This window comes from Ambystoma mexicanum, chromosome 7q, assembly GCF_040938575.1.
Source record: "Ambystoma mexicanum isolate Mex_15411 chromosome 7q, UKY_AmexF1_1, whole genome shotgun sequence".
Classification (NCBI taxonomy): domain Eukaryota; kingdom Metazoa; phylum Chordata; class Amphibia; order Caudata; family Ambystomatidae; genus Ambystoma; species Ambystoma mexicanum.
The window spans coordinates 903319510-904472942 of NC_090941.1; the positions used below are offsets into that span (position 1 = coordinate 903319510).

A 1153433-nucleotide genomic window follows, 5' to 3' on the forward strand; every position below is an offset into this window, starting at 1 on the left:
TGCATGGAAACAGGGAGCAGGGGCTGATAGAGATGAGGTTCGCTGGGAAAGGGAAACACCTGAGCATAACCTCAGGAACCCTAGTACCAGAGGCCTTCACCTCGTCCAGTCCCTGGACTCAGCCACCCCCATGTCTACTGGCGCACATGAGCCAAGGGTCACGGGGATGGCATATTTCAATACAATCAGAAATATGGGGCTCATAAGGGGGGCGCTGTTGCGCACATTGGAAATGGCTGCCTGATCTAAGAGCTCCCGCTCCACCGAGAAATCCTGAGCTAGTTTATCCGTCCAGCGCAGCCTGTTTCGGCTCAGACGACCTGGGGGGCTGGCCCGGCCGCCCATGGGTGACCAGACGAAATCCTGAGGCTCACGGTCCAGGGACGCCAGAGATACGGCACGATTCAGATTGACCGGTACACAGAGGGACAGGAATCTGGAGGCGAGCTCCAGAGCAGTCTACTACAGAGCTGCGGCGCGGCTGAAACGGCTGGGCCCAAAGGGGGAGGAGCTTGGTCCCAGCTCAGCCCTGACACTCTTCTGGTGACACATTACGGCATCTGGGCTGCCGCGGCGTGGACGACTCTCCGGCCCGTACCTGCCCAAGGCCCGACCCAGCCCCGGTAGTGGTTGCCGCAGTTGCTAAGCCCCAGAGAACTCCTTACGAACCCTACAGTGCGGTACAGGGCGAGGCATCCGGTGCAAATCATAGTACGCGGCCTGAGGAACTCTGTGGTAGTAATACCCACGCTGACGACCGGTAAGGAGACAAGGCTGGGCGGAGAGGAAGCCCCCGCGGGATGCCACATGGTCGGCCGGGGTAGCGGCTAAATCGGATCCGCAATCACCCTTGTTGAGGCGGGAGGCTCCAGTGCCCAAGTGGGCGGGAGACCAGACGGGGTGTAGGCCCTGGTTCTGGCGGTGGCGCGGGACCCTTACTGGAAACTGTAGAACATTTGGGATACAGTATACTGCACCACCTGGAACGCCATTCATCATGGGGGAACCACAGAGGCTGGCAAAGGGCTCCAAGACTCCGGGGAAGCTGAGGAAGGGCCCCATGGATGCCTACACGGGGGGTCAGGGTCAGGTTGCATCGGCTGACGCCCACGCGGCCGACACCGAGAACCCTGCTGCTGAATCCAGTAAGAATTTGGACAACCTAACAGCTATAGTCCAAAATGTGTTTCGCTCAATAAACACAAAATTGGATGACAGTCTCTACCATCGGCTCCTTAAAGGCTAGAGTGGAGAAGGAAAGCCTACGCATAACGGAAACTGAAACCTGCATCAGCACTAATGAAGACACGATCTTGCACCACAGCCGTGATATCATCCAAATTAAGGAAAGCATGACGAAGCTACAGAACAAATGCGAGGACCTAGAATCGCGCTGCAGGCGCAATAACATTTGTGTCGTGGGCGTAGCAGAATCATTTGGAAAGGGCCAAATGGAGAAACATCTTGAGACACTGCTTAAAACCCTATTCGGACCGGAGGCTTTCTCTGAACAATTTCTTGTGGAACGAGCCCATTGTACGCTGGCCCCTGCACCTAAACCAGGCGCGCCACCACGCACCATAATTGCTCGGCTCCTCAACTATAGAGACAGGGACACAATCCTACGAAAAGCGAGAGAGGCAGGCACCCTTCACTATGAGGAAAGTCGCATACATTTCTATCCTGATTTCTCCTCTGGAGTTCAAGCGAGCAGAAGGTCCTATGAGCCAGTTAAGAAGCTCCTAAGAGAACGCCAGATTCCATACGCTTTAATGTTCCCGGCAAAAATGAAGCTTCAACATACGGGCAGGGCCCATTTCTTCGAGTCCCCAGTGGAGGCCATGCATTATATTGAAACTTCCATACCCCTTCCTCCCAGAGGGGGCAGACCAGCACAAAACAACAGGCCCAGACCCGTGGAATGAGAAACACTTGTGTGTCGACCCTGCATGGGTCCGGGGCCCATATGAGTAACTGATTAAGGTACACCAGGCACTTTGATTGGTGGAGTTGTTGGACCTGATCGGCGGCCATGTGAAGCAACATGGCCACCTGTGGAATGTTCCATAAGTTTGACGGGCTACATCGTCAAGTTGGGGGTGATGATGAGGGGGGGCGGGTGGGACAGGGTGAAGGGGAAGTTACGTTCAGTTGTTGGATGGATTTATGGTGGCATTTTGTTGAGGATTTTGGCTACCTTCCGGAGCTACCTCTAAAGGGAGGGTGGAATGGGACGACCTGTTGGTTGAAAAGTAAAGTTTTGGTCACGTTTGGGCTGGCACTGATTGTATGGCACGAATACTGTGAACTCGTCAGATTTGAAAATGGCTAATGTTCCATCGCGGGTCCCCGGTGGTGGGCTACAGGTTAAACTACTGACGTGGAATGTTAGGGGGTTGAACAATCCAGTTAAGGTTAGGAAGATCTCTAATTACGTCTCCAGGCATAATCCCCAAATACTGATGTTGCAGGAGACCCATGCAGTGGGGACGGGTAATTCTCACATCCTGCCCGGGTGGGGTCCCCTGAGGTTCCACACGGACTACTCGACTCAGTCCAGAGGGGTTCTCACCCTTATTCACACAGGCCTGGGGTTCCGGTTTGGAGGTCACAAGGTCGATCCCCAGGGAAGATTTGTCATGGTCTGGGGGGAGGTGGCTAACCAACAGCTTCTCCTGGTCAATACATACGGCCCCAACATCGATGACCCGGCCTTGTACTTGGATATATATTAGATGGTTATATCACTGGATGTTTCGGGTGTCTTGTGGGGGGGGACTTCAACTTGGCCATTGATCCGCTTCTTGATAGACCTCTACAGTGATGAGACCCCCAAGCAGGACAGCACTGAATCTTAGACATGTCATTGCACAGCTCTCACTGGTTGATGCGTGGAGGGAGGTCCACCTGGGCAGTAGAAGATACACGTTTTATTCCTCGGTACATGATTCCGAGTCCAGGATTGGTTACTGGTTGGTCTCCATGCCCATGATGCCCTCGGTTGAGTGATGTGAAATCCTGCCCCGCACCCTCTCAGATCACTCCCCAGTATTGTTGGAACTACTATTCCAGAACACCCCAGGTCCCTTCAGGAGGTGGAGGATGTCTGGTGGAATGTTATGTGACCCCAGGGGAGTGGAGTCACTCCATGTTGAAATTTCGGAGTTTCTGTCCAATAATATCGGATCGTTCGACAGACTCTCGACAGTGTGGTAATCATTCAAGGTCTGGATGAGGGGTCTGTTGTTGTCTAGAACTACGGGTATGTTAAAGGCTGTGAGGACCGAACTGTCGTCTGTTGAAGGAAAGTTAGATACACTTGAGAAAACATATTCAAATACGCAAGACAAGACAGTACTAGCTGATATACACACACATCTCCAGGAATTTGACAAGCTTGCACTGAGGGAGGTCCGATATGTGGCGCCCCCGATTCGGGCGCGCAGGTACGGGGAGGGCAACAAGGCTGGCAGGGCGCTCTCCAACCTAATTAAACACGATAAACAACCCACACAGATCACAAGCATACGCATGCAACAGGGGAGGGTTCTCCTTGGGGATAAGGACATTAACGGGGAATTTATGGAATTCTGTAAGAGGCTATACTCAAACCAAGATAAGAAAACATCTGCAGAAATCAAGACCTATCTTGAAGCTCCCTGACGAAGTGCGCCTGGCGATGGATCAGCCGATAATGACGGAAGAAATTGGGGAAGCAATCAAGGATCTGTCAACAGGCAGGGCACCGGGGTCGGACGGGTTGGGCGCTGAATTTTACAAGGAGTTCCGTGAGGAACTTGTGCCGATACTATTACAAGTGTGGGAGGAGGCGCTCGAATCCGACAGATTGCCCTCAACTATGAGAGAGGCCATAATAGTGGTACTCCACAAGCCCAGGCAACCACCACAGGACGTTTCGTCCTACAGGCCCTTGTCACTCATCAACACGGATGCTAAAATCTTTGCAAAGGTCCTGGTGAATTGCCTTCTGCCAGCAGTCCCAATTCTAGTCCATCCCGATCAGAATGGGTTTGTCCCTACTCGATGTACAGCCCTAAACCTCAGACGACTCTTTGGTATTATGGCACAGATCGACCCCGCGAGGAGCGCAGTGGCCATATCCCTTTGCGCTGAAAAAGCGTTTGACTCGGTATTGTGGGTCTATCTCCTTTCGGTGCTTGAGGCTTTTGGGGTGGGTCCCACCTTTATACGATACGTAAAACTCCTATATACGGAACCTGGAGCCCGTGTCCTGACCAATAAAGCCATTTCCGAGATGTTCCTCCTGGAGAGGGGGACCAGACAGGGGTGCCCTTTTTCGCTCCTACTATTTGCACTGACTATTGAACCTATGGCGGCCGCTGTCCGTCTTAGACACTCAGACAAAGGGATCACAATAAGGGGTACCACCCAACTAATTTTGCTTTATGCGGATGACGCATTGCTATATATCAGGGAGCCTGAGGTAAATATAACACCCATCATGACAGAGATCCAGGGGTTTGCAGATTATTCCGGGTATACTATAAATATGTCCAAATCGGTAATATCCCCTCTAACACCTGCCACCCAATGCCCTACAGACACAGGGGGACTCAAGTGGTCTGCAGACCACATTAGATACCTGGGAATACTGGTCTCCAGGGACAAGCTCACACTCTATGCAGATAACCATGAGGGCTCCCTACAGGCATTAGGCTCCAAGCTTCAGATTTGGGGGCGGCTCCCAATTTCCTTAGCCGGCCGTGTTGCCATTCTTAAAATGGTGGTCCTCCCTAAACTTTTATTCTTATTTGTCAATATTCCTATATGGCCGGGCAGGGCCTTCTTCTCCAAGCTCAGATCCATGGTGGTAACATTTCTCTGGCTATATTCAAGAGGCTGGGAGTGGAGGTCCCCTACAATCCAGAGGTACCGCTTTGGGACTTCCCGGGTATACCCCCCACGCATGACGCTAACATACAGGAGTCCTGGGACCCTAACGGGGAAATGAAGCTGGGTGACATGTTTGTTAATGGTGTTTTTGTGGACCGGGGTCTCTTGCTGAGGGCACTGGGGGGTGGACCCCTGAAAACGTTGCAATATTACCGTATGAGGTCTGCATTCCAGAAGAGGTGGCCTCTCTTCCCGGATGAACCCCCACCCCATCCATGTGTGCAGTTAGTAACATCTAAAAATGGCCTGGGGATTTCTAGGTTATACACAGCTGTTCAAGCTCATACCCCCACATTAAATCAGATAAAGGAGCAGTGGGAAGCGGATTTACAGGGGACCATTGAAGAAAAGAAATGGGCCAGCTATTGTGCGTTATCCAACATGGTCTCGCTTAATGCTGGCCTAAGGGTGATCCAATTTAAAATCCTGAACAGGCTACATTATACACCGGCCAAAATCGCAAGGTTTGCACCGGACTCCTCTGACGCATGTCCTAAATGTAATGCTCCTCAGGCTGGATCGTTTCACATGTACTGGGACTGCCCGGCACTGAGGGGATTCTGGAGGGCGGTGGCTGAGCTGCTGGAAGAAATCACTGAGGTGCCCCCCGATTTGACTCCTCAGAAGTACTTGTTTGGGGACATTGGCAAGCAATCAGAGAAAATTAGAAGATTATTTAACATCTCATGCGCTATTGCCAAAAAATGTATTTTACTGAAATGGAAAAGTTCTCTCCTGCCCACCCTGAACCAATTTCTACAAGAACTGACACATGTCAACGAGTCAGAGGAACAGTTTGTTTTAACCCGACCCTCGGCATGCAGACCTAAGGACATTTGGGGCCCGTTCAGATTCTACCTATGTAATATGATAACTGATGCTGACTTGTCGTCATAATGTTGCTATGTGAAATGTAACGGATATTTTACTCCTGATGTAACAGTTAAACAAATGGGCTGTGGTGTAACAGCCTATACGTGACCACTAATAAAAAAGAGTTTAAAAAAAAAAAAGAAATATGGGGCTCATAGACCAGCACCTCCCAGGAATGGATGGGCGGGCATCTGGGTATGGGTACCCAAGTACTGTGAAATTTAGTGGGGAACTCCATGAGAGTAGACCAACTAAGGGCATCCTGAACACCTCTGCCCAGCTAGGACAGTGGGGGGTACCCATCAAATCCTGGGAGCAAGGAGGAATCAGAAGACTCCTCTGAGCACCCCAGGACACAGGAGACTAGGTCCCCACATTCTGCCAGCCATTCCCAGGCTCGCAGAATCCGGGAAAACCTAGAAGACCAGACGGGCACCTCTGGGAGCAGTGCCTCTGAGTCAGAGGAGGAATGGACCAGACTTACCCAAACTAAGAAGGCCAATAAGGCAAAAAAGGGCCTTGCTTAAGGACCCCTTAAAGCAAATCAAGGTGATAAGGAGCGTCATCACCCCCTATCATAAGAACGCCAAGTATTCTGTTTGGGAGCGCTTAGAGCCCTTTGAGCAGATGATGGAAACTTTCCATTTGAAGGACAGCCAAAGCTGTATTCAATATGTGAAATGGACCTTCTCACCAGAATACTCCAGCTTCTTTGTGGGGCTGGAGGACCAAAATCATTCTATGTGGTCCACCTATAGGGCGGCCACCTTGAAGCATTTTTCTGTGGATAGAAATCCTCAGGAGGCTCGCAAGGCAGCCTACAGCTTGCAATGTGGGGAGGATCAGGCCCCACAAGAATTTGTGCATAAATGAAAGCGTGCCTTTGCGCAGACCACTAAAAGGGTGCGCACGGACAGCAAAGAATTTGTCAATACTTTTTTCCACACTCTACCAAAGTACAACATGACCCATCTAGTGCGAGATTTTCATGAGAAAAGATGACTAGACTGGGTCATTGAATAGGCCACCCGAATTTATGAGGTGCAAAAGCCCATAGAAAACAAGAATAATGCAAAAAAAAAAAAAAAAAAAACCAACACCCCTGCTGCTGCTAAGGTGGCAGAGGTGAAGGTTACCCCCATTTTAGATTTGGAGATGGGGGGCCTAAAAACCCGCCTGCACAGCAGAATAATCCAAAGCCCAGAAGCCCCTTGGACCAGTCACAAACAGGGAGCCAAGGAGGCAGTCCCACAAATGGGGTCCCTCACTCCCCTGACTACATAAGTCCCCGCGACAAGGGGACCCGACCCATCCTGGGTTATGTGTGGACTCCTCCAGCCCAAGGGGGGATCCACTCAAGCACCAGATAACCCAGGGAACTTCCCTCCTCACTTCCCCCAGGAGGGCAGAAATTCCCCAAATCATGGACAGAACTTTTTCCCCAGGTACCCACAAAACGTTCAACCCCAGAACAATCCATCCTTCTTTCCCCACTTTCCTGAGCCCAGACAGCCTAATCCGGGAGAGGGGAGGCCAAGGGTGGAGGGGTACCAACATTTTCCAAACCTGGGGTATTTTCAGAGAAGGGATAGCTACCCTTCCCGGGATCAGCCCAGGGGAAACAATAGAACCCCCATATCAGCCTGAGCGGGTGTCACAGCTAGAGCGCCAGGTCCAAAACATGGCACAGGATCTGGGTTGCATGCTGAGGGCTCAACAGAACCCACAGATGAGCATGCCAGCGCAGAATACCTTAAACTCCGGACCTGGTGCTCCAGAGCAATGACGGGGGCAGAACCCTGACAACTCATCGGTTCCCAGGGAGGAGGCACAAGGGGAAGGGGGATGCAAAGCCTTGGAGGAAGCTTCCTTCCCCACTTGTAAAAAGCCCCTGGAAACCCAGGAACCAGAACCAAAATCTCCTGCCCGTAAAAGTCTGCCACCCAAGGAGCAGAGGGGGGGGTAGGAGAAACAAAGAGCCAGGGTGTTGATTGGAGAGCTGACACCAGCTACATCGCGTGGAAACTGCAGTCTGACCCAGATTGTCATGATCCCGTTACAGGCCCAGGGGTGGAGGGCTAACAGGGGGAGGGAGCCCCGCTCTCATACAATTGGGAAAAAGTGGACAGGGATAGTGGCTGGCTGGCACGAGCGTGTGGGTGGGCGCGACCCAGTTGCGGCCTGCAGGAAAGAGCCGAAGGCAAGGGCACTGCCCATCACAAGCCAAGAAACCCTGAGCACGTGCGAGCCCGGCACATGCAGAAATGTACCTGGCACGTGCACAAAGCCAACACCCTTACGCATCTAGCTCTGGCAGGGTGTGGCACAGGACTATAAAGCCGTGCCCCAGACTGCACCCTGCACTTCGCGCTCCTGTCAAGAGTAGTGTTTGGCTTACCACTTCTGCGCTCAAGCATCTTCCTGCGTTGAGCTCCTTGGTTAAGAACATTGTTCTGCATCATTTGGGACTCCTTCAGCATTCTTCGGTCCTTCAACATCCTTCGGTCCGTTAGCATCCTTCGGTCCTTCAGCATCCTTTGGTCCTTCAGCGTCCTTTGGTCCTTCAGTGCTTCGGCATCCTTCGACAATCTTCAGTACCCTGGTGATCAGTCGTGGTGTGCGACCTTCAGCATCCTGTTCAACACTGCATCCGTGGTGGGCTATGTCCTCCTCGCAACCTGCGTGGACTTGTTACCACCATTGGTCTTCCAGGCCCCCAGCTCCTGGTGTCAGACGCCCCTGTTCGAAAGCAAGCAACAGGGTTAACATCCGCCTTTCATTCGCCTCCCATCAGAACCAATCCCCCATCTAAGAACTTGAGAACTTATCCAGGAATGAGAAAGCCTCCCTCAGGATTCCGCCACTGGTTTGGCGCCAAAGTTCCAACACCTGGAGGGAGAGAAAGAACATAAGACAATTAGCAGAGACATCACACCTGGGACAGAGACTATCATCCACTTCAGCCCTCTCTTCAGGACCCATCTCCGGAGCCACGCTTGCAGACAGAGAACCACAGGTGAGCCGCATCCATGCGCTCCAGCCAGCCTCTCACTGTAAGGGGAATAGGGGAAGGGAGAGGGGAGTGGGTGAACACTATAGTTATTTTCCCACAGTAGACCTACCCTTGTTTTGCCTCTTAGGTTCCCACAACACCCCCAGAACACCAGTAACACAAGTCCCAAATACACCCAGGCCCCTCCCAACCTCACGGCCCCCTGGAGGTTTTTCCTCCAGGCGAAAGGTGAGGGAAGGGGTGATTTGGACATACAACAGGGTGAAGGGGACCAGTACGGAGGCCCCTCAGCAGCACAGTACGGACCAGGCACTCCTGCAGGGCACCAGAGGTAAGCGTGACACAGATGTACACCAGATATTTGCAAGGGTTGTCTCCCATGCCAAGAAAGTTCAACCCATCAAAGGGATCCAATGGGCTATGCAGAATTTTTTTGTAGAATGGCTCAAACATGATGGTCACCTGTGAGCCGCTATCCAGAAGTGCTTGTGCCTGTTGACCAGCAATGGCAATTGTCACAGTGGCTGGTGGTCCTGCGAGCCCATCAGGTATTGCCCATGATGTTTGGGTGCTTTGCCTGCTGGTAGTTCGACTATAGGTGATCTTCCTCTCAGGTGCAATAGCCGGCCTATGTGGATACTGGTTCCCAGATGACTTGCCCACCGGTGGTGTCACTGCCGCCTTGGGCCCGTTTGGTGGCGCAGACTTGTTAGTTGTCCCCTCTACTCAGTCAGAGCGTAGTAGTATTGAGGATTCAGGTGCTCCACTTCCTGCTTCTTGGTGGTGTGTCCCACCATCGTGTGTGTTGGAGTATTCAAGGCCTGGAACCTTGTCATGACTTGGATATAATCTGGTGGGTTTGTGCACATACGGAAAGTGTGGCCCTCCTGTCCACACCTATGGCAGAACTGCCACGGCTGGAGTGGGGCAATATGGCATTGTTTCACTTGGGGCTGCCGTTGCTCTTGAGCGCACCAGAATAGCTGGTGTTCTCTCTCTCCGGATGGAGGTGTAGAGCCTCTTCCAGATTCTGGTGGCCCAGATGTCAGTATGGTCCGTGGCCTGGCCGGCACCCTCTGCATCTACATCACCTGGATGGTTTGCCGCAAATCCTCCACTTCATATCTCAGACTGGGGCAGCATATGGAGACACCAGTTGACTCTGTAAATTGTACACTGCGTCCTTCATCTTGCCCTCCAGAGTACACACCTCTTGAGCAGTTAATGGAAGGGTGGTGGTTTCTGGGTCCGTTCTCAGAGTCGTAGCTGCAGAAGTAACAGCGGCAGCTATTTGGTTCTGCACATGATCTGCAGCAGCTGGATCAGTTTCAGGCTGTTCGGCTCAATCCCTTCTGTTGCAAAGCCAGCTGAAGAATCGGCTCGGTCCTGGCCAGATATTCTGATAGATGCTCACCATTTTGGATGCAGGTGTCATAGTACTTCACAATAAGCTTCACACCAGACTCGGTGGCTCCAAACACTCCATCCAGTGTGTACATGATGTCCTTCGCTGTGGGGTCTGGATGTGTTGCAGAGTACCTGGATGACTCTGAATAGCGTGATGCTTCTTTTCCCAGTCTGTAGCTCTCCAGTCATGTATCATCTGGTTTGTCTGGTCCGCCCAATCTTGGTATTCCTCTTCACCCCCTGGGGTTGGTTTTTCCCCTGAAATGGGTCTCAGGCAGACTTAAGGGCCATGCTCAGATAGTGTTGCGATGGCCTTGTATAACACCTCGTTAAAAAGCATCTGCCGTGGAGGAAGCATTCAGTTTGGTGACTTTTTTCTCTGGTGTGGCACTGCCCCCCCAGATAGGGGTGCTTACAGGCACAGCCATGATGGCATCTACAATGGGGCCCTGCAGGATGATGGGATGCATTGCTGGGCACGCAGAATTTGGGCTAAGCACAGGTGGTCTGACTGGTTCACTAGCCTGCAACCCTGACCATGTGATCAATGCTCAGAGAGAATAGGACACTATTGGGTCACTCCCATGAATCGTAAGGGGCAATGTCTCAGGATAGGCTTCCTTAGGCCCACAGCAGGCCAGCATTCTGTTTCCTGCTAGGCCAGAGGCTTTAACCAGGCTTTTAACCTGGCCAGTGAGGGGCTCTAGGGACTTTGTCAACCTGAGCACCTAATGTAGAGGTGTGCTCCAAGGGAGACGCACCTATGATAAAGCAATGGTCATGCTTAATCCCCTCACCCTCAGCCCAGATAGCCACCTGAAGCCGATCCATGAGGATGGATGTACATGTCAGATAATGTGACAAATATGGTAAAATCAAAACACAGTGATAAAAACAGTATATATATATAAATCCTTATCCAAACGTTGCACACAAAAAATGGATTTAAAAAAAATGGAAACGTACGCTAGCAAACTATACACTACCCCAGGAAGGAAAATAGGTAGGTATAAGGTAAATAGGCAGGATAGGGAGGGTATAGGCACACCATAGGTGATCTCAGCAGTGCCTCCAAAATATTTAGCGGGGTGATCCTGAAACACACCTTATTGGAAGACAGGTTTAGGCAGGCACACGATGTACAGCTTAAAGCTTCACTTATAACTTAACCCACCTCTAACCTGTTTCCGAACGCCGTTCTCCTGGGGTCAAGATCACCCTGGTGTACCTTGCTATGAAAGTGGTAAGTGTTGTGTGGCCGCCCGTGCCTCGGGCCTGCCTGCATGCACTCGTGCACTCAATCACACATGCAGGAACACACGGGACACGGTGTTGGCCGGTTCACCTCTGGCCGCAACTGCCGGCACGGGCGCACTTTATTATCAACCGCGCATGCGCGTAGCCAGAACGAGGCTCGCGCATGCGCCTACCGTGACTCGCACGTCACATCCTTTTTTTTCTTTAACAAAAACACAAACCCAACATACCTTGAAATAACAGTTCAAACTTCAAACACCCCAAACATTTTCTTGCTCTCAAAGAACGCCTCCCCCCGCCTCGGCTCAGTCTCCCGAGTCCAGGACATAGTCCTTGAGGTAGGAGGGCAGTCTACAACCCCTCTGCATAGGGTATCTTGACATCTCTGGTGCAGTTCCACTGAGACCATCCTCAGCTGGGCCGGCATCCCTCTGGACGTCTTCCACTCGACCCTCTGGGGTTTCCTCGGAAGCCCTGTTCTCGCTCGGCTCACTCGTCTCCGATGAAGTATCGACTTTCTTAAAGAAGGACCTGTTGCGAGTGACTGTGCTGCGTGCACAGGCTGCCGTCACCATGGTCCCTTTTACGTGTGTGACCTTCCATGGGTGGGGTTCATAGGGCAGTGATAGCTTGCCCTCAGGGTGGCGGTTACGGACTAGCACCACGTCCCCTACACGTACTTCTTTGTCTTGCAGACCCCTCCTTTCACTTTCTCGCTGGTTTCGTGCTATGCGATCCTCTCTGACTTTCTCATTGTCAATGACGCCTGGCCCACGGCCATCCATTTCCGGTATCATGCCTCTGGGGCAGCGTCAAATAGTGCTTCTGCGGGGCTACCCCCGTTGACTGGTGCGGGGTGGTCCTGTACTCTCTTAAGAATTCCACTAGCTTCTTTGGAAGGTCTTCCCCCCCATGAGCGGAAATTCTTAGCACTTTGTTCAATGTGCGCATTAACCTTTCGGCTTCCCCATTGGCGCGAGGCCACAGAGTTGATACTCTCCGGTGGTGGATGCCTCTATCCTTGAGGTACTGGGCAAAAACACTGCCGGTGAACGGGGGTCCATTATCAGAGCATATTATTTCCGGGAATCCATGTGTCGCGAACATTTTGTCCAGGGCCCTAGTGGTGTATTCAGTCGCCGTGTGCTCCACCACCTCCACCTCCGGGTATCGCGACCATTGGTCCACGGCTACTAAGAAATACATGCCCCGACCAGTCGATCCAAAATCCACGTGGACAGTTCCCCAGGGCTTTTTGCTCCGTTCCATCGACCTAATTGGTGGGGCCTTGTCCCCTGGAGCCGCTGCTTGACACGGCAGACACCTTCCCACAAAGCGCTCAACCATCCATTCAAGATCGGGGAACCACACCTTTGGACGGAGCCTCGCTTTGGTCTTGACGACCCCTTGGTGCCCAATGTGTGCTAATTCCAGGATGCGATTCCTCAGAGCTTGCGGAATCACAATTTGTCTCCCTCTCAGTATCAGTCCATCTTCCGAAATAGACAACTCATCCCTCACCTTCCAGAGCGCCTGAAGGTCCTTTTGTGCTTCTAGCTGCCGCCTGGAGTTGTCTCTTAGCACAGCTTTCCAGTCACCACTCCTCACTGCCTCCTTGATGATGTGGAACACCTCATCCTTGGATGACTCTGTTGCGATGGTGAGTCTCGATAGCGACAATGGCAAAGCACCTTCCATGATGTGGCAGAGTAGTCCCTGGCAGTCCGACACTTCCTCGTTCAGGTCCCCACTCACCCTGTTGGGGTGACGCGACAGGTAGTCCGCCGGGTTGTTGGTGCCTGGCCTGTACACGAGCCTCACCCCATACTCCATCAGGGCCAGCATCCAACGCTCAATTCTGGGAGGCGGCTTGGACGACACTCCCGCCAGGATGGGCAGTAACAGCTTATGATCAGTCACGACCACTACAGGCTTGCCCAGAATGTAATGCCGAAAGTGGCGACGGCCCAATAGGATAGCTAGAGCCTCTCTTTCAATTTGTGAGTAGCGCCTCTCGGTGTCAGATAGTGCTTTGCTCGCATACGCGATGGGTCGCATGTCCCCTCTTTTGTCTGGCTGTAGTAGTACTGCTCCAACACCCACGGGACTAGCATCTACAACAATTTCAGATTCGACTGATGGCTTGAAATACGCCATGGTGTCACTATCCGACAGGGCATTCTTGAGGAGCTGAAAGGCCTCTTGCTCCTTCCTCTCCCATGCCCACACGGCTTCGTTCCTGGTCAACGCCCTGAGGGGTTCCGACAAGGAGGCCAACCCTCTGATGAAACGCCCGCAGTAATTTACCATCCCCAAGAAACTCCTCACCTCGGTAGGGGATTGGGGCGCAGCGGTCTCACGAATGTCTTTAATCTTTGCCGGATCCGGTGACACACCACTGGCATGAAAGATGAATCCAAAGAACCCAATTCTGTCCTTGAAAAATTCACATTTTTCACGATGTAAGGTGAGTCCCAAATCATCCAACCTCTTTAGTGTGCACTCCAACCTCTTCATGTGCTCAGACTCAGATTATGCGAACACTAGAATGTCATCACTCATGTTCAAAACGCCTTTAAGGCCCGCCAGCGCCCCCCTGATGCTGTTCTGGAAGACTTTGGCGGCAGATGAAATGCCGAAGCTCAGGCGCTTAAACTGGTATAGGCCTTCATGCGTCGTGAACGTCGTAATAAATCTGGAGTCTGGGTGGAGTTCAAGCTGATGGTTGCCTGCTCGCGAATCTAACTTCGAGAACACTCTTGCGCCCTGCAGTTCCCCTATGATGTCGTCAAGAGTGGGTGTGATGTGTCTCTCCCTCTTGATAGCAGCGTTGGGGAGGCGCATATCTACGCATATGCGCACCGCTCCAGGCTGCTTCGGCTTGGGGGCTACCACAATGGGCGAGACCCAGGGCGTAGGGCCTTCCACCCTCTCGATGATGTCCATCTGCACAAGCGAACGAAGCTCCTCTTCAACCTTTTCCCGGAGGTGGAACAGGATTCTACGATGCTTGAGCGCCATAGGCCTGATGGTGTCATCTATGTGCAGACGTACCGGAGGAGCCTTCAATTTCCCCACCCCTTCGAAAATACCTGGGAATTTGCCCAGTAACTGCTCAATGTTGACTTGGTAAACTTCCCACGCAAAATGCACCAGGTCGAGAGCCTCAGAAGCCGCACAACTGAGTAGTGAGTGAGGGCTCACGTCTGTGACAAAAAAACGGGCTTTGATGGTCTTGCCTCCTCTGGACACAGGTGCCACGAAAACGCCCTTGATAGGGAGCGGTGTATCTCCGCCGAACGTGAATATTTTCGCCGTTGAAACGTCCAGCGCCGGTGAACCCGGTATGGACTGGTAGTGATCGGACGCCAGTACACACACCGAGGCTCCCGTGTCCACCAGCACTTGTGTCGGCACCCCTTGAATGTCCACGACACACTTCGGTTGCCTCTTCTTTTTTTTTCGCCCCCGTGCCCAAGCTTGAAATGAAGAACACCTCCTCCTCCTCATCTTCTTCTTCCTCAGCCATGTTGAGCCTCTGCATTTCCTGCTCTAGCACGGCAACGCTCCTTTGTCTCCTTGAATTTCCGCCAAACGCCCTGGCGGGGCCCCTCTGTACAGTCACCAGGGCGGGAGCACGACACATCCGGGCATAATAACCAGTACTGTTGAATCTGCCGCATGTTCTCGACTTGGCCGGACATTCTTCAGAGTGTGGTAGGTCATATCCACAGTATTGGCACACAGACGACGCCCCTTGCACCGACCCAGTGTCCTGGTGCCTTTGGCCCCACTTAGCTTTCGACGCCACCTGTTTCCCAACGGCAAATGCCTCTTCCGATTTTCCCAGGCGCACTGCGACATCCATTTTGGCGGCCCTTGACTCCGCCAGCTCATAAGTCCTGCCGCTGTCCAAGATCTGTTGTAGAGTCCAACCCGGCTCCCTCAAAACTTGCCTGCGTAACTTGCCTGAGCCACAGCCTTGGAGGACCTGATTCCGGATCATGGATTCCTCGTTGTCCCACCGACAAGTTGTAGCCATTTGACGCAGGCGAGCGCAGAATTGGTCAAGTGACTCCTCTTCCAGCTGCTTTTCGCCGCAAAACAGGAATCTCTCGTAGTCCACATTGGACAACGGAATGAAGTAGTTCTCAAGAGCAGCTTTGACGGCGTCATAGGTAGATTCCCTGTAGATTCAGGGAGTCAGATGTGTAATACGTCCATGCCCGCCGAGTACAAAAGGGTGGCTCTCTTTGCGTCGTCATCGGTTTCCCTAGTCGCAGTAAAGTACATGTCTAATTTCTTGATCCACAGCAGCCACCTCGGGCCTAGTTTGGAAGGGGGGCCCGTCGTGTCAAATTCTTGCATTGGTAGTAATGCCCCTTGTTGCCTCCTTACCACCACTCTCGCTGTTTCTAGTTCGCCGTCGCTATCTGCCATGTTCACAGGTCGCACAGGCACCTCGTGGTGGATTCGAGGGCGCAAACCTGACTTAGGTGACTAGTGGACGTACCTTGGATCACTGCGCAGTCCTTGAACCTCCAAGTTGACGAGGGTCTTCCCTTGTGCCTGTACTTTGTACCAGCTGCCCCTTATGTGATGGCAGCTAGTTCAGGTGCAGTCCTCCTGTCTGATGGAGACTGCAGAGTTTCCAAAAATTATTGTTCTGAGAGGCTTTTCAGGTAAAAGCAGCGCACAAGCACCTTTTCAGGCTGCTACTTCTGTCCACCAAGCGTGAAAACACCTCCGTTGTGTTCACGCCGGGTTCGTAACATACCGCTGTACGGCGTTATGAAGATGAAAGCATTCGGCGGCGTGTCACTCTACGCCCCGCTTGCATCCCGCCTCGTCGCCACGATGTTGTGTGGCCGCCCGTGCCTCGGGCCTGCCTGCATGCACTCGTGCACTCAATCACACATGCAGGAACACACGGGACACGGTGTTGGCCAGTTCACCTCCAGGCCGCAACTGCCGGCACGGGCGCACTTTATTATCAACCGCGCATGCGCGTAGCCAGAACGAGGCTCGCGCATGCGCCTTCCGTGACTCGCACGTCACAGTAAGGATAAGGAAGATCAGGAGGTTAGGGCAGGCAGGGTTTCCCAAATACCCCTAAGGAGAAGACACAAGATTAGAGTAATTGGAGCACAAAAGGCAAGGCAGACAAAAGGAATGCAGGTGTAAGCTTACTTTTCTTCTTCCAGTACACCAGCAGGGTTTGTGAGTTTTTTTTTACAAAAAAGGGGCAAAACACCAGACACTATATACAAATTCACTAAACCTAGCAGCTGCGTAACTAAAGAATAAAACGCAAAAAGAAATAAAGAGTCCTTTAAATATTAAAAATATTTAAAAGTATTTAAAACAATATGTACAAGTTTAAACAGTGCACTTCATTGAAAAAGATATTTATAAAGACCTTGCCAGCGCTGTCTCAAGGTCTCTGGCTGCTGCTCTCTTGATCTACTGTCTTCCTGCGTTCTTCTGTGATGACTTTCGTAGCAGATGATGGCAGCAGACGGCAGCAGGCAGCAACAACAGCGCGTTGGGCCCCAAAAGTCTTTACATGGGCTGGGCTGTCAGATGCAGCCCAGCACTCAGAGGCAACATGGGGTGCCACACACAACTCACTGCACCTGGGCCACGTCTGCCAGGTGTGGCCCAGGGAGCTTTGCTGGGCCACCTGAAAGAAGGTGGCCCCTAATTTATATGCAAACTCCAGGAAGGCAAAAACACATTTAGGGGTGCTCCCCAGCTATAGGGAGCACCAGTGATCAAAGGTTCCCTGGGGCCAGAAGTGATGGGAAGACCACCTGGGAGGTGGCAATGCTTACAGGCACTCCCCTGCTAATCAGGGGAGTGTCAGCAAAAAGCTGCAGCAGTTTCAGGGTGCAGAATGGAGCGCCTAACCCTTTAGCAGAGTTGCTCAACTGTCACCAGCGCTCTGCTCGCACTGGTGACCATTTATTTTCTTTTTGAGAGCAAAGGGACCCTAAGGTGCGCACGCGCAAGGGTTCCTTACTCGTGTGTCCCCCCCTTGTCCCCGGCACAGTTCTTGCGCCAGGGATCCAATGTTCTTTTTTAATTTCGGGATCCCCTCCCCTAAATTCGGCATGCCTTCACGCGCCGGGGTTCCTCTCCGCAATCCCCTGACTTGGGGGTTACAACAACCACATGGTGCAAAATAGTAGTAGGACTACTAAAACTTTCAGGTTAAAAATGTCTAATCTCTGTTTCTGTTTACTTTTACTAGGGAGTCGAGTGAAGTTTAGTTCCTCACCTACCCATATTCTGTTTTCCTGTTAATCCATTAATATCTTTGTTTCTGGAAACATTACCATGAAAGCACAGCAGATAAATAACATAACAACCATTCATGATAAAACATAATCAATACATACATAATGTATAAAAAACATGACCAGCTGAAACAAACTGTCTTAAATCAAATATGCACTGCCCCACTTAAATGCAGTGCATTATGATTAAATGAACACATTTAAACAAAACAACATTATAATTAGCTGGATAAAACCACATCAACCTAGTACAAGCACATTTCTTTCGATGTTAAATACAACACGTCTTTAAAATATTTTTTTAAAAGATCCATGTCGGGCTAGGGCAACTTGCTTGCAATCAATGTGAAAACTCGGCGACATTGTTGAAACACAGCCATGCTTAATGTAGGCAAACTGTTTCTCTTTCTAAAAACACCATAATAAGGACATAATAGAATAATGTGCATTAGACACTCACGTTGTCAGGAAATAATTGACAAAAAGGGACTCAAATAAGAATCTGCAGGTGTGTCCAATCAAGTTAAGACAATTCGAACAAGCTCTCGTTACCATATTCCTCAATTTCATGTATGGAGACAGTCCTAGTAGGGGAGGATACAATAGTAATTAAATCTGGGTAAACATTACAGGGTTTCATTAATTCTCGATTTTCAAGATCAACGCAAAAGCAAGATGGAATAATTGACTTAACCCTCATCATCTCTCTTCTGGATATGTTAAAGTTTTATTAGGCAACAAAGACTGTCCTGCTCTGATCCATATGGCTCTAATATACTTAGACTAGGGTACATTATTCTCATTGGCACTGCAGATGATCTCATTTAGTAATTAATGGCATAAGGTAGCTCTCATACTTGTACATATCCTTATGCAAAATACTACTAGATAAGCATGAGTTTCATCTTCGAACTGCATCACTTTGGAGTCCCTTTCCCACTCTTTATAGAGAAGTGTGTGCTTGATCAGCTGCCCTTTTGATCATCAATGAATGATGTTTTGTGCACAGCACAGACCCATTGATTCAGTTTGCTAAGGGGGTCGCCTTCAGCTTTAAGGCAGGGCCGGGGAGCATTGAACCGTATGGAATTCACTTTGGGAATGCACCCCTCCACTTTATGAATTTTGGGGTCGGCAAATAGGATGTAGGTTGTCCAAAATTACTTTAAAAAGACTGTATCATTGTGCACACTTTGAGAGATGTTGGAGATTTCAAATGTCCCCAAGATCACCCAAGTGTCTTGTGGATATGTGGGAATTAATTAAATTATTCATCATTAAGGGAATTCTAGGGATCTACGTTTTGCTGGCCACCCCCTTAATGTGTATATAGGGGGAACATGTTAGTTCAAATAGATCCCCACCAATGTATTTTCTGTTGGAAAAAGTGCTTACTTTCAATCCCTCTGGGTTCTGCACAGGGGCAGTCATCAGAATAGGGCCTGGTTGTGCTGCTTTCCTGGCTGGCCTCTGTTAAGGATGGCACTCCAGCCTCAGTCTTTCTCTCCAGATTTTAGTTCCTCCTTCCTTGAAATGTTAGTTCTCCTCTTCTCTCTTCTTTCCCGCCATGCATCCACTTTTAAAACCTCCTAGCCACCCACACAATATCTGGATTTGGATGGTATGGCTCATTGACTAGTTATTCTGATTGTACTTCTATTGCTCTTCCCCATTAACAAGGTCTAGCCTCTTCTCAATGGTTGGTCAATGGGTCTCCAGGACACATTTCTGGGAGTTCTTACTCCACCCATCTGAAATTGCATTTCTGAACAACACAAATATGAAGTTAAAAATCTCATCTATAACATGGCGCTTTTTTCCAATTTGCAAATAAGGATCACAACCCATATATTTCTAACTTGATCTGATCATACCGATCGCAATGAAATGTGTTTGGTTTCGGCAGGTGGTTTCCTGTGCGGATGACAGATTTATGGACAGGATTAAAGTTAGGGTCGTTATATTTTATAGACAAGTATTTTATTCAATAAGCTACCAGATACCTGGTTCTCCTAACTATAATTTATTCTGGAAAGCTGCAATCACGTGTTGCCTTATGACATTGGTTCCCAGTGTTTAATTTTGAGGGAAGTCCTGTCAACAGTGCTATTAATGTGCTTTATGGAAATGAATGAGCCATCCATGCACATGTCATGTTTCCCAACTTTATGGGCAAAATATGATTTTCCATAAAGGGCTGTGGTAGTCCCTAATTATATGCATAGTTTAAGCTTCAATTAACTTGTATATTTCTGTTCCCAAGATTTGGGTCCAGGCATGGTTATCTCTCTTCTGTTGACTTTGCCTGCAATAAAATAATCTTCACCTTTCTTCTTGGGCTAAAATCCAGGCCATGTGTTCCTTATCTGTTTGGGGAGATGGAGCACACTGTGAATCATGTTGCATTCTATTTCATGCCATTTGGCATTATGCCCTAGATCCTCCACAACACAGAACCATATATTGAGTACTTTAGAATGGTAATTCCATTGGGTTGTACTTTTGTTGCTTCAGTGGACACCATACCACACTCAAACATCTCTCCCAGGCCCAGCTATGTCCCCTTCCTGATCATTCTAAACTACAAAGGGGATTGACCATGAGTCTGGCAAATGTAATGGGGAATTGAACATTGCTTGATCTCTGTGATTTGATGGGGGGGGGATTTCCCTTGTCAAGGCACAGGGCCTCATCACGAGTTGGGCTGTAGCCCTTAAATGCGGTGGTAACGGTATTACAGCCGCATTTAAGGGCTGGCCCTATCACGAGTTGGGCGCTAAATGGGCTGTTTTACCTCCAGCCTTTCTCTGGAGGTGAAAATCCCCTGTTTTCGGCTGTATTACCACCGGCTGTATTAGCCCGCATAATTAGCGCTGAAAATACCCCATTGAATCCAATGTACCCAATGGGGAATGGGGATTTACCGTTAACACCCAACTCGTGATCCGGCGGTATTACAGCCAGACCGGTCGGTGCTAGGGCTATTACAGTCGGCGGTATTACAGCTGGGAATACAGCCCAACTCGTGATGAGGCCCACAGTCTGAAGTTAGTTCTTATGAACAGAAAATAGTGCTTTTAACATGCTGCACTTCCTTGTCTTTACATTAGACCTACCATATGCTAACAGTGTTCAATCTTACATTACAATGTGCCTTTGAACTACTCCGGCAATGGAGTTTCATATTTAATATGTTCATTATTCAGTCAAAGCTGCAGAATGCATAGAGTTCTCCATAGCAGTTCATGGCTTTGGCAAAGCTGCACTTCAGTGCCTCAGTTGCATGTTGGTTGAATGAGGCCTCACTGCGTGGTTTTTGTCTGGCAAGCAACTGTTAGTCTTCAATATCTCTGCACCTTTGGGCCTGACATAGCCCGATGAAGTTATTTTGTATCCTGAGGCTGAAAATACCCCACAGGTTCTGGTTAGTAACAATTATTTCTCCAGCATGGTAGTGAGAGTTCTGGGTTTTGCATTCCACTCTGGGCATAGGGGGATAGAACGGGTTGGCATCTGGAGCTCTACAAATATGGCTGGAATATGGCAGTTAGCATATAACTTGACGTTTCATGATAATTAGGTGCTGCCACTGATGTACATAAACAAATTGGACCTGTCCAACACAGTTTGAGAGCATGACTTGGCAGCTGAGGCAGATATAGTACAGCTGGTGTGGGAACTCCTCTCGACTTTGCTTGGTGATTCACACATTTGTAAAAAAAGAAGGGGAATTTGGAATATTTGTTGTCATCTTTTCTTGACCTGTGTTTCAAAGACAGAGTGCACACGTTTCCGCTGTGTTGCACACTTTGAGCAAGATGCACTCACTATGTGCAGGGATGCATGCATGAGTTGCTTGGAAGAGAAATTATATTGGATTCAGGGGCAGAAAGCACATGCACCCCTCCACCACATATGTGCACTCCACTACAGCTTTTCAAAACATCTGACAGTAACCTCTTTTGGTCAGCTATGTCTGTCTCAATTTCTGGGAACAATACTGTTACTCATAATGGGCATATGCTGAAGAGACTGTGGAATAGAGAGCCCTTTATTGTACATCTATGGCCAAGGTCTATAACCAATAGATCACGAGCCACTGGTGGCTCATGTGAGGCTTCCCAGACACCAAAATGAGCACTGTGTGTGAAGTCCCTGGGCCCCATACTTGCCTCCTCTCTCTTCCTGCAAAGCAAACAGTCAAAGGCTGTGTGCACAGTGAGGGGAGGGCTGAGTCTGGACTTGAAGGGCTGAAAGCAGTTACCCAACCATGAGTTAGCTATCAATAACAAAGGTAATTGGGGAATGTGTGTTGTGGTCATGGTCACCAAGAGGTGGAGATGATTGCAGATCTGAAAGGGAAGGGGTGCATAAATCTGCATGCCATGTGGAAAAAAAAACTGGCGCTGTGCTTGTTTCAGTCTCACTGTGTTTCTTTAGATTTATATTGCTAAGCATTAATTTGCATGCTTGTGAATATAGGCGTTCAATTGGAATGGGGAAAATAAAGCTACAGGTGCAAACACTATTGCAAGGTGGGTATCTGCACTATCATCCAATGTGATTGCCTATCTCTGCAAATATGCACTTTAAAGACAAACTGAAATCAAAACGTTGATCCCGCCTGACAGCAACTGAGTGTTATTGCTGTTTCAAGCTACAAACCAGATTACTGGGCACAGGTGGATAGTATACAGTGTCAGCCTTGACACGGAATGTCCCGATTATTGGTTTGCTACATTCTGATATGTTTGAGCATTTTTGGGAGAACATTTCTAATACAAAATAATGAAATAAAGATGTTTTTGAAGTTATTAATATCATGGTAAATGTATATGTAATTACTTTTTAAGTAAAGATCAAATCAACCGGCCAAAACAATCTTGGTACAAATTCTCACACTCATGGACATCACCACCTCAGTAGCTCCTGCCTATTGGCCATTAACTACAAATAGCTCTTTCCAACGTAAAGGGTGACAAACTCTGATCTAAGGCTGCAATAACACAACAGTTGTAGCAAAAATTAGAGAAAGAGAGGCTGACTACTTCTAAAGGGAGAGGTGCAGGGGTGGTGCCTTGCTGTTCTTATACATCATGTACTTTTGCTTTGACTATGAACAGAAAGTGTGGCACCTAAATGCATGAAATCTTTAGCTAACTCTGCAAACACGAAATATGGAGTCTGTGAAATGCAAAGCTATTCTTCAGATGAATTAAAATATCACTATTATCTGCAAATAATAGAGCATAAATATGAGAAAGCCTAAGGACCAGTGCCTGTTTCTACATATGGAGTCAGAGATTCAACTAAGCAAACAAGAAATCCCACCCTGTACTACAGAAATATGTATTCTAAAACTTTAAAAGCCAATCAAAGTACCCTTTACATTTCATAAAGTGTTATGTGTTTTCAAATGAAGCACCACAATTTGCAAGACTTTGCTTTAACTTTGCAGAATGTCTCAGTGAGAACACACATGTGAGATAATGTTAAATTCCATATGTTTCCAAACCAAGTGGGCTATTCTTTCCTAGAATAAAATAATGATAATAATAATAATAATAATAATAATAATAATAATAATAATAATAATAATAATAATAATAATAATAAATGTAAATAAATAATGTAGTACCCTTATGTTTCCAAATAGTAGCCTACTGTAAATGTATCAAGTTTCATGATTGCATGTTAACCTGTTAGACTCTATCCATGGTATACATTACTGCTTAAATCTGCATGGCCAGATAGCAGTTCTTATATAGCTCAGCCAATGCTTTTGTGGCTAGTTCCCAAGTGAGTTTGGCCATCTGGCAACAACAAAGGGTCCTATTTATCCTTCATCCAAGAAACATAGTGGGTCCTGCTGCACTACAAAGGAATACCATACTCAAGGCCTCTGCCTAAGAGGTTGCCCCCACTCACCTGTGATTATCTTAAGATACATATTTCTTTAAAAATGCATTTAAATACATTCCTGCAAGGCCTCAAAGATGGTCCTCTGAAGAGATATAATCTGGGATGGCCATATGGTGTAAAGGCCTGAGAGTTTGTTCGGGAAGCATTAAAGGAGAGAATGCACTTAGGGTTTCACCCTTTGATATTAGCTCTCCCCTAAAACCAACCATCTAGAGTTAATGGAAACTCACAAAGGGGCCTGTCAGACCCTCCTATTGAACATTAGCTGCACAGAGGGGCCCCTGAGAACTACTCACATGACCCATTATGCAAATACAAGGTTTTATTCCATCTGCAAATATTTAAATGGTCACTTTGAAATACATTACAAATGCAAAACACAATTTTCGACATAACTCCACAACGATATGATTTAGATCCGAAAGAAAAAATGCCCTGATATTGTGAGGACATCTCCCATGCTAGGAGACTAAATAAATGATATTTAGTATCTTCTGTGACAGCATTTTAGAGTAAGACACAGACAAATTTCAAAGTAAACACTTTTATTAACTTAAATGTCAGGATGGAAAATCGCCTATCTTGTCTGTACCATAGTGGGATCTCCCTACCAAACCTAAGTAAAGTCAAAGTCCACAAGTTCAATTTAGGAATCTGTCTGCGTCCAGAACTTGCCCTCACAACTAATCTCATACAACATGTAGGGATGTCAGCAACCAACAAAATAGTTTTCAGCATGAAGTTCTGAGCTTGGTCCATCTTGCAGCTTTTTTTCAGCTCCCTTCTCCAAGTATAAAGCAGTTCTTTCAATTGTTTTAGGATTGCTTTATGTTCCAAAGTAATATAGGATTGACCAATACTCAGGGTCCTGTTCCCCAAGTTCCAAACAAAACTTAGGAATCCCTTCCCCAAGACACAATTTCATTGATGTGTTAATATGATGTTTCACAATTTTTTTAATGTTCTGGGCCTTATTCGCACCCTCTTCAGGTAACTGGTCTTCGTCACCACAAAATGTTTTGGTTGAAAATGGCAGTTCTGTTATAATCCGCTTTTAAAGTTCACTTCCCAGAGTTCCATTCACTTTGGAGAATAAGGTACTTTCGGTTTGCTGGCCTTTTTAAAGTTGCATTCACTTTATAGCTCATTATTAGTTGCTTTCTTGGTATTAACTTGTTCTGTAAAAATAATATATATGAAAGTTGCTTGCAATGTAAGTTTCATTTACTTTATGAATTGGCACACAATGGATTTAGTTATACAGATATTTATTTCTTCTTATTGTCTTCATAAATTATGGTTTTCGTTCAGTGCATTATTCAGAACTGTGCAAATTGATTGTTTAAATATTGTTTTCCATTCGGCATTCAAATGTTCAAAGACTTTAAAGTAAGTAACTCTACAGTCATTTTTAATTGATTTTACGTTGTCAATTGTCTTTGTAATGTGTCTTTAAATATGCCCAGTGTTCTGAGACTTTCAACAACGTAATTTCCTGTCGTGACTGCTCCATAACAAAGTATTCATGCTAATTCCCAAATTAACACATCTTACTGTTCGCTGGTTTGCAAGGATTCCACTCAGAGACCTTCGATAACTTGCCACCATTCACACGACCACTCTGATACAAAATATCCTTGCACCTAGCTTCAAATACTTGCATGCCGGGTTTCTGTTTGTATAGAAACTCGCTGGTTGCTTTGATGCAAGTTCTTTCAGTGCAGATTCCCGGCATTCTAGTCTGTGCTTCACGACTCCACCTCCTGCCACTACTTGGTAGGCTTCTGGCACCAGGAGAACAAGCACCTTGAGGAATGCAAAAAGGGGAAGCCTTCCAGCATGACTCCCCTTTCACGCTTCCTTTGGTTCCACAGAGCCCCAGCTCCCAGACTACTCTTCCCTGAACCATAAGCATGTTCCACATGGAAAGCCCCTCGCTGTCCTTCTTTGCTTCTCTGCTGCTGCTGCTGCAATTTAACTGCCACTGCTCCTCGCCCGCTCCCTCTCTCACTCTCATTTGGTAGGGTTTTTGATACACTTCTAGCCCTTTAACAGGCTGCTGGTGCGAGTGCATGATTAGCCCTGCCTGACCATCATTAAGGGGACATGCCTGACGTCTACTGCTCTCAACAGGCCTCGTCTTTGTCCCAGTACCTAAGTAGTGATAGTAACTAGTCTTCACTGTTTCCAGTTGTTTCTTCCTCAGTTCAGTACTTTTTGTAGTCATGTATGAAGAATTCAAGAGAGTTGGTCTGTAATACTGCATGAAGACAGGGAAAGGGCTGGCTTGGTCATTATTAGGGAAAGGGCTGCACGATGTCTCCGCAAGGGTATTCCACTACCAGTTACCACAGACCCTCCACTCAGGTGATGCGTCCTCGCTTCTCCACCCCCAGGGTCGGAATCCAAGAGCAATGGCCTTTCCCTGGCCACCTGTGCAGAGGATCCATGGGGCATAGGAGTAAGGATACCCTCAAGTTTCACACACTTCATACAATATTAATACAAGTATAAAGCGAATCACCTTTTCAAAGATAATTGTGCAAATTCAGGATGTTGCTACAAGGAGATGTGGAAAATATAGGATTATGAGGCCAACATTATTTAGAACATGCCCCTGTCATAAACTGAAATATTTTGACCTATTCAAAAGGAGCTGTGTATTCTATGGTGTGTCATGGTTTTAAGCAAGCCAATGGAAAGAGGTTCACCAAAACACAAAGTGTGATTGTAATATTATATATGGGAATATTAGAATTTATGTAAAGAGAAATAAACATGATGTGAGGGCAATCTGGGATTGTGAAGGCTGCAAAAAGGAAAACCTTGGTCCACCTGGAATAGTGCTGAGCTTGGAAATATCTGGAAATGAATGGGCCTTGTCCAGGTAGAAGCCATGAGCAGATTTTACCTGAGGCAGTCCTCATTTTGTAGAGGTGATTTAAGTTGAGACCATAGGGTCCTGGCTGGGAGGTTATCTAGAGGCTGCGAGGCTCCAAGCTGGTTCTTTGCCTCAAAATAATTATCTTAAAGGGAGTTTTAAAAGCCCCAATGCAATTAGAAATATGTTCTTTTTACTCACTGTTCTGCTAAGTCCCTGGAGTGGGTGAATCTTGGAGGGAGGGGTGGCAATAGTGGAAACTGATCCCAAATCGAATGCTTTAACATTTTAGTGTGAAATGCAGCCATGATTTGCAGCTCAATATATTTAATGCCAAGTGAAGTCTGATTTATTGTGGAAGAAATATATGTTCCCACACACAGTACGCAATGGTTGATACACTATAACCAATAGAATAGGAATAGTATGCAAAAACATATTAATGTGAAATCTATCCTGCTTCTTGAGCGTGTTCAAAGTCTAGTGAAATTAAATTTAAATAAGGCCCAATAGCATGTTTCTGCATTTCTGTGCTGTGTGCATAAAATATGCTATATTTACCAGATAGCATTTCCCAGCAGAGAGATCGCAGCACTTAGTAAACCAAAGCCAACTAAAAACCAACCTTGAGCATTTCCACAGGTGTAGTCTGACACTGGATTCTTTAAAGGTTCTACAACATCCACATTTCAATGATTGCTTCATAATGTATGACCTACAAAAGCCACAGATATGTTTTTGAATTATATTAGTTCAAAAAACCTTTTACAGTTTAAAAGCAAACTTAATCATAACAACTTTGTTCCTTTGCATCAATTAATACAAAATACAATAAATCCACAATAATCCATAAAAACATTCACTTCCATTAAAAAGAGAAAATGCAAACAAAAGCCATCTATACAATTAATACATGATTGCAAGGGGTCTAAGCAATCTCCACCAAATGTAAAAAGGATACAGTTGTAATTATCAAAGCGGTTGAACGACCTTCTAGTACCCTAACCAAAAAGAGGGTCTATTCAAATAAACCCCATCATGAACAATTTTAAAGAAAGAAACGTTCCCCTTTCTGCTATAACACAGGGCACAAAATAAAAAGATGTCTCATTGTTTCCAGCCCAGAATGGCAGAAAATACATAGATTGTCCATTTTCATGTCTCCTAAAATGATATTAGGTTGAACCTCATTTATACCAGAAGGTTCATCTTTTGTGAAAGATTATCCTTTCACAAAAGGAGAACCTTCAGGTATAAATGAGGTTCAACCTAAAATATCGCAGATATTTAAAAAGACAGGTTGTGATGAAAGGGAGTTTAGCATTTCCATTTCCATAGGAGAGATAGAATTTCAAATGGCCAGTAACATTTCACCAATGAAATTGTGTTGACGTGAGACGAACCTGACTTGCATGCACTCAAGTCATCCAAGAAAATTGGGGGAATAGTTGCCCTTTCAGAAAATCAACATATGGGGTGGATATCGTAGATACATAGTTTGCACATTCTCAATGGATAACACAAAATCCATGAACACAAGTATGAAGATTAGAATGTGACTCACCAGAGCTTACATTTCATTTCACACATGGGGGAATTTTGATAGTGAGAAATATCTAGTACACTTATTTTTCTGTGTAATCTTTCTCTGGTACCAATGCATGTTATTGATGAAAATAAAGTATTTCTTAAAATTAGTCATTTATAAAAGGATATTAATGTTATGTATGTTCTGTGTGAAATATTAGAACACATTGACCAGTACGCGGCATGTAAGAAAATGTGAAATGTATTGCGCTATTAGAAACATATATTTAGAAATATTCAGAAATATACTTAGTTGATTCATGCAACGGCTGTGTGTGTATCTGACCTGTAAGGGAAACTATAACAAAGGAGAATGGCCAAACAACAAAATGAACAGAGAAAGTCCTTACTGAAAGAGAGAGAGAAGAACTATTCATAAAACTATACTTCCAATTGGATTGCACATCTTACTTTCTGTTGTGGTAAAAAGGATCCCTGTTTAAAGTGAGAGGTGCGATTAAGTGAACGCACCAAACAACATTTAAAATGTTGAAAGTGACTTTTGGATTGCAGTAATTTCCAGAGCCTGATTCTATACTTTAAAAAACACAACTGGAATTAGCCACCTCCTCAACTATTGACTTAATCCATGTTAAAAACATGTGAAAATGACAAGGCGCAAAACATTGGAGTATATTTAAATCCCAAAGGAATTCACTAGGGATAAGGACGCAATTTTAGAGTTTAAAACCTCATGAAAAATCCACATGTTTTAAACGTGTCATGTGTTGTAAATGATATTTAGCATGTGTCATTCTAGCTAAAATAATGTAAAAGATCATACAGAAAAAGCATCATATAAACGTCCCATTTCATTATGGATAGTATGTTTTTCACTTGAAATCACATTGTAATATTTGTTTATATTTTAGGCTAATGTATTATTTATTGATTCCTTTTACCCTGTATTTTTACTGTTGTTATGGGTGGAGAGTTTCTGAGAGAATATGTGCTAAAAGCTGCTGTTATGATGTAATGTACTATTTAAATTAATTAATTTAGAAATTATATTATGTATTTAAAACTCAGAAAAGACTTCTGTTGGAGCTTGTGAGGAACTTGAAGCTGTCTACGTATTCACCTCACACTGGAAACCCCTGTTCAGGGATGCAATGTCACAAGACATGGGCCTACACAAAACCATTGATCTATTGTGCTGAGGGTGCTTTCTAAGGAGAAAGCTGACTAAACCCACTGCCAGAGGCCATCTTAATGGGCTTGGACTCTGGGCTTCAAAGAGACATGTCACCATTTATCAAAACATAGCCCTCATAAAAATCCATTAGCTGTTTCTACACAGCAGTTTAATTGATCTTAACAAGAGGCCAAAAACATTCTGCCTGGACACATATTGATATCATGAAAAGGGAGTATGCAGGAAATGTATCAATGATGCCTTGTATAGGTTGATGCCAGCATTTCTTAACTTCCAAATTAGACAGGAAAATACATTTTACCTGTTAAAGGCCAAAACTTGTTATTTAAGCTTTGTTTATCATCTCTGTGTGATGTGAGGTCCAGTCCACACAATAAAATTGCATTTTGTAGTTAGAAATCATATTTACCAAACCATGTAAAAATTCACATACCGTGTCATGTAAAGATTATGAGATAATTAGGACAAATACGTATCTCTTCTAGTGTTTACCACAGCGTAATCGATCATGCATGTGATTGTGTGCACTGATAAACCGATTCTGATTATACTGTTTTTCTTAAGTGTGCACATTTCATTTCAAAATTATATATCTGTACAGAGTAGTCTCATCCTTCCCTTTCAGTGCCATGAGACTGAACGAAACCACACTTCTGTCACAAGATCTGGGAGGTGTTAAACAATCTATGATGAGCATCCTTATATAAGCGAGATATGATGGAATGTGGGGAGATGAACACTGAAGATTTTGAATACAAGTGGATGGATGTAACAGAGCTGTGATCATCTGGGTAATTGGGTTGCAGAAACGTCGAGGAAAGGAGCTTTTGCAGGCAGATGAACAACCCAAAAAGGGGAGGCAGACTTTCCAGACAGCCAGCTAAAAAGGCCCCCACTGAGGCAGTTCCTGCAGATTGCGTGCCAAAGCTGTATTTACAATACAAGAATAGAAACCCCACTACAGATCCAAATTGTCCCATTAGAGTGCCCAGGGTAAAAAGGGTGAGAGGGTGAGAGCCAAAGGAAATATTAAAGATACAGGTTGAGTCTTGCATATGTTGTCCTGTGTCGGCCATATATATTAAGAACCAAGTGAGAAGAAAGGTCCTTGAAGCCCAATGTATTTTGTATTGAGAGATGATATTTAAAACTGAATGCATTTTGGTGCCACTTAAATGCAGAATTGCTTTGGTACAAATTAAGCACCATTTAAAGTAGAATCTATGGCTTAAACCAGTGTAGAATAATTTGGAGCATAGTGGAGTCATAACACATTGTCTGGGGTAATATCATGCATAATTGCCACTGGGAAAGGCTTAGCCATAAATTAGATGTTTGCACAACAGAAACGAGTATAGACAATTAGTTATATTAATTAAGAATAGTGCAAAGTATTAAACCCTTGCAATCCCTTTATCTGTGAATGTATAAACAGTCCCATTCATAATGTAAAAGGGAAAGGAGGTTTTAACATTTAACTCTGAAAGATTACATCTCCAGCCAAATTGGTTGAACTGAAGGAAAACTCAATAGGAATAGATTCAAAGCAGTGCACAAACAAATGTGTATTTAAAGCTGCACACACATCTGTATTCAAAGTCACACAAACACATAGGATGAAAGTAGCACACTCCTGTTTAGTGAAAGTTGCACACAGATGTTCTTTGAAAACTGCACATAGATATTCTGAGAAGACCGCCCACCTATGTGTTCAGAACAGAGTGCAAGAATCTTTGAAATTATTATTTTATTAATTCAAACTTGTGCATGTTAAACATGTGCTGGTCATGGTCTACATTTAAATGATCTGCACATAGCCTATATATTCACTAGCTCATTCTTGTATAAGGGAACCAAGTTGAATGTACATATGTTATAAATATTATTTATTCAAGCAACTTTTCTGCCATGCCATACTTGTTTTGATAATGGAGAAAATTATATGTTTTGAAGAACTTAAAATATGTGAACACGCTAGCTGAAAAGTGGCAATGTTATCTTTGAAATGTAATGTATTGGTTAGATAGAAGCAATAAGAATCATTAGAATGCGTAGTATACTATAGAGTATAGTTGCTTTGAATGCTTGTGTGAGAGCAAGCAGTGATCTGCTTACAGGCAGGTAACATTAGTTTGAATGGCAAATTTCAATTGAGCCTACAGTATTGTGGTGATCTACATGGTGTAAAGCTCAAGACACACCATAGTTGAAGGTACTTTATTCTTTTAAAGAAAGACATTTTGATTTTGAGATGCACACTGTCTGTTCTTCTTGCCCACACTTGTGAGGTGGCATTGTACATCAAGGGGCATTAAGTCAAATATATTTCCACAGCAGAATTCATAAATAAACTTATCAAAAGTTAATTCGAAACACCTTAGTGAGAATTTCATAGGCAGATTCATATTCTTCTGCCGACAAGCGGCTTATGTTTATGTATTCATCATATATTATCGTGACTTCGCCAACATAAAGTTATGAGATCACATTTGAATTGATTTTACTTAAATAAAATGAGAAATTGATTCCTAATACAGTCCATTTCTTGTACCAGAATGATGGGGTGTGTGACAAACTCCCAGATGTTGTCACTTCTTCCCCAGGGGGAGCCCCTTTCCATGAGGCCGCGGAGGGAAGGCCGCTACCCGATAGTCCCCCAAGGGGTGGTACTCAGCGGGTGCATCTCATGAGGAGGGAAACACCCTATGGGACTACTGACGACCTGGGGAGAACTTGGTATCCCCATAACCTTCCTACTCCCATAACACCAATGCTATCGCTGATATCCCTATATGTTTTTGTAGATCTATCAGTATAGGAAGTACTGCCCAAGGAAGAGGATAGGCTCCACAAAGGAAGAGTGTACTATAAGTACTGAGAAGAAGATGAGGCGCAGAACCATGGAGTTGGCCTGCAGAACCAAATCAAGCATTCTAGCTGCATCAGCTGAGGTATGAAACAGCCTATTAATAAAAGAGAATACAGACAAACAATCTTGTCTTACCTGCCCTGGAGGAACCAGGAGGTTCGAAGCCGGATGAGTCAGAGAAGCCAGGAGAGCGCTGACCGGGACCCTTACCCACAGGCAGAGGCATCTCTGAAAGGTCTGCCCTGAACGGAGCAGCGTGGAGAAGCAATGGGCAACCAGCTGATAGAGGAAGTTGGTACACACGGTCAGCTGGAGATGTGCAGCCCGGGAACAGCTGGAGATGTGCAGCCCAGGAACAGGAGAACAATGTGGATCTGCTGCAGCCCCTGCAGAAAAGAAGAGAGACCAGAACTGGGAGGCAGAGAAGCTATCAAACTACCAGAGGATGCCAGTAAGCACCCTGCAGAGCCCTGGGTGGCCGCAATGGTTGTTGGGCCCCTGAGGGCAGAAGATTAAAGACAGATGGGTCTGGGACCCACAACCCATAACGATCAGCCTCCTAAGCAATCTTTCTTGTGATGGTAGGGTAGTGAACCAGGTCTGCCAAACCCCTGAGAATTAAGCAAAGCTCGGGTCTGGGACCTGCAGCCCCAGAAGAACCATACATTATGCTATCTTCTTCATCACAGTACCTGTGAGGTGAGTGAACCAGGTCTGCTGGAGCATGAGAAGAGAAACATCCAGATCTTGGATCCACACCCATAGAACTGTGAACTATAAAATTGAGCTTGAAGAAACCCAAGGGAAGGAAGTCATTCCCCCTAGTACTGTGGATTGCAAACCTAAAGAAGGTCAGACGAAGGGAGACATTTCTCCTGACACTGGGAACTGTAACAAGAAGTCAGGGAAGGGCCAGGAAAGGGGAGTCATCCCCCCTGGCTGTGTGAATTGTGAAATGTGATGAATCCTGCAGAGTCCTCACAAATAACCTACCTAAAGTCTCCTCCCAGGTGGCCTGGGGAAGGCCGCCGCTACCTGATCCCAACCCTGGGGGTGGTATTAGCCGGGAGGATCGCCTGGGATGAGAAGGGCCACAAGGGAATGGGAGGCCTCTATTGGGAGAGACGCTGTATTTGTCTTTCTCAAAGGGAGGGATTTCCGTTATGCCCAAATATGTAATGTCTGGTTGTCAGAATTATGTTTCCTCTCCAAAAGCTATCCATCTTGTTGGTTGTAAAAACTGCCAAAATCAACATAAGAAACAGAACATGAATACTCTGGCCGATTATGAATTTTATTTTCCCTTGAAGATGAATCCATCACTTATTAAGAGGAAGACTTCCCTTCATAAATGTGTCCATATTTATAGTAATAAAACAGCTTGTAATCAACAGGATAATGATAAATGTGGAAATCAAAACATTAACATATTAAAATCTGATGAAGCTAACTCTCCTTTAGATTCAAACCAACTATTAAGTCCTCTTAAACTCTTTCTAAAAGACCTTCCAAGACCTTGTCTAGGGCAATCCTTAATCAACTTCAGTTTCTTAAATATCATAGAATAGATTTCCCACCCCCACATTTGTTACCATGCACATAGCATACTCACTTTTCCGTGGACCTTTGAGGGTTGGGGGTCCTGGGTACCTTCAATTTGCCAGCTCCTCCTATTGCTTCCCGCAGGCGGTGGGAGACCAGCCAGGGTTCCACTCCAAAGCCAGCCCCTGCTATCCTTCCTGTTAAGTTGTACACAACCAAAAAAACAAAAAAACCAAAAAGAAATCTGCTTTCCTGACTGATCTGCTGTCCAAAAAGGAGGGTAGCAGGGCACCCCAGAGTTCACAAGCTCCAACCGAACTCTACTCCGAGATGAAACAGAGGTCACAAGCCAAATGATTATGATACCTGGAGGTTTCTAAGCGCGGACCCGGGGATCGAACTTGTGTTGCCCCGTGTCATCTGGCTTCCTAGGTGAGCCCGTTTCCCCTGAGCTAACCTTCCGAGACCAGCCCTCTAACTAGTATTTGACAAAAAAGAGACAACACAAAGTGGATTGTGGTATGCCAGATGCAAGGTAACACAGTTTTAATTGCAATATAAGTGGGGGAAAACAAGATTAACAGCCAAGCTCTCACTGAAGATTTTGCCACATCTTTCCAGGAAACAGCAGTTTGTATAGGCATTTTGATGTCACAGTCATGAAAACCTATCGCTCCTGGTCATTGCCTCCCTCTACTAAGCTACACATATAATTCTATATGACCAAACTAATGATTGGAAAATTCTTATCTAAGATCCCACCCATAAAATATCCCATACAAATGTGCTACCTCATCATGCTTAAATATTATTGGTAGGCTCTAAATTATTTCTGCGGTGAAAAAAGACATGTGCTATTGGTTAACATGCGGTCACACTCTGCATGAACTGGCTGCATAATGACATGTTTATGTAGATAGGAAGAGGAGACAAGAGTATTGCCTTTGTTCTGAGTCTCAATGACCACTTCTTGCAACAATAATCGCACCATCTGTTATTGACACAATTATGAATAACTATTATGAATCATTCTGCTTTCACCATGTGCGCAGTAATTACTGGTCTTTTTAGTCGCATCACGTTTCTGTGTCACGCTTAGCTGATCGTTGAGACATTAACCTGCCAACTACTTATAGACTTCGTGGGATATACAGTTTGTCCCATAGACTTCAAATAGTCTGCTGTGTTATCATAACTGATTTACCTTGACAGTTGGATGAACACAATGGTATCTTGTTCCGCATGTAACCCTCACCAACAGAGTCTTTTGCCTTTGCATTCCTTTAAGGCAGCTATCCTCTAGCTGGCCACAGAATGTTCCTGAATAAAATGTATTTGTTTAAATAGTGTGTTTAACTGCAGCCTTTTCTTAAAGCTGCAGAGCTCAATACTCTGCTGTGCTTGTGCAATTTAAAATGGCAGCTGCTTGTCACATTTATTCCTCTGCAGAACACCTTTGCTTGCTATTTACTGAGTACCTGGTGCATGCAGGTCACATGATATCTCTAGCTATGGGTAGCAGCAACCTTATCCTGCTTACAGATGCTCTGCCCTACTTGTATAGTGAGCCCCTATCTTGGGTACAAGCCTTCCTGTCACCTAATCTATTCTATTTTAAAACACACTAATTGTGCAACCTAATACCTTATCTGTCCCCTACTTGTGTAGCAAAACTAACTATTCTTTGTGCATGCTGCATTTCCAGGAGAATTTAAAGTGCAGTTTCAAATGTGTCCTTTCTTAACGTATAATTTATTTTCTTCTGAGGGAGGCAGGGGGGCAGCCTGACCATGCTCTCTAGTCAATAATTGCCCACTACATTCCCCCTCTGGTCGAGTCATCGCCAACTGCTTCATTTTGTCTCATCATATTATAGCCATTCTTGGGTAGCCACACTCTGGTGCCCCCCTCAAGTTACCTCCTTGTGCTACATATTCTACTGTCATAAGGCAGCACTCGCCATTGTTATCACATTTCATCCAGTGCTCATTGTAGTTCTGGGTATCTTTTGGGCATGTAAAGAATCCTCCTGGTTGTCTAGCTGGCTGACCCAATAGTTACATGGGACAGTACAGTAAACTTCATCATCAGTTTGAGTGAACTGATGTATAGTGGCAGCCACATTAACTGTTACTGTCATTTGGAGTGCCTTCTTGCCTGTCTTTTTACATTAGCTTATTGCTATTCTCAAGATGCAAAAAACCATTAGGGCCAATACCAAAATGCCAAAAGGAATTTGAATGTATCTGTCAGCCAGGTAGGCATCCATGATAATAGATAACTGAACCAGCTATCGTCCTCCATGTCATCCACTTCTTCCTCCATTTTATCAAGCAACTCCTTCAGGGAGTATATGTCAAGGTCCCATTCTCCTCATCATGTGTGGTTCATACATACAGCAACTTGGCCCTATCTTTGCACACACTCCTCCCTCTATGGCTGTGAGGAGGTCCAGAACATACCTGTTCTGAGGGGTCTTCGATGAGAGCACTCTTAACTCCTCTTTGATGGCATTTAAGCCTTATATTGTGGCAATAATAGTTTGTAACAGTTCCCACCTAGTTATCTGGAGGCAGTGTGCATTTGCTGCTGCTTGCAGGCCAGGCATTAGAAAGGATGTGAAGAAAGTTGTTGTTTTACCAAGCAATTTATGACTCTCTGGTATTTTAACAAATTCCGCCTTGGCTTCTTCGGAAAAATAGTTATTTTTGTGCATTTTAGACGTAGGGATCTTTTCTTCCTGTTGTGTACCATTGAAGGAAAAGTCCCAATATCAACCTCACTGTGTGGTATTACTAATGCTGGTGCATTTAGTAACACTATTGTACATATGCCACCCCAGTTGGGTGGAAGCTGCATATAAGGCCCTTTACCGTATGCCCAGTAATGGTCCATTATTACAGCTGTGCAACTTTCATACCTGGTAAATTCATAATGCATTTGCACCCTTCATTGTCACCAAGCTTTACTGAACCATTATTTCTAAAGCATAATGTTGGTGCTTGTAGTTTGGTTAGGAGTAGTGGTCCTGCTTCACCTTCCACCCACGTTAAAGATTTTGCAGTTTCTTTCCATTCCTCACAGCACACTCTTTCTGTGTTTTTATCACTTCTATTGGTGCATTCCATATTGCCTCTGCTTTGCATCCCATTATTCCATCAACCCATCCTCCTGGGAATATACTTTCTCGTTTATTTGTAATTGTGGTCTGTCGGCACAATGAGATATCAAATTAAACTGGGCATCTGTACACCTTAATATTTGGTGATCCACTACTTCGACATCTCCTCTTTTTGGACCTGCTAGTATGTACCTGAGCACCTTACTTTTTATTCTTATGCTCTCCATCATGTGTGCCTCTTTTACATAGTTGTCTACGTATGGGAATTCTGATCCTGTGAGATACTTCATCATGGCCGATTGTCCCCGACTCTGGTCTGGCATACTGTGAGATGTACCAAGCAGTGTGCTCTGGACTCAGGTACTTCTTGAGGTATAAATACTCAAGAAGCTGTCATGTCATAGGGGACACGTGAGAAAACAAAGCAGCTTTCCCTTGATCTCTCTCTTCCCACCTTCTCCATTGACCTATACCATGTGTTTTGTTCAATATTTATGGAATTATAAAATACCTTCTCATGTAATACTCATCATCTGCAATACTTCTTCTAGCCCTTACTGTCTCCACAACTGGGTGGAATACCATTTCCTGCTCTAACTGGAAATTTACTTGTTTTTTTAACTTCTTCACAAACATTGTGCCATAGGTACCCATTTATCTTATCATAATCAGTCAATTGCAGTGTGAGATAAAATAAAAAATAAAAACAACAAAAGAGAAAGGAAAACAGAAGGACCGCAATAGCCATAATGGCTGTCATCTGTAGATGTGCCCCGCAGTGTATTGATTGGGGTATTATCAGGAACAGAATGATATGAAAACATTTGTACAGTTTACTTAGTGCTGGGTAATATTAGGTTATTGGCCCTCAATACGAGTCAGGAGGAAACCGTGCCAGAAAAACCGCCAGGTAGCCGCTGGACCCATAATCATTTACCAGTGCCCGACTTGCCGGAATAACAGGGACATTACAGCCCCGGTGCTCTGGTAAATCAGGCACCGGTAAAATGTTGTTCCCCATTCCCGTGGGACCACGGAAGTTAATAACGGTGCTGGTGCTTCCATGAAAGTCTGCTGGCGGGTGCTGTTCCGCCCGCCAGGGTCAGACCTGGCAGGCAGAACAGCACCCGCCAGCAGACTCGTAGTTTGCTGGTCCAGAAACAGCAGTGCCGGTAGGCTTACCGGCACCGTTGTTTCTAGACCAGCAAACTTTTAACCAGGCCCATTGTTTTTAATGGTGAGTGAGGTGAGCTATATATAGTTTTTTCAAAGCATTTTACAACCACATATAAAGACAATATTACAAGATTTGATTGATGATTTTCAAACCACTTCCACTAGTATGTGGTTCATTGTAATACATACAAATATAAAAATATTGCTGATATAAAACATATAAATATAAAAATGTGCAAGATAGAAATAGTCCCAATTAAAAAGTAAAGACAGAAAAGTAGAAAAAAATAGTCTGTTATAGATACATGCTCTTGTGAAGAAATAATATAAAGAACAGTTCCAATAAAAATGAAATGATAGAAAAGTAGAAAACAATAGTCTGTTATCGATGTATGTTCTTGTCCTTAATGCTTTGCTGGTGATGTATTCAAAAAAGTCCTCAGTATCAACTCCTTTCTTATTGTTGAAGCGATAGTTCAGCGTCAGTGTTCCTCAAGTGGTGCAACGTGATTTATATCTTCTTTATTCTCAAGTTCCTTATTCGTTTTATCTTCTTTCTCATCTTGCACTTGAGGTCTTGTCCTGGGTCTGGTTTCGTTCTCTTCTCCCTCCGGATCCTGGTAGTTGGGCAGGGAGGCGGCACTCTTGTATCATCTTATGTTGGCTATGTTGACCCACAGAAAAGAGTTGACAACTACAGTGGTATTCAATTCTATTTTGTCTTTTTCTGTGCCTTTAGCGATACCTCCCCACCTTTCCTTCCTGTCAAGAAATGAAAGAGAGAGGTATTTAGTCATGGACATCAAATAGTCATGTAACTCATGTGCAAACACAGTCGCAGTGTTTTGGGCATCTCTCTGCGCGCGCATGGGCGAGGTAATGGGCATATGCATCCTGCGACATTCCACCAACCCACAAGGAGTCAGATGATCGTCTAAGCCTTGCTGATTGCACTGGGCAAAAGAGCCAGCGGAAGGCAATACATCCAGTCCTTATGCAGTGTGTCACACAATCTTGTTAATCCATGATGCCCGAGAGTTTTGTGCGCTTCATAAATGTAAAATAAATAAATCCCCACAACCCTCCCTGAGATTTTTTCACTATGTATACAGTGTTGCAAGGAGATTCTGATGGCACTATCACTCCCTGCTTCATGAGCAAATGTATTGTTTCATGAATACCCTCATCTGCTTCTTTCAACTTTGGATACTCTTTTACTCGAGGTAAAATTGCCCCTTTCTTTAATTTGATTTTTACTGCTCCAATCCCTTTTAATAACCCCACATCATATGGACTGTTCGTCCATAGTGTGATGGGTACCCTTGCCAAATCTTCTTCCATAAATGAAGGTACTTTTTTGTAGCTAGCATTTTTTATTGTGGCTCCTCTGTATACTCTATTCTCAATTGACATGGTATACTCATCTCAAACAATACCTCATTATCACAGTCACTGTAGTCAAACAACTCATCATCTGTCAACTGGGTCAGTCTGTGTGATGCGTCAAGTGCTATAACTGTGCGCCAACTCACCCCTTCCTCATCAGTGCCATGTAAAATCACTCTATCCTCCCTCACTACGGCCATCTCTAGCTCAATTTTAACTAGTTCTCCTTCAGTTACATCGGTAGGTATTTGTGTTCTGAATAAAAAGTATGTGGATAGTCTCAATAACTGTCCCTCAATGCGGGGAAGCCATGCTAACACCATTTGTAATCCATAGATAAATACTTCAGGATCCACTGGTACTCCCCTCTGTACTTTCTGCCCATGAAAGGCTTCTATGTATTATTTTGCTGTCTGGAAATATATGCCTGGTGTAGAGCATATTATGCCATCCTCGGTGAATGGTATGGACATATTGAGTTTGGCCATAAGATCTCTTCCCAATATGTTAACAGGTGTCTTCCAGGAATACAGGAACTGGATAGATACAGTCTGATCTCCTACTGTCACAGGCAAACTGTCAGTGAAAGTAACTGTATTTGTAGCCCCAGAAAAGCCTTGAGTGTCTATGAATATTCCTGACATCGGAAATCTGCCCTCTCTGACACAGGACTTTGTTGCCCCATTGTCAACTAAGAAGGAAAGAGTCCTGTCCCCTACAGATACCTTCACCCTCAGTTCCTGTTCGGGATCTGTGGTTACTAATAGGATAGGGCACAGCTATTCTGTGGGGTGTCCTATTTGGGAAACATGTTCAGTCCTGTCCCTGTAAAAGGGTTCCCCCCAACCGCTGCCATTCCTCCTATCCGCGGTGTCTGTGTCTGTGGCAGAATATTGGTATCCCACTGTGTCACTGCTTGTTGTGATTGCACTGCACTCTGTGGTTACTGTGTCAATGTCTGCTGTGGCGCCATCTGTGGCCCTTGGGGTTGCTGCACCTGCTGTGCAGGTGTCTGATTTGGTGAATATTGTGTGTAGTCATAATACCCATAGTCCTGCTGTGGGGCACCATACAGTGCTGGACATGCCATCCCCCCTCTTAGCCCATACTGCATTGCATCTTGAACATTGCTCCTCTACTTCTACACACTTGTGAAATGTGTCCTACTTTCCCACATGTCCAACATACTGCTCCAGTGTCCCCAGGTCCTTCGATGTGGGGCTGTCCACCCACCCAACCCTAATCCTCTTCCTCCTCTGGGGTAAAAACTACTCTCCCCTCTTCCTGCAAAATAACCTCCCATGCCCTGCTGTGGCATGACAGCTCCCTGTCCATTATTCCTGTCTCCTGTATTTATCAATACTGCTCCTTCTACTGCCATTTTGGATAATTTCTCCTGCACAAATTGTGCCTCTTCTTTTTGCCTTGGCTCCATTTTCTTTTCATCCTTCCCCTGCTACAGCGATATATGATAGTTAATTGTATCTCTGGCCATGGTCTCATTTCAAACCCAACATTTTTTTTAACTGTCTCTGTACTTCTTCAGGTAGGCCCTGACATAAAACATGATAAAACAATGGTATATGTTTATCCCGATGGTCTTTAGTTTCCAAACGCCAACATTCTTTAATATCTTGAATATAGGCATCAGGGCCCTCAGTAGCCCCCATCTTCCTAGTCATTATGGAGCTCATGTCAGATTGATCTGGCAATAGCACCCTCATTGCCTTCCATACATTAGCCCTACAATTATTAAATGGTGACCTGTCATATTTAGTGGTGTTATGTTCTGTCACTGCAAAATAGCCTGCTCACTTCCACACGTCATCTGCCTGGTCACCCAATATGGATGCAAATAGGCTTTTCATGTCACCTATAGCTAATGCTATCCCAGCTGTCTCTCTCTCTAGCTTGTAGATCCACCGGCCCGCCCATGCTGTCAGTGATGGCAGCTTATCCATCAAGGTTTTTTTGTCTGTCTGATTCCATGGAGTACAGTGGCGTTGCCCTAATCCCTTGTGGAGCCGTGGGAATTGTGTTATCCCTTTCTTGCGCAAAGGTGATGCTACACAAGTTCTCCTTTTGTATGTCTCAGCTACACTGTGTCGCTGGCGTTCTGGCAGGTTTCTTAAGAAATATGGTGATTTATGGTCTTCATTTATAGGCAGTACTGCTGTGGTGGGTGGATACAGGCTTAAGTTTGGCCCCAGTAAATCTGCTATCTCTTCTATGCCTGGTCCTGTGGTATCAATTTGTGGGGCTAGCGCTGCCTCTTCTCCCCCCTCTTCATCACCAATGTCTACCCAATCTGTCTCTCTGTTACTTTCTCCACTGTCATCATCCTCAAGTATGAGATCAAAACTCACTCCCTTAACAAGCTCCCTTACCTATGTTCCACTCATTGTCTCTGGCAACACATCTCTGTCCCTGGTCTCTGGGGCTATTGTCCCACTCCCTTCTTCCCACATCTCTGGCATCATATTTCTGCTCATCTTTTGGCTCATCCCCTTCCTAATTTTTTCAGTGTCTTCCTTTTCTCTTGTCATTCTGCTGTTCTTCTCATTTAGCCTCTTTACATACTCATCCCTTTCTCCTACCTCCCTCTTCATCTTTGGCTTTCCTGTTCCTCTCTCTGAATCTTCTCTGCTACTTCTCTCCTTTCCCTCTCTTTATCCCTTTGTGCATTTTTCTCCATCTCTTCCTGTGTCTCCCTCCTGACTTCCTCCCTGGCTGCTTCCTTCATTTCTTTATAATCCACTACCTTCACATAATTATTTTATGTGCCTTTCCCATCGAGTTTCAACACTATTTTTCCTCTTACCCATTTCTCTGGTCCCATCATAGTCTCTTCACTATCTCCAATACCTATGGGTACGCTTCTCACCCTGTGACCATGTATCTGCATGCCTCTCACTCTGCTAATCTCTTCCTTAGCTGCTCTTAGCTGCTTTTCTAAGCTATGTAGCCCTCTATACCCTTCCTCATCCCTTAACTGTGTCTCTGAGCAGCGCCATGCTTCATTCTCCATTTGCACTAATGGCACTTTTCCTTTTACCAAGTTCACCCTTCTCCTAAAATCATCATTTTCCTCATCAGGGGATTCATAATCGGGATTCCTATACCCTACAGCTGCTGCTTGTACCGAGTATATTCCTGGGATGGTCGGGGCTGGTGTGCTCTCCTCATACGGAGGCAGTATTGTGAATTGTGTAAGGATGCCTGCCTCAGATGGTGATGGTGGGGCTTTTGGCTGTGTGCAAGCGTTTTCCACAGAGGGAGGAGGCAGAGACGCTGTGGGCTGCTCGGGCTCCCCCTGACACATATTAAGCATCCATTCCTTCTTAGGCCCCTCTGTCTCTTCCTTGAATGTCTTCCAGAGTTCTAATACACCTAGCCTGTTCTTGAGCTTCCTGCCCTTGTGTGTGGTGTGTAAGTATGTGCACATATGTTGGAGCACATTTCTACAATGAGTGCCCTCTTGTGGCCATGATAGGTGCATCTTCCCGGCAGTCCCTTTCACCCACTCAGCATGATACTTAATGATTTTGGCACTTTATCTAGGGAATGCTTTGCATAGGTGAATTATTGGGGTATCTGACATGGTGACAACTTTTAAGCAGCGTGTAGCTTGGCACTTACACAGAATACACAATGCAAAATAGTGGTTAGCTTACCAATAATTAGAACAGAAATAGTCTTCACAATTCTTTCACACTTTTCCCTTACTCACACCTTCTCCCCACTTCAAATATACAGCATCTATTAAATCCGTTTTCATTGCCTAGGGCCATGCCCCAATATCCAAATCCTACCTCTGGGTCTCAACAAGAAAATCCGTTCACAATCTAAATGTTCAGACTTACTCCATCAACCTCTACAAAACAATACTATCTGCTAGTCTCACAACACACAAAGAAAAACCCACCTCTACAGGATCCGTCTCACAACACAGCACAATGCCGGCGATCAACAATTTAATCAATACTGTCTCTTTAACTCTACCCTCAAAAGAAGGTTGGGCCCTCAGGGGCCCTATTGTGCAGTCTTCCAAGACCTCGTCTAGGGCTATCCTTTTCTGTGGCAATTATTACTCACAAAGCCGACGCTTACAACACCCGTATCAGCAATGCCTCCTCGGACTCAAAAGAACTGTTTCCATCCTTAGAAAACCCTGTCCCAGCATTCATCCCCGCTAACACTAGCAAAGGGTGGTGCACTACTATCCAAGATGCATTAGCTTCCAAAATGGAGATGCTACAAAAGAAAATAACTACTAAAAAAAAATACTAGCTGAAAAAAATACCCACTTTAACACTCCCACTAATTCCAATGACCACAATACCCCACTATTCCACTACACTCCAGTTTCCCAAGAACTAGTGAATAATTCTATTGCCAAGCTGAAAGCTTCTAACTGCAAAGGGGATACATTCCCAGCCCACTTAGTCAAATCATGTGCTTCCCTTACCCCTATCATTACCAATTTTGTCAATGCCTCTTTTAGTTCCAACTTGGTACCAGCCAGCATCAAAGAAGCCTCCTGGGTCACTCTGCTTCTTAAAAAACCCACCCTTGGCCTTTCTGTGCCCACCAATTACCGACCAATAACTACGGTCCCTTTCTTAATTAAAATCATAGACAAAATAGCATACTCACAAATTCAAACCCACCTCGAACAAAACCATCTCCCGGGAGCTAGACAATCAGGATTTAGGCCGAACCATAGCACGGAAACGGCACTCATCGATCTAAAAATCCAGATGGACACTGTTAGAGACTCTGGGAAACTCTTATTCTACTGCTGTTGGATTTATCGGCAGCTTTCGCCTTGTAGATCACGATAATGTATGTTCCACTCTAGCCAAAGATTTCAGTGTTTCAAAAAATGCCACACTCTGGGTAAAATCCTTTCTAGCCGAACGTACATCCAGAGTCTCCATTGGCAAAGATGCTGCCCACCCCATAGCAGTCCCCATTGGTGTACCGCAAGGCTCAGGCCTCTCTCCAACCCTTTACAATGCCTACACGAAGCTCCTCTTCTCTGTACTAGATGATATGGGTGTCATCTACACTAGCTTTGCAGATGACACCCAGATCCTCATTCCTATTCCTGGGAACTATGTCTAAGACACACTGACCATTAACAAAGTCTATGTCATTATTCAAAACTGGATGGCCCTGAATAGCCTCTGCCTTAACAATGAGAAAAGGAGATTCTCATTGTTGGCTCCCAATCCATAATAGGCACCCTCCACCCAGATTACTCGGCAATCAATATTGACGGCACGCTGATTCCAGTTCTTAAACAAGTGAAACCATTAGGAGTATACCTATATGCCAACCTCACCATGGTCAACATATCTCGGCACTTGCGTCCTCTACTTCTTACATGTCTAAGTTAATCACATTAAGCCGCCAATTCCTCACACCTACAAACTGTATTACTTTGGCCAGAGCACGGATTCTATCAAAATTAGATTATTGTAATGCTTTACTACTAGGAATCTCCAATACGAAACCTTAGCAAACTACAACTCATGCAGAACAAAGCACTACGGGCAGCACTGGAAATAAAAAAATCTGATCACACATCCAACATTAGGAGAGAGACTCACTGGCTTCCCATTAAGGCCAGAATTAATCTCAAAACATTATGTGTCACACAGAAATGACTCGCTAATAAAGCCCCCACTTACCTGAACAACACCATTAAGAAAAAAACATTCAGTAGGACTCTCAGATCCAACAAAAACGCACTCCTGGAGATCCCCCCGGTACAAATGTTCTAGAGCAGGAGGTAGTAGCTTCCAGGTCCTTGCCCCCAAACACTGGAACTCCATGCCTATTAATAGCGCAAAAAGGAGGAATCCTTCCCAGGTTTCAAACAATCTTTCAAAACGTGGTTATTTAACCAGTTCTAGCCAACTCAAGCCGTTCGCCTTAGGCTCTTGCAGTCACTCCAGGGTTTACAAACATCCACCCTGCGGTGGACTGAACTGAACCTGTAAATAACATGCTTTCTGTACTGTTTCATCCTATGTATATTAACAGTCTATGCTTAGGAATTATTTTGTAAAGTTATCTATCTCTTACTATGCCCAACTTCCATGCTAAAGATGTCTGGAACTACGCGGTGATACCTCAGGGTCTGGGCGTGTAACAAATGTAATAAATAAAAATAAGAAATAAAAATCCCCTCAATCAACTTCAGTTTCTTAAATATCATACAATACATTTTGCACCCGCACGTTTGTTACCATGCACATAGCAAACACACTTTTCCGTGGACCTTTGAGGGTTGTGGGTCCTGGGGTAGTCTCAATTTGCCAGCTCCTCCTATTGCTTCCAGCGGTCGTTGGGAGACCAGCCAGGGTTCCGCTCCAAAGCCGGCCCCTGCTGTCCTTCCTGTTAAATTGTGCACAACCAAAAAAAAATCTGCTCTCCTGACTGATCCGCTGTCCAAAACAGAGTGCGGCAGGGCACCCCAACGTCCACAAGCTCCAACAGAACTCTGCTCCCAGATGAAGCAGAGGTCACAAGCCAAATAGCCCTCTAACTAGTATCTATTTCATTAAAAGTGTTCCCAGCATCACAAAAAACGATTTTCCCATTATGTTCCTCTTTCCCCATTGCGAGGTAAAAACGAATTTCAATTTGACTTTTTATTTGGCATTGCCCATGTGTTGAATATCCTTAGACCAATATTCCCCTTGTGTGCTGACTAGTATTCTCTAAAAGCTGTGCCTGTCTTTTGAGTGTGAGCAGAACGAATTCCCTTCTTTCAGTTCTTGTCCATAGCAATAGTGATAAATAATGTAAACCCCATTCTTCCATTGTGCTGTGCCAAATTAATTTTCCCCTTTCCATTGTAGGCTCCCTATATTGTTTCTGTGGGCACCACACCGAAACCGATCTACCCCCTGTATTCCTACTCCCTGCCACTGCCTTCCAGTCAAAGGAACCAAGTCAATTGATTTTTAGGGGTTGAGTGTCGTAGGGGGAGTGCTTAACTATTGTGCTATCATTGTGTGTTGAATAGTTATTTTTCTGTTTTGTCATTAAAAAGGAAGGATTTGTGACAGTATATCTTTGCCTGGTCGCTTTACAGAAGTCATTGCATTTTGGTGTTGTCACAAGATTGGTGGCTGTTGTGATTTGTTGGTTCTAATTTGACATTAAATAATTAATGACTACATATCTTCTTGATACACTCCGGCCTGGCTAGTCCATTGTGACACGGGGTGTTTGTGGAGGTTGGGTGCAAGACGGGTTGGAGGCCTTCTTAAGAAAGGATCTGTATTGTTGAAATGAAACGTTTTTATTGTGCGCCACATTTCTAGTAGGGGGAAGAGGTCCCTGACTTGTGTGCGCTGTGTAATACATTGCCACATTAGGGAGCAAATACAACATGATGAGAGTTCTTATATGAGGATTGGGGGATTTGTGTAGCCAGCAAGGATATGTTTTCTTACTCTGGAATGGGTTTTTTACTGGCATTAAGGCTAATCCAATAGGAGTATGTTCTTCCATGGGGATACTGGCATGTATTTGTAGAGCCAGCATAAAAACATGCTTTGTTATATTATCGTTACTGGCATTATGGACAAAGCAAACATGAGTATTTTCCTATGTGGGAATAGTGGCATATATAGGTGCACCAGAATGCACATGTATGGCCACAATCGATATGAAAAGGCTTTTTACACTTGCAGAACTGGTATATAGTGGGCAAAGGCATTATAAAAATGCTTTTGATCATTTTCGTGTGCATTGTTGGTGACTTGGCTTCTAATGGACTTTTTATGTCTTACCCTACTAAACCAATTGTAAACTCTGTGGCTTTTTACCTAGTTATCACAGAAAGTGTAGTGTAAAATGCACTATTTTAAAACAGCTTTTTTAAAACTTTTCTAACGAGCACAACCCCTCTTGATTGGTTCGCCTTCCCTCGCTAGGCTCTGTCACTGCTGTGCATTTGGCTGGGGGCAGAACAAGTGCCCTTCCTTCTCCGGGCACTTCTTAGTATGGACCTACAGCTCCAGGCCCCACTTGTTACAGAATCATGGCTACGCCTCTGGTGAGTTGGGGTGAAAGATGGATCCAATGGCCCAAAGGAAAGTCTAATATCTACTCAGTGTCTTGGGGAGGGGGCAGCAAGACGGGGGAGGGGATCAGTAGCGCAATAGGTTTAATGTCCTGTCTCACAGTTTTCAAAACTGCTATCCAGCCCTCCAAAATGTTGAGGCTCTCTCAGCTCCTGGTTCCATAGAACCCGGGCCGAGATCGGGAGTATCAGCCCGCGAACCAAGGAACCTGATTGGCTGTGCCCCCCAACGCGGGCACTAATAAAAAGGATGAATATGTTTAGAAATGGAACACAGGCAGCAGAACGCTGCCAGGCAGTCAGGTTAAAAAATGCCCCTGGAGAACGCCATCGCTTCACACTTGACCCAAGATGCCCAAAAGCCCATTTGGGGGATTTTTATTGCTGCATATAATGAAGCCTAAAGCCTACGGCCCATGTTATGCGTTATGTCGGTTTCTCTTTCCGTCTCCCCTCTGCTTCGCAGAGGATAGACAGAGTAAGGCGGCAGGAAAGGCTGGCAGCCAGGGGCGGTGCGGCGGCGACTCTGGCAGCCCCGGGAGGAGCGGGCCACCTCCTCCCCATTGGTGCACGCCCAGCGGAGGGGAACTCGCTGCACCTTTCCCAGTGCAAGCACACCCCAGGCAGGCGCTCATGAAGATCCGCGGGAGCCCAGCAGCGAGCACCGGCTGCAGGTAAAGAGCCCTCCTTCGCCCCTTTTTCTCGCATGACCACCCCTAGCCCAGCGCGCGCGCTTTGGGGACCGCGCAGCTATGCCCACGACGCGACCTCCCGCGTGTGTATCCTGACAGGAGCCTGGACGCGAAAAGTTAGCAGTGGTGGTGGCGGGGGGCGCCCGCCCGCCCGCGCAGGGAGCGCCGCCGGGGCTGCCTTTATATGGCTCTGTAATTGTCTCACTTGTTCAAACAGGAAGGAATATTTGAAAGGAAGTTTGCGCATTCCTCGCCAGTTGTGTTTTCAGCTGAAAGCCAGAGCGGCCATTCTGTGGGACAGTGTTAGACTTTCTCAAGTTGTGCGATGGAAGGCTGAGATGGAGGTCCTAGGTCATGAAACTGTTTGGTATAGCGCAGCTTGGACCAATGTGGCGGCTTCTTGGCGCTAACACGTGTCAAGTGCTTTGCCGGTGTGTTTATTTTAACCTGAGAACATAAACAAACAGGAGCTTAAGAACACACTCATTTTTTTTAACAAAACCTACCCCCCAAAGGGCAGATATGCGAGAGTGATTTGCAGTGCACTGTTTACTAAAGATCATGGTGTGCAGTGTAATAGGCACTGAGCACACACGGCTGCATCATCAGTGTGTCTAGTAGGATAAAGCAGGCTTCAGTGTTTGCTAGATGAGGATTAAGTGACGATGAATACGTCTTTAGCTGTGCGGGATTGTGCTTCAGGGCTGCTCATAACACACCAACTTTTCAGCAGTGGCTGCAGCCTGTCGGCTGTACACTAGTGGGTGCTTTCCGAACGCATTTGCCACTGCACCCGCAGAGTTTTGCTCTTGAAAGGGCACCACGGACTCGCACGGGTGCATACCTTCAACGTGTGTACTGCGTTGGGTTAGCAGGTAACCTCTGCCGTTTAACTTGCGTTTTTTGGTGTGTGTGCGGCGTGATCTCACGTGTGCGGCTCTGTCGCGGCACTTACAACGTTTGCACGAGATAGCGCTCTGTGAGGAAGGGATGGGGGGAGTGAGGGGGTGCGAGAGTGATGGCTATTGCTGGGTGGAGTACTAGAGGGAGAAAGTGATCGAGGAAAACAGGGGGAGAGAGAGAGAGAGAGAGAGAGAGAGAGAGAGAGAGAGAACAGGGAGGGAGAAACCAATGGCAGGGGAGAAGGGAGGAGTGGAGGGGGTGGGGGGGTCAATTGTGGCAGCTAGAGAGAACCGGGGGGAATGGGAAAGGGAGGCACAGTGGGAGATGAGGGATATACTAGACAGAGGGAAAGATGGAGGTGTGGTACAGCTGCAGTGCACTTCATTTTAAGAACATGCGCGGGTTGATTTTTGATCCTACGTTTAAATGGACATTGACACTCGTTTGTAATTGGTTGATTTGAACTCTTAATAACAAATATCTTGATATTGATTTGGCCACTCTGCCAGAAGGGTGCGCGGTGGTCCTCGGGGGAACGTACAGAAGGGGAACTCAAGCTTGCGTACACAGACCCGAGGTGCCCCATTCGGCAGTGTGGGGTGCACACATTCGGGCAACACGTGTGACATCCGGATGGTCTAAGGCAGGTGTGTTCTCCCACGCAGCTTCGGTTTGCCCTTTGTGCTGTACTTCAGACGGTGATATTGGGTGCTTGATGCACAGTGCAGTCAAAAGTCTGCATCCCGAAGGGATACCGTTTAGACAAAGACTCCGCCCACTTCCGCCACAGAATGGACGCTTGGGGTGGCACCTGTTGGCGCTAAGGAAGGGAAGCGCAGAGTAGTGCACCCCAGCAGACACACGCCCCGAGTAGCCACATGCCAGGCTGGTGCGCCATGGGGCGAGCTTGGCGGTGCACTTATTTATTTATTTATTTATTTATTTATTTATTTATTTATTTATGTATTTATGTATTTATTTATTTATTTGCACTGTTACTGGTTATTTTTTTTAAACATGTGTTTATTTGTCATACTGGTTGAAGCCAGTCACCCTAACACACAATCCATTCCTTGTTATACACATTAAAACACGAACATAAGAAGTCAAATAATATGAAAATAACACCTTTCATCGATAAACACAGGATAAAACAACAATCTAGCTCTTACCTAGAGTTACATTAATAAATTCCATAGTGCAGTGAAAAAGTGACTAGTGCTGTGCAAAAAAGCCTCTGTGGCTCTCCGCTTCCTCGTGAGCAAATTGGTCAGGTTTTACCGAGCAATTCAGTCCGGAGGGGCCCATCGCCTAATGTTTGCCAGCGTAGCATCGTTCTGGCCGAAATCTCCCAACTTAAGAACCTGGTCTTTCATCTTATCGAATTGGTTGGTGGGGGGTATCCAAGGAGAGGTACCCAACCGTTCCGGGGGGCCAAAGGAGGGGGGCCCATGAACCAAGTGGACAAAGGTCTGTCAGTGCCCAAGTATAGCCTTGAGAATTCAGACATCCCTGGCACTATCCAGAATAAGGGGCAAGACAGGGGCGATGCCAATGGACATGTGAGTGGGTCAAAGGCAACCTCTCATCTTGTAATAGGCCCAGTGGGTCAGGAGGCATTACCTAAACTAGTCCAAAATAATCGCGTTTGTAACAAGTCTGGCCATAGTTCCTCCCGGCCCACGCTGTTGTACCCCCCGGACCCTACATAGCCGTGGTTCCCGTACAACTATCCCCTCTGGAAGGGCAACAACCCGGATGGTCATCCATTTGGCAGTAGAACTGCTAACAGAAGTAGGATGATGCCGTCACAGGTCGGGGGTCATTCTACCTCCACAGGGTCCCCAAGCTTGCCCCGGACCATCACAAACTAAACAAGTGCCTTTGCTGGATCCGGGCGGTGAGGGGCTGCACATTTGTTAGGCGGGAGCAAACCACCTGTTCTACCAGGCTCTGTCGACAGGGTGCCTATACGCAAGACTCTATTAGAATCGAGTTCAAAGACCATGCCTTAGTGGAGGGCCTACTGAATCTTACGAAGTCTTGAGGACTTCCACCTAATTCTTCAATTTGGAATTGGTCCCCAAATAAGGCCACTTTGTTTAAGTCCTCAAGGTTCACAGTCCATTGGCAATCACTGGGTACCTCTGTGTTCTGATATCGCTGCTGGCATGTACCTAACCATTATGTAACAACCAAGTGACCCCCCCCCCCCAGATCACCTCTAACTTGCAGTTGCCCTAATCTGTCTGTTTATTTATGGGAAAGGTGATGTTTTATATATTTGTGTTGTTGGGATGTTGTGTTTGCATACTTGCATGGCTTTCAGCCGAATCAAGTTGTGATGATGATGATGATGATGACTATTGCTGTGCAAAACTATCACTACTGTGCAAAATAGGCAAACTTCCTTAAGTCACTATAGAAACACTGAATCTCACCTGCTTAACTGAACTTTAGCAATGCCATCGTTAAGAGTTTCCTCGCCACTAGTGAGTCTGTAAATCATATCCATCGAGTTGGCAGAATTCTAATCATGTGCAAATCTATTCAGCAATGCTAAACCTGCTTCTTGCAATGAGCTACATTCCATCAATATGTGCACCCTAGATTGAACCACATTTTGGAGCTTTACACAACCTACATTGACGCAGGGTTACAGACTCTCTCTGTGCCTTGCTCTCTCTAATTACACGAATCTCTCCGGTCAACAGCAGATTCAATCTTAGTCTGAGGAATTGACCAGGCCAATATGAATTTGGGAATGTACTCCGATACAATGGTAAATAACCCAATGGTTTGTCCATAAGGGATATGCTGCTATATTGTTTGTAGGAATTCACCTTTTCTATAGTTGTCCACAAATCCAGCTCCCTTTAATTTTTTCTTTACCTTGAAGGAGTTAGAAACCAGGTGATCAATCCCCAAACCGCATTCCGTTAAAATTAACCGGTTATCAGTAGGCAGCGTCTCTGCTGCACCTTGAATAAGGTGACCGGCGCAGAGGAATTTGTGTTGATGCGCGCATCTGAACGGGCACTGCCTCTACCCTACTGCTTGTTGTTTTTCAGGTTTGTGGTGTCCTCCCAATCTTCTTGCCATGCCACACCCTGTGTCCCGTCACCCCCTCTCTGCACTAAATCCAGAAGGGTTGTATCAGCTCATGTTGGCTTCGTGGAAATACGAAGAGGGGCCTTTCACCAATGCACACTCACGTTCCTGAATGCGTTATATATGTCTGTTTGCGCATGTGCAGATCTTTTCTGTGCTGTATGTGTGACTTGTGGCTGTGCGTATGCCATTATCTGCGACGCTCACTTGCTTGATGCACTGATGTCTAACCAGTTCCAGAATAGATTCCGCTAGTGGCTTCAATGGTGGCTCGTTCAAGTGCTGACACGTTCTCATTTAGGAGTGCTAACTGCAGCTCGCGACGACCACCAGCACTTGCCTACTATGATAAGAGTGTCGATATGCAAGCCCTTTTCTCTCCGGCATTGGAAGATAGGCCAGTGTTGCGTTGGTTAACATCTTGCTCAGTGCTAGAGACCTCTAGATACCATTTTGTCAATTTCTCTTCCTCGTCTGGCCCTAAACTATTTTAGAAAGTTTTACCTTGATGGTGAAGATCTCCTAAAAAGTATCTTTTTGGTTTCTAGGGGCACTTTGTGTACTGGGGCCTACTAGCGAAATGTGTTTTAATGTGGTGTCCAGTTTATGCATCAGGCGTGTTGCCGTTGGCGTGATTCAAGTTAACATCCAAGGAACCTTCAAGATGCAGGCGATACAAAGAGTAGAATTGAGTTTGGTACTAAGAACAGCAATTAAGCAGCTAGTTACAAACTGCCTCAGCCAGTGTTAGATGGTATCTAAGGTATTGTTGTGTATGTAGCAGACAGTATGTGACTCGGGTCGCCCCGGGTTGCTCAGCGCATTGTTCTGCTATTTACATACTTGCACAGTATTTAAGATACACAGTATGTTACCACAACATTGAGCCGATTTGACACTGTCGCCAGTCTTAAAAAGGAGAACTGCCATAGTGCACATATTAAGAAGCCGCAACAGCGTAGTTCTCAGTTTCAAGGAGCAACATTGCTGTTTTATGCAGAAACCTGGGATGTGTTTATAGGCCGGATACCAACCTATCGGGCGTTGCTAGGGGGGGTTAAGGGGGCTATAGCCCATGATCTTTTGGTGGTAGCTCCGGATAGAATCTCAGGAGCTATAGCCTAAAGCCTAGCTAGCCCCCGGTCCCAACAGTTCTGACATCAGCTTAGCCCCGGGTCTTTTCCAGACCTAGCACCGACGATGGCCAGCTACGCCTGGGCCTCCCTACATCGCCCCTCCTTGTCAGATTGATTTCCATACAGGTGTAGAATTTAGGATTTGTTGAATTCTATCTTCCTTTGGTTAGCCTTTTTCTAAACAGGAGAACAGCCAGGCAGCAATTTTCCATATATATTATCCATTGATACATGTAATTCTTGTGGAAAGTGTATTTTCTTTTCTGTGATGTTCTTTATGCCTAATTTACTTGGCATGTTGATGCATACAACAGAATACGTTTTGTGCATACTGTCAAATGAATTTTTTGTCTTCACTCGGCGGACAGGAAATACCCCCAGTCCATGTAGGACGTATTAGTTTATGAATAAAAGGGTATAATTTGTAAATGCTTGTATTGTCTACGTCAGATTCATTTGTTTTCATTTGACGTGGCCCACTACAGACTTTAATCTCATTCAGTGAGTGCTTTATAGCCTCGACTAAATCAGATTTCTAAAATGGTCCACTTGGGGCCAAAACCTGTCTGGGGATGCTTGTGGTCTTGTGCAGACGAGATGTGACCAAGCAGTTCTGGCTGGACTGCCCCTTTTGGGGTGGGACCACGCCTGATTTGCATTTGGTCTTTCTCCTTTTGCAATGGCTTGACAGGCGAAGAACGATGGTCTGGAGAGTTGCCAAGTGCAGTGCCACAGGCTAAGATTTATTCTAAACCTTCAGCCATCACCCCTTTTCTTTTCCTTATGCAGTGCAGATACCAAGGACGGACAACCTACCTATGGGCATGTTCACAGCATTTAAAAAGTAGGCCATGAACCTCATGACCTTGCGGCTGTGTGGCAATGAGGTGACGCTGGCACTGAGTAATGTGCAAAAGCATCTACTGGCTACTCCGTTCAGTCGATGCCAGGGGCCAGATGCCTTGAGGAGTCTGAGCTTGCTGAAAAACAGCTTCTTACTTGATGGGTCCCTGAAGAGGATGAGATGAACAGGTTCCTTTGAGCCTCAACGCCCTCATCATGTGAGTTCATCTTCATGTATAAGTTATTAGCTCTCCCCCTGCTAGCTGCTTTACATCGGGCGATTGCTTTGCGTCACTCGCAGAAGAAGAATTGCTTTGAAACCAGAGAATATCTAGTCGCCAAGGCCTGCATTTTCCAACTCCTTGGGCCTCATTACGACCTCGGCGGTAGCCATGCCGCTATTGGGGGGCATGGCTGCCACCGAAATCGCGTCCGGGTTCCCAGAATGGGGAATTAACTGACCATTCCGAGTTTGGAGGGCCCGGTAATTCCTCCCTTCAGGAACCCGGGCCGGACCTTCCCGATTCCCATTTCAGCCCCCATAGGGCTGAATGGGAATGGGAGAGGGAGCAAACAACGGGCCGATTACGAGTGGCCTGGTTTGCTCCCTCTTCCCCTCGCGGGACCCGGTAAGGACGCCTGGTTTTCCCACTAAGCAGCTTCAAGGTAAGCAAATGCATCATTGAACTCAAAGAGCCTGATTTACAAAAAAAATGTAAATGGACTCCCATGTTAAACGTTTTTGTAAATCAGGCCCAAAGAGTTTCAAGACATGCCAGCTATTCTTGCCTCTCAGCTCAGCCAGGCTACTGCCCACCACTCCCCCTCCCTTTCCATCACCCCTCAGATCAATCAATTTCATACCTCTAATAGAAACACAAGTCATTTCAAAGTGACTCCCTGTGATACGTCTGGGTGGCTATGCAGAACTCCACCTTGACGTTCTGAGAGTGCTCGCTGCTATGCAGCACGCCACCTTGACGTTCTGAGGGGGCTTGCTGCTACGCAAAACTCCACCTTGGTGTTCTGAGGGGGCTTGCTGCTATGCAGAACTCCACCTTGATGTTCTGAGGGTGCTCACTGGTATGCAGAACTCCACCATGGCGTTCTGAGGGTGCTTGCTGCTACGCAGAACTCCACCTGGCATTCTGAGGGTGCTCGCTGCTACACAGAACTCCACCTTGGCGTTCTGAGGGTGCTCGCTACTACGCAGAACTCCACCTTGGCATTCTGAGGGTGCTGGTTGCTATGCAGAGCGCCACCTTGACGTTCTTGGGTGCTCGCTGCTATGCAGAGAGCCACCTTGATGTTCTGAGGGTGCTCGCTGCTACGCAGAACTCCACCTTGGCGTTCTGAGGGTGCTCGCTGCTATACAGAACTCCACCTTGGCGTTCTGAGGGTGCTCGCTGTTATGCAGAACTCCACCTTGGTGTTCTGAGGGTGCTCGCTGTTATGCAAAAATCCACCTTGGTGTTCTGAGGGGGCTCGCTGCTATGCAGAACTACACCTAGGCGTTGTGAGTGGGCTCGTTGCTATGCAGAACTCCACCTTGGCGTTCTGAGGGTGCTGGCTGCTATACAGAGCGCCACCCTGACTTTCTTGGGTGTTCGCTGCTATACAGAACTCCACCTTGGCGTTCTGAGGGTGCTGGCTGCTATGCAGAGCGCCACCTTGACGTTCTTGGGTGTTCGCTGCTGTACAGATCTCCACCTTGGCGTTCTGAGGGTGCTCACTGCAATGCAGAACTCCACCTTGGAGATCTGAGGGTGCTCGCTGTTATGCAAAACTCCACCTTGACATTCTGAGTGTGCTGACTGCACGCTCCCTTCCAGTCAATAGCGTTATGGCGGCAAGCCTCTTTATAGAACTGATTTTTGTGCTTCCTTCATTAATACTTGTCCTACATCAAAGGTTAAACTACCAATACATCTTGTTATGATGGTAGAACTGGCTACCGATGTTGCTCTTTTTGAGAGCTCGAGTCAGAAACAGGGGTGGGCTGTCCTATCAGGAACTCTGGAGATTTCCCAGTAGGCCTCTGGCCCATGGGCCTCTTTTGTGGGGTACTTCCAAATGTTACCATAGGAAAAGGGTTGGGCTTGCTGAAGATATGTAATATGGGGCCACTTGAAAAACTATTTCCAGGGTCTCTTTGGGTTCCCAGTCCACCCCTGCTCAGAAGGGAACACTAAGGTACACGTGGTGCTCGCCAGTCTTTGGATCTCAAGTAAGCATACTGTTACTGATACAACAGTGCCCCCTCCCGTGGGATGCTATTGTGCTGGGTGTACCCCACTACAGAGGCCATGCCAATCTGACTCTTTTCTGGACCCTTTTCTAGTTTGCATATTAAGTTTTATTTTTTATGTTTGGTTTTAAATCTGGTAAATCGAGTGGTTTCTTTGATCAGAATGACCCCACCCTTAACCAAGCTTACATTTTACGTTTAAAAAAGGTACGGGTATATAATTGTATATTTTTCTGATGTTGACATTCTGCAATTTTAGAAAAAAGGCAAAATGTCGGTTTATTGGCCGCCCTTTGCATGAAGGCTAGCGCCAGGGCCTTCTGCTGCTGCCATTGGTTGTGGGCAGTGGGCTTCGTGGTTTATTGGCTGCCCTTTGCATGAAGGCTAGCACCAGGGCCTTCTGCTGCTGCCATTGGTTGTGGGCAGTGGGCTTCGTGGTTTATTGGCTGCCCTTTGCATGAAGGCTAGCACCAGGGCCTTCTGCTGCTCCCATTGGTTGTGGGCAGTGGGCTTCATGGTTTATTGGCTGCCCTTTGCATGAAAGCTAGCACCAGGGCCTTCTGCTGCTCCCATTGGTTGTGGGCAGTGGGCTTCATTCAGCAAACAAAGAAAGCCTGTTCTTGCAGCAGAAAAGCGTGTTGCGCGGGATGCCTTCTCAAGAATGCTTTGGTGTGAGGAACTCAACAATGCAAAGTTGCTCTGCGGGGACACACATGACGAGGCCTTATCTGCAGCACCACATCTATTCAATAGGCTTTAAAACGAGTTTGGTTACAAAAAAGGAACCTTTCAGATAACGAGCCCCGGAAGCTCAATGGGAGTATTGGTTAGTGTCTTTTGTTGACGGGCAAAAAAAGAGACACTGGAAGGTTCAAATGTTTCAAAAATACAGTGAGAGCTGTGAGGGAGGGTGTTTGATCAGCCAGTCCAGCCACCCCGACTTGTTATGCATGGAACCCTTTGTGTACAGTAGGGGCGGCATTCTAGTCGCAGAATGTGCCGGGGAGGGAGGACCCGACTAAAAGAGCCTGGGTGGTACCCGCTTAACCTGTGCTTTTATCTTCAAAGTTGCTCACCTACTATTGACAGAGTCGAACCTTTTGACATGTGCTCACAGTGAGTCATGCGTCCAGTCTCTGGGCATTGGGGCAGGCTGGTGCACAGTGGCCAAGGATGCCGGGCGGCTTGTATATCACACCGATTCTGGATAAAGTTGAACCGATGTATGCATGAAAGGACCAGTGCAAATGTCGCTGCGCGAGCCTTGGTGGGTGCAAACGCGGGTTCAGAATTTCCCCTGCTCAGTGGAGAATTGGCTGTTGCCGGTGTAGTAGGAGAGATGCAGCCCGTAACCTATTAGTGGGCTGTACTGTTTCAGGGCATTCCCAGTAGAGTAGAGGCTCAATGCCAAATGACCGCAGGCCCGGTGGTGGATGTTGTGTTCTAGATGTCGTGAAAGCAGCGACGTCATTTCACCAAAATGCCAGGGAGGGGTAGCGGAAGTGACATCACACGACCCTTGACCCATGATGACATCACAGGAAGTGCTGTCATTTGACCCCAACCCGAAGTGATATCGCTGGAAGCGATGGAACACGACCTTTCACCCGTTGACAAAAAAGGAAGTCGCATCACATAGCATTGTACACTACGAAAAATATGGTTACGATATCACTATAATGTGATGTACATTTCATACAAGAATAGATCGCCATATGTATTGTTAAGATCAGTGTGTATAGGCCCATATTACCAAATTACTGTGAATGCAAGCAGACGTCCATAACCAAATGATAATGATGTGTTATTATATCGCACCTACGCTTAAGCGCTTTATATAGAAAAAATATACATCAAATATCAACCAACCTGTATTGGTACTCATTTATCGACCTCCGAAGGATGAAAGGCTGAGTTGAGGCCTTTAAAAACAGACTAAATCAGTGACTCACCGCCTGAAATGTGCCTGAAATAAACCTTTAATGAGTCTAGCAATTATTGTATAGAATTCCAGAAAGACACATTATTTGGTATTCCTATTCTTTCTTATTTAGGATCAGTGCTGAAAGTGTTGGACTTGTGGCATTCCTGTTCTTATTTTTCTTCTTTTTTAAGGGGCCTGAACAAGAAAGCCAGCCACTCCAGAAGTAAAGAGCCACATGATGCTGGCCAAAGCCCAGGAGCTTGCATTACAAAAAAAAATATATATGTTTTTTTTGTAGAGATCGCAAGGGAGACCACAGAGGTCGCAAGGGAGACTTCAGAGGTAGCAGTTGCGACTTCTGGCGACCCCTAAATGACATCCCTGCGTGAAAGCCGCTGGTCCACCATTCAAAGGAAGGATTACACCCACGCGGAAGCCTTACCCACACTTCTGCAAGCCGAACAAAACCTGCACATCCAAGTTCAGTGGCGGGGACTGCTAAGCACATGATGCCTGCTCCTACTAAGTCTTAACTGGCGCGGTTTGTTGCTGACCTGAATGATTAGGGAAAAGGCGGAGAAGGGCCTCCTAATCCCCATGGGAATCCTCAGTCTCCCAGAAGATGGAATGCCGGAGCGTTAGGATGGAGAGAGGGGCAGCATTGCCTTACTGCTTCTGCAACAGCCCCGAAACCCGCACAGGGCATCATGGGTGGACGTGAAAGAACTGCTGTCCGCAATGCTGAACACATATTGGCAGGCCGGGGTGTTGCTAGGCCTGGAAAAGATCCGGGACTACACTAATGTCGGAGCTAGCTAACCTTTTGGTGGTTGCCCCTGAGCTTCTATCCGGGGCTACAACAAAAAGACTCAGGGCCATAGCCCCCCGAGCGTAGGGTGGCCAGATTTCCAAAATGAAAAACCGGGACCACCAACAACATAAAAGAGGGACTACATCATTGCAGCCCACCACTTACTGACCATCCCCCAACAGGCCCCCACACCTAATCATATTTCCAGCACTTTTCCTTTCTATAAAGTGTGTATGATCTCATTTGTGCAGTTTTGTCTGTGAATCTTGGCATGTTAATTCAAAACAAGCGTTTGCTATCATTGATATTACATGGCTTGCTGTACAACCAATCTAGTCTCTGTGGCACAGTCAGTAAGTGTTGTGACTTGTACCTGAAAGGTTGGGGGTTTGAGCCAATCCTCCAACTTCAAAATCTGAATGTGTTGTGAAAAATAATTAGAATTGTAATTACCGTAGCCTCCCAACCATGCAAACCCCGGGACCGAGGGTGATTTCCCTGGACTGTCCCGGGAAAACCGGAACGTCTGGTCACCCTATCCTAGCGACGCCTCTGTTGGGATGTGTGTGCCGGTATGTGCTTCCTGCGGCAAACGAGGTGTTCTTGTGTCCTATACTACTCATCTCCATTCAGATAGCACAGTGAGCTAAGCGCTCGCCCCTGATATCCGTGCGCAGCCTGTGGTTGCAGGCTCAACTCAGCCTTTCATCCTTCCGAGGTCAATGAATTGAGTAGCACACTGTGGGATAATAATGTCTTCTGTTATTCCAGTGCTGTGAGACCTTTGGGTGTGTAGCGCTATATAAGAAATACATTATTATTATTATAAAATGCGGGTGCAAAGCAACACTCAAAGCGGCAAATTGACTGGAAGAGGTGGATTTGTTTTGTGCCAATCCATTGTAAGAGTGGTGGACGTTCTCGCTGACCATGCATTCCGGGAACAGAGTAACTATGGTTCAAAGGCCCAACATGCCAATTACAGAGCTCCTCATTGGTTGGAATTGGCCTGCAGGAAACAAAAGAATGATTGACTTGGAATAGTGGAAGAGCTGGTTGCACGGGATTTCTTCTCATGCATTCCTTCCTTAGCTGTGAAGAGCTGTCGAAATGTGTTCAGGGGCCGGATCAACAATGTCCTTTGCAACCGCTTAACCCTGTAGGTCCCAGCTGAGAGGTTTCAAGGGCTCTTTCACGCAATGAACATGGGTAGTAATTAATGCGGGCAGGGGATGTGGGCTGGTCGTTACCTTGTTGCTTTAGAAACTTACAGGCTTAGTTCTAATACTGGTTGCCACGCCTGGTCAAGTTGTGTGACCCTGGAGCAAAGGATCCTGTCTCCCTTTGCCTCTCTTCATAAGGCTGCCAAAACCTGGAGCGTTTAAAAGCAGTTCACACCGTGCCACACAGCAAGCACTATCAATAAACTCGATATGCGTCAGGTATTGGAGTTGTAAATGCTTTGGACCAAAGTCATCTTTTAAGAATTGCTCACCCACGTTTCCCTACAGGCAACATTTGCCTCCTTCTTGGACACGTAAGGGCCAATGCCCAAAAAATGTTCACGGCGTAAGGTTGGCTTACTCCTGAAAACAAAGTAGTAACTTGCTTTTTAGTGAGTTACTCTGTACTCACAAAAGGACTTATCTGTGACTCACATGAGGGGTTTTCAATGTTTCTATTGGATTGCGCCAGGAATCGCAAAAGTGGGTGGGCCCAGGTGCATGTTAGGGAGTTGTCAGCGAGTCAAAGAGGGTTCCTTAATCATTTAGGGGTACACAGCAAAGTAAAAGGAACTTTATGTATATTACCAAAAGTTCAAAGTTGTTTTAGAACATTTTGTGAAGTTCAGTTAAGGATTTATGATGCTTAATTTTTCGTCCGCGGGCTTCTTGGCGCTAGAAACATGTCAGTGAGAAAAAAAAACACCCAGAAAATGATATGAAAGCTGCAGTGAAAAGCCAAGTTTTCATCTTTTTGCTAACCCTCCCCGCCCCCCAAAAAACGGATCTACTCCCCTGTGGTAGTGAGGTCCAGGGCAGGGTGCGAGTGGGAAAAGCTTCGAATTCCCCAACGGAAATGGCAAACCGAAGGGATTTTTAGGAGATTAGGGGAGACTCCCAGGTACACATTCGGTACACGCATCCAGTGAATATAAAGGGCTGGCCCAAAGGACTGCACGGGGCGCAACGAAGAGGGCACTGCGACTGTCCACAGGAAGCCACTGGAGATGTCAAGGGCAAGCGGAAATGGTCAGAGGTCCCGACCGGAAGCTGTGATTGGACTGCTATGCAACTGGACAATTCGATATTTCCTAAGCCTCAAATAAACAGAATTGCAATTGTCAAGGACGTCAAAGCATGTACAATTACAAGATGTTTGCAGCCTTGCAGGTGACTGTCTCGTAGTGGTGGAAGGTCATCAACACACACACAAGCGGATGCAATAGTTACATTTTTAAGGAGCAAAGCTTTCATCTGTAGAGTTTTGTTGGGGAGGGGAGAACACACATGGCGTATAATTTCCATGCATGCTGCTGGCATGAGAAGAGACGGCGCCAGCTGATCCAGGTGGCCACGCGAGGGAAGCAGGCGTGTACACAAGGAGAATGTGTACACCTTTGGGGTTCAGCGAGAGCTGCCGGTCGGGCCATAAAGATACGCACAGCATAAGGCGTGTGTGTTTAGAAAACAGGGCTGGGCTCTAGCAAAAGGCAAACAGGGAACTACAGTCAAGTTTTCAGGAAATACCAATGACTGATATACGTGAGAAAAATACACAAGTAATACATTTCCTTTAAGATCATTTGCATTTTTGGGGTTATTCTGAAAGCACGGCTGTATTTTACTTTTGGTGGGCCAACAAGCACTAACCTTGTTATACACAAGTATTGGCAAAGCCAACGGTTTGGATTTTGCCACAGACAGTCAGGGCCGTCACGAGGGGGGTGCAGGGGGAAACTGCCCCAGGCCTCGCACTTGCGGGGGGCCTCGCGGCCTCCTCTCCTAAGTGGAAGGCAGCACAGTCTCCCGTGTCCTTTATTCACACGGGGGACTGTGCCGTCTGCTGTCTGCCCCTGCAATTATTTTGCTGTTTGTTGCGAAGCCGTTTGGCTCCGCACCAAACAGCAAAATAATGGGAGACAGCAGGGCTCAGAAGTGGGCTCTGCTGCCTCCCGTCATTCTGCTGAAAACGTGGACATGTTGAATGACAAGAGAGGATTCCTCTCCTGTTAGTCAGTGTGTTCACGTTGCTCAGGATGACCACACTGACTGACAGGAGAGGAGTTCTCTCTTGTTAATCAGTGTGTTCATGTTGTCAGCGTGATCACGCTGACTGACAGGAGAGGAGTTCTCTCTTGTCAATCATTGTGTTCATGTTGTCAGCGTGATCACGCTGATGGGAGAGGACTCCTCTCCTGTCAGTCAGTGTGTTCACGTTGCTCAGCGTGACCACGCTGACTGATGGGAGAGGAGTTCTCTCTTGTCAGTCAGTGTGTTCACGTTGTCAGTGTGATCACGCTGACTGATGGGAGAGGAGTTCTCTCTTGTCAGTCAGTGTGTTCACGTTGCTCAGCATGACCACACTGACTGACAGGAGAGGACTCCTCTCCTGTCAATCAGTGTTCACGTTGCTCAGGATGACCACACTGACTGACAGGAGAGGAGTTCTCTCTTGTTAATCAGTGTGTTCATGTTGTCAGTGTGATCACGCTGACTGACAGGAGAGGAGTTCTCTCTTGTCAGTGTGTTCATGTTGTCAGTGTGATCACGCTAACTGATGGGAGAGGAGTTCTCTCTTGTCAGTCAGTGTATTCACGTTGCTCAGCATGACCACGCTGACTGACAGGAGAGGAGTTCTCTCTTGTCAGTCAGTGTGTTCATGTTGTCAGCGTGATGACGCTAACTGATGGTTGAGGAATTCTCTCTTGTCAGTCAGTGTGTTCACGTTGCTCAGCAAGACCACGCTGACTGACAGGAGAGAAGTTCTCTCCTGTCAGTCAGTGTGTTCACGTGTTGCTCAGCGTGACCACGCTGACTGACGGGAGAGGAGTTTTCTTTTGTCAGTCAGTGTGTTCATGTTGTCAGCGTGATCACGCTGACTGAATCGAGAGGAGTTCTCTCTTGTCAGTCAGTGTGTTCACATTGCTCAGCATGACAACGCTGACTGACAGGAGAGGAGTTCTCTCTGGTCAGTCAGTGTGTTCATGTTGTCAGCGTGATCACGCTAACTGATGGGAGAGGAGTTCTCTCTTGTCAGTCAGTGTGTTCACGTTGCTCAGCATGACCACGCTGACTGACAGGAGAGGAGTTCTCTCTTGTCAGTCAGTGTGTTCACGTGTTGCTCAGCATGACCATGCTGACTGACAAGAGAGGAGTTCTCTCTTGTCAGTGTGTTCATGTTGTCAGTGTGATCACGCTAACTGATGGGAGAGGAGTTCTCTCTTGTCAGTCAGTGTGTTCACGTTGCTCAGCATGACCACGCTGGCTGACAAGAGAGGAGTTCTCTCTTGTCAATCAGTGTGTTCACGTTGCTCAGCATGACCACGCTGATTGATAGGAGAGGAGTTCTCTCTTGTCAGGCAGCATGTCTACGTGTCGGCTGCGTGGATGCTTTTTAAGGGTGCATGGAGGTAAGGTAAGTGTTTTTTATTTTAAATTAAGTGTATATGTGTATTTAAATTAAATTAGTATGTATATGTGTATGTATGAATGCATGCGTGCATGTTGGTGTTTGTGTCAATGCTGTATTTGGTTTTATGTATACATGCATGTATGGAGTTGTGTAACTGGTGGATGAATGCTTGGATGAAAGTGTTTTTGAGAGTGTGTGTTCAGCACCACCCCTAAATGTAGCCGCACTGGGGGCCACTTCATTAAGAGGTGGGTTCATGGCATCAGAGGTGCACCTAGGCTAAAATGTCAGGGGGGAAAGGGGACTAACACTTCAAATGTTGGGAGAGGCACTAACGTCAGAGGCTGTGAGGAAGGGGCAAACTTCCTTGTGTGGGGGCGCCTAACATCTTTCCACATTTCCAATGAGACTATTCTGGTGAAGCTAGAATGTTACAAGCAGCTACCTCTTGCCTTCATTTCTGAAACGTCACACTTAAGGACTGCTGTGAGAATGAGATGTCTCATGTCACCACTTCCCTTCTAATCACTACCTAGCATGTAAGTGCTAACCCCACATCACGATTTCAATTACCTAAAAATGTATGGATATGAATGCAGGTGCTAACATTGAAATGACTTCTCATGGCCATGCTAATCCCTATGGCAATTCTCACCCAGTTCCTGCCCTCCCCACCCAAAACACCTCCTCACTGGAACTCTTTGAGCTAGCTTTAAACATGCCTTGCCATCAAACGTTGCCCTCAATGTGCCTGCAAGTGTTTCCTCAAAGGAGTCTTCTGAGAGTTCATGACTTCATTGGAGTTGTAAACACGTAACTGGTGTAATAAAAATGTCTTAATCAGGTCTGCCTTTGGCCACTCAATTTAAAAACACCCTGCATGTCTTTCGCTGAAGTTCTTTTAAAAATAAGCATTGGCAAAGCCAACAGTTTTGGCTTGTGTATAAGTATTATGCTTTTACAATGCACTGCTATTAGCTGCTCAGTTACTCAAATCATTTTGCACTGGCACTATCAATAGCCAGCTAATACCAATACAGAAGTGCCTTTCCCATGCCTACACGAATGCCCAAACTGTTAGCATTGCCAGTGCTCTTTTTGCTTTACCCTAGATGCACAGGACTATGCATCAAGGTTAAAGCAAACATACTACTTGGCTAAATTGGCCCACATTGAATGTAGGAGAACAAGAGGAAAAGGGTCACATGGAAGAGCACTATAATTATTTAAGTACTCATATCAAAGGATAGAGGTCCGAAAAAAAGGGGTTCAGTCAGGTACACAGTTATCACTACATATTTTAATATTATTACAAAACATTATAAAAGCACACATTATACATTATAAAAGCACACATTATACATTCACAAAAATATCAACATTTAAAAATCATTCAATTTAATTATAGTACAAAATATTTATCTAAAAAACCTTGATAACAAAGTGTTTTGAGGTAGTAATTCCCTAGACCAATACTGATGGAAATCATGTAAGTAAATCTCAATAATAGTTAATTTCATTCAATAATAGAGATACTATTGCAAAAAGTACTAAAGGCAAGTAAAGAGCCCAAGTGCTAAGTGCCCATTGAATGTAGGTCAATCTAGCCAGTAATAACACTTATGGTACACAGTCAGCCTGGATATACTTTCTGTGGCATGGCATTTTTACTAGCTCGGAGTCCGTACATGGTAATAATGGCATATATTGATGCAGCCTGCATCGACATAATTAGAACAACCAGCATGAATATATTTTTATTCTAGCATATCTCGTGTGGAAAGGCAGCATGAAATGTATTGGCAAATGTTCCTATGCACAATTTGTGATTTGCAACTATTGGGAATTTCCATGTGCTTCCATACAAAACCAATTGCAAACTGTATGGAATTCTACCCAATTTTGCAAAGAAAGTGCTGTAAAATGCATACTTTTAACCCAATGTTTGAAACATTTTCTTGGGAGTGAGAACCCCCCTCAAGCAACCCTTGTTTGGTTTGGGCTCCCTCACTGTGCTCTGTTGATCCTGCCTAATTGGCACAAACATTTAAACCTCTTAAATTCAGAAATGTACCAGCCTTCACTGTACATCATTTGTCACTGTGTATGACGTGTGTTTTAATGCGCACACAGGGGCAGGGTGCTCCTTTATTAAATAATATGGCATTTATAACGTGCCTGTACACAAGTTTTTCTAGGCGCGACAAGGCAATGAGGGAGAAACAAAAGAGTAGGACAAAACACAGATCTTACTAGGCCTTGTGTCATTCAGATCGCGCAAGAGCAGGGAAGAGGGGAGGGGAGAAGTGCCTAGGGTGGGGTAGGATGCAGAAGTGCAGTAACAAAGGAGAAACAAGAGTGCAGCCAACGGGTGGCAAGTGTGGGTACTCATAAGTGCAGCTAATGGGTGGAGAATAAGAGCTAGAGCGGGGACTGTAGGTTTACAGATACAGACCACAAGTGCAGGGGAGCCAAGAGGCAGTGTGGGATTGCAACAGGAAAGGCAGTGACCTGGGCCCGAATTCAGAGTTTGACCAAGTGACCAGTGCATGGATCAGGCAGGTGATCAGCAAGGGAGAGGAAGAGAGAAGGCAGAAGCAAAGAGACAGGTCTTGAGGTGCTTCCGGAACCGGATATGGTTCTCCTCAAGTTTCAGCGAGGCAGGGAGGCTGTTTCCAGAGATAGGCCCCAGCCGAAGAAAGATCTGCCCTCAACTCTTTGCTTGGAAAAGTGACTGACCCTCAGAGAATTGGAGGTGGCGCAGTGGAGAGCTCATGCCATCTTATATATATTTATTCATATGATAAAAAAGTTAGTCTGGCATGAACCTTTCTTCAGTAGAGAAATCTAACTTTGCTGTAGTTGATTTGGAGTTGTATTAATAAACCATATTTGGGATCCTGCTCACAAACTCAAGGGTAGATTTCTTGAGTCTCCTGTTTGTGGATGTACCACCGCTGGCCGAGTGCAAAAAATTGTAAGGGGGCCTCACCAAATGTTTTGCCCCGGCCTCACCACATCTTCTGACAGCCCTGCAGACAGTGCCCATCTTCCAAGATAGGGAAGGGGTGGCCTGCTCCCCCAGAGGAGAGAGCAGCAAGGTTGCTCTCGCCTCCTGCAAACCAGTATTACTCTGGGACTAGATGAGCGGGGGGGGAGGGAGAGCAGCACCCTTGCACTTGCTCGACGGCACCCACATTTCTGGGCCTCTTGCGGTGTGCAGCAGCGAGCCAGGCTTGCCTGGGGGTGCTGAAAGGCACTGGGGTGTTGCCTATTTATGAAAGCTGCATGGGTGTCCTCCCTGTGCCCCATATTTAAATGCCTCTGGCAACAGGGCAGGGCAGTCAGGTGGGGCAGAGCGATTGCAGAGATATTCAAAGGCATGGCTGGGCCTGGCAACAGAAGGGATACACGGATGCCAGCCAGCGTGAGCCAGTCAGGCGCTGGCACAGAAGCCCAATTCCTCTCCTGTTTGGCCCTTCTTTCTCGCACCACCCAGGGCCATGTGGCGTTTTGGGAAGCAGACAAAAGCCCTATGCTCTGCATATGGGATGTAGCATATAGGGCAAAGGGGCACAAAAGAATAAGGGGTTCACTTTTTGTTACTTAATAAATCCCACGGACCACTATAACACTAGCCTTAACACCATCTGGGAGGTTAGAGGGTGGGAGGGCACCACCACCCAGGAGCAAAAACTGTAAAAGAACCAAATTATCCGTTTAAAAACATCAACTCCCAACCCTCTGGCAGTAAGTATTAGGTATAGTTATTTTAGTAGCAAAATTGATTAACTATCCCAGACAGTAAAGAAATGTTAATGTTAGTGCGCGGTACAAATGTCCTTTAACATTATCACCACCGGGGTGGTCCCCTGGCGCTCTGGCGGCTCTGAAAAAAGTGGAGGGAGGGCGAGTTAGTGGATGTAAGCTGGAAAAGTGCAAGAGAGCAGTGATGTGCTGTTGGTAGTCTCAGCCCGGTGGATCCGTTGGCTGGGCTTGGGGTGTTTTACGGTCAGTAGTCGTTGTGTGCTGTTGTGCGAGTCTATGTGTGGTTTGTTTTGTTGTTGCAGTGTAGTGAAGTTTGTGCGGATTGGTGTGTTGTAAGCTTGTGGTTGTGTTTGGTTAGAGTTTGAGAGGTGTATGCAGAGGGGTGAAATTGTTGGTGGATTGGTTAATTGGCAATCGCTGTCCTTGCAATGATGTCTAGGTGTGTTGTTTGATATCATTCACTAATCCATCCGAGTGTGGCACTTGCTAATCTTCAATATCCTATCTAGATATGAGGCAGGCTAGTGATCACGATTCCATCTAAGTGTGGCATTTGGTAACCTTTGCAGTTTAATTTAAGGGTGGCGCATGCTAACATTCACATTTCTAACTAGATGTGATGCAGGCTAAAGTTAAGAATTCCATCAAAGTGTAACATACTAACATTCATAATCCTATCCTTGCTTAGCAGGCATGTAACACCGGATCAAGGGAATAATAGTCATTAAAATACAGCGTGGTTTATTGACACAGAGGAGATGCTTACAGGTATTTACAGATGCAGCCAGATGTGAAAAATATGGAGATATTTATCAGAAAGAGGCCTCCTTCAAAAGGTGCCCACCAGGCTATGTTAACAGCACAGGTTTTCATCATCTAAAATATTGATAAAACTAAGATGCTGGTCTGTGTGTTAGCGGGTAAACTAGAAGTGGTTAAAAAACAAAAGGCGTCCTGATCACTGCAGGCCTACAAGTGAAGGGACAATAGGCCTCATTACAAGTTTGCCGGTCCGGTAACTACGGTGCCGGTAAGGTTGCCGGTACCATAGTTACCGGACTGGAAAACTATGAGTTCTGCTCGCGGGTGCCTTCCTGTCCACCAGGCCTGGCCTGTTGGGTGTACCGGCTCCCGCGAGCAGAGCGTCTGGCTTCCCATTCTCATTGAGCCCTATGCGGCTCGAATGGGAATGGGGAAGAATATTTTCTGTCACCCGCAAATGGGCAATTACCTGGTACCGCGGGGCTGTAATGACCCGGTAATTGCCCATTCGCTGCTACTGGAATTTTTTACCGGCAAGTCTACCGCCAAACTTGTAATGAGGCCCACTGTCTGATAGTTTGGCTCATCTCTGTAGGATACACAACCAACACATTTGCATAGAATCTCTGTCCACTCTGTCAAACTTCAAAAATGGAGAAGGGTTTTAACACAGTGAGCACGTTTTGAGACAATTGATGTCCTACGTGTTACCCTGCATCCAAATGTGTCTATTTTTTTATTTGTATTTACTTTATTATATTTTAATATTTGTATAGCGCGCATAACCCATGGGCGTCTAACTGCTTGTGTCATCTTAGTAAGTTACAGTTACCAGGAAGGGTGCTGCTAATGCGGACAGCTGAGCATTTTACAGTCGGATAGCAGGAGGGGTGCTATTAGTGAGATAGGAAGGTTTTCAGTTTCTTGCGGAACATATTATAGGATGGCTCTGATCTCAAGGTGGGTGGAAGGGCATTCCACAGAGTGGCAGCAGAAACAGGGAATCTGGAGCCTTTGGCTTTAGTCTGCTTGAATCTGGGGATACAGAGGCAGTTGGCATAGGCTGACAGAATTGGTCTGTTCGTGGTTGGTTTGGACAGTCTTTCGGACAGGTAGCGCAGGGCGGTGTTGGCAAGGCAGCGGTGGGCGATGGTGAGGATCTTGAATTTGATCTGTTCTCGGACTGGGAGAAGGTGTGCTGCTCTCCTGGCTGTGGTGATGTGATCATGTTTGTTGAGCGCCAGCACGGCTCTCAGGGTGTTGTTCTGAATTGTTTGTAATTTTTTCAAGTTTCGCTCTGAGGAGCCGCCCAGGAGGTCGTTGCAATAATCAATTTTTGCCACTGTAATGGCCCTGGTAATGTTCAGGCAGTTGTCTGTTGAGAGGAAGGATCGGCATGCAATGATAAGTTTGGTCACATAGGCAGCCGAAGAGAGAGTGTCATTGACGTGCCGAGTTATAGTGTGGCAGCGAAGTGGAAATAGAGCATCTTGACAGATGATGAGACGTGGATGGAGTTACTGTCAATAGTAAATAGCTGATAGTTTGGCGAGATGGAAGGGGTAGCCGGCAAGAAGGAGTTCTGTATTCTCATTATTTAGACACAACCGGCGGGAGGCTGTCCAGCCTTGGAGAGTTTCATAAATGGCATTGATGTTTTGGAAGTCCAGGCCGTGATCTCTACCAAAAAAGGTTCACATTGGGCTATAACCGGGAGGGATAACAACCCTTTTTCAAAATGAACAATCTAGATTGGGATTCCCTGAGGTAGTCCCAAAACATTCTTCCAGAAAGATCCCTCCTAGTTATTCCACAATGCTACTAGTGTGCCTAGCAAGGTCTCAGCTCCATATGTAACGGTAGGATCCACTTTCATCTAATAATATTGTAAAATAGGTAAAGCGAATATCGTCCAAAGCAGCGATGGATTAAGAACCCCTGAATCGCTAAAGTTGCTACCTTGTTTTTTAGCATAGCAGTATTTCCCAAATCTCTTTATGTATTATCGATCATCGTGCCTAGATACCGGTAGGAATGTATCCTTACCACCTCAGAATCTTCAACTCTTTCTTGCACCCTCTCGGGGGCACCAAAATCACAACAATCGATTTGGCCACATTCACAAGCAATTTATTTTTAGCCACATATGATCTAAAAGCGTTCAATTGCCTCTGGAGACCAACGGGACTGCGATCCAGCAGCACCAGATCATCAGCATATAGGAGCCACTGGATAGGACTGCGCTCCATCCATGGAGGAAATGCACGAGCCTGCCTCAGGGATTCCCCCAAATCCCAAATTAACAAATTAACAAGTGCTGGTGCAAGTATACATCCCTGCTTCAGGCCCCTTGCAAATGTGTCTATTAAATCAAAAATGGTAGTCCACTAGTCCTAGATATTAAGGGGCTGGGCAAAGGCTTTTTAATTAATTCCCTAAAATGGTGGTGCCAGGTTGTCTCACCGTCCAATATGCTCTCTATAATAGGGAACATAAAATCTTAACATATAATGGTATGCTGCCCATATACCAGCTTAGACTGAACAAATCATATTCATAAGACAGTTGCAAAGCCAATCCTGATCAATTAATTGTGAAACATGGAAGTGAAAGCAGAAAAACAGCCAAGACTATTGGCTTGTGCTCATGGACAAATACCTTACATCCCGACTGAAGAGAATCACAGCCCTCCGAAGAAGAGGAAAGGGTGAGGTGTCGAGATCAGAAAAGTTAGCAACCCATCCTTTACAACCTTAAGCAGAGAGAATCTCCAGGCCTGGATAAAAGATTACGGGACATGGTGCATAGGATCAGAAAATTGAGTTAGTTAGACCTTAGAACTTCAAGCTGAGACACTCCACAGACCAGCATAAAAGTCAAGAGGTGTAATGTCCGGGATTGGAAAAGTGGTGCCCGTTGATAGAGCAATTGGTGGACACAAAGATCGAAAGATCTTGATTGTAGACCAGGCTCGCAAGAAATTGGAAGTGTCAGTAACATTTCCACATGGATCGTCGGTTCCAGAAAACTAGAGTGTGTTTTGGTCTGGAAGGTGACATGAGTTCTTAGCCGTTTAGGAGTGGTTGTCCAAGCAGTATGAAAACATGAAACTCAGGTAGATTCGGGTTAATTGTAAAAGGAACAGAAGGAAACAGAAAACCTGTGAGCCCCCTCACTGAAAACGGAAGCCAATACAACATGCAAAATGTGGCAACGCAGTACAAGAAGCACTGTGTAGCGAATCCTGGGGTGGCGGTAGAACAGCATAAAACAGGAGCAGTGGCAGGGGCTTGATAAAGACCTGCATCAAAACAGTAAGCTATCCTGGGAGACAGCAGGCTGTTGAAGGTTTGGGTGGTACATCTGCTCATACCTACAGGTACTTGAAGTTTCAGGAAAAGCTGCCAGATAGTGAACAAGCGCGATATCTTTCATTTCAATGGGACCTCGGCTCTTTCATGGATTTGTCAACACTAGGGATATCTGCGGTCCGCCACGTCTATAGGTTGCTATCGTCAGGTGGGTGTCAGGCTGCAGGATGCCCCCCCACCCCGGCCCCTCAATCTGTCTATATTTAAGCAATAAGCCCCAAGATGTGGGGGCATTACCGAGTCAGGTAAAGCCCCGGGGCCCATAGTTACAAGACTGAGCAAAGTGCGGGCCTTAACGAAGGCCCTGGGGCTTTACCTGACTCAGTAATGTGTCTGTGTCGAGGGGCTTATTGCCATTAGTACCCCAGCCTGCAAGACCAGGGTAATAAGAGCATTGTTTTTCTGTTCTGAAACGCTCTGGTGTGTCAGAACAGAAAAAAAAAAAAACACGTAAAAAAATGTGGCCGCCGGAGAAGGGAAAACAGAGCCCGTTTCCTTTTCCATGGCGGCCATTCAAAATGAATGGAAAAAGGTAAACAAATAAAATGGCTGACAACGAAAGAGAGAAGGGAATACAAGTACCACAAGCGGCCATTACAAAAATAGGTAAAATGTAAACAAAACAAAAAATGGCCACCATGGAAAAGAGAGAAGGGACTACGTGTAGCGCCTTCTTCCTTTCTATGACGGCCTGTCGCAGATCGGGAGCGGACGCGCTGCGGTCATAAGTGTTCCCAGAGTGTCTGCTCCCAAAATGGGGAAAAAAGAAGGTAAGTGGGGTTCGGAGAGTGGGGAGGGGATTGTTTGGATTGGGGGCATGGGGGAAGGGAAACACTTACCTGAATCCCTGGCGGGGGAAGATGGCAGCCTCCAGCCGTGTGGTGGCTCGGAGCAGGGATTATCCCGTTCCGAGGCACCTCATTGGCTGAAAGGCTGCCACAACCCCCCGTCGGGTACGAAGGAAAGGAACGTCGGGAGAGGGATTCCCGGTCGGGTAATGCCCCGGCGAGGGCCAATCGGATTGATTGTTACAAACTGATTGACCCTCCCCGGGTACTAATATACATTATATTGCAAGGAAGAAAATCTTCTTAACAATGTTCTCATTTATCCGGACATTCAGAAGCTGGGAGAGGGCTCAAGATGCATCCATTTTACAGTGTGCCAAGTCCTGAAACCAGGCCGGATGGTACTGGTTGTCGGAACGTATTGGCTACTCCGATGGCTGGAAACCTATGCTTTTTGTGGGATGATAACAAGGAGATCAATTTAACACATGTTCATGCAGAGGCCCCAATGTATGATTCCAGTCTACTGCATGGACTCGCCGATCCACTCAACAGTAGAATCCAGTTGTATTTTCTGAAGGACTGAAAGGAGTGCAAATAATGTCCATTCAGAATCATTGTATGTAAGTCTTTCCCATACACATTCATTGCGGCTATCTCAAGAACCGGACTGGCTTTTAGTATTTGGTGATTCGAGGACATCCTAAATTATAAAGTATTTATGGTGTTTCCTACTACATACTTAAAGGGAAATTCTTTATGGAATGCCCCCCTGACATAATAATTCAGCAGATCATTCGTTTTTTTAACAAAAAGGCTGAAAGGTAATTTTTTATTTTACAGTTTAACTGAAGATTAGGGGCCTGTAATTGTATATTTTACTGTGATCACGCTGTTGTGTCCAATTTGACAGTCATTGATTTTTATATACTAGGTTTTTGTTTGTCCTAATTGTTTGACTAGTGCCTTGAAGCACGTTTCTTTACTGGTATTAGTTTGCGGCTAATAAAAGTTTACTAATACTAATACTTAACCATCTGAATGCTACTCATTTTCTAAACCTCTGAAGGATAAAGGGAAGGCGCAGATTTGCAGAGTTTGTAAACGGTGCCCTGAGGGTTCAATATGTTTTTGTGGGTCACAAGTGCGATGCCATTAGAAGGTTTTGCCAACAGTGATATGGATGGGGAAGTATACAAACAATTTTGATGTTCAGGCGAGCAGTATTTGGCAAAAACACACCCCTCAACATATGCAATGGGAAGGAAAGCAGGCAGACAACAGTCGACAGGGCATACCCACCAGGGCAAACATTGCCATGGTGCAACAATGCAGTGAACATGTATATTTCTTGCACTAGGGCAATTTTTCCCATGGTGTTCATACCATGTCAAATTGCTCCTGTCATGCTGCAATGGTTTTCTAATATGGCCCAGTGTTTTTAGAAATAGGGCAGACTTTGCCCTGGTGCTAATACCGTGCAGCTTTGCACTTGCACCTGTGCAAAGTTCTTGTAATTTGGCCCCAGGTTGGTGATTTCGTGTGCGCGCTTTCCTGCATAGTCATTTCTTTCCACACCGCCTTCGATACTTCAAACTCACAGCTGTCCATCGAACACAGTTGTTCAGAGACCGAAGAGCGGCATTGAAAACCAAAAGGCCTGTAGTCCTGGCACCATTTAACCGTGGCCGCAAAATTCGTGGCAGCGTGGGCCCGCATCTATAGCAACAGTGGACTTCCACATCCTACACAAATCAAAGACCTTGAGGAGACGCGGGCCTCCGTGCCCTCCACAGTTAGGTGGTTACGCTTTAATGTTTGCTATGGGATCTGCAGATTACCTGTAATGAGTGGTGGCCCTGAAAAGAATACGAATAAAAACATGTTCTTCAAGAACGTTTGGTGGATTTATTTCGACTTGGTACTTTGGCATGCAGAAGGGGAAATTAGTCAGAATGTGCATTTGGAATTATAGAGTGCACAGATAAAAAGTTCAAAAGAGCAAGCTGCCCAAAATAAACATTCACAAGGAAATGTTAGGACAGAAGGGACATTTTCATGCTTGCAGTGCCAAGATTCACCAGAGGGGGAGGGTGGACTGCGGGTGAAACTGACCAGCTGCCAGCCCTGCCAAGCATATGTACGTGTCAGGATCATCCCAAGCACCCAGCTGTGCAGTGGGCGCCCGGTCTCAGGACGCGGGGGCGGTTGGGAGCGGTGCTCCTTTACTTTTTAAAATTAGGTTTAATAGTTGAAGCTTGCACTTTCAGTGCACTACACTGAGCGTTCCCTTAACAGGTGCATGTGTTTGGGGGTTTGTATTGTGTGTGTGGGAGGCGGCGTGGTGATGTGGTTTGTGGGGAGTGGCTGCAGCCAGCAGGGAACACAGTTCCTCCACTTCGACCACTGGACCTTAGTCACATTGGTTCAGCGAGGGGATTTGCAGTGCCGGGCCTTCCCGTCACTGCACATGCTGGTGTCACAATCTCCCGCCTTTTTCAGGGGTGGAGATTTGAAAGAAATAGAAAGCGCGCTTGCCAGGAAGTGTTTCTACTGGTGGATGTGAAGTGCTGCCAGGGTTTAGACGAGCCACAAGGACTCTTTGGCATGCGAAACCATTGGGCTCTTGTGGATTAGATGAATCTGGAACGTGCAGACCTCACACCTGTGTCAGGCCCCCTGCCCGCAGATTCTGCGGGTGCCATGACTCTACCCACGCACAGCAAGTTGTCTTCGCATAGGAAGCAGGGCACGCGCAGCATGCAGGGGTTTTGCTGGTTTGCATGCGCGGTGGAAGCCAGGAGCGTGTTTGGTGTATAGGGGTTAAACATTTCAAAGAATCATCTTGTCCAGAGTGAAGGGCGCCACGAAAAAGGAGTTCAAACTATCATTGTTTTGTTTTACATGAAGTGAATTCATATTGTTTTACTGGGTGTGGGGTGAGGTGGGAGGGCGAGGAGAGTTGCCACCACGAACATCAATTTACCAAAATTCAGGGGTAGAGGTAAGGGCATTGTCCACACGATGAATTCACCGGAAGCGACATCACTTGAGTGTTGACCCCAATGACATTACAGGAAGTGATGCCATGTGGCCGTCGACCATGCTACCATCACAGAAAGTGACATCACCTAATAAAATATTCAATTTATGAACAATATATATCCACTGAGATGCTGCCTTAAGATGCCAGGGATGTGGCAGTGATATCCACTGGGGAATGATGTGCTAATTACTTTGCGTGTTGGTCATATATACACAGCCGTAGGGCATACTCTGCCTCATTATAAGTTGCCCGGTATAAACATATACCGCCACTCTACTGGACCGGCTGACTACAGGTTTGCTGGTGGGGCAACTGTGTTGCCTCCAGCTGGAGGTAAAAGCTGGAGGTAAGGCAGGCGCCGCACTGGCAAAAAACACCATCTTTACCGGCACCCATATTGCCGGTGCTGGTAATGTTGGTAAATCCCCGCATGGAGTCCTTTGGGACTCCATAAATGGGGAATTACACCATCACTCCATCACTCGTAATCCGGTGGCAATGCCGCCACACCAAGTGCCATAAACGGTGATAGCATTTGCCGGTAACCTGGTGGGTTTACTGCCAGTATATCGGCACGGTCATAATGAGGCCCACTGATCGGTATAAATGCCGCTGTGAATACTTGTTTTTAGTATTATTGAAATAATGATGTTCTACAGCCAACTTTGATTTCAAATTTAACACAACTGGGCATAAACAAAGAAGACTACAGAGGATCATTGAAAACAAAAAAATCTTACTTCCCTGCTCAAGGAGGTCGAACAGGATAAATGTACGGCAGTGCACTGAATCCGGACATGCATCATGAACATGTATTCTCTGCACAGCGGACTGTGCCGGGTGAACCGTAGAACGAATTACCTCCGTAAAGCTGAGGAGCCATCATTAGGTCTCGGCCACAAGTATCACTGCCCACGCCCTGCATCACCCCACATACCTTTTACCCTTGCAGCTGCTGATCTATATGCATTTAGAAGGGGGTCGGCAAAATGAAATCATTGCAGCGCCAGTTATTTTTCGAGTATCGAATTTGCTTTTTTCCCCCATCACCTCTGACCTAGGAGTTGCAACATCAGCACCAGGAGTGCCTTGGGGAGAGCATGGGGTAGTAGCTGCCAACCCTTGGCTACCCTAAATGAAGCCCATATTTGCCACACGAGAAAGGTGGCACAACGGTCTTGTCCTAACCTGTTAGGATGTATGTCTTTACTTCCCCTGCATTCACTTTGCCATACATTCACTTTGCCAATTTTACTGACCCACACCTTTACTTCTTCGGTCTTCGAGCTCTGAAACACTTCTGTACGAGCGCGATAGAAATAAAATATCAATATCAATTTCACTTCTTCTAGCATTCACTTTGTCATTACAGGGGGGAGAATCCCTGTGCCCCCTTATTTTCTACCCCATTGTCTTCCCCCGGCTATGCCTTGTCCCCAACCCTAGCCTTGAGCCAACTTCAGCCAGATTCGTTGCCACCTTCACAATGTGAAGCTACAGCCAAAGTAAAGGCATGAGGAAGTAAATGCATGAAGAAGCAAATATCTGGTCAAGTGAATGCAGAGGTAGTAAATTCATACATTTTTTTCTGGGCGAAGTTAAGGGGGTACCACTTGTAATCTCTCCATTTACATATTCTTTATAAGAATGATTGCTATTCTAGCAGCATTTTCTTTCTTTCATATTTACTGTAGACTTATTGTTAAATAATACAGGTCGGTGGCCAATATATGCTCTTTCTGTGCAATGTATGTAATGGTGGGTCAGTATCTAGGAGTTCAGTGTCTTCGTTGACATTTTGGATTATTGGGGCGTGAAATATTTTGAGCGGAAAAGTGACTTGTTGCTTTTATCAGTTCAGGAAACCCTGTATTATGCGAACAGATGAACATTCCACGCAGAGGGGCACAGTAGGTAGACACACACACACACTTTAAATAGGAAAGAGCCTGGGGTATGGTGCCCATTTCCCGGCCCACCAACTGTGCCACCTCAGGCCCTCTGTCACTCTTGTGCAGAGCCTGTGGCCTTATCACACGTATGCTTGTCCCTCTAATTTCATACCAACACTGCTCAATGTTATTATCGGTAATTCCAAATCAGACCCCTTAGCCTCCTGCCAGAATGCAACTCCTTGCCTGAAAACCTACAGACGCCACACCTCCTCGCGTTTGTCTACTGCGGCTTTCCAATATTTGAAATGGGGGATGAGCCCTTTCCTGACCTCCGCTTTGTGCTTCTGATCGGCCTTAACGGGACGCGTGTCGGATCCTGGAATCCCTTGCTACAATGGGAATTTGTGGGAAATTGAAATCTTGCCAGAGAGAAAGTCTGCAAGTTGGGCAGCTCCAGCTTGACACATGATGTCAAATTCCCACCGTGTAGTTGCAGGGGTTTGTCTCTGTGTGCACTGGTGGTCCCTATGAAAATTGGTAGCAGTGGTTTGAATTGGGTTAGAACACATTTTCCTACCCCGACCTCCATCTTTCCATCTATATTCCTCTGCTCCGTGGTTTTCAAGATGTTTCACAAACATGGAGTTTCTAGGAGCTGCTTTAATTTTGGGTCATGTTGACCACATTGTTGTTGGCAATCGTTTGGCCTTTCATTATTTTTTGTGGGTTTGGTAAAACCTGCAATGTTTGGAGACGCTTCATCTCTAAAAGGAACCTGGGGGAAAATCCAGCTGACTATTTACAACTGGTTTCCTCTAGAACCAGTTGGAGCATATGGTTTTCAGACATTGGCCTACAGGTTTCAGCTGGAAAAATGAAGGGGAATTCTGCAGGTTTTATAAAAACAGCAAAACAAACCATTAGACACGAACATCCATTTCCAAACTGGAACCGGCGTTTGCTCTGCAACAATCCTTGCATTTTAGCCTATTATGTGTATTGAGCCCACTAAGAGGTAGCCAAACTGGAATTGTTTTACTTTTAAAAATGGACTACCAGTGCATTAATGTTATCATTATAAAGTGCTTTGTTGGCACTTGATACAGTGTTCACGATGAAAATTCAATGCAGGAAGGTGACACTTTCTGCACATTTCCCCTTCAGACTTCTTCCAACAACCCAAGAACAAGTCTACTCGATTTCCTGGGATAGATTTGTGCAAAGAGGGCTTGTGAATATGAGTGCAGCAGTGTAGCCTTAGATGAACAGCTGTTTTGCACGTTAAAAAAAGGAATGAAATGTGCCTGCCAACTGTAAGTGCCTGCTGAAGCCGACTGCTTCAGGAGGAAAGGTTGTCCTTCGTCTTGCGTAATCGCCCGTCTAGTCGGTGCATGTTAAAATGAACGGGTTCCAGGTGTCAGACCAAAATATGTGTTTTCACTTCTATCGCTGTAGTTCTGCTTGTATTGACAACTCATTCTTGGCTTCTCTTTTGCTAACAAAGGTCTGCCAGAAACCTGCACAGGCAGAGCACTGCTGGTAGACCTCGCTGTGCGTTTGCTGTCTGAAGAAATTCCCATAATCTATGCTACTGCCAGTGGTAGGGAATTGACGCCAGTGGTTATTACTGCCTAGTGGTAATTTACACCAGTGGAAAAAATAAAGCAGGTGGTACACATTTGCCTGATTTTCCAGTAGCTGCATACATTCTACTGGAGATACATTTTAATGCTGGAGGTAAAAAAATGTTGCCAGTCATAGCATATTTGAATACCTGGGGCAGGCACAGGGCCCCTGCAACACAAGCCACTGCACAGCACCCCTGCAAAACAAGCCACTCCACAGAGCCCCTGCAACACAAGCCACTGCACAGCACCCCTGCAAAACAAGCCACTGCACAGGACCCCTGCAACACAAGCCACTGCACAGGGCCCCTGCAACTCAAGCCACTGCACAGGGCCCCTGCAACACAAGCCACTCCACAGGGCCCCTGCAACACAAGCCACTGCACAGCACCCCTGCAAAACAAGCCACTGCACAGGACCCCTGCAACACAAGCCACTGCAAAGGGCCCCTGCAACTCAAGCCACTCCACAGGGCCCCTGCAACACAAGCCACTCATTGGAGTCCTGCATTGTTCGATGGCCTGATCTGGGGTGTATATTTTCAGCGATTTGGCACAACATGTTTTTCCATAACATCGATTCCTGTCAAAGATCTGATTTCCGCTGGTAGAAATGCATCTACCACTAATTCTACCATGGGTGGTATTGCCACAAGTTGCACCACCACCCTCTTCTGCAATGGGCGGTATTTCATCATCGTTGGTGATTGGAAATTACAGATGAGTGTTCATTATGACCAGTCTGCACGGAGGTCCTCATGGTTCACAACCCACAAACGGTCAAGGCGCAGCTAGCACTCAGGGGCGTTGCTAGGTCTGGAAAAGATCTGGGGCTACGCTGATGTCCGGACATGGGGCTAGCTAACCTTTTGGTTGTAGCCCCTGAGCTTCTATGTGGGGCTACAAACAAAGGCCTGGGGTTCTAGCCCCTAGAGGGCCCCCAGCACTACATTTTGCACGTAACATAAGGCAAACATAGTTTAACTCTGCTAGCAGATACATCAAACTGAAAGAACCACCGCATGAGTAGATGTTTGGAGCAGAAGTAAAGGCTAGGAGCACTTTTCATTCTGAACACCATGTCTTGGACTTCTTCTAGACCTGAGATTTAAGGGGCTGGGACCGGTTGGCAGACCTGGTTCCCTTTGACCAGGTACCACAACGAAGAAAAGCAGCCTGGATGTTCTTCTAAGCTGTGGTGGGTCCCCGACCCTAGTTGGCAGACCTAGTTCCTCTCCACGGAACACTGCAATGAAGAAAAGTAGCTTGGGGGCTCTCCCAAGCTGTGCTGGGTCCCTGACCCAGGTTGGCAGACCCGGTTTCATTCTACCAGGCACTGCAATGAAGAAAAGCTGCCTGGATGCTCTTCCAAACTGTGGTGGGTTCCTGGCCCTGGTTGGCAGATCTGGTTCCTCTCCACCAGACACCGCAATGAAGAAAAGGAGCGTGGATGCTCTCCCAAGCTGTGCTGGGTCCCTGACCCTGGTTGGCAGACCTGGTTCCCTTCTACAAGGCACTGCAACGAAGAAAAGCACACTGGATGCTCTTCCAAGCTGTGGTGGGTTCCCGGCCCTGGTTGGCAGATCTGGTTCCTCTCCACCAGACACCGCAATGAAGAAAAGGAGCGTGGGTGCTCTCCCAAGCTGTACTGGGTCCCTGACCCTGGTTGGCAGACCCGGTTTCCTTCTACAAGGCACGGCAACAAAGAAAAGCAGCTTGGGTGCTCTTCCAACCTGTGGTGGGTCCCCGACCCTAGTTGGCAGACCTAGTTCCTCTGCACGGAACACTGCAATGAAGAAAAGGAGCGTGGGTGCTCTCTCAAGCTGTGCTGGGTTCCTGACCTGGTTGGCAGACCTGGTTCCTCTCCACCAGGCACTGCAATGAAGAAAAGCAGCTTGGGTGCTCTCCCAAGCTGTGCTGGGTTCCTGACCTGGTTGGCAGACCTGGTTCATCTCCACCAGGCACTGCAATGAAGTATAGTAGTTTGGATGCTTCTCCAAACAGTAGACCTGATTTCCTTCTCCATCATGTCTCTTTGTTCCAAACATAGACTTGGTTTATTCGCTTGCCAAGTTCCAAATTCATCTGCATTGCTTACACAGTTCCCTTTATAGTCTTTTTATTCTTCCAGGCTTGGTTTACTCCCCTGCAAAGTAATGCTCTCATATATTTTACTTTCACAGTTCTCTCCAGTTGGGATCCTCAACCCTTCTCTGTTAGTCAGTGATTTTCATGTACTCACTGACACAAGGGAGATATTCCTATGATGGGGTCCCGGACCCTGAAGGTAGTGTTCCCCTCTTGACCACTGGTTCGAGGTACCACTTCTCAGATGCACAATTCTGTCCTAGTAGGATCCCAGGACCCCCCAGAGACCCAGCAACCTTAGTGATGTAGATTGGAGACCCTCCCAACAATCCCTTGGCCCTGCCTACCTGCTTTAGCTTCTCGTTACCTTCCTGGAGCTGCAGTGGCTTTTTCTGGGACAGGAGGAGGTCCTCTTCCTTCTCGCGCCGGTTGTCGTCTTCTTTCTTCTTCCTGGATGCACGTTCCGCTTCTCCACTTGCTGTTGGCGTCCGGAGGCAGCTGCAATACTGGTGGCACTGCCAGGGACTTCTGCGTGGCTTTCTTCATGCTTCCGTCTCCCTGGATGCACGGTTCTACCTCCCCACTTGCTGCTGGCATCGCCTACAGCAGGAGTTTGGGCCCACCGACTCGCATGGTTGAACTCTTTCGGCCAGCTTCGGTCCCTTCTGCTCCCTTCTCGGTGTCTCGGTCAGTCTACGAGTTCCTTTGTGGCTTTGCAGCTGTTCCAGGAAGGATCCATTCTCTAGAAAAAGTCCTTCTTCCCCTTGTATGTCAAGTGTAGAACTGGTTGTTCTAAGGTATCTAGCCCGCTCACCTGGGTTTCATTGAGTATTCCGTATCTAGTCAACTCATCTAACCCCATTCTATCTAATACCATTACATCGAAATTTTTCCATCTAAAAATGTACATCTAATGCATGTTTTGGGGGGTAAAGGATTAGTTTTTGTTCAGGTGCATTTTAAAGGGTAAAACACGGGGGTTTGGGGAAAAAGGAAAAAAAAAGAAAAGAAAAATAAATGCATTAGATGGACATTTTTTAGATGGAAACATTTAGATTGAATGGCATTAGATGCAATGGTCTTAGATGAAATGACCATAAAACAGTATTCCACATTGCTCTGCGCCTCTTCCTTGTCTCAGTATTGGGCTTTTCATTCCTCCCTAGGTGGCTGATTCTCTTCTTTCTCTCAGTCTCCGAGTATGGAAAACCTAGGTAATCCCTACTCTTGCTCGTCTCAGTACCTTCTAAGGTATGGATGTTATTTACCCTACTGGGGCATATTGAAGTGGGAAGAAAAGATGTGCTTTTGGAAGGGAAACTGGATAATGGAGGGGATGAGGTATGGGGAATAAACCGCATTCTCTCCAAATGGTTGTCCCTACTTCCATAGGGGGTATCCCTCACCATGGGATCCTCCGGCCATGCACCGCCTTCTGGGGATCCATTGGACTGTGGCTGCACCACCCTGGCCAGATGGGAAGGGGCTCCCCCTAGGGGAGAAGGGACAACATCTGAATATTTGTCAAAGTCAGCGAGGGGCTGATGTGGAGAAACTCCTGTTAAAAGTTGTATACATTGAAAAAAGCACACAATGCATACGAATAAGTGGGCCTTTCCTGCTGTGCAAAAGCTAGCAAGATAAAAATGGAAGCCTACACAATGTAAACATATATTGACATTGGGCCCTCAAATGCATGGCAAAGGGATGGGGTGAGACAGGACACATGCCCAAGGAAATAGTGGTATGGCGGCTTGGGTGAAAGGGCATAAGCTCAGGTGGGGGACAGTGCGCAACACACCGGCTTAGAAAGGGGACAGTCCCCCAGAAGAGGAAGACAGCAGTGCACACGCTTTGATGGGGACAGCACATAAAATCCACAGGGGAGTAGTGCACAGGGTAAAGAGGGGGCAGCGCACCGGCTCAGGAAGGGGATAATGCATAGGATCAGGAAGGTAGAAGCCACAAGCACAGCCGCGCCACAGCACATAGCTATAGGAAGAGGGCAATGCACAGACTCAGAAAGAGAACCACCCAAAGGCTCAGAGAGAGAAGAGTGCACATGCTCAACATTGTTCCTCCACACAGGTTCAGGAAGAAGAGTGTGCACAGGCTCTGGAAGGCGGCAGTGCTCAGGGGAAAGGAAGGCCACCCAGGCTTGAAACAGCTCCATAAGGTTTGAGTGGGGAAGCCGCCTTGTGGCGGGGATGACATGCCCGTGGTGTGGATGACAGTTCTGTGTCAGTGATAACAATCCAATGTGAAATTATAAGAATGTGCAGTGACCGTACAGAATGTACAGACCGCCAGCACCGGAGCAGGAGCTCTGGCTGCACCACACCACCCTACTGGAGCAGCATCTCCTTTCCATGCTTTGCCTGAAGGCAGAGGTAAGCCTTGGGCTTGATTATAAAGCGCCCTGCAGTACCATCAGGGTGCGCTGCGCTCGTCCGTATGAAATTCCCCACTGCAGCTGAAATACGAATTAATCATGCATGAACGATCGTAGCCACATCTACATCTGATATTGATCAGAATCAGACCCTTTTGGATTCCTGCAACTGTATTCAACATTGCCATCCACGAGGCTTATATTTCTCAAGATGGCCACCTTGGTGTTGCTCCCTGCACCCAACCTGTGCTTCTAGGCATCTACAATGTCGAGATATCCTGATTGGTTGCATTCATCCATTTCAACCAATAGGAATGCGCCGGCAGGCGAGAGCCGGCCCACGCAAAGGCACTCGACAAGGCTGCTGACTGAGCCTTCACCACTACAGACCGCCAGCACCGGAGCAAGAGCTCTGGTTGCACCACGCCACCCTACTGGAGCAGCATCTCCTTTCCACGCCTTGCCTGGAGGCAGAGGTAAGCCTTGGGCTTTATTATAAAGCACCCTGCAGTACCATCAGGGTGCGCTACACTCGTCCGTACGTAATTCCCCACTGCAGCTAAAATACGAATTAATCATGCATGAACGATCATAGCCACATCTACATCTGATATTGATCAGAATCAGACACTTTTGGATTCCTGCAACTGTATTCTCCATTTCCATCCACGAGGCTTATACTTCTTAAGATGGCCGCCTTGGTATTGCTCCCTGCACCAAACATGTGCTTCTAGGCATCTACAACGCCGAGATATCATGATTGGTTGCATTCATCCATTTCAACTAATAGGAATTCGCCGGCAGGCGAGAGCCGGCCCACGCAAAGGCACTCGACAAGGCTGCTGACTGAGCTGACCGAGCGTGCCGTGCTGCCGGCTGCTCTAGGTCTTTAAGCTCTGCTACCTCAGCCATCTATATGCGCCCCAGCCTACAAACTCCATTGCAAGCTAGCATTACCAGACCCACGATACCAGCTCTCACGTTGCGACCAAAGTACTTATACCATTATATGCTCGCTGACACTGTATAAGGCAGCATCTGACCCATTCTCCATTAGTGGCCCTTCTGCGCGTGCTCTCCCTTGCAACTCTATGGGATTGCCACAACTATAACTTGTGTCTCGCTAACTTACCTAGAATCCACTGCCTTTCAATACGCATGCCCCTACACGATCTTGATGACTAATTCAGCTTTTAATGCCCATCAGAAGTATTGTGTAACAGTTAGGCACACCGGCGTGACATCTGCCTACTGCCACTCTATTTCTGATAATTGTATTGCACCTATCAAGTGTCAGCGGCTGATTTAACATTCTACATGACCAGTGCCACACTGTCTTTGCCCTGCAAGCCTCTAGCGGCTATTGGTTGCTTTTGCCCCTAGCGGCTATGGATTGTTTTGCCCTGCAAGCCCCTAGCGGCTATTGATTGTTCTTACCCTGCAAGCCCCTAGCGGCTATTGATTGTTTTGCCCTGCAATCCCCTAGTGGCTATTGATTGTTTTGCCCTGCAAGCCCTTAGCAGCAATTGTTTGTTTTTACCCTGCAAACACCTAGCGGCTACTGATTGTCTTTGCCCCTAGCGGCTATTGACAGTTTATGCCCTGCAAGCCCCTAGCGGCTACTGATTGTTTGGCCCTGCAAGCCCCTAGCGGCTATTGGTTGCTTTTGCCCCTAGCGGCTATTGGCTGCTCCTACCACTGCCATAATCCTAGCATATATGGACCACCCCTACAAATGTACTGCACTCTCTACTATTAATCCACCTTTCCAATTCTGCACCAGCACTATACTATATCCGCTCCTACAAATGCATCCACCTGGTACCAGCTCCACAACGCCTACTCTCCTCTCCCCCTCTTCCATGTTCCTCATTACTCTCTCCCTCTGGGCTACCCACAGCATGTCGCCGACACATTCAGACCTCACTCCACCGCAAGACCCCATGCACATGGCACCACCCACTGCACTCCAAACTATGCTCAGCCCCAGCACCGCCAACCCGACTGGACACCATCTTAGGCTTAGTAGACTAGGATCGTGCACCAAGCCCCCCTCTCTCACCACAGCTCCCCTCCCTCCACCTACCGTAGAAACCACCGACTGAGCTCCCGCACCCACACACCATTCTCTCTCTCATACCTCTTTGACCATGCACACCACTCTACCACCCATTACGCTGCTCCCGCCACACTCCAGCCTCCCCCTCTCATACACGCATCTACCACTCCCCTCACCCCCAACACCAGCACACTTACCCTATCTGCCAACCTAGACTTAAAATGCGCCCTCATCAATGCTCGCTTCATCCATGCCCATGCCATTGAGATCAACAACCTCATCACCTCCCACAACTTAGACCTATTGGCCATATCTGAAACCTGGCTCCATGAAGCATCCAACCCATCCATCCACCTGGCCCTCCCTCAAGGATACACCATCCGTAGACAGGACCGCAAAAACGCCAAAGGTGGGGGCGTTGCCCTCATATTTAAAAACACCCTTGCCATCAGAATGTGTAACCTACAGTGGGACAGCAACGCTGATCTTCTCGCTGCCAAACTAGCTCTCTCCCCCAACTGCACCATACATATAATCACCTACAGACCTCCAGGATCACCCACAGACTACCAAAAGCAACTCCTCCAAATCATAGGGAACAACCTCAAAAGCTCTACTAAAACCATCTTACTCGGAGACATTAACCTTGGCTTAACCGACCCTAAGGACAAAGCAGCCACACACCTAGCCAAAGAACTCTCTCACATGGGGTTCGAACACAAAATCACTACGCCAACTCATTGCAAAGGCCGGTCCATTTACTGGATTGCTGATCACAACTGCTCATCCACCATCTCCTCCATCTCTGCCCTCCCATGAACGGACCACTACTACATCCAATTCTCCATTCCAACCACTCCCACCCATAAAACCCTAATTTATGCACACCCGCTAAAGTTAGAAGCTCCAAAAAACTCACGGCTACCATCCTCGCTCCTCTCTTCGATATCCCTGAACTCAAACCACCTTTTAACCATGACCCTACTTCTATCACCAATGCTTATGCCAATGCTCTCACCCAAGCCATTGAGACAATCGCCCCTCATGAGGATAAAAAAGAAAAAAAATCTATGCACTCCAATGCCTGGTTCACAGATGAACTGTCTGCCGTGCACACCAAGAAACGAAAAGCTCTATCCAGGTGGCAATTAGCGCCTAACCAATCCTCCCTCAACAAATTCAAAGAGATCTCCTTGATCTACAAAAAAGCTATATTCCAAGCTAAATCTGAATCCTATAATCAGAGAATCACTAAAGCCAGCTCCAAATCTAGAGAAATATTCTCTATCTTCAAAGAACTTACCACTCCCACCTCCAGCCCTGACGAAATCATCAAGGATGAAGCATGGTGCACAGGCATCCAAACTGCCCCCCTTAATAAAGTAAAAATGCTCCAAGATAAAATAGCCTCCCAACGCAAAGCTCTCAATTCCCATACCAGTCCTCCTAAACCTCCCACACACAACCCTCACTCGCAAAAGCCCCTTTTAGCTTTCAGAGAAGTCACAGAGCTGGAAGTCTCTGCCCTTCTCAAGAACATCAAACCATCCACTTGCAACGGGGATACCTGCCCTCCCACCATCATCAAAGAATGCACAGAATCCCTCACCCCTATCATCACAGCCTTCATTAATGCTTCATTCTCCTCTGGAATCGTACCACAATGCCTAAAAGAAGCCTGGGTTCGACCACTCCTAAAAAAACCTTCTCTTGACCCCACATCCCCTAACAATTACCGCCCCATCACCACCGTCCCTTTCCTCCTAAAAATCCTAGACAAAGCCGCCCATAACCAAATCCAAAACTACCTGGAAACTCATGCCATCCTGGGCAGAAGACAATCAGGTTTCCGTAAAGGACATGGAACTGAAACTACCCTCTTAGACTTAAAAAATCAAATTAATAAAATCATCTACACAGGCAAACCTGCCCTCCTTCTACTACTCGATCTCTTCGCAGCATTTGACCTCGTAGACCATAGCATCCTCACCTCTAACCTATTCAACGTAGCACACTTCTCCCACAAAGCAACCACATGGATCACTACATTCTTAGAAGGTAGGGCTATGAAAGTCTACTCAGACCAGGCCAATGCACCCCCCAGCACCATCAGTTGTGGTGTCCTACAAGGTTCATGCCTGGCACCGACCCTCTATAACCTCTTCACCAAACCCCTCTTTGACTTACTGGACGCTCTCGGCAGAGCGTACACACAAGTTCTCCTCCCCCTCACCAGAGACTATGACCAAGACACCGAAGCTCTCCTTAAGATATACACCACTATTCAAACATGGATGGCTATCAATGGCCTTTGTTTAAACGGCGACAAAACTGAGATTATCATCCTAGCCCGCAGTGAAACACTAGCCAAACTCAGCCACGAATACTCACTCATGACCATTGACAACACTAACATTCCTTTCTCTACAGCTGTCAAAACCCTAGGAGCCTACCTTGACGGCACACTTTCCATGACAAGACAAGTCAGCACTATCTCCTCCCCTTCCCCATTGACCACCAAACTCATTTACTCTATAAAACCCTACCTCATCGTACCCAACTGCCTCTCCATCGCCAGAGCCATGGTAGGAGCCGGACTGGACTACTGTAACACCCTTTTCGGCTGGCACGTCAACCAAAAACTTAAACAGGCTCCAAGTTGTGCAAAATAATGCCCTCCGCGCTGCACTGCACATCCCTAAATTTGATCATGTATCACAGGCCAGAAGAAACGCACACTGGCTCCCAGTCAAGGAAATAATTTTTAAATATATATTCACTCACATACAAATGCATCAATCACACTGCACCTCCCTACCTAGCTGAAACCATAACCAAGAATGTATCACTCCTTCCTAAAAGAAGCCACCATGCCAACCAACTCCAAGTCCCCACTATTAAAAGAGCCAAAGCTGGCGGTATTGGCTTCCCTCACATAGCACCCAAGCTCTGGAATGCTCTCCCCAACTCACTTAGAGCAGACCCCTCTCTGTACTCCTTTCGTAAATCTCTCAAAACCACACTATTCACGTAACCGTTACCGTTGTAAACCAGATGTACCTTTAATGATGTATGTCTATAATGACTGGACTTGTAACCAAACACACTCCTGTAATGCAGACTATCCTGTAATGCAATTTACCTTGTAACCAGTCTGCCTTCCTCTGAAACCAGCATGAAGCGTTTATCTGTAACAGCGCCACGATGCCCACAGGCTGTTGTGCGCTTTAAAAAAATATGAATAAATAAATAAATAAATAAATAAACTTGCTGGAAGGGCCTGCATCAAGCACAGGAATGGACGGGAAAATTAGGGATTTTAGAAGGCAAGATGTTCAAGAAGAGTGGGATGATGCTAAGCTGAGGAGAGTAAGGATGCTGGTTGGTGGAAGGCCCCTAGACCAGGGCCCGACCCTCGTACATTACAAACAATGACCCCTGCTTCTCTTGCCCTGCCCATCCTTTCCTCAACCCATACACTTCTGTTACCAAGGTGCTTGTTGAGCGTGTTTATATGCGTTGAGGTCCAGCCATGGAGTCTCAGGCGCATTGATCTGGGCCACCACCAGACTCCACACTACCGTTTCTGGGGGGTAACAAGAGCTAGATCGTTAGCAACACGCAAATTGACGGTCACGAGCCAGGGTCTGCAGCCAAAACTCGAACCCGGGAACCAAAAATATGAGAAAATAAAGGGGGCTGGGTGGGAATGAGTGAAGTGAAAGGGCAAAGGGGCACGTGCTTCCCAAGAAATCCTTACGTCATTCCACACCTTTACAGCTCCACTCCCACCCTTCATCAGATGTGTGTGGAGCATAGTTGAAGACCATGGGTCGCTGGTGCCCATCGCCCTAAATGGGTGGTAGCCCAGAGCTCTTGAATCACCCAAGGCAGCCCAGTGCATCAGAAGACCTGGGGTAAGAAAGAAGGAAAGGTTTATCGTCACTCCACACCCTACCTCCCTGCATCTAAGTAGTAGACTGGAAAAAACTCATAGATACGTGTGAAAAACTAACAAATGCCAGGAAAGAGTGGGCACCGGGTAGGTACCAAGTGTGCTGATTTCTGGTTATCCCTGCTCTGGCTTTAAGCCTGGCACAAGAGGAAAGAGTGCAAGACAGGGGGGAGGGGCAGCTAAAGCTGCCATTTACCAGCCATTGCCCTCTGCCCCCCTCTGGATTTCCTCACATTCTGGGCTGTGGGCACATACTAGCTCTGCCTGCCTTGCTGACATGGTTTGTTTCAGTGCTGGAGTAAGGAGCCCCTGCTCTACTGGCAAGCCGATCTAACCACTGTGGTAATCCGGTCCAGCAGGACACCAAGCACCGGTGAGGCGACGGCGGTGGCGTGGCCACGCAGCATCCATGCGGCCTCCTCAGTCCACTACACTTCCCCCCTCAGCATTGCACACCTTGCAACACGGAACGGCTGGAAAGAGGAAGCGAGGTGATGGGTGCCAAGTGCACCGCTTCTGCTCCCACCCATTATGGTCACATGACGACCAAAAACGAGCAGGTTGCTTAATTGTGATACCAGAGTGATATTCACAGAAGCAGCACTAGTCACAGGGTCGTGCAATCTAACCAGGCATGTGATTCTGACATTCCCGAGGCTAGGCCGTGATATTGCTGGGGCAGCACATGACATGTGTACGATTAGGGGATTTTCCTGGGTGCCGTGATGGGGCCATGTGATTTTCCGAGGGCAGAATAGCATGCTTGGGGGTCCCTATTCCTGGGGCTGCTGACACTGCTGGGGCGGTGTGGCTTACCACAATATCCGTGTGTCCCGTCGACCTTCAGGGGTCATTCAGCCGACTCTTTAACATTCCTGCAGCTATGCAGTATGTTTGGTGCTCAGTGACTTTTCAAGGTCACGTGACAGACATTCTTGGGACTGGGTGTTATTCCTCATGTATTGGAATACTCATGCGATAGGAAAGACCCAACACATTTTTAGAAGACGTCATAATATAGCCCCTCTGTCCTCCCCTGCTCCATTAGGGCTACAATAGACCGGTGTGATCAGGTCACATGGAGTAACCAGCCGTCAGGCCTCAGGGGGGCTCAGCAGCTTTGGGGACCAGGGATGCTTACCAGCTTCGTGAAGAAACACATGGAGGTGATGTAGGGGGGATTCTTGAAAGCCCCTCCAATGCACCATACCCCTCTTGTCTGAGAGTTGCACCTGACAGATCATTAGGTGAGATAATAAGGTCCCCTTCTAATCCACCTGAAAGCAGAACAGACTCCCCATCGCAGCCCACATCCAGGTCCTGCAGGCAATAGTAAGACCTGGGGCTATAGCCCCCAGGTCCCGCAGGCTTCATCTTCAATGGTGGCTTGCGGTTAGGCAGAAAATCCCCCTTATCATGCTGTGAAGATATCCACCGGGGACTGACAGGATACCCAGCACAGAGCCGCACATGTTCCCACTTCCATCCGACCTAACCATGGCAGATGGGGTTCTGCATCCTCGGCTGCCACCATGCACGTACCAAATAAGCGTGAGGTTTATGAACTCCGGAAACCGATATCCTCAGCTGGAAAGGCCAAACACCCCAGCGGAAGAAAGCAGGAAGCCTAACCAATGACACACTTTACTGAATAATCCAACCAATTATAGGCAAGGTGATAGAGTGCCACCCTCTGTAGACATCAGCACAGACTCGGCTACAGATCCCAAGCAGAAGGAGGGGAGAAGGAGGTCCAGGTGAAGAGCCAGACCATTGGGGAGACTAGATTGAGGGGGGTCTCAAGAGCTTGCTAGGACCCATATCCCAGACGCTAGGAGAAACCAGACCAAGAACACCAGGGGATTGGGGGACGGCAGCTGCCCCATGAAGGAGCAGCAAGAGCTGGCGGGGAGCGATACCCCAAAGAGCCGAAGCGATAAGACCAGGAGACATTGGTCCAGAAGGACGGACCGTGGCCGGGGATGATAATATCGAAGCCGGATGCCAATAGCTGGAGGGTGATACTATTTATGACATGTTCCTGAGGAAAAGGGGGCATAGCACTTCCCAGTAGGAGAAGTTGAGACCTGGGCTGGACACTTTTATTATTGATATTGTACAATTGAGCCAAAAAGTGTGCTGGACGCTGTATCCCAAAGATTTATACTAGTGTATGGAACCTGGAAACAACACCATTCCCATAGCTGGGGCCTTGACACACACATAGACAGAGGTCTGCAACTTGGGGCTCTCTAGACGCTTGGGACTACCACTCTCATGATCCCCGACCATTGATTATGCTGCCTTGGGTTGATGGGGGCTGTAGTCCAAAACATCTGCAGAGCCAAAGGTTGCAGACCCCTGCCTTAGCTTATTGCAATGGTGCACCTTTATCAAAGAATATTCTTTATTAGTTGTCTAGGGTGATTCCTGTAGACCCTAGATCCAATTATCCCAGGACCCTTCCTGAAGAGGGCCAGCTGCTCCTGCCAAGACCAGGAGATTGCACAACATTAAGGGAACTCGGGGAGGGACAGTTATCCCCATTAGGCGTAGAACCTTAACCCTTCATAGTTTACCGCATCCCAGTACTGTTCTGCTTAGGTTTGTTCGCATGAAAGAATATGCCATCTTGCTAGGCAAGATGCTTTATCCTCTGAGAAGTTGTCCCCATACAATCTGACCCAGTTAATAAAGATGCTTTAATGTTAGAAGATTTATGTGTGTTATTTTGATGTCCCGTCATATGGGAACACAGAGGAGATGAGGAGTTGCAAGTCTATCATTGTTTGCAAATGAGGGGGGCTCGGAATGCACAGCGATGCCTCCCCTCAGCCAGGGGCCCTGGGCACGCCACTGATGCCTGTGAATCATTCTGTGGGATGCCCCTCTGCCCGCATTAGCTGGCACAATGGTACTGTGCACAAGGTGCAGAACGTGTAAATCTGCAAGCAAAGCTGTTAACGCCTGCCAGCAGATGCCAAGTCAAAGCCTCCTGCTTGGGGCAGAGCTGGCAAGATCACAGTTATCGCCCGGCTTCATTTGTGCTCGTTTTTAGCTGGCAGGGCTTTCCACAGAGGCTGCCAGGGCGTTTCTTTATAGATCCAGGCTCCAGTTAGGAAAGAGCTCTGGTAATGCATGTACGGCTCATGGGCACACCTCTACACGGTAGAATGACTCTTCAGCACCCTACATCCAGGGAAGGGAAAGGACTTCCACCAAGATGCGCGTTTACTCCTGTGCCCAGTCCATGTATATACAGGCACAGAAACAGGTGACATGTTATCTCATTGAGTACAGCGGGCTGTGGGCGGAGCCCTGGTCCTGTGTGCTGGTAGGGCTCTGCTGGTTTCTCATTGAGTTCAGCGGGCTGTGGATGGAGGCCTGGTCCTGGGTGCTGGTAGGGCTCTGCTGGTATCTCATTGAGTACAGCGAGCTGTAGACAGAGCCCTGGACCTGGCTGCTGCACTGCTGGTATCTCATTGAGTTCAGTGGGCTGTGGACAGAGCCCTGGACCTGGCTGCTGCACTGCTGGTAGCTCATTGAGTTCAGTGGGCTGTGGACAGAGCCCTGGACCTGGCTGCTGCACTGCTGGTAGCTCATTGAGTACAGCGGGCTGTAGACAGAGCCCTGGTCTTGACTGCTGCACTGCTGGTATCTCATTGAGTTCAGTGGGCTGTGGACAGAGCCCTGGTCCTGGGTGCTGGTAGGGCCCTGCTGGCATCTCATTGAGTTCAGCGGGCTGTGGACGGAGCCCTGGTCCTGGGTGCTGGTAGGGCCCTGCAGGTATCTCATTGAGTACAGCAAGCTGTGGATGGAGCCCTGGTCCTGGTTGCTGGTAGGGCCCTGCTGGTATCTGAGTGAGTACAGCGGGCTGTAGACAGAGCCCTGGTCCTGGTTGCTGGTAGGGCCCTGCTGGGATCTCATGGAGTACAGCTGGCTGTAGACGGAGCCCTGGTCCTGGGTGCTGGTAGAGCCCTGCAGGTATCTCATGGAGTACAGCAAGCTGTGGATGGAGCCCTGGTCCTGGTTGCTGGTAGGGCCCTGATGGTATCTGAGTGAGTACAGCGGGCTGTAGACAGAGCCCTGGTCCTGGGTGCTGGTAGGGCCCTGCTGGTATCTCATGGAGTACAGCTGGCTGTAGACGGAGCCCTGGTCCTGGCTGCTGCCCTACTGGTATCTCAATGAGTACAGCAGGCTGCAGACAGAGCCCTGGTCCTGGGTGCTGGTAGGGCCCTGCAGGTATCTCATTGAGTACAGCAGGCTGTGGACGGAGTCCTGGTCCTGGTTGCTGGTAGGGCCCTGCTGGTATCTGAGTGAGTACAGTGGGCTGTAGACAGAGCCCTGATCATGGGTGCTGGTAGGGCCCTGCTGGGATCTCATGTAGTACAGCTGGCTGTAGACAGAGCCCTGGTCCTGGGTGCTGGTAAGGTCCTGCTGGGATCTCATTGAGTACAGCGAGCTGTGGACGGAGCCCTGGTCCTGGGTGCTGGTAGGGCTCTGCTGGTATCTCATTGCATACAGCAGGCTGTAGACAGCGCCCTGGTCCTGGGTGCTTGTAGGGCCCTGCTGGTTTCTCATTGAGTACAGCGAGCTGTAGACGGAGCCCTTGTCCTGGGTGCTGGTAGGGCCCTGCTGGTTTCTCATTGAGTACACCGAGCTGTAGACGGAGCCCTGGTCCTGGGTGCTGGTAGGGCCCTGCTGGTTCCTAGCCTTTCTGTCATGGCGTCTGTTCCCTGTGAGGTTGTGTCTCACTCTTATAAGTGCACCCTCTTATGTGCACACCCTCAGCAGTGCTGCTTCTAAATCCTGACTGGAAGCAGGGTTCCACTCCATACACCTTCCCTTCTTACATGTAGTGTCACCGATGGGCCCTGCACTGGTGAAAAGAGGGCGGGGACTTGGCCCTCAGGCCCCATGCTGCCTGTGCCACAGTAATTGCGTCTTACCCCTCCCGAAGGTGGGAGGGTCTAGGTTCAGCACCCGAAGCTCAAAATAGGCCTTTGCCTGGCCCATCAGCCCTCACCCTGAGGATATGCTTCCATTTACCCCGCGGTTGGGGGGGGGGGGTGGCCAGGCATGCATATCTGTACCCACCCGCCTATATTTAGTTTTTGGCAGGGCAACCTGGAGAAGCTCTTGAAACCTTTCCCCTCTGAAACTTTCCCCCTCCACGGCGTCCCCACACTGGAAACTTTAAAGAGAAACGCAAAGCCACACTGAAACATGCAGTGGATGTGCAGGAGCGAAGTTATGTGCAAGGTGTTGCCCGACGGCACGTACGGGCACTGAGTTCAAGCTGCAACACGATGGGACCACAGTGGTTGAGAAACACTCATCGGCTGCTCCGGCGGAGGCTGGGAGGTGTTAAATCATTGCGGATTAATCTTGAATCAGCATAATTCTCAGCCTCTCTGCAGATCCTGGCCCAGAGCCCTGGGGTGCAGCTGGAGTTAAAGTGCAGGCAGCACCTTGGCACCTCAGGGATGTACTGGATCCTTGCCTGGGGTGGGGCGGGGCTCTACTGCCTCCAGGGCCGGTGCAAGGAGGTTTGGCCCCCTAACCAAAAGGCCTTTTTGCCGCCCCCACTACCAGCTCCATGTGTCCAGACTATAAAATCCCCTCATCCCAGATTTGTCCTCACCACTTCCCATGCCGGTCCTGACCACCATGTTCACAAGCTGTAGTTTCTCCATCATGTTTTAGACCTTTTCATAACAAGGTAATATTAAATCATTCTCTCTTACACACACAATATATAATATACAGTCTGGATTAGAAACTTTGGGGCTCAGTACAAGTCACCCGGTATCCCGCTGGTATCCCGCTGGTCATTCTGGCAGGATACCGGGGGACTATCGTACCGTCTCCGCAGCCAGATATCCTGTTATTACCGGGATTATGGGTGGCAGAGATGCAGTTAAATGATGCTGCAATCACCGGCACCGGTAATACCAGTGCCGGTGATTGCAGCAATTGTCTGCCGGTAGGGCCTGAACTACCGGCAGCTCAGGCCTGCCGGTAGATCACAGTCCCTTCCAGAAGGCTTGGAGTTTGCCGGTCTGGAAAGGTACTGGTACACGTTGTTACCAGCACCTTATTTCCAGACCGGCAAACTCATAATGAGCCTCATATGTTGGGATCAGGAAGGATTAGCACTACAAATTGACAGATACATGAAAAACATGATATCAGTAGAATTGAAAATAATGACCCTCCGTCATCCCCTTCCCACACTCCCCCCATAACTCCTACGCACATACACGCACACATGTGTGCCTCTGTGGGGACGTTTTCTGGGCTATTGTGAGTCACTTTATTTAAATACAGTAGGCGTCTATTTAAGATTTGTTAGACGGAGGCTACTGCTTCCTTTCACCAACCCCACTAGCTCTCTGCAAGCACCCCCGATTTGGAGGTGGAGCTATCACTGGCTATGTTTGCCATATCTCTGCCTCTGCCCTGTCTCCACCTGCATCTATTAAGCCTCCACTAAAGAGGGTGGCAGAAACCAGCGCTCAAGTCATTGAAAGTGAGAGGGTGTTAGTGGCTGTCAGTTTTGCTATTGTGATTTCTAGTTCTGTTTGGTAGCCCCCTCACATACTCTCTCCAGATATCAGGGATGGCATAAAAAGGACCCTTGGCTCAACTGTATTTGCAGATGAGAGGAGGGCGTTCTTTGGGCATCTCAGAGAGAGAGGGTAGAACAGAAGTGAGCCATCCCCGAGCAGGTGGATAGCACCATCTGGTGTTTACAGAGGTCCACCGGTGAGCATTCTTTGGCCAGGCTGATGACAGCTAATTGGTTGCCAGATGTGGTGAAAGCTCTGCTTCCACTCCTAGCCGAGTCGAAGGTCCAAGGTTGGGTGAGAATGCCAACCAATCAGTGAGCCTATGGGGCAACTGCCTATACAATGTTGCATAGACCAATCCGCTGCCATTTTGTTCTCTATAATCAGTATTATACATATTTAGAGGTAGTTCGAGGCATGCCTCACAGATAAGAGACAGCCAATGGTGTACTAACCCCTGTGTATTCTATAAGTAGACGTGTTCCCCTAATCAATCCCTCCCTCTAATGAGTTTTATAGTTTGCCATGTAGGATGACGTCATAGATGATGCATATTGGGGTATAAGACCTCTGTGTAATCAAGTTTGTGGGTGAGTGTCCAAGCATCAGTCCGATGTCTGCCAGTTGAGTTGAGAATAAAGTAGTACTCTGCCATATTCTTTGAGTCTGTTTGGTTAATTGGTCCGAGATCTTTATTGGTAATTCCATCTAGCACAAGAGACACTTCAAGGTGCTAGAGCACAGGTGCAAACGGTGCAAACGTTCTTCACACACAGAAAAGACAAGCCATCACATGCAGCAGAAGTTGATACCACGCAGACATACAGGAAAGGTACAAAATGGGAATCTGAGCAAGTTACCCTCCCGCAAAGAACAGGGACCTCATAAGGAGCAGCATTTAAAGCTTCCTTCACACACTGGGCAGATACATAATGGTCAGCAGCACTACAATTTTCTATCACACACCAAACAGATACAGCATGGGAAGCAGCAGGTCCAAATTCCCTCAAAGGCAGTGAGAATACCCTCATGTTTCTCACAGAGCCTGTAATGTAAAAATCAGTTTTTCTAATGAAAGGATCAACAGCAAATTCATTTCTTTCCTTATTTACATTCCGCAAAGGAGTACTATAAGGATTTAATGAACTGTTCAATTTTACAGGTGAATTGTGGTTTTCAGAGTTTAAGTTGGTACTTTGTAAAGACTCATCTTTAATACTCCTCTGAAAATCATAGAAGCTAGTTTTCTTACTCTCCACACAACTTGTTATGATGATTTTTACCCATATTATGATAGTTGGCCTGGGAAAATAAAAGCCTTCTCTGACAGCAAGCCATTAAATATGCCGGTATCCCTGATACTTCCTTCTGTGAGGAAGGCAAATACAGCGCTGCACCCAACGGAGTCCTCCCGTTTCCCTGGGGCCCTTATCCTCTGAGGAGCTCCTCCTGACTAATACCACCCACAGGCTCAGGACCAAGAAGCGTCTGCCTTTCCCTGGCCACCTGGGATGAGACTTTATGTAGCGTTTTTGTGAGGACTCTGTAGGATTCCTCACAGTACTCATTCAGGGGCACGGAGGTCTCACTGTAAAATGGCTTGACAGAAAGATTCCATACTGTATTTGTCTTGGGAAGATAGCTCAGGGGCAACTTGGTCGCCTTGGAAGCAAGACAACACAGAGCACCACAGGTTCGATCCCTGGGTCCGCACTTAGAAACCTCTGGGTATTAAGCACATTATGAATAACCCATCATATCATTTAGAAAATGTGTAGGAACCGGACCGTGTTAGGTATATTTGTAGTACAGTATATGGGTTAGGAACTGTAGATACAGCATCTGTGTTAGTTACTGTAGGTTCAGTACCCCTGTTACGTAGTGTAGTGAGACTCTGTTCTCAATGAGTCACATGACAACGAAATAGTTTTTCTGCTGTTCCAACAATTGTCATACACAAACCAGGCTATTCACAGTCTTGTTGTGGTCCCTGAACACCTTTCCGTTACCCTTGTCATGGGTTCCCACCTCCATAGCCAGTCTCCCCACTCCAAAAGGTCTCATCACAGTGCCAAATCACTATCGCCAGGGTACTACTACGGTCTAGTCTGTTCCTCTCCTAGGGAGGGCCTAAACGCCATGGTCTTATTTCTCTAACGCCCTAAGGCACTTCCTCAGTGACTTGAATCGGGGTTGTACGATTGTCCTGGAATCTGCATCTCTCTGCCCTTCCCTGCTTCTTTCTCTCTTTCTCTTCCTCCTTCTCTCTTTCTCCCCTCTATCTGTCTGCTTCTGTACTCTATGCTTCCCTCCTAGTCGACCTTCTCACGCATACCTCCAATCCCACCCAACTAGCCTGATCCAACATCTAGCTCTCACTCTGTCTCTCTCACACTTATTCTCTCTCATTTACATACAAGCAGCCAAGTGGGTACCATCCTCTCTTAGACCCAGCGCCTTACTTTCACTCTCTCCGAACAAGATACAAGTGTCCTTGAAGTCCTTCTCTACATTCTACACCCTCCTTGCTGGTCCTTTAGGCCTTCTTCAGCTCCTCGAACCTCCCCCGAAGAACTCTCACAGCAAACTGGCACTGATGGATTTGTATAGCCCTCCCCTTCCTGTCTGGATGTCTTACTCCGCTCCCTTTGGTCACTTGTACAAGGTGCCTCCCTTCGCCAATAGCTTCCAATTCTATCCCCAACTCCTCCTGGTGAATACTAGTACTGGCTGGTTTTGGCGTTTGCTTCTGTATTGTGCTACCTGTCAGGATCCATGGTCCATCCCATGGGTCGGAGGAGTCTGGTGCATGCTGGTAGTAGTAGCCCATCATGCCAAGACACCAGGTTGTACTGGTCGCCAAGCCACTGAGTAAGTATCTGTTGTTAGGCACTACAGTACAGTACCTGTGTCAGGCACATGTGTAGGCCTTGGACCTGTGTCTGGTAGTGTAGGTACAGCACATTTGTTAGGCACTACAGTACACTACCTGTGTCAGGCACATGTGTAGCCCTTGGACCTGCATCTGGTAGTGTAGGTACAGCACATTTGTCAGGTATTTCGACAGGGGCCAGGGGTCCAGTACCTGTGTTTGGGTACTTTTGGAAGCACCGAGGTACAGTACCCTTTCTGGGTACATTAGTAGGCAGAGTATCTGTGTGGGGTGGCATAGGTTTAGTATTGCAAGTGGCTGCACTCCATTCCTGGCTCCTCCTTCAGCCAATTATATGCCCACCCAATTCATCTGCATTTGTTTGATTTTTGTCATGACTTGGGGTGCCAGGCAGAAAGAATGTGGCAGTGCCCAGTCAGTCTTTGCACACAAAGTGTTTTATTTATTTGTTTATTTATACTTCTTCGGAGCACGCAGGCATCAGGGCGCCACATGTACACGTAGAATCTCATTAGACACACAAGTCACAGGACATTAATCTACAGATTTTCGGCGGGTTTTGGATTAGATTAAGGGAGTTATCTAAACAGGTGTGTCTTGAGTTTCTTTCGGAATGTACTGAATGAGCGCTCTAGTCTTATTTGTGGTGGGAGGTTATTCCATAAGCTTGCATCTTTAGTGTGAAAGGCTTTGCCGAGTCCGTTGGTTTTCCTGAAACTGGTGGTTACGAGGTTGCCCTGAGCTTCGGACCCGAGTGCCCATCTCGGTACATAGGTAACCAGTTTCTTCTTGAGGTATGCTTGGGCTTTCCCATGGACGCACCTATGGGCTAGTGTCAGGGTTTTGAACTGAATTCTATCTTCGATAGTAAACCAGTGTACTCCTATCTTCACTGATGGGTTCTGTTTCCCTTTTTCCTTTGATGATTACTATATAATGAAAAACATAATGAAAAAGTGTATCATGAAAGCAGAATTAGACAACGTGCGTTACTTCAGTAAATCGTGTAAAAGGTTTCTAGTGAAGACATCCTAGACACACTAGAAAGCGCCTCTCTGAAATAAGCGCCACGGCTCTCAGAGTATACACACTGTGAACAGCTGTCTCATAGAAGTTACTTCGGTTCAAGGCGTTTTGCAGCACCAGTGCAAAGCAAACAGTGCAAATAGCCCTCGCGCAGTGGGTCTGCCATAGCAATCCATTGGGTTCATTGCATATCGATACACGGGGCGCAGCCTGCCTCGGTGTAATGTGGCAGGAAACAGGACTCGGCGGCTTAAGTGTTCGACTCAGAAACGTGGCAGCCTGCAAGTTCCAAGCTCCGCGGGAATCCATTAAAGGTTTATAAAGTCATCGACAGGATGGGAACTCTTTCTCAAAGCGAAAGGCGTGCCTCCGAGGGCCGCAGCCTTCTCCCGTGTTCCCCGCTTCCTGTCACTGGAATCACAGCTACGGGATTAAAGAGTTAGCCAGAATTAAGTTTACTCGGCAACTCTAAGGAGATGAACTCCAACATATAACTGTAGTATTTTTATTATAAATAGTGCCAACTGGCCAAAGTCAAGGAACCATATTCCTGTTAAGTCACTAGTGCAGAAAAACACATTTTCATCCAGTGCTGGTCATTGGGCCGGCTCTCGGCGGATCCGAGATCCGGCACCAGATGTGTAGCCGGATCTCGGGATCCGGCCAGAGTCAGCTGCCCAAGACCATGAACCTCGCTGGAAAAAAGAAAAAGAAAAAAAAGAAAAAAAAAGCGTCTGCGACGGCAGCATTGCCGTTTACCGTGGCTCTGGCACTGGTGTGTAATTCACAATGCTCACTACATATACAACTGAAAGGAGTCAGTTGTACATGTAGCGAGCATTGTGCTTTACACACCAGTGCCAGAGCAGCGTAAAAGGCAATGCTGCCCTCGCGGGCGTTTTTTTTTTTCGTTTTCTTTTTTTGGCACAACAAAATGAGCCAGGGCTCATCAAGGGGGCCTGGCCTAACTGCAGGGGTCCTGCTGGCCCGTTAGGCCATGCTCCCCTGAGGAACCCCGGCTCAGTGGGCCACTGGCACCCCTGCCAGGCAGCCTTTTGTAGTGATCAGCACCCTCTCCCCCTTGGGGAGAGGGTGTTGATCTCTGCATTCATTTTCTATAGGCTTGCCAGGCAGGGGACAGGGTCTCGCCTATTCAGCCTTAATGGTGGCGCTGCCCCTTGCCAGCTGGGTTGGGGCAGCATCACCATTAAGGCTGAAAAGGTGAGGCCCCTGGAAGCGGAGGCCCTGTTCCTTAAGACTGAAACTCCCGCGAATCCCCGGGAGATTCAGTATTTAGAAAGCAAGGCCTCTGCTTCCAGGAGCCTCACGTTCTCTCCATAATGGTGGCGCCGGCCCACGTGCATCACTTGATTAAAGGGATGCCTTGCAGGTGCGATGCCACCATTATGGCTGAAAGGCATTTTTTTCTGGAGCCTGAAGCTTTCGCACACGAGCGAGAGCTTCAGGCTTCAGAAAAAAATCCTTTTCGTGTAGTGGCCGGGGCTGGCAGGGGAGATTAGTGCTGAGCCCCGGCAGGCCCGGTCCCACTTAAAGCTCTGGCCAGCGGTAAAAGGCAATGTTGCCTTTGTGGGCGCTTTTTTTCTTTCTTTTTTGAAGTATTTATCTGACCGGATGGCCACTACCAACCCCGCCCCCTCTAGACCACGCCCCCTGTGCCCCCCAACTCCTCCCCCATCCCGGCACTTGTGAAATCCCCCACCACATTTTTTCCATTTCCACCACTGTTTTCATCCCAAAAAAAGAGTCTAGCACTCAACCGGAGTGATCGAATCTAGCGCTAGGCGCTATCCAGTGCTTTCAGTGGGATACGAAATCGAGGTGGGGGGGAGAGGGGCGTGGCGGGACACTTGTATTTATGTGTGGCAAGTTGGTACACACAAAAAGGAATGATGCACACATACTGCTTTCTAATGCATGTAAGCAGGTGCCTGTTACAGCTGCTGCTGAACATGATAAATAGGTGCCTTACCCAAATTAGCAATCAATAAACACAAGCCCATACACCTGCACACATAGATAGATACACACGGACATTTTTATGAACACGCACACAACCATGTTTAATAACACACACACGTAATATCACATAAGGACATTTTCTTAAACTTTTGTAAAAATTGTATTTGAATTAAAGCAAATAAAAAAATAATAAACACACACACTTAATATCACATTTTATAAATTGCTTTGTAGCTGGTTTCCACCGCTACTAAACTATCGAAGTGGGCGGGAGCAGATGGTAGCAGTGTTGCTCTACTTTAAAAAAAAATGTTTTACTGTGCCTATACTTTTATTTGAAAAAGAAACCGTTCCGGAATTGCTTAGTTTTAAAATAACAGTATAGGAAGAAGTTGAAACTTGCACTTAAGTGCGCTGCACTGAACATTCCCTTAAACAGCAGGTGTGTTTGGTTGGGGGGTTTGGTTTGCGCATGGGAGGGGGTGTGGCGGCGGGGTTTGTGGTAAGGGGGCAGGTCAGCAGGGAGCATACTTCATCTACTTCTTTTCGTGCCCTTTGACCACTGCTTTAGGCCCCTGCTGTCTGCTGTGCCTGCACCCGAGGTGAAGACAATAGGACGGTGGCTAGCATGTCCATCAATGGCCCCTGATAGCAGTGCTAAAGGATCCTAAAACGGCCCGCTCCTTATGGTGCACCTGCGATAGCGATCACCAAAGGTGTGCCTTTTTGTTTTTGCAGTTAATTAAAGCAATAATTTAAGCACAGACAGCGAGGAACTAAGACACACTGCAACTCTTTCCCGCCACACCTTAGCACTCCCCAATCCGTGGCTTGGTAGATAGAGCGTTTCCAATCACTCCCTCCTCCCCAAAACACACAAACGCACAGATGCGGGCTGTCCTGTCCTGTGCTTCCCTGCACACGTCTTTCTGCTGAAGAAGCAGGGCCCCGGGTCAAGGGTGGCTCTGCCCCGGCTAGCCCCAACCCACTTAAAAGCACTGGCACTTGCTCACTGAGCTACAGAATCTTGCCTGGTATCTAGTGTTCCGGGTCAAACTTGGTCTTCATTTCAGGGCTTGTCTGGGCCACACGTGTTATGTTAAGTTGTGTGATAGTGTTAGGATTTGTACTGCACACTGCTGCCATTCACATGGTACCCAGGCACTCTTATCTGGTTGGTGGTTATTGCCACCTAGCCAGCGGCCTAGCACCCACCTAGCCAGCTGCTAGCCCTGACGATTTCATAAAGCCTGGGTGGGCTGCCTTGCACGGCCCAAGAGACCAGCATTCTTCCAGGGTTGGATTACAATATTCTGCCGCCATGGATGTGTATTGTGGTTTTTACAACAGGACACAACATTATGAATGATCAGCATCCAGCTGAAATATCCACAAAATCAACAACTACATAAATAAAGAGGTAAAAAAATCAACCCCAAAAAATGCAGGTTGGTAATTGGAGGCAATGGGAGTCCACAGTGAGCTGGAAGATGCAGACCCCCTTTCTGTTGTAAGGGGTTAGGCTTTAAGTGGGCCGTGGCTCGCGGAGGAACTGCCCTGGCAGTGCCGAAAATCTTTTCCGAGATGGGGTCCCACTGGAGCTTCCTAAAGTCCCCTGATAGCCCCAGCCAATGAGGCCGCTAGAGCCCAAGTCCTTTTGTCTAAAGCTCTCACTTATGTGACAGTGCGTCAGGCTGTATTAAAAAAAAGCCCGTTTCTTCCATAATAGTGGCGCTGGCCAGCAACAGGTATCCCTTTAACTAAGGCGCTGGGGCTGGCATCACCATTATGGAAGAAAAGGCGAGGCTGCTTCTAAAGCCTGAAGCTCTTGAACATGATTGCGCCCTCTCTTAGTCAATGGAATGCCTGGCGGGGCCAGTGCCACCATTAAGCAAGAGAAGGTATGGCACTGACCATCTCCAGCCATCCCTTTAGGTAAAAGATGCAGGGATTATCACCCTTGCACCCCCAGTGAGAGGGTGATGATTGCTGCAAAGGGATGCCTGGCGGGAGTCGGTAGCACTTACCTCAGCCTCCTGCTGCCCGTTAAGTGTAAAGTTGTCAGCTGAGGTTTACTGCATGGATAGCTTGGGGTACAAAGTGCATACTAAGTGCATATAATGGGGCTCACTACATGGGAAGTATGTAGGTGGTATGGGCTATAGATTTGTTTACCCCTCAAAGATAAAAGAAAAGCCAAAAGCCTTCCTTATTTGCATGTATTTGTCAGTACTCTGTGTTACTGGTCTATTGGTACACATACAGAGTTATATACCCTCCTATGTGGATGGGGTAAAGGTACAGTTCTAAGGTGTAATAACAATTTGATATTTATGTAGCGCTTTAGGCAAAGCATTGTACACATAGCATCTTTATATAATCATTATTACCCAACTACAGATGGGACTCATTTAAGACCTCTGAATGCTAAAATGTTGAGTTGGCTTTGCCAGAATTCCTGCTACTATGCAAATCAAACACAGAGCCGCAGCAGCAGCGAGCGCTTAACCAGATGGGCTATGTTACAGGCCAATGCAGATAAAGATGCTGAGTGAAGTGGATAGTGAAGGTAACCTGTCGAAACATTCATTTCAACTTGCAGATAACAACTTCCTCTTTTTCGTGAGTAATTCGGGGTTCATTTTCCGGGGATGGGAGCCTCCAAGTTCTTCTTTCGGGCTAGTTGGGCTGTAAGGTGGATCTCGCTGAGAAACTGCTTTAAGGACAAGCACCGATTTTGAGCTTTAGTATGAAACCGATTTAAGCCAGTCCTGACACCAGACCGCACATTCTAAAAGTACTTTTGTTTTTCTAAAGGGGGGGATTGTTCTTTTTGGGCGTAGTCAGATTTCTTGAGCCTTATAAAAATGAAAAAGGCTGGTTAAAGCACAGAAGTTCCTTTTGTTTGGCTTCTTCTAAGGCGTTTTATGCAGGATTCCTCCAGCTTCTAAGCACTGCATTAGAAGGAGTCATTAACCAATATAATAGTAGCAGTTTATGGATTTCGCAAGGATGAAGGGCTGAGTCAGGCATCTCTTGGGATTCGAACGTGTAAAGTGCAGGTTGACCCAGGCCCAAGGTCTAAGGTCATCGCTTAACTCGAGATATGTACCAAGTATCTTTTCCTCTTAGCGTGGTGTTGACAACACTAGCTGGTGAGAAACTCAGTGGATTGATCATATGTTGACAACTCCTGCATGCAACCTGCAGGTTACATGCTTGAGGCATGCCGGGGCTAACTCGGCCTATTGTCCTTGCGAGGTCGATAAAAGGCGTACCATTGACTTGGCTGATAACTAATCACTCAAAACACCAGCGGGAGTTCAGCTCCTAGCGTTTGCGCAATTGACAAATGCCTAATCAAATTAAAGTTAAAAAAAAAAGAAGAAATGGTCAATTCTATTTTTACTATTATTATTGCAAGCAAGCCCACGCAGAGCAACAGAGGTTCGAATCCGGGATCCGCGCTTGGAAACCGAACTCCAGCACTATATTAGGCGCGTTATAAAAAAAACAAATAAATAAAAAATAAAAATGGCTCCTCTCAAAACCTGGCCCACGGAAAGCAACCAGAGCAATTGCCTTAACAAGGAAAGCCTGCGCACTACTGACTTCACTAAAGGGGCGCACTTAGTAACTGCACAATGTACCCCTTGCTTTGGTTGCAGGTGTTGGGTGAAGTCCTCTCTTGCAATCTTCGTGGGATTAACTCAAAGGGAGATCGACATGCCAGATATTGACCAGTAAAGAGGTCATCTGTTGCATGCAGTGTCCTCCATCTGCCTACATAGCGTTATTTCGCCCTTCTGCTAGTGTAATAACACCCACAGAGTAGGGCACATGTTCTCAGCAAAAAAGGAATCGCTGGTGCCCACAAAACACATACCTTGGACCCCATCATCCTCTCTCTTCAGGGGCCATCCAAGCCACACCTCGCTTGCCCAGCTAAGCACTCAGCTCTTCTACGCACAGGGCTCCCGCAGACTCCTGCTGGCAGGGCCCCCAACAACTGGGCAGGGCAGAGAAAGCCTCTCTGTGGTTTCTTTACGTAAAGCACAGGGGCCGCCAAGATGTTGCTAAATGCCAGCTTTTATACAAACCACCCACCTGAAGGATTGACCAATTCCCAATCCCGGGGTTTCGCCGAGTGGCCCTACACCCCCTTTTAGCACAGATGGCATAGCCCGTTGTTTTTGCTCCCCCTCCACACTGATGCTGAGAGCAAGACCTCAGACGTGGCAGTAGAGTGCAAGGCAGCCATCTGCTGCCAGCGTACATGCACGAGGGGTACATATGCAATCCATCACAAGAACGATTGCATCTTCATTATAGAAACTCTATGTCATGAAGTCAAAATTCTTGGTTTGAAAATGTAATACTCTATGGACTTTCCCTGCTCCATTGCTATTTTGTCACCCCAGAAGGAAGCCCGTTGGGGTTTATTTTATTTAAAGGATGGGGATTTTAGCCTATCACGTGTATGATTTAACTGAACTACTACCAAGGCACTAATTCACACACTTAGATCAAGAAATCAGGCAAGAAAGAGGAGGGTAGACCATAATCAACAAATTACCCCCAAACCTCAACACCCATTCCTGCAATTGGGCATATGCTGTTATAAGTACCTTCCTCTCCTGAGAGTTTTATGATGAAGTTGCAATTTAATGAAATGTAGCAAGCTTGTATACAGCGCAGTAACCACCATGGTAGTCTCCCAAGGCTGGGGATTGTCTGGAGAATTCTAGAGTGTTCCCCTGCCTAGGTTTCCAGACCTGGGTGTTTTGTAGGGGGGAAGTGAGGGCCAGGAGTGGATAGGGCTATGTGAAGCTGGCGCAGGCAGCCCTAAAGAGAAGTAGGTTGGGAGGAGCAGGGAATTTGTGAGGTAGGACTTGGATCAGCTCAGACACTTTCTGGTTAGTGGGGGGAGTCAATGGAGACATAGGCCGAGGCGCAGTTAGTTATTGGTTTAGGTTTTTGTTATGTTATATAAATTGATAAAGCGCAGCATACACCAAAGGCATCTTGGCGCTGGAGTGTAGCAGGTGATAAAAGGGTACTAAAAAAGAAGAGTCTTCAGAGCGCGTCTGAAGGACAGATGATTAGCGGTAGCACGAAGAGACAGAGGAAGTTGGTTCCGGGTTTTGGCTGCTGCCGCCGAGAAAGCGGGGCCGCCATTTCGAGCGCATTTCAAGCGAGGAACCAGAAGTAGCGCAGTCTGGGAGCGCAGGGAGCAGGTAGGCACATAGGGGGTCATTACGACCCAGGCATTAACCCTGGCTATTAGCACCATGGTTGACGCCGGTATTTTACCGATTGCGCCATGGTGGAATTACCGCCCCATTCCAAGGTTGGTGGGGCGGTAATTCCCCATTGGCCCTTCCCCATTCCCATTTTTGCCCCCATAGGGCTCAATGGGAATGGGGAAGGCGGTAATTACGGTACTGCAAATTGCAGTACCGTAATTACCTCGAAAGTCCCTTTGCGGGTTCCTTCCTTAACGGCTGGTAAAACCAGCCGTTAAGGTGGGTACCCGCAAAGGGACCTCGTAATTAGGCGGTAAGGGGTTAACGGCGCCGCCACCTTTTACGGCGCCGTTAACCCCTTACCTCCTGGGTCGTAATGAGGCCCATAGTGTACACATTTCTCCTGCAGATACTCTGCTCATACCTTATAGAAGGCCCGGTGAACAAGGCACATGGATTTAAATAAGATCTGTGGTTCAATAGGGAGCCAGTGTAGTTGTCTCAGGCGCGGAGTCGTATGCAACCGTGCCGGAGGGTGCAGTATTGCACGGGCTGCTGAATTTTGAAGCATTTGGATACGATTGAGCAGAGAGTGTGGTTGGCCATAGTACAGCGAGTTACAGTAATCCACTGTACTAAGAACCAGCGCTCCTACCATACCACTGGGGCAAGAAGATGGCCCGGGATGAAGGGGAGAACCTTTTGCAGAGTCGGCAGTTTGAAATGGCCGACTTTGCAAACAGCACCCAATTGCTCAGTCATCAACAGAGAGTTGATGAAAACTTAACTCCCAGTGAGTTTTTTTGGCAGTGAGTACTTTGCATTAATAGTGCTTTTAGTGGCGTGGGCAATTGTATGATATGCTAAAGCAGTCCTATGAACTATGGGGACCGCTTGTTCTGGGTATGCTCTAAACGTAGAGCATGTCAGAAAGGGGAATGTGGGGGCAACGTTAGTGAGAGGGAACCAAACAGTTGGCATGCACGTCGTGCTTGCCCATGATGTGAACTAAACTCGTCCGCACCCGCCGCTTAAAAAGACCAGGCTTAGCCCCTAAATCTTCACCTTGTGTGAGAATTGATTGTGAGTGCACAAGAAGGTCTGCCCTCTTACCGAATCATTACCACCTAACTGCACTGTGGCTTACTCAGAGAAAGGGGGGTGAAGGTAGAACGCGGCAAAGCTCCCGGCCTGTCAGCCGCCACAGCCACCATGCAACAAGACTCTCATTGCAATATGCTCAGCAAAAATGTAGGGAGGCTCAAAGAGTATTTTACTTAGTTGAGTCGTTTGCCCACCACCTGGGCTACTCGACCTCCACGCTAGACACAGCCACGACTCCTCTGGCCTTCTGCAGCTCTCCATGCAAGGCTACTCTGTCGTTCGGGAGCGAGGAGGGGGGAATTTCCTATTGAGTCAGCATATGCTCTTCAAGCAAGTGAATGCACCTTCACCCGTTCACTCCTTCAAAAAGTTTACATGCGTCTTCTTAGACAATTTAAAAAAAAAATTATTTATGACAAATGTCCTTGAGTTTGGCAAATTCTTTGACCTATTATTATTCCAATTTTCGCTTTTCATGGTTTTCTTCACTCCTTTTTATGGTAAGGGGTTTGGCCTCCAACACACAGTTCTAGGTGATGGTATAGGTGAAATAAATCCTGTTTTTAAAACCGCTTTTATTTCCAGGTGACAAAAAGCACCTCAGACATATTCTAGGGCTAGCTTAATTTACTAATATAGCCCCATTCCTAGAATGTGTCGATCAAGTGCTGGATTGTGGTGAGGAAGGAACTAGGAATAGTAGTAATTGTTTCAAAAATCGGTATTTATTCCACCTATATGATTGGATCCCCTTTCTCATTACCCTTAACCCAGCACTCCCATCATGGTCTGAAAGTGAATTGGGGATAGCATTCACCAAAAAAAATGAAATCCGTAAACACCGTCTTTTTTCATTCTGCCTCTGTCCTAATGCCCCACCTTGTTCAATTGGTGGCATTCTGGATGTTCTTCCCAGTTGCACGCCAAATGAGGTTATTCACTGCATTTGAGTGACTACTTTTTTTCCACTGCAAATTCATACAATAAGTGATGCTGATTTTAGTCTTCATTCAGAGGAGGCGTTTATCCGCTCAATACATATTTCAGGCAAGGTCTCCTTTTCTCTTTCGATGTCCACGGTCCCATTTGATCATGACACACTGCCTCGTGACATTACAATTCTATTTTCAAATATTGTTAAAAATCTTGAGGCTCAATTGGGAGGTTTGGACTTGTTAGGCCCTACTTCTATTACGCCACTTAACGTTGTTCTCAACTCTTTGATAACCCTATAAAAAACATTCATGAGAACCCGAAGACCCATACAATTTCCTTACATGTCATCTCAGCCTCTGTCCGGGAAATAGGCAACTATTTGATATTGCAATCAGACATAAAAATGGGCCAACACCTATCGAACAAACTTAAGTGCTTTAGATGGTGCAGAAGTCCCATCCCCCAAATACAGCTTTAATGAAGTGGAGAAAACCCAGCTGCCACCAAATCTTGGTTCGGGGCAAAGCCACATTATTGTGGAGGATAAAAATCTCAGAGTCTTTACTAATTGAGGCAGGTGTGTTACATCATGAATCACTCGTCTTTCCTTTTCTTGATGGGTCTGTGAGTAATCCTAAGGATAAAAAGTCCAAATCCAAAAAAACAAAAGCTTCTAAGATGGTGCTCTGGAAAAAAAAGAGTCCTCTAAGAAATTTCTACTGGGTTTGTATTCCCATGTCACTAAGAATGGGGTAATGCAGATACCCCCAAATTGTGATGAGGAATTGCCAGTATCGCCCCAAAAACGAAGGAAAAATAAGAAAACAAAGAGTCTTTATAAGCATCTGCCTATAAATGCATCTGAAAGTATACAACCATTTCTGCTGGAATCAATAATGTTAATGACTCTGTAAATGTTTTATCGGATCAACATCCCCCGGGTTTATCGTCAAATTTACTTATGGAGTGCTACGAGCCACCTTCTCTTACCATCACAAAGGATTGTGACCCGCTACCGACAGCTTCCAGCATTGTACTATACAATTCTATTCCACCTCCTAAGACGGTTTCTAAATCAATTGCCACTAGTATGGGACCAAACTATCCAAAAGGTTTCTCTGGGACAGAGTTGCATCTAGGTATCGAAAGTGTGTTTCACTTATCGAGTGCATTGGTTTTGAACCGCAAGAATTGTTTTTTATTACTCAATAACATTACTTGATTGAGATTCATTAAATCTAAAGATATCACCCAAATAGAATTCCTCAATGATTTGGTTGTTTCGCATTTATCTTCACCTATAAATGATTAGCTGAAGCAGAAACATGTTTTACTACTTGGTATAATTCATTTCCTTAGCATAAAGATTTAGACAAATCTCTTATCATCAAATCAACTATAGTATGAATCTCAAAATGGGTATGTCATATGGGATATAATTTGAAGATTCAGTGGAACAGAGGTAGTAATTCTGAAAGATCTGATTTATTTTTAGAAAACCATCATGACAACCATGACCTGGTGGATGACTGGTAATGGTTCACTCACCTATTACGAGACAGAAAATATGAGGGTGAAATCAGTTCAGATTGCATTTAATAGTTATCAATCCTTTCTTAGAACCCTAGAACCTGGACCTCTGTAACTTGGAACTCATTGCTTTACTTAATTTTTTCATAATTTCCATATTTGGACAATCGCAACATTATTTTTTTGCAAGAAGTGTGGCTCATCGACTTATCCTATTTAGATTTATTTGCCATCCTCTTTTAAAAAGCCAAATAAAGGCCCCTTAGGTATGCCTTATGGAGGATTCATTAATGAGATAAGAAATAGCATAACAGATAGAATATGTAATTCATTTTTTCTTTAGTGTCATGGTGCCCTCTTTGACTTGGTCAAATGATCATAATCTTGACAATATATGGCTAATTAACGCATATTGAATTGTATATCTTTGATACTGGAGTAATTGTATGATACCATGAATGATGTTTTATCTTATTGAAAAGTTTAGTCTGATGAGGATTGGATGATCGTGCCCAGAGATCTGAATTGTGATTGTCCAGATGTAAGTGATATGTATATTTGTAAAATGTCACAGGATTCCGCCAAATCATAATGTATTTCGTGGGTCACAATGGACGGAATTGACCAACATGATGAATCTGATAAAATGAATGCCAATGTTCAGGGAGATAATCTAAGTCAGTCTACTTGGTGTAGAGGAACCAGTAAATCCACACTAGATTGTAAATATGTTTATAAACCTATATTTTCCTATTGTTATCAATTTAATATAGTATGTTCAGAAAAAAGTGATCACGCAGTATTAACTGTGTATTTACAGTGGGAATACGTGTTGAAAAACTATTCATCTATGTCTATTGGGATGAATGTAAATAGTTCTATGAATAGTATAAAATGGGTTCCCTCAAATATACGTTTCAAGACTATTTCCTACATTGTTAAATGCCATTGGATTTGAATGTATTAGTCCTTCAAATTATTCAAACATTTCTTATCTATCTAAATTCATTGAATACTTCAGCCCATCATAGAAATAAGGGACTATTGCAGAATATGAATAGAAAGGTCTATGATAATTCTGTACAAATGAAAAAATTGAGTTATGCTTCTAATTGTTCATTGAAAAAGGATACACATCATGTTAAAACATAAGTAACAATTATGTTAAAAAATTGGGTGAGTGCATATAAATCTTATATATTACAAAATCACAGTAAGAAGATGCTATCTATCATTACTCAAAAAATTGTAAATCCCTTTGATCTGTGATAAACAGTGAACAGATCAATCTTTCATGCAATGGAATCCAATTTTGTAGGCTGTTTGACACTTATGAGGAATATTACGTTTCCTCTTCTCATTATATTGTAGGTTTTAAAATATGCACCATCAATTTTTGGAGCCATTATTATGCTTGTGATGAAATTATAGAACTGACTAAAGGAAAAACATGACTTATGAAGAAATATTTTTATTTATTTCTATTTAAACAATTCACAGTCCTGAATATTACCTCTATCTCATGGCAATGTTCCATTATTTTTTTCTATTTATAGGAAGGTTGATAGAGTTGAGGCAATCCAAATAACTATCAGCTGATGGCCGCGATGGATTCCATAAGCAATACACCTGCTTCCATAGCCCTTAAAAATCTTCAGCAATGGCCAATTTCATTAGGTGTATTGAAAACATATCCAGCTGCTTTTAGACGTCATGGACACTACATTAAATGGCCTTTTGATTAATCAGTTATAGAATCAGTCATGTAAGAAAGGAAGCCAACCAATGTCTTTTGCCTAATTTGATCGATCTAATGCTTTTGATTGTGTAAACCAATCTTTGCTTCAGGCAAAGCTCAAATCATGGTGAATACCATCTGCCCTATCGACTATTTTGGGCAATTTGCACTCTAATAATTAGCAAACATTTGAGATTGAGCTGTAATGGTGTGTTGACATCAAAAATACCTATATTTCGTGGTCTGACACAAGGCTGTGTTGTAGCCTGCACTTTACTTAATCTCTATAGGTCTGATGTAGGGGATCATCTATCCACAATTCATTTGTTTCCTCCCTTTATTGGGAATTCACATGTGCGCTGGTTGGCTTATGCTGAAGATCTAATCATATATGATTATTCTCCAATTGCCCTTCAGCGTTCACTTTAATGTCTTATCATTATATCAATAAACATGACCTAACTGTTAATATCCCAGAATCTACAGTGATGCGTTACTGAATGAGAAAGAACCATATTCCTTTCGATTGGTATTTAAATGGGAGGAGTTTGTCATGATCTCTGCTTCCAAAAGATCAGGACTTGCCCGACTCCCTTGGAAGCAGACCCATAACCCCGGTTCCGAGGGCCAGCCAGTCCCAATTGGGACCTTTTGGACCCTGTCCTGGCGCCAGTGGCACCAGGCTCATAAAGATGCCCAGTCCCAGCGCTGGAAGCGCCGGGCTCATAATGCTTGGGTGGACTTACCTGCAGCAGACCATGCTGCTTACTTACCTGCCAGTTGAACCCCGGATCCTCTTCTGTTTGGGACTACTTTTCCTGTTGGGTGGGGCAGGAGCCACTCCCTAGGTTCAGAACACCGGAACTCTTCTGGAAAGCAGGAACTCTTTTCTTACCTAGGCGTGGCTGTGGAAGGAGACACCTAAGCACTACAGGAGGCTATTTAAACCACACCCGATGGATGAATCTTGCTTTGTGTTATTCTGCATTCTCTGCAGCAGAACGCTCATCGTGTCTTCTGCTTCTGATCCTGGGCCTAAGGAAACAAAGGCTTACCATCCTGGAATCCAGTCTTCAGCAGCACCTGTAAAGACAAAGAAAGAACAGGTTAGCACTACGGTCTTCAGTGGCAGCGCATCTCTTACCTGGTCCATCGGCTGTCACCAACGCCTCGCGCTGCATTCCGGCATCTGAAAGACAAAGGCTTACCTACTCTTCGCATGCTCCGGAGGTCTTCGCACTGCATTCCGGCATCTGAAAGACAAAAGTTTACCAGCTCTTCGCACGCTCCGGAGGCCTTCGGCGCTGCATCCCGCATCTGAAAGACAAAAGAAGGTGCGTTTAAAGACATTGGGCAACTTTATTACTCACGTGCCATTACTCCTTCCCACGCCGAATCCAGTGGGTATTCCAGCACCCTTCAGCTTCTCTAAAGCTCCGAACTTGTACCTGCAAGATAAAAGGGACAGTTAGTGCGCATCGTGAAGCAGGCTACAAGCGCTTACCTACGTGCTTCCAGGCGCTTCTATTCCTCAGGCGGGTTCGATCCTCAACTCTCATCAGCCCGCCATCCGCCATCGCCGGAACTCTGCAAAACAAGAGATATCATTACAAAAGACTTTTAAGACATTTGAAGCGCCCAGAACTTACCGTTCGTGCAGTTGACGACGGACAGCAGTCCTCTGAGGTCAAGAGGCCTGCACCCTTATCCAGTGAAGGAACTGGTTACGGCACCCTGCCCCGAGGCAGATGGAGAGCTCGGCGTTCACTTACCTAAGGTGAGGGCGTTAACCTTTGGGGTTCTACAGGAGAAGAGAAAGGGAAGAGGAGAGAGGCACCCAATAACCCCAGTTCATTAATCCCATATTTTCTATCTACAGACATCTTACTCTTTGAGTCAGACATACAGTGCACAGAGGTCCAGCCCAAAGAGCCAACCGTGTGTTACACATCACCTTTGAAGATACGGCATTCACCCAGTCAAGACCGGCGCCTCTGCGGGAATCAGGTGAGCGTTACAGAACACAAAGCCTACCGCAAAACTCCCGCCCAGGCGCTATGGAAACCTCGGATACCGACCAACTAGCCCAGTTACTTGGGGAACTAAGAGCAGAAGTGCATGCAGCCCGTCAGGAAACGAATGCTCTAAGAAGGGAACTGATTATTTCCAAGGAGCGAACAGACGATCTCGCTAGACAATTGCTACAGTCACAAGACGGACAAACTCTGTTACCCGCATCAGGGGCAAATCTTCCTTCAACATCCTCTACGAACCCAGTGCAGATCAACCTACCTGGGAATGTACCTCTGGCTCCGCCCGAACGATTTTCTGGTGACCCAAAGAGGTTTGCAGTATTCATTAATCAGTGCCGGTTGCACTTCTTATGCCGGCCAGCAGCCTTTCCAACTGATCAAGCTAAGGTAGCTTTCGTGCTTTCGTACCTTAGTGGCAATGCGGCAGACTGCTCGATCCCTCTAGTTAATCAAGATGATCCGGTTCTCCATGATTTTCAAGCTTTTCAGCTCAGTATGGAAAAACCGTTTGCAAGACATTCACAGGGGCAGGCCTTGGACAATGAGCTCCTTTCATTGCGACAGGGTAATCAAGACCTTTTGGCTTATATTGCGTCTTTCAACAGACTGATAGTGGAAACTCGATGGCCTGAGGACAAAAGGATTACGCTGTTTTATAGAGGTCTACGTGGAGAGCTCAAAGATGTGTTAGCCCAAGTAGTGAATCCCCCGCAAGACTGTTCGGACTATATTGACTTAGTCGTTCAAATAGATCACAGACTGCAGAACAGGAAGGCCGATCGTTCCAAGTTTGATGCTCGAGTATTTTCCAAACCACCAACTCCTTCCAAAGGAGTAGACTCCGGGGAACCCATGCAAATAGGGGGCCTGAAAGGACCACTAACACAAAAGGAGCGGGAAAGGAGAAAACAGTTGCAATTATGCCTCTATTGCGGAAACTCAGGGCACTTTCTTCGAGACTGTCCGGTGAAACCAGCCAAGAAGGCAGTAGGAGCTGCAGTTACCAAGGTCACAAACTCTGAGCAGGGAAACAACCTCGCCCGACAAGAATAGAGGTCCTCTTGCCGAGCGTTAAAACCAGTTCCGTGACCTCGCATTTCGTGATACCTATGGTCCTCATTAACCCTGACCATCCGGATCGATTACATGCGATTGAAGCTTACGTCGACAGCGGTGCCACCGGCAATTATGTGGATCATGAAATGGTTTTGAGGATGAATCTAACTCTTTGTCCCAAGGCTGTAAAGGACGTCATTACTACGGTGGATGGTACGGAGATAGCCTCCGGACCAGTAACGCATACCACTCAAGAAGTGACACTAGTAAGTCAAGATGGACACCATGAGAAGATCGTGTTCGATGTGATCAAGGCCCCTCAGTTCCAGATTATTCTAGGAATACCTTGGTTAGAGAAACACAATCCTCAGATCGATTGGCGAGCAAGAACGGTTCAGTTTCCAGAATGTGTCTCTACTTGTCACCCTCCACCTGGTGTTGCACTGGCAGCAATTTCTTCGGAGACTCCCCAGTTACCTCCCGAATACCTAGAATTCCAAGATGTTTTCCGGAAGGATCAGGCTAACTCCCTACCTCCTCATAGGTCTTATGACTGCCAGATAGACCTGATACCTGGATCTACTCCTCCTTGTAGTAGAATTTATGCCCTCACCGAGCCTGAGAACCTTCACCTCCGACAATACCTGGATCAATACCTAGCGAATGGGTTTATTCGTCCTTCCAAGTCCCCTGCTTCCTCAGCTTTGTTCTTCGTTCCAAAAAAAGAAGGGGACCTTAGAACTTGTATAGATTATCGCGCCCTGAACCAGATCACCGTTAAGAATAGATATCCGTTACCTTTGATCCCTGAACTCCTGGACCAAGTCAGAAAAGCATGCATATATACAAAGCTGGATCTTAGAGGAGCCTACCACTTGGTACGAGTAAGAGAGGGCGATGAATGGAAGACGGCCTTCCGCACCAAGTATGGGCTATTTGAATATCAGGTCATGCCCTTCGGACTTTGCAATGCCCCGGCCGCCTTTCAATATTTTATGAACGATGTCCTCAGAGAGCTCATAGATGTGTGTGTTGTTGTTTACATTGACGACATCCTCGTTTATTCTTCATCGGAAACTGAACATCGGAAACACGTGAAAATGGTCCTCGAGAGATTGCGTCAACACAAACTTTTCGCTAAGTTGGAAAAATGTGTTTTCAACGTGACTGAAGTTGAATTCTTGGGATTCATATTATCACCTAGCGGAGTGCGTATGGATTCAAAGAAGGTCGATGCAATTCTCAAATGGCTATCGCCATCCTCCGTAAAAGGTGTTCAAAGCATGTTAGGCTTTGCTAACTTTTACCGCAGGTTTATCCCCGAATTCTCTCGAATAGTCCAGCCCATCACCGCCTTGTTAAAGAAAAACAAACGTTTTGAATGGTCTACCGAGGCGGAACAAGCTTTCCAGAATTTGAAGACTAGATTTATCTCTGCACCGATCTTAAAACATCCTCGCCCAGAACTCCCCTACATCGTTGAAACTGATGCTTCGAGCCTTGCCATGGGGGCAGTTCTATCACAAAAGGACCCAGTAACCAATCAGTTGCATCCCGTGGCATTTTGGTCCCGCAAATTCTCGCCTCCTGAAATCAATTACACTATTACTGATAAGGAACTTCTAGCTATCAAGTCCGCCTTTAAGGCTTGGCGGCATTATCTTCTGGGGGCCCCGACACACCGTTACTGTGATTACAGATCACCGAAACCTGCAATATTTGAAAACCGCAAAAGCTCAATCCTCTAGGCAATTCCGTTGGGCACTATTCTTTGCCGAGTTTGACTTCATAATTACCTATCGACCTGGTACAAAAAACGGCAAAGCTGATGCCCTTTCTCGGATGGGAGTGGAAGAACATTTGATCAATCCTAAACCTGTACCTATCATTCCCGAACAAAGAATTCTAGGTGTAATCGCCACACAATCCATAGAGGAAGTTAAGGATAAAGCCAGGCTACTGGTAACTCCAGCAGACATACAGAATTGGCATCTGCAGGGAAAGGACTTTACGGTGAAGGACAACCTATTATATTTCCAAGAACGGTTATACCTGCCCAGCACAGATTTACAGAAAAAGGTAATCTCTTGTTATCACGATTCTTTAATGGAAGGACATCCCGGTATGACCAAGACCTCGGAAAAGATCAAGCGCTACTTCTGGTGGCCGTCTTGGAAAAAAGATATCAGAGACTTTATAATGTCCTGTGGAGTATGCGCCCAAAACAAGAGTCAAAAGGAAAAACCAGCCGGCCTCTTACGCCCTATTGACATCCCGCCTCGCCCTTGGCATACGCTTTCTATGGACTTCATCACCGATCTACCTCCATGCTCCGGATACAATACGATCCTAGTAATCGTGGACCTATTCTCCAAGATGGCGCATTTCATTCCACTCAAAGGCTTACCAACAGCAGCGACTCTGGCCTGAGAATTTCTCGAAAACATCGTCCGACTGCACGGTTTTCCTTCAGTTCTAATTTCGGATCGAGGTAGTCAATTTATTTCTCATTTTTGGCGAAGTTGCTGTCGGTCGGCTCAAGTTGATGTGAGACTTTCGACCAGCCACCACCCTCAAACCGACAGAGAAACCGAGAGGACCAATCAAACTCTGGAACAGTATTTGCGCTGCATGCTACAACAAACTGAAAAAACTTGGAAAGATATCCTTTGGATAGCCGAATATGCCTACAATAACTCTGTCCACTCGGGAACTGGGAAGACCCCGTTTTTTCTTTTATACGGTAGTCACCCTCGAACCTCGGAGTTGGATCCACTCCAAGATCTTGGAACACCAGCAGTAGACCACCTGCATTCTACAATCACCCAAGCCTTTAAGGAAGCCGTTTCTCACCTTCAAAGGGCTAAAGAACAATACAAGAAAGGAGCAGACCAACATCGGAAGGAAGCCCCCCAATATCAAGTAGGAGATCAAGTCTGGTTATCCACCAAATATCTACCTCTAAAAGGACCACGCACATTCAACCCAAGATACCTTGGTCCCTATTCCATCACTACCATAGTAAATCCAGTAGCGGTCAAGTTGGACTTGCCCCCTCACATGAAGATACATCCGGTTTCCACGTCTCTCTATTAAAACCCGTGCAACCTCAAACCCGACTAACTACATCTCCAAAACCTATTCTAGTTGATGGAGAACTCGAGTTTGAAGTCAAAAGCATCCTGGATTCCAAGATCTCCAAATCTAAACTATTTTACCTGATTGACTGGAAAGGCTACGGTCCCCAAGAAAGATCCTGGGAACCTGCAGAATATGTCCACGCGCCTCGTCTAATCAAAAGATTTCATCGAACATTTCCTAACAAACCCAAACCCCCGGAGAAGCCTGGTTTGGGAGGGGCCTTGAGGGGGGGGTGCTGTCATGATCTCTGCTTCCAAAAGATCAGGACTTGCCCGACTCCCTTGGAAGCAGACCCATAACCCCGGTTCCGAGGGCCAGCCAGTCCCAATTGGGACCTTTTGGACCCTGTCCTGGCGCCAGTGGCACCAGGCTCATAAAGATGCCCAGTCCCAGCGCTGGAAGCGCCGGGCTCATAATGCTTGGGTGGACTTACCTGCAGCAGACCATGCTGCTTACTTACCTGCCAGTTGAACCCCGGATCCTCTTCTGTTTGGGACTACTTTTCCTGTTGGGTGGGGCAGGAGCCACTCCCTAGGTTCAGAACACTGGAACTCTTCTGGAAAGCAGGAACTCTTTTCTTACCTAGGCGTGGCTGTGGAAGGAGACACCTAAGCACTACAGGAGGCTATTTAAACCACACCCGATGGATGAATCTTGCTTTGTGTTATTCTGCATTCTCTGCAGCAGAACGCTCATCGTGTCTTCTGCTTCTGATCCTGGGCCTAAGGAAACAAAGGCTTACCATCCTGGAATCCAGTCTTCAGCAGCACCTGTAAAGACAAAGAAAGAACAGGTTAGCACTACGGTCTTCAGTGGCAGCGCATCTCTTACCTGGTCCATCGGCTGTCACCAACGCCTCGCGCTGCATTCCGGCATCTGAAAGACAAAGGCTTACCTACTCTTCGCATGCTCCGGAGGTCTTCGCACTGCATTCCGGCATCTGAAAGACAAAAGCTTACCAGCTCTTCGCACGCTCCGGAGGCCTTCGGCGCTGCATCCCGCATCTGAAAGACAAAAGAAGGTGCGTTTAAAGACATTGGGCAACTTTATTACTCACGTGCCATTACTCCTTCCCACGCCGAATCCAGTGGGTATTCCAGCACCCTTCAGCTTCTCTAAAGCTCCGAACTTGTACCTGCAAGATAAAAGGGACAGTTAGTGCGCATCGTGAAGCAGTCTACAAGCGCTTACCTACGTGCTTCCAGGCGCTTCTATTCCTCACGCGGGTTCGATCCTCAACTCTCATCAGCCCGCCATCCGCCATCGCCGGAACTCTGCAAAACAAGAGATATCATTACAAAAGACTTTTAAGACATTTGAAGCGCCCAGAACTTACCGTTCGTGCAGTTAACGACGGACAGCAGTCCTCTGAGGTCAAGAGGCCTGCACCCTTATCCAGTGAAGGAACTGGTTACGGCACCCTGCCCCGAGGCAGATGGAGAGCTCGGCGTTCACTTACCTAAGGTGAGGGCGTTAACCTTTGGGGTTCTACAGGAGAAGAGAAAGGGAAGAGGAGAGAGGCACCCAATAACCCCAGTTCATTAATCCCATATTTTCTATCTGCAGACATCTTACTCTTCAAGTCAGACATACAGTGCACAGAGGTCCAGCCCAAAGAGCCAACCGTGTGTTACACATCACCTTTGAAGATACGGCATTCACCCAGTCAAGACCAGCGCCTCTGCGGGAATCAGGTGAGCGTTACAGAGTTAGATGTTTTAAATCCTAATATATGTAGGTGACCAAATTTGATTGGCGTAATTGAAAGGTTTAGACTGAAGATTCTGGCTTTTGCCACTCAAATGTAACAAATAAATAATAGATATGGTAAATTCTCATTAATAGCCCCCATTTATTTCTATGAAAAGGTTACTCCTAGTTTACTTTATAGGTTGGAGATCCTTCGAAATACGTATTGCCATCTGTTTAAGTTAGAAGGAATCCTTTGGAGAAAAGTGTTAAGTTTGACAAAGTGTGTACCTACTGTGATAATCAGGTATGAATTAGGTCTATCCTCTCAAGGTTTGTGTTCCTTTTATCTTTTCTGAAATGTCTACGACATTAGCTCACTTTGCTGATGGTTGGTAGATGATCCTCCTGGATCTTGGTGTTGACAAATCCCTTCTTATATTGAATCTTCAAATACCAGAGTTTCGAAAGAAAACTACAACATGTTTTAATCTATTGCAGGCACAGGACAGTTATCTAATTACAAGTTCCTGATCTTAAATTCAGGAAAACATTTTTGTGTTTTAGATTCAATCTTTGTCCTTCATTTGAAGTTGTTGGTAAAAGAAGGGGTTTGGACCACACCATTTGTAAATGCAGGTTACGTAAATATCCAGATGCTGTTCAAATTATGAAATATGTATTATTATGCGATCCATATTTAGATGCCAAGGGAATTGCCTTTTTAGGTAAGTTTGTTCATAATGTTCTTTTTCTTTCTACTTCAAGTTTCTGGAATAGGATTTTGAGGGAAAATCAAGTTTCATTGAATATTGCCATAGTGGAGTTTATTTATGAATTATTTCTATCTGAAAAGAGTAATTCTTTTTATTTGTATTTATGAATGTGTAGATAGGGTTCAAATGTAATATATGTATCAGTGTTTATATTTTTTACTCTTCTATGGTGCTATTTATTGTCGTCTGATGTCTTTTGTCATTGTATAAGGCCACTTTGAAACCATAACAAAATAAATAAACAAATACATTATTACCACTAACACCACGACCACATTGGACCAGAAAAAAAAACAGTTATACTGACTACTCTTCTAACTCCCCTGCTCAGCAAAATTGCCACAGTTCCTCATGACGTAGCAACCAAACTTTTCCACATATTGAAATACCCCACCTACCACTGCCTCAATAGTCTTTTGGTAGTTGAATTTTCTGAGATGATTTAGGCAATGTGGCTATTTGGGTGAACTGACATACAGTCAGAAATGGCCACACCTCTAATTTGCTCACAGAATGTAAGAGGAGAGAAATGTCTGATCCCTTACAAATGCCACCCTGGCAGTAACCGAGGTAACAACTATCCAAATAGCGATCCCAGGAATGGGTGTCAACCCTTAAGAAAACCCAGAGGGAGAAAACCTCTGGGGAATCCAGAGAGACTGTGGGAGACTGGACCACACAGGCTCATGCTCAGGTGAGATCCATTCTTGATGACACAGAAAAGACTAAAGAATAAAGCAGGTACTCAGGAAAATGTGGAGAATGCAGAAGGGGGGATGAGGGGCAAGAAGCCAACATAAGAGTCAGGAGAGAGAGAAAATAACAGAAAGAGACAGAAATAAACACGAATAAAGCAGAGCGTACAGCAGGAATCTCACCATACTTGAAACATTGCACAGGGCAGCACTCAGCATCTTCCTACCTTAAATAGGGATGCTTGTACCGTTTACGGTGATCTGGAAGTAGATTACCACCATATTGGTTTTGGGTCTGTATTTTATGCCTACATAGGGCCTCCCAGCCACCATCTTTGAATGGGCACATGCCTAAAAGCCAGAAGAGAAGAAGAAGAGACTAGGAGGGTATGATATGATGTGGCATGTATAACGTGCCTGTACATAAGTGTTTCTAGGCGCGACAAGAAGGGGGAAACAAGGGAGGACAAAATAACAATCTTACTAGCCCTTGTGTCATTTAGATCGTGCAAGTGCGGGGAAGAGGGAAAGGGAGAAGTGCCAGGGGGGAGGGGAAGGGGGTAGTGCAGTTAACTCACAAGTGCAGCCAGCGGGTGGCTCATAAGTGCAGAGAGAAGGGACGTAGGGTTGCAGATAGAGACTCTTCAGTGCTGGGGGCGCAACTGGACGTGGAGGAGCCTGGGTCCAAGTTCAGAGGGTGACCAGTGTGCAGAGCAGTCAGGTGCATCAGCAGGGGAAAGGAAGAGAGAAAGCAGAAGCGAAAAGGAAAGTCTTGAGTTGCTTCCGGAACCGAAGGTGGTTCTGCTCAAGTTTGAGGGATATTGATATTTTATTTCTATTGCGCTCATACACAAGTGTTTCAGAGTGCGACAAGGCAAGGGAGGGGAACAGGGGAGAACAAAACAACGATCTTACTAGGCCCAGTGACATTGAGAACGCGCAAGCGCATGGGAGAGGGGGAGGGGAAAGGTGCATGGAAGGGGGGAGAAGTGGAAAGTGCGGAGCAAAGGAGAAACAGATAAATAATAATAAATAAATAATAAAGGCAACAAAAAGTGGTAGTGCAGCCAGGAAGTGGCAGGTGCTGGATTTAAGGCAGCAGACAGGGTAGGTCTGATAAGTGCAGGAAGAAAAAGGGGAGGAGGGGGTGAATGGGTACAGATACAGACTCCAGTGCAAGGGGTGGCCCGGAGGCAGTGTGGGAGGGTGGCAGGGTGAGCAGGTACCTGGGCCGGGAGGACAGAGTGTGGCCAGGTGCATGGTGCCAAGAGAGAACATATCAGCAGGGTATAGGGGGAGCGAAGGCAGAAGCAAAGAAGAAGGTCTTGAGGTGCTTCCGGAACCGGAGATGGTTCTCCTCAGGTTTTAGAGTGGCTGTTCCAGAGGGAGGCCCCAGTCGAAGACAGATCTACCCCCAGATCGTTTCTTTGAAAAACTACTGACCCTGAGGGAGTTAGAGGAGCGAAGAGCTCAAGAAGGGAGAGATTTGTGGAGGGATAGCTGAAGGTATTTTAGCCCCAGGCAGAGATAGGAGATAGATCTTCCCCCAACTCTCTGCTTGGAGAAGCGCTTGACCCTCAGAGAGTTGGGGGTGTAGAAGTGGAGAGCTCGAGAAGGAAGATATTTTTGAAGAGAAAGTTGGAGGTAGTGCGGTCCCAGGTCCCAGAAAGCCTTGTGGATAGTACGGAGTGTCTTGAAGTTCATCCTTGCAGCCACAGGGAGCCAGTGAAGAGATGTCTTGTCCCTCTCCTTTCCCTACCCTGCTCCTCCTCCTCCGCTCCCAAGATAACACTTTGGTCATTCACCTTCGATCCACACCAACCTCTCTCTAATGCCTCTCTCAGTGAGCATCTCCTCAAGGAATCTCCTCTTATCTCCACAACATCCTGCTCCCCCACTGAACTCACTCCGGGACTCTGGAATGACCACTCTCTCTGTAGCCAACCTCTTTTTTACTGACCACTTTGATTCCCACCACTATCAACTTACCAGGATGACTGTTACAGAAACATGGATCCACCCGACATGACAAGGCCAGTCTTGCAGCCTTGAATACTGTCTCTCTGACCTTTTATCTCTCCGCTCGCCCACCTGGGAAAGGCAGTCGTTTTGGCCTCATGATCAACAAAGCCAGCCCATCTGCCCCCTTTGACTTTCTCCCCTCTTTTTTTTTTAGATACACTGCTGTTCAAGTTTTACACCACCACTATTCTGGTCCTACTCCGACTAGTTGGGGACTTCAGCTGCCCCACCGTTGCCAAGGCCCACGAATTCCAGCTGGACACCCCTCGCTCTGATCATTCTTCGGTCCACCTTCATAACCTGCGCCTCACTTAATTATGTTGCACTCTCTGTTTCCCCATCTCCCTCTGACAACTTTCACACATTTAAATTTCCCGCCAACTCCCTCTTCAAATCTTGCCAATTCCAGTGAATTGGCATGGAGCAGCATTGCCCTGTGAGCTCCTTCATTCCCTCTCACCGATGGTACAACCCTGGATTTTTCTATCCATTTCAGGCTGAATCCATCTCTCGATACCCCATTGCACTCTATGCTCTCCTCAGCCTAGCCTGCACCAAGCTGAACCATCCCTCTATACCCCCTTGCACTCTATGCTCTCCTCAGCCTAGCCACCACCAGGCTGAATCATCTCTCGATACCCCCTTGCACTCTGTGCTCTTTCTATCCATTCAATAGTGGAGGACACCAATGCACCCCAACTAGTGCCAATAGTGTAAAACATACATGCTGCCTATCCTTGCTTCCTGCAAAGAAATATTCCTTGCTCTCACTACTTCTTTGGACTCAGCCAAGTCCAACCATTACAATAACATCATCGCCTATCTCTGCTCTCATCCAAGCAAGCTATCTATAATCCTGCAGTGAAAGTTTCCCTACTCAACTCTCAAGTGATGACTCGGCCAGCTATTCATGCTCTAAACTCTCTCAGATTCAGGACAAACTGTCTCTCTCCTCTCTACCTTACTCCCTTTCTCCTTCTGTCTCTCCACCACTCCCCACAATTGGCCCTTCTCCCTACCAACTGTTCTTCCAAACCTGGCGCCACCGACTTGCTCCTCTAACTTCTTTTTAACCTTTTACTTACCTCTGGTATCTTCCCATCCTGTTTCAAGGTGGCCACCTTTTGAAGACCCCTGCAACTGTCCCCAGTCACCCATTCAACTATCAACCATCTTCTGTCCTTCCTCGCTATTCCAAGACTCTGAACGTGTAAGTCTTCAACCATATAACTGACTTCCTGGAGGCCAGCAAACGCAGTGAACCTCTAAAATCCTAAAATCTGGCTTCTACTGGATAGACTGCATGAAAACAGTGCTTAGCCACATCACTAACCCCCTCATTATGGCTCACCACTGCCATTGGTCATCTGTCCTCATTCTCCTTGATCTCTCTGTAGCATTTGATACAGTCAAACACACATCCCACTTTCAAGCTCTCACACAGCTTGACTTTCAGGGCACAATATTCATGTGGGTGGCCTCCAACTAGGCTGATCCCGTGGGTCACCTACTGTCTGATTTTCCCTTTCCCAAATTCTGGGACAAGGATCGATCTTCTCTGCCACTCCATTTTTGGGGGATGGGCAAAATTGTCTGTTTGCTTTCCTTTCCTGCACGCTCTATACCTCCTCCCCTGGAAACAAATCGTCTACTATGGATTTTCCGATGACTGACTTATGATGATACAGACATCTTCTCCTCCTTCCCCTCCTTTTCCCCCCCCGAGCTGTCCTCTAGGTTCTCTAACGTCCAAGCTGATATCTATGACTGCATGGCTCTGCGATGCTGGATTCTAAACTTCTCCCAACTGAAGTGATCTTTCTCCAGCCCTCCAATGCCACACCGCTTAGCCCCACCATCCCTTTATCCTGAATTCCTTATCTCACCCACAAGGCTTGCAAGCCAGGGGTTTCCCCTTGACATCAATATGAGGATTGTCCTTGATGGCGACCTGAACTCCTACACGTTGCTGTCTCCACTGCAGCAGCTGCCAAGTGTAACCTCTTGATCCTGGATATAATCTGTTTCCATGCCACCTTTCTCTCTACTAAAACACTTCTTCTCTGGTCCTCAGCCTGCTGGATTCCTGATCTCGCCTCCTCATGGGACTCAGCCTTTACTCCTTTGCTCCTCTCCACATGTTTCTGAGATGTGCTACTGTACCACCACCTGTAATCCTCCTTACCAGCCTCAGCTACCAATGCAAAATGTCAGTCGCTCCATCCCACCATGCTGAACCCATCTCTCGATACCCCCATTGCACTCTATGGTCATAGGCTCTCCTCCGCCTAGCGGTTGCCATCCATCATTTGCCGTCTCCCACATCCCCCCTGGATGATCATACTGGAATGTCCTAGCCATTGAAATTGGGAACATTCCAAGATTCCCCCAGAATCTTAGAGTGCTATGGCCCCTGTTCCTGAGGACACCCCCTGCCACTATCACCTGTAGACTGAATGCCTTTTCAGAACAGAGATGCCAGCTCTGGCTTGTGCTGTCCCGATGTAATGATTCCAGCTGCTTCCTCGCCACCAGCTCATGTACTCCCCTCGTTTGCAAAGCACCCAGCAATGGAACTGCTTCATCCTTCAACATGCACCTTTCAATAAGTAAATGCAAAGTAATACTTTTTAATAGCTTTATGAACATTTCAAAATGTAGAAAAATATTGATGAAGAGTGGGCAGGTGAGACAGGCTCTTGGATCTTGAAGGTGCAAGAAAGAGTAAAAGCAATGAAAACGGGCCTGTGAGAAATAGTTGAACGTATAAGGTCAATGTTGTTTTTGTGCATGCTCATTTTTTACCTCCACAAAAGGTTTTACTCGCCACGTACAAGAATTGGGAATGCCTGACATTTGACATTTGAAGCCCAATGGGCACTTAAGTGCAAGATCCTGGCCTTCAGATGGAGAAAGAGGGTGTGGTGTTAGTTTCCAACTGGAGGAATGTGCTCACACAAATAGGTTCACCAAGGTAATGTAGTATTTGTTTAATCCAGGTCCTCCCAGAACTTCACGAAATCTACACAAAAGTGCACATTTTCCAACTTTTACAGAGATTCCATAAAGCAAGCAGTAAAGGGAGGATTGGAAAAGCACATCAAACATTTGGTAGGGAATGTAGATGTAAAGAAAATAAGGAAAGTATAGTAAAAGGAAGAGAAGGGAATGAACAGATTCTCTTTTTCCTTTTGGCTGATTGAGGGATAATACTCTTTGGTGGCCCAAACAATACTGTTGCATGATGCTTACCAATGAGTACAATGGTACACAATGTTGCTAAATCAACCTTTCAGGTCTTCCTAGAAACGAACATGACATCTTCATGTAAGGACTCACTGGGTTGTTTAGGGATGTAAGATCTACATGTTCTCACATTGTGTGGCCAAAATGGTATCTCAGTTGGCAAATAAGCGTTGGCCACATACCATCTAATATGACATCACATAGGACAGAACAGATTCTCTAGACCTGGCAAATTCAATCGCTGTAGATAATTTACAAGCAGGGTATAAACCTCGACACCAAGATCGCTGTTCAAGAGATTGGAACCTCGCCCTCTCCTGCCTCAACCAAACTGAGCGGAGAAGAAGCTCCGGAAGGGAGAGTGCACGTTTTGCACACGGATGCTGGGGGAACTGTATAGATCAAAGGGCAAATGCAAGAGGAGTGTAAGGGGTGTGAGACCCAATGCCGGTTAGCAGTGTTGTTAAGGGCACAAGCAGGCACACTCTCAATCCTGGATAGGAAATCATGGGGAAGGCATGGGATTCTCCACCCAGAATTTCAGAACTCCTGATCAGAACACCAAGCAGACCTCCCTTTGCAACTCCCAGCTCTGACATTACCATCCTCATGACTCAACGGTTTCAGGTGTTCACATAGCAGACATGCACAGTTGTGCAGAATACGGCCAGCAATTTAGCAGACCATTCATGGTTGGAGAAAGCACAGAGTTACTGGACTCACAGGAGGATGGGGAGAGTGGACATAGGACATGCTGAAAAGGCCAATCAAATCAATTGAGCCTGGAGAAAGTAGCAGGCCAAAGGATCCTTAGAACAAAATCTGGGAAGTTTAGAAATTAGGCCTGCGGGGCAGTGACACCTGCCTTACCACTTTCATTGCTTGTATTTTCACTCTGCAATGCCAGTGGAACAGGGAAACCAAAGGAGGCCAGGGAAGTGGAGGAATAGAGCGACAGGAGAATGCATCCAATCATAGCGTGCCTGAAGATGTCATCTTCAATTGGTACAACAGGCTTAATACCCAGAGGTTTCTAAGTGCGGACCCGGGGAACGAACCTGTGTTGCTCCGTGTCGCCTTGCTTCCAAGGCGAGCACGTTGCCACATCCATGCTATAACTGTGCTAGTACAATGTTTAATATAAGGTTGGTAGGCACAGCAGCCCAAGTTAAACCCCTGATGGCTAGTATCAGCCCGCAAACCAAGGAACCTGATTGGCTGCGCCCCACTCCCCCCTCCACAGGTGCCAATATGGATTATGGTAGACTACAACTGAAAGAATGTAAAATGGTATTAATCGTTGAAACAATACCAATACCTAATGGGGTACATGAATTGCCTACATGGAGGTAAATGCAATACTTAGATAATGAGGATGAGTGAAATGAAAGCTGAGTCAGTGGGAGATGATTGCACAGGCGATCTGCAAAATGCATCATCTGTCTGAGCTGTATTATGCCTCCTAGAGGACCATGCAGCACCTTTATGCAGGGCAATGTCTTATAAATGTTATGTATGGGGTTTATAACGCACAATCCTAGCTGTGTAGCAAAATGGAACAAGGTACAATGGGGACACACCCGTGGAGTTACAAAAAAGGGTAGCAGAGAATGCAGGTATGGGTACGGCGAGCACAGGAGGGTAGGGAGCTCCGTAGGGGAGAAGTACGGTTGAGTGGAGCGATCAGGGATTGACGGCACCTAAACCCCTCCTCTCCAGACCATGGAGAGTTCTGAAATCCTGACCCACAGATTCATCATATCACGTCTTGGAGAGATTTCCAGCTGTTCCAGGAAATGCTGCCCCACCACGACCACGTCTTGGAGAGATTTCCAGCTATTCCAGGAAATGCTGCCCCACCACGACAGCTGTTATTGCTACTTGAAAGGCACAGACCTAAATTACGCGAGCACCATTTCTGCCGGACGTGGGAACTAAAGCTTAGCAGTGTATGCAGGGGGCTAGTTGGGGGCATTGACACAAGACTGGAAAATCGCCCCTTCGCTGGGCTCGAAAAGGACAATTCTCTACTTAACAATCTTCATACAGGCTCCCCACCCACTCTGGTGCTATATATTCAGCACCCAGGGCCGCACCCCAGGAAAGGCTTTATATCCTAAGCAACACATGCTACACTTAGGGGCAGCCCCTATGCTCCTCTAACACAACCACCTCCAGCTCCCGCCCTCAGCTAAAGAGGAGGCGGATGCCTTGCAGTGCAAGGACCTTGGCTGAGGAATGGGCTCTTGGGATCGAAGCCAGCCATTTAGCGGGTGGGACCAGACGGATGTGCAAATGGATATTTCTCTGCTGTGAAAGGTACAGTGTGCTAAAACGTGGTCGTGCGCCCTCTTTAGTGGAAACCACTTCATAGGACAGGCTGCGTGTGCACTCTATTCTCAGATTAGGGGCTCCCACATTTTTTGCATATCTCAACATGAAGGTATTGCCAAATCCATAGACAATATCTTTTTCAAACAAGATAAACCTATAAAAATGTGTGATGTCCTGCAGCTCATTTTCTAGAAGTCTGTCTTATTAGTACAGTCCCACAATGTGGTTGGATTGTGATAATCTGCTCGAGGCCCCGCTCCAAGTGACCCATCCTATTGCTATTCTCTGGGAGATGTAACAACTTGGCAAACTTCATAATAGCCGCGGTAGGCAATGTCCCTACTGTTCTGGACTACCCTTCACGCCACCAATGTCAATTTCCTATGGATGACCTTTTGGAGAAAGGATAGGATCAAATTAAAGTTCCTAAATCATTTCAGTTTGTTTTTGTTTTCTCATTGCACAGTTTTGTGAAAAGTAGAATGAAAGTGTGTATCCCTTCGCAAGTTACCAGCAAGAGCCAAACCGTGTGCAAAAATTCTCTGGCAAAGAAACGCCTGATCCTCAAACTGATTTTTGTTCTCTTAATCAGCCGTGAAGTTTCAATTATTCCCTGTTGTGTTAACATCATACCATGACATATTGCCAACAAAAACAGCTACTGAGCAGTAGTTTGAGTCCTCGGACTTGGAAACAGTGCAGCCTCTTGGCGAGTTCGGCACGGCTGTCGTGTACAGGCGACGGGCTTGAAGGGGCCTCCAAATAGAACTAATCTACTCCACTTTCAATGAGATCCACGTAGATCAGCACATTCACCCGCTTCTGAAATGTTCTTGCTGTACAAGGACAATCGCAGCCTTGGAGCAGAGTTCCGCACCATGGTGAGGTGCCAGAGAAATCTGGTTTTCAGGTTAGTCATTGGAAAGGTATCTTTCAAACTCATTCCTCCATGTCTGTAAACATCGCACCTAGTGTCCCTACCCACAGGGCACACTTGTCATCGGGGCGGTGAATCATTCCACTCTACACCCCACGGAGACCTTTGGACTCTCAAGGAAGCGTTGACGCCCACTGAGGGAAGGATCACATTTTTATTAGAAGGAAGGTCTCAGCTGGGAGTTGCTATTGAAGCATTTTTGGGCAGTGCCCTTTTCTGCTCGACCAGACTGGCCACCAAATACCTGAGAAAACTGTTGCATGGCCTGTGCGCCAACGTAGATGTTTCCACGCAAAGATAATTCACAAATATTTTGTTTTGTGGAATGCTATCTTTAAACCCCTCTGCTTCTTGAGGAATTAACATAATGGGATGCTTTAACAAATAAGATGTAGTGCCATGTTAGGTCCTGCCTATTTTCACTGCGTTTTCTCTTTCTTACACCTTTAAGATTCAAGAGGCTGCTGCAGCTTCTCACTTTGCCATCAAGTACCTAAATGCAGGCTTGGGGGGGGGGTAGCTATGAACAACCCAAAGTGTCCCCTCTCATCTTCGCTGTCCCCGGCCTTCTCCTGTTAAGGTCTAGAATACAGGCAACAGGCTTAGATGTGAATGGCCCTACACCCCCCGCCCCCCCAGGCCTCTGCCCCTCACTTATCCCCTTTACCGCCTCTTCTGTCTGATCTGAAATAGAGCCAGGGGGCTTAGCTATGAATGACACGGACGCCACCACCCCTCTCTTATCCTTCAAAAGAGCACCTCCAAACAGAATCCTGCAATTTGATAGGATGTAAAACTAAAATAAAATGAAATAAATAGTGAGGGTATAAAAGACATTGAAAATCTGTGATGGATGCATTCAATAAAAGAATCCACGGCAGGGAAGGAACCAAAACCTAATAGCTATATTTTAGGTAAACCCAGAAGTAACCCAAAGCCGGGGTTAAAACCAATTACCATTTGAGCGCTTTGAAACACTTGCTTTGTGTATATGCGCTTGACGAATAAACAATAGCATACCATACAACATGTCCCCTTAGATCCAGTCTAAGGGATGGCCTTTACCATCATATTTCAAGACGCCTTATTATTGTAAATACAACACTCAGCAATTCACAAGAGCATATAAAGATTAAAAAACACAACTCCTAAAAAACATACACAAGTATAATGCATGCAGGTTTGAAGAAACATTCACATTTTGAATATACACAATAGAAAATAAGTGTTAAGCTATATGGACTGTAAGCCTTTTTTGGCATGCTTTGCTTATGAACATAGGAAGGATGTATGTGAGGAGTAGGGAGTGTTGTGTATATTGCAAATTTGAATGTTTCCTCAAACTTTTGAATATTGATCATGTGTTTTAGGGGTTGTGTTTTTAAATGTTCACATGTTGTGAATTGATGATTGTTATATTTACAATAAGTCATGAAAAATATGATGGTGTAGGCAATCCTTAATACACACAAAAAAGAATTGATCGAATTTTAAAAAACTGAAACCAAGTAAACTTACAACACATTTTCTTCTCTTACTGTAAAGTAGTACATACACATTAGACCCCTGTTCTCATTTTGCAATCTATTTAAGATCAGATCAGATATATTTCACCACCTAAACATCAGATCAGTTCCAGCATTTGTGTGTGAATGCACAATTGCTTTTAGCATTTATAAATTCTCCTTGAAAGAGTTAACGACAGAGTTGCGCTGTTCCAATTTTTCCTTGTGGTAGAGAATGTAGAAGGTCTTAGTCTGACTCTACATTAAGAGACTTATCCAGTTTCTTGGTTGTTTCGAAGCTTTTTATAGCTCATATTACTTAGGAATGATGCTTGGCCGATACAATTTGCAAACTACATGTGCAAGCCATTGGTTTGTGACCCCCTCAATTCTATTCACGAGGTCCTTGACCGATAAGTACTAGATTAGCACATCTACCTAAGAAAAATATTTACTAACTGTTAAGAACACATTGCCATCAAATATACATTATTGGAAAAATGAAACTATGCAGTTGGTTTTCTGCGACGCCTTCCCATGAGCAGGTAGGAGCTCCCGCCTGGACTATGCAAACTTCCTCTGCTTCAGAATGCCCAGGCATAGAGAACCCCTTGCCTCACTGTAGGATACATTTCCACCCTTTGCCACGACAGGGGTGGCAAAGACTGAGCCCGTGGCTTCCTATTGCCAATCCTGCAGACACTGCAATGGATTCAGGCGTTTGGTAAAGTTAATTACATCCTCAGGGGAGGCATATTTAATATCATCAAAATTCCCTAATGGTGATTGTGGGAGGGGGGGGTGGTTTGATCACCTTCGGAAAGCCTATTCTCGGTGGCCAACTCCAAAGCAGCCAACCCATCTCTGTTACTTGTTAGTATAGCAATACTTGTGGGCCGGATGCAAACCCCACGTAAGTGGAAAGATCAGTCTACAGACGCCAGCAAGTGGTTTGAAGAGTAGTTGGAATGTACGTACACATGTGAAACTCTGCTTGCCTTTACCCAAGAGTTCCCACCTGTGGGAGGGAGTCAAGAGTGGCAGCCTCCACTCACTCCACGGCTTAGGAATCCATAATCACAGGTGCGCGCACCCTCCACGGTTTAGGAATCCATAATCACAGGTGCGCGCAACACTGGTTCTACAGCAAGGCATATCTATGTGGCGGCCTACGGCGCCTCAGCAGGGATACACCAAGTAGCACCAGATTGGCCCTACAAAAAAGGAAACCTTTTGCAAGGGAGATGGGTGTCAAAACACCACCTAGTTAGAGGCGTTACTGACCTGTGCTATGGTTTGGGTTACAAGCTTTTTGCAAGTTTAATCCACAAGTCTGTTATAATTATTGTTTTAAGCATAGAAAACAATATATATATGCATCGTAGGCGAAAGCAGAAAGTTACATATTGCAAGAGTAGTGATGTAATGCCTGCAAATGTACACAACATAGACCACAGAATAAGTATTTATTCACATTAAAACATGGATGCAGCCAATTCCTCTACTTGAATTAAAGAGAATTAAATTCGTTTATGACACGAGGAAGAGTAAGGTGTCTGGTCATTTCACCGCGAGGAAAGGGAATCGGCGCCCCCACAGTCAAGATCAAGTCAATAACACGGGGAAACAGGGTTAATGGATGAAACCAGGGTTCAGCGAGTATCACCTGGGGGACCCCATAACTGATGCTTAGATAAGGGAGGGGTATAACAACTGCTGCACAAATAGCAACATTTGCCGTGCACTGGCTTTCAAAGAAACGCCAAGAACTAAAACTTAATGCATGTTGAAATGAAGAGCTGAACCGCGAGGTTACTTTAAAAAAGGGGGTTAGTGTAACGGGTAAAAATCAGACAGAATTGCTAAATCACTGGGCAGACACAGTAGCTGCATAAGGGCGTTCCCTTCTGACCCACTCACTGTGCCAGATGTCACGCCACACCGCTTTCCCCAACCAGTGGGGATTTTCTCTGTTCGACATCACAGTGGCGAGTGGGACAACGTAAACAGCCAGTGCTGTATTTTTTGTAACTAGCGCCCATGATTAAAGGGTTTAAAGCGCATACGTAGTTTCCGGTTTAGCTAAAATAGCAGCGACCCTGCAATTAGGCAGGCCAACGCGTACACAATGGTAAGACACTGAAGCAGCGGGCAGCTGTTCCCAAAATATGTCCAGGTCAGGCAGGCGTCATCAAAGCGTCAGCCACAACTGGGATAGCTCATCATGGAGCCCGTGTGCAATCAGTGGCCGGCCGGGCATGATGATGGGGGCATCCTTCCAACGGTCAGTGGGGTGTCACCGCGCAGTGGCCTTCCGGGCGGGCAAGTGCCTTTCTTATGTGGGTTCCCATTCTGGCAGAGTTTCCAAGAATGGTTCGTGTTTAGAATTGAAGTTAAATAAGGGGTTGTGGTCGATCACACATCATCCTGGGTTTGTCCTACTTTACACCCGGCGAATGTTAATCCTACTTTTAGGTAGAGCTTGGAGGGCCAGGGAATTCATAGGAAGGCCCGAGCCTGGGGGTCTGGCCTAGCTCTTAGGGCCAAATAGGAGCCGAGCCAGGAAAATGACAGTGCAAAACAGGGGAGGGGTCTGTGTCAGGGGCGTGGGGGCAAGGAAAGGGGTGAAGGGGTTAGGAGCAGCAAATGGGGCTGGAGTCAAGAAAAGGGGTTAAACGGACAGAGGGCAACAAAGGGCTCACAGTGTTGGGGGCGACAAAAGGGGCTGAAGGGGGTTAGGAGCAAGAAAGGGGGCTAGAGGGCAACAAAAGGAGCTAAACAATAAGGAGGCCTGGGTTAAAAGGGACGAGGTGAGAAAAGGGGCCAAAGAGGGCAAGAACAGGGGGTAGAAGTGCCTGGCAGCAACAACAAAAAGGCTAAAAGGGTTAAGGGGCAACAAAAGGTGCTAAATGGGATTGGGGCACAAGAAAAGACACGAAACAGGTCTGGGGCAGCTAAGAGTTCAGGGGCAAGAAAAGGGGCTAAATGGAACTGGGGGGAGGTCAAGAGTACTGGGAGGGGCAAGAAAAGGAGGTAGTGGCCTACAACGGTGCTCACCAATTCAAACATTTTTTTTCAATGCACGCTCCTTGTGAGCCGATACAGCACTTACAGGAGCGTAGCTGCCGAATTTACGGTCCGAGCCGCATGACTTCCTGTCCTGCTCCAGCCAATCATTGAGTGGCTGGGGAGGGGCCAGAAGTCAGGCGGCCGAGACCCAAAGAAAGGCAGACATGCTCCTGTAAGAGCGGTGGCAACAACAGGCGAGGGTTTCTTTTTCTTTTTTAAAGCAAAGGAGAGGCTGGTGCCTGCTTTGGGCAGACACTGACCCAAGACGGAGGTTCAGGGGGACAGGCCATAGCCCTAGGTGGGTCCTGGCCCGGCCTGAGCCCTTCCAGGCTCACCCAACTCTGCTTCTGGGCACCTTCTTACACCCGGAAATAGTTTTCACGACTAAACTACTATTGAAAGAAATTCCATGTATGTTGCATCTGATTCGAAGAAAAGTCCAACGTACTATCAAAATTGGTGGTCTGACATGGACTACCTTGCGCTCTACTAACTGACCCCATGTCAGGCAGGAGAAAACGACAGTTTCCCCAAACATGTTTCCTCTGGAAAACCAGCCTTCTTCATCTCAGGCTATATAGCAATGTTCACTGACAATATGGTAGGGCCATTTTAAGGAATTTTGGGGCCTGAAGCACAGCCCCCCACCCCCCCTTCACCAAACCAAAGAAAAGAAGGGATCCAGAATCTCTGGTAGTGCACCCCTCCCACATCAATGCCATCACAACCCATAGCTTGGCATGCTTCCACACAGCAACTGAAATATGCATGTGTGCCCCCTTCCAGTCCCCCTAACTTCTTCAGACTATAAACAAGTGACATTGCAAGGGCAACATTAGCAGCCCACGATAAGGGCGAAGGACACATTTTAACAAGCGTTGCCAAAGACATCAGTTTTGGCTTTTGTGCAAACATTGGATAGGCATTTGCCAGGCACTGCCATCATGGCACCACCTGTCATAGGATGGTAGCTGGAAAATGATGCAAGTACCTGGAAATATGGTAGCAGTGCCTGGCAAATGCTTATCTAATAAATATATGTAAGCCAAAACTGTTGGGTTTGCCAATGCTTGCTTTCATCAGGCCTTCAGTGCAATGACATGCATGCTGCTTATAAATCAAGTGTTTAAAGGCACATCATGCTTATTGCACCAGTAACACATTTACAACTGCAATGAAGGCATTAACTCTCTGAAAACTGATTAGAAAGAACACTAGCAGGCCAAAGTTTGAAGTGACTGCTTAATAAAGCTAGTTCAAAGAGATCCTACGCGGATGTGTTTTGACGGATAGGGGGCTGGTAATGGTTGGCAATGGTCATAGGGATTAGCATGTCCAAGGACAGGGAATGGGTGGGTAAGTAACCAAACATCCACAGGCTGTATGTCCCGTCTGAACTCCCATCTCCCTTCTTGCTGTACTCCAATTCTATCGTTTCAGCTTACAGGTGGTGCTTTAGTGGCCAAAATGGCAGTCACAAGGAGGGTGTAGTTTTAGATTCAGGACACATATGAAAAAGGTACACATACCCCATAATAGACAGAGGACTCGGTAGAATGTAAAAGTGCCCAAGCATGCAGACGGATTGGAAGCAATGGGAAAGGTACACATACCATTGCATAAAACGGATAGCCGACATACATTAGAAGCTACTAGAAAGGTGCATGTATGCCACATAGACTGAAGATCAGAAGATAGCTATGTTTTTCAAGCAGTATTTATATTAGTCAGTGAAGAAACAAATTACTTTGTGGTGTGCAATATATAAATGCTTCTATGAATATACATAATGCAACATTGTAGCTAGTTAAACCATGAGTGAGACTTTTTTTTGAAAGGCATACCCTAACAACTAAATCACTCTTGGGGCTGACAATGACTATTTTGACAGTTTAGGCACCACAAGATTGAGTGAGTTGCCCAGGATCACACACTTTGACTAAGAGGTGAAGCTGCGATTTGAGCAATCTGCAATGTATGCACTTGACAGATTATTTCCCAGTTCTTATCATAAAGCAAGGTGAAATTAATTGTGAGCGTTTGACTTGTCATGAACTAAAACAATAGCACTTGCACGCTCCGAATGTTCACAAGGCCTAGTAGGACCACCTTTGTATTTTACTAATCATTGTCAGTATATTCCATTGTTTTGCTGTTTCCTTGTTCCCCTTCCCTTTGCCCTGTGGGTGCTTTGAAACACAATTTCTTTATGTATAAGCACCTTACAAATGCACAATAAAATAACATTTCAATAAATCAAATACCAGTTTTTGTAGAAATTACTAGAAAAAGGCACACAATTCACATAACCCAACTTTACAATATTTAAAAACAAAACTTTATAGATGTATGCTATGCAGAAGGAGAGTCATTCTGGCTTCATGTTCTCAGTAACAAAATATTGACGAGAGCTTAAAAGATTGAATCTGAAGTTTTCCATTGTATTTTAAAGCTTTTAAACACCCAACGCACATACCTGTTGACTGCCATTTATTACAAGTGAAAATACCTTTGAAATTGTATAAAAAAGCAATCAATTTCTTGTGCCAAATAAGCACACCTGAAAATATTCTCACCAGAGGCCCATGACATTGTGTTACCTCTATTCGGTCTACGACCCCTTTATTCAAATGGCCTACATCAAAAGAAAGATCAGGCAACTGGTTAAACAATAGCAGAAGTATCAAGAACAAAACCCTTCTCAAGGAAGGCTGCAATGTATGATACAGTGAGATAAGATGCTACATCCAGGAACACTGTATCTATCGTCCGCTGACAAAGTCAAGATATGAGCCTCAACACTTCACTTTGCTTCCACAGTCTTGAATTTGGCTTCCGAATAACCTCTCCGACTAACACTTGACGCTCTTTATTGGGGGTGGCTGCTTATTTTTGCAGTCCCCGTTTGCAGGAATCAAGCTCTAGACCTGCAACATACTGATGCTATGTTACTTTTTACAGATAGTGCAGTCTGCGGAGGTGCATTGCTTTGCACTGCAGTAGGTGCTACTATCACAAAAGTATATCTACACGCAAGTGTATCAACCACAGACATGGGAAAGGCTGAGTCTGCCATGCTGGTATTTGGTACTGTGATCTGGCATATGAAAGCATTTCACTGTAATGAATGTTTATTATACCAAGCTATCTTCTGAACAATCGTGGCATTCAAATGTATCAATATGCATTTCAACTTGCATATATTCTCGACAGAAGGGCAAGAATTCTCCAGGAGTAGTGCTACAGTAAATGGACAAACTGGGACAGAGTCTCAAAAATGAGTGCAAATGAAAATAGCAAGGGGGATGTGCTTATGTCATATAACATACCAAGTATTGAATCAGAGCCGAGATGCCTTTTCAAGCCAATCTAATGGATTTAAGTTGCATGCCGGGTTTAACAGTAGACCACCTAAGAGGGCAGAAAAAAAACATATGTTTAGTATTGTTCATCTTCAAATACGTAACATCTTCAAATCCTGCTGAATCATCTACAAGGCTGTCAACCTAACGTCCCCAAGCTACGTCACTGAGAAACTTAGCCTCTCTGGATGGAGGCCTACGATCCACCAGAAGTAAGAACATGTGCAGACTTGAACTCCGCCGGTCCAGGGAGGAAAGTACCGGAACATATGCCTTCTCTTCCTACTCCCCAAGACTATGGAACCTCCTCCCCTTCAACATGAGACTCCTGCACCGGCGATGGTCTTTGCACCAATGTAAAAACCATGTCACTGTATTCGGTGCACCAGGATCAATGGAGATGAATTATGGTACATGTGCCCTCTGTAAACACAACAGATTAGACAGGATACTTATTAAAATGCAAATAGGCAAGCTATCGGGGCAGATCGTCCAAGAGTTTTTAGCTTTCTTGATAAGTATTTCAATATCCTCAGAGTCAAAAAATCCCTTCCATCGTCCTAGGTTACCTTGATTGCATAGGAGCATAGTCTTACTAGGAAGCACATATTTTGCCTTAAAGAATTTGAACCAAGACTCCTCTGAGATTTAGTTGTTCAAGGCAGATTGCTGTATTCCCTTTGTAACTGAGTCACTGTTTATAATATACCAAAAGGTATGTGAATTAAATGTATATGCAATTTGGAATTTCCTGGCAATCATTTACATCAACTGTGAACGGTAAAACCTCAGCCAGTTTCTATATCACTGTTTTAAGAGCTTGATCTGTAACAGATTATCGTTCCCATGCCATAGACTGGATCTAGCAGACATCCCCAACTCCCTTTTCTTGATTTGAATCATCCCATCGAACTTATGATGTCCAATAACTGCCCTTCTTATGAGAGTTACCCCCTTTGATTGAACTAGAAATTGGGCAGATCCGTATGTGTCAGTCTATCTCATAATTGTTTTCCCTAAGCCAATCTGTAATCAGCACCTTCATATGTCGATTATATATTGTTATGGCTTTACTAGACCAAAGAAATCGATTTTTACAGATGGAGACTATCAAATCCTTGGGACCGACCCAATTCTGTTGATGTCCCATCACTAGTACCCATTCCAAGGATATATATGTGATCGCTGGTTAAACAAAATTTTACATTTAAGCTACAGAGCTCCGGTAGCAAATTCTCGGATGCAAAAATGTAATTTATATGGGAAAAACTGTCCCCTCTGCGCCATGTTGGCTTATTTGGGATGTCACCTTCGGTATTGCCATTGAATTTGTGTATCGAGCCTGAGTTCATCAACTCTGGCCAATGCAAACCATGATCCCTTACTTTGTTTTTCTAAGTGAGTTCCCCTTGACCATACCCATTGGTCTTGTAATCAGGAATCCAACAGTTAACATCCCTTATAATTCCATCTAATCCATGTATTCAGGATTTCATTCAAATTATAAATCAATTCATGGTCTGTTATTGTAAGTACATTCCAATAGCTGTTAATCAATAACATGTTGGTTGCGGACCTGTTTTCTGAGGCAGGCCAATATAATTTTACAACCATCATGTCGTCATAATTTAATTCCCATTTTGTGGAATGTGGTTAAAAAGAGTTATTTATACCCAGAAGACGGCCCGGCAGATCGGTGACCCTTTTTAGTGTTATTCAAAAACACTCTATAACCATCCAAACTAAAAGGAGTGGTCAGCCACAATTCGTGTAGAGTGAACATGATACATAATGATAAGATTGGAGATTCATTTTAAGGATTTGCAAGACTTGAATAGCCTCTGCTATTTCAACAAAGAGTTTAACCGAAAAGTCATTAAAGGATGCCCAAGTAAGTATAAGGGTTTGGTTTGGCAAGAGATGCGGCGGGCTAAGACTAATCTCGTCCTACAGGGCTTTTGTTAATGTACACTCCCTCCTTGTCTATTGAAGCCCTTTTACCATCACAAGAAACAGTACATTTTAAACCATTCACATCATCCTTTGCCTTTTTGAGGACATACTTGTTACAGCTCCCTATCCAATCGGTCCTCTCTATTGAATGCAAAGAGTTTGTAACCGAAACCATAATTTATTATTAGCAAATTAGCAAATTATGAATCACTCTTGATCTAATGTTAATCACCACAAAGTCCAATCTCCAGTCATTTACATATTCTATTAGAGATAGATTTCCAGATTCTACCATACAAGCCGTGGAATCTATGAAAATAGCGAGAAAATCGATAGACCGTTTAAAATGATGTCCTGGGAGTACTTAAAAATACTTGTAATAGCCATGTGGTTACTGGATTCCCTTACCAGACTGGATTTGCGAGGAAGCTTTAGAGTGGACTGAGCTGGGGACTAGTTCAATGCTTGTTGGGATTGTGGTCCCATATTGGGTCTTTTATTTGTTTCTTCATCTTTCCACAAAGGGGGATTTACCAATTTAATGCCACAATGTTGTGAAGAGTCTTCAGATGGATTGGATCCAATTTCAGTTCTTGAACTCATGTGGTTCACTGATAAGATGTCCTGATCATGTCGGGTAAACACCCCCAGCTCTTGTAATATCCACTCCACTATTTACCAGACTCTCCTCCTCAGAATTCTGTGCTTTCTCCGACTCTATAGTATGTGTCTGGTCAGACTGATCGAACTTCACCCCAATGTAGAAATTATGGATACTTGCACCCCTGAACCCCTCGAGAATGTCTGATGTTGATCCACCATATTCTCCTTCTTTTTCCTCCTTGTTTTTGCTTTTACTCCAGTGCTTCCACTTTGCACCTGATCCTCTTCGCCTATTAGTACTGACACAACGGCATTCTCTTTGTTCAAAGCTTGGATGAATCTTCTCTAGGATATCTTCCTTTGGACCTTTCCAGGGCCTATTATTTCCTTTTTATTCTTCCCCTTTTGGTTTTTGCCCTTCTTATGATGGCTGTCTTGGATTATAAACTTGTGTTCCTGTTTGTCCTGGGATCCTAGAACAATCTGAGACTCTGACCCACAATGGGTTTGGCGGGTTCAGTCTCCACTGTTTGAGTTTTTCCATTTAACTCCATCACGAGCGGAGTTGGCAAAATCTGGAAACTGTGGTAATGTCTCCTCTCAGCTTGTTGGTACCTTTGTGGATCCCACCATATTACCAGAACTCTTTGGCACATTGTTGGGCATGGATTCTAGCTTTTCCCAAACCTTCTGCATCCATTGTTCCAAACTTGATGACATTGAGAAAGCGTACTAAAGATTCCAGGGTCATGTAGATAGCTACGTTTGTTGTAGTATTTATGTAGTCCGCGCCCATTGAACTATTAAAGATCGGACTTCTTAAGATGTAACACGCACCTTTTGGAGAGGCTGTATCCATCTTTTGGTCTCAGAAGTCACCCAAGTATCTAAATCTTAGCCAACCAGTTGTTAAGGCCACAACACCAACTACAGTTCTAAATGATAGACAGTTCTAGGCAATACTCCGAATGGCTCAGGACAACAACAGTTGCCCCACATCTTAATATGGTGGTCTCGCAATAAATCACATCAGGGATCTGTGACCTTGTAAAGCAACTTGGTCTTTGGCCTGGTGCCTCTCTTTGATTATTGAACTCCATGAGGGCTCCACATGTAGAAACTAAAGCATTAAGGGGGTACACGCTGAAACTAGCCAGATAAGAACCAAGCAGTAGCTGGAACGCAAGGTCAAGCACACTCCAGCAAACCTCATGCTCTGGTAGCCTTTACTTTGCTTTCAGATTCTAAATCCAGGACTACAAGTACCAGAATGCTGACACATGTCTAACACGAGCCACTTAATATCTATGTCACATTGCAGCATTAGAGCACATATAGACCGTACTAAATGCTGGTAGAGTATGCACAAATAGACTCATTATAACAGCCACAATAAGCAGGTAAGATAATTTGCCATAAGGCCCAAGTTTCAACGCCTATTCCAGTGATGTCCATTGATAGGATTCCCCTTTACCCAGCCAGTGCCGTCTCTTCTGCCAGCAGTGCTTTACGTGCTTGTATTTGTACGCCAATATGTATAATTATAAAAGGAAAACTACAAGGCACAGCATGCATAGTCTGATTGCCAACAAGGACAGGACTGTATAAAGGTGACCCTCATCACATGGGGACATGCCTGCAAACATTCCCCCATTCCATTCAGGGATTACTAGTCCGGTATTGGTTTTAACTTTGCATTCTGGGGCTTGTAGTCCTGGATTTATAATGGGGAAACCCAGGATTTACAGTCCTAGAATGTCAAGTTATATCCAGGACTGGAGTAATATCTCCATAATGGAATGGGACATGCTGGCATGTATGAGAGAGGGTGCAGATGGGCACTAAGAATGTTGTCCCAAGCAAAGCTGTGAAGTGCCTGATCAGTACACAGTGCTGGTGTGCACACATGTTCAGCTCTACCAGATGACTATATGTAATCAGAACACCACACGCTCCGTTTCCCGCCCTTGCCTTTCCTTTTACAGCCCATTGCCAATGTGCTTATATCCAATGTGTTACATTTAAGCTAAGAAAGGCTGCAACCCTCAAAATAAAATTGTTTCTAAAATAGAGCCCTATGCAATTTAGTCTCTAAAACGATACCTGTGCATACATGCCAACATGCCCCATGTCAACCAGGAGATGCGCACACAGCTCATACAAAGGACAATTCCCGGAATGCAAAGGGAAAAAAAAGCCTGCTATGATGTGCATCTGCCGAGGATTGCAAAGAAGACATGTAATTTGTGTTGGGGTCATTTAAATAGACCTTAGCATGTAATCATAAGAGAACTTTGCATCCGTTTAATTGAAATCTAAAAACATCTAATTCAGAAAGGTCTTGTTTCCCTCATGTTCATTGCTTAATTTATAAAAAAATAAAAAAATAAAAATAAGTGCCAAGGCCCAGATATTTTCTAGCACCCCTGTTACACGGTGGGTGGGCACCATTGCTGCCACCACCCATAGCGGCTCCCCAGTGTCGACATATTTGGGGTTACCCTACAGCTCGCACCTGCTCATTATGGTTGATGGATGCACTATCACCATTTCATAATTAAAGTGAGTCTGAGACAATAAGTGCCGGGGATTGAATTGAATTGATTGTTTATTTGTATAGCGCCTATACACAATGTGTTTCAAAGCACTTCAAGGAGGGAGGGAACATGGGAGAAAACAAAAGCATTCTAACAAGTGCATGGAAACAAATCAGAATGTGAAAAATAACTATCAATCATAACAGATAGTACAAGCGCATGGAAACAATAAGGGAGAGGTGGGTGGGGGGGTGACAAAACAAGCAGTAACATTACTATGCCTGATGACAATTGTTGCAGTACAAGAGTGACAAGAGGAGGGGGAGAGTGGGAGGGGGTGGTGTAGGAATGGAAGGGGTAAGGTAAGGGACAAACAAGTGACTATCTGGAATAGGTTGACAAGTGTTCAAGATAGTACAGGGGGGTAAAGGAGGTAGGTTGACAAGTGTTCAAGATAGTACAGGGGGGTAATGGAGGGATAAAACAAGAGGGGAAAAGTGGGACAGACAAGATCTTGCAAGTGATTTCAACCTGGCACCCCACCTAAGTCAATGCCTAGCATGTGATGCACAGCTGGAACCCTTAATTATATATTTTTGTCTATAAGTTCTTTTATTTCTGAATGATGTACCCTTAGATCACGCCCCTCTCTTTGAATCCCCCCGGGTCTCACTGAATCAGGAAGCAGGCTGTTTTGCAAAATTAAAAGATTTATTTAATGGATTTTCACAATATATATCACACTATTTAATATTTATACAAGGATCACCAATGGGGTGATGTTACAATCAACAATCTCTTTAATCAGAAGGAGTATGGATAGGAAAAATAATGCAGCATAGAATAATACTTTGTGTGGGTTCAGTCAAATGCAATGTCACTCTTTCCCCCTACACACTACTCAATTCCCCCAATATGCAATATGGAGATGGAAGGAGAGAAAACAGGTTTCAGGAATACACTCTCAACAAATACAGTATTAATGCCAACTTCCCCCAGCAAACTCAGAGAGAAACAGGAATGATTGTAAACGGGTCAAATGCTTTTGAATGTGGCTTTGAATGAATGGTTAAAAACACTGCATAAATGGATTTAATTCACTAAATTGGATTCAAAACTAGTGGGAGCCACTTTGTATAGTTTCAGGTCAACACTAGCAATGATTATTGAATAACTAGCAGGTTGAAAACTGAATTCTGAGGTCGGATGCAAAGAACAGCTGTTTTACACATGATGAAATTTAGCCAAATGAAAAATTGGCGGCAAACTTTTCCACATGCGAGAAACTATAAGGAGTTGGAATGCAGAGGATGTTAGCTTCAATTTGACACTTAAATTTCGTTTCTAGTATGCACGGTACGGAAGTTATGAAGGTTTTAGTAGAGGTCGGTTTTTCTCAGAAAGAGTCAAAATTTGTAAACAAGGTTGCGCTTTTAAAAAAAATTACAAACAAGTTTCTTATACTAGGGAGTCTATGAAGATACAAGATACCCAACGGTACAGCCACCAGATCAGTGACGCCTCTGTCTGGCTTTTGCCCTCCGAGACACTTGTCTTTCTTCAGCAAATATATTCGCGCAAAGATTATATTATCACTACCATTACCAAAGGACTATAGGAACGAGAGAAAGATTCAGGATAGGAAAAATGTTCTACAATGCAGTTCTGGATATGATAGAACGGGTTTGGATAGGATTACTTATGGATAAGATACTTGCTAGTGACAATTCTATGCTATAGATACTCTCTACTACTGTTTGGAATGGGCCCGTCAGGGATCTGGTCAAAGATTTCTGGACTGGAATTCTGCTAGCCCACCGGACGGAATTCAGGGTGCTCGGGTTCTGCACTCAGCACGGCACTCCGGACACTGCACGGCACTCTGGACTGGATCTGACGGGTTGGTTCTGGGTTGCAGCTATCTGGTTAAAGCTCTGCTCTACTGGTTTGTATCTCTGGATTCTAGCAAGAGTTCTTGGCAAGAAAGCACAAATATCACAGCCAGGCTGTTCTTTTTGGTGTACCCCTTGGAGGTCTGGGGTAAAACCTGGTTCAAGATTTTAAAAGGGCAAGCTGAGAAGGGTTCAGCTTTGGAATCTCTGCTTTCAAAGTTCTGGAGTCTGGATCTGGATTTTTCTTGCAAAGTGCTTCGCAAGCAATCAGTTGATGGCTGAATCTGTATGTGTTTATAGGTCCTAAGCTGTCTCTATTTATGTATTTCCCAAAGGGGTGGGTAGGCTGAATCATACTAGGCACACCCTCTAGGAATCCTATTGGTTAGGGTCTGTCCTCTTCCCTGATTTGAGAAGAAATTCTGGTGTCATGATGATGCTGTATTTTACAACCCAGTAAGAACCTCCCCTTTGTTTCTGCACAATAAATCTATTTTTCATATAAAGCATATTTACCATATTATCAACTTGCTAGCAATAACATATTTACACCACAGATTTAGGGGAGCAAGTATCCGTCCAAGTTCCATCTCGGTGAGAGCTTTAGTTCAGATTTGACAGTTTTCCGTGCTTTTGGTTGGGTACCCAATGTCAGATTTGTCCACATTTTTATACATATATGCACATGACATCTGGGCATAATCCTGTGAAGTTTCATATTTCTAGCATCATCACAATTGCTACAAAATCACACATTCCGTAGTCATCTCCCTGAACATAGCACAGAGTCCTGAGTAGTTTCAAAATGTGATGCGGATTTTCATGTTAACAACACTATATTTTACAGATTTTTACAATTTTGCACAGTTCTCTGTCAGTCTTTTTCAAAAATGATACTTTCTTGTGGTTTAAGGATACACATAATTGTCTGGCCCACACCCAAAGTTTTGCTGGGCCAAGAGCAATCCAGGCCTCTCTTCCTGCTGGCAGGGGTTTCTGTTGACACTTGAATTTGCATACCCTTTCAGTCCAGGACGTCTATTGTCTCTCCTCAGAGCAGCAGAGCAAAATCTCCTCCCCCCTCCATTAACATCCAACTGAGAGTTCCTGGCTTTGCTGAGAAGCAGGAGAGCTGCCTTTGTTGGAGCAAACTGTGGATTGTGCTTTGAAGTCCTCTGGCTGGTATCAGTTCACTTTAAAACCCAACTTGTTTAAATTTGTCTTTGATATGATATGATATGATGTGGCATTTGTAATGCGCCTATACACAAGTGTTTCAAGGCGCGACGAGGCAGGGGGGGGGAACAAGGGGAGAACAGACAATGATCCTACTAGGCCAGGTGTCATTCAGATCGCGCAAGTGCAAGGGTAGGGGGACTCGGAAAAGTGCAAGGGGAAGGGGAGAGGGGAAGTGCAGTACATGGTTAGTAGAATACAAGATAAGTAATAGGGCCAGCTGGTGGCAAGTGCAAGGAGAGTGCAGTATATGGTTAGTAGAATATAAAATAAATAATAGGGCCAGCTGGTGGCAAGTGCAAGGTAAGTGCCGGGAGAAGGGGCTGTAGGATACAGAGACAGTCCCGTAGTGCAGGTAGGCAGTGCAGGGAAGAGTGGCTGGGCCAAGGACCGAAATCGGTGAGTGGCCAGTTGCAGATTCAGTGCAGGTTCAGTGATTTTAGCAGGGGAGAGAGGGAGAGAAAGCAGAGGCAAAGAGGAAGGTTTTGAGGTGCTTCCGGAACCGGAGATGGTTCTCCTCAAGTTTCAGGGAGGCAGGAAGGATGTTCCAGAGGGAGGCCCCTGCTGCGGAGAGAGATCTACCCCCAGCTCGTTGCTTGGAGAAGTGGCTGACCCTGAGGTAGTTGGAGGCGGATGAGCGAAGAGCTCGAGAAGGAAGATATTTAGGAAGAGAGAGTTGAAGGTATTTTGGCCCAAGGTCCCAGAAGGCCTTGTGGACAATGCAGAGGGCTTTGAACTTAATCCTCACAGCCACTGGGAGCCAGTGTAGCAATTTCAGTCCTGGAGAGATACGGTCCCTGGGCTTGAGGCCAAGGACAGGTCTCGCAGTCCTGTTCTGGATGAGTTGCAAAGGGCGGAGAGTAGAGGCAGGAAGATTTAGATAGAGGCTGTTACAGTAGTCCAGCTTCCAGAGAACCAGGGCTCTGGAGACAGTGAGCTTCTGGGGGGAGGAAAGGAAGGATACCTCTGAGGAGGTGTAGCTGGTAGTGTGACTTATTAGAGACGTAAGATATGTGAGGAGAGAAAGAGTGTGGAGTCGAAGATGACCCCAAGGTTTTTTTCCTTGCAGGTAGGAGCAGGAAGAGGGTGAAGGGAGGCCGGCCAGAGAGCTGCAGGGAAGGAGGGAGTGGGCGTGCCGATAAGTAGAATCTCAGTCTTACTGGCATTAAGGCAGAGGTCGTTGGCGGCACACCATTCCTGGATAGCAGAAAGACAGTCGGAGATGAGGGAAGGGGATGAGGAGGCCGAGGGTAGCCTGAAAATGAGCTGGGTATCATCCGCATAGCACTGAAAGTTGGGACAGAGAGCAGCGATGCGGTGAGCAAGAAGTGCCAGGTACTGGTTGAACAGCCAGGGGAAGAGGTTAGATCCCTGGGGGACACCACCGGTAGAGAAAAATATTTCAGAGAGGAAGGAACCCAGTTGGACCTGGGAGGGTCGATTGGAGAGGAAGGAGGTCAGCCACGCCAGAGCCTGACCAGTGATACCCAGATTATCACAGAGATGGTTGAGCAGGATGGTGTGGTTGACAGTGTCAAAGGCAGAAGAGAGGTCAAGCAAAATGAGAACACAAGGGGTGTTAGAGTCAAGGTTTGAGAGCAGGTCCTCACGGATGTTCAGGAGAGCAGTTTCCGTGCTTCTGGCAGCTCTGAAGCCAGACTGATGGTCATGAAGACTACCAACAGATTCAGCATGGAGATTAAGCTGGGAGATGGTCAGTATCTCCAGGAGCTTGCCCAGGAAGGGAGTGATAGAGATTGGGCAATAGTTAGCTGGGCAGGAGGGGTCGGAGGAGGGTTTCTTAAGAAGGGGGTGCACAAGGGAGTGCTTGAGGGGGGATGGGAAGACTCCAGAGGCAAAGGAGTGATTGCAGAAGTCAGCCAGGGCAGGCGCCAGGGAGTCGATGTGGTCCTTGATAGTTTTGGAGGAACAGGGGTGGACCTGTTTTGACGAGACTTTCATAGATCGGACTTGTCTCGAAACCACCTCAGCAGAAAAAAGGGGAAAGGCAGAGAAGGAGGGAGGAAGGGTGCCTGCAGAGGGGCCACAGGGAGAGCAGGGAATAGAGACGGGGAGGTGATAGGAGGAGAGTGAGGACAGGATGTCCTGAGTTTTTTAAATGAAGTGAGAGGCCAGTGCCGTGCAGAGGGTGTGGGAGGGGACAGGAGAGGTGGGGACTGCAGCAGGGTTGGCCAGCTCCTTGCAGATTTTAAAGAGTTCGACCGAATTGTTAGATGCCGCAGAGATGCGGGCTTGGATAAGGGCTCTCTTCTTAGTGAGAACGGAGAGCCGGTATTGCCTTTGGAGCAGGCGGCAGGCCAGTTTGTCAGAGGATGAACATGAAGCACGCCATTTCCTCTCTGCCACCCTGCACTTGTATTTAAGGGTGACGAGATCCGAGTCATACCAGGAGTTACATTTGGCTTTGGGCTTCAGGCGGATTCTCATGACAGGGGCAAGGATATCAAGGGTATCAGATATAGCAGAGTGGAGAGTGGAGAGGGCTGTGTCAGGGTGGGAGTCAGCGGAAGGGGGAGAGGGGGCGAGAAGGTGGAAGCGAAAGCCTCAACTGACACGCGCTTCATGGGTCGGATGACCGCGAAGGTGGGTGGCAGTGATGAGGGTGGTTTTGCCTGTGGGGTGGGAAGGTGAGGTGGGAGGATAGGAGAAAGTGATCACTCCAGGAGAGAGGGACAGAGAGGGGAAGGTCAGAAGAGATCAGAGCATCAAGAGTGTGCCCTGCAGAATGGGTCGGCCCAGACGGGAGAATAGAGAGTGAGAGAGAGTCGCAGAGGTCGCGAAAGAGTCCAGAGGGAGGACAGGAGGTATCAAGGTGGATATTGAAGTCTCCAAGAAAGAGGAGTTGAGTGGTTGAAGACAGGAGTGAGGAGGCGAGGTCAGCCCACTCAGAGAGGAAGGAGGAAATTTGACCAGGTGGCCGATAGATAGTAGCCACGGTAAGGGAATGGCTAGGAAAGAAGAGATAGTCGGCAGACAAGGCATTCAAAGGAGGAATAGGTCTGCGTAGGGGTGACAGTGGCAGGAATCCACTCAGGGAATATAAGGGCCACACCCCCCAGCACGGTTGGGCCTGGGCAAGGAGAGGATCTTGTAACCGTCAGGTAGGAGTGTGTCAAAGCTGGTGACAGAGCTGGTTGTGAACCATGTCTCGGTGAGACCGAGGATGTCAAGGTCCAGTTCCTCAAGAAGGCGACAGATATCAGAGGAATGTTTGACGGCAGAGCGAGAGTTGAGAGTGGCAATGAGGAGCAGGTTGCCATCCTTAAAAGACTTCCGGGGAGGGGTACAGATCAGAGGTACACCCTGTGGAGGTGAAGAGGAAGGAGCAAGAGAGAGGGCAGGGTGAGAGGGTGGAGGCAAGGTAGCCGAGGACAGAGAAGAGGGGACAGCAGGAGAGGAAAGGAAGTTGATGAGGCGTGGGAAGCGTCTATCAAAGAGGTGGAGGTTGGCCTGAGGGCCTTGGACCAAGACGGTCCCATTAGCGTAGACATTAATGATGGCCTTAGAGGAGCGGAAGGGGGCCAAGAGGACATCCCAACGGGTGCCACCATTAATGGGAGAAGAGGAGAAGGGAGAGAGCACAGAGACCATATGAAGGGTCCATTGGTCAGGGGAAGGCACGAAATAAAAGAGGATGTCAGTAAGAGTTTCCTTGGAGGAGGCACTGGTATAGGTGTCAGCGATAGGGAGGCCTGGGTTGGAGACCAGGATATCCTTTTTAAACTTTTTCCTACCAGATTTAGTGAGGAGAGCAGGATAGTCAATGGAGAAGCAGTTAGAGAAGATAGGAGAGATAGAGAGCACCATGGAATAAGGAGGGAGTGGGGGGGAAGACAGACGAGAGCAATCGGACATGAGTGAAAGCGGCAAACCCTAGTTTACCACAATTACAGAGCAACAGTAGCACTGTAAATAAGAATTAGGTACCCAGTGTAGAGGCCACCTAAGTTTGAGAGTCCTGTGATGGGAGAAAAAGCCCTACTTTACCACAATTACAGAGCAACAGTAGCACAGTAAATACGAATTAGGTACCCAGTGTAGAAGCTACCTAAGTTTGAGAGTCCTGAGAAGGGAGAAAAAGCCCTACTTTACCACAATTACAGAGCAACAGTAGCACAGTAAATGTGAATTAGGTACCCAGTGTAGAGGCCACCTAAGTTTGAGAGTCCTGCGAGGGGAGAAAAAGCCCTAGTTAACCACAATTAGCAGTACACACTGAAGTGTAGAAACCATGTGAGTGAAAAGGAAAGTAAGGTGTAGGATGTTGGGCTAGGCAGCAGGTGGAGCTAACCAGAAAGAATGGCGGAAAGAACTTACATTTCAAAATAGGCAAACAGATCTCTAATTCCAGTCTTTTTAAAACATAGAGATTAAATAGTGACAACCTATATTGCTTTTGATGGCAAGTCTCTTCTTTTCAACAGTTTGATTTTAATGCACAAGTTTTAAACTGCCAGTGTAATCAAATGACAGCTTTGATACAGGCGGCCAGCGGTACTGCGGCTATATCTGAGAGATTTTCCCAGGCAAGCACCTTTTTAATGTGGATATTCTCTTATAGATTCTGCTTTTCCAGACATAGTGCGCTTATGTGGATTCCTTAAATAAGGTGATGGTTAACACCCATCAAGGATGTTGGATCTTTTCTGATGTTTGGGAACCATTATTTTGCAATTTCAACAGCCAAGGAAAAACGGATTTTAGAGCACTTCTGGGTTTCCTTGCAATGAAGCACTGCCTTTTCAGGTAGTTCCATTTCCCTCTGTGGGCAGCCCAATGACAGGTTTTGGCAGTGTGGTGGTCTGTTCCATCACTGACACAGGCAAAGTAGACTGGCATCCAATTTTTCCGGTTTCACTGCGCACTTCTCTGAGGTTTTAGCGCGCACCAGACTTTTTTCAGCCATTCTGTTGGTTCTGGTGCCACCAGCACACAGTGATGTCGCAGGGCAGAGACTAGTGGGTCAGAACATCCCACACTATTATCAGTGGTCAAAGGGACGGATGACAAAAGTAAGTGCTGAGAGGAAAGACGAGGGGGGGCAGAAAGCTGCAAAGACAAACGGCAATTGGGGTAGTCCCAGAATTTGACAGAGGAGGGAGTTAAGGGAAGTAGAGGAGGAAGGGGTGAAGGAGAAGGAGGAGAAACAGGAGGGGCAAGGAGTAAGGCGAGAAGTGGAGAGAGGGGGCAGGAGATGAACCTGGGGGACAAGGAGTGAGGGTTGAGACTTGAGCGGGTACGTGGACACACTGTGTGGTGTCAGGGGATACCTGTACACAGTGATAGGCTGGGATAGGGGGAGGGGTGGACACACTGACAGGGGTGGGGGGCAGGAAGACAAGGGAGGGGTCGAGGGGTGCATGGGCACACTGGAAGAGGTAAGGGGGACCATAATGAAATGGCGGGAGGGTAAGGAGACATAGAGGCACCCTGGAGGGGATAGGGAGGAAATGAGGACAAAGCCAGGGGGTAAGGGTGCACGAAGACACAACTGGTGGGGGGTCAAACAGGGAGCAAGAGGTGGGGAGAGGGGTACTATCAGTCAAAACAGGGGCAGGGAAGGTGGGTAGGGGCACATTCTGACCCAAGGGGGCAAGGAGGGGGGCAATATCAGTCAACAATAAATGACTCACTGCCCATGTCAGAGAAGGTCATTAAGTCCGTTTTTTAACTTTACATCCGCGATTTGTGGTATGGTCTTTAAAATGTGAAAAGTAAATCTACAAATCCTAGATGAAAAGACTAAAAACAGGACTGGGCGAGCTACTCATGCATGGCATGGGGAAACTTCAGAACTCTGCTAATTTTCAAACTCCTTTGTGCTATATTGTAAACAAAATTAAGTCACAGTGTGATCTCCCTCTCTAACTCCCCCCTCCCTTGTCACCCTTACCACAGCATACATGCAGATTGCCATTCCAGAGATTTAGTCCATCCCTGGTTTTACCTTTGCATTCTGGGGCTTGTAGTCCAGGTGTTCCCCCATTATAAATCCTGGACTACATGTCCCACAAGGGCAAAGTTAAAACCAGGACTGGACTAGCGTCTCCCGAATGGAAAGGACAATGTTCGCATGCATGATATAAATCCTTAACTTTCCCCTCTCCTGTTGACATCACACCTCTAGTGTCCTCAGCAGTCAGCACACCGCTCGTTTTAAATGAAAATATTATGAAAAATGTGAAAATGCAATTGCAACATTAAAACTGTTTAGCTATCATTCAAAAGATGATAGACTGCAAACTCGCTGTTTCTCTGATAATTAGTGTATGGTCCAATGCCGCCAACAAAAGCACTCATGCAAACAGTTTCGTTTTGTAGTCCTAGAATACACCAAAATAAATCAAGCACTACAAGTCCCAAACTGCAAAGTAAAAACCAGCGCTGCAGTGGCAGTTCTCCAATGGAGACTTGCATGGATGCAGTTGCGGTCCTGTTGACACAAAGAGCCGATCTTGTTTATTTCAAGTCTGAGACTCATGTCCAGTCCGCCTCTTTTCATTACAGTCGGGTACTATACTGCACGCATATTACGTAACGTAAAACTCCACGTACAAGAATGAAAACAAAAAAAAACTAGGACTGGTTGACATCACTATCTCTCACATCTTGGCATCCCGTTGATAAATGACAATCGCGGCGTCACACTTAAAACCGGATTTGTTGGATAGCGTCATTGTATGCCTCCACAACTCAGCCTTCATCCTACTAACCTGTAACGAATGTGGCCACGCCTACCCCAGGCTTCTCTGCATTACAGCCCTGCAGCAACTACGGGACCGGCAGCCTTCGGGTAAATTAATATATTAGGTTCAAGAGGAAAACATCAGGACGAGGGGAAACTAGATTCTGTGGCTAGGGGTTGGTGGCAGAATGTGTTCCTCAAAGAAAAAGCCAAGAGTGTAAACAACAGACAGGTGTTCCCCTCACAGCGTTCAGCTGCTTCTAACTGCACGCAGCCACACCCGAGGCCAGAGTGAGTAGCCTGCAGAGGACCCACACAAGTACACCTTTCCATTGAAGGCTGTCTGGGAAGAGGGTGCACTGTAGCGTTTAACAGCTGCTGGACATTTATAGGCGCTGACAGACAGACAGGTGGGGGGGTGTGTGTGTGTTTTTTTCCATCACCAGCTCTGTCTTTGCTATCACAACTTGCTTTCTACCTTTTCTCACTCCTGTCTCTTTGCATCCTGTTACTGTTTCCTCTCTTTCAAACCGCCCCCCCATTTTCAGGTGGAGGGCCACAACATACCCGTGCCACTGTTCCTTTGAAGAATCCCCCACTCCTCAGCCTCCCCCAGCAAGTCTCAATACCTACCCTGAAACATGCTGCCCCTCATGTATTGCGTTTACTTTACACCTCCTGAGTAAGGTTACTAACACGACTGCTGGCATACATGCCAACATAACGCGTTCCTTTCAGGAGACAATAGTCCAGTCTGGGGTTTAACTCTGCATCCTAGGACTTGAAACTCTGCATCCTGGGTTTATAATGGGGGAAATCAAGGACTAAAAGTACCAGAATGCGAAGTTAAAACCAGGACTGTACTAGTTTCTCCCGAATGGAATGGGCAATATTGGCATGTCTGTCCTTGTCATCGGGGTCTCTACACCCCTGTCCTAGGCTTTCCTTTGGCCATCTGTTGCATTCTAGGAGTTTTTATTTTGGAACACTAGAATTCAATAAAATGCACTGAAGTTAAAGCAAACCTCAGGGCCGGAATATAGGGTTCCCCTCCCCCACCCTCCCCCTGCTCCTCCTCCCATGACGTGGAGCTCCCTTACCCCCAAGGTATGTTGATGTTTTCATCATACCCCTCTCTCCTTCTGGTATTGCTGCTACCTATCCCCATGGTATGAGGGTCAGCTTTGCCCAGACTGGCTTCATAGAGGATAGCACTTTTCAAGCTCAGAGTTGTACTTCCGCTCTTTCTGTTTGAAGGCTGGGCTTCCAAGTCCCAGAGTGGAAAGCGCTGCTTAATGACAACAGGAGTGCAGGAAGATGGCTGTGGCGCTGGGCGACTCTACTTCATCACGCCGCCATGACTAGTACCTCCAAATGAAAGTAATACATAGTAACGTTGTTTTTTCCTTTTTAGCAACTTTTCTCCATTGATTTGAATGGGGACCTTCTCCATTGACTTGAATGGGGGCCCCACCAGCGTATCTGCTTTCTGACCGGATTCAGGCTGAGTGTTGGGGTGAGTGAGGCCCCGTTTGCCTGCTTCTCTGTATGTTGCCGATGCACTGCTCAGTCCCTATTGGCTGTCAGTGCAGTCGGGGTGGGGGGTATGTTTGCTTGCCACCCTCAGCGGAAGGCTGTAGGAATACTTTGGCCCTCATTACGACCTTGGCGGAGAACCATGGTGCTATTAGCACCATGGTCCATGGCGCTAAGTTGCCAACTCCGCCATGGTGGTTGGCGGACTTACCGCCCCATTCCGACCTTGGCGGGGCGGTAAGTCCCCAATCCCCATTTACCCTTCCCCATTCCCATTTTTGCCCCATAGGGCATAATGGGAGTGGGGAAGACGTTAATTACGCCACCGTAAATTACGGTGGCGTAATTAACAACAAGGTCCGTTAGCGCCATGGATTTTAACACCTGCTAAAAGCAGGTGTTAAATCCGCCATGGCGCTACGGGAACTCGTACTCGGGCGGTAAGGGTCGGCGAAGTTTACGCCGGCGTAAACCCCTTACCGCCTGGGTCGTAATGAGGGCCTTTGTCTCACGTTTATTTTGTTGTAAGTAACTTCCCAGTTTCTTTTGTGATACTCACTTAACAGGCAGTGAATCGTTTTCCCCAGTGCCCAGACTTGCACCTTTTCTCTTTTAAGACAGCAATGTCTTGTTGAGTTCCATATACTGAAACTGGCTGTTCTTCTTGGTAAAAGTCCTGTTCTTTGTTGGCCGTCTTCCGTCTTTTTTAGGTTGCAAATGTTCCAATGAGGGCATGCACTTTTGCAGCATTCCAGCTCTGGGTGGCAGGTGAGTGCCTTGCGTTAGTGAAGTGGCTGAAAGTAGTTGTTGGCACTGTCTGTTGCCAAACCACACTTCATCCAGGGTATGTTCTGTTGCTGCTGGGCGGAAGGTGAGGTGGAGGCTGTCCCTTAATGGACAGCCTCCACCTGTTTAATGGTTCAGTCATTTACCGTGGGTGGGCTGCGGCAGCTCCAGCCCAAAATCTGGATAAAACCAGAGGCCATGGAGCCACTGTGGGCCATAAGATCCTAGCATCTGAAGCTGAAGGACAGATGGAGAAGCACCAGGGAACTGCTGCTGCCGCTAGCATTAGCCAATCCGGGAACTGCTGCTGCCGCTAGCATTAGCCAACCCGGCTACTGCTGCTGCCGCTAGCATTAGCCAATCAGCCACAGTGATTGGGATCTCTGCCTTCAAATCAACTGGGACGATCTGAACCAAGTTCCTTCCTCCTTTGGACTGGTTGGACCAATCCGCCTAAAGCTCTGCTCTGCGGCTATCATTGTTTCAAGGTCCAAGTCCCTGCCGGACCTGCGGTTTCACATGGGCCCCTTCCTCTTCATTGGAAACCTAGCTGGTATCCTCAGAGCTCTACTGGTATTTTGCCACAGTGATTTGCCACGAGGAAGGGCTTGCTGGGACCCCAAATTTGACAGCTTTGCTCCGGGGGGGCCTTCCGACCCAGTCCTTTGTCCCACCAATGCCAACTCCTGTCCACTGTTTCTGGGGGCGGGGGGGTCCTGCTGTGATGCTGGAACCAAATTAGAACCGTCCTCACCTTGAGCTGGTGTCTCTTTCTGCACCTGACCTATGCATTCCAGGGAGCCTTGAAACTGCACCTGGGACCCTCCTACAGAAAAGCCTTTGGCGAGCCTCATTGTCCCCACTGAAGCCCTGTTTCTTGGTGTCTGTGCTGTTGTACGTCCGCATCTGGGGGTTGAGATACCGGATATCTCTTTAAGTGCCTTAAGATAATAGTACCTACCATAATAGGCGAAAAGGCAGTAGAGTTTGGGTCAGGAGTCCTCTCTTTGCTCATGTAGGTACTTGGGAGTGGTAGTCTGCCCCCCCCCCATAGCTGGAGGAGCCTTTTGAACATTCCCTCAGTGGCTTTTGACCAAGAACCTGTTTGATAGTCCACCCTACTACAAGGAGGTGTTCTTATCACAAAACTATGGACAAACTTCTAGAGTGTTGCTCTTCTTTCTGAAGTATTCCTTTTTTAAAAAAACGATTTTATTCAATTCACCGTCATGCAAACACATAATAATGAAAGCAAAATAGTGAAAACGACTCAACCATAAACCTAATACATTTTAAAACATTCTGAAGATCCCCTCCCCACAAGCTTCATACTATTTCTAGTTGTTTAATTTAAACGAGAAATGGAAAGGGAAGGAAAAAAAACTGTTCTAAAGTATTCCTAACATACCGAAGGCGTGTGAAACTGTTCTAAATCTCTCGTCTCCCTCCCGTGACCATTTTAAATGCATATTGCCAGAGGTAGTGTGTCACTCCTGCAATTCTAAGTCAATATTTTGGTGGGAATGTCATTTCATAGGAGCCCTCATGTAGAAATGCCGCTTCACGGTGCTATCTTTTTTAGATGGGATAAAGATGTCACCTGCACCCCCATGTACTACGAGCTAATGTTTTGTGTCGGCCACCGTACGTGCTGGTAAATCAGTTCTGGATATTTATAAAATCACAATTGAAAGATTCTTTGATGGACACTTGTGTGTGTGTGTTTGTGTAGATTGGGGTTTCTTCGGTATTGTTTAGTGGTGCTTGAGCCTGGTGCGAACATGTCATTACTAACCGGGCTTCAGTTGCCCATAGCCTTGTTGGAATTTCCTCTCTTCGTGCTCTGGCCCCCTGGCCCCCTCTCACCCACGCTTCCTTATTTATTTATTTTCTTTCTTTTGCACTTTTAAACCCTAGCCATTCAATCCACCGTTTTATTAAATGCACATTCCTTTTGAAATGTGATGCTGTAAATGTGGGGAACCCCAGGCCCCATCCTGCTTCCTGGCCAGTAAATGTGGGCCACCCCAGGCCCCATTCTCTTCCTTCCTGGACAGTTGTTTCGTCTATATTTTAATGAAACCACAATCTAACAAGTCTGTTTTTAAATTCTTGTTTAAGCCTGTGCATATTTTGGTATGAATCTTACTGTGTTTTAAGAGAACTATATAACTTTTTGCACTGATTTTTGTGGACAATTGGATTTGTATTAAAATTCTTAAACTCTTCTGTTAGCTGCATCCTGTTCTTGCCTGCTGACGCCCCTCCCGCGCCCCCTCCCACTCCGCAACTGCTCGAGTAGTGCTTGGCAGTAGGCAGAGTTCCAGGGTCCGCGCTTGTTTGGGGGGGATTGACAGGGACAAGTGTTGGATACATCTTACTCTTCAAAAATCCCACAGTAGCTCCATTACCCTTTTGTCCCTCCTCGTCCCAGTCATTACCTTATGAGGCCCCCAACCTCAGGTACAGGAAAACCCAGTGAAATCGTTAATCCGAATCCTCTCGAGGCCAGCTAGCCCCTCCCTTAACGGGGGATGGCTGACCCCCACCATATCCTGTTTCTTCCTGTCTGCTTAGACAGGGAACCCCTTGGCAAGGGAGGTGAGTATGGGAGCCTAGTGGCCCTGCTATGGGCAGGTCCTGCTTTCCAACTGGGACCTGGCGGCCCCCACTCCGCCACCATAGTCGGGTCCCCGCCGCCGAGGATGCCGGTGTACTGGACTCGCAGCAGCCCGCCTGCACCTGAGCTTCCTCGTGGTGCCATCTATAGGCGGAGCTCAATGGCCTGCAGTAAACAGGCCGGGAGGGGCTAGCGTCCCATTCCCGAGACACAGGGGGAGCCTTGGTGGCCACCTGTGTGCCAGCCAGTGGGTTAGATGACATGCTTCCTCGCCTGTGATGCCTCGCCCGTCCGGATGGCGGGGGGTGGGGTGTCTTTCCCTCACCTGCTGCACCTGGGAACCTTGGGAGGTGAATTTAGGTGTCAGTGTAGGACCACCTGGTTTTTCAGGGCATGGAGGCACGGGTGCAGTGTGTGCTTCTCGGATGCACTGTGAAAGCAGAAGATGGTCCAGATCCCCGTTTAGGGGAAAAGAAAGAAGCAAGGGTCATTGGAGATCCAGGAGTAGACCCCCCCCCCACCCATCTTACAGAAGACCCGGTTCTCGGTTACCTCCTAGGGTGGTGCCAAGGGATCCCCCTGCGCCAGTAGCCCCTGCCTCCACCCCCCCCCCCCAATCTCCATCACTTTGTCGGCAGCAGGGTTAAGGGCCCTCATTACTGAGACCGTGAATGCTGTGAATAATGTGTAGATGCCGCTTCCAGTGTCGTCCTCCGTAGGCCCCAGTGCCTTGGCCTGAGGGGCCGACGGGGGCTCCAGATGGTACCAATGAAAACTTGAGGGGGACCTGTCTGATAAATTCCTAAGGAAAGAGGTTGTGGAAGAGGTAATCCTCCATCTCCACCTGGACTTCAAGGATTCTAAGACTCCTCTATTGGATGAGGACGCCTACAGTTGGCGCTTCACTACTCCTTCGACCAGGTAACTTCCAGTAGAGCATGCGGAATCTCATTTGGAGGGAGCTTGAGAAGGCTGCTGGTCCTCGTGGCCGGTCTAGACTATCCAATCCATGGGTTCGTCACAGAGTTCCCAGATATAAGGGTCAACACCTCCTTCTGCCTTGCTTTTCTGGGTATACCTGCGTGGCCATCCGGGATGCAGCTCCAGCTGACCCCGTCGACCGGAAGGTCCAGGAGGCTCTGAAGAGGGCATATGGGACCTCTAATTCTGCCCTCCGGGCCCACACTTACCTCGGCTATACCACTCGGGCGCTCCTCAAGGACTTTCCCCTGCTGGTCTACCTCTTGGAGGAAGGGGCCAAATGTGGGGACATCCTTCACATGCTGGCGAAGGAGATGACGTTATGCTCCGACATTTCTTTCCCTTGATCTCTTCAGGGCCATAGCTCTCCACAGTGGTTACAGAGGCTCGGGATGGTGACGGGTTGCCCTCATCTGTAGGGCCTAAGGCCTCGGCCCCCTGTAGGGGGGGCTACAGGTGGCAATCCCGGGAACCCTTCATTTACCCAGGTAGTCACACAGGGGATGGGGCATCTTCAAGCCTAATCTCTGCCAGAACAAAAGTAGCACCTGCTCCTCCGCCACCCTGACTGCAGGCTGGCCCCAGCCCATCTCTTCTCAGTAGGGGTGGACTGGCCTATAGGGAACTCTGGAGATGTCCCAGCAGGCCTCTGCACCCTGGGCCTCTTTTGTGTCGTTACCTATTCTATTTCCAAATGTTCCCAAGGGAAAATGTTTGGCTTGCTGAACATGAGTAATATGGGGCCACTTTGAACATTATTTCCAGAGCCTCCTTTTGGTTTCCAGTCAACCCCTGCTTTACAGGAGCAGGAGGTCGTGTTGGACTTCTTTCCTGTATGGGAGGGGGGGAGATCTGACGCCTTGGTTCTGGCCACTATCTATGGAAGAGACTGCATCACGTTGCTTTCTTGCCCCCCAGACACAGCCTTGGCCCAGGGAGAGGAGCAAGGCATCCTGTGCAAAGGAAATGAAAGTACTCGGAAGTAATGGACGATGCGTGAACTTTGTAAACGCAATAACTCTTTGCATGGAATTACGGCTCTCGTGTTCTGTCTCTGTCAGGTTTCGAAACCTCACAGGTAGTTTTGCAATATATAAAGCCCAATACATCCAAGCATTGGATTAGTGAACTACTAGCCAGACCGAGGGAGACAGCGGGAGACGCTTTATAATTAATTTAGCACTCTGATGCCCTTGGGTTTAGTGCGCTTTATAAACAGAAAAATAAAAGTATTTCATTTGCTCTGGATGCTGTGCTCCTATCTTGACTATACTAATCTCGTGTCCTAATAGGACCGAAACACACAAGTGTTACTTTAACCATATTTCAGGGTGGCTTTAATAGTTCTATGACTATATATAGAGTAAGTATTGTAGTGCAACAAATGTTTTCTCCAGTTCTTGCTGGCTAAATGTAGTGATCTGCTTCCTAATTTACTGCTTGTGGCTAATCTTTTGCCGCCCGGCCGTAGTTTAAATCTGTAAAACAATGGCGGGTACATATCTTGGGAGGCGTTCCTAGTGTTGAATTAGCCGGCCCTTGCTACCTTCTATCTTCATTTCTTTAGCTGTGCTGCTATTTTCTTAATCCTTTGCCTTTCCCAGATTACAGGTAGGTGTGGGGCAAAATAGTGTGATACGGTCGTGATTGGCTTGTTCCATTTAGAATGCGCTCTGCCTAGAATGGGAACTTACCCAGAGTTCCTTTCACCGCTTTTTGAAACATTTATGTCACACTATGCTTCTGTGTGTTTCACTTGGAATGCTCTCCACCTAAAATGGGGAATTTACCCAGAGCTCCTTTTATTGCTTTTTGAATAATTTGTGTCGCCCTATACTTCGTTTGCTAGAACCATTTTATCTGTCTGTGTGCATGTGCATGCATGAACGCAAGATGGATGTTTCTCCAGTCCTAGAACTGTTACCAGCAAAAGGGTGGCCTTTCCATTACACATCTGGTCATACAGAAAGGTACAGCAATGGTTTCGTGCTCTGAGCCAGTGTGTGCTGGAGTTGGTGCATAGTGACACTAGTTGTATCCACTGGTTGCCGATGCTGCATCTAATTGGTGCAATTGAATGTTCCTGGAAGTGAGCAGATCCTTCAAATTTCAGCAAACCACCATACAAGATGGCTGCTGTTGTATTGGACCACATAAATGCCCTATTCAGCAGGCGTGTGATGCCACAGAGGAGAATGTTGGCTGAAGGCAAGCAATGTTGCAGTTTACAGAGTGATTCGGTGTACGTGGGATCCAGAGCAGCAAGGAGCAGACTTTCCCTGAAAGCAAACATCCACAAGGTACGAAAACAACTTGCCGCCTTCCACCATAGCTGCTTCTGCCAACCTGGGCCCTGATCCACCCATGCCCTTTTGGCAGTGCATACATGTGCTGAAGGCTGGCCGATGCTCATGGCTTCTTTGAGCCATTAGGGAGGAGATTGCCAGAGTGGATGAAACTGCTGGCATCTAGGGCAAGAAGAAATGAATAAATGGAGCTTTTATATTGCGCTTAATGGCCAGGGGCCAATCCTCTAATACGTGTGGGGCCGTGATGCTCTGCGTTGCACGCTGCCCCTGAGCAAGAACTTGGCTCTTGGCTGCCTTGATCTGAGATGATGCGGATTGGCTTGGCATTGTAGTCCTCTTTACGATGATGTCCAATTGTGCAAAAACACCTGCAAAGGGGGTTGGGTCTGTGGACGGGAGACGCTTAAAAATAAGGTGCTAATGCCCGAATGTTGGTGATCTCCCATGTTTACATATTGACTGGCCAAATAATGTTTTTACGAGTCGTTGAACTCTGTGGCGGCAGTTGGGATTTTTCATCAAAATAGAAAGCGCAAGTGGCATTGGATGCATTTTGACCTCCCAATGTGTTTGGAAGGCTGTTGCGTGCTGTTGTTTTTCAGAACAGTCTTTATCGAGGGGTAAATTCTGCACCATGATTCGAGTCCCCGTCCTAATCTCCAGCCTTGAGATGGTGTCCTGACGTTTCCTACTTCTTCCTACTTGGTTAGGTTTGGTTCCTTCTGCTTTGGTGGGCCATGAGCTGCAAAGCGCAATAGTGGCACCATTCCTGGTGTGCCTTCTAATTACCACTAGACTCCCGCCGACCAGGGTTGCACCATGTATAATCCCCTCCCCCTGTTGACTGTGAGAGGCCTGGGTCGGGTCATGGCTATTTTATGGGCATCCGGAAGTAAAGCAAGGTACCCCATACCCGCCCCCCTTTCTGAAGGCCAGAGGTGAGGTCCTGCAACCAGACATTGCTTATCACAATAATGTGTATGTAACGCAGCTGGGGATATATGGTCAAAGCTCGGCTACCTACGATTTCCAGAAACCAGGGTCGTGACCAGTTCTGGTCACTGTGGCTGGGAGGTTGAGTGAACAGGCCTTCAAAGGTTAAATTTAATGGCCACCACTCATTGGGTGGCCGCAGACTGTGCAAATAAGGCCCACACATTAACTCTGATACCTTATTAATATAGAGGTCCTGCTCTTGTTACTTGGCATAAACACGCTGTGCGCCGAGGACGAGGGGTGCAATCCTGACGAGAGCGGGTAGCAACCCTCCAGGACCGGTCTTCATACCCGGTCTGGTGCAATTGGGGCCTGTGCTCGCCGCTGAAATGGAAATGATTTGCTGATGGATTCCCACCAGCGATTGTGAAGGAGGGGCATGGGAATGAGGTATTCTTCTCACACCCTCACCCCTAACCCATTCATAAACAAGATTGATCATAACCATCTGCAAAATCACCCAAGAGAGGAATGTTTGCTATAATGTGACTGGCAGAAAATGTGCAGGCCTTTTGAACCTAAAAGCTTTATTTAAAAAGGCCCTTCAGAGTACAAGCGATTTCACAGGCATCAGACGTTCAAGTGCTTGTATTCAGGTGTGGGTCTCATCCCTACTCCCAGCCACCTGGGTTTGAATCCCGGCTGAAGCGCTCTAAACCAATTGAAGAGTGCAAATGGGTTTTTCTGGATCTGGGGAGCATCTCTGCTGGATATGGCAAAATCTGAGCCAATGCCAGCACTTGATAGGATGAAAGGGCGGGGCAATGCTGAGCTCCCTGTATACATGCGCTCTGCTTGCAGCGCCCCGCCTCTATGTTGGGCAATTCACGGTGCACTTAAAGTACAGCAATCCATCCTCTCCTGAAAGTGAAGCCTAAAGGGACACATCTTGTGTGAATCACTGGCAAGAAACCCGAGTTTCGTGTTGCACAAGCATGAAAAGTCTGCTATTTACACAGAGACCAGTCGGCTGCGTGTGGATGGTCCTGTGTTAGTAGACACCTGGAGGTGAAAAGAAATTAAAGTTAAGCGCTTGACGGCTGCCGCATCTTGTTGCAGAGGCGCTGTGGCGCGCGCGCAAGCACCCGAAGCGTTGCAGTCAATGTGCAGTCCCCACCCCACATCGGCCCAGGTGGTACAGGCTCGGTGTGTAGTGCATGGCCTGCGTTCACGGCTGGCACCCATCGTGTGTGTAGTGTTGGTTGTTAATCCCTGACTGTTCCCACAGTAGAGATGAAGAGGGGGGAGGTGGAGTGGGGTGGGTAGTGGGGATGCCTATGGCCCACAAACCAAGTTGCTTTCTTGGGAACCAGAAGATATGGGTTAAAATCTTTTTCAGCATTGGAACAAAAGTCTGTTTCTAGGCACATGAAGTTTTCTCTGTGCTTTAATTGTAAATATTGGTAATGAACATTGTGCTGTTTGGTACTGTCCCGATTCTTTGACCACCACTGCCCTCCACCAGCCCCCCCCCATGTGTCCACCATGGGATCTGCATTCAGTCTTCACCGGTCCCTGCTCACCATAGTTATTTTTGCAATGCCTCGTGTTTGAGATGCACCGCAAAGCTGGCACATAGGCGCCCGAGGCCTATGGCGGGACGCCAGGCCATGACCTCCCGTGACAATAACTAAAGTTTAGAAGCCTCGGCCTTGTTAAAACCTCTGCGAACACCACAGTACTTTTGAAAGCGCTGATGTGAGCGTGCGCCGTGTCTACAACCAAACATGTCTTTAAGTCTTGAAAAGTCTTGGTCTCCGTTCGAGCTGAGGGTTCAGCTGGCTGGCCTGTCTGGGGCTAGTTCCCACGGAGGGTGCAGCTAGCTGGACTGTCTGGGGCTAGTTCCTGCGGAGGGTACAGCTGGCTAGACTGTCTGGGGCTAGTTCCCGCGGAGGGAACAGCTGGCTGGACTGTCTGGGGCTAGTTCCCGCAGAGGGTACAGCTGGCTGGACTGTCTGGGGCTAGTTCCCGCATAGGGTACAGCTGGCTGGACTGTCTGGGGCTAGTTCCCGCGGAGGGTACAGCTGGCTGGACTGTCTGGGGCTAGTTCCAGCATAGGGTACAGCTGGCTGGACTGTCTGGGGCTAGTTCCCGCGGAGGGTACAGCTGGCTGGACTGTCTGGGGCTAGTTCCCGCGGAGGGTACAGCTGGCTGGACTGTCTGGGTCTAGTTCCCGCAGAGGGTACAGCTGGCTGGACTGTCTGGGGCTAGTTCCTGCGGAGGGTACAGCTGGCGACCTGCGGAGGGTACAGTTGGCTAGACTGTGCTAGTTCCCGTGGAGGGTACATCTGGCTACCCGCAGAGGGTACAGCTGGCTAGACTGTGCTAGTTCCCGTGGAGGGTACAGCTGGCTACCCGCGGAGGGTACAGCTGGCTGGACTGTCTGGGGCTAGTTCCCGTGGAGGGTACAGCTGGCTGGACTGTCTGGGGCTAGTTCCCACGGAGGGTACAGCTGGCTAGACTGTCTGGGGCTAGTTCCCGCGGAGGGTACAGCTGGCTGGACTGTCTGGGGCTAGTTCCCGCGGAGGGAACAGCTGGCTGGACTGTCTGGGGCTAGTTCCCGCGGAGGGTACAGCTGGCTGGACTGTCTGGGGCTAGTTCCCGCAGAGGGTACAGCTGGCTGGACTGTCTGGGGCTAGTTCCTGCGGAGGGTACAGCTGGCGACCTGCGGAGGGTACAGTTGGCTAGACTGTGCTAGTTCCCGTGGAGGGTACAGCTGGCTACCCGCGGAGGGTACAGCTGGCTAGACTGTCTGGGGCTAGTTCCCGCGGAGGGTACAGCTGGCTGGACTGTCTGGGGCTAGTTCCCGCGGAGGGAACAACTGGCTGGACTGTCTGGGGCTAGTTCCCGCGGAGGGTACAGCTGGCTGGACTGTCTGGGGCTAGTTCCCGCAGAGGGTACAGCTGGCTGGACTGTCTGGGGCTAGTTCCAGCTTGCCACAGCTCCTATTCGTTTCGACTTGCTCAGGTGGTGGATACTCGCAAAGTGTATCTTTTTTTTTTTTTTAATTTGTTTTTCTGTTGTTCAAGCAGCGTGGCCTGGAGTGGTTGGGTCGCATTCCTGGGCTGCTCCTGCCAAGTACATGTCAATGATTCTCGCGAGAGATGCAGCCCTGATAATGGCGCTGCGCTGCTGTTCCAGTTCTGCCGCGGACCTCCTGTCACTCATTTGCGGGCGGCTCTGATTATAGGCGAGTGTATTTTTGGAAGCAGGCTGTACATATTTCGGATCTGTTCGCCATATGCATTGGTTAGCTGCTAACCTAACACGCATGTGACGAGGGCTGGAAGCCATTACACGCCTCCATAAATCAGAATCCTATTGCAGAGAGGAATCGGGATGGGGCGGCGAACAGAAGAGCAGCACCTGTGATGTGCTTCCTTCACGCCCCTGGCTCCCCTCAATCCCTGCCCGGCACCAGCAGTCCCGGTCTGTGCGGCGACCGATGTCTGCACACTTCTTTTATTTCTGCCACGTCCTCTTGCGCCCCCAGAGCCGTCCAAACACAAAGCAGTTCGACTCCTGCCGCAGTTGGCAGGCAGGCACGACATAACACCAGCACGTGACTCTGGCCACATATAGCTGTAAGAATACAATTAAAACGCATTTGCCCCTGAATAGGGGTCAGCGTAGAGTGCAGAGGGGTAACCGGACTTTCAGCACGGATTTCTGATGGACGAAAAAACAATATCTGCATATCTTATCGTTGGGTCACCAGATACAATGGCCGAAGTGAGTTGGAACTGACGGTTACAAGGTTCCCCTACTGTTCGGGAACGTCCCCCACCCTTCCCTTTTTGATGCACGGAGCACTATTTCAGGGCGGCAGGGAAGGGTACATTTTAATTTTAAATTTTAAATTTTTATTTTATTTGTTCCCCTCCCACCCAACCCCCCAACTGGGGATTCGAGCCTGAACCCTGCAGGAAACTCTCTAGTGTATCATCTTGCTGAGCTCTTTGCTTTTGTATATTAGATTAGCCTGCTTGGAACATAGCGCCTATTACCAAACAGTAATCCGTGTTTTTCTGCAATTGAGCATCATTAGCGTGAAATTGATGCAGACACAGCTGTGTGTGCAGGTAATGGTTGTGGGGAAGAGGGGGTGTCTGCAGTCCTCGACTGCCTCTTAAGAGGAACGAATAGTCCGTGATTGGAAAGGGTCATGTTCATAAAGCTGCGTGCTGTGGGGGGCAATGCTCAAAAGTAATGTTGGTCATTTCCTTTCACTGTAATTTGTTTATTTCAGTGTCGATAGTACAGTTGTAAAACACTGTGTTGGGAGGTGGAGTGGAGGAATGGCAGGACCCAGGCATGTGTTTTTTTTTTTTTTAATTTTTTTTATTGGGGATGAATGGTGCCGGTGGGGAGAAAAGAGGTGGGGGTAGAGGGCAACACTTGCCACTTTTCTTTTGTGCATTTTGACCCCTGACCAGCTACCACAGTCAAAATGTGTTGCTGTGGAGCCATTGGCACATAAAGATGTGTCTGGATGGCGTATTCTCGTGCTATGTCCTCATACCCATGACATACTAAAATGCTGTTCCACGGGTGTAATGTTGCATCGGGCGGGGGGTGCGGGTAGTCTGTATGGTTAATAAACACCACAGTTTAAGGTTTTTTGACTTTAGCACAAAGGGAGCAATTAGTCTTCTAATGTCTCTAGGGGCTTTCTGGGACGGATCAGCAGGACAGAACCACAATGTACTTTGTGTCGTAGATGTTTTTGGTGCTTAACAGGGTTGAGTCAGCTTCAGAGTGCTTAGCAGGCTTTTGTGACAGTTTGAGATGGGTGTCACTGTAGGTATCGAGGGGCATGACGGTTCGGCGAGCAGAGCTGGCGGCTGCAGGCTGTCCTACAGGGCGGCTCTTGGTCGGGGAATCATTTCTCAGGGCTGATCGTCAGTTCTGAAGCACTGGTTGAGACGTCTCGGATGTCTTTAAGCAACGGCAGATGACAATGGTCAGCGTTGCTGTCTGATGTGGATCGAGGAACTCGACTGACTTGAACATTTCCTTAAGGGGGGACTGTGGTAGGTGATTGTCGAGGCACTTCTCCCAGCTTCTTCAATGGGCTTGTGTTGTTCTTTAAGACAGACAACCCAAATCTGGGAAGTGTGTTGTAGGCAGCTGCATTGTCCTTGTTTGTAGGTTCAGAGACCTTCTGGCACTTTCTATCCAGGAAGCTTGCCGCAGAGCCAAGCAGGGCACACTGTCTGCTGACTGGGTAACAGTTCTGGAGCAGCTGGAGGGTCCTCTGAGTTTTGTTTCTTCCCTCTATTCCTTGGGAGCTGTTTAGGGGAGGGATCTTGCTTCCCTCTTTGGATATCCTGGCCTTCCTTCACTGGCGGAAGATGTAAGGTAGACTGTGCCTTCAGCTAGGGTCCAGGTTGAGTTTGTCTTGTTACTTCAAATTAAGTCTACAGATGATCTGCCTAAAGAGGGGCTCCAGCCCTCTTTTAAAGCCAAGTGGGCCATAGTGATTGGTGTAGACTAAGCCTACCTTAGTGAACCAATCTTGGGTACCTACCAACAGTTTCCTATGTGCGTGAGGTCCTAACCAGAGTGCTCTGCAACAGAAAAGGGAACTGCGTGAACAGGAACAAGGTATGCCCCAGAACTAAAATGGCATAATCCTTCTTTCAACAGAAAGAGCTATGGCCACACTCCCTTGTGATACTAAGTCCCACCCATATTCCTGTCTGTTGGTGATCAGAGTCTCTCTGGTTAATGGATCTCTCTGTGGTTCCTGATTAAAGCAAAAGGCTTCCATTGAAGCTGCGGCGAGACCGGACTCTCTGGCTCCTGCAAACCACATTCTGGTACCTTATGAAAAGGGTCCTCGTGGTGGGGTAGCCTAGTGTAAACACCCCCCCCAAGATATGACAGCTTGCTGTCATTGATACTGAGGATGGGAGATGGCTTCAGGTTGGCACAGTTAGATATGAAAGGTTGTTGGGTTCCTATATCCTTTGTTAGCCTCTGTTTGAAGTACCCTCTATTGGTATGTTAATCACTGCCAACAGCTGTAGGGCCTAACAAAAGAGAAGGGTGGATCCAAGGAGCCTTTGTTAGTCAGACTGGCCATGGCAAGGGGGAAGGTTGGCCCTCCCCCTTCCTATGACCGGGTGGACTGTGCCTGTGTCCACCCAGAGTACCCAGGGTCTATACGTTTGTCATGGTGAGAGCATAGGAAAATGTGTGTGGATTAGCCCCACACATTTTCCTGAGGTTGGTCTACCATCATTCCATTCAATTAAACATTTCAAAAAGCCCAGGTGATCGCACACCCACCACGCGGATGGTCAAATTTCTCACACATTTTCAGCCCATTTCAAATGCTATTTTTCTGTGTACATTTTATCATAGCAGCAAAATCATGTCCCTATTAAACATGCTTTCATGCGCTTTGGTTTTAGCTAGCATACCCTCTTTTTTTTTATAAAGGTATGTGAGATCCCAGAAGTTAAACATTCAACAAATATTAAAAAGTAAAAATGTAAATCTAATTGACCTAGGTCCATGAAGGTTTAAAATATCTCAATAAAAAAAATCATGTATTTTATTACATTATTGTAATGCCAAAACGTCACTATATAACGTTGCAAAAATCAAACATTGTAATTTCTCTATATTGGATTTTTCCTTCTGCTTATTACAAAACAAATCCTCTAATCCAAATGTATGAAATAGATGATGTGATGCCAACCGTAGGTGATGGTGGCTGCTACTGGGAAAGAGCAGTATTGTCACGCTTCATCTTCTCAGTGACTTAGCGTGGAAAAATCAGTTATAAAAATCCCAGTTGATAGTCAGTTTTTTAGAGACTGCAAGGGATGATTCCCAGGTAGCTCTGGCCCACTTAAAGCCCTGAACACCAAAGTCCCTCTGTGTCAAACCATCTCTTCATGAAGACTGCGGTTTTCTCTGAGAGAGGTATTCCTTCTGTGTTGCGTGGCGAGTCAGAAGAAGGACATGGACTCTGAGATGGCATGATATACAATATTTTATTAAAGTAGCCATATAAGGCCTACATTTCCCTGTCGCTATGGGTGGTCCCTACCCATGGTACTAACTAAGGTGCTCATTTGTCAGCTGTGAGTGACCCAAAGAAATAAGTCTGCTGTCCCTATCCTATCTGACCCTACCACGTATGAAAATGAACTTCGGGCAGGAGAATGGCTCCCTTTTCTTGAGGGGGTACCTCTAGTACCAGTTCTTAATATCTTTAGTCTCTAGTGATGTTTGTGATTCGTCTCTTAAGTTCTTCAATTGGATTATTGAGCTTTCTCTGGTTTATGGAATTTCCTTATTGGGTTTCCTTATTGGCTCTGTGTTCTAGGTATTGACCCTCTCCTTGGCAGGTAATCTTACTTTGATGCTCTTTCTCCCTCGGATAATGACTGGCAGTGCCCTTTTCCCTGGGTGTTTTTGTGCAATGGTTTTCTCTCGCACTGTTCAGCTTTTTATCAATCCTTTCTCTTGATTCACAACCTTTTTTAATGACTTTGTTTCAACTTTAACTTGGTTTCATAGCTTCTACTGTGACGAGTTAACCGTGTGGGATAGTCAATTTCAGTTCCTCTGAACTCTGGTATCCAGTAAATATCCAAGTAAAGTCAATGAAAATTGGTTCCCGAGCGGACTGAACCTAATGTGCTGTTGGAGATTGACGGTTTTGGAAGTACTGGATGTGCATTTAAAATCTTTACGCAAATCTTTACTGAAACATGCCAAACCATTCTTTTCCCCCAAAAACAAATTGTCAAGTCCGAGCAATCATGCCCCGGTTGGACTATTGTAACGCTCTCCTCCTAGGAGCTAATAAACACTGCATAACAAAACTCCAGATGATACAAAATGAAAAGGTTCGGATTATATTTCATATTCCTAAAAGAGAACAAATCTACTGGGCTAGAAGGAAATTGCACTGGCTGCCAGTGTCAGCTAGACAGAGTTTCAAGGCTCTCTCCGTTGCCCACCAATGCATACATGGGGAAAGCTCCCAGCCATCTCAATATATGTATATTACCCTACAAACCCTCCAGGTATCTTCGATCGGGCACCCGAGGACAACGTGTTGTACCGCGTGCAAAAAAGTCCAAAGTATGTGGGCGCTCTTTCGACGTCCTTCTGGCTCTAGCATGGAATGCACTATCCCTGAAGCTACAACTGGTGAATTGCCACTTGGCGTTTAAGAAACATCTGAAGACTTGGCTGTTCGAAATAAGCACTGCATCCACAAGTCCTGGTGTTTGTCTGCTTCTCTCTCCTAATCAGTTTTCTTGTCTGCGTGTTTGTTTCCGCGCGCCTTGTTGCCTGCAGGCTTTGGCGCAATATAAATAAATACATTTTAAAAAAGGGGCAGCCCAGAATGAAGTGGCAGCTTTTCTAGAACGAGTGGTTACGCTTCCCTCTTTGGGATTTGATGATCCGGCCTAGTGCTCCTAAAATCGTAACCATCAATAGTCCAGGAAACTCCTCCTTTCTTTAATAATGTATTCATCTCCTGAAATGTAAATGTTTATTGTGGCTTACTGGGTAAAATCTCGCAAGTTCACCCTCACCATATCTTACAACCTCCTGGCGGGATTCCACTGTTAATCGTTTTCATTTCATTTGTATGAAAGATGCCCCCCCCCATTAAACTCGTGCAGACTTTTGCAGTGGCGGTGATGCACTTCAGGTGGGACGGCAGCAGCGGGGGCCGCTGAGAGTGGACGGGATCTCGCAGCTGCGGTCCATACTGAAAAGCCTTCCGCTGGAACACGCCCTGCCCCCCCCACCCCCCACTCCGCCTCCTCTCTTGCGCGTGCAGGGACAGTCTTCATGGTATTCGAGCTGGTGAGAAGGAATTTGAAGATAAGCTTCTACTTTTAACGAGCCTATTCTTTCAATGCCCGCCGCTGATGACGGCGGATTTCCTGCACGTTCAGAATTAACCCGTTTGGCTTTGTGGCTCGTTTATCGGTGCTTTGCACACGCTTTATTTTAACTGAAAACAACTTTTGCTGTTTTTAATATTGCGTTACGTGTAGGTTGTAAGGGTTTGCCGCAGAGCCATTCCAGAGCAGCAAACTCCTTATTAATCCGGCTGATGGCATACTGTTAGGATTGCCGTCCCCCTCCAACTGCAGCAGTGTTAGGGCTTTAACTGGGCTGGGGCTAGCCAGAGCAGAGCTCCAGCAGTCTCCAAGAATTGCCCCAGAACAGGGGTGCTGCCAGGGCTCCCCGAGTTCCCCCAAGAATAAGCACCTGATCTGCATCACGTGCCTGAACATGCACGCAGGAGACTCCTGCTACTGTACAGGGGAAGCAATGGTTCCAGCCAATGAGCTGTGAAAGGAATATGTGCAGGAGAACCAGAGCCGGCTTGTGCTCGTGCAAGACACACAACACCTGGCGCCCAATGGCCTAGGGTGTCAAAATGAGTATATGTGGTTCGATTACTTTTGTGGGGTTTTCACAAATTAAACGAGCAGAAAGGCCAGTGCACATTATATGTTCAGAACGGGTGCAGGCTTGAACCACTTTCTCGGGCGTGTTTCTCAAATGTTAACATTTGTGGGTATTCTGTTCCCAAAAGGCTCTTTGATTTAATACAAAGCGACCAGTAGCCTACATTGGTGCTATCTGTCCCCCCTCCCTTTCTCATATGTAATTTTAAGGCTGATGATGCACGAGGGCTCGTGGAGGCCTATTCAAAATGTTTGTTGACTTTTATTTCCACCGCCTAATGCGTGATTTCCCACAGTTTTGTTTTTGAGGGTGCATATTATGAGCCCCACGTTGAACTTCACTATTCCCCAAGCATATCCTCTGACCCACACCAAAGAGCAGAAGGAAAGATACTTCTTTGGTCCGCAAATGCACATTTAAAACGACACGGTTTTTAGTTTCTAAAAATTGATACCGTCTTAAAAAAAATGTGCTAATACCATCAGCATTCTGTGGCAAAATCTTAGACGAAGCAATGGCTTGAAGGGCTGCAGATTATCACAGGACAGGTTTATTGGCCTCTGCATGGCAGAACAAATCAAAGTAGCCAACAGGTGAACTGAAACCTTGAATGACTACTTAGGAAGAGCTAATAAACTGGCTGTGACACTAGGCCAGTTTGATTCATTTACAGAATGAAGGCGATTGACGCGTGTGTCCAGCCTTCTTGAACACAACATACTCCGATTACTGAACCCCCTCTCTCGACCATCTAAAGTAAACATTTGCTTATTGGGAACCCTTGGCACATCAGTGCAGCCGGATAACCTAATATTGCAGATAACCGAATGTCTCTAGTCGGAGTTTGGACAACAAAGCCTCAAGGAATTCTGCTCCTTTACCTGCAGAATGCTCCGTAATCTCGAATTTTGATTTTGGTTATCTGAAAATGTATGATCTGAAATGTTACTATTAATGGCCATGAAACGAAAAGGGATGAAAGGGGCACACTCTCAGTTCTATAGTATTAGGAGTTAAAGGCTTTAAGACCAAGGGTTAAGGGTTTCTGGGTGCGGGGGAGGAAAAGCAGCCCTGGCACAGGGCTACATAAATATCTAGAAGCGAAAAAAAGAGGATCCAAACTGGAACCCTCCCGTCCCCTGCACACCTTAAGGTTGCGTCAAGAAAGACGCCTAAACATTAATTCAAAGAAACTTGTTCACATTTCATAATTAGAATGTTCAATTTGAAAACCGGTTTGGTCATTGATAATGATACAGTCAATTGTAAAAATATAAGAACATGTGTTATTTATTCCAAACGCAAATATCAGATAACATTCAGTTCATTGTGGACGGCTGACGCGTTTCTAGAAGCAAATTCTCTTCTTCATGAGCCATAAATCGTACAAAAGAACTAAAAAAAAGAAGATGTAGAAAAGATGTATGTAAGAAAACGAAAAATCAGGGTTGTGTAGCTCTAAAGGCACGACTACATTATGAATTATTTGCACAGTTGTACAGTTACATATGAGTATTAGCTGAATGTCACAGCATGTCACAGTCTATCTACAATCGCACAGAGACACAACCTAAGTTAGTGCTAACATAGACACTTATACTTAGTTAATATCCAAAGCCACAAGCAACTCAACCTCAAATGGCTGAAGTAACCAATTTTAGAAAACCATCAATTTAGTGCTAAAAATAAGGAAACCCTTGTCTGGGTAAATCTAAATCGTCCAAGTTAGGTATGCGCTCACCTTCAGAGGAAGGGTCCAATGCCCTATTGTGTTTGGATGATGCCCCCTGTTCTGTCTCGTCCCCCCCCTGGTTCTGTCCAATCCCCCCCTCCCCCCTGGTTCTGTCTCATCCCCCCCTCCCCCCTGGTTCTGTCTCATCCCCCCCTCCCCCCTGGTTCTGTCTCATCCCCCCCTCCCCCCTGGTTCTGTCTCAATCCCCCCTCCCCCCTGGTTCTGTCTCAATCCCCCCTCCCCCCTGGTTCTGTCTCAATCCCCCCCTCCCCCCTGGTTCTGTCTCAATCCCCCCCTCCCCCCTGGTTCTGTCTCAATCCCCCCCTCCCCCCTGGTTCTGTCTCAATCCCCCCCTCCCCCCTGGTTCTGTCTCAATCCCCCCCTCCCCCCTGGTTCTGTCTCAATCCCCCCCTCCCCCCTGGTTCTGTCTCAATCCCCCCCTCCCCCCTGGTTCTGTCTCAATCCCCCCACTCCCCCCTGGTTCTGTCTCAATCCCCCCACTCCCCCCTGGTTCTGTCTCAATCCCCCCACTCCCCCCTGGTTCTGTCTCAATCCCCCCACTCCCCCCTGGTTCTGTCTCAATCCCCCACTCCCCCCTGGTTCTGTCTCAATCCCCCACTCCCCCCTGGTTCTGTCTCAATCCCCCACTCCCCCCTGGTTCTGTCTCAATCCCCCACTCCCCCCTGGTTCTGTCTCAATCCCCCCCTCCCCTGGTTCTGTCTCAATCCCCCCCTCCCCTGGTTCTGTCTCTTTCCCCCCCTGGTCTCTTCCCCCCCCTGGTCCTGTCTCTTTCCCCCCCCTGGTTCTGTCTCTTTCCCCCCCCTGGTTCTGTCTCTTTCCCCCCCCTGGTTCTGTCTCTTTCCCCCCCCTGGTTCTGTCTCTTTCCCCCCCCTGGTTCTGTCTCTTTCCCCCCCCTGGTTCTGTCACTTCCCCCCCCCCCCTGGTTCTGTCTCTTCCCCCCCCCCTGGTTCTGTCTCTTTCCCCCCCCCTGGTTCTGTCTCTTTCCCCCCCCTGGTTCTGTCTCTTTCCCCCCCCTGGTTCTGTCTCTTTCCCCCCCTGGTTCTGTCTCTTTCCCCCCTGGTTCTGTCTCTTTCCCCCCCTGGTTCTGTCTCTTTCCCCCCCTGGTTCTATCTCTTTCCCCCCCTGGTTCTGTCTCTTTCCCCCCCTGGTTCTGTCTCTCCCCCCCCCCTGGTTCTGTCTCTTTCCCCCCCTGGTTCTGTCTCTCCCCCCCCCTGGTTCTGTCTCTTCCCCCCCCTGGTTCTGTCTCTTCCCCCCCCTGGTTCTGTCTCTTCCCCCCCTGGTTCTGTCTCTTCCCCCCCCTGGTTCTGTCTCAATCCCCCCCCGGTTCTGTCTCTTCCCCCCCCTGGTTCTGTCTCTTCCCCCCCCTCCCCCTGGTTCTGTCTCTGTCTCCCCTCCCCACTCCCCCTCTGTGTTCTCTCTCTCTCCCCCCTCCCCTGGTTCTGTCTCTTCCCCCCCCTCCCCTGGTTCTGTCTCTTCCCCCCCCTCCCCTGGTTCTGTCTCTTCCCCCCCCTCCCCTGGTTCTGTCTCTTCCCCCCTCCCCTGGTTCTGTCTCTTCCCCCCTCCCCTGGTTCTGTCTCTTCCCCCCCTCCCCCTGGTTCTGTCTCTTCCCCCCCCTCCCCCTGGTTCTGTCTCTTCCCCCCCCCTCCCCCTGGTTCTGTCTCTTCCCCCCCTCCCCCTGGTTCTGTCTCAATCCCCCCTCCCCCTGGTTCTGTCTCAATCCCCCCTCCCCCTGGTTCTGTCTCTGTCTCCCCTCCCCACTCCCCCTCTGTGTTCTCTCTCTCCCCTCCCCTGGTTCTGTCTCTTCCCCCCCTCCCCTGGTTCTGTCTCTTCCCCCCCTCCCCTGGTTCTGTCTCTTCCCCCCCTCCCCTGGTTCTGTCTCTTCCCCCCCTCCCCTGGTTCTGTCTCTTCCCCCCCTCCCCTGGTTCTGTCTCTTCCCCCCCTCCCCTGGTTCTGTCTCTTCCCCCCCTCCCCTGGTTCTGTCTCAATCCCCCCTCCCCCCTGGTTCTGTCTCAATCCCCCCCTCCCCCCTGGTTCTGTCTCAATCCCCCCCTCCCCTGGTTCTGTCTCTTCCCCCCCTCCCCTGGTTCTGTCTCTTCCCCCCCCCTCCCCTGGTTCTGTCTCTTCCCCCCCCTCCCCTGGTTCTGTCTCTTCCCCCCCCTCCCCTGGTTCTGTCTCTTCCCCCCCTCCCCTGGTTCTGTCTCTTTCCCCCCTGGTCTCTTCCCCCCCCTGGTTCTGTCTCTTCCCCCCCCCTGGTTCTGTCTCTTCCCCCCCCTGGTTCTGTCTCTTCCCCCCCCTCCCCTGGTTCTGTCTCTTCCCCCCCCCTCCCCTGGTTCTGTCTCTTCCCCCCCTCCCCTGGTTCTGTCTCTTTCCCCCCTGGTCTCTTCCCCCCCCTGGTTCTGTCTCTTCCCCCCCCCCTGGTTCTGTCTCTTCCCCCCCCTGGTTCTGTCTCTTCCCCCCCCCCTGGTTCTGTCTCTTCCCCCCCCTGGTTCTGTCTCTTCCCCCCCCCCCTGGTTCTGTCTCTTCCCCCCCCCCTGGTTCTGTCTCTTCCCCCTCCCCTGGTTCTGTCTCTTCCCCCCCTCCCCTGGTTCTGTCTCTTCCCCCCCCTCCCCTGGTTCTGTCTCTTCCCCCCCCTCCCCTGGTTCTGTCTCTTCCCCCCCCTCCCCTGGTTCTGTCTCTTCCCCCCCCTCCCCTGGTTCTGTCTCTTCCCCCCCCTCCCCTGGTTCTGTCTCTTCCCCCCCCTCCCCTGGTTCTGTCTCTTCCCCCCCCTCCCCCTGGTTCTGTCTCTTCCCCCCCCTCCCCCTGGTTCTGTCTCTTCCCCCCCCTCCCCCTGGTTCTGTCTCCCCCCCCTCCCCCTGGTTCTGTCTCTTCCCCCCCCTCCCCCTGGTTCTGTCTCTTCCCCCCCCTCCCCCTGGTTCTGTCTCAATCCCCCCCTCCCCCTGGTTCTGTCTCCCCCCCCTGGTTCTGTCTCTTCCCCCCCCCTCCCCCTGGTTCTGTCTCTGTCTCCCCTCCCCACTCCCCCTCTGTGTTCTCTCTCTCTCCCCTCCCCTGGTTCTGTCTCTTCCCCCCCCCCTCCCCTGGTTCTGTCTCTTTCCCCCCCTCCCCTGGTTCTGTCTCTTCCCCCCCTCCCCTGGTTCTGTCTCTTCCCCCCCTCCCCTGGTTCTGTCTCTTCCCCCCCCTCCCCTGGTTCTGTCTCTCCCCCCCCCTCCCCTGGTTCTGTCTCTTCCCCCCCTCCCCTGGTTCTGTCTCTTCCCCCCCTCCCCTGGTTCTGTCTCTTCCCCCCCTCCCCTGGTTCTGTCTCTTCCCCCCCTCCCCTGGTTCTGTCTCTTCCCCCCCTCCCCTGGTTCTGTCTCTTCCCCCCCTCCCCTGGTTCTGTCTCTTCCCCCCCTCCCCTGGTTCTGTCTCTTCCCCCCCTCCCCTGGTTCTGTCTCTTCCCCCCCTCCCCTGGTTCTGTCTCTTCCCCCCCTCCCCTGGTTCTGTCTCTTCCCCCCCCCTGGTTCTGTCTCTTCCCCCCCCTGGTTCTGTCTCTTCCCCCCCCCTGGTTCTGTCTCTTCCCCCCCCCCTGGTTCTGTCTCTTCCCCCCCCCCTGGTTCTGTCTCTTCCCCCCCCCTGGTTCTGTCTCTTCCCCCCCCCTGGTTCTGTCTCTTCCCCCCCCCTGGTTCTGTCTCTTCCCCCCCCCTGGTTCTGTCTCTTCCCCCCCCCTGGTTCTGTCTCTTCCCCCCCTGGTTCTGTCTGTTCCCCCCCCCTGGTTCTGTCTCTTCCCCCCCCCTGGTTCTGTCTCTTCCCCCCCCCTGGTTCTGTCTCTTCCCCCCCCCTGGTTCTGTCTCTTCCCCCCCCTGGTTCTGTCTCTTCCCCCCCTGGTTCTGTCTCTTCCCCCCCTGGTTCTGTCTCTTTCCCCCCCCCTGGTTCTGTCTCTTTCCCCCCCCTGGTTCTGTCTCTTTCCCCCCCCTGGTTCTGTCTCTTTCCCCCCCCCCCTGGTTCTGTCTCTTCCCCCCCCCTGGTTCTGTCTCTTCCCCCCCCCCTGGTTCTGTCTCTTTCCCCCCCCCTGGTTCTGTCTCTTTCCCCCCCCCTGGTTCTGTCTCTTTCCCCCCCCCCTGGTTCTGTCTCTTTCCCCCCCCCTGGTTCTGTCTCTTTCCCCCCCCCTGGTTCTGTCTCTTTCCCCCCCCCTGGTTCTGTCTCTTTCCCCCCCCCTGGTTCTGTCTCTTCCCCCCTGGTTCTGTCTCTCCCCCCCCCCCTGGTTCTCTCTCCCCCCCCTGGTTCTGTCTCTTCCCCCCCACCCAGGTTTTCTCTTTCTCTCTCTTTCTCTCTCTTTCTCTCTCTTTCTCTCTCTTTCTCTCTCTTTCTCTCTCTTTCTCTCTCTTTCTCTCTCTTTCTCTCCCTCTGGAACAGCCTTCCTGCCTCCCTGAAACTCGAGGAGAACCATCTCCGGTTCCGGAAGCACCTCAAAACCTTCCTCTTTGCCTCTGCCTTCTCTCCCCTGCTAAACTTACTGAAACTGCACTGAATCTGCAACTGGGCCACTCACCGCTCTCGGTCCTTGGCCCTGCCACGCTCCCCTGCACTGCCTCCCTGGCAACCCCCTGCACCGCGGGACTGTGCCTGTATCCATACAGCCCCCCTTCCGAGCACTTTTCTGCACTTATCTCACACTTGCCACTAGCTGGCCCTTGTTATTTATCCTGTATGCTCTTAACCCTGTACTGCACTCTCCCCTTTCCACCTCCCCTTTGCACTTTTCCCCTCCCCTCTACCCTTGCACTTGCGCGTTCTGAATGACACCTGGCCTAGTAGGATCGTTGTCTGTCTCCCCTTGTTCCCCCCCGCCTCGTTGCGCCTTGAAACACTTGTGTATAGGCACGTTACCAGGTTCTGTCTCTTCCCCCCCCCAGGTTCTGTCTCTTCCCCCCCCCAGGTTCTGTCTCTTCCCCCCCCCAGGTTCTGTCTCTTCCCCCCCCCAGGTTCTGTCTCTTCCCCCCCCCAGGTTCTGTCTCTTCCCCCCCCAGGTTCTGTCTCTTCCCCCCCCCAGGTTCTTTCTCTTCCCCCCCCAGGTTCTGTCTCTTCCCCCCCCCCAGGTTCTGTCTCTTCCCCCCCCCAGGTTCTGTCTCTTCCCCCCCCCAGGTTCTGTCTCTTCCCCCCCCCCAGGTTCTGTCTCTTCCCCCCCCCAGGTTCTGTCTCTTCCCCCCCCCAGGTTCTGTCTCTTCCCCCCCCCAGGTTCTGTCTCTTCCCCCCCCCAGGTTCTGTCTCTTCCCCCCCCCAGGTTCTGTCTCTTCCCCCCCCCCAGGTTCTGTCTCTTCCCCCCCCCCAGGTTCTGTCTCTTCCCCCCCCCCAGGTTCTGTCTCTTCCCCCCCCCCACCCAGGTTCTGTCTCTTCCCCCCCCCCCACCCAGGTTCTGTCTCTTCCCCCCCCCCCACCCAGGTTCTGTCTCTTCCCCGCCCCAGGTTCTGTCTCTTCCCCGCCCCAGGTTCTGTCTCTTCCCCGCCCCAGGTTCTGTCTCTTCCCCGCCCCCAGGTTCTGTCTCTTCCCCCCCCCCAGGTTCTGTCTCTTCCCCCCCCCAGGTTCTGTCTCTGTCTCTCCCCCCCCCCAGGTTCTGTCTCTGTCTCTCCCCCCCCCCAGGTTCTGTCTCTGTCTCTCCCCCCCCAGGTTCTGTCTCTGTCTCTCCCCCCCCCAGGTTCTGTCTTGTCTCTCCCCCCCCAGGTTCTGTGTCTCCCCCCCCCCAGGTTCTGTCTTGTCTCTCCCCCCCCCCAGGTTTTGTCTTGTCTCTCCCCCCCACCAGGTTCTGTCTCTGTCTCGCCCCCCTCTGTGTTCTCGCTCTCTCCCCCCCCCAGGTTCTGTCTCTGTCTCCCCCCCCCCCAGGTTCTGTCTCTGTCTTGCCCCCTCTGTGTTCTCGCTCTCTTCCCCCCCCAGGTTCTGTCTCTTTCTCCCCCCCCCAGGTTCTCTCTTTCTCCCCCCCCCATGTTCTCTCTCTTTCTCCCCCCCCCAGGTTCTGTCTCTTTCTCCCCCCCAGGTTCTGTCTCTCTCTCCCCCCCCCTCCAGGTTCTGTCTCTGTCTTCACACCCCTCCCTCCCCCTCTGTGTTCTCTCTCTCTCCCCCCCTCCAGGTTCTGTCTCTGTCTTCACCCCCCTCCCTCCCCCTCTGTGTTCTCTCTCTCTCTCTCTCTCCCCCCCCCCCCCATTCTGTCTCACTCCGTGCGGTCGACTCGATGTCCCTCGAGAGCTCTGTTTCGAATTTGTTGTAATTGAAGGTATATCTAGCACGTGCAGCACCCGTTGGCGTCAGTTCTTTTTTTCCGAGTAAGCTTTTGCTTCCGGCACGCTTCTTAATTTTCTTCAAAAATTATCTATAATATGTTTGGCTTTGGCTCTGACAACCCTGAAGACCGGGTTTAAAAAATGCCAAGACTGCAACGCCAAGATTTCGCTGACAGACTGACATCAAGTGTGCTTGTGGTGTCTTGGTGTGGAGCACAAGACCTCGGCCTGTCAGAAGTGTCTGTCGATGAGCAGAAAAGCTTTGAAGGAGCGTAAAGGGAAATTGGCGGTAGGTAGACTCCCCAAAAAAATCCCTTCAACTATACCATCGGACTACCATGTCGAAAAAACATTCTTCCGACAAAACGAGGGATGGCTTTCACTCTCCTCAACGGAAGAAGTCTAAAAGGTCTTGGTCACGAAGTGGCTCTCGCCACTCACCGTCGTCGTCGAGGAAGTTGGAAAAAAAGGCCTCATGAATCGCCTACATCTTCTTCCTCGCCCGACTGTTCTCCTAAGAGCAGTATATCTTGCCGCACCAAGGCCTCTGCTCTGGCTGAATGGGAATCAATCAGGTAGGAAATGCTAAAGATATTTGAGAGCCAGAAACCCTCTAAGCAAGTAGGCCATGCTCCTATCATGGCTTCTGAAGCTGGTAAGGAAAGGGCTCGAACCAAATCCTACGCAGTCTCAAGCCCGGGACAAAGGCCTGATTCTCATCGAGAGCTGTCGAGGCCTCGACACAATGAAATATCATCAAAGTCTATCACAGGCTAAGTCCACGGACAAGTCGACGTAATCAACGCCATTGGTGCCATCGATGCCATCCACACCCAAAGCGTCTTCATCGACGACTCCATCGGCATCTGGCTCGAAGCCAACAATGCCTTTGCCAGTAATTCAGAAAACCTTCACACCCTTGCCTAGGAAAGATTTCTTTAAGTCACTCACATCTATTTATGAGGACAATGATCCACACTTTGGATGCAATATGGCACTCCTAATTTCCCTGATAATTTTATATCAGATGAATCTAGGTTGCAGGACCTGTGTGAAAATGTATAGAGTGCCAGTGGAGTGGACACTTCACCACAATTGGATTTTGGCCAGAACCAGATGATCCTAGAGATGCATCTGACAGGCAGTTAATGACCAGGGTAACTGACTTTATGGGTTGGAGCAGGCCTGCCGTTCCGTTCGAACAGGATGACCTCACGAATATCCTTGGCAAAGGTCCTCAAAGGGATCCAATCCTACCTTTTCATTTCGCTCTACAAACAAGAGGAAGTGCAAATTGGAAAGCACCAGAATAAAGTCTAGCAGTAAATGAAAATTTGACCAAAAAATAAAGCCCATCAAGTAGTGACCTCAGCTACTTGTCTAAACACCCTACCGCAGAAAGCCTGGTGGTGCAAGCCACAACAGCTACCTCCCAAACAAGCTGCCTATCCAACCATCGAAATAAGCGTATAGACGCCTGGTCAAGGAAAGTATTTTCTGCCGGGAGCATGGCTCTCAAATCAGCCAACTCTACATGTGCCCTTGTGAAATTCACCTACACCTTATGGGACTGTGCATCCATGTCAGTTGAACATATTCCCGAAGGGGAAGAAAGAGACTGGTTCTTGGCCATTGTAAAAGATGCCAAGGAGGCCATGTGTGAGTCTCTTTAGTCTGGTTTGAATTCTGCAGACCGTATCAGCAGAGTCATGGTGGCAAGCACTGTGAAACACAGGTTTGCGTGGTTGAAGTCTGGATTTGCAGCTAGACATAGTTTAGCTCCTCAATATGCCTTTTGACGGGTCTCCTCTTTTTGGCAGCAAGGCTGACGAAAGCCCTGAGAAGCTGCAGACCTCAAAGGGGGCAGTCAAGGCTCTAGGTGCCGCTATTAGGCAGCCTTAGCCCTTTCACCCCACTGGACCATCTTGGAGGGGTACATCCTTTTGCTACTATTCCTCAGTTGGAAGAGCGAGAGGAATGGCTGGTCAAAGAGGCCAAAGAAGATTCCCTCGTGGTGGACGAGGAGAGGTGCAAAACCTGGCCAAGCAGCGACATCTTTACCATCGGCCACTGCTTCAGCCACCTCAAAAACTATCTGAGGTCTTGACTCACATCACCCCGCTGGTAGACAGACTGTCTCAGCATCTGAAATAATGGCGGGTATTACTTCAGATGCTTCGGCACTAGAAACCATAGCCCATGTTTACTGCCTCCCCTTCATTCAGAGACCTCCAAATCCTCCACCAGGGAGCCATCCATTTAAGGTTCCAGATCTGCTCCTTGTGCAGGACATTTTCACCCTGCTAGAGAAAGGTGCTATAGAACCACTCTGTAAGGTAGAGGAACAAAGGATGGTATTCTTCATATTTCCTAATCCCCAATTTATTTTATGTGCCAATCCATCCCAAGCACAGAATGTGCCGGAGGTTCACCGTTGGCGGTTCTCATTATCAGTTTTGAGTTCTGCCGTTCGGGTTGACCGCCGCCCGAGGGTATTCACCAAACTGATGGGGTGGTGGCAGTAAGTCTCGGGCGAGAAGGGATTCACGTCCACACCTGCCTGGACAATTGGCTGATAATGGCGTGTTCTCCAGAACAAGCCCTGGATCATCTCAACATAACATGCCACTCTTCCCACAGACTGGGCTTCTCCCTCAATTACAAGAAGTCCCATATGATACCATCTCAAAAGCTCCAAATTATCAGAGATGTACTCCAACCATCCTTGGGAAAGACCTTGCCACCCGAGGTGAGGGCTCAAGACATTCTGCAGATGGTCACCAAATATCATTTTCCGGCCTTCAACCTCTTGAGGTTGCTCAGACTCATGACTTCCTGCATTTCCCTGGTTCCAGAAGCTCGTCTGAGAATGAGATCCTTTCAATGTGCTCTCGGGACACCATGGTTTCAATTCTCGGGCAACATGTCGGACCTACTTCAGGTTCCAAAAGGGGGCGCACAGGATCTTGTGTGGTGGGCCTGCGAGGACAACATTCTGAAGGGAGAACTCTTTTGGCTACGATGGCCAGAGATAACAGTAGTGATGGATGCCTCACTCACGGGGTGGGTAGCCCATGCCAGCGATCTGACAATCAGCGGTAGTTGGTCTCCATTGCCGTCCAAACTATACTTCAATCTTTTGGATCCGAGAGCAATCAGACTTGCGCTGAAAGCCTTTCTGCCCTGTGTACGGGGTAATAATGTCCTGATAATGACAGACAACACACTGGCCATGCACTACCTCAACAAGAGAGGAGGTGTAGGGTCAGTACTACTGTGCAGAGAGGTAATGCAGCACTGGTTCTGGGCAAGAAGGAATCTCTCTATCAGCAGTTCACCTGGTCGGAGAGCAGAACACAGCGGCAGACGTTCTGAGCAGGCAGAGCACAGTCTCCCACGAGTGGGACCTAGCTCAGGAAGTCCTTCAAGAGATCTTCGCTCTTTGGGGAACCCCTCAAGTGGATTTGTTAGTGACTAGTGTCAACTGGAAGTGCGAACTGTACTGCTCCAGGGAATTTCCCCCAAGAGGAGCTATAGGGGACGCGTTTGTGGTGGACTGGGAGTTTCTACTCCTGTACACGTTTCCTCCAGTCCCCATCATTGCTTATGTGATCAGGAGGTTGAGAAAGTTTAGGAAATCCATGTTCCCAATTGCCCGAGATTGGACCTTCTGGACATGTCCATCTGCCCTCCAATATGTCTTCCACAAAGAGGACGTTCTCTCACAAGAGGAGAGGGTCCGGTTCTCCATCCAGAGGTCAAGACAATGAGCCTTCACACATGGTTTCTGAGAGGCTGAGGTACACGGATTGGGACCTCCAGGACGTTGTAATGGAGATGTTGCTTTCGGCCAGAAGGTCCGCAACTAAGTCTTTGTACCGCTGCTGTTGGAATAAATTCTGCAGCTTTTGCAGGGATAAGAATGTGGATCCTTTTCTATGCAACACACCAGAGGTATTCTATTTTCTGCTGCGTTTGGCCAATCTGGGGCTATCTTCAAGCGCTCATCTGAGGAAACATTTGAAAATACCTTTTGGTGATACAATTTCTAAAGGGTCTCACTAATGTGTTAGTTCTCCTTTTTCAGGTTCCGGTTTGGGACCTTAATCTTGTTTTAAAGTTTCTCATGTGTGCATCGTTTGAACTGCTCCATTCATGTCCTTAAGACTACTAACGTTCAAAACCATCTTGTTAGTAGAGCTAACATCAGCTCATAGGGTGAGTGGGTTGCAAGCACTAGCTTCTAAACCACCTTTTATGGTCTTTTCATAAGGACAAGGTCGTCCTTGGGGTCAAACCTTCATTCCTATCTAAGGTCAGATCAGATTTTCATTTGGGGAAAAAAAAGATAGTATTGCCTACTCTCTACACTCCACCAGCCTACCCACAGTAGAATTTCCATGTTATTGCAGCTTATGCTCCTTCAGATTCTAGTATGGTCTAATCCACTTTAATACAGGTAGTTTTACTGTAAGAATGACACACAAAAACAGAACTGAAGCCAGCGGGCAGTACGTGTGCTATATATACCTTCGATGAAATCATACCCGAGATGGAGGGACATCAAGTCGACCGCATCGATGCACAGCGCCATTCGACGAAAATGTTTTCCGAAGCAGCTGAAGCTCGATATTGGAGATATCAAAAGATGATTAATACGTGGGAGGAACATCCAGTTGAAAGAGCGTCTTCCCTCTCATGCACCCAAATGCCTGCACTGAACCATATCAAGCAACTTCAACTCTTTTGGTCTTGGGATAAGGCCACATTACCTGACTCCATGGAATATGTAGTATAGATCTTGTCCAAATCCACCATCACCCCTTCTGCAAGTTGATGAATAATAATCTTCTACTTTCCGTATTTTGCCTCTAAGAAGCTCTGCTTGCCAGAGTTCCACCTTGCTTAACATGTCCTGCTGGACTTGTATAGTATAACCAGTAGAACTGAGTATCTTTGGGGTACTCGGACTGTGGGTGGATATATGTGACCTGCATCCGCTACCCTTTCCTCCACTTGGATCTGACTTGTCATTACTTTTCATTAGCAACTGGGGTGGGGACGCAGCCAATCTGGTTCTGTGGATTACGGACTGAAACCTCCGATCTCCGCCTGCCTTCTACAGAACCTGCAGGCTGCCAAGCCCACCCTGCTCTGCCATCTTGTAGCCACCTACCTGTTCCCACTTAAAAAAGAACAAAGACTCACAACCCAAGTTACCTGGGTTTCTCGGCCAGATCGTTCCCTAGCGTTCTTCCTGTTCATGCACTAGCACATATATGCAGCAATATTACAAGGAATGTTAATGGGCAGCCTACAGCAGCACTTTGCACGGAAAGGTAATGGGCAGCATACAGCAGGCCTACAAATAGGTTAACGGGCAGCCTATATCGGCAGTCTACATGGGATGTTAACGGGCATCGTATAGCGGCAGTATGCATGGGCCTGTCTGCATAGCGTTTCCTCCTCCAGGGCTGCTGTACCCAGAGGCTTTCCTTCAGGCTTGTTATTTTTTTGAGTCCAGCAGAGGATCGAGGTACCGAAAATAACTCAATGCTGATGGGATCTGCTGATCTCCTCTTGCCCTTTCTTAATTCTCATCCCATCATTTTTTTTAAAGTACTTTTTTTTCCAATACTGCCATCACAGTGGGCTTTTACTAGAAAATAATGTAATATACGATTGTTGCATTTTGCATATTAAAAAAATATATATTATGGCATTAATAAACCGTTCCATGGGCTACACCGGAGGTGCTAGGGGGCAGGGGCAACTGCCCAGCAGCCAGAGGTAAAGGCCTGATTTAAGCGAGGGCGTTTAACGAGGGCACTGGGACATTACCCAGCAGTGTAACCCGTGGAACGGCTTACTAACGCCATTAGCACCCCAGGTTCCAAAGCGGTAACACGTGGTGCTGATAGCGGGATCATTTCCATGAACGGGATGCCTCACAGCGTCCAGTTCATTCATAGAAATGACAGTTCCAAGGTGCCACTACAGAGATTCCATTTCTGTTGCATCCAGCAAAATGAGACGGGGAGAGCGGAGGCTCCCACACAATCGGGTATGTCGGGCTGAGGGGGGGGGGGGGGGGGTTGGGAATAGCAAAAGAATAAGAGGAGATGGTGGGTTCTGTGGAACGCGGGCTGAGATCAGCAGCACTTCCCCCTATACTTTTTAACATATATATATCAGATGCCTCCTCCTTCTCATCCGCTTCCACGGATTTAGATTTTACTCCTATGCCGGTGGCACCCAGCTGTTGGTTTGCCTTGATCTCACTCGTCCCGACACTGCTGCCCGGCTTAGGAGCTGCCTGTAGGATCTGGGAGCATGGACGGCATTAAAGTCACTTAAACTTAACGGGAACAAGACAGAGGTCTTGGTGGTGGGCACAATCAGTCCCCTCTCCTTCTGGACCCCCTGACTTCTTGCCGTCTTCTCTCAGCCCGTTTCCCCTTCTGTCCACTTCTGTGGCAGACCTTGGGGTTAAGCTCTCCTCTTCAGTATCTATGGCTGATCAGGCTGCTGCTGTCAGTAAATCTCGCCATTTTAAACTTTGTGTACTGTGGAAAGTTCTCCGCTTTATCCCTGCCAAGGCTCTAGTTTTGAGTACACTCGATTACTGTAACTCACTGTATCTGGGCCAACCTGCCTATATTGTAAACAGACTTCAGCTACTTCAAAACACTGCCGCTAGAGCAGTCTCCCGTTTCCCCCCCCCCCTCGTATTACCATGTCACCTGTGCTCAGAACTTCACTGGCTTCCTGTGGAGAAGCGAATTCTGTTCAGATTACTGTGCATTGTCCACCGTGCCAATATGTACCTTCTCATGCCTTCCAGTCTCAGTATGCTCTATTGTTATCAGTGCCCCGTATCAGGCTGGCTAGGATGGGGGGACGTGCCTTTTCTGTGGTAGCCGCTAGGTCCTGGAACGGACTCCCATTTACGCTATGTGCCACTACTGACCATCTCTCTTTTCGACGATCACTCAAAACACTGCTCTTCTAGTCCCTTATGTTCCTCCTCCTCTCTCAGCGGCATGGTGCCCTTGGGTGTACGTGCACTTTATAAATCTGCCTAACATAACAGGTTCTGCCTGCGATCCACACAACTTGATTGGCTGCGCCCCCCCCCCCCCGTAGACCCCGCCCCAGGTACTAATTTTTCTTGGAGCACAGTACATGCCCAGTAGTGAAGGTAACTTGATGAAGCTATATGAAATAACGTTGTTCAGGTCCATTTAGTGACTTGAACAGTGACTGCCTGTGTGAGAAGTGGTGTTTATGTAAACAAATGAATACTATTCCTTAATAAGGATTGCTTAAAAGAACTGTGGAGTGGGCGCGGCCTACATTGATTCCTTTTGGGAATAAAGGACGAACATAGACACCCTTAGACGTTCAAGGGACATGTTAGTCATCTTCAAGGAAAGAAATCCAGAGCGCCCCTAAAATATTGCCTGCTGTGGCAGGGGCATTACAAGGCGGGTGTGCAATGTTGGTGAGAGGTAGATTGTCACATGGGTGCTCTCTTGACGCCACATAGTCAAAGAAAGGCGCCCATTCATTGTGCAGTAAGCGGCTTGAATGTTAGTTTAGTAAAGTGTATCGCGGTAGCATTTGGCCCACAGCAAAGCCTTGTTCTCACAGCTCGGAGCACAGCAGTCCTGGGATCTCCATGGGTGCATGTTTTGAGAGGGAGACTTCTCGAGCTGTTCTCGGGCTTGGCAACCTTCTCTGGGTCCAAGTGCAATTTAGAGGTCAAGTAGCAAAGTTTTCTGTGGGAAAAATGACTCTGTAATTGACATCAGAAGTGTGGTTTGGGACTTTGAGACACTGAGTGTTCTTGTCTGAAATAGCCGCGAGGTCTTATTCTCGGAAGAATTCAAAACTGGTGAGAGGCACGGGAGTGCTTATTTTTTTTTATTCCTTAAACATATGTTTGTGTGAAATGTTTGCGCTTCGTTGCTGCCCAGATCCATGCAACGGCGGGGCTTTCCGTGCAGTGGGAGAAGGATACGCAGAGCTGGGAATATTGAAAGCAATGGCTGTTTACTTAAATTGCATAGTGCCAATAAAAACAGGATCCCTCCTAACGCACTTGGGAATAATGTTGTGGCTGATACTAGCTGGCAGCAATGGTCCTGTGGGTGGACGCACAGATCGAGCGGAAGGCCGTCCCTTCTCATAAGTTTGTGAACCTGCTTGAATCGACCCCATACCCCCATTTTTCCCACTCAACGTGCGGCAAGTTTCACCAGCTCTCTTGAACGCATGTTGGTGTCTTCATATCCCATTTCCTTCGTTCTCTGAGAAATGAGTCCTTTTGCAGCCCAGTGTTCAAACGTGAAAACTCGAGAGCTCCACTGACCCCTTTCCCTCTTTGCTCTTTGCCCTGCAAGGCCTCTCTTCTTGCACCATTCCTCCCACTATTGAGCCCTTTCCCTATTTGGTCTTTGCCCTGCAAGGGCTCTGCTCCCTTTCTGCACCATTCCTCCCACTATTGACCCCTTTCCCTCTTTGCTCTCTGCCCTGCAAGGCCCCTGCTCTCTTTCTGCACCATTCCTCCCTCTATTGACCCCTTTCCCTCTTTGGCCTTTGCCCTGCAAGGCCTCTGCTCTCTTTCTGCACCATTCCTCCCTCTATTGGCCCCTTTCCCTGTTTGCTCTCTGCCCTGCAAGGCCCCTGCTCTCTTTCTGCACCGTTCCTCCCTCTATTGACCCATTTCCCTCTTTGGCCTTTGCCTTGCAAGGCCTCTGCTCTCTTTCTACACCATTCCTCCCTCTATTGACCCCTTTCCCTCTTTGGCCTTTGCCCTGCAAGGCCTCTGCTCTCTTTCTGCACCATTCCTCCGTCTATTGACCCCCTTCCCTCTGTGATCTTTGCCTTGCAAGGCCTCTGCTCTCTTTCTACACCATTCCTCCCTCTTTTGGCCCCTTTCCCTCTTTGGTCTTTGCCCTGCAAGGCCTCTGCTCTCATCCTGCACCATTCCTCCCTCTATTGACCCCTTTCCTTCTTTGGTCATTGCCCCACAAGGCCTCTGCTCCCTTTCTGCAGCATTTACCCTCCCCCCCAGTCCCTCACAATATAGGCTGGCGCTGCTCTGATGGAGAACCAGACTTTAGAACTGTTCTCGTTGGTCTTTTTGTTAAATTTTATTCACACAATCAAACTCCATCAGTACTCCGGTTCTCGTCCCATTGATTTCCAGCTGGGTACTTGTGTTCTTTTATTTGCAGCATTTCATTTCGTTTTCTTTGCTCTTTCTGATTTTTGGCACCTATGGTGGTTCTTTAGCAGCAACCTGTTGCCAAAACAATGCTTTAGAGAAGAGAGAGAGAAAGGGAAGAGTGACAAGACTATAGTTGTTTTTTTGCCTAGCAACTGGTAATGCCCCTGGCTGCATGCCAGTTTATTTCTGTGTGTTGTGCTGCTCACTTTGCTTTCTTCTTCCGGCATGACCACACAGGCATGAGCACACTTAAGAAAACTGCAGTCTTGTAATTCATCGAGTTTGAGACACAATCGATCTCCGTTTCCTTATGATGGTCCCCATTTCTCTTCGTCGTTCCTTGTCTTTAGCACCTTGTCCCTCGTCCTAGTCGCACATCTGTATCTCTTCAGCCTTGCTTTCTTTTCTCCCTATACGTTATCTCCGCCTCCCTCTCCCTCTCCCTCTCCCTCTCCCTCTCTTGCTTTCTCTATCTCACACTGGGGAGTATGGTGCCAATCGTGTTGAAATGGTGCAAGAGAGCGCAAAGTTAAAGGCTCTGTTGGGAGTTGTAAGAGGGCTGAACACTAAAAGCATACAATGTTATGTAATCTGAGAATTGCACTCTATTGGGCTGAAACAACTGCCCCCCCATGGCCTGCATATGGGTTGGAGTGTGGTAGCTGAACATTTCCCAACTGAGGGGTTGGGGGCTCACCTGTTTGGAGTTAAGAATGGAATCTGCTATTAAGTGTGAAAATTGCAAGCAAGCGCTACACAGGGCTTCTGTTAAAAGTTGTCCTCGAGGTAAATGGTAAAGCAGGAAGGCTGCTCAAAAGTTTCCTAGCCACACACAGGCATATGATCTATACACTTTTGGATTGTCCTTGCATCCATTATAACTAGCATGCTTGTGCGAATGTTGATGCCCTCCCTGGATGGGCCCACAAACACATGCTGGGTCTTGGTAACACACAATGTTCTAATCTGTTTGCAACCGATGGTGATCATGGAGTGCATGCCCCCAACACATGGTGTTCTATATCATGTATGTTTGCATTCTGTTTTGCAGTGCTACAGTCCATCCTTTTGGCCCCATGTTAAACAAATATTTAGGGGTTAAGTCTATTCTGTTGGACATTGTTTTTTACACTAAATTTATTAGTGCTAACGCTATCCGGGATAATAAATAAAATCAAAACTATTTCTGGGCTTTTGTAGTGGACTATGTAAGCTGCAAGCTTCATGCCTCAATGCCGATGTAAAATGCTACAAGTATTTAATCAGCCAGCAAAGTCTCTGCTGTGGCGGGTCAGAAGGAGGACACACTCTGACTTTCCATCTCACTGGTACTTTTTAGTAACTGAAAGAAACAAATGCCCATCTTTCCCTGTGCTAAGGGTTTCCCTACCTAACAAAACTACCTAAGGTGCTCATTGATGAGTCCAAATCAGAATCAGTCCTCTGTCAACTCACCTATTCTAACCCTACCACTATTATAACAACAACACACAGATGCATGACTCCCTTCCTCTCTGAGCTGAACCTGTCCCAAGTTCCATTCAATAAAGTAGTTTTTGGTAACTACTTTTATTAAGTCACACAATTGTACTACTGGTTTCATCAAGGTTTCAAACATGTCTTTCCTTTCTTGGCTCTGCCATTCCTTCTTGTATTTCTTTTCTCTTAATCTGCTTGTATTATATCATTTTCCTTTCATAGAACTTTGTCCAACACTTTTAACTTCTCCCTTGACTTCCTGTGTCCTAATATTTACTTCAGTCTTTGGTTTCACCTTGGCCTCGGCCCTTGATTTCTATTTCAATCTTTTCTCTCGGTTTGTCCCTCTCACAGCATCTCCTATTCGGTAATATCCCAGTGTTGTCTCCTGGATTATAAACAACCTTCCAGTAAGGATTATCATTCCACATCAATATCTTAACTCAACTAGAGCAACTTTGAGTGCCCCACAAATGATTCCTTGTTTTCTGTTCCTTCTCGATACTTTATTGTTCTTTCTCTATACTTTATCTCAAGTGGAACAAGTATGAACATTCCAGTAATGATTATTTCTCTTTTTTTTCAACACCCATTTCTTATTTTGACTGGGCAAGTGTTAAAGTTCCAGTAATTATTTTCTTTCTCTTCAGTCAATGTCAATCTCTCTTCATTCAATATCAATCTCCTATCTCGACTGGGACGAGTATACTCATTACAATAATGATTCTCTTTCAATCTCTTATCTCGACTAGGATGAGCATGCACGTTTCAGTAATGATTCTCTTTCCCCTCATTCAATGTCAATCTCTTATCTTGACTGGTACGAGTATGAGCATGCCAGTAATGATTCTCTTCAGTTCCTCCTCCAGGGTCTCCCGGTTTCCCCGTTACCTCCTGTGCTTGAGGAAAATGTCACTGGGACTTTCAATGGGTTGGGACTTTCTTCTGAAATTGTCAGGTTGGCCTATCGTAGTTCTAGCAGTCTCTGATTTACCGGTTGGTTTCTTCTTCCACTAAAAGAAATTGTATCAACGTTGCCCACCTCTGCTCGACTTCAGTCACGCCACCATTTAGCTCTTGTTCTGGACTAGGACGCCTCACGTTCACTTGGGCTTCCCGCGTTCCTTCTCTTCTCCAACGCAATGTGTCACAACTTCAGCTGGATTCCACCTTCGCACAGGACACTGCATGTCCAGCTTTCCTTCAGGATACTTTGCAACGCAATTTCATCATTTGCGGGTTCTCTCAATCTCTGTCAAATTCCTTTTATTACCCTTTCCTGGGCGTTCCCCAGCGAACGTCACAGTCCTTTCACTCTATTGGCTTCATGATCTGTATTCCTCAACGGGTCTTTTCCATTATGTCGTTTTTCCCTTCAAGGATGTTGATGGCAATAACAGATTTTGGTATGCTCTTCATACATTCTTCACTAGATTTTTTTAGAGGTATGTCGGTGGTGTATTTCTTGGAGTTCCTCATCAGAATCTGAGTCCTTGTCTCCAAAGGGAGAGTATCTCCGTGTGAGGTCCCACTTGCCTCTACCCCTAGGGAGGATATTGCCAAGCACGCTCACCTCCCTAGACCCACAGGGAAATAATTCTCCTTTGGGAGTAGGGACGGATTCCCCTTATTCATCACACAGCTCACAAAGTAATAGTCACGTGATGACTAACCCTTCAGCTTGCATGCTCTTTGAGTCTGGGGTTTGTGGCTGACAAAGGTTCATGCCTACACATGATAAATGCAATGAATAATTGCAAAGGGCAAAACTGGCTATGGCAATGTTTTATTTTTTTCTTCCTTGCAGTTTTTTTAAATTCATTTTTCTGATGGTGGTAAGACAATCGATAATTTTTTTAGGAATTCTGGATGACGTTTCTCTTTTGTCACCCGTATTCCAGCAATGCATAACACGGTATGCATCTTTTAGCTTGGAGATGTAGAAAGTATAGATTTCTGTCTTTCCTTCTCTCCATTAAAAAAAGAGGTAACTGGGGGGCACTGTCGAGCGACCAACATGGCGGTCACATAGCGGTGAAGCTCTGTGCCACACCAATGCTATTCTAAAGAATTGAGCAGTTGGATCGTTACTTGTGGTGGAGTGCATTACACGGATGCCAGTGGAGCTGGCGTGGCTCTCTGGGAGAGTGCTGAGCACCATGCACAGCAGCATGGAGTGGCCTTGTGGACCGAGGATTAGAGCACATGCTGCTGCACCGAGGGACTCCTGGTATGTCCCGCTCCCCGACTGGATCATAGTGGCTCCCTCTTTGTTCAACGGTATGAGGGCAGTGCCAGAAACGAAGGGCACCAGGTGAGCGGCGGTGAGAGCGGTGGTGAGTGCTGCGGTGCCCTGTGGCCCCAGACTACTGAATGTGGCTGATTGGTTCTGCAGGCTGTTGCTGGCATTAAGAACTGCCGCGGCCTGTGGGGTGGTGGCACTTCCCTTCTACTACCTTTGCTGTGCCGGCCTCTCCTCCTGGCCATTGTGGACTGGTAGGGGAGGAGAACTGATAAGTGGGATCTGCCTGCCATTGTGTCTTAGCCCCTAACCCCCACCAACCAAAGGCTCCTAAAAGACTGGCCTTGTGATACCTGCGTTCGGTTGAGGGAGTGAATGTAAATATAAACAGACCACAGGACTGTGGTGGCTCCTGGGTGCGTGCAGCTCCACCCTCCACGTCTAGGTGGCCAGCCTCTGGGTGACTGGTGATGTGTTCGCAGCGCACGGCTGGTGATACTTTGTGTGGCAGGGGCGCTGTGGGGGATGAGCGGTGCGAGGGGTTGGGGAGCCCATTTGGATAAAATCATCATGCAGCCATGGTAAGTAGTGGCAACAAAAAAAACTGCGTAACCCAAAAGAATTCACCAGTGTAGTGCCTAAAACTTCGACATGCATGATGGCCGCTGGTGGGGGTCCTGAGCCTACACAGACAGGGGTCTGCTTCTATGTTATGATTGGGAGAAGGGCGAGCTGTGCTACAAGGCAAGCAGGGTTTTCCTTTAACCCGATTCTCCATCGGTGTCCAAAATGAGCAGAAATCATTCCAATGCGTAAAGAAAATACAAGTGGTGTATACAGTACTCCATGTTGTTTCCAGCAGGATTGCGCAACCAACAGCGGGAACAAACTTTCTTTTACGGTGCCACAGGGGCCGGCTCGTTCATAGAGAGAAATAAACCTACACCTCCCTACCGAAGACAGTCTGAAGTCACATATGTGTTTTGTAATTGCTATGTTGGCCTTATTGTTTGCTTTCTCAAAGTCCTTAAGTGGTGAGAAATGCACTGCTCGGTGTGAAGCTCCTCTCGAGTAACCTTGCTGAACTGAGGCATGCTCAGCCCTTTAAGACGAGATAACAATACTATGAGATGAATGGGGATACAGAAGTTACTCAATAATCGAAACGACTCAGGTAGTTGGTAAAAAGGTTGTCTGTTTTAATATCAATTATCTAAAACGGGGAGTACAACAGACATCAAAGGACATCCGCTCGTTCTTCTCACTCAATGCATTTTTTTTAAACGTGCTTTTATAACAAAAACTTGTCATAGGTGACGTCAACCTATGTATTTGCTAACGTCATCTATGTGGCAAACTACAAAAACCTAGTGAAGAAAGTGATTGATTGGATCTAAGGGAACATTTAGGTATACGTTCCATGCTAGTCTGAGAAAGTGATAGGCTCCTTAACATCAGGTGGGGCAAGTTAGCCCTCCCCTTAAAGAGGTCACTATGAACATCACTAAATACATGACGTCCCATTGGTCACATAAACTATAGGGCACCTAATTGCGCAGCCCCGTACCATTGGCTGGCACTCTAATATTCGTCAGTACTCCTCCACCTACGTTAGCAGCACGCAGGGTAGACTTCCAGGTGCTGGTGAGCTGGTCATAACCATAGCTTCCCACCAATTAGCATATCATCACCTCAGTGGTCTGCTGTCAATTAAGGCTTTGTACTTGTCCTTGGAAATGTTCTTTGCTCTGGAGAATTCGGGGGAGTGAAGGCATGCTCTGCCTCCATGCGTAGTGGTGGTTCGTCATGTTTGTCCAACTTCATCCTTCCACGTGACTGAAGACCACAAAATGGAGCTATAGTGCATTTAAAATACAATTCTTTTTAAATAGACCTCTGACGTCTTCCTTGTTTTTGTCCAGGCCTTCTGAACAGGAGTTTCGTTCTTTCACATTATTTGTAACTAATGTCTGATACGTCCTTGGCTTCTTGGTGCTCATCCAGCCTTATCTTTCTGAGATTCACTACTGTTAATTCAATTGCTTTTTAACTGCGACACATTGGAAAGGCCTTCGTTTTCTAGTCCAGCTCTGCTATAACACATAGCGTAGTGGAAATAGCCATTCTTTATTCACTCCTATATATGTATACGTTGGCGAATGCCGCAATCTAATCACTATAAAGCTAGCCGCAAGAATACTTCATCTGCTTGCGTTTCCTTGCATATGTACATTTGTAAAATGACTTAATATCCTCATCGTTTCTGTGGCATACGTTTCTTCAGCTTGAGCTACTTATCTTTGATATTTTCTTGATGCCTTATGGAATATCTACATTCTCTTGTTTCTGCATCTCTTCTATGTACTTTAGTCTGGCTTTGTGTGACGTCACCATTCCTCTCTTCCAGACATCTGCTCTGTTTCTTCTGGGATTTCATTCAAATGACCATCATACTGTCTCGTATGCAGGTATGGTTTTCTCAGTGGGAACCTTGCTACCAGTATTCTCTTTATGTGTATTTTCACTGGTATTGCACGTGTCTCATACTCTGGCTCCCAACATATAGGCAATATGTGCGGGATGGTTGAGGTGGGGACATTTGGCTCCTTCTCTACATTGCGGTTGAGGTCTCATCACAGCGCCCTCTGGTTGCGAGACCACAGAATAGTGTTCTACTATAAGGTTGTTATGTTCTGGGGATACATCGCATGTTTTGTGGATGTGCTGAGGGTTGGGGTGTTGACTGGGGGTTTATTCGTTAAGACACACTTGGTTACCTTCCAGTTCTGTCGGGAGCATTTTGTGCTGCATATATTGGTCTGTGGCAGGAGGTGGGTCATGCCGCCTAGATGTAAATGTGTGATTGCAGTGTAATGAAGGGGGCAACGGTTGCACATCATCCGAGTTTTAACATCAGGGGTCTGAGTAGCCCAGTAAATGCTACAAAACTGTTGGCATATGTTGAGTGGTATAACATTCAGGTATTGATGTTGCAAGAAATGCATGCCAATAGGGCTATACATGAGGCTTTTGCTAATAAATAGGGTAAGCATCGCTACTTCACTGATTACTCGATGTAATCGAGGGGGGGGATTTGATCCTGTTTCACAGGTCAGTACAGTTCTGCTTATCTCCTCCATGACCCGGCCGGACGATTTGTAATAGTGCATGGGGTGCTGAATGGGGATACACTTTTGATAATCGATGTATACAGTCTGAACGTAGATGTCCCCGACTTTTATCACCAACCTTTCTGACTGTGCGATGTAACACCTGATATTCTGGTAATATGGTGTGGGGGGACATGAGCACTATCCTAGCTATAGTGCTGGACCGTTCCCGCAGGATAAACGGGGTTCTAACTGGGGCCACTTGTACGCTGTTAAGAGGGTATGGCAGACAGACAGTGGGTGTACGCTTGAAGGTACATGCGCAGCACTGCGCGCAAATACACCTTCTATTCAACGGTACACAATATGTAATTGCAGATTGATTATTGGGTGGTGTCTGACTACCTGCCTGGACAGTTAACTGGATGCGACATACTGCTGCGTGCGTTCTCTGGACACTCGCCTATTAAGCTCACTGGGGAATGGTGTCAGTGGCAGAATACCACAGAGATTCAAGCTGATGGCCTTGCACGACTCTGCTTTTGAGCTCAATGTTCGGGAGCACATCCATATATTTTTTGCGAAGATCCAGGGGTCGGTGGACTCTGTTGATACCTTGTGGTAGGCATTCATGTCGTATATACATGGGGATAAAAATTAACACTGATTTTGGGGTTCTCCAGTTTATTCGTAGAGGGTGGGGAGAGTCTGAGGGGAAATTGAGTGATCTCGAGCAGCAGCTGACCAGGCGGCATGATGCAAATACACTGGGGCTTAAAGAAAAGAGCTGGATAATGTTTGCACTCTCGCGGATAGGGAGACCAGATATTTCTCGGTGCCTGCACTGGCCAGAAGGTATGGGAGTTGGATAGACCTGGGAGGCTACTGGCGAGGCTTGTGCAGGCGGAATCGCAGAGCGAGGCGTCATCGGCAGTGAGGGATGATAGTGGGGAACTCTTCACTGAGCATGAAAAGATAATGGAACCGTTTCTCCAATTCTATGAGACACTATACGCTGCTCGCTAGTGCAAGACTAGGGACGAGACTCATGCGCTGTTGGATGGACTTCCAACACCTCCAATCACGTTCGCGGCAGCGCAGAAGCTAGAAGAGCCTATTGGGCTAGCAGAAATAATGGCTGCCATAGATTTGTTGCTGAATGGCAAAGCTCCAGGTAGCGATCTACTCTGGGCAGAATTCTATAATTGATGCAAGCAAATATTGGGACCCCACATATTACAGTTGTGGTAAGAATCGCTGGGGAGTGGGGGAGAGGAGAGAGGGTCCTACCATCCTCTTTTGCAATGTTGATGGCAAAATATATTCAAGGGTCCTGGCCACATGGATATACATTTTCTTGCTTCATCATGATCAGTCTGGCTTCGTCCCAGGTAGATCTGCGGCACTAAACTTCCTTTAGCTTCTCAACATCATGTCTCAAGTCAGCCCAGACACACAAGAAAAATATCCTGTTTTCATTAAACACATATTTCCATAAAAACAGACTTATATATATCATTTGATATATTTGCTCATACATTGATAAAATAATTCATCTTTACAAAACACATTTCATCAATATGTTGAAACTAACAAAACAGTAACATTATATAGATACAATACCCTGTAGACCTCGCTGCACACAATGACACCATACCAATCATTCCTGCAACACTGCATTCATCCTATATTTAATAAGAACATCACTGGGGGGGAGGTTAATGAATATAGCTCAGGTGCAAAACTCTATATACGGAACACAAATGCACCATTCGTTTCTCTGTGGGCCGTATCCCTTTGGTTTTTGATACAAAGTAGGCCTCTCCGATTTATAAAAACAGTGGCATAATGGAGTTCAATTAATATTTCAAAATCGTCGACTCGAGTTTCGGCTATATGGTCTGACTGGATGACATAGACCAGCCATCTTTGGGACACGAATTCGGTCTGCAGGGGTGCATCCCAATCTTTAGAAAGAAGATAAACATTTAACCTTAAAAATGTATGAAACCATTCTGCTTTCATATGTCAATCGACATTTTTAAACTCTACATTGGTCTGTTGATCTAGTGTGGAAGTGACCACTTCAAGCTAGTGTATCCACCCACCCACACATTTAATTCTCACAAGTCAGCCCGTTGCCCCCGATACCTGACGACTCCTGCCCAATAATGGATAAGAGCTCTCAACGAGAGGGGGATCATGTTATATACACTGTCGATAGCATTAGCACTGTTAACTCACTCTTTAACGGGTGCAAAAACTAGTACCTTGTGTAATTTCAAGAAGTGTCGATATCCACACTGTCTGACAGCGTTGACTTGTACACAGTTTTCGGGTTCTACGTGCACTTAAGGTCTCTTCATAGACGACCACAGGCATCAATGGAGCCCTGCAATCATACAGAAAGAGACCTTTGAGCTAACCGGTTCTACTCAATCTTTAGTAGAATCTATAACCCGGACAACATGCCGCCCAAATGACTTTCCCTTGGGAAGGCTGGATGCACGTACCATAAAGCCAGGGTTGGTCTAACATCATCCTGAGATGGATAATATGAATATTGATTGAGTGATGGAAAATCCCCACTGCACTGCAGGTTCAGGGGCCACATTGCTTTAAGTGAGGGGAGAAATCGAGGGGCGGGCTCGCAAGAGAGGGCATGGCCTAAGCGCTGCGCACGGCCGAAAGTGGCCAGACGGCAGTGCATAACCTTGGGGGAGAAAGAAGGCCGCAACATGCTTTTACATACACTCGCACACATTTCCCCTCCTTGTATTTGCATACACGTCACTATTCCCTCATTCATCTGTTGTATTTCTCTACCTGTTGGTACATTTTTGAAAGAGCCTGGTGCAGGTCAAGTACTTGTTATCTCTGACCCTCTACTGCTGGGCACACCTCAGGAACTGTGAATAGCAGTTTTCTGACTCTCCCTTTTTCCTCCATCCATAGCCCAAGTTTTGCAACTTCCCCTACCCCTTCCCACCCGGAATCGCAATCAGTAATTTAACATCCCAGCTGACTCTGGAAGGCAGGATGCACACAGGATCAGCAGCCGAGAGTCCACTTGTTAGAATGAAATTCAGTGGGAAGGAGTGAGCTTCACTGTGGGCTATGAATAACCTCCTACTTACCTCAGTGGGGGTGGTGGTGGGGCGGGGAGGTAAAATAAAGTTATATTCTCTCGCCTTCTCTTCATTTGGGCTGTAAAGCCAAATTAATTGCCCCAAGAAAAGAACGGTAAATTGAGGAGGTCTCGGAGTGCCTAATGGCTGCTCTTCTTGCCCCCAAGAGAGATCAGACTTCTAGCCCCCGTGGCAGGTGAGGTGCTTCTATTTTTGCTTGTAGGCAATTGAATTTTAGTGTGGTGCCATTGAGACGCGGTTGCGCGCAGTGTGGAAGGTGAGCAGGCTAAAGCGTATCTGGTGCCAGCATACAGGGGTGCTCGAGCTCCTGGAGTGGAGCATGTAGAGTGGTGGCAGAAGAGCGGGCACTTCCTGCAGCGCTTGAGATCCCGCTGCACGCTGGCTCAAGCACAGAATGTTTGAGCGGTTGGCCAGGAGGATGCAGACGTTCTGGGAAACTGTTGGTGGCTAGTGCCGAGAAGTCATGCATTCACGGATCATTCTGGAAAAGGGTTCTAACTGGGATTCTAACAATGAATACCTGTGCATTTTGTAAATCTCTACCGTCATGGAATCCAGATCTGATCATTCAGCACGGATGCAGCAAGAGCCTCCATGATGGAGCAAATGAGACCTGCTTTTCTGTAGAGTAGGATCTTCCATGCTTGGAATGTTTCTGGTCATGGGGCCGTGCGGTCAAGTCTGGTTGTGACATGTACTAACACCTGAGAACTGGTTATATGGAAACTATGCAATGTTTGTATTGCAGCATATGTATTTTCTTAAATTTGACTAATTCCAACAACATGAAAATTGTGCCAATATTAATTTCAGGTTGTATATCTCTTCCAGCAATCGCAAAAAAGTTATTAGCTGCTGCCGGAGAACAACAGCAGCGGCCACTTGTATGTTTAATGAAACTTGTATCAGATTCGTTGGCCTATATGAATCTCTCTTGAAAATTCACCCCTTGGCTGATGAAGAAATACTGACAAATTCTTATCCGTGTTTTGGAAAAAAGAGTGGTGTTCAGCATGGCGCCCTGAAAATTAACCTCTACACAAAAAGACATCACTTCGGCTAGCATCTGCATATGCCTTTGTTCTTTCACCCTAATAAGCTATATTTTGCATTTATCGTACACGTATGCATCATGCAGATCTCTTCCGCCAGAGGTAGCACGAAACCAATGATTTAAAGGGGTCGCAATTGACCTGTATTCTAACATTGACAGTTCCCTCGGCTGTGCGTAAAAACAGTTGCCTAGGATTTCTATGTTTGGTGCCTAGAATTAAGGTCTCTACTTACATAAACTCCAGGGGGTCTGGGCCCCTGCTCTAGTGTCCCGCCTCCTGCTTGTGCAGAAGTGATTTCCTCTGGGACACTCACCTGAGCCCTCATCTCTGTGAGACAGAATTAAGAGTAAGGTGCATGGCTTATTTTGTACGATATCCTTCAATGTCCCCCATATTTAGATTCTGAGCAGTATGCTAGTTGCCTCTGTGCCTGACCACCCCTGCCCTTCTCGTGTGCTTTGAAGTGACTGGATTGCAGTGTAGCAACAGTGCTCGGAATGCCACGGTGACCTTGTGATTGCCCTAGAGCGTTACATTAGCATTCGGGAGTATTTCGTCACAGTTCTTCTGTTGGAATAATCTTGATCCACTTCTGCAGAAATGGGTGTTTGAGGGGAATCTATGAGGGTAAACGGACCTGGTCTCTCGTGTCCAGTGCTATGAGCTGGATGTGTCCCTCTGCCCTGGGGGTGCATGGTTTAGTGGAGACTAAACGTGCCACCTGTTTAAACTTTATCCTTGGGCGGGGTATTTATCACTTATCAGCAAGAGAGCAATATGCTGTTCATATTCCATGCTCGGGAACACGTTTCTTTGAATTGCCAATAAAAGTAGGGAACATACTGCATCCTTTTTTATGAATATTTTCAATAAGTATTTAGTAACTGGCTGGTTCGTCTTACTGGTGTGGTCTATACGTAATTGAAATTCCCAGCTCCAGTAACTTTCGGTGCAATGTTGGCAACAGGGTGCACGAAGTTCCTGAGGACTTCGTTTATTTATTTAAATTCTTCCAAGGCGCTGCATGCCCGTCGGACTTAGAACGCTCCAAGAGAAAAATGAGAGAGGTCATTGGTTTTGATTAACATGTTGGACGAAGGTCTTCTCCCAACTATGGTGGCCTATTGATTCGAGGCATCAGAAGTCTGGTGTGAGTTTATACATAGCCACGACTTCCTTATGCAAGGGTGTGGAAGGCGCTGATCGAGACACGTGTGGCATGATTGTTGACAGATTTTTATTAAACAAATAAGGGTTTGGGAAATACCTTTCTGAACCCAATGCGAAGGGTGGTTTTCCTGCCTCAGAATAATATTCTAAGGAGTCTGTCAGGATTTTCCAAAGGAATAAGTCCACCTTTGTGTCAAAAATCATATTTCCAGCCCTCACACTAAGAACTTAAACTAATGTGAAAAGGGGATCTTCTTTAGTCTCAAAGTTCCCAATTTTCAAAACACGGTTCCAAAATGGTGCAACAAAGGAACGAACGTTCCTCCCAAGATGTCATTCCCTGTGAATGTCAAATGACAGTCTTTTCTCTTTTTAGTGTTCCAATAATGTCCTTATATTGTCTGCACAAAATACTAGGAAGGAGGCTTCCCTTCCCCTAGTTTCTTCCCAGTATATTTCACAATCGTCCTGGCTCTCGTTTTCTCTTAGGCACTGTGATTATGTTCTTGTTTCCGCTTGCCTACTACTTGGTTTTACAGCCAACCTGGGACACTATCCTGCCAGGTGCTGCAACTATGAGTGCTTTTGCGCACTCTTCATATGTGAGTGAGTCCCAGGCTTTGCCTTTTCTGTACTTTTAGTTGTGTTTTCCTTCTTTACTACTACTACTTTGTTGATCACAGTCAACCTGGTATACTTTCCTGCCAGGTAATTTGAGTAGGAAGATTGCTTTGGCTCTCTCCTCATATGGGGGAGATTCCCAAACTTGCCTTTTCTTTAATTGGGATCTTCTTGTTTTGCTACTACTAATACTACTTCGTTGGTTACAGCCAAACGGTTATACTATGCTGCCAGATACTGTGATTATGAGGATTGCTTTGGAGGCCTTGATTAGGTTTGTGGGTGTGGAGTCCCAGACTCACTTTCATGACCCGCCCCTCCTTTTATCCATCCCGTCAACCGTCCTGGCCTCCCTGACCTCTCTAGAGAGCTTACCAGAGATCTTCGTTTTTTTCGAAGCTCCTGGCCTTCTCTGCTTCCCTCTGCTGCTTCCAGGTATCGGGCCTTCTCTGCTTCCTTCCGCTGCTTCCAGGTATTGTGGCCGCTCCGGAGCTGCGTGTCTCGGCAACATGCTCCCCATCTGGATGGGAGCTCAGGCCTATGCTTCTTTTGGGTGTTCGTCTGCAACAGTGCTTTTGAGAACACCTCTACCAGCGGATAAGTGTCCCATTCTCGGTACCTTCGGATACCCGTCCCCTCTACTGTCGCCGGGATTCAAATCTCCTGCTTCCTCCTGGGAGGGTCTCTCTTTTCCCAGTCCTTCTCCCCGTTTTATGACATGAACGGTATTAGCCGGTCTAAGGCATTTAATCCACGCACCTTGGTTCTGTGGAACCTGCCACATGGATTTGTGCCTGTTTCTCAGTAGTGAGGTCTTTACTCCTTATTAGGTTGTTGTTGCTCTACCTCATCCCATTAGTGAGGTCTTTATTCCTCATTAGGTTGTTATTCTTCCTCGTCTCAGTAGTGAGGTCTTCACTCCTCACTAGGTTGTTTCTTGGGGTAATGACATCGTCTACTCTGCAGGCAGTGTGTGGGGTTATGGCTTGTGCAGGATAACTGGGTGAGGGACATTGAGGTGTAGGGGAATTATACTGCATATCTCCTAAAGTGCCGTACCTTGTCCATTGAGGGATTTCTCTCGCCATGAGACCCACGCGCTCAGTACCACCCCAAGGGGGGCTATCGGGTAGTGGCCTCATGGGAATGTCTTCCCCCACGAAACAGCGACAACATCCTGAGGTACGTCACACTTATCAAAACCCTAATGTGACGACTACATCTCCAGATTCATTTAGTTGTATCCTTCATGTAAAAACTGAATTGCTATCTTCAACGGACAGGAGCTCTGGTCTGTTAAATATTTAACATACTTTTCTTTAAAGCCAGCTCTGTATATTTGGTAAAGGAGTACAATTAGTTGTCACCTATCGACCATCGGGGATATATATTTGGTTTCCCACTTTTAACGGATCCATAAAACCTTTTTAGATATGGGTTTCAAATATACCACTCGCTCCGATCCGTAAGAGTAGATGAAGGCCCAGCACACTTTACGGTTTCCTGCTCCTACTAGCTCATAAGCATACAGTGGCAACTTACTTTAATGTAAAAGCACATTTTATTACACGTCAAATAAAATGTATTCCCGACAGTTGTCATCTTTTGGGTGTCAGATCCCAAAGAGGATTCCTCCTGGACCTTCTGTTTATTCTACTTGCTAATGGAGTTGTTTTTGACGAGAGGTTTTTTGTAGGTATTGTGATATTCATTGACCTTTTTTTAGTAGTCTTGTCTTTACTTGGCTAAATAATTATCAACATTTTGGCTAAGCCATTAGAGCAAGCTTTGTCACTGTAGCAGACCAAATTTCTTTTGCCCCAAGGAGCCTTTAAGCAATGTATTATCTTTACATGTACTAATCCGGACTGATTGGCTTTGCCACTGCAGTCATGTGAGATGTCACTTAGTCAAGTTTCTGCATGTGATCCGTTGGGCTACTGCCTGCGCCTTATGGTATGTTTGTGTCACAGAGTAGTACTGGACTGATGTACATTGTGCTCTTGCAGGTGTTGAGTTGAATTGCCTATGGTTTCTGCCCGTTTGAGATTTCCATGTCCAGTGTCGAGCATGCGTGTGGCACGGCCGATTTCCAGACTCTGTGCTTCTACCATTAAGCAGTAGAGGTCCAATCTGTTTCCAATTCCTTTACTTCTGGCAGTGGCGAGCATTCGTATGTACCAGCGGTGTCCGCCTGTCTCCAAGGAGTTGATGGTTTTCAGATCTTGTGTTGTATGGTGGTCGCGTGGAGAATCTATGGGTTTAGTGGCTAGCCCCTTGCCACCAGGAGGTTCATCAGTCTCTTCCTCAGGTCTGGTTGGTGTAGACTTCTTGCTTTTAGCAGAACGTCAGCTGATCAAATAGTATTGGGAAGCTGTCAGAAGGCTACAATGTCCAAAGGAAGGCACTTGGTGGGAGTTTTCGAGAAAGTGGTAACTAAACTCTTCCAAAATTGGGAACCTTCTGTGAAAGATGTGTGTTGCACACCTTCAGTTCAGTTCTTTTTGTGTCCCCCTTTCCGACACGATGAACTCGAGCACCACAGTACTGTCCCTTTTTAGTGATTTCCTGAAGAGTATAGCAGTTTCTCCCCGATGTTCAGCGGAAGGCAGTGGAAGCCATGTTGCTGTGCCTGCTCGGCTGGTATTGCAGTTCACATGGCGGCTACAAGTGTCTGAGCCGATAAATGCCCTAAACTGATCTTACGATCTGCCTGGCACTTGCCAATACTTGCAAAGCGCAGATAGACCCTATCTCCTTCCTTCACGCCTCCTAACAGGAAACCATAACTTTTATCCACTGGCAACCAATGTGTGCAATAGTGTTTTGTAGGTTTGTTTACTCTCAGTAGCTTTTATCCCCTCTTGCCACTTCATGCATGGCACCCTTGTTTTGCTAATTCTGTTTTATGGAGACGATGAGGTGACATTTGATTTTGGCAAATAATATCAGTTGAAACTTCTGAAATAGTTTTATGTATAATAACTATTTTTTGCAGTGGACGCAGCACGTGTGAAACGCCCCTTGTTGCTCAGTCTGGAGGTTAAAACTGTGGTGTCTGTGTTTTTGTGTGTTTTTTTTTTAATACATTTTTTTAATTTTATTTTTTAGCGTTCAATTTTAAGTATCAGAATAGTCAAGATGAACAAAGTGGCCAACGCCAGAATCATCAGGTTGTCACCAATCTTTATAAATTAACACATGGGCAAAGATGGTGGCCACATATTCCCCCAGAGAAAGGAATTCAGCAACCGACTATATCCACCTTCCCCGGAACTCCTGGCCATGCTTCCCACAATACCTTGTGGGCTGGCCTTGGAGCGCGACTACATCCCAAAGTCTAAGAAATGGCTTGAGCAGAAGCGCCAAGACAGAGCGAACTCTGTGCCAGGGGAAATTGAAAACTTCACGAGATCAAAAATCTCAAGGGCAGGAGATTTGGAAGACTATTCTACCAACCTCAAGAAACACTTGGAAAACAAACTAGGAGGCTGCAGGAGAGGCATACAGACATGACAAGGCATCCATCGTAGTGGCCAATCCCCAGGGAAAGTCTAGCTCGGGAGGATAGTTTGGGGGCAATGCGCTCGCCTTGGAAGCAAGACAACACGGAGCAACACACGTTTGATCCCCGGGTCCACGCTTAGAAACTTCTGGGTATTAAACTCGTTATAAATAACCAATTATAAAAGGTTCAAATGTCTTGGGCTAACACCCTCTCAAGATTTGTAATCTCACTCTTACTTTGCAGATGTAGAGTTTTCTGCAAGGTCATGTCTAAGGGTCCCCACTCTCTTTGGCAACATGTCTGAACATAGTCAAAGTTAGTGTGGCAGAAGGCTGGAGGGGTTGCCTTTTCGGGGTCTTACATTTATGCAAATTAGGAAACTGAGACTCTCGGACACTTATAAAAGAAGGGCTTTGGACAAAGCCCACGGCCAAGTTGAATTGAGGTCCTGTTACAGTTCCCAAGTTGGAGACTCATTAACATCTGTTTTTAAAAGCACAGAAAGGAGGTTCATCGAGGAACTCGCCCTCCCCCTTGATACCCAATTCAACTTTGGGGAAATGCAACCGAATACCATCTGGGAGGGCGTTGTAGACTGAGCTTTTTAAGGATGTAGATCGGTTTCTAAAAATGAGGTCTGCTAATGAGCCAACTCTACCAAAATGTTCTATTCTCTAAAACATAGTGCAAGCATGTAACTCTGCGTGGCCTGTCTACTGACTCCTCTCAGCACCTGCCTGGAAGTTTGGCAACATTGTGCATTCCTGCCAACAGATTGATGGCGGCCACATTTCCAGCATCTGGGATCTGCCTTTAACTGTAGGAAATCCTGGTCCAAAATTAAAGTATATAATTGTGTGCCCGCAGAACCTTGTGGGAGTTGATAAATACATATAAGCCTTGTCTGGTCATTAATTGGTGATCTCTGGGAATCCCCAGTTATACTGGGCAAAACTTAAAACACTTGTGTACAGGCACGTTATAAATGGCATATCATATCAAACCTTTTGGTGTCATTCATCGTCCACTTGGTTTCTAGCAACCTTGTCAGGGCCTCCTGGGTATTCGCGGTCTGGGACTGAGTTTCATCCAAAACGTACCATTTGTGCTCTGCTCCAGCAAAAGCCCCTGTCTTCCCTGGGAAAAGCTTGTCACCTTCCAAGAAGACGGGAACTGTCCCAAGAGGCAGGTAGATGCCCAGTGCTACAAAGGATAAGATGTCAGGCAAAAGGCAATTCCACCAGGGTAGTAATTAACAGAGACTCTTTAATGCAGGTATACAGGAGAATGGGGCAGAATTGGAGTAGGCACAGAAGGGTCCTGAGAAATGCATTTTCCGTAGGCCTCTAAATTGGGCCACATCTCTTTTCCGCCATTAAAAAGTCAAACCCATTTGGATTGCCTGGCCTTTTACCCCAGTAAATGATAGCAGGGATTATTGGAGCCCTCATTCACCACATGCTACTGATGGTTAGTTTATGCCTATCCGAATTAAAGTAGGTTTTGCTGTGAACTTGGAGGTAGTAGGACCACATGTTTTGCATCTTAATAATGTTCTATAACTCATTGGATTTGCCACATTGTTACTCCTAGTTGAACTGAGACTCTACTGTGTCTTTGAAAAAGTTGTAGCACCATATATCTGCTACATCGGACCATAAAATGCTCTCTTCTTTCAAAATGCTTTGTTTCCTCTGCAGATCAATGCTACCATTCATCAAATGTGGATATATATAAAATAATCTATCCAAGAGAGTAAGGACTCGAACAGATAATTCCACTATTGATCGAATATGTATTTACCCTACAAGGTTTCGGCTTACACCTTCCTCAGGTAGCGTAAGAGGTCTCTCTGTGGTTCTTCATTTCACCTAAGTCACTCTGCTGCATTACCATAGTTTTACATGTTCTAAGCCTAGTAATAATTAGTGTTGCTGTTATTGCCCAATCACGGTACTCATTTTATCAACCTGCAGAGGATGAAGGGCTGAATCAATCTGAAGGGGTAAAGAACACATGTTGCACGAAATCTAGCGTCACACCCTCCGCAAGGTGCGTGCATTGCCCTCCAGTAATCTGCCTAGTTCAAATGTTGCTGTAAGGGGCAGGTGGCTAGCGTAGATCTCCTTTCTTGGAACTGGTAAATGCAGAATTCTCCATTGACCCTAGAGGTCTCCTCAATGCTACATTGGTGCTGGGTCAGTTGCTGATCATTATCCAGTTGAGCGTGTTCCATGTGCTGCTTCTGGGGAACTGTCGATCCCGGTCCAATGGGGTGGTCCATGCACCCTCCACTCTCCTGCACCGCTGCAGTGCCCACTCATTTGAGCACGGTATTTGGCTTGACTGTTCACGGCATACCTTCCTGGTTGCTTTCACATCTATATGACCATCTCAATTAAACAAGGAACTTCTCTGTTGTCTAGGGTGTGTGGAAGCTTGACAAATCAGAATGGGGAATAACCACGTGGGATCTAGTGATCAAGAACTGATTGCTGCAAAGATAATGGGGGATTTTGATGGGAAGAGGGACCGAAGCTCGGGAGGATCCAAATTTAGAAAATCATAGAAGCTGGACTTCATTTTTTAGAAACCAAGCAACTGTATACACTTTTTGCAGCTTTTTTGTCAATGTTGCAGCCTTTTTATGCAGGTGTTGCTAATTCTCTCACTGCCAAACATACCTTGGTTTTTTTAAAAAAAAAATTATTTTTATGTTTTATTGGAGTGTGGAATGCTGGAATGACGTTTGAACTTGCAATTAGTGTAGCTATCATCTATATCGTAATCTGTTGCAAGTCCCTCACTTATGTAAAACTCGAGCAGCGGGGCGTTCCTTCGGGGTCCTGGCTCCTACACCATGGATTTCATTGCCTGTACACTTGCGGGAGATATCGGATCACTCCTGCTTCCGGAAATCCATCAAGCCCCTCTTTTGAGGAGGGTGTGGGATACGTTTGGCTCCTCCTGCCATTGGCTGTTCGTGCCCAGATGCCTTCTGGCCTTGACTGCTCTCAACAAATTCCTTTACGTCGTCCATCGTGTCAGGTGGGCAAGTTTGGACTGTAGTGGAATTTGCTGATGTACATTTCGCTTGTTCCTTCTGCATGTTTGTTGTAGTGCTGGGTGAGCCCGACGGGGCGCGAGCTGGCAAGAGCCCCACCTAGGGCTTTTGCCTGACCCCCCCCCCTCTCGGGCCAGTGCCTGCCCAAACCAGGGGCCGGCCACGATCCCCACAGGGTGCTCGCCCACTCCGACTTAAAAAGCAAAGTTCAAAAGCGTTAAAAATAGCTTGCTCGTAATTTCAACATCTGCCGATTTTAATCGTGGGTCGGGTTTCAGCTGTCGTACTGTACAGACCCCACTCTTCATCTGTGATGCGTTTACTTGTACTCCAGACAGGCCTGCTACTCTTCTTGGATGTCAGGCAACAGTACTACATTTTCAAAGAGTCCCATTTTGAACCAAATTGGGAAAATGCTGCCCTGCGTGAACAGTGCTTTCCTGCAGGCTGCAGCCCATTTGAGTCGTATGCTCCCTAATGCCATGTTCGCTCACTGTTGATGCCATGTTCACTCAGTGTTGCATAAAAATAGAAAATAGTAATAATCACTAGTTAAAATTCTGCACAGGATATAATGCTGCACGGCCCCGGAACAGTACATACACATTGGGCCGCAGTACAACTCTGGCGGTAGCCGTGCTTTTATAAAAGGCTTGGCTGCCACCAGAGTTGCATTTTTTCCGGCACCCGCGAATGGGCAAGAACCGGGTCATGCCGAGCTTGGCGGACCCGGTAATTGCCCATTTGCGGGTGCCGGAATGAAGGGCCTCCCGATCCCCATTCTGCCCCATAGGGCTGAATGGGGATGGGGACGTCGGATGCACCGGCACATTTAGAGTTGTGCGGTGCATCCGACGTGCTCTGCTCCCGTGTGCCGTTACACCCGCCAGGAAAAGCCTGGCGGCTGAGACGGCACCCGCGAGCAGAGCTCATAGTATGGCGCTCCGGGAACTACGGTACCGGCATGCTTATCGGTACCGTAGTTCCCGGACCGCCATGCTCGTAATGAGGGCCATTATCCTTGGGTACAAATATTGTTGTTAGCCATCCCCTCTCCCCCCAGTAAAATGAGTGCTACCAGCCCACGTACTCCATTTTCTAAGCCCCCTCCCCTCTTTGTGCAGCCATTTCCTGAGCTCGGCCCGTGGTGGGCTCCTAGAGACGGGCCTTGGCTCCCTCACCTCTAGTCTGCAGTCCCGTGCACTGTCATTAAAGCCACGCTGGCAGTTGGTTTGGTTTTCACCTTGAGATCTCCTAGTGCCCGTCCAGCTCTTCGGTTTTGTTGCTGGGGCAGAGCGTGGCGGGATGGATTGATCACTCGATCACTTTGTTTGAGAACGTTGCGGATTGCAACGACCTTAAAGAAATTCATGCCTGCCAAGCTGTGCTGGGCAGAGGGTTGGTTGTCTGTGGTCCCCTGAAGCATTGCAAGGTCGTGCGTAGCATTGCCTCTGCTTCCCGGATCACTGGAGCACGGTGTTATTATACGGCGCTGCCGCAGCACGGGCGGCCCTCGCAGTTCCAGCTCAGCCACATTCTTTCTGTTAGTGTTTCGGCGAGTTATTTGGAGGCTGGGCCCAAAGCATTTCATTATACCGCCTTCACATGGTTACGAGAGTCGCCCGCACCCACTTTAGTTGACATGGATGATGGACGTCATCAGGCCCACAGCCGGGAATTTGATTGGTCCAGCATGCCCCCTAGTAATATAATTGATTATTGTTGTTTTGGGAAAGAGCACACTTTATAGAGTCTTATATGCTATTGGAATGGGTCAGGAAGCGGCGTTGGGCCGGGAGGATAGCTCAGCGGGTCACACGTTTGTCTTGGAAGCAAGGCTTTTCCAGCTGCTAGCGGCTGGTCTCCGCATGAAGCGTAATATAGAAAGTTAAATCGATCAATTGTTCAAAAAGGTGTCATGGGGAGGAAAGGAGTATGCAGAATGTTCTTGCAAATCTATTGTCAATGGTACGCTTTAAATCGTATTCTTTTCCAACTATGTCAGCTGAAAAGCAGCAAGGTTGGCTGTGCAGTTGAGCTCTTTAAGCAGTTGACTGCCTTCGGGTCTGCCACAGCTGTATCGCTGCAGTAGAACATGCATGTGTTGTGTAGCCTTTAGATGGCACCTTTGCTGAGCTTAAAGCAAGTGTTTACATTAGGTTACCTATCTGTGGAGTGCCACATAACCACCCAGACACACAAGACATGCAACCGTCAATTCATGCTGATCTGGAACAGCATCTGATCGAAGAAAAGGTACTCGGAGCTCATTTGCCCAGAGGAGAAAAGACTGTGCAGAGATTGTGTCAATGTACAATTCCTGGCCCAAGACTATGCGTCCATTGGAGTTAATATACCAAAATATATGTGTATCGGACTTCCTGTCCCGGGGACATGGCACTTGGAATGTCTAGGCACATTTGAGTTCCATGACTTGCTGATGGTTGTGTGGGAATTTCATTTATCTTCATAGGAATGTCTACATCTACACATGTGCAGATGTGCCTGCTCGTTAGAGACACATGCATGTTGCATTTCTGTCCCCAAAGCTCGTGCCACAGAAGGCATGCCCATCAGCATTTAGGCAACAGAATGCCTGTCCATCTATCGCTCTGCTGCAAGACTCCCATCGGTTACTCCTCCAAAAGACTCACCAACCTGTTAATGTGCCACCAAAACATTGCCCGCCATTTACTAGGCCATAGCCAGCCTGCCTGGCCATCAACTATTGTCACAAAATGTCTACCTTCTTTTGCCGTGTGCAGAATGTCTGCACACCATTTATTCTGCCACATCGGATGTGACCATCGTTTACTGTGCCATGCCAGGCATATCTGCCAGTTACTGTGCCTGTAAATTGGATACCCTGTGCATAGTGGCGCTCTCCCAGTTGCTCTGCATCTGCTGATTGGTTATCCACTACCAGGCCGCAGATGCCAACTGCCACGCCACAGAGGCCCATCGGTCAGTTCTGTGCATGCACGCACTGCCTGTCCAGTTATTGTGCCACATGATGCCTGCTTGCGCGCGTCGGCACACAACATCCCTGCCCATCTGTTGTTGTGCAAAGAATGCAAAATAAACTCTGTACGCCATCTTCTCCATGTTTCAAACCATATACGTAGACTTCATCAATTTCCGAAGCACTATATATAAGCATTTCTTGAATAAACAGAAGTTACAATGACATGAATCAAGCATTTCAAAAGACACCATCATTGGCTTAGGTGAAAATAGTCAAATCAGTGTAGTGTTGACTACCTCTGATTTCTTTTTTTTTTGTTTTTTTAAACTTTTTGATTTTTTTTTTTCATGTACACAAGTAATAAGAGTGTTAAAGAAAGGAAGTTGCATCACAAAAGCCGATCCTCCCACCGCCCAAAACTCCCCCCCCCCCCACTACAGCACATTCTTAGTTCGTAACACCAATTGTCAATACCCCGTAATATATTGAATTAGTCCACAAGAACTTTGTTTGGACTCCCTGTCATCTGATGCTGCACACCTTGGCTCAGATCGCTTTGTTCATTTGGCCTGAGTCAGCAAGTAGTTCACGTATGGACCCAAATATCTGGCGGGCGAGCATGCAGGGTAGGCGTTTCGATGAAGCCTGTTTCAACATCATGACCGGATGTTACGTCTTGCAAGCATTTCTTCTGTGACGGAGGTGGACCCCTGCCCCAGGACATAGCCACTCGGCGTCTTGTCAGCACATGTAGCAGGTTGGTTTCCTCATCGCTGAGGGTAGGTTGCGGGTGCGTATAACATGGTCACTGTGTGGCACCTTTGGATCTGTTCCCCGGCGATTGTCGAGGTGGTGGTCGAAACATCGTCCCAATATCGCCTGACGGGTGGGCACTCCCATGCCAGGTGAAGGAAGGCAGCTGGGGCGAAGGCGCATCTTTCGCACGCTGGGGATGTGGAGCTATCGTGACAGTGGAGTTTGCTTGGGGTGAGATACGTCTGGTGAAGGAAATGGAAGTGGATCAGCTTGAATCTTGAGTTGAGGGCTACTTTTTGCGTTTGCTTTTGTATGTAGCGCCAGTCTGCATCGCTGATTATGTCCGCTAGGGTTTTCTCCCATCTCGTTTTAGGGGTCAACGGTTGCTGTGCAACAGTGAGCAGCTCCTTGTAGATCGTCGATACCAGCTTGACCTCTCCCTGTGCCATGATCACTTCATGTAGTGGCTTCCATGTGAGTGGCCGTGCAGGGAATGGGGAGAGCTGTGTGCTGAACGTGTGCTTGAGTCGGAAGTACACTAATACATCCAGGGAGGTGACGGTGCTGCGTTCCTGGACTTGTTGCAGGGACATGAATCTGTCCTCAATGAACCAGTTGTCACCTGTGGCGATTTGCAGTTTATGAATAAGCTGGAGGTACACCTTTTCTGTGGTAATCAGCATTCCCGGTATAAACTTTGCTGGGAGGAGGGGTGAGGACCTGTCCGTAACTCCGTATTTGCGTGCTATTCTCCTTCAGATTTCGTACCTGGTTAGTATTATGTTTAGGGTGTTCCTAAGTATTCCAAAGACTACTGCTCTCAGAAGGTTGGGGTGGCAAGGGCTCTTGCGATCTGAACATGCGGCCGGACAAACTGGGTTGTATACCAGTGGCTCAAGAACTGGGCCTGAGCTGCCCAGTAGTAGCGTTCCATGTCGGGGAGAGCGAGGCCGCCCTTCACCGTGCGCTGAACGAGGCTGGTGTACGCCACTCTTGCCGGTTTGCCGGCCCAGATCAGGTCAAGGATAAGGCTGCGTAACTGATGGAAGAACCCCTGTGAAAGCAGTAGTGGTATGTTCGTCAATAGGTACAGTACTTTAGGGAGCACGATCATTTTAACAATCGAGGCTCGTTCCCAGAGCGTTAAAGGTAGGTGCTTCCATCGTGGTTCTGCCGCAATTGTCGCAGAGAAGGTTGTCGCGGACTCGACCTCTCTTGATTGATGATTGCAGCAACCAAAGGATAAGCACCTGAAACCAAAATAAAAAGGATAGTAGTTGCCTCTTCCCACCAGAATAAATGGCATTTTGAAGTAGAATACTGCACATACAGTTCCTACTTATCCTAAGGTCTGGCTGAAGGGGCCACAGCTCTCCAAGACAGACCTAATGCTAGCAAATAATGGGACTTTGGTGATGGTCACTGCCAGTGATCCTCCTCAATCCTGGCAGCATCCAGTTGCTGATTGACAGATCATTCCAGAAGCGTTTCCTGTTCAATTCTTTTCCAACACCCGTCACTCTCTTCCTCCCACATGTAAAGGCGTTGGAGCGTGTGCTGATGGGGTCAATGTGTGTCGTTTGTGGGAGCAGAATATCACTTTTTGGGTGGAAGTCCCACACCCGGAAGGACGGTCTCATTGGGTGCACATTCCACATAACGGAGCATATTCTAATATGCCTTTCTTACTGAAGACTTCATAAATGTGTAATAAAACAGGATATAGGTATTCTCATTTTGCACCTTCATGAAAAGAAATGGAAAAACCATGCACATTGCCAGCGGACTGATACCATACCCCTCAACCCTTTTAGTCCCATGAGCGGGTGAAAACAGCAGATTTCATTTTGGGTGTGTTAAGAACTCATGGTGGCAACAGTAAAGACAGACGCAAATTATCACAGTTCAAAGGAGTTTATGTAAATGCAGGGTGGAAAAAACGCCCAACCTAAACCTAAGATGGGTGAAAGCGTCGACCATGAAATGAAAAATACGGCAGTCCTTGTGGCATTGCGTCAAAATAAAAGGGCCTGTACTAAGAAAAACCTTTTGCCAATTCTTTACAACTAATTACACAAAGAGCGTGGGATAAGGGTTCAATAAAGAAAGAATTGTTCACAAATAATAAGTCGGGATGTTATTGCCAGGGGTCTCCCTTCCCCACGTTTTCAGCACAGGACAAGGTGGGACCTTGGAGCACAGCACACACTTGAGCCTTCTCAGCATGAGCCAACAGTTCCGTATCAGCAAGTTCTTCGATGGTTAAGTCTCCTTTCAATAAATCTCTTGCCCTCGAGGGCCTGATGCATTCGACAAACAAACACAAAGTTGTGTTCCACATATACTTTGGGTGAAGGCTCCTCACAAGTCGTATTCAACAAACAAAGTAACCAAACAGTTCCTTTTTCAGGAAACTTTTGCTGTAGAGCTTTCACCCTGCATTTCCCTTGGCCGGGCGCGGACCCCAAATGACAAGGGGGACACTTTACTACCCCTTGGCCTGCAATATTTCCTGCTATCACGAATTGCAATGTCTTTTCACTCAACAAAGTTTGTGTGGCTTTCCCTCAACTTGGTTCACTTCTGTCAACACACTGTTCATTAGGACTTCAGGCCTCGCCCCTCTTCGTTAGCCTCCCTCTACTGGGTTCACTCTTGCCAACTTTAAGAAACACAGTTAATTGGGCTTTGCCCTTAGTTGTCGGCTTCCCTCTGCCGGGTTTACTCTCGTCAACTTTTACCAACAATTCCTCATGGGATTTTTAGACTTCACACCTTTTCAGAATCCTTCTGCTGGGTCCACTTGTGCTAATCTTCACCTTGCGGGATTCACTTCCCCTGCTTCACAATCATCTGTCGGACAAAGACTTTCGAAAGTACAGAGGATTTTACAAGACCCCCTTATGACGACTTTGACCTCTCTGCACCTTTTCCCAAGGCCTTCTGGTTATGATAGTCTCTATCTTCAGGTAATCGCCCATTTCTGCGTGAGCACCCCATGTGGTACTGGACACCTCTGTGCAGGCTTTCCCCCCCACTTTCTCAATAATTCCTTTACGCCTTACAAAGTTCAAATTGTCGGTTTGCTACTTTTCGTTGAACACAGCTGGTTTCTTATTGACTCTCCCCTCGACTCACCGGCTGTTATGAACTGCTTGGCTTTCTTCTCTTTCGTGCAAGGTTCGTCCCTATGATATGATATAATATTTTATTTGTATCGCGCTCGTACACAAGTCTTTCCGAGCGCGATACAAGCGTCTCTCCCGGGCTTGGTTATCAGCGGAGGAGGGACTCATGTACAATTGACATCTGCTGCAACACATGCTGGCCTTTCTTTGCGGTCTTCTGTTTCTGATTGCAGAAGTTCCAAAGACCTGGATCAGAAAGGGCAAGGTCACCCTCTCGGTATTTGCTGTCTTTTGCCTCCTCTTGAACTGCTGTGCTGAGTTAGCCCTCATGTTGTGCGGTCTGCCATGCTCGTAGGGTGCTGTCGTGCTACACCTTTTATCCCTGTGGGGAAGGGAAAGGGTCATCTAGTGTGTATGATTCTGGTCAATTGCCTGACCCTTGCATTGGGACATGTCAGGTAAACGGCTCTGGTATTAGTTTGTTGTCTTGCATGTTGTTCATGTCGGAGAGGGTGGGGGGCAGTGTTTTGTAATCTCCTACGTGATGGGAAGGGGAAAAGGTGTTGAAAGTAGGGGGATACCACGTCTCACCCGTCGGTGTCCCACTACACAGGGACCCCCCATCCAGGTCATCCTCCCTCACTGGTCCACCACCAGGCACTGGATCTAATAGCGATGGTCGTGTCCTGGCCAGCTGGATGACAGATCCCCGGGGGACCAGCCAGGGAGACAGTCAGGTTTCTCACATGTGTCAGAGCCCATTAAAGTGAATGGACGTGTAAGGAGTTTGGTGAGTGAAAGAACTGATTTGAATGTGGGTGATATCCGCCAAAAGCGTATGAGTTGTGCACTGTGCTGATATGGGATATTAATATGGCAATCACCACCGCATGGGGTGGTGGACATGGCCGGTAAGTCCGCCAGCCCGAGCCTAGGCAGGCCCGAGTGAATCGAGGGCCCCGTAAAGGGTAGTGTGGGCCATTACCAGCCATGTCCCTTTTCCATTTCTATGGAGTCTGTGTGCGGGAGGAGCGCCAGGAACCGAGCACATAGCTCCAGTACACCAGGTAAGTGGGGAGGCTAGGAGCGGGTGGGCAAATTGTACGTTTTGTTTTGGGGGTCAGGGAGCAGGTGGGGAGGCAACAGGAGGAGGCTCCCTACATTACCAACAAAAAAAAAGATGCCGCCACCCGGGGAAGGGCCTTCGAGTGGCTTGAAAGAGCAGGCATTATACAGTGTATTCTCGGCCACTCTGCCAGCCACCTAATTGACTGAGCGCCCTTCCCTGGGTGTGAATATCTATTAAAGAAAAAACAGCCCCTCCAAATTAAGACTGACCGGCAGATATTACTAACTGTGTGAATATTCCATCTGATTACAATGGGTGCACGATTCATCATTTTCTGACATGAGGGGGCGGGGGGATATAGAAACGCGCATTCTCTGGTAGAAACGAATCCAGTCACAAGCTTAACTGCTTTACATGGCAAACCTGGCCCAGTGTTCTTTTGGATGAGGAACCTCAGATGGAAAATTACTTGCCTTTCTCTTACTTGCTGAGATTGAGGTTAGCAATATTAGGCCTGCGTTTTTTCTGTAGGGCCACACAATTCACACCTTGTTAAGGCCGGAAAATAATGATGGTGCCATATTCCTCCTGCATAGTCGTGCAGCTTATTAAGAGGTTTGAGTCGCGCGTAGTCGAGAACATGGATATCTCGATCACTGGGTTGGGATCTCTCATTTCAGAGCATAGTCTGGCTCTCTTGGTCCGAGTCTCACACTGCAGAGAACAGTCTCACTTATTGGCAGAGCCTCACACACTCTCATAGCATCTCCGCTGGGTGCATATCACCCCTTTGAACACAGCCTCACTCATTAGGTCTGAGCCACTTGCATCAGTTATTGCAAATGCCACTTGTTGCTGCACAGCCTTGGTCACTGGGTGTGCGTGTCACCCCTCAGCATGCTGGCATCTCCGGCCTCGCAGGAGCAAGATCTCACTAGCTGTAGTGATGTCCGACATCTCGCAGCATAGTTTCACTCCTCCAGTGCAAGCCTCATACGTGGGACTACAGGCTTGCTCTTTTGAATGTGGATATCGGACCTTGGAGCAGAGTCTCACCCATTCAGTAAAACTGTAGCTTGTGCATGTCTCACTTTGAGGTGGAACTATGGGGAACAGTCTTTCATTGGACCATGGCGGCTTCCCTTTCTAGATCAGGAGTCTGCAACCTGTGGCTCTCCAGAGGTTTTGGACTACGACTCCCACAATCCAATCTCTCACCATTGAATTTGCTGCCTAAGTGATAGTCCAAAACATCTGGAGAACCACAGGTTGCCGACACCTGTTCTAGATGGTGATCCTGCACCTCAAAGTAGTTTCCCTCTTGAACAGTCTCCATGATGCTGTTTACCTTCGTGGAGTGAGTCTTGCATAGTATTCTATTAAAACATGACTATTTATTCAAGCATGCTTGTGGACTTTCTAATATGTAAATCTATCTGGTCAAGTTATCGGGGGTGGAGCGAACTGTGTTAAGGGGAGTTCAGAAGTCGGTTTGAGCAAATGAACAGGGGTGTGTGGCATTCTAGTCCCTTCCAGGCACGTTTTGCATTATGGCCTATGTAAAGACCGGAGGGGGGGGTCTGAACTTCTGCTCTCTATATGGTCGAGGAGAGGCACAGAGTACCCCAGCCAAAATTCTCTATTATTGGTACGTGGTCGAGCAATCAAGGCCTAGCTTCTCAGGAGGTGATGCAGGCTGGTTCTTAATTACAGTGTAGTCCCCAAGCACCCACAAAGAAATGTCCGCACAGTGTATCGGTTAAAACAGTCTTTATATAATATTCAAGGTTATGTACAATATCACGATAACTCACTTTGTACACAGTTATCTATAATGGCAAATGTACAGTTCTACGTGGTACCACAGTTACTATTAGATCTCTTTAAAGTGCATCAACTGGACGGTTAAATGGCACACAAATCAGTTTGTAACGGAAACCAACAATCGAGGTAAGAGGAAAGCAGTTGGTGAGAACAATTGGCAGAATACTGGCCCTGCTACCGAGACACAGTTCTGTGTGGAGATCCCCCCCCCCCACCTGGGCAACCTGTGGAATAAAGATATATCACAAGCCCAGTCCATAAATTGTTCACAAGAGACTTCCCAATAGTTCTGCAACCCCAAAGTACCTGGCGTTGTAGCGTTCCTCGTCGGGGGAATAGACAGCCCTTCTTGAGTGCCCTCCCTTTAGGGCAGGAGTCACGGGTCGTCGAACGTCCGACTGAGAACAGGGTGAGCTACGACGGTGAAGTGGCAGCTTCGTTCCTAGCAGTGCTTGGTCACTGGGAAGCGTAAACGTCCTACTAGGAAGAGGCATGTGGGGCACCTCAGTGTCATAGTACTGGACCGCAAAGAGTTTGAAGAACTGTGGCCCAGCAAGGGCGTCGTGTCATCAGCATCTCTGTGGTCTTTGGGTGGTGGGAAACCCACTGGCAGATACTCCTCGGTGCGTCAACAGTCGCCCCTTCTCTAGCGGGATAAGACGGGCGACGATGCAGACGAGAGCGTCCTTGGATCAAATGAAGTTCTTAGGCAAACTGGAGCGCTGCGGCTCCGGTCAGTGACGGCGGTCGTCAACGGTGGCGGACAACAGTCTGGGCGCTTCTCCTTGGGATTCCGAGGCAGTCCCCATCTCGGGTCGGCAGCCTGTCGAAGGTCTGTCTGCCAGGGAGCTTTGGCAAAGATCAGCTGGTGCACGATGGTCCCTCGTAGCTCGGGAAGAGGGCGCCTTACCAGGTCCTCACTGGGTCAGTCCTTGGAGGCACAGCAGCTTTCAGATTGATGGAGAGCAACAACAATTCTTCTCTTCCAGCAGGGTTTCAAGGTCAAGCTTCAGTTACTCCAGTTACTCGTCATAGTGGACTTCAGCTTCTGAACACGAATTCTAGCAGTGAGAGGCCCCCAGATATACTAGTTGGTCTCCCATTCATTCTGCTGCGTCACACTCAGACAACCAATCGGTCAGAAGGGCATTCATGCAGGCAGCCAGCCAATCGGGTGCATAGTGCATTCAGGCCATTGACTTCTCTCCAGACACTCGCAACAAGTTATGTGTATTGGGACAAGTACCCAGCCATTCAACACTCCACACTGCATTCATACCAGTTTCGGGCAGGGCTGTCTCAGTCATTGTGCCAAACACCAGATACTAGACATCCACAACACAGAATGTGTATTTGTCACACACTCCATTCACCCAGGTCCCACCCACAGGCGTACCCATAACATACAGTCATTGGAAGGCTCCAGCCAGTCTGGCCTGGACTTCACAACAACACCATATATGGAAATTCCACCCAACAGCCGGTCAGGGGGAAGGGACAGAGGCAGGGCTTCCCAGGACTTTGCAAAAACAAGGTAATAGGCAATAGAAAGCAAGAGGCCACAGGGGCCATCTTGTTTCCGATCAGGAATCAACTCATTCCAATGGCAGGGCCTGGGTATCCCAAAATGGAGGATACTCGGGGCAGCTGTCAAATTCAGCATGGAGCTGCCACAAGCCCATACTCTGCTCTGTGGGCCACACACACAGGTGACCAAAAACATACACTAGGGGAACAGGGTTGTACCCCCACCCATGGGTGCCATAAGGGTATCCAATGGGTCTGTTCACCAAACCAAAAGAGAGAGCTGCGCCGCCAGGGGTCCCACATGAACTCCTGCGCAGAAAACACAACAGAACACACAATAAAAGGCAGTAAAGGACTAGGATACAGAGGCCCTGTCCCTCCGATGCATTTCCAGCATCACAGCCTCTCACGCCACAACATCTCGATTTTCCAGGGATCTGGTAACCTTACTGTTGAGGCGCGCCAATACTGCGCACTGTCTGAAATGGGCAGCGTTTCAAACTTTACTCGCCCACCATGCATTTAATGTCTTAACATAATATAGCATTTGACAAATCCAAGGATCTACTGGTGACAATGGATGTAACTGCCCTCTACACCAACATACCCCAAGAGGCAGCACTGGAGTGCTTTCGGAACAATCTAACCCACCATATTGCTCAGAAGCGTGTTCCAGTGAACTTTATAACTGAACTCTTGGAACTGGCACTTCTTCATGCAAATACGCGGTACCGCCATGGGAGCTGCCTTAGCGGCCAGCTTGGCCATGCTCTTCATGTCCGAATTTGAAGAAAAATATGTACTTTCCACTCAGAACCCATTCTAAATTCACATCACTAACTGGTAGCGCTACATAGATGATATCATCTTCATATGGCACGGTGATGCTTTACTCCTACAGGACTTTCATGACTGGATTAACCAATTCACAACAGAAAATCAAATTTACCATGAGCTACAGTGCCAACGACATTAACTTCCTTGACCTAAAGATACTAACACAGGACAAAAAACTATCATGTACCCTGTTTAGGAAAGACACGGACAGGAACACTCTGTTACATTACAACAGCAACCACCACAAGAACCTGAGAAACGACCTCCCCAATGGACAATTCCTCAGACTACGGAGAAACTGCACAGAAACCAGCCAATATAAACCACATGCAGCCAAGCTGGTGGAGAGACTAAGAGCCAGGGGGTACCTGAAAAAACTAATCGTAAGTACAAATAAAAGGGCACTCTATACTCCACGAGAGACGCTTCTAACTCCAAAGAACAGGAATCATGAAAGTGACCGCCTAACATGTGTTACAACGTTTGGACCCAACACTACCAGGATACAACAGACTATTAAAAAAATTCTGGCGGCCACTCCTACAACTGAGCCTCCCGCAGGAAGCCATCCCGAGGATGGCACTCCAACGAGGCAAAAACTTGAAGGAACACCTAACCCATGCACGACTAAAGAAAAAAGCAAGATCGACCCTGTGTAACCTAAGGGACCTTACTGGCCACCACCCCTGTGGCACATGCGTTGCTTGTAAACTCACTAAGGAAACTAAAGAATTGGGCCCTGAAGCGTTTCTCCAACTGTAAAACATGCAATGCAATCTACTTAATACAGTGCCCGTGTGGACTCGGATACATTGGCCAAACGCAGAGATCAGTCAACAAAAGGATTAGTGAACACTGCTCCAGGATTCGGTGTAGAGTACATAATGCCCCCATGGTGTCTCACTTCTTGGAATTCCACCATGGTCCTGACGATTTCACCTGGTGGGTCATTGACAAAGTGGACAGCAACACCAATACCAGAAATGCTTTAAACCACAAAGAAGCATGGTGGATCTTCAAGCTCCAGGCCCTCACATGTGGACTAAATGAAGCCAGTGTGCCCTGGGAGTAACCTTATACCACATATCCAGACATGATAGATATGCCCGCTCGAATAGCTTTCAAACGACTGGAGTCACATCAGTCTTTAAGATGCAGTATCTACTTATTGCAGCTGATACACCCAGTGACAGATCCCACAAAGCCTGTATCAGCGAATGACCCCATTAGAAGTAGGATCCACTTCCTAACATGCTGGGGCCCCTGAGAATGCCACTCCATGATGCGTACAATATGTGCTGACTATCCAACTGGCGACTGCACCATTCCACAACAGGTGCCAGCACAAGGAGTCAACATTATGCCTCCTACCAACACCCTTCCTCCTGCATCGCCCTACAGCATAAGGTCCCCTTATGAACCTTTAATGGATTTTTGCAATCCATGTGACTCACGAGATGGCTGCCCTTCAGCACCATCCATTCGTTGACACCCCAATTGCTCCTCGTCTTTGCCCCAGCTCCTACCTGTGAGCCACACAGATCTGGGGACCAGGATGCCTCAATTCCAGATTATCTTTCCCACCCCTCTTCCCCTCCCCACCACGGCCTCGGGGGAATACCTACCTCAGCGCTCCTACCCAGACATGCGCCTCGCTGCACAAGGAACCCCATCCCCCCTCAGAAGGGCAGCCCCCGAGTACAGGGCCCACCCAAGGGATGTGGGACCCATCACCCGACACCCATGACAGCCCGGTCCTGCCATCTGACGCGCCGACCTCGGGCGCCGCAGCACGATGGTACGCTCCACACGTACAGCAGCATCATATGATTGCTAAGGCAACCTGCCCTGAGCAGCCACTACACGCATGCGCAGGAGTAGGCACACTGCTCCTTGGCACATGCGCCGTCTGCATATCTACACAGCACACTTGTGTTCACAGAGCGTGACGGATGGAGCTACAGCACCAACGCTCACTCTACCACGGCCACCATCTTCCGTTTGCAGAACCATCTACCCAGAGGTAACTAGCAACTAGCCCTCACGCTGAGGCAGGACACTAGATGCCAGTATAGTCTGGTCACAGCAAGTTTGATTGACACTTATCAAATCCCTGACCTTTTCCCTTCCTCCCCTCGCTCTCCCTTATTCCCCCCCTTTTTTCTTCCTATGCAGGCAGCAAGACCTGCACCGTGAAACGCACCATGGCCCCTGGCCTCCCAAGCCTATAGGAGGATCCACACTACTGTGTGATCCTTCCAAGTACAAGGGCATCCACCCACTCGGAGCCCGGAAGGTGTGCAGCTGCTCTAACCCTATCCCAACCCTATCCCAACAGTGCCAACTAGTACAGAGCAGCCCCAATATAACCCACTTTACCCCGTACACCCAGTTCCACCACCTAATCTGGTCCTTTGCAAACGAGAGGATGGTAACAACTGAAGTCCCTGAAACCGACACTACCATGCCCTAAAGCACAACGACCAAAGTGCACCTATAGCCTCAGCCCCACACCTTGGATCAGCAACAGGTCAGTCCCTGTCATAAGCCAGCAACGCAAACCAGACAAAGTATGGCTTGCCACAAATGTTTTTTTTAAAGTACCCATTCTCTCTGCACCGGCCCTCAAGCTATGTAGAAGCAGGGTTTTTTACAGTGCACACTGCAATTCCCAGAGACAAGCTTAAGTCTCATTTTCCTTCTTTTCTCTCCCTCCCCTTGACCAACGGTTTGGTCCTCTGTGGGAATAGTTAACCCACCACAGAACTGGTCACTTTAAGTAGCCCCAGCTCTTCAGTTAGCCTAGAACCATCCGACTAGCGTTTATTTCTTTTTGAAACGGTGTATGAACACATCCCTGTGGTGAATAAATATAAGGGAAAATGTATGATACCATTGTGTGCGCTTCTCGCACGTATGCATTTTTATGTGTCGGCACTGTTCATTCTGCCTCTTGCGTTATACATAAAGGTTTAAATATGATGTAATATTTACCTCACAAACAGTACTAACACCCCACTGATTTAAACATTGCACTGTGTTGAAGTACTGTTACAAGCATTACAATATCTATACTCTACCCATTAGTTGTAACTTGAATATGATATGTGTAAGCCCAGCCAAAGGACTGGTTCTGCTAAATAAAAGCAGCTTTGTTTTTGAGCATTAAACTAATGTCTCAAAGTGTGTGTATGGACTAAAACCCAGAGTAAAACGACCCTACTATGGGGTACTTAGCTTACTGTTGAAGCACTAATACATAATGTTAACTGACACAGCACAATAGACACTCAAAATTGGTCAATAGTGTCAGCAAACTTGTATATGGGGTTGGAGCCACCCCTTTTGTTTTTCACTTTAATGTCTTAACACACACAATGCCTCTCTCTCTCTCTCTCTCTCTCTGTCCCTCTCTCTCTGTCCCTCTCTCTCTCTCTCTCTTCCTTTATCTTTCTCTGTCCCTCTCTCTCTGTCCTTGTCTCTCTCGGTCTGCCTCTCTCTCCCTCTGTCTTTCTCCCTCTGTGCCTCTCTCTTTCTCGCCCGCTCTCACTCTCTCCCTCTGCTTCATGCCGGATTGCACCCACTTCCAAGCGTTGCAGAAATAGCTGTTGTTGGCAAATGATACTCGCGCTTAATGTATTCACCTTGAAAGTCTGAATGGCGGAGATTCCATCCAGGGTACATTCAGTTGTCATCAGTTGTTGTTTACATCCTCTGATCAATTTAAGCTCCATTCATATAATCCTAAAACTTCTAAGAATCCAAATTGGAGAATTTTGAAGGTACAAATTGAAGAATTTTTGATCGTCGTTGTGAATTGGGGGGACTCCGTAAGTGAAATAATTATAATAATGTGCTCTTTGGGAAGTGAGATCCAACACAACACCCTCACACATTAGCTGTTATGAAGGATCGCGTGCTGCTTTGGGAATTGGCACAAGGAATAAATTTGTTACCTGGGGTGCGCTAGAGGCGAGGGTGTGGCTTACCACCTCAACGACCGGAAATCTGGGAGAGGAAGCGCACGCCTCCGGCACGGACTACTGCACCGGTTTTCATCTCTCAAACACAGGCGAGCCCTCAAGCACTTAGTGCCATGCTATTATGCAAGTCTATGCAAAAAGGACGTGCATACTGAGAGGCGCAAGGGCTGTGGAACATGAAATCCTGTTTAGCCGTTAATAAAATTAGATGACGGTGCCACTGGTACCAAAAAATTGAACATAACGGCCCAGGGTTCAATGTAATTTCACCAAAAGTAATTACTCGCATGTAATTTACTTCAAACTGATTACTTCGAATTTTCACCTAACTTTTATTTCTTTTTTTAAATGTTTTTACATTTCAGGAATCCCCGCCATCCCCCCCCCCCTTTTCTCTCCTCACCCCATTTTTTTTACCCCTTAACTCACAATTACCTACATTACTTCAAAGTAATTACCGACAGTCTTACCCCCAGCGGTCGAAGTGTGCGAAAGTAAGTAGTGGAATTATGTTCCGTACTGGCGTGCCCCAGTTCCCATAAACCCCATCGCCACGCCTCCTCCCACGCACAACACAGACCCCCAAACGCATGCGCCTGCTGTTTAAGGGAATGTTTAGTGCAGTGCACTGAAAGTGCAAGCTTCAACTTCTTCCTACACTGTTATTTTAAAATGAAACCATTTTGGAACGGTTTCTTTTTCAAATAAAAGTATGGGAACAGTCACATTTAATTAAAGAAAGTAGAGGAGCACCGCTCCCTCCCACTTTGACCACTGCATATCCCTGGTAGTTAATAAAAGCGAACGTGTGTAGCTCATAAAAAAAACAATTGCAATAGGTTTTCAGTTCGTCTTCCACCAGCCTTAGTGATCTGGCAAGTTTAAGCGCAGACGTTTGTTTGTTATCCAGAGACTCAAAAATCTTGGCTGTCGACTGTCATTTTGATTAACCTGATTAATAAAATTGACCATGTTTCTTCCCTATAGCAACTCAAACCCCATCTATTTTAGCGTCCCCCATGTCCTGTTCCTAATTTGGATGACATGTGACTCCTTCAAAGTTCTTGTAAGAATTAATTCACTCTGTTGAAAGAAGACCTGTGGACTTTTTGAGATAAAATGATACCCAACAGGTTCGAAGATGCCCTTTCAAACTCCCAAAGTGCACTAGCTGCAATAAACCTGTAAACGGATTTTTTTTTTTGTTTTGTTTTTAATGTAGACACTTTTTAAAGCATTTGCTAACGTTGAACAATAAACGATTAATGTTCAAGATATATAAAAATGGCACATTTTTTAAAATGATAAAGGAAACTACAATAAAAGCAATTTAAAATACAATTTTAGTAGAATAAACTGAAAGCAAAGCAACAATTTGAGTCTTTACAGGGGTATAGTTGTGACAGAATGCCATCTGCTTGGGTGGAGCTTTTTTGGTTTTTGAAGTATAAAATGATGCTGTTATTCTGTTCCTGGTGGGCATTGCCAACCGGACCCTACATTCATATTGCCCCATGCCAAAAAGCATAGCTTACACATGTACCTTACTGTGACTGTCTACTAACGTTTAACAGCAGCTGCCTTATTCTGACAACAGGCAGGTTCAAAGGTCCCATGTGTATTCCTGAACAGGTTTCTGGAACTCAAAAATACACCAGACAGGGGTAGCTTTTTAACTGTACACACATCTTGTTCAAAGTATCATTGTGTGCCCCAAAAGCCTGGTGGGTATTAAGAACGAAGTATAAGCCATATCTGGTTTTGATAGGGTGGCTACTGGGATTACACAATTATAAAACCTCAAGCAATTGATGTAATTGTAATTGTGTTGCTGGCTTGGCGAACAGTGACTCATTTATGACGGGGCCTGGTGTGCATTACGCTTTTTGGGCTGGCTGTACCCAAAACACCATGTGGATCTCACCCAGGAATCTCTCTTTGATCCCACTGAGAGGGCTGCTCACATCATGTAGGAAACGGGAGCGCTCCATGGAGGTTCAGCTGGAAACTGTGTCAGTCCTGTCATTACAATGGCCACCTCTCACCAGAGTCCTGATTATTGGATCCCTTTTGATGTAGGCAGATAGAGGACGGGGTGTAGGATACGCACATGGTTAAGGGGCTGATTGATTTGCTTCTTCACTTTGTGGATTGTGGTCAGCATAAGAGTTTTTACCTTAATTCTGTTTACAATCTGTGTGGAAGGTTGATTAGATTGTGGGAATGTCTGCATGAGCAATGCTGCATGCACTCGCCACACTCCCTGTACTGGGGTGTCATTCAGTCACGTACCTTGTTTACTGACCACTTCCCTCACTCTCTGCAGATGGTGATTGTTTTACTCAGTGGGACAGAGGCACCGTTGCTGATGGACATTGTTGTGTGGCTGCTAGTTTCTTGAGGTTTCGTCACCCACTTGCCATTTGGCAAGGGAAGGCGAGTGTGCCATGTTGTAGCACCATGGATGTCCTCTCGTCCACCAGCCGGTTTCTCCTCTATGCTTCCACCCTCCTGACCCTAACCCTACCAACTTGAGGGAGAAATGTGTTCTGTACCCCTTGGCGGACATCAGGTTGTCCATCACTCATCCACTCCCGCCTGATCGCTCCTAAGAGAGGGCTGCCCCTGGCACTAAGCAGCAACAAAAGCACAATAGGCAGGCACAATAAGTGGAAAGAAATTGGATGCTGACACGCTGCTCCCCGCCCCCATGCCTGCCCCTGTTTGGCTGTTATCCTCTCTGCCCCATTTACTGTGATATTTACCCTTCCTTGTCCATATCATAGAGAAAACTGGGTGGGATATATACCCTCTGCTCTCTGGGCCTACTTTTTCAGCACATCGCATGATTGCCAGAGGTTGAAGTGCATATCCGTTGCACGAGATGGCCTGGATTCGAGCCCCATATAGGATGCTCTGGGCAACACAGTCAAAAAGCGGTAATTCGCAATCCCAAATTTCATGTGCCTAGGCTCTAGAGAGCCACATGGAAGTAGCCATGCTTGGAAATGGTTATACCTCAGTCTCGCTCTAGGAGACGTTTGGTGTGGCCTCCCTAATGTTAATGAATCTAGGCAGAACTGGGTATATCCATGGACTCTCCTCCCGTCAGCAAGTCTGGAGCACTGGGCCTTTCTGTGGTTCTGTGATGATTTTACACCACCCAGAGAATGATGCTGCAGCCTGGGTTCAGATTTTGCAATGTCTGTGTATCTGCTGTGTCCTCGGATCACTTGGGATAAGGATTGTGCCACCTGAGAGTACACTCTTCGCCCATCTATAGGGTACAGTGGACCTTTTGAAGTTGATTGTGAGAGCATAAGGTGCTACCTCAACAGGATTAGCATGCATTTGTCATGGCAGGCGTAGAATGAACAATGTCGGTTAACAAGCCACGCATGTCCCATCGACTCTCTAGTGGGCATCCCTGGGAGGCAGCAGTTCATGAGCCCAAAACAGACGGCCAGCTCTTAGGGATGCAACATCTGCATACACTGTCGCCCTCCTTGTGCATCATCTGTGTGATGCATTTGAAATCCTTGAGATTGGGAAATGTTTACCAAACGCCAACAATATTATGGTGGCTTTGAAACATGCACACAGACTGCCAAGGTCCTGGAAGTGGTTCTTTACCTTGATTCCAGTGTATCGTCACATTAGGTCTGTCTCTCTCTTTAGAAGAGAATACCTTTTTAAAATAAAAGTATAATTCCTACCATGCTGCATATTTCAGTCCACCTTTTAGAATTTTTTTGCATCCTGGTAAAACTTCAGATTAGCCATTGGAACTTCCATGGTAGGTGCATCTTCTGCATATCCTCTTAAGGAACCTATGCAAGTGGATCACAGGGCTATCCCTTGTGTACACTATTCTGCCCTTTTCAACCCATTCCTCCTTTACCAAAGGCTTGAAGACTTCCTTCCATAACACAGATGACTGACGCCCCAGTCCTTCTGGGCCTTTGGCTTTGGGATCCCCTGCAGCTGGAGGATACCCCGGCCAGCTGCTTTCCGCCATCCAACACCTGAAGCATGACTGGTCACGAAGCCTGGCCCAGAGCATCACCTCTTGTACCAGACCAGAGGTTTGCCTGCAAGCTGCATCATGCCATCTCGTTCTAACCGGCCACACGGTGAAACCCAGTATTGGAAGACTCCTCATTCCGTTTCCTTGCCCACTGAGTGCTCTCAAAGGGCTGAAACGTTCTGTGTGTGCTGTATAAATGCACCCAATTAAATGAGATCCACTTTCTAGCCAGCGCCTCAATAGAGTGTTTAGATTCTGTAGAAATACGGTGGAGCTACAAGTACACACTGTTGTCATCTACTCAAGAAGAGGAATGGGTTGTGGCCCTACACCTTATGTGGCCACTTATCCCTCTCAACACTTTTTCACACCCCCAAAGAAAACCCACTCTGGGGAAGGCTGCAATTCACCAAGCTAGTTAGTGGGTAGCTTGAGGGTCCCGTCACGGGTTCATTCATTGGTTTGTTATCCTGGATTATGATTTACTCTAAAAATCATTGAAACTGATGTGAAAGGCCCCTTTCCCCTAATTAAGGAGGAAACCCACGAAATAGATGTTTTTGGAAACCACATAGTCTCTTGTTTTAGTTGCCATACAAAAGATTGCCAATAATAATTTTGTGACTTCTGTGTAAAAAAAAAAAAAAATAATAAAAAAAAAAAGCAAAGTTATTTTGTGTTTAACATTGTGAGACAGCTAGCTTTTGAAATTGCTGTTGCCTATCCTTTGATCTTCAAGGTACTATGTGGCATGCCGTGCCTATAATGTGGAGTAGGGCTGGTCTCTTTTCCCGTCTTGCCGTACCTTCGAGAAGTGTGGGCAAGTCTAATCCCTCATGCATACTGTGGCCTTCAAGGTATTCTCTGTCCTCCCACGCCCAGGATGTAGGGCTTGTCTGATTTGGCATCTCACCTCGCTGTTCTGCATACCAATCAAGTGATGAAAAGCCACACAAGTAGGATTAACCATGACTATTCTCTTAACTCAGTTTCAGGAAGCTTTGGGAGGGAAGACTGCATAGCCTATCCTCCAGTCCGGTGTATATCTGCTTGGATGTTGATTCGTAGGACCAATTTAGAGCCTGGGGCCACATTCCACGACTCTCTCCCAATACTATATGTCCAATGTTTCCATTGGGCTCATATGTGCAGGGTTGTGACGCATTCATAAAACGGTACCACTGCCACCAGACCACTCCAGTAAGTGACTGATCAAAAACAAATTGTGACATTCGGAGAATGAGGCCAATGACTAGAAAATGACAACACTAAGGGACAACCTTCCCATATAAAAAGCCACAAAGGATATCGGCCTGCTACAACCACAAAGAAGCCCAATAGCTTTCATCACAATGCAACCAACAGTGAGGTCATGGGCCTGCACCTGTTATGGAAACTTGCAGAACCGACCACTGCCCTTTTTGGCTAACTCCCAATTTCTCGACTCTACTCGCCACACGTAAACTCAAACTCTCCACTCACAGAGAGCATTTAAAGACCCTCTTCCAGTACTCCAAGCAACACAACTTCGCTCATCCGCCTCCAACTCCCTCAGGGTCAATCGCTTCTCTAAGCAATGAGTTGGTGGTAGATCTCCCTGCCTCTGTGAAACTTGAGAACCATCTCCGGTTCCAGACTCACCTCAAGACCTTCCTCTTTTCTTCTGCTTTCTCTCCTCCTCTCCTCTGCTGTATGCCTGGCTAAAACTGCACTAGTTCACCTGGCTGCCCTCTAATCTCTGGCTGCCCTCTAATCTCTGGCCCAGGTCCCCTCCCCCGCCAGTAGCACACCTACACTGCCTCCCGGGCAACCCCTGCACTTGAGGGCTGTTTCTGTATCCCTACAGTCCACTACCAGCAATTGACACTTGATGTCTGCACTTACCCCTGCACTTGCCACTAGCTGGCCGCCCTTTTACCTATTGTTTTATTATTTTATTTATATGTTTTACTGCCGATCCTATGTTTTGCACTGTCTGCCTTTCCCCCCCGCAATTTTCCCTTTTCTCCCCTCCCCTTGCGCAATCTCAATGTCACCTGACCTAGTAAGATTGTTGTCTTTGTCTTCGCTCTGTTTCCCCTTCATTACCTCGTTGCGCCTTGAAACACTTGTGTATAGGCGCGTTATAAATGCCTTATCATATCATAACTCGCATCTAACACCAGCCGACACACGCAGCTCCAGCCAACGCGCACGGCTACACTGCAAGCACAATGTTTTGTCTGGACACAAAGCCCTCGCTGCGCCTAAAACATCACAGCTATAAACCGGTCATGCGTGCAAAGCTCGGGTATTAACCATCTGCACCACAATCTGACCCCCCCCCCTCCTCCTAACTAACACAGCCCCGCCTGTTCTCCTTCAGATTCGCCAAAACACTTGGAGACCATACACATGGCAGCACTGCACGGTACAAATTAAATAATATTTTATAACTTGCTTAATACCAAAGACCAGCGTCTAAGCACAGGACCAGGATTAGAACCTGTGTTGCGCTGCGTTGCCTTGCTTCCAAGACACATTGCCCCTGTGCTATCCTCCCGGCCTAATCCTTATATTCATTTATTTGTGCGCACTCATTTTGTGTTTACCAAATGGCTACCTATGAAATTCATTGCCATACCGTACTGGTCGACCGTCCATCGCCGGTCCCTTGCGATGCCTCTGCAGAACAATGTTTGTGGTATCTTCTCATTTAAGGTACTGTAGGCGTGTCAGTTTCATTACACACAGGTTCTGTATGTACAATCTGTATGAATAAAAACAGGCCTGGGCTGTTTGGTGGTGTAGACATAGGTCTGCTTTCCTAGTAGCTGCCTGCCAGATCTTAACTCTCGTGCTAATATTTCTCATTCTTGGATATGCTCTCTTGACGGTCCCATGACGTCTTCAAGAATGTGTGATGCACGTTTGCTTTTCCACATGTGCTCTCGGAGCAAGATGGAATGGGATCGCACCACTGAAGCCTTGAAGAAGAAACAGAGTTCAGCTTTGTTTCGTGGTCTGCGTTTTGTTGGGAGAACAGATCACCTTTGTTCCATCCTTCGTGCTGGGTTCGCAGGCGCCCTCTAGTTTGAGACCGCAGAGAATGCGTGCGGAGGCATGCGACTGGCCACGAGTTGCCCATCGGTGGCAAGTGGCTATGTTTGGGGGAGTAGATAAATCGTCTCCGTGAGCGGGTCCAGGACAACCCAAGAGTTGGAGACTGTTGCAGGAGATATGGTGCCCCCTTATAAAAATGGTGAAAGTAGAGTGGGTAGTTTCAGTTGACAAGCCGCACAAGTCACAGCTCCACCTAGTAGCCATCCAGGCGTTTTTGATCCATAGGAGATTATCCTGGGTTTATAGAGTATAAACTCAAGCATTTCCTCTAATGGCTGTGTGGCCATAGTGTGCTTTCCTCTGTATCTCCATACTGCAGGGTCACTTCCAGGAATGACTACTAGGTGGCGCTGCCACTGCTGTGGATTGTAAACGTTTAGATTTCTGCACTTGTCCGCATGGTGAAGGTCTTGGCTGTTGATAGTCTTCAAAGTCCGGAGGCTCAACAAATGGCGTCGAAGGACATGATTGAGAGTTACACTGGGTGTTGAAATAAATTGAGCTGCATAATCCGCAGATCTCGGGGAAGCCATTTTGCAGGGCGTTTGTGTTCATATATGTAGGGCTCGCCTGTGCAGGGGACTGGGCTACCAACCATTAGCAACCCTTTTCCACACCTTGAAAGCCAAGCGCTGATTGTTTCGTGGCAACCCCATCTCCATTTGGGTCACATTTCTCCACCACCCTTGAGAGCACTTGGTTAAATTGCAAGTAGAGGGTTGACCACTGTGGGTGCAATGTGAAGTACTGAGAAGAACCTGTGTCCATGACGTCACGGGGACCTTTGTGATATGCAAAGAGGTATTTGGGATTCTGGACTCTCAGTTGCTGACCCCCTGTGATAGCAGGGTTCCTACATGAGCAAATGTGCACTGCTTTATGTTTCACCTGGTTTGGGAATTTACGTGGCACGGTTTCTGTGGCATCATGGGCTAAAGATGATCGATGCGCCTTATGTGTTTTTGGGACGCTGAGACCAATTCTTCACTTTTAGAATTGTCCTGCTTTGCTTCCGCACAGACTTGTGTGTTTATTATTTTCAGAGCAGTGTCCCGACTGCAGCCTGCCCTTTTCTCCAGTGCAGAGACCCACGCCGCAGCCTTCACACCTGTGCACAGGTCCGCAGAAAAACGTGAGGGTGGGCAGAGCGCTAGAGCCACAAAGGTGGTCTTCAAGTATTGTGGGGAAGGTGGAGAGTGACACGGTTTCCTTAAAGATCCACATGCTTAAGGCATCAATTTGCTGCCTCCAATGTATATGCCTCCAGTGTGTAAGCTTTGTAAGGCTTCTCTCATTCACCGGCTCATGAGCTGCTCACTAGCGGCATAGGGGTCTCCCGCTGTAGGTCAATGGAGGAAAAGCACATTGTTCTGGGGAAGATTTCACCAGGATTGGTACTGTCTCTGTTCATTAGGATAGGCCCCCTAAGAAGTGCGCATTTGTGAAGAAGAGGGCTTCACCTGTGAAGACATCTTATTCCGCCGAACTTGGCTGTCGGGTGGGCCAGAACGGAACCACCTGACCGGCATTTAAAGGCAGACCGAGCATGTGTTGAGAGAAATTCCGTAACTAGATTTGTCTTCAATTCTTGCTCAAATGCAGGAGTGAGGGTGTCGTGTGGATGTGGGGCTGGGGTGCCAGAGCTCCAACGGCTGTCCACTGTTTTTTGTTACATTTCGGACTTTGATCCCGTTTGGCAATGGTACGACTTCTAGAGTTGTGCGGCCCTTCCGGGATAGCCACCAGTTGTCTGGCCTAAGTATGGGGATGTGGAGTTGCCAGAGCCGTGTATGTGATACTGGCTGTTGTCTAGGGGTTTCTAGGCTTCATTTCACATCTCGGTAACATTAAACGCCCACTCTCACTTGAATCATGTCTCTAGCTAAACCAAGTAAGGCAAGTATTCGTACTTTCACATCAAAATCTATATGTTCTCAATTAAAATGATGGAATTTGTTATTTTGCCAGCTTTGGTTGCTGACCTTTATTCTGGGGCTGGGCGATTGAGCAGACGGTGCCTTGTTCTGCTCCCCATTTTGGTTTTGATGCCATCTTTGGTCCTATGGGTGGAATGTTAGAGGTGCAACGGAACCCAGTGATGTGAAGGGTTCCACCAGGGACAGTTGAAGGGACTTGCAGGATGGGAGCCAACTGGAACCGATGTAGCCCACTGCTCTCCTGCTCCCCTCTTTATACTTAACTGTAACTGCACCCTTCATCTCCCACCTCGTCTTTGCCCGCTGCCTGACTTACCTGATGAAAGAGGCCACTTCACCAACCTATGGCTCTTCATTAAGAAACAAATCACACTAATTGTCACTTTTCAAAAAATGAGAAACAAAGGCGCGCTTTTAATTTTTTAACCCCTTAACTGCTGAGCTTTTGTGCATGTCTATGCAAATAGGATGAGCATACTCCACCGGAGCACTGAAGAGGTTAATCGATTATATTTTACGGAACATGGATTTTGCTTCGATACTCCCCACAGTTTCAAAGTCATGCTCGCATGCATGGCCGCCACCACCTCGCCCAGCTTTTCCCAGTAGTGCACTGCACCTTGGGTGACTTCCTCATTGAACGTATGCGCTATTATTTCAATGCCTCTATTTTCATCGTGAAGCCTCTTATGTCGGAAAAAGATCGTCCAGCAATAGTTGGGGCATCAGTGGACTCCAATTAGACTAGTGCAATGCCCTTCTTATGGGCATCCCAACCAATCGAATGGAATGCCTCCAAGTCGCACAGAATGCGGCCATGAGGCTTATTCTCTCGCTCTTCCCCGGGATAGACCTATTTCACCGTTTCGTCGGAGCCTTCACTGGCTTCCAGCGCAGCACAGGGTTCTTTTCAAAACCCTCTCTCTGGTTTTTAAGTGTCTTCACTATATGGCCTCTTATTAACCATCTACCAACCGAATCGGGCCCTTCGGTCTATGGGTCGAAACCTTTTGAGGATTCCATCATCTAAATGTGTTCATCGGGGTGACAGATGCTGTTCCGTTGCAGGCCCACGAGCCTGGAACCTGTGGCCACCTGATCTTCATGAAACTGACTCTTACTCAGATGGAATCCATGGCTGTTTTCAGGAAGAAATAGAAAACTGATCTGTTTATCTAAATCTGTGAGATCTCAATATATGGTTTGTGTCTCTGAGTTGATTTGATCTGCGCCTAGAGGCAGCTTCCTGCTTGGCTCCTATGGACATGCGCATTATAAATGTCTCACGTAAGTAAGTTTAGGAAAAAGTTAAAAACCTCTCTTTTTCAATAATGGCTATGGATTACCGTTCAGCTCTTACTTTTTGACCTTACCCTCTGTGCCCAGATGCAGTTTCTGCCCGGTCCCTCGTGGAAAGCGCCCTGCAAATCATCACATCCACTCTCTGCATTGTTCTAAAAGCCCGAGGGGCATAGAAGCGCTTCACAAGCATACTTTGTGACAGTGCAAATAGAACTAGCATCGAGACTGAATAATATGACAAACCTATTACACAAGCGAAGAATAAACCGCAACAACACCCACAAGAAGAAACGAATTGGCGCCAGGCACAGGCAAAACCATCGTGCGTTATTAACTCTTTCGAATAACCAAACCGTGCAGGGGTGGGGTGAACTAACGTGTAGATATTCATAATTTCAAACTAAGGGAGTGGCTGCACAAAAAATACCTGGTTGTTATTTTGTATTCTGAGACATGTCGTCGTGGACAACCCATTCAAATATCCAGGGCTGCCAGGCCCAGAATGTTAAGAAAAAGCAGAACTGCAACCGGGCATCCTATCCTGCAGGTGTATGTCTTTGCTATTTCCTTGCGCCTACACGGGGGTGGGGGAGTGGTTAGCACTGTGAGTGCCTTGCGTGGCGTGGGCCTCTTTAGAGTTTGATCGCTAAATAGCTAGGATGGCTCCCCGACAAGCGCCCCGCAACGTGCGTTTTAATTTACGGGATTGCTGTGCCAGGCCTGTCTACGGCAAGGTAGCTAAAAATGAAGAGCTGGTATCTTTAGCAACGTCTTCAGAGAACTGGTTGTACTGCTCGTAAAACCTTCATTTAAAGAAAATTGGACTTTTCCGTTGTTAGCCTGTCCACAGAGAACTCACTAGAAGATGTCAAAACGTCCAGACCAGTGAATTTGATGAGAAACTGGATAATTAGATCAGTTGGGCTTTCCTTTTTTTTTTTTAATTTAAGAGTTGTGATGAGCTCATTTCCTCTAGGTTTTAATTGCTTGTTTGCTGCTTTGCTTACGGGCATCGATTGTTTGTTCTTCCTGCGGTGTGCCAGTTCATGAGAAATGATTGTGTAAGATTCAGTGCCTTGGCGAACCTGTGCAAACAAAGCTGAGAAACTCCACCCAGCCCTCTACCAGTAGGGCAGGAGAATGGCCCTCTACCCGGGATCTACCTAGTAGCAGGGCAGGGGAATGGCCCTCTACCTGGGATCTACCCAGTAGGGCAGGGGAATGGCCCTCTACCCGGGATCTACCCAGTAGCAGGGCAGGGGAATGGCCCTCTACCCGGGATCTACCCAGTAGCAGGGCAGGGGAATGGCCCTCTACCTGGGATCTACCCAGTAGCAGGGCAGAGGAATGGCCCTCTACCTGGGATCTACCCAGTAGGGCAGGAGAATGGCCCTAAACCCGGCATCTACCCAGTAGCAGGGCAGGGGAATGGCCCTCTACCTGGGATCTACTCAGTAGGGCAGGGGAACGGCCCTCTACCCGGGATCTACACAGTAGGGCAGGGGAACGGCCCTCTACCTGGGATCTACCCAGTAGCAGGGCAGGGGAATGGCCCTCTACCCGGGATCTACCCAGTAGGGCAGGGGAATGGCCCTCTACCCGGCATCTACCCAGTAGGCGGGGGAATGGCCCTCTACCCGGGATCTACCCAGTAGGGCAGGGGAATGGCCCTCTATCTGGGAATGGCCCTCTACCCGGCATTTACCCAGTAGGGCAGGGGAATGGCCCTCTACCCAGGATCTACCCAGTAGGGCAGGGGAATGGCCCTCTACCTGTGATCTACCCAGTAGCAGGGCAGGGGAATGGGCCTCTACCTGGGATCTAGCCAGTAGGGCAGGGGAATGGCCCTCTACCTGGCATCTACCCAGAAGCAGGGCAGGGGAATGGCCCTCTACCTGGGATCTACCCAGTAGCAGGGCAGGGGAATGGCCCTCTACCCGGGATCTAGCCAGTAGCAGGGTAGGGGAATGGCCCTCTACCCGGGATCTACCCAGTAGCAGGGCAGGGGAATGGCCCTCTACCCGGGATCTAGCCAGTAGCAGGGTAGGGGAATGGCCCTCTACCCGGGATCTACCCAGTAGCAGGGCAGGGGAATGGCCCTCTACCTGGGATCCATCCAGTAGCAGGGCAGGGGAATGGGCCTCTACCTGGGATCCATCCAGTAGCAGGGCAGGGGAATGCCCCTCTACCTGGGATCCACCCAGTAGCAGGGCAGGGGAATGGCCCTCTACCCGGGATCCAGCCAGTAGCAGGGTAGGGGAATGGCCCTCTACCCGGGATCTACCCAGTAGCAGGGCAGGGGAATGGCCCTCTACCCGGGATCCATCCAGTAGCAGGGCAGGGCAATGGGCCTCTACCTGGGATCCATCCAGTAGCAGGGCAGGGGAATGGGCCTCTACCCGGGATCTACCCAGTAGCAGGGCAGGGGAATGGCCCTCTACCCGGGATCCATCCAGTAGCAGGGCAGGGCAATGGGCCTCTACCTGGGATCCATCCAGTAGCAGGGCAGGGGAATGGGCCTCTACCCGGGATCCATCCAGTAGCAGGGCAGGGGAATAGCCCTCTACCTGGGATCCACCCAGTAGCAGGGCAGGGGAATGGCCCTCCACCTGGGATCTACCCAGTAGCAGGGCAGGGGAATGGGCCTCTACCTGGGATCTACCCAGTAGCAGTGCAGGGGAATGGGCCTCTACCAGGGATCCATCCAGTAGCAGGGCAGGGAAATGGGGCAGAGCAAGGGAGCATCATGAAACTGACCCCTTTCAGTCCTCCATCTTCAGTGGTCCCCTTCAGCACAATGACAGCTCCTTTAACAAGCATTGGCAAAGGCAATAGTTTTGGCGTTTCCATAAGTTTGTTGGGCATTTGCTCAGTGACGGCTATTGCTTTCATATGCCCAGGTCCAAGCATCATTTACTCTTGCACCCACAACATATAATTGGCATTGGCTGTCCTATTTTTTGGGGGGGATTTATATAGCGCCGAATGGCTAGGACCGAACAGTCCTGTGCATGTTGGTGAGGGTAATGTACGAGGTATAGATGGGGGGAGGGAAGGTAAGAAATATGTGCCATTGGGGTGGGAAGTGATGCAGGTATGCAAGGAGGTCTTCCAGTAGGCATCAGTGTAACAAGAGAAGGCATGTTTCCTGTTTTGTTTTCCTTGTGTGCCAGTTTTCTGTCGAGCCTAGCTATGGCCTGGCTCCTGGAGAAGCGCGACCCACCTCGTCTACCGAGTTTTGAAGGCAGGTGTGTGGGCGGTGGTTGCCCTATAGGTGATGCAGGCAGCCTTAAAGAGTATTCTGGCAGCTCCTTTAAGATGGGCGAAATGTGGTTGAATTTCTTGTTTCCTATTAGGAGTCGCGCCACAGCATGTGGGGCAGGCCTAAGTGGGGTCACCACCATAGATATGGCCATCGAAATGCCAAGATGAATACCATTGCCAAGGATTTCCGCCAATGGCCAATTTTACTACCACTACTTTCTTTCACTTGTCCTCTTGCAATGGGAGAGGACTAGGTTCAGGGGTCAAACCGCAGGACCTGGAACTGGAAGGAAAAGGCTCCGGAGTGAAACCTAATCTAGAGAGATGTAGGTGGGAGTAGAGTGCGTTGGCCATGCGCGATTGTTGCGCACAGCAGTGGAAGGTGCAGCAAGGTAGCCCTGAACGGAAGGGTCCAAGAGGCAAGGTCGGCTCCATAAACCATTATTTAGTTAGCCGGAAAGTAAATACAGGGTTCAACAGGGCCCCCTCTCCCCAAGTGTAAAGTTTCTTCTTCTCCAGCCAGCTGCACTCTCGTGGCATCCATCTTTTCTCATGAGAACATTTGGAAATAAAACAGGCTACCACACACGAGGCCCAGGGTGCAGAGACCTACCGGGAAATCTCCAGACTTCATTATAGTCCAGTCCACCTCTGTCTGTGCCTCTCCTCTGGCTGTCTTCTATATTCCTTTTCTTCGGCTCATTGCCCTCCCCACCCCCTCCTTGCAGCCCAGGACACTCCCAGAACCACACCTTGGAACACTTACCTCATGGCAGCCTCTGCAATGGCTCCTTTGCCCGTCATGGCCTCCATGGACATAGGAAAGAAAGAAGCTCCCTTTTTCTCGTTTTTAAAAAAAATTATTTCATGGTGGTTATATGTGTAGGTTCCGTTTGGGGGGAATTGGGTAGATACTGTAGGCATGTATGCAAGAACCTTAACGTTTAAAAAGCCGATTATGAACCTGGGCTAGTAGCCATCTTTTTCAATGGTGGTCCGGGCCAGTAAAAGCATTCAGGCCTTGCAGAGATGCACACCGTTTGCGGGCCTAGGATTTGGCTGATGGCCAGTTACCAGTCTGTCTGCCCTCGAACATGGGGGCGGTAGCTAAAATGAGATTCAAAAGGTTGATTTTTTTTTAAATTATTTTATTTTTTAATTTTTTAAACCTTTTTCCATGCATTTGGCAAGTTTTCATTTTCACGCCTGGGCTACAGTCATGTTATGTGGATTTCTAACTGCACCTCTGGTTCTGCTCCAGATCCAGACCATAAGCAGGAGAGCTTCAGGGACAGCGTGAGGCTATTACATAATATCTCACTTAATGAGTATTTTACGTTCAAAGTCATTAATTAGCCACGCAAACGCACAATGACCCACCGTGTCTGTGTTCCTAATGCAACGAGCAGAGGGGGAATAAACACACTCTTGCAAAACCTCTGCCCAAGGAAACACAAATCCGCTTGCTGCCTGAGCCAGACCGCCCACGTCGCCTCGCTGAGCTCCGTCCCAAGCAGTGTCGCTCACTCTGCGAGTCTAGGACTACGCCCAGCACAGCTGCAGAGCTGCTGAAAACGGCTAAACTGCGCGCTTTTTCATGAGGCCATTGAATCAGTCTGAACACTGGGCTGATGCTGAGCGAGGGAGCCCAAAACAACTGCAGGACATGATTGGGGGCGCGTGGAGGGCGGGGGGGCAGATTATGACAAAAAATAGATGTCCTGTTAGAATAAAACGAGTTATTTTAACAAAATGAAAAACTACTTTGTGTGTTACATGGTTAAAAATGGTGACCCCCCGCCCCCCTTTAGATTAGGCTGTTGGAGGCTCCATTCCAACATGGTTGCACTATTTGCTTTAGTCAAACAGCACCTGCAGATACCCTCCTCCCATCCATCTCTCCTCATTTGCACTGTTATGCCAATAGTTTTGCCAGACTAGTCATGTTGCGACACCTCTGAAGCACAACTAAAACTAATCGAGATGTGAATGGCTACCACTAGTTCCAATCTAGGCCACTTTTACTAGAGTCTTGCCAATGATGTCTGGTCAAAGGCTCCTTTAAAGGTTCTGCTATTGCGTTTCGGGACTTCCTTAGTGCAAATGCTTGTTTGTGTATGCATTGTGAAGGCAATGTTCACATTTTCATGATGTGGTTACTGTTCACTGTGCTGCACTTGTGTGCTTAATCAGTACGTTGTTATCTCTAACTTCTGACTCCCAAAATGTTATTCGTTTGAGTTGTTTTCCCTTTTCGTGGGAAATCCGCGAGTGACGTGGCTTCCCTGCAGTGGTGAGAGCAGGCGTGGCTGTCGACGGTCTTGCACTGGCCTATGAATGCTGGGCATCTGACTTGTTACAAAACGCAAGGCCAGTAGCTGCGCTGAAAGGCCGGTGCTTTCTGCTTCTGGCTGAGCCATAGTTTCCTGAGATTACAACGAATGATGGTTTCAGCCGGAGTGAATGTGCTGTCTGGGCTGCGCAGGGCAGTTGCAGGTGCTAGTCCTCCTGCCCCCCCCCTACACACATACCCACGCTCTTACTGTATAAGGGTGTATGATGAGTGAAGAGAACAGAGAGCCAGTGATGAGGGAGAGGGGGGTCGGAGGTGAGTTGGTCCATCTGCTGACTGCCTCTGCGTCTCACCTTCCAGTTGCAGGGAAATGCTCTGCATTACTGCATTTGGATGGGGCCTTTTACTCTAGGCTTTAAGTGGGCCGGGTCCTTCCGAGACTGGGCCCAGGAGGCTTTGAAGCTCTGCCTCGTGTTTGGGGGCAGGGAGGAACATGCCTTTGTGAAGAATCCTCCTCCTCCCCCTCCCAATATATTGTTCTTAAGTGGCACTTAATGTTGGATTTCATTTGCTTCCAGGTGCATTCAAAAGTGCCATCACCTAATGTGATACGACTCGGAGGCGGCCTCTATCCTACTCGTATGCGTTGCTGCTCGTTGCTGTCGTAGTGAGGTGCGGCCTGAGTCAGACGGCGTCAGACGGCGTCAGACAGCGTCAGACAGCGTGTGAGGTCCCTTCCTCGAACCTGCAAGACCGAGGCCGAGCGTTCTGGGTACGAGCTCGCGCTCGCGCCGTTGCATCTGTGGAACTCGCCAGAGTCCGCCCTCCTGCCCCCCCCCCGCCGTCCCCCCTTTGGTACCCAGTACCCGCATCCACGGATATAAGGAGTGTGGCAACGGTCTGAGGGGGAGTTACGGGATCCGTGGAGGGCTACTATTGTCACGCCTGCACCTACGGTGGGTAAAAGACAAAGGGGGACAAAAGGCGGAAAGGGTTGAGTAGCGTAGGGGCGAGCTGCACTGAATAGTGCAGGTGCATTGCTCAGCAGGTTGCGCTGCCCCTTTAGCTGAGCCCTCTCGCCCTACCCCTTACCCCTTTCCCTTCCTCCTCTCCTGTACCCTGATACAGCATAGCTCCATCGGGGCGAGGGGGTACGCCCAGGTGGGTGCCTGAGGGACGAATAGCGGAAAGGGGGGATATTTTGTATCTGATCTGCGCTGTTAGTACCTGTGGGTACTGTAGTACTGGGTGATACTTTGCACTATGTCTGTGCTGCTCAGTAAGGGCGCAGCAGGCTGCTTGTAGAGACCTCCTGTGTTGTATTATTGCTGGGAAGATTGTGCTCTTGCTGAACAGGAGTGGAGCAGTGGTACCTGGCTACCTACTACAGAAGCACTAGCCATTACTGCTGCTGGTACATCTAGCGCTAGGTTGGAGGCGGCCCTGCAGGTGGCCCTATAATAACGTAGTATATGTGTGGTACCGGCTGAGGTGCAGCCTGATATAGCGCTAAGGCTGAACGCCCAGTAGATGTAAACGCGCAGGAGGCACATACATGCCCTGCTGGGTTGACTTCTTGACTCCGACAAATACCTGGAGACTGCGGGCTTGCGCCTTTGATCCAGGTACTGAATAACAACGGAGTGTAGTACAGTGGGTAGAACCCCGCCAATTGAGGGTCACTGAGACAAGCCGATTAACCATTGGCAGGGATTCCATCAGTGGTCCTCTCAATGCAATCAGGCAAGAACCGGAATCATCCAGTGTACAATCTAAGGAAAACCAATCCAAGAGCAGTTGCCCAGGGCCTTGTCAACAAGAAGGTTGAGATGGAAAAACTGATACCTAAAGTAAAAGTAAAAAAAAACTCCCCCATTAAGCAAGGTGCGATTACTTCTTTCTTTCCTCCTCGTGAAATAAATTCGACCATAATTGAAGAAGATACACCCGATCAACAAGAAAATGCTCTATTGAATGAGTCAAATTTCGAAGATATTGACAATAACTCATTATTAGATTTATGCTTAAATATCCAAAGAAGCATGACGCCACAATCTGTTGCAAGACTGAGCAACAACAGCGGATCACAGACAGATAAACTAATGAGCATACCGTCGGGGGCATCTACGGTAGGGGAAGGATTAGATAGACTTTCCGTCTCACCTAATTTGGCATTGGCTTCGATGGAAGATGACCCCGACGAAGAAATTGAATGCTCAGATAAACCATACTCAGGGGCAGCCGAAATTGCTGATATCCAGGCATCGGTAGCATCATTATAATTTGCGCTCAAGATCTTGTTGAAAATGTCGGGGCGGATTTTGGCCAGTATGGATATTCTAGTCAGGGAAAAAAAGGGGAGATCGATCTCTGTCGAAGATGCAGAAGCAAACCTATCTGAAGCTATCCATATGGCAAGTGAGACTGATGAGCAACAAAACTTGGAAATCGAGGAGGAGATGAGTAGTCCTGACCCATTCTTCTCTAAAAAACAGAAGAGGCTAGCAAGAAAAGCAAATAAGGATAAAAAAGATAGTGCAACACAATCAACAACGTTAGAGAAGAGCGCGATGGGAACACTAACTAAGAAAATCAGGAAAAGAGTAGCAAGAGCCAAGAAAAGGAAGGCAGCCCGTGATGGATATTTGACCAGTTGGCTACTCCCTGAACAAGAGCCCAAATTGGACCGGGAAGAAATGGAAGAGACGGTGGAAGAGGTGGAGGAGAGAGATAGCACCGCAGCAGACACGGCTAAACCAGCATGTCAACTGACAGTGCTGGAAGACTCACTAGCTGAAGAAACGGCTACTATGCTAGCTAAGAATGAGAAGAAAGGTAGTCGTATATGCTTGATTAAGAACCTCTACCAGAGCAAGGTCAACAAATGGTTATCACGATCGGAATTGCTGATAAGATTATATTCTGTTCCACAACTCCGGGTATTAACCTCAGATGACTTTCAATTTGTGGAACCTTTGAAAGGCCCCAATCCAAATGTCTCTGCACTTCATTGTAAGTTCTTGGCTACGGCGGATTTACTAAGAAAGTACAAAGAAGAATTAAAAAAGGCAGATGTGGAAGTGGATGCTGACTTAAATGAAATAGATCCATGCTGCCCGGAGGAAGAAGTTGCCATAAGTGTGGCAACAGCAATCTGCTCAAACAAACCTATAGACAAGAAGATAGAAGTAGCTGATGTCCAACAAGTGCTGAAATGGTTGACTAATGCCCTTCCCGAGATTCTAAGGAAACAATGAAATCTATCTATTGTATCATGGAACTGCCGGGGCTTCTCACGTTTACTCTCATTAGAGGGCTCCACGAAAATGTTCGATAAATGCAGCTGTTTCTGTCTACAAGAGACATGGGCCATAGACCCTTTGTTATTAGACGGTTATACGCTGTTCCACTCAGCCGCTTCAAGAGGCGAGAAGGGCAGGCCTTTTGGTGGTCTTGCTATAGGAGTGGCTAACACTTTGGGGTCCAGGCAGATTGAATGTAATTGTGAAAGCAATTTACTTGCAGTCGAAGTGATACTTGATGGCGATGACTCCATGGGCTCATTTTTGTTGGTGAGCCTGTATAATCCTCCTGGGTCAACACTGAATGAACAATTGCAAGACTCTTTACAGGACTTGTTGGCGAATTGGCTACACACAACTACTGATGCGGGGGTAATGGTTGTGGGAGATTTCAATTGCCACATGAGAGGATGGGAGTGCAAAACGCAGAATCCGAAACTGAGAGAAAAGGGAGCTATGGCTCATAATAGAAAAGATGAGAAGGGCAATGTATGGGAATATCTGTTCGAATCCTGGGAAATGATAATGCTCAATGGTAGAACCGTCAGTGACTATCCTGGGCAATATACATGGTCCAATGGTGTTTCTCATAGCACGCTGGACTACGTATTTATATGCCCCAGGCTTCAAGAACAGATTGAAGATCTGATAGTTATGCCTAATGAGTGGAGTGATCATGCGGCTTTAAAATGTGTGATGAGAATCCCCAGAAAACAGTCCCCATCTAGTAATGTGGGTATGGTAAAAGTCAACAATGCAGGTACTAGGATCTCTTGGTCTGATAAAAATATAGTACGTGCAGTTGAAACCTTGGGAACAGTAGAGCCCAATGAGTTGTCCAAACTTAAGGCAATGGCCATTAACTCCATAGAGAATTGGATTCGTGTTTTTGCAGGTAAACATGCGGTTGCTCCTATGGGGCAAATGATGGGTAGTGGGGGAAATAAACTGCCATTTGATAAAATAATCCGAGAAATGAAACGCAACTGTAGAGCTGAATTGCGAAGGGCCAAGAAAATAATGGCCCTTGGAGAAGTATATTATCGAACAGTTGGAGAGATCAAAAATAGATTCAGGTCAGCCATTAAGGCAAAAAAAAGGGCGGATAAGCTACTCTCATGGCAAAAACTGGTGAGAACCATATGTGAAGGAAAGACCCGTAACATCTGGTCCCTTCTGAGCGAGGCACAAGGCCCACAGAGGAGGGCCCTAGTTAACCCTATTGAAGCAAGAGTGTGGGTAAAATGTCTGGAAAACAGTAATATAGAGGGCGAGGAAGAAACAATGTTGGGCAGCCCGCCTTGTGAGGTCCCATTTCCTATATCATACGAGCTCATCCTGAATAAAATCAAAGAGATAAAATCGTCAAGAGCACCGGGACCCAATGGTCTGGCCAACATTGTTATGAAAGCGTACCCTGAGTTTTGGGCGAGTCTCCTAAATATCCTGTTTGAGAAAGTTGTAACAACAGGTAAAATACCCTGCTCCTGGCAGACGGCAATATTAATTCCCGTTTTTAAAAAGGGTAATAGACTTGATCCAAGCAACTCTAGGTTGCTCTCAATGTTAGATGTTACGGGAAAGATATTTGCCTCACTTCTGCTCAATGAACTACAATCTTGGGCCGAGGGTAAAGGAGTACTGTCTAGATTCCAAAGTGGGTTTAGACAAGGTTCTCCAGCATGGGGTCTGGCATGGATTCACATGCTCATGAATATTCCCCGTCGTCAGGCTGGGAATCCTCGGTAAAGAAAAAACCAGTATCAGTTTCGTTTCTGATCTGTCTTTCGTAGTAATAACCAATCACTGGTCTCTGCGTCATACTGACCACAGCCAATGACTGCCCTCTACCTAAGCACCGCCTCTGGCAGCCATCTTCAGATTTTTACCGCACGTTCATGTGTTGGGATCCTCGTGCTATTGCTCTCGAGCGTTAGTGCTATTTTTTCACGTTTTTTCTCAAAAAACTTCTTGTTTTCGGTCAAAAGAGCCTCAAGCTCCACCGACTCTCCATCCGATCAACGGGGACCCGTGTCGGATTCGTCTGCGCCCCTCAAGGGTGAAGATTTCGTCGAGCTACGCTTTTGGAGGACTCCAGAAGTTTCTCAGGCCCGGACATGGCCCAGGAGAAGGGATGCTCGACGCCCGGAAAGCTGTTCAGGGTCTGCCCTGGATGCCAGCTGCAGAACGTCTTTAAGGAGGACGAACACTCCTTTTGTCTCTACTGCTTACATGAGGACAAGACGCACGTGGAGAAGGACTGTGCGTTTTGCGGCAACATGTCGGAGCGGACCATGAAGGACCGCCATCAACGTCTCGCCAACTGGCTGGAAGGGAAGAGCCCGTCAGGCGAGAAGAAGAAGAAGAAATCCGAGCGGTCTTCTAAGACCTTTGAGGACGCCCCGGCGACAGGGGTCCAACACAAGGCAAAGCACCGCGAGTCCGCTGGCACCGGGAGCGCCGAACGGTCGGGCTCTACGGGCGCCAGGCAGGGCGCACCCTCCCCGGCACCATCAACCACGAGCCAACGCTCTGGGTCGGGTAAGAGGAAGGCCGAGCACCCGGCGAAGCTCCTGGAGAGGCCCCGGTCGAGCTCGAAGGCCCCATCGGAGGGGGAGCGAGGCAGTGTCCCCCCCCTCAAGGATAAGGCGGTGAGCGCACCTAAGGTGGTGAAGGCCTTAATCCATCCGGCCAAGCCCTCTATCGAAACTGTCGCGGCGGCCCTGGCTCAGCCTGTGGGGGCTACACCAGTGGTGGCGACCTCGGGGCTCAGAGTCTCCCTGCCACCTCGGAGGGAGTCCTCTTTTGTGCCCATCGATAGGGCCCCCGTGGGGAAGAAAAAGGGGGGGCAGGGCGTCGTCGTAGATTCGGCCTCAACCTCGGAGGAGGAGCTGGTCGAAGTCTTAAGCCACGGCCTCGGCGTGGAAGAAGACCGGCCCGTCGGGATGGATCCCGACGCAGGCGACGACGACGACATCGAGGGTACCGACGGGGCCCCTAATCGCCCGTCGGATCCCCCTCTGCCAGCGCCGCGAGACAGCTCGGCGGCCATTTTGTTGGCTATACAGTCCTTATGCTCAGAGATAAGGACGAGACTACCGTTGCCGACGGAACCTCTCCCGTCGGGGGACCCAGAACTGGGACCTTCTGGTGTTCCCCCTACCAAGAAAAGAAGGATCCACCCTCCGCCTCCTTTTCAGCCGTCGCGCCCCTTCCAGCCCTCCTCCCCGTCCACCCGAGGGGATGATACGGGTACTGACTCGGCAGCGACGGGTACGGACGACGAGGTATACGACGAGGATGTACCATCGTCGCCTCCCACCAGGGCTTCTCCGCCCGACGAGATTGGATCGTTCCACTCCATGATCTCCAGGGCATCCGAGCTTTTTCAACTCTGCCCTGAGGAGAAGAAGAAGGAAGGTTTCCTTTATCAGCGGCGCGAGGCCAAGAGGAAGACGGTCCTCTCAGTGCCTCTATTGGACGACATTTGGGATGAGGGCCTCACCCTCCTCAAGAACCCTTCCACGACGCCAGCTAGAAGAGACCGGTACGAGAAGAAGTACCGGGTCCCGGACACGGCCCCCCTGTGCCTCCGGGCGCAGCCTACCCCGGACTCCGTCGTCTCCGCGGCGGCCAGGAAGAAAGCGGGGGGGGGTGCGGCCTCCACATCGACTTCCCCACCGGACGGTGAGGGAAAGAAATTGGACGCTATGGGACGCAGAGTCATCTCATCGGCAGCGACGACGATTAAAGCGGCCAACGCCTTGGCTATCGTGGCCCGCTACGACAGGGAGCTCTGGTACAAACTGGCTCCCCTGCTGGACTTCCTGCCGGACGACAAGAGGACAGAGGCCCTGGAGATCCTGCAGGAAGGTGAGGTGGCTTCGGACCACGCCATTACCGTCGCGACGGACATCGCCGACACTGGGTTCCGCCAGTTGGGCAACGGCGTTTGCCTTAGGCGGCGTGGATGGCTCAAGGCTACGGACTTCCGTCAAGACGTTCAGACCAGAGTCCTGGACATGCCCTTCGATGGGGACAACCTGTTTGGCAAAACAGTGGACGATTCCCTTCAGGCCATTAAAGCGGACACTGAGACGGCCCGGGCCCTGGGAGTTCTGCAGCAACGACGGACGCCCTTTCGGAGCAGCGGAGGCAAGGGCGCCTCCAAAGGTTCCGGCGGCGGTTTTTCCACCTACCGTCAAGCGGCCCGCTCGTCGTCTCAGGAGGCCTACAGAGGACGAGGCAAGTCTGGCGGACTCCGCCGTCGTCGCCAAGGAGGTCGAGGCGGCAAAGCCTCGTCCAAGCAGGATTGAACCGACCGTGGGGTCGGGCCCCCACCGAAGCACCCCGGTGGGAGGCCGGCTGGCGAGCTTCGTCAGCGTGTGGGAGTCCATCTCCACCGACCGTTGGGTGCTGGACGCCTTGGCCCGGGGCCACGCGCTCGAATTTCAAAGAAGGTGTCCGCGCGTCCCCCCCGTGGCCAGGAAAGAACTTCACGTCCCTCAACTTCTCCTGGAGGTAAAGGCGATGCTGAGGAAGGGCGCCATCGAACTCGTCCCAAAGAGACTTCGGGGCTCCGGAGTTTACTCGAGATACTTCCTCGTGAAGAAGACGACGGGGGGATGGCGCCCCATCCTGGACCTGCGACGTCTGAACAAGTTCATCAAGGCGCAAAAGTTCCGGATGGTCACCCTCCAGCACGTCCTGGGTCAGCTGGAGGAAGGAGACTTCCTGTCGTCGTTGGATTTGGAGGATGCCTACTTCCATATTCCCATCCTAAAGGGGCACTGAAAATTCCTCAGGTTTGTGGTCCAAGGGCGTCATTACCAGTTCAAAGCCCTCCCCTTCGGACTACGGTCGGCACCCAGGGTATTCACCAAGTGCCTTGCACCGGTGGCGGCGCAGCTGCGCCGCGAGGGGATCCACGTCTACCCCTACCTGGACGACTGGCTCATCCGAGCCAAGTCGAGGGAGCTCGCCCTGGATCACACAGCAAGGACCGTCCGACTTCTCACGGACCTGGGATTCTCCGTGAACTACGCCAAGTCTCACCTGGTACCCGCGCAAAACGCACTGTTTCTGGGAGCGAAGCTCGACACAGTGTCTCTTCTGGCCTCCCCGTCGGAGGAAAGGACCAGGTCCATCCTGGGCAAGGTACAGCGGATGTTGGTTTCCGACGCGGCCAAAGTGAGGTCCATCAAGTCCCTCCTCGGAATGATGTCTTCCTGCATCTACCTCATTCCCATGTGCAGGCTCCGGATGCGCCCGTTGCAGGAGTTCCTGGACGCGCGCTGGATCCAAACGACGGGCAGCTTCGAGGAGAGGATCACACTCGATGAGAGTTTCCGCCGAGCAGTCCGGTGGTGGGGCAGCCGCACGCATCTGACGGCGGGCATGGACTTCCAGACCCCAGATCACCAGGAGACAGTGACCACCGATGCCTCCCTGGAAGGGTGGGGAGCGCACACCGAAAATCTGCACGCGAAAGGCCTTTGGCTCCCGACGGAGAAGTCCCTCCATATCAATGTCCTGGAGCTCCGTGCAGTGTTCTGGGCCCTCAGGTCCTTCCTTCCGTCCCTCAAGGGCAAGGTGGTGAGGATCTTCACCGACAACACAACCACCATGTTTTACATCAGGAAACAGGGCGGAACCAGGTCCCCAGCGCTGTCCAAGGAGGCGCAGGACCTGTGGCATTGGGCCGTCGCCCAAAGGATGTTTCTGGTGCCATTTCATCTGGCAGGGATAAAAAACACCATCGCCGACTCACTCAGCAGGGAGCTGCGCTCGTGCCACGAGTGGGAACTACGGCAGGATCTAGTGGATCGCCTCTTCCGACGGTGGGGCACACCCCAGATCGACCTGTTCGCGACGGCGACGAACTCCAAGTGCCGGAGGTTCGCCAGCAGGTTTCCCCAGGCGAGGAGCATGGGCGATGCCTTCTCGTTCCCCTGGGAGGGCCTGTTCCTCTACGCGTTCCCTCCTTTGCCACTGCTAATCCGGCTCGTCAACCAGCTCAAGAGGTCACGGTGCAGGATGATCCTCGTCGCACCTGCGTGGCCGAGGCAGATATGGTTCCCGGACCTTCTGGACTTGTCAGCGTCCCCGCCAATCAAGCTGCCGGTGGACGCGGATCTTCTCTCCAGGGAAGGAGGCGCCATCCTCCACCACGACCCGAAATCGCTGAACTTGCAGGCCTGGCTCCTGCAGCGCTAGAGTTTGGAGGATACGACATACCGGCCGACTGCAGAGAGGTTCTTGCAAAGGCCAGGGCGTCCTCGACTCTTAAATGCTACGGACACAAATGGAAGAGGTTCTCTGTCTGGTGCCACGCACAGAAGATTAACCCTCTACGGATTACGGCTCCCCAGGTACTGCCGTACCTGCTGACGCTGGCCAAAGCTGGACTGGCACACGCGTCCATCAAGATTCATCTTGCTGCGATCTCCCGATACACCAGAACCACGGGCCGGACGTCCTTGTGGTCTCATCGTCTGGTGAAAGAGTTCATGAAGGGACTGTTCAGATCGTTCCCGCCGGTGAAGGCTCCGGCCCCGGCGTGGGAGCTCAACGTGGTGCTGACCAAGCTCATGGGACCTCCGTTCAAGCCTCTGCACTCGGCCCCGTTGAAGTTTCTGTCGTGGAAAGCAGCGTTTCTTGTGGCCATCACCTCCGCACGACGGGTGGGAGAGATCCAGGCCCTTTCATGCAAGGCCCCGTACTTGACTTTTCACGACACGAGGGTAGTGCTCAGGACGCACCCCTCCTTCATGCCCAAGGTACCGTCGGACTTCCATCTCAACGAACCCTTGGTGTTGCCTGTGTTCTTCCCGTCGCCGGCTGAGAGGACTTTGCACTCGCTGGATGTGGCTAGAGCGCTGAAGTTCTACGTGGACCGCACGAAGTGTTTTCGGAAGACGTCACAACTCTTTGTGAACTTTGGGCCTGTCAATCAGGGGAAGGCTCTCTCGAAGGCTTCCATTTCCAGATGGCTCTCCGGCTGTATCATGTACTGTCATCGGTTGGCAAACCGACCGCTGCCTGGCCGTCCGAGAGCCCATTCCACCAGAGCGATCGCAGCTACCACGGCGTTCCTTTCTGGTGTGCCCCTGCTGGACATATGCAGGGCTGCTACGTGGAGGTCGACGCACACCTTCACGAAATTCTACTGCGTCGATCGGGATTCCAGGGAGGAGTCCAGGGTCGGCCAAGCAGTGCTGCGCAACCTGTTCGCCTGAGGTGAGCCTGGTGAGGAGGTAAGATGCTTAATGTTGAGTTGGATGTACTGCTTAATGTTGAGCCTTTGCCACCTCCCGTGGTTGTGCATGTGTGTACTGCTATGTATTCTTTATTCATGAGCATGTGAATCCATGCCAGACCCCATGCTGGAGAAGGAACAAGTTACTTACCTGTAACTGTTGTTCTCCAGCATGGGTCTGGCATGGATTCACATGCGAACCCTCCCGCCTACCCCTCTGCGGCTCTTCACTTGGTCATACTGCCACTTCACGTGCTTCCAAATCTGAAGATGGCTGCCAGAGGCGGTGCTTAGGTAGAGGGCAGTCATTGGCTGTGGTCAGTATGACGCAGAGACCAGTGATTGGTTATTACTACGAAAGACAGATCAGAAACGAAACTGATACTGGTTTTTTCTTTACCGAGGATTCCCAGCCTGACGACGGGGAATATTCATGAGCATGTGAATCCATGCCAGACCCATGCTGGAGAACAACAGTTACAGGTAAGTAACTTGTTCCTTACTCTACTGCCCATAACATCATGGTAATGGATATCTTGCGATCTAGAGCATTGAGAAGTGGATCTGCCCCTCTCTATGCACTTTACATAGATTTCTCTGCGGCATTTGATTCTATACCTCGTAGCCGTCTGTGGAAAAAACTACAAACAATGGGCTGTCCGGAAGGCTTAATATATTATCTTAGACTTTTGCACTCGAACAACTCAGTTAAATTGAAGCTGGACCAAGAAGGCCACACAACTGAAAATATTGTGCAAAACAGGGGAGTCAAACAAGGCTGTGTAACAGCACCCCTAATCTATAACCTATATGTTTATGATATCCCAGATGCTATAAATGATGTTAGCAATTGTCCGCCGAGAATCGGAAAAACAAGTTGCCCAGTATTAGCTTATGCAGATGACCTGGTGGTATTTGACCATACCATCAGTGGGATGCGTAGATCGGCGGTTGCACTCTGGGAGTATGCAGAAAAGAATGGGCTGAGTATTAACCTAGGAAAAACAAAGATTATGAGATATACAAAAAAGAAGGCCTCACGTGTGCAACTCACAGTAGGGCTAGCGAACATTTCCTATGTCCCCCAGTACTGCTATTTAGGCATAGATTTTGAAGATCGTGGAGATTATCGCCTGTAAACAAACACGCCGTATTAAAGCGTCACAATTGACTGCCTTGTTCCATAGATTTACTGTTGGACAAGGCGGTTTTAGCCTGTGGGGGACTCGTCAACTCTATATCCAGGTTTTTGCTCCAGCGGTAACATATGGCTTGGAAGGCCTCCTGGAGTCTGATCTGAAATGGCTACAGGTGCTAGAGGGTAAATTTTGGCAACATGTTCTGGGCCTATCTCCCTCCGTCCCTATGGCCATTATCAGATTAGAATTGGGTCTGACCTCGTTAAAGGCTTTAGTACTGAAAAAGAGGGCCTCGCTTTATCTTAGAATGACCCGAGATGTAAGTAATGGCCTACTAACAGCGGTCCATAAGGAATTAGAAAAGGAAAGTTTGATCTCTACAACTGTCGACCAGATGAATAATCTGTTCCGCGAAATAGGCTGGCAACACAGAGATGGTAAATACTCAGAGGAAGTAAATAGAGCACTAAGCAAACGTGTAGATCTCTGGGATTGGCTGGAGAATTTTGAACATCTTAAGAGCCTGAGCAGTTACCATTTTGTGCAATATAGATTGTTTGACTTTAGGAAAGCCCAGAAATATCTGAATATCTGTCCATCTGTCAGACTTAGACGGTTCATATTGTTGCTCAGACTGGAACAACTACCTACGCTTATGACCACAGGGAGAAAAGATATGATTGCTGTTGAGAAGCGCATATGCCGACTATGTAAAATCCAAGAGCAGCTGGAGACGGCAAAGCATCTATTGACTGAATGTCCAGAGATGGCCAGCATATTTTCCCCTCTTTTTGCCAGCTATGTCCATGAAACCACGCATATTGGGGAAGCTTTGTTTTGGCATCATTGTCTCAACTCTAACAGTATACGTCTGCTGACAGTCCTGTACACTATCTGGCTGCAAATTGAAGTTAGGTTGGGTATAACTCTATAGATGACTATACTCATTATATGCGGGTAAATACCAAATAGATTGTATGAAACATATGTATATAGATTATATATTCTTCTATTTTAACTTTTTCGGTAAAAGATAGGAATTATTTGTATTTAAAATTGTACTTGGATTCTGAATCATTTGTACCTAAAATTGTTTTTGGATCATGTTTTAATACTATATGGTATGTAACGTGAAATTTGTGTAAAGTTTATAACTTAAACTATAACACAATAAATATTATTATTATTGTAATGGTACATCACGAATTCATGTTCACAGTCAGATCTGCTGTACTACATGATTTCAATTGCCCAGGTTCACTGCCCAAGAAGCAGAGCGAACAATCCTCAGAGTAGAGCAAACTCTTCAAAGTTCCAAGTGTAATCAATCACCTGGCATGGTGTCCCACGAGGACACTGTTTAGACAGCGAATCACAAAACGGAATACACTTGACGCTCTGTGATTGGTCATTGCTTATCCCGCAATGTACTTTGGGATTCAGCTCTTGTGACATGGGTCCGCTTTTAAGTGTGGTGTCACTAAGGTTTCAGGGGCGTTCATGCAGCGCACGTGGGCTTTTTCAATGGCATACATTTAAGATCTGGAAGCAGTGATGCCCAAAACATTGGCAGAAAACTCAACCGATTAGCTCGACCCTTTTTTTTTCTTTGAACATTTCACTTTTTTTGTGAAGCCTGAATCCTTTTTTCTAATTCTGTATCTTGTTTGGGATAAAAAATCTGTGACCAGTTTATTTGTCCCAAGCAGTTCTTTTAAAACTTGCCCCGTTTCCAGCCTTGTGTATGATGTGTTTTTTTTTATTTTGGAAAAATGGAGCAAGCACTGGATTTTCTTAAAACTGTCATAGAAACCCAGCACTGCATCACATGCACTGTTTTCGACAATGATATTTTGTTTGGGCTGATGGTATAATGGAGGGATTGCAATCTTAACGTTCACTTCGTATTTTTCACCGATTGACTTTACTGCTGCTTGTGTACATCTAGTGCAAAATAACAACACCTTCTACCCTTTCCCTCCCACTCCTCCCTCCTTCTGGCCACCCCCACCTTTTCCTCTTTTTTTCAAGAACCCCCACCAAATGTCTTTCGTTACTCTGCATAGATGACCTACTTGCGCTCCCATCAACCCCTTTGTACCACAAGCATTTAAAAGACTTGCCCCTGCCACCGCCTCTTTGCCCTCCTCTCTCTCTAATATCTCCCTCTTCGCGTGCATTTTCCCAGTCTGCTACAAAAGTGGCTGCCGTCATCCTCTTACTGAGGAAACCCACTGCTGAAACTAACATCCCTCTTTTAAAGATAGTTTTTTTTCTTCTGACTCCAAAATCCTTGAGAGAGATCTTTTTAAATATTGTGTCAACCACTAAGAGGATCCCCTCACTTTGCGATCCCCTGCAGTCAGGTTTTCACACAAAAAACTCCATACCATGCGCTCACCCAGGTCTCGAACTTCTGATCTCTGCTCACCACTCTCACCCATCCACCTCCTACCTGAAATGTCCTCAGTGTTTGACACCATGTACCATTCTTTCCACTTGCAAACCCTCTCCTGCCTCTTTCTCTGTTGTCTCCTTCATCACTGGAACAGCATCTCCACCAACGCGCACCTTCCTGTGGGTGTCCCTCAAGGACCAGCCCACACTCCACTCCTTCTCACTCTGAGCGCATCCTCAACCAGCAAACTGAAAACTTTCTTCACCTTTCACAACCACCTCTTTGCCAATTACAGATTGCTCTCTTCTCCACCCCCACTACTTCTCCCTCTGAACCAAATTATCACCTTCACCCCAAACCCAATAAAGACCCTAACCAGTTCCTCCATGACCTCTAGGCATTATCCCCATGATGGATGTCTCTCTGTGGGACATTGTTCTTTTGCGTTCCTACTCCTCGTCTACAAATCAATCCTTGGCGTTGCCTCGCTCTACTTTCCATGGAGCATTTCACTTTACTCTCCCCTTTGGATTCTGCAATTCTTACCCCAACCTTTCCGTCTCTTACTCTGTCGCTTTCCGCGTCTTTCTACACGCATCCCTCTGCTGTAGGGCTCTCGCCCGCAAATTGGTTTGATTGCTTGAGCCAAGACTAAAGCTTCACTTGCTACCAAGGGATGGGTCCCACCACCACTCGCTCTAGATTATCCTTCCAAACAACAGTCGCGCAGGTATGTATATGATTTAAACATGCATACTGTTCTCTAGCTCTGCGAGTAGGCCTATGCGTTCATGTTTTATGTCTGTTCCTTAGCCACTGACCCTGGTCCGTCTCATTACCACCCCATCGTCAGCTGGTACACCCCTATTCACTAAGGTGTCCTGCCCAGGGGGTCTCCCTCCATGACCTGTAGGAATTCTGTTATGTGTTGTGCTGGATCTACCTCTGGCAGATGGAAGAACGAAGCTTGTAGTGGTAGGCCTAGAATTGTGCAACCCTTAACCACAGATTCCTAAACATTGGAGCCTAAGCAGCTGAAATTTAGGCGACCCATGAAAGTATTGCTTTTTAATACTGCATTCCACCCCTGAAGGGGAGGACCATAACCCTGCACCAGATCAGGCATGACTTTATCTGTACTTACCTCGACGTATTTTGGTTATTTTTTATTAGATTTTTGTAACTTTCTTTTGTAACTTTCTTTTGTAACTTTAACTTTTTTTTTATATGGATACCAAGAACGGAATCGGCTTCCCAAGAATCCTTGCTCATGCTGTCCCTTGCTCTGCTTCCTCCCAACCCCGAATTCCCCTATGCACTCTAAAGTATCCTGTATACATGTGGTGCATTCCAAAACACTGAACTGGCATCCCCAATATTTAATAAATGCCGAGACCAGCCCCTGTCACCTGACCACTGGACCACAGGTGGCAGCGCAGCTGCGGGCCCGGCTCCAGCAGACCAAGCTTCTGGCCTGGTACCCAGGCTCCGCGAGGCCAGGCTGGCTCATATCTTTAGAGAATAACACCCCGCTTGGCTTCGCGGCTCCCTATCGGCATCACAAAGGGAACCAGTAAGGCAGGCTCCATTCGTAAATCTCTACTATGTAAAATGATCTGCCTCTAATAACTACTTATGGCTTAATGGAGCGAGGCATAATCTCCGCAGGCATCGGAATGTCATTCCTGAAAAATAAGCAAAAAGTGGGATAATAGTGGTTACTATAAGATCATGTTTTTTTCAGGCTATTACACCTTTAAATTTCACTTTTTTTTTACCAGTGTCCAACCGAGTAAAATAATTTGATCCACTCTTTGATAATTTGTAAATTGTAGAGCTAAAATGATGTATCCAAATATTTGGTTGATGTAGACGGCGTTCGCGGGCTGGTTGGCAGTGACTCACTCATCACTAATCTTAGTTATCCTGCCAAACCGGTTCAACTTTGCTTCATGAATAGGCCACTTCACTCTGAAGGTCCCTTTCAACAGCTGGCAATGTGACCTGTGGCTGGGGCCGCCTGAAACTGATACATTTGGCAGTCCCCTGGCTGGCAATAACCTTTTTTCTTTCTTCTTCTAATTCCACAGATGATGATTTGATGCTGCGTCTACTCCTCTCTGGGCCAAGGAATATGTGCTCCCTGAGGCCACTTTAAAAGCAAGAAGAGTCCCCCCCCATACCAGCATGTGGCCTGAACAACCCTGGACGAAGACGCCATTTCCTGAAGCAAGTAGGCAGCCAGCTTTTTCCCAGAAGTAAAACAGTTCCTTCATCTACCCCCCAACATTGTGGTCCTCCCGCAGCACCGGAGGAGTTCCGGCACTGCGTGCGGTGCAGTGCAAAGGAAACCGATCTTGCATTCTGAATGTCCACAGTTGTAGGCACAAAGCCACTGCTGTTGGACTCTTGAGGTGGGTCATTTTCTGCTGACGACTGCACGGACTATCTTTCCAAGATGATTGACTTAAGCTTTCTAACGGAGGAGGAGCAGGAGGCAATCATGAAGGTGCTACAGCGAGATGCGGAGCTGAAGAAGGCTGAGGAGGACAGAGTCCGGTAAGAAGAAAATGCTGATTGACCGTTTCAAATCCAGGTCCTTGTTTGTATTCTATGTTGGACATGCCCGTGTCATTTCTAGTTCTGATTTCATAGGGGACTCATTAGTACTCCCTTATGAGGCAAATACATTAGTACTGTGTGTGGAGGAGTGGCATTCCTAGATGGAACGTGTGTGGGTGTCCGTGCACTACATCGTTTTTACTTGCAGGTGGTGCTTTAGTACCATGACTCGTTGGGCTCCTAGGTGATGTGTTTTTTAGCATCCTTCTGGGGGGCTGCATACATCAGAGGGAGCTGAGGATAATGTTAGTGTGTGGGATGGGCCATGCTCTGCAAAGGACTGGTGAGGTAGAGCCTGTGAAAGGGGAGTGCAGGGACACTGCGTTTGTCTTTCCTTACATTGATTATTTGGCCATTCAGGCCACCCCCCCAAACTCTATACCTAGGAGCAGGCCTTTCTTTAGGAATACCCAAATCGTTGGCTTTGCACATGCCTGTATAGAATTGAATCTAAGGACGAGTATGTGCGTCCTTTTTGCATAGACTTGCATAATAGCCTAGCACTTAAGGGGTTAATATATTCATGTCTTAGCCCAGTCAGTTATGACCACACTTTGGCATCTAACGACTTGCTTAGTGGCCAGTCTCAAGAGTTGGTGGTCTCAGTCCGTGGTCCGCTAGGCCAGTGACCTCAAAAGATTCCTGCACCGGTTGATGGGGGCCCACTTCAACATTTTAATGAGGGCTGCAGCACTGTCACAAACACATAAAGCTTGCAGGTAAGTCACACCAATAAGAATACGCGGACTATGCAGAATGACCGGATTCCACTCTTGTTTCTTGCAATATGACTGGACGAGGTGCTGTAATAGGCGATGTTTTTAACATCAAATGTGATGATATGATATGGCATTTATAACGCGCCTATACACAAGTGTTTCAAGGCGTGACGAGGCAAGGGAGGGGGGGAACAAGGAAAGACTACAATCCTACTAGGCCAGGTGCCATTCAGATCGCGCAAGTGCATGGGAAGGGGGAAAGGGAAAAGTGTGAGGGGGAAGGGAGAGGGGAAAGTGCAGGACATGGGATAGTAGAATAAATAACATGACTGCCAGAAGGTGGCAAGTGCAGACATAAGTGCTGGTAGGGGGGACTTTAAGTGATACAGAAAACAGTCCCCAGGTGCAAGGGTTGCCAGGGCGGCAGTGCAGGTGTGCATCTGTCGGGGCCTGGGCCTGAGATCAGAAGGGTGGCCAGGAACCAGTGCAGTATCAGCCAGGAATTCAGCAGGGGAGAGGATGGGAGAAGGCAGAAGCAAAGAGAAAGGTTTTGAGGTGCTTCCAGAACCGGAGATGGTTCTCCTCAAGTTTCAGGGAGGCAGGAAGGCTGTTCCAGAGGGAGGCTCATGCCGAAGAGCGAGATCCACCACCAACACGTTGCTTGGAGAAGCGACTGACCCTGAGGGAGTTAGAGGCGGATGAGCGAAGAGCTTGAGAAGGAAGATATTTAGGGAGAGAGAGTTGAAGGTATTGCGGCCTCAGGCCCCAGAAGGCCTTGTGGACAATTCAGTGGGTTTTGAACTTAATCCTCGCAGCCGCTGGGAGCCAGTGCAGAGATTTAATTCCTGGAGAGATACGATCCCTGGGCTTGAGGCCAAGGACAAGTCTTGCTGTCCTGTTCTGGATAAGTTGCAGAGGGCGGAGAGTAGAGGCAGGCAGATTTAGATAGAGGCTGTTACAATAGTTCAGCCTAGAGAGAACCAGGGCTATGAAGACAGTGAGCTTCTGGGGGAAGGAGAGGAAAGGAAGAATACCTCAGAGGAGGTGTAGCTGGTAGTGTGACTTCTTAGAGACGTTAGAGATGTGAGGAGAGAAGGAGAGTGTGGAGTCGAAGATGACTCTGAGATTTTTAGCCTTGCAAGTGGGAGCAGGCAGAGGGCCAAGGGTGGCCAGCCAGAGAGCTGCAGGGAAGGGGGGAGTGGGTGTGCCAATGAGTAGAATCTCAGTCTTACTGGCATTAAGGCAGAGGTCATCAGCGGCACACCACTCCTGGATAGCAGACAGAGTCGGAGGTGAGGGAGGGAGAGGAGGAGGCTAAGGGTAGCCCGAAAATGAGCTGGGTATCATCCGCATAGCACTGAAAATTGGGGCAGATGCAGTGGGCAAGGAGTGCCAGGTATTGGTTGAACAGCCAGGGAGAGAGGTTAGACCCCTGGGAGACACCACAGGTAGAATAGAAGATATCAGAGAGGAAGGACCCAAGTTAGACCTGGGCGGGTCGGTCAGTATCCAGTGATACCCAGGTTATCACGGAGACGGTTGAGCAGGATGGCATGGTTGACCGTGTCAAAGGCAGAAGAGAGATCAAGCAAGATGAGGACGCATGGGGTGTTGGAGTTAAGGTTGGAGAGCAGGTCTTCGCGGATGTTCAGGAGAGCAGTTTTCGTGCTTCTGGCAGCTCTGAAGCCAGATTGATGGCCATGAAGACAACCAACAGATTCGGTGTGGAGTTTAAGCTGGGAGATGGCCAGTTTCTCACGGAGCTTGCCCAGGAAGGGAGTGATGGAGATTGGGCGATAGTTAGCCGAGCAGGAGGGGTAGGCAGAGGGTTTCTAAAGAAGAGTGTGCACAAGGGAGTGCTTCAGGGCGGATGGGAAGACTCCATTGGCGAAGGAGTGATTACAGAAATCAGCCAGGGCAGGAGCCAGGGAGTCGATGTGGTCCTTGATAGTTTTGGAGGAACAGGGGTGAACCTGTTTCGACGAGACTTTCATAGATCAGACTTGTGTACAAACCTTGCCTGCAGAGAAAAGGGGAAAGGCAGCGAGGGAGGGAGGGTGGTTGTTGCAGAAGGGCCAGAAGAAGTGCAGGGAATAGAGGCCGGCAGGCGATAGAAGGAGATTGAGGACAGGATGTCCTGAGTTTCTGAAATGAAGTGAGAGGCCAGTGCCATGCAGAGGGCCTGGGAAGGGACAGGAGAGGTAGAGACTGCGGCAGGATTGGCCAGTTCCTTGCAGATTTTAAAGAGTTCAGCCGAGTTGTTAGATACCGCAGAGATGCAGGCTTGGATATGAGCTCTCTTCTTGGTGAGGATGGAGAGCCGGTATTGCCTTTGCAGCAGGCGGCAGGCCAGTTTGTCAGAGGATGAACATGAAGCACGCCACTTCCTCTCGGCCACCCTGCACTTGCGTTTTAGGGTGACGAGGTCTGAGTCATGCCAGGAGTTGCACTTGGCTTTGCACTTGGCTTTGGGGTTCAGGCAGATTCTCATGACAGGGGCAAGGATATCAAGAGTATATCAGCTATAGAGGCGTGGAGGGGGCTGTGTCAGGGTGAGAGTCAGCCAAAAGGGGAGCAAGGGGTGAGAAGGTGGCGGCGAAAGCCTCAACTGACGTTCGCTTCATGGGTCGGATGACCGAGAAGGTGGGTGGCGGTGATGGAGGTGGCTTGGCCTGAGGGGTAGGGCGGGTGAGGTGGGAGGATAGGAGAAAGTGATTGCTCCAGGATAGAGGAGAGAGGGACAGAGAGGGGAAGGTCTGAGGAGATCAGAACATGAGTCGGGCAAGAGGGGAGAATGGTGAGTGAGTCGCAGAGGTCGCGAAAGAGTCCAGAGGGGGGGGACAGGAGGCCACTTTATTTATTGTCCATGACAGAATGTAGGGTCTGTTCAGCCATATTGGGATTCCTCTAATCCAACAGTGTCAGGATGGGTCAGCTAAGAAGAGGTTCATGGTGTCTCTACCCGGTTACTACTGGTCTTCCATGTTTTTTTATTACAACGCAGTTGCATGAAAATTGCTCTCAGCTACTTCTTAGCTCCGGTTGGGAGGGGTTTGGATACATTCGTAATAGGGCCAAGGGTTTTATTTAATGTCTGAGAATTCCCATCCTGGGCCGCATCTTGACAAGCCTTCGCACAAGTGAGATTCCTCTTGGATCTTCCCACGGAGAGAACTCTGAAAGCACTTATTACACAGTAGCTGGTTTGCTTTGATGAAACTGTTACATATTCATTGAGAAGTCCTTCTGATGATGAAGATATATCACCTGTACTAAAACTGCACTTCAGCAGTGAAACCTGTTCAAGTCTGTGAGAGGGCAATAACAAACCAATGTCAACAACTTTAATAGTGATTGAACAAAGTGAAGCAAAGGAGCTGTGAAAAACCAGCTGTAGTATGAGTTTGATTGGCGACTTACCACATCATTTTCTGAAAGGAGACTCGGATACCAACTAGCGATTTCAAGCTGTTTGTTGCCCTGTTATGCATGTCCCGATGTTCGTTCCTTTGTGTCATGATAGGGTCTAGAAGTATCAGGATATGATGTAACGGAAGGAGCCAGTCTCTCAACACAATTGGGTACTCCTCTTTCGATATAAAATGTGTCTTTCAAAGCAATAGTTTAATCAAATTTCAGAAACAACCCATATGGTTCCTGTCAAGTGAAGGGTGCAAAACAAAATGTTCCAAAGATACTTAAAGTCTCTCAACAAAAGGTGCAAGTCCTGATCAAAAGATTGGCTCCACAGGTTGCATGGTCGTTCTTAGTTGGTGAAGTGATTTGTCTGGTTAATTCCGAGAATGAGCGAGACTCCTCCATGCTAAATAATTACGGAATCCCCCCCCCGTGTTACAATTGATGTGAGGAAATGGACGGTTTGACCTTTTTGTTATAGTTTATCCCCAAGGGGAATGTAGTACTCTGCTCGGAGAGAAAGGAAAGCTCAGGGGCAACATGTTTATCTTGGAAGCAAAAAAATACAGCGCAACACAGGTTCGAATCCTGTACCCGCGCTTAGAAACTGCCCGCTGGTATTAAGCGCAATATAAAAAAACAGTTATAGCTTGGGTTGTAAACCTTCCCCTGCCTCAAACCCATGGCTCTCGGGCAGCCATATGCTTTTGGGGTCTACTTGCTCGCTGGCTCCTAGGTAGTTTCACTATCAGTGCTCTGATGGACCAACATTGAGTTCCAGCCAAGCTGGATTCCAGGTTGGCACCACTGCAAAGAATGAATGCACCCTGCTGGGATTGGGTGGAGAAGCATGGGGTTTTATCCTGGTCCCTTGTCCTACTCTGACTAATTTTGGGCTGTCCATCCTTTACCCTGGTGAAGCGGTGACTTCTTGTTCCTAGTACACCCGCCTTTCCGATCCCTCCCCTTATTCATTGTGGTCCTCCTCCTTGGCTTCTTTTCTTGGTTGCAGTTCTCCCTTTTTCTTCGTTTTTGAGGGTGTACCCTCATTGCCTCTCTTGATGCACCAGTTTCCATCTCCCGACTCTCTTCCAACTTCCGCTACCCTTGTCTCAGTCCTCAAAACACAATATTTTGTCTTTCCTTCTCCGAGATCTTATACTCGTTGCTAGTCTTTCCACTACTTTCCCTTGTATCTCTTCCCTCAAGTATCTGATTCATCTCCTTTAGCGACATCGCTGTTCTCCCTCTCCAACCTGTTACCTTCCTTCTCTTTGCAACAACTGATCTGCCTTCCTTTTTCTAATCTCTTCCTCCTGATTTCAGACAATACCTGGTCTCCTTTACCCCCCCCCCTTCCTCTAGCCAGATCGTTTACCTTAAAGGTCATGTTATATGTATCAGGGAAGCTGTTGCATCCTATTTAATAATCTCACTCGGTGTGTTTTAGCCTTCGAGGGCCCCAGGATTATGTCTCTAAAATGTAAGCAGAGCTCTCACGTTCCCAGTGACCATGGGAGCCGTTTGTTGGCATGCCCCTTCCGGCACGTGCACTTTGTAGGCATCTTCACCTGCAACCTGGCGCAGAAGCTTTGTGGACCCGCCCCTGTGACTCTTAATAAAGTATCTTTATAACGAATATGCGCGTACAGTTCGAAAAGAGGTGGCCATGGATAATACAAACATGTCTGCTCCAGGTAGTTTTTATTTTTTTAAGACGTCCTGATTCATATGCTTAATGTTGATAATGCACGAAGGGTTGCTCCGTAATTTAGGAGTTGGCAAGTGATGCTATATTCGCCCTGCCTGCAGACAGTGGGAGAAGCTTACTGGTGCCTTGCACCCCACGTGGTTTCTAACGTTTCATGGTGAGCCGTAACCCCTCCAAATAGAATACATTCTGACCAGCAGAACCCAAAACCTCTTTCTGAGACTTGGCTCCGGTTGGTGGTAGTGCGTGTGTGCTCTGCATGAAGAGAGACCGCCTTTGGCTCCATCCGTCAGCGCGTGGCAGCCTTTCCAGTTGCCGTGTGCGTGCTTTGGTGTGCTTCCGTTCTTGCTCTGTTGGGGTATGATAAGAGCATTAGAGTTCTGGGCTGACATTTTATGATGGGATGAAGGCAAGCCACAAAACGTTCGGAAAATGATAGTCCCAAAGTGTAACTTTTGACTCAGTCATTCTCTTTTTGTATGTATAATGTTGTTAGAAGAAAATGCTGGAATAGCATTTAATGGAGCATCATGTTTGCCTTAAACACCATTTGCACCTGGAGCAGGAGCAGGCAATCTGGTTCTGCGGATCGCAGGCTGAAATCTCTGAACACACTCCACAGAACCCACAGGCTGCTTCCCTGCTGCGGGCCGCCATCTTCCCCCAACCTCCCTTTTTAAAAAAAAAAAAAATTCTTAACCCCTCTCTCCTGCCCCACTTACCTTATTGTTGCGGCAGTGGCACCAGCTGCCACCGCCACAGCAGCTTCCCTCCTACCTTTTCCAGCAGCCATGGTAATAGAAGAGGGGCTCTGTATGGAGCCCCGCCGTCTACAACCAGGAGGGCCATTTTGGATAAGTATTTCCATTTATTGGACGGAAAGCGCGTGACGTCCCGTTCAAAGAATGAAAATACTATTTGCTATTGGCAGTCCCACCACATTCCAAGGCCTGGAACGAGGGAGGGGGAATGGCCCAGAGCCCTTGTCAACCACCCGCGCTTCGCTCCGGCCATTAACTTGGACTGCTGGGTCATTACACCCCGCTCCAGCCCTTGGAACAGGGTGTTAATGCCATAGTATATTCGGCGACCAGCCTTGCAGTGTCGTGCCGCACAAAAATGAGGGTGAACATAACAGTGATGGGCCACAAAATGGATGTCCCATTTGGCTTCCGGAAATCACATTTGTGTTGTGGTCGAGATCCTGTATTTTAAGGTTGCGTGACGCTTTGCATATAAAAAGGAGAAATCGTTCTTCTCTGTACCCTTTAACGTCATGCATGAAAGTACACTAAATTTGGTAGGCACATGTTCCAGCACCATCCAAACACGCATGGCACATTTGAAGTGTCATGAACATTTTCATGTAGAAAAATAATACTGAGAAAATGCTTTTTATTTTTGGTCTTCTATTAACTCCTAAAAAAAACATCCTTTCGGGGCATATAACCCACATCTCGAAATGGTCTTCCTGGAATTGGGTGTTTTTTTGGCAGACCTCCATCTCTTACCTCAAACTGGTGCAGGCTGAGAACTGCAATGCTCTGTTCGTTGGTACGTCCACAAAAAAACCTCCCGAAGCTGCAAGTCATTCAAAACCATGCGCTGCAAGTGGCCCTCAGCATCCCCACGCGAGACCACAGCTCTGATACCTGGAGAGCGGTACACTGGCTACTGATTAGGGAATGTGTTAAAAATGATGTCCCTCGCCTATAAATGCCTCTCCAACACCGCCCCCCTACCTCTCGCAGAAAATCACCAGAGCCCACTCGGCCAGACCAACCAGAACACCATATACCCACTGCATCGACCAACCTAAAGTTGGATGCGCCAAAGCGGGGGGGACTTAAGCTTCCCTTACCTAGCAGCCCAACAGTGGAACACCCTCGCCCCACCCTAAGAGCTGAACCGTCCCACTGGAAATTCTGCAAAGCACTGAAACCCTTGCTATTTGAAGAGTCTGCCTGCCAATACTAGAACAATGATAACCTGATCTAGCAAATGTTTTTGTAACCGCGCCTCGATGCCTCTGGGTTGTTTGTGCGCTTTATAAGTGGAATAGACCTTTTGAACAGCGGATCAGTCAAACTCGATATTCATGCTACAGACTATACCTTCACTCACCCTGCGCCACTAGTGACAAGATTCTCTTAACCCTTAGCAAGGATGTTGAAAGTGCGTGTTAAGTGCAGTACTGGTGTAGTAAGTCAAAAAAACAAAATGTATCCGGGTACGTATATCCATAAAAGCCACAATTAACATTAAACATATGTACATTTCATCCTAAAAGTTTCTCACAAAAATGTTGAAAATAATGTAACTAATCCATTATACTATACTTGATAAGCTTTCTCATTTACCATCTTGTCTAAACCATCAACATACCCATCTTAATACGATAAAAATGTCTATAATGCCAAAATATGTAGGCGTAAAACATAAAAGTCAACCCAGGGTAAGCATTATATAAATTGAGTGTTTACTCCATTTAAAACACTATACATGAAATGCTAACTCGACTGGACGTCTAAAAATGAAATAAGTGCTAATGTTTAACCATATTAACCCTTCACAGCTGGCCAACAATTGTAGTTGTCTCACCTCTTCCAATTTATTTTCTCCTACTGGCCATGTTTGCGTGTATATACAGACAGGGCCATGGTACCGATGTAGTCTGAGTTCATGTTAAGTCTGTAGTATGATGGGGTTTGTGGTCTGGAAATACTTGATGTGGGTTGAGTGTTTGTACCTTAATATTCGCATGCCTGAACTTTGTAGGTGTGTGTGTGTGTCTGTCTGTCTGTCTGTCTGTCAAATTTCATCTTTGATGGACAGGGTTGAAAGTTACAGATGGAAATCATTTTCCATGTCAATTTTTGAATGTACATCGTCATTTAACCATAGGAATGCTGATGGACTCTGTGTAAAGAAACTTCAACCACCTCTCCGTTTCTCCCTCCTTATGAACTCTTTACTTCCATGTGTATAAAACTTGTGTCGCTCAGTTATATTTTCTGGTGCAGCAGACATTATTAAAGCGTTCGTTGCCCACAACCAGGATCTCTGGGACTCCAGCTTCTATTGTAGGCACAATATATGGCTGGAACTAATTTTTGTTTTGTGTAAAGGTTCCCAATATTTTGACATCTCCCTATCCTCGATTCTTTTCGACCGTATTGTCAATGAGGCTCCTGCCCCTTTCCTAGTCCTTTTTGTCTTTTGCCCAGAGTGTCGGCCAAGCTCGGGCAAGAGATCAAGACAAACTGTAGCACACATCCCATAACAAACTAGCATGTGGTGTGGGATTACTTGTGGGTAATATTTATTAGTTCGATTTCCCCAAACTCCTCACAGTCCTTACTAATTGATATGTGTTTCACCAACTGAGAGCGAACCAGCCTACAGGCGTGACCTGGTTTCTAATTCAAATTAACCTATATGTTCCACCTTCCCTTGTGTCTGCAGCACCATGCAGCTCAGTCAATGTCCTGTACATCAACCTACAGAGTACTCGGCACACACCGCTCAGGCACAGAGAGGAGGAATCTATTCAAGGGCTGGAACCAATGAGGAGAACATCAGAAGAGGAGGAGGAGACAAAGCCTCTGGGAACTGTTTAGAGGCTCTTGACAGAGAGCAAAGTGTAGGGGTGGTTAACATGTTAGCAGGACTGTGGGAACAAAATGGAGACCCTTAAGCATGAAATGTGGTGATGCAACCACCCTCCCTTGCCCAGATAATGAGGCGAGTCCTGCCAAAGGACCTACCAAGTAGGGTGACTTCAACAAGACGGTTGAACAACATCCCATCTCTTGGAAACCTACAGTGGCAAGGCAAACAGAAAGGAGAGAAGGTGGAGAGTTTAAGAAGACCCTGAAGCAGAGGGAGGTTGCCCGAGGTTGAGTTAACCAGTAGGACAAACAGAAACTAAGACTACAAATGGAGCCTCACTCAAGCTCTGTCCCTCGACTTGTACAACTATCGTGAACACTAACACGTACGTGTTCTTGAAGAGCAAACAAAAAGGCCTTGGAGCTGCACTTCGCATGCCAGCAGTGATCTGTCCTTAATGAGAAGCTGTAAGATCGGAAGGCGTAAAAAACAAGAGGTCCACGCTTGCCAGAGATGGTTGCCAGTGGGTGAGGCCGGGCATTGGCAGACGCAGTACAAGGACGAATCCTTGTACGCCAGGAGACACTGCTAGAGTTGAAGGAACTAGGCGGCGGCAAGCACAGCTGGAAGTGGCAGCTGCTGGAGATTAAATGGAACTAGCTGCTGGAGTTTGGGTATAGGCCGGGCAGGTGGCAGCAGCTAAGATTCAGAATCCAGACTCCGCTTAGAAACACCAGTTTGCATGAACAAGCATGTTGCAATGCATGTACATTCGCCCCTGCAGCTCTTTACCTGGCAGAGTCCTCCTGGCCACATGGCCATCCGCCGTCTCGCTTGCTAGGGGGCCTGACAGTACCCCCCCCCAGCCGCACTCCCACCGGAAGGTCCAGATTTCAGTGGATGACATACATGAAGGGACCGTAACAGCTGCATAGTGGGGATGGATCTTCCGGTGTCCCAAGACTGCTTCTCAGGACCCCACCCCTTCTGGAGAACTCCCCCCTACACCACTATCCCTTGGAGTATAGGGTATGTTTTACAACCTTGGTTCCTGAATCTCGGACTGAAGCTAGTAGGTTGAGGAGCAGTCAATGAAACAGCCCGGCTGGTTTCAAAAGCGATACATGCAACAGAGGGTGGATGTGCCAATGTTTGGGAAGCTACTACCTTATTACGCGAAACCGACCCAGGAAACGAAGATTCAGTTGCTTGTGTTGCTGTGGTAGATTCATTTATTTGGGTGAGGGACGCATCTTTTTGGTCAAGGGGCTGGTAGCTTTTTCTTACCTTTGTACTTCTGTTACTGCTCCTCGGCTTTCCGGAGACTGGTTTTGACTTCAGTATGACCTTCACAATCTGATGAGCATACTCTTGTGCCACTGGAGTAGGACATGTGTTGCTATGATTTGGGATGCACAACGAACAGGCAGACTAACACTAACGTACCAATGGAGGCGTGATGGAGATTATTCAAAGCACATTTGGTCAAAGGAAGTATTGTCCTGAGTGTGATTGATGTAACCGCGTAGTTTTTGTTGGATGACCTGATTGACCCCCTGTCTGTCCATCGGTCTGTGAATGAAAGGCAAAGGGCAACACCTGAAAACTAAGCTGTATTGCTAATGAATGCCAGAATTGGCCTGGGGAATCGAGCTTCTGCCAGGAATGTAGGAGTCTCGCGATCGGTCAATACCCTCGACTGGATGAATCGATCCTTCCAACTAAGGTCTATAGTGACTGAACACCTCCTTGATGGCCAGGAGATCTTGGACATAGATCAGGTATACATTTGAATGTACTGAGTGGCTTGGCGAAGTATGCCAGAGGGTAATGCCACTCTTTGACACCGTTCTTTGACAGGACCACTCCCAGAGCACTACTGGAAGAGTAAGCCTTCATTACGGGTTGTTTGGTAGTCCGGTTGGATTAGTATGGGAGCATAACAGAAGATTTCCATGAGAATAAAAAAAAGCATCCTGAGTAGCCTCTGTCCATTGAAAAGGCACATCTTTTTTTTTCTTAAGATGGATCATAGTTTGAGGCACGGCTGAGAAGTTTTTAATGAAACGTCGGGTTGAGGTGATTCCATGGCCTACCTGGATCTTCTTCTGGTCCATCTGCACTCAATTGCGAGTGAGTACATACCCCTGAAACTCCATCTCCTGCATAGGGAACTACTATTTCTCAAATGTGGTGTATAATAAATGCTTCCCAGGTGATTGCACAACTTCTCTTGTGTGTCTCACATCCTCTGGTAGGATTTGGAAATAGATTAAGATGGCGTCCATTTACACCACAAGGAATACCCTGTATACATTTTCAACCACAATCGAGATGACATTCTGGAGGGATGCAGGAGCATTGCGTAACTTGAACGGCATCACAAGGTATTCAAGTGGCCATCTCCAGTGGCCCATTGTGCTCACTCGCATATTGGGCAAGGGCTGCAACTATGCTCAGTGGCCATATTGCCTAGGGCATGGCCTTGGGCCATGTCCTTGACAGCTTCTTCGACCAAGCTTGGGGCACCTCCAAATCACCTTGTGTGGCCATGCTTGGCAAAGTTTCCCAGGGCATGGCCTTTGGCCATGGACCCGGAACCCTCAGGTCCCCTTATCTGGTCATTGGGCGTGGCCAGCAGCCCTGAATAGTTTCCCTTTGCCAGTCATGCACCTGCATCTCAAAGCCACCTGACACAGCAACTAGGCAGGGCCTGTGACGCTTCTCGAAGTTCTCCTGCCAACTAACGCTACACTCTTAAATCTCCCACAAGCCTAGCCACTAGCACATCAACACTAATCGAGCCATGACTACAATCTTCTCTTTAGCTGTATCACACGCTCCCACTACACCCAAAACACTGTAGCCTATCACATCTTGGCCAAGCACTGTTTGACGCCTGCCCCTCTTTTCTTAAAGGGACAAGAGCAGCCAGGCCATCAGAAGTAGCTGAAGGATACTACACAAGATTATTTGTATTACTTGCCTGTACAAACACAATGCTTGAAAGATTAAAGAGATGCTTCGAGGACTGCGCTATGGAAAGTCGGCATTTGTGTATTCTGGACATACTACAATGGTGCAGAGAGGAAATGACAAAATTGGAGCACATGCAAGATGGCCACCTGAGCCATGTATGCAGACTGCTGCGGCTCTTTATCAGAAAAAGGCTCTGTGCTACCAGGACCTACGTCATGGTGTAAGATTAGGGTCCAAATGGTCCCTTATTTTCCGCTTTATGCAATTCTTTGGCGAGTCTCATTTTTCCAATAGTTGATAGTATCAATTTATGCGACATTGATTTATCATTTTGAAAGGGGGCATTGATTTGAGGACATTGATTTCAGGACATTGATTTATCATTTTGAAAATAAATACAGATTTATGGATAAACCATCAAAATTGGACTATACCTTTTTCATTATTTTTTTCAACTAAAAAGTTCGCTGAGGGCGCAAGACATTTGGGTTTTCGTCTTTTCTAACAATGGTGTGCGGGTATCCCAGAGGCCTGAAAAATGCCCCCTTCTGCCAACGTGTCGGAGGTCCACGGACCGCCATGAAATTCAGCACAAGACAATGACAGCTGTTTTGACATTTTCATTGGTTTGGGGCACAGGAAAAATTACTTCTTTAATGAGCCTTTCAGATTGGCCGTTGCTGTAATTTATATTTGTTTGTAATATAGACACAGTGCACATCATGGGTTGTCCATTTAAAAGAAGAAAAAAAAGCTTGTATGTATGTTTCAAAAATTGTGTTTAAAGCAACCTCTAGTGGCAGTAACTGGGAGGGGGTGAGGTTGGGACAGGGTTGGACTGGCCTATAGGGAACTCTGGAGATTTCCCTGTAGGCCTCTGCACCCGGTGCCTCTTTGTGTGGTATTTCCACATTTTCTCATAGGAAAATGTGTAATATGGGGCCACTTGGATAATTATTTCCAGGGCCTCTTTGTGTGCCCAGTCCACCCCTGTGCAGGCTCGCACTGGGGCATTACATTGTCTCGGGCACCAATGAAAAAGTGGCCCATAGTCGAAATGCCAATTCGTCCGTTTTCCCGTGGTTTATTGGCAAAATATGTAGTGAACTGTGCATTTTAACGAATATTTGTTCAGTAACACTGCTCAAGTCTACTGGCAACAAAGAGAAGAAACTCATCAAACTGGCTAACTTTTCCCCAAAGGTTGCCCATTTTTATCTCACTGTGATCCCTAGTTTCAAATTCCCATTTACACCGAGGTTTACACCGAGGTTATATTCACCGATGCCCCCAACCTTTCTTCGCAACAGGCAGCCTCCATCTTGCTAGTCTTTTCTGCGGTATTGCCTTCATGGCAGTCTTTTAGAGCTTGGTAGGGGAACCTTCTGGAAAGGAACCCGCCACAGAGCAGTGCCCTTGGCCACTGGCCCAAGCACTAGAAGTGTCCAAGTAATTTATTTCAGTCCAACACGAGTTTTGCGGAGTGAAACCCGTTACCCTTGAATAACTCGCTGTGGTTTCGCATTCGTAACGTGCGCTAAGGTAATTTTCCACAGTAACCCATTACCTCTTCACAGTGCCATTTTTTTGTTGTTATCCAAACGGGTGTGAGCGCCTACATACGTTCGGTATGTGTTACATTTCCATGTCTGAAATTTGCGGATTTTTTCATGTCATTTGTTTTCAAACCCTATGGCTCATCTCTGTATTTGTCAGCATTTCGCAGAAATGGCCCTTTTTGATAGTGTTTAGAAAGGGATAGCGATGGCTCAGTGAGTCACACACTTGTCGCTTTTAACTGCTCATTATGCAACTTGAAATCCAGTAAACCCGAAGCCAACATTCATCTTTCCAGATAACGAGGTAAAAAAACTGTATATTGGTGTACAATTAAGCATTAAATGGGAGTATATGTGTTCTGTTACAAGTGAGGTGGCTTGAAACCAGGACACCTGGGTTTCAATTCCAGATCCTCGACTTGTCCAAGTTGTGTGATCCTGGGCAAATCGCTTTACCGTACCTTTTTTAATGATACAAACTAGAAGTGATTCCGTTCGGTTTGCAGAATAGAAAAAAACGAGCGGACTCATTGAAATCTACATGTACTATTGTCACTCGGAAGATCACCCAAAGTCGGCTCACCCCAATTGCCACCCATCACATGCACCGCTTCAACATGTTGTCCACAGCAGGCACTTTTTTGGCAATTGTGTCTTTGCAGCCCGTTGTTAGGGCATACAGTATCCAGTGGAACAATGCTGCCAAGAAAAAAAGGTGCCTACAATTGGCATATCTTCTGTTAGAATCTTGCCAGGATCTTTTCACGCGAGGGTGTTCGTACACAGGTGTTTCTTGGCGTGACAAGGAAGGGAGGAGAGGAGGAGGACAAAACGATCTTACTAGGCCTTGTCATTCAGATCACGCAAGTGTGGGGGGGTGTTGGAGAAGTGCCAGGGGGTAGGGGAGAGTGTAAGTAACTAGTAAGTGCTGTCGGGAGGTGGCTCATAAGTGCAGCGAGGCAGGGGACTGTAGGGTTGCAGATACAGTGGTTGTACAGCCCGGCGGCAGTGCAAGGGCAACTGGTCGTGCAGGAGCCTGGTCCCGTAAATTTAGTGGGTGGCCAGGAGACCAGTATGCACAGCAGACGGGGACATCAGCAAGGGAGAGAGAAGGCGGAAGCGAAAAGGAAGGTCTTGAGTTGCTTCCTGAACCTTGGGTGGTCCTGCTCAAGTTTGAGCGAGGCAGAGGGTCCCAGCTGAGGACAGATCTACCCCACTCTCTGCCTGGAGAAGTGTCTGACCCTCAGAGTTGGGGTGGATGAGCGGAGGGCTCAAGAAGGAAGATGCTTAGGAAGAGAAAGTTGGATGTAGTGGGGTCTCTGGTCCCAGAAAGCCTTGTGGACGATACAGAGGGTCTTGACCTTGATCCTCACAGCCACAGGAAGCCAGTGGAGAGATTTCAGGGCTGGAGAGATACTGTACCTGGGCAGAGATGAGAGAGTGGGGCAGGTGCTACGTGCAGCGCTGTGGCGTGTGACTTGCTAGTTAAGAAGGTCATGTTAATTGTTCTGGAATAATAAATTAGGCCGCATTAAGGGCAGCCATTGGGGCGATGGCTGAAGCGTTCTAGAACCCATACAATTGGATGCAAATTGCTGGTCCCGCCTTTCCCCATATTGCGGGCAGGGGGGCCTGTGGCAGTACCAGTAATAACAGACCGTATTATCAGTGCAGTCTGTGCTGCACCAAACGACGCGGCTCTCGGGTGAGTCTGTGGATGTGTGCTTCCGGATCCCTCGCAATAGTTTGCATTGATGGGCTCCACTTTTCAACATGCGCATGATGCCTGCGGGACGAAACTGCCATACAGGGTATAGCAGGGTGCTAGGCACTGCACCACACAGTGGAATGCAGCAGTAACAGCAGATCTAGGACTACAGAACTACCTGAAGCGAAAGCTTCCGATGTATCGGCACGGAGATAGGTGCTTCTAATAGTTGCACGATTATTTGGCGATTGAAGGTGTGTGATTGGCTCGACAGATTGCATCACGTGAGTTTCCATCGCCACCCCACCTGCATGCACAGCGAACCTTGCTACTGTACCGTCGCTGCCTTTCCATTCTCATGAACCCATAACCCGACGCCACCCCTCGCCCCAGTGTCCTCCGATCTCTTCAGTTGGCACAGCTCAAAGATAACGTGGGGTCTTATTGCTGCGCCCGTTCTTACTCTGAAATGGGTGTGTAGTCCAAAGAATGCTCGACAATGGCTCAAGTGATGTCATTGTTATTTATTATTAATTTTACTTGTTGGCTCCAGGTTCTATGAGCTTCATATGTTACTCCACATATTTCTCAAGTCCCAGTTTTTTTTAATGTTATATAGTTCCCGGTTGCGTAAACTGCATATGTTATTCCTCCTATCTTTTGAGTCCTAAGTCAGTGGACAGTGTCTCCTGTATTTATGGAATCTTCTAACATCCAAAGGAATGAGAATGGTCTCTGGCCTGGGTCTCTGTTGGCGTTACACTATTGTAATCCCCAACACATGTCACTGCAGTTATGAATGTGGATATTCAGGAGGATCTTTTGAGTTACAATTGTTGAAATCTATACAATATGTACAGTGAGAAACTCTGATTGCAATATAGTATCACGTTTGGTGCTTTAGTTTATGGAGCCTTCTACTGTGTTACTCACCCTCATTTACTCTCTTCGACATGCTTCTTGGTCTCTCCAGTATGCAGGATGTTGTGGATATCTCAAACACATGGTGCATAATATTCTCACTTCGTTGATCCATCTAGAGTTAATGATATCGGCTTGGTCATTATGGTTTCTAATTCTATGGAATCGTGGTTGTCAAAGTGTAAAAATAGAGGGGATACCTCACTAAAGTTTTATGCACGTTTTTTGAAGATTACACACTGGGTATAATAGCCCTGCTCGATTTCGACTGCAAACGTCGTGCCGCAATGTGCAGGGATTTTCTAAAATTGTTGCTTATGTATAGTAGACGTGTCACATCATCCCATTTCTTACTGTGATGACGTCACATATTGTGGCCATCTTGATTTCCTTTCTTATGGAAAGACACAGGTTTGTGTTTCACGGTTTACTTTGGCCCCATTGAATCATAGCAATTTTTTGTGTTGTATCCTCACTACAATGTGTATTAGTAGTGATGTAGTCTGCTCATTTGTATACTTCCTATACTGGGATGAGTTGCATATTTTACATTCTCAGTATGCGAGTGACAGTGAAAAATAGTGGCTATTGAAGGGTATTGGAAGATGTCTTATTGGCCATGTATCATTAGCAAAACATATTTTCTTGTAAACACAATTGTCTGTGCGGTTAATAACACTTCAGTTCATAAATAATTATAAAGCTCATTGTTCCAGTTTAATCCAGTGGCACATGTATCCATGATATGTATCCATTTTGCTTCTCTCTGGAGAAGCATTCTTTTCTTGTTTCCTCTTCTTGGCGGTAGATCCATTTTCTCCAGTCCCAATAATTTAATGGAAGTTGTTGTTTCATGTGGGTGTTCCTTTAGGAAGTGGGTAGCCATTGGGTATCTTGTCTCTATTACTGCTAGCTCAAACATTTTCCATGATTCTGGTTTTCAATTTCCAAATGGTGCTTCCTATGTACCATTTGTGGATATGCTTTCAGTTCCATAGATGACATATTTCGTGTTGCAGTTTATGGTTGGTTTGTTGGTCTTGGTTCCGTTTGGCAGGTCTACTTGATTTTTGCCTTTCATGATCTGTGGCCAAATTTTGCAGTTACCGCATTTGTGGTTGCCCAATATTGGTGGCAGATTCCACATGGTTCTTAAGGTCTCTGGTTGTTTGACTGGTTTCAGATAGCTCAGACACACGAGGTTCTTCATTGTTTGATTTTTTTTTTTAATGTTATTGCTGGATGGTTATCTTTGTTTGTCTATATGTTTGTCCAGTTTCGAGATGTTCCAATGTTTCTTGAGGATATTTCTAATTTTTCTGGCATTGGAGCTGTATTTGGTGATGAACCTTATATTTTGTGTTTTGTGGATTGTATCAATTTTTCTTAGCAGGTCGTGTCTGTTTTTGTTTTTTGCTTTCAACATTGCTTTTCGTAAATTGTTTTTGTGATACCTCTCTTCAAATTTGGTAATTGCATTTTGCACTTGTGTTTTGTAACCTGAGATGTCACTTTAATTTCTTTTCATTCTCAGCATTTCCTCATTTGGAATGTTCTGTATGATATGTTTTGGATGGTTGCTGCTGGCATTTAAGCTGCTGTTTCCTGCTGTAGGTTTGATATACAGGGTGGTTTGAATTGTGTTGTTTTTGATATATAATTCGAGATCAAGGAAACCGATTTCCTCCGTACTCTGATTCATTGTCAACTTTGTTGTAATTTTGGGTGTATATTTCATTAGTGATTGTATATCTCCATTCCAGATCATTAGAATATCATCGAGAAATCTTCCCCAATATATAATGTTGTTGGTCTCTGTAAATGCAGAGTGCGTTCAAGCATGTTCACTTTCATAGTTGCCCATGAACAGGTTTGCATAAGGAGGTGGATATTTTCCCCCATAGCAGTCGTTGTTGTTGATATATCCATTCTTCAAAACGGAAGATGTTGTTGTTGACAGTGAATTAAAGCATGGACAGTAATATTTTATTGTGTTCATAGTATGAGATTGATCTGGTTCTCAAGTAATATTGGATTATCTGTATGCCTTTTATTGTATTGGATGCTTGTGTACAGTGATGTCACATCCAAGGTCACAAATCGGTAGTTAGCCTTCCATGCAATGGAATCGAGTTGCTGGATGACCTGTTTGGTGCCTTTGATGTAAGATGCTAATTTTAAGACCAGTGGTTGCAAATGCATATCAATGTATTGTGAAATCCTTTTGGTGAGTGAGCCAATTCCATTAATGATGGGTCTGCATGGTGGGAATGTTCAAAGGTTTTTGTGGATTTTGGGAACAAAATAGATGGTTGCCATGGTTCGATATTTGACATTATTCATGGACATTGAGTAGCCCATATTCATGCCATTTCTTTGTGCATTTCGCTCCTCTCTTTAACTAGTTCTGGCAAGGGGGTTGGTGGTGAGTAGCTGATAGCAATTTGTGTCTTTCAGTTGTTGCTGAGAATCCCTTACATAGTCTACTCTACTCTGTTCATGATTACCACCTTGTCTCCTCTGTTGACCTGCAGCTCCTGGCTCTAGTGACAGTAGCCTTTCATCCTGATCCAATAGGCCATGGGCCGCAAGGCCGGGAAGATAGCTTAGGGGCAATGCGTTCGTCTTGGAAGGAGCTTATAAAAGAACAATTATAATTATGGCTGTAGAACCAACCTGATGCTTATTTCGGCCATGCGGGTACAGCCTGAATATTCTGCAGATTGGTTTTAATGCAGAGTTGAGTACCTTTTGTTAATGTAACTAGTCAGCCAGGTCAGAGTGTGAAAGGAGTGTGAAAGGACGGGCTGACACAATTGAGAAATCAGACCAGGGACAGGACCGGCATTCCCACTCCTTTTTGTTATTCACTTTTGGATTGAATCCACTGCTGCCTCTATCTGCTAGTTTCCAAAGGCTTTCGCGGATGATGTGGTGGTGCTGTAGGAGGACCCAGAACAAATCCCAGAGACCTAGCTAAACCTTTATGAAGGTCCAGAGAAATATCTGGTCAAAAAGTAAGCTAGATGGGGAAAAATGAGGTCCTAAATCGTAGAGTTGTTTGAGGTACTTCTTAAGGAGTTGGCTGAAATGCCGTGAGAGCGGAGTGGATAGTTTGAGTTTATGGTGAGAGCTGTTGCCAGGTTAATGACCATAGAAATAGCAAAAGGAATAGAATGAGTGAATGAGGACATCGAGAGGTCGCCCCACTTCACTGTTATAAAATCCTTTAAAATATCCTCGAGCGCTCACCTCTCACTCCACCCTTCTCCCCATCGGCATCCCACCCCTCAAGACTCAGTACCTGGACCTCTTCTCTTCACTCTCTGTCTCTGCCCTAGAAAGATATTTCTCGTCCTTTGGCTTTCACTAGTACCTCATTGTGTATGGCACTTCAATCTGTTTCTCCCTTACCTCCTTCAACCCAGCCATCTCGGAACGGATTACCACCTGTCTCACTGCAACTCATCACTGGATGGCTCTCAGATGAGCCATGCTGAAATCCTTTTTTTCTTCAGTCTTCCAATGCCATCCCTATTGTTCCTTCTCCTACCTGCCTCCCGCCTCAACATCTTGCACCCTTACCCCCAAAGCTCACAATTTTGGGCGCCTTTGTGATAGCGACCTCTGACTGGAACAATTCATCACTTCCACTGCCGCTTTTATTAATGTTCTCAACATTCAGAATATGCGTCCATTTCTTACTAACCACTCTACGAAACTCTAATCTTCACCCTTGTGTTCAGCAAACCTGGCTACTCCTAGCCTACTACTTGGGCTTCCTCTATACTCCTTCCACCCTCTAGATGTGGTCTTCAGCTTTACTACCAGCACTCTCTACAACCTACCCAGATACTCCCCCACTTCTACCTAACAAGACAGCGTGCTAGTTGGCTGTCCGTGCATAACCGAAAACAAAATAGAAATAAATATATAAGAAACAGGTGACTTACAAAGGTATCAATGACTGTTCTCTTTCTGAGTTCCTTCTGAGTCTACAAAACTACCAATTAACCTGTCTGATTGGATCTCTATTTTACTCACCATCTTCTTCCCTCTGCTACTCTTCTGCACCCAAACATACTGTCCAGTGCCCCCCCCCTGTGCCTCCGGTCTTTCTCCCTATTCGCTTGGCTCCTCAGGAACGCACTGTCTATCACAGTCAAAGCCAGTACAACTATGGATCTCTTCAAAGCTCTACCTACTTGCTAGGTGGAGAGCTTCCCCTGCCCTCTTTCAATATCCTCCATGGCATAGCCCCATCACTCCCTACAGTGGCGCTTAATGTAATTTTGTAAATCCATATATTATTCCAATTTGGTTTGAAGCACTTGCCCTCTTAGGTTAATGATACCTTTGTAAGTCACCTGTTTCTTACATATTTCTATTTTGTTTTGTCCCTGGTATGTCTCATTTTATTTGTATCCTCCTAAACTGGCTCAGCACGTTCTCATCTTTGTGATATGGTACAGGCGTCCCTCAGGGGGATGCCCTCACCATCTGTAAATGGGTAATTGTAAGTAATTTGTGATAGAAATGGACCGCCCTCGTCTTCAAATATACAAATATACTTGAACATATCCCTCTGATGTATAAACGGTACAGTCAACTTGGTGGTTCTTTCTGAATTTGTTTGTTTTCAGTTCCCCATCACCCCCCTTGATGAAAAAAGAGGTAAAACTAGCCTATCAGGTGGATTCTGGTTGCCTAATCCTCCACAGCAATGTGCTTTAAGAGGGGCTTGGCTTTCTGGTGCTGAGAACTGCCACAAGCCTTTCTTGCTGCAAGGGACAAGATACTGTATAAGCCTGCAGAGCAGGATCATCCAGATTGGCAGGGTTGGGAGAAGGCGTGTGCCTAACTCTGATTGGAGTTCTTATTCTCAATAGAGCGCTACTTCAACTGAGCCACGCATCTCCTGTAAGTCTGATCCACTGTTGACAGCAGGAAGAGTTGTATGTCTGGGTTTGTTTGCAGTTATTGGCATTACACATTTTCCATTCTAGATGGGACACAATCACAGTCGTTTTTTCTTTTTAATTGATCATTTATAACTAGAGGTCAAATGTTTTAGGACTCTTGGTCTCCAAAGTAAGGGTGTTCTTTCAAATGGTGTCATCTGCCTCCCTAGCCCAGGCTTCCCTTGCACCCTGCTGTGAACTTCTGATGTCCCCTCCTTCTCTGTCACTCTTCCCCCTCCTACTACTACTACACCTACTCAAACCTCTGTCCTCTTCATTCTCCTGCTATCGCACCTACTCTCGCCCCTCCGATGTTCTCTCCCGACACCCACCTAATCGCTCTTTCTCCTGTTCAGTCTCACCTTCCATCACCTATTAACACATTCACTCTTTTGCTTACTCTCAACTTTTCTCCCAGTCTCCCTCCAAAACTATCCCTCTCATAAACACATTAAATCATTACCACTCTCCCTGCTCTAATACCTTACCTCACTCTCTCCAAAATTCTCATCAGGTCCTTCTCCAACCATTCTGTCCTCCTCTATGGTCTATTGCCCCGCCTGTCCCTCCTCCAATCTCATCCAAAAACCATTCAGCACACACTGACACTTTATTTCATGTAGCCCTTTTCCTTTGGTCTAAACCCTCCTTTGGTCCATCGTTGGACTTTTTGATCAGCTGACATTTTGCATCAATGTTTGTCCTGTCGGAACCAGAAAGTCTTCACAAGGGTTTTAGGTCCCGATCCTGTCTCCAGACTCTCTGTTGCAGTGTACGTGGCTATGCTACTGCTGGCCATGTTGGTTGCAGCGTTCCCTCGGTTCTATCACGTCTTTTAAAGTTGCATTTACAGACCTGGTGCAAAATGTTCTACTCTCCTTGTGTTGTTGTCACTTTTACAGTTTCTCCGGCTGTCACTGGAGTGAGTTAATTCTGGGGATTGTGGTCTAACTCTGTTGGTTCCCCCCTCTCACTTTGCTACTGGCAGTCACTGCTGCTGTGCTCAGGACCCCTGTTGTGACATTTGTGGAGCCCAGGATTGTTGAGAGGCTCATTTCAGAATTCTTTAATAAGCTGTGAGGCTACAAAACAGAAAAAGGTTTGTTAAAGAAAACTGGCTTTGGACAAGATCAATTTAAAAATCACATGATCCCTATGGACTTCAACGCCCATAAAACCTCAAGTAATGAGATGAGCAAAAGGCGAAAGGAGTTCATGCGGATTGAAAGAAAATATGCAGACTAGTAATTTGGTTGAATCACGAGTGCGCAGGACATTTCAAAATGGCATCCACACTCAAAATGCAGGCAGAACGGGTGAGGACCTTGCCAGAGGAAGTCGAGAGAACAGGCTTTTCCATGTGGCAGCTTGCAAATGTGAGTCACATACCAGCATGGCACGAAGGAAAGCGATGCTGCGGGCACCTTTGGAGGACCGTCTGAGCACCAGGAGAGCCCCAGGTTGTGCTAGAACTCAGCATTCCCCGTTCCAGGCCACAGAGTGAAGTTGAGGGGTGAGTGCAGAGCTGAGAGAAAAGCAGGAGGAGCGTCCGCAGTGCCACAGGTTGGGGACTGTGCAAATCACTGATGAGTCTGCCCAGAGCTATTGGGGACCTCGAGGCATACTGACAGGCTTGTAAATGAATTAAGAATATTTGAATAGGGACAAGATAGGGCACAGCGACAAAGCTTGAATGGGTCCCTATATGTGAGATGTCGGTGTGGGGAAGGTTGGAACAAGTGTTAACCTAAGCAAATTAATACCAATAAGATAAAGACAGCAACAAAGCTTGGACGAATCCCCATGTATGAGATGTTGGTCTGGGGGGAGGGGTTGGTGCGGGTGTTACCATGGGCAGACCAAGAGAAACGCAGTGAAGTGATGCAACTGTGGCATATTGAGACAGTGAAGTCTTGGTGCAAGGGGAACATCAGGCAGTTGACATTTGGGTGGGTGGGATACCTGGCAAGGAAGTACACAACGGGATCTGTAGAGCCCTAAAGAAGGTTACATGACATTGTGGAAAGATACCTGGCAAGAGAGTATGCCAGGGGATCAAAGAGGAAGTCCTCGCCGGCAAACAGGCCAGGCACTTTGAAACTGAATGCAAACAATACAAATTGTGTGAAGATGCCTGGCAGGAGAGTATATTGGGGGTTCTGGGGAACCCATCAAATGATTCCTGGCAAAAGGAGTATAACATGAAGTCCACTTAAGTCGTAGAAGGAAATCTACCCATGTTGCAGGGCACCTGGCGGAGAAGCATACCAGGGAGTCTAGAATGCACATGGAGGAGGTCTTGGTGCCCTGTGAAGCTGTGAAATTGAACAAATACTTTTTGATATTGTGACAAGATGCCTGGCAGGGAAGTATACCTGGCGGTCTGAGGTGTTTACAAGAGGATTCCTGATGGGGAGACATATCAGGTAGTACGCTGACATATATGAGAGGGTAAAGAGGACCTTATGTACAGTTTCTCATTTTGAAGGTTTGTGAAGCCAGTGCAAAGCAACCAGGGATGAGATGAATTATATGGAATGTGTTGTCTGTAACTTCTGAAGATAGTTTCAAGAACCAAAGAAACTGTTGTTTGAAATAGATAATTTTGTCATCCTAGCTAAACATCAAGAAACTGCTGTTTGATGGAGAGACATTTTTCATTCTACCTAAATATCCAGGGGAAGGCAATCCCCCTCTTTACCTCCTTGGAAAATAAGTTTCTGTTTAATGTATCTATTTACTTTGTTTATGAACACTTTTTGTCATCATAATTCGGAGACATTCCCTTGCACCCTTAGCTGTTCCTTTCTACTGTGAGGGCCAAATTAGAATGTTTAGGACACAAGAACAGTTTATAAATTTACTGACTTGACAAAGATCGATCTCTAGTTTTAGTCTCCTGAGGATAGGGATAGAGGGGCATTTATCCAACCCATTTCTGTTTAATAAAGATGCTGATGATGAGAAAAGCACAACTTTGTGTCCGCCTCTCATTTCTGACACCTCGCAGAATATTCCGTAAAGAGATAAGGAAAGACCTGGCCAGGACAGCAGTGTCTAGGTTTAGCGACCGGAGCAGTGGTACCAAGACCCCTGCATATTTTCAGGCACTCTGAGGAGCTAGGGATTGGGTCCTTCATATCCCCCTCGACCTCAAACACCCCCGTCTCCCCTGACAGAGTCAAATCTATGACTTTGTCACCTTGGTTACATGCTAATGCTACACTATGAGATATTGATATTTTATTTCTATCATGCTCGTACACAAGTGTTTCAGAGCGCGACAAGGCAAGGGAGGGGAACACGGGAGAAAAAAACAGTGATCTTACTAGGCCCAGTGACATTGAGAACGCACAAGTGCATGGGAGAGGGGAAGGGGAAAAGTGCATGGAAGGGGGGAGAAGTGGAAAGTGCGAAGCAGAGGAGAAACAGATAAAATGTTTTTTGCCTTTATTATTTATTTATTTAAGTGCAGCCAGCAATTTGCAAGTGCTAGGTTTAAGGCAGCAGACAGGATGGGTCTGATAAGTGCAGGAAGAAAGAGGGGCGGGGGGCTGTATGGGTACAGATACAGACCCCAGTGCAAGGGGTGGGCCAGAGGCAGTGCAGGACGGTGGCAGGGTGAGCAGGTACCTGGGCCTGGAGGACAGAGGGTGGTCAGGTGCACAGTGCCAAGAGAGAATAGATCAGCAGGGGAGAGGGGGAGGGAAGGCAAAAGAAAAGAGGAAGGTCTTGAGGTGCTTCCGGAACTGGAGATGGTTCCCCTCAAGTTTTAGAGTGGCAGGGAGGCTATCCAGAGGGAGGCCCCATCCGAAGACTGAGATCTACCCCAGCTCGTATCTTTGAAAAACGACTGACCCTGAGGTAGTTTGTGGTAGAGGAACGAAGAGCTTGAGAGGGGAGGTATTTGCAGAGTGATAGCTGAAGGTATTTTGGACCCAGGCCCCAGAAAGCCTTGTGGACACTGCAGAGGGTTTTGAATTTAATCCTTGCATCCACTGGGAGCCAATGGAGAGATTTCAGAGCTGGAGAGATACGATCCCAGGGCTTGAGGCCAAGGACAAGTCTTGCAGTCCTGTTCTGGATTAGTTGCAGAGGGCGAAAAGTAGAGGCAAGTAGATTTAGAATAATCCAGCATTATGAATCCAGAATACAAAATGGCACTGCTGGGCGTTGCTCTCAGCGGGCCTCAAAGGTTGGAGAGATCTAGGTAGGCAAATTCGCACTTAATGACTACGTGAAGTTTTATTTCAATCTCTTGAGCCGGAAGGACTGCAGATACGACCACGCGTCAAATTTGCATCGTGAAGGATTTTGGATTTCTTGACCCATTTTTGTTTAGACCGCGCAGAGGCCCAAATACCCGAATCTGCAGAATCGGGAGCGTTGACTGCATTCAGCTTTGTTGACTGTTACATGAGCTCTGCTTGCCACTTTGCTTTGCAACAGTGTAATCCACACCTGGCTTGAAGACCAACAAGCTGTTCTATTTTTAATGACCAGCGGGAAAACCTCAATGTTACCAGCTAGATGACATTACAGTAACATTGGAAAAGGGGAACCTTTTGAAAAAAATTAACAAATAATAGAAAACCCTTCTGTTCAAAGTTTCTCTAAACTGGCAGAGATTGTGATTGTTCTCCCACCCATGCGTACCTGAGCACCAGTTGTCCCTGGACTGCAGGGATCTGAAAGCTGCGGCTCTCCAGATGTTTTGGACTACGACTCCCATGATCCCTCACTATTGAATACGATGTTTTGGGCTGATGGGAGTTGTGTTGCGAAACATCTGGAGAGCCAAAGTTTGCAGGCCCATGCCCTACTGTAACAAAGGAAATTCCAAAATGAACAGCATCATGTCCTCTATTTGGCATTTGCCCAAATGAATCTGTCTAGACCTCACACAGAAGAAATGACGCCACCACTGACCTTTTATAAACCACTACGGTAATGTGCGAATGAAGCAACAACTAACTAGAAGTTGGTAAAAAAATATCAAAAACCTGAAAAGAAGACATTTGCAAGGTTTTCTAAACACGATTTCGGTGATTTAAATCTTCCTTTCTCTTAATGTAATTTTGGGTCCGTTTTTAAATGATCACCAAGGGTATAATACATTTTCAATTGCTAGAATTTTGGGAAAAGCTTCAAAAAGTTGTTCCATGTTTCACGTCTCCTAAATTATGCGATATCATTTATCTTTAATGCTGAGCAGATCACCACTGCAGCGGTCTTAAAGCTCACAGCCTTGTCGGTGTGGTAGCAAATTGTGCCCCCTCTCTCCCCATAGATGTGGCAGCCAGACCGTTTTCTATGGGGTTAAAAGTGAACTGGTCAGAGAGTGGGAAAGCAGAAGAGTGGGAGAACCATCAGGAAGAGAAATACACTTCACTAAGGTGTAGGGAAATGAAAAAGGGTGAATCTCTTCATTTATTGTGCTTTGCCCAGTCTCAAGCTATATGCAAGAGTATTTGTATCAGGAGGATGGCTCAGGGGCAACGTGCTCACCTTGGAAGCAAGATGGCGTTGAGCAACACAGGTTTGATCCCCGGGTCCGCGCTTAAAAACTTCTGGGTATTAAGCGCGTTATAAATAACCTATCATATGAGTGTCAAAAGCATCAGTCAAGGACAGGATCCCAAATAGGGATAGACAAAATTGCAAAGGGAAAGTGAAATGGCGACACTTGCCACCAATTCCCAATTTCGGTTCATCGGTGGAGCACTTATTTTTTCTAGATTTCCTTTTATTTCAAATTTGTTGGGTGTTTTTGGTTTGGGTGCACAACTAGAATGCCCCAAACCTTTTGCAGCCCCTTAATTAACTGATATTTTGGGCAATACCAACCAAGACATTTCTGGCTGGAAAATACCTGAAATGGCCAATTTTGCTCCACGGGTGAAATTGACAAAGCAGTAGATTTTGCCCAGTATTCACCATTTCTCTGCGCTTGGAATTTCGGCCATTTGCTAGCCCCTATCCTTGCCCCAAGTACTTCTCATAAATGGCTCCATCCTGAAGCCTGTTGGAACTATGGTTGCAGAGCTGTGAAGGGTTGCCATATTTAGAAACTAAGTTAGGGCTTCTGAATACAGCGTTTGAAGGTTCAGTAATAACTGGTGGAATGCAAGTCTCTTGCTTTTGGCTTTTTCCCTCGGCAGTTTTTTGCCGCTTGGCAGAACTCGTGTGTTCTGTCTGGCAGGGCAGTGCTGTGTGTTTGTCTTTAAGGCTGAAAAGCTTTCTCGTCAACTTCCCTAATCCTATTGCAGCGACTCTAAACCCCTTTGCGCATTCCTGCCTGCATTATTCCAGCATGCCATGTGACCAACAAAATAACTTGGCCCGCTCCAGCCCTTCCTTTTATGCACGAAAACGGCTTGCACTGGGAGCTTGATAGGTAAGCCATTTCTTTCACTCTTGCACACTGAACTTTCGCTAATTGGCCCTGCGTGAACATGCTTTTGCATAAAACTCCTGGTGGTTTCTATTGCCTGAACAGTTGCTGCCACGGTGACGAACAAACTGGTTTCTCTGGAAATTTCTGTATGAGGCATCCTGCACCACCTGTTGTCCAGTGCCACTCAGATTGGGGTGTGTCTTCATGGGGGAAAAGGCAGAAATGGATGGAATGCCGAGGGCCATTGGAATGTGCTTCAGTTAAGCTAGCAACACTAACATTCATAAATGTTCGTTTGTTTTCAGTGCAATACCCCAGGTTACGATTTTACAAATCTCATGCCTCAACATTGACGTTTCCCGCCCAGCTGGCACAGTGCATATGATATGATATGGTATTTATAAAGTGCCTATACACAAGTGTTTCAAGGCGCGAAGCTCAAGCGCTTAAGGAACCATTTCCATAAAAACCCTGGACATGCTGTACAAGGGGGGTGGCCATGATACAACACTTTAAGGGACCATTCCATCATCGCAAAGACCTCAGATTGCCACTGTGACAGTGGCCGGCCACGCTTTAAGGTTTGTGGTTGGAATATAGTGATTATAATACATGATATGACATTTATAACGCGCCTATACACAAGTGTTCACGAAGGGTAGGGTCCGGGTGGCAGAAATTGCTTTGCAGCAGCCAGCACCTGGCCCGAACTTTCAGGACTTCACGAAAGCTTTCCAATGACGGTCTCTTTAGAGTGGCCCCAAAGGCGGGTTATTAACCCATCTCAACGAAAGACACCTCAATTCTTTTCATGCAAGACCTTCTCACTGAAAATGCACACCCTACAGCTCATTTTCCAAGTCCCAAGAGCGTAAAAAAAGGTGCTAAAGATTGGGGTAAAGGGATTATGCCTGTGTTAACACTTTTATTTACACTCTGGGGCATTTTTGAGGTTTATGAAGGCAAACGGGAGTTTGGGGAGGCAAGGAACAAGAGTTACATTTCCGCCTTCCTTTTCCCCTCCACCTCCAAAAACCACTTGGTTTTATGGAAGCATGACATTTCCATGCTGGTGTAAAACCAATGGATTCCTATGAAATGTTATTGCTTTTTACACCAGCGAAATGCAGATGGCCCAATAAGAATCCATTGTAAAGGATTCTCCATTGTAGGTCTTTAGTCCTCCTGACACATTCACTTTCTTCATGCGCTCTTTATTTAAGATACAGTGCAATAAGCAGCTGCAGCCTTTGCTCACATCATCTCAGCTTCACATTCCAACTGCCCCTCCTCGAATCACAGCAACCCATGAAGCTCCGATTCCCCCGAGCAAGTGAGTGAGAGCTACAGGACTAGGAATGTTCCACACACAAGAGTGTGTGCCTTGTCCTTGCAGCAGGGCATTATTTAAATCTTCCAACATAACACAAAGCCACCCAAAATATGTGAAATGAAGGGCAAATCTTGGGAAAAAGTACACTCCATCCGTGAAGTGAAATTGGGGGCAGGTTTCGCCGATTTCATGCGTAAATGGCAGGCGGCGATTTCTCAGTTTGCACTGGGTAGTAAAAAGCGGTTTTGCTAGCATTTTACACCTCCCTTTTCCAGGTCACAGTGCAAATGATGAAAATATCATCATGGAGGGTTGCTTGTAAATGAAAAGGTAACCAGTTCCCTACGTGGAATGTACGCATTGGAGGAAACTGAGCTGCATTGAGTTAAATGTTAAACTCACAAAATAGTTTTTATAAAAGTTCTATAAAAGCATGTACACATAAAAATACTTTTTAAATAATAGGAAAAAAGGGAATATGGGATATTAGTACCCGGCGAGAGTCGAGCAGAATGCAACACACATTCTGATTGGCTCTCGCCGGGTCCTTACCGAATCCTTCGATTCTCGGCCGGGATTCCACCGCCTTGTCCTCAGCGGGTGGCGTGGCAGCCCCTCAGCCAATGAGGAGGCTCGAAGCGGGGCCATCTCCGCTCCGAGCCTCCCCACGGCTGAGAGGCTGCCTTTGTCCCCCGCCGGGGACTCGGGTAAGCTTTTTATTATTTTTTTTTTCTTCTTCCCTTACCTCCCTCCTCCCTGCCGTCCCCACCCCACTTACCTGCTTGCTCCTGAGTCCCCGATGGGGGACGATACAGCCTCCAGCAGTGTGGAGACTCTGAGCGGTGCCATCCCCGCTCCGCACCTCCACACGGCTGGAAGCTTCCATCGTCCCCCCGCCGGGGACGCAGGTATGTTATTTTTGTTTTAGTATTTTTTTGTTAGTATTTCTCTGTATTTTTTTTTCTTCCCCCTCCCTCCCAAACCCACTTGTCCCCAGCGCGTCCGCTCCCAATGGCCGCCATGGAAAGGGAAAACGCACTCTGTTTTCCCTTTGCATAGCGGGCATTTTCTTGGTCGTTTCTTTTTTTTTTTTTTTTCTGTCCCGAAGCGCTGCAGCATTTCGGTACAGAACAAAATGCTTTTAGTGCCCCAGTCACGCACATAATGCGCTCGGGCCTATAACTATGGGCCATGGGGCATTACCTGAGTCGGCAATGCCCCCGCCGCTCGTGTCATATTGCTTAAGTAAAATCACAATTGAAAGCAATACAAAAACAAAACACACGAGGAAAGCGAAGTGGTGGGAGAGTTGAGTAAGGCTAAACAGAGAGCACTCAGGGTTCCCCCTGTTTTGCAATAAAGTGAGGGGAGTTATCAGAAAAAGCTTTTAAAATGGTGCAATGGTTGAGCTAAGCTATTCCTGGAAAAAATAATCATTGAAATGGGTTGTTATGAAATGTCTGCATGGAGTTGGGCTTGCTGTGACAGCTCTACAGGCAGCTAGCAATGCAAACCTTGGATTAGTTTGACTATTCGAGGCAAACGTTTTTGTCGGGAGCAAGTCGCCATGGATTTGACATGTCTGTAGAAGCTTCATGAACCGAAACATTCACTGAGTTTGGCAGCTTTTTGGCCCGATTTAAAAATGCTTGTGCTTTATAGAGGCAAGTGTGGATTGCCATAGAAGAGGGCCCAGCAAGGGCAGATCTGATTTGCTCTGGCTGCAGATTTAGGAAGGTATAGTGTTTAGATTCAACCTATTCAATCGTGTATTGCTACTGGATAGAATTCTCTGGGTCTCATGCGTGCTTGATTACGTCATAGAGTATTCTATCTGCTCCAGATGTAAACTCTTGCACTTCTTTCAAACAACATGAAACCGTACACTGACATCCTGTAATGTTTTGTTGTTGTCTTTAAATCACTTGTTGGTTTTCCATCATAGGATTTGTAGTTTCCTTCTCTGACCTGTGAAATTGACAAACCACAATAGGCCTGTAGGATAACTGTTATGAACCACAAAAGTGAGCCCCATCAATCTACTCACATCTTTGTGCTGCAGTTATATATTTCTTTTGTAAATGTAGACGGCTCCTCTGTGACCTATGGCTAAACAGTGACAGAGGGTGGCCTGTCTGACAATGGGTCTATCACCATGTAAGCCTATGGTGTTCTGCAGTACTGGGGAGCCAGGCACCAGCACCTGGTGTAAAGGAAGGCACCATCAAAGGCCTTATGCAGGGTTGCGCACCAGCATTGGATGCATTAGTGTGTGGTACCAAAGGCTTTTAATGAGTGTCTACGGCAGTAGAGGACCACACCGGATTAATATGTTGCACGCAGTCTCGCAGGAGTTGTGTACATGCAGACAAGCTATCCTGGTCACTTTTGTCCAAGTGAAACATCGAGATATGAATCTGTGGTTTTGCACCAGCTGAGTTAGTCAACTACTGCAGGCCTCCGTTAGGCATCATTGTGCAGTTGGGCACCAACAATGGATGTATGGTGTTCACATACTTTTAATAGGTACAACTGTGCATTCTGGCATAAGTACTGAATCTGCAGTGTGAAGGCATCATGAAATAGACACATTTTTCATTGATTACACACAAGTAAAATAAAAATAAAAAAATAGACACAGACAACTGAATAATGTTTGGACTATAAACTTGTATTAAAGAAAGAGGCTTGGAGAAAAGGTCTAACTTGCCCTTTGCTAAGGTGGGATTTCCCTACCTAACAAACGAATGATAGTCTGTGTCAGGACATCCAATGTGAAGGTCTCTGTGTCAAAACCTATACTTGCCCTCGCATCTAATTGTATACAATGAGAAGGGATGTCCGCATCAAAATGAGAAGTGTTCAAATAAAAGTTCAGAGCTTCTTCCAGCTCTTGGCTGGAAACGGGGGGGTTCCTTTCCCCAGGATTCAAGATAGTTCATGTTACAAAAAAGAGGGGTTCCCTTCCCCAAGCTTTCATGTCTCTCAATGTTCCAAAACTGCACAGCTCTTTTGGCTTGGTTGCCTTTCACCAATTTCATTCAGTTCCTTAATTTCAGATCATACAAGTTTTCCTTAATATTCAATCACAGGCTTATGGGTGAGTTAAGTGACTTTTCCTTAGTTGGGTGTACTCGGTGACGTGCAGTTGTAGGACCACACGGTCCACCCATTACAGGTCAGGCAACGGACACACCTTACTTCTTTACAGGCACACTGTCCCTGTTTCAGCTTCAGTGGTACTTGCCTTATTTTTATTTCACATCCTCTGGATACTTAACTACTTGTTTTGCCACTACACTTATTGCACTTTCAAACTCTACTCAGGGCTTTTGCCACTGCTTATTCTTTCAAGTACACAGTTCCTTATATCGTTATGGCGCTTGTCCATGCTTGTTCTCTCAGGTGATGCAGTTCGTTTTCATCAGGGAATTGTACCAAACTGCTTTCCATCCAATTGGTATTCAACCACACTTGCTTTCTTTCGGATCGGTATTCCAAAAGGTTTCATTTTGTTCCAATCAGTCACAATGAATAAACCAACAACAAATTCCCAGTCTACTCTCCTGCTGGGAACTTGTACCCTGTTCATAAGCGTATTCACAAGTCCAAATACTACTGTTTTCCTGGCCCTCTTTTGGCCTTGTAATTTTCATCTCTTTTACAGTTCGCTATTCACAAAAAAACATTTCTTTCGGTATTCTTAGTAGCTTCGGGTTATTGTGCTTATCAAAAGTATTTTGCTCAATCTTGACCGGCATTCACATTACCCAAATGTACATTCTCTCACTCGCGAGCGACCTGACCTGCAGCAACAGTGCAGTCCACTCTGCGCATCCTGAGTCATTCAGGCTTCTCTGACTCACCTGGTACGCTGCCTGCAGGCTAGCTGTGGCTGTCGCTGCTCCCGCCTCAGCACGCCTCTCCTCCAAGATCTCCATTGCCTCGGTTGTACAGTGAGGGAGTCTCTCGGACTCCAGGAGGTATGGAGACCCGCTCTGCCTCTGGAGACCTTCTGAGTGCTCCTGCCACAACCCGCTACACTGACTCTGCAGCTCGTCAGCACTTCAGGCATGCGTCTCCCTGGCTTCACCTCTAGCTTCTCCTGCAAGCGTTCCACAGGTGATCTCATTAGCCTCACATGAGCAGGCCATTTATACTGCCCCCTTGGCCTCAGGTGCAGGCAATGTTCATTCACTACATAACTGTCTTGGTACTCGGCATCCCTCTTCCTCATCCCAGTACCAGAGTGGTGTCTGAGTGTGCATGAGTCGATATAAAGAGGATGTATGGCTCTGGTTTGTCTCTTCCTTGTCCCAGTACCTGACTGGTGTGTACTGGGAGATGGTTTACTGGAAAAATAGGGAAGGGATGACTGGTAATACCCTACAAAGGCCTGTGGGATATCAGACTTCTTATCAAAGTGAATTGGGGGATACTGCGTCTAATCCAAGGGTGCCTCATCCCCGCTCCCCAAGTCTCCTCCAGCCAGTTGATTCCCCCTTGCATATCCACCCCCAAGGTCAGGATCCGATAGCGACGGCCTTTCCCTGACCACCTGGGAGGAGGATTTGTGTGGGAAAGCAGGACGCCCTCGGATTCCTCGCAGCAACAAAACTAAACATGTACTACTTCTTCATTTCACATGGTGAAATATTGGTCTGTGAATCTGTACTTTCTTACTTGTCACAGGCTTTTGCTTGCGCCTGGTTGCAGTTTCTATTATTTGACCAGTTGTAGAATTGCTCCTTTTTTTTTTTGTGCTGCTGTATATGAGCCGACTTTGAAAAGCACACATGTTCCTAATGTGTATTTGCTAATGCGCACACAATTCTATTCAGACCCTCACACATGTCATAGTACTCAAGTATTTCTGCACATACAATAGTTAGTACAAACACATTTTCGTACCATAAAACGCACAAGGCAGCTACTTAAGTACTTGTCTTCCTGCACTCATTTGTCCAAGGGACTCTAGCAATGATGGCCTCAAAGCAGGAGCATATAAAAACACTGCATGTTTGGGGCATCAACTGAACACAAGCGTTTTGCTTTTGATACACCTTATCTTAACCAAACCAAATTGCAGTAATTCTGTCTGCATTCAGGCACTGTGGTTAGGGAAAGCCCCAGGTATGTCAGTTTTACAACCCACATTACTCCCAGATTGCAGTTCGTTCACATATACCACAATCTAGGCCATCATTACACACAAAAGATATTAACACAACCGTCACCCATTCAGAAAAGAGCAGCATGAGGTTGATGGCAGAGAGGTTCTCACCTGCTCAGTTTGAATACAGAAGTTTAACAAGTTTAAGAAATTCTGACCAGATCAACTTGCAAACGCCAAAGGCTCCTCCTGTGTCCTCCTCACTGTTAATTGGAGATCGATTTGGGAGGGCACACAGACAGCCTTTGCACTTCAGTTGCTTTTGGAGACTATTTCAACTCTTGTGGGTTTCAGGCACCATTTGATTGAAGAAAATCCATTGATCTCCTTTGCCCTGCATCTTCTGCTCAGAGAAAGTGAGGTTGATGACCTTTCTATGCCCCTCAACCGCATTCTGGAAAGTTGGGGGCATGAACCCTTACGATCACTTTTATAATCCATGCCCTTGTGTAAATATAATTTTAGAATATCTGGAAAGAAAGATACAAGCTTTAAAATAATAGAGGGACTCTCAAGAGTTTTTTTTACTGCACTGCCATATTTGTAATGAGGCCCATCGTCTTGTCGACTGCGCACTGATCTCTGCGGGACCGCATAAGCTAACCCTAGGCCCCTGCACAAGGTGCCATTGATTTGTGGGATATTGTAGGATCATTTGATGACACCGTGCATTGCAGAGCTGGGAGCTCTGACCAATATTACTGGCTCAGTGTTCTTTAAAATGTACCATTTTCTCCAAAAATGCACCACTGAGTACAATAGACACAGTGTTTCTTAAATTCACAAATTTTGCTTCACTAAAGTTTGCAGATTCCTTCTTATTTTCCTCATACCTGCCTCTTTTGTTTGTTCCGGTTACCACTGCTAACCTGCCTACATATTAATGGTTCAGGCGCCATAACATTGATTGTCCTTCTGCAATATTCCCAAAATTCAATATCCCCAGGACCACAAACCTTTAATAATCCTAACCCACCAAAAAGCAGCCTTGGAACTGAACCCGGAGTTCCTTACTCTGCGAAAACTCAGAGTCAACCATGGAAAACACTGACATAATTGCACTCTCTCTTTCTCTTCCCCTCTCTCTTCCTTCCTTCCTTTCTTTCTATTTCTTTCTACGTATTTCTATTTCTTTCCCTTTAATCCCTTTTTTCCTCTTTCTCTCTCTCACTTGTTTCTCTTTCCCCTTTTGCCCCTCTTTCTGCCTTCAGAAAAAATGGACGAGGACAGAAAAGCAGCATGCTAGATTACCCTGATGTGTCAATCAAGAGCGAGCATGATAGAGTGGCCATTTGGCAGATTGCGCTGTTGAGACTAACCCATCTTTAGTCTGGATGAATTTGTCTCAACTAACGCCTCGCTCGTAAAAAATTGTGCATCCTTACACCTCCCACACTCCACCAGATGACCTCCTAGGTCTAGTGTACTTAAAAGATTCAGACCCTATCCATATTATTTCAACAACTATGTTGTCAATGTTTGCACTCCACAATCTGAGGGCTGCCCATATGGCTAACTTGACCGGTCGGTACCAACAATAAACATGGAGATTTTCATATTGAGACACAGGTAAGGGGAACTTCTGACCTGCATCCATCAACACTAATGGTTTTTGCATGCGACTTCCTGCTATCCGACTAACACGCCCTGCCGTACTTTCTTACAGAGCCATGCACAGTGAGGACATTAATATCGGAAGAGGGGCGTGGCACACTTTACATTACATAGTAGAAACCCTTTAGAGAAATACCAATATCTTAGTATTGCCTCTATTGATTTGTGTGGCAGAAACTGTTGTTCAAACCCGTTCCTGACAGTGTGTGCCCCTAGCTCTAACCTTTTAATAACACGCATCCCATCCAGTTTCTTTTGGTTCTTTAATTTTGGATAAACCATGATCCACTCCTATTGCTGGCATCGAGACTGTGGAATGCATACATATGTTCACAAGCACATGGGCCCCATATTACATGCGTGTAAACCAGGAATTTCTTGCTGTATAATGAATGCCCATCAATGTATTTAGAGTTGTAGTTGCTCCGGAAAATGATCGTGGGAACACTCTGCTGGGGCCCATCTTCAGTGATGCCAGCAGTGGTCATGCTTAAAAGCGATCATCACTCGTAATCTGAGCATCAGTGTTCCACAGGCATGGCGGTGCTTATAGATAAGGCTTTCAGTTGGCAGATAGTGGCCTGTTTTTGATAGAATTAATGTTCGCAGAAGAAAGATAGCAGGTTTCCAATGTTGCTTAACTAGACCCGTCCGCGCTAGTGCACACATGTACACCATTTTCCAGATGGGGGTGTTCTTGGTGTGCACTTCTTTCTGTATCCAAGTGCCCTTCTCTGCATGTTTGTGCACAGATCACATTGTTGATGGTTCCGGAGCAGTGCCAGATGTGTTTCAGGGAGACTGGGAACAGACATGAACAGGCCTGGACACTGGCAGAATGGCTTCTTATGGTATTCTCTATTAGTTGCCCAGATTTACGCCAGCACTTCTTACTAAATGATCAATTCAGGAGTACATCTATTAGAGCGCCCGATTATTCAGATTCTAATTTCACCATCATTTCTTTATAAAAACAATGCTGAAAGAAAAACATCCTGTCATTTGTCTTGTGACGAATCAAATAAGTTCCCCTCTCCCCAAGGGGGAGCCACCCCCTTCGTGGCTAGGAAGGTCAGCCTGCTACGCCTAGCACCCCCAAGGGAAGTGGGCAGGTGGGAGCCCTAAAAGGGGACAGGAAATCTCCAGAAAAGGCATGTTATCCTCCCTCCCCTCCATCCCAGTACCCTTGTTGTTTTGTTTATGTGGGAGCTGCAATGTATGATAATCTAAAATGTCCTGCTGTAACGGCTGGTTACTGACCCCAAAGTATCCAGGCTCCACCTGACACCGCAGAACAGTGGATGGCCCAGCCCCCCCCTGAGTATCTGATAAAGACGATTAGAAATGGCGAGAGGGAGAGAAGTCTGCATAGCTCAAAAGCGCTGAGGCCCTCGTGAGAGGAGTGGCAAGACCAAGAGAGAATACGCCAGGTGTGGCGTTTCAAGAAGAGGGTTGGCACGGAGGAAAGGGCGCCGTGCCTGCTGAGCGAGAAGGCCTAAGGACCCGACCTAGAGAAGCAAAGGAGAGTGAGAACCTATGGAGAGCCAAGAGACGGGCCCATTGGGAAGCTGCCACCAGACTCCTGCATGAAGCCAGCAGGAAATGAGAACCAGCATCGTCTGACATGGAACCCTACTGACGAGTCGTGTAAGTGGCTCGGCCTCAGACACTCGCCAACCTTTCTGGGGAGCACTGCACCGAAGACAAAGTTACACTGTGGCTTTGGGCACCAGGAGGAGGGTGACGAAGCTCCAGGGCTGGGAGAAAACTGAGAATCCCCAAGGAGGGAGAAAACTGAGAAGCCCCAAGACTGGTAGAATATGAAGCCGGCCAAAAGGAGGGAGGAGTGACAACAAAAAAAACACCAAGGTGGGGAGAACACAGAGAAATCCCAAGGTGGGGATTGCAAGGAAAAACCCCAGAGTGGGGATAAACCTGAACAGCACCAGGAAGGGAGCAGTAAGCACCAGAAAGGGGGACGAGAGTGAGACGAGCCCCAGAGTGGGGGTGTGATCGATGGGTCCCAGAGTGGGGAAAAGAGAAATGAAACCTCAGCGGGGGTAGTGAAAGACTGAGCCAACCCATGGTTTGGGGAGAAAGAAACTCTGGTGTGGGGAAAGAACTGAGGTGAGAGACAGAAAGAATCACAGATTAGAAGGAAGAAGGACTTTGATACACCAGAGTTGCGAATGAAAGAGACTGAATGGACACCCTGTGCATGTTTGGGACTGTGACTAAGCCTAGGGGTCTAAGCTCTACTCTACAAAGAAAATAAGTAAAAGGGTGCTCCTCCGGTTGTTCTACATAAATGAGGTCGTCGGTCCAGAATCCTATTCTAACTCTAGTTCTCTCCCTACCTTTACAAAGAAAAACACAATACAACCAAGACATGCTTTGGGCTATTACCTGATTAAAGGGAAGGCAGCTGGTTTCTGGCCTCCACCCATATCTCTCTTTACAATAGGCCCCTCGCCCATGAAAATAATTATTTAAAAAAAACTGTATTTCAGCATTTTAGAGATCATGTTCAAATTAGGACAGACTACCTAACAATATATGCTATATGCAGGTCATTTGGGCAATTTGTGTATCATTCGGTTTGGAGCAGGAGCTGAGGCTACGATATGAATAACTAGTTCAGAGGCAGCCTGTACAGCTCAGAGATGAGAACGCCAAAGGGGAGAAACCTTCAGGTATTCTACTGATGAGTTTAGTTTAGCTCGAGAGCAAGGACTTCTTGTTCTTGGTAGGTTGATCTGGAGCCGAAAGGACGTGGGTTCTGTTCTGTGTCACAGATAGCACAAAATCACTTCCAGTCTGAGGCGGTTCTAGGGTTTCCATTGAATGATTTATGGGACCTATGACCATTCCTATTGCTCTCGACTTGTGTAGAACCTCCATCCTAACCCAGGGGTCCCTGACCCTTGTTAGTAGATACAGAAGATTGACCCCCTACTGTCTAATTCCATCTTCTAGAATTAGAAAAAACTTTTACAGCCTTGAGTGAAGAAGTGTTCCCTTGGCGACCGCCAATTATAGTGTTAAATAAATTTAGCCAAATGCACAATTCGGGGTAATTGTGCTAGGTTGTCAGCATGAGTGTTTCTCCAAAACTGTGTGGCTGCTACACAGATGCAATATAAGTAAAGAAAAAAGGTTTAGAGAGGTTACTCAAATGCGCCAACCGTTTTGAAATATTGTTCAAAGGTGAGTCTGTTATTTCATATTGGAATATATTCCAATATGACATTTTATGTTCATCCAACTAGTTCTGGCAAGTTCAAGTAGATGAATAGTTTAGCATGATAGTTTTATTTTCAAAGAGATAGCCTCTTATTCCAAATTGTGGATAAGGTCCAATGTTGTAGCTTGTTTCTACTTGGTTCAGCGATCCACTGCCATGATAAGAATCTGATTAACTGGATCTTGTTAATCGGATGCTTCTCATGCTAAACTATTCATCTACTTGAACTTGCCAGAACTAGTTGGATGAACATAAAATTTCATATTGGAATACATTTGCTCTCCTGATGAACCCTTGTTAGTAACAATGGGGAAACACGTGTTGTGAGAGATGCAGTAAGGCAAAGTAAACCTGTAAAAATTAAGGATTTTAAAAAAAACTACTTTTTTCAAGAGTTATCACTCCATATCAAGTTGCATTAAGGAATGAATAATCTATGTGGAAATGTATACATCTGTTTGTACTAAGGATATGTGACTAATTTAGGTGGATATTATAAGGTGTGAAGAAAACACCTAATTGCAATACTTTCTTGTTTGTACATCCTTTAACAAATTGTGAAAAAAAAGAAATAACAGACTCACCTTTGAACAATATTTGAAAATGGTTGGCGCATTTGAGTAACCTCTCTAAACCTTTTTTCTTTAATTTAATTCCATCGTCTGCTAGTGTTGAGGACCTACCGGCTGAACGCTTTACCCCACTAAACTCCATCAGGGACTTCCTAACTCTCCCTGCACTATCCAGTGATTAGTGTTCTCATGGGATTTGGGATAGTGCTTTACAAATACCCTGTTTGATTCAGGTACTATCTAACACGCTCACTCTCCTCTCTTGTCTCTTCTACACTCTACCTCACTTCTCGCACCAATACTCTGTCGCCTCTATATTCCCACTCCTCCCAGGTCTTGCCAGCACCCTTTGAGGTCACTCCTCCTTCTATTACTACTCCTTTCTCCATGCTACTACTCCCATCTATCACACTACTCAAACACCCTCCTTTCACCCAGCAACATCAGCTTCATAACCACTCCTTCCACTAATCTTTCTCGACACTCGCCACACACATGCACAACCACACTGCACTACCACTCCCTAGTCAATACCACACCAGCTCCACAGTCTGCTGCTACTTCCTGCTGGTCCCTTGGTTGTCCTCCCCCTCTGACCTCACCTGAAAAAAACTCACACTTCATGCTCTTGCTTTCTGCTTATCCACCTCTCTCTGCCGAGATTGGATCTCTTTCCTGGCAATTCTGGCCCTAGCTTGCTCACTGAGGACTTGTGTTAAAAGTCATAAGCAGTGCATTAAGCCCTGCCTACCTTTTGCCTCGCATGCTCGCCGGGCAACGGCAATTTCAGCCCGTGAAGACAAGTGTACACGTTTGTGTTTCAGGACTCTTTTCAGAGTCTCCCAAGGTAAGCTCTTTAGTGGATGGTGGGTTCAACTCCACTTTAAATCAGTGGTGGTGAAGCGGGCATCTTGGCTGTTGCGCAGGCTTGCTGGTGTTGCTCGGCAGCTGTGCAAAGTCCTCCTCCTCTTTTGCGTATAGAGGCAGTGCCTTTGTGTGGCTGTCTCTTTCCCGTTGCGGAGCACACAGCCACCGGGGCACGGCTGAACCGGCATATTCGCTTCCCTTCCTTTTGATCTCACTCTTTGATCTCCCCTTCTCCCACTCTCCCCGCAACCCCAAATATAATTTATTGGATTGTACTTGAAAGGGGATACTTAACAAAAAAGAGCAATTGCAGTTCTCTTTGCACATTGAACACATTTGGTCTCGGGAGGATAGCTACGGGGCAGTGTGCTCGCCTTGGAAGCAAGACGACACAGAGCAACACAGGTTTGAGCCCCGGGTCCGCGCTTAGAAACCTCTGGGTATTAAGCGCATAAATAACCTATCATATCATATCATTGCAACATCATGTACAATATGTTTTACGGATTGTCCCTTAATTTGATGACCACTCCAATTGGGTATTTTAGACACACTCTGACATCGATTATTGGAAGCCCCATTCGGTTCTAGCAAGAGAAAGTTACTTTCTGAGGACCACAGCTGTTTTAAACTATTCTGGCGACTGCCTTGTATAATTCCTGATGCATTATGACGCTACACGGCCGCCATACGTGATCAGGTGTGAACAGGTGTTTTAAGTCCGTCAAGAGGCTTCCTCTGTTTTTGCTCAAAAAGGGAAACTATAACATTTTCTGAAAGAATCTTTCCCCAGTGTTTGCATCTATTACTGCTATCCTGCTCACTGTCTCCAAACACCAATTGTGGACCACATTTCATATGGCAAATTAGAATAAAAAAAAACATTGTGGGCATAACTGCCCGCTGGTGTTGTCGCATCTGGTGCCTGCAGTCTTTCCTATACATGAACCGCATACCAGTTGCCGAAAAGCCAGTGCAAGTGACATCCGGCGAGCCAGATAGCTGGCCTTTGTACCCTCGGCATCAATGGCTACCCAGCTCCCATTTGGCAGGGTATGGAGTACACAGACTGTAGGTTCCCCTTTGTATTTGCGGGTCATGCTGGCTCTTCACGCCCCCATTGACTGGTGGTAGCTACTTGCGGGCAGGTGACCCAACTCCACGTGCCAATCGTGTTATTGACTTGGGAGATACCCACACTGTACACATACTTCCCTGATATACCCATCCACAGATGCATCGCACTGCCATTCAAAAACTGATTGCATGCTTCGAAAATGAGAAACAGCACAGTTGTTCTTGTAACTCAACATGAAAGCAAACCATGCACACACAACCAGACCTCAACACCACATGACGGCTATCAACCGAAAAAACGCACCAGCGCTCAGTGACCGGTTTCTCCAAACTGAAGCTGCCAATGGCACATCACTGCTCACTTGCTCTTCTCCCGCTCAGTCCGACTAACAAACTCTGCCACCCTCTTTGCATTGACAATCTGCCAGTGTGCCAAGAGACAACGCAGGTGGCAACAGTGCACGATACAAGAACCTTTAGCATAACATAATGTTCACACGCGCAAACCAAATTGGTTGTGTACACATGCATACGCATTGATGAACATACATTTGCGCACAAACTCACCCCACGTTCTCTCATAGTGCTGTGAAAAAAGAACATTTCTATGGGAAAATCTTGTATGATCTAAAAGTACTCCGACTATAGTTATCTGTATGCACACATTACACGGTCAGTTCATTACACCATCTCTAATTAGAAATGGTGGGGAAAAAAGTGTGAGGCATTTTTCCAGGTAATCTTGCCCACGCAATGTGTGCGGCAACACGATGTGTGCAGACTCTGAAAATGTTTGGGGACCACTGGAGGCTATTGTTGGGCATTTGTTGCGAACAGGGAGTTTCCTCTATCGATTAGCATCTGTCCAGTTCTCTCCATCTTGCATTGGGATTTGCATTCACGAGGAGGAAGCACCTGGCTGTGTATATCTCGCGGGTACCCAAGAGGAAATGGCTTTCTGGTGGATCACTTGCGTCAATGTCTTTGATCTTCATTGTATTGAGAAATAATTGCGACAGCACTACATCACTTGGTCATTTACTACTGTGCTCTGTGCCTTCAGATATTTATTTTAACAACTCTGTAACTGACCATAAATGAAACCGTAGTCAACTCCCGTTACAAGGCATTGGCCACAGGAGGTCCTAGGCGTGGCTGTGCATGCACGTCTTGCCTCCCTTTTTTCGACCACCCGAGTCTTAACCCACAGTTTACACGGATTGATTTGAGACTGTCACTTTGTCTCCATGAATCAACTCATGTTTTTGTGTGGGACTGGTAGAGTTCACCATCCATTGCACCACTACTACATAATCAGCATGCATGTTCTACATATGAGTGAGAAATGAGGTTTCCTTTTTAACATACTCATGCACACATCTATCACAAACACCCTAAAAAATGAAAATGAGGCCCACACTCGTTGCTCCCGATGCAAGAGCTCACTACTTTTCAGGCTCTCCTAGAGCAATTGGATGCCATTCTTCTGGTACCTGTGGCTCAGTCAGTCCCGGGGCTGCTAAGCCCGCCTGCCAGACCTCCTCAGAAGGATACCTCCAATGCCCCACACAGGCAAATGCCTTGTCGCAGGAGGTCATCCCCACCCAGACCTCCTCAGCCTTCCCCTACCGTGTTTACTACTCCACGAAGGGATCAGGTTGTTGGGTGTATCGACCCACGTTCAAGTTATTAGGCTGCAACATTTGGTGCTGTGGGCTTAGAAAATCCAAGATGGCTGAAAAGCCCACATTTGCGCCAGAATCCAGGAAAACCGCGCAGTTTTGCGCACACCAAAATGGTTGCCTGACCTGCCACCCACCAGTGCGAGCGTGATGGGCCAGAAGCACCATGAGCGAAATCAGTGCAAAGGAATATGGTGCTGTTCAAAATCTGTTTTAATTAATGTCAAAAATTGCTAAAATCATGGGCACAAAACCACCGGACAAAAAATCCAACTTCTGGTTGGGTGTTCTACATTACTCTACTGCAGAATCCACATTAATACGATATTAGCAAGGATCATATGCTATCAAGTAAAATCCCCTTTTTGAAATGTATTCATTCAAGACAGCTCCCAAAAATGGGTGCTGTACCGGCGCTTGACACTAACCGGCGCTAGCGTTCTAAACTCTGAAAGGAGACCAGTATTTCAGGAGCTGAAAAGGAACCTGAGTTAGCTGGAAACTTCAAAGCCTTGCTGGTCAATGGGAAGCCTTCACACCTCGGAACTCCTCACAAGAAGGCAGTCTGATTCAATTAAAAGTTCAAGAGGCCTCTGTCCATGGGAAGCCTAGACGCCTGCTCTTACCAGCAACAGCACAGGAGATCACATGGTCGTGTTAATCAGATGCAGAGTGGCACCGTGGTCTGCTGACCTCATTCAACACAATAGACTCTTTCTACTGAATAGGATATGCTGATTTGAGGTGTAATTGTCAACAGTTGCTCTGGGGGAAGGTAAGAAATTTGATCTGAGTCAAGCCAAGTTCCCGGGGGTGGGGACAAGCAAATGGGTGTACTGAAGGAGAGGAAAATGTATGTTTTATTAAATTGCTTATAAAATATTGTATTAAGCTGACAGAATGTACAATTTGGGGATTCTTAATATGAGAAATGGACCCACAATTTGAGACTAAGCTCAACGTTGTGGGATGTTCTGAGGCTAAACCCTGGGATTTATCAATATTGCAGACACTGGGTTTATGCTAGAAAAATGAAAACTGAAAAAATGAATAGAGAGGGGGTGTACCTCCGTGGAAGATTTGATGAAAAACCAACATGGCAAAACCCACTAAAAGCGCAAAATGTTGTCGTTTCTGAACCCAAGCTCGCAGGAACATGGGGCTTGAACAGAGAACTGTATTACATTAATCTGGGATGTGTACATGTATCCTTAACAACTTGTGTACCTTGGAAACATGTTTGATTATGAAAAATTGGGTTCTCAGTAAAAGCAAAGGGGTGCTCCTTCAATAGATTGTAAAATGTAGCAACACTCTGACTCACAACTCTGTTCTCCAGTGAGAGCACAGAAAATCCTCTAGCCTATCAGGACCCTTAGTAGGTTGGGCATAGAGAGTTAGCCTTCCACCCACTTTCGAAAGACATAAAAAGAATCACTGAAAGCCAGATAGGGGCTTCACTTTCCACTTTCTTGCGAAGCACTTTGACGGACGACATCCAAATTCAGGCACTATCCAGAGACCAGAACTTAGAAAACTAGACTCCAGAACTTTGAAGCAGAAGGCCTACTGCAAGCGAAAAGTATTCTCAGCTGGCCTTACAATTTTGCAAACTGATTTACCCCAGACTTCCAAGGGGCATATCAGACTAAAACAACCGGGCTGTGCTGTTTGATTCTAGCCAAGAACTTTTGCCAGAACCAGACCGCTGTGCAGTGCCGAGACCAGACCGCTGTGCAGTGTCAAGAAATTTTGCCAGAACCAGAGATCCAGACCAGCAGAGCAGAGCTGACCCAGATAGCTGTGACTTCAGAACCACCCGCTAGAAGTCCAGTCTAAACCCGTTGACCAGATCTTGACGGCCTAGTTAAAATTTATAGTGAGTATCCAGCCAGAACTGTGCAAACCAATCTCTTAGTTTAAAATCTAATTCAAACCATTTCCACCTATTTAGAACTGCATCATAGAAATTGCGTGTTCATTCTGTGATTTCAAAGCTTTGAAAGTCTCATTTGTCATTCTGAGCTTTACTTTATTTCTGAGAATCTACCTCCACTAAATCGTCCGTATCTTTTGAACCACACGTTCTAGGAACGAGATTTAACTTTCATTTTAAAGCTAAGATCCTAGGCATTCCAACACACTCAGAACAACATGCCATACAGTTTTTCTGTAATCGCGATCGACGCACTCAGAAAAAGTGCCACAAATTGCCACAAAGTTCAATTTAACCACTTGTAAAAAAATAGCTGCTTCTTGCTTTCCATTGCTGAAATTCGTTTTCCACCTGATGATCATTCCTGAATAATTGCTAGTGTTGACCTGAACTAATTCTAAGTAGCTGTCACATACCCTGAATCTCCTATAGGGAATTAAAATCATTTTTAGCATATTTTCACTTCTTTGCAAATCACATTTAAAAGTATTTTTACCTGTGTTTTTAAAATCATCCCCGTTGCTCTAAGCTTGCTAGGGGGGAACTGAATTTGTATTGCATTTGATTGTAATCCTGAAAACTGTGTGCTCTCCTTCCATCTCCTTATATTGCATAGGGGGGGGGGGGGTGAATTGTCAAAAGAAAAAGTAATCATATTATCTCTTGTTGAAACCATATCAGTTTATTTCTGTGCTGCATTCTTTTCCATCATTGCATTTCCTTGAAACCATAAAAGTATTTTCAGCTACCTTATCCTTTGTATACCAACTCCTAAGTAATTAAAAAAGTGTGCTAGTGTAATATTATCCATTGTTCATCACTGTCATATTCATAAGTGTGCTATCAAATATTAATTTATTCATAAAAGTGTGATATATATTGTTTAATTTTTCAAATAAATCTTTTAATTTGCAAAACAAACCTACTTCTTGGCTCAGTGAGGTCAGGGGGATTCAAAGAGAGGGGCGTTATACAAGGGTTTATCATCCAGATCTATGAACTTGTGATAAAAATATATAAATAAGGGTTTCCCTTGGGCATCCCAGTCTAGGCATTGACTTAGTTGGAGTGCTGAATTGAAGTCACTTAACAAGGTGGAAGAGGAACTTGATGATTCAGAGCAGGACATTGCTCTGCAGGAAACTCTGTCCATGGTTTCTACTTCTCACAGAAGGGCAGACACCTGGGATACTGACACGAACCAGGATGCTTCAAATAGTCTGGCCCAGCCATCTCCACCGGATGACATTGGGGCCTTCCATGCCATGATGGCTAAAGACTGTCAGGAGTTTGGTCTCATCCCGGAGTAGGAAAAGAAGGACTGTTTCCTGTTTGACCACATGTGGAAGAGGAGAAAGGCGGTTTTCTCAATCCCTATATTGGATCACGTATGGCAGGAGGGGCTCCGTACGATGAGGCATCCGTTTACAGAGCCAGCGGTTAAGGGCTGCTTGGAAAAGAACTTCAGGCTCCGGAATCCACTCTGAGGTGCCTGACATTGCAGCATACCCCAGAATCGGTTGTGTCTGCAGCGGCTAGTCGAAAGGCTCATACCCAGCACAAGTGCACCACTCCTCCCGAGAATGAGAACCGTAAGCTGGGCTTTCGGTAAGAAGGTCCTCACGGTCAGAGCCACTACGGTAAAGGCTGCCAACTCGTTGGCCCTCATGGCAAGGTACGACTGCGAGATGTGGCACTGCCTGGCACCACTGTTAGACCACCTGCCCGGGGAGCAGAGGAATATGGCTATGCTGTTGCGAGAGGGGGAGAAGGCATCGAACCACAGTATACACATTGCGGTTGACCTGGCAGAGACTGGTTTCAAACAGATTAATAATGGCGTGGTTCCCCTGCGTCAAGCTTGGCTTCGCTGCACTGATTTCCGCCTGCAGGTTCAACACAAGGTTGTGTACATGCCTTGTGAGGGGGAACAGCAGTTCGGGGAGAAGATCGACGACGTTTTGAAAAACATGAATGCAGACTCCGATACAGCACAGTCTCTTACAGCCCTACAGGGCAGAAAATCTTTTCACCCCTTTTGCTCCTTTCACAGTGTCTCTGGGAACACACGGTTTTGGCTTCTTGAGACAAGGGATACGGTAGAACCACCAACTACTCCCAAGGTTACAGCCGTTCCTTCCAGCAGGCCCAACAAAGCAAGGAGTACCAAGGCCAGAGGAAAAGGGATCCGCCTCTTCACAAAGAGGCCGTCTAAGCAGGCCTCAACAATGACTGCCACTTGGGCAGTCAGCTGGGAGGGAGGTTGTTCCACATCGATGAGTGGCGTTCCATTACAACGGGCAGATGGGTGCTGGAAGCAGTCCAATACAGCCACTCGTTGGAGTTCAGGTGACTGCAACTCCCTATTCCTCTGGTCAAAACATCTAAGCCTCACCTTCACGTCTTGTGTCAGGAGTTTCATCTCATGCTGCAAAAAGGGGCAATCGAGAGGGTTCCCCCATCGAAGAAAGGAAAAGGTACCTATTCCAGGTTTTTCGTGGTTAAGAAGTCAAACGGAAAATGGTGCCCCATTCTAGATCTGCGGCCACTCAACAAGAACATAAAAAGGCAAAGGTCCAGGATGCTAACGTTTCAAGATGTTATAAGGGCTGTTCAACCCGGGGAGAGTTTGGCGTCTCGCGATCTCAAGGATGCTTACTTTCACATACCGATGCATCCAAGACATCAAACATTTCTCAGGTTCGTGGTAGGCAACAGCCATTACCAGTTTTGGGTTCTCCCTTTTGGCCTAAAGTCGCCTCCCAGGACTTTCACCAAGTGTCTGTCTGCGGGGTCAGCTTTCCTCTGTAGGAATGGACACCATGTTTATCTGTACCTGGACGACTGGTTGGTCAGGGGGACAACTTACCAGCGGACGGTGGAGTCTCTCAACGTCACTATGCTCCTCCTGCAACGTCTGGGCTTCGCTGTCAACTTCAGCAAATCCTTTCTGACGCACTCAAAGGAGTTGGTTTTTATGGGAGTGCAATTCCAGATGGCTCTCAATCTAGTCAAGTCATCGAAGGAGAGAATGTAGAAGCTCTTTATCTGGCGGGCTCTTTTTCACCAGAAACGTCGTTCATGGTCTGCTCATTCATGTCTCTCCTCTGCACCATGTAGTCCTGCATCCCACTCATTCCCAAATGCTGTCTCTTCATGCGGCCAGTGCAGGAATTTTTCACTTCCAGGTGGTCCCAGACCCAGGGCTCCTGGTCGGACAAGGTGATAATGTCCCGATTTCTGGCGGACAACCTACAGTGGTGGATTCATCCTGTCCACGTCGAGCAGGGCATGCCCCTGGTGGGACCAGATTTTCAATTCATTATAGTGACAGACGCCTCGCAGACGGGATGCAGTGCTCATATGTACCATTCCAAGTCAAAGGCCTGTGGTCTTCCACGGAGTTCTCGGTGCATATCAACGTCCTAGATCTGAGAGCAGTACACTGGGCGCTCGAGTTGTTTCTTCATCTCATCCAGGACTCTGTGGTGAGGATTCTTACTGACAGCACCACAACCATGTTCTATCTGCGCAACCAGGGGGGAGCGCACTCACGTCTCCTGTCCCAGGAAGCCCAAACCATCTGGCACTGGGCCATAACCTCACGGGATTGGGATCTTGGTTTTCCATCTGCCAGGGATTAAAAACATACAGGCAGATTCCTTTAGCAGGGGCTCTTCTCAGATGCACAAATGTCAACTGAACTACTCCCAGGTGGTGCAGATTTTCGAGAAATTGGGCACTCCTCCTTTGGATCTATTCGCCAGCCCCGAGAACAAGCAGTGCCTTCATTTTGCCAGCAGAGTTTCTCATCCAGACTCCAAGGGGGACGCATTCTCTTTTCTGTCGATGGGGATGTTCGCCTACGCGTTTCTGCCTTTTTGTCCCTGATAAGGAAAACCGTTCAGATGATTCGCATTGTTCCCTGAAAATTCATTCTCATGGCCCGGCAGACCTGGTTCTCCGACCTTCATCTAGCGAAGGATGACCCTCTTCACCTGGGTTCCCAGCCGGATCTTCTCTCTCAGAACAAGGGGATGGTGTGGCATCTCAATCCAGGCTCCCTCAAATTACCGGCATGGCTCCTGACGAATCAGTTCGGCAACCTAAATATATATCAGATTGTCGCCGCATTTTGGCTGTGGCAAGGGCTCCATCTACCAATGCATCATATGCCGTAAGTGGAAAAGGTTCTGTGTCTGGTGTTCTCAACAACCTTATCTACAGCCATTGCAGGTGTCACGTCAACAACTGCTTCCGTACCTTTTGCTGTTAGCAAAGGATGGTCTCGCAATCACATCTACCACGGTTCACCTAGCGGCGATTTCAAGATTCATGTGAAAAGGGAATTCTATGCCTCCTTTTCAGCAATAGATTAATTACACATTTCCTCAAGGGTCTTTTCAGGACTTTTCCCCCAAAGAAAAAGCTCCCTCCCGTTTGGAGCTTCATCCTTGAGCTCTCAGCGCTCACAAAACCACTGTTTGAGCCTATGTCTACGGCTGCGATAACATTTTTCACTTGGAAGGCAATTTTTCTCGTGGCTGTAACGTCCTCCAGTCGAGTATCAAAGCTGCAGGTTCTGGTCGTTGACACTCCATATATATGCGATTCATGAAGGACAAAGTTCTCTACGAATCCGCACTTAATTCTGAAGATTCCATCAGACTTTCACAAAAACACTACTATTGCCTTACCAACTTTTTTTCCGTAATGCTTTGACTCCAGTGGAAAGAGCCCTGCATTCCCTGGACGTCAAGAGCTTTGAAGTACTACCTGGATCACACTAAGTGGTTCAGAGCATCCAAGCAACTTTTTGTGGCATTTGGCCCCTCCAATAAAGGGAGACCGATTTCTAAGCAAGGCATCTCGCGCTGTGTGGCGTCCATTATTTCTTTCTGCCACACTAAACCCAACAAACCTTTACAGTCGGCTCGTAGGGCTTACTCGACGTGGTCCGCAGCTACTTCAGCAGCTCATTGGGCAGGCATACCGATCAGAGACATTTGCCAGGCAGCGAAGTGGGCAGTGCCCCACATGTTCACCAGGTATTACTGTCTGAATGAACAGCATGCTGAGGATGTACAGGTCAGACGAGCGCTGCTCCAACTCCTGTTCCAGTAAGGTAAGCCCTGCAACTTCCGGGTATTTGGCTCTACGCCTGTCTTCTTGTATTGATTTGAAGTGATGTCCATTTGTTGATCATATTGCCTTATGTCTGTCTGTCTTCTACAAAATCTATTCACAGAATGTGAATCCATGAAAGATCCAATGCGTGAGAAGGGAGTAGTTTCTTACCTGTAACACCAACGCTGGAGAAATGGAATCTTTCATGGATTCACATGCGCCCGCCAGCCTTCCCCTTCAGTCAAACAGTCCCTTGCACATCCTCTTTTTGGAGAGGTTCAAAACTGAGGGGAAGCCACGGGGGCGGAACTATACTTTCGAGGTCCCATTGGTGCAGCCTAAAGCACCCATAACGGCGTTGATGGGACACTCAAGGTATCAACGTTATTTCCATAGGAAAACTACTATGCGAAAATTACTGAGGTTTCCCAGCCTGACGACGGGGAATATTCACAGCATGTGAATCCATGAAAGATATCAACGCTGGAGAAATTGAGTTATAGGTAAAAAAAAGACGACTCCCTTCCCTTAGGCCAGCTGAGGGCGAGGGAACAACAATGTTTGTTTTAAGTGAGAGGACATCATAGTTGATACCACTGGACATAACCTACTTCTGCCTCCAAAGAATAGCACCGTCTCTCGTCTGTCACACAAAAAGGTACACAGAGGTGGCCCTTGAATATAATCTCTGCTTGCCCCCAAAGAATTCTAGTATTGTTTATTCAGCATAACAATTTTTTCTACTCTATCACAAAAAGATGTCACTGTTAATAAATTCTAAAATGTCTCTGCAGCTAGAGTATGTAATCTGATCACATGGCCATTCAGCTACAACCACATCAGATGTATTTTGCATCCAATATAGTCTGCTTCTAGGGGACATGTCCTAGATTATGGTCCCTCTATCTTGCATTCTGGCAATTCTAGCCCTGTGTCTTGAACTAAGTTGGCATGCACTAATAACCACAGTAGTTATAAAATATCCTTTAGGAGGTCTGCCTTTGGTGTGCTTGCACAGTACGAATGTTTGTTTGCATGGGATGGTTGCATGGTTCAAATTTCCCACGGAGCAATTTTTTGCTTGCAGTTTGCTGTTACCGGCACAGTTGGAATTTGTTTACTTATGTATGAATTGTTTAGCATGAAGCTGGCAATCGAGAGTGCAGTGAAGGAGAAGGGTGAATATAGATTGACAGATGGCAAGATCAGACAAATTGACAAGTTTCAACCCGTGGGTCCGAGTTCACGTGCTTTGGATCTTCAATGAGCTATGTTGAACCTGCCTGCAGGCATGCCGAGGTTCGTCCATGCCTCTGGGTTACACACACGCAGTGGTCATGAAGGTGGGAGGCGACAGCCCTGCCTGTCCTCCGGTGGACGGGATTGAAGCAGATGTAAAAGGAAGAGCAGGGTCAAAGTATTGACTGTGTTGCTGATGAGTGGGGGGTAGTGATGCTCCAGCTGCCTCGGTACACACATGAACTGAGGGCCTGGTCCTGACCCTGATGCTAAAGGCGGGCTGCATCTCCACGACGGAGCAGGTAGGCAAATAATATGCAGTGATAGAAGTGTAACAAAAAAGTAGTGGAACTGTGACTCCGGCGTGGGACAGAGTAGGAAGGAAGGGAGCAACGTGCAACACATTTTTCAAGGGTTGCAGTCATGCTGGTTGACAGCCAATTGAGTTGAAACAGACTTCAGTGTAGCTGTAACTGATATCCAGTGGTAAAATGGAGAAGTGTGCTTTAACTTCACAAAGAGCAGTTCCAGAATGGTCAAAATGGTTGCAAAAAGTAGTGCAGCTGTTAACAGTTAAAGATAAAAGTAGTGGAACACTCCTCCCGACCGTTCCCACTCACTTCGACCACGGATACTATGGAGCAGTTTTCTGTAATTTGTGAGATAACATCGATACTTATTTGCACTTGTGGGTGCACCAATTTATGGGATTTACTCTTGCACAGATTCTGTTTGTTGCCTGTTATTTTCTGGGGTTTAACTGTGAGTTGTGTGCTCAAATAACTGAATTCTGCTGGCCTAAATGATCATTTTTAGGTTTCCTTTTGTTTCTTCTCCTCTTTTTCTAGTCTGTTCTTTCTGTTTTTTTCTTTGATTTGTTGTTAAGTACATGTTGACAAGTTAATTTCTGATAACCCAATCTATGATTTCATTTGTGACCTTATCTTGATTATTTGACTTTGATTGTCTTGTAACTTTTGTTTATATAAAAATGAATTCTGCTGGCCTCATCTTCTAGTTAGACTAAACACTTGCTTGGGTTTTATGAAGCCAGGGCCATTGCTCTCGACGAATACTTTCATATTTTCATTTGAAGGCGTGGTCTATGGTTTGTGGGTGACCAAAGGATATGCTCCCTATGGGTCTTCCTCTCTGATTTAGCCCGCCCATATGTAAACGTTATTTATATATTTTTTATATGCCTTCATCTTGCTTTGCCCATGTAGAAATTAAAGCAGTGGGCATTTTTCAGGAGCACAGGTGAGTGAACATTGGTGCTCTTTTCGACCATTGTGCCTGTTTGGATCGAGTTAGTGAGTGCGTCTAGAGCACCAAGAATGTGTAGTCAAATCTACTTGATAGATACTGGCGTTCCAATTATTTCTAGTTGTACTGGAATTGTAAATTATGCTTCACAAGACTTTATTGTTGGTGTAGAGTGGAGTGAATTAAAATATTGCTTTTTGTAACGGGGATTGGTAATGCGCAACATGTGACTGTTCTCGTCCGGTGGGAAGTCGACTGGATACTAGTTCTCGACTCCTAGGAATTCTCTCCCACCCGCCTGCTTGCTAGATGAAAAATATGTTGTTGGGGAATGCCAAATTACTTTTAGAAATAGTTTAGTTGTTGTAGAAATGACACTTCTGATGGTTGTGAAACGGTGTCCTTACCCGTCATTTATTTAATATTCTGTGTACACTGTTGTTAGTTTCTATTCCCACTTTTAACTAAACCTATGTACAATTTAACACACGATGAGGACATCCAGGCCATGCAACATTCCATACGACCCTCCACTTTTGTCCACACAGAGATCATGACCTCCAATTCTACACTTCATTTTTGTTGGTCTTTTGCACCAGCAGGTGTGCCTTTTTGATCCTTGTTGAATACTGATGCAACTATATTTTACTTACAGATGAGTAAAATTCCGAGTTTGCCCAGAGTGGCACTCATTTCCATACTCACCTGTTTAGTCACTGGAGTTTAAATATTTGATGAATAAACTAGGATTGTAGAAAATTGACAAATTTTCTTAGACCTTTTCTTCCAACATTAACAGTAGAAACTCCAGCTGGAGATCCTACCATTAGCATGAAATGACTTGCATTTTTATTTGGCTTAGTCAATTTCCTTTTGCATTTCAGAGTATTGGAAGACTCCATTGATGATACCAACGAATTAAAGAACAAGACGGGTCAATGGTTTTATGAAGCAAAGTCAAAGAGACACAGAGACAAGATACACGGAGCCGACCTCATCAGAGCTTCCATAAGAAAGAAAAAGCCCCAAACCATAGGTAAGCAGTTTATTGGGCACACTTGCATTTCCTGGAGTTAAATGTTCACACCATCTCAATCTTGTGCATCAGTTTCCATTTTTGAAGCTTTTGGGTTGGCTAATCTCTCACACTTCATGCCTCACTCCAGCCAATCTCTCTATGAAATGTGTGTGGTGGTTGCGTGGTTAAACCGAGTGCTGCTCTGTGAATCCGACATATAGGCCGTTTGTCAGATCCATGATTGATAGCTGTAAAAACTCGCCTGCTAAGGACAAAGGCACTTTATTTTTAATGCATTGAAGTCATTTAATTTGTAAAGTGCTTTCACACTAATGCTGTGCCATCACAGTACATATAAAAGTGGTGCAAGGAAAAGGAAAATGCAAAACCAAGTCAGAGAAGATACGTTGGCAGTGTCAAGGAGACACTTTTTAGAGATCAGTGAAAAATTAACTGTGGGTGGGCGCGGGGCAGACAGCAGGAGGAAAAGTACTGCAATGTTTTGGTGCAAGAAGAGAAAAAGAGCAGAAAGTGCGTGGGGCACACAGTGTCGAGGAGGAGCCAGGAGAGCCTGGGTGAAGTAGATGGTCAACGACGTAGGCCACAATCTGAGAAAATAAAGGATCGGGCAAGGCCAGTTCATATATTCATTAAGGCACACAGCAAAGAAGGCAACCACCTGTGAGGAAAAGGGAGCCGGTAAAAGAACACCAGTGCTGGGGTGGCGTACACAGTGCTGTGTATGGAGGCTTAAAGAGAAGATGATGGTGGTGGTGTTATGATTGTAGTCTCAAGGGGAGAGGGCATAGGTGGGTCTTCTTACTGGAAAGGTGGCGCTACAGTCCAGTCGTTTGTAAGAATGAGATGTTGCATGCATGAGAAAGTTTATGGAAGTGATGGCAGCACATCCATGAAAATAGAGAGATGTGGCAGAAGTTTAACACGAGATTAAAGAGAACACCTAAGTAAGGAGCATAGGAAGGCCTAAAGAGTTGCACATAGCGATATGATAGGGTAGACAACAGGAGAGGGTGATGCATGGAAGAAGGCAGAGGGAAACAGAATTAAGCCGCCCTCACTCCTGTGAGCACATAGAAAATGTATTCTGTGTTGCAGGCCACTTGTGAGCAGATTCCTTCTGTAATCTTGTGTGAGCACATAAGTCACCGAATGACTGTGGGGTGGAGGCATACATAAACTCTTCCATCAGCCTGCATGTGAGCCCAGCAGCCGGTGCGTGTTGATGACAAAATACCGAAGTTGAACATGTTAGGATAAAGTATGATTTTACGGAGCAAAGACTGAAAAGTGGCATTCTAACGGCCCCTGAGCAAACGCCTCAGATGGCCTTGTGCAGCCACTGGTAAAATGTTCATTAAACCATGTTTTAAAATGTATAAAAAAGGATAAAGTATATGGATTCTGATCAGTTGGATTCATTGGTGTTGTGCGGCAAAACGATTAGTGTATTTAAATATAAAAACTGTAAAAGGTTGGACAGTTTCAAAATGGTTTGTTCCAGTTGTGATTAATCCGATGGTGTCATCACTCCTTTCCCAGCAGTGACCTCTCCAGGGGGCTGCAGCCGCTACCCGATTTAGTTATTTTATTTATTGGACATTTGTAAGGTGCCTGAACACAAGTGTTTCACCCTGCGGGCGATTATTTGAGAGAGGATCACATGGGGGGGAGGTGACCCTCAAGGGAGTGACATGACACCACCATCGGACGAGACATGGTATCCCCCTTTTTCTTTTAGGGATATCCCCTCCTTTACCCATGCCTTAATGGCATATTGTCATAACTCCCCTCACCCACTCATGGAAGCAACTAAAAAATAACTTCCCATGCCTTGTCTATAAGTCATGTAGTACTGACTTCCCTTTCCATGAATACAAAAGTAATGTGATGAGAAAGCTGAGTCAAGTAATGAAGATCGATGAACAACAGAAGCACAAGCTGCGCTCTATTGTTTGCAAGCACATAATTGGTGCAGGGACATTTAAAACACTGAACCAGCTGACCAGAGGGAGATGCTGGCGGGTAGAATCTTGTTCTCTCTGTACTGATTGAGGGACCAGTGTCCTGCTGGGAAGACCGTGGAGCCAACTATCTCACGGATAAGGCCAAAGAAAGAAGCCTGCAGGAACTAGCTGCCCCGCCGCAATGAGGACACGAGAGGAAGACAAGTTGAGACTTCCTGGCGTTCTTGGGTACCAGAGAGCAGCATCCAAGCCGCTCGAACACAGAGAATTGGATAGCAGGCAAACTGGAGCCCTGAGGGACGCGGAAGCCACAAAGCGAGGTCGGCAAACACTGGGAGAATAACTGGCACACCGAAGAACCGCTGCATGCTAACTGAAGGAGAACCAAAGCACGCCACAAAGAAACCGTTGAGTATACAAGAGGGAAGCTGTGACACCGGGGTACTTCGGCAACCCTACCGAAGGCAAATAAGAATACATTAAGCATATAAGACCAGGGGTGTTGCTAGGGGGGGCTAAGGGGGTTATAGCCCCTGTTCTTTTGGTTGTAGCCCCGGATAGAATCTCAGGAGCTACAGCCAAAAGACTAGCTAGCCCTCAGTCCCAACAGTTCCGACATCAGCTTATCCCCGGGTCTTTTCCAGACCTAGCAACTCCCCTGTATAAGACTGAATATGAGACTTGATATTTCCAAAAGTGAAATAATGGAGTGAATACCTGGCAGATTCAAGTTTGAAAGTGTGTCAAGTGAAGCACACGAGGAAGCCCTGGCAGGAGATTATACCAGGCAAAGTCAAAATGGCAAGTGTGTAAAGTAGATCACAGGATGGGGAAGTCCTGATATGAGGATACATTAGGTATAGCCATAGACTGTGTTGAAATTACATTAAAGAGGAGAAGAAACCTGGCAAGAGAATACACCAGTTATCCAACCAAATTAAGTCTAACAGCAAAGTTGTTTAACATACAATTGAATTTTGCTCAACAGAGAAGTCTAAGCAAGGCTCCTACAGCTTGGACATCAATAAGAGGAAAACCTGGGTAAGGGAGCAATCGCCTGGAACTGTTAAAGTTCTCCAATTGGGAACCTTTTGTATTAGAATTACATCTTTCCTTTTGAACTCAAACATTTTTTGTACGCTTTTTAGGCAAAGACATTAGCTTTTTCACCTTAGAAATTATTTTTAGAGTGGGTGGGCCACAATAGAACTTTGGACATCTTGACATCGGACAGACCCTTAGATTTGGTTTAAGTAGGGAAAATACCTCTTAGAGTACAGACAGCAAGGCATTTTTGATTGAAATAAGTCTATAGCCAAAACTATGACCTCTCTGTGTCCACGTATCATTCCTGGCTCCTCCCACAGTGCTGCATGGAAAAAAGCTCAAACCAGGGTCCACACATCCCAAATTTGCTATACATGGAGCATTCCAAGCTGACTACAATGAGTTATTCTGAACAACGGTGGCTGAGGTATCCTTGGTAAACACACTCAGCAGGGAAACCCTCAGGGCAGGCCCAGCCTGGGAAACCCCTATCAGAAACACATGACCAGCACTTTGGGGGCATGGGAGGAGGGGGGCTGAGCTGAAGCTACGCGCACAGGCACGTCATAGCAGTTAGAACACCACTGGCTGATGTAATTATGTTGAATCTTTTGCCAACAGGAGACATCCAGTCTATTCGGTTGAAAAATTATGATTTCTAATATTTGTAGCCTGTGCAGTCCCAATGACGATATACAATGTATAAAACATGTATTGACTCACTGCCCAGTGTCTCAAAATATAAGGTTACTGCTATTTGATAGATTGACGCATAATGCCAGATGGTTAACCAATCAAGAATTTTGGGACAGAATGTCGGTTGGACATGAAATACCTATGACCATAGCAGTTTTTACATTTTTAAATCAAATGGAGAGGATTTCAATTAGGTGGTAATTCAATAGCCTGATATTTAATAGGCATTTTAAACTTGTAGACTGTTATTTTGTCTCCTCCTTTCCAGTTTTTGTAAAAACAGAGTATATATACACTATTTCTAGCAGAATTGCATCAATCATTTTGAATGTTTGGTAATTGAATAGCTTGATTGGATGATCAATATACAATTGTATTAATTTCTTGTTCTTTTAAATGGAGCTGAATTATGCGCAGGAACCTTAACTTCTGCGCTCCATCTGGCACATCAGATGAAAGGCATGGCAGTCTTTCAAAGATGGCTAGTTATTTATCTTGTAGAATTGAAAGGATTATAATTGTGATTTTTGTGTTCATTTTATGTGTTAAAGCCGTATAGTATTATGTTTTGGGGTTTGTTACAAATTGTAACCACTATCCTACGTCCCGATTTAACTTATTTTTGTCACTCTTGTTTTATTGTTTTTGTGTAAGGTTAACTTGATTAACCATATCACAATAATAACACAAAATGGCAAAGAAAATAAGAATCTAATTTAAACCATCATAATGTGTACAGAGTCACTGTCTTTCCCAAGGGTTACTTGGAGAGTCAGTCTTACTCCAAGTGGAGGCAAGCTATACCCACACCATGGTTTCTAAAATGTCCAATGATTCGGGTCATATGTGGCAATGGTATCACCTTTCCTGCATACGTGCAGAATGTTAGCACATCCCTCTCACCATCCAGGAACCACACACAGAGAACTTAAGGGTGAAAATAGAACATGGGGCCTAGCACGAGTAAGTTAGCAATGAAGGATTTAACTCATTCTAGGAATAATGTGGCTGTGCCTCCACTTTGATTTCTCCCTTTATCCAACTAATGCCTGACCAACTGAGCCACCCAACCAGTTATTAAACCAGATGAACTCCTTATCTCAAACAAAATATGTTTACCCTAACTAGGCCGGGGCAAATAATTTCCATGTAACCTTCACTGTCTAGCTGTTAGGTTGTGATAATCTCTACACCTTGTTTTACACTGGTCCATTGCCCATATTTATTTTTGTTCTTTTAAAACCATTTGTTATAATAAAAGATAAACCATGCAGTAAAACATACTTCATATGCCCTACACACTTTTGTGATTAAAGGCCATAGACAATGTTTATACGGGGGAAGGGTGGAAGACTGAATACCAATAGAAATGGAGGACGCCGCTTCAGTGCAGGCTCCTGTCGCGTGCAGCCAGACCATAGAGATCAGGTTAATCCAGGAGAGGAGAAAGAAGCTGCACTGCCACCCACAGACTCAGCGCATCTTTCCGTCCTGTCGCCGGGACCTTTCACGCTTTGCGAGGCCAGACCAAGCTCTACTCTGTGAATTGCATGGTTTCCATAATGGTTTTTTCGCATTCTAGAGGTGGCTATGCATTTTTTGGATTGCTACGTTTTGCGTCATCAGACTGCATGGGGCAGTAGCCTGCACTGGGGAAAAAAGGTCTACATTTGCATCTGTCTCTTCATAGGAATGTATACAGTTTTAATTCCCTGTTTGCGGCGCTGTCAAATGTAAAATCATATTAGTGAGCAACTTCAATGCTAGCATTCATACATGTTGCTGTTCTTATCAAAATGGAGCCACGCGTTCTTACCCTCTGTTAGGATCACCACCGCTCATGCTCCATATACCTCAGATGGGCATGCCAGACCGTAAATGAAAATGAAGTCTAACTTCGTCCCTCTGTTTCATATTGTAGCTGAGCTCAGTCAAAGCATATCGGAGAGATCGAAAAAAAGTTGGGTGAGCAATGTCAACAAGGACCTTTTCGTCCCACCGGAGCTGTTTGGTGTCATGGAAGAGCCGGATAGAGAGGACGAAGAAGAGAAGACGCAAGGACAGCTCTATAGAAGGTAAAGCATAAAAATGATTCATTCAGAAACTCCATTTATTTTATTCACATGGACCATTCTGTGGATTTTCCTAGCCAAGCATCTAACACTGCGTCTTTCTGAGGTTAATTCGCATATATGGTGCACCCGGGGAAGGGCGCTCAGCCAGTCGGGTAGATGGAACAGCGGGCGAGAATACAGAATCCCCGGGTGAAGCTTTTAAAGAAATAATTGCCCTGTTGCTTCCCCAACCCCTCCACTTACCTGCAGGACTCGAGCATTGTGTCCCATCTTTTTTTTTTCTTCATATTTCATCGGGAGATTGGCTGTGCTAGCAGCGCAGATCTCCCAATGAAAAATGTTGAATGCCATACGCAACCCGGACGAACCCTGGGGTGTAAATGGCTTTCATGCTTTTCACAGCCTGAGTGTTGCTCGGCCCTACCTTAGCTTGGACTGGGGGGTCGTTAAAGGAAATGGCCGCCCTCCTGGTAGGGCATGAAAGCCACAATATTCTCTCTTTAGACAGATTGTTTCATTTCTCTCTGACAAATAATCTGAAGTTCTCTGAAGATGTCGCCTATTTCTTGATTATCGAAGCTGGATTTTAGAAGCCCTGCTATTGGTAGCTGAGGTGTGAACCCCGTATGAGATCATTGAACATTTATTGTCCTTTTTGGTGTTTTGTGGGCTTTGCTTCGGTTTTTTTCTTTTGTTTTCACACCTTGAATAATATCTTCTCCCAGGTGTATTATGATTTCCTTGTACTAATGTGATCAAGTATTGAGACTCTGAACACCTTGCATGCAGTGTAGAGCTTTACTTCGCTGTTAACGATTACCGAAGAGTCTTGGTAATAGATTTGCATGTGCACTTTATGCATGCCAAATGTTCCTGAGTTTAGTTACAAAGCAAACGATCGTGTCCAGTGAGCAAAAGGCCTGAAAAGAGGGAAGTATAATGCGTACTTGAGCCTGGTGTCCTGCCTAGAGGACAGAGAATATGACTATTTACCAGTAAAAAGATTTAAATACTTTGCTAAAATCATTTCACAACTTCTTCTTGGAAAATCTCGGACAAGTTAACCAAATCACTCCTTGGATAAAAACACCAGTGTGCAAAGAAATACTCCAAAGAACCTACCACCGACCTGCATTCTGCTGGGTGATAATTTGACAGAAATGAGACAAAATGCTAAAAAATAGGTGTCTTTCAGGGAGTGCGACTCTTCAATTTTCCTTGTACCTTCACCAGATGTATCTTGGTGTCTTTGTAGTTGCTGCAGAAGGGTTAACTCAATCTTCGTATTTTACGCTCATCCTATGCCATGCATAGATGCATTGATCAAGCGTCAAAGACTGTTGCAGTTTCTCAATGCATAAGATATTACAGAAGGGTCCTGTTACACCATTAAAAAAATTCAAATACTGCCAATGCCGCTTCCCAAGGAGACTCTCAGTTTAAGGTTTTACAATTCAGACTTCAAGGGAAAGCCAACCCTTGCAACCTTAAGCTTTAGTCTATTCAATTGTGGCATACATCAAGGAGCCAAATTGTTAGAATTAGCTACTGGCAATTTCTTTAAACATCTAAGCCATGGTTTCTAAGTCTATGCGTCTAAGAGCTCATTGCATAAAAGTCCATCCCTCTTCTAGATGGAATCTGTCGCATAAAAACATACATCCGGTTCTTTCGAAAAGGACCGTCTCACCCTTTATCATTTTGCAAAAACTACATATTTCACTGGGTTTCTACATCACTTAGGGAGAAAGATTTTTTTTTTTTTGCGTTGTGGATTTTTTCTACATTTATGATGGGACTAAAAGCAATGTCAATGTGATTGTGAGTTTTCTTTGGTTTGTTACTGCTCACTTTGTAGGGCTCCTTCGCCTTAGCATGAAAGAGAAACTCTTTTGATCCCTTCATTACATTTTGCTTTACTGGTTTTCGAAACAAAACATATTAAATTCTGTTCAATATGTCATTGTAGGGCAGGGATCTGAAAGCGTGGACAATGTTTTGGACTACAACTCCCATAATGCCCAGCCAGCATAGATAATGGTGATAGATCATGATTCCTAGGCCACAACCTCTGAAGAGCCGCAGGTTGTGGACCCCTGTTCTTGGAATACATCAAAAACCTTCAAACCTAAAGTGATATTTAAATCCAGTGCTTCGCTCTGTTTTTATAAATGCAATAACTGCAGCCTTCTTTAAGTCTACACCTTTTACCAATATTCAACCAACGAAAGATCACAAAAAGAAGATCTTCACTTCAGGTGCCATACAGGGGAATGCTCGCTCCACTACCAAGGTCCAGAAGAACTGCCGCCCCCTCAGCATTACACAGAAAGTGCACCGGTTGAAATGTGAAACATTCCAACTCCAGTCATATAATGATCACGACAAAAGGTTGCACATTTATTTTTGGATACAAGTCATCACACCGTAGATAACTGAATTAATAAGTTCATTATTTTATTTTTCAAAAAGTGCAGTACAAAAAGCATTCAATCTTCTTAGCCATGCTGTAGACATTGCACTTTAATGTTTGAATTCATCTATTTACAACATGCATAAATACCTTCATTAAAATCTATCAAAAATAAATTAATTACATATATTGTTCCGGTCATTATGAATATAACCGAACTACAGACATGCTTTATATTTTTTTCAAAACCTTTTACAATTCATCACAGAAACAACTGGTTGATGGAGAAAATGACGTTTCATACATTTTCTATGTATACCATAGCAAAGGAAATCCCCTTATTGTCAATGAACATTAATGAATGTAAAGGTGTGCTGGACAAAAATACATATTTATCAGTAATATCCCATATGTTGCAGGGGTAAACTTCCTGCCAAAAAAGCGCTGAGCAGTCATCAGTATGATAGCCTTATTGCTGCCCGTTATAACTCGCAAAAATGTCAGCAAATGTCCTGTGTTTTTGTAACAAAAGTAATTTCCACATGGAGATTGTGGTCAGCACCTGGGGAAAGCTGACGATGGCCTTTTAGCAGCCTTCTACCAGAATGCAGGAGATGGAGGCTGGTGAGGTTCCAGGGAATCACTGAAGCAAGGCTTCTCCAGGATAGAAATGTCTGGGAATTAATGAGCTGAAGCCTTTTCCTCAGTGGGAACACTCTGAAAGTGTCACGGTAGTTGTCAGAGGTTACCGGTGAAAACCAGATGGACTATACCATTTCTGTTATCTGTAGTGCTCAAAAGTCTGAGATAAATAGTTCCTATGGAAGTAAGGCCTCCAGAGGAACGGGGGTGTTCGGAGGGAGTTCTCTTGCTTGGGGTACTGGCAATCCAACATTCTACTTTGAGACCCTGCTCCTCTGACTCAGTAGTAGAAGTGTACCACAAAATGTAGTGGAACTGTGGTCTCGGCTGGGGAGAGGGTAGGTGGAAGCATAGTGCAACATGTGACAAGGTGTTGCAGCCGGGGCATTGCAATAGTCTAAGTGACTAAGGCTCCTATTAGAACTTTACACTTGCACAGGGACATATGGACAAATCCTCTGTATAGAATGGTGAATATAGTCGTATAAAGTAGAGGAATGGTAAACAGAAATAAAACTAGTGGAACACCCATTCTGACAGTTCCCACTCAATTTGATCACTGCTATGCCCTGACCAGACTTAAATTCACACGCCTCCTCAAATTATCACCTTAGGGTCTTAGAACAGCAAAGACACAGGTTTACATCCCCATGTCAAGTGCCAAGGGCATTGTTAGTTGATGTCATGAAGGCTGTTTGCAATCAAATTGGATCTAACGCCCACACTGCCGTCTGCTTTTTCCTCACTCTCCTCTTTCAATCGAGAGAATTGAACTGGATGTGTGCCTTTTGGGTCCTCTGCTTGAAGTCTCAATTCGTTAAAACATATCTGGATCATTTACTGGCTCGTCACATTCGGACTTCTCAAAAGCCTTGTCCATTTTTCTCTTTCCACGTCTAGGTTAGGTTTGGCTCTGCTTTGTATACCGGAAAGACACTTTTCCATTAGAATGGCCTGGGGGCGAATATCCGCGTCCTCGTTTGAGGACCATCTTGTTGCTCAACGCTACCCTTGATTCTTGTAATGGTGTTGCCTATGTTTTGCTTTTGCGCAGTTGCAACACTGTTGTAGCAAGCAGCAATGTAACATCTTTCAGTGCTGTTTCCAGCAAGGCGCCAATGAAGGCGGCCCTGCACCGAGAAGCCATCTTAAATGATCTTGAGCAGATGGTTGGCGCAACCAGCATGAGACCGATCACAAGTTGTAGGATTCAGTGGTAAATGGCTGGAAATAAACAGGGTGATTGGGTAAACCAGTGGACAGAAGCGAGTGCACTGAAAGAACCAGGATTTGCCCTGTAAGAAACACTTAATGCATTATAGGACCGCCCAACAGCTGACCCCTCCCTCTAACAATGACTTCCCACAGAGAAGCGACATTCCTGCTTCCGACGCGAGTTTCGAAGAAACTTGGCTAGGATAATGGGGGACTTGAATTCTCCGAGGGTTGGATGATCTTGCTAATGACGATGACTCACAGTTCGCCGTGCTCTTTTGGGTTTGGTACGGCATGCTCCACCAATATTTTGGAAATAAAGTTCACTGCCAAAATAATACAATTGACAAGGACATTGAGTTTAGATTAATAACATGCAACATTTTCCGCCCAAAAAATGATCTGATTATGATCGCATTTTCACCAAATTATAACAAAGCTAGTGCTACATCCTATTTGCACAGAGCACGCGCTGTGACTGGAAGATGTTGTTTGAAGCGAAGAACACTCCGTTGGCTATAATTAGAAATCATATGTTTATACAAAATGAAGGTAGCTACTTCTCACAAGCTGGCTCCTAGTGGCATGCCAGAAATGCAAGCAAGTGCTCCTGGACTGAATGCTGTTCCATCTGGACTGAAGCCGGGTGGGCACGTGATCCAGCAGGCTGAGCAGGGTCACTCCAATATTTAAATGCGATTAATCAATTCTCACCCCAGGAAGTTACACAATAGCAGAAGGGGAAATGCAGAACCAGCCACTAGGATTTGTGGAGCATGTCCTGTGCTTCCCAATTCATGGGGAACTTGTGGGTCTAAAGTGACCACATAAAATGGGACTGTTCATAGGTTAGTTACTGTTTCTGGTGACATCTGAGAGATGCTGATGTTGCTACTATGCAGCACACACAAGGCAGCTGCATAGAACAAGTCGCTAGATGTGGTATTGCCCCATCACTTAGTATTCCTGAGAATACCCTTAAAGCCATCCGACGAAAGCTGCTTTTTTCAACTTAATCCACACGTCTTGAGAAGGGTTTTCTTCCGGTATGTGTTCATATTACTCTTGCATTTTTCTTCCCTGGTGTTTAGTGGCTAGTGTTTTACTTGCTTTCTCTAGTTAGTCTGCTTCAAGAAATTCATGACTTCTTGGTCGTCATTATCTGCTGTTGACCACAGGACAACCTGCCTCCATTAGTTGGGATATGGTCATCGCTTCAGTTAACACACGCTTGGTGAACTTGATTTTGTGAAATGTAATCATGAGATGGTCAACTCTTCACAAAGGATGAAGCAAAAGCAAGCTCTGCCTAGACACAGCAGCAGTTAAAATCTTAAGTGTCTTCAGTCCTACCCTCGCTAGCATCCAGAGGACTTCGATGTGTCCGGCTGTGGGGTGGGGAAGAGTCACAAGGAACTTCTCCAATGCTTGCTTTTGGTTTTTAAAATGGTCCCGGCCAAACCTAAAAGTTGATCCGGTTCCTTCCATTCACATCCCATTACTTGTTTGCAAGGAGCAGGTGAACATAAATGCTGTGTAGGCTCCACACGTAAACATGATCCGAACTTTTGACGCATGTTTAGTTACCAGGTTCTTTCTGGGATGCAACCGAATCAAAATAGCCCTGTATCCTTAGTGCCATCTATAATGAACCCGAATCCTACTTCTTCTGCACCAGGAATTCGGAGTATTATCATTTTTTCATGAGTACTCTGAAGCCAAGAGTGGGAGGCATGTACGCGTGGATTGCTATCCTTAGTCCTGCATCTCTTGTGATATAGTCCACCTGCGATTTGGAAAGGCTGCGGGCTATTATGGTGGCATACTGGGTGGATGCCCATTTTAACCCTTTCCCAATGCAAACTATCACTAGGTCCACCACTCATAATATAGCCCTGTTTGGGTAAAGTTTACCAGTTTTTGCGCACTGTAGATTCCTGCATGAATGGTTTTTGGCCTGCGTGTGATAGCTCACCCTAAGCTCTGTATTTAAACTTTTCTATGCAAGTTTAAGGTTGTTCGTTAAGAAGGACGTTGTTTTTCTTTTTTTTTTTTTTTTCTTTTTTTTTTTGGCTGCCTCGGAGCTGCCTCAAAGAGTATGTGAATAGTCTTTCATCTGGGGATTGTACCCTCGAACCCTGCACACCTGTCACTTCTCCCTCCTTCCGGATCACCCCAAACTCTCCTGCAGTGCCTTGTGGTTCTCCTGCGTCCGTCTGATCACTCCATATCACTCCTCCTATCCACTCACTCCTCCTATCCACTCTCCTCTCCAGACCACTCCCCCTACCCAGATCCAGCATGACCTTCAAACCACTTAGCTGCTCTGGCACCCTAGTCTCCCATTTTCCGGGACTGCTCTGCTCTTTTAGGCCCTTCTCTTCCGTTGTGGGCATCTGTGGGGGTGGGTGGGCTTACCTTTGGGAGGTCAAGGAAACGTGGTCCCAAGATCGGCAACAATTATTATATATTTTTTTTTTGTGTGTGGTATTCCTTAGTGGCGATGTTACTGAGCTGGCAAAAAGATGCAGTACCACCCACAAAACCACAACAATAAAAAGACTGAGTTGTGTATGAAGAATGAGGCAAAACACCAGGGCTACACCAGAGAGAAGATTTAGCAGAGTGCCATGCTGACAGCTCCACGGTGGCGTGCGTGGCTGTAGTTCATATGGTAGCAATGGACACAAGGAATCAGTAGGACATGGAGCAAAGATGGCATCAGCATGGCCCTACTTGCCAGAACATGCCATCGGAAGATGTTGAAGATGCCGATGGTTGCTCCACATTGAATGAGGAACCCGCTGCAGGGCAGCGTCCGAATCCTGCTGAAATGGGGACTACTGCAGACTTGGTTATTACCTGTTACTATTGTGTTGGTGGGGAAGCCTATAGCTAATGTTGGCTGCTAGCCAGCAGCCCATCAGATCCACCCATTCTAGAGAGGAATTTGTTTCAGAAGTATTTCTGCTGCTTATTGGGTTCGATGCTGGGGACATCATTGGCTGTCATGAATTCTCATGCCTTAAAATAGCTGTTAGTAGCTTTTGCCTTTTCTCTATGCACCGAGGTCTCGCCGATCATACCTACGATGACCACCTCTTGACCTTAGTCGATCCTTTCAAACCAGTTGATTGGTGTTCCATTGTTCGTGTGTGCCGAACCCTCACACATGATTTCATGAAAGAATTGAAACCACATTTGGTAAGGGTTACTGCCCAATTACTTTGGTCTGGTGGGAATTTTGCTCACCTGCTGATGTGATGTGGGGGGGAAGCCGCCTTCGGCAGGATCTCTTGCACTTCATGGAGGTGTAGATTCTCACAACTGGAGCAGCCAAAGACGAGTAGCAGTTCATCTTGACACAGACTCTTCTCTAAAATCATTGCACACTTTTCCATGCTTGCCCTATAGACTGTCCTTGCTATCCATTTTGAAAACATGATGTTCTCCTTTGCGGTTTTCTTTGTGTATGTTGGAAATTGATGGTCAGTGGACATTCCAGTGTGTCCAGTGTGTCTATTGTGGTCGTCATGAGAACGAAGGATCATGCACGAGTCTTTTCTCCTTTTTTCAAGATCATGTGACCTAAACTGCAGGAATGTAAATGGGAAGAAAAACCTGTGAAGATCAAGAGCAGGGTTTACCATCATCCAGCAGATTGCAGGAGAGTAGTTTGCCATTACCTTGAGAGAGACAACTTGTTGGCACTGCAATAGAACTGCTCAGTCGTTTGCAAGAATAGGGGCAAATGGAGGCAACTGCCTTTTTTTTTACCTGATGCAGAACAAAGACCCCAACGTCTGATAATGACCCTGGCAGGCAAGGAGGCGGAGGTGAGAACTGCCCCAGCTGAAGGAGAAACGCCTCCAGCAAGATTGGGAGAAAATGGAACATGGCTTCCCGTTGAGCCAGACTTTTCAGATTGTGGTCCCCGATTGTAGGAGCAAGCGACCTAACCAGAATGAGCAAGATGACACTCTGAGGAGACAGAAAGCACACAGACACGTCCCAATGTATAGAGGGGAACAAGAGCAAGAAATGGACAAAGAAGGTGGCCCCAGGAGTAAAACTGCAGACCTTGTGAGAAGCCAAAACGAGGTGATGGCATGTTCTGAGAAACCGCTGCATACTGGGGCATTCAGTCCGAATTCTTAGAGCAAACTGACGGATGCCCGCTCCGAGAAAACATTGCATGTTGAGGGAAGGCCTCCTAACATGAACTAAAGGAGTAAATGCTCAGAGCCCACAGCACCCTGGGACATTGAGTCGAAGATCCCATAGTGAACCGAAAAATTAATTGGTGGAGAAACTGCTCCGGACTGGAGTAGGGAAGGCAACCCCGGAGAGCTGAATGAGAGAACCACTGGTTGAGAAACTGCTGGAATATTGTATCCAGAAACCCAGGATGAGCTTTCTAGATTTAGAACGAATATCCACCACAAGGTAGGACATTGAGTGGAGATCACCTGCATGAACCAAGCAAGGGCCATACTGAATTCCAGTAGCCTGTTTGGTGTCTGGGTTTTCCAACATGAGCCGAGAAAGGCCATTATTGGGCTGACCCAGGCCTTTTGTGAGCCTCGGAGCACATGCCCAGAAAGCCAAATTCTGAAGATCTGCCAACTTAGTCATTTAAACCAAGCTTGATCTCTGTTGTTGCATTTCTTTTTTTATCCGCAATTACCTAATGGTTGGGAGCGGGGGGTAGGTTTAAGGTTTGTAGATTATATACATAAAGGTTCTTGAAGTGTGCATGCAAATTTGTGTATTTCCGCTGTAAGTGTTTGAAAGGTTCTGTTCATTCTAAATCTAAACTTTGTTGCTACTAACAAACATTCTCATGCAAGGGTCACATCGTGGGAGATTACCATTTTGTGTCTGTGTCCGTGTCTGTGTTGGTTTAGTTACATTGCAGTCTCAACCCCAGTTATGTTGCAGTCTCTGCAAGATTCGCTGGACACACTAATGTGTAGATTCCCCCAAATTGACCACATTTTCTCTGCCAATATTAAGAAAATCATAGGGAATATGAGCACTCAGCCATACAATCCTGAATGCCTCCAAAAGCCACAAGGGCATGGTGAAGCTGTGCCACCATCTCAAAGGACCAGTTAATCAACAGCACCAGTTTCCATACTGCTGTCACTGCAGCACGAACGGGAAAGCCTATTCCAGCCCCCTGTACTTCATCTGACTACAAATCACGAACACCTGCATTAGTCAAGGCCCTTCTGAAGCTTTCTTTTCTCATGCAAATGTATTGATTCTTCAAGTAGACGACTTAACAGCAGAACAATGACAACCATGCATCATGTTTACAGGCGGTGCATAGGTGAAGGTTATACGGTTCAGTGTCAATGTAAATAGGACAAACCGCTCTGTCAAAGTGTGGCATCAATTCCTAACAGTTTTAACACATAAGACAACAGCAGCAATTGGGACAGGAACAAACATATAGACCACACGGCAAAACAGGAAATGGGCAGTTTTTGTTTTGGTTTTAGGACGGGCATAGGACAAGAGATGTTGAGCCATCATTCCCAGAGGTAGCACATGGCATGTTGATATGAACACATCCAAGAAGAGTTGCCAATTTTTCAGATTTGTTTGGAGTGCCTTCCTGAGTTGCCAATGGTTCATATGTATTTGGAGTGCCTTCCTGCAAGCAATTGCATCCTCTTGTATCTAGCTAACGCCCTATGAATGGAATTGAAAACCCTAACCGTTGCACATCGCTGCGTGCACAACGAGGGTCCCTGTACCTCAGTAGCTGCATCACCCAATCTGTACCACTACGTGCACTCCGATCCAGCACTTCACGGTTTACTCCCTGCTTGAAGAAAAAAAGAGCAGGCGGAGCCAGCTTCTGTGCGACTGCCCCACACTCTGGAACTTGCTACCATCGCTCATTAGAAACGTGCAGTCTTTCGCCACTTTCAAAAAACTACTCAAGACCCGGTTGTTTGACAAATACGAATAACCGTCTTACCTCGGTTTGCACACCTTGAACTTTCCTACTGCCTACTCTGCTATTTATGTACTGTACAACACTGTGATACTTTTGGGTCTGGGTATTTTCATAAATGTAAAAAAAAAAAAAAAAAGAAAAAAGAAAAAACAAAAAGAAATACTCACTAGTCAACCTTCCACGCTTGGTGTGCCCACGTTATTTCCAAACGCAAAATATTATCATTTTACCTACTTGAATTTCCTGTAATAGGAATTGCTGCACACACCATGTTGCATAGCCCAACACGTGAATCTTCTAAGGATTAGCTCCTATAGCCAAGTTCCCTGAGCAAATATCATAGACCAAAAAGGGTCCGCCCGCGTGCAGTTCCACAACATGCAAGATAGATTTGCTGCATAATCAGAATGCTTAGTCTGTCTTTAATCCCAAAAGTATAAAGGCAAGAGATTTAAACCTAAGAAATAACGCCTGACATCACCACTTTGGGCTGCCCCCGATGAGAATCCCTCATTTAGATGGGGATTGAAACATGTCGGGCATTGTGTTTTTCAGAGAACGTTATAAAAATGTTGCTGCTTGTCTGCTATGTTGGGCTTAAATTTGTGCACTAGGGTGCTGTGACCATTTTGTTTGTATATACATAATCACAAGTTGACATTGTGTGCTGAAATGCTATTTGTAACTGTCTTTATTTTGCTTATTTTCAATGTTTATTAGTTGATATTTATGTTTGTAAAGCAACTGTAATAATCACAAAATGGATGCATCCGGGACTGTAAGTGCACATGTCTTCAGAACATGCTTTTTTTAACAGTTAGAAGAGATGTATGTGGATATTACTAGGGTAGGGGACAAGTATGACCACCGAAATTGTTTGAAATAAATCACGCACTAAGGATTAGATAGCTCCTGTGTTTACAATTTCAATGATTGTCTAACGTGCCCTCTATCATTCTTTAAGCTTCCCACCCTTTGTTGTATCTTCTTGAGTTTAATCCCAAATTTGCCATATTTTGGGATGAACAATGAATTCAAACAAACACTTTCTGTTGCAGTAAACTGAGGTGTGTACTTGCTGACCTAAGGGATTATAAATAACTAATAATATCAATTGCAGGACAGTATCTCCGCCTGTTCAGTGGCATGGAGCTATTGTTCTAGTTCCTCTGGCCACTGGCTCCTGAATTTTCCATAGTCCAATGGCCCTGCAGCACTTGTCAGTAATGTATACCGTTTAGCCATGGAGCATGACCTAGCAATTTGGCTGTTAAGGTGGAATAACCTTCCAGTGACATGGCTGCAGTCACCAAGGCACCCCTTAATATATTAAACCTATACTTTTAATTGCTGAATAGATTATACTTCAATGTACCGTATCCACAATTACAAACCCCCTCTTCATTTGAAATCTGGTTGATTGATAAAATACCCTTCTAGGTCCAGCTAGCCAGGTATAGTGTCTCCCCTGATTCATTCCTCACCAGGGGGTTGTTCCAGATTATGTATCGGACTGCAGAGTGTCGGCTTGGCCACGTTCTCCCATCGTTGCCCTCAATATAGTGAGTGAATCTTTCAATGCCATTGTTATTTGACACTTTAAGAGACACGTTGTGGGGAAAAGTAGCTTTCAGGTTATGAGCTTTAATTTCTCTATGAGCATCCCAGAGTGTACAGCATCACATAACAGCATATCAGAGATTTGGTTTGGAGACCTGCCTATACGTACAGCGCTTTACGAATCCAAAGCTACCAACACAAACAGTGGTCTGCACCATTTTCCAGGAGAATTTTACTTCACCTGTACCCAATAAGAAGTTTGCAGTTTGCATAATACCTTTTTAATACCCCTTTATAAGCACAGTAAGGATTTGAGAGACATATATACACATGTTTGGCTAGGATATTCATTTTAATCACATAATGTGAAGTTCAGAGCAGACCAGCAAGTGATATGCTCCTACACCATATCAGAGGTCATTGTTAAGTTGGTGCACATTTTCTTTTCAATTTCTTGGAGTGTTTATATACCCGGGTATGTATTGCTGGGGTTACTCCATGTGCTATTAAATTCACCACCATCTCCTGAGGGAAAATACAGCTCTTCCGTCACAGAGAGATTGAGTTTGTATCCTGAAAATGTACTGTAATCCTGTATTATGTTTACCGCACATCCAAGAGTTTCTGTGGGTGAGGAAAGGATAGTGCCCCTTCACTGATGCTGGTGATAGGAGGTTCCGCCCACATGATTTGCTTTAAAGGGTCTAGGGCTACGTTGAAGAGAACTGGGGACAACCCTGTTGTGTACCTGTCTCCAATTAAACTCTACTGTAATGCCCCCATTCAAAACCATTCTGCTTTAGCTCTGTAATGTATTGACGGCAGCGCAGGGGGTTGCTGTGGCATATAATGTTGCATTACCTTCCATTCTGTATTTGCAAAGCTTCCATCCTATTCACTTGCTCTTTACCTGATTGCATCTCCCTTTACGCTGCCATTTCTGCCCCCTCCCTCTGTGTGCCTCGCAATGGTCAACATGACAAAGAATTTGTCCGCTCTATTTCAAAGAAGCCATTTCTTGGCAGTCGTCCTGTCTTCCTATGGTACTGCCTTTCACGGCCTGTGGCTATTGGCATTCTGCCTGATTGCTTTGAGTTGTTAGAGACTGCATAAATTAACTGGGGCTGATGAGACCTTGCAAATCGGTCGAGTCTCCGATGTCTGGATTTGTCTGTCTGGGCTCCCAATTCTTTCACAACTCGGAGTTCATCCAGCATGGGGGAGATGGGACAGAGGGATTCCTGCCTCGTCTATAGGGATTTGATTGCTTGCAATTTATTTGCAAAGCCACATGCATGAAAAATAAATAACAAATACTCCTAATACAAACATCTTATGTGTCCAGGCTGATTGGTGTCACACAGTCTTCTCGTTTACTCTGGATGTCCAGGAGGGATAAGAGGGTGCTTTTATTGTATGGATCTTGCCGTCTTCTAATAAATCCAGCTTGGCTGTTATGGGTCAGTTTAGGGATGAGAACTGAAGTCACATATTGAGAATTCCTATTACAATTTTTAAGTCCACATTAAAAAGAGAATTGGGCCGGTAACCCAAAACATGTAGACCCAGATTTACCCAGTTTGAAAGGGTGAGACACGAGGTTGCTGTTTCTTGAATCCGGTTTTCTACCCAAAACTAAAAGGTCATTGAATATATTTTGAAGTGGAACAACAGTATCTAAACATAGAGTAAACTTTTAGGCAGAAACTACCCAGACAAGTGTTTTGCCTGGCAGCATGGAATGTATTGTTGTGTATTTTTTTGCAGTTATGGAATGTGTATACGCTCACTCCGCCTAACTTCTTAGATGTTTGGCATGGAGACCTGAGAGAGGATTACATCAATATCCATGCCCTCTGCCTTTCTATCATCTGTGTATAGTCTTTTTCTTCGTAACAGTGCTAGCCTTAATTCACTCGGAGGTAAATCACCCAGCTTCTGGATCCTGGGCAAACATTAGAGAGGGAGTCTGGGTCAGTCACCCATTCTGTCCCCCATTTGCCTGATATTAGAGCTGAGAGGACTCCGATACGCACCCCAACCAGCTTAGCATCCTGAATATCTTCTGGTGCAAGGCAAATAATTACTGCACACGACGGAGAGTTGCAGAATAACCCCACAGGATTCTTCCCAAAGACCCTACCAGAGAGTCCTTCTAGATAATGACCAGGATGTTATGTACACCAACCCTGAACTACTCACAAACCCCTTGAGAGAGAAACTAGTTGGGAACTACTGGGACAGCATCTTTCGGGAGACCTCATGTTTAGTGCTCCAAAGACCAGAGCAGATTCCGGAATGCCTACCAAGGATTCAGAGGGAGGGATGCTATGGTGAAATACTAACAGAATCCGAGAGACCCCAAGCCAACAGGTGTGGATCTTATAAGGGGTAAACCAAGCACGTTGCAACCCCACCGCCCAGAAGCAGTGCTTGAAAAATGCTTCCTACCCTCTTCCGAAAGGACACACATTTTCACAGGTGAAAACTTTACTAGAGGTATTAATGAACCTTGAAATGGCTTTTCAAACACCAGAAACCCACAAATGAACTTTTGTGCAGGGGGACTGCCAGGAGGCAAGGTTGCAGCAGAGCAGTAGAAAAGCACCAGCTCGAAAACCAACTGAAAGGAATCCATAATGGCGCAAAGCATTTTAAAGACTCCTTCCACTAACTTGGAATAGGAAGCAAATTAAATAAACAATTCAAAGGTTTGCAGAGTGGGGTCGTGGGGTGTTCAATTGAAATCTAGGGGACCCTTTCTGGATCCTGGAGTTATTGGGAGGGGGGTTCACATACAGCCAGTCTGAGTCTTAGAGTGCATTTAGTCTGAGGATGTCCTGACTCCAGATCCTCTACACTAGGGAATGGGTTACATGGTTCACTGTCATGGGAGGACACTTATCTATGGTGGAGGCTTGGCCCAATAGCAGTCTTTGGAAGCATTCTACAAGAGGGACCGGTAGGGAAGGAAGGGTTCTGGGAAATCCCCCATTAAACTCCTCCAGGTTGCACATTCTATAGCAGGTGTGCATCTCTGGTCACTAGAGTAATCTAATCCTAGACAGAGGGCTGTCCAATAGGGTCCAGTCATACACTAACATGGTATCCAGAAGGGCATCAATGAGCATGGCCTAATTACTGATACTGCATTACATGATGTTGGGGTTCCTGGTTAACCCCCAAGAGCCCATCTCCCTCCCTTAAAGGTGTTTTGTTTATTGGTCGATGGTAATGTTTTTTCTGTATTTGAAATTGGAAGAACAAACGCAGCTAGACTTTTGACTAGGTGGTTAGATGCAAAAGATTGATTAAAGGCAATCCTTCTGTTTGATAATGCATTCATAGACTACTCATTGAAAATTACCTGAGCACTGCTCATCACATATTCTTAACACCAGGGAATAAGAAATAGTGCAGATTACTAAACCCTCCAAATAGTTGCCACTCTTTCAGAAGTAGAGGAAATTGACAGTGCTGGTAATTTGTGGCATGGGAAACCTGAGGCAGTGATATTGGAAAAAAAGAATCCTTTTAAAGAAAAGATAGAAACTGGAATAGATTGTTGAAGAAAGTAAAGTGAGTAATGTAAATGCAGACTAAATTAATATTTGCTTAGGGTAGCTCTGTAAACCAAATTATCCCGAAAGTGCTCCCTACAAAGAGGGGTGAATATACAAAGTATTCAGGAAAGATGGGTTTTGGGGAAAGCCAGAATGTGTCGCAAGAGATGAATGTACTGGTTGGATGTGCTGCCAATTTTGAGTGATGTTTCACCTCTGGAAGATTCATAAGGGGTGATTGGCAGTACATAGTACTCTTTTTCTTCCATTGAGTTTTGAGAAACATTTTGGCATTTGACCCGGTAGCAAACCTGCAGATTTCCAATGCTTGGTCCTGCAAATACTGGGATCTTTTCATTGCGTATGGTAGACCAAGGTGTGACGAGCATTGAGAGCTGCAAGATTTGCACTGACCAGTTTTTATCTTGCATCTGAATGCCCCTGCAGGTGTAAATCAAGAGGAAAGTTGATTAGTGTAGATCCTGTTCCCATTTATCCAGACTCCTGTAATGCACTGCTTGGTGGGGACTGGCCATGTGTCTGAATGGCACGGGCTATTACAACAACCAATACAAGGAATACTGTGCTGAGCAACAGGTACTTTACTTCAAACCTTATTGTACAAGCTGGAAAGAACAAATCTCAGGATCTGCATTCATGCTGGCCACACAGGCAAACGAGGTTGAATGAGGGTGCCTTTCTGATGGTATCTGTACATTATTTAAAAAAAAAGAAAAATAACGAATGGGAGATTTATTTGAAAATCGACTGTACGAAAGTTTCCAAAAATGTTGAATAAATCCCCCATCCGGTGTCATTATAGTGAACAAGGGACGCGTGTCGGGTCCCTGCTATACAGAGTGAGACCAGATGGAAACTGCTAAAGGGAGCCGTGGGGAGGAGGAATCATGGGCACGGAAGTCCCGCAGGCCGTGCCTCTGTCCCTCACAAAGTGCGGTTTCCAGCAACTGCAGGGGGGTGAGCTGCGATGGAGGATCCTGTAGGCGCGGTTATCCCGCCAGCCCTGCCTCGCATTCTGGGTGCCATGGAAGGCACGAGAGACTGTTAAAAGTGGTCCGGCCACAGGGCTGGGACCCGGATGCTTATGTGTGTGCACAATCAGACCGGCTGCAGGACCCTGCACGTGAGGAGTAAGAGAAGTCATCCAAAGGCCCAACACGAAGTCGAGGACACACACGACAAGCCAAAGTGAGTCAAGTCAGTGGGGCCCTGTATATCACAAAACCATCTCTGTATACTGATCACAACACCAGCCCAACAGGCCCATACTGCAAAACCTATAGAAAGAAAAGAAAGGCACCATTTGGCCCACCTCCTAGCCGTGGTACAGTTCTCAAAGGACATGGGTAACAATCACCACCTAAGAAGTCGAATGAAGACAACCCGACAGGGTCACACCTGATGTTACCCCTCAATCCAGCAGTGGCGCTACCCTCAAGATTTCAAGATTTCAAGATAGCCTTATCACACAATTACCCACACACTTTGATCTGTCAGTGACCAGCAGTTTGGGCCAACGATGCAAAAGAGATGGGTCAGGGATTTCGAGGTGTGCATCAAGGCCACCGGGCCTCTGGAGGAAGACAAAAAAACACAGCCTTCTCACACTATCCATAGGCTCCAACGTAAGAGACATTGTGGACAAATTCCCAATGGGAACAACTGATACCTACATCAATCTCAAAACAGCCCTCAGTTTTTCACGCTGCACACCAACGTAGATTACGAGAGGCACATTTTTCACACCACCAAACAAATAAAGGAAGAATCAAAGGACACATAGGTCATACAACTGTGTCTAAAATTAAAACATTGTGACTTTTTAACAACTACTCAAATGACGAAGCACTAAAGTCACAGATTATAGCAAGATGTGAGAGCGCCAATTTCAGAAAGAGATTATTATAGAAGCCTTGTTCTCTGGAAGAAATACTGTGCCTTACACGGTCAGACGCAGCATTGGCATCTCAAGTGGAGGAGCTAAGTGACATCAAAATCACCCATGGAAAATCTGTGAAACATACACAAACTAGATTTGACACAAGCAAGCAAAGGAAATGGTCAACCTTTTTGCTACAGTTGCGAATATGAATTACCCCACAAGGGCGCCTGCCCTGCCATTGGCCATCAATCGTCGGTATGTGGCGGAGACAACCATTTTAAAGCTGTATGCCACATGTAACGCAGCAAAGTAAGAGGTGTAGGCAACGGATCAAGGCAGAGAGAGACAGTCTTCCCAACCTTACGAGCCACCTCATCGACGACGGAGAAGAAAGGAAACCACAAGAAAGGACATTGCGAGAATGGAGATTGAGCAAATCAACAACATCCAAATCCAGAAGAAGACCCTAAAGATACGTGCAATACCTCATTAACCAGTCACAGACAGTAGATCTAGCGCATCATCAGAAGAAGACTCTAGGAGAAAGGCAAGTCAGAATTTTTGGCAGTTGGAATTCTGGAGGCAACATTTTGGTATATTTCCCGGAGGTTCACATCTACCCATACGGCTCAAAAACACCACTGCCCTGAAAAGGATATTTTATGGCACTATGCAGATACAAGGCCCAGACAAAGAGAATACGCATGCATGTCCTAGAAGAAGCAAAGGACAGTGGCGGCATCCTAAGCTTTAAAACCGCAATTGACATGGATCTCATACATGTGCTCTACAGACTCATGGCACACAAATATCCGGACAAATCCGTGAAAATAGAACAACTCTTTCCTTCATTGTTCAAAGGTTTAGGCAAACTCAAAGACCAACGGATTGATCTACATATTGACCCACTGGTAACACCAGTAGCACAACACTACGGTGGAATTCCAGAAAACATACAAAAACAGGTGGAGGAAAGGATGAACAAGTTACTAGAGGCAGACGACATAGAGACAGGGGAAGGCCCTACACTGTGGTTGTCACCCATTGTCCCAGTACCCAAGAAGGACTCCTGTGACATCTGAATATGCATGGACAAGCAACAGCCAAACAAAGCAATACTAACAAGCCCCCCGCATCACTGACATGGTGCACCTACTGAATGGTGCTATGGTATTCTAAAAGTTGGACCTTAACAAGGGGGTTCCACCAACTTGTACTAAGCAAGGAATCCCGATATAGAACCACATTCGTCACCCACTTAGGCCTTTACAGGTATAAATGCCTCAGTTTTGGTGTGTCCTCAGCCGCCGAAATGTTCCAGGCAGAAATACATAATGTCATAAAACATATCCCCAACTGCCTGAACTACAGTGAAGATATCCTGATTTTCGGACAGGATCAAGAATAGCACGATAACACTCTCACCTGTGTATGCATGGCACTGGAAGAAACCCACCTCGCATTAAACCATGAAAAATGTGAGTTCTGAAAACACACCCTTCAATTTTTTGGACACTTGTTCTCTTCGCAGGGCATGGCCCCAGTAACTGCTCTCACCGAGGCAGAGCCACCCACAAACATCTTGATCTACGATCCTTCCTATGGCTTGCCAACTACTGCACCCGATATATATTCAAGACTTTGCATCTGCAAGCGATCCCCTCCGAGCACTCATGAAGCAGCAAACGATCTTTGAGTGGACAAGGGAGTGCCAACAGGCATTTGAGAAAATCAAACACGGAATAGCGGACGACAAGAGCATGGCCTACTTCAACACTACACAGGAAATGGAACTGATCGTTTACGCAAGCCATGTGGGTTTGGGCGATATCCTAACACAGATTGACCCAAAAGACAACAGCATGTGCCATATTGTCTCCTATGCCAGCAGGAGCTTATCAAAGACAGAGCAAGCTTACTCGCAAGCAGAAAAAAAGAGGACCTCGCTGTGGTGTGGGCTTGTGAGCACTTTCATCTTTTCCTATATGGGAAACCATTTACTGTGGTCACCGACCACCAAGCCCTACTCTTCATATATGGAAACCCTCAATCGAAAACGTTCCCCCAGAATTGCCAGATTGGAACTAAGGCGCCAAGATTACAGTTTTTGCATCATCCAGGGAAAAGACACCAATCCAGCGGACTTCCTATCACAATACCCTTGCAAGGAGTCCCAGCTCCCACCTGCCATAGCGGACCACAGTGCATAAGAACACACACGAGAGGTCTAAATTCTAATCACATTGCACATGAGACTGAAAATGACCTGGCCCTACAAGTCATTTTCAGATGCCTGAAGATGGGACGACGGAAACAAGCCAAGCAGACAGGAGAAATTACAAGTCCCGAAACTCGGCAGGACATCAGCAACCTGGTGTCTGTGAGAGAAGAGCTGGCCCGAACCAAGGAAGGACTACCATTGAAAGGTCCCTCTGACTTTGCAAAAAAAGGTGTTCAAACTCACACATGAAGAACACTGCAGCATCGTGTCCACTAAAAGGATGTTGAGGCAAAAGGTATGGTTCCCACAACTTGATTCCCAAGTAGAAGCACTGCTCAAACAATGCCCCACATGTGCAGTCATCAATCCCACCTCTGCCCGAGCCACTGCACGTGACAAACCTCCCCAACAAGGCCTGGGATGAGATTGCAATAGACTTCTTGGGACCTCTAGAAGGGCGGGAAAACATATTTGTGGCCATAGATGAATACTCTTGGTTCCCTGATCTGCAGTTGGTACCATCCACTTCAGTCTACCACATCATATCTGCGCTAGACAGGATGTTTGCCGTCTACGGAATACCTCGAATAGTAAAATCAGACAATGGCCCGCCCTTTACAGGACAAGATTTCACGGTCTTTGCAGAATACATGGGCTTTGCACACAGAAGAATTGCACCACTCTGGCCACAAGCCAATGGCACTGTAGAACGCTTTATGAGCAACATCAAAGAAATGTACAGATTGCACGCCTGATGGGGGAACACATAGAAAAGGCCCTATTCAACTACTGCGGTATTACCACAACACACCCTACAGCACAACTGGGGTGATGTTTGGAAGAAAGGTACACACAAGAATCCCTCCGGTTACAAGCATGGACTAGAGATATAAGGGAGATGCCGAGATGAGGGAACAGGATGCAAAAAGCAAGGAGAAAATGAAAAGGAGAGAAGTTGAGAAACAAAATTGCCCGGGAAAACGATTTTGAAGTAGGAGACATTGTGATAGTGCACCAGCCCCAAACCAGGAAACACTTGACTGCATTTGACAAAGAACCAATGACCATACCTCACGTGAAAAGATCTTGTGTTTCAGCTGAAGGAGAAAGAAGAGGATTAACATGCCATTTTTCACATTTCAAAAGGATGCCAGGAATCCTCACTTCCAGTTCTTCGGTTGCAGAACCCCAAAGTTGGGACCCTTCCTACGAGGGTGATGGTGAAGACTCCAATGAAGAGCAGACCATCTCACACAGGAGAGAGTGAGTTGACCCACCAACTCTGCATATGACGGAGAGGCCAGAGAGGGCCCAAAATCGACCCCAGAGACTCGTACAAGAAATGAACTGAAGTACACCACTATGTTAAGTAAAGGGGGGTGGGTGACGTTGTTGAAGCCAATGTCCTTGTTGCGTGGAGAGGGACACAGGGCTTATGGGAAAGGGGAGGGGCATGGAAGGGAAGTTCAGTTAGTTTGGAGTTGGAGGGGAATAAAGAAGTGCGTTCTACCACTCCTCTGGGGCCCGCCTCTTTCTTTACCGCTTGCAGCATAGAGGGAGGCCGTGTGGACCACATGCATCGGCGGGGCCCTGTTGGGTCAGATTCTACGCTAGGTAATCCATTTCTGACATCTTTATTGTTCTAAATGGTGGGTGATTGAAATTTACTTGATGCATTTTTGGGGATTATTCACTTTCCTTTTTCTGATATCAAAGGATTAATTCATAGTACTGCTGATATAAGGTGACCAAATGTAACTCTTCGAGCAGTCCTGGTTTTTCATAACTTTTAATATGGAGTAACATTTGTAAGGGTTTGCAATTTTGTCATTCTGATTCACAGGAAAGTATTTATGCGGTTTAGGTACTGCAGCTTTTTGATTGTTGTCTGTCTCTTCCAGAGTAACTTTACCCCAAATACCACTAACTTTTTCAGGTGGCCAGAGGGGACTCGGGAGTCTGGATTCTTTCTAGATTTGGGTTCCAAAATGTCTCACCCCCCCACCTCTCCTTCACTCAAAGGCTATGTTCCAGAGCAGGTTTTCGGACGCTCTTCCCTTCCTCTTTGACCCTTGATCTGCTTCATTTTTGGAAAAAAGTAAAAATCCTGGTTTTGGAATTGTTTCCTTGAGTGATCAGCGGGATCTGGCTGCAAGATTAGGTTTTATGCAACTGTTTTTTATGTTTGGTCATATTTTGTCAAATTAGTTGCATGTGATTTTTTTTTTTTTACTTTTTTTTTATTTTTTTTATTTGCACAGCTTTCTGGCCCCCTGAAAGTGTTTTAGCGCTTTCAAAAGAAACGTGCCAAGATACATTCAGGTGCTAGCTGGAGCCCATATGCAGCATGAGAGGGTAGGCTGTGTAAATCGCTGTATTGAGTAAATGAAAGGTTTATGGTGTGCTGTGTGTTTCATCTGTTTGAAAAGACTTCTTTATGTAGGTAAAGAGTGGCGACACTGCAAGGTACTGCTGCAGCTTAGTATCACTTGGTGTTGTAACCATGCCCATCTGGCTTTTGTATAATGCAATTTTAGGCAGGTTTCCCATTCTCTTAATAATGTGGATATGGTTCATTGGCCACATCAAAATGCGTAATGTAGGCTTGGCGCATGTTTACAGTTTTCACAGTCGGATATTGGTTTTGTTTATAGTGCACCAAAAGTGGACAACTTGGCCTTCAGCGAATCGGAAGCGAACATACAGAAGGCAGTTTCATCTCCATCGAAGGTAAGCCCTGCTTGATGGCTGGCGCGGATAGAATACACTTTAGGAGTCCATTGTTCACTCTGGATTGACAATATCTTGTATGTTCTTCTGAAACCTACTTTCAGCTTCCTTGGATGCCCAATTTAGCTGGTGGATTTAATCCCCATTTTCGGAGCCCATAAGGCTCACTGATGATTGTGGAGGAACTGGCACAGATGGGAAATCTGACGCTATATTTCCTCCAGTTTTTGGCGCTAATGTGGAGGAAATATCTCACACCAAGATTTGGAAATGTGTACCCTACATTACTGCCAACCCCATAATATGGCGGTATGGTAAAAGTGGTAGTAATTAAGTTTTTGCACCTTTTTTACCACAATGTCATCATACTTGTCATGAGGTCCCCAACCGCTCGATATCAAAAGGATAAATGAAATTGTTTTATTGTTGTTGTACAAAACTTTATTGGGCAGTTGAGCCATAAAAGAACAATATACAACAGATTACCAGGTTAATGCATATGCCAAACACACATTAAATAATGTGTTAAAAACTGATCTTGCCTGTAGATTTGATAAGAACGTGTTAAAAACACATAATAGGATCATATGTTCTATAATCATTAGATCTACTGCAATACCTATTAAGATGGTATAACATATTAAAGACAGTTCAATAAATCAAGTTACAGGCCACTTATATCTCCTCAGCCATGCCTGAAACACACATTTAGAGACAAAAAAGACTGCATTCAAGTCATCCGTATTTTTGCAGAAGTCCAGTCATCCCGATATCTTTTAGTCTGAATAAAGGAATTAAGTATCGGGGCCTCTAGTCCTTATAGGCCACACAGAACAATAACAAATGTATAATAGGCTCCTGTGCAACCCCACAAACCAGGCGCCGGGTGACCGTTAGAGGACTTCCACTTGGCTATAAGTGAGGTCAGTTTCGGCGAATTCGTAGCAGCTGGATGGAAAGGGCGCAAGCATAACCCGGAGTTATCCTGTCAAGATATTGTTGAAAGCCTGGCAAGCTAGTCATCCAGTGCTCGGGTTCAGACAGGCCTGCGTCATCCAGAGGGTAATGGCATCAATGCAGGCCCTTTTAACCACCATTTCGGATGCTGGGATCATTCCTTCAAGATGGGCCAAATAAACGGTCAAATCCAGCCTCATGAGCTCCAAACAAGCAAACTTGAACCAGGGTAATTAACCAGATACAGTTATTGTGTTTTTAATTAAACGTATTTGTAGCTGTATCATGTCATGTGATTTAGAGACAGTCCTATTTATTTTACAAAAGGTGTGTGTTATGGGGATTGTCTGATTGTAATTACTCCAGACGTGATGCTCGCTGGCAAGATGAAGAGGGCGTGCCCTTAACAGTAGTGTAACCCATCCACAGTGCTATGTCATAGAATCCCTAGAACTACTACTGGGCGCATAAATGCACAGCCGCCTGATTTTTGACTTGATTATTAGTTATACAAAATGTGTACTTTCAGAGCAACCATTTTGTTTTTTCTATTTATTTCTCTGGGGGAAACCATTTTAAGACCCTTTAGCGGCAACTTTTTATTTAAAAATGCAAAACAGACGAGGGAAATACACATTCAAATTGGGTATCTGAAAGACGGCCCTTTTTATACTGGATGGGCGTGCTGGGGTTGGCCAACTTCGCCTATTGGGAGCACCAATTGGAAAGAGATGGACGTTTGCTCAGGATGCATTGCAACAGGATATCAAAAGTCAGGAGACCTCTGCCCATAACATGTGTGAGATTGGCATTAAGTGTTCGGCACATAGGGGGGGCGTGGCTTGGGCAGCCATGGAGCAGGACGCGCTTCCTGAGCAGCTCCGGAGGATCCGACATATGATCCGTGAAAACTACCTACAAAAACGTGCTACTGGTTCCAGGATTGACTATACATGCATGGGAACGTGTGTTCTGCTCACTGTATAAAGACCGAGTGAATCGTGTGTGGAATTCTGGAGGAATCGCTCAGCGAAGACGGCGGCTGCTCGGTCCATTGTCACACAAGATGGGCGACCACAAAGGAAACGAAACTGAAGCACCCGGAGAGGCAGAATAGAGACGGCAACCGCGGGGAAAAGAATGATGGCGAAGTGGAGACGGAGCGAAACCCCTGTGGCAGTAAGCCTTGTGTCACGTTGGCCTGCGTGCTGACCCGGAAGGCAAGAGCCGGGGGGCAGCAGGGGTGCGAATAGATAGACTGCGCCATGATAGACATATGAAGTGCTCGCTCGGCATCGATGAGCAGTAAGCCGCGGTGAGAGGCAGCGGACGGTGTGACTGCTTGTAGAGCACTACAGTAGCTGATAAGGGTGGAAAAGACGTTTGGGGAGGCACGCGGACGCCGAATCGAGACAGCAAGGCATAACGGAGGCCGCAGAATGTCGGCGCGAGGGGCCGTGAGCAGGAACAAGAATAAGCAACCCACAATGGATATTTTTGTCAAAACGCAACATTCTCCTGCGGCCATCGCGCCCAAAGGCTTGATGGCACCAGCGGAGGGCACCACAGTGGCTGAAACGCATCAGATTTTAGAGGCCATCATGGAGCTGAAAGACTCTTGGGGGTTGCGATGTCAGACCTGCGAATTTCCCTGGAGGCAAAAATACACGCAGTAGGCATAGAAGTCGCCCTGCTGAGGCAAGATGTCAGGGGGCTGGTGGAACGAAAAAGCAGCCTGGAAGGTGCGGTGAAAACCAACACGGACACCAGCACTAACAACACTAAGGAGATCCATGTACTCAAACAACAGGTAGCTGAACTGGAGTCTCGAGCGGAGGAAGCAGAAGGGAGAGCGAGGAGGAACAATATTCGCGTGGTGTGCTTGCCGGAGGGTGAGGAGGGACACGACCTGACAGACTACATCGAGAACCTACTCCTACAAGGAATTGGGGCTGGAAAACTCTCGCAGGGATTCGCAGTGGAGCGTGCACATAGAGCCCTTATGAGGAAGCCGAGACCAGGGGCCCCTCCCCGGGCGATAATCGCCAAAATATTGAACTACAAAGACTGCGAGAAAATAATGGAGTACTTCCGAAAAGGTGGAACAATTGAAAGGGCCTCGAGCACCATCACGGCGTATCCGGACTACACTATGTTGGTCCAGAGGCAACGGTACAGCTATGTGGCAATCAAAAGAAGGCTGGGATAAAATATATGCTTCCGTACCCCGCGAAATTGAAGGTGGTGCACAAGAGCAAAATGTTGTTTTTAACACTCGTGGCTGGATCTGCAGGGCTGCCCGGAACGAGACACGGAACAGACCCAAGAGGGACACGATATGTGACTGGGATACAGTGTGCATACTGTTAAGGCGTCGAGTGAGCACCCCAGGGGTGCCTAGATGAAGATTAAGATTAATGGGCGCGGCTGTAGGAGGTTGATATTTTGATAGGATACCGCTGACTATAACGGACTTGAAGGACTGGAATATAGTGGCGTGTACATATAATGCAAATTGTATAGCAATGTGTAGTTAACCCGAAGTGAAATAGGAGCGGCAGGGCAAAAGCACCCTACCCCTCCGAATTATAGTTGTAGTAGTAGTAGTAGTAGTAGTAGGTTGGCCACTCGGGCGGTCTCACCCTGCGGAGCTTCGAGTACAGGCGAGAGCCAGAAAGAGCTAGATGCGGGGGAGCCTGAGATCCAGGGATGGAGCTGGGCAACAGTTGGGGGGAGTGATGTTGGGGGAGGGACGGGAGGCGGGAGGGAGGGGGAACAAGAAGTTTGGGGTGTGTTTGGTTAAAGGGAATTTATAATGGGATACAAGCCTATACAGATTGGATTGGAATTCAAAGTCAGACTGCACCTGGGGGAGGAGTAACGGAACTTGTACAGGCCATGGGGGACCTTAAGATACTTACATGGAACGTGCGGGGGCTCAACAGCTACTTAAAAAGGAACAAAGTTATGTTGTACCTGCGCAGGCAGAAAATAGATATTGCATTGCTGGAGGAAACCCACCTTGCACGAGAGAGGATGGACACGATTGCTGGGAAGTGGAAAGGAGTGTTGGTGGGCTCATCGTACTCTGCTTATGCGAGAGGAGTGGTTATTTGGGTGGCACCACATGTCCCTTTTCAGCGATTGCAAGTGGTGGCTGAGACAGACGGGAGGATGGTAATACTGAGGGGACTGGTGGAGAACAGGGAGATAAGCATTGTTAACACGTATGCTACGAACCAGAACACAGCGGCGTACATTAGAAGATTGATTGCAAAATTTAAGTGCATGCGTAGGAAGCTCAATGATCTGGGGAGGGGATTTCAACTGCGTATTGAACCCGAGGGTGGACAGATCGGATGGGAAGATGGATAGACCGGCCCCTGCAGCCAAGGCGTTACAGACATTGCTGGATGACTTTGGTCTGGAGGATGCATGGAGAGTGAGGCACCCCCAGGAAAGGCAATATTCACATTATTCTGCCCCACAGCAGTTAACAACGAGGCTGGATTATGTCTTCACATCACCCAAAATGATAGCGGAGATCGCAAAAATAGAGTACAAGGACAGGGTCCTTTCGGACCACTCGCCCCTGATTCTCGCATGGCAATACTGCCCACGAGAGCGAGGATCCTGACATGGCGCCTACGAGCGGAAGCGTTGCGAGACCCCTTTTTTAGGGAGGGCTTGAGGGAGGAGATTGTAAATTATTTTGAAACAAATACTGGGAGCGTGGATTCGGCGGGAACACTATGGGAGGCCTTTAAAGTTGTCATGAGGGGGGTAGCCATAGCAAAATCCAAAGGCCTACAAGGTGGGGTTTTAGCCGAACTGCAGGAGACGGAAGAAAAATTAGAAGAGGCCTTAAGGGGCGGAGACGATACAGCAGAGAAGCTAGAATTGACACGTAGGCTACAGCAAAAATGTGCAGAATATTGGGAGAGATTGTGTAACCTTAATTATAAAAAAAAAAATATGTAGAGAGACCGCATGCGGGAGGTGATAAACCGGGGAGACTTTTGACGTGGTTATATAAGAGTGAGACCCCCAGATTCACAATCGGGACTATAGAAAGAGAAGACGGTAGCATAGAGGACACCCAGGAGGGAGGTAATCAAGCGTTTGTGGATTATTATAAGGTATTATACGGTGACGACGGGGAGAGTAGTCGCGCTATGATGGAAGAAACGCTTGAGGACATGGGGTTGCCCAAGATAAGCGAAGAGGAGAGAGAGGAACTAGATACCCCGATCACCTTGGAAGAATTAGGGGAGGTGGTGAGGCAGCTGCCTACTAGTAAAACCCCGGGGACAGATGGACTCCCAAGCGAGTTTTACAAAGTATACATGGAAGAGGTCCTCCCCCCACTGTTAGAGATGTTAACCGAAGCGTTTGAGACGGGACTCTTACCGGAGTCACTGAGAGAGGCCGTCATAATACCGCTCTCCAAACCTAATAAACCTGGGCACAGCTGTGGTTCCTATAGACCCTTGTCAATGCTGAATCACGACAGCAAGATATTAACTGCTGTCTTAGCAAATAAACTGAAGGTTATTGGAAAACTAATACACTCAGATCAAACGAGCTATGTCCCTCATAGAAACATTACCAATCATATACGACTCCAGAGAATCATTGAGTTCGGCAGAGAAAGAGATGAGGAAATGGTAATTGTCTTTGGATGTAATCAAGGCCTTTGACTCCATTAAATGGCCATGGCTGCTTGCGGCCCTGAAGTACTACGGGTTAGGGCCTGGATATGTAAGGTGGGTGAAAATTTTATATAGCGAACCGCTGGCTAGAGTTAGGACAGGATCTGTGATATCGGAAAGGTGGCAGCTCAGCAGGGGTACTAGACAGGGATGTCCGTGGTCTCCAATGCTCTACATACTGGCCCTGGAACCTCTAGCAATATATCTGAGGCAGAAATATGACACCATAGGAATCGAGATGAAAGGGGAGCGGCATCTGATCTCCCTATATGCAGATGACATGCTGCTGTACTTGCGATTCCCAGAAGAAAATCTCCAATACATCCTGGAAGTGCTGGAGAGATACGCTGTGCTGTCCGGTATAGCAGTGAACCCCCAGAAGTCCAGCATGTTCCCATTGGGGGGGGGGGGTGCATGGGGATTCCAGCGGAGCGACTACCTGTATTGCAAGTGCCGTGGGCGGTTAGCACATTTCGGTACCTGGGGATAGATATATACCACACCATGGAGGAAGAGCATAGGTGCAACATAGAAGTAGCCATTAAAAAATTGAGAAGTGCATGCAATTTTTGGCAAAGCTGCCCTTGGCGATGATGGGGCGGGGAGCAATGCTAAAGATGGTGGTCCTGCCAAGGCTCCTACACTACTTCGGGAACATACCGTACCTGATTCCTAAGAAGTTCTTCACCAAACTGAATGGCATGTGTAGGGACTTTTTGTGGCATGGCACGCGAAATAGAGTGGCGTTATGGAAGCTACATAACTTCCATGACAAAGGAGGGATAAAGCTGCCCAACTATGAGGCGTACTACATGGCAAGCCAGTTACAGTATGTTGCCAAATGGCTCTCTGACGAAGAGACCTCGGAATTTAGGCTGTTTGGGCGTGATTGCGCACCTTTTTATTTGAAAGAGATGATGTGGGTACCCAGGGCGGAAATGGTGGGGCGCCCTAAAATGATGCTACTGGGGTGGAAGGTGTGACGCAGGGCATGTCGAATGATGGAGAACCCGTCCCCACCGCAGATATGACGGGGGCAGACGCGCAGCTACGAATGATACTCGGGAACCACTGGGAACCGGCTGGGGTGGCAGCAATGGGTGATATTTGGCGGGAGGGCTCTAGTATTACTTTTGAGGGGCTGCGGGAAGAAACTGAGTTGCACGAGGGCCAGTATATTACGTATCATAGAGTGGTACAGAGGATTAAGAGAACATGGCCTGAAACTGTGTTGGAGGAAGAATCAGATGCCACCATAGACATGATATACGACATAGCTGAGGGGGGTCATGAGATTTCCAGATTGTATGAAATGCTGATTTCTCAAGTGGGGAAGGAGGTCACGCAGTTGAGACTAGATTGGGAAACGGAGGTTGGAGCCCCGATGGAAGACGGGATGTGGGAACGGGTGCAGGGGTATCATAAGAAGGTGTCTAGAAACGCGAGGCTGAAACAGATTCAGCTGTACATAACGCATAGGGCATATATGACGCCTTGGAGGATATCGAGGTTTGAAAATGCAGGGCGGCAAGCATGCCCCAAGTGTGATGAGGAGAACGCAGGCATGGTGCATATGTTCTGGTCATGCCCGATCATAGAACGTTTCTGGAGGGTAGTGAAAGGGAAACTGGAAGAAAAAGGGGTCAAGATTTTAGTGGATACAGTGTGGGCCTGTCTGCTGGGGGGGTTCCCAAGACCACGGAAGCTCAGGCACGTGAGTAAGCTGAGGGATCTGGCTTATGTGCTTGCAAAGAGGAGGATTGCCATGGGATGGAAGACATGCCATGTGCCAAAGGTAGAGGTGTGGTGGAGAGATTTGCAAAAATGGGCGGAAGCCGAAACCATGGCATGGCAAGAGGCGAGTAGCACAGGGGGGAGGAGGAGACCGAGTCCCTGATGGCCTGGAAATCACTGATAGCCGAACTGTTTGGGTCATTCGATGACCCGGCGGAGCCTGTAGAAGAGGAGACCGAACCACAGGATGCGGAAACTGAAGGTTTAATGCAATAGTGCAGTAGACTCGTAGAGGGCGGTGGGATAAGGGAAGTAGTGGCTAGAAGTTAAGAAAGTGTAATGAAACTGTTGGAACATGCACTGTTTGTTTGGTTTGTATTGTTTGGTTGTGTTTATAACTCAATAAAATGTTTTTTTTTTAAAAAAAGAAAAAAAATGTGTTCTGCACATAGCCCTGATGCTGCTCCTCGCTGTGCAAATGGCTGCATTGAGTGTGGGAGCCAGCAACCATGCAAACAACCGGTTTGCAAAACAGCTACATTATCTGCCAGCACAATTCCTGCTAGATGGACTACTGGGACCCAGCCTGTGGTGGTTCTAGCTGTATATTGACTGCCACTGCCGTAGTGCCCCAGCAGACTCGGACACTGAAAGGATGTCCGCTACGGGGCTGCTAGTCTACCACCGATGCCCATGTACAGCATCGGTCTCTGTTGTGAGTAGTACATACCCAAGTGTTTGTGGTGATGCGAGTGTCAGTCCACCTTTTCTGGAACACCACTGGCAGCTCTCAACTATTTGAAAAAAATGCAGTGCCAAGGCGGGGTCATGAAGTTGGGGGCGTGGCTTACAGTACTTTTTGGGGGTAGGGCTAAAGTGAGGTGTGTACCTGGCTTTAAAGCTTGTATTTAGTAAAATTTCAAAAACACATTTATTGCATGATATAGAAGCACTGACAAACTAGTAGTTCCTAAAAATCTACATATATGCATTTAGTTCTGGTTGTTTAACCATGTACCCTTTAGCCTTAATGTCATTGAAAGTTGCCAACTGTGGTAAGTGTCCTTGAGAAAAGATGCACCAGCACGTCCTCATTTTATGTTGGATGTGCTCAAAGGAAATTCTACGTCCTGTCCAGATAATATATGCTGGCATTGTCACTGTAAAACCTACTCGTGCTGCTCGTGCCCAAAGATCATCATGAGAAAATTCTCAGCAATATATTCCAGTGAAAAACATGTTCATTCTGCTGAGTAATTCCAAGAGCAGAGAAAGTGATAAAGAAATGGAAAGAGAGAATGATGGAGTGGTTTGACTTATTGAATTTCCTGCAGTGAAGAACCACCAGTGCCTCTTGATAATGGTGGGACTCGTCTAACATTTGTAAGAACCCAATTCCTAACACGTGCCCCTGCGTTACCCAGGACATTTGTTCATGTTTTTGAGGGCCTAAAAAGGACATGTATACAGTAGAATGAGCACATAGCTGCCAATCATGTCATGCATGACCCTTTCTGACATTCCTGGTTTTACACATTAAATGCTGGGATTGTTACTTGAGCACAGGAGACTCTGGGAGTCTGATCAGTTGTAGTATGATTGACAAACCACGGTTATCTGTGGTTTTTCAGTGGATTACCAAAGTTCATACGTGGTATGTACCATGCTTTTCTGGGAACATCACAATTAAAAATGAAATATCATGTATTGTTGACCTCTGTACTGGGGCTTTTATTTAAAACAAAATGTGTCCACTCTTAAATAATTTGGTAAACTGAACAGTAATGGAAAAGCGAAAGGAGAATGACATTAAAGTTAAGAGGAGATGAATGTAGGCCTACCAGGATTGTATGGCTACTTTGTATTTTTAATTTAAGGGCATATTTTTCAGGTATGGAGCACATTGGTTGCAAAATGATGTTTAGTATGAGAAAAGTTCAAACTCCATTCATCCTTGTTCCAGCCTTTACTTGGTGAAGAGTGCAGCAGCAGAGCGCTTTGGGTATCAGTATTATAGGTTTATTAGGTGTGGTAATGTTTTCCCCAATTTGCATGAGCAGCAAGGGAGCCAAAGTCAGTGCTGGAGGGTTCGAGGTGTCTTCTCCCAGGCCCCAGATTTGTTAAACCCGCTAAAATTCTGCATTTTACAGCACACATTCAGTGGAAAACGGTGTAAAAATTGCTTCTGTGAAATTCTATCAATAGATGCCAGGTCACAAACAGTACACATTAGCATACACAATGGTAATGATGCCTGGGCCCACAATATGTGCCAGCATTGCATTGTAAAACACTTTCATGATGGTACCCAAAATAATATAATTTTTAAAAAACAAAAAATGTTTAATTCTATATACCAGCAGCACCACTATGAAGCACACGCTCATGGTTCCCTCTCTGATATATGCCAGCATTTCCCTGTAAAATGTTTCCATGTTGCCTGTAACCAAACATATGACATTATATCCACTGTAAAACATGTTCATGATGGTACACTGTCAGCATTGTATGTCAGCACTGCTACTGTAAAGCACATGTTCATGCTTTCTGTGTCTGATTATATGCCACCATTGCCCTGTAACCCATGTTTTTTGCTGCCTGTGTGATAATGGTGCACAGAATATTTGCCAGCATGTCGCAGTAAATTCCATTCATGGTACAGGCCCTCGTTCATCATGCTGGTGCACCCCCCTAAATCTCACTCACACACATGCAAAGACTCTCACAAACTCAAACTGTCTTACTTAAACACACGGGCACACATGTACACTCTACGTTCACAGCATGCATGCACACAAACGCTCGTCATCCTTTTTTCATCGTGGCGCTGCCGTTATCCTCGCGCCCTCTGGTCTACGGCCACCGACAGTTCACACCAGGGAGGCAGGAGGCAGAGACTGTAACATTGGGCCCCGAGAGAAGGGGTGTACAAAATTATAGGGGCAGCTGGGCTCCAGCCCCAATGGACGTACAGAAGAAGTGGGCAAACCACAAAGCTCAGCCAACCTCGTTACCAAGCCCTGTTTGCATGCAATGTATTTGCAAATATGTGTGGGTCTTTCCTGAACATGACTGCAGACTGCAAAGTCCATGCAGGTCGGGGTCTAAATGAGCAGCATGCCGGGTGTACTGGGACCTGTGGGGCAGCTGATTCCACCCCCCACCCCTCAGCTCTGTAACTGTTACTATGACAGTCCTTGCAGCCGCCTTTAAGAGAAAATAATGGCCCTCCCGCAGAGGCTGCCAATAGGTAAGCACTCCCTGTTGCTCGTTTGTGGCACAAGTCCATCTGCATTGCGCTTTAATGCCAGGCGAGCCCGAGTGTGGATGTGGTTGGATTGTCTTTGAGGTGTCGGTGGGCCATCGGAATGAAAGCACAGGGCAATGGACTACACATTGTGGGCCCTGAATTTGTGCTGTGGCGTCGTAAAACCTAACATAGCACAAAGCATAACAAGGCACGAAAGCTGTAGAAATAATGAGCAAGGGTATAAACAAATACATGCAGCAGCCTTTGATGTTTCCAAAGTTAAACAGTTTGTAGTTATTGAATGGTCTGCTTTGCAAACTTTGGCAGCAATAACCACCTCTAAACCACACCTCATATTCTGACACCACATCATATTAACGCACCAGCCCAAGACACGTGTCTACATACAATGTCCCTCAGCACCAACCTAAGCCTCCAGAGATGTACCAATCGCAACTCTCCATAATCTCCTTAAACACCCCTCTGCCAGGCACCATGGACCACCACACTAACGATTCACTTGACCATCGCGGAGCGGTCATGCACCACTTCTCCAGATAGCTTGCAAAATACATCACACACACCACAGAGTGGCTTTTCAGCTATGCACACATAAAAACTGCAATAAAGAAACCTTTCTGCTTCTAAATTAGCCCCCTCCCCCACACGTTGTGATATGCGAGGTCCAATAAGATACTAACGGGGCATAGCAGTAGGTTTCAGTCATTCTCCTGTGTGGTAGAGCTCTTCCCGGGCCAGACTACTCGTGTGGCTGGCAGTAGCAGGGGAGGAAAGAAATGTTGGTTCTGCTGCTGTCAGTCTGCTGCACTAGAATCTATGTTGTCCCGACCGGTTGGTCAGAATGTACATCCTCCTGTCAAACTAAGTGATATGGCACTGATGCAAATTTCCACATAGCAACCTAGAAGGCCACTATTGGAGGAGCACAGGCGACACACCATTTTCCCCTAAATGCTTAAATATGCTCTGTTGTGAAGAAAACCTTTTACATATGAATTCTAGGATCTCCCAATTATTGCAGATGAGACGGTAATAAGTTGCTTGGCCAGGATCACACACTTTGGTAAAGGAGTGAAGCTGAGAAATGAACATGCTCTCACATTTAGGCACTTGATCACAGATCTTCTGAGCTCAGTTGGTACAAATAGTCTTTGCTTTAAAGAACAATAATACTTAAGGAATGCTTTCAAAGTACACAAATTGCGTAATAATGCAACCTGGTAATATATAAACCCTCCTAGAAATATGTTAAGCCAAAAGAGAGAGACTGGAGCTTTGTTTTCCACATACTGAATAAGACTAAAAGTCATAGAACGTGCCTGAAAAGTCTCCTCTTCTTTACATATATGTCAACATGTCCCATACTATTCTCAAGATTGTAGTCCAGTGGTGGTTTTGAACTTTGCATTTTGGAACTTGTAAACCTGAATTTTCCCATTCTAAACACAAGACTGTACTAGCATCGGGGGCATTTTGCCATGTCTAAATGTACACCACTACAAGTTTCTCTTACCCACCTAATGAAACCGCATATGGTAATTGTTTATCCAAAGAGCCAACTTGTTTTTATTCAAAGTTCTAAGGAACTTTGAATATTCACAAAAAAGCTACACTTATGTCAAAATGGCTGACATTATGGATCAATACCAAGATATACAAAAGGTGTTTTACACTGTTACTCCCCTTAATTGTCTTGAAGACACAAACTTGGTATGTTCTTGAGCGCGGGACCGGGATTGGAACCTTTGTTGCTCTCTGATAAACGCATTGCCCCTGAGCTATCTGGCACATCTCCATTTCAATCGCCTGAATTTTCACATGTAAGAAAAGGCTGTACTGATAGTTAACTGGGTAATTGCCAGGTCCTTGTTAAGGCACTGGCTGCACAACAGTGTCCCAGACTTTGAATGTGAAGCCAAAGGAAGCCATTATGCCTTCCCGACAGGAAACCCTGATGCACTCTACTTATCCCTTCCCCACAACTTCTGTTTAGATTGTTTCAAGAGAAGCTCATCCGTTCACTTTGCAGATAAACCCCTAAAACCTGTAGGCATTTTCCCGTAACTCAGTCCCACAATAATAGCTTTTTGGAAACCTCTTCTCTATCTTGTGCTTTGTTGGTCCACAACCCCACCCTTCTGACTCCTTTAGTATCCAAACTAAATTTCTTGAAATTTTTGTTGGCAAAACACTAACCAAGCCCATGGTGTGGGGTAATCAGGATTTTGGTTTAACTGCAAAGCTCGCTGGGGGGATCGCCTGCAGACGGCCAAAGTTGAGCTGCAGAAGGGACCCGGTGGAAGCCAGCAGCAACGTACACATGTACAAACCATGTACATAGTCCAATGAAGTTAATGCAGAATTCTTGAACTAACAATTATAGTAAAAAAATATCCAAGATTGGTGATTTGTCACCTGAAGAAATTCTAGGACTCCTCTACCAAAATTGCACTGCTCCTTGTCAGGACGAAGTAATGGCGAATGCAATAAGTCAATTCTGATGAACACACATTTCGGGTTCACAACATTTTCTTTCTCACTAATGGTTCTGTCTTTAGGAATGTGCAGTGTGTGGTATTGTCTGATACTTGTCTTTCAAGCCCCCTGCCACCTTGCTGAAGTCTGCTTGGCAGTGAAGAGAAGGGACTGGAGCATCTAGGCTAGAGTGAGCAGAGAGCAAGAATGTCTTTGATGTTTTCCTGTAGTACAGAAGATTGTCAAGGAGACCTTGCATAAGATGGCCGCCTCAATGGGGAAAAAACATGCCCTCAAAGCCTGGCCTTGCAAATCTCTGTTACTACCCAAATGCCTTGTTTTGGTGACCTACGTGAGGGATCAGACACATAGTGCTGAACAACTATTATCAGAAAAGTAGGAACCATACAGTAAAACGCTCTATGATCAAATATACATAAATGCCACTCTCCAGGCAGGATTAGGGACAATTAAAGGAGCTTGGGGCAAGAGAAAAGTGTCGACGTTGCCCAGGCCCTTGGGAAGGCTCAAGCAGACCGTATTCTGCTTGTCGGACCTTGAAGCCACAACTGCAAATAGCAATACTTTTCTTGTAATATTTTGGTGATAAACCCTTGGCAGCACCCTCCCTCGTCCAAGCATTTGGTCCAAACAAATTGTCTAGTTAAAATGTGATACTGTGAACAACTAAAAATCAAATCATGTGACTGATATTTATTTTTTTACATATATTTAAGGATTCTGTCTAAGATACTGGATATGCTCCCTTTTTAATGCACATATTTCTCATTCCAGCAAAGAAGAAACCCGTTCAACACCACCTCACATGATAACTTTGATTTAACCCCCGAAAACCATATCTCTGAAAATGGTTCGGCGCGCTTGCACGAGATACCTGAGAAGGGTAAGTTACCTGCTGGCAAGCAACGTCTCCAGTCAGCCTGCCAAACGCCTTGTTTGGCTCTTGCCCAGGGAGTATCGTGGCCGGCTGTTTGCTAACGACCTGACGCTTGTGCTGCTTGAGCTTTTCACAGCTGCTGCATGCCTTCTGAAATGCGCATGCTCGTAACTTCCCAAGTGTTCGCCATCCATCAGAGTATCGGTTTTAAAAATCCTGCCATTTGAAGTGGACGGTGACCCTCCACAGCAATAGCAGCGTCCAACAAATAATGGACCCGGACACTTCTAAGGGAAGTCGCAAGGTTGTGTTAGCATTTCTCACATTTTGTTGTGCATGAACTCGTTTTGTGTCTTTTCTGAAATATCATTTTGATGGGGAAATGCAAAGGTCTTTTGGTAGGTTTTGTACGCACTGCACTTGAAGGCCTGGTCTTGGTTTGTGGTCAGACGCCCATGTTGCTTGGCTTTGCATGATATTTTCTTGTACATTGATGGGTAGGGACGGGGAGGGGGGCTATCGGTCTGCCCTTGTGCCATATAATTTTGTAGTATCATGCCACGCCTTTGGGTTGGGGATGTCATGCCACATTCGGGCACCAGGACGACCTGTGGTATTCTGTACAGATGCCAGGAAGCACTGCATCCTTCCAGCGCCTTCTGCGGATCCTCAACCTTGGCTAGAATCTGCTCCTTTAGGGCCATTGGATATCATGGATAGGAGTGGCCGCCTTACTGTGTCTGCCAGCTGCTGCCTGTTCAGAGCCATGAGCCCAGGCCCTGCTGCACCTGAATGCTGGATTTCAAGTAAAGGGGCGGTATCCTAGAGCACACCCCAAACTCAGGGTGGAATGGGGATCAGCCACCGGACCAGGTATCTTGCAGTATTAGTCCTAAAGGTGTACAGTGCTGGGAGCATCATGGTGGCTACTGTGGCAGAGGCAGCTTCTGGTGCCCTGGAGGTTGGGGGGGGCGGATAATAGGGTGGCAACGTGAGGCTGGGGGGGGCGCACTGGGCACCAGGGGGAAGCCCCCTCCGGCTCCGCCCCTGGGGTACCGTGTATCCTGGGAAAGGTAAACCTGTTTTTTGAGGTAAGGTTATGTTCTTTTTCTAACGGCTAGAAAAGATTACCAACTGGATTAAGTTGAAGTTTCCCAGGGGGTGGGATAATGTTATTGAAAATGGAGGCAATCCTGGTGAGTGAGCATGGAATTCGCAAAGTAATATGTATTCATACCTTGCCGCCCCCAAAGAGTTTGAGTGGGACAAAGGAGTAGAATGGAAAAAGGGGGGAGCTCAGGGGGCCTTTGCAGAGTAGGGTGGGGTGTAGGGTGACTGCAGTAGGAAGAGCAGGTTTCTGGGGAGCGAGTGGGAGTGTGCCTGAAGGGACAATGTATACTATAATTAGGAGGACTAGTCAAGGTCCAAGGCCGATTTACAGGTAGTGAGAGAAAGGTGGTATATAGTCTGACCAGGTCTGTATACAGCGGTGAATGCCAACACAGTATCTTATTTCCTGTATATCAAGGGTGATGAATGGTTCCGGAAGAAGACTAGCATGTGAATGTTTGGAGGATGTGCAAAAGGGTGCGCTATGGTTGTTGTGGGTCACATAAAATAATTCACCGGCCGGGGACTTGCAGGGAACAGGAGGGTACACAGGCATTGGTAGAGGAGGGAACTCAAATTTGATTCCAAGTTTCTGAAAATGGGGGGCGGGGGGTCGGGGAACGTTGCTGAGTTATAGACCCGCCCTGCGCTGATGCACGGCTGGGGGTAATCTGTTAATGAAACGCTAATGGCCAGTAGGCTTACTTTGGTGTCAGGGCTGCCGTGCAAACCTGCATTTTAGTCCACCTTTACAAAATGTTAAACAATGGACAATTTGTCGGCTGTTCACTTTCTACAGCGCAAGGGTCTCCAGTATTCTACACTGGATAGACTTTTAGAGTACAATGTACCTAACAATATGCTGTGGCGAAGTCCCCTTCCTGACTATGGGGACCACCAAGACGGGGACTCTGGGCTGGGTGACAGCAGAACCCCTCCTTAAACTCCTGACAATATGAGTGTGAGACAGATCTAGTTGCGATTTTGAAACTCTATCATAGGCACCGAACCAAGGCAGCGTTGAGTGAGATGATCACCTTAAACTGAGGTATGGCCTGTATCATTAGCTACAGAGATCCTCTGCGAGGCCTAGCATAGTCATGCAAAAGTTCCAGAAAGATGCACACTCGAGCTGTCAGAAGAATGATGCCCCCGCAGCATGGTGCTGTGGTACTGCCTCACTACCATAACACCAGAGGGTCCTTGGTACTCCTCAAGGAGGCCTCGAAAAGTCTCAGGGGCACTGCAGGGCCTTATCGCATATTACCTCATTTAGGCAAAATCTACGTTCATCCAATATGGGATGTGGTGCACCATGAAAAGAATATAAGCCTTGCTCTCGCCCCAGAAAATCTTGAAATGCCAGGTGGTAGCGATGCCACACAATGAGGTGCCATTAGCCGTCAAACCATAGCACGCTCAGCAGTGCGTGGTGGAGCGCCTTCACGGGGTGTAAGTAATAATGGGCCGATGCAGGGTTGACTAATGGGGCTACCAAGAGAGCATAGCTGTTTTCCTCTGTCTATTGAATTGCTGAGTCACGTTTCCTGACAACAAATGTACATTGAGCATGATAGAAACCGGTTTGAAGAGACTTCGAAGCCGCCTTGTAGAAAGAGCTCGCTCTGGAGCCTTCCCTGCAATCTCACTGCCAAGGGGATTGATTATATCACCGCTCTGCTGCTTGGTTTGGTGCTGGCATATCTATAAAGCAGAGGCGCGGTGGAGCATACTTGTTGCATGCTTGGGCGTATACAGACCATTTGCTTATATCCAGCCATCCAACATCTCTGCTAGAGGCGCAGAGGAGATGGAAGCAGGATGTGCTATCTCTTTCGAGTCACTGCTGCCTGCACCCAAGTTGGAGCTGTGTTCTTTTGGGAAATTCAAAGTTGAATACGCCGAGGCCTACATCTGATGAAGATAAAGGCTACACCTGAAACCAAATTCAACTGAAAATGGGTGGAGCTTATTTACAGCCTCCTTCATGGTGCTGCACTGGTTGCTGGTGGTTTCCACTCTTAGATTTAAAATGTTCTGCCCGATTCATAGATTACGTGGGGCTCAGGACTCCAATATCTTTCTGATAAATGTATTCATTCCTTCCTCGTAGGGTCCTAGTGAGTTTCTGCACTTGGATGCTGCAACAAGGATGTTATGTTAAGTTGATTTATACTGTGCACCGCTGGCATTTCCATGGTCTGCGGGGGCTCAGGATGCAGCACCATGACTGTGGTACATCACATAACCGGTGGATTTGCAGAGCACGAATTCATCCACAGGGGGCATCTTGGAGCTAGAGACAATGTTCACTCTTAGAAATACTTAACCTTTCCAGTTTCCACGCGATGATCATTGGCACAGCAAGCGAGCATATGACCCCGTAGGAACGTGCATATGTTGTTAATGGATGGGATCACACCAGAATAATTCTCAGTCCAAATAACCAGACAAACTAAAGAATATGGCAAGTTCTGTTTTATTAGAAAGTGTCTAAAACAGGGAGGTCTAAAAAGAGCCACAGGGGGAGAGAGGGAGGTGATGATCCTGGGACCTTGGCCCTACAGTCAGGTGAATGGTGTCTGTCGCCAGGAGAGAACATCCACCGATACACTCGTTAATTTGTTCTAAGACAAAACAAGATTAATAAAACATTTTGATGTGAAAAACACAGTTGACTCATGTTCAATTCAAAATACAAAAGATTGTCTCAACTTTATCTATATAAAGTTGTGGCAAACAAATTTATCTAAAAGAGAAACAACCACTTGATAGTGATAGCAAAACTAAGTATTTTTATTTTGGGTCACAATATGGTACCTCTAAAGAATTATTGACTAAGAAAACAATACATGTACATTATGGCTGTGGTGAAGTAGAATCAACACACCAGATCGACAAATAGATGTCAGTGGGATAAGAGCATGGAAAACAAGAATACTACGAGCCCAGTGGGTGAGCACTCAATGACCAACATCGACTGGTAGGGGGTAGAGCATTTGTAGGTAGAACTAGCTCTATCATATAAAAAAACCTATGATAATTCTTAGGTTTGATTTTGTGAAAGTCGACATATGTTTCGGCTATTGACACCACAAGAAATCGGGCAATGCACAAAAAACGTTGTCTGTTGGTGCAGGTATAGCCATCTTCAGGACATAGGAGAAACGAGGTGTTATGATGATTTGATAGTGTTGAGTACTTCATGAACATGAACAAAATTCATGTATTCATGTATCAGTGTTCAAGTACACTTGTCAAAACCAAATTAGGAAAAATATCAGTAGCAGTAATACATGTATATCTCTTCACAGGGCTTTGAAAAGAATGAAGCTACTTGTAAGAACACCATAATAGCGACACTTGGCCGCGGGCTGGCTCACAGTGATGGTTGATGGATAGAGCAACGTTTCTCTAATTTGGTTTTGACAAGTGTACTTGAACACTGATACATGAATTTTTATTTAATGTTTTTGTGAAATATACTTTATTGAATTATTGAATCCAAATACTCCTTTACCTGAAGAAGGGCTGCTATAGGCCCGAAACGCGTAGTAAATAGATAGGTATAGAATAGAACTACCTATTGGATTATTTTGATATATGTGTATTCAGAAAAAGAGAGGAGAAATGTACGTTTTGTTACCTGAAATTATAATTCTTTTATGTTTGAATTTTCAAAAAAATGTATGAATCATTCATTTAAGTGTTCCAAAAAGTCGTGGAATTCCTTACGTATGTTGTTTTTCTGTGAATAATTAAATGAATTTGAAGTCAGATCCGCACCAACTTTGTGTGATGTAATGTCTGAACAAAAATGATATATTGAAGTGGAAAATTGTTCTTTGAATATTACCACAGACAGAATTGTCGAATTAAAGTGTATAACTTGTTAGTTACTGTCTGTGCCCCTGGTTGTACCCTGTTGTTTCGAGGTACCTTTCTTTGCATACTTTCTATGGTCTGGTATCACAGATCTACTAGGGAGCACCTGGAATTTTGTTGAATTTACAACTGTACTTGTTGAAATTACTTTATTTTTTGAATTCCAAAGTGTGCACCTCTACTCTTAGCTTTTTCACATCGATCGAGTATGCACATGCAGAAATTCCTCTTCTTGTCTTGCTTCTAGGTCAGCAACCGCTGGAGGGAGGGCCTCGCCTTTATAGATTATTACATCACCTAAATGCAGCCTAGCTCATTGTCCTGCTACCTTAACTGCAGAATGGGAGACTTCCACAACACTGAAGGGACCATTGAACCTATGTTTGTCCCACTTTAAAATCTTTAATGAGAATTAAATCTCCAACATATAACTTTGGTGGTGGGAACAGGTCACTTGGATTGGTTGCTGGATTGTCCTCTTCAATGTTCCTTGACCCCTCCCTCCGATACTTGACTTGATAGTCATACATGTCAAATAATCGTGCATCTCATCACCTAGAGTCTTTGCTACAATCTGGGCATCACTTCTTACTCTAGATGGAGGCATAAGAGGCATTCTCATGCAACGCCCTGTCACTAATTCATGAAGGTTGAGGTGGTAGTCAGAACCTGGCTGATTCGAAGGGCATATAAGGCAGGGGGTAGGCAATATAGCCATCCCTTGAAGTCAATTCGATCTTGGCAATCCTCTCCTTGTGGAGGACATTTAGCCTCTCACACATCCTGTTTGCTTGTCGGTGATAAGCAGAAGAAAACGTATGCCTTATGCTCAATAGAAGCCCTATTTGTTTGAATAACTTATTGAGAAAATGTGGCCCATTATCGGATGTTAGTACTTGGCACACACCCCACCATGGAAAGATTTTGCGCACTAAAAACCTCCCTGCACAAGTGACATCAGGGTGTGTACATGGACCAGCTTCGATCCACCTAGAGAAGGGACAACCACCAATTATACGTACCTGTGTCCATTCCACATTTGCAGCATATCGACGTAATCCATATTTATATGTTGAAACTGACCATTCGGTTGAGGTATTATGCCTCTGATTTTTCTCAGTGTATGCTCGGCCATAAACCTTTGACACACAATGCAATTCACTATGAACTGTGCAATGTGTATCAGCAGATTGGGAACAAACCAGTCTTCTGCAATTGTGGCAGCAAGACTTTCTCTGGTTAAATGCCAGGGGTAATTCAGTTGCTCAAGTGTGACTTTCAATATTGCCCCTGGCATCACTGGCTATCCAGTGCTTTCCAGTCTCCATAAGGCTTCCGTGGGGGATAAAGAACACCCCCTACGTTTCCATAGTTCTTGTTACTCTTGCAGGGCTCTGCACTGAATTTCTTTTAGTTGCCTAATTGACAGTATGTTTAAACCTCTCTCGTACTAGCGTGCTTCTAGTCAAAACCTCTTTAGTATCTTCAGTATCAAAACTTGAAATGTCTGCAGAATATGCAATCCTTTTGGCTTTTATGTCTGTGGTGTTGTTTCTGCAAGAGATAGTCTGTTTATTTAGTATGTGCTGTGCATTTTACGACCGATATAGCTCCTTGGATTTGTAGTGCCTTAATGAGCCTGTCCAATAAGGACGTATGTTGCACAGGAGAGCCATCTGTACGGAGCTAGCCCCTCCTTTTCCAACATGACAGCCCTGCAAGTACAGTTGACATCACACAGGCAGAGTCACTGTATACCGTCACTTCATGCCCTTCATGTTTTTCAAGCACGACAATAAGCACTACTAATTCTGCTGCTTGCGCTGAAAAGTGAGATGGTAGTCTTGCACTTGCTATGACCTCAAATTCACCATTTAATCTGTGTTTTACAACTGCAGAGTCTGAATGCCTTTCCCCACTAGTCTGGTCAATTTTTGAGGAACCATCAATGAAAAGAATGTTCCCCTCCCGCCAAAGCATTTTCTTTCACACAGGGTATATCATCATGGAATTCAACATAGTTTGCACAGTTATGCACATGATCACCTTCTTCTACAGGTTCAGCTAAAAAAGTGTCTGGATTCACTATTTTACACCTTACGATTTTAATCGCTGGATTGGAAATAATTACTTCATAAGCTGAAGCTCTTTGGGATGTCTGTCACGATCCATGCCCCTGACCCCCTCAAGTATAACAGCCCCCTGGCAGCAGTGGGGCTAAAGCCCTTCACACTGGCTCCAAGGGCCTTAAAACTCCATCAGAAACATACATGGAGTCAGTCCTGGCGCCAGGCTCATTATTAGGAATAAAGCAATACCAGTTTTGGACCTTAATCCAACATGGAGGCCTATTACACAGCTCGGTTCTTTAGAACAAAGCCATGTGGTCTAGTGTTTTGGGTGTGGCCGGGCCTGGCCCTACTTGACCTGGAACTACTTTACCTGGGCTATTTAAACCACACCCAAACAGCAGAACACGCTTAGAGTTATTCTGCACTCCGGTAGCGTAACGCTCACCGTGTCCAGCTCCTGCTCATCTGCTTCTCTGGCGGCCCGATCCTAAAGCCCTAGATTCGGATTCCACCTGGAAGAACAAGAACAGCATTAGCAAGCAAGACCAGTTACCTGTGAAGTAACCGGCCTTGAATCCATTCTGCGCTTCGCTTACCTCGCCCATCTCAAGAGTTCGCCGCAACCTGCAAAGGTAAAGAAACAAGTACATCATTAAAAAACATTCTTACCTGGGCAAGCAGCGAGTCCTGGCAGCACCCTGCGCTTCTCTTACCTCGCCCATCTCTGGGTTTCACCGCAACCTGCAAGGGAGAAGGAACAAGGTCCGCATTAACAAAGCCCTTACCTGGGCAAGCAGTGCTTCGATCGCTCATCACTCTGGAACATCACTGCAACCTGTACAAAGAAGAGAAGAGAACAGAGGTTAGCAATAAACATCACAGTGATCCGTGCATCAATAACTCACTGTGGTCTTCGCCATAGGCGCGGCAACTCCGAGATCGCAACCATCCCTGTGAAAACAAAGAGACATTGTTAGGGAACAGCGTGGTGGAGCAAGACACTGAGAAGACAGAGAAAATGGAGTGAAAGAAAGAGACAGAATAAAGGCAGAAAAGACATTATAACTCACCTGGGAGACAGCAAGCAGAGTTGAAGTCACAGCCGGTCTGGACCCGACATAAGGACAGACGGACCAGTGAAGCAACTTGGTCCATGGAACGCCCAAACCAACCACGTGCCCCTGCACAGAGACGCACGACGGAGAGTTCAACGCACAAAAACCTAAGGTGAGCAATAAACCCAAGGGAGGGGATTTGGACCAGAGGGAGGTGGGAGTCCACCCATCACAGAACCAGTATCTTAACCCTCCATTCTCCTGTTATAGGCGCTACCCAACGTCTGGCACATAACCAAGCAGAGCGGGAACCGGGATTGCACTTAGACCTCCATCCAGTATTGTGTAGCGCCCCTGTGGATGTCGTTGTATCGTTGGGTTTATCTTAAATGGCAGATAAGGCATGCTCCACTTAGAGTCATGGAACAGCCCATGACAGTACTTGTGGACTTCCCAATTGCAAATACGGCAGCAGCCACAGATTGTTTGCATGGAAAATGCCTTCTCATAACTGGGTCTAAAATCCCACTTTTGTATGCCAAAGGCTTACACCCCCCAACGTCGTCCTTTGTGTGAGCACTGCTGTCATTAATGTCCCATTTTTATGTGAAAACAAATATTCCTCACTGTAGTTGGTAATCCCTAAAACTGGAGTTGTGCAAATTGCTCTCAACTCCTCAAATCCTTCCTCCATTTCTTCGGTCCATTCTATCTTTTCCTTATCAACTTGTGCTTCCTTTAATGCTTGCAAATGTGGCTTGGAATATGTGCTGTAATCAAAAACCCAGGATCTGCAATAATTGCACAAACCCAGAAACTGCTGCATTTCACTCACTGTGTTTGGCTTTGGCATTTTCAAAATGGTCTCAGCTCTTTCAGGTGTCACTTTCTTTCCTTCATGTGAAATTAACTGACCTATGTACAACACTTCTTCCTGACAATATGCAATTTCTCCTTGTCCACCTTGTATCCCTTGTTTGCTAATATAGTCATTAACTTAACACAGTGTTGTCTGCATTCATCCTCTGTTTTACTGCAGGTCAATAGGTCTTCTACGTACTGAATTGCCACACTTTGAGTTCAATGTTAAGATCATCTGTAGGACTCTGTTAAAGATCGACAGGGACTCGCAATACCCTTGAGGTAAACAAGTATGTTTTAGTCCCTTTTGTCTAAACATAAAGGAAGACCGGTCCTGTGAGTCCATATGTGACGGGATCGAGAAAAATGCATTTTTCAAATCAATCACTGTGAAATACTTAGCTTCAACTGGGATAATACGCAATACTGTTGCAGGATTAGGAACTGAAGGAAACTCTACTTCTACTATCTGATTGAGAGGGCGCAAGCCCTCGAGGAATCTCCATGACCCCCTTTATATGTTTTTATTGGATACATTGGAGTATTGCACAGGTATTCCGATGGTACTAGAATTCCCTGGTTCATCAGTGCTGAAATAGTTTGGAATATGCCTTCATCAGCTTCTCAGGACATAGGGTATTGTTTTGCTCGGGGTAAAATTGCTTCTCGATTAAGCTTTATTTTAACTTCCCCTATTGCCTTCAATGGGCCTACGTAATGGGGGCCTGTGGTCCAAAGGACACTTGTCACCTTTTCTAGGTTTTCCTGGAAAAATGCTGTTCGTTGTCGCATTATCGCCATTCGCTGTGGGATCTCTTTTCTCGATCTTTATCCAGTATGTAATGCTCATAAAAAAACACCACCTCATCATCTGCTACGTCAGTCAATCTGTATCCCTCTTCAAGAGCTATCACAATTCTCCATGATATACCTTCGTCATCCACCCCTTCAAGCATTGCTATCTCTCCTTGTACTATAGCTGCTTCCAGTTAGTCTGTCTGCCTTCTTCATCCATAGGGATTTGTGGTCTTAATAGGAACTCATCAGGTATCCTCACACTCTTCCCTACTAGCCCAGGTAGCCATGTCAGTAAAATGCTCACCCCATAAAGGAAGACTTCCGGATTTGCCGAGACTCCTCGTAAAGCCACTTGCCCCATAAATGCCAGTATGAACTCTCCTACATTTAAATAGTGTATTCCTGGAGTTGACCACTCTATTCCAATATCAGTAAATTAAATTGTCATGTTGAGTTTCGTCATCAAATCTCTTCCTAAGATATTAACTGGTGTCTGTCGTGAATATAACAAGGGGACAGACATGTCACATTGCCCTGTAGAAATAGGCAATTTATCAGTAAAAGGAATTAAATGTGTAGCTCCAGAGAACCCTTGAGCATTCTTGGCAATACCGGACATTGGATATTTTCCCTCCCGTATACATGAGGGTCGCCCCAGTGTCTACAAGAAAAGCATTTGCCCCCTATCGTCACATCGACCCTTGGTGGTCTGGTGTCACAGATGGTACTGAACACATCAAGTCACTCTATGAGCTGTCCTATTGAGGGTATAAACGCATCCACATCCCAGTGAAAGGATTTCCTCCTACCACAGTGATAACCCCCTATTCCAGGTGTCAGTATGTGCCCTCCACTCGCGTGTTTGCATAGGTGCTTGTTGCGACTGTCCTTGCGGTGGATGCATTTGCACCGGTTCCTGCTGTTGAGCTTGCTGTACTTGCAGCGCCTGTGCCTGATGAGATGTGTGATCCTGGGCAAACCCCTCTCTCATTTTTGTGCTGAATGGTGGTGGATAAACTATCCCCCCTCCTTGAAGATTGTTGCGCGCTTCCTCTGCTCCTACATACATGCGCAATATGCCCAGCCATTCCACAAGTCCAGCATACTGGGGGTGTCCCTCTGGCAAACTCACCTTGATTATATCCTCCTTGAGCCTTCTGACTCCCATTCGGAGTGTTCTGAAATCCACCTTGGGTGTTTTGAAATCCGCCTCCCCTTCCTCTAAAGCCTACACCTCTTCCTCGAGGTCAGAACCCATACGCTCTCTGATCCATCGGGTGTGCATTATTCACTTGGGACGTACCCATTGCTTCTTACATTCCTACTCCTTTTCCACTTGTCAATGCTGCCCCTTCTATGGTAAACTTTGACAACATTTTCTGAACTAACTTGGCTCCTCAATCTTTCTATTCTCATCTTTCTTTTTATTCTTCTCTTGTAGCAACCGACAATAATGTACAATAGCCAACTGTATCTCGGCCCATGGCTTTGCTTCCATCCCCACTTGTTTTTTCAATTGTCTCTGTACTGGTTCTGGCAATCCCTGACCTAAATATGAAAAAATAGTGCCACTGTCTTTTCTGTGAGAAACCTGAAGGTGTTTTACTGGCTAAACCCCTGGGATCTGTCATCCAGGTGGCCAGGACAGAGCCATCGCTATTGGATCCAGTTCCTGGGGTGGACTAGTGAGGGAGGAGATCACCTGGGTGGGCGGACCTCAGGCAGTGGGACACCGACGGTGAAACGCAATATGCCCCTTCCTTCAATACCTCTTGGCCATCCTACCACGTAGGACATTCAAAAACACTGCCCCTCTCCTAACACAAACACTTTCGCATAACGGACTAACACCAGAGCCGTTTACCTGACATGTCCCAATACCAGGGTCAAGCAAAGTCAGGCAACTGATGAGGATGCCACACACCTGACATCCCTTTCCTTTTACCACAGGGATAAAGGGCGGAGGAAGAGAGCACAGTATGAGCAAGGCAGACCACACAAGACCAATATCCAGACTCAGCAGCTGAAGACGAGAAGAAAGGGGGCAAATATTTTGCGAGGCTGACGAGGAGAGACACAACCTTACCCTCTTTGACAAAACCCTGCAGAGCCTCCACTGAAAGAATTGTAATGCCGAGGACAATAGCCCAAGTGTGCTGCAGCAGATGTCAACGGTACACGAAGCGTATCAACGCTGATAAACTGCAGATGGGGAGATTCCTGCTTCCGTGGTACCGGCCTCGACTCCAGTTAAGAGGAACGCCAAGCGGTTCATCACAGCCGGTGAGTCAAGTGGAGTGCCAATAAGAACTGGACTTTGGTTAATGAAAGTGGAAAAGTGAGAAAAGCTTAAAGAACTGTAACATTGTAAAGGGGAGATCAGCTGGAAAAGGTGACCGGCACCACGTGGGCACCTCGCAAAGGAACTCTGGTCAGTCCGCAGCTGAGTGAAACTACAGATACCAGAAGGCTGTTGGAGATCCGCCAAGATAGGTCAAAGTGCTCATACAGGTGGTCAAGCAAAATCCCTTTACAGTCGAAAGCCTTCGACCAAAGAACTGTGAGAAAACAAGGGAAGTGAATGCCGCAAACATTGAAAGTGAATGTGAAGTTGGCAAGAGTGAACCCGGAAGAGGGATGCTGACAAAGAGGGAGCAAAGTCTAAAGTCCCAAGAAACAGTTTGTTGACAAAAGTGAACCAGGCTGAGGGATGTCCACTGGAACTATTTAAAAAGACACTTCAGTTGACAAGAGAGCTTACCGCCTTTGAAAAGTTTCTCCTTACCAACTCAGGAGACAGAAAACTAGTCCCCAATCTCTATAGATTCATGAATACTCAGGGAGAAGACATAAAGTGGGCATACATGAAAAGATGGGAAAAGACGCTGGGGGAAGACATCACTACACAGCAGTGGCAGTCGTTGTGGGCCGATATCCCCAAACTGACCAGAGCAGTTCAAACCAAAGAAATGTGGATCAAGATCATCACGCAATGGCACTACACCCCGGAGAGGCTAAATAGCATGTACCCACTCACACCCAACCGCTGCTGGAGAGGCTGTACAGACGCAGGCACGTGGAGACACATCTGGTGGGACTGCCCTAAGGTCAAAATCTTTTGGTCAGAGGTAATATCCGAACTGAAGAAGATTTATCCAGACGTGGATCGTTTCACGGAGAAAACCTGGCTCTGTGGACTCAAAGAGCAACATGCCAATACACTCACTAAAGCGCAAAGGAAAAGCTTCATGAGCCTAGTCATTGCGGCCTGGGCTACAATCGCACAGGGATGGAAAAAAAGAGACCCACCGATGCTGTTCACATGGTTACATAAGGTCTGGTCCCAAATGACTATGGACAAAATAACACACAATCTCCATGGAACACGTAGCTCCTTCACAAAAGAATGGGGAGGAGTGCTAGAATATCTCCAGTCAGACTATATGGCACAGTGGTGCCCGCACTCCATAAAAATAACGGACTTATTCTCTTCTTAATCGGTCCCGAGTACATTGGAACAATGATCATTCTTCCGGAAGAGGGTGGGTGGGGGAGGCGGGACGGGGAATTGAGGGATTGTTTACTTTCTGTATCACTTATAAATCAATAAAAATATGTTTTAAAAAAAAAGACACTTCAGGTTCATGAAGGAAAAGCCATACGAATTCCGGTGGAGGGAGGCTGAAAGTAAAAGAAGGTTCAGCGCCCGGAAAGGGGGACGAAGGGGTGAACCTATCACCAGAGAAAGCCAGCGTGCACACCGGTGGAGGGAGGCATAATATAAAGAGGGGTCTGTGCCATGAAGAGGGGGGACCCAGGGGTGAATCCTTCACCCGAGAAAAACATAGAACAGAGTTTTATGTTTGCTTGTTGTTTTATTTTTACGTATCCTGATAGGTCGTGGGACCCAGAAATCACAACCAATGAAGGCCTTGATATTGATGGGAACTGTTTTGGGATCCAAGTCTGGAAGAGGGAGCTCCAGTGGGTGAAAAACTATCACCCAAAACCACGAGGAACAAGGGTCAGTGCCCAGAAGAGGGAGACCCAGGGGTGAAAAATCTTCACCCTAAGTACAACCCTAAGTAGTTAGTTTTGTTATTTGACTACGTCAGGTCATCGAAGTCAAGAGACTTTGAAAGTAGAAGAGACTTAGCCTGGCCATTGAGGCTCCTGATAGACCGTACCAGAACTGTAGACTTGTGCTGGGGAAACTCGAGAGTGTGCTGTGCTCCAAGATCCCACCTTACCCCATGCTTAAAACATGGGGAAGGAAGACCCAGGCTACCGCACCCTGACACATTATTTGTGAACTATCCCACACCCTTTTTGTATTAGTTGTAAGGTTTGGCAATAGGTTTCTTAGTATAGGCCCTTTTTATTTTGACACAACGCCGCTGGAACTGCCTTATTTTCATTTGATGGTGGACGCTTGCTCTCATCTTTATTTAGGTTTAGATTAGGGCGTTATGTCCTACCTGCATACAGTTTAATAAACACCCTTGAACTGTGATCACTTGTCTGTCTTTACTGTTGCCACCATACGTTCCTTATGTTTCCCACGGTTCACAGTTTTCAAGCTACCATTTCTCCAGAATATCCTGAATGTAAGCAATGAGGTCTTCATCTTCTTTCATTTTACGTGTCATCATTGTGCCCATATCTGATGTATCAGGATGCAGTACCCTAAGAGTCCTTCAAACATCTGCCCTGCAATTAGTAAATGGTGCTCCATTATGCACAGTGTTTTGTGCTGTCACACTTGCATACCCCGCTCACCTCCATATGTTGTCAGATCTCTACCAAGAATAGCTGCCAGTAGACCTTTTATGTCTCCTTTGGACAGCGAGTTTCCTCCTGTCATTTTCTCCAATTCGTATATCCATTTCCCAGCCCCCGAAGTTAAATGAGGTAGCTTGCATTTTAAGTTATTCTTATCCATCTTTGGCCATGGAATGTATTGCGGTCTTGCTACCCCCTTTTCTAACAAGGGGAACTGTGAGAACCCCATCCCATAGTCTGATCCCACTAGTCATCCATCCATGGCAGGGGTAATCGTCCCTATTCGACTTCTTGCTGGTAACCACCTTAACCTACTGACATACGGAGGAGACTCTCCTTTCTCACTACACTATTGTCTTCGGAAAAGCTCCAGATATGATATGGGATCTGGTTTTCTTACTTCAGGGTGTTCCATATCTGACCATCTTACTTCTGTATCCATCTGTTGGCTTCCTGGGGCGAGGGGGTGCATGCACCCTCTCCTTCTACCTCACAACCTGCCTCTCTTTCCACATCTGACATTGCTAGACACCAACTAGTGTGACTATCATCCCCTTCGTCTCTATCTTTAATCTGCTCAAAGACAGTGCCCAGCATTCATCACTGAACATGTTTTCCTCCTCCTTTCATAGTGGAGGTACTGGGGATCAGTTACCGCTCCCCTGAGTTCCATACTCCCTATTTTGCCTTAATTGCTGATAAACCTTACTGATTCTTTCTCCAATATTTTCTGCATCGTATTTTTCTTCTAGTGCTACTCTAGGTATTTCTGGCATTATTACCTTTATCAGGAGAATCTCTTACTTTATCCCATCATATTTCTCCGCTCTGCCTCATTCGTTCCTTAAGGATGAGACTAGCATCCAGACCGCGCTGCCTCCTATTCTGTTTTCTTTCTTCATCCACTTCCCTTTGCTTTCTCGCATCCCTTCTTACTCTCTTCCTCTTGCCTTTGTTCCTCCCTTCTCATTCCTGTCTTCATTCTTCTTCTCTCCTTCTCTGTAACCTTCTGTCCTTCACTTTGTGCTTCTTCTTCCTCTTTATTTCCTATCCCTTTCTTCTATCGTTGTCTTTTGTCATACTTCCTTTGTTCCTCTGCCCAGTTTTCATCCTTGTCTTGTTCTTTTCTATCTATCTGTTCCTGTCAATCCCTGCTTTTTATTCCTTGCTCATCCTCCCTCAATCTCTTTTCTTGTTCCCTGACCTTTTTCTTGCCCATCCTTATCTTCTCTCTGCATAACCCCCTTGATGCTTTTCCCATTTAACTTGAGTAGTATCTGTCCTCTCATCCATTCGTTCTGAATGAGCATTACCTCATCAGCCCGATCTTTTTCTCCTTACCATCGCTTAATTTCTCAGTTTATATCTGTTGATATATTCGATCTCTTGCCTCTTCTTCTCATATAGACATTCAGGTGTCTCCCTTTGTTTTGCTCTCTTCTGCACTGTCGTCACAACTGTAAGTGGGGGGGTTCATATACTGGGTTGATATACCACACCGCTGCTTTCAGCTCCTTTAAAGGATAAACGCCTATCTCTTCTGTAGTTGCACCCTTAATCCCTGACAAGGTAAGAGGAGCTGAGGGATCAAGGCCCTCCCCTTATGCTGATTAAGCATCCACTCCTCTGGGGCGGGTCCTCTTTCTCCTCTGAGTATATTTTCCAAAGTTCTAAAACTGCCAGCCTTTTCTCTAATTTCTTTCCCGTGTACACAGCATGTACGTATGTGGTCATGTGTTGCAATACCGCTTTTGACAAAGATCCCCCTTGTGGTCATGGCATGAGCATTTTCTCAGCTCTGCCCTTTACCCATTCTGCACTGTACTGTTTGAGCTTGTTTGCATGTTTTGGTAGTGTTTTACAAAGATGCATAAGAGGAGTTAATAAAATCTCTTTCGAGGGGATTGGGTCCTCCGACGTATTCCATATCTTTGACACAGTAATCCACACAGCTATGCTGCTTCGGAAAAATATTTCGGCGTCCTGCGTCGGTGACATCGATGCGCCATCCCCGAGGCCCTACTCCGACGTCACCCGATGTGATAAGTAGGACGCACAACGCCCGTAGCCTCAGTTCTGTTTTTTCCACAAATGTGTTTGCTTCGTGAATCTCGGTTTGCCTCGACTCTTTGGAGTTTCTGTTGTGATCTTCTCGGTTCTTTGAACCTGTTCGGTTTTGTGTAAAAGCCTGTTCGTGACGATGTCTACCTCGTCTTCAACCCCGCGTCATGGCTTCAAGAAATCCATGGACTGTGGGTCCAAGATGTCGGTAACAGACTTGCACAACGCCTGCCGCTGGTGCCTCGGGGAGGCCCACAACACGGACGACTGTGTCGACTGCCAGTCGCTCACGGCCAAGGCCTTGCGGGAGCGCAAGAAGTTGTCGGTACGTAGGGTGTCTAAGCCCCGGAAGTCGAGGTCGAGAGGCGGCTCTCCACGTCATCATCGGGGTCCAGTGGCTCTCCTTCCAGGAGTCGATCTCGCCACTCCTCTGCCTCTTCGAGGCATTCCCGGAAGCGCCGGCATCAGTCACCTTCCCCGTCCTCTTCCGAGGACTCCGCCCGTCGGTGGGTCGCTTATCCCACCATGCAAGCGACACCGGAGGAATGGGCTTCCTTCAGGAAGATGATGTTAGCGGTTCTCTAATCGCAGGGCACCGGTCCGTCCGCGCCTCCGAGTGGGGTCGGTCGTGATCAGTCGAGAGACACCGCTCGCACGCCTTCGGGCTCGGGTGGTCAGCACGGTTCGCGGGAGAGGTCCCGCTCGGACAAGGGTAACCGTTCCAGCCATGCCCGTTCCCGCGCCTCGACGCGCTCGAGACCGCGTGATCCTGTGCAGTCTTCGAGGAAGACGTCGACGCCTGTGGCGCCGCGGTCGTCGACGGTCTCTCTTGAGGCTCTGCCTCCGAGGGGGTCGTCGACGCTGTCGGCGCCTATTTTGTCGAAGGACACGCTCTGAGCTCTGGCTTCGAGGCCTGTGTCAACGCCGTCGATGCTGGCAGCGCTGCGGCTGACGCCGGCGCCGATTCGACGCTGGCGCCGATTCTCTCGACGCCGGCGCCGATTCGTTCAGCACCCTAGACGCCTTTCTAGGCGGTGGTGTCGGAGGGGCCCCGTGGCACAGGGTAAGCCCCTAGAAAGGCTCGGGCTAAGGACAGGCATAGCTTTGGCCCCCAGGTGTCTTCCTCTCACCGCCTGGAGTACATTTCAGAGGGTGATGAGGGCTCTGATGAGGGCTTGGTTCCGGTTACGGTGCCAGATGAGCTTCTCTCGGGCCATAGCCAATTTGATGACCTGAGGCAGTCACTGCATGATGCCAGTGGACTGGACACCTCTCCGGAGGTGGAGTTTTGTAGGCCTGAGCCTGGCACTCGTGCCGATTCTTTGTACCGGCGCCTTATGTCTCGGGTAACCGAGTACTTGGGATGGTCGGCTCCCCCAGGGGAGTTTGTTCAGGATGATCTCACGGACATCCTCGATCTTGGTCCCCCCACCGACCCGGTACTGCTGTTTCATATGGCTCTGCAGAGAAGGGCGGCGGCGGCTTGGACTGCTCCGGAGAGTCTCCCGGCAGTGGGCAAGTCTTTGTCACAAAAATACGGTTCAGCCAGTAGCGACCCCTGCTACTTGTCCAGGCACCCCACTCCGGAGAGTTTGGTGATGCAGGCGGCTACGGCCCTGGCAAAGCAGGCGTCGTATCCTACCATCCCTCCGGATAGGGACGACAAATGTTTTGATGGCTGGGCGAAGAAAGTGTTTTCTTCAGGGGGTATGGCGCTTCAGACGGCCAACTCCGTATGTGCCTTGTCTCGTTTCACACACACTCTGTGGAACAGTGTTGCATTAGCGGCTGAACATATTCCCGACGGGGACGAACGGGATGGTTTCCTTGCTATGGTCCAGGATGGCAAGGATGCCATGTGTGAGGCCGTTCAGTCGGGTTTGGACATGGCAGATTGTGTCAGCCGGTCCATGGTGGCGAGCACCGTAATACGCAGGTTTGCGTGGTTGCAGAAGTCGGGGTTCGCTCCTGATGTGCAGTCCCGGCTCCTCAACATGCCCTTTGACAGTGAACATCTTTTTGGCAGCAAGGCTGACGAGAGCCTTGAGAGGTTGCAGGCCTCCAAAGCTGCAGCAAAGTCGTTGGGCGCTGCAGTTCGACAAACTCTGCCTTTTCGTCCTAGGGGACAACAATGGAGGGGAGGTTCCTTTCATTATTATTACTCGTCCTTCAGTAAAGCGAGAGGAGCTGTCAGTCAAAGAGGCCACCGTAGGAGTACCAGAGGTGGAAAACAGGGTACTCGAGGAGCCAAGGTCGCTCGGGCCGTTGCCTCTTTGCCCTCAGGCAACGCCACAGCCGCTGCCACTCAGTCATGAGGCTATGTCCCATGGTTTGCCGGTTGGGGGAAGCCTGGCGCAGCATCTTGTAGAGTGGCGTGCCATTACTTCAGATGTGTGGGTTCTGGAGATCATAACCCACGGCTACTGTCTTCCCTTTCGGCAGAGGCCTCACAACAATCCACCTGGGAACCTCTCTTTGAAGAGTCCGAATCCGCTCCTTGCGCAGGAAATTCAAGCCATGCTGGAGAAAGGTGCCATAGAACTGGTGCCTGTAGCGGAGAGGAACAAAGGATGGTATTCCCCCTTATTTTCCAGCAGGATGTCGGACCCTGTTCAGGTGCCGCCCTCAGTCGCCCAGGACCTTCTGTGGTGGGCCGTCGAAGGCAATCTGAAGGGGGCTCCATTTTGGCTTCCCTGACCGGAGGTGACGGTCGTGGCGAACGCATCCCTCACGGGATGGGGAGCTCTTGCCAACGAGTTGACAGTCAGAGGTCGTTGGTCTCCATTGGAGTCCAGACTTCATATCAATCTGTTGGAGATGAGGGCCGTCAGGCTAGCCCTGAATGCTTTTCTGCCGACTGTGCGAGGAAAGAGTGTCCTGATCCTAACGGACAACACAGTGGCCATACACTACCTCAACAAAAAGGGGGGGGGCAGGGTCACTTCCTCTGTGCAGGGAGGCGATGCAGCTCGAGTTCTGGGCCATCCAGCAGGAAGTTTCGATCTCGGCTGTTCATCTGGCCGGAGACGACAATGAGACGGCGGACGCTCTGAGCACGCAGAGCACGATCTCTCACGAGTGGGAGCTGGCTCAGGAGATTCTCCTGGAGATCTTCGCCCTTTGGGGGACCCCTCAAATGGATCTCTTCTCCTCCAGTGTCAACCGGAAGTGCGAAAGGTTCTGCTCGCAGGAATTTCCTCCAAAAGGAGCCCTAGGAGACGCGCTCGTGGTGGAATGGTCATTCCCACTGCTGTATGCGTTTCCTCCAGTCCCCGTCATCCCGCAAGTACTGTGGAGGTTACGGAGGTTCGGTTCCCAGATGATCCTCATTGCTCCGGCGTGGGCCCGGAGGACGTGGTACCCGGACCTTCTCGACTTGTCCATCTGCCCTCCACGTCGTCTTCCCTACCGAGACGATCTGCTCTCATGGGAGGGGGGTCCGGTTCTCCATCCAGAGGTCAGGTCCCTCAACCTTCACGCTTGGCTTTTGAAAGGTTGAGGTGTAAGGATTGGGACCTCCCTGAAGACGTGTTGGAGGTGTTGCTCTCGGCCAGACGGCCGGCAACAAAGTCTCTGTACCGTTGCCGTAAATTCTGCGACTGGTGCAGAGTTAAGAATGTGGATCCTTTTGAATGTGACATTCCCATGGTTCTGTCTTTTTTGCTTTCTTTGGCCCACAGGGGCTTGCAAGTGGGTACCATTAAAGGTTACCTGGTGGCGCTGTCCATATTTAAGCGCTCGTCTGAAGAATGTTCCTATTTTAAAATTCCTTTAATTTCTCAGTTTTTGAAAGGGCTCACTAATGTGTTCCCTCCGTCACCTTTTCTGGTGCCCGGTTGGGATTTGAACCTTGTTCTTAAGTTTCTTATGGGTGCTCCGTTTGAGCCTTTGCATTCTTGCCCTTTGAGACAGTTAACTCTTAAAACTGTGTTTTTGGTTGCGGTTACTTCCGCTCGCAGAGTGAGTGAGTTACAGGCACTTTCAGTTAAGCCACCCGTCACTGTTTTTTATAAGGACAGGGTTGTCCTTCGAGTTCGTCCTTCCTTTCTTCCGAAGGTGGTTTCGGAATTTCATTTGGGCCAGAAGGTTGTTCTCCAGGCATTCTATCCTCCTCTGCATCCTGGTAAGGAGAGGCTGCATAGGCTTGATCCTAGGAGAGCGTTGAGCTACTATATTTCACACATGTCCCGGGTCAGAGTGGACGATCAACTCTTCATTGGTTACGCTGGAAAGCGTTTGGGACAAGCTGTGATGAAACAGAATTTGTCTCGTTGGATTATTTTGGCTATCTCCGAGTGTTACCACTTGGCGGGTAAGGACCCACCGGCTGGCTTGCGGGCCCATTCTACCAGGGGTATGGCTGCATCTACTGCCCTACAGAGGGGTGTTCCTATTCGTAACATCTGTGATGCAGCCACCTGGGCTTCAATACATACTTTTGTACGTCACTACTCCCTCGATTCCATCCGAGGACAGGATCTGGCCTTTGGCAAGGCAGTCCTTTATTCCGCAATTTGATTGGGCATGCTAAATTTGTGTTCTAAATTCTTTTCCCACCTCCTTGCTTTGGTACTGCTTTGGGAGTCTGTCAAAGATATGGAATACGTCGGAGGACCCAATCCCCTCAAAGAACAAGTTACTCTCTTACCTGGTAACGTTCTTTCGATGGGATGATCCGACAACGTATTCCATATCGCTCCCTCCCTACCTTCCCCACTGCAGAATTTCTTATGCGATTGCAGCTTACGTTTCCGCAAGGCCTTGTGTGTCTGACTGGCAGAAGACTGGTGTCACACGTTCTGGGGGAAAAAACTACAACTGAGGCTACGAACGTCGTGCGTCCTACTTATCACATCGGGTGACGTCGGCCATCGGAGGAGGGCCTCGGGGACGGCGCATCAACGTCATCGACGCAGGACGCAGACATTTTTTTCCAAAGCAGACCAGCTGCGGTGATTACTGTGTCAAAGATATGGAATACGTCGTCGGACCATCCCATCGAAAGAACGTTACCAGGTAACTCAAAGCATAACCAGCCACCACCTTTAATCTTTAAAAACAAGACATATGAGCCAGCACGCTCAAAGACCACTCAGTCCTCTTTATTTTGTTTGAACAACCTATCTTTTGATTGGCGCCAATCGTTTACTATACCTTACTTCAAACAACGTCCCTTTTAACCTTCACAGCTTGTTTTTTCTTAAAACTTCACACAATAAATAATACTCAAAACAACAACACAATACACATCAATAGCCCCCGTGGTCACCTTCCCTTGTCTATAAGCGTTTATAATAAGAGGTATACTTCTCGCCCCTCAACTTATTTTACCCTACAGAGTTGACGTCACCTTTCAGTCATGACTGTGCGTATTCCCTTTCTTATTACTCCTGTTGGAGTTTGAGAAGTCTTCTTCTACCTCCCTTGAAATAGGATTGCTTAGGCATTCTTTTATCTACACAAAATGTCCCATTTCTCAAAAATCACAATCCCGCCGCTTTATATTGCCATTTCCCTTGGTCTACTTACATCCTTTAATAAACTCCAGACCTTCGGTAGCCGCTCCTCCTTCAATCCGACCACTTTGCCTCCTGTCCGCAGAGCGCCTGTGGAAACTTAGCAGGGATTTCTTCAAAGAGGGACCTGCCCACCGTCTCAGTTCGTCTTGTAAGTTTATTTCTTTTGGCCGCTCTCCACAGGAAACTCCACGATCTTCCAGCTAATGGCAGAGGATAACCTATCTGGAGCTAAACTCTGTTGGATCTGAAGCCATCCGCACTGCCACCACGTGAGCATATGGCCCTTAGGAATGTGCAAATGGTAGTGGCTGGGATTACACCAGAATAATTCTGAGTCCAAATAACCAGACAAACGCAAGAATATGGCAAGTTCTGTTTTATTAACGAGTGTCTAAAACTGGAAGGTTACAACGAACATCAACGGATGGACGCTCAATCTTGCAATGATCTCCACACAAAATATGGTCCTTATACTAAATAATGCTTCAGAGTGATGTCATGCTATGTGGCAAAAGTGAAAAACCTATCACGGGTCGGTATTGGTTAAAGGAACATCTAAGTATACATTTCTATAGGAGCTAGGATTGTTATTGGCTGCCCGTTAGCAAGTGGACAATTTATGCCTACCTCTAAAATCATGTAATTTCAGAAATATTAGATACAGTTTCTCATTGGTCTTCAAACTAGAAGGTCCTTGGTTATATGGACCAAGACAATTGGTTGGCACGCTTGTGCCATGTCTTGAACATTTGGTTCATTTAGCCGCACATAAGCCCCAACCCAGGCGCAGGGAGATAGAATATGCAGCTACCTTACCACACAATTAGCCCAGCATCTCATCATCCATGCCTTCTGCCATAAAATAGTCTTTGTACTTGGCCTTGCAGAGTATACTTGTCTTTGAGAATGCACGGGAGTGAGGGCACTCGCTATCGTGTCAGGATCTCAAAGTTCAAACTTTATTTCCATCCTTGGCTCATGTGACAGGAGACCACAATTTGGTCCATTTTGCAGCCTTTAAATGCTCTGAATGAAAGCTTGGCATCCTTTGTGTTCTTTCTTGCACCTTAATGTGAGAAAGCTCATCCTCCACACACTCGTCCTTCAAAGGAGATGACTAACCTTGCTTACTAGAATCTTGACTTTAGGCCAGGCAGCCTCGCCAGGCAGCTCCATGAGACTGTTATTCTTGCTGCAACAGTTTTCCATTCCCGATTCATGGTTTCTGGCTTACTTAACTCATGGTGCCAATGTCCAGTTTCTGTACAATGGTGTCTTTGCCTGCATTCTATTCACTACGCATAGTCAGCGTCTATGATTACTTAATGTACCTTGCGTTTCAGTTTCTGTACATGTACTGAACGGTTGTTTTCTGCAGCAGTTCGTGCACCCGTAATCATCATCTTTTACATTTGAGTTCACTTGATCCTCACTTCATCATTAGCCCTCTAGAATCCATACATCATCTTCAGCCAGTATCTCAAGACGTTGTGCACACTTTTTATGACATCACTATCTCCTCTTCCTTGGACTTTCTCAAATTCCTTCAGGGAGTTCTTCATGCAGGTTGTAATCACTTCGGGGGTACATTAGATAAGGTTCTCTTAATGGCCATCTTCTTCCAAACACACTCTGCAGTATTGGCACGATTGCTGGTGTCAAACACGGTAAGTCTCATGTCTCCAATACAGGTAATGTCCAATACAGGGAAATTAGGGGGGTGGGATCTCCTACAGATGTATACTGCTGCTCCTCTACACAAGCTTCACATGGCTTGCCTCAGCCAGGGGGCAAGCAGGCCATGCAGCAGGAGAAACGCAAGCGTTGCTGCTGGGGCCCTGGGGATTTAGACAGGTCTGTGTCATGTGGAGTGTGTGCAACATGAACGTGCCCCATCCCCCTAGCTTGTTGCCAGGGCACTGAGGCGGGGAGGCTCCAGAAAGTCTGAGGCCCGGGGAAGTGTTTCAGCACCAAAGTGAAAGTAACACCATCATCCCCCGCCCAGACAAGACCCACAGCAGGGTCGCTGCACAGCACACCAGGCACCACGGTGGAGCCAGAGGGGGCAACTGCCCCACTTCTGCCCCCCCCACTGGCTCTGCCAGTGGGTGGCTAGTGGGCAGAGGATATGCACTTTTTGCCTGCATTTGCGGACCTATGATCCAGAGCTCCACAACATTGATTGCAGTCTTTGTACTGCTACACAATGTCAAAGCAAGAGTGGCCCCCTGATCTACATTATATACCTGTGGTAATTTATTTGTAAAACAAAGGCTCTATTACAGGGTCTTATGTTTGAGGACCCTAACTGCTTACATTGAATGGAACTATTCTTTCTAAAGTTGGGCCATAGAAGGTCTATAAAGCACAGCGGTTCGCCATGCACCCGAAATTGCCTCGAGGACCATAGTGTATATTTTTTATGGGTGACTAGAACATAGCATTCATATAAGATTCCTGGTGGACCCCTTCCCTCCCGGAGTCCTCACTCATTGCCTGTAGAAGGAGGTTAGAAGTGGAGAGCATGCATGATAACGGCAGCTCTGGCTATGGCTAGCTAAACGCTGATGCTAGCTAGCACCCTGTCCCTCTGCATGCAAAGGATACAGCAGTATGGCTCTCTGGATCTAGACTACCACCGAATGGGTTGCTCTTCAGTGTGCCAAGATGTTCTTGATAGTGCTCCAGCCATGAAACCTCGGTGAGTTTAGAATTTGAGTTGACCATAATGCATATTTTCTGACCAAACATGTAGCCATGGCAGAGATGGATTTCGGCCTAATTGTCCTAACAAGGACCTGCTGTGGACCTGATATTCATTCGGAATATCACATGTGAAGTGAAATATCCATCCTACGGTTGGATAATTCCACTCGGTTTTAACATTTCATTGAAACACCCTTTTGTTCCTAAACAAGCCTCTATGTATCATTTAACAGTGGCCAAAGGGCCCCATTTTGGACATTCAGCATGTTTTTGCACTCTTTCTCAGACCTTTTTCAGACGGCATCTTGTAATATGCCATTCTCTCAATACTCAAGCAGGTTGAATACAATTGATGGCTGGATTAACCCCTTGTCAGAGTTCAAAGCTCTGAACGCCCCCATATAAAGCTATGCTTACAAATTATGAAACTTGTGGCACTTTTGTCACTCCGTTAATTTGTAGAGATCGTACACAACCAATAGTTTTAAGTTAAAACCAGTAAGCACTGATAGAACCTTAGCAATGTTGCAAAGTGAAAAGAGTTCTGACTTCACATTAGACGCGCTCCATTCATGAGCTTCGAAGATGTATCGGGTCATCTTTGCCTCTGTCGTGACAGACCCTCTCAATGCGCCCCATTCATAAAGCTCTGCTTCACTCAAAATGCCTTTTGTGGATCTGCACCGTGCTACCTGCAGAAGTGCCATCACAATCTAGTAGTCAACCAGAAGTGTAAGGATCCTCACTAATCCTGCCAGGTATCTCCTAACCAAGGGTGTTTTGGGGAGAGAACCATGCGTTTCCAATCGTGCACATTATTGGAGTCTCTCTCGCTGCAACTTTGCCTGGAACTAGTCTGGTTAAAATTCAGAAGAGCCCTGAAGTGCTGCCTGTTCTAGCGGATGTATTATTTCCTTGTGCCCCAGCCCCTCAAGTTTTTTTTTCCGCTTCTGCATCACAAATAGCTCGGGGTTCTCATTCGAAATATCGGGAATTAAAGGTTTATTTTTAGTCTTTATGTCAGAAGTGCAAGGTACATGGGCTTCAAGTTTAAGCATGTACTGTTTCAATAGCAAAGTTTCTGTCAAAGTTCCAGCATGCGATTGTTTCTTCTCAATGACCCTGCCCAGTTTTACCGTAGGCTTCTCCCGTTCATCTAGTGCCATCTCTCTTCACGGTCTTGATCATCTGCAAATTGCTCCCGAATCATCGTTCTTTCTTCACACAAATATTTTGTCTCCTGGTATGGTTTCTTGTGTCCAACTACCCACCAAGAAAACCTCTGGTGCCTACACGTTAATCGGCATTTGATGTTTCGCATCGGCCCCACGATCACAACCTGTGCCATTGGCCTCACATTGTCCTTTGGTCTGGATTATTCGCCTTAAACTCACTGCTTCTTGGACTCCCCACATGTACCTGCACTGCTGCTCCGTCAGAATGATTTTCTCTCGGGTTTCTCCATCTTTTTCTGGCTGCGGTGTGCCATCGCCCATGTCACATAATCATTGGCAGCAAAGAATGACTTATGACTCAGTGTTGGTTTAGAGTCCCGAATGGCATGTCGTCGCATACCCCCACACCCCTTAACATTCACATATCCTCTTCAGACTCAAGGGTCTGGAAGTGAAGTAGAACATCAGAATTTTGATCGTTTCGTCAGCTCTGGTGAAATACTGAGAAGGGAAAAGGATGGAATGCCAGGTACCTTTTTTTGATTTTCGGCATTCAGGTCCTCTTTGACCAGACCAATAAACTGGAATGCGGGTGAAGTGTCCGCCAAAAAATAACACACAGCCTCAACTACCCGCATGTTGGTGCAACGCTCTTGCTTGTCGGTAGAACAAGTTTTGCTTAACGACAGCTTTCAGCAGATAAGTAAACATGACTTTAATGCACAGTCTCATTCTTTTGAGTGAACCATACCAATACCTACCATGAATCCATTGAATGTGTGGAGGAAAGGTTGGTTGAAATCGGGTGTTCTTGGGACTGGCAGATGATCAAAAGCTCTCCTCAGGCCTTGAAAAGCCTTCTCTGCAAGTGCACTGCATCTTAGTGGGCTGGTCTTGCTGTTGGACTGCAGACTTGTTTAGAGACTGGCATGGCTTGAGAACTACAGAATAAACCTCTGATAATACCTTATTAGACTTAAAAAGGGTCGTGGGGCTTTCTTTTTCTCAGGAAATGTAATATTTTGTATGGCCTTTACCTTGGGGACCTGCAGCTTTATCAGCCTTCTCCTCACATGGTATCCCAAATATTGTACCCATGATGTGGGGAGGGTACATTTAGCTGGATTGCCATTGTGCCCACCATCTTGGAGGGAGGAACAGCCACATGGCAGGTACTTTTAAGTGATCCCAGGCCCCCGTGCCAGACTGTGAATGATCACATTATCAAGGTAGTTGCCAGTGTATTCTATGTGGGGTGGCGCAACCCAAAGACTGGGAATGGTAATAAAGGTGCCTCATGGATGTCTGTGTCACTGGTCTTCTGACTAATCTTACCAGTATGACACTACATTTTCCATGTTATTCCATATTCCTGGGAATTGCAAGCAGCTCAAAATATGGTCTTGTATCTTGGCCGGTGCTAAATGTTCACCTGTAATATGGGCACGGGCCAGATCCAGGACTGGTCATAAAATGTATTTGGAACTGGATACTGAAGGCAAGATTGTCCATCTGTTTTTTCAGATCTGTTCCAGTCTATACTGGAATCCCCTCCTCTTCATGAAAAACACTGTGCTGTTATCCATGCATTCCTTGTGTGTTGCTTTGGTCAAATTTAAAGTTTGAGTATGCTCATTGGGCACTCTCGAAGTTAGGGGAAATAGACATTGTCTGACTTTCAGAGGTACTGGTAGGACCCACTGACTCTTTAAGACCTGGGAACAGTTTTGGTGACTAGTGAAGGCGAGCGTCCCCAGATAGCACGACCTTCCCCGCAATGAGAGGTAGTAATGGACTCTCCCAACTGGGAATAAGGCTAGGACCAAGTGCGGGTGAGCTTAATGGAAGTTTATCTAAGTCAAATAGGGCATGCAAAGAACTCTGCAAACTCCGAGAGCGCTCTGTCTGACAATCGCAAAGACAGGCATTTATATTTACAAAAAGTGTCATAGGCACCTACACACTATAGGGGGCACATGTACATGTACATGGGGATTGGGTGGCGTCGACTAACTATATGTGCAGCTGTGATGCGTCGCTTCGTGGTTGGTGGACACCACCGCGTGCCAACGTGGGGTGGGCAGTTCAGCTGGGCTCATCCGGGAGGTGCTGTCCAGCCAGGCGTGGTCAGTGTCATTGATGGACGTCTTTCTTGGCTTTCTGCCCTAATGGCCATGCACACCCCATTCATTGAATGCTGCAATGTCAGTTGTCCTGTAAATCCTACAATAGGTTATTCTACAGGTTAATACAACAAAGGAGGAATTCACATTAAGTGGAGTACTTTGACGATACATCAATACATGGTTGCTGTTTTCCTGTTGACTAGGTATCATAGGCCATGGGGTCGGGTCTCAGGGCACGGGGTAAGCTGTCCGAGCTTTAGGTCTCATTCGAAGTAATGACAGATGCTTTTACACAATGTTGGTGCAATATTAGGTGTCTTCATTTTACAAGCGTCATTAATCTGAGGTGAACTGGTGGGTCGTGGGACCTATGAGGGGGGCACCTCTGGCCTCTGGTTATGGATGGATTTTGCTGCTGGGCTGTAAATAATTCAGGTGGCTGTTCGTGGCCATGTGAGCTGCGGGGAACATGAATGCTTGAAGCGGCTCCAGCCGAATTGGGGGAGGTGAGGCGGTGTAGCTCGGCCTCTGCCTTCCCCGGCAGGCTTCAATGGGAGGGGAGGGGAAGTGACCTTGGATATGCCCATGATGACATTCTTCTCGTACACTGCAAAATATATTGAAAACAAAGGGATTTGCATACAGTATAATGCTTCTTGATTTTCTAAAGGGTTACACGTCTATATTCTTTGCATCGTTACACAGTCATTTCGAAACATGTTAACTATACCAACATTTCTATTAATCACTACAGGGTAAGTATATGCAGAAATAGCAGCTCTTGCATTATGAGGTAAACATCACACGTGAGGTAGCATTAGGGTTGGTGGAGCACACCGGAGCAACAGACCAATATGGTTGACAGCAGTAATACACGTTAAACTCGTACATTCACATTTGATGGCATTCTATGTATCTCTTTAAACATTTTACATGAGCTTGCAATACTGTCGCGCTTGTGCTCCTTTGCACTCTAGCAGCATCAGGGTAGTCATGACATAAGGACTTGCTATCACTCTCTTTACATTACCCCTAGAGAAGCACATAGTAGGAGGCCAGGGGCACTGAGTGTGTGTACATACCTGAGGGGGTTTGAGTATCGTGACCATGTTGTCACACAATAACACATTCTTCTATTCTTACAGTGTCTGTAGGTTTTTTGGCAAGGGGGTCGCGCAGAAGGAATATCATTGTAATGCAATATATATTTATATATATGTATATATCTGTATAAACAGTTTCTTGCTATAAGATCAAGGCTTTTGTTTTATCCAGGACAGTTTACAGTTATTTTCCAAGCCAGCCCCCGCTACCCGGGTCACGCTGAGGATAATGATGCACTGCGGAAGGTGAAAGATACAGTGTTTGTTCTAACACTAGCTCATGTCCGACTGTTCGTGGGAATGGGCTTTCAGCGGATCTGCCAGGGAGCGGAGGCAACAGGGGTAGGCAAGGACTCTCTGAAGGTAGGGGCCGTGCTGCAGCGCACTAGGAATCATGTCTTAAAATGGCGTTCTGGTTTTCAAAATGGTTTCCATGACCTAGCCTGATACAGTACGTTTGGTCAATGTGTCGGCCAGTGGTTCACCCACCACCTGGGCCCTGGTGGCAGAGGGTCCCCTGACGAGTCATAGACAGTATACACGCATTTCGGCGACCTATTTTTGGTCGTGGTACTTTTCATCGCCGGATTTTACATCGCCAGAAACCCCGTTTTTTTTTATTTTTTATTTTGGGGGGTGTTTTGTTGGGGTTGGGGTAATATTATAATAGTAAGGTGAGGTCTGGGGGGAACACAAAACAGGGTTTCTGGCAATGTAAAATCCGGCGATGAAAAGTACCACGACCAAAAATAGGTTGGCGAAATCACATAGAACCTTATAGACATCGATAACGAATAACGTAACTCCCCCAACCGCTGGCATTCCTTTTCATCAGCCACCGCTTCGTCCCATGCCAGGGTGCCCTTTATGGGCATCCAGGCCCTGCACACCCCCCTCAGGCTTTCCCCCCTTCTAGCATATTTGTCTGGTGTACAAGTCAGGTATATACAATCCCTATCCCCCTCCAAATCCACCCACACCTCCTCATTCAAGTTCCCGGGGCTCTCTAATTGTTGTGTGCCATAATCTGTCTATTATATCCCCATTGCGGTATACCGGCATCATCTGGTATTTGGGCCCCGCCTCTTCGCCTGTTTGCACTTGAGCTTCCTGCATAGCTTGCACTGTGCCTCGAGCATTGCCCATTGTCACCATCATCAATGTACCATTTGGTACTGCGCCTGCATAACATTGAAGGCCCATCTGGCACACACAAAACATTAGAAGTAAAAACACTACTGTGGGCATTAGTAGTTTTAACAGTCATTCCCAACCATGATGGGACCCAGGAGAAGAGGTTGTGTAAGAGGATTCAATTCAACACTACAGCTAAGTCAATGCCTAGTCTGGGATACTGAATGGAAACCCTTATTGATATATCTTTATGTCCAGTTCATGAGTTCTGGATGACTACCCCTCTATAACACCCCTCTCTTGGAATCCCCCCTGACCCCACTGAGCCAAGAAGTAGTTCTGTTTTGCAAGTTAAAAGGTTTATTTTAGAATTTAAACAATATATATATATATATATATATATATCACACTTTATAATAAATTAATAATTGAATATCACACTTAATCTGAGCAGTAATCAATAATGGATCGTCCGGCACTAGCACACTTCTTTATAATCAATGATGAGTGGTTATAGGATGGATATGATAGCAACAATACTTTTATGGTTTCAAATGGATGCAATGTGGAATGAAATGCAGTACATAAAATAACTTGATAGGATTTCAGCAAAAGACAATGTAATCACTTTTCTTTGAAAATTCACTCCCCCCTTTATGCAATATAAGGAGATGGAAAGGAGAGCAGCCAGTTCTCAGGAATGCAATCGATACAATACGAAATTCAGTTCCCCCCCAGCAAGCTTAGAGGAAAACAGGTGGGAGTTTTAAACACAGGCCCAAAATGCTTTGAATGTGGTTTGCAAGGAAGTGAAAAATATGCTAAAATGCTTTTAATTCCCTCTAGAGGTTCAGGGTGAGTGATAGATACTTTGAATGAGTTCAGGATCACTTTAGCAATGCTCTATGAATGGTTGTCAGGTTGCAAACAAATTTTTGCAACGGAAGGCAAGCAGCTGCAGATTTTTACACGTGAGCCAACCTTTCAATTCGCGGCAAAATGTCAAATCGCGGCAGATTTTTCCGAGTGCGCCGGGCGTGATTACAGAGGAACTACAAGGAGTAGCACTATCGTTTTGGAGTCCTAGGACAGCCTAGGATATCAGCTTCCAGATGAAAGTTAAATTTTGTTCCTAACCCAAACGGTTCCGGAGTTATGAACGATTTAGTAAAGGTAGATTTTCGGATTTAAAACAACTCAAAATGACAAGTGACAGCGTGCAACTTTGGAATTACATATGACAGCTCGCAGTTTAAGAATGACAGGTGCCAGGATCTCTAGGAGACAGTTCTACTCAAGTTAAAATAGCTTGCATTAGATTATTTTACTAAGAGATTGGGTTCTGCACAGTTTTGCTAGGTACTCACAATATATTCTGAAATAGGCCTCGCCACGGATCTGGTCAGGTTTTGGACTGGACTCCGGTTCTGGTCTCGGCACTTCACAGTGATCTGGGTCAGCTCTCTGGTTCTGCTAACAGTGGTCTGGGTCACTCTGGATCTCTGGCCTCTGGTTCTGGATACTGCTCTGCTTTCTCTGGGTACAGCACTGCTTTCTGGCAAATGGCAAGAGTTCTTGCAAAGAATTCAAACAGCTCGCCTGGCTGTGAATAGTTGCAATGATTTGAGTCCTGCTAAAGAGGGATTTAGCTTGTAGTTGACCTCTCTGCTAGAAATTCTGAAGTAAAGTCTTGGTCTCTGAAGGTGGATAGATTGAAGTCTCTGTGTTGGCTCTCTGGAGGTTGATGGAGGTAAAGTATGGATTTTCCCGGCAGAGCGTCCCGCAGCAGATGGAATAGAATCTCTCTATCTGTCCTGACTGTCTGCTTTTGTGTGTTTTGAAAGTGGGTGGAGAGGCTAGCTTTCTAGGCCCTACCCCTCTCCACTTGTCATTGGCCACTTCCTCCTCTTCCCCTTGATTGGGGGAATGAAATGAAGTGTCATCATGATGAGGTCTGTTTATGATACAGAGAACCCACCCCTGTCAACTTTACACACAATCTATATCTGATCCAAATACATACTTCCCCGATAGACAGTTGTTTGGCATTGCATACACACATCATGCATTTACTAATGGTAGCCCCTGTTCCAATTCTGTCGTTTCGAGGAGCTTGGGTTAAAAAATGGCAACATATTTCACTTTTTGGTCGGGTTACCAATATTGGATTTGTCCTCGCATTTACACAAATGTTCGCAAAGCATGTGGGCATTAGGTGTGGCGTGTCAGATTTTTAACATACATACATTTAGAGTAATATCCTCTTTTCCGCTAAAAACCCCCCTGAACATACCACCGGGTCCTAACACGTCTTCAAATGTGCACAGAAAAATCACAAGAATAATGATATCACTTATAAAATTTTCACAAGTCCGCTCTATGAATGATCTATCTTTTTAGATTTATGTTCTGGCCCCAAAGGGGTGTGGTTTCCCCCCAGCACAAGGTTGAATTTCTGGTTTTTCCAGTTCTGCCTAGCCAGCTTGCTCTCACAGGCAGTGCTCCTCCCCTTTCCTTCCAGGAGGAAGCCACTTTTACGACCCCCCCCAATAAAACATTTGCCTGAGTCAGGACAGGGCTTTGTTCAATTTCCTGCAGAGCCCAGGTAATTCAATCAGAGAAGTGTCATATCCTTTTTGGTGGGAACAGCAAAAGGCAGCTAGGCCTGGGAACACAGCTGTTGTGCAAGTCTCAACTCCTGTCGGGGGTAGCTGGTGGGCAAAATTCCCTCTCTTTTTAAGCCAGGCCTCAGCTAAATGTCTCTTTGGCTGCCAGTTTTCCTGTCCAAATCAAACTTCCAATTTTTACGCATGCAGCTAGAATGCTGATTCTAAGTTTAAAACTATGACATTTAAACAATTGCAACCTATGTGACACTCAAAAGTAGGTCACTCATTTCTTTTAAACATTTAGATTTTTAGTGTCTTTCAGTCCAAATTTACTTAAACTGCTGAAATCCACAGCTCAGACAGTTTTGCTATGAACATTATTTTAGGCTGATCCTCTTTCCAGATTTTGTATGCCCACAAGACTTTATTCTGTCAAATGTCTGCTGGTGTTCAGTGAGATTGTTGGATATTCTGCAATATTTGAAATGGGCATTCTGAGCTTGCCTTCAGAGAAACAAAGGGTGATTTTTAAAGTGCTTTCTAGCGAACAGGCACTGCTGTTTTTCTCTTTGGCACCCCATTTCACTCATGGCTCTTCTGACCCAGCACACACCCGCACCGGGGGGTGGCAAGTCAGGCGACCATTTTGGTATGCGTACAAACTGCGCGGTTTTCATAGATTCTGGCGCACATGTGGGCTTTTTCGGCCATCTTGGATTTCCTAAGCCCACAGCACCAAATATTGTAGCATAATAGTCCAAACGTGGGTCAGAACACCCAACAAACCCCCCCGCCCGACTGCACTTGGATTGAGTCGAGGGGATGTCGGGTGCTAAGGATGTTGACCCACATGCTGGGAGGTCCGCATCATCTTCTTCCAATTCCGCAGATGACAAAGTTCAGCATCCTTTCCTCCATCAGGGGTGGATCAGTCGGTTCTCCTCGCCGGTCCTGATGGGAGTATTGGGCGGTACCCCGGGCCCCTTGCGTCTCTGCTCCCGGTCTCCGGATCGTCCTCCTTGGCCAGCCTCCAGGTTTTCTTTCTCCTAGGACGACAAAGGAAGAGCGGCAATACCTATTCATGGACATTTCTCCCCCACCATTGATATAGTGGGGTGGCATATATATTTTAGAACTCAACAGATATGAACATGCACATTTTTTTAAATTAAGCGACAGGAACACATAAACTTGAGAAACACAGAATTTGATAGGCTATATGTTAGGATCTTTTAGGGTTGGAATTGAATTACTCTGGAGCGGTACCCTCTGGGATTGTAGAGGACTCCTGCAGTTGTTGCAGAGTGTGCCTGGGATGGCAACACTTCAACTGGTTGATGTGGACCCACTTGTCTTCCCCCTCTGCCAAACCGCCTTTGGGGATGCGGATCTTGTAGGCCACAGGGGAGATCTTGTCTATAATCTCAAACGGTCCCTTCCATGTAGGCAAACATTTTCGCTGTTTGGCCTGGTTCCTTTGGAAATTGTATAAATAGACCCGGTCCCCTACCTGATATTCCTTCCTGGAAGTTTTCAGGTCATAGTGGGTCTTCATACCCTCAGCTGATCTTTCTAGATTGCGCTGAGCATAGGCAAAAGCATGTTGAAGGTGTTTCCTTAAATTCTCCACATACTCATGAGTTGTGGAGGCATTTATTAGTGTCTGCTCTTGGGTCCTGTAGAGCAAATGCTGCGGAAGCACCATCTTGCGTCCAGTCAACTCAAATGGTGACATTTTGGTTGCAGATGAAGGGGTAGATCTGATGGCCATTAGGACCAGAGGTAATCAGATATCCCAACTTGGCCCAGAATCTGCCACAAACTTCTTTAATATGCTCACAATGGTTCGGTTGTATCTCTCTACTGCTCCAGAAGAAGCTGGCCTGTAAGCAATGTGTAGCTTCCTTTTAACCCCCAGTATCTCCCACATCTTTGTTATTACTTCACTGGTGAAGTGGCTACCCCTGTCTGACTCAATCCTTTGAGGTAGACCGAAACGGGAAAAGATGTGGTTAATCATCAGGGCAGCTGCAGTTTCTGCCTTGCAATTTGGGGCTGGGAGACATTCCACCCACTTGGTAAACAAGCATGTAACGGTCAAAATGTACTTGTTTCCTCTAGTCGAGCGAATCACAGGGCCTACAAAGTCGATTTGCAAATCTGACCATGGCAGTGTCATCCCCCTCTTTTGGAGGGGTGCACGGTGCGTGAGGGATGATGGCTGAAATTGTGCACACACAAGACACCCCTTCAAGTATTGGTCAAGGTCCTGCCCCATGTGTGGCCAGTATGCAACCTCTCTTAAGATTTCCAGTGTTGTGTGAAACCCCCTATGACCGGCGGTGGCCGCATCATGGGTGTGACTTAACATCAGGCTTCGGAATGAGGTAGAAACCACCCACTGATTGTGGCCAGCTTTGGATTTCCTTACCAGCAAACCGTCTTGGATTCGGAACATTTTTGGACATTTCATCAACACTCTTAGGTCCTCTTTCCCAATGTAATCGGTATCCGTCAGGGGAAAGTTCTCAGGGTCCTCAAGGTGCTGGTAAAATTTACCAATTATTGGATCCCCCTTCTGAGCGGTAATCAAATCAGCATCAGGGGTCTCCTTACTCCATTGTGCAATTGAAAGGTCATTGTGAGCATTTGTCTGGGACCTAGTGATAGCAGTGACCTGGATTTCCCCCAACAGGGACTCAATCTCAATTAGATCCCCTTGGATGGCCCCGGTTTTGGCCAGCTGATCAGCTAAGTCATTTCCAGTTTTGTCTGGTCCCTCTACTTTGGAATGACCCTTGATCTTTTTCCAATAGATGGTCATCTCATTCGAGGTGACCAGATCATCAATGTTTTGGATTAACTTCCCATGTTTCAAGGGTTTGTTATTAGCACATAACATGCCTCTGGTTTTCCAATTAACCAGGTGCTCCACGAACCCGTTCCGTACATAATCCGAATCTGTGATTATGACCAGTTCGTGGAGTTCATGCTGGACAGCAGTGAGGATGGCTTGATGCACAGCGATCAATTCTGCCACCTGACTACTTCGGGGACCAATTTTGTATCCAGCGGAGGGTTCTGGGAACTCCTTCACCCATGCATTCCCTACGCCAGCCACCAGTTCTTTCTCCCCGTCGTTGTCAACATGGTAAGAGCATCCATCCACATAGACAGCGGGCATTCCCTCACACTTGTCCTCTTCAAAGACTTTGTGTGGGGAATTAAGGTATGCCTCCGTGTTGTCCTTGATTTTTAGACTTTCGTCCTCGAGACAGTTTTCTCTGGCACAATCATGCAAGTCAGCCAGAACTTGCGCGAGGGGACTTGTTTTGGCCATATCTGACCTCCACAGGAAAGCCTTGCATTGACAGAATCCAGGAAGTAATTCGGGAATTACTCACATTTCGGGCCCGGATTCTATCACTTTGGAGATATTGCAGAGGCTGGTGTGGAGTCTCCACTATGATGTGTTCCCCCTGGATAAACGGGCGGTAATTCTTCAATGTCCACACCGTTGCCAGGAGTGCCTTCTCACAATCGTTGAATTTTTCCTCCACAGAGGATAAAGTTTTGCTCGCATAGCAGATTACTTTATTGACCTCGTCATGCTTTTGGTATAATACTGCCGTCAAGCACGTATTGGAGAACCCCGTCTCCAGGAAGAACTCCTTGTTTCTGACAGGGTAAGCTAGACAGGGCGCTGGTGAGAGGCTTCTTTTGAGTTGTCTTACTGCCTCGGCTTGTTCTGGACCCCATTCCCACTTGACCCCCCCCCTTCAGGAGATGAATCAGGGGTCTGGTGATCTCTGCGTAGCCCTCAATGAACTTTCTGCTGTAATTAGTCAGTCCAAGGAGGCTCTTTAGTTCCCGCAGAGTTGTGGGGTCTTTCAGTTTCTGAAGTGCTTCCACTATCTTTTCCTGGGGACAGAGACCCTGAGGAGTAATCTCATGCCCCAAGAAATTAACACGGGTTCTACACCACTGTGCTTTCTGAAAGGAAAGTTTTGCTCCGACGGCCCTCAACTGGGCCAGAACATAACGGATCTCCGCTATGTGTTCCTCCACAGATGAACTTTTGATGAGGACATCATCTACATAAGCCAGGTTACCCCTTGCACCCAGGTCGGGCAGGGCCTTGTGTAGGAAAATGTTGAATTCATTGCCGGAGTTGAGGTATCCGAAGGGAGTTCGGGTCCATGTGTACTGCTGGCCCCCAAAGGTAAAAGCCAGCTTGTATTGGTCCTCCCTACTGACAGGCACAGTCCAGTATCCATTGGTCAGGTCTATTGCAGTGAATACCTGTGACCCCTGGATCTGGGCCAGCCCTTGGTCAATGTAGGGCAGAGGCCATCGGGAAGTATGGACCCGTTTGTTGAGCTCCCTGAGGTCGGCGCAGAGTCTCCACTGGCCGTTTGGCTTCAATATTCCCAGCACCGGATTATTGAAGGTGCTGTGGACTGGACGGATTATTCCCCGGGACTCAAGGTTCTTAATTATTTCAGTAAGGGACTCCATTGATGCGAGAGGCAAGCGATATTGCTTCACAAAAACAGGAGTCATGCCAGGGTCCGTGGGGATTGTTGTTGTGTGGATGTCAGTGCGACCACAGTCATATGAGTCTACCGCAAAGAGATCTTGGAAATCCAAGAAAACTTGTTTCAACTTTTGCTTTTGTTCCAGAGTCACACAGGCATCAGCTAGGTTGACTCTCTCTTCCACCATCTGCCTGAAGCCTGGAAAGACTTCTGGTTTGGCTATCTCAGCGGCCTCCTCCAGCTGGGTGGAGAAGTCCCTGGTCAGAGTGCTGATTTGGACTGGAGGCCTCAGGTGGGAAAGGCAACCCTCATGGACCTGGAAAATCACCTCATCCCTCCTGAAGTCACAAGTCACATCTTCCTTACCATAGCGGCAGGAAGTGTACACCAGGAAGTTCCCCCCATGCCGGGTAAAAATCCTGTCTGGTGTTGTATTGTCATCACTGTCACTGTCAAAACAGTCCTTGGGGATTGGTCCTAACAGTTCATTTCCTAAATCGATGGAAAAATGTCGGTCATCAACCGCCATTCCAATAATGGTGCCTGCGGCTAGAGTAATACTCTTTAAGTCTCTGTTCTCCACCTCTATTAGAATGGTGTCATGTTCTATGTTGACTAATGGAGTTGGGTTTACCCCCAACCCTTGCTGTTGGAGAGAAGCGTTTAGATGTATGTAAGCATCAGGGTTTTTCAAATGTTGTCCTCTTTTAGCTTTCACTTCCAGGTAGAATTGTCGGGTCCTTTCTGGGATGGCGACTTCCTCTTTGATCTGAATTTCAACTGCATAAGGTAGCAATTGAGCTGACCTAAATGTTTTTTCTGGATCATCAAAGCCCATGGTATTATCCGATAATCGGGACCAAGCTTTGAAGTTTATTAGGTCCAAACTAATGGCAAAGCGATTGAGAATGTCACTGCCTAAGTAAAAAGCAGCAGTGACGTCTTGCACGACCCAACAATTGTGGGCTATGCTCTTGTTGCCAATGGAGATTTTGAGCATACACCTGCTTGGCAGGAGATGTTTGGAATTGGGTGCTTCCAGGTCCATTTCCCATTTGTCTATCAGTTTGAATGTGGGAATGGCTGGATCTTTTGGGAGTCGGCGGAACATGGCTTCGCTGATGAAGCTCTTACCATTGTTCACACACACTCGAGCGAGAACAGAGTCCTTCCCATCATTTAACTGAACAGGGATGAACAGCTGCTCTCCAATTTGCTGAATATCAGCCAGGCTCTGAGCTGATTTCACATCTTTCTGGACTATAGGAGTGGGAGTTTCTGATTGTGGATTAGTAAAGAATTTCAGGGTGTTTCCTTCCAGTGCGGAATACCACCTTAAACTGGAAGGAAGGTTGGTTTTCAGAAATAGAGAGGACCCCCCATCACCAGTCAGTTGTCCTACTGCTATTACTGTCACGTCTGGAATCTGGTTGTTCTGGAAGTGAAATTCTACTTGGTCAGATTTTTGTTCAACCATGTGGCAGGTGCCGTTTAAACTAACATGGTTGACACTCTGTTTTAATTTTATTGGTCGGCTAGTCTGGGTCCAAAGGACCTTGTTTACACAATCTATTAGGGGTGACAACCTTCTCAGGAGGTCATTCCCTAGTAAACAAGGGGTGCCCTCTGGAGTCACTACTATGACCGGGTGTTTCACCTTGTGTCGCCCAATTTTAATGTCCAAGTCTGCAGTCCCCTCAACGGGAATTTCCTTCCCGTCAAAGTTCTGCAGTTGTCCAGGAAGAGAGGTGAGAGGAATACGGTAATTCTCCCCCCTTCCGGCATTTAGTTCCTCAAAGGCCCTTTTGGACAGAAGGGTAGCTTGGGATCCAGTGTCCACCAGTGCCAAAATTGTACCCTGCCCCTGTACTTTTACCGGGGCATAGTATCTTCCCTCCTTCTCCTCAAGGGGGCACAGATAATGCACATTTTTGGACAACTGGTGGGCTAACCTTCTGGTTTTGGACATTACTAGGGAAGAGATTTGGGCAGAATTCTGTGGAGAGTCTTGGGAATCTGAAAGAAAAAATTGGCAACTGGAGATCAGAGCCATTGTGGGTTCCCCTGGTTCCGGTTCTGGGCCGCCCCCCCTTTTTGGAGGCAGTCACCAGGATGGGTTTGAACCAGGGGATTTTGGTATTGTGGGTTCTGGGATGAGATGATGGGCGGCGGTAGCTCAGTCTCCATATCTCCCCAGTCTGGATTGGAATCCCTTGGGACCCATTTTTCTTTGGGAGGAGTTCCCCCATCTCTGAAGGAGAAGATCCTTTTCCCAGGATCTTCTGAGGATCCCTCTCCCTCAAATTGGAAGACCTGAACCTCCTCCACAAAGTGGGTCTGTTTGGGTCCTTTGTTTCTCCTACCTCCTCTCTGCTCCTTGGGTGGCAGACTTTCAGGGGTAGGAGATTTTGTTTCCGGTTCCTGGTTTTCCAGGGGCTGTTTACAAGTGGGGAATGAAGCTTCTCCAAGGTTTTACACCCCCCTTCCCCTTGTGCCTCCTCCCTGGGAGCCGGTGTGTTATCGGGGTGCTGCCCCCGTCATTGTTCTGGAGCACCAGGTCCAGAGTTTGGGGCATTCTGCGGTGGCACGCTCATCCGAGGGTTCTGTTGAGCCCTCGGTATGTGACCCAGATCCCGTGCCATATTTTGGACCTTGCGCTCTAACTGGGAAACCCGCTCAGGCTGATACGGGGCTCTATTTTCTCCCCTGGGCTGATCCCGGGAAGGGTAGCTATCCCTTCTCTGGTAGTACCCCTGGTTGGGAAGATTTTGGTACCCCTCCACCCTTGGCCTCCCCTCTCCCGGATTAGGTTGTCTGGGCTCAGGGAATTGGGGAAAGAAGGATGGATGATTTTGGGGCTGGAAATTGGGTGGATACCTGGGGAAAAAGTTCTGCCCAGGATTTGGAGAATTTCTGCCCTCCTGAGGGAAGTTAGGAGGGAAGTTACCCGGGACAGGTGCTTGGCTGGATCCCCTCCTTGGGCTGGAGGAGTCCACACATAACCCAGGATTGGTCGGTTTCCCTTGTAGCGGGGACCTAGTCAGGGGAGCGGGGGACCCCATTTGTGGGACTACCTCCTCGACTCCCTGTCTGTGACTGGCCCGAGGGCCTTCTGGGCTGTGAATTATTAGGTGCAGGTAGGCTTTTAGGCCCCCCATCTCCAAATCCAAAACGGGGGTGACCTTTACCTCTGCCACCTTGGCAGCATCAGGGGTGCTATTGGTTTTGGGATTTTTCTGGGTATTGCTTTTATTTTCTATGGGCTTCTGCACCTCATAGATCCGAGTAGCCTGTTCAAGGACCCAGTCTAAAGATCTTTTCTCATGAAAATCTCTCACGAGCTGGGTCATTATATATTTGGGCAAGGCATGGAAAAATGTATTGACAAATTCTCTGCTGTCTGTGCGCACCCTTCTGGTGGTCTGAGCAAAGGCACGTTTCAGTTCTTGCACGAATTCTTGTGGGGCCTGATCCTCCCCACATTGCAAATTGTAGGCTGCCTTGCGAGCCTCTTGAGGATTTCTGTGAACAGAAAAATGTTTTAAGATGGCCGCGTTATAGGTGGACCATCTTAAATGATTTTGGTCCTCCAGCCCAGCAAAGAAACTGGAGTATTCTGGGGAGAAGGTCCACTTTACATATTGAATACAGCTTTGGCTGTCCTTCAAATGGAAAGTCTCCATCATTTGCTCGTAGAGCTCCAAGTGTTCCCAAACAGAGTACTTGGCGTTCTTATGATAAGTCGTGATGACACTCCTGATTGCCTTAATCTGTTTCAATGGGTCCTTAAGCAAGGCCCTTTTTGCCTTATTGGCCTTTTTGGTTAGGGTAACCCTGGTCCATTCATCCTCTGACTCAGAGGCACTGCTCCCAGAGGTTCTTGTCTGATCTTCCAGGTTTTCCCGGATTCTGCGAGCCTGGGAGTGGCTGGCAGAATGTGGGGACCTGGTCTCCTGTGTCCTGTACCGCTCAGAGGAGTCTTCAGATCCCTCCGAGCTGCCAGGAGTTGATGGGTACCCCCCCCACTGACCTAACTGGGCAGAGGTTTTCAGGATGCCCTTAATGGGCCTACTCTCCTAGGGTTCCCCACTAAATTGCACTGTGCTTGGGTGCCCATACCCAGATGCCCGCCCCTCCATACCTGGGTGGTACTGGCCTATGAGCCCCCTGCTTCTGGCTGGACAGTAACCTGCCATCCCTGTGGCCCGGTGCTCATGTGCGCCAGGGGACATGGGGTTGGCAGAGTCCAGGGACTGAGAGAGATAAAGGCCTCTGGTACTAGGGCTCCTGAGGTTATGCTCAGGAGTTTCCCTTTCCCAGCGAACCTGGTCTCTATCCGCCCCTGCTCCCTGTTGCAATGCAAGAGCCTGCGCCTTCAGTTCCTCAGTTAAGGCCTTACTAGACTCTATCAGTCTCTCCTGCATCGCCACCTGTTGTTGGAGCCTATCATTGTGCTGGCAGAGAGCCTCATTTTCTCTCTGCGTTTCCTGATTGGTCCTGGAGCACTGGGCCAGTCTTTGCTGCAGGAGGGTTACCTCCTGAGTCCCCTCCCTACTGGCCTGCTCCTGTCTTGCCAGAGCCTCCTCCATCCTCCTGGTGTGCTCTAGCAAGTCCTGGTGTTCTTTTTGGAGGTCACCCAGTCCCTGGTGGGCCAGGTGATTTTCTTCCATTTTTCTTCTTAAGTGGCAGACTTCCTGGCCTAAGGTGTCCCTTTCCTGACCAAGAGCTTGAATTTGTGATGCCAGGTCGTCCCTTTGCCTTTGGAAGGCACCAGCTTTCTGGCGCTCCTGATCAAACTCTGCCTGGGTATCCAGGTCTTTCAGGATCAGTTTATTGCTCTCCTCTTTCTCTCTGTCTAGTTGGATTTGCAGGGTGGCTACCTGCTCTGTGCATGCCCTGTTGAAATTGATCTGTTGCTCCAGCTTTTTCTGGCTCTGCAGCAGGGATTCCAAACTGTCTTGGCGTTCTTCTGCAAAGCCAGAATTCTGGTATCCTGGTCTGTCTTTTCCTGTTGCAGTATATCCATGTCCTCTTTTATTTTAATGATATACTGCCTACTATCATTTTCTGACTCCTGGCTCCCCTGCAGCCTCTGCTCAGAAGAGACCAGGTCAGATTGGACCTTCTCTAACGCCATCTGTCGCTTATTCGCCAGATCTTGGCTTTCAGTACATTTATCCTGCATGTCTCCCATATATAGGTACAGGTATGCCGCTATCCTAACCATCTTGTCTTGTTCATCCTTAGCTTTAGGAGCCATGTATAGTTCACTCAGGGCCACATGTAAGGGACCCTGATCTCTCCATGTATCTGACCCTGTTTCAGTGACCTGTTGCGTGATGGCCTGCAACCAGTCAATGCGGTCCTGGTGAGTCAACTCACCTCTCACAAATAACTTATGTAATAAGTGCTCTCTGGCTATTTTCATGTCTACTAAGGTCGTCATTCTAGAGATTGGTCTCTGTCCTGACTTACAGAAGTTTGTATTTTATTTTTGCAAAACAGACCTTTTCCTTAGAGCGTTCCTTTGAGGAGTGCTTTACAGCGTAACACAGCGTGGTGATCCGACCGGATATGTGTATCTGGTCAGCTGGCACGCTGTATTAATCTGCACAAGTGATAGATCTAACCCAAACGTCCCGGACGAGCCCCCAATTTGTAAGAGGATTCAATTCAACACTACAGCGAAGTCAATGCCTAGTCTGGGATACTGAATGGAAACCCTTATTGATATATCTTTGTCCAGTTCATGAGTTCTGGATGACTACCCCTATATAACACCCCTCTCTTGGAATCCCCCCTAACCCCACTGAGCCAAGAAGTAGTTCTGTTTTGCAAGTTAAAAGGTTTATTTGAGAATTTAAACAATATATATATATCACACTTTATAATAAATTAATAATTGAAAATCACACTTAATCTGAGCAGTAATCAATAATGGATAGTCCGGCACTAGCACACTTCTTTATAATCAATGATGAGTGGTGATAGGATGGATACGATAGCAACAATACTTTTATGGTTTCAAATGGATGCAATCTGGAATGAAATGCAGTACAGAAAATAACTTGATAGGATTTCAGCAAAAGACAATGTAATCACCTTTCTTTGAAAATTCACTCCCCCCTTTATGCAATACAAGGAGATGGAAAGGAGAGCACACAGTTCTCAGGAATGCAATCAATACAATACGAAATTCAGTTCCCCCCCAGCAAGCTTAGAGGAAAACAGGTCAGAGTTTTAAACACAGGCCCAAAATGCTTTGAATGTGGTTTGCAAGGAAGTGAAAAATATGCTAAAATGCTTTTAATTCCCTCTAGAGGTTCAGGGTGAGTGATAGATACTTTGAATGAGTTCAGGATCACTTTAGCAATGCTCTATGAATGGTTGTCAGGTTGCAAACGAATTTTTGCAACTGAAGGCAAGCAGCTGCAGATTTTTACACGTGAGCTAACTTTTCAATTCGCGGCAAAATGTCAAATCGCGTCAGATTTTTCCAAGTGCGCCGGGCGCGATTACAGAGGAACTACAAGGAGTAGCACTATCGTTTTGGAGTCCTAGGACAGCCTAGGATATCAGCTTCCAGATGAAAGTTAAATTTTGTTCCTAACCCAAACGGTTCCGGAGTTATTAACGATTTAGTAAAGGTAGATTTTCGGATTTAAAACAACTCAAAATGACAAGTGACAGCATGCAACTTTGGAATTACATATGACAGCTCGCAGTTTAAGAATGACAGGTGCCAGGATCTCTAGGAGACAGTTCTACTCAAGTTAAAATAGCTTGCATTAGATTATTTTAACTAAGAGATTGGGTTCTGCACAGTTTTGCTAGGTACTCACAATATATTCTGAAATAGGCCTCGCCGCGGATCTGGTCAGGTTTTGGACTGGACTCTGGTTCTGGTCTCGGCACTTCACAGTGATCTGGGTCAGCTCTCTGGTTCTGCTAACAGCGGTCTGGGTCACTCTGGATCTCTGGCCTCTGGTTCTGGATACTGCTCTGCTTTCTCTGGGTACAGCACTGCTTTCTGGCAAATGGCAAGAGTTCTTGCAAAGAATTCAAACAGCTCGCCTGGCTGTGAATAGTTGCAATGATTTGAGTCCTGCTGACGAGGGATTTAGCTTGTAGTTGACCTCTCTGCTACAAATTCTGAAGTAAAGTCTTGGTCTCTGAAGGTGGATAGATTGAAGTCTCTGTGTTGGCTCTCTGGAGGTTGATGGAGGTAAAGTATGGATTTTCCCGGCAGAGCGTCCCGCAGCAGATGGAATAGAATCTCTCTATCTGTCCTGACTGTCTGCTTTTATGTGTTTTGAAAGTGGGTGGAGAGGCTAGCTTTCTAGGCCCTACCCCTCTCCACTTGTCATTGGCCACTTCCTCCTCTTCCCCTTGATTGGGGGAATGAAATGAAGTGTCATCATGATGAGGTCTGTTTATGATACCGAGAACCCACCCCTGTCAACTTTACACACAATCTATATCTGATCCAAATACATACTTCCCCGATAGACAGTTGTTTGGCATTGCATACACACATCATGCATTTACTGATGGTAGCCCCGGTTCCAATTCTGTCGTTTCTAGGAGCTTGGGTTCAGAAATGGCAACATATTTCACTTTTGGTCGGGTTACCAATATTGGATTTGTCCCCGCATTTACACAAATGTTCGCAAAGCATGTGGGCATTAGGTGGTGGAGTGTCAGATTTTTAACATACATACATTTAGAGTAATATCCTCTTTTCCGCTAAAAACCCCCCTGAACATACCACCGGGTCCTAACACGTCTTCAAATGTGCACAGAAAAATCACAAGAATAATGATATCACTTATAACATTTTCACAAGTCCGCTCTATGAATGATCCATCTTTTTAGATTTATGTTCTGGCCCCAAAGGGGTGTGGTTTCCCCCCAGCACAAGGTTGAATTTCTGGTTTTTCCAGTTCTGCCAAACCAGCTTGTTCTCACAGGCAGTGCTCCTCCCCTTTCCTTCTAGGAGGAAGCCACTTTTACGACCCCCCCCCCAATAAAACATTTGCCTTAGTCAGGACAGGGCTTTGTTCAATTTCCTGCAGAGCCCAGGTAATTCAATCAGAGAAGTGTCATATCCCTTTTGGTGGGAACAGCAAAAGGCAGCTAGGCCTGGGAACACAGCTGTTGTGCAAGTGTCAACTCCTGTCGGGGGTAGCTGGTGGGCAAAATTCCCTCTCTTTTTAAGCCAGGCCTCAGCTAAATATCTCTTTGGCTGCCAGTTTTCCTGTCCAAATCAAACTTCCAATTTTTACGCATGCAGCTAGAATGCTGATTCTAAGTTTAAAACTATGACATTTAAACAATTGTAACCTATGTGACACTCAAAAGTAGGTCACTCATTTCTTTTAAACATTTAGATTTTTAGTGTCTTTCAGTCCAAATTTACTTAAACTGCTGAAATCCACAGCTCAGCCAGTTTTGCTATGAACATTATTTTAGGCTCATCCTCTTTCCAGATTTTGTATGCCCACAAGACTTTATTCTGTCAAATGTCTGCTGGTGTTCAGTGAGATTGTTGGATATTCTGCAATGTTTGAAATGGGCATTCTGAGCTTGCCTTCAGAGAAACAAAGGGTGATTTTTAAAGTGCTTTCTAGCGAACAGGCACTGCTGTTTTTCTCTTTGGCACCCCATTTCACTCATGGCTCTTCTGACCCAGCACACCCGCACCGGGGGGTGGCAAGTCAGGCGACCATTTTGGTGTGCGTACAAACTGCGCGGTTTTCATAGATTCTGGCGCACATCTGGGCTTTTTCGGCCATCTTGGATTTCCTAAACCCACAGCACCAAATGTTGTAGCATAATAGTCCAAACGTGGGTCAGAACACCCAACAGTTGTCGAACCACGTGCTTGCTTCTGCCCCACCTTATGTTCTGTTTTCATTCTTTCTCCTAGGTTGTGCACTGCTACAATCACGTGGGACAATGTACCATTATCTGCGTCTTCAGAAGGTACAAAAGTGCAACATGCACTTCCGATTTTTCAGCAAACACCTCCGTCCATCGCTGTTAATAGGTCTAAGACATATTTTGCATTGTGATTAGCTGCAGGGCTCTCAGCTCTACCTTGATCACGTTGAAACCTTCTTCAGTGTTGTTTGCTAACTGGATCAGCTCCCAGCGGGTTATTTGGAGCCACTTAGCATTTGCCCGTGCCTGGATGCTTGGAATGAGTGAGGCAAAGAAAGTCTCTGCAGAGCTAAACAATCGATATCTGTCTAGGATCTGTGCCAATAGTTCTGAAGATGCTTTGGATGTGTAATTGGATGATCGCCTGTTTAAGGACAGCATTTCTTCCTTGGTGCCAGAGGACAAAACATACATTTGCGGCTCTTCTGTTGGTTGGGCCTTGTTTTCGCGAGGGGCATCTTGCCCTTTCCTGCCCCAAACGATGTGGCTCTCTGGTATCACCATTAGTGCTGAATGTAGTGTGGCCAGTGAGCAACTGCCACTCCATGATTGTGGGAGATGCAAGTATGCCTGGCGGCCACACACCCAGTAGGTGTCCATGAGTGCTGCTGTCCCCTTCCTCATGTCCGGGATGGTGAGAGTCCTGTTGCAGTCTTTGTTTATTCCCATTGCAGTCTTTCCTTCCCCCTGGAAGCATAGTTCATATGTTATTTCTTTCTGCAGTTTGAACGGTTTTTCAATGGCAGTTACCCATGTTAACTTTGTGATGTGCTCCTTCCAGATGGGTGTACACGTTCTTTCGATCCACTGCATTTTTTCAGATGACACTCCTCGCAGCGCCTCCGCTTTACATGTCACTTCTTCATCTTTCCATCTGTTGTCTGTGAATAATGTCCTCTTTATTATAAAAAATGGTTCTTTCAGGCATATTACGCCTTCCACTTTCGGGTAGCATGTTTTCTCGTTCTGCAGCATGCTAAAAGTTATTTCCTGTGCCTGAAAGGTGTTCTTAATTCTGCACAGCGTAAGATGAAGGAGACATTGGGCATTTATAAGAGGCAATTCTTTTGGTAGCAACACCTTGGGTGTTCCTGAGGCATGGGGGATAAGGGAGCAGACATAGCAACTCTCAGTTGTTGTTTGCTTGGCAGTTGTACTCATGTCCGCATACCATTTATTAGTCTGGTGAGGGTGTCTTGGGTCTTCCATTTGATCTAAACCCAGACCATAATACTCGTCATACTTTCTACTTCCCACCTCCCTTTTCCTTCTATTATTTCTAAAGTATCTCGCAGCTTCACGGGCGAAGTGTGATCTAGACCCCCCTTTGCCCATACCACCCTCTTTCCATTCATCATACAGGGATGCAAACTTTTCTGCCATCTTTTTGTTCTCTTCTTTCATTCTATGATGTAATGTACTGGCTGCTGTAGGGGTGGTTACTTGTGTGGGCAGGGTAGTGGGGGTATTGTAAAGCCTACAATATGACAAAAGGGTTGCGGTCATTTAGGCTGTGGGCATTGTAGTCAGAGACGTTTGGCAGGGGAGTTATGCTACCATTCATTTCAACACTGCTTTTCTTGGAGTGGTTGATTGTTTTGGGCGGTTTCGTGTTATACCCCCATACAAGCTGGTATCCGTTCCATACCAAAAAATCACCTTCTTTTGCCCTTTCAGTTGTTTTACTTTCATTTGTCATATTACTTCCGTTCCCTCCTCCTCCCCTCATTCATATCAACAGAGATGAATGCTATGAACCAATAAGTGCTTATGCCAAACAGTATCACAAAAAAATAATACAATGCATACAGACAGTCCACATTCATACGAATATCTACAACATTTTACTATAGCATCTCTACATCTGGATATTCTATTGCTATCCGTTGCGGGCTGCCCGTTTGTTGCCATGGTTGTTCCTATTTAAAACATAAAATTGTAATAAGTATATACATGTAAACATTTTCGAGAGAGAGAGAGAGGGAGAGATTTTCTCATTCATATTTGATCACTTTTTTCATCTTCCATTCATCTTTTTCTCGTACCTGTAATTCAATTTGTTCGTTAGCATATTAATATACCTGTTACACGTTCTTTTAACTGCACCTTTTCATTCAACATTTTCATTTGTTATTGCTTGCTGTTGTCTGTGCCTCCTCATTCACTTCCTCCTGCACATTATTGTATGCCCTCTGTACATCTGTTAAATGCATCCAGTACCTTAGCCCTTTGACCTTAACTGCTGTGGGAGTACAAAAAACTACCTCGTATGGGCCATGGAACCTTGGGGCATTCCACCTGCGCACAAAACTTCTAACATAAATAAAATCCCCTGGCATCAGTTGCCCTTGGGGGCCCTGTTCCACAAATGACACAGCTGTGTTTCCCTCTTCTCTTGTAAATGGCGGTGAGAGTTGTCTTGCGATTGCACGTGCTGCCGTAGTCGGCTTTTTCAGATAATCAGTAAACTCATCTCCTAAAATCGTGGCGCTTCTGTGTGCATCTGAGTGTCTACACAGTGGAGAGTGTGCTGTGTGCATTCGTCTCCCCGTCACAATCTCGTGCGGGGACGAGTGGTGGTCCTTACTTGGTTAGTTTCTCAGCTCGAATAGTGCAAGGGGTAAACAATACACCCAGTTCTTTTTGAGTGAGAAACATAGTTTAGGCAATCTTCCTTTTAACAGGCCATTGATCTTCTCGACAACACCATTACTTTGAGGGTGATAAATCAAGCAAAGCTTATGTTTAATCCCCAACAATGCAGTAACTTCCTTGAACAGCTCGTTCACAAAATGAGTGCCGTTGTCTGAGCGAATCAAGTCGCAGATTCCCCAGAGCAGGAATACCTCTCACTAGGAACTTTGCGGCGCACTTAGCATCAGGTCGTGCACATGGACCAGCCTCAACCCACCTAGAGAATAGACATACAACTACTATCATGTAGCGTGCCCCATTACACCTCTCCCCCATGTCTGCGTAATCAATATGTAGTTCCCGGAAGGGCCCTGTAGGTTATGGAATTGTCCCTCTGAGTCTCCGTAAGGTCATCCCAGAATTGTATATCTGACAGGTTGTGCACTCCATTGCTAATCTTGATGTCTGTTCCTGGAGCCCAGACACGAACCATTCTTCCTGTATCTCTGCTGCTATGTGTTGTTTTGCATTGTGTGCTGGAACGCTATCTCCATCAGTTTAATGGGCATCACCACTTTACCTGTGTTATTTTGGCACCATAATAAGTCTGTTGCCGACTGGCTGCAACCCCTTTTTTCCCACAATGCTTTTTCCTCATTACTTGCTCCTTCTTGCAACTCTAGTATTTGTGATATGGGCATGGCATTGTACCCTTCTGGTAGTTCCTCACTTGCTTGTTGCTGCAATAGGTACTCACCTGCAGTTTCCTTTTGAAAATATGACGCCTCCTTGCGGCAGCGTCCGCTGCCGCGTTTCCCAAAGATACAATATCTGTATTAGACATATGTGCTTGGCACTTGACGATTGCCACCATTGTAGGTTCTTTCAGTGCCTCAATTAATTCCTGTATCAGTTCAGCATGTTGTACTGGCATCCCATCCGCCCTGCAAAACCCTCTCCGCCCCCACCGGGCCAAACCACCATGTACGGTGGTAGTCATGTATGCTGAATCTGTGTATATTGTCACTGTGCATCCCTTGGCTGCACGTAATGCTTCAATTAGGCCAACAAGTTCTGCTGCTTGGGCTGAAAAGTGCGATGGCAGGCGATATTGTACTAGCACCTCATACTCACCTTCTTCTAATCTCACTACCGCCATTCCCACATGTTTTTCACCTATATCCATGTCAATTGATGCTGATCCATCTACAAAGTACAGTTCTCCTTCCTTTCCGGCATTTTCACTCACCACTGGGCCCTCTCCCTGTTCTCCTGTATATGTTGCACAATCGTGCTCTTGCATGTCTTCTAATGTACATGGTTCTGTGATGAATGTCGCCAGGTTTACTGTTCTGCACCTTACTATGTGGATGTTAGCGCTGGATAATATTATCTCGTACGCTTTTGCCCGCTGTGTTGTTAGTGTGCTTTTTGATCTTTCCAGTATCGCGAAAAGGGAGTGTTCCACAAATAATGTAACGGAGCACCCCATTACTATAGTGACGCTTTTCTCAATGGCGAACGCGCGGCAGCGAGAGACTGTTCGCACGCGAAGTGGCCTTGCATTACTGCATCTAGTGTGCCACTGTAGTAAGCCAATGGCTTTTGTCCCATGGATGTCTTTTGTGTTAATACAGCTGTTATAAGTGTTCCCTTGCAGTGGGAAAACAGGTAAAATTTGCGCTCATAGTCCGGGTTAGCGAGTACTGGAGCACTTGAAATTAGCTGTTTTAGTGACGCAAATGAGTCACTCATCTCTTTTGACCATTTTATTTCTTTGTTCTCCCGCTGGGCCTCTTTGAGTGCTTGTAGTAAGGGTCTGGTGTATTCTGCGTAATCTAGTATCCACGCTCTGCAATAGTTGCACATTCCTAGAAATGTTTGCATTTCTTTTACCGTTTTTGGCTCTCTTACTGCTGTGATCGCTTCTACTCTGTCAGGTATTATCTTTTTGCCATCCTTTCATATCAGCTGTCCCTGGTATAATGCTTATGGTTGACAGCATTGTAGTTTCCCTCTGTCCACTTTGTAACATTTGTGGGCCAGCAGTGTTAGGAGGGTAACTGAGTCCTGCCTACACTCTACCCCATTCTGTGCGCAAATGAGCAGGTCATCTACGTACTGAATGATGGTGCTTTCAGCTGTCAGGTTTCCCAAATCTTCGTGGAGAATACGATGGAATATACTGGGGCTCTCACAGTAACCCTGTGGCAACCTGCAATGCTCATATCTTTTCCCCCCTAGTGTAAATGCTGTCAAGTATCTGCTCTCTTCTGCCAAGGGAATGGAGAAAAATGCATTTTTCAAATCAACTATTGTGAAATGTGATGCGTTTTCTGGGATACTGCAAAGTATCGATGCAGGGTTCGGTACTAGAGGAAACTCTTTTTGTATGACGTCATTTAGTGGGCGTAGATCCTGGATCATCCTCCATGCCCCTCCCTTTGCTTTTTTGATCAGGTAAATGCAAGTATTACATGGGAAATTTGAGGGTATTATTATTCCCTGGGCCAATAAGGCACTTATTTCCTTTATCCCTTACTCAGCTTCACGGGACAATGGGTACTGTTTGACTCGGGGCAGGATTGCTCCTGGTTTTAGCTTTATCGTGACTGGGGTAACTCCGTGCAACAACCCTACATTGTGGGGGCCTGTAGTCCACAAGTTGCTTGGCACTAATTTCATGTCGTCATCAAAAAAGGAAGGTGGTGCTCCCACCACTGCCATCAACTGTACGGGCACTTGTCTCACTTGTATCAAGATATCACATGGTATTGCTATCGCCATTATTATTTCTCCGTCACTTTCTGAGTCAGAAAAGAGATACTCATCCGATAGATCACGTAAGGCAATGTCAGCATTGATGCACAATACAGTCCGCCATCCACATCCATCTATGTCCATACCAATTACTGCAATTCTTTTGGCTGATATCTGTACCGCATGCAAATCTAAAGATATCACTGTACCAGGTGCAATGTCTGTGCGCACTATTGGGCGAAAGATGAATTCTGCTGGTACCCTCCATTCTAATCTTTTTAGCTCAGGTACTACTCGGGCTAGTGTTTTCCACCCTTCAATTAACACATTTGGGTCTACCGCCATGCCATGTATCTCTGGTGCTGTTGCTCGCGCATGTACCACCAGCATTACACACAGCGGGCATATTCCTGGGGTGGAGCAAACTATCCCTCTTTCTGTGAAGGATATAGTCATATTGAGATTGCTGAGAAGGTCCCTTCTAAGCAAGTTTATTGGTGACTGTTCGTAATAAAGTAGGGGTGTTCTTACTGTTTTACCCCCCACTGTCACATCCAAATCTTCTGTGTAAGGAACTTCAAAGACAGCCCCAGAGAACCCTTGCGTCTCCAACCTACGGTTAGATAGCGGAAACCGACCTTCACGTATGCATGATTTTTCGGCTCCCGAATCCACCATAAATATGTATTGCTTGTCTCCTATCTGTGCCCCTACTAATGGTTCCTCCGCTGCATTGTAGGTGGTAGATAGAACGGGACACGCAAGTGTTCCCTGTGGGCTGTCCTATGCTGGCTGCCTCATGGCTCCCCCTTTACTAAAGACATTGCCTGACACTACTGCTACACCGCTGTAGGGAGCTGGAGCAGGTGCCCCGTTCGCAACTGTTGCGAAATGGTTTCCTGGTGTGTATTGCATAGGTTTGTCGTTCTGTGGGTGGCCCTGTGCTCTATTGTGTTGAACTTGTCTTTGGTCTACATACCCCTGCTCCTGTTGCCTCTGTTGTCTTCCCATTGGGAGGCCGTATGGGCTCCCTGGGTGGGGGTTACCGTATTGCTCCATATCCTGAAATCTGTTGTTTGGTCTGTTCCTACATTCTTGTGAGAAGTGCCCCACCTCCTGCAATTCCAGCAGCTCCCTTGTGCACCTCTGGGGCCTTGCTCCCCATACCCTCCATTACCACAGTACCCCTGCCCACCTCCTCTATGACCCCTGTACCCACCTCGTCCCCCTCGAGGGGCCCAATCTTGCCACTGCGGACCTCCGTACGGCTCCTGTCCGTTCCACTGTGGTTGTCCTGCTCCTGCCCAATTCGCTGTCATCCTCCCCTGTATTGCTACAAGCCCCTCCTCCTCCTCCTCTTCTCCCTCCCTGTTATGTGGGAGCGCCGCTACTGCTGCAGCGACCTTCACCAGTTTCGTTTGTACTAACTTGGCCTCATCTGCCAATCTTTTTTGTGCTATTTCTTTTTCTCGTTCCTTTATTCTTTTGCAGTGGTGTACTATTATACTCTGTATTTCGGGCCACCCCTTCGCCTCAATCCCTGCAATTTTGTCAAGTGCTTTCTGTACCTCTTTAGGCAGGCCTCTCTTTATTATGAAATAAAATAATGATGTTGACTGGTACCATGGCCTGCCCGTTTCCGCTCTCCACATCTCCTGTACCCTGAAAATGTAATCCATGGCGTCTTCCCCCTCCTTCATTGTACATTGCATAACTGACTGTAAGTCGGGTGTGTCTGGAAATGTTTCTCTTAACGCATCCCACACTCGTGCTCGCACTGTGTTGAATGAGGCACCATCATGGCGGTCACAGTCTAGTGTTATCCCCGGAAAACCAGCTTTTACCCACACTTATCTGCCTGGTCCCCAACTGCTGATACTAGCAGGCTTTTTACATCCCCTACCGCCAGCTGTGTGCTTCTCGAATGCATATATCCACTTACTTGCCTCTACGGACAGTGGTGGTAACAGCTTTAACAGATTGGCCTTATCCATTTGAGCCCAGGGTATGTAATTTGGTCTCCCTCCTCCCCTGTGTATCAATGGGAGTTGTAACTTCCCCTTTGTCGCTTTGCTTGTACTCACCTTTGTTCCCTTCTTTCCTAATGGACCCATTCTCCCCATTCTATTCCTTAATCGCCCTGTCCATTCCTCATCCATTGTTCTCCCTAAATGTGCACCATCCATCCTCCCGCTCTCTCCTCCCATTGCTGCACTTAATCTCCCACCTTCTTCTTCTTCATCGTCCTCCACATCACACCACAAGTCCTCTCTTCCCCCTGTGACCATTATTTCATCATCCGCATGTTCACTCGCCTCATCTAGTTCTATTATTCGCGTGGGCTCTTCTTGTATCCTGAACAATATTTCCCCCTTCTTCCATCCCTCCTCAATTGTCCTGTCATGGCTCTGTGCCCTTTGTGCTTGCTCTGGCCGGGCCACATTAGTCCCACTTTGCTCACAAATGTTTTTAATTCTTGATAATTCTTCTCTTGCTAATGAAAGCTTGGAATCTAAATCCTCTGTTAGCTTTTCTATGTCTACTGTGGGTGTACTTATCTGTCCACGCTGTCTATGGCTTGCATACGGCGGGGGTGCAGTCGGGCCATGTGTTGTAGCTGGAGTTGGGGGCACATAGGTGGGATCGCTATACCCTTCTGCGGGCACCGGTTTATTAAGTATAGGGTACAACCGTGTCACTTCACCTGACTTTCCTTCCTCCATCTCTTTATCATCTTTGGGTATCAGTAATGGTTTATCGGTGGTGGACGGCAAATTGGTTGTTGGTTCTTTCTTTTTGACAGGAGGCACCTCTTCAAACAATCGCCAGAGATCTAATATCTCCCTCCTATTGTGGAACTGTTTCCCCTTATATTTCATAAATATGCAGGTAGCCACCATGTCTAGAACATTTTTGTCAAACGATCCTCCTTCGGGCCATATTTGGGGCAGACCTTCTCCCTTTAACTCTGTGACCCACTGATCGTGGTATTTTCTAATGCGTTCAGCATACCCAGGTAAACTCTTACAGATATGGGCCAGGGGTGTTTCTGTCCCCATTGTATGCGCTTGGCTTGTGTGTGTATATGTGTATATATATATATATATATATATATATATATATATATATATATATACACTTTTAAAACCATGTGCGTTTTTAACACCTTGGCAATAAGGGAGTGTGTGTGTGTAGCTTATACTGAAAATAACTTAGGGGGCACATACTAGAGCAAACCACCTTTTGCACACTACCAGTATTTCCAGCACAAATATTCAAAAGAAACAGCTTAATTCATTGGGCTTACCACCTTATAATGTCTCCTGGTCACATTTACCATGACCACACCATAATCATGAACATTTGCCCATTCACTAAAATCATCATAACATGGCTACGTTTTAACACATATAATGCATATACAATGATAGTCAATACCCTATTGATAGTTAACCTTCAATCTTTTTCCTCCCTCCCTAGTTGATCTCTTCTTTCTTTATTTGATATGAGGTCCCCCTTTTTCTCGAATCTTTTTGTCTCTGCTCAGTATTAACCTATTTTTATTCATAGACCCAGAAAGACTGAAAGAATAGTGTTTACTAATATATACACCGTGTCTCCCTTTTCTGCCAGATAACTTTATCTTATTCTCCACTTGTTCATATATTCCCAGTACTAGTCAAGATAGCACTATGCGGCGCCGCCTTCTACCCCTTTGCAGAGCTAGGTTCCCGTCTCTTTATCTCTTTTCACCTTTTGATCCTAATGGCCATATGCAAACAAAAAGTAAAGAAAGTATAGGATTGCTTTTAGTGGTCCCAAACGTGTCCCCTTTTAAATGACCTTGTGTTTTTTTTTTCTTTTTTTTTTAATCCTGCTCCCTTCCCTTACTCCCCTTATGATCACTCGCACTTAATACTCACGTGCCCGTCTTGAACCGAGAGTCTCCGAACTGGTTTCGTCCAGGCAGACCTGCCACACGCTCAACGGCCAGCCCCAGCTCCGGCGAAAAAAAAGGAGATTTTTTGAAACTGGATCCTGTACCCTTTCTCTAGTGAGTGCACACTTCTAAGTGTACCAGTTGCCGTAGGCGGGTAGCTTTCCGGAGCAGGTGTACCGTGCGTCTCCCCTTTCGACCGGAGATTTTCGTGCCAGAGGGGACGGAAGGGATATATTGGGAGATGTAATCACGCAATCGGGGTCACCACTGAAGGCGAGCGTCCCCAGATAGCATGACCCTCCCCGCAATGAGAGGCAGTAATGGACTCTCCCAACTGGGAATAAGGCTAGGACCAAGTGCGGGTGAGCTTAATGGAAGTTTATCTAAGTCAAATGGGGCATGCAAAGAACTCTGCAAACTCCGAGTGCTCTGTCTGACAATCGCAAAGACAGGCGTTTATATTTACAAAAAGTGTCATAGGCACCTACACACTATAGGGGGCACATGTACATGGGAATTGGGTGGCGTCGACTAACTATATGTGCAGCTGTGATGCGTCGCTTCGTGGTTGGTGGACACCACCGGATGCCAACGTGGGGTGGGCAGGTCAGCTGGGCTCATCCGGGAGGTGCTGTCCGGCCAGGCATTGTCAGTGTCATTGATGGACGTCTTTCTTGGCTTTCTGCCCTAATGGCCATGCACACCCCATTCATTCAATGCTGCAATGTCAGTTTTCCTGTAAATCCTACTATAGGTTATTCTACAGGTTAATACAACACAGGAGGAATGCACATTAGGTGGATTACTTTGACGATACATCAATACGTGGTTGCTGTTTTCCTGTTGAATAGGTATCATAGGCCATGGGGTGGGATCTCAGGTCACGGGGTAAGCTGTCCGAGCTTTAGGTCTTGTTAGAAGTAATGACAGATGCTTTTACACAATGTTGGTGCAATATTAGGTGTCTTCATTTTACAAGCGCTATTAATCTGGTGTGAACTGGTGGGTCGTGGGACCTATGAGGGGGCACCTCTGGCCTCTGGTTATGGACGGATTTTGCTGCTGGGCTGCAAATAATTCAGGTGGCTGTTCGTGGCCATGTGAGCTGCGGGGGAACATGAATGCTTGAAGCGCTCCAGCCGAATTGGGGGAGGTGAGGCGGTGTAGCTCGGGCCTCTGCCTTCCCCGGCAGGCTTCAATGGGAGGGGGGGGGATGAAGTGACCTTGGATATGCCCATGATGACACTCTTCTCGTACGCTGCAAAATATATTGAAAACAAACGGATTCGCATACAGTATAATGCTTCTTGATTTTCTAAAGGGTTACACGTCTATATTCTTTGCATCGTTACACAGTCATTTTGAAACATGTTAACTATACCAACATTTCTATTAATCACTGCAGGGTAGGTATATGCAGAAATAGCAGCTCTTGCATTATGAGGTAAACCTCACACATGAGGTAGCATTAGGGTTTGTGGAGCACACCGGAGCAACAGACCAATATGGTTGACAGCAGTAATACACGTTAAACTCGTACATTCGCATTTGATGGCATTCTATGTATCTCTTTAAACATTTTACATGAGCTCGCAATACTGTCGCGCTTGTGCTCCTTTGCACTCTAGCAGCATCAGGGTAGTCATGACATAAGGACTTGCTATCACTCTCTTTACATTACCCCTAGAGAAGCACATAGTAGGAGGCCAGGGGCACTGAGTGTGTGTACATACCTGAGGGGGTTTGAGTATCGTGACCATGTTGTCACACAATAACACATTCTTCTATTCTTATAGTATCTGTAGGTTTTTTGGCAAGGGGGTCGTGCAGAAGGAATATCATTGTAATGCAATATATATTTATATATATATGTATATATCTGTATAAACAGTTTATTGGTATAAGATCGAGGCTTTTGTTTCATCGAAGACAGTTTACAGTTCTTTTCCAAGCCAGCCCCGCTACCCGGGTCACGCTGAGGATAATGATGCACTGCGTAAGGTGAAAGATACAGTGTTTGTTCTAACACTAGCTCATGTCCGACTGTCGTGGGAACGGGCTTTCAGCGGATCTGCCAGGGAGCGGAGGCAACAGGGGTAGGTGAGGACTCTCTGAAGGTGGGGGCCGTGCTGCAGCGCACGAGGAATCATGTCTTAAGATGGCGTTCTGGTTTTCAAAATGGTTTCCATGACCTAGCCTGATACAGTACGTTTGGTCAATGTGTCGGCCAGTGGTCCTCCCACCACCTGTGCCCTGGTGGCAGGGGGTCCCCTGACGAGTCATAGATCTCACAAGGAGGGGACTGCAGGGGAGGGGGGTCTCTTTGACCTGTCCTCCCATACACTAGCTGTGGTGGTTTATGGCTAGAAGGATACTGGAGCCAAACCCTTGTTCATAATTCTTTTGTTTCATGGTTTTAATGGTCTTTCTTCTATGGGTGGGGACTTAACATTCAGGTACAGTTGGATCCCACTGTTAACACCATGTGTGGCAGTTTCCTAAAATGTCCTCTTTAGATTACAGATAGTGCCTTAATTGTTACAAGAAGACTTTGTAAGGTGGTCTGGAACTTTACTTGGTCTGCTATCTATTTTTTTTTCTGGTGGATGTCCATGAATCTCTCCCCAGTCTTCTGTCTGCAACGTATTATTAGGCTCTGACTGGTCAAATAGATGGGCCTATCCACCAGGAAATCCTTTTTTGGCTCTGCAGTGTCTCTGCATCCGGGGCTCCTCATCCGCCTTTTACTCACCTTCAATCTGGAATGTCCAGTTGTCCTTCTGTCACGTTGTGGAGCTAGCGCTATGCTCAATGGTTCTTACGAGCTCCATGTCTGGCATCCAACAGCTCTTTGCTGCTTTGCTTGCCTTCTCGCGTCTCAACACGCTCTCCACATATACCTGGATTGAAGCAACATCCATACTCCTATTCTCTCTGGTTTTCACCATCCTTCCTTGCAGTGCTACAGACCTCTTTTCATAGCTGGTCAAGAAAGACTCGCGACCCTGTATTTAATATCTTGGAGAGCACTTCACCACACTGAAGTCTGACTTTCCTAAAATCTTCTCAACGGTTGCTTGTGATTAAGAAGTCTTGTGATGAATGAAATATGCTTGGGAAGGGAGGCTGAAGCAGGTATGCAACATGCTTGAGTAAATACTGTGTTTTATTTTATTAGATAAGCTGGGGTGCCACACATGTGCCAGGCACTTCTTCAGAGGCTTGGTCATCATTTGACTTCAACTTTGCTTCAGAGATGAACAGGGCACACTATTGCTGGTGTTCAGAATCAGGGAATGTGGTGTTCTCATTGTGGAAGCTGTTCTTCAAGTGTTCTTAACTCTGGACTCTCTAAGGAGCGTCGGTATTCATGAATGGTACAGGTGATGGGAAATATATTAATGATGCTTTACAGAAAATATCCCAAAAAGTATGGTATCTGGATGAATAAACAGGCCATCTGGCATAGGTCTCTCAGACGATTGTGCATGTGCCAATCCAGCAGAGCTTGTACATCCCATTAAAGGTGAGACACATGCATTGAAAAGTTCAGGGAGAGCAATGGTCTGAAATGGGTACAATGGGATGCTGCTTTTGTATTTAGACCAATTATGGTCACATTTCTGAATGAAAGTGCTCATTAATGAGCAGCACCTCACTTTACCGGGCAAATGGTATTTCATTTCCTCTATTCACATCCATTAAAGGGCCCATCATGACAAACATTACATTTTATAAGAAAGCTTCCCACATAAAGGATTTCAAACTGAGTGATTTGAACATGCAATGTTTATATTTGGTCTAAGTTCAACAGATCATTACAAAACACAGGAAGTATCCTCTCTGCCCCTTGAGTAGGCTATGATGCAAATGAAGAATGCTTGAAAAGAACCAACTAATCCACAATTGAGATGCCTCCTCCTTTTCTAAAACATTTGCTAAAATCACAGGTCCCCATGGCAGTCGAAGCATTATTTATGTATAAAGCCTATCCAATCGGGAGCGTACCAGCCACGTTTACTCCCTAAGATCAGTGAAATACTTGCAGCAAAAAAATAGTAAGTAAGAATACTGTCGTCAAAAAAAGAAGAAAAAAAAAGAAACATTCCACAAATGTGTTTGGTTCCATGGTACCAGCAGTACAGTGATACATGAGCAAGTTCAAATACTAATATTGACTGTAGCATGAATTAATATGAAGTAAAATACTCACACTTACAAATCGTCGCATGGGCCTTGGGTGTACACATTCTGACCAATAACGAGGATAGTTCACTTACTTGGTGAAAATAGATATGACAGTTGGATCACTTTTCTTAGGTACATTAACGAGAAATATGTCCGTAGCAACATCGCTTTAAGCTTCTAATGCTGTCTTTCGTCTTATTTTTTTGTGTCGAATTTCAACACTTATAGTGAACTTAAAAGCAGTACTTGTTTGTGTTATACCATTTAATAAAGGTACAATTTCAAATTCAGTGAGGCTCCAAGGTTTATCTAAGCAGGAATGGTTAAGCCAATGGTGAATGGCTTTGACTATCCTTCCAATGCTATATGTTGACTCAGAAAGAAAATAATTTCTTTGGTACTAAAGGAAAAGTTGATGGTGGAATTTTTGTTTCGCTTTAGGTGACTCGCTTTCCTCTTGGGATCTGATTTCTTTACTTTGCAACTTTCCCTGAGATCTTTAGTGCTACTGTGACACTGATTTTGGATTTGAATACTTGGATTCCCAGTTTAAAGCAAATCCGCACAGCACAATGTTGTCTACTGAAAAGCGTGCATAAAGCACGGTAGGGGGAAAGCATTTTTGTTTTGGTTATTCCTTTCCATGACCTGTTGCCCTTTCTTTGATATTAGCTTTGTATGTGTGTACTTTGGCAATTAATCAAATTTCTATTGTATTTGATTGAAACCTCTTCTCTGTAAAACTTTTTATCCTGGCTCTTTTATGGATGTTTTCTTGCAGACGTATTGCCTATCTCGCGGAAAAGCCAAAAGAGTAAAAACATTCCAACAATTGAGTTCAGTGAGACCAACCAAACTTCCTCAGATGCTCTTATTGGACCAGATGTACACGAAGAGAAGAAGGTTCCCAAACCTAAAGCAAGAACTGTAACCTACAAAATAGCCGATCCCCAATCTGACAGTGATAGCTCATTTTCAAAGCCAGCCATGAGGAATGATTCCATCAACGGTACGGGTGCACGCAAGGGCATTTTAAAACGAAGTCCAAGTTCAAGCTCAACTGATTCAGAAGTGCTAAGGGTTTCTTATAGTATAGACTCTCAAAGCAAACCTGTAGCACCAACTTCGCCCATTCCAGAAGGAGATGTTGAGAAGAACGATTTTGGTGGCCCATCCGAGCAGTTCTCTCAAAACTCAGTTGATCGATTTAAACAAGTGCGATTCACATCTATTAGTGCCCCTGATGAACTGCCAGAGACTCCTGACTCTCACAATGGCAAAGAAATAGGAGAGTTTGATTTGTTAGAATCTGATTATGGCAAGAATTCTGTGGATAATAGTAATGGAATGAATTACTTGCACAATGAACATCAATCTTCTGAATACCGTATTCCTGCACATCCAGAAACTGTAGACTTTGATTCTAATATAGCAGTGACAGTATCTAAAGAAGAGGATGGGGATTCTGAACTGGCCCTAGCTTTGCAATCTTTACCCTCAAAAGTAGATCAAGATGTAAGAGCAAATGTACCCTCCGCAAAACAAGTGCCTTCTAGCTCTGTCATTGCAGTTCAACCACTCCCCTCCAATTCTGAATTTTTACAAGATGGTCCTCCAGCAGTTTTCACCAACTTAAGAACCCCCAAAGATGTGTCTGCCAATGGAAATGAAGTACCAACAAATGACACCTTCTCAAACAATCAATCAATGGATCAGTTGAACATCAGGTCACAGACATCTGAATTTGTAGTTGGTAAGGAAGCAGTTCACGCTCTGCTCTTAACTGAAAGATCCAATCTAATTGTTATTCTTAAATAATAGCATATTGATTCACAATCAAATCATTTTTTGCAAACGCTGATTAGTAATGTTCCAATCACTATTAATTTGGTGGAAAATGTTTGTGTATTAGATGTTTCTATGATTTCGTTTTATTTTCAAGTTGTTAAAACAATCTTTGATAAATGGACTCGACTAACTGATTTCCTGTTTTTTTATGCTTGCCAATACTTTCTGCACATCCTTGCCATACGACTATGGCTTGATCTTTTGGGTAAAGGCACACCTTCTATTTTTTTTAACTCATCTAACCTCTTGACACGTCAATGCTTTTACTAATGGTGGTGCATGGTTTTGGTCAACGATTGGCATTTGTTTTCATTTCTTGTTTATGTTTGCATGTTAATAAACAGAAATGCCCATGACATCTCAAAAGACGGGTGACTTCTATGGCCCAATAGTAGAGGTTTGTTTAGGGAAATCTGCGTTATGCAGTTATTTTTGCATTATTCCTAAATAGTACTCATAAACTCCAGAAATGTTTTACAGTTTATAATCTAGAATATTTGTTTATGCTTCTAGTGTGGAAACAAAAAATCACAATGTAATTTAAGGCAAAAGCATGAGATGTCATTCATTTCTAAATACTGTTTAATCCATCAAGATGAAGGGCAAGTCCCACAGTGGTGACCCTCTATGTGGTAGATCTCCTCGCTCTGTAAAAGCAACAATGTGCTTTGTGTTTCAGATCAACAACCTATTTATGCCCAGATCAAATCCCCTCGCAAACTTGACTCATCGGACAGTCTTCAAGGTGAGCTTGATTTCGTTTTTATTTTTTTTCTGGGTTTTTTGGGTGATGTGATCCAGGCCCTAAATTCAGATAACATTAAAGTGGTTGATCATAAAGGTAGATTAACTATCTGTAGAAAATCATATGCGCATAATAGAGAATCTGGGACTAACAATGGCAAAATAACCTTTGCAAATCCCACAGGGAGAGAATCCATAGACGAAACTGAACCATCACGCAAGACGGAAATCATACTTAAGAAAACCCTCCAGCCTAAAAATGATGACAAGAGAGACAATTCTAATATATCACACAATTTGCAATGTAATAGAAATGTACGTGTGAGCGACGACGTGACCTTTGGAAATAGTACACATGTTAATGGTAAGTGTGAGAGTGCAGTTAATGCAGGGTTCTCTCAAGTAAGTGAACCAGTGGATGGTTCTGATCAAAATAAAGTGGTAGGGCAAAGCAGTCAAATTGATACTCTGTCTGACAGCACAGAGAATGAACCCATTTCCCACAAAATAGGAGGCATTCTTCAAAAAACAGATCCTTCCCCAAAAGCAGTAGAAGCTGGCTTGCAGGTTTTCAACAAACAGCCTATTGTGGAAGGCAAGATGCAACATAACGTTTTTGCAAAAGAGCAGCACAATATTTTTGAAACCCCGAAGGGAGATGTTGTAGAGATTGTAGAAAAAACAGACTTACCATCTAAATCTAACATTGATTTTAATACTGCATTAGAAAGATTACACAGAGAAGCTCATCAGATACCTTTTCATCCAAGCCAGAATACATTTGCAAATCTCTCTTCTAAAAATGCAGAGCAGAAGAGCCATTTTGAACCTGTGATCCAAAATAGTTTTCATTCTCCTCACTCGGTAGAAGGCTGGGAACCTTTTCCAGAAGGACATGGTGCTGTGGCAAATGCGTTTTTGCCTTACCAGATTACAGAAGGAAACCGACATCCTATAAATCACCCTACAACAATAGCAGTAGCTCAAGAAGTAATTCAAAGAACCAAGCCACCCCCTAATACCAGCCATGAAGAGTTTAATAGTAAGTTACAGAGGTTGCACCTTGAGAACTCTGTGACATACCATAATCAACAGAGTCACCCTGGAAGCCCCAAAGGAAATACAGCAGGACACTCTATGACTGAGGGATTCCCTTTACCAGCTCACACTGTGACTTGGGAGCAGCAGAGCTACCCAGGGTCCTCTGGTGCACAACCTCTCAATCGAGAAGCAAGTGAAGTAATATTAAAAACAGTTGCTCCACCAAAACCTGGTCTTGAAGAGTTTAAGAGTAACTTGGATAAGCTACTTATTGAGGCGTCTGTTCCATTAAACTCAGTGCCGACGACAGTTCTCAAAAACATCAAAAAAGGGGACATAAATGTCACAGAACCCCAAAATATTACCAAGTGCTCTACAGTCAAGACTGTAAAGGAAACAGTAGTGTCACGAAACACCAAATATACAGAAGATAAAAGCAAGCCAGAGAAGCTGCTTGCAAATTTAAAGTCATCAACACATGTAAGAAAACCTGTAGATGAAGGTCATTGTAAATATCCTAAAGATGAATCACTCTGTCAAGGAGCCAGTGAGGTCATAATTAAAACTGATTCTCTAAAAAAAGACAAACTCAGTCAATTTAATGAAAGACACAGTCAAAGACATAGTGGTGAGGGTGAAACTCTAGTGAAGGAGTTTACAGGAGAGATCCCGAGGGAGCAGGCTGTAGGAAATCTTCAAACAGTTTATTCCCACCAACAACAAAGTCTTATTACATCCCCATTGGAAGAGACTGTGGAGCGAACAACTGTACCACCACACCCAGATCTTGTGGAATTCAAAGCTGCTTTGGAGAAGCTACAAAGGGAGGCCCAAATGTCAACATCTGTGCTATCCCCGAATTCTGACGCCTTGGTCAAGAGTGAAGAAACTTTTGCTTTTGAAGAGCAAGTCCACTCCGAGTCCCCCAAAAAAGAGGTTGCAGGAATTGTAGAACAAATAGAAACTCAGGACACCGTAAACACTAGTGTAGCTCAGTTGCCCAAGGAGTCATCCTCTTCACTCCACACCAAAATATTAGAAGAGGAAAGGTCACTTAACACCTCCAAGGAGGAAGATTTCCATCAAGAAGTAAGGGAAATTATTGTGAAAACTGATGTTCCTAAAAACCCAGAGCTGAGTGATTTGAAAGCTGGTTTACAGAAGCTTCAAACGGAGGCATCTCGGCCGCTGCTTCAAATCCATCAGAAGTCTACAGCTGAAATGGAGAGTCAAGGAATGGACTCTGTACAAAAAACATCCCTCATTAAAGCCCCTGTGGTAACAAATGTTCAGACCGTTCTACCACAAACCCCTCACCCCAGTGCATCGTTTTCTGGACTTGAGACTCCTCCATTGCATCAAAAATTACTAATACAGGAAAGTACATTTCATTGCCCGATGGTGAAAGCACCACTGGTGGAAGTGAAAGAGGTGGTTATGAAAACTGTTTCACCCAAGGCTGATATTGGAGAATTTAAAAATGGCTTAAAGAAGTTGTCAATGGAGGCCTCGCTGTCATCCTTTCCAGTCCATCAGGGAATCCGTATCCAGACCACAATTCAAGAAGATACTACACCACAAACGCAAGCTCTTCCTATATTTCCAAAGGAAGACCAAGTAGAAGAATCGACAGCACCACCGAAATCTGAGCTTTTGGAATTTGAAGTACGTTTAAAGAATGTGCGAAGGGAGGGCCTGATGTCTATATCTTCCGGACATGTCGAATCTGGCGATTTCAAGAATCAAGAACATGTAAAAGAAGGGTTGACCCAATCTATGAGCCCAGGAAAAGAGGCTGCAGCACCAATAGAAAAAACATATTCTCAACTAATCAACGATCATTGTGAATTAAACACTGGTGCACACAAGCTGCCCATGGAGTTGCCTATGCCACTGAATAGCAAAGCATTGCACACACAAATGTCTCTTCAACTTACTAAGGACGAACATCCCAAACAAGAAATAAAAGAGGTTATTGTGAAAACAGATATTCCCACAAAAACAGAACACAAAGAATTCAAAATGTGCTTGCAGAAGCTTCAGAAGGAGGCATCTAACCTCCTCCTTACGTCTCAGTCTACAATTGCAAACGGGAGTCAGGATACCAATTCTACACAAGAACAGCAAGTACTCATCAAAGGCCCAAATGTTGCAGTTGTGGAGGCTGAGCGAAATACAGCTATGGTCCAAACCTCTTACCCCAACGGACCTCATACTAGAGTAGAAGCTCTGTTAAATCAAAGTGTTGTAGTACAGGAAAGTGGCCACCAGCAACCCAGGGAGAACGCACCCCGGCAGGAGGTGAAAGAGGTCATTCTCAAAACTGTTTCTCCAAAGGCTGATGTTGTTGAATTTAAAGAAGCCTTAAGGAAACTGTCAGTGGAGGCCTCGCTGTCCTCATCCGCAATGCCACAGGAAGGTATTCTACAGACCACGATTCAAGAAGGTTCTAAAAGACAGGATGTTATTGCATTTCATAAGGAAGGAACTGTAGACCAAACCACAGCACCAGCAACATCTGGGCATGTTGAATTCAAAGAGGCTTTGAAGAAGCTGGAAAGAGAGGCTTTGATGTCAAAATCCCCAGAACACCCAATTGCCAGCAACGGTACCAACCAAGATTTTACACCAGATGAGCAAACCCACTCTACATCAACAAAATGTGAAATTGCATCAACTAGAGAAAGAACAGAGTCTCAACTCTGCATGGTGCTGGGTGAAGCTGACACATCTGTAAAAGAGCGGTCTGAGGAGTTTGTATCCGCACCACAGCACAAAGCAGTGGAAGAGCAGAAGCCACCTGAACTTTGTAAACTGGAAGATCCCCCTCAACAACTAAGGGAAATTATTGTGAAAACTGATGTTTCTAAAAGCCCAGAGCTGAGTGATTTTAAAGCTGGTTTACAGAAGCTTCAAAAGGAGGCATCTGAGCCACTGCTTCAAATGCGTCAGGAGTCTACAGATGAAATGGAGAGACAAGGAATGGATCCTATACAAAAAACATCCCTTATTAAAGACCCTGTGGTAACACATGTTCCGACGGTTCTAGCACAAAACCCTTACCCTAGTGCATCATGTTCTGGACTTGAGACTTCATTGCATCCAAAATTACTAGTACAAGAAAGTACCTTTCATTGCCCGATGATGAAAGCACCACTGCTGGAAGTGGAAGAGGTTGTTATGAAAACTGTTTCACCCAAGGCTGATATTGGAGAATTTAAAAATGGTTTAAAGAAGTTGTCCATGGAGTCCTCGCTGTCATCCTTTCCAGTCCATCAGGGAATCAGCATGCAGACCACAATTCAAGAAGATACTACACCACAAACGCAAGCTCTTCCTATATTTCCAAAGGAAGACAAAGTAGAAGAATCGACAGCACCACCGAAATCTGAGCTTTTGGAATTTGAAGTAAAGAATGTGGCAAGGGAGGGCCTGATGTTTGTATCTTCCAGACATGTAGAATCTGGCGATCTCAAGAATCAAGAACATGTAAAAGAAGGGTTGAACCAATTTATCAGCCCAAGAAAAGAGGCTGCAGCACCAATACACAAAACAGATGTTCAACTAATCAAGGATCATCGTAAATTGAACACTGGTGCATACAAGCTGTCCAAGGAGTTGCCTACGCCACTGAATGGCAAAGCATTGCACACACAAATGTCTCTTCAACTTACTAAGGAGGAACATCCCAAACAAGAAATAAAAGAGGTTATTGTGAAAACAGATAATCCCACAAAAACAGAACACAAAGAATTCAAAATTTGTTTACAGACACTACAAAAGGAGGCCTCTGACCTACTGCTTACTTCTCAGTCTACAATTGCAAACAGGAGTCCAGAAACCAATTCTACACAAGAACAGCAAGTACTCATCAAAGGCCCAAATGTTGCAGTTGTGGAGGCTGAGCGAAATACAACTATGGTGCAAACCTCTAACCCCAGCGGACCTCATATCAGAGTAGAAGCTCTCTTAAATCAAAGTGTAGTAGTACAGGAAAGTGGCCACCAGCAACCCAAGCTGAAGGCACCCCAGCAGGAGGTGAAAGAGGTAATTCTCAAAACTGTTTCTCCAAAGGCTGAAGTTCGTGAATTTAAAGAAACCTTAAGGAAGCTGTCAGTGGAGGCCTCGCTGTCATCGGCAGTGCCACAGGAAGGTATTGTACAGACCACGATTCAAGAAGGTTCTAAAATGCAAAAACAGTATGTTCTTGAGTTTCAAAAGGAAGGAACTGTAGAACAAAACACCGCACCACCAACATCTGGACATGTTGAATTCAAAGAGGCTTTAAAGAAGATGGAAAGAGAGGCTTTGATGTCAATATCTCCAGAAAATGCAATAGCCAGAAATGGGGCCAAACAAGATTTTACACCAGATGATCAAACCCACTCTGGAGCAACAAAATGTGAGATTGCATCAACTGGAGAAAGAACAGAGTCACAACTCTGCATGGTGCCGGGCGAAGCTGACACTTCTGTAAAAGAGAGGTCTGAGGAGTTTGTATCAGTACCGCAGGACAAAACAGTGGGAGAGCAGAAGCCACCTGAACTTTCTAAACTGGAAGATGTCCCTCAACAAGTAAGAGAAAATATTGTTAAAACTGACGTTCCAACAAAAACTGACATGAGTGAATTCAAAATTGGGTTGCTGAAACTTCAGATGGAGGCATCCAAGTCACTGATGCCTGTGCCCCAGAGTTCTATGGTTGGAACCACGAGCCAAGACATAGGTTCTGCTCCAGGCCAGCAACTCCTCATTGAAAGCCCAAATGAGGAAGTTAAGAGGATTAAGGTAAAGGCAGCTGTGCCACCAACCACAATCCGCAGTGGCTCTCAGACCCAGCTAGAGACTCAATTACATAACAAAACACTATTTCAGCAACGTGTCCTTGAACCCCCAAAGGTGAAGATGCCCTTGCAAGACCTTAAAGAGGTTATTGTAAAAACTGTATCCCCAAAGGCTGACATCAGTGAATTTAACAACAGCTTAAAGAAGCTGTCCAGGGAGGCCTCCCAATCATCTCCAGGGCATTGGGAAGGTAGCGTGCAGGCCAAGATTCAACATGGTTCTCCACTGCCACAGAGTCCTAGGTGCCAGGCAGATGAGATTGTAGAAAGGACAACTGCACCACTGAAAGATAAGCTTGCAGAATTCAGAGCCAGTTTAGAGATGCTGAAAAGGGAAGCATCAACATCAATAGAAAACAAAAAACCTGATGAGGTGAACCCAAATGATCCTGCTACAACAGAAGAACATAGCCACTCTACGCACCCACAAAAGAACGTTGTGCAGGTTACAGAAGAAACTGCTCCACCAACAATGAGACATGGTGAGTTTAATGCCAATTTACAAGGGCTTCAAAAGAGCTCTTATCTACTGGGCATGAACAGATTAGAAGAGCAAAGTTCCTTGAAACCCTGTAAGGACAAAGTGTTCTCAGAAGCTGTAAGGGAAATTATCGTGAAAACATCTATTCCCCCAAAGACAGGCCAGAGTGAGTTCAGAATTGGCTTGCAGAAGCTTCAAAAGGAAGCATCTAATTCACTATTGGTACTTCCTCCAAAGGATAAAATTGTCAGCACAAGTGGAGAAAAATCTTCAACAGAAGGTAATCAAAGCTCCACTGAAAGCCCAAAGAAACAAGTTGCAGGGGCTGCAGGAAAGACAGCTAGGCCACTGACCTACAAATCATTAGCACAGAAAAATGATGATCAGTGTGCGGGGAAGAAAGAAGGCCCTAAAGAAGTAATCGATGTTGTAAAACCAGCAGTACTTCCACCTAAAGCTTATGCCAGTGAATTTAACAGTGGCCTAAAGAATCGGTTTACTGAAGACTTGCCATCCTCCTCTCCAGTGGATCAGGAATCATGCAAGCTGTCCATGCAGGAAGAGCAAATGTCTATCAAACTCCTGAAGGAGGAAGGTCTCCCCCAGAAAGTACAGGAGATTATTAATAAAACTGAGGTTCCCGCAAATACCGGCCTCAGTGAATTTAAAATGCGGCTAAAAAAGCTTCAGAAGGCGTCATCCAGGCCACTGATACCTGCACGTCTGAAATCTACAGTTGTGGTCGGGGATCAAATGCAAGACTCCTTACGAGAACCTCTATGTCTCAATGGACAACCGAAGGAAAATACTGTGAAGACTGCTGCAAATAAAGCAACACCACCATCATTTGGCCCAAGTGGATTACCCACTAGACAAAAGACTCCATCACACCACGCATTTTTGTTGCAGGAAAGTACCCTTAAAAGTCCCAAAGATAGAGCGCAACTTCCAGAAGTTAAAGAAGTTATTGTGAAGGGCATTTCACCAAAGGCTGATCTCAGGGAGTTCAACAGTGGCCTGAACAAGATATTGGTGGAGTGTGCCCTACCATCTCCAGTACAAAGGGAAACAAGTGAGAATGCCAAGGCCTATGCTGAAGTTCCTGCTAAGCAAAATGTTCTTGAATTATCAAATGAAGAAACTGTGGAAAGGAGAACCGCGCCACCAAAACCTGGTTTTCTGGATTTCAAATCTAGTTTAGAGAAGCTGCAAAGAGAGGCCTTAATGTCAACCTCCCCAGTAGGTAAAACAGCCGCAGAACGCAACAGTACTGAGACGGAACATATTGCAATTCAACAAATCCGCTTTGAAAACCCAATATCGTGGAAAAAACATCTTGTGGAAAAAACTGTTGTTCAGCCTAATGTAGAGAACAGTGGTTTGAAGATTAAGCATACAGATTCCTCATCCACATTGAACCATACTTTATTAGAAGAGCCCAAGACCTTTAAACTCCAGAAGGTGGAACAAATTCCTCCGAAAGTAAGTGAAGATATTGTGAAAAAAGCTGTTTCATCAAAAAGTGGCATTAACAAATGTAATGATGGGTTGGAGAAGCTTCCTAATAAGTCCGATCTGGCATTGCCAAATCTTCAAAAAACTAGAGTGTTGTTCCAGGTTAAAGCAAAAGATTTTACAGAAGAAAAGCTGAGCCTTGTTAAACACCCCAAACCAGTGGGAGCTGAAACTGTGATTTCTAGTCTTGTCCCACAAATTGATGCAGCAGCTGTTTCTAAAAGTGCACCTCTGCCGGAACCACATAACACTTTGGAGGAGCTGAGAAATATTTCTTCTCACAAGTCCATAATAAGAGACACAGTTCTTCTAAATGAAGTTGGGGAAACTGTAGGAAGAACTGATCAACCGAAAAAAGATTTTCAGGAATTTAACACAGGACTCCAAAAGCTACTTCAAGAACACTCTCCTCCATTACATCCTGCAACAATAAGACCGCCAGGTTCCATAGAGCACGCCAAAGAGAATCCACCATCTCATGAAGGGAAAGTGGTCCTTGTCAGAATGATCACTTCCTCAGGAGCTGGTCGGCGTCGATCCAGCTTTGGTTTAGAGAAGGTGCCTGTAGTTGCCCCAGAGTCATCCTCACAGGAAGCTGGAAATGTGCTTAAGATTCAAAAAATGCTTTCTACTGAAAAAATATTTAAAAAAGGAATAGACCATAGTGAAACCTACTTCAGGGACACTGAAAGGGATCGCCCACAGAGTGCAGTTTCCAAGGCTGTAAGACAAACAGATGCACTTCACAAAATGGCATTGCTTGAAAGTAATGTCCATTTAAATAAACCGAATAAGGGAGTTTCTCTGCCCTCCTCTGCATTAGGCAAGAACAGAAATCGTCATGAAGACATCCATACGGACATGTTTATACCCAAACGGCCGGGATTTCACAGCGCAGTCCCTGTAGGCCAGGACTCTGCTAGTTTACAGGAGCATAAAAAACTTCCTGGTGAGAAAACAAACCAACTAGTAGAAAATCATCTGGCGTTGCAAAGGGGGAATTCTGTGAAACCGATAGAAATCCAGCATAATAAAATAGGAGAAATAAAAAGAGAAATTTCCCTTCCGCAAGAAGACAAGGAAACATTAGATGACACTGTTTTTGATCCAGAAACAGAGACAAGTTCAACTGCCATTGGTTTTGAAAAGGTGTCCTTGAATGCTTCAGAACCTACAACAGGGGCACAGCCAGCTGAACAACATGGTTTTAGATCTGATCCACAGAAGGGAAGATTTGATGAGCAAAAAAAGGCTATTAATCCAACAGTCCTGCAACCACAGAAAGGGACACCATTTTCTAGCAGTGAAACTGCCCTAGGAAAAGTTGAAAGAGCTCTTTCTAGAAAGGAGATTAAGCCTAACCGCAAAGTTGGTCATCAACAAGGGAAATCTCTCTCCCAGGAAATTAGAGATGCAGTGGCTTTCTCGAAAGTTGAGCACAGCACATCTCACTTTGGTCTTCAGAAGAAATGCACTGAGACTCCTGAGATATCACTTAAAGTAGACAAGCCCATCAATACCCTGGAGGACACCTATAGAATCACTTCTGTGCAAGATCCAGAAATAATGGAGTCAGAAAGTCATCATGTTAAGACTAGAAGCTCATTGCAGAAAGGAGTCACACTTTCTGGAGGACACAGAGAAGAAAAAGCTCAGACACTAGATAGGAGGGCTTCATTGCAAGCTGGTGAAAAGGTTCCTGTACCAGAAAGTGTCAGAGTTACTTTGCCCATTGGACTTGAGAAGCTGCACAGGAAGGCGTCTGGCACGTTGCGTTCCTTAGATCAGACAAATAGTAATTGGGCAGATATCCCCAAAAGCTCTTCTGCACATGAAAGATTGGATGACCGAGCATGTGTTGGTCAGGCTTCCAGTGCATTTCAGAAGTCAAACAAGATTCTTCATAGAGGGAAAGATGAAAGGGAAGACCATTCACAAACCAAACAATGGGGGCCACCAACTAAAACAATACAGCCTGGCGTCTCTGCTTATGATGGTCACCAAGAGGAGAAATATCTTCCACAAGAAGGACATGGGACGAGCATTGAAGCAGTGGCTCTAACACAAACTGAGCTTGATCCTTTTAAGCTTGCATCTCCAACGGGGGGCAAGGACACTTTGGTGACTTCAACTTCCTTGCATAAGCCTTCTGATAATATAGAAGATCATTCAGCACCAAAGCAAGTTAAGTGTTCTACAACAAGGATACAACTTTATCACAGTGTTTCTTTGCCACAACACCAGAAGGAATTAAAAACCCAACAGGCATTGGAAAGAGCACATTCATCCAAGGTAGCTGACCTCAACAAAACACATGCATATTCAAAGGAAGGGTTCAGAATTGATCAAGACTCAATTCATCATCCCCCTGTGTCCCAGTTGGAGGGGTCTTTGCCATCTAATCTGGAAGTGTTAAGCCTGTCCCATACCTGTGTGCCTGGCCCAGTTGAAGAGAAATCTTTAAAATATGGAGACCAACTCAAGCGTAAGATTGAAATGGTTCAGGGTGTGCATATCAAAATGGAGGCAGGAGTGAATAAATTTAATGAAAGGAAGCTGGACTTTCTTCAAGGTGCAGAAAGGTCTGTGTCTTCAACCGCTGTGCCGATCAGGACACTGGAAAAACATGGAGGGGGGATTCCTGTCGCTGAAAATAGCGAGGCTGGAGATGTGAACCGGTCTCCTCCAGGAAAAGGAAAGTGCTTTAGTGCATCATCCAGTTTCATCGGGAAGGATCCTACAGTTAAGCAAGAGGAGAGCCCCATTATGAAAAGAAGTACTGTTAAACTCCAGCTGTCTTCTCCTTATGACAAAGATAACCTGCCGAGAAGGACCGGGTTTAACCTCCCAAAGGGAAATACCAGGTCGGACACGTAGGGCTCCCAGTGAGAATTTTTGTAATAAGTTCTCTGCGCATTTACCTCGCAGAATTGAATCTTAGCGAGTCTGCCTGCTCCTGTTGGTTACTCAAAATAAGAGTTTCTGGGTGTGAGGTTGTTGGTCATGTAAGCAGAAAATACAGCTCACGAAGCATGAATCAACAATAGACCTCTGTAGCCGCAGAAAACTCCAATTACCAAAAATGATTTCTTTAAATGGCTTTTATTTTTTAAAGATGTTCTGATTCTTGCATGCACAATAATAGAATGTGAATGTTCTTGAAGGTGTATTGGATTAATTGTCACCAAAGACTCAAGTTACTTTTTTGCTGTCATATGAATATTTCTTTAGCTAATTTCTAGGTTCAAGAAATAATGTTTTAAGATGAATGGCAATTTAAGTTGTAATATAGTTGTGAATATCCATCTACTACATAAGTCTGTGAAAACACTATTCTGCACTTTGGAGAATTCCTGTAAGCCTGTACTATGATTTTGCTATGATTCTTAATTGAATGTTACTAGACAAAAAAACATCCTGAAACAAGGTCATCTAAGATGGGAATGGAATCGCAAGCCTTATTTAATTTTGTGAGCACTAACAAGCATGTAATCCTAACTTGCACAATTCCTTGGTATGCGATGCTAATTTAGGGGTCAATCCAGCAACAACTCGTTATAGGGGAACATTTACAGCAATAGTTTAGGCATGTTGTGGCACATACGCTTTTTCTTTTTCTGTTTTCCTCTACTCGATCAGAAAGCTATGGGAGTGCTCCCTAGCTTCAACATGAGCGATAACCTTAAAGCTCAGAACAGTTTTCCCTTCTCCTACCTGTTTTTATCTGGTCTACTGGTTCCATGCTTTGACTTTCACTGGAAGGACTTTGAAATTCCTCACTGATGGGTAGCAGCTCCTTGGTCATCTAAAGATCAGCACACAATGGTATGAGATGGCGGTGCCTTTTTCAGGTCCTTGCTTCATTGGTCAGATCCACAGTTCATGTAGTGACGGCTTCCTTTAGAAGGATCCTCCCGGTAGTTTAAGGCCTGACAGAAGTTCTCTTCAAAAGGGGTTCTAGTTACAAGTCTTCAGATATGTTCCTCAAAGTCCTTATTGCTAAATAATTTGTTGGAGAGAAAAAAATGAGAAGAGTTGTGACCATGTCCCTTTCGAGCAGTCTGGGCCGCACTGGCCCAGAAGGCTAGGTAGAGTGCTGGAAGATTTCAGGTGTTGAGATGCAGGTGACTGGTTGCGTGCCCTGGCACATTTGCTAGGTTTGAACGAATGGCCTCCAATGTCCATCAAGCAGGATAAATCGGCTTGATCTCCAGTGTTTTGCGCTCCAAGCTGTGCTTTGTATTTTCCTAGAAGTGCATGGACAGAAGCAATATGCCCCATGTGCCATCAGTGTCTTAGTTCCTGCATTGCAGCCTGTACTTAGCTACTTTAAAGCTCATGTTAGCTTATTCTTCAACTCCTTTTTGCATCTGCAGTAACACATGGGGGGGGGGGGGGAATGCACAGGTTAGTTGCTGGATTGATCTCAAAGTTGTATTCTGCTTGTTCCAAAATGTAACTGCTTTGCTGAGCTAAAAATGGACGTACAATAACTAACACAGCTGCTTGACGTTGCCATGCTGAATTTTTACGATAATTGCTAAAATGCTGAGCTATTGTATATGCGCTTTTCCTAACAATTGTTAATTGGTGTCTTGTTCAAGTTTGCGCCCATGCTTCTGTAAAAAAGGAAATGCACCCTGTTTTCCAAATAAAATCCAGTTGAATAGTCAATGTTCAAAGGATTTCTATTTTTCTGATGCTTTACTTTTGTTGTTTTGGGAGCGGGATTACTACCAAGAACGTTTTGTGTATGACCTTTAGAAGCAAGTGATGAGAAGAGAGAGAAGGGGAAAGAATGGGAAGAACAGAAGGGGGCAGAGAAGAAAAGAGAGAGGACAAGAAGGCGAGGCCAGGAAAAAAGAAAGAAAGATGGAAAGAAAGAGTAATGGGAGGGAGGATAATGGCAAAGAAGAGAAGTTGGAGAATGTCACATTCGTCTCAAAGAATACTTCACTATGAAGAAGGTTCAATGGTTTTTATTAAGATTTCAATGGGCCCTATGGCCACCCCTCTCTCAGCTAGAAAAACACGTCCTCCCAACCCCCTCGTTAGTATATACTGATTTACCACTAATCTCTAGGCTCTGTCTTGTACTGGATGTGACGACCTAAAGGCGGATTACCTTCTTTCTAAACTCCCTCAGAGACCGCCTAAACTGTATCTACTCTACCCAGTGGTTCGTAATCTGAAGGGGTATTGAATTGTACCTTTCACTCTGCCCGAATCAGCTGCCTTTCTATCACCCCCATTTATTATTTTCTCTCACTGACTTGTGTTCTCCTATCACTGCTCTCCTCCTCAAATTGCCCCCGTTTCTACTTCCTCTTCCCTCACACCTTCTACAACTCATCTCCACCCTTTGATGTTCTTACTTCCTCTATGGCACTACTACTCCCTCCTCCACGCCACTACTCCCTCCTCCACGCCACTACTCCCTCCTCCACGCCACTACTCCCTCCTCCACGCCACTACTCCCTCCTCCACGCTGCTAATCCCTCCTCAATGCTGCTAATCCCTCCTCAATGCTGCTAATCCCTCCTCCACGCCACTACTCCCTCCTTCACACCACTACTCCCTCCTCCACACCACTACTACTGCCACTCCACCACACCTTACTCGAGCATCCTCGTTTCACTTAGACATGCGTTTCACAATTGCCCCTAGACCTTCTCATATAGCCACTCTCATTACTCTATCACGCCCACTCACCACACAGAACCACTTGCACTCACTAACCAATACCTCACCTGCTCCAGAAACGGCTTCAACACTCTGCTTCGCCTTCATTCTTACTGATGGTCTCTTGGTCTGCCATCTACTCCTCCTCCTCTGACCTCAACTGCAAACCCACAACTTACTGTTTCTTGTTTTCCCCCCCCCCTTTTTTGCTACCCCTTCTTCTGCTGTTGGACAACTTACCCTGACAAATACAGTGCCATCTTCCCCACCTGGCAGGGTGTTGCAAACAGCAAAGATGGTAAATAGTGGGCTAAGCCCAGTCCCTTTTCTCCACATGGGCCTGTTGTGGAGTAGTGACGGCAGCCAAGATCGTACAATTTGCAGTTTGGTGTTTGGGGGCCTTGGTCTGGGTTCCCTTACAGTAAGTACAGTTTGTGTAGGGGTCTGTGCCCCTTGGGTTAGCCCCTGGTGATTTTAGAGAGCTTGTAGCTGCTTGGGGCAGTTTGCATTCGAGGCTTGGGTGCACTACACAATCTGTTCTGCAGCCACACAGCCTCACATTTACTTCCCTAATGCCTCTCTCCACTCGCCATCCCTTGGCCTTCTGAATATGGTCCGCCTGGGATGCTGGAGCGTTACTTTCACTCGGCCAGTTCGGTTGTCAAATGTCACTACACAGACCTTGTGTGACACCGGAGCACTGTCCACTCTCTGCCGGTTCTTATCACTGCACATGTGCAGTATGTTGTGTCTATGCACAAGAGAAAAGATCTAGCAATCCTATTGCCTGGGAAGCATGATGCGAGGCACAGGGGTGCTGTACACAAATAGGCTGCCACAACCGGGGGCAAGAATTGAGGCCCTCTCAACTGCTACCCTCCCCCTCTGTGGTAGGATTGGGTCAGGATTCTTCCCTGTTAGGCCCCTCACCCCAGACTAAGAGAGGTTCCTATCCCTTCTTGAGAAGTCCGGGTACGGTCCTTGTTACAAGAATACAAATGTGACGTGGGAGGGGCTGCGGGGGCAATTAAGTGCAGAAGATCACGAACAAAGGATTTGCAATAAGTTTGGTAATGGGAAAAGTGAGTTTAATAATATTTTTAGATGGTATTTCATTACCTGTTCCTCCCACTTCTAAGCATGTTAATAGCTGTTATTACCACAGTGTGGAATGTTGAAATCCTGCCTACCATCAGTATCCATGGCTTCTGGGCTGTATCCGCCAGTGAATCCATGGATCCTGTGGATTGGCAGGATTCTAATTTTAACTCTGAGTTTCTGCTGCCGCGTCCTCTCCCTCCCACCATCGCCTACTTACCTCTCCAGATGTCCCATCAGGTCTGCTCTTCCAGCCTAGACTGTTTTCCTCTCTCGCCATCCCCTTGTTTCATTTCACTCTGTGCAGATCAGTCCTCCCAGCCTAGCTGGGTGCTCTATCCCTCACTCCCTGTGTTACTTTAAAAGCATGGAAAGCAAAAAGGGACCAATACAGATTAGTTTCATCCTCTTCCTACCCCCCTCACCCCCCCCCAAATCACCTTGCAGCTTGGAAGCAATCTACACATCTCTGTAGCTCCTCACCTACATACTGTGATTCTGCTGCTAAGAGGACTGCCTTGTTTCTCCCCATCTGTACCGGTTTCGTGCTGAACTACTTCAGGGGCAACTGAGGAATGTAAGCACTCGCATTAGGCCGTCCAATTGCCCAGTCGCCCGCAGTAAAGGGCAGACAGAGCTAAGGGTAGAAGTACATTTTTCTAGATTTCATTCTTTGTGCCCAGTTAGCGACTGTTTGCCACTGGGTGCGACAAACAAAGCAGACAACAAGAAACCACTTACAAACTCCATCGCAACACTCCTCTGAAACAACTAGTTACATAACCGCCATTCTCCTCTACTGCCACTCTGCACCAGCACACACATATGAAATGAATAACTGCATTAGCACACTCTCTCCAGACATGCTCGTTGTAATAAAACATGGCTGAACTCACACGCATACCTTACTTAGCTGACGTGCTACCCCCAAACTCTCACCCACCACAGAAACCACACACACAAAGCAGGGGGTGGCATTGCTCTCATTTACAAAGAATCACTCTGCAAGACCACTCACCCCCATATACATCATTTGAAGCCCTCTCTCTCAGCTGCTTCCCTCCTTCACACCCAACATTCATCCATCGAATTTACAACCCCCAACACACAATATCAACTTCCACAATTACTGGTGTGACTACAATACTAACCAACGGATATATGTGATTTGACCGTGGCAGAATTGTTTGTGGCAGCATTGACCGTGGTCAATTTCACTGCAAATACAGTTTTGATGCAGCCTAATCTGGCAAAACCTTGAGCCCCCCCGACCCACCAAACCCAAATACATCCTCTCACTCCCCCACCCACCACTTAACGTGTGCTTCCTTCTGACCCTGCGGCATCGGTTCCGTCCCTCTTACCCAGGTTGGATCTGAAGCCGCAGGGTCAGCTTTTCTTTTTGTTCCCCCATCCCCCACCTCCAGTCCACAGGAAGCGGGGACACCCCGTCACCCCCCAAGGCAATCACTACCAAGCATGGGGAGCAGGGGGACACCCCCGCAGCCCCCACTTCCCATGTTCGGTATTGATTACCCAATTTGTTCGAATTTAATTGAACACATGTTACTGGCCGAATTCGGCCAAATCTACCATGCATTCATTTAAATTCGAACAAATTGGACAATACCACAACCAACATCTGCTTTGGCAATTTTAACCCAGATAGTGCCCATCTAGACAACCCTATACTTAAGAGTATCCTCACTTCACTCAACTCCTATTCCCTCACCCAATAAATCACATCACTGGCAACACTCTTGACTTTCTGGTTTCTAGCAAAAATCGCATCTCTTTGCAAAATCTAATCTGGGTAACGTGGTCTGACCACTTTGTGATCTTCACTCTCACTCTGCCACACTACACCACCCCACATACCACGCATCCTCCTCACCCACAACCAGACAAACTAAACACATTGAAGACACAGCCCCTGACCCACTTATAACACCCGCCTCAACGCCTATCCATATTAATCAACAATCAAAACACAATCACCCAAACACTCAACCAAATAGCCACCTAAAACTCCCACCATAAAGCATGGTTCAACAGTTTCCTCCTCCATCAAACCGGACGTTCTGGTGTTTTGGAAGAGCCTGGCAAAAGAACCAATGCCCCTCCACCAGGGTACCCCTCAAGCACTGTGGCAGAAAATACAAGATGGTCATACAGCATGCCCATACTATCATCGCCAAGAACTCCAATCTGCCACCAATTATAAATACAAACTTTTACAACATAGTCCAGTCCCTCTCCAAGCCACTATAAATCCATTCTATGTCACGGTCCACCTCCAGTATATAACTCTCTCATGGACTACTTCAACTATAAAATTCACAACATCAGACAAACCATCCCATCCCCCAGCCCGCACATCCTTCCAACATGTGGGGCACTTTCCACCCCATTGATTGAGACACCATAATCACTGTTGCAACCCAAGCCAAATCAGCAGACTTCCTGAATGATACATGCCCACCTCAAGCTGCATCCAACTGAATCGTCGGGCTGGCTCCTCTACAGGATTAACATCAACTCCTATCTCTCACATAGTACAATCCTCTCAGCGTGTAAAACTGGACAAATCTCGTATGCTAAAAAAAAAAATACCTCAACCCCACACTCCCTGAAAACTACCACCCCATCACTGTCCTGCCTTTCCTCGCCAGGGTCATAGTACACTTCACCACTAAGGAACTTCAACAATACATCACCAGAAACAACGTCCTCAACCCCTTCCTATCAGGCTTTCGACCTGGCCGCGGCACAGAGACTCTAAAACTACACATCCTCAATGGCCACCACAACATTTTTGACAAAGGACACACAGGTCTGCTCATACTCCTCGACCTCTCTGCAGCCTTCGGCAGAATCAACCAAACTATTCTTCTAAACTTCCTGTCCCACAGGATGAAACTCTCGGGCACTGTTCTAGTCTGGTTCAACTCCTTCCTCACTGACAGGACAGACCTTTGTCTCCGTAACCACTTATTGACCTGACATTACCGCAGCCAAGTATGGGGTTCCCTAAGGATCCTTACTGTCTCAACGCCTCTTCAACATATATGTAGAATCCCTCTGAAAGACATTTAGCAACCACAATGTCCATTTCCACCAATACTCAAATGAAAAATATACTTCCAAATCCTCAAACTTAACCATTCCAAAACGAAACCCCCTTATCTATTCTCCTTGCCACACACTCATCCAGGCACAATCCCAACCTCACCAGTTGAATCAATGAACCCTGCAATAATAGCCCACAAATATCCCTGCCTCCCCATCAGATCCCTAAGCTTCACTACTGGCCACCACCTGTCTTTCACACTCCACATAGCGAGCTTTACCAAAGCATGGAACCTACAACTACGCCTACACCACCTCCACAAGATTAGATTCATCCATTCCCCCTGGCCATTTCCACACTGCAGTCCAAGCACCAATTCTGTCCAAGTTAGACCAAACACAAAATAACACTTCACTCACTGAACTACGCAACAGCACCCTTGCCCCCTGAAAGCCAGACAGAAAACAGCAGCAACACTCATCCTTCACCTACCCAAAACCTCACACATCACCCTTCAAAGGACTCTGTCTTACCTTCACAACAAACTGAAATCCATCACCCACACAAACACCAGAAAGGCTAGCCACAAACTCTCTGCAAACTAACATACTCTCAAAAACAAGCATTCACCCAGAAGGCACCCGGAGCCTGGAACACCCTAATTCTACATATCTGCATCCCACCCTCATCACTACTTTCGAAAAAAGCGTCAAAACGTACCAACACCCAATCTTGCCTCCCCACAACCCCTACCATCAGTGCCAGCCTTAGTAGCGGCAGTACCACGGGCAGAAAAAGAACAATTTACCCCCCCCCCCGCACCAATTGACAAGGGGCACGGTGGGTGGGGGTGGAGGCGCCAAATGTTTCTTTTCAGTGGTGGGAGAAGGCATCCTCTTTTTTTTTTATTTAATGCACCTTATTAAGATGATTATCTCCCCACTCCCGCAGCGGAGCAGGGAGGTAATTATCTCAATAGGGTGCCAGCACCCTATTGTTAAATGCCCCCGCGAGCGCATTTAATATCAAAATGATACTTCGCCCACCACGCCCGCTCGGGGTAACCCTTGGAAGGCTCCCCCGAGTTGGAGCCCTGATGGCTAATGTTTCCCTGATCAGCTATTGTGCCCCGGGCGGTCGCCCGGCCTACCCTGCCCTAAGGCCGGCCCTGCCTACCTTAGCCTGTCTATCCTAATCTTCCTATCCTAAAATAAGTTTAAAACTTCTATTTCACCTCCCTTTGAACCTTGTAAGGCATTCCTGGTAGGGCCAGAGCTGGACAAAAAATAAATTAAAGTAGAAATAATGGGCACTGCTCGAGGAGCTCGGCAGGCACTGCCTTTTCTTCAGCTATCACCCCAGCACTCAGTCCAACGCTAGTTGCAAATGTCTTTAGTGCTCCCTCAGCCCACGCTTTGGGCCACAAGTTGTGCTTCTGGGCACATGAGTCTGTGTTTTCGGCAGGCGATGCTTCATTATTAACCAATAAAGTTACTTGAACCCTCCCTTGTCTGATGTAAGCACTTCACATGCGTGCTATCCTTCCGGAGTCAAATGCGAGAAGGAGGTAATACAAAGGAGTAATAGCTTAGAGTAGGGGAAAGGCCAGACCACCATCATGAGTATACAAGGTGTAACATCAGGGATTCTTACAGGTTATGAACAAAACACATCTGACTACATTTGACACCTCGCTCCGTTATACAGTGATACACTGACTTCCCAGCCCAGAGGAACCAAATGAGTCCATTCACAATGGGGAGTTAATGGTATGGAGACAGATCTAGCTATGTGGCTTCAATGTGAATTCATAACTGAAGTGTGTATTGGCATTGGTGGATTGTCTGCAATTCATTTAGTTAATGTTGCAAGCCGATTAGCTTTAGGGGTGCAAGAATGTGGAGGGAAGACTGTGTGTAAGGTCTAAGGGCCCAGGAGGGGACATGGAGCGAGATGACGTGCAACAGTCTGCTGCCACACCTCAGCACTGAACGCCAGGGGGAAGGGTTTACTTTTTCTCTTTTGGTGGACAGCGGCTGGTGTCTACTTTCGGTACGGAACGATGTTCGTGCTGTGCCTTTTTTCAGGCTCTGCAATCATTGTTTGCAGGCAGAGCAAGAGTTATTCACCACATTTAGAGCACTTGAATTGGCTATGAAACTAGTCCAGATCAGGGCCATCTGAAGCACATTCGTAGCCAGAGGCACAGTCTCCTTTGAGTCCCCCCTCCACCAAGACAAAGAAATTAAGGGATCCATAATTCCTGGTTATGCCATCCTCGACTTGATCACAACAGCAAGCATGATATGCTGTCTTGCAGTGATCAAAATAAGCATGGCTACTCCCTTTCAGTCCCCATACCCACTTCATGCTTGCTGTAATCTGAATAGTAAACACGTGTCATTTCAAAAGCAGAACTTGCAGTCTGCCACCTGGTACTTGTATTCTAGTATAGGCAGTGCTGCAAATGTAAATTATTAACTGTGGAATCCCACTAGCCACGGGGGTGGGGCCGTTAGGAGCGTGCATGGGGGGGGTTGCAAGTTAAGGTGAGGGGGGCTCACAAGATTTTTCTCAGCACCCTCGCCCCTTCCCCATAAACATTTTACATTTCAGGAGATGAATACATTATTAAAGAAAGGAGGAGTGAATTAGAAAAGGTGCACATCTGTCCGAAGCGGTTCTGGAATCGTGTCTGCAGAGTACAGTCCTCACACGAATATTCACAAGTGTTCTAGCCAGAAGTTCTGTAGTCTATTAGGTAAGGGTTGTTCTGGGTTACTGAGATCCAATAATTTGAAATTAGGCGCTGGACAGTGGTTCCTTAGTATACAATGAGTATCAATTTTCACACACGATAGGTGTTTGCAACATTTGTTGATTAATTTTTCCTTCAGTAATTCACACATTGGTTGTCACCCTTGTGACCAACATATTCTTGGCTAAAACTTCGTATGTGGTACAGAGTATGTGATATACTTTTATTCCATTAGTGCCGACACGTGTTTCAACCTTTGAGGTACTTCTCAAGTTTGCATATTAGTGACCGTGTGCATGGTGAGTGGTGATAGAGGAACATTCATAATTATTACATTAAAGCCCATAATTGGTTGTCAGTATTTGACGACGAGACCATAGTTGACATGTTCATAAACAGTGTTATTAGTCCCGTGACATATTCACATATTAGCAATGCATGTGTGTGTATGTTAATTGGTCACATGGGTGAGGTTAAAAAGAGAGAGAAAGAGACAGAAAATGCTCTTTAGTTGTCTTGTCTGTGGTCTAATTAAGATTTGCGCAAGCTTATGAAGTTAGTTGAGTAAAGCTTACCAATTGTAGGGTTAGCGTGTTCCCGGATGGTTGGAATAGAAATTCTTATGTTCAGCAATGGTAGAGGGTGGTACCTATGTGGAAAGAGATTGAGGTAGTAAAGAATTCTCCTACGTTAGTCCGAATGCTAATAATTCCATGGTTAGCTTGGGTTTCTTAGTGCCTCCCTTTGGTGTAGTCACCAGATTTTAGAGAAAGGGGGGACAGTCTGGTTATGCCACCAATCAGTGTTGGCAGTGCTAGTGAGTTTGTTGGCTAGAGAAGTAGCGTGCCAACCTAATGCAGTGAATACTACATATCCAGTGATCAGTACATACAAAATGAAGAGTCCTACATGGCATTAATGGGGTTACAAGGTGCGTTAACCTATTGCTCCTGTGCAGAGGATCTTGCGTGCCAGACCGATGCAGTGAATACTATATAAACCAGCAATCAATATTTACAATGTGTGGAAGTTCCTACATGCCGTTTCGGGGGATCCCAAGCACGTTAACATAATGGTAGTGTGCTGAGGCAGTGTGTTGGCCACTCCCGTTAATACGTATTAGTTTCAGTACATAGTTAAGTTGTTGTAGGCGCCTCTATGCCGCAGAAAAAGGCCCATATTGGTGCCCAAATAGTTGAGTGTAGCCCCAGTGTTTATCTTAAGTGCTGCTTTAGATTAACGCAAGTTACGAATAAAAAAACCCACATGGTTTTCAGGAGTGTGGTTTCAAATTTTTCGCTTGCCTATAAGCGCTGTAAACCTTAGCGTCTCACAAGTGACATGGGGCCCCATTAATTTGGAGTTACGAGGTACCACTGCTTAATGATCTCCCATGCTCGGTTAATACCCAAAGTTCTGTGCCTGTTGCTAAATTTTACAGTAGATCCCTGTATTAGTGCCCATTTCCTAGTGCATGTTTCCCTGAGCTTGACGTAACTTGTTAAAAATAGGTTGCAATTGGACACAAACTTCCGTAGCGTACTGTTAAGTTAAGGCCTATATCAGAAAAAAGGGATCACTAAGTAGTGCGCACATAGCGCTTTTAGATAAACTAAATGTGGGTCCCAGAAATGTTGAGTCTTACCTCTTACTCTCGGTGAGTGCCTGTGTAGTCTCTTGGTCTCGCAGTGATCTGCTTTAGTGAGCGATACCGCGAGACTGCAAGAGGGCTACCATTAAAGTGTAAGCTGTCCATCCATTGGTCCCGCCCAAGAAGCGTTCCAATTGTTCCATGGTCAGCTGTTTAGGATGAGCCAATGAGGCGGCTCGATTGCTCCCCTTGCTGCACTGGGTATTATTAGGGGCCCGTTTGCGCAGTGAAGTTACAGTTTTGGCATATTCCCTTATGATATTTAAAAAGAAAGGAGAAGAATTGAGTTCTGTTGGGAATACTCATTAGTTTCAAACACGGCTCCTCCGGTGCCTTGTTTCAGAATATTTGCAATCAGATTGTGAACATGTGTGTCACCAAACGGGTGTTTGGGTATACTATTAGTCCCACAAAGAAGGGTATTCCATTAACCCACGATGAAAACTCACACTCCGTTATTGAATGGATCAGTAAATTATGTCTGTGGCCACACTAGATGGTGGGTCATCATCCCTAGTAATTGCTGCTCGTAAGGTAAGGTGGTCCCTGAAGAATGGTTCACATTGCTCATGGGGGCATATTTGACATATAATCTCCACTGGTGTAACCAGCCAGAGAAGGTTTAGGGTGTTCTTAAGGATGTTAATTTATTGGTTAAAGGAAATCCATCATTCTAGTTTAAACCTTCCAAATCACTGTAGTAATCTTAGTGACCATCAGCGAGTCCACAGTATTAACGTATCAAACACATTTAGTTCATGTTCTGTGTTTAGGCCAAGCAGTACATTTCTGTATTTACAATCGAGTTTGGCCTCTCTTTGGCATAGTCTTAGTTCATGGTCCCCTCCTCTTGGCTCTGGCCTGATGATTTCTAGACCCACGAATCTAATGTCCTCCTTTCTCTCCAGTTGATGTTGTTCCTGCCAGTATTGCGCCAGGGGGAATTTGGCATCCTGTGACTTCAGTGATCGTAGATGTTCACGTATCTTTATTCACAGTTCCCTGATGGTACTGCCTATATACATGAGTTTGCATGCACATATTATTACATATATAACATACTTGGTTTTACAATTCACAAAGTCTATTATATTATGTTTGAGGTTGACCCAAAGAATTAATGTTTTGGTGTCCTGAGCATAATTGCACATAGAGCATGTGCCACAGTTGTAAAAACCTTTAGTATTTGCTGCTGATAGATGGCCAGTTATCCCTTCTTGGTTCCTCCGTTCTCATATATGGTGGGTTCAATATTATCTTTAATGTTGGTGCTCAGCTGTAAGCCATGAGTGGTTTGTCCGTTATCCATGTTCTTAAATCCTCATCGATTTGGAGTAGGTGCCAGTGTTTGGCTAGAATCTTCTGGATCTTATGGCTCTCTTGTTGATATTGCGTGACATATCTTAGTTTGTTGTCAATGCTCTTTGTTCGATCTTTTGTCTTGAGTAAGTTCTTCCTTGATGTGTGTTCAGCTTTCTTGATGGCTGTTTTTATGGGCTCTTGCCAGTAACCTCTTTGTGTGAAGCGCTCTCTGAGTAGGTCACATTCCGCTGCAAATGCTGTCTCATTGTTACAGTTCCTTCTCGCTCTTGTATATTCACCTTTGGGAATATTGTTGATTGTTGCTTTCCGATGGCAACTAGTTTACTTTCGTTAGTTTCCTTAACATCCTAGTGAGGATTGTGCCTTGATTGACCGAGATGTTCAAGTCCAGGAATTCTATTTGCTCAGCACTATGCGTTCCTGTGATTTCTATTCCGAAATGGTTCTTGTTCAGATATTCCTTGAAGTCAGCTAATTGTCGCTCAGTTCCTGACCAAATCATTAGTACATCATCTATAAATCTGTGCCATGCATGTACATGTGCCATAAAGTGCTTGTTGGAGAAGATCTGCACCTGTTCAAAGTGATTCATAAAAAGGTTAGCAAGTGATGGCACATAGGTAGCCCCCATTGCTATCCCCTTAGTTTGGCAGTAGAAGGTTCCATTGAATAGGAAGATAGTGTTAAGTGTGAACTCCAAAAACTCCTTGGTCATTTCTATGTGGGAGAAGTAGGATGCCGACATTTTGAAAAATGTGTAGTCTACCACTTTTAGTGCCAGATGGTGTTCAATTGACGTGTATAGCGCTTTGACATCCAATGTCACAAATAGGTACTCTTCCTTCCAATCCATTTCTTCCAAAATCTGTAGGGTGTGCATGCTGTCCCTGAGGTATGCAGGTATCTTGCTGACCTCAGGTCCCAGAACATTGTTTATGTACTTGGCAAATGCCTCCATTATACAACCTATAGCACTTAGTATTGGCCTGCCCTCTCGGATGGTGTCAAATGTCTTGTCTACCTTTGGCAGGAAATAAATCGTAGGTATACATGGGTGCTTGAGTTTCAGACAGTCACGCTCATCGTCCGTTAATTGTCCCCTCTTGTGCCATTTTGTTATCAGTTCCACGGCTTGTTGCTCTATTGTCTGAGTTGGATTGCTTGGTATCTTGCTGTAGCATCCTGGTGTTTGTAGGTGTTGCGTTTCCATTTTGCGATAATCTTCCTTATCAAGTATCACGATGTTCCCACCTTTGTCAGCCTCTTTGATAATTATAGTTTTGTTCTCCTTCAAAGTTTTGAGGACCTTAACCTCCTCTGGTTTCAAATTGCTTAGTTATAGTGTTTCCTGGTTTTGTACTTATCCTCCAACTCATGAAAGTCTTTGGTTACTGCTATTTGGAAAATATCAATGGCATTGTCCCCATATAGTACCAGAGTAAATTTGGATTTCTTCCTTAGTTCTGGTATGTCCAAATTTGATTTAATGTTCAGTTCCTTCATCACAGATGTTTTAGCTATTGTGTCTTCCGTAGTTTGTCTCCAAGTTCATCAGTAGGTGAGTATGGTTCTCTAGATCAATGCTGCTTATGACTTGGTATTCCGGAGCCATTGTTTGCCAGTTGACCTTCTTAGCAAAACAAAAATCAGTTTGAGCTTCCTAGTGAATTAAAAAAGTTCAATGTGGGCTTCCACATGGTCCAGGTTGGCTGTCTGGGCAAATGATAACCCTTTGCTGAGAATGTCAATTCAATTTCAGTGTCACTTGGTGTATAGTTGGATAGATTCAGTACCAAGTTTACCTTCTTGAGCTTCGTTGCTCCAGTTGTGTCTTTCATCTGGTGAGCATAACTGCATTTTCTTGTTCTTTGCTTAGGTTTCTTGATCCCTCCTCTTGTGCCTCTCGTGGTGGGTTTCCTCTTGATGCTTGATCTCCTACTAAAGGGTCCTGTTATCTCACCTTCTTGGTGTTTTGCGGTGTTTTGGTACCCTTCCGATATCTTTTGATCTAAAAAACAATATCCTTTGGTATAGCTTGGTTCCGGAATGGCTGTTTCCCCGGAATTCCTTTCCAAGTTTGTCTCTGGTTCATTTTGTGCAGTGTCTGTTACACAGACAAGACCAATAAAGAGCATTTTCTCTTTTTTTTTTTTTTTTTTACCTCCCCAAAATAAACATTTTTTTCCCTTTTGCATTTTACTAATAACACCATGAAACAATAACAATTACATAATATGACTATAATTGACTGACAACTGTATAATACAATTGTAATTTAACCCATGTGACCAATTAACATACACACACATGCATTGCTAATGTGAATATGTCACACCTGACAAATGTCACGGGACTATTTACACTGTTTATGAACATGTCAACTATGGTCTCGCCGTCAAATACTGACAACAAATTATGGGCTTTAATGTAATATCTATGAATGTTACTCTACCACCACTCAATATGCACCCTTTCACTCATGTCACAAATATGCAGCCTTGAGAAAGACCTCATAGGTTGAAACACGTGTTGGCACTAATGGAATAAAAGTATATCACATACTCTGTACCACATGTAAAGTTTTAGCAAAAAATATATTGGTCACAAGAGTGACCAACCAATGTGTGAATTACTGAAGGAAAAATAAATCAACAAATGTTGCAAACAGCTATCGTGTGTGAAAATTGATACTCATTGTATACTAAGGAACCACTGTCCAGCGCCTAATTTCAAATTATTGGATCTCAGTAACCCAGAATAACCCTTGCAAACATTGGGACTTGAGGAGGTTGGTCCCTCTGAGATCCACCTGACAGGCGGCAGGCAACGTAAAGAAGAAAACAACACACACAATTACGCTCGACCCACAGTCGTAACAAGCTCTCAAACCACTTTAACTGTCTATTGGGTAAGTCACTCCACTTTGGACCTGGTGATCCGAGCTTGAAACCCAGTCTCGGGAGCAAAAACAGATCGGTTACATTAATGGGCACAAGTACTTTTCCCGGATCCGAGACCCTGGGAGACTGTTTTGTTTTTGCCGGATCTGGGAAAATCCGGCCCAATGACCAGCGCTGAACATTGCTATGGGACATTTTTGTTTTTATCAATAACAGCCACAAGGAAGGCATGGTGGTGGTTGTAGGATGAATGCAGGACACTGATCGTATGACAAAGGTGCACATAACTCGGAATAAACGGAGGACTTGGATTAGCTGCCTCACAGAATGCAAACGTGCTCAAGCATGGAGACCAATTGGAAGGAAGGCGAAAGCTGCACACACATAATATAGATTTTATATTTGATGCAGATTAGAAGCTACCAAGAAGGTTTCCGTATCCAGACAGATTGAGATTAGAAGAGGGCCATTGTTTTCAAGTAAGGTTGCCATTAGAGAGCAACAAGTGGCTGTGCTGTGCAACGTATCAATGCTTACCATTATTATAAAGGAAGCAATACTATAGCCAGTAAAACCATGTGAGACTTTTTGAAGATCATACCAAGAGAACAAAATTACTCTAAATATCTGATTTTGAAAGGTTTAGGGACTGGCAATGTTGACAGGTTAGAGAATACGAGATTAAATGAGATGCCCAGTATCACACATTGGTTAAGAGGTGAAGCAGGTATTTGCGCCAAATCTTTGATTTCTGCACTTTACCACTTTCTTTTTCCGTTTCTTACCACAAACTAAAATATTCCCATTTTATAGAACTGACAGTACAAAAATCACATTACCCGACATAACAATTTTAAAAACAAAGCATTAAAGAAGCATATGATGCAAAACCGGAATGACTCCAGCTTGATTGTCTCATCATCGAGGGAAATATATAAGTGCCAGCATACCAACTGATGTGATCTTAAAACATTTCATCCGATTTCTCTTTTGTATTTTTAAAAACTTTAAACGCACCCAAAACACATAATTATGGTTTGTTATTTATGTGCAGAAGACCATTTTGAATTATGTGAAAAAGCTAGGTTTGCACTACATCGGTCGCCAACATACTTGCATCTAGACATTAAATAATAGCAAACACCGTTTTGTCCATTGATAAACATTCAAATAGTGTACATCACAGGATCCTGTTTCCACCTCAACCTTTCTATGTGGCAGGCAAGCAGAGGTCCCAATAAGTAGGCCGCCAAGATGTCGACCCCTAGTAGACTTTTGGGCATAGGCACTATATGATGAATATCCTAGTTTAAGGACAATATATGGTGACTAAGATTCTGGCAGACAAGTAAAAGTAAAGAAGTTAAAGTCCTGGAGTTAAATAAAAAGCATAAAGCGACCTTCATCTTCATTCTGTGATTGGAAGCCTGCTATGAGAGCTTTTTATTTCCATGGGGCTGCTAGTGGTGCAGTCTGAATGTACTGAACCTTCTTTGATCCAGCCTCTCACCACTTGAAATACATTTGCTCCAAATGCCTCATCAGGAATAAAGGAATCTGTCTGGTGCCTGCTTTTTCCTCCAGGACGCTGGCCACAAAAAGGCAGGTAATTTTCACTGCAGTAATGTGTAGGCACGAGCACCCACCGAGCTGATCCAAGCCTTTGGCTCTTTCAAAGGTCCCTGCATGTAACATGCTCATGTGCTCTTGAACCTAAGCCCGCTGGTGGGATCCCAGCTCGTTCTGACCCATGATATTGACCCCTCTAAAGAAAATTAATGGAGGCACTCGCCTTTCTTTGGGATCTTTTCGCATTTTTCTGCCACTTGCTCCTTTTTAGCCACCAACATTCTAGTGATGTCGAGGTAATGGAGTTTGAACATGTCCGTTGATCGCATTACTGTTTTGCATTGTGCGTGTTGCCTGCATCCCAAATCAGCCTTTGCAGGATTAACCCTTGACCAGGGTAGATTAAAGGGGAGGCATGTCTTCCTTTCATAGTCTTAGGTTGACCCGAGTAAGTGGCTGGACTTGGATTTTGTGCAAGCCAGGCTAGAACCCATTTAGCCTCTACTTCCCATTGCACTCCTGTCCTGCCGGTGGTTTCCAAACGGATCGAATAGAATGTTAGGCCCACTTTCACCCCCGTTCTCCCATAGGATGTTAGGCCCAAATTCACTCACGATCTCCAATAGAATGTTAGGCTCACTTTCACCCCCGCTCTCCAATAGAATGTTAGGCTCCCTTTCTCTCCAGATCTCCAATAGAATGTTAGCCTCACTTTCACTCCCACTGTCCCATAGAATGTTAGGCTCACTTTCTCTCCAGATCTCCAATAGAATGTTAGCCTCACTTTCACTCCCACTGTCCCATAGAATGTTAGCCTCACTTTCACTCCCACTGTCCCATAGAATGTTAGGCTCACTTTCACCTCTGCTCTCCAATAGAACGCTGGGCTCACTTTCACCCTGCTCTCCAATAGAATGTTAGGCTCACTTTCACCCCCGCTCTCCAATAGAATGTTAGGCTCATTTCAACCCCGGCCTCAAATAGAATGTTAGGCTCACTTTCACCCCCGCTCTCCAGTAGAATGTTAGGCTCACTTTCACACCCGCTCTCCAATAGAATGTTAGGCTCATTTCACCCCGGCTCTCCAATCAAATGTTAGGCTCACTTTCGACCCCGTTCTCCAGTAGAATGTTAGGCCCACTTTCACCCCCGCTCTCCAATAGAATGTTAGGCTCACTTTCACCCCCGCTCTCCAATAGAATGTTAGGCTCACTTTCACCCCCGCTCTCCAATAGAATGTTAGGCTCACTTTCACCCCCGCTCTCCAATAGAATGTTCGGCTTATTTCACCCCCGCTCTCCAATCAAATGTTAGGCTCACTTTCGACCCCGCTCTCCAAAAGAATGTTAGGCCCACTTTCACCCCCGCTCTCAGTAGAATGGTAGGCTCGCTTTCACCCCCGCTCTCCAATAGAATGTTAAGCTCGCTTTCACCCCCGCTCTCAGTAGAATGTTAGGCTCGCTTTCACTGCCGCTCTCCAATAGAATGTTAGGCTCGCTTTCACCGCCGCTCTCCAGTACAATGTTAGGCTCGCTTTCACCGCCGCTCTCCAGTACAATGTTAGGCTCACTTTCACCCCCGCTCTCCAGTAGAATGTTAGGCTCACTTTCACCCCCGCTCTCCAGTAGAATGTTAGGCTCACTTTCACCCCCGCTCTCCAATAGAATGTTAGGCTCACTTTCACCCCCGCTCTCCAATAGAATGTTAGGCTCCCTTTCACCCCCGCTCCTGAACACCATGTTCCTGCACATCTGTTCTATTTCTCACATTGACTCCAATGTGTTGCCCTATTTGTAGGAAGCTCTGTTCCCTTGCTATTCATTGAGTATTTGGGAACATGTAATTGTTGTTTATCCCATTACTAGCGTGGTCTTATAGAATGTTGCTCTGCTTCCCCTGTAGGGCTGGCAATTAATACAGGAAATTAATAATTGACAATAAGATGTCCCTTTCATGTATATAACCCATTTACACCATTGTTTGTTATCACAGTTTGTTAAATTGTTGTTCTGCCTGCTGACGAGGTAACTAGAAACATATGCTAAAGACCTTGCGTTCTTCGGCCCTATCCTCGCTTGACACTATAGTTCAGTGCAGACCCACTATTACTGAGGCAGGAAGAAAGGGGTTAGTCCCCTTAATTCCTTAAATTGTGGAGGCTGAACTTCTGCCACACAGATGCATGCCTCTGCTACAATAATCGTGGAAATTAGCGGCTTTAGGGAAATACTTGGTGACCGTGGAGTGCCTACTTCTAGATGGCCCTTGCTCAGGAATGGCAAGGGTAAGTCGTGCCCTTCATTCAAAAAGAGCTTGACCTACAGTAACCTGGGCTGCTCTGTAGAATATGATCCCATTTCATTGTTAAGTATCTGGCAAAAGTAACTTGGAAATCAAGGTTTTATTAAACACAATGGGTTCCATTTGTTTTATTTTAGCAATCACCAGCAGCAATGCTCTAAAAAATTAATATGACCACACAAGAAACAACTAAAAACCTAAACCCCAACTGGTATAATTGAATTATGCATGACATGTTGGTGAAGTGGTGCAAGTGGATTTAGGTCATGTGACCTATGCTCCACCTACCCGTCAACCACTGCCAATCTTATTCTTTTGACACTCTTTTCCCCCCTACTTAAGCAGCCATCCGTCCTCTTTACTTTTGCAATTGGTGAGCTGGTGTACGCTTATCTAGATCCCATAACTTAAGCCCCACCCATCTGTCAATCACTGCTAATCCTTTATTACCTTCTTGTTTTACTGCTCTTTTTTCCATGCTTAAGCCCTCCAGCCGCTCTTCTTTTACAGTTTGTGAGCTGCTATGAGTGGATCTAGGACACGGGACATAAACTTCACCCGCCTGCTTAGATCTGCACCTTCCTTCCCCTTCATAACTGGAAGATTACAGCCAAAGAAAAGGGCAATCCCTGTAGTGTACCATTTGGGTCTGGAAAGGGGCAAAGGCCAGTTACGCTGCCATCTTAAACCAGCTAGTCATCACCATATGTCTACTCTCACCACAACCCACACCCGTCCTCTCCAGAAATCGCAAAAACGCCCAAGGCAGCCCTGGACAGATGCCCTGGTGAATCTCGTCAATATCCTACTTACACCCCTGCAACATTAGACTAGTCTTCATATCCTCCTGGTTATGATGGATTACACCTACTCAGCAGTCGCTCACGCCGCCGATTTGCCGACTTCATAACCAGCAACCATCTTGATGCCCTTTTCATTAACAAAACATGGTTAACCCCATCATCCCCGTACATCTTCAATGTCCTCCTACCCCATGGCAACAGTTTACAACATAGTGACCGCATGGGAAAAACTGGAGGTGGGGGTGTCAGTCATCCGTATGATAAACTGGCCCTACATGGTAATCCAGACCCCCCGCACACAGCTCCTTTTGAATCCCTTGCATCCCGATTCTGCATATCACACAAAAACTCAATTACATTTCACCTTATTTACAGGGAGTGGTAACTACATCGGCAGAAAATGCTGAGTTCTTCTCCTAGGGCCAGGTGTTGGTTGAGACGCCGGCACCTTCTATTACTCATTCTTGGTCTCAATTTCCCATATTTTCATATGTTGAAATTGTGGTAGAAACTGCCAAACTGAAATCATCCTATTCGTTGGACCCAATTCCACTTCAAGTGCTTAAGGAGAACATGCCAGAGTTGGCTGCCTGGGTTGCCCAAGCAGTGAGCACGTCTTGCACTGAAGGTTCTCTCTCGGCTGTTTTAAAACAGGCATTGGTAGTGCCTCTACTGAAGAAGCCATCGTCGGACGCCACGATCCCAGCCAATTTCCACCCGATCGCTCTTCTTTTCTATCTTATGAAACTTATGGAGTTTATTATTTCTCCGCTATTAAGTTCTTTCTTTGAAAACCATTCTTTTGTTGATTTAATTTTTTTGTGTGTGGGTTCAGGCCTAACCGGGGCACCGAGAGTGTCCTGGTATCTGCTGTGGATGACCTGACACGAATGGCAGACCAAGTTGGATTGGAGCAGCTTGATTCTGTTAGATCTGTCAGCCGCCTTTGACACTGTTGACCATCATATCCTACTTGCTCACCTATCCAGCGCAGATATGTCATGCCTGGTTTTCATCTTTTCTGGCTGATATAACACAGATTCTCTCTCTTGCTCCTTTCTTCTCTTCTGAAGCCCTCACTTGTGGTGTTCCTCAGGGGTCCGCCTTGTCTCTGATTCAGTTTAATATCTATGTTCAGCCTCTGGTCAATCTCATCCACTCCCATGGCTTCTGCTGCTACTCCTATGCTGATGAAACTCAGATTATTTTAATTCTTAATCTGAAGGATCCTAGTTATCAGTCTCATTTTAGTGGTTGTCTGGAGGCTGTTGGGTGGTGAATGGGTGACAAATGCCTGAAGTTGAACATGGGCAAGACGGAAATCCTGGTGGTTGGTTCCTCTTCTTCTGCTTCTCTCGGGTCTTCTGATTTTGGCCCGCTGCTCTGGGTCCTCTTCTTGTCCCTGTCTCTGTGGTTAGAAACCTTAGCATAAAGATCGCTTCTTCTCTCTCATTGGAGGCTCAGATCAATACTGCCAATCTGGTTATTTTCATCTTCGAATTTTGAGGAAAGTTCAGCCTTTCTTCTGAGATTCATTAGATGCTCCAGTGGGTGCAGCGTTGGTATTGAGTAGAATTGACTACTGCAACTCACTATACCTTGCTCAGCCCAAATACCTGATGCGTTGTTTACAGCTTTTTCAAAATCTGGCAGCCAGAGTTGCTACCAGCATTCCCTTTGGGTTCCATATTGCTGTGGTACTTTGTCAACTACATTGGCTTACTATTGAGAAATGGGTTGCATTTAAATCGCTCTGTATTGTGCATCAAGCTTTTTATAGACTGAGCATTAACAATCTAAATTTCTGCATCAAGGTCCTGGTTGGTGTCTAAGATCTCAAGAAAAGTGTTTGATTCAGGTTCCTTGTTTTAGATTAATGAGAACTGGAGGCCAAGCCTTTTCTATTGTAGCTGCGGAACTATGGAACTCCATTCCGTATCTTTTGAGATTTAAAGTTAATCTTTTTTCCAGTTTTTTTTCTGTCTTGTTGTTTGGTCCTGCTAGGTTTTCCAGCACCAAGATACCTTTGGTAATAGTGCGCGTTATAAGTAAGCCTAACATAACACATCGATGACCTTTCCATTTTTGGAGACTGAAATGTCCCTGGCATCTAACCAGAAAAGTACCTACATGACCCCCTATTCCCTCTGGCCGACTCCATTGGCCTTAAACAGATTGTACTCTTCCCCCATGCATGTCAATGGCCACACACTCAACTTAGTCTTCAATCCTCGCCACTCCTCTCGTACTCGTACACCATCAACTGGACTGACCACGCTACAATATCCATTTTTATATCCCACACAAAGTTGCACCACAAAAGCCAGGCTAAACACCCTATAATTGAGTGTTGCTCCTTTCTTAATTTCCTGCTATGCACAATAGAGACAATGTTGACAACATTCCCCACCACAGGGAAGGCCTCTGCCTTTTTGGATACATCCAACCACTTCACTAAATAACTAGAGTATACCCCTATGGTCTAGTCGCACCATAGTCAAACCATCCCCATCAAGCTTGCTGCCAACAAATGCTTGATGAGATCCCTCGAAAATCAGTAGAGCAAGGACAGCAGCCCAGAAGACTGCACATCCCTTAATTGCTTGCGTAGCCCACCGCAGGCACATGATCCCCAAGGCTAAGTCGGTTTACTACACCTCCACCATTAAAGCAGCCTCTAACAGGAACAAAGCCTTATGTGAAGTAGCAAGCACTGCTCCAAGCCCGCACCTGTCCCGGGAGTGCCTGCTTCACAAGAGAAATGCATCAGAATCAACACCTTCTTCATTAACAAAATTGATAAGATTCGCAGCCTCATCAATGCCTTAAAACCAGACAGAGCCCCGCTATCCATCCTCCATGGGCACTACAAATGGCTAGCTTTAACCTTTTTGAAAGTCACTAAGGAACACTGTACAACCCCAGACTCATTTAGAAAACTGATTGGACCCTGTCTCTCATCCCTGAAGTTGTAACTAACATCTTCTTTCCTTTAAAGACTACTTCTTTGTCAGATCACCCTAAGAAAAGATCGTTGGTGGTGACTTTCCAATCCCACTTTGACTTTGCAAATGTGCTATTTTGGCCTCTAATAAGCACCCACACACTCTGGGCACACTCCTCGCATTTCCTTTTGGCCAAATTGGTGGATTAGGTTGAAAGTAATTTTTTTCTGGTTCGCAGAGTCTTTCATAACCATGCCCTATCCTTTTCCATTCGCAAGTTAAACAAATATGAGCCATGCCGATGGCTACAAATGCACTGCCAACTTTGGCAGAATGTTCCACACTTCAAAAAGCCCTAACATGTGTAGACGTTTTGCTAAAGGTAAATATTGTGGGCAACTCCTACCTGTATCCGCCTGGACAGTGTCGAGCAACCTAGCATACAGAAAGGCAGTCAAGAAACGACTGTTTCAACAATAGATGCCGGAGCTCTTTCATTACAATGTATGTGCATGCCTGCCTCAACCTTCATAAATCAAAATATACCAACGCTGCTAAATACTAACCCCTCTTTACTATGCAATACAATTATGCATGAGCTATTGCTATGAGTAATCGGATGAAGATCTACTGGCAGTAAACTAAGCATAATATTAATGAGCTAAACGCAATATTAGCGTGAAGGGTTCCTGTCCCTCCCACTCTACTGGAGAACAATTATCAAGCACATGCAATAAAACATGTAAAGTCAAATATATGTTAAATTGGATGTGGGTGTCATGCAACTTGCACACTTCTATGTGCATCTGAAGGAACAACTGGTAGCCCGGTCAATTGGACACAGGGTTTTTGATTGAGGGGGTACATGGTTATTTTGGATGTTTTTTTCATTAGCAAGCTTACCGAATAGGCCACTTCCAGTCACACTACTTGCATGTACCGAATCAGCTTTGCAAGAATGGAATTACACAGCTAACGTTCTTGGTGTACTCTCAATGTGCATAGTCAAATTGGAAGACATATGTGTACTTAAATACAGTTCATGTCACTTTTCTTCCTCATTATAGAAAGGAAATCATCTTTTTATGTTGCAGATCAGCAGCCACTTGATGCTGAGATTAAATCCCCTCAGGTGTCAAAACTCAACTCGACAGACCATCCGCAAGGTAAGCCAACTCGAGCAGGGGACCTGAGCCCTAAATCCTCCTCAAAGTCTGATAAATATATCATTGAGTTCAAGAAGGCGGCTGATGAGTCCATTTCAAAGGTATTAGATTGGTTTAACAGAGACTCTTTGCCTAGTGAAGCCAGGACCACCCCTATGAATGCCACAGAAAAGGTGTTTGTAGAGGAAAGTGACCCATCGTCAAAGACTGAAGCAAGAGCCATTGTGCTGGAAAGCCCAAGACCACATGCCGATAAATTGAGGCTCAAGGATTCCCATCTGGAAAGTCAACCATCTAGCGCCACTGACCGTGCAAAGCCGTTTACACTCAATGAAGGGGCACAGTGGAAGAGGGAGCAGCTTTCATTTGAAAATAACGTGAACGTGGGTAGAAAATCTGGTGGTAATGGTTTTCATGATGGGCCGGACTTTGAAAACCAATCTTTCAAGCCAACATCTTTCCCACCAAGAATAGAGTCCCATTCTCCAGGCACCGGTGGGGAACAGCTCTTGTTTGGAAAGAGCAAAAGTGGTGGTGGAAAAATACATTTTGAGACTGAATATATGCAGGATGGAATACAGGAAACAAATTCGTTGACCACAGAAACTGTTCCAGAGCCTCGCAAGAAAAGCCAAGACCATGGAAATAGAACAAGTGTCAGCTTTTCTGAAAACTTCTTTGACGAGCCAAAGCAAGATGACAATAAAACCCAACGACTTAACAATGTGAAAAAAGACACTTTTAGTTCACCAATAAAATTGAATGTGGATCAGGAGGTTGACTCTAATGTTCTTGATAAAGGAGAGCACCAACAAGACAATTTGTTATACTGGAGGAGACCAGCTATTTTGCAACAGAAAGCACCCATACAGGCCAGGGATAAAATTCAAACACCTGCAACAAAGATTAACAATGACATTGAAAAAGCAACAGAGTGGGACATCACAGCTAATCAGTCAAAACCCACGTTTGAAGGTGATGGCATAACGAACCGCATTGGCTCGGGATTAGTAAAAGTTCCACATGAAACCAAAGATAAAAAAGAAGACTCTTTAGATAAAGAGCTGCAGAATGAAGCAGAAATATCAATTGTCAAGGTTGGGAAATCTGCATGGGCGAGCAAAGCAAGCGAGTCAAAAACAATGCCTTACAAACCAACAGACATCACTAGTGCTGAACCCACAGTTTTATCAGAAAGAATGTCTGGTAAAGATGTGCACTCACCCAGGGATGATGATTGGCAGCGAAAAGGAGTTGCTACATCAGAATCCTCGAACTATGAACGAGTTAATGCAAACAATTCTCTTCCAGGGAAAGAGCGATCACCAGATTTCCAACAGAAGCACAAATTTCAAATTCTCTCTTTAAAAGATAGGCAGCGTGAGAGTGCCACTGACAAGCCATCCAATCCTGAACAATTTCAGAGCTTGAGAAATTTCTGGAGCACAGACATCAAATCACCAGTTAAAGCAGAAGTGAAACCATCTGTCAGAAGTGTAGCTCCTGTGCAGGACAGGCAGAGTCCAGGGTTTTTACAAGTGGAAAAATCTTTAGGCAGAAATTCCCAGAATGCTTTGCCTGCTCAGGACAGCAGTGTGTCAGATTTCAATGAAAAAGACTTCCAAATAAAAGAATGGCAAAGAAAAGAGTGGGTGCCCAGTCCAATCGACATTTCAATGCCTGAGTCTGTTCAGACTGTTGCAAAGGTTGACGCACCATCAAAATTGAAAGATGATTGCAAAAGCAGTGTAGAAAAACTTAATAAAGAAGCTTCCAAAATGGAAAGAAAAGTAGAGATTGGCACAGTTAACAGTGACCTTGAGATAGCTGGAATGAAATCCCCAGAAACAATGCCACCTCTTAATCAGAAGACCTTAGCAAAGAATTCTCCTTCAAGTCAGAGTGAGCTAGGTCAGGGATTGTTTTATGACAGGGTCAGGAGGCGCAGTCACGAGCTTCAGGATCACCAGAGATTGCAAGCACAAAGCCTAGGGGTTATAGAGACTGTTGAAAAAACAATTCCTCCAAGCAAAAATGATTCAGCTGAATTGAAGGCCAGCTTAGAGAAGCTTCACAACGAGGCCTTGAATGCTCCGTCTCCAACACGTCAAAGAACTGAAATGGGGCAGGCAGTCACAAAGAGTAGTCCCATTCCAACACAGCAGACCCTCTATAAAGAACACGAGGTGAAAGCTCCCCGCCAAGAAATACAAGAGATTATTGAAAAAGCTGCTGCCCCACCTAAGACAGATGTTCATGAATTCAATGCTGGTTTACAGAAGCTGCTTGAAGAAGCTTCTGTGGCATCACCAGAAGCAACCAGCGATCAGGGCAAAGGTCAGCAAAGTGCATCAAGTTCTCAAAGTGTCTTTGAAAATATAAAGTACGAAAATGATTCCCTAGGTTACCAAAATAAAGTGCAGTACAACCAGGAAGAAGTTCAAGAGACTTTTATCAAAATGGCAGCTCCTGAAAAGGTGGAGTTTAGTGCATTTGACAGTGGGCTAGAAAAACTATACAAAGAAGCGTCTGAGGCAGCCCCTACATCACCCACCACCACTGAAAACCGGGAAGACATCCACATGAGTATGTCTGAACATGATCGACTGTCGTTTAGAAAGGGAGGGGAACTTCTGAGGAAGTCTGATGCTATCTCTTCAATTATTACAAGGCCAGCCAGTGAAGGTAGTAATACGATAGAGAGGGTTTCACATTCCGAGAAGACAATAGTTACTCTTCCTAAGACTGCACCTGAACCTATTTCTCTTGCCTTCCAAGAAAGGCCACTTGCTACAGAAGTAAGTGAGACTGTAGACAAAACAGATGCTCCTTCAAAAGAAGACGTTGGTGCTTTTAATGTTGGCTTGGAGAAATTGTACCAGGAATCTTTGGAATTTTCAAATAATAATAATGCTGGGCAGATTGAGCCAGAGGACATTCGTTTGGCTAATGGGCCAATTTCAAGTGTCAGTTCAGAGGTCAAATTGCTGGTAAAGAAAGAGCCTTTAAATGAATCCACTCAGGTTAAAAATAAGGAGGGCACTACAGATACATATTTGATAAATGAGTCCCGTCTTCCCGAGACACCCAGTAGAAATGTAGTCTTCCTTCAGAAAACCGTTCACACAAGTTTTCCATCAGAGAGCAGTCTATTGAAGTCTGGGGAAGAAAATGTCAGTATGGCTAAAACCTATCAAGTGAATGATATTGATCATCCAGGCAAAGAAGAAGCTGAAATTGAAGACTTAATAGATGATCATGGGTATTTGCCAGATGCCGAGTCGGGCAGATTTGTGAGGACGAGCACCCCAGTCGAGAGAGGGACCTCTGTGAAAAGCAGTTCTATAAAGCTGCGTCTATCTCCTCCCGAGCAGAGATACGGAGATGTGTCCAAAAGTATTGACTCTGTTCGTTCTGAACGAAATGTGGGCTCAAACACAGAAAACGTGAAAAAATCATCCTGTGAGAACTTTTACTTTATACTTTTGCATACTATATAGATTGATAGAAAACAAGTTTTGAAGAGTAAATTGGAGGGTAGATGTCTCTTCAATCATTGGCATACTATCTGCTAGTAAAGCCATACAGGGTTATTGGACCATTCTTGGTCTTAAGACGGTACGATGTTACATCGGCAGGCTTTTTTTTGTAGAGTTTTTTGCCGAAAAATATGGGGGTGGTGTGGGGAATAGAGACTAGATAATAGGGAAGTGGGGTTTGGGAGGAAACTCCTCCCAAATAAATAAATACAAATTCATTCTTTTTTTTCGGCAACAAACTCCATGTAAAAACCTGGAGATCTAAGAACATAGAACCCTTCAGACAATTCCCAGGTGTCAAATTGGAGAGTAAATTTACAGGTCATATTTTGAGTTTTATGTATTTTTCGGAACCGATTAATTCGTTTTTTTCATTTAGAGTCAAATTATTGTTCTTTTGAACCTATTAGGAAGCATGGAAATTTGATACAGTTGAATAGCGTTGGGATGAGAATTATAACCTTCAATCTTCTAATGGTGTAGTCTCTCACCCAAGAGGCTGCTATTTCAATTGTGACATGAAAACAGGGGAGCTGATGGAAATGACTGAAAAGAAATGTTTTTGCATTTGTTTAGTGTGTTAAAATGTATAGTTAAATTTAACTTTACTTGGAAGTAGCATCAGACACGGATCGCCTACCCCTCTGTGGTGTGCCAACCACATAAGACCTTTGATATTTAGCAAATCTATCTGTTCTTGGAATTAAGCCTTGGCCTCATGTTTGTATTGCAATGCTAGCTGACAGCTACATTTCTCAGCACCCCAGAGCAAACACTGGAAGTGGTGTTGCATTTAATTGGCGTCTTCCCACAGAATGAACAAAACATGAAATGCTGATGTTTGGGAGGCTAGATGCTATCACGTGTTGAGTAGGTTTCAGATGGAGTTAGTGTAGATTTGTCCGAGCCCATTAGCAGTATCTTAATTTATTTTATTGTTTCATAACGTGAAAATTTCCAATAGAGCGGCTTCAAAGTACAAGGGGTAACACATGAAAAGGGGGGCAGGATGAATTGTGGGCGGTACAAAAGAAGGAAAGATGAGAGCCTGTTTAACAGCAGATGAAAGTATCAGAAGTGCAGCAAAGAAAATGTTTACGCCCATGGCTTTCTGAGAAGTAGCCCCCGATGTCTCAGCCACCGAGTAAACATAACTTCTTGCTTGGGATGTTTCTGAAAGCATCTGCAGTGGTAACAGCAGGCTACAAATCTAGGAGAGCTTTTTGTAACGAGCGGCCGTCCGGGAATACTTCAATCTGTTATAGTTGTGTTTTACTCTTCGGGCCCCTTGCATATCACTCAATTTTGTTGGCTGCTATAGATACTAAGGTTCATCCATCGTGCTGTTGTCTTTTGCATTTTGGAGATGTGGGGAAGTTCTCTATTGGTGACCTGAGGTGCCTACCTGGGTAGAAGTGTGAGGGGCAGCCTCGTAGATGCTCAGCAATCTTACTTTGAAAGTCTTGGTGAGTGACCCATATCACTTTGACCAAGATTCTTCAATTGGCTGCTGGTAGAGGGTCTAGACATCCGGGGTAATGGGGTTTCAAATATTGAATCATGAAGTAATTCTGGCTAATAGTTTTGAATGAGTTGTAGTTTAAATAGTCTTTTCAAGATACCTCGCCTATTTAGGGTGTGAAGGTCATATCCAAATTGAAAACAATGGCAATGTTTTTTAGAGATTGGAGGGGGAAAGGAGAAGTGGGTTCAGGCATTTGAGATGGAGATTCATAGGGAGAGGAGCACACAGACGGGTATTTCCATTACACTGGAATTCAGCTGGAGCTTTTCGGTCATACTACTGTGCAGCCCAAAGGCAGTTGTTAATGGTTTTGTGGGATGTGTGAGCCCTATTCTAGTTAAGGACAATGTATGTGTAATCTGCACAGTTGAAATTTCTATGACAATTTATTAGTGAGTCTAATCGTTTAATATAAGTGGCAAACAACCGGAGTGAAAAGGTGGATTCTTGGAGGGCCGCTTTATCAAAGGTGGTAGGTTCATATCTAAACTCCACTACAGTGGCTACCAGTGTATGATTTGATTGGGTGGGTGTGTGTGTGTGTGTGTGTGTAAAAGGTTTCCCACAAATCTGCGTGAGCGACCGAGCAAGGCAAGTCTCAATCAACCAAGTGCGGTCGGAAGGGTTCTCCCAGATAACATCTTGGGTTTAAATCCGAAAAATTGAGTAAAAAGCCAGACAGCTGGCGCTCAGTTTTGTAGGGTAACTCATGGAACAATCCAATAGATGTAAGTCCAATAGTGCATGGGAGCATTTCCCCACTCATTTTCATGATGCCTTCTCCCATATTTGCTTTGTCATAATGTCATTATTGCTGTGCGCATAATGCCAGTAGTCCCTTGTAAGAACATACTCCTGTGGCTTGCCATTAGAAATGCCATGCAAAAATAAAAAAAAGTGCAAATTGCCTTCTGCAATGTAAGACCATCTATTCACGTAATAACCCTTAAAATGCTTAATTTACCATTGATGGCAAGTACAAAGTGCCATGGCACAGTAGGAAATCATAGCTTGACTGACTGCACCAATGTATGCCAGTCTAGCCATGTAATAGCACTCAACAAGCTTATTTTATCATAGATGTCCAGTAAGAAATACCATGCCATAATAAGACGACCTGCAGCCAGCAAGAATGTTTTCTTACCTTGGTATTGTCCTGCACCAATGCCCTCTCCAAACTCGAGCCCCCCCACACACATCCATATACTGTGATGAATTGAGTGAGTCCCCCTGTGAGGCTAGGAGGTGAGCCTGCTCCACAACACCCTCCCCAGGGGTCGAGGTGAGTGGAACGATACCAGGTGGGACAAGGACTCCCATTCTGGTTAGCAACTCCCTAAAGCGGTTCGCACTGTGGCCCACATGGGATACTCTCAAATTCCATAAACCTTTAAATATCAAGACTGGGACAAAGAAACTCCTCAGATGCCATTATATTACAGGAAAAGAACATGGCCCTTCAAAATAGCCAATTCACTGGGATGAGTACATTGTATAGCATGCACTTGATGAGCCACAGTGAAAGAGGAGAGAGAGGGGAACACTTAAGCAGACCTGGGGAGGCCCCGAGATGCATAACAGCTGCAGAAGCCAGGAAGCCTGCAAGTTTTAAACTTGCCCGATAAGACAGAGTGGGAAGCCAAAGCTATGGCAAGCCCGAAGCACGAGAAGCAGACAGGGCAGTAGCCTGGAGGAAGGTGGTGGCGAGATCACAAAGAAGGATCCGTGGTGGACTGCTGGTCCACAAGTCATCGCTGATACCACTACAAGTATGAACCACAGGGTGTCTGATCACTCATCGAAGCACAGGAACGCTGCAAGGAGACAAGAGACCACAAGGAGGGAAATGCCAATAAAGAGAAGACACCAGCAGTCTGGGACAAGAGAGAAGATCCCCAAGGAACAAGGCTCCCGAAGACGTTCTTCTTCAAAAGATAACAGGGAGAATGGGAGACATGGGAGGCCTCGAGGGAATCATTATACCGCACAAGCAAATTGTCATGGTAGCAGTACTGAGACAAAGTTAACCTTGAAACAAGTGACCTTAAAAGTTGTGATAAAAGAGAAGGGATTATTGAAAATCTGAATACTGAAAGAAAGAGCGTGGCAAGAGACAAAGTTAAACTTGAAACCCATGTGATATAAAAGACTGAACTACTGAAAGCTGAATAAAGAGAGAACAGTAGTGGATAACAATACCTTGGGGAAAGTAATTCACCACATACAAGGTCAAGTAGATCAAAGCAAGCTGACAGCCACAATCGGGAGTATAAAACGTATAAAAGCTCCTCAAAAGGGATTCCTATAGAAGAAGGAAAACTCAATAACCCACTTGAAGACTTAGCGACTGATCCAAGAAATCACGAGAAACTATTTAAGGATTATATATCAATCAAGAACCCTAGCGACTGGTACTAGAAGTACTCTAAGGAGAAGGCAGCCATTCTCTGAGCTCGTTTTCATAGTGGCAGGGTCAGTTAGGGTAGTTTGGACAGGGGACTTATTTCTTTGGACATTCATAAAGAACTGACAAGCACCTTGGTTAGTAAGATGGGCATGAACCACCCATGGTAATATGGAGAGTTGGGCCTTATCATTTTACTTTAATAAAATATTGTGAATCATCGAAATCTAAGTAAGGAATAGGCCTATAAAAGAAGTACGCCCGTCCCAATAACAAAATCTCCCCTATCAGCTAGAGAAGAAATAGTGTGAATGAAAATTCCCTTACTCACGACCCGCTGTGTTTAAGGGAAAGAAGCATCTGGGTTAGAGCCTGATGATCCCGAAATGTACTACTTGTCGGCCCCAACCTTTTAAGACTCATGAAAAAATGCAAGTATACTGTGTTTGGGCTAAAGCACCCGTAGACTCAGGGAGCAGACAAACGGCAGTCAGATGTAGGGACATATCCAAAGGTATCTTTGTCCCTGAAGGTTAGAAATCAACCAATGACTTTGAAAACTTTTAAGGAACTGATAATACCAACCGGAGCGCAAATCCCAAGTTCTACATACTCTCCTTTACAATTTTGGGAACGCTGCATGGAACTCTCGGACCACTCCATATGGAACTGGGGAGACGTCTGGTCTCCAAACCCAGAGGAAACGGATTACACACTCAAAACATCAGGAACAAAGAGTCACCATCCAAGAGAAGAAGGGGAAGCCACATAGATGAGGGGAAAGGTATGTGACGAATCGAGAGAATGTGTTCCTTCTCCCCAAGGAGGAGCCCCCCTGTGAGGCTAGGATGGTTAGCCCGCTCTTGGGACCTGTGAATTATTTGATCACTCAACCTGTTCAAACACAAAAGAAGAGAAACTATCATGTAAATCTACTCTGGGTGGAAGGAACCACTGGTTGCCAGATCAGTGACCACCAATACTGAACTTCTTACTGAACAGTTCAACAAGGTCGAACCAATTGGAATCAAGGATGTACAGTGGGATTCCGAACTGTCTGAAAAGAAAATTTGGTATCCTGTTAGAAAAACTCAGACCTCTCACACATGTGTTCTCCAACTTGCCAAGAAGAACATCCCTGTTAACACACGCAGAACAACACCCGGAAAAATGATCCGGCTTCAGTCCTACCACATTCCAGAAGCCAAGCAGGAAGACGAGAAGCAGGAGATGGAAGACATGTTAAAAATTGGAATTAGGGATTGATGAAAGACTTGGCTCAGCTCACTATGTGAGTACCAGCGTTCAGACAAAGCGTACTGGCAAACCCCTTTAAGGGAACAAGACGAGGAGAAAAACACCTTCGCCAGTCCCAAGGATTATACCATTTTACAGTTATCCTGTTTGGTTTACGTGGGTCTCCAGCCAAGATGCAGGCTTTGATGGATCAGATCCTAAAACCACATTTGGACTATGCATCAGCCTATCTGGATGATATCGTAGTTTTCAGTGCAACCTCGGAAGATCTACATCATCTCTAACGGGTAGTACAGGCACTCAAAGAAGCCAGACTACACATCAATCCAAATAAAACAGTACTAGGGGCTTGTCAAAGTACATAGGTTATATAGTTGGGAGAGGAGAAAAACGACCTCAAGTGGATAAAATGAAGGCCATCAAGGAACTCCTGCTACCTTATACCAAATGGGGAATAAGGGCCTTCCTCGGTTTCGTCAGTTATTATGGACGCTTTATTCCACACATCTCGTCCGTTGCTTCTCCGCTAACCGACGCCCTTAAATCGAGTCATAGTGGACAGCTAAATGAAGACGAGTCAGCTGTCAAGGCCTTCAAAATGCTGGTAATGATTATTTTGACGCAACCAATGTTGCAGTGTCGAGACTTTGAGAAACGCTACTTTTTGCAAATGGATGCATCTGGAAGTGGTTTCGGTGCCATTTATTAATTTGTTTGCCCTAATAACCGGTCCGTCGCTTTTCCTACCTTTGGGAAGTCTTGGTGTGGTCTTCAGTCTTTACTGGAGGTAGACTGGGGCTGTCTTGTTGCTGCCACATTCTGCGTTCCGTCCTCTGCAGCTCTGTAGCGTTAGACTCTCTCTCATGTATTTGGCTGCATGCATTCTCATTCTGTTTGCTTTCTCTGGTCGGGGCTTCCTACTCTCCACCTCCCACCAGTTCCCTGTTGCTTGGACTTCTTGAAGAGTGACATCTCTCCTTTAAAGCTTCTCAGCTTCCAGTCTTTGGGTCCCTCACCATATAACCAGCATCTCCTTCCTTGCTCCTCTAGGGCTAGCTTAGCGCTCTCTCCTGTCCTCCTTTCCTTTTTATGATTAAAGATGCCTCTTGTAAACTATATCGTGTGTGTTCGTTCTGCAGTGGGCTTTTGCCTCCTTGCTCCATCTTCTTCATGTCCATGGTATTTTGTATTTTACCTGGGTAAGCCTTACTCTTCCTCACCCCAATATGGTTAATGAAACCCTCTACTCTACTGTAACAGATAAAGGTATGGGGGACCAGAAGGGACTGAGTGGGGTTTAAGGACAATGGGGACACCAAAGGAGTGGGTGAATACCGCATTCTCCAAAGGCTATCGTCACTGGTCCCATGAAGGGTTTCCCTCCCCATGAGATCTACCCGCTGAGTACCACTCCCTGGGGAATATCAGGTAGCAGACTCCCCTCCCTGGCCTCACTGGGATTCATCGCACCCACTGTTAGTTACAGGACAGATCCAAGTATTCACGAGAAACTATTTAAGGATTATATATTAATCAAGAACCCTAGAGACTGGTACTAGAAGTACTCTTAGAAAGAAGAGATTCTCTGAACCTAGTGGCAGGGTCAGTTAGGGTAGCTTGGGCAGCAGACTTCTTTCTTTGGACATTTCACTATGAGCACCTCAGTTAGTAAGATAGTTAATAAGATAGTCAGGGACCACCCATAGTAATGGGGAGAGTTATTCCTCATAATCTTGCTTTAATAAAATAGCGTAAACTGTGTCTTCTAAGTCTCCTTCTACTTATTCTGACTTGCACAATACACATGCACATAAGCAGTCATGCACCCATACAGCCTCTCTCAATCATTCACATGAAGATGCACACATTCTTTATATATATATATATATATATATATATATATATATATATATTGTATGGGTGTTGAGGAAGGAAGCTGACACAAAGCTGGTATGGTGGTTGATTTAGACTTTTATTTGTACATATAAAGGCCCTGAGTATCCCTATCTTCTAGCATTCCCACCCAGGCTTACTCCTCCTTTGAATGCCTGGTCTGTAGGCTCCCTATCTCTCCTGGACTCTCTCTGGCTCTGGTCACCATCTACAGGCCACCTGGCCAGGTCACCTTCTTCCTCTCTGAATGGGCTGATTTCCTTCTCTCTCTTTGCCTCTACATCTCAGCCTCTCTTCCTCGGATTTCAACATTCACTTTGACACCACTCTGGGCCTTTCTGCAACCTTTGTGACTCTCCCTCTCTATTCTTCCCTCTGGTCTGACACACTCAGCCGGGCACACCCTAGATGTTCTCATCTCCTCAGACATCCCCCTCTAATGCTCTCACCACTCTACTCTCTTGGACTCACAACTTTCTGCTTTCGTCTCACCTGAAACTGTCTGTCTCCCTGGCAAAACCTATCCCAGCACTGCCACCTTGCTTCGTGCTCACACGACCTATGAAGTGGATGTCAGTTGCCGCTTTTGCCTCTACTTTGTCTCTTCCTCCTACCCTCGTGGCTGACTCCCACTCTGACACAGCCCTCTCCAACCTTCATCTCCCTATCGCCAGTGCTCTTGGTATCCTTGCCCCTGTCATGAGGATCCATCTGAAGCCTGACTAAAAGTGCAATTCTTGGTATGACTCCGACCTGGCCGCTCTGAAATGCAAGTGCAGGGTGGCAGAGCAGAAGTGGAGGGGTCCAGGCACATCCTCTGACAAACTGGCCTGCCGCCTGCTCTAAAGGCAATACAGACACTCCATCTTTTCCAAGTAGAGGGTCCACATTCAAGCCTGCATCTCTGCGGCCTCTAACATCACGGCCAAACCTTTCAAAATCTACAGGCCAAACCGACTGCAGTCTCGGACTCGGACTCTACTGTTCTTTCCCCGGCCCTCTGTATGACCCTGGTCTCTCATTTCACCACTAAAACCTAGGACATCCTGTCCACGCTATACTCTCCTCATCTCTCTTCCCTCTACCTCCGGTGTCTCTTTCTCTCTTTCTCTCTTTTTCTCTCTCTCTCTTTCTCTTTCTTTTTCTTTCTTTCTAGACAAGTCCGGATTATGAAAGTTTCATCCAAGCAGGTGCTCCTCGAACTATTAAGGACACCATTTTTGTCCTCGCTCCAGCCTTGGCCAATTTCTGCAATCGTTCCTTTACCCTCTCTTCTCAAGCACTCCCTTGTGGACCCCCTCCTGAAAAAGCCTTCTGCTGAACCTTCCTGCCCAACCCACGATGGCCTGATCTCTATCACTCCCTTGTTTGGTAAACTCCTTGAGAAACTGGCCATCTCTCAGCTAAAACTCCAGACTGAATCTGCTGGTTATCTCCACGAACATCATTCTGGTGTCCGATCGGCCAGAGGCACGAAATCTGCTCTCCTGAACTCCTGTGAAGATCTGCTCTCCAACCTGGACTCCAGCTCTCACTCTGTCCTTATCCTCCTTGACCTCTCCTCTGCCTTTGAAATGTTCATTCAAGCCACCCTGAGCAACCGTCTCGGTGAACCTTGGCATCACTGGTCAGGCTCTGGCATGGCTGACCTCCTTCCTCTTGGACCAACCCTCCCAGGTCCAAATGGGTCCTATCTCCACCACCTCTTTCCACATGTGTTGTTCTCCAGGGCTCTATCCTATCACCCTAGCTCTTTAATGTATATCTGGCCCCTTTGTCCCACCTGATCTCTACTTTCTCCTCTAACTTTCAGTGTTACACACTGTGCTCCATTGCAGGCTAGCCTCAGCCTCCTTTCCCTCCTCAATTATTCCTGACTGTCTATCCACTATTCAGGGATGGTGTGCTTCTAACGACATCTACATTAATGCCAGTAAAACAGATTCTTCTCATTGGGACACCTGCTCCTGCTTTTCCTCTCTCCCTCAGGCTGCCCTCCTTGGGACCCCTCCACTTACCCTCCTGCGAGGCAAAAATCCTTGGCGTAATCTTCGACTCCACTCTCTCCTTATCTCCACACATCACAGATCTTGCCAAAAAGGCCCACTTCCAGCTGCACGTCCTCAGAGGTATCCTACCTTTTCTCACCTTCCCCAAGAAGCTCGCTGACTCCAGAGCTAGGGCTCTCTCCAGGCAGGACTACTGCAACAGCCTCTTTCGAATGGATTGTGTCCTCCCAGGTATTCCTCATCTTTGATATACTCAGATATTCTGCTTGCAGCTCGGAAACCTTTTTTCAGCAGAGGGTGCTGTGCATCGTTGTCAACCTCCTGTCCCTCGAGAGCCTCCATCCTACTAGAGTATGACGTTGACGTTGGTAAATATGGATGGCATTCACCGCACCCGTTGGCTCAGTTCAATTTTTCCGCACAGCTGCTCTAAACGGTTCTACTTCTGACCCCCTCACGTGAAAAGCAAACGGGGTGTCATCTGTGGGCCCGGACAGAAGGTCGAAGGCTTCAAAAGCCTTGATGGCATCTCGTGCGCCTCTCATGGCCTCGATCCCTCGAAGGGATCCTCCTTCGCCGATCCATTTGTTGATGTCGAGGGCAAGTCTATCGATGCTGAAACAGTCGGGGTCGAAGCCCTCAAGGACTTTTGAAATCCTGTCAGTGGTTTTTAAACCTCAGGGAAAGAGACTTTTTAAAGTCTGTGGCCTCTATTTATGAGGAAGAGGTGGAGGTAGAAAGCCCTGTTTATAGTTTTGGTAGGGAATGCAGCACTCCTGGTGTTCCTGAGTAGCTGATATCCCAAGAATCCAAAATGAGACCTTGTGGACACCCTGCAGGATGCCTGTGTCTTAGACACTCCTGAAGGTTCCGGTCATGCTGATGCATCTTATAGATCAGTGATGGCAAAGGTTATTGAACACCTTGGATGGCGTAGATCAACTGTTGAATATGAACAGGATGCCCTTACAGATATTTTGGACAGGGAAACCTCCCAAGGACTGAGTCCTTCCCTTCCAAACATTAGTGAAGAATAGAGTTCTAGAGAACTGAAATAATCCAGATGCCATCCCTGCAGTTCACAAGGATTTCACACAAAAATACAGACCCTCATCAGTGGATTTGAAGTTTCTTTCGAAACATCCAAATCCACAAAGCCTTGTTGTGCAAGCAGCTACTGCTGCATCTACGGGAGGAGCATATCCCACAGTCCCTCCTGAGCGGGAGGATAAAAGGCTCAATCCCATGGGAAAGAAAGTTTTCTCTGCAGGGAATTCGGCACTGAAAGCAACAAATGCAACTTGTGCTGTAGCGAAGTTCATCTACGCTTTGTGGGAGGTAATAGCCATGGCATCTGAACACATCCCAGAGCCTGAAGAAAGGGATGGCTTTATGAACATTATTCAGTATGGTTAAGATGCTATGCGCCAATCATTGCAGTCAGAGCTAGACACTGCCTATTGTATTAGCCATTCTATGGCTGCTGATACAGTGCTTGGACGATTTGCCTGGTTTCGTAAAATCGGTTTGCTTCTAACATGCAATCCAGATTGTTGGATATGTCATTTGAAGGGTCTTAATTGGTTGGATCTAAAGCAGATGAAAGTCTTGAAAGGTTGCAGTCATCTAAGGCAGCAGCAAAATCTTTGAGTCAGGCCATTAGGCAGCCACAAAAAGGTCGAGCAGCTTGATCTTCTGCTCAGGGATGGAGAAATTGTTAATTTCGTTACTATTCCTCAGTTAGTAGAGGAAGAGGTGAAGTTAACCAGAGGGGACAGAGAAGGCAACCTCGAGGCGGTCGAGGACGTACATGCAGAGGAGCTGCAGCAGGATCCTCTTACTTGCCTTCTGCACCACCAGTGCCACAAAACCACTTTAAAATGGGAATCATTCAACAGAGGTAGGAGGCAGGTTATCCCAGCATTGGAAAGAATGGCAAAGTATTGCAACAGATGCTTGGGCACTACAAACAGTCGCACATGGGTTACTGCCTCCCTTTTCTAAAGAGACCACCAGACTGTCCCCACAGAAGGCCAGTCCACGAAAGTACCAGACCCACTCCTCCTACAGGAAATTCAGACACTGTTGGGGAAGGGTTCAGTCGAACAGGTACCTGCAGTGGAAGGAAATCAAGGCTGCTACTCTCCTTATTTTCTGGTCCCAAAAAAGGATAGAGGATTTCGACTAATCTTGGACTTGAGATGGTTGAAAAGGTTCCGCAGGAAGGACAAGTTCAAGATGGTCACTCGCATGCAGATCCTCCAGGGCCTTCAGCTCCAGGATTGGATGGTGTCATTGAATCTTCAGGATGCTGATTTTCATTTGTCGATTCATCTCGAGCACATAAAATACCTGAGATTCACTGTTGGCAGTTCTCACTATCAGTTTTGGGTACTGCCATTTGGGTTGACCTCCGCTCTGAGGGTTTTCACCAAGCTAATGGTGGTGGTGGAAGCAAATCTACATAGGAGACGGGGGGATGTCTCCCTTCTCCTGATACTGAGTGTTCAGATGGATGTTCTCTTGCAAAAAAAATGCCAGTGGGAATGTCTCACTTCCCCGGACTTGCAGGTTTCACATAGCCATTATACGATCCCACACCCCTGAGAATGGCTCCCTTCTCCTGGTTTAGATCTGAACGGAGTCCTATAAAGTCAGAGGGAATGAGTCACTTCTCATGGCATCTCTAGCACAACTCAAATTTCGGTACCAGAAGATGATGCCCGTCACCTGGTATCAGGAGACACAGTTCACAATAAGGCCAGGGGGAATGCCTCCCTTCCTCTGGCGTCTTTGGAGTATGTTCCAAGAGCTTTAGCCCCTTCTGCAGGGGAATGACTCCCTTCTACTGGTGTCTAGAAAGTTCTTTCAGTCTTCGGCTTGATGTACCCTTTGCATTCTCCTTGTTTGCTCAGTTCCATTTTGTTGGGGTCCCAGATGCTTCTCTGGTGGTCAATGGGCTTATTGTCACCACTGTGATGAGGAAGCTCCACTCGGATGCTTGTTTTACATTTGCTGGGGACTCAGATCCATCTCTGGTGGTCAGTGGGCTTATGGTCCCCACTGCAAAGAGGAAGCTCTCCTTGGATGCTGGGTATACAAATGTTGGTGTCCCCGACCCATATATCTTTCACTCCTTTGTCCCCTCTGGGTCTCTCGCAACTCCTGTTACCTTCTGAGGGATTTTGGCATGCCACTGGGACTTCCTGTGACTGGGGTTCTTCTCTCCCCTGCACCGGGCTTCTCTCTCCTGTTTCGGCAGCTCTGCATTCTGGTATGCTGCTCTGCTCTTCTGCTTAGCATTCGAGTGCATGACAGCTGGACCCATGGAAATCATCTTCCGCCCTTTGCCGGCGTCCTCTACTCTTCTCTGATCTGCCCGCAGCATTTGAAACTCCTGCTGGTTTCCTCACCTGTTGCCTCTGCTGTTGGTCCGTTATCTGTACTTCTATAATGTTGCCAGTCCCGGCCCCAGCGGATTATAAAAATAATTTGCTTCCTTTGATGACTTAATCCCATGCCTCCTCGGGGCCTCTGTGTACAAGAACTAGTACAGTCCATGGCCCTCATGTCTCCTGTGCTCTTCTTCATCATAGTACTTTTGGGTCTATCCCTGTGTTACAACAATGCATAGTTTTACTTTTAGGAAAATGGTTCTGAACAGTGGGGAGGATTAGGAAATAATGGGGAGTGACCATATTCAAGACCATATTCAGGTGATTGTTCTTGTCCCCAGAGAGGGAGTCCCACCCCATGGGTCCTCCCAGATTACACCACCCCTAGGGGGCACTATTGGGTAGCAGCCACACCTCCCTAGCCTCATGGCAAAGGGCACTCCCATGGGGAGAAGTGACGACACATTGTGAATCGAAACAACATGCACACAAGCAGTCAAGCCCCCATACAGCTTCGCTGAATCACTGAATGATTGAGAGAAGCTGTATGGGATTGTGACTTTTTGTGCGTATGTATATATGCATATGTGCCCCTCTGCCTCAATAAGTGTTCTGCTGGGCACCGTGTGAATGATTCATTCACACAGCAACCGGCAGAACAGTTCACACATGCACATATGCATATTCAAACATACACATATTCATACAGACACATGCACACAAGCAGTCATCCACCATACAGCCTCTCTCAATCATATGATATGGCATTTGTAATGCGCCTATACACAAGTGTTCCAATCATGCGCACAGCACTCACCAAACATTTCATGAATGCAAATACACAAATTCATATATGCATGCACACAGTCACCCCTCCATGCAGCATCTCTGAATTACTGAATGATTGAGAGAAGCTGTAAGGGAGTGTGCCTGCTTGTGTTCCTGTCCATATGAATGTGTATCTGCCTGAGTAAGTGCTCTGCTGGGCGCCTTGTGTATGCTTCATTCACACGGCGCCCCGCCGAACACTTCACTCCTGTGTATACACACACATTCATTTAGACACATGAGCACAAGCAGTCACCCACCAATACAGCGTTTGTTATATACATGACACCCACCAGAACACTTAATCACACACATTCAGGGCCTGATTGCAAGCTCTATGTAACGGAATGACACTTTTCTTATTTCACACAGCACTCGCAATCAGGCCCTCATATACACATTCCCACAAGCAGCCATGCACCCATACATCCTCTCTCTCAATCATACACGGCACCCACCAGAACACTTAATTCACGCAAATACACTCTGTCAATAACGCATGCCCACTTTAGAAAAAGAATCGCTCCCTCACTCTCCCTCACGCTCCCTCCCTCTCTCTAACACACATACCATTATTTTTTTATTTTGAAAATGTACATGCGTGGGTTCCCCAGCTGTGTTTTTCTCTTGAGCTTTCACCCTCTTCATCCAACAAACTCGCAATGAAGGAAGAAAGCCAGAAGACACCCTTCACCCCAGAATTTGAGATTTTGACACATGATGGTGAACTCTTTAATTTACAAGGACATTCTGACAGATCCATTAGCACTTTAGTTGAGGTAGGGAAAGCCCCTCTTTATTTTCTTGGTGAATAAAAGTGTATAGCAACCACTATGCCACCTGTGTGTCCGCCTCCTCCTTCTGCACCCTTACAATGAATATAGACCGACTTGTAAACACATTCCTGCAGTTTATTGTCCCCAAGCTACCTCACTGAGAAATTCTGCATCTCTGGAGAGGTACAATCCACCAGAGGTGAGGACATGTGCAGAACTCTGCCGGTGCAGGAGGAAACGAGCCCGAAGACCGGTCATCTCTGCCTACATCCCAAGAATCTGGAACCTCATCCCCGTCCACATCGGACTCACCCCCTCTATTCTACAGTTAAGGAAGGAGCTCAAGACCCTCCTCTTCAATTAATGGCTCCTCCCTAACACCTATGTCCACACCCTTCACTCCCCACCCTACCTGGGACTGAGTGATCTGATCCTGACTGTTTCCTCCCCTGGTTGATTCTAGATTCCTTGCTGACAAATTGCCCTCCCTCTGCTTCCCTCTCCTCACTCCCTCCCTTGATTCTCTGCTCCCCTCACCATGTTCTGCCCCCCCCTAGGATTTTAAGTGCTCTATTGCTTCCTGAAGCTAGGTCCACACTCAATAAATATCATATTTTTTATTATTTTTGCAAGTGGCCATAAATATGCAAATTAGTAATTATTCATAAATTTGCAGCTGAGACTTGAACTCAAATTTATAACTTTTCACATAAAAACACTGTAAAACCTTCCACTTGACCCATTATATTGTTTAGTTCTGAGAATATCATTTTCTACATCTGTTCTTACTTATGAATGGATGCACTGGGAATGGTGTGAGGTTTTCTGCCACCGCCCCTCCCACCCACACTGGGCTGGTAGAGACTATTAAGATGGTTGTGCCAAAGTCCAGTTTAGGTTCGCCTAAAGTGCCCTTACAGAGGATACTTTGTGAGGAAACGGCTTGCTTTCTGCAGTAGCAAGGCCAAGCGAAATGCCCTTCAGAAGACCACATGAACAGTCATGAGGATGGCAAACTTTATTTACTTATAAACCATGTAATGTGCATTCAGTTGGTTTCAGAATTAAAACTCCGGTTCAAGGGTACTGCTGAAGCAGGGCCTGGCAAAAGAGAAACAAGCACGATACGTTTCAAAATAAAATAGACAGTTTAAATCAAATCTTTGATTCAAGCTTTTCAGCCCCATCAGAATCATGGCGCTGGTGTCCTTGTCAAGTTTACCCCCTATGCTTATAGAGCCATGAGACTTGGTGAAACATGCCCCAGACACATTTGTAATAATGTAACTTTCAGTTCTCTTAAAAGTAGAAAATGAGGGTATCTGGTCATTGCATCGAATGCAAAACCATTGATTTTTTTTTTTTGTTAAGTTGTTTTAATCAAGACAACTTGATTTTTCAACAGTATATTACAAATTCTTAAAACAAGATAAATTTGTTGAAACAAATTGTTAATTCAATGACATTATAAACATATACTTATTTGCAGAACCATAATAAATCTATATATCAGAATAAAATAGTGATTCAGTATCAATTATGAGAGATGAAATAAAATCAATATTCGTAAACATGAAAACAATTTCATGGTAAGCAAAAGACAAAGGCAGAAAGACAAAGGCAACCCTTTGCTACAAATGAGTTGAATACATTGAATGCCTTTCTAAAAAAAATGCATAAAAAAGCATTGACTGCATTTTTTTGAAGGTAAAGGTTTTAGTTTGATTTTAATGGGTTTTAAAGGGCAAAAAAAGTGGGATTAAGGGGGAACCCCCATTTAAAAAAATGTTTTAAAAAATGCATTCGATGCAATTTTTTCTATGTATTTTTTTCGCTGAAATGGTCTGTCGATGGTAAGAATTCGATGGAATGATTATACACCGAAAATTAGCCCCAATCCTTAGTGGGAAGGAATTGCCAGCTGGTAGGCTGGAGCTGTCTTGCAATTGGAGGGCGGGGAGGGGATTTTATTATGAGTGTGCTGATGATTTCAATAGCAAGGGTGGGATCTGGGTCCAGTTAATTCCTGGGACCAACTAATTCTTCCTCATTGGGCTGCTTGGAAGCAAAGGTCTTGTCTGGGTGTCCTTGCCAAGGTAAAGAAAATGTAGCTTTGGCTCTCTTAAAGAAGAGGATTTCTACCACTGATGGAGACATTCTTTTTTTGGGTGATCTTAGTGAAGCTGGGTGTCCCATGGGGGTAGCAGTCGCTTGGTAGGGGCCGCTCCCCCCAACACATGCCCCTGCAACCTGGATACACCATGGGGCTTCTCAATGCTCATCCTTATCTTGTGTTATTTCCAACTGCACCAATGAAGATGTCGAGACGCCCCTCCTACCATTCACTAACAAATGTCACTGCACGGAAACATGCCAACGTGGAAATCCCTTGGTGCTTCTGGCAATTTCCATATGATCCACTAATCATGCTGTGCGTTTCCAGTTTTATGGAGCCATGCCGATAAAAGCAGCACGCCTCCACCGCAAAGCTTCCGGGTGGATTCTCCGCGATTGTCTTTGCTCTCTGAGCAGTAGATGCTTTTTTGGGAAGCTAGATCCATGCTGCGCTATAAATATCCAAAACAAACCATCAATGGAAAGCCATCACTCGGTCAATCCCGGCAACCCCTGTAAGAGATTCTATGACCCCTCCAAGTCACTGCGTAGCAGCAAAGAACAGAAATCCCTTTAGTCAATGTGAGGCTTGTTGGCAGATCTGTAGATTAGCAATACTGATTTTGCGAAAATTGCAAACACCATCACCCAGATACAACCCCAAAGCATAACGCACTCCTAGCACATGCATGCAGGCACCAATCAAACACTCCCTGTCCCGCACGGAGGATCTCGGATCACGTGCAACCTTTGCTCCGCTCTCACTAAAAACCAAAAATCTGCCTTTTATTTTGCAGGATCCAAATCCCCAGGAGGCCATGCAAATGGCAAAATCTGCGATATAGAAAGACCCAGCAACATACCAGTGAGCTATAAGGGACGTCTGTGCCTCTATATAGGCGTTCCTTACATTCTTCTTCATCCATTGCCAGGTTAACTGTGGCAACCATAAAACGCTCACCCACTTCAACCATGGCATCTATAAAGAGGGATTTCAAACACCTACAATGTTCTTACCCGGGGAACACACCTGCCCATAAAATACTAATCCTGCAGATGCATAATTCAGTGCACAATCCTAGGAGAATCTAAAGCCATACCCTTTTAGTATTCAAGGCACGAATAAGTGGTTTGTCTGCCCTCGCAGTGTATGACGACACTGCAAAGGCCTCTCTATGTTACAGCCTAGTGCCCCTTGGCTTCCGTCAATACACATCTTTCTACACAATGAACAACATCTGATCCTGGTGTGTGTGTGTCAACAATGCTCCAAGAGCATGGTTGGTAGCATCCGCAGTCAAAGACATGTTGCAACTAATATCAAATGCATCTTTTAGACATGTCACAGAGGGCTACTGTGAATACTCCAAAAATTAGAGATGGTTCAGTTTTTTTTTTAAGGGTTTCTCAATTTCAACCTTGCACTAATTTCATTGGGGCCACTGATTTCAACATATTTCTCTCTCTCTCTTTCATATATATCTTATCTATAAAAGCACCTCCAATATAGCTCAGGCATCTTTACCCCCAGGTTAGTAGGTACTGAATACGCCGCCCCCTATTGTCTAATTTGTGACTTGTGCTAAGGGTGAACACATGAAAGCCAAAATGCTGTATCTAGTTAACCTACCTCAGGGACTTCCTAGACTAACCCTACACTATCCACTGGGTTAGTTCTCTTTAGGGAGATGGGATTGGGCCTTTCAGACACTCTACCCAACTCCATCTTCTTTCTTTCACACCCACATACTCCTCTATCTTGTACTCTCCCTTCTAGACTCCTACCGTCCACGCCACCCCCTGCACTTCTCATACTTTCTACACCTCCTTCTGGATCACCCGTGTCTTCCAATCTTTCTAAGCCTCGCCTCCACCCTTTGATGTTACTACTCCCTCCTCCATACTACTGCTCCCTACTCCACACTACTACACCCTCTCTCTATTCAAACACCCTCTCTCTATTCAAACACCCTCCTTTCACTGGCATAAGCACTTCACATTCACTCCCTCTTCCAAAAACTCTTGCCACTCTTTCAAGCATACTCACAATGCAGTACCACTTGCACTCACTAACAAATATCGCACCTGCTCCATAAATGTACTCCACACTGCTTCTCCATCCTTCTTCCTGTTGGCCTTACTCCTCCTCCTCCTCTGACCTCACCTGAACAACCCACCACTTCCTGTTTGCTAGGATCTTTTAACCCCACCGCCCCCCTGTCCTCGGGTTAGTTATCTGATAGAAACAACAATGCTTTCCTACAGAATGTGTACAACGATTCACAAAAATATTTAATATTTAATCCAACAAATGTGTATTGAATTTAAACATATAAACAAAGGTGAACATAAAGCCATACTCTAACTAGATTTTGAGAATGCATGTATCGCATACAAGAGCACACAAATAAAACAATTAAAATTTCAAATGACAATTTCAATCTAATGGTGCAAATGTGATACGCCCTACTGGAATCCAGCCTATAGAGGGGTCATGTAACAATTTATAATTTTTCATAGTTTTAACGCATATTCATTTATAATATCCAACGTTTTGACTCAGTGCACATTAGGTGAGTCCTCTTCAGGGGTGCAAGCAGTTCAGGGACCACTCTTGTTTAATTCGAAGTAGGGCCACAGGGGAAGAACAAAGCACCATTTACTGAGTGCTTTGTAACAATAATGGCAATTTGTGTAGTTTCGCAAGTGTATACTTGGCTCTAGGACCTTTTTGTTTGATGGTAAACCTGCACATTAAGGGGGTAATTGTTAAGAGTAAATGTACAAGTTAAGTCTTAAACCAATTAGTAATAAATAAAGCGAACAATTTTAATTTGACTGAGCTGACATATTGCTGTTTTCAAAGTTACAGCTAAAAATAAAATGAAACCACAATAAGTGTATGCACAAATGGTCTACTTCTTTGATGACCACCGAGGCGCCTGTAATAGTTTTGTAGTTTTAACTTGGCCAAAAGAATGTCTGGGAGAGCCTCCGGCTGAGGACATCAAGTTCTTTGGTTATCTGGCCCCTGTCTTCCCCTTCAGGGAGGTGTTACATACAGAAAGGATTTTAAATATCATGTTAAGGCCAACCCCCTTTCACATGCTAAGTGGGCATGGAATGGTGATGGTGGATCAGGACTTTAAACGGGTACTCCCAGATGGGAAAGCCTTGGGGTATAGCACCCTGCACACAACTAGAATCAAACGAAGGCTGCCTCCAACAAGTGGAGCCCCACACACTGTATGGACTCCTGCATGGGGGAAATGGGGTTACTTGGGGCAATTCTGTCAGAGATATATGGTCTCTGAGAGGCCCGCTCGTACTTTCCTTCCCGATGGGGCTTTAACTGAAGACTCATTTGATGAAACTAAGGAAAATTAGGTTCAGGAAAATCAACAGTACTCTGGAACTCACACCAGATGTGTAGGATGGAGCGTTTGGCCTTCTAACCCCTTTTGAGTTTCTTTGCTGTAATGACCATATTGAGTTTTGATGTGTCTCATGAAGCAGCAGAGCCAATGCATACTTCATAACTGCACTACCCCGAGGGCTGCAATGGTTTTGCGGCTGGCAAATTTGAGCGGGTGTGTGGGTCAGAGGTAGATTTGGAGGGAATCAATGTGCTCTTGCCCCAAACGTGCTAAAGATTCAGAGCCACATTGACCAGCTGATATCCGCACTAAGGCTACCAGAACAATACCCTTTGGTCTAACAAACACTGTAAGGAGCCATGTCACAGACCCACAGAGCATAGCTCGGTTCAATTCTGTGGGCACTGCATCTTTAATAGAAGACAAGATAACTCTTCTGACCCAATTAGGCTCTTACGCCCACTTTCTATGCATGGGTCCTTGGTCGACAGGAAGGGGAATTAGTACTTAAGAGACAGAGCTCATGCGCGCACACACACACATACATTTCATCAGATCTTTGTTTTGCCAATGTGTTTTGGAACATTGGTCACAAAAGGTGTGTTGACCAGCAATAAGCACTGATCAGAATGTGTAAAGAGTGTGTGTACATATATACACATATATCATATATACACACACATATGCATACAAATGTGTGTGTGCGCGCGTGCACTTACCATCCTCTCTTGCAATCCAGAAGCGCCATAGGCATCCAGCGCAGGCAAACCTTATTGCTTACTGCTACATTAAGACACTGAACCTTCCTGGGCCTCCTGGAAGGTCCTCGAGGCTTGTCGGACTATGCTTTCTAGGCTGATTCCATGCTGGCCTGCCCTGAGAGTTGCAACTAATGATGCATCACTCTGGTTTGCAAGAGATGAGGTGTAGAACAAAATCTCCTTTCATAACAAATGCTGTAGTGTAGTATGAGACGGAATGCCCTGCTTTGTTCTGGGTATATCTAGTGCAGGATTGTCCGCCTCCATGCCTCGGGAGCCGCGAACATGTCAGATTTTTAGGGTACCCCTCATTAACATTTGAGATATTTCTCATACAATGATTCTATATGTATGCACATTTATTCTCATGATTATTAATGATGGATATCCTGAAAACCCATCAGGATTACGGCCCTCAAGGCCTGGAGTTGGACAATCCTGATCTAGTGGATGATGGGCGCTGGGCAGTTTGGGGAGGACCCCCTGGTCACCTTCACTTTGCCCCCCCTTGCACTCTCAGTAGGTAAGGGACCATCAACTCCTGGCATGTTCAGAGAAAGATCTGTATCGGAGGAAAGACAGTTGCACACCAACCCTGAGGGCCAAGACCCCCTACAACAAAATCCCCATGAAAAGGAAAAGCAAATCTACAGCATCCCTCTTCGCTCAATGCTCAGCAGGAAGGAGAACGACATTGACAATCACCCACTGTGTACAGTCTGCAATTGACAAGCACTTTCCATAAAGAAGCAATTAAATGCAGCCCCGCTCTCGAGCCTGTGCCCGCGTATGCATGCTCGGGGAGATGGCTAACCTGTCCCAAAATGGGCCACTTTTTAATGCTATAGTTCAGCCTTTGTGTACCCCCTTAGAACCGCCTCAACCACCAGATGAGCCACAATAAGTTTTAAAAAAGGGCTCATTGCATATCATAATTGTGCACACCTGAAAAGCCTGAGCCGAACCCCAGGGGAGCAGGGATTTAGTTGCCATTGGGAGAGAGAGCTGCAAGGAGGAGAGTGAAAAAAGAGGGGAGGAAGGACTGTAGGAGATTGGAGGTGAGATTGGTAGTGAGGGCAAAAGGGAGAGCAGCAGGCAGAGTCCAGAGACGCATCAAGGAGTGAATTTCCTGGAGCCAAATCTTAAAAAGAGTGTGAGTGCCGGGAATACTTGTTTTGGGCGTGCCCAACTTTGGTGCATTGAGACCTGGAATCCCTTTCCCCTGTTGCTCGACGTCAGCATGACAATTTTCTTCTAACTTGTTCATTAAGCGATTGCTGTTAAATTAATAATTTTATAGAAGTGTTTGAAATACTCACTGTAGAATCTTAAGTGTAAAAGTAAATGAAACTAGAATCTATGATTCACTAATAGATAACACGGTGCCATTGTTTTGACTTTGACAACTCTTTGTTGCTAGCTAGGTTTGGGGCTTTATTAGACCTTCATACATACGTACACAGCAATGTGCCTTATAGCTTTCGTTTCTGCTGGTATGTTACGGAACGCTTTTTTCAGTCTCACGCTGGTTTAGGACTATGCAGCCATAAAGCCAACCCAAAAAACGGATGAACAATTCACTACCAAAAAAGAGTACCAGTGATAGCCGGGTAATACTTTCACATTATGTCCCCAACATGTTTCAGCCCCTTTAAAGGATACATTCACAAGTGGTTTTCATCAGGATAGCAAAAACGTGTACGTTTGAAGGAGATGCTAGATCTTCAAAGTACAATTAGTTACCAGAACCCCCTTTGGCTATCATCAGCATGGAAATCAATATGATTATCTAGTTAGAAGCCAGCCCTCACAACTCACAGGAACTCTCAAGCACATCACAAGGTCTGCAGGCATCCATATCATGACTAACATAATATCACCACTACACTAGTAACTGCCTCCATGAACATTCTGCTGCCTAATAAGGGAAGCACTTGTCCCTTCTTTTGATTACTTTTTCTTCTGGTAAAAGCTAAAGCTTCATCCCAACAATCACTCACCCATGTGTCTCAATTTCCCTTTAATTCTATATGTTCAAGTCTCCATGACTTTTCCCGTTCTTCCCCTTTCCACCTCTCCTTGACCAATTTCCTTTATTTTCTGTAAGTAAACAGGGTTGTCAGAGCTATTCTGGCTGCGCTAATTCCTCAAAGATTAAATGATATTGACTTAAAATAGAGAGCTGCTACGCTGGGAAATCCAGCACACAAACAAGTGCTAGTACAAATAGACCAGTATACAAAGGCGGAACCCCAATGCAAGTGCATTCCTAATTATAATTATTAGAATTATATATATTTTTTTTACAACACGCTTAATACTGAAGAGGTTTCGAAGCGCAGACCCGGGATTCAAACCTGTGTTGCTCTGCGTCGTCTTCCTTGCAAATATTATAACAGGATGGTTTCAATTGTTTTATTAATCTTACTTCAGATTAATAAATCTTGCATCAGATGGTATGCATCCACATATTAATATTGAACAAAACATATATTCGTGTTGTAGTAAAGTGACATATTAATATTAAAGGTGGTCCTGAAGTAAACGTTGGCAACATGTTTACCAAAATGCCGAATACATGGCCTCGAGTTTCGCCCTACAAGGGCTTTGTCAAGGCAATGGCAACCATTCAGATACCGTTCCTGGTAGTGTACACGTAAGTCAAATGGTGAGTATGCAGAGTTGGATGAAAGAAATGTGCAATGAGAGAAGAGAAAAAAAAAACATTTACATAAACCACAAGTAGGGAAAGAGAAAAACATACATATAAAAACCATTAGGCAATTGATGACAGTAAAACCAAATAGTATCAGTGGGTGGCAATAGCAAAGAAAACATGCCTAACCTTACTTCTAGTGTAGTCCCAAAGTAGGTGCTATTTTTGGTGGATCATTCTGTCCAAATCAGTCCTTCACTGACACATAATTTAAGGAATCCGTGTCTCAATCATCCATCTACAAATATACCAAGAATGCAACAATATAGAACTCTCCAACATCTGGTTGCTTAAAAAACTCTGTAAACATCTGGGCATCGCATAGTCAATGCATCAGCTGGTACAGCTAATGCCGAATCTTCACACAAAATAATATCTACCCATCTTATTTTATGAGTATATAGCGGTCCTACTTCCTCCCTTGTTATAGCCGGTCTGATAGCTCTGCTTGCTTTGACATCCGTGCAGGGCCTGCAGACGCAGGTTCGAATCCCGGCAGAGCCAAACTCAGCCTTTCATCCTTCCGAGGATAAATGAGCACCACACACCGTGAGTAATAATAAGCAGCTCCCAGAAGCCTGAGGGTTTGTAGCGCTATATAAATGCTACATTATTATTATTATTATAGAATTAGTGTGTCTCTCAAACAAGACCATATCACTGTATCACTGTAGTCCTGAATAAACAAGTGCTGGTGCTAATACTCCCTTCGGATTCTATTGCCTCTGATGAACTCGCATGTGCTTAGGCTCCAAATAAGCATGCAAGTCCTAGTACCTACAATAAAGAATTCTCTAGTATACCCCAAAAGCAATCAAAGGCACCAGAATAAAACGTACTCTATACGGCATAATTCAGTTGCAAACCGGTTAAGTGTTTGTTGACGTGCTGCGCTTTCTTTGTGCTGCCATTTTGAAACGCTAGTTAAGCCTTGGCCAAACATGGCCTCTAGCACCTTCCTGGCCTTGCTACCTCTGACCTTGTCAGCATCCCATACTTCTTCTGAATGTGTCACTCCCACCTCCTCCTGATTACAGCGTACAACACCATCTATTATCCTCTTGCGACTCGCCTCTGCTCACCACCTCCCCCTCAACTCTGCTCCCCACCAGAAGGGTCTCCAAATGTTGACCCCATTACCCTCTCTCTCTTCTGGGCTCCTTCTCATAGCCTCCCCTTGTAATCTCCTCTCGATCTCAACATCTCGTTTTAACCTCCTGCCACATCCTCCTGTTCCAACCCCCCCACACTGCTACCTCTAAACTGGCCTTTTCTATCCAGGGGAACCCATCACCTGGAGTAGGGCTTGAATTGAGGACCTGCAGCTGTAGGGGTTTCGGTGGGTGATTACCTGAGCATAATGGGTTTTTTCTGATTCAGGTGGTTTTACTGATTGTGCGTACCTTGCTCCTGTAGTGTTGCCCAGGGCTCTAAAACTCTGCATGCGTGCGAGGTTTCGGTGCTGGGAGCATAGCCAGCTCTTTCCTGGCACCAGCTGTGTCTTCAGCGAGCTCTCAAAGCCTATGGAAGTTTGTGCAGTTCCAGCAAGTGTCTCGAAAATGATTAGTAACTCGCTGCACCTTAAGGAGCAGGGATTGCAGTATTCTTACAAGCACGGGCACCTTTTTTAATGCAATTATGCACTCTTTTTAAAGGGACAGTAATGGGTCTGTTTAAAGATTCATGGATGTTTATGCGTTGCATGTTACCGCCTCCTGCAAAATGCTGGGGATTAAATTAGGGTGACCAGGGATCCTCTCATACCTCCCCCAGGTCCATCACCCACTAACCTGGAGAGACCCCAAGACCCCTTGGTCACAGTCATGATATCCCTAGATGTAGGCAGCGAATTTCATCTCAACCCCTCGCTCTGTCACACTACGGCATTCATGATTTATAACCTGGGTTTCGCTACTGAATTCAATTGATTTTGGACAGTACAGGTGAGGGCAGCCACTAATGCAGGTGTTCTCCAATGGAGACTATTGGGCCATATCCTACACCGATCTACCCTCTGAGGTTATGGTCTTTTAACACCCCTTAAATTCATCAATAGTGCTTATTTTGGCCTACCAAAGAATCTGCTAGGGTGGCTTCACAGTCAAAATTCTTCTGATCTATCTTTTGCCAGGTCTGAAAAGCTGAAATCCTATCTTACTAGTGATTCACTAACTGTGCAGGTTAAAAATAATGTACTGTGCAATATTAGAGGCGCTGTGCCAGTCAGAGGTTCACAGAGTAGCAATGTGAGTCGCCAAAGCCCTTTGCTCCCCGTAAACAGGAGTAAGGGCAGGGAAACCAGCATTAATTTAGGCCAGTTTGCTCACAGATCTGATCTATGTTTCAAAGGGTTTTGTCAGCTGGTTTCTTGGGTGGTTGCAGTGCACTGGTGGTAGCTGTTAAGTGATGAGACTTAATGGGTCATGTAGCTGGTCCCTTACTCTCCTGGGGTTCCCTGCTCCCTAGCCCAGGCCTCCCTTACACTGCAAAACAAATTAAACATTAGAGATTGGTAACTCCTAATATCTAGACTAGCCTCTCTAGCATGAGAGGGCCTAAAAGGCACACGCCTCCTCTGACTCCACCTGGGACTTTCTAAGGGTACACTACTCTAATGATGTTCATCACAAATGAATGGTTCTGGAGTTCCCGCAGCCACTCTCCAAGTCACTCTCATTTCCTCCTCTCTCTGGTCTAATACCTCCCTGTGATAGAGCGGTAGTCAAGAGACAGACACACAGCACTTTCACTTAACTCAATTTTATTGATTAACTCCTTTTCTCTTTTCTTTGCTTTTAAAACATTGTCGAACAGCTGAAGGACGAGGACCTCTTTAGACTTGTAATTTCTCTGGCACCTTTTCTTCACCCTGAGTCAGGGTCTACTGTCCAACAACTCAAACTGTAGAGTGTCTTCTCCCTGTTTAGCTAACTCACAGACTCTCAGCGAGACGTTTCCTTCTGTTCGTCTCTCTCTTAAGAGTCTCATTCGAACTGTGGAAGGGAATTGTTTCGTTTGAAACAATAAAGGCAACGTTCCGGTATGAACTTTCCCATAAAAACGTTACTTCAGGTGTAAAGTCCTTAACCAAGTCTCTGTGTTGTGGGGTCGGAACCCTTTCCCCTCAATCTGCTCCACTGTCAGACGATTACACTTTAAACTTTTTTCCCCATGGAGAAATACGATCTCTCACCTCTTCTGTATGCAATCGTGTTCTTCCGTTCACTGAAGGGGTGTGTCAACTCCTCATACAACGTTTCGTTTGTTGACGTCCTTTAGACCTGTCATTCGATGCTTGCCGGCTCCGCGCTGACTCCGAGGGGCTCTTCTGCTCCTTCGGAGTTAAACCCCGCCTCTGCAATGGTGGGGGCTAGCGCCGCTCCTTGATTTCCCACAGCTGTTCGTTCAGCAATACATGTAACACGTCGGCCCTCTTGTTTCGGCCCTTGATACTCCCGGGCTTTGTTTCGTACACGCTGTCACTTCTTCACACACAAGGAGACAGCTGTTCGATTCGCCCGGGCCTTCAAAGCCGTGTCTTTCAGCGCTTCGCTCGCTTAGTCGGTAACTCAGCGTAACCACTATTTTCTAAAATGTAACTTCAGGGGTGTCTCAACGGGAGCAATCCCCGCCTTAACTCTGTATAGCATGTCCAATCAGTAGGCCCACTCATAAACTATCGCTCCTTCAGGAGGGTCGCTTTCTTCTCCAGCTTTCTCCGTCTCCTGTCAAACCCAAATCATAACAGCCCATAAGAAAAAAACAGTATTAAAGCAAAGCACCTCACTCTCTCTCTCATTGGCACTTGCTTGTCTGTCAATCAAGAAGGCCCCTCCTTTCAGGATCTTTTGACATCATCCTTGCATACCATTCTTCCTGGACAGACAAGGATTTACTGGCCGTTCACTATTCAATAGGCTCTGATGTGTCTTCTCTCCCTCTGGCTCATCACACTCCCTATTCTCTACACCGCTTTTCCTTCTGCAACTCCCTTTCCTGCTCTCCCCAGCTTTCACCTCTTACTCCTGCCGCTCTTTCCCTGCATTTCTACCCCCTTCCACCACTCAGCTCCTACAACCCTTCTCCCTTACCTCCCTTCTCCTCTGCCCCTACTCTCCCCCGTTTTCTCTCATTCTTCCTGAAGACAGAAGCACCTTAGGCATCCTAAGCATCCTTGTTTTGGGATGGTTATGGGGTAGAGCTCTCCTCTGCCTTGGAAGCTCCTGCCTTCACCTCGATGGCAGAGGGCTTTTGTAATAGACTGTATCCCCAATGAGATTCAGATGAATTCTTCTTCACTTTTTCATTCAAAGTCCAAAGATGAATTGAATAATGTGGCAGTGCCCCTCTCATTATAAAGGCAACGTGTCACATGGGGATGGTCCAAAAGCAAGCCTGCGGTTAGTGGTCCAATCCCTGTTGTTGTAGCAAGTGCCCTTTGCCTTTTGATGTACCCAGAGTACCTTGCCTGCAGGAAATGGGGGTGGGAGGCAGGTATCGGAAGACAGTCCTTACAGAAACCAAGATGGTGGAACCCTTCTCAGCGCACTCCAGTGGTTCGCACCCAGGTGTGTGTGGTTTTGTTATGCCATTGTTGCCTTTGAGTCTCCAGCTCCTGAGGAGTATTTGTGTGGCCTGTGGGAAGGTGTGACCCTTCCTGTAGGAGAATCAGAGGCAGCACCCTGGACATTGCTCCAGATAATGGAGTGGAGATAGTCACACCAGCCTACCTGGCATGGCTTATATTTACAGATGCATGTGCCGCCAGAGTGACTATATTAGATAATTATAATTTAGATCAGAGGTGCATACAGTTAAAAAAAAACCGTTAAAAAAAACCACCCCTGCCTGCAGGAACTTGGAGTTCCTGCATCAGTCAGGAATGCCCATGTGATCTATGAACCTGCTCTGTACCACTGCAGAGCTAATGTATGGCAGGAGACTAGTTACAGCAAAAGCACTTGTGTGCACAATACATTTTGAATGGAGCATTTAGGAAACCGTAGGATCAGCAGACCTCCTTTTCAGAAATCTAATAATAAGAAAAAAAGCTCTGGCTATCTCGCCCTTACCAGAATGCAGTCTGTCACAATACCATATTCATGCCACTTACCTGGGTTCAATATTGTGCCCACCAGAGGTTCCCAGCATCATAGCAGATACATTATTTCCTTAGACCATATTCTGTGTAGTGTTTATTTTCTTTTTTTAGCCCAAGGACCTTCTACTTTCTAAGTACAAACTGCTGCTAGCAGGGGCACAGCAAGGTTAACTTGTGCCCTGGTGCAAGAAATACAAACAAGCCGTCTTGCCACTTTAATCATTCACGCAATCAGTCTTCTTTTCTAAAGGATTGTGTCCTCTCACAGTTTCCTCTTCTTTGATATACCGATATCCTGCTCACAGCCTTCTGAGATTTGTTCAACAGCAGAGGGTGCTGTGCAGCATTGAGTCAATGTCTCTCGGCGGCTTTCATTTCCGAACTCCGGCGTGATGTTGATGATGGTATAAGTGGCATGTGCTGCATCCATTGCATCAGTTCAGTTTTTCTGCATGCACAGCATGCTTTGGAATGGTTTGACTTGCCTCATCGATTCTTCAACGTATTTCTTGATTCCTTCCGTGTAGGTCTACTACGAAGACTGGTTTTCAGAGGTGTGCAGATTATGACTCAAATATGTTCATCACAGATCTGCACAGAATATGCTGTGTCGTTAAAGATCACAAGGTCGTCAAGTGTGGCTTCTGTCATTCGATCACTAACAAGGCCTTGAAAGAGAGGAAGACTAAACTCACCCTTGGTTGGTCGGACTCAAAATCTCTGTCCTACTCGTTCAAAGAGGAAATCCTCTATAGGTGGAAGTTCACCTTAAAGGACTAAAAAACACTCAAAGTGGGCAAGGTCTAGGAGCGATTTGCATTGTTCTTAGTCTTTGTCATCATGAAAAACCTCAAAGAAGAGACGCCATTGTTCTTCGTCTTCCGACTCCTCACCTGACAAGAGACAGGTACGTTTCCCAGATAAGTCTGCCTCGGCTGCCAATTGGGAAAGGTTCCACCAGAAGATGGACGTCTTTTCAAATTATGCCCCTCCTGGTCCCTCAAAAGCACCAAAAAAGGCCAGCAATCCCACCGTGCCCTCAAAAGCCAGCAGGGAATCATCAAAAGCTTCAAATTGTGCACCCAAAAGCCTGGGTCAGAAGGCCTCTGAGATGGCTATGTGTAGTGTCAACATGTAGACTGCAGGGGGAACATCAAAGGTTTCAATATCCTTACTTTCAAAGACTTGACGTCGACCTCAAATCCATCTTTGATTTTTAAATTGCAATCGAAGACAGACTCAAGTCTTTTGGATCTATTATTGAAGAAGATGACGACATTGTGCCCTTTGGATACAAACGAGTTGGTACATCTAATGTCCCCGAGTTCATTTCTGAAGAATCTTGTTTGGAGGGCCTGGGTACTTGTCATAAAGGAGCCAGTGGCTTTGACACTTCTCATGAAGAGGAATTTGCTTTACCTGACCATCCAAGTGATGCAAATAGGACCATGATGAACAAGGTCACTGAATATTTGGGTTGGGGAAATCCTGAAAAGGACATAGTTCAAGATGACCTTACAGACATCCTTGATGAATCCCCTCCCCCTCCAAAGAACATGTGTTACCTTTTCATTCAGACTCAAAAATACCATCTTAGAAAATTGGCAAAAGCCTTACACCACTCCTACTGTCAATAAGGAATTGGTAAGGAAATATAGACCATCAACTGTTGATCCTGAATTTCTCTCCAGACACCCTACTCCTGGACAGCGCGCTGATACAGGTGTCTAACTCTACTTCTAAGGCAGTTGCATATCCATCCATCCCACCTCATAGGGATGACAAATATGATTTGCTGGCAAAAAGGGTGTTCCCTGCTGGGAGCATGCCTCTCAAGGCCATTAATGCATCTTGTGCATTAGCAAACTATACATTCACATTATGGAGTGACATTTCCCAAGAAGCTGATGACATTCCTGAGGGAGACATGAGGGATGGTTTCAACAACATCATTAGTGTTGGTAAGGAAGTAGCAGGTCAATCGCTCCAGTCTGGTCCACTTTATGGGCTCCAGTACAGTCATTAGGAGGTTTGCATGGCTTCGAAAATCTGGATTTTCTCCTGATGTCCAGTCAAGACTACTGGACATGCCCTTCCATAGGTCCAACCTTTTTGGGGAAAAGGCTGACAACAGCTTAGAGAGGTTCCAGGCTTCTAAGCCAGCTGCTAAATCTTTAGAAGCAGCCTCTGTCAACCACAACAGCAGCAGTATCCACCTTCCCAGGTTTGGAGGCGGTGTTTGTTCGCTTCTACTCTTCTTTTGGACAATGAGGTGGAGGCCAGCCTGTCCAAAGAGGGCAAAGGAGATTTTCACATGGCCTAGGGTATGTGGAGGAAGAGCAGCTCAGGCAGTTACCTCTCACTGCCCTCTGCCACAGCCCCATAACCACTCTGAGCGCTTTGTGCACAGTACTCCGGTGGGAGGCAGGTTGACTCAACATCTGTAAGAATGTCACTACATTACTTAAGATGAATGGGCACTTCAGACAGTGGCTCATGGGCACTGTCTCCCATTTCTAAAAAGCCCCCAGATTGACCCCCATGGAAGCAATCTCTTTCAGAACCAGATCCACTCCATCTGCAGGAGATTATCTCCCTGCTGGAGAAAGGTGTGGTGAAAGGAGTACTCCACCTTTTTTCTGGTTTCCACGAAGGACGGAGGACTATGACCCATCTTGGACCTGAGATGATTGAACAAGTTCCTCAAGAAGGACGGAATCAAGATGGTCCCTGTTTCGCAGATCTCCAGGCCCTTCAGTTCCTGGACTGGATGGGGTCACTTAATCTTCAGGATTCTTACTTTCATGGGCCTATACCGCCCAATTACAGAAAGTAACTGAGATTCGCCATTGGAAGTTCTCACTATCAGTTTCGAGTAATGCCTTTCAGGCTGACCCCCGCCCTGAGGGTGTTCACCAAGTTGATGGTGGCAGTGAATCTAAGGAGGGGGAGGGATTCTCATCTTTCCCTACCAAGATGATTGGCTGATCATAGCCCATTCTTCCAAACAGGTTTGGGAACATCTCAACATTGCCTGTTACTCTCTCCACAAACTGGGCATCTCCCATTTTAAGAAATCCCAGGTGACACCCACCCAAAAGATGCAATTCATTGGAGCGGTCCTGGACTCTTCCTCAGGGAAGGCTTTTCCCCCATAGCCCACCACGAGTTGAGGGCTAAACATATCTTGCACATGGTGACAAAATTTCAGAATGCCCAACATCTACCGGCTTTGGATTTTCTGAGGTGGCTTGGTCTCGTGGCATCCTGCATTTTAATGGTGCCAGAGGCCCTCCTAAGGATGAGGTCTCTCAGATCCCAATAGTCACAATTCTGAGGCAGGATGACTGACCTTCTTTAGGTCCCAAGCAAGGTCACACAGGATCTCCTGTGGTGGGTCTGCGAGGAGAATGTGATGATGGGGGAACCTTTTGGAAACCCTGATGGAGATAAGAGTAGTCTGGATACCTTCCTCATGGGGTGGGGAGCTCACATGAGCGATCTTGCGATCAGCAGTCTTTGCTCCCCTTCGGAATTCAGACTGCACATTAACCTACAAACCTTTTAGAGATGAGGGCAATCAGACAGGCACTGTTGGCCTTTTTGCTGTCCATACAGGGGAAGAACGTCCTGATAATGATGGCGAACACAGTGGTCATGCATTATATCAACAAGAGAGATGGTGTAGGGGTCACTATCAATGGTCTGGGAGGCTCTGGTTTTGGGTGCTACAAAGCAGAATTTCTCTATCAGCTGTTGACCCACCCGGAGAAGAGAACACAACGGCGGATGGCAGGCAGGGCACAGTCTCCCACGAGTGGGAGTTGGCTCAGGAAGTCCTTTTAGAGATCTATGCCCTTTGGGGACCCCTTCCAGTGGATCTGTTCAAGTCCAGTATCAACAGGAAATACAACCTGTGCTGCTCCCGGGAATTTCCTCAGAGAGGAGCTCTGGGGGGCGCGTTCATAGTGGAATGGTAATTTCCACTCCTGTAAATGTTCCCACCAGCACCCGTCATTCCTCGTGTCATCAGGAGGTTGAGGAAGTTTGGGAATTCCATGATCCCGATTGCTCTGGATTGAGCCAGGAGGACATGGTACCTGGACCTTCTAGACCTGTCCATGTGCCCTCCATTCCATCTTCACCAGAGAGTGGACCTGCTCTCACAAGATAATGGCCGTCTTCTTCACCTAGGAATCAGAACTCGGAACCTTCACGCCTCATTTCTGAGACGTTAAGATACAAAGATTGGGACCTCCCAGAAAACGTGATGGAGGTGTTGCTTTCGGCCAGAAGAGCAGCTACAAAAGCACTATACCACTGCCGGTGGAACAGGTTTTTCATCTGGTGTAAGGGTGTTTCTGCTGGTGTAAGGCTGAAGATATTGATCCTTTCACTTGTGATACACCTGCAGTGCTTTCTTTTTTGCTTCCCCTTGCCCCTTGCCCCTTAAGGGTTGAAGGTGGCTACTGCTAAGGGTTAGCTGGCAGCATTATCCATCTTTAAACGCATGCCAGATCAAGGCTCTTATTTTAATATACCCATTGTCATTCAGTTCCTCAAGGAACTGATATTTCCAGCTTGGGATCTAAACCTGGTACTAATATTTTTTATGGGCGCTCCATTTGAACTCCTCCATTCCTGTCCACTCAGGTTATTAACAGTGAAGACAATCTTTCTAGTAGCCATCCCTTCTGACCGCAGGGTGAGTGAGCTACAGGCTCTATCATGTAAACCTCCTTTTCATGTAAACCTCCTTTCACTATATTTATAAGGTGAAGGTAGTCTTGAGGGTTCGCCCCCTCCTTCGTTTCCCAAGGTGCTGTCCGAAATCCATCTGACACCAAAAATTACCTTGTCAGCATTTTAGGAGGAAGAGAGGTTACATAGACTTGACCCAAAAAGGGCTCTAGCTTTCTATATTGACAGGTTGGCAAATGTCAGGCAATATGATTAACTCTTTGTGGGTTATAATGTACAGACTAGATCAGGCCGTTACTAAACAAACTTTATCACGCTGGATCATTCTGTGTTTTTCAGAATGTTATTCTTTAACATTCCTTGAAAATCTAAGGGCACATTTCACCAGAGCAGTGGCAACCTCTTCGGCTCTGCAAAGAGGTGTACCCATGCAGGACATTTGTAATGATGCAACTTGGTCTTAGAGACACACCTTTTCAAAACATTACTCTGGCTGCACACCTTGTCGGGTCAGGACGCTAAATTTGGGAAAGCTGATTTGTACAATATTAACCAGTACGACCAATCCACTGGTCCCACCTCGTTCTATAAAACTTCTATGGGAGTCTATCAAAGATGAGGAGTTGGGGGGGGGGGGGGGGGGAGACGCAATCGATTAGAAGAACAAATTACTTCCCACTGGTAATTGTTTTTCTACTGGATGTTCCTCCCACAGATTCCTCATTGCCCTCCCAGCCTACCCCTCTGAATGTGGGTCAACATTTGTAATATTCTTCTCTTTCAATGCTCATGTAGGTTCTTGTACTCCTCATATCGGCTGTGCAGGAAGAGGGGAAAAAACTAGAACACAGGCAACGGGCACAGTGCATGCTACTTGTGCTATAGTTGACGTCGCGTCCGAGCACAGGAATGTAAACCGCTGAGGGACATTAAATAAACGCTGCACAGTGCCCGCTGCTGTCAAAAATATTTTCGATGGCTGCAAGCAGGATGTCGGTATATCAAAGATGAGGAATCAGTGGGAGGAACATCCAGTAGAAAGAGCATTACTGTTTGGTAAGTAATTGGTTCTTCTCAATACACATCACTGGACCCCATATTCCCCATGCTGACCTCTCTCACCCTTCAACAACCACCCATGAACCCCACACTGTCCCTCAGTGTCGGTACTGAACCGGTTCCTACACTCCTGCATTCTCCACTGCACGCATCATCTCTCAGCCGCACAGTGTCGCTGCTGGTCTTTCAACTCCACACGGTATCATTTGGCCATAAACGTACTGCAGGATTCCGCTATTTGCACCGCAGCCAGTTTGTCAGGATATGGACAGTTATTTGGGATGGGAGAACATGCTGACAAAGAACTGCGAGTTTACCCAAAAGAGTTATTGGACAATTACAAATCCCTGGTACTATAAAAGGAGTAGGGGAAGGTGAGAGACCCCAGAAAGCGCGGAAATGGTTAAGGCCAATATTATCTCATAAACTCTCAATCTTTAAATGGATCCATTGCCTCTAATATATCCTTCATAAGCCATGAAAACAGAAACGGTCAAGTGCACAAGTGAGGAACGGGTTCGAGCAGCAAGAAAGCCCAGGTGGGAAATATAGTTCAGCTAAATTAAAGAATTGAGAATTGCAAAATTTGCACAGAGCGGCTGGGTATGAACTAGAAGAACGGAAGAAAAATGCAACGTGCGGAGTAGCCGGTTTGTGTGGAAGCAAGCCTAAGTGTCCTTGAACTACTGGTCTGTCACCGAAGGCCTAAAAAGAATACTGCCACTCCAGAAGCCATGTTAAAAGAGGAACCCTCTGTGAGTGGTGGTGCATCTTGATTGAGATGGCTACGACTGTCCAAGACCCTTCAAAATTGGCTGCCAGGTAAGGAATGGTTGGCATATATGCACATAATGCCTGCATTGATCCCTGCAAATTGTTGGGTAAGCTGCCTCATAGAATGAGTAATTAATCCCGCTATACCAGGTAAGCCCACACTAAGCTATATGCCAAACCTGGGATATAGCAGCTTTCTGATTTTTTTTAACACCTTCTCTACTGTACAATCTATCACTGAGCACTAAACTATCCCTGCTGCCTGGACTGTATTCTGTGTGCTTATTCAGTGCTCATCACAATCGACCCTACAGTAGTCTCTGCTGAGTTTCATCATCGCTGGGTTTCATACTCTTCCACAAGCCTCTGCTTGAGGCACCTTAGCTGGTGCTTCCTGCTATGCCATCCTGCAACTGTGGGATCCTGCTTCACACAACGTCGCTGGGCCCTCGCTCATTGCTACATCACTGTGGCTGGACTTTGCGGCCTTCTCACTGTGCCACACCATCACTGCCAGATTCCTCTTTTGCATGCCTCCTCAATGGACACCACAATCTCCACGGTCACTTCTGGACTCGAAATTATGCAGATCATAACTGGTTTCTACATTGCCCAACGTTCGCTTTACTAAATAGCCCACTTCTTTCTACTCCTTCCTGCTACACGCTACCATCCCAGAGCTCAATACTCTCACAGCTGGGCTCTAACGGCCCCCTCCGTCGTTGTGGATCACAGTGCCCCATTACAATCGGCTTATTTTCTCTGTATCTACACTGTTAAATGGACTATCAGCACCTCTATGTGGCCTGCTAATGAAACGACTAATAAACAAATGGCCCGTAACATAGCGCTGGCCATTGTCTCTTCTGAACACCAAAGGAGAGCTTCATGTGATATTAAAGTTCTTAATTGAGACACGGGTGTGTTAAATGTTCCAAGGAAAAGAAGCAAGGGTCTGAAGGATAGTTGGAATGAGACTGGTCCTACCATCCTCTACCTGCAGGTGTGCCTGACACATTGTGTGCATAATCAATCTTGTTTATTCGAGTAGTACAAAATTATACATGGAACAATTACAAAACAATTGGATCACAGCAACATTAAGAGCCATACAGATTAAAAGAGTTTTAAACACTTCCTGAGTGCTTCCCTTAAATAGGGTAACGGGCCCAACAGTAGTGTGCATAATATAGTTGGGGCTCTTCCCTTATTGGCCGGAGATAGTAAAGGAAAACCAGGTAATTACTGTGAACAATCCTTTGATACATATTCAAACGTGATCAAAATGCTTTCTGGGATTGTTGTTAATGAACACTAACCATGCACTGGTTTGTGGGCACACACCAGGTGGCTGCTTCTTTAGGCTTGCAATGGGTTCTTCAGCATGTGCTCGGCCATCCCTAAAAATGAAAAGTACAGGGTTCTGCTCTGGGCGGTGGTATGGGTGAGGGAGGGGGAGGAGGTGTAGGGGGAATCGACGACAGCGGGACAGTGCCATCTGTCACAAGTCGCAATCGTATCTTTCCCTACCATAATAGAAAAATGAAGTGTCATGAGTATTGGTTGCAGGATCGTATGCAGATATTTTAAAGAGGGTTGTCAATGTTGTGGTTATCACTGATGTACTGTGTCTTGGAGCCTAGGTTTTCTCTGTGTGCAGTGTTCATATATTTTGTTTTGCAACAGGTTCAGAAGATGATCTAAACCCCGTTATGGCAGATCTGAGAAGGACCTCAAGTAAACCAAAACCCTCCAAAAGTCTAGAGGACCTTTCGTCAGCCTCATCAAGTGAGAACATGGCTCTCGCGCCATCCCATTAACCCTGTTTTTCCAGTCTCTTTACAAAGGATCTCCATTCATTAACCATTTTCTCTATTTTGGAGCATACTTTGGGTCCATGTATGACAAAGAACTCCTAACATTCGCTAGATAATGCATGTGACTTGGCGTGTGGATTGGCTGCCGCCCGTGTTGCCAGACAACCATTGGAGTGGCTGCTTCTGCCCCTTCTTCCTGTCCTACTTATCCTTTGCACTTTTCTAATTGTCCATTGACACTTGAATGCCCTTTTGCAAGTTTGTGAGCAGAATCGAGTATGAGTGTTGTGTGTTTCTCTTTCCAGTAAATGACGTGCGTCCAAACAAGTGGAGTCTGGCAATATATATGTAATAACTATGGAGGGTTTTCTGGTGAGGTTGTAGTTGCATTTTCTTCAATAAATAGATTGTTCGTGAAGAGTTCAAGTAGGGCAACTATCCTGGCAACAAAAAAAGTTAATTAGATTGAGAAATGACTATTAAATCTGAAGTGGCAGCATGTAGGGAGGGATTGACGAGATATGCTGGTCTTTGAGGCCATTTAGTGCACTGTCTAATGCTGCAACATTGACAAGGATCAATTGAGAAAGATTCTCTTTTAATGATTACTAGCAGATATTGCTGGCGTTACCCCACTAACAAGTGGCCAAACCTTTCATATGGTTTTCCACCTGCTAACAAGAGACATAAGAATTGGTTAAATACTTCTGTATAGTCATACATGTACATACTTGGTAATTGTTAACATTGCCACTGAACATGTCAGCATACACAATGTTGCATGTTTTTCCAGCAGAGGCAAGAAAAATATTACCTCTGCTTGCCTGGCCCATTTACTTTGAAGTCTTCTATGACGTTGATCTGGTGTCTCTTGCTGTCGTTTTGAAGCATGTCTAGCTGGATCGTGCTGTTGTCTATTTTGCCTTTCTTCTGCTGTATTTGTGCAGCCTGTCTGGCTGCCTCCGCCTGTTGTCTGGCTCGTCTCTGTTCTAGTGTCTCCAAACGTAGATAGTCTCTTGGGTTACATGATTATTTATTTTTATTTGTTCTTTATTTATTTTATTGTGCATTTGTAAGGCGCTTATACATCAAGTAAATTACATGTTTTTTAACACTGGGAATGTGCACTTCTAGAGTGCCTGGATTTTCTTCTTAAAATCCCAGATTCCTTTTACTAATCTGTGGTGCATTTATAGCTTTTATTGTGGTAGTTTGTCAATTTTCCAAGATTTCTTGTACTAATCATTGGTGCGTTTTCAGTTTGTTTTATGGTTAAGTAAACAGCTATGGTTTTTTATTTAGCAAAATTAGCTTTGTTTAGCCACCCGCGGAACCACTTAAGCACATTTTAAATTAAGCCAAATAAATTGTATCCGCCAACGGCGCCACTTTAGCAACTTTCACCCATGCCATTAGATTCCTAGTAAACATTTGCCCTTGTTTGACCCCTTTGGAGGTAAAAATCTGATTTGTTCGAAAGAAATCGATCGAATGGTACATTAGACCGATTTCGGCCAGTATCATTCCATCACTACCGAACATGCACACTGGGAGTTGTGGGGGTGTCCCCGCTCCTAATGTTCGTGTTTTTCTGACATTGGGGGTTGCGTGGGTGTCCCCGCTACCTCGACATCTGAACCAGGGGACCCAAAAAGAAAAAAAAGGGATCCTGCAGCGTCTGATCCTGCCCGCGTAAGAGGGATGGAACTGGCACTGCAGGTTTCAGGAGACGAAAACGTAAATTGAAACTGAAAACTTATTATAAACAATGAATCGCTCAACACAGTTGGATATTAAACTTATTTTATTGTTTATTTACTGTATTATCATCGACATAGAAACGGTATGTTCGAGCAATTTTTATTTTGGGCAGTTCACCCACGAACAGATAATACACATAAAAACCACCCAAATCCCTTTGGAGCCCTCTAAATAGTTCCCTCTCAATCTCTATAGCGGACCGACATGCAGACAGATACACTTTTAAAAATGTATAATGGATTATTATAAGGGTATTTATTGAGCATGGACCTAGCTTTGGGAAGCAACAAGAGTGCTTTAGAAATCTAATACAAGGGGGTGTGAGCTAGTTTGGGAAGGGAGGGTGGGCAATTTGGCAGCCAGGGATTTACACGCAACCGGAGGAGAAAACAGTGGTGAGCAGATCGCCAGGTAACAACAGATATGTTTTAAAGTAGCAGGCTAACATTTAGAATAAGTAAGCCAACATGATCAACTGGGTTCTAGGTAGATAAGAGTCTAGACTCTTATTGTGGAAAAACAGAATGTCGCTGATATTTCTGTTAGTAACAGGCTGGTGGTACAACTTGAAAGGTGTTTTATCAAAAAGTTCATGATCGGGCCAGAGAAAGCATTTGTTTCAAAAATATATATTTAATTTGTATTGTATTTTATTCCTTACATCGCAGACCTAGCTCAAGAGCAGCAGAGCACTGTACACCAGTTTGGGCTGACCTATTTTAACAGTAGAACATTGCTATGAGCTGTGGTCTGGCGTCCATTTTGTTTAGTCATTGGTTATAAAACGTTGATCGGGCATTGTACAGAAAGCTACTTTGGAAGGGACGTACAGACCTTGGAGAAAAGATTGGAACAGTTTAAAGAAGTTGTAGACTTAACAATTGATGGAAAATCGGTTTTATGTATTTTTAAAGAAGATAAAATGAAAACCTTCATAAGGTAAAATGCATAACTGAGACAGAAAAGTATGATGCATATAAAACCAGGAGCCCATCAGGTGTAAGACACTGCACGCTCCCTGCAAACTCTAAGAAGATAGAAGAAAGTTAATAGGAAGAAGTACAGAAGTAACTCTATTCGTGGGGTCTAGCTATAGGTCCATGCAATATTTCAGAGTCTACAGTCTGTATCTGAGGAGAAAGACTGAATAGCTTAGGGAATGGAAGCTGTGCCAGAGTTGCATAGGAGGGCAGCTGGAGCCTGTGTTCTTGGATTGCCTGAGAGCAGATAAATAGCTGCTAGGTGCTGAGCATTCAGCATCAAGAGGGACTAGTTCCAACACAAAGGGCTCCTTAAGTGTGGCATTCTGAGTGTTCGCGGAACACCACTCTAACCCAGTGGGACTGTGCTTAGTCTAACCAGCTCAGCCGTTAAATGTACCTGATATAATCAATATTTTAGTTAAGCCAAAAGCAAGATATCAGTCTATTTTGGACTATATTTTGATGTGACTCTCTACTTTTCGAATTTTGATTTTCAAAGAGGCACTAGAACTGTTAAATTAGCCTTGAAAAGGGCATATAAGAGGCGAAACACATGTCAGCTGAGTTGCAATTGTTTATTGTGGTAGCTTGGACACAATTTATTAATGTGAAAATGTGCAATACATCGCTAATATCACACGTATTTGTGGATCTTTGAACTTTCCTAGTCGAAGGCACACATTTTGACCAGAACACCTCTGTGCTCAGTATTTTTAAGGGGGACTTAACTATAGTTTAGCAATGCTGGGGGAGATTGGGGCAACATTAAATCTAAAGAAGAGCACTCAATAGGCATCAACATGTTTAGTAGCAAGGAGCCACCTTCTCCATTCCTGGAAATCACCAGTGGTGCCAAAGTTGACCTAATGGGACGAGAAAACCAATAGGATACAGAGATGGATTTCACTCGCACAATCATTTAAGGAAATATAAAGAAATTGGGGTTTGATTGTTGGATATGGAGTAAGAGTATCCAGGTTAGGTAGTGTATGGAGCCCAGCTTAATGTATTTCTGTTCATCAGATGACTCGGAAGTACTATTTTGTGGTAGCTGTAATTGTCGCCTTTTCTTTTCCTGTTAGCTGATTGCGAGCAAGAAAATCTAATTTAAAAAAGAAACTCATTCTGTCACTAACATGCTTTCATATGCGCAACAGAAAGGATACTTGGGCTGACCTTTGCATGCCTGCACTGTGCAAACTCGAAAATCCCTGCAAATTACCACCAACAAACATGGCAGTGAAACGTATTTTTGTAACCCATACTCATATGTTATGAGCTTTGGAGTTCATGGAGAAAGGTAGAATAGTTCGTAATCCAGTCTCTGCTTCGTTGTTAAAGAGGAAGGACGCCTTGCTCTTTAAGAAGGCTGTGGAAGTAGGCCAATCAAATCGATAAGGAAGAGTTTCACTTCCTCTTCAGACTAAAGCCCACACAGCTACAGTGGGCATTTGTTTAGTTAATAATGACACAATATGAAGGATGAAAAGCTGAGAACCTTTCAAGAATTAATAATACTTCAAAACACGTCTTGAACTCCAGAAAAGTACATATTCAAGACCTTCCCCACCGCCCAGATCTTTTCCTCTCTGGTATACTGAGATTGTGTGTGAGAGGGAGTACACAGAACGTGCCTACAAAGAAAAAAAACACACTTTTTCCATCTATTAACGTTCGCTATAGGTTTGAACCCAACATCACCTTTGTTTTCACAGTGCATGGCTGCGGAATGCTATTGAGCTGCTGACTTGCCTTCTTGATTGGCTAAATTATGGGCCCCAGCCTAACCCAATCCCAAGCCAGTAAAGGCCTCGTGATATCTCTGTGTCACATCTGTTTAAATAAATAGAAATACCACTTTATCCCTCGGGTCATAAACATGTCACCAGCATGAAGAGGGAGCTAATTCCTAAGCATAGCAGGTCTGCCATTAAACATACGCTGGCACAGCCGATGCCAGGAGAGACCCTTCATCCAAGTCCTTTCTTTACCTCATTGGGTCAACTCAAACAAGAGCGGGTAGGATCAAACTTCAATGGCTCTTCTAAAGGGGGGTATTTTGGAAACCTGACCACCATTTTGTAATATGTATGACCTTGTCATTAGGAGGATCAGCTGGTTTCTGTTGTGGCTCACCAAGTCTCATTAATAAAACTCATCAAAGAAAAACAATAATTCTTCATATCATATTATTTAATAGAATGCTGCCAGTTACAGGTTCATCCATAAAATGCAATGGATAAAACTACATTATATCAGTGGTATTCAAACTTACTTATACCAGGTAACACATATTGTTTCTGCCCCCCCCCGCACCACCCAAGGATTGGACCCCCCTAGGTCCGAAGAATGTGCAGGGGGGGCCACAGGCTCTTTAAAATATAAGCAGATTGTCTACTACTTATATGTTCTTTTAAAAGCAGTCATCTTAATCCTTTTTTTATTAAAAAGTCATCTTAATCTCTGTAAAGAGCCTGAGGCCCCCGTGGACATCCATCAGGCACCCATAGGGGTGCCAGCCTCTCAGTTTGAAGACCACTGCCTAATATCCACATTCTGTGACGTAGGACCGTAAGGTATAGGACATTAAACATATGTCCCTTGCTGTATTGGCAAGGTTACTTAAATGAGTAAGACGTGTATTGCATTTGGCTACATTTAATTTGAAAATGGTGCCCCTATTTTGTTTGATTGCAAATGCAATTAAGCAGTACTTGTTGTTTAATTCTAATGTTCAGCTTTTACTATTTATTATTTTTCTTTTTTAATGTTTTTTATTGAATATGCCTACATTTCAGAAACTTGGCAAATGCAATCCACTGATGTTTTCTATCACTTGTCATCCACTAACCATTTAACTACAAGAGGCCAAAGAAGAACCAAACTACATCCGATTTCAGGGGTTGCCAATGAATCGTCAAATTAAATATATATATATATTTTGGCAATCCTATTTTATTTTTATCGTTTTCCCGGAAAAGTAAGAGAAAATTGTAAATAGCATTCTATTTTTCCTTTTTGTACTTATTTTTCTAGAAAATAAAACATTCCCACAGTTATGCAAATATGACTGTAAACAAAGTTTCTACAGTTGTTTTACAGAAAAATAAATAAAAGGTTTTAGATGCGTTATTTAGGATTTGTGCTAGGGTTTAAATTGTGAAAAACCTACCTTCACTTCCGGGGTGGTTTTCCAGCTTTGTGTCCAGTCAGCCAAGTAAATGAAATGTCCCTGTTTGAGTTGCCACATTTTTCTTGCAGATTATTCTGCAATTCTATCATAGACATAATAGAAAAAAAATACATTTGCAATTTACCTGCAGAACCATGACCTCTATCGTATGTTCCAGTCAACGTTTCAATGTTGCATATCATTAATAAAAAAAATGTTTTTATCATTAAAGCGCACAGATGCCTCTTGGCTTGTCGCGCTATATAAGTAATAAAATAAATAAATAAAATAAGTGCACTGGTCGCTTTCAGCAAAGAGAGTTAAAGCCCAAATCACTAAAATAACCGATGTTCCCGTCTATGCTCTGACCAGCGTAAATTATCACCTTCTGTGGTTGTAACTTCCTACTGGATATTCATAGTGGCCCATGCCCACGAAATTAAGAACGTACACCTTTTTGAACGTACACGCTCGATTTCCTATCCCTAAAGCAAAGGCACTGGCAAATGTAGTCTTGTAGGGGCATAATACACACAATGTATATGCTAGCATGCAAACTTTAAGCATTGTCAGCATGTAAGCTATGCAATGCATAAGTGTTTACAAAAAAAAGATGCAGAACGTCTGCATTTTTTTATTGGCTGCAAATATGTTCCCATCGCCATTTGCACTTCCTACACTCACTCTGACACTGGACAGGACAGGATGCACTTCCCTACACCCATTGCATCACTGACATCTATCTCTGTGAGGTGCAAGATACATGGCGGTAAGTGTGGCAAATGCAAGCACCCACCAGCTGCACTGCCCTCCCTTCCTCTGTCCCTGAAACAGGCCCTGGCACCCCCAGGTGTGCGTTACTTGCAGCAAGTTATCCCTTGGATACTCTTGCTTCTGTAATTTATGCAGAAACTGAGCATGAATCTGTTTTTGTGAATTGCTTGTTTCTATCTTTGTGAAAAGCATACAAGTTAGGTATGACTTTTCCATCTTCAAGTCAGACTTGCAGATGGAAAAGAGCTTTCTGACGCCGGCCTACAAACATCCGTCTGACCCTGGCCAGTTGAATGCAGCTTGCGCTCCGCCATCTTGTTCTACTTTCTCCGAGGTTGGTTGTTGGAGTCGTTGGCCAGAAACAGTGAGGGATTCAATGCGTTTTACCATCTTTCAATAGTGTGTTGAAATGGTTTGATGTACCCTGAACACAAATGAGGCAAAGGCCTTCTTCGCGGTTGGATCTTGGGAACAGATTAAGGTTTTGGGCAACCACAGCTCCACTGCACAACTTACTTTTCCCCATGTTATGTGGCTCGTAGGTTGTCCCGGGTTTGTTAATTTGTACTTGCAAAGAGCCACAAAAGGTTTAAAAAATTAAGCTTGTCGATTGATGTTAATATGAAATGGACTCGAAGGGTGGAGCCCTTTGATGATGGAGCTCAGGATTGAGGTGGCATGGCAACAAAGACTGAATTGATGTTCTGCTATTGCGCTTGCTACTAATACCTACTACTAATCTCTAAGGATGCAGGGTCAGCATCGCTGCTTTGAAGTCGAGCTCGATTTGACTGTCAAACCCTACAGGCTGTGCTGCTTCCTCGCAATATTGTGGCCCGCTTTAGAACACGAGTGTTTCAGATGAAGTGCTAACGTCTTACACTCTCTTTCTTTCGCACAGAACCAGCAAAAGTAGATTTGCCAAGAGAAGAGTCTGTCCGTAGTAATGAACATGGTAAATATGCCCGTTGCGTAAAGCTCCTTTTTAACACCATATCCTGCCCAGCTTCGGTGAAGTTTGTATTGCACCACAAATTGGTGGCATGGATCTACACTGGCTCATTGAGAATCTCAGTGGAGCAAGGGTACATGTGGTCTTTTGTGCTTATTAAAATGTATTGGCAGGGATGAAGCAGACCTGCATGTGTGCATCAGCGCACCATGCAGGCAGTTCAATAAGGGGGGGAAACCTCCCAAGGGTTCAAACAGGGGGTAAAAGTCCTTTGCATATATAATGGTTTAGGTTGTGTTGGTGCCTGCCGGTGGTCCTCGTGGGCAATGCTAAGTGACCTTCTCAGTATGAGCAATGAGAAGATGCCTATTGAGAGTGGTTGTGCATAATGTTATCTAAGGAAAATTTAACAAAATCCTGTATCCTTGATTAGATTTGTCCCACAAGGGCAGTCAGTTAGGTATATTATGGGATTTTCTCAAATGGAACCGAACATGTCTGAAGGTTAAGGTGACGTGTGACAATACACAGTATAGCATAATTCAGGAGAGTTGGAGAAGGCGGCCAAGGTCGACACAGACAGAAGTCTGAAAATAGAAACCTATGATGACACACTAAAATGCACCAAACCAGAGGAACTATTTAGTTAACGGCCAGTCTTTAGTGGAAAAGTCTATGGTCCAAGTTGGAAGTGAGTGACCGGGACTGCTAACGGAGCACTCTGCTTTCCTGTGACTGTACGCGAGAAGAACATTCAGTCCTGTTTTTTCCCCTTTTAGATTCTGGGATTTACACTACCTCCCCCCCATATGAAATTCAGCAAAACTACAAGTCGCAGATTTCCAAGCAAACACAGGACTAGATGGTCTTCTCACACAGGGGGGCCAGGGGAAACTTGAGAGCTCTGTGATAACTGTGGAGCTTGACCCTATTGGGAAAAGTTACTTTCAAATGGAGCTGGGAGAGGTGAAGGTAGTGGATCTTGGTCGAACTGTACAAAGGAGCGAAGGCCTCGTTCTTCCAAAACAATGTCCTTTGCTGAAACAAGTTCTCAAACTGGACAGGGTGGGTGACCCAGGACTGATTCTCTGTGGTGAAGTAGTCGAACCATCACATGCTGGGGACCGGCTGGTCTCATTCTGGCGTCTTCTCAGTATAGAGTGGGATTCCCGTGCGATAGGGTGGTGAGAGTCCCATGGGAACCAACTTCTCACTTTTAAGGAGCTCGAGATGAATGTATTGGGGAAGCTATTGGCCCTTCAAGGACGAGATTGCGCGATGAGAGCAGCTATGATCGCGTCAAACTAGGTGTGTATCCAAGGTATAGTTCCTTGATTTTTGTAAAAAAAAAAATTGGGAGTTTATTTGGATAATTTCAAATGCAATTGATCTTTATACAGTGTTGGCATGACGAGTGTAACTGAAGATATTCCTACTGCGCATGCGCTAAATCGTAACCAGGCAACTGATTCAATTGCGTAGACAAAACAAAGCAGGTTGTTCAGAGGGCATTTAAGGCTCAACTATGTGTTTGTAAGACAGTAGGCAAGAAATACCATTGCTGTAACTTTCTTCAGTTATACTCGACATGCCAACACGCTGGCAACTATCGTTTTCCCTCGCCTCTTATGGGAGGTTTTAGGAAGAGACTTTTTCATACAGACATATCCTACCTAGGGTAAACCGCTGTCCGCCTTTTTTTACTGTAAACTACGTGTTTTGTAATAATCTCTAAACGCAGTAGTTCACTTGGAAGAATCACCTTGTTAAGAAAGCAATCCCCTTTCTTTAAAAACGTATTACTGTGCACTAATAGGGGCAAAATATTTGAGTCTTGTATTATCTAAACTGGGGGGTTTTCTTCAATACAAACATAAATGACAGCTCACTTTACTTAATCACCACAATAAGCAGCTATGTATTATATCTATGTCTGCATTTGTTGTTCAGCTCAATATTGAACTCACAAATAGGTCGGTAAGACACACTTACCCACGTATGTTGTCAGTAAGGCACACTTACCTCATATACCTCATTGACAGAAGGTCCATACCCGCAAGCAGGACTGGCACCAGCATCTGATGTTGAGCCCATATATGCGGTCCTCCATCTTTCCAATAGAACCTACATTCGCATACTTGTGTCAAAAAGGGTAAGTCTAATCATTTTCCACTAGACAAATTATTCACAAACCAATTCTTATCATGTTGCAAACATATTAAATTCATATCTTTATTCTTTCCTCTCTTTTCTCTCTTCTTGTAACCCAAACTTTACTTTGAATTTCTTGACACTTTCATTTTCTTTCATTTAGTCACTTGTTTTCCCCCACTTTTCTTTTTTATCCACTCTAGATACAATCTTGTATTTTTAGAACTTCATTGAAAATTGCTAATAAGTCGGAATTTTGTCAGCATCTTAAACCTTCAATTACCCATCCATTTCCACCCGATGAGCCACCACTCTACCTGCTGGTGAAACACGTGTAGAGGACCAAGAAATCAAGGATACTTCCAATCCAAATCTGTATAAAGATTATTTGCATTTGAAATTATCTAAATAAACTCAAAACATTTTTTTTACAAATAAAACAAGTGATTTTACCTTGGATACAAACCTAGTTTGGCGCGGTCATAGCTGCTCTCATCTCACAATCTCTTTCTAACTCTTGGGCATTCTATAAAGGCAAGGTGGACCAGTGGAATGGGTGAAACAAAGTCTTAGCTCAAATATAAATTAAAATTTTAATAGTTCATGAATACAAATTTCACATAATTAGTACATGTATGATATAAAATCATAAAACCAAATAATTTCATCAATTCAACATTTGTATCTCAAACGATCATTCTCAATCCTATACTTTCACATTCAAACCATCAACAATAAAACCAATTTGGCATGTCAAGGCAGTGTGAACTACTGCTAATCATATAATCTTCCTTAGTTTTTGCATATACTCATGACCCGGTCCATAGTATCAGGTGTCAAATGTCTGGTGTTTTTTTATTAATCCAGATGCACACTATGAATCGTCGACATGTGTTTTGGTCACAAAGACATTCTTTAGGACGTAGGGCACCAAGTAATTACTCTGCCCTTCTTGGAAGCGTATAGGCCAATGTTCATTCCCCAAGAGCCTATTCGAGGGTAAGCGAGTTGACCAGCGGAACAAAGTCTTCACTTAGAACAAAGTGTTCTAAGCCCACGTAGTGACGTTCGTGTGTTCATATTGAGAGAGTGTTCGTTCTCCACGTTTGTTACACACAAGAGGAGAGAGATGTGCCGCCGGAGTGTTTTGAATGTTACGAGCTGTTGCCGTGGTGTAGACCTGGCTCAGGTCTGTGGATGGATCCATAGCTGAACCAACCAGACACAGTAATTGGAATATAATTGTGGACTGTGCTGAAGGCATGCAGATTTCCTATCACATAAATCAGCAGTGATTGATGTCTAGAATGTTCTAGAGTCCCGTGGAGGATTGATTCCGCAAGTCAACTCGGTGCTTGAATGGAGTCTAAATATTTTAGGGCATGGCAGGACCCAAAAGGTGCCACCCACCATGCGATAAATTCCACTTGTTGATATTTGATATTCCATTTGTTGATTTTGATATTGCTTTTGGTTGCTGGTGGGAAGCTGGGAAGTCAGGAAGCTGGTCTTCAAACCCCCCTTTTCTCTTTCATAGTGGGGAGTAAAGGAATTCTGGTATCCGTGGACTTTAATTGCAGCGCCTTCCTTTCTGGTGCACCTTGCCCCGCAAGCAAAAGTGGTTGTTTTGGTTGTTGAAACTGAGTGAACCTCCTTTAAGTCTTTGGTGATCTCAAAAAAAATCACGGGTCTCCCAGCAATGACAAAGATGAACTGGGAAGGGATTTCTTGGTGTGGACAGGACGTCTGACGGGAAGCCCTTTAAAAACGTATAAAAGGAGCATGGGGCGTGTGTTGAAATGTTCAAAAGCCTTTTGTAGTAACAAAATGGCTACAAGCAAGGGCGGGATGGGGCAAGTGGGGTCTGTTTATCTGAAGCACTGCTAGTTTGGGACTGGAAACCCCACCCAAAAACAAGGCACCGGGTGTCTTGTTTTTGGGTGGGGTTTCCAGTCCCGGGTCCAGGAGGGTGTGTGGGCTACTGAGCCTCTCAATAGGGACATAGAGTTGCAAACAGGATAACAAGTAGTCTTCAGTATCTGTGATTCATCAAATGCACGTGAAGATAGAGATTGTGTAGCATCAACGTTCTTCATGAATATTTCAATGTAGCACCAGTTTGCCCGCTGTCTCAGAAGACGGTTTATATCGAGTTCATTTAAATATGTGCAGGCAAAGGCATTCCTGGATGTGTGCTCTACCATGGGCACTACATACATGTGTACTTGCCCGTGCGTGATGAAGGTAGTGGCCCAGGTGTGCTGCCACGGTGCATGGCAGTCCAGGCCTTGTGAGGGCAGTGTGGCTGGCGCATGATGCGGGCCACAGGGCGGGTGCTGTGGCCACAGAGCATTGCTGCAAGTCTGCACTCCTCCGGTAATGTGTGCTTGTGGTGTTCTCGTATGGTACATATATAGGCGTATCCCTTGCTGACCTCAGAGAAGAGCACACAGCTGCTCCTTAAGGCCTCATTTACTAAATGTTGGTTGTAAGTGCTTAAGCTTGACTAGTGCGCAGTCCTTGTGCAGCTTGGTTACCTCTCACACGTTGCTGTTGGATGCCTTTTTATGGTTGATGCGCATGCACTTGTTTATTGGGCACTGGTGTTTGTACGCATCCTTCACTGAACTGAGAATGCTACATTCAACAAGTGTCAGCCCAGTCCTTTAAACTAGACTAGTCTTTCTCTTCAGTGGGTTCCGCTTAAGGCTATGTTGGGAGTTCCAGGGGGGGAGGGGGTCAACAACATAAGCCCCAAGCAAGGTAGAAATGTTAAAAGTGGAGGTTGCAGAGTTGCAAAGGTGTGGAATGTGGGTTGCTACAGGAAATTGGCTTTATATCAATGAGCATTTTGAGATCCCTTATTCTATCTGTTTCATTTGCAATTAACATTTCCATTATCAATGTTTCACTTTTAAGAAGAAGAGAAAGGAAATCAGCAGGAAGCATTTTATGAAACTATTCCCAACAGTGAGTAATCATCGAAATAAAAATAAAATACTTGTATAACCCACTACTACTACTACTACTACTACTACTACTACTACTACTAACTGCAGGCATTCATTTTGTGAGCAGCTAACCCAACCAGCCCTAACAACGGGTGAATCTTTCTTATAACTCCTAACTTCTCCAATGTCAGGCGTGAGTACCTCTCTTAGTCCTAACATTATTCTTTTTATTCTAGTAGTTTTGCCACTGTAAATACAGGACTACATGTCCCATAATGCAATGGTCGAAAAAGAGGACGGTATGGGCTACTCACGCCGAACATGTGGAATCTTGAGCTATGTTCTCTTCAGCTAAGTTCTTAGTGCTTGCAAGTGTCTGTCTCTTGTCAAGAGACTGTGTAGGTGTTCCTGTGGTGTTTGCATGTGAGATAAGCAATGTGTTTATTCATACACATAAGTTAAGTTTGAGCACCGAGCTAGTGAATGCCGCTTGTGGTAAATGCCATTTAAAGACCAATTCCTTGCATTGGAAATGAATTTGAAGTTGGTAGCACCAGTATAGCCTCATTTGCTGCTTGTAGTTCCAGCATAGTCCCCCCACATCCCCGCTGTTGGTGCTCTAGGCAGCTACCAGAAGCTGCCATGCCATAGAGCAAGCCCATTTGGGGCTCCAGACTGGAGTTACTTTGGCCTAATTGAAGCCTTTGATGTTGCTTATCTGCGTACAAAAGGAACTCCCACAGAAGACAGCAAATCAAAATAGCTGGTGGACGTCCTTGCGATGTTATCCCTGCGTACAAAAGGAACTCCCACAGAAGACAGCAAATCAAAATAGCTGGTGGACGTCCTTGCGATGTTATCCGTTGCAATCTGGTGCTGCAATGAGGTCATACCTGGCTTTCCCACACGCATGCATGCATGTACTTTGTTCATGAGTTGTCTTTCTTCAAGATATCGCTTTACTCTTTGCATGAATGACAAGATCATGTCTAGGTTACCGGAGTTCGGCCTTATGGGGCATTATATACATAATTGCTGTTCTTGAATTTTAACTTACCTTTTTCCATTTTATGGAACAAATATTCTTTTAACATAATATGAAAGTGGGTTACCAAGAGCTTCATGCCCCATCCTTAACAGGTCTACTTCAGGTGCCTAGCGATACAAAGTCCACCAGAAGAACGTTACTTACCTGTAACATTGATTTTCTCTGTCTCATCTTCACAAGCTTCAATACTTTTATAGGTCTGTTTAGGCAATATTCCGAGACGATCATCATTTTCCGTCTGAGACAAAGGAGTGAAAGTTCATGCGCCATTCTATGCAAATCTGCTTCATAATAAAATGCAATAAGCCGAATGGCTGACAGCGGCCCAATGCACATTTGCTGGCTCTTTGATTTCAAATTAAACTTGTGAAACCTCTAATGCTTTTATAAAGGGTCTGGTTGGCTCTAGGATTGGAACCTGCCCATGCTAAGCACCATTTATAGGTTGGAAGGTTTGTTCTGGTGTCGCAAGATCACAGGAGTGGTTAGGGGTTTAGCCAGGACCCCAATTTGGTGCGTATGAGAGGTGGGTTTACTCCTGGTTATCTTGTCTGATTTTCAGTATCAATAATCCTTCTAACACGGTAGTTAGTGCGATACAGGTTCGCTTTTATTGGTGGTTTTTGAAAGATTCCTCTTGATACAATAATTAGTGTGTAGAACACTGTTATGGCATTTTGTGCCTTGGTGCGGTCAGCCGACACGTGTTTCAACCCATAAGGGTCTTTCTCAAGGCTGAACAATATTCAAAGGTGCAAGGTGAAATGTGGTAAAAGACATTTTGTGATCAGCATGTTTAATTAACAACCATTAAACGTGGTGGGTGATGTGTGGTGGTGGTAGGAAATTTAAAAACATTGCATAATTGTACATTGCATTTACAAGTTGGATTATTAACACAGTAGACAGAAGAAAAATGGGGAGAGAGAAAAGAGAGAGGTTAAGCAAGAGCGGTGGGGAGGAGGATGGGCGGAAGGAGGATTGGAGAGATAGGTGGTCTTCTTACCAGGTATGTCTTGCTATGATCCCTAGGTGGGGTTCTTATTGTGTTGTGGGTGGCTGTCCTTATGGCAGTCTAGCTCCTATTGGGCTCTGAAAATAATTCATGAAATAGTCCGTTGTTACAATTGGTAGATGGTTTAGAATTGTATAGTTCGAAGGAGGTGGGCTGAGCCCTTCCTTAGGTATGGCGAGTTGCAGCGAGGGTTAGATCGAGGTGGCATTGCTTACCTTCGTCAGAGTAGTGTCTGTAATGAGTTGCTCCCTGTGGCTTCAGTGGCGAATGATTGCCGCCATGATTATTATACTTGCGCATGCGCCTACCAGCCGTGGTTGGACTGGCGGCGCATGCGTGAGCGTGTAGTGTCCCAGCGGGTGCTAATGCGCGTGCGCGAAGATATAGTGTACTTAGGAGGCAATTGCGCATGCACGAGTGCGAGTTCGCGATACTGGCGTGTGCACAGTTTGATGTTTATCTGATTGGGCCATGGCCCGGTGGATTGGGGTGGTGTGGTTGGAGCCCAGGATGGCAATTCAAGGGGGATCAGAATGGAAGGGTGTAAGTGGTTGTTTGCTAAATTCTGTTGTGAGTGGATAACTCATTTCACGTGTAATTGGAATAGTCATTATGGATGGTCAGTCGTGGCTTGCCAAGATTATGTCGATGTCCGAACCACCTCGATCTAACCCTCGCTGCAACTCGCCATACCTAAGGAAGGGCTCAGCCCACCTCCTTCGAACTATACAATTCTAAACCATCTACCAATTGTAACAACGGACTATTTCATGAATTATTTTCAGAGCCCAATAGGAGCTAGACTGCCATAAGGACAGCCACCCACAACACAATAAGAACCCCACCTAGGGATCATAGCAAGACATACCTGGTAAGAAGACCACCTATCTCTCCAATCCTCCTTCCGCCCATCCTCCTCCCCACCGCTCTTGCTTAACCTCTCTCTTTTCTCTCTCCCCATTTTTCTTCTGTCTACTGTGTTAATAATCCAACTTGTAAATGCAATGTACAATTATGCAATGTTTTTAAATTTCCTACCACCACCACACATCACCCACCACGTTTAATGGTTGTTAATTAAACATGCTGATCACAAAATGTCTTTTACCACATTTCACCTTGCACCTTTGAATATTGTTCAGCCTTGAGAAAGACCCTTATGGGTTGAAACACGTGTCGGCTGACCGCACCAAGGCACAAAATGCCATAACAGTGTTCTACACACTAATTATTGTATCAAGAGGAATCTTTCAAAAACCACCAATAAAAGCGAACCTGTATCGCACTAACTACCGTGTTAGAAGGATTATTGATACTGAAAATCAGACAAGATAACCAGGAGTAAACCCACCTCTCATACGCTCTAATGCTTTTATGTCTCTAAACTTTGGATCCTACGGATAGCTAGAGATGTCTCCATTTTCTTAGGAGCCAAACAACCCAGCGAGCCTTCATGCAATCTGCGTGTTCTCGCTCCTTGTAGATTTTATGTGCAGAGCCGTGTTAGAGACTGTTCTTGAGTTGCTGTGAGTACGCAAGCATTCTCTCTGCATTTCATAGCTCACCATTTGCCTAAAGTGTCCCTGTGTATTCCTCAGAATCTCATATGTTTTGAAATTGAAATACTATTATTTAGGTTCCACAATGCCTTCATATCCAGATAACCGGTTTTCAGATCCTGAAAAACTCAAACGACTGAGCAAGTCGGTGCCAGACTTTCTGAACGATGAGGTAAGTTGACCATGTACAACAGGATGCTTTATGAAAGCTTCATATCATTTGATTTTGGCTCTTGAAGGGGGGGCTAGTCACATCCAGAAGAGCATTATTGGAATAGAAAGTATGTGTGGTCCATTTTCTGGTATCTGTGAAGGGACTCATAAGCCACTATCATGACTATAATCACATTCTGTCTGTGTTATCTAAATTCTTATCACATTTGGGTAAATTGAAATAGCAGCATCAGCCTACAAAAACAGCTGTCTAAAGCGTAACTAGTTAATTGCAGTTATGAAGCATCTCTTGGTGTAATAGAAACCTCTTAACCGAGTGAGCCTCCAGAAGCTTGATTTCTATACAAGTCTGCATCACAGCACACACCTCTGAATTAGAGCACTCATTTTGTGTGGTATTGCATAGACAAAGTACGGTATTACCCAAATTGTTCGTTTACAATTGTTCGAATGAACAATTGACCGAATTTAAAGGGTCACAATTGACCTTTTCACAATTGACTGTATATATATATATATATATATATATATATGGGTTTTGGGTGGTTTGGCGTTGGGTGGGGGGCTGTGGGGGGTTTCCCCCCACATATATGTTACAATTGACCTTCACAATTCGGTCAATTGTGAAAAGGTCAATTGTAATTCGAAAAGTTGTAAAACGAACAATTCGTATACAACCCAAAGTACAGACTAGTAGCAACTTGTTATTCATTTTATTGGGAGGACTCGTGAAAATTGGAATGTATAAACACTGACATGTTAAAAATATATGACTAGGGCAAAATGCACATCTAGAAAATCCAGACCTTTGTTTTGCCAATACTTGTTTGGTATGTGTTACATATGTTCCTCCATTTTCCCTTTGTTGGTTGCTGTTGAACCAGCACCATCAGGTTGACTTCTATTTCATGTGACTTTTTTATATACTTTACTCTTCAGTGACTTATGGTCTACATAACCAATGTGTTTCAAATAGGTATTTCCATTAACTATAATACTAACGCCTTAATGTTTGTAACCTTGTGATACTGTCCGCTGAATAGGTTTGCGGTCTTCGTGCATAGCGGTCAGCACATTTGTACTAAACCTGTGTTTGAAGGCTGCTCCTTAAGATTATGTGCACCTCTACTCTCCATAGGCTTCAGAATAAATATTATCTTCATATAGTTCTAATTGAGAAACATGGAAGCTGCCTGTAACTAGATAGCTGGTCACCTACATATTACGCAGTTATCTTCCTACGCTAAGACTACAGAATTCGCATGGTTCTAGAATTCTTTGCGTTTTCAGCATTATGGCTCTCCCGCATCTATTCCCAATCCTCCACTTCCCTTTCTGTGATGAGAAATAGTGTCAATGGTGCAGGTTTGATGGCAGGTTAACAATGGTGACACCATCTGAAAAACAAAGGAAAGAAACAATGAAAATTTTAAAAAGTGTTAAGCTTTTTCTCAATAGAATGACATGTATGGCAGGCAAAGATATCGCAAAGGGTTGTGAGTATGAGAAAACGCATCACAGAAGAAAAACTGGACGGTGCGAAAACTCCCGAATGATATCCAGTAACCGAAGGAACATACCCTCAATTTGCAAGGTTACTTCAAGCCAGGAGCAGAACCTAACAGGAGCTTAAATGTACACAGGCTGCAAGTACTGTTTAGGGTATTTCGTAGTGTCGGAACGAGCGCTAGGGCCCAGGCGTGTGCCCCACATTGTGCCCTGCTGGCATCCATGTGGGAAGTCTAGAGGAGGAGTCTCAATGCTGAAAAAAACAAGGATAAAACCTCATTGTAAGTACACTGCAGCTTGTCGATAGCGCTTTTCTTCAGGCATCCCCAGCAAAACTGCTACCTGTCCCACAAACGTACAACCAAGAACCCCAACAAAGTGTCAGACCTAGTAGTAGGCACCATAAATACCCCAAATCTGTTATCACCATGGATAACTTACTTGTTTCAGCCTCATATACATGTAATTACAGCAAAAGCTCCACTATATTCTGAATTGTCCAAAGACAAAAATAGAAAAGATCAGTTTAAACTACTTACCCCTCCTTTGAACACCTAGTTGAAAGATGTCATTGATATTATCCAAAGGGGTCCTGGCTACATAGAATAGGTTCCTGACCCAGTTAGATCAACGCATTGATGAAGTTCCAGTAGGAAACTATCAACATTGTAAACCTGTGCTATTTTAATCTTGGTTTAGGCTGTTCTGGTGGGCAACACGACAAAGGCCTGACCGCACAGACATATGATAGTCACTTCTCTTCGTTTTTGAATAGCACAACCCGCACACCGCTCAAAAAGCAGAGCAAACCCAATTCAATAACCATACTCCTGGTCAGACCACTCACTGGTCAACTTCCAATTCCCTACGTTCCACCACCATCACAACCTGAACACTCCATCAGGCACAAAAGTAAACTATTTTATAAAGATATATGTCCCACAGGAATGATTTAAAGCAGCCTTTCAACCGCTGGTCATTCTCGTAATCACCTAGAGCAAACATGTGGCCTTCTTAAGGTCACTAACATAGAGACCGTCCTAGAGATTGTGACCCCTAGGAAACTGTAAAAAAGAAAAATCAGATTAAGGTCGATAATTTATCACAAAAGGATTATCACACTTAAAAAAAATAAAAAAAAGAAAGCTCGCCAACTTTGTCTTCTACCAAAAGATGCCGTAGAGTGCTTGTAGACTTGACAAAGCTGTCTACTGAATTATAAACATTTACAGTATGGACAGTATCCTAAACAAAATCTCAAATGCATTAAAAGAAAGCCCCTACCACAAACTGACTTCAGCAATACATGGCTTCTGTGATAAATGTTCAGATGGCGTCCCTTCTTCCCATGTGGAAGCCACTTCCACTGAGACCAGGGAGCTTAGGTCGCTACCAGATACTCCCCCTGGGGGCGGTACTCAGCAGGTGGATCTCATGGGAGGTAAGCCCCCTATGGGATTAGTGACGATTTGGGGAGAACATGGTGTCCCCATAGCCCTTCTTCCTCACTAACCCGTACCATTCCTACTATCCCTATATGTTTTTCTTATACTTACAGTATAGGAAGTACTGAGACTAGGAAGAGTACAGACTACCCAAGTAGAGTCCCCCTTCACAATACCAAGACAAAGAAGAGTTCTGTTGCCACCTGGGAGATTGGGTAATTCAATACTTGGACAAAGAAGATGTGCCGATTAAGGTAAAGTTCTCAAGAGAACCAAAACGAACAGGCCAGTATTCCTAGGCCCAGTTAGAATATAAAAACTGTTGGATGACAGAAATGGACAGAGAAGGAGCAGCAGCCAATCCGTGTGAGACGCTGAGAAACCTGCAAAGTCCAGATAGAAGCTGGGATCTGGGAACCACAAGTGATAAACCAATACAAAAAGGGTCTGGGACCCAAGACGGAATGAAAGCAATATCAGAGAGATCTGGGAAATAAAAGAGAAAGAAAAAACGATACCACAGGGGTCTAGGACCCGGAAGTAATAAAGGCAATCATTACCAAAGGGGCCTGGAACACGATAGAAAGGAATACCTGGCAGGAGAGTATACCAGGTGGACTGTACATTCAAGTCTGGAACCCGCACCCATTGAAGTGTCCGCACCCTTCCTCGTAGTCATAGTGCCTGGCAGGAGAGTGCACCAGGTGGTCTGTACATGGGGAAGATATAGTTTGAGTCTGGGATCCACACCCATAAGAGTACCTCAGTGCATCTTTCTTGATCTTCATAGTCACAGTACCTGACAGAAAATTGAGTCAAGTGTACTCTGAGTCCAAGAACGAGAAGCCAGGGGAAGGGAGCCAATTCACCCCTGGCATTTCTCAACTTCTCCTTTATCGCTACTCATTGAAAAGAAGGGCATTGACCATCTGAAATTCCATATCAGATAGTGCACTATCGCTCACACCTGTGTTACCTTCACACACCACCAGAGATCTAATCCACCAAAGCCCCCATTGTAGCTATGATAAGCTTTGCCTAGGCTATGCTGAAATGTGTTCCTCATTCCAAAGGAATTTTAATTAAAACCCCAAACTTATTCTTGGAAAAGTTCAACATCCCTAATATCTCTTCAACAAAAGTGCCAACATACTCTCAAGGCATCACATGCTGCGCAATCGACAAAGGGCCCGTGTTCAAACAAATGGACCTCTGATGCACTTGAAAACCCCTTGGCATACCCCAGCAGCCTATCGTGGGATATGGGCGATGGACAAGGTCATCGCTCCACATAATTTGAAAAATTGTAACATCTTCAATATTGCAGGGAACCTTTCCGTCCTTTTTAAACACAGAACATATCATCCCTGTATTACATAAATCAAATTAGTGCCCAGTAAGTCTGCATAAATATGTACTACAATTATTTGCCTTCCCGGGAGTAAAATCGAAAATGGTGTCCCTGCAATTCAAAGAGCGTTTTCCCAAAAATGCCCGTCTTTGGCTGTAGCAGCTGTGTTTCAGAAGGGAATAAATCGCAGAGAAAACCACTCTCCTGGTTCTTGGTGGCTCTTATGAGAATGCTACTGCATGATCTCTAAGCAGCCTCGTATAGCACCTGCCACAAGGTACAACTCCCCACTCGTACCATGTACTATGGGATTACCACTACTGTGCTGAATTGCTACTCCTTTATTTTGGGAAGCACACTGTTCCTAGAAACAGGATATTTCAGAACCTGAGCTCTCACTATTCATTGGAAAAGAATCGGGGGTCTGCAGCCTTTGGCTTTCCAGATGTTTTGGATTACAGCTCTGGTCAAAGCTAGCTAGCCTAGTCATTGGAGAGATATCATGAAAATCATAGTCCAGAACTTCTGAAGAGCCACAGGTTGCAGCTCCGTAGATTAGACAGTAAATGTCCTGCGCATTGTTTGCAAAGTGTATCTTGGGTCAGGTTACTGGTTACCTGTGCCAACTGTGGCAACAGTATAACATGAAAAGCGATAAAGGGTCTGTCCGTACAAAAAGTACAAGTAAATGGCAGACCGAATGTTAATAACTCTACTAGCTACGAGTGATGGCCTAACCTTGCTGAAGAAGCTCACAACATTGCTCTGCAGGCAAAACGTGGGCTACTGTGCTCGAGAGGAATGTGTACAGGACAATTTGAGAAGGAACTGGAACACATTTCTTATGAGCGACTGCATTCCCTAGGTCTATGGACATCTGTAGCACTACTGTCCTTCAATGTCTTGTTCAATGTCTTGCTTTTGTTATGGTGCACAACCTCTTTATCGTACCACTTGTATACAGCTTGTGTCTTTGTGTAATGTTTTATAGAGTGATGACAGAGAGACAGATTCAACCTCAGGAGGCAGTTATCAGCTTGGCAGACACAAGAAGACCCCCAGCTCTCTAACCAATCTTAGTGGCTCCTCTGGCATGGCCTCCCTATCGTCTGTATGTAAACCAATGCTTCATTTCTTAACTCCCTGCTATAACTAATCTCTTCATTGTGAGATGTTGTTCTCTTGTCTCTCACGCAATATCTAACCTTGCATTTTGTCTTTATTGCATGTGGATGAGATATATAATATGTGCCATGAAACATGTTTTACCTTAACAGCATGTCCACACCCAATGGGTTGAGTACATTGACGAAACTTGTTTCCCAAAACCTTGTGATGAATACTTGTTAGTTTCATGCAATAAGTTGATTTCTATTGCTTGCATGGTAGTGTGTTTTACACTAAGGCGTTGCGTAACCCTGGAAGTCACCTCACTAAACTATGCAGGTCCATTACTTCATGTGAGAAATAGGGAGCGTTTACAATGCAGCTGTTAACCGCAAGGTTTTTAATTTCTTTTTTATTGAAGAGGTGACAGGAAAGCAAATGCATTTTTGTCACAAAAACACGAACAGAGGTCAAGCATAGTTAACAGAGCAGAGGACGTGTCCTTTATAATGGGGAAGAGGGAGTGATTCAAAGCCCAGATGATTTAAGGGAAGGTGGGAACAGTCACCAGGGACAAGGGCAGGACGCAATAACAAAGGAACAGGAAGGTGGAGGGATGTAGATTAAGCATGGCAGGAGAAGTGCTTTAGGATAGACCGAGATCGAGGGGAAAGAGGGAAGGTGTCAGAGAGAGAACGGAAAAGTATAGGATTCTAGGCCATCAGTTCTTCAGCAATGAGAGGGGCTTTGAGGTTGGTTTTGAATAGAGGTAAAGTGGTAGTCTTACAGAGAGTGAAGAGGAGAGCATTTCAAATGTCTAAGATCAATGGATATGCGTAGAGATCCATTACTCTTTTTCACTATTACTATGGGGCTGACCCACTCTGAGGAATCAATCTTTTCTATCACTCCTTCACATTCCATTCTTTTCAGTTCACCTTCCACGCCTTCCCTAAGAGCCAGTGGAACAGTGCGCAATTTAGCAATTTTAGGAATGGCATCTCTCTTCAAATGAATCTTATGCACAAACCCTTTCAAACACCCTAACTTATCAATTGTGGCATTGGTTTGAACTCTTACATCCCCTTCACAGTACGGAGGCTGGAATTTTTACTCTCGACAATCAACACCTGATCTGGATGACTTGCTTCAAGCTGTATTTTCAGTTCTGCCTGATCACTCCAGGACAGGAGTTCTCCACCTTTATTGGTTACATGGACCGTCCCCGTTGCTTTCCTGTCCTTGAATTGCAACTGAGCTTCAAAGCAACCTATTATTTCTATAGGCACATCTCCATAAGCATTCGCTCTCACAATGTTTTCCCACAATGTACAACATCCAAATTTCTCTCTCCACACCTGTACACTTATTAATGTATAATCCGCTCCACTGTCCACTCCCTCGTTAGTCTACCCCTAGTGTTGGGATTTGAGAAAGCTGGTTCTTCCCTGGTCACCTGAATAAGGGATTCACTAGATCTACTTTGGGAATACCCTCAGGTTTCTCACTCCTCCTAGAGCTCTTTGCTCTGCATCTCAGTTTCTGCTTTCTGAATGCTGGAATTCCATCCCTCTGGACATTGGCTCTAATATAGCTCTTTTTAAGAAACGCATTAAACTTTATTTGCACTTTGCTTTTCCTCATAATTTTTTGCCCTGACCTTTTGGCTTTGCCATGACTGTTTTCTTTCATTCTTTTCAATTTTGTCAATTACTATTTTATGTATGGAATGAAGTATGTACTTCACCTTGGCTATAGGCGCTATATAAATGTTTCAAATACATACGTGGAAATGTGACGGCTTAGTCAATACTTGGGATAGTTGTGCATGATACAATTAGGAAGTAGTTTGAATAGAAAATTAGGCAAAAATGGTATTTGGTTATCCTTTTAGTTAAGGCCCCAAAAAAAATACCAAGTTTTCTGTAGACTGTTTGTCTAGCGATACAAGATATCGATCCTAAATCAACATGCCTCTTTTACTCCATTGTGTCGCCAGGTGAGCGGAAGTGTGATGAGTATCTACAGTGGGGACTTTGGTAATGTGGACATCAAGGGGAATATCCAGTTTTCCATTGATTATGTGGAGCAGTTGCGGGAGTTTCACATTTTTGTCACGGAGTGCAAGGATCTGGCTGTTGCAGATGTGAAGAAGAATCGTTCAGATCCGTAAGTCTAGCCAACCTTTGACTAGTTTCTGCTAACCTTTCCATAATGTTTTTATCTTGTAAAAGTGACTTCAAAGACCAAGACAAATCGGCATCTCTTACATCTATCAGTACATAACAGGAGTGCTGAAAGACGGGAGGTATGTTATCACCAACAAACACATTTTTGGTTGGAAAATCCACCCGCCATTGTACATTGTTACAAGGGAATCGTATGATGGATTGGAAGATGATTTGAACAAATCTTCTAAAATAAGTGACAGCTTGATGCAGACTTTGTGAAATATTTGTATCTCAATTTAACTGTGAAAATAATCTGAAACGTAACTGTATAGTCCAAGGGAAACATAAATGAATGCCATCAAATCACAGTAATTTGAAATGAATGGAGAAGCTCACGCAGGGGGCTTTCTTAAGCAGAAGTAGAATGGGGCAGAAGATGATCTCTGAATGTACAAGTTAGTGGCTGCAGTAAAATGCAGTGGGAGCAGGAGCTTCCTTTTTTGCTTATACCACAGTTCACCTTGGTATAGTAATTTCTAAAATCCTCACCAGAGCTTAAGTGCAGCTACACTGCAAAGTGGTTTGTACACCATGCCAGGATGTAGTGTGCAAGGCCCCCAGCACCCTTTGATAGGGTAATATAGGGGTAAGTACAATAGTTGGTGATTTCCTAGACTACACCTGTTTTAAGGGGGGCTGCTTTAGGCCTCGACTTACAGGATGTGTGCAGGGTGCTCTGACAGAGATTCAGGCTGTCTATCCGGTGCTGTGCCACCTGACTAACTCAACTTGAGAGGGGTTTGAACCCTATTGGGTGGGGCTCTTTAGGTCTCTCATTCCCCCCTCCAAACATCCACAACCAAGTGATCTTCATCTTTAGCCTCTGCTGGATGACAACTGTGTATGCCCCTTAACAGGAAGATGGTCTCGGAGATCTGTCTGAATGAGCAAGCAAAGAAGCTCCTCAGATATTGACAACTCTGCTGTCTTGTAAGGATCTCTTGTAGTAGCTTGTTGGGGAGCCTTGTTGGGTAGCCTTTATACAAACCACCATCTCCAAACGAAGGCAAGTAGGCCTACTACAAGTATGTAGCGCTAGTGATGATTTGTTGTCAGTTACTGGGGCCTGATGTGATGCACAATTTTCACTGTTAATTGCAAACTCTCAGTTACCAAGTGTGACAAAGTCCTCTGCATAATCATGGGGACCGACAGTGGGGTGATCAAAAGTGCCGGGCCCACTCCGAGGTAGTGGATTCTGGACACGGAGGAGGTATGCAGGGGATCCCGGACCACCCACACTGGGTCACTCCATTAATTCAGAGGAAAATCAAGCAGAGCTGTCTTGGTCATTATCTTGATGTGAGGATCTCTCTTCTGTCTCTCTTCCCCTATTAATGCCTCCTCCATTGCCCCTCCTGTTTCTGACTGTTGCTATGCACTTGAACACTCGCTTTAACCAACACTATCATACATGCCCATTCATACCTTCCTTTTCCCATCCTTGGATCACCTCTGAGTTCCAGGCCCTTCAAAACAAACGTGTTCCATGACCTGCAATGCTGGCGTGAATCCAAGACACACGCCTTACTCCTGGCCTACAAAAATGACCTTGTTGCTCTGTCCTCTGCACTGGACTCTGCTAAATGGTCCAACTTTGAAAACCTAATCGGTTCTCTTCACAGTCACTCTTGTAAACCTTAATTCCCCCCACCCCTGGTTTTGCTCACATCTCCCAAGCTAATATCTATTGGCTCCTCCCACTCTGTTGATGACTTTGCCCACTACTTTTCCTCTAAAATCTCTCAAGTTCATGCCACTCGCAGCTCTCCCCCCTCTTTACTCGCCATTCTTCTGTCCACCACCCCTCCCCCACTCTCTACTTTCGACTGATTCTTCCTGCCCTGTCAAATTAGCACCCAGCCTTCACAGTGCCAACCCCTTTTGCAATCTGATTGACCTGTTGCTCCTCAAATGGTCAAAAGCTTATTCCTAATCACTTTCAGTCATCTCTTAGCTCTTTAACCTCTTTCTCTCTACTTTGGGCTGGTCTATGACTCCTTCAATTTTGCAAATGTCCTACCCCTTTGGAAGAACCTTCTGCCAACCAAAAAGAACTGCCAAACATTTGCGTGGGTTTCCTCCTGCCTATTATTCAAAGGTCCTCAAGCATGTGGTCTTCAACTGGATCACTAGGTTCCTTGAAGATAATGAGCTTGGAGATCCACTTAAATCCTGCTCTTGTAGTAAGCACTAGATTCAAAAATAGGTCTTTTGCATTTTCCTTTGAAACTGGTGGGATACATTTTGACCTTGTTTTTAGACAGTCCTTTCTATTAGCTGGTATCCAGTCAATACATCTAAAACATTATAGTGGTAAATTTCAGAGCGGCCCATAACACTGAAAAACACTGCAAACATTAATTAAATAAATAAAGGGTAGTGGGGTAAAGGGGTTAAAATGGGTTTGGTTGGGATGGCGTTCTAAGGTTTAAAAAATTGGGGGCTTGGGAGGGGAACCCCCCAAATTAACAAAAGAAAATCTGTATTTCTGTATTTTGTCTGCAATTAAATGTACCGCTCAATAATTGTGGTCGGTAAGATCACATATAACCTTTTAGCTCCCTTTTCAATGTCCAGTTCATTAATGAGTCATCTCGTGCTTGGAGCAATGTCTTTGTCTAATGTCATCAGTAGTTTTTTATGCTCTAGATCGCTCAATGTGTGTGGATTCCTCTGTTACTGTTCTTGTTTCCGATGTTGAATCAATTATGTTAGCAACGATTATTTTCAATTTCAGTTTGCAGGAAAATTTACATATGTCCACATACATGTGTAGAGGCTTTAGAAATTAACGTGGAGCAAAGTCCTTTTGTGAGCACTTGTATATCCTCTTCACTTAATGTTTTTAAGATAAGTTAACAATTGTATTATTAGGTATAGCATTCTGTTTGTTTCAGTGTGGAGTTTGTGAATAGAATGCTTGCATGTTCTCTTTGATTGCTTGTTGCCTTTGCCGCTCTCTGTTGGCATGGCTTTTAACATATTCGCTGCATGATCTAAACCAGATATCTTTTTAGTAATTTCTAACTCTTCTATACCCTTTTATTTCAGCTAGATAATTTGTTTCAGGTTTTGTTATGTTTGTAAAATATTGCTTGGTTACATTTGAGCCTTCTTACTCACTTTTTCCACTTTCTGAATCGGAACTCACAGGTACTGTCACTGGTGTGTTCCCCCCCGGATTCTATTTTTTAGTATTTAGGTTGATAATTATATATTCTGTCCAGATGGTAGTCTCAAACACCTCCTCTTCAAGGAATGGCTACTCCCTAACACCCAGGTCCACGCACCTTCCATTCCCCCACTACCTGAGTGTGAGTGATCTGATACCCACATTTTCCTCCCCCGGTTGCTTCTAGATCTCTTGGCTGACAAATTGCTTGCCCACCTCTCCTGTTAGCTCCTCAATCCCTTGTTCTCTGCTTTCCTCATCATGTTCTCCCCCTATGATTGTAAATTGATCTTTTGATTCCTGAAGCGAAGTCCACGCTCAATAAATGCCTAGTAGTAGATAGTGATAGTCTCTTTGATCCTTAAAAGTATTTTGGGATTTTTTCAATTTGATTTCATCTTGAAAATCTTTCAGTATTTTATCTAATGTATTAAAATATATCTTTTTGTTTCTACATGGTTATGATGTGACCTTCTTCCTCTAACTGTATTATTTGCTCCTCTGCTTTAGCATGGCATTTTTTTGAATGTCTGGTCAAAAGTCTGATCATTGCTAATGATGATTGTATAAGGTTATCATCCCAGAGTTCTGCTGGGTTATTGTATATGCAGTTGGTTAATTTAAAACAGAAAGACATAGGTACTGTCGCAGAACAAACCCTATTACAGCTCTGGGTGGCCATTCAACGATAAGTTAAGCACACAATAGAGTAATTATGTTCATTTGCTCTTAGGTGAACGATATCCGACGAATAGTCAGCCAGGGTCAGGCATTTCATAGTGACCATTCACACCTGACTCCGTTTGACTGGTCTTTTCACTATGAAAGGTGTTGTCTTGCACAGATGGATGAGCGAGCTGGGCGAGCTGGGGATGCAGTACGGACCGGAGGAGCACAGGAGCAGAGAATACAGGAACTTCAGACTGGAGGAGGACGGCGTGCATGGACGCTTGCTCAGTGTGGATTAAGGAATGGCAGTGTGGCGAGGGAGCCGTGCCTCCAGGGAGCCAGAGAAACACAGCCTGCACTCTGCCGGCCAGGTTCAGGAGAGTACTTGTTCCCTTGGGGCCTGTCACGACCCCAAGGGTGCCTGAGGGGTGAGACCGTGACCTCAACCCTGCATATCCTAGAGTGAACACCACACCACAACGCAACGCTGCCCGGTGAGTTTCATGAAGAATGTGAAACACTGGAGCATGCGTTTGGTTGAGAGCGGAGCAGAAGAAAGACGTGGACAGTAAAAGCGGCGTTGAATTGAGAGGAATAGAAAAGCTGGAAATGCAGCTGAAGGCAAGAGCAAAGAAGAAAGTGTAAATTTGATAGAACAGAGCAGAAAGTAAAACGAAAGGCAAACCGGAGTGTAATGCGAGAAGAAGACTGATCGGAGCGGAAAGTGAGTGAAAGTAAAGAAAAGCAACAGTGAAAGTTTTCACAAGGGTGCAAGTGAGCCGTAACAGAGAAGAGGGTGCAAAGCAGCACGAGACGAGTAAAGGAAAAGTGACAGGGGCACGACGAAAAGGAGGCCCGATAGGGAAAAGATAGTATAAAAAGGGTGTGAACGATCCGGAAAGAGGGAAATAGGTGCTGGTGTGCCCAGAAGAATGAAAGGAGCGTGCAAGAGGCAAAACACAGGGAAGGAATAAAGTACAGGTCAAGTGTTCACGACAAAGAAAAAGAAATACATGAAGGTGGTGCAGGAAGCACCTGAAGATAAAAAGTACAAATGAAAGCGAGAGTAAGAAACAAAGAGAGGGGCAAAGGATCAGATTGATCGCTCTGAGAAAAAGAAAAGAGCCTGACGTTTTCAAAAGCCTCTGATTCTACCCCGTGAGTGAATTGTATGTAAGAAAAATTGTAGATAAGGAAATGGCACATCCTGACCAGCTTAATTTGTGTTTGGAGCTACAGGGGTCAAAGCTAGGGGAAGGGAACCCTGAGAAACAAAAAAGGAACTGTGATATATTTTGTTTTGTGTTTGAAAGCTGGAAGGGGTCCGAGCTTGGGGAAGGGAACCCTAAGAGGCCCAAACAAGTTAGAGGCTTATTGGTTTTCTTTATAGTGTTGAAAGGATTGAAGCGTGGCGAAGGGATCCCTGAGAAGCTTCAAGAGGAACTGCTACATTTCTTTTGTGGCATACTGAAACTTGAATAAGTTGGGGAAGGGAACCTCAAGGAGCTCAGACACTGAAGGAATTTGAAATTGCTGTAAGTGCCTGTGGAGAAGGTCTTACGAACAGCCCTGTTGATTGAACTCTTTTTTTGTGACATTGACCAAATTGCACCTGTTGAGAAGACCATCAGAAGCCAACTTTGGTTTGCCACTTTTTGTCGAACCACTCCACTATTTTTCCTTTTTTTAAAAAGACTTTGTATCACATTTTCGTAAAGTGTGAGGGCAAGAATACGTTTAGACAGACAGACATTTGTTTTGGACTATTAGACAGCGACGGTCATTAGAAATATCAGTTAAGGGAACCATCCCTTTAGAATAAGGGCCAATCGGGCATTACACCAACCCAGAAATTTTAGTAAATAAAGGTTTTAAAACAAATACTTTGAGTTTGTGTCTCTCGATACCATGTCTGTCTCACACTATGGTCTCTCTGTTTTTAGCAAATGCAAGTGTTTTCATGTTTTACAACTGAAATGAACTGCTGGACTTTTTCACTGCTCGGCACATCATTCCTTGCATCTTTCTGCACATTGTGAGGCTAAAGTAGTGTAGGGGTAGGTCCATAATCACCTTAACCCAAAGTGGGCCCACCATTTGAGTAACGAGTGCATATTTTGAACATACAGCAGGTTTATTGTACAATCGTCTGGGGAGCAGCTAGATGGCGCAGTGGGGCCAAACTAACCCAAGTCTCATCGAACTACATAATATGGCATATTATATACATTTATGCATAGAGTTAAAAGACTCCTCTATATATTTTTTTACAATCCAATCCCCACAAGTGATTGGACAAGAAGTACACAAAGAAATCCCATCTTTCTCCATTTCTTCCATTCTCATTGGTCATTCATTATCTTAACTACCATTTCAGATCATATTCATAGCAATCTTGGGATTCGTCCTTGGTAGGTTGGGACATCATTGTACAATAAAACTTTCACATACAAACATAATTAATTACTAGAAACAATTGGCCTGAGCACTTTAACCTTAAACATAATTGCACATGGATACTTTAACAATATGAGGAAAATCTGAGTAAACAGGTTCTCATTGAACTGGCAATGGCTATCTCATCTTCCCCAGTTTACTGCTCCATTGAAAAACTGTAATCTAAATGACCACAATTTCAACATGCACGGCACGTCTGCAAATACAATTGAAACTCCTAGGTATCGATCACTTTAGCCTCGAGCACTCCTTCACCCCATATATAGTACTGGTCCAAGCAAATGGCGGGGTCCCGCTGCGAAACTTCAGTGCACTAAAGGAGATTACATAAGTTCCCTATGCAACTACCAAGTCATAAACCCACTGTGTGTGGCCATCTGCTTGGTGTTAGGTTACCCTCTAGTTTACAAGCTAGAGGTGCTCAGGGCAGGGTGAGATGCAAGAAGTGTGCTGGACTTTGAAATTGCTGTTTATTTTGAATTGATTGTTGAAGTCCAACTTCCCTTAACACTCGCTCATATTGTAGGAGTCCGGGGTTCCCCTCCCAGCTCTCAATCCTGCAGTACTAGAATTTCAAAGCCACCTGAATGGAAATTCACTGCAAAGTCTGAATGAATTAATAAAAGCCCACTACCTGCAGATTTATAAATTCCCTTTGTATGCTCCTCAGTGTGCAGGCATCTTTAATAAATATCTCTCCTTTCCTGTCCATCCCATCATTCCCCCCCTAACAAATCATAATCCTCTTCTTGGGGCAGAACCATTTAATCATCTTTCAGACCGGTCCGAATAATGGCATATTCCTCTGCTGAAAAAATCCAACTCATCTGCCCAATATTTCTGCAATCTACCCACTGCTCCACACCATCATCCCAACTTGGTGGAGGAAACAAAACAGCTTCGGCCTGAGTACCCATGTGAGATGAAATTATATTGATTCTAGCTTTGGACAGGGTCAGTCATCATAGCAGCTGCTTTCGGTACCTGGGCATAACAAATTGCAAAAGCATTTGACAGGAACAAAAGATAATAAGAAAAAAGACAAAAATAGGTAGAAGAATCTTCATAGTGAGACTCATCCAAGATGGCACTCAGGAGAAAAGTGAGTCTAACCACAAATTATTTGTAATTCCTGCCTCACTTTCCTTGATCACTCTGAGCTTATGCAAGGCAGTGCTAGTTTGCGACAAGGTCCCATTCTCTGAGTCATTGCAAGGCACAAATGTGCAGCACATACTCCCAATTCGTTGACACACACCGCCACCCTCCATAGCTGTCAGGAAGACAAGGATGTAATTGTTCTGTAAAGTCATGAACCTCAAGGCCTGTAGCTCTTCTTTAATGGCACTGAACGCTGACTCAGATGAATTGATAAACAACAGAAGTTCATATACGGTCACCTGGAGCCACTTGGCATTTCCCGGGATTTGGACTACAGGTGACAGAGAGGAGAAGAACATCTGTGTGATTCAACAGTCGGTACTGCTCAAGAATGTCCATTAAGACTTATGTTGATGCCGCCGAAAGGTAGTTAGAATGCTTAGTCCATTGCAATAGTCATGCTTCCCGTTATCGAATAAAATCATTGATTTTGGCCATATGTGATGATGACAAAGGACAACAAAGGCACAGGGGATAAAAGGGGCACATATGTGACTTTGGGCATTGGGCAGGCCAGGACCAAGTATTCCTCAGGGATCGCAAGGATTGGCACGTGAAGTAGAGAAACTGTAACGCCTTGCCAGGGTGGAGGCAGCTGCCTGTGGGCATATGATCCACACATCTCAAAAATGTCCAGATGTGCAAAGCGTGTGGCTGCCATGCCCATTTATGCCAATGGGCACTGTACGAGCACCCTTAAAACATAGAGAAAAATGAGTGTCTGTATCCTCACAGGTTTTTCTGGTCCCTTGAGCCATGTCAGATGCTGCAGATGACTTTGCCACACATTTCCACATTCTTGATTTATTCGTGGCATCCCTTCTTCTGAGAATCTCCTCATTCCTCCAGCTCTGCAACTTTTCATTCCTTGGTCCTATCAGTTTTTGGCACAAAATAGCCCCTTATAAACTCGATTGGGCTCTTTGTGTACACCGAATATTTTTCTGCTCTTTATGATCTGCAACTGAACATTCATCATCCCCATTATCCAAGAAATCAACATCAATTCTTCTTCTTACTCTTGACAGTACAGACTCAGATTCTATAAAACCAGGTACATTTAAACTTTCTACATTTACACTTGTCATCTTCAAACATGATGACAAGAGATCCACAAAAGCCATATAAACACTAATTTTAACATACATTATAGATTTGAACATTTCTTATTTTTCTAAACAAACAAAATTTCAGGTCCCAGATTTTCGTTCACACCCCCCTTTAACACTGGAATCGACTACAGATCCCTACGGTGTACTTAACTTTGAGCCTGACCCTGTGCCGGTGGAGGGGTACCAATATCCCTTTGTATATCAGTGACATGGATCCAGCTCTTCGCAGCAGTCGGAGTCGCATGAATAACTCTGTGCGGCCCATGGAAATGCTGCTCATTCCAATGGTGTACAAAGGTCTGGACGAACATCTGGTCTCCTGGGAGCAGTTGTTTCTTGTGCTGATTGATTTCCTTGCCGCTTTCTCCTGTTGTCTGTTGGTAAGAAGACACAACCTGTAAAGGTATATTCCTGACACTTTTGGTTAAATCCCTAAGTTACTCCCTAAACTCCTTTCCTAGCACCTCTGTGGTCTTCTGTGAATCTGGTGCAGTGTGTGCAGGTGAGAGAGGTGCAGTTAGCCTATGCCCCATCAAGATTTTGTCGGGGCTCACGCAGTGTTCTTTTCCTGGCTGATTTCCCAAATAAAACAGTGCTAGGGGAAGACAATAGTACCACAACCTTTTAAAAATCTTTGCCCTGTGCTTGATTTCCAAAGGCAAAGCAATTTCTGCAAATAAGGCATTAAAAAAGTGGGTTCCATGTTGGATTTTAAGACCACACTAATTCCCCACTGTGGAAATGGCTCCCTCGCCAGAAATCTTGCTGTGGACTTAGCATCAGGATGTGCGCAGGGACCAACTTCAAGCCACCGGGATAACGGACAAGCGATTACAATGATGACTCTCCCTTACTAACCTCATGGTGTTTCCCGAATTAACTTGTTTGCAAACTACACAGTTTGCTACGAACCAACTTACCTGTTCCTGGAGGTTCGGTATAAACCAGTCCTCCTGGAACTCTGCTGCAATTTGTCACTGAGAAGTGTGCAACAGGTAATATAGTTGCTCTAAACCACAAGGAGCATCTGTTCGCATTACTACCTTCCCTGCCCACTCCTGTCTCCACAGCAAATCCATGGGTGAGAGGACACTTCCTCTCTTTTTCCAATGCTCCTGTTCTTCTCAAGGGGTTTGGCCTTGCATCTCTGATTTGAAGCACTGGGACTGCGGTGTAGGGGGGTGGCTACTTTACCTGCTGGGACACAGTTTCCATTTTCTAGGAATCTGTAAGTGGTAAGTACGCTGCTTCCTTCACCACCAGGTCTGCAGCATCATTCCCAAGGGCTATTGGATTAGTATGGTTAGTGTGCACAGCGCAAACTATTCCCACCTCTGCAGACAAAGTTAACTCTTCATTTAATCTGGATAGCAGATCTCCTAAACCCACTTCTCTGCCACCTTAATAACCCCGAATGCACAGAGGAGGTGACATAAGCGGAGTCAGAATAAATAGTGACTGCCTTCCCATTACTCATTTCTAGTGCCTCTATAAGTGCCACTAGTTCCGCCACATGGAGTAATGCAAAGGCAACCATCTCTCCAGTCTGACCCGGTAGTCCCCATCCACAAAGCCCACAATGACTGCACCTGTGTCCTAATTAATTATTGAAGACCCATCACTGAAAAGTACCTCGCCCCCGTTCAAGGCATCCTATTTAATGTTCATCCTCTTTCTATTCTCCCACATAAGTGACACAATCATGAACAATGTCATCAGGTTTCACTCTCTCTGCAACAAATGTCACAGGATTGACTATGTCACACTGCACGGGATGTATTGATGCATTTGATATAATAACCTTGCATCCTGAAACTCTTAGGGTCGTCAAAGCCGACTTGGATTTTTCAAAGATCGCAAAGACTGCATGCTCCATGTACAATGTCACCGGGCAACCCATGGTAATGGTCAGTCTTTTGAATTGCAAAGATGCTACTGCTAAAGCTTGCTCAGAGGGGAACTGTCCCTGCATCACTGGGTCTAGGAGTCTGTTATAGTACACTAAAGGTTTGTGGCCTAGCGGTGTTTGCTGAGTCAGGGCCACTGTTATCACATGCCCGTTTGAATGAGAAAACAAATAAAATGTTTTCTTGTAATTCGGGGTTGCCCAGACCATAGCAATACGGATCGCCACCTTAAGTTCCTGAAAGCAAGTTACCATTTATTCAGGCACTTCATCAGACCTTTCACCTTTTGCACTTCTTTAAGTCCCTGCAGTAAGGGCCTCACACTAGAGTAGTCAAAGATTCATGATCTACAATGGTTACAGCGCCCCAAAAACTGCTGCATTTGTTTCACTGTGACTGGCTGAGGCATATTCTAAACTGTGTTGGCTCTCTTTGCCATTACCTTCTGTCCTCTGTGGCAACATCACTTGCCCCAAATAAACTTCTGTCTGGCAGTACTGCAGTTTTTCTATGTCCACTTTGTGCCCCTTCTCCACAAGCAGGGCGAAGAGCACCATTGAATCTCCTCGACACTGCTCTTCTGAAGTGCTACAGACTAATGAATCACCCACATACTGAATTACGGTACTGGACACATGTAAATTCACCAATTCCATTTGAACCACTGTGTGACAGGCAAAGTATCATGAGAGACACAGACCCACAAGTAACAGTTTCAACATCTTTATTTAATAAGGTTTGGGGGTTGGTGTAGCATCTAACTGGCTCCAACTCTAATGGGATTGTTCCCTCAACTGATGTTTCTAAGGGCCGTCGATGTACGAAAGTCCAGAACCAAAATCTGTCAATACCTATGCTTGCCCTCGCTCTTAAACCAAATGTGATGGGGGATCTTCTTAAAGGGAAAAATGGTGATTCAAAAGGAAATGTAAACCACAGATGGTTTCAGGTAGTCTTACCAATAGCTGTAGTCTGCCAGTTCAAAATAGTTATACTCAAACGGATTGCCCTTGGAACGTTCCACATAGGGCTCTTGCAGCAAGTCAATAGAGTTCACAATGTCTCTGGGTCTCTCTGCGTTCCCTTCCCCAAGCTTCGGTCCTTCCAATTCCAAACAAAAAGACACAGATCCCGACAGGCCTCTCAGGGTTCCCTTCACCAAGTCTAGGTCCCTCTTCATGAAGTTCAACAATGTCTCTTGCGGGCCTCTTAGGGTTCCCTTCCCCAAACTCCTCTGATCTCAAAAAAACAAAAGATTCCTCTTGTCAGGATGTACCTTTCACTGTACAGTTCTTTCATGGGGGTAGTATCAGAGACTTTTGAGACTGCTAGGTTCTTTGCTCTTCCCAGGTGTGACCACTCTAACCTCTAATCCCCTCTCCTTATCCTCTGGCACCTTTCCCTCTTCTGTGGCTCTTTCACTCTGTCCTTTTCCACTTTACTGTTCTTCCTGCACACCTTCATTTTCTGGAATGCACACTTGCACCCTTCATTCCACCTTTCTGTGCCTCTTGCACGCTTCTCCTTACTTTCTGCCGTGCTCTCTTGCACCTTTAGTTTCTCACTGTGCTCTCTTGCACCTTCATTTGCCCTTTAACATTCCTCTTGCGCACTCTGTATTTCTTTCGGATCGCTTGGACCCTCTTCCTCACGTTCGGGTTGCTTGCACCCTCTCTTGACTGTCCATTTTCCTTCATGCTGTCTCTTTGCTATCTCTCTGTTACGGGTCACTTGCACCCCTCTCCTTACTTTCAGCTCTCTCTCGTACCCACTTGACGGTTTCCGTGCTGCCAGCGCACTTTTGCTGTCTTGCATTACTTCCGCGCCTCTAGTGCACCTTTTCTGTCATTCCACTTTGCTTTTGTTCACCGCTTTCCACCTTTCGCTTGCTTCACTTTGCTTTTACCTTTCTCTTGCTTCATTTTGCTTTCTTTCCCCTTTTCCAGCTTTCGCTTGCTTTTGTCCCGCTTTCGCTCACCAGGCACTTCTTTCAACAACGCTCCTGCTACCGCTCCATCCACCTGCATACTACTGAGTTTCTCTCTATCTCATGAAGCTTATTAACAGTAGCGTGGCACCAGTGAGCAGGTCAAATGGGTTTGGGTCGAGGTCAGGGTTTCACCACCTGCTCCTCAGACGCCCTTGGAACTGGCACATGTCCCAAGGGAACAAGCATTTTACTGAACACTGCCGGCAGGATACAGCTGCCTCGCTCTGGCTCCCTGGAGACAGCAACCCCTCATGAATACCGGGCCAGCGTCTCAGTACGCCATTCTCTTCCAAATTCTCTCTGAGTTAGTAAGTACTGCCCCTTCGAAACAGATCTTTTGCCAAATTTTTCTGAACAAGCTTAGCCTCTGCCTTTTGTGCCTGTTCTATACTCTCCTTTTCTTTTTCTTGCCACAATGTGTGCTTGAATTTCCAGCCAACTCTTGGCCTCCATCCCTACCACCTTATATAAATTGTGCTGAACTTCCTTGGGGAGTCCCTTCTTTAGCATGTGGTAAATAATCACCACACTCTTGTCCCACATTTCTCCCGTCTCTGCCCTCCACATCTCCTGAATTAACTGGATGTGTGAGGCAGGATCATCCAATTTCATCGTTGTTCAAATAGAATGTATATCCGGCGTATCCCCTGCTACTAGCCATGGCGATGCGAGTACCCTGTCATGTCCTACAACAGGGAACTCGCATCGCCATAGCAGGAGGTAGGGTAACTACACCCTGCTCCCATATCCCCTGACACTTCTACAGACATGCAAGCATACTCAGCATTATCTGGAGTGCTGGCTCCCATCCTCCCTGCTCAAACCCTGTACCCTTGGCAGTATTAGAGTTCTCCATGTCCACATTGACCACTTTGATAACCGATTTATCCAACCTAACAAGAACTTGCCCATGCCACCACCTTCCTTCTTCTACATCCCTTACCTGTCTACTCCCTCCTTCCCGCTTTCATCTCTTTGCCGCCGTAGAAGCACAACTTCTTCCTCTGCTAGCCTAAGCATTTCTTTCATGGTTTCCCACTCTTGTATCTCTACTGCTCTTCACAACCTATCCTTTATCCTAGCAGGAAAAGGCCTTATGTCCTCCTTCTCCCTTGTTTTGAATCCTTCATCCGCTCTTCTGACTGGCAGTCTCACTCTTTCTCGTTCTTTCACCCTTAATCTGCCTGCTAACCTAGCAGTCAGGGAGAGTTATTGCCTTATCACTCTCCGTTCTCAACCTTTCTGCAGCCATAACCATTGAAGGAGTTACCCTTCCACTTTTCTCGCTATCCCAATTTATAAAAATCGTAGCTGATGGAGGTGTTACCTGTGTCCGTCTTGCAACCACTGGAAAAGCCTCTGGGGAAAATGGAGGTTCGAACTCAGGGTCTGTATACCCCTCTGTGGGCGATAAAGGATAGCACCCATATGTGGGCGGTACAGAAGGAATTCCTGCACACTCCTTTTTCGTCCATCCTCCACAGTTTTAAGACTATGGGCCTTCCTGCCTTTTTCACATGTTCTCCATAGCTCTGAAATATTTAACGGCTTCTCTAGTTTCTAGCTCTTGTGCCTTGTAGTCAAAAAAGTATGCAGGTTCTCCAATATCTCTGTATCACCCACGAAACCCCGCTTTTTGCCCCTTCCCAGTTTTTTTTCTCGTTTCCCGCAGTCACTCACCATACTCACTTATACCGCAATTACCTCGCTCATCTACTTGCTTTAATTCTATTTCTCACTCTTACACAAAAGACAGCATTTCACTTACCATAAACTGCCACTGCACCTCTAGGTAAGGGCTCCAGACAAGTAAACTAAAGAGTATCAAGACAAACCTCATAATGGACGTGCTGGGTAGGATACCACCTCATACTTCTAAAATAACAAACTCGGTAAATTATATTTACATGGGACTTACAACGTAAGACCGTTCACTCGCTCCTTTGCAGCATCCACTCTTTGAATCTCTGTAACCTTGACGAACTCCATGCACGCACTCCGATTCTACCCTTACCAAACCCCTTAATTCAAAGAAACAACCCTCTTTTCCCCTATTTCCCCTCTTGATTTACCCACCAAAGGTGCACTCATATGAACATGAAGTGCTCCGATGTGGTTCTCCGTCAAGTCGTCCTGCATAGCTAGACCACGGTACCATGCCTCTGGGGAACAGATTGGCCTTTAACCAATAGGGCACCCTCAAACCTCTTTTTCACTGTGCACAGAAGGCTGGTCCCCACAGAAAGGCGCTGCAGCTGAGTTGTGCAGACAGGCGACCCCCCCAAAGTCTCTGAAAGCCTGTGGTCCCTTCGTGGTAGCCAAATTTGTAGGGGTGGGCCCCTATTCACCTTAACCTTAAGCGGGCCTACCATTTTAGGAACTAGTGCACGTTTTGTACGTAAAGCAAGTTATTGTACAATTGTCCAGGGAGCAGTTAGATTGGGCCATGGGGCGAAACTAACCTTCGTCTCAATGAACCACATAAATTGACACATTATATACATTTTTGCAACAGTTGAAACGCTCCCATATATTTTATTGCAATCCACCTCCCACACATGATTGGGCAAGACATACAAAAAGAAATCCCATCTTTCTCCAATTCTTCCATTCTCATTGGTCATTGATTATTTTAACTACCATCTCCAGATCATATTCATATCCCTTCTTGGGATTCATCCGTGGTAGTTTGCGACATCATTGCACAATAAAAGATTCACATGCAAACATAATTCATTACTAGAAACAACTGGCCTGAGCCTTTTAACGTTAAACGTAATTGCACATGGTCTGCACAGATACTTTAACGATATGAGGAAAAGCTGAGTAAATAGGTTCTCTTTCAAGTGGTGATAGCCATCTTATCCACCCCTGCTTGCTGGCTCCATTGAAACATTCTAATCTAAAAGACCACAATTTCAACATGAACAACACATCTGGGAATACAATTGAAACTCCTGGGTTTTGATCACTTTATCCCCAAGCGCTACTTCACCCCTATATTTATGACTGGTCCAAACAAATGGCAAATCCCTTTGCAAAACTTCAATGTACTTGGGGAGATTACATTTGTTCCCTGCAGAACTACCAATCCATAGACACTGTGTCCTGTTCAACGGCTAACCATTTGCATGGTTAATTACTGTATATATATTTTCTCTCCTGGCCCCTGCTTGGATCCACCACCTCAGAGTTATCCTGTGGAGTCCTGGGGGAGTCGGCGATCTCTGGCAGCCCGGATGGTGTTTGCAATGAAGCCAGGTTGGCACATCCCGCTGGACCAGGTTGATTAACCCGGCCTGGCTGAGTTCCCTATTGTATTCCTTGTTCAGGTGTCATCTTGCAATAAGTGATGTTTGGCCCATGTGTGCGCATTCTTTTTCTCACCCTCTGCCCGCTACTGGCGTCCTTGTTGAGGGCAGGCGACTTCCTTGTTGTACCACCACGATCTTGAGCTGGCTCGTGTCGCCTTTCATGGGTCTTGATATCTTGGTCATGGTGGATTTTCTCTAGCAGAGCTGTGGTGGATTTGTGTATAGGGTTCCTTAACATACCAGTGGTGCTGCTACCTGCCTTTTGACCCATCATTCAATTCAATTGTGGAGAGGGAAGTTCTTGTAAGGAAAGCACTGATGGTAGTCCATTTTAGGGACTTGTAAATGGAGGGCTTGTTCATTGCTGTCAGGCAAAGGGCAAGCAGAGATCTAGGCTACGGCAATAGGAATCCAGTGTTAAAATAATAGTGGGATCACTGCTAGCAGATACTGTAAATTATCAAAATGAAATGAGTTACAGGAATGGGTAGGGGAACAGACAAACAGGAAGGGGGGTTGTAGGACATTGAGGCTTGTCAATTAGGTGACCTCCATAGTGAGAATTTTTAAGTATATAATAGAACAATTAGGTCAGGATTTCATCAATGTAGTTAAATTAATGTATGTGTGTAAATGTACTTCTTGAAAAGCAACGTGCAGAGGAGTTTCTTGAAACTGAAGAGGGATGGTGCAAAAGAGTTCGGGAAGGGGGTGAGTTCCTGGTCTTTGGGGCTTCACAGGAGAAAGAATGGTCCAGGGTAGGTTTTGTTCTTGAAGTTGGGAGATGGAGAGTTCCAGGCATAGGTTCTCTTTACTGCAGGGGTCTCTTCACCGCCTCGATCTAGCAGGTTTGTCAGTAAAGTATTTATCGGTGTTTTGATGGATGGTATTATAGGCAATGTGAGACAGTTTACATGTGCTTAAAGTCTCCATTAGGAGCCAGTTTAGAGAAATATGAACCTAGCATTATATCCCTAATATCAGATTAGACGCCACTTGATTTGCAGGTGAGGACTGCTAGCATAGACTGTTTAGACTCCATTCTAGAGATAACTGCGGATTGGACCATTGAGCTTAGATCTGATTAAGGAATGAGATGCTTAATATTCCTCTCCACACAGATTTGAAATTGGGCACCTGTAACAGCGTTTTTCATGCAGATGGCAGGTTGAAGCAAATTGTTTCTGACCATACCCAGTGATTAAGCACACTTGCGTAGGGAGGGAGAGATGAATATTTTGAACTTCTGAAAGTCTCTGTGAAGCACTCGGGTAGAATTAAAGCAACCTGATCACTGATCTTCACAGGCACTTGTGGAACTCCTGCTTTTGGGAGTGGATAACTTCTAGTAAAGTCTAAGTAGGAGCTTGCAGCCCTACAGATAAGGGGTGTATTGGGCGCTTTTACTCCCTAAAAACTGGCAAATGCTGCCAACAAATAAAAACTGGGAGTAAAACTATGCCTAATAAAATAGGGAACTGAAACATAGGAGATGTTCTCTTAGCTTTCGCCCACACACCTCCATAGACGTTTTTGGACCAGTAATACAAGTAGTGCCACAGGAACAAATACCTATTATTTCTGCCCGATACAAAGCTGAAAATGTATCTTTGTGTATGAATAACTAGGTGCAAAGATATGTTTATGACAAATACATTTATTTTATAGTTTTTACTCGCTTATGGAAAATACTTCCATCCCTTTGGGAATGGGAAATAATAATAATAATAATAATAATAATAATAATAATAATAATACTTTTGTACTCCCTAAAAATACTTTTTACAACAAACTTTAAAAATAGGAAGTACAATACTCCAACTTAAACATCTCATCTGGAGCATTGTGAGTATGTGTGTCCAGCAAGAATCTGAATCTGGGGCATCAGAGGTTCTGAGTCCATAAATCCATATTGAAGCCAGTGGGTCCATATTCAGGCCAGAGGGTCCATGGAGCCTGCATGAAAACCAATAAGGTGGTTATTGGTTAACTCTGCAGTGGCTCATAAGAAGGCTATCGATTTGTAGGGAGTGGTTACATTTGCAGACTGGACTGAACTGTACTGGTGTTGATGTTAAGCTTGTGTATTGGTTTATCAATTCCAATACGGTATCTCCTGGTGATGCCTCATGAGAGACCCATGGTGTCTGAGCAAGATTGAAGTTATGGCCTCTGAAAATGGTCAGGAAATGTGTGTTCTGGCACACTGTGCATTCTGCTGACCACCACTGACTGAACACCAAACCCCCCATCTGAGTAACTCATGCCAGATCCCTTTGGAAAGGCACTTGGAAGTACTCAACTGAGTTATCGTACCCATAAACTTAAGTATTCCTGGATGAGCATCTCCCACTACAACCCATTGGAGCCTGTAAAGAGGACGTGAGAAACATCTGAGAAACCTATTGCGCTACATTAAATATTGGGACTTGCTTGCTGGAAAAACATATAGGTATAGTCCTGGTTTTGTTCACACTTGGAACTATTATGAATTCAAATAGTGTGGAAGGGTTGTATAACGATATACAATGTCATATCACCGTTGACGAAAAAGGAAGCTTCTTTAAGGCCACCTACCCCAGAGTTTTTCTAGAATTTCTTGTATTGGCAAGAGGCAGGATAACCACCCAAAGATCCCATAGCAGAAAACAGCCTTTTGTTTAGATTTAGGGATTATAATATAAAAAAACAAATGTTCTGCTCCCTGCCCCCACTGCCTCCACCCTGCATTAGTTTTGCAGTTCTGCTACTTTAATTGCTACAATTTTACCCCTGACCTAACATCCACAATTTTGTAATCTCAAAGTGTTGTCCTGAGATGTATGTATCTGGGATGGTTCTAATGCACAAATGGGAGACCAGTGTAGGTGGACACTGCAATATACTTCACGGACACTTTTTATCTTACTTTTGAATACTTAACCCGCCTTTCAGCTGTCTCCAGCAATCCATGCATACCTCTGCTCGACATCACCCTAGTGCACCTCTGTGGAAAGGGGACATGCGTAGGAAAGGCTTTGTTGTACTAGCTTTGAACACATTCAAGGAGAGGTAAACAAGGAAATGCTGGTTTACTTTAGTTGATTGATAATGCATTTCTCCACAGTACACCAACAGTTTTAAACTTTTATTATAAAAGGGGGAATCGCAAGACGCAATATACAAATCCTATTTAAGGAGCTGGATGCTAAAAAAAAGAGTTCCTAACACTTAAGAGTTCTTTTAAAAATATAAAGCATGCCTTAAAATATAAAGCAGGCCTTAAATGTATAGAGTATATGGAACCTTAAAATATATATATATATATATATATATATATATATATATATATATATATATATATATATATATATATATATATATATATATATATATATTGTCCTTATACAGTGCACTGTAACTATATTACAAGAACCTTACTTGGGAGATAGACTGGCCAGGGCTATCTCAAGGTCCGTTCTTGCTTTAGATCTTCACTTCACTCACCTTAGTTGTCTTGCAGGCAGGGAAGCAGCAGTCCTTGTATGCTGGGCTGCATATGCAAGAAGCAGCCTAGCAATATATGGCCGGGCTGCATATGTTGGGTGCAGCCTGGCGTGGATTGCAGCAGCTTGGGGAGACCCAATGAATTCCTCAACCTTGGCTGTGTCTGCTACCAACGGCTCTGGGAGTTTTTGTGGCCTGTCTTATTGGGCAGGCCTTTTACGATTCACATAGCGATATGCCTGATGCAGCCCGGAAAATGGCAGTGATGTAGGGCACACCCTGCCCACAGGAGGTGGGAGTGCCAGTGAGCCAGGCCGTGGAGGTAAAGGAAGGTGCCGGGAAGTGGGAGAGAGTTTGTCGCTCCCCTCCCTCTCGTTGGGAGAGCCACACATTGGTGCCCGGGCCACAGCGGTGGCAACGGGGTGCCGCAATACCAGCAGGATAAACCAAGTAATTTGTTATTTCCGGCACTGCACTGAGCCACCCTCCGATGTGAGAGTTGGGATTCAACTGACAAGAGCGCTCTGGTCACGCCTTTACTGACATTATTTTGTTTAGGTTTGAAGGGTCAGCCACAAGGCGTCATTTGCAGGGGTGCCTTCAGATTAGTTTTCTTTTCTTTCTGCTCCTCCCCACCCCCACAGAGAGTTACATGGATGTCACTCAGGTGTCAGATACAGTTAGTTGGAGTACACTGGAGCAACCAGGTGACACATTTGAAGTGATTATCTGCTCATGTGTACATTTTATCACAGGATGCTCACCCATTACTTTAGAATGGCTCTTCAAATAAGATCTGTTTTAATATTGTTCAATTTGCAACTATATTTGGGGCTTTTGAGAATGGACTTGTGGAAATGTCGATTATGGCAACATGATTTATGTACATTGCTTAATTTTAGTCTGATTTTATGTACGATGGATGTGGCAATATGTTATCACAATTTCTTTCAATAGGTATGTGTTGGGTTTGTGACCTGTATAAATAATGCTAAATAAACTGGAAGCTAATATAGTTCTTATGTTATTGTTCGTGATCTGGACAGTCACACAGGTAATTCTCTTATAAATAACAAGTTAATTGGTAAATCTTAGTTCTGTCTCGTCTAATTATTTAATGGGCAAATGATGCATGCAAATGTAGCGGAGATGAGAGGCAAAACGCACCCTAGGGGAATTGGCATTTAAGTTTATTTAACAACATGCATTTTCTGTTGTGCTCTAGATATGTGAAAAGCTATTTACTGCCAGACAAAGAGAAAATGGGCAAGAGAAAGACGACAGTGAAGAAGAAAACACTGAATCCTGCTTACAATGAGATTTTGAGGGTAAGTAAAATACCCTCATACTGTCCATAGTCAGGTTCCAGTCCTCCTTGGAGTTGTACAGGTGGGAAAGGCGTTTCATACATGTTTGGAACTAAATGTACACGGTACGTGTACTTTATCTAGATCCTATGTTAAAGGTGTGTACAGTTATTGTTCACATAAACTAAAGTATCACTGGATGAGCATATCCCACTGCACCCCATATGAGTCGGTACAGAGGACGCGGGGAACATTTCAGACAACTATTGTGCTAGTTTTGTTTATTTATTTGTAGAGCGCTCCAAGCCCTGAGGCAGGTTAGTACTTACGAGTTATAGCACCACGTGTAAGTTTCTTCGCACGTGGACCTATTATAAATTCAGATAGTGTGGTACAGTTGCATACAATATAAAATGTTATAACAGGGTTGACAAAAAGAGGATCGTTTAAGGCTGCCACTCCCAGAGTGTTTCTAGAATTTCTTGTATTTGCAGGATCAAACCTCTCCATAGGCCATACACTGTAGCATGGATGTTGTGGCTTACAAATCTTTAAGTCAATGCAAGATTCCCTATTTCAGACAGAAGCAGAGCAGAAGGCTGTGGACTACATTTTGTCCAATGCTGTACATATGACTATAAGATGTCGGGTAGCAGTTACGAATTTGCTGGAGGTACACATTGTGATATTACTAATATAATTTGCCTAATGTATCTTAGACTGACAAAATGTCTCCTTTAATTGCCTCCTATTTCGTCCCGATGAAGGGTTCACACCAGAATCCCAAATAGTGTAAAACCCATGAATGTAAAGACTGATTTATAAATGCATCTGTTTAAGTTTAACTTGTATTGAAGACCAAGTAATTAATGTGTTACTTGAATCATTTGATAATAAATTGCAATCACACAAAAAATGGTCTTCATAAACGTCTGCTTTTAATCCAACAAGAGTGTGCCAGGTGGCCCCGGCACAGGATTCTATAGAGCGCACATATCTTAGATTCCATTTACACTAGTGGACAGGGCATCTTTTAGCTGGTGCACCGTGAGCTGTTCCCAGAAGTCCATCAGAACGGCAATATACATTCAAGACCATATGCAGTGAACGCTTTACCAATAAATAAACATACAAAAAATCTGACGATTTGGGTTTTTCATAGTTTCACGTGCTTTTAATATTCCCTGTGGTCTCACAAGTGTTATCAGGGGGAATAGGCTTTTCCTGAGCATTTATAAAGGATGCCAAACGCCAGGGAAGTCTAGGTACTGTGAGGTACATTGTCTGGCCATCACCTGAGGGTCCAATCTATAGTACAGTTCTATAGTTGAAATTGGAGTGCATTCTCACTCTTTTTGTGAACGCCTATATATGCTTATTGAATTCCTCAATATAATCTTTATGCCGTTAATAAATGTTCTTTAAAGGATGGTTATTAACTTTGGTTTCATTTATTTTCAGTACAAGATTAACAAGCCACACTTGCTGACCCAGAAATTAAATCTTTCTGTCTGGCACAATGACACATTTGGACGAAATAGTTTCCTTGGCGAGGTAGATATTCATTTGGCAGCCTGGGACTGGAACAACAAACAAATGAACTGGTACCCTCTGCAGCCACGGGTAAGACTTTTTTGTTTATAACTTTGTCCTAGAATTGCTAGTCTCTGCTCACATGGCTATGTTAATGTTAATTGATATTTGTACCGCGCACTATCACCACCCGAGTGGTCCCCTGGTGCTCTGGCGGCTCTGGAAAAAAGGGAAGGGGGAGGGATTAGTGGGGATAAGATGGAGAACTGCAAGAGAGCAGTGATGTGCTGTCAGCAGCCTCAGCCTGGAAGTCCGTTGGCTGGGCTTCAGGTGTCTTGCGGTGGGTAGTCATCGTGTGCTGTTTGTGCAAGTCTGTGTGGTTTGTTTTGTTGTAATGTTGTGAAGTGTTTGCGGATTGTTGTGTTGTAGTCTTGTGGTTGTGTTTGGTTAGAGTTTGAGAGGTGTATGCAGAGGGGTTAAATTGTAAGTGGATTGGTTAATTGGCATTCCTGTCTGGAAGCGAGGTGCTAAATTTCTGTATTCTGTCCAGGTAGGGTGCGCAAGCATCTCTGCGTCTCAGTTCAGATCTGGGGCCATCCAACACTCAGTCCCTTTCACACATGGCATCCACTCGCATTCATAGCCTTGCTCAAGTTCGCCACCGGCCACCTATGTGACACCTGTCGTCTGTATGCGGGGCAGGTAGGCATTTGTGCATCCCTTCAAATCTGGCCCAGAGAGCATTCCCAATCCAGTTGGTTTGTTTGTTTAATATTTATTATGTGAGCCAGACCCGAGGGTATCAGGGAGCAGGAAATAAGATGATGTACAGGTTACATTGGTAGCAAAACATCTAATGTAGCAATTAAAGTGTGGAGCATACAGTAGTCAGAGGTACAGAAGAAATGTACAGCGATTTACATGTGTGGTCAGGTTGTACAAGTTCATTTATCAGAGTTGTCTAAGAGCCATATAATCAGGTTTTGCCTAAATATGGTGAAGGTTTGGTCCATTCTGAGTGTGGCAGGTAGTGAGTTCCACAGTTGAGCTGCTTTGACTGGGAAGCTGGTACCCCCAATAGTGGATAGTTTGAAGCGAGGCAGCTAGAGTTAACTAGTCTCGTAGGTCTAGTAGATATTTTTTGTGGATGAGGGATGTTTTAGTCTGATTTTCTCAAGTGTTGATAGCCACTTGTATTTCCTTCTTGTTTCAGAAATATGTTCTTTCGTAGTAATACTGAGTGCAGCTCTAAGGGCATTATTTTGGAGTATCTGTATTTTGTTAGTGATATATTTGTTAGCTCCAAAGTATAGGGCATTACAGTAGTCTAGTTTGGATATAATTAGAGCTTTAGCTAGGGCCATACAGCTGTTGGGTGAGAGGAATTGTTTACCAGCTCTAATTAGTTTGCATGTGTATGCTGTCGAAGAGGCTAGAGGGTTTACCTGTTTAGTGAATGTTAAAGTGGAGTCTAAGTAAAAACCTAATGTTTTACTTCCTTGGCAACCTTGATAAGGTTCCCATCAATGATGAATGATGAGTAATTCGTGCCAAGTTTGGTGAGGAGATATGCAGAGCCCAGAAAGAGAAGCTCTGTTTTGTCGTCGTTCAGAGGCCGTGAGTAGCCATCCAAGTCTGAACGATGCTGTAAATTCTATTAACCAATGCTGTATTCTTGCAGTAATCCCCGGTAAGTGATAGGAGGATCTGGGTATCATTTGCTTAATTAGTGTAGATGATAACCAAATGGTCCAACTCATCAAACAGGGGCTTGGTGAATATATTATACAGGGTTGGAGAAACACATGAACCCTGGGGCACCCCGCAAGTGATGGAGATGGGGTCAGCGGCTACAGAGGGCGAGAAGATCCTCATAGTTCGGTCACTGAGGGAGGATTGTATCCACTGTATGGCCTCGCTGGAGAAATGGGCAGCTGAGTCCAGGTGGCTACATAAGACGTTGTGGTCCACCAAGTCGAAGGCCGCCGACCGGTCCAGGAGGAGGAGTAATTCAAGTTTTCCATTGTCTCATAATTCTCTATTTGGGCTTTAAGATCAATGAGAGCAGTTTCTGTGCCATGTAACGGCTGAAAACTAGATTGACGAGTGCCTAAGAGTTGGTTAAATTCTAAGAAGTTCTGGATTTGGATATTTGCTACCTTGTCTAGGATTTTCAAAAGGAATGGCACTGTGGTGATGGGCCTGTAGTTGATCGGTATGGAGGGGTCTAGCATCTAGCATTTGTTTTTTGAGAAGAGGGAGTACCCAAGATTCCTTGAGATTGCTGGGTATCGTGCCAGATGTGAAGGACGCATTAATAAGTTTGATAATGAAAGGTAGAAAAAAGGGGGTGGGGGATTCCTGGATATCTTGCTTTTGTTGATTTAAGGAAATTACTTTTCGACGCTGTTTGTTGCGTTTTTGGTTGTTTATTCATGAAATGGTTTATTTATCTTGAGTCATGGTACACATTGAAATACATCCGGGGCTCTTATAGCCCCATGTGGTCAGCCGACACGTGTTTCGACCCGTAGGTCCTTATCAAGGCGATTGGTTCTGGTGTAGTGCCCCCTATGGGGTCCTGGTAGAAATGTTCTTGATTTGTGCTGTGCATACAGTGGCTCCTGTTCTGTCCTGTCAACAACGGGAACAGACCGTGCACCAGGAAACTCGAGGGCCCAAGCACAGTATTGCAAGGGGTCGTTAGAAGAGGTATGTTAGACTTGTGCATGGATAGTTTTGGAGACAAGGTATGGTTGTCCAGTATATCTACTATCCTGGTTGGTGTCGACATTGTGAAGAGTACCATTAGCCATAAGTAAGACACCCAGGTAGGCTAGGTTAGTCCGTGGGTACGCAGTGTAATAGTATAAAGTACAATATAGGAGTACGGTAACTTGACTCGTTATTGCAGGTCGCAATGTTTGAACAGCAGCTGTGGTAGCGGTTCGCCGGAAGTCCATAAGCTAGTACCCACAGGTGAGTGATGTTTCTTCTTCTTTCGGTTTCCACAGATTGCAGCCCAGTTGATATGATGAGTGCTGGATGGTGTGTTCTCAGGTAAGATAGAATAATCGTGTTCTTGTTCTTGCAGGATTACAGGAAGATGCTAAAGACCAGGAGCTGGACACAGTGAGCGTCACGCTGCTGGTTGCAAAATAACACAAAGCGTGTTCTGCAGTCAGGGTGTGGTTTATATAGCCCAGGTAAAGTAGTACCAGGGAAAATAGTTCCCGGCCTGCCACACCCAATACACTTGGTAATTATTGGCAACTGTGTACCTAAACACTGCTATGACAAGTGAATATAATTTGTTGGATTCCCAATGGGCATCAGGTGGAGCCGTCGATCCGTTTTTGTATGGTGAACACATAAATGTTATTAAGTCACCCATGCTACAAATCTAGACATTTGGCAAAGGAGGTAAAATAATACAGTATATTTATCTATTGGCAGTGGAGGACACTGAATAGCTAGATAGGCAATGTTACCTAACGGTAAGTAGCTGATAATATAATAGCATTTGATGATGTTCGTTCAGGCGTATATACGCGAGAATGATCTAATAACGTGCATGCACATAGCAAGGCAGAGAGTTGTCTTGCGGTCAGCGCGATAGTCAATTAGAAAGGTAAGTAAGCCGGAACTCGACTTTTGGGCGGTGTGACAATAGGATGGCAGTTTACCAGCGTTGAGCAGGGATATGCAGGTGTTGGTCGGGCGCACGAGGCAGACAGGCAGCAGCAGTCTATGGGGGCCGGGTGATGGTGGGAAATAGTTAGAATGCAATACATGGATGGACTTAGACTTACGTAGTGGGAACCGCCTTGCTGCAGTGTCCCGGGGTGAACAGGGGTAGAACGGGGCCTTTTTCCTCGGGCCTTCTTCCTAAGCCGGCTTCCGCCTACCGGTGTAGGGGATTGGCTAATCAACGAAGGTGGTTGCCTAACAACCCAGGACAGCCTCGTTTTGAAGCCGCGTTGCGACCTCCATTTCGTGGTCAGGCCGCATATGGCCTCACGGGTGTCGCTTGTGTCCTATTCGACTTAGTACCGTCTCTCTTGTTGTAGTAAGAATTCCTTGAGTCAGTTCTGGATGTTGTCAGTGTCATCCTAAATTATGTCATCCTTTTCTTTGTGTTTCTCCTCTGATTGTTTTGCTTTTTCAGTTTGGATCTGTGATATTGAAGAGCCAGGTTTTTAGTAATTTTCTGAATTGTAGGTGCTTTTTGGTGTTTATTTCTTTCGGGATGTTGTTCCAGGTTTTTGCGGCTAAGTGGGTGTAACGCTCACCTGGTATCCACGGGGACATCCCTCAGCCTGTTCTGACCTCTTACGACCTCAAACCCTTCCCTGGAGTCTACTCAACTGCAACACAGGATTGGCAGAGTTTAACTCCCTATTGTCTCTGTGTGCTTGAACCCCTTCTTCCCCGTGGTCCAACCCTTCCCTTTGATCCACAGTTCACCTTGCTTTCTTGGAAAGTGTGCTCTCCGTCCTGCTTTCAGCGCAGGGGCGCGTTGATTGATGCGGGCTCGTTGCTGCCTAGTTACTTCACTGGCAAGAGTCCGACAGGTAAGTATGAGTCTTTTGAACAATTCTCTAACTTCGTTCCTTTCCTTCCTTAGATGATGGCCGGCGTTCGGGGATGGCGATGTGCTGCAGAGATGAGTAGCGCTGAAGGTGAGTGAGAGCACGATGTGCGATGCGACCCTTTCGTATTTGTATTGAACTGAGTTCTTTTTCTGTGTCTTTTAGGTGCCGCGACGTTTTCAGCGTGGATGCCAGTTTTGAAGAAGAAATGCGGTGAGTAAGCGCTGTATGCGGCGCCTCTAGATGTTTCCATGCTAACCTGGAGTGTCTTTTCCCTCTTGCAGATGGATGAGAAGTTCCGGAGACAGAGTTCCCCCCAAAGCGGCTGGGATTCAGGTAAGCGTTTGAAGCTCGTACAGTCTTTAAAAAATAAGCGAAGATTTGCTGAATGCTTACTAATGCCTTTTTTCTGTTCTTTTCCCATTTCCTTAGGAAGCGGTGTGCCGGGATGGGAATGACACCGCCGAAGATGCCCGCAGAACAGAAGAAGCGATGAATGATGGGCAGAAGCGCCGCAAAGTAAGGATGTTCCTAACGGTGTTCTTGTTCTTGCAGGAGCTGAGCGCAGAAGAAAGATGCAGGCCTACTGGAGACCGATCCGAACACGGTGAGTGCCACGCTGCAGGTGCAGAAAACACACATCATGTTTCTCAGCCTGGGCGTGGCTTAAATAGTCTCTGGGTATCCCAGGTGTCTCTGGGCTGAACCACACCCAAAAGACTAGCCTGCACATGCAGTTCTGGGAACCGAAATATGTGGGGGCATCCATCTTGTCCCCATCAATGCACTACAAGTCCAATCCCCAATGTTATCCTATGGGAGTGAGTCAGTTTGGTGCCATAAGCGCCAAGTCTGACTCCAAGTGGGTCTTTGGAGGGATGGAGAGGCCCTTGAGGGCCATGTAGGTGATTGTGGCCTTGCTCCAGCTTGACATCTTGGAGGGCTGGGGACCTAAGGGGCAGGAATCATGACAGTGGAAGAAGGAGGTACCCCCAGGTTTTTTAAGGTATGGTTTTTGTTCCAGGTGGATTTCGTTGCTTGCTGTGAGGAGTCTCATTGGCTTGTAGATTGTTATTTTGTTTTGTAGAAGTTGAGCTCCTTGTCCGCTGACTGCCCTGTGTGTTATGCACATTGTTTTGAAGGTGATGCAATGTTTAACTGGGAGCCAATGCAGTGTTTTTAGGGCTGGAGTGATGTGGTCTCTTTTGGATAGTTTGAGGAGCAGTCTGGCTGCTGTGTTCTGGATCCGTTGTAGTTTCTCCAGGAGGTATTCTGGCATCCCAAGATAGAGGCTATTTGCTTAGTCAATTCTTGACATGATGAGGGCGATGATTGTGAGTGTTTTGTGGGTGAAGGAGAGGAAAAGTAAGATTCTTCTTGCTGTGTGTAGGAGGAAGAAGCATTTCTTGACTATTGCATTTATTTAAGGTTCTAAGGTTAGGGTGTTATCCATCAGGACTCCCAGATTTTTTAGTACCTTAGACGGTGTCGATGAGGTTCACATTTCTGTTGGCCATGGCATGTAGGTGTTGTTCTCTTGGTTTTTGGATATAATCATGATTTCTGTCTTAACTGGGTTGATTTTCAAGTTGTTGGCGTTCATCCAGTTAAAGACTTCTTTTAGACACTCGACTCGATTAGTGGCAGCTTGAGTGTCTTAGATTTTGTAGATGATTTGAGTGTCATCTGCGTAGTTGTAGCATGTCATTTTGTATTTTTTAAAGATTCTGATTTCTGGAGTCTGGTAGATGTTGAAGTAGTGGTGATAGTGAGGATCCTTGTGGTACTCCACAGTCGTTAGCTTGTGGGGTGGATTTTAAGGGTTTTAACCATACGGTTTCTGTTCTGTCTGCTATGAATGATTTAATCCAGAGTAGGCTATTATGGAGATTAAGAAGAATCATTCTATCGTCCCCAAAATCATGTGCCATATTTGTGGTGCCTATGACGTGCACTCATGCATAAGCCTGAGCAAGGTGTGTCGATCAGCACAGAAAATGAACAATAATTTGCAAGTATCTTGGTTTCTGTGAGTGGGAGGGTACTCAAACAGATCTTTGAAGTGCAGGTCATAAAATTGCAATTATCATCGTAAATTCGTTAGTGGATTTGAGTATTTTGGGTTGAACTGTTAGAAAGCATTGCCTGTTCAAATCTTCGTTCCATTTCCTTGAAAGATGCTGTAGGTAACCTAACCTAAGAACATTACTGAAGATGATGTTAGAGTGTTGAAGACGAAATGAGCTGCTCTACATTTGAGCTCCAGGACCTTCACACAATGAGTATGTCGTTTCCCCACAGAATAGAATTCTCTGGTATTGGGTCTTTTATAGATTAACACATTTGAGAATATTCAAACCTGTCAGACTGGAAATTACCAGACTGCTTTTTTAATCAACACATCCTGAAAATGAGGCAGTTGCTCCTATAAGAGGTCATGCACAGCCTAGGCCACTGTGACATGCCCAGTCATGCCCATCAGAGAAAGAACCCTTAGAAAAGAGCTCCTATTTAGCTCTGATATTTGAAAGAGTGAAGATGTTTTGTCTGCACTTCAAAGCTATCCGGCTTCCAGTCTGGTGCACGGCTTTGTGGACGGCTATAGCTCTGTCTAGCCAAAGGAAGGATAGCTCCAGTTAAACTGTGTCCCAAGTGCCCATGTAAGAATATTGGGGGTGGGGAGCCCATGAGCACTGCATCTAATGTCTTCAACCCCATGATGATGATGATGATGCCTGTGAACTGTGCCATAGTCTTTCATCGGGAGCCAGAATCACTGGGATAGGAGTCTCCTGCCCTGGCTGCACAAGCCCAGAGGTGAGATGGGCAAGAGGGCTTCTAAGGCAAAATAAACCACTGAAGGAGAGAAGAGGCAGGTTAGGAGGAAGAAATCCAGACTTGAAAGCACTCTGACTGTGGATGCCACATCAGCTTCAGAAACTTCAAAATGTCAGAAGAAGATGACCATAATACCACTATTGAGGTGGTGCGGATCAGCAGCAGCAAAGAAGCAACTGTTGTAGCTGCCTCCATCACTACCGATGGAAGCTACAGTTTTGCAGGTGATCAAAGGGCATCCCTCCTTGACAGTATCATCGTCCAGTGAGACAAAGGTCTATAATTGGTCACTCTCACTGGTGGAATTAGTGTCTCTGTCAGCAATGTTTGGGTTACCATCAATGATAGTTGGCCTTCGTCGGAACCTTTCATCAATCATGGACCAGAGATTCACACAGATAGGTCGAGATCTCGGTATCTGCCGAGGTCCCAATGTCCACTATTGCCGTTCTCGAGAAAGTACCATCATCATTGCTCATTATTGTTCTCTACGGAGATCCATGCCCAGCAGGTGGAGTAGTCAAAAGAGACTGAACGAGTGTCCCAAGGCTGACAAGTTGGAAAGACTGCATACCTCCAGCCCTGATGGAGAGGATCTTCAAGTTTGTAGATGTGACCCTAGCCCAGAAGCTGGCGACTCAGTTGTAGACTCCCATATACTCAGATGGAGACTTGGAGAAGGACTTCCAAGAGGAGTATTTGGAGATGCTCTAAGAGGAGGAAACTGCTCCCAAGGAGACTCCCAACTATATCCCCTCACCCCTTGGACAAACAATGTGGCCTTTCGGGACTTGATATCAAGGGTGGTAACGCACCTCAATCTGGACATTCAGGGATCACAGGAAGTAGAGGACTTTGTCCAAACCACGAAACTCAACAGGTTCCTCAAGTAACATCCATAGCCAGTCTGTATAACGCCAAAGTTCTGGAAGTTGGGGTAGCATGTCTTCAGCGCCCTGTGTTCAACCCCCAGTTGCCAGTCACTCAGGCAAAAAGTGCAATGCTATAGATTCTGCTCTGGTGTGCTATAGGACTCTGGCTCATCTGGATTCTGTTGTGGCGATGGCAGTGAGGTGAAAATCAACAAAACATGGGCCTTCGTCCACACTGCTGCAGAGCCCCGAAAGATGGGTGTGACTGGAAGAAGAGTTCGATCCCCGGTCTGTGCTTAATCTCAGGAGGATAGCTCAGGGGCAACATGCTCGCCTTGGAAGCAAGACAATGCAGTGCAACACAGGTTCGATCCCCGGGTACGCACTTAGAAACCTCTGTGTACCAAGCGTGTTATAAATAACCTATTACATTTACATTCAGTCAAGGTCCTTGGAAATAAGGACCTGAAATATGGCACAAATCTTCTGTACTGATGTGAGAGATCTATAGGACAAAGCACACTCTTCAAATTCACACTGTAGGATAACCCGTGAGATGCAGAGGACCTGTTACAGGGGCATCTTGGACTTTGACAACATACAGAGGGCTTCATTGGACTCTGTAAAGGACAGCTTTTGGAATATGAAAAGCAGAGTAGCCCTGAGTACCTACCCTGGCTGAAGCTGGTGGGCTTTAGGCCTGACATGCAAGCAAAGATTGTGGACCTCCCGTTTGATGGCATGCAACTGTTTGGACAGAGCAGAAATCACGGCCTTACTTCATACAAGACTTTGACTGAAATGGCCAGATTCTCTGCAGTGCTACCTTGCAGTCACCATCATTGGCATTCTGTCAAGCTAGCTATCTCGCTTGCGCTGTGTACCTGTATCTCCCTTGGAGTCTTTTTCCAAAGTTGGTGTGGCCATGGTGGCAGCTGTAGAGGTTGTACCACAAGCAGTAGTCCAGCCAACCCAGACAGAGTACTTGTGGGTCGTCTGGGACCACTTCCTTTGTCATGTTTAGGCCTCCCCTGTATTAGCGTGGCACAGATACAGTGTGAACCACTGATGGGGGAGCCTGCTGCATAGATGACAGCTGCTGGCAATCCGAAGAACCAGCTGGAAGAAGTCTTCTGGTAGGCAAGATACAATGACTGCACCTTTGAGGTAGGCAGACTGTCCAAAAAGGCAGGACCAGAGGGGAGGATGGAATAATGTGGCACAACTATAAGGCAGCAGAGGCGAGGGTCCAGTAGTGGAAGTGAGATAGCAAGGAACCCACCCCAAAGGAATGAGTGGAAAGGGAAAGCAAAGGCAACAGAAAAGAGGGAAGGATGTAAGGCAGCCTCCATAGTAGGTGGTAGGAACAAGGGGTGCCAAGAACCACAGGCTAGAGAGCAAGGGAACCACACTAACACGGAGCGTTAAGATGCACCATCTTCACCGTGGTACAGATGTATGTAATGGGAGGCCCCAGAGAATTGGTGTGGTGCTGGAAGCATTTCCCTGGCTCCGGAGATGCCCCAGTGCGGTCTCCGCAACCAGTGGGGGCCACTACCCAGACGTGAGTTGACATGCATCGCAGCTCCCACAATATCACCCGGCATGGAGTCCCAGAGGCTGTGGCCCCTACAGACCTGGGCCAATTGTGTGCTGCCCACAGCCCACTGAGGCCCACACCGGCAAATACACCCACATATGTAAAGGTGCCAGGCGGCAGCAGGCAATTGTGATGACGCGCAGCGGCCCATGCTGGTCACTACACGCCTAACACATTTTCATCGAGAGGTTGGGGTCACCCCCTCGACATCCTCTTTCCAATGCCACCAGCCATACTATCAGGCATCTCTGGTTAGGCCTGGAACACCTCCAGGCTCAAAGGGTTAGAGCTTGTTTAGGTCCTCTGAAAGGGTCTGTAGAGGTGAACATTAGGGCAAAAGGGGTCCAGTCACATCAGTTTAAGGAGACCTGACTCAACAACAACCTCTCCCACCCCCAGCACCCTGTTGGGGAAAAGGATTGCGAACCACTGGTCATCTAGGCGGTTGATACCATCTAAGAATTGGGTGCTTGTGATTGTGGTAAAGGGCTATGTTGTAGTGTTTGAAAGCAAGCCTCTCGCTATGCCACATTTGGGCTGAGGAGTGCCCAAGGAACATCAGAACCATTTGAAGGACTAGGTGGAGCAGATGTTAACAAAGAAAGCCATTGTGATCCTCGCCAAATTGGCAGGGCGATCCGAGAGTCTACTCAAGGAAATTCCTCATTCAAAAGAGAAAAAGGGCAAATGCTCGTATGGACTTGTGATCTAAACAAATACATCAGGAACATTATCCTACATGTCGAAGAGAGGGGTTTTCATTTGCGCTTTAGACTGGAAGGACTGGCGTTTCCATTTGGCAATTCTAAGGAAGGTTTTAAAATACCTGTGGTTCAAGTTTCTGGTAGACTTCTACCTTTTGGGCTCAGGTCAGCACTCTGGCCTCTATGAAGTGTCTTGCTCCAGTGTGATGATGCAGAGTGCATTTGTACGCTTACCTGGATGATGGACTAGTTTGCTTAGCTTCCCAAGAGGGCGCGATAGCGGTCATGCTAATCAAAGATGTACTGAATCATCTCTCGTTTTCAATGAACAAGGAGAAGTCCACTTTTGAGTTGATGCACTACATACAATTCTTGTGGCTCTGTTCGACATTGCTATCCTGAGCAGAATATCACAGAGTACAGGGTAGAGTCACTGTGGCAGCTAACGTGTCACCTGTGGGGAGATGAAAGTGTGTCTGTCAGAGAGTACAAGAGGTTGCTAATACTTATGTCCTCCTGGATTCTATTGATTGACTACTGCAGGCTAGAGATGCCCCTGATGCAGATGCTACTGATCCTCAAGTGCTGTCTGCTTCATAGGGACTAGGAGGTTCAGATCAGGTTGGATTTGATGATAAAGTGTGGTCTGGCCTGGTGGGCTCATCTGCCAAATCTGATCAACAGTTTGCCATTTCAGGAAGATTCATACCAGATGATGCTGGCATCAGATGCATCTTTCAGGTTGGAGAAACCATATGGATTGCTTCAAGGTTCAAGGGCTAGGGCTGCCTCCTAAGGCCTTTAATCCTCTGGTCCCTTGAAAGGCATTAAGGATCTAGACTGACGACATCAGTGTGATGTACTACACCTGCAATCGGGGGGATATGGTGTCCCTGTCGTTGTCTCAAGTGGCTCTGACTCTGGTGGTGATCCCATAAAAGTCATCCTGTGGAGTTGTATGGGAAAGCTCATCACTGTATACCTTCTCAGCAGAGAGCCAAAGGAATACCATGAGTTTGAGCTAAACACCCAGCTGTAGGAGGAAACCTGTGCCATTTGGGAGCACTAGAGGTCCCTCTGTTCACCACTGCAGAAACCAGAAAATGTGGAGACTTTGTATCCAGGCGTCATCTTCCGATGTACATGGGAGATGCGCATTTGATGAACTGGTCAGAGACATTAAAGCATACTTTTCCTCCAATCAATTATAGAGTGGTTAACATTCTGAGGCGTTCCCCTGGGAAGATGATCCTGATATCACTGATGTGAGCCAGGCACCACGGTACTCAGAACTGTGGCATTGGTTTCAGGAGCCACATATCATATTGCCATGTCACAATCTGCTGTCCAGAGCAAGGTGCTTAATCAACATCCAGAATAGCTCAGCCTGGCAGCACGACTCTTGAGGTCTAAGTTTGGCCAACTGGTCTTAGTGCATGTCTACATGGGAAATCTGGTTATCACCATGGGTGTCTACGTAAGCAAATGAAAAACGATTTGCTGCTGGTGTGTGTGCGGTCAAGCTTGCACCCAATTCTGTGCCACCTGCATGAGAATCTGTCCTGTTAATTGAATTTGGCTTGTTCTGGCTTGCAGAATTCATTGATAAAGGTATCTTTGTCTGCCTCACAAGATTCAGGAAAAGACTGGGGCATGGATCATTATTCACAGTCTGAACAGTTTAAAAAGTTTTGGAAGGGTCTGCTTCAAAAGAACCCAACCGTTCAGTGGTAGTCCTCAACATGGGAGCTAATGTGGTGCTGTTGAAGCTGATAGTATCGCCATTTGGGTCAAAGCCTTCTTCACACCTGAAGTGTCTAATGTGGAAGGTGTTTTTTATCCTTTCCATTAGATGGACATGGAGGGTGTCAGCACTGCAGGCTCGGTCATCGTGAAGTTCTTAAAGGCAAAGATGGCGCCAAGTATAAATGTACACTTTCTTCTGGAGGTGGAGTAACGTTTCCATGTTAGCCAGAATATCTCTTTGCCAGTGTTTTTTTAAGACCCATCCAGTTCAGTGAAAAGGGTGATACATACTTTGGATGAAAGCAGGGGCTCAATTATTTATTTTGGCAGAATAAAGACTTTCAGGCATTATGAACAGTTGGTGGTGTCCTAAACAAACCAGAACAAAGGTAATGCAATTCTTTTTTTTAACAGGACACAGCCTGTGTGTTTGCAGACTACATTCAATTCTGTTACCAAGACTTTCATGAAAAGAATCCTGCAGCATAATGAAACACAAACAGGCCATGCCCAGAACACAAATCTACAAAAGTGAAGTATTTGGCTGAATAGGGAATACATAACAAAATGGTAGCTGGATTGGGGACCACCGGTAAAGCCGGAAACACTGCAAAATTATCCGCAGGCCTATCCTGAATGGAACGATAAATCTCTTTACTTGGCTTCTTGGTAGGCAATATCAGAGTTTTACAGGGACTCTGTGTTGGAACAATAATACCTTGTTGGGGAAGGAATTCTATTACAGGGATTCCATTAGAGCCTATCAGGAAGTAGGATACTGTGGTACACATGGCAGGAGTTTTGCAGGATTTAGTGTAATTTTGACTGGCTCAGCATTATCCATATAATCGATAAACCGAGACTATCGGTCCAGTCTCCTGGGTTCCAATGGGTAATTTCCTGTAATACTGCCAGCACAAAGTGCTCTCAGCTTACACAATAAATCTAATGGAAACAAATTCACAGGTGAACAAGGGCTCAGCAAAAATGAATTTTCGTCAGAAATTGGCCCCATCGTGACCCTAAGCACATTAGACACAGGATGAGGCTTTAGAGTACCCCTATACCTACAGCATTTACAACATCAGAATGCATAGTTTGTGGAAGCTCAGTAGCTTTTAGTGTGGAGCGTGATGCTACAGTGTCAACCAAACATTAAGGTCCTCATTCCAAGTATGGCAGAGTACAAAAACATTGACGGTAATGGAATTACTGCCAATATTCCTGCTCCGCCATATTACGAGTATTGGCCTTGAGTGTAGGATTTACCTCCAGTTTATTGCTGGAGGTAACTCCTACAACTCTCTGCCGAAAAATCTGTGGAATTACCATGGCGGAAATACTGCTGCAGTAATTTTGCAAAAATTTACTCATAAAAATGGAGATTTGCACTGCCACCGCCACTTGTAATCCAGTGGTAATCCAGCGGACTAAGTGGTGGAAATGGTAATTCAGTTGCCCAGTATTCTGGAGGATTTACTGCTGGATTACCACCCAACTCAGAATGAGGCCCTAAATATTTTGCTCAGCAACAACACAATCGACATACGGGGCAGTAGGATCAATCGATAGAAGTGGTGCAGCAAGCTCAGAAACCCCTTCGCAATCCTAACCATCGGTCTGAAGTGTTGGCAGTGGAGGTAAGGACCTGGTCATTCCACTTGGTGTGATTGGCTGTCCGCATGGACCATCATACTGAGGTCAATGTGGACACTCGGCTTTCCAGTGTCCAAACTTCTTGCAATAGCTGCATTGGTCAGTATATGTATTCGGATAATACCTCTCAGCAGTTTGCCCTGGCTCAAATGGCTAGGTTGCTTCTCTCCCTCGTCTCGTCCTCAACCTCCTGGCATGGGGCTGACCCCTCGCCCCCTTCTTTGTACTTGCTATGCCATAAGATTGGCTTCAGTAATTTGCTTTTGTCTCTCAACCTTTTCATGGAAGTGCTGTGCAACTAATAACCCCTTCAGATTCAGCTAATAAAACTTCAACCAGACCCTTTCCTTCCCATCCTTTCAGCACTGCCTTAACGCCTTCAGATACCTTAGGTTGTAAACCCATCACAAACTGAGCCACCACGGCTTGAGGTGCTATAAGTACTACAATCCCAGAATATTGTTTAAAGCATTGTTCCAAACGCTCAAGATATTCCGCCAGATTGTCTCCATTGGTTTGTTTGCATGTTTTTATCATGGACCAATCTGTCTATCCAGGACACATTTCAATAATGGTTTGCACAGGTATATCACTAAATGTTTCCAAATCCCTATCAGTGACAGGTTCTTCAGCTGGCCAATTAGCACACACTCTGAGCAAGGTATATGTATCTGTGGTTTATTGGACAGGACTGAAAAGTTGGTGGTTGGGTAGATTTTAATTGCTCCTGATGCTTTACTTGTGTGTCTTTCAATTCCCGGGTCTTGGATTCGGTCTGTCTCTTAGTAGTTTCGGTATGCCAATCTAGATAACTGTCCCGTTGTTGTTGGTGTATACATGCTTTCTCTAGCGCCTTATGTAAATTTGTTATCCTAAGTCAAATTTTGCCTTCCTGAGAAAAATGTCTAGGTGACTCACTCTGTGTCTATTCGTGCCATTTATCCAGGTACTTGCATGCTTTGGGTGAGTACTGAGTAAACATGAAGGTTGTTGAGATTCCTTTAGGAGGATGCGGCACTTCTAGACAGCTCTGAACTCATTCTGACTGGGATAAGACAAAGTATGACTTATTACAGATCCAGGTCCGTTGCTGACTCTTTCCTGACAGGGCAAGGAATTATACTAAAACAATATTTCTGGCAGGGAAACACAGCCTCATTATGCAAGCCTTTGCTATCAGCTGTGCTCTTTCATGTTAGTCAGTGTTAACCCTTTAAGTGCCATGGGTATTTCCCCCCAGTGCCAGGGCCTTTTTTGGTGATTTCGGTATGTGGCCATTCAATGTCTTGTAACTTTTGTTACATGAGGTATCTCGGAAAAATTTGGCTCCTTTTTTTCCCACATGTAGGCGGTCATAACGGCACCCAGGAATCCTAGGTTGCTGTAGGGGGGTGAGAGAAAATGAGCCAAAAAGGAGGGAAACTTTGGGTTTTTTCAAAATGTGCCAATGAAATGATGTACAAAGAAGCCTGTGGTTTTTTTCCTTGTAAGAGCTAGGAACGAATGGCTTGCTGTGCTGAGTTCCCCAATTTCTTGGCTTTCAAGAACAGGTTGAGCAGAAACGAAAAAACATTATTTTGATGTGGTTATCAACTGTTTTTTTGAGAGGTAGGCGATTCTGGCCATTTTTGCCAATTGGACATGCATGGACGGAATGGGAGAAAAGGGTAGGGAACCTTAATTGGAGGACAGAAAGGCATATATTTCTGAAAAGTAGACAAAATTCCAAGTTTAGGAAGGGGTGATTTGCGTAGGTCAGGCAAACGCTAGTTAGGGGAAAATGCCATAGATTGGGGGAAAAGCGGGAAAATGACCGAAAAAAAGGTATGTGTTGGACATGGTTGGCTTGGTAGGGTAGTGGCTTCTATGAATTTTGAGAAAAGCAATGCTCCGCTACATTTCCCTGACTCTTGCAGTTAGGAAAGCACACATTTTTTGTAGTGTTTTACAAAACAAGCAACACCACAAGCCAAACCATGGTACACAGGAGTTTTACGCTCACGGCCTGAACAGACGCACTTAGCATGTGTAAATCGAGAAAACCAATGTGGTGATGAACGGCAAGCACACATTTTTTGAAAGAGCACAGGCAGACCTTTTCAAAAGTAGGTGACTTGTGCAGGTTACAAAAGTGTATGGTGCCTAAAGCAGCGACTAAATGTAGCTCACAAGTGGGAAATGAAAGGGTTGTGTGACAAAGGGCACCAGCAAATGGGTCAAATCGTTATGAAAACCACACACACACAACAAATGTTATATCTTCCCGTGTTCCCACAGGTGTCCCAATGAAAACGGTACCTCACATGTGTAGGTGCACCCACCTGGGCGCCAAGGGGAAAGCCTAAAACACAAGTAACCCCAGGTCTGTTTGGACACCTGAATTTCAGACTCTCTGCTGACCGGCACACCATACAGATATGGGCCTCGGGTCTCCAAACCACCAAGGAAAACAGGAAACCCCATGCATTTCCGAAAAGAGAACACCCGTGGGAATCCGCAGAGGTATGATTTGCGCAAATCGGCCCAGAATTTATTACCCAGACACCCCTGCAAAGTCCGAAATGTGCCGAAAAAACCCACATTTTCACTTTGTCGGGGGTTCTGGGTAAAACATTCTGGTCCGCTTCGCGCAAGTTGGACCTCTGTGGATTCCTACTGGTGCCCTCTTTTCAGAAATGCATGGGGTTCCCAGTTTTCCTTGGTGGCTTGGACACCCTATGCCCAAATCTGTAGGTTATCTCCCCAAACCCTTTTGTGGTTATCAGTGGGTTAGCCTTTTCCCTTGGCGGCTAGATTGGTGAACCCACACATTCATTGGGACACCTGTGGGAACGCGGAAAGGTATGACATCTGTTGTTGGCAGCGTGTTTCGGTGGTTGAGCAGAGTGAAATGTCTTGAAATTGTGTTTTTTACCCCCAAATTTGGAACTTGCCGAGCGTTCTGGGTAGTAGATTCTGGGCCGATTTGCGCAAGTCAGACCTCTGTGGATTCCCACGGGTGTCCTCTTTTGGGAAATGCACAAAATGAACAAATTGTGCTGTGGCAAAAGGCTTGGGGTTACCAGCGGGTTACCCTTTTCCTTTTGCACCCCCGGTAGGTGTACCCACACATGTGAGGTACCTTTTTCGTCGGGACACCTGTGGGAACGTGAGAAGGTGTAACATCTGTTGTTGGCGACGTGTTTCGGTGAGTGGACACAAGGAAATGTCTCTGAAATTGGCTGGAAATGAAGACAATTCTCAGACATTTCGCTCTGGCCACCCACCGAAACACACCACCATCAACACATGGCCTACCTTCCCGCGTCCCCACACGTGTCCCGCTGAAAACAGTACCTCACATGTGTGGGCGCAGGGCGCTCGATGCGCGGGCAGCAATGGCCACTAGACACCAGGGATGTATTTGAATGCGGGGAGGAGGTGGGGGCTGCTTACAGTAAGCAGCCCTCTCCCCACCGGCCCCCAAAGCATGGAGGCACATATATAATGACCCCTGGGGGCAGACAGGTACCCATCTGCCCCCATGGGTGGGGGCATAAAAAAAATAAAAATATGACAAAATGAAAAATACGTGATGGGAAGGGGGAGGGGGTTTGGGGGCCCTAGCCACCAGTGATTCTTTCTGGCAAGGTGCCGTTAGAAAAGGGGAGATTCTCCCCTTTCCAACAACACTCTGTGTGACAGCATTGCTGCCCGCGGATCGGGCGCATTCCCACAGGTGTCCCAACGAAAAAGGTACCTCACATGTGTGGGTGCACCTACCGGGGCGCAAAAGGAAAAGGGTAACCCACTGGTAACCCCAAGCCTTTCTCCACTGCCCATTTTGCTCATGTGGGCAACCTACAGATTTGGGTCTAGGGTGTCGAAGCCAGCAAGGAAACAGGGAACCCCATGCATTTGCCAAAAGAGGACCCCCGTGGGAATCCACAGAGGTCTGCCTTGTGCAAATTGCCCCAGTTTTTATTAGCCACAAACCCCGACAAAGTGTGATATTTGGTGGGGGAAAAAAAACAATGTTCACTTTGTCTGGGGTTATGGGTAATAAATTCTGGGCCGCTTCGCGCAAGTCAGACCACAGGTGTCCTCTTTTGGGAAATTTGCAGGGATCGCTCAAAACAAGGTGCCAAAAAGGACGAGCTATCTCGTCCTTGGCACTGCACATGCACTTTCAAGGATGAGATGCCTCGTCCTTGGCACTACAGGGAGGACACCATATCGTAATACATTTGATGTAGATTCACGCATGCTCAGAGACAGGCAACAATGCTTGCAATATGATGTCCTCAGCCTGTAGCAACGCTTTTCCTAAGAAAGCAGGATCCTAAAACATGCTTACATATGCCAAAAAGGAAACCTGACAAAAGCGATAGATGTGAAGGCGAAGAGCCATCATTGCAAAGAAAATCACAGTAAAGTCTGAAGCCTCGCCTCTCACAAGCAAGACACCTTTTTCAGCATCTGCTCAACATCAGAATGCAGTGATGTCCTTCGCAGTTTTTTCCACCTCATTGCACTAACACTGCAGAGTCAGTCACTTTTGAGCAAGCACTGCTCAGGAAAATTACAGAATTCGAATCCAGTGTCACATTCATCACCAATAACTGCACCAAACTGCAACTCTCAGCTTTGACTGATTTAGCCAACAACTCAGCCATTACTATCAAACCAGCTGACAAGGGTCGGGCTATTGTCATCATGGATACTACCAACTACATCACCATGGTCAAGAACCTACTTTGCGACAATGACAGCTACCACATACTACCTAGAGACCCGACATCGTCTCTTCAGGATCTCATAGCTCCAATTATCCATGAGGCCCAGGCCGAAGGATATATTAGAAGCTGCTAGGCTGCCTTCCTATCGCCGCCTCACCCCCAGATCCCGGCAATGTATGCCTTACCCAAAATCCACAAGGGCATCATCCCACCACCTGGGCACCCCATTGTGTCTGGAAACAGTTCAATCTTGGAACCCCTATCCCAGTTTGTAGATTTCTTTATCAAGAATCACATTCCCAAAATGGCCAGTTATGTTAAAGACTCCACCAACATGCTTATTTTGTTAGACACACTTCAATACAATCCGGAGGAAAAATGGCTGGTGACAATTGACATAGTCTCTCTATACCCGCATTCCCCAACAGGAGACACTTGAGATGCTCAGGGGCCTACTGTACTCGGGCATCGAACTACATGGAGTACCACCTGACTTCATGCACCAACTAGCTGAAATAGCATTGACTAGGAATTATTTCCTGTTCGAGGACACCTTCTATCAACAAATCTCAGGGACGGCGATGGGGGCCACCTTTGCCCCAGCCTCGCCAACCTCTATGTTGACCGATTAGAACAACACAACTATCCTGATACCAACCCATACCTTGCCAGACTGACAGTGTGGCGTCGGTACATAGATGATATCTTTGTGATCTTCAAAGGGTCAGAGCATGAACTAGTCTCTTTTCATGCTTGGCTTAACTCACTAAATCCAAATTTGAAGTTTACCTTAGACAAACATAAACACAGGACCCATTTTCTTGAGCTGGCCATTTCGGCAGACAATGGGAAGCTGGTCTAATGTGTCTATAAGAAAACCACGGATATGAATTCCCACCTATGCTACTCTAGATACCACCCAAAAGCACTTAAAGACAATCTCCCGTTCGGGCAGTTCTTACGATACAGGAGGCTGTGTACTCAAACCTCTGTATTCACTACTCAATCCAAACTTCTTCAAAACCAACTGGTAGAAAGGGGATACCCCAACAAGATCCTCAAAGAGACCTACAAAAGAGCTAGAAACATTCCCAGGTCAGTGACCTTACAACAACATGCCAAATGTGAGAACACCACAGGCTTTACAGCAGTCTTCAGCTATTCGCCCCTCCTGAACAAAATAAAAAGGGAAGTCAAGAGACTGTGGCCCATCTTGAATACAGTGAACAACAGCATTCCAGTCCTGCGGTTCGCACTAAAAAGACGACTGAACCTGAGAGATAAAATAGTTAAAACCCTGACACACCTTACACCTACAGGTGCATCTAGCCAAAGCACCATTTGGAAGTCTGCACCCATTACGGGACATGCCCCATGTGGCAATTGCTTCATGTGCATCCAGACCTCCAGGACCACCGAGATAGATATAGGGTGGCAGACCCCTTGGAGGCAGAATACATTCACCAATTGCAACTCCAAAGGGGTTATCTACATGATTACATGCCCTTGTAACCTAAGGTACATAGGCATGACCACCAGGCCAGTCCACATACGCATGATCGAACACCGATCATGCATACGAACCAAAAAGCTAACTGCTCCTCTGGTACCACACTTTGTAGCCGAGGGACATGATGCTGAGAATTTCAAATGGACCATCATAGAAAAAATCACCCCACCCGCAAGAGGGGGCAATTTCCACAACATCCTATTCAGGCGTGAACAGATGTGGATTTTTAGACTAACTCTGCTCCCCAAGGCCTTAATGAAAACATTCGATGGCACGACCTAGTGGTGCTAACATAGGTCCCTATGTTATCTATTCCGTCCACAGGCACTGTGCGTTAGCATGTAGCTGCATTTCCTTCCAGCATGCCATGACTTTACTTTGCCTGAGGATTCCCAACTGGGGTATACTACCATTTCTTCTCCTCCTCTTGTGTTAGCATGCAGCTGCATTTTCCTCCAGCATGCCATGATTTTGCTTTGCCTTTTCCCAAGTGGGGCATACTTCCATTTCCTCTCCACCTCTCGGGTACAATACAACCCCTCCCAGTGCTAGTTGACTGATTTGGAGCACACCCTCCAGGGGCACCCCTTTGTGCCACTCTCCAGTGGTCCTTTTAACCCCTCTCCGCGCCCCCCTCCCTATTACATTACTTATGAATGATGCGCACACTCCGTAGGCATCACGCGGTACGCTTTCAGAATCACCAGCTGCTCGACCACGCTCCCTGCATCTTTCGGGAGGCGATCGGGCACAGCGTGTGCAGTAACACACATACACCGCTCTTCCTTGTACGTTGCCTTGACGCCCGCCTGTGTCAGAAGGACGTGAGTGTAACCGCACTGTTCATTTGTTTTTAAAGGCGTTCAGGCTTCTTTTCGAGCAGACCCCTATCTGAAGCTGTACAATGCTGTACAGCAGCCGGCACCTATGGAGCCCCCCGGAGTTCTACTTAATCATATATTTTCCTGGCAACTAACCACCTACAAGCTCTAGGCCTTGCTATTTTAAACATTGTTGGCTTCCACCATTGATGTTTCTCTTTGCAGCCCCCGCCTTGATCCACTACAAGAACAGAGCGTCTCCCCTCCTCCAATTGACATAGTGCAGAGGTAACAGGACTTTTTTCTCAATAGGCACTACACAGTTACGACTTTTTAATTTTGAGCATGCCCCCCACTTGGTTTCTTTGCTCCCCTTATGTTCAGCCTTCACTACCACGCCCTTCCTTTCACCCCCTTGATGATGAGGTATTGTTCTCTGGTGATCAGGCACCAGTAATGTTCCTGCAACCACCTACCAATTAATTTTTGGTTTGTTCTCTCTTCCTCCACCTTGATGCAGGACGCCCCCCTCCTCCCACTAGGTTAGTAGCTGTGCCTACAACCTCCTAACTTGTGATTGTTCTTCACCCCCCCTCTTCTTCTGTCTCCCCACAGGAGACGCCTGACCATCAAGTTCAGCCATTTTGAACTCACTTATTTGCTTTGCTTCCTGCAATTACGGTCCTGACGAAGATGGCTTTACCAACGGACGCTATTGAAACCGGTCGACCTCTGTGGTCGTGTGGGCTCTCATGACCCATAACCAATATCTCCAACAAGAGGAAATGGATATTGGTATACAAATCACTCAGTTGCACACTCACAAGGACAGAGTGCGCAATTTGTTATAAGAGCCATTTTTAGTCTCCCAGCCCCTCGGCTGTTTTATACCTTGCGTTGTTCATAGGCCATTCCATGCTGAACTGCTTGTTGTTCCTACTAATGTGACCCACGGGCGCAATTAAAATTGACCCATAGTACGAAACACAAACAGTTGACATGCTCTCAGGTCACCAGGATTGAGTTTACGCAGCTACAGGATCTAATCCACAGTCCCGTACACTGCTGCCAAAGACCCACTTGGAATCACCTACCATACCTGTCAGTCAAATATTTTGTTGGTGCCAGCTGCCCCCAACTAAACCGATGTCACTAGTATAGAAGGTTAGGTTAGTCTTCTCCTCTATCACTATTGGATAGGCGTTACAACACAACGGCCCACCTAGGGACAGGCACCCCCGCTAAGGACAGGGTGTTCTTCCTTAGGGCAAGGTACGCTTAGTTGGGTGGCCCTCCTTGCATTTCAAGTATGAGCACTCTATACTTAGTCTTCTGATTCAAGAACACAATTGAATTACTTTGCTCCTACAAAACCGTTGTTTTTGTGCTACCACATGTATCTAGTTAACGGTTCAAATGACCACAACGACTTGCCCGTGTCCACTAGCTTTCACTAGCTTACCCTGTTTGTTGAAACACAAGAGGATTACATAAGATTTTCATTTCCTAAACTTTCCCTCACATCCCCAAATGATGCGTTCTGCCGCTGCTGCCCATGCAGCACAGGATCATTTCGGCTCTGGGGCGCCTGGGAATTATTCTGCTCAAACAGCGTGTGAGCGCTGAATAACCATGTATTCATTAGGATTATGGTTTCCTCCCCTTTCCAAAATCCCTGAAAAGATGTGCCAGGCTCTCTCTTTTAGTAAGTGACTCCAAACTTGCTGGTCCCAGTTGCCCCCTCCCTAGTGCCACCCTTCATCCCTGGCTGGCCCTCGTTGCCCTTCTTCTCCCAACCTCCTCTGATTCCGCATAGACGTTTAAGAAAATCACAGGTGTGTTGCTTTAGTATTATAACTATGTTGCCACGTTCGTTTTTAGAAATGATCTACTGCTGCAAGATACATTTTAGATTAATTGCTGCCTGCCTTCTTTTTAAACCTTTCACTCACTGTATGTAGCTGCTCTCTCTAGTTTTATCTTTTTATCTTTGCATGCTCATTTGAAGTCGTGTTGATCATTTTTTTGCTTAAACTACATCCCCCATCAGCTTTGTAGTTCCTTGCCTCATTAATTTCACAACCAAGCATGCGAGTTAGGCCGGTCTGTTGCGATCCGTTCTCGGTCCGTGCTGACTAGTCGATCTAGAAGCAGATTAGGTAAAATACTCTCTGCGTACTCGAATAGTGGCATGGATATTGACAGCGTTACATCGACTCCATTTTCTGACAAGTTTCTGGAACCTGCTTCAATGGTCCTTAAGAAACAAGCAGAGACAGTCCTGCCTTGTTTACAGGATTCAAACCCTTTAGGTAGTAATGTTAATCCCATAGAGGAAATTATACAGAGCCCAACTTCTAGAAAATCTCCCACTCAGTCGGATAGCTTGAATGAGGAAAACCCTGACGGGATATCATTAGAACCACAACATCAGGAAAGGGACAGTATGCTGCCTATGATACTTGGGTGTCTCTTCCCCATCACCATGGACATTATGTACAACAAACCTGTCATTTTCCACCCTACACAGAATACTGACCTAGCAACCAGTTCAATGCTTAAAATCATGTTACTTAACACAAGATCATTACTAAAGCATGCTACTGATATTGTTTCGTGTATATCTGACCAAGATCTAGACATCTGTGCCATTACTGAGACTGGCTCTATATAGAATATAGAAGAAGGTAAAGGGGGAGGAGGGGCGGCTGCCATCTTTAAATCCACACTGGATGTTTGGAAAATTGATTTAGATTGTATTGATGGCTGTGAAACACTGCACCTCAAGATTAGAACTAACCCAGAAAATACCTTGAACATGATACTATTATATGGATCACCTAATCCCATAAAGGATTTCTCGGCACACATGAGCAATCGTTTGCTCTCCTTCCTTAAACGGAACACCAAAGCTGTCATCATGGGAGATATGATTTTGTGGTTAGGTTGCAAAAAAGATTTAGCAGCCAAAAATTTGGAAAAATCCCTTGGTAATCTTGTTTTTTTACAGTTCGTTAAAGAGCCAACACACATTAAGGGCTATATGCTGGACTGGATCGCTACACATAATATTTCTATGACTGTTCCAGTGGTAAGTCAGTGACCCTGATCAGATCATTCTTTTATTCACCTGAATATTATATGTGAATCTGCAATAAAATATAATAAAATCACTAAACGGCTCAAACTAACGCGCAATAGTAGCTAACTCACCCCAAAAACCATGAATAAATGGCTGCAGCCAGTAGTCCCAGTGCCAATAAAATGAGTGAAGAAATAAAGAGCACCCTACGAAATGTGACGGACACCTTAGCAACTAAAAGAACAACATGATTACTTATTAGAAAATCTAGTAGTTGGTTTACACCAGAATTGCAGAGTCTTAAATCAAAGAAAAATAAATGTTTCTATAAATGGAAGTAATCTAAATCGGAGAGCGATAGGCATACCTTTAAAGAAGCCTCTAAAGTCTTTAAAAAGGCCACAGTTGAAGCAAAATGAAATATGTTGAATCATAGAATTTGTGAAGCACAAAATGAATTTAGAAAATTGTTTAGAATCTTAAAAGAACTGGAAGCGCCGTGTCCACACCCGGAACTTGCCAACTAAGAATGTTGAATGGTATAGCTCTATTCAAGAAGTGATGCTAAACAAATTGGACCAGATTGAACAAAACATTGAAGCAAAAAGGGGAGAAGTTGTCCCTCATGAAGCATATATTGAGAAAGCGCCTGAAAAAACAACTATACCTGCTTCTAACTTCCACCCCATAATGCAGTTAGAATTAACTGCAATTATTGATCAGCTGCAAGGGAGACTCTTGTATGGCAGAGATTTTTAAAGCATGTTCCGCTTTCATGGTCATAACCCTAACTACATTCATCAATACCTCATTTCTAGAAGGTCATGTCCATGATCATCTAAAAACAGCGTGGATATCTGTGCAATTAAAAAAGCCTGGCTGTGTCATTTTGATGCACTCAACTGCAAACCTATCGCAAACTCCCCTTTCTTGCTCAGAATCTTAGATCGGCTGTCATACATCCAGATCTCAGAGTGTTTTATGGTGTTACACGACGGACAATCTGGCTTTAGAAAAGGCCATGGTATGGAGACAGCGCTGTTGGACTTAAGTCTAACCTATTTCGTAGCATGGATAAGGGTGAAACATCAATATTACAGTTATTATACCTCTCGGCACTCTTTGACCTGGTGGACCACCATCTATTGGTCACCAGGTTGAAGGAGGAAGCCAAGTTTTCAGATGCTGCCTCTGCATGGGTACACTCATTTCTTAGTAATAGAACACAGAGTGTGTAGTGACATAGCGAAAGCTCTGCCCAGTACTTTGCGTTTTGGAGTTATTCAGGGTGCTGGTTTGTCGTCCTCCTTTTATAATATTTTTACCAACCCTCTCTTCCATCTCTTGGACAGCAATAATGTTGAATTTACTAACTATGCAGATGACATGCAATGTGTCATCCCGCTATCAAGAAATTATGAGCAAGATACTGCTAGATTGAATGAGGTCTATGATATTATTCAAGCATGAAAGGTGGAAAATGGGTTTGCTCTAAACAGGAAAAGACGGAACTCATGGTTGTTGGTACACCAAATAGAATAGAAAAATTAGGGGAGGATTATAAAAATGTCACGCTCGCTGGGCACCATCTGGAGGCCAAATCAAAGGTCAAAAAATCACAACATGAAGGCTTAAGTGAGCTATTTGGTGTCCTCTTCAGCAGAGCATATATAACTGCTCAGACAAATTCACCCGTTTATTTCACAAGCCAACTGTGAAATTATAGCAAGAGCAATCATTGGGTCTAAGATGGACTACTGTAGTAGTCTCCTTTTAGGGATAGATAAATAGAGTTTGGAAGACTTCAGGTCATACAAAACAGCGCAGTTAGAGTGATTGCTGGCCTGAGGAAGTTTGACCATGTCACCAAAGCAAGAAAGGCTTTGCACTGGTTGCCGATAGGAGAGTGGGTCACATTTTGCTTTCTGGTCATGGTACACAAGGGCATCATGCGTATGAATGCTGTCTATTTGTCTGAGGCTGTACATGTGAAGTCCAACATAAGAACGCTCAGTTCAAATGACACACTACAGCTAAGAGAGCCTAAATGTTCTCTTACACAAGTCAAACAAAGTGCCTTCTATGCAGCGGCCCCAAAGGTTTGGAACTCGCTTGCAGAAGATATGAGAAAGACTAACTTGAGGAGAACCATCTCCAGTTCCGGAAGCACCTCAAAACCTTCCTCTTTGCTTTTGCTTTCTCTCCCCCTCTCCCCTACTGAATTCCTGGCTGAAACTGCCCTGGTTACCTGGCCACCCTTTCTGATCTCAGGCCCAGGCCCTGCCAATTGCACACCTGCACTGCCTCCCTGGCAACCCCCGCACCTGGGGACTGTTTTCTGTATCCCTACAGCCCCCCTACCAGAACTTATGTCTGCTCTTACCTTGGACTTGCCACCATCTGGCCGTTTTAATTATCTTATTTATTCTATTATCGCATGTACTGCACTTTCCCCTCTCCCTTCCCCCACGCACATTTCCCTTTCCCCCTACCCATGCACTTTCACGATCTGAATGACACCTGGCCTAGTAGGACCATTGTCTGTCCTCCCTCTGTTCCCCCTCGCTTGCCTCGTCGCTCATTGAAACACTTGTGTATAGGCACGTTATAAATGCCATATCATATATCTAACCTGATGGAACATTTAAAAAAAATAAAAGGAAAACATATCTATTCAAATAAATTGGGTAGCCGTCTTCCCCAGTAACTTGGTATCCCCACCGTCCACTGAGGTGATCTGTTATTTTGTTTTGTTTGTAGTTGCGCACATAAGCCTCCGGGTTCCGAGGTGCGCAGTATTCATTTTTAAAGTAAAGTTGCTCACATGCTTGAGAGGTATCAGTAGGCAACATCAAAGCGAAGGTAAAGCGCTTCAAGCTAGGCAGAGCGTTATAAATATAGAGAACCTGGGATTGCATTAAGGAATAGGCAAAACGCTTTAAACTGGGCAAGGCGCTATGAATTAAAAGACCCAGGGATAACACCAGAAAAGAAGGTAAGGCGCTGCATTTAAAAGAACCTAGAATAACATGAAGATAAGTGGTAAAGCACTGTAAAAGAGCCCGTGTTACAAGAAAAGTAAAGCGACTTCAGCAACGCGCTATTAATTTAGTGAAGCGCCTAGAGAAAAGAATGGGCCTTGTGAAAAGAAGAATACTGTGCTTTCACGTGCATCAGAGCGTCAGCATCTGCTACCTGTAAAAACATTAACTGAAAAAGAAAGCGCCTTAAGCAGTGCAAGGGGCAATTAATATGCTCAAATCGCAAACCGAGATAAGGGCAGCTTAGTAAAAGGATGAGTCTGCTATCGATTGTGAAATTGAAACTAGCAGAGGAAGCGTTATTGACATGTTTAAATGCCAAGCAAGAAGGGCAGCAAAGTAAAAGGAGGAGTGCTGCTAGTGATCATGTAGTCGAGCAGCAGCACCTGTCATCTGTACAACTACGAGATATGAAGTGAACCAGGTCTGGGGGTGCCAGCATCAGGGTGAAGGCTGGGCCAGGGCTTGACCGTGGGGAACATCCTAGGAGTCCTCTGAAATGAATCCGACGAATAGAAGAGCACTCTTGTAGGGAACAATCCCTTAATAATTTCAATAAAGTTACTCAAACTACTTTGGAAGTGTAAAAAAATATTGTAGTTAATGTTTAATGAATCTATGTATTCTGTGTTCAATCATAAATGATAAATCTGGAAACCACATAACTGTCAATCTATAACATGTAAGTACTCAAAATTAACAACAAATCAAATCACAGTTCCTAACATCATTTGAACTGTTATTACAATTCATTTGTTCATTAAATAGAAAATCTGAGTCAAATGTGAAAAACTCCCAATGTTGAATGGCGACAAAGTGTTTTAATCTGTCCAGTTAAGGGTTTCCTATTATTACACGTTTCGAGATAAAATCTCTTCTTCATCTGATGTAAACTCAAATTCTTTTATGAAAAATAAAGGAGTTCATGTTTATACTCTAATTTCTGGGTGAGTAATGTCAGCATAGTTCATTAATTTAAAATTTTAAAAATTTAAAATGTCCCTTGCGATTTAAATATGGAGAGGAAAAACGAATGTGATGTTCCTGTATTACGCCACTAACACCATGGTGGTGTCTGTTGAATGTCACTATAAACAGCTAATCCCCAGTTGAGACCTGTCTTCCAATCAGGCCAGATTTTATGTAGTCCCTGTAGGATTAAAGTATGAGTTCAATTCAATAATTTGTGGTAATGGTATCTAAGTACAGCAGCCCATAAGTGTAGGAATAATAGATGTTAATTTACTTATGGCTGTAATCCTACGCATCCAACTCGACCGTCGCTGTTCACTTTCTTCTCGATAGGTGTCAGTGCAAAGTGAATCACAAAATTCCCTATTTTCACATTGACTACTCGAAAAATTCCCTTGCAAGTGTTTTACTCATTCTAACCTCCCCCTCCCTCTATTACATAGCTGGTCACTCTATCTGACGAGTTCTGTCAGCGAAGCGCGGGTGGGAAAGGCAGTGAAAACACAGCCTCACCGGTGGTGATCGCTTAAAAATAGGAGAAGCCTTGTGATCTGTGTTCAGGCAGGAGCGTGCAGCCTTGGTCACATGATCGCGTTAGCCAGGGATAACTTTAGCAGTTGAACCGGAAATATGACTGAGTTCTTTTCATATTACATTGCGTCCCTCCCAATACCAGTATTCTACTCCATGGCTCGACCGTGACATGTGGCACGTGTCACATGCCACGTTCAGCTTCAACCCCATCTCATCCGGCTTCCTCGCTGCTCATATACAGGAACCAGGAAGTTCTCCCAGCTTCCTGGTTCCTGTTTGTGAGCTGCACAGAGGAGCCAAAGGTGGCCTGGAGTGACGGACCGAAGCTGGAAAAATAGGTAAGGCTGTTTTAAAAATATTTGATGTGTATTTTGCAGGTGTGAAGTGCGTGTCTGATGTAGGTATGTGGTATGGGTCAGTGAGTGGTGGGTGAAGGAGATGAAATGTGATAGTGTGTGTGTTAGAATGTTTTGGGTGGGTGTGTGGATGTGTGTCTGTGTAGATAATGTTGTGAGAGTGGACGTAAGAGAAGATGTATGAGTGAGTGACTGGTGGATGAATGAGTATGAATGTGATAGCGTGCGTTTGAATGTTCTGGGTGGGTAGGTCCATGCCTGTGTGGTGAATGCAGTGTGAATGAATGCGAGAGGAGATGTGTGTGTGTGTGTGTGTGTGTGGCCCTGGGAGACTAGGGATCACTAGTGCATTTTTGACACATCCTTTATTGACTTTGCACGTTTTACTGGTATTTCCGGGCAAAGCCAAGTTCATGTGTATCATTACCTGGCTAGACTGACATTTTGGTTCATCCAGTCTAGCCATTGCTTATTGTTGTATAAAATTTATTAGCAAGCATGATCAGTAATATTACCTAAATAGACTGACATTTTGGTGTAGCGGCTGTATATTTTTTACTGTACCATGACTTTTTATTAACTGAGCATCTATGATGAAACAAGGATAAGTGTTCTTATGGGTGGAGAATGGTTTACATTGGAACCAGTTTGGACATGGTTTCTTATCGAGACATGTCACTTTTAATGGCCAAACCAACTGGAGTATTTTCACAAGTAGGGGTACTGGCATATATTGGCAGAGCCAACTTTGTGCTTAGTGCCAGTAATGCGAATATAAAAATAAAAAATCTCAAAGTGAACAAGAGTATGTTCTTATATGGGAATACTAACATATGTTGGTGGAGCCAGCATGGAAATGTATGTGCACAGACAGCATAAAAATATTTTTTATACTGGCATGTATTGAAGGGGACCGGCATGACAATGCATTTGGAACATGTGCACTTTTGGTGACTTGCATCTATTTTACCTGTGCTTTAAGGAGGTTGAGGACATGGGGGCTCAGCATGGCTTGTTGGGGGGGGGGGGGCAAATGTGTTGCTATTCCTCACCTTGAATTCATTCAAGTGTGATGTGACTCAAACTTGACCAGGACCCTGCACTGGTACAACACTGTTTAAGAAAATAAGCGTTGGACACAGAGTCTCAGAAGTGAGAGAGCCATGGAGTGACCCACCCCTCCCCACTGAAACACCTTCTTGGAAAGTGCTTTGTGGAAGCTTCTTTAACTGGCTAGTCCTGGGGGGGTGGGTCATTGAATAACACATCTCGCATATAGAGATTTGAAAATCATAGATGCCTTCATTAAGCCTCACTCTTTAGGGAAGTGCAGTCCTCCCTCCCCACACCTCACCCCGTTAAAAAAGATTGAAGAGTCCTGTATCAAAGCCTAGGACAATAGGGCATTATGCCGGCTCTGGGTTGTGGGGGACAGCATGTGGTTGCATCTCACATAACGTAAAGATAAATGCACAAGGAGACAGATGGCCTCAGCTTACACCTGCACAATTCTATCGTATTGGTAGCTGACTCATAGATACATTTATAACCAGGGAATGTTGTTGATACTAAATCCTGGTCGATGAGTTAATTTTCAAGCATTGCTCCTGCAGAATTTTGCTCCTGGGTAAACAGACAACGCACCCCTCCCCAGGTCAGAGCTTTTTTTGGCTTGTTTAACACATCAATGCCACAGGTAACAAGTATGTCTGTGTCCATTGATCTATAGATGTATCATACACTAGCTGTAGCCTGCGCTAGAGATTTCGGTTACCCTGTTACAGGAACTGCATTATGTATGTTTTTCATATGGGTTCAATGTCAATGTCACCTGGCCTGGTAGGATTGTTGTCTCTATCTTCGCTCTGTTTCAACTCCCTTGCCTCGTCGCGCCTTGAAACACTTGTGTATAGGCGTGTTATAAATGCCATATCATATCATATATATCATGTCGAATCTGGAAAATGACATTCCCCAAATGTGTGATCGTGGCCAAATCTCACCTCCCTCTGTGCCTCGGTTCTTATATATGGCTGAAAGGAGAGCACCTCCGAACGCAAGTGTTAGACGCATTTGAAAGTCATGTGCCATCACTTCCCATGTTGTCACTTGGGGGCGGGGACAAATGACATCACTCCCTGTGATGTGTGAGAACCCTGAAGGTGTCTCCCTGACTAGGTCTCGGGATCTGTCATCCAAGTGGCCAGGACAAGGCCATCTCTATTGGATCCAGTTCCTTGGTTTGGGCCAGTGAGGGAGGATCATCTGGATAGGGGTCCTCAGGGAGTGGGACACCAAAGGGTGAGACGCAGTATCCCCCTACTTATCACACCTTTTCCCCATCCTACCATGTAGGATACTGAAACACTCTGCACTCTGCCCCCCCTTTTCCGACACAAACACTTTCACACACCACGAAAGACGAGGGACAAACAGAGCCGTTTACCTGACATGTCCCAACACAAGGGTCAGACAGAGTCCGGCAATGGAACAGAATCACACACACTTGATGGCCCTTTCCCTTCCCCACTGGGATAAAAGGTGGAGCACAAGAGCACAATACGAGCAAGGCAGACTGCACGACGACAGAGAGCATTGAACCTTTTGAAGTTCTATTATTGTGAATACTCCTAATTTATATCAGCTAAAGAGATTTCCAATGCTCTGGTCTCGTCCTTTGATAACATCAAAAACCCCTTGGCTCCTCTAAAGAAGAAACTAAAAATAGCTGCTTGTCATAGGAACACATGGTTTTCAGATGATCTTAGGAAACTCAAAGCTAATGTGCACAAGTGTTTTATGCTTGGAAAATGAACCGTTCTCCTTCTCCCTTAGCAATTTATAAAACAGCAACCAAAGACTGTAACCTTGCGATTGTTAGTGCTAAAAAGAATAGTCTTAATGCAAGAATTATGAATGCGCAATCTGAAGTTAAGGAACTATTCAAAATTCTTAAAGAATAGGATCCCCTTAGAGGCAGGATACTGGTTCAGTAATTAAGGATGCTGCTTGGTGTTCCTCAACTCATGAAGCCTTACAGGGCAAAAGTCATAAAATTAAATCCGATATTTTCAGGAAAAGAGAGAATCAAATAAAAAATGTGGGGTCAGTGACAATGATCTTCTGGTCAATAATCCCCATGTTCCCCCTTTTAGTTTTACGGCGATAACCATAGCCAAACTGTCCACAATATTAGAGCAGTTTAATACCACTTCATGCAAAGGAGATCCCTGCTGAGCTGTGATTATTGAATCCTGTTCCTCTTCACTGTTATGTCATCTGCAAATTTGTTAATGCTTCTTGCAAGAGAATCTAGTGCCATTGGGTCTTGAAAAGGCGTGGATAACTCCTATTCTTAAAAAAACAGGCTTACCAGATGATAACCCGTTGAGATATAGACCCATTATTAATACTCCATTCTATTAGTGCATCGTGTGGATAAGGGTCTGCCATCTCTTATGTTTTTGAACTGGTCGGAAGCTTTCGACCTGGTGGATCACTCCATCCTGATCTCCAGGTTGAGGGAGGTGGCAAACTTCTCAAAAGAGGCAGCACAGTGGCTCTCCACTTTCACGAGTTATCGGGAGTGCAGGGTTGTTAGGAAAGATTTCGTAATTGTAGGTAATTTTCCTTCCATGTGGCAACCCCTAAACTTTTTGCTGTTGTTTTTCACCTTGTTCTTGACTTTGCCAGAGAAGTGCAGCCTTCTGCCGCACTCCTCTGGGCTTTCGCTCCTTTCTTAAGGGGAAACTGACATGCCCTTAAGACAGTCAGTACCGGGAAACGCTGTTTTCCGTAGTTTCTTTTATCATGTTGCGGCTTTCGTGCAACATGACACAAGAGGGCACTGTAAGCTAACTTACTGCTCTCTTGGGTCTCTAGCCTTCTACGGGCCCTAGATACTCGTTTAGGATTGTAACTGATCGGTGCAAGCGATTCACGGACGGGAATGGTGGCAGCGATCGTTTCTTGTGTTTTGAGCTTTTGAGCTCCTTTTGGCGTTCTAAGCGCGTTTCTCGCGCTTAACCGAAAATGGTGGCCTGGTTCCCAAAATGGCCAGACCACGAGGCTCCTTTGTCCTGTCCGCTGACCGTCTTGCTCCCTTCACCTTCCCCAGGTCGAGCCGACCCGGGGCCTCCTTATTTGGGCATGTACTTTCCCGCGAAACACGGATGCTTTCGCAGGCTTCTACATGTCTTGTGTGTGCCTCCAGGATGTGGGCTGGGATGTCTGGTCCCAATACACATCCTGGGTGCCAGAGAGTCTAGGGTGGTGTGAATGCCTGGGACCACCGTGGTCCGTGATTGGTCCACGAATGGTGTGAGTGTTGATGAGCGGATCTCCCATTGGGTCCCCTCCGTTTTGGCGTGAAGGGAACCGTGGATAAGAGGGGGCTGGAAACACCACTACCATGTCGATCTCCTGAGTTCTCACGAACAAAGGAATACAGGAGCCAAGTATCCTGCAACCAAGAGGCTGAACCGAGGAATCGCTGGTGACCCGCTGAAGGACTGCTCCTCTGCACTGCTGTCGCCTTGTGAAACCCTTTTCACCTTTGATCGAACCAGAAGGCCTGTACTGGTACTTCGACCCTTGGAATAGCGGGGACAGCTATTCTCGGCATCTTCACCATCTCCTGCTAGTAAGCCTTCGGAAGCGTCTCTGGGCCATCCAGCAGACTGACCAGCCTACACAGGAGTCTTGCTCTGTAACCGCCGCCAGGTTGTGTAGTATTTCGAGTCCTTGTCACTCTCACACGCTTCGTACACTTGGCGTTCCCAGGTCTGAAGTGAGTAGTGTACATTTGGCTCAGATGCACACGGCTGCTCGGTTGCCCTGCTGTGGTAACAAACTGTGCGGGTTTCTTCGTTTGGGACGTCTTTTACTCAACTCTGCTGCTGCAGACTCAACATGACGACGAGACGTTCCCTGCTCTTCTGAACCTGCCAGCGACTGAAACTGACGCGGAGATGCCTGGGTCTGCTTGCATCGGGGACCGGTGAGTAGCATAGCTAGGAACTGGTCGCCCTCCTGCAGGAGCCCATAGCTTTTCCCCGCTGTGTCAAAACAGCACCCTTTTCCGTACTCACGCTCTGCTTCTGCCCACAGTGGAGGCTGCGCTTGAGTCGCGGAACTTGTTCTTCTTCATTTGTGCACTAAACTGAACTGCCTGATTTCCCTCGAAGAGACTCCCCTTTTGCCCGTTGGCACCAGCGTGTGCAGTTACTTTTGAGCACAAGGCTCCACTCTTCGCAGGGCTCGGACTTCCTTTTAGTTAGGTGCCTCTGAAGGCGGACTGGGTCTAAGCATTATTTCGCACTGCCTGTTTTCCTTCCCTTTTAGGTGGACTACACATTTCTTGCATCTAACGCTTGAGACTTGTATTTGTATATATATTGTATTGGTATGGTATGTGTTGGTTTACTAGAGTTGTATTGTGATTTCTCGCTACGGTCATTGTTTTAAAGGCCTTGGAATAAATGTGTATATATTTTTAATATAACACCTGTTTGGAGTAGTTTGTAAGTTTCCTTGCTTTGTGTGCTCATTGCGGGCTTTCAGTCAACCTCACCCCTCTTGAGACCTAGTCTTGACCGCCGCGATCGCTACCTTGATTGGTCTGGCTCGTCCAGAGGTTACCCTGTTCCAAGTAATTAGGTTGGCCTTCTGAACTTCTGCGCCACCAGGACAGAGTTCAGAAATCCGTCTTAACAAATTGGTGTACAGCGGTGGGATACGACTGAAGGTATCCAGTGTTGCGCACGAACTAAGGCATTTCAAGTTATTCCTACCACGACACGTAGTGAATTGTTGTAGTATAACTTTAAAAAGGCCATAGTCCTATCTAACAGTATGGAAACAAATACCTTGTTAACTTTAAATGCTTCCAAATCAGAAACATTGAAAAAGATGTGTGCGGAGAGAGGTGTTTCCTCTCAACGCACGAAATTGGATATGATCCAAAGAATCGTGGCGTGGCAAGAAGCGCAGCTTGACGCTATAACTTCTGAGGACAGTGCGGAAGGAGGTGGGGCTGCTCTCACTGGTAGAACCGACGGTTCTGCCGCTGCACTGATCCACCGCGTCCACGAGGACAGGGAGGATGAGATGTCTAATGTTTCCTCTGCCAGTGCTGATGGGGAGGCTATGCTTGAATTCAAGAAGCAAGAGCTGCAGTTTAGGCAGAAGGAGCTTGAATTCAGCATAGCCAAACTAAAAATCGAACAGGCAGAAAAACAGAAAGACAGGGATCACCAGTTGGAACTGGCCAAGCTTCAGGTTGCAAATGGGTCCAAGGGTCCTGGACATGGGTCTGAGGCTTCCTCTCATCCACGGTTTCCGAAAGATCTGCTCAGTGTGTATGAGGAAAGGAATGACATTATGGACTGGCTGAATGCATTTGAGTATGCATGCGAAGTTCAACAAGTTGACAATGCTGATAAGATTGCCTGGTTACTCAGCAGACTGCCCCATTCTGGCTGTAGTGCCATTATGGAAATGTTGAAGCTGAGCGAGCTGATTTCGCAATGTTAAAGCAAACTCTCATTTTAAAGTTTGGGAAGACTCCGACCCAATATTTGAAACGATTCAGAGAGTATAAGAAAAAGGAAGGTGGTACTTGGGTATCTTATGTCACTGAATCCTTGAAAAACTTAACTGGCTGGGTCGAAGGTTATAAGGTTTCTACCTTCGAAGGCATGATAAATCTTGTCATGCTGGAACACATTTTTGCATCTTCTTCCCCGCAGCTTAAGCAGCATTTGGCCGATTCGAAGGAGATAGATCCTAAGAAGCTGGCCATTGCAGCAGACTTATGGGTGTCACATCGAGTGTCCCATAAGGACAAAACTCATCCTGGTAAGCAGGAGGAAGGGAAAAAGTACAAAGATAAGGAGGGTGGAGAATCTGATAAATCTTCTTCTCAAAAGGGCCACAAAAAGAAAAATAAGGGTAAGACACAAGAGAACTCACAGGGTAGTGGAGGTCAGCCTCCGAAACAGAACTCTGGTTACAATAAGCCTCCCTATGTAAACAGACCCAATGGATCTTGTTTTGCTTGTGGAGCAACTGACCACGTGAAGGGGGATCCCCGGTGTAAGGTTAGACCTTTGGGGGTCCACTCCGCTAATCTGGCCTTCTCCTCCTACGAGGAAGAAGAGATTACAGGAGCATCCTTCTCCTCACTCATTTCCCAGCGGGATAGAGGCTGAGGTAGTTTTAGTTTCCCTGGGTTCCTGGGAGCCTAAAGTCGCAGAGGCGTATGCTAGGATTCCAGATAATACCAAGCACTACTTTAAAGACAGTGTGCTGATCAATGGAGTAGATACTCCAGCTCTTAGGGGTAGTGGGTGCAGTCGAACTGTAGTGGATTCTACCGTGGTAGACTCAGAGGAAGTTGCCAGAGCTACTCTGATGCCCACTAAGTTGGCTGACGGCCCACTCCGTATGTTCCCAGTAATACCTGTAAATCTTACTTTAAATGGTACAGCAGTCAGGATTCCAGTGAGCATTCAGAGAAACGTCCCGGGAAAGGTCTTGTTAGGTAATGATCTCAGAGCTTTAGGGCTCGTAGGAGACACTGCCGAAAGACCCTACACACGGTCTCAAGCACGGGCAGCATTGGCCAAGACCAATACGCCGCCCCAGCCGAAGGGGAAACCCAAGGCGAAAGGAGTCAACAAGTCAAGACGAGGGAAAGAGAATATTCCCCCGAGCTCGCCTACCACTGCGGTGGAGGAAGTTGGTCAATCGCCCGGGCCTGACGAGGAGGTTGCGATGCCTGAAGTATTTGACCCCAACGACCATCCTGAACTAAAAGACTTGTTAGTTGAAGGAGGTCCTGCTAGTGACGAATTCAGTAAAGGCCAACGTGAGTGCCCATCTCTGGAAGGCCTAAGGAGACAGGCCTGCTCCCAGCTTGAGGGTGAACCTCCAGGGACGCATAGGATTTATTGGGAAGGTGGACTCCTGTATAGTGAGCCCGCAGAGTCTACAGAAGGAGACCATAGGAGGTTGGTGGTTCCCCTTGCTGTTAGGCCCTTCCTCCTGCAGTTGGCGCATGAAGTGCCCCTTGCTGGTCACCTTGGTATTAAGAGGACCAAGAAAAGGTTATCCATGCACTTCTACTGGCCCAAGATGGGGGTGCAAGTAGAAAGTCACTGCAGGAGTTGTGCCTCCTGCCAGTTATCTGGTAAGGTTGGCTCGACAATCCAAGCTCCGTTGGTACCACTCCCAGTTGTGGGGGTACCATTCGAAAGGGTAGGGATCGACATCGTTGGTCCCCTTGACCCGCAAACATCCTCAGGCAATAGGTTTATCCTGGTGCTGGTCGACCATGCAACCAGATATCCTGAGGCCATCCCATTGAAAACTGTAACTGCCAAGTCAGTTGCAAAAGCTTTACTTGGCATATTTACTAGGGTTGGCTTCCCTAAAGAAGTTGTGTCGGATCGTGGCAGCAACTTTATGTCGAAGTACATGCAGGCTATGTGGAAAGAATATGGGGTCACCTACAAGTTCTCTTCTGCATACCACCCCCAGACCAATGGTCTGGTGGAACGTTTCAACAGAACGTTAAAAAGCATGATTGGGGCTCTGGAAGAACCCCAGAGAAGAAAATGGGATCTTCTTTTACCATGCTTACTGTTTGCCTACCGAGAGGTACCACAGGAGGGTGTTGGCTTCAGCCCCTTCGAACTTCTGTTCGGTCATCCTGTACGGGGACACTTGGCCATAGTCAAAGAGGGATGGGAGATGCCCACTCCCCCTGTTACTACCAACGTAGTTGATCATGTGCTAGGGCTCAGAAAACGGATGGTACTTCTGATGGGCTTGGCTAGTGATAAATTGAAGGCAGGACAAGCGCTGGTGAAACATTGGTACGACCAGAAAGCTTCCCTCATCAACTTTACACCTGGTCAGCAAGTCCTGATCATGAATCCCATAAGGCCTCGAGCTTTACAGGACAAATGGTCAGGCCCTTACACAGTGGTGGAGCCCCTGGGTGAGGTTAACTATTTAGTGGGCCTTGGAAGGCCTGGACAGGCTCCAAAAGTGTTTCACGTGAATAGGCTGAAGGCTTTCGTCCCAAGAGTCGAAATCGCAGTACTGCTTCTGGCTTCAGATGTTGAGGAAGAGGAGTCTGAACCTCTCCCCGACCTGTTCCAAAGCGGTCCTTCAGATAGCTCCTTTGAGGGTGTCCGAGTGGCCCCTCACCTGACTTCTGATCAGCAGGCTGAGGTGAAAAGTTTGCTTAGGCAGTTTTCCCCCCTGTTTTCACAGTCGCCTGGTTTGACACCTTGGTGCAAACATAACATAGACACAGGAGACAGTGTACCTACCAAAAGTAGGGGATACAGGATGTCAGACAAAGTACGGTGTTATATTAAGACCGAGGTCAACAAGATGTTAGACCTTGGGGTGATTGAACCCTCTAGTAGTCCTTGGTCCAGCCCTGTGGTTTTGGTTCCAAAGGCAGGCACTTCTGAATTGAGGTTCTGGGTGGATTACAGGGCTCTGAACGCTGTCACCAAGACAGATGCACACCCCTTGGCTCGAACAGATGAGCTGGTGGATACTTTGGGTGCCTCCAAGTACCTCAGCACGTTTGACCTCACTGCTGGCTATTGGCAAATAGCTTTAGCAGAACATGCCAAGGAGAAGACAGCGTTTTCTACTCCAGACGGCCTTTACCAATTCCGGGTAATGCCGTTCGGGTTGAAGAATGCACCTGCCACTTTCCAGAGGCTTGTGAATCATGTTTTGAATGGGTTGGACGAATTCTGTCTTGCATATCTGGACGATATAGCAGTTTTCAGTGCCACCTGGGAAGACCATGTGAAACACCTCGGGATTGTGCTCCAGGCTCTTCAGAAAGCACACTTGACCATAAAGGCTAGTAAATGCCAGATTGGACAAGGCTCAGTGGTTTACCTTGGACATGAAGTAGGTGGAGGGAGGATACAGCCTCTACCCAGTAAAGTACAAGCAGTACAAGACTGGCCTACCCCCACTACGCAAACCCAAGTGAGAGCCTTTTTAGGACTCACGGGGTATTACCGCAATTTCGTGGCAGACTATGGCACCATAGCTGCCCCTCTGACTGCCCTCACAACTCCGAAGAAACCCAAGAAGGTAACTTGGACCGACGAGTGTGAGAAGGCCTTCAATGGCTTAAAAGACTCCTTGTGCCAGGCCCCTGTCCTCAGGGCCCCTGATTATCAAAGACCTTTTATCGTGCAGACGGATGCCTCTGACACTGGGATAGGAGCTGTACTATCACAAGTAGATGAGAAGGGTAAGGAACACCCTATTGGTTTTATTAGCCGCCAGCTTAAGGACAGAGAGCTCAGATGGTCCACGGTAGAGAAAGAATGTTTCTCTGTTGTGTGGGCCCTAAGGAAGCTGAGGCCCTACCTCTATGGGACCCACTTCACTGTGCAAACTGACCATAAGCCCTTAAAGTGGCTAATGAACATGAAGGGGGAGAATCCAAAGTTGCTTAGGTGGTCCATAAGTCTACCAGGCTTCAACTTCACTATTGAGCATAGGCCAGGTGTCCAACATAGCAATGCTGATGGGTTGTCCAGAATGTTTAACCGACCTGAACAAGAGACTCATCCAGGGGTGGATTAGTTCCCCCTGTCCATAGTCTGGGAGGGGCGAGTGTTAGGAAATATTTCGTAATTGTAGGTAATTTTCCTTCCATGTGGCAACCCCTAAACTTTTTGCTGTTGTTTTTCACCTTGTTCTTGACTTTGCCAGAGAAGTGCAGCCTTCTGCCGCACTCCTCTGGGCTTTCGCTCCTTTCTTACGGGGAAACTGACATGCCCTTAAGACAGTCAGTACCGGGAAACGCTGTTTTCCGTAGTTTCTTTTATCATGTTGCAGCTTTCGTGCAACATGACACAAGAGGGCACTGTAAGCTAAGTTACTGCTCTCTTGGGTCTCTAGCCTTCTACGGGCCCTAGATACTCGTTTAGGATTGTAACTGATCGGTGCAAGCGATTCACAGACGGGAATGGTGGCAGCGATCGTTTCTTGTGTTTTGAGCTCCTTTTGGCGTTCTAAGCGTGTTTCTCGCGCTTAACCCAAAATGGTGGCCTGGCTCCCAAAATGGCCAGACCACGAGGCTCCTTTGTCCTGTCCGCTGACCGTCTTACTCCCTTCACCTTCCCCAGGTCGAGCCGACCCGGGGCCTTCCTTATTTGGGCATGTACTTTCCCGCGAAACACGGATGCTTTCGCAGGCTTCTACATGTCTTGTGTGTGCCTCCAGGATGTGAGCTGGGATGTCTGGTCCCAATACACATCCTGGGTGCCAAAGAGTCTAGGGTGGTGTGAATGCCTGGGACCACCGTGGTCCGTGATTGGTCCACGAATGGTGTGAGTGTTGATGAGCGGATCTCCCATTGGGTTCCCTCCGTTTTGGCGCAAAGGGAACCGTGGATAAGAGGGGGCTGGAAACACCACTACCATGTCGATCTCCTGAGTTCTCACGAACGAAGGAATACAGGAGCCAAGTATCCTGCAACCAAGAGGCTGAACCGAGGAATCGCTGGTGACCCGCTGAAGGACTGCTCCTCTGCACTGCTGTCGCCTTGTGAAACCCTTTTCACCTTTGATCGAACCAGAAGGCCTGTACTGGTACTTCGACCCTTGGAATAGCGGGGACAGCTATTCTCGGCATCTTCACCATCTCCTGCTAGTAAGCCTTCGGAAACGTCTCTGGGCCTTCCAGCAGACTGACCAGCCTACACAGGAGTCTTGCTCTGTAACCGCCTCCAGGTTGTGTAGTATTTCGAGTCCTTGTCACTCTCACACGCTTCATACACTTGGCGTTCCCAGGTCTGAAGTGAGTAGTGTACATTTGGCTCAGATACACACGGCTGCTCCTTTGCCCTGCTGTAGTAACAAACTGTGCGGGTTTTACTCAACTCTGCTGCTGCAGACTCAACACGACGACGAGACGTTCCCTGCTCTTCTGAACCTGCCAGCGACTGAAACTGACGCGGAGAAGCCTGGGTCTGCTTGCATCGGGGACCGGTGAGTAGCATAGCTAGGAACTGGTCGCCCTCCTGCAGGAGCCCATAGCTTTTCCCCGCTGTGTCAAAACAGCAACCTTTTCCATACTCGCGCTCTGCTTCTGCCCACAGTGGAGGCTGCGCTTGAGTCGCGGAACTTGTTCTTCTTCATTTGTGCACTAAACTGAACTGCCTGATTTCCCTCGAAGAGACTCCCCTTTTGCCCGTTGGCACCAGCGTGTGCAGGTACTTTTGAGCACAAGGCTCCACTCTTCGCTGGGCTCGGACTTCCTTTTAGTTAGGTGCCTCTGAAGGCGGACTGGGTCTAAGCATTATTTTGCACTGCCTGTTTTCCTTCCCTTTTAGGTGGACTACACATTTCGTGCATCTAACGCTTGAGACTTGTATTTGTATATATATTGTATTGGTATGGTATGTGTTGGTTTACTAGAGTTGTATTGTGATTTCTCGCTACGGTCATTGTTTTAAAGGCCTTGGAATAAATGTGTATATATGTTTAATATAACACCTGTTTGGAGTAGTTTGTAAGTGTCCTTGCTTTGTGTGCTCATTGCGGGCTTTCAGTCACCCTCACCCCTCTTGAGACCTAGTCTTGACCGCCGCGATTGCTACCTTGATTGGTCTGGCTCGTCCAGAGGTTACCCTGTTCCAAGTAATTAGGTTGGCCTTCTGAACTTCTGCGCCACCAGGACAGAGTTCAGAAATCCGTCTTAACAAGGGTCTACTGTGGGGTGGCGGAGTCCCCTCTCACAATTCTAGAATTGTGTGTACCATAAGGAGCATGTTTATCACTGTGTGTCCAACAAATTTACAATTCTATTCTTCATGCTCCTTGAGCAAAATGGTATGGCATTTACCAATTACGCTGTTATGCTCAGTGTGTCATTCCCTTTACAGGTAACCATGATAAAGATTAACTTTATCACAACAAAGTGTATAACATCATTGAAAACTGGATGTTTCAGAACAATCTTGCCTTGAACAGGGCCAAAACTGAGCTCTTGATGGTGGACGCCCAGAATATGATTAGAAAATTGGGTCCGGCTTATGAGAACTTTAGATTAGAGGAGACTAAGATTGTCGCACAAAAGGTCAAGCCGTTTGGTGTCGTGATTGATCAACATCTCAGCATGAAGGCTCATGTCAGTAGCCTTGTGTTGTCATCTGCCTACTATATTAACTCATCTTTGGCCCTTTATTACCCAACTGAATGCCGAGACCATCGCAAGGGCGATGGTGGGCGTGAAAATGTACTACTTTAGGACTTTTTAATTTTAACCCTAGAGTGAGTGAGACCTTTTTCTCACTCGGTCATGTGTTTTGACTTGATTTGGATTATGTGTTGACTCTGTTTTTGGAGTCTGACAAACTTCATAGTCATCTACTTTTTGTATGGTAATACACATCGCCTTCAGTTTTCTCATAAGGTTTAAATACCTCTTCTACTGTGAACTACCGTTCCCAAGAAAAGTGAAGTGAAATTTACTTTACTTACCTTTTCTCTTTGTGGGTCCAGCACACACCGTCTTTTGTGGAGTGCTGGGGGGGTGACCTAGTAGCCCCTTATCCTACATTCTCATGTAACATTTTTTATGTTACCCTCACTACTTTAAATGGCTGGAAGTGGTTTAATTTTCCTACCATTGTACTTTTCTACCGCAGGCTGAATCCTCAGCTGCAGTATAGCACCCATGAATGACCATTTTGTCAAAATGGCGCCAGTATTCCTTTTTCACCATTTTCTGTTTGAGAGGTCTTCCTTGGGTTTTACTGTGCACGTTGAGCCAGGTTTGAGCCCTTTGTTCATGTTGCCTTTGGCGGGCTTCAGCCCTCAATCCCGCCTCTGGCTCCAGTGTGTCTGGAAAGGCAGAATGTGAGGGAGGTTCCTGAAACTCTCCTCTCCTTTGTCTCTGGTTGCCTGAATGCAACCAGTCCTGATTGGCTGGCTGTCCTTTCAGGACAGCCACCCTGCTGTGTGATTGACAGCCTAGGCTGTTCTTGAATGGGAGAAACCTGCTTAAATGGCAAGGGTTTTGGGACTAGATGCAGAGTCGACCACTGGGGGAAACACCCGACAAAGAAAGCATGAACGAAGCTTGCTGCATCCTCCTAGACCTTTGAATTGCCTGGTGAAGCCCTGCTGCTGTGCTGAAACACCTTTTTCTAATCAACAAGAGAAGCTCTGGAAGGGACGACTTATTCCCTTGGGTTAGTGGGACCAACTAACCCCGAGACAAACTCCACTGGACCATCTTCCCAGATTGGCTGTACTTCTTCGCTGCTGCAAGAACTGAGTGCCAGGGGTTAAGAAATCTGTAGTCGAGTGCAACTTCTGAAATCCGGCCAGAAGTTCCAGGAGTCTCCTAAGGACCCTCCAGAACCTCCAGAAGCAGGACGGCCAGAGCTAGAGTCCCCTCACCAGAATGCAGGACCCAAGGAGTGAAGGAAGACAAACCAGTATACGAGATCCACTGTGGTGCAGTTTACCAAGCAAAGAAACCGCAAAGTACTGCTGATCCGAAAAGAGCCCATAGCTACCAATGACCACCAAATTGCCGCCGCAGGAGCCCTCCAGATATCCCCCCTCTTGTCCCCACGACTGAGGCTCAGGAACCCTGGGTCTGCATCGCTGCAACAGGACAGAATCCAGCTGGACCACTCTTCTTCAAACCAGAGGTACTGTTTAGACTTGCAGTACTTACCACAGTGTCTTTTTGAGCTGTGCTTTTCTCAGTTGAGACTTGCAGTGGGTTACCTTAGAGTTGATTCCAACTCTGTTTTTCACAGGCTCAACTGCTTGTGACTCTACAAGTGATTTCTACAAAACACTCTAACTTTGTGCAAGACCTTTTATTATATAAGAAGTGCCTCAGCTCCACAGACTGTGCTCCAATTGACTTTGGCTGTCCTGGCTCCCTGCAGACTCTTCTAGTCCATTCACTTTTATAATTCTGTCCATCATAGGTGGTAACTTGTTTTAGACTCTTATTGCTGGGAAAGGCTTGTCTAGATTTCATTGGAAGATTTAGTTGTCCTCACATATATTGAGAACCTGTTTAACCTTTGTTTCTTTCCTTTAACTTTTTCTGCATCCTCGAAATCTGCAAAGAATAACTAGTGATATATAAATACCATTACTGTCCTTGTGAATGAAGTGTAGGAAGTGTGTAAGAACATATCCAAAGAGTATCCACTAACTTGTGATGATTCTGGAAAAGTATATTAAAGTATATTTGATTGTTACATATCTTGCCCTTTTTAAAGAACGCTTATTTAAAAAAATTGATGTTAAATAAATAACGATTTATAATTGAAACCTTGAGTGTGTTACTTGGATACTTGTATTTCCGAATTTCATTGTGCTACAGCTCTACAGCTCACATTTACCCCTCTTAAGGTAGGCCTAGCTGCTCAGTTACACTACCAACTTGTGTAGTACAGATCTTTACCAAAAGGTGGGTTACCTAATACCAAGCAGATATGTTTTGTGTAGTCTCACACAGTGGTACTACACTAATTCTTACGTACCAACTACCACATCCTGACTTATTATTTGTGAACACTTCTTTCTTTCCTGTGAATCCTATCCCCCACTCTTTGTTTGTATTTAGCGTACGGATTGGCAATAGGTGTTCCATAGTATAGGTCATTTTATTTGACAAGATGCCACTAGGACTGCCTTATTATTTATTGATGGTCGCAGCTTGCTCCCATCTTAGATTCAGGTTTGGATTATGTTTTGCCAACCCGCATGTACAGTTTAATAAACACCCTAGAACTGTGATCACTTGTGTCTGCCTTTACTGTTGCTACCATGAGTTCCTTACAGATGTCATCAGAGGTCAAGTGCTGTGTGATGTCACATCCACTACCACTGGCATTTTGGTGAAATTACGTCCCTGGATGGATGGTGTTTAATAAAAATATATCTTTATTATACGGTTTACAATTTTTAGTAGTGTTGTGTTTTACACAACAGCTCAAACACCTGTGCTTTTAGATTTGACAGGCATGTTCAGTAATATTATGAATACCACTATTTTCCGAAATTCATAAGGGGGATCACAATAATATGATGGGTTGTGTGCATGTTTCTTTTGTGATGTATTGATAGGTTTAGCAACAAATGCTGCAAAATATGATGGTAACCACAAGAGTTGTACTGCTGGGAGCCAAAGGTTACGCTATACCTCATGTAGCATAAGCTGGAAAATAAGAATTTGTGTGACAAAGGTAGCCTGTATTTGAAAAAGTTAAGAAAATGTTTATTAGCTTTCAATGCTACGTTTATTTATAAAAAAGGATGGGGGCAGATGTTGATAGTCTTGATCGTTAATAGCAATAACGGCTGCCTTTGTGGTTAATGTGACAAAGGTCACATATTTGTTTTAAAAAGAAGGCGAAAATGTTGATTTGCAAGTCGAAAACTATGCATTATTTATAATAATCGTCAAAAGTCATGTGAATAAGTGTAAAAAACAGCATACAGCATATATTATGGAGATGTTTGATAAGCATTGTGGAAATGGGAATTTAGCTTTGATAAGTATTGTTTATGATGGGTGGGTGTACTGGTTCACCAAGGGGCAGCCAAAAGGGTTGTGGTTAAGCATTGTTTGACGGAGGTAATTGGTGGCCCAGTTCTCCAAGGGGGTATCCAAAAGGAAGAGTGATAAGTATGGGTTGATGGTACTGTGTTGGATCCCGGTACTCCAAGGTATTTCCACATAACAATTGAGTAAAAGGGTTTGAAAATGACATAATTCAGTACATGCACGCATTCATATGGTTTATGCTGCTGTGATGTTATCAACTTAACTTGACTTTCATTTTCAATGGCTTGTCAGGTTGTGTGTTGTTGAGTTCAGGGTCTGGTTACAAATGACTCTGACAACTTCTTGATAACTGTAAGTTCTTTACTTAGTTTGGGCTTATTAATTACAGTTCTTATGCTCGGGCTTGCAAAACCAAAACTAACAAGCTAGCGCGCTGAGCAAAAGCTCTCCCTTCACTGGACCATACACTAGCTAACACATAGCTACACTCTCACCAAATCAAAACAACTGTTCCATAGCTGGCCTACCATGAAACTCGACACCAGGGAATGAGCCCACAATCCAACAATCATCCAAAATAAACCAAACTATACTCACAACCATCTTCCTCTATCCACCATCAACGAAATGTGCAAAATTACAACATTCAGGGTTCCTAACCCCACACGCAGCCTAAAGCTATAATATCAGTACCCACAATTTTGCACACACTCAGGCAATTTGCACATGAAATATTTGAAAAACAAGAGTATTAAACCTCCATTCGCCATTGAGTCCACTACATTTAGCTTAAAAAGTCCTTAGGGGTGGTACCAAAAAAACTCCATTGAGGGCACCTAACACCTCACACAGCCTAAAGCCATGATAGCAGTACCCACATTTTGCACTGCTAATGCCAGGGATCTCTGTGCCTACCATCATTAGACACCACTAGTGTCGGTATTCTCCATCCCCCACATTATTTGACACACCGTATCGGGATCTCCATCCCCCACAATATTTGACCACAGTGTCGGGATCTCCACCCCCCACAATATTTGACATCAAAGTGTCAGGTTATTCCATGGGATTCTCCATCCCCCACAATATTTGACACACTGTGTCAGGATCTCCATCCCCCACAATATTTGACCTCAAAGTGTCGACATTTCCTTGGGATTATCATCCCCCAAACTTTTACATAAAGTATTGGGAATCACATCCCTCCTTCCATTTGCACACCTTCACTGTCTCACTGAGTTGCATCACACACTAGGCAATTTGTGCAATAAATATTTCAAAAACAAGTGTATAAACATCAATTGAGTTCATCGTATTTGGCTACAAAGTCCTTTATGATGTTCCCTGTAAAAAAAAGAATTTTCAACAGTGCTGCAATTAGGAAGTTCTCATTAAAAAATCTCAACTACATTCCCTTAACAACTGAGGCCACGACATCCACTTATAACACTCACACCATTACTTAAAGGCCATAGCGCTTGCACATTCCAACCCAGCGCACACCGGTACTCAGCATATACTTTAATTTCATTTGTGTAACTCGCAGGCCTCACATCACAGCTACGCTTTGTAAAAGTTGTCGTCATTAATGCCACCACAGTGCATTAACACTAGAATATGTACCATTGCATGAAAACATTATTTCACTTCATGAGTTCCTCTGTAAAATATGACTGTCCATTTCAAAATTTAGTGAAGAACTGGTAAACGTGTTCAAAACTGTCCAAAGATAACGGTAGTTCAATGGCTTTCTCCCTGCTCCATGCTGGCACTAACGTTAGACTAAAATACCTGGTGTGGGGAACACGGCCCCCTCAATCACTGCTGCCAGTGGACTGCAGCCGCTCCCAACATGCTTTCCTAATCTACGCGGCCAAGTGTTTCATTGCTATTCTATTCCAAAGGTCCATAAAAAAGGCCAAACCCCAAATTGAAATGGAAATTACTTCTTTCATATCGCCATTTGCTCCGCTCCCTCCTCAAACAGCACACAGCGAAGCCACTTCAATGTCGGGCTCCCTTTCTTATGACACTGAGGTCAAATATTGTGGGGGATGGAGATCCCGACACTGTGGTCAAATATTGTGGGGGATGGAGAATCCCATGCTCGTCGCCATTGTTGATTTCTGGGTCTGGTTACAAATGACTCTGACAACTTCTTGATAACTGTAAGTTCTTTACTTGGTTTGGGCTTATTAATTACAGTTCTTATGTCAGTTAAGTCATGGGGAAAATAGGACACCCAACCGGCATCCTCTCTCGGGGCTCACATCTTTCAACTGACTACCCTGGAACACACTCATGGATAAACATTCTGCGCTCTGCCTTCCATCTCAACATTCCACTCTATTGCAGGCATATCTAATCATAACATGTGTCTTCTGAGAGAGTGGTGTTTTTATGTTGTTCTTGTCCTCCAGTCTAATATAATTATGGTACAGATAATGGGTGTTCCTCACCTAGTCCCTGAGTCTGAGTGGGTTGACTGTCTGTGGTTCCTCTTCTCTGTATCGGGTTGGGACAACTGTATTTTCAGTTATATTTATTCCCGGCCTCTTGCATGGTGGCAGTGTCTGCTTTGTGTTTGTGCTCCATCCCTCTCTCTGACTTTTGATAAGGATCACCCTGGTTGTGAGTTACATGTGTTTGGTAGGAAGGGAGGTGTGTAGTGTCTTGTATCCCTTCCCTTCCCTTCTCTGTGGGTATAGTAGCCTGTAGCTGTTATGTCATAGTGAGTGTTGGAATGCATGCATAATATGGAAATTCTCTCCAATAGGTTCCAGGAGTTAGAGTTGGAGTAGCTACCTGTGTGGTGGGGGCTGGGGGTCTTCTTCCTCCTCTTTCCTTATGATCTATATCACCAATACCTGAAAAATGAACCTGCTTTTACCTGCCTGAGCCACAGACATGTGTTACTACACCATTGGAATGGTCAACATCGAATCATTGTGTGGGTGGGGTGGAATGTATGCTGTGGTGGAAGAATGCCAGGTGAAACTAGTTGGAATTGGTAAAGGGAGCGAGAGCAGTTTAGGGCTATGGGACTGCTGTGACCTATGTACTAACTGGATTCCGGAGTGAAGTCCATACCTCATTTGTGTGACAGGTTTCACATTGGGGTGGCTGATTTTCTCACGTGTATTACCTGGTTAGAGTGCTATGGATGAACACACCGAAAGGTAAGAGGTAGTAGCCATTGTGTTGCTCGAGTTGGATTGGGTAATATCCAGACAGGAATGTCAAGAAGAGTCCAGGAAGGATGAAACCTAATCCAAGATTAGAGGTTGGGTCATTGAATTGTGTGAGAGGAGAGTTATCAGTGGCATAAATAGTGTTGCTTCAGGGGCATGCTTCAGTACCATCTACGTCAGGGCCGTCACGAGGCGGTGCAGGGGGCAAACTGCCCCAGGCCTCGCGCTGAGGGGGGGCTCGCGGCCGCCTGGATGAAATTTCATCTTGGGAGCTGCGAGGTGTCATTTGGATTTTTAAAAAAGGATTTAAAAAAGAAAGTTACACGAGCACACAGCATGGGGGTGGGGCGGGGAGGGCCATGGCCCACGGGGGATATAGTGGGCACTGGGCAGGTGGCGCCGGCGGCACTGTACAATGTAACAGTTTGCCAGAGCCCGGTCCCAGCATCATTCCACGTGGTTTGCAAACCTCGCATTTTGCAGACGACGCAGGCGTTGGAGTCAGAGATGAAGTAGCTCAGTGAAATTACTTCAGTGCCTGGACTCCAGTGCTTGCGCAGCACTTGTGTTGGATTTCGTTGTGGCCTGGTCCACAGCAGCGCCTGCAGGGGCCTATAGGCAAGACGTGCTGCAGCAGCAGGTAAGGTATCCGAATTTGGTGAATGTGAGGGTCAAGTGCTAAAAATTAAAGAGGGGCGACTCCTCAACAAATGCAATGGGATGTGTCGCCATAAATTTACGTAAGAAGGTGAAAAATGCACATTTCATTAAATTGGCTTTGCATAACCACTCAAATTGCACATGACGAATGGATTTGCCTTTCACAAAATCAACACACACAACAAAAACGAGGATATTTTCATCTAATAGTGTTTTTGACAATGTTAAAAGGTGAGCACGTTTTAAACTTCAAAACCAATACAGATGTTTTCCCTGGAGTTTGCAGGACTGAAATGGGCATTTCACCTTTAGTTAGTTATTTTTCAACAGGTTATATAATGCAGAAGTGAAGTGTCCGGCCTGCAAACCTGGTGACATAAATTCAAAGAGGACATTCAATGTTTCTCATTTAGATGGGGGGGACTGAGTCCACCCTCTTAAAAAAGTGGATGGACTCCGTCCACCCGCGTGTACCCTCAACTTGAGCCCTGGGTGAATCAATGGCAACCCGTGTGTGTGGTCAGCACCATCAGCATGTAAACTAGAAGTCCCAGAATGCAACACAATGATAGATATGCATATTCGTTGTCCCAAACTTCCAGCTGACAGTTACATAGCACTCAACCTTACCAAGGTGGGTGAAAACACCAGATTTCTTTTTTTTGGATGGGGTGAGAGCCCAATGAAGTGAATGGGCGTATAGAGGGCTTGGCTAGTTTTTTTTATTTATTTATTTTAATTCTTGTATTGCGCCAACATGCCCGTAGGCCTCAGGGCGCACATAAAACTGGACGAACAAACGGACACACATGGCAAAGAAAGAAGAAGGGTCAAAGAGTTATTCCAGATTGAAGAAGTGGGTTTTTATGGCACGTTTGAATACAGTACAGTATGTCCTGAATCTGCCGCATCTGGGCTGGAAGTTTGTTCCATAGAAGGGGACCTTGAGCATCAAGAGTGGTACCTCCAAATTTGGCTGTCCTGTATTTTGGGTGCTTGAGAATAGTGGCAGAGGATGAACGAAGGTTCCTCGTGTTGGGTTTAATGCTAACACGGGCTGACAAGTAAGTAGGGCTACAGAGGCTGAGGCATTTGTGGGTCGTGGTCAGTATCTTGTGCGTTATCCGATGTTTAACGGGAAGCCAGTGAAGTTTTTTCCTGAAAGTGGAGATGTGTGTACGACGAGACTGATTGAAAATATTACGCACAGCCACTAATGAGGCAGATGACTGACTGTAAGGAGGGTGACACCCCTCAAAATCGTGCAAGTTGAGAGCTATGATAACACTAATGCGGCCTTCTGTTTTCAAATACATTGGGTTGGTATCTATTAGATTTTGCTCGCGTTTTACACCTCTTTCAGTTTATCGACTGTAAGATCATTAGATTCACTTTTCTCTTAATATGTACAATTATGTGGATCCGCCACATGCCCAGATGGTCCGATGCCATTTGAAAACCACCACTCAGAGCATAGAAGGCTAACTTTTAGGCAATCCGATAGTGGAAATGAAACAAACAGCATACCTAGGTGTGCTCCATCAAGCTGCAATTGTTGGACCCCTTCCGGCCTTCACTTTCCTGGGGTAAAATAGAAGTGTTATCACCTTGTTGCCTTTTGACACCAGTTCCCCCTCATCACCCACTTGCTGACAAAGTAGGATTTAAAGATTTTCAGTGGGCATTTAGTGTTTCAGCTCCCTGTCTCGCCAGGTCTTTCAGCTCTTTCAGTTGAAAGTGTCTCCGGGGGACCCCAGCAAATGCCCCCATAATGCTTGTCAGCAGTTTTCTAACATGGCAATATATTCCTTTCTATATTCCTTTCGTTCTGGGGCTTAAAATGAGTGCTTTCAAATGCTCGTTTTACAGCTATGTTTGCTGGAGCCCTTTCAGCGGTCACTTTCCTGAGGTACACAGAATTGTTATCTCCACATTGCCTTTTAACACTGGTTCCCCCACATCAGCCAACTTTTGACGACAAAGGGGGATTTTAAGATTTTCAGTGGGCATTTAGTGTTTCAGCTCCCTGCTGGCTGGCCATCTTGTGATAATTAGTGGCTATTAACTGCTGGCTGTTTTTCTTTGTCTCCATTATAATGTATGCACCCAACGGTGGACTGAGACTGTTTTCCGCTCTAAGCAATGGGGGCCCCCAACCGTCATTTTGAAATGGGCCCCAACTCATGTTTTCTTTACATAGGCCTGGCTGAAGAGAAGTGTTATCAGGTGGCTAGACTGGCCTACATTGAATATTGGCCAGTCTAGCCAGCAATAACACTCATGGTGCACAGCTGGTCTGTATATATGTTCCGTTTTTTTTTTTACTGGCTGTGAATCCTTATATGGTAAAGCTGTCCCAGATGCCTTTGGGTTTGGCACGCATTACACATGCCAAATAAATCAATTAAATATATTGATTCAGTCTGCATAGACATGTATGCGAACAGCCAGCATAAACATGTTTTCATACTGGCACATGATGTGGGCAAAGGCAGCATTAAATGCAATGGAAAATGCTCCTGTGCATGTTTCGTGACTTACATCTACCAATTGTAAACTCTATGGCTTTTCTCCCTAATTTATAAACAATTTTAATTTGCTTCAAAACAATTTGGGGGGGCAGGAAACCTTCTCAGGCACCCCTTGTTTGGGCTCCCTCACAGAGCTCTGTCAGTCCCACATAATTGGGGCACACATTTAAGCTTCTCCAGTTAAAAAATTCATCAGTTGCCACTGAACATCATCTACCTGTTACTGTGTAGGATGTGTGTTTTAATGCACACAAAGGGGCATGGTGCTCCTCCCTAAAGCTGGCGTCACGCACCACCCGCCGTCATGCCATCCTATGTATATTTATGCATATGACAAAATTGTTATTCTGAAGGGAACTTGTCTTCAGTACAGAAACATAACTTTGCTGTAGTTGATTTGCTGTCATAATGATGAACCATATTTGGGTTGCTCCACACAATCTCAATGGGAGATTTCTTGCATCGCCTGTTTGTGGAGGCAACGCTGGCCCAGTGCTAAAAACTATAAGGGGGCCTCACCAAACGTTTTCCCCGGGCCTCACCACACGTTGCGACAGCCCTGATCTACGTCCATAAGAATGAGACTGACCAAAACGGCCTCCGAAGGGCACCTTTAAAAGGTATGAATAGACAAATAAGAGACAGATACTAGTGTCCGGGTGTGGATATGCTAATTGAGCGAATGGTTGGGTATTGCTGGCCATGCAACAACTCCTAGAAGAGTATCAAAATACAGAAACCGCAAACAAACCCAATTCCTCAGTCCTCATGGGGTATGGGAACATCAGGGGATTTATATAATAGGCACATATCATGTGTTTGGTTATTCAAAATGGCCCAAGGTTAAATTGGTCTCCCACATGCATTCAGAAGACATTATAACATTTTTGGAACAAGTCTTTGAGAGAGGGGTGTCCCTTGACAATGGACCTCAATTCAAAAGTAAGGAAGCAGCTAACTATGCCAGGACAAAAGGGCAAGGATGGAAATTGACAGTTAATCATCACCCGGAAACTAGAGGGTTGACAGAAAGGTTTAATTGAACTATCATGGAGGAATGGACGGGTGCCTGGGAGGTGTGTTGTATTCTTACCGTAATGTGCATTCTCATAAGATGTTGGAATGATGAGCATAGAATCACTGCATGGGGTGGGATGTATTATATGGTGGAAGAAGGCGAGGTGAAAAGCCTGTAAAGGGGAAAAGCGGGATGAGGGCGCGGGGATGCTGTAACCTATACAATAAACCTGTTTTGTCAAACGATTCAGGAGTGCTGTCCATTCCTCGCAGTGCTTAGCCTACGTGTACTGGTGCCTTGTTCACATCAGCTGGTCTTGCTTGAGTGGTTCTTTCCTCTAGCGTACTTGTCAAAAGGGCACCCCAGAGAAAAGAGTGAATTCAAAATATAGCAGCTAGAACCCACCCTACATTTGCAGCTGTGTCACAGAGAGAATAAAACAAATAATAATAATCACCTAAAATGTACATCAGACTTTACCAAATGACTTTACATAGAACCTTTTAATACATAATCATAATTCTCCAGTCAAAGTCCATACTTATTTTGTCATCCTTGGAAGGATGAAATCTTGCAGGTATTTGTCCATGTGACATCAGGCGCTAAGTGCTAAACTCACTGAGGCGCTTTTTTCGAATTATGAAATTGACCCATTAGGCTTCATTGCCGTGATGGTGCAGATCACAGAAGCTGCACTCCTAAAGTAAGACAATGAGTCATCTGCTGACTTAGCAATCTGGTGACCAGGAAAGAGACCCAATTATATTTCAGAAGTTATACATTAGTAAAAGATGGTAGACGGGGTATGGCCTGAGGGGCAAGGCCCACCCAAAATCTGTAAATGCTTACTCAGCAGCTCTTTGTGGGCATTTACAGATGTTAATGCCACTGCGGTGGACCCAACTACATTAGCTTCAGGCCCCAAGTGTTAGACAATCCTGGCTACATCAATACCGGTTTTCCCTTCTCCAGCCATTCACGGCCGATACCTCACCTGTCTGATAATGGCAACCAGTGCGCGATTCAGTTGGTAAATACCAGTGTCCTCGTTTAATATAGGATACTCGTGAAGAAAATCATATATACTCAACATGGATAATGTTAATATTACGTTTTTGAGGGCTGTAATTTCTCAATTTACCCATGCATCCCTGCTGCTACTTATTAGATCAGGTTAAGAATTGCACACTTTTGTGGAAATCAGTTTGTAATAATTTAATTTTAATATTGTACCTCTGATGCTGTTTTTGCTGCTCATTTTATGAAACGTTTTACTTTTATGCAAATCTACCCATATCCGAACCTGCTGTGTGTGTGTGTTGTTCTTTTGGGAGCTGCTGGCAGATAGCAGGGAGTTCATTAGTCACTCTTTCTGGTTAAGCAGGGCACCATGAAGTTGATAACGGTCAGCTTCTTGTAGCGTCTTCTCTGCAGGGAGAACAGTGCTGCCTTATTAAGGTTATGAAACATTAAGGACCCCATTTGGACTGACGTGACTGTGAGCCAACCCGTGACACCTAGGGATCAGGAACTTGGGGTCTCCTCTCTCTACGCCAGTTCCTGCTACACTGTGGGGGGGAATGGGAGCCACGCAGCCGCACGCTTCAGAATCGCTGGCTCCTCGCTTCGCCTCAGACTCTTGTTCCTATTTTCCTGTAAACAGCAGATAGCCGTTGGCAAGCTATGCAGAGAATGCAAGGTGCATGGCACACCACACTACTGCCACTGCTACCTGGCTAGCCCCTTCGAACAACTGCTTTAAGGTTAAATGTAAGGCAGCTGTTTTCATTTCTGGCTACCACCTTTAATGTTTTTACTCCCTTTCAATGACTTCATCATTAACACCACTGCATGTGCAATAAAAGGCAACCTTCTCTTCATACAGACCTGAAATGGTTAAAAGAAGTGGCTTTCAAAAGGAATCGTACAAAAATGTCGCCCTCATTTGTGCGCCCCCGCAGTTACTGTGACTTTGGGGGTACACAAAATGAGGGTGACATTTACTGCGCCCAAGCACAGCGGTGGTTTGCGGGGTTGTCCCCCCCGCTCTGCTTGGGCACCGTAATGGGAGTTGGGGTTTGCAGGGTTGTCCCCCGCTTACCATTTTGGTAAGCAGGGGACACGAAAGAAAAAAAAAAGAAAAGCACCTGCGGCATCAGCTCTAACCCATGTTATTGGGAGGAGCCGACGCAGCAGGGATAGCAGGATGCAGGAGGCACACACAGAAGGGTGCCGCCGTAAAAGGTAAGTGCGGGGTGGGGGGTCTGAAGGGAAAAGCAGGCCGGGGAAGCGGGCACAGTGATGTACATGATCACTGAGCCACGCCGTAACTGGCGTCGGCATTTCGGCCGTCGCAGTTATGAGCGGCGCAGTGATCACATAGATTCTTTTTAAACCATCCATTTAACTATTTTATCTAATGAGTGTGTCTAGAGTAAAGAAACCAACTGATTAAAAAAATATATATTTGTCACGTTCTAAGGGGAGGGCAGCCACATTGGTATTTTTCACAAATACTTGCTGCAAAGGGGAAGCAAATGTCTTGTTCATGTAAAGTAAAGCATATGATAAGGCAGCACGTTTTAATTTAGTCCTGTAAACTGGTAAAGAAAAATAAGCATAGATGTTGGCGCAATGTAAATATTCTAGTATTTGCATGCTCATTATTCAGATGTTTTCAGCCAACTGCAGTCATTTTAGCAGACGTGTGAAATTGAGACTTGTCTTATTTTCTGACATTCCTAACACATTTTTGTTCATTTGCAGACTCCTGCTGCTGGGATTGGGCTAGAGAACAGAGGGGAGATGACTATATCACTCAAGTATACATCCATACCATCCTCTGGTAAGTAAGCACTCCATGTAGCTTATTCTCAATCTGCAAGGCCTTTATTAAGTAGTAAACACTGCACCTGCAGAAAATAGCAGGTTTAATGGGACAGAAAACAAACGTGCAGGGGGGCAGATAAGGAGGTCCAAGGGCATATGAGAGCTGGTGTTGTGTATGAGGGTGGTTTTTACCAATTTTAGCAGCTGGCCTTGGGGCTGGGTGACAATTTATTTTTAATATTTTCTAATAACTTGTATGTTATTTTAAAAAAAAACATATTGTGACGAATCACGGGATTCAGTCACTTCTCCCCAGGGGGGATCCTTTTCCTGTGAGGCTAGGGAGATGTGTCCTCTGGGCAATAACCTCCCTAGGGGCAGAGGCAAGTGGGACCTGTGAGAAACCAGAAAGTGTCTCACCCACTAGTCCCCCGTGATCTGTCATGCAGCTGGCCAGGACACAGCCATCGCTTTTGGATCCAGTTCCTGGGGGTGGACCAGTGCCTGAGGGTCACCTGGATGAGGGGTCTTGTGGGAGTGAGACACCAGATGGCGAGATGCAGTATCCCCCTCCCTGTGATACCTTTACCCCATCCTACCAGGTAGGATATGTAGGAACTCTACCCCCTGCCCCCTTTTTCCTACACAAACCCATTCACACGGACAGCCTGCTCTGGGAGAAAACGGACTAACACCCGAGCAGTATACCTGACGTGTCCCAATACAATGGTCAGGCAATTACTGACCAACACTCACACCGGACTTCCATTAAGCTTCCTCACACGGATAAAAGACAGAATGAAAGCACACTCTGAGCAAGGCAAAGCACACAAGGAAACAGCAGTTTCGAGACAGCAGCTAAATCAGGGACGAAAGATGGTGAACTATGAGGGGTTTGCAAGGTGGGAAATTCCCTTGGCCTTTCTGGAATGAAACCCTGAGATTGGACAGCCTAAAGCTGGAGACAAGTCTGAAGAATCCTGTATTGTATATCAGAGGTACCTGCACTCCTCCTACAAGACTAATCGAGTCGGGGAGAAGCAGCAGGTACCGTCCTTAGCTGCAAGAACAAAGTAGTGACAGAGTAAACAACGCAGCCAGTGAGTTGGGGAAACCGATACATGACCGGTCTGTGTTGAAGCCAAGTTTGCAAGAAGCAACTTTGTATACCGAGCGCTGGAACAAACATTGTTAAAATGCGTGTGATGAAAGACGTGAGTAAAGTTGAAATGCTGATGAATGTTTGAACTTTGAAAGGATACTATATCATTAACAAAGTGGTCTGGCACCGCATACGTGCTCAATCGAAGGTCTCTGTAAGGTATCTAGCCGAGAGGTGGCAGAAGTGAAAGCAAAGATTTGTAAAGAGAAAGATTTTGTGAATTGAAGTGGTCCTACGGTAGATCAAGCAAAAAACTGTGTACAATCAAACGTCTTTTATTTTTGATCTACAAAAGGAAAGATTGGAAAATGAGATAAAATGGTCCGAGCCCGATAGAGGGAGATCAATTAAGAACATTGTGTTAAAGTGGGTCTGAGCCCGGCACAGTGGGACCCAGGGTGAACAGTAAATCACCCGAGAAATTGTGCATGTGAAATCCTGAGCAAAACATATTTGTCGCATCACGCCCTCTGAAATAAGGACTTTGAATGGCAATGAGACTTTGGCACAGAAGGCCCTGATGCTGAGGCTTTGAACTGCATCCTCGTGCCAGAGAAGCAAGAGTGTGTGCTAAGCTCGAGTGTGCCTCCTTTGTCCTGAACTGAAAACGTGGGTAAGCGGAACCAACAGCTCAAATATCCCAACATATCATTTTCTGAACACTTTTCTTTTGCATGACATTGTTTCCCCGCACTATTTTGTATTTAGAAGTAAGGATTGGCAATAGATTTATTAGTATAGGCACTTTTATTTTTGACAAGACTCTACTACAACTGCGTTATTATTCTTTGATGGTTGTAGCTTGATCCCATCTTTAGATTTAGGATTAGATGGGCGTTTTACCAACCCATTTGAAAGTTCAATAAACACCCTTGATCTGTGATCACTCGTGTTTGTCTTACTATTTGATACCATGCCTTCCTTACAGACCCCACTGAGAGACTCCCCCCGCCCCCTTCCCTTGAGGACAAGGGCTCTGGTCCGAGGAGGAACCCCCTAACCATCCGACCTATAGCCCATCACTACACACACCATCAGAAGACAACATGAAGAACAAGCTGATATTTGTTTTTATGTGCAGTGTGAAATTCTTAGGTGGTACTGAGACAAAGAAAACCACTAGAGGAATACAGAGTAAAAGACGTTGACACTCCACTGGGGAAGTCCCATGGCAGCACCATAAATCAAAGGGGATGAGTCCTAACCGAGAGAGAAGCCAGGGAGATCCGAATCAGCTGTGAGGACGAAGCTGAAGGAAACCAGGTGGCACGGCTGCAGTCTCTGAAAGAAAGCTGGCGTGCGAGGCCAGAAAACGTACCTTCAGGAAAGCCTGAAATGCGAGAAGCCGAAAGAAGGCTTCACTTTCAAGGGAGTGACCGGAGACTGGTGAGTCCCTATACAACACAAGGCCATGTTTCTAAAGGCACCACGTAACGTGCCGAGTGAGGAGGAAACAAGGAGTAGAAGAGCCAACCTGACAAGCATAGAAGAAGGTCCCATGCAGACCGCAAACCCAGTGATGCAATCCCTGAAACAAGAAGGTAAGTGGGAGACCTGGGTGAGGAATCAATGATAACGAATGGAATGCTCATAATCATCCCAGTAAGACCTAAGCATTTGAGAAAAGTGGAAATCCTTACTGGAAACTCACTCGTCTCAGTAAGAGCAAAGTGTTGAAAATACTGGAGAAGATCGGATGGATGTTATAACTGGAACAGCCCTATTGTTCTTAATCAAGAAAGGAGGGAACATTAAGAGGAAAGAAAGTAAAGATAGGAATAAAGGCAAATCCAATCACAAGAAGGCTTAGGGGCAGGGGAAGACACCTCATTAAAGAGTACTAACATCAGGGAAACAGCACTTTCAAAGACCTGATCTCAGCCCTGTCGCACTATTCTGCAAATGAGCAACATTTAGGTTCCATAGGTGCCCTCAAACTTCCAACATTCTGGGGTATGCACCAGATTAAGTTTATGAATCTTCAAGTGACGCCAAAGTTTCCTAAAGTAAATCTGCTGCTCCAGTAATCTGTCCTTCACATTGGCAATAATCCTAGGAATATCATCCAGCTATGCAGCCAGGTAGAGTCACAAAGGTTGAAAGCCAGTCGTTTGCAGCTCGGTGCTCAAGGCTGCATTTGTCAAATATAGAAATATCAGGAGTAAAGACTGTGTCCTAGAGCCGGGCAGGTTTTCACCACATATAGTTATGCTACCCCCATTTACTTTAAGGAGAACTAGCCAATCTCTCAGCCGTAAATAGTTGTTGCAAATGTCACCCCAATCGAGCTTTGAATGACTTCCTCACTCTGCCCTAAATTGGATGGTCGATCAACAAGATGCACGCTTTTTACTGGTGGGAGGTTTGACATGTGCTGCCAAGTTCGTGCAAAAATGGTAACGAATGTCAAAACTAGAGAAACTACGCATTGCAATCATGCCACTGTGTGAAGCTCTTGCAATCTGCTCTTCTGGGGCACCCAAGAAGTCACCCCATTCCATGTGCGCTGGATAGAGAGGTAGAGATAGCAGACCAGAGAGGGGAGGCAAGCAATGCCAGCACAGGCGAGTACTGGGAGAGAGGGGATCATCTGTGGAAAAAGCTGTGCTGGGACAGAGCGGCACATTACTAATCAGAATATTAAAAGGGCATTACTAAATTATTCATCTCCATATTCGAATTTCGGCAGTTCCACTGCAGACGACAATGGCTGGCATTGGCCCTTTGTCCCAGCATTCCAATTTTGCTCCTTTGTCTCTCCTAGTTTTAAACACAACATTCTACCCTTCTTAGCTGGAATATTCCAACAGTAATAATGTCACACTCTTTACCAAATAGTAATGTTCTGTGACCCTTTTGAACTGCCCTTGCTTTGCTCAGGCCTTTTAACTTGTGGAGATGGCAGTACCACCTGGTAATTGTCTAAGACGCTGGCATTATTGCTAAATAATTTCCAGGAATCCTAGCATTATGATTGGCTGCCAGCCGCTGAACATTGCTTTTGTGTGCTAATATCGTGCTAATAGATGCTCTGTATCACCTGGTTACGTGCCTACCTCTAAATTATGGGGCAAAGCCATAGGCGTGGGCTATAAAAGTGGAACAGGGATCTTTACAAGCTGCAGATACTGCGTAATACAATCTAGAATACCATCAGGGCATGAACCTGGGTGACAGGAGAAGAAAAGCTTTAAGCTATAGACCCCTCACATGCATTGCCCCCCTCATTGTTCCGCAAGATAAGGAAGTCTGCATCTGTCACAACTAGGAGTCCCAGTTGAACGTAGACCTTTTTCCCCATGGTTCAGCCAGAGAGATCAAACACACTCCCATGCCAGCTCATGAGGCCAAAGGTAAGACAGGATGGGCTTCCCCAGGCCCTCTGCAGCTAGCTGTAAAGGAAACAGTAGAGCGATTAATACACAATTACTAACCTAATGCAATCAATCCACCCTTCATACAAGTGACGTACCTGAAACAGGCATAGGCAGGTAGAAACGCAGTGAAGTATTTATAGCCTGCAGGCATGAGATCCCCAAAAGGAGGGGGCAGAGAGACCTAACCCGAATGGCACAAGGGCGCAATGTAAGACTGATGGCATAAGTCTGATGGATGGGGAACCGTATGAGTTTCAATCAAGTTCCAATGAAAACGAGGAAAGTCAAATCCAGGCATTAATAAAGTTCCAAAAGGTCCAAGTCACCAAAGCAGCAGGGTAATCCCCCGGGGGTGAATAATTCAAAATCCAGCCATCAAAGAAACAAAAATCAGTTACCCAAAATCCAAGGGAAATCCAAAAGCAATCCCACAATCCAAAGGCCAAGGTCTTGAGATACAGAACAGGAATCACAGAAAACAAGTAAAGCCATACACCACAACAGCTGAACAGTAGTGATGGCTGTTGGACGGTGGTTTAAATAATATAGTGCTCTGGTTCCGGGCTGCGGCGTACTCGCCTCACGTGAGGGTGGTTGTGATCATGTGACCACACTCGTCTTGCAACGTGGATATCCCGGCCATAATTTTCGGGCAGTGTCAGCTAGTTTTATTTATTTATTCGCATTTGTATAGCGCACTTGCAGCCCATGGGCATCGAGGCGCTGTTACAAGTAGGTGTTGGATTCTTAATTCAGCAGATATGCATGAGACCGGAGGTCTTATGGATACACAATTACAGGCATAGTTGCAGGTGAAGCATGATATTCATAATACAGTGACAGAATGCCGTCAGGTACGTTTCATACAAAGAGCTTGGTTTTAACAGCTTTGCGGAAGGCTTGGCGGGATTCAATCATTCTGATGTGGGGTGGCAGTGCGTTCCAGTGGGTGGCGGCCCGAGTGGGAAAGCTGGCACCACCGGCGCGCACTTTGCGTGATTTGGGCGTGACAATCGTGTTGGAATAGCACATTCTTAATGGTCTGGTGGCAGAGTGCTTGGTGATTCTTTGGGTCAAGTAGGGTGGAGCAAGTTCATGGAGGCATTTGTGGGTAAGGGCGAGTGTTTTGAAAACAATCCTCTCTTTCACCGGGAGCCAGTGTGCCTGTCTTCTGACTTCTGAGATGTGGTCTTTTCTCGCGGTGCCTGTGGCCGCCCTAAGTGCATTATTTTGAACTAGCTGAAGTTTGGCCAGGTTCTTATTGGAGGTCCCAACGAGTAGGGCATTACAGTAGTCCAGCCTAGATCCAATTATTGCCCTAGCAATGGTGAGGCAATTCTGGCGAGACAGGAAAGGTCTGGCAGCGTTGAGGACTTTCGAGTAATAGGCTGAGGAGGAGGCGATGGCAGTGACCTGTCTATCCATTGACAAGTCGGAGTCTAGGTAGACTCCGAGTGTCTTCACATGATTGGAGACCTTGATGGGAATGTTGTCAATAGTGAAGGAAGTGTACTGTTCACCGAGGTTCCCCAGCGTGGAGGGTGCTCCTATGAGGAGGAGTTCGGTTTTTTCGCTATTGAGGCATAGCCAGTTATCTGCCATCCATGATTGGATAGTGGAGTAGATGGTGGTAAGGGTTTTAGTATCCGCCAGGTAGTCGCCTGTGAGTGGGATGAGGACCTGGGTGTCATCCGCATAGTTTGTATACGAGATGCCCAGGGAGTCAAGGATGCTGAACAGTGGCCTCGTGAAGAGGTTGTAGAGCGTAGGCGCGATACATGAGCCCTGAGGCACACCGCAGGTGATGTGGCTGGGTGTGTCAGAGAAGACTTTCATGGCCCTTTCTTGGAGGAAGGAGGTAATCCATTCGCAAGCTTTGGGGGAAAAGTTAGCTTGGGTAGCTAGATGGTGACACAAGGTGTTGTGGTCCACCAGGTCAAAGGCGGCGGATAGATCCAGGAGCAGAAGGAGAGCAGGTTTCCCTGCGTCTCTTAGATCGTCCATTTGGTTCTTTAGGTCCAGGAGAGCCGTTTCGGTACCGTGTCGTGGGCGGAAGCCAGATTGCCGCAGGCCGAGGAGACGGTTATCTTCAAGGAACTTTTGGACTTGCAGGTAAGCTGCTTTGTCCAGGATTTTCAGCAGGAAGGGTACAGTGGTGATAGGTCGATAATTCCCCGGGATCGTTGGGTCCAGCGAGGGTTTTTTGAGGAGTGGGCGTACCCAGGCCTCCTTAAGTCCAGTTGGAACGTGGCCAGACTGGAAGGATGAATTAATGAATGCTGTGAGGAATGGATCTAGGATCTGTGCTGAGTCTTTAATGAGACTAGCTGGCAAGCATCTCCCTTACAGTTGGAGGGTTTGATGGACTTGAGCAAGGCGATGACCTCGTGCTCAGTAATATCTTTGAAGTCAAAAGATGGAGAGGGATTAGTGGTGGAGGGCGTGGTGGGTTGACTATGCAGGTTAGCTATGAGGCGGGAAAGGGCTTTTTGGTGGCCATGAATTTTAGTTTGGAGAGTGTTGAGCTTGTCTAGCATTGCGGATTGAATGCTGTTGCACCAGTTGTCATCTTTGATGAGAGCAGGAGGAGGGGAGGATGGTTTTTCCAGTTCCCTGAATATGGTGAAGATTTCCTTTGACCCCGATTTGGCGTCATAGATCCTAGCGTTGAAGGAAGCAGCTTTAGCTACGGTGATGTTAGTTTTGTAGGATTTGGAGATGGCTTTGAAGGCATTTTTGGTGGTTTCTGATGGGTTAGCTTTCCAGGTGGAGAGGGCAGTCCTCTTTTGCGCACGTTGTTCAAGGAGTTCTTTGGAGAACCATGAGTTAGCGTGTTTGGTTTTCTTGGCTTTTTTGAGGGTCAGTGGCGCAACGGCGTCAACTGCTTGGGTGATGACTTCTTTGAATGTGTTGGCTAGGGTTTCTGGGTTGTTGGAGAATGGGGCCTGCAAGGCCGGGTTGCGGAGGTAGGGTGCTAAATTCTCGACTGTGAGCTGGCGGGAGCTCCTGGCGAGAGTAGCTGGGCAGGGGGTGGGAGGTGAGTTGGTCTCTTTTTTGGTGCGAAGGTTGAATTGGATGTAATGGTGGTCAGACCATGGGATGGGCGTGTTTTCCGTGACAAGTAGTGGGCAGCTATGTTGACTGATCCAGTCGAGGGTGCGCCCTTTGATGTGGGTGGAGTCAGAGACAGATTGTGCAAAGCCCAGGGTGGATAGGGCGTTCTTGAGGGTTTTGGCATGGGGGTCCTTAGGGTCATTAAGCCCCAGGTTTGAGGTCGCCCAAGAGTATGACCTGGGAGGTCTTTTTGATGTTGTTGGACAGTGCGAAGATGAGGGTGTCATGGAAGTCAGTGCAAGGACACGGAGGTCTGTAGACAATGTGCACAGTTATGGTGCAGTTAGGAGAAACATTAATTTTGAGTGGGAGGTAGTCACTATTGTGGTCAAGTTGCCCTGCCATTTCCCTTATAGCAAAGGTTTCCCTGGCGATGAGGGCCACGCCACCACCTCTCTGAAAGGTGCAGTCCTTCCTGAATATGGAGTACCCCGACGGAATAGCCAGAGATAGTGCCGGGCCTGAACTTTCGTTGAGCCAGGTTTCAGTGAGGAATAGGAGGTCAAGATTGTCCTTAATGATCAGGTCGTTGATGTCGAGGGCGTGGGCAGGTACGGAGCGAGCGTTGAGCAGGGCGCAACTAAGGGTGTAGACCGTTGGAGGTGTGATGGACGTGGGTGGTCTGGGGGGGGTAGTGGGTGGGTCAGGGATAGGGGGTAGTATGTTTTTGGGCTTGGTCGTGGTGTCAGCACTAGGCATAGCAGGTAATGCAGATACAGCGTTGGGCATAAGGGCAGTAGTATCAACAGTATCAACATTTGGCATGGGGGCATCACTAGGCATAACAGGCAATGCAGAAACAACATTGGGCATAAGGGCAGTAGTATCAACAGTATCAACAATAGGCATGAGGGCATCACTAGGCATAACTGGCGGTACATAATCCACATGAGGTATAAGTGCAGCAGAGACAGTAGTAGCCACATTAGGCTTGTAGGCATCACTTGGCCTGGGCGTGGATGGTAGTTCCGCGTCAGTGTTAGTAATGGGCATTTTGATTTGGGCGTCTGATGAAATTGGGCGGAGATGAGGTGCAATGGCTTCAGTGTACAATGGTGCCCTGGCGCAGGCAGGCCTGTGGGGCATAAGAGTGTCATCCGGGTAAATCGAGTTAGAGTTGTGCCTGCGTGACGGCGGCAAACATCTGAGACCTACCTTTAGGTTACGGTCTACTATATTCGAGGTGTAAGTGATAGTGGGGCGGGTGCGCGACCGGAGTCGTGCGTTTCTGAAGCTGCACGGCACTGTGCGCAAAGTAGTAAGGAGGGCCTCCCCCCATGATGGGTGGGACATGCAGATATTAAGGTAAGTGGCCTTACCTTGTGTGGGACAGTATAGTAGCGCCTTGGGCGCCGTCGAGCAGCGGAGAGCTGCAGAGAGCGGCGTCGGCCTTTCCCAACGGCCTTCGCCAGACTGCGGCTTCGCCTGCCGGTCTGCCTCCTCTCCCTTTAAAGCAGGAGAGGAGGGGCTGGCGTGCGCGGCAGGCAGATCAGCTGTGCCTGGATCAGCTGAGTGGAGTCGCGCTGTATGGGAGGGGCTCTGCTCCTCCATGTGCAACGCGGGCCGGGCCGCGTGCATCACAATGGCGGCGGGGTGGGGTCTGCAGCTGTGATTCCAGGGGGGGTTCCTTGCGTGAGGCCCTCGCAGCGGAGCTGCAGAGAGCGGCGTCGGCCTTTCCCAATGGCCTTCGCCAGACTGCGGCTTCGCCTGCCGGTCTGCCTCCTCTCCCTTTAAAGCAGGAGAGGAGGGGCTGGCGGGCGCGGCAGGCAGATCAGCTGTGCCTGGATCAGCTGAGTGGAGTCGCGCTGTATGGGAGGGGCTCTGCTCCTCCATGTGCATCGCGGGCCGGGCCGCGTGCATCACAATGGCGGCGGGGTGGGGTCTGCAGCTGTGATTCCAGGGGGGGTACCTTGCGTGAGGCCCTCGCAGCGGAGCTGCAGAGAGCGGAGTCGGCCTTTCCCAACGGCCTTCGCCAGACTGCGGCTTCACCTGCCGGTCTGCCTCCTCTCCCTTTAAAGCAGGAGAGGAGGGGCTGGCGGGCGCAGCAGGCAGATCAGCTGTGCCTGGATCAGCTGAGTGGAGTCGCGCTGTATGGGAGGGGCTCTGCTCCTCCATGTGCATCGCGGGCCGGGCCGCGTGCATCACAATGGCGGCGGGGTGGGGTCTGCAGCTGTGATTCCAGGGGGGGTACCTTGCGTGAGGCCCTCGCAGCGGAGCTGCAGAGAGCGGCGTCGGCCTTTCCCAACGGCCTTCGCCAGACTGCGGCTTGTTGCATGGCAACCGCCAACAGCGACACAGTGTGCAGGAGTGGTGCGGTGTTCCGGGAGCTGTGGAGAAGTGATGGCGGGCCGGAATGGGGTGTCTGGTGAGTGCGCAACAGCACCTGCGACCAATTTGAAGGCTATTTGGGTGCAGGTCCTGTCTCTGCCACTTGGATCGGTTTAGGCCTTGCTAGCCTGTGAACGAGGCAGTGAAACAGCCTGTCATGTACTGGCTGTTGTCCCTTTTTTCTGTGATTGTCCAAGCAACAATGAACATATATTTGTTGGCTTGTACTGTGCAGTTTTCGTATTTTGAATTTAAAACTAGGCCCAGTGGGGCAAGGGGCAGTGGAACAAAAGAGAAGGGAATGAAAAAAACAAATTAACAAAAAACGCACAACTCACTCTTTTAAAGACTCTCTGGAAGGTAGGTCGGGTAAGGATGGTGTCGGTCATGGTAGATGCAGTCCAGTGGAAACTCTGTATGTCATGCTAGTCCCTTTTGTAAAATCGGTGCTGGCACAATCACCCACATATCAGGCTTGTGCCTTTAGAATGCCGATAGGGAGGTACAACAAGTCATGTGTAATGCCTTCCACTGGTGGAGCACCGTGTGGTGTGGGAAATGTGTTAAATACCATACTGGGATTGTGTTTCATCACAATCATTAGGAAAGTACTGGATTTGACACAAGACAGAGTCTCTCACAGGTCTTTGGGAAGCTTTTGGGGCTGGGGCCTTTTTAGGGCTGGGTTGGAATGGTTCTGGCAATGAGCCGTTGCCTTAGGCTAGTGGGGTTGATGTAGAGTCCATCAAATGCCAGTGAACGGCTCATAATAATTGCATTGCCTTTTGCTAATGTCACGTGTCCGATGATTGAGTCACTTCCGCTTGCATCCTCCGTGAGGGCATCCAGTCTGAGCGCTTGCAGGAGGGAAAAGAAATCTTAAACTTCTCTCAGTTGAGCTCAGACCCCTTTTGCCATCAAGATGATGTTGATGCATTCATATGCACACTAGGCCCCTGCTTTTAGGACAAGAAGGATGCAAACTCTGGCATGAGATCAATTAAAACGAGCACACTTTGTGACCCACTATTCATGTGTGTTTTTATTACAGGTAAAAATGCTGCTTCAAGTGGAGAAGTGCACATCTGGGTGAAAAGTTGCAGTAATTTACCAATTCTGAGGGGCAACCGCATAAACTCGTTTGTAAAATGGTAAGGACGTGTGTGATCATGCACTGTAAGGTGGTGGGTGGGTATGGTTCACAGAAAATTCCGGATTCTTCTTCCCTATAGCTAAGCAGTGACACTTGTTAGAATGTGGCTGTATGAAGCTTATTCTTGTTTAGACTTACACAGTGAAACTTACACAGTGAATGTGTAATGGATTCATTAATTTCCTTGCAGATTATTTATCTTTGAAATGCTTCCAACTGCATGGTGAGGGGGTCCAGAAAACTGTTCTATGTCTTCTTGACACTGGGATACTGACTGATGCATCTCAGGGTATTGTGTGCATATCTCCCCAAGCCCCTAGGTTTTATATGGCACGGTCTGTCCATCCCTTTTCATTTGAACTCTGGAATCTTTTACATTCATGAGATTCAGTAAAGAAGAATTGAAGTTTTTAGTTCATACTCAGAATTAGAGCACCACTTTTAGAATCCCGTATTTCCGTAATTGGAACAGTGATATCCAACACAACTTCTCATGCCCGCTGTTTAGTCTTGCTTCAATTGATCTGATTTTCTCTGTCACCATCCCAAAAAGAAAACAATTCTTGGTTCCCTGCGTCACCCCCAGTGGTGGATGCACTAGAGGCCCCGTCAGACACCTTTTCAAAATTGATCCTTACATTCTTAGGTTCTGTTGAGGGAGCGATAATTTGATTTTGGCAATGCACCAGGTACCGTCGGGTACAATGATGGAGTCTGTCTCAGGCAGAGCAGAGAGGATGAGTATGTTCCATCAAGGGGTTAAACTGCTTCTGACTGCTTCTGTTACTAAGAGCTGTTCCACATTGCTAATGACTTTGGTGAATGGTGCTGGGACCGGGGGGCTCTTTTATCAATCCTTTTACTTTAATTATGTGGTCTGATTTGAGTACAACGGTGGTGGAGCCCCCTACTGAGTTTGGTGGACACAAACTTTAGCCTCAAATTAGTTCCTTTTGAAACTGCTAGATATAGAAAGGTGACCAAAGGTGTTGGAGAGAGTGTTACCATGGCTTTCCAGTCAAAGTTTTGAAACAATAGTTTAGAATGACAAACGTTCTGAAACAAAAGTCTCGGGGAAAAAAAATTCGATGTATTTTTTTTTTTTAATATTAAAGGGTTTATTTTAATTTCGTATAATAGAATAAGTGTTTAAAAAAAACAGGGGTTTGGGGGGGGGCCATAAAATAAACTAATTTTTTTTTTGACTTTTGTCATTCGAAACTTTGTCGAAACAGTCACTATGAACCTTACCATGGCATGACCAGAATGTCAACTAGAATGCCAAAGCCTCTTACAGACTCAGTAATGGTATCCACAGAAAACGTCGTCGGAAACATTTAGAATGGAGAAATTACTATCTTTTTTGCAGTTGTTTATCCAAATTTGGGGATATTTTGAAGAAATATAGAAGTGGGAGGGGTAAGGGGGATAGTTGCAGTAGGGAGTTGAGGGGGGAGGGGACTCTCCACGCATAAAGAAAGAACAAAAAAATGTGATAATTTCTCCTGTTGGAATTTTAACGTACATCGATGGTGATTCACTCGAGAGCAGCTATGGGTAGTAATCTCCACTGCTTTTAAAACTATGTAATTAATCCAATCGTAATACTTAATAGCAGATATTAAGAGATTGCTTCTTGCAATGCCATTGAGAGGCCAAAGATCATGGGATCACTACGATCAACCTCTGGAAATGTTCTTGTAAAATATTGAATTTTCAATAAATAGGTATTTAGCATCACATAAAACATATTCACTAAGTAATCTTCATACAACATATCGATTCATTGATCTTCATATTAACTATGTACATTTTACGAGAGAAAAGAGGGGAGTGTTCAGAGTGAAAGGGATAAGCCTTATCCAGGTATGATTAACAGTTTCATTCACATAACTCATTAAAAGTGTCGCACAATACATCCTAATCAGGTTTTCCTTTTGCTTAGAAAGAAATCTTTTCTCTCCTAGAGGGGGACAACATACTTTGTATCCAAGCTTCAGAATTACCTTTCCAATCCTTTAGAATAAGTTTCTTGGCCATTAAGCGGGTCGTACAAGCCTATCTCGATTATTTGCATGGTGAAGTAATAAGCGCATGGAGTAGCACTCACACACATACAATCGATGATCCTGGTCAGGAAAGGCCCAAGACTAAGTCAATGTGTTGGAGAATATCTTCCCAAAAAGTCTAAATTGTTTGGCAAGACCATAACTGTGCTTCTTACAGTACCAACATTAATTAGAGGGGCACAGTTTGCAGTTTTTTTGGTCCACGCCTGATGACCAGGGATCACAAAGACTTGGGTGAATGGGCCATGCCCTTTGTGGAAAGTACAAATGGGTTTGCCAAAGAGATGCAGCTTTCAAGAAAGATTGCTCAGTATCTGCATCGAGGTGACTGTGTCTAGTCTTCAGGTGGTAGGGTAAGGTTTAGAATACATCATAGAAAGGACGGACATGCCAGCCACACCATTTCATCCAGCTCCCAGGCACCAACTGGCTCTCACAGGATACTCACCTGTGCAACACTTTCAATGTTCCTCGCAGCTCCATGCAGGCTGCCATACCTTCCAGGATGCAACACCATAAAAGAGGTATATCAGCTTGAGGGTATGTTAGCATAACATGCTGTAGATCTTCCGGTCCTGTCCCACATAGGCATGAGGCATCCCTCGATGAATTCCTTTTGTGATGCAGTTCTCTTGGCCATAGGCTATTGCACCTGACTAGCACAAACCGGCACATACTTGGATATTTTAAAGTTGCAAGTAGTATATTTGTTGATATGGTAATATTTCTATATTCCTGCCTAGTGTACATTTCTCCCTTTGCACAGGATGGACAAATCATTGCTTTTCTTGTAATTTATCTTTAAGTATTTCAAGTTGGCCAGTTTTGTTTTGCAAGACAACATGCTCGGGATACATACCCCTCCCACCACTGCAAGTCCCAGAAAGGGGTGTACCTTTTTGCAGTGTTTTTAGCGTTTTGGCTTGATGTTGATGCACCAAATATTCCACCAGGACTTCTCAACTAGATGGCTGTGTGATTTTTGAAGTGCTCCTTTTTGATGCATATCTCCATGTGATATTCCTGACCTTTCCAGAATTAGGTTGTACGCGGTCAACCTCCATAGACGAGGTTAAGATTTGGGTAGAAGGAAAGGCCTTCTCCATACATTCTGGGTCATCACGAGTTGGGCGGCAACCCTTAAATGTGGCGGTAACGCTATTCCTGACGCATTTAAGGGTCCAGCAAATCACGGGTTTGGCAGTATTTACCCCCAGATCTGAGCTGGGGGGAAATCCGCTTGGAATTTGCCAATTTTTGGCACTATTACTGCGTGGTAATACCGCCATAAATTCCCCGTTGGGTCCAATGGGGAATTCCCGAATGGGCCCAATGGGGAATGGGAAAGTACTGTTCCGCCAAACCCGTTGGCGGTAGCGCTATTAGCGTGGGTAGTATCCCGGCGGGAATGCCGCCGGGATACCACCCAACTTGTGATGAGGCCCATAGTCCTTTGACACTTCTTGGTGGCCTACTCCTAGGCATGAGCCTCTTGGCAGATTTTTTGGACCAATGAAGGTCTTTCCTGTGATATGCACTTGTGGACAGTAACTGTGCAGATGGCTGCATAAGTGGCACACTAACGCGCATTGGTGAAACTATACATGGGCATGTTCTATTTTGGGTTATTATGACAAGTTCTCAGTTTCGATCCTTCCCTTCAGCATTCACAATTTCAGAACGTCTTTCACTTATCCCAAGCATATGCCAAGACATTACCTTTAGGACACACGCACACGTTGTATTTACCCTTTTAGGATGTTGCTCATGGCTACCTGTGTGAGCAAACACGAATAGTACGGTTAATGGGCTTCACAGGTTTTTTGCATTTGGGGAGGGATACATGTATGCCAGGCACATTACCATTGGCAAATCATCTTTCTTTTAATAAATGTTACAAGGTTATTTCGAACCGCTTCATTGCAGCTGTTAACCTAAACTGCGTATAATAAAAATATCTGAAGCCAGTGTGATTTTCAGAAACTTGATTTATAGGAATAAAGCCTCATAGCATTCAGCCCTGAATTAAAGCACTTTCTCAGGTTTCAGTTGCTTAAGATGGGTACAGCGGGTGGGGGTTGACAAGAGTGGGCACATTGAGTGCAGGGAATACCCTCTTGGGGAACATAACCTGAATACCCCAGCCATCATTTTTGCCGCTCGCAGAAAAGGTTGGTTGTATATAGAACCATTAATGATAATGAACCTGCCTCCTGTGAGACTAATTTGTTAACATAGCTGTAGCTGGCTGTTCCGAACAATCATTTGCATTTGACATTTTGAAAGACATTTGTATCACACTTGGCCAATACACTGCTGCCGACTGTAAATCACACCAGGCTTGATGATGTCAATAGTTGTACCTCTGGTACAGGTTGCTATCTGGTGTACATGGTAGACGGTGATTTATAATTGTGTATAGAAAAGAAAAACACCCGTTCTAACCTGTTACTCATTGCATTAGGATTTGTAGAAAATTACAATTTATAAACTTAATAATGTTAATAAATATATATATGGGTGTGGGGGCATGTATCCCTACAAAACGCTTAACTGTTGGCTTTGCTAGTGCTTGTTTTCAACTGTTCCCACTAGTGGTAATGGTGGATGCAGCTCTGTAGTCCTCCCCCATTCCTTTAACAGACTGAGGGCCGCCAATCTTGAGTACCTTGTAAAAGCTCTGTGGCCCATTGTTGTGTGGACACCAGTTGCCACTACCAAAAGGTGCTTGGAGTGTAAGATATCAGTAGATTGCAGTTCCTTACATTGAGCGACTGTGTGGGGCGCAGCAGCTGTCGTTCCAGCCTTTGAGTGTCTACGCTTTAGCAAGGCTCTCCATGAATATAAGAAAAGCCGATCGTGTTTTTAAATGGCTACTCTATGACTTATAGTCTAACAAATGAAAACGAGCTCATCTGCTGTGGGTTATTATGACCAATGTATCCTTTTTCTCCAAAAGCACTGTGCTTCCAGACACCAGCCGAAAAAGTAGGCAGAAAACGCGGAACGTGGACAAAACTATTAATCCGGTGTTCAACCACACTATGGTGTATGATGGCTTCAGAGCAGAAGACCTAAGGGAAGCGTGCGTGGAGCTCACGGTCTGGGATCACAACAGATTGGCCAACCACTTTCTGGGAGGACTGCGACTAGGCCTAGGATCAGGTAACTAGTTAACTCTGCATTGCGTCCATGTTTTACCCAATAATGAATTCATCCACCTACCTGGTTTTGTTTGACTAACATCACTGGTAAGTAGTCACTGCATAACCAAATCTGTGTCCTCATTGACAACAGAGGGAGTAATATTGAACATTCTTTAACATTAATTAGGCACTGTGACGCGGCCGTGCACACGCCCCTATTAAATGTGTGGGTGCACCCTTGAGGAAACAGCCCATGATACATAGAGCCGGATTCAAGCATGCAAGTGGCACAGAGGCATTATTTCTACATAATATCTAAAGAATTCCCACAAAAGGCAGAGGTGTTGCAGAGGTAGCCGCTCTACATACCTACTCCATATGCACTACATACCTACTCCATTTGCAAATGAATTTCATGAAGTACATGTGCTCCTTATTCTGTACAACTCTGCCCAAAACAGGAGAAAAAATGGCATTTGATGAACTTGCCATGAGCTCCATGTACAGAAAATAATCCAGCTAACAGCAGGATTAAAGGGGGGTCTTTTTGACCGGAACATAAATGTTGAAGATAATCTGAGCTCCTGCACCTTAAAGATTGTCCATATAAAGCATGAGCACTGTCTAGACTGCACAGTGTGTCCCGGTTCATGATTCTGCAAGGCATTGTTTTGGATGCAGGAAGAGCTCTGCTGACTTTAAGGGAAAATCAGAGTGCAAAAAATGTGACACAATGGCCCTCATTACGAGTCCGGCGGTAGCCTTGCCGGTAAAACCAGGAGGCTGCTGCCGTACCCGTAGAGATTTACCGGCTCCAAACTTGCCAGGGCATTACAGCCCCGGTGATCCAGTAAGTGCAAAGCCGGCATTTTGTAAATCCCCATTCCCGTGGAGTCACATAGGACTCCACGGGAATGGAAAAGTGGAAACACCGGCAGCATGTGGTAATGTGGTGCTATACTCCAACGGTTGTATTCGACTGCAGGGGTATCTCGGAGGAGTCTTGGATGTTCCAAGTCTTTTTTTTAACTGACCTAACCCAACAATTACAAATGGTTTGTTTGATCTGTACATGCAGCCACTTGTGTTCAGAATTTCAAAACATAAACTCTCCTACCATTCATATGCTGATGATACTATACTCTGCTTTATATGCATCTCAACAATCCCCCTGATCTGAGTCACAACATTGTACACTGTATGTGGGAAAGTAATTGGTGGATGATTACTAGCAAATTACAACTTTACAAAAACTGAACTTGTCCTCTTTGTCCTTAAACACCTACGAATGAATGCCCTGCATCAGGGGCGTTGCTAGGGGGGCTAAGGGGGCTATAGCCCCTGATCTTTTGGTTGTAGGCCCGGATAGAATCTCAGGAGATACAGCCAAAAGACTAGCTAGTCCCCAGTCCCAAGAGTTCCGACATCAGCTTAGCCCCGGGTCTTTTCCAGACCTAGCAACTCCCCTTCCCTGTTCGGCGTTCCACGGTCCTATGTCTCGAAGGTAAACCATCTGAGCTGGTACTGGCAGGCAAATCTCGGCCACGTATCTAACGTCAGTGAGATGAGTCTTTTTTCATCTTTTGACCCTTTAGCCTGATTTGTTTTTTATCCCAGCAGCCGGGCGCCCCATTGTCATGGGAGCATAAATGAACACCAAGTTGGACTATTCTAATGGCATTCTTTGCAGTATCCCTGAGCAGCAACTTTCATGCTTGCAAGTGTCCAAGAACGTGGCAGTTAGGCTGATGTTTTGATTGCCTAAATTCTCCTCTTTTTCTAAATTGAGGATTTCCCTTCACTGGGTACCTATTAGACAACGGATTATATTTAAAATACTTTGGCCCTCATTAGGACTCCGACGCTAAACCATGGTGCTATTAGCACCATGGTCCATGCCGGAGTCCGCCATGGAGAAAGGGGGAATTGCCACCCCATTCCAAGGTTAGTGGGGCGGTAATTCCCCTTTCTCCATGGCCCTTCCCCATTCCCATTTTTGCCCCATAGGGCTCAATGGGAATGGGGAAGGCGGCAATTACGGTACCGCAAATTGCGGTACCATAATTGCCATCAAGGTCCCTTTGCCGGTCCCTACTTTAACGGCTGGTCCAGACCAGCCGTTCAGGTCGGGAGCCGCAAAGGGACCTCGTAGTAAGGCGTTAAGGGGTTAACGGCGCCGCAGCCTTTCACGGCACCGTTAACCCCTTAACGCCGGGGTCGTAATGACCCCCTTTGTTTGGTATTTAAATGTATCTATATCCTATCAGTACCGTATCTTGCCAACAAAATCAGATATAACTGTCCTGCTCGCTGCTTTTGCTCGGCAGCTCAACATTTTCTTGTGGTCCTGTTTCCTGCTGTACCACCAGAAGGGACATGTGTTTCTGGGTGCTGCCCTCCGGTGTAGAACTCTTTACCACCCTCACTCAGGGCCATGGACTCCTACATCTCGTTCTGAAAACAGTTGTACCTTTCTGCTTAAACGTGATCATCGCAGCTGTTACCAGTGCCCAGATGCAGCTCACTCTGCCCAGCTTTCTAGCATGTTCTAAATGGCTCAAATCAACTCAAAGCAAGTAGGAGTCCTATGGAGATAAGATGCTAAAGTCAGCAAATACTGCTTGTAAGATTTCACCTTTGACATTAAAACATCACATACTGAATCGATTGAAACTCCAATGCCACTGCCCAATCATTGCTTGCAGCACACATAATATTCTAGTTCGCCTCTGGGGTGATAGGTGAATAATCACATTTATCAGGACCTTCCCTTTAAGTCTAGTAAATCAAGTGGGGGAGGGGAGAACTATGCTCTTCTCTGGTGCAGGCCACATTGTTCCTGTGGTGCCCTTGGGTTCTGTGCTGTACCACCTTCACAATGTGTTGGGAGCCGTGCTCCCGCACTATTCCATGTTGGAAAACATCTACTCTTTCTATTGCAACTTTTGGCTTTAGAACTCATGTACACCAATATTCCTCCACGCACCCCAGAATCACCCTCTCCCAGGAACATAGTCCAACTGCCAGTTTCTGTTTTTGCACCTAGTCCTCTCGACTGGGAACGTGCTGCTTCCACCTCGCATCAAGTATTTCGTGGGTGCAATTTTCTTCTTACTTTTTCAGTATACATTCAGTATTCTTTTTCTTTTTTCAGCACATCACGGTTTGTCTTTATTTTTTTAAAACTTTGTATGTATAATTGGCTTCAGTCCAATAGGGGTTGCACACTTTAAGTCACAGGCTTGAAGGCGTTTAGCCAATTCCTGCATCTCTTCTTGTCTGCCTACCCACACAGAGCCTGCATTACATGTCCAGAAATTCTGCATTGTGTGCAGTCTTGTGTTTTCTGTGCAAGAATCGCACCTCAGTCTCTCAAGAGCTCTCTTCAATGTTTGCATGCCGGTTCTAGATGGTGGTCTTCGTCCTGAACAATTAAAATTTAAATGTAAATAAGAGGGGAGGGGGGAGATGCTTACCAGACTAAGTATGAGTGGAAAGTCTGTTGCTAGCGGGTTGAAATAACTGGCGCATATCATGGTTATTCTGTGGGCTGGTCCGCAACTGTGGGTTCCAAACCTTTACCTGTAATTAGTTGTCGACATGCAAGGTGTAAAGAGCAACCCTTTGGTGGTACAGAAGTCTTTTTCCATTCCTACGGGGTAATTACGGTACCAAGGAAGGGATTCAAGAGGTTGGCTCCGTTATGTACAGTTCTTGCCAGCCATAGGATCAATCAGTTGGAGACCAGATGCATTTAAAATCCTAGGATATTACACAAGTCCACCCACCCTCGGATGTAGTGCACTTCTCCTCTCAGAAAACTGCTTTTCTAGAACCTTTGCCTCTGGCAGACTGCAGAAACTGTGTTTTCCCATCGACAATCCTCCTTCTCCAGCATTTGAGTCGGAGACAATTCTGAAGGGAAGGTATCATTTCAAACGTGATATAACGGTGTATTTCTAGTAAGGAAGAAAAACGGCCAGTGGCACCCGATACTAGATCTAGGGGCCCTCAACAAGTTTGCTTGTCATCTAAAATACTGTGATTAGGTCGGCTACGTCAAGGGCATGGCCGACGAGCGACCTCTCAGGAGTGCTCCTGCGATGGGTGGGGTCTTAGTGTCATCTCCCCTTTCAAGTAATTTCCTTCTTTGTCGAATACTTGGGAAACAGTATAATCTTTTAATTATAATTGTCTTTCTTTGGCATAGCTAATGTTGGTTGTTATCTTGTTCAAATATTGCCCTCCCTTTACTTTGGCAATGATGGTTACAATATTGTTCAAATATTACTGCTTCTATACTTTGGCAATCTCTCTTCATTCGATCTCTCTCAATATAAGTGTTACTCCCAAAATGCTTTACTTCGTTAGTTCGGTATTCAAAAGGCTTATTTCCAGTCTGCAGTCTTTTGCGAAGCACCACTGGGCTACCTAGCAAAGGCCAGCTCACCAGTCTTTTCCTACGCTTCCGTTCGATCCGCTGCTGCTTCAACTTCTTCTATCGTAAGGACTTTTGTGTCCGACAGCTCCGTTCACACTCCCGGTGCTCGTGCCTTCTGCACAGGGAGCCTGCTTCGCTCCTCACATACTCTGAGTAAGGCACAGAATTAGGAGAGCTCCTCTCTTCCTTCCATGGGACAGCCAATATCAGCACTGCTTCCCGATGCACAATCTCTGCACCTCCAATTCCCATCTCCTAGTAGTCTCTCGGCACTGTAACCCGCTGGAGACACAGCAGCAGCTCTGGCGTCTTCTTCCTTCTGCTGCTCCCACTGATGCTGTCTTCTAATAGCCTGCACCTGAAGGAGATTTAAACATTTAAAAGTCCTGCTTAGGTGTGGTTCATCAGAACCACTAGACTGCATACTATGGTTTGGCACCTCTCCTCTTCCTCGTGCCAGTACCTAGAGCTTTATGGGACTTTAAGTCCCTAATGTTCTTGTTCGTTTTTACATCAAAGGCTTCAATTTTACAATGGGCCATTAAGACCGTGGGCTCAGTAGAGAAGATGGTTAGAGGGTTCTCCCAATTCTCCTGACCGAGTCTCCCTCCCATGTGATCCTCCCACAGAACACAACCTCCAGGCTTAGGATCAAGAAGCATCTGCCTTTCCCTGGCCACATGAGAAGGGTACCATGCCAGGGTCTTTGGAATGATCACCTCTGATTCATCACAGACAGGCCCACACAAAGTTTCAGTTGATGGACACTGAGATGAGGCTTATACACTGTCCTTATCAAGAGAGTATGGGTACCACTCTCAGCTGGGGCTGTGATGCCTGCCAGAGAGACGTCCAGAGCCAGTTTTACTCCTGAGTTAGTTGGCCAGTGGCAGTTGAGAGGGTCCCGATTTCAGTCTCCCCTTGCCAGCATGTAATCCAGCAGTACACCCCTGCCTCAAGCCATGCCTCCAATACAGGATGTGTGCCAGTGTTTCTCTGTTCCTTTTAGAGCCACATCTACCAAGAAGGAAACCAAAAGGAAAGGGAGTGTGAGTCCAGACCCAGTGGCCTACATTTGTGATAAGAAAGCTGAAACCCGACCAGCACCACTCTGCATCAGGAGGCTAGAGGGAAAGAGACAGAGAAAGGGGCGCAGAGGCATACACCAGGCATTTGAGAGAGATAGAGAGAAACAACCAGGAGGTTCAGAGATTGTGAAGCTAGCTCAGAGACAGAGTTGTGGAAGAGGTGGTGGGAGATGGCAGTCTTTAGTATGTAGGTGGCTAAAGAGGTGATGTACAGTGAAAAGACCATTAACAAGAAGGGTGATAAATCAGCAGAGATGTAGCAGAGAATTCCTAGGAGTGGAGGAGGATGAAAGATGATGACGAGGACGAGGAGATGGACCGAAAATAAAAGAGTGTCTTAGACTGGTGGATGAACAAGCTAGGTGAATTGTTAAGGAGGTGCAGGTTAAGCATGAGAGCACACAGAGGGAAAGAAGGAGCTGGAGAATGTCTCCCACGTATGAGCTCATGGCGTGATGTAAAGAAGCTGACCGTTTGGGTTCGGATGCTGTATACCAAAGGTCCCGATTGAGGAGGGTGGTAGGAAAACTAGAGATCTTTAAGGCCAGCTACAAATGTTGCACCAACCATCAGGCTCCAGTGCATATTTGAACCCTGTGAGAATATGGCACAAGAACATTGCTACAGGCAATCCAAATAACAGAGACATTGCTCATGCACAGACATTACCAGAATAAATGTGCGATCCCTTTTTCTTAGACATTCTTCATTTGATTTGGGACACTCAACACACATAACCCCACATTTGGTTTCTTAAGTTTTGTTATGTTAAGCCACTAGTAAAGACCCGAACTCGGCACTAATGAGAACCAAAAGAATCTTTGCTTTGGACTATTTTGAAACTTTCCGAGAGTGCACAACCATCCTGATCACTATTGAGTAACTGTTGTGTACACATTCTTGACCCTGAGGGTATTGCTATAGCTAATCCCAGGAGAAAAAAAACAGAGGTGTTAGGAACCTTTTGTCACGGGTCTTTGATACTTGTACGATTCGTGACATTGCCTACAAATGCCACAACTCACCAGAGAATTAGTTGTATACAATGTCTTAGCGCTAAACAAAGCAACAATTTTAAAGCTCCTCCAAATTCAAAACAGGGTGACTGATTCTTTGCCTCAAATCACAGGATTCCATTTCCTCGTTTCTCAGTTAAATCCAGTATTCTCTTCAAAACACTTTGCATTGTACTAATGTGTTATCTTCTCGGATGGCCCAAAGTACTTGTCTCCTTACCTAAATACATGCCTAAACAGTAGAACACTTTGATCATGCAGTGAACACAAACTTATACTGGTGAAACAGGAATTCACTGGTCAAGACCTGGCCACGACAGGCCCCAACCTCTAGCGAAACATCCCAAAAACACTGACTGGGAAAGAATTTACACAAGTTCAACACAAGGACAAGACCTGATTCTTCACCACAACCTTCCTCTGGGACACTCAATTTTGGCAAACTCCTCCAGAATGACTGCAAACATGTGTAAACTCTTAACCATCTTTGAAAATCAGGTCTTGCTCTGTTAGTTCGGAATGTACCAACCAGTACTGTGTGTATATGTATATATTGTGCTCTCCTCTCTCTTCTCCTCCTGACCCAAGTTATCAGGGTCTACCCAGAACCTACCTTGTCAAAAAATGAAATAGAAACTTAGAACATTGTATCCCTTTTATCATGAGTTAGGCTGGTGTCTTTTTCTGGCACCTACCTTTGACTGGACTGGTTCTTCATCTGACTACCTCTGCCAAAGTGCTGCTTCGGCAGTGTGGCCGGCATACCCTTGTAGTGTTGACCCGTGAAGAAGGGTTTTATTTTAGCTGATAATCCCAAGGAGTGCACTGTCTGTCTGGACAGTCTGAATGTGGTCTACCTTATCCCATAAAAGGTTTGTTACCCTGAAAGGGCATACCATTATTTTCACCTGCACATCATGCGAGAAACCGGACGGGTGCAACCATCCATGGTGTCTAAAATGTGCTGAGGTGACTATCCTCCTAGCTACAAGGTCCCCTGTATCCAGGCTAGTCTGCATTATATATGTAGAGGTATCAAATTCAACTGAATAGAATTTTCCACCTACTGCCACAAGCCAAACTGATGAAGATCCCCCAAGATGTTGGCTGCATTAATGGAGCACAAGCCAATGACCCAGAAATAAACACTTACTTGGCCCTGGCATTGAATTTTTGACTCTTTATCTGGTTGCAAAGCAGGGAAGGAATTTGGTTGTCCCCCAGAGGTGCCGGCATGAACCACCAAGGATTCAGCTGCTGGATGGTCACATAATTACAAGGGCCTCCTTTATTGGTTTGTACCTCCTCCGTGTATTCTGGCTGAGGGCTGGGCCAGACATTGACTTCTCTCAAATATTTCTAATCTGGTCCTTCATACACACTCCAAAAGTGGACAAGGCTGGTTCTTTTCAGGGCCCCTGTGTATCACAAGACTCTGATCCTCGGAATCCAAATCGTGGATCTCGAAGGCTTTGACCACCCTTCCCACAAGGCTCACATTGGCAGCAAATTCTATTCTTTTGCCCATCAATAACGTTTCATTGAGGACTACCGCAGGTGAGATACCTAAACCACTGGGGAGATGGAGGTTCCTTGGAGCATCTCCAAAATAATTTCTCTGCTCTTAGGTAATGTTCCAGTGTCAAAAGTATCGCCCCCATCCAGTAAGGCATTTACCTTTCTACGTGCATTCAATGTTATGCCTTCCAAACTGAAGCCCACGGGTATGCTTCCTACCTCTATCTTTCATGAGTCCTTCATGGTGCTGTGCCATTGCCCTGTGGCAATCCTCTCCATGCCACAGAGTTGGTGGAGGTATTCCTGCCAAATAGGACGACAACCAGAGCACCCAGCTTTTCTGCCCCTTTATCAGGGATGCCAGAGTGTCCTGGACCACACTTTCTAACAGCCATGGTAGGAGTGGGTGTCATTAGCTGTTGATCTATCTCTGCAAACATAGGTGACCTATCATGCCTAAAGAACTTTAAGTCCCTCTGTGGCAGCCCATAATGGCCATTACCCACTGACCTGATAGAGGGACCCCAAGTCGAGCAGTCTGTCTGTTTCTTCTTGTTTTCATGTTTTCTAAATGTTTGTGTTTTGGGGACTCTTATGGTGAGATCTCATTTCGTGTCCTCTCTTGGAACAGGCTGAAGGACTCGGTCAACAGTTTTTCTCACAAATACTCATAGTGCACCCGTTCCAGTTCTGAAGAGCGCCTGTGCTCATCCGGAGGCAACACTTCTCCTTAGACTTCTCCTGGAACATCAACAGTCTGTGTTCACGAGACCACCTAGGCTTGGATATCATGCCCCAGCATGCTTCACACTCCTTACTATCATGTTAGATGCCTAGGCACATCTTGAAGCAGTCATGGATGTCTTGTAACATTTGTTACAAGCCATAACACCAGAGGGTTTCTTACATTTTGATAAAAGAATTGGAAACATCCAATTTTAACAGAATTTACACTTACATGACCATTGTAACCAGTGGCTCCAAACGTCTTCCGAAGTCCCGTAAACCATGGCATCGGAAAGGTAACTGTTGGGCCGGGTGGGCAGTGTCACTTACTCCTTGGACACGGTCAGTTTCGATGGTGGCTGCAAGGTGCACTCTCACAGCACTGTGGGTGTTCACAAGTGTGAGTCAAACATTTCCAAGGTCCCTGACTCCAGGCCGGATGTTGCATAGATGAGGAATATGTGTAGGGGACCTAGGATCCATCAGAAACAACGTTACCCGCTGGGTACTTAACTTGTTCTTAAATGATGTAGTTACATTTTTGCAATACAGAAGTATAACATGTACTGTCAATGTGTACTGCACTTGCCAATCCTCTAACTTACCTGCCCATATGTGCGTTTTGAATCAATATTATTGCAAGTTGACGCCAAATAAAATAAAACGTGCACAGATTTTAGTAATATCTATCCTTAATGAGATGCTCACAGTCCCTCGGAATTCACCTTTATCAGCCAGGAGTGAAACATCGGGATGTATACGATTCGGCTGTGGCACAATTGTTTGTGGCCAAATTGACCGTGGTCAATTTGGACACGAAGACAATTTTTCTGTGGCCAAATCGGGCCAAGTTTAAACCCCCCACGTCCCCCCAATACACCCCCCCACCCACTCCCTATTTACCTTTTTCACATCCGCTTTGTTTCTGACCCTGCGGCGTCGGTTCCGTCCCCCCTACTCGGTTCGGATCCGACGCTTCAGGGTATGCTTTATTTTTCCCGTCCCCAGCCTCCAGACCTCCGGAAGCGGGGGACACCCCCGCTACCCTCAAAGGCCATCACTACCAAACATGGAGAGCGGGGGACATCCACGCAACCCCTGCTTCCCATGCTTAGTAGCAATTACCCAAACTGATAGTTGTTAAACGATTGAATGGTACCGTCCGAATTTGGACAGATTTACCAATGGTACCGGCCACAATCGGACTATTTACCATATGATCATTTGTTAACAATCAATTTGGGTACTACCAAACATCCCACTTCTTTTACTGCTGCCCACCTCCATACTGCCTCTCGCCTGTCTCCACACCTCATCACCATGGTGCACTGAAGCCACTTAAGCAACCGGATAGGCAACCCAGATAGGATGAGGGGTAGCGATGTGTTTTGATCCCTGTGTAAAGTCACTGGAGCTCTCCAGGGGGAGGTGAGAGTGTAGGGTCCGCTCAGTTTGCATTTTGTTATCTTTTGGAACTGTCGCACAGGTAGCAGCCAGTCCTCTCAGCTGCTAGCCATGCCACAGGCTAATGCATTTGAATAAATCCCAGGTATACTCATGTGCTCAATCACAGTCACTGATTTGTTGATACTGTTGATAGACCACTGCTACTATCTTTATTGCATCATAATCTTCCCTTGGAATGTATATTTAATCTACACAGGTCCCCCATATAATGCCAAATTTTGCATTCCAGGTAAAAGCTATGGCACGCCGGTGGACTGGATGGATTCGACCTCCTATGAAGCTTCCCTGTGGAAGAGAATGATGAACTCGCCCGATCAGTGGGTAGAGGACACCCTGCAGCTTAGAATGCTAATGATGGCAAAAATGGCAAAGTAACCCGGTACCTACAGTGTCTGTTATTGCTTCATAAGAAGGTGGTATCCACTGACGAGCACGCTGGCCATTGCAGTAGCTGAAGCAGTATCTAGCGAATTGTTGACTTTCTTCCCTACTGTGCCTTGAGATTCTACAACAGGATTAAAAATGGGTGCTGAAAAGGGGGGGGGCCTCAGGAAGCACTTCATGAAATGTATTTCTAGGAGAATAACCTTCACTTTAAAATTGTAATGATTATGACACGTCTGTATGTTTTCCTTAACTTTCACTTTAAATCAATGTTTATATAGATCTAAAAAAAAAGAAAGAAGTATGATGTTAAAAATAAAATGCATATTTATCTCCAGTGAACGGCTATCCTGTATATTGCATCAAGTAAACTGCCAGGCTCACATCTGCGAGCATCAATGCTGAGCCAGAAAAGCTCGCATGTACATATTACTTATGCCATTGAAATGTTCTTAAAATACCAAACACTTTTTCTACTGTTTTCAAATGTGTTAAATGATTTTAAGCAGAGCCACTGTCCTCATCTAACTCTATAATATGGTATTATTTAGACTGTGATTTTATCTTAAGAAGTAAATTAGATATGGAATTCGTTCATCCCTTACACCCAAAGCAGCTTTCTTGGTAGTTTTTAATAAGATAGAGATTGGATGCACTTTAATGCCACTGTTAGGATATGGAGGAGTACAGGGTTCTTTGTGGTTTCACCATTGGGTTAATCGACCATATATAAATATTTGTAATTAAAGCGAGCAGGTGGTCGCCCTTTGTTCTTATTTTATTTGCTTGAAAGTGTATGTGTCATAGCTTCTGTACATTTGTGGTCGCAGGAACACATGTTTCATTTGGGCATGGTTGCCTATTTTTATTGTGCTCGCGCTGTAAGCTATTTTTTTATTGTGTAATCATAAAAAAACTCCAGTCCTATATTTAAATAAATACAAATTACGCACCCGTGTTCCTGTTGCATTATTTAAAGTGACTTATCTAAATTGAACAATATGCACATTGTTATTATGGTATGTATTGAGTGCAGGCCTAGCTTTGTGAAGCAACCGAGAGCTTTACAAATCATAAGGGGAAAGCACACGACGAGGAAAGCAATATGCACACATGGGTTTATGGTGATTGCATCTAAAAACCATTGCATCTAATGCCATTCCATCGAAATCTTCATCTAAAAAATGTCGATCTAATGCATTTTTTTTCTTTTTGGGGGCGGGGTATTCTCCCCCCCTCCAAACCGCCGTTTTGTTACCCTTTAAAATACAGCTGAACAAAAATTAACCCTTTACCCCCCAAAAAACATGCATTAGATGGACATTTTTAGATGGAAAAAATGTGATGGAATGGTATTAGATGGAATGGGTTTAGATGAATTGACTAGTTACTGCACACATGTCACAAATTTAAATTTATTACACAGGAAGGGCAGTTAAGCTAATGTTTCTAAAAAGCACCTCTGACTTCTTCTAGTACTTGTCTCTACTGTGGTATGTCCCGGGGAGCAGATGCAGAACTCGAGTCTCGGGGAGGGTATTTCGGTAAATCTTAAATAGAAGAACCTCAGGGTCAACACAGGAACGTACAGCACTATCCCTAGCAATCCAAAACTCTGCTGCACCGCTCCTTATCAGTGTATTTCATAGCCTTCTCAGTACATTGACATCAGTGCAACACACAGAAGGTTCTGTGACCTTACTCGAGAGGCGTTCAGCCTTTCAAATGAGTGCAGTACTCCTCTATGAGGATCTAAGACAACCTTGACACCCAAGGTCACTTCTGCACTCTTCAAGCGATAACCAACAAAGCTGTGTACCTTTAATACAATTAAGACTCCCCCTTCTCTACTATTAATTTGAAGCAACTTCTGTTTGTGAAACATGAATGTTTTTTGGCAGTGTTAGGATATTTTTAAATAACTCTGCTAAGCCAGCAAAATACAAATTTATGATCAAGCACGTCATTATTTCCCTAATGTCCTCTCTTCATCCTGATTGCAAGCATATCATTCAAAATGGAGTCTCGCTCTGAGCCACATGTAAGCCACATGTGGCCTCGGACTGAATATAAAGGCCTAGTATTTCTTAAATCAGTACTACTTTCATGTGCATTTAAATTCACATGCACTTCCCATCAACATTCTTTTAGGAATTCATTTGCATATATCTGCATTTCTCCTCCGTAGGGATCTGGTCAAACATTTTTGAAAGGGAGTCTGTATACCAGCCTTGTGAACGTCTAGACCTGCGGGCCCAGAATCATCCTGTCTGAATTCAAGAAGAAATCCTCTGGACTCCCCCACATCGCCACCGGTGTCAATGTGGTCAGGTGTCTAAGTAGCTTTCCCAACTAGGAGAAGCAGCCACTGCTGGGTTGGCTTTCGCAGCACCTCTACCTGTAAATGAGTCCTTGTAATGTGGCTGAGGTTGTGGTGGCTATTCAAATCCTGGCTGTTTCTAAGGAGTAATGGTAGGATTCTGTCATCTTGCCAGCAGAGGGTGCTCCCAAAAGGCATGTGGGGCCAATAATCAGTTGGTTATGTTACTGTAAGAGCAGTGTCCATGGCCCCTGCATCTGCTAACGACCACTAAACGCAACAGCCGTTGCAAGGTAGGCCCCTGGGCTTATTACATCGAATCTCCTGCAAAAAAGAAATAGCTTTTATTTGTTTGCATTTTTCGGCGGAATGCGCCACAATTACAGTATTGTAAACTGCCTTGCCCAATAATTGCGTGCAAAGTCCCATACTAGCTGGGACCACACTCAGCAGCCTAACGTGCGTGCATTCTCCATTAAACAACACGAGGAGACCAGCCATTTCGAAGATGGCCGCCTGAGAAATCCGAGCTGTACCTCCTTCCTCCTTGTGTGCAGCCAACTCCTGATTGGCTATCCGGTGCCATTTCTGCACCAACTACGAGCCGGCAGGCTCCGAGCCGGCCTCCAACACGAAGGCTGGAAACACAAAGGCTCCTTCCTGTCCTGAGCCTGTCCAGTGCCGACAGTGCCAAGGGCCAGGACTTCTGCTTGTTTGGACACAACTACCCTGATCCCTCCTGCTACCCAACAGACAAGCGGTAAGAAACTTAGAACTACTCCCCTCCTCTGGGTATTGCCCCATTGCACTTTTGACAGTGCCTATCATCTTGCCGAACCCGGAATTTTTTCTTTTGCTGCACCATTCTGACCCTATCAACACCTTATTGGTATTCCCGCCACCCGCTGGGGCACCTGCCCCCCATCACCTGCGGGAGTCACTCGGCACAGTCACCTATTACGTGCTCGATGCCATAGTGACTTGCTCTGCCACCGAAGTGATAAACGGCATTTCACTCACTTCTAACTTACCTGCTAAGTGAACCCTTATTCTTCACAATACCGATGTCTACATACTGTATTCTAATCCTGCTATACATGTATCTTTACAAGCAATGAGTACTGTCTGGGAAAAAATGCTAATTAAGCCTTCTTGTGGATTTTCGAATTTAGGTGGCATAGTGCCCTGATGCACCTGTTTGAAAAAATGCCAGTTGATTTGTGTCGTGCCTCTGATCGCCCACAGGCCACACTTGATTGTATCATGCCTTATGGTCGCCTACAGACCACATTTGATTGATTTGTGTTGTGCCTATTGGTCGCCTACAGACCACATTTGATTGTTGTGTTTTGCCTTATGGTCGCCTACAGACCACATCTGATTGTTGTGTTGTGCCTTATGATCGCCTACAGACCACATCTGATTGATTTGTGTTGTGCCTTATGGTCGCCTACAGACCACATTTGATTGTTGTGTTGTGCCTTATGGTCACCTACAGACCACATTTGATTGTTGTGTTGTGCCTTATGGTCGCCTACAGACCACATTTGATTGTTGTGTTGTGCCTTATGGTCGCCTGCAGACCACATTTGATTGTTGTGTTGTGCCTTATGGTCGCCTACAGACCACACTTGATTGATTTGTGTTGTGCCTTATGGTCGCTAATAGACCACACTTGCAACCCCTGCCTACTAGCAACGCTACTCACATCATGTATTGGTGCCTAACTACTCTCATCCACCTACTGTATATCTACACTAGACACTGGACTAGTCAACCCAACCCACATTCTAATCAAGACACATACACTAGCACACGTATGGTAACCACCACCCTCACCTCGTGGCCTAGCACCATGACACTTGCAAACCCGTACTTGGATGATCCAGCACTCTGGATACGCCACTTTGCTACTAGACCAACACCTAACCAACCTTGTACCACTGCTATTAGAAACATTAGATTGAATTCTAGAACTATCCCACCTACCTTTCCATGCTATCACCACCCTAGCATTTTATCTAGAAATTCTAGATTAAGAGTCTGTTGTATGAAACATTCGCATATTGACCACAACCTTGCCAATTCGGCCATTGACCCAGACAAGCTAGCCCATATTCTCTTGCATGACCTACCTATACCACCAGAAAAATTTCCCCAAAAAGACAAACTTATTAAAGCAGCCTTGGTGAATGCCAGGTCTCTTCCTGCCCATGCTCTCGACATCGCTGATTTTATAACTTACGAAAAACTCGATCTCCTTGCAGTCACGGAAACCTGGCTTAATGCTGCCTCCGATCCATCTCTGGCCCTTGCCATACCTAATGATTATGCTATCATTAGATGCGACAGAAACACCTCTCAAACGAAGGGAGGTGGACTCGCCCTCATATTCAGAAATACCTTTGACATTAAAGTCATCCAGGAAGCTCAAATCCCCTCTGCTGAATCCTTGTCCATCAAGCTACCTATATCACCTAACCACAGGGCAACTATGCACCTTATTTACCGACCACCAAGTCCCATCTCTTCTTTTATAGAGTACATTGCATCACTCATAACCTCAGATACCAAACCTAATTCTCAAACCATCTTACTTGGGGATTTTAATCTCGGTTTTAACGACCCTAAGAACACTAACGCCCATGACCTAGCCAACACCTTATCTGACTTGGGTCATACACACATTATTCACGAGCCCACTCATATCAAAGGCAGAACACTGGACTGGCTCACTCACCTCAATTGCTCTATTGACCTCCTATCCAATGACCCATGCAGGTGGTCCGATCATCATAAAATAACCTTTTCGATCAAAGTCAACACACCACACCTGGCGCCTATCATCGCCCCAGCCACCAGCATGAGAAATAAGAAAGACATTACTCCTGACAAACTCCTACCTATATTACTCCCCATCCTGAACAATATTGACTCAGATGCTGATCCCACAGTTTTAGTGGATATCTACAACCAGGCTATACTCAAAGCACTGGACACCATCGCCCCTCTAAAATTGCGGAAACCTAAACCACAGCGTCACCTTAACACTTGGTTCACTCCGCAGTTAAGAGAATTACGCAAAACTAAGAGAACCGCTGAGGCACATTGGAAAAAACATCCCACAGCATCCAATAAGACTGAGCTAACCCTAGCCTCCTCCAGTTACAAAGAAGCCATCCTTCTTGCTAAAAAAGACACCTATAACAAAAGGATTACACAAGCGGAATCCAACACAAAAGAACTTTTTAAGATTCTGAAAGAACTAGAATCCCCCATTGCCCCTATAGACAAATGTGTTACTGACGCACTATGGTGTAGTAATATTCAGAAGGCCTTATTAGATAAAATAGCTCGCCTACAATCTAAAATCAATGCAAAAAAATCCCTACTACTAGCTGACCCGGACTACAAACAATGACCTAACAAATCACCTACCTTTAAGTCAACTTGTAAACCTTTCAGCTTCTCACCCCTCTCAACCTGGGAAGTAGAAAACATCATCAGGAAACTCAAACCCTCAAATTGCCAAGGTGATGCCTGCCCTGCCCCGACCATCCAAGCCGCCGCGCACGATCTGGCACCATTCATCACCAACCTCATCAATGCATCCTTCAAATCTGGAGTAGTACCTGATAACCTAAAAGACGCGTGGGTCATACCACTCCTCAAAAAACCTACACTTGACCCAGCCAACCCGTCTAACTATAGGCCGATAACAACTGTACCTTTCTTATTAAAAATACTGGACAGAGCAGCCTACTTACAAATACAGGCCTACTTAGAATCAAACAATCTCTTAGGACTCAGGCAATCAGGTTTCCGACCTAGACACGGTACAGAAACTGCTTTAATAGATCTCACGACCCAGATCCAAATCCTGAAAGACAATGGCAAACTGGCACTCCTCTTACTGCTTGACCTGTCAGCAGCTTTCAACTTGGTCAACCACCAAACACTCTGTCACCACTTGAAAACTGCAGCACACTTCTCAGACACAGCTACGGCTTGGATCAGTTCCTTCTTGGCGAACAGAACCATGAGGGTCTTCTCTCCCACTGATTCTGCTGAACCCTCACCAGTTCCTTGTGGAGTCCCGCAAGGCTCTTGTGTGTCCCCGACACTTTATAATGTATTCACAAAGCCCCTCTTTGATATCCTTGACTATCTGGGTGTCACGTATACCAATTACGCGGATGACACCCAGATACTCATTCCTATCTCGGGTAACTATGAAACAGACAGCAAAACCCTTAATGAAATCTACTCAGTAATACAAGCATGGATGGCACATCTCATCCCCGTGTCAAATAATACTAAAAATCTTGGTATCTACATCGATGCCACCTTATCCTTCTCCAAACAAACTAATGCAGTAGCATCATCAGCCGCTTACACCTGTAAGCTGGTCACTGCATGTAGGCCGTTTATCTCCTCACCCAATTGCATTACTCTTGCTAGAGCATTAGTTCTATCCAAAATAGACTATTGTAATGCCCTTTACTTAGGCACTAGCCACAAAAATATCAACAAACTGCAAGTAATTCAAAATAATGCCATCAGGGCCGCCCTCAACATTCCCAAAAAGGCGCACATCTCTGAGACCAGACGCAAACTACGCTGGCTCCCAGTCGAGCACAGAATATCCCTCAAAACTCTGGCCCTTACACACAAAGCCAGGGCCAACCTGGCACCAGCATACCTTACCAACCAACTTACACCTCACACTTCTTCAAGACCACTCAGAGCAGCACAAGCTAACACTATGTCCATACCGAGATTCAAACTTCATAACTCGGGTGGAGCTAGCTTCCCTGTACAAGCTTCTAAATTATGGAACACAATCCCTGCGCTTTTGCGAGCAGAACCTTCATTTAACCTATTCAAACACAACACGAAGTGTTGGCTTCACAACATGGACTCTAACAGCCTGACCGCCTGATCCTTGCATGATTGACTGCTGACTGCACACTTTTGTAATTAATGTATTTATCATAGACTATGTATGTATGCATTTGCAACACTAAGTATGTACCTACCTGTAACTGTAACATAACCCTTTGTTGACTGCTTTTAAATGTAACTGTAACCAGATCTAACTTACGCACCCGTTTTCCCCCGGGCCTGGCTGCGCTTTATATATAAAATAAATACAAATACAAATACTGAACTGTTTCAGGTCCTGCCACCAATCCACAAATCTCCATTTGGAATTCTGGAATCCACCCCATTTTGGAATCCAGTTCCGATGATTTGAGAACCAGACATTGCCCTTGTGAAATCTTGGAGCATGTGCAAAGGCTATATTTTCTTCTGGGTTCAGGTTATCTTGCTCCTGATCTGTGCAGGGCTCCTGGTACTTCTCACAGTGACTACATGGAATTACAGAACCAAACTCCAAACCTTAATCTCTTTCAGCCTTTGCAGTCTTTGCAGTTTTGCCTTCACTCAATGGTCACAAAGGCCGAGTAAGAGGAGGGAAGGATAAGGACCAAAACAGGTAGTTGCAGGACATACAAAATTAGTTTGCAAACAAAAGCAGATTGAAAATTAAGGTGTTAGGCTGAAAAGGAGTACAGCTGGTTCTCCTAACCAGGATCAAAGTGCAACAAGCAAGCTTGAATATTTGTTTGCAAACACATTTTTTATGTCCTGCAGTAACCTGCTTTGGTCCTTATCCATTCCTCTTCTTTCTCTCCCTTACCAGCCATTCTGGAAACAGCCGATGGTGTGACAACCTTCACCCAAGAGAAGAAAAGAATGGCAGATGGTGTATAACCTGTATGCAAAAACAAGGGGGGGTTCTGGGAGTTTCTCTGCTACCAGCCTATATCCTGGGTTATAGTCTCAACCAGAGTCTTTAGCTCACCATCCTTTCACAGAAGAGAAATGTCCACTACATATCAGTCTTTGTCCTGGCCAAGGGCAGTCCAGCACGGAAATGCCTGGCAATTCTCTTCTGCACAAGAGTACCAACAGCAATCCCATAAACGTGTTTCGGCCTGGTTGGGCCTCATCAGTGAGGTGGAACTGTGCCTCTCTAAGAAGAGTGAGCAAGAGTTCCACCTGTATGCCATAACCAGAGGCCCTTAGAGGAGGCTGCTGCCCAACCATACAACCTCAAGCAGACCGGAAACCTGACCAATTGTAGAAGAACCTGCTACTGATGCGCCAGCCAATTGCATAACTCACCAGCAAAGAATTGGCCTGAATTGGAAAAACTATGCCCCGCTTGTGGAAGCACTAACCCCTTTACATAGGTTTTCCAGCAGCTTAGAAGAAGCTCACAGAGGAAAGAGGGTCGGCCCACTTTTTCTACATTTTATTTCATGACCGGCCACCTTTCCCAAACATGGGCCTGTCGGGGGAAGGGGTGTGAAGCGCAAGACCTAATTGCGCCCGACTACCTTGAGGCAGGAAGTGGCAGCGGCCAGAAATGAAAGGTAAGGAGGTTTAAAGGTTGGTTTTCCATGTGGGGAGGTGCTGGGGGCTAGAGGAAAGGACAGAGTTGTGGGTGGGTAGGGAGCAGTGCCAGGAAGGAGATGAGGCTTTACAGGGGTGTAACCCCCTTTAGAGGAGCACTGGAGGGAGAGCAGGAATGGTGTTTTCCCACAGTGCTCAACCTTTGTCTGGGATAACTGGCTTCGGCAAAACTGGTCTCCTGGTTCAAGACCTGGAGGAATTAGACATACCGCCACGTCAAACAGTGCATATCAACATTGCTGGAACTTCCTTTGCTGGCATACTTTACCTATCTTTACACAGAAATGTCCTGCTGCATTTATTATGAGAAATTCAAAATTTAGGTGGTCACTCTGGTGCCCCAGGGCAGATTTCTAAGACGATTCTCAGGGCATGAAATGGACATCTATTGTTGGTTAGAGGCTGTTGAGCACTACAAAGGATGAGGCAGTGGGCAGAGTACATGTGGCCTCAACACAACAGGAGTTTCCATCCTTGGAGGGAAACACCAAATAGACTTTGAGATAACACTAAGACTGGGGCAACTTGAGCAAATCCTAATGGTGTACAGAGGGGCACCATAAGAGGCCAATGCAGAAATCATCAACCAGTTTCCATTCGTTTTCAGCACCAAATTAGGAATGCTTGCAGGCTTCAGACCTAGGATTATCTTGAAGCCCAGTGATGCCCACATCACACACGTAGTGGGAAAAGTTCACTTATGCATGCAAGCTCATCTAGAGAGACATTGCATCTTATGCAGATCCCAGAATCATTCAAGAGGCTCATACCCATTGTTCTGGCATCCGAGAAAGGGAAAAACAAATTCAAATTGTGTGTAGACCTAAGATCACTGGAAACATTTTGGTGGACTCCCACCTCTTCCTGAACATTAAGATGGTATGTCTCATAAACCAGTCACAAGTGTTTTCCACACTAAATTTAAAATCGGCTTACCACCAAGCTTAACTTACGACTGACCCAAGGTCAAAAACAGCATCCCTGACACCTTCGGATACCTCTAAATGTCATTTGGGTTATCAAGGACAGCTGCAGTATTCCAGCAGTTTATAAGGCAAATCTCAAAGGAGTGGCCAATGTTGTGGTTTTTCAGGTTGCCAACCTGGTATTTTCAAAAGCTATTGAAGAATACAGACACGCTGAAAACAGGCCTACTGACACAGCAAATCTGGTCCATGAACATAAAGTCACACCTATGAAGAGGGGACAACATAGAAACACAGCTTGCATGCCCATGGACAGCGTCCAAGACCAGAATACAGTACTGCACATGTGCTGTGCAGGGAGGACAAAGGACCTCAGACCACATAGATGCTGACACCGGCCTGTCGCTTGAAGCACATGCAACTGGTAACCATGACGGATGTAGGGCAGAGAAAGGAAACCAGAGCAATCTCCTTCACTGCATTCCAAAGAGCAACATTTCTGAGATGCCCTGAACTTTTCTTCTTGCCCCATTCCCAGAACAATGCCCGGGATGGGCAGAAGGTTTGTAGTTTGAATGCACCCTAGCGGGGCAGATTGTGCTGTGCAAACAGTGGCCCCATTCACAGTTCTTATGAAGAACGGAATTTAAGTGCATGATTTATACACAGATGGATTAACCTCCCTGTACCCCCTCTCGCTTCTGCTCTTTCTCTCTGCCTGTTCCACTTCTCTCGCCCTAGACGACCTAGAAACAGTGACGCAGATTTGTTTGAAGCCAAATTGAAAGCCTACCTACTTGCCTCTGAGTTATCGTCTTAACCTACCGCTCATCAGCCTTCCGGCTAACATTTTCACTTCTCTCTAACTTGCCCTTGTCCCTCACTTCCTCTGCCTCCACTCTAGCACTACACCCATTATGGTCACATCCTAACAGAGCTGTCCGTACCATCTACCTGCACTTAATCATTTATGTGGATAGTCCTTAACCTATGTAACTCCGCCCATGTATTGTTTGCATGACTGTTCCATTTAGAACCCACCACAACCTGGTCAGAATGTCACTCAAACTCACCCTATTGCTTCCTGTCAAATCTGGTATCTTATCTATTGTACATTCTTTTGTGAGCAAAAGAGCATTGTTCTACCCTGTATATAAATTAAAAAATGCATATAACAGAATCAGGCATACCAAACAATGGATGAAGCATTAAAAGATGATTTGTGACCCAGAGTACCGCAGATTACGAACGATATATTTTAAACCAATGCAAGCAACAAGAGGGCGAGTCAGTTGATCAATGCCTAGCCCATTTGTGGGACATGGTAGTCCACTGCGAATTTGGGGTATTCTCAGATGAAGCCATCCGCCTGAGGATTATTGAAGGATTCACATAATCAACATTTAGGAAGCAGTTGCTGAAAAAGTCTCTCCCGCTCAAGGAAGTGTTAGAAATGCCCAGAATCTCCAAGGGAGTGGACGCACAAGCAGCCAATGTAGAAGCCCCAAAGAACCAGGAAAGGATTGCAGCAATGCAGCCAAAGTTATGATATGATTGGTTATTTATAACGCGCTTAATACTCAAAGGTTTCTAAGCGCCGACCGGTGATCGATCCTGTGCTGCTGCTTGTCATCTTGTTTCCAAGGCAAGCACATTACCCCCCTGAGCTATCCTCCCGACACTAAAGGGCAGTTGGAGAGAAGACTATGTGCAGGTCCATAGAGGCCAGGGTGGGCATGAAATGAGAGTGATGAATCTGCTATAGATGTCAAGTGCAGTTCCCACATAATGGCCCATGCCACATATTTGGGCAACGCCGCGAGAAGCGTAGGAGAGAGAATCGCTTCCAAGTGGTATGCCGAGGTGGCTGGCATCACATACCTCCACCATGGTCATGCCTTAATGCAGATCACCCTTCCAGGCAAAGATCAGACAATAAGGGCCACACAAGCTGTCGGAGGTCACCTCCACTGTAGCTAGGAAGTCACTTTCCCGCCCAGGCATGAGTATGTTTACATCATTGTTGAAGACAAACCATGCAAGGAGAGCCCAGAAGTACAGGTACCTGTTTGGTAGTTCTACTAACATTCCTGATACACATGAGCCTCCATGTCTTTCTGGAATGCAAGGACTCACGAAAACTAAGAGCCGCTGTCCAGATAAAACAGTCATGAGCAACAGTTTATCAATGGGATGCAATGGCCCGCTGAATTTCATGAGTGTGTGAGTTAGCACACAAAGGAAAGATCATCAAAGCAAAGTAACATGTAATTGAAAATACTTTTTATGGAGAATACTTTCTGAGCTTCTGAATTGCCCTGCAAAATAGTCTTGTCGAAATGAACTACAATGTTAACACAACACTGGGCATTCAGGCATCCTTGCAGGCACAGAAATGAGCAACCAAATCACTGGAAGGAACATCGAGGACATACAAAGCAATACCTTCGATTGCTTCAAGAGCTGGGAAAATCGGGTGTCAGAAGATTAAAACTACACATCAAAAAGTTCATCAAGCCTGTACCAAAACATCAGAAAAGTAGAGCATTCACCTACTGAACAAAGCAGAGGAGGGATTGTGGTCCCTCCAGTGGCAGGACTTATTAGGAGGTGATGTGTCCAGCAGCACGGGTCTTTCCATATGTGACGCTCTCCAAATGTGGAAGAAAAATAAGTCATTAGATTGTCATGAGGATCACAAAAAGTGCAATTGAGAGAGCGTATGTCCCTACCCCAGGAATGAAGACATGATTGTAAAACTTAGCAAAGCAATTCCCTTCCCCGAGTTGGATCTCAAAAAGTGATATTAAATTGAACTCCAGCGTTACCCCAGCCATCTAACAATGTGTGTGACCCATATTGGACTCTCTAGATGCAAGTGGTTGCGTTCTTTTAATCTCCCCAGTTGAGGAGATTTTCCAAGAGACAATTTGACAACCTGCTGCCCTACCCTGAGGCAGTCAACAGTGATTACATCCTCGTAATTGTTTGCAGAGCACTTGTCGATGCAGAGCTTGCACCCAACACTGGGCAGGTGACACTTCAGATTCTACAGTCATGTCTTCTCTGAAAAAGGAATGACCCCAGACCATGGGGAAGTTGAATCCTTAAGGCTGTAACCATCTATCCCCACCAGCGACATCTAATCTTTTTTGGGCATAGTGGATACTGTGCCTATTAGATATGCAAGTACGCAACAATCGGTGAACTTCACAAAAAGGACTCTCATTACAGTTGTCGCTGAGGATTGCCACACAGTATTTGACTTGGTTAAGAGAGCCCTCACGGAGGCCCAACACTTGCCCTTCTTTGATCCCATATCAAAGTTGTAGGCACCAGCCAATTGGGGTGGAGGGAAAACTTCAAGAGGTTCAAAAAGGAATAGAATGGTCGTCTACCAGGCTAGCAGGGTGCTCTCAACAATGGATCTGCATTCTCCAACCAGAAAAGGAGGGCCTAGCCACAGTCTGGGCCTCTGAGCATTTCCACCACTTCCTGTCCAGCAAGTGACTGATCACTAAGCTCCCCTGTCGATCTTCAGCAACCTCGGGACCAGAGTAACATGGATAATAGAAAGGTGGGAGATCTGATCACAACAGTAACATTACAAGATCATGCACGAGACAAGCCACCAAAAAAACGAAATGCGCTGATGATCTATCCCGCCACTCTAATAGCACACACTGATCCATTTTGGAGCAGAAGACTGTCCATTACAGAGCAGTATGAGCTGCTTCCAGTAATGGTGAATGAAGAACTTCTCAAGGTGATTGAACAAGATGAGATGCTTCGCATGGCCAAGGAACTGATGTTACACACGAGGTGGCAGCATTTCTGAAACCCCTCGAGTGAAGCAGGTCGCCATGAACATCTTCAAACCGCACGCAGAACAAACCGCCACAGGTGACAGACTGTTAATTGGGGGCACAAGAATTGCGATACCAAGAGACCTGTGAAAGAGACTTGTGGACATCACCCACGAAGGGCACAGAGACAGTGTTGCAATGAAGTGACATCTGCAGAGTCCAGTATGGGTTCCAAACTAGAGACAATCTGGTTGAAAAGTCCCTAAGGTCATGTGAACCCTATCAATAGGCTGTGAGGAATGAGCCACCATCCCCAATACACCCATTAGAACGCCTAAAAGTCGCCATTGATTTCTTTTATGTGCCAGAAGCATATAGCAAGCAACCTGCTTTTTGTCATTGAGGAATATTCATGATTTCCGATTGTAAAAGACTTCCCATCCTCCACTTAGCTGCCTATAGCTGAAACTTTGATCCACGTGTTTCGGAGGATGACACATCCCAGAATTGGTAAAATCGGAAATTGAGTAGACTACCTGGGGTTCCTGCACCACAAGATCACACAACGTTGTCCACAAGAGAATGAAATGGCAGAGTAATGTATGTACTCCATAAAGGGAATGATCCAGCTTGCTGCAGCACCCCCCTCCCCCATCCTGGCCATTTGTAAGATGCTAGGGCATCATAGGAACACAACAGCTTTGCAGTCAGAAAAGCAGAGCTCATGCTGGCATGAGTGCACTGAAACCTCCAGCGAGTGAGACCTCGGGTGCCAGACAATGACCAGCAGATCAGAGAACGTGACTCTCTTCAGAAGGAGAGAGGTAAATCATATGCTGATTGGAAGAGGCACACCAAAGACCTCAGAATCTAAGTAGATGTCATTGTTCAAAGACAGATGAGGAAGCCCCTCCCCCCTGAATCAAGTAGAGCCCCACAAAGGAATGACATCCACGTTAGAGACCAAGCAGACAACATGGATCGTATTACTTTGCACCTAAAAGGATTCACCAAGAAAGAGAAGGACTAGGATGTGGCTCTGGATCATTCCTATGACACATAGGGGAAATGCCATGTAAGAACCCTTGCCTGTCTTAGAGGAAGAAGCCCAAGCCAACAGGCAATGGCAGACCCAAAAGGGGGGTTCCGGGAAGAGAGAGAGTGAAGAGAGTGATCGGGACGCCTAGAAGACTGAGGAGATGGCAAGAAACTAATTAGGAAGAGGTGGTGTCACAAGCTGCATAGGAAACAGAGCAAAACACAGGGTTTGCCAGGCCCCATGGTGTTTGCTGTGCCAAGGTTCCCAGCTGGGATTCGGGGTTGCATAGTCGGGCGAGCCTATAACCCTCTGGGCCACCCCACAGCGCCTCCTTCATAGTAGGAAACAGTCACATGGCGTACACTGCATCACCAAAGAGTACCCCATTGCCAACTTTCCAGGTCAGTAGGGGAAAGAATGGGATAAAGCATTAACGCAGCCAGAATTCCCGACTAAGTGCAAGGGGACACTTTGGACTAGGTTCAGGTAAGGCAACCAGGGGTACTAGTAAGAGACCATAGGAGGGATCTCCCCACTAAGGCCTAGAATGCAACAAGAACACCAGGGAATGATTTCCCCCAACCAGGTCATTCATAAGATAAAATGAGGAGGATTACATCGCCCACAATTCACCTATTTTCAGGAAGGAAAACCTGGACAACACTCATCTTTACAGAGACTGGAGAGCTCTAGGGGAGAGCGGGCCAACCTACAGAAAGGCATTTCAAACAATGTGAAAGATAGCCTAAAGTGTCCCCAGCCCCGGCCTCCAAAAGGGGAGAACATGTGCCCCTCCCCTTCTTAATAACAAAGGAGACGAAGTGAAATTTAAATTGCAGCTTCCCCCGCTATCCTAGGGAATCTATCATGCCCATACCAACCTGGGGTAAAGGGGACAGCACCAAATACAGCATCAGCAGGAGGAAACCACCCATAAGCAGATGGGGAGCGAGAGCTGCTTGCAGACATAAATAGGGAAGTCCAAAATGACCGCCCGTATAGCCTCTCACTGAGCCCACCTCGAAAGGGCATACAGGAAGTAGGCTGCTGCAGAAAATCAGGATGAACCCTGCACTGTAAAAACATCTATATCTTGGAAGACCAGCACGGGGGAGAGGCCAGGCCAGTATACAAACAGCTCTAAACCCAGTCAGATTGTGGGTAGTTGGAGTGGAGTAATGACAGTGCTCGGATGCTGGAGGAGCAGTATGTGCTCAAGTGGTTCCATCCAAGAGGGGAGGAGGAGGTGCAAAGGGCATTAGCATGCCGTAGGAGGAGGTTGGGTAAGGAGTAGTGGAGGTGAAATGATTAACACCAAGGGGCCTGGTGCAGGTAAAGTACACAGGAGGAGAGGAAGGCTGAACAGCACAGTAGTTGTTTGAGTTGAGAAGGAGAGAAGGCTAGGACAAGAAATTACTGTATGCAGAGAAGGAGGGAAGAGAAGAACATGAAGCAGAGATCACATTATCACAGGGGATTGCAAGAGTCAGGAGGTTGTTGGAAGAGGTCAGCAAGTTAGAGGAGGTTGGAGAATTTAAAAGGGATGCGGGCAGATCAACAGAAGTGATTGTAGGACAGACACAAGGAGGTGTGCTACATCAAGGTTGAGGTAGAAGTAGTTGGAGGAGGGGGAAAGTTTCAGGAAGGCACCACAAAGGTGGAAAGCATCAGCCTGCAGACACCCAGAATGAGGAGGGAAATTGGGTTTGGGTTTAGTTCCCGATCTAAAGCAGAGGAGCCCACAGTGGGAGGCATGGCGTGGTGTGCTGATGAGGTGAGGACCAGCTCAAACTCTAGGGTACTTGATAGATAAAAGGGAATTCTACGGTTTGACCTGTCAGCCAGCCACCTACAATCTTCTACCCAGGGTACCTATGTCCAGGTCGTTAGACGCATAGGGCAACAATCCTAACCAAGGATTACGCCAGTGGGCACCTGTCACCCAGAGGCTCTCCTGCAGCCAGGTAAATCTCCACCATTTTGTGGATGCCATAATGAACGAGCTCATAGTGGATTCAGGACCTCATCAAAGAAACCCACACCAACACATTGTAGGAAGTGGGCACTAACTCCCGGAGAGCGTAAGTGCAAGAATTTGCAAGGGATATTTTATCTAGCTTTTTTCCGTCCTGTTTTTTATTTTGGCCCCAACTTGTAAACAAATCCCTAACAAACCCTTGTACACTTTGATATTTGACTCAGTGCGTCTGTTTATCAAGGTGGCTGTTCAGACAATAGGAACAGGGAATAAAGTGATGTGTGATTTTCAATTACCCCATGTCCAGGTCTTTGTCTTTAATCTTTTACAGCAGGTCAGGGACCACTCTTATCTTGTCCATTCTAACAGTAAGGATACTTTTTATTCAAACAAATAAAAACCTTAAACTCACTGATGGAAACCCCCTGCTGAATACCCATTGTGGCATGAGATGAAACCACATTTTGCCTTGAGCTGATCATTTCAACATTGTGTGCCATGGCCAACTGGTTCCAGTCTTTTAAAACATTTGCTGTACTTCCCTCAGTCGCTTGAATTGTGTTTAGTAGATGCTTTATTATGCAACCATTTAAGGTGGTTTGCTTGGTGTTTGATATGATTTGTACACCATTGTCCCCTGTGATGATCTTTTGGAACCTTTACCTCAGAAAAGGTTAGGAAATGGGGCACTGCCTTCATAATGGGATAGGCCATTAAGGATGCTTTCACCCATTTGGAAGAGCAGCCAGTTGGTACAATGGCGGATTGACATTTGCTCTCTAATATTCTGAAAGGAACCACAACATCCATTTCTTGCCACTCCAATGATTTGTTTGCAATTAAGGATTGCAAAGAAGTAACAGAAGTGTCACAACTCGTTTACCATCTGTGCTCGAGTGTGAGTTACTTTTAACTATTGTGATTCATGACGCTCTTATACCTAAGAACGGTACATGGAACAAGAAATAAATAAAGAAAATAAGGTCCAACATGAAGTACCAATCGTAAAACTTAGAGGAAAGAAAATGAGCATTAAAAGGTGAGTGAAAGTAAGCAAGAATGGAGGCTGAACGAAACATGAAAGGTAATACTTTCCAAAATGTACAATCAAGGAGAATAAAAAAGCAGAAACAGGACTGGGCATATGGAGGAAGGGTGGGGAGGTAGTAGGTAAAAATAAAAACGGTGACCGCAAAGAGTGAGCTCGGGTGTACACCAAGATTATTGAAGAGCGAAGGGGGTAACAATCGAAAGACCTTTAAAGATAATACAAAGAAAGCAAAATTGGCAACAGGCAGCGAAAGACCGCCAGTTCAAGGACGCTAGAGAAGATGAGCTGGTAGAACGAGGGAGAAGTTGAAATAACCGGCAGCCCCCTCGGCCAAGGACTAGCGGCTATGGACAGCTCCAGTGGTGTCTGCCGGTGTCGATGGGGGTGACACTAGTTACAAGTATACCGAATTTGTATATGGAATACTTTGAAGAAAAACTAGTGTACGCAGACACCAATCCATTCAAAAAAAATCTTCGCCTGTGGAGACTTTCTATTGATAATGTACTGATCCTATGAACAGGGAACGAGGATGAAGCAGCTAATTTTTTTGAATGGATAAATAAACAAGATGGATACCTTAAATGTACATACACCCTAGACAGGAATCAAATCAACTACCTGGATCTTACCATTAAAGTGGACATTGAAAACAAGAACTTATTTGTAAAATCTTTCCACAAACCAACAGACAAAAGCGCGTTATTGCACTACACCACCCTCCATCCAAAGCACACACGTGATAATTTACCACTGGGTCCATTCCTCAGACTCAAGAGGAACAGCACAAACTGTAAAGATTACAAACAAGAAGCAACTCAATTAAGAGACAAACTGCACGACAGGGGGTATCCACCAAACCTAACCACTAAAGCAATGAAACAAGCTAATTACAACAATCGTGAAGCTTTGCTAGAACATAGTAGAAAACTGCTGATGGAAAGGAAGAAACTCCGGTGTTTGTGAACACTTTTAGTCACCTTTCAAATCGGATCACGAAGATCATCCAGAAGAATCGGAAGATAATGGAGAAAGGAAAACGCCCACTGCAAAGACCCCTTAAAGCTTATAAAAGAAGCAAAAAGATCAAGTGACACGAAACAATATTGTCCCTAAAAACAACGAACAAACTATTACTGAAAGCTGGGGCGTGGTGCGTGCCATAGGACACTCCCCCTGTGGTGATTGTACAGGTTGCAGTCAAACAAGTAGGAGCATGGAAATAAATCTGTGTTTACCAAGGATGTGGAAACGACTAACTTTGACAAATTGTAATTCGAGAATGATAGTCTCTGCCATATGGTGTCCATGTTGGAAATTATACATCGAAAAAACTAAGAGACAAATAAAAACAAGAATAACTGAACATAAAAGTTGCATTAAAAATAGAATACATACAGCACCTCTAGTAAGCCACATCATTGAATTCATACATAGCCGATGAACTGAAGTGGACTATAGTCTATCAAGTAAAAACGGGAGGAGATGTGAACATGGACAAAAGAAAATTGTTACAAATAGAACAATAACTTCTATTTCTCACAAAAAGCGCAGTCACAGGTTTGAATGAACGTACAGAGGAATAAACATGCTGCAGAGAAACATAAAAGGAAATGAAGCTCAGTAGTAGAGACACACCCTTAGGTATGAAATATACGAACAATATAGAAAATACGTTTTTCTATCCTTTCGGTGTGGTATAATTCTTTCACACATGATAATAACAGTAGAAGACAGTCAAGGGCCTCTGTATTATAGAGAGACTGGCCCGTAAGGAAATAGGTGCCACAAAACAGGTATGTTAGAGGAGGTTCGCCGTCCATAAGATATAGGGTGGACAGGTTGAAATGTGTTTCCTACCTACCTTCAATTTGATTTCAACAATACAGTATGGCAATATACGTCCAGGAACAAAAGAAAGAAGATGTGGCCTAGGATAGGATAAAAAAAACTCTCTGTTGAAATCCCGTATTTACAGACAGACACAGCTTCTTGCACCATGAGTATTAACAAACACAAAAGTACCATAATGTGCTAACAGATCACTAAAAAGACATGGATAGGAAGAAAGTGTGAGTGCAGCAGTCCCGTGTCATCCCGTGCTTATATCAACGCACATACGCCTGAAATACGAGTAGATTAGAAGAAAGCACTTAGAATATAGTGTTTAAATGCAGTAACCAAGACAACCATTTGTACCGTGATCAAGGAGGGAAGGGCGCATTGTGGATTCAAACGGTAAGAAGGGAGACCGAGAATGTGTGTTGAACAGATAATTTTTTTCTTTTTTTTTTTTTTTTTTTATTGGTTTAGCTGATTACTCAACTTTTCAAATTTTTACAAAAGAACAAGAATAACATTTTTTTGAACAGTTTGTTAAAAAAGGTTAACAAATACTTGATTCATTTTCACCAGTTTTCCAAATAATTAATCATTCGTAAGATGTGTGATGTGTCGAAACACAAAATCACAAAATTACACACACATGTAATACTTATCTTTAGACTTATACTTATACTTAACCAACTTAAAACATGAAAACACAGCAAATGTATGTAAATCGTCACATGACCTAACATAGTATAACATAGTAAACCTCACACTAGTTCATAAGTCCTCATAGGAGACTTAGTTTCTTCATGTTATATTGCAGTGTGGATAGGTCCATCTTCTAATTTCAAAGCATTCAAAAAGTTGATTGTCGCTATGTACAGGCTCATATTTTCAGTTGTGAGTATTGTTAACCATCTATGTTCTGGTAATACATAAGACATATAAAGCAAATGATTAGCATAGTGTATCTCTCTCAATCTACATAGCGCAGTGCATTTCATGACAAGATGCTCGAGGGTCTCTCGAATAGAAGTATTAAAGCAAAATCGACAGTAGTTCCTTTCCAGATTTAACTGTTTTCTCTGCGCTTGAATGTCTCGTGTAGGCCACAAATTCAGGCGCAGACGCAGGATCGCTGATCGTATTTTAGGGTTTGGAGCTTTAAGCAAGTAGGTCGCAGTTATTCCCATTTTTTTGTCCAAAAATGCTTGCGCATTGAAATGTTTATATGAGAGACAGTTGGCTCGAGTAGTTATCCAATCTTGTATAAAGATCTTTTTTTTGACATGATTCGGATTGTTAATCAACATTTCAAGAGTAGTTTCCGCCTTAGCCAATATTAAAATTACGTTCTTCGTCCATTCTTGAGCAAATCGATGTTTAGAATGGAACATATAATCTGCTAAAGTTGTCAACAAGGTGTTATTCTTATCATAAACAATACATTTTCTGAAAAGCGCACATAATTGCCAGTGATATCTGGCATGTAAAGAGGTGAGTCCGAGCTCATATCGCAACCAGGATCCGGGTGTGCATATCGGGACTCTTAGTGAGTGTCGCCAATACTTAGCTTCAATTTTTTCAAAGAATGAATTTTCAATAAATGTTCTGGTTTCAAGTCCGTAGAGAAGTGTAGGCGTGACTTTTTGTCGCCAATACTGAATTGCCGGGGCTATTGAGAATTTGCCAAATTTAAACAGAATTATTTTGGTTTGCGATATGGCTGGGATCACCTTATTTATAACGATAAGTTTTTGAGTGTCAATGTTAGGGACATCATCAAAAGCCAATCCTAGGTACGTGTAGTTATTAACAATATCAAGTTTAACATCTTTGATTTGCCAGTTCATTCTATTACTCAAAGAGATTTTTGGAATGTATTGTACTACTTGTGATTTTTTTAAGTTTATGATGAGTTCATTTAAGTCAAAATATCGAGACAAAGCTGTCAAGAGTTTTTGTAGGCCACTAGGCGTTTTTGATATAAGGACGAGATCGTCCGCATACCAAAGGGCTTGTGTAATCACATTGTTTAGCTTAGGAGAATCTGATGATATTTCTCTGAAAAACTTTTTTATATTTTGAATGTAGAAATTAAACAAGGCGGATGCTAATAGACAGCCTTGTTTTAACCCTTTAGATGTTCTAATGGAAGCAGACAGTAAACCCATTATTGACAGTCTAATACGTATTGATGTTTCAAAATGTAACGCATGAATAATATCAATTAGGGTGGAAGGGCATTTTTCATCAATGAGCTTGTCAATGAGTTTGCCTCGAGAGATAGAGTCGAACGCTGCCTGTAAATCGATAAATGCAAAATATATAGGCGTCTTGGTGTAATGTGCTTGTTTTTTTAGGGCATGTAATGTAATTAGGTTGACAGCTGTTCCCATGCCTGATACAAAGCCCGTTTGATTTGGGTCTCGATGTTGGGTCTCCAAAGTCCATTGATTGAAATCTCGCAAAACAAATCGACAAAAGATTTTGCTCGGGGTGTCCAGAAGGGCGATGGGGCGGTAGTTAGAAGGGGCCTCACGATTTCCATTTTTGAAAATTGGGACTATTAATGACGTGCGCCATGATGCAGGTATAGTTTTTTTTTTAGAATCTGTTGGAATATTTTGTTTAAGATTCTAGCCCACACATGTGGGTATTCTTTCATCATTTGGTTTGTCAGACCATCGGGTCCCGCAGCTCGAGATGAAGAGGCCTTAGTTATGAAGTGTTCGATAATTTCTATGGAAATATCGAGATTCCAAGGTGCATTATTTGGTGTTACATATTGATAATGTTCAAAGTTTTCATCGTGATATAATTCGGAGAAATGTTTTATCCATTCCCTCTCTGCCACACCGTTTAGTTGTGTGTCGACTTGTCTGTGGACAACTGTGTCATTCAAAAGGGACCATATTTGAGCTGTGTTTTTGGTTCGAGTTAGATTCATAAAATTTTCACTATCTTTTTGAAACATAAAGGCTTTGTGACCACGTATCCAATTTTTATATTTGCATTTTAAGCTTCTTTTCGCTCGTTGTTGTTGATCTATAGGTAGAGATCGCGTCAGTCTTAGATCTTTTCTATACACAGATTTCACCTTCTGTAATTGGTGATCATAGACATGCTTGTTTTTTTTGTTCGAAGAAATGAGATGCATATGACCCGCCTCATTGAACATGTTAAGGACTGTTGGGTAAGATTGAAACGTAGGGGAGTTTATCTGCGCTTGTAATTCTCTTTCCATTGCTGTTAGTTTGGCTTGGGTCCATTTAAATCTTGTTTTAGCATTATTAATTTGTAAGTTTGGCATCATTCGATGTTGTGGATCTTCTTGGGATTCCGTCCATGGCCAAGTCAGCAGGAGCATATTGTGATCACTTGTTGATTGTTGAATGATTTCAAATTTTTGAGCCTTCGTGAATAAATCTTCAGAAAGAAATAGATAGTCGATGGTACTTGTAGATTTGCCTCTGTGCCACGTGGGTCGAGATGGTATATCACCTGGAAGAGAGCCATTCGCAATAAATAGATTCCACTCCCTCATAAAATTTTGAGCTGTAATGATATCTGGCGACAGGTTTTTTTTAGATGTAGACATGTCATGTAAATTGAAATCACCAGCAAGTATGGTAGTCGAAATATCCGAGGTTTTCGAAATTATTTCCAAGAGATTGGATAGATCTTTATAAAAAGTTTTGTCAGGAATTGCTGCAGGATTGCGATACAAGTTAATTAATGCAATGTGTACAGAGCCTCTCGAAATTTTGACTAATTGCATGAAGTTATTTGGGGAAGCCCATGCATGGAGTTTGGGGCCTGATGTAGTTCTAACAGCCACCAATAAGCCTGCCATGGGTCGACCTTTTGTAGAGGTAATTGCTGGGAGAAGCACCACAGTATGCTCGTCCCATATTGGGGTTTGTGTGATCCATGTTTCTTGAAGTGCTACTATTTCAAAGTTGTTTATACAGTTCTGTTCTTGGTTCAGCAAATGTCGATAACCTCTGGAGTTCCATGAAATCAAAGTAACATTTTGTTTAGACGAGCTCAATAATGGTTATGTTTTGGCTGATAAGTTGCAAAAGGCGCATGTACATGCTTCTTGTCGTTGGTTGGTCTGTGTATATTGTTTTTGGTTTGATTTTTGCTCTTGTTGTTCATTGGGGCTTCTTTCAGGGTCTAGAGCCAATAGGAATCCCATATCAAATAGGGCCATTTTTGTTCGCCATAGGGTGTTCAGCACTAGACCAGATCTAATCCAAAGGCGGACAATTGAGAGCTTACTATCGCACAGAAACTCCACTTGATCAATGTCAGATGATGAGATATCTTCCAGGGCTGGTAATTCGCTGAATATGTTGAGAACACTTGTTCTAGACAAGTCATATTGTGCATATGGGGCGTTACGACATTTCAGGATAAGAGTATGGAAATCATGAAATTTATTCTTATTGATTTCTTTTTTTAGAGGTACTGTCTGAATCTTTTTTATTGGTTGTTCAGGAATTGCAAAATGGATTGTCTTCTTATTTTGCACTTCATTAGCTAAGGTAGTTCGTTGTCCTGTTGATTGGTAATTCGAATGGACTACATGTGGCCAGTTTTTTTATATAGGATAATTTTCATCCTGTATTTGGGAATGCGATTCCCAGTTTGCCGTTTGTTCAGGGTGATTGATATTAGAACATTGTAAGCGATGCTGTAAGTACTCGTCTACAGCTGCTTTAATTTCCTCAGCTCGTTCAGAAATGTAGTTTCGATCACAGCTCACACTGAGAGATGATTTTGTAAGTGATGATGATGAGGAAGCAACTGTGACAAGTTGTGACGGCTGATTTTTAGAGGTAGGAGCGGTATTCACTCTGGTCTCTTCAGCTTCTTCAGATAAGGCGATCAATGCGTTCAAAGGTGAGTGTGAGGATGGATGAGCTAATCGCGTCTGAGTCGTAGAAGTAGCTATCAGGATTTGGTATATTGTTTTGAAGCAGGAATCATAGTAGCTGCTGTTGGTACTCGATGCCCATTTGGTATCGCGCTGGTTTGAGTTATTGTTTCTGCTTGTTGAGCAGTGGAACTCGCTTGAATGTTAATAGGAGCTTTCTTTTGGATGGTATCATTCATCACTAGGCGTGCTTTCACTTTCATCATTCGTCTTGATTTTTGTATTGTATGACGTGATCTTGCAATGAGAGGTCTTGTAGGAGGGCCCTGCTGGGCTTGTTTTTTAAAGACATCGTAAGTTGCTGAGGCCATCTGATGTGGGCTTGTGAGTGTTTTGTCGACACTAATCCATGATGCATTCGGGTCGTGGTTGGTGAGATTAATACTCTCCACCGGCCGAATGATTCCAGGTATAGCAGGAACTGCAGTTTCTTGGATTTCATCCTCAATTAGAATTGCCTGTGAATGCACATCCTCTGTGTTATTGTTTGGTTTAGGCTGATTCATATAGGGGTGGAATTGTATCCACGTTGCAATTTTTTCAATTTGCTTTGATTGATGATTGATTTTTTGTTCAAGTGTTTCGAACATTTTGTATAAGCTTTTAATTGTGGTATTTACCGCTGTGAGGGTAATCTCTAAGAGGCCGTTATTGGTAGAGATTGACGAAGTTGTCGGACGTTCAGGAGAAACTAAACGTCGTCGAGGAGTGGGTTGAATAAAAGAGGCTACTGAAGAAACACTAGAGTCCATTGAACACGGTGCTCGGTAGTCCGGTGTATTTGACACCACGGATGAGTTCTGAATCATATTGGTGGCACATGATGGTGTGTTGAGAAACACTTCATTATGATCTTTTTCTTCCGCCACAGATGGTAAAGGTGCATATTGTTTTAAATTGATGATCAGAGATTTAATGGTTTGCAGAATGGTGTTGTCCGACACGCACTGTTCCTCATTTTGCAAAGGCAGAGATTGTAATGGCTGTGCGTGCTTTGAAATTAGGGAGATATTATTTAGAGTCTTTTCTAACGGCTCCAAGGCCGAAACAGTGGCCTGAACATGACTTGTAGACTGCGCACAGAAAGAACGAATGTCATGCTTCGATAAAGATGTTTTGGGCACTGGTGTGAGTGTTATGCTTTGTCGAGTGGCCATGCGTTTGACTTGGTCAGTAGTTTTGGAAATATTATTTGCTGGAGTAAGTGGTAAGTCAAGTACCTCGGGCATATTTGTTTTCAAAGTATATGAACGCATGAAAAGAAAGTCGGCTTCAAAAGAGGCAGGGCCAAGTGATGGTTTCCTCAAAACTACGTGTGTAATAATACTGCTAGTCACAGATGTTGTATATCATGATTGACAAAGCAAACAGAACATAATATTGTAATGTGCCAAACTTAAATAAACAAAGCAAACAAAATTTGTTTAAAATGAGAATAAAAAAAATAAATTAGATTAAATTAAGCACAAAATATATCGCCGCACCGCCGCGGCTTCGCGGCTAATCGGCCAAGCGGTACTTGCACGGTACGCGCGAGAGTTTGAATAAATACACGCCTCCAAAGGGGTGTGTGAAAGGTTGTCGCACAGCCTAAACAAACAAAATAAAGTAGCTGTGAGGAACTTGGTTCATATAATAATGTCTTTTAGTCCAGATATATGTGATGTTCACCTGCTGGTATCCGAAGTCCTTCTGTAAAAGAGGAGATCCAAAGAGGAATGAGCAGCAGACAGCGGCCAAGCGGTACTTGCACGGTACTTGGTACGGTGCGCGCGCGCGGTGCGCGCGAGAGTTTGAATAAATACATGCCTCCAAAGGGGTGTGTGAAAGGTTGTCGCACAGCCTGCTGGTATCCGAAGTCCTTCCGTGTTAACTCTCGGAAACGTCCTGCCAGAAATGACACACTTTTATTTTGAACAGATAATTAAAAAAAGAGTTTGTAGCAATAAGTACAATGCTCAATGTAGATGTAAATGTAAGCCCTGAGGAGTGAAGGGCTGTGGACGTTTGATGTTGGGCTGTGGTGACTGCTTTTGACAAAACAGACTTGCTTCTCATCTGCATTGAAATTGCTATCCTAAGTCAGAGGTGCGTGTGCCTGTGCCTTTAAACTCTCAGCTGCCTGGTCAGCTGGTCAGCTGGTACATAAGGCCGCCTCCACCGCCCTTGCGGCGCTAAGCCCTGAGGAGTGAAGGGCTGTGGACGTTTGCTGTTGGGCTGTGGTGAGTGCTTTGGACAAAACCGACTTGCTTCTCATCTGCATTGAAATTGCTATCCTAAATCGGAGGTGCGTGTGCCTGTGCCTTTAAATTCTCAGCTGCCTGTTCAGCTGGTCAGCTGGTACATAAGGCCGCCCTTGCAGTGCTAAGCCCTGAGGAGTGAAGGGCTGTGGATGTTTGCTGTTGGGCTGTTTGGCGAGTGGTGGAGCGCGGTGTGCCAACCCGCTTGCGGGCGACAAGACAACAATCATGCCCACGGAGCTACAAAAGACCCATACGGCGGAACCTGCATCAATGCTGAAGATTCGGGCTCAGAAAAAACACGAATGTGTTGGACATGCTGAAGGTGAAGGAGGTGAAGGAAGTTCAGCAACGCAGCAAGCGCGGCCAAACAATGTAAGTCGATACTATTCATGTACATCTACAACTGATGTCATCACTGAGTCATTAGACAGCCAACTTCAAAGCACTGTAATATTTCCGAAGCCACTTGAAAATATGTATGACAAAGTATTTTCTGAAAATAGTGTGCCTGCTCATAAAAAAACTATGATCCAGAATGATTTGCGAGGCACATACACTGATGTATCGCTGTCCAAGATCGTGTTGGCGCACTCATCGCCATCGACGTCATGTACGCCATTACACAATCAATTAAGACAAAACAAGCTGGCATGTAATATTATTCATAACACACAAACTACATTACCAGCAACTTCATTTGAATCAGCGCATGATACATTACCTCAGTCAGTGGTTGTTGCTGTCGCTGGGGTCCATGGATCTATCAAAGAAATTAACCAGCCAGCCTCGCTACAAATGTGGGCCTGGCGGGCGAAACAATTGCTAGGAGACGGCCCTGAACGTGGTGCGCAGACGAGCAAGTCCAATGGAGTCGAGTGCCGCACTGTCGATGCTGCACTGAGCATGTTACACCCTATTGGGACCAGCTCACCCAGCGCTTGTGACAGCTCCTTTCCTTTACAGTGCCCAAGAGCCGGATTAATCATAAGCGACTCAGAAACATTGAATTGCCCAATGCCGAACAATGCAACCTCATGTGTCTGGAATGACGAGCAGGAGCAAATCCCTATGGTAAAAGCTCAGATCTGCAATCATTCCACACTGAAGAATATAAGTACGTTAGTGGACTGCCCAGTGCCTGAAATTATAACGAAGCGTGCAGCGCGACGTGACTCGCTAGACGTTGTAATCAACATGCTTCAGAATTTACTCTCACTGAACAAAGCTTGTAAGAGTAAAATACAAGATACAACGTTATCAAATGCTAAAGGTAAGGCAAAAATGTCACTTAAGTGTCGCAATACGGAAATATCTGAACATTGGGAGGATGCAACACCTAATGTACCGTATAAACGCGCAAAATTGTTAGGAAAAGGAGAGTTCAAGGATCACTCTCATGATCTATCCTGTTTGCAGATCCCTCCTCAGAAAAGGTCGAATGCCAACAAGAAACATGAAACCACTAGCACGGTGCTAAAATTAAAACAAATCACAGCTATTTCACACCGACGATTTCGATCTAGATGACACAGCCGACGACTCCTTTATTGAACGACCTTTCCCAAAAATTAGGAGAAAAAGAGTCAGTGTTGTTAAAGAAAATCAGTGCTCTAAGGCCCAGACAGGTGGTCCTGACAAAAGTACGACATTGCCAACAATGGAACTGCAAACGTTGCTATTGTCTTCATTGTCCATATGATTGGCACCGTTTATTAAGTTATATGAGAACATAAATGATGTGACTAAAGATCTGACTACTGTTGTGGCCTTAATCAATTCTAAATTGATAAAACTGAAACAAATATGCGATCAAACAAATACCAAACAACATGAGTGTTTCAAAAGGTTGGATGAACTATATAACTGGATAAACGACACAATTGATAAAAAACTTTTTGCCGAAGTTGCTAGAGAAGCTCTGGCATTATTTAAACGTGAAGGTTTAAGGACAAAAATTGCAGATCAAAGTGGCAAACCAGACAATGTCACACAAACGACAACTGATGTAGATGCTCGCGGCATTGAAACTACTGACTTGAATTCAAAGTCATCTTGCTCACACGCAAAAACTGTGAACTACAATCCGGAGGGATCGTTAAAAGCAACTTTAACCGAGAAATCAAATCAACAATCATCAAATCTGGCAAAGTCAGCTTTGAACACTAACATCAGTGCGTCCATGATTACTCCACCTGAAGGGACCATTATGTCAAAGAGCTCTGACGATTCAAGGATAACGTTGATACCAGTCGATACAATTGTGGATGTTTCTTTTCACACAGCTTTTGAACAAGAATGAAGCGTAGCTAACCTGGCAAATGGTAACACCCAAAGGGACTCTACTTCAAACTTGAATCCACAAATCGACAGCGAGAGAAAAGGCGACGGAAAAAGTCATAACCCCAACATTGTTTCCCATCTTTAATGGAGGTCCGAACACACTTAAAAGTACGGACCATCCTAAACAACTTAAAATCCAACAAGGTAAAAAATCTAAAAATGTTCCAGGTAAAAAAGGGAACAAATTGAATGGAGCTCGGAAATTTCTTCGTAACATCAAAGTGTTACATGTGATAGCCAAAGAAAGTAACAAAACGACCTCTATCACAACAAAAACCACAATGCCTGAAATTACTCTGGAAACCTCGATCAAGGTGGGGCTAAATGGAATTGAAAGTGGGGAACAAGAAATTCTGATCGACTTATTAAATGTGTCAACATATGATGACACTGAATATGAGGAGTTCCATGAGATCAATATTCCAACTGAAGACTTACATGAGATTAAGGTTGACGCCCTCGTAGCGACGAAGGTTGTAAAAGATCAGGCGGTGGCTAAATTGGTAGTCTTTGCGAATGAGACGTCAAAACAAACAACAACAGATATAAACCCAGCAGAAAAATAGCTCCCAATTGCAAGTTCCATCAGCCTTGGTGATAAAGCCAACGAAATACCGGCTGCGGTACTTCAAACTAGGAGTCCTGCCTTCATGACTTTGCATGACAAAAGGCTTAAAATAATGAAACAGTGCCAAGAATACACTCGAAAGAAGCCGGACTACGAGCAGAACGGAATGGAAGCTGGTGTAAATGAGAATCAGCTAAAAGGAAACGTGGAGTCAAATCAATTAAAGCAACACGACAGACAAACGACTGCTCGTACAAAAGAAAGCCACAATCGAACCTCCTCAAAGATGATAACTAATTAAATTAGAAGAGCAAAGCAACTAACAGTGGTTAAACTACTGGTCGAGAGACTGAAGACATCTGACAATCTGATTTTAAATCATTGTAACATCATCAAACTACTACACCACGTTCCTGGGTTACGTGCAATCACCTCTGATGACTTAAAGATAGTCGAATTCCTGGACAAGCGGCAAAACAACAAAGTAGTGCTCTTTGTAACTTCGACCCTAATTGCAACGACCATCTTAGAAGAAAATGTATCCCTGTTTTCATTGGGCTTTGACGTATACAAATTAGAAGAATGACTGTCAGAACCGCCTACAAGAAGTCAAAATGATGTATTATATCTGCAACCACGAGCGCAACTGTCGACGACACCAAAAGCATCATTTGTAGCATCAGAGTCTGACTTACAAGGAAGATCAACCAAGCTGACCAGAAACACATTGTGGACGATGACACAAAAAGTAAAACTGCACCAATAGGAAAGAAACACATCTCTTTTGTTGATCTTCCTTGTTCCGAATTTGAGGGCAGAAAATAAGTATAACCATATCTGGCCAAACTATCTGGGAGCACACTTGCTCGCTCCCACACATGTCCTCATAGTCCAGGAAAACAACAAGACTGGCAATGGTTAGCAGAAACATTAAACATCAACTCACATCAATAACGCCAGAAAGATCCTGCATCGCAGATCTGTACAATAGGATCTTGGAACACGTGTGGATTCAGCCATTTGTTTAACTCAGAGTGGCTGAGAGGTCTGGCGGTTGTATGTTTACAAGAGACCTGGTTAAGTGTCGCTCCAGTTGTACTAGATTTTGACTGGTCCTAAATCCTGCCATAAAACTGGTAAAAGGGAGACCAATGGCAGGGCTCATAACGTTAACAAGACGTTCGTCTGGTTTTGGTATCATAAACTCAATAAATCATTCGCCATTTATCCAGGAAACAACAATTGCTAAAACGGACTCATTGACCCAAAACATTGATCAAATATCAATAATAAATTTATACTGGAATCATGGCAGAGCAGGGAAACATGAGTTTATTGACGAAGTGACATGCATAGTCGATCGTTTACTTGAAGATGGAAACGGGTCTAACATAATCTGTGGTGATCTGAACATTGACTACTTCAACTCAAAGACAACCCAGAAAAAGGCCTTAGCCGAACAGTGGATGGCCGAAATGAGTATATAAAACCTTCAAATGCTAAATGGCTGCACAACAGGTGACATACCACTGGCCTCCACCTGGATTAGGGCGGACCAGGGTTCAATAATTGATTACATATTTGTATCGGCAGCTCTCAATCTGCGAGTGGAATCGCTAAGAGTAGTCCATAAGGAAAACAGCGATCACGACATGTTGATTATGGAATTAGTCACCAGTTCATCAAATGCCATGACAAGATGGCTACATAAGATCGATGTAGCTTCAAGTAGGGTGCGACTAAGACTTGCGGGCAATGAAGTAATCGAACTGTCTAACCGATATTGTCATGCAGGGAACACTTTGGAATATGCGCATTTATTGGCCCATTTCAAAACAAAGAATGGAGGCTCAAAACATATGAACATGCAATGTACCCATTGCTTCGATTTGGACTTATTAAAACAGAAGCGTTTGATGCGGCGTGCAATTTGTTTGGTTCATGCGGCAGATAAAGACATACGCCTGTCGAAAACAAGGGCCGCCAAACAAAGATACAAAAATTGGCTTAAAGCCCATAAAGGTCTAAATGCTGCAGAGAGACTCAGAACGAACGATGGAAACCCTTCAAAATAAGAACACTGGAGAATTTTGGAAGATCATTAATAACACACAAATGCCCCAGGTGGCATTACAAACCTCCATGGTATCAGAATCGGCATGGACAGCCCACTTTAAAGAGCTGCATAAAGCAAACGTTATGCCCCAAGTTACAAATGACCCACCTTTGACAAAGTGGGCCTTATCATTTCCCAAAGATGTCATTGTGACAATAATTACCAAGGCAAAAAATTCAAGAGCTCCTGGTCTGGATGGCTTGACGAATTTTACTATTAAGCAACATCCAGAGTTATTGGCAGAGGTTTGTGTGGCTCTGTTTGTGAGGGTTAATGCCCAGTGTCAGACCCCACAATCCTGGAAAACCACAGTGATTGTACCTGTGTTTAAGAAGGGCGATAGAACATGCCCCAAAAATTGCCGCCCAGTTGCCTTACTTGACATTTTTGGTAAAATCTATGCAACGATGTTGCAGCACAAATTGGTCAAGTGGGCATCGATTTCTAAACACATTGACATCAGACAGGCAGGATTTGTTAAACAGGTCAGCTGTTCGTTAAATCTGTTGTTGCTGAACCTACTCAAAATGGAGGCGATAAAATCAAAAACAACAATATACCTGGCCTTTATTGACTTTTCCTACGCTTTTGATATGATTGATCGAGCACTCTCATGGAAAAGATTGTGTCCATGGGGCTGCCCGGAGGATCTATTAGCAGCCATAAAAGAACTACATACTGGAACATCGATTAGAGTACGCTTGGATCAAACTGGCGTTTTGTCTTTTCCGATTAACACATTCAAGGGAGTCAAACAGTGTTGTCCTTTGGCGGCAGCAATATTTAGCCTGTTTATATCGAACATTGGATCCACTATAGAGGCAGTAAAGTCCTTTCCTCCAAAGATGCATAGATCGCACTTGAGTTGCCTCCTTTATGCAGACGATCTTATTTTGTTGGATTTAACACCAATTGGCCTACAAAGGAAACTTGACGCCATTCATCAATATGTTACTGACAATCATTTGGTGGTCAATACGAAGATATGCAAAATTCTTGTTCTTAGAAACCTTAAGGGTGGTGGGGCCAAATCGGCAAAGAGAACATCTTGGTATATGGGGCAGGAAACGTTGCAGATCTCATCCTGTGTATAATATCTTGGAATGACAGTAAGTTCCTGTATTAACAATGGCCCCTGGGTCACTGTGACAAAACGTAAATGTAAACAAGTTGCAAGTCAAGCGCTAATGATAAAAAACAGATTTGGGAAATTTTCTCTTGAACCGGTATTGCAATTTTACCATCAGAAAGTCATACTGGTGCTAACGTATGGGGCAGAAAATGCCTTGGGTTGCTCCTGGGAGGTTTGGTCCACGTTAGAGAATATCTTTTGGACCAAAGTACTGAGTTAGCCTAGAGGTATTTCCACGTCTACCATACGGTATGAACTAACACTAATATCAATTCACGCATGTGTTTGTTGGAGCCTGCTATCATTGTATCGCAAAACAAAGGCTTGCGACCAAATTCCTCAATTCAAAGTTTTCTTTAATGCCTCCTCGTCTGTGCCAGGTATGTTGTCGATGTGGTTGAAATGATGCGAATGCATGCTGGTGGAGTTTGACATCAAGTTTGACATGCTCCGCGACAATCCGAATGCAGCGAAGAAACCAATCTGGTGTATGGACTGGGAGCAAACATGCACCGAGAGGGCGGCATCCAAAATGCTGAAAGAGGTTCCAATAGTGAAGTCAAAGCTTTTTGGGGTTATGGATCACCTGAGCAGTTTTGAGGTTTCTCCTTTCATCTGCATCAGCCACCTTAAAGGTCGGTGGTCAGTTTCAATCTTGAAAGTAGTTTGTTAGGGTAATTCCTGGGGCCGGCAGAGCCGTGCGGAGGGTCCGCAGGCACCCAGCTCATGGAAGGCCCTATCTCCTTCTCAGGTCAAAAAAAGTCGAGGTCTGCACAAGAAGCAAAGATAACTGTGGTTTATTATACCAAACAGAAAGGGGGTATATGCATAAACAACACTAAGGCCCATCTCGCCGCAGTCTGGCTCGCAGGCGAGTTTTGGATACTTGTGACGTAATAACCATTGTCACTTGGCAAACTCCCTCCTAAACCTATCGAAGCCCAGGATTGGCCCCTGACTGTTAGGTCCAGTATAGGACCCTATACAAGAGGATTACGAGTGGAGAGTACTGTATCAGGGGGCGTACTTGGATCATCCCCGAAAGTTGCTACTTTGGAAAAGTTACAGTAAGAAAGCCTGGCAATTGGTTGGCAACACCCGCCATCTACCACCAAAACCCAGTGTCATGTTGTCTGTTCTCAGTACATGTATACTATGTTGCAGCAATTTGCAGCTAAGTGTCTGCGTATTACAATAGTGTGAAGATGACTAATGCCATGAGAGCCCTCCATTCTCATTGTGTAAAGTGTCTAGAGGTAACAATGATGTTGCAGTTCGCTGTCCAGCCGTGGGGCTGTTGCTCGTTCCCAGCCTCTGCGTCTTGGCTTGTTCACAACCTGGCCGGGTCACGTGGCCGGAGACCTTCCTTGTAAACTCAATTACCTCGAATTAGTGTGTATTTTTCAGGGAATACTCGTTGCTGCCGCTGAGGTCACCTTGGCTCAGAATATGGAATGTTGCTTCGCAACATGGTGTCCTTGGCAGTCTGGTGCTCTGCTTGTGCAGTACCTTACGGTTTGGAATTTCTCTACCATCATGCGGCCTACTGTACTCTCCTGAGGCCTGCTCTGGCTTCCGTTATGGAGCCGTCATACTGTCCATAGGTTAGTGAGGGCTTCACGGCTGGTCAGGTCCCTTGGGTGCTACTGTCCTTCCATTGGGTTAATAGCATGTAAGCATTTGCAAGCATATACACAAGCTCTTCTTGTGTTTCTGCGGTGCTATAGCGAGCCTAATACCAAAATAATAAACGTGCTGATAGTGTATGTGTCACAGTCTTCTATCTCATGAACTGTACATGTTCTTCGTGTAGATTGGTGTGTGTGTGTGTGTGTGTGTGTGTGTGTGTGTGTGTGTGTGTGTGTGTGAGTTGCGCAGATTGCGCATGTTCTTCGTGTCTAACAGGGCTATGTCGTTGGGATGTCTCTAATGACCTGCACCATGGCGTCTTTGAGTTTGATGCTGTTAGTCAAGTCTGTCCATGCGGTTGTCTCCAGTTCGGTCTTGACTCTCTTTGTCCATTCTGGGCAGTTTGTATTACAGCAGGAACGTGTGGCCGGCTGGCAGGGTACTGCTCGCAGTAGTTGTCCAAGGCTTGAGCAGTGGGGATTGGCATAAGTTCATAGGATCGGTGGCCATGTGTTGCTGGTGCTTCTTCCAGTTAGGGGATCGTCCAGGACTGAGGGTCTGCTTGGATTTTCCCTCTTCAGACCTGCTGTGGTCGACTTGTCCACCAAAATATTATGGTACCTTCTATCATCCATTAAACGCCTACTTTTGTTATTCTGCACAAGTGTCCGTAGTGGTTAACGTGATCTTCAAATGACCAGTACATGTAGACACAGCCATCTCCAGACTTGCAATAAACCCACTTCCTTGAGGGTGCACGTCTGCCTCTGTTATCTGTTGTCTCGGCAGTTCTCTTTCTTTCATTACTTCGTCCATATGTTGGTCGTTATTCATAGCCATCAGTAATTTCATTCCTACCGCATGCTCTGCTTCCTTTTTACACTTTGCCATGCAAAACCTCACGCCAAATAGAGATGGCACTCCCATGACTTATCCTTCTGTTAGCACCTTTAGGCCATCAGATAACCAGGAAGAAATCCAGCACCAGATGTATGAAAACCAGCTCTTATCTGTCTTTGTACCCTTGATTCCTCTTCCATCTTGGCGTGCATTTGTGCCGGCTGCACTACGGCTTCAGACAGGGTTCCATGGTCCACGTTGTTAGCTGGGGTAAACGTGCAACAGGAGCCCCCAATTCTGGTGGAGACTCCTCCTTCTGTAGCTGTGAGAAGGTCCAGGACGTCCCTGTTTTGTAGTGCCACCAGCCGTATTGCTGTGAGCTCCTCCTTGATTGCTAAGAACCCATTCACAGTTGAATTTATGGTAATCATCAGCTCCAAGCGTGTTTTATAGAGCCATTTTGCATCGGCATACATCTGGAATCCCGGTTGTATTAGTGCCGAGAAGAACATTGCAGCTCTGCTGAATAGTCTGTGTGCTGGCGGTATCTCTTCAAGTGCCATCTCCGACCTTCCCCAGAAGTAATTTCCTCTTTTTACCCTCCTGAGTGTTTTCTTCTTGGGTGTGGCATTGTTCCTGGCATTTTGTGAGAATGGCAGTGATCTCTTCTTCCTGCTGTTGCCTTCGTCCATCTTGGGGGAATCGTTTATTGTTAAATGCGTTTTGGGTACCACCAGTGAGGGTATGTTGACATGTGCCAAAGAACTTATCCCTCCCCAGTTCGCTGGAAGTTTCTCATATGCCTTAGAACCGCAGGCCCAATAGTGGTCCATCAGTACCGCCGTTCCCGTTCCCATTTGTGGGATCTTCTCTATTCTCCTACACCCTCATTCTGTCCCACTTCATCGGTGCTATCATGCTGATAGCATAAGGCAGGCGTCATCAGCGGGATTGTTGTGAGCGGCCCATCTTTCTTGTCCACCCATGTCAGCAAGCTTGCGCTCTTGTCCCAATCCTTGAGGCACTTGTCTTCTTGGACCTTTGTCACCGCAGCTCTTGTAAATGTTAATGCCTCGCTCCCTACTACTCCATCCTCCATCCATCCGGAGTATATACCTTTCCATACACCAGCACTTGCGGTTATTCCAGCAACCGGGCTCTCCGCCAATCTCCTTTGCTCCCCATTTGCATAGTAAGTACTGCAGTGTCACTTCCTTAGTTTCTCCTTTCTCTGGTCCGACAGTGATATAATTAGTGCTTGTTGCCAGTAATTATCCATCATCAGTAGTGTCTTGATGAAATTGTCCTCATAGGGAAACGTGTCCTTTGATCTACATCGTAATGTCGCCATCTTCCCCTGGAATCTTCCTTGTGTTTGTAACATTGCGAGGTATAGAAGGCATTGTGTTGTCGCCGCTGGCTCTTCAGTTGCTACATAGGTCCTGGAGGCACCCATGGCATACGGGATTAATGAGCAGACATAGCAGCTCTCTCTTGGTGTATCCTTACCAATTTTAGAGATGTGTTTGTACCATATGTTGTTAGCTACGTGTGCAGTGCCAGTGAGATGTGCCCACTCCACTTACATCTGTTCCACACTACGCTTACCTGTTCTTACCTTATGAGTCATTTCCCTGGTACCACAGTTGTCCTTGCTGCTTGGGTTGGGGAAATGTTACTATTTGATGCAGTGGAGACATGCAAAGCCATGTACGTGTTCCAAAGCACAGTAGTTAGAACACTCAAGGACAATAGTAACCACACAGCTTTTATAACAATTTTTATTAACATAACCGTTTTACCTGTCCCTTTATTTGTCTTGTAGCTGATGAGATGATAACGTTGTTTGCCTGAAAATCGCGAGAAGAGGCATTATTGGGTTAATACTCATTAGAGTTTTGAGCTCTGCACACTAGGTAGTCATTTAATGCCCATGCAAACAACTCCTCCCATATTTTCCGTATTGATCGGGGTCCAAGGGTTGGTATAATATGGTGAAGTTGTGGGTAGGTTTGTGCTAGGTACTCAATGAATGCGTAATAATACACTCGGGGCGGCCGTGGTCTATTGTGGGCGGCTTTCCGTATAGCATTAATATATTGATGAGACAATGCTTCAGAGTGGTCAATAGGAGGCAGCATCTAATATCCTGTAACCTTATCCTAGACTACTTATACATCAACAATCACAGTCGCAACAACCTTCATGTGCGAGAAAAAAGAGAGAGAGAGAGCACATTGAAAAAGGTGTTAACAGTGTATTCCTGATGAGATTGTGCATGCTGTATGGTCATTTCTACTTAGCATTGGATGACTTCCATTATGGGTTCTCGACACACATGGAAAGATATTGTACAGTTCTTAATTCATAATTTCTTGGTACCGGGACAATGTGCGTTTATTCATCAATTTGGACAAACACGGCTTTGGGGATATCAGGGGCTTGTGAACGTCTGATCATTGGATGGCTGGTCCGTCCTGGATTATCTATGGTTAGGGAATTATAAGTATCTACAGTGCTTAAGGTCGGGGCATCTCATCTGTCTGGGGCATTATCTATTCCTGTGGCTTTGGCACTATCAGTCTCTATGCAACCACTTTGGGGTGGGGTGGATGCCTTGTAGGATTTTATATCCTGCAAGTGATTCCAGACTGACCGGCCTTTAAGTTTTACTGCCCTCTCTGCTATTGCTTCCATGGTGTGGGGTCCCATGAAGCGAGGTGCATTCCAGCGCAGGACATGATACTTTAGAAGGACCTGGTGCCCCACTTTAATAGGTAGCTCTTTCGTTGAGTCTTGGATACTGTTGTCCTCTTGTGTGCCATCCTCTGCTCTCCTTAGTGTCCGTTGGATCTGTCGAGAAATAAGAGGCGCTAGACACAAGTGAATTCACGTACTCAATCATTTTGCTTCCAGAACCCTCTGCTACCTCCTCGCAACCAGTGTGAGTCGCATACGGCGTCCTGTCACCACCTCATGAGGTGTGAGGTGCTGATCAGAGTTGGGCTTGTTTCTCAATTCAAATAGGGCCAATGGGTAAGCAGTGCAGCCAGTTTCTCAAAGTGCTGTGCTGGATTTTAGCTATGCTTTCCTTCAACAGTCCGTTGAGGCGTTCACACATGCCATTAGTTTGGGGATGGTATGCACACGCAAACTTGTGCTTAATTCTTAACAGGTCGGTTATGTGCTGGAACATGACATTGGCAAAGTGGGGGCCGTTATCAGGAGGCTTTTATCAGACCTCACAGACCCCCAATCTAGGGAACACTTCTTGGACTAGAAATGTTGCCACTCTGAGGGCGTCGGAGCATGGCCCTGCCTCGATCCACCTCGAGAATGGACAGACCACCACTATCATGTACCGATAGCCTTGGCATACATTAATCATATCCGTGTAATCAATGTGGAGGTGCAGAAAGGGGCCTTCAGGACGTGGAATTGATCCTGTTATTACCCTTAAGTTATGTCCAGCAGTGAATTGTTGGCATGTCAAGCAGTTACTGATAAAATTGGAAACATGTGCATTCAAATCGGGGCAGAACCATGATTCTCCAATACGTGCTGCAATTACCTCTTTCCCTGTGTGCGTAGGATGGTGTAACTGTGTGAGAGCTATTTTCAGTAGTGCACAAGGCATCACTACCTTCCCAGTGTTGTTTTGCCACCATAAGGCATCAGGTGGGGGACATTGAACACCATCTTACTACCACAGTTCTTTTTCATCCATTGGTGCTGCTGCCTGTAGTTCCATGATTTGAATTTTGGGTAAGTGGTTGTACCCATCTTTCATAAGCATTTGTCTCACCCCTCACCTCTCTTTTTGTTTTTCTGGTATGTCCCACATCTCCCCAAAATATAATGCATGCTTTGCATGGTAGTCTGCTGCCTCATTTACCTTTGAAATTGGGTGATCCCTGTTAGTGTGAGCCTGGCATTTTACTGGTGCTAATTCAGCTGGATGTATGATAGCCTCTATCAACTCTCCCAAGAGGAGCGTGTGTTGCACCGGGGTCCCATCTGCTTTCCTGAACCCCTGTTTTAGCCATCTTGCTAGCCCAGAGTACACCGCTGATGTAAGGTAGGTGCTATCGTAGTAAATGTTGACCCTTTTCCCATCACATTCTCTGAGTCCCAGTATGAGAGCCACTAATTCTGCTGCCTGTGCTGAGTAATGCGGGGTTAATCGAACGCTTCTCACCACCTCGCTTGTCCAGTCTTCCTTCAGCCTGACCACCGCTGCGCCTGTTCTTCTGATACCATCACCTTGGTCAATCGTTGATGAACCATCAATGTACAGTACTATTCCCCCCTCAAACGCGTCTTCCTCCACCTACCGGGTTTCTGTATATATCTCAATAGCCTGTGTGAAGTCATGGCCACGTTCCCCCTCTTCGTATTCTTCTGCCAGAAACTGCGCTGGGTTCACATTCTTGCATCGTACTATTTTTAATTCGGGACGTGACAATATGATCTCATACCCTGTCACTCTTTGTGTTGTTAGTGTGTTTTTTGGCTTATGCAGTATTGCGAATAGGACATGTTCCACATAAAGGGTTGTGGAGTGTGCCATAGTTATTGGTGACACCCTTTCCACTGCAAATGCTAGAGCAGCCAAATGATGTTCTCATTGGGAAGTGTCCTAGCATCACTGCATCTAATTGTCCACTGTAATACGCTACTGGTTTGTGGCCCATGCTTGTTTTTTGTGTCAGTACTGCTTTCATGACCAACCCATCCGAATGTTGAACAGGCAAAACTCTTTTTTATAATCTGGTGTCCATAAAACGGGAGCTGGAGAAATTGCTTCCATGAGCTCGCTGAATGCCATTTCCCTTGTACAACGCAACTGCTTGTTGTTCCTCTGCGCCTCTTTTAACACTGTGAGGAGACGACATGTATATGTGCTGTAATCGAAGACCCATGCTCTACAATATTTAATAGCCCCAGGAATTGTTGCAGTTCCCTTACTGTTTTTTGCTGGGGCATGTCAAGTATTGTTTGTGTACTGCCAGGAGCTATGTGTTTGCGGTTTTGCTAAATCACATCGCCGAAGTAGAGCACTTCCTTCTGGCAATACTGTAGCTTGGCTTTGTCTACCTTGTATCCCTTTTCCGGCAGTATGGTAAGCATGTGCATTGAGTCTTCTCTACACTCCTCCTCGGTGATACTGCAGATGAGGATATCATCCACATACTGCACTACCGTGCATTTTGTTTGTACATTGGCCAAATCCATCTGTATTATTCTGTTAAAAATGGAGGGTGATTCACAATATCCTTGTGGTAGCCTGGTGTGTTTCCATTTCTGGTTGCGATACATGAAGCTTGTTAAATCTTGTGAGTCTGGGTGAAGGGGTATTGAGAAAAACGCATTTTGAGGTCAATCACTGTGAAGCATGTAGCTTCAGCTGGAATGTCACATAGGATAGTTGGGGGTTAGCTGCTACGGGGTATTCTGCTTCTACAATGCTGTTAAGAGGCTGTAAATCTTGTATAAAACACCAGCACCCTCCATTCGCCTTGCGAACGGGGTACACTGCAGTGTTGCATGGAGACTCTGATGGTACCAGGATGCCCCTGTCTACAAGGGTACTTATTGTCTCGTAGATGCCTTTGCCTGCTTCTTTGGTCAGGGGGTATTGCGAGCCCTAGGTAGGATTGCTCCTGATTTCAGTTTTATCTTCACACCCCTACGCTTTTTATGCACCTAACGTCATACGGACTCGGGGTCCATAGCATCTACTTTTGCTAGATCCTCCTTGTAGACGGAAGGTGGAGCTTCTAAGTCCATTGCCATTTTCTGTGCCACCTCCTTGTATGTTATGCGTAGCCAGACATACACGCTCATTACCAACATCATCTCACTGTTTCCCTTCGCTTGTCAGAACAACTCCTCATCTGACACTTGTGTTAGCCTACACCTTTGTGCCAGTGCTATTATTGCCCTCCATGTCTTCCCTTCATCAGCAAGTGCGTGCACGGCGACCCAATCGTCTCGTGCTACATTCCCCTCAATATCAACGGATATAAATGTGCCCTCTTTTCCATCAGCTGGTGTCTCTGGCCTGAAGAGATACTCACTGGGTCTCCTCCATACCTTTCCTGCAATCCTGGGCAGCCATGCAAGGGCCATATCTGTCCCATACTAGAAAACATCTGGGTCAACAGGCTCCCCTCTCTGGACAAGTTGCTCACAGTATGCCTGGAGTATTTGTCTAGCGGGGAGTATGTGGATGCCTGGTGTAGAGCAAATGATGCCCTTGTCTGTAAAGGAGATTGTCATGTTTAGTCTGGTCATTATGTTGCGTCCCAATATATTTACAGGGGCTTGCTTGGAGTAGAGTAAGGGTAGCGATGAGTCGTGGTCTCCTATCGATAAGGAGATGTTATCAGTAAAAGGAACCACTTCTTGAGTCCCAGAGAATCCTTCAATGTTCATGGCACCGCCTGACAACTTATATCTCCCCTCCCGTATGCATGATCTAGTTGCCCCAGTGTGAACCAGAAAGGAAAATGTTTTTGTCACCAATAGCCACCCGTATGCGAGGTTCCTCCGCAGTATTAGGTGTGACTGATAGGATGGGACACAAGTTTGTCTGTGGGCTGTCCTATTGTGGGTACAATGACTGTCCATTCCCGGTGTAGGGGTTATGTCCTACCAGTGTCACCCAACCCATTGGTGTTACGGGTACTGTTTCTGCTGTGTCCATAGGCTGTGGGGAACCCTCCCTTATCTGTGTCAACTGCTGCACCGGCTGTGTGTTTTGGGGCGAGTGGTGCTGCCATGAGCTGTGATTGTGACTGTTGTGCTTGTGGTGCAAGTATGTGCTGATTTATTGGTATTATCTGTTGCTGCACTTGGGGCTGAGATAACCCTTGTTACGGCACGCTCTGTAGCAATCCCGTCTGTCGGACATCTTGTATGTAATATCCATTCTGCCCATTTTGGTAACTCTGCTGCCCTAGCTCGCCCCACCCTGGTTGCATCCTGCTGCTCCTGCAGGTGCGGGAGATATGCCCTTGCTGCCCACAGGTCCAGCACTGCTGTGGTTCTCACACTTGCCATGGGAACCCAACTCCTCCTTCCCCTTGTCCCTGTGAGTACCCCCTCAATCCCTCTCCCGGTGCCCTCTCTGGAACCATCCCCATCCTCTATAGTTACCTGTGTAACCACTCATTCTCATTTACCCTCCTCCCACTTGGGGCATGAATTGCTGCATTGTATTGTACTGCTGCTGCTGTTGAGGCTGCGGCTGCTGCTGCGACACTGCTATCTGCTGTTGTGGGCGGGGCTAGTTATAAGCGCACCCTCTAGGGCGTATTTGGATCATTTCTTTTGGGCTAGTTTTGCCTCATCTGCCTTTCTGTCCTCTGCCTTTTGTTTAATCTTTTCCTGCCGTAGTCTGCAACGATGTACTATTGTGAGTTTTATTTTCGACCATGCCTTAGCCTCCCTTCCCACCAATTTCTTCAGTTCTCTTTGTACCAGCTCTGGTAATCCTTGTATCAAGATGTGATAAAAGATAGCTATCGTTTTATCCCACGGCTCTTGAGTTTCGAGGCGCCAAATCTCCTGAATGTAGCTAACAGGATCTTCATTGTCATGCATCTTGCGTGACGCAATTGGACCTATGTCTGATGTGTCGGGGTATTGTGTCCGCAATGCCTGACATACTGCATGTCTGCAATTTGCGAATGGTGCTCCATCATGTGCGGTGTTGTAGGTGGTTACCCCCGGGAACCCTCCGCTCTTACAAATATCCGGAGCATCCCCTAATATGGAGACCAATAAGCCTTTAACATCGTCCACTGCCAACCTGTGTCCCACTGTCAGTTTTGCCATTTCATATATCCATTTCCCTGCCCCTCCACTTAAGGAAGATAACCTCAATTTTATATTTTCCTTAACTGTGTGCTTCCATGGTATATACTGTGGCCTTGTCCCACCCCTCTCTAATAGGGGCATCTGCGATTACGCAGCCCTCTCTTCTGGTGTGTGTCTATACTGCTGTATCTGGATGGGCCCCCTCTCATCCTCTGCTTCTCCACTTATGTCCTCCACCAGTATTGTATGTGACTGGCACAAGGCGTTTCGTATGCCAGTAAACCCGCCCCTTAAGCATGAGTGTTCCCTCATTTGTGTGACTGTCGCTCCATCTCTCCTATGCCCTGGGAGGCCCCAGAGCCTGCTTGTATAAGGCATCTGCGGAGCTGCCCCTTCAGTTGCGTCTTGAGTTATGCAGTCTAGGTGTTTTTTTCCATTCTCTCTCTTCTTGTGTCTTACATTCCCATAACATTCCCGTGCCTGTTCGTGTGATGTAGAGTTTACTAGGATCCCCTCTTTCCTCGTCAGCTTTGTTGTCGTCTCCGCTCTCATCTTCCTCATCGCTACAGAACCCGTCAGAGAATGTCAACCTGCGTGCATGTGGATAACGTACAGTCACTGTTTCAAGATCGATATTCGTCGACCCGCATGCATTTTGAATTTTTATATTTATTTTAAATTATATAGCGCTTTAATCCAAGGCGCTTTACATGAGGAACAAGAAAATACAACAAGCAATACATGACATTAAATCTAAACCAGAAAACAGTACAAGGAACAATTTACATTATTTATGAGGTTAATTGCAAATGGAGAGGGACCAGGGCGAGAGAGGGGCGGGTAGGAGGTGAAGGTGGGGGTGGCTTCAATGGAGAAAAGGAAGAAAAAGAAGCTAATGGGGTGAGTGGAAGAGATAGGATATTAGGGAAGTGCGAAATGAAGGGTGGGAGATAATAGAGCGGATGGGGAGAGGAAGGCGGTTCCAATGGAAAGGAGCGAGACGTTGGAAGGAGCAGAAGCGGGGAGGGGTACAGGGTGAAGGAGGAGAAGAGAGAAGGAAGTGGTCTGCAGAGCAGAGAGAACGAGAAGGAGTATAGAAATTAAGAAGGGAGGATAGGTAGGGAGGGGCAAGACAATAGAGGGCTTTGAAGACTAGGCAGAGGAAGTTGAATTTGAGCAGGGAGTGAAATGGGAGCCATCCTAAAGAGTTAAGAGAAGAGGAGATGGAGTCGTGAGGTGAGGTGAGAAAAGGCAGAGGGAGTGGATGGCAGAGTGGTAGATGGATTTGATGGGGGAGAGGTGAGAGGAGGGGAGTCCGAGGAAAAGAGTGGAGCAGTAGAAGAGTCTGGAGAAGATGAGGGAGGAGATTAGGAGTTTGTTGGCATGAAAGGTTAGGAAAGGGCAAATTCTACGGATGTTGTAGAGGTGGAAGTGAGAGAGATGTGGTTAGATAGAGAAAGGTGGGGGTCAATGTGGAGACCAAGGTTGCGGGTGTGAGGAGAGAAGGGGAGTTGGGAGGGGGGGAAAGAGAATGAAAGGGGGAGGGAGGAGGGAGAATGTTAGCAGAAAATAATAGGAGCTCGGTTTTATCAGTGTTAAGAGTAAGGAAGTGAGAGGACATCCAAGATTTAATAGCAGAGAGGCAAGAAGTAAGCTTAAGGTGGATTTCAGGAGTGAAGGAGGAGAAAGAAAGGAAGAGCTGGGTATCATCAGCATAGAAATGGTGTGAGATGCCAAAGGAGGAGATAATGGGAGCTAGGAAGGAAGTATAGAGAGAGAAGAGAAAGGGGCCGAGGACAGAGCCTTGGGGAACGCCATGGTTGAGAGGGAAGATAGGGGAGGAACAGCCACCCCATGAGACTGAGAAGGTGCGGTTAGAAAGATAGGAGGAGAACCAATTAAGAATGGAGTCTTTAAGGCCAAATGAAGATAGAGAGCTAAGGAGTAGAGGGTGGTCAACAGTATCAAAGGCAGTAGAGAGGTCAAGTAGGATAAGAATAGAGGAATGCTTAGAGTAGCCAGCAAAAAGGAGAGAGTTGAGAACCGAGGTTAGAGCAGTTTCTGTGGAGTGGAGAAGGCGGAATCCAGATTGGGTGGGTGGAGGAGAGAATGGTTGGAGATGAAGGTAGAGAGTTGAGAATAGACAATGTGTTCAAGAAGTTTAGAAAGGAAGGGGAGAAGAGAGATGGGGCGATATTTGGAAGCAAGAAGGGGATGAGCAGAAGGTTTTTTGAGAATGGGGATGATAGTAGCAAGCTTAAAAGGCGTGGGGAAGGTGAAAGTGGAGAGACAGATGTTGAAAAAGGAGGTGAGATATGGTATTAAGAGGGGGTAGATTTTAGGGATGAAGGAGGTAGGAATGGGGTCAGTGGGAGATGCAGTGGGATGGGTTTTAGAAAGGACGAGGGAAACTTCACATTGAGTGATAGGGGTAAAAGAGGACATGGAGAAGGGAGGGGGAGGAGAGAGAGGGGGAGGAGGAGAGTAGGAAGGGGAGGAGAGGATAGTTTGTCAGAGATTGAGGACTTTGTTGGAGAAGAAGGTGGCAAAATCAGAGGCAGAGAGCGGAGAGGCAATAGAATGATCGGGGTTAGGAGGAGAGAGAAGTCGAGTTAGGGTTTGAAAGATACAGCAGGGATCAGAGGACTGAGAGTGAAGAAGGTCGGAGAAATAAGTGCGCTTAGCGGAGTTGAGACAAGAGTCATAGAGGGAGTGATAGTAGAAATATGCAGATTGGTTGGAGGGGAGGGGTGTTTGAGCCAGGAACGTTCAAGGCGCCTAAGAAGGCGGCGCATGGAGGAAAGATGAGCTGAGGGACATGGTTGAGCAGGTCAGTGAGAAGGGCGGAACGAGGAGAGAGGGTAAAGAAGATCGAGAGTAGAGGAGAGGGAGGAAGTTAAGATGGAGGATGCTTCAGTGGCCGAGAGAGAGGAGAAGTGGGAGAGGGGGGAATGGAAGAAGAGCAGGAAGTGAGTAAGAGGGAAGTTTGAGGTTACGCAGGTCGCGCCGGAAGAAGGGGGTGGGAGAGGGAGAGGAGGACGAGGGGAGAATGAGGTAGAAGGAGAGTAAAGAGTGGTCAGAAAGATAGTTAGCAAGAGAAGTAATAGGAGAAGCGGATAAGGAAGAGGTAAAGATGAGGTCAATGGTAGAGCCAGATTGGTGAGTAGGAGGGGAAGGGGGAGGAGTGAGAAGGTAGGAATCAAGGATGGATAGTAGAGGAGAGGAGGGGGTGTTGGAGGAGAGATGAAGATTGAAGTCGGCAAGTACGATTAGAGGGGTGGGGCTAGGGGAGAGGAGGTTGAGAAGATGGTCAATGTCTTCATAGAAGGAGCCGACCGGGCTGGGAGGCTGATATATGATGAGGAATGATATAGCATGAGGAGAGTTAAAGATTTTATACATGAATTCGAAGGAAGGAAGGAAGAGTGGGTAGAGAAGTAGGAGAGGGAGAGGAGGTAAAGTGAGAACAAAAAAGAAGGCCCAGGCTGCCTCCACGGCCAGAGGGGCGAGGGACTTGCTCGAAAGAAAATGAGGATGAGGTGAGGTATGCAGGAACAGAGGTGTTATGGGGGGATCCATGTTTTCGTGATGCAGAGAAATTGGAGGTTGAGGCGTAAGAACAGGTCAAGGACAGCAGTGGTTTTGTTGCAAATGGATCTGGTATTCCAGAGGGCGGCTTCAAAGGAATTGGGAGTATTGTAGATTTGTGGATAGATGATGTTGCGGCGTCGGAATGAGGCATTTGGAGGCAGGGAGGAGTGGGTGTGGGGAGGGAAGGGGAGGTTGAGAGAGGAAATGGACATGATGAAAAGATAGAGAATATTGAGAGGGGAGAGGGCAGGGGGAGAGGGGAAGGGAGGCGCGGGGGCGGTACAAGAAGGAGAAGCAGCACATAACAAGGAGTACAAATTAGGTAACGGCAGGTGTAGGTATGGTAATCGAGAATACCAGTTGGTAAGAGGTGAGGTATAAAGGGGAGAGAAGTCAAGATGGCGGAAGAGCGATGCTGGAGAGGATGCAAAGGGATGGTAAATAAGGCACTAGAAGTCCAGGATACTCAAGGGGGATAATAGGTCCAAGGGGGTTTATCTTGAAACTGGGGAGGACGCAGCCAGTTGAGTGGATCAGGAACAACTTAGGAGCATGCAAGATGGAGGCATGCTACTGGAAGGTAGTAGAGGGACTAGAGACACTCCAGAGTGGGTCGTGGAGGGAGGGCCCAGATACTGGCAGGATGGAGAGGCAGGTCGAGGATAGTGGTAGTTACTCCTCGAGATGCTGCACACCCAGGAGGGGCAGGAGAGAGGACCGCAGCCGAGCCGGTGACGTGGGCTGGAGAGCCAGTGACGTGACGTGGAAAGGTGGATCGGAGGGTCAGGTCACGTAGTCGGGAGTACCCCTAGTATGAGCAGGAGAGAGTAGCGCTGTAGGGCCAGTGGGAGGCACTCAGGAAGACCTGGTGGTGCAGCAATACTGGAAGGCAGTAGAGCAGTAGGGCCTGCAGCTGACGTGCCTAGAAGACGTGGAGGACAGTAGTAAATGGGGGCTGCGGGAGCAGCAGTGGAGGGGTAGAAAGGAGCACACAGAGGGAGGCTGCACCACAGTAGGAGTCGAAGAGAGGAGGGCTGAAGGATGTTGTTGGCTAGTAGAAGGGAGCCAGCAAGGGCCGCGGCTGCAGGGTGAAGAATGGACCACCAGAAGCAGCAGACGCTTGAGCAGAGAGGCGTTGGAGCGGTAATCAGGGGGCGGTAGTGGAGATGGTTGAGAGGGGTCAAGGAGAGACGCGCAGGAGGGGGGAATCAAGATTACTCACAAGAGGGGAGCCGGTAAGGGCCGTGGATGTCAGAGGCAGGGGGGACTGCGGCCAGTGGCAGATGGAACGGGTCTCAGGAGCTGCAGGGGCCACAGCTGAAAGAGGCGGTGCAAGCAGAAAAAGGTGGAGGAAGGAGCGGGACACTGGGGCTGCAGGGGGGTCGGCAGCCGGAGGCGGAGAAAGCACCAGGCGGTGGAAGATGAAGCGGGAAATGGGAGGTGCAGGGGCCGCGGCAGCCCGAGGCGGTAAAGTGGCAGTTGGTGGCTGATGGCTCGGGACAGAGGAGCTGCGGGGGTCATGGTAGCCGGACGCAGAGAAAGTAGCAGTCCGTTACGTGGAGGGGCCAAAAGAGGTGCAGGAGCAACGGCAGCCTGAGGCAGTGAACACGGCAGTCTGTGGCTGTTGGAGCGGGCTGATAGGAGCTGCAGGGGCCCGAGTAGCCAGAGGCAGTGACAGCAGCAGGCTGTAATTAGCAGCGGGCTGTAATTAGCAGCGGGCTGTAGCTGATGGAGTGGCAGGCTGTATTTAGTAGTAGTCCGTAGTTGATGGAGCGGACAGAAGGAGCTACAGGGGCCGAGGCAGCCAGGTGATAACAGCCGCAGGCAGCGTTATATGGAGCGGGCCACTGGGGCTGCAAGTGCCGAGGGTGCAGAGGCAGAGGATGAAGTAGGCAGTAGTAGGTGGAACGGACAATAGGAGCTGTAGGGCATTGGTGGCTAGGGGCATAACCTGGGCATTTGTCCATTAGTTATGCCATTTGTATCAAACATTTCTCATTTTGCAAGCCCCTTTTCTTTCCCCTCCAGTGAGGTGCTGCATGAGACATTTCCTTTAGTTTGGCATAACAAGGCCGCAGATTTATTTTTACATATACACAACCACTGCAAACAGGTATTGAAAATAGTTCCAAAAGTGTGGCGACTGCTCCTCGTCCTGCTTCCCCCTTTACCTCCATGTCCGTTGCAGGCACAACTCCCCCAAGGCCTTCGAGTCTGAGAACCGCCTGCCCCTGCAGGTCTTTGCGGACTGGGGCAGCGCCGTTTGTTGGGGGGAAGTTGAGCCCCAATTGCTACCGCCAGACACCCCCGCCGTTTAGGCTCCCAGGAGGCGCTGTCTAGACTGGGCTAAGCCCCTTCCGCTTTAGCAATGGCTCATTCGGAGTCTTTGTCTTATCATAGGTTGCCACAACCCGCCTGGTCATCCTGCGACAAAGACGTCCAGGTTCTGACATAACTGTAGGGTGGGGGGGTGGGAAAACAAAATCCTCCTATTTTGGCGGGTGCCCGGCTGCTGGAAGAGCTGCAAGTGCTCCTGTGCCGGGCGCCCGCCGCTTATGTAGCCCAAACTCCTCCCTCTTCTTTTGTTGCCCTTCGCTGGCTTCCGTGGGCTTTTGGCGCCCTTTCCTTTGTTCGCCTTGCTGCCCTCTTCCCCCCCCCTGTGGGGGGAGGGACGAGAGAGCGGAAGGAGGAAGGCGCCTGCCCCGGTTATCGGGGTGCCTCCTCCATTCTCTTCGCTCCCCGTTCGTCACCTTCATAACCTGGGCATTTGTCCATTAGCTATGCCATTTGTATCAAACATTTCTCATTTTGCAAGCCCCTTTTCTTTCCCCTCCAGTAAGGTGCTGCATGAGACATTTCCTTTAGTTTGGCATAACAAGGCCGCAGATTTATTTTTACATATACACAACCACTGCAAACAGGTATTGAAAATAGCTCCAAAAGTGTGGCGACTGCTCCTCGTCCTGCTTCCCCCTTTACCTCCATGTCCGTTGCAGGCACAACTCCCCCAAGGCCTTCGAGTCTGAGAACCGCCTGCCCCTGCAGGTCTTTGCGGACTGGGGCAGCGCCGTTTGTTGGGGGGAAGTTGAGCCCCAATTGCTACCGCCAGACACCCCCGCCGTTTAGGCTCCCAGGAGGCGCTGTCTAGACTGGGCTAAGCCCCTTCCGCTTTAGCAATGGCTCATTCGGAGTCTTTGTCTTATCATAGGTTGCCACAACCCGCCACTCCAAAGGTGGGTTACCGCCCACCGTGGCTCCCTCCTTTCCTTTCTTATAATTCCAGCAATTTTGTGCAGATATTCCAGAAAAACAAATCCATTCCCTGCTCTGACAAATGAACTCCGTCCTTCAAGTAGTACTCTGTGTTTTTGAGATTGATCAAACCATGTCTGATATGCTGAAAGCCTCTTCCTTTGCAAAACTTAGCCATAGCCCAATTCAACTTCCTCCTTGAATTCTCCACGGCCGCCTGACTCCCAGCACCCCTCCATTCGTGCCTCGAGATAATTTCTGACCACACGATTTCGGTCTCCCCTATTTCCGCCGATAACTCCTGTAATTAAGACATCATTTCCTTGAGCAAGATCCCCCTCCCCAGACCAGCCAAGTCATTGCCACCGAGGTGCACCACCAAAACATCGGGCCTCCGATGTTCCCTCAGGAGTCTGCGCACGTGCCCCTGCAGCTGTGCCCATTTCATACCCGGCACTCCATGCCATTGCACCCGGTATTCCCCGGCGGTCAATTCCTCCTGCTTGGCTGTCCAGCTTGCCCTGGTCCTTGATACAAACGAATGGCCCACCACCCAGGCGGACCGTCGCCTTCCCTTCATCAATGCTACTGCGAGGAGATCGGAGGGAGGAACCGTTAGTCTTACATTTTTTCAGGCCTGACGTATCGCTTAAAACAACCGGACCTCCAGCCCCCAATCTGTTTGATTGCCTCTGCTCCCAGGCCCATCCCTGCCGCTGATGTGGCTGCCCCTATCCTGAAGGAATGCGTCCCGTAGACCCCCTTCGAGAACCCTGCCTCCACCAGTGCCATATCCATCACCTTTCTAAATTGGAAAAGGCTTAACGCTGTCCCATCGTTATGTACCAGAAAAGGATCCTCCTCCCCCGTGTGAATCCTCCAACTCAAATACCTGTTTACGCATCCTACTGGACAAACCGGGCTGTCCTGGGTACCTCCTAACATAATGCTTCTGCCTTTCCCTGTCTGATCTGTCTTGGATCTCCTCAGAAATATGTATAACCGCTCTCCTTGCACCCCTATGTCACAGCTACTAAGGAAACTTAAACCTTTACCCTTCTTGTTGGCTGGCACCACCTCGCTTACCCTTAAAGCCCCAAAAAATGCCAGTGAGAAGGCTGCTGTGAACAATGCTTTTTCATAATCATCCCTATACACCACCGTTAAGCTCCTGATCATTTCGTGCAATTTGCCCACATCTATGGGCCGTCTCTCGTCAGGTTTATTTGTCACCTGTTTGGCCCAACCCCTCATTGCCATGACAATGTAATGCTCTTTGGTGGGATCGGGCCTGACCCCCAATTTATAGAAATGCGCAACCGCTGCCAGGTGATAGACCACCCAATATCTGGACCTTCCTTGTTGCCAACACCAATCCTACAAAAGCCCGCACTGGCTTTTCCTTCTCGCTCTCAGGCAGGATGTTGTTTTGAAAGGCTATGAATCGATCCCAGCACCCTCTATATCTTTGCATTGTGCCGGGTGCGAGTGCCGTGTCGATCAGTGAGCTCAGATCTCCCCAACCAATCCCCACCATTGTGTCTGGAAGGGTGTCATCCTTGTGCTCGCCTCTGGGTGATTTTCCCGGAACTTTCCCCACTGTAAACGAGAAAGAGAATCAGCGGCAACATTCTTAACCCCCGGTATATGTCGTGCCCGGACCTCTGCATTCAGCTGCAGCAAGCACCTTGTTAGCTCCCTGAGCAGCCCCAGCGCCCTGCCGTTCCTACTTGTTCCCTGGTTGATAATCTGAACTACCGCTAGGTTGTCAGACCAAACCATCACCTTTTTGTCTTGCATTTGTTCTGGCCAGAGCTTGAATGCCACCACTATCGGGAACAACTCTAGTACTGTAATGTCACTGGTGATCCCCTCTGCCTGCCATTGCGCCGGCCATGCCTGCCCGCACCATCTCTTACCCAAGATGGCACCAAACCCTAGAGCCCCCGACGAGTCGGTGACCAGCTTCCGGCCATTTCCCAGGTTTTCTTTCCACATCAACACCCCGTTAAAGCAGTCCAAAAAAGTATTCCACATTCTAAGATCCTCTTTAACCTCCTTTCCTAGGCGCACATGCTGGCCCGCATGCTTCAAGCCCACTGTTTTCAGCTCTATGCTTCTAGCGAACACTTTACCTGCCGGGATCACTTTGCCTGCAAAATTCAGGTTGCCTGCTAGGGACTGAAGCTCCTTCAACGTGGCTTTTTCCTTGCCCAACATCCCTGCAATTACCTCCTTCAACTTCCTTACTTTCTCTCCTGGCAGCCTGCATTCTCCTGCCACCGAGTCAATTTCAATCCCCAAAAATACCAGTGTCGTGACTGGACCCACAGTTTTCTCTTTTGCCAGTTGAACCCCAAACTCCTCCATCAACCCTTGAAATATCCCCATGAGCTCCTTGCAATTCTGTGTTCCTTTTCTCCCTATAAACAGGAAATCATCGAGGTAATGGAGTATCCCCCGGACCTTGGCTCTTTGCCTTACAGAAAATTCAAGGAATCGGCTGAACCTCTCAAAATAAGCACATGAAATTGCACACCCCATCGGTAAACATTTGTCATAGAAGTATTCCTGCAACACCTTGAACCCCAGCAAATGGTGGCTGTCCTTGTGAATCAGCAGCAAGCGGAACGCCGACTCGATGTCGGCCTTCCCCATGAGGGCCCCCTCACCTAACGCTTTTACCAATTCCACCGCATCTTCAAATGACGCGTAATGAACCCTGCATTGGTCTTCTGAAATGCCATCATTAACTGACCCCCCTTCCGGAAAAGACAGGTGCTGTATCAATCTGTACTGCCCCACTTCCTTTTTTGGCACCAGGCCCAAAGGGGACACTACCAAGTTTTCTAGTGGAGGTGTGGTGAAGGGACCTGCCACCCTCCCCAACTGCACTTCTTTTCCCCTATTTCAGTGCCAAGACCTCAGACATTGACAAAGCAGACTTCAAATTACAAGCCTCCCTTGGTCCTATTTGCCCGTTGAAAGGAATCTTAAAACCCCACCTGAAACCTTCCCACAACAACTTTGCATCACCCTTGTCACAATATGCATTCAGAAACTGAATCATAGCCTGTAAACGTATTGGCGTGGGTAGTTGCGTTTTAATCATGCTGCTTTTTTCTTTGCTTTTTGTGCTGCCCTTTGCCTTACTCTCTCGGCTGGAGGAGCTGTGCCTCCCTGCGCTCGGGCCCTTTGTGTGCTTGAACCTGCATGAATTTCCATATGTGCACTTCCCTTCAGCAAACAACCAACATTCTGGTAACTTCCCCTGGTAGTTGGAACGGTTATTCCAGGAAGAGTTCCCTCGCAAGGACCCCCTCCCCCTTGAGTAGGACCCCCTGCCCTTGCCCTGTGTTGCTCTCTCGCTTGGAACAGTCTCATCCACTGGCCTGGATGGGACCATTTTTGTGTCTATGTATCCTCCCACATCCACTTCATCCCAGGTCATTGCTGGCCAAAGCTGCATTTTGAGTCTAAAACCCCTATCATAATTGATCCATGCATCTCCCGCAAGTTTCAAATACTGCTCATGAATATACTGTTCGTACGCTATCAAAGCCACGCCATCTTGTGGGAATTTTTCTAACATGATGGTGGCATACACCCGGAATGCCCTCAACCAGGTATGAATATTGAGCTCAATTTTTGGCTTCTCCCTCTCCTTCTTCTCCCTTTCCCTTTCAGTTGGCTCACTGAAACCCTGTCCCGAGGGGATCATCCCCAACAACTCCAGAATATCCATGAACTCCTTCCTCCATACCCGCTCTTCGTATGCCAGCGGGATGTGCCATGCCAGCGCGTTAATCGCCACTCTGGCTGGCGCAAACCCTGGCATGGGCCTCCCGTATATCGTGTTATTGTTTGCCGGCTCTTGCCCCTGCACCTGTGGAGGAGCCTGTGCACCCCACCATGGTGTTCCCCCTATTTGGGGCGTATAGGCGGTGCTTGCCCCTTGTGTCGCCGTCTGCACCGGGTTCGCCCCCACTACTGGCTGACTCACGCCTACAACGGGCTGACTCCCCACCAGGCCAGGCCCCCCTGCTCCAAGACCACACTTCCCCCTTGAGCCCCCTTACCCACTAGGTTCAAGGCATGATCATTATTAAAAGGTATCTGTCCATTTACACCAGTCCCCCATGCTTCCATACATTCCCTGAACATACCTTTCACCATCTCCAAGGTGGTTGGACCCTCAGCTGCCACCGCCGGTGTGGCTACAGGTGCGCCGCGAGGACCTCCCATTGGCCTTGGAGCCTCAGCAGGGACAGGTGCCGGTGTGGCTTCAACCTCCTGAGCCCTCCCCTTTCCCTTGGGGATGGCTTTCCTTTTTCTGCGCCGCCGCCGTCTGTAGCTGGCTGTCCCTTGCTCTCTTGGTCATCACTCTTTTTCTTTTGCCAACCGGCTCCTCCTCGAGCTCCTCAATGTCCTGCCCCTCTCCCTCCTGGGAGTGCATTTCCACCCACGCCTCTTCCACTGGCGTTGGTGGAAACAACAGCGGTGAATCGGACCTCTGGTTGCGCCCTGCAACCTCAGCCCCCACCTGTGATGCCATCTGCTGCATCCAGCTGGTGCCATACTTGTCCCCAGCCCTCCGTGCCATAGCCAAGAACGCCTCCAGGTCGTCCCTCTGCTGGTCCTCCTGGCTTTTCCCCTGTATTTCCATGTCCAAATGCAAAGCCAGCATCACGTGATCTGCTAGCACAGCAATGTGGAGTGCAGCCGTTTATCCTTCTTTAGCCAATGTCCCCTAATGCCAAGCCAGCGTCACGTGTTCTGCTTGAACAGCACCGTGGAGCCCGGCGCTGGAGGCTCCAACAGGGGGTTCGTGATGGAGGCTCCGACAAGGCGCTCATGAAGGAAGCCTTGCTTCCGGGACCGCACGTCGCTTCGTGCGCCACATGGTCAGCTGATCCGTGAGTCCCTCCTCCTCCTTCCTGTGCCCGTCATCCTCCGCTTCTTCCGCCGAAGCCCACCGCTCGCACCTGGCCTTTGTCCGTGGCTCCGGTCGTCAGGTACCAGTGAGCTGCACCTTCTGATGCGGATTGCTGCGCCGCCGAATGAGGCTCCCCAAGTTCGCGGCCCATGCTGGCGTGCAGTGCCCGGGGATGGAGACACGGCCCACGCGACCTTCTTGGCGTCCAGAAGTCCTGAAGTCCACGAACCGACAGCAAATCAAATCCTCAACGAAACGAAATCCTCCGATTTTGGCGGGCGCCCGGCTGCTGGAAGAGCCGCTTATGTAGCCCAAACTCCTCCCTCTTTTTTTGTAGCCCTTCGCGGGCTTCCGTGGGCTTTTGGCGCCCTTTCCTTTGTTCGCCTTGCCGCCCTCTCCCCTGCCCCTGTGGGGGGAGGGATCAGAGAGCGGAAGGAGGAAGGCCCCTGCCCCGGTTATCGGGGTTCCTCCTCCATTCTCTTCGCTCTCCGTTCGTCCCCTTCAGAGGAGCTGTTGATGGTGGCGGCAGGTGGACGTGGCCCGTGTCCGGGCAGCATCGATGCCGGTGAGCGGAGCTTGCTTACCGGCCTAAGATGTCGCCCTGCACCTTTCCCCCGTTCTGTTTGCCTTTGGTGGAACTACTGCCAGGGTGCCCTCTGAGCTTCTTAGTCGGCGCTGTTTTCTGATTGACTGAGTAGCTGGAGGGAGTCACAGGAGAAGCTGTGAAACTAGCTGATAGAGGGAGCAGTCGCCAGGAAGCAGGTCGAGGTCGCCATGTTTTCACGTGGCCCGTGACCGGACAGCGTCGATGCCGGTGAACGCAGCTTGCTTACCGGCCTGGGATTTCACCCTGTGCCTTTCTCCCGTTCCGTTTGCCTTTGGTGGAACTACCGCCAGGTTGCCCTCTGAGCTTCTTATTCGGAGCTGTGTTCTGAGTGATTTTCCTTCCGTACCCCTGAGTGCATTCCCTCGCTGCCTACTGAGGGTACCTTAGACTTATTGCGCCACCCACTGCGTCCCCATGAGGGACTTGCCCATCCTGTTGCCCTTCCTGCCACTTTTCATCACGTTTCTTCCTATCCAACTCCTCCTTGATTTCCTCTATGACCCATTTGAGTGCCCGCTCCTCCTCGTCACTCTCATTATGTTCCCTTGTTATTCGTGCCAACCTTAACTTCTTTAATTTCCCCTCTTCGTATTTACATGTCTGTTGCAATAATATCTTTTTCTGCCAGAACGCCATCTCCCTCGCTGCATCCTCTCTTCCTTTCCTCTCTATTTCCTTCTCCACCTCCTCCATTTCTGCAATCTGCTTTATTCTCTCTGTCTCCCATTCAGTTGCCTCTTCCCATTCCCTTTCCATTAGTGCCGACCGCCCCTTCCATTCTAGTTCCTGTGATTCCAACCCCCTTATTATGGTTTTCTTTCGTTCCCTCCTTTCCTCTTCCAGTTTCTTCCCTGCATCTTCCTGCTGTTGCTCTTTATTTACTGCATGTGTCACCTTTCTCCTACACCCCTGTCCCAGTTCCAACCCTTCCATTGCTTTTACAGCACCTTCTGCCTTCCCTGTTGTGTCCCCTTGTAACTTCAGCAGTACATGTGCCACCACCCACTCATCCGGGCCTATCCCAGCAAATTCTATTTTAGCACGCCGCAGTCCTTCCTCATCGAGGCCTGGGCTGTTGGCCTCCTCCCCCTTCCCATGCTGTGGAATGTTTGGGGCGTGCACTTTTGGGGAATATGGGGGTGGTTTATACGTGGGATTTGAATACCCTTCTGCTGCCGTTAATTCCGGGGCTCCCTCACTTCGTCTAGGTCTTGTAATGGGTATAAGCCCTGCTCCCCCTCCTCCTCTATGTTGTCAGAGGTAACTCTGGGTGGTGCTGGGGGTGGCGCACTTGAGTTTGCACCCTCCTCCTTCACCCCCCGCAAGCTCATCATCCATGGCCTGTCCGCCTGGAACATACGCCATAAGTCGTATATCTCCATGCAATTAGCTAACTTCTTCCCCTTGTATGTGGTCTGTAGGTGTATCAGCAGCGATTGCATCACATCTGGGGAGAAACTGCCATTAGGCGGTCATGGTCGGATTACTTTCCCTTCTGTACCTTTGGACTATTGTACACTACACTTAATTTTTTTGTCCTTATAGAGGGGCAAAATGAGACACATGTGCTGAATAGGGGTTAACACCATTCCTGAACCACTATGCATTTCCTCCCTGTTACCTTCCTGTGAGGAACAATACCAGTTTGTGTTTTACCTGACCTCTAACTGAGGGTTTTGACACTCCGCTGTCCGTGCAATAGAAGGAAATTCCTAGGTTATACAATGAAATATATACTGTTTCCTTCGTTCTTTTCTATGAGCCTCCGCAGGCCTGCACCTTACGTGGCGTACTTCCGTACTGGCCCGCCTTCACCAGAGCGGCCATAGTTGGCACACCACCTCAATCGTGCACATCCGCCGTCCACGCACTGCCGCTCGTTCACCTTTCTGACAACCCTAGGAATGTCAGCTTGCTAACCCTCCACCAATCCACAATAAAGGTCCTATGCAATGGCCAATGGGTGACGTCACCAAACTAAGGTTCACATAGAGGAAAGACACTTCGCGCACTGAAAGAACTACAATGCATGATCACAATCCCACCCACAAAATCCCCACAGCTGTCTTCCCAACTCCCAGGAGTGGACTATCCTGTTTCCCAACTTCTTATCTCTATGTGAGTAGACTGCACCCGCTGCGTCGCCTAACAGGTGAAATATCTCTCGCCAGGGAGACTTAACCAGCTAATGCACCTTCCATACTAGATAGCCTCAGCTATGGGAATACTTCATCTATTCCTCCGAACTAAAACATCCAAATTATAGGGATCTGCTACTTCTACTTTTCATTCATGCTCCAAACGCGTCAAGCTACCAATCCTACACAACACAGGAACTTGTTGCTACGCAATCTGAATACACACTGAACACCTGAACACCAATTCACAATGCAAATTCACATTCCCTTCTGTCCCGATTTACACATCCCTCTCCCATCCACACAATGAGGTTGTTCATTGAGCGGACCACACTTATGTTGTTACACGTTTGCTAGTGCCGCTCGGCTGCTGACTCCCCTCCTTTGGCTCTCCTCGCCCCCTCTGGACTGTGTGGACAACTCGCCAATCACGGGTGGGATAATTTGAAGTCGGCTCCCGATGGCCATTTCTTACGGTTGCGCCAGTCCGTTATCTCGCAATTCCCGTGAAGGTCCTGCAGTCCTCCGAGGTCTGACGGCAGAGGAGGCAGCACTTCACTGAGCTGACATCACAAACTATCTCGCTGGGGCCTCCAACTTGTTAGGGTAATACCTCGGGCCGGCAGAGCCGTGCCGAAGGTCCACAGGTGCCCAGCTCATGGAAGGCCCTAACTCCTTCCAAGTCCCAAGAGGTAGAGGTCCACACAAGGAGCAAAGATAACTGTGGTTTATTATACCAAACACACAGAGGGTATATGCATGAACAACACTCAGGCACATCTCACCGCAGTCTGGCTCGCAGGCCAGTTTTGTATACTTGTGACGTAATAACCTTCAACACTTGGCAAACTCCCTCCTAAACCTATCAAAGCCCTGGATTTGTCCCTGACTGGTAGGTCCAGTATAGGACCCCATACAAGAGGATTGAGTGGACAGTACTGTGTCAGGTGGTGTACTTGGATCATCTCCAAAAGTTGCTACTTTGGAAAAGTTACAGTGAGAAAGCCTGGCGATTGGCTGGCAACCCACGGCATCTTCCCCCAAAACCCAGTGTCCTGATTGGTCAGGCTGCGGGCCCCCAAGTCTGGGACAAACTTCGTTCCCAGCCTGCAAGACACCTGTTCTCAGTAGATGTCTACTATGCCTCAGCAATTTGCAACTAAGTGTCTGCGTATTACAATAGTGTGAAGATGGCCAATGCCATGAGAGCGCTCCATTCCCATTGTGTAAAGTGTCTGGAGGTAACAATTATGTTGTAAGTTGCAGTCCAGCCGTGGGGCTGTTGCTCCTTCCCAGCCTCTGCATCTTGGCTTGTTCACAACTTGGCCGGGTCACGTGGCCGGAGACCATTCTTGCCAGCTCAATTACCTCGAATTTCTGTGTATTTTACAGGGAATACTTGTTGCTGGCGCCAATGTCACCTTGGCTCAGAATATGGAATGTCGCTTCACAACATGGTGTCCTTGGCAGTCTGCTGCTCTGCTTGTGCAATACCTTACGGTTTGGAATTTCTCTGCCATCATGCGGCCTACTGTACTTTCCTGAGACCTGCTCTGGCATCCGTTATGGAGTCGTCATACTGTCCATAGGTTAGTGAGGGCTTCACAGATGGTCAGGTCCCTTGGGTGCTCCTGTCCTTCCATTGGGTTAATTGCATATACACAAGCTCTTCTTGCTTCTTGCGTTGCTATAGCAACCCTAATGCCAAAATAATAAACGTGCTGATAGTGTATGTGTCTCAGTCTTCTATCTCATGAACTGACAATGTTCTTCATGTAGATTGGTGTGTGTGTGAGTTGCGCGGATTGCGCATGTGCTTCGTGTCTAACGGGGCTATGTCATCGGGATGTCTCTAATGACCTGCACCATGGCGTCTTTGAGTGTGATGCCGTTAGTCAAGTCTGTCCATGCGGTTGCCTCCAGCTTGGTCTTGACTCTCTTCGTCCATACTGGGCAGAGTTCGTATTGCTACAGGAACGTGTGGCCGGCTGACAGGGTACCGCTCGCGGTAGTTGTCCACGGCTGGAGCATCGTGGATTGGCATAAGTTCATAGGATCTGCGGCCATGTTCTTGCTGGTGCTTCTTCCGATTAGGGGGTCGTCCAGGACTGAGGCTCTGCTTGGATTTCTCCTCTTCAAGTTCCACAGAGGTATGGTCTGAATTTCTTCAGGGCCCACACAATAGAAAAACATTCACGTTCAATGGTTGCCCACCTTGTCTCCCTTTGCTATCAAATTGGCTCAAGACTGCTCCTATCCCTGTGTTGGAAGCATCTGTTTGAACTAGGAAGGCCTGAGTGAAATCTGGAGCTCTCAGTACTGGAGCTTTACAGAGGGCATCTTTCAGCCCCTGGAAGGCTTTGCCACAGTCCTCATTCCACTTGACCTTTTTAGGGTATTTGGGAGAGGATATGGTATTCAGAGGAGAGCTATGGTCCCATAGTTCTCAATGAAGTTCCTGTAATAACCAGTAAGTCCTAAGAAGGCTCTTACTTGAGTTTGAGTAGTTGGAGTGGCCGAGTCTTGTACAACCTGTACTTTTCTGTGTAAGGGCTTGATCCCCCCTCCTCCTACTTCATGACCAATGTAGACTACTTTACTCTGACCAACTTGGCATTTACTTGCTTTGATGGTCAGATTCGCCTGCTGAAGGGCCTGCAACACATGTCCCAGGTAGTGAAGATGTTCTTCCCAGGTAGGACTGAACCCTGCTATGTCATCCAGGTATGCCATGCAGAAGTTCTCTAACCCACCGAGAACATGCTAAACCATTCTCTGGAATGTGGCAGGTGAAGGGCATGACGTTAAACTGGTACAAGCCTTCTGGAGTGGAGAATGCTATATTCTACTTGAAGTGGTCAGTCCTGGCAATCTGCCAATAACCACTTGTCAGGTTAAAAGTACTGAGGAATTTTGCTGAGCCCAGCTTATCCACCAGTTCATCTGTCCTTGGCAAGGGATGGGCATCAATCTTGGTGACTGTATTCAATGCCCTATAGTCCACACCCAAACTAAGTTCCTTAGTTCCTGCCTTTGGTAGTAACACAGCTGGGCTAGTCCATGGACGTGTAGAATGGTCAATCAATCTTAGGTCAAGCATCTTAATAATAAGTCAGGATCAGGGGTCTCCCTTCCCTCCGTTTTCAGTACAGGACAAGGTGGGTCTCCAGAGCACAGCATACACAAGCTTTCCCCAGTATGAGGCGACAGTTCCATTCCAGCTATTAAGTTCTATGATGGCTTAAAGTATTTTCCCAATAAAAAGTGTCTTGCCCTTGAGGCCTGATGCTCTCAGCAAACAAACACAACGTTTTATTCCACATATGATGGTTGGGTGACAACTTCACCCCTGTGTCCCACTCTTCCGGGCACAGACCCCTAGCACAAAGTTCGGTTCAACAAGCCCTTTGGGTGATGGCCTCACCCTTGGGTTCCCCGCGTCCAGGCCCCAAATGATAATCGAGATTCACTCCCCTTGCTTTCTCTCGATACAGGATTCACTTCCCTTACTTTCTCTACAGTTCTTAGGTCAAAGGCTTTCGACTGTACGGGGAATTTGCTTGACCTCCTGCATGACCACTTTAACCTATCTGGGCGGCTCTCCTACGGCCTTCTGGTATCTGTAGTTCTCTTCCACATAGGATTCACCAGAGTCTCTCGAGTTAGCACCCACATGGTGCCCGTTCCCTCTGCAACTGGTTTTCCCTTTCACAATTTACAGTTCTTTGAACTTTCTTCAAATGGCCACATTGCGACTTTCATTCAACACAGCTCGGTTCTTATTGGCTTTCCCTTCGACTCACCGGCTGTGATGAACCGCTTGGGACTTTCTTGCATGCAGAGTCAAGACCGGTACCACGGTAGCAGGAGCTTCCCTCGCTCCTGCTTATCAGCATGGGCACGCTATGTGTACCGTCGGCATCTGCTGCAACACACGTGGGCTATTGTCCTCCGTTTTATGATTCCTTCTGCTGAGGTTTCCCGGGTCTGCATCAAAAAGGGCCTCTCGATATTCCCTGTCTTTCTCCTCCTTTTGAACTGCCGGGCCTCGATAGCTGTCTCGTTGTGTGGTCTGCCTTGCTCGTACTGTGCTCTCTGTGCTCTCTTGCTCCACCTTTTATCCCTGTGGGGAAGGGAAAGGGCCGTCAGGTGTGTGTGTGATTCTGATCAATTGCCTGACTTTGCCTGACCCTTGTATTGGGAAATGTCACGTAAACGGCTCCGGTGTGAGTCCGTTCTCTGGTGTGTCGTGCGAAAGTGGTTGTGTTGGAAGGGGGGGCAGTGGGTCAGAATGTCCTACATGGTAGGATGGGGAAAAGGTGCCGATAGAAAGGGGATGCCATGTCTCACCCGTCGGTGTCCCACTCCGCAAGGACCCCCAATCCAGGTGATATTCCTGCACTGGTCCACCCCCAGGAACTGGACCAAAAGCGATGGGGCCTAGACAGGGAGACACCTTCAGGTTTCTCACAACACCCTCTCAAAAGGAATTCCCACTACTGGGAGAGGCACTAAGGGTGCCACATTCTTGGCTCCACTCTTACCAGATAACTGGCAGGTGTGACAACTCCTACAGTGTTGTTCTATATCTGCACCCATCTTGGGCCAGTAGAAGTACAGTGAAATACTCTCCTTGGTTCGCTTAGAATTTAAGTGACCAGCCAGAGGGGACATCATGTGCTAACTGTAGGAATGTGGGTCTTAATTCCTGGGGAACCACCAGTCTCCTGAGGTCTCCTGGAATAAACTCCTGAGGCTCACTGTATAGAGACCCATCTTTCCAGTAGAGCCTGTGCTTCCCAGTCCCAGGGGCTTGCCCTTCACTCTGGGAAGCTGTCTGCTGACACAGTCCTTCTAGAGAGGGATCCTCTTTGCCCCCTACTGAAGTCTGTACTTGGGGCCCACCTTCTGCAAGCAAAGTCTGCAGCTCAGGATGCTCTCTTAGATCCAGATCTTGAAGACAGGGTTGCATCTCCTCCATCAGCAGGAGGTTCTTCAGGGGATTCTTCTTGCACCAACTCAGCCTCAGCTGGTGGGAGCGGGCGGTCACAGGGGTGACATCTATTTCTCTACAGGAACCTTTTTCCTTGTGGAAGTTTTGGGCTTGGGGCCCTTCTTTCCTTGAGAGACTCTGGGGTTCCCATTGGTCTCAGTAGGAAGATCCTTTATGGCTGCCTCTCTGGTTTTCCTTGTGAACTCCCTTCACTTCTTAGGGAGGGGTGTGCTGAAGACTACACCTAAGGCCTTCAAATCATTGCCCAACAGTACCCTTCCTGGTACTTTTGACTGAACACTTACAGGAATGTTTACAGTCATCTCATTACACTTAATGATATTTGGCAGTACTGGGCACATTTGGACTGGGCCTCCTACTAACTTGGTAATACTTTTGGGAGTCATAGCAACATACTCAGGTTGAAAGAAACTTGCATCTACAACAGCTATACTGGCCCCAGTGTCTCTAATGGCAGGTGTCTCCTGACCATTTACAAGTACACTGCCTTTATTACACTCTTTAGTATTATCAGGAATGGAATTATAGACCTCTATTTTCTGTTGTTCCCACAGTCCCAGAGATACTAAAGGAACTCTGGCCTGAACACCAATGGGTTCTTCAGTTTGAGGGTGAAAGCTATCATTTGAATACCCACATCATGTGTGAATGCTAAACTGACAGAGGAGATCCCTGAAGGTTTACTCTTACATATGGGATCTCCTTTCACATGGTCACCAGACCCACAAAACACACATTTCCCAAAAGTCTTTTGTAATGGGGGTTTCTGATAACCTGCCTATGGTTTGGGCTCAGAGGTTTCACTGGCCCTATAAGGTTGTTTAGGGGGATATTTACCCTTGTTATGTTTGCGGCCCTCTTTTGGTGGGGGATTTTTTAAATGATCCTTTGTCATCCTTTTTATGTTTTTGCTCTTCTCTTTCTTTTAAATGATCCTTTGTCATCCTTTTTATGTTTTTGCTCTTCTCTTTCCTGTGAGGAGCCCCAGGGTATACAGTCTTTTCATTGAGAAATGTTTCAGTGAAAGAGGTTTTATCGAAAATGTTTAATTGAAAAACAAATGTCATTAAAAAAAATCTTTCTATTAATGTTGTTCTTATTTAAAATATATGAACTGGGTTGTGGGTTGGTTTTGAGGGGTTATCTGCGTGCCAGGTGTCATATTTGCAATGCGTATAGGCAAAGAAAACTCCCACCGCCTCTTGTTTTCATAAAATACTAATGCCACAACACAAATTGCGCCAGTTGAGACTTTGTTTATTAATAATAAGTAGTGTCCCTTAGCGACACATGTTTCGGCCCATCTCCTTCTTCATAGACGGACATATACTTATTAATCACAAAACCACAGCCATAACAAAATCAAGAAAAATTAAGTAATCATAAGCACGACATCGGAAATGATTTCCAAATATACGATAAGTCATAAACAGCATTCACATTGAATACATGTGCAAACAATATTCACAACAGAGACAGAGATTTGAGCGGTTGGGTACAGGGCAGAAGTGTTAGGTAAGAAAGTCAAAAATATAAAAGAACCAGACATTACAAAAAGAAAAGATAAATGTTAGAATGTGCATTCAATATAAGGATATAGCATTACCAGTCAGTATATCATGTAATTTGATTCTATATTGGAGTTTATTTCTTTGAATGATGGTGTGCACCATGTGTCTAATTTCCTCCTTATTATAAAATTAGGCATCGTTCTTAGCAAAAAGAATAATATCACATGGATCAGTATCATTACCAAACACCTCAACGTTAAATTATGAATTTGTTTATTTTCCTTACCCAATGAATAAATAGTAATAGCCTTTCCCCAAAGGTTTTTGTAGGATCCAATCACTGGGTATAATCCCCGTACAAGAAAAGTGCCTCTTATCAATGGACCCTTATGTTCATATTATATGCAATGGTCATTCAATTCTCTTCATTCTTTCATTCAATTCTCTTCATTAGCGTCTAATAGGGGATGTACAGCTAGCCCACACTGCCATCTAGTGCTCTTTATTCACAATGCATATTCTTTTGTAAGGCTTTGCATTTTCGCTTTTGGAACAATAACGCCGATTTCATTTATTTATTTTGTATTTTTAAAGCGCTCACACAGCCTGCAGGAATCAAGGCGCTGTTACAGAAATTGTATTTTTTTTAGTTGCCTGATTATTTTTTTATCTCGTCCCAGGAGTTTCGTTCTCCTTTTTCGTTCTCGCCATTCCTTCCACCCTTTTATAGGTTGCTTGTGTTCTTGGATAGGTTCCACCCATTCCTACTGACACGCCTCCTCCTGGTTAGTTGTTTAACTAACTGCCTGCTACTTTAATGATTATTCTAAAACAGCATGCATGCCTTTGGTGCCAGGCTCATGGAACAACTTAAACAAGACATTTTTTATTATGGGCAGAGGTTCTTGGAATGGGACGATGAAATACTCTAAAGAATTCTCATTTGGTGTAGCTAGACCGGGTGTGGTCTTCATCTGCATCTGCACATTCAACTTCTAGGAGTGGCAGGGTGTGGCATGCAGGACTATGCTAAGGGGAGTGGCCTTAAGAGCTCAGCTTTAAAAGCCAGCCCAACCCCAAGGCACACGCTTCGCGTTATGCTGCACCTCTGTGCAGCGTAACGGTCACCGTCACCTGGGATTCATCTTACCTGGAGAGATCCTGCCCTCTTCATCCGTACTTACCATCTGGAGGATCCTGCTCTTACCTGTACGCTTCTTCGTGACACCGCGGCTCACCTGCAAAAATCTCGGAGCGCAGACATCTTCTTCCTGGCACCCAGGCTCACCGGCTAACATCGCGGAGCGCAGACATCTTCTTCCTGGCACCGCGGCTCACCTGCAAACAGCTCGGAACGCAGACAGCATCATCTTGGCACCGCGGCACAAAGCACACCGTCCGAACTCGCAGCACCTGCAAAAGAAAGGCAAAAGACAAGGTTAGACACTTAACAGACATTACGTTAGGGCGCGCTGCAACTAAAACCTTGCGCCTTCCCTAAAGCCATCACTCAGCTGCTGCTGGACATCGTGGTCGAATCCATCTTCCGCTCAGCCGCATTCCGTGCCTCCACAGCCGTTGTTAGACCGCATTGCCACATATTTGGGAGAAAACAGAAAGGAATGTTATTCCGTGAAAAACAACAACATTGAGAGCAATAACATCAAGACATTGGGCCTCACTACGAGTATGGAGGTAGCCATGCCGCTTTTAGCGGCATGCCTACCCCCATACCGGGTACCGGGTCTGGGTTCCAGGAATGAGGAATTACTGGACCATTCCGATGTTGGAGGGCCCAGTAATTCACTTTCTTGGGACCCGAGAGCAGACCTCGTAATGAAACAGTACGGGGTTAACGGCGCCGGCAGCTCTACCGGCGCCATTAACCCTCTACCGCCGTCCTCGTAATGAGGCCCATTGAGAGAAAGCAGAAAGAGGGGAAAAGACAAAAGACATTGAGAGAAAGCAGAAAGAGGAACTTAGCCACAGCTGGACTGCACTATTACTCAGGAATCAGTGAATGAACTCGATTCCAACAACAAGCGCCCCTGCCGGAAGTAGCAGGACAAAGAGCTCATCATTCACACTTACCAGGTGCGCCTTATGGGCCGGTACGTGCCCACAGAAATTGCACCCTGGGTCGAAGGGGCTGGGAGATACCACAGTCACCAATCAGCGCATTCACGTTTTCCCATATCCACGCAGGAGCAGTGCCACCGATTGTCGCCACCCATAGCTGATCCACAGGGGACGAAACCAGAAGGAGGTGATCTAACGCCAGCAAGGGCTGCAACCGTGCCCCAAAGCCTCCGCAGAGACCAGGGGCCTCATTCCGAGGTTGGTGGTAAGGGGTTAATGGCGCTGGTAAAGGTGCCAGTACCGTTAACCCCTTACCACCACATTACGAGGTCCTTTAGCGGGTCCCGCTAAGGGCGGCTGGTTTTACCAGGCACCCTTAGTGGGAGCCGCTAAAGGACCAGCATGCTAAAAACAGGCCCGTTATTAACGGGTCCGTTGTTGGCATGGTCCCCATTCCCATTGAGCCCTATGGGGGCTCGAATGGGAATGGGGATGGGTTCCCTGAATGGGGAAATACCGGGTCCTCCAAGGTTGGAATGGCCCGGTAATTCCCCATTCAGGGAACCCGGACCCGGTATGTGGTAAGGGGTTAGCCATGGCACTAATAGCGCCATGGCTACCTCCAGGCTACCTCCAACCTTGTAATGACCCCCTAGGTGAGCGTAACAGAACGCAAAGACTCAACAACTCTCTGCCTGGGCATTATGGAAACTTCTGAGACAGATCTGTGGGCCCACCTACTAGGGGAATTACGGGCTGAAGTACATGCCTCACGACAAGAGACCAGTGCATTAAGGCAGGATCTTATCGTAACTCGGGAAAGAACCGATGATATAGCAAGACAGGTGCTACAGGCGCAAGCAGGACAGGTTCCCTTGCCTAGTATAAGCCACGTTGCTCCGCCACAACAATCCACACCGGTTCAGGTAGTCCTTCCAGGGGCAGTGCCCTTAGCTCTGCCCGAACGCTTCAATGAGGACCCAAACAAGTTCGCCATATTCATGAACCAATGTCACCTACATTTGTTATTCAGACCGGGAGCCTTTCCTAATGATCAAGCCAAAGTGGCATTTGTACTTTTATATATCTAGGGGGTAATGCGGCGGACTGGTCAATACCATTAGGAACCCAAGATGACCCTTTGCTTCGGAACTTTGGGGGTTTCCAACACGAGATGGAGAAATTGTTTGCCCAACATGCTCAGGGACAAGCCCTGGACAACGAGCTACTGTCACTCAGACAGGGAAATCAAGATCTATTAACCTACATTGCAGCTTTCAATCGTCTCGTAGCTCAAATCAACTGGCCAGAAGAGAAAAGGACTGCACTCTTCTATCGAGGGCTACGTGGGGAACTTAAGGATGTGTTGGCGCAAGTTGTGAACCCACCTGAGGGGTGTGCAAAGTACATAGACCTCACAGTGCAACTCGACCATAGGTTGCAGAATAGGAAAATGGATCGAGCCAGAACAGAAGGGAGGACCGTTTTTGTGCGACCCCGTGAGACCCACACCAAACCACATGAACACTCAGAACCAATGCAAATCGGTGGGTTAAGGAGTCCGCTGACCAAGGCAGAAAGAGAAAAAAGAAGACAACAACACCTTTGTCTATATTGTGGGAAAGCAGGCCATTTCCTCCGTGATTGCCCAGTGAAACCTCCCAAGAAAATGGTTGGGGCAACCAATGAAAACAACGACGAAGAAGAAGAAGCACCGGACCCGGGGAAACTCCAATGCCAGGCAAGCGTAGGGGTCCACTTGTCCAGCGAGAAAAAGGAATGCGCACAGACCTCACATCTAGTCCTTCCAGTACTTTTGGTAAATCACAAGCAGCCGTCAAAGATGCATGCCTTGGAGGCATACATTGAAAGTGGGGCAGTAGGAAACTACATTGACCAAGATCTGGCAATACGAATAGGCCTTCCTCTTCAACAAAAGCAGAAATCAGAAAATGTCACTGCAGCGGATGGATCGCAGTTATCATCCGACCCGGTGACACAATGCACTGAGAAAGTCAAGCTTCTGTTACAGGATGGGCACCAAGAAGACATTGGGCCTCATTCCGAGTATGGAGGTAGCCATGCCACTTTTAGTGGCTTGGCTTGCCCCATACTGGGTACGGGGTCCAGGTTCCCTGAATGGGGAAGTACCGGGCCATTCTGACCTTGGAGGGCCCGGTATTTTCCCATTCAAGGAACCCAGACCCGGTACATCCCCATTCCCATTTGAGCCCCCATAGGGCTCAAAGGGAATGGGGAGGATGCTAACAAGTGGGCCCGTTAATAACGGGCCCATTGTTAGCATCCTGGTCTGCTCACGGGACCCGCTAAGGATGTGTAGTTTTACCAGGCGTCCTTAGCGGGACCCACGAGCAGACCTCATAATGAGGCAGTAGGGGGTTAACGGCATTGGCAGCTCTACCAGCGCTGTTAACCCCCTACCGCCAGGGTTTTAATGAGGACCATCATCTTTGATCTCATCAGTGCTCCCCAGTTCCAGATGATATTGGGAATGCCCTGACTAGAGATCCATAATCCTAAAATCGACTGGCGAAAACGAGTTCTGACCTTCTCTCAAGACTGCGCCAACACCTACTACAACAAAGACGTCATCAATCAAAAACCCAAGAAGAGTTTCGTGCTGATCCTCACTGGCACCTTACCACCTGAATATCACTGTTACCAGGATGTCTTCCAAAAAGAACAAGCTAACATTTTGCCCTGTCATAGACCCTATGATTGCCAAACAGACCTCGTACCCAGAGCCCAAATTCCCTGCAGCCGGATTTATGCCTTAACGGAGCAAGAAAACCAACATCTTAAAACTTACCTGGATCAGTATCTGGCAAATGGTTTTATCCGCCCATCCAAGTCTCTTGCCTTCTCACCCCTCTTCTTCGTGCCTAAGAAGGAGGGGGACTTGAGGACCTGTATTGATTACAGAGCAATCAACCAGATTACCGTGAAAAAACGATACGCTTTGCCACTTATACCCAAGCTCCTGGATCAGGTGAAACATGCTCAGATTTATACCAAGTTGGATTTGCGAGGGGCCTACCACCTTGTGAGAGTAAAAAAAGGAGACGAATGGAAGACGGCCTTTCGCACAAAGTATGGCCTCTTCGAATACCAAGTCATGCCTTTTGGGTTATATAACGCCCCTGCAGCGTTTCAATTCTTTATGAATGATGTACTCCGTGAGTTGTTGGACATTTGCGCACTTGTCTACACAGATGTCATTCTCATCTACTCCAATTCCAAGGAAGAACATGTCGGTCATGTCCGAGCAGTTTTGGAAAACCTTTGACAACACCAATTATATGCCAAGCTGGAAAAATGTTTCTTCCATGTGACCGAGGTCCAATTTCTCGGTTTCATGCTCACACCGCAGGGAGTGCATATGGACACACGGAAAGTTGACGCAATCCTCCAGTGGCCCTCGCCAACCTCCACGAAAGGAGTAAAAAGTGTGCTCGGCTTCACTAATTTCTACCGTCGATTCATTCCTGGGTTCTCGCAAATTGTTGACCCAATCACTTCTTTGCTGAGGAAGAACAAGAAATTCTATTGGTCCACAGAAGCTGAAGAAGCCTTCCAGAAACTGAAACTAGCATTTACCACAGCACCGGTTCTTCGACATCCCCGTCCAGACCTACCATACGTAGTAGAAACAGACGCTTCAAACATAGCCATGGGAGCAGTGTTATCCCAAAGAGATCCGGAAACTGGACAGTTACATCCTGTCGCATTCTGGTCCCACAAATTCTCAGCTCCCGAACTGAACTACGGAATCACACATAAGCAACTACTGGCAATCCCCATTCCCATGCCTTTCCATTCCGCACTCCAGGTCTATAGGTAATAATAAAGTCGTATTCTGCAAAAAAGAGCGCCCAACGAAGTTGGTGTGAGGATTGCACTTTGGCGGTATTTAAATACTGTAAGTTACGATGATCTGTGATGATGGTGACAGTGTGCCGTGCCCCAAGGAGATAATGGGCCTCATTACACGTTAGACGGCCACGGAATGAACGGTGCCGGTAAGGGACCGACACCGTTTATTGCGGCCCGCCTCATTGAGAGGTCTGCAGCGGGCCCCGCTCTACACGCCTGTCAGACCAGACGTGCAGAGCGGGACCAGCTAGCAGATCAGGATGCTAACAACAGGCCCATTGTTAGTACCCTCCCCATTCCCATTGAACCCTATATCACGCATGAGTGAGAAAAAAGAGGCCTTTACAGCATCCGATCCCATGGCCATCATTCCTGAAGAACGAATTCAAACCACGATCGCTGCTACCATGTGTTTAGATGACTTAAAAAACAGTTTACAGTCCCAGATGACTCAGGTAAAACCACCGGAATGGATTTTAAAGGGAGACCAGTACACAGTCGAAAACAATCTACCATATTTCCAAGGACGGTTATATATACAGGACAAGAAACTGCAGGCTCAAATCATCAGAAACTACCATGATTCATTAGTAGAAAGACATCCTGGAATAGCCAAGACACAGGCTAAGCTAAAACAAAACTATTGGTGGCCCACTTGGAGGAAAGACATTGCCCAATGTGTTACACCCTGTGGTGTCTGTGCACAGCACAAATCTCAGAAGCAAAACCCTGCTGGTTACTACGTCCGTTAATGATTCCACCAGCACCTTGGCATACACTATCGATTGACTTTATCACAGATCTGCCTCCCAGCAATGGTTACAACACCATCTTAGTCATTGTGGATTTATTCTCCAAAATGTCCCATTTCAACCCTCTGAAAGGATTTCCAACTGCATCAACTCTCGCCACTGTGTTTTTGGAGTAAATTGTCCGGTTACATGGATTTCCATCAATATTGGTATCGGATCGTGGGACTTAATTTGTTTCCGCCTTTTGGAGTAGGTGTTGTGCAATTGCCAAAATTGACCTCCGGTTGTCCACTAGCCACCACCCTCAAACCGATGGACAAACCGAACGAACCAATCAGACGATAGAACAATATTTAAGATGTATGCTTCAGCACTCCGAAGACTCCTGGAAAAACATACTTTGGGTAGCCAAGTATGCCTACAACAATTTGGTTCATACAAGCACTGGACAAACTCCATTCTATACTCTACATGGAAGACACCGACGGACATCAGTGTTTGATCCATCCGATACGTTGGAAATGCCAGCAATAAAAACCTTGCACAAATCCATCACTCAAGTTTTTGAGGAAGCAACAGAACACTTGAACAAGGCCAAAGAAAGAAAAAAGCTGTTTGCTGACCGGCACAGAAAAGAAGATCCCAATGACCAGATTGGAGATAAAGGGGGTCATTCCGAGTTTGGAGGCAGCATGGTGCTATTAGCACCATGCTGCCTCCAAACCCGGGTCCGGTCTGACTGAATGGGGACTTACTGGGTCATTCCGACCTTGGAGGACCCCGTAAGTCCCCATTGAGTAAACCATTCCCCATTCCCATTTGAGCCCCCATAGGGCTCAATGGGAATGGGGAAGGTGCTAATAACGGGCCTGCACATTGCGGGCCCTTTATTAGCTCCAAGGTCCCTTAACGGGACCCACAAAGAACGGGTGGTCAGACCAGCCGTTCCTGCTGGGACCCGCTGAGGGACCTCGGAATAGGGTGGTAAGGGTTTACCGGCACCGGCATCCTTACCGGTGCCCGTAAACCCTTACCGCCCAACTCAGAATGACCCCCAAAGTCTGATTACTGTCTAGACACATACCTTTGAAAGGACCACGTGCCTTCCGCCCCAGATATCTGGGCCCCTACTCTATCAAGGCGATAATCAACCCTGTCCCGCCATGAAGTTGGAGTTACCATAGCACATGAAAATTCACCCGGTATTTGATGTCTCGCTCCTCAAACCCATGAAACCAAATACACGGATTGATTCTCCGCCAGAGCCCGAATTACTAAATGGGGAACCCGAATATGAAGTTAAGTCTATCTTAGATTCCAAGATGTTTCGGTCCAAACTGCTTTACCTAATAGACTTGAAAGGATATAGACCTCAAGACTGAACCTGGCAACCCAGCGAATATGTTCATACCCTTCGATTGGTTAGGCAATTCCACCGTAATAACCCCACCAAACCAGGGCCGGGAGGAGGATCACCCTTGAGAGGGGCCTTGAGTGGGAGTGCTGTCATGGCCACTTGCACAGGATCACAGGAGCCTCATCATCAAGTGGAGTGACCGGGGGGCATCATGATTCACGCACGTCCCTTTGGGATGTTTATACATGGGGGCCTGGTCGGCAGAGCTGCCGGCGCCGTTAACCCTCTACCGCCTTATTACGAGGTCTGCTTGTGGGTCCCGCTAAGGACGTTCGGTAAAACCAGGCGTCGTTAGCGGATCCCGCAAGCGGACCAGGATGCAAACAACGGGCCCGTTGTTAGCATACTCTCCATTCCCATTGAGCCCTATGGGGACTCAAATGGGAATGGGGATGTACCGGGTCCGGGTCCAAGGAAAGGGAATTACCGGGCCCTCCAAGGTCGGAATGGCCCGGTAATTCCTCATTCCTGGAACTCGGACCCCAAACCCGGTGCCCGGTATGGGAGTAGCCATGCCACTGAAAGCGGCATGGCTACATCCATACTTGTAATGAGGTCCATTGAGAGAAAGCAGAAAGAGGAACTTAGTCGCAGCTAGACTGGATTATGACTCAGGAATTTGTGAAGGAACTTGATTCCATCATCAAGAGCCCCTGCCGGAAGTAGCAGGACGGAGAGCTCAGCATTCACACCTACCAGGTGAGCCTTATGGGCCGGTACGTGCCCACACAAATCGCACCTTGGATCGAAGGGGTTAGGACATACCACAGTCACCAATCCGCGCATTCACGATTTCCCATATCCACGCAGGAGCAGTGCCACCGATTGTCGCTGCCCACAGCTGATCCGCAGGGGATGAAACCAGAAGGGGGTGATCTAACGCCAGAGAGGGCTGCAACCGTGCCCCAACACCTCCGCAGAGACGAGGTGAGCGTAACAGAACGCGAAGACTCAACAACTCTCTGCCTGGCCGTTATGGAAACTTCTGAGACTCCAGGTGAGCGTAACACCTTTTTGTTCCATTCATGGAAAATACGTTCTGTAATATTAGCAACATTATTCCAAATCTTTGATTAAAGCACACTATTATGCATATCTGAAGACTGGCATGCCTATCCAATGGCTTAGGACAAACATCATATCAACATTCACTTGAAGACATTAAATAAATAAATAAATAAATAAATGCACAAAAATGTCAACATGCTGAATAAGAAATCTCTTTTGTACACAACACAAAATTATTATGAAGGTTAGGTTAGATATACTGACGTATTTTAAATTTCCTAACCGCTATTTCCATGAAGTTTAGAGAAAGGCACCCATCTCATGGTTGAATTTTAAGCCTAATTCTGTAGCTCTAAATTGGAAAATTATTTTCGCTTCCATTTGTCTTAGTGAGCGTTCCATATTGCCACCTCTTGCATTCTTCTGTATTCTCTTGAGTCCAATGAACGTTAATGAGTCTTTGTTGTGGAGTTGGTGTTCCTGTTGCCAGTGTACTGCTAATGGTAGTCTTGGGTATTGGCTGGGAATGGAAGAAATGTGTTCACGTATTCTAGTCTTAAGATTTCTAGTAGTGCTTCCAATATAAAGCTTCTTACATGTACACATTAATGCGTAAACTACTTACCAAGTCTTGCAATCAATAAACTCCTTGATGTTCCATTTTGTGCCTGTTATGTCCTCATATTCGGTACTGTCTTCATGTGCGTACCGGCACATGGTACAGGTACCACATTTGAAGAAACCCTTAATTCTTGGGCTGAACAAGTTCAGGTGGCTTGGCGTTGTTGGTGTTCTTAAAAATGATGGGCTCAGCATGTTTTTCAATGTCTGTGGGGGTCATTACAAGTCGGACGGTAAGGGATACCGGGCACCGGTACGGAGACCGGTGCCAGTAATCCCTTACCGCCCGATTCCAAGGTCCCTTGGAGGGAACCGTAAGGAACGTGTGGTCAGACCACACGTCCCTTACGGGTCCCGCTAAGGGACCAGGGCGCTAATAATGGGCTTGCTAGTCGCGAGCCTGTTATAAGCGCCCTCCCCATTCCCATTGAGCCCTGTGGGGGCACAAATGGGAATGGAGAATGGTTTGTTCAATGGGGACTTACCGGTCCCGCCAGGGTCAGACTGCACCGGTAAATCCCCATTGAACAAGACCAGTGCCGGACCCGTTATTGGAGGCAGTCATGGCGCAAATAGCGCCATTACTACCTCCAATCTCGGAATGAGGCTCTGTGCCTTTTTATAGATGATTCTTGGTTGTGTATCCAGGTATTTTGACAAATCTTTGTCTAACAGTAGCATATGCCAATGTCTTTTGAGAATCTTTTTTTATTTTGTAATGGTTATTACAATATTTGGTTATAAATTGTACCCTTGAGAATTGCTAATAAGGCTTGCCTTGCCAATGGAGCTGTTAGTATTCTTCTTAATTATAATAGTAACACAGCACTCTGTCCATGCCTAGTTTCATGAGGTACAAACAAGCATGAGCACAAAAGCATGGAATGATAACATTAACACATGAATACACTGGACTCCTCCTGAAACGCTGAGCATGTACTTCTTAATTAGCCATGTGTGCCCTAGCGCTCCCGCCCTGACACCTGCCTCCACCTAATACATTGAAAACAACTATGAATGTGATAATGGTTGCACATGGAAATGACAATGAATGCAGCGACAAACAAACATAACGTTGCTTCATGAAAATACCTGGGTTATCAGTGTTTCCCCTACTGAATGGATATTCTGATCAAATGAAACTTGTTGCCTTCACACACATACGCATTGGCCCCCTAGTTGAATGTGTGCCTCTAATCACACCCAGACCATAGTACATAGTTCATTGAAGTAGCGCGGAGAGAACCGCGTTCAGTTTCACCTCATAACAAATAGCAGCATTAGAACCTGCCGCGTGTTTGTAATAAGCTCCTTGCAAACGCGGACAACAAACATTCAACAGTCCACTTATCTGAGGCCTGGGGGGGCTCGCCGGCACCACCCCAGGCAAAGAATCTCCAGCGTTGAACGGCCTCGGCCGTACACTAATCTGTGCTCCGAACACTCTGCTATTTCACAGGCGGGCCCGGGATGAGCTGGAAAGTTACCGGACACCGTTCTGCAACCCAGAAGTCTTCCGCATGCTCCGCCTGAGCACAGCTCCCTACGGCCTGTGTCACGCCATTAATCACCAGCAGGCAGCATGAGCCGTGGAAGTCTTTATATGGCAGTTGGCTGCACCTGATTGCCTCTGTAGCCACCTGACAAGCAAAGGTTCATGGGGATTGTAGTTCCAAAACCCCTTCTTACACCCAACAACTGTTAACACTGTTTCTTCCAAGAACCCAAGCCCTTTTTCCTCGCAGCCAGCACAGAGATAGCAGGGGGGCGGGACTTTCTGCAGGGGCAGTTGGCTACTCCTCTACACTCCCCACTCTGGTCAATTCATGGACCACACCTTCATTAATCTCCACATTGTGATTTCTTCTCTTGAAGAAGTGCTTCTTTGGGGTCCAAGTCTTCATCACTCCTTTTAGGGATCTGGCTGATTTTACATGTTCATCCACACTCCAGTTCATGTAGCTGCACTGTCCATTCGGATTACAATAGATCCATTGTCCCACAGACTTCTTGTGATTCTTTGGGTATAGGAACTTGGTTCCCTCAGGTGCTACGATGCTGGCCTTGATGTATTTTCTTCTATCTTCATCTGTCAACACCTTGGGTCTCAACCCTGATTCGACATCGATCATGATCTTCATTCCTAATGCATTCTTCGCTGTCTTCTCGCACTGTGAAATTATTATCCTGATCAAACAGAATCCAAACATCACCATCACTAATACTGCTCCAAGAACCATGAAACTTGAAGATGTTTGCCATCAACTGTGGAACTCATGAGACAATAAACGCAAACCATCCGTCATCTCTGATGTCTTCTGTCTCGTCTTCCATCTTGTTGTGCAGGTTTGACAGCAACGTTATGGCCTCTGTCAAGGTCCCATTCTCGTCATCGTGAGAAGGTGTGAACGTGCAACATGATGGCCCGATTTTGGTGCAAACTCCTCCATCCATCACTATGATAATGTCAAGGACATATCTGTTCTGCACGGTCATCAGTCTTATGGCCCTCAATTCTTCCCTGATAACATTGAATCCCTTTATGGTGGTGTTGATGGTCTGCTGACGTTCCCATCTGGTAATCTGTAAACATTTGGTGTTGGCCATCATCTGGATCCCAGGCATAAAGATATTCATGAATATTGTGGCAGTCTTGCTGAACAACCTGTGCTCATATGGGATAGCATCAAAGGCTTCTATTGATTTTGCTGAGAAATAGTTCTCCTTCTTTGTTCGATTGAGAAATGTGAGCGATCTTCTCTTTCTTAAATGGGCAACTGCTTTCAGAAATTCACCAATGTTCAGGTCACTCTGAGGAATCACTAACACTGGAACATGGATGAGTACTAAGGAACACGTCCCTCCCCAGTCCTTGGGCAGCTTCATGTAGTCTCTGGACCCACAAGCCCAATAATGATCCACCAGGACAGCTGTCCCTTCCTTCATGCCTGGCACATCAAAGATTCGGCCACACTGGTGATTCTCTCCAACTTTCCTTGTACCATTATTTCTGAAACATAAGGATGCGTCCTTCAGGGGTATTATCTGCACTGGTCCTCCCTTATCGTCGACCCATGTCAACAGTCTTGCAATCTTCAGCCATTGATCCTTGCATGCTTTTTCTGCATTTGCCACAACTTCTTCCCACTGTCCGGTTAATGCTGTTGCTTTGCACACAACCAGTCCATCAGCCCATCCTTTGTGACTGAGCACTGCTCCTTTGATTTGTAGTTGACCTACTTCCCAACATTCTCTTATTTCATTCCCATTCTTACCTTTGCATTGAAGAATCTTGTTTCCTTCAATCTTGATTCGAGCTCCATTTATTCAGGCTTCTCATATTTTATTATTTGATGCTTTGTTTCTGGCTTCGCTCTTGTTTTTAAATCTTGCACATAATTATCTTCTCTATGAGATGTCACTTTATTCATCCACACCATGGATGCTGTTCTGCCTTGGAACTGTCCTCTTGTCAGGCAAAGTGCGAGATGTGTCAGGCAATGGGCTTTTTTCACTGATACTTCTGTGACTATGAATATTTTAGAGGTTCCCAAAACATAAGGTCTCACGGAACACACATAGCAACCCTCCTTAGATATTCTCTCTCCCACCTTTTGCATGTGTTGATACAACATGTTATTACCCAGATGTGCTGTATTGTCTAGATTATCCCTTCATTATCTTCCCCTGAATTTCTCCTAACTCTCCCATATGCAAGGTTTGTGAACTGACCACAAAGTGAATCAAAAGTAGTTTTCATAGTGGTTAGAACCAACGGGATGTCTGCTTTTTTTGGACGAATGTAATAAAGAGTGTGAAACAGGAGAGACAGAAAAACAAAAAGAGAAATTGAGATGCATACACTATGCATAAGACCATTGACATCCACCTCTCTCGCCATCCTGGTACTGGTCAGGCTTGTTAATTCCCCAAAATCATATTTGCCTCATCATTCCTCATTTCTAATATAATCATAAGAACATTATTTTACTCTTGGTGTTGCAGTATATGCTCAATGATTGCAATTAACAACCTCCTGATCAAAGGGCCATTTTAGGATCCTGTAAAAAAGTGCGAATATCAATGTTTCTTCTGACAAGAGCAGGATAAGCTTGAAGAACAAATACAAAAACAGCAAACACAATCCTATGCACATCCCTGTCAGTGAGGACCATAGAGCTAACCAAAAAGATACTCAGTGAGAAAGGAATCCGGGTATTGCTCTTCTTTCCAATTCTTAACTAGGAACTGTAGTCTAGGCATAGCTTTGACATAGCTATGTGATTTCTAAAGTAAATTATGAAAGATTCCTGTGACTCTCAGCAAAAGGTTTGCACTCCCGCTATAATATCTATAAGGAGTGTCCGATTGAGTCACAGTCCAAATGCAAAATCTGCATTTATCAGCTGGTTGGTTTGTCGTCCTTCTTCTTTGTCATCGATCGAGTCTGCACATGTTGAAATTCTTCTTCTTGTCTAGCTTCTGGATCGGCAGCGGTTCGAGGGGCGGTCTCGCCGTTGTACAATTTCACGTTGATCAAGTCAAGCCAGGCTCGTCTGCCTTGGACTTTTACTGCTGAGGGTGTTATATTTTCAACGCAAAAGAGGCCATTAAAACATATCTTGTGCCACTTTTGGTTCAAATTCTTTATCCGAACAGTGTCACCAACAAACAGTTTGTGTGCCGATAAAAAGTTCAGGAGATTCGGTTGCTGGATTGTTTTCATCTGTATTCTGAGACTGACCCCTCTGACTTGTGAGTTGATCTGAAATGAGAGAGATGCTAGAGGTAATAAATGTCAAATACTTGTGCAGCTCATCACCTAACAGTTTCGCTGTACTCTGGGCAGCACTTCTACTCCTCGATGGAGGTGTAAGAGGCATTCTCATTCGCCTCCCTGTTACTAGTTCATGTGGGGTGAGATGGTGGTCCGAACCAGGCTGATTCTGTTGGGCATATAAAGCTAAGGACAGGCAATATAGCCATCCCTTTTTCAAAGTTAGCTTGATTTTGGCAATCCTTCCTTTAAGGAGGACGTTGAGTCTCTCACATATTCTGTTTGCTTGCGGGTGATAAACAGAAGACAACTTGTGTTTAATACTCAATAATAGTCCTATCTGGTCGAACACTTCATTAACAAAATGTGGCACATTATTGGATCTCAGCACTTCCCAGACACCCCGTCTTGGAATGACTTCACGTACTGAAAACTTTGCTGCGCAAGTGTCATCAGGGTGTGGACACAGACCTGCCTCGATCCACCTAAAGAAGGGATACACCACCACTATCAGATACCTATATCCATTACATACTTGCAGCATGTCAACATAATCAATATGTAAATGCTGAAAAGGACCATTCGGTTGAGGTATTACTCCTCTAATCATTCTCAGTGTATGCCCAGCCGTAAACTTTTGACACACGATGAAATTCACTTCTAAGAATGCAACATGTTATAACAAATTTGGCATGAACCAGTCTTCTGCAATCGTTGCAGCAAGACTTTCCCTAGTTACATGTGCAGGGTAGTGCATCTGTTAAAGCGCTAGCTTTAAAAATGCTACTGGCATCAACGGCTTTACAGTGCTACCTTCTCGCCATAATGCTTCTGTGGGGGATAAAGGACACCCCCTTTGTTTCCATAGCTCATGCTCTTCCTACGGTGCACTCCCTTGAATCTACATTAATTGGGTCTTTGGCAAATGATTAAAACCCCATTGCATTTCATAATTGTGACTTCTTTCTCTTTGACATTTGGAGTGTCAAAACTTGAGATATCAGGGGAATACGCAACTCATCTGGCTTCTGCGTCTGCGGCTTTGTTCCAGCAAGAAATAAAATCTGTTCGCTTAGTGTGAGCAGCGCATTTAACGACTGCTATGGCTACTGGGAATTGTAGTGCTTTAATAAGCCTGTCCAATTAGGATGTGTGATGCACTGGAGTGCCGTCCGCTCTGATGTAGCCCCTCCTTTTCCAACATGCTAGCCCTGCGTGTACGGTTGATGTTACGTAGTCAGAGTCACTGTACACCATCACTTCCTGCCCTTTTTGTTTCTTGAGTGCGGCAATGAGCGCTACCAATTCTGCCACTTGCGCTGAAAAGTGGGACGATAGTCTGGCACTTGCTACAATTTCAAACTCGCCATTCATTCTATGCCTTACTACAGCTGCACCAGAATGCCTTTCTCCACTAGTCTGATACATTTTCAAAGAACCATCAATAAAGAGAATTTCCCCTCCTGACAAAGCATTTTCTTTTACACAAGGTATATCATCATAAAATTCATCATAATTTGCACAGACATGCACATAGTCACCTTCTGTGACTGGCTCAGCTACAAATGTGGCAGGATTCACTATTTTACATCTGACACTTTTGATTGTTAGGTTCGAAATCATGACTTCATAGCCTGAGGCTCTCTGAGATGTCAATGTACCTTTGGGTTTCTCTAAAATGGCAAACAGAGCATCCTCCACAAAGAGAGACATACACGGCAGCTGCCAATTACTGTTCACAAGGAAAGTGTCCTTTCATAACTGGGTGTAAAATTCCACTGTAATACGCTAGAGGTTTGTACCCCAATGTAGTCCTCTGCGTAAGCACTGCTGTCATAACTGTCCCATTTGTGTGCGAAAACAAATAAAATTCCTCAGCATAATTGGGAATTCCTACAACAGGGGCTGTACAAATTGCTTTCTTCAATTCGTCAAACCCTTCCTCCATCTCCTCAGTCCATTCTATTTTAATCTCATTCACCTGTTCTTTCTTTAAAGCCTGCTAAAGGGGTCTTGTGTATGAACTGTAGTCATACACCCAGGCTCTAACATAATTGCATAGTCCCAAAAATGGTTGCATATATTTTACTGTGTGCGGTTTTGCAGTTTTCATAATCGCCTCAGCTCTTTCAGGTTTCACCTTTTTTCCCTCATGTGAAATCAACTGTCCCATGTATAACACCTCTTCTTGACCATATTGTAGCTTCTCCTTGTCTACCTTGTATCCTTTGTCTGCTAAGAATGTAATCAACTGAATTGAGTCCTGCCTGCACTCATCTTCTGTAGTGCTACAAATTAAAATGTCATCTACGTATTGTATCAAAGCACTTTTCAAATCAACTTTGCCTAGATCCATCTGGAGGACCCTGTTAAAGATTGACAGAGATTCACAATACCCTTCAGGCAGCCTAGTGTGTTCCAATTGATTTTGGCGAAACGTAAATGAAGTCAAGTCTTGTGAGTCCTTGTGCAAAGGGATTGAGAAAAGACATTTTTTCAAATCAATCAGGTGAAATATTGTGCTTCTACTGGGATACTGCATAGTATTGTCGCCGGGTTTGGAACTAGAGGAAACTCTGCATATACTATCTGGTTAATCGGTCTCATGTCTGAGATTTGATTTGTTGATAGGATACACTGCGCTATTGCACAATGATTCCAATGGCACCAGAATACCTTGTTTCATCAGTGCTGAAATGGTCTGGAATATACCCTCATCAGCCTCTCAAGACATGGGATACTGTCTTGCTCGAGGTAAAATCGCCCCTGGCTTCAGCTTTATTTTAACTTGCCCTTTTCCCTTTAATAATCCTACATCAAAAGGGCCTGTAGTCCATAGGACGCTGGGCACCTTCTCCAAGTCCTCTTAACAAATGCTGGATGCTGCCGCATTATTGCCATTCGCTGTGGGATTTCCTTCTTCTCTATTATTATCCAGTATGTAATGCTCATAAAGAACACTACTTCATCGTTTGTTGGGTCTTCTCTAATCATATCATCATCAGTAAATTTCAGTCAACCTGTAGCCGTCTTTGAGAGCTATTACTGTCCTCCATGGTCTACCCTCATCTGTTTTTTTCGAGCATCGCCATTTCCCTTCGTACTATGGCTGCTTCGCATTCTATAGGGATAGTCTGTCCCCCCTCTTCTTCCATAGGTAGCAGTGATCTGAACAAGAATTCATCAGGTATCCTCACAGTCTTCCCCACTACACCGGGTAGCCATGACAGTAGAATGATCACCCCGTAAAGAAGAACCTCTGGCTCTACTGGAACGCCTCGCAGAGCCATTTGCCCTGTGAAAGCCAGTTTGAATTCACCCACATTTAAGTAGTGTATTCCGGGAGTGCAACACACTATTCCTTCGTCAGTAAATGAAATCATCATGTTAAGTTTTGTCAACAAATCTCTTCCTAAAATGTTAACTGGTGTCTGTCGTGAATACGACAATGGAGCAGACATGTCACACTCTCCTATAAAGACTGGCAATTCATCAGTAAAAGGAACTCAGCTTGTAGCTCCAGGGAACCCTTGAGCATTCATGGCAATTCCTGACATTGGATATTTTCCCTCTCGTATACATGAACGAGTAGCCCCAGTGTCTACTGGAAAAGAAAAAGATTTGCCTCCTATCGTCACATCAATCCTTGGTTCCTATTGGGGGTGTGGTGTCACTGATAGTACTGAACACATCAAGTCGTCCTATTGTGGGTACATGCATACCCCCGTACCTGTGAAAGGATTTCCTCCTACCACATTGGCACCTCCAATTGTAGGTGTCATTAATTGTCCGATGTTTGCATACTGTTGTGTCTTCATGGGGGCATGTTGTGACTGGTTGCTGTGTCTGTTGCATGCGCAGCGCTTATGTCTGATACACTGTCTGATCCTGGGAAAACCCTTCCTTGGTTTGGGTGTTATATGGTGGAGTTTGAGCTCTCCCCTCTCTTGAGAATTCGCCATTCTATACATTCCCTTGGCCCCCATATATGCCTGCAATGTGCCCTGTCATCCTGCAAGTCCAACATACAGGGCGAGGCCACCTGACTAGTCCCCCTTGGTTGAATTCTCCTTGCGCATTCTAATTCTCATTCTGTACATTTTGAAACCCACCTTGATTGTTTTGGAATCCACCCCTTCCTCTATAGCCCATACCTCTGCCTCATGGCATGAACCCATTCCCTCCTTGGTCCATCGGGCGCTTATTGTTAATCGGCGATGCACCCACTGCTTGCTGCATTTCCAATCCCAACACCGCCCCTGGCATGGCAAATTTTGACAATTGTTTCAGAACTAACTTGGCTTCCTTAATTTTCCTAGCCTCATCTTTCTTCTTGTTTTTCTCCTGCAATAGCCGACAGTGATGCACTATCGTCAACTGTATTTCAGCCCATGGCTTTGCTTCCATTGCCACTTATTTCTTCAATTGCCTCTTTTCTTGCTCGGGCAACCCATGACATAAAATGTGGTAAAATACTGCCATCATTTTTTCCCACGGCTTGCACGTTTCAAGTTGCCATCGCTCTTGAATGTCCTGAATGTAAGCAATAGGGTCTTCATCTTCCTTCATCTTACGTGTCATGATTGCACCCATATCTGATGTGTCAGTATACTGCACCCTGAGAGCCTTCCAAACATCTGCTCTGCAATTATGAAATGGTGCTCCGTCATGTGCTGTGTTTTGTCCTGTCACACTTGAATAGCCTGCTCTCCTCCATATGTCATCAGCTCTCTTAACAAGAATAACTGTCAAGAGACCCTTACGGGCTGATTCATGGAATAAATGTGCGCTGAAAAGGGGAGCACAAGCGTGAAAATCGCAGCGCAAACATGAAAATCACAGCGCATGCGTGCCAAAGCCACGCACATCGATCCATGGAATTAAGTGCGCGTGTGAATCCTGGGATATGCGCTAAAATCGTGGTTGGCACACGCGGGCGCACACGTCATTAAACCGCGTGCGCTACACGCACAGGGAAAGCGCACATAGCGCAGCGCACACACCAAAAGTGGGCGGAACACGGGGCGTAACACGCAGAATGGGAAACAACATGCGAAAATGTGGGCGTTACGGGGGAAGTACAGGAGGTGAATGCCTGCAACGCCCACACACGCGCCAACAACACGTATTCATGGAATCGAACAGGGGAAAGGCGTGTGCCAAAAAAGACGGGCTAATACGGAAACACGTACACCAGCAGGAAGCAGGCGTGAGCGGGCCTGCGCAGCATAAAAGTGTGCGCAAACAACAAACAAGCTCAGAAGCTACGATGAATATACCGTTCCTCGCAGTAGTGGTCGTGGGACACCGCAGGAGGAGGAGGAGGATAGCCAAGCCCCACCTTTTTTTACCCAGGACCAGCCTTTTTGGGATGCCTGATGACCAGGTGTATGGGAGGTACAGGTTTCCACCACACATAATCCTAGAACTGGTCAGGGAGTGGGAGGATGACCTCACTTCACACACACTGTGCTCCCAAGCACTGAGCACCTTGAAAAAGGTGCTCAATGTACTGCACTTCTTGGCTACTGGGTCATTTCAGCAGACAAGTGCCATAGTGGGTCACAGGCCACGCATTCACGCTGCCTACACCAGGTATTGGCCATCATGACTACACGTCCCTCAGTCCACAGGCACATATACATGCCCAGAACACCTGCAGAAAGGCAGGCTGTGGTCCAGGACTTTTACGGGGTGGCACACTTCCCCAATTTGCTAGGTGCCATTGATTGCACCCATGTGGCTCTATGTCCTCCCAGGGCCACTGAGCACATATATCAAAACCGCAAACACTGGCATTCAACATGCAGGTTGTATGTGATGCGAAGGGAATAATCACTTCAGTATATGCCAACTATCCAGGGTCAAGCCATGATAATTTCATTTTCAGAATGTCACCCCTAAACCGGGACCTGGAAGCTGGCCGGCATGGCGACACATGGCTAAATGTTGAGTATAAATGCCCTGCACATGCATGCATATCAGAAACTGAGAAAAGGGAAAACCCAACTAATGAGAACCATTATCACCTCCCCAGGGGACAGTGCCTATCCTCTGAGCACCTACATGATGACGCCAATTCGGAACCCCACCACAACACCCGAGGTAAGATACAACACAGCCCATATTGCAACCCGGGGCATAGTGGAGTGCACATTCGGAGTGCTCAAGTCATGCTTTCGCTCCCTTGACCGCTCTGGTGGGCAGCTGCTATACGTGCCCCCAGTAGTGTGCAGGTTCGTAGTGGCAGCATGTGTCCTGCACGCCGGGGCATGCCGGTGGACATGGTGGTGCCCCCACATCCCCAATCACATGAACGCCTGCTGCGCATGGGAGGTGAAAGGGCAAGTGGTGAGGCAGCCCGTACCCAGCTTGTGGCAAATTACTTCACCTAAAATCACACCCCTGCGGAGTGCAGACAGCCCTGGCACATACCGGCTGACAATCAATGATGATGGCAAAAGGGACAGTCAACTGTCACAACCATACCAGCCTGAGATTGTTCACCTGGAAGTGTTACATTGTGTGCATCCCTACCTCCTCAAAGACACCCAATGCTGTGTCACAAAAAGACACACATTCATGCAGCAGGAAAGATTACCCCCTTGCAAAATACCACATCAAAATACTGCCATGTCACCCAACCCCTCCCCATCTCAGCTACCCAACACACCATGGCATGGCATGCAATGTGAAAGCAACTAAATGAATGCACAACACATGACACCAGTGTCACAAAGTGCAATGTTCCAAATGTAAACAGTCCACAGACAATATGCTCTCAGTAATCAATAAGAAACAGCACACATCAACACAATACATCAGTACAGGAAGAAAATGTGGCAATATAAGACAGGAAAAAATCAAAGTAGTGCAAGTATCACAACCTGACCAAGGCAGCACATCGACCCCTTACAACTGCAGAGTGTTGCTGTCAGGCAAATGTGTCAGTGTACTGCATACAACATGAACTGCATCTGTGAAGACGTGAAGAACCTACATGTAAATAAGGAGAAAGACATAGATGCACAAGCGCATATCAATACACCATGCATTGTAGAATCCAACAACAATCCCCACTAGGGATGTACACACAGTTTTGACTACAGACTGCCCACACAACTCATGGATGCACAATGTCACTGTGTAAGTTAGTGTCACTTGGTCACACCCTTTGCAGGCCCATGGAAAGGGGAAACAGGTGGGGTGTGTGTGTCAGAAAACCAAGCATCTAACCCAAAGACAGGACAAGCCTGCATGTGCCCAGCTGGAATACACAGTGGATGCCCACGGGTGCCACACAAAGCAACACACTGTTACGCTCACCTGGTTCCCATGGGGGCGTCGATCGGAACTGGACTGCTAAGGTCTCCACCAACGTTATTCGTAGTACAGAGACGGCTGACTGGACCGGCCCTCCTAGCTTCGTCTGCTTGATTCATAAAAGTACGTTCCTTATTGTTTGTAATGATGAGCTCTCCATCCTGCACAGAGCGCAGGGGCGTGTAGAATCCCAGTTGCTTCACTGGTTTGAAGATTTTGGGCGAGTTCCAGACGTGTTGGACTCCGTGGTAAATGGCAAGGAGCCGTAAGTATAATGTCTATAGGGTTCAACTGTCTGTTATTCACTCGTTTTTTTCCATTTGTTTTGCAGCTTGATCCGGGAAGAGTTCACCTGAAGTGCTGCAGGTTGCGCGTAGGTAAGAGTCTGTATTACCCAGCGTTGTCCGGTAAAAGCAAGTAAATGTCTTTAACCAGTGTCCTTTTCTCCCACTGGTGCAGCGTTAAAGATATGGAATGCTGATGAAAGATGTCAAGGAGCGGTAACTCTGGTGAGTATAATATGGTTGTTTTGATTGTCTTTGGCCCCCGGCTCACCTTGTTCTCTTTGTCCCTTCCAGGTGCCACAGAGGCAGTGAAGAAATGATGGCAGCAGTGCTGGACCGTGGAGATGCCAACTGGTAAGTATGGTGCGGCGCTACTGCTAGCGATGCGATACTTTTATTTCTAAAGTCTTTTTCCCAGTTCGGAAGTGCGGCGAATTCAGGTACAGATGAAGATTAAAAGGTAAGTTCTTGTTCTGATGTCCAGGCTCGAGGCGGGCGTGGCAGAAGACTGGATGCTGTAGGCACGGTGAGCGTCACGCTGCAGAAGTGCAGAATAACGCAAAGCATGGGCTGCTGTTCGGGCGTGGTTTAAATAGCCTGCAAAGTAGTCCCAGGTAAGAAGTTCCCAGAACCACACCCGAGTGAAAAATAATCCCTGTAATAAAATAGTCCCATCCAGGCCTCACGTTGGCTTTGATTCATTTGCAGCATGGTCTGCAGGAGGTAAGTAATGTTTATGAGCCTGGCGCCTATGGCGCCAGGACTGATGTCTATTATGAGCCTGGTGCCTAAGGCGCCAGGACTGAACCCAGATAGCCCCCAGTCGGGGCTGCTGGGGTCTCAATAAATGTCTGGATGCCTGCTCCCAAGGCTGCTGGGCTGGGTCCGGATGCCCGGGGGTAGGCATCATGACACACACTGTAAAAAAAAAAATTGAAAAAAAATACAAAAAATGGCCATGTGAGGACCGGGGGCGAGGCCACCCAGGAGGCATGAGGTACAGGGTGCATCCCAACACCCACATGCATGGATGTTGGAAAAAAAAAAGACCTCCATGGGCTCATGGCCTGCACGGCTATGCTACAGTGGAAGAACTGCCGTCGCCCTCTTCACACTCTGCTGCTACATCAGGAGGTGGCCGTGATATGGGAGGCAGCCCACGCAAAGCCCTGGTATGGTCCTCCATGGCAGCAAGCATGCAGGTCTGGAAGGTTTGGTTCTGCAGGATAATGGTACGGAGATCCCCATGCAGCACCTCACGGGTTGCCTGCTTTTCTGCATGTATAGCCTCGCATGATGCCCGGATGTCCGCACGGGTTGCCTGGAGCTCAGCTGAGAGTGAACGTGTGAGCTGCTCCAGCTGCTGTTCTGACCTAAAATTCCGGGAAGCCTCAAGTTCACTCAGAATATCTCTGAGGAACCTCTGTTCTAACCTCAGGGCTTCCCTGTGGGCCTGTGACTCTACAGATATGGCTTCGCGCAGAGCCTCCAGTCCAGCCCATCGGTCCCTGTTGGACGCCAACATGTCCTCCCTGTGTGAGTGGCAAATGGAGTCTGTTGCCTGCTGCTGGAGCTCCATCTGCCTTTCAGGGGGGAGAATGGAAGTGGCCACCCTATCCATTGCCTGAGCCATCATTTCACAAGATGCTCCCTGTTGTGCTGCAATACTGTACATGGAGTTCTACCACACTGTATTGCCTGGTGGCACACGGCCACCGCGTTGACGGGCACCACACCTGTTTGGGGAAAGGCGATCTGCACCTTGCTGTGATGGCACTGCCTGAGGCTGCAGGACTGCATTCCTCCTTTGATCTGCTGGCCCAGGAACAGGAGAAAACATTGTGGAGTGTGACCCTGCATCCGTAACCACCACAGACGGACTTTCCAACACTGACATCCCCATAGAGGGGTCTACCCCTGGTGCAGGTGGGTTGGACAGAACAGCATCCCTGCCAGAAACACTCACCTGTGATGGCACATATGTCTCATTGTCCAATTCAGCACCTGAATCATAGAGGTCTGCGGAGGTGTACCCAGAGACACCCGTGGACATTATGGTCTGCAGGAGGAATGGTTTTTCACCCACCACCACCCCATGTCCTCCACTGGTGCCCGGCTGTGGCTGAGATCAAACCTGGGTCTGCACCATCCCCTCCTCCTCAACAGCATCAAGTGCCTCATCACCTGCAAAAACATTACAGACAACAAATGGAAACAGGCATGAGCACCATAGCACACACATAGGCCTGACGAGACAGAGATCCAGTACATAAATTGCACATGTCCCACATGAATATAACTCTGTCATGCATGCACTGTCAATGAGTTGGAAGGGGAGGCTAAAAGCACACACTGAGGACTCCAAGATGGAAAAGCAACACATGTGCAGCATGCTGGATTGCACTGGCAGCACACATTAGCCTGTGAGTGGCATGTCCAATACACATACATGACACATGCCATCACACAGATGTCACGTAGTATAGCCATGGTACATTTGACAACTACAGCCATATGTTAGTGAAGGAGTACTGTCACCCATCCATGTGAGATGGACATGATGAGATGAAACATGCAAAATAGTGTGACAAAATATGCATGTGCCACACACTGCAACACATCCAGTGTTCAATTATACATTGATGGCAGGCAGATGGATACATCAATGGTTGGTCTCTTCAGCATGACAGAAGACAACAGTCATGTTCTACATTCAAATAGGGCCCAAAAATTAATGTGAGCAGGCCCTTAATCAATGAGCCTGAATGGTTAAATCATTCCCATAACAAGGTAATAAATGTGGCCCATTGTGGGGTGTAATCTATGACAGAAGCATGTCACATATGTGGCAGTAGGGCAGAAAAATGCATCGTAAAAATGGCAAGGATTGAAACAATCAGGCTGAATGAATAGGAAAACGTGAACAATGTAGTTGCTAGATGACAGCTGAAGGGCAACTGCAGTAATCTGGTGCAAATTGGCTACTGTGGTCAGAAGAGATACTGTCATACCCAAACCCAAGTCCGGGTAATGGTTTGGAGGAAGCACATGGGTGACCCATACCAGTCATGACTACACACCCTCACTTGGCACTCAATCAGAACACATCACCCAAGCAACATACACATGGATTACGCACACATGCATGGGCGCTCACCGGACAATGCTTCAAGATCTGGTAGGTCTCCCACCCCTCGGATCTGTTCCTCTATGACGAAGGTTCCAGTGACAGACTCATGTTCAGTGAGTTGGTCGTCCTCTGGTGGAGACCCACCGCCAGTCACCAGACTAGAGGCAAGATTGGAAGCCAGCTTGTTCTTTGCTCTGCATTTCAGATTATTCCACCGCTTGTAGCAATCATCAGCTGTGCGCCTCACAAATCCAAGGGCACTAATGTGGTCCACAATGGTCTGCCAGTGGGCCCTATGTTGAGCAGGCGTAGTCTTGCACCCTGCAGTCACCACCATTTTGCGTCTATGTGCCAACACATAGGCCACAAGTGCATCTAGTTCGGCGTCATTGAAGCTAGGCTTCCTTGACGTGCTGGAGTGTGTAGCCATGTCTGGGGTCCCAACCTGTAGTGCAAGAGCACCCTTCTTCTTCTTGGAAGGTGGTGCGAATCCTGAGTGGCTTACGCCGCTCTGGTTGGTAGGGGCAGAAGCGCAGGTGGACTGGGTACTTAAAATTTGCAAAGGCACAATGACCAAAGGTCTCGGTGCAGGCATTGGCTGCAGGGTGATGTTGGCCTGACCAACGTCGGTGTGATGGACTTGGACTGACACTGTCCCGGCTGGGGGACTCAGAGCTGGGGTGGATTGAGCTGCAGCTGCCCCTGAAGCCTCCTCACCCTGGCTACTTGGGGCAGCAGATGACATTGCTGCCCCAGATGCACGTGGCCTGGTGACAGCAACTTTCACCGCCACACGTGGCTTAGACTTGGTGACCTGGAAGTCAGCCTGGGAGTCATCCTGTGCCGGTTCAGTTGACAAAATGGGACGGTTTAACAAGGGCTGAGCTGGGAGGGTGTCAGCTACATTTCACACAACCATTGGGGGGTGAGGGGCATAGGTGGCCCGGATTGGTCCTCCACACACTGGCCTCTTGGGGCACCCTGCACATCCTGGCCACGTCCCCTACCGCGGCCACCTTTTGGAGGTCGGCCACCTTTGCCTCCCTTACTGCTTGGTCGCCTCCCAACCGTGGCACTGATGTTGTTGTGCGTATGGGAGTTGCAGTAAACAATTGTCCTGGGCAATTGGGGTGAAAGGGGTAGGGTACTAGATGGAATTCGTACCCTAGTGCTCTAGCAAGTCTGTCTGTGACCCCTGGGGGAAGATGACAGGTCACGCAACGCACAGGCACCCCAAAAACATGCATGCAACCCCTGGTAGACCACGTGCGTGGAAAAATGAACCTGCACTAATCTGTGGCACCCAGAAACACAAAAACAAGTGTACGCGTTTTACACGCAGCCTACAATGACCTCTGAAGGGGTACGCGACACAAGGGGGCAACCACAATTGGTAAATACGTGCGCGACTCACCGTCTGCCTGGAAAAAGAACGTGAAAAAGACGTGCGTGTGCGCGTTGGCAACACCCCCACCAAAAGAAGAAATGAACGCAGTCTGAGGAAACAGGGAGTATGAACTGGAACCGTTGTGAAGTAATCGTGTGTGAACCGACAAGAAGTACAAGTATCACCCGCTCGATCTCCACAAAAAGCACGTACAAGAAAATGGTGTCCTACACGTACCTTTTAAGCCAGCCCACACACGCGACGTCATTTAGGCACCTACGCGCTAAGGGTCTTTTCTTCCAATCACACGCAGTGACACCCAGACGTACACTTTTTTCACGTGTACAATAAACATGCACCCGTGTTGCCCTCGGGCTACCGGCGCTATACAAAAATGAAATACATACATACATACATACGTTGTGGGAAACGCCCGCGTGCGTAACGTCACAGATGCGCTTACACGCTTAGGTCCTATGCTTGATTTACACGCTGACGTGCACTTTTTTCAAGTGCCAAATCACTCCATATCAAGCTAGGCACGCGACAACACACAGAAGACCATGCTCCTGCCCAAAAGGCCATTTTCCTGCCCCCCAGAGTCCCAAGCACGCTCCCACCTGCCATCTGCTGCTGCCTGCCTGCTGCCCACGTGCCATGCTATTTGGTGCCTGCACGTCAGCCATCTCCAGGGGTGCAGTTGTTGTGACCACCCCTGCTGGAACAGAAGACTCCCGACTGGGATACCATCGCTCCACAGCCCAGCCCCAGGACCCAGTTGCCCACCCACACCTGCCTCTGGGGTTGCCATGTCGGACACAACACCATCTGGCACCACTGGCAACCCCCAGCCAGAGAGGCAGAGGGCTACCAGCTTCAGTGCCAGTGAATTTGGTATCCTAGTGGAGCAAGTCCTGGGGCAGTATGATGCCCTCTTTGGAAGTTCACGCGCCGAAAATGAAGGATGGAAGAGGATCTGGATGGACATCGTGACTGCCATCAATGAGAAGGGGGTGGCAGTCCGCGACATTCTACACGTCCGGAAGCGCTGGGAGGACGTCAGGTCCAGGACCCTCAACAAGGCCCGGCACCTCTTGAAGGCAGCGGATGCCGAGGTGTGCCGGGTCCACCTAACCGACAACCAAATGAGGGTCCTGGAACGTGTACGCCTAGCGCTCCACATCCAGGTCCTTGAGAGGCAGACCCGTCTGGAGTCGAGCGGTAAGTGTACATGGGTACTGATTTGACGCTGTGCGTGTTGTGGTGTGCCAGGAGTGTGCAGGTTGCACATATGTCTTTGTAGGGCCATGTATGGATGCGTATGTACAGGGACGTGTACCTGCCACATGTGATTCCTCTCATGTGTGAGACACATCGATGGTGTATGTGTTGGCAAGCATGATGGGCAAATGCATGTGTGGGTGCACACATGTACATGTTATATGTATGTACTGTGGCATGGTTGTGGTGTCACACATGGATGCTGGTTACTGCTGCATGTATCTGCACTATGTCCATGTGCATTTGTGTGTATTTGACAAGTGTGCAACTGTGATGCAACATGGATGCATGTGACACTGACATGTAGAAGGCTGAATGCCAGATGTGACATGGATATCACTGCGACAGGTGGTGGAGATGTACAGATGCATGTAAGTCTGGTGGCGTGTGTGCATGTGTTCTGCACTCCCCGTGTTGCATGTGATGTCAGGCTCACCTTCGGCTGCTCGTGCTGTTGTTTGTGTGTGGATGGTGCTGCCTGGTGCAATATTCCTGTTGATTTGCTTATGTGTGTGAGTTGAAATGATATGTGTGTTGGGGAGTGTGATGCCATGTCTGAAGTTTGACACTGCCACTCATGTACAACTGTCATGTGTGTATCAGTCCATTGTACATTGCCCTGATGCCTGTGTTCTATCTCTCCCTGTCTGCAGCATCAACTGATGAAGAGGGCGGAGAGGGTGCTGTGGAGCAAAGCGGCAGGGATCGCACCACCAGCCCGAGACGCAAGGCCCGGCTCCCCTCCCAGGTTGTCATCTCGTCGGGGAGTGAGGAGTCTGGTGCCGCGTCCCAGGCCACACCTGCCGAGGGAAGGTCCAAGAGGCGGAGGTCGGAGGTGGACTCCTCGGCAGCAGAAGGGGCAGCTGAGACCCCACAGGGTCTAACAGAGGAAGATGACACAGAGTCATCCAGGTTGGTGGGGAGTTTGGTGGAGGAGGAGGCCGTGGAAGGGACACACACAGGGTCTGGAGGTGGGGATTCCACTGGTGCTAGTGGTGCAGTGCAGGGGCAGGGAGATGAGGCAGCACAGACCACCGCCGAGGTGCCTGTGTGTAATCCTGTCCCCGATCCTGTGACTGCATCATCCGGCACCAGCAGGGATGCCTACGTCCAGACATGTTTTCAGGGAGGGGATGAGCGCACAACAACTGGCCTTCCTCTCCCTGCGGATGTGGCAATCCGGGACCGGGTTTAGCCTGTCCTGGCTGGGATAGCGTTGCGTCAACGGGACATGCGAGGTGACCTACAGTGTTTTCGTGAAGACACTGCACTTCATCTCAGATGCCTCTTTTATTGCGTTGACCTACTGGGATGGGTCACCAGTGCTGGATTCCTCTGTGTGCTGGACCTTCTTCCGACCCCCTCCTCACCTGAACCCCCTATGCGCCAGTCGTCCTCCATGCCATCTTCCCACCCATGTATCACCTGGGTACCCTGTGGAGCTGCCTCTGACCCAGTGGCCAGGCTGGTGGAGGACACATCCCTGCCACAGTCGGGAGTCGGACGTCCAGCAGGGGTGGCCTCCACAACAATTGCACCCCAGCCGGAGGAGGACGTGCAGGCAGCAAGAGCCAGGGCACAGGCACAGCAGCAGCAGCAACAAGGTGGGAGCGATGATGGCTCGGGGCCATCAACATCAGAGGGGCAGGCATCGGCCAGAGGGCAGGAGGACCCAGGATTAGGAGTGTCTTCCGTGTGGCAGCGGTTGGGCCAGGCCATAGGTGTGGAGCGGCGGCGGGCGGAAGAGGCACGGCTCACAATGATCAGGGCGCAGAACTCGATGCAGAGGGCGATGAGGCAGGCCAAGTGCCTCGAGGCAATTCGCAGGGAGTTGGAGTTGAACATGGCATCGTCCCTGTGAACCCTCGGGGCCATGGAAGAGGACTGCCTCCAGGACATAGAGCAGGAGTTCGATGATGCCCTGGCCTGGGAAATCGGAAAGTGAGCCGTCGGACTAGCCCGCCGCCATTGTATATAGTTTTTAGTGTTAGGTTTCATTTTCGTTTTGCTTTATTTTGGGGTGATTGGACTATGCCCCACACTTTTGTACATAGTTATTTGTTAGGTAGTTTCTTTGATAGGTTTCATTTCTTTCGTTGGGCTCATGGACCCTTTGAAAATTCATTGTACATAGTTGAACATTGGATTTTTGAGAACTTTTTTGGGGAAATCACCATGGATCAATGGATTTTACATTTTACGTTTCCTTTGGATTTGCTTTGGTGGACGGAGAGTTTGGACGATTTAACTTTTGGATTTCTTTGGATTGGTTCTACATTTCATTTTATTATGTTTTGGACATGCATTTCATTTCATGTTTGACATTTTTTTATGCTTTCCTTCATTACATTCATTGTGTTCATAATACATTTAGATATTTTACTTCCATGTGTGGGATTCGCTCATTGGGTTCATGCATGTCAAAATGTGGGTTTACACATTCAATGGCACCCAGTGTGTGTGTGTGTGACAGACATGTGTTGATGTACATAGTTGACTTTTGGTTTGTGTCATGAGATAGGCATGTCATTGTAGGGTGGATTGGGAAATTCATTGCGTCTCAAGACTGGGGTGGCGTGCTGTGGGATTTTGGTGGTCATGAGGCCCATGATTGGGCATCTTAATGACGTGTTGGTGGGGGACATGAGTCAGGGCCTGCTGGCAGGTGCCCGTCAATGCTGGGGGGGGTGGGAGTTCAGGGGGACATGAGTCGGGGCCTGCTGGCAGGTGCCCGTCAATGCTGGGTGGGTGGGGGTGCCGGGGGACATGAGTCGGGGCCTGCTGGCAGGTGCCCGTCAATGCTGGGTGGGTGGGGGTGCAGGGGGACATGAGTCGGGGCCTGCTGGCAGGTGCCCGTCAATGCTGGGGGGGTGGGGGTGCAGGGGGACATGAGTCGGGGCCTGCTGGCAGGTGCCCGTCAATGCTGAGGGGTGGGGGTACAGACGGACATGAGTTGGTGATCACTAGTGCAAGGTGACATGTGGCCTGGCTGGGGGGCATGTCCATGGTGGATGGGCTGCCTGCGGGACATGACCAGGGGTGCAGGGTAGTCCCCTGTGGTGTGGGCTGCCTGCAGGGGCTCTGGAGGGGGTAGAGGGCACACCTGGGAAGACCCACACTGCCAAGTCACGTGTGAAACACCCAGCGCACCCCATTGAATTCACGTACCCCGCTCTGCAAGCAAAATCGCGCGTGAAAGTACCCGCGCAACCCTCAGAATACACGTACCCCGCTCTGCAAGCGAAATCGTGTGTGATAGTACCCGCGCACCCCAGAAATACACGTACCCCGCTCACCCAAGGCCTATCACATGCCAGACTCCCTGCGCACCCCACTGGATACACGTACCCCGCTCTGCAAGCGAAATCGCGTGTGAAAATACCCGCGCACCCTTCAGAATACACGTACCCCGCTCTGCAAGCGAAATCGCGTGTGAAAGTACCCGCGCACCACAGAAATACAGGTGCCCTGCTCGCCCAAGGCCTATTGTGTGTGAGACTCCCTGTGCACCCCACTGGATACACGTACCCCGCTCTGCAAGCGGAATCGCATGCGAAAGTACCTGCGCACCCCTCAGAATACATGTACCCCACTCTGCAAGCGGAATCGCGTGTGAAACTCCCCGCGCACCCCAGAAATACACGTACCCGCTCGCCCAAGGCCTATCGCATGTGAGACTCCCCGTGCACCCCACTGGATACACGTACCCCGCTCTGCAAGCAAAATCGCGTGTGAAAGTAACCACGCACCCCTCAGAATACACGTACCTCGCTCTGCAAGCGGAATCGCGTGTGAAACTCCCCGCGCACCCCAGGAATACATGTACCTCGCTCGCCCAAGGCCTATCGCATGTGAGACTACCCGCGCACCCCACTGGATACATGTAGCCCACTCTGCAAGGAAAATCGCGTGTGCAAGTACCCACGCACCCCTCACAATACACGTACCCCGCTCTGCAAGCAGAATCGCGTGTGAAAGTACCCGCGCACCCCAGGAATACTCGTTCCCCGCTCGTGCGATTGCAGTGTAGCGGCCCTGTTAGCTGGTCCAGGGTTAGCGCAGCCCTTTGCGCTGCTTTGGGGATTTCAATGGTTTTTCCTTGCGCAAGGGGCGTTCTTGGGGACGTAACTGGCGCTGCGGGATGTTCTCTGTGCCAGCACTCAAAATGGCTTGCCAATTCCATGAATATACAGTGCGCCAGAATGCTGTTTAGCGCAAACGACTGGTGCTCGCTGGCGCACGCTCCCTCTCTGCGCTGCTCGCATGCGCCGCCTCTGCGCTGAAATCTATGAATTACCCCGTCAATGTCCCCTATGGCCAGCGTGTTTTCTCCTGTCATTTTTTGTAACTCATATATCCATTTCCCAGGGCCCGAAGTCAAACTCAGGAGATTACACCTTAAATTATCCTTATCCATCTGTGCCCATGGAATATACTGTGGTCTTGCTCCCCCTTTTTCCAATAAGGGAAACTGCATAAACTCTAATCCGCAGTCGGCTTCTATCGTCTGCCTATTCATGGCAGGGCCAATTGTCCCTGTCCGTCTCCTTACTGGTAGTGATCTTAATCAGCTCACATATGGCAGTGATTCTCTTTTTTCACTACACAATCGTCCTCTGGGGAGCTGTGGATATGCTATGGGATCTGGCATCCTATCCTTAGGGTGCTCTAGATCATTCCATCTTACTTCTTTGTCCATCTGGAGACTTCCCTCAGGCATACACGCGCTCCCTCCCTCTTCCCCAAGGAAGGATTATCATTCCTCGTCTGACATTTCTAATCCCCAACTAGCGTGACTCTCATACCCTTCACCCTTATCTAAGTTCAGTCTGCTTAAGGATAAGGCTCTGTGCTCGAGGCTAAATGGATTTTCTTCTTCGCTTCATGATTGGAATACCAGGGACTGACCTCCCTTCCCTCGGTTTCCAGATTTGCTACCTTTCTTTAATTCTTGATAGGCCTTATCGATTCTGTCCCGATACTTCCTATATCAAGGTTTTCTTCTTCTAATGCTACTCTGGATGCCCCTGACATTGCTCCACTTAACAGAAGAAACTCTTCTATTCTGGACCATCGTATTGCTGGGCTTGGCTCTACTGGTTCCTTACGAACAATGCTAATATCAATATCCTGCTGTCTCCTTCTTTATTCTAATTCTTCATCTAATTCTCTTTGTTTTCTCGCTTCCCTTCTAATTCTCTCCTCTTCTTGTCTTCGCTCTTCTCTCCTCACTTCTGCTCTCCTTTCCTCCTCTTCTCTTCGTGTCAGTATCATTTTGTCCCGCAATTTCTGCGCTTTCTCCTCCTCTCTCTTCCTTTCTTTTCTGTCCCCATCTTATATTGCTCTCTGACCATTATCGTACTTTCTTTGCTCCTCTGCCCACTCCTGTTTTTTCTCTTGTTCCTCCTGATACATCTGTTCTCACTGCTCCCTGCTCTTTCTTCTATGCTCGTCTTCTTTCAACTTCTTTTCTCACTCTCTGTCTTTTCTATCCTGTTCGTCCCCATCTTCTCTTTGCCTTACTTCCCATCTAGCTAATAGAGTAATAGCTGTCCTCCCATCCATTCGTTCTGCATGAGCGTTACCTAGTCCGCTTTGTCGTTTTCCCCTTTCCATCTCTTAATCTCTCTTTCTAATTCTGTCGATGCTTTTGATCGCTCACTCATCTCTGATCTTAAAGATCTCCTCTTTTCTCTTACTCTCCTCGGGACTATCGTCACTGCTATAGGCGGGTGGTTCGTATATCGGATTACTATACTCCATCGCCGCTTTCAGTTCCTTTCGAGGGTACAACCCTACTTCGTCCGTCATAGCACCTTTGGATTCTGGCAAGGTAAGGGGAGCTGAGGGCTCAATTCCTTCCTCCTTACACTGATTAAGCATCCACTCCTCAGGAGGCAGGTCTTCCATTTCTTCCTGGTACATCTTACAAAGCAATAGAATAGCTAACCTTTTCTCCAATTATTCCCTGTGTACGGATCGGGCAAGTATGTGGTCATGTGTTGCAATATGGCTTTTGACAGTGATCCCCCTTGTGGCCACGGCATGAACATCTTATCTGCAGTGCCTTTCACCCATTCTGCACTATACTGTTTGAGCTTGGGCATGTACTTTGGCAATGTCTTACATAAATGCATCAGAGGAGTGTCTCCAATTGTGACAAGTCTAAATTGACTGTCAATACTTACCAGATTTTATAAAATACTTTCACCACTTTTCAATATTTTTAAAATAACAAATATGAGTGTGCTCCAACAATCGCTGCTCAAGCCTCTTACTTTTTCAATGATCTCTGTCTATCTCTGGATTGGTACCAACCACTTACCTAGATAGTTTTTAGCTTCTTAACTTCGTTTCAATTCCTTTACAACTTTTGTCACTTCTTCAACACCTTAACTCAACACATAACACAAACAGACTAGTCGATTTTACACATTTACTAAAAATACTCTGTGATCACCCTTTTTCTCCTCGCCCCTATTCAAATATCCTGTCATAGGATTTAAGTCGTCTCCTTATATGAACCTGTTTATATGTAGCCTAGTGACACTGACTGGAGTGTGAGACAACTTCTTCTAGACCCCTTTGGGTCAGGCTTCTGGGTGCTTCAATCTCTATCCCCACACAATATTACCTGTTACTTTTAAATTACCACAACTGCGTCTCCTTAATTTGGCATTCCCCTGAGTCTACTCACCATTCGGTCGTTCTTTGACTCAAGGACTTCGGTATCGTCTCCTCCTCTAACCGACCGCTTTTGCCTTCTGTCCGCAAAGCGCCTGTGGAAACCAGGTAGGGATTTCGTCAAAGAGGGACCCTGTCCACCATCTCGGTTTTTCTTGCAAAATTTCTATTTGACCGCTCTCCACAGGAAACCCAGCGATCTTCCGGCTAGATGGCTGAGGATGTCTGATCGTCTGAAACTCTGGAGCTAACTGATTGATGGGTCTAAACCATCCTACCACTTCTACTACATGAGCTTAGGGCTCTTGGCGGGTAGCGGGTCATGCAGTTGGATGGGAAGCAAAGTAACTCTTTACATGAAAAATAATCAAACCAACTCAGGAAGATGGCAAAGTTTGTTTACTGTTTTATTATCAATAGTCTAAAACAGGGAATTACAACAGACATCAACGGACGTCACAAGCGCTGTCTCAAAGCATTTAATAAAAAATAATACTTTTATAGTAAAAACTCATCATACATGGCAAATAAGAAAAACCTACAGGGGTTTCTGGTTGGCTCAACTGGAACATCTAAGTATACTTTCTATAAGGGGTTGGGTTGTGATTGGGTCTCTACAGTCATGTGAACAACTCATGCCCAACCCTAGTGCAAGTCATCTTCAACAGTTATTAGAAACACAGTACCTCATTGGCTCTCCAAACTATAAGGCCCTTTGTTATATGGCCCTCTACAATTGGTTGGCACGCTCGTGCCCATCTGGAACATTCAGCTCACTATCAGCACGTAAGCTCATACCCCAGGTGTCAGGAGGTGGGCATGACTTTACCTCCCAACCCAATTAGCCCCTCATCTCTCATCACCCATGCTGTCTGCCATGAAGATTGTCTTTAAACTTGGCCTTGCAATGTATTCTCGTCTCTGGGAATATAAGGGAGTGTGGGCACACGCTTATCATAGTTCTGGACTGCGTGTCCAACTCTAATTCCATCCTGGGCTCACGTGACAGATGACCGCAATTCGGCCCATTTTGCAGCATTTAATTGTCTTGAATTAATGAACTTGGCATGCATGGTGTTCTTTCTTTGCACCTTAACAAGGAATTATTCAGCTTCTCACGTTCTCTGCCTTCAAGAATAGATAACCAGTCTTGGCTGCGTCCAGTCTTGACACCAGGCCAGACAGCCCTTCCTTATTCTTCCATGCTCCCAGCTAATTCTCTGCTGTGACATAGCTTTCAGCCCTTCTCTTCATGGTTTGAAGGTACTACAATTGTGATACCAATGTCCAGTTTCTATATAATGGCGGCTCTGCCTGCAGTCTATTCACTATGTATAGCCAGCTTCTATGATTACTTGATCTACTTGCAATGCTGCATCTTTACAGTTATTGAACGATTTGCATTTTTCTACAATGCTCTTCACACGTGCAATCTTCGTTTCGCACATACAAGTTTACTCGATTCTTTACTTCATCATCAGTTTCTATAAGGTCCATATATTCTCTCCTTCAGCCAGTCTTCTGTGTGCATCACACTTATTTCTTGTGATGTCACCAACTTCTCTTTCTCTCTTTTTCATATTCCTTCGGGGATCTCCTCCAAGAGATTGTCATCTCTTCGGGAATACATCTGATAGGGTTTTCTTAGTGGATACCTTTTCTCGAAGACTCGACATGGGATAGTCACAACTGCTGGTGTCAAACATAGCACAATTTCAGGCTGCCAGCATACAGGTATTAGGGGGGGTGGGACTTCCTGCAAGGGCAGTTGGCCACTCCTCCACAAACTCTTGACGCTACAAAGGCATTAGATTCTGTTTATTGTGAATGGATGTGAGCTGCATTGAGGGGTTTCGGAATTGATATTGATATTTTATTTCTATTGTGCTCATACACAAGTGTTTCAGAGCGTGATAGGTGAAGGATTCATATAACTATTATACACACAGCCTGTGGCGAGGGTGAAAACGGGAAGACGGTTGTCAGGGGCATGGGACACACAATGAGGAACTCGGCAGGGGTGCCCGCTGTTGCCCATGCTTTATGTACTGGCATTGGAACCACTGGCAGTATTCCTATGCCAAGAATTTTCGGAGGCTGGAGTGGTGGTAGGAGGGCCTACTCACCTTATCTCTCTATATGGTAGAGCTGTAAAGTAATACAGCAGTTGAGGGAGGTGTTACGCCCACCTGGTATCCAAGAGGACGCCACCCAGCCCTTGTTGGATGATTTGCACTGTCCAACCCTCTCCCGGTCCCTTGTTAAGGCCTCTGGTTAAAGATGGGTCTGCAATGTAAGAGAGCTGGATTCAATACCAGATTGTCTTTATGTTTTCCCACCTCCCTTGGCCTCAACTCCTTCCTCCCCCTTGGGCCTTCTCCTCACCTTAATATTGTAAAAGGTGGATTCTCTGTCCTGTTCCTGGTGGCAGGGGCGCGTAAATGTGTGGGGCGAACAGCGACCAAGTTACTTCACTGGTGCAAGCTCTACTATGGGAATCCAGGCCTGCTGCGACTCCGTAGTAGAGCTTGCACCAGTGAAGTAACTTGGTCGCTGTTCGCCCCACACATTTACGCGCCCCTGCCACTTGGCGAAGGTCCACGGAAAAGGCCTCAAACCCTCTCTGTAGCTCTCCGCTACTCGAGGGCACATAAGGCACCTCTACGCCACTCAAAGCAAGGTAAGGCCACCTGCCTCAGTGCCCGCATGTTGCTGCTTTACAGTCTTTATATGCAGTTCTTATGTTCCTCTTAGTTTGAATAATAATGTCTTGCTTCTTTCCTTTTAGGTATGGAAAGGTATTTTGGTGTTGTCATGCAGTTTGAAGATGAACATGGGCCGGTAGGCGAAAGCACGGTGTGCACAATGCTATCCGGTGAGTAATGCGTGATGCACTGCGCTGTTTCACGTTTCATATTGCTAACCTGTGTCTTTTCTCTCCTTGCAGGTTGCGATGTTCCTCACCGAGCACCGTAATGTTCCAGCAATTATACTGACCAGGAGATGACTACCCAGGTAAAAATTGTGTGGCTTTCTTCATTCGGGAGGAAACGTGAGTAAACGCTTACTAATGTGTTTTTCTTTCTCCTCTTTCCAGATTATGATATTCCAGGATGCATGCGGTGCCAGATGATGGAGTTCGTACCTTCAGGTGAGTGGAACTGAAGTAGGCGATGGATTGAAGACAGGATACTGTTCCAGGTAATTTTCGTAGTGTTCTTTCTCTCTCTGCAGGTCCTTGGTTTCAGGTAAGCTGGCATCAAAGAACTGGACACGGTGAGCGTTACGCTGCCCACAGCAGAATAACCCAGGCCTTCCACACCCAAAGTAGTCCTGGTAAAGTAGTCCGAGGCCTGCCACACTCAAAAGACTAGACTGCATAGCTCAGTTCCTTGTAACTGAGCTATGTGTGTGCCTCCATGTTGGCTGAACCACCCCAAGTTAAATAGTCCCAGTAAACAGTCCCATTCTAATGTTGGTCTTCATGATGGTTATGAGCCTGGCGCCAAAAGCGCAAGGACTGACTCCAAGAGAGTCTTGGATGAGGTTTTAAGGCCTTTGACCTGGCCCTAACTGGAAGGCTGATTTGCCAGTGAGGGCCAGGGGCAAGTGTCATAACAGGAGGATGACCATCATCAGGGTATTGATTCTGCCCATCCATGTTATCGCTAATGGGCCCCAGTCAATCAATGTATTCTTTATGACTTCCAGCAAAGACAGGTAGTTCACCAAATAAAGCTCTTCCATATGTTTGTTAACTTAACTCCCAGATATGTTATCGCCTTCTCGATCTGTTGGATATATTGACCCACTCAACGGCATTGCCCAACATCACTGTTTGTTTGTACAAGAAACAGCAACCTGGCTGCGCTGGCTCCTGTGCGCACCAGGACCTCAAAACTGGCAGCAACAACAACAAAAAACGGCTGCACCATCCTGCATAGCACACTTTAGGCAAAATGGAACAAGGGGACACACTGAAAAGTATGCCAGTGTGTTCTGAAACATACATGGAATCAAGTGAACAGGCAGCACTGCTTTGCTGCAAAAGCCAAAATCCCCTTCAAAATTAAACATTTTCACCCTTTAAAAATGCTGTTTTTACGCTAATTCCATCTCTTCTTTCTGAAACCACTGTGAGTAAAAAGGCCCTGTCATGCCCAGGATATTTCACTGTGCTCCACCAAAACCAGGCATAGTTCCTGAGTGACAGGCCCAGTCAAACCAGCTCTGAGAGAAATCAATAAGCAACTTTTCTTTCACTCGCATGGGAACACGCGTTCAGCCGCCACTTGGCGAAGGCCCACGGAAAAGGCCTCCAACCATCTCTGCAGCTCCGCTGCGAGAGAGGTTACCAGGATAACATCGGAACATTGTGGCTGCTCCCATGAAGAAATCGAGCACAGCCCCTGCCGCCATCGCCCACCACGCGGCCTCAGCCGCAATCAACAAAGTAAGGAGACGTGCCTGGCTTCCATGGCAAGCGGCCGCAACAACACGGAAGCGGAGTCAGCTGACTCGCGCGTCGCAGCCGTCGCAGCCTGCAGCCCCTCCTCTCTCGCATTAAAGGGAGAGGAGGACCGCGGCCAGGCAAAGCCGCCACTTGGCGAAGGCCCACGGAAAAGGCCTCAAACCCTCTCTGTAGCTCTCCGCTGCTCGAGGGCACATAAGGCACCTCTACGCCACTCAAAGCAAGGTAAGGCCACCTGCCTCAGTGCCCGCATCTCAGACCCCCCCCATGATGCTACCCCATCTCATCTCCTTGCGCACTGCGCCGTGCTGCTTCAGGAACGCACGACTCAGGTCGCGCACCCACCCCTCGATCTCCAAAACCTACACCCCAAGTCTGGTTTACCGCAACATAAGGGTAGGCATCAGATGCCAGCAAACTTCATCTTGGCGCTACATTACTATGACCAACCGCGAGGGCACTTTGCTGCTCCACATGCCTACCCACCCTAAGGCATCCCTGTACTTTAAAGCCAGTCCACTCCACTTCCCTGACATCTTCAGCGCCAACCCTGATCCCATGGCCCCTGCCATAGTGAAGCTCATTGCCAATATTGACTAATTACCACCTCCCCTGCCTATGCCCAATACTGCAGCCATGCCAAATGTTAATGTTGTTACTGCTCCCAAAGTTGATTTTGCTCTGCCGACCATGCCCAGTGCTGCACCCATGGCAAATGTTAATGTTGATACTGCTCCCAAAGTTGATTTTGCTCTGCCGGCCATGCCCAGTGCTACACCCATGCCAGATGTTAATGTTGATACTGTTCCCAAAGTTGATTTTGCTCTGCCGGCCATGCCCAGTGCTGCACCCATGCCAAATGTTAATGTTGATACTGTTCCCAAAGTTGATTTTGCTCTGCCGGCCATGCCCAGTGCTGCACCCATTCTAGATCCTGATACTGCTGCCCCTATTACCAAAGCTCCTTTGGCCCACACGCTTAGGTGCGCCCTGCTCAACACTCGCTCTGTACCCGCTCACTCCCTTGACATCTTGATCATCAAGGACAATCTTGACCTCATTATCCTCACAGAAACTTGGCTCAATGAAAGTTCTGGCCCGGCACTATCTCTGGCTATCCCACCGGGGTACTCCATTTTCAGGAAAGGCCGCGCCTCTCAAAGAGGGGGAGGCGTGGCCCTCATTGCTAAGGAAACCATTACCATCAGAGAAGCGGCAGGACAACTTGACAACAATAGTGACTACCTCCCACTTAAAATGAATGTCTCCCCTAACTGCACCATAACCATGCACATCGTCTACAGACCCCCTTCACCATGTGCTGACTTCCACGACTCCCTCATCCTCGCACTGTCCAACAACATCAAAAAGATCTCACAGGTCATACTCTTAGGCGACCTCAACCTCTGCCTCAATGGCCCCAGGGATTCCCATGCCAAATCCCTCAAGAATGCCCTATCTATCCTGGGCTTCGCGCAATATATCTCTGACCCCACCCACCTCAAAGGGCGCACCCTCGACTGGATCAGTCACCATAACTCCTCCCATGGTCTGACCACCACTACATCCAATTCAACCTCCACACCAAAAGAGGTCCCTTTTCACCGCCAGCACCATGCCCAGCTACCCTCGCAAGGAGCTCACGTCAACTCACAGCTGAGAACATAGCACCCTACCTTCTCAACCCGGCCTTGCAGGCCCCATTCTCCAACAATCCAGAAACTTTAGTTAACACCTTCAAAGATGTCATCACACAAGCAGTTGACGCCATTGCACCCCTGACCCTCAAAAAAGCCAAATATTCCAACTCATGGTTCTCCAAAGAACTCTTTGAACAACGTGCACAAAAGAGGATCGCCCTCTCCGCATGGAAAGCCAACCCCTCTGAAGCCACTAAAAATGCGTTCAAAGCCATCTCCAAATCCAACAAAACCAACATCACCCTAGCCAAAGCTGCCTCTTTCAACGCTAGGATCCATGACGCCAAATCTGGGTCTAAGGAAATCTTCACGATCTTTAGGGAACTGGAAAAACCATCCACTCCCCACCCCTCTCTCATCAAAGATGACAACTGGTGTAATAATATTCAATCTGCCATGGTAGACAAGCTTAACACCCGGCAAACCAAAATTCGTGGCCATCAAAAAGCGCTCTTTCGCCTCATAGCCTATCTGCACTGTAAACCCACCACGCCCACCAAAGCTAACTCCACTCCTCTATTTGACTTCAAAGATATCACTGAGCTGGAGGCCATTGCCCTGCTCAAGTCCATCAAACCTTCTAACTGTAAGGGAGATGCCTCTCCAGCTCGTCTCATCAAAGACTCTGCACAAATCCTAGCCTAATTCCTAACAGCATTCATTAACTTATCCTTCCAATCGGGCCATGTTCCAACTGGACTTAAAGAGGCCTGGGTACGCCCACTCCTCAAAAAACCCTCACTGGACCCATCGGTCCCGGGGAACTATAAGTCCATCACCACTGTACCCTTCCTGCTCAAAATCTTGGACAAAGCAGCCTACCTTCAAGTCCAAAAGTTCCTCGAAGAAAACCGTCTCCTCGGCCTGCGGCAATCTGGCTTCCGCCCATGACACGGTACCGAAACGGCTCCCTTGGACTTAAAAAACCAAATGGACGATTTAAGAGATGCAGGGAAACCTGCTCTCCTACTGCTCCTGGATCTATCCGCTGCTTTTGACCTGGTGGACCACAAGACCCTTTGCCACTATCTAGCCACCCTAGCTAATTTCTCCCCTACAGCTTGCGAATGGATCACCTCCTTTCTCCAAGAAAGGGCCATGAACGTCTTTTCTGACTCAGCCTGTGCCACCCCCAGCCACATCACATGCGGTGTTCCACGCCTTACAACCTCTTCACGAGGCCTCTCTTCAGCATCCTTGATTCCCTGGGCATCTCGTATACCAACTACGCAGATGACACTCAGGTTCTCATCCCCCTGACGGGTGACTACCTAGAGGACACCGAAACACTCACCATCACCTACTCCACTATCCAATCTTGGATGGCAGATAACTGGCTCTGCCTCAATAGCGAAAAAAACCAAACTCCTCCTCATTGGGTCACCCTCCACCCTGGGTAACCTTGGTGATCAGTACGCTTCCTTCACTATTGACAATATTCCCATCAAGGTCTCCTATCACATGAAGACACTCAGAGTCTACCTGGATTCCGATCTGACCACGGATTGACAGGTTAATGCCATCGCCTCCTCATCAGCATACTACTCCAAAGTCCTCAACGTGGCTAGACCCTTCCTGTCACGACAGCATTGCCTCACCATTGCCAGGGCAATTATTGGCTCAAGGCTAGACTATTGCAATGCCCTTCTCATTGGGACCTCCAACAAAAACCTTGCCAAACTTCAGTTAGTACAAAACAATGCTCTGAGGGCAGCCACAGGCACAGCAAGAAAAGACCACGGGCCTCATTCCGAGTAGGGCGATAAGGGATACCAGGCAACGGTAAGGAGACCAGTGCTGGTAATCCCTTACCACCCTACTACGAGGTCCCTTAGCGAGTCCCTCCTTTAACGCCTGGTCTGACCAGACGTTTTGGAGGGGACCCATTAAGGGACTTCAGAGCTAATAACGGTACCGCAATTTGCGGTACCGTTATTAGCGCCTTCCCCAATCCCATTGAGCACTATGGGGGCTCAAATGGGAATGGGGAATGGCTTTTTCAATGGGGACTTACCGGTCCCGCCAGGGTCGGACTACACCGGTAAGTCCCCATTGAACGAGACCGGTGCCGGTACCTTTATTGGAGGCAGTCATGGCGCAAATAGCGCCATGACTACCTCCAATCTTGGAATGAGGCCTCACATCTCCGAAATCAGAAGACAGGCCCACTGGCTCCCGGTCAAAGAAAGAATTGTTTTCAAAACACTCGCCCTCACCCAAAATGTCTCCATGAACTTGCTCCACCCTACCTTGCCCAAAGAATCACCAAGCATACGGCCACAGGACCGTTAAGAAAGTGCTACTCCAATACGATTTCCACACCTAAAACGCGCAAGGTACACGCCGGTGGTGCCAGTTTCCCCACCCAGGCTGCCACTCATTGGAACGCACTACCAGCGCACATCAGAATGATTGAGTCCCATCATGCTTTCCGCAAAGCCATTAAAACCAAGCTCTTTGTATGAAATGTACCTGATAACTCTATGTAACTATAGAATGCATATGAAGCACTCTTTATAACTATGCTTGTATTACTGTACCATGAGACATCCTGCCACTTGCCCTATCGCTGAATCAAAAGTCCCACATTTTCTTGTAACAGCGCCTCGATGCCCCTGGGCTGCAAGTGCGCTATACAAATGCAAATAAATAAATACATTTCTTGCCAAAATGTATCCAGGCTCAGCAGTTCAAAGAGACTGTAACTCTCTTTGCCAGGTCAAGTATAAATGTATCTATGCTTTAGATAAAACTCCTGCATTCAAGGAAATGACTACAGCTGCAAAGACAGTGTGGGCAATCTGAGGCAGCTGCCAAACCGAATTAAAGAAAGAAATGCTAGCAGTTTTTAATACATGTGGAAGAACAGGCTTTGCTGACTGAAGAAAAATTGGCCTGTTTAAAAATAAATTGTTAATGAAAGCCTGCTTACTTAGCAATGTAAAGGGTTTTTGTTAGTGGTGATAATACACGCATAGGCTATCTTCTTTCACAGGTTTGTTTTAATTCAGGACCCAAAATAAGAAATTAAAGAGTTTAAAACACATGGGGCCTTATTAGGAGTTTGGAGGCAGCCATGCCCTTAAAAAGGGCATGGCTGCCTCCAAACTCGGGTCCGGGTTCCCTGAATGGGGAAATACTGGGCCATTCCGACCTTTGGAGGGCCTGGTATTTCCCCATTCAGGGAACCCGGACCATCCCCATTCCCATTTGAGCCCTCATGGGGCTCAATGGGAATGGGGAGCATGCTAACAACGGGCCCGTTAATGACGGGCCCGTTGTTAGCATGCTGGCCCCCTCGCAGGACCCGTTAAGGACGTCTTGTAAAACCAGACATCCAGGGCGGGTCCCGCAAGGGGACCTTGTAATAGGGCGGTATGGGGTTAATGGCTCTTGCGCCTTTACCGGCGCCGTTAACCCCTTACCGCCCACCTCGGAATGCGGCCCATGGGCTGGATTTGCAAGCTCTCAGAAAATGCCAGCCATGAAACTTCCTCAAGGAAGGGAGACACACCATAAATCCCAGACACGCAAGTGAACATTGCCAGCTTGAAAAACTTTGTATGAGCCAGGACAAAGCAAGTTCACATGCTCGTCAGACATTTGTCTGTGCTCCATGCTGGGACAATAGAAGTCCTGGAACACTGACTTGTTAAGTGTAAGGGGCAGTAAAACCTTCAAATAAGATGGGAAACCCCCCTTGCCTGGAAGGAAATGACAGTTGCTTGCAGTTGGAGGAAGAAAAAAAAGAGGATCTAGTAACAATGGACTGCCTTTTGGTTACAAAGACTATGGGGGTCATTACGAGTTTGGCGGTAAGGGGTTAACAGTGCCGGTAAAGGTGCCGGAGCCGTCAACCCCTAACTGCCCCATTACAAGTCTGCTCGCGGAAACCCCCTAAGGACGCCTGGTTTTACCAGGCTCCCTTAGCGGTCCCGCGAGCAGACCATGGTGCTAACAACGGGCGTGTTATTAACGGGCCCATTGTTGGCACCGTCCCCATTCCCACTGAGCCCTATGGGGGCTCGAATGGGAATGGGGATGGGTTCCTTGAATGAGGAATTACCGGGCCCTCCAAGGTCGGAATGGCCCGGTAGTTCCTCATTCAAGGAACCCGGACCCGGTACCCGGTAGGGGGGTAGCCATGGTTACATCCTACCTTGAAATGACCCCCTATGTTATAAAGAAACTTTGTAGACTTTTTATCTCTGCAGCAAGAATTAGTAAAAATTTAAAAAGTTTGCAGTTTCAAGTATAATTTTATGGGCTATCTTTTAAAACTCATTGCCGCATGGGGTACCGAAGTTACAAAATAGACAGATTCCAAGGAAAGTATTATTGTTGCAAACATAACATTTTGTACATACATTCCTGAGGATATATTTCACCCGTTTTTATTAAAAACCGTTTTGGTAAATTCAGGCTGGAATTGCAAAAGTTTGCAAGTTTCCAACGTGTCAATTGCTACAACATGTTTTATAAACATGCCAGTCATTTTCAAACTGTATGCTCTTGGTTACACATTGCTTGTGATTGTTTGTACTTTAATAATATTTGTTTCAAGGTTTTTTACACACATTCATTCATTTATTCATCCATTTCCGAGTGTCATTTTTAGCATTGCCAGGGTTTGAAATCCGTTTTTCTCTCTTGTTTGGGGAGGGAAGGTCGGATTTCAATTCTGTTTTCCATTTGTCATTCCTGATTACCTGCTGCTTCTGTTTATCCACTTAGAATTGGTTATTTGTGGGTTGAGGGAACATTGCAGGGGGAAATTCGAACTCAAGTGCTATCTTACTTAAAATCAAAAAGTGCTCCTATTCCCTGGTGTTTTGTAGATGTGTCAATAGAAGGTTAAACTAAGTGCATTGCTTACATTTGTATTGTTCTTATCTCCCATTGGTGATTGCCGTCCCATATTAAAAATTGTATGATTTCTTTTAATTTTCAAATAAATAAATAAATATTATATTTTATAAACCAGCCTGGTTCATGGTCCTTTGTGACCGGGGTATTTGAAAAGGGGGTGTGAAATGAGTGGTGTACCATCTCAATATTGAATGTAACATAAAAACATAAGCATTTCAATTGCGCACTGCATACTGGGCCGAGACTAAGGTGTGCGTCGCCTGATTGAAATCCTTAACAGATCCACCTATACGGAAGTGATCTTTTAAGCCCAGTTTCTATTTCTCTCGGTGTGTTGCGATTCAGGATCTCTGATTTGTGGGTGTTTATTTTAAGCCCTGCTAATGACCCAAACCGCTGCAATTCCTTCTCCATGGCCTTAAAGGAGGCTTCAGGATCAGTGACCATTAGTAACATGTCATCCGCAAAGGCGGCTATCTTGTATTCCCTTCCTCCAAATGGAATCCCCGTTATTTCCCTGTGGCCAATAGGGGCTCTAGGTGAATTGCGTAAAGTAGTGGCGACAGGGGGCATCCCTGTTCAGTTCCCACGCTGCACTCTGATGGATTCTGAGAGCTGGCCATTAATTGCTAAGTGTAGTGGTGGATTCTGTTAGTTGGCCCTAACCATTGTTAACAAAGTGTCCCGGAATCCCATCTTCTTCATGGTGCGATTCAAAAATGTCCACTCTACCTTATCAAAAGCTTTTCGCCATCTAAGGCTATAAAGATGGAGGGAATGTTCTTCTTGTTTCTTTTCTCTATGAGGTGTGCTATCCTCCTTGTGTTGTCACTCGTTTGTCTGCCCCTAATAAAACCAGATCAATCTGTATTAATGATACGTGGCATGATTCGGTCTAACCGATTTGCTATGACCATCATGTATATCTTTGCATCAACGTTGATTAACGCAATCGGCCTGTACGAGCTGTACATGGTCGGGCCTTTGTCCCCTTTAGGGAGTAGGACCACTTTCAACTCTTCCATTGTTGGGGTGATTTGCCCCACTTTCCCAAATTCGTTGAAGAGCGGCACCAGATGCGATATCAGGGTTTCCCTGAACCTCCTGTAAAATTCTGAGGTGAACCATCTGGGCCCGGCGACTTATTGGGGGGGGGTAGTAATATTATGGCCCAACGCACCTCATCCGTAGTGATTACTTGTTTCAGATCGTCTCTTTCCTGTTCTGGTATTCCTATTAATTTGCATTTGTCAATGTATTCTGCTTGTCTTTGCTCCGACGGGTTTTCTGAGCTATAGAGATCGGAGTTGTTCTCGAGGTCCTTCGACCCCCATCTTGCTCCTCTGCACCTCTGCTGGCTCTGCTAGGCTCTGCTGGGCTCTTGACACTCAGAAAAGTACTCAAACAGCATACCATCAGAGACAGTTTTTTAAGGGACGTCAGGTTTTATTCACGCCAGACTAACACACATACCACATCCTTGTCAAGTACAAGAACTCTGCTCCCATGCTGAAGACTCAGCTGTTTAAATAGCATTCTGAGAAAAAGAGTCAAGCCCCCACATTTTTTAATACATGTCAGAGCAAAGCTCTCCATTGACTTTACTCTCATGCCTGGTGATTAGTCATTCTTATGCTTGACCTTCAATTTGAGATAGATTTTGGCACTTGCCAGTGGATTTCCCAGTTCAGCTACCCTTATTTGGTCATGCAGCTGTGTCCTTTTGCTTAAGAAACTGTCACGATCACTGGCCCTACCAATACTGGCCTTGCCCCTTGCACCTACCCTAGTGTAATAACAGGCACATATGCTCACAGCCTGGGGTTTCCAAGGCACCACTGGGGTTCTTGGGCCAGGTTGAGAAAGAACAAAAAGAGTTGGGCCCAAGCTTGGCGTGCCTGGTGCCACGTTTCTTATTAATTTATTATTCCTCCAACGTGGAGGCAGAATAAACCAAGCAGCACTTAAAATGCTGCAGGACTGCCTTTGGGTGTGGCTGGCTCTGCCTTTTGGGTGGGCTGGGCATGCTTAGTCATTGGGTGGGGCTGGGCATGCTTAGTCATTGGGTGTGGCTGGGTGTGGTTGGCTATTTAAGCCACACCCAGGCAACGGTTCCCTGCTTCACGTCATTCTGCCACTGCAGCGTGACGCATACTGGCCTTGCTCCTGCTCTCCGGACCTGAAGGAAGAAAGAAACAGCTGTTAGACAGAGCTCTGTTCTACGGACCTGATCTCTGATCCTCTGCAGCACTCACCTGGTTATCCTTGTGTGAATTCTTGGCAGCAACGCTTCTTGGCATCTCGGCTTTTCGACACCTCCATCGCCGCTCCTGCTGGAAAGAGAAAAGAAGCAACACAACAGTTAGTAAGTGGAATTACCACGCAAGGTAGCAGCGTTATGAACAGTATTAATATTGCGCATACCATTAAGGCAGCAATTGAAGAAGGTGAAAGCAGCACTGTGCTTGGGGAAAAGCAGCCCTTCAGAAAGCACCAGCATAACGCCTTCAATGCCGGCAGCTGCTAGACGACCCACAACAGAGCACCACGCACCAAAGGGGCAGCGCTCTGTATCAAGCATAGAAGGAACAGGGCCCAGCCAGGACGCAGTGTGCCCCAAAGCAAAACTGCTCAGAACTCTTACATGGCAAAAGGACACAAGTGCATACAGCACAGTGCGCACAGCCAACCTGAACCTTAAATCCACCCTTTACAGACACTTATCTACGCCGCAAGGTGAAAGGACACTGATCCACACCGCAGCAGGCCTGGGCTGGATATAGACCACCACAGTAATGACATAACTGACTCTACACCTATTGCGCCCCTGCTCAAGAAATAGCAGGATGGAGAGCTTCTCTCCCAAATACATCAGGTGAGTGGCAACCACAAAAGTTGGTAACCCGGGGGGAGCGGGTACAGGGTGGAGAGAGGAGGCCTACACACCATTCTCATTAACGCAGTATTGTATATCCCTTTGAGGATCACGCCCAGGGGTTCAACTCCACCAGAGGGTCCTGACACAGACACCACACTGAAGAGGTTTCCTGGTGCCCCCGCAGAGCTAAGGTGAGTGTTACAGAAACTCAGGCTTGGCATCGTTATCTGTCTGGTCTCAGGCTTTTATCTGATTCCGCAGGGAACATTGGCAAGATTTGGGTTCTACGGCCTTGAAACTTTTTCCGCACAGGAGGCTGATTCATGCCACCACTTTCTACAGAGATCTGCGTCATTAAATACATTCTATTTGCTATTAAACTCAAGGTTTGGAATTAAAGGGGTGGCTAGTATACAAAATAATGAATTATTTTATGTCTGGTCACATTTAAACACTTGGTTATTTTCTACCTGATTTCTTTTATAGTATATTTCTATATTCTGCCCTTCTCAATACACCATTCATGATTTAAAGCATTTAACACATTTATGATTTTATAAATCCAACACTTCCAGGTGCCGACCCCTCTACTTACAATCTTCAATGTCTTTTCAAACAGTTCCGATGGACAACCCCTGGCCGGGTTTCCCTTTGTCAACACACTGTTTCTCGGGACTTTAGATTTTGCCCCCTTCTCGTTAGCACTGTCTTTTGGGTACACTCTTGCCAATCTCACATTCAAATTTACTTTCAATGTTCACAGGATTTACTCCCCTTACTGTCTCATGTTTGTATTTCAAAATCTTTTGTTTGTACAGGGATTTTGCTAGACCTCCTGTATGACCACTTTGACCTCTCTGGCCAGCCTTCTGGTGTCTGTAGTTTTACTCAGATGGGGATCGACCAGGGTCTCTCGAATTAACACCCACATGGTGCAGGTTCCCTTGCAGCTGGTCTCCCCTTAACACTTTTTACAGTTCATAGATCTTTGTTAAATTTGCCACTTTGGGACTTTCATTCACCACAGCCCGGCTCTTAACAGCTCTCCCCTCGACTCACTGGCTGTGATGAACCGCTTTGCTTTATTCATAACTGGAGTCAAGGCCGGTACCACGGTAGCAGGATTTTCCCTCGCTCCCGCTTATCAGCGTCGACACGCTCTGTGTATCATTGACATCTGCTGCAAGACACTTGTGCTATTGTTCGCTGTCTTCAGCTCTCTTCCGTGAAGGTTCCGCGGGCCTGGGGTGAAAGGGGCAATGTCGCTTCTCTCCTCGCTACCCTCTTGCTTCCTGCCATCTTTCTCCTTCTCTTGAACTGCCGCGCCTGGTTAGCTGTCTCATTGGACTGTCTGCCGTGCTCGTACTGTGGTCTCTTGCTCCACCTTTTATCTCCCCATTCAGGTGATCCTCCCTCACTGGTCCACCCCCAGCAACTGGATCCAATAGCGATGGCGTGTCCTGGCCACCTGGATGACAGATCCCCGGGAACTAGATAGTGAGACACCTTCAGATTTCTCACATGCCCTTCCTCCATGCGATGTATCCACATTTGCTTCACTGGCGAACCGGAAAAGAAAATCCACGTTTCACCCGTCTTTTCCCTTCCGGTGTTCCACTGTGAAACAATAGGGTTGTAGGTCTAGGAAACATCGCATGACGCGAGGATTCGACTCTTTACGTTGGCTAATCCACACTAAGGGTGAGTAGTCAGTAACTAGTGTAAACTTTTATCCCAATAGGTAATATCGAAGATGGATAATGGCCCACTTGATAAGTGCCAATCGATTTTCTTTTATTGCCCAACTTTTTTTGCAATAACATTTTTTGGGCGAACCATTCCTTTAACTGGGCCTTTTTGTCCAAAAAGTTAGGGATAAACCTACAGTAATATCCTATTACACCAAGGAAGGCCCTAAAATCTCTTTTAGTCTTGGGAGTTGGAGTATCCAAGACGGCTTTTACCTTTTCATGTTGGGGCTGTACACTCCCATTCCCTACAAAAAAACCTAGGTATTTCATGGATGATTGGGCCAATCTGCACTTAGCAGGATTAGCAGTTAGGCCAGCATTCCTGAGGACTCCCAGGTTTTACTATAAATTACAATACTGTCAATGTACGCTCCACAGAAATCAGAATAGGGCTGTAGGAAGTTATCCATAAGGCGTTGGAACATAGCTGGTGCACCGTGTAGGCCCAAAGGAAGGACTTTAAATTGGAATAACCCTAGAGGCGTTGAAAACGCAGTTTTTTCCTTATCTGGCTCATCTATACAGGGACTTGCCAGTACCCCTTTTTCAAATCTAGGGTGGATAAAAAGGTGGCCGTTCCGAGTTTATCAATTAGGTCATCCATGCGTGGCATTGGATAGGCATCAAAATCTGATATGTCATTAACTTGATGGAAGTCTACACAGAATCTCCAGAAATTGTCAGGTTTCTTGACTAACACTATAAGAGAGGACCATGGACTTGATGAGGGCTCAATAATATTAGCCTGTAACATTTTGTTCACTTCCCCGACCAACTAGGTCACCCTCTTGCCTGGCAATGCAACTTAGCTGTTGTTCTTAGTTGCGATATTGGAATAATTATTAATATGAAACTATAAGATGTACCACCAGAAGTCACTAAAGGTGGAGGTTTTTTCACTATTATCATTGCACCAATTTGTTTGTGAATGATACAATTGTTTAAAACTACACAAGAAACTCAGAAAAAAAGATAAAAAGAATGTGATACAGAATGGAGTATACTATGAGGAGTAAATTAAAAGCAAAATAATAAAATGCTGACTATGCTCTAATTAATGTCTGACTACTAGTCAGTAAAATTCTCTTGTACAGAGAATTAGTTTGATTGTGTTAAGCATGACAAAATAGTACTATGTTTACATAAATTAGAAAGCAAACTTTCGATTGCAGGCGACAGGACGACCCCCTTATGTTTCAAAGATTTGGTATCCCCGGCATACCTCAAAAGGGACTTTGCCATGATTCTGTAAGAGAACCTTTACTTCCCCCGAGAAGTCTGTGTTAATAACGCCTGCTAAGACATATATCCCAAATTTCCATGCTATGCCACATTTTGGGGCTAATCGTATGTAGCACCCCAGAGGGGGTATCACTACCAAGTCTGTAGGAATCATTCCTCTTTTCCCAGGGGGGTAATAGCTTCCCCACTGCTGCAGATATCAAACTCTATTAATTCCTTAGTAGCGATGGAAGGGTTAGAGGCTCTCTGACTAGGTTTTTGAAATTGTAGGATACCCCAATTTGTTTCAATTGAGTCACATCCCACCTATAACACCATATATGAGGAACTCATGGTAACAACAGTAAAGACAGACAGAAGTGATCACAGTTCATGGGTGTTTATTGAACTATTAATGCAGGGTGGAAAAACGCCTAATCCAAACCTAAATATCTAAAATGGGAGCAAGCGTCGACATCAAATGAAAATAAGGCAGTCCTAGTGGTGTTGTGTCAAATAAAAAGGGCCTATACTAATAAACCTATTGCCAAACCTTACAACTAATACAAAAAGGGTGTGGGATGGTTTTCAAGGAAAGAAAGAAGTGTTCCAAAATAAAATGTCAGGATGCAGTAGCTTGAACTCCCTTTGCAACGTTTGGAGCACAGGGTAACATGGGAGCTTGGAGCACAGCACACACTCAAGCTTTCCCAACACAAGTTAACAGTTCCAACGGCAGCAATCAGGACCGTCGATGGCCAAGTCTCGTTCCTCTTGAAAGTCTCTTGCCTTCGAGGGCCTGATGTATTCACTAACAAAACAAATGTTCCTTTAACAAAATGAAAGTTCTCTTCCACATTTCACGCTGGATGATGGCTTCACCCCTGTGCCCCCCTCTTCCAGGCGGCAACCCCTCTACTTACAATCTTCAATGTCTTTTCAAACAGTTCCAGTGGACAACCCCAGGCCAGGTTTCCCTACTGTTTCTCCGGACTTTAGACTTTGCCCCCTTCCCGTTAGCACCCTTCTTTTGGGTTCACTCTTGCCGATCTCACATTCACGTTTACTTTCAATGTTCACAGGATTCACTTCCCTTATTTTCTCATGTTTGTAGATCAAAGTCTTTCGATTGTACAGGGATTTTGCTAGACCTCATGTATATGACCACTTTGACCGGCTCTCCTACGGCCTTCTGGTGTCTGTAGATTTACTCAGACAGGGATCGACCAGAGTCTCTCGAGTCAACACCCAAGTGGTGCCTGTTCCCTTGCAGCTGGTCTCCCTTTACCACTTTTTACAGTTCATAGATCTTAGTTCAATTTACCATTTTGAGACTTTCATTCACCACAGCCCGGCTCTTATCGGCTCTCCCCTCAACTCACCGGCTGTGATGAACTGCCTCGCTTTCTTCGTAACTGGAGTCAAGGCCGGTAACACGGTAGCAGGAGTTTCCCTCACTCCCGCTTATCAGCATTGACACACTCCATGCACCATTGACATCTGCTGCAAGACACTTGTGATACTGTTTGCTGTTTTAGGCTCTCTTCCACGAAGGTTCCTCTGGCCTTGGGCCGAAAGGGGCAAGGTTACCTCTCTCCTCGCCACCCTCTCGCTTCCCGCCGTCCTTCTCCTTCTCTTGAACTGCTGCGCCTGGTTAGCCGTCTCGTCGTGCTGTCTGCTGTGCTCATAATGTGCTCTCTTTGCCCACCTTTTATCCCTGTGGGGAAGGGAAAGGGTTATCAGGTGTGTGTGATTCTGATCAAATGCCTGACTTTGCCTGACCCTTGCATTGGGACATGTTGGGTAAATGGCTCTGGTGCTAGTCCGTTCTCTGGTGTGTTGTGCAAAAGTGTTTGTATCGGAAAAGGGGGGAGGCAGTGATTTTGAATGCCCTACGTGGTAAGATGGGCAAAGGGCGTTGAAAGAAGGGGAATACCACGTCTCACCCATTGGTGTCCCACTCCCCCTCCCCGAAGACCCCCCCCATCCAGGTGATCCTCCCTCACTGGTCCACCCCCAGGAACTGGATCCAATAGCAATGTCCGTGTCCTGGCCACCTAGATGACAGATCCACAGGGACTAGATAGGGAGAAACCTTGAGGATTCTCACAGTGTCCCACTCCCACTCCTTAGGGACCCCCGTCCAGGTGACCCTCCCACACTGGTCCACCCCCAGGAACTGGATCCAAAAGCGATGGGCGTGTCTTGACTACCTGGATGACAGATCCCCGGGGAATAGAAAGGGAGACACCGTCAGGTTTCTCACACCCCCTTCCAACTTTATCTTTAGAATAGTTTTGGCCTTCTCCTCCCTTCTTAACATCCTGACTAGAAGTATATCTATTTTATTTGCCTTAATATAGTATTTTTGCTTGAGGAATAGAAGGGACCGTTCTGCAGCCCTGGCCTGCATTATTTCCAGTTGGCCCCTTATGGCTCTGTATTCCTTTCTTACTACCACACTGGCTCCCACACGCATCCTGGTCATCACGTTCTTCAACTTTCCTTCCAGATCTTTTTCGACTAGTCTGATTTCTCTGTCTCTTCAGGCTTTGATAGCTATAATCTTCCCCCTAACCATGGCCCTGAAAGCATCGCACCTCGTCTGCATGGAAGTGTCTCTACCCTTATTGTCCCCAAAAAAACCTTGATCCCCTCCCTAATCTCGTCCCTGAGTCTGTCATCCTTAACCAAGTACATGGGGTCCTCCATTTCCAAAGTCCTAGGGGACCTGCTCTCCTGCTAATTGTCAGCGTCATGAGTGTGTCTATCCTAGAAGACGATCTGTGAGCATGCGAAAAGGATGTGAATCCCTCCTTCTCCGCTTCTCTTTCACTCCACACGTCCACCAAAGCTAGCCTTGAAATTTTCTTTACAAGTTCTTTCGAGGACTTGCCCTGCACCCCCATGAGTTTCCTGCTTCTATCCTTCTCTGGGTCCCATGGCGGGTTAAAGTCCCCTATCAAGACTATGGGGCCCATGGCAACATTTTACAATTTGGTCAATGATTTTTGTATGAAGCCATCCTGTCCCGTATTTGGTGCATAAATAGTAGCAATTGAGTATCCCTCCACCCTTCTCTTTATGTTCAGGGCTAGGTATCTTCTCTAGGTGTCCCTCTCGATGTCTGTGACTATAAGGTTGAGATTGTTGCGGAGGGCTCAAAATACCCCACCTTCCTTAATCTTGTTGTTGGACTGGTAAAGTTGCAGATAACCCTGTATTAACATCCTATTTCTATCCCGGCTCTGTACCTGGGTCTCTTGTAGGGCTATTACATCTGGGCATTCCATCCAGAGATACCTTTCAACTTTTTCCTTTTCAATGAGGAATTAATTCCGTTAATATTCAGGGAGATTGTGCTTAACTTTCCTTATTTATCCATTATCTAGGAGGTAACCGCGTGTTTGCTGTCCTCTCGTTGGCACTAGATCGGGCACCTCCCCTCCTCCTCCCTCCCAGGCCCCCTCCCTCTCCATCCCCCCCTTACGCCACTGCCAACCCCCATTCCCTCCCTCCTCCCCCTTCACTGGGTGAACTCAACTGGCCTCTAGCTCCCCTCGAATTGCCTTCCTGAGAGTTGAGCTCCGAACTACCCCCAGCTTGTATTCCTGTGGTTTTTCCCAAACCCAGTCCAGACTCCCCTCCACGCCCCCACCGCCCAAAACCAAAATTGTTATCCTTATTGTACGCCCTGCCCAGGCTTGTTCCCTATTTGAGTCTCATTTATCTCTCAGTCTATTACAGCATACTGTGACCTTTGCAATTAGCTTTTCTCTCCTCTGCAGTACTCGTGTCGCCGGTCCCTTCAGCTGAGGGTGCTATCCCCCCTTTTTGTTTCTTTTGGGTCTCTCCCATGACCATTCCCAAGGCTTAGGTCTGTTATGGCCTTTCCCAAGGGGGTCCCCATGAACCTAGTCTTCTTCTTCAGTTACCAGGATTTTTGCCCCTTCTTCGTAGGACACTAACCGATGGTGCTTCCCTTGCCACTCGACGACCAGCCTGAACGGGAAAGTCCAGCGATATCTGATGTCGTTGTCCCAAAGGACTGTCAGAACTAGGGCAATTTTCCTTCTTTTGGACAGCGTTGGCTGGGATAAATCCTGAAAAAGGAGTATGTTAGCTCCATTGTGGGTTATCTGATTTGCCTTCCTTGAGGTGGACAGAATCTTTTCTTTCGTTGTGTGGTCATGCATGGCTGCTAGAACATCCCTTGCCCTTGCCTCTGGTTCCGTTCTTCGATGCTCCACTCTATGGATTCTATCTATTCTTACTTCTGTGTGCTCTTCTGTGTTGAAGAGTTCTGTGAAGATGTTCTTCATTACTGCCTCCAGATCTTTGTCAAGGACCTCCTCAGGTAGGTATTTAACTCGAATGTTCGCTCTCAATCTGTTTTCCAAGTCCTCTGCCTGTAATTCCAGGTTATGGGTCGTGATTGCAAGTTGTTCCATCAGATTTTCTGTCTTCCTTTAATCCTTCGTGAGTTCTTGAATGGCTCGCTTGTTGGTGTCGACCCTTTCCTCTATCTTGTTCACATCTCGCTTAATGTCCTGCAATACCTCAGCGAAGTCTCCTCTCATCTTGTCCATTTGCCTTTGGATCGCATCTGTAATTTTGTCGCCAAAGTCGATAAAGTATTGCTTGAGTAGTGACTGTGTCACTGTTTGATCTTGACTCTCTTGTTGCTGGGATCCCCCATCTTCTAATTTTTCCTGACTAGATTGCATTGTTTGGGGGGAGTTTGCAAAGGTAGCGGGCGCCCCTCTCTCGACAGAACAAGGCCTGATAACCTGTTCAGTGGTTATTAACCACTTGGGAGTTCGCAGCCACTGCTTTTACTCACTGTGCCTTTCACAGATGGGAAATATCCATTTGCATATCAGTCTTTGTCCTGCCCAGGGGCAGTCCAGCACCGAAATGCAATGGCAATTCCAACCTGAACGAGAGTACCACCAGCAACCCCATACACGTGTTTCACCCTTGTTGGGGATCATCAGTGAGGTGAAGCTGATGCCTCTCTAAGCACAGTGAGAGGGAGACCACGTCTGGTTGCCCCCAGGAGACCTAGGGTTACCAATCCCAGGTTCCTTGAAATTTAGTTTTCAAAGGTAGCGGGCGCCCCTCTCTCGACAGAACAAGGCCTGATAACCTGTTCAGTGGTTATTAACCACTTGAGAGTTCGCAGCCACTGCTTTTACTCACTGTGCCTTTCACAGATGGGAAATATCCATTTGCATATCAGTCTTTGTCCTGCCCAGGGGCAGTCCAGCACCGAAATGCAATGGCAATTCCAACCTGAACGAGAGTACCTAAGCTAAACCTAAGCTTAGAGAGGCATCAGCTTCACCTCACTGATGATCCCCAACAAGGGTGAAACACGTGTATGGGGTTGCTGGTGGTACTCTCGTTCAGGTTGGAATTGCCATTGCATTTCGGTGCTGGACTGCCCCTGGGCAGGACAAAGACTGATATGCAAATGGATATTTCCCATCTGTGAAAGGCACAGTGAGTAAAAGCAGTGGCTGCGAACTCTCAAGTGGTTAATAACCACTGAACAGGTTATCAGGCCTTGTTCTGTCGAGAGAGGGGCGCCCGCTACCTTTGAAAACTAAATTTCAAGGAACCTGGGATTGGTAACCCTAGGTCTCCTGGGGGCAACCAGACGTGGTCTCCCTCTCACTGTGCTTAGAGAGGCATCAGCTTCACCTCACTGATGATCCCCAACAAGGGTGAAACACGTGTATGGGGTTGCTGGTGGTACTCTCGTTCAGGTTGGAATTGCCATTGCATTTCGGTGCTGGACTGCCCCTGGGCAGGACAAAGACTGATATGCAAATGGATATTTCCCATCTGTGAAAGGCACAGTGAGTAAAAGCAGTGGCTGCGAACTCCCAAGTGGTTAATAACCACTGAACAGGTTATCAGGCCTTGTTCTGTCGAGAGAGGGGCGCCCGCTACCTTTGCAAACTAAATTTCAAGGAACCTGGGATTGGTAACCCTAGGTCTCCTGGGGGCAACCAGACGTGGTCTCCCTCTCACTGTGCTTAGAGAGGCATCAGCTTCACCTCACTGATGATCCCCAACAAGGGGGAAACACGTGTATGGGGTTGCTGGTGGTACTCTCGTTCAGGTTGGAATTGCCATTGCATTTCGGTGCTGGACTGCCCCTGGGCAGGACAAAGACTGATATGCAAATGGATATTTCCCATCTGTGAAAGGCACAGTGAGTAAAAGCAGTGGCTGCGAACTCTCAAGTGGTTAATAACCACTGAACAGGTTATCAGGCCTTGTTCTGTCGAGAGAGGGGCGCCCGCTACCTTTGAAAACTAAATTTCAAGGAACCTGGGATTGGTAACCCTAGGTCTCCTGGGGGCAACCAGACGTGGTCTCCCTCTCACTGTGCTTAGAGAGGCATCAGCTTCACCTCACTGATGATCCCCAACAAGGGTGAAACACGTGTATGGGGTTGCTGGTGGTACTCTCGTTCAGGTTGGAATTGCCATTGCATTTCGGTGCTGGACTGCCCCTGGGCAGGACAAAGACTGATATGCAAATGGATATTTCCCATCTGTGAAAGGCACAGTGAGTAAAAGCAGTGGCTGCGAACTCTCAAGTGGTTAATAACCACTGAACAGGTTATCAGGCCTTGTTCTGTCGAGAGAGGGGCGCCCGCTACCTTTGAAAACTAAATTTCAAGGAACCTGGGATTGGTAACCCTAGGTCTCCTGGGGGCAACCAGACGTGGTCTCCCTCTCACTGTGCTTAGAGAGGCATCAGCTTCACCTCACTGATGATCCCCAACAAGGGTGAAACACGTGTATGGGGTTGCTGGTGGTACTCTCGTTCAGGTTGGAATTGCCATTGCATTTCGGTGCTGGACTGCCCCTGGGCAGGACAAAGACTGATATGCAAATGGATATTTCCCATCTGTGAAAGGCACAGTGAGTAAAAGCAGTGGCTGCGAACTCCCAAGTGGTTAATAACCACTGAACAGGTTATCAGGCCTTGTTCTGTCGAGAGAGGGGCGCCCGCTACCTTTGAAAACTTGTTTGGGGGGAGGTAGCGTCTTTGCTCCACATCTTCTGAAGGTTAATCTCTTGTGGCTTCTTTTCCCTCCTCGCGGATAATGGGGGTTCTTTCCCTTTGCTCTTCAACATCTTATTCCCCTCCTGCTCCTTGCGACGGCCCTTCTCTCATTGGCCTTCAGCCCCCCCGCCAGTAGGTCCCCTCCTCCAACCTCATCTTCCTTTGCATGCGCTTGTCTTGACCAACACTTTTCCTTTGTGTATCTGAAGGGGGATGTATATCGTTCATAGATTTGCTCTGGGGGGCCTGTTTGACCAAGTAACTTTTGTCCCTCTGGCAGTGAGGACTGTTCCCGGGCTTCTCTCTTGGAATCGGGCCTGCTTCACTTTATGAGGCCGCAGATTGGGGTTCCTCTATCCCAGCCTTTTCCCTGCATCTCTGGGCCCCTCCCAGATGAGGCCAGATGAGGCCTTGTGAAAGTTAATGGGGGCCAGCCCCCATTGTGGCCCTCCAAAACCCAGGGGGCCTAATGCCGACCCCGGGCTTGGATAGTTTTTGTCTGCGGCCTCCTCCTCCCCTGGCTTAGTGCTCTCCCTTTTACACCCCGTTTTTCAGTGCTCCGAATGTCTCGGGGTGTGCCCTGCTCCGGTGTACTAGGACCAGCCAGACGTACCTCTGCTCCCCCGATTGGGCTCCACTCTTCCGACTTCCACCACCGGGGCTGCTCTAGTGGTTCCCAGAGCTCCTCACACTCTCTCAGTTACTGCCAAGCCTTCTCCGATGCGGGGGGGGGGGTGGCCGATGGAGCTGTGTCCCTTCTCCTGTACTCCGCTGGCTCCAGTGACGTGGCTGCTTCTCCGCTCCACCTCCGCTGCTTCTTGTCTCGGTGGTGGGGACGGCAGACAGGTCCGTACCGCAGTAGCCTCGCTCCTCACTCTGCTTTCTTCCAATGGAAAACTGCACAGGGTTCGGCTTCTTCCTGCATCACTTTTCCCTTCACTGGTGGGCAGATGCCTATCTCCACCTGTTCTTCCCCGGTATGTGCTGGACATGAATGCATGGGAGGTTGTTTTCTTCTCAAATTACCAGCCACTGACTGCGGTGCTCTCCTGTCAGCGGCCATCTTGAAATGCACTCCACCATATTCTTTTTTAAGCTGCCGGGAATTATTACTGAGGCCAAGGTGGCTTCCACTATGTTGACACAATCCTTTAGCAGGGGTGGACGGGCGCTCCTGGGTCTAAAACGTTATTATTGGGCGGCACAAGCACAGTTTTTGGCCTACTGGTACGCTGAGCATTTCATCCGGCGCAGAGGGCCTTGGTTGCCTCCAGTCTTTTGTGATCACGGATTTTGGGAGCACCAAGGGCAAGGCTGGTATCCATGCACATTGTCAACATCACGTGTGCCATCTGGAACAAGATTGCACGCAGGGTTGGTGTTGGGATTCTGTACTCACCGCTCCTACCAGCCCGATATGTTGTAGAAATGGCAATTACAAGGGAGAGAGCCTATATTCACTGGCCGGGCACGTTTGGGATACAAACTTTTAGTGATTATTTTGAGGGCAACCAGTTCCTCTCATTACAATGGATGAAAGATAAGGGGGAAACCTCAATGTTGGACATGTTTATGTATTTCCAGGTACAGAATACCTTGAAGTCCATATTCCCATGATTTCCGAAACAACAACCCACCTTGGGGCTATTGCACAACCTGATACATGCCTGGGGAGGGCCGCCTGGTTTCCCGTCTGTACTGCAGTTTAACTGATGTTCTGTGGGCAGGCGATGGCTCCAGGAGGCACTGGCAGGGTACACTGCAAAGGACAATTCCAGAGGAAGACTGGAAATATGTGCGGTTGCAGACCCAGGCGGTTTCTCTAAATTCTAAACTCAAGCAGATCCACTTTAACTTCATGCATCAGGTTTACCACACGCCAGGGAGATTGCACAAACACTGTCTGAGCCTCTCCGATACATGTCGTAGATGTGGTTGCAGTCCTGCTGATTTTCTCCATTAGGCATGGTCCTGCAAGCTGGAGCCGCTGTGCCTGACAGCTCTGACCCTGCCGGGCACAACGGTCACGCCAGGCAAAGTCGTCACGGAAGCACCGGCAGGGTTACCGCCGGACCCGCAATGAGGCCCACTGTGTATTTGTAAGATGCTCTTCTGGGATATTGTATACTGTCATGGACTCGTGGGGGGAGACATGGGGGGGTCTCTTTTCATTCTTGTTGCAAAACCAATAAATACATTAACAAAAAAACAAAAAAATTGATGGATCATGATGGCATGTCTAACGCGGCCTCTGAAGATAGCTTGGACAAAAGAAGTAACAAGTCCTGAACTGGTTATAGTGGGATGTGCAGTACTTCACAGACCACAATTGGTACTGGTATATGACTGCTGCTTGGGGAGGCGCCTGGTTGCGGGAGCACAGCACCTCTGGCCAGGGCATGGTATTTCTGTCACCCTCAGAGCATTGGAGTCGGGGGACTGCTGGGTGATCGCTGGCACCTCCCACCTGATTCCCAAAAAGCGAAGGTTTGTCCAATGGGGATCGGCATGCCCAAATGGCTTGATGCTGTTGAACGTTGTTTTGGCCCCATTGATAGGGGCACTTGGTTGTTGTGCTTCGGTGTGAATGTTGGCATCCAGGGTACTAGGGGGGTGGGTGGAAGGACGGGAGGCGGTGGGCAAAATATGAAGCCTGTTTATGAGCAGTGGAAGTCTGGAAGCGATGGGATGATTGTTTTTTGGGAGAACGTCGCACACCAGGCTGGAGGTAGCCCTGGGCGAACAACGGGGGGCTCATGTATCATAGTGATGGCTCAGATTAAGATAGTGACCTGGAACACCAGGGTGTTAGGCTCCTACTTGCACAGAAACCAGGTAAGATCCTTTTTGCGCAGGAAGAAAATATCTATCGCTTTACTGCAAGAAACACACTTGCTCCCTGCCGAACAAGAAATGCTGGTGACTAGATGGGGGGGTGGGGGGTATGGTATGGATCCACCTACTCAAAATTTGCCAGCAGAGTCATGGTGTGGATGAATCCCGGGGTTCCCTTTCCGCTTCTCGATGTTTAGGTAGACAAAGAGGGCAGATATGTGATTGTGCATAGGTACATGGACCATCAGCAGGTATGTATAGTGAACTCCTATTGCCCTAATCATGCTATATCTACCTTCCTTCGACCCTTGGGCAACAAGCTGGCCCACATGAGGGACACCCTATTTCTTTGGGGGGGGGGAACTTGACTGCGTTAGAGACTCAACCTTGGATAGATCTGATTCCACACTGGCTGGGTAATTACCGGCTTCTGCGGCCCTTAACGCTGTACTGAAGGAGTTATCTCTGGTAGACATTTGGAGGGACCAGAATGCTATCTTCGCAGGAATATTCATACTATTCGACCCCTCATAGACCTTATACCAGAATCTATTATCTGCTTGTGGGGGCTGAACATTTGTCTGAATTATCAAGAGCGGAATATATGGGGCGCACTATTTCAGACCATTCTCCACTATTGGTATATTAGGATATTCAGGGACCAAGACCACCTGTCCCAACTTGGCGCATGTCGTCTGAGTCACTGAAAGACAGTGCCTTCAGGGGCCAAATGGAGGATGTCCTCTCTGCCTTTCTTACGTCAAATGTAGGCAGTGTAGACAGTTGTGGAACATTATGGGAGGCTCAGAAGGTGGTGACCAGGGGAGAAGTTATAGCTAGGGCTGGGGGGATTAGGAAATCATTGCAACAAAATCTGGGGGACTTGGAAGACCGGATCCAAACTATTGAGTCGAAAGTTGACACTGACCCTGCCACTGAATCTGAGCTTCACCCATTGCACACCCATGTGTGGAAGCATGGTAGAGGCTCCGCAAGTTTGACTACACAGCACACACACCACTTATGCATGAAGAGGGGGACAAATCGGGGAGGCTGTTGTCGTGGCTGTGTAAGGCTGAAAAGCCGTGATGAGCAATCACGCTAATACACAATGAATGCAGTGTTCCCAGGCGGTCACATGCGAAGATAAATGGCACTTTTAGTTCATTCTACAGTAAACTATATAAGCATGAGACACTGGTTGACTCTGCAGAATTATGCCTGGCCTTCTCTCAGATTCAGTTACCACAATTGACCGCTGAGCAAGCGGCTTCTCTAGAACTTCCTCTAACTGAGGAGGAGCTGGGTGTGTGATTTCGTCCCTGTCCACTGGGAAGGCACCGGGAGGAGATGGACTTCCTGCAGAGTTTAACAAAACATTTGGATCTACCCTTACCCCTGTCCTACTAAAAGTATACGAGGAAGCATATGATCAGAACTACTCTCCCATAGTATGCAGGGAAACGCCCATAGTCCGTATACCTAAACCTGGGAAGCCTGCAGAGTGGTGTGATTGATACCGACCCCTAGCTATGTTAAATGAAGACATTAAAATATTGACTGTGTTACTTGCTGGGAGACTCCGGAAAGTGATCAGTGCCATAATCCATGAGGATCAGACAGGATTTGTTCCCGGACGGAGCACTTCTATGAACCTCTGCCGCCTGCATCATATTGTGGACCAGACTAATTTCCAGGATGCTCCAATATGTAGTGGCATCACTTCACGCTATAAAGGCATTAGATTCAGTTTATTGTGAATGGATGTGGGCTGCGTTGAGGGGTATTGGAATAGGTGAAGGATTCATACAATGGGTTAAGCTATTATACACACAGCCGGTGGCCACTGTGAAAACAGGAAGATGGGTTTCAGGAGCATGGGACATACAATGAGGAACTTGGCAGGGGTGCCCGTTTTCACCCATGCTTTATATAATGGCATTGGAACCACTGGCAGTATTCCTACGCCAAGAAGTTTCTGAAGCTGGAGTGTTGGAGGGAGGGTGTACTCACCTTACCTCCCTATATGCGGACAATGTCCTCCTGCACTCATGCAAGCCAGAGCACAACCTGCCCATTATCCTAGAGGCCCTAGATGACTTAGGTAAGCTGTCTGGGATTTCATTTAGCAGACAGAAATCGTGCCTCTTCCGCCTGGTGGGAATGAGACGATATGATACACAAGATATACCAGATTTGGGGCTACAATGGGAGATCAACACATTCAAATACCTGGGAATACACATAGCCCACATACCAGAAGACATGCACATTAGAAACATGGCTAAGGCGGTAGACGGGGTTAGGCGGTCCATGACATTCTGGGGTAAACTGCCACTGTCTCTTCTGGGTCGGGTTGCAATAGTGAAAATGATAATATTGTCACGTCTACTCTATTCCTTTGCTAATGTGCACTATTTCATAACAGCTGGGTTTTTGTGCTGGCTAGACAGCTTACTCAGGGAGTTCTTGTGGGGCCAGAAGAGACAGAAAATTCCCCTGACTACATTATGCATGTATTATAAAGATGGAGGGCACAACTCCAGCGATTGGGGCTCTATTATCTGGCTGCACAGCTTCCATATGTGACGAACTGGCTGTCAGATGAGCCTACTATGGGGTCTAGGCTGTTACAAGATATGCTGCACCCAGCGGTGCTGAAGGAAGCCCTGTGGGTGGCAGAATGCTGCATGGGCCAGATTACACTGCTGGTTAAACTTGGACAGCAAGTCTGGAAGAGAGTGGTGAAAGTGGTAGGGGTGTGCAGCCATACTCACCGCATGTCCCCATGACAGCGGAATGTTCGGAGCAAGGCAAACTGGCAGTGGCCAGGTGATTGGATGACCTGGGGCTTACCACCTGGGGGTACATGTACAAAGATGGAATGTTTAAGGATCTCGGGGAATTGATGCAGACTGAGGGACTCCCCAAGGGCTCGTTTTTGAGGTATTGGAAGTTCATGGCAATGGCTAGGAGGAAATGGCCGGCATGGCCGGAAGAACCATAGCCGAATGCGCTATTAACACTGCTGTATGAGCTGGACGATGACTGGCACCCGGTATCTCGGGTGTATAGATGCTTACTGGGTGCAATTAGTATGAGGAACATGAGATTGAAAACATTGTGGGATGCAGATTTGGGGTAAGAATTAAGCGACACCCAATGGGATGCAGCATTGATTTTTGTTAACGTTTCACGTAATGCAAGGTACCGACTTCTACAACTTAATGTACTTCATAGAACATATCTGACACCCAATCGAGTGGATAGATTTAACCCTAATGTGCCATCTGTCTGCCTGCGGTGTGGTATGGAAGATGCTGATATAATCCATATGTTCTGATACTGTGCAGTCTTTCTGCTGGCACCAGATAAAGTCAACATGTGTTAAAGCTGGAGTCACATGCTATTGCTGGGACCCAGTGTATTGCTTGTTAGGTGCATACCCCAGACTGAAAAATAGAGACACGTGGTTAAATGTATGGACTTGGCATGTGTCTTAGCTAAGCGGTGCATAGCAATGGCCTGGAAGTCGAAAGGGGGGCAGCAATACTCTCTTCGGTACAAAGACCTTGCAAGATGGAGTGTGGCAGAGACCAATGCTTGGTATAAGGCTTTGAGAGTTGGTATGCATGGCCCACGGACAATGTAGAGGCATGGAGCGCCCTTCTCCTGGTGGTGTTCCACCTGTCAGATGACAAACCCCCATGAGCACTAGAATGTTGTGTCATTTTTTGTTGATTATGTATCCAACTGGACTCATACTTATACATCATACCCTTTATGATCCCCTTCTCCCCACCTACTTGAACCCGTTCTTTTATTTGGATGGCCCTGAGGTTACAGACACACCATGGATGTGAACTGTCCCTGCCCAACCACTAGCCCTGGCAATCTGGGATGCCCTGTTCTTGTTTTTGTTTGGTTACCTTTTTATTAATTGTTACAATTTGTACCTTGCATGCTATGCAATCGATAGCGTTTCTGTTTTTTGTTGCTTATATGATACTGACTGTGGATGTTGTACTGCGGTTGCCTATACCAATAAACAGAGGTGAGAAGCTGGGAGAAGAGTTGGAGCAGGAGCTGGAAACCTGGCAGTAGTAGTAGAAGAAGAGCATGAGCTGGCAGTTCATGAGGAAGTGTGATCACTTAAGGGACGCTGGGACAAGGAGAGAGCAGATTTCAGCTGCATGTTCTGAGAGGGTCCTGTGTTCACAAACCTTGCCTTGCTGTGGCTGCACTAAGAGAGGCATGCTGGAAGTAAAGGTCTTCCCAGGTGCGCCTAGTGGTGGTGATTGCAGATCCGTGACCGTGCTGAAACCTGAGGCCCATAGCAAGAAGCAAGCCGAGGGACAGAGGAGTACAGGAGACTCACAGTTGGCGGGCCGGACCGGAGGCACCCGTAGGATGTGGGTCCCAAGTGTGCCCTAAGTCGTAGAAGCAGAAGTCGGGTAGTTGAAGCAGCCCACAGTCGCAGTGTTCCTGGAGCCAGTGAGTGAAGCCTTGCATCTGTTAGGTAAGAATGAGTGCATTCACAGTGTGTGAGACTACACAAGACGTATCTGCTTGGTATTAGGTAACCCACCCTTTAATATAGGTCTGTACTACACAAGTTGGTAGTGTGACAGAGCATCCAGGCCTATCTCAAGAGGGGCAAATGTGGGATGTAGAGCTGTACAGATGAAATCAGTCAATACAATTAACAAAGTAATACTTATACTCAAGGTTTCAGATATAAATAATTATTTATTTATTTAACATCAGTTTTAAATAAGAATTCTTTAAAAAGCCGATTTGTTGTAACAATTCAAGTAAACATTGAAATTACGTTTCAGAATCAATAAAGCTAGTGGATAATCTTTGGATATACTTCATACACTTCTCCCACACCCTCGGGTGACTTTAATCACAAGTATAGTATTTGCATTTATATATCACACCAGTACACTTTTGTAGACTGAGTTGCAGAAAGGGAGGGTTAGGGAAGTAAAAAGATTAGAACAGTTTCTCAGAAAATGTGAGGACTACTGAATCCTCCAATGAAGTCTAGATAATCCTTTCCCAGCAGTAACACTGTTTAACAAACCCCAATCTATGGGAGGAGAAGCAATATCAGTGAATGGATTAAGAGGAGTGCCTTTAGGGAGCCAGGACAGCCAAAGTCATTTGGACAAAGTCTGTAGTTCTGATGCACTTCTTGTATAAAAGTCTTGGACAAAGTTAGAGATTTCAGAAATATCACTTGTAGGAAAACAAGCTGTTAAGCCTGTGCAAAGGGAGTTGAAATCAACTCAGAAAGTAAGCAGGTGTAAGTCTCAAGTGAGACAGCACGACTTAAGGCAAGAAGGGAAGCATCCCCAAGCCAGAAAAAGTACCTTTGGTTAGAAGAAAGGGGTCCAGCTGGATTCCGTCTTGCTACAGCCCAGCAGACACTGGTTCCTGAGCCCCTCAGTCGTGGGCACAAGAGGGAGGACATCTGGAGGGCTCCTGCGACTGTACCCGGAAAGGTCTTCGGCAGCTACGAGTTTTCTTCATTTCAGCGGCACTTCACGGTTTCAGCGCTTCGTAAACAGCACTGATGCAGAACAGTTGACACTGGTTGGACTTTCCTTGCTCCGTCGGTCCTGCACTCTGGTGAGGGGACTCTGGTGAGGGATTTCCGGCTTCTGGAGGCTACTTAGGAGGCTCCTGGAGCTTTTGGCCGGATTTGTGCCGCGGAAGACATTGCACTCGGTTATTGACACTTGACCCCTGGCATTGGGCTTCTGCAGCAACGGAGAGGCACAGCAAGTCGGGGAATGCGCCAAAGTGGAGTTTGTCTCGGGGTTAGTTGGTTCCACTAACCCAAGGGGAGACGTCATTCCGTCTGGAGCTTCTCTGTCGAGATGAAAAAGGAGGACAGAACAGCAGCAGGGCTTCACTTCTTGGTTTCTTCATGGGATGTTTCTTGCAGTGGTCGACTCTGCCTGTAGTCCCGAAATCCTCCCCTTTTAAGCAAGTTTCCCCATTCATGCACAGCCTAGGCTGCCAATCACACAGCAGGGTGGCTGTCCTGAAATCGGCCAATCAGGACTGGTTTCGTTCAGGCACTCCTAGAGACAAAGGACAGGGGAGTTTTGGCAACCTTCCTCACATCCTGTCCTTCCAGACACACTGCAGCCCGGGGCGGGCTTCAGGGCTGAAGCCCGCCAAAGGCAAGACAAACTAAGGGCTCAAATCTGTCTCAACGCAGAGAGTAAAAGCAACGAAACACCTCACAAACAGAAAATGGTGAAAAAAGAAGACAGGGGCCATTTTGACAGCCTGCAGTAGAAAAGCACAATATAAGGAAAATGTAAACCACTAACACCAGCCATTTAAAGTGGTGAGGGTAACATGAATTGTTACATGAGAAAGTAGGATAACGGGTTACTAAGTAACCCCCCAGAACTCCACATAAGATGGTGTGTGCTTGACCTATAAGTAAAGTCAATTTCACTTTACTATTCTTTGGAACTGTAGTTCACCCAAGAAAAGGTATTTAAACCTTAAGGGAAATCCAAAGTATTTCTCAGTGGCACGGCACTGAAGGTGCTGTGTGTCACTATCCAGAATGCAGATGCCTATGGAGTTTGTCAGACTCCAAAAACAGTGAAAACATAAAATCCGAATCAGGGAAAAACACATGAGACAGTAAGAAAAAGGTCCCACTCACTCAGGAGTTAAAATTAAAAAGTCCTAAGTCCAGCAAAGGAGCTGGGGGTCTCTAAGGTGGGAGGAGTTTTGCATGGAAAGGAAAATTCTCCCTAACAGCCTCCAGGTTCACTCTTAACTCCTTCCCGGTAACTGTTACCAGCTCTAAAGTGGCTTGCGTAAGCAGAGAAGTGAGTTTAAGTTGTTTGTCATTGTGAAAGCTGGTCTGAGCAATGGAAATGTATCACGTGCACTTTTAACAAAAGCTAAGTGCTTGCGTGTGAAGAAAATGTTTTTGTTTCCCATTGTTCAACTTTCATTATTATCGGAGTGGTTGCGTGTCTCTAATAAAGAAGGGGAACGTATTTGAAAGTCTTCGGAAAACTCTGAAGTTAACTTTCACAATCGTTGCAAGGTTTTACTACATCAAAGGAAGGTCGCGTGTGACCAATTATGATTCCTGACCAGAGAAGAAGGTGGTTCCGTGGGAATACAAACCCTTACAGACATTTAAAGTTTAAAATGTATCCTAATGACGGATCGTGAATATCTAAAAATGGTTTTCCTTTGTAATCTGAACCTTGTAACACCAAGAACACCAAGAACAGATATTCCTTGAACGCAGAAGTAGTTGTAGTAGAAAAAAAGAACAAGCATTACCCAAGCAAAGAGGCAAACCCTTTCTATAGTCAAGAGAGCCTTGTTAAAATCAATCCATCTAACGGGTAAAGTTGTTAAAAGTCCAGTGTGCTCTGATACAAGTGAATTTGGAAGTGTGGCAATACAACTTCAAGATAGCTACTTGGAACCAAGAAGGTGTGTACAAAGTTGGGGAAGGGTGCTGGGTGATTATTAAAAGACTGAATAAAAAACCTCTGGTGCTGAGACTGTTGAAGTGGGGAGAAAGTCAGTCTGGAAGCAGAGGCGGGCTATCGTTGTGGCAGTAAGGCAGACGGAAGAGGCAAAGAGGCTGCCCTTTTTATCGACATATAGGAAAGAAGAGTGCCTTGCCTACCTGTAGAGGTCGAAGTGTCTTGTCTTTAAAATGCCTAACAATTTTTATACATACACCTGAAGCAGAAGTACCAGAACTGTGGTTTTGTATAATACTGTCAGTAGATTTCAAATTGAAGTTGATTGAAGCAGTGGCATACTAAAGCAATATGCCCCGAGCGGCGGGGGCATATTGTTATAGGCCTAAGCGAAAAAAAAAAGGTAAGTGCGGTTGGGAGGGCGGAAGGGAAAAAATGAATAAATAAATAAATAAAAACGTACCTGGGTCCCCGGCGGGGGATGATGGAAGCCTCCAGCCGGGTGGAGGCTCGGAGCGGGGATGGCCCTGCTCCGTCTCCACATGGCAGGAGGCTGCCATCGTCCCCCGTCGGGGACCAAGGCATAGAAGGTAAGTGGGGTGGGAAGGGCAGGTAGGTGGGAGGAGGGAGGAAAGGGGGGGAGCCTTACCTCTGTCTCCAGCAGGGGGGGGGGGGTAGACTATGAGCCATGGGGAGGGTCAGAGCGGGGATGGCCCCGCTTCGAGTATCCTCATTGGCTGAGGGGCTGCCACGCCTCCCGCCAGGGACAAAGGCTGTGGAATCCCGACAGAGGGATTCCCGGCCTGGTAATGACTTGGCGAGGGCCAATCAGAATGGCTCTTTCATTCTGATTGCGCCCTCGCCGGGTACTAATGTAGAATCAAGGAGTCTGTTTTCCAAAGTAAAAGTAGTAGAAGGTTGGTTGTCAAGAGGAGAACAACAACCCAAGAAGAAGCATCCTGACAATTATACTAAAGGTACTACAGAGGTTACAAACGTGTAGAATTGAAGAAGAAGAAGTGGCTAATACATTTACTGAACTTTGGCAAAGCAATCTTTGGAAGGAAGACATTCAGAATTGCCATGTGTGCTATTTCCTTGGCTAGAATTTGAAAGGAGTCCTTTCAACTGAAAGCTGAAGAACTGTTACCAGCGGGTTTTTGTTTGATGAGCTTTTATTTCCTTGGGAACTTTCAAGAACTGGTTTAAGACGTTATCCTTTTGTTTGAACATTTGAAAAAACTAACTTTGAATAATCATGGGAAGGGATTTACCCAGGACAGGCGAAGGTCATCCAAATGACGGATTGTTTATTATTCATTTATTTATGCTGTTGATCATTTACTTTGTATGTTGTTGTTGTTTAGCGTGAGGGACAGTTTGTTTCTGTTAGGAGTGATTGCCTTAGTTATTAGACTAGGTAGGGAGCCCCCTGGTAGAGTAGGTTTAGCAAGGATTTGCGCCTTTTTCTTTTAATAAAATGCAAAATTCTGCGAAAAATACAAGCAGTTGTCTGCCTTGCATTATTGACCCCTCACATATGGTGTCACGGTGGGATCGGAATCAGCCAATACACACTGGGGTTCCACAATGTAGTTAGTAGATTCAGATCAACCTGAGGCAGATTCCTAGAGAAGTTGGTCTGGGCCTATTGCTCCTACTTGTGCCACTTGTACTTACCATATAAACCCTCACTCTAAACCCTCCCTTACTAGGGAGAAAGGGAGTTTTCAATCATTTTCCATCAAAGGAGCAGAGAGAGTAAGAGAAGTCCCCTAAAATCAGTGGCCTCTTAAGATCAATGTAGGAATTACATTTATTAAAGTTTCAGGCCAGACCATTTTACCAAAAAGATAATGGGCCTCATTACGAGAACGGCGGTAACCCTGCCGGTGCTTCCAGTGGGTTGCCGCCATACTTGTAATATTTTTCCAGCGCCTGACTTCCCGGAGCCACCGGAGCACTACAGGCCCCAGTGGATCGGGAAGTCAAGAGCCGGAAAATGTTAGTTCCCATTCCCATGGAGCCCCATATGACTCCATGAGAATGGGGACACAAAAGCACCGGCACTGTTGCTAATGCTGCTGGTGCTTCCCTAAAAACTCTGCAGGCGTGGGCCAGTATGCCCGTAGGTCAACAGCCCACCACCCGCAGAGTTGTAATATGGCAGTCCAGAAATGGGTGCCGGTACGGTGTGACCGGCACCCATAATTCCGGACTGCCACACTTGTAATGAGGCCTAATATGTTGAAGGAATGTGTATCATCTGTACCTCCCACAAAATCATATTATACCCGGAAAGGACAAATTGATAGTGTCTTTGTTGTTAGAGGTAGAATTTCCCATTTATATCTCTGCATACATTATACCAGAACAAGGACCCAGATTTAAGATCTATCCCCTTATATTATTATTATTATTATTATTATTATTATTATTATTATTATTATTATTACTATTATTATTATTATTATTATTTCTAGGGGTAAAGAATTGAAACGTATGGTTCTCAATTTCTTAACCACCACCCAAGAAATTCATTGAGGAGATTGATTGGGCGATTGATGTATGATGTAGCTTGAGAATCGTGACATCAGGAAAGGGATGTAAATACCATTGCCAGGTGGGACCCTAGAAAATGTTTTTCTAACTATGAATTTTATGACACTAATTCCAGCAAGACTAAAAAGAAAGACACCCATAATACCCTGTTATACTGTATGCAAAAAGGAAGCTGTTAGCCAAACCTTGAGCTCTTACGCAAACCAAAAAGGGGGAATTCTCCGATCAACATGTTATGGAGGGAGATAAAAATTCACCTCCAGGCTTTTAGGTTTTTGGATTGATGGATAATGGACAATTTGAATTAGTCAACATACTCCAAAGCCACGATATATCACCAGCACACGGTCCAGCTATCCCCGAAAAAACACAATGGTGTGGAGTTGAGATAATGGTTACAGGTGATGAAATAGCGGGCCAGGGTCCAAGGGGTTCACGTGCAGTGACACTAAGTATGGCACATAAGGACTTTGTGATAACTAAATGTCTTATTATTTAACATTTGCGTTGGCACAGGACCAATCTAACTGCTTGATTTTTCAGTTTTTTTTTCTCTCCCTCTCTTTTCTCTTTCTCTATATCCTACGTTATTAAACATGCAATTTATTTTTTCTGCCTTGAACTGTTTTTGCTTATTTGACTTTGTTTTAACACAACGTAAACACAATTTTCTTGCTGGCTACTGTTTTAACTTGTGTTTTGATTGTGCTGCATTTTTGTTCCTTTTTGGTTTGTTTTTCTGACTGTTTGTTTGATAATATAATACAGTGCTGTTTACCATATGCATACATGCCAACCCTCCTAATTTAGGCCGTACACTCCTGATTTTTCAGTGAAACATAATGCTATTTTCACAATCTACCGCCTAAAATAATTCTAGCACCACTATGGGAAAATTTACATCTCTAGATTTCCCCGACGAAATCTCCCTCCCAGGTGTGCTGGAATGTTGGCATGTATGCATATGTGATATATTGTTTGTATTATGTGTGGCAGACCAGCCTAGAGAAAGACCTAGGACATGGTATGTGTGGTGCCCCTTTCAGATGGTGTGCCCCTCCCAAGTGTATTGCCCTTTTAAGATGGGCCACAACTGTGTCATAGCCCGACCTAATAAAAGGAGCCCCTGCATGCACGTGCCTCAGAATGGCTGCAGACTACAACAATGGAAGTCCTGTGTACTTCTCTCATTTCGGGTCAGCAGGCCCACACCGTGTGACCGTGTGACCGCGGTCCAGCAACTCAGCACGTGGGAGGCCAGCCGTGTCACCACAGCCGGTCCCACAATAATGGCGATGAGGAGATGGACCCCGGAGTGCAGTCAGTTCCCTGCGGGGGAAAGAGGAATGGAGATGCGGTATTCACTGCCCCAAGAAAAAGGAGGAGTGGACACTCAACACTCAACCGTGCCGGTTACTTTGCGCTGGCTGCGGCCCTTAGTCAAGAGGGTGCTTGTGCGGCTAGGAGGAGGTGGACCCACAGCCCCTGCGGCATCCGCCGCCAAGTTATCCATGTTCCTTCTACAAGAGGGAGAAAGAGCTCAGCTCCACCATCGGAGCTCCCAAGATGAAGCGGCAGGCCGATCCCACAACAAAGAAGAAATATCAGCCCCGCTGTGAGAAGATGAGGTCCAGCCTTGCGAGTATGGTGCCCGCATAGCCTGACCCCCACCCTGCAGACTGCCGCCAACCGCAGCCCTCACAGGACCATGGGTCAGGGGGGCAGCAACAAAGAAAGTGCTCTCCAAGGTGCAATAATGATGCTGCATGTGCCGCCCTGAACGAGAGGCCCGCTGCTGTGCCCCGACCAGTTGGCGGTGAAAGGAATTAACACGGCACAGAATGGCTCTGGTGTCGGGAGCTACAAGAAAATATAAAGAAGCTGTCCGTGCTCACTGGTATTGCTGTGCCGGCAGCCCCCTCTAATATTGCCGGGCCAACCGGGAGTCTAAAAGGAACGATGCTCCACGTTGGCGCAATGAAAAGAAGTTTATGGGTTAACTCCAGATCATGGGCCCATTGGTGGTGAAGCACTGCAGCAGCTCCATTTCGGAGCTGTGAAGGATGGACCCCAGCCGGCCCATAGGACTGGGGGTCTCCAAACAGCACTTTAAGATGAGCAGCAGCACCCTTGAGATGGATGGGGATGCAGATTCGTACTCTTGCACCAAATCAATAATGACAACGCAATAGTTTGGCAAAGGGAGTCCGTTTAATGACAAGTAGAAATAACGGGGAGTTCAATGAATATCAGCAATAGCTCGATCTTCCTTCTCGCTTCAACTCCAATTAATTTCAGAAAAAACATAAGATTTATACCAAAAACTCGTCATCACTGACGTGTAACTCTTAAAACTTAGCATGCAACTTGATTGGTTCTAGGAAGGTAACTTTAATATAGGTACTATATCTGTATATGGTAACAGGGAGAGGGGATTGGATAAACAATGTCATGTGGGGAAACTAAGCCCTTCCTTCAAAATGACTACTGTAAATGTCACTAAAAGTACATGTCTCATTGGTTCTACTAACTATAGGACCCTAGATTACACGGTCCACTATGATTGGGTTGGCATCGACTCCACTCATACTTTTCCACTTGTGCTTAGCATCGTGCAGAATAGCCGGCCAGGTGCAGGGAGTTCGTCTGCACCCCAGCTTCCCTCCAATTATTGTTACAATCAATCATCACTTCAGTGGTCGTGTGTCAATTATTTCTTTGTAGTTGGCCTCGAGTCTGCTTCTTGGTCTGGGAAAGTTAAGGCATCTGGGTATGGCAAAGGTCCATGCGTAGGTGTGAAAATTTCATCCCTTCCTGCTTGCCTGGTCACGTGATTCTGACACTGTGAAATTGGCCTTTCCTTCATGCAATTTTCTGTATTTGATTGAATTCTGCCAGTCGTCTGCCATCTGTGGCTTATCTTGACCTTGCCTGACCAGGATACTCTGTTCTTCTCTTTAATTGTATCCACTGTTGGCCTATTCCTTGGCTTCTTGGCATGGTTACCTTTGTCTGAGTTTCTCTCTGTCTTTAATTATCGATTTGTTTGCTGCAAAACTCTAATCTTGAGACCTTTAGTAACCTTTGGTTTATTCTGCTCTTGTGCATAGTGGAAGTGTACTTATATAAAGTGCTCTTTGAGGTAGATTTATGTATAGGTGGCGCTTGCAGCAATCTATCTTACTATTAAGCATAAGCAAGCCTCATGATTTCTTTGCATCTTGCAGTTACTTTGCATATGTACACGTTTAAACTAACTGTATATTTTCATCGTGCATATGGCATAAGGTTCTGACATCTTGACATCAATTGTTTCACTTTAGGCTCAGGATGCCACTTATCCATGGTGTTTCGTCTCTTGTGTCATCATTCTCAGGTCGGTATATCTTCTATATATGCATCAGTCTGGGTTCTTATGACGTCACCATTCATCTTCCTTCAGTATCTTCTTAGCTTCTTCGGGTATTACATTCTGACAGTCATCATTCTGTCTCACTTGTCGATATGGTTTTCTCAATGGGTACCTTACTGTCCAGGTTTTCTTAGGTGTCAGTACTTCAATAGGTGCTGTTGTTCTGATAGGTACTGTATAGAGCCCAACTGCGGCTCTCTGCTGGTTTATTTGCTCATCATACATCACATATTTTGGCGTGAATGTTGCTTGGCACTTCCTCTTCACTCCCCCCTCTGGGCGATTCATCGACCACTCTCACTTTTTCATGTGTATCCACTTTTATTTCATCCTCTGTATCCACACATAGAGGTCTGAAGAAATGTCTCTTTGGGGTCCATATCTTTATGACTCCTTTCAAGCTTCCTGCTGTTCTTTCATGGTCATCTTTGTACCATGTAATTAATTGACATTCTCCACTTGGATTGCAATAGATCCATCTTCCCACATAATTTCTGTGTTTCCTTGGATACCAAAACTTTGTTCCTTCTGGTGCATAAATGCTGGCTTTCACAAAGTCTCTTATTTCTTCATCAGTCAGGTCCTTGGGCTTCCATTCTGACTCGACATCAATCATGATCTTCATCCCTATGGCCTTTTTTGCAGTTTTCTGGCACTGAGATATTATTATCTTGATAACACAGAATCCAAGCAATATCATCACTAGCAGGGCTCCTAGGAATTTGAATGCATCTGCCATCCATTGCTGAACCCATGAGAACAGTGATCCAAACCAACTGTCATCATCAACTTCGCCAACTACATCTATCATCTGATTCTGTAGGTTTGTCAGCATACCTATGGCTTCTGTTAAAGTTCAATTTTCGTCATCGTGCGAAGGTATGAAGGTGCAGCATAATTCTTCAATTTTTGCACAAACACCTCCATCCATAGCTGTGATCATGTCAAGGACATATCTGTTCTGGAGAGTCATTAGTCGAATCTCTCTTAACTCTTCCTTGATTGCATTGAATTCTTTTATGGTCGTGTTGATGGTCTGCAGTAACTCCCATCTGGTTATCTGCAACCATTTAGTATTTGCTCCAATTTGAATCCTTGGCATCAGAATTGTCATGAACACTGATGAGGTTAGGCTGAACAGCCTGTGTTCATACGGGATTGCATGAAAGGCTTCTTCTGATTTGACAGAAAAGTAATTCTCTCTCTTCATTTTGCTCATTAGTTCCACATATCTCTTCTTTCTCAGGTGAGCGTCTGCTTTCGGGAAACTGTCAATATTCAGATCACTTTTTGGAATCACCAATGCTGGAACATGGACATTTACTAATGTACATATACCTCCCCAATTCTTCGGCAGTCTGATATATGCTCTGGATCCATACGCCCAATAATGATCAATGATCACTGATGTTCCATGCGTCATTCCTGCAGCATCAAAGATGCGTCCACAGTTCTGATTTTCTCCCATTTTTTGTACCATTGTTTCTGAAGCATAATTTGGAATTCTCCAATGGCACTATCTGTAAGGGTCCTCCTCTGTCTTCGACCCATGTTAGCAGTTTTGCAAGTCTCGGCCATAAGGGCTTGCATATCCTTTTTGCATTTTCAATTGTTTCTTTGTAGGATCCAATGACCATACATTCTCTACAGATCACTACTCCCTTCTCCCATCCGTCTGGTGAAAGCACTGTTCCCCAGATTTGCATTTGACCTCTTTGTTTCTATCTTCAAGCTTCTTCTGTAGTTTTCCCTTGTCTGTTCAGTCTTTTGTTTGTCTCTCTATTGATCTCTGCTCCTTTAACTCCAGGCTTCTCATATCTGATCACAATGTTCTTTGTTTTTCCAGTATTTCTTGTATTTATGTCCTGGATATAATCATCTTCATTTGGATCAGTTGCTTCAGTTGCCCATTCGAGTGAAGCATCACTTCCCATGAACTGGCCTCTGGTCTTGCACATTGCTATGTGTGATAGACAGTGCGCTGTCGTGACATCTATTTCCACAGCTACAAAGATTTTCGACTTCCCCATGCTGTATGGTAACAGTGCACAACAAAGCATTCTTCCTCTGAAGTTCGTCTTCCAACTTCTTTCATATGTTGGTACCATATGTTATTTCCCAAGTGTGCTGTGCTGTCCAGGTAGTTGTTTAGTTCGTTATTGTCTTCTTGTGTGCTTCTTCAGATTCTTAAGGTTTTTCTGTAGTTTGCTATAACCACATCTTTAAATACATATGTATAGCTCCTTCTTGATGGAGGATTCTCAGGTATCTCCATCCAGGTTCCCTGAGTAGTGGAAAGCTCTTCTTTATCTCTGGGTCTTTTCATGGCTCTGGCTATGAACGGCCATATTGATTCGGCTATCATTTCTGCATGTGATAGTTTTGCAGGACTTGTGCTTGCCCCTTTCATTGCTGGATTAGGGGTGCTTGTCAATGCTGTTTCTGTTTGTTTATTCTCCAATTCCTTTTGTCTCTTTAAAAGTTCAGCTTTATCCATTTGTCTTTTGGCTTCTCTTGGTGTGGAACTTCTCATCGTTGGTTGTCCAACCTTCCCCCATTCTTTGGAATGGGTTCTGCAGTTGTTGACACTAGACCAGGTGTATGTGCACTCATCAGTTGCGTGTGTGTGTCTTTCATTAACCCCTTCTCAAGTTTGTTTTGCTGACCCTGTCTTCGGCGGTTCAATTCATTTGTTACCACAAGTGTGTGTGTGTTATTGCTAATCACATCCATCTCAAGTTCACTCATTCCTCTATCAGACCTTCTAGGGACTGGAATGACTATGTAAGGTCTGGGCACCTTCGCGGGTTTCATGCGTACATCATTAGGTGGGTGCACTGGAATCTGAAAGCTTTGTGCACCAATAAAAAATGTAGTTCGAATCGTCAGTGACAGTAATACAATAATGAGCACTATGCATAGGTAAATAATTCCACTGTAGGTTAATTTACAACACTTAGTTCTGGGCCAATATGAACGTCTCTCCTCCTGAGGGAGGATAACATTACTATTTCGGTTGCCCATCTCGATCATCTAAGGAAATAAGACTAACTCTTTAATACATTCTAGGCAATATTGTTATATCCGGGTTCTGCTATTTCTGCTTGTAGGTTGCAGATACTGGAACGATTATTCTCTTTGCCTGAATAATAGATTGTCTCTTGTCTCTGGAAACAGTTCTCTTTTGCATATTCGAAAATGTCAAATAAAGCAATAAGTTCAGCAAGTCTTTAATTTGCGTGTTCAAAATAAACAAGCTCCCAGTCAATGCCTCTTATCTGCTTCACTCCAGACGACATGTCCTTTCTTTGTCAGCATAAGCAGGAATGAAGTCCTCTGGCAACACTTTCGCGATCTGTCCCTCGACGGAAAGTTTAAAATCTTCTCCGGTAATTCTGATGATGATTAAAAAGTTCGACATGCATTATAATACCATGCAGCAGCATGCTCATCTGTGTAGAGTTCGCTGGGTCTCTGATAAAAGTGAGGACATGGACACTGGCAGGTCTCCCCACAAGCTCTAGAAAGTCCTCAATTAGGCAAAAAAACACATTGCTTGCTAGTCTGCTATCTTCTAGTGACAGGGACATTTGTCTTCTCTTCCCTGTACTCCGGAAGCAAAAGGAACTGCTCAGCAATTACGATGAGCAGCCTCCTTATTGTCTTTTTGTTTTCAGGATCTTGAAGAAATTCAGTGATGTTAGTGAGCCTTCCCACTCGCAACGGGTATGACCTCAATACTAACTCGAAATAGATCAACACATCCTTAGTGATGTCACTACTGCGTGACACCATAAGTGAGTCCAAATAAGGCTTCTGCGTTAAAAGAGTCAGGATACTGTATTTTCTTTCAATTTATGTGACCTCGATCAGAATTTGGCATATCCTTTTCTTATCAAGGCTTCAGTGTGCATCAGTCCAAAGTTCAAAGTCAACAAACTATCTTGTGGCTTATACGTGCAATTTTCTTCTTCACCCTGCAACTGGGATGCACAGAGTGTCCGTGTTTTTATGTCCTTATCCCCGTATTTTGCTCAGAGGAAATGTCCAAAATTAAGCCACAACTTGCACAAAAGTTCTTTGCCTTTGCTTTGCTGGTCATGCGTCCTTCTTCCTCGTCATGGATCTCGTCTGCACGTGCTGTGGTTCTTCCCCGTTGTCTGTAGTCTCTATGCTAATAGAGTTAATAGAGTTAGTTTGTTGCGAGTTATTAGCATCGCACTGCCAGCAGTAGAGGGCGCACAAGCACTCAACCTCAAGTTGTCACCCTCATCTCTATCTGCCTTGGCCAGTTGCCAGTTCAGTTGTTCTTGGCAGGCCTGTGCCAGTCACTGATATTATAGAGGCCGTGGTGTGCAATGCTTAGAGACGGCAGCAAGGAAACCGCCATAAGGTTTGTGTGACATGGTAGAGGGTGTTGCAGGCTTTCATTCCCACCAGCAGCAAGTATTCATATAATTATGGGGGCCGGTATCGACCTCTGCACTTTCACTAGCACTGCTCACAGGAGCACTGCACACTCAGCGCCTGTCAGCCTGGGATTTGCAGTGGGGCCTCTCCTTCATGCTCTGACGTGGAGCGTATTAAACGTCAGTGCTGTGCAGCCCAGGATGTTACTGGGGGCCCCTTTCAAGCTCCGACATGGAGCACCTTCACTTTCACCGCCAGGTGGCCCAGGATCACTGTGGGGCCATATGTTTTTACTTTCATAGTGCTGACATGGAGCGCTACATCTTTTCACCAGAGGGTGGCCCAGGATCTGATCTGGGTAGCTGGGTCCTGGTTGTTACGGACTCTGTCACCGGAGTATTTTCCTGATCTTGCTCGCTCTAAAGAGGAAGTGCCAAGCACGATTCGCACTCCAGCCACCCCTTTTGAAGTACCAGGAACATTCACGCCAAAATATGTGACGTATGATGAGCAAATAAACCAGCAGAGAGCCGCAGTTGGGCAGTGTCCAGTACCTATCAGAATAACAGCACCTATTGAAGTACCGACACCTAAGAAAACCTGGACAGTAAGGTACCCATTGAGAAAACCATATCGTCGAGTGAGACAGAATGACGACTGCCAGAATGTAATACCCGAAGAAGCTAAGAAGATACTGAAGGAAGACGAATGGTGACGTAATAGGAACCCGGACTGACGCACATATAGAAGATATATCGACCTGAGAATGATGACACAAGAGACGAAACAACATGGATAAGTGACATCCTGAGCCTAAAGTGAAACAATTGATGTCAAGATGTCAGAACCTTATGCCATATGCACGATGAAGATATTCAGTTAGTTTAAACGTGTACACATGCAAAGTAACTGCAAGATGCAAAGAAATTGTAAGGCTTGCTTATGCTTAGTAGTAAGATAGATTGCGGCAAGCGCCACCTATACATAAATCTACCTCAAAGAGCACTTTATATAAGTACACTTCCACTACGCACAAGAGCAGAATCAACCAAAGGTTACTAAAGGTCTCAAGAGGAGAGTTTTGCAGCAAACAAATCGAGAATTGAAGACGGAGAGAAACTCAGACGAAGGTAACCATGCCAAGAAGCCAAGCTCGTATCAGCTGGAATAGGCCAACAGTGGATACAATTAAAGAGAAGAAAAACAGAGTATCCTCTTCAGGGAAGGTCAAGATAAGCCACAGACGGCAGACGACTAGCAGAATTAAATCAAATACACAAAATTGCATGAAGGAAAGGCCGATTTCACGGTGTCGGAATCATGTGACCATGCAAGCAGGAAGGGATGAAACTTTCACACCTACGGATGGACCTTTGCCATACCCAGATGCCTTAAACTTTCCCAGACCAAGAAGCAGACTCGAGGCCAACTACAAAGAAATAATTGACACATGACCACTGAGGTGATGATTGATTGTAACAATAATTGGAGGGAAGCTGGGGTGCAGACGAACACCCTGCACCTGGCCGGCTATTCTGTACGCTGCTAAGCACAAGTGGAAAAGTATGAGCGGGGTTGATGCCAACTCATTCATAGTGGACCGTGTAATCTAGGGCCCTATAGTTAGTAGAACCAATGAGACGTCATACTTTTAGTGATGTTTACAGTAGTCATTTTGAAGGAAGGGCTTAGTTGCCCCACCTGATATTGTATTTCCAATCCCCTCTCCCCGTTATCATATTCGGATATAGTACCTATATTAAAGTTACCTTCTTAGAACCAATCAAGTTGCATGCTAAGTTTTAAGAGTTACACGTCAGTGATGATGAGTTTTTGGTAAAAATGTTATATTTTTTCTGAAATTAATTGGAGCTGAAGCGAGAAGGAAGATCGACCGATTGCTGATATTCATTGAACTCCCTGTTTTTTGTACTTGTCATTAAACGGACTCCCTTTGTCAAACTATTGAGTTGTCATTATTGATTTGGTGCAAGAGTACGAATCTGCATCCCCATCCATCTCAAGGGTACTGCTGCTCATCCTAAAGTGCTTTTTGGAAAGCCCCAGTCCTATGGGCCGGCTGGGGGCCATCCTGCACACTTGGTAGCAGAGATTGATGGTTTCAATTAGATAAGACACCCATTGGCCATCGACATAAGTAACGCTGGGTCCTCTGCAATATCACGAGTCCTTTGCCATCCGGCTGAGTAGAACGAGAAGCTCCCCGTAGATAATGGTTAGTCTAAGTAAAAACCCTGCAGATTAGGTCTGAAGAAACCTTTGCTTTCTCCCACAAACCCCTTGCCACTTCTACGAGCAGCAGATCGGACAAACGGCACAGAGAGGCGGTAGCGAAGGCGGTGATCCCGAGCGTTCAGAGAGGAAAAAAATGCGAAAAGTGAGTGAAAAAGACTGAATGCTTTGGCAAAAAGTTGCATGCCTTAGAACAAGTAAAGGGAAGGTAACAGGGGGAGGAGGGATTAAAATAAAGTCAGAGTAAGAGTATAATGTATATATAAGGTGAAAATATTTACTCGAGGGTGGCTGCGCAATAGGCAGAGATACCGGGAGAATAACCGAGAGAGGAGTATACGGCCAGATACCTAGGTTTTAATAGAGCGCTGGAAGAAGCCTTCATTTAAAGTCCTGAATTAATAGGGCGACATAGGAGACCAGAATCGATTAAAGGCGATCTGAAAGAAATGGGCTTACATTCCATGTCGGAATAACTATAGGGGCAGAAATGCATCTGAGGAAGCAGATGGCATGAGATTTATGTAGCCGGCCGGAGTCTGTCTAGTCTGTTTTGTGTTTTTCTTTGTTCTGATGTCGCAAGGTAAGTACATTTTTGGGGAAAAATAGCATGAAAATTGTACGATTGAATAGACAAAACGTTGTATGTCATGGATTGATGGTTGTTGTTTGAAAAAGTAAAAGTACATTTTTTGTGAGAAAACGGGATTGGAGCTTGCGACGATTGGTGCTCGCTCATATATACAAAGGCCAATGAACTAAGAGATGTGAAGAAACAAGAAGAAGATAGGGTCAGAGAGGTAGCGAGGAATCACAGAGAATTTGTAGACAACATAGAACACAAGCGAAGACAGAGAGCACGGTATCTTGAATATCTGGAAAGAGAGGTTAAAAAACCTGATCCAGTAGTAGACTGGGAAGACATAGAAGAATTCTTTCCTGAGTATGATTCAGTACCAGGCACATCTAGGGAAAATATGGAAGATGACTTCGACACCAGAAGCATCGGGGAGACAATTCGATAGAATATATGATGAGATGGGGCTAGAACAGATACCCAAAGGGAAAGGAGAGGATGAGCGTCTTGAAATCACTCAGTTGTACGACACTGAGAACACCTCCCGAAGTAGCAGAAATAGAGAGCTGTCCCTATATAGGTTGACGCTAACCAGAAACGAGGAGGATGAAAGAAGTTGCACGAGTTGGGCACAGACAATATCGGACGCAGAAAGAGAAGAGTGTGAAGAAAGAGAAGATGAGAGAAGGCGTGAAAAAAACTTCTCTAGAGGAAAGCGAATAAGATGGTCAGATTCTAGTGGATCTGCACCAAAGACATCAGAGTGAGCCACACAATCAGACTGACACAAAGGAGTATCCTAGGGTCAGAGGGGGGTGTCTCCACCACCCTATGTGAGCAGACCAAGGACATTGCCAGGTAGACAGCGATGCAGGAATATTACCCCCACAGTGGATAGAAAAATGATGAGAGAGGAAAAGGAGTGCCATGTGTCACAATTCCCGTTACTCAAAAAAGGAGGACCGAGGCCACAATATATACCGTGGCCACACATAGATCGCGGAAATCTGAAAAATAAGCTTCCAATGTTAACATCGGGAGTCGGAAAGTGGATACATGAGTTAGAAAAGATGACGGGGAGGGAATATGTTAGCTATCGGGGATATTAAGGGTCTTTTAATTCCCATACCTGGTGATAGAGCTAACAATGTGTGGACACGTGCAGGTTACCCTGGTGTGACTACAGTTAATGCTGCGCATGATGGAGCACCGTTTAACAATTGCAGAACCGCAGTATGGAAAGCATTACGAGTGCTATACCCGGATACTTCAGACATGGGAGCTATAATGACACGTAAGATGAAAGAGTCAGATGATCCTTTGCTTAACATTCAGAATGTCCAAGACGCGTGGGTGCTGGAAACTCGTGAATCTTGGGGGAAATCCATACCCGTGTTTTACCATATAATATGCCAAGGGCTGCCAGATCAAGTACAGAAGCAGCTCAAAAAATTAGTAGGAATAGAGGCCAAACCGTGGTCTGAGATACAGTTGACCATAGCCCACTATTGCAGGCGGCTGCAAGAGAAAAATCGCAAAAAAAAGAGGCTGCACGAAAAAGGTGAAGAGGCTAAATGAGTGCAGAAGAAATTGTCAAAATATGCCATTGAAACGGCAATGATCACTAACACAGACAGATCAAACATGCAGCAGGTCAATAATCAAAGGCAGTTTGATCAAGGCAATAACGGGTTTTACCCAAGAGGGAGAGGCTTTCGAGGAAGAGGATGGCAGAGTAATCAGGGAGGTTTCCAAGGTAATCAGGGAGGTTTTCAAAACATGTACAACGGCAATCAGGATATGTCAAATGGGCAAACAATCAGACCACTGCCAATATGTTGGATGTGTGGGATGACAGGGCATCTAGCACGCACATGCAGAAGTCAAGGCATGGTGCAAAATGACTAAGGTACAAGAGCACAGATGGTGAATCCACCTGTGTTTCTACAGCAGGGTGGAAATGGAGTTTCAGTGCAGCAGAAAGCACCGGGAGCACAGCAACGTTTGCAACCTCAGAATATGAATTTTTTTCTGCAAGACAGTCGCCGATGCAACTGTTACAAACAACAAGTACAGCGCATTTACTGAGTTCTGGAATAAGAAATGCCACTGGTGATGGAGGAAGTCAATTTACTCAACATGGGACATGGTTATATATGGACTAGGACAGCTCACTGGGAGACCTGAATATCAATGACACCAAACCCTCATGAGGAACCAAGGGTAGATGTCCTTATAGGCGATAAAGAGTATTCTTTCTTAGTTGACACAGGTGCAACACACTCGTGTATACGCAAAGGCAAGTAATTTTTGTCCGGCGATGCCATAAAAAACCAGGGCTTCACAAGAGCAACAAGTCATGTTCCTTTTACAAAAGAACTTCCAGTTTCAATAGGAGAATGTGACATGAATGTGCCACTGCTGTATTCAAGGCAAACCCCAGTAAATATATTGGGACGAGACCTAAAGACGAAGTTGAACATGACAATTTCGTTCATGGAGAAGGGCATAGTATGTTCAACTCCAGGAATGCAGTATTTGAACATATGCTAAATGATTAGTGCATACGCAGGACAAATGGCTTTGAGAGCTGTTCCTTTGGAACAAGAAATATTTGCATGTGGAGTGCGCATATTAATGTCATGGCTACCAGGCCTTACAGACAAACCAATGAGAACCCCAGATGAACCCCAGATGAGTTTCTATTTAGGCCAAGAATACCAATGCATGAGGAAAAGGGACAGGTGTTTCCCTTGTTAATACAAACAGCCATAGTACGAGGAAAAATGGCGCTGATCGATGGTTATGATGATGAAGGCAGACAATGGTGCATAATAATCGCCATTGGGGAAGGATACAGATTGACTGACGTCACTGATGACGATCTGTTTGAAGAGAAAACAGGTGTAGATGAAACGACAGTTGAGGTGAATTTCGTTTATTGGGTGAAAATGATCAAAAGAGAAGTGCCCCAGAGAATGATGCTGGCACAAAAACATCCTGAATATTTTGATGACGACACGGCAAAGGTGCCTGTCTCAGTGTGGACTAAAGGCCCTTATGACGTAGGCTTATTGAAAAGAGTTGGAGAAGTGAAGATTAAATTGAAACCAGGAACAATTTTACCAAAAGCACAACAGTATCCCATGTCTAGGAATGCAGATGAAGGGATTTTCAAGACAATTTCTGCTATGATGGAATAGGGCATCTTAGTAACGTCATGCAACACTGCAGTTTACCCTATCAAAAAATCAAAGACAGAGTTTTGGCATTTAATCCAAGATCTGCAACCACTAAATAATATTGTAGAGGTTGGGTTCCCTCTAGTCCCTAACCCGTCCACAATCCTATGTAATATACCCGTTGAGGCAAAGTATTTCATGGTGATTGACTTGAAAAACAAATTTTTCTCAATCCCATTGCACAAAGACTCACAAGATTTGACATCATTCACGTTCAGACAAATGCGTCTGAAAAGTACAAGGTTACCTCAGGGGCACTGCAAGTCTCCTTCGATTTTCAACAGAGTCCTGCAGATGGATTTAAGCAATTTGCATTGGAGAGTGTTGGCTTGCAATATGTGAATGACATCTTAATTTGCAGCACTACCGAAGAAACGTGCAGGCACGATTCTATTCAGCTATTGACTGTATTGGCTGAGAAAGGATATAAAGTTGACAAAGAGAAGTTACAGTATTGTCAACAAGAAGTGCTGTACATAGGCCAGCTAATCTCACATGAAGGGAAAAGGGTTACCCCTGAAAGGGTTGAAGCCATATTAAAGACATGATAAAACAGATGCAGAGTTTTCTAGGATTATGCAATTATGTCAGGGCCTGGGTCTTTGACTACAGCTCCTATACCAAGCCCTTGTTACAAGCCCTAAAGAAAGCACAGGTGACGAAAGAAAATATTGTGTGGACCGAGACCATGGAAGAAGGGTTTGTTGAACTAAAGAAGGCCATTTGCACGGCACCAGTTTTAGGGGTTCACAATTATGCCGAGATATTCTACCTGCTTCACACATGGCAGTGTTATGACAGCAGTACTCACACAGAGAACCACGTTGGGGTACAAGCCCCTGGTATATTACAGTGGGAATTTTGACCCAGTAATGAGAGGTCACTTTCCGTGCGAACAATGTTTAGCTGCCGCAGCGTTCGCCATAGACAAAGCTACAACCATTGTGATGGGATGTTCAATGACGTTGTCCGTCGAGCACGCATTATTTGCCATTCTAGAGAAACCAAAAGGCACATTGACATCTCAGAGAGCTTCGTTTTAGAAGTGATCATATCAAATCCATCGATTAAAATAATCCGATGTAAGATAGTGAACCCAGCTATGTTTACAGCAGAACCAGTCACTGAAGGAGAGCCAATCCGTGACTGCGCAAACTATGAAGAATTTTATGATGAGATTTCCAGAGTGAAAGAAAATGCATTGGCAGAAGGAGAAATCGTCTTCGTTGACGGTTCTTCGAGAATCCATCAAAATAATGGGCAGAGATATACAGGCACCGCTGTGACGAAGCACACGGCAAATGGAGAATTTTGAGTACTCATTAGTGCACGATTACCAACTCATTATTCAGCACAAGCTGCAGAATTATTGGCGTTGATACTCACACTCGAGAATCACGCAGACCAGGAAGTGACAGTGTACAGTGACTCCGCCTATGTGACATCAACAGTGCATGCAGGCCTAGCATGCTTGAAATGGAGGGGCTACCTCCGAGCCGATGGCATGCCAATGCAGCACGCAGCCCTATTGAACAGGCTCATTAAGGCACTACAACTCCCAGTGGGCACAGCGGTCATGGAATGCGCCGCCCACACGAAAGGGACAGATTTGATCTCACATGGAAATCAAGCAGCAGACACGGAAGCCAAACGTGTGGCGACCAAAGACAAAATAATAATGAATGTGGAAACAACTGATGTCCATGAGAGAATGATTGTTGCACGAAGTGAACCTGAAGGTTACAGTAATATGGAGAAAAGAAAGTTAATGGAGCTCCAAGGCGAGGCACCACAGGAGGAGAAAAACCTCTGGAAGCGACAAGGGTGTTCTGTAAACCCCTCAGAGAGCTTGTGGCGACAAGACAGCACTGGTAAACCGTGATGCCTATAGCCTTATTGAAAATAGCACTGGAACTGTTACACTATCCAGCACACATGACAAAGGAGAATCTAGCAGCGGCAATTGCCGAAGACTGGTTTATACCGAACTTGGCAGAGCACGTTGCATTTTTTATAGTGAACTGTATAATCTGCCAACAGTTCACGGCTGGGCACACACAACGTGTAATTAGAGGAGTCATCCCAATGGTCCTTTTCAGCACTTGCATGTCGATTATGTCAATATGATTCAAGTATGTAATGGGTACAGGTACCTAATTGTTGTGGTGTGTCCATTCTCAAGATGGATAGAAGCAGGTCCATGTACACACCCAGACTCTACCTGTGTGGCCAAATTTCTGGTGAGGGAGGTATTTCTGAGATGGGGTGTAGGTGAGGTCATGAGTCAGACAATGGACCTCACTTTGTTAATGCAGTATTTGAGCAGATCAGCTTGTTGCTTGGTATAAAGCACATGTTTTCTTCAGTGTATCATCCTCTAGGGAATGGGAATTGCAAGAAGCTCAACGGCTTGTTAAAGGAAAGGAGAGCCAAGTTGAAGCTTACTCTAAAGAAGGGATGGCTACACTGCCTTCCACTGGCACTGTATGCGCTCAGAAACCAGCCTGGTTCTAACAACATCTCATGCTGCATGAAATTGTGACAAGCAGAAGGATGCACACGCCACTAACACCCCGAGATAGAGCTAGATGTGATGCTCAGCCAACAGGGGAAGTGTTAGGATCAGAAATGCAAAATTACTTGAATTGCATGACATCTTGTCTTACTGTAATTTCAGGACAGCTGCAGCGACAACAAGAAGGGTGCAGGGCAGCACAGAACACAGAAGGAGATATTGCAACAAACCAAGTTCAGGGTTTACGTGTACCACAATTATTCCCTCAGGACACAGTCCTGGTGAGAAACCACACGAGAAAAAAGTGGGACAAGCCAAGGTTCAACGGTCCTTTCAGAGTGGAGGACGTCACTCCCTCTGCAGTCAAGTTACAGGGAAGAAGAGCTTGGATCTTTTTGGTTGACATCAAGCCATACAACGGAGAAGACCCTCTGCCCTCACCCCAACGCATTTGGACATGACATCCTGACTAGAATGTGAACCCCGGGTGAGGGCAGTACTAAGTCTGACATTGCCCACTCCTGCTACTTTTTAAACCTATATGAGGCATTTCTAAACCTGTTGCCAGAAACCTAAGTGCATTACACTCTTTGTTCTGCCATAATAATATGCAAAAGGGGGTTCCCTGCACCCAAATTACTATGAAGTGAGATGGTTATTTGTCATCATAATGTATTGTTCCCTAAAAGGGTATAGATCCAAAATTGATATCGACGACAAACTATGTCTTCCACACATTCTCTCCAAGTTCATGTCTCATTTTGACATTCCAGTCCTGTAGAATGCTTGCAAGCCACATGGTGAGTCTTAGTCACCTTTAGATTTAAAACGTTTACCCTGGACCGCTTACTCCTTTTCCACCCTATTGTTTTCCATTCTGGAGCCTCTCTAATTAGATTCGGCCACTTTACATGGTCGCATTACCTCACCACACTAGGAGCAATTTGCTTGTTTTTCGGTTTACAATATAATCATCAATTTGAAAAGGACAACCATTTTCCTTGCCTTAAATCATTGCGTGACTCCTTGTTAACATGTGACGTCATCCGCTCTTCAGCGTAAAGACGTCATCATGTAAACACTATTCGACACGCACAATATCATTTACGTAATGCATATGGTGAGGACTGTTTTTCAATGTCCATCACATCTTACATTTCTTTCTTTCTGGAAAATCCTCTCAAGATAATCGCTCACTTTACATAGCCATAGCTCTCCACTTCATAAGGAGCAATTTACGTGCTTCAGGCTACTATGTTATCACTTACTAGTGAAGATAAACCAATGTTCTTGCCATTATTCGTTGAGTAACTCTTTGTTTACATGTGACGTCATCCGCTTTTTAGCGTAATGACATCAACTTGTAAACACTATCCGTCCCGCACTATATATTTCATTAAATGGATATTGTTGCATATGGTAAGCCCTGTTTTTTCAAATCCACCACACCTCGCAGAGTTCACATTCATTATTTTGCTGACATCATACAGCAGTGTGTGTTCCACCATACACACACGACATACGCGCTATGCACGTACTGACGTCACCATCCTAAACAGTATTTATTATGAGGCGACGCTGCTAATGGCGTCGGACATCCTCCTGGGGATCCGGTTTCCATCTGGCAGCGCCGCGCTCTTGAGGTAAGAACACTCTGCTCCTTAGGGCTTTATGCCCAGACATCACACCGATTGCCGTTACACTCGCTCTTAGCAGTTATTATATTCTACTCTTACACTCCTTTTCCCTCCAGATCCAGATTTTGATCTAACAGTAGTTAGCTACCTTCATCTACTTGCCAGCCATTCTGATCTGAGCCCACTCCTTAAAGGATTTCCCATACACCTTTGTAAGTTATGCGCTTTCTTACTATTGTTTTTTTTAACTTTTCAAGCTTTTTCAGCCATTGATGGTTACTCTCTTATTCTGTATACAGGGTCTTGTTGGCATTACAGAGTGCCACATCCGCAGCATGAACACGTCTATCGACTTGTAGACTAATGCAGCAGTCTGAATACAGATGCAGCCTCTACAATATTTTAAGAAAAAAGGCACAAGGTTAGACTACCTTAATCAATACTGGTTTTTCTATTATTCTATTTTTCTGATCTGGTATAGACAAATCATTTTAAACAAGGTGACCAATAAGGCTTCCCCCCTTGATGTACCCTTTCAGTTGTCTTAGGCATCTAATTAAATGGAATGAAAAAAATATCTCTACTGAACTAAAAGTGAGAAATCACAATACACTGTAACACTGCCACCAACAGATTGTGACTTTCTGACAGCTTGGAATGAGTTGATTATCCGTATGTTGTTTCTTAATATCTGTGATGACATGTTGTAAAGTTAGTTTTGGAATTATCTTGATATTTTTTTTGATATTGAATATATTTAATATGTATAAACCTTTTTCTAGAAACTGAATTGCCCCTGATGAAGAGTGGGACACACTCGAACCGCATTGGGCCCCTTTCGACTACATCATCATGAATAAAATGAAGATTGGTTGTTGTGCCCTAAACTGACTGAAAGATCATTTTTTCTGAACTGTTTCATTTCTAAAATTGTTTCCTTTTCAAAACACCTGATATAATTACTTAGCTGTAATACTTAGCATTTAAAAGATTAATTATTGGTCTGGTATTCCAGACATATGATAGTGTGCAGGGGACGTGACTTCCCGATTCGGGAACTTGTCTGTCTTTTCTGTATTTAGTCAACCTAGGTGTCAAGGTTGCATCTCTCTCCTCTGCACGTCAAATGTATTCCACAATTAGTAACCTACCAGCTAAAAAATCCCCAGAATACAGTAAATCTCTGTTAATAGGGTGTGCTTCTACTGTCCATATTTTTCTTTGACGTTCCACTTATCCCAGGTTAATAAAGGTTTTTCAATTAAAAATAGTGATGTTTTTTACTGTCCCCCGCCTAAAATAATTATAACCCCAATGCAATCCTATGGGAAAAATACATTCTCCCGATGTCTGTGATGAAATCTCCCACTCAGGCATACCTGCTTACAATCCAAAATGAAAAACCTGGAGATCTACATCACAGCAAGGCCACGCCCACACGTTTCTCAAGGGGGGTAGTGATTATGTTTTGCTCACATGGCTTCCACTTCCAGCCCAAAGAATTAGACATTGCCCACCTCCCCATCAGCTTTTCAATGTGTGTTTATCAAGGACTCCCGCTAAATGGCTGCATCATAATAGCAAACAAAGGGCATTCCTGCGCTCAGAGGAGCAAGACAAACGAAGGACGAGGCAGACAAAACAGATGGCACTCTTGGAAACCTGCGCTTGTTTTAACCAGCCATCATCTACTGTTCCAAGTCTTTCTTTGTGACCTATTACTATTAGCAATTATCAGAGTGGACAGTCATTTCTCTCTGCTTGATAAGGGATGAGCACGGGAGCGGAATTCATTTCAGATGTCAAGGCCAGCAGCTCTGGATGCTGCCACCTCACTCGCATTCACTGGGCACTCCACCTTCAGAAAAGCAATTGTTTAGCAGTACAGAGAGCACCACACAGAATTACAGGCAGTCAGGGGAAGAGAAGGAGGGATGGTGCAAGGAGACATGAGGGAACGCCAGAAAACCCAGAGACTCCATGGTCTTCCCTGGAGACCCGGAGAAGAGCGTAAAAACCCCAAGTGTCCGGGCTAAAGCCAGAGGTTAGGCAGGTATGCTATCAGGGGCTCCAGAATGTTGGCATGTCTTTTGGGAAAGGTTGAAACATGTTGACTTAAGGGCAGTTGGAATATACGATGTTCTTCAATTGGCATTAAAAACCATGCATGCCAACCCTCCCGATTTAGGCGAAAGACTCACGATTTTTCAGTGATAAATGTTGGGGGCTGCTCCGGGTCACTGGGCAGCCCCATACTCAGGTCGGGGGACACCCGAAAGGACACACTGATGTGCGGCGCTCATGCCGCAGACGCAAGGGTGGGGGTCACCTCACCCGCTCCGGGACACCGGAGCTCCACACGTGGCCGGGGCACCCGGCGCACCGCGGCCCCGGCTCTGGGGGCACCCAGGCGGGGTCGCCTCCCCAGCCCGACTCACATCGCTAGGGGGGCCCACAGGGACAGCGTTGCCCGGCAGGGGCACCGTCCGGACGGCATTGCCCGGCAGGGGCACCGTCCTCGAGCTGGGCCCAGTCATGGTGCACAACAAGAAACACACTGGAGCCTCGGATGGTCGGACTGACGAGCCGGAAGCGGCCCATTCCTTTTATTATATTGGTCACGTGGCTGCTGCCACGTGACCCATGACAACATCCTAGGAGCTATCATGCTCCCAAGGGTTTACATTGCAACAATAAATGTTGCTATTTTTCACGTTCTCCCGCTAAAAATCATTATTTGCCCGATGCATTCCTATGGGGAAATTCTTGTCTCGTGATTTCTCTGAAGAAATCTCCCTCACCTGGGCACGTATGCTAAAATAATTGTAATCCCAATGCATTCCTATTTGGAAATGTATGTCTCCCGATTTCCCTGACAAAATCTATCTCACAGGTGCATTGGAATGTTGGCATGTATGAAAAACCTACATTCATGACAAATCGTAAGAACCCCAAGGCATATAACACTTAAGATTGCCACTCTTGACTACTCACTATCCAATTATGTTGGAAGTCTACGCCATTTTAAGGAACATTCCAAACTGTATTCAATCCAATAAACCCAGAAAGTACTAAATTCTATATCAAGACTCTGAGGCAAAGGATTATGCTCAGTTCCACTCTTTACTTCTCGAACAGCCAACAATAAAACTCATTTAACAATAAACTGGTAAATGAACTACAATATCCATGAAATGCATGAGAATTTGTAGTTTGTGTTCCATAAGTTTAATAGTCCACGTGATCCCCACAGTACAATCACGTCCCAAAGTCCACAATAAACATCCCCAATTTCCTTCCTTCCTCCTCTTTCTTTGCTGCTCGAGCAGGAGAGATAAGTACAATTTTATGATACCATTTTTTTCGTTAGTGAATGTGATGTACTTTATGATATATTTTATCAGACAGGCGCGTGGCCCGGCAGCGAGCGCATAGCGTCGGTAGTTCTGGCGGAACATATCCGCAGGTAGAGGACGCGATGGGGGGCATCTCCGGCATCTAGAACCTCGGTAGGAGGCAGTGCCATATGGAAGTTTGCACCGGGTGCGACGGGACACCCTGAGGTTCCGGCGCCACAGGGATGACTTCTGTGTGGGCAGAGTGTAATCAGATCACAATGAGGAGAGCAAGTATCAGCGGAGTGCGCCGACCAGGTTCAGGCGCATGATTAATGACAGAGCGCGCCTCTGAGGCCTAAGAACGAAGGAGTGAAGCACCCGAACACCGTTACCGCACGCCATCATCTGGAAAATATTGCCAGAGAAACTGCCAGATACTGCCAGAAACATACAAAAGGCCCAAGAGAGGAGGAGAGGCTCCTTATTTCGATGGGCACAGTCCCAAGCAATTCTATTGAGTCTGAAATAGACCTGCCTAGCTACAAACAAAAATAAAAATTGACAGAGGCATCCCAAGCAAACTGCAGAGAGATACTGAACCCAGCACAAGCAATATCAAGAGATGATGCTCCGAGGAGGATTCTGAAGGCCCACACGTGAGTGGCATCAGAATTAGCCAGGCAGTACAAAAGGTCATGAGTGCTGGCAGGGGCCCCATGCGAGAAGAGAGGGGTATTATGGAAAACCTCATAGCATTCTCTCAGGGCATGGCAGAATTGAGGAGAGATGCTTGGAGAGGCAAAGGGGGAAGAAGAAAAAAGACCTGCAGGGTATGTAGCGCCCAGACACCCCCAGGTTTGCCACATAAGAGTAAAGGTGGCAAAAGAAAGGCACGGTCAAGAGCCAGATACGGCCAAAATAGCTCAGAGGATACCTCTGAGGACGACTGCATGAGCAGCGACGAATCGAACGATAGGAGCACGCAAGAGTCGGAGGCCTCCTCATCGAGCCAATGACAGAGGGCCCAGGGGCAAGAAGGGGAAACCTATGGCTGAAAGGCCTCAGGGCGACAAATTTGACCCGGATGCCTTGATACACCATAGTTCATCAGAGTGGGACCGCCCCGGAAAACATTACGGCCTACCTAAAAAGGAGGCTGAGGGCCCCCTGAGTAAAGAAGCCAGGAGTAAGAGATGCGGGTGGTATGCCCCAGGCTTCGAGTTCCAGACGGGGTAGCCAAGACACCCGAAATAGATGACCGCACGCTGACCTTCATGGCAAGGTACAGCAAGGACATCAAGAAAGGCATTTATCGCTCATGGAGGTCGTGCCAGGAAAAACTGCTAGATGTGGTGGGGCCGATCACGAAAATTTGCCAATTGGCGGAGGAGGCTAAACAAAGAAAAGAGGCTACTGATCTAGAAGTCCTCTCCGGCTGGGCTCAAAGGACAATATGTCTCTTGGGCAATGCGAACAGCTCCATTGCAACAGAGAGAAGAAGGTCTATCTTCATGAAGATAGACTCTAAGCTGGGAGATGTAGCGCCATCAGAGACATCAGCAGTGGCCAAGGGCAAACTATTCGGTGAGACGTTCATCAAAGTTTGCCAGCACATATGCCATGCTGGTCAAAGCTCAGGCCCCCCTGAAGAAGATCTTTGGGAGGAAGAATTTTCGACAGGGCTGACAGAGGCATGGCCCGCTCGGCCAGCCGGTACCCCCACTACAGGCCCTCAGGTCACAGAGCGCACTCGAGAGAGCAGGAAAACCATCAAGCCAACCCCTTCTTCCCATCCAGGCGAAGGGGTAAGGGCAGAGGACGGAGAGGAAACGGCAGGCAACAGCAGCAAAACGGTGCAGGTGAGACAAAAGGAAGCACTGGCAGGTACGATAAAAACAGGGATTCCTCCGGTGGGAGGGAAAGCAGCATTGTATATGCAAAAATAGTCAGAACCATCCCCAGACTCCTGGGTTATACAGACAGTTCAGGGTTTTCTCTTAGAATTCTGTCAGGAACCAGTACAAGAGTTCCCGCCAAGGCCAATAAAGTTCAGCAGGGAGGACGAGGCACTACTAGATAGCGAGGTAGCACAACTGAGGCTAAAAAAGGCCATCAGACCGGCTGTCAGGAATCAGAGGGGATGTTTAAGCAATGTTTTCCTAGTGAAGGGCAAACGCAAGGTCAGGCCTGTGATCACCCTCAGAGCACTGAATTCATTCTTGGTGTAGAGACACTTTAAGGTGGAGGGAATTTACCTTCTGAGAGACTTACTCCAGAAAGGAGACTGGCTCGCTCGGATAGATCTCAGGGATGCTTACCTGATCGTCCATATTCATCAAAGTCAGCAGCAGCTGCTACAGTTTCTATGGAGGGGGCAGAGATGGGAGTTTGTAAGCCTACCATTTGATCTGGCATCAGTGTAAAGACTGGAGGGGGGTATCTGTCCTCCTGCTCTCTATATGGCAGAGTCAAAGCACAGAGCACCCCAGCCAAGATTCTATATAGGGTAGCTATGGACGAGCAATCAAGACTTAAGCTCTCAGGAGGTGATGCAGGCTGGTTCTTAAGTACAGTGTAGTTCCCAAGCACCCACAAAGGAATGTCCACACGCTATGTTAGTGAAAACACAGTCTTTATATAAATAAGGTTCAACGTTATATACACAATCACAATAACATACTTTGTACTCTGGCAATACTATAATGGCAAATATATACAGATCTATGTGGTACCACTCTTAACTATTGATTCTTTTGGAATGCATCAACTGCTAACAGTTCATATGGCATATGAATCAGATTATAAGATGAATCAACAATAGATCGCAGAAAGAAAGCAAGTTAAATCAAGTAATGGCAGAATACTGGGTCCTTACAAACTAGACACAGTTCTGTCTGCGAATTCCCCCACCTAAGGCAACCTGTAAAAAAAGCGTATTTGACAAGCCCAGGCCAATAATGCTCAATATAGTCTCAATTCCTTCTAAAAGGTTCCTCGACCCCAAAGTACCTGGTTTCGTGGAGTTCTTCGATGAGTCATCAACGGGCCCTTCTGGAGTGCACCCCCTTTAAGGCAGGAGCCACGGGTCATTGAGAGTCGGTGAAGAAAAAGTGTGAACACTGTTGTTGAGGCAGCAGCTTCTGTTCTTGCGGTGCTCGTTGACGATCGGTTGAAAACTTCCTGCAAGCTGAGGCGTGCGGTGCCCCTCGACGACGAGTGCTCATTGCCGCAAAGATTCGATGAAGAACTTTGGCCCAGCAAGGGTGTCCGGTAGTCAGCGTCTCTGTGGTCTTTGGGTGGTGGGAGAACCACCGGCGGATTCTCCTCGGTCGTCGGCGGCCTTCACTTTCTCCGGCAGGACGAAGGCGATCGACGGAGATGAGCAAGGGAGTCCTTGGATCAAATGTCTTAGGCAAAGGAGCACTGCGGCTCCGGTCAGCATCGGCGGTCGTTGATGGTAATGGACTTCAATGTCCGGGTGCTACAATTCGTGATCCTGTGGTGGTCCCCGTCCCCGGTCAGCAGCCTGTCGAGGGTCTGACATCCAGGGAGCTTTGGAAAAGATCAGCTGGTGCACAATGGTCCCTAGTAGCTCGGGAAGAGGTCTCCAAGCCAGGTCCTCTCTTGGATCAGTTCCTTGACAGTCACGCAGCTTTCAGATAAGCGAAGGACAGCAGCAGCAATCCCTCCTCCTCCAGTGGGCTTCAAGGTTAAGCATCAAGTATCAACTTCAGCTTCTGAAAGATTTCCTTCAGTGAGAGGCCCCCAGATATACTGTTGATCTCCCATTCACTCTGCTGGGTCACACTCAGGCAACCAATCATTCAGACGGGCATTCATGCAGTCAGGCAGCCAATCAGGCTCACAATGCATTCAGGCCATTCCTCTCTATCCAGACACTCACAACACGGAATGTGGATTCGGACAAGCACCCAGCCATTCAGCACTCCACACTGCATTCTTCGCAGTTTAGGGTAGGGCTGTCTCAGTCATTGTGTCAAATACCAGATATGAGACACCCATAACATGAAATGCGTATTCGTCGCACACTCCATTCACCCAGGTCCCACCCCACGGGTGTACCCACAACATAGAGTCATTGAGAAGGCTCCAGCCAGTCTGGCCTGGACCTCCCCACACTACCATATATGGAACTTCCACCCAACAGCCAGTCAGGGAGAAGGGACAGAGTCAGAGCTTCCCAGGACTTTGGGAAAATAAGGTAACAGGCGATAGAACGCAAGAGGCCACAGGGGCCATCTTATTTCCTATCAGGAATCAACTGATTCCAATGGCAGGGCCTGGGTATCCCAAAATGGAGGATATTCAGAGCACCTGTCAAATTCAGCATTGAGCTGCCACCAGCCCATACCCTGCTCTGTGAGCCACAACAAGGTGCCCAAAAACATACAGTAGGAGTACAGGGTTGAACTTCCACCCATGGGTGTCAAAAGGGTATCCCAAGGGTCTGTTCACCATGACCAAAAAGTGGAAGAGGCACACGGCCAGGTGTCCCAAATGAATTCCTGCACAGAAAACAAGCCAGAACACACATGATAAAGCAATAAAGGACAAGGATATGGAGGCCCTGTCCCTCCAATGCATTGCCAACATCACAATAAGCCCCTTCGTGCTTTACCAAACTGATGAAACCAGTGGTGGGTCACTTCAGAGAACAGGGGATCAGGTTGATTATTTACCTGGACGATATATGCATCATGTGCCAGGACAGGAAAATGATCACGGAACAGGTCAAGATGATGACTTGTTACAGCAACTAGGGTTCTTAATAAACTGGGAGAAATCAGAGTTAGTCCCATCCCAGTTGATAGAATTTTTGGGGTTCATCCTGGAAACAATGCAAGGCATGCTCAGCTTACTGTTAGATAAGGTGAACTCTATCAAAAGAGAGATAAAGAAGATGATGACGAAGGTAATGATTTCCTTGAGGGAGATAGCCAGACTGGTAGGGCGACTGTCACCCGCGATTCAGGGCATTTTCCCAGGTCCCCTTCATTACCGGCCGTTACAACGCTTAAAGATAGAGCATATAAGCCAGGGGCTATCATACGAACAGATTCCCCATCTCCCAGGAAGCGAGGACAGAACTAGAGTGGTAGTATCATCACATGGAAGCCTCGAATTGCAGGGTGATATTTGGCTTCTCCCCGGACCTCATCATAGTGTCGAATGAAAGCCGCTGGGGCTTGGAAGCCATGTGCGGCAATCAGTCGACCGGGGGGAAGTGGTCAGAGGAGGAGCTAGCCCTCCACATCAATTGCCTTGAACTGCTAGCAGGATCCTTCGCAGTTCGCTGCTGGACCCGGGAAGGATGGACAATGTCTCCGCAGTCAGGTAGATCAACCGACTAGGGGGGACAAGATCCAGAATGCTGGCGGAGAGAGCCAAGGGCGACTGGTATTTATGCCTACAGAGAGGAGTCAGCGTAACAGCAGAGCATCTGTCGGGGGAACAGAACCAGATAGCGGACTGGAACTCGAGGCACTTGAGGGACTCCAGCGATTGGCAGCTGGAGGAGTCAGTTAACCAAGAGATCATGCAACGGAGAGGTCCATGTCAGACGGGCCTATTCGCGTCGAGACTGAAAAGGAAACTGGCCCGGTTCTTCAGCTAGAGACCAGACCGAGAAGCAGTATCGACGGATCCATTTCTCCAGCTTTGGGGACCAGCGACGGAAAACGCATTCCTGCTGTTCGCCATGATAGCCCGAACACTAGCGCAAGTCAGAAGACAGGAAGCAAGAGTGATTCTGGTAACCCCTGATTGGAGGGGTCAAGCTCGGTTTCCAGATCTGCTGGAGATGGCTTACGACATTCCAATTCTTCTTCCTCACAAGAAAGACATTGTGCTGGGCCCGGCAGGGGAGTGTCACCCGCTGGTTCAAACAGGGATTCTGAACCTGATAGCCTAGGCAATTTCAGGAGATGCTGGGCCAAGCCGGGCCTTTCAGGAGCAGCTCAGGAATTCATCAGAGAATCCTGGGCCCCAGGGACCGGGAAGGCATACAGAGTCGCATGGCTTAAGTGGAGTAATTGGTGCATGAAGAGGGAAGTACATCCTGTTCGAACAGATGTAATTCACGTGGTACATTTTTGGCTTACAGAATGATTAACACCTACAGATCCATGACCTCGGCTGGCCACGACTACGTAGAGGGGAAACCAGTGGGAGAACATCCCTTGATTTGTAGGTTATTGAAAGGAATTAGGTGTATGGGACCACCGACTCTGAAATATTCTCGCCTCTGGGATATGAGTGTAGTGTTGAGAATGTTCGAGTCATGGCCAGACAACGAAGAACTATCCAGGCTCTGTGGGCAAACTACTTTGTTGTGTCGAATTTCGTGTAAGAGGGTTTCAGAAGTCAAGGCTTTAGAAGTAGACAAGAAGTCCTTTTCACCCACGGGTGTTACATTTTACATAGAAAAAAGGAATAAAACTGCTATTAGGACTGTAGATTGTGCGACTTTTCCTGACTGGCCCAGGGTGTGTCCGGTCAGATGCCTGAAGGCGTACGAGACCATGGCAGAACAGCTCAGGCCCATAGGAGAATCTCAACTGTTGATACCTGTTAGGACTGATTTTCTATACTCTGGCCTGGTGGACAGATGTATAGAAGGCCAACCTATATTGTGACAGGGACAACTCTGGGAAGCTGTAGCCAAACCAGTTTAGGTAGCAGTGACAGGCGGTAGCAACATAGTAACACGACTAACGGAAACACTGTTTCCCAGTACTGATAGCCTTAAGGACATATCAGTTACCCCATAACATGTGAGCAAAGGCCAGTGCAGTGAAGCTTAAGGCTTCACAGTACTGCAAAAAGTACAGGTTAGATTCAAAAATAAAAGAAAAATGTTTGGGGGTTCCATAAAGATGGAAGGAAAGGTGCAGTAAAGAGAATCTTTCCTAACGCACACCCCCCCTCCGCCCCAGAATAAGGGACAGGGGGAACTAATCACCCCTGGATGGGACCTCTGTTCCAGTCTGTTATCCCTGTTGGACAGCCCACTAACATTGCTACATTTGGGATCTGGCCTATGCTCAATAGTGAAGTTCAAGGCCTGCAGACTCATGAACCACCTGAGCCACTTTGGATTATCTCCCTTAATATCTATCAACCACTTCAAGGTTTGAGGGGGAGCATACACAGTGAAGTGATTCCCATGGAGGTAGGACCTCAACTTCCTAAGGCACCATACAATGGAAAAACAACTCTTTTCCACCTGGGGCCAACTGAGTTCTCCTCTCCTAAACTGGGAGCTGACTAGACATATAGGGTGTTCCTCACCTTTGTCATTTAGCTGTGAAAGTCTTCCAACTATCCCAGTGTCATAGGCATCTGTCTGCACTATGAAAGGTCTCTTCCAATCATGGGCCCTAAAACCAGGGACCTGACCTAGGGATTCTTTCAGGCCAGTGAAGGCCTTCTCACACTCAGGAGTCCATAAGAACTCTTTAGAACTCTTCAGGTCCCCTATGAGTAGTGAGGGTAGTCATAGGGACAGCTATATTTCTATAGGCTGCCACTTCACTCCTGTATTTCCCAGTGAGGGCCAGGAAAGTCCTCCTTTGGGGTTGGGTACTGGGGGTTGCCCAGTTCTGTACATGAAATACTTGACTGACAAGAGGTTGCATCTTGTCCCCACATACACCAACTCTATGCATGAGGAAGGCCAATGGCTCCTGTTCAGTTTGACACTTGGCTGTCTTCCTAAACAAGTTGGCCTAATGAAGGTCCTGACACCCAGTCTCTTGAGTCAGACCCAGTTCCTTCCAAGTGGAGGTTGAATATGCCATGTCATCCTGACATGTATTGCTGAGATCCACTTTCCCATTCAGAACAGGGGCTAAGCTCAGTTGACAGGTGTCAGTTGCAGCCACCACTCCAGAAGACAATATACTATACTGAAGTAAGGCTCTGAAAAGGCCGAAAATGCTGTCTCCTCCTCAGAACAGACCGACAGGGATATGTTGCCATAGCCTGCAGAGAGATCATTACAGCACTTGTACTTTTCAATAAAGAGTTGATCCACTAAGCTGTTACCTCTTAGTGAAGAGTGTTCTTCTGTCTTGGGGACAGGACACAGAGCTCTAGTGTCCATACATAATCCAAAACTGGCTTTACCTGTATATCCTTACAGTTCCTCAGAACTGAACTCTTGACAACTCGAATTTTCATAAACTCTTTGTTCCAACACAGGGTGGATCTCACACCAACTGTCAGAACGTTGTCTTGGTTCTGAACCACCACAATACCTAATCTTGGTGGGTTCACTTATACCCAGAATACAGTCTGGTTTACACTATCCTGTTATAAAGGGTGTCAGTGACAACAAGAGGGGAGATTGCCTCAGCAAAATCTCCAGCTCACCTTGCTGATGTGGGGTCAGGTGAGGAGACACTAGACCATCCCGACTGAAGCCATTAGAAGGGCTGCTTTGACACAGGGTAGGGAGACACACATATTTCTCTGGCTCCCACGCGATAGCCATAAGCAGGGCTCCAATTTTATCTTTCAAGATAAAATCCACCATACTATTCACAGCGAACTATATGGCAACCTGTCCAGGTTCACCAAAGCCTTGAGAATAGTTCACCTTGCCAAGCTGTGATGCATGGCAAGGCCCAGACCACTGACAGGTAGTCAGGGATTTGCAGCACATGTTTGACAGGAGAAGGTCCCATCTCCTTCTCTGGGGCTCACACATCTCTCTCTGACCGCCCTGTGGATTACAGCTCAGTGACACTTGACAGGTGTCTTCACCATCCCTCCACTGGGTCTGACCACTACAGAGAACAGCAGAGGAGCTACCTCTGTAGCTGCCATTCAGTATGGTGTCAATGACTGACTTGGCAGTCATTCCCTGTGGGTTGGCATAAGGGCATATGGGATTATGATCAGTAATCGCCAATTGCAACCTATTGCCTGAGGTCTCCAGAGTGAAGGGGCTAATAAAATTAGTCCTTGATTCTGGTAAGAATGAGTTAACTCCTAAACGTGAACTCTGGAGTGATTGAATTCTTGTCTCACTCCTGTCAACCTGGTGACAGAGAATTAGACCCCTACATTGGCTTTCCTCTGGGACCCCCATCATGGGCCAGCAGGAATGTGTGTTAGACCACACAGGTGATAACCTGACACTAGGATGCATCACAAGGGGAATGTCACACACCAACTGTAGGAGGAAGGGCCTCACAACCTGAGTAACCTCCAACCTCTCAAGGTTTGCTCTGGTGCTCTCTGTGGGTGTACTTTGCAGTAACCCACCTTCCTGTTGAACTCTTTGCTTCACTGGAGGAGAATTCTCCAACTGGAAGCAGGCCTTTCTCCATAGTCCTAACCAAAATGTTTTTCTTTTCTGTTGGCCCATACTTCTTGGTCTCATAGGACTCTCCTTTACCTGTATACTAGGCAGCTGATGAGGCCCATAGGACTCAAGGTTTTCTGGTGGTCCCTCTTCCAAACTAGGAATGGGGACACTTCCAACTACATCAACACCAGTTGTAGGTAAGGTAGGAGGAATATTCTCCTTTCCTCTGTCTCTTTTTCCGACTCCACTGGCCATGGGTTTCCCCTTAGGCCTAGGCTTTCTCTTAGGCCTGGCTAAAACAGCCTGATTTTGAGACATAGTGCTTAAATGGTCTGGTGAGGGCCTATCAGGACCTAAGTCTTGAAGACTCAACTCACCCAGCACTCTTCTAGGAACCACTCTCCCTACATTGACACATGCCCTGACCATTTCTCTATTCACAGCTTGAATGATAGGTGCTACTGGAACATTAAGAGAGGGCCTGCCAGCCAACTGAGTATCCCCCACAGGAGCTCCGGCAAGAACCTGTGGGTTTACCATGAAGGAAGCTACTTCTGTAGGACTGGGCCCAGTGTTCCCAACAGTAAAGGTAGTTACACCTACTACCTGAACACTATCCTCAACAGAATTAACACTGTGCAATAGGACTTGGATTGGAGCCAATGCTCCAGCACTGCTAGTTTCCAAGGAATCTAGACAAACTTCAGACTCTTTCTCTGAGGGAATGGAGTCTAAGGACGCCCCTGCCATCTCTTCTTCCTCATATCGAGAGAAGGCCAGACTGGCAGAGTGGACCCCCAAGGTCTTACCCTTACATTTGGGATCCCCCTTCCTGTGGTCACTTGCTCCACAAGTGTAACAAGCGCCACTGGCACTTGGCACATAGGGAGGCTTAGTGTAACCATCTACCTGCTTGGAAGGGTTAGTCCCACTACCCTGACCTGATTCTGATGACTTCCCCTTATTGAACTTTTTGTGGGCCTTCTTGGACATAATTTTATCATTATCACCACCCTCTTTCTCTTTCTGCTTCTTTCCCTCCTCCTGCTTGCCTGAAGCAGGTTTGTCCTCATGGGACACTCTATGTGAAACCCATAAGTCAGCAGAAATGGCTAGCCTCTTTGGATTTAGCTCCTTTGAGTCAGCCAAATGCTGCTTAAGCTCTGGGGAACAAAAGGCAAAATATGTTCAAGCATGACCAAATTGATCATACCCTGGTTGGTTACCTGAAAGCCTTCTATCTAGCCACTCAAGTTTTTCAGAGGATCTACAACAAAACGTACATAGGTCATACATTCTTTCTTTTTGTATTCTCTAAACCTCCTCAAGTATTGGCTAGGGGTCTTCCCAAACTTAAGGATCAGAGATTACTTCAGTTTTACAAAGTCTAATCTATCAGCCTTTGACATTTCCATAATGGCACCACAGCCAGAATGGGGCAGTCTGCTGATCAACCATGCAATCCCGTCAGCATCACTCACTTCTTGTACCTCACATGCATATTCAAAAGTTACAAGCCAGTCAATTATATCATTCTTTTCCTCATACATACTCAGGAGATCTTTTGGAAACCTAGGATGTGAGAAGGACCCAGAACCATCTCCGGATCCTCTGGAAGAACATTGTGAAGCCTGAATCTTGGCAAGCTCCAGCTGGTGATCCCTATCTTTCTGCTTCTCAACCCTCTCAATTTCCAATTTGTCCATAGCAAACGCAAGTTCTTTTTCCTAGACCCTGAGGGTGTCTCTTTTCAAACTGAACAATGCCTCAGCATTTGAGGAGGCCTCAACCAGAAGTCCAGAGGATGCACTTTCTCCCTCCTCATCTTCAACACCAGTCACTGGAGTGACATTAAGGACATTACTGGTGCTGGGTCTTGCTCCAGCTCCACTATCAGGACCATTAGTTAGGTTAGGCCAATCTTTGTTTCTTTCAAAATCCAGAATTTGTACAATTAACTCAGCTTTTAAGCCAGAGACTGTCAAGCCTCTTTCAACACATAACTTTCTCAATTGCTCCACTTTTAAGGCACTAAAAGTGGTGAAAGTGATTGTTTCCATGCTATTCAGAATAGTAGGTGACTTATATCTACAAGGCAATCAAATATTATAGTGTCTTGTATAAGTATAATCTGGACACACCACCAGTGATCTGCACTGAGGTACCAATACAGATCCTGTCCACAAAACACCCAGATGTTATGTGGAGAGGGTTATCCTACCGCTGTACACCAATTTGTTAGGACTGATTTTCTATACTCTGGCCTGGTGGACAGATGTATAGAAGGCCAACCTATATTGTGACAGGGACAACTCTGGGAAGCTGTAGCCAAACCAGTTTAGGTAGCAGTGACAGGCGGTCTAGGCTAAATTCTTCAGAGAGGTGAGCTTGTAAAGGGTCCACAATGAGGTCACACAATGGGAATCACAAATTGCACTTAGACAGGATGTATAAAAATACAGTTATTTCATTATGGCCAAAACACACTATAAAAAAACTGGCTGAAATCCGCAGTCCTCGATTTCCAGGGGTTGCAGGTTCGAGAATGATTCTGTTGGGATTTTTTGCTGGTGCAAGGACTCTCAGTGAAGAAATGCAAAAACAAACGATGCAGCACCCCACTAGGAACTGGACTCGTGTCGGAAAAGCAGGTTTCGGATGGTGCATGCCACGCACAGTGATGCAACAGGAGTCAGTAGCCGTTGGGTCTCACTTTATGGTCTTTCTCGGGTACCCTTGGTGCTAGGATGCCGAAATGTCGCAGATATGGTCGCTGTAGTGGCAACTGAGGGTATACCAAGTTTCAGAGGAAACTCAGAACGGCGATGAAGTTAACCCTGTAGCCCAAAAACAAAGCTGGTCAGCCACAGGACGATTCCTGGGCACTTCCGAAGGCGGTTCTTTGTGCAGGGCACCGAGTAGATGTCGGGACTGGATGATACCTCCACTCCAAGGGTCGTAGCACCTTTGCAGGGCTACTAAAGATCACAAGGCAGACAGGGCTCCACCAGAGCTGCAGCAGAAGTCGGTTGCTAGGCCTCCTTCAGTCAGGTTTCAGGTTTCTTTGCGGGCCTTCTCAGCTAGACAGGATACTTGGCTCCTTCAGGTTCTTCCAGGAAGTCTGAAAAATGTATGCCGGGGTCCTCTTCTTATCCTAAAAGCCAGGTAGGAGTCGAAACTCCCACTAACCAATAGCAGAACTAGCCCACACAGACACCCCAGAGTGGTCCAATCAGGACCACTGGCGGGAACACTCATGCATACTACTCAGACACACAGAAACCAGTATGTGGGTTAGGGTCAGACGACCCAGCTCACATCCTGCCTGTCAAACACACAAAGCCCTCCAGTAGCCCGCCAAAAGCTGTTGCTTTCCCGGGCACTGGAAGTCCTTATAAGGATCTTCCTGGATTCTGAGGCCAGGAAGAAGGCTAAACAACAAGACTCAAAAAGAATGGGCAAAAATCCTTGTGGCACGGCCATGTTTGACCACTAGCCACAGTCAGTAGCCAAACACGGTAAACGCGGTAAAGCAAAACGAAACTCCCCAAAAAGTGGGGAAAAGTCACTGCTGCCACAAGCCTATCTTTTAAGCACATATAGAGTAACCAAAAAATCCTTTGAGTGTTAGTCTAGGGCAAAACAAAAATACACCCCATTGCACTACTAGTAGCAACATAGTAACACGACTAAGGGAAACACTGTTTCCCTGTGCTGATAGCCTTAAGGACATATCAGTTACCCCATAACATGTGAGCAAAGGCCAGTGCAGTGAAGCTTAAAGCTTCACTGTACTGCATAAAGTACATGCTAGATTAAAAAATAAAAGCAAAACGTTTGGGGTTCAATACAGATGGAAGAAAAGGTGCAGTAAAGAGAATCTTTCCTTACAATAGCAGTAAAGAAGCCATTCAAGGCAGTGGCGTCGGCCACGTTAGCAAGATGGGTAAAATGGTGCTTGGACCAAGCGGGCATTGATGTGGGCCAGATTGGCGCACACTCGACTAGAGGAGCCATGGCATCCAAGGCTTTCAAATTAGGAGCACGCCGGGAAGATAATTTGAAGGCGGCAGACTGGTCAAATGAAACGACTTTTAAATGTTTTTATTTTAGACCAGTGGATCAAGTAGTGTCGTTGGTGGTAAGTAAGCTTTAAATAAGCATAATATTGAGAGATGGCTGATTATTTAGTACAATGTCCTTCACCTCACATCAGACAGCAATACCTGCGTTTTAGGCTCAACCTATGGTATACTAAGGATGTGATGGCTAGTAGGAGGCAAATACCAGAGAAATGTAACTTTTGTCGATTTTGTTCTAATATATCGCTGAAAGAAACCTTACAGCACGTAATAGTGGATTGTCCGGTCCTAATTGTAGAACGTAAAAACAATTTAATTTATATCATTCTTTAGACTCTGACCAGATATGGCGAATCATCTTTTCCAGTACGAAACTAGCAGTTAGAGTTGTAATAGTAAATTTTCTGGAATCACTCTTGCCTTTAATAAATTATAAGGCATCAAATCATGTATGAGACTAATGACGTGTAAACACTTGTATAATTCCACAGCTAATAATTTGAAAAATTTATAATATTGTAAAATTGATTTCTTTTCTTCTTTTATGAAAATAGGAAATTTAAAATGTAGAAAGTTTAGATGTTTTATTTGTTTGAAATATTTGTATATTTATGTACTCATGCATTGTGAACTTGTAACTACGATTTTGTATTTAAACTACTATTTGAAAGGTTGATATTCTCGTCCAACCAAATAAAAAATAAAAAATAATAATAATAAATATGCATAATCAGAGCCTCTGAGTCTTGGCATAGAATACAGATTTTTAACACATTTGTTCTAGAAAGTCATGATTCTATTAAAGACTCTAAGGTGAAGGATTATTCCACCCGTACAATCGCTAGATAATGGTATGACTGATAACGTGATGTTTATTGACGTATTGTTTAGGCTAATGATGATGTCACTTATATCTGCGATTTCCCACCCATCCTGGAAGGGTTGTTTCATTACTGTTATATATGTTTCGACAGGTGCAGAGTCTAAACCGGTGGCTTGATGAGGAGTGATCGATGGCATACATGCCAACATTCTGTGACCAAAAATCTGTAGGAATCTTAAAGTTTCAAAAATAGTAACTAGCATAATAATGATATCCCATGAAATGATGTCACATGAACTTTGGCCTTCAGTCACCACAGAAAATGACCTGAAGTGACATATGGCCTTGAAGAGATCACAGGAAAAGACTGCCTGGTGTGGACTATCTTAAAATCCTCTGACCCATCATTAGAAAGAAATGTACCAAATAAGTAAGCTGTGAGCAGTGTGACCAGCTTCTTCCTCAATAACACATATTTTCCTCTTCAAACATACCCGCTGATAATCATGAGATGGCCAGCCAGCAGAGAGCTGAAACACAAAATACCCACTGAAAAGCTATACATCCTTCTATTTGAACAAGTCCTGCTCTGGAGGATCCGGTGTGAAAAGACAACAAGGTGATAACACTTCTGTATACCGGAAGGGAAGTGACGGCCGCAAGGACTCCCGCAAATGCAGTTTGTAAAGCAAGCCCCAGAACAAAAGTAATATAGAGAAAAATATATTGCTGTGTTATACAACTGCTGACTGGCAACATGCAGCAGTTGCTGTGGGCCTCCCTCAGGCTCATGGCCACTTTCAACTAAAAGGTTGAAAGGCCCTGATGCCTTTCATGCCCTTGACACATCAAATATTTCAAAAAGTTACTAATTAAACCTGCCTCACCCCAACGGAAGTAACAGCCGCAACGGCTCCCACAAATACAGCTTGTAGGGCAAGCCCCATGTGAAGAAAAGTAATATAGAGATAAATATATTGTCAGGTTATGAGACAGCTAAATGGCAACATGGGGCAGTTGCTGGGGGGTTCCCTTAATCGCTGCTTTTCTTTTTAACAGTTCCCCTCAGTGTCTCCTGATCTCCTTTCATCTTTCTCATTCATCTGCCTGCTTTTTCTCATGTCCCCTCAGTGCCTCCTGCCCTCCTTTCATCTTTGACACGATGGACCCTGCTGTTAAGGTTTCGGAGTTCTGCTGCTGCTGGAAGAAAATATTGGTGATTGTTTGATTTCATGGTCTGGTTGGTGGCTTTGGGTATGCTCATGATCAGATGTGCAATAAAAGTATCCTTGTGTTTTCCAGTGGGGCAGGTCGACATTTGGCTCCCTTCCTATCTGGAAGTGTCATTGTCAGGTGGAAGCATGGTGGAGGTACGCGGGAATGGCCAGACCAGATGGAAAGCAGTGAGATAGTTCCCACGTGTGGCAGGCCTAGAGTTGAAGTGTCTGGCTGTTGAATTGGTGGTGGTGCATGCTGGAATGTTTGAGCGCGTGTGCCCCTTAGTCCATGGCGAGTAGGGTCCCATTACATGAGATTCAGGAATGTGACATTTTGGTCCTAGCCCCCTGTATGTGATTGAGGGGGAATTCCAGGAAGTTGCTTTCTCTGTGCGTGCTCTGACTTGTTACAGAGTGTTTGGGGTGGCTGTATGCTTCCTTTTGTTGCCCTCCTGTGGCTGCATGGTGGGAATGATGTATGTAGGTTCTGCCATTGGATTTTGGGAATCTATATGCTCGGAGGTAAATCTTGCATTGCATTTGCGTATTGGGGCCCGCACCCTGCCTGTTTATTTCTGTGGTGTGTGTGATGTCCTTGTGCTCCTTGAAAAACAAAACACATATCTTCGGTAATGTTCTTTCTGGAATCCCATTTGACGCAGTCAGCCCTAGAAAACCTTTTACTGCTACTCGTTGGCACCTTGAAGCTCTGTCCTCAACGTTTTTATATCATCTCTTCCATCTCGAGCTAAGACAATGTCACCAGTGTTTATGTATGGAGCAGTCTGTGCTGTTTTCCCCAGTGTCCCGTCTTTCCTCTACAAGGCAAAGAAACTGCATTTCCATATTAACTATAGCGCACCATAAAGTGATGCAGAGAATCACCCAGCGCAAGATCGTTCTTTTTGTTATGGCCTTTCCTTTTTTGGGATTAGAATAATTTACAACTAGCTGATTGCCCAGTATAAAAATCCTTCATTCTCAATGGATACAATTTGATCACCCTCATGGATCCTCTGCCTCAAAGGGTAAGGAGGCGGAAAGAAGACTGGTAGATTTATTTTATGGGATTAGTGGGACTCTGTTACCACTTTTGTCAAGAATGACGGCTTCATCTTAGAGATACCTTGTTTTTGTGAAACTGAACACATTCCGTGCCCCAGTCTGGAGGGCCTCAGGTAGCCATGCCCAAAAAAAAAAAACAATTGTTTATTATTATTTTTTTTTTAATCTGTATTTGTTGCCACTAAATCGGTAGGCGGTAGGACTGCTTAAAAAGCAGTATCCTACTGCCTAAATCGGTAGGGTTGGCAAGTATGCAATGATGTCGGAGACACCCAGGGGTTCGGGCCATCAACCTTCTTGATTATGTCCAACTCTACCAGATTGTCCAGCTCCTTGACCACTAGGTCCCGCAGATGAAATGGGACTCGGCTGTGTTTCAGGGTGATGGGATGGATTGACTCGTCGATGAGGAGCCTCACAGGATCGCCCGCCATGTGGCCAATACCTTCGAATAGCTGGCTGTATCTCGCCAGCAGCCCCTGCACATCCTCAACGTATACTGAATACGCGAAGCTCACAATGCTGAGTGCCTCTGCTGCCACACAACTCAGGAGGGTGTTGTTGCTGACCGTTATGACATAAAACCGTGCCTTCATTGATGACCCACTGTGCTCCAAATTGGCTACAAAAGCCCCAGCAAGCGGGATAGGTTGTTCACTGCCAAATGTAAAGATGTAGGACTTTGGCTTCTGTAGCTTGGGTGGCACCACCATGGCATTGTAATGCACCCTTGCCATAACATTGACAGACACCCCTGTGTCCACCAGCACCAGCACTGATGATTCATTCACCTTCACCAGGCACCGTGGCTGTCTCCTGTTGGTGGCCTGCAGAGTACGGACACTTGAGATGAAGAAAATGTTCTCCTCCTCCTCTTCATCGTCTTCCTCGTGAGGGGCACCGTTGTCGTCTGGTTCGATCTGGGCTACATTGGGCGGGCGCTGTGACCTGAAGAGTCCCACTCTTACTGGCCCCCTTGGGAGCCCCACCGGCACTGGAGCTCTGCACATGCGGGCATAGTGATCCAGCGTCCGCAACGCCCACACGATTTTCGTTGCGCTGGGCATTCAGTGGGTGTGGTAGATCATATAGACATTTTGTACACGAATCGAGGGCTCTTGCACCCCGGTCCACGTGACCTCCGCTTGGAGGTCTTACTCCTCTACCACCTTGACCGCGGCGCACTGCACACACATATTCCACTTTCCCTGGGCGCACAGCCGCCCCCATCCTTGACGCCCTCACCTCAGACACCTCTTGGCCGCGTCCAATTTCCAGTATGCGAGGCAGTGTGATTCCAGGCTCTCGCAGCACCTGCCTGCATAGCTTGCCAGATGAACATCCCTTTATCAGCTGGTTCCTTGGCATTGTGTCAGCATTATCCCAGGCACACGGCAGGGACATGCGCCGCAGCCGTCCGTAGAAATTGTCCAGGGACTCATCAAGCTTTTGGCGGGCACTACACATTACAAAACGCTCATAGTCTGCATTGACAAGTGGCATGAAGTACTCCTGCAGCGCGTCTTTGCTGTAGCATAGGTCGCATTCACAGGTTGCAGGGACATAAAGACCTCATGTACCGCTGATCTTGCAAAGTACAGGAGCGGAGCCACCTTGCTGTCTTCACCCGTCTGCCCAGTGGCCCTGAAGTACATATCAAGCCTGTCAATCCATACCCTCCATCTCGGTCCCAGGTTGGATGGGGCCCCCGAGATGTTGAATTCGGGCATTGATGTAAGTGCCCCTTGTTGTCTTGGCACCTGTGGCACTTGGGGAGCAGTGGGCGCTGCAATAGCTTGGGCGTTGCCATCCATGGCAGCAAGCGCACAGGCACCCCACAAAGAAACTGGGGCCGCAACTCACTGACGTGCTTCTTCAGGCACAGCTGCACACACATGTTGAGTGTGATAATGTTGGTCAGACACCCCTTGGCAACTACTTCTGATGACCTTCCTCCACAACCGGTCAAATGCCCTCCCAGGCACCTTCTTCAACTTGTCAAAAATACAGGTGTAGAGCCACTTGGCACTCCACCTGCCTAGGGGACTAAGCACCTTAGCCCTCCTCCACCAATGTACAAAATAGCCAGGAATCTCAAAGAAGGAAATTCAATGGCACAATAGTGGCTCTGGTCCATATGTCCACCCAGGTTTGGTCTTCCAGTGAGTGCACCAGGTCCAATTCCCACTGTGTCATATATGGGGGTCTAGGAGAAAGGAGATCATCTTGTAGTAGTTTATAAAGACTAGACATCCTACCCCTCACCGGCATTGCCTACAAGGTAAGTTCGAGAGGGCAGGGAGTGCGTGTAGCTTCCCGTCAGACCAGCGGATGAGTATACCAGTGCCGAAGCTCTGCATAAGAGAATCTGTCTGATTCGGTTAAGTGAAAGGCCAGTTTGCAGCTCGAAGGTGCTGGGTTGGCCATTTTCAAAGAGCTGCCCTAAGAATTCCAACCTTCCTGAGACCCCGTTTTTCAAATTCAAGGGGTGAGACCCAGGGGAGAAGGCCGGGTTGTGGAAAATCGGGGAGTTTGGATTTAGGCCACGTGTGATTCCCTTGGATTTTAATGCCCAATCCCAAATACTAAGGGTGGCCTTGATGGAGGTCAGGATCCCAGTCCAGGTCCTCTGCAGCGGGTGAGGGATATGTGGAAGAAATCAGAGGGGAAGCAAGAGTCGAGACTGCTCCAGTTCGATCCATTTCGGGGGTTTATCCCTTATGCACCACGCTGGGAAGTGTGCCAACTGTGATGCACTTGGTATTTACGTAAATTAGGGACCTCCAAGCCCCCAAGGCGAGAGTTGCCCATCATGACTTTCTGGGCTATTCTTGACTTCTTACCTCTCCATATAAACCAGAGCATTTTCCTTTGCAGCCGTAGGAGGGTAGGCAATGGGATCATAGTGGGAAGGGAGGCGCAAGCATAGTGAAATTGCGGGAGGAGATTCATTTTACAGGCTGTAATCTGCCCAATGAGAGATATTTCTTGCGAGGACCATCGTTCGAGGCCCCTTTCCAATTCTTTAAAGAGAAGGGGGAAGTTCAGTGGGTATACATCGTTTGGGCATGCCGGGATCCGGACCCCTAAGTAAGGTATAGATTTCCCGCTCCATTGAATTGGGCATAGGGTCTTGAGGGCCTCCAGTTTCCCAGGTTTTAGGCCCACCCCCAGAGCAACAGATTTCCCAAAGTTAATGGCAAACCCTGCGACCTTTACAAATCTGTGAAGCTCTTGGAGGGAAGATGTCAAGGAGGGACAGATATCTGTTATAGACAGCAATACATCGTCTGCATACAGCAACATTTTATGCTGAGAGGTGGCTGTTGGTAATCCTTTAATATTAGGGTTCAATCGAATCCGCCTGGTGAATGGCTTCATTACCAGAGCAAACAGGAGAGATGTCAGGGGGCATCCCTGTCTGGTGCCACAGGTCAGGGGAATTGGTTCTGATAGATTGTGGTTAACCCAGAGTTTTCGGAGTTAGGTAGCACCATGCTGCCAAAGCTAGGGCCAAAGCGAAAGGCTTCTAAGGTGAGCTGCAGGAAGGACTAGTCTGCTTTATGGAAGGCTTTGGAGGCATCCATGGCCAATAGGGCCAGTTTGTGTGAGTCGTGGGTCGCTGTGTCTATTAAGTCGATGGCTCTTCGAATAGTATCCCCTGTTGACCTATTTTTTATAAATCCCGTTTGGTCTGCATCGATCAGTTTAGGAAGGGTCACTGCCAGGTGGTTTGCCAACACTTTTGAGTAGATGTTGGCATCAATATTTAACAAAGAGATGGGTGTTTACGGGCCATTTTCCCTAGGGTCCTTGCCGGGTTTAAGTAGGAGGATGGTTACCGATTCTTGCATGGAGGGGGTACTGGAGCCTGTGGTGCCAAAGGAGTTAAAGAGGGCTGTTACCGGGGCAACCAATTGAGGCCAAAACACTTTGTAGAACCTCGTTGTGAAACCATCCGGGCCTGGGTCTCTAGGCTTTAGGGACTTAATGGCAGCCTCCACCTCCTCACCTGTGATCGGGGTGTCTAATTCCTCCCTGTACGATTCTTCGAGTCGCGGAAAAGTGGCAACCCAGAGGTAACTCAATTGTTCCGCTCTATTCCGTGGAGATGCCGACATCGTTTTGGAAAGATGGGCTGCTGCCAGTTGTAGTTTTGCATTTTCAGCATAATGATCTTTGCCATGTGGATCACGCAGGACTTTTATGGTGTTCCTTCTTCTTGCCTTAGCCAGTTTATCCACTGCAAGTCTATTTGCCTTGTTATTTTTGGCGTAATAGCCTTGTTTGGATTTGGCCAAGATGTGTGCTGTCTCGTCTGCATGGTCGGCCTCCAGTTTCTTTCGGGATGTTTGTAGAGCATAATGGGTCTTAGGCATCCAGCCCTTCTGCTTGTTACAAATCTCTGCTCTTTGGTCGTCCGCTTCCAGCTCCATGCAGGCCTGTCGATGTCGCTTTCGACGTGCAGCTCCGTGGGCAATCAATTTGCCCCTAACCACGGCCTTCATGGCATCACAGGTGTTGGCGGTGGATGTGTCTGTTCCCGGGTTCTCCTGGAAATAGTTCCAGATCACTTTAGCTATAGAATCACTAAGCGGCATGTCGTTTAAAAGTGGGTGGTACAGATTCCAGCAGCGACGGGGAGGTGGTTCCGGGTTGCGTGCCTGAAGAGTTAGCTTGACTGGAGCATGATCCGACAATACCCTTGTGCTTATGGCTACTTCATCCACGAAGGTGAGAATCTGTGGGGAGGTCAGCAGGAGATCTATCCGGGAGGATTTTCGGTGTACGTGTGATTAGAAGGAAAAATCCTTCAAGCCTTGGTGTAATACCCTCCAGGAGTCCACCACCCCGAGTGTCCAAAAGAGGTGGAGAAGTCCAGTGGCGGTCTTAAAGTCTCTTGGGGACGGTGGATGTGATCTGTCTTCTAGGTGGGTCTGGGACCCCATTGAAGTCCCCACCAATGATTATTTGGCCTTCAACAAAGAGAAGTCATTTGCTACCTAGTGCTTCGTTGTATGCCTCTTTTCCTTCGTTGGGGTATAGACCGGAATAAAGAGAGTAAAGTTGGCCATAGATGAAGCCTTTAACTGCTGTATATCGTCCTTCTGGGCAGCATAGAGTCTCAACTGCCCTAAAATGGACCCCTCTGGCTAGGAGGCTGTCCTCCCTTTTTTGGTTCCGCTTGAGGCCATGTATTGAAGAGGAAATTGCCTATGTCGGAGGCATATGAAGTCTGCCGGCAGCAGATGTGTCTTTTGCAGGAAGATCACTGAACCCTCCATGTCCTGGAGATGCTGTAGTATTGACTTGCGCTTGGGGGGAGCGTTCAGTCCTTTCACATTAAATGGGGGTCATTATGAGTCTGGCAGTAGCCGTGCCGGTAAATACTGGCGTGGCTGCCGCCAGAGTCACTTTTTGTACGACGCCCGGCAATGGGGACTTACCGGGGCATTACGGCACCCGCTGTCCCTACGGAAGGGCGCCGGAAAAAAGAAAACCCCATTCCCATCGAGTCCCATTGGACTCGATGGGAATGGGGAGGACGGATGCACCGGCACTGTGTGCAACAGTGCTGATGAATCCGTCAAGGTCTGCGAGCGGGTGCCGTTCCACCTGCCAGGTCAGACCTGGCGAGGGAAAGGCATCCACTTGCAGAACTCGTAGTTTGCCGGTCGGGAAACAACGGTAACAGCAAGCTTACCGGTACCGTTGTTTCCGGACCGGCAAACTCGTAATTAGGCCCAATGTGACAAAGTATCGTTTTTGGTGTGGCAGGGGTTCCTCTGTGGTGCTTACATTTCGTGGCCGGGGGATGGGGCCGGGTGCTATTCAGTCCTCATTCATGGTTTCAAATGTTTTGATTCCGTTGTGCAACCAGGGTTTTTTAACTGAAGCGTCAAACTTGAAGCTGTAACAGCAAACTCACAGGGTATTGACCATTTCTTGTCAGTAATATCCCTGGCAAACTGTAGCAAAACTGGTAACAGTGCACTCCAAGGGTTTAAAGGTGACATCCACCTCGGAGTTGGGCATGGGACGTGTGAAGCTCGCTACAACTATCAAGCCATCGTGAGTTCCTTATGTTTCGGTGTCCATTGGACCTGTTGTCAGGGACCACCAACTGAGCTTTATGCCGGATGTTGCACCATTAATTGTTCTAAGTACCCAGACTGCCGGGCCACAGAAGTCGGTCATCTCACTCTCCCATAGCTCTCAACTCACACGCTTTTGGCGGGTGTCACCCGCCTTGTGAAGGGCTGACTCACCCGCCAATCCTCCTGCAAGCCCATTCATTCCAATGGGCGTCTCACCCGCCAAAAACAAAATCGGGTGATTACACCCGCCTTTGTGACACAAATGGTTGAGAGCTATGCTCTCCGGCTCTTCTGAACTTTTGACCAGGCTGTTCGTCACGGTTTAGGCAGGAGATCATCGCCATTGCTGTCAGGAGAGTTGGGGGAGGCACCTTCTTCGTTCTCAAGAGAGCTAGGGTGTAAGATCATCTTTGCATCTTCCAAGTGTCCAATCGTTCGGAGGACCCCTTTGTAGGAGAATTTAAGTGCAGTTGGGAAGAGCCATCGATACCTGATTTTTTGACGACGAAGGAATAACGCCAGTGGTCTCAAGGCTCTCCGCTTCTGTATTGTCGCTACAGCCAGGTCCTGGAAAATCTGTCAGGGGGACCCCTGAAACGACAGCTCATCTTGTGATCGGCCTATCGCAGGATTGCTTCCTTGGTTGTGTAAAAGAGGATCCGAGTGATCACATCTGGGGGAAATCCGTCTCAACTCCTCGACAAGCGTGCAGTCTGTGGGTGCGGTCTCGTATGAGCTAGGATTTTTCAAGCTGTGGCAGAAGAGATTGGAATAGATCACCCACATACTCTGCTAGGTTTTGGTCCGGAATCGAGGAGGGGACTCCCTGTATACGTAGGTTGTTTCTACATGCCCTGTTTTCCAGATCCTCTTGTTTATACTCCAGGATCTCATTCCTGTCAGTTAGGGATTGAATCTGATGTTACACCGCTAGGAGCGTTGCTGCTTGTTCTTGGATTTAGTCCTCCATCTCCCCCACTCTCTGTTCCACCTCCAGCACCCTCTGGTCGACCTGCTCCAGCTTGGCTGTGAGCTCTGACATGCAAGATCGAAATTCTGTTTTGATGTCCAACATAAAAGCCTGGATGTCACCTTTAGTGGCCAACTGGCCCGTGCTCTCCGGGGACGCTGCCGGTGCAGATTTGGGAGTTTCTGGTTTCTTTCCCTTTTCTGACGAAAGTAGCATCGTGGAGATGTTGGGGCTTTTTCGGGCTTTAAGCTGTTGTCGGGATCCTGGCGCACCTTGATGGGTCCATTCTAGGGAGTAGAGGACAGGAGTTGTAGAATGCTTCGGGATGCTTTGCCTGACCGGGGGGTGGGGGAGTCTGCTTCCCCCTGCCTTAACAGCTCAGGGTACTTGGTTGTGTTGCTCAAGTGCTGTTGTGTGCTCCAGTCCCTGATCACTTGCGCACAAAGGTTGTCTTGCTTCTCTGATGGGACCTGGGCCCCCGATATTAATCTCCCACCCCTTATGCAGCCTTATATGGAGTGGATGCTCCACTAGGTCCCGTATAGCATTCACTTTGGATGGTAGGGGGGAGAGGGAAGACGAGCAGGCTGATATCTCTTATAGTCAACTCCCTTTCATGCACTCTTATGGTGCCTCCCTCTGATGCAGTCTTATGGCGCCTCGCTTTCATGCACTATTATGGTGCCGCTCTCTGATGCACTCTTAAGATGCCTCCATCGGATTCACTTTCATCGTGCCCCTTGCTGATGCCCTATTATGGTGCCACTCTCTTATGCACTCTTATGGTTCTTCCCTCTGATGCACTCTTAGGCATCTCCCTCTGATGCACTCTTATGGGGCCTCCCTCTGATGTACTCCTATGGTGCCTCTGTTGGTGCTCTGGTCCGTTTCCCAAGGGTCAGGCCGTGATTTCCATTGGAACGGTTTGGGGCCACTTCTCAGTGTTTTTCTTGTATGCGCTGCGTCAGGGCTGCGGTTGCGTGTCTCTTTGGAGCACGTGTGGGGGTTCTGCAGCTCCCGTGTATTTACTTTGTTCGAGTCGGGTTTCTGGGCAAGCTGCGCCCCTTTATTTGGAGGGGCAGCTGCTAGGTGGGGCTCCGGGTCTATGGGTCGGTGGGAAAAAGGCTGCCTTAGTGGTGCGCTGTGTTGGAGGGCTGGGGAACGCACCACTGTGCAGCACAGAGGAGGGAGGGAGTACCTTCTGTTTCTCCCTGGCTAGCGATGCTCTGGTGATGTTGCGGCTTGTATGCCGCTTATGGTCAGCAGCTGTAGGAGCCTTTGAAGCCTAAGTGGTGGCTCGGCTACTTGAGAAGTAAAAAGTAGAACTGAGCATAATCCTTCCAATCCGAGTCTTTAATAGTGTTAGAGGCCTCATGTCTCTTTAAGACAGAGACAGGCCCACATGGACAAAGTCACGTGGGCCATGACGTGGGAGGACGGAGGAGGTCAGTGAGGGAGAAGGTCAGAATACGTTTACTGTTGAATAAAGAAGAAGTGCCCAAGTTCCTCCTCAGTGTGCGTCCTCATTTCCAGGGCCTAACAGCCCTAACAACTGGTGACGAGGCTACGTCGGTCGCTCACCGAGGTCCTCCTTATTACTGAGCATGAGCTATCCAGCTGTGCTACATCCTGCTCTACATCCTGCTCCGGCGGCCATCTATGAGCCGTGTCCGCAGTGGCCCTCGCTGCTCCAGTCCTGCCTTCCCGCGTCACCGCAGGACCCGGTCCTGGTCTTCCCCTCCCCCTTAGTGCAAATAGCACTCACAGCAACGCGGAGAGGTGGAAGGTGAAGACCGCCATCTCTGTTTCGCCACGCGGCAGTCCGCCAGCAGCTGGAACCCTTTCAAGTGTTGGAACATATGCATCTACAGGTGGGTGGCCCCTTCCCCACGTCCACATAGCGTAGCCTGCCACATGCAGGCATTGCCCAGAGGCACCCACAAGCCCATCCGGAGGGGAGGCCCAACCAGCTTCTCCCTCCATGGAAAAAATAAATAAATACAATAAACGTTTCACAATACGGAAACGTTACATTGGAAGCAGTCTTCGCCGGCAGGCCTGCCTGGAGCCACAGCAGAACAGCTTGGGGGAAGGAGCACACACCCCTAAGTACTGTTAGTAATCCACCCCACGCACCTCCTGTACGCCGACCATCTACCACCCGTGGTGCCACAAGGGGGCGGTGCTTCCACCCACAGACTCCAAACAGCTACTACTACAAGGGGCACAACCACCCATTACTCCCACCTGCAATCATGAGCTCGCCGCCTGGCCCTACGCCGTTATCCCAAGCCGCGAAGGCCACTCCCGTGAGATCCATAGCCACTGCCTGGCGCATGCCACCTCCCTTTTCCATGTCTCCGCAAGTGGACAAAGGCCCAAGATGGGTGAAATGGCTAGAGGACATTAATAATTTCATTGCGGTGGCAGGCGAGGAAAACTCTCCGAAGCTGTGCAGCATGTTCCTCAACATACCTGGCACCGAAGTCAAGTCGTTCGTCAAAACCATCCCTGCGGTGGAACAACCTGACTTTGCAGCATTGATCACGGTCCTCAACTCGAGACTTGTGATTGAGCCCAAAAGAGACTATGAACGGTACATGTTCAATCAGTGTACCTAGAGGAGTGAGGAGACAGTTGATGAATGTAGCACTCGCCTGCGGATAAAAGGAGCCCACTGCCAGTTCCATGCCTTCTCGCTGGGCAAAGCCATTCGCCTACGTGTGATTGAAGGGTGCGTATCACAGATGCTTAAGAGACAACTGCTCAAGAAACCACTCACCATCGATGAGGTCAGCGAAAATGGCTAGGATCTTCGAGAGAGTGGATATACAGGCAACCCAGATGTCCGGTAACACTGCGCCCAAGCAAGACAAAGGAGAGTTGATGGCGGCGATCCAACCAAGCTACACAAGAGCAGGGGACAAGGGCACTGGAGGCGGATACCTAATGACCCCGAGAATGTAGCAGCAGTGTTACTGCTGCAGGATGGCGTTTCCCCACTCAGGGGAATGCCCTGCAATCACACAAAAGTGCAGGAACTGTGTCAGAGAAGGCCATTTCCAGTCAGTCTATAGAGAGGGCCGGCCATTCCCTACACCGCGCATGCCACCATCGCCACAGTACAGGATGTACAACTGGGCCTCGCAGACTCAGGCATACCAGATGCGCCCACACCAGCAGGGTCCGAGACGATACGTGAGGGTTGTGGAGGACCACTACCCTGATGACGATACCCAAGAACTTGAGGCACATGACCAGAATCCAGGGATTCGAGATGAATATGGTGGCCCACCAATGCCACGCCAAGGGTATTACACGATAGCACCCCACGTAATGGAATACGAGAGTGACCAGTATGATCAATACTCCCAAGATGAATATGTAAACCTCATCATGGACGAGAGAGAAGCCAGAGAAGCACCCAGAATACCAGTGGAGATATGTGGCAAACAATTCTGTTTTCTGGTTGACTCAGGGGCCACCGTAAATATTATGGGGGAGAATGAATTTCACCAGATTCCTGACAAGCTGATACTGGCCCGGACAGTATCCAAGATCTTCCAGTGGGGAGCCGATATCCCTTTACACTCCATCGGTATACATCATTTACAGTCTGGCGTGTTAAAGGAGCTCAACCAGCTCTTGGAGGACGGAATCATTGAGCCGACCACGGGCCCGAACCTGTGGGTCTCACCACTGGTGATTGTGCCAAAGGAAGGGGGACGCCTGAGAATCTGCGTGGACATGAGAATGGCCAGCACCGCCATCCAGAGAGAGTGCCACCCGGCACCACGGATAGAGGACATGATCGTTCAACTTAACAAGGCTGTTCTCTTCTCCAAGCTTGACCTCAACCAGGGGTATCATCAGATGGTGCTTCATCCTGACTCAAGAGGCATTACCACCTTTGCTACCCATGACGGCCTCTTCCGCTACAAACGCCTGAACTTTGGCATCTCGTAAGCGGCCGAGATCTTCCACGAGGCCATCAGACAAGTTATCAGGCCGGTGCGGGGGGCGTTAAACTACAGTGATGATATGCTTGTGTTTGGTAAGTCGCGTAAGGAGCATGACACCGCCCTGCATGCAATCTGCGCTGCTGTCCAAGGAGCGGGGCTAACCCTCAATATTGACAAGTGCTGCTTCAGCAAAACCAAGCTGAGGTTCTTTGGACATATTTTCTCCGCCGAAGGCATGACACCCGACCCCGACAAAGTCTCCACTATATTTAACCAGCAAGAGCAAGGTCAGGCAGCTGACGTGAGATCCTTTCTAGGGATTGCAGGCTACTGTGCCAGATATATCCCACACTAAGCCATCATCACGGAGCCGCTAAAATGCCTGGTACAGAAGGTTGTCCCATTTGCATGGTCAGCGGAGTGCCAAGGGGCGTTTGACACCATCAAACAGGCATTGGCCGAAGCCAGGAGGCTTGCCTACTTTGATCCGGACTGGCACACCGAAATCGTTGTAGATGCAAGTCCAGTGGGGCTGGGAGCCATACTGGCACAGACAAATGGGAAAGATGCCCACCCTAGACACATCGTGGCCTATGCCAGCAGGGCGCCAGCCCCACCTGGGTCTGCCTACTTGCAGGCTGAGAAGGAGAGTTTGGCAGCCGTATGGGCGTGCAAACACTTCCACAACTTCGTGATAGGGAAGAGGTTTATTTATTTATTGTATTTGGTTATACGCCCACACCCTGGGGTATCACGGCGTAGATTACAAGGATACTTACATGCTTACAAATTGCATGAATACTTACATAATAAGAGGATAAAAGTATCTTGGTTACATGATAGCTTACTGGTTTCTTGGTTGCATGAATAACTAACATTAGGCCGTTGCAGAGTGGGTAACACACCCGTTACAATTTGGATGTTAGACTGCAGATAATAGCATATGAACTTTTAGGTAAATACATTTGGTGAAGGTATGTAGGGGAATAGGTTGTAGGTCAGGGGACCTGGGCTGAGCTTGAGGTGAGTGAGCCAGTGGATAGTGAGGAGTATCTGATATTCAAAACAAAGAAGATAGAGGCAAGTCTGTTCAGAAGGGGCAAACTCAAAGTGGAATACCTTTCAGTGGTTAAAAAACATTTGAATCTTTCTAAATTTCAAAACATAAACATAGACAATTTTACAAAAACATTTTTTTGTTAAAAAACCAAAGTGTAGGTTGAAAAAATCAATCAAAAACTCAAATACACTTATAAGTACAAAACTGCCACTTTAGTGGCTAGGGTATAATCACAACCAGTTACTGAGAAAACTCTTTTGCCTACGATTAGTCATTTCTTTTTACCAACCATAGGTTCTGCGTACCACTTAGTCAATTATTGCATCAATTTTGTAACTGTATTTACATTACACAGTGTAACATCTCAACATGGTTCAGTTCGTAATGGTAATGAATCCAGAACATTCTTCAGGAGTACAACCCTGGTATTTGTACAAGCGTCTGGCATGTGTTAATGTGTTGGAGGAGGAGATTTCTATGCAGTATTGTCCACCCCTAACAGACAAAAACAAAACACAAAACACTAGAGTGAGTTATTAATTCTCAAAATTCCAGTTTACTCCATCAAGTGGGTAGAGAAACCCTACCAAAGGTATATATTATTACCTGCATAAGATGTTTACAGGGCGACCTTGTTCAGTGTAACAAAATGGAGGCGCTCATGGTGTTCTTCCTGGGGCCTATCAAATAGAAACGCATATATATTTAATGCTTAGGGTGTCGCAAAAAACAAACTAGAGGAATAACTTCCCAGTTTCATACACAGTGATATAGTCCTTTTAGAACTTTAAAACTCTTATTTATAAATTGTTATTTAGAAATTGTATATCACTCAGCGTTAGAAAGGTTCTCACCTAATGCTGAATGATGGTCAAGAATCAAACAGAGAAGGCCCCAATGGTTAAACACTTCCAAGAAAAAAATCATACATTTGATGACTTTACATGGACAGTACTACAAGTGTTCAAAGGAGACAATACGGTCTGGGTCAAAAATGTACTGTTTAAAAGGGAGCAGGACATGATTGACATCATACAAAGTGATTTGCGAGGACTGAACCAGACCATTGAATGGCATAAGATCCAACAGTAAAAGAACAATTAAGTGAGCTGTAAATTCTAAATTGGGCATGGATCAAAAGCCCCCAAAGGTGGTCGTAGTGACCAATGTACCTATTTGCAGTACTCAAGGGCCTTGTATAGTATACATAGAAATGAGTAACCAACACTCCCAAGAGCACCCTTAAACTCCCATTCAACACCTGCGGGGTCCATATGCCCCCCTTTTTTTAAAGGGGGCCTACAGACAATTAGAATGATTTTTGTGGAAATGGCCCATGTTCAGATCACCATACTTTGGTTGCTACACCACTCTGCATTGTGGGATATATTGACCCACTCAACGGCATTGCCCAAGATAACTAAGCTGCATTTGCACAGAAACAACCAAAAAGGGCTTCGCTGGCTGCTTGCGCACCAGGACCTCAAAACTGCGTTTTGGCAGCAACAAAAAGATGGCTGCACCATCCTGCCTAGCACACTTCAGGCAAAATGGAACAAGGGGACACACTGAAAAAGTATGCCAGTGTGTTCTGAAACATATAAATGGAATCAAGTGAAAAGGCAGCACTGCTTTTCGGAAAACTCACAATTCCCCTTCAAAATGAAAGATTTTCACCCTTTAAAAATGCTGCTTTGACGCTAATTCCATCTGTTCATTCTGAAACCCCTGTGATTAAAAAGGCCCTGTCATGCCCAGGATATGTCACTGTGATTCGCCAAAACCAGGCATAATCCCTGAGTGACAGGCCCAGTCAAAACAACTCTGAGAGAATTGAATAAGCAACTTCACTTTCACTCGCACAGGAACACGTGTTTATTTCTTTGCAAAAGTATCCAGGCCCAGCAGTTCAAAGAGACTTTAACTCTCTGAGCCAAGTCAGTGTCAATGTATCTATGCTTTAGATAAAACTCCTACATTCAAGGAAATGACTATAGCTGCAAAGACAGTGTGGGCATCTGAGGGAGCTGCCAAACTGAATTTAACGAAAGAAATGCTAGTCGCTTTTAACACAAGTGGAAGAATGGGCTTTGCTGACTGAAGAAAAATAAATTGCCTGTTTAAAAATTGTTGAATGAAAGCCTGCTTACTTAGCAATGTAAAGGGCTTTGTTGCTGGTTAAAATACATACATGGGTTATTTTCTTTCACAGGTTTGTTTAATTCAGGGCTAGGAAAAGAAAAGGAACCTAGTCTGGATCCCTCCCGTCCCATGCACACTAACAAATATCCACCTAGAAGGCAGTAATAAGAGGTAGTTAAGTAATAGAAAAATACTCTAGGTATTCTTTTGTAAATAAAGATATGACTTATACACCGAATTTGTAAAAGCGCACAGTCAAGTTTTTAATTATATATAACATTCAGGTAGCGAGATGAGCAAAACACAAATTTGTTATGAACAAGATTATCGGCTTTATGCAACTACTACAACATTAGCCTTTGTTTAATTCAGCGCCCAAAAATCAGGAAATGAACATTTGGAACCAACTGTGCTGAATTTGCAAGCTAAAAATAAATAGGTTATTCCAAATGGCAAGCGAAACTTCCCCCAAGGGGAAAGGGACATACTGACAACCCCCTGATAATTACGGGGTTGAACAGACTTTTGTCTCTGCTGGGACCCAAACAATGATGCTCCCAGGGAAGGAAGCCTGAGGTGTGAAGAGGGCAATATAACTCCAGTCAAGGGAGAAGCCCCCACCGTGCTCTAAAGGAAATGACAGTTGTCAGCAGTTGAAGGACAGGAACAAAAAGAATTGACCCAGGAACAAAGAGACTGCCTTTTGTTCCCCAAGACTATTTCAGGAATAAACATTAAAGACTTCTATCTTTGCAGCAAGACTTGTAAAAATGTTGCAGTTTAAAAGTGATTTTTCGTGCTTTCTTTTGAGACGTGATAGAATTTACTAATACCGTGGGGGCAGAAAAGGCAAAGTGTTGAAGATAAATCGAAAAGTATTAATGTTGCAAACATAAAATGTTGTACATAGATCCCTGGAGATAATTCGCATCTGTGTACCCAGTTATGGAATTTTAGGTCAAATCTTTCATGTTTATAATTACCAAAATGTATCAGAAAGACGAAACAAGGTCTCACAGACTGGAGGATTGGACTGATATGTGCTGCACATAATATGTAACCTGTGTATATCATTTGCTAAGAGATTGCAATTATAGAAATGTATGTTTTTGGCAAGATCAGACTTCCAGTAAAGTAAATGTGGGAGTTTTTAAACATTGTAAAACTCACCTCATAAACCTGACATCATTCCCTTGAAAATCCAACCAGGTGAGAGCAAGGCGGAGACTAGCACCCCTGCCCAATCCAAGTAGTTTAGGGGCGTGCGTAGTTAACCCTGCCCAGCCTATACTTTGATGATGTTCCTGACGAGACTCTAGACAAGACTCTAGACAGACTCTCTTCTTGATTTCTCGTGTGGCGTCCTGTTCCTGTTTCCGCCATCTTCCAGATCCAGATCCGAACTACAAGGCCAAGCATTGCTGATCCTACCCCAGGGTCCACTGCAAAACCCAAGCATTGCTGATCCTGCTCCAGCAAGGCCTCAAATTTTGAAAACCACTAAAATTTCCAAATAACCAAAGGGGAAAGCTCTGGTTTTTTGGGAAGCATTCTGATCCCACTCACTCACTGCATGCTGCTGCCATCCTGCTACCCTGAGGACCTATATTATCCAGTGACTAGAATTGCCAATTCAGAAGTGATACCCGGTAACCGGTCCCTGCCCAGCTGATCCTGTCCCGCTGATTTCGTCCAGCTGTCCTTTGTTAGGACCAGATCCGTAGGGGTGACCAGAACGCTGACTGTCCAAAATCCAAAAACTAAAAAGTGGACTGTGCGTATCAATTGCCACCCCACCTAAAACCATAGCCTATCTTGTCTTTGTCCTCATCCCACTCTCTAAGTCACCCTATCCTTATCCTGATACCTTGTTCAAACTGTCATAATCATTCTTGCAATCCTGCTATTGATTTCTAGTGCTAGCGCCATCTCTTTAGTAATTTTGTCTCGTGAAATCCTAAACTATTAATCCTAATTCGAGTGATCAGACTGGTTCTGCCAGGGCGGGCGCTGGGGAGCTAGGGTTCAACTCGCAAATCAACCCTGGATCTTACTGTGTCCCTCTTTGGTGGCGTAGCCTGAATACTCTAGTGTAGAGTAAAACTGTTCTTGTCAAAACTGATTTCCTTTTGTTTTTCACCGCTCCATTTTACTCAAAACGCACCTTTCTAGATCTTGCATAACTCATTCAATTTACCAGCTAGAGACTTAATGTCACCTCCTTATTGTACCTGTGATCTATAGCTATTCCCCAACATAAACACTGCACTCTAAATCAGTGTATTCCACCCGTTTTTATTAAAAACCGTTTGGGTAATTTCAGACGGGAATTGCAAAGTTTCCAACGTGTCATTTGCTGCAACATGTTTTAAAACCTGCCACTCATTTTCGAACTGTATGCTCTTGGTTATCCATTCTTAGGGATTTTTAGTATATTTGCATTGTTGCTTTAGTGAAGAATTGTATTTGTTTCAAGGTTTTTACATACATTCATTATTTTATTCATCCATTTCCGAGTATCATTTTTAGCATTGCAAGGGGGTTTGAAATACGTTTTTCTCTCTTTTTGTGTAGGGAAGGTCGGATTTCAGTTCTGTTTCCTATTTGTCATTCCTGATTACCTGCTGCTTCTGTTTATCCACTCATAATTGATTATTGGTGGGTTGAGGGAACCTTGCAGGGGGAAGTTCTAACTTGAGTGCTATCTTTCCTAAATTCAAAAAGTACTACTATTTCCTGGTGTTTTGTAGATGTGTCAATAGAAGGTTAAACTAAGTGCATTGCTTACATTCCTATTGTTCTTATCACCCCATTGGTGATTGCTGCACCATATAAAAAATTGTATGATTTTTTTAAAATTTTAAAATAAATAAATAAATATTACATTTGATCAACCAGCCTGGTTCATGGTCCATTGTGACCCGGTGTATTTTAAAAGGGGGTGTGATATGAGGTGTGTGCCATCTCAATATTGAATCTCACATAAAAACATAAGCATTTCAGTTGCGGGCTGCATACTAGGTTGAGACTAAGGTGTGCGTCGCCTGATTGAAATCTTTAACGAATTTGTGGGTTTGGTCCGGGATTGAGTTTGGTTGCCACCCGTGACAGTCTAACACAGCAGACTAACCTGCAAGGTAGAAATACTTTGCGTTGTGTGAATACTGGGTTACACTGTACAAGCGCCTCCCAAAAACAAATACTTTAAGTACCAGGCCTGTGTCTATAAAAGTAAAATTAAATCAACCCCGAAATAATTAATAAAGAAACAACAATTCCAAAATGGCTGTTCCAGAAGAGATCAATATGGCTAGGGAGCACCTTCTGCACAAGCTATTTGTCAGAGGTGAGTGGCCAGATCAGGATGAAAAAGTCTGGCTACAAGAAATAACCCAACAGGTCACCGCCATGGACCTGGATACATGGCAGGACGGTGGCCTATTACACCAAGCTCTGAGCGAGCTACGTATGACCCCAAAAATTAAAGAGGAGCAAAGTAAAATTGCCAGAATCACGGCTTACCTGTATCTCCACACGGGAGTGATGCGGGAAAGGCGGGAGGAAAATGAAATTTTTGCGCAGAATCAATCTGAACTGTTAAAATCCAGATTGATTTAAGTTTAGCTGAACAAACATTACAAAAGAGCCAAGAGTTGCAGGTAGAATCTGCAAACTACATCATACAATTAAAAGAGGATTTGGCTCAGCAACAGCAAAATAATTCAGATCAAGAGGCCCAACTAGAAGCAGCAAAAGTAGAGTGTCAGGAGAAGGTTGACTCTCTGACTCAACAATTAACCTATAACAGGGCCTGCTCAGGACAAATAACCATGTTGCAAAATCAGATAGATGAATTGAAAGAGGAAACCAATAAGTTAATCTTGAGAGACTTCCATTCTCACACAGAATTTGATGAAGAGCGCCAGAAATTCAATATCATCAGGCAACAAAAAGATGACCTGGCCGAAAAGAGATGCACCCTAAATCAGGAGAAAGATGCCCTATGCCGGGAAATCAGAAAATTAAAAATAGAGTTACATGGGAGTGAGTCAGCCCTCTAGAAACTCAATGAACTAAAAGCAGAGTATGGGAATCTACTGGAGCACGCCAGATGGGTAGAAGATGCTCTGAAAGAGAACACCCAGACCAAAGATGCCAAAACTCATGAGGTGAGTCTCCTGCAGCAGAAATTGTCTCAGTATTCCCAGATCATACAGGAAGCGCAGAGAGACAATGAGGCTCTCTGTGAAAAGAATGATGGGCTCAACAAACAGGTGGCAGCTCAAGAGTGGGTCATAGAGGCCAGTAAGGCCTTGATAGCTGAACAAAAAGCTCAGATCTTTGCTTCTTATCTAGAAGCAGGGGCTGAAAAGGAGAAACTAGCTAAGTTGGAGAAAGAGGGTGCTAGATTTAATCTTAACTAGAGGGACCCCAAACCGGTAGAGATGGACAGGGTAACCCCTGATCATAGTTTAAGGACCTCTATGCTAAGGGACTCCAACCCATTTATTACTGTGGACATTGCCAGCTTCATGTCCACCGCTTCACGTGAGCCAGAAACCATGAGACCGGCAGAATTCAATAGATCAAGCGTGATGGAAATAACAGATCAGTGCCCTCCAGAAATTGATGGACGGGCATCCCTGTATAGGTACCCAAACCTTCAGGCTGATGTCTCTGACAAGGAAGTCTCCTATGAGGGGAGGGTCGGGGAATTAGATCCACCAAAATATTACTTTCCAAGGGACCAGTTGGTCCAATTTCATGAAAAACCCGATGAAATGCGGCCCAAAAAGAGAATCCTGAAGACCTCTACCCAATTAGGGCAATGGGGGGAATACTCTGCCAACCCTGGGAGTATGGAGGAGTCAGAAGACTACTCTCCTGTGCCCCTCGGGAGTGGAGAAACTAGTCCCCACCATTCTGATAGCCCCCCTCAAGCTCACAGAATCCGGGAGAGCCTAGATGATAATAAGGGGACCTCAGCTAGTAGCGCCTCTGAGTCTGATAGCGAGTGGACTCGGGTGACTAAGCCAAAGAAGGCAAAAAAACTCAAGCGAGTTATGACCAAAGACCCCATTAGGCAGATTAAGGCCCTTAGGTGTGTCATAACCCCCTACCACAGAAATGTGAAATATTCTGTTTGGGAACACCTGGAGCTCTATGAGCAGATGATGGACACTTTTCATATGAAAGGCAACCAAAACTGTATAGAGTATGTAAAATGGACATTCTGCCCTGAGTACTCCAGTTTCTTTGCGGGACTGGAGGACCAGGACCATTCAAGATGGTACACCTATCGGGCGGCCATCTTGAAACACTTTTACGACCACAGGAACCCCCAGGAGGCTCGCAAAGCAGCCTACAATCTGCAGTGCGGGGAAGATCAGGCCCCACAAGAGTTTGTACAGGAGCTGAAACGCGCCTCGCGCCTTTGCACAGACAACTAGGAGGGTGCGCACAGATAACAGGGAGTTTGTAACCACCTTCTTTCATGCACTCCCCAATATTATTATAGAGCAGGCGACCCGCATTTATGAGGTCCAAAAACCTGCAGAAAATAAAAATCTGAATAAAAACCCCAAACCAGCCAACACTCCTGCTGCTGCTAAGGTGGCAGAGGTGAAGGTTGCCCCCATTTTAGACTTAGAGATGGGGGAGCCTAAAAATACACCTGCACAAAGTCAGCAGAATCCAAGACCCAGAAGCACTTCTGGCCAGTCACAAACAGGTGGCAGTCAGAGAGGTAATCCCACTAATGGGACCCCTAACTCCCCTGATTATATCAGCCCCCGATACAAGGGCAACTGACCAATCCTGGGGTATGTATGGACTCTCCCGACCCAAGGGGGGATCCAACCAGGTAAGTGCTGCCCCGGAAAACTTCCCTCCTAACTTCCTTCAGGAGGGCAGGAATTCCCCAAATGCTGGGTTAAGCTTCTTTCCCAGATACCCACAAAACCCCAACCTGCAGGACAACCCTCCTTTCATTCCCCGCTTTCAGGTACCCAGACAACCCAATCCGGGAGAGGGGAGGCCAGGGGTGGAGGGTTACCAGAATTCGCCCTATCCAGGCTACTATGGGAGAAGGGATAGTTACCCTTCCCGTGATTCACCTAGAGTTGACCAGAGACCCCCGTACCAGCCGGAACGGGTGTCCAACTGGAGCGACAGGTCCAGAACCTAATCCAGGATCTGGGTCGCATGTTGACGGCTCAACAGAACACTCAGATAAACATGGCAGCTCAGAACCTCACAAACCAAGGAGCTGGCACCCCAGAACAATGACGGTGCAAGGACCCTGACAACTCACCGGTTCCAGAGGAGGAGGCGGGGGGGTAAGGTGAGTGTAAAGCCCTAGCGGAAGCATCCTTCCTCACTCGTGAAAAGCCCCTGGACAACCAGGAACTGGAACCAAAATCTCCTGCCCCAGAAAACCTGCCACCCAAGGAACAGAGGTTGGGTAGGAGAAATAAGGAACTCAAAAAGAGCCATTTTGTGGAGGAGGTTAGTGTCTTCCAATTTGACGGGGAAGAATCCTTAGAGGATTCTGGGAAAAAGATCTTCTCCTTCAGGGACGGGGGACTCCTCCCAAAGAAAAATGGGTCCCAAGAGATCTAGATGAAGACTGGGTGGGAGTGGGGACTGACTCTGAATCGCCTATCCTAGAACCCCAGAATGAGCATCAAGAAGACATAATATTAAAAGGGGATTCCCAAACTCCTACACAGAATTATGTCCAAACTACCCCTGTGACGGAGTCCAAAATAAGGAAATTGACCACCCAACTTGCCCAAAATGCACATTATCTTTGCCCCCTGGAGCAGAAGGAGGGTAGATTCTATGCCCCGGTCCAGGTACAAGGCAATGTGCATTTTCGGCACTGGTGGACACTGGATCCCAAGCCACTCTTCTGTCAAAAAGGACCTTTGATCAGCTAAATTCAGGAAGGAGGGAGAGATACCAGATCCCTCCCACCCCTCTTCCTGGGCAACTCTAGAACTTCAATGGGAATGAAATTCCTGTCGAGGGGACTGCGTAGTTGGAAATAAAAATTGGGCGAAATAAGGTGAAACACCCTGTCATAGTCGTAACTCCAGAGGGCACACCCTGTCTACTGGGGAATGACATCCTGCGAAGGTTGTCCCCCTTAATAGACTGTGTGAACAAGGTCCTCTGGACTCAGACTAACAGGCCAATAAAATTGAAACAGAGTGTCAACCATGTTAGTTTAAATGGCACATGCCAGATGGTTGAACAAAAACCTGATCATATTGAGTTTCATTTCCAGAATAACCAAATATCTGACATGACAGTAATTGCTGTAGGACAACAAACTGGTGATGGGAACTCCTCTCCATTCCTGTAAATCAACCTTCCTTCCACTCTCAAGTGGCATTCCACACTGGAAGGAAATACATTGAAATTTTATACCAATTCACAATCTGAAAATCCCAATTCCATAGCCAAAAGTGATGAGAAACCAGCTCAAAGTTTAGCTGACATTCAGAAAATTAGAGAACAGTTATTCATCCCTATTCAATTAAATGAGGGGAAGGAATCTGTTCTTGCCTGAGTGTGCATGAACAACGGTAGGAGCTTCATCAGCGAAGCCATGTTCCGAAAGCTCCCAAAAGATCCAGCCATTCCCACATTTAAATTGATTGATAAGTGGGAAATGGGCCTGGAAGTTCCCAATTCCAAACATCTCCTGCCTAGCAGGTGCATGCTCAAAATCTCTATTGGAAACAAAAGCAAAGTACACAATTGTTGGGTCGTGCGAGATGTCCCTGCTGCATTCTATTTAGGCCGTGAAATTCTCAATCGTTTTGACATTAACTTGGACCTGATAAATTACAAAGCCTGGTCCCGAATGAGGCGCAATCCCATGGACTTTGATGATTCGGAGAAAGCATTTCGGTCAGCCCAATTGCTTCTGTATGCAGTTGAAGTTCAAATAGGAGAGGAGGTCACCATTCCAGGACGGACACCTCAATGCCCATCTCCAACAGCAGGGGTTGGGGTTAAACCCAGCACCATTAGTCAATGTAGAACACAACACCATTCCAACATTGATGGATAGCAGCGACCTTAGGAGTATCACTCTGGGCGCAGACACCATTATTGGAATGGCGGTTGATGACCAACATTTTTCCATGGATCTAGGTAATGAACTGATAGGACCAATCCACAATGACTGTTTTGACAGTGATACTGACAATGAGTTACCACCAGACAGGATCTTCACCCGGCAAGGGGGGGGATTTCCTGGTGTACTCTTCCTGCCCTTACGGTGAGGAAGATGTGACCACCCAGCTAGACGAGGCCGCTGAGATAGCAAAACCGGAAGTCTTTCCAGGCTTCAGACAAATGGTTGAAGAGCGAGTCAACCTAGCTAATGCCTGTGAGACTCCGGAGCAAAAGCAAAAGTTGAAACAAGTTTTCTTAGATTTTCAAGATCTCTTTGTGGTGGACTTGTATGACTGTGGTTGCACCGAAATCCATACAACAACAATTATCACGGACCCTGGAATGACTCCAGTGTTTGTGAAGCAATACCGCTTGCCTCTCGCATCCATGGAGTCCCTGACGGAAATAATCAAAAACCTTGAGTCCTGTGGGATAATTCGTCCAGTCCACAGCACCTTTAATAATCCGGTGCTGGGGATTTTAAAACCGAACGGCCAGTAGAGACTCTGTGCCGACTTTAGGGAGCTGAATAAACGGGTCCCTATGTCCTGATGGCCTCTCCCCTGCATTGACCAGGAGCTGGCCCAGATCCAGTGGTCAAAGGTATACACTGCCATTGACCTTACCAATGGGTACTGGAACGTGCCTGTCAGTAGGGAGGACCAATACAAGCTGGCCTTTACCTTCGTGGGGCAGCAGTAAACATGGACCCGCACTCCCTTCGGATACATCAACTCCAGCAACGAATTCAACATCTTCCTGCATAAGGCCATGCCCGACTTGGGTGAAAGGAGTAATCTGGCCTATGTGGATGATGGCTTGATAAAAAGCTAAACTGTGGAGGAACACATAGCAGAAATCCGTTATGTTTTGACACAGTTGAGGGTTGCCGGAACAAAACTCTCCTTTCAAAAGGCACAGTGGTGCAGGATCCGTGTCATGAGGTAACTCCTGAGGGTCTCTGTCCACAGGAGAAGAAAGTGGAAGCACTCCTAAAACTGAGAGACCCCACAACTCTGTGTGAGCTAAGAAGCCTCGTTGGATTGACTAATTACAGTAGGAAGTTCATTGAGGATTACGCAGAGATCACAAGACCCCTGATCCATTTGTTGAAGGGGGGGTCAAGTGCGAGTGGGGTCCAGAACAAGCCGAGGCTGTAAAGCAACTCAAAAGAAGCCTCTCACAAGCGCCTTATCTAACTTACCCTGTCAAAAACAAGGAGTTCTTCTTGGAGACAGGGTTCTAGAATAACACTGACTGTCAAAAATTCAAAACCTAAAAAGTGGACTGTGAGTATCACTTGCCACCCCACCTAAACCCATAGCCTATCTTGTCTTTGTCCTCATCCCACTCTCTAAGTCACCCTATCCTTATCCTGGTACCTTGTTCAAACTGTCAGAAACATTCTTGCAATCCTGCTATTGATTTCTAGTGCTAGCGCCATCTCTGAGGTAATTTTGTCTTGTGCAATCCTAAACTATTAATCCTATTTCGAGTGATCGGATTGGTTCCGCCAGGGCGGGCTCTGGGGAGCTAGGAATGAACTCGTGAATCAACCCTGGAGCTTACTGTGCCCCTCTTTGGTGGCCTAGCCTGAATACTCTAGTGTAGAGTAAAACTGTACTTGTCAAAACTGATTTCCTTTCCTTTTTCACTGCTCCATTTTACTCAAAACGCACCTTTCTAGATCTTGCATAACTCATTCGATTTACCTGCTAGAGACTTAATTTCACATCCATATTGTACCTGTGATCTATAGCTATTCCCCAACATAAACACTGCCCTCTAAATCAGTGTATTCCACCTGTTTTTATTAAAAACCGTTTGGGTAATTTCAGGCGGGAATTGCAAAGTTTGCAAAGTTTCCAACGTGTCATTTGCTGCAACATGTTTTAAAACCTGCCACTCATTTTCGAACTGTATGCTCTTGGTTATTCATTCTTAGGGATTGTTAGTATATTTGCATTGTTGCTTTAGTGAAGAATGGTTTCTGCTTCAAGGTTTTTACATACATTCATTATTTTATTCATCCATTTCCGAGTGTCATTTTTGGCATTGCAAAGGGGTTTGAAATCCGTTTTTCTCTCTTATTTGGAGAGGGGAGGTCGGATTTCAATTCTGTTTCCTATTTGTCATTCCTGATTACCTGCTGCTTCTGTTTATCCACTTAGAAATGATTATTGGTGGGTTAAGGGAACCTTGCATCTCAATATTGAATCTAACATAAACACATAAGCATTTCAGTCGCGCGCTGCATACTAGGCTGAGACTGAGGTGTGCGTCGCCTGATTGAAATCCTTAACAGCATTAAGAAATGTATAATAGAACATTGTATAATAGGCTAAAGTACCGAACCCTTCCACATGTACTAACAACCCTGCGATTTTTGTACAAGCGCTCTAGATATCCCTAAGCAAATTTACTGCCCTACAATGCCTGTACAGGGTGACTTTTGTCTACCCCAAAGTAGACTTTCCCAAGTAAATAGATGACATTTATTACTAGATTTCGTAATACCAAGCAAGACATTTCGAACCACTCCAAGATGCTGCGGTGCAAGCCAGAGAGCGGCAACATAGAAAAAGTACAATCCTGTTGTTGATATCTATGTTGCCATGACAATGGCTACCAACGAAGGACACGAAGCCGACAGCTAAGCCAGCCGCGCACTGCCGCTAGATAGTGAGCTACTCGGGGAGTTACGAACAACGCAGGTTAGCCCAACAAGACAGCTACTTGGCGCATCCCATTCGGCTCAGAAATTAGTAATAGACCGTAATGACTGCTTTCATTCATTTTTTATAGTAAGCAGGCAATCCGGATCGCTCGGTCATCACTGGGCAGCGGCCGCTATATGAGTGGGGAAACATAAGGAGATACCAGACTAAGGACAGCAATAAAGGTAGGTGCATTTTTTTTAACACACATGACCGCCTACAGTAATAATCAAGGGACTGTTCGTCCAGAGCTGACCCTACCCCATTTCTCATACACAACTTTAGGGAATCGGTCAGCGATCAAACCAAAATCTCCATGCAGGATATTACAGGATAGACGCAAGCCCTCCAAGACCAAGGTATTTACATATGTTTGATGTACCTGAGAGCACGCAGGGAGTGGGGGAGTATATTCGGAATAGCCCTTTTTCAACAGAGCGTTCCAACACAGTGTTCTACGTTGATTCTATTACAGCGTGTCACCATGATTAACCCAACACGCTCTAACAACCTGACCAGCTTTGACCTGCGGGAACGCCACCAGATCCCACGATCCCTATTAACCAACATTCAGCACTAGGTGAGAACCTTTTTAACACCGAGTGATATACAATTTATAAATAACAATTTTAAAGTTCTAAAAGAACTATATGACTGTGTATGAAACTGGGAAGTTATCCCTCTGGTTTGTTTTTTGCGACACCCTAAGCATTAAATATATATGGTTTTCTATTTGATAGGCCCCAGGAAGAATGCCATGAGCGCGTCCATTTTGTTACATTTCATTACAATGAACAAGGTCGCCCTCTAACAATACTACGCAGGTAATAATATATACCTTGGGTAGGGTCCCTCAACCCACTTGATGGGGTAAACTGGAATATTGAGAATTAATAACTCACTCCAGTGTTTTGTGTTTTGTCTTTGTCTGTTGGAGGTGGACACTACTGCATAGAAATCTCCCCCGCCAACACATTAACACATGCCAAACGCTTGTACAAATACCAGGGTTGTACTCCTGAAGAATGTTCTGGATTCATTACCATTACGAACTGAAACATGTCGAGATGTTAAACTGTGTAATGTAAATACAGTTACAAAATTGATGCAATCATTGACTAAGTGGTATGCAGAACCTATGGTTGGTAAAATGAAATAACTAATCGTAGGCAAAAGTGTTTTCTCAGTAACTGTTTGTGATTATAGCCTAGCCACTAAAGAGCCAATTTTGTACTTATAAGTGTATTTGAGTTTTGATAGATTTTTTCAACCAACACTTTTTATTTTAATGTTTTGTAAAATTGTTTATGTTTATGTTTTGACATTTAGAAAGATTAAAATGGTTTTTAACCACTGAAAGTTATTCCACTTTCAGTTTTACCCCTTCTGAACAGACTTGCCTCTGTCTTCTTGGTTTTGAATATTGAATCCCTACCCGGAAACAGATAGAGGCAGCACTCAAACATTTGTTCACAAGAGTGCTCACCCAGGGTTCCTCTTATATCCCAGAAGAGGAGTATCTGATCCCACGGATTGTGGACTTAGTATTTGTTAAAGAGCCAGGTCTTTAGCAGTTTCTTACATTTGAAAAAGAGGGCTTGTTGATAATGATGGGTGGGAGGGAGTTCCAGATTCTGGGGGCTGCTACAGGGAAGCTGGAGTTACCTGCTCTGGTGTTATTGACCCGGGGGATGAGCAGGAATGTATTGGCATTGGATCTGAGAGTTCTGGTGGTTGTTTTGCATTTGAGGCAGTGGTTGAGATATGTAGGTGCCTATGAGGTGATACATTTGTGTGCGATCGCGAGTTTTTTATGTAGAATTCTTGCTTGTATAGGTAACCAATGGGCCTCTCTTCTGTCCTGTGATATGTGGTCCCTCTTATTGATTCCTAGTGCGGCTCTGAGGGCCTTATTCTGTAGTAGTTGCATTTTGTTTAGGTTTTTCTTTGAGGTCCCCAACAAACGTATGTTGCAGTCATGAATCTTGGCTAGGATGAGGGCCCTTGCGAGTGTGATGCAGTTTTGGGGTGTGAGGGAGGGTCGACTTAAAGCAATGAGTTTGGCCGTGTATGAGGTGGAAGATGCTAGTGCATTAACGTGTCTGTCCATTGTGAGGCTGGAATCAAGGCTTTTGACTTGGTGTGAGATGGTGATAGGGGTGTCATCTATGACTATGGTTGTGTCATCCAGGGGTAGTTTGCTGAGCCGGGCAGGGGCACCTACTATGAAAATCTCTGTTTTTTCGACATTTAGGCATAAACTATTAGTCGCCATACAGTTCTAGATCACAGCGTAGATTTTGTTGACACTGATGGTGTCTTGTTCTATGTTGCCTGTGATGGGGATAGGTATATGCGTATCATCTGCAAAGTTGGTGTAAATTACTCCCATGGCAGTGCAGCAAACAGTAGCTTGGTGTAGGTGTTGGAGAGTAGGGGAGAGGCATGAGCCCTATCGGGACACCCAGTGGTACTTTTATAGGATCAGCTGCTTCGTTACCCAAGGCTACCCTGGATGTACCAAGAAGGAATTTATCCAGGAGGTTGCTTCCTTGGAGAAATGGAAGTTGTTGGCTAGGGGTGGGAATAGTTTGCTGTAGTCCACCAAGTCAAATGCCGCAGAAAGATCAAGTAATAGAAGTATGCATAGATTACCTCCATCTCTAATGGTGTCCATCTGCTTTTTTAAATCCCGTAGGGCTGTCTCCGTGCTATGCCTAGGACGGAAGCCTGATTGTCACCTAACAGATATTTTCGAGGTGGGATTGTACTTGAGTATAGGCTATTTTATCGATGACTTTAAGGAGAAAAGGAACTGTGGTGATTGGGCGGTAATTGGTGGGGATGGTGGGATCTAAGGTGGGTTTCTTAAGAAGGGGTGTAACCCAGGCTTCCTTGATGTTGGTGGGTATGTGATTGGCGCTGAAGGAGGCATTGATGAAGTTGGTGATGGTGGGTGCTAGTGCGTGGGCACAGATCTTTACTAGTTTAGCAGGGAAGCTATCGCCTTTACAATTGGAAGGTTTAAGGGAGGCTATGGTTTTGAGCACTTGGGTAGTGGTCACTGTTGTGAAATGAAATTGCAGTATACTTGCTAAGGTATTTTCCGATTTCATGGTGGTAAGCTCAACTGTGTGTGATAGAAGGTTTCTTTGTAGGGTGATTTTGTTTTGAAGCATGTTTACTTTAGATGCTAATGCGTCCTGGATAGTGGTGCACCAGGTTTTGCTTGCAATGGCGGATCTGGGAGGTGGGATGGGTGTTTCTAATTCTCTGATGATAGAAAATAGTTCTTTGCTATCAGAGGCCGTATTAGTGATGCGTTGGTTGAGGGAATTGGCTTTATGTGTGATAACTTCGCATTTGTAGGCTTTGGAGATAGCAAGGAGTTATTTTTTGGCTTCACTAGTGGGGGGTTTTCTAGAGAGGGGTTCTAGCGCTCTTTTTTCCTTCTGAGTTCGATGAGGTCATCATTAAACCAGTTGTTGCTGCATTTGGGCTTAAGAAGTTTGCTTCTGAGCCGGGCTACTTGATCTATAGCAGTTTTCAGACACGTGTGATAGTGCAATGAAATACTGTCTGGGTTGGCCGCATCTGGAGGTTTTGCATTGAGTAGTTTGTTCAATATGGGCACCAGGTTTTCAGGGGTGAGTTTACGTGTGTTTCTCATTAGTACAGGGATAGGAGGAGTGATGATAGGGGCTGTATCGGATGGCGTGGTTACATTGAATCGGATTAAAAGGTGATCAGTCAAAGATATATTTAGTATATCTTCTAGCGTAACTGCGGTGTTCAGTGTTAGTATCCAATCTATGATTTTACCTTTTGAGTGAGTTGGAGCATTGACAATTTGAGTGAATTGCATTTCTAAGAATGCATTGTGGAAGGCAGTGGCTTTGTGATCCGATACATCATTGAAACCTAGGTTGATATCTCCTAGGAGGATGAACTTGGTTTTGGGTTCACTAGGCTCTGTTGTCACTGTTTGGGAACCCCAGGACCAAGATGCCCCCCAGAATTGAGCGATGGGGTATCAGACTCCAGGAATACGACATCAACATCATTCATCGACCTGGAGGTGAGAATAACCCAGCTGACTATCTGTCAAGACACCCGACGGGCAAGCCTGTGCTTAGGCTTGGCGACATAGAATATGTCAGCTACGTGACATTGAACGCACTTCCTCCTGCTATCTCGCTCGAGACTGTTGCCTCAGCTGCAGACCCCTCCATGGCCCTAGCGATTAGCCTTACAGAGAACAACAGATGGACCAATCCAGGGGCATGCAGAGAGATTGGCCATGGTCCACACAGAGCTGGCCGTAAAGGACAAAAATATTCTCCTGAGGGGGTGCAGACTTGTCATCCCAGTGACCCTCCGATCTGAAGTCATCAAGACAGCCCATAAGGGCCACCGTGGTGCAGACAACACCAAGAGACGGCTCAGTTGCCATGTGTGGTTCCTGTTTTTGGACACAATGGTAGACCGCTGGGAGAGAAACTGCGTAGCGTCCCAAGTTGAATTTGTATTTATTTTATTTCTATTGTGCTACTGGCCCTGGGGCATCTGGGTGCATGTCTTACAGATAAAAATAGCATTACATGGGCAAAACAGTCTTTGTTCGTAGGTTACATCATAATGAGAAAACAAATGCACAGTATTGAGCTGAAGCACAGGTTAACAAGGAATACAGACGAATATTCATCAGGTACACAGAATAGTACATGCAGGTACATTACATAGGTAAGAGCAAGTGAATGTAACAGTGCTGTTTACATAGGAGGAACAAGGTAAATTACGCATTACAGGGAAAGGTAATAGTAGGGGCAGGGTGGACTGGAGAGCCCTCCAGATCACCTGGTCAAGAAGTAGCTAAGCCTATGAGCGATGCCCATCATGGTCCAACACCTGAAGCCAACGTTTGGTTTTGCTCTTAAATAGTTGGAAGGAGGGTTCGGATCTGAGGGAGGAGGGTAGCGTGTTCCATAGCTTGGCCGCTAAGACAGGGAAACTAGATCCTCCAGCTTTTTGGAGCTTAAATCTAGGAATGGATAGGGTGTGCGCTTGAGCAGATCTAAGGGGTCTTGTGGATGTGTGGGCAGAGAGCCGGTTGGTAAGATATACTGGGGTGAGGTTCGCCTGGGCTTTGTGCGTCAGTGCCACGGTTTTAAGGGAGATTCTGTGCTCAACAGACAGCCACTGAAGGTTTTGTCTTGTGTCAGATATGTGAAGGTGCCTCGACATGTTGAGGGCGGCCGTTATGGCATTATTCTGTGTTACTTGGAGCTTGTTGATATTTCTTTGACTAGTCCCTAAGTAGAGGGCATTGCAGTAATCAATTTTGGCCATGACTAGTGTTCTAGCAAGGGTAATACTGTTAGATGCTGTAAGGGAAGGCCTGCACGCAGTAATTAGTTTGCATGTGTACGCTGATGCTGCAACCACGGCGTTAGTTTGTCTGGTGAGCGATAGTGTGGCATCAAGGTAGATACCTAGCGTTTTGGTATTATTGGAAACATTGATAGTGTTGCCATCGATAGTGAAGGATTTGAAGGCAGAGTCCAGTTTGTTAAGACTAATGTGAGAGCCGAGGATTAGTAACTCAGTTTTCTCATCATTTAGACAGAGTCCATGATGCGCCACCCAGGCTTGGATGACTGAGTAGACTTAATTTAGGGCTTTTGTGTCAATTGCATGGTCACCAGTGATAGGGATGAGTATCTGGGTGTCATCACTGTAGTTTGCATATGTAACACCCAGATAATCAAGAATGTCGAAGAGAGGCTTCGTGAACACATTATAACGAGTAGGGGAGACACACGACCCTTGCGGGACCCCACAGAGGACTGGTGAAGGTTCAGCGGCTGCAGATGGTGAGAAAGCCCTCATGGTTCTATTTGCAAGGAAGGATTTGATGTAGCTTCGTCTGAGAAGTGGGCAGCTGTTTTTAGGTGGTGGCAGAGAGTTTAGTGGTTGACCAAGTCAAAAGCTGCCGATCAAGCAGAAGTACGAGGGCTAACTTGCCCTTGTCTTTTAGGTCTTGGATTTGTGTTATAAGGTCAATCAGGGCTGTTTCCGTACCGCGTCTGGGGCAGACGCCTGATTGCCTAAGGCCCAGGACACTGTTATATTCTACGTAATCCTGTATTTGCAGATAGGCTGTGCGGTCCAGAATTTTTTGTAGAAAGGGCACCATTGTAATAGGTCTATAGTTACTAGGGTCAAGACTGGGTTTTTTGATTAGGGGGATGACCCAAGCATCTTTAAGGTTATCAGGCAAAATTCCTGTTTTGAAGAGTGGTAATGAAAGGAGCAAGGTCATGTGCGGCCGCTTTAATGACTGGTGCGGGGCATAAATCGCCTTGACAGTTGGAGGGTTTGAGCTTTCTAATAATGTTTTCCACTTCCCAAGTGGGCAAAGGTGAGAAGCTAAATGGTTTAAGTGAGAGTTCCGGGAAGTGATATTGTACGTAGTTGGTTTGGATACTGGGTCCACGAGTAAGCTACATTTTAGTTTGTAGCATATATATTTTATCAAGGAGTGCCTTTTGACTGTTGGAGCACCACGAAGAGTCCATGATGCATATGTCAATGGGGCAATAGGAGATTCAAGTTCTTTGAGGATCATGAACAACTCTTTTGTATTAGATTCCACTTGTATGATTTGTTTATTGTACGTGTCTTTTTTTGTTAAAAGAATAGCTTCTTTGTAGTTAGAGGAACCTGTGGTCAGGATACTTTTATTAACTTCCGACGGGCAGTTTTTCCAGTTTGCCTCAGCATTTCTCTTGGCTTTGTGCAGATCTCGTAGGTGCGGTGTAAACCAAGAGTTGAGGTGAGATCGTGGTTTGGGCTTACGCAGTTTTAAAGGAGCAATGGTGTTTAGTGCTTTTAGAATGGCGTGATTGTAGGTATCCACTAGAACTGTGGGGTCTAAGTGGGAGGCTGAATAGTTATTGAGGAAGGGAAGAATTAGCGGGAGGAGTTTTTCTGTTGTAATGTTTTTCTTATTACGGGTATGGATAGCCGGGGCAATATTCTGTTTAGGGTTGTGTGGTGTGGCTTTAATAGAGAAGGTTATTTTGTGGTGATCAGACCAGATATATGGCGTGATAGATGTTAAGTTGGTTGTACAATTCAGGTCCGCAAGCCAATCGAGGGTTCTACCTTTAATGTGTGTGGGCTCCTGAATGTGGTGTTGTAGGATCAACAAGGAATATCGAGGCTTAGTACCACCAAAAATTGGATCCGCCAGTCACGAAGTCAAAAGTTATGAATATGACTTTATTCTGTACAGATTCAAATATAAAAGCAGATAGCTATCTGGCTCCCAACACCTAGCAGTGTGTACCAGAAAACACTGTGAGGGGAGTGAGTACTGGTCATCACAAAACATGCAGTATTTATACACAGTCCTGGGCATAGCCCAGCCCATCTCCAAACTAATAGATTACAAATTTGGGTTCGTGCCCAGTTCACATAGCAAATATACAATATTGGTTTGTACTTTTGACATGTTGTCCCATCCTTGAAGATTCAATGGTGTTGTTGGTCCTCCAGCTTAGGTTGATCCTAGTTTCAAGAAACAAATTCAATAGCTTATTGCTAAGGCACATAGTTCTAGTTTGTCTACCATTCAGTTCTTATGTTTGAATATGGCTGAGGCTATTGATGCAGACAACACTTTAAATTGAAGTTCTCTTTGGCTCCAAGGTTCCTTAAACATACTGACAAACTTTGTTGTAGTCAGCTGTGTGGATCGTTAGTTTTTAGAGTAAGTCCTGTTTCAAGAAATGTACAAAGGATTCCTTCAAAAGCACACAGCATTAGTTTACATGCATTGTATATCACTGTTTGAGGGAGGATGAGTTTGGTAGACATAGATAACACTTTGAATGAGAGTTCATTCTGACTACAAGGTCTGTTTTCTCAGGACAAATAGTCTGCTCTGCCAACCCCAGTGTTGACATAGGCTCAAAGGTCGTTTCTGCTCTGGCAGCTGAAAACATAGTTAATCATTACTGAAAAGAGAGCAGAAGTTAGAATCAAGATAGAGGATATTTTCCAAAATGGTGTTTGAAGTCAATTCTAATTAACTGCAGGTTTTAAAACAAATGCGAAATGCAAAATGGCTTAGGACAATATTCATAATCAGACGATATTTATGTGAATATGGTTTAACAAACCCTCCTTTTGGCCAAAGCCATACAATGACCATGTGTCATAATCAGAACACTCTGAGTTGTTGGATTCAAAAATATCAATTGCCATTAACTCTTTAATAGTTATTTCCTGCATTACTAAGGCATTGGTTGCTTTTTCAGGCATGTGTATCCTAGGTCCTAGTGTACCTACTGTTTGTGTACAACATCCTCCTATCATGGAACATATGACAGGGAGGCATTGTACACAACAACAACAGAACAGGAGAATACCAAGACTTACCATTAAGACTGCAAAGATCTTCCAACCCCATGATCGTAATAAGTTCCAGAATCAAGTACTAAGATTCCAGTTTCCCCTGGGACATGTACTTCAGTACTCAAGGTATGTAGATTTTGAATTGCCTTGAATATGGTAGGGGAGGAGTCAGGTACGAAAACACAACAAGCAGATCCCACCAACTTACATACTCCACCATGCTCAGCCAGGATGACGTCTAACACCATCCGGTTCTGTAGAGCCACTAAACTAATTGCTTTTTGTTCTAAAGTCATGTTGTATAGTATATTGGTGGTCCGGTTGATGTTTTTCTCCAATACTCTTGCCAGTCTCCTAATATCCTCAGAGTTCATGATCTGTCCCCAAAATGGCACAAAGGATTTCGCTACATCACCCATGACCTGTGAAGGAGTATCACCACTCTCGTCCCTCCTTGGATGAGCTCTAGAGACCTCAGAGGTGCTAGCTACAAATACCCCTGGTAGCAAGATTCCCAAATAACAAGTACCCTGCCAATCTCTAAGTAACCAAGGATAAGCTTCATTGCCACAGACAAAATAAACAGGATCACCTACATACAAAGGTCTGTCCTCAGTTAGATTTGCAATGTTGGTACAACCCTCAAAAGTACCCATTGGCTGAGACCCATCCCTTTGTATGCAGAAGGAAATGGAGTTGGGGCTATTATTGATAGTGTAAGAAGGGGGCATGGCATCCCGGTTGCCTGCATGAGCCATCTTGAAAGAAATTAATGATTGGAAAGGTCTAGAAAGTCTATCGGGAGGCCTAATGGAAGCAACATTGAGTTTGCTCCTATTTACGAAAAGGGAACATCCCAGAAGCGTCAGGACTCGTCTTTCAAATTCATTCAAGTTAGTCCCATCGAAGTTCCCAGAGATGCTATCATTCCAACGACCAAAGAATAGTGCCCTTAGAGAGGCATAGAATGCAGTAGTCAAAGGAAGAGGATGAATATACCAGCCCAACCCCTTTTCCCCGTGCTGTGGCAAATGCAAACATATCCAGCAATTTGTTCTATTAAGAATTGCATGAGTCGCATTCATGATAAGTAAAAGAGTGTTATTGTAGTAACTGTGTCTGTGTTAGGAATCCCTAGGAGGTAGAGTGTGCAGATGCACGAAAGGTGAATACATTTCAGTTGGTGACAAAGTATCAAGTGGACTCACCCCTTCAATGTACCAAAACCCAAGCGCTATCACAACTGTTAGACCAGTTAACATTATCACAAGAAAACAGTAAGTCCTCAAGGACCATGACTTTTGATGGTCAATGTCTTTGTTAGCCATACGACTGATCAGTTGCTCCATGCGAGTAGCATTAGCGACGGGCATTGTTCCTCAAAGTTTGTTTCGAAAGGTTTCTGCAACAGACTCCTTAAGTTTTGTTCGTTGGTGATCTCCTGACCACCTGGTTTTTCTTGCTAGAAGATAACTTTGCCGGTCCCGGCCACTTACTTATGTTTCAGTGAGAGAGTGGCAAGGGACTGCTCAACAGTCGTTTCCTGTGGGCACAGCCGTGCTGTGCTGTAAGTCTAATGTCGTGGATGCACATCGTACCTCAAGACTCCTGGTACTGTGTCATCTGCGAACAGTGTGTCGTTGCTTCCTGATGGAAGTCGTGAAATAACAACAGAATCGTGCAAGGGTGCGGAAGAATCAGAATCCGAAGAAGAGTTCAGAGACAAAGCAGCAGTCTCCCCAGGCTCAGGAAGTGTCTCCGAAACACCCTTGATTTTGTTCAAGACTGATTGATCTTTGGGAACAGAGCAAGTAGGTTTCTTCTTATCTTCTTCGTTGTGTGGTAAAGGGAAAGGTATTTTCTTGATGTGTGTCGATCCAGTGTCTTTTCCCATCTACTCGTACAGCAGTATGTGTGGCCAGCGAGACCTGGAGCGGTCCTCTTCAGATTGGTGCGAGACTGGATGCTCTCTCAAATGCTTTAGTTAGCACCCAGTCGCCGGGTCGAAGTTGATGACCTGGCTCCTCGTATTTTACTGCGAGGGCTTCTCGCACCTGTTGATAAATCAAATACAAGTTTTGAGTTAACTGGTCACAGTATTCAGAAAGGAGCAAATGCTCTATATCTTTTAGTAACTGGGGCTCTGGTATCCAAAAATAGGCATAGAAGGGAGGCCTAAACTACCCCCTGGTGACGGTGTTCCTTTACCAACATTATGTTGTAGGCATACCATGCAATTTTGGACAAAAACGCTCAGCAGTCTTTGAAATATTTATATTAACCCAGACAGATTCTAACAATTTACAAATCTTTTTGGCACATATATGAGTTGAACCATGGGCATAAGCATCGGGCAGCATCCATTTATAATGTTCAGTGGCTACCCAACAACCCTCATCATCTAAACTTGCTGGACCCTCAGCCCACTGTTTGATTTTGTCTGGGGTAGCGTCAGCCTGAATTTCTTTTATGCAACCAATCCCTTCATCTATCACACAAGTGTTAGTGACCCCTTTTGTAGGGTCCATTACATACATCTTAGAATGTAAATCAGTAGCAGTTTGTTTGGCTATTCTGTCAGCAAAAGCGTTTCCTTTCCCCATATCATCTGTTACTTTCTGATGTGCGGTGCACTTCATGATTGCTAGTTGAGTAGGAAGCGCAAGTGCTGAAAGTAGCCGAACTATCAAGGTACCATGTTAAAATATGTTTTCCTGTTCAAGGTCAAGGAAACTCGCTCTGCCCATAGTCAAGCCAAGTTATGAACCACCCCAAAGTAATACTGGTTATCTGTAAATATATTCACTCCAAGCTTTTCTGAAAGTTCACAAGCCTAAATCAGTGCAATAATCTCTGCGGCCTGCGCGGGGTTATGCGAAATTCTCCTGGTTTCCATAATCGTGCTTAGTGTAGTCATGGCATGAGCAGCGGTGGATGTACCATCCAGAAGTTTGAAGCAGGGGCCATCAGAAAACGGCTCCCCTTGTGGATCATTCAAAGGTGCATCATTTAAATCAATCCTGCCTTTAATTTCTTACCCTGTGGTATGAAGGCAGTCATGTGACATTTCATCAGTGCAAGCAATATCTTGCGGAAGAGGAATCAATTCAGCCAAATTCAATACGCAACACCTTTCAATTTGAATATGCGGTACAAATGTACAAATAGGATCAGTTCATATTTAGTTGATCGTGTGGAAGTAAGGTGTTGCGTTTTGCGTTCTACTTAATAGAACATCTACAGAGTGAGGTGTCATGCCAGTTAAAGTATGGCCTAGAACCATTCCCTCACTCTGCTTTGCGATCGCAGCAGCAGCAGCAGCGACAGCTCTCAGACATTTCAGCAAAAGCGCATGCAACAGGATCAAGTGTGGAGGAAAGGAAAAAATAACCGCACAGTCTATTCTTCCCCCCGTGTTCCTGTGTTAACACAGCCAAAGCACATCCATCACATTCATGCACATATAAAACGAAGGCCTTATCATAATTTGGTGTGCACAAAACTGGTGCTGAACACAGTGCAGTCTTGAGCAGATCAAAAGCTTTCTGGTGTTCCAAGTTCCACGGTAGTGGCAAAGAAATGCCCTTCTTTGTCAATGCCAACATTAGGGTTTGGGATCCACTGTCTACAGTAAGAAGTCATTTCTATCAAGGCTCTAACCTCTTTCTGTGTATTTGGGACAGACATGCTAGAGATGCTTTTTATCCGTTCAGGTGTCAATCTTCTTCCCTCCTTTGACAGGAGATAGCCTAAATAGCCGACCTCCTGCCGACAATATTGAAACTTTTTCAATGAAGCTTTATGCCCATGCTCTGCTAGATGAATAAGCAGCAACACGGTACCCTCCTTGCAAGCAACTTCTGAGTCTGCAGCTAAATGAAGGTCATCAACATACTGCAATAATGTACAAGTGGGAGGCAACTCAAGTGTATCAAGCTGCTCTTTCAAAGCCCTACTGTAAATGCTCGGACTCTCGTAAATGTAAACAAGCGCCCTCCTAAGGTGAACGCAAACAAATATCTACTATCCATATTTACGTGAATACTAAAGAAGGCATTTTTAAGATCCACCACACTGAAATGAGTAGCAGAAGCTTGGATAATTGTTAATATCGTGGTTACATCAGGCACAATTGGAAATTGTGGAGCAACAATTTTATTGATAGCACGCAAATCAATGATAAAACGGAAGGGAATCGCATTATCCCCTTTCTTATACACTGGTAAAATTGGGCTATTGCACAAACTTCCTGCAATTTCCTTGATTACTCCACGATGGACAAAATCAGAAACTATGCTCTTCAGAGCTTGCTCACCATCAGCTGAAATCTTATATTGTGGAATACGTGGCAACTTAACTCCTGGCTTCAAAACAATTTTAACAGGTTCAATTTGCAAAATGCCAACATCTTTGTCATCAACCACCCATGAACATGCTGGAACTTTACTAAATTCAGTCAAAGACTGTGAGGCAGAAGATTGCTGGGGTGAAATCGTCAAACGTACTCCATCAGAAGAACAATGAATTACCGCATTTAATTCCTTCAACAGATTCAACCCCAACAAATTCTCACCACAATTCATTGTTAGAAGAAATGGACAGTGATCCGTGAATGGCCCCAGTGAAATCGGTATCGGCTGAGAAACCGTACTGACCACTGGCGTGCCAGAAAACCCTACAGAAACGCTATTCTGCCCTGACAATGGGATATCTGGAACCCGTGAATGATCAATGGAACACTTCTGTGCTCCCGTATCTATCAAAAATAGATGCTTCCTATTCCCCACCATCATTTCTACGTAGGGCCCTTTCTGATAGACGGGAATAGGTACAGGTTCCAGACCCTCGGGCTGTCCTAAAGAAACAATATATCATCAAAGACAAGATCCTCAGAAAGATAGGCAGTTGAAGGATTATCAAAAATATTTCTACTATCTATACTAGGTTGCTGGCTATCTTGCGAGAGAGACTGTGGATTTGGAGCAAACTGGCTTCTACCAGGACCCCATACCCCAGGGCGGCCTCTGAATCGTCTACTCATGACACCAAATGTGTTATTCGATCTCTGCTGAAGGACCGGGCATTGTGCTCGACAATGACCCTCTTGTCTGCAATAAGCACATTGGTTCATGTGTACAAGACCCAACTGCGCATTACTCTGTGGAGCAAACTGGCCTCTAAACTGTGTACTCCCACCTCTAGTCACTCTAACCATCTGAATCTCAACTTTAAGAACAAATGTCGGAGGACTCTCCCTTATAGGCAACTGAGAAGTAGGCAACTCCGAACATTTGTTGAGCAATAAAGCCAGATTGAGCGCTAAAGTGGTAGGAACAGTATCGGTTGCAAAAGGCTCTCTTATAAACAATCATCAATTCTGCGGGACAACAAATCTTTTTTTTCTTTATACACTCATCCTTCAGGTATTCTACCATTACCTGTAACACTTTCCTCTGCATTTCTGGAGTATACTGACTATACGTAGCATATACTTCTATGGGAAATATCAACACATGCAAAATCCATCTAAGCGCATCCCTTGTGCAAATTCACGTTCATTTACTCATTGACTTACAAGGAGGAAGGAAACGTTTCTGCGCATAAAAAGCGTCCAAACTATCACCATCTATTTCATCGTTCTGTAACCGTTCTTTCGAACTACCTTCTTAACTCAAAAACCCTCTCGACATGCTCTCTTACTTTCTCTGCACAATCCCATGAATGGGATAAAACATTCAAATCCCTCAACCCTTGTGGGACATCTATGTCCGTCCATTTATTCCACATTACAGCCAAACGTATTCCCATCCCCTCAATAAAGACATTGTGTTAGGGAACAATTTTTAAATTAAGGAGTGTAGCTAAGACAGTAGAATTTTTTTCCACCTTTCTCTATATGTTGCTTAGCCCATTCATACAATTCTCTCTTCTTATCTTTAGAAAACTGTACTTTGAGTCACTACATTTGATTTAGCACTCGCCCCTTCATCAGCTACAAGCGGAGCAGAACCACTTGGGAAAGAGAGAGTAGACAGATCCTGTACAACAGGTAGTGGAGACACTACCGGTGGTAACAAAGACAGAATTACTGGAATCGTAACAATCGGAAAAGGTGGAGGTACAGGCAGAGGAACAACAATATGAAGAGGAGCAATAACTGGCAGCGGAGGAGCAACAGAAAGAACAGGGATTACTATCGGAGGAAGTGCGACAGCGGGAAGAGCTAAGACAACAGGAAAAGGTACATAAGGAGGTGGTGCAGTGGCACCAGGCCTATGTTCATTTAAGAGTTTATCAATTAGTTCATCTGAGACATGAAAATCTTTAGACGGATATATTTTCTGTACACCAAGTTAAAAAGCCCTATCCATGTTTCTAACAGACTCTGACTGTTTGTTGATCATACAATAATGCCTTTTCTGAATTTTGACATATGACGACGTGTATGCTTCTATTTACTGTTAAGATGCTACATAGCTTCTCTTTTCCAATTCTGAATCACATCAAATGCTGTAGGTCTAGCTTTTTTTCCCTTTAACAATTCTCTATTCGGGCAATCTCAAAACTACCATTTACTGGCCACTGAAATTCGGAAGCATGTCTAGTTTGTCTGTGCCAAATATCGTTGAATACCATACTACCAAATGACGTTCTTACAGTACATAGACATGCCGGCGACCCCTCCTGTGGCGCCAGTCGGCCAAATATCAAAGAGTGTCTGTCTCTGCAGAATAACACCCTGGAACAGGCAGACAATTTCTCAGGCATGTCAGATCACTGGTGTTACCTGGCGTCGTTTGAACTCACGAGTGCAAAACTGCAACCAAATATCAGGATACTTAGGAATCGGGGCACGACTCACCTGATTGCAAAAGACAAAGGAGGTCCGATCGGATTACAAAGGATCGACGTGGCTGGCGATTCCAGCAAAAATACCTGCCTCGATATGGGGACCCTCGTCAAGATGTCCTCTCGAACCGCTTGCTCACCGTTCAGGGATCAGATCGTGCAGTACTGTCGAGGTGTCGCGTCTCATACAAAAAGGGGCCCCTTTTCTCACGCTCCGATCCCAGTCCTGTAGCCGCGTCCTTAATCAGTGAGTTGACATCAATCTTGAGGGTGCCTATTCGGGCACCATCTTGTAGGATCAAGAAGGAATATTGAGGCTTAGTACCACCAAAAATTGGATCAGTTCTTATGTTTGAATATGGCTGAGGCTATTGATGCAGACAACACTTTAAATTGAAGTTCACTTTGGCTCCAAGGTTCCTTAAACATACTGACAAACTTTGTTGTAGTCAGCTGTGTGGATCGTTAGTTTTTAGAGTAAGTCCTGTTTCAAGAAATGTACAAAGGATTCCTTCAAAAGCACACAGCATTCGTTTACATGCATTGTATATCACTGTTTGAGGGAGGATGAGTTTTGTAGACATAGATAATACTTTGAATGAGAGTTCATTCTGACTACAAGGTCTGTTTGCACGGGACAAATAGTCTGCTCTGCCAGCCACAGTGTTGACATAGGCTCAAAGGTCGTTTCTGCTCTGGCAGGTGAAAACATAGTTAATCATTACCGAACAGAGAGCAGAAGTTAGAATCAAGATGGAGGGTATTTTCCAAAATGGCGTTTGAAGTCAATTCTAATTGACTTCAGGTTTTAATACAAATGCGAAATGGCTTAGGACAATATTCATAATCAGACGATATTTATGCAAATATGGTTTAACAGTGTGTATCCGAGATCCGATAATGTGCTGGCTAAATCAAGAGTTTTAGCATCCTTGGGGTCTTTGCCAAGATTAAAATCTCCTAGTATTATGTTTTGCGAGTTAGGTTTAGTATTGGTAGCAAGGAGTGTTGCAATGTCCTCCGAGATTGTGAAGATAGGTCCAGGTGGCCGATAAATAAGATGCACTGTGGCCGTATGGTTAGGTGATAAAGGCAGTTTGGTAGACATTGATTCGGCAGATGGGATCTGGAGGTTGGGAATAGCTCTGATATCGATAGAGTTCTTGAAGATAAAGGCAATACCACCTCCTTTAGCTTGGTTAGTGTTTCTATCACATCTAATGATGGCATAATTGTCAGGGATGGCAAGGGACAAAGATGGGCCAGCTGCTGCATGTAGCCATGTTTCCGTAGCGGCAAGGAGTTCAAGGTCTTCAGTAGTGATAACGTCCACCATGTCCAGTGCATGGGTTGGGAGGGGTCTGGCATTAATAAAGGCTGCTTTGATCATGGTAACTTTAGTACTAGTTTCGCAGGTAGTTGGATGAGTCATATTATCGGTGACAGAGGTGGTACCTGCGTCGTTGGTAGTGTTTGTTAATTTAGTGTGAAGCAGGGAGTGTTTACTATTAGTGTGCGGGCAAGGAGTTTTTAGGCAGAGTCGAGATCCTAGTCTTGAGTTTCTGTGTCGAGTAGTACTGAAGAGGTTAGGTGAGGGTTTGGCTTGGATAATATCACTTTCGACATTATCATGATATGAGGGTTTTCTGCTATTAGTGCCAGGATGTGAGCACAATTTGGTTAGGGTCAATCTAGAACTCAGCCTAAGATTTCTGAGCGAAGTATGGCAAGTTTGATTAGGTTTCGGTTTGGTGGCGAAGTGTTGAAGCCAAAGGGCTTGATCGTTTAGATTAGTGTTAATGCAGGGCATGGTGGCTGTGGCATTGAGCCTGTAAATGTGAGAGGTGGCTATTGCACGAGTAGGCAGAGAAAGGTAAGGAACGGGAGGTGTGCTGGAAGTGTTATGGAGTGTGTTTCGCTGGTAGGTCCTAATGCTAACAGTAGGCCCAGGGATGAGCCAAGTGCTGAAGTGCAGGATGTGAATGAGGTGTGTCAGGCACCAGTGCATAGTGGTGGGTAGTGGGTGAATGTAGGTGGCAGCTGAGACACTTCCTGAACTCGGCCTAGGTAGGGTGGTGGCAACGAGGAGGTGGCAAAGTGTGTCCCAGATAACGTGTTAGGGTACTGGTGTTATGTATGAAAAATAGTGATTTTAAGGGAGGCGTGTGTTTAGCTAATCAAGAACAGAAGGGCGTGCGTTAAAGCTAGTATAATGACAATGTAGTAGGAGAGCATGAGCAAATTGGATCCGCACTACAGGGGTAGGGTGAACCCAATGATGCAGTTTAAAGGCACATAGGCTAGGTTCATGTCCAATATGGGCAGGTGCGAACATAAGCTAGTACAGTAAGCAGAGGCACGTTAAGAATGGGCAGCATATGAACATTCCAAGATAGCCGCCGTCCCCTGAGGGTGCACGCACCAGAGTTCTGTCCGAGCGACACACAAAAGGAGACAAAAATAGCAGAAACTCGCTTTCCAAATAGCGAAAGTGCCGCCCGTTCCCTTCCCCCAACAACTGGTGGGGAAACATCCAGACCGGCGCAGACCTCAGAACAGCATACAGTAATATGCACCAGTTTGAAGCCGCGGAGAGAAGAGCAGGAAAGAGCGGGTCCCGACAACACAAGCGGTGGGTGCGCGGTGTGCGACGGGCCCCTGATCTCGCCACAGGGCTGGACGATCGAGCTGGGCTGGGCTGGGAACACCGCGCTGCCCCCACATATTGGCCCCCTCCATTGAGTGACATCCCATCGGCTGCAGGACCCGGAAGTCTGGAGCCACGCAGCGGTGGCCACCAGCAGCGCTGCGCAGCCCATGCCGGACCAGCCCAACGAAGCAGCCCCGCACGGTAAGCAGGGAAAGGCGGGGTGCGGCGGGGAGGAGCAGGCTCTGGCGAGTCCCCCGCGTGACGCTCGCTGGAGCACAACGGCACTCCGTTTCCCCGGGCTGCCCCAACACCCGTAGCGGGGCCCTGGGAGCGTACGTGTCCTCCACTAGTGCCCTCCCCCACTTGACCCCATAAGTGGACACATATATCCAAAGACGTGCCCCATGCTGCATAGAGCGCGAGAAGCGCGGCATCAGGTATCAGACAAAGCACCTGGTGGCCCCCCTGCAATAGGCGACAACATCAGGCAGTCCAGTACCAAAAGAGGGCCTGCAGTGGGAACAAACAGCGTGACTTCCCCGCCCCGAAGAGACACAAATAAGGACTGGGCCAGCTGGCTAATCTTACGGCAGGGAACAAGGGAGTAGTGCAAGGACTTCTGCCGGCCACCCCATAACACAGGGACTGGTGTAGAGGAGCACCGAGGGCAAGCGCAATTGGGCAACTGCCCCATCCTACAACAGGTTCTCCAGTAAACCAAGTCTGTGCTGCAAACCTCAGCAGTGAGGCATGAGCCCAATGGGAACTGCATATCCATAAGCAGTGAAACTAGGATGCCCTGGGGTCTGGACACTCGAGCCTCTATGATGTGCCGCAACTCTCAACAGACATAACTGGAGTTACTAAGAGCCTGACCCAGGCTCACCCCACTGGGGGGGGCATAATCGCTGCCCCCACAACAATTGGACTGTGCCCATCAAAGTGCCAGAACCCACTAACCCAACAAGGGCCCTAACTCACTCACCTGCATCGCCAGGGTCCCCCCACCCGACCCCCGGAACAGATACAGATGCCAAGAACCAAGTCCAAAGAGGCCCGGTCAAGAGCCAAAAACACACAGAAAGCAGCGGAAGGGCAACTGGAACACTGTTAGAGAGGCTATTGGGCGGGGGAACACCACGGCGAACCAACAACTGAGGAACCTTACACCCAGAAGCCTACAGAGGCACCCACAAAGATGGCACTGAATAAAGAGGATCTCCAGCAATGCCTAAAAGGAATGGAGAGCTGGATGATGGAATCCCTGCAGGATCAATTGGGGAAAATAAGGGAAGAACTACGCCCGTCCCTGCAGGAAGTGAAAAGAGACATTGCAGCCCTAGGAGAGAGAGTAGACACAACAGAAGCAGGGCTCTCAGAAATGGCTGAAGATTCCAAACAGACTAGTGTACTCCTGGAGCAGATCGCTAGGGCAACGCACAACCTGGAACTCCAGGCAGAGGATCTGGAAAACAGATCCCGAAGATCCAACATATGAGTGAAGGGCTTAGCCGAGTCAATTGGGGACAAGGATCTGCAAGAGACAATGCAAACATGCTTCAACAGCCTCCTGCCGGGCGCCCAACCGGAGGACATACTCATAGACAGAGTGCACAGAGTTGGCCCTCACAAAAAAGATCCAGGGGCCAGACACAGGGACGTTCTACTGGCAATGACCTCCTACAAGTTGAAGGAGGAAATCCTCTGTGCAGCAAGAAACCTATAACCGGTCACTATCAATGAGGCCCAGGTTCATCTCTTCCAGGACCTGACCCTGTCCACCCTACATAAAAGAAGACTAATGGCGCCGGTTACAAAGGCACTAAGAGACAAGGGTAATGTCTACAGATGGGCATACCCCTTCGGCTTGCAGTTCACCTGGGAGAACAAACAACAGTGCATCACCACTTGCGAGGAAGGAATGACTGTCCTATGCCTGGAGGAAGAGGAATTGCACCCGCATCCAAATCCAACTCGCAGCCTCAGAAGCGGAAACCCAAGACAGTGGGAGTGGTCGTCTACCCCCACTAAGAAGCGGGGCACGGAGGGAAAGCTGAGAAGCCTCCAACCGAAATGACCACGGACATCTGGAGGAACCAAAACACAATTAACTAAGAAGCGCTGAACGCGGCGCCGGGAGGCAGGAAGGACAAAGATGAGAATCATGGCGGAAGAAAGCACTAACCTCGGACGGACTGAAGAGATGAACCATTTTGGAACCAATGCAGGACAGACACAGGTCCTGGCAGAGCACAAGTGGGAGGAGAGGTGATACCCAGCACCCCAAAAGGGGTGCAGAGAAAGTTCTGAGGAACTTTGATCTGAAGAGTACTAGGGGGAGGCAATCGGAGGGGGGAAAGGAAAGTTACAAAGTTATTCAAGTTTGGGGAACGGCATGGACCAGTATAGGCAAGGAGGAAAGGGAGAACCGATTGGAGAAGGCATATCGGAAGGCAAAGGATCACGAACACAAACTAGATGGCTGAACTGAACTTAGTCCCATTCAATGTACAAGGCCTAAATTCGCCAGTCAAACGCCGATCTATCCTGACGAGGCTCATAGACTTACAGGCTTCAATCGCCTTCCTGCAGGAAACACACCTCCTCCTTGAGGATGAAGGAAGACTGAAACATAGGGCGTTCCCCCGCCAATACTTAGCCTCGGGTGGGAGGATAACCAAAGGGGTAGCCATATTGATCGGGGCCAAGTTGATCTTTAAAAAACAGATGATACACAGGGACCCGGAGGGGAGATACCTAATACTAAAGGGGATGATACAGGAACAACTATACACGCTAATTGCAATCTACGCCCCGAATGAGCGACAGGACTTATTCCCGAGGCATATACTAAAAACTCTGGGGGGCTGGTGTGAAGGTCAGATAGTAGTTGGAGCCAACTTTAACTGTGTCATGGATCCCGCATTGGATAAAACTCTCCCCCCCACTGCAGCAGATGCAAAAAACAGACAGGCGTTAGGCAAACTCTTCAGAGACCTGGGGGTGATAGAGACATGGAGGTTTTTTCACGGACAACAGAGAGAATTCACCCATTACTTAGCGGTCCATAAGGGATATTCGAGAATTGACATGGTGCTGGTGTCAACCACCCTGATCCCGTGCATTAGTAAAGTGGAAATAGAGGTACAATACGTGTCCGACCATGCCCCAGTCCTGGTACAAATGGAGATGGCCTGAACCGTCCATAAGGGCCGCAAGCACTGGAGACTGAACAAGATGATCTTGAAGGACCTGGCCCTTACAGCGCAGATGGAGGAGACAATTCAGAATTACTTCCAAGAAAATGATAACGGGGAGACAAACTGGGGGGTATTTGGAATGCCGGGAAAACAGTGGTCTGGGGGGAATTTATGTCACAAGCGACAGCATATATGAGGGAAAGAGGACTCATTAAAAAGAATCTGGAAACAGCATTAAACGAAGCAGAAACACAACACAAAACTAAGCAATCCCAAAAAACACTCAGAGTGTTCCGTAAAGCAAGAGCCCAGTTAGAAGCACACGTAGCAGAACGCACAGCACAAGCACTAATCAACACCAAACAGACATACTATGTCCAGGGTAGCAAAGCGAACAATTTCATAGCGGCCAAACTCCCCAAACAAAACTCCCGTAATTACATAGTTCAATTAAAAGACAAAAAAGGGGAGCTATGCGCAACAGAGAAGGGGAAACTCGAGATAATGGAAAGATTCCATCAGGGACTGTTAGAAAGTGGAGAGCTATGTCCTGGCCGCACAAATAGCACCAATGTTAACCTGGAAGAGAGAGGACATGTCAAAGGGAGGGGTGGGAATCGAGCAAGGGGTGACCACTATCCCACTGAGGGCTCTACACGGGTTGCGGGTGGGCGCAAGGGAAGCAGAGGGTCACTTGCTTGAAGCAACCAAGACCTCTCTGAAAGGCTAGGACCGAGGACTAAAAAAACAGAACATCATCCCGGGGTTGGGTCCCTTAACTCCAATGGCGCACAACCAAAACTTTACACTGGGTAAACGGCCCAGTTTCTGGAAGAACTGGGGACAGGAACAAATATTATATTTGAAGGACTTCTTTCAGGAGGGAAACCCATTACAGTTCGAAGAGTGTAAACAGAAATTTGGGATAGGGGAAAGAGACAGATACACCTACATTCAGATCCGGCACTGGATAACGCATAAGGAAATCAAGAAAGCAGCTACTAGGGTACCGGTGGGCCTGGAACTTCAGCTACACGAAGGGGACGAGGCACGAGCGGTCTCCAAAATATACAAGCTGCTGGACAGAGCACAAGAGAGTGACACCTTCCCAAATATGGACAAATGGGCAAGAGATATAGGCGACCCCATCACCGAGGAGGAGTGGACCCAAATTTGGAAAAGAGCACAGAAATCCCCCAGGTGCACAGCCATTAGAGAGACTGCACACAAGATTTGTTTTAGTTGGTACCTGACCCCCCCATAGGTTGCACAAAATGAACCCCAACTACCTACCTACATGCTGGAGAAAATGCTGAGGCAAAGGGGATCTATACCACATGTGGTGGTCCTGCCCTAAGGCGGCCCTGTACTGGAAGGAAGTCCTGGGCCACATAAAGAAAATCACAGGGAAACAACTGCCAGCAGCACCTAAAGTTATACTCCTGGGTACAACGGTAGAAAACATTATGCGGCAACTGGCAACAATGCAACACTTATCACCCACCTGGCAGCAAAGTTAATGGCAGCAAAGTTAATGGCAGCAAAGATGACCCTGGCACAAGCGTGGAAAAATCCAGAAGGCCCAATAACAGCATGTTGGTGGGTGAAAACCTGGTACGTAATGGCCATTAAGAAGGTAGGGGCCCTGAAGGACGGCAAGTACCTGAAATTCCGGGCAACCTGGGACCCCTTCTTCGACTATGTCAGAGACAGAGACGCATACTTTTTTAGGCCGAACTTGTTGAGAGCTATTCAAAACTGAGCACCGACAAACTAAGTACAGGAACTTCGATCCAAGGCAGAAGTTAACTAATCAGAACACAACAATCTCATCGGAAAGCAGAAGGACTGGTCCATGCCACTGGGGAACCGGGAGGGGGGATGGGGACAGGGGAATGGGGGTTGAACGGTTGCAGTTAAAGTTAAGTTAATGCTCAAAGCTTGCACCCAATAATTGTAAAACTGAATGTTAATATGTGGCCTTAACAAATGACATGTGTTAAAATTATTTAAATCTTTGGCCAATACAGTATCTGAACATGACGGAGTTTGAATAAATAAAGTTGGTTAAAAAAAAAGAATGGGCAGCATATAAGTGGACAGCACTCAATACAACTATATATAACTGAGGGGGTTGGTAGCCGCCGGAAGAATTAAACCATTCTCAAATTGTGAAATGTTATATTATTTGTAGGGAACTGTAGTGGTGTTAAAATTAATCACCTTATTCCCAGCATGCGAGTATTTAAATTATCTACACATTTTAGAGACGTAACAAATGATATTCGAATAAATCATAACAGCTTTTCTGAATCCCTTAGTTCAGGGGACATGTATTTATCTACATGTATTGTAAATGAAAATCAAATAAACAACATATAAACATAGAAAAAATCATTGACATTGTATATGGTCAAGGAATGGAGACATTGTTTAGAACCAGGTTTACCCATATCTAAGACGAAACATAGGTTCTGAAATAAGAATGGAAAACAATGCTGGGTTTAGCAAGAGATTACTTTCTGTATGAAAACCATTCTTCAAAATAAATTGGTTCCTAATATTCAAAACAAAGACAACAAATAAACAAAAGTAATTTTTGCTAATGTAGTAGTCTTCTAGTAAAACAACACTAGATTGTAATACATCCAATGTTAGCACAACAGATTTGTGATACAATGTTACCAAAACAGTAATAGCCAAGATTCAATGCATTCTGTTCTATATATGCCGTTGGGTAACTCTGAACCGGACATTATGATTAGAAAGAAATGACATTTCTAATGCATTGCTTCTTAAAGGGTATGTGGCCTAGCTTTTTTCTTAGGGCTATTTAGTCAAGCAAAGTTCTGTTTATGGTGAAATCTTGCACATTAGTAGGGTAGTGGCCAATCCTTGGTCTACGTCGGGAACTAAAAATCCCTGATGTTTGACTATCAGCAGGTGAAGGCCTGCTGCAGTGACGTTTCGGCTTCTGAGTGGACAGCCTTCTTCTGGGCCAGTAGGATTGAGATAGCCTTAGGTGTGTCCGGGCTGGGAAGGGAAGGGTCGTGATGGAACTTTGGACTGCGTATGTGACCTTTATATTGGCCTTCTCAATAAAGTCTTGTATCTGCGGGGATGTCCGCTGGAGAGGCCAGCACAGGAGCAGGCTGTTGTAAGGCTGCGCCGGGCGTGTAACTGTGCAGCTACGTGAGGCCAGAGTCAATCCAAGGCAAGTTGAACTAGTCAATTCATGTAGATGTGATTCCTTCACAGGGCTGTGGGGAAAGAGAAGCGTCGTTGTCCGCTGCGTGATGGTGGGGAGCTTGGGGCTGCGTCCAGGATGTGCCTCGGCTGGACGATGTGCTGCTTAGCACTCAATACAACGACAGCAGCAGTGGGCACATAGGAAGCTGGGCAGCAACGACAGCAGCAGTGGGCACATAGGAAGCTGGACAGCATATAAGTGGGTAGCAATCAATACATCAAGAGCAGCAGTGGGCACATAGGAAGCTGGGCAGCATATAAGTGGGCAGCAATCAATACATCAAGAGCCGCAGTAGGCACGTTAAGAGTGGGAAGAAGACAGGCAGCAATCAATACATCATGTGCAGCGGTTTTTGGAAGGTGAGCAATAGGCATGTCAGAGGTAGGCGGCATACATGCTAAAAATGGGTAATTAGGCAAGGATGCAGAAAGCATATCAAGGTGGGCAGCAGTTCCTGACCATGGTGACAACGGATATGCACATTTCAGTGGTGGGCATCAACGATTCAATGGTAGGCAGTGGCTTATCAGGAATTGTGTCATGGAAATGACTTGAGACGTTTCTAGGGGGCAGCAACTTAATTTCACAGGCGGTGGTGATTAGCAACTGCAATTACTGGTAAAGGCAGTAGGCTAGTCGCTCAGCATTGCGAGGCAGCTTGGTTAGGTAATAGACTGGCTCTGGCAGAACGTAGCAGTAGTCAATGCCAAGGCGCGTGTCAGCATTCAGTGTAATGCACGACCTGATGCACTGATGAGGGGGGGGCATCTATAACCTGTCCTACAAGAAACTGCACGGCCAGGACTGAGGCTCCGATCCTACTCCAACCGACACAGATCCCGAAACACCCCTGGGAGAAGGTTGCTGTGGACTTCTATGGCCCCCTTGAATCTGGAGAGTATCTATTACTCTTCATTGATGAACATTCAAGATTTCCAATCGTAAAGAAGTGAACAACCACAGCGTTTGCCCAGGTGGCAGCCATTTTCGATGAGGTCATAAGCGAGTGGGGAATCCCGGTCACCATCAAGTCAGACAACGGCCCACCATTCAGTGGCCATGAGTTTGCGGCCTTTGCAAAGCATATGGGGTTTACTCATCAGAAGATCACACCCCGATGGCCGCAGGCCAATGGGATGGCAGAGGTTCATGGCCTCGATCAAGAAAACCCTGCCGAAGGCCCGCATTGAAGGTGCTGACCCCCACCAAGCACTCTGTCGACTCCTACGGGACTATCGTAACACTCCTCACGTAGCCACGAATAAAACCCCTGCAGAGTTGAGGATGAAGTATCAAGTTCGCACCCGCATTTGTAAGACACACATGCAGCCAGGCGGAAGCGGATCAGGAAGTCATAAGGAGAGACACTGAGTGGAAGGAGAGGGCTCGAATGGAGACCGATGAAAGGAGAGGAGCCCGATCGAATGAATTCCATGTAGGGGATGAGGTGCTGTTCCAACAAACCACTGTCAGAAAGAAAGACTCCCGATTTGCCCCGAAACCCCTACAGGTCACCACCGTCAAAGGAACGATGGTGACCGCTGTGAATTCTGAAAAAGAGATAACACGGAATAGTTCGCTGTTTAGACATGTTGTTAAAGAAGAGAATGGAAAACCTCCACCTCCCGATCCGGACCCAGTGCCTCGTGAGCCCAGAGATGATCTGAGGGTTCCTCCTGGGTCCCTGGCTCGACACTTGGAAGAGACAGCCGATGGTTCCGAGGCCGGTCCAAGTGCTGGCACCAGTGGCCGTCCACAACGAACCATCAGGAAGTCTCTGCGTCTCGAAGAATGCTGATTGGGAAGCAAGGACATTTGGCCGGGGGTGTTGTTAGAGGCCTCATGTCTCTTTAAGACAGAGACGGGCTCACGTGGGCCATGACGTGGGAGGAGGTCAGTGAGGGAGAAGGTCAGACTCTGTTTACTGTTGAATAAAGAAGAAGTGCCCAAGTTCCTCCTCAGTGTGTGTCCTCATTTCCAGGGCCTAACAGCCATACCTACCTAACCTCTGGGTTTTCCCCAGAGACTCGGGGTTTTTAGCCTTTTCTCTGGGTCTCCGGGGAAGACCCTCGAGTCTCTGGGTTTTTGCAGGTTTGCGCGAACCTCTAAACGGTGCGAATGTGCCTCCCATCAGCCCGTTGCTTTGTCTTTGCAGCAATGACTAACGCTTCAAATTGGCAAAAAGAATCCAGGTGAAGCAAAATAACGCCCGTTTATTTTGCTTCACCTTTCATTTTTTTTGCTGAGTTCCAATGCGAACGCGCATTTTTTTTTGCTTTCATTCTTTTTGCCCAGGTTACCAGGGCTGAAGTTGAGTGTACGTGGGTGGACAGAGTCTGCCCACATTTTTAAGAGGGTGGACTCAGTCCCATTGAACCCATAGCTCTCAACCATTTGTGTCACAAAGGCGGGTGAAAACACCCGATTTTATTTTTGGCTGGTGAGAGGCCCATTGAAATGAATGGGCATGCAGGAGGCTTGGCGGGTGAGTCAGCCGTTTAGAAGACGGGTGACACCCGCCAAAAGCGTGTGAGTTGAGAGCTATGTTGAACCACAGCCATCAGGTTTGCAGGCTGCACAACTCACCACTAAATAACCTGATGAAAAACAACTAAGGTGAAATGTCCAATTTCGGGCCTGCAAAATTCAGGGAAAACCTTTGTATTGGTTCTTGGAGTTTACATGTGCCCATTTTAACCTGTTGATTTTATTGAAGGCAAATGCCTTTTGTCCTATGCAATTTGGGAGGTTGTGAAAAGCCAATTTAATGAAATATGCATAGTTCGATTTGAACTGCAAATTTCTGACTTCACATCACATTGCAACAAAGTTTACCTTTTTGACATGTGGGCGGAGCCATGTGCAAAAGGGCGGGTCTTGTGTTGCTGTGGGCAGGACATACATCTCAGGGTTTTTGATGTTCACATGTAGGCAGATATGCTAACAGCCTAACAAATAGAATAGCTAATCCCCCACACTAACGTGAGATGGGGGTTTAGATTCTATTAAAGACAAGGAGGCGATTATTATGCATTACAATCTTTACTCTGAAACCACAGCAGCAAAGAAAATACTTTTACAAACAAAAAAGTTTCCACAACAGAACTAGATAGAGTTCAATGTCAATGTATGGGGAACTCCCCAAACCATCATGGAGGACAGGTCATGCCCTGCAGGGGACCAATGAGCAGGGACCCTCTTCTATATATGTCCATTACTCTAACCCCAACCCCTCTTTCTGCAGCTGTCTTGCACCAGAAGTCCAATGAAACGGTTGAACTGCGTAGCGCGGAGAAAGAATCCATCGAAACTGGAGATCTCCACCTTCCCGCAGCCTGAATCTATGCCGAAGTTCTTCTGGATAGGACTTCTCATCCAAAATCACGCACTCCACAACTTGTAACTGCGAGCCACACTCCTGATGAGAACCTCAACTCGTGGCTGTAAGAACAACAAACAAGAAGGGTGGGTGGTTGGGAAAAACAACAAACCAAAGAATGTTCTTTCTTGAACCACCTGTGTACATGCGTGTCACAATTGTCATATCATATCATATCCAGGGTGGGTGGGATAATAATCGCCTCCTTGTCTTTAATAGAATCTAAACCCCCATCTCACGTTAGTGTGGGGGATTAGCTATTCTATGACAAGACAGGAGGCTCATATTATGCAAGTTCAAAGCCCTTGCATCTTATTAGTACAACATGATCCATACAATAGAGCCAATATAATAAAATAATAGTCAAGGAAAAAACATTTTTATGCTTTCATTAAATCAATCAGCTGACCGCAAGAGAAATGACCAAGACTAGTTTGCCCGAAAACTGTCTTATAAGGCATCGTCAAAAGCAAGAAAACAGGAAATTGTGCCAATTCCAGTGTTCCTTACAGGCCGCCAAAACCAACTTGTTAAGAGGGGAAAAAACCCTTAAACAAAGTTTTCCTATACTAATAGGTTAGGACAAAAACTCCTCTGTAAAAAACACCTCTGTTGTCCAATCAAACATTTAAAACATTTAAATTAATATCATCTTTGGGATCCTAGAAAGCAAACCAAAGAAAATAAGCACAGAGCTCACCTGGAGATAAAGAAAAAGTACCCCAAAGGGGGGGAAAGTCTTTTAGGTTCCATCCCATGCATTAAAGGAAGATATTGCATTAGGATCAGGGCATGTCACATAACTACACTGGGGAACCAAGAGGGAAAGACAAATCTTCAAAAAAGGTAAAATGGGAGTAAAAATCATTTTATAAATTTGTAACAGGACGACCCATCCTGAGCAGAGCTGAAAAGCCATAAACTTAACCCACAATTGTCTTCAGACATATGTGTATACTAAGGAGGGATGTCCTCAGGAGGCCGAAGCCGAATGGAAGAGAGGGGCCCCACCTGAGAAGCTAAACCTGTCAAACCGCCAACCGGAGACCGTCAGACCTTCCGAACACTTGAAGAAGAACTCTGCTACCATGACAAGAAGCAGATATTTACAAACCTGATCCTTAAGAGGCCAAACCTGGCAAGGAGAAAGAATGTATCTTACATCCAATCGCCACCATCATAGTGACATCCAATTCCCAGTCTTAGCAAGACTCTAAACTGCAAAGAAGTGATCACTAAATAGTTAAACTGAAGCTGCACACCAGAAGAGGTCTAACCTCTATTTCAGTCAATTTGGAGAGCCTTGAAGCTCACAGCACCCTGAGCTGGCACCTTATTGTAAAAACAAACTCTTGTGAAAACCCAAAGGTCCACCTGCCATGCAGGTGACTAGGAGAATCAAATCATTAACTGAATATATATATCCCAGCCCTCTGGGAATCGTACTGGCAGACACCTTCTGATAGTTAATGTAGAGACGCTGGAACACATTGTGATAGAGGGTCATAATAACTTGGAAGGGAGATAGTATCACTCCCAGACCCCTCTATCTCACCAAGGGGAATATTGAGCCTTCACAAATGAGGAGAACCCTCCCCCACTTAACCAAGGGAAAAAAACCTTGCAACCCAGAAGAAGGCTACCCTGAGGACCACATTACAACCCCGCTTTTAACACCCTTAAGAGAAATAAATACACTCTAACCAACCCCCTGACTGTGGACAGGCTCCGCTTAACCTGTTGAAATACCAGGAAATAGCGCAAAGGAAAGTAACTGACGGGAGGGAAATGCTTAGTGCGAGTCTGCACTGGCCCTGAGTCTGAACTCCTGTAAAAGAAAACCAGAAAAACCAACGGGCGATACTCCACGTGGTGTATATCATGATACAATATCCCCCAAGGATGACGAGCATGGGAATGAGGGGGAAAGATCTCAGGGAAAAATGATCAATGCCTCGTAAATACAGGTTGTGAAAGAAATCTGGGACCACTGTCCCCTCAAACCCGAGATCTGAGTCTCTGTATTCGTGTGAGGCTGACTGGCCACTAAGGGAATCAGGGAAAAAAGAAAAAATGAAGCACACTGTCCATAGCAAACAGTACTTATACAGTACTACGAACCCTCAGGTATATGAGTGGTGCATATCACTATTACGAACGGTGTGTGACGTGAATTGTTCACTTATCGATCTCAGCAGGATAAAATACTTATTTAGACCTCTCCAAAATTAGGAACCTGTATCAGTAGGGTCAGCACGGAGAGAAAAAACCAGCACCCTAATCGGTGCACTGTAGAAAATGTATATGTCTATATATATATATACACAACAAAAGAGATTAAGCAACGCTCTTGAGGGTACAGAAGCCTGCCTGAACTCCTCGAGCAGAGGAGAAAGTGTAACACACTGTTAGACGGTTAGTTGAACCACAGGCCAAGATTTGGGAGGAAAACCCATGGGGCAAGTGCCCTAAAGTTATTGTTTGGCAACTCGTATATCTGATATCATCAAGTGTTTCCCAAACACTTTCTCCAAGTAGAACACGGTTGCTCAATTTGCCATGCAACAAAACTGAACAGTTACCCTCGAGCTGACCTTGTCTCCACCAACAGTTCAATAGTAAAAAGAATATCCAATGGGACAAATAGTAAGGGAAACCCCGTCCCCACTATAGAGAGCCTCCAGCCCTGCAGACCTCAACAGAGGCATAACGCATCATCTGTTTCTTCCTCATGATGGGAGAAAATACAGCAGCTTAATCAGCACAGGTGTTGGGTGGAGCAATTGATATCGGGGAAAGCAAGACCTAAGGAAGGACTGAGTTGTCCTGAAACTAACTACGGTAAAGGGCGACAGAAGTTTAACTAAAAGACGAAGGTTAACACCAGTGTCTATAGAGGAAGGTACAACCCCCCACATGGGTCTGTTTTACCACAACCTCCACACACTCTTTTCTTTAAAGTACTTAATAAATTATATAAAATAGACATATAAAATATCCAAAGAAGAGGGGTTACGCCCTCACAGGGGTCCAAACCCCCCGCCCTTCTATAAGCTGCTACTTACCGAGCTATCCGGGCCACTGACAATTCTGAACACGCCAATGTGTTCCATTCATCACTTAAACATAATGTTTAGCAAAAGAGAGCACTGGGCAAGTGCACCTTAACTGCTCACCCTAGCAGGGTGTGGCAACCAGCAGTACATGAGGGGGTCCCTCGCCGCAGAATCCAGGCAAAGCCTGAAACCAAGCAGGCTACGGTGTGCTTACAGAAATAATGACATCTGCCATATGCAGCATCTAAACAGACTGCTAACCTTAAGGGAGGAATACCCTGAGCAATTGTGCCTTCAACTGTTTGCCCGAGCAGGGCGTGATAACCAGCAGTACACCAGGGGTAACCTTGCATTAGAACTGAGGTAGAAACCTGAAACCAAACAGGTTATGGCACACAAACTGTTAAGGTAATCACCAACGCCATATGCAGCACACCGACAAAGTTGCCAACTTTAAGTGAGGAATACACTGATGAAGTGTACCTCAACTGCTCACCCTAGCAGGGTGTGGAACCATCAGTATACGAGGGATCACCTCGCAGAAACACAAGCCAATCCTGCCACCGAGCAGGTGACGGTACCTTTCCAGAGCACCTCCAGAGTACCTGAAACTGGTCACCCCCGCAGGGTGTGGAAACCAGCAGTGTACGAGGGGTAACCTCCCCATAGAATTCAGGCAGAACCTGAAGCTAAACAGGTTATAGCACTTACCAAGAAGGCAAAGCACCCTTCAGTAGGCGAACTGGTGTTAATATATACTGAAAATATCAATTTAAACACAAAATAAAATATCAATTTTATATATATATATATATATATATATATATATATATATATATATATATATATATATACACAGTAATGTGAATACATATATATATAAATACACATTCGCATCCACATGTGTATACCGCCAAAGGCGGGCAGCGAACCGAGGCCCCTCGGCCTGGTAAACCTGCAAACCTCTCCTTGAGCTATGCCTCTTGTGGGCTGAAACATCCCTCACCACCATAGATCTATATAAATTAAATGTAGAAATACAAGTGTTTCACTCTAAAAAGAGGACACAGCTGCCCTTTTCAGGAATGCTCATGGAAGTTACTCCCATCAAAGGAGGGCCTAGCAAACTCCCCCCCCCCCCCAGCCGGATCCCCAGAACAGGCCTAGCCTGTATGCAACTAATGACAATGCGCATGTAAACATAAAAACACACACACACGACGTGCGGGAAGTTAATGAGTAAAAGAAGCTGCAGCCTTTACAGTCATGGAAAAAATGCGCGCAGGTTCCTACTGCCGCTTACACAATGAACTTGTAGAAAAACAAAACTTCCTCTCAAGTGAAAAGAATTTCAAGCGTTCCCAAACCACCTGTGGGAAACGTGCACTGGCTCTGGGGCTGGGGCAGCTGCTAAAAATAACACTGCCTGGAGGGAAAGAATTTCACACTTAGCCGCAGCCTGATTAGAACGCCTCTCAGGGCTGAAGAAATATAAACAAACACTGCAGAAGCAGAAGGCTCCCAGCGGAGCATTACAAAGCATGAATGTGACCTGCAGGTCAGCGTTCGCACACGAACACGGCACTCAGCCAGTTACCAACGGAACATGAAAAATACATGACCATTTCCACAGTACAGTGTAATAAAACCCTAAACTCATCAATATAACATTAATAACATAAATAAATAGCACTCTAAACTCCATAATTCCACACTAAGAAAAGAACTAGGAGGAGTTGACTTAGCTGTGGATTGCAGCAGCAAAGAAAGAGGGGTTGGGGTTAGAGTAATGGACATATATAGAAGAGGGTCCCTGCTCATTGGTCCCCTGCAGGGCATGACCTGTCCTCCATGATGGTTTGGGGAGTTCCCCATACATTGACATTGAACTCTATCTAGTTCTGTTGTGGAAACTTTTTTGTTTGTAAAAGTATTTTCTTTGCTGCTGTGGTTTCAGAGTAAAGATTGTAATGCATAATATGAGCCTCCTGTCTTGTCATAGAATCATGACTTTTGTTTATTCATTTATTTTATTTATTACATTTATTACACGCCCAGACCATGAGGTATCAGGGAGAGGTAACAGACAACTTGTTAAGCATTGGTCAAGAGACAATGTCAGCATAGTTACAATGATAAAGAATATTAACAACAAAACAATTATACAACACATGTGCAGCATTATTTACAATTTACTTTCTATAACGAATGTGTTGAAAATCTGTATTTGCTCCATATATTGGTTTTGTATATTTAGTAGATAAAAATCTCGAGCTAATTATGTGCTCTGTTTTGGTGATTTGCCTAGGAGCTGCATTATTGCATCCCGTTCTGAAATGGCTGCTCTGTTCGTCCGCTGCCATTTCTTCGAAATGGCCGTCATAAGGGCCGCCTCTATGGTTGAATTGTCAGAACTCTCGCGATACTCCATAAGCGTTACTATTCGCTAGCGCAGCGTGTTGCATTTCTTTGGTCCGTGCTGTGTGGCGTAAGGAGTGACTCGGCGAATTTGTGCCGGCGACGCCTACGCAAAGTTAAAGTGCCGACGGTTTGAAGAAGGTAGCCTCTTTGCTTATGAGGGCCACACGTTCCTGTCGGTACTTGGCGCAGCTTCCCCGAGTGGCATGCGGTAAGCAAGGGCTTATATTCGCCATTGGGCGGGTCCCGGTCGCGCGCTATAGAGCGGGCTGGGTAGAGATGGGGCCTGCAGAGGTGAAGGACTTCTAAGGGTGCTAGGTAAACTCGCGCGGGTGCTAATGGCTAAAAGCCTACAGCCTTAAGCGACTGGGAAGTGGCGGTTGGTAAGCCAGGGCACAGCACGCCGCCCCCCAAACGTGCTCTTTCACCTAGTGTTTTGTGCACAGCATAATCGCGCGCATGCGCAAAATGGACCCACTCTAGGCCCGGCTTCGGGTAAGGTCTCAGCTGGTACGCGCGCCAATCAGAAATGTATTTAAGGCTGATCCTCTGGGCAGGGCTTTGAGATAAGGGCGACGGATGGAGGTAGTGCCGGCTGCCTCTCATGAAAACAGCATAAGTGTCCCTTAACACTGTGTTGTGCCTTATGGTCGTATCTAGACCACACTATTGTGTTGTGCCTTATGGTCGTATCTAGACCACACTACTGTGTTGTGCCTTATGGTCGCATAGTGACCACACTACTGTGTTGTGCCTTATGGTCGTATCTAGACCACACTACTGTGTTGTGCCTTATGGTCGTATCTAGACCACACTATTGTGTTGTGCCTTATGGTCGTATCTAGACCACACTACTGTGTTGTGCCTTATGGTCGTATCTAGACCACACTACTGTGTTGTGCCTTATGGTCGCATAGTGACCACACTACTGTGTTGTGCCTTATGGTCGTATCTAGACCACACTACTGTGTTGTGCCTTATGGTCGTATCTAGACCACACTACTGTGTTGTGCCTTATGGTCGCATAGTGACCACACTACTGTGTTGTGCCTTATGGTCGTATCTAGACCACACTATTGTGTTGTGCCTTATGGTCGTATCTAGACCACACTATTGTGTTGTGCCTTATGGTCGTATCTAGACCACACTACTGTGTTGTGCCTTATGGTCGCATAGTGACCACACTACTGTGTTGTGCCTTATGGTCGTATCTAGACCACACTACTGTGTTGTGCCTTATGGTCGTATCTAGACCACACTATTGTGTTGTGCCTTATGGTCGTATCTAGACCACACTACTGTGTTGTGCCTTATGGTCGCATAGTGACCACACTACTGTGTTGTGCCTTATGGTCATATCTAGACCACACTATTGTGTTGTGCCTTATGGTCGTATCTAGACCACACTACTGTGTTGTGCCTTATGGTCGCATAGTGACCACACTACTGTGTTGTGCCTTATGGTCATATCTAGACCACACTATTGTGTTGTGCCTTATGGTCGTATCTAGACCACACTACTGTGTTGTGCCTTATGGTCGCATAGTGACCACACTACTGTGTTGTGCCTTATGGTCGTATCTAGACCACACTATTGTGTTGTGCCTTATGGTCGTATCTAGACCACACTATTGTGTTGTGCCTTATGGTCGCATACTGTGCCCTGATTTTGCTGCCCACATTGCATTCTGTTTCTAGTTGTGCCATGTTGAACGATACCCTCGCCATGCCTCAACAATCCACCAGCTCACCAGCTGCCCCACTGGCATTCCTCTCCAACATTCCTCCCACCTACTTCCTACCATCATTCTTCACTGAAAGCATCCCCACAGCACGTCATCCTCCACCCAGCATAACTTCCTACACCAGACCCATCCACACCAGGAACCAACTCCTAGGTCTCCGTTCTAGATACCCTAGACTCACCCACCAAGCACCTCCCACCACTCTTAACACGCCTAACACGCCATCCCTTACAGTCAAAACACCCTTACCTAAACCCACCATGCCGCACCCCATCCCGGCGACACCACTCAACACCACCCCTACCTCGGCCCAACACACACACAACCTACAGTGTGCCCTCATAAACGCCAGATCCATCCCTGCCCATGCCATTGAAATTCACGAACTCCTAATTAGCTTGGACCTCGACATCTTAGCCATCACCGAGACATGGCTGCACAGCGCTGCAGGGCCAGCCCTCAACCTTACTATCCCACAGGGGTACGCCATTATCCGGCAAGACCGCCTCTCCTCAGTAGGTGGTGGGGTAGCATTCATCCTGAAAGATCACCTCGAGGCCAGACAAATCACCTCCAATCTAGGTGACAACATAGACTCTCTAGCTATAAAAATTGCCCTCTCCCCTAACTCCACCATCACCTTCAACCTAGTCTACCGCCCGCCCGGCCCCCTAACAGAGTTCCATGAGAACCTTGTACACCGCCTAACAGAAAACCTAAAACTCACCTCCAAAAGCATCCTTCTAGGTGACCTTAACCTGGGGTATAACGATAAAAAGGACAAGCCTGCTAAATCTCTTGCACTAGCCTTAAAAGAACTAGGCTTCGACCAAAAAATAACCTCACCCACACACAACAAAGGCCGTATCCTGGACTGGATAGCTGACCACAACTGTCACGTCGACATTAGCTCCATCACCCCGACTCCTTGGTCAGATCACCACCTCATTCACTTCTTTATTCCCGCTGTATCTAACACAAACAAACCTAACCCCATCCCCCCAGCACTGGCAAGATGTGTAAAAAATCTCACTAAAGATAAAATTACACCCCACCTTCACATCCTCTCCACAGACCTCAAGTCATCTGACCCGTCAGAATTAGCAGATATCTACAAGAGCACCATAAGCACCGCCATTGACGCCATTGCCCCCTTGCAGACCAAAAAAGCCAAAACTATCAAACACTCAAATACCTGGTTCTCCACTGAACTCAAAGAACTCCGCTCACAGAAAAGAAAAGCTCTAAACTCCTGGCAGAAATCGCCTTCCCCAGCCACCCTATCCTCCTACAAAAAAATCACTGCCCAATACAAAAAAGCCATAATCACAGCTAAATCAGTCTCTTATAATGATAGAATTGCTAATGCAAGCTCCGAATCCAAAGAACTCTTCGCCATTTTCAACGAACTCACCACACCGGCCACCAAATCACAAGACATTGTTAAAGACCAAATCTGGTGCAACTCCATACAATCTGCCTTGTTAAATAAAATTGAACTCCTACAAACAAAAATTAAGGAGCACCACAAAAACCTATCACTGCACCTCAAATCTCCCACCACCACGAGCCACATGCCCACCCCTAGTTCGGGAACCACATCCACCAAAGCCCCCACTACCCCGTTCAAATTCAGGGAAGTCACAGAACACGAAGTTATTGAGATAATGAACAAGATCAAACCATCCAATTGTAAAGGAGACCCCTGCCCCGCCAGCCTGATCAAAGACTGCACTGAAACACTCGCCCCTTTCCTTAAATCATTCATTAATGCCTCTTTCAAAACCAACACTGTCCCTGACAGTCTAAAAGAAGCCTGGGTGCGCCCGCTTCTAAAAAAAACCACCCTCGACCCTGAAGTAGCTACCAACTACAGGCCCATCACCACTGTGCCTTTCCTGCTCAAGATACTGGATAAAATGGCCTACACACAAATCCAGGATTATCTCGAAACCAACCATATCCTAGGAAAAAGACAGTCAGGCTTCCGACCAGGTCACGGAACTGAGTCAGCCCTACTTGATCTGAAAATACAGCTTGCTGACACTATGGATAAAGGCAAACCGGCACTCCTTCTCCTACTGGATCTATCTGCCGCCTTTGACCTTGTCAACCACGATATCCTAGGCATGCACCTAAAAAATGAAGCACACTTCTCCCCGGAAGCCATTGCATGGGTGGCCTCATTCCTAAATGGCAGACTCATGAAAGTCTTCTCAGACACTGCCTCGGCAACCCCTACCACCATCCACTGCGGCGTCCCACAAGGCTCCTGCACCGCCCCCACTCTCTACAATATATTCACCCTTCCTCTCTTCAATGACCTCGACTGTCGTAACATAGCGTATACCAACTACGCAGACGATACGCAGGTACTACTCCCTCTAACTGGGACCTACGAAGAAGATGCGACAGCATTAACCAAAATCTACACAGCCATCCAAACCTGGATGGCGGCCAACGGCCTCTGCCTAAACGGGGACAAAACCGAAATCCTCATAGTAGGGACCAATGAAATTCTCAACAAACTCCCCCCCCAATACAAATCCTTCAACATCGACAACTCCACCATCTCAGTCTCCAAGACTGTTAAAACCTTAGGCGTTCACCTAGATGCCTCACTATCTATGTCTCGCCAGGTCAACGCCATAGCCTCTTCCTCGGCACTTACCACCAAGATGATAAATGCTGTCAAGCCTTTTCTCTCCGCCAAAAACTGCCTGTCCATCGCCAGAGCCACTATAGGTACAAAACTAGACTACTGTAATGCCCTGTTCCTAGGCACCTCCGCCCACAACCTAAAAAAACTCCAAATCACGCAAAACAATGCGCTCCGGGCAGCACTGTCCATTCCAAAAAGAGAACACATCTCGCAAGCAAGGAAAGATGCCCACTGGCTACCCGTGAAGGAACGCATACTTTTCAAAGCCATGACCATCACACATAGATGCCTATCCCTGGATGCCCCACCCTATCTCGCAGAAAGAATCACACCGAAAGCCTCCATCAGACCCACCAGAGCTCACCGCACCAACATGATTGATGTCCCCACGTTTCAAAGATCCAGGGCGGGAGGAACCAGCTTCCAACACCTCGCACCTAAAAACTGGAACTCCTTACCTACCTCACTAAGGAACGAAAAATCATACCATACCTTCCGTAAAAACCTCAAAACCCTCCTATTCCGCTAAAGTCTTCCACATGCACTCTCATGCTTGCATTGTAACCACAGCATAGCATAACCTCTAAGCTCAATGTTTATTACCAATGTGAAATGTACTCGGTAACTCGGTTTACATCTGTAAACACATTCCTATGCTTGTGTTCATGACTAAGTCTGCTGTAACAGCGCCACGATGCCCCAGGGCAGTTCTGTGCGCTTTATAAATGCAAATAAATAAATAAATAAAAATAGTACTACACACACTTGGCCACTCAGAAAGAAGCCCGTCTGCTGGCGGTCACGCACACATTGCATATCCATTGGCTGCTTTTTGAGCCAATGGAAATTGAATGTGTGGATAAGGCTAGCACGTTACATGGCACGAATATGACACGGCCACCAACTCCCATGTTCCGGGCCGCCTGCACCTAACATGCAATGCCGCTCTACCAGTTCTGCCGATTGTCGCAACAGTGAGAAGTATTAGTGGTGGAGGTTTGACATCAAGGGAGCAGGGCTGTCCTCCAGATTGTCAGATCACTGGGAACGGGTTGAAACACTTGTGCATAGGCGTGTTATTAATGCCATATCATAAGCTGCGCATAATTTAAACCTGCATCCTTGTCTGTACTCCATGGTTTCATTTACTGGTGCTAGTTTGTAAAAGAGCATACAGTTGCTCTTTTTTGCCCACGTCGTTTTCTTTGTCCCACTATTTATTTTTTGGGATATTGCATTGTACGCGAATTGTTGAGGGGTCAGATATGGTATTGCTCTCTGCTCAACTAATAACTATGAGAGACCAATGGAGTAGTCTTCCTCACTCCTATTAAAGCCTTATGGAAAATACCAGACAAAAAAGGAACCAACCGTCTATCTCCTCTTCATGCTCTACCCATATTCCCACTCACGGACCGTGGACCAACTAAGGACCCGAGTCTATGGTTGTAAAAAATGCATGTAACAAAATGCAATTTTATTAAAGAAATAACACAATATACAATTATCTTAAAATGAAATCAACACATCCTAAAAGTGTGTAAAACTGCACTTTTACTAAAATATCAAATACAAAAAGCACAATACCAGTTCTAAATCGGTTTTTAAAAAAAATATTAACACCAACCTGCCTAGGTGTCACCTATACACCCAAAAAGCTCCTGCCTATACAAATCTAAACAGAGCAACACAAAAAATTAATCCCTGGTGTTTTGTTACTTTGGTAGGTATCACCTCCAAACAACCACTTTTCTTTGTTAGAGTTATGTTGTTAATCACATGTCTATTAGTTGTCTACCCTTTGCATTTGCTACTACGGTGACTGAAACCACTGAATTGGTCAATAAATTGCACCTTACAATTTAAGGTGCTCATATGCCTGACCCGTTTCATTCAAATACATTTGGAACAAATTTTATGAACTTCATCAGGGGATCCAAAACAAAATCCACTATACACAATAAATACACATAATCCAAGACATGTTGTTTAACTGTCAGAGAAGGTGAAGTATGTCTCCATGTAAGGGTTGCATCCATGAAATGAAGGTCTTTAGTTTAAACAACCTGCGGTATCTGTCTTGCAACTGCAAATACTGATAAGTTATGGTGAGGAGGGGGACGTCTTCACTGTAGACGTTTAAACACATCCCGTGGGGGAGGTAAGCGTCAAAATATTCGCTCGACCGCTAAGTCTTGCTCGCGTTCCAACTGTGCCTCAAGTGGACATTTTTCCAATTGCCTTACTGCTGTAAAACATATTGCGGCTCAGGTGCCAGTCGCCGGTAGAGAGAACTCCCAATCTCTTCCTCTCGTACGCGCTGTCCCCTCCATTGCTCTCTGTTCAGTCAATATCCCTAGGTCAGGATAGTAGTATTCTTTAGTTTCGAGAGCTGCTGTGGATTTTGGACTGAATGCACAGAGGCATAACAAGGTGGCCTGCAATGTCAGCCGCATATGCCTTTAATAGTATTTTTTATTGATGGAAGCCTATCCCGCTTACATCTCATATCTCCTTCCAATTGTTCCTATGTGACATGTTGTTTTCTGGCTTGCTGCCTCGCTTTGTTCACTGATGGGAGAGGGAGGAGATGGGCCGATTCTTCTCCCAAAACATTTGCGACACTGGTTTAACAGCGACAATGACAGGGCAGCAACCGACGAACACTAAGTAGACTGATATCCAACTGGTTTAGCTACTCCAGTGAAGGGTTTTATCAAAGCATCCTGGTATTAATATATGGGGAAAGTGGTACTACAGTTAAAGAATGCCTGGGCGTTCGATTTGATACAAAGTTATGCTGCTTCCTTTAGGATGTGGTGTAAAGTTCATGGCAGTTATTTACAATGGTCTCGTGGAGTATGTACCATAGCTTTCAAAAGCTCCACTGTAATAAAAGGCCCGTATAAGAGGGTGTTGATTTGTAGCACAGGAAACATTATTTTTGGCGATTTGATTGGCAAACGTGATGGCATTTTGATTTAAACCTCTGCTTTTAATGCAATCGCAGGTCATTTTAATTCCGTCCAAATGGCACAGAACGGCCTCTTGGACTGGTACACGTTGGGATTGCATGCAAAGTGATAGATGTTAGGAGTTAATACTATGTTATGCTATTGTGAATTTGTATAGTCCCTTATGTCATTGGTGTGATCTCAAAGCACTGTGGGTTTAACTCCCTCTCGGGACTGTAGTCCAGGTCAGTGGAGAGAGTAAGGTAGTATGTTGTGCTTGGCTGCACTCAGTATGTCAGTAGAATGTGTGCAGCAAGGCAGTTGGCCACTGTCTGCATTCTGGTGGTGGTGCCGTTTTGTGTATATTACTTGTGCAGCTGGGCTGGATTTTTTTTTTGTGGTTTTAATCTGCATTCCAAAGATTAAGGTGTTAAGGGAGGGGAGTAGGTATGTGTGCAGCTAGGCCACATTGAGGAGACAGCTGCATCTATTTTGTATGTTGCTCTAGAGAAGAGTAAGCATATTTGTATGTGCAAGTGTCTGCAGATTGATTGGAGACCCCTTTTTCTTATTTCCTTCCAGTGGTCGCTAAGCTTACCATATTTCAACAGTTTATCCAAGAGAAACTGACAGATTCCTCGCTTGTTTCAGAGCTCCTTCCCATTAGGTGGGACAGACAGTCTCTTTCAGAAGCTGGGTTATAAGTGCTTGTCGGCCCATTTTCCAGGTCTCGGCTAATAATTTGTGCCTAGTTGGTTATGGATTGAATTGTGGAATTGTATCACATTATTGTCCCTTCCAGGAGCTGCAAGTGCTTGGCAGCAGGCACCACCGGGAGGATGGCTGAGCTTGACCTTGGTGTGTGGGTTGGGAAATGAGGCATAATCATTTTAGGTATAAGGGGCAGGTTTTGTGCACAGCTCAGCGAGTAAAGCACAAGATCACCAACCAGACACCTGCGCTGGAGATCAGAGGGTTTTGCTCTGAGGACAATCTCGAGGGCTCTGACACTGCGACTGCAGCACAGGTGGTTTGGCTCTGGTATGCACTGGACAGCATTTTAGGCAATATGTTACAGCTCAGGGTGTCTCCAGGGCTCAAGTCGAGGGTACACGCGTGTGGACAGAATTCCCCCGCTTTTTTTTTTTTAAGAGGGATCCTTGATATGCTAATTTCTGTTGCCGACACATTCAGTTGATATGTTGATGTGTCCCAGCACTTTTTTGTTTAGGACTTGACCCCTGGGTGTCTGTCTGAGACAGAAGCTCTGTGGTTTTTACTCTAGGACGGCCAATGGGAGACGGCTCTTAAGGGAGGTTTAGTCTGCAAACGGAGCGTAGTGTCAGGAACTATGTTCCTCTGAAACTTAGACGATCATCTCACTCTGTGACCTGCAGCTGGCAGGGTCTCATTACTGGCCATTAGAAGATGGTGCCTTTTTGAAGTGCTTGTGGGTGCTCAAGTCTGGAACTGCAGGTGTTGTAGTTTATGGGTGAGTGTGTGAATGAGGTAGCAGTATTTGTTGTAGGGGTGTACACGTGAATGGGATAGCTTGTATACTGTGTAGGTGTATACATGACTGTGTATATTTTCTTATGTGGGGATATTGAAAGCGCCAGCATGGACAGTGTTGGACATTGCCAGGAGCTATTTAACTCCTCGTTATAGCTAAGGTGAGCCTGGTTATCTTAAAACCAACATCTATCAGGAGATTATGAGCCCTGCATGGACATGATTTCTTATAGTATCATTACTGGCATTGCAGGTCTCAAAATTCAGGTTCAACAAGCAGGAGATAAAACCAGCTCCTGGTTGTCAGATATCGCATGGAAGGCAGGAGCTACCACTGGGGAACCAGGAGCGAGTACTCTGCACATCTAATTTTCACATGCAATGTATACTTTATGCCCATGATGTATGATCATTTTGTATTTAAATGTGTCCTAAGCTAACCAGGCTCTCCTAGAATAGAAGCAAGAAATACCTCCCTGCAAAGGAAGCATGAGTATATTCTTATCTGGGGGATACTGGCATATGTTCGTGCAGGCAGCATGGACATGTATGGGGACATCCAGGATGAAAATGCGTTTTTATATCGGCATATATTGCGGGAAGGCTTCATCAAACTGTGTGTGCAAGGATGGTGACTTGGCATCTATTGGATTTTTTTCATGTCTTGCCCTTTTGTTACCCATTTGTTCACAGAAAGCATGCTGTTAAATTCCCCAGTTTAAATCCTTGTTTCAAAAAACATTTTCTATGCCCTCTGAGCCCATTGTGGTTGTTCCGAGCTTTCAGTCGCACTTGCATATTCATTAGAAATATTTACGCCCCCTCCAGTTAAAGAATTCACCAGCCGCCACTGGGTGGGGGGTGGTGGTGTGGAACGGAAATGGTAAGAGAAGGTGCTAATCTGTTGAAGGGATGGAACACTCGAGGGCAGAAAATGCATGTTTTCTGTGGGCAGTTTGTCTCCGGGTCATCAATGTTGGGCCCGTAAGTGGTTGTTACAAGTGTGCCTGCAACAGCATCCCATGGTGACTATCGACCCACTAGGTGTACACAACTTTCAGTAATATGAAACCCATAGAATGGAACTCCTCTAGCTTGCGAGGAATAATGCGTGTAGTACCTCAAGGGGCCCCATGTACGAGCGGAGCTTTCATGGGCCCTCCCTAGGGCATGCGTTGCTTGGGCATTAGTATCTTTGGGCAGTGTCTTTCCACATAAGCAAGAATCTTCTGGACCTTTAGTCCCCGTACGTTCCGTCCCAATACTGTAATGGGGGATTTCTGCCCACTTCACCTGTTGCCTGCCATATAAATGTGTATTCATAAGTGGCACCAATAGCCACGCCTATCACCTGTATGTCTGTTAAATAACTTTTTTAACCCCTTTCCAAATCCCTCCACCCCAACAGCACAGTGTAACTCGTACCCTGAACCCCTTGGAATTCTAGGGGGCACAATGCAAACATCAACTTCGTTGGCTCCCAGCTCCGTCCAGTTTAGAGTCAACTCAGCCAACCTAGCAGGTCACAGTAATGAAGTCCACGCAATAATTTTTAAATACAATGTTCAACATTCATTCAGAGGATGACTGTGCCATTGACGTTTCTTTATCTTTCCTCTCTGCATTCAGCCCACAACCTCATAGGATCGGAAGGTGCCCCTTTAGCCCTTCCAAAAAATGTGTTGGAAGTGAACATCTATGACGAAATGTGTTGGAAGTGAACATCTATGACGTTGTTGGTCTTGCATGAAAATGTGATCTGTTAAAAATGTTAGGTATCCTGGATCCTCCCAACTGCATTGCTTGTCATTGTTTGTTTATCTATACCATATTTCCCTTGCGTCTCGCTCTGGTCGCTACCACCTCTTCAATATCTGTAAAGTCTGTTCTTCTCTCACCTTCCATGCTATCAAGCCCTTAATCTCCTCCCTTATCTTTTCTCGCCTTTTCTACTGTTCTCTCTTTTTCGGTCTCCCTGCCTCCCATCTTGCTCCCCTTAAATCCCTCTACCACTCTGCCATCCATACCTTGTCTTCTCTCTCCGCATGATTCCATCTCCAACTCACTTTCCAACCTTGGCCGGCTTCCTTTCCATTCCCAACTTAAATTTCACTTCCTTTGATGACCTTGCCCCTCCTTACCTCTTCTCTCATTCTATACCCCCTCTCGCTCCCGTCGTTCTGCAGATTTCTTCTTACTTCCCAACCCCACCACCTTGCGCCTCCTCTCGTTTCAGCTCTTTGCCCCCCTACATTGGAACTCCCTTTCACGATCTGCTCCACTTCCACCTATTCCTCCTTGAAAGCACTCCTTGTCCACTCCCCTCCCTGATGCCTTTTCTCTCTCCTTCCAATACCCTCTTCCTCGTCTATCTTCCCTGTCTCTCTATCCTCCCACCACTCCCTACGCTTTCTCCCTTTTTTCGGTCCCCTCCATTACTCTTCCTCCTCAAATGCAAATTGTTCCAAATGCTGTTTTTCTGGTGTCTCATATAAACTGTTATTGCTTCTAGTTATGTTTAATGTTCCTGTGTTAAACTGTAAAGCGCTTTGGAGTTAAGCGCTATATAAACAATAAAATCTAAATCTATATATATTGGTATTCAGGGCTGGGGAGCCAAGCAATCAAATTGCTCGGACTGGGGGGCTGACTCCCACTATTTTAGCCTGTGTTCCAAGCAGTCTAATGGCTGCGGCCCTGCCATCCATGTCCTCCCCTCTCTCCTATCCCACTTATTTTGGCGTTCTCCACATGGAGCCCTGATTTCCATCTCCTCTGTGGCCATCTTAAGTACATTGCTCTCAGCGCCCCAGGGTTGTAATGGCAATACTAACACCCTACCCAGTAGCTCGTTGAAGCCCTCGCTACAAATTGGGCACTGAGCCGTTGCCATTTGGCCTGCTGGATCGGTTATTGCCTTTTTCACCCTTTTTTTCCTAGTAGTTTTAAGGGGTGCAACCTTGCGATTTTTTGGCAAATGAAGTGCCTATAGTGGTCTTATTGCTTGACCAGTGTTTTCCAAATCAAACACGACTGCCTATGAAATTGTGTGTAAGCATGTTTTAATAAATTGAGCTCATAGAACTTTTTTCTTCAGAAATATGTGCTAATAGGTGTTCTTGTTTGATATACAGGTGCCGGGGGGACAGAACAGAAAAATGGTACAGATGGGCCAAACCTGGCAAAATCTGGAGTATCGCCAACCACTTGGGCAGCAGAGGCTCGGTCTCCAACCACCACTATGTCGTCTCAGTCGTCCCCTAGCTCTCATGAAGATGTGGATCTTCTATCCAGCCTTGAGTTGGTTGAGCTTCTTGGCCGTGGGGGGCAGTGCTGGGAGGCACCCTTGCATGAAGAAATGTGGAATGATGATCAGTCTGTGAGCCTGTCTGAGCCAGACACATTGCCCTTTGGTGAATTGTTGCAGCAGCTGGTGAACTACGAGAAAACGCAAGACCAAAATGGTTATTCCCTGTCTGGTGGCCCCCCTATCAAAGGCATTTCCAGGAAGACAAGCGGCCGCTATGAAGCAAACAAAAGTAGCAAGAACGCTGCGGCTGCGAGACTCAACCGTCTCAGAAAGAAGGAATATGTGATGGGGCTTGAAGCAAAGGTGACTTGTTTATCTTCGGAAAACCTGGAGCTCAAGGAGGAGAATAGGCAGCTTGGTAAACGAGTGAAAGACCTGGAGGAGGAGACAAAGTACTTAAAGGCAGTCCTGGCCAACGAAAGTGTGCTTTCCCAGTTGTTGGGCAGGCTGACTGGTCTGAAGGGCATGAGGCTTACCACCTCCCTCTTCAGGGAGAACGGAGAGGAGATGGACCATGACTATGCACTACCCAGGAAAAGGGTCAAAGTGGAGGAACAAGAGAGCACCTCAGGCGGAATCTGCCTGCATGTGGACAAGGAGCAGGTGTCTGTGGAGTTTTGCTCCTCCTGTGCCAGGAATGCATGTTCTACTGTCAAAATGTAGGGTCAAGTACTTGCTATTTTACAACTTATACGTTTGACATGCCATGTACTGAAAATACTTGTAAAGCATATTTTTATTAGTTGGACATCTTCAGTGGGCAGACAGATTTGAAACCATCTTAATATTTCTGATCACTACTTTAGTTAAAAGCATGCTTGTGAGATCTGCTGCTGTATATTATACTTTACTATTAAACCTTTTTGACAGTTTGTTTTTTAGGTGATTACCCTGCCTTGCTCCGTTGTAGGGGTTAAAGAACAGTCGTTTTCGCCTCGCAACCTGGTAAGGATCTATATGATTACCATAATGCGGAAAAATAGTTCTCAGCTGTTTTGTTTTTGTTTAAAAGTAGTGTTAACAATATCAGAGGCAAACCTGAACACGTGATTTGATTATAAATTAGTTTTCGGGCACATCTGATGCGTTTCATTTCTTAGTTGCACAAACGTGCAGGTTCAATGTGATTTTATGTCGCCCTGAAAAACTCGGCAGGTAGGCTACTTCCCCTGCGCCCCACACCTAAAATTCTTCCCCCAAATATTCTAGGAGGGGTATCATTTTAGATTTCCTCCAGTACTAGAATATTTGGGGAATGTTTCTAGAGGGTGCATTTTTAGGGAAGTGCCGCCTACTGGCGGCCTTTTTCACGGCAACATTATCACTGGATACGTGAGTACCTTCGTGTATATAAATGCAGCTAACATAGTTTTCCTGTGATTTATGAACGTCCACTTTAAAACAAACTAATGGTTTTTGTTTTTGAATCTATAAATGCAAGTCCCTTTGAATATGTTGTACAGTGGAGATTTGGGGTGGGATCTATTGCCGCTACCATGTGCCATTTAAAGAAGCCAAGCTTCTCAATTTAAAGCAAGAGGCACCTAGAGTATGATTCCGAATTTCCATGTGCAAGACAGATATTATGTTTTTTCCCTTGGTGGTTTGTTTAGCCTGTGATTTGAACTTGGACCTACCTGCTGTGGTAGTTGGGCTATTTGTTCCACGAAGTGGCTTTTAATCCCCCTGTCACACATTTGATATTGCAGCTGTACAAAACAGATTTTTGGGGGGGAGATACGACTACCATTTATTAGTCCTATTTAGAGGTTGGGGGGTCCTTACGTAAATGAAAGGCGCACTGGTTAATAAAGCGCGTTTGGAAGGCTGAGGACGTACTTTAAACTATGCTTCTAAACTAATTTATAATGAGCTTCTGAAGTCTTCTGAATTAAAACTCACTTTTGTTAGTATCGTCTGAAAGCGCGCTCGAGTTTCACAACGTTTTTGAAGCATCTGCATAATTCAAGTTTAGTTTGTGCCCTGCTTCGAAATGCCATAACATTGTTTTGTTTTAAAATGTAATTGTGAGAGTCAGTTAATGCAAACTAGCATTCCATTGGGAAATGTTTGGCAGGTTAGCATAATTATGGAGGTTGTGGTGAAAGGAGATGGGCAATGTAATTGTTCCCCAAGGAGAATATTGCCTAGTTTATTTGGCTTGGGAACCAACACCCCAGCAATGGTGATGTGGGTTTTGGGCGATAGCCGTTTGATAGAAACTACAAATGGTTTACTTAAGCTGCAAAGCATATTGAAAGGGGTGTTAACTTGTTTTATTCAAAAAATTGCTTTTAACGGTAAATGTCTAATTATATGTAAAGTGAGGTTTCACAAAGAAATTGCATACATCCAAAATTTCAAACCAGCATGCTAGTTTTGAGCGAGAACTAGCAGTAGGCTGACAATCATTTTTTTAAAATTTTTAAAATAATTTTACTTTAGACGTGATCTGTTAGAGCTTACATCTGCATATTTTTTTGTGAAACCTCGCTATTCGGCACTGTATATGTATATTTAGCATCCTTATTTTTCTTTATGCTAAAGTGGATTCAGCTGTGTTGGGGCGGAAGATGCGGGACCAGCTCCTGGCCAAGTTTCCTGGTTTATATTAAACGATAGTATGCCACAACTAAAAGGTAAAAATAGGGATTTATGTTTTGTATGTAAAATGCTGTAAATAGTGTGATCGAATTGGCAAGTTTTCTCCATATGAAACTTTTTCATTGTATGAGATCTTTACAAAATGTTGGGCAAGCTATAATTTGTCTGGTTCTGAATACAGAACGAAAATGATTAGGTCGGAGAACACTTGATATTCTACATTGTTCCAACTGAAATCAATTTCAAGCAGAGCTTTGCATTGATGAAAGCTTTGACTATTTGTGAATTGCTTGTGGAACTTTATGCTTCAATGAACTGAAACTACGAGTATTGAAATAAAACCATGTTGATATAGTTTTGGGCTCTAATAAGCTTTTCTAAGAATCTGTTTTATACCCATACAGTTTGGAATAATGGTACTTCTGGTGTTGTGGTTTCTTGATACGGATGCAATGGGTGGATGGATGCTTGTATTCACATAGGGTCTGGTTCCTAATAGTTTTATTTAAATATCGAGGCATTACATGGCCATATTTGAAGTAATGGAATAAAAGTGCATCTGTACAATGTCCAGTATATTATTAAATCTTCTCTTGGCATCAGTGCACTACTATTTCGTCTTAGTCCTTTCCCTAACCATCAGTGCACTTGGATATCACTGAAAACAAATCCTGATTTTTTTTTTTATTTTTATTTTATTTATTATTTCTTCAGGTGTGGTGGGGAGCTAGAGCGGAGAAGGGTGTGTGCCGTTTTAGATATTAAAATAGTTCACATGTCGTCATGGTGACTTGTTATTGCTGATCACATTTAGTTGGACTGGGCTATTTCTCATCTTGGGATAGTTGCATCAGGCTTCATATTTTGCTCTCGCCACTACTGAGTGAGTGATACTTGACATAGTGTGCACGTCAAATTGATAGATTGTGACTGGCTAGTAAGTTGCACTTTGTTTTTTTTTTTAAACTACTGGTTATATTCCATTTAATTTTTAAATGGTAGTTTATTGGTTGGGCAGCTCTTCTCTAGAAGCAATTTCCTAATACTCCCCATGCCCAGATCTTAAGAGGACAAGAAATCAGATCTACCATCTCCCGTGGGTCTTTCATTCATGTGACAACGTACAATAAAAATCCATCTGCACAGGGTTCTGAGGCTTTGAGTGTGTATCTAGATGCCTAACGGAGTGATGGTGCCCTGGGAATAAGTGGTTCCTCCAACCAAGGCCGAACACGTTCCAGTACTAGTTAGTACTGCTGCATCCGGACTCAAGTCGTCATGTTTTTGAATTATTTTAAAAACATTTTTTTATAAATTGCCCATTGAACTTTTTTCAAATTGACCAAAAAGGCTGTGCCAATTGATCCAGTAGTATGGTGTCTGTCAGTAAAAAATTGGTCCAGCCCCTATAGGCAACATGCATGTTAAGGCTGACCTTATCCTAGTTCTAAACGAGCACAGTGGGTTGGTGGAACTCCTGCTGTCTTTCTCAAGGCCCTTGCAGGTGGGTGATGGTGCCACAATTCAGCAGCATCCAGGGGTGGGGATGTTCTTGCTGCACACACTTGCTGAGATGCTGGATGCCATGGTGCAGACTCAGTGGCGCAGACTTTCCGTGGCTTTTCTTTGTGATTGCTTGTGTCGGTGATTCTGCACGGTCAGACTGGTGCCATGGCTTGCTTTGGAGCGCTTTGGGCAGATGACACTTAGCCAAGTTGGAAAACCCATGATGGCACACAGTCGATGCTTTGTGGGACATCAAATCGATCTCCTGTTTTCCAGCAGAAGCTCCCACCCCCTGCTTAATTACCATGGACAGATTACCTGGTAGTGCGTGCTGCTAGTCTTGGCATGTGATTTTGGGGGGCTTGGTGGAGAGGCTATTTCTGACCTTGCCCCTGGACAGGCAACTAGTGCCAGATAACTGCCTTGGTGCTTTGGTATTTTAATGTGGCTATTACAGTGGGGCAATACTAGTATGTGTCTTGCCAAGTAGTCGAAAGCTATTATATTCCGTTGTAGCATCAAGTGGCACTGAAGGGTCTGTCCTCTGGTGGTCTTGAAGGCTTTAAATTGAAGATGGCTTTGCCACTAGCACATCTGGCTTGTTGCACACCCGGGGAAAGATCTGAAGGCTGCAATCTCAAATGCAACTCCTTTCCGGGGAACGCACGTTTGGTGCTAGGTTCACACCCCAGAAGAAAGTGGTGCCAAGATCCTTTGGATCAGTCTGATCTGAAACTGAGCTGAGGCATATAGTAGTCCAGGATAAATGCCTGCCATGCCTCAGGCAGTGTTTTGGCAAAGGGGTGCTTGTTTGGTTTTTTTAAAACTTTTTTTTTATTCAGCTTGGCAGCATAACACAGGCGAACAACATACAGGGCAGGTGCAATGTAGTTACAGTGGAAAACAAAACAGGCGTACAGTAACCGCTTCCAATGTGGGATGTTCATCGAGTACATATGTAGCATAAGCAGGTCGCTAGCTGACTATGGTTCAGAGTGGAGACCCTTACCGGGAAGGGGTAATAGCTGGAGAGGATGCATCCGGTGACACCCCTAGATCGGACATATAGGACCAGAATTTAAGCCAAATGTGTCTGGGCCTTGAGTGAGTGGGTTGTAGGTAAGACCAGGTTTCCTCAGTGTCTGAGGCCCATGTGACTGCCCCGAGCCATTGAGCATGAGTGGGGGTGTGTGGGGTGTATCCAATGGAGTAGGATGGATCGTACTGCCAGGAGCATGCAATGGCCAGCCAGTTTTTTTCGGAGTCCCGGGGGACTCCGGAGAAGTCATGGAAGAGGCACTTTATCGGAGAGGGGTCGATAGGGTGGTCGAGAATTGCGGATACGGTTGAGCACGCCATACCCCAGAACTGGGAGAGGCGGGGGCAGGACCAAATCATATGAATATAATTGGCAATGTCCTGGCCACATCTGGGACATCGTGGAGAGCGGTCACCAAACATACGATGCAATCTGTTTGGGGTGTAATGAAACCTATGCAGTACTTTGAAGCGGGGTTTAAAGGATACCCGGTGTATGCGAGCACACATATGGGCCCAGCATTCATCAGTCACCTCCACCCCCAGGTCGTCCTCCCATGCTCGCCTCAGTTTAGTGAAATTCAGAGTGGATCTGGATTGCACCATGGTGTATAGCCTAGATGTTTACCTCTGGTGGGTGTAGGGGAGGTCAGTACGTCAATAGAGGGGTCATCTGGTGGTACCGCTGGGAACATTTGGTAGTTTCGTTTAGGGACGAATACTGAAGCCATGCACACTGGCCACGTCTCGGGGGCAATGGGAGGACCGGCCACTCGACAAAGCTGCCTTGGTCGTAGACTTCCCGAAGCAGCTCGTATCCTGCCTCAGCCCAGTGTCGCACCATAGGAGGCGGTACCTGTGGGACCCCCGGGAGAAGTTCCAGAGCGGGGGGTTGCCATGGAACGGAAAACGATATCAAACAGTTTCCATATTTTCGTTAGTGCCAAGGATGTGCAGGCGACCGGTTCCAGTGAGCCCAGTGCCAAGGGCATGGCTGCAGAACCAGGGAGCGGGTGTCCCGGCCACTAACTGCTAGTTTTTCAAGTCTGACATGTTGGGGGGGGGGGGGGGGGGGGAAGCGGCTGTTGTGTTGAACCAGTATAATGTGTATTGTATTTGGGATACCAACCAATATTTAAAAGATTCGGGGGCCCCAAAGCCACCATTGGCCATGGGGGTGGACAAGGTACTAAGTTTAAGTCGAACCGCCCCGAGTGCCATAAGAAGGAGTTAATATGCGAGTCAATACTCGGAAGAAGCCCTCGCCTGGCCATAAGGGGGTGCTTGTTAAAGCGATCAAGAAAAAGGAGAGCTCAAAGCGGAGGTTAAAACCAAACTGTGCAAGAGACTAGCTAAGCCAGTCTAATTTTTATGGTGCACGAGTCCCCTCCTCAAATTGCACACTGCTGGGAGACTTAAAGATGGGCTAAATGGTTTCCATTAGTGGAACAAGTTAATTACCTTATAGCTAACGTTGGGTCTGATAATTACGTTCTTATTTACAAATTGGTATTGCCTGGTCTGGTCTCAGTTTCCTTGTAACATTTCTAGTTCCACCCGTGACAGAAGATATCCTAGAAATTAATTACGGACATTTTGAATCTGTTATTGAAGCTGATCATCCTCTAGTCACTAGAGTCGAGTGGTTACCAGTGGATATTCTAGTCATTATTGGCCTACTAGCCTACTGTTTCATTTGTTACCGGTTGCTGCTAGCCTTCTGCTTGCATTTTTAGTCGCCAATCTCCTTTAGGTTTGTTATTACTATTGGCCATCTACTTGGGTTCTAGTCACTTATATTCTGTTTGATAATATTTAGTTGGTATTAGCCTAGCAAGGTTTTATCTGTTTGTGCAATTGTGGATTAATGGTTTAGTACTTTTCTGTGTAGCTACTAGTCTGGGTAGTACTTTATCTACCTGTTGCTCTAACCCGTTTGGTCCATACTAGTCTCGATTGTATTTCTAAGCTGGTCTTAAAAGAAAAGTACCCACCAAGCCATCTGTTTATTGCCCCAAATCTCTGCTCTCCTATATCCGTAACAGTCTTGATCATTACGAGTCATTAGCCTCCCAGGATTGGCAAAAGAAAACGGTTGGAACATACTCTTAATTTCTATTTTTCTTTTTAAAACTTTACAGATAGAGAAAACGTATAACATGAACCAGTGCCATATGCTTGGCCATAACATTATTTCTCATCTCTCTAAACAAAACGTTCCCTTTGTCCCGGAGACTTGATGGGTTCGAAGTGTCAATTGTCACTCATGGGTTTCACCAGAGTCTTTAGGCGATCTGTTTCAGGATTACTTATACATGGCTACCTTTCCTCAACATTACATTTCCCTGCTCGGGGTGAGGTTGTGTAGGCTCCCGTTTCCATCTTTTATAGTTCCTTGGCTTTCTGGGCCCAGCTGGCTTGTGAAGGAAGGACTTGGGACTTCCATTTTTTTTACGCAAACCCTGGCTGCCGCAGCCTATCTGGTTAGTTTGCCGTAACATCTTTGACAATCGCTTGGGGTCATAGTGCCACCTGTGTAGGAGTTAGAGGCCATGCCGCTTGTATTGTGCCGATATGGTGGTTTTGTGAGCGTGGGTGCACAGACGTTTCCATTGCTCTTTGACTAGCTGGCCCAGGTCTTTCTCCCATCTTTTCCTGAGGGCATCGTTCATGTTAGCTTGGTTGCTCAAGAGGGTTTTGTATAGTTCTGAGATGAGGCCTCTTGATGATGTGGTCTCACTTAGGCTCTTTTCGAATGTTGTTGGATCCCTTTGTAGTTGCTTTCCATTTTGGGTTTGTCGGAACTCTGGAATGTTCCTATAGTTTGTTTGTATACCTTCTTCTAGGTCCTGGAGTGAAATGTATGAATCTTTCTTTAATTGACCTACTCTTTCCAGGCCGGCTTCGTACCATTTTTGGAAGCGCAATGGTTCTTGGATCTCGTTTCTAATGGGGGAGGGTGTGGGGGCAGATATGGCTCAAGGGCGAGGGCCAGGTTGTTGGGTCTTGATTTCATTTTTGTGGCCCCAGCATTTTGTGGTTAATTTGATTGGAAATGGCGATTTTTCGGCCAAGAGCCATTCCCCAGTGTCACTGGCTGTAACATGTGGCTTTCTATCTCGACCCATTGTTTGTTTTTATATCCTCTCAGATGGGGGATCATGGCCCTAAATTGGGCTGCTCGGTAGTGGGTATAGCAGTCCGGGAGGCCCACTCCCCCGTCCTCCTTGCCTTGTATCAGGGTGCTGTGGGAGATCTGTTGCTTTTTTCCTTGCCACAGGAATTTAATGATTTTGGCCTGATGATGGAAGAATTGACGCTTGGAATTTCTGTTGGCAGCATTTAGTACAGGTAGAGGAGCTTGGGGAGGATTATCATCTTAATTGCATTAAGGCGCTCAAGCCAGGAAATTGTCAGCGTCTCATCTTTCTAGCTCCCCCTTTATCTCTAGCATGAGTGGTGGGAAGTTGTCCTCGTAGAGGCCTGCTTTTCTTGTAATGTTAACACCTAGGTATTTCAGGGTCCGAGGGGCAACAGTGAATTCCCTGGATGGTCGTGGCCTTCACCGAGGCATCTGTTGGGGTGGTATACGTGAAAAGTATAGTTTAAAACAAAATCCTTGTTAACCTTTAACCCCGCCCTCTTCCCATATTCTTTTATGATTTGGAGGTTTCTTGGTATGGAGGCTGGGGGTAGCCAAGTGAGTAAATAGTCTGCGAGCATTGGCAACTTGTATTAGTCTTCCCCAACCTTAATCCCTTTGATGGCGGGTCTTTTCTTTTCTCATGTTCCCCATGGTTTCTATGTACAGGGTGTGTAGAAGGGGGTGGGGAGGAGTCGACACCCCTGTCTGGTGCCCCTTGTGAGACCAAATTCTCTTGATAATTTGCCATTGACCACCACCCTACCCATGGGGGGAGTTGTACAGTGTCTTAACCCCTTTCCTGAACCTCTCTCCAAATCCCATGGTGGTCAGGGTAGCCCAGATGAAGTCCAACTCAACCCGGTCGAATGCTTTTTCGGAGTAGAGGCTGAGCAGTGCCCCCCCCCCATATCCCCCCCCAAAACACTCACTCAGGTGATCCATAATATCTAGGGCTTTGCACATGGAACTCAGCACCATGTGTCCCTTTTATGAAACTTACCTGGTCCGGGTGGATTGCTTCCATGCAGGTCAGGTCGCCAGTGTTCTGGCATACATTGTTGCATCAGTATTCAGTAATGAAATTGGGCGATATGATTTGCAGCTGGCGGGATCTTTCCCAGCTTTAGGGATTACTACTATATGGGCCTTTGTGAAGGAGGAAGGGACTATACCCGTGTCCTGTATATGATTGAATAGTTTTGTCATTGAGGGACCAGGGAGTTGCTTGTAAAAGCACATTGTGTAATGGTCCTCCCCAGGCCCCACCTACCGTCCGTGTAGCCATTTTATTGCCTCCTTCACTTCTTCCATTATGAAGGAAGACTCAAGAGCCGCCCACTCTGCTTGGCTTAATTTCGTCCTCCTTGTTCTGGCTATATATGCCTCCATCCCCGTCATATCCCCAGAACTTTCAGTTTTATAAAGGTTCTCGTAATCTGCAAACCGGTCAGCTGTGCTGCCTGTGGTCGGCATCCGGTCTCCCTTGTGTTCCCTGATTCTCTGGGCTCTCAGCCTGGCCGCTAGCATTTTGTCTGCTTTACCCCCTTTTTCATAGAATTTTTGCTTTACAAATGTCTATCTTGCGTATTGTGTCCCCTATTCAGAGTGCCTTGGAGTCTGCTTGTTTCTGTTTGTGTTCCTCCCTGTAAGTCCCCTCCGAATGTAGGGCTTCTTCCAAATTGCTAATTTAGTTTCCCAGTTTCTCTTTTTGCAGTCTCCTTTCCAGTTTCTTCCTAGCATCCTCTCATCATGATATCCCTCTGTGGCTTTTCCTGCCTCCCAGATTGTTGTACTCTTGGAAATGCTTTCTATCGCTGCCTTGAGTTCACCCGCGAAGAGCTTGTCTTGCCAGAGGTGTTAATTGCAGCGCCAGCTGTATTTGCGTACCCCTACGCCCTCTGTTTCCATTGTCATGGTCACCATATCATGGTCCGACCATCCCACTGCATGATGGTACCAACCCTTATTCGCGAGCGGTGTTTTCTGGCGACTAGTAGATGGTCAAATCTGGTGAATGTTGTGTGTACACACGACCAGAAAGTATATCGATGGTTGTGAGAGGGCCTCCTGGTTTGAGGCGTACTCCTGCTAGTGTGACCCATGTGTCTTCCCATGTTCCTTGCACCACCAGGAGCCTGCCATCAATCAGCGACTTGACCTTGGGGTCCGACAGTCTGATTCGCTTAGTTAATATTAACCCCACTGCTCCTTTTTTCTGAGCGGAAGAGGCCCACAATGTTTGGCCCACTCCCATGCCTCTCAATGACGTCTCTTCCTCTGTGTTCACTCTGGTCTCTTGGATGAAGATCACTTCCAGCGATGCCCTCTCAAATTTGTGGCCCACCAGCAACCTTTTAGTTGGGAGTTTAGACCCATGACATTTAAGGATCCCTTTCCTGCCACCTGGCTCTACCATTGGTGGAACGGGTCACTTCTCCTTTCCAGCCCTGAGTCCCCATGATCTTTTATTTGTTTTGGGTCTGATCCCATGTCTCCCCCCCCCCCCCCATATACCTTATTAACTGAGAACCTACAGTTGCAAACCCAACCCTTTCTAGTGGTGAGACACCCTCTTAAAACTGAGGGCCACTACATAGTCAGCTTTCCCCGGACGGAGGGTCTTTCAACTTTTCTATACGTTTTCTTTTATTCTCTTCCTTTCGGGGGCCTCGTGGTCTCCCTTCTGGGTCAGGGTGGTTTGGATGGCGGAGGGGAGCTTAACTTAACATATTTCCTTCCTGCTTTGCTCCTTTTGCGTCTCTGTGGCAGGACTTTGGTTTGCGATGCCTTTGGCGAGTGGGTTCCTCGAGGGGCCCGCCGTTCCCCCTCGTCTCTCAGTTCTGTTAACTGATGCAGCACTTGTTTCGCTTCTTCAGGTGTCATTCGATCCTCTTGTCCCTTGATCTCAAAAGTTAATGGATATTCCCCACCTGTATTGTATGCCTTGCTCTGGAAGCTACGTGATGAGTGGTCTACATTCCCTCCTGCGTCCCAGGGTGAAGCTCGATAAGTCCCAGAACATCTTCTTTTAGCCCTGGTATTCGGTCACTTGGGCCTGCTTGTCCCTGAGGAGGATTTCCGTTTTCTCATTGAACTGCAGACGTTTCACCACAGCAGAACCTGGGCCGCAGCTGAATGGATTTCTCTCCCCCCCCCCCCCCCCCCCACCGAACCCTCTGTGGGCTTGTTATCTGCACTGTCTTAACTGCCCCCCGCTTGAAAAGATTCACCATGTCCTGCACTTTCTTCTCGACCTAGGCCGGGGTCTCTGTCCTCCCCCCCCCCCCCCTACAGACTTTGCTCGAAGTGTTCAGCTCTGGTGCGGTCCCCCAGCGGTTTATGGCAAGCTCCCCTTCCCCCAACCTTCTGAATGAGGATCTTCCTGCTTTGCCCATCGCTTACTCCCTGCTTTGTACTTTCTCATGGCCCCTGAGGCTGGTGTCTCTTCTATGGTTGGTAGGGGCTCGCCGCAGTGTCATGCACTTTCATGGGAAGGCTTTGTGCCTCTGTTGTTCCTGCCAGGCCCGTGGCAGATGTTGAGTAGCCTGTCTCTCCTCTGTTATGTCCCCTGCTGGGCCGTGCGGTCATTGGTGGATGGTGCCGAAGGGGGGCTGTTGTGTGCTCCCCTTTTACTTCCTTCGTGTTGTGGGGGTCCCCACCCCTTCCAGCAGTCCACGGGGTGTGGAGGGGGCCAGCACTGCAGCAAAAGCGATCTCCCTCTTGTGCTGGCATGCACTATGGGGCTTAGCTCACCTTTGGGCTGTTCGCCTCCTGGGTCCTCTGCTCGGCCCCGTCCTCGGTCCCTCCTCTCACTGCTTCAGCCCAGGGGCGATGCTCTGGGGGTCTCTCCTCCAACATGGCTTCTCTGCTGGCGTTCCCCCTGCGTTGGAGCCTTGCACGCTATCTGCTCGATCCGACAGGTGTCTCCGGGCACCTCCTTCCCCCCCCCCCCCCTCCCCTACTCCCCCCCCCCCCCCCCTCCCCTACTGTCAGTGCAGCTGCTACTTCTCGCCTCTGCACTGACCCTGGGTCCAAGCCTTCAACGGGAGGGGCCGATCCCCGCCTCAATCCACCCTCCCGCGGATCCCTTTTTTCTGGGCTGCAGCTAGCTCCTTCTTACCGGTTGTAGCCATGCACTTCACCCACTTGCCTTACAGTTTGCACCTATCTCGGCTCGCTGCTCGCTCAGGCATCGGGAGGGTGCCTGCTCAGAACTTTTCCGGGAGGGTAATGTGGGTCCCCACTCTTGATTTCTCAGCCGTTGTGCTCCCCACCTCTTTCCAACACTGCACGTTCGCTTTCGTTCATTAGTCTGGTTGGAAACACATCTTTTTCCCCTCTGATCTGGGGAACTGCGGTTCAGGCAGCCATTGCCATTTGCGCCCCCTAGTGGGCACTTGCATTTCTATTTTAATGCAACAAAAGACTTGGCCCTTGCTTCCCTCTGGGGTTACAAGAGGGCCCCCTACATTCAGGGTACTTTCCAAGTGGTTCAAATGGACTATTCCCTAGTATGGGCTTCAGTCATTTGCTCTGGATCGCTGGTGAAAACCTTTTTGGCTCTGGCTTTCCAAGTCCTGAAGGACTGTTGTGCCCTTCTTGTTGGCCTTCCTCCAGGGCTCAGCGTCTCTCCTCTTCACTCTTCTCCTGGCTTCCACTGCCTTTTTTCCAGGCAGCATTCTTCAGTGTTCTCTAGAAACCTCCACTCGTATCACTGCTGATACGATGTGTTTGCCCATACCTTTTCAATCCCATGAAGTTGTAGGATGTCTTAAGCCTCGGATTTCTGCCCAGACCACCCCATCCCCGCTGAGACACAATCCAGTGTTATGATATTCCCTCATGGGATGTACCATTCCTTTGTTTAAATGGTTTGTTTGCTTCATGATGGAAGCTTTACACTTACTTAACTTGGATCTTTCTACTGGAGACCCCAAGGTCTGTCGGGCCTTCTGATCATTCGCCATTAATGAGGGCCATGATCCAGTGAAGGCCCTTCTGTTTGCAAGTTTGCGTGGGTTACTTCAAACGCCTCAGCTAAGCATTACTGTTTGCGTGGTTCATGGTTTCTGGATGCGGGGCAGGTGCATCTATTGTGCAACCCATTTGCTTGATCCTACATGGGATATGTTGACACAGCCGCTGAACTCTGAAGATCTGGCATTTTATAGTCAAACTCGCCTGGAAACCAAAGCCAGCAGTCCATGAAACCAGAGGAGGAAACAAATATTAACTTCTGGCTACACCAAGTGGCTCTTCAACTTGGTGCTTACCTCCCTTTGTAGCTCAACCCATGCCCTCTGGGTTTGATAATTGGGAAGACATCCAGATAACATATTCTGCACTTTTTCTCCCAGCATGCATGATGTGTAGGCAATACATTGTGTGAGGGTAAAAGGAATTGCAGTACTGGAATCACTAACGGTAATGCGTTGCTCTATTCATGTCCCTCTGGAGAGGGGGGGGGGGCTTAAACCAGGTTTGAAATTGAGGGTAGCTGGGAGCTATTTAGCTCCTCACCAGAAGAGCCTGGTTAGCTTGACACAACAGGCACCAGGAGCTACTTTTGGCTCCCCAGGCAAACTAATGCCAAACACGCCTATGTGAATGTAACTGTCGGTTTTGGACAATATCAACATTAGGGCCCCTCTGTCATTTAAAGCATAAGAGGCCAGGGGTCGGGGGACTGGGGGGAAATAAATAAACATTATTTGCAAGTTAGATTTACTAGCTCCTTGACCTGCCGTGTTAACGCCTGGTCACTGGTTAATGCTGGATAACCTTCATTTATTTAGCTGGATAACCTTAATTTCGACCCCTGTTTGAATATTCCATAGGGCACACTGCTGAAGCTGTACAATAGTAGAATGTTTTGCAGTGTTGGATCCGAAGAATTTGCTAGAACTGGTAGTTTAGCATTTATCACAGTTCAGGAAGTATGGACAATTAAAGCTTCGAGAGAGCTAGAACTAATATAGCGCTTCATGCAGTTTTCAGTCTGCATCCAAGCGTTATAGTAACGGGTTTATAACCCCAAAATGCTTCCCTCTTGATAAGTCTCCCTCCCCAATATAAATGTAAAAGGTATGTCTTTCTCTCGTACACAATCTAGTTCTGGAGCAGATGGCGGGTTGCTTTTCTCCGCTTGTTGGCTCAGAAGAGCTACCATGCTCCTCCACGTGCGCCTTCCTGGTCCTCTTGTCTCACTTGTCAGAACTGCTGCTTCATCTGTATCTGCCACCTGATTTCCTCTGGGTCTCTGTGCGCGTCTGTTTTTCAAAACTGTCCATTGATCAAATGTGAACTTAAGCTTGTAATTTAACCGGAATAATGCCCCAAACCTAACCTTTCCCCACGTGATGGTAGTCAACCAATTATTCTATTCTTGCATTGTACCCGTAGAGGATGTCCTGCAACAGTATCCATAACCATAAGTTGTCATAAATCATTATCCAGGATCGTGAACCTTGCGTGCGTTCCACACACATGGGTGAATTTGTGAGGAGTGGATTAGATGCGCTTTGTGGAAGTGAAGCAACTCCTTGTTCAGTCCTCATGAAACATTTCATATTGCCATTGGGGCTAGGCCAATACGTGCGACTCCCAGTGCATCCAGGAACTACTTAATTCCACCGTCTGGTGTGGCTGTGATCAGTTAGGTTCTACTTTGCAGAAGTACACGGGTAGAGGCTAAAATGCCCACTCAGCCCTTGCTACAAACCAAGAGCCTACACAAGCTGTCTCCTGTTAGAATGGATTACTAAACTTTGGCCTGGTGGACAGAGGTTTTGGAGGCCACGAACATGGAACAACTTCTTGGAGTATATAAATACTCAATTACATGATGAGGGGGCAAGGCCAGCCTGCGATGCTCCTGGCACGGTGGCCCAGACCAGCCTGCTGGATGGCCAAGGGACAGTGCTGAGGAAGCTCACTTGATAGGCTACAAGGAGATGTCGGGAGTGGTTGGTCCCACCACTCAAACTGGATGAAGGAAGGGTCTTCTGGGATCAGTTGCCAAGCAGGACTTCAGGTCAGCAGCAGGATACGGTTGCATGCCCTCTTCACAGCTCTTATCTAGATCTTACTTCGTCTGCTCAACTTTTCTGAATTCTTGGCTCCTCCTGATCTGGCATGCCTGCAGGACATCTTCTCTTATGAGTGTGCACACTCTGACCTCCATTGGCAAGATCTGCCCCACACATGCACACAAGCAGTGGTCCAATCTGGTACCGCTGGGCTTCTCATGCACACCAGACATATTGGCACCAGTATATGGATTGGAACCAGACAGTCCCAACCCACTTACTGGGAGCCACCACCCGTGAAAAGCACTACTGCAAGAAAGGTGAGCTGGAAGGGCGGCCAAACTACAGGTTGGCCAAAGGACAGAAGCTCTCGTGGCACGACCATGTTTGGGATCTTGCCAGTCAGCAGCTAAACTCGTTTAGGCTAACACTAAATACTTACTGCTACCACAACTGTTCCTTGGCACATCTGAAAGTAACAATTTCCAGGGGTGGTATGTCTAGGGCGAAACAAAGACCCCATTGCACTGAAGATGCTTTGTGCATTGAAGTAATGCAAGTGGCAACAAAGAAAAGACTAAGGGAAACCAAGTTCCCCAGAACTAACCGGCTGAAGGACTAGGTCAGTTTCCCCATAACCGGTGAGTCAAAAGCCCAGTGGATTGAGTCTGGACAGGATGAAAAACCATAGCAAATGTTTGGGGGTCCATAGCATATGCATATAGATAGAAAGTTGCTTAAAAAAAAATTGGCGCCTTTGTTTTAATGTGGGCAGGGGGGAGTCTATAATCGCGGGATTTCGGTAGCGCCCCCCAAACAGAAAAGCATACATGTTTGGACATTCTCTGTATTGTAATCAAAGTTCTATAAAATAGATATACTTTAATAAAACAAAATAACTAAATACTACACAACCTTCCCCCAACCCCCCTCCCCACCCCCCGCAATGAATCGGGAATGCAAGAGAAGTCTGTGTGTTTTGTCTCCAGGGCCCAAAACTGGACCATAGTTCCCCTACAATAGATTAAGGCCTCAAAGTGCTTTGTAGTAGGAACTCCCTCTGGGACTGGAGTACAGGAATGGTAATTCTCAGAGGAGGCTTAGATGTGTCTGTATTTGGCCAAGATTAGGACTTGGGAGGGCTGGCTGGACTCCAGTAAGCAACTCGAAGGACCGGCATATGGATGGGTGCTGAGAGACTGAATCGGAGGTAGAACCAATTTGTCGTAAGTTGTCAATTGCAGCAGTGTTGCGGCAAGTCTTGTGTTTCAGTGCAAAGCGCTTCTTTGACCAGCTGGACTGAATCGGTCATAGTTGCATTCTAAAGTGTGTATGGATAGCCGTGCTTGTAGCAGATGCTGACCGTGGTGCGTTTATACATGCCTACATGCCTTAAGCTCCAATGGAGCTTATTTGTTGCTGTCGTCCGATTTTCTGTGGGGGGAGATGGCTATCCTCATAGACTTTCTAGGCACTATGAACAGGCCACCCTCAAGTCTACCAGGTGCAATAGACTGGCTGTCCTAGAACATCATCTAGGCGGGACAGACTGGCTATCATAGAAACTGGGATAATGGGATACTCTAAGCACAAATTCAACAAACGCTAACCAAAGGAGTCCACGAAATGTGATAACGGGGATACCTGTATATCCCCACTTTGCTACAATGTTTAACCTAAGCAGTTATAGGTGCAATTGAGGGTTACCAACATATGTACCCTTTGCTCTACCTGTGGTGTCCCCCAGGATCTAACCTCTCCCTGGCTATTAATACCTGGCACTCCTTGCCCACAGCATTGCCTCTCTCTGCCCAAATTTCCAGTGCTATGCGGATGATACCCAGCTCATTTTCATGCTTCCCTCGGCCACCTCTTCTCCTTCCCTCATCTCTGACTGTCCATCTGCTATCCAGGAATGGTTTGCAGCCAATGACCTCTGCCTCGATGCCAGTAAAACTGAGATTCTACTCATCGGCACACCCACTCCCTTTTTCCCTGCAGCTCTCTGGCCGGCCTCTCTTGGCCCTCTTCCTGCTCCCACCTGCAAGGCTAAAAGCCTTGGGGTCATCTTTGACTCTCCTTCTCTCCTCACATCTCTGACGTCTCTAAGAAGTCGCACCTCCTCCGAGGTATTATTCCTTTCCTCTCCTTCCCCCCCAGAATCTCACCGTCTCCAGAGCCCTGGTTCTCTCTAGGCTGGGCTATTGTAACAGCCTCTATCTTAATCTGCCTGCCTCTACTCTCCGCCCTCAGCAACTGATCCAGAACAGGACTGCGAGACTTATCCTTGGCCTCAAGCGCAGGGATCGTATCTCTCCAGGACTGAAATCTCTGCACTGGCTCCCAGTGGCTGCAAGCATGAAGTTCAAAACCCTTTGCATTGTCCACAAGGCCTTCTGGGGCCGCGTTACCTTCAACTCTCTCTTCCCAAATATCTACCTTCTCGGGCTCTTCGCTCATCCGCCTCCAACTCCCTCATGGTCAGTCGCTTCTTCAAGCAACGAGTTGGTGGTAGATCTCTCTTCAGCAGGGGTCTCCCTCTGGAACAGCCTTCCTGCCTGCCTGAAACTTGAAGAGAACCATCTCCGGTTCCGGAAGCACCTCAAAACCTTCCTCTTTGTCTCCCTCTCTCCCCTGCTGAATTCCTGGCTGAGTCTGCACTGGGTTACCTTGCCACCCTTTCTGATCTCGGGCCCAGGCCCCGCCAGTTGCACACCTGTACTGCCTCCCTGGCAACCCCTGGGACTGTTTTTCTGTATCCCTACAGTTCCCCTACCAGCACTTATGTCTGTGCTTACCTCGCACTTGCCACCATCTGGCAGTTTTATTATCTTATTTATGCTACTATCCCATGTACTGCACTTTTCCTCTCTCCCCTCTCCCATGCACTTGCGCGATTTGAATGACACCTGGCCTAGTGAGAGCGCTCTGTCCTCCCTTGTTCCCCCCCCCCCCCCCTTGCCTCGTCGCGCCTTGAAACACTTGTGTATAGGTGCGTTATAAATGCCACATCATATCCTCATATCTTCAAGCGTCATGGGTGGGATATCCTAAAACATATTCGTAAATGGACAGACTAGTGAGTGCTTTGCCATTTAAACCCCCCCCCCACCCAACCCCCAAAATCCATCAAGGTGAGACCACTTTCCAACAATCCAACTAATATTCAGAGTGCTTTTTGACAATCCCTTTAGATATTTGACATGATATGGTCTACCAGTATGGGTCCTCTAGGTAAGGATGGAACCCCAGTCATGATCAGATGTCCTGAAACCTTTCTTTGGTAACGTGCAAGCTACCATGAAACTGTCGGGCGTTATATAGCCGGTGCCTGAGCGCAACCAGTCGGAGGGAAGGAGGCCTGGGGACTCATATGTGATTGCTAAGTGGTCTGGGGGTGTGTTTGAATGGCAAAGCAACATTAAAATACAACAAAACCAGCTTCAATGTGAAACAACATTGAAGTGCCAAAACGTCCAAAAGTGTGAAGCAACATTAAAAGTTTGATGTGAAGCATCTACAAAAAAAGTGGGCACTTCAAGAAAACCGATACTTACGTGAAGAAAACCGAACAAAGAGACTTTAAACGGGACAAGTGCAAATCAAGACTCTATAAAATAACCCACAAGTCTCCCTTCTTAATCATTCCCAAGTGGCCGTTGTGACCCATCAAGTGGGACCATGTGGCCAGCCCTGCACAGCAGCGCCCCGTCTATGCTCTGCTCATCCCTTACTTTGTGAAATGTTCCTAAATCCCTCAGCTTAGTCGGTGTTCAAAAAGAAATACAGCAACTCGGAATACAAGCTGGAAGGCTAGTGCAAGTGAGTTGAGGTCAACTCGAGTAGGGTTAAGGCACTTCCAAAGGTTAGGAAGCACCCCAAATGGCAAAAGGATAATATATCCCAAGCCCCACTGTACCTTTTTGAATTCTAGCTGGATGTCTTCTGGTTGCGGTGCAGCAGATCCTTGTTCCTGCTCCTTGGTTGTGGTGACGAAAGGGAGGGCGTCTGGTGGGCTCCTATGGCAGCACTCGAGAGAGAGAAGGGGGGGGGGGGCTCGGCACTGATAGATTTCTGATGATTCAGCGGCTTTGTGGTTTTGGCTGAGGCGCCAAAGAACAAACTGCTCTGGTTACAAGTTCCTTTTTAAAAAAATTTTTTTTATTTATTGGCAGAAGTTACAGCAACCGCACAAATCGGAGTGCATAGTACAACAGAAAACACAATGCATTACTGATATATATCATACATTTTACAAGACGAGGCAGGAATGCAACACTGGATAGAAGACCAGAACAGACCAATACACAGCATGAAAGAGTGCTAAGAGTTAGCAGGAGGGTCATCAGATACGCCTTCAGATTGATTCATGAGATAACTGTTAAAGGCTGACCACATGTTCCTGGGGCGGGAGCATGCTGGGAGCGTTGTCAGATATTCTTCCTCACAGGTACGAGCCCAGGTGAGTGCTCCAAGCCATTTCTGGAAGGTAGGGGGGAGGGACTTTTCCAGCACTGTAGCACGCACGCACTTGGCAACCATGCAGCCCTTGTCAAGAAATTTGGCCTGCCATCTCAGATTCCCATATACCAAACAGAATCCCCAAAAGGTCTGGGTCGACTACCACCCTGGCAATGTCTGCAAGGGCCCCCAGGATTGCCTCCCAGAAGCCCGACAACTCATGGCATAGCCGGAACATGTGTAGGTGATCTGCACCTTCTTCCTTAAAACATGTGCGTGTGCGTCTGTCTGTCAGTCTCTTGGTACCAGCAAATTTAGAAAGTCTATGAGGTGTATAGTATAGCCTATTAAGCAATTCGACCTGGATCAGACGATACCGGAAGTTAAGACTGTGGGGAACACATCTTTTGCCATAGGTGGTCCGAGATCACCAGGTTCAACTCATTGGCCCACTCAAAGCTTGCGCAGGGGGTGGGGAGGGTTTCCGGGCCAGCAGCAGTTTGTAAAGGGAGGACACTACACCACGAGTACCACTAGAGTACCTCCGGAGAGTCGGGAGGCTCATTGGGGAAGGTGGGCCACATGGCACGGAAGGAGGCGCAAAGTAAAATACTGCAGCATTTCAAGTGCACAGCCCGTGTGGCCCCGTTTCCAAGTCTGACGGTTGATGAACCTCCCTTTAGGGAAAAAATCGGTAAGTGCATGGTATCCCAAGGCTTCCCAGTGACGACATGGCTGTGTCATGAGTGGGTTCCAACCCTGGAAATCTCCAGGCTGGGAGCCATTTGTAGTAGGGGCATGTGTCGGCTGATAAAGATGTGGCTCCAGGCAAGTAATGTGGCTAACACTGGGTCGAATGAGGGGTCAGGTGGGATCCCATGCTGGACCACCAGGGACATGTTGATCCCATCTGCAGCCAATGTTTCCAGCTTAACATGCGGCCGGGTTAAGGGGCTCGGGTACCAATATGTGGCATATTGGGCCTGTGTAGCAACCCAGTACAGCAGCAAATCGGGTGCTGTAAATCCGCCACATTTGTATAAGCACCATGTCTAACCATTTCTTATGGACTGCGCACGAGTGCCATAGAAACTGCGCAAGTTTTATGTAGGTTCGTAAAATAGTGTTCCCTGGGCCAAATGGGGACGTTGCAGAATATATAGAGCAGCTTAGGGACCAGGATCATCTTGATGAGGGAGAGCTTCCCCCGCAAGTGACAGCAAGGGAGCGCCACCTGGCCATCTTGGACTCGGCAAACTGCACAGCAGCCAGCCTCGTAGTTATCTGCCAGCAGAGTAGGCCTGGAAAGGGATACCTGGACCCCCCCCCCCAAATATCGAATACCTCCCAGGGACCCGTGTAGTGGATATTCAGAAGCAGGTTGTGATGTGCTGTTGGTAAGCGGGAACATTTTGGACTTGGAATAATTGATAGTGAAACATGTGCAGGTGCCAATACACGTGATGTCCTGGAGAATGGGGTCTAGGTGGACGGTGGGGATCCCCGACATAAAGTAGTACATCATCGGCGTACAGGGATATTATTTCAGGGGTGCCAGTCAATCGGATCCCTTTGTGGGTGTGTCTAGCTCTAATGTGGTCTGCCATGGGCCTTATAACTAGTGCAACGAGTATTGGAGAGAACGGGCAGCCTTGTCGGGTGCCCCTGAAAAGTGTAAACACTGCAGATGTCAGTTAACCCGCACCCTGGCCACCGGATCCGTATGCAGTAGCTTAATGTATCTGATCATATTGGGGCCGATACCCATAGTCTCCAACACCAGCCACATCTATACCAAGACACCATGTCAAATGCCTTCTGGGCATCTAATGCAACGGCATTGGTGTCCTGGTCAATCCTGGCCATAATGTTGAACACCCGCCGGATGTTCTGAGAGGTAGATCTCCCTGGCACAAACCCTGATTGGTCCTCATGTACAAGATGTGTCATGAGGGGCAGAAAGCGGTTTGCGATCACCTTAGCAAAAATGTTTGTGTTGATGTTAATCAATGACGGGGGTCTGTATGAGCGCACTCATCACTAGGCTTGCCAGGCTTGTGTAGCACCTTGATGATAGCCTCACCCAGCGGGGGGGGGGGGAGGACGGCTAGACGGAGTGAATCATCCCAGACCTCCAGGAGTCTGGGAGCAAGAATGGCGACATAGCCCAGGTGCCCTACCCTTAGGAAGATTAGAGATTACCACCTCCTCCAGCGTAATTGGTGAGTCAAGCCGATCCCTAGTGGACTGGGAGATAAGTGTCATGGGGATCTGGGCAAGGATGTCTCTCGTATACTGTGCTCTGGGGGCGCAGCATAGAGATTAGTGTAGAATCGGTGAAGATTTCTAGAATCCGCTGGTCTGACCATTGAGGCGTTCCCTCCTCATCCTTGATGGAGACAATTTGAGTCTGGCCCCGCTCCCCGCTTGTCAATCTGGCAAGTTTTTTTCCCGGGTCTCTCTCCCTTCCAGGATCTACCCGCTGCTAGCGGCTGACTGAAGTAGCGCACTTCCCTGGTAGCATGCGCATCAAAAACGCAAAGTTCCTCGTTAATTTGTGCTAGTTTAGTGGGGTCAGCCGCCGCGGCGCATTCCCGTTCTAGGACCCGAAGCCTGGCTTCGGAGCAGTTCAGGTAGTTTCTAATGGTTTTCAAAACCCCTGCCTCCCTGGAGATAGACATCCCCCTGACATATACGTTAAATGCGTCCCAACGGACACTAGCTGTGGTGGACTGTAAGGAGTTGCATTCAAAGTAGGTAGTGATGTCAGCCTTAAAAACAATATCCAGGAGGGCCGCCGATTTAAACCTCCAGGTGCTACAGGTGGGAACCGGGGATCCAAGCTCAACCGATGGAGTAACGGGTGCATGGTCGGATATAGTATGGGTCAATATCTGGGCCTCCCCGATCCTGCTAACCAGCCCATTGGACACCAAGAAGAGATCGATTCTAGATGAGCTATCGTGCACAGTTTAGTACGTGTATTCCCGTAGGTGGGGATGGAAAGACCTCCAGACATCTCGGATGTCCAGCGCAGCACAGTGTGAATGGAGGTTGCGTGCTGCATGCGATAGTACCCTGGGTGTTAATCCTGTCCTATCTAGGTCGACATTAAGGATTAGATTCATGTAAGCCCCCACATACCCCAGTAGGATTGAGGCCACGGCATCATAAAACACGGGGGAATCCACGTTGGGGCTGTAGGTGTTCACTAGAAGATATTCCGTCTGTAATGTATTATGACGTATCTGCCATCGGGGTCGATATAGCTTTTTAGTAGAGTGCATTTAATAGACTTGTGTACCAGTGTCCATACCCCCCCACCCCGCCTGCGTAGAGTAGGTTGTGTAGAATCTATTGGGGCCCCAAGATGGTGCGATGGTAGTTGCCAGGTGTGACCGAGCATGGGTCTCCTGCAGCATGAGGATCCCAATCCTGTGTCTTTGAGCATAGGACACAATCTTGTGAGACTTGGTGTAATTGCTTAGGCCCTGGACATTCCAGGACATTACCTTAGTGGGCATCTCGCACGTCTAGGGTACATCCCAGCACATGTAGCTCAGTGCACAACCCTGGTAATGTACATTACATGTATAAAACTCTTTCATAGCACGAAATACTGTTACCTCTACCTTTTTTATTTTATTATAGTTTTCACCCCAACTGAACCTCAAAACCTGGGATTTGAGAGAGGCAACATTGGCATTAATGTCATCAAGCTTCTCGTGAAAGGAAGCAAAGCTTTTATCCATAGACTCTATCATTGCAGAGAGATCTGGGGCAGGAGCGGCAGATGGTGAAACAGGGTCCTCTGGGTTGGGCGAGTGGTCTGGATCCGCCCTGAGTGCCCCCCTGGCGAATTTATCCATGGCACCTGCCTTGCTGGTGCCTTGGGAGCGGTTCGACATGCCCACTGAGTTAGTAATGCAGTAGGGGCGCAGGGGAGTGATACCCGGGATGGTAGATGTGAGTAGATAGTGATGGGGTCCAAATATCTTGTAAGTGCCTTGTAGAATATTAGAATGCAGGTCCGGCCAGGCAGCAGGGCAGGGACAATGACTGCTCCCCCAGGTGCCATGTGCCGAGGTCCAACGCGGGGGTGATAGGACAGGACACCCAGGTGTTCAGGCACACGTGGAGGTGGCCCGGTGCGTGCAACAGACACCTTGGTACTGTATATTTAATTATCCCCCAGGTCACCGAGTTAGGTGGGCAACTGCGCTACCCCCCCCCCCCCCCCCCCCAGGCAGCCAGCCCGACCCCCAGCCGGAACTCACTGCCGGCTGAAGTGGCAGCGCTGCGAGTTCCGGCGGGCCGCTATTGAACACTCTGCTGCTGGGGCCCGTGTGGCGGCTGACCTCTCCCCCTTGGCGGTGGGGGGTGTTGCCACTGTGGCGCTGACTTAGCTGCCCTGATCCGGGGTGCTGGGGGCGGAGGCCCGGCCGCAGACGGATCCAGTGTTTTAAGACGGCCTAGTGCAGTGTGCTTGCCCCAGGACGTTACCGCTGTGATCGGCGGTGGCGGCTGTTGCTGGGCTGCATCAGGCGTGGGGGCCCGCAGCCTATTCCTGCCTCCTGTTGTCTTCGGCCGTGGCCGACCGACCTGGTGCCTTCTGTGTGCGGGATCCAGAGGACGTCTGAGGCGGCGAGTCACCGCCTGCCGCTGCAGGCGAGCCCGTGACAGGGGTGGGACCGGACCTGCGGTGCGACTGCATTGGTGCCCCTTTGAGGTGCGGGCTCCAGAGAGGGTCTGGCAGCTCACCCCCAGCTTCTGCTGCGGGGGTGCTGGCACTGGCCACATCTACTGCACTGTGGGGATATGAGTGTGGGGCACACCTGGATCCTTTGGGCCCCGCGATCGTGGTGGGAGACTCCTGGGGCCCCTTGTGCCCCAGATCACCTGTGCCCTACGCTCCTGCCTCTACAGCCCCTGGGGGTCGGGCTGGCTGCCTGGGGGGTGGTGCCGGGCAACAGTGTTGAACAGAGTTTAGCCACACCCAATCAATTTAGGTAGTAGAGCGGCAAGGCTTGGTCTCAGAAAGGGTATGAGTTGTCTAAGGCTACAATGAGTCCACACAAACTGCAATAATTGTCAGACAGGAAAGTATAAAAATATACAATAGTTTAAGCCTTGTCACACCAACACTTTAATCTATAGATTCACCCATAGGAGAAATAGAATTTAAGTGACCAGTGAAACACATTACAAATCGCACATTAGGACGATCATAGAACAGCTTCCCTAGCTAGTTTGGGCCCTTGTACCCAAAAGTCACCAGGTCCAAAGTATCTACTTCAAAGGTAGGGTCATTAGTGTTGCCAGTGGTTATGAATAACAAGACTCGTTAAATTCTAGGTATGTAAACTCCCTCAATCCTAGCCCTTAGGATAGATCTAGGAAGGGTTCCTTCACCAGCCGTCCACCGACCAAGTCATGAAAGTGATTTAGAGATGGAACTTTACACCCATGTAACCATATGGAGGGCCAGGGGGTGGTTTGGAGCAGAAACTGGTGTATATCAACCACCTGACTCTTTCTCCAGCGTCCACTGCTGGTCTTCTGGTACCTGTTGGGGATACCTCTGTGCCCAGACATCACAGGTGCCGATGTTGCGGCGAAGGCCCAGGATTTAGTGTTGGTCTCATGCTGTGCTTAGAAATCTGTTCCAGACAACTTCCAGAAAAACACTCTAAGACTTCTGCAAGGCAGACCGCTCTAGGACAGGGATCAGAGTTTTGCGATGACGGGTGATCTTCAATGGACTAACCAAGCAAAGGAGCCACACCAGCACCTCTGTTCATGTCGAAAGGCTGAAAATGCAGGTGCAGGTGTCCATGATGCACTCGGATCCGTGACTGCTGTCATGACCACTAGCAAGGGTGACCCTACAGAAACACATCAGTCCCCCTTCTAGATGTAAGCATCCTGGTGGCAATACATTGTGGGCCAAGAAATCAGGTGTAGGAGCTAGTTGGGCTCAATCCTGGCACATTTGGTGCTTCTCGCTGCCACTGACGCCATAGGTGCACAGCAGGTAAGAGGACTTCCTGATTTCCACTAAGATGGCTGTGCAGTGGGCCATGGCTCATTTGTATAGCTCATTGCTAGTTGCTGGGAGTGGCTGGCTACATAAGCCACGCCCAGATCTGCTTCCACGCTCTGCGTTACGCTGCTGTATGCAGAATGATGCTACCGGCGATCCTCGACCCTAGAAGAAGCCATGCAGGAGCACCAAGGCTCGGACTACAGAACTTACCATTTATTACACAGCCCGTTCCTCATTCCGCTGGTCACCAGGAAACCTTCACCTGACTTCAGCGTTCTGTCCCTCACCAGTGGCAGCGTGTCTCTTCGCTCCTCTGCGACCGGAGCTTCTGCATCGCTGCGTTCCAGTCTGCATCTCTCGCCTGCAAGGAAGAAGAAAACATTAAAAGGCAAGTTCAAGGCGCACTTTGCATACTGTAATCCACGGCTTACTAAATCGAGACTCTCAAAACACTGCACAAGCAGTGCCTGCAATAAGGCTTACCCAGCATCAGAGACTCGTAAGCAGCGCCTGCAATAAGGATTACCCACAGCTTACGCTACAGCGCGCATGCGTACTGTTAGCAGTGCATGCTACATCCATAACACACGTGGCTAGCAGCAGAACCTGGAAGGCGCACCTGCCGAGACTATACCCCGGCAAGACCACCAGCAAACTCGAAACAGACAGCCTCATCAGACTTTCAGCACAGAAAGGCCAACAAGGCTCAGCGTCAAGCTGCAGCTGGACTGGGTTTGAGCACGACCACCAGTGAAGCAACTGGTGCTTCTTAGCACAACGACACCGAAGCATAGTGCCCCTGCGTGAGACAACAGGATGGAGAGCTCACCCTTGTGAACACTCAGGTGAGCTGGCACACATTGAGGGCACCAGGGACATTTAGGGGTGGGCAAGGAGGTAGAGGGGAGTTGGTTAAGGGCTCAAGTAGCAGCTACACCTTTGCCTTGGGTACAGTACCTGCAGACTGCTTCACATGCACGCCCCAGCAGCACCAGAGGCTCCTGACGCTCCCGCAGAGGTCAGGTAAGCATAACACTGCTGCAGGCCAGGGACACTTCCAAGGCGCAGATCATCAAGGAGGGGTTGATACTGGTTGGTCTGACTGGTTCATGGGTCGAGGTACCACCAAGTGTTTTGAGGGCCAGAGGAGCAGAGCTTCACCAGGCCAGCACTGGAATTGATGCTGGTACGTTTCGGGGGTTGTTGTCTGTGGACTGCAAGAGGTCTTGGCTCCCAAAATGGCTGCAGGAGCCTTTTGATTATTTTTTATGCATCTTAATATTGGCTCACGCAGATGTGACATGCCAATCTAATGCTCCCTCTTCTACGGTCCCACCCTGAAATTCTGGGAAAAGAACATATTGAGGTATTTAATCGAAATGTATTTAAAATTGTGTGTGTGGCTTTTCTTGCACATGAATGGATTCCTTTCTGTCCAGAAACGGGTACAGTTTAAAAAGAGGTCTGCATGCAAGGCTCAGTCTCTTTATATTCCAGGACTGGAGATGTACTACTATTCTCCAGTAACAGAATAACTTGCCGTCCCCACCACCACCTGATTCTACCTAGGCACTGACAGATGGGAGGAATCCAGCATGGGGTCTGGCATGGATTCACATGCTCAAGAATATTCCCTGTCATCAGGCCGGGAATCCTCAGTAAAAGAAAAAAGTTTCACTTTCAAACTGTATTTATCCTCTAAACCAATCACTGAGCTATGCGTCATAATGCCCCAGCCAATGACTGCCCGCTCCCTAAGCCCCTCTGGCAGCCATCTTCAGATTTTTACCGCACGTTCAAGTGTTGGGAGTCCCTGTGTTTTGCTCTGTGAGCTGATCTACGTTTTTTGTTTTTTTTTTGGTGCTTTTTCAGTAAAAAGTTTGATTTTTTTTGTTTCAGTGAGTTTCTGTGCCCCTCAAGGGCAAGAATCTTCAAAGGTTCCAGAAGGCCCACTCCGCACTCCGGCCCATGTCGGTGAAGGAGGGAAGCTCCCTTTTAGTTCTGCTGCGGACTGCAGAATGTGTTTGTAGAGGACAAACGCCTCCAGTGCCTCTGTCTCCACCCGGATCACAGGGAAGCGGATTGTGTAATCTGCCTCTGGTTCTCCAAACTAACTGCGAAGGACAGTCACACTAGGCTGGCGCGTGGCTTGGCGCCACGGCCTCTGCCCCGTGCGTGTGGGAAGCAGTGGCATGCCTCACCTAGGACCGACCGGTCCGAAGAGCTGGCTTCCAAGTCCTTTGATGGGGACCCAAGACCAGGCCAAGCACTGCAGTCTGTTTCCGTCTGTGGCGCTGCACGCTCATCTTCACCATCACTCCAGCTCCTCCTCGAAGAGGAAATTGGCTAACCTGACGAAGCTACAGGAAAAGCCTAAGAAGACGAAGGTGCAGGAAAAGACTGACCTACCCACCCTAGAAGGCCCAGGTGAGATCGAGTTGGTGGCGGCCGCCCTCTCGAAGGCTAAGGGGGCTGACCCTGGCAAGGTAGCCCCGGCAGTGCCCAGAGTGTCCCTGTCACCGAGACGGGAGGCACTTGCCAAGCTGGTGGAGAGGAGGATGCCATTTGAGCCTGAACCAGACTCCCCGGAGGCCTCACTGTACTCCTGGGCATGGATATTTCGTCCTCCGACAAGGACTGGCATCCGTCCACACGATCCGGGAGGAACTGGGAGGTGGGGGCGATGGGGACGACTGAGGTGACGACAGCAGACCTGCCGGTGGTGCGGGCCCCAGTAGGCCTATCGACCCGACCCCTCTGAGGGATGTATCGCTGGTCATCCTTTTGACCCTGCACACCCTGATGTTGGAGATTAAAACTGATGCCGATGGGCCCGGACCAACCTCCACCGAAAAAGAGGAAGCGGCACCCTATGTAGCCACATCAACCTCATCACGGGCCCGTGAGACACGACGACAAACAAGGCGGGCGGTTCGCCGCAGCCAAGGGCCTCTTCCCCTGGACGAGGTGGAGGCGTTCAATGCCGTGGTCGCCAGAGCGTCGGAACTCTTTCCACTGAAACTGAGGAGACAAGGAAGGAAGGTTTCCTATATCGACGCAAGGCCAAGAGGAAGGCCATCTTGGTGGTGCCTCTCCTGGATGATGTATGGGAGGAAGGCCTGCCTTTGAGGAACCTGGCCATGGCCCCGACCAAGAGGGATCGGCTGGAGAAGAAATACTGGGTGCCGGAGTCCGCACCCTAGTGCCTACAGTCACAGCTGTCCCTGGACTCGGTGGTCTCAGCGGCAGCAAGGAAGAAGACTTTTAACCCCTTGTCTTCATCCTCGGTCCCTCTGGATAGCGAAGGGATGAAGTTGGATGCCTTGGTAAGAAAAGTAATCTACTGGGTGGTGTCACAGTCAAGGCGTCCAACGCCCTTGCTATCCTGGCCAGATATGACGGGGAGCTGTGGTATAAGATGACCCCACTGCTGGAGTTCCTACCTGACAAACGAGTCGAAGCACTTTCCATCCTCCAGGCGGGGGAGGTGGTATTAGACCATGCCATCACAGTGGTCCTGGACATCACGGACACAGGGTTCCGACAGATGCGGTGTCTGCCTCCATCGCCGTGGCTGCCTGAAAGCCACCAACATTTGTCAGGAGGTCCAGACGAGTTCTGGACCTACCCTTCGGTGGGGAGAATCTCTTTGGGTAAGCTGTCGGAGTCGTTGATGGCCATTAAGACTGAGACTGCCCATCCTTTAGTGCCTGTTAGGAAATCAATGACATTTGTGAATTCATCATGTCCTGGCTGTTAGTCTTAGTAGGGCACAGTGGTGGTGCGAGTTATGGTTGCGTAGCTTACCATAACTGGTAAATTTCTGGGGTTTTTCGGTTTTACTTGTAACCATAACATCCCCTTGAACAAAGGTGTGTTTTTAGTTTTTACCAGTGCCTGCTATCTTCCTACAACTTACTAATATCATACTTACTCAATATAGCAATATTTGTGTTCATTAAGTGTCACCTTAAAACCATGCCATTTTCCACCTTCTAGCATCATTTAACTCTTCTGGACACTTTTAGCAACCATTTCAACTGATTTTGCATCCGTATACTTCTACGAACATCTGACTTCATTGTGGACCTTCCGGACATGCCACATGACCATACGCTAGCGTGCGGCATGATGACGTGTCTGAGAACCCGTCTGCACTTCGCGATAAGATCTGTGCTTCGCAGACAGTTCGGTACTGCATTTTCAACTGATCTAGGAACTTTCAACTTCAAAATTTCCCTTGCACAACTCCTACACCTATTCCTACTCATTATCTATTACAATCTACTTGGAAACATTTTAGCAAAACTGTTATTTATCTTAAAAATGGCATCCGCTAATGCCATCCCTCCTCCGCAAAAGCCACCACCACCTGGAGGACTTTCAAAACAAAAAAAGCGCAGTACTTCTTAGACAATGAAGAGGACCAAGAAGATGGGGTAGAGGAAGTACCTACCTCTAGCACCCAGAGAGAATCATGGGTGTGGCAGTGCTTTACCACTGTTGGGAATGTACCAAAGGCTAAAGCTCAATGCACTGAGTGTAACTTTGTATTCAGTCGCGGACTCCTCGGACAGTAATCCTGCGGGGCCACCTCCATGTGCTGCCACACCAAATCCAATGACCGCAATGCTCTCAGAAAGGTTGTTCTTTTTTTAGCAAGTAGGAGGCTGATTCCTCCACTTTATCTTCTTCAATCAATACTTTAATGTGGGACACAAAATCTCACCAGCTACCTTGCAAGCAACAAAAGGGGCTCTTGATCAATTTTTTTTCGAAGACAACAGTCCTCTGGACATAGTACAACAAAACATCCTGCAGAGGGAAGCATTTTCTAAGTGCTTTTGAAGCTGTAATGAAGGAGCATGAGAAACTGCCCCCTACCTAAGCTCTCCTGCCAGAAAAACAAATTCATCTGAAAACAAAAGAAATGTTCCGTTAGGAACCACCGTTCACAGTTAAAAAATAGAACCCAAAAAAAACTATCTACTTTACATTTCTCAGTAAAGTACATGGACTCAATAAGATTTTCCAACATTTCCATTTGCATTTTGTGTTATGCTAATGGGAATATTGTGGCGTTCACCCCCCGTTCCAGGGACTGGAACGGTGGATACCGGCCCAGCAGCCCAAGTTATCAGCCCCAAGCGAAGCGAGGGTGGATAACTGGGTCTCTGGACCATTATTCCCCACCCCAATTCCAGCCCCTGTAATGAGGGATGAAGGTCATTGGCACCCTAGGTTCCCAAAGCGGGAACCTGGGGTGCTAAAAAAGGATTTTTCTTCCTACACCGGGACTGTAGGAAGGAAAATCCTTATCCAAGATGGCCATCATGGAGAGGGAAGGTGGGGGTTCCATACAGGGCCCCCTCTTTGCTTTCCATGGCGGCCTGCAGAAGGTGAAGAGAGAACCCTATGACCATATAACTATGAGCACATTTTTTCTTCCCTTTCAAACCTATCCCAATTTTCCACAAAGCTGGTCCCAGGTGGACATGGCCACTTTAATGTCACTCGTGGTCATAGCCAGATTGTCCGGGTCATGGAATAAGGTCATGATCCGGACAATCTGGCCACTGCCCATGGCTACTGGCTATAGCTCGGTCACCAAAAAGGTATATCACTATTTTTTGTACCTCCATTATGACACTTGTTCAAAAATAAAACATGGGCACATTTGCAGAACCATGCTTTCAGATCCTTGCCAATGCTACTTGCATGAGTTTGCTGGAAATCCACTCATGTTTTATTTTTTCAAAAGTGTCAAATGTATGCACATACAATATAGCCCCCACTTGACAGTCATTCAGACTTCATGAAAACATTTATATCTAGATCTAAAATCAATTTTTGTGTATCTATATCTAAAATCAACTTTTGTGTAGAATTTTCAAATGGCACCCCATTTATAAACCTTTAAAATAATTTGGGACTCCCTCTAATTTTGCCCCCACTTAACAAAATCCCACAAACCTTCGCAAAAGCATTTATACCTAGATATATTATCAGTTCCCCAACTTAAGTGTAGGTTCGTCAAATGGCACCTCATTTATAAGCCTTTATTATTTTGGGACCCCCCTCTAATTTTGCCCCCTCTTGACAGAATCCCACGAAACTTTGCAGACTCATTCGGAATTAGGTCAAGAATATAAGTGCTAAATTCCATGCAGTTTAAGTGGTGCCAAGTTATAAGCCATCCAATAACTGATTTTCACCAACCCTGTAATGCAGAGCTGTCCGCAAACTTCACAGAACTGTTTGCGAACATCTGGGCTGTTGGTGGACTTTTGCTGCGAAAAACACCATTCCCCCCCCCCCCGCACCCTCCCGTATCTATGAAAAAAATGTGGGTTCCTCCTTACAACTTTGCCCCGCACCCCCTTCCCCCCCCTTGATGACACCTCACCAAAGTTGGCAATTCAGAGTGGGCCATATACTTTACTTTTTTTTGAAGTTTGGTGAGGATTCGTACACAGGGAGCAAAGTTCTAAGCCGGCCAAAAAAGTGCTCTTCCTATGGGTTTAGCAACTTGTGTTGGTTTGAGGCATTACTGTTGATATTTGTTTTGTGTTTGATTTCAAAGGCCTTGAATATATGTATTTTTGATATATACACCTGACTGGGAGTGATTTGTAGTGTCCTTTACTGTGTGTGCTTATTGTGGGCTTTCACTCGCCCTCCCCCCTCCCGAGACCTAGCCTTGACCACCGCCAATGAATGCTACTTTGATTTGTCTGGCTTGTTCAGAAGGTTACCCAGTTCAAAGAAACTAGGCTGGCTTTCTGAACCTCTGGCCTTGGCTGAGGGTGCTCTTCGTACCGTAAACCCTCCCGGTCCACAACCCAGTAGGTCTACAGAGGCTGTTCCAAGGCCTTTGGTGGAGGTGGCCGACGTCGCTCCCAAGGGGGCACGCAGGCCCAGAAGCAAGACTGAACTGGCCAGGATGTCAGGCACCCACCCCTGCACCCCAGTGGGAGGCCTGCTGGTGGGCTTCGTCAGAGAGTGGAAGAATGTCTCCACCGACTGATGGGTGCTGGACGCTCTCGCCAAGGGGCACAGTTCCAGCAGAAGTGTACGCGGATACCTCCGGTGGCCTGGCAGGAGCAGCACATCCCTCCGCTCCTGCAGGAAGTATGGGCAATGATCAGAAAAGGAGCAATGAGCTGGTTCCAAAGTGACTCCAGATATGTCTTGGTAAAGAAGACCAGGGGCTGGAGGCCCATTCTAGACTTGCAGCATCTCAACAAACGCCTCTAGTCACATTTCAGGATGGTCACGTTGCAGCATGTGCTCGGCCAGCTGGAGGAAGGAGACTTTTTGACATCGCTGGACCTGGAGGACGCATACTTCCATGTCCCCATTCACGAGAAGCATCGGAAATTCCTGCGCTTCGTAGTACAGGGAAGGCACTACCAATTCAAGGCCCTCCCCTTTGGACTGAAGTTGGCGCACAGGGTGTTTACAAAGTGCCTGGCACCAGTGGTGGCCCATCTGTGTCTACAGGGATACACGTGTACCTGGACCTCAAACTGGTTCATCCGGGCCAGTTCAAAGGAAGTAGTTGTCGAACACAGAGGACAGTCTGGCTGCTGACTGATCTGGGGTTCTCCGTCAACTAGCCAAATTCCTGCTTGATATCATTGCAGAACACGCTGCTCCTGGGGGTCAGGCTCAACAGTCTCCTGCCTGGCTGCTCCCTCACAGGAGAGGATAGCGGTCCTGCTGGGCAAGGTGCAACGGCTGTTGGCACTGAAGACCGCCACAGTGCGTATCATCAAGTAGCTGCTTGGCATGATGTTGTGCTTCTACCGGCACTGCAGGTTGTAGATGCTACCCCTTCAGGAGTTCCTCGAGGCTTAGTGGATCCTAGTGTCTGGAAGATTTGCTGACAAGATTGCACTCAACGAGGAGTTCCGTTGAGCGATAAAGTGTGGGGGGTGCGCTCCAACATCGCCAGGGGCCCAGGTTTCTGGATCCCACCAACCAGGAGATGGTCACCACAGACTCTTTCCTGGAGGGCTGGGGAGCCCACACCGGAAGTCTCCACGCCAGAGGCCTGTGGCTGCCGGAGGAGAGCGATCTCCACATCGATATCCTGGAGCTGTGCACAGTGTTCTGGGCCCTCGGGTTGTTCCTTCCGTCCCTCAAGGGCGAAGTGGTGAGGGTCACAGACGCCACCATGATGTTCTACATCAGGAAGCAGTGGGGCTCTCCAGAGAGGCGCAGGACTTGTGGCACAAGAGATGTGATGTTACTCACAGTGCTGTCAGAAGATGTGGTGAGGCCCAGGGCAAAACATTTGGTGACGCCCCCTTACAATTATTTGCACTCGGCCAGCGGCTGCACCTCTGCAAACAGGAGACTCGAGAAATCTCCCCTTGAGTTTGTGGGCAGGATCCCAAATATGGTTTATTACTACAACTCCAGATCAACTACAGCAAAGTTAGATTTCTCTACTGAAGAAAGGTTTATGCCAGACTAACTTTTGTATCATATTCAAAAAATATATAGAGGATAGCATGAGCCTTCCACTGCCCCACCTCCACCTCTCTGAGGGTCAGTCACTTTTCCAAGCAAGAAGTTGAGGGCAGATCTTTCCCTGGCTGGGGCCTCCCTCTGGAAACAGCCTCTCTGAAACTTGAGCAGAACCATCTCCGGTTCCGGGAAGCAACTCAATACCTGTCTCTTTTCTTCTGCCTTCTCTCTTCCTCTCCCTTGCTGATCACCTGCCTGATCCATGCACTGGTCACCTGGTCAAGGTCTGAATTCGGGGCCAGATACCTGCCTGTCCTGTTGCAATTACACACTGCCTCTTGGCTCCCCTGCACTTGTGGTCTGTATCTGTAACCCTACAGTCCCCTCTCTTGCACTTATTCTCCACCCGTTGGCTGCACTTATGAATACCCACACTTGCCACCCGTTGGCTAAACTCTTGTTTCTCCTTTGTTCCTGCACTTCTGCATCCTACCCCACACTCGACACTTCTCCCCTCCCCCCTTCCCTGCTCTTGCGCGATCTGAATTACATAAGGCCTAGTAAGATCTGTGTTTTGTACTACTCTTTTGTTTCCCCCTCCTTGCCTTGTTGCGCCTAGAAACACTTGTGTACATGCATGTTATAAATGTCATATCATATTAAGGAGCACCGTGCACCTGTGTGCGCATTAAAACACACATACACCGTGACAAAGGATGTACAGTGGAGGCTGGTACATTTCTGAACTTAAGAGGCTTCAATGTTTGTGCCAATTAAGCAGGATCAATAGAGCACAGTGAGGGAGCCCAAACCAAACAAGGGTTGCTTGAGGGGAGTTCTCACTCCCAAGAAAATGTTTGGAACATTGGGTTAAAATTATGCATTTTACAGCACTTTCTTTGCAAAATTGGGTAGAAATCCATACAGTTTGCAATTGGTTTTGTATGGAAGCACATGGAAAATCTCAATAGTTGCAAATCACAAACCGTGCATAGGAACATTTTCCAATACATTTCATGCCGCCTTTCCACGCGAGATATGCTAGTATAAAAATATAAACATGCTGGTTGTTCTAATTATGTCCATGCAGGCTGCATCAATATATGCCATTATTACCATGTACAGACTCCCAGCCAGTAAAAATGCCATGCCAAAGAAAGTATATCCAGGCTGACTGTGTACCCTAAGTGTTATTACTGGCTAGATTGGCCTACATTCAATATGGGCCAATTTAGCCAAGTAGTATGTTTGCTTTAACCTTGATGCATAGTCCTGTGCCTGAAGGGTAAACCAAAAAGAGCACTGCAATGCTAACAGTTTCAGCATTCGTGTAGGCATGGGAAAGTCACTTATGTATTGGTATTAGCTGGCCATTGATGGTGCTGATGCAAACAGGTTTGAGTACCTGAGCAACTAATAGCAGTGTCTAGCAAATGCCTAATACTTATACACAAGCCAAAACTGTTGGCTTTGCCAATGCTTGTTTTTAACAGAACTTCAGCGAAAGACACGCAGGGTGTTTTTAAATCGAGTGGCCAAAGGCAGACCTGATTAAGACATTTTCATTACACCAGGGCAAAGTTTGATGGCAAGGCGTGTTTAAAGCTAGCTCAAAGAGTTCCAGTGAAGAGGTGTTTTGGCTGGGGAGGGCAAGAACTGGGTGAGAATTGCATTAGGGATTAGCATGGCCATGAGAAGAAGGGAAGTGGTGACATGAGACATCTCATTCTCACAGCAGTCCGTCCTTAAGTGTGACGTTTCAGAAATGAAGGCAAGAGGTAGCCGCTTGTAACATTGAAGCTTCACCAGAACAGTCTCATTTGAATGTGGAGAGGTGTTAGGTGCCCCCACACAAGGAAGCTTGCCCCTCCCTCACATCCTCTGATGTTAGCGCCTCTCCCAACATCTAAAGTGTTAGTCCCCCCCCTGATATTTTAGCCTAGGTGCACCTCTGATGCCATGAACCCACCCCTTAATGAAGTGGCCCACAGGGCGGCTGAATTTAGGGGTGGGGCGGAACACACTCACATAAAATACCGTCACCAATGCATTCATCCACCAGTTACACTACTCCCTCCCTACATGCATACATAAAACCAAACACAGCATTGACACAAACGCCAACATGCACGCATGCATTGATACATACACATACTAATTTAAATACACATACACTTTTAATTTAAAGTAAAAAACACTTACCTTACCTCCATGCACTCCACGCGTGGACATGCTGTCTGAAAGGAGAGAACTCCTCTCCTATCAGCCAGCGTGGTCACGCTGAGCAACGTGAACACACCGACTGACAGGAGAGGAGTCCTCTCCTGTCATTCAGCATGTCCACGTTTTCAGCTGAATAACAGGAGGCAGCAGAGCTCACTTATGAGCCCTGCAGTCTCCCATTATTTTGCTGTTTGTTGCAGAGCCAAACGGCTTTGCAAACAAACAGCAAAATCATTTCAGGGGCAGAGAGGAGACGGCACAGTCCCCCGTGTGAATAATGGACACGGGTGGACTGTGCTGCCTTCTACTTAGGAGAGGGGGCCGCAAGGCCCCCCTGCAAGTGCGAGGCCCGGGGCAGTTTGCCCCCCCTGGACCCTCGTGACGGCCCTGGTTACTTAATCTGGTGGGAGTCAACAACACCATTGCTGACTGCCTCGGCAGAGAGCTGCGCTCCTGTCATGAGTGGGAACTTTGATGGGATCAAGTGGACCGACTTCCTCAAGTGGAGCAGGCCCAAGATCGATTTTGTTTGCGACTGTGACTAATTACAAATGCCAGAAATTTGCCAGCAGGTTCCACCAGCCGAGGAGCATGCTGGATGCGTTTTCCTTCCTTTGGAATGCCTGTTCCTGTTTGTGTCCGTTGGCCCTCAAACAACCTCCCAGCCCAACTCAAAATATGATCTTCGCAGAGGCAGATTTGGTACCTGGACCTTCCGAGCCTGTCAACGTCTCCTCCAGTCAAGCTGCCAGTGGTTGCGGATCTGCTCACCAGATAAGGTGTGATCCTGCATCACGACCCAGGATTGCTGAACCTTGGCTCCTGCAGCCTTATAGTTGGGAGGGTATGAGTTGCCGGCGGACTCCAGGGAGGTCCTTGAGGGCACAAGTGGACGCGTTTGGCTACATGGTGCCGGTTGCAGAAGATCAACCCTCTGAGGGTCACGGCCCAGCAGATTCTTCCGTACTTGTTGTCCTTGGCCAAAGCGTGCAAAGCACGGTTGGCGCACGCCTCTATCGAGGTGTATCTGGCAGCTATCTCCCACTACACCAGGTCTCCAGGATGGGTCTTCTCTGGTCCCACCGTCTCTTCAAGGAGTTCCTCAAAGAACTGTTTCAATCATTCCCGCCGGTGAAGGGGCCTACCCCAGCATGGGAACTCAGTGTGGTGCTGACCAGGCTCATTGCCCCCCCCCCCCTCTCCCTCTTTGAGCCTATGCATCCGGCCCCTCTCAAGTTCCTATCTTGGAAAACGGCTTTCCTTGTGGCCATCACATCTGCCAGGAGGGTGGGTGAGATCCAGGCCCTATCCTGCAAACGGCCGTATTGGTTTTTCAGAACTTCAGGGTGGTGCTGTGGATGCACCCCTCATGCCAAGGTTTCGTCGAGCGTTTGGTGCTGCCTGTGTTCTTTCCGAAACCTTTTGTCTCCGGCTGAAAGGGCTTTGCACTTGCTGGGTGTGGATCGTGCTCTTGAAGTTCTTTGTGGCACCACAGTTTCCGGAAGACGTCTCAACTATTTGAGAACTTAGGTCATGGAACCATGGGAAGGCTTTGTCCAAGGCTTCCATCTCCAGGTGGCTCTCTGGCTGTATTACACACTGTCATCGGTTGGCAAACCGACCGCTGCCCGTCTGTCCAGGGTCAGACAAGCGATGCTATGGAACCTGTTTGCTTGCAGGTGAGCCTGTTCCGGAGATGAGTAATAGCTTCTGTTGAGCCTTGCCACCTCCTGTGGTTTTGTAATGCTGTACTGCTATGCATTCTTTGCTCATGTGAATCCATGCCAGACCCATGCTAGAGAACAATAATTACAGGTAAGTAACTTGTTCCTTCACCAGCATGGCGTCTTGCATGGATTCACATGTGAACCTTCCTGCTGTCCCCTGTGGCTCTTGTTGCTCGTACTGCCACATTATGTGCTTGTCAAATCTGAAGATGGCTGCCATAGGAGGGTCTTGGGGAGAGCGTTCATTGGATGGGGGCAGTATGACCCAGAGCTCAGTGATTGTTTTAGAGGAGACCTACAGTTTGTAAGTGAAAGTGAAACTATTTTTTCTTTTACCGAGGATTCCCCGCCTGACTGGGAATATTGATGAGCCTGGGAATCCATGCCAGACCCATGCTGGAGAACAATAGTTACAGGTAAGTAACTTTTTCCTTATCCCAGTTCTTAATAGAAGGATGCATTTCGTTGTGCAAATATCCAGTCTATACTATGGTCTCTGCTGGTGGCATTAACTGCATGATCTCCCAGGCGATGGTGCTAGCTTTTCTTACCAATGCCACCCTCCTACTAGATTAGGAATGCTTTTGGGGCTAGATTGCAAGGGATGCACAAACACCGGCCCGCCCTGCATATTAACAGGGGCCACGTAGTCAGCCGGTTGCCCAACTTGGGCAAAGTTATGCATATGAACGGATGCCATATGGGAAATGGACCGTGAGTGTCGTACAAAAGACGAGCAGTAACTGAACAATCGGACTTGGCCAAGAAGGAATGCTTAGCGGAAGTCAACAGCTACAAATCCTGGCTATTGAGTCGCAGGAGATAAATGTATTATTCTGACGCAGAAAAGATGCTCAGGATACTAAGCACCAAGAAATCTAGCGACTTCTGGGCCCTTATAAATTGGCAACGACCGGACAGGAAAGCGAACTGGTAAACTCTGTCACGGAGGAAAAGTCAAACTTCTTCAAAAATATGTTTGCTCCTCCAAAAAAGGGCCAGCTTGAAAGCCAACTAGAAAAGCCCAACGACAGATGGACCATCCTCTCAGACGAAGAAGACATTATCAACGTCATTAAACACCTGAAATCCTCGAGAGCCTCGGTCCTGACGGCCTGAGCAACATCGATCTTAAGCAACACCCGGAAGCCTGGGCCAGTTTCATAAGCATCATATTCCAGCACTGTGAACGGCTAAGAACCATTCCAACATCTTGGACCCATTCGATAATTGTCCCGCTATTCAAACACGGCAACAGGGAAGAACCACAGAATTATAGGCCTATAGCCCTGCTAGACATTATTGGCAAAATATTCGCAACCCTTCTGTTAAAAAAAGTTCCAAACTTGGGCAAAGGCATATCCAGCACATGACCCTTTTCAGATGGGTTTTCTCAAAAACGGCGGAACCTCTGCAAACATCTTGATGCTAAATTTAATCAAAGTTAAGGTAAAGTAGGGCTCTCCACTGGTGTTCTTGGCCTTTATAGACCTCTCGCAGGCCTTTGATAGAGTAGATAGGAGTCTGCTTTGGTCCAAACTGCTTAAATGGAAATGCCCAAACTAAATATTACATCCAATCAAAGCACTACACACAGCCATCAAACTCTGAGTAAGGCTTAACAACCAAGGAACGCTATCAGAAGAGATTCCAGCAGAGAGGGGGGTGAAACGGGGGTGCCCCCTAGCCCGGCACTTCATCAGCTTTCTCTGGGACTTCAAGGACATTGAAATGGCAGTTCGAGCCTTCCCACCGAAAATAGGCAACACAAACATATCTCGCCTCCTATATGCAGATGATCTAATCTTATTAGATCAAACTGAAATTGGACTACAGCGCCAACTGACCAACTTGGCAAAATACATAAAAGCAAACAACCTGGAAATTAACAATCTGAAACAAAAATCATGATTCTGGCGAAAATCCATTCCTTCCAAGAGTCGCAATAAAGGATGGTTCTTGGCGAATACCAAAATTGAAACTGTTGAATACTACAAATACCTGTGTATAATGATTGACAGTTCAGCACAAGAAACATGCATGCAATCTACTCTTTGGGGCAAAACTAGGAACTTAGCAGCCCAGATGAGATCCATCGACAAGAGATATGGCAAATTCTCACTGGAGCCTGTAATTCAATTCTACAGAGGCAAAGTTGTCCCGGCGCTAACTTACGGAATGGGTGTGACCATGCCGACTTCAATTCGGCCTAAGCTTGAAGGCTGGCTATGGCGCTCAGTTCTGGGTTTACCAAGCTCGGCGGCTAATGCAAACATCAGGGGCGATTTGGGCCTTCAGTCCTTACTGGCATTGGTCGAGCAGAATTCTATGCAAATCTACTGAAAAATCATCCTTCCGGACACACTTCCAATATACAAATTGATAGCCGCAGAAATTTCGACCGTCCGCACCAACATCTTAAAAAAAAAAATGGTCGCTAAAGCAAAAAACAAAATTGGAAGAAATAGCCTGCACCGAAATGAACTTGTCGGAAATCCTCAAAGAATAAAAAGAAAAATGGACCTAATGGACTGGATTGGCACAGTTGACAAGGCCCAAACAAATAAATTGACCAAACACCCACCAACCTTTAACCAAAGTTCCGTTGACATATTGCTCAAAATTCCCGGACAAAAAACTAATGAGGACCTTTTTGAGAGCCCGTCTGAACTTAATGCCCACACGCGAATTCCTATGCATCAGACTCCAGGCGGCGTCCAAAGAATGCAGACTGTCGATCAGCAGAGGAACCTGAAAACCTGAAGCACCTGTTGCTGCACTGCAAGGCGCTCAGTCACGAGAGAAGCGCCTACCTCTCACCGCTTGGGATGCCATTTTCAGTTTTGGACGAGGAGGTGTGGTGGAACAGATTAATATTGGGAGAAAAGACAAATTGGACTATCGCGACAACAAAACTAAAATTTTTAACAAAATGAAAACACATGAAACGTAGAGATGTGAAAGCTGGAAAGGATAGAAATTACTCTGGTCAAGTCCAGAATACGAAGACAGTCTTCAGAAACCTTCAGAAATTGAAGAAATCAAAGCATCTTTGTAAAAATCACAAGTTGATTATATACACTAAAAAAAAAAAGTATAACACTCCAAGCCCAGCCAACGGAATTCCCGGCTGAGGCTGCCAACGGCACATCACTGCGCTTTTGCACTTCTCCAGCTCATCCCCACTAACTCCCCCAACCCTCTATTTTTATTTTTTCAGAGCGCCAGGGGACCACTCCGGTGGTGATAGTGCGCGGTACAAATATCCATTAACATAACCCACCGTCGCTGAACACTATTTTCAACCACATTTGCAAATACTTAGCTTTACAAAGGCAATCCCACTTAAAGTGGCAGCCAAAAAATGTTTTCATTTAAAAGTGGAATGGGTCTAATGGAAACCACGTCTCGCCCTGTATTTGATAAATGCATGCCCATTTTCTCCTCCTTTTTATATATCGGAATCTGTTCCTTTTTAAAGTACACCCCTTTTGGGTTCCCCGTCCTTTTCCCTTTCGCAGACTTTACCCTGACCAGTTGTACAATTGTGTGGATGGGTAGGGGTTTCTTTCGATTTACTTCGTTGCAACTTATGATTTTGGATAACCAGACAGGGTCCGTCGGGCACGCCTTATTCTTTCAGCAAAAACCCTCAATTCAGCTGGCTATTGGAAGTCAATTCCCCTGCGCAGACTTGGACATCCTTCTATGGGCTGCTCTTGCTTCCTCTTAGTGGACCGGTCGTCGCCTTCTGTGTGGAATCTGTCCTTTTTTTTTTTTTCTCTCTATTCTCCAGGTCGTTCCCTCTCCTGTCTTTTCTTCGCTTAATAGTCCATAATCCGAACTTCTCTCTATCCTAAATGTATGCTATTGTTCTTACAGGTGTTTATCTCACGTCGCAGACTTTTCGAGATCCTGAGCCAACAAGAGCATCTGAAGCTGCCTGGCTCATCAAAGACCCAACCACAGCAAACTAAGCACACTTCTCAAAGAATTTGAGACTCCCAGAGCTTTCCCCATTCTATCCTAAGGAATTGTAGACTCCCGGACCCTCCACTTCCTCCCTGCCCCCCACACCCTCTCCGAACCTAAATGGCAACATTGTCCAAGAGACACTTACGGGCAAAATTTGCATACCTACAATCCAGGATTTCCTAGAATCCCACTACATTCTGGGTACTCGACAATCTGGCTTCTGCCCAAAACACAGCACAAACAGTCCTCCTAGACCTGAAGAATTAAATTGATGGATGCCAACGACCACAGCAACCTTTCCCTCCTACTTGACCTTTCGGTGGCTTTTGATCTTGTTGACCACCAAATGCTTTGCCACCACCTCTGCACTTTTCACCCAACGCTGCCAAATGGATTGCCTCATTCCTGGTCAGCAGATGCTCACGAGTATTTGCTGAGGATGCTGCTGCTGCCGCCCAACCCACGCCCTGTGGAGTACCCCCAGGCTCCTGTCTCCCCCACACGCTACAATGTGTACACAACCATTAGTCAACCATCATGACTAGTTGGGCACCTCCTTTACCAACAAGATGCAAATTCTCGTCCCCCTCCGGTGACTACTCCACTGGACACCCTCAGAGTAAATGATCTATGAAGCCATCCAATCCTGGATGGCCACACACAGCCTCTGTCGCAATGAGTTTCTCCTCATCTAACACATCTGTCGCCACCTCCATAAAAACTCTGGGTGTATATCTAGATTTCTCTCTCGGCATGACTTGTCCGGTCAGCCTCAATGTCGAACTACTCCACGAAGCGTGCAAACCCTTCTTATTCACTGAGTCTGTTGGAAGTAGCGTTTGCCCTCATCCGATCTAAACTCGATTATAGTAACTCATTACTGTCTGGAGTGTCAGGAAAAACGTGAACAAGTTACAAATAATTCAAAACAATGCCCTCCGGGCCGCACTAGACATTGGCAAGCACAACCACATCTCGGAAGCCAGAAGGTCTGCCTGTTAATGAAGTTCAAGATCCTGTCCATTGCTCAGTTTCCTATCCAACGACTCCAGTCACCCCTTACCATTCCCAAACTTGAAGGACTCTACGTCAAGGCCCTCCAGAACGGCTTCCAAGCATCGCCTCATCACACCTAGATACAATAGCAAAAGCTTGGGCGGTGCTAGCTTCCCTGTTGCCTCTGTCCCATGGAACGACCTCCCACCTACGGGAGGTACCATCCAACAACTCCTTCAGAAAACAGCTAAAAGCACACTTTGACTTTTGTATCTTTTACCTCCTCCCTGTTCAACGTTTCCCAAAGTAATTCAGTGCCTAGATGCCGATGGGTTGTGTGTGGTGGCATAGATGTATAAATAAAATGAATTGATTGTTTTTTGGTGATTTTATGTTTGTCGTTTCCCAAATGACAAATTCAGTTTCAAGATTGAGAGCTGTATCTGAAACCTCTGGGATTTCCTGATAACGCATAGTTTAATTTAGCTTTTGTGCATTTAATGCATTGTTTTGTACATATTAATGCATTTTCTTGGGTGTGCACTTGCAGCAGTTCTCTGACGAGGGCAGAGATGACACACCACAAGTGTTCCCTTTCTCCTTTCTGTCATTCTTCAAAGCAAAATGTTTTGCTTGTGCATACCTTTTTACAGGCTTTAATATTAAGATTAGATGAGCATGAGCTACCACGGTAGGACGAGGAGCTAATACATAGCGTTACACAAATCTAAATTCCACACAATTGTTTCATCTCATCACCCTTATGCTTTAAATTTCATACAGATGTCTACTAATGTTATTTTATAGAATGCAGTGTTAAATTCACATAGTTGTTTGTTCAGCATCTGTTGTCCTGGGGACCCAAACGTAGCTCCTGGTAGCTGTTGTCAAGCTCGCCAAGCATTTCTTGGCTACATGCAGGAGCATAATAACTCCATCTGCCCTCAATTTTGAACCCTGTTATAACATGAACTAATCCAAGTCGGATGCCTGGCCATGGTGCATCTAAATACCATTGATCACGTCTGTTGACTTCTCTTGTTAATGAATTCTGTCCATGCATGTGAAGCAAAGCATGCAACCTCCCTTTGGAAAGAAGGCCCGATTCCGTAGGTGAATGCCTGAATACAATTTATGGTGTCTATAATACTCTGAAAGCCTGCGTTGAATACAATGGAGGTCCATCTCTGATCTTAAAAGCAATCTGGCCTGACTATAACCTGTAATTATTTTCAATATGTTTCAACAGGAATGAGGCCCTGAACATTTAATGTATGTCTACACGTGAGCATAGAAACTTAAAACGCAATCAATTTGATTCTGTTCTTTTGCTCCAGCTCTTTTGTTTAATTTCTCAATTTATAAATGCAGAACTATCACACTGCAAAACTGGAATTAATAGCATAGCCATTCCTATTTTTGAACATTTTAAAACCATATAGTTTGACTAATATGGCAGAATAAAGGGACACCTGTATTATCACATTGACTGGAATCCATATTTTTCTCTAATGACATATTTATATATGCTATTCACATTTGAAAGACACCTGAAGAAATCGAAGTGTGAACTTTTTATTAAATGGCTTGCAGTAAACGACTACATTCTGGGGCTGCTTTTCACATGCTGCATGGTTAATTCTTTGAACTCTTTAGTTTCTCTGCAGAGTTGCATCCCCAAATTTATAACCTGCTGTGCTGTATATTTTGGGCTCAGGATTTCACACGACAGAGGGATGCTTTGCCAAGAAGGCACATCACATAGTCAAAATGGCATTGATCGGAATACACTTGATGCAGTTGCACAACGGCTGAACGAAAATAAGTCCCTGTGCATTGTGCAAATAATTTGTATCAGAGCCAGTCATTTCCCAACATTATGAAGTGCACTGCATTATAGCAGGTGTTCCTTTTTAATGTGACTGCAAGCAAAAGGCTGAAAAGTTGGTACATCTAATTTCTCTTGTCAGGCCTTTTTTGTATTCATTTGCAGCCTCTTATCTATAACCTATGCTACAAGCCCTTCTTTTATCCAAGGTTTGGTAGCATGGCCAAGCGCCCCAGTGGTAAGGATCTTCACCATTCAAACTGGCAGTGGCTTTCAAGCGGGGATAACTATTGTCCACAATTTACCAGAAACAGACATCCCGGCCCCCCACATTGGGGCTAATGTACAAACTGCCCCTTTGCCAAAAAAGCTGCAGCTTTTCCTGGGAAAGGGCACTCTATATATGGCATTGCCTGACCTGCATGGCCAAAGTATAATGTAGCCAAAGAGCAAGCAAAAACTTTGTGGCACAGTCATCTTGGGGGTGCTAGCCACCCTTTGTTTTATTTATTGAGCACAGACCTAACTTCGAGATGCGACGGAGTGCTTTACAGAGGTGTACAACAGTGCATACCAGAGTGCTTTTCAGAAGTAACGGAACAGATCTATAGCAAGGGCGTAGGATACAGAGGGGCACAGAAGGGGTACAGCTGTACAGGGTGGCGGAAAGTGAGGCAGACGGCATCTAGCGAGTCAGGGGTGGTGTGATGGCCTATATGTTATGTTGAGGAGAGACTTGGGTCTTGAGTTCTTTTCTGAATTCTAGCAGCGGGGGGCGATGGGGGGGAAAAGTTTGATGCTGAACGGGAGGAGGTTTCATAGTTTTGGGGCATTAGGCAGAGAATGCTTGTTTTCTGGTCCTTTACTTTTGCAGCAGCAGATTTTAAGTCTGCACGTGTTCTGGCTGGTGGTGGTGTGCTGTCTGCTGGAGATGCTTAATTTCTCTGCAAGGTAGCTGGTTGACTGCCTTTATAGATGCAGCAAGACTTGAAGGTGGTGTGCGTGCAGTTGGAGCCAGTGATGGTTGATGAGGGCTGGGGTGATATGGCTGTGTCAGCGTAGAACCTTGATGAGGCGTGCAGCTGTGAGTCGGACATGTCTCAGGGGCACAAAGGTGGATGACTGGAGGCCTTTGAGTAGGGCATTGCACCCATCCAGGTGGGATAGGACCAGTGCTTAAACAGTGGATCTAAAGCTGCGGGGAGGGAGGAAAGTCTTGGCATTCCGCAGGAGCGAGAGCTGATACAAGCTGTTTGAGATTTCTTAGATATGTGTCTTGAAGGAGAGGTGTTAGTCGATGTGGAACCCAAGGGACTTAGCGCAGGAGGTGCGCTCGGCTGTGAAACCCTCAGGGTTCATGGTTGGTAGCCAGGTCTGTATGTCTGGGTGTTGGTGGTGGTGTGGAGTCGGAATTCGATCTTGGAAGGGTTGAGCTTCAAGTATGCACTGGACATCCAAGACTGGATCCGCGAGAGGCAGTTTTTGATTGTTTGGATGTCCTTGATGGAGTCTATCTTTAGGTATAGCTGTGTCATCTGCGTATTGGTGGATGTTGTGTGTGGTTAGGAGGGCTCCCAGCGGCTCCATGTATAGATTGAAGATCACAGGGGAGCGGATGGAACCCTGCGAGACTCCACAGGTGACAGGTAGCATTGGTAATCTAGAGGAGTCTATCTGAACAAACTGCTGGCGGTTTGCGATGGAGGACTTGAACCAGCAAAGCACAAGGTTGCACAATGGCCACCCTACCACCTTGTTCTACTCTGGGGGGGTGGGTGGGGGATGTGTTGAGGTCATCAACCACCTCTATGGTTCTCTGTGCTGCATCTGGCTCTGAACCTGGATGGGTAGGTGTGGAGGAGGTTGTTGATGATGCTGCAGTTGGCGTGGCTACTGCTTTCTCGATCTTGCTTAGGAAGAAACTATGGCTGATGGGGTGATGTTACCTAAGCGGTCAGGATCCAGAGTGGCTTTCTTTAGTACAGAGGATTTGTCCGGTCTTTAGTGTCGATGGGAAGGTGCCTTAACTTGGGGAGCTGTTGATGATCTCATCTCCAGTTAAGGGGTATGTGGATGCAGAGCTGGTGTGTCTGTGCTGGTGAATCTTGCTGATTTGTTGATGAATAATGCATTGATGGTGGTGGATTTGTCAATGGAGTGTGGTATGGCAGGGCGGGGTAGCGGGCTGATACAGTGCTTGACTGCTTTGAAGAGGGCTCTGCTTTTGTTGTCTGCTTCTGCTATAGTGTTCCGATAGGCCTTGGCTGTGTTATCTGTCTGCGGGTTGCTCAGTTGTTTTTTTTAGGAGCGCCAAATCGGGTACAGTATGGAGCGCCACAAGGCTTTCTCTTGTTTCTGGATTACTCTTTTACCGAGGTTGGGTCTTGCGAGTACCAGGGTGCTGACTGTTTTGGTTTGCCGGTGAGTTGTTTCAGAGGTGCATCTGAGTTGATGAGGGTGATGAACGCTTCCAGCAGAATTTTTCCACTGGGATGTTCTTGAAGGTTTGTCTGATGGGTTTCTGCTGGGAGTGCTTGACTGGGGTGGTGTGCAGGATGTTGAAAGGCACAGGCAGGTGTTCAGACCAGTCAAGCGGGAAGAAGAGAGCTGTAGTGGAGAGAAAGCAGTGCCGTTATTAGGTTGAGGATGTTGCCTTTCTCGTGTGTTGGGTCTTTTGTGTGCTATGAGGCTGATGGTGTTGCAGGCCTGCTGACCCAGTCCTGGGACACAGTCTGCCTTGAGCAATAAAGTCTATGGTGAGTCCCGTTGTACCAGCAGTTTCCTTGCTTGTGGGTTGCGCTTTTTAGTGCACCTATAATCATTGAAGTGCTTATTTAAAGTAGCTGCTTGTACAGTGTATAGGATCCCGTGACCAAGTACTGTTTCAATCGGTCGACTTGTATATTCCTCCTTTGGTAAAAGATCCTATTCCCTATTGATATAGGCTGCCTTGGTTTTCCCAGTTTCAGGTGGCTTTTACTCATTCTTATAGCGGGGGTGAGTTGCAGGGTCTGTTTTGTAGACCAGGCGGTACTGCACACATTTCTCCCTTCCTTACTAGTCGTCAAGGAAATCTTTTTTCCCCCGGAATCCAGTTTACCAGCTTGGGGTAATCTGCAGGACTTCACATCACTAGGGCTCTAGTCTAATTTGTCCTGTTCTTTGAGATGGCTGCTCTGCCACAAGACATTCAGTCCCACATCCTGCTGGCCGTGATGCTCATTGGGTTGTTTGCTGTGTCTGGAATGTTTTACAAGTGTTCGCCAACGTTTTTATGGACCCTTCTAGAGAAAAGTAAATGTAGCTTTTGAGTAGAATTGTGTGCTGTGATATTTGGACACATGAAAAGTTTTGTCTGAGTTAGAAATGGGTACTGTGAATGATGACACGGAAAAAGTGTCTGGGGAAGGTGGACCGAGAATAAAAGCAACGGGGAAGTGTTGAGACAAGTACAATACAAGCAACAAATGGCCATGGGTAGAGAGAATCTGGTAGTGAGGGCCAGGCTCAACCGGATGCGGACGGTGGGGGGGGGCGAGGGGGTGATGGAGGGGGAGGTATACCTAAGAAGCCCCACTCGGCGTAGAAGAACCTGTGGTGTGGTGGGTACACAGATCACCTGTAAGATAACTCCTTGCTTAATCATGGCTCAACGCCTCACTAATGCGGCTCACACCCTCTTGTAAACCATCAGCCCGCCGTGGCCTTTTCCCTAGATGGTTCACACCTGAACTGAAGACCACTAAACAACTATATAAATCCCTAGAACGCAAATGGCAGAAGGACAAAACGCCCCTAAACAGATCCACCTTGGCCCGGCACCTTTGTCAGTACAAGGCTGAAATCTGGAAAGCAAAAAAAGCCCACTAAACTTCAGAATCCTAAACTGTAAAAACCCCAGCAATGCACCACCCTCCCGACCCCCTCACAATCGCTGTGCAACTCTTTCTCCACTTTTACACCACAGCTCTTGAAAGAACAAACACTCTAACCAACAAACTAGCTCTCTTACACCAAACAGGCAATCCACCCTCCATACTGGCCATCCCACCGCCTGCGACCACTACCAACCAACGTTTGATTCCTTCAGTCCAATATCAACTGACCAATTTCTCAAACTTCTCTCTGCCCGCAAACCATCCGGCTCTCCGCTGGACCCTTGCCCAGCCACAACCCTCAAAGAAATGTTTGCATCCACCTGCGCAGGAGAACGCACAAGAACCATCATAAATGACTCCCTTTCCTCTGGCATTTTTCCTGACGCATTCAAAATGGTTCATGTCAAACCTCTTATAAAGAAAACCTTCCCTCGACTCTCTTGAACCCAAAAACTACCGCCCCATCTCAAACACCAGGTTCCTTGCCAAACTCATTGACCGAACCGCCTACTCCCATCTAAATGCCTTTGTCGAAGCCAACAATCTCTTAGAGCCCCATCAATCGGGTTTCAGAGCCCGACATGGAACCGAAACCACCCTAACCTCATTCTGGGATGACCTTAAAAACACGGCAGATTATGTGGGATGCGCTGCATTAATCCTTCTTGACCTATCCGCCGTCTTCGACACAATCGACCACTCAATCCTCCTTGACCGCCTCCACTCCCTTGGAATTTGTGGAACTTCTCTCAAATGGATAGCTTCCTTCCTCAATAATAGGAAACAAATCACCCTACTTTCCTCCTATTCCTCCCAAGCCCGACCAGTCGACAATGGAGTTCCACAAGGAGCATGCCTATCAACCCATCTGTTTAACCTCTACATGGCCACCCTCCCACAAATAATTTGTTCGCACAACATCCTGTGCTACAACTACACCGATGACTAATTCTGAAACTCCTGAACTCAAAACCCAACTGCCGACCTGACATCGCTTCCTGCCTCCTTGACATAGATCTCTGGATGACCACAAACCACCTCTTGCTGAATCCCTCCAAAACTGAAATCCTGGTATGTGGCAACACCAAACTTCTTCCACACCCACTAACCTGGCCATCTGCCATGGGCAACTCACCGACACGCCTAATTCAGTAAAAAACCTTGAATGCACCCTAGAATCAGACCTAACCCTCTCGCGCCAAGTGAACAACGTCTCAAAGTCCTGCCACTACCACCTTTAAAAATTAAGCACAATTTTCCATACCTCTCCTTTCCCAACAGACTCTGCGGTGCAATCAATTGTTATATCAAGACTGGACTATGCTAACCCCCTCTACCTCGGAGTCCACGCATACCAACTGACTAAACTACAAAGAGTACAAAATGCCGCAGCCAAACTGGTACTAGCGCTTGGCCCAAGCGACCACATCTCCCCAGCCCTCAAAACTCTGTTCTGGCTTCTGGTTCCCCGAAGGGTGACCTTTAAAACCTTATGCATTTCTCAGGGAGCAGTGCATAAAACCGGACCTCAATATCTTCAAGACAAACTAAAACCCTATCACCCTGCACGTACTCCAAGATCAAGCACAGCCAGCCTCCTAGTCGTACCAAAAGCAAACTCAGTCAGGTTAGGTGTATCATCATTCTCAGCCATGGCCCCCACGCTGTGGAACGCACTCCCACCCCACATCCGACTAACCGAAGACCTCATGTCTTTCCGCAAATTACTGAAAACATGGCTCTTCCCCTAAAACCGACCCCTAACTCAAACTGGATAACTGCAACTCCATAACATTAGCCCAAACTGCTAGATCATAAATAACAATCCAGCATCATGAACCGAGCAAAAAATCGAAAACTAATAACCTCTAATGTAAACTAAAAAGGACAAACAGAATAGAATGAGTGAAATGGATCAAAGCAGTGAAGTGGACAAAAAGAATAAATTGTATGAAAGCAGTTAAAGTGGTTGAAATTAATGAAATGGATGAAATAAATATAAGGATCAGAGGAACAAAATGGAGAGGATGGAAAAGATGAATACATGATACGGATGAGTGCACGGAATAGGTAGAGTGCATGGAACGGATAGATGGCATGGAATGTTAGAGGTATTAGTTTCATGGTATAAATGGAACTAATAGAATAGACGATTCAAGTGCATGAGACGGGTGTAGTGCATGGGACAGATGGAGTACATGGGATGGATCGAGTGCATGTGACAAGTGACAGGTCGAACTGATAATGTAGGATGAATGGAAGAAGTGAGTGGAGCGGATGAATGAGGTGGAGCGGATGAAGTGCGTAGAGCGGATGTAGGGTGTGGAGCGGGTGCATACAGTGCGGAGCGGGTGCATACAGTGCGGAGCGGGTGTATAGAGTGTGGAGCGGATGTAGAGTGTGGACAGAATGGGTGAAGTGGGTGGACGGAACGGTTGATGTATGTGGACGGAACGGGTGATGTATGTGGATGGAACGGGTGAAGTGGATGGATCAAGTGAAGTATGTGGTTGGAACGGACAAAGTATGGGGTTCGAACGGATGAAGTATGTGGGCGGAACGGTATGTGTTGCTTCTGCTTCAGGCTCCATGGGTAGCCATTGCCATCTTGACTGAGCTTCTTTCTGCAGTCCCATGCACATTAGAAATTGCCCAGAATGTACCCTTCATTCTTCAATAATTTCAGAGATTCCAACTGTGTTCTCTCCCAGAACATATCCCCCACACAGTTTTACCAGTGTCTCCTGACATCAGAATCTGCCTCCCAGTTGGTCACGAGGGGGAAACCAGAGGCATATTGAGTTTATATGGGTCCTGGACACTAAGCAATCTTGGGTCCCTATGCCATATATTCTTCCCCAGCGCAAGGAGAGGACATTATATTCTGTGTCCACCCACAGAATTGTTCAGTGTGTGTGACCAAACTGTCGTACTCGGAAATCTAGTGTCTGAAGTAGCCTTGTCCGACGACCAGCATGCAACAAAGAATGTTGCAAAATGATCCAAGTACATAGGGTGCATTACACTGTTATTCTTTTACTATAGCCCAGATCTGCATATAGCAATATTGTGTGGTGCCATCCACTGCCACCCTTGCCTGTGCAAATTCTACCCTCATAAGAGGTTCCAGTGCCAATATAAATAATCATTGGGGACAGTGGGTATCTTTGTCTGGTAACCCTGCTCTAACCCCATAATCTCTGAGATTGCCTATCCCTGTTCTCACTCTGGCCCGAGGTAATGTGTGTATATATATCTGCTTTACCCAACTCAGAAACCCTTCGCCTATACCAAATGTCTGCAGAGCTGCATACATCTTCTCCAAGCCTACTGAATCGAATGAAGCCATGGCCTACTTTCTGTTTGGTGCACTGCCAGTATTGATTATATGGTGTAACCTGAAGTTCAAGGAGGTGTTTCTGCCAGGCACAAGTCCTGTCTGATCTGGGTGAATCGGTGTCTACATCACTTGCCTCAGCCTGCCTGCTACGATAGCAGTTAGTATTTTACTATCCTGATTCACCAGCGATATGGGTCTATAGGAGTCACATCGATCTTGCAGCTTCCCAGGTTGAAGTACGGGCACAATCGATTCCCTCATACTTGAGGGGAGCACTCCATTCTCAAAGGCAGATTTATAGTCTAGCAGCCTCTGAGCAATTGGTTCGCTTTATAGAACACTGCAGGGAGTCCATCACCTCCCGGTGTTTCGCACGATTTCAATGATATCATTACCCTAACCTCTCCCTCTGGCCTCCAACAGGTCAATTGTCTCATGGGATAAACGAGGTAGCTTAATTTGTGATGGTGTGAATTCTATTTCTGAAGTATTGGCCACATTTTGTCTTCTGCTGTTTCATAATATCTCTTAAAGATTAACCTCCACTTGAGATTGCTATAGTTCTCAACATTAGTCAGTTATCGCACAGATCGTAGCTCTGGGGGCCTCTCTTCGATGCAATCACGCAAGATGCCTCCCTGTCTTATCCCCATGCTCGTGGAGTCCTTCCACATGTACAGTCCTATTTTCCAGCCTTTCCCACACGCCAAAACACTGGGTCACCAGTTTTCGTTCCAGCTCCTCACTCCTCTCTTGGGAGTTCAATCCCTTTATCTTGTCTCAGTGCATCGTCCAGCATCTCAGGTCTCAATCACCACATCGGTATGGGGTTGGGCTGCTTCCTAGTGTGGGGGCAACAACGAGTGGTCCGACAGCCCAAATAATTTGCATTGAAGAACTCCTGGGCGTGTATCAATGCATGTATATATTGTATGTGGGGTGGAGTAATACGAGTAAGCTCTAGTTACAACATTGTATAATCCCCCACCCCCAAAAACCTGTCCAACAAAGCAGCCTGTCTAGTAGCCGTGAGATGTTTCCTGGAGACTGATTATCACCACTTGTTTCCTATGTAGATGAGATTGTATTCTTTAGTTTAACCCCTTAACTGCCATGGGTATTTCCCCCCCAGTGCCAAGGCCTTTGTCACCATTCAATGCCTTTTAACTTTTTTGTTATGAGATATCTCGGCCAAATTTTGCCCCTTTCTTTCCCCCCACATGTAAGAGGTCGTAACGCCACCCAGAAATCCTAGTTTGCTGTTGGTGGGCGAGAGAAAATAACCAAAAAGGGACAAAATGTTGGTTTTATTTCAAAAAATGACAATAAAATGATGTACAAAGAAGCCTGTGGTTTTTTCCTTGTAAGAGCTAGGAACAAATGGTTTGATGTGCTGAATTCCCCCATTTCCTGGCTTTCAAGAACAGGTTGAGTGGAAAGGAAAAAAACTTATTTTGATATGGTTATCAACCGTTTTGTGAGAGGTAGGAGATTTTGGCCTTTTTACCCCCCCAATATGACATGCGTGGATGGAATGGAAGAAAAGGGTAGAAAAGCTGAATGGGGGTACAAAAAGGCATACATTTCTGAAAAGTAGACACAATTCCAAGTTTAGGAAGGGGTGATTTGCGCAGGCCAGGCAACGACTATGTAGGGAAACATTCCATAGTTTGGAATAAATTGGGAAAATTACTGAAAAAGAATGTATGTGGTGGACATGGTTGGCTACATTCCCCTGACTCTTTCAGTTAGGAAATCACACATTTTTGTAATGTTTCACAAAACAAGCAATAACACAAGCCAACAAAAACTGAGCCATGGTACACAGGCGTTTTTTTTTTGCTTAAGGCCTGTACTTCGCATGTGTAAATAAGGAAAACAAATGTTGCGAGGAGGGGCAAGCATAGATTTTTTGAAAGGGCACAGGCAGACCTTTTGAAGGGTAGGGGACTCGTGTGGTTACAAAAGTGTGTAGTGCCTAAAGCAGTGACTACATGTTTGTCATATTTGGGAAATGAAAGGGTTAAGTGACAAGGGCCGCAGCAAAGGGGTCAAAACGTTATGAAAACCAAGCAAACACAACAAATGTAGTACCTTCCCACAGGTGTCCCGACGAAAACGGTACCTCACATGTGTGGGTGCATCTACCTGGGCGCAAAGGGGAAAGCCTAAAACACAGATAACCCCAAGCCTTTCGGCACAGCAGATTTTCAGGAATTTTGTTCATGCGGACAACCTACAGATTTGGACCTAGGGTATCGAAGCCACCAAGGAAAATAGGTAACCCCATGCATTTCTGAAAAGAGGACACCCGTGGGAATCCACAGAGGTCTGATTTTCGCAAATCAGCCCAGAATGTATTACCCACTATCCAGACAAAGTGAAAATTGTGTCAGGGAACATAATCAGCAAAGTGTCATCCTTTCAATCTGGCCACATCTTCTACCTCTGTAAAGGAGGGAGTTTGTACATGGAAAATGTCAGGTATTGTACAGCTTCCTTTTCAAAGTTCAGAAATGAGCGGTTGTTTTGTGGAGCAGCTGCACGGTATACAACATAAGTCCCAAAGACTTCGACACAGCTTTCACTGAGGCTGGAAAAGAAATACCTAATGAATATGTAGAGCACAACCATGAGAGTAGGTCTGTAGGTGAGCAAAGTGAGTTCACACGCGGGCTAACAGAAGATGGTCACCATCGTGTATGTGAGATAAAAGCTGAATTCGAGACAAGGTGATAGATGACTTGAACCCATTGTCGACCAGTGACATTAGATGCTACAAGACACCAGATTTCAACCAGTGTAGAACTCAAGACAATAAGTACATGGCTGTTTATAAAGCATGATGCCAAGACACTTAATGCAACCAATAAGAATGTTGTTTCTGATACAGTTCCAAATCTGTTAGGCATGGACACAGATGGTACAGAAGTCAAAATGAAATATTTGGTTGGAAATGAAAATGCATCCGTATAAGATGACATCGAGAGAAATGAGGAGCTTTGCAAAGAAAAAAGTTTAAATGGAAGTCTAGCCGTCATTGCTTTAGGTTTCCACAGTTCTGTTCGTTTGACCCCTACCAACACAGATGAGAATCTGATATCTACTGAAGGTGTGAGTGGATCCGTTGTCATACCTAATGAAAAAATGCCTTATAAAAGGAAATATTTCGAAAGATGATCTGGATACAGCCAGCCTTGGCTAAGATAGACTCTTGAAACCACTGGCAGTTAACACAGATGAAGAGGGAAGTAGAAGTGACAACTGCACAATTGCAAGTTGTAACTTACAATTGTGAGCCGTCTCCCAGTTCCTCAGTGGGCAGACCGGGGATTGCACAAAACAGATTGCCAAAAAGGACAAGCCATCTCGTCCTTGGCCCTACAGAGGTAATGTCAAGGATGAGATAGCTCGTCCTTGGCAATTAAGAGGTTAAGGTAACCTTTATTCCCTCTAAAATGCCAAGTTACTATATTTTAAGTAATTCGCCATGTGATCATCCGCTCTCTCCTCTCCTGATAACTCTTTGAGATATGGAACTCCACATCAATCTCTAGAACCTAGGTGTACATGCATGGGGACCAAAATAGGCAAGTAACTATAATACAAAAAACATTGAGCTCAGCAGTACCCTGCTATTCAAGCCTGCACACCCACCCCTGTGACCAAAGCGTTGGGTGCCTGGGTACCTCGCTATGTCCCCCTTCAGGGGTGGCTCAAACTAACATGAATAAAGAAACACATCTCCAAAGTACTCTGTTAATTTATTCTGTCAGGCAACCAGCTTATGTAGCAATTCCCTAGCCCCTGCCCCCGACTTGTATATTGTGACTTCGATGTGTGGTCGGATGGACAATTGTCCAACAACTCCAGACCTCTTCGATAGCTGGTTACATCTTCTCCCAACATCTTCTCCCCGATCAGCGTTTCACCTCCTGATTGTCCTTCATCAGCGCCCTCTTATGTCCATCCAGTGCTGTGCCTGCTCCGGGCAGCCGATAAAGTAGATTTGCGGTTGTATATCCCCTTCAGTTTAACCAGATATACCAGCATACATTTCAGGCCCTGCTGGATACAGCTGTTCCTTGGATGGCCCAAACATTTCTTTTTTGCTGCACCTGAATTGTGCTATCACCCCTCTATCATGGGAGACTGACATAATTCTTTCCTTGTCTTTTAAAGTTCATTATGGTCGCTATCTGTGGCCTTGGCGGGGCCACTGGGGTTGGGGGTGCAGAACAGTAGGGGAGCTATGTGCCCCTTCTACCAAAAATCCATGTTGGTTTCCCATGGCTAATTTCCTTGAAACAGTCTACACATAGTGGGGTCTCGACCCTCTGCTCTTCCCAGCAGTCCTAGTATCCTAATGTTGTTCCTTTTAGCGCTACCCTCTGCGTCTTTCGTCCTGTGTTCCGGGATTTACACTTTCATAGCCAAGTCTTGCACTGTAGTTACAGTTCTTTGGTAGTGTTGGAGGTCACCGAGATATTATTCTCAGCTCTTTACTTGTTCTGGAAACGCACACCCCTCTTGGCGGAGCAGGTTCACTTCTACCTTCTACTCCATCTTGCACTCCCAATGTTCTGAGTGACGCTATGGCCTCAACCATCTTGCCATCTCCCGCACTTTCAGGGTGCGTAGTCTTTTGGTGCACCTCCATCACCAGCTTCCCTTCAGCCTTTGCCACACTGCGTTGGGTGAAAGTCTCCATTTTAGTTTATTTAACCCTGTTTTGCGTCTTTTGGAACGGCATGTGGCTCTGTGTTCCGCACACACCTGCTGGGCGCAGCACGTATATGTTGCCACTTTTCTCAGCGCTTCAACAACCGTGCAGTAAATCCGCTATATTTGTAATCCTGCAATTAACACCTTCCTACAGCTATTTGCACTTGGAATGGTGTTCCGTCGTGGCCCTCCGTCTCCTATATATCCTCTCCAGATATCTATGGCTATATCTACAATGCCTTTCCCTTGGCGCCGTCCAATTCACAGCTGAAGTCTTCACCAAGTGAGTCCATAGTGCTCTATGTAGCTGGTTCCATCTCCCCTCTCATGGTTTGGTAGGTGCATCTGCTCCTCCTTGCGCCCTCTTCATACACTGTGTCCTGGGGACTTCAACTCCCTTTCGCCAGGGTGCCACCGGCATACTCTCGTCAGTACTTGGTTCGATGGTACACTGTCCTCTCTGCTCTGCCTCTCCAGCACTCACCTTCCTCATTCGTCCTGGTCTTTCTGGACTCTCCTCATCTCTCCCTCGCACCAGGGCGGTCACTACACACTATGCAGCTGCTCCCGACCCCCCATTGATTCCAATAATTGCATTACTCTTTTCACACTTGATATTTTCCTCACTGGTCTGCGCTGCACTGACCTGCTTGTTGCTCCTTGGGCTCAACTGACCTGTGCGCGTGGCTGTCACTGGTGTCGTCTGGGGTCGCTCCTGACAAAATTCCAATAGGAACGGGAGCTATGCCGGCTGATTACAGCTACTGAAGCAGGGGCAGCGACTGTTTTAACAGGGGTCGGTTTGGGCTGCTGTGCTTCAGTTCTCCTCGTCCCTGGTATTGTGCTACAGTATGAATACACTGAAGTCTGGTCAAGTCAAAATCTTTATTCCAGAATTAATCGGTACATCAGCCCCAGTTCCTCAGCCTCTACCTCTTCTCTAATCTCACTTTTCAAATCATTTCTCCAATACATTTTACTTTCTCCTCTGGTTCCACATTCTTAGGCTGCCTTAACAGTCTACGTTCTATAGCTACTTAACTTTACTTGTATATACAATATGGCCCACCTTTTGGAAACCATTTTACACTAATCAGGGCCACACATTGCTAGTTGCAAGCTACTAGGCAGCCATTAAGTGACTCGCCATCTCAATTGAACACACAGTACACCATTTCTTACTTGCCAAGAGTCGTCACTAGCCAGTGGTGAATGCACATTTTACACCTGAAAGTTGTCAGCAAAGAATTTTATTTATGAATCTGAGGAAATACTAGAGGATCCAATCTTAATGGAAAAGAGCCATACTTTGATAAACACTTTCATTATGAATCCTCAAAGGATAACGTCCCACTATAGAGCAGAAAAGTATATCCTTGGATCACGCCACACACCCATCTATTCTAATAGCAAGGTTGGCAGATACAATTGCGAAGGGGCCTGGAAGAGCAAGTCCACTCTCAATGTGAGTGTTTTATAAGCAAAGAAACAGTACAAACAAATTCTAGTTATTCGTGCACATTGAGACCTTTTTACCTCTCCAGATAAGGCAGTAATACGTTTTAGTCTGATATTACTGCATTACTGTCCCAACCCTATTTGTCGAGCGTAGTGGGTGTAAATGGGAGGTGGGATTCGTCTTTTTTGCAGGTATTTACCTACTTTTAGGGAGCAAGTGTGTCTTCGTATGCTGCTTATCCGGACTATAAATAAGACTGCACTTCCAGTTCCAGTCGGATATCTAAAACCAATTTGAAGGTCCCGACCCAAAACAAGTCGGGCAAAGCACAATACTTCCAATGAAGGCATGTTGTACCTCAATCATGTGTGACTACTTGATTGAAATGGGTCCGGCCAGTACACGAATGTACAGAAGGGGAGAGATGTTTGATTTTCCTGCCAATAATCAAGGGGTCAAGCCACAGGCTCGCAGACACTGAATCCACAAACCCCATCCCCTCCCCCCACCCACATATTTTTTCAAGATCCAATCCACTGAACACCAGTGTGGCTGCACATGCAGTTATTGTTGCAAGTAAGGCAGAACATGATTGCTCGAAAACCAATGCAAGCTTGCCATTGGAACAACACTAGATCTTCAAAGGTTGGAGGAAAATGAATGTAATCTACACCTTCAGAAATTCTATTCCATGCCAATATGTACTTGTACAAACAGTGTTTAATGATCATCCCAAATGACAAAAAAATAACTGGGTTTGAAAGGAGTTTCTATGAAGGTGTTCACAGATTTTGTCTGATTTTATGTACTGCAGGGGGATGCAGTGTTCTGGACACCCAGCTGTTAAGATGGATTTTTAGAATCCACTCAGAACAGATTGAGAGGCCAACCTCTTCTGGTTAGCAGGAAAGACAGTCTAGTCGAACACCAAGGTACTGTGTCTAAGCAGTACGGCTTAGACTTGGGAGAGCGTGGGGCTGGTGAAGCACACGAAAACAAGTTGCTCGTAATGTATAAAAATACATTTTGTTTTAAGTGACTAAAAGCAAGTTAATAAAACCAGTTAGAAATCGGGTAAGTAACGAAACGCAAACATGCGTTGAAGAGAAATACTTTTTCGATGAACCTGAACTTCAGCCTACACACTCCTTCACCAGGCTTTGACCCATTAAATTAGGGAAAGTGCGGGGTATGCCTATTTCACCTCATAGTTTTCTTGTTTATCATCAAGCTGCCTATCCCTTCCATTTTGGAAAAACTCCTTTAAATTTGCCCAGCTTGCGGTCGTATCCCTGGAAGGACATGCACCGTGTGTGCAAGCATTCTTCAGTGGGATCACACTGAAAAGCATTGCATACTTTTTCAAACCCAAGATCCTAAAAAATTGACGCACAAAGTGCTGCGCCACCCATGCCATGCAGGCCAAGGCCAAGGCAGCTACAGTGCTCAGTGACGCCAAACATTATCCAGGTTCTACAGATCCCCAGGTGCTGGCCCCCCACTTTAATGAGCAGGCCGACGGTCCTGTCATGGAGACCATTGGCAAAAGCACCCACACAAACGCTAAAGACACAACCCAAAGGCGTCCAAACACGGCCATGCGGTGTCGAAGGAGAAACGCCCACTGCCCTCTGGGCCCTTGCGATCACAACACTTGACAGGTTCCGAGCAGACCCGTTACCGACAGCGCCTAAAAAGGCACTCCTTTTGCGCGCTGATTTCACACTGAAAGGAAAATCTTCCACACACTATTCAGGCCTGTCAAATGCAACACGTATTAAGACCCTGCTTCGAAGTACAGACCCTGCTTAAGTGCAAGACTTCAAACATCTAGTATTTCGATGCCCGGTTCACAACAAACATACATCTCAAAGACTAAAGACCCTCTAGGCACTAACAGATGCTTTACACCACAGAAGATGGGCTTCTTTCCCAGAACCCTCCCCCTCAGGGCCAAACCCTTTCCCAAAGTCCTCCGAGTGGACTACTGAAATTCAAAAAGGTAATGAAAAGGATGGGCATCCAGAAGAGTTCACACTCTCTGGATACTGTACGGGGGCTAGGGGGGGATGGGGAACCACCGGCAAAGGTACATAGACTGGGCAGTTCACATCTCAGCACTTCCACACATCAACACTTTGCTACTGTCAGGACACCTCTGACCTGTACATTGCTGACCCTTCCCACCAAGGTAATAAAGTATCACAAGATGACTAGTTTAATCAAGATCAGATCAGTTCTATGACAACGACAATGATCCAGACATATACATAATGCTGTCCTCAGAGGACGAGGATCAGCCTATGGCCGACTTGCCCATTGAATACCTGCTCCAATACAATGAGCTGCAAAGCTGCCCTGCATTTCAAAATAGATACAGGGAGACTCAAGACACTTTGTGGACGGCATAATGGGGGATAAAAAGTCTGACCCAGTTTATTCCCCTTCAGTCAGTGCAGGGACGCATTCAGCCATCTCTACTTACACCCACCCTAACGAGCAGTAAACACCTGCATCAACTGTCCCACTTTATAAAGGGTCTGCTAAAACCTGACTCCTTAGGGGTAACTACCATGAGAAAGGGTGGACACCGGTGGCATCTGCAGAGGTACCGTCGGACAAGGAGAGTAAGATCTATACACTAGGCAGAAAGGTAGCATCCTCTGCTGCATACCAAACCTGTATTGCCAATAACTCCACATTACTTGCCAGTTATAACTGCAATGTCTTGAATACAATCCAACAACACATTGATACTGTCCCCGAGCCCTTAAAATCTCTGCTCATCAAAACCATCTGAGAAGGAAAACTGGCTGCAAGCTGCATCTTAAAAAATAATTTAGATGCACCAGATAATGCTGGACGCATTAGGGCGGAAGGCACCCTGATTAAACGACATGCTTAGTTACAACAGTCTGGTTTCAAATTAGAAACCCATGCTACACTTAAATTTGCCAATAGAGCCAAATGTGTTATTTGGCAAAGAAGTGGACGATGCACTAAAGTGTGCTCAGGAAAAGTTTGAAACTTTAAAATCTTTGGGCCAGATAAGTAACAAGCTGTTGGTTTAACAAGGGGTGTTCAAACCAGGGGCTGATTTCGTGGGCAAGGTTACTCACGATCGATGCATGGGATATAACTAAGGCCAATCCCCATCCTGGGGAAACACACAGCGTCGGTCCACCGGATACCAGCCCAACCGTCAAAGACTGTATAAAAGAAATAGAGGTAGAGCCTCCACCGCCAGATGCTCCTTTGTCTCTAAGCAAGACGCCTGAAACAGGTTCCCTCCCGTGCAAACCCAGTCGGGAGGCCGCATTTGCAAGTTCACCCAAGCATGGGAGGGTATCACATACGATCAGTGGATGCGATCCATGGTGGCAAGGAGTTACTGCATCGTCTAGAAACACTCCAAAACATTGGAAGATGTTGCTACAAGAGAAGCTAATTCCTCTAGAGGAAATAAAATCCCTGCTGCCCAAGGGCGCAATCGAACTAGTGCCAGCAGACCAGGTAAATGAGGGTATCTGTTTAACATACTTCCTCGTGCCAAAGAAAGACCTGTACTAGACTTGTCAAACCTCAAAGGTTTTGCATGACAAAGCTGCAGGAGGTAATCCTAATCCCTCTGTAAATCAGGGATTTCGTGGCACCATTGGATTTGAAAGATGCATACTTTCATATTTCAATGTTGCAAGCGCACAGAAAATACCTTCGCTTCAGAATTGCAAACGATCATTAACAGTTCAAAGTCCTCCCCTTTGGCATTATCAGCGCCAAGGGTATTCTCAGTAGTAACAGCGTACCTACGTAGAGAATCAATCCCAGTGTACCCTTATCTGGATGACTGGCTCATAACGGGTGACTCCACAAATGTGCAAACTCAACACCCACAGACAAGGACAATGTGTTCCAATTGGGGTTCTCCATCAATGAGAAAAAATAAAGTATACTTGCCAGTCAAGTCAAACAATTCCTGTGAGCAAGAAGAATTGGGCTTTCCCTCAAACGAGAGAGTACAAAACATGCTATTTAAAGTACCTCACTACATGACCTGTTGTCAGATAACAGTGCTATGCACCTGCTTGGGAAGATGGCGTCATGCATTTATCTTGTTCCACGCGTGCAGCTGCAAATGCGCCCGATGCAAGAGTGGCTAGCGAACAATGGTCTCAGGCAAGCGGTCATTGGGCTGATCTAGTGGTGGTTTTGCTAACCTTAGTACAAGCTCTATGCGGGTGGACAAAAGACTACAAAAAGGGAAACCTTTTTGCAACCCACCCATTAGGTCACTCTCACAAAAGACTCCTCACTCTCAGGATGGGAATTCATTACCATCATATTGCACACACCACGTGGACACAAACAGCAAAGAACCACATACATCTGCTGGAATTGCCAGCAGTCCTCAAAGCCCTTCAAGCATTTCAACAACTAGTAGGGCAAACAATACTAGTCCTCACACAGTACCACTGCCATGTTTTATCTAAACAGCGGGACACAATCTGTCCAGGTTATCCCAAAAGATTTGGAAGAAGTCACTCAAAACGAAACCTGTTCCTAGTGTGTCAACAGGTTCCAGGGGAACACAATTTGCAAGCAGACACACTAAGAAGTCTACAACTACCTGCAGAACACAAGTGGGAAATACACAAAGATATTGTATGCAATAAGATATTACATATCTTTACACATCCAATTCATCCCTTGGCCAAGGGAACTCGGGGACAACCCCAGCACCATCGCCGATTGTAAAACACCTGGGGGGTCTGATGGACAATAATCTCACGCTAGAGCCACAAGTAAACGCCCTCGTCAAGAAATGCTTCTTCCTCCTGCGAGCAGCAAAGAGAATCTTACCGTTCCTATCGTTCACCAACAAAACAACCACCATCATCGCACTTATCATGTCCAAGGTAGACTACGCCAATAGCTTATATCTAGGCATTCCTGAACGACTCCTAAATAAACTACAACGCATTCAAAACGCGGCAGCCAGACTACTTCTGAAACTACCCCGAAGAGAACACACTGCACCAGCACTGAAAACACTACATTGGCTACCAATAAAACAACGAATAAAATTCAAAACAATGTGCATTATGCACAGAGCAGTACACAACGAAGGCGCTGAGTTCCTAAGAGACAAACTGCGCCTACATCAACCAACAAGAACGCTCAGATCAAGCATGGACATCCGCCTGGAACCAAAGCCCTACAAAAAAAAGAAAACTTGGAGGATCCTCCTTCTCTCACCATGCCCCGACAACCTGGAACGACCTCCCAAAATACATAGGTAACACAAGAAAACCACATATTATTCAGGAAACTACTCAAAACCTGGCTCTTCACGTCATAACTAGAAAGACTGGCCACAGGGGCATCCGACATAACAAAAAACATCAATGAACATAGAGCAAAAACGATACACACCGATCAATCACTGGGAAAAGCCAAGGTAAACATCCCACAACATACTAAAGGTCCAAACGGGAGACAGCCGCAATAAGACCAAAGAAAGTTAACATAGCAAACTAAGACAGAAAGACAAGAACGAATCATCAAGAGGACCATGACCTTAACTATTACCCTCCCCATCAGCCCTAAATATAAAATACAGAGGGGGTAAGGAAGCACTGCACCACGGGCCCCAATGCAATGGGTGAAAAACAGAATGTTTCATCACTACACACTGCCCACCAATACACAATCAGGAAGCACAACGCCCCACCACACAAAACTACAACTTAATAGACGCAAGGATGTTCACACCACGGAAACCAAAGAACCAGTCACGATAGAAGGATACAAACGTCTGAATACACAGGCTCACCAATACGGATCCACCAGGACAACACGACTCTGACCCTGAATCATTCAAAGCCTTAACCGACCAGGGTCACACTTGATAACCTGAGAATAGCTATTACCCACCCAGTCCCACACCGAAAGATTAGGTTCAGACGCACCTACCAATCCAAACTATACTCAATAGGATACAGCTGGATCAACGCAACATTACCAAAGCGAGTCGGCCCACAAGGTACCAGCAACATCCCAATCCACAACTGTAACAGAACCATAAGCACCTGAATCAGGATACAGACCCCACTAACCCAATCCTCAATCTTCCACATACTTAAACCCACACAAACCTCACAACCACCTCTCTCGCAGCAATCCGCACGTACTTTACCACACCGCATCAACAACACATAAACTTCACCCACAGCACTCGAGGCCTTCGCCCGATCGGATACTAGCACTAAAGCGCAGCACTCGGTGTATACCGAGCTGAAGCTGCCAACAACGCATCACCTCTCCCACTCTCCTTCTCCCCCTTTTCCCAACTAATCCTACCCACCCTCTGTGTTTGCAGATCTGCCAGAGCTCCTGGGGACCAATTCCATTGGTGACAGTGTGCTATACAAGTACCACTAACATAACATCTAGGGTTCTTCGCAACAAAGCAAAAGGCACAATGGCCATACTTCGCATCCAGGTTTCCCCAACTAGGATCGAAGGGGATGAATTGGTCAGGGAAATTTGCCCAACACCACTTCTGAACAAAATAGTGCACAAGATGAACCCAGGGACAAGTCTTGCTAATTCTTATAGCTTCAATGTGGGCGCAACCACCATGGTTTCCACCCCTACTCAAACTAGAAATGTGCAAACCAAACAAGCTTCCGTGCCCATGCAGCATGCTGTCCCAATACAAGGGGACAACATTCCATCCATACCCTCAGGTTCTGAACTTGGTAGCTTGGCTCCTGAGGTCCTAAAAGACTCCGGTTTAGTCTTCAATTCAAAGTACACTTGCCAGCTCTGTCTGCTTGCGCTACTTCACAAAACAAGATGATATGGTGGAAAGTACCAGTAATCAAGGCATTTATGGAGGGATTAAAGACTATACCCTCCCATTTCTAATCCATCACCAGGCTGGGACCTCAAGGTTGTGTCAACAAAACTCATGGGTCCTCCCTTTGAACCTATGTGTGAAGCCAGTCTGAAGCATTTAACTTGCATTTCTTGTAGCTATCACTTAAATAAAACGAGTCAGTGAGCTACAAGCACTTGCAGTACAAGACCCTTTCACTATCATCCACAAAGACAAGGTGGTTCTTGGAACACATCCTAGGTTTTTACCAAAATTCAATCAGAGTTCCATTTAAATCAATCTATTGAACTTCCTACTCCCCCACCCCCAGCAGCCTTCAAATTCAGTAGAAAGAAGCTTACATACCCTAGATGTTAGGTGGGCGGTCTTATACTACATAAACAAACAAAAGCCACTAAGGAAAACCGATCAGCTCTTTGTTTCCATAGTAATTGGCAGATCATGTTTCTAAAAACGCAATCTCCAGATGGCTAGTCAAATGTATCTAGCTTTTCTACTCACTATAAAAAAAGACTTTACCATTTACACCAAGAGCCCACTCTACACGAAGCACATGGACTACTTTAGCATTTTTTAAAAAATGTTTTCCTTTAGATGCAATTTGCAAGGCTGCTACTTGGCGTTCCATTCATACCTTTACTCAGCATTACTGCCTAGACGCACTCTAACGCAGATTCACAGTTGGGTCAAGCAGTGGTTCAAGCGGTATTAAAACCTCTGTTTGCTGTTGTACCTTCACAACCCACCACCTTCGACAGGTACTACTAGATAATATATGCATAGATTGTGATCTAAATGGATCCACAAGCCTCAGAAGCCACACTAGGGATAGTATAACAAACCTGCCCAGTCGACATCCTTTTTTTGAAAACTCCTGGAATACTGCACGACTACCACTAAATGTCGGCCTACTCATGTGAATCTAAACGGATACAAGCATCAGAAATACGATTACGGTGAGCAATGTAGGATATATACATATTGCTGCCTAAAGTTAATGTGAGTCGGGCTCCCATAGGAAACCTGAAGAAATGAATTGCAACTTTTGACTCGTGTGACGGTTTTGATTGAAATTCTGGAGATCGTGATTAAGTTTCAGCCTACTCCCTATTCATTTTCCCATAGGAAAAAAAGGTACATATTTGCCAGACCGCACAGCCCAAACCGCTGGACAAATTTGTACCAGGTGCGAAACAGCTAGGGCACAAAGCGTTGACTTGCGGCCCTTTTGTAGTATTATTCCATCCAGTCGTTTTTTAAATATTTGATGGGTGCCAAGTAGATAGCTATATCTCTGGTGAATTACCAAGAAACCGGGTGTTAATAAAAAGAAATTCTCAATGCATGAGATAGCTGTGAAACGCAGGAAAAACGCCATTTTCAGGTAAAATAAACATGCAAATGCCATCAGTCCAGAGGTAGCGGAGGCAAGAGGGCACCAATTGAAATTTGGTATTTGTAGGTGGTGTAGGGGCTTTTCTGTCCCCTCTGCTATAGCCGACATCTCAAAGCAAACATCACAAACACTATGTGGGTGGAATGGGGAGAGGGCATGGGAGGTGAGGCCATCTGGGGAGTGGGGGAGCTGGTACAGATGAGTGGGGGCACTTGGTGAGTGCATGGGGGGGCAAAACATATTTTTTATTTTTCCTGGCTCTAAAACTACACACCGCTGCGTCTATCTGCAAGCCATACACTGGAAATGGCCATCCAGGACTCCCATTCATGTAGTAACCGGGACCGACCCTGCTTAGCTTCAAAGCGATGTTGCCGGAGTACACGTTACAAGACCACTTGGAGCATATTGCCTGAGGGGGCTGGCCCCTTCCTCTTTCAAGCTAAGCAGAGCTGATTCTGATTAATGCACAGATAGGATCCAGTCCAAAGTTCCGGATGCCATATGTTTTCTTAATTTTAAATCTAATAACACACAAGAAAACCCACAGCATATGTCAGTCGTTGAGAGGCTTAAACTCGCACAAGGCACCCATCTCTGGGTATGGAGCTGTCAATGCATGCAGAATTGCAAATCCAGCTTGCACGTGCGAGGCAAACTTGCAGAAATGAAGGGGAAACACCCAATGACTGGAACGAAGTGGTACAGTTGAGAAAAAGAAAAATATTGATACGTACAGAACTGCATGGAGCGAAAATGCTAGAGTAGCTCACAAACAAATCTCTTCCCCCAAGGGCAGCAAGCGAGGGCTTCAAGTGACAAACTAACCTAGATTATTTCTGGACAATGGAAATTTTAAAGTACAATGGCGCTACATAGATAATCGATGCAGGAGGGATTGGCTGATTTTCATTATCAACTGTGCTAAAGAGGCAGCACAGAAAATTGAGTTGGACCTCAGAAAGATAGAGGAAGATATTTAAAAAAATCTCTAGAGGGATATAAAAAAGAATTGAAGTGATTGAGCAAGAGAACAGAACAGTACTTTGGAAAGAATAAGACTGAAGAAAGATCTGACCAACTTTAGCCACGATAAAGCATTCCCCTACATAAAAACTGGATATGAAACACTGGTACAGACCCGGGGCACATGGAATGATAAAAACCGTCGAGTTTGATTTCATAATACATTGTATAGTACAAGCTGAGACAGTAGTGAGACAAGATCCTGGGTCATCCAATGTCCAAACTCCTTAGATTAGAGGTAGGGGACAGTACAACAGTCAAAGAGGTGGTGGAAATAGGAGGAACGGGAACTGCTCTTTTTCCCCCCCAACAGGCCCCATACGAGACCAATAGATGTAGAAGAGGGTGACCCGAAGCGGAGCACTCTTATGTCCTAGATAGTGCAGAACAACAAGTACTTCATAAAGGTTTAGGATTTGTCCTTACTATAAAGTACATGACCCTTTTGAATTCCGGGGTGAATTAATGAAGTTCCTTAGAAAAATACACCTCCAGGAGTTTTTTTTGCCAGGAATGAATGCAAATCAGCAGACAACGCAACTGGACTAAAAACATCCCTCTGCTTTCACGCTTCCTGTACACACACTCTCCTGTATCCAAAGTTTTTGAAAAAGTGCTTGCAAATATAGAAAACTAGAAACGAAGACCATTTCGGTGTTTTATAATCTCAGCAGACAAGAACTAAAAGCGGCGAAGTCCCTGGGGGGAAATACGATCTATTCTAATCAAAAGGGCGGATAAAGGGCAGATAAAGGGCGGGGGCATCGTCATACAAAACAGGTGTGACTACGTCAATGAATGCCATAGACATTTGGCAGATCCGAACAGTTACCAAGAGTTGGCTAGTGACCCAACAGAGGGCTTGAAGAGAAATATAGAAATGAAAGTAACTAAAGCATTAGAATGCAGATGGTTGGAAAACCATAGGCAGCATTCCTATGTAAAAATGAGCCAGTGGTCCCGACTTTATATTACCTCCCGCAAATTCATACAACATAAGTAATCCACCTGGATGTCCCATTGTGTGAGGGATAGATTTGGTCCTAGAACCTTTATCACAATTTGTGCACCATTATCTTAAAGGCTTTATGATTCAAATGTGATCATACTTGAGGGACACAGCCAGTGCAATCAAAAGATTTGAAAATGTTTAATTTGACTCCACCAAACACTTGTTGATTGGACTGGATGTGGTGTAATTATATACTAACATTCCTCAACGAGCAACTCTAGAGGTTATAGAGTAGGTCCTATGGGGCAGGACAGATCAAGATCCGGTACCTAACCCGTTTTTGATGTGGTGTGCTGAACTAGCACTATGCAAAAATTATTTTGAGTTTGAAGGCAGAATGTACCAGAAAATTGAAGGGACAGCGATGGGAGCCACTATGGCACCCAGCCTTGCCAGTTTATACTTGGAGAGTTTTGAAAAAGTGGTTATCTGCGCAGATACCAACCCATTCACGGATCACGTAAGAGAATGGACTAGATACATTGATGACATATGATGAGATGGGAAGAGTCCTCAAACAGTCAATCAATTCTTTGAATGGTTAAACCCGAAAAATCTCCATTTGAAATTTACCATGGCCCAGAGTAACCAGGAGAACATCTTTTTGGATATTAAAATCTATCAAGAAGGGAGACTTTTGATCAAACCATAGCATAAACCGACGGCAAAAAATTCCTTGCTACAGTACACAAGCCATCACATAAAACATATACGTGACAGCCTGCCTTTTGGGCAGTTTCTGCGTTAATAACGTAATAGCAGCACAAAGGCATGCTTTGAACAGGAGGCAGGGGCTCTTTCAAATAAATTGAGAGAGGATACCCCAAGAAGATATTGAAAAAAAAAGCAGCAAAGCGGGCCTATAACCACCATAGTGAGGCCCTATTGAAACAAACTGAAAATTCCCATGGAGAATAAATTGATATGTTTCTACATACTACATACAGTAACTTGTTTTAAATATGCGGAACATAATGCATAGACACTGGTGAGTGTTTGACAAACAGGGAATAAAAGAACAACCTCTTCGCCTATTGAAAAATTACCTCCATTGGAAACCTAGAGAGCAAAAGCAGGTTAGGAAATGTGAAAGAAAATAACACCATACAGAGGACTTTTGGGATGGACCCAATTAAAGGGCACTTCCCATGTGGGATGTGTGGAGCATGCAGACATACAAAAAGAATTTAAAACAGTGAAGATTGGATTGACCCAACCCTGGGTACAGAGTGGTTTTACGAACTGTGGTCTATATGATCACCTGCCCATGTGGACTCCATTACATAGGAATACCAATAGAAAAGTAAAAGTAAGAATTATGGAACACCGAAGTGGTTTGAAAAATAAGATGGAGGTGGCTTCTAAAACATTTCATGATGAAAAAAACACAGCTGGGATTTTTTGTGGACCATCGTGCAACACATTCATGCATCAAATGTAAAAAGAAAAGATCCTGATCCGCAGGGAACAAGAATTGATCTTTATGACAAAGTGACAGCAGAGGCCTCAATGAAGAGGTTGCGTGGCATAAAATTTAAATTCACCTTCTGAAAAAGGGTGCTTTTGGGACCCACATTAGCTATCAAGGAGCTAGACTCTCTACGGTCTACACAATAGGTCAATAAGGTGGATGGAGATTGCCCTGAATAGGCAATAATAGAGAATACCACTATGAGATGTGCCATAATCGGCTAAACCCATAGGTATCATTTTCCATTCAAGGATTGTGTCAGGAGCGGACTCCTGTGATTGCTGTGACTGCTCTGTGGTGTTTTTACTTCACATGGCACTTCTCAGGCACTGCGAGCGACGCTCTTGCCTGCACCGCACCGCTTCCTGGAGGAGGCGGAGACAGTCCACACCACGTGTGTGATCACGTGACCTGCAGTGTCTTCAAAGCTGCGCTACAGCCACCCTTGCAGCCTTAAGCCCTGGAGGCAGTAAGGGCTGGAGCCGCTGTTTGGCTGTGACCTGTGAGTAAATTGGTCTAGGGTCCAAAGCTGATACTTTATTTGCACTACCATCCCCAGTTCTCAGGGTTAGGGGTGGAGAGTCGGACTCTGGCAGCTCCATAAGCTGTCGGGCGTTCCCTACCCTGAGACTGAGTGCACCACCAGGCTTCACTGATGAATGAAGCTACTTCTAAATCATTCTACTTGACCTTGCTGGTCTAAAGGACATTCTTAACACAAGAACAAAAAAAAAAACATTTTTTAAAAAAAATATTATATTTGTATTTACTATTTCCTATTTGCCGGGCATAGATCGATTTCTATCTGCATTTTTTATCTACGAGTGCTTTTGGGGCAGTTTTAGATTTGCTTGATGCTGCTCCCTGTTTTCAGTGCAATATTTTAGATATTACTGTTTACTATCTCAAAGACTGTTGCATATGCCATTCTTTTGTTTTCTCTATTTAATCGCTACATATTGAAACTCAGTCTTTGAGTTTAGTTTACTTACTTTCATCTCTCAAGTTCCCCTACCTCCATTTGGGTTTTCGTTTTGTCTGAAGGACACACAAGGGACTTCGAAGCCAGGCAGCTATGAAGGCTTCCCTTGTTTCTTCTCCTTCAGCTACAGGAGATCTCCCCTCTGTTTCGCCAGTCAGTACTTTACCAGGTAACTCCATTCCTGTTGCCCCGGGTAATCCACATCACGTATCAGTAGATGTTTCCCATGACTCCTCTCCTAAAATCTCTGGCCCAGGCCCAAATTCATGCCAGGGATAGGTCTGAGGTACTGAATGCTATGGGTATTATTCCACGTACACCAGCCTATAATAGTTGCATCTTTAATGGAAAACAAGACATTTCCATTGACACACAGGAAGAGCGTCTAGCAGCTACTATAGCGTCTAATCTGGAGGAAGGAGGTAGTCTACTAAGGGCTAGGGGTCATATGGATCACTCTAACAACAATATGATTAACACTGTGCTTTCAACCCCTGCTCAATCACATCCTAGGACGCCTATACTGCCTGTTATGGTGGATGACTCTGCAGCTAATGCTACAGAATCATCGGTGGTGACAAAAGAGGCTGTTGATCGTTCTCCCCCCTCCCCCCTGTGGCTAATGGGAACGGTGTTATTCCCTCCATTAAATTTACGCCGGATGTTTATTCCTCAGTCAGGGGTGTAAACCATACCTCCTCTATTCATGTCAGTCTCTGCTAATCTAGCTGGAATTCCCAATACTCCTACAGTGAAATCCATTGTGTTTAAAACTCCACTTAATAAATCTTCTAATCTCACCCCTAAAACAAAATCTAATTTGGGTACCAAAGGTAATCCTATCCAAGGGAAAAAAATCTCAAATTTTTTTGGAAAGAGGACTGCAACTAGCACCCTTGTTGCCACATTGGATCATACTCATCTAGTTGATGTAGCTAAGAAACTAGAGATTGAAGATCCCCCTAGCACAGGATATTGACGATATTAGCATAATAGAATGTGCTCATAAGGCAATCGCTGAGAGCCATCTGGGTCTCAATTCTAACAATACAAATAATGTCACCCAGCAAATTTGTGATGATTCCTATGTGGGCTCTCCCTCTGATCTCATCAATTTTATTGATGAGTTGTCATGATGCCTACCCCCGGGCATCCGGATCAAGCCCATCAGCCCCGGGAGCAGGCATCCAGGTATTTAATAAAACCCCAGCAGCCCCGGCTGGGGGCTGTCTGGGTTCAGTCCTGGCGCCTTAGGCGCCAGGCTCATTATAGAAATCTATGGCGCCAGGCTCATAGACTTTACTTACCTCATGCAGACCATGCTGCAAATGAATCCAAGCCAACTTGAGGCCTGGATGGGACTATTTTACTCCAGGGACTATTTTTTACTCGGGTGTGGTTCTAGGGACTTCTTACCTGGAACTACTTTGGAGGCTATTTAAACCACGCCCGAACAGCAGCACATGCTTCGTGTTATTCTGCATCCAGCAGCGTAACGCTCACCGTGCCTGCAGTCAGCATCCAGTCTTCAGCCACGCCCGTCTCGAATCCAGAGCTCCTAGCAATAGAAGAAAGAAGAAGGAAAGGTTAGAAAACAGATTATTTGAATCCTTACCTGAATTCCGGATCCATCACGTCTTCTAACTTGAAAAGGACATTATTCTACACGCATCGCATCGCCAGCTGCAGCGCCGCGCCATACTCACCAGTCTTCACAGCATTTTTCGATCCGGCTCAGCCTCCATCATTTTCTCTGCCGAATTCCACCATCTAGGGGACAAAAGAAACATAAGGTGAGCCGAGAGCCAACAAATACAACCTCTCCACCATAGATTTACCTGATTAACAACCGGAGGCATTATTCTGTAACAAACCGCAACTTCTTACGCCGCACCTGTAAGGAGAGAGAAACCAGCAATTTAAACACACGCATCTTTTGCCGGACAGTGTTGGGTAATACAGACTCTTACCTGAACACCATCAGCTGCCACAAGACAATCTTCCCTTGGATCCAGCTGCAACACAAAAAAGGAATGTACAAGAGTGAACATCGGACATATTGAACTCAATGAACTTTATACTTACGGGTTCTCGCCTGGAACCTCGGAGTCAATACTCATCCGGAACTCTTCCAACGCCCTCAGACCAGTGAAGTAATTGGTATCTACGCGCCCCTGCATTCCACACAGGATGGAGAGCTCATCATTTACAAACATAAGGTGAGCTTGCTGAAAGTGAATATCGGTGGTGATTAGTGGGGAGAACAGTGGGGTGCCATTACTAAAATCCATGGGTGGCTAAATCCCTTTCTCCACTTGCAGGAGAATATTTCTATGGGTCAAGCAGACGAGATTGGCGGTCCAGTCCAGTCTGTCATCTCTGCACTACGCTTAATGTTGGAGGAGGTCGCAGCTGTCCGGGTCCGATCGACGCCCCTGTGGGAGCCAGGTGAGCGTAACAGAACACGAAGCCTATCTACAAATTCCCACCCGGGCGTTATGGAAACCTCCAAAACAGACCAACTAGCCCAGTTATTAGGGGAAATTAGGGCGGAAGTGCACTTTGCGCGCCAAGAGACTAATGCCCTCAGGAGAGAACTGATTGTGTCAAAGGAACGCACAGATGATCTTGCTAGACAACTGCTGCAAAATCAAGCTGGGCAAACACCCCTGCCTGGACTCGGGGGGGGGGGGGGGGGGGGGGGGGGGGGGAGGAAACCCAGCTCCTGTTTCATCGAGCAATCCTGTGCAAGTAATCCTACCAGGGGCTATTCCTTTAGCTCCACCCGAACGCTTTGCTGGGGACCCAAAAAGGTTAGCAGTGTTTATGAATCAATGCCGCTTGCACTTTTTATGCAGACCTGGAGCTTTTCCAAATGACCAAGGCAAAGTAGCCTTTGTACTATCATATCTTAGTGGCAGCGCAGCTGACTGGTCAATTCCACTAGTCAACCAGGATGATCCTCTTCTTCAGGATTTTTAGGGTTTTCAAAGAAGCATGGAAAGACTATTCGCCAGACATTCACAGGGACAGGCCCTGGATAACAAACTTTTATCCCTTCGACAGGGTAATCAGGATCTGCTAACCTATATCGCAACCTTCAATAGGTTGGTGGTGGAAACCGGATGGCCTGAGGAGAAACGAATTACATTATTTCATCGTGGGCTTCGGGGAGAACTCGAATATGTTTTGGCTCAAGTTGTGAACCCACCTCAGGATTGCGCAGAATATATAGACTTAGTGGTCCACTTAGACCACCGACTTCAGAATAGAAAGGCTGATCGAGCTAAATTCGAGAGTCGGGTATGGGTTAAACCCAATGTTACCCCCAAAGGAACAGATGCATCAGAACCTATGCAGATCGGGGGGGTTAAAGGACCCTTAACTCAAAAGGAAAGAGAAAAGAGACGGCAGATGCAATTGTGTCCGTATTGTGGAACCGCAGGACATTTTCTACGGGATTGCCCTATAAAACCACCCAAGAAAGTAGTAGGAGTTGCTGACAAAAGTCAAATAGAGCCTGATTCGGGAAACGACCACGCCCGACAAGCGTAGAGGTCCGCGTGCCGAGCTAAAAAAGGACACTCGGACCTCCCACCTAATTATACCAATGGTCCTAATTGATCCAAGGCAGCCATCACATAAGCACGGAGTAAGGGCATACATTGATAGCGGGGCCGTAGGAAACTACATGGACCACGAATTGGCCTCAAGGATGAATCTACCCCTTTGCAAAAAGACCGCTTCGGATGTCATCACCACAGTCGATGGAACTGAAATTGCCTCTGGGCCTGTCACTCATTCCACTACTGAGCTGACACTGTTGGGTCAAGATGGGCATCAAGAAACTATTGGTTTTGATTTAATCAAGGCGCTGCAATTCCAAATAATTCTGGGAATGCCATGGTTGGAAACACATAATCCTTGCATTGATTGGCGAGAGAAGAGAGTGACCTTCCCAGATTGTGCACACACCTGTTACCCGGAAAAAACCTTGAACAAAAGCCTGGCCACCGTTACCAATCCAGTTGTGCAGTTACCTCAGGAATATCAAGAATTTCAGGATGTTTTTCAAAAAGAACAGGCAAATACCTTACCACCTCACAGATCATACGATTGTCAGATTGACCTAGTACCCGGTGCACAACCTCCATGCAGTAGAATCTATGCCCTTATGGAACCTGAACATCTTCACCTACGATAATACTTGGACCAATACCTTGCTAATGGCTTCATTCGTCCATCCAAATCTCCTGCATCCTCAGCTCTATTCTTCGTGCCTAAAAAGGAAGGTGACCTTAGAACGTGCATAGACTACTGCGCATTAAATCGGATTACGGTAAAAAAACGATACCCATTGCCTCTGATCCCCGAATTACTAGACCAAGTAAAGGATGCTTGTATCTACATTAAGTTAGACCTCCGAGGGGCATATCATCTGGTACGTGTAAAGAAAGGCGATGAATGGAAGACTGCATTTCGCACCAAGTACGGGTTATTCGAATACCAGGTGATGCCCTTTGGGTTGTGCAATGCACCAGCAGCCTTCCAGTATTTTATGAACGATGTCCTTCGTGAACTCATTGACGTCTGTGTTGTCGTATACATAGACAATATTCTAGTGTACTCCTCCTCAGAATCAGACCATGTGAAGCACGTTTGTGCAGTCCTAGAGAAACTACGCCAGCACAAGTTATACGCAAAATTGGAGAAATGTGTTTTTCATTCTACAGAAGTTGAATTCCTGGGATTTATCCTTACTCCAAAAGGAGTTCGAATGGACTCTCGAAAGCTGGACGCAATCCTCAAGTGGCCATCACCCAGTTCTGTTAAAGGGGTACAAAGCATGCTTGGATTTGCTAATTTCTATCACAGATTTATTCCTGAATTCTCACATATTGTACACCCCATCACAGCACTTTTGCGAAAAAACAAACGTTTTTTGTGGACTGAAGAGGCTGAAAGAGTCTTCCAAGAGCTAAAATCGAAATTCACGTCTGCACCTGTCTTAAAGCATCCACGCCATGAGCTTCCATACATAGTTGAAACCGAATGAAATCCAGTTTAGCCATGGGAGCTGTCCTGTGCCAGAAGGATCCCGAAACCGGTCAACTTCATCCAGTAGCATTCCGGTCAAGAAAGTTCTCAGCACCCGAATTAAACTATGCGGTTACTGATAAGGAGTTATTAGCCATCAAGTCTGCCTTCAAGGCTTGGCGGCATTATCTTCTCGGTGCCAGGCATACCATCACTGTAATCACCGATCACAGAAATCTGCAGTATTTGAAAACAGCCAAGGCCCAATCATCGCGTCAACTTCGGTGGGCATTATTCTTTGCCGAATTCGATTTTGTGATCACTTATCGACCAGGTTGTAAAAACAGCAAGGCAGATGGCCTATCCCGAATAGGGATGGGAGAAGTATATTCAAACCCGGAACCGGTGCCTATAATTTCAGAACAAAGAATTCTTGGCATAACTACTCTACAGACTCTAGAAGACATTCATTTAAAAATCCAACAACTTATCGATCCAGCAGCCCTGCAGGACTGGGTAAAGAAAGGCCAAGATTATTCAGTCATCAATGACCTGCCTTACTATCAAGGAAGTCTATTTCTACCAAACAAGGAACTACAAGAACTAGTCATCTCCAATTATCATGACGCCCTTATGGAAGGACACCCAGGTATCGCAAAAACTGAAGCTAAAATGAAAAGTCAATTCTGTTGGCCCACCTGGCGAAAGGACGTAAAGTCATTTGTGATGTCTTGTGGTATCTGCGCCCAAAACAAAAGTCAGAAGAAAAAAACAGCTGGCCTTTTACAACCTTTTCGATATTCCACCTACACCATAGCACACCTTGTCTTTAGACTTCATTACAGATCTACCTCCGTGTAATGGATTTAACACCATTCTAGTTATTGTGGATCTTTTTTCCAAACTGGCCCACTTTATTCCTTTAAAAGGATTATATTCTGCTTCGATTTTGGCCAAGGAATTTCTCGAAAACATTGTTCGAATCCATGGATTTCCTTCCGTATTGGTCTCTGACCGAGGTAGTCAATTCATTTTGCAATTTTGGAAGAAATGCTGTCAATTGGCGCAAATCGACGTAAGGCTATCAACCAGTCACCACCGCCAAACTGATGGTCAGACGGAGAGGACCAACCAGACTCTTGAACAATACCTACGTTGTATGCTACACCAAACCGAAAGCAATTGGAAAGATATTTTATGGATTTCCGAATACCCATACAATAACTCTGTACATTCAGGAACCGGACAAAGCCCCTTTTATACCATATATGGACATCATCCTTGAACCTCAGAACTCGATTCGCCTCAACACTTAGAAATGCCTGCAGTGACTCATCTGCACTCTACTATTACACAAGCCGTTAAGGAAGCAATAGAACACTTGAAACAAGCAAAGGAGAAATGCAAGAAAAATGCTGATCGACATAGAAATGAAACTCCACAATACCAGATTGGAGATCAAGTTTGGCTGGCTACAAAACACATACCTCTAAAGGGAACTCGAACTTTCAATCCTAGATATTTGGGACCTTACACCATTAAGGCCATTATCAACCCGGTGGCCGTCAAATTGGAATTACCCTCTAATTTGCGAATTTATCCTGTCTTTCATGTTTCACTTCTAAAACCAGTTCAACCTGGGACAAGATTAACCAAACCACCTGACCCCATCCTAATAGATGGAGAACCTGAATTCGAGGTAAAGAATATCCTGGACTCTAAGATGGTTAAATCAATACTTTTTTTATTTAATCGACTGGAAGGGTTATGGACCACAAGAAAGGTCATGGGAACCTATGCACCTCGGGTGGTGAAGAAATTCCATCAGAACTTCCCCGACAAACCAGCACCAAGGGGAAGAGCAACTTTAGGAGGGGCCTTTGGGGGGAGTGCTGTCATGATGCCTACCCCCGGGCATTCGGATCAAGCCCATCAGCCCCGGGAGCACGCATCCAGGTATTTAATAAAACCCCAGCAGCCCCGGCTGGGGGCTGTCTGGGTTGGCACCAGGCTCATAGACTTTACTTAACTCATGCAGACCATGCTGCAAATGAATCCAAGCCAACGTGAGGCCTGGATGGGACTATTTTACTACAGGGACTATTTTTTTACTCGGGTGTGGTTCTAGGGATTTCTTACCTGGAACTACTTTGGAGGCTATTTAAACCACGCCCGAACAGCAGCACATGCTTCGTGTTATTCTGCATCCAGCAGCGTAACGCTCACCGTGCCTGCAGTCAGCATCCAGTCTTCAGCCACGCCCGTCTCGAATCCAGAGCTCCTAGCAATAGAAGACAGAAGAAGGAAAGGTTTGAAAACAGATATTATTTCAATCCTTACCTGAATTCCGGATCCATCACGTCTTCGAACTTGAAAAGGACATTATTCTACACGCGTCGCATCGCAAGCTGCAGCGCCGCGCCATACTCACCAGTCCTCACAGCATTTTTCGATCCGGTTCAGCCTCCATCATTTTCTCCGCCGAATTCCACCATCTAGGGGACAAAAGAAACATAAGGTGAGCCGAGAGAGCCAACAAGTATAACCTCTCCACCATAGATTTACCTGATTAACAACCGGAGGCATTTTTCTCTAACAAAAACGCAACTTCTTACGCCGCACCTGTAAGGAGAGAGAAACTAGCAATTTAAACACACGCATCTTTTGCCGGACAGTGTTGGGTAATACCGACTCTTAACTGAACACCATCAGCTGCCACAAGACAATCTTCCCTTGGATGCAGCTGCAACACAAAAAAGGAATGTACAAGAGTGAACATCAGACATATTGAACTCTTTGAACTTTATACTTACGGGTTCTCGCCTGGAACCTCGGAGTCAATACTCATCCGGAACTCTTCCAACGCCCTCAAACCAGCTACGCGCCCCTGCATTCCACGCAGGATGGAGAGCTCATCATTTACAAACATAAGGTGAGCTTACTGAAAGTGAATATCGGTGGTGATTAGTGGGGAGAACAGTGGGGTGCCATTACTAAAATCCACGGGTTGCTAAATCCCTTTCTCCACTTGCAGGAGAATATTTCTACGGGTCAAGCAGTCGAGATTACGCGGTCCAGTCTGTCATCTCTGCACTACGCTTAACGTTGGAGGAAGTCGCAGCTGTCCGGGTCCGATCAACGCTCCTGTGGGAGCCAGGTGAGCGTAACAGGAGTATACAGAAAAACAAAATTGGTTGAGAGAAAGGGGTCTACTCCCAGACTTAAAAAAGGATCATGGCAGCTAGTCTATCCTGCACCATACTCTTAAAGAGGCGGATGATAGAATAAAACTTTCTCAACCTACTCTCTCTGCTCTGAACATCGTTTTGAGTTCCTTTGTGAGCCTGTATGATAACATATGGTCAGAGTTTAGCTCACACTCTCTTCTTCTCTCTGAAATCTATTCCAGGTTAGAGGGCCTTGATAGATTCGAAGAGTTAGTTAAAATTATTAAGGAAGACCATCCCTTAATGCCTACACATGGCTCTGATCCCATCCTCTCTAACCAGTCAACTGCTGATGCCCATTTGGTTAATAAAGTGCTTATTGGGAAAATGTAGAGTACACAAGGGGTAGTTCGAGATATGGGTTCGGGTACCACTGTCCCCCCGATGCTCGGATCAGGATATTTGTGATCATCCATCTATGATTCCTTCAATGACTTCTGAGGGTGTGCAAGAGGTTTCTGGCATGGAGGTAAAACTCCCTATCCCTCACACAAAAGTCATTACGGAATTAATGGAGGAGAAAGTCCTAGAGGAGTACTTCGGCCATCCTCTCAATTCTATTCTTCAGGGTCTTCCCCCTGTGGGGAGGACTCTAGGACTGGCCGATCCACCTAAGGGAGCCCATGTCGCCTCTTCTACGGATCCTATATCCATTCCGACTTCAGAGAATCCATCTGATCCTATTGACCTTACTAAAGAAATGATACATCAAAAAGGCTTTCTTTGCATAGGAAAGAAAAAAAAACTAATCAGCAAATAAAGAAAACTAAAAATCAGAAGAATTTGAAAAATATTACTTCATATACTAATCAATTTTTTAAAAATGTATTTTTGGCAAATACTTCGGCTCCTACAACCCCTTCTCTCGTTTCTAAGGGGAATGGGAACCCTGTTGAATCAGTGGTTTCTGTGACCTCTATTCCTAATATTGTGGCCATTCCGGCCATAGTCAATTCACTTCCCATTATACTAGTTCTATCTAGCTCACTTGATGCTTTGTTAGATGGTTCTATCACCATTAATACTGTCCCTCCAGTAGTGGGGCCTAATATTGAGGGGGATGTAGACATTTCGGTCTCCAGCCCTCCGACAATAGTTTCAACTTCACTAGAGCCGATTTCTACCAATTAGTTGAATTAACCACCAATATTATTATCAAGCCGCAGGACTCCTCCGCAGTCGCAGAAACCCCAACTATCCCTTGTAACTCTATTTCCGATGTTTGTTAATCTGCTTAGAATCACATGCTGTGCATAGGTCCGACATCCAGTGGTCACTGCGGAATATTTGCATTTTGTTTTTCGTAGTCGAAAAGGGGACGTCAACAAGGCGTGTCTGTAACACTATCCCTATAGTGACGTGCGTTGTACCCACAATCCCTCACGCGTCGAGGTCCCTCTGATTGTTTTTTTCCGCCCAGCTTATGGTCGCCTTACGCGGAGCTCCTAGAGAGACATTGCTAAACAATTCGGTCCTTAATATATACTCATTGTTAGCTGTGAAGCTGTTTCTCCGCCGAGCAAGTTTTCGACGGAGGAGAAGAGACGGAGAAGATCCTTCGGCGCTGCCGAACACGTGGCCAGGCCTCGCCGGCCAACATACAGTAGGGAGAGTGGGGGTTTCAAACTTTTACCTTCTCGTCGAGAATGTCTTTCTTTCTCCCCTATCTTTCCCTTGGGGTTGTTATCACCAGTTTTTATTGCCTCAGCTATGGAGAGGACACCTTTTAAGTTTTGCCCACGCTGTAGGGGCAAATACACTTGGAAGGACAAACACAAGCTCTGTAATCGTTGCTTGCCCCTCGATCATAAGGAGGACAGCTGCGCGGCCTGTAAGCTCTTGAAACCAAGAACTCTTAAAGAACGGAAAGTTAAGAGGTGGGCGGACTACGCTATGTCGAAGTCAATTTCCTCACCCGCCGCCGCTGTTACAGAAAGTGACGAGGAGGGTGATAACTCGACGTCCGTTACGGAAGTCATTAACCCCCAGAAGGAGCGCTCGCGCTCCTCGACGTCCGTCCCCGGCCCCGACGGGCTCAGCTCACGCCCTGCTTATGGGGATGAACACCCCGGCGACAAGGACGCACACAGACCCCATAGGCCTAAGCACACAACCCACGGCTCTTCTTCGTCCAGGACGAAGGATCCACCAGCGCCGAAGGGGACGCAGGGCACTCCGGCGTCGACCTCAGACCGCAAGGGTCTCAAGCCCCACCCGCAAACGCAGCCGCGACCAGCGATTGGGCTTTCATCTAATACGGGCGCTACCTCAAAAACATCCGACGTAACGCTCCATAGAGCGGCCGTCGAAAAACAACGCGCAACGCAGGCAACGCCGACTCCAGAACCCTCGACTGACGAACTCGTCGTCGAGAGTCTGGCGAGAATTGTTTCCGAGGACAAACGTAAGCGGACGACGAAACAGACGTCGAATACCGCACCGAAGGAAATAGAAACGCCGAAAAAGCACAAGAGTAGCCAGGAACTGCCCAATCCATCTAAAGGCACTTCTGAACTACCGAAGGGCTTTTCTGAGGGCGACGGAAACCTTTCGTCGACGTTGTGGGAGCGTTCGAAGCGTTTTGAAGATGAAAACACTGATTTCCCCCCTCTAGACTATTCAGGGGTTCCCCATGAGACCCTGGAAAGACTCCATTCTTGTATGGAAAAGATGGAGAGGTTCTTGGGTAGCCAAAACCCACCCACACCCAAAAGACCAAGAGAATGGACCCAGGATGACCGTAGGGTCAAGATTCCTAGGCTGTTTCCTCCTTCTATAGATGCAGATGCATATGACCTCACTGAAGAAGAGCAATACCTCCAGGAAGATGAGGAGTGTTTAGGTGGAGAGGGAGAACATGAGGAGGAGAGGTTTGAGGAAGACCCTTGCACTAGCGCAGGAGCTTTTGAGGAAGATACAGCTACCTCACAGCCCTGGCACTCCCCATCAGTGCAGCCTTGGCAATCCCCATCAGTGCACTCAGACCCTGATGTCTTTCACCCTTCTCCTCCCAAGGACTCACCTATTGGGAACACCTCCCCCATAGATGACCAGCCTTCACTTAATGCACTATTGCGCAAGGCAGCAGCGCATTTTGAAATAGACACAGGGGAGACTCTTCCGGACATAGACTTTGTAGAAAAAGTTATTAAAGAAAAAGCACCGGTCAGCCAGTCCATTCCGCTCCTGGCTTCTATAAAGAGAAGAATAACTCCTTCCCTTTCCAATCCGGCCTTAGTCAGAGGGGTCAACCCTCGGATAGAAAAGCTCTTCAGCCCTTCGTCTTCTGACCCTTTGTACATCAGGGGACATTCTATTCCGGACTCTGGTAGTGACAAACACAAGAAAGAGAGCGGGGGTACCACTATCTACTAGTGAGGCACCACCTGACAAAGAGGGCAAGAAGCTCTATGCACTTGGGAAGAGAATCACGACCTCCGCCGCCTTCTCAACCAGGATCGCGAATAACAATTCCCTACTAGCTAGCTACGCAGATGCACAGTGGAGCAAACTGCGCAGCGAAGCAGAGGACGCACCAGAACCCCTGCGTTCACGCCTGTTGGCTACTATATCAGAGGGAACACTTGTAAACCAGGGCATCGTAAAGAACTCCTTAGATGCCGCAGAGACAGCTGGCCGCTCCCTGGTTCAGGGAATACTTCTCAAACGCCATGTCTGGCTGCGCAATTCGGGATTTAAGCCAGAAACTCAGGCTTCCCTAATAAATAAGCCCATAGAGCAAACACATCTGTTTGGGAAAGCAGTTGATGAGGCACTAGAAATGCGAAGAAGGAGTTTGATACCATCAAGACTCTTGACCAAATTTCTAGGCCACCTAACAGACGCAGCTATGGCAATAGACGCTCCTTTCGTGGCCAACGCCAGCAGCAAAGCCAACAACAATTTTACTCTGCTACCAACTGGCCCGCTTACCAGAACACCCAGTTCAGTCAAAGAGGCCAACGGCGTGGCAAAGGAAGAGGGCGCGGCTCCAGTCCAAAAGGCCCCACGCCCAATACCAACAAATGACCCAAAGATTCGGGTCCCCTCCCATGCATCACTGGTCGGGGGCCGGCTAACATCGTTCCTTTCAGCATGGGAGGGAATAACGTCAGACCGCTGGGTATTATCCACCATAGCCCACGGATACTGCATCGAATTCAACGGTTCCCCGAAATACAGACCCCCACGGAACCGACGCATGACACCGGAACACCTCACCATTCTTCTTCAAGAAGTAGAAGAGCTACTGAAAAAAGAAGCTATAGAGGCTGTTCCCCTATCTCAGGTAACAGAAGGTATTTATTCAGTGTACTTCCTTGTACCCAAAAAGGACTTAACCATGCGCCCTGTATTAGATCTGCGCCCAGCGAACAACTTTGTCAAACCCCAAAAGTTTCGTATGGTGACCCTGCAGGAAGTAATCCCACTGTTATCACAGGGGTATTACATGACAACACTAGACATGAAAGATGCATACTTTCATATTTTAATGTTGCCAGCGCACAGAAAATACCTCAGGTTCAAGATAGAGAACAAACACTATCAGTTCAGAGTACTACCCTTCGGGATAGCATCTGCACCAAGGGTATTTACGAAGGTACTGGCAGTGGCAGCGGCCCACCTGCGCAGATTATCCATCCCGGTTTACCCGTACCTCGACGACTGGCTCATAACGGGGGATTCTTACGAAACATGCTTCTCCAATACCCAAAGGACCGTAGACCTTTTGTCCCAACTGGGCTTCTCCATCAACGAAAGGAAGTCCAGCTTAGACCCCAGCCAAATCAAACAATTCCTAGGGGCTCTAATTCGAACAAAGGACGGCCTCGTCTTCCCCTCCAACGAGAGGGTCCAAAACATGCTGTTTCAGATCCCCCAATATGTGGCAGGTCGAGAGGTGACGGTACGCAAAGCAATGCGCTTGCTAGGGATGATGGCGTCATGTATTTATTTGGTACCTCACGCGCGCCTGCGCATGCGCCCAATGCAAGAGTGGCTCTACAGCCAGTGGTGTCAGGCCAGCGGACAATGGGACGATCTGGTGGTGGTCTCGCAGGCCTTGGTTCTCTCGCTACGGTGGTGGACAAAGGAAAACCTGTTATTAGGGAAAACTTTTGCCACACCCGCAGTGGAAGCCACTCTAACCACAGACGCATCCCTTACAGGATGGGGGGCTCACCTATCCCATCAGACTGCTCACAGAGTGTGGACTCCGAGCTTAGCATCCAAGCATATAAACCTGCTGGAACTATTAGCAGTGTTCAAAGCACTGAAAGCCTTTCAGGAACACTTACAAGGAAAGACAGTGATGGTCCTCACAGACAGCACCACAGCCATGCACTATCTCAACAAACAAGGGGGCACTCACTCTCCAGGACTGTCCAAGCTGTCCCAGAATATATGGAAGTGGGCTCTCAAACACAACATGTTCCTACTATCACAACATGTACCAGGGGAACTCAATCTGCTAGCAGACAAACTCAGCAGAGACTTCCCCCTACCCAAAGAGTACGAATGGCAATTACACGAAGACATCGTCTTAGACGTCTTCACGCAATGGGGTTTCCCGGAAATAGACCTGTTCGCAACCCTGGAGAACTCACAATGCCAAAGTTACGCCTCCAGGTACCCCCAGAACCAGTCCAAGGGGAACGGTCTGTTGATTCAATGGTCAGGGAAATTTGTTTACGCCTTTCCCCCGACTCCCCTCCTCAACAAAGTGGTGCACAAGATGCACCAGGAGCAGGTTACCATGATACTAGTAGCCCCAATGTGGGCCCGGCAGCCATGGTTCGCTCACTTGATGGAGATGTCCCTATCTCCCCCAATGAAACTTCCCTGCCCGTACAACATGCTGTCACAAGACAAGGGCAGGACACTGCATCCATGCCCTCAGACCATGAACTTAGCAGCCTGGCTCCTGAGATCATAGAATTTGGACATTTACATCTCCCTCAGAGATGTATGGATATCCTCAGGGAAGCCAGAAAACCTAATACTCGCCACTGCTATTCTAGCAAGTGGAAAAAATTTGTCATCTGGTGTAGAAGTAAGAACATCAACCCGGTTGACTGCTCTGCCACTAACATTATTCTGTACTTGACCCATTTACTGGATTCAGGTCTAGTGTTTAATTCCATTAAAGTCCACCTAGCGGCACTTTCTGCATACACCACTTCCCAACTTAAAGTGTCGTGGTGGAAGATACCAGTTATCAAGGCCTTTATGGAAGGGGTAAAGAGAATACACCCCCGATAGCTAACCCAGCTCCCGGATGGGACTTAAACGTGGTACTTTCTAGACTCATGGGCTCTCCTTTCGAACCCATGCACAAGGCAACTCTTAAATACCTCACTCTTAAGACTGCTTTCCTAATAGCTATCACCTCCATTAGGAGAGTAAGTGAACTACAGGCTCTTTCTGTACTAGACCCCTTCGTATCAGTTCACAAGGATAAGGTGGTTCTCCGCACACACCCAAGGTTTGCACCAAAATTCATCTCCAAATTTCATGTAAACCAATCTATAGAACTACCAACGTTCTTTCAAAACCCTTCCAGCTTGGGAGAAAAAAGTCTGCATACACTAGATGTACGCAGAGCTGTCATGTTCTACATGGAAAGAACCAGATCACTGAGAAAGACTAATCAGTTCTTTGTCTCGGTGGCAGCAGGAAGAGAAGGAGATGCCGTCTCTAAGTCCACTATATCTAGATGGATTGTACAATGCATCACTCTCTGTTACACTCTTGCTAAGAGAGAACTACCCTTCAAGCCAAGAGCACATTCCACTCGAGGCACTGGGGCTTCCATAGCATTCATTGCAAATGTTCCCCTTGAGTCCATCTGCAAAGCGGCTACCTGGAGTTCTGTGCACACCTTTACAAAACACTACTGTCTAGATGCACACTCTAGATCTGACTCCCAGGTGGGGCAGGCAGTATTAAGACATCTTTTCTCTACTGTTCCTTCTCATAACCCACCGCCAACTCCGGGTACTGCTCGCTAGTCTATGCACAGCATGTGATTCTAAGCAGATTAACAAACATCAGAAGACAATGCATTACTTACCGTAAAAGCATTTCTGATGGTTGTATCTGCTTAGATTCACATGCGCCCGCCCTTCCTCCCCGCTCGGATGGAAGGAACATAGACATCCTCTACTATATTTCTCTCTTTTCTGTACTCACTCACGTCTAGAAGGCTCCCTCAGGGCAGAAAAATACAAACAGAGGGACCTCGACGCGTGAGGGATTGTGGGTACAACGCACGTCACTATAGGGATAGTGTTACAGACACGCCTTGTCAACGTCCCCTTTTCGACTACGAAAAACAAAATGCAATACTCCGCAGTGACCACTGGATGTCGGACCTATGCACAGCATGTGAATCTAAGCAGATACAACCATCAGAAATGCTTTTACGGTAAGTAATGCATTGTCATCTGGGGTAGATCCGCTCCATCCAGAGACCACTTTCTCTCTGATTGCGGCAAACTTGGTTAATATTGATATGGTTAAACATCTATTCCAGGTCCTGCTTGTTCCTAAAATTGCTAGTGGGGTAGTGCCTAATTCAATTTTATTCCCTCCTCAGGATGGGACTCCACCTATTCCTTCTTTATCTTTGGACCCCCTTCTTTCTTCTGTTTCTGAGGTTCATCCTGACAATACCGAGCCTACTATGAGGGATTGTGGTATGGGAGTTCGATCAGCGGGTGGTTCTTTTGCACCTAACTCTCTTAATTTAGTTCATTCAAGTATGTCTAGTGTTGGCCCTGCTACAGGCCGTGAAGGTGATCGTCCTGGGCCTGATTTCGCCCATTACAGCAATTCTTTCAAATCATGTGAAAGATTCCCTGTGGGCCCAAACGTAATCCAAAATAGGACTATATTAAGGGGTGCAAGGGGCACTGATTTGGAGGTTGACTCCTTAACTCAGTTCACTAAAAAGATCACTGATTCTATACCTCAACCAGCAGAGGTGAAAGATCTTCTTGATATTTTGCAGCTTACCAGTCTCTGGGGTCAAGACATGCCAATTTGTCTTAACCGTGGTAATATTTAAAAAAATGTTCATCGATTACCCGCGCTCTCACTCATCTCTAGCTATGATATGGATAGTATTTTTTTTCAAATTCAGGGTAGGGTAGATGTGAGTAATATCGTTCTTAAATCAAGAGTGGTACTGGAACTGATTATGGGGCGCAGGGAAGGGCTAATGCAGCTTGGTTTTGAAGCTAACCTACTAGACTCCACTCAGTTTTCCAGTAATAATGGAGGGGGTGCAGAGTATAGGGGAAACCTTACTATGGTATATCATCCGGAAAGAGCTCCACAGCCGCAACAGAGGCAATTTACGCCCAGATTTAATGGAAACTCTCGAAACTGGGCACAGGTTACAGCAGGTCTGTGGAAATGAGTATCATCCGATTCAATCGGAACTTCCCACTAAGGTTCTCCCTTTGAACAGCTTTGCGTTTCTATCCTGGAACTCCAGAGGTAATTCCCATTTCTTTACGAATTTGGACACTGTAACTATGATTAGGGCTTCACATTGGGTTTTTCTGCAGGAAACCTGGATGCTTTCAATTCCGGTTCTAGATGGATTTGATATCTTTTCTCAAAATGCTAAACCTAGTCTGGGAGGGAGAGCCTCTGGGGGCCTTCATATAGGAATTAGAACCTCCTTTGGCTTTAGAATAAGGTTCTTCCGGATATGCCCTTTGGCATCTTGGCCCTGGAGGTGTCTTCTCTTGATCTAACGGTTAGTCTCCTTTTGATTAATGTATATTGGCACACGGGCATCTCTGCACTTGAGCCGTTTCTGCAAAGGCTAACGGATACGCTTCTTTCTTGGAGATCTCTGCACCCTAGGGGGAAATTGATTCTGGCTGGTGATCTTAACTCTGATTGCTCTATCTCTTCTGAATCTAAATATGATGATTTGGGATTGGCTAGGAAGGATGACTCTCGCCTAGGCCTGAAATTTGTACGGCGCCGTTTTTGGAATTTTGCTTTGGATTCGGTTGGTCTAATTTGTCTTAATGGCTATTATGATGCCACTAACTCACCTTGCCCTACATGGCGCAGACCGTTTTCAACATCTACTTTAGACTATGTCTATGTAGATCATTCCCTGACTCCTCTTTCGTCTGAAGTCGAGGTCTTTTTCAACCCATGGAGTGACCATGGTATCCTGCGGGTTTCATTTATCTGTCCTTTTCCCATGAAGTTTCTGCCCGCTGGGGGACCATACCATCTCCAAACTGTGGGACAAGGGACAGGGGTACGTTGGTCACCTACAAATATCAGTTTACTTAACCGTAAACTGATCTCATCCTTTAATCATACCTCTCTCTCTTGGAAATTAGCAGTTTTCAATACAGTTCACTTTGACAGTTTTCTTAATGCTCTTCACAGCAGTATTCACGGCCTGCTTAGGAAGGGCGTTTTCAAAAAATCTCATCCTCATAGATTCGATCAAGAGCTGGCTAATGAAAAGGCCCTCACTCAGAAACCTATTTGAGGTGTACAAGCTCTAGATACTGAGTGGGTTCATAAAAAAATAAAAATTAAAGCCATCTGCCAAAAATATAAAAATTACTGTAAGTCAAGAAAAGCTACTATGCTACAAAACGACACAGAGCATATGCTTGTAGTACTAATAAAACGAGACCTGAGGGCATTCTGGGTTACTTTGGCCAGCCTAGATGATGTGGCGGAGGCCGATCCGTTGAATGCTATCCCAGAGGTTCAATGGGTAGAGCATTACACTGAATTGTTTGATACAGGGGGAGAGGGATTAGAATTATTTCCTTCGGGGAAGAATGTGTCAAAGGATTCCTGGAAGCCTGTAATTGATTCTGAGACAGTATGTGGACTTATTTCTAAAGCTAAGAAATCTAGGGCTGCGGGGCCTAATGGCCTAACTAACAACACATTCAAAGCTGAACCAGAACTCTGGGCCAACCTCCTCTCCTTACTTTTCCAAGACTTTGTTAATTCTGGGAATGTACCCATTAGCTGGCAGACCGCTCACATTGTTTCCATTTTTAAAAGAGGTTTACGTACTTCGGTCAAAAATTACAGACCTATTTCTCTTATCGATGTGGACTGCAAGCTTTTTGCTTCTATGCTTCTTTCCCACCTTAACGTCTGGATCAAGGAAAATCATATTCTCCCGAAACAACAAACAGGTTTCAGGGTGGGCCATTCAACTAATCTTAACGGCCTCATCATTACTGCCCTACAAAGTTCTACCTGGGGTAAATATGACGGTTCTCTCTATGTTGCTTCAATCGATCTGTCAAATGCCTTCGATTTGGTAATTAGGTCAAGACTCTGGGAAAAGTTAACCAAATGGGGTATTCCGGCTGGTCTTTTAACTCTTATCATGGCAATGTATGAGAACTCCGGGGTCCATGTTAGGATCGATTTGGCAGGAACACTTTCCAGAAGGATAAGGACCCGTGTTGGGGTGAGACAGGGTTACTCTTTAGCGCCCTGTCTTTTTATCCTTTATATGGCAGATGTGGGTGATTTTCTGGGAAATACAGGCATGGTGAGCGCTAAATTGGGGGATCTTAGGCTCTCATGGTTGGCATATGCCGATGATTTTCTTCTCTTCGATCACACCAAAGTTGGCTTGCATAGGCTCATCTGCAAATTCGAAGAATACGCCATTCTTAATGGGCTGAAGATTAACTCGAGCAAAACCCGTACCATGGTCCTTTCAAAGGGGAGAAAAGGGAATAACAAAGTATGGAAAATAGGTGGTGAAAATATCATCAGAGCACACAAAATCGTCTATCTGGTATTTCTTATTCTGGCCCAACCATCGGCTATTGAATTTAGATGATTTCTTAGACACAAACTGCTCCCACTCATCTCCCAATCCATAAGATTAGACAATAAATATTGCATGTTCTCTTTCAAACCTGTAGTAGATTTTTACAAGGGTAAGTCGCCCCAAAGCTACTTTATGGAATGGAACTTCACTATTCGGCACTTTTGACTTTTTGGGACTCTGTCGAGGGTATCTATTGGAGGAAAATTTTGAAACTGCCGAATTCTATTCCAATAGTGGCCATAAGATATGAACTAGGGCTAGTTTCACTGCGAGCCAGGATTCTTTGGAGAGTCCTTACTCTTTTTTCATCCCTGCTCTCTCCTAAACCTGATACCCTCTACGTTGACGTGGGTCATACAATTCTCTCCCAGGGACCTTTGGATCGTAATCTTTATCTTAATGCATTCAGTGATCTCTGTGACAAGACCCTGTCAGATATTTCCACTGATAGGGACACTTTGTTAACAAATCCCAATAAGGTTAAGGAGTGTCTATTTAGTCATGACTCAAGCAATACAATTGAAAAACTGCATTCCTATCCCTCTCTGTGACCTTCAATTTGATCATAAGAAAAGAGGTTTGTTGTCTTTTATTCTGACTCAATTCCCTAATCGATATTACTGTTCACTTCCCCTCAAACTTAGATGGAATCTCCTTCACACCAGGGAAGTTCTTCATAAAAGGGAGGAGTTTTCTGATTTAGACCCTACTTGTCGCTTCTGTAAAACTTTGGGGGTGATTAAGTCCTCTCGGCATCTGTTTCTAGAATGCACTGCTTTGATAACTCTAAGGGACAAATATTTAGCTAGATTTAACACAATGGGTCAATTGGGGACTGATAATCTTATCTGGTCACAGTGTCTTGCTATTACTAACATTAAGGATGGGCTTGCTGTGGCGGGTTATATTAAAGCTCTAGATTTGTATGCCCCCCTTTTATGATTATGCCTGTCTATTTGAATTTTTTTTAAATTTCTGCTATCTTTGGTATAAGCTGTTTTTTTAGTTATTTGAAGATGTACTGTCTATTTTATATTTTAAACTATTATGTCGAATTGTAATTGCACTGATTCTTTTAAAATGTGTCCCTTACTATTTGGAAATTGGATCTATGTTTTTAATATATTACCTTAAAGAAAAAAAAAACACTGTTTGTATATCCGAAATTTAGATGTAATTAATGTTTTCCTCTTCTTAACTTCTTTGTAAAGGTTTCTTTTGTAAACCATATACAATAAAAGAAAAAAAGAAAAAAAAAAAGATCCATGAGACTGCTGAAATATGGTCTTTCAGTCTATAAAAATCTGAATCAAATCTTACATTGCTTAGTGTGCCCCTATTTGAAAGACAAATGGTAGGCTAAACAAAACGAGTTAACCGACTAGGTCGCAGAGATTAACTTTAGGGCCACTGGATAGCGAAATACATTGTTATCTTGCCCTCTCAATATGGCTGTAATAAAGACCAGCAAACTATACCATTGAGCGTACGTCCGTGCGTGACATATTTTACACCTACTTAGATGGCCGCGTCACAAGGCTGCAAGACCATAGAGCAGTTACATGTATAGACACACATTGTGGTGTTTAAACTGCAACCCTGGTTACTAAGGAATGTGAGGAGCCCACTCACGGGGCGCATCTGGTAGAAGGGAAAGTCAGCGGTATAACACGCCGATAAAATATCAAGGCATCTGTTGGAGCCTTTGAGGTTAACACGAATGTGCGCCCTAGATGTACCTACGTCATTGTAAATATGTTGGACTAGGTTGTATAGGTCCTAAACTTTCCTGCCTACAAAAAAGAAAAAACTGGGTAGAGTCCCACCTGAGTTTTTGTGTTAAGAGGGGCTCTGTGGTCTTGGTGCACTTTTCAGCAGCCAGGAGAAGACTAAATATCGCCAGTCAGATTCTCTACTCTAATCTGGACCAGCACTCTGGTGAGGCGACTTCAAGGACTTGAATCTTGTCTCTGTAGAGCTGCCACCAAAGTTTAAGCTCAATTAGGAAGACCATGCACTGCACAATGGCTCGAGATCCCAGTTTATTGGGGTATTGCAGCTTGCAAGGTCTCAGCACGATGTGGGGTGCCTCAAAATGCTTGTCTTGAGTCTAGTGGATCTCACCAGGCTCTGGGTCAGTTTTGCCCTTTTCAGGATCCCCAGGTTGATTGGAAGGAAGGGTTGCAGCAGGCTCTGGTTACACAGCAGGCTCTCTGAAAATCGCTTCAGCAGTTTCGGTTTCAGCTCCAGTCCTCGACTTGTCAGCAGCTTCCAGGTTCAGAGTATTTAACAGGAACTGCACCACAACCTCTGTAATCTCTGCATTTTACAGAAAGGGGTGCTCTGGCTGTCCAATAAGGACAGCCACCCCCTCCCCCCTGTTGAGACTGAGCTCCTTTCAGGTAAGGTGAAATACAAAGTGCTGTGGAGCTTGGCAGGAAATATAAAGGATTCCTGCCGAACACAAAACTAGCACTCTGGTCATTCTGTCTAGAATGCCGGGGAAGTCCTCAAACTACAAGCAAGAAATTGTGAAAAAAGAATATCCCGCCTGTTAAGAAAAGTGGTGGCCCTTCTGTGCATTACTGAGTCTGAATTAACAGCCTGTGAGTAAAAATGACTAAGTCATAAAAGGTAAAACCACTGCCACCAGCCATTCAAGTAAACTTGAAATTGTAACAAATGTTACAGGCAAGTAAGGAAGGGGATACATTTGATCCCCCCAGCACTACACATAAGGTGGGGTGTGCTGGCACACTATATAAAATGTAAGGGGGAGGGGAGATGCACATCCCTCTTTACTACTTTGGAATTGTAGTTCACTCACGTACATGAAAGGGAATAACAGGGGGAGCCCATAGGTGCATCCCAGCCTAAGCCCAAAAGTTGTAGGAAACTATACTTTCAACCATACACTATGGAGAGACATAAAAAGGTCACCCCATATAAAGAGCAAAAGACTAGGTGAGAAGGGAAAAAGATTCCCCTTCACCTAGGGACAAGGTAAAATAGTTACCTAGTCGAAGCAGAAAGTTCTGGGGTTGAAGCTCGAACCAGGCAGGGACCTGGCCTCCACTGCAAGGCACTGTATCTGTTAATAGTCAACCAGGAGGCTATGATCCAGTAACCACTGCCTTAGTAACAGTGCTAAGTTTCAATGGGAAATACCACAGATGGATATCCCTCTTTGTCTCAATCAAGCTCTGGAACTATTATCTCCAAGCAAACATGCCACATCAAATAGAGCAGCATGGCAAATACAACACCCAGATCAACCTCTACTGACGTACATACCAATTCATTGATTTTCTGTAAATGACACCTCAGCATGCAACTGCATTTGTCACGAATACACCCATTTATGTAGGGACACATATCCTTATTTTATGAACTAAAATACCCCTCCCCTCCCCCACACTAAATTGCCTCTGTCAAGGAAGGTGGGAGAGCAGATGGAGTTGGGTTGGTCTGCGGGCACTTTTCACTCCTGCTCCACCCATCTTTTCCTGTTAAATGAAACTGGAACAGGAAGACTTTCATGGGAGGAAAAACAGCTGAATAAAACCGCAATTTTATTTATTTATTTATTGACTTGTTCCGTGCCGAAAGCCTGCAGGCATCGTGGCGCCTACACAAAGACACTAGGAAAGACAAACCAGATTACGGGACGCCAAGAAAAAACAATACAAAGGGACTACTGCCTAACGAGTCCTGGCCTGCCTAATTATCTTCTTACTTGAAGCGGTATGTTTTTAAAAAATATTTCTGAAAACTGTATAGTTGGGCTCAATTCTTAGTAGTAGAGGCAAGTTGTTCCATTTGGGTGCAACCATCACTGGGAAGGCCCTACTCATACCATTAGATCGCTTATGGGCCAAGATGGTTATCCAACCCAGAACATCCAATATCAAGGATCGTCTAGGTACATATTGGGTGTTTTTGTTCCTTTAGGTATGCTGGAGCGTTCCCGTACAGACATCTATGAAAGTCTGTAACTGGATCCTGTCTTCCACGGACAGCCAATGCAGGTCTACTCTGTCGTTGCTGATGTGTTCTCTCCTTGTTTTCCTTTTCACTATTCTCACTGTACAATTCTTGATCACTTGGCATTTGGCTATGCATTTCGTATTAGTGCCTAATAATAAGGCATTGCCATAATCAAGCTGGGACAATATGGTTGGCCTAGCGATAGTAGTGCAGTTTTCATCACTCGGGTATGGATGGATGGATGGAATGTTTTCACTTTCCCCACTACCTGTATAGAGGAGTCTTTGATGTTAAACGACTCATATTCTAGTCCTAGCTTGGCCCGTGCTTGGTGGGAACCGAAGATCATCATCTGTTTTACTGACTTTGAAGCATGGATGGACAAGAACTGGATGTGCCTCAATTAGTTTGTATAGTGCAGCCACTTTGGTGCTCAGTTCTCTGTATAGTTTATGAAATGCGCTCCGATATTATCAAGTACTACGCAGAGACGCCAGAGGTAGAGGTTGAACAAGAGCGGCGACCGGCTAGCACCCTGTGGGACACCACAGGAAATAGGTGATTCTTGTGAGAATTCGTCTCCCCAATGAATTTTTGATTTCCTATCTGCTAGGAAAGATGGCGACCAACTGGTGGCCTCTTTGGGACAGTTAGCCACCTTCTCCAGTGACCATTGGAGCTGCTGCTGGTCCAATAGATCAAAGGCTGCGCTGAGGTCTAGTAGTATAAGTAAGCCTGCTTTGCCTTGGTCTATATGCGTTTGCAGGTCCAGCATTGCTGTCTCCGTGCTATGAGCCGCTCAGAAACCGGACTGTCGGCTATGTAAGATATAATTTACGTCAACATATGATTGTATTTGTGCTGTAGCCACCTTGTCCATCACTTTAAGTAAGAAATTGCTGTTTGTTATGGGTCTCATATTTCCTGGCTCCTTTTGATCCAGACCTATTTTTTTCACCAGTGGCTTGGTGGTAACTGTTTGGATGGTTTTAGAGACTGTTCTGTCTTGAAAGGACGCATTAACAATTTTAGTGAGCAGTGGAGCGAATATGTCTTTGTTCTCCAAGATCATTTTCGGTGAAGAATATTTTCGGCACATGATGTAGGTTTCATTGATGACAATATTTTAACCATGCCCTCAATTTTGAGTAGATGGAATTGAAAACTTTCCATCCAGTAGGATGCCAGGAGGAGGAGAATGGAAGTAAACCTGTTTAGCTTGGCTGTTTCCCTCTTACTTATTAACTGGTGTTTGTCTCCTACCACCTGACACTGTCAATCCTTGCACACAGCAACACTCCACCTACAAAATAACCCTCACACCCCATATTGCCTGCATGCCAGTGCCTAACCTAGTTTTACAGTGCACACTTAAACTGGATTGATCTTTGGCACTCTTCCTTTATCGTCACAAGCCATGTAGTGTAAACATATCCCTAGGTCTTTTTGATTCTACCTCGGCACACTTGTTTACTGTTTTTCAAAGGCATTTACTGTTTTTTCTTTGTACACTGGTGTGTTTTGAGCAATTGATAACACGAGTGTGAATGCAGGGGTAAAAAGTTCAAGTTGCAAGCTCCTAGCCATCCATATAGTCACTTGCCCCTCAATTCTACACATACAGACAGCATACCATTGCTTACACTCAGAGTTGATGATTTGAACCCTGGTGAATGTGTAATTTACTAATGTCTTCTGTATGATGCCATGTCTGTCTCCGGCTATTTGGGGTGCAAGAGAATAGCTTATTCTTCATGTTCGTTTCTAAAAGGCTATGGTTGTGCTTTACAGGTCTTTGAAGACCCCAAGATGGAAGAAGTGATGCACCTAATCTTTGTATTGAACTGGAAACCCATCAGCTTCTTGCCTAGTGGAAGGCGGGAAGGCAGCATTGACTAAGGCAGCCTTTTGTGTACTTGTACGTGAAGTTGATTCCTGCTGGACTGCCTCGTGCACACCTGACTATCACCTGCAGCCAGCAGGGGGTACACCTAGATTCGTTCTCTTTCCTGCATGAATGTATCATTCCAAACGTTTGTTTGCCTTAGGATTTTCTACAGAGCAAACCCAACCCTCCCAATTTTTCTTCCACTTCTGCAAATAAATCCTGCGGGTTTCATCCTGAAGAGTTCATACTACAACCTGTTTCAATGGTCCTGCTCTGGGTTTTCACAAACATCTGGAAGACCCTGCTGAGTAGTGTCATGGGCTTCTGGGCAGAATTTCATCGCTTGGACCATGTGTGCTGCCAGATTTAAATTGGTCTTCCAGCACAGTACCCCCGAGAAGCAGTGCACTATGACCTTTGTAGATGGAATAGAGGTAGGTGCTCATGCCACCTCTGGAAGCACCTTTCCTACCACAATGGATATTTTGATGGTTACAGTTCTGAACTAGAAGATACCACTGTTCATTGGCTTTGCCTGCTTCCCAATGGGCGTGTACCTTTTTTCTAAATTTTGTAATTTCTTGATTGGCCCTGAGAAATGTTTGTGCTACTCCTTTGATGCACTGCATCCTGCTTCCTTTTTAGTTGGATGTTCAGTGGGACGGTATCATTTGTACTTTCTTTTTAAAATCATACATACAGGGGACTTTTGTGTTTTTGTGAAGTTCTGCTACCTATACAGTTAACAGATAAAACTGTTTGGAAAAATAAACATAATGGATTTGGGCAGGAGGAGGGGTGGAATTAATTCTTCCAATAGCTTATTAAATTGAATGAAAACATGGATTCTGTTGCCTGCTTTTTAGCTACTGAAATCAAAAACCAAAGCCAAGTAGTTTGGTGTGTTACTATGCGATTGAATGCATGTGTGAGATTTGCTCATGGCATCCCATGTTAACATCACTTCTGTTGACTGAGGAGGAGAGCAGCTTTGTGGGCTGTTTGAGCGCATGCTCAGGAAGGTGCCCAGGAGAAATCTGCACACCAGCACAGTGATCTACAGCAACCCACATGCTCCAGCTGAACTCAAAATAAACAGTGACTGATCCAATGGCAAGACTAGCAGCTGTGATGAATTCAGTGATAAAGGGAGTGGACCCTCCTCCACCACCACCTAAAGCGACAGAGCAACCTGGGACATTGGTAGCCTACAAGTCCAGTGACCCAACAAGTACCACAAGTGATACCCTATGAACGGAGTTTGAAAAACCAGCATAGGCTCTCAGATCTTGCCCAATTAGAGTATGGTTAAGATGACCAGAAGACTTGACAGACCCACCCTAACCACACATCCTTAAGTGAGGAGTAAGATTGTGATTTTTATAGTTTAGGAATCTTTGACATGCTGTGCATATTCTGCCATCTAGTGTTGTCCATGGTTTTAAGACTGATTTATGGATACTGAGTTAGTTGTTGAGATGGATTTTCAGAACCTGCTTTGTGGAATGGCTTTTGATACCCTTTGCTATACTAAAGTGACCCAGTTTACTATCAAGGCAAGCATGCACTGAGCAGGAAAGCAGACTTCAGAAGATGTGGGGTGAAGTACTCACTTTTCTCCAGCATGGGGTCTGGCATGGATTCACATGCTCATGAATATTCCCCGTCGTCAGGCTGGGAATCCTCGGTAAAGAAAAAACCAGTATCAGTTTCGTTTCTGATCTGTCTTTCGTAGTAATAACCAATCACTGGTCTCTGCGTCATACTGACCACAGCCAATGACTGCCCTCTACCTAAGCACCGCCTCTGGCAGCCATCTTCAGATTTTTACCGCACGTTCATGTGTTGGGATCCTCGTGCTATTGCTCTCGAGCGTTAGTGCTATTTTTTCGCGCTTTTTCACAAAAACTTCGATTCTTTCGGTCAAAAGAGCCTCAAGCTCCACCGATCCTACATCCGATCAACGGGGACCCGTGTCGGATTCATCTGTGCCCCTCAAGGGTGAAGATTTCGTCGAGCTACACTTCGGAGGACTCCAGAAGCTTCTCAGGCCCGGTCTCGGAGATGGCCCAGGAGAAGGGAAGCTCGACGCCCGGAAAGCTGTTCAGGGCCTGCCCTGGATGCCAGCTGCAGAACGTCTTCAAGGAGGACGAACACTCTTTCTGCCTTTACTGCCTTCATGGGGACAAGACGCACGTGGAGAAGGACTGTGCGTTTTGCGGCAACATGTCGGAACGGACCATGAAGGACCGCCATCAACGTCTCGCCAGCTGGCTGGAGGGTAAGAGCCCGTCTGGCGAGAAGAAGAAGAAATCTGAGCGGTCTTCTAAGACCTTTGAGGGCGCCCCGGCGACAGGGGCCCAACATAAGGCCAAGCACCGCGAGTCCGCTGGCACCGGGAGCGCCGAACGGTCGGGCTCTACGGGCGCCAGGCAGGGCGCACCCTCCCCGGCACCATCAACCACGAGCCAACGCTCTGGGTCGGGTAAGAGGAAGGCCGAGCACCCGGCGAAGCTCCTGGAGAGACCCCGGTCGAGCTCTAAGGCAGAGGAGGAGCGTGGCAGTGCCCCCTCCCTCAAGGATAAGGCGGTGAGCGCACCTAAGGTGGTGAAGGCCTTGATCCATTCGACCAAGCCCTCTATCGAAACGGTCGCGGCGGCCCTGGCCCAGCCTGTGGAGGCTGCACCAGTGGTGGCGGCCTCGGGGCCCAGAATCTCCCTGCCTCCTCGGAGGGAGTCTTCTTTCGTGCCCATCGATAGGACCCCCGTGAAACCCTCCGTGGGGAAGAAGGGGGGGGCAGGGCGTCGTCGTAGATTCGGCCTCAACCTCAGAAGAGGAACTGATCGAGGTCTTAAGCCACGGCCTAGGCGTGGAACAAGACCAGCCCGTCGGAATGGGCCCCGACGCAGGTGACGACGACGACATCGTCGAGGATACCGACGGGGCCCCTGCTCGCCCGTCGGATTCCCCTCTGCCAGCGCCGCAAGACAACTCAGCGGCCATTTTGTTGGCTATACAGTCCTTATGCTCCGAGATAAGGACGAGACTACCGTTACCGACGGAGGAACCTCTCCCGTCGGGGGATCCAGAACCGGGGCCTTCTGGTGTTCCCCCTACCAAGAAAAGAAGGATTCATCCACCGCCTCCTTTTCAACCGTCGCGCCCCGTCCAGCCCTCCTCCCCGTCCACCCGAGGGGATGATACGGGGACTGACACGGCAGCGACGGGTACGGACGACGAGGCATACGACGAGGATTTTCCGTCGTCGCCTCCCACCAGGGCTTCTCCGCCCGACGAGATTGGATCGTTCCACTCAATGATCGCCAGGGCATCCGAGCTTTTCCAACTCTGCCCTGAGGAGAAGAAAAAGGAAGGCTTCCTTTACCAACGGCGCGAGACCAAGAGGAAGACGGTCCTCGCAGTGCCCCTGTTGGACGACATTTGGGATGAGGGCCTTTCCCTCCTCAAGAACCCTTCCACGACGCCAGCGAAAAGAGACCGGTACGAGAAAAAGTACCGGGTCCCGGACTCGGCCCCCCTATGCCTCCGGGCGCAGCCTACCCCGGACTCCGTCGTCTCCGCGGCAGCCAGGAAGAAAGCGGGGGGGGGTGCGGCCTCCACGTCGACTTCCCCGCCGGACGGCGAGGGAAAGAAATTGGATGCCATGGGACGCAGAGTCATCTCGTCGGCGGCGACGACGATTAAAGCGGCCAACGCCTTGGCTATCGTGGCCCGCTACGACAGGGAACTCTGGTACAAGATAGCTCCCCTGCTGGATTTTCTGCCGGACGACAAGAGGGCGGAGGCCCTTGAGATCCTGCAGGAAGGTGAGGTGGCCTCGGACCACGCCATCACCGTGGCGACGGACATCGCCGACACTGGGTTCCGCCAGATGGGCAACGGCGTTTGCCTTCGACGTCGCGGATGGCTCAAGGCTACGGACTTTCGGCAGGACGTCCAGACCAGGGTCCTGGACATGCCCTTCGACGGGAACAACCTGTTTGGGAAGACAGTGGACGATTCCCTTCAGGCCATCAAGGCGGATACTGAGACGGCCCGGGCCCTTGGAGTACTGCAGCAACGGCGGACGCCCTTTCGGAGCGGCGGAGGCAAGGGCGCCTCCAAAGGTTCCGGCGGCGGTTTCGCTTCCTACCGTCAAGCGGCCCGCTCGTCGTCGCAAGAGGCCTACAGAGGACGAGGCAAGTCTGGCGGACCCCGCCGTCGTCGCCAAGGAGGCCAAGGCGGCAAGGCCGCGTCCAAGCAGGATTGAACCGGCCGTGGGGTCGGGCCCCCACCGAAGCACCCCGGTGGGAGGCCGGCTGGCGGGCTTCGTCAGCGTGTGGGAGTCCATCTCCACCGACCGTTGGGTGCTGGACGCCCTGGCCCGGGGCCACGCGCTCGAGTTTCAAAGAAGGTGCCCGCGCGTCCCCCCCGTGGCCAGGAAAGAACTTCACGTCCCTCAACTTCTCCTGGAGGTAAAGGCGATGCTCAGAAAGGGCGCCATCGAACTCGTCCCAAAGAGGCTTCGGGGCTCCGGAGTCTACTCGCGTTACTTCTTCGTGAAGAAGAAGACGGGAGGATGGCGCCCCATCCTGGACCTGCGACGCCTGAACAAGTTCATCAAGGCGCAGAAGTTCCGGATGGTCACCCTCCAGCACGTCCTGGGTCAGCTGGAGGAAGGAGACTTCCTATCGTCGTTGGATTTGGAGGATGCCTACTTCCACATTCCCATCCTAAAGGGGCACCGAAAATTCCTCAGATTCGTGGTCCAAGGGCGTCATTACCAGTTCAAAGCCCTTCCCTTCGGACTGCGGTCGGCACCCAGGGTTTTCACCAAGTGCCTCGCACCGGTGGCGGCGCAGCTGCGCCGCGAGGGGATTCACGTCTACCCCTACCTGGACGACTGGCTCATCCGCGCCAAGACGAGGGAGCTCGCCGTGGTCCACACGGCAAGGACCGTCCAACTCCTCACGGACCTGGGATTCTCCGTGAACTACGCCAAATCCCACCTGGTGCCCGCGCAAGTCGCACTGTTTCTGGGAGCGAGGCTCGACACAGTGTCCCTTCTGGCCTCCCCGTCGGAGGAGAGGACCAGGACCATCCTGGGCAAGGTGCAACGGATGTTGGTGGCCGACGCGGCCAAGGTGAGGTCCATCAAGTCCCTCCTCGGGATGATGTCTTCCTGCATCTACCTCATTCCCATGTGCAGGCTCCGGATGCGCCCGTTGCAAGAGTTCCTGGATGCGCGCTGGATCCAGACGACGGGCAGCTTCGAGGAAAGGATCAAGCTCGACGAGAGTTTCCGACGAGCGATACGGTGGTGGGGCACCCGCGCGCATCTGACGGCGGGCATGGACTTCCAGACCCCAGCCCACCAGGTGACTGTGACCACGGATGCCTCCCTAGAAGGGTGGGGAGCGCACACCGAAAATCTGCACGCAAGGGGACTCTGGCTCCCGACGGAGAAGTCCCTGCATATCAACGTCCTGGAGCTCCGTGCAGTGTTTTGGGCCCTCAGGTCCTTCCTTCCGTCCCTCAAGGGCAAGGTGGTGAGGATCTTCACCGACAACACCACCACCATGTTTTACATCAGGAAACAGGGCGGAACCAGGTCCCCAGCGCTGTCCAAGGAGGCGCAGGACCTGTGGCATTGGGCCGTCGCCCAAGGGATTCTTCTGGTGCCGTTTCATCTGGCAGGGATAAAAAACACCATCGCCGACTCACTCAGCAGGGAGCTGCGCTCGTGCCACGAGTGGGAACTACGGCAGGATCTGGTGGATCGCCTCTTCCGACGGTGGGGCACACCCCAGATCGACCTGTTCGCGACGGCGACGAACACCAAGTGCCAGAGGTTCGCCAGCAGGTTTCCCCAGACGAGGAGCATGGGCGATGCTTTCTCGTTCCCCTGGGAGGGCCTGTTCCTCTACGCGTTCCCTCCCTTGCCTCTGCTAATCCGGCTCGTCAACCAGCTCAAGAGGTCACGGTGCAGGATGATCCTCGTCGCACCTGCGTGGCCGAGGCAGATATGGTTCCCGGACCTTCTGGACTTGTCGGCGTCCCCGCCAATCAAGCTGCCGGCGGACGCGGATCTACTCTCCAGGGAAGGAGGCGCCATCCTCCACCACGACCCGAAGTCGCTGAACTTGCAGGCCTGGCTCCTGCAGCGCTAGAGTTTGGAGGATACGACATACCGGCCGATTGCAGAGAGGTTCTTGCAAAGGCCAGGGCGTCCTCGACTCTTAAATGCTACGGACACAAATGGAAGAGGTTTTCTGTCTGGTGCCACGCACAGAAGATTAACCCTCTACGGATTACGGCTCCCCAAGTGCTGCCGTACCTGCTGACGCTGGCCAAAGCTGGTCTGGCACACGCGTCCATCAAGATTCATCTTGCTGCGATCTCCCGATACACCAGAACCACGGGCCGGACGTCCTTGTGGTCTCATCGTCTGGTGAAAGAGTTCATGAAGGGACTGTTCAGATCGTTCCCGCCGGTGAAGGCTCCGGCCCCGGCGTGGGAGCTCAACGTGGTGCTGACCAAACTCATGGGACCTCCGTTCGAGCCTCTGCACTCGGCCCCGTTGAAGTTTCTATCGTGGAAAACAGCTTTTCTCGTGGCCATCACCTCCGCACGACGAGTGGGAGAGATCCAGGCCCTTTCCTGCAAGGCCCCGTACTTGACTTTCCACGACACGAGGGTAGTGCTCAGGACGCACCCCTCCTTCATGCCCAAGGTACCGTCGGACTTTCATCTCAACGAACCCTTGGTGTTACCTGTGTTCTTCCCGTCGCCTTCGTCGCCGGCTGAGAGGACTTTGCACTCGCTGGATGTAGCTAGAGCGCTGAAGTTCTACGTGGACCGCACGAAAGGTTTTCGGAAGACGTCACAACTCTTTGTGAACTTTGGACCTGTCAATCAGGGGAAGGCTCTCTCGAAGGCTTCCATCTCCAGATGGCTCTCCGGCTGTATCATGTACTGTCACCGGTTGGCAAACCGACCGCTGCCTGGCCGTCCGAGAGCCCATTCCACCAGAGCGATCGCAGCTACCACGGCGTTCCTATCTGGTGTGCCCCTGCTGGACATATGCAGGGCTGCTACGTGGAGGTCGACGCACACCTTCACGAAATTCTACTGCGTCGACCGGGATTCCAGGGAGGAGTCCAGGGTCGGCCAAGCAGTGCTGCGCAACCTGTTCGCCTGAGGTGAGCCTGGTGAGGAGGTAAGATGCTTAATGTTGAGTTGATGTGATGCTTAATGTTGAGCCTTTGCCACCTCCCGTGGTTGTGCATGTGTGTACTGCTATGTATTCTTTATTCATGAGCATGTGAATCCATGCCAGACCCCATGCTGGAGAAGGAACAAGTTACTTACCTGTAACTGTTGTTCTCCAGCATGGGTCTGGCATGGATTCACATGCGAACCCTCCCGCCTACCCCTCTGCGGCTCTTCACTTGGTCATACTGCCACTTCACGTGCTTCCAAATCTGAAGATGGCTGCCAGAGGCGGTGCTTAGGTAGAGGGCAGTCATTGGCTGTGGTCAGTATGACGCAGAGACCAGTGATTGGTTATTACTACGAAAGACAGATCAGAAACGAAACTGATACTGGTTTTTTCTTTACCGAGGATTCCCAGCCTGACGACGGGGAATATTCATGAGCATGTGAATCCATGCCAGACCCATGCTGGAGAACAACAGTTACAGGTAAGTAACTTGTTCCTTATTAGCCATTTAACACGCTAAGTGGGTAAAGTAAAAGGTAAGCTGTTATCCAACTGTGTATAGGTTTAGTGTCATCTCCCAGTGAGATCACTGACACTTGAAATGGTAGAAGTAGTTACAAAATTGAAACAGACCAGTAAAAGCAAAAAGAAAATGGAATACCACCATAAACCATGTACTCTGCCTTAGAAACCAAGGGCTCCTATAAAAGTAAGAATTATTTTCCAATGTGATAAGTGGGTCTAGTGCCTCTAACACAGTCAGCATTCCATTTAGTACTGGAAGAAAGAAAGCCGTTAGCAGAGTTGTTTGGTTGAGTCTGCAGTTACTGGCAGTTAGCGGCTGTTGGGCTGTAGCTGGTAAGTCTGCACGCCTCCAACTGACCCTGACTTCGCCTCCTTACTTTGTGCTTATTCGTGCTACTCGCACTATTGTATCAGTTCAGACTACCCCATACCCTCCTTTTCTTATACTGCACATATCCTATCCTGCTAGACGTAAGCTAAACGCAGACTAACATTAGTCTGCTGGCTGCAATCTTGGAAGTCTGCCTACGTGCTAGTGGAGTGGCTGAGCAGGTGCTCCTGGGGACTGCAGGGGCTCGCCGTGTGGCGTTCCCCTTTGGCCTGGGACTAGCTCCACTATTGTACTTCTATTCTCCCAATTAAGAATGCGGTCTGGCCTGCACAGTGGGGGAGGCCCGGACCCAGCAACTTTCCAAAGCTCATTAGTGGACTCAATCACCACTCCTGGATAGAGTGCATTTGGGAAATGTGGAGATACTGCTGGGGAGCTCTGTGGTATGTAATCACATGGAAGATGGCCCAGTTATTCAGCTGCCCACTCATCTCAAATTGCTACCTCCACCATGTCGATTAACAAGAAAGATGATGAGATGGGGCTGAACCAACCTGCAGGAACTATTGGATTAGACTGCCAACCGGCCCCCCCCCCGAACATTAATGGATGAGTCTGATGAATGTCCCGCATTATCTAATGTAACCTCTCAGGTTGTTCATCAAGCTCAATGCCATCACACTGAAAGAGGAGTGCAGGCCTTTTGGTATCAAACCCCAAACTCTACCCCGGCCCGAGACCTATCTCTGGACAACGTGTCATGGACCACTTTTTCACTAAATCTATCACTACCAGTACTGAACTTAAAGCCCTACCTGCTACAAAGTGTAAAGCAATGCTAGGTCAAACAGTTATGATCACGCAGCCTAGTTTTTCTGGCCCGAGGGACCTCACTGACATCAGTATCATCGAGGTCGCGGACCAAGCGGAAGCTAAAATGAGAACTGACCAACCTAAATCTGTAGTCTCCCCAATCCAGCAGGGTGGGGATGTTTCTACCCTGTACTCAACAACTCCTGTGGAATTCTCCCAGACATGAACATCTTGCTAATGCTCAATTATCACCTGTGGTGGGTCAGGGGGCATCAAATTACTCAATCAGCACTGCACCATACTCTGAGGGAGGTCGATGAGCGTATCCGATTGTCACATCCTACAGTTCGTGCACTAAACCTGGTCCTGAGCTCTTTTGTTTCCCTATACGATAATATTTGGGCGGAACTCAAGTCCACTAATGCAGTATTGGCTGATATGTTTAAAATTAGAGGAGATGAGGGCTGAAGCTCGCTTTGGCCGATATGGAGTTGGTTCTGGGCAGGAGGCAGATACATGGGTGGGACAACCGGTTGGACTTGCACCTCCAACCCGGGTGGTGACCTGGTGGCCACTATCGAAATATCTGATGATACCATTACAATCAATCCTCCTACTCTACTTGCCCAACATCTGATCTGGGGCTGGGCAAGAACATGAACTGTGTCAGCCCCCCTGACTTGGGCAACTTAGCTGCCCCTATTATTGATCTCACCAAATAACTGCCTAGGGCCGGGTGCTGGGGGGAGGAGGATGAGGGCGAGGAAGTGGCAAATGAAATGCCTAAGGTGCCCCGACCACTTAACAAACGCCTGACTGTAGCCAGAGGGAAACAGGCAAGAACTAAACCAGGGGCATGTAAGAGCCGGTCTCTCTCTATTAGAACTGCTCACAGAACACTTCTGATGTAGTCTGTCCCCGGTGGTAGAACACGAACCATTGAATCTGGTCCCACCACCAAAAGCCAAGGGGGTGGATTCCATGGTACAAACGGACCCTAAGTGGGATTGGAGGATGGGGCTGACTGCGGGACTGCAGTACCAAGGGTCCCCACTATTATGGAACCCATTGAGGCACCATTGGCTGTAAATACCTTGAAGGATGGATGGAAAGAACTGATTCCCGGGAATAAAGCTGCATTATCCTTACCCTTAAGATCAACTGATGGGGGTGTAGCATATCCCCCTTGGGTAATCCTTGAACTCATCGAGTCTGTTTGGGTCCCTGTAAGGGGGCCTCCACCTCTTCTCGGGTTCAGTATAACCATGGGGCGGGTAGATATTCCACCTTAGGTCAACGAGAGGAGCTAGAGGGGCCCCCCAAAGTACCTTGGATTACCAGTGCCCCTGAGGCTGGTGCACTAAAATCAAGTGAGGGATGTGGTGGGGGTAAATCAAGGTATTTGGAGGCACAGGTAGAGTTACCAGCGGCAGTTACTCATCCCCAAATCTCGGCGGGGGTAAAGGATATCCTCATGATCTAACTGAATATTCAAATTAAACACATGGTGAAACAACTTTTTGCAAATTGGAATCAAGCCAGTGCATGACACTACAAGATGTTGTAATGATTCAACGTGATGCTCATCTGAACAGTAGCGACAATTCTTTTTTGTTTCCTCCTGTATAACACTTCACGGGTGTGCCATAGGTTAAACCTGAAGCGCATATATTGCCTTTGGATAGCCGTGACGGACATTTGATGAGATATTCCGCCATTACTCTATAGCTTTTCCTCCTGAAGAGAGATACATTAAAATCTTTATAAAGACCACAGGCAGTTGAATTATATAGCCAATTGCTTTGAAAGAGTTTAATTTTTGCTCGTCCAGGGTTGTTAATAGATCTAAATCTATGGAGGCCTCAGCCATGGCATTAGGTAGGAGTCTGCACCAATTACTGGAGAACCTACTTGTTGTTACCAAAAGGTGTTGGCCAATTATGCTCAAGATGTTGGGCATTTGTGCACTCAATAAGCATTTCCGAAGTAGTGAACATCTTCCACAATGCTTGTGTGTATAGGGACAATTAACCTAACTCATAACGTATCATGGGTAGGGGGGTGCAGTTGGGTAAATGCAAAACCTGTTTCCAGAATTTGGACTCTTATCTTGTCCCAATCCTCCCGCTTTTTAGGGCACAATGCCTCCATACCATACATCAATATTGGTGTTCCTTTCATTTGATAGAACATGAGTACATGTTTAAGTGAATATTTACCAAATCTGAATGCAAGTAATTTGGCTTGCGAAATAAGAGCCTGTAGTTTACATTGCAGTTCCCACTTGTAAGATGTGGAGTTACTAGAGTTTGAGAACATTACTCCTAGATATATGTATTGGGAACCAGTATCAAGTCCCCATCTTGCATCCTCCATCTATATGTGTTTCTTCTGCACTTAATACTGTTCTTGCATACTACCACTTGTGATATTCCGATGTTTATTATCAAGCTATTTTCGTTTGCATAGATGTCAAGTTTATGCAACATGTTTTGCAAACCCGTTGGTGTCTGCGATAACACCACCAAGTCATCTGCATATAGAAGATGCCAGGATATAAAGGATATCTTACAACGCCTACACTATCCTTCGAAGTATGCACCTATGGCATGCCACTCGTCAATAGAGGTGGCCCAAAACTGCTTAAATCTAATGGCCGATCAGGTATGTGGCTCTCTGATAAAGGTTGTAAAAGAAGGCTATACCAAATTCAGATTAGCAGTAATCTTGACCCCAGTAAAAACATATGTTTGAATCGTCTTAATAAACCTATTTTTACAGCAATTCCCTCACTTGCTTTGGTGGCATCAATCGACATTGAGTGTCTCATTTCCAGTGAGGGACCAGCTGGGTGTCAGTGTTATCCATCTGGCTTCTCCTCTGGTGGGGGAACTTATCCTTACACAGAGGGAGGCACTATCCTCGATGGGATTTGAAGTCAAGCTGGTGGAGGGAGAGAAGGGGGAAATTGACCCTCATGATGTAAAAACTAAACTAGTCCCATGTATGCCTGGAAAATTGGGAATAACAAAGAATGCTGACTGGGGGAATGAAAGATGTGGTCTGGGCAACTATAATCTCCTCCCTGTGGCAAAAACTGGTCCCGTGATAAGTGGAATGGTTCTGCAATTACCCAGGAGGAGATTTGCTAACTGTCAAATCTTGGAATACCCGAGGTAATGCCCATCTTCTTTAGAACTGGGAATGTGTGAATAACCTAAGACTTGCTAACTTCATCTGTTTCCAAGAGACGTGGTGGACCTCTGCCCCTACCTTAGAAGGCTTTAGTGTACTTGTGCAGCCAGCGAAAGAAAGTACTGGCGGTAGACCCTCAGGGGGTCCGATGATGGCAATTGATAACTTACTAGGTCTAATTGGGGGGAAAAGCTGTGAATTTGCCATTTGAGGCATTGGGGATTGAGCTTTGCTCCAGTGATGGTAAGGTTAAGATCTTGATCATCAAAATGTATTGGTACAGGGGTATTGCACCTATGGATGCCTTTGTAGAGAACGTAGGTGATACAATAGATGTCTGGATTGAGAGAAACATGAATGGGAGAATGATGGCGCTGGGTGATTTCAATGCTGATTGTGACCGCAAGTATTCCCTATGGAATTTCAAAGATCTAACTGGTGGCAATTCATTAAAGATCTCTGGGCATAACGTGGAAGGTTGGGCTCGAGGGGCGTGGTTTGCAGCCCCTAATGGGAAGGAAGACCAATCAACTCAGCTCATTAGACTTGCAAACGTGGCATAGAGGGAGAAGTTCCTCTGGTAGATTACATTTTTGTTGATCCTTATCTTATGAGCCACTGCCAGTCATTTGAGGTGATGAAAAACGATTGGAGTGATCATTCTATCTTGACGGCTTCCTTTGACCTGCTGGTCTGCATTAGGGAATTTCTGACTCAACCGCGAGTAACTGCTAATGTGGCTAGTAATGCTGTTAGATGGACAGACCGCAATATTCATCTGCTGAACTCGAAGGTAAGGAACAAACTCGACTTATCCACCTATGAGTGGAAGATTAATTGCTTCAATACTAACGAGTTTCAGAACCTTGTTGGTGGCCTAGTATCTGGTATTGGGGCAGGACCAGGTAGTAAGCGTGAACAACCACCTAGGCATACCTATGGCTTTAGTATGGAATTAGCAGAAGCAAAAAGGGCTATGAGAAAGAAAATTCGAATGATACAACGTACCAATTCTGAACAGGCTACATATAATGAGCGGACTAGAAAGGTCCGTCAGTCCTATAGAAATTTCTGCAAATCTCAGAAACATTCTACTCTACAGCGAGATGCAGAATTGATGTTAGGAAATTATGTTGGAACACAGCTTAATTCAATCTCTGAACAAGAGTGGGTGCAATTCTAGGAGGACAGATTTGGGCACCCACTGACCAATAGCTTGACTGTAAACGAAACGATGGGAAATGACACGTGGGACCCTCAGCTGGATCTATCCACTATTTACGGCTTAATCTCTAGATGCAAGTCATCTCGTGCCCCAGGCCCGAATGGCCTTTCAAATAACGCCTCCAGAGGAGACCGTAATTTGTGGACGACCCTCCTGTATCTGGAATTTAGAGACATCATCTCTACCGGGATCTCTCCGAGCTCCTGGAATACGGCACATGTGGTCCCTATCTTCAAGTGTGGGGGCAGAACTGATCCTAGTAACTATCGACCAATCTCCCTTATCGATGCCGATTGTAAAATCTTTTCAGCATTCCTGCTCTCACACTTGGAGGACTGGGCTACCACTTATCATCCGCTGGCCCAATTCCAGACAGGCTTCAGGAAGGGACATTCTACAAACAACAACGGCTTGGCACTCAAGTGTGCAGGATGAGCGTTGGCTCCAAATTCAGGGCTGCACTTATATGGCCTCGATCGATCTAACTGCCGCATTTGACTGCATCGACCGTGGCAGATTATGGTCCAAACTTACCAAATGGGGGTTGCCTGATAGGCTGCTAAGACTCATTAGCGGTGTGTACAAAAACTGTGGCATACAGGTCTGACTAAGTCAAAAGGGGGACCTCTCTAGGAGAGTAGGATCCTACCAGGTGGTGAGGCAAGGGTGTGTCCTGGCCCCTTGGCTATTTAATCAGTACTTCTCAGATGTAATACTATTGTTGGCTAAAGAGGGGCTGTTTGCCCCAAGGATCGGTAAGGAAAGAATTGTATGTCTAATATATGCAGATGACGTACTGATTTTTGACTGCACTAAAGTTGGGCTGCAAAGATCTCTAAACAACTTCAAGAACTATGCCAATGACAATGTGCTAATTATTAACCCAACTAAAACTAAGATTCTTGCCTTTAAGATGAGTAAAGGACCTGTATGCACCATTGGAGGTATGCCTCTGAAATTATCAGACTCAGTTCGGTATCTGGGCTTCTAGTTCTCCGCCTGTAAAGGCCCTAAAATAGCTAATGAAATCTTGCTGCATAAGGCTAAACTTCTAGAAGCTCAGATTATTAGAATTGACCGAAAGTTTGGCAGATTCTCCCTCAAACCCTCAATGATGTTCTTCGAAGGCAAAATCGTGCCTAAATTGACCTATGGTTTAGAATTAAGATCTTATGATCTGTGTAAAATCTTGAGCAGAATTGAGGGAAAAATTTGGAGGAGAATCCTTGGAGTGCCAAACGTGATTCCGATCTCAGCCATCAGCTTTGAGTTGGGAACGGTTTTGCTGTGGGCACCGATACAATGGGCTTCCCTTGTTCTCTATTCAAAAATTATTGTACCGATTCCTGATTCCCTATACAAACTAATGAGTAGAAATTTTGACCATTCTTCTGTATTAATGGCTTTCCGAGCTCGGTCAGAACTTACCCTAAATGAGATTGGTGTGTCTGTGGAAACACTGATCTTGGAACCTACATTTCACTCTTACCCATCTATGAGCCACCTGACACAATAACATAGACGAAGAGGAACTTTGATTAGGATTCTGTTACAATTTCCTAATCGTCATTACAGGGGCATCCTACTAAGGGTGAGGTGGAACTTGCTACCAACCAGAGAAATCCAGCTTAGGCGATCGCTTATCACGGCAGAGTTAGCTACTTGTAGGTTTTGTATGCAAAATTGGAAACCTTAAGGCATCTGGTGCTTGAATGCCTCCCACTACAGGTAGTATCCAGTATTTGGGGCCACAAGCAATGAATCCATTCCTTTAAGATGAAGACATGATATGGAAACATTGTCTTGAAAACTTTAATATCTGGGAAAGGTTCGCTCTGGCTGGTTTAATCAAATCACTGAGTTTGTAGATCTGGTAAACTGATGATACTCGGCAGGGAAGGCATGTCATACTTACTCAACTTGATGCGATCTGCAAAATGTGGACTTATTTTGAATCCATTTTATCTGAACTGTCTGGATACATTGCTTCTATACTACAACTGGTAGTATTTAATATCGGATGTGCATGTAATTTCTGACCTTTTATTATATGTTGTTCTATCTTTGGTATTATCCACTGTTGTGTGCACACTGAACCAACCCAATTAACTTACCTCAAGGGCGAACTCTCGCGGATTTATTGGATTTGAATTAATTACCCGTTTCTTAATTTATTCTTTTCTTCCGTTTGGTAATCCTGTGTGTCCTATATTACTCTTCTCTTTTTAGTATTTTCTTTTTTTTAATTGTGTACTATGTGATTATTTGAAATCTCTTTTGTAAAGGTTTGAACTAAACAAATAAAAATAAAAAATAAAGTCTTGAGAGTTTTTCAGGACCAGCTTTGGCAAAGCCAACAGGCGAGTACAGTTCCATATGAAGGTAAGTTAGAGTATTTTAGAGGTACTCTTCCCAATCCCGCCACACTACTGGGCCATTCCCATTCCCCATATAAGTATAGGGCAGGATGCAAATGCCTCCACTTAAGCTGGGGAATTCCAAGCTAGAACCTGCAAACGTGAATGCTTTGTATGGCAATTTCTGACCAGAGAGGGCAGGAAGATCGGTAAACAATATGGCGAAAGGACAGAGCGAAAAACCTTGTGGCATGACCATTTTGGATATATGGCATTATGTGATATATTTTATTTATATCACGCTCATACACAAGTGTCCACATGTGGCTAAAGGTACATGCGTGTAAAAGGTACCACTACTTTAAAATGCACTAGAGAAAAGGGTTAAGCAGCACTTCACTGTAAGGTGCAGCGTGCTCCAGTAAAACAATACAGGGAACCAAGTCCTCCTGCGCTGATAACTGTACGGTCTGTGCCCCCAAAAGAGAAGTTGAACAAGGGCAGTACAGCAAAAAGACTTGAATGACATTAGTCAAGACAGTGCTCAAGCCATTGGAAATAGCTCAGTGGGATTGTTTCATTGATGTCGATGAAAGGAAAGTTGCAAGGACAAGCTTTCCTAGCAGGTGTCTTCCCAGCATTGTATGAAGATTTTTCCACACGCCTACCTGTTGGTGGACGTGCTATTAGCTACATTAGGATAGCTCTCAGCACAAACTTGGATCGAAATGTGCTAAATAGGTACAGTAGCAGAGCAGTCAGGCTGCACTCTTAGCTGCCCTGAGCTAATTAATCCTAGACTTGATGGAGGTATACTGGGGAGTCTCCGACAACCCCAGTTTTAACTGCACACATTCAGTGGACAGTTACTAGGGAAAGGGGATTGACCCAAACACCTTTGGAACTGCCCTACCTACAGTCCTGAAATATAGGGAGAGTGGGCCAGACCAACACAACACCCGAGAGGGAATCAGTGCTGTTGCATGATGTTACACCATTCTGAATTGCCTAGTGAGAGTTTAGTTTAATTTCTCCAACATGGGGTCTGGCATTGATTCAAATGCTCATGAATCTTCCCCGTCGTCAGCCTGGGAATCCACGGTAAAGAAAATAAATCTTTCAGTTTCGTTTCTGAACTGTCTTTATACTAATAACCAATCACTGGTCTCTGGGTCATACTGCCCCCACCCAATGACTGACCTCTACCTATGCCCCTCCTCTGGCAGACATCTTCTGTTTTTTACCACACGTTCAAGTGTTGGGAGTCCTCGTGCTATAGCTCTCAAGCTTTTACTGCATTTTGCTTTTTCCTAAGAGTTTACTCTTATTTTTCGGTCAATTCGAGCCTCAAGCTCCACCGATTCTTCTTCCAATCAACGGGGACCTGTTTTGGAATTTTTCTACGCCCCTCAAGGGCGAATTTTCATTGAGTTTCTCTTCTTGGAGGATTCCGGAAGATCTTTGAGGCCCACCCCACGTGGACATGGCCCAGGACAAAGGAGACACGACACCTGTTGGATACAAGCTGATTTGGATCTGCCCAAGATGTAGATTACAGAATGCCTTCAAGGAGGATGAGCACTCCCGGTGCCTATACTGCCTTCACAACGACAAGTCGCACGTGGAAGAGGACTGCAGGTTCTGTAAGAACATGTCAGTCCGGACATTGAAGGACCGTCAGACTCGACTCACTAACTGGCTGGAGGGGAAGAGCCCAGCAGCAGGTGAGAAGAAGGAAGTCCGAGCGGTCTTCTAAGACCTTTTAGGGCGCTCCGGCGACTCAACAAAAGGCAAAGCACCGCCAGTCCGCGGGCACCGGGAGCACCGTCGGTTCGGGCTCCTCGGCTGCCAGGCAGGGTGCGATGTCCCGACGCCATCAACCACAAGCCAACACTCTGGCTCGGGGAAAAGGAAGTCAGAGAACCCGGGTAAGCTTCGGGGGAAGCCCCGATCGATCCCGACAGAGAAAGCCAAGGGGGCGACCCTAGTGGAGACAACTTCCGGGCCTAGAGTTTCTCTGCCACCCAGGAGGGAATCATCTTTTCAACCTATCGAGAAGATCCCTGTGAAACCCCGGTACCAGAAAGAGGGGGGGGTGGGGAGACACGGTAGCCATAACGGACACAGATACCACCTCCGAAGATGAGCTGGCTGGCATCAAAAAGACCCTGGAGAAGATGTTCGAGGAAGTCAGGTCCTACGAGAGGGATCTCGACGAGGCAGACAAAGAGAGCAATGGTGGGGCCAACTATGAGCAGTGGGCTGCGGAGGAAACAGATGTTCTCCAGCATGGGGTCTGGCATGAATTCACATGTTCATGAATATTCCCCGTCATCAGGCTGGGAATCCTCGGTAAGGAAAAAATCAGTATCAGTTTCGTTTCTGATCTGTCTTTCTTAGTAGTAACCAATCACTGGTCTCTGGGTCATACTACCCCCAGCCAATGACTGCCCTCTCCCTAAGCCCTGCCCCTGGCAGCCATCCTCAGATTTTTACCGCACGCTCAAGTGTTGGGAGTCCTCGTGCTATAGCTCTCGAGCTTTTACTGCGCTTTTTCAAAGAGATTTATCTAATTTTTCAGTCTAATCGAGCCTCAAGCTCCACCGTTTCTACTTCCGATCAAGGGGGACCTGTTTCGGATTTATCTACGCCCCTCAAGGGTGAAGTTTCCGTCGAGTTACGCTTCTTGGAGGATTCCAGAAGTTTCTGAGGCCTACCTCGTGGACGAGAAGAACATGGCCCAGGAGAAGGGAAGCTCGACTCCCGGCAAGCTGTTCAGGATCTGCCCGGGATGCAACCTACAAAATGTGTTCAAGGAGGACGAGCATTCAAAATGCCTTCACTGCTTTCACGAGGACAAAACGCACGTGGAGAAGGACTGCGTTTTGCTTTAACATGTCAGATCGGATGATGAGGGATCACCGAACCCGTCTCTCCAACTGACTGGAAGGCAAGAGCCCAGCAGGTGAGAAGAAGAAGTCTGAACGGTCTTCTAAGTCCTGTGAGGGCACCCCGGCGGCGGGGGGCCAACAGAAGGCAAAGCACTGCGAGTCCACGGGCACCGGGAGCGCCGAACGGTCGGGCTCCTCGGCTGCCAGGCAGGGCACACCTTCACCGACGCCATCAACCGCGAGCCAACGCTCTGGCTCGGGGAAGAGAAAATCTGAGTACCCGGCTAAGCTTCTGGAGAGGCCCTGGTCGATCTCGGAGGAACGGGCCGAGTGGGAGCGAGGCAGTGACCCTCCCCCTAAGGTGAAGGCCTCAAGCGCGCCCATGGTGGTGAAGGCCATGATTCACCCGGCTAAGGCCTCTATCGAGGGAGTTGCGGCGGCCCTGGCGAAGCCTGTGGAGGCTATCCGAGTGGAGGTGACCTCAGAGCCCAGAGTTTCCCTGCCTCCACGGAGGGAATCCTCTTTTAGGCCCATCGTGAAGACCCCGGTGGAAAAAGAGTGGGGGACGCGGTGGCCGTCACAGACACATCCTCTGAGGAACTGGCCGAGAATTTGGAAGAGGCCCAGCCCCACGGGAGGAATCCCGAGGAGGGGGAACGATGAGAGCGAAGGTGGCAACGACGACAAGGTTCCCGTGGAGGAACAACCTTCGCTCCCAGCACGCCCGTCGCAACCCGAGCCTCAGGACAACTCGGTGGCCATTTTGACAACAATCCAAGCCTTATGCACGGAGATAAGGACGAGACTGCCCCTGCCTCTGACGGAAGACCCAGCTGTACCGGGTCCGTCGGGAAGCCCTCCGAACAAAAGGAGGAGAATTCATCCAGTGCCCCTTCAGCCCACACGCCCTTCTCAGCCTTTGTCGCCTTCCCCGATCCCGAGGGACGACACGGCCACGACGGGGACAGATGACGACAGCAGTGACGACGGGACTGGCCTCCCGTCTTTGATTCCTCGGGCGTCCCCGCCCAACAAGATTGGCTCATTCCACGCCATGATTGCCAGGGCATCCAAGCTTTTTCTACTCTGCTCTGAGGAGAAGAAGGAAGGCTTTTTCTACCAACGGCGCGAGGCCAAAAGGAAGACGGTCCTCGTGGTGCCGTTGCTGGATAAGATCTGGGACGAGGGACTTGCCCTCCTCAAGAACCCGTCCACGACACCTGCCAAGAAGAACCGGTACGAGAAGAAGTACCGGGTCCCCGACGCGGCCCCGTTGTGCCTTAGGGCGCAGCCGACCCCGGATTCGGTCGTCTCAGCGGCGGCCAAGAAGAAAGCGGGGGGGGGGTCATCGGCATCATCCTCAACTTCCCCACCGGACCGCGAGGGAAAGAAGCTGGACGCCATGGGACGACAAGTCATCTCGTCGGTGGCGACGACGACTATTAAGGCGGCCAACACCCTAGCGATTGTGGCCCGCTACGGCAGGGAATTGTGGTACAAGATCGCCCCCCTGTTGGATTTCCTCCCGGACGACAAGAGGGCAGAGGCCCTGGTGATCTTACAGGAGGGTAAGGTGGCGTCGGACCATGCCATAACTGGCCACGGACATTGCCGACACCGGTTTCCGCCAGTTGGGCAACAGCGTTTGCCTTCGACGGGGGGGGGGGGGGTGTCTCAAGGCAACTGATTTCCACCAGGAAGTGCAAGCCAAGGTTTTGGACATGCCTTTGGACGGGAACAATCTGTTTGGAAAGATTGGAAAGACTGTGGATGAGTCGCTGCAGGCCATCAAGACCAACACAGAGACGACTCGGGCCTTGGGAGTTCTGCTGCAGCAGCGGCCGCCATTTCGGAACTCCAGAGGCAAGCAAGGTGCCTCGAAAGGATTCGGCGGTGGCTCCTCGACCAGGCGGCCTGCTCCTCGTTGCAAGAAGCCTACAGGGGGCGAGGCACGTCCGGTGGATCTCGCTGTCGTGCCAGGGAGGCCAGGGCAGCAAGGCTGCTTCCAAGCAAGACTGAACCGGCAGTCGCATCGGGCCCCCACCGAAGCACCCTGGTGGGAGGCCGGCTGACAAGGTTCGTCAGTGTGTGGAAGTCCATCTCCACCGACCGTTGGGTGCTGGATGCCCTGGCCCGTGGGCACACTGGAATTTCTAAAGAAGTGCCCTCGAAATCCTCCCGTGGCCAGGAAGGAAAACCACATCCCTCAACTACTGTTAGAGGTAAGGGCGATGCTCAAGAAAGGAGCCATCGAGCTCGTCCCAAAGAGGCTCCGGAGTATACTCAAGATACTTCCTCGTCATAAAGAAGACAGGAGGTTGGCGTCCCATCCTTGACTTGCATCGTCTAAATAAATACATCAAGGCACAGAAGTTCCAGATGGTCACCCTCCAGCACGTGCTGGGCCAGCTGGAGGAGGGCGACTTTCCTATCGTCATTGGATTTGGAGGATGCGTTCACATCCCCATCCTAAATGGACACCGAAAGTTTCTCAGGTTTGTAGTCCAAGGGCGGCACTACCAGTTCAAGGCCCTCCCATTTGGATTGAAGTCGGCGCCCAGGGTGTTCACCAAGTGCCTAGCACCAGTGGCGGCGCGGCTGCACCTGCAGGGGATCCATGTCTACCCCTACCTGGACGACTGGCTCATCCGAGCAGGGACAAGGGAACTCGCCGTAGAACACACAGCAAAGACCGTCCGGCTGCTCACAGACCTGGGATTCTCCATCAACTTCCCCAAATCCCACCTGGTTCCGTCGCAGGTCGCGCTGTTTCTGGGAGCCAAGCTCGATAGAGTAGCGCAGTTGCCCTCGCCGTCGGAGGAAAGAACGCAGGCCATCCCGGGCAAGGTACGACATCTGCTGGCCACGGACGTGGCCAGAGTGAGGTCCATCAAGTCCCTTCTCGGGATGATATCCTCTTGCATCTATCTGGTGCGCCTGTGCAGGCTTCGGATGCGCCCTCCGCAGGAGTTCCTCGACGCCCGTTGGACGCAAGCAACGGACAGCTTCGAGGACAAGATCTCTCTCAACGAAGCATTCCGCCATGCAATTCGATGGTGGGGCACCCGCACGCATCTTGCCGCGGGCACGGATTTTCAGACTCCAGCATACCAGGTGACGGTGACTGATGCCTCCCTGGAGGGGTGGGGAGCACACACCGGAGATCTTCACACGAGAGGTCTGTGGCTCCCGGGAGAGCTCCGAGCAGTGTTCTGGGCCCTCAAGTCATTCCTCCCATCCCTCAAGGGCAAGGTGGTGAGGATCTTCACCGACAACACCACCACGATGTTCTACATCCGGAAGCAGGGAGGAACCAGATCCCGATCCCTATCCAAGGAAGCCCAGGATCTGTGGCACTGGGCCGTTGCCCAGGGGATGTTTCCGGTACCTTTTCATCTGACAGGGATAAAAAACACCATTGCCGACTCACTCAGCAGGGAGCTGCGCTCGTGCCACGAGTGGGAACTACGCCAGGATCAAGTCAGCGTCCCCACCAGTCAAACTGTCGACGGACGCAGATCTTCTCTCTAGAGAAGGAGGCGCCATTCTTCATCACGACCCAGAGTCGCTGAACTTGCAGGCCTGGCTACTGCAGCACTAGAGTTTGGAGGGCACGACATCCCGGCTGACTGCAGAGAGGTTCTTGTGAAGGCCAGGGCGTCCTCAACTCTTAAGTGCTACGGACACAAGTGGAAGAGGTTCTCTGTCTGGTGCCATGCACAGATCATCAACCCTCTACGGATTACAGCCCCTCAAGTGCTACCATACTTATTGTCGCTGGCCAAAGCTGGACTAGCACACGCTTCCATCAAGATACATCTGCCAGCGATTTCCCGATACACCAGAACTGCAGGACGGTCGTCCCTGTGGTCTCATCGCTGGTGAAGATGTTTATGAAATGACTGTTCCGTTCGTTCCCGCCGGTGAAGGCTCCAGCCCCGGCGTGGGAGCTCAACGTGGTGCTGACCAGCCTCATGGGCCCGCCATTTGAGCCCTTGCATTCGGCTCAGTTGAAATTCCTGTCGTGGAAGACAGCGTTCCTTGTGGCCATCACCTCTGCACGACGCATGGGAGAGATTCAGGCCCTTTCATGCAAGCCTCCATACTTGACTTTCCGCGAGACGAGGGTGGTGCTGAGGACGCACCCCTCCTTCATGCCCAAGGTGCCGTTGGACTTCCATCTCAACGAGCCCTTGGTGTTACCAGTCTTTTTCCCGTCGCCTTCGTCGCCGGCCGAGAGGACTTTGCACTCACTGGATGTAGCTAGAGCCTTGAAGTTCTACGTGGACCGAACGAAGAGTTTTCGGAAGACATCACAGCTGTTTGTGAACTTTGGACCTGTGAACCAAGGGAAGGCTCTCTCGAAGGCTTCCATTTCCAGATGGCTCTCCGGCTGCATCATGCACTGTCATCGGTTGGCAAACCGACTATTGCCTGGCCGTCCGAGAGCCCATTCGACCAGAGCGATCGCTGCTACCACGGCGTTCTTGTCTGGTGTGTCCCTGCTGGACACCTGCAGGGCTGCTACGTGGAGGTCACCGCACACCTTCACGAGATTCTACTGCGTCGACCGGGATTCCAGGGAGGAGTCCAGAGTCGGTCAGGCAGTGCTGCGCAACCTGTTCGCTTAAGGTGAGCCTGCTGAGGAGGTAAGAGATGCTTAATGTTTAGTTTTACGTAATGCTTAATGTTGAGTTACTTACCTGTAACTGTTGTTCTCCAGCATGGGTCTGGCATGGATTCACATGCGAACCCTCCCTCCTACCCCTCTGTGGCTCTTTTCTTGGTCCTACTGCCACTTTACGTGCTACCAAATCTGAAGATGGCTGCCAGAGGAGGGGCTTAGGTAGAGGGCAGTCATTGGCTGGGGGCAGTGTGGCCCAGAGACCAGCGATTGGTTATTAGTAGAAAGACAGTTCAGAAACGAAACTGAAACAGAGTTTTTTCTTTACCGAGGATTGCCAGCCTGACAACGGGGAATATTCATGAGCATGTGAATCCATGCCAAAACCATGCTGGAGAACAACAGTTACAGGTAAGTAACTTGTTCCTTCTCCAGCACTGCTGCTGAAAGAATCAATTAAATTGATTCAGATTAGTGTGGTTCTTGGGACTTAAATGGATGTAAGCTTGTGCATGACTGAGTGAAACCAAACAGAATACAGTCTACCACAAACACTATTCAGTTAGCGTCTGGGGATTAAAAAGGTGCACATTCCCTGTGATGCACGTGTCCAGGGCAATTCTGAAATCCAAGCTCGTGGCAGGCCTTGATGTAAGCCTAGGTCAGTAACTTCCCAGTACATATGGGCACTAGCCCAATCACAGAAAAGCGCAACATACTTCACAGGTTCCATTCATGTCCCTAAGCCCCACCAATTAGGAGGATCGACCAGAGTGTAAAAGCATTTGGCTCATTCAAGGAGTATGGCCTGTTTGAGAAGGAGCCGGAGGAAGGGGTTTGGAGGAGATGCATTACAATCTGGAGAGGTGTATCAAAGAAGTCGGAGGGAGTAAAGAGAAAAACTGGATACCCATTACCATCAGTTGGAGGACGCTGGCAAAAGGCTACATGGACAGATGAAAAAGTTGCAAGACCTGGGCGGATGGGAGTTGAAAACCTTGACCATATGGGAGGTTCTGGTGCAGCAGATCGGTCCAGGGCAGCCTTCAGAGACTGAAGAGGTGCAAGAAAGACTGAAGGACATGGAGGATACTGGATGTATGTCTTCACTGCTTCAGCATTCACTTCACCATACATTCACTTTGTCACACTTACCTCTTCATACCTTTACATCTTCACTCTGACTTCTTTTAACATCCTCTTTGTCATTAAAAGGAGAGCCCCACTGTACTTTTTTTTATAACTCATATTCGAAGGGATTGTGTCCTCCGACGTATTCCTTATCTTAGATAGAAATCCTTCAGCTTTGCTGGCCTCGGAAAATTTTTTCGCCAGAGGGCGCTGCGCGTCGATGATCGCCGAGTCGAAGACCCTCGACGGCCTCCGTGCCGACGTCATCCTGCCTATAAAGGCCGCGCGCAGCGTCCGTTGCTCAGTTCCGTTTTTCCGCGCTTCGTTGTGCCTCGGAACACCGTTGCTCAGTTCTCGTCAAGATAACGTATATAATAACTACTATTTACCTCGATATCGATGGCATCCTCCTCCGACCCGACGACCCCTCGGTCCGGTTTCAAAAAGTGCCGAGACTGCGGGAAGAAAATGTCGTTGACGGACCCTCACAGGGTCTGTTTGTGGTGTCTGGGAATCACGCACCAGAGTTCGGAGTGTGAGGAATGCCTTTCCATGACGGCGAAAGCCTTGAAAGAGCGTAGGGGGAAGCTCGAGAGAGGTAGGTCAACTTTAACTTCCTCGAAAGCTTCTTCGGTAGAGTCGAGACGTTCGTCTCCTCACCATAAAAAACACTCTCGATCTAGATCACGAAGTGGCTCCCACCACTCGTCGACATCGAGACACTCGAAGAAGAGACGTAGGAGATCCCCTTCGTCATCTTCGTCGAGTTCTCCTGAGAGAGTTCATTGCCCCACAAAACGCAGCTCGCAAGCTGAGTGGGAGGAATTCAGGAAAAAGATGCTAAGCGTCTTCGAGAAAGCGGCCTCGTCCCCCTCGAAGACAGCTGAGGGTGATACCCCGGGTAAAAAACCCAAAAAATCTAAACGCCGCGAGTCGCAGTACCCGGCGGAAAAGTCAACCCGAAAGCGCCTCGAGCCATCGGGAGATAAAGCATCATCGACGCCATCGTCGAAAACTCCTTCGAAACAGAGGTCGGCGCCATCGACGCCGTTGTCGAAGGATTCATCGGCGCATCAGTCGATCGAGTCGACGCCGACGTCGACGCCGATATCGACGCCGGTGAAGGAAAGAACCACGGCTACTCCACAGCCAACGGTTAGACAAAAGACCTCCGACTCGACGCCGAGAACGTCGACGTCGTTCTCGAGCAAGACTCCGATCCTTTCGAGTTCTTCGAGGCCTAGTACACATTTCTCGACGCTTTTCACGGCGCCTTCGAGTACTTTCACGTCGGTGTCGACGACATCGACGTTTTCAAGGCCTGTGATGATGGCTCCTTCTGCATTGGAAATGGGGTTTATACCATTCCAAAAACCAATGTATCCCCCTTTAACCTCGATTTTTGAGGAAAGGGAGGATTCAGACCAAGATATTGATTTACAGAGGACCACATCACCAGAGCCAGAGACTTTCGCCTCTGAGGAAGGAAGATTAAAAAATCTTCAGGATGCACTTCAGGAAGCTAGTGGCTTGGACACTTCTCCTGAAGCAGAATTTATCAAACCAGACCCAGGAGAACATGCGGAGACTCCATATAGAGCTCTGATGTCTAGAATCATAGAATTTATGGGTTGGTCTGCACCTTCTCCTGCCTTTCAGCAGGATGACCTCACTGACATACTGGACAAGGGCCCACAGGAGGATCCTGTGGTTCCATTTCACTCTGCTCTACAGAGAAGGATTTTGACAAACTGGGAAACGCCAGAAATTATCCCGGCAGTAAATAAAAAACTGTCAACAAAATACAGGGTGGCTAGTTCTGACCCTGAATATTTGTCAAAACACCCTACTCCTGAGAGCTTGGTTGTACAGGCTGCAACCTCATCAGGCAGCACATCTGCATACCCCACTGCTCCGCAGGATAGGGATGACAAAAAATATGATGCCATGGCTAAGAAGGTTTTTTCTGCCTGTAGCATGGCGTTAAAGTCTATTAACGCGACCTGTACGCTCGCTAGGTTCAGCCACACCCTTTGGGAGTGCGCTTCATCAGCGGCTGACTGCCTCCAAGAAGGAGAGGAAAGGGACGCATTTTTAAACATCATCAGGGATGGTAAAGATGCGATGTGCGAGACCCTACAAACTGGCCTAGATTCTGCTGACAGTATCAGCAGGGCCATGGCGGCAAGTACCACAATCCGCAGGCATGCGTGGTTGAGGAAGTCTGGTTTTGCCTCTGACGTGCAGACCAGGCTTTTGAATATGCCCTTTGACGGTTCTACCCTCTTTGGAAAGAAGGCGGATGACAGTTTGGAGAAACTGCAAACGTCCAAGGCAGCAGCCAAGTCATTGGGAGCTGCTATCCGTCAGAATACCTTTCGTCCTTCGGGATCATCGTGGAGAGGACGGTCCTTTCGTTACTATTCCTCATATGGAAGGGGCAGGGGACGACCGGCTCAAAGAGGCCAAGGAAGATTTACCCGTGGTGGACGGGGTAGGGGAAAGAAAGCCGCACCCGCAGGAGCAGGAGCCACTTTACCTTCGGCAACTGCATCAGCCGCTTCAAAACCACTCTGAGGTCTCCCCTCACAGAACACCAGTAGGGGGCAGGTTAACTCACCATCTGACGGAATGGCAGGCTATTACGTCAGATGCTTGGGCTCTGGAGACAGTGGCCCAAGGTTACTGCCTGCCCTTCCTACATATCCCTCAGAGTCATCCACCGGGGAACAACCCTTTGAAGCTTCCAGATCCGCTCCTCTTGCAGGAGGTTTTAGACCTGCTAGAGAAAGGTGCCATAGAACTGGTACCTGTAGCGGAAAGGAACAAGGGTTGGTACTCCCCCTACTTCATAATACCGAAGAAGGACGGAGGACTGAGACCCATCTTAGACTTACGGGAATTGAACAAATTCCTCCGAAAGGACAAGTTCAAGATGGTGACTCTCTCTCAGATCCTTCAGGCCCTCCAGCTTCAGGACTGGTTGGTATCTCTAGACCTCCAGGACGCTTATTTCCATGTGCCGATCCATCCCAGGCACAGGAGATACCTGAGGTTCGCAATTGGCAGCTCTCATTATCAATTTCGAGTTCTGCCATTTGGGCTAACCTCCGCCCCGAGGGTCTTTACCAAGCTAATGTCGGTTGTGGCTGCAAGTCTAAGGAGGGAAGGGATTCATGTCTACCCTTACCTAGACGATTGGTTGATCAGAGCTGTATCTTCGGAACAGGCTCAGAGACAACTAGATTATGTTTGCCACTTCCTTCACAAGCTGGGCTTCTCCCTCAATTTAAAGAAGTCACAGATGATACCATCACAGAGACTCCAATTCATTGGAGCAGTCCTGGACACTTCCCTGGGAAAAGCCTTGCCACCAGAGGTGAGGGCTCGAGATATTCTGCAGATGGTCATCAGATTTCAGAATGCCCAATATCTCCCAGCCTACGACTTTCTGAGGTTGCTAGGCCTCATGGCATCCTGCATATTCCTCGTGCCGGAGGCTCGCCTGAGAATGAGATCCCTCCAGTGGGCACTGAGAACTCAGTGGTCACAGTTCTCAGGAAGGATGACAGATCTCCTTCGGATCCCGGTCAAAGTAGCCCGAGACCTTCAGTGGTGGGCCTGTCGGGAGAACATCCTGAAAGGAGAAATGTTTTGGCAACCATGGCCGGAGATAACAGTAGTCACGGATGCCTCACTCACGGGGTGGGGAGCTCACGCCAACGACTTGACCATCAGCGGTCGTTGGTCTCCATCGGAGTCCAGACTACATATCAACCTGTTGGAGCTGAGAGCCATCAGACTAGCGCTGAAGGCTTTTCTGCCGTCTGTACGGGGAAGAAACGTCCTAATAATGACGGACAATACAGTGGCCATGCACTACCTCAACAAAAGAGGAGGCGTAGGCTCACTACCACTGTGCAGAGAGGCGATGCAGCTCTGGTTTTGGGCAATTCAGGAAGGAATCTCTCTATCGGCAATTCACCTAGCCGGAGAGAAGAACTTGACAGCGGACGCTCTGAGCAGGCAGAGCACAGTCTCTCACGAGTGGGAGATAGCTCAGGAAGTCCTTCAAGAGATCTTCGCCCTTTGGGGAACCCCTCAAGTGGATCTGTTCGCCACCAGTATCAACAGGAAGTGCGACAGATTTTGCTCAAGGGAATTTCCCCCGAGAGGAGCTCTAGGAGATGCGTTCGTAGTGGACTGGGAGTTCCCACTTCTGTACGCGTTCCCTCCGGTCCCTGTCATTCCTCAAATGATCAGGAGGTTGAGAAGGTTTCGGAAGACCATGATCCTAATTGCCCCGGATTGGGCCAGGAGAACGTGGTACCCGGACCTTCTAGACATGTCCATCTGCCCTCCAATTCGACTGCCATACAGAGAGGATCTTCTCTCGCAGAAGGAAGGTCAGGTTCTCCATCCAGCCATCAAGACCCTCAACCTTCACGCTTGGTGTCTGAAAGGTTGAGGTACAAGGATTGGGACCTTCCGGATGATGTTATGGAGGTGTTGCTTTCGGCCAGAAGGCCGGCAACTAAAACTCTATACCGCTGCCGTTGGAACAAATTTTGCAGCTGGTGCAGAGAAAAGAATATTGAACCCTTTTCTTGTGGTACACCTATGGTGTTGTCATTCTTACTTTACCTGGCTAATTCAGGCCTACAGGTTGGCACAATTAAGGGCTATCTCGCAGCGCTATCAATCTTTAAGCGCACTGCAGAGGAGCCTTCATACTTCAAAATTCCATTGGTAATACAATACCTAAAAGGATTAACTAATGTTTATCCCCCGAAACCTTTTCAAGTTCCCTTATGGGATTTAAACCTAATTTTAAACTTCCTAAAGGGTGCCCCTTTTGAACCACTACACTCTTGTTCATTGAAGCTTCTCACCCTCAAAACTGTTTTGCTAATAGCATTGACATCTGCTAGAAGGGTTAGCGAGTTGCAAGCCTTATCGTGTAAACCTCCACATACAATCTTTTACAAGGACAAAGTTGTTCTTCAGGTGAAGCCTAACTTCCTCCCGAAGGTAGTCTCGGAGTTTCACATCACTCAGAAGATTATATTACCTTCTTTCTACCCTCCTCCTCATCCGGGGAAGGAGGAAGAGAGACTGCACAGGCTGGACCCTAAGCGAGCCTTGAGCTTCTATATCAGCAGATTGGCTAAGATCAGACAAGCAGACCAACTCTTTGTAGGTTATGCAGGACATAAGTTGGGCCTTCCAATAACAAAACAAACCATCTCCAGATGGATTATTTTAGCCATTCTGGAGTGCTACAAATTGGCAGGAAAGGAGCCTCCTCAAAATCTAAGGGCTCATTCTACCAGGGGTATCGCAACATCCTCAGCCCTTCAAAGAGGGGTGCCAATTCGAGATATATGTGCGGCTGCCACATGGTCGTCCGCACATACATTTACCAAATTCTATAGCCTGGATTCCTCCTCTAGTCAAGAAACTAGATTCGGCAAGGCTGTGTTACACTCTGTCCATTCTGGAAGGGTAACATAACTTTTATTACTCCCGCCTCCAGTCACAATACCACTGCTATGGGAGTCTATCTAAGATAAGGAATACGTCGGAGGACACAATCCCTTCGAAGAACTAGTTACTCTTACCTTGTAACGTTCTTTCGATGGGATGTTCCTCCGACGTATTCCTTATCGACCCTCCCATCCATCCCCGCAGTATGACTTCCTGTGGGTTTGCAGCCTATGCTCCTTCAAGGTGATTAGTCTAATCCAAAAACATTACTGGGGACTACAAAACGGAACTGAGCAACGGACGCTGCGCGCGGCCTTTATAGGCAGGATGACGTCGGCACGGAGGCCGTCGAGGGTCTTCGACTCGGCGATCATCGACGCGCAGCGCCCTCTGGCGAAAAAATTTTCCGAGGCCAGCAAAGCTGAAGGATTTCTATCTAAGATAAGGAATACGTCGGAGGAACATCCCATCGAAAGAACGTTACAAGGTAAGAGTAACTAGTTCTTCTCCCACGGTTCCTAGACCTCCGCCTACAGCAAACCTTACCATATGCATTTCCACACTGACAATGTGAAACTGCAGACCAAAGTAAAGGTAACAAGTAAATGCCTGAAGAAGTGAATGCGGAAGAGGTACATGATTTTGGTGATTTCAAGGGGGCAGGGATACCGATGCTACTATGATGGTAAGGGGAAAGGTGTGCCTGTGATGGTCTCAGAGACTAGATGGAACATTGATGTTCGCTAACTCCCAACCGTAAACCTGAGAGCGGACCATAGTCTAGAGGGGTCTGTGTGTCTGCAGCCATTCTGGGATAACATATGCCAGGCTTAAGACTTAGAAGGGGCACTTGCTGATTCGGCAGAAGACAACACCCTGGTTAATCCTAGAATTAGCCTTAAAATCCAAGGCAACCAATGAAGAAGTTCCCCGGAAGGGCCCACCCTCCACAACAAACTAAAACAAACCTATCTCTTTGCCACTCTAGTCAACTGTGGATGAGTGGACAACGTGAGCAGCCAATGTAGTCGATGATGTATAGGCATCACTTTTATGTTAAATGAGGCGGGTCAGCATCACATTGCCCATCACTCTAAAGGGCCTACACCAGGTTTATGGTTTGATCAATACTGACCCATTGGATTAAAGTTAAAAATATGAGGGCACTTTAATGAGTGAAGTGATTGGGCAAGGACAGAGAATCCATGTGGGGACCGCCTCACATGTCAACACCAACATGACATGGGCAATAGCTGTTTGTAATGCTGGGTAGATAGAAGCAGGGAACCTTTATTTGACAGACTCAATGGGGCAATGTGTTCAGGCCCTGCGTTCACATTTCTAAGTCTACTGATGATCCAGCATATATAGGGAATGCCTGCTTCTCTCCATTTCAAGGGTCCCATTGGGAAGAACACACATTTGTCTCAGACAAAAGGGGGTGGAAGGGGTCTAGCTGGAGGCAATCCAAAATTGAAGGGGATGGGACCAGCTCAATTAGCAAATACGTGGTGGGAATTCCGTTGTTTGGAATTGCCACTAAATACACAGATTCCATGAAAGATTTAGGATGCATCTGGCAATCTAATTTGGGGTGTAATCTCCATGTGAATCAGATCATCAAATCTGTGTATTTTCAATTAAAGATGCTTAAACCTCTAATTCCCCCCTCCTCTCATCGATAGACCGTGGTAGGTACTCTTGTTAATTCCAGGCTGGATTACTGTAATGTACTCCTGGTAGGTAGCTCAAAATATCAGCAGCATCGCTTTGCGGTAGCACAAAATTCAGCAGTTTGCTTGATTATTTTGTCTACCTTGGAAAACGCCAGTCGGAGTTTCGTGAAGACCTTCATTTGTTGCCGGTCCATCAGCGGATTCAGTTTACGTTACTGTGTCTTGTTTTTAGATGCATGCGTGGTTTAGCTCCACCTTAGTTGATCTTAAAAATTAAGACCTATAATCCCACACGTTCATTACGATCTATGGACCAAGATCTTCTGGTAATCCCTTCCTCTAAAACTGTCCGTTGGGGGGGGGGGGGGCTAGACGGTTCTCAGTGGCTGGCCGCCAGGCATGGAATTCTCTTCCATCACATCTGCGGAAAAGTGATTCTCTGGTTGTGTTTAGGAAAAAACTCAAAACATACCCATTTTTGTAAATTGAATAGTTGATGTACTATGTTTATTCTGCCATCCTTACATAAAATCTGCACCTAGATGCAGCTTGCTTCCTTAGGGATATGCGCAATGCAAATATCAAATCAATCTATGTTGGCCAGCATATTCCTGTCATGGTTTGCAGTTGTTCATTGTGTAAAGGGAATGCAGGCTTCCAGGCTTGGCTTACATCGCACAGGCCTCGTCATGTATCGCCAAGACTGTAATATTACAAGAGGCCACCACTGTCCATACCCAACCCTTCGCATGGCTTCTTTCCTCCTATGTGTCTTTGCAAACATAACTGGTGATGTGTGAAGGGCCATCCTTTACCTTCCCCTGCCCCATTCCACCACCAGTTCTCATCTCTCACTAGTCATCAACCAGTCTGTTCATTTGTTTGAGACCATAACGGCGTGTGGTTGCGGTCAAAATTCAGATGAATGCGAGCGCAGTGGCATGCAGCGGCCTATTTTCTGCACTTCAATGTTACAGCATGTAAATGGAGGATTTTTCTGGCAGGTGAGTGTTGGCATTCTCAAATGTGTGGCAGTTCCAGTATGGTCTCATTTATTTAACCATTACATGGTGCATGCACTGGTGGCTACATCATGGATTATAGGCTGTGGAAAGATTGCATGCCACGGCCGGGAGATGAACATAGAGGAAAATGTTTCACATGTGCTGGGTGGTGAACCATGCTTCCATGCCTATGCATGGGGTGTACAATCGGTGTCACTGTTGATTTGGCGATCTAGGTGTGTCATTATATTTTCATAAGGGATTTTCAGTGTGGGCATTGGACATGCAATATTTCACATTGGAGGTAAATGCACAATTTCACTTGCATGTATTGGATTACTGTCCCTTACTTTGTGATTATCATACTTATTGATATGGGGCACCAGGTTTCTTGTTAGAATACATGCGTCATTGCATATGTCCTTCAGAGGCGATATAGGTTTGCTGCTGTGTGTGTGCAATTGTGCACTAGCCACATGGTGTTCTTTTTGTGAATGGCATCTTACATATTGAACATCAGTTCAGTGAGCTCACCTTCTACTCCTTCTATTCCCTCTAAGATGCAGACATCAATGACTGTCAGCGCCTGCTTTTGCCACGGCTGCAGCTCCGTCCCAACAGTTCTGACATCACCTTAGCCCCGGGTCTTTTCCAGACCTAGCAACTCCCCTGTCCAGGGGTGAAGGTAGTGTGCTGCCTTCTGCCAATAGGATCTCCATGCAGTCTTTGTCAAGACCTTACAGCGCTTCTGAATCTGGCTCAATATTCGTCCTGTTATGTTAATATAGTGCATCAAATACACAAAGTTGCCAAGGCGCTGTAGAATCAGCATAAGCATCAAAGGTTCTGCAAGCAACAAGGAAAATGAGATATATAGTGGGAGGAGAACAATGGAGTTATGCTTTGTTAAAAGGAAAGGTTTTGAGGTGTTCCCCGAAATACAAAAGACGTGTCTCTGTTCGAAGAGAGACTGGAAGGTTCTTCCAAAGTCTGTAGGGCCTGACCGCAAAAGTGCACTCCCGAGAGCCTTTCTTTTGGATACCCGGGGATGTCTACTTGCCATCTAGATTGGATCTTAAGCTACGAGAAGGATTGTATGGTCCGAATTTGGATGCAAGGGGGTTGAGTTTAGAGAGTTGTAGGTTTTTAAACATCAGGCAAGTTTCGCTGCCACCAGGTTGACTGGGAGTAGTATGGCCTTACAGATCTTGTTGCACTGGCGAGACAGGATTTTGTTCTGCTCAGGATCAAGGACATATGTTGCCTCCTTCACAGCGCCATTCACCGGGATCTTGAGCTGCTCATCCCAGAGGCGTAGCCAGGATTGTGTAACAAGTGGGGCCTGAAGCTAATGTAGTTGGGCCCACCGCAGTGACATTACATCTGTAAATGCCCACACAGCGCTCTGTGGGCGCATTTACAGATTTTGGGTGGGCCTTGCCCGCTGAGACCCTACCCTGTCTACACCTCTGCATCATCCGACAACTTAATACTGCATGAATGTGGCATGGTCCTGGTGGGTTCCACATGTGTGGCAGTTAAGGAGACACGATAGCCAGGCAGAAATTGCAACAGTGGATGTGGCTACAGGATCAGTAAATTATCCTGTGGGCTGGGTGACTTTGAAGCAGCAAAGACATGTTAGATGAAGTAGTTGATGGATGATGGTGCCAAGAGCACAGGAGGGGGGGCGGTGTGTGTGCGTGCGTGCGGAGGGAGACCAGCAGCATGGAAGGGCACAGATGTAGCAGCAAAAAGAATACAGGACGGGGCATGGAAGGGCCAAGGGAGTACAGGATTTCTTTGGGGGGGCCTGCACAAAAGTCACGCAAAGCCAGTCCATGTCAAGGGAGGGTAGTTGGGAGAGAAGGGGGCAGTAGAAGGCTGTGGCAGGAGGGGAAAGATTGGACACGAAGAGGGTTGCGGCTGCCAAGTGGGTGGGGGGCAGTAGGACAGTAAGGGGGTGGAACAGTTGCCACAGTAGAGGAACAGTCCATGTTAAGAGCAGGCAATTGATGCAGTAAGGGAACATTAGCTGTTAAGGGGGCAGTAGCAGTTAAGGTGGATATTGGGTTGCAGTCACTGCCAAGTGGGGCAACTGAGGCAGTAGAGGGGCAGTGGCTGTCAAGGGGGCAGCTGGAGGCACATTAAATGCCAAAAAATGACAAGAGGGTGGGGCCTCTGTATGTAGGGTGGTGGGAATATTGTTGGTGCTATTGTTCTTTGTGCCCCTAGGGCCTTACAGAGTCCTTCTGGAGCGCTCCTGAGTTTCAGGTACTCATTCCACTACAGGATATACTTTCAAAGAATGCACTACTGGAAGCAGACGTGACGCGTCACATTCCATGGATGTGGCATTCACTGGAAGTCTATGCGACTCACTGTTCTACCTGATGCAGAATTCCAAAGCGTACCATTCCTTCTACTTTGGACCGCAGTGTCAGGTGTTTTTTCAATGAAATCAGTGCCAGACTCTGCATGCCACCACACTAAAGATTACCTCTTATAACAAAGTATATATTTTTTTCAGTATAGGTTAATAGTGTATTCTCTTGGGGTGTCTGTTGGGACTAACTACCTCACCACCAGCCGTGCTTCCTTGGTTGAGTGAAGACGTCCCACTCTGCCACTGCTAAATTTAAAAAAGAGTTTGGTCTAACTTCTAATTGGAACAATGTCTTAACGTTGTTAGGTAGATTGTTTAACACCGCTCACCTGAGGACCGTGGGAAACCCTCCCTAACAGGGTCCAGTACTTTTATTGGTATCATGAGGGTCGTACAAATGCTCATAGGGAAAGAAGGGAGAAACAGGACAAAAGGATGTCCCAATTGGTGGTACTTTGCAAAGTGCATAGAGGAGGGAATTGAACAAAGGTGTTGTACGTTTCTATGTCCGTCTTGGCTCTGCCTGATAAGGTTCCAATGGGTCTCCGTGTCATTACCCTTACCTCTGGGTCTTGGCTTTTAAGGATAATGGTTGGATAAACTCTGGCAGGATTGCACAAAAGGGTTTAAAACAGAAGCGGGATAATCAATGGCTGACAGTGTCAGGATGGATGATTAACTAAAGTGTAAAGTTCTATCCAAATAAGAGCCAGTGTCCCATTCCAAGTTTGTCCGAAATTCCAAGAACCTTGGGTTTCCACACCCCACAGCCTTCCGTCAATTCATTCAGAGTCTCGGGATGTTTAAAGGGCCTATTTTGGAAGGTCTCAGCATGCTTAGTTTCTGCCTGCACAGACCTTTCCAGAAGCAAGGCATTCTGTGTTTTGCCGTAAAAGAGACCCAACACTTCACTTTGACATATTCTCATTGGATCTTAGCAGCAGGGTTGGAAGCCACAAATACCCTTCGAGGATGTACCTTTAAATGGAGACGAAGCCCCTCCATATTGTTGGTCATTTGCCAGAGCCATTGACAGTTCACAGTCACCCTATTGCGGTTACGACTCTTGAGTCACCCATCCCTTATATGCAGAAAAGATTTGGAGCTTGTCTTCATGGGGGACCAGGATACCTAGGTAGCCGGAGGGAGATGGACAGCTCCATGTCCACTCAGTACACTTGAGCCTGGTAGAGGTGGAAGAAGGGTTACAGAAGAGTAGCTCTCTGTGTAGTTCTCTGAAATAGACCTCCCAGTACCCTAAACCCACCTCAGGCACCTGCTATTGCTCAGCAATCGAAAAAAATGAGTAGGAGCCTGCTTTGCGCGATTTTGAACCAAGACAAATCTGCGAGACAGTGTCATTCACCTGACCACATTTTGAGCTCCGAGGTAAAGCTATGCCTGTCAAGCTGATATAGAACGCTAGTTGAGCTGCCTGGTTGGAAGCCATCAACACTGCCATGGAGCATCTTCGAGATACTCACCAACTTTCAGCCATCTGGATCCGACCTTCCGCTTCTCAACAAGCAAGTTGATACCAATGAACCAGCTCAACACCTTGGAACTGTAGCTCAAACCAATCAGATGTGCAAAGAAGACCTGCTCGGTCCGGTCGAGCCATTTACAAAGAAAGAGAATTTGAGATGTGGGTGCCCTAAGGATTGGTTAGATTCCCATTTCCCTAGGTTTCAGAAGAATTTTTGGGTTTCCCTTTTCCTTCAACTATTTGCTTATTTTTACATTCCTCCTGTATTACTGTTCCAAGTTTACCTGCCTGGAAGCATATATCCAGGGGGTATTATTGTGCATTATTCCCTTTGGTGATTAGTATGTTTAGTTATAGTGTGTTAGTATAGACTTATTTTTTATAGCACCCTGCTTGGACATTACTTTCATGTTCGTGTTAAACGTACTCTCTGAAAGCCCCCCTCCCTCTGATCTACATCCCTAGAGACTTTATTTGGTTAGCATGGGGCGAGGTGCAGACGAGAGGTGAAGGAGTTATACCACCTGCTTTAATCGATGTAATCTTTATGACTGAAACATCTTTGACCCAAGTTGAAGCACAAGTTTGGACATAGCAGATAGAAACCTTAGACACCACCTACTTTATACTACTTCTGGACCGAAAAGGATACTTTTATAATAGGTCAGAATCACAGTGGCCCACAGCACACTGCCCTTTAGATCACCACATGTCTACATGGTCGTCCACTGTGCAGGAACCCAAATGTTAGCGACTCCCTAGTACACTTACGCTAGATCACATGAGAAAACAAAGCACTGTCAAATGAGCAATCATTAACATCGATCAAAAGATTTAAATTTATTAGTTTATTTACAAACTTCAATGATTAAGTGAGCAAAACAAAAAACATACAAGTGACGTTTTATTCTTTCAGCTCTTCCATGTCAATGCGAGATTCAGGAAGCTGCAGCATTTTTAGGTATATTGAATGATGCCTAGAACCCATATAGGCACCAAACATAGCTTGAAGGATTAATACATAGCTCATCCTTTTGATAATTGGTTTGGAGACAGACATCCAAAAGCGCATTACTGTGCCTTTCTCAGGCATTGGGGCAGTATTGTACCTAAAACAGAAAAATGTCACAATGTTTAGAATATACATCGAAATGTCACAAAATGCAAATCAGAATAACATGAAACAAATGTCTTTTATAGAATATTACTATCTAGTAATTGTTACGGCAATACCATTTAAACTCGTATCCACATATCCATATCTACAGTTCAGAAAGGAACGCTAGACCCAACTCTTTACAGAGTACCTCACAGTCTAGTAAAATGTATCACACTCCTTTCACCCCTTGCCCCCCCCCATAAGGAATACATGCCCATCTTCATTGCCTATACAATACAAGGAATGTATAATAGCACTCCTCCGACCTTACTTTTACAGTGCTCAGTTGTTTCTTGAGGTATGGTTCATGCTCAAATACCACAAATGTTGCGACTCCACCCAATGCCTTTATAAAGGAATCCCTGCAATGATCATTCCCAATGGCATGTTGATCAACCTAATACAGGTCCAGAAAAGAACCCTGTTGCCAGTGCTGTTCAACCTAATGCTAGAAATACTGTTGACTGCAGGTCGCAAGAATAAAAAAAAAAAAAGACATGAAGGGAATCACTTCTGGCAAGTAGAAGGGAACGCCCTCATGTTGCCCGTTGGCACACTTGAGGATTAGTAATCCTCATATTTCTATTTCAATCTTGCTTAATACCACAAAAAACTTGGTGCCCTGCCAGAGTTAGCTGAGCAAAGTCAATTGCCAAGGACGAGTATGCTTGTCCTTTTGCATCGACTTGCATAATAGCCTGGCACTTAAGTGGTTAAAAAGAAAAAGAATAAAAGCTTTCTTGCTAAGGCCTTTCAAGGTAGAGATGAAAAAGATAGAAAATGCGTGAATCAAATTCCCAGAAATAGCAAAGAATGTTCTTCAGAAAAATGTAAATGGACAACGGTCGCAAGAAAGCAAACCTCACCTTTTGGGATAAACTTAACTGTATCAAAATTAATGTGGTACGATGTATCCTTACATTCCACAAAATGTCTGAACAGGGAAACAACGGGGTCTATAGTCTATTTAAAGCGCGGCATCAGAGGCTCCTCGTTTACCCACCGCCCCAATGCCAAGCCGATGTTCCCAAAAAATTATATATATTTTAAAATGGCAAAGGTGAAAGGTGGTTTCAGTTTTTCCTGCCTCGGACTGTATCACAGAGCCTTTCTCTCAAGTCAGATAAAACCCCAACAAACCCCTCAATACACGGAAAACACTCAATTGGATTAAGAGCCAGCACCAGCTGCCGGTCTCCCCCATTTGGAACGACTGGGGGCAGAAGAACAATGACAAAATTGTGTGACAGGATCTGTGGGTATGTAGATGCATAACTGAATTCAACTATTTGACTGAAGGTAATGGAGTTGCACCTTTTCAAATTTAAGTAAAATTCGGGATTCCACACTTCACTGTGGAACCACTTTTAACTGTGGAACTATCTGCATTACGTCAAGCAAAAGGCCGAATACATGACTTGATCAAATGAAACCGACACGAGGAACTGAAACGGAAGGGCTATTGGGTGAATCACCATATAAGTGTCCAAAAATGTACAAAGACCTACCACTCAACACAATTGAATACTTTGTCCACATGCAGAATTGACAAGAAGGCAGTGCTTGGTATTGCAATCTCGGAACAGATATGGAACCAAGTGCTTAGCGATTTAGATTCACTCAGCCCAAATATGCAATTGAGATTTACCAAACAGAATCTAGCTCATAGCCTACTCGTCTCAGAGGGAAACGATCTTCCTCAAACTGAGCACTGATGCCATTCAGCTAGTTACACAACCAGCAACTGCTAATGTACTTTACATGATGGTTGACTGCAAGAACATAATATGGTGGTGGAGTGGGAACCAGAAACCAATGTTATTCATAACCGAATGCGACCAAGGGCCTCATTACAAGTTTGCCAGTATACCACCAGTAATTCCGGCGAACTGACCTACCGTTTCCGCTGCCTGACGTGACCAGGATATTACAGGCAGAGGAAAGGGCGGTAAATCCCCATTCCATGGAGTCCTTTAGGACTCCATGGAAGAGATTGCTGGTATTTATGGCACCGGTAATACTGGTGCCAGAAACACTGGCTGTTTTTTGCCGGTGGGGGCCCGATTTACCTCCAGCTATTGGCCGGAAGTAAATCAGTGAAACCCCACCGGCAAACCTGTAGTTTGCGAGTCTGGCAAAATTGATGGTCATTGAATTACTGGCAATTCTACAGGCAATTTTCCCGGACCGGCAAACTTGTAATGAGGGCCATAGTACTTACCAAAGAAGTAATACTAAACGTTTTGCTAAATCAATCCAGGACGACCCAAAATAAAGCATCTCGATGAACCAAAGGCCCGACGGTGGACAAAAAGAATTGTGCTCCATCAACTGAAGGATACTCATATCCTATGAAAGAATGCTGACCGGAGCCAGAAGACAAGTTGGTGCTGTTGGGTTTCGACATGACTAATGTTTTAGATTGTCAAATTGCACCCGGGGAAGGGTGTTTAGCCAATCAGGTGCCTGAAAATGTGGGCAGAAACTGCCAGTGTCCACCCACGTTTTACAAGCTACCCATGCCCTTTCCCTGAGTGGCACCATCTTTCTTTTTCAGTGCCTTGGCAGCCAGCTCCTTGCTCAATCCCAGGATGTGGAGAAAAACATCTAAACGTTACTTAACTCCACTGAGTTTTGCAAGTTAAGGCACCAATTTTAAAAACAGTTGAGTTTTCACGAACGCCAATGCTTTGACGAGTAATACACATTTACTAGAATCCAAGGCAGAGTGGGCAGCAATTAGGTTTCTTAGTAATAATTAAATTGAGCAGATGTTAGGAGCATTATATTCAACCAAAGTGGTATAGTGCAGGTATGGTTTCTTCTCCAACTTCTAGCTTTAAACATTTGTGGGAGTAATGTATTCATCTTCTCAACACCGCACCCAGGGCTTGCAGACCACTATTGTCCATAGACATAATAATACTCTGCTTTTGCTACTCCATTCATGCACTTCACAGCTTTAACTCTTAAACCTAGCCTTGTATTGCATATAGCAGTGATGGGTATCATTCTGTCTAGCTGTACACATAATGTCTCTCCTGCCTCCCATACTTTGCACAACACCTCTGCCATTAGAATGCAGCAATCCCCACAGAACCCAGCTTCTTCACAAGACCAGATCAGGTTTTGATTGACAAATTCAACATGATAAAGCCACTTTCAAATGCACTTTTTGAAAGGTATTGTGGTTTCCCTTGACTTGGGCAATGAATTCCCTAGTCATGTCTATATACTGGCCAACTGAGAAAACATACTAACCAAAGCCAGCCGGTCCAGAATATAGCATCAAGGCTATCCGGATGAAATCTAACCAGCCCTTAAATCACTACATTAACTCCTAAATGAAGTTTAGAGTCCAATTCAAATTGCTCAGCATCATTCACAGATTATAGTGGGACAATGGACATAGGTAGCTAACACACTGAATCTTGCTACGCCCACCAAAAACTAATATTGTTAACCACAATTAAGCTGCAATCCAATTCTATATCAAAATCAAGATTAAACACAATCCTTGTCTACCAAAAGGCCCAAATCTGACCAACAACGTCCATGAAATAAGAAAAAACCTGAAATGAAGGAAAAGCCCTCAGCCCAAACTTTTCAAAAAGGCCTTTATCTGTTTCACTCTGTTTTTGCTGCCAATTCCATGATGTGGTAGTCGGTCTCAGTGTTCTCTTCCTGTATTGTCCATTAAGATAGTTATAACTTGTCACCTCCCATAATTGATTGTGGAATAAATTGAGACATGAAGACTGTCCGAATGTAAAGCATGAAATGCCAGAATGGTGCCTTGCAACTTCAAATGTGTTGTATGACATGCATTACTTACTGTACTAGCATTTATGATGATTGTTAATCTGCTTAGAATCACATGCTGAGCATTTAGTCTGACATCTAGTGGTAATCGTGGAGTACTGCATCTTTCTTTTTGAGGAAAGGGGACGTCAACATGGGTGTGCATGTAACACTATCCCCAACATGAAGTGTAGTGTAACCTTTTCTCTTATTACCACAAAAGGGTACACCTGATTTCAACGCCAGTAGTTAACTACTCAGCTGAGGGACAGTACCCAATAAGTGATGCAGATTCTGCTACTCAACAGGAACATTCTAAAATTCCAAGGCAAAAACACGAGAACTACCCCTTTCTAAATAGAAACTTTCTACTTCCTGCAACACCATTAAGTATATGCATATTAGGAACCTGAACACTCATTGTGAAAACAAACATGCAAGAAATGTTAATCACAGAAGAAAACTTAGTTTGCAATGAAAGTTACCACAAATGTGACTGGATTTGTAAACCAAGTCCTCTGTGTTTCAAATGGAGCACCTTTCTAATTTTAGCAAGAAGAAATGGAAAAACGACAATGTATAAATTGCAATGTGCTGTTTATATAGGGTACATTGAACAAAAAGGAGAGATCACTGGAAGGTATTCATAAAGAATAACTTGTGCAACGCCAATCCAACAGAAGTAAACAAACCATATATATATATATATATAGACAATCATATGATGCTCTGATGTGGCTTTGGAAATGATAGTTTTGCAGATTTTTCATGGTAAGCTTACAAGTTTATTTGTATTTAGCAAAGTGTTGAATGGGGGCGGGGTTTATATCCCTCCCAGGAGATTAGCTCGGCAATCGGGAGAAAACAGACCAATATTATGAAAAACACAGTAACACATTGCATTCCTTACAACAAAAACCCATCTGTTCAGAGGCTCTAATTAATTAGATGGCTCAGGCACATGGATTCATCTCAAGAGACAAATGTATAGAAAAACACATCTTTACAACCCAACATAGCTAAATCCAAATGGAGTACTTGAAATGGGGCTCTGTTTTGCAGGCCCAGTACTTCACTTCAAAAGCCAAAGCGCAGTTAAAGATTTCACCTCTTGAAGTAGGCTTCCAAATACATCTATCATCTTCTGAGCCATGAAAAGCCATGCAAACAAGAGGCCTGTCAAACCTTATTAATCATTGACTAAAAGTTTTAGAAAGGGGCCCCCAGAGAGCTGCTCCCATGATTTATTGTGCTGACAAACGTACGTAATGGGCCCTTTGAATTTGCATTGTTCATGCATTAAAAAAAAAAACGATTTTGGCTCTAGCTCCACAATCATGTGGCAGAGCCAAAAAGAAAGGTGTTTTGTAAACATGAGATTCTCCCCTCCAAAAGAGTAACAATGATATTTGTAGAGCTATTAATAACTGAACAAATGACATTTAATATTAATAACATTCATATTTCATAACACATACACATGTCGAGTGACCATGAATTTGTGAGGGTCATGGGAACATAGAAATCTGTATTTCATTGATGTGCCATGTTGCTACAATGAGATATGTAACAAATATGATATTGAGCGCAATATTGTCCAATGTGTACATCTTGTAACATGTTCAGAAATATGATCAACTGATGAAGATGAAGGTGTATTCCTTGGAAGTGTTCGCTTTTTAAGCAAACCAATCAAAAAGTGCATTGTCATTATGACAGTGTGGGAATGTTACTGTTGTAGCAATAAAGATGCTCAGGCTTACTGGGATAGCTTCATGTACGTTTATTAAATGAGGGAAGAAATATGTGTGGGTAACAGGCCCTTGTGGCTGTCTGCTTCCATCTCTCTCCCCGGCTCCATCCGCCAAGCCTCGAACCCCTTCAGCTTCCAGAAACATAACATGTCCTGGCATTCTACTCAAAAGAACCATACCCCATGTAGATGACAACACAGCTTAAAAGACGTTCACCTATAAAACTTCACCGCCCCTACACATGACTCAAGCAACTAGACCGTCACCCCAGGTGTGTATAAAGTAAGGGGATATGATTCCTAGGGTTTTGGGGTCTGCATAGAGAGATCGTGATCTCCCTTTCCCTCCCCCTCCCTCCCTCCTCCTCCCTCTCCCTCTGTCTCCCTCTCTCCCTCCCTCCCTCCCTCCCTCCCACTACCTCTAGGGGCACCCCCACATTACCAAACGTTATAAAGTGTAACTTTGCCATAGAAAACTAAAAAAATATTAAAATATCCCATCCTCATTACCAGTGATATGGGAGAGAAGACGTCAGGCAAAAGGGGATATCTTCATGTAGTATTACTAAATGGAATAACAAATATACATGGGCAACAGGCCCTTACGAGTTGTCTGTTTCCCACCTTCCATGATCCAACGGCCAAGCCTGGAACCCTTCCGGTTTCCCAAAGCATAATATCTCCCTTCCACTCAATGGAACCATACCTCACATAGATGAGAACTTTGACTAACAAAACAGGTTCACCTATAACAATTACCCATTATATAAGTAGAAACACACAGGGAATGAAGAGAAGAGCTTGGATTTTGAAAGCTGCCGAAAGGGGAAAACCCTTTGTAAATGGACGAGTACTGAGCTTGGATATTATCTGGAGATGACTGGGCCTTATCCATGAGTAAGCCTGAGGCAGATTTTACTTGTGGCAGACCTGATTTGATAGAGGCAGAACAGCACCACAAGTGTGCTATTTATTATTTTTTTAAAACAATTTTTATAATTTTTATTAACAACACTCCAAACATTTAGGACATTCGCATATGAGCTTCACATCATTATATTCACATGTAATGCGTCACAGTCCTCCCGCCCTCTCAACTCAAGCCCCTGCTTCAATGCCACCGGCTTGTATATCTCCGGGCTTGTCTCCCTCATTAGTCCCCCTCATATCGTCTTCACTGAGTTCGGCCTGGGAGGGTCCCACCATCGTGGCCACCAATTGTCTCCACGCTATCAGGGGTCCTGCTTCCTCCTCCCCTCCCCTACTGATTGCTTCGTACCAAGCTACCGTTTCTGCTTCTGCCCACTTCAGGTGGTCAGCCCACCACGTCTCCATTCTGGGTCGTTGGGCTGCTTTCCAGCCCATTACAATTCTCCGTTTGGCCAAGATGTAGGACAGGTCTTTCATCTTATTAATGTGTTTCAGGCTGCGTGGTCCGACAAAACCCCCCCAGCATGCATGCCAAAACTGACTCCACCTCCAGGGTGATCCCTTTTTTGGCCAGGCGTAGCTTAACCTCTGCCCAGAATCTACCCACCTCCGGACAAGCCCAAAACATGTGCATCATCCGAGCTTCCACCTCCCTGCACCTTGGGCGTTTCTGTGTCACTGAACTTCCAAATCTGGCAATTTTGCTAGGGGTCATATATGCCCTATGAGTGACATAACTGGCTCTGTTGTAGCCTCGCGTTTCGGGACACCTCCTTGTGGTACCTTTGAGCCCTATCCCATTGTCCATCCTGCAAAGGTTCTCCCACCTCCTCCTCCCAGTCCCGCCTCAGTTGGAACAACTCCTTGCCCACCCTAGTCATCAATAGTTCATATATGCAGGATATTTCATGCCCGCCCTCCGAGATATCGTACATCGTCTCAATGATTGTATCGGTTTGCTCCGCTAGCACTGCCTCAGGCCACCTTTCTCGCACCCGTTTGATAATTCTTGTGTATGTAATATATTGGCCTTTGTGCACCCCAGTGTCCTCCATTAACCTCTGGAAATCTAGTACCTCCCCCTCTTGCCACACGTCTCCGAGGGTCGCGAGGCCCATCGTTTCCCAGCATCTACGGATCCCTTTTATTGTTTGCGAGTCCTCCCCACATAGCGCCACTAGCGGCACCTGCAGGGAGCATGGGGTCGGGTTTCCCACTATTTGCCATGCTTGGCTCCATATTTTCCAGCCCAGTTTCAGCAGTCTTGCCCTTCGTTGCAACTTTGATTTAGGCAGCCACACCACTTCTCTTAGAAAAAAGGGGGCAGCGTCCTTGCACAATAGCCTGGCTTCAGCCGTCTCCTCTTCGGACAACCACCTGGCCACAAACTGGAGCTGTCCCGCCAGGTAGTATATCTCGAAGTTCGGTAGGTTTATGCCCCCCCCCCCCATCACACAAGTTTTGCAGCTTCCAAAGGGCCACCCTGTTCCTGGAGTTGTGCCATATGAAGCCCCTGCATAAGCTGTGGAGTTTCACGAAAAAGCGTTTGGGGAGCATGTACGGGATGTTCGTAAAAAAGTGTAGCAATCCCGGCAGGACCACCATCTGAATCAAAGCCGCCCTACCCACCATGGCCAGGGGTAGCTTGGACCAGAACCCCATGCTATTCTTAATGCCTTAAACTGCCCTTTCCGTGTTGTATTTATGTTCCTCCGCGGCTGTGTGGTATATGTCAATTCCCAAGTATCGGAATGTCCTGGTCTGCCAAGGTATCAGCAAGACCAGTAGGTTCCCATGCAGGGCCCACCTGTATCTCGCCAAAGGGAACATGCTTGATTTCTTGGGGGTTTACCGCTATGCCCGAGAGGGTGGCGTAGCGTTCCATCACCTCCAGTACATATTGGAGGTTTTCTTCTGGGAAGCGCAGGTATAGCAGTATGTCATCGGTGTACAATGATATCAGGTGCAATCGTCCCTTCATGAGGATCCCTATCTCTCCATACTGTTGTCTGAGACAGATTGCCAATGGTTCTAGAGCGAGCCAATGTACAGCATGAGCGACCAGGGGCAGCCCTGTCTAGTGCCCCTACTAAGTTGGAATTTGTCTGAGATTATTGCGCCAGTTTTGACCCTGGCGATTGGGGAACTATATACCATTTTGACCCACCTCAGGTACCCCGGACCCATCCCATATTCTTTCAAGACCACTATCAACCACGGCCACCTCACAGAGTCGAAGGCCTCAATGGCATCCAACGAGACTTTTACCATTTCGCCGGGGTCCTTCTCGGTCTACCACAAGTGTGCTAGTTGACTAGGAATTACCTTAAAACTTGAGGGCCCTTGCTGGCTCTGTGCCTTAAAGAATTATTAATTTCTATTTTACTGCACCAGCTTACCACCGTAGTAGTCTCGGAGCACCAACCTTGTCCAGATTAAGGTACATTAAGTCCCACTCAGGGACAGCAGGACCTTTGGATGTATTGACCTGAACATGGTGTAATACAAGAAGAGAGAGATGTGTAGAAGCAATAAAGGTGCATTTCAGGGAAGTGCTTCGGTCAAGTGCTGATGGCTGATGTGTTCCCCTGTGCAAATTATCTAGGATTTTGCATTGTGACGCTATTTACTGGCAAGCTCTGCCAACCTTCCCAGCATTCTACATTACCAGCATTTCGCACGCAAGCATTTCGGGAAAGTGCTTCGGTCAAGCACTGACAGCCGACATCTGGAAGCGAAAAGCAAGCGGTAAAAGCTTTACCGATTTATATATGTACTTCATAATATTTGTGTATGTTCTGTGATGCTGGCTGAACAGCACGTGCGATTACATTTTGACTCACTTTTGTATATAACTGTGTGCGCCAAGATTATATACTCTCATGTCCGATATGCCTCAGATAAAGAAACCCAGACAACTCTGAAAAGCTTTTCACAAACAATCCAACTAACACAGTAGTAATGCCGTGCCGAGGGCACGTTCTATTTCTGCAACCTCTGACATCCGTAGGTTTTGCTCCTCAGAGTAAAACGAACTAGACGAATAACGCTACAATGAACAAACCACTGTTGAATCGTGATATTCTATTGCCAGTAGCCAAGAACATGGACCTAATTGATATGTCTAACAACCCTACTGACTCCTTGGTCCAAGCCGGTGTGCTGCTTATCCCTTCTTTAAATCAGGATGCAGAACCAATTTTATCACTTGGAGATACGACTACTCAAAAGCACCCGATGAAGGAAGATCCGACCCTTGTTTGTGAGACCCTGGCATTGGAACACGAGGCGTGTAATTTAAACATTACAAATGAAACCTCCCATAGCCCAATAGCAGCTAAAACATTGCCTTACGAAGTTCCTAAAGTGAGTGAGATTAATCAATCTAATAGCATATATGACAAGGACAATCAGCCTTTATTAAGAGATCTTTCTCAATCACCCGCAATGTTTTCCCCGTCTGCCCATAACTCTCTATTCTGTCTATATTCTTCACCCAGCCCACCCCGAGACGCAAGTTGAATTCTCCTTCTGCCTCTTTGGAAGGCTCAAACGGAAATCATAAAGTAGATCTCGATACGTCTCTACGGGGTTTTAATACTGCTTTGTTTTCATAAGCCAAACTATACGAGATATTAGACGGTAAAATAAATATTCGACATAGTTTACTGCTTCAATTGTCCCCCAATAAATGTCATAGCGTAAGCACTTCTACTTAGTTTGAGCAAAATGATTTATCAAATAAAGATTGTGTCTAAATACTTGTTGGGAATGTCAATAGCAAAGGTCTTCCGAAGCCTGCTAGAGACGGTCAACATATGAACTATAATCAGATACCTAAGGAGAATATAGCACCATCGCTATACAAACCTTTACCAAAATTATACCTGCAACCTACGGAAACAGTAGAACTAATAGGTCAGCCCCGACAGACCATGTCTAAAAAGAAAGAAAACTAGGAAACTTAAGAATACAGAACAATCTGTACAGGTGACAACAGAAGCAAGCACAAGTCCAATTCAAATAGAGCTATGAAAAGAACATAGGGCATCTCTCACCCCAACAAAATCCAATCGTATTATTTTTAAACACAATCCCCAAACGCAGCCCTCTACTTCAGGTCTTAAAAAAACAAATATGAAGCCAAAGACTGCAGTCAAATCATCTAGTTCACGTCAATTTTAACAAAACCTGATGTTACACCCAACTGCTTCAAGAGCAGCGAGATTGGTGATTGCGAAGAAATATTGCAAGGTGAACCAACTAAAAAAATATACAAACGCTTAGGACAAAAGGGCAGTATGTTTCTTTACCATATGAACCCTTAGATGACCAGATCTATCTCAGTGAACAACATAATATTAACAACAATTCACAGAGTCTGTGGTGACAGGGAAAACTCTTGAAAAAACTAAAACAGGAAGACCAACTCTGAATTTGCAAGAACATATCCCAGCTATACAACATAGCCCTAAGGTACACCGTGTAGCTAAAGAGTCTGACATGTCAGATAATTTCTCAACATTAGAAGATCGTCGAGAACAAATTGCTCAATCTCTCCAATTGTTCTTTGCTCCAACAAAACCATTATCAATTAAGGATAGCTCTAATTTCAGAGATGAATTAACAAATTAGCATAAAACAACAAAGCTAGCTAAGAATATTAAAAAACACCAACCTAGAGCGGTTCCACTTTTGACAAACCCTAAAAAAACAGACCACTGTACCGCTTAAACAGACAACAGGTCTGTCATCAAACTCTGCAATGACGTCCCCATCCTTTCCAGACATATGAAACAGATCAAGTGTCATGAATATATTAGGTGACATTCCGGATTTTCAAGAAATTTGTTCTACCGACATTGATCCAATATAATTCCTGCATGATTCTATTTGGTAAATCTATGTATGAAGTCACCTGTAGTGAGAAATGTATTATGACAAGCTCATGGCGAGTTCTACAACTCTGGCTTTCTGCGAATTAACCGCTCTTCATTTGCTCACCAAAATATTCCCAATTTCGGGTTACATTGTACCCCTAATCATGAGACAGACGGTAATGAGACCCCACCTTATGTAAAATATACACAAGATAAAACTAAGACAGATTTTATGCCAATTAAGAAGACTATTCAGAATTAACAACCCATACAACACTGTTTGTTTATTAGCCTCTTGGAATACTCAAGGATTTAAACATCTCACTGATGCGCGATTCAATTCTTTTGCGGAATACAATATAATAGACCTACAGGAGATGTGGCTATGCACTCCTGTATGGGACCAACATACAACATCATTAATCCCAGCCAAAATGACGATCAAGGGTCACCCTTGGCGGGACTCATGGTAGCTGTAAAAAACATCTTCGAATATAACACTAGAACCATGGGCTTCAACTAACAGTTTTTGGAATTAGTAAAAATTAAAGCCGTCTCTCATTCCATCGCACTAATAAATGCGTACTGGAATCACGCTGAGATTTCAGATGATTTTCTTGAAGATATCGAACTATTAGATTTAATAGCGTATCATCCGCTTCCTATTTTACCATTCTCACTAGGGATTTTAATATTGTGTGCATTAAGAAATCTACCAAACCCCTTACAGCTGTGGCCAAAGGATGGAATGAATTGATGAAAGAACATCGGCTATTTATGCTAAACGGCTCTATTAAAGGGGACATCCCCCCGGCCAATACTTAGGATGACAATTGGTGGTTATTGACTATACATATACAGATAGAAGGAACAAGTTACTTACTTGTAACTGTTGTTCTCCAGCAGGGGTCTGGCATGGATTCACATGCTCATGAATAGTCCCTGTAGTCAGGCTGGGAATCCTTGGTAAAGAAAAAGTCAGTTTCAGTTTCACTTCTGAACGGTCTTTCTCCTAACAACCAATCACTGGTCTCTGGGTCATACTGCCCCCAGCCAAGACTGGCATCTACCTAAGCCCCTCCTCTGGCAGCCATCTTCAGATTTGGTAGCCGCAGAGGGGTTGGCAGGAGGGTTTGCATGTGAATCCATGCCAGACCCCTGCTGGAGAACAACTGTTACAGGTAAGTAAGTTTTTCCTTCTCCAGCATGGGGTCTGGCATGGATTCACATGCTCATGAATAAAGAATGCATACACATGCACAACCACAGGAGGTTGCAATGCTCAACATTAAGCATCTCTTACCGCCTCACCAGGCTCACCTTCAAGCAACAGGTTGCGCAGCACTGCTTGGCCGACTCTGGACTCCTCCCTGGAATCCCGTTCGACACATTAGAATCTTGTGAAGTTGTGCGTCGACTTCCACGTAGCAGCCCTGCAGATGTCTAGCAGAGGCACACCAGACAGGAACGCCGTAGTTGCAGCGATCGCTCTGGTTGAATGGGCTCTCTGACAGCCAGGCAACGGTCAGTTTGCCAACCGGTGACAATGAATGATGCATCCGGAGAGACACCTGGAAATAGAAGCTTTGGAGAGGGCCTTCCCTTGGTTCACAGGGCCAAAGTTCACGAACAGCTGTGACGTCTTCTGAAAACTCTGTGTGGACCATGCAGAACTTCAGCGCTCTAGCCACATCCAGCGAGTGCAAAGTCCTCTAAACTAGCGACAAAGGCGTCGGAAAGAAAACAGGTAAAACCAAGGGCTCTTTTAGATGAAAGTCCGACGGCATCTTGGGCATGAAGGCAGGGTGCGTCCGTAGCACTACCATCGTTTCGTGAAATGTTAAGCACGGGGGTTTACAGGAGAGGGCCCGATCTCTCCCACTCGTCGTGCGGAGATGATGGCCACAAGAAACGCTGTCTTCCACGATAAGAATTTCAGTGGCGCCGAATGCATAGGCTCAAATGTAGGACCATGAGCCTAGTCATCCCCACATTGAGCTCCCACGCCGGGGCCGGAGCCTTCCCGGGCAGGAACGAGCGGAAAAGTCCTTTCATGAACTCCTTGACCAGGCAGTGTGACCACAGCGACGACCGCCTCAGAGTTCTGGTGTAGCGGGAGATAGCCGCCAGATGAATCTTGATGGAAGCGTGCACCAGTCCCGCTTTGGCCAGCGACAGCAAGTACCGCAGCACCTGAGCGGCCGTAATATGTTGAGGGTTTATCTTCTGATTATGGCACCAGACGAACCTCTTCCACTTATGTCCATAGCATTTCGGTGTAGACAAAGCCCTGGCCTTGGCAAGTACCTCCTTGCAGTTCGCCTGGGATCTCGTATCCTACAAACTCTAGCGCTGCAGGAGCCAGGCCTGCAAGTCCAGCGACCCTTGGTCATGATGCAGGATTGCGCCTCCTTCTCTGGTGAGGAACTAGGTAGACGCAGGAAGCCATCATCACCAACAGTCACATGGCTTTGCGTACAGTCACTTAGTGACTGGCTACATAGTGAGGGAACAGCAGGTTTTGAACCCTCTTGTTGAGGGAAAGACAAGGCCGTCTTTGGTCCGGATTAGAGTCCCCAGAAACTCTTTGATTTGATTGGGGTCTAGACTGGATTTTTCCACGTTGATAGAGAAACCTAGGTTGAAGAGGAGATCTACCGTCTTCTGGGTATTTGTTTGGCATGTTCCGTACAAATTCCCATCTATGAGCCTGTCGTTGAGGTAATGACAGACTGGGATGGACTGCCTGCAGAGGTGAGCAGCTACTACCGCCAGTACCTACGTGAATACCTGTGGTGCTGAGGCAATGCCAAAGGGGAGAACCTTGAACTGATAGTGGGTGTCCTCCATCATGAACCTGAGGTAGTTTCTGTGCGCTGGCAACATTGAAATATGAAAGTATGCATCATTCATGTTCGATGTGGCCATGTAATCCCCCCCTGCTGCAGTAGTGGGATTCCCTCCTGCAGTGTTGCCATCCTGAATCTTTGAGGTTTAACATACTAGAACGGGGCACATGGTGAGATCCTTTTTGGGTACAAGGAAGTACACTGAATAAATACCCTTGTTTACCTGGAGAATGGGGACGACTTCTATGGTGCCTTTTTCCAGCAGTACCTGAACTTCATCCAGCAGAATACGCAGGTGTTCTGGCAACAGGTGTCGGTGGGTGGGTGGTATCGAGGTGGCCGGAGAAACTCAATACAGTATCTGTGGGCAACGGTCTTTAATACAGACTGATCTGATGTGATCCCCTTCCAGGCATGGATGAATGATGACAATTGACCCCCCGACCGGGGAAGCGTGGGATGGGACCCGAATCGGCGAGTCACTGAGGTGGAGGCCGGGGAGCCTTTAGAAGTAGATTTTCTGCCTCTACCTTTGCCCCTACGAGGGCCTCTTTGTTGGTATTGGTGGCAAACAGACGAGCCTTGGCAGTAGGACCAGGGGGTATTTCCTGAGCAATTTTGTCCTTGGGGAGAGCGAGAAAAAGATTGGCAACGAAAGAACTGGCATGAGTTAGAAGGGTTTAGCAGTGATCTGGCTAAGTGATGTTAGTGTTTTGTGTTCTTTCATTGTCATTTCTAGGGCGTCATCAACCACCTTTCCAAAAATGTTGGAGTCCTACACCGGCTTGTTGATCAGAGAGGCTCGAGTTTCGGGTTTAAAGCCAGAGTTTTTCAACAAGGCGTGTCTTTAAGTAAGGTCCCCTGAGAAAGGGTTCGTCCAGCGGTCTCAGCCAAGACCAGCGTGTTATTCAGTATGGTATGTGCTACTTGTCTGCTTTCAGCCACGGCCGCCAGGAGGCGTGATCGGGTGGGCTCTGAAACATCTTGAAGACCATCCTGAACTGAGCCCTATTGGACATCACTGTAACTTGCCAGGAGAGTGGTGTTATTTGCGATCCTTGTGGAGTAGGCCGCAGAGGCAGTAACCTGCTTACCAAGGGCATAAAGGTTCTTACAGTCTTTGTTTAGAGGGGCTTCTGCCGAGCACAGTGGAACCCCTGCTCTCTTCTGAGTGGAACTGACCACCAAGGAGTTCGGTGTAGCATGAGCGCTGATGTAGAGGGGGTCTGAAGGTGATGGGCAGAATAATTTCTCAACCCAGGGATTGACCACCCCTGTGAGAGATGGGCACAGCAAGGAATGGGCCAGGCGCCTCTTTATAGAGTTTAGTAAGGGGATGACACCTTCTACTTGATATCCTCCACAAAGTCTGAGTCTGCGTTGCAGTTTGAAAATTATCAGCTGCTCTTTTTAAAATGGCTTTAAACAACATCTGGTCATCAACAGGTGACTAATCCATCTGTGGAGGAGAAGAATGGGGATATAGGCAGAAGGCGTCCGGGTCAGGGGTATGCGTTTGTGATAGCCTGATCCTGTTCCCGGTCTGGGTCCTGATCAGTCGGGTCTTGTGCAAAAGGATTACGGTCTTCATAAGAATCCTCCTGTGTTGGGTCATCTGGGTCCTCCAAGATACCTTACTGGTGTTTTTGTGTAGAGATGGGTCATTTCTGCAATTTGAAAGGAATGGGGCAGGAGTCCTCTTCCCTGGGTCTTTTAGGTGTAATGTACTGGTCTGAAAAGTCAACTGGGCCATTTTGTCCATGTATTGCTCAAACCTCTCACTAGTCCATAGAGAAGAGGCAGAAGACTGCCCAGGAGGGGGAGATTTTCCCAATAAGGCCTCAGAGGCTGGGGGGAGGGGGCTCCGAATACTCGACTCGAGAGGGGGTGCTCTTCACAAATTTTCGGTGGTTGTATTGAAGGTTTCGACGCACATGAAGGCTCAGTCACGGTCGTTGACTCTGAGGCCTTTGGGGCTTGTGTGCTGTTGGACAGTGCGTTGATGACTTTTTTAGGGTTAATGCCCGTTCCAGAGGTATGCCCAGTTGCATGGCGCAAAGGCGGCTGCATGGAGGGCGCCGAACCACGAGGTGCGGAAGGGACCATCGAAAGCTTCAGTTGCCCAGTGCAATTCTTCGACGGCTCTGTCGAAGAGGCCTTAGGGGTTGTGTGCTTGTGGCAACAGGTGCAGCCTATAGACAACTGCTGGTGAGTCTGCCTGGTGGCTTTAGCATGCATTTGTTAGGGGCTGCACAGATTGGATGCTCTATTATTGAGGCTGCCCAATAAGAGAACACAGAATGAGAAGATTTTGAGTATCCTGGGTTGTGCGCCCAAATCGATTTTATTTATTGACACAATTTCCAATTATGCAAAATGTTGTAGTTTTCTTACTTAATGCATCAATTTGCTTCAACCTCTTGTTGAATGCAGGTTCAAATGCTTATCAATTGTAATTCATTTAATTGATAGATTCAATATACAATTCATTTCATTGGTGGATTGAATAGTTCCTTTAAATATGTTCCCTTGACGTGTTTCTCCATTAATTATAATGGTTCATCAGGAGGGATTTCGAGTTTAGGATCTAAACGTATAAATAGAAAACATAAAATAAACAGATTGTTTTCCTTGAGTTGAACGATAACTTTTCATATGGTTTGTGCAATTGTCGTTCTTGTTAAGAGGCCATTTGTATACGGAATGTAAATAGCAAATCTAAAGAGACTTACTTATCGCTCCTTTGGCATGGTAACATGAAAGCCTTAATGTAAGGCTTATGTGGGTTATTCTAAACCTTGCTGTTGTTCTGGGATGTATTATCTATATTAGATATCTGGTCTATTGCTGTTATGACATCTAAAATCTGCTATCTTTCATGGACCTGACCTGACTGATTTTCCTCTTACCTGGCACTGATTGAAGTGTTTTCCTTAGTCCTTTCGGTTTCGATCGCGTTCTGTCTCCCGGCATGATAACCGATTTGTGAGTAAAGATGGCCGCTATTTATAAACGACATGATGACGTGGACGCATTCCCGATTCCACGCTTGCGTCATCACGTCGGTTGTCATCTTGAATCGGTTCCGTGTTCTATGGGAGCAATGCGCTCTCTTTTACATTGCGCCTTTATTGCTAATTCTTTATTTATTCTTTGCTACTACTTTTTACTGTTTAATTATTACCATCCTATCTCCCACTTATTTTTACGATTGCACAAACCAGCGAAGAGGCCCTGGAAGTTGTGTGCTTGTGTACACGTGGTGCGTGGGTGCCCTTGTCGCTGGGGTGTGATTTCCCCATAACAGTGCCGGTGGCCTGTCTGTTGGGGTTGGCATTTGGGAGCCCGAGGGCTCCTCAGAGAGGTCGATGGCTTCCAATTCGGAGCCATTGATGCCGATGGATTCCTCATCATCCGAAGCGACAGCACCAACGGGGGAAAGGCTTTCGGCCTGCAAAGCGTAGGCCGTCCACCGTTTAGTCTGCCCGTCCTTCAACGTTTTCGGTCAAAAGACCTTGCAGGCCTCGCATGAGCGCTCGTCGTGGTCGCGAGGGAGACACTGATTGCATCGGCGATGGGTGTCCCTTCAAGGAAACTTGCTGTTACACGAAGGGCAGAATTTAAATGGAGTCCTCTCCATAGCAGAGGGTAGTGGCAGCCAGACCAAGGGAAAGAGAGGGGTAAAGGAACTACACGTTCTCAGAGAGGAATAAACCCAGGGCCCCACACTCCCTACTGTAAGGGCATGGCCAGAGGGCAGAGGCCACGCGGTCGACAGTCGAGCAGTTGATCAGTCGCTGAGCAGTTGTAGATGCGTCAGCAAACCCACGAAGCAGTAGTCAGTCATCGAAAAGGTCTGTCAGGAGACTATAGGACCGTAGGTCATAGGGGCAATTTAGCAATATAAAACTCTTGCGAGCTCCGGATAGGCGACCAACTAGGTTGGCAGAAAAAAAAATCAATCTAAGGGGCCTCGATGCGTCAGGGGTTGTGGATACAATAGACGTCAGATTAGAGATACTGTTACAGCCACACCCATGTCGTCATCCCCTTACGATCTTTGAAAGAAAGATGCGATACCCCGCGATTTCCACTAGATGTCGGACTATATGCACAGCATGTGATTGTAAGCAGATTCACAAGCATCAGAAATACTATTACAGTTGCTTTTCAGATCAGTGGTACACAGACTGAGGTAAGCAATAACTCACTTATTTTAGGATGGCACACAGCTAACTCAAGGCAAGTACCACATATATACATTTTAAAGGAGCTATAAGCAACTTAAAGGTAGGTATACACCTAAGACTGTTTTAGCATCAGTACATAACAGGCCAGGGAAAGCAAAACCCAATGTTACACTTTATGAATGACTCCATGTTATTCTAGGTAGGTAAAACCTAAGGAAGACTTATTCCAAACATGCTATAGAGCAAGTTAGGGGAAGCAAGACGAGTTGGGGAACTTATATGCCTATTCTCTGAAGCCAACAGCATTACTTTTGGGAAAGAGGCACAACCAATTCACAGGTGAGTAAAATAACCTTAGTTATACTTTTCAGAATGACACCACACACATTCAAGGTAAGTAAGAACTTTTGTAACTGCTCACTCTCAGATTTACAGTTACCAACTAACTCTTTCACAAGCAAGTACGTTTCAAACACCCGTTATTCTTTTCAAGACAGAATCTGTTACTTATCCAGTCCTTCCCTATTTTATTGCATGAGTTCTCTCAGAGGCAGAAGAGAGATCCTAGTGGGCAGAAGAGGGATCCTAGTCGTCTAGGTGCCAGCTCTAGGCAGGGTGAGATGGGGCTCTGTTGCAGGCAAATGTCAGAGTTCCAGTGGAAGACTGTTCAAACAAGTAGTTCACTAAATTAGTTAGGGTCCAGGGACTTCAGAGAAGACACCCTAGGCGGATTCCAGCAGTGGGCCTGGGTGAACTGTATGAGAGGACTCCCAATCACAGAAAACACCCCCAAAAGCTTTACAGAAATCACACAGGATTAAGGTAAGTAAATACCGCAGCCAACACAGTACCTCAGCACAGAAGAAGAGTTGCAGCAGGAAGACTTCAGGATCTGCAGCCAAAAACCTGGTAGATGGATTCCTGTGTCATGATGAAGGAAGACAGGACTGTGGAAGGGATTCTGAAGCAGGGGTCAATTGGGAAGGCTCCAGGCCAGAGTTTCTGTGGGTTTAGCACCCTTTTCAGGAGCCAGAAAACTGAATATCGTTGTTCGGATTCTCGTCGTTTGCAAGGCCCAGCACTCTGATGAGGGGCCATTTAGGACTCAAAACAGGTCTCTGGAGTTCTAGCAGGATGCCATCAAAGTTTCAGCTCGATTCGGATTTCAGAAGACCATACACCGCACAATGGCTCAAGGCCCCAGAGTATTGAGGTATTGCAGCCCTGCAAGGTCACAACACGACATGGGATTGCTCAAAATGCAGGTCTTCTTGAGTCTAGTGGATCTCACAAGGATCGAGCCTTTGTTTTCGAAGTCCCCAGGTCGCTTAGAAGGAAGGGTAACACAGGCTCTGGTTACACAGCAGGCTCTCCGGTCACTGGAAATAGTCTCAGCCGTGTTTTCCTCATCTTCCTCTTCACATTTGGTTCCAGTGGTCCAACTTGTCAGCAGCGTCCAGGTTCTGAGTTTTTAATCAGGCACCATAGCACCTGCATTGTCTACCCACATTTTACAGCAAGGGACGGTCTGGCTGTCCAATCAGGACAGCCAACCCTCAGCTGAATGTTGGAAGGTGGAAGACAAAGGGCTGCAGAGTTTTGGACTCCTCCCTCGCTTCCTGCCTTTTCAGACACTCTGGAGCCTGGGTGGGGAATCCACAGGATTCCCGCCAAAGAAAACAGCCACTGAGGACATTCCTGCCTAGAACGAAAGGGGGAGACCTCAAACAGCAAGCACACAAGAATGTGCATTACTGGGGCTGAATTAACAGCCTGCGAGTAATAAAGACAAAGTCATAAAGATAAAACCACTGCCACCAGCCATTCATGTACAACTCGCAATTGTAACAAAATGTTACCAGGTAAGTAATAAAGAGGTTACATTGTATCCCCCCAGCACTCCACATAAGGTGGGGTGTGACGGCTCACTATATAAAATGTAAAACGGGATGAAAATCTCTTACTACTTGGGAACTAGTTCACCCAAGTACATGAAAGAAAAATTAACAGGGGAGCCCATAGGGCCAACCCAGCCTGAGCCCAAAAGTTGGAGGAAACTATAACCAACCATACACTATGGAGAGACATAAAAAGGTCACCCATAAAAAGAGTAAAAGACTAGGTGAGAGGAGAAAAAGATTCTCCTTCACCTAAGGACAGGGTAAAATAGTTACCTAAGCAAAACGTCCTGCGGTTGACACAGGTCAGGAAGATTTATCATGGATATTAAAATCTTACCCAACAACTGCTTTTACTTGGTCTGTCTCACCCTTATTCTCTGCACAACCAATTTCATGTCAACTCCATCCTGACCTTTTTCAATCTTCCTGATTAAGCATGATATTGGCTTTCTTTCCTCTCATAATCAAAAACAGTGTTTCACTTGTAGGGACGAAGGGTGCAACCCTTACGCTGTCACCATTTAGGGTGCAACCCTTTATGCGGTCACCATTTCCTTGATCACTGGCCTCAAATACAGTCAGTTTTCTACTGACAGTTGGTCACTTTCTTTGAAGAGCCTGTTTAACAGCTCCACCCGGCCTTTGGAGCAGGGGTGATAGAGTGACATGCAGAAAGTCGTAATACCAGACTCCTGTAGGAACTCGAGAATGAGCAAAACTGCACACTATTATCCCACATAAACTGTTCATGCACATCTTCATGGTCAAACACACACTTTGCGACAAGGCCAGTAACCTGTCCTGGTCGAGACGGCATGGGAATCCCTTAGCTGGGTTGGGAGGCCTACAAGGGAGAAATCCAGAGCTAGTACTACCCCCTTAGGGTGACAGTGGCAGTTGCGAGGGCCTAGATTCCTGCCCCACGCTTGTGCCAGTGGGGTTCTGTGCAGACCACTGATCACTCCAGCCTCGCCTTCAATGTCAGACTTCCAGGTTATTTTTTGTTGCTTTCACAACTTCAACATCAGAAGTAGACGAGTGTCCCGAACATCACCAACTTGCTGCATAGATCTGTCCCACAGAAAGAGAGCCAGACAGCTCCATTAGAGACCACGGTCCTCAGCCAAGGAGAGAAATCTACTGGAGACTGAGGTGCAACAAGGGGAGAAAAAGACAGCGAAGCTGCCACCTCAAACTGCGATGCACTATGGAGGGAAGCGAGAAAGCCGTTCCTGTACACGCCAGACCTAAGGTCCTTGAATTGCTGCCGAGCAGCCATGGCGGGACCGCACAAAAGGATTGAGGCCACAGTGGACCTAACCGCGAGCCATACCTACCCTCCCTCAAAGAAATGACCATAGGATGGACAGAAAAGAGTTTCTGGGCCATGAATAGGAACACTTCCCCACTGTGGTCACCATCTCAGCTACGTGGCGAACCCGCAGAGTAAACATGGGCAGGGCTTAACTCACCAAGACTAAAATACACCCGGGTGGTAAAGACAGGGTTAAATTGGGTAAGGAAAGCAACCAAATCTTGGACAAGGAAGGCATAAAAACCAGAAACATGAAGCAGGAATTGTGGGTGATTCAGGTGAGGTCAGAGTGGAAAGCGACCAAAAGACCAGCAGCAGGAAGGAAGGAGCGGCAGACTGGAGAGACAATGTGTGGTATTGGTTGGAGGCTGAAAGTTGTACTTGTGCCGAATCGCAGGATTTCATCACTTCTTTCCAGAGGTAAGCCCTTCCTCGGGAGGCTAGGGTGGTGAGCCCGCTATGCAATATTCCCCATAGGGATGGCGGCAAGTGGGACCTCACATGGGGACAAGGACTCCCGTTCCATTAAGGAACGCCCTAACTCTCCATCATGTGAGCCCCTCACACACCATCAGGGCCTCAGGAGACCCAACTTGAATAAACCACTGTTTGACACTACTTTTAACACTCAAAAAAAGATCAACCATACTGTGAAGAAGAATATAATAGAGGAGTAATGCTGATCACTCCACCACTGAAAATTGACAATAATGTGAAGAGTAAGAAGAGTAGAGTGATGAGACGGTGAAAGAGGACTATGATCCTCCAACTGGGGAGGCCCCAGCTACGCAGCTTAAACAGAGAAGGTGGTTTAGGTTTCTTACCTGTAACTATTGTCCTCCAGCATGAGTCTGGCATGGATTCACATGCTCATGAATAATCCCTGTTGTCAGGCTGGGAATCCTCGGTAAAAGAAAAAAAAGTTTCACGTTAGCTGGAAAACTGTATTTCTCCTTTAAACCGATCACTGTCCTTTGGGTCATACTGCCCCATCCAATGACAGTCCTCTACCTAAACTCCACCCCTGGTGGCCATCTTCAGATTTGGTAAGCACGTAAAGTGGCAGTATGAACCAAGAAGAGCCACAAAGGATACGGAGGAAGGGTTTGCATGTGACTCCATGACAGACCCATGCAGGCATGTACAGGTTACAGATAAGTAACTTATACCTTCTCCAGTATGGGGTCTGGCATGCTTTCACATGCTCATGAATAACGATTAAACAGCAGTACATAAACACAACCACAGGAGGTGACAACGCTCAACAGAAGCAATAAACACTTACCTCTGGAACAGACGCGCCTCAAGTGAACAGGTTGCGTAGCACTGTTTGCCTGACTCGGGACTCCTCCCTGGAATCCCTGTGGACGCAGTAGAACCTCAAGAAGGTGTGCATGGACGTGTGCATGCTGCAGATGTCGAGCAGGGGCACACCAGAGAGAAACGCTGTCGTTGCTGCGATGGTTCTGGTGGAGTGGGCTCTTGATTGGCCTGGCAGCAGCCCGCTAGCCAGTCGATGACAGTGCATGATGCAGCAGAGAGCCACTTGGAGATGGAAACCTTCGACAAGGCCTTTCCTGCGATTCATGGGTCCAAAGCAAATGAACAACTGAGAAGTCTTCCAAAAATTCTTTATACGTACCACGTAGAACTTCAAGGCACAGGCATCGTCCAGCGAATGCAAGTCACTCTCCGCTGACGACAGATTCGGGAAGAAGACGGGTAACACCAAAGGCTCGTTTAAGGTAGAATTCCGACAGTACCTTTGGCATAAAGGTGGGGTGTGTACGCAGCACCACCCTTGAAGCTTGAAAAACCAAGTAAAGCTGCTTGCAAGATGGGACTTGGATCACCCTGACACGCATGGCCGTGGTGATGGCCACAAGGAAAGCTGTCTTCCACAAGAGAAATTTGAGCAGGCTTTCATGCATAGGCTAAAAGGGCGCCCCCCCCCCATGAGCTTAGTCAGGACCACATTGAGCTCCAAAGCCGGCGCAGGAGCCTTCACTGGCAGAAAAGCCGTGAAGAGCCTCCTTGACAAGTCTGTGTGACCCCAGAGAAGGCATACCCGTTGACTTGGTGTACAGGGTTATGGCAGCAAGGTGCACCTTGATAGAGGCGCGAGTCAGTCCAGCCTTGGCCAGGTAAAGAAAGTATGGAAGGAGCTGCAGGGCTGTGACACGCAGATGGGTAATTTTCTGAGCCCGGCAAAACACAGAGAAGCGCTTCAACTTGTGGCTGTAGCACGTCAACTAGGCTCTGGCCTTGCACATAAGGTCCTTGCATTCCGCAGATAAAGCATAACGTCCAAACTCTAGGGCTGCAGGAGCCATGCCTTTAGGTTCTGCAACGACAGGTCGTGGTGCAGAATCACCCCACCCCTCACTGGCGACAAGGTCCGTCAGCAGGGGTAGCTTGTTGGACGGAGCCACTGACCGGCGCAGCAGGTCAGGGTACCAAATTTGTCATGGCCACAACGATGCAACAAGTATCATTCTGCAGTAGTACTGTCTAAGTATGTTGATCACATGAAGCAGGAGTGGAAATGGAGGGAAAGCGTACAGGAACAGTCCCTCCCACGGGAATGAGAATGCACCCCTCCCCCCCCCAATGCTCCTCGGCTGAGGGAACCTGCTTGCAAACTTCTGGCACAGAGTTCACTGCTGTCTCAAAGAGATCGATATGGGGTTGACCCCATTCGTCGAACAGGAGGTCTACCGGGTCCTGGTGAAGCTCCCCCTTGTGGCAAGAACGCAGCTCGCTGCTGGGCGAGTCCGCAATGGTGTTCTTGACGGCCACCAGGTGAAAAGGGACACAGAACAGGTCCGGCCGAATTGCCCCCCTGCCACAGATCCTGGGTCTCCTTGGAAAGGGCCGGTGAGCGGGCCCACCCATGCTTACAGATGTAGAACATGGTGGTGTTGTCCGTGAAGATACTCACTACCTTGCCCCTCAACGATGGCAGAAAAGACTTGAGGGCCCAGAACACGGTCCTAAGTTACAGAATGCTGATGTGGAGACCCTTTCCTTCCGGCCGCCAGAAGCCTCTGGCATGCAACCGCCTGGTGTGAGCTCCACAGCCTTCTAGAGAGGCATCCGTGGTGACTGTCTCCTAGTAAGGTGGAACTTGAAACGGGGATGCTTGGATGAGATGCGGCCGTACGCCCCACCACTGTATTGCCTGACAAACTCCTTGTTGACGGTCATCTTGTCTGCAAATGTCCCAGATACTTGCATCCACCTCACATCCAGGAACTCTGGAGAGGCCTCATCTGATGCAGGAGGACATCATGCCCAGCAGAGACTTGATGGCTCGCACTGTGGCCATCTGCGCCGATGACAGATGTGGGACTTTGCCCTGGATGGCCGCCATTGTCTCCTCCGAGGGGGATGCTAAACACGTTACAGTGTTGAGCAAGGCACCTAGAAAAGGTGTGTTCTGAGATGGTGTCAAGCAGGACTTCGGATAGTTTATAGAGAACCCCAACTCTGTCAGCAGACGAACAGTCCTTGATGTGTGCTCGCTCACCAGAGCGTGGGAGCGGAAGTGAACAAGCCAATCATCCAGGTAAGGGTATAAGTGGATGCCCTGCAGATGAAGATTTGCTGCCACCGGGGCCAAGGACTTTGTAAAGACCGTTCGAGCCAATTTCAGGCTGAAGATAAGTGTCTTGAACCGATAGTGCCGGCCCTGCACCACAATAAGTGGAATTTGCAGTGTTACTTGTGAATGGGGATATGGAAGTAGGTGTCCTCCAGATTCAACAATGTCAAAAAATCTCCTTCCTCCAGCCAGCCGAGCACGTGTTGCAACTTGAACATCCTGAACTTCTGGGAGTTCAAGTACTTGTTGAGATGATGCAGATCCAGGATTGGTCTCCAACCTGCTTGTCTTCTATCAAATCAGAAAGTATCTGGAGTATACTCCGGAGCCCCGGAGGTGCTGGGGAACAGATTTTATCGCCCCCTTCGTAATATGGCACGCACATCTTGCAGAAGCTGTGGTCTGTGTTGTTCCTGTCGAGGCATCAGTGGAATACGAGGACACCTGCATTGGAACTCCAAGGTGTGCCCCTGTTCGAGCGCGTCCAGCACCAATCAGTCGGTGATCATCTTCCACGCGCTGACGAACTTCGCCAGCCGGCCTCCTACTGGGGTGCATGAGTGGGAGTTCAGGCTGTTTGGGGGTCGGTGCCCTGTGGGCGGCACCGATTCTGTTCTCTGCTGCCTTAAGCCTGAGAGCGACCCCTGTATGCTTCTTGAGTGGAGGAGCAAGGAGGCTGCCTGTACAGAGTAGTATATCCCTTGGAAGATCTGCCGGACTGTCCTCTGCACGTACAAAAGGATGACCGCCAACATTGTTGGAGGGTTCCCAGGGAGCACGCCGGCTTCGTGCCAGTCTTAATGGCTTGAGGAGACTCATTGACGGCCTTGTTGAAGAGGTTTTCACCATCAGACGGCATATCTAGCCCCTTAGCCTGAACGTCCTGTGGAATTATGTGGCCTTCAACCACCTTTGTCGACGAAAGGGACATGCAGTTCCCCATCTGGTGGAAACCGTGTCTGCGATGTCGTCCACCACTGTAATGGCATGGTCCGAGGCCAGCTCCCCCTTCTGAAACAGGGCTAGTGCCTCAACCTTCCAGAATAGGTCCTAGCTTGTACCGTAGTTCCCGGTCGTATCGGGACAGAATGGATAGGGCATTAGCTGCCCTGATGGTGGAGGCTGCTGTATAGATTATTCTCTTGCCCATAGTCTCCAGTTTCTTCCCCTCCTGGTCAGGAGGCACCATGGATGCTGAAGACTGGTTCGCCAAGCACTTTCTGGCTGCAGCCAAGACCACGGTTTGGGGGGGGGGGAGGGAGGTTGAGTTCTTAAGCACCTAATAGCTGGATCTGGTATCCTGTACTTCTCCAGTTTGTCACGCCTGGGCGGGGCTGTACTAAGGTTCTTCATAAGCGCCAAGCCCTCATCCCAGATATCATACAGGAAGGGAACTGACATGATGGTTTTTCTCCTGGACTTGCGTCGCTTGACTTGAACCAATCTTTTTTTAGTGTCCTCTGGCACGAACTGAAAAAGTTCAGAAGCCCTCGACATCATGAACTGAAAGGATCCAACTTCGTCTGATGGGGAAGACCTATGGGGCTCGTCTGTGTGCCGTGTTTCCCTGTCAGTTGGCACATTGTCTTCTTCCTAGTCGGTGCCTGTAGCCGTGTCCATGTGCGGTGCCAGAGCTTCGGGTGGAGTCAGGTTGTGATATGGCAGTGGCGGCGGGTCAGGTGACGCAGAGGGCCAGCTGCCTCCGTCGACTTCCTCTTCCGATGAGTAGGACTCCACCTCAGGGGTCCCTGAAGGTTCTGTGGAGGAGCTTGTCACGGCATTGGGGGTATCCTTTGCTGGACCTGACCAGCGTGTGCAGTCTCGTCAGGATATCTAGCAACACATCCCTCGGTGGAGGGGTGTACGGAACCAGTGGCATAGGGTCTGGGTTGACGCACCTCCTCTTGCGCATCGGTAACAAAGACTTGCGGCCTCAGGGTCTCCGCCCTCCTTCGTGGTCTGTATAGTAGTCATCAGGATGATTGTCTGAACTTGTATAAATATGCACTGGTTTCTGTGGAGCACACAAGGGTCCCCCCATCCCGCGTAGGTTAAGTTGGGGGGAGTGCAGATGTATCAGATAAGGTTCTTGTTTTCACCTGTTCTCTTCCCTTTTCTTCTTTAGGTGTTTCCAGGATGCTGGCAGGCATGATGGAGGACCAAGGCAGGAGCAGGCACGGTAAGCGTCCAGCTGCTAAGTGCAGAACAACGCGAAGCGTGGTCTGCTGCTTGGGTGTGGCTTAAATAGCCTTTCAAGTAGTTCCAGGTATGTATTCTTCCCCCAGAAATATGTATTCCTCCACCGGTCACACCCTAGAGATCAAGTAGTCCCTAGAAAAATAGTTCCTTCCAGTCTTGGAAGTTGCAGCATGGTCTGCACAGGTAAGTTTACACCAAGCACTACTCCCAACCTACTTCTGTATGAGCCTGGCGCCGATGGCGCCAGGACTGATGTCCCCTATGAGCCTGACGCCAACGGCGCCAGCACTGAGTCCAAAGGGCCCCCATCTGGGGCTGCTGGGACTTCCCTTGAATGCATGGTGTCTGTCTCTGAGGGTGCCGGGCCTGGTTTGGCTCCTTGGAGGCAGGCATCATGACACACGCGGGGTGGCCATCATAGGCACTACCTTCACGGATCAGTCCTCTTTCAATGCTGCTGTGGTTGTGGTCCTCGACTTTATCGACAAGTCTGTTGTCGAAGTGGTTGACTTAGAAGGCTGAGAGGTCTTAGGTAGTTTTGAAGAGTCCTCTCCGGATTTTTCACTTGTTGGCTTGTCGATTGTAAACAGAGTTTGGACGGGGTCCGGGAGGACATTTTTTCTTCAAAGAGGCCACCTTCGCCAGCAGGCCCACCATGGAGGTCGAGGGCAATTGCGCTATGCCCGACTTGGTACCCGTATTTTTTGGGGAGAAACCACAGCACACCCCGCATCCCTCCTCATTGTGGTCCGGATGCAGGCAATATAGGCAATTATGATGCCGATCTTCTACGAATACGTTCTGTAAACCACACTTTGCACAGAGTTTGAAGAGGCTCCTGCCCCCCTTCTCCTCTTAAACTTCGATGAACGATCTGCAGTGAATGAAGATCTTCACTGGCAATGGGTCCCCGCTGCCGATCGCTGTCCTTCGGCCGAAAACAATAAGTCCAGAATCCGTCAAAAATGTGTTAAATGGATTAAAGATGGCTGCCGGCAGCGACTAGACGTGCCGACGGCGGCTCCCGCACCTCGAGACTTCCACCGGGGATCCACCACCCCCTGAGGACAGTTAGCACCAGTGGAGGAGGTGTGCGGCGCTGGGAGCCCGGGCGGACAGGCGAGGCTGACCCTCGAGTACCGCGGACCTGAGGTGTCGCTTGCGGCAGAGGAGGCCCGCTCAGGTGGGCGGCGGGCGGGCGTACCGGCCCGCGGAGCGGAGAGCGAGGAGGACGACTTTGGCCCCGCGAGAGAAGACGGGCCCGGCGGCCGCCGCTTGCGGGGGGGGCGGCCTGACGCCCTGAGGAGGAGAGCCGGGGCTCCGAGCGGAGGACGCGGAGGCTATGGCCTGACTTTCTGGAGCCGCGTCCCCGGCTTGTTTGCAGTGGGAGCCGCTGGTGGACTGGTCGTGCGGCGGCTCCCTGAGAAGCGGGAGAGGGGCCCCCCCCAGCACATAACTAGGACAAGAAGGTAAGGAGTGGGCAGGGCCCCGGGCAGGGGACCGAGGACGGGGGGGGGCGAACCCACCCCCCCAGGCGTGACTGGACCCGCGGGGCGGAGGCTCGGTCCCGGTGTTGGCGGAGAAAAGCCCCGGGGGGGGGGAGGTAGTTGGTTGACTGGGCCTTTCCTCCCCCCCCATCCCAAGGGGGTGAAAGCAGCATCAGGGGAGGTGGGACCTCCCTGGCTCCGCGGTTTGGGGTCGTCCCTCTCTGCGTGGTTGGTGGCTACCAGAGGCTGTGGCCTGACTTTCTGGAGCCGCGTCCCCGGCTCGTTTGCAGCGGGAGCCGCCGGTGGACTGGTCGTGCGGCGGCTCCCTGAGGAGCGGAAGGGGGGGCCCCCCAGCACATAACATGGACAAGGAGGTGGGGAGCGGGCAGGTCCCCGGGCAGGGGGCCGAGGACGGGGGGGCGGACTCCCCCCAGGCGTGACTGGACCCACGGGGCGGAGGCTCGGTCCCGGTGTTGGCGGTGAAAAGTCCCGGGGGGGGCAGTTGATTGACCGGTCCTTTCCTCTCCCCCCCCCATCCCAAGGGGGTGAAAGCAGCATCAGGGGAGGTGGGACCTCCCTGGCTCAGCGGTTTGGGGCCGTCCCTCTCCGCGGGGTTGGTGGCTACGCCTGGTGGGCGTGCTGGGGGGCGCTGTCCTGCTCTCCAGGATTCCTGGGTCCCTCGGGCCCCCAAGTGAGACCGAATGCCCTCGAGATCCAGGGGTAGGGCCCCGCGCACTGGACAGGGAGAGGGAGACCCTCTGGGCACCCTTCCCGCCTTGTGGTCTGCAGCAATGGAAGTCAAAGGCAGCAGCAGTGAAGATACTGAGCGCCGCGTGGCATCTAGGGCACCCGGAGTAGCGGAAGATCGGGAGCCCCTGACAAGGGGGGACCTCAAGGGTGAGATGCACGCCCTAGGAGAAACTCTGGCGAAGGCCTTCCAGGACCAGTTTCAGTTGCTGAGGTCGGACTTAAACATGGCCCTCGGGGAGCTGAAACAGGAGGTTGCCCAATTAGGCGAGAGAACCGACATACTGGAAAGGGGCCTGCAGGAACTGGAAAGAGATGGCACGGCCAATGGGGAAGCGATCGATCGTCTGGACCTAGCGACCCGCAACTTGGAGACCCAACTGTAGGACTTGGAAAACAGGTTGAGACGGGTCAATATTAGAGTGAAACTCCTTCCTGAGTCTGTTACGGACAGGGACTTGAAGGGAGTAGTGCAGAGTATCTTTATGGACCTGCTGGGAGGAGAAGGCCCCGAGGCTATAGAGCTTGACAGGGTGCATAGGGTGGGCCGGCTTCTCTGGGGCCCTGGTTCCAAGCCACGGGACGTTTTGGCTGCGTTCACACGGTACGGCCAAAAAGAGGCAGTTCTGCGGCCGCAAGGCTTCGCAAACCATTACATTACAAGGGCCAGGAGATCTCGCTGTTTCAAGATTTGGCTAACAGTACATTGGCGAAAAGGAGGGCAATGCGCCCGGTTCTTAGAGCTCTCTCGAGGAAGAATGTCAAGTATAAATGGACCTTCCCGTTTGGGTTGGTGTTTGAATGGGAGGGCGCCCAAAGAAGGGCCACCAGTGTACAGGAGGCGGCGAACATTATCCACCTGGACCTTGGGGACCTGGAGGGGGAAACTGGAAGTGTCCGGTCTGCTCCAGGAGACGGAGCCAGACCGTGGGTATGGTCTACGGTGGGCTCTGACGCAAAGAAGAAGACGCCGCGGAAGCGCCCTCAGGAGGGGAGAGGGAGGCCCGCCCAGGGAGGAGATGGGGATCGGTCCTCGGACTGGGGGGGTCCCTGCTGAGACGGTTTGCTTTGTATCTTAAAAAGGGGGTGGTGGGACAATGGGCTATCACTGGATTCGGGGAGGGGGGCGGGGTTGCACTTCTTGGATCACGCAAGGACGGAAGAGTCCGGAGAATGGGGGGGGGGGAATGTGGGATGCCTTCCAAGTTGGGGTTCGGAGGGCAGGGGAGCGGGCAGGTGAGGGGGGTCGGGTGTGGGAGAGGGGAGGGGGGATGGGACTGGGGGGAGTGTGGGGGGGGTGGATACAGCACATGTTGAGGATGTATTACCCTAAGAGCTCGGTAGTTAGAGAGCCATCCTGCGGGGAGGTGTGGGGCGGGAGGGGAGGCCCCGGGGCGGGTAGTAGGTGGGGAACTCTAATGGGGCGGTCTATAGATACCCCGGTAGGTGGGCTGCTGATGGCCCGAGATGCTCGGTTGACACTTTCAAGTGGCAAACACACAACGTGAGGGGACTCAATTCCCCCCTCAAACGTACAAAGCTGGAGCACTTTGTTAGATCCCATAAGCCGGATGTGCTGGTCCTGCAGGAGACCCATCTGAGAAAGCGAGATCAAGCTCGGTTGTGGCTCAAGGGCTATCCCCTGATTTATTTCGTGTCGGGCCCCACGAAGAGGGGGGGTGTGGCCCTTGCCTTTGGAAGGGGTACGGATTTTCAGCTTCAGGAGGTCCTGCGGGATACTAATGGGAGATACGTGGTGGTAAGGGGGACCATAATGGGCTCGAGCTACACTATTGGGTCAATATATGCGCCGAATGTGGGCCAAGACCAGTTCTTGCGGGAAGCCCTAAACATCATCGAGAATTTTGCTAGGGACCAAGTGGTTCTGATCGGGGACTTCAATCTTGCCTGGGATAGGCTGGGAGACCGCTCCAGAGGGGGTGAGGGGGGGGGAGGTTCAGTGGCTTCTCCGCAGCTGAGGGAGAGATGGGCAAGGGCTGGCCTCCGCGATGTCTGGCAGTCTCTGCGGGGGAGCGAGGAGGGCTTCACTTTCCTCTCCGATGTCCACCGGACACAATCACGGATTGACTATATCTGGGTATCTGCCAGTCTGGTGGGAGCGGTAGAGGCGGTGGAGGTGGGGCCCCTAGGTGTGGCTGATCACAGAGTTGCGGAAATGGTCCTGAGGCTGGGAAGACGTAGACCAGGAGTGTGGGGTTGGAGCTTTTGAGGGACCCCGTGATATGTAGGGAGCTGGAGACAGGATCCAGGGATTTTTCGGGAATAATGCGTCCTCCGACACGAGTCTGGGCACTAGATGGGACGCCTTTAAGGCGACCCTTAGGGGGGACCTCATCGCCCTTAAGGCGGAGAGAAATAGGCGGTTGAGAGGTCTGGAGGCCCAGCTAGAGGAAGAGGTGGAGGCCGCCAGAGTCCAACTCCGTAATACCCCCACGAGGAGGGACTTCAGGGCGTATAGGTTGGCGGAGGGCCAACTGGTGATTTTGAGAAATAAGAGGGCCGAAGAATCTCTGCTCAAAATGAGGCAAACCTTTTATGCCAAGGCCAACAAGGCAGGCTCCATGCTAGCTCGTCTTCTGCGGGGGCAAAGGGAGAGCAGGGTAATTACCACACCTAAAGACCAGGGTGGTAGGCGTCTGACCCGGGCCGGCGTAATTAGGGAGAGATTCGTGGAATTCTATGAGGCCCTGTATTCTTCTGAGAGCCCTTCCCTTCAATTGCAGGAAGATTTTTTGAAGAATTTAGGAATCCCGCAGGTCTCTAGGGAAGTGGTAGAGGAATTGGGCCGCCCCATTTTGGAGGATGAGGTGAGAGCAACTATTGCTGCTCTGCCCCGTAATAAGGTGCCGGGCCCCGATGGCTACCCGGCCTCCTTCTATAAGGCGCTCTCCCATCTTTTGGTCCCACAGTTGACCCAGCTTTTTAATTCATTTAGCTCAGAGGGCGGAATTTCCCGGTCGATGGAGGAAGCTAAGATCACCCTTATCCATAAAGCGGGGAAAGACCCGGAGGATTGTACTTCTTATCGCCCTATAACCCTCATTAACACCGAAGCCAAGGTCTTTACTAAGATTCTGGCTCGGCGTCTGGAAAAACATCTTCCACCTCTGATCCACCAGGATCAATCGGGTTTTGTTTTGGGTCGACAAACAGCAGATAACATCAGGCGGGTGGCTCACCTGGTTGAAAAATCCCGTAAAACGAAAACCCCGGCGATTCTTTTGGCGCTGGACGCCGAGAAGGCATTTGACCGGGTTGAGTGGTCCTTCTTATTCCGGGTTATGGAGAAGATGGGGCTCGGAGAGGGCTTTATCGGTTTTGTTGCCGCTTATTATAAAAATCCCACATCACGCATCTTGATCAACGGAGAGGTGTCCAGACCTTTTGGGCTCCAGAGGGGGACGAAACAGGGATGTCCCCTCTCCCCCTTGCTATTTGCCATATATCTGGAACCCCTCCTGTTGGCTATCCGTCAGTCAACGGAGATCAAAGGAATCCCATTTGGCGGAGTGCAACACAGGGTTGCGGCCTTTGCCGATGATATGCTGCTCACACTTACGAATCCGAGGGAGTCCCTTCCGGCCTGCATAGCTTTGTTAACTTCTTTTGGCAGGATATCGGGCCTGCGGGTTAACTTCCAGAAATCGGAATTGATGAATCTCTCCTTGGGGGAAGTGGAGGCGGGGGTGGTCAGGGACCTGTCCCCTTTCAAGTGGAGCCCCTCTGGGCTGCGGTATTTGGGGGTAAGGATCACCCCCTCATTAGCGGGTTGGTATGGAGCAAACTATGAACCGATTCTCCCAGCCATCCAGAAAGATTTACGGAGGTGGGGGGCCCTTCCGGTCTCCTGGCTGGGCAGGGGGGCGGTACTCAGGATGGTGATACTACCTCGGGTGCTCTACCTTTTTCAGGCCATTCCCTTGAGAGTCCCGGAGAATTTTTTCAGGAGATTGGATAGAATGGTCAGAGACTTTGTCTGGGGGGGGGAAGAGATCTTGTGTGTCTAGACAGCTACTCACTGCCTCTAGAGATAGAGGAGGCTTAGCCTTCCCCGACTTCCGTCGCCATCACGATGCGGCTCAGCTCAGAATACTTAGGGAGTGGTTCTCGGATGAGTACAGGAAACATTGGGTGAGGATGGACAGGGCGGTGGCTGGGCACCACCTGGGGGAGGTCCTCTGGCTCCCGGGACGGTTACGACCCGCCCATATTTATCTAAACGACATTACGAAAAGTGTAGCTGAATCCTGGGATCGGTCGATGTTAAGATGGGGGATTACAACGTTTCCCTCGCCATTTACCCCTATCTTCCGAAACGGGGACTTTACTCCTGGGATGGAGAGGGGAGCTTTCTTGGCTTGGGAGGAAGGGGGTGTTGGACCCTGAGGGATATGTTTACTGGGAAGAGGGTGAAAACATTTGTGGAATGTAAAGAAGAGTTTGGTTTTGGGGAAAGTGAGCGACATCGGTATTTTCAAATTAGGCATTGGGTTATGTCTCCGACTATGAAGCAAGCAGCGATTAGAGATCTAACCCTCTTTGAAAGATTCCTAACAACCCATGAGGGTACTAAGGGGCTGATCTCCGATCTTTACAAACAACTCGAGAGAGGTAAACCGTGTACCAACTGGGCATACATGGCAAATTGGCAAAAGGTCGCAGGGGTACGCATGGAGCAAGCTGATTGGGAGAAATTATTGGCGCGGATCCCTAGGCTTACGAAGGCCACTCAGGTTCGGGAGGTGTGGTACAAATGCTTGGTGGGATGGCATTATACTCCGGCCCGTCTTCATGCTATGAACCCTGCGGTCTCGGGGGAATGCTGTAGAGGGTGTGGGGAGGTTGGCACGGCCTCACTTATTTGGTGGGATTGCCCCGTTATTCAGCCATTCTGGGACGATCTTATGAAGGCATCCGCTCAGGCTTTGGGAGGAGGAGTCCTCCGAAACCCGCGAGAGATATTGCTGGGGAGTAGCGGGCTAGGGGACGGGGAGGGGGCGGATGAGGCAGGACGCGGCTGCAGCAAAGCATCGGCGATATTCATTTTGGCGGCCTTGTCCCTCATCGCACAAAAGTGGAAGGGGCCCGTGGTCCCGACTGAACAGGAATGGCTCAGAAAGCTCTGGGATATAGTCTCGCTGGAGTGGGCTTCCTATGCGGCGGAAAACAAACTGGGGTCTTTCTATGCGGACTGGGGGGAGACTCTGGAATTCCTGAGAGGAGACTTTAGAGCACAATGGTGTCCGCAGAGACTTAACTATTGGACTTGTGCTGTTAAGTAGGGTTCAGGGGGGGTGGGGAATGGGATGAGGCGTTTTGGGTGCTGTACCACGGGGGGGGGGGTTTAGGGTGGGAGGGTTTAGTTCTATAAGTGTTGTGTCAATGTTACGTTTTGGGTTCATATACGTCTGCTGATTTTCCTGTTGTTTCTTCTTTTTGAAAACGAATAAAAAAGAAATTAAAAAAAAAAAATGTGTTAAATGCACAAAAATAGCTTGGAGAGCAACATGTGGGCTGCCAACACTGAAGCATGCAGTAGAAATCTGAAGATAGCCACCAATGGTTGAGCTTAGGGAGCGGACTGTTATTGGATGGGGGCTGTATGAGCCAGAGGCCAGTGATAGGTTTAGAGGAGAAAGACAGTTTCCAAACTAAAGTGAAACTTTTCTTTTACCGAGGATTCCCAGCCTGACGACAGGGAATATTCATGAGCATGTGAATCCATGCCAGAACCCATGATGGATAAGTACTCTTATCAGAGAGTCCACGCTAGGAAGTAGAAGCCTGGGCTTTTCAAACCTGTGTTACAGGGACAGCTGGTGTATGGAGGAAGTACTGCAGGAGCTGGAGCTAGGAGACTGAAGTGGAAATAAACTCAACACAAACAACCTGTTAAGTGGTAGAGTGACCCAAGAAGGACGGACATTGTCGTCAGTGAACAGCGGTGAGAGTTCCACGACTGGGACTACGCAGAATGAGGTTCGAGAGAGCAAGAGGGTCGAAAAAGACTGCAAAGCCAACCTGACCAGAAGGAGAATAATTCCCGTCCTGAGAACAGGCCCGGTGATGCCAAACCCCTGGAGAGAAGGCAACAGGGAACAGTGGGAGACCCGGCGGGATGTCAGAACGAATGAACATGTAAATCATACTTGTCTCAGTGAATATGCGGATTGAAATTCAAGAGTAAACCGTTGTTGGCCCGAAGGCCGAACATTCCAATGATAAGGTATTAAGAAATATTAACGAGGGGAATAACGAGAATAGTTATCTCTGTACTAGTGAAGGAGGGGGCAATCAAGCGGGTAGTAGAAGCATACGTAAAGAGTATTTGGGGACACAACCTACTCGTCCCAGTACAAGAAGAAGTGAAGAATACTTGGGGACACAGTCTATTTTCACCAGTAAATTGATTGCAAATAAAGGAAACAAGTGGATGAAGAGTCCACAGGAGAAAATTTAGTTTGGATCGGAAAAAGCAACTCTGGATACAGGGAGTGAGAAAGACACCAAGTTATCAACAAAGGGAAGGGTTAGAACCCTCATTGGATAAAGTAAGTGAATTTTACACAGGAAGAAAAGGGGATAGCCCGAAGGTGGCAAAGTCCCCTGGAAGAACTAAAAGAACTGGTTCACAAAAAAAGCGATTTAAAGATAGCTTACTAAGGCTGAGCAAGCCTATCCAGGAGAAGGGAATCATTTTCCTGGACCCCTTTTTGGTTGTTTTGTTTAGTGGTAGGGTCAGGACAGATTAGTTTTGAACAGAGAATGGACTTTTATGTTATGACTACAATACTGACGACAAGCACCCAAGTTAGTTTTGGTGTTAGGTAGGGAAAACCCTAAGAACTGGGATAGATGGGCCTTTTTCTTATTAAGGGTCCGACCCCCTGCTAAGACAGTAGGTAAGCATGCACCAACATGTGTTTACACCCTCTGTCCCCACAGGCCATCCCCACCCTCTCTGGCCCCCCTGTGTTGTTCCCTTGTGCCCCCCCATCCTGCACACAGGAGTCTTTCCTGATACATTCTGGTTTCACCATCACCGTCTTGTGGCCAATGCTGGATTTTACTTTTATGGACTTCATTGATTCACGGTGCATCACCCTTTCTCAACACTCATGCTGGACTTTCTTTGCATCTTGTACTCATGGTGGCCCTGAATCATACTGTACCCATCTTCATCTTGTATCCTGCCTTACAACATTATGTGTTACTACTGACTACTGACTTCTGCAATTGTATTCGCTCTCCTCTCTTGCTTCTCCACTCTTTTTGACTGCTTACTCTCTGTTCTCTCCTCCCCTCCCCTCTCCCGTTTCCTATCTCCTCCCCTCCTCCCCTTACTTTCTTCTAAGCACTTACTCTATCACAATTGTCCCTGGACCTAGTATGATAGCAACCATGTCTGTCTCCTCCCCCTCCCACTCCCCTTAATTGCCCCCCCCAGCACTATTTGAAATGTCGTCAGGCCTAGTACGATAGCCATTTGTTTTGTTCCTCCCCTCCCTTTCTGCACCCCTCTCCCTCACCTTTTGTTTTCCTCGAGCTCTACCAGAAATGTTGTCAGGCCTCGTACGGTAGTCGCCTGTCTGTTTCCATTTCCTTCCCACTCTCCACCTCCCTTCCTTATCTATGTCTTAGCACTTGCACTATCTGAAATGTCGTCAGGCCAAGTACGATAGTTAATTTCACATCCTTACTGTTCATGGCCTGTAAGAATGTCGTCGTATTTTCCCTTGTTCCCTCCCTTGCCTTGAAGCGCTTTGAAACACATTGTGTATAGGCGCTATATAAATAAACTATCATATCATATTTAAATAAAGTTGTACTACTGAAATGCCACCACTTGGTCCGCCTCATTGTCGAAGAGTGTAAGGAGTGATTGTGAAGCAAATTATTACTTGGTGAAAGGCGGGTGAATGAGTAGCAAGTAGTGTAGAGTAGTGTATTAGTGTAGAGGAGAGATGAGTAGTGTAGAATATAAAGTAGTAGTGTAGAATAGAAAATAGTGTAGAGGAGAAAGTAGTAGTATAAAGGAGATGGTAGTGTAGAGGAGAGTGGGAGAGTGAAGAAGCGACAGTGAGAAGGGCGAGTGGTGGTTGATGAAGGAGGAATAAGATCAATGGGTGGAAGCAAGATTTAGGAGTGAAACAGTGAAGGGACAGAAGAATGGTGGGCGGAGTCAGGCGTAGCAGTAGAAAGGAAGAGGTAAAAGCTGGCATGATAGAAAGGGCCAGAATCAACCAGTGTAATTGCAGGGCACCAACCCGACTGCCATTAGAACACATACCACTGAATAGTGTAGGGAGAGTTAGGACAAAAAATAAGGCATTCAGCCTTGCGGTCCTCACCATAAGAAAAAGACAGAATTAGACATCAGGGGTCAATCTTCTGTAACTAACAACCTGCGGTCATGGATGCCTGGGTTAGGGTGAAGTGAGAGAAAGAAGTGGCCATAAAGAGCGCACATCTTTTAATTATGATAACCTTGTACCTCTCGAGACTATGAGCGACTCTTGAGCCATCTGCGACACCCTACTACAGCAACCATGCACCTTGCAAGCACACTACACGCAGCAACCTATGGTGTGGCCCACCAATCCAGGCACTCTGTGCATGGGGGAAGCTAGCCTGGGCACCTTGAGGTTAGAATTTCCAAGTCACAAAGGTGTTGTCTGCCACCTTGTGGTGCAGCTCCCACTTGGTAGGATGTTGCTTTCTGTCCAACGAGTGGTCCCATCTACCACTTTTTCTGTCTCAACCATACATAGGTGTTCTTAAGAACAAAACATTGGACAAGATGCATGGAAGGTCTGAGCAGGCCCACATATTTTTGTTTAGGTAATGTATTGCAGTGTTGTTACTGTCAGGATCTGTACATATTTTCTTTGAATGTTTGTGGGAAAGGCTACAAAAGGAGGCTTGACCACTCTTGGATCCAATAATATATATTCTTGCTTGAAACACCACTGACTCATGAGGGAGGTGTACGCGCCCTACCTGAAGAGCCTATTTGTTACTTATGTCATCTGCAGTCAAGGTTGTTGCAGAGTCCCCACGCAAGAAGACAGGACTGTGGCATCAACCATAACAGGTTGTGTGGATTTGAGGATCTGATCTTCAAATTCAACTGAAAACTGGTCAGATTCAGTGCTCACTGAATGGATCTGATCATATGTGCTTCCGGGAGAAGGGTTGGAGGAGGTTGAGAACCGTCTAGGCCAACGTATCCATAACTGCCATGATAAGCTTGATCATGATAAATTGGGACAGGGAGGACGTCTTGAAGTTTCCAGGAATGAAGGGAAATGAATGGACACCATCTGAAACGATCGGCTTGCAGGAGCCAGTCACCATGTTATAGAAACAGTGGTACCTTTGTGAGGCCAAAATGCATTATGATGACCTGATATTGGTGTTTTCCTAATATGAGAAACTGCAGGTATTGCCTGCCATTGAAATGAAAATATGCATCCTTGAGGTAGAGGGACAGACATGTATCCTCCTTTCACAGGAATTCATTGAAGAGGCAAAATCTAATACTTTTGGTCACGAGAAATCTTAAAAACTAGCTGTGATGAAGTCACATGCTGGAGGAAGGGACTGAGGTGACCTTTGGTGCCAGGAGCCACCAACTGCTCTGTGGTGCAAAGCCCCAGAGGCAGTAGATGGAGGATCAGTCCTAAGTGAAAATAGTTTTATTAAGGTTGATCTAAAAAAAGCCTGATTTAGAGAGACTGCTCTGTGACAGCACAGAGCGGTCTTTCTAAATGGAACTGTCATGCCCCTGCCACAGACTAGTGCACAAAGGGGCTGACAGGCACGTCAGTAGCACGAAGAGCCGCTGCAGGAGATCAGGTAGGTTTGGTGGGGCGGGCGGGGGCTGGATCTCCATGTCCCCCATCCCATCCCCACACATGTAAAAAGGAACATATCCCACCATAGAGACTCCAACTTTCCATGGAAATAACATGAACCATCAGAGCATTGAAAAGTATGTGTACTTAAAGTGGCCCACTTGCACACCTGTATGCGCAGGAGTCTGCATGCCACCATTTACCTATGTCCAATATTTGAAAGTTTGCTAGCCCTGTGAGAGCTACAGGCCATTTGCCCAGCAACTACCTGATCTCAGGGAAAATTCAAAGTGACAACACAGAGAGTTCACAGGGAGGGCCCAGAAAATCAAAGTGATAACACAGAGAGTTCACAGGGAGGGCCCAGAAGCCTCTGACCGCCAGTCGCAATACTTTCAAAATGGCTAACGCACAATTCCAGCTGACTGCTCTGTTCACAATCTTAATCATCTGGTCGATTTGTAGTCTGTGTAGCTAAGGTCCACTCTGCAAACACTCACACTGGTTTCACCCCCTGGTTATGGGAAGTGGTGTAGGCTGATAAAGCTGCCAGGTGCACTTTAAGCGAGTTAAACACTAAGCCTGCATCCAATAGGTGGAGCATATAGGTGACAACATTAGAAGGAGTACAATCAACTGGGTTGATTTGCTTATTCTGGCACCAAATAACAAATCGTTTCCATTTGTCATAGTAAGAGTGCCTTGTGTTAGGTTTTCTTGACTCTTTCAAGATATCCATACATCTCTGGGGTAAATTGAGATGTCCGAACTCTATGACTTCAGGAGCCATGCTGCCAAGTTCATTGAGTTGGGCTGAAGATGCACTGTTAACCCCTCGTGCTGGGAGAGTAGGTTGTACCGGCATAGGAGTTTGATGGGGTCACACACTACCAGTTTGCGTAGGTGTGGATTCCACTGTTGTCTTGCCCAAATAGGAGCAACCAGGATGAGCGTCATTGGTTCCCTGTGGATCTTGTTCACCACCTTCCTCAACAGAGGGGTTGGTGGAAAAGTGTAGGCAAGCATCCCTGACCAATCATCCATAGGGTGTTCCCCTTGGAGCCTGGCTGGGGGAACCTGGATGCGAAGTTTGGGCATTGCCTGTTTTCGCTTGTGGCAAATAGGTCTATAGTGGGGAAACCCCACTGAGAGAAGAGGTCGCCTACGACTTCTTCGTGTAGTCTCCACTCGTGTTCTTCTGGGAGGGGATCCCTACTCAGAGCATCTGCTAGTGAGTTCCCCTGGAACATGTTGGGATGACAGGTAAATCTTCCGTTTGAGAGCCCATTTCCAAATTTTCTGGGCAAGTTTGGACAGATTTGGCGAACAAGTGCCCTCTTGTTTGTTTAGGTAAAACATTGCAGTCGTGCTGTCTGTTAGGATCTGCACTGACTGGTTTGATAGGAGGGGTTCGAATGCCCAAAGTGCTCTGAAGACTGCCAGAAGTTCTATCAGATTGATGTGGTTCTGAGCCACTGTGTGAGACCAGAGACCCTGAGCTGTATGGTGAAGGTAGTGGGCTCCCCACCCTGCTAGGGAGGCGTCTGTTGTGACAACGGCCTGTAGCTCTGGATCGTAGAAGGGTTTCCCCTTCGTAAGATTCTCTCTTGTCCATCAGCGAAGACACTGTACTAGTGTTGGCGAAACGACCACTAGATCGTCCCACTAACCACTTGCTTGAGACCACTGTTTCGCAAACCATTCCTGCCTGGGTCGCATGCGCGCGTGGGGAACCAGGTAAATGCAAGATGCCATCATGCCTAGCAAACGCATCGCTTTGCGCACCCTTATTTGGCAACCGGCCTGATATCGAGGAATTTGCAGCAATAGATTTCGAATTCTATCCTCTGATGGAAAGGTCAACCCCTCTTGGGTGTTTAGGACAGCTCCTAGGAACTGTTTTGAGGGGCTTGGCACCAGGCTTGATTTTTTCTCGTTGATTGAGAAGCCCAATTGGAAGAGGATGTCGATTGTTCTTTGGATGTTTAGTCTGCAAATTAAGGGGGATTCCCCTGTAATGATTCCCCTGTAATGAGCCAGTCGTCCAGGTAAGGGTACACTGGGATCGCCTCCCTGCGTAGGTGCGCCGCCACCACCGCCAGTACCTTGGTGAATACCCTTGGAGCTGAAACTATTCCGAAGGGCAGCACCTTGATCTGGTAGTGCTGGCTGTCTATTTTGAAACGCAAGAATCTTCTGTGCGCTGGAACATTGAAATATGAAAATAGGCATTTTTCATATCCAATGTTGCCATGTAATCCCCCTTTTTTAGTAGGGGCATTACCTATTGTAGTGAGTCCTGCGGAAATTTTGTGGCTTGACATACTTGTTTGCAGGGTGCAAATCTAATACTGGGCGCATTGTTAAATCTTTTTTTGGCACAAAGAAGTAGGTTGAATAAATACCCCCGTTTACCTGGCTGCCCGGGACGAGTTCTATGGCGTCAAGCAGAATGGCGATCTCCTCGAGGAGGATTTTCTGGTGTTCCAACGAGTATCTTCTGTCTCGGAGGATGGTCGTGGGGGCAGCCTAGTAGCTCTATACAGTATCCTGCGGACACTGTGGATAGCACCCATCTGTCCAAAGTGATCCCCTCCCATGCGTGGGTGAAAGTGGAAATGTGCCCCCTACTGGGGATGCATGGGAGAGGACCAGAAGCGGAACGTCACTGTTTACTTGGTGGGTCTGCCTCTACCCCTAGCGCGGCGTCTGTGCTGTCCTCTGGGGAAGCTTTGTGATTATTGGAACTGATTGTTGCCCCATGAGTTCCTTGATTCTGATAGTAGTTTGAACCCCTCTGGGAGCTTTGGCCCCGAAAGCGACGAAAATGTGTGTTTCCCCTCTGTCCTGAGATTTGTGAGTTGTCCGAGAGATTTTAGGTCTCGTACTTAGCTGTTTTTAAGGCTTCCTCCACTGCCATGCCGAATAGTACGTTCGGCTCTACCGGCAGGTCTATAAGTGGCCTGGGTTTCGGGTTTGAACCCCGACTGTCTTAACCAAGCTTGATGCTTTATTACAGTGCCTTCGGCGATTAATCTTCCTGCATCATCTGCTGCATCAAAGTTTGTTTTCAGTATGCATCCTGATACAGATCTACCATCTGCTGCCAGCTGAGCCAACTGGCTCTTTAGTTGTTCAGATGCGGAGGATACTAAAGCAGCTACTTCTTCCCATTGATGGCAATTGGAGCTTGCCAAAAGAGTGGCACTGTTAGCAATTCGTGCCTGATAGGCGGAAGTGGAGGCAACTTTCCTACCCAGAGCATATAGTCTTTTGCTCTCCTTATCGGGAGGTGCTTCAGAAGAAGCAAGTGGTGTACCTGCCCTCTTTCTTGTGATTGTTACTACCACTGAGTTGGGTTTTAATTGACCTCCAATGTACAGGGGATTGGAGGGTGCGGCACGGAATAATTTTTCAACTCGTGGATTAACCGCAGGAGTAAGATCAAGGGGTCAATTCTACGCTGGATAGATTTTAATATAGGAATAGCCTGAGTAATGGCTATTTTGTCACCTAGGATCTCTTCCGCGAAATCCCTGTCCTCTTGGACACCTTGTGTGTCAATATGAAAATGGGCTGCTGCCTTAGCCAGTACCTCGTTGAGGAGTGGTTGATTATCTATCGGTGAGTCATTCACCGGGGGATCTTTAGGAATTGGGGAGTCAAGATTGTAGGCTTCAGCCTCATCCTCATCCTCCTCCTCCTGCTTCTCCCTCCTCCTCGTCACCCCATAATAAGAGACCCCTGTCTGGTCTTCCATCATTTGTGGTTCTGTTTCCTCACAATATGACTCGGGATGGTAAGGTTCAATGACCAAAAGGGTCCGTGACCAAGCCCTGCGCCGGGGCATCAGAGTGGAGTCTTTTAGCAGGGGGCTGTGAGTCCTTGGACCCCAAAGGGGCAGAGGTAGCTGGTGTGTTGGCATAACTATGAAAATAATGAGGGTCTTTTTCATAGAAGTCTGCAAAATATGACATTCTTCTCATAACCCTATCTATATCAGCTGAATTCCATTCTCTGGAGCTAGGGATAACCACATCTTCTGTTTCCTCCTCCATGCCCATATCTTGAGCAGTGGGAGGGATGATTTTATCTTTAGTGGGAGGGTCAGGGACCTTGGACTTTCCTACTGATTTAGGGGCCTTTTGTTCTCCTTATGAACATGGTGTTCTTAAGGCCTTTTGTGTTGTTTATCCCCCTTCCCATGACTAGAGGAATGTTTCCCAGTGCTTTTAGGGGCTTCCAGGGGATCCAACGCCTTGCATCGAGATTCAGAGGTGGTATTTGACACCTCACGCTGAGAATTGGAGGTGGTCTGAGATTCGGAGGTGGTCTTGGTGGTCTTGGAGGAAGGACGTCGAATCTCGGGACTAGACGCTACGCGCCTTGCCTGATGATAGAGGTCTGAATCGTCTTCTAACGATCGGGCCTCTGGGACTATTGGGAGTGCGACACCTTTTCCAACTGCTGACAGTTGGTCTTTGTCATGAGGCGATCGCGAACGGGAATGCCCAGAGGACACAGATTAGTTGGACCGCTCTCTCGGTGTTTCCGTTGCCGATCGCTCGACATGTGTGTCGAGTCACGGCCGGGGCTGATGTGTTTAATGGAAGTAGTGTGTGTTGCGCTTATGTGTTGTACCCATAACTGGGCTGCTGGGCAGTCCTCTTGCGCGTGTATGACTGAAGTCACCCCCCTGCCCTCGCCGTCCGATACGGCGGCATTGCTGCCATCGCTAAATGACCCTTTGGCGTCCATGGCCTCTAGTTGCCTTGCGTAGTGGGCCCAGCGTTTAGTGGAGCGGTCCTTAAGTGTTTTCGGCTTGAACAGCTTGCAAGCTCGACAGGTAGCCTCGGGATGGTCTCATGGGAGACACAGATTGCACGTATTGTGCTTATCTACCCAGGGAAACCTCCTGTTACACTTAGGGCAGAATTTGAAAGGAGTACTCTCCATATGTCTCAAATTGGCAGCGGGTGGGTATATGTAGGAAATAAATGTGTGCCCAAAGTCCGTCGTGGAGTTCTCGACGGCTGGTTTCCTCGATCTTCACCGACGTCGATCTTCGGTGTGGGGTGGAAGAGAACGGGGAAGTTTTTTAACAATCATTTTAGTATAATTGGCTAATGCCAAGGGAACTCTGCAACATGCATCCGACTAGTATGGCGGAAAAACAATCTAACGGTCCTACACTTGTGAGGGATCATGGGTACAGGGGACGTCACACTAGGGATAGTTTTACTGGCACGCCCTGGTTCGACGCCCCTTTTCGAGTTTCGAAAAACAAACTAATACTCTGCAGCTTCCACTAGATGTCGGCCTATGCACAGCATGTGATCTAAGCAGATTCCACAAGTCTCAGAAATATATATACACACACACTTTTATGGGATAAGATGCACATTCTAAAGACAATGCAATAGTATTTACAACATTCATCATAAGAACAATACAATATCATGTGTACTGTTTGCTTTCAGGTGCACTACATAGAATAAAATTGGCTAAGGAATGTGACAGTCACAGCTGCAAATTCATCAGCATACTTAGTATGGTACATACTTAGTATGGTGCTAGAATTCCATTCCTTTCAACATTTATAACAATTTAATAAAACATTTCTAAAGAAAACAAACCTACCTGACCGCAAGTCCGGCATTTATCGGCAACGCCAAAAGAATGGGGTAAAGGCCCCCCACCAATGAGCCAGTTAATGCACCTCTCACGAGTGCACATGTGGCACAATTTAAGTCACCTATATTAAATAAATGAAATTTTAACATTAGGATGAAAGATCAAATCAAATCTTTATTTTAGATAATTACAAGATTAATCATACAAGCAGATTATAACTATACACAGATACACAATTACATCAGAATCCATTCCTAGGGTGCAGAAGTAAGGCTCAGACACAATGGGGGCATGTTTCTGGACATAAATGTTTATTAAATAATGAAATGTTGGAAAAATGCCTCTCTATCCCTAAAGCTAAGAGGGGTTTGCTGACCTCAAAGGAAGCTAGTGAAATTGTCAGGAAGTCCGAAAATAAAGTCTGTCACGGTTGTGTCCAAAACCTGCTTCTGTTCCCAACACTAATCTAAAGTAACTGTGCAAGGATGATCTATCTCTTCTTAAAGTTGTTCTTTGTGTTTTCACTCAACAGAAAATTTCCCATTCTCTCTGGTAATACAAAGTGATGAAATTAACAATGTTCAAAACTGCAAGATTCCCTGAATAGGGTTGTGCTCCTTTCACCTAGTGTTCTTCTCAGTTTCCCTCCTTTTGGGCTCCTGAGCCCCTTTATCTTTTTAGGCAAATGTCACTAGACAATCAACAAGGATATGTTGGTTCGCTTCACAATCCTTTGTTTTGTCAATTTTATACAATTCGTTACAGAAGGTAAGATTCCCTTTTCCCAGTTGTGGGGTCCTTGATCCTTCCAGTCTTTCACATGGGTGTGAGCCCCAGACTTGCAATACAGCTTGGTTCACTTTCCTACCAAGCTAGAGTCCTCGTGTGAACTGTCTTTCTTTCATGTGGGGCTCAGGTCCTTCTTTTACTGCCTTTCAGTAGGTGCTTATATGTCATATGGGTGCAGGCCCCAGACTCGCAATTGGTGATGATATAGGTTTCGTTCACTCTACTGCCAAACATAGGACTTCTCTGATTCACTTATTCTTGTGGTATCGTAGGTGTTTGGTTCACTCTTCTGCCAAACACCTAATCCGGTTATTTTGGTTGCTCTTGGTTTGTTACATGGGGGCGGGTCCCAGATCCGCAGTTCATCATATTCGTTTGGTTCACTCTCCTGCCAAACATAGAATTCTCTTCTCTTGGGGTGTCTTGAGGACTCCAGCCCTCTTACACTTTCATTTCCTTATGGGTGCGGGTCCCAGACTCGCAATGTCCCTTCAGGGTCCCAGACCCTCTTTCTCCAAGATTGATAGATTATCAGAAGGCCTCAATGCCTTCTGATAAATCTGTACCAGTTTTCTTCCTCTTGATAGGTAATGGTGTTCCCCCAGCTTCTGCGTGGCTCTTCAAAGCTCCGGCAGCTCCCTGGTGAATGGTGGGGTCTGCAGCGGTTCCACTGATATCTTTCTCTACCCTGTTGTGCATCCTGCATTGTAAGCGGTTCACCAGAGCCTGTGGTGCCCTGCGGTACGTATCAGCAGCAATCCGAACGGTCCCTCCAGCTTGGACTACCTTCGGGTTCTCCTTCACCTCGCTTTGCTGCTTCTTCCCCTTTGGCTTTTCTCTGCCCACCAGGTGCGGGAGTCCCTGCAGTTCCTCGGAGGAAGATCATTCTTCCTCGGTCTCACACCAGAGTTCCTTTTGAACTCCAGCACCGGTCAGTTATACTCATTCAGGCAAATTACATCTTGAGAAAAACTAGACCACTCACTGTTTCTTCTGAGTGATCCTCAGACTCTCAGTGATCACCTTAGTCACAATATTGGTTTTCAACTCAGAGGCAAGATACTTCATATTCTCTTATATTTTAGGTATATTAGAGTGACGGACCTTGCAACAAAGCAGCAGAGTACATTTGCTCTGCCTATGGTGGTGGGGGAGGCCAGGGGGGAGGATTTGTTATGCAAGAAGAGGTTGGGAAAAAGTTTTCGTTAGCAGGCAGATGAGAGGTAGGTTAAGAGGGTAACTGAGGAGAGGAGGTAGGATTTAGGTTTGGTTTTGAATAAATCTGGGCAGACGGTTTCTCGTATGTCCAGGGGAAGAGAATTCCAATCAAGTGGAGCAAGACGAGAGAAAGAGCGGAAGTGAGAGGAAGCACAGGGAGGTGTGGAGCCACAAGGGTAGTCGAGGTGGCAGAGCAGAGATTACGAGAAGGCTTGTAGAATTGGATGGAGGAGGATGGATACATCAGTGCCTTATTGTGAATAGATTTGTGAACCAGGAGAAGAAATTTAAACCCGGCCCCGTTTTACGTAAGCCATCGAGCCTGGTGATGGTATGAGGAAGTGGGTGTGAAGTGGGGGATTTCAAAGAGTCCTGCTAGCGAAGTTAATGATCTTGTCGAGAGGACCGAAAGCATAGTTGGGAAAACAAAGAGGGTGCAGGCACAGTAGTCCAGTTTAGAGAAGACAAGAGTGGTTAAGAGATGCTTGGTGGTGGTGTAAAGAAGACGGTGCCGGATTTTTACTAATATTTAGGAGGATGAGGCGAGCTGCTCTTCCAGTTTTGGGGACGAAAGTAGAGATGATACAGTTTCTAGCTGAAGAAGAGTAGGGGAGAGTGTCAGGTGGGAACGGATAGGCAGAGGAAGAGATGAGGAAGAGCTTTTGGCAGGGAAGAAGAGGACCTCTGTTTTGGTAAAGTTTACCATCAGAGAGTAAAAAGTAATCCAATAATGAATGGCGACAGCTGGACATTTTGATAGCGAGATCAGAGGAGAGCTCAGGGAAAGAGAAGATTTGGATGTTGTCTGCGAAGAGTTGGCACAACAACCCAAAGGAGGGGATTAGTGCCCCAAGAGAAGTGGTGTAGAATGTAAAGAGGAGCAGACCCAAGACCGAGCCTTGTGGAACACCAATAATTGGAGGAGTGAGTTGAGAGGTGTTGCTCCAGGAGACAGAATTAGTGAGATGCAAGGTAGGATTCAATACAGGCAAGGACTTGACTATGAATCCCAAGAAGAGAGTATTAAGGAGCTCAGAGTGATTGACAGAGTCAAAGCAAGGCATAAAATAAGCAGTGTCGCATAGCAATTTGCAGACTATAAGTCCTCGGGCTCTTCAGGAAGTTCGAGTGCAGCTGGCGTAAACTGTACGGAGGGGTAGGTTGGGAGGGTCGATGAGGAATACGTGGGAGGAACATCCATTCGAAAGAACGTTACAGTTGGTAAGTAACTTGTTCTTCTAACGGATTGTGTCCTCCCACGTATTCCTCATCTTATAATAGACTCTCATAGAAGTGGTCATTTTGGAGGTTACTAGAAATTTTAATTATGGACTGAATGAAAGGACAGCTTTTGCGAATAGTCCTCCTTGATATGAAGTAGAGTCCAAGCAGTAATGCTTTACAAAGGTGTGCATTGACAACCAGGTGGCCGGAGCACAAATATCCTGCACCGGGACACCCCTCTGAAGAGCCGTAGAAGTTGCCATGCCTCTGGTTGAATGAGCCCTTAATCCATCTAGAGGCTCTTTCCCAGCTAATTTATAGCATTCAGAGATTGCTAGAATTATCCATCTGGATAGACACTCCAAGGCCCAATTTGTGTCCAGTATACCCAACAAATAGTTGGTCACATTCTCGAAGATTTGCCAATCTGGAAATGTAGAAACTGAGAGCCCTTTTTGAGTCCAGTCTATGCAACCTTTCCTCTTCCTTACTAGCGTGAGGCAGAGGATAAAAAGAAGGTAAGGTAATTTTTTGTGACCGATGCAAATCAAACTATTTTTAGGCAAGAAAGATGGTTCGACTTTTAGAATAACCGGGCTGATGTTCTAGCCACCAACAGAATTGTTTTAAGAGTGAGAAGTCTTAACGGGCAAGAATGTAAAGGTTGAAAAGGGGCACACATGAGACATTTTAAGACTAAATTCAAATCCCAAATAGGCACCTGAAAAGGTGTCAGGGGGTACACATTTGTTAGCCCTTTCAAGAATTGACTTACTAATGGCATTTTAAAATGAGTCTCCTCTTCCGAGTAACGCTTAAAGATAGATAGCGCTGCCAAATATCCTTTTATAGTGCCAACTTGGAGCCCCAAATTGGCTAAGTGTAAGAGAAAAGAAAGTACTGTTGGAGTATTACAAAGGAATGGATCGACATTCTTATCCCTGCAGCAGTTACTGAACTTGTTCCAATGACACCGGTACAGGGATTTTGTGGCTGGCCTTCTGGCCGAAAGCAAAATCTCCATTGCGTCATCCGGGCGGTCCCAATCCTTATATCTCAGCCTCTCAGAAACAATGCGTGAAGGCTGAGTGTCTTGACCTCTGGATGGAGAACCCGACCTTCCTCTTGAGAGACAAGATCCTCTCTTTGTGGAAGAGGTATTGGAGGGCAGAAGGACATGTCCAGAAGGTCCGGGTACCACGTCCTCCTGGCCAAATCTGGGGCAATTAGGATCATGGTTTTCCTGAACTTTCTCAACCTCCTGATCACCTGAGGAATCACAGGGACAGGAGGGAACGCGCAAAGGAGTGGAAATACCCAGCCCACTACGAACGCGTCCCCTAGAGCTCCTGTCGGGGGAAATTCCCTTGAGCAGTACAGTTCGCACTTTCAGTTGGCACCAGTCGTGAACAGATCCACTTGAGGGGTTCCCCAAAGGGCGAAGATCTCTTGAAGGACTTCCTGAGCTAGCGCCCATTCGTGGGAGACTGTGCTCTGCCTGCTCAGAGAGTACGCTGCTGTGTTCAACTCTCCGGCTAGATGAACTGCCGATAGAGAGATTCCTTCTTGCATTGCGCAGAACCATAGCTGCATTGCCTCTCTGCACAGCAGGAGTGATCCTACGCCTCCTCTTTTGTTGAGGTAGTTCATGGCCACTGTGTTGTCCGTCATTATTAGGACATTCTTTCCCTGTACAGAGGGCAGAAAGGCCTTTAGCGCTAGTCTAATTGCCCTCAGCTCCAAAAGGTTGATGTGTAGTTTGGACTCTGATGGAGACCAATGACCGCTGATTGTCAGATCGTTGGTGTGGCCTTCCCACCCCGTGAGGTAGGCGTCCGTCACTACCGTTATCTCCGGCCATGGTTGCCAAAAAAGGTTCCCCCTTGAGGATATTCTCCTTGCAAGCCCACCAACATCTCCCCCGAAAATTGGGACCATTGAGTCCTGAGGGCCCACTGAAGGGATCTCATCCTCAATCTGGCCTCTGGCACCAGAAAAATGCAGGATGCCATGAGGCCTAGCAACCTTAGAAAGTCAAATGCTGGTAGATGTTGGGCATTTTACCATCTGCAGAATGTGGTGAGCTCTCTCCTTGGGAGGCGAGGCTTTCCCTGAGGAAGTATCCAGGACTGCTCCGATGAATTGGAGTCTTTGGCTTGGAATCATTTGTGACTTCTTGTAATTGAGGGAGAAATGCAGTCTGTGTAAGAAGTGGCAGGTCAAGGCCAGATGTTCCTGGGCTCGTTCGGATGAACTCGCCCTGATTAGCCAATCGTCCAGATAAGGGTAGACGTGAATCCCCCTTCGTCTGATACTCGCTGCCACCACCGCCATCAGTTTGGTGAAAACCCTCGGGCGGAGGGCCGCCCAAATGGTAGAACCTGAAAATGATGAGAACCACCAATTGTGAACCTCAGGTACTTTCTGTGCTTGAGATGGATTGGCACATGAAAGTAAGCATCCTGAAGGTCCAATGAAACCAGCCAGTCCTAAAGCTGAAGAGCCTGAAGGATCTGAGAAAGGGTCACCATCTTGAACTTGTCCTTCCTGAGGAACTTGTTCAAGTTTCTTAAGTCCAAGATGGGTCTCAATCCTCTGTCCTTTTTGGGGATGAGAAAATAAGGGGAGTCCCAACCCTTGTTCCTCTCCGCTACAGGTACATGTTTGTATTTGTATTTTATTGTTCATATAGCGCTTTAATCCACCTTTCTCTAGCAGGGTTAAAATCTCCTGCACAAGGAGCGGGTCTGGAATTTTTACAGAGTTGTGTCCCGGTGGATGATCTTGAGGTCTTTGATGAAAAGGAAGGCAGTAACCATGGGTCACCTATCTCTAGTTCCCAGGCATCTGATGTAATGCCCCGCCATTCGTCCAGATACCGAGTGATTCTGCCTCCCATCGGGGTTTTGTGGGTGAAGTGGCGTTGCAGCAGTGGCTGAGGAGGTAGTAGCCGCTGCTGTGGCTGATCTAGTACCTTTCCCACCACGAAAGGGTTTTCTCTTTTGGCGCCTCTGACTGGCCTGCTCCCTCCCTTTTCCAAAAGAGGAGTAGAAGCGAAAGGGGCGACTCTTCCAGGAAGATGAGCCTGCGTAAGAGTGTTGTTGAGGCTGCCTTATAGCGCACTAAGTGATTTTGCCGCCGCTTTTGAGGTCTGCAACTGCTCCAAGCTCTCTTCCGCCTTGCTGCCAAACAACCTCAAGCCGTCAAAGGGCATATTAAGTGATCTAGACTGCACACATCAGGTGCAAAGCCAGATTTCCTTAGCCATGCAAACCTGCGTAGGACCGTGCTAGATGCCATGGACCTGCTTACACTATCCGCATTGTCCAGTCCTGACTGAAGGCATTCCTCCATAGCCTCTTTACCATATTTTACTATAGCCAGGAAACCATCCCGTTCCTCACCTTCCGGGATGCGTTCAGCTGCTGATGTCATGAAGTCCCACAGGCTATATGTAAATCTTGCTAAAGTGCAAGTGACATTAGTCGATTTAAGGGCCATGCTGCCTGAAGGAAAAAAAACTTTCCAGGCCCAAGCATCAACTTCATCATCTCCGTCTGGTGGTATTGATGGGTAAGCTGATTGCCTAGTGGAGGTTGCAGCTTGAACCACTAGACTTTCAGGAGAGGGATGTTTAGATAGATATTCCGGATCTGATAACGATGGCCTGTATTTTGGTACACATTTCTTGTTTATGGCTGAAATAGAATCAGGAGTATTCCAAATTATCATCACCCTCTTCTGAAGTGCTTTAGGGAATGGAAGAACAGGATCTTTTAGAGGACCTTCACTCAGGATGTCCGTCATGTCATTCTGGTCGAAATTTGGGGAAGCTGCCTTCCAACCCATAAAATCAATGACCCTTCCCATAAGATTCTTATAACTAGGATCAGCATGATCTGTGGGGTCTGGTCTTTCAAAATCCACTTCAGGTGAAGTGTCTAGGCCACTGGCATTTTGGAGACAGTCAAAGATCTGTTCTTTTGGAATTCGGCTCCACTAGCTCTTCAGGGACCTCTGACTCCAAACCTAACTCCAGCTGAAGTGACAGGAGTGTTCTTCAAAAATGGATGACATGGATCTGAAAAATTCCTGTCTGGGTCGAGGATGGAAAGCTTTTTCAGGTAAAGAGGGTGGTATCGACTTAGGCATGGGTAATTGCGTCGACTTGGGTATCGGGATTAATGAATGCCTCGATAAAGGCATCGATAAAGACGACGCTGGCTTCAACGCTTTCGAAGGCGGTTTCGATACTGTCGAAGAAGGCTTCGACAATTTAAAGGCGTCAATGCCATTTTCATCGGTGGTTTCGACGCAGTGGTCGTCGACTGTGTCGAGTCTCAACGCTGATGTCGATTCCGCTACCACTGATTTATGCACCAAAGGTTTTGACTTAGTACGAGGCGTCGGGGAGTTTTCCCTTGATGACACTCTTGACTCGTTCAGCTCTCGCGTGTTTAGATTTTGATTTCCCTCTGTCACTTTTAGAGTGGGTAGAGGCATGATCACCACGCAGCAACTTCGAGGGGGTCTGGGCCGATTTCTCGAATATTTTAAGCATCGAAGCCCTAAAGGCCTCCGATTTTTCTGGGGAATCGTGCTTTGATGGATAAGTTACTCTCCTCTCAGAAGAGGAAGAGGAGGAAGAAGACCTGTGACGTCGCTTTTTTGACTTCTTAATCGAAGACGAGGAGGATTTCCCCGAGCGACTCTTTGATCTTGACCAGATTAATTTGAATCATTTTGTCTTTTGGAAGACTTGTAGGTTTCCTCCCCCACCGTCAGCTTACCTCTACGTTCCCTACGAGCCTTATTGGACATGGCCTGGCAGGAACCGCACTCGTCAACCCGATGGTCTGGGCTGAGGCACCAGAGGCAATTCCGATGGGGGGCGGTTATTGACATTTTCCTACCACACTTCTGATGCGCCGTTCGTAACATGAAGCAGTTGCGTCGCAAAAACGGAACTGAGGTAACGGGCGCTGCTCGAGCCCTTTATACAGCCGATGACGTAGACGCTCGAAGGCGGCCCCCGAGGGACGACTCTGCGGCCTCGAACACAGTGCCCTCTGGTGAAAACTTTTTCCGAAGCAGCAGAGCTGGGATACGAATATCATAAGATGAGGAATACGTGAGAGGACACAATCCATTCGAAAGGGCCATTTTATCCTTGTAGCCACACAGCTTGGGCCAGCATTCATGTACAGTCAAATGATTAAAACAGAGCCTCCGATGTAAAATCCATCTAGGGTAAAAGATGGAGTTTCAAATACAGGCCCTATGAGGGATGAGATACATGTTAATGCCATGTTTGGTGGTTGGTCAGTTCTAAAGTTGACCTCTCTATGTTAAGAATACTCTCAAGTTCACCAAGAGTTCTTTTTATCATAGGTATATCCACTCACATCAAAGACCGAAAAACTAGCGACCTAAACTTAACATTTGATCAGATCTTGGCCATAGAATTCTCATCACCTTTCAGTTTTAACAAAGTTGCTTTAAAGCACATTTTATAGTTTAAGCTTTGGTGTTATTCATTAATCTCAAAGTTACAGGTGCAAGTTTTATCTGGTCTTCCAAATAATTGTGCCCTCGATCTTTGTGCGCGGCTAGTGTTGGTGCTGACAAGTGTAAAGATAACAGCAGTTTACAAAAGATGTTCTGAGTTCTCTGCGGCTCATCGACTCTTTGAAATTCCCAGACACCCATACTCTATAATGCTACACATCTATCCTTAGCTTCATAAACTTGGAGCACCATCTATAGCAGCTTTGCTTTGAAATTAGCTGCAAAGGAAAACAAAATCCACCCATGGCTTATTTCATTTTGTTTGCCTCTCTGCATGTGCAGAGTTAAGACAACTTTTATGAAAATCGAACTCCCAAATAATTGTATGATTTAACTCTCGCTATTTGGTTCCCATCAACACAGAATTCGCAAATTTTAGATGTTTTCCTGCAGAATACTAATACTGATGATTTAATTGAGTTAGCTGGCAAACCCTGTCTTTTATGTATTCGGCATATGTGCTGATCAGTTTAGGCAATTTATGCAAGGAGGACGCTGTCGTCCGCATCAGATCAAATTGCTATTTTTATATTAAAATAGAAAAAATATGGGTCACAGCATTTACCCCACATAATGTTGTATACAAAGACTTTGTAAATAAAAAGGGGGCTGGACGCAGCCCTATCTTACCCTCTTCTTCACCGAGATAGGGCTGGTCATTCTAGGGGACTGAAAGATTTTTTTGCTCCCATGAGTGCCAGGTAGCATAGTCAATGATAAGGTATGATGGGAGTTGGAGTCCAAAACATCTGCAGAGCCGTAGGTTGCAGGACCCTGCTCCATCCTCTTTGCTATATCTAACTGCAGCACCATTGCTATCATGGAGGTGAACTAGAATGCAGAGAAGCCCATGTGGCACCTCAGCTTCAGTTCCACAGAATGCAAGTCCACAGTCGAAAGGTTAAGCCAGATCCATTAACGCCACATACAAATTCTCCTCCTTAAAAATATAGATCTGGCTACCAGTAACCATAGGTTCAAACTCTGGAAGTCTGTTCCCATGTCAGTTCTGAAGCCTAGCTGTTGTCATAACTATCATTTGCATCAGCCCAGCTGTAGTGTCTTTCTAGAAGGACTTCAACAAATGTGTTAAATATATTGTTAAGCAGGGATATCGGTCTATAATAAGCCGGGTTTAGTTTGTTCCATTTATTGTAAATAGGACAAATTATAGATTTCCTCCAGTTCTCTGGGTAAAGGTTTTATTTTACAATTATATTAAATATCCTCGCTACTCGGAGGCCTTGCCAGGATTGTGTAACAAGTGTGACATGGAGTTTATGTAGTACGGCCCACCATAAGGTGAGCCCACAGAGGGGATTTGTTCTGCCCCCAGTCAAATGCGCAGGAGCGACCAAGAGTAGCAAGGGAGCACAAACTAATGAAGTGGGAATTAGGGGTGAAATCTTTCTCTGTTAAATGAGGTAAAGTGTCAGTTTTTTAAAATTGTTTATGGCTGAATTATTTCAACCTTACAATTCGTATACAAACATAAAATGACATTTAACAAGAAAAACTAAATTAGAATAAAAACAGGGTAAAGGCCCAACAATATAAAATCAACATTAAATCCCCAATACCTAAATTCCCATTAATCATGCTACAATTCTATTAATTATTCCCATTTACTCATCTTATGATCAGAATTCAATAACATTTCAATCGCTAATAAAAACCTAATTATTGTTAAAATTACCGAGACCTATTGACCACTGAAGAAAAGTGCCCATGCCTTTTCTTCGGTTAAAAAAAAAAGGAACATCTTAAAATCTTTGACCAAATAAAAATTCCTCTTATTCGTTAGATTAGGACCTGAGCTCAACAAATGCCTCAGTTTCTAGTTCGTTTGAATTGGCACAAAAGCAACAATAACTTGGCCAATTCAATCTTGTTCCTAAGATCTCCCACGTTGGAAAAGGATTAAAACCCAGTCGCAAAAACCAGTCACAGAATATATGGCATGCGAACTTTGAGTAGTTTGGCATACAACTAACCGATTTAACCTCCTATTCAAAGTTTTTAAAAATCTTGCCTGCCATTTCTGGATCGAATTATCTGTTTGAGCCCTTATGAGTTCACAGAGTGCTGTGGGGATCCCATTTACATGCCCTAAGAGGTAACTTTATAAGGAGCGCCAGCGCTCAACATCACACCATGATTGAAAGTGACAGAAGCCCCAATTTATACCGAATTATTTGAATTGGTACTCCTAAAGGCAAGGCGAGAACCTTCGTCCAATAGAGGTCATCCAGACCATTCCAGTTAAAGTCACCAATAACTAATTTAGTTTCTGCGCCATATATCAAAGTTGGCACCACCTTTTGTTTATAACATATTATGACAGGATCACATGAGAACCTTCCATATTTTCTGTGTATGATTAGACCCTGAGAGGCCACTGTTTTGGTCTTCACTCTCAATCTCCCTCTATAAGGTGCGGTCGTCGTTTTGAGGAAACTCCCAAATATCTGTACTCCTTTACAATCGATAAAGGAACTTTTTACAAATACCAATATAAGAGGCATTTCATCCGGGAAGTTTTTGACGTCATAATCACGATATTTGCGTACATTAACTTTAAGGTTATTCTTCACCACATATTGTTCCACCGTTGCTTGCGGACGTTGAAGGCACACCGGCGTCTAATCCATTAGGACCCCAGATCGTCCGCGTATAGGAGCCAGGATATTGGGAGTTTCCCTACTCTCGTGGGGGTGGTGGTGAGGTTTGGTTTGAGACTGCCTTTCCATAAATAATCGCCTGGATCCACAATAAAGAGGTTGAACAAAGCGGGGGCCAAAATGCACCCCTGCTTTAGTCCTCAATAACTTGACAGCAGCCCTTGTTGATAAAGCCACACCTGAATGGAGGTCTGAGAATATAATTCTCGTACTATAGCTAAAAGATTTGATTTAACCCCAATTCTGCAGCTTAATCAGCAATAATAATCGGTCAACCAAGTCAAATTCCCATTTAATAAATCGATACATGCTAAATATACTTTTTGACCAGACTGTAGCACTTTATTTTAACAAAGAATGTGCCTGATTACGAGTCCGGCGATGCCGCCGGACTCGTAACACATTTCCGTCGTTTGAATTCCCAGTGCCACCGGGACATTACAAGTCACAGCAGCCGGGATATCAGGCGGCGGAAAGTGTAAGGCCCCATTCCTAGGAATGGGGACACTGAAGCACCTGCACTGTTGCCAACGGTGCCAGTGCTTCTGTGACAACTCTGTCTACCAGGGCCGATGCGCCCATCAGCCCAGACCTGCCGGGTGCAATGGCCAACAAAGGCAGAGTTGTAGTCTGATAGTTTGGGGTGATAATTGCCTGCTAAATTAGGATCCAGGGTAGATTTCTTTTGGACGTTCCAAAGACCACCTTAAAGCTGAAGGGTTTTGGATTTCATCTGTTTCTTGGGGACAGGATCCTGCTTTCCCAGCCGTTTTCTGAACCACGGACTGACTGTTTGTGGGCTTTCTAAGGCTACGCAGGTCTTTGGTTCATTCTCAGACTTTGCCTTTCATTGAAAAGGGCGATTAGCTTCTTCCTGTGAGTATAGCGTCCTTTCATCAACACCCGTTTTACGGTGGATGTTTTGGAGTGGCATTTTTGCAGGAAAAAAATGTACATTTTTATGAGGGTGGGCAAGGGAATTTAAAGGGTTAAGGGGGCTGTAATTTTTTTTTAAAGACAAAAAAACAATCGGTAAATGACAGGTGTCTCGGGGGGGCGGGCGGTATGTGGGGGTTATGGGGGGACACCCCACAAAGTATGTAAAAAAAAAAAGATGACATGTTTGTTCTGCTAAAATTCTGCAGCAAAAAACCTGTTGTAAAAACAGGTGTCGACGAAATGACATAGAAATCTTCTGTGGTTGTAGATTGTCTGTGGAGTGACTCAGTGTCACACAATTAGTCATACCTTCACGGTTCTAGCTTCTGGAGCTGGTTGTAGTTGGTCTCGGGCAATCTGGTAGTTTGACTTCCTATTGTAAATTACAGGCTCCACGACCTCTGTGACATTGCCCTACAGGTCCTTTCCTTGGCTAGGGACAACTGCTTCCAGATCAGGTGCGAACACTCCTTGACACAACTGGGTGACTTGACGTTTGCTAGACCCTAGCCTGTGGGGCTTATTGGGGATAAGGTCTACCGCGTCTTGTGGGACAACGCGAGCCAGCAGGATCCCTCCTCAATCGCCCTTTGGGAGGCACATCCGACAGAGGACGGACCAACCCAGTCCCTTGAGGCAGCCTTTCCATTAATAAAAGGATGGGGAGTTCCAACAATCACACAGGGCATGACCGCATACCTGGATCCAGGCTCCGATTGGTACAGCTGGTGTGGATGTCTAATGGATGGACTACTCTCCCAACCCTGCCACCTCCATCCCCTTATACCCCCCCCCACCCCCCACGGTTGCTGTGAAAGGTAGTGCTTTGGTTTTTGCTTTGCTGCTGAGACTTGTAATAAAGAAAGAGAAGCCTTCAGTCTTGCCATAGAATCGTGCCTCTACACCATCTAAATTACTTTCCCTTATCCCCTGGCAAAGTCTCCCATGCCAAAATGTTGGTTTCACCATAGCAGTACAAACTTTATGTGTTTAACATCTGCCCACCAAAGTCCTGGTTAAGAACTCCAAACTCTTCTGGTTAGTAATGCTAACCCGTGTTAGAATAGCCACTCACAAAATATCTAAATATTTGAATTCCAACACTTGTACCAAGTGAATTCCCTTATAATAACCCTAGTCTAATATGGTGTTTCATTTAGGCTTACCTTCAACAAGTTCTTAACAACATACTACTCCACAGGAACTAATCACCTCTGGGGCACAGAGGGTATAGGAGTGCTTAACACGTGTGAAACCGTAAGGCTAACATTTCAGTGAAATATGCATGTACTCTTTCTAAATATTTTAGTGAAGTCTGCAAAAGAGCTGGTGTAGGCACGATTTGCATACGCTTGATAAAGACCAAATGACTAGGAGGATAAAAATGAAAACTTAAATCTACAGTGGCATGATAGACGTAAACGTAGCCCTAGGCCTGGAGAATGGTTTTCCTAAAGTGTGTGTAGCTGCAACCTTTATCAATCCAGTATCGGTCAACCAGGAAAAACCCTAATTTTGTGTTAAGGCTTTGTTTTATTTGCATTTACGTTAAGATATTAAGTGACTCACATCTACTCATTTCTTGTTCTAGCTTAATGTGGAACCCCTGCTCATTTTGAACCAAATGCATCTCACAAATGGACTATAAAGAATAGTGAGAAAAACGATCTACTCTTCAGAAGGGAATAGACTGATGTTTTAGGCTAAAAGTAATATGGAAAATCTACTTATTTTTTTAAAATAGTTCTCCGGTATGTGTGACCTCTCACTTTCACTACATTAAAATGCTTCCCCGTATTAAAGGGATGACCTCAGGACACATTTAAGTTGGGATAGTACCCCACTAACAAGTTCTAGAGTTTGCAATGTTGAGCCCGTAGTTGTTGGGTTCCCAGATGAGAATTGACAGGAACAATAATGATAGCAATATCGATCATTGTACCGATCTTCAAAAGGGGGCGGAATAGGTCCGATCCGGCTAACGACAGGCCTATCACCCTTCCTGACGTGAGACATTTTTGGAGCCTTGATTCTTAGGGCTCTAAACACTTGGAGAAAAAGCTCAGGTCACTATGATAAATGGTAGGCCTGCTTCGAGAAAGGCATGGGAACGGCTCTCAATCGCTTTCTAATAAACCTGATCAAGCAGCTTCAAAGGCCACCAAGGGGAGCAGGATTTATCTGGCCTCATTCAATCTGGCAAAGGCCTTAGATGTAATTGAGAGACCAACGCTATGGAAGAAACTGAAAGCGTGGGATTGTCTGGATGACTTAAGGGAGGCCCTGATGGTACTACATACGCACAACAGCCTAAAAGTAAAGCTGGATAAAAAAGGCCTACTTACAGAGCCAATTAATAAAACAAGAGGCCTTAAACATGGTTGTACTTTGGCCCCCACAATCTTTAACCAATTCACCTCGGACGTTCTGACTGCTTTTGAAAATCTCAGAATCTTCCCACCTGGATTGGCAGAAGAAGCAGTAGGTCGACTTCTATATGCAGACGACCTAATACTGCTAGATCAGACGATAATTGGTCTACAAAGACAATTAGATGCTACATCAAAATATCTGGACGACAATGGACTGATTGCAAACGCCTCCAAATCTAAGGTTCTTACATTTGGTGGCAGGATTGCACGCAAAACGTCAACAAAACAAGCATGAAACCTAAAGGGCGAAAAAATATCAGAGCCTGCCTGATTTACTTAGGATTCTCTATTAATAACAGCATTAGGGAGAAACCCCAAGGGACAACACTTGAATCAAAAATGAGAAATCTAGCCTCTCAAGGGAAAATAATTGTGAGGAAATATTGCAGGTTTACTCTAAAGCCTGCAGTTGATTTCTACAAAATGAAAGTGGTGCTGACCATTACATACGGCTCCGAAAGTGCCATTATCTTATCTACAGGTCTTTGGCCTAAACTGGAAGGTGTATATTAGAGGCAGGTAGTATCCCTCCGGAACACTACTCTAATTGAGCTAATACGAGAGGAGATGGATTATCTCTTATGGCTTCTGGCCAATGGAAAATGCTGTCCTTTCTCTGTAAGTCTCTCCTTGGTGAATTGGATGGTGGCTTTGGGGCACTGAAGAAGTCTTTGCAAGAACAAACAAACAAGGTGCTAACACGCTGGAGTTCAACATGTAGGTCTATCCTGAAAGATCTGGGTTTGATGGAAGAAATGTTACTAACTCAACCTGCAAAGATTAAAAGAAAACCTTTAGACCTGGACTGGATCTTAACAACGGAAAAAGTAAGAACTTTTAAAATATATGGTCAGAAAGACCATGTACATGGCCCTAGAGGCAAGATGAGACGATACTTAAACAGATTCCCCTGTTCCAAACGAAGAATGAACTTTGAGATTTCGTATGAACCTAATCTCAACTAAAGAACAGACGGAAGTAAGGAAGGCAGTACACTTGAGAGACTAAAGCTGCAGAATATGTGGAGACCAGAAAGAGACCCTACTTCACCTAACCATGTTTTACCCTGACCTAAAACAAGAATGTGACTGATGGCTAGGTAAATTCTTCACAAAATATACCCCACAAACTTTAGAGGATTGGTGGCTGGAGCTGCTCCAAGGGAACTGGATGTCCCTCACACCAGCCCTTTTGGCTTTCCTGGAAATTGTCCTCCATAAATTACAGGAGAAGGAACACTTGGTTGGCAACTGACTGATTGAAAGCAAGATGCTGAGTGTGGAGGTCCCTTTGTTCTGATCATTTCAAGATCGCCATCTTCTTCCCTGATTGGAAGTTCATTGCTGTACTTTGGTTCTCTTGGTTTCTTTGCTCATTTGTTTTCTGTCTTCTGCTTCCTCCGAAATTTCTCGTAATTTCTTTTTTGAGATATTAATTTGTTGAAATTTGAAATTAATGTTTATGATATTTCTTTATTTAGATTAAGGTTTTCTTTTGTAAAACCAAATGCTAAATAAAAAATAAAAAAAATGGCAGTAGCAAATAGGCTCCAGTTTTCACAGATGGGCTGTCTTCATTTTGGCAGGAATTAGGTATGACACCTATGATAACTTGACAAAGACTGTCGCTCATGGTTACTTAAGTGGTCATATTCAGTATTGCACTCCGAAATTAGTTTTTAATCATATGTTCGATTGACACACACATGACATGCTTTAATCTTTATTGGGAGGTATGCGATTGAAGGGAAGTAATTTGTTTTACTATGGTGATGTCTGGAGTTTATGTCGTTTTTTTTGAAGTTTTGAAGGTGGGTGGACGAGGATTATGATTAATTTGCTCCATTAAAGGATAGTTCCGGGACTTTTTTTTTATTGTCCCTACGGGTCGGCCATGTGTTTGTAAGCATAAATCGGTAGATCGTAGGAAACTTTCCTATGGACCTTACCCGACTTTTCGCCCATTATCGCACTCGAAATCAGCCTCCATTTTGTGATAATCCTATCATTCCGCCGCATCGACCTGGCTCACCTGCCTTTGCGGCACTAAATCAAATCCCCCGCCCCTGAAACAGACTTTATCAAAACATTCATATTCCCCGCCTCTATCCGTGACGTGACTGTGCTGCGTAGGCAAACGCGCCCAGGCGTCTTCTACGCGACTCCACACAGACCCCGGAAATCAACACAGATCAGCTCACAATACAGCGCACCACAATTCGGAATATGAAACTGTACTTTGAAATCAAACCGCAAGATTGTAAATGTGGTAAAGTACATTTATTTGACATCAAATGTTTAGAGAATATTCAGCGATTTGCATTTTTATTTGCTCATGTTCCAAAAAGTTCGTATTGAGGAACGCGATGGTCCTTTGCTGTACACAGGGTCTTAGAGCATCTCACAATACAGCACCACAATTCGGAATGTGAAACCGTGGTTTAAAAGCAAACGGCAAGATTGTACATTTGGCAAAGTACGTTTATTGGACATCAAATGTTTAGAGAATATTCAGCGATTTGCATTTTTATTTGCTCATGTTCCAAAAAGTTCGTATTGAGGAACGCGATGGTCCTTTGCTGTACACAGGGTCTTAGAGCATCTCACAATACAGCACCACAATTCGGAATGTGAAACCGTGGTTTAAAAGCAAACGGCAAGATTGTACATTTGGCAAAGTACGTTTATTGGACATCAAATGTTTAGAGAATATTCAGCGATTTGCATTTTTCTTTGCTCTCGATCCAAATTAGTTCGTCTTGAGGGAAGCGATGTTCGTGTGCAGTACACAGGGTGTTGGTTTACGATAAAAATAAGCTCTTCTGTCGCACTGATAATCGCATGGCTGTTCCAACAACGAGGCACTAGGCCACCACAACGGTAGGTATGTTGCATCTAACCGTTAGTACCGCGTAAGGGCATACTTGTACTTGGCGATCGTCCCATAAAATGGTCAGGGTGGTAACGTTGTTCACGCGGAGAAGCAACTGGCGGCTGTAGAAGCCGTCCGCCGGTGTCTGGTACTCGTGACACAGACAGTAGTGAATGATGTACCTAAAAACATAAAAAATGAAATTAGTCTCACCATCAGATCCTTATTAAATTATTCATTTCATAGCGAGGACAGCGCTACTGGGTGTACACAAGTGTTTAAAGGCGTGGCGAGGCATGGAGGGGGGGGGAGTGGAGTACAAGGTAAGTAGCATAAAATAATAAATAAATAGGGCCAGCTGGTGGCAAGTGCAAGGTAAGTGCAGAACAAGTGCTGGGAAGGGGGGGCTGTAGGATACTGAGACAGTCCCCCAGTGCAGGGGTTGACAGGGAGGCAGTGCAGGTGGAGAGTGGAAGGGCCCAGGACCGAGGTCGCAGACAGTGGACCAGTTGTAGCAGGGGAGAGGGAGAGAGAAAGCAGAAGCAAAGAGGAAGGTTTTGAGGTGCTTCAGTAAAAGAAGATGGTTCTCCTCCAGATAGTGCGCGGTAGAAAACACTATGCCACATAGAACGAACAAGTACAACTGAACCCGTCTTTAAAGCCACTGTATAGTAATGAAATTGCGGTATAAACTCATCAAAAGTTACTTACATTATATTTGCATTTTCCATTGTGTCTCTGTGTAGGGCAGACCCGAAACACCACTCCTTCTTTGCCGACGTTACTTCTTCTAATGAACGTGGCTCATCGTTTCGTTTCTGAAATTTTATTCATTATCTTTTCTTAGTCTTTCAGGATGGTCCCGGCCTGTCAAGGTCAAATCACAATAGAACCTTATATTGGGTCGTGGGCCTTTCCGCCACCCGAGCAAAACATCAAAGTAGCTGACCTTCACTTTGAGCGAGCACACATTTCTAGTTAGCTCCAGTTAGTGTAAGGGCATCTTGTCTGCGTGCCTTTTTTTTTATTGTCCCTATGGGTCGGCCATGTGTTTGTAATACGGAAACATTCTATAATTTTTGTAAAAATGATTTATATTACTGTTTGGTTTAATTGCAATGGGCCTGCAACATGAGGAGACTCGAGAGAACAGACAATCGAATTACAATCATTTAAACTGTGATGTGTATTTCTCAATGAGCTCTGCTTTAGGTGGACATGGAACAGAGGCAATGTTGGGTGGCAATGCAGTTGTCCCCTGCATAGGTTCGTTCACCACTCCATGTATGTGCCTATCGAGGACATCTACGATAAGTCTCTCAATAAACTCATATTGCATATCCTCAAACACTGGTTTGATCACCCATTGTTTACTTCTTTTAGTGAAGGCCTTATTGTAGCGAAGCGTCCCTAAAGTTCCGGTCGTCCTACTTTGTTGACGGCCAACATTATGGTTATGTGCCAAGACCGCTAGAAGAGTCCGATTTATCATGCCTTCCATGCCAAAATGCAATCTTTTGGGCCTGTACTTTAGGCACATATTGTGGAACACCTCCAAATCTCCTGTGTGGCAGAATTCCGTGAGTCCCCTCAAATCTCTTGTTATAGTTTTATCAAATACAATCTTTTCAATGGCCTTGTGAGTGGGTGATGAAGGAATCAACCACTTCTTCTTCCGTGCCTCCTCTGTGGACAAATGGCCATGTTCACATTTGTGGAAATGCTCATTTGTCGACCATTGATGTACGTTGCTACAGTGCAACATTACTGACCGCCATTTTTCCAGTAGAATTTCCAACGACCCTTCACATGTTTTTGAGCTCCACCAAAGATGGTTGCTGATTGACTTGGACCACTGTGAAATACCTTGCATATCTTTTTTTTTTCCTGCAGCCGACAATTTTTTATTGATTGTTTTTGCAAGATGCCATACGTCAAATTGGTGATTTATATTTTTGTACTGTTCTCTCATTGTCTTGGCAATTGAAACGTGTCTGTCCGTGGCTATCAGGTCGATCACCATTCCCCGCGATTGTAGTTCTTGCAATGATGCTACAAAGCCAACTTTCTCCATGGCCACTGAGGATGTACTTTGTGACACCTGCACGACCACCGAACTCACAATTTTCTTACTTTCCATGTCCTGAAAGTGGTAGGTGCAGTACTTGGCTGAAAATCCTGGACTGTCGCATTGTCCATCACCGGCTAGCCTGAAGCGTTTGCCCGCGAATGTACTTTCCATTGACATTTTTTCCATTCTCCAAGCTTCGCTGATGGCTGGAAATAGATAATCGGTTTGGTATTTGTAGAACTGACTTTTCGCAATGAAATGGATTCCCACAAACTGAAAGAAATACTGTAACTTTTTAAAACTTGAACCACTAAAAAGTGCGGCCGCTGCACAAAGTAGATTGCCTGCTGGCAGTTGCCCCAGCATGGGTTGTGCAGACCATGCGAACGGATGATATTGTGTACAGGTGGCATGTATTTTAAGGTTAGTGCCTCGAATTGCACGAGTCACATTAATCAATGGCTCCCCACATACTTCCCCACCAACCCAATGCCCACATTTCATCATCATAATAATATCCATCAAACAGCTATCGAATACAATGAATTTGGCCTCTTTCCTTATACTGTCACTCTGCATCCCAGCTGGTTCGGCCTGTAACGTTGAGGACATGTCACTCGCATGAAAGGTACAATCTCTGATATCGTCTTCCGCTATGCTGAGTGATATTGATGGTGTTTCATTGTCGTCCACTTCATTCTCTTCCATTGCAACATCTGTTCCTTGTCCGGAGATGGGAGAAAAAAACAATGTCTTCAACTTTCGCGTGCTCTTATTTTTTGCGGGTGTGGATTCTGTGAATTGATCTACGACTGCATCCAAACTACCAGGAGGACATTCACTATCAATGGCTGGTGGTGGTATAGCTCCGTTGTCAATCACTTCATATTCTTCCCATTGGCACGATGCATCTCCAGTCTCAAGTCCCTGCCAAAAGGTTTGACAAGCAACATCTCTCGTTCGCTTCACTGTCTGTGTAGATCTAGTTCTTACACCCACTCGCAACTAGAGGACAGATTAGAAAAGGGATGTTCAGTTTAAACACAACTTACAGTATTGAACTATTGACAGTGAAAGACAACATAATATAGTGAACAGGACACTAACCTTCTTTTGCTTTCTTTTCTTTGAAACTTTCTTTCCTCGAACTTCAACATCTGGACGCTGTTGCTCCGACTCGTGTGTGCATGTCTCCACTTCCTCTCGCGCTGCAACGACTATACTTTCATGATAAGCACATCCATCACTCACTGAGGCTCCATCGACTCGCTGAAACATAGAACTTTCATTAGTATGTATAATAATATTGAAAACACAAAATGTACTTGGGGACCAATACCCATACGTACATCTCAATAGCAAAACACGAATGAACGCATTGTGTAGAACATTCAAACGACAATAGTTCACGCATTGTTGATCTAGTTAGATTGAACTGTCAAGATCCATACCTCGGGCTCCGCATAGACTTCCATTGATGATATTATTGAAGATGACGCTTCAGCAACTCCCTGAAACACAGTAATTGCATTAGTATGGTTTTCTATTTTGTTTAAAAGAACATAAACTTTCTGCAGGCGTCAACGGCTCATCTAAATAGACCTGCACAAATGATCAGTTGTCTAAAATAAATAATGGATATCCAAATATGATTCGATTTGCTCCATCGTTGGAAGTGTCACCACCCAGAGATCTGCATCAACTACTAGGGGTGATGTTCTTGTTGAAGAAGCTCCGTCAGCTCCCTGAAACATAGTACTTGCGTTAATAAAAAAGGAAGTATAGCGGATGTAATCACGTCATTTGATCTCGCATGATTGATCTGTCAGTATCCATACCTCGAAATGCATAAGAACATCAAGGGACGCTGTAACTGCGGTGCACACTTCTGCAAGCTGTTGCGCCGACCCGTAACTGCATGCTCCCCCTTCCTCTTGGACTAATGCTCCATCGACTCCCTGAAACATAGGACTTTCATTAGTAATGAACACAATATTGAAAAAAGAAGACACATAGGAGGGCGACGACAGAAGGACATACCAATGGCTAAAAACGAAAGAAACATTGTGTGTAACAATCACGCTACAAGAATGCAAGATCTGATGATCTCCATCGATGGAACTGTCCGGAAACGTACCTCGAGCATCTGAGTGACATCTACGGTTGTCGTCAATGCGTTGGACTCCTCAGCATCTCCCTGAAAGACAGTACTTGCATTATTTTGGATAACAATAATTATAACTGAAAACAAAGACTAGAGGACGAGTACTGTGGTGTACCATTAGGTAAAATAATTACACGATCAATTAAAACTATTGATTTACATGCCTAAAACAAGTCAGTGTCAGAATAGCTAAGTAAGATTACCCGATAGGCGCTTGAAGTGGCTGATGACTGCAATAACGACACGGATGGAGAATCTTCAGCCTTCATATTGAGTGGATACATAAATGGGGAAATTATTGTTAGCTAATGCTACACACTACCGCAATGCCGAGAGATAAATACGTAAACTTGACTCACCAGTGGAGGGATGTGGACGAATAGAGTGGGAATAGCGGTTGAGAGCAATTTTCGCCTCGCTCGCGGTGTTTTCGTCCTTATTAGCAATGATGTGGAGTACATGTCTGGGCTAAAGTGCCTGCTGCAGATGCGGTATCGATCACCCCTCTTGTCCGCAAAGACTTCTAGGACTCTACTTTCTATCTCAGAGGCTGGATATCCGCAATATCGGACCCATTCTCTTATCTGATCTATTGTCTTAGGGAAAACATGCATTATAGTACCTTCAGATTTGTTATGGGTCTTCGAAGGGCAACCGCCAATGGAACAGGCAGGCATTATGGAAAGTTCTGAAAAGTAAAGATCAACAATTCTCTATGAATACCAATGTGTTAAAACATTAAATGACACATAAAAGGTTCAATGCAAGGTCCGTTTTGGTTCTTGGAACTATACATGTTATTCACATGCGGATAAGTATTTCAATAACTTTCAAAAAATAGAAAAAGTAATTTGACTAAACTCAGAACATGTGACTAGTTCCTTGCATGTACTGTCGTGAACGAAAAGAAAACATGGATGCAATTTGATGACTACTAGCAAATAGATATAAATTAAAAAATTGGACGCAAAATGATTATGGTACATGGACTTACCTTGACGAACAAACAGTTAGATGCAGGGATCAGAGTAGTTTCTTGTCGTAGAACAGGGAGCAGTTCACAGGTTGCAAACTGACGAGTTTGCTCAAAGTGGTCACGGAAGTTCACAGAGACGAAGAGCAGATAACCAGCACCTTCACGGGTTGACTAGCAAAGCGCAAAGAAGTTCTCATTAGAAATATGAAGTGGGTTATAAAGAATTCGAAACAGGGGTGTGTTTGTGAATGAATGACGTGTATATGTCGTGGCATTATGCGGTCTGCAGGGGGCCGTCCAGCGTGAGGGGGGATGCTTGGCAGGAGACACGGGGTCTGGAGGTAGACATGGGAACAACAACCCATGCTCTATAGACCACTTTGAAGTGTACATGGTCTTTGGCACCTCTTGGCCTTTATCGCTCCCTGACAGCTCCACTTGCCAGCACAAGTACCCCGGTGCGAACTGCCTTTGATAGGGCGGGGGGGTGGATCGGGGCGGTGGTCGTGCAGACAAGACACAGGAAGACTCGTGAATGGAGACACACTTATGTGGATTGCAGAGGGCCGTCCAGCGTGAGGGGGGATGTTTGGCAGGAGACACGGGGTCTGGAGGTAGACATGGGAACAACAACCCATGCTCTATAGACCACTTTGAAGTGTACATGGTCTTTGGCACCTCTTGGCCTTTATCGCTCCCTGACAGCTCCACTTGCCAGCACAAGTACCCCGGTGCGAACTGCCTTTGATAGGGCGGGGGGTGGATCGGGGCGGTGGTCGTGCAGACAAGACACAGGAAGACTCGTGAATGGAGACACACTTATGTGGATTGCAGGGGGCCGTCCAGCGTGAGGGGGGATGCTTGGCAGGAGACACGGGGTCTGGAGGTAGACATGGGAACAACAACCCATGCTCTATAGACCACTTTGAAGTGTACATGGTCTTTGGCACCTCTTGGCCTTTATCGCTCCCTGACAGCTCCACTTGCCAGCACAAGTACCCCGGTGCGAACTGCCTTTGATAGGACGGGGGGTGGATCGGGGCGGTGGTCGTGCAGACAAGACACAGGAAGACTCGTGAATGGAGACACACTTATGTGGATTGCAGGGGGCCGTCCAGCGTGAGGGGGGATGCTTGGCAGGAGACACGGGGTCTGGAGGTAGACATGGGAACAACAACCCATGCTCTATAGACCACTTTGAAGTGTACATGGTCTTTGGCACCTCTTGGCCTTTATCGCTCCCTGACAGCTCCACTTGCCAGCACAAGTACCCCGGTGCGAACTGCCTTTGATAGGGCGGGGGGTGGATCGGGGCGGTGGTCGTGCAGACAAGACCCGTTTGCCGCAGGGCCTCACCAAGGAGAGGCCATCTAACTGAATGTAAGAGGATGGCTGCAGGATCTACTACATGGAATGCAGGGGGGTGAGTTTATAAATACCTCACCCTCCCAGGAGAATATACACTAGATTCATTTAAAAAATCAAAACAACCATTGTTAAAATATATGTTGGGCTTTATTTTAGATTTTAATTAAACATAAATAATAAACATTACACATTGTAAAGTTGAGGTTGCAGCACATCGAGGGAAAATCCGCGGTATTGTCCACTGTCACTGGGGAAATGTTGTCTAATGGCAAGTACCGCACAGGCAGGTATTACTCTCCGAACGCGGTGTCCGAGCCTCCCGTGAAGCCACCAAGTGAAGCAACGATAGGCCACCAGCCTGTACCACCTGTGAAAAAAAAAGATGCAAACTGTATTAAACTGACCAAACTTTCTTATCAATGTCGATTCAGGTAACACATGTCATTTTTCTTAGAAAAAAATTATATCTAGGAAATGCACTATATGGAACAAATTTACATGCGTTCGAATGATATGTAAATGTAATTTTATATGTGGGAGACGACCATGAAATAGTGGTGGCATCACTGACATCACAAACAGAGTATACTTACTCGTTACTCGGATTACGCGGACGAACAGTGCCGCGAAGTTCGTGCATAAGCACCATCATCATCCTCAACACGGTCCGTGAGAGGCAGGCTTCCCTGAACTCTGGCAGCTCGGTGATGCATTGCGGACTTTGCTCGCCTTCCTGCAGACTTTGCTCGCTTTCCGAAATGTAGGCCAAGCACCCGGAATTTTCACGGCAGCAGCAGTTCTCCTCCTCAGTTGGCATTAGCTCGCACCGATTGCACGTGCACCAGGTGGAGACGCCGTCCATGCGACATGGTCCAGGCTCTTCATCCGTTGACTGGTCCTCCCAACTGCCGTCCGAATCCCCATCGTTTTCGCGTGCTTGACTTTCCAGTAGTTCTTCCTCGGTGTACTCGGGCTCGTACATATACGGCATTATTGTGGCCATTGTGCGGTAAAGATAGTAAAATAATTTACAGAGATGGTACAGGTGTTAACACGGGCTACAAGCGGCGAAGGTAGCTGACCAGAGCACTGAAACGAGTCACAGAATACTCAAAGTAACACAGAGAGAGGAATGGAATCGAAAATCTGCTGCTGTGTGTTGTGAAACGGTCTGTTTATACTTATTGGGGAAAGAGGCGTCTTGCCATTTCCATGGCAACACGTCAATAGCTGAGGCGCAGCGATTGTTGACACGAGACGTGCTTGAAATGGGCAGTACGCGTCTGCTGATGTCAGGCTCAGGGGCGGGGGATTTGATTTAGTGCCGCAAAGGCAGGTGAGCCAGGTCGATGCAGCGGAATGATAGGATTATCACAAAATGGAGGCTGATTTCGAGTGCGATAATGGGCGAAAAGTCGGGTAAGGTCCATAGGAAAGTTTCCTACGATCTACCGATTTATGCTTACAAACACATGGCCGACCCGTAGGGACAATAAAAAAAAAGTCCCGGAACTATCCTTTAATGCATTTCTGTGCTTTTTGGTAATTCGAAACATGGTATGTTTTTAACAACTCTGCACCCCATTTTACACTGCATTTCTGTGCTTTTTGGTAATTCGAATCTTGGTGTGTTTTTAACAACTCTGCAGCCCCATTTCTGGTACTCAAGTGTTTCTATTGCATAGTTTCTCTCTCTCTACTAGGCCGCCTGGTGAGTTTGTGTTCGTGCTGTGGAGTCGCTCATCTAACTTCCATCCTTCTCTCTCTGCCACATTTATGGCAATCCCCATCTCCCCTATCTATTCTAACTGCTATACTATCAGCTATCCTCACTCTCTCGCAAAGTCTGGAACGAAAATGTTTAAAAAAAAAAAAGACATCCTGAGAACTAACCCCGGCCTACCCATTGCAGACAACTTCCAGACATATTGCCACCAAGATCCTCTTCTCTGTCCTCGCTCCAGATCATCTTATCTCCACTCTCTCTCTCTCCCCTTACAACTTGACCCATTAATGGTGGCACTAGATGGGAAGTAATCTTGGCAGGCTTCTCCTCATCCAGGTGTATCGTTGTCTACGGCAATGGCACTATCATAACTCTGGGTCCGCAACCCAACTTCCTCCTCCTCTTCGACTGGCGCTTGCCATCCCTCATCAACTTCCTCGGTACGCCGGCTACCCTTTCTTCCTCTCCCTCTCTGTCCCCCCCTCCTCCGTCTGGTGTACCATGCCCCTGCACCCCTCCTCAGAAAACCTTTAAAAGCAGAGACCCGTTTCATCTAGCCACACTTAATGCTCGCTTGGCTACCAAACACTCTGCCGGCATTGAAGACATTGACCTAGCTATCCTCGCTCTTACCAAGATGTGCTTCAATGGCAGCTCAGTCACTGTTTTTTACTCCCTTCTCCCTGATGGCCATAAGATCATCTCCAAGCCTCGTCCTAACGGTGCTAGCAGTGCGGTTGCCCTGATCTTCCCACAGTGGGTCCCTTCTTCCCTCATACCCACCCAGCCATACTTCTCTTTCGAGACCCTGGTCTGCAAGCTGGTCATCTCTCCCACTTCCTCCCTGACCACTGCCACTATCTACAGGCCACCTGGCTCCGTTACCTTGTTCCTCTTTGAATGGGCTGATTTCGCCTCCTCTATCCTCACATCTACCTCTAAACCCCTTCTCCTGGGTTACCTTCCACCTTGACTCCTCAATCTCAGCATCCACTCTTTTCTGTGACCGCTGCACCTCGATCTCCGTCTCCACTCTCCCCTCTGGTCCTACCCACTTGGCTGGACACACTCTGGATGCCTTGATCCACATCAATCTTTTGCTCTCTGCCCCACTCACCACCCCACTCTCCTGGTCAGACCACTTCCTCCTCTCCTCCCACCTTGGTCCTCTCTGCCCTCTGACCGCACCTTGCCCAGCTCTGCCAATGTCGTTCATGGACATCTGTCCGATGTAACGAGTGTCAGCTGCTGCCTTCGCATCCACCTTCATCCCCCTCTGCATCCCCACAGCAGACTACATCTGACTGTTCTCAGTAACCCCCGATTCTTGCCATCACTAACACTCTTAACATTCTTGCCCCAGTCATAAGATCTGCCTGAAACATGATTCCAAGCATAACACCTGGTACGACTCTGAACGTGCAGCCCGGAAACGCAAGTGCAGAGCTGCCAAACAGAATTGGCAGACCTCAGGCTCACCCGTTGACAAACTGGCCTGTCGCCTTCTCCAAAGGCAATACCGACTCTCTATTCGCTCCACGAAAAGGGCACACATCCAGGCTCGCGTCTCTGGGGCATTCAACAACACGGCTGAACACTTTAAAATCTGCAGGGAACTAGCCAACCCTTCCACAGTCTCAACCTCACCTCTTCCTTCTCAGGGAATCTGCAATGCATTGGCCACACACTTCACTGCAAAAACTCAGGACATCCTGAGCCCTCTCTCTTCCCTGTCCCCCCCTCTACTTCCCCCATCCTCCTGCCATCTATCGCCGCCCATCCCACTCTGCCTTTCTCTCCTATCACAATCAATGAGGTCACTAGAGGTGTCTGCTCTATGAAGGCCTCCTCCAAACAGGTCTCCCCCTATTCTTCTAGAACCATTAAGGACAATGTCAGCTCTCTTGCTCCTGAACTTGCTGATTTCTGCAATCACTCCTTTGCTATCTGGTCTTTCTCCTCTTCCCTCAAGCACCGTCTTGTGCGCCCCCTCCTGAAAAGACCTTCCGCTGACCCCTCTTGCCCGTCTAATTACCGCCATATCTTGATCACTCCCTTCCTTGGGACAATCTTGGAGAAGCTGGGGTTCCCCCAGCTGACCCCAGCGCACACTGAGCTTGTTGGTCGCCAACACAGCCATCAATCTGGATTCTGAGCATCCAGAGGCACGGAAACTGCCCTCCTGAACACCAGTGAAGAACTGCTTGCATCTCTTGATTCTAACTCTCCAGCTGTTCTAATTCTACTTGAGTAGTTCCTTGCATTGGATAAGGTCAACCTCTCCATCCTCATAAAATGGCTCCACAATACCATTAGTATCTTGGAGCGGGCACTGGACTGGCTAACCTAATTCCTCAATGACTGTCCCTCCCAGGTTATTCTGGGCTCCTTCTCTCCAAGCTGTATTTCCACCTGTGGCGTTCCCCAGGGCTTGCACATCTAATTTCCAATTTCTCCCCTCATTTCCAGTGTTATGCAGAGAACACACAACTCTTATTCAAACTACCCTCCGATCCTCTCCTTACTTCCTTTATCATTCCAGAACTGGTGTACCTCCAATGATCTCGGCCTCAAAGCCAGCAAGACTGAGATCCTACCCATTGGGACTCCTGCTACCTCTTTCTTCCCCTCACTCTGGCCCCACTCCATGGGCTGTCCCTCCCTTCTTCAACTGAAGCCAGAAACCTGGAGTCATCTTCAACTCTTCTCTTCCTTTCCTTCCTTCCTACCTCACATACAGGACATTTCCAAGAAGGCCCACTTTCAACTCTACCTCCTCAAAGGAATCCTTCCTTTCCTCACTTTTCCCCAGAAGCTCAATGTCTCCAGAGCTCTGGTACTCTCTAGGCTGGACTACTGAAACCGCCTCTTCCTCAATCTACCCTCTTCCTCTCTATGACCCCTCCCTCCAGCTTATCCAGAATAGGGATGCAAGACTTATCCTTGGCCTCAAACCCAGGGACTGCATCTCTCCAGCCCTAAAATCTCTCCACTGGCTCCCGATTGCTGCAAGGATCAAATTCAAATCCCTCTTCATCATCTACATGGCTGTGTGGGGCCAGGGACCACGCTATCTACAACTGGCTCTCACCAAATACTCTCCCTCCACATCTTTACGCTCCTCCGGCAACAACTCTCTGCGTGTGACACGCTTCTCTAAACAGCAAGCTGGTGGCCGATCTCTTCGTCGGCTGGCTCCCTCCTCTGGAACAGCCACCTCCTTCCTCTGTCTTGAGCCGGATCTCCTAAAATTCCAAAGCTCCTCAAGACCTCCCTTTTCACCTCCTCCTTCGCCCTCTCCCTCCCTTGCTAAACCGCACAGTCGCTGATATTGGTGACCAGGGAACTTGTGTGTCCTGGGTCTGTGTCCGGGTCAGCCACCCCACCTCCCTCAATAGCCTTCAGCTTATGCCCACTCCCAGCACTTGCCATTTGGCTCCCACTGGCCTGTGCTATCTCACAGGCCTGTACTTATTGTTTTTGTCAATTGACGACTCTTACCAAGTGATCTCTGCTTGGCACTTAAGAGTTGCCTGCAACTTATTCCTTAGCACTTATACCCCCCTAGCCCTCTTCCAACCCCCACCCCCATATCTCTCTGTCTCTCTCTCTGCAATTGCAAGTTCTGAATGCTCACAAGGCCTAGTATGGCCACCTCTTTCTTTCTGCATTGTTATTAAAATTGCCTTTTACTCCCATGTTCCCTTCCCATTGCCCTGTGGGTGCTTTGAAACACAATTTACTTGATGTATAAGAGCCTAACAAATGCACAATAAATAAATACAATAAATGACTACCTTCTGCACCGGCCCACCCAATTACCACGTGGGCGAGAAAGGTTACAACTGAGACAGCCATACCACCTCAAATCTAGGGGTGGTTGACAATATAAGCTAAACTGAGCACCATGAAACAATATGCTTAACCAATATGAGCATGCAATCAATCTGCCATAAAGGATTAGTTAGATTGTGTAACACAAGTAAGGACTAAAAGTAGTTGTAGGGTGCACAAATAGTGTGCGGTATAAATAGTGCAACATAATAGAAAGGGACAGGAGATTACTGTGTACCAAGAAAGGGACTCACTACACAGATAGGGAAGTTGAATTATAGGTAGATAAGATGCTGAATGCACAGACAGGGAAATCATATGGCAGACATACAGGATGGATGGATGCGGCTATAGGTCACTAATATGGGGACAGGAAAACTGAAATGCAGCCATTTTCCTAATGCAGCAGGGATAAAAGCCAGCAAGGCCTCAGACGAGATGCTGAGTTCATAAACACGTGTTTATTTGGAAGCTCGGAGCTGCTCAGACAGTAGCTGGCAGCAAATGCCCAGGTCTGACGGGAAAAGGGAGTATTAAATGAACGCAATGCAGGTAGCAGATAACAGTTCCCAGGACAAGAGGTGGGAGACTCCCAAGATTAATTCATTTTAATAAGAGCAATAACAACCATTGATGTCCAGGAGCAAGAGACAAGCAAGCCAAAATACTCTATGGAAAGCAACTGACTAGTGCCATAGGTCGCCACAAGGAACACAACATCCACGTTAGAATTAGCTAAAACCTCCATAAACAGAAGAAAAGCTACTCTCAAACATAGTACCCTAACACATGATCTAGATAGGGAAAGCTCTCGGCTATTCATTACGAGCCAAACAGAGACAGGACACCTGCAGAACTCCCTCAGCACGCAGACACCGGACTGCAAACATGGCCATGTTCAAAAGATAAAGGTCTCATCTCCTCAGGATGATTAAGTGTATTCCCCAAATGGAAATATGGCTTCCCCCGCTTATGTCTCGCTCATATATTGATGCCCTGTCAAAGCGTCCAAGGTTGGTAAACTAGATGCCAGCCAATGAGAAGTCCACTTGCCACACCGCCTTTGATATATGTTAACCAATTAGCTGTCCCTATAATAACGTAGTAGAAATAGTATGTTGACCAATTAGCTCTCCCTATAATAATGTAGTAGAAATAGCATCAATATTATGGGTCCAGGTAGAGCCATCAGATAGGTACCTACCAATTGAGTGACTAACCCCATGTATACTATATGTAGTTCAAGGAATTATCCAACCCCAATTCCCCGTAGGTTTTGTAAAATTGATAGTGTAATGTGATGTCATTTCGGATGTAGTTTTGTAACAAAACTTGCTTGCAATTATTGACAAGACAAGAGCTGTGAGAATTCAATGCTTGTATGCTATCCTGGCTTGGAGTCGTTTGGTTTTGACGTGCACCCGAGTCCTCAGTCATTGAGTATTATTTTGACTAATTAATGCTACCTGCGAAATACCAGCTCACATTTTGTACCTCGAGATTCTTCTGGGATCCCCTTTGGGTTCTGGAGCGTAACGAAACATTGTGTTTGTTAGGAGGCTAATGTACCTTTTAAAAGGCACATTGAGGTTCCCCAAAGGATTAAGCAGGATGATGTCTATAGGAACAAATGTGGTTATTGGTACATGTCAGGTACATCTGAGTTCTGCCACACAGGTGTGGAGAAGAAAGCAATCTACCCACAGGGACGCAAGATATAAGAGCTGCAGGTCTGAAGATGGATTTCCAAAATCTTCCCTGGGGTGAATTCTTGGAGGCAACCGTATTATGGTGAATAGGGAGACACTGAGGATTAGCAAGGTAAGATAGCAGAGTGGTGAGGCTTAGTCTCAGGAGGGGCTGTGAGAGTTGTCCTAGGGAATGAGTCCTCACAGACCACCACAAATAATTATAGTGAGGCAGGTAAGGAACAGGTTGCTCACCTGTAACTGTTGTTCTCCAGCATGGGTCTGACATGGATTCACTTGCTCATGAATATTCCCCGTCGTCAGGCCAGGAATCCTCGGTAAAAGAAAAAAACAGTTTCACTTTCAAACTGTCTTTATCCTATACACCAATCATTGAGCTCTGGGTCATACTGCCCCCAGCCAATGACTGCCCTCTCCCTAAGCCCCTCCTCTCGGAGCCAACTTCAGATTTGGTAGCACGTAAAGTGGCACTATGACCAAGAGGGGCAGGAGGGAGGGTTCACATGTGAATCCATGCCAGACCCATGCTGGAGAACAACAGTTACAGATAAGTAACTTGTTCCTTCTCCAGCATTGGGTCTGGCATGGATTTTCTTGCTCATGAATAAAGAATACATAGCAGTGCATCATACACAATCACGGGAGGTGGCAAGGCTCAACAGAAGCAATTACTCTTACCTCTGGACCAGGCTCCCCTTCAAGCAAACAGGTTGCGCAGCACTGCTTGTCCGACCCTGGACTCCTCCCTGGAATCCCTGTCGACGCAGTAGAATCTTGTGAAGGTGTCCGTAGACCTCCATGTAGTAGCCCGGCAGATGTCCAGCAGGGGTACACCAGACACGCACGCCATTGCCGCAGCAAACGTTCTGGTGAAATGGGCTCTCAGACGGCCGGGAAGCAGTCTGTTTGCCAACCGGTGACAGTGGGTGATGCAGCCACAGAGCCACCTGGAAATGGAAGCCTTGGACAAACTTTCCCATGGTTCACATGACCAAAGTTCACGAAAAGTTGAGATGTCTTCCTGAAACTCTTTGTGCGTGCCACATAGATATTCAGAGCACGCACCACATCCAGCTAGTGTCCTTTCCCTCAGTGACTATGGCGCGGGAAAAAACACAGGCATCACCAAAGGTTCGTTCAGATGAAATTCCGACTGAACCTTTGGTATGAAGTAGGGGTGCGTCCGCAGCAGCACCCTTGTCTTGTGGAAAGTCAGATCAGGCCGCTTGCAGGACAGGGCCTAGATCTCACCTACCCTCCTGGCAGAGGTAATGTCTACGAGAAAAGTGGTCTTCCATGAAAAGAAGATGAGAGGAGCGTGATGCATAGGCTCGAAGTACCCCCCACCCACCAATGAGCCTTGTCAGTACCACGTTCAGCTCCCATGCCGGGGCTGGAACCTTCACAGGCGGGAATGATTGAAACAGTCCTTTGAGGAACTTCTTGACGAGACGCTGCGACCAAAGAGAAGACCATCTCGGAGACCTGGTGTAGCAGGAAATAGCTGCCAGATGCACCTTGATGGAGGCGTGTGCCAGACCCGCCTTGGTCAAGGACAACAAGTACAGAAGGATCTGAGGAGCCATGGCCCTCATGGGTTTGATGATCTGCGACCGGCGGCAAGTCACAAAACGCTTCCACTTGTGTCAACGATGCTCTGGCCCTGGCAACAACCTCCCTGCAGTCCGCCGGCAGCTCGTACCCACCAAATGCTAAGGCTGCAGGAGCTAGGCCTTCAGGTTCAGCGATCCTGGGTCGTGGTGCAGAATTGCACTACCTTTTCTGGCGAGCAGATCCGCAGCCAATGGCAGCTTGATCGGAGGCGTCGTCGACAGGCTGAGAAGGTCCGGGTACCAAATCTGCCTCGGCGATGAGGATTATCCTGCACCGGCACCTTTGAGTTGACCGATGACTCGTAGCAGTAGAGGTAACAGCGGGAACGTGTACAAGAATAGGCCTTCTCACAGGAAGTAGAACATGTCACTGATGCTCCCCGGCTGGGTGAATCTGCTGGCGAACCTCTGGTATTTGGAGTTCATGCCGTCGCAAACAGATCATCTGGGGTCTGCCCCACCTGCGGAAGAGGCTGTCCACTTGATCCTGCTGAAGCTCCCACTCGTGGCAAGAGTCCAGCTCCCAGCTGAGGGAGTCAGCGATGGTGTTCTTGACTCCTGCCAGGTGAAAAGGAATGAGGAACATCCCCTGGGCAACGGCCCAGTGCCACAAGTCCTGCGCCTCTTTGGAGAGCGCTGGGGATCTTGTGCCCACCTGCTTCCAGATGAAGAACATTGGGTGGTGTTGTTCGTGAAGACCCTCACCACCTTGCCCTTGAGGGACAGAAAGAACGACCAACACTGCTCGCAGTTCTAGGACATTGATGTGGCGGTCCCTCTCCTCCACCAGCCACAAGCCTCTAGCGTTGAGACGTCCGGTGTGGGCTCCTCAGCCTTCCAGGGAACTGTCCGTGGGGACCGTCTCCTGGCACGGGGGACTCTAGAAACCTGTGCCCTTGTCGACGTTGGCACGTATGCCCCACCACCTCATCGCTCGACCAAACTCCTCGTCGAGAACAATCCTGTCCATGAAGCATCCAGGCACTTTGACCTTCCGGGCGTCCGGAAATTCCTGGAGGGGTCGCATCTGAAACCTGCTGAGCCTGATCAGGTAGATACACAACATCATGCCTAGCAGCGACTTGATGGTCCGTACTGTGGCGATCTTCAGTGCGAACAGTCGTTGCACCTTTCCTAAAATGGCTGCGATCCTCTCTTCCAATGGGGCCCCCCAGGCAGGAGACCGTGTTGAGCCTGAACCCCAGGAATAAAGCGTCCTGCGATGGAATCAAGCAGGATTTCGGATAATTCACAGAAAATCCCAGATCCGTCAGCAGCCTGACGGTCTTTTCCGTGTGGTTGACGGCGATGTCCCTTGACCTGGCCCAGATTAGCTAGTCGTTGAGGTACAGGTACACATGTATCGTATTGCAGATGCAGATGTAGATGGGCCGTCACTGGTGCCAGGCACTTCGTAAACACCCTGGGCACAGACAAGGGAAGGGCCTTGTATTGGTAGTGCTTTCCCTGTTCGACAAATCGTGGGAACTGCTGATGCTTCTCGTGAATGGTGACGTGGAAGTAAGCGTCCTATAGATTCAGCGACATGAGGAAATCCCCTTCTTCCATTTGGCCGAGCATGTGCTGCAACGTGACCATCCTGAATTTTTGGGACATGAAACTCGTTTAGTTGTCGCAGGTCAAGATTGGGCCTCCAGCCCCCCCGGTGGTCTTTTGTACTAATTACTATCTGGAGTAAACTCTGGCGTCCCGGAGTCGCTTTGGAACTCGCTCTATCGCCCGTTTTCGTAACATGACCCCTACCTCTCGCAGGAGCCTAGGGATGTGCTGCTCCTGTCGGGCCACCTGTGGTATCCGGGGAAACTTCCGCTGGAATTCCAAAGAGGGTCCGTGGGCGAGAGCGTCCAGCACCCATCGGTCGGTGGAGATGATCTTCCACTCGCTGATGAAGCCCACCAGCCGGCCTCCCACCGGGGTGCATGGGTGGGTGCACGATGTCCTGTTTTGAGGCCTGCGTGCCGCCTTGGGAGCGACGATGGCGGCCACCACCGAAGGCCTTGAAACAACCCCTGTAGGCTTCCTGGTCGTGGAACGGGAGGGTGGACAGTAGGATGACAATCCGCCACCAAAACCCTTTGACTATCTTCCAGCCTTGCCTCCTGAGGCACGAAAGGAAGGGCAGTGTAGTTGCAGCGTGCCTAGGGCTCGGGCCGTCTCCGAGTCGGTCTTGATGGCCTATAGCGAGTCATCGACGGACTTCCCAAAGAGATTGTCCCCGAACGGCATGTCCAGGACCCTTGTCTGAACTTCCTGCCAAAAGTTGGTGGCTTTCAACCAGCCACGACGACTGAGGCAGACACCGTTCCCCATCTGTAGCAACCCGCGTCCACGATGTCCCGGGCCATGGTGATGGCATGGTCCGATGCCAATTCACCCTCCTGGAGAATCTCCAGCACCTTAACACTCTTGTCGCTGGGGAGGAATCCCAAAAATGGGCCATCTTGTACCACAGCTCCCTGTTGAACCTGGATCGCAAGGGCATTCGCCGCATTGACCGGCATCGCTGCCGAGTATATCACTTTCCGGCCCATTGCGTTCAACTTCTTCCCCTCACTGTCCAGGGAACGGAGGCTGACGGCGATGCGTTTGAGGACTTGTTCCTCGCAGCCGCCGAGATGACAGAGTCTGGGGAGGGCTGCGATCGCAGGCACTTTGGTGTGGACTCCGGCACCCGGTACTTCTTCTCCAGATGGTCTCTTTTCGCTGAGGAATGATTCTTTATTAGCGCCAGGCCCTCACCCCAAATGTCGTACAGGAGATGCTCTTGGCGGAGGGGAAACTGCTGTCATTGTCTGTATCTGTCGTATCGGTCCCCGTATCCCTTGGGGGGGAGGGGTATGTGAGGCAGCTGATGAGGCATGGGATGCCTTTTCTTCGCCGACAGTGGGCCCAGAGCCGACACGACTGTGTGAACGGACACCATGTCCACCTTCGCTGAAAGAAATATCCGTGCCTTGGAGCACTGTAGAGACCTCTACTGACCCCGACCCCTCCCTTCTTTGCATCCTGAGGGGTCGCAGCCACTCCACTGGAAGGACCACTCTGAGAGTGGGCGTAACTGTGGTCCCCTGGACCGGGTCAGCCCCTTTCACCTTCGAGAGGGTGGCCGCCACTATCTCAATTGACTAGTACGATTTCTCCTGTGCCACCTGGGCCTTCAAGGGCAGGTCGGTCACCTTACCCGCCCTGGCCTTCTCCGGCTTCTCCCACAGCTTCCTGGGGACAGCCGACTTCTTTTTGTAGTAAGAGCTATAACAATGGCTTGAACTGGAAGCAGATGGTGATGTCCATCGTCCCGGGACACGCTTGCGCAGTGACCCCGATGGAAACAGACTCGCGGTGCTTGGCCTGGTCTTGGACACCCACAAATTGGGCAACCTCAAAGGACTTATGAGCCCATTCCTCGGACCAGCCGGTGCTGGGTGAGGCATTGTAAAGACTGGAAGGGGGTTTCTGTATGGCAGAGCAGAAGCACAGAGGAGCCCAGCCATGATTCTCTATTTGGTAAATGTGGACGAGCAATCAAGGCTTAAGCTCTCAGGAGGTGATGCGGGATGGTTCTTAAGTACAGTGTACCCCCCACAAAGGAATGTCCACACACTATGTTGGTGATAACAGTTCTTTATATAAATAAGGTTCAAGTTATATACACAAACAAGAACACACTTTGTGCTCAGGCAATACTATAATGATAAATGAAGGCAATACTATAATGATAAATGTACAATTTCTATGTGGTACCACAATTACTCTTTGACTCCATTAAATGCACCAACTGCTGACAGTTGCATACAAATCAATAGCAAAAGTATCAACAATAGACTTGGCAGGAAAACAAGTTGGTTAACCAATAGGCAGAATACTGGGCCCCTACTACAAGGCACAGTTCTGTGTGAGGATCCCCCCACCTGGGCAACCTGTAAATAAAGTAAACTGACAAGCCCAGTCCATATATTGCTTAAAATAGTCTTGATTCTTTCTACAAATGTTCTACTACCCCAATGTACCTGGTTTAGCAGAGTTTGTTGACGGATTCCTCGTGGGTGAACTCCCTTTAAAGCAGGAGCCACTGTTGGCGAGATGCCATGAAGAAAAGGTGAACACCGTCATCGGGACAGCAGCTTCGGTCTTTGCGGTGCTAGCGACAATCAGTCGTGGACGTCCTGTGTAGACGAGGCATGCGATGCACCTCAATGACAGGAGTTTCTTGCCGCAAAGCAGAGTCAAAGAAGAACATATGCCCAGCAAGGGCGTCGGGTCGTCTGCATCCGTTAATAGACCACGGCTGCCTTTCGGATCTTCGTCAGTGTCTTTGTGGACTTCAGGTGGCTGGGAAACCCACTGGCGGATTCTCCTTGATTCGTCTGTGACCTTGACTTACTCCGGCGGGACAAAGCGGTTGACAAGGGAGTCCTTGATTTCAAATTGTCTTAGGCGATGGAGCTGTGCGGCTCCGGTCGACGAGGTTACTGCAGTCCTCCGAACCTTGGTCGACAGGTATGGTTGTCTGCGGTGACAGTCGTCGACATCCTGGTGCTTCACTTCAGTGTTTCTCAGCAGACCCCGTCTCCAGTGACAGCTGTTTGGGACTAACTTCCAGGGGTGCTTTGAGGAAGAGGAGCTGGTGCACGATGTTCTCTCATAGCTTGGGAAGAGGTCTTCTAGTCAGGTTCTTTCTTGGATCAGTCCTTGACAGACACAGCAGCTTTCAGATTCCGTCAACTGTGACCTCCCCCACAATACCATATATGGAACTTCCACCCAACAGCTAGAAGGGACAGAGTTAGCGTCAGGGCTTCCCAGGACCTTGAGAAAAAAAAGTTAACAGGCAATGGAAACCAAGAGGCTACAAGGGCCATCTTGTCTCCTATCAGTAGAAAAAAAGGAATGTTTGTCTCCTGGCTATCTTTCTCCAGTAGTTGAAATGATCGTTCTAACACTTTGGTTAATGCGATACAAGATTCGCTTTTATTAATGATAGTATCGAATTGTTTCTTAATATTACATCAGATAAGCGTTAAGTACACTCAAAGGCAATGGTGCGCCTTGTTTGTCAGCAGACACGTGGGTCTTTATCAAGGCTATTGTCAAACGGTCTTGAGCCCCCTGTGGGGTCCTGGTCCTGATATTGGTGCTGTCCTGTTGACTGGTGCTGCTTGTATCCTAGGTCCGTGTGGATCAACTGATTCCAATGGCAGGGCCTGGGTATCCCAAAATCGAGGATAATCTGACCACCTGTCAAATTCAGCATGGAGCTGCCACCAGCCCATCACCTGCTCTGTGGGCGACACACAGGTATGATATGATATGGCATTCATAACGCGCATATGCACAAGTGTTTTGAGGCGCGACGAGGCAAGGGAGGGGGAACACAGGGTAGACAGACAACGATCTTACTAGGCCAGGTGTTATTAAGATCACACAAGTGCATGGCAAGGGGGAAAGGGAAAAGTGCGTGGGGGAAGGGAGAGGGGAAAGTGCAGTACATGGGATAGTAGAATAAGTAGATAAATACAACAGCCGATGGTGGCAAGAGCAAGGTAAGAGCAGACTTAAGTGCTGGTAGGGGGACTGTAGGGATACAGAATACAGTCCCCAGGTGCAGGGTTTGCCAGTGAGGCAGTGCAGGTGTGCAAGTGGTGGGGCCAGGGCCCGAGGTCAGAAAGAGTGGCCAGGTAGCCAGAGCAGATTCAGCCAGGAATCCAGCAGGGGAGAGGGGGAGAGCACGCAGAAGCAAAGAGGAAGGTTTTGAGGTGCTTCCGGAACCAGAGATGGTTCTCCTCAAGTTTCAGGGAGGCAGGAAGGCTGTTCCAGAGTGAGGCCCCTGCCGAGGAGAGAGATCTACCACCAACTCGTTGCTTGGAGAAGCGACTGACACTGAGGGAGTTGGAGATGGATGAGCGAAGAGCTCGAGAAGGAAGATATTTGGGAAGAGAGAGTTGAAGCTATTGTGGCCCCAGGCCCCAGAAGGCCTTGTGGACAATACAGAGGGTATTGAAATTAATTGTTGCAGCCACCGGGAGCCAGTGCAGAGATTTCAGTCCTGGAGAGATACGGTCCCTGGGCTTGAGGCCAAGGACAAGGCTCGCAGTCCTGTTCCGGTTAAGTTGCAGAGGGCGGAGAGTAGAGGCAGGCAGATTTAGATAGAGGCTGTTGCAATAGTCCAACTTAGAGAGAACCAGGGCTCTGGAGACGGTGAGCTTCTGGGGGAAGGAGAGGAAAGGAAGAATAACTCTGAAGAGGTGCAGCTGGTAGTGTGACTTCTTAGAGCCGTCAGAGATGTGAGGAGAGAAGGAGAGTGTGGAGTCGAAGAGGACCCTGAGGTTTTTAGCCTTGCATGTGGAAGCAGGAAGAGGGCCGAGAGAGGCCAGCCAGAAAGCTGCAGGGAAGGAGGGAGTGGGTGTGCCAATGAGTAAAATCTCAGTCCTACTGGCATTAAGGCAGAGGTCATTAGCGGCACACCACTCATGGATGGCAGACAGACAGTCAGAGATGAGGGAAGGAGAAGAGGAGACTGAGGGTAGCCTGAAAATGAGTTGGGTATCATCTGCATAGCACTGAAAGTTGGGGCAGAGAGCGGCAATGCGGTGGACAAGGAGTGCCAAGTATTGGTTGAACAGCCAGGGAGAGAGGTTAGATCCCTGGGGGACACCACAGGTAGAGAAAAAGATATCGGAGAGGGAGGACCCAAGTTGGACCTGGGAGGGCCAGTCGGAGAGGAAAGAGGTCAGCCACGCCAGAGCCTGACCAGTGATACCCAGGTTATCACGGAGACGGTTGAGCAGGATGGAATGGTTGACAGTGTCAAAGGCAGAAGAGAGATCAAGCAAGATGAGGACACACAGGATGTTGGAGTCTAGGTTGGAGAGCATGTTCAGAGAGCAGTTTCCGTGCTTCTGGCAGCTCTCAAGCCAGACTGATGGTCATGAAGACAACCAACAGATTTGGTGTTGAGATTAAGCTGGGAGATGGCCAGTTTCTCCAGGAGCTTGCCCAGGAAGGGAGTGATGGAGATAGGGCGATAGTTAGCCGGGCAGGAGGGGTCGGCAGAGTTTTTCTTTTTTTTTTTTTTTAGAAGAGGGTGCACAAGGGAGTGCTTCAGGGGGGAGGGGAAGACTCCAGTGGCGAAGGAGTGATTGCAGAAATCAGCCAGGGAGTTGATGTGGTCCTTGATAGTTTTGGAGGAACATGGGTGAACCTGTTTCAACAAGACTTTCATAGATCGGACTTGTCTGGAGACCTCGTCTGCAGAGAAGAGGGGAAAGGCAGAGAAGGAGGGGGGTGGCTGCAGAAGGGCCAGAGGAGGAGCAGGGCATGGGGGAGGGAGGGGATAGGTGGAGAGAGGACCGGAGGACCTGAGTTTTAGAAATGAAGTGAGAGGCCAGTGCCGTGCAGAGAGCTTGGGAGGGTACAGGAGAGGTAGAGACTGCAGCAGGATTGGCCAGTTCCTTGCAGATTTTAAAGAGTTCAGCTGAGTTGTTAGATGCCGCAGAGATATGGGCTTGGATATGAGCTCTCTTCTTGGTGAGGACGGAGAGCCGGTATTGCCTTGGCAGCAGGCCAGTTTGTCAGAGGATGAACATGAAGCACGCCATTTCCTCTTGGCCACCCTGCACCTGCGATTAAGGGTGACGAGATCTGAGTCAAACCAGGAGTTACACTTGGCTTTGGGTTTCATGCAGATTCTCATGGCAGGGGCAAGGATATCGAGAGTATCATATATAGAAGAGTGGAGAATGGAGAGGGCTGTGGCAGGGTGAGAGACAGCCAAAGGGGGAAGAGGGTGTGAGAAGATGGTGGCAAAAGCCACAACTGACACACACTTCATGGGTCGGATGACCGAGAAGGTGGGTAGCAGTGATGGAGGTGGCTTGGCCTGAGGGCTAGTGAGGGTGAGGTGGGAGGATATGAGAAAGTGATCGCTCCAGGAGAGGGGAGTGGTGAGAGGGAAAGGTCTGAGGAGATCAGAACATCAAGGGTATGCCCTGCAGAGTGAGTCGGGCCCAAGGGGAGAAGAGTGAGAGAGTGAGAGTCGCAGAGGTTGCAAAAGAGTCCAGAGGGAGGACATGAGGCCTCCAGATGGATGTTGAAGTCTCCAAGAAGGAGGAGTTGAGTGGTTGACGTAAGGAGTGAGGAGGAGAGGGCCGCCTATTCCGAGAGGAAGGAGGAAATCTGACCAGGTGGCCGATCGATAGTAGCCACAGGGAGGAAATGGCTAGGAGAGAAAGAGAGAGAGCATGCACACGAGGTATTCAAAAGAGGAGTAGGCCTGCGTAGGAGTGACAAAGGCAGGAATCCACTCTGGGAATATCAGGACAACCCTCCACCAGAGCAGTTGGACCTGGGCGCAGAGAGGATCTTGTAGCCATCAGGTAGGAGAGCATCAAAGCTGGTGACAGAGCTGGCCGTGAACCATGTCTCGGTGAGACCAAGGACATCAAGGTCAAGCTCTTCTAGAAGGCGGCAGATGTCAGAGGAGTGTTTGATAGCAGAGAGAGAGTTTAGGGTGGCAATATGGAGGAGGTTGCCATTCTTGAAGGACTTCCGGGGAGGGCTACAGATCAGAGGTACGCCCTGCGGAGGTGTAGAAGGAGCGACAGATGGGACAGAGGGACGGGGAAGGCAAGGTAGCTAAGGAGGTGTCCAAACACATACACTAGGGGTACAGGGTTGTACCCCCCACCCATGGGTGCCATAAGGGCATCCCAAGGGTCTGTTCACCAAACCAAAACGAGGAAGAGCTGCACTGCCAGGAGTCCCACATAGAGTCCTGTGCAGAAAATAACACAGAACACACATGATAAAGGAGTACAAAGACAATGACATGGATGCCCTGTTCCTCCAATGCATTTCCAGCATCACAGTTGCCCCCCCCACCCCCAGACTGAGGTAATGGTGGTCTAATCTACCACGAGTGACACCCTCATCCAGACTGTCAACATACCTTCTGGAAAGGCCATCCGCATTATCATGACTCTTCCCTGGCCTATGCTCAATAAGTCTAGCCCTTGCAGGCTAATGGACCACCTGAGCAGTTTTGGGTTTTCATCCTTCATCTGCAAAAGCCATTTTAAGGTTTTATGGTCTGTTTGGACCTTGAAGGTAGGGTCTAAAACGTCAGACTCCAAACAATGCTAAAACATTCCTTTTCAACAGTAGCCAACCTAAGTTCTCTACCCTGGAGTTGCCTACTGATGAATATGATAGTATGTTCTCTCCCTTTATCATCTAACTGGGACAAGACAGCTCCAACTCCGGTGTCTCAGGCATCAGTCTGACCGAAGAAGGGTTTGCTGTAGTCGGGCGCACACACAACACTGGTGCCCTACACAGACTTTCCTTCAAGCCAACAAAGGCCCTGTGACAGTCTCCTGTCCAATTAACCTTCCACTGTTTGGGCGAAGTTAGAGCTGTCAGAGGGGCAGCTATGGTTCCATAGACCGCCATGAAGCTGCGGTAATACCCAGTGAGGCCCAAAAAGGCTTTCACCTGGTTTTGAGTAGTGGGAGTCTGCCAGTCATGTACATCCTGTACTTTACTGGGTAGAGGTTGGATTCGACCCCCTCCTACCTCATGACCAAGATAGGCGACTTTCCCCTGAGCTATCTGGCACTTGGTGGCCTTGATAGTGAGGTTAGCCCTTTTCAAGGCCTGCAACACCTTACCCAAATGAGTCAAATGCTCTTCCCAGGTGGAAGTGTAGACAGCAAAGTCATCTAGGTAGGCCACACAAAAGGCCTCCAGCCCACTGAACACATGGTTGACTAATCTTTGGAAGGTGGCAGGTGCGTTTTTCAACCCAAAAGGCATGACTCTAAACTCGAGGAGCTCCTGAGGTGTTGAGAATGCCGTCTTTTCCTTGGCATGGTCCATCAAAGCTATTTGCCAATAGCCTGAGTTAAGGTCAAAGGTACTCACAAATTTGGCAGCACCTATGGTGTCCACAAGCTCATCAGCCCTGGGCAGTGGGTGCTTGTAAGTTTTGGTGACGGCAATGACTCCTCTGTAGTTCACACAGAACCGCCAATCCTTGGTACCTGCCTGGGAACTTGCCTTGGGGACAAGGACCACTGGACTGGACCAGGGACTGGTTGAGGGTTCAATAACACCCAGATCCAACATCTTGTCAACCTCAGTCTGGATGTGGTTCTTAACCGTGTCTGACATCAGATAGCACCTGCTTTTGACAGGCACACTGTCACCAGTGTCAATTTCGTGCCTACACCATGGGGTGAGGCCTGGCGTTAGTGAGAACAGAATGGAATACTGCTAGGGCAAAGCCTGCAGGCCCTCTGCTGCTCTGGTGTCAGATCTGGAGAGAGAGATGCACTCCCTCCACTGAGCCATCCTGAGGGTTGCTATGCAGCAAATCGGGAAGGGACTCACTCTCATCCTCTTCTTGCTCTGAAGCTAGCAAGAGACATGCGACTTCTGCCTACCTATGGAAAGGCTTGAGCCTGCTGACATGGAATACCTGAGGGGCTACCCCAGGGACTCCCATGTCCACCAGATAATTGACTTTGCCCATCTTGGAGAATATCCTGAAGGGTCCAGTCCATTTTCTGCCAACGCTCGAGGCTTGGTTGGCTCCATCACAAGGATCTCCTGACCTGCAGTCCAATCCACTTGTGATGCTTTAAGGCCAAGCTAGTACTTTTTCAATTCCTGGCTAGCCTTAACATTCGCGGTCACCTGGCCCATCATCTGCGTCATCCTCCATCTGAGGCCTAACGCATAGTCCCCCACTTGTTTGGCATGACCTGGAAGGGTGGGTCACAAACCTTCTCTGATTAAGGAAGGGGGCCCCCCTCACGAGATGTCCAAAGAGCAACTCAATGGGGCTGAAACCAACACCCTCTTGAGGTACTTCTCTGTAAGCGAACAGCAGGCATGGCAGGGGCTCCTCCAAAGCACCCATCATGCCCTTGAGAGTTTTATTAAATCTTGCAACCAGACCATTGGTCTGGGGATGATAGGAGTTGGAGAACTTGTAGGTTACTCTGCACTCTTTCCACATCGCTTTCATGTAACACAAGATGAAGTTCCTTTGTCAGAGACAACCTCTTTAGGGAATCCAGCTCTAGTAAAAATACCCAGGAGAACCCTGGCAACCACCTTGGTTGTAACGGTCCGAAGCGATATAGCCTCAGGGTACCTGGTGGCATGATCAAACAGGACCAGGATGAACAGGTGGGGGTCAAGGGGACCGACAATGTCGATGGCAACCCTCTCAAATGGTGTGTCAACCACTGGCAATGGCTGCAGTGGGGCAATGACACTACCTCCAGTCTTGCCAGACAACTGGCAAGTGGGGCAGGTCCTGCAGTGGGACTCCACTCCCATCTGGGGCCAGTAGAAATGTGCAGAGCGCCTCTGCTTAGTCTTCTTGGTCCCAAGATGACCAGCTAAGGGCACCTCATGCACCAACTGCAGCAGGAAGGGCCTGTAAATCTGTGGTACCACCAACCTCTTGAGGGCACCAGGTTCAGGGTTAGTGCGCTCTCTACAAAGGAGCTCACCCTCCCAATAAATCTTGAAAGACCTAGGCACTTCACCTTGTGCCTGGGCCAGGACCTGTTTCCTCAGACCCTAGAGAGAGTGAACCACTCTCTGTCCCTTGCAGAAGTCTCCCTTAGAGGGTCGCCCTTCAGCCAGCAGGCATTGAAGGTCAGGGTGATCCTCTGGGTTGAGCACCTCTCCCGCAGGAGGGTCTTCTGGCCCTTCTCCCTCAGCAGTTGAGTCTCGGGTTACCACTCGACCCAGCCCGTCCAGAGCCTGAATCCCAGTGGGTGCTGCTGAAGCAGCAGGAAGAGAAGGAGCCCCCTTCATAGAGGTGGTCTTCTTACTGTTCCGTCTTGCTTTGGGTCTCCCCTTTGGCTTGGGTACCTGACTCTAAGTCAGACCCCGTGTTACCTGTGACCGAGTGACTGCAGCAGCAGTCAGGAGGAGACCATCAGAGATCAACCCCAACTCCACTAGATCATTTCCTAACACAATGTTAGCAGGTACATTGTCCTAAACCAGGAAAGGAAGCTTTGTTGTTTTGTCTCCAATCATGATTGTGACTAGGGCTACGGGAGATAAATTGGGAGGCCCAACAGCTAACCTGGTAGTTCTCAGAGGAGCACCTACATAGTCCTCTGGCATGAGCAGGGTCCTGTCCACCACTGCCATGCTTTCCCCAGTGTCTCTCAAACCAGTAGAAGGCTGGCCATTCAGGAGGACACTTCTCAAAAATCTAAGGGTGTTTTTTTTAAATTTTAAATGTTTTCAAATTTTTTTACAAAAAAATTCTTACATCCTTTGAAAAAGCTTGAATGGGTGTGCAAGCTTAGGGAATCCTAACAGAGGAGAGAGAAAGAAAAGAAAAGGCAAAATTGGAAAAACAAGAAGGCAGTGGTATACGTCTATCGTCTCATGCGTTCCCTCTCCCTCCATTAAACAATTCCATCAAAACTCCTCATCATAATGAGATATGCCCTCAAATACATGTAACATGTGGGTCAGTCTCTCTTTTTCCAATCCTATGCAGTCTAAAAGGAGATGGCTAATAGTTTCCTTTTCTTCTCTCTTGTCACAGAACTGGCATAGGTTAGAGGTAGAAATCCCTCTAATAGCTCTAACTTCGTTTATAGAAATAATATTTAAACGCGCTCTCATAAATGTTTGCTGTGACTGACGATTAGGAAAAGTCCTCAGGTATGGTCTTGTGTCATTCAGTTTCCTGCTGAGCAAAAGAAGGTGTGAGACTGACTTATATGCCAAAGCTGACTCTTGCGTTCTTATCCAGTCCCACGTTTCCAGTTTCGTAGTCACTTTTGTGGGATTATTTATAAGTTCAAGTTCTGTGGATCCTATGTCAATCAAGGTGTCCTTGGCCTTCTGTGCCCACGATTTTAATAGACTGGAGTTCAGATCGTACAATTCGTTATGAATAATGTCTACAAGTTTTGGACGTTTGGGGATGATCAATTTTCTGAAAAGACTCAAACGGTTTCTATCATGAATTGCACTTATCGATGAGAAACAGGGCTCCCTTCTAATCAGAACCATTGGTGTTGATGATGGTAGATTCAGCAAACTCCTCCAGAAAAGGCTTTCAAGCTTCTGCCACAGATTGTCTGGAAGAGTTAGAAAACCCTCTTCTCCATACAAGATTGCAGGGACAACTTTTGTTCTGTAAAACAGAATGATTGGCTGTAGAGAAAATGTGCACATTTTTTCTTCAATTCTTTTTGCCTAGGCTGTTCAGCGTTTCATCTTCTCCCACAGTTTTTGTTGCATGTTCTTGTCGATTTGGTTATTGCTCAAAGTGACACCTACGGGTGTTTTGTGGGACTGTAGCCAGTACTTCTGCGCATGGTCCCAGGCCCCAAGGGACACTAGGGAAATCTCTGCAGGAGCACCAAATGTGATTCCTACAGAGGAGGGGAGGACAGTGGCCTCCACCTCAGGCATGCAGTAAGGGTAGGTCAGGTTGACAGCCTGGACTCCAAGTGTCGTCCCTTTACACTTGGGGTCACACTTCCTTTGGTCCAGAGCCCCACAGTCCCAACAAGTGCCAGGAATGCGAGGTACGGTACTGGAGCCACTGGGAGCCTGCTTTACAGCAGGAGGACCACTACTCTTACTCACACCCACATAGGACTTATCCCCACTAGATATTTGGTTCTTCAGAGAGGAAGGTTTTGGTTTAGTTGACACTGACTGCTTTTGGGACTCCTCAGACTTCTGAGAGGCCCCTTTCTCTTTGTCCTTGTCCTTCCCGCTGGGTTCTTTATGGGACACCCGGTGGGAGACCCACTTGTCAGCCAGCCTGGCCAGCTTAAAGCGATCTAAAATGTTCTGGTCAGCAACATACTGATGCAGCTCTGGTGAACAGGCTTCAGTAAAATGCTCAAAAAACAAAAAGGTGGGACAATTCAACAAAGGTTTTCACGTTGTAACCATCAATCCACCCCTTCACGTTCATATGTGCAGCACTCACCCGGTCAATCCAAGACACATTCTCTCTCTTTTTATATTCCCTGAACCTTTTAAAGGTAATGGGTAGGTGTCTTGCCAAACTTGCCAACCAAAGCAGACTTCACGCACTCATACTGACCCCTTTCTTCCACACTCAGTTTCAGAATACAGTCATAATCAGCCTGAGGCACTGTACTTAAACACTTAGCCCAATCTCGTTTATGAACATCATGGATTCCACAAGCCATTTCAAACGCTTCAATCAATTGGAGGATATCAGAACCCTCCACATACACACCAACCAAATCTTTCATAAACTTGGTGGCAGGGGACCTGACACTCAACTGGTTTGGCTGAAGTCTCCACTCTAGCTTTCTCTCGCTGGATTCTCTGACATTCAGTGTCCTTGTCTTGGAGTTCCAGATCCCTATTCTTGAGTATCACTTGCTGTGCCAACTCTTTCTTCTTAAGCTCTGCTTCATTTTCCAACTTTTTATATTCAAAGGCCAATTTAATCCTAAATAATTCAAGTTCCAAGGTATTCCCTGAAGAAACATTGCTGGGGTTTGGAATAGAGGCAGCAGGAGTGGTGGCACTCCCAGAAACAAATTCAGTAACAACCCCAGGGGCAAGGTCCTCAATGGTTGCATCCCTCCTCGCATTAAGAGCTTCACAATCAGTCTGGTAGTCCACCAGGGAAGCTATAAGCTCTTGTAACGCTCACCTGACTCCCACGGAGACGCTGGCCTGGTTCGCGCTGCTGTGACCTCTTCTAAGGTGATGCGCAGGGTTCGGAAGACGGACTGGACCGGGCCCCCAAATCTGGCTTGTCTGGCTCGCAGAAGTATCCTTCTGTAGGCGAAAATAGGGGATTAACTGTCTGCGGGGTAATGCAATCGGCCTCCCACTTTCCCCTCTCACCCTCCTCGAAACCCTTCTGTGATTTCCCGTAGCGTCTCACCTTAGGGTCTGGAAGGACGAGCTCTCCATCATGCTTCTGAGGCAGGGGCGCGTTGGTATCCAGTTACTTCACTGGATTTTCGGATTGGTGAGAACCAAACTTGCTTGGCTTCCAGGTAAGTTTTTTGATAAGAGGTTCCCCTTGTGTCCATGCATTAATGTACTAATGCTAGTGTCTTTTTCCCCATAGGGGCCGGGGTACGGAATGCCGGGGAACAGGCACCGACCTGATGAGGTGAAATCCTTGTAGAAATCAGGTAAGTCTTTAATGAGCGTTTTTTGGTAATGTCTTTTCATTCGCTCATTAACGCTGATGTCTCTTTTTCCCCTTAGGGGCCGGGGTCTGGAAATGCCAGGATGCGGCGCGGACCCGAAATGAAGAGGGAATGAATGAACAGGTAAGTCTTAACATGGAGATTTAGCTTTCCTTATTCCCTTCTCTCTCTCACCTTTTGTTCTTGCCTTTTGCTCCCTAGGCGCTGGGGCGTGACTGCGAATCCGGATGATCACTGCTGAACATGGAGGCGCCCTGTAAAGGTGAGTGGAATGCGGCGCTGCAGCGATCGACGCGATGAGCTTTTAAATAAAAGTCTTCCTTTTCAGGATTGTCGGCGAGATGTCTCCGGGATGCGGATTTAGCAGGTAAGGACTTTTCCTTCTTCTGTTCTCTTCTTCTCTTCCTTTGCAGGTGATACAGGATGCTGGCAGGCGTGGCAGAAGTCAGGATGAAGGAGCAGACACGGTGAGCGTCCAGCTGCTAGATGCAGAACAACGCGAAGCACGTGTGGCTGTTCGGGTGGGGTTTAAATAGCCTTGGAAGAAGTTCCAGGTATGTATCCTTCCCCGACCACGCCCAGATGGTAAATTAGTCCCACAGGTAAAGTAGTTCCTTTCAGGCCTCAAGGAGGCCGGTATCCTGCAGCATGGTCTGCATCAGGTAAGTGCACCCAAGCACTCCCATAATGAGCCTGGCACCTATGGCGCCAGGACTGATGTCTTTTATGAGCCTGGCGCCATAGGCGCCAGGACACTGTCCAAAGGGCCCCTATATGGGGTTGCTGGGTCTTTCCTTGGGGACTGGATGTCCGCTTTCGGGGACGCAGGGCTTGAACCGGCTCCCCGGGAGCGGGCATCATGACAGCTCTAGACTTATCCGCAAAGTCTAACTCCCTGGCTTCACAAGCACTCTGGATAGCCTCTAAACTCATCCTAGTCAATTAACCATTGGCAATAGATTCCATTGCTTGTAATGTAGTTATCTTAGTACACAACTAAACCTCAAATTCACAAAGTGTGGATATTTTTAAGTGGCAAGGTTACCCACTGATTCTTAAAACCATCAGCATCCCACCGCTGCCACCAGTGTAAAGACTGGAGGTGGGGTTTCTGTACTCCTGCCTTCTATATGGCAGAGTAGAAGCACAGAGGACCCCAGCCAAGCTTCTCTATTTGGTAAACGTGGACGAGCAATCAAGGCTTAAGCTCTCAGGAGGCGATGCAGTCTGGTTCTTAAGTACAGTGTAGTCCCCATGCCCCAACAAAGGAATGTCCACACACTAGGTTAGTGATAACACAGCTCTTTATATAAATAAGGTTGACACATACAAGAACAGACTTTGTGCTCAGGCAATACTATAATGATAAATGTACAATTTATATGTGGTACCACAATTACTCTTGGACTCCATTAAAATGCACCAACTGCTGACAGTTTCAAATGGCATACAAATCAATAGCATAGGTATTAACAATAGACTTGGGAGGAAAACAAGTTGGCACAGTTCTGTGTGAGGATCCCCCACTTGGGCAACCTGTAAATAAATTATACTGACAATCCCAGTCCATATATTGCTTAAAATAGTCTTGATACCTTCTACAAATGTTTTACTACTCCAATGTACCTGGTCTAGCAGAGTTCGTTGACGGGTCGATGAATTCCTTGCGAGTGAACTCCCTTCAAAGCAGGAGCCACTGTCAGCAAGCTGCTGTGAAGAAAAGGTGAACACAGTCGTCGGGACAGCAGCTTTGGTCTTTGCGGTGCTCGTCGACGATCGGTCTTGGATGTCCTGCGCAGATGAGGCGTGCGTTGCACCTCGATGATGGGAGTTTGTTGCCGTAAAGCAATGTCAATGAAGAATGTAGGCCCAGCAAGGGTGTCGGATCGTCAGTTTTGGCGATCAGGACTCTACCACAGCTGGCTTTCGGATCTTCGTCTGCATCTTTGTGGACTTTGGGTGGCGGGAAACCCACCGGCGGATTCTCCTCAGTTCGTCGGCAGCCTTGACTTTCTCCGGCGGGACAAAGTGGTCCACGAGGTTGCAAGGGAGTTCTTGATTTAAAAGTGTCTTAGGAAATGGAGCGGTGCGGCTCTGGTTTCGACGGGGATGGTCGACGTCCTGGTGCTTCACATTTCTCAGCAGACCCAGTCTCCGGTCGACAGCCGTTTGGGACTGACTTCCAGGGGTGCTTTGATGAAGAGGAGCTGGTGCACGATGTTGCTTTGTAGCTCTGGAAGAGGTCTCCTAGGCGGGTCCTCTCTTGGAGCAGTCCTTGACAGACACGGCAGCTTTCAGATTCCATTGACGGTGAGCAGAAGCAAACCTTCAGCTGGGCTTCAAGGACATGCAGCATCAAGTTTCTTTTTTTTTTGGAACATTTTATTAAATATTTAAACCAACATTACAAACCAAACTTGCAGTGTATACAAAAGCTTTACGGTTATACATTTTCGAATCGCGCTCACTGCATCCCTTGTCCCACCCCCCGTTACGAACCTGCTTCTGCATCTTGTGATGGGGTATTTCTACCCATGGAATCCGACAGGTCATGCATTGGCCCAAATAGTTCTGCTATCAGGAGCTTCCAAGCCATCAGGGTCTCAGTCTCTTCCTCCCCCCCAGCGCTGCTAGTCACTTGCCATACCACAGTTTCCGCCTCAGCCCATTGTCCATCCACCATACTTCCAATCATGCTTTGTGGCATGTCTTCCACCCCATAGCAATTCTCCTCTTCGCAAGCGCATATGCCAGGTCCTTCAGTTTGCTGACATGCCTAAGTTTCCGTGGCCTAGGGAACCCCCCCTTAACAGGCAGGCCCACACGGTATTCACCACGATCTTAATGCCTTTTTCTGCCAATTTGTGCGCAACCTCACTCCAGAAGCGCCCTATGACCGGGCACGACCAAAACATATGTACCATGCCTGCGTTTTCCTCGTCACATTTAGGGCATGCCTGCCTTCCCACATTTTTGAACTTGGCTATTCTATGAGGTGTCAGATACGCCCTATGAGTAATATACAATTGCAACTGTTTAAGTCTTGCGTTCCTTGACACTTTCTTGTGATACCCTTGGACACGCTCCCACATCCCGTCCTCCATCGCGGTTCCTACCTCCTCTTCCCATTCCAGTCTCAATTGCACCATCTCCTTCCCTACTATGGCCATCATCATCTCATATATTCTGGATATCTTGTGTCCCCCCTCTGCGATGTCATATATTGTGTCTACAATAGCATCTGGTTCTCCATCAAGCAGCGGGTCAGGCCACCTTCTCTTAATGTTCCGCACCAGTCTATGGTACGTGATGTACTGGCCACTGTGTAGCCCAGTTTCCACCCCCAACTCCTCAAAGGCTGTTATGGTCCCCTCTTGCCAGATATCCCCCATGGTCGCTATACCAACCGACTCCCAATGGTTCCTAATTATCATCCTTAACTGCTCTTCCCCACCCGCTAGTGCAGCCAGTGGTACCTGAGGGGAGCACGGGCATGGGTTCCCCATCAGTTGACAGGGCCTACGTCACATCTTCCATCCCAGCACCATCATCTTTGGACGCCCATCCATCTCTGTCTGGGACAACCACATGAATCTCTTTCAGGTAAAATGGGGCACAGTCCTGCCTGAACAACCTAGTTTCAGTGGTTTTGTCCTCTGAAAGCCATTTTGCCACATATTACAACTGACTTTTGCGACATAAATGACTTCATAATTAGGCAACTTTATACCTCCTTTCTCGTAAAAATTCTGTAGCTTCCAGAGGGCCACCCTATTCCGTGTGCCATGCCACAGGAAGTCCCTGCACATGCTGGCCAGTCCGCTAAAGAACTTCTTTGGTATCATATACGGGATATTCCCAAAGTAGTGCAGGAGCCTAGGCAGGACCACCATCTTCAGCATTGCACTACGTCCCATCATTGCTAAAGGCAGCTTTACCCAGAACCGCATACAATTCTCAATTTTCCTGATGGCTACTTCCGTATTGCACTTACGCTCTTCCTCCACTGCGTGGTATATATCTATGCCTAGGTAGCGTAATGTATTAACCACCCATGGTACCTGTAACATTGGTAGCTGATTCGGAGGGGTCCCTTTATATCCACCCAATGGAAACATGTTAGACTTCTGAGGATTCACCGCTATACCAGACATTTCCCCATCACCTCTAAAACATATTGGAGGTTTTCCTCCGGGTATCGCAAGTACAATAATATGTCATCTGCATACAATGATATCAAACGTCGTTCGCCACTCACAGAGATGCCTATCATTTCATATTGCTGCTTTAGATAAATCGCTACGGGTTGCAGGGCTAATATGCATAGCATGGGCGACCATCGGCAACCCTGCCTAGTTCCTCTACCCAGCCTCCACCTCTCCGAGATTACTGTTCCTGTTTTCACTCTGGCCAGCGGTTCACTACATAACATCTTAGCCCACTGTAAATATCCTGGACCCATCCCATAGCCAGCCAGGGACGCCAACAACCATGGCCATTTGACTGAGTCGAAGGCCTTAATTGCATCCAGTGACACAACCACCAGTTTGTCCTCGCTTTCATTCCCATATTCAATGACCCTATGGAGCCTCCTGAGATCATGCGATATGTTCCTGTCAGGGACATAGCCCGTCTGGTCCGGGTGTATCCATTTACCTATAACTTTCCTCAACCTATTCGCCAGAACAGTCGTCAGAATGTTACTATCTTGATTCAACTTTGACAGGGGTCTATAAGAACTACAGCTATGCCCTGGCTTGTTAGGTTTGGGAAGTGGTATTATGGTCGCTTCTCTAAGTGACTCTGGCAATCTGCCTAGCTCATACGCATCATTCAGCATGTCTAGCAACGGTGGGAGCACCTCGTCTTTAAATATCTTATAAAATTCACTTGGGAGTCCATCCGTTCCCGGGGTTTTACTAGTTGGCAGCTGTCTCACCACCTCCCCCAGCTCCTCTAAGGTAATCGGTGCATCCAGCTCCTCTCTGCGGCAATCCTATGTCCTCTAGGGTTTCCTCTATCACCGCGCGGTTCTCTTCCCCATATAGCTGCCCGTAATAGTTTGCGAACTCCAGATTGACACTCTCTTGAGTATCAACCACAGTTCCATCTTCTCTTATTATTGATCTAATCGGGGGTCTAGGGGTTTCTCTCTTGTATAGCCAAGCAAGGATCCTTCCCGGTTTATCTCCTCCCGCATGCTGTCTCTCTATGTACTTTCTATAGTTAAGGTTGCATAATCTTTCCCAGTGAGCTGCGCACTTTTGCTGCAGTCTTAGTCTCAGATCAGTGTCTAGGTTGGTACTGTTTTCTCCCTTAAGTGCCCATTCCAGTTCTTCCTCGGTTTCTTGCAGATCCGCCAGGATCCCTCCCTGTAGTCCTTTCGATTTTGCAATAGCCACTCCCCTAATCACAACTTTGAAGGCCTCCCACAATGTGCCCGCTGAGTCCACACTGCCCGTGTTCGTCTCAAAGTAACTAACAATCTCCTCCCTCATGTCCTCCCTGAAGAGGGGGTCTCCGAGTGCCTCCGCTCTGAGGCGCCATGTCGGAATTCTTGCTCTCGGGGGGGTAGCATTGGCATCCGAGGATCAGGGGCGAGTGGTCCGAGAGGACTCTCGCTTTATATTCAACCTGTGTAATTTCTGTCAGTATCTCTGGAGTGGCAAAGACATAGTCCAGGCCTTGTATGCAGTTGCTGTGGGGCAGAATAATGCGAATACTGCCGCTCATGAGGGTGGCACGCTCTACACACATCTTCGAACCCAAAGTCATTCAGCAGCATCTGTAACGCTTTAGCCGATGGGGTAGGCTTATCAATTTTTCCATCTGACCTGTCCACCCTAGGATCTAATACGCAATTAAAGTCCCCCCTCCCCAGATCACAGCACTCCCCACACACATGCTAAGGTTGTTATACAACGTTTTAAAATATGCAGCAGTATTTTGGTTTGGGGCATACGTGTTTACAATACTTCTTTCCCTATTTTCCACTAATCCCCTCACCACAACCATCCTTCCATCCGTCTCCACCAGCGTGTGGAACAGCTGAAATGGGACGTGTGGTGCTACCCAGACGATCACTCCCCTGGCATAGGCCGAGTACGAAGAACCTACCACTGTCCCCTTCCATTTCCTTACAATCATCTCCAACTTGTCTCGCATTAGGTGCGTCTCTTGCAGCAAGGCAATATCCATATTCTGCCTCCGCAGGTATAGCATAACCTTGTTCCTCTTCAGGTAACTGTTAAGCCCCCTGACGTTCCAAGTAACTATTTTAAGCTCCCCCATAGCGTGTCAGGTTCCTACCACCTCCCCCACCCATGCAGTTCCATTCCAGTTGCTTAACTCGTCGATGTAGGCTTGTACTCCAACTTAAACTCCCTCTAACTATAAACACAACAAACCCCTCCGCCTCCCTCGCACCCTCTTCCCTCCCCTCCACAAACAACCCCCTCCCCAACTGTTGCCCAGCTCCATCCCTGGATCTCAGACATCCCCGCATCTAGCCCCGGCCGGGAAAGCCTGTGCCCGCGGCTCAGCAGGGTAAAGGCGGTAGCATCAAGATTCATCTTCAACTTCTGAACAATTTCCATCAGTGAGAGGTCCCCAGATATACTGTTTGGTCTCTCATTCACTCTGCTGGGTCACACTCAGGCAACCAATCATTCAGAAGGGCATTCAGGCAGGCAGGCAATCAGGCTCACAGTGCATTCAGGCCATTCTTCTCCATCCAGACACTCACAACAAGGAATGTGGATTGGGACAAGTACCCAGTGATTCAGCACTCCACATTGCATTCATACCAGTTTCGGGCAAGGCTGTCTCAGTCATTATGTCACACACCAGAAACTAGACTCCCATAACATGAAATGTATATTGGTCACGCACTCCATTCACCCAGGTCCCACCCCAAGGGCATACCCACAACATACAGTCATTGGGAAGGCTCCAGCCAGTCTGACCTGGAATTCCCCACAATACCATATATGGAACTTTCACCACACAGCCAGTCAGGGGAAGGGACAGAGTCAGAGCTTCCCAGGACCTTGGGGAAACAAGGTAACAGGCAATAGAAAGCAAGAGGCCACAGGGGCCATCTTGTCTCCCATCTGGAATCAACTGATTGCAATGGCAGGCCCTGTCCCCTCAATGCATTTCCAGCATCACAGGTGTGCCCCTGCTTGCCGCCCGGGGTAGAGGCCTTGGCGTTGAGCCACACCGCCAATCTGCTGTGCCGGTCATTCATGGTGCGTTTGCTGAATCCCAGCCAAATTTCGTAATCCGCCTCAGTTAGGGAGAATTCTCACTTTATGGCTAATTTCCCTTACCTATAGAGTCCCCCAGCAGCTTTGCTGGATTTGAACGGTTTGATTCTTTTTACCTGCTAAGAGTGAGACTCTTTTTCCCACTCTTAGGCATATTTGCTATGTGTGTTCTAGGCTATTTTTGTGTTTAATGCCTATGGGATCTTTTCTCTCACCCATAGGAACCATCTTTATGCACATGTGTCACACAGCACCCTCAGTGCAGTGACACAGGGGTGTCGTAGCGACCCCCAAACAGACTCCATATCCTGGGACTGACTACTGTCTCCAAGGGCATGTAAAGTCCCCATTGACTTTACTAGTCAATCTCTACGAACTAAACCAGTACAACCCATCTTAATATGGAAGTACTGGAAGGGGTTAATAGTTTTTCCCCTATGTTCATTTTCGAGAGGGGACCTTAAAGTCTCTCTCTACAAAGTTTCTGGCTGGTGGCAGTGGTTACTACCTTTTATATTCGACCGCAAATATTTTCCTATGGGATTTTTCCATTGTTCGAGGCTACCACTTTTACTGACAGCCTCTAACATACCGCCGGTTTATTTTATTATTAACTTTACTCCGGTAGGTTTTATTTGTCAGAACTTTGATATATATTCTTTCTCGTGTCTTACTCTAAACTCCTAACCCAGGTCGGGGATCCTTTGTTTGCTCTTTTGGCGGGCTTCTGAGTCTGGGGGGGGGGGGTCTGTTTGGGAGGGGGAGTAGAACCCCTGGACAGAGTTGCCGCAGCAACTCGGGTCACACTCTAACCTGATGAGCTGGAGGGTCTCCCGCCACGAAGACCACTCCACTGTGTGAGTGACAGCTAGGCTTTATGAATGGGTCTCTTTCTGCATAAAAGCAGGGTTCTGAGGACTGGAAGAGCAAGACGTCGCCACTGGAACTACAGAACCGAAGGGGAGAGAAGCCACAGACATCTTCAGCATCTACACCACCGGTGAAGCCCTGCCGGATCGTCTCACCACTTTTCTTCAGCGAAAGAGCCTCCCTTCCCTTGAGCTGGTGGGGTCAACCAGTTCACCTATCGCTTCCTCGGACCTGCCTTGGTCGAATCGACAGTGCACAGCACTTGGAGACCGGATAGCCAGGCAGCTATCTACCAGGACCGTGATTAAAAGGAGCGTACCTTTTAAACTCCATTTGGCAGCACCGCGACTGGTTTCATCCCTGGGTAGTGCAGCAACTCGAACCTTCCTCCACGATGAGAGCCTCTCTTCCTCTGCTGGATCCCTCGACCTGCAGGAACTACCAGGAACACGTGCCACCACAGGAGCCACTTCTTTTAGCCACATTTAAGGTACATTGTTCCGCCAGGCCACCCTTTCTCCGTGGTAGCCCTAAAGGGGTTTTAAATCCTTTATCTACTTGTGGGGTTGGCCGCCCTCTCTCTTAACATTGTCTTTCACCTCGCATCTACCTCTTCAATATTTTTCTACTAAAGACTTGACTGCAGCTACAAGAACATTTTTGCTCCTAAGCTCTTGGTCCTGTACCACTGACTCGGCTCAGGCCTATTGACTCTGGCCGATTTGTTAGATCTGCTCTCACTAGATTGGTTTTCAATGAGAAATGTGTTGATGCACCTAAATCTTCTAAACCCCTCTTCCTTCCTACTGTTTTAATTTGTGGAGTGCCATTCTGCTCAGTTTTCATTCACTTATCTTTCTGCTAAAGTGTTACTGTGCATTACTTGTTCACGAAATCTCAGAAGTGTTGTTAGGGGGTGTCTGGAGATATTTCGTTTTAACTTGTGCTTTCCCTCCCTTTCGTTACATTGCTAGAGTACCATTTGTAGTTGGTTTTTCACTCTGCCGTTTTGCTCAGTTTTCACTCTACCACAAACTTTTCTACAATTAAATAGGGAGTTTTATTTACTTTTCCTTGACCACATTTTTACTTACTTTACCAATTGTGATGATGTGTTGACTTAGAAGTGTATACAATACATATATATTCTCTTTTTGATACAAAGCTTTGGTCAGTGTTTCCTTGTTCCATAGTACTGTGCTACCTATTGTGTAAAGCCTGAATACTGCTCATCTCCCTCTTGAGATAAGTCTGACTGCTCAGCCACAGCTACCAACTAAATCTTTGTGGTACAGACTGATACCAAAGGGGATTTATTGCTCTCACCAGTAGTCCTAATCTGGTGTAGTGCTCCCTAAGGGAACTGCATTGGATTATGCCTAACAGCCTCCCTGTGGTACAGATGGACAGTAGAGCACAGGGAGTGTTTGTCCTCCACAAAGACGTTCCTTAGTCCGCAGCTGGAGCAGAGCTTGGAGAGAAACTCTGTCCTTCTCTCCGACATGGTCCGGCGTGCGGTTTAGGCCCGATGGCCTTCCTGAATCTTCGATGAAACTAGACGATCCTGGTCCTTGAGGAGCAATGAAAACGCTGACAAACTGATCCCTGCTTGCCGGTCGAAGAGATGAACGAGCACACAGGCTCTTATTTGACAACAAACAAAAAAAGTTTAACCGAAAAGCGCTAAAAATGGTAGATAAGCTACAGAGCAAAACACAGGGACACCAAACACTTGAACATGCAGAAAAAATCTGAAGATGGCTACCAGCGGACAGGCTTAGGAGAGGGCAGTCATTGGCTGGGGGCATTATGACCCAGAGTTCAGTGATTGGTTTATAGGAGAAAGACAGTTTGTAAGTGAAAGTGAAACTGTTTTTCTTTTACTGAGGATTCCCGGCCTGACGGGGAATATTCATGAGCATGTGAATCCATGCCAGATCCCAAGGTACAATGATTTATTAGCCCTTTGCAATATACGCCAAGCTAGTAAAATCTCGAGTCAAATATTGTCACACACTTACTATAAAAGCAGATCTATACATTCACCATTTGGGGAAGAAAGCATGTACTTCAATAACCGGTGAAACACAGGTAAGGATTTATATGCATGAAATTCAGTTAAGACACTTAGAATAACCACACAAAAGCTCCCCTTACACGTAATGAGTTCAACTCTAAGATGGTTTGGGACCTTGTGCCCATAACGTCACCAGTTCCAAAGTTAAACTTCACAGGTTTATTAAGAGATTTGGGTGATATCAATGGTTATGATCACAAAGTCAAAAATGGAACTAAAGTTCAGGTTTGTAAACCAAAATTCAATCCCAGTCACTAGAATAGGCCTAGAAAGGGATCTTGACCAGGAATCCACAGACCACCAAAGTCAGGAAAGAGCAGTTTAGGGTCAGGACATTATGCCAATGTAACCCTATAGAGAACAAGGGGGGGGAATGGACAGAGAAAATACATGTATGTTAACTTACCCCACTGACTTAGATTTCTCCAGAGAACCCTGCTTAGGTTCCTCAGTCGTCTGTGCCTGGTCCGGTCGAGGAAGGCCCAGGGGTTACGGGTGCAGAGCTCACTTTTGGACACAGGGTCATTTTTGTTGGTCGCGGTGCTTAGGAATCTGTTCCAGACAACTTCCAGCTGAACACACAAATGAAGAAAAGATGAAGAGTTCTTTGATGCAGGAGACCTCTAGGATGCAAGAAGACGGTTTGCAAAGGGATTTCAGGCAGCGATAGGCGATCTTCCAGGGACGAACAAACGAGTAGGTCCTGCATGATGCAAGAATGCAGGAACATGTGTCTTTTGCGCAAGTTGAAGATCCTTCAAGTTCAAAGGATGCACCTGGAATGGCAACGGCTGCAGCAAGTTGGCCCAGGAGAGAGTTGGTCAGTCCACCGGTTGGTACAAGGACACCTCCAAAGGCACGGATACTTGAGCAGGGGTTGGGACTAGTTAATCCCACCGGTTCAGGGTTCCAAGCACCAACAAAGGTTTCCTTGAGATCAGGCAGAGGAGCAGGGTTTACCAGGAGTTGACTGCAGCTGGTGCTGGCCAGCATCAGGGGTCGTCCCTGAGCCAGTTGCTCTTCTTTGTAGAGAACGTGGCTTCAACAGTGATCTGAAGAATGGCTCCAGGAGTCCTCCTTTTATCCACGATCTGGACTGGAAACTTGCCCAGGTTCATCAATGGAAAGGATCTGCACCATTTAAACAGGCTGTCGCTATCCAATCATGGACAGCTACTGGCCACCACATCAGCAACAGACATTCAGGCACCAAGCTGTGTACTAGGACCACGGAGTCCAAGACCCCACATTCGGGCTCACACTTAAACCACACCTTTGCACGCGAAAGCAGCAACTTTCCCTGGGAAAGGGCTTTCCATATTTGGCACTTCCTGACCTAAGAAGGCTGGAAGAAAGTCAAAGAACAATATGGCCAAACAACAAGCAAATACCTTGTGGCATGACCAACTGGGGGGTGCTGGCCACCTTTAGTAGCCCTTGGTGGTAAACGTAAAAGTGCAGGGTTCGAAATTGGGGGTTGCTGAGAGCTATTTAGCTCCTGCTTAGAGCATAGTAGAGCATGGTTAGCTTGAAACCAACAGCTACCAGGAGCCACCTTTGGCTCCTAGGGCAAACTGGTGCCTTCCAAAAATGTGAATGTGACATTATGAGTATTTGAGAATGTTAATGAAGAATTAGAACACATCTAATACCCATTTAAACAAAATGGCTCATCCAAAATTGCAGAGAGTTAAAGGAGCATCTCTGGTAGCTCCTGGTTCCCCTGTACCAGCTCCTGCTTACAGGGTGATGCCTAACACCCAGGAGCTGGTTTTAGCTCCTGCTCATTGAATCTCAATTTCGAAGCCCCCAAAAGTGCATGACTAAAAAGTATAAAACACGGCAAAACAAATATCCACTGCCACCAGCTCATCCTAGGCATAGTAACAAAAAAGACATTATAGAAAACGTTAAGGATAGAAAATATCCTAATCACAGGACCACACATCACTTTAAGGTGATGTGTGCAATTGTACCAATACAAGAAATTCACAGACAGACAGCCTCTCAGTACTGATAGTCGTATGGACTAATCGGTTTCACAATAAGAATGAGCAAAAAGATATGGAAAGAAAAGTAGAAGGCTTGCCTCCAAAGACTCCGGACAAGAGTTTAACAAAGCAAAAAGAAAATATGTTGGATAGAAGTCCATGGGAGGAGAGCCGCAAAAAGTAAATCTTCCCCAACACCAGGTTCAAGATCCAGCAACCCAGAAATAAGAGAAACAAAGCAGGATTGGGACCAATGTTAGGTCCATGGCAAAACAGGGTTGAAAGGGGCCTGCAGATACCCATGACTATGGGCCACATGGAATCTGCACGCCCCCCTTCCGAACCTCCCCAGAGGGTAGGAATCCCAAACAACCCACAAGCCCAGGGCTCAGAGTGAATTGCTCACAGTGGCAGCTCTCAAAAACACACCTCAGGAATGAGTAGCCATCTCCTCTTGTAGGTAGAGCTACAGGATCCAATCACTCATGGGATACAAACTTCGACCATTGATAACGCAGAGGAGCAAAAAAGAAAAGGGGCCTTCCCTGTTTTGGACCCTTGAGCTAGGAGTGAAAAGCTATGGAGGAAATGCCTCCAGGAAGACCGAGGAACCAGACCAGGAGTCAGACTGCTCGATCAGCAAATACGGTCAGCCAGGGGGCAGAAAAAGGGCAATGGAAGAAACTATGGTAGAGGAAAACTAGGACGGCTCAGATGAACAGCATAGAAGAGGTAGTCATGTTCGACCCCCCCTCGTAGAGGACAGAAGCTTCATACCACAAGGTGCACGACCAAGGCAGTAACTTGAGAAGACAGCAGAAAAACAGCCTATGAAATGTCCCAGCATGGGGATCCAAATCCATCCATTGTAAGAATGGATGATGATTGCCCAGTAAGGACATCTAGTAGCCAAAATTGAAAACATTGTTGAATGCAAAGCCTAGACAGTATGGCCAACCTTGTTCCCAGAGTTGTCACAGCTTAGTGCCAAAAATCCTTGAGCAGGTAAAGGAAGCTTGCAGAGGTACCAGCATAGAGGAGGAAGGGTCAGAGATCCCCCTTAGATCTACCCAAACACTCATGCGCTGCACTAAGCCAGCCTTGCAAAAACATAAAGGAGCAGACACTCACAAAGGGTTTGGCAGGCAGCCAACCAGGCCTTCCCTAATAACCTGCTAAACACCCAGGTTGACATGCACAGTACATGTATTGGCCTGTCTAGGGATAGGACTAGTCTAAACCAGCTCAAACCAGAATAGAAGGTGCTGGGATGAGTACAGAGTGATCCCATGGTTGCACTACAGCCAAGAGGCCCGTCTCATGGTTTCCCCAAAGGAATGGCTACCAAAAAGGTACGTAGGGCTACAAATGGAGTGACTGCACTACTGTACAAGCTCAAGCTCATTTAGCTTGTACTCGAATGACCACCCTACCTTCAAATCCTGGTTCATGGAAAGATGAGGAGTCACTGTCATAAAAATAAAAACAGCTTTGGAAATCCACCCCTCACTTTTTCCGAAAAATAATTTCAGCAAGCTTGAAAATCTGGCTAACTTCTCCACATTTTCAATTATTCCCATTCAGGTAATAAAATTGTCATAAGACATGATATACGATATATGGCATTTTTAACGCTCCTATATACAAAAGTTTCAAGGCGCGACGAGGCAAGGGAGGGGGAACGGAGGGAAGACGGAGACAACGATCTTATTAGGCCAGGAGACATTGAGATCGCGCAAGTGCAGTGTAGGGGGAAGGGGAAAAGGGGCGGGGAGAAAGGCGAGGCGGCAGTGCAGTGGCTTCTTGAGGCTTCTATTTTCTACTGCCAGTCTTAATAATCTCCAAACCAAAAGGTAAAATATATTGCTTTGCTTAGAAGTATGGGCATGGTTGTATAGTTTGCTTTTGTAAGAACAAACTGAACATTTTCAGTGATTGTTTACAGTTGCAATGCCAGTTAAAATTTAGTTTGGAAGTAAAACACTTTTGAAAGCATACTCTTCAAAACGTGCCTTCGCTAGTGTAGCTGTGCCCACGTGAAATTCTCTTCCTCATGCACTCGAGACGATATCCAATTTCATGATTTTCAGAAAGCATAAGTAAGTCTGGCTGCAGACATTGTTTTTGTGTTCATTTTCGCTTTAATTGTAGAATTTCAAATTAACAGTTTGTGATTTCCGTGTTGATTATGACAACAGAATATTAATTGTTGCCTTGTGTCTTAATGTTCTGAGTAATATGTTATTGTCCGGTATGTAGAGCACTCCTACAAACTCCTGTAGCCTGTATTTGGTTCCTTAAAAAAATCTTTTAAAACATTTTTTAAAAAACACGAGCGAAGAGTGTACATAGGAGCAGTTGGAAAAATACAAAATAAAACATTATTTTATATGCTTAGAAAATATAGCTGTATAACAAACTTAACTTTTTAGTACATTTTGTTTATGGCATTTATTTATTGGGTTTTTATAATGCACCTATACACAATGTGTTTCAAGGTGCAACAAGACAAAAGGGGATGGGGGGACAGATGACAAAACAAAAACGGTCCTACTAGGTCTTATGACACTCAGATCGTGCAAGTACAGTAAACAAGTGCAGGGCAGAATGGATGGGTGATAAGTACCAGAGGGTTGAGTACCAGAGGAGGCCAGAGGGACAGAGCCCGAGGAGAGTGCAGGGGCGGAAAGTCCACATGCTAGGTGCGAGGAACGGGGATGAAGGGCTCAGGGGATGCAGGCCTAGCCAGGCTAGTGAAGGGGGAGGGAGCCCAGAAGAGCAAGTGCAGTTTGGGGGCAGAGGGCGTCGGAGGAGACCAATTGCACAGGTAGACTGGTCGGAGACGGCTTGGTGCTCTGTAACAATCTGAAGGAACAAGACAGGCAGTCAAGAGGCAGAGGGGGAATATTAGATGGGGAGAGGGAAAGAATAAGAGAAAAGGAGGGTCTTGGGAAGCTTCCGGAACTTAAGGAGATCTGGCTCAAGTCTAAGAGAGCCAGGGAGGCACCTCCGGAGGAGAGAGATCTATCCCCACTCTCGGCTCTGAGAAACGTCTGATCTGCAGAGAGTTGGAGCTAGAAGACCAAAGGGCTCTAGCAGGGAGAGAGAGTTGGATGTAGCGGGGTCCCAGGCCCCAGAAAGCCTTGTGGATGATGCAGAGGGTTTTGAACTTTATTCTTGCAGCATCTGAGAGCCAGTGGAGAGATTTTAGGGCTGGAGAGATGCTGTCCCTGGACTTAAACCAAGGATAAGTCTTGCAGTCCTATTATGGATTAGTTGAAGGGGGGGCAAAGAAGGAGTTTGGTAGGTTGAGGAAGAGGCTGTTGCAGTAGTCCAACCTGGAGAGGACCAGAGCTCTGGAGACATTGCAACTCTGGGGGAAGCTGAGGAAAGGTAGAACGCCACCGAGGAGGTGCAGCTGAAAGTGGGCCTTCTTGGCAAGGTCTGTGATGTGAGGAGAGAAGTTGACAGAGGAGTCTAAGGTGACGCCAAGGTTTTTTTGCCTCACAGGAGGGTGAGGGAAGGGGGCCCATGGAGGGTGGCCAGAGTGTAGGAAGGAAAGAGGGAGCTGGAGTCCAAATGAGAAGGATCTCAGTTTTACTGGCATTAAGGCAGAGATGGTTAGCAGTGCACCATGCCCGAAGAGTAGACAGACCGCCGGTAATGAGAGGAAGAGGAGGCGGCAAGCTTGAAGGAGAGCTGTGTGTTGTCCGCATAACACTGGAAGTTAGGAGATGAGGCACTGATCCAATGGGCTTGGGGTGGCCAGGTAGATGTTGAAAAGACAAGGCAAGAGAATAAAGCCATGAGGGACACCACAGGTGAAGAGTGAGATGGAGGACAGAAAAAGGCCAATTTGAACCTGAGAAGGTCATTCAGAGAGGAAGGAGGTCAGGCAGTCCAGAGCCAGGTCTATGATGCCAAGGGGATCACAGAGATGTATAAGGGTGGCATGATTGACCTTATCAAAGGCAGAAGAAAGGTCAAGAAGGATGAGAACGGAAGGAGAGGTGGAATCGAGATTACAGAGTAAGTCTTAACGGGTGTTCAGGAGCTCAGTTTCTGTGCCTCTGGCAGCTACGACGACCAGGCGGGTGGTCGGAGACAACCAACAGATTCAAAAGCATGATGGCAAAAGTTCTGAATTGCAGGATGGCAAATGCTCTGAATTACTCTAATCATCTTTGTGGGAATAAGGGTCATGGCTGGCTAGGCCATGATTGGCCAGGTCAGACTTAAAACTGATGGGAAAAAAAGGTTAGCTACCCACAGGCTTTGGAGAATTTATTAATTTCTGTCTCGCAAAGGAAACCAGAACCACTGAACCTACAAAAGTAGGTTGGGAGTTCTTGGAGACGCAGTCTTGAGTGCAAGAGAGAAGTGCAATGCTCTCAAATGTGCTGGACATCAAACCTGGATAAGTGGCAGCCTCATATGCATAGAGGGATTCATTGGTCAGTTTTCCGATAGGTGGATGCTTGTCATACAACTCTACCAAACATGATGGTGAGGTTTAGAAAACATTCAGCATATTCAGATTACTTCTTTATGGCTTAAAGATTTAAGAAAACATGGAGTTGGAAATGGCGATACAAGCAGTACAAGGTTGAACATATATGGCTACCAGATCAGTGCACCACACTTTGCCCGTTTGCTCCTTAATGGATGCCCAGACTCTCCGAGCAGGAAGGCTGAGGGAGGTAACAAAGGAGGTTGCACTGTGCTTGCTCTGTCACATTCAGTACTTTTGAAATTCGGATACAGTAGGGAACTACTGGTTCACAGGCACATACAGTGCGGTAACAAAGGAGGTTGCACTGTGCTTGCTCTGTCACATTCAGTACTTTTGAAATTCGGATACAGTAGGGAACTACTGGTTCACAGGCACATACAGTGCCCTAAAGATCCCAGCATGGAAGCAACCGCTTCCATGTTTCAGCCAAGATGGAAACCATGGATATAAATTGAAGCGCATTACATGCGTATTATGACTTTAGACATAACAGCACTACTGCACCTGCCTAGTACCTTGCCTACAAAACAAACTATCGAAGCACCAAAAGGAAAATGGATGGACACTTTCTACATAGGCTATATGTCAATGGAATATACACCAAGGCAACGTCAATAACTGTTCTGTTAGCAACAAAATTGGTTCATGCATAGCATTTGAAAATTGGTCAAGTACACATGGCCACAGAATAATATCCCAAAACCAGATCACTGAAACCTATTTACCACCAATTAATGTTAGGCCCTGAAGAAGCTCATGGAGCGAAACACACGTAGGCCAGCTACTAAGATGTTGTGAACACTCCAGATCGAATACTTGGTCTTTTCCGAATATCTCAGATCGAACATTGAACAATCAGTTCAATAGTGTACAATCCATGAATAGGAATACAACTAATTTGTTGCCTCTACAGTATGATGCTAGCGAATTGGGAACCAGAATATCAATACTTGACAATAAGGGTATACATATCAATTCTGCAAACACATGCTTCAGTATCTACAGGAAAGCATAAAATAAAATGCATTGCATGGATATTAGAATAGGACACTGAACAGGAATAGATTTCTTTATGTAAGCGCTAAAACCACTAACAGATATACCCACCTTTCTTTTAAATTAGTTTATCCCAGAACAATGTAATGGGAAAATCATGCAGATTGCCCTCTGGATACGAAAGGGGCTTCATCACTTTCCTCCAGAGCACAAAATATCCCATGACAATGGCAGCAATGCCGAGGTCAGGACTGCCCATTGGTTAAAGTAGATGTACAAACAAGCAAAGCAGGTTATGGAATATCAGAATGCAGAAGGGCTTTCTACAGAATGAATGCATCATTACCAACTCAAATGTATAACCTTTGGAAAGCATAGATAGTATGTGGCATTTGGCAATCAATTTAACCTTTGGATAGACAGACTGGATTATAAAAGTCCTAAACAAGCATTTTGCTTAACAGTTCGGCTTCCAGCATTTATTTTTGGCCTTTAATCCCAGACTAGAAACATTCAACTAGGTCCTTTTAGAATGCCTATGCTAAAGCACTGCCCTATATCGAGTATGCTTAACAGAAAGATTTTAAATCTCAAATTAGTGCAAAATACAGCCACACGTCTCCTACTTGGTTTTGATTTATATATTAACCCTTTCGGCTACAAGACTTTCGCGAGAACGAGAAGACAGTTAAACACAATTAAAAACCAATAGACATACTGGACCATACGGGGCTGGACATTTTTAAAACTGACATTAGGCATTTTACCAAACCACCCCTCAAGATAGAACATGGTTAGATGTTAAAATAAAAGGATTGCTGGACGCCCATAACCCCAGTCAGTCTATCCACTATAACACGTGAGTCAGAGAGAGACAATTCCTCATCTGACTGACCCTCGCAGCCCTGGACTCGCATGAGAGAAAAAAAAAAAGAAAATATATATATATATATATATATATATATATATATATATATGATACATTACTCACCGTAATCGTATTTCTGATGCTTGTATCTGCTTGGATTCACATGCTGTGCATAGACCGACATCTAGTGGAAGCTGCGCAGTATTACAGTTTGTTTTTTCGAAACTCAAAAATGGGCGTCGACACAGGGCGTGCCAGTAATATTATCCCTAGTGTGACGTCCACTGTACCCATGATCCCTCACGCGTGTAGGACCCTCAGATTGTATTTTTCATGACATGTGGTAGCATGAGGAGTAGCGCGAGTACAGATTATCCAAGCAGATAGATAGAAAGATAAGACTACAAGCACCCACGCGCCTTCTCTCAGAGGGGAGGAAGGGCGGGTCGCATGTTAATCTAAGCAGATACAAGCATCAGAAATACGATTACGGTGAGTAATGTATCCCTTCTGAGGCTTGTGGAATCTGCTTAGATCACATGCTGTGCATAGATTAGCGAGCAGTGTTAAAAGAAGGAGGTGGGATGTGAGAAGGGTCATGAACAAACAGATGTCTTAGAACCGCTTGTCCCACTTGAGTATCTGTCTTGGAATGAGTGTCAATGCAGTAGTGCTGAGTAAAAGTGTGAATAGAGCTCCAAGTAGCTGCTTTGCAAATGGTGTCAAGGGGTACATTTGCAATGAAAGCCAGAGTGGCCCCAATGCCTCTTGTAGAGTGGGCTCTTGGCGTAAAAAGGCAGAGTCTTTTCAGAAAAGGAGTAACATAGTTGGATACAATTGACTATCCATTTGGAGATGGCACCCTTAGAGACGCGATCTCCTTTTCTGCCTGTAGCTACGGAGACAAACAGAAGGCCGAAAGCTCGAAGGACTGGTTAACGTGGAATTTAGAAATAAACTTAGGTGAGAACCTAGGGTGTGTTCATAGAACCAGTTCATCCTTATGAACAGTAAAGAAAGGATCCTGCACTGACAGAGCCTGAATTTCATCGACCCTTCTCTTATGGATGTAATGGCTACTAAGAAGGCAGTTTTATAGGTCAGGTGTTTGAGACTGGCTTTATGCATGGGTTCAAATGGTGGGCCCATGAGCTTAGCAAGCACCACATTAAGGTCCCAACCAGGTGGTGGGTTTGAAATTGGAGGGTGGAGTCTCTTTACCCCTTCCATGAAGGCTTTAACCACTGGTACTTTCCACCACAAAACCTTGTTGTGGGAAGTGGTGCAGGCTGACAGCGCTGCCAGATGTACCTTTAGTGAGTTAAATACCAGGCCTGCATCCAGCAGGTGGAGCATGTAAGTGACAATATTGGAAGGAGTGCAATCAACTGGGTTCATTTGCTTATTCTGGCGCCAGATAAGAAATCTTTTCCATTTATCAAATTAACAGTGCCTCGTGTTAGGTTTCCTAGATTCCTTTAGGATGTCCATACATCTCTGTGGTAAGTTGACTTCAGGAGCCATGCTGCCAGGTTCATTGAGTTGGGTTGAGGGTGCACGGTTTGTCCTTGGTGCTGGGACAGTAGGTTGTACCAGCACGGGAGCCTGATGGGTTCGCACACCGCTAGTCTGCGTAGGTGTGGGAACCACGGTTGCCTCGCCCACATGGGAGCAACTAGGATGAGCGTCATCGATAACCTGTGCATCTTGTTGACCACTTTCCTCATGAGAGGGGTTGGTGGAAAAGCGTAGGCAAACATTCCTGACCAATTCATCCACAGGGCGTTCCCCTTGGAGTCTGGCTGGGGGAACCTGGATGCGAATTCTGGGCATTGCCTGTTTTCGCTTGTGGCAAATAGGTCTGTAGTGGGGAAACCCCACTGTGAGAAGATGTCTTCTACGACTTCTCCGAGTAGACACCATTCGTATTCTCTTGGGAGGGGATCTCTGCTTAAAGCGTCCGCTAGCTAATTGAGATCTCCTGGAACATGTTGAGATGAGTGCCCATCACCAAATTTTCTGGGCAAGCTTGTTTGTTTAGGTAAAACATTGCTGTCAGGATCTGCACGGACAGGTTCAACAGGTGGGGTTCAAAAACCTGAAGCGCTCTGAATACTGCCAGACGCTCTAGCAGATTGATATGATTCTTGGCTACTGTGTGAGACCAGAGACCCTAAGCTGTGTGGTGGAGGAGGTATGCTCCCCACCCTGACAGGGATGCGTCTGTAGTGACTACAGCCTGTATTTCTGGATCGTAGAAGGGTTTCCCCTTTGACAGGTTCTCTCTTGTCCACCAGTGAAGACTTTGAACAAGTGTTGGCGAAACGACAACTAGATCGTCCCACTGACCATTTGCCTGAGACCACTGTTTCGCCAACCATTCTTGCATGGGTCGCATGTGCAGGCGTGCGTGGGGGACAAGGTAAATACAGGACACCATCATGCCTAGCAAACACATCCCTTTGCGCACCCTTATCTGGCGACCGGGCTTGTAAAAAGGAATTTGCAGTAGTAGATTCTGAATTCTTTCCTCTGATGGAAAGGCCAACCCCTCTTGAGTGTCTAAGACAGCTCCTAAGAACTGTTTGGAGGTGCTTGGCACCAGACTTTATTTTTTCTCATTTATGGAGAAACCCAATTCTAAGAGGAGGTCAATCATTCTTTGAATGTTTGACCTGCAAATTACTGGGGTCTCCCCCGTGATGAGCCAGTCATCCAGGCAAGGGTACACCGGGATTGCCTCCCTGCGCAGGTGTGCCACCGCCACCACCTTGGTGAATACCCTTGGAGCCGAGGCTATACCGAAGGGCAGCACCTTGAACTGGTAGTGCTGACTGTCCACCTTGAAATACAAGAATCTTCTGTGCGCTGGGAACATGGAAATATAAAAATAGGCATCTTTCATATTGAATGTTGCCATGTAATCCCCCTTTTTTAGGGGGGGGGAATTACCTCTTGGAGAGTAGTCATGCAAAACTTTTGGGGCTTGACATACTTGTTTGCAGGGTGTAAGTCTAATACTGGGCGCATAGTCAGATCTTTTTTTTGGCACAAGGAAGTAAGTTGAATAAATACCCTTGTTTACCTGGTTGCTGGGGACGAGTTCTATCGCGTCCTTTGCTAGAAGATTGACGATCTCCTCGAGGAGAATCTTCTGCTGGTCCACGGAATGTACTTTTTGATGTGGAGGGTGGTTTCGGGGACGCTCGAGCAGTTCTGTGCAGTGCGTGGGCGACGAAAACTACTATTGCCTCTTTGATTAGGGGGCTTGTTGGTCAACTGACCCAGGGATTTCAGAGTCTCATACTCATCTTTGGCATTCTTTAATGTGTCCTCTACCGCTTTGCCAAACGGTAGATTAGGCTTCACCAGCATGTCGATTAAGGATGCTTGTGTCTCGGGTTTAAACTGACTGTCTTAACCAAGCATGCCTCTTAATGGCAGTGCTCTCTGCTATTGGCCTGCCGGCGTTATCTGCGGCATCAAAGGTTGCCTTAAGGATGCAACTGGACACGGCTCTCCCCTCCGACGCAACCTGGGCCAACTGGCCCTTTAAAGGTTCCGGTGCGGAGTCGATGAGCACAGCTACTTGCTCCCACTGGTGGCAGTTGTAACTAGCCAGCAGACTGGTGGAGTTGGCAATCCTTGCCTGGTAAGCGGAAGTGGAGGCTACCTTCCTTCCCAACCCATAGATTTTCTTGCTCTTCTGGTCAGGGGGAGCCTCAGATGATGATAGAGGCGTTCCCGCCCTCTTTCGGGTATTAGTAACTACCAGGGAGTCAGGCTTCAGTTGCCCCCTTATGTAAAGCGGGTCTGATTGGGCTGCCCTGAAATATTTCTCGATTCTGGGGTTCACTGCCCTGGTGAGGTTAGGATTGAGAAGGGAAGGATCAATTCTCCGTTGGATGGACTTGAGAATTGGAATGGCCTGAGCAATGGGTTTCTTTTATCCTACTAGTTCCTCAGCAAAGTCCCTCTCCTCCTGTGTTCCCCGAGTGTCTATTCGGAAGTGTTCAGCCGCTCTAGTCAAGACCTCATTTAGGAGGGGCTTGTTGTCGACTGGAGATTCGGTAACTTGAGGTTCTTTGACTACCGGGGAGTCTATTCTGTAGACTTCTGGGTCATCTTCCTCCTCCTCTTGGTCCTCGTCATCCCCATAATAGTCCACCCCAGTTTGGTCGTCCAACGTTACCAAGTCTGGATCCTCATCCTGTAGTGGATCCTCACTATACTGAGTGTAAGGCTGGATGTAAAAAGGGTCTGAACCGACCTTGCGTTGGGGTCTCAAACCGAGGTTTCTTACCAGGGGGCTGCAGGCCCCTAGACCCTGAGGGAGTAGCACCGTCAGGGGTATAGGTGAGGAAGTGTTCTGGGTTCTTGGAGTAAAGGTCTGCTAGGGAGGACATTCTAGACATAACCCTGTCTATATCCTCACTGGTCCATTTCTTGGAGCTGGGAATGACCCTTTCTTGATAGGGTTCCCCCTTCTATGACTTGACTGGACCTATGGGCTTGTGCAGGGGTCTTGGCTAGCTGTTTATCAGAAGACTTAGAACTGTCTTTATGAACTGTGGTGCAGAAGAAGGGTGAGATGGTTTCTTCTGCTGTTTCCCCCCCTTCCCCATGAGTGGAAGAGTATTTCCCTGGTGTTTTCACCCTCTCAGAGCTTTTCGACGCCTGGCGTCGAGATTCTGGGGTAGTGTCCATTTCCTTAGAGTGAGGGCGTCGGGATTCGGAAGCAGCCGCCGAACGGTCTGCTGACGCCGACTCCTGGTGAGCGGCCTGGGGCTGGCGGTCGGCTTAGTCTTCTGACGAGCGTACCTCCATGACTTTGGTGAGTGAGGCACTTTTGGCAACTGTGGATGGTCGACTCGTGTCGTGAGGCGATCTTGACCGAAAACGCCCAGAGGACACTGATTCGGTGGACCGCTCTTTGTGTCTCTCTTTCCGGGAACTCGACACACGTGCCGAGTCTCGGTTGGACTTCGAGTGTTTAGGTGTGGAAGTGGTGTGGGTAGTGCTCGTGTCGCCGGGTGTGTTCCCCATAACTGCCCTGCCGGACAGCCTTCCGAGGTCGGGCACTTGCGCTTGGCCATCTTTCGACGCCTCATTGCCCTCGCCGTCCCAAAGTACGGCATAAGCTGCCATCACTGAAGGTGCCCTCCGCTTCCATGGCCTCGCGTTGCCTGGCGTGGTGGGCCCAACGTTTGGTCGAGGGGTCCTTTAGTGTCTTAGCCTTGAACCGGCTACACCCTCTACAGTTCGCCTCGGGGTGGTCCCTCGGCAAGCAGAGGTTACAGGTGGCGTGTTTGTGAACCCAAGGATACTTGCACTTGGGGCAGAATTTGAAAGGGGTACCCTCCATACGCACCCTGTGGCAGCGGGCTAGTGTGTGTAGGAATATATATATATATATATATATATATATATATATATATATATATATATATATATATATATATAGTATGTTTCCACCCCCCACTCTCCCTACTTGCAGGGCCGAGGCCAGAGGCCTTCCAAGGCCCAAAGTCCGTCGTGCAGCTCTCGACTGTTGTTTCTTCTCCGGGCCGGTGTCGAACTTCGATGACTTGACGTGGGAGTGGAAGAAACGGGAAAATATGATATTTAGCGAAATATGGCTGAAAGCCAGGGAACTCTGCGGAATGCTTCCGTCAAGTTGGCGGCAAAAAACAATCTGAGGGTCCTACACGCGTGAGGGAATCATGGCTACAGTGGACGTCACACTAGGGATAGTATTACTGGCACGCCCTGTGTCGACACCCATTTTCGAGTTTCGAAAAACAAACTAATACTCCACAGCTTCCACTAGATGTCGGTCTATGCACAGCATGTGATCTAAGCAGATTCCACAAGCCGCAGAAGAACAAGTTACTCTCTTACCTGGTAACGTTCTTTCGATGGGATGGTCCGACGACATAGTCCATATCTATGACAGTAATCACCACAGCTGTGCTGCTTCGGAAAATCCTTCGGTGTCTGCGTCCTGTGTCGATGAGCCGCCCTCGAGGACCTCCTCCGACGGCCGACATCACTGGATGTTATAAGTAGGACGCATGACGCGCGTAGCCTCAGTTGTAGTTTTTTCCCAGAACGTGTGGCACCAGTCTTCTGCCAGTCTGACCACACAAAGCCTTGCGGAAACGTAAGCTGCAATCGCATAAGAAATTCTGTAGCGGGGAAGGCAGGGAGGGAACAACATGGAATACGTTGTCGGACCATCCCATCGAAAGAACGTTACCAGGTAAGAGAGTAACTTGTTCTTCGAGGGGATTGGGTCCTCCGACATATTCCATATCTATGACAGACTCCTAAAGCAGTACCAATGCAAGGAGGTGGGAAAAGAATTTAGAAAACAGAAATTTAGAATGCCCAATCAAATTGCGGAGTAAAGGACCGCCTTGCCAAAGGCCAGATCCTGCCCCCGGATGGAATCGAGGGAGTAGTGACATACCAAAGTATGTACCGAAACCCAGGTGGCTGCATCACAGATGTTACGAATAATAACACCCCTCTGTAGGGCAGTAGAGGCAGCCATACCCCTGGTAGAATGGGCCCGTAAGCCGACCAGTGGGTCCTTACCCGCCAAGCGGACACTCGGAGATAGCCAAAATAATCCAGCGAGACAAAGTGTTTCGTCACAGCTTGTCCCAAACGCTCTCCAGCGTAACCAATGAAGAGTTGATCGTCCACTCTGACCCGGGACATGCATGAAATATAAAAGCTTAACGCTCTCCTAGGATCAAGCCTATGGAGCCTCTCCTCTTCCTTACCAGGATGTGGAGGAGGATAAAACACCAGAAGAACAGCCTTCTGGCCTAAATGAAATTCCGACACCACCTTCGGAAGAAAGGAAGGACGAACTCTAAGGACAACCCTGTCCTTATGAAACACAGTGAAGGGTGGCTTAACAGAAAGTGCCTGTAACTTACTCACTCTGCGAGCGGAAGTGACCGCAACCAAAAATACAGTTTTAAGAGTTAACAGTCTCAAAGGGCATGAATGCAAAGGCTCAAACGGAGCACCCATCAGAAACTTGAGAACAAGGTTCAAATCCCAACCGGGCACCTGGAAAGGTGACAGAGGGAACACATTAGTGAGCCCTTTCAGAAACTGAGAAATTAAAGGAATTTTAAAATAGGAACACTCTTCAGACGAGTGCTTAAATATAGACAGCGCCGCCAGGTAACCTTTAACGGTACCCACTTGCAGGCCCCTGTGGGCCAAAGAAAGCGAAAAAGACAGAACCATGGGAACATGCAAAAGGATCCACCTTCTTAACCCTGCACCAGTCGCAGAACTTACGGCAACGGTACAGGGACTTTGTTGCTGGCCGTCTGGCCGAAAGCAACACCTCCATCACGTCTTCAGGGAGGTCCCAATCCTTACACCTCAACCTTTCAGAAGCCAAGCGTGAAGGTTGAGGGATCCGACCTCTGGATGGAGAACCTGACCCCCCTCCCGTGAGAGCAGATCGTCTCGGTAGGGAAGACGACGTGGAGGGCATATGGCCAAGTCGAGAAGGTCCGGGTACCACGTCCTCCGGGCCCACGCCGGAGCAATGAGGATCATCCGGGAACCAAACCTCCGTAACCTCCGCAGTACATGCGGGATGACGGGGACTGGAGGAAACGCATACAGCAGTGGGAATGACCACTCCACCACGAACGCGTCTCCTAAGGCTCCTTTTGGAGGAAATTACCGCAAGCAGAACCTCTCGCACTTCTGGTTGGCACTGGAGGCGAAGAGATCCACTTGAGGGGTCCCCCAAAGGGCAAAGCTCTCCAAGAGATTCTCCTGAGCCAACTCCCACTCGTGAGAGATCGTGAGAGATCGCGCTCTGCCTGCTTAGACCGTCCGCCGTTCCATTTTCGTCTCCGGCCAGATGAACTGCCGAGATCAAAACTTCCTGCTGGATTGCCCAGAACCAAAGCTGCATCGCCTTCCTGCACAGAGGAAGTGACCCTGCCCCCCCCTTTTTGTTGAGGTAGTGCATGGCCACCGTGTTGTCCGTCAGGATCAGGACATTCTTTCCTCGCACAGTCGGCAGAAAAGCCTTCAGGGCTAGCCTGATGGTCCTCTGCTCCAACAGATTGATATGGCATCGTTGGCATGAGCTCCCCATCCCATGAGGGATGCGTCTGTCACGATCGTCACCTCCGGCCAGGGCAGCCAAAATGGAGCCCCCCTCATCAGATTGCCTTTGTCGGCCCACCACAGAAGGTCCTGGGCGACCGAGGACGGCACCTGAACAGGGTCCGACATCCTGCCGTAGGACAGACCACTGGAGCTTGAGTGCCCATTGCAAAGATCTCATCCGCAACCTGGCCTCCGGCACCAGAAGAATGCAGGATACCATGAGGCCGAGCAATCTCAAGAACTCGAATGCTAGGAGACTCTGGGCAAGCTGAAACTTGTGCACCATCTGCTGAATGTGATGAGCCCTGACCTGGGGAGGAAAACACTGCCCCAGGGACATGTCGAGCACTGCTCCGATGTACTGGAGCCTCTTGGTGTCAAATGGGACTTAAGTTGAGGGAGAAGCCCAGCTTGTGGAGGGAGTGGCAGGTGACTCACATGATCCAGGACTTGCTCGGCAGAGCGCGCCCTGATTAACCAATCGTCCAGGTAGGGATAGACGTGAATCCCCCCTTTCCTGAGGTGCGCTGCCAACACTACCATGAGCTTGGTGAAGACCCTCAGGGCGGAGGTCAATCCGAAAGGCAGGACCCGAAAATGAAAGTGCGAGTCGCCAACCGCGAACCTCAGGTACTTCTTGTGCTTTGGATGTATGGGCACATGAAAATAGGCGTCCTTGAGGTCGAGAGACACCAACCAGTCCTGAAGTTGAAGGGCCTGGAAGACTTGAGAGAGAGTAACCATCTTGAACTTGTCGTTCCTGAGGAGTTTGTTCAAACCGTGCAAGTCCATGATGGGTCTCAATCCCCCGTCTTTCTTGGAAATCAAAAAATAAGGGGAATCTCCGGTACAGGCACCAGTTCTATGGCGCCTTTCTCCAGCAGGGATTGAATTTCCTGCGCAAGGAGCGGATCCGGACTCTTCAAAGAGAGATTCCCCGGTGGATTGTCTTGAGGCCTCTGCCGGAAAGGAAGACAGTAGCCGTGGTTTATGATCTCCAGAACCCACACATCTGAAGTAATGGCACGCCACTCTGCAAGATGCTGCGGCAGCCTTCCCCCAACCGGCAAACCATGGGACATGGCCTCATGACTAAGCTGAAGCGGCTGCAGCATTGCCTGTGGGCAAAGAGGCAACAGCCCGAGCAGCCTTGGCACCTCGAGTACCTCGTTTTCCACCTCTGACACTCCTGCGGTGGCCCCTTTGACTGGCAGCTCCTCTCGCTTTACCAAAGGATGAGTAATAACGAAAGGAACTCCCCCCTCCATTGCTGTCCCCTAGGACAAAAAAGCCGGTGGCTGTCGAACTGCAACACCCAACGACTTCGCTGCAGCTTTTGAGGTCTGCAACCTCTCAAGGCTCTCGTCAGCCTTGCTGCCAAAAAGATGTTCCCCGTCAAAGGGAATGTTGAGGAGCCGGGCTTGCACATCAGGAGCAAACCCCGACTTCCGCAACCACGCAAACATGCGTATCATGGTGCTCGCGGCCATGGACCGGCTGACGCAATCTGCCATGTCCAAACCCGACTGAACAGTCTCACACATGGCATCCTTGCCATCCTGAACCATGGCAAGGAAACCATCCCGTTCTTCCCCTTCGGGAATATGTTCAGCCGCTAAGGAAACAGTTCCACAGAGTGTGCGTGAAACGTGACCAGGAACATACGGAGTTGGCCGCCTGAAGCACCAGACCCCCCAGAAGAAAACACTTTCTTTGCCCAGCCGTCAAAACGCTTATCGTCCCTATCAGGAGGGATGGTAGGATAAGACGCCTGCTTTGCCGGGGCCGTAGCCGCCTGCACCACCAAATTCTCCGGAGTGGGGTGCTTGGTCAAGTAGCAGGGGTCGCTATTGGCTGGGCGGTATTTTCGCACAAAGACTTGCCCACTGCTGGGAGACTCTTCGGAGCAGTCCAAGCCACCGCCACCCTCCTCTGTAGAGCCATATGAAACGGCAGTACCAGGTCAGTCAGTGGACTAAGGTCGAGGATATCCGTAAGGTCATCCTGAAGAAACTCCCCTGGGGGAGCAGACCATCCCAAGTACTCGGTGACCCTCTACATAAGGTGCCGGTACGAGGAGTCGGCATGAGTGCCAGGCTCAGGCCTACAAAACTCCACATGCGGAGAGGTGTCCAGCCCACTGACATCGTGCAGAGACTGCCTCAGGTCCTCAAATTGGCTATGGCCCGAGAGAATCTTGTCTGGCACCGTATTAGGAACCATGCCATCATCAGAGCCCTCCTCCACCCCTGAAATAAAATCAAGATGGCGGTAAGAAGGCACAGAATGTTAACCAAAGCCATGCTTGACCTTGGACAGAGCCTTTCTAGGGGGTTCCATCGAGCCTCGGGGTACCCCTGTCGACACAGCCTCGAAAGGCATCGAGTGATTCGGCGTCGACGCCGAACGCAGCGCCGACAGCATCGATGGCGTCGACACAGGCCTCGAGGCCGGAGCCCCAAGCGTGTCCTTCGACAGCCTGGGCACCGATGGCACCGCCGACTTCTTCGGAGGCGGGGCCTCGAAAGAGTCCGTTGACGACCTGGGCGCCACCGGCGTCGACGTCTTCCTTGAAGACATCACAGGTTCACACGGTCTCGAGCGCTTCGAGGACCGGGACCTGGACCAGGCATGACGAGAATGATTCCCCTTATCTGAGCGGGACCTCTCCCGCGAATCGTGCCGACCACCCGAGCCCCATCACGACCGACCCCACTCGGAGTTGCGGACAGACCGGTGCCCTGCGATTCGAGAATCGCTAACATTTTCTTCCCAAGGAATCCCATTCCTCCGGCGTCGCCTGCTTGGTAGGGTAAGCGACCCGTCAGGGGGGTGTCCTCCGAAGAGGATGGGGAAGGCGACCGATGACGGCGCTTCCGGGAGTGCCTCGAAGAGGCAGAGGAGTGGCGGGACCGACTCCGGGACCGAGACCCACTGGACTTCCGACGATGACGCGGAGAGTCGCCTCTCGAATCGTCCGTCGAAAGCCCCCCAGACCTCGACTTCCGTGGCTTAGACACCTTACCTACCGATAACTTCTTCTTGCGCTCCCCCAAGGCTTTAGACGTGAGCGACTGGCAGTCGACACAGTCATCCGTGTCATGGGCCTCCCCGAGGCACCAGAGGCAGGCGTCGTGCGAGTCCGTAACCGTCATCTTGGACCCACAGTCCCTGCACTTCTTAAATCCCGGACGCGGGGTGGAAGACGAGGTAGACATCCTTCACGAAGAAGAAACTTCACAAAACTAACAGGTTCGAAGAACCGAGAAACAGAAACTCCAAAGAGTCGAGGCACGCCGAGATTCCCGAAGCGAACACGTTCGCAGAAAAAACGGAACTGAGGCTATGTGTGTCGTGCGTCCTATTTATAACATCCAGTGACGTTGGCTGTCGGAGGAGGTCCTCGAGGGCGGCTATCAACGTCATAGACGCAGGACGCAGAAAGATTTTCCGAAGCAGCACAGCTGTGGTGATTACTGTCATAGGTATGGAATACGTCGGAGGACCCAATCCCCTCGAAATATATTTATGAATCAGATAATGTTTTCTCAATTACGATACAGACAGTGTCTGAAAGGAGTCAGAAGACAAGTCAACCACTCTTGCATGAAGTTGTTAGCTAGTGCCCCATTCAATAACAAACAAAACGTATGCCCTATCTAAGGATGGACAGTCCTCTAAGGTGGGTGGGAGTGTTCATCCCAAGTGAGATCCCGCTTGCCCTGTCCCCTAGGGGATGTTAAGCTTAGTAGCAAAGGGGGTGGGACACACTTGGGGAGAGAGGACGAATTCCCCAGATTCATCACACTAATCACCATCAAATTTAATTTCTTGCTATTAGTGAAACCTGGATCATTAGTCATGACTCTGCAACAGTAGCGGTTCTCAACACTGATTTTGCTACCTTCTCCCACTCTCCCCAATCTGTTGGGAGGTGTGGTGGAGTGGGGTTTCATATCATCACCATTATCCCTGCCTTCCCTAACATCACCTCTTCAGAATATGCAACTCCTCCCTCCTACTTCTCACTGTCCTAAGTTCCAATCGACCCCGCCAGTCCTAACAACTCCTTCCTGGACCTAAACCTTCACCTCGAGTCACTGTCCACTGAAATCCCCATTGTCACAGTAGGGGACTTTGCAGCCAAATGCCTTGAACTACCCTCCCTTCTATATTACCACTCCCCCTATTGCCTTCATAACCAGCCTACCCACTCTGGTGAGAGCTCTCTTGACCTTGTCCTCCTCTTCGCTCTCTTCTTCGCTCTCTCCTCTGAAACCTCCATTGATCCATCTCTCTCCAATCAATCCATTGTTCAGTTTAACAGCTCTCAGTTTCGACTCCTCTCTCTCTCTTGCATGACCTTGCCAAGAAGTCACACTTTCGACTCTACCTTCTCAAAGGAATTCTCCCTTTTCTCACTTTCCCCCAGAAGCTCGAGGGCTCTGGTTCTCTCTAGGCTAGACTACTGCAACAGCCTCTTCCTGAATCTTCCTGGTCTGGGGCCAGGAACCACAGTATCTACAACTTGCTCTTACAAAATACTCTCTGGTACCAACTCTCTGTGTGGCAAGCGCTTCGCTAAACAGAGGGCTGGTGGATCTCTCTCAGCTGGCTCCCTCCTATGGAACATCCTCCCCCTCCCTCTTCGTCTTGAGCCGGATCTCATCAAATTCCAGATCTCCTCAAGACTTTCCTTTTCACCTCCTCCTTCCCCTCCACCCTCCTCTGCTAATCCCACAGTTACTGAGATTGGTGACCAGGGCCCTTATGTGTGCTTCCGGCCCCAGGCCTCAGACACTCAATCACTTTCAGCCTGTGCCCTCTGCCAGCACTTGCCTTGGCACCCACTTATTGACCTGCACTTATCAATTTATTGGCAGAAGATCACTTCCTCCACTGGGCACTTACATCTTCTGCTCACTCATGAGCACAGGGCACCCTTAGCACTTCCCCTTCCACTCCCGCTTCCCCTCTCCTCCCTCTGCACTTGCATGTTCTAAATGCTCACAAGGCCTGGTAGGTCTGTCTTTATCCTCTTTTTTTTCAGTCCCATGTTCCCTCCCTATTGTCCCGTGGGTGCTTTGAAACATAATTCACTTGCTGTATAAGCGCCTTAAAAATCTATATAAATAAAAATATAAATGTTCGTTTGTTCAAAATCTTAAATCTCAGAAAGTTCTTCACCGATTGCTTTGAAAATTTGACACAATGTTTCATTCGAATAGGCGTGTGTTTTAATATACCTACTATACATAGATGTCACCTGTGACAGGTAAAAACATGCTTTTTCTGAAAAACAGCACCATCTGTTGGACGTAAAAGCAACACATGCTATACAGAATATTTTACGATTCCATTTCAATGTTTCCGATTTAGAATGGCTCAAATACGTGCCGAGGAAGCAGCAGAGCCACGTGCAGCCAGACATCAGGATGAACGGTTGCAAGCACGGCGATCGCGTTTTGCAGCTTCAGATCTGCTTCGTTCTCAACGGAATGAACGCGACAGGCTGAGAGTGGCTGAAAGATGTCAACGAGAAACAGCAGATCAGCGTCAAACATGACTCCGTGCTCAGCAATCACGCGATTGCAATCTCCTTGCATTCCGGTACAATCCAGCTGATGATTATAGTTTGAGCCGGCATGTTCTCATCGGCACCATGACTGAAGTGTGTCCTTATTGCAAGGCTCTGAAATTGCAAGGCTCTGAAATTTAATGAAGAGACAAAAGGAATGTGTTGCGCCGCCGGGAAAATTAAACTGCCTCAACTTGGAGAACCGCCAGAGCCATTAAAATCTTTGCTTGCCGCTGAATCAAACCATTTCCTATTTAACATCAGAAATACAACTCATGCTTCCAAATGACGTTGTTCGGAGCAGAAATTTTAACAGCTCAATTCATGCCAACTTGCGGTTGCAATCAACAAAGCTCAAGGTCAATCATTAGAATTGTGTGGTTTAGATCTAGACACGGATTTCTTCTCACATGGACAATTATATGTTGCGTGTTCTACAGTCGGCAAACCAGACAATCTATATCTGCACATACAATGGAACAAAAAATATTGTATACCCACAAGCATTGTGAAATTAAACATTAGTAACGTGCGCTCTTTTCTTTGTTTTCCATTTAACCATACTGAGCCACAGCAACGCGTGGCCGGGGTCAGCTAGTGCACAGTAAATTATTAAAATGGTATAGTTTAATTTACAAAACTATTCATTTGTGTTTACACACATCTAATTTGCAAAAGAATAATAGACAGAGGCCCTTTTCCGCTAGACCGATTTTTGCGGTTATGCTGTTCCAAAACTTTATAATCGTAAAAGTTAGATTTTAATTTTTTGCAGATAGAATTGTGGCCCATCTGTCTTTAGGCACACAGGAGGGGCCAGGATTAGTAATCATTTCTCTGAATAGTGTTATTTTCTCAGTCAATGAAGGACATTCCATTATCACATGAAAAAGTGTCTCAGGTATATGATGTCGATCGCAAAATCGTTACTAGTCTCAAGAATTGGTCTCTGATATTTTGATCTGGGAACTGAATCCGTTAGACTGGAAGTTGGTTGATTGCTCGAATGTACAGGTCACAATTAAGGTTCCTTTGAAAACAATTTTTTCCTGATATGGTGTTCATCCAATCGTTCTGTTGGAGATGCTTCTTAGCAAGCCGATTCAATAATATCTCTAGGGATATCTAATTTCTTATGTGTTTTCTAACTGACATTTTTCTTGATTTTAGAACTGTATTGGTGACCGAAAGTTGTTTTTCATGGAATATGTCAAAAGCAGGAATAGCTTCTTCGTTTGTCGTCTTTATGAAAAAGTCAAGTTGCCTCCATATTACTAAAGATGTCAAAGATTGTATGGCTAGCTCGGGTTGTATTCCAAGATTTGGGCAGGCCTAAGATTTTCCACCAAAAACCACCTTCTAAGCGGTCCCGTATAGATTGGTCCACATTGATCATGGTTTCGCTCCCGTAGATGATAATTGCACTCACTTTCTGGAGGTAAAACGTTAGTATGGGTTTCATGGAGTATTTACCGAATTTTTGATGCATCACTACTCATTGACGGGCGACTGAGGCAATTTTTATTTTTAGATGCAAGACCCATTCTTTCTCTACTTCTGACTGGTTCAGCAGCATTCCTAGTATTTAATCGATTTTTGTTGGTCGAGTATTTTGCCATTCATATAGAAGTCGGTTTCTTTGACTTCGGTTTTTCAGAGATTTGTCAGGGGCATGATTTTGGATTTAGTTGTGTTCATTTCTAGGTTGTTTACTTGCATATCATTTTCCAGGTTTTATTTAGACTTCTTTGTAGTCCGATCGGAGTTTTATCGAGGATGACGATGCTATCTGCGGAATCAGAGTTGCGTTGAGTTTCGGTGGATATGATGAATGAAATCAGTGTTCTTCAGCAATATCAGAGGTGTACAGTTTAAATAAAGTGGCTGCAAGCAGGCAGCCCTGTTTTGGACTGTTTACAGTATGGATTGGAGCAGATAAAACTCCATCTTCAGACAGTCTCACCCCGATTGTTGTGTTACTGTAAAGTTGTTTGATGGGTTCCAAAATATTCGAGGGACAGTTCCAGGCTTTCAATTTTTCCCATACCTTCTGTCGATTGACCAGGTCAAAAGTCATGTGAAGATCAATAAAGGCTGCATATATGGGACATGTACTAACCAATGACTTGTGTTTCATTATATTCAAAATCCTCAAGTTGACATTAGTGCCAGTGTTTTTGGTGAATCTGGTTTGTTTTATGTCAAATCTCTTTGTCTTATTGATCCAGCTTGTTAAGTTGTTTAGTAGGAGTGTAGCAAATATTTTGCCAATTTGAACCAATAACGCTACTGGTCGGTAATTCTGAGGTATTTTCCGATCTCCGTTTTTGTAAATGGGAAGCAAGGTGGCTTTTCTCCAAGAGGTTGGAATTCGTTTACACTCCTCTATGTTAGTGAATAAGTGTACGCAGAGAGTAACCCATTCAATCAGGTTCTTCTTGATGATAGCATTACATAAACCATCAGGACCAGGTGCTCTTGATATATTCAGTTTCTTTATTGCTTTCAGGATGGTTTCATAATCCCATATAGTCGGCCATGTTATATACGCTTGATATTGGGACTGTTTCTTATGAGAGATATTTCGCTTTGTATATGGAATCGAAATGTGTTATCCATTCAGCTTGTGGAATGACCTGGATCATTTTGTCTCGCATTATGCTCTGTGGATTCAAGAGATTCCACAGTCCTCTTGTATTGTTTGTCTTGATTGCTTTTAGTATTGCTTCCGCATCACTTTGCAGGATCTGTGCTTTGGCATTTTTAGCCCAATTTCTATATTTTAGTTTTGCCCTTTTAATCAGCAGAACTCCAAGAGGCTGTTTTAGTTTTTTTAATCTCTGCCAACTCTTTCCTTAAGTCCTTTTTCTTTTCAGCCAACGGAGGACTGAATGAATGGATGTGTATTTTCCTGGAAGCTTGATTCTAATTGATGTTTTTGAAAAAAGGTCTCAACATCCATTCATAGTTTATTTTGTTTGTGTCTTCACGGGAGTACTCTGTGTAGGACTAGTTGGTTAATTTGATTTCCGCTGATGCAAAGTCTAGTCACTGCGCTTTTGATTTCCATCTGAGGCAGTTAAATAGTTTCTGTGGAGGCGTCGTGTCCTTCCCATTCTACGCTGATAATGTGATGATCACTGTTCTTGTTTTAACATTGTCTGTCAAGATTATCTTGTCGATTAACACCTGTGGCATGAATATATAATCCAGTGTGGCTGTTGACTTTGCACTAGACCAGGTTGGTTGGGCCCCATCATTTGTTAGGTTGGGTGCTTTTGCAATCTTCAGGTTTCTGTACTTCAGTTCCTTATTTCAACTTTGTGCCCGTGTAGACAGTTTATTTTTAGGTAACTGGTCGCAGTTATCGTATAGATGTATATTTAAATCTCCACAGATTATACAGTAAATGTCCTGATGTTCATTTATTGTTTTGTCAACATTGGAAAATACAGTGCCAATAAATTCTTCAGTTTGTATTGCTTGGGGATTCCAATACAAGTTGATGATCCCTAGTTTCTGTGCATGTTGGATCGATTGGGGAATTTCATGTGATGCGCAGGAATTAAGAGGAAATTTACATATCGTAAATTGAGACCACGAGTTTAGATTCTTTATTTTTTTTTCGATCAATCGTGTGTTTTCTTCATTCTTGAGGAGGGTAAATAGCCCTGATGATGGTCGTTCTTTTTTGCGATGTATTGCACGGTTCATGACTGTAATGTATCCATCGCATCCCGGTAGGGAAGAGATCCAGGTTTCCTGGAAGCATATGAAATGGTGTTTCCACAGGCTATCCATATTATTGTGAAATAAGTGATGGGAGCCTCTGGTATTCCAGGAACAAAGTGAGAAGACTTTGCTTGGCTGGACAGTTGGTGGTTATCTTTGTTGCTGTCTTGTTGAGTTCATGGACGAGCTGGTTAACTCTAAATCTCGCCAAAATGGTTGTTCAGTGTGGTTTGACCGTACAATAACAAAATGCACAATAAAATAAATATCTGAGATCCACTACTCATCCCTTTTCGAAACCAACGACCAAGGAGAAAATGTAAGCAGGACTCTGTTGTCCCTTACCCTAATGATGTGAGGACCTCCCTCCAATCGCTCTCCCCCAACCATGCCTCTTCCATTGACCATGATTTTTCTGACTTTCACTGAGCACTTATTCCCTTTGACCAACAATATCCTGCATGCATATTCACACCTTCCCATACCAGTCATCAGCCCTGGATCACCTCTGCTATCCCCACCCTCAAAACAAACATGACATGTAACCTATGTTGCTGGCACAAATCACAGACCCCCATCCTACTATTAGCCTACAACCATTCTCTTGCTGCCCTCACCTCTGCATCGGACTGCCATATATTCCCATTTCACAAGCCTAATCTCCTCCTTTGCAATCACCAATTTATTCTCCAAGCTCTGCCCACACCTCCAAAGACATATCAATCGCATCATCCCTCTCAACTAATAATGACTGCTTTTCCTCTAAAGTGTGACACACTTGCAGTCCCCCTTTTTCCCTCCCACACCTGTTCTCCCCTTAGCCTTTTTACTCTCTACTACTTGTCCCCTACAATCCCTACCCAATTTGCATCCATGCGTTACAGCACGGACTAATCTTGCGCTACCATTGCCTTGTTTGATCTTCATCATCAAAGGCTTACGCTCCATCAAGTGTCTTATCTCTTTTTAACTTTGCTCTCTGCTGTACTCTTCCCAGACTCCTTCAAATCTGTAACTGTCCTACCCCTTTTGAAGAAACCCTGTGCGGACGCAAACATCGAGGCAAACTAAAGGTCCTTGAGTGGGTGTTCTTCAACCGAATCATGAAGTACTTTGAGCATAATGGCCTTGGAGTGCCACTTCAATCTGGCTTTAATAGTGAACACACCACAGAGACTGCACTCCTGCAGGTCTCCAACTTACTCTCTGAGGTTCACCACTCCAAACTCTATACTCATCCTTTTGGATCACAGCTGCTTTCAATCACTCCCAAGACCTTGAGTTTCGCAAATCTGCTCGTGTTGATTGCCTCTTAACATAACAGGTGTATTTGTAGAGCGCACGTTCATCCCAAGGGGCATCGTGGCGCTATTGGCAGATAACAGATGTTACCCAACTTAATGGTACTCATTTTATCAACCTCAGAAGGATGAAGGGCTGAGTGGATCTGCCAGGATTCTAACATGTGGCCATGAGGTCAACCACGGGCCCCTTTAGTGGATGCATTAGTCCACTGAGCCACAGACCGGGTTCCTATCTCAAAGTTCACTTTTAAAATCTCCTGGATCCCTGAAACCTCTGGTCCTACTCCTCTTCCGGTTGGCGTCCCCCCCAACAACCATTTCCTGGACCCCTGGTGTTGACCCTCTATACCTCTGCACTATGAAGACATATCTTGTGCCTGGGCTTTCCCCATCACAGGCCTCAAAACATCTTTAAAAATCTACTGGATCTGCAGGTCTGGTAACTTAATGGATCTAGTCGACCTAGGAGTAATGTACTCGACCAATGATGATGCAATTTATTTTTTATTAGAAACATACTTGGTTTGTAAAGAAACCTATGCAGCGATGTGAATGTGCCTTTTAATTTAAGATGAGTTTACAGACATACAAACTAAAAGTCAAACTTAAGTAGTAGTATTTTAAACGCGGTCTTCTGACAGCTTGGTTTTCTTGCACCTTGAGGATTATGGCCCAAACCATGTTCTTGGGAACAGGAATGTCAGCATGCAGGGGTTGCTAATGTGTATGGTTGACAGTTTGCAGTGGCTTTGAATTTGCAGAACTACTAATGTACATGAATATCAGCTTGCACGGTCTGCTAATGTGGACATATGAATGTCCTTGTGGAGTCCCAATGTGCAGGGTTAGCTCTTAATTTGGACAGTCACCTTGTAGGGCTGCCATTTTACAGGTGCAAAGGTAGATAGCGGCCAGTTTGCATGGTATTCTAATGGGCTGGCACCCTGTTTTAGGGAATGCTAATGCACACATACACCAGCTTATCAGAGCAGCTTATCTCCTTGGCATCCAAGTCACCTAGGTTAATAGCCTCAGCTACCTGCTTGTGGGGGGTCTGGGCTACCAGTTTAGCAAGGGGTAATAACATATGACTGTCTGCAGCAGCAGCTAATCTCTAAACTGCAAGTTTATAGGAGCTCTCAATGTGCAGCAATGCCTGTAGGGTCTGGTAGTTTGCAACACTGAATTTATCATGGCATATAATGTTCAAGGCTACCTGCTTGCAGGGGCTGCTAATGAGCAATGCTTCCCATCCATATAGATAAGTGCATAGAGATATTATTGTGCAGAAGAACATACAAGTTAAACAGAGGAGAGATGGGTACAGAGAACAAGGACTGTGGCTTGACAGAAAGGGGACGAGGGGAGGTATGTACTGAAGGAGAAGGAGTGAACGGAGAGGGAGAAGAGAGTGGGTGTGGCCAAAGGGAAAGTGGATGGAGAAGGAAAGGAAGCATAGAGTAAGTGAAGACAGACCAATCTAACACTATCCCCTCTGTCACAATCTCTCTATGCTGGCCAAGGGTGAAGGGGCATGGGAGAAAAAAAAAACAGAGGGGTGAAGTTACAAAGTGGAAGTGAAGGGAGAGCCTGGGGGGAGGGAGGTGGACTATGGAGTAAAGGCTAGAGAGAAAGAGGCACAATATTGAGAATGCAGGTGTGTATGAGAGAGGGAGAGGGAAAGCAGAGCATAACTAGGAAGGGAAAACAGGAGAGAGCACAAGGGAAGTGGGTAACTGGGACTAGACATGAACAGATTTCTCTGATCTTCTCTATGCACAATCATCTCATCCACAACTTTTTCAAACTCTCACCTTCTTTCTTCTCCTACTCCCGATCACATGCTTAACTCTGTTTTCGGCTTGTGACTTAGCCTCATTTTTCTCTTCTAAAGTGGCTTCTCTTTGCCTTGCTATCGACAACGACTCCTCTTCTGGTCCGACACTTCACTTTTCTCCTGCTTTGCCTCCTATTATTTTCTCTCATTGTTCCTCCATCACAGACAGTGATATTTCCCTTTTGCTGACTCGTGCTCATCCTACTGCTGCTCCTACTGACTCTATCCCATCGACTCTTATTTCTAAAGTCTATCCGTCTCTCATATCTTACCTTTCATCTTTCTTTATTATTTTTTGCTCACGTCAGTTTTTCCTTCTTTCAAGCATGCTTCTATTATTCCTATTTTGAAAAAACCTTCTGACTCTTCTTTCGTCTTGAATTTTCATCCCATCTCTCTTCTTCCCTATCTCTTTAAGCTACTTGAGCGTACTTGTCTATTCCCAAGCCTCTTCATTTATCTCAAACAACTCAATCCTCCCTTGCTTTCAGTCTGGCTTCCGCCCCATGCACTCAGACTGCACTTCTGTCAGTTCTAAACTCATTGCTCACGGAACGCTATTCCAAACACTCTTCTCTACTCACCCTACTGGATCTTTCTGCTGCATTTGACACTGTGAACCAATCACGTTTGTTGGACTTTCTTTCATTCTTTGGTCTTTCAGGTTCTGTCCTCTCTTGGTTCAAATCTTATTTATCTCATCGGACATTCTCAGACTCAGGGAACACCTCAGACTCTCACCCATGGGGTTGCACAAGGGTTGGTTCTGGGACCTTTTCTGTTCTCTCATCTACTTTGGCTAAGGTTATTTCCCATCACATCACTTTTATGCCAATGACATTCAACTCTTTCTTTCCTTTTAAACCTTCTCCGCTGACATACATGCTCAGCTGTCTTCATGCTTACTGGCAATCAAATCTTGGATGTCCTCATTATCTCACACGCAACACTGCTAAAACTGATGTACTCTTCTTTCCTTCCATTACTATTCCTCCCCCTCTGCCTCCAGCATCCATATTAATTTCCACCATCTAACCTCCCCATTGCATCAACTGCTCGTAATTTGGGACTTCACTTTGACTGCTCTATCTTTCAAACATCACATTTCAATCTCTTCTCGTGCCCATTGCTTTCACTCATTCAATATTCGTAAAGATAGTCCATTCCTTTTTTCCCCCGATGGTACCAAAATACTGATATCTTTAATTTGTTCTCGTCTCTCCAATTGTTCCACTACGCTCTTTTGCTTCCGGTTTCTCGTCTTGCACCTCTAAAATCAGTCTTCAATGCCTCCATTTGTGTACTTTTTTGCTCCACATGATTCTATTTCCCCTGCTCTTCTCACTCTTGGTTGGCTTCCTTTCCAGGCACAATTTAAATTCAATTTCTTATGCCTTGTCCTCAAATCACTCTATGGTCTGGCCCTGATAATCTATCCTTTCTTTTCTCATTCTACACCCCTTCTCGTTTCTCCGTTCTGGCTCTCAATTCCATTTTATAGTGCCAGCCCCTCCTTATGCCCAGTCACGTTTCCGTACATTCTCTCTTCTCGCTCCTCTGCATTGGAATGCTCTTCCACTTTCACTACGGTCTATCTCTGTCTATGCCTTGTTTCGGAAATCATCTTATCCAGCAGGGTTGATCTTGGTTTTTTTATGTATTTCCTCACACTACTGTACTGTTTTTATACAGTATGTAAGGCACTTTGGATTAAGGCGCTATATAAATAAATCATAAATAAATACAAAAATACAGAGGCTACAGTGAGCATGGGAAGCTAGGGGACAGTTGTATTCTGGGAACAGTAGAGCTGGAGTCAAACTGTAAACAAAAAGAGGGTGGGGGAAGGGATAGTGTCTAACGAGAGATGGTCAACCAACAGAGCCACACAAAATTTGGGAGAGGCATGACAGACCTCTTCATAACTGGGTTTGCACATATGGATGCACCCATCTTGTCAGAGTGGCAATATTGCTGACACTTGTGGATGGGTATATGCTATCCGCTTTGAAATGGCCTTCAGCCTCACCCAGCCAGTGCTGATGTTGGCATACAGTAGTCCATTGTATGAAAGGAGACCTAAAAATGCAGATGCCTGCACTGTACCAACAGTGTAAGATAACATTTCTTTGCTGACACTTGGGCTTTACCTGCATTCTGTGAAAGTGGTGAGTGCAGCATGGGAGTGTATGCTCTTAAGGAGCAAAGCTTCCACTTAAGAGGCATGCTAGTGTGGTTCTCTGTGAAAGAAGCTGATAAAAAGGTATTGACCACAGTTACGAGCATGCAAACATGACACTTTAAAAAAACATGTTCTTTCTGGAGTCTCTCTGGATGTCCACTTTAAGTCGGGGGATCCGTTTGCATAGACAGGTTTCTGCACACATTATATAGAACGCGGCTTAAATATATCTCAGCTTCTTGGCCATTTCACCCTCCAAAACTGTTTTGAGGGTCAGAACTTTTTTATCAACTCTAAAAACATAATTACACAGGCAGTGCACAGACAGTCAGTGGGCCCCTAAGTACCTGACCCCTCCCACTCTCTACTCCGCTCCCTCAGCTGAAAACAGTTACAAGGCAAAAAGATCAATCGTGCTCAGCTGGCTCCGATCCATTGCTTCACAGGCATTAAACTCTGTTCAGGGCAGGAGGCAGTCTGTGAGCTAGAGGATTTTCTTTTAATCCCACCCACAAGTCGATTCGCAAATGAAGATTTGGGGGTGGGGGGCGGGGTCTACCTAATCTGACTTTGCAATTGTCATCGTACTGAATGGTCTTCGTGTCAATAGAGTCTGTCTGCTGCCATCTAATATGCATTTAAAAAAGTGAAAATCATGCTCAGGGAACGCTCGCAAACTAGATCGAGCAGGGTGTAAATAATACACGCCTCTCCTAAAAATAGCTCGACTATTTGATGGGCGGGTGAATTTAGCGAGCCCGGTATCACCTCTTTGCTGACAACACTGCAATGTTTTTCTCTCTTCCCTCCTTCACCCTAGCTATCAACTGTCTCAATGCAATCTGCTGCCCGATACTTAACTCTTTAGAATGGGAAGTCCTATTTCTCCCAGCTCCCAAACTCATCCCTACCTTCCCCTCTTCTAACTCGTTCCCATCAGAATGTCTTGCTCTCGCACAAAACTACTCAGATAGTGAGTGACCTTGGACTGCAACAATTCATCACTACCACCGCCACCACTTATTGTATTAACCTTCACACCTTAGGAAAATGTGTCAATTTCCTACTCGCCATTTTACGAAAAATCTAATCTCCACCCACAAGCTCATCGAACTGGACTAATGCTCATGCCTTCTCCTTGGCCTTCCCTTCTACTCCTTCCTCCCTCTATACACACTCTCGAAAACATACCTAGATTATCCCCTACTTCTACCTACTGATAACAAGCTGGCTGGCTCTCCATGCACAAATGCTCCCTTTTCACGTTCCTTCTAGTTCATAACGCCATCAATGGTCTGGATTGCAGCTCTGTCTACTAACCATCTCATGCTCTCGCTACTCCACCGCACTCAACGCCACTGTCCCATGCCATCCTTGTGGCACCACTGCTTCCGCTCCTTCTCCCTCCTTGCTCCATTCCATTGGAACTCACTGGCCATCACGATCAAAGCCAGTTCTGGATTTCTTCAAAGCACAGCTTAAACTTCACTTACTTGCTAAAGAGGCAACTCCTCTTGCCCTCTCCCAATCCTCTCTATGTGATGTCCCTACTCCAGTCAGTGCCATGTAATAATGTAATGGTGTATATTTGCACGGTGCTCTTCTTTAGTTTGAAGCACTTGCCCGTGTATATATTACTTTCATCTTTGTATGCCACCTGTTTCTTATATTTGGGTTTGTTCCAAGACTATGTTCCATTTTGTTCACACTGTGAGAAACAGGCTCCCAGCTTTTTCTCATCTTTGTACCATTGTATAGACACGTTCTGGGAAATGTTTACACCACGTGTAAATTCATTTTTGCAAGTAATTTATGATCAAAATTGACATCCCTGTTCTTCAAATAAATACAAATGGAAACAAATGCATTGCAGCCGAGTGTGGCAAAGTGATTGAAAATGAGTCACCCACCCCGAATTCAAAATGCAGCGATTAAGCATTTAATAAATCATCTTTTTAATAATTAAAATGTAAATCACCAAACATTTACAATCCCAATTTATTTCATAGTACCACAAAAACAAAATTGAACTATATCTCTTGCATAACAAAGGCAGATTCCATAGTGGGCTCCGTTTTACTTTGACCACCACCGTCATTCAACTGTACAGTCATCAAGTGTTGAAAGTGTGTGCTTTAAACTGATATCCACAGAGCCCTTTATATGCATGGATGAATAGGCTCATCTTTAGCGGTGACGCTCAAGTTACGGGCTCAATCTATTCAAATAAGGGCATGCAGCGTAAACCTTAAAATATTTACTACGACTGCCTTTGTTTTTTAAATTCTGCAAAGGAAAAATAATTTAAGCAAGACTGCATGTCTTCACACGGGCCAGGTATCGTTAGCAGATAATTTACCTGTAAGCAAAGGCTCGGAAACAACGCCGTTGTACACTACGGTTGTTGTCAGAAAGGGTAAAACAGCCATTGGAAAACTAGATGTTATACGAGCCTGTGTAACATTCAAAAGGCGTCTGAAGAAACTGTTTGCGATTAGACCAGTAAAGGTGCTGTTTATTCCAAGGAAGACGGATCCGTAGGAAAACACTTGTCTGGGAAAGAAAAGAAGAAAACGTTCAAAGCAAGCACGGTTGCATGCCTGTAGTGAATGCAGCTCACACCCACACCAGGCTTGAAATAATACATACCAACAAGTGGCAGCTACTTTTGGCTGAAACGGGACACACCACCAGAACATGGGAACCCAACAGAAAGATTACATACTTATTTGATGGCACAGTAGGATTACATTTGAAAGGCTAAATCCTCTTATTTTGGCTTCTATTCCCCCCAAACATCAGTTATTTGGGCCCTATTACACGTTTCAGCACAATCATATGGAATTTTATTTTAGGTCTCTCTTTTGGGCATTGCGTAAAAAAGATGGCATTGCCTGTGGAACACAACAGAGGAACGGCATAACCACTTTATTAAACGTGTCACATTATTCCATGCATTAGGACCTCATGCCCCAATAGATTATCAAAAAGGGGCTGGAAGGAGCCTCAGAAAATGATTACTACACGGAGTAACCACATGCAGAACAATCTTTATAAAACGACGATGGGCAACAATCAGAAACCACCCATAATATGAGGAAGCCCCAGTAATCTGTGTGCCAATTAATTTAGAAGGCCTTGAAATTCAAAACATAAAATGTGCACAAATATTAACAAGTTGGGTCTATACATCAATTTTAGAATAATTCACTCATCAGCAAACGTGTGACAGAAACCCTCTGCCCAATAGAAGACTCGGCTATCCACTGAAGTAATTTTATTTCGAGCATCTTTTTACTGAGCACAATGAATAGTGCTTACAAAGCAGGAGTGAAGCAGACTACTTTAGCGTCAGATGGTGGCAAAACAGTAACATACATTCCATCACTTTATTACAGAACCAAACAAAAGAAATATTCCCAACATAAGAGACCACAGTTATAAGCACACGAGTCTTTAAAAAACATGTTCTTTCTGGAGTCTCTCTGGATGTCCACTTTAAGTGGGGAGATCCGTTTGTATAGGTAAGTCTGCACACATTATATAGAACACGGCAGCAGGGCTCTTATGCCTCAGCACACTGGTGAATGTGCAGCCTTGTGGGGGAAAGAAATGATTGGGTAAACGCTATGTTGTTACTTGACCGTGGGGCCCCTAGCTTCCTGAGACCCGTGGCTTTATACCTCAGAGGAAGCCCCATTACATAGACAAAACGGGAAGGGGCGATCTCAGGAACAACGAATTCATATTTTTCCCGACCTGGCACCGGAAACAGAAAAAAGGAAGAAGTTTACGGCATTTAAGAAAGTTTTCTAAGCCCGGGGCTCAAAGGCTGGATTCCTCAGACCGGCGAGGTTGAAGGGGACATGGAAGGACAGGGAATATACTTTTTAGGACACAGAAAAGGCTGGGAATCTATTGAAGTCAATACCCTAAAATACCCCTAGGGTGGAAAATGGGAGATGAGGAGTCATTTGAGTAGTTAGTGTTGATTTTGTGTGGTCTAAGTGAAGTGGCTGGTGCATGCCTTTCGAGTTTCCCATCTGAATAATATAACCCCCTAAATGCATTACAATAAACGCAATGTGCACAATCAAACAATATGCATAGATCCCTGAACGGTTCACTGAAAGAGAAGGAAAAAAAGGGAGAATAAAGGTCGATCAGCTTAATCATTAGATTTGTGTAAGTATCGTGTGATGATAGGGCGGTATGTGCGGAAAGCTGATCAAATATCACTGGGACGCTGCTACGGGTTCAACACGTATCTTAGATCTTGTTCATTACACCAGGTTCACTCTTGGAGCCAGAAGGAAAGGGAGAGGAAGCCAGTACCTTTCCCCTTTGGCTATCAGTTCTACTAGGGAAATTAATTTAGAAAGCTCATTGGCATGTCTTAGCCAACCGGGTCAGAAGACAGTCCAGCGGGGTGAGTAGAAGGGCAAGGCTAGTAAACTTGCTCAGTAAATTGACAATTTGATAACAAAAAGGCAAAAACAATGAGACATTCCCAAAAAATATGAAGATTAGTTGCAGGGTAGTGTCTGCATCTGGCACAGTTAACACTGGTGGTTGAATTAAAGGTAGCAAGTTTGGCAGGGGTAAAATAAGCACTAAGCAGCAAATTCACCTGGATCCATTTATGCTTCGAGTTCAGGGAGACCTTCCTGGAATAAGAGCAGATAGTGGACCACTATTTGGCCGTAAACCAAGTCTCTCTCATTTAAAGTGGGAAAGGAGGGACCGTTTCCTGAATCACACGATATTAAATACTATTTGCCTGCATTTGTGAGAACGCAAGATGACCTCCCGCATGGGAGCACATGAAAGGTTGTGGGGAAATTCTGGACAATGAGCTCTTACCAGTATTACGCATATTATAGTACTGCAACAGTTTAGTTATTACTCCCCATCTTTACAAAGACGCACTTGCTCCAGCACGAAACAAATCACCAAGCTCTGAATACCAGATGTGCCACAAGATCGCGTAATAGCCACATCATTGGTAGGAGGATGCACCTAAAGTCTCCAGAGGGGCAAAGCTGGAGCATACATTGGTTAAAAAGGTAATAATTTGAATATTAATTCTCATAAAAATCAACATTTTTTCCATTACTCTATGTGTTAAAGTGGAGAAAAGATAATACGTCGAACAGTCACCCGTTGCAACAGGAGGATTAACGGTCGACCTACTGCACCAATAAGCAGAACACTGAGCTTTAACGACAATGAATTACAGCTCAGAGCCATCACACCTCTGCCTGTGAATGAGGATCTGTCACTGTGTCCCCGCTAATGCAAGCAGAGGATAGATACCACGCTAAATGGATAAGTAAAGAAGGCTATTAATTACAGCACAGTAGTAATAAAAATATTGTCCTAACAGGTAATTTAATTCTATAGATTTTATCGGGTAAGCAGAACGTAAAAAGACCCTCTATTACGGAGAAGGCAAGGCACAATATGGCAGTTGAACGGTCACCCCTTGCGTCATAGCTACGGTGCGCGAGGATGGCTCATGCAAGGAAGGAGCAAGAGCCATCTTGCGCGCGTCGCAGAAGATACAAGTACACCTATGGCCAGAGAAAAATATTCGAGAGAAGATCGAGCAACTTGGAGAGGGCCAGCATTTTGGCGACCGATATGTTACAAAATGCGGAAATACAAGGGTAACCAAGCAATGTATTTTAGATTCAAGGGATCACAAATATGCTATATGGTTAAGCTTCAAGAGACTAGACTCATCCCAAAGAATACAAACCCCAGATACTTGGCAGACTTTGTTGACCTGCAGTCTTTACCCATAGAAGAGGGGCAAATGGTGATGTCAGTTAATGGGAAAAGTTCAATTTATACCAAGGCCTGAGAAAGTGCTGAATATCTCTATAGCGAGGGTGATGAGGGCCAAATTAATCTCAGCATTTCTGATTAAGAGTAGAATACTTTAAAAAAGGTAGCAGGCGCTCCTCTCCAGAAAGAACATAGCATGATAACCTGTTCTTGGATGAGAGTTTGCAGCACACGCTTTTTGCTCACTGTACCTTTCACAGATGGGAAATATCCATTTGCATATCAGTCTTTGTCCCGCCCACATGGGCAGTCCAGCACCGAAATGCTATGACAATTCCTCTCTGAACAAGAGTACCACCAGCAACCACATACACTTGTTTCAGCCTTGTTGGGCCTCATCAGTGAGGTGAAGCTGTGCCTCTCTGAGCACAGTGAGCAGGGAGTCCATGTCTGGTTGACCCCAGGTAACTCAGGGTGACCAACCCCAAGTTCCTTGCAAATATTTTTAAAAAAGGTAGCAGGTGCTGCTCTCCAGAAAGAACATAGCATGATAACCTGTTCTGGGATGAGAGTTTGCAGCACACGCTTTTTGCTCACTGTACCTTTCAGAGATGGGAAATACCCATTTGCATATCAGTCTTTGTCCCGCCCACATGGGCAGTCCAGCACCGAAATGCTATGGCAATTCCTCTCTGAACAAGAGTACCACCAGCAACCCCATACACGCGTTTCAGCCTTGTTGGGCCTCATCAGTGAGGTGAACCCAACCTCTCGATGCAGAGCGAGAGACCAGAGGACTGGAACAGTCTCTGTGGAGCAAAGCACCTTTCCGAAAAGGCAGAAGGAAAGCAGACTGCAGGAAAACGTGTGAAGTGAGTATGCCAGAAGCAGATAGAGGGCTTCTAGGTGAATATCGGTACTGCAAGCCAGCCTCCACCGAACCGAAGCCCAGAAAAACGCAGAACCGAAATGCAGGAGCTGCGAGAAGCCATGAAACAGTACAGAGGTGGCTAGAGAGGGCAGAGTGCTGCACAACTACCACAGGCTTGCAGGAGAAGTGCAGACATATGCTAGCCAAAGCCGGTGAGTCCACCCAAGGCACACAGGGAAGACGGGGCGTGCCGGAAAGCCTGTCAAAGTACAACCAACATAATTACAGTAAATGAGAACGAGCAAGGGAAATGCTTGTAAAATGGCATAACAAAGTATGCAAAAGAAGGTATCAAGTTTGTGAATGTATGTATTACATCTGTGTGAGAAGCCCTGGCAGGATAGTGCACCAGGCAAGTTAAGGAAGTTGAAACAAGTATACAAAAGACTGACAAGTTGGCAGAGTACACATGAGAAAATCCCTGGCATGAAAGTGTACCAGGCAGTGTTAAGTTAAACACTATTATACAAGCATCAAAGGAGGTCCTCAGAAGGATATGTATCAGGACTGGCAAAAGACTGTGCAAACATATTAAGAGAGAGAAAACCCGGTAGAAGAGTACACCAGGTATCCTGACAAGACAAAGAACAGCAGACAAGTATTGTTTGTACCAGTTGTGTTGTTGGGCAAGTGAAACCTAAGGAACTGATATCCTTGAACACAAAGCGGAGTGGAGAGAAATCCAGGAGAAGGGAACCACCCTCTGAACAAAAGAACTTGCGTTTATGGAACTTTTGTTTTGGAGTTACATATTTTCTTTTGAACACTTGTACACAACTCAAGGCCAAAGACATTACTCCTTTTCACCTTCGAGTTAATTTATTAGAATGTGAGGGTCAGAATAGAATGTTGGATTCACGACAGTTTTGCTTTGGACATTCGGACATCAACAGACCCTTAGTTTTGGTTTTGCGTAGGGAAACACCTGTAGAGCAGGGACAGAGAGGCATTTCCCTAACCCCTTTTATTTTAATTTAAGTCTTTGGCCAAAACCATGACTCACTTGTGTCAGAGTTTCATTCCTGACTCCTCACACAACCCTCTGAGAAAGAAAATGTTTAAAGGTTCCCAAAGCGTGGATAACAATGACTACAAATTATATTTAAAGACCGTAATGTTAGAACAAAGGTGCATCAATGAATAACATTTTTCAAGCAGAATATAAACATGTCCATCACAAGTTTTTGAGCTCCACCAAAAATGGTTGCCGATAGACTGACCAATTTGAAATGTTTTCTGGAGCCTTTTTCTTCCAGTAGCAGTGATTTATTTCGAAATCGATTTTGTGACTTGCCATTTATCACATTGATGCTTTATGTCTGGAAACTGCCCTCGCATGGCCTTGGCTGTTGCATTGTGCCTGTCAGTGGTTAGCAGGTCCTCTGGATTGAAGAGGTTGAATGGATTTAATAAAACCATATTTTTCCATGGCAACAGAAGATGTACCGTCAGATACTTGCACGACGATTGAACTCACTATTGTTTTGGTCTCCATGTCTTGGAAGTGGTAAGTGCAGTATTTATCAGAAAAACCAGAACTGTCCCACTGTCCATCACCAGCAAGCCAGAGCCTTTTGCCAGCGAGTGCATTGTCCATTGAAATCTGTTTGAATGGATATGCCTGGCTAATAGCAGGGAACAAGAAATCTTTCTGATATTTGTAGTATTGTGTTTTTGAAAGGAACTCGAGTCCCACAAAGTTACACAAATTTGAAATTGTACTGAACGTTGATCCACTAAACAGCAAAACAGATGAACAAAGTACATTTCCAGCAGGCACTTTTCCAAGTATAGTTTGAGCAGACCAAGAAAATTAGTTATGGTGATGTACACAGCTACCGTTGTATCTTCTGGTTGGTGCCTTTTACAACACAAGTAAACATCACTGTAGTATAAGTAAGGGGTTCTCAGTGTGTCCTACTTGAAAGATAGGTGAACAGAGCAGAAAAACGTCAGGGAAGCTTGAAATGAGATTCACGGACACAAAGGAAAAAACTCAAATCGTGTGTGATCAGAAAGGGTTAGTTTACACTTGCCGAGGAACAAGGCCTCTTGGCATTTCCATGGAGACACATCAGTAGATTGCGCACACAGGACGTTGATATGAGATGTGCATTGGCTTTGTGATGTCAGTGTTAGGGGTGGGTTATCTGAATTAGTGCCACAAGGGTACTTGAACTTGGAGTGATGGATCAACGGCTACGATTATCACTACATGGTGGTATCCAACCTGTCATTTTCGCATGTGTTAAAAGTGAGAAACACACAGGTAAGTTGCATTACAATTTTAGTAACGGTTGATGCATGATCAGAAACACATGCCTGATCGGTTGGGCCGAACGACCCCTTTAACTAGATCTAAACTTTTTAATATCCAGTCAGCTTCTCTCTCAAGAATCTGGATGTCCCAACCATGAAATTAACTCCTGAACAGTTCCTACTTTGTTGTGTAAATATTCCACCACATCAATGGCCCCCAAGGACAAAGTAACTCACCACAGTCCTGGCAAACCGGCCAATGAAACACCAGTGATCACTTTCAAGAAGACAAAAATATGATTCCTGCGACCCAACCCATAGCTGCAGTGGAAATAAACAATACAATCATGCTCTTCCTAGTTAATGAACCGGTCGATGAAGAAGAATAGAAAGAGGAGCATGAAATAAAAACCTCACAGCGAGACATTAAACTGCAACTAAAATGTGCCATGATGTAATTAGTGTTTTAAAATGTATTTATGTGGGTTTCTTGAATAGGTGGAATTGAGGTGAACAGAAGTAATTCCCTGTATAAGAGGTTTCTCCTCTAAATGGAATTTAAGGAGCATGTTTCAATCTTTTTGCAAAGCTAAGCACTGCACCATTCAAGCTCCACTCTACACTATCATACTTACAAATACTGGCCACTGCACATTAGCTCCAAACTGAAAAGGTTGACACATTGTTACATATTTGCACACAGGGAGACTGCTCAAATAGCAAACTAAATAATAAGAGTGGAAACAAAGGGGTGTAGCTTACAGTCTCCAAATGAACATACAATAAAAGTCAAAAGGGGAATGAGTCAACAAGCTTGCTCCAACTTCATAATGAAGTGCACTGGGCAAGTTCAAAACCAGGTACAAACCATATTTTATTTTAAAAAAGGATGTGCCCCATTCTCTAGTAAACTGGTGCATACTAGCCATAAAACGGCTAGCATCTTGGTCTTAATGGAATGCACAACTGCTAAGTCTTTGTTTTAATCAGAGGTACGTCCCATTTCAGCATCTAAAATGCGTTCTGGCACAATGAGTGCCAAATCCATTTGCTGGCTTAACTGCAATGCCGTTTTTCAATGAGTGCAAAGGAATTGTGGGAGCAAGCGAAATAGCGGATTGTGCAACTTAACATTAAAAATGCTAACGTTTGGGCGCCGTGGAGCAGCCATGCAAGATGGCATAGGAATCCAAGTGTACTCCAACATCACAATTACTTGGATATCAGTCTTCGGGGGGGTGCCTGTGGTTCCTGAGGAATGCCAAGAGGGTGCTCATATCACAGTGCGAGTACCACGACCGTGGCATCAGAGAACCACGTTACGTTGTACAGTCAGACGTAGCTCACTCGCGTGGCAACTCCTTTGTGGTAACACCTGCTGGGACCAAGGGGTGAAGGTCTTGCGGTCTCGAGGGGTGCCACCATGCTTATCTGCCGATAACAGAAGGCGGATCATCTGTGAGGGCCCTGGTGCTCTCGATCACTGCATAGAAGTGCTCTGGCGATTGCAGCTCCAAGCTGCTGGCATTGGTGTCCCAACCAACCCAAACTATTTGTTTGCTCAGCCAGCTCAAGGGCTGTGTGCCTTTCCCTTTGCTCAACCATAGGCACTAGACCTACGCACCTCTGCACTTCTGGCTGAATATATCACATGGACAGCTACAGCCGAGTTCACAGCATCTTTCAGCTTCCTCACCATCATCTCCATGGTGTGAGGAGCACACCACCTTGATCTACTCATGCTGCAACCTACTGCTCAGAAAGTCCTTTCCTGGTGCTCAGACCTTGCTCGACCAGTATCATTCCAGGTGACCCACGATGGTGCAGGGCACAAGATGACGAAGGGTGCGGACAGAAAAAAGGCAGCATGGACCAGTATACCCAATCCCTTTCCAACGACAGGAATGGGCCACCACTGGAGGGTACCGGGCAAACTGATCAGTCAAATACACCCTGTGAACCCACCCGATATCCAACAAATTCTTATTAGAAAAGATTTCATAATTATACGTAATTTTCCCTCCGTGTGTCAACCCCAAACCTTTTGCTGCTGTTTTACACCCTGAACTAAACTTTGTCAGAGAAGCACAGCCCTAAGCTGCACTCCTCTGGGCTTTCGCTCACTTTTAATGGGGAAACTGACATGCCCTTAAGACAGTCAGTACTGGGAGACTTTGTTTCCCTTGGTCCTTTCCTCATGTTGCAGCTTTTGTGCAACATGTAACAAGTGTGCGTTGTAACTTACCTTATAGCACACTTGGGTCTCTAGTCCTTCCAAAGGCCCTAGAAACTCTCGCTGGACTTTTTATGAACTGTGCAGATGTGTCATGGACAGGACTGGCGGCAGCTATCGTTTTCTTATATTTTTGGCACGGATAGGTGGCGTGGCTCCAAAAAGGCCATGCCACGAGGTTCTTTGTCCTGTCCTTTGGCCATCTTGCCCCTTCACCTTCCCCAGGTCGAGTCAACCCGGGTCAGTCCTTATTTGGGCATGCACTTTCCAGCGAAACTCAAAACTTTCGCGGGCTTCTGCATGTCTTGTGTGTGTGCCTCCAGGATGTGGGCTGGGATTTCTGTTCCCAATACACATTCTGGGTGCCAGAGAGTCTTGAGTGTCTGCAATGCCTGGGACCACTGTGGTCCGTGATTGGTCCACGTATGGAGTGGCTGTTTGTGAGCAGATCTCCCACTGGGTCCTCTCCGTTTTGGCGCTAAGGGAACTCTGGAAAGAGGAGGCTGAAAACACCACTACCAGGTCGATCTCCTGAGTTCACACGAACAAAGGATAAGGAGCCTAGTATCCTGCAACAAGAAGCCGAGTTGAGGACCCGCTGGAAGGTTTGGCACCCTGAGCCCGCTGTCGTCCTGTGGGTCCCCTCTGCATCTGATCGTCCTAGAAGGTCTGCAAAGACGCTTCGACCCATTGGAATAGTGGGATCAACTATTCTCGGCACCTTCAACAAACCCTGCAAGTAAGCCTCTTCGGAAGTGTCCCTGGGCCAACCAGTGGGCTGACCAGCTTACACAGGACGTTTGCTCTGTCACTGCCGCCGTTTCGACGAGGCACTCGAAACTTGTTATACTGCTTGCTCTTTGACCACGGCACGCGTACACCGAACTGCGTACACTTGACATTCCCAGGTCTGAAGTGAGACGAGTGCGCCCGGACCGGAGTAACCGTGTTGCCCTGTTGTGGCAACGACTTGTGCAAGTTCCCTGCATTTGTGACCCCCTTGACCCTGAAGCCTGCTGCAGTGGAATTGGGCCGATTCCTCCACCCCGAGTGGAGAAATCGCCACTGCCCCGTTGGGAATCCCCGCTGTATCTCGGAAACTACACTGTGTCGAGACGTCCTGATTATCGCATTCGAACCTGCCAGCAAAGTGCCGGCGAAGTTTGGGTCTGCCTGCGTCGGGGACTGGTGAGTAGTCCTTAGTTACTGTGATTCTTTGCCATGGTCTATGTTACAAAGACCTTGTAATAAATGTGTCTATATTTTTAATATAACACCAGTCTGGAGTAATTTGTAAGTGTCCTTGCTTAGTGTGCTCACCCTCACCCCTCTTGAGACTTAAGCCAGACCAATCATGGTAGCTATGGCAGGCGGTCAAGACTGTCCAGAGGTTACCCTGTTCCAAGAAACTAGGTTGGCCTTCTGAACCTCTGCCCCTCCAGGTCAGAGTTCAGAAATCCGTCTCAACAGTTCTTACTTCCATGCAGAAGGGTTTTGAATCAAACAATAAATTGGACAATATAACTATCAATATCACCTCCATACATGGCAAGGTGGAACAGCAAACCCAAAGGATTAATTAAACCGAAGGCAGAATCTACTACGCTGAAGATACTATCCTAACCACAGAAAGCACAAAAACCACACTGACAAAAGACATGAAGGAAGCCAAAGCAAAGTGCGATTACCTCTAAATGGCACTCGCGCAGGAAAAATGTCTGCATCATCGGTGTCCCCCGAGGATTTGCTGTGAGGCAACATGGGCCAAGCAGTGGAAGATCTTCTCAAGGAAAACCAACCCTGTTGCCGCATTTCACTGTGTAGAGGGCACACCAGTCTTTAGTCCCCAAACCCAAACCTGGGGACTACCCACGTTCGATAATGGCACGCGTTCTGAACTATAGTGACAGAAATGTACTCCTGAAATAAGCGAGCGAGTAAAAGGAACTCTGATGCCAATCTACCTCGATACATTTCTATCTGGACTACTGTACTGAAGTCCAGGAACAACGTTCATTTCTTGGAGTCAAAAATCCTCTCAGGCTAAGAAAGATACTGTATGCAATGTTGTTCCCTGTGCGTCTCGGATTACAATTGGAGAACAAACCTTACTTGTTTACAGTGTCTGGAAACCAGGATCTCTATACCACAAACCTCAGCTGCCTGTACATCAGAATCGGGGTCGCGAGTATGAAAACAACCCTGTCAAGTCATGCCTTCTATACCTTGTTAATTGAATACAGTCGTGGTGTAACTTTACTTGTTGACCTGTTAGTTTGCTTCTGCTCACTGGTATAAGGTTGCGAAGGACACAAACAGCCAGCCCCTGTGCAAATGCATCCTGATGTTTTGTGCTTTTTGCGGGGTGGGGGGAGTTACTGCACTGCTAGAGTGCAACGCAACAGGTATAGGGTTGAGAGTTTACGTTGGGGTTGGAAAAAAAAAATGGCACTTGGAGGAGGTTAGGTTGCAAAACTATGCTGTTCAGACTGTCGGCATCTGTCGAGACTATTGTTGCTCCTTCTATTTCGTCCTATGGCTCTGTAACATAAAAGTATAGACAGGACTACATTTCTCAGTTGGAGCGCAAGAGGGCTAACCAACCTGATAAAATCTTGTAAGTTACTTGCATATGTAATGGTGCTCAAATACTTCTCCTACAAGAAACATATGCGTTGGAACACCAGGCAGGTGTTTTTTTGGGGGGGTTTAAAAATTAAATAAATATTTGTGGGTGAAAGGGATTTATTTCGATTAAAAAACAGCGATGAAGTCTTGCGACGAAAAATCCTGCGGCAAAATAACGTAGAACCCTTTATACTACCTTTTGTGAAAGTTACTAGCATGCTGATTTCTCAGCTGCAGTACAGCACCCGGGGGGGGAAGGAGGGGGGGAGAGATCATGTCCCCGAAATGGTTCAAGTCTTCTTTTTTCACCATTTATTGATTGCCAGTTCCTTCTGGGCTTTTCTTCTATCCTTTATGGTACGTTTGAGATCTTTGTGAGTTTTGCCTTTTGAGGGCTTAAGCCCTGAAGCCCGCCCAGGCTCCAGTGTGTCTGCGAAAGCACAAAGTGAGGGAGGATCTCCAAACTTCACGGTTCTTTGTCTGTAGGTATGTGTTCAGCAAAGTTTGTATGCAGTACCATCTGGGAACACTCCAAACAAATATGACTACAGGTATAGGCAAACCAACCTTGGGTATAAGCTTGTACTACACAGTTTTGGTAGCGTGTTGAGCAGCCAGGCTTATATCAAGAGGGGAAATGTGAGCTGTAGTGGAGTTGCAAAGATTCACAGTTACAGGTATTCAAATACACTCTTACACTCAAGGTTTCTAGCATAAACAATTATTAATTTATTCATCAGTCAGTTATAAAGTCTTCTTTAAAAGGGAGCAATATACTAGTAACACACAAATACACTTCAATACTGAGCACTAAGTTTCTGAATCAGTAAAGACCCTTTTGGGATGGCCCACAGACACAACCTACACCCACAGGTGACTTCAGTAACAAGGGGGACTGGGGACATTAATATCTTACTGTTGGTATTCAGAATACTTTTAGCAGTTGGTAAAAGGCAAAGGTTATTAGAACACAAGAAACCACAAATATTCTTAAGAGGCAAATACTTTCAGATCGTTAAAGAAGAGTCATACAAGGCAATAGGCTAAGCCATAGTCAATGGGAAAAAGTCTGTTATAGGATGAAGCATTTCTGGCAAGTAAATGGAAAAGTCTTTGCACAAGTTCTTAGGAGTCTTTGTGAAAAAGAAGAATCAAAATGTAGGGCCACAAGATGATTAGACTTGTGAGTTGTAGAAGTTTCAATGGAATCATACACCTTTGGTTTTACTTAGCTTTCTATCCAATTAGCCCACTTCATAGTTTTTCTTGAAGTGGCTAAGTAGTCACGATTTGACTCCTGGCTAGGCCTAGCTTCAAGGGTAGTTTTGGGGCCCATACATGAAATTGAAGCCAAGGGGTTACTGATCACTCTTGCTTCTTTCTACCACTTCAAAATCCAAGACCCTAGACCAGCTAGTGCCTGTGATGAGAATACAGTCTATATGTGACAAGCCATTACAGCCATTGAATGTTACTTTCGCGGGCTGGTCACAGGGTAATCTGCCATTGCAAGCTCTAAGGTTCAGGTTGGCAATAACAGGCTGATTTTATCGCCAGTCTATGAACCCTTTTTCGGTGGAGCAGCCTTAAGAGATGGAATAGTCCAAGCTACGTCTTGGTCACCCCAAAGATCTACAGTTTCTTTCAAGGGTTATTGCTGGAGATTCATATCTCCAGCGACTATACTAAAAATTCACCCTGAAGGATCAAGGGATTACTTGAGCAGATCAGCTCCTGGAGTTTCAACACCACTCCCCATCAAAAGTCACATTGGGTCTGTTGTAAAAAAGTAACTAACAGGAATCGCTCCGCCCCTTTTGTTGCCACCGAGAGCAACTGCAGATCCGCTGAGGGAGTCTCTCCATTCACCACCTTCCAATCAAGGTTTGCATCAATCCAAATCTGCAGACCCCCGGATGGTCTATGCCTCAGGCCCCCAATGGTTGGGATGGTGCAGTTTACATAGCCTTGGAAATTCACAGTACTTAAGTGTCCATGTCTCCTGGAAATACAGCACCTTATGTTCTCTGACAAAATTACACCAGTCTGGGTAAGAGATAACTAATACGATCAGTTCCGCATCACCTTGCTGATTCGGTCAGGCAACTTGCTCCAAGTTCCACACAATAGGACCCCAACCGCCTTCAACAGGTCCAAACTTGCTGTCCCTCCCATTATGACATACTGTCAATTTAAACCCGAACTCAAACAGTGCAGGTGAACAAGCACAGAAGAGGGATGCAATAGCAGATGAGGCCAATTTAATAAGTGCCCAATTTGTAGGGCAATCCCACTTTGGTAGTTCCAAGCATAATAAGTCACTGCTTTTAACTGAAGAAAGCCATGGGATATCTTTCCATATTGCCAGTAATCTAGATTGGTTTAGGAAGGGACTAGCAGCTGTTGGAGACTGTTTTTCCATTTTGACAAGTTGGCCAAGGGACATTAGTGATCGCTAATCATACAAAAGTTTTAGACCGTGATCTGAGCACTCTTTATTATTCTCATTTGCTGTATACTGTTGTTAATGGACCAGGGGTGCTGTTAGAGTTGGGTCTAATGACTATGAGCATTGTTCATGGTGCCAATTTCAGCTTTATTGCCAAGTCACTCACTTCCTTGGTTCTGGCCAGATTGCGTCCGGTGCACGACCTCAGCATTGCTCTTTATAACCATTTGTCGATAGGATCCCCGAGTTCAGCCTGTTTTATGGTTCCATCGCCTAGATCTTTAGAAATAATAGTTGGAGTTAAATCAAATTTTATGGGCCTTGCGAGCCCCATCGTCTCATTGGCACATTCCACTCTCCTTAAGTGGTGTGGGTTTTTCCCCCTTATCAGCCTTTTCCCCCACCCGAGTAGCTGCTTAAATGAGCAGCCCAAGAGACATCTCAAGGCGCTCCACCTAAATGGAGTCCTCTTCCGTTGCTGCTGTTATGGATAAAGTATCCTTCTGGGTCGTGGCAGGGTCAATTGGGGAGGTACCAAATTGTTGTGTTTCCGGCACAGTTGCCAAAGAGCTGCTGGAGTGAGCTGAATCCATTGCTGCTGACCCCTTATCCTGAGTCCTGCCACAGAAGCCTGCCACCGGTTCCCCCTTTCGTCACCATGACCAAGGAGCAGGAATCTGTAACGTTGCACCTAGAAGCAAGCCGCTACAATTTCTTCATCACTTTCAAGGTACTTTGGGGCTTGCGTTGTAATTACCTTGTACCATTTTCGGTGCTTCCTAGTTTGGGAAGTGCATTTTTTTTCAATGGAGAGTTGACTTAAACTCCTTTGTGCAGGCCTTAAAGCTTGTGCGCCATCAGGTAGGCTCCCCTTCAGCTCCTGTGTTTCTTCAAGAACCACTGACTAGTTAACTAAATTTTCCTCTGAAGATCTTCACCAGAACTGGAACTGTGCATTTGACTTTGGTTGTCCTGGTTTCCCAAAGGTCCATCTTCTGATCCCATTGGCTTTGGCAATGCTCGTTCCCCCATAGGTTTTAATTGTGAACACGTTTATTGCTAGGAAACAGACTGCCTATATCCCTCTGGGAGAATGTACTTGTTACTTACAGTTGCTAGTTGTGTTCAGCCTAACTTTGAAACTTTCCCTCCCATCTCAATTTTGCAAAGGTGATATATAAGTGCTGATATTGACCTTTATTGACGTCACTGTGTGCTGGATACGTAAAGCATAGACCAAGTTATTCACCTGCATTATTGTATCTTATATTAATTGATTCTGATTCACAATGATTGTTATTGTTGCTTCATTTAGATTTGCTTGTGTGCCTTCTGTATATATACACAAATATATATATTTTTAATACAACTATGTGAGTAAGAGTTTACTTGGATACCTGTGTGAACTGATTTCGTTATACTGCTCTACAGCTCACATAACTCCCTCTTAAAAGAAGCCTGGCTGCTCAGCCAGCCACTAACGACTTGTGTAGTATAGGCCTATATTAAGAGTTGGGTCCCTAATACCAAGAGTAAGTCTTATGAATTCCCACACCAGTTGGTCTTTAGAAAAACGTACCCAACAGGTTACCCTACTGCTGCACTGATGGTGGGTACATCAACACCATATTGGATATAGCACAGGACCATACACGTAAATCGCACAGAGAGTTGTCAAATGCTGTTGCGCTATCTTACTTGGTATGAATGACTGAATTGATTGATAAACTGAGAGCTTTACCTGGCTGAAGTAGGGAGTATTCCTTCGATTCGCATTCCAGAATTGAGGTATGGCTGCTAATATCACATTTACTAAATGCTGTTATGTGAAATACTCCCCAGGACCCTCTGACCCCAGGACCCTCTGAGGCCATTCCCTTCTGAAACGTGTGCTGAATTGGTCACTGTAGCAGGCCTCCATGGCAATTCAAACGTGCTGCACTATTCACTATTCGATCAGACATTTTCTTGTGCATGATCAGATCACATTGTTCTTTGAAACTAATGCAGGGTCTGTCTCGTCCATTGCCTGCCTATGGTAGGGCTTCAAAGTGTATGTGCATGGTATTCCTATATCCACAGAATTTGGCATCCTGAAAACGCTTTAAAGAAATATCCAGGCTACCGAAGATAAACTTAAAGAACTAGAACTTTGTTATGCCAGATACCCCATCCCCCAGTTGCAAATGGAAATATAAACCGTATTTGATAAATTACCTTGCACAGAGAGAACTGAACTATAATGGTATCAGGTAATATCGCCACCAATAATATCGCCATATATATATGGTCGTGGGGCAAGGCCATAGGCGATATTGTTGGTGGGGAAAATGTATGGGGACCAGGGGTGGAGGGGGTGTCCCCTGCTCCCTTTTAAAAAATATGAGGGTTGCGGGGTGTCTCCCGCAGGTTGCATGGCTTAATATCACCACAAAAATATGGCAATATTTTTGCGGGGATATTAACACATGGAACCACTCAGATAAGCTAGAAATAGCCAGGGATTATGGAGAGGCAGACAGACCTGACCAACTATTAGCACGACTAGCCACGAAGGAATCCGGTAGCAATTCTATCCCATACATAGTGCTCAAGGGCAGACTGTACCACACACAAACTGACAATAATACTTTTCATCAGTTTCACTTGGACCCCCCCCCCTATGGATCTTTTAATGGATTCACTGAACCAGACATTTAACTTGCCAGCAAAGCTAGCTTCATGCTGTATGGCCCAATGATGGTGGAAGAAATTAGATCACTGATTTGTGAGCTGCCAGGTGGCAAGATCATCTGATGCAGATGGCCTCGGCCGGAATTCTATAAGGAATTTCAAGAACTCATAGCTTCATATCTACTACAATTATGGGAGGAATCCCTGCCGAAGGGGACACTGCCAGAGACATTACGAGAAGCCATTAATAGTACTAACTACTGAAACCAGAAACCTGCTGAGGAGTGCGGTTCCTATAGACTAGTCCCCTCATCAATATCGATGTGAAGATCTATGCCAAGGTGATGTTGACCAGGCCCTTACATACCACACCTAATACATCCAATCCATCCAGACCAGCCCAGGTGCATTCCAGGCTGCCTTTATGCCTAGGTCAAACTACTCTATGCACACCCATTCGCTAGGGCATTGCATGAATGGCCCCCCGTCCTCCACTTAGTTAGGGGTACAAAGCAGGCTTGCCCACTCTACCAGCTGCTCATCGCCCTAGCGTTGGAGCCTCTGGCTAACATAAGAGCCAAAAAAAAACAACAACAAAAAACGCATCAGGCTTAGAGGCACCCCAAGACCATATCTTTATATGCTGATGAGTTCCTTCTGTACCTGAGGGGCCGCAGCACAACATAAAACCAATTAACCAAGAAGTGATTAACCTCAGCAACTATTCTGAACTTGTATTAACAGAGCAAAATCTGTGATCGTCCCCTTTAACCACAATGCTTAGTCCAGTCCATATGGGAGGCCTTCAATGGGCCGATACCTCACTTAAATACCTTGGCATTACAACTGCACATTCTCGCAATTACAATTATGGCAAATATATGCTCCAATTACAATCAAAATTGGCACACTGGGGAAAACTGCCAGTGTCATTGTGAAATCTCACTCTTGAAAAGGACTATATGCTCAAACTATTGTATGTGTTCCAGAACATTCTACTTTGGCCAGGCAGCTCCTTTTTTAGATCACTCCTGCTATTACAAGCTGAATTTGTATGGGTGCCTGGCTCGGTTAGAATAAAATCGATATACTTAGCATTACACTATACATCTGGGGGAGTAGCATCTCC

At 46.5% G+C, this 1153433-nt stretch overlaps 2 protein-coding genes across 27 annotated transcripts; both read left to right on the forward strand.

The window, feature by feature from the left end:
* The first annotated feature begins 48075 nt into the window (after positions 1–48075).
* Positions 48076–621537, forward strand: SYTL2 (synaptotagmin like 2). 25 transcript variants are annotated; one of them, XM_069639800.1, is made up of 22 exons: positions 48076–48202; positions 256916–257384; positions 311446–311597; positions 317229–317382; positions 339525–339600; positions 353545–353653; positions 414428–415399; positions 416174–416239; positions 416423–416602; positions 451314–451385; positions 491302–491403; positions 499024–499077; positions 504145–504195; positions 507876–507970; positions 513269–513388; positions 515384–515553; positions 536112–536214; positions 537655–537816; positions 593534–593612; positions 604629–604728; positions 609759–609964; positions 620431–621537. In XM_069639800.1, the coding sequence occupies exons 2-22, from the start codon at positions 257284–257286 to the stop codon at positions 620574–620576; spliced, it is 3270 nt and encodes a 1089-aa protein (XP_069495901.1). In that variant the 5' UTR covers positions 48076–48202; positions 256916–257283; the 3' UTR covers positions 620577–621537. The 25 variants fall into 25 exon arrangements, with proteins under 25 accessions (XP_069495901.1, XP_069495905.1, XP_069495907.1 ...); XM_069639804.1 differs by lacking the exon at positions 416423–416602 and having other exon boundaries at positions 451287–451385; positions 620431–620922; XM_069639787.1 differs by lacking the exon at positions 48076–48202 and having other exon boundaries at positions 257135–257384; positions 451287–454847; positions 620431–620718.
* A 230923-nt stretch (positions 621538–852460) lies between these two features.
* CREBZF (CREB/ATF bZIP transcription factor) lies at positions 852461–961730 on the forward strand. Of its 2 annotated transcripts, XR_011284118.1 has the most exons (5): positions 852461–852679; positions 864476–865310; positions 865522–865596; positions 867199–867290; positions 960788–961730. XR_011284118.1 is itself a non-coding variant. In XM_069639817.1 (3 exons), exons 1-3 carry the CDS (start codon positions 852625–852627, stop codon positions 865535–865537), a joined length of 906 nt encoding a protein of 301 aa, XP_069495918.1. In that variant the 5' UTR covers positions 852496–852624; the 3' UTR covers positions 865538–865676. The 2 variants fall into 2 exon arrangements, 1 of the variants encoding a protein (XP_069495918.1); XM_069639817.1 differs by lacking the exons at positions 867199–867290; positions 960788–961730 and having other exon boundaries at positions 852496–852679; positions 865522–865676.
* The last annotated feature ends 191703 nt before the right edge of the window (positions 961731–1153433 follow it).

Excerpts from the sequence above, each read along its gene's own strand:
- CREBZF (XM_069639817.1), top strand. The coding sequence starts at position 852,625 with ATGAGGGCCACACGTTCCTGTCGGTACTTGGCGCAGCTTCCCCGAGTG. Across the intron at positions 852,680-864,475 it reads GCTTCCCCGAGTGGCATGCG|GTGCCGGGGGGACAGAACAG; the intron begins GTAAGCAAGGGC and ends TTTGATATACAG.
- SYTL2 (XM_069639787.1), top strand. The coding sequence starts at position 257,284 with ATGATTGACTTAAGCTTTCTAACGGAGGAGGAGCAGGAGGCAATCATG. Across the intron at positions 415,400-416,173 it reads GACATCTGAATTTGTAGTTG|ATCAACAACCTATTTATGCC; the intron begins GTAAGGAAGCAG and ends TTTGTGTTTCAG. Across the intron at positions 537,817-593,533 it reads GGTACCCTCTGCAGCCACGG|ACTCCTGCTGCTGGGATTGG; the intron begins GTAAGACTTTTT and ends GTTCATTTGCAG.